General features: G+C 39.6%; 4 protein-coding genes and 6 pseudogenes across 8 annotated transcripts; 6 read left to right on the forward strand and 4 right to left on the reverse strand.

Moving 5' to 3' along the window:
• The first annotated feature begins 298 nt into the window (after nucleotides 1-298).
• DNAJC3 (DnaJ heat shock protein family (Hsp40) member C3) lies at nucleotides 299-85,911 on the forward strand. Its single transcript, XM_030856886.3, has 12 exons — nucleotides 299-525; nucleotides 19,247-19,357; nucleotides 26,846-26,970; nucleotides 29,139-29,213; nucleotides 47,695-47,847; nucleotides 49,735-49,916; nucleotides 50,353-50,472; nucleotides 55,618-55,723; nucleotides 55,808-55,928; nucleotides 79,260-79,392; nucleotides 80,276-80,424; nucleotides 82,145-85,911. The coding sequence occupies exons 1-12, from the start codon at nucleotides 444-446 to the stop codon at nucleotides 82,300-82,302; spliced, it is 1,515 nt and encodes a 504-aa protein (XP_030712746.1). The 5' UTR covers nucleotides 299-443; the 3' UTR covers nucleotides 82,303-85,911.
• On the reverse strand, nucleotides 8,753-10,903 carry LOC132593872 (ferritin heavy chain pseudogene; annotated as a pseudogene).
• On the reverse strand, nucleotides 63,696-255,338 carry UGGT2 (UDP-glucose glycoprotein glucosyltransferase 2). Of its 3 annotated transcripts, XM_060287968.1 has the most exons (46): nucleotides 255,131-255,338; nucleotides 247,923-248,005; nucleotides 243,274-243,404; nucleotides 242,693-242,805; nucleotides 232,914-233,088; nucleotides 227,357-227,453; nucleotides 224,706-224,778; nucleotides 222,252-222,352; nucleotides 215,857-215,956; nucleotides 213,422-213,482; nucleotides 200,278-200,369; nucleotides 195,958-196,108; nucleotides 186,483-186,602; nucleotides 185,535-185,620; nucleotides 184,851-184,986; nucleotides 174,881-175,012; nucleotides 167,747-167,911; nucleotides 167,271-167,394; nucleotides 167,080-167,178; nucleotides 164,589-164,680; nucleotides 156,705-156,911; nucleotides 153,217-153,348; nucleotides 147,968-148,092; nucleotides 146,096-146,191; nucleotides 141,433-141,535; nucleotides 137,944-138,023; nucleotides 135,434-135,617; nucleotides 131,018-131,176; nucleotides 130,587-130,672; nucleotides 122,209-122,293; nucleotides 116,997-117,079; nucleotides 114,470-114,568; nucleotides 113,278-113,362; nucleotides 109,872-110,054; nucleotides 107,397-107,557; nucleotides 106,640-106,754; nucleotides 99,232-99,348; nucleotides 94,747-94,873; nucleotides 90,976-91,856; nucleotides 83,241-86,855; nucleotides 80,842-82,925; nucleotides 78,350-78,480; nucleotides 78,014-78,085; nucleotides 76,933-76,974; nucleotides 76,397-76,557; nucleotides 63,696-70,344 (listed from the first exon to the last, which is right to left on the reverse strand). In XM_060287968.1, exons 1-39 carry the CDS (start codon nucleotides 255,280-255,282, stop codon nucleotides 91,834-91,836), a joined length of 4,533 nt encoding a protein of 1,510 aa, XP_060143951.1. In that variant the 5' UTR covers nucleotides 255,283-255,338; the 3' UTR covers nucleotides 63,696-70,344; nucleotides 76,397-76,557; nucleotides 76,933-76,974; nucleotides 78,014-78,085; nucleotides 78,350-78,480; nucleotides 80,842-82,925; nucleotides 83,241-86,855; nucleotides 90,976-91,833. The 3 variants fall into 3 exon arrangements, with proteins under 3 accessions (XP_060143951.1, XP_060143952.1, XP_060143953.1); XM_060287969.1 differs by lacking the exons at nucleotides 63,696-70,344; nucleotides 76,397-76,557; nucleotides 76,933-76,974; ... (3 more) ...; nucleotides 83,241-86,855; nucleotides 90,976-91,856 and adding an exon at nucleotides 99,909-100,101 and having other exon boundaries at nucleotides 94,852-94,873; XM_060287970.1 differs by lacking the exons at nucleotides 63,696-70,344; nucleotides 76,397-76,557; nucleotides 76,933-76,974; ... (3 more) ...; nucleotides 83,241-86,855; nucleotides 90,976-91,856 and adding an exon at nucleotides 105,785-106,117 and having other exon boundaries at nucleotides 94,859-94,873.
• On the reverse strand, nucleotides 175,158-183,794 carry LOC132593847 (2-iminobutanoate/2-iminopropanoate deaminase pseudogene; annotated as a pseudogene).
• A 37,545-nt stretch (nucleotides 255,339-292,883) lies between the features above and the next one.
• HS6ST3 (heparan sulfate 6-O-sulfotransferase 3) lies at nucleotides 292,884-941,299 on the forward strand. Of its 3 annotated transcripts, none has more exons than XR_009559710.1 (3): nucleotides 292,884-293,813; nucleotides 934,418-939,656; nucleotides 940,010-941,299. XR_009559710.1 is itself a non-coding variant. In XM_030856883.2 (2 exons), exons 1-2 carry the CDS (start codon nucleotides 293,107-293,109, stop codon nucleotides 935,124-935,126), a joined length of 1,416 nt encoding a protein of 471 aa, XP_030712743.1. In that variant the 5' UTR covers nucleotides 292,884-293,106; the 3' UTR covers nucleotides 935,127-941,299. The 3 variants fall into 3 exon arrangements, 1 of the variants encoding a protein (XP_030712743.1); XR_009559711.1 differs by having other exon boundaries at nucleotides 934,418-937,149; XM_030856883.2 differs by having other exon boundaries at nucleotides 934,418-941,299.
• Nucleotides 741,242-742,050, forward strand: LOC115853438 (probable palmitoyltransferase ZDHHC24 pseudogene; annotated as a pseudogene).
• LOC115853439 (guanine nucleotide-binding protein G(I)/G(S)/G(O) subunit gamma-5 pseudogene) lies at nucleotides 749,472-749,668 on the forward strand (annotated as a pseudogene).
• Nucleotides 783,824-785,007, forward strand: LOC115853288 (ubiquitin-conjugating enzyme E2 variant 3 pseudogene; annotated as a pseudogene).
• Nucleotides 941,300-1,045,926: 104,627 nt separating the features above from the next.
• OXGR1 (oxoglutarate receptor 1) lies at nucleotides 1,045,927-1,047,010 on the reverse strand. The gene has a single exon (XM_030856621.2). The coding sequence runs from the start codon at nucleotides 1,046,938-1,046,940 to the stop codon at nucleotides 1,045,927-1,045,929; it is 1,014 nt and encodes a 337-aa protein (XP_030712481.1). The 5' UTR covers nucleotides 1,046,941-1,047,010.
• Nucleotides 1,047,011-1,093,568: 46,558 nt separating this feature from the next.
• Nucleotides 1,093,569-1,094,169, forward strand: LOC115853299 (ankyrin repeat domain-containing protein 13D-like; annotated as a pseudogene).
• Nucleotides 1,094,170-1,153,433: the final 59,264 nt, after the last annotated feature.

Genomic DNA, 1,153,433 nt, shown 5'->3' on the forward strand with positions numbered 1-1,153,433 from the left:
GACCGGCCCAAAAAGGCTTCCGCGGCCTGCGCATGCGGACTCGGCGGCTGCCACACAGCTGCCCGGCCGCCTCCCTCCGGCCCGCCGCAGCGATTTGGAGCTCCTGACAGCTCCACCGCAGGCGGACGCAGTCTTGTCTCGTGCTTCCACGTTATCCTATCAGAGAAGGGGCGGGGGCAGCGGCCCCTACAGCCTATCAGCGCGAACCACGACCCCGGCGAGCCCAGTAGGAAAGTGGCCAGGAAGAAGGTGATTGGGCGGCGGCGGCGCTCGGGGCGTAGCCCCGCCCGGGCCCCGCCTACCGCTGCCTTCTTCCGCGGGGCGCCAGCCGCCTTAGGCCCGAGCAAGAGCGGACGGCGGGTGAGCGCAGCTGCAGCGTGAGCGCCGGCGGGGGCTGGTGGGCCCCGCACCTTTGCTCCTCCTCAGCGCCCGCGCCCTCGGACATGGTGGCACCCGGCTCTGTGACCAGCCGGCTGGGCTCGGTGTTCCCCTTCCTGCTGGTTCTGGTGGACCTACAGTACGAAGGTGAGTCGTGTCCTGCCCCGGCCGGAGGAGCGGGCTCCCGGGCCAGGCCTCGCAGCGCTTCCCCGCCTCCGTCCCGGCACGAGTTTCGGGGCGGCCCGGGCGGTGGGGCGGGAGCCGGGGACTCCGTGGCCTGGCTTGGGCCTAAACCCGCCCCTGCGCGGGGGCCGGCTCCCGGTTCCGGGTTTGTCTGGGGAAGAGGTGCGGGACCGGCGGGCCGCGGGGCCGGGACAGCGGGTTTGGAGTGAGGAGTGGGGCTAATGGGGTCGGGGGGAAGCGGGGCACCGGCCAGCGGCTTCTGGGGCGTCCTGGGACGCGGAGACCCGGGCAGCCGTCGGCTCCCGGCCTCGCTCGGGACCCTCGCTTGGCGCCTGGGGACTCTAGGGTAGTGGTGCTGGGAGGAGGCGGTAAAGGTGGCCCAAGGGGTTCCGGGGGTTGGCGGTGGGGGGGATGTCCTGCTGAGTAAGGTGAGGGGGACAGTGTTGAATGTTAAAAGTGAGTAACCGTCACCCCGCTCTGCTGTCTTGTGTCTAGAAGTTGTTAGGTTGCAGTCGTTAAGTAGCCGGTGCAGGCATTCGAGCTCCCGGCGGGCAGGGCACTAAGTTTGTGGCTTTGCAGTTCCCAGCCTGTTGTTGGTTTAGCTTTCCTATTACGAGTTCTCTGGAAAAATGTCCCCGTAAGAAGATACGAATGCCTCAGCTTCCCTACGGTCCTACAGTTGGGAATGTTGGCTACTCTAACAGAACAGCAAACATAGAGGGCTGTCCCGTCTTAGTTGTCAACTTGAGGAGTACGAGTGAAACCTGCAAGCGCTCATTGAACTGACGCTGCTAACTTGGTTACCCTGCGAAATATTCTAGTATAATGACATACCACGTGCACTGACCTATTTTCGTCTCCATGAATAGGCTAGTAGTCAAATTAAACATTTTAATATTGGACTTAATATTAGAGGGAGTGCGGAGCTGAAGTTGGGAATTGTTTATGGTAAAATCCCCTCAAAATTATAAACTTACAAAGAGGAGTAATACTCTCCAATTTTTAGGTGTCATTTATGGCAGTGGTTTTTTTTTTTGGAGGAGGGGTTCCCCTGGAGACCATATATTTTTTGGAACCCCAAAACAAGATATATAGTGTGATAACATTGGGACAAAGAATTTGACAGTGAAATTGGAATGCCTGGACCACTTTAATATAGGTCATGTATTCCAGTTCTTTTGCGTTTTCTGATGTTAACACCTCCTGCCCGGTGAAGTTTAGCGTTAATCCCCAGTTGTCATTAATTAATTATGGCCACTTAAGAGAAAGTTGCCTATATTGTGCTTAACGTCAGTTATTTTTTAAGTTACACAGGTACACACTTTTGAATGATTTGCTTTTTCCACTAGCTTGTAGACCACCTTTTTAGAATCGCTGTTCTGTATATGATTCTGTAGGACTCATAACACTTCATGTCTCTCCTGTGGTATTTTCCAAAAGAAAAACCTCGCCAGAGAGCTTTTCGGTATGGGAGGCATTGGTAACGTTTCTCAGAGGGGTGCTAAAGTGCTGTCTTCTTTAGGGTGTTGTCTGTGTAAAGCAGCAGGGACTTGGTACAGGTGGTAGGGAAGAAAGGAAGAAGATCTTACATTTATTGAAGGTCTGCTGTGTGCCAGGCACTGTCCTGGACACCTTTCTGTAAGCTGTATCTTATTCATGGAGGTATGTGATGTTATTTCTGCTTTACAGATGAGGGAACTGAGGCTCCAAGAGTTTAATTAACTTGGATAAGGTCACATAGCTGTTAACTCTAAGAGCCATAAGTTTAACTCAAGTTATTTGACTCTAAAGTTCATCTTGTGTGTGGGCTGGAAACAGAAGTTAAGTGGTTGACAGCATAATGTGGGCCCAAGCATTTGTAAGTGGTGGCAGCTGAGAAAAATCAGCATTTTTGTTTGTTTCCTTGCTTGCCACCAGCAATAATGAACAGGAAGGTGATTTCCTGACATGTTTAATACAGCAGTTCTCAAGCTTGAGTGTGCATCACCTGGAGAGCTTTTTAAACAGAGTGCTGAAACTTACTCCCCAAATTTTTGATTCAGTAAGTCCAGGTAGGACCTGAAATTTTGCATTTCTAAAAAGAAATCACTGGTGAGAATCACTGATGTAATAAATTATATAGCGGAGTTAACTTAGGTATCTGTTATTATATATCTATTATTTTATTTGGTGATGGGAATATAAAGACAAGAAAGAACCTCTGACTTGCATTAGCAAATGGTTAGCTCCTGTTTTCCCAAATAAGTTCTGCCTCTGGGTTCTCTAACCTAAATGTCCTCTGGAGTCATTCAGGACTGTGTGATCCCACTGTCAGGCTTAAGGCTTGGGGAGAGAAGAAATAAATGAGAATAGGTGTGAGAAGAGTGAGTGAGAAACAAGACCTTGCATATGTTGGAGACTGTCGCCAATAATTAGCTTAGCTGGCCTATTTTTTTCTGATTTAAAATATTCATCTTTTTTTTTTCTAGGTTTTTCTGTTAATGTAATTCAGAGGAAGAAAATATGTGATAGGCTCATGAATTGAAAGGTTAAATCTTTTAGCATCCCTTTTCAAAAAGGCCTTTGAAAGGGGGAAGTCCAAAGCACTAGTTTGGGAATAGAATTTTTGGAGCAGAAAGAAAACTTTAGTATAAGTATCTACTTTAGTATTCTCATATTACAGATAAGGAAGCTATTTTAATTCTCTGCTAATGGTGTGTTCTATTTGGTGATTTAAGTAGGAATACAACCTGGGAACCAAACCTTCTTTTATCTCTTTTTCTTCCTTAACATTCTTTCAGGACTCAATTTTTCTTTATTTCACTGAACTGATCTGACTAAACCATATATTTTGGACATTGGGAAAAGAATAGTTAGAAATCTCCTGAGTACAAAAGATGGTGATACTTCTTATGTGAATCTAACTTACTAAAAGTATGTTTTGTGTTCTCTAGGATTTTCTTGACATTATTTAAATATGAAAAGAATAAAGTAGCGAAAACAAAGGACTTTCAGTAATTTATATACAGTAGTCCGCCCTTATCTGTGGTTTCGCTTTTCTTGGTTTCAGTTACTTGTGGTCAACCGTGGTCCGAAAATATTAAATGGGAAATTCCAGAAATAAACAATTCATAAGTTTTAAATTGCGAACTTTTCTGAGTAGCATGATGAAATCTCACGCTGTCTCACTTAGGTCATGAATCATCCCTTTGTCCCATGTATCCTGCCTGTTAGTCACTTAGTAGCTATCTGGATTATCAGCGGTATCTCAGGGCTTGTGTTCAGGTAACCCTTATTTTACTTAATAATGGCCCCCAAATACAAGCCTAGTGATGCTGACAATTCAGAAATTTGGATATGCCAAAGAGAAGCCGTAAAGTGCTTCCTTTAAGTGAAAAAGTGGAAGCCCTTGACTTAGTAAGGAAAGAAAAAAAATTGTATGCTGAGGTTGCTGATATCCACGGTAAGAACGAATCTTCTATCCGCAAAACTGTGAAAAAGGAAAAAGAAATTTGGGCTAGCTTGGCTGTCGCAACTCAGACTGCAAAGGGTGCGGCCACAGTGTGTGTTAAGTGCTTAGTTAAGATGGAAAAGGCATTATATTTGTCCAGTAAGATATTTTGAGAAGAGAGGACCACATTCACATCTTTTATTACAGTGTATTGTTATAATTGTTCTATTTTATTATTGTTGTCAATCTCTTACTGTGTTTAATTTATAAATCAAACTTTATCATAGGTGGGTATGTATAGGAAAAAACATAGTGTATATATAGGATTCGGTACTGTCTGTGGTTTTGGTATCCACTGGGAGTCTTGGAATGTATTCCCTGAGGATAAGGGGAGATGCTTATAAACTAAGTATTTTAGCAGATGATCAGATTGCTTCTAGAATTATTTTAAATTCATTTAATGATATAGGCTATAGTTAGCAATAGTGTCCAAGTCCCAATTCACTTGACTAGTTAGCATTGCAAAGTGCCCAGAAATGCACTTGATTAGATTCTGTGGGACAGGGGGAGTTGTTCTGAGATGGGTGCCCTGTAGTAATTAGGCTTTACTTTCCCATATGAAGTTAATTAATTTAATTTCTATTGCCATAGTGTTCCTTTGGTTACTGTCCAGCTATTAATCTTTGTTTCTATGGAAATAATCATGGGAACCCAATCACCTGCTCTTAAGAGCAAAAACATCATGTCAACCATAAATTGATTTTTCAAGATCTTCAGAATGCTGCTTTTTAAAAAAAATTTTTAATAAGTTTAAAAAATCTGATGAGTTTATGTTATATGGAGTTCTGGACTATGGAGAAGACTCAATCGGTTAGCAGAGGCTTCACTGTAGTGTTCTTTGGTGAGGTATATGTAGTATAGAACTCTTGGTTTTTGCCTTTGAGTTTACAGACTGCTTGGGGATATAAAACATGCTTTGTGAAGCATCCATGTCCTCTTCCCTACTTTCTCAGTGTAGATTTAGCGGTCCATCTTGTAGTCACTCCACTGAAAACATCCTTTAATTTTCTTGCTCCTGTGCTCTTCTGTTTTACTCACCTGGCAAAATTTGAACTGATTAAATCCAACTTGGCCAACTTGTTTGTCAAACCTCACAGCTGAACATGGATGGAGAAAAATGAAGATAACCTTGCTGACTGGTCTCATTTTAAGCATATAATCTCTATTTCACATGCACACTCAGTACTGCTAACATTCCTACAATTCCCTAGTATGTCTATTGAAAATCAGTGTCTCAAACCTCTTCCTCTTTCCTTAAATCTCCAATTTAAACCCTCCTTTTCTTTCTTCTGTTGCCTCATTCTTTTAGACCTTATCTTTATTGGGAAAATGAAAGCCATCACAGGGCAATTTCCTCTTCTTTCTACCTCTGAATTTACTAGCCTACTTGCATCTCTACCCATTCTGCTAATTTTCTTATATTAATGGATAAAGCATCTCTATTCCTGGCAAAACCCAATTCCTATACTTATGCCCTGGATTCCATTTCCTCTTGCCTTCTGAAAATATTGCTTCTACAGTTACTGTTTTTCTCCTGTATCATCATTTTCTTCCTCTTCTGGGTCATTGACATCAGCACTTCAACATGCTATAGTATTTCCACTATAGTGTTTCCAAAGTTTTGATAGCAGAACTTTAAAGAGTGGTTGGTAGTCTCTACTGCTATATTCTTGTCTTCTGTTCTCTTCTCAACCTAATACTCCACTAATACTGCAAAGCCTGACTTATATGACTCCTATTTACTTATATCTCTTTTCATCTTAATCTTCTCCATCGCTAGGCTCCTACCACATTAACTTTACTTCCAAATGCCAAGCTCATTTTTTGACTAAGTGTCTTTATTCCTGTTGTTCCTATACTCTGAAGATTTCAGAGAATAGCCAAATGAGCATTCATGTTTCAGTCCTGACGTATTATGTAAGAAGCACGCTCTAGGTCAGTTAATACTCTCCCTTTACCTTTTTGTATTTTCTTCATAAAACTTAATATTGTCTTGAACTACCTCATTTGTATTTCTTGTCTGTCTGTTCCTCTAGAATATAAGCTTTATGGAAAACACTCTTGTCTCTATACCTAAAACATGTTGACGTGAAGTAGATGTGCAATAAATATTTTTAGAATGGATGAGTGAGGTTGACTGTTTTAACTTTTTTTTTTTTGGGTAAGGACCATTGCACACTTATTTTCCAAGTTGAAATTCCTTGAACAAGGAGTCCCATCACAACATTTATGCCTCCATAGTTAATTGAAACAAAGACTAATGTCCATTGAAATCGAGCAAACTTGGTTACAATAGATGTTATTTTCCTAGTTTACCCAGGAAGATTTCATGCAGGCATTCTTCATATGTACTTGCTACATAACTACTCAGCCTTTTCTTCCTTTCAGTTTGGCTTTGTATACTAAAACACTTTTTAGGTTAGAGTAATTGGAAAGAGGTGCTTACAAGGTCTAGGGTTTCCAGCTCAGTGTATTTTTATTAAAACTGTTTCATCATTGGTCCTCACTGACTGTGGAATTGCGAAGATAATGAACTTCTTGCTCTTTCTGTGGCCAGATTCCAGTTTCCTGTGTTTCTGTCATGAGACTTTTTTCAGACTCTGCCCCATCTTGCTTTGATCTTGGATTTAGATAGGACCTTTTACAGACAGTACTTTTTTTTCCCCTTGTGTACCTTTTTAGAATGATCTTAAGGTTCTCCTCCTCCCTGACATTCTAAGTGCTCCAACCTGAACAACCACCCTAAACTTGCTTCTGTTCTACCACCTGGCCTTGGCTTGAGCCTGAGCATCTCTGACCTTTTGTTCTTGCCTTTTTCAGTCTGGTTGCTCCAGTCTTGATTGTGACTCTCAGCACATCATACTTTTTTTTTTTTTTTCCAGTATGCGGGCCTCTCACTGTTGTGGCCTCTCCCGTTGCGGAGCACAGGCCCTGGACACGCAGGCCCAGCGGCCATGGCTCACGGGCCCAGCCGCCCCACGGCACGTGGGATCCTCCCGGACCGGGGCATGAACCCGCGTCCCCTGCATCGGCAGGCGGACTCTCAACCACTGCGCCACCAGGAAAGCCCAGCACATCATACTTTTAACCCCTCAACTTTATGTTTCTTAAAATTCTTTATATTTTGCTCTCTAAAATATGACAGATTCTAATACTAACTTCAGTGAAAGAGTTAGCTACTCCACCTTTTTTCCTGTCCTTCCTGTATATTTTGCTGACCTTTGGTTGATACTTGTCTATGGAGAAACTTATTGTTTAATTCTGTTCAGGAGATGGCAGGATGTTTGGTTGCCTCATCTCTCAGAATTAGGAGACTGCTTTTATTGTCACTGTCTCCCGGGATGTGGCAATGGAATAAAAAATTATCCATGGCTGAAAATTACACAGTTGAGATATTGCAAAAACAGCCACATTTGCAATTTTTAAAGAAACATATTAGTGTCTTTATGAGTCTTTGGTAGTAGTATCAGTTTGATTTTTTAATTGTTATTACATATCTTAGCTTCTATTATTCTGATGAATTATACATTTAAGAAGGAATTTAGTTACATTCATTCAATAAATATTGAGTGTCCGCTTTGTGCAAGGTACTGAACTAGGTGATAAAAAGAAGAAAAGACCGTTCATTCTCTCCGACTTGCTTTCGATCAGGTTTGGGACTGTGGGGGTTGTGAGAGGCAGGCAAACTGTGAAGGTCAGCTGATTGAGACTGGGGTATTGCAAAGTGAAGTCATGTACTTGTGAGTGGAGGGACGCACAGTATAGCAGGAGCATAGGAGGAACTTTTCCCACCTTCTCACTGAGGTAGTTAGGGAAAGTTTCACAAAGGAACCAGCATTTGAGGGCAGAATCCTGATAGAGGAGTGGGAGTTTTCCAGGTGGGCAAGTGGGGGAGGCCTTTTCATGGCATAGCAAGTTTAAAGGGATGCAGCATAAGAACTAGTATGTTCAGGAAAGTTCAGCCAGTTCATTATGTTATTGGAGTATAAATTAAGAGGTGAAGGAGTGAGGGGTGATAAGGCTGGACCCACATCAAGGGACCTGATCAAGAAGGGTCTTGTTTGCCTTTAGATCTGAAGGGACTGGGGTTGAATCTAGCCAGCGACCTGAAAATACTGCAGAATTGTTACTAGGAGTGCATCTTGGGAGGATTGCTCTTGCAGTAGCATGGGGGCTGGATTTGGAGGAAGGTGAGAGAAGATCCCGGTTAGGAGGCACACCATCTCTTTCGGGGAGAAGGCGGCCTACACAACCGCCACGTACACTATGGCAAGTTCTGTTATGGAAAAGTGACCAAGATGCACTGGAGGAATAGTAATTCTCCCTGGATGATTGAAATTTTTGTAGAGGAAGTGGTATTTACTTATCACATTATTAAATAGAAATTATATTGGGTAAAATTGTAACATAATAAAGATCTGAGTTTTATTTAAAAGGCACAGAGAAATGCTGGATACCTCTTTTAATCATAGAAGGCAAGAGAAAGTTAGTTTGGAGAGGAGCTCAACCTTTGGGGTGACATTATACATAACTTTTTGGAGGGATACCACATTACTTTATTTGAAGGAATAGTACAAATGAAAGAATGTAGATGGATGTTTTGGTGCAACTTATAGAAGAGGTAAAGGTGACCCCAACTTGCATGCACTGCCTTGGTGACCAGGAAAGTGACCCTGTGGCCATGGGAAGCCAGCCTGAGGCTCAGCTCTCAGTGTCCCTGTCTCCCAGTGTGTGCTTGTAAGAGAGATACTTTGCCATGCCAGGTTCGTGGGCCCCCGTTTGTGCAAGCTGGTGTTATGGTCACCCAGTTCTTCGGATTTCATCTGCTCATTCAGGTAGTGAGGCTCAGTGAAATCACACAGGTGGGTATCATTTGTCAGTGAACAGTTTGTGCCGTTCCAGTAGGGACTGATTCACACTGTTTTCCAGGTGTAACACATGTTCTGTTGCATTCAGCCAGCTTGCTCAGTCGTCATGGTTTAGTTTCTTGGTATCCTGAAGAGTTTGGGATTCAGCCACCTCATTGGTTCTGCAGCTTCATCAGTTTCTCAGCGTATTCTCTCTCCTCATGACACTGCTGAAGAAAATATTAGGCAGTGTCCTTCACAGCCCCACCATCGGGGTCAAAGCAGCAAGACACGGCCAGGTAGACGGAGGAGGCGTAGAGCTCCAGTCTGGTGGTTGATGGGGGCCTCCGAGTCCTGGTGGTCGCTCCGGCATACCTGCGAGGGGGCCTCGGTCATGGTGGCAGGTGGCTGAGGAGGGGCCTCCAGGGTGCTGTGGGGAGGTGTTGCAGCGACGGTTTGACCCAAGCTCTGTCAAGCCCTGTTGAAGCAGGACACCGCTGTGGCTCTCCGTGAAGAATGTCTGGCTGGGGGCATCTGGACAAAGTACTTCAGGGAACTTCACAAGTATGTTCTTGGTTCCCACTAGACTTCAGGCTCCGCTTGTGAGGTTGGAAAGGATTGTGGCTAAAATGTTACATTAAATGATGGGTTCGGTGAGTGAAGCATACAAGGCTTAGTAGCTGTGGAAAGAAAGCTTAGCCTGGTTTATATGGGGAAAAGTTTCCTGAGCTGTGCTGCAAAGAAAGCTAGGCTTTGGAATTGAATCTTATTGTGACAGTTACTGTGAGCCTTCAGGCAGGTTGGGTAACTTCTTTGAGCCTCAGATTCCTCAGTTATAAAAGTATGAAAGATGTTTACTTTCTACGTTTGTTGTGAAAATTAAGTGAAATAAATATACTGAAAGTATCCACTATATAGTAGGTTCTTAATTTCTTTCTGTGTTACATCTTTCCTGTTAGACATTTTCATGACTGGATAAGGAAAGTACTGTGACTAATGGTTTATCTCGTATCCAGATTTCTTACCTCCTCAAGCAATCTGGAATCTTCTATTCAGTACATTGATCTGATCTTCCCTTTTGAGAAAATATAAATGGGAGATGTTTGAAATCTTCTTGCTAATTTGAAGACTACGTCCTTTCCCCCAACATGTTGAGAACACATAGATAAACCCATCAACTTGCCCTAGTAATTAATTGTTCTTGCTGTAACAGGCTGGATCCTTCCATAGCCCACACACAGCATTTTCACCATTCTTATTTCCATCCCTAGTTCATTCTCTAGTATCATTTTAACATGGTTTCTGCACACGTTTCTGCATAAGTGATGCACAATCCTTTATATTTTACACTAGGAACTGTAAATGTTTATGGGTGTAGAGTTTATATTAGAATTTACCTTTAGAAGATCAAAATGAACTATCTTTAATTGTTTTAATTTCCCCACCTCTATCTCTTAAAAAGATTTAAAGTAAAACCTTATTTTGTGAAACGTTCTACATTTACAAAGGTGGGGAATGGTATCATGAATCCCCAAGTACTAATCTCCCAGCTTTAACAATTTTCAGCCCATGAGCAATCTTATTTCATCTATACCTGTGGATTATTTTGGAACATTTCACATGACATCATTTCATTCATAAATATTTTAGTATTTATGAAAGATAAGGACTTTAAAATTTTAGAGCCTGTAATGAAACTTGCTATCCTTGGTTCACACCACCACAGTCCTTTCCATTCTTTCCCGCCTCTAATCTGTTTTCCACACCGCAGGCAAAGTGATCTTTTTAAAATGTAAATCAGATAGTCAGTTCCTTGCTAAAAAGCTATCTAATGACTTCCCTTTGCTCTTAGAATAAAACCCAGATTTCTTACCATAGCCTGCAAGGCCCAGTGTGATCTATATTGCCTGAATCCTCTATCCTTCTGAACATGCTGGGAGCCTCCTTTTGCTTCCTTAAAGTTGAGCTTGGCTTTGAGCTTATTTTCTGCTCCTTGCCTCGTCATATTCTGGCATGCTGGAGGCTTCTTGTCATTCAGGACTGCTCTCCCGCCTTTTATGCTTTAACTCAAACATCTTCTCAGGGAGGACTTATTTGACTATATTAAGTCCTCCTCTTCCTTGCCTCTGGCAGAAATGATCTTGTTTATCCAGCTTTTTCTCTACTGCATTCCTACTGCTAGATTAGTCAGTGCATAGACCTTTGGTCTGTTTTTTAATGTGTGTGGCATCCTGTGGATCTGTAAGAATGTCAATTGTATTCATTTTTAGATTTTTTTTTTTTTTTTTTTTTTTGCTCCACTAAGTTTGGTTCCTTAATTTTCTTATTTGGTGTTAGTTTCTTATGGATTGATTTTATGATTAGCTTTGTTTTTCAGAATTGCTCATTGCTAATCTTTGAATTCTGATTGTGGGAGAAGGCCGATTGCCTGTCTGGAGGCTGAGAAATCCCCAGGGCCCCTTCCTTTTCCTTGTATCAGAGTTTGCATCCCTCAGAGAACTGCAGCCACCTCCATGGTACATTTCCCCTGAGAGGGTCTTTGGATATGATTTTGCCCACCAATCTAATCCTGTCCTTTTTATGTTTTGAGAATTTTCCCCAAATTTCTGTATTTTAGGTGGCCCTCTTCTTCTTTAAAAACATTTTTTTTCCAGCAAGGTTATGCATTTATATTTTTAAGTGAATTCTGTCATTTCTAGAATTTGAGCATGTTGGGAGGTAGGCTCATATGCTTAGGTGACTGTCTTACTCTAGTCCCCATGGACGGCTTTCTTCAAAAAAAATATTTTTTAATGTAAGGGGTAGTTTTTATCAGCCAGTGTTTCCTCACTGAAAGGATTTAAATTAAAAAATATTTGTTTTTGGAAAAATCTTAAAAATATACCAAAGTAGAGGAAATAGTATCATTTACCACTGTGTACCGTCTGTCACCGAGCTTCAAAAATTACCAACACCAGGTCGCTCCTATTTCATCTATATTTTCATCCTCCTCTCCAAGATGATTTTGACGTCAGTCCCGTTCTTCACATTATGTATTCTGTAAATACTTCAGTGTGTGGCAGAGACTCCAATGTAATGCTGGCAAGTAGCCTGTCTCTCCAGAGTCCATGATTACCTGCCATCTAGGGGGTCCTCATAAAGCTAAAGGCTGCTGGGTTCTCCTTGGTGCTGTTTTGGGAGAGGCTGCCTTATTCATTACTGTTATGGCCACAGCCTTACATATAGATTTCAGTAACATTTGTTAAGTGAAGCATTAATTTCCATAATCTTCGTTATGAAAAGTAGGTTATATTTTTGGATATGGTATGGAATAGGTGGAAACAGGTGACCCTCACATTCTGAATATAATCAGTTTCTAAATCTATATTGCATAGTGAATTTTCACAGGGCAGGAGCCTATATCTTCATTTTAAGTGGGAAAAATAACAGTACTTTCCCAGCCCACTGAAATCCCCCAACTGATTCTCCAAATTTTACCCACACGCTCTTAAATAGGTTAGATATTTTCACATTGTTGCCCTAAACAAATAGGGCTGTGCAGGACCCTGAGTTTTTTGTTTTAAATTAATTTTATTGAAGTACAGTTGACTTAAAATGTGTTAATTTCTGCTGTACAGCACAGTGATTCAGTTATACATATATATATATATATACACACACACACACATACATTCTTTTTCATATTCTTTTAGGGTTTATCACAGGATATTGAATATAATTCTATATATAATAGTTTGCATCTGCTAATCCCAAACTCCCAATCCATTCCTTCCCCACCCCCTTTTCCCCATTGGCAACCACAAGTCTGTTTTCTGTGTCTGTGACTGTTTCTGCTTTGTAGATAAGTTCATTTGTGTCATATTTTAGATTCCACATATAAGTGATATCATATGGTATTTGTCTTTTTCTGACTGACTTCACATAGTATGATAGTCTCTAGGTCCATCCATGTTGCTGCAAATAGCATTATCTCATTCATTTTTATGGCAGAGTAGTATTCCATTGTATATCTGTACCACATCTTTATCCATTCATCTTTTGATGGACATTCAGTAGATTGTTTCCATGTCTTGGCTGTTGTGAATAGTGCTGCTGTGAACAAAGGGGTGCATTTTATCTCTAAATTATAGTTTTAGGGCTCCAAATTTTTGAGACCACCAAGTTAAAGTTTCCTCCTTCCCCCTCTCCCTTTTTCCCTTCCTCTGTTGTACAGAGGACTCCAACAGGCAGCCAAGGTAATAAAACACTATACAGAAACTGCAGACCAGGAATAGGAAAAGCAAGCTGCTTTGTTTAGTAGGGTAAATAGTAAGGTAAAGTGCATTTCATGTGGCTTTTTGCTCTATTCGATGAAATCAGGAATTCACTAGCTTTTGATGACTGAAATAGCAGGCAGTTGCTCAAATAGTCGCTCTGGGTGTCTTCCTGGACTCTTGCTCTTTCTTCACTTGACCTCTGCATCCAGACAGTTGACATAAGTCACAGGAAGTCGTCTTTTTCTTTCTCTTATATTTCTAAGCAGTGTATTCTTCTCTGTTTCCATTGCTACTACTCCACGGTCAGGTCAGCGTCATGTCGCCTGGGTTATTGTAACAGAGAGTTTATTGGTTTCCCTCGTCCCTTCTGGCTGTTTACTGGAATCCTCTAGCAGTGAAAGTGACCCACTCAGAGCAATGAAGTCATGATGGAGAGGAGAGCTGGCTGAAATCCTGGACTTGGAGTTCTCTGAAAGCCTCATTAATCTTGAGCTCTGAGCTTCTAAGTATGATGTTCTTTGTGTTTAGAGTGCTGGTTTCTCTCTTCAGCCTATTCCCACAGGTCCATCCTCCCCATTTGTCCGTCAGGTTTCAGGGGGGACCTCGGGGAGACCGCACCCCCCACCTCACCACCAGCACTGTCCCGTAGAACTTTCTGTGATGGTGGCAAGTGTTCTGTATCATCCTTGCTGTCCCACACACTAGCTGCTAGCTATCCAGCATTTACACTGTGACTAGTGAGACTGAGTAGTTGAATTTTAAATTTAATTTTACCTACAGGTGTTAGGCGCCTTCACTTGTGCCCTCACAGCACCCTGTGTGTATTCCTCCCATCCAAACACTTACTGTAGTGTATGTTTTCCCAACATTTGGTTACTAAACATTTTGCAAAGTTGAAACAGTTTTATACTGTCCAGTCCTATACCCATCACCTAAGCTCTATCATTAATGTAATTAGTATACTTGGTTTTTGTTTTCTTTTGGCTGCGTCACGCAGCATGCGGGATCTTAGTTCCCCGACCAGGGATCGAACCTGTGCCCCCTGCATTGGGAGCGCAGAGAGTCTTAACCACTGGACTGCCAGGGAAGTCCAGTATGCTTGTTTTTAACACATATCCATCTGGGCATGTCTCTATCCATCCATTCATTAATCCTTTTTTAAAAAATGTTTTTCAAAATAACATCAATACACAGGTCCCTAAATACTTTAACATGCATTCATCAGTAGTTTTGGGGGAGGATTAAAATTTATATACAATAAAATGTCGACTTTGTCCAAGCATAAATCTGCTGGGCTTTGATAACCGCGTGTGCTTGTGTAACCCTGGCCTCCACCAGGGCTCGAGCGCTCAGCGCCCCGGAGAGCCCCTCCAGCTCCTGCCCGTGTGTCCCCGCACCTTCCTGAGGGGTGACTTCGGATTTTTTTTTCCTGCAATGTCCCTTTACACACTGAAACATGTAACATCGTGTTCCCTGTAAAAGAGAAGTGCTTTGGCTGCTTCGTGTCCATATGCGCCTTCTACACACGTTTGAACTTCAGAACAAAAATACTCTCTTTCCTACCTAACAAGGTAGAGCTCTTCTTATAAGCGAAGAAGTTCTCACCTGTACCCTGGTTGAGAAGATACGTTTCCAACAGTCACTGTGTCTGTTACTGGCTATTACTGATTACTACTCTGAGTCCATCACTGTCCTGTTCAGTATTCAGTTATATAAAAACGAAATTGTAAAGTTAATTCCAACAGCATATTGTAAAATAAAAATGGGAATTAGAGAAAATGTGGTTAGTACAGTTTATTCTCCTTATTCATGGCAGTTATATTCCATATGTCTTTACGAATGTTGAATTAGCAAATACTGAACCATTGTACCTGGGAGGAAATTCAGGGTTAGGATCCTGCAAGGCCTCAGGTCACTACATGTTTGTTAGCAAATCAAAACATAACTTTGTTTTGTGTGTGTTTCTGTTTAAAAATATCTTATTTAATATATATTATTGATTGACTAACATTGAACTCATGGCCAGCAGCATTATCATTCATGTCTGAATGAAGCTTATCTAACAAACTTATTTTATTTAATTAAAAATTTTTTTTTTTAGTTTTTTGCCCGCTCTGCGTGGCTTGCAGGATCTTAGTTCCCCGACCAGGGGACGAACCCATTCCCCCTGCAATGGAAGCGCGGAGTCCTAACCACTGGACCACCGGGGAATTCCCCAAACATATTTTCTTTGAAAGACACAGTACAGTCTCTTGCCCTTAGTAACACTAGGCAACACTATGCTTGGGGGCCATTTTAAACAGTGAAATAACCAAAAAAAAAAAAACCCCACAAAAATAAAAAAATGACACTAAATACACTTTAGAAAGGACACTTGCGTATAACATGAGAGCTCACACAGGAAGAAAAAGTATCACCTTGTTTGACTTCAGCTCGGAACGTGCACTTTGAGTGACTCAAGTGTGCCACCATTCTGCACATTCACATGTCCTCAAATGACTGCCAAGGCACCCTGAATATTAATTTGGGCATTACAGATGAATTGGAGGGGGTCACAAATGAATTTTCGGGAGTGGGCAAATTCTGAGATACAGAATCTGAATTGTGAGGATTGACTGTATATACAAATAAACGTGTATAAATAAGCAAAGAGAAAATGTGCAAAGCTACTACAGTCCTGAGTCTGTAATTAGTCATGAGGTCAGAGTTGATATATATGGCATCCTTTGCCAACTTCCTGTTCCATACTTCTCATGCCTTTGGCTGGAACCTCAGCTACTCTGGCTTCTTTACCTGATGGCGTAACCCAGACCTTTGTTCCTGAAGGGTCTGAGTGCTTAACTGTTCTATTTTTGGTTGCTGTAGTTTTTAATTAACCTTTAGTATTGGGCATGGAAGTACTAACACCCTAGAGAATCCGCTGGGTTCCAGATGTAGCCCTCTTTGCCACTCCTGTATAGCAGCAAACGCCATTTTTCCTTGATAAGCAACCACTTGCAGCTGGACGGCTAGCTGATGCTTTATCTCAGTTTCGTGCTGCATTATTAGGTTTGTATCTTGGAGCCAAAACACTCAGTGGCCGTCTTAGTGAATTCTAATTTATAGTTCCTTTTTTTTGGATAACATTTAAAATAAATATTATTTACTGTTTAAGTAAAATATTTAAAAATATATATAGGATTCTGGGTGAAGTAGGTTAATAAAATAAATGCATAACAGTCAAATGCATGTGTATCCAACATAAGAGAATTTTCCATGTAACTTAAGTTACAACTGTAAGTACCAGGAAAAATTCAGGATAATTTTGACAACACTTTTCTCAGTGTATTATAGTCATCCCTAGGTTTTGTGGGCTCTATGGCTTTTGTCAAAACTACTCAACTTTGCCATTGTAGCATGAAAGCAGCCTTAGGCAGTGTGTAATGAAGGGGCGTGACTGTGTTCCAGTAAAATTTTATTTACAAAAACAGTTTGCTGAGCTCTGCTCTAGTAAGTGGGCACACATCAGTTAATGATACCAGATACAGTGTTATATTCCACTCTTCTTGTTCTAACACCTTTAGAATCCATTCCCACACGTGTTCCATGGGTTTCTGCTAGTTTATCAGCAAAGTCTTGCAGTTCTTTTGGTGTGTAAACTATTTTCCTTAGGTCATAGTGTATATACCTGCTAGTGACATCTGGAATGGTTAGGGTGGGTCTGAGTGAGCATCCCCTTTCATGGCATCTTCCCTAAGTAGTTGTCCTAGGAATTGTAAGCAGTGGAAGGCTAGGTTTCTCTGATAGTGGAAGGCAAGCTGTTTCTACTGGTAAAGGAGGCTCAGAAGGGCTGGGAGGTTTAAGTTGGTCAGTTTCATCCAGGTACAACCAGATGTCTCCATTCGAAGTTTGAGGATCCCATTCTTTACTAATACATGTCCTGAATTTCACAGGCGAAACTTGGCGAGACTCTGAATTCAACTATTGTTTTAATTCAACAGCCCTCAAAATTAAATTTTGTGCCTGATTTTCAGCTAAATCAGCTCTGTGGCTACAAAAAAAATAAAAAGAGAGAGAGAGAGAGATGGTTTCAAGGCTCCCGTGGAATCTCTCAGACTGAGTGGAGCTAGGAGTTAGCCCCGAGCTTGTCATTTTCTCTCTGTAAGTGCTCTAGTGTGCTCAGAGGAACCCACCCCACGTCGCAGTCCTTATATTCATCATTACTGCCATGATGGTCAAGTGCAGCAGCCACTTCGGTTTCCAAGGCATGTGCCTCAGTTAGTACTCATTTTCTGTCAACCACAAACGATATCTTCATTAATTGATTCTACTACCTGCTACAGATTACTAACCTCTTGTTTCTCATTGACAGGGAACTCAGCCCTGCATTCAAGCTCAAGGGCATGACCAAACCAATCCTTAAATCCCATGTTTGTGGCTCTGTCTCTTAGAACCACTCCTAGTACCATTTGTGTATAAAAGTCTGGGTCCCTGCAGGAGACAGGAACCACAGGTGATTTTAAAGGGGGAAGTTTAATATAAAGAATTATTATGATAGGAGGGTGACCATAATGATGTAGAGAGAACTCTACAGGATAGTCTAGGACTGAGAGACACTCCCCAGGGAAGGGCCAACTTGGAGGGGGACCCTCTCCTCAAGGCTGGGGTTCAGACTTCATCGGAGACAGTATAGTTGCAGGCTAGAGTTGCTGGTAGGAAAGTGCGCTGAGGTGTCAGGGATAGAGCTGGTCCACAGTAGCTGGGGAAGCGAGAAACCACCTTCTCAGGTGTAGGTGAGCCCCAGCTGGTGGGCTTGGGTGTGGGGGGGAGTTGGGGTGCTGCTGTGGGTGTGAAGCCTGGAGTACATGGCGTCCTGCTTGGGAGGGGGTGTGTGACCAAGGCTCCAGGTGGCTGAGGGACTGGATCCCTGGGTGTACGGCTAGGCCAGGGCACCACTGGATGTCCTCCCCGCTGCACGCCACGCAGCAGGAGCCAGAAGAAAGTAAAGGCAGCAGTGGGGACCAGGAGGTGTCCTTCCTGCAGTGCCCCTTCAGCACCCTTTCCTGACAAAGCCTAACACTGTGCTCAGTGTACAGAAGAATGCTTACACGCTCCGGCCCATCATTACAGTCAAGAGCTGAAGGATGAATTCAGAGCCGAGAGGCGGCACGTTGGTTGAAAATTGGCCTGGTCAGTCGGATCGTATTATTCTACTCACGATTCCTCGCCAGCTCCCGATTTTGCTGAGAGTGAAGCCAAAGCTGAACCTAGTCGGACCCTCTACTACTTTGACCTCATCTTATTTGTTATCTCCCTTGTTGGCTCTGTGGTAGCCATCCTGACCTCCCTGCTGTTTCCACGACATACCTGGCATGCTCCTGACCCAGGGCCCTTGCACTAGCTGGCCCTTCTTCTTGGCAAGCTCTTATCCTAGTAGATATCTGCCTGGTGAGTCCTCACTTTCTTCAAGTAGGTCTTTGCTCAGATGTCAACTTCTCAATGAGGCCCTTGACCACCTTATTTAATACTGAAAGCCCCGCCACTCCTGACCCCCCTCATGCAGCTCTACTTTCTACCTACCTTACTTTGTAATTCACTCCTTTCTTATGTCTGTCTCCTGCTACTATAATGTCAGGTGCCATGAGTGATAGAGGTTTTTGTTTGGCTCACTTATCCCAAGTATCTAGAACAGTGCCTGGTGCCCTGTAGATGCTCAGTAAGTTCATGATTATTGTAGTGGACTCTAATATTCGTTGAAGTGAGATTCTAGTTTAACAAAGCAATTCTAATTTTGTTGTTGAACCACAAATTATAAATATTTTTGGTAGTACCGTGTTAGGCAGTTTTCCTTGCATTTTGTAGACTGGGTACATTCTTTTGACTAACTAGGTCGATATGGGTATATTTTTGGGTGGCTTCTACTCTATAAAATGAAGCACTGTTTGTACTTTATTGTTACTTTCTCTAGGTCGCTTTTCAGCTTCTGTGACTTTTCTCATCTAAGTAAATGAAGGAGGCCGACAGCCTCCTCCATAAAATTAAACATTTTATTCTTTAGAATTAAGTCTTGGTTCGTGGAAAGTTAATTTATTATTATTTTTATTTGTTTTTAGGTGCTGAATGTGGAGTAAATGCAGATGTTGAGAAACATCTTGAATTGGGCAAGAAACTTCTTGCAGCTGGACAGCTAGCTGATGCCTTATCTCAGTTTCATGCTGCAGTAGGTTTGTATCTCAGAACCAAAACACTCAGTGGCCATCTTAGTGAATTCTAATTTATAACCCTTTTTTGGGATAACATTTAAAATAAATATTATTTATTGTTTAAATAAAATATTTTAAAATACAGGGTTCTGGGTGAAATAGATTAATAAAAGCACAATATTTGAATACATACGTATCTAACATAAGAAGATTTTTCCACGTAATTGAGACTTAACAACTATAAGTACTAAGAAAAATTCAAGATAATTTTTTTTTTTTTTTTTTTTTTTTTTTGCGGTATGCGGGCCTCTCACTGCTGTGACCTCTCCTGTTGCGGAGCACGGACTCCGGACATGCAGGCTCAGTGGCCATGGCTCACGGGCCCAGCCGCTCCGCGGCATGTGGGATCCTCCCAGACCGGGGCACGAACCCGCGTCCCCTGCATCGGCAGGCAGACTCTCAACCACTGCGCCACCAGGGAAGCCCTATTATTTGCTTTCTTTAATCTCACAAATTAATAAGAACGTTAAGGGCTGTGGCATATTGTTAACGTCGTTTAAAATGACTGCCTGTTTTTTGTTAGCTTCACTGCCATACAAGAATTCTAGAGATGGCTCTTCCCCCAAAATAACCAATAATATATTATTATCTACACTGAAAGATGTAAATTAGTAAAGCTAAAATGTGGTAATTTATTTGTGAAATTCAGTAAAGGGAAAAAGTGAGACACTGCTAGTGCCTTCAGAATTCAAATAGCAGTGTCATTTTGTTAATCGTAATTTGGCAAGTAACAGTGATTCTCAAATGGTACACTTACCATAATTTGAGGAAGACCTGTGTAGTTTGAGATAGTCATCATTTTAGTTTATGTAAAATAACTAACCATAGAAAATAGAGTTTAAATTGTAGTTGATGGGAGTATACAGTAGGTAGTGATAGGGTGATGTGGTGTCATGGCCTGTTGAGTCTCTTATGAGATGTTTGTTTATCAGAAAAGAACTGTAGATCTTCTATTTCAATTGTCTTATTTACCAAACATCCAGTTTAGTATGGCCATGTTTACTGCTTCAGGTAACCCAGTGAGTTAGTGAAAGCCTCTCTTGCTAACAGTGAATTAGTCCAGGTCTCCTGACTTCTAGACTAATAAGTTATGCAGTTACTCTAGTTACTGCAGTAGATCAAAGAGCTGCGCTACTGTAAAATGTACAATAATTTTTTGTGGTAAAATGTCACCCATATTTTAGTACATTGCTTTAAACTGACTATAAAAATTCATTAAATGATTATACTTCCCAACTTCTGAATTTTGTAATGTACTTTATCTCTTTAACTTTTCCTGTGATTAGAAATTGATGTTGGAGTTTGTAATAGAATTTGGCTAGTGGCATTGGGCCTATCAATGACTCATTTTTTATTATAATGTTATAGCTGACATGATTTATGGCTGTGACACCCCTTTCCCATTTTCATTTTTGAAAAATTACTTGGTTACATTTTGAATATTACTTAGGCATGGTATGTTTGATAATTACATTTTTACACAATAAAAGGTTTATGTATTAAAACTCAATAGCAACACAAATAATTGTAGTACAGATCTATTGGTTATTTGGTTTGAAATTTCTTTGCATCTGGTGTATAAATATTTTTTGGCAAGAATTTTAAGATTTGCAACTTAAATACTCTTGATCTGTTGGAAACTGTGATTTAATGAAGAGTGTTGGTATCACTTTCTAAATAGTCTCCTGAAACAGTTGCATCTATTTCACTATTATGATGTAGTCAGACACAGGTTTTGTTTAGAGATTTTATCATCAGAGAAAACCACAGTGCAGGTGTGAGGATGCCCTGCCTCTCATTTCTACAGCATGGTCTTATGGGGATAAAGAGTCCTAGGGTCTGAAACATTTCTTTGGTAGACCTTACAGAGTGTCTTAGGTGTATCTGGCATGAATGAATGTCTAAAGTGGTGGATTAAATGGTGGGCATGAATGAAATGATAGGTTTCTCCAATTGCTTGGTAAGATAACTGGTATCACACTTAACATAATCTGGCTAAGTCAAAAAAAAATCCATGGCTTCATTAATTTGGTACTTAAACATATTGTGGTGCCTTCTCATTGCATTTGAACTTTACTTGTGAAATGGAGATGGACATTACTATTCACATTTTTACAAAAGGACACAGTGTATTCTAGTGACCTTCAAAGGTCACATTCCAGTTCAGAAGATTGTGAACTTCTTAAGAATAAGTACTATCTTATTATTGTTATTACTATTATTATTTTAGTCTCTGGTGGTGCTCAGTAAAAGTTTGAATGAATGAAGGGGAAGAGTTGGGTTCACTGGGAGCAAGAATAAAAAGTTTTCTGTACCTTTGCAAGGGTGGTGTTCACCCCGCTGCCACCATTTACAGAATCATTCGTAATTGGCTTTCTGATGTTTTTCTCCAGATAGTAGTTGTATTTTCTTTATTAGGGCAAATTTTCTCACATTTGAATTGTTTGATAGTTTTAGGATTACACCTTAAATTCATTTCTCATATTCAAATTTTGAATAAACTAGTATAACAATTTGACATGTTTTCAAATGAAGTCTAGTGTTTGCAGATGTAGGCTTGCATATAATTTAAATAATGAACTGTATCATATTTGGATGGATAATAGGAAAAGTGATTATTTTCAAGGTTATCAAATCTTGTATTGTGAGAAACTAAGCATGAGTTTCTTAAACCAATTCTTGTTCAGTTGCTACTTCCTGCATAATGATTTAGGAATGGACACTAGTTCTGGGAACTGATGGTATTTTAAGATGAAGAGCCAGGGAAGGCTATTTTGATATTTGCCATTCAAGTGACCTTATACCACTAAGCACATTGATTCTTGATTCATAGGTTGAACCATTGACATCTGATTCCTTATTTTTATAGGTTCAGTGTTATAAATTGGGGTTCCAATCCCATTTCCTATCTTAAAAATACCTAAAAACTGAATAGCAAAATAAGTGAAAGTGAGTGCCCCAGAAATACTTTATATAGACATTTGTTATGTATGTATAATCAAATACTTAATAAAAAGCTTTGTCATACTTAATCTTTGGGGGTTTTTCTACATAGACTGAAATGGTCAGGTTTTTTCCAAATAGAAGTCCATTGCAATTTTTGCTGAAGATGCCTTCTTGATAAAATGCCCGAAGCCAGCAATAAGCATTCTTCTTTTCTTGAAAGAGGGTCATACTGTATTCAAAATTAGCAACACCTGTTTTTGAAAATGCCATTGCTCATTTCGTGGGGGAGATGATCTGAGTGTCCTGGTGAGGCATGTCTCTTTGAGAGCCATGTCTGTGCTGACTTCTCTGGGTCCCTGGCTTATTCCTGGCAGGTCTCAGTGTTGAGTGGATGTGGGACTGTCCCTTGTTGGAGTTATCAGGAATTTGTTTCCATTTCCTTTCATTTGATTACAAGGTGCTATAGAGACACGAAAAATGAATTCACTCAAGGAATGTATTTTTTTCTAGAGTGAGGTAAGCATATAAATAATTGATATCAGGAGGTAGTGATAAGTGTTAGGTGCTGTGGGAGATATATATTATAGAGTGTTATGGAAACCGAAGGTTTATTTTCACATGTGTAATCAAAAAAGTCATTTGAGCTGTGCCTCAGAGATGGAGTAGGTTTTGGACATATGAAGATGTGTGGTGTAAACTCTAGGCCTTAAATCATGTCATTTCTAGTATTTCTTATTCTTCGATTAGTGTAAATAAGTCATGGAGAACTTAACTTTTTTTTTTCTTTTTAAAAATTTTTATTTTATATTGGAGTATAATTGATTAACAATGTGTTAGTTTAAGGTGTATAGCATGGTGATTCAGTTATAAATATACATGTATCTATTCGTTTTCAAATTCTTTTCCCGTTTAGGTTATTACAGAATATTGACTAGAATTCCCTGTGCTATACAGTAGGTCCTTGTTGGTTGTCTGCTTTAAATATAGCAGTGTGTACATGTCAATCCCAATCTGTCCCTCCCCCTCCTCCCCCCGGTAACCATAAGTTTGTTCTCTAAGACTATGAGTCTCTTTCTGTGTCATAAATAAGTTCATTTGTATTCTTTTTTTTTTTTTTTTTAGATTCTTCGTATAAGCAATATCATGTATTTGTCTTTCTCTCTCTGACTTAACTCCACTTAGTATGATAATCTCTAGGTCCATCCATCTTGCTGCAAATGGCATTATTTCATCCTTTTTAATGGCTGAGAAATATACCATTGTATATATGTACCACATCTTCTTTATCCGTTCATCTGTCGATGGACGTTTAGGGTGCTTCCACGTCTTGGCTATTGTAAACAGCACTGCAGTGAACATTGGGGTGCATGTATCCTTTTGAACCATGTTTTTCTCCGGATACATGCCTAGGAGTGGGTAACTTTTTTAAAATTAATGAATATAAAAGTAATCCATGTTCATTGTGAAACATTTTGGAATATGTATATGAACTATATAAAGAAGAAAATCCAGTCTCTGCCCACGTAACTACTGTTGACCTGAAGTGAATTTCCTTCTGCTTTCAGACACAGTCACTGTAAGTTTCACTAATTCTTAGATGTCAGATCATTCTTATGGCCAGTTGTGCTGACCAAGTGCCATATATTTTACATTTATTGCACATTCTAAATCAAATATGAACTGAACCAGAAATATTATATATCTGGCTAGTATGCTCTAAATATAGTTCCTCTGTTTCTTACTCATTCTTCAAGCTAATTACAATTTTTGTGGGAAATAACCTGTATTTCCCACAAAGTCATTAGCAAAGGCTACTGACTTTGCTCTTTTTTCCTTACCTTCCAAGGGAAATTGATCAGGGAAGAAAGTTCAGTGATGCTTAGCTGGGAACATATATGGATTTTTTGTTTTTTATTTTAGATTTAAGGAAAAGAAGTCTTATATTGTTAAAATGCCCAATTCTCTTATTTTTTCAAAAACAGTCCTGTTTTTCCCCTGACTGCCTCATTCTTTTGCTTTTTTTATTGTAGTAAAATATACATAACAAAATTTACCATTTTAACCATTTTTAAGCATGTAGTTCAGTGGCATTAAGTGCATTCACATCGTTGTGCAACTATTACCACCATCCATCTCCAGAACTTTTTCATCATCCCAGACTGAAGCTCTATACCCATCAAACAATTGTTCCCCATTTCTGATCCCCGTCTCTTCTCGGTCCTTCCTTGGCAACCACCATTCTAATTTCTGTCTCTATAAATTTGACTACTCTAGGAACCTCATAGAAGTAGAATTGTACAATATTTGTCTTTTTGTGTCTGGCTTCTTTCACTTAGGATGATGTCTTCAGGGTTCATCTGTAATGTAGCATTTATCAGAATTCCATCCCTTTTTTAAGGCTGAATATATTCCATTGTATGTATATACCACATTTTATTTATCTACTCATCCACCGGTGGACATTTAGGTTTCCACCTTTGGGCTATTGTGAATAATGTCACTGTGAATATGGGTGTACAAATATCAGCTTTCAGTTCTTTTTTTTTTAAGGTTATACTTCATTTATAGTTATAAAATATTGGCTATATTCCTCATATTGTACAATATATCCTTGTAACTTGTACCTAATATTTTGTGCCTCTTAATCCCCTACCCCTATATTGCCCCTCCCCTTTTCCCTCCCCCCCACTGGTAACCACTAGCTTGTTCTCTATATCTGTGCGTCTGCTTCTTTTTTTTATTATATTCACTAGTTTGTTGCATTTTTTTAGATCCCACATATAAGTGATATCATACAGTATTTGTCGTTTTCCGTCTGACTTATTTCACTTAGCGTAATGCCCTCCAAGTCCATCTATGTTGCTATAAATGGCAAAATTTCCTTCATTTTTATGGCTAATATCCCATTGTATATATATACACGACATCTTTATCCATTAATCTGCTGATGGACACTTAGGTTGCTTCCATGTCTTGGCAGTCAGCTTTCATTTCTTTTGGGTATGTGTACTCAGAAGTAGAATTGGTGGTTCATAGGGTGATTCTGTGTTCAGTGTGTAAGGAGCCTCCATATTGTGTTTCACAGCAGCCACACCAGTGCACATTCCCTCCAGCAGTGCACACGGGCTCCAAGTTCTCCACACTCTTACTAATCCTCCCTCCCTCCCTCCCTCCCTCCCTTCCTTCCTTCCTTTCTCCCATTCTCGCTTTCTCCTTCTTCTTTCCCTTTCTTTTCCTTTTCTTTTTCTTTCTTTCCTTTCCTTCTCCCTTTCTGTCTTCTTTTTCTCCCCTTTCTTATCCTAATGGGTGTGAAGTGGTATCTCAGTGTGGTTTTGATTTGCATTTTCCTAATGATTAGTGATGTTGAGCATCTTTTCATGTGCTTACTGGCCATTTGTGTATCTTCTTTCATATATGGTTTTATAGCCTGTTTTCTCTTCCTGCCTTATCTCCACCCAGCAGTACTTCAGGTAGTTTTCAATGCCGTTAACAACTCCTTAAAAATCATAATTTTGAGTGATTATATACTATCCTGCCATATAGGTTCCCATACTATAATGTTTTACAAATGATAAGACCTTCAGGGATAGAACTTTTAGGGAATGTTAGTTGTAAATCTCATGGTAATGAATATCTGTGTGCATAAATATTTATTTTTTTAAGGTACATGACTGGATTTGGTCAAGATAATTTTTAAGAAAACAAAATGTATATATATATATATTGCTTTTTAGAAGGATTGTTTGGCAGCATGAGGTTTACTTCTCATTGAATTTACTCCTTCCCCCCTTTTGTAGGTGCTGAGCAGAGTTAGTTCAAGCACCTAACTCATCTGTCTGCTTTCCTTCCTTCAGATATTGTTAACGACTCTAGCCTTACTCTCTGGTCTTACTCTCTTCCATTCTCCTTTGTCCCATGGTCTGTACCTTTATTTCTTCACTGCCATTTTAGTTGGAGTTTGGGAGAGAGCAGTTGCACATTCAGTATATCAGTTTAAATGGAAGTCTGTAATTTTCTAAAATCCTGTGAGTAAGTGCAAAGTCCATATTCTCAATCAGAATTTCACTTAAGAAAATTTCAACAAAGACAAACAGAATTGCAAACAGAATTGGATACTTATAAAAGCTAAGAGTTGAATATAGTTAATATTCTAGACCAAAGGTAGGCAAACTTTTTCCCTAAGGGACCAGATAATAAATGTTTTAGGCTTTGCAGCCATGTAGTATCTTGCATATTTTTCTATTTTTTTGACAACTCTTTAAAAATGTAAAAAATATTAACTTGAAGTCTGTGGGTTGTTTTGGGCTCAGAGGCTACCAGTTTGCTGAGCCCCTGTTCTGGATTTATTTGCAGTGATCTTGCTAGGCAAAATGACCCAGTATTGATGAAGAAATTCTTTTCTTAATGCCTTTGCTAGTAGAATTGCAAACTCTAATACTGTTCAGATGACTTGGTTTTTTGAATAAAGTACTGAGAGTTAATATTTGTTATTTTAATTTTCAGATGGTGACCCTGATAACTATATTGCTTATTATCGGAGAGCTACTGTCTTCTTAGCTATGGGCAAATCAAAAGCAGCACTTCCTGATTTAACTAAAGTGATTGAATTGAAGATGGATTTCACTGCAGTAAGTTCATCTAAATTTTCTTTAAAGGGAAATTTAAGGAAACTCGGAAGAAGTGATTTGTTTCTTAAGGTGAAGACTGGCATGCTAGGCATAGCTGGAGGATGTAGAAAGCCACTCTGATGTAGTGGACCGGGCAACAAGAGAAACTCAGTCCCTGGAATCAAAGGCCTGTGTGAAGGAGGCACAGTGGAGTGGGTACATTAGGTGATTTTTAGAAGGTTGGTAGTGATGTTAGCCTTGTGGTTTAGAAGGATATCTGTGTGGAGGATGGAGTGTAGGGCAAGATGTGAGGCTGAGAAATGAGCTGATTAAGAGACTGTTGAACTAAGAGGCTGTCAGGTGGCTGATGACAGTTTCAATTAAGGGTGTAGTGGGAAGAATAAAGAAGAGGGTGTAGCTTAATTAAGCAGTGGTTTGTGATGAGAGTACAGTGCTGAATGACACAAGAGTCCTGCCCTGAACCAACACTCAAGCTTCAGAAGTGGAGGAATTTACGGTCTAACAGGATATCTTGATAATTGGCAGGTCACTGTAATAGCTTAAAATAATAGGACCCAATTATATTGTTTCAAAATTAATTTGGTAATTCACTTATCGTTTATGTCCTGCCATAATCCAGAAAGTATTCGAGATGATTGATTAGATATGGGTGAACATTTGGTTTGAAATATTACTATTATTTTAAGATGGAATTCACAAGTGTCATATTTTTCTTTATTACTTTACCCAGCTAAGCATAACCTTCCACAGAGGTTAAGTACCTCATTTTCCTAGTATTATAGTACTTACTAGCTAGTTGAAGTGGCTTTAATCTTGCTTTTTATGTGTGTTGATGCATTTTACAGAGGATTAGGGAAATTTTTAAGTACTGTAAAAGTAATATATAAGTTTTAGTAGAATATTGGTGTGGTTTCTGTCTTACGGTAGACATTGATCATCAGAGAGTTGGTATTCTTGGAAGAGATGGGATTATGCGCATTAGAAGAGGAATATCAGATGATTGATGGAAGTTAAAAGGAAGAGGCATTGTTGTTCTGGTTATAGTGGAATAAATATGTGCATTAAGAGTTAATAAAAAAAAAACTATTTCCAGTGCTTTGATTGGTAAAGTCCCAAATTATAACAACTTTTATTATAGTGGTAAAAAGTTATCATGCGGGCTTAAAGTACTTTTTAAGTGAGATATAACTCACATATCATCAAATTCACCCTTTTTTTTTTAAAAGAATGTGACCATTTTTTAATATTTATTTATTTGGTTGCATCAGGTCTTAGTTGCGGCTCACCAGCTCCTTAGTTGGGGCATGTGGGTTCCTTAGTTGCGGCAGGTGGGCTCCTTGGTTGCGGCAGGCATGCTCTTTAGTTGCGGCATGTTAACTCCTGGTTGCGGCATGCATATGGGATCTAGTTCCCCGACCAGGGTTCGAACCTGGGCCCCCTGCATTGGGAGCGCGGAGTCTTGTCCACTGCGCCACCGGGGAAGTCCCCTCACCCTTTTTTAAAGTGTGCAATTCAGCAGTTTTTATTATATTCACAAGGTTCTGCAAACATCGTCATTATCTAGTTCCAGAGCGTTTTTATCACCCCCCACTCAAAGAAACCCTGTACCCATTAGAAGTCACCTCCCATTTCTGTCCTAGCCCCTGGCACCTTCTGTCTCTATGGATTTGTCTGACTTGGATATTTCATATAAACGAAACCATACAATATGTCGCCTTTTGTGTCTGACTTCTTTCACTTAGCATAATGTTTTCAAGTTTCATCCATATTGTAGTATGTGTCAGTAGTTCATTCCTTTTTATGGCCGAATGATATTCCATTGTATGGACATATCACATTTGCTTATTGATTTATTAGTTGATGGGAATTTGGTTTGTTTCTACTTTTTGACTATTGCTATGAACATTTATGTCCAAGATTTTGTGAGGGCACATGTTTTCTTTTTCTTTTTTTGATATAGTAAAATGTATATTTAAAGGAAGCATACTTTAACAAAATTTATACACATTCATTGGTTCCAGGAATTATTCTCAGAGTGTGAAGTCAAATGGGCATAGGAAAATTTAATATTTCATTAATATTTCATTAGCTTATTTAGTTTTATTCTTTGTGTTTAAAGAAAATTTAGAAATTCATAGTACTCAGTATACTTTTTTTTGTTTTTCTAGGCAAGATTACAGAGAGGTCACTTGTTACTCAAACAAGGAAAACTTGATGAAGCAGAAGATGATTTTAAAAAAGTGGTAAGTTAAGTTCAATTTGTTTATGGCTCTGTGAAGATATTTTGAGTGAACATACTGAACTTATTTTTTTATATTAAGACATTTAATAATCATTTTATACCTGAAAGGGAAAATCATTTGATTTATGTGTGTAAGATCCATAGTTCCTGAATTAATATTTAGTGACTGGCATCAAAGAATCATTTTAACAGATGGAAGGTAAAGTGTATGGAATAGATAAGTAATCCTAACTCAGTTTATAGCTCATGTTCTGCCTTGTCCTCCATGAGAATCTAAAGATGTCAGCTGAGCTATCCTAAAAGTTGCCTGAGTGACTTGGGAAACCCTTTATTTGATTTGAAAGGAATAATGAAACAGATCTTAAAAGGAAATTTTGCAATCACCCACATGACTACTTTAAAAAGTATAGTGTTTTGGGTTTGTTGGGGGAAGTGTTACAGATTACATGTAATTGAAGGGGTTATATCCTGAAAAGGGATTTGAAGAGAGACAGCTAGCTAATGTCTTTATGCCCTCATGGGACTTGTTTTAAGACCTGCTTTTTTGTTCCACATGGATTTGATTCTGGAGTGGTCTAGAAAGGGTATATCTATGTATATATATATATATGTATCTCCCATTGTTCATTATTTGCATTTTTGTAGTTTATCAAAATGCTTAGTTACCGTGATGATAACCACTATGAAAATAAAACTAAAATTTTTAATGTTTTCATAACCTTTGTCATAATATTCAGACACGTGCAGACAAATCCAGAATACATTAGAAGTTAACTGTATTGAATCAGAAACTATCTCATGGTCTTAATAAAGTTCGATGTCATTTTCTGTTTATCTAATCTACCTTGCTACGTGGGAACGTGTTAGAGAGGAGGCTGAAGGACAGGTGATGGGGAGGTAAAGTGCTGGAGTGACCTTTCCCTAGCCCCGGTCCTTTGTACCCAGCAAGTGTTGTGTAAAAATTTGTTAAATGGATGAGTGATAAAACATAAGAATGTATTTCCTTCTTTTAAACAAATACTTAAATCTATTACTTAGAATTCTTTTCCAGTTACAAAGGCTAGAGTAGCCTTTTAGAAATACCACAATTTAGAATAAAGCTTTATCACAAATTAGTCCTTACTGGGTATTGAATATATCCTTTTGGAAAAGTGTGGATATGTCTTGAGTTAATGTCTTTTCTGTCATCAATATTAAAACCTCTCGGAAATAAGAAGGGAACTTTCATGAAACTTTACACTTTTGATTGTCCTCTGAGAGTCGTGCTTCTGCTAGTGTGTTCTTAAAACCACTCTTGCTATTATTGTTATAGGATTCTTCCATGAGAATGTGCATCTGTATTGAATGATATTTTCCTTTTAATTGAAATCTTTATTGAGATAATTGTAGATGCCCATGTAATTGTAATTAATAATACATAGAGGTCCTGTGTACCCTTTACTCACTACCCAGTTTCTCCCAATGATAACATCTTTTAAAACTATATTATGGCATTACAGCCAGGATATTGACATTGATATAATCTACCAGTCTATTCAGATTCCTCAGTCTTACTAATATTCATTTCTCTATATGTATTTAATTCTATACACTTTTTCCTGTATCCATCACCACAGTCAAGATACTGAACAGTCCTCTTGCCACAAGGATCCCTTCTGTTGCCCTTTTATAACCACACCCACTCCCCTCCCATACTGCTTCAGCCCCTCATTCATAACTCCTGGCAACCACTAATTTGTTACTTGTTTCTTAAATTTTGACGTTTGAAAAATGTTACATATGTGGTCTCAAATGTTACGTAACCTTTTGGAATTTTCTTATTCAGCATAATTCCCTGGAGATTCACGCAGACTGTTGCATTATATATCACTTAGCTATTTCTTTTAATTGCTGAGTATTGCATGGTATGTGTGTGATGCATTTTATTCATCTGTTCATCAGTTGATAGACATTTGGGTTATTTCCTCTCCTTTCCTGGCAAGGACTCAGTGAATGAAAAGCCACGGACTCTGTTTACTACAGCCCTCCCAACTTTCTTTTCCCCTCTATAAAAGTGCTCTCCTTCCCTTGCTGTCTGGGGAGTTGCACATAGCTTGCCATGGTCGCAGGCCCCAAACTGCAGTTCTTTGCTGATCCCGAATAAATACAACTTTGCTGGAGAAATACTTGGCAATCTATTTGTTTTAGGTCAACATTTTGGGATCAGAGAAGACTCCCAGTGGCTCCAGAGCTGGCAAGCAAACAGGTGCATTATCCATAAATGAGCTCATTGTTGCTCACTGCTTTTCTCACTGACCCTGGAATTTGAAGGTACATCTTTCTCATTGATCCCAGCTCATGCCCTCTTTGCATTTGAAGCTCTCCAGGCTTTATTTGGGATCTATTTTAAGGTTTCGTCTTACTGGTTAAGGCCTTGCTCTGTATTAGAGTACTCATTTGGCATTTTGGTCTGATTTTCAGATCAGACTGTTTTATTGAAGCTGGCTAGCCTTCCGCGCATTCCTTCGGAGACAGGGGCTGTTTCTCCTGAACCAGTTTAGCGATCGGCCCATTGCTTTGGAATAGGGGCTGTTCTCTGGAAACTGGATGGAAAAAGCCTTTGGTCTGGCTCTTCCAACACCAAGCTACACCAAGCTATCTCCTTAGAATTGGCTGGTATTAGCTTGCAAGCTGTCTGAATTGAGCTGTTTGAGCTGTAAACTGTTTAAGCTGTTTGAAAATTGTTCCTTTACTCCAAGAAAAAAATCTCTGAGAAATGGGATCCCAATACACAAATATTTTGAGGGGCCCCCCCATGTTTAAAAACTATGGTCCTTCCTCATGTGCATTTCTAACAAAATGGACCAACCTGACTAAAGACCGTTTAGAATACCAGTGGCCATTATGGAGAACTTTTGAAATGCAGAAATGAAAGGAATGCCTATTTCAGTTGGTATTTTGAGGCTTCCTAATGTTATCAGAAGCCTAAAATTGTTTCTCTGCAAAATAAGATTTTAAGATTAACTGAGGCACACAAATGATTAAAGAAAAGTAAACTGGCTTCTGAAGCCTTAGGCTCTTCTTCCTTGGCTTTGAGGATCTGTTTATTAATTTTTCACAGTATGCATCGTTTGCAGGCTATTCCTATGGAATGTAGGCACAGGTCTGAAATGTGTGTATATGTTCTGCATGGTGTAGAACATTTGTTGATATTTGCATTAGAGTGAGAAAACATGTGTATTTGCTTGTATATTGATAAAAGCCTTTGGAAAGATATGCAAGAAACTGATAATATCCGTTACCTCTTGGAGGAGAACTGTAAAGTGACCTTGGGAAGTTCTTACCTTCTGAGGACCTCATTTTCCTCATTGTGAAGCATAGAAATTGAAGAGATGACATGGTCCAATCTTTATTGTTTGGTACCATAAAATGGTTTGAAAAGATAAATTTTATATTATGACTATATTTTATCTTTGCCAATTAAAGAATTCTTTTATTTTTTGATGATCTGTGAATATAGATGATATATAATTTATTTTCTTTCTGTGTTCTTAAGTGAGCTTTTTGTGGTATTTAAGAGAGTTTACCAGTCTATAAAGTCCATAAAGATTTCATCTTACTAATAACAATATACAGTCAGGTAGCTACATTCAGTTACAGATTTTACACCTTGGAATAGAAGTTTGAATATGCTTAATCTCTTTCTGGGCTACAATGAGAATTTCATATTTGTTAAGTGTACAGGTTACTCTGCTGCCAGAGGGTCTCCTGTAAACAGGGTTGCCTCAGGTCCATACTGGTTGTCGTAGTCCTGGAAAGGATCTTAGATGGTTTAGTTTGTCTTCAAGCTATCAGTGACTCCTGTAACCAGTGCCTACGGTCATTTCTTAGTTCAGTGAGTGTTTTAGTGCATATTTGCAAGTCAGAGCGGTAGGGTTAGAGGGTTGCTGACAAAGAAAACTAGTCTCTTAGGATAGCGTATGATAAGTACTATGATTGAGCCTGTGGGAACATACCAGTAGAGTTACCTAACTGAGCTGGGAGTTGGGGGTCTGGGGTCAAAAAGGGCTTTCCTAAAGGAGGAAGAGCATGCATTTATGATCTCACAGTTCATGGGGTCAGGAATTTGGACAGGGTTAGTTGGGTCCTCTGCTCTAGCATCTCTCACAGGCTACAAAGTGCCAGATGGGGCTGTAGTGTTATCTGAAGGCTTAGATGGTGAAGGAATTGCTTCCAAACTCACTTGGTTGTTGGCAGGATGAGTTTTGTTTTTTTTTTAAGAACATCAGCTTTATTGGTCATTTGTGCTTTGGAAATGTGTGTGAGCGAGAGTCCCCTGAGGAGGGGGCTGGGTCTCTGCCTGGTCACTGCTGGTTCCTCTTGAGCTGTTAGACTGACTTTGGTTTCTTCCAAGCTATTGACCAGAGGCTTCCCTCGATTCTTTCTTACCTGGGCCTCTCCATAAAGCATCTCACTACCTGGCAGGCTTGCATCAGCAAGGTGAGCAAGTGAGAAGGCAAGAGATTACCAGCAAGAGACAGAATGCCAGCAAGATGGAAGTCACAGTGTTTTGTACATAATCAGGGAAGTGACATCCTGTCACCTTTGTCATGTTCTGTTTGTTAAAAGGAGTTACCAGCTCTATCCCATACTCTAGGGGAGGGGATGACACAAAGGAATAAATTCCAGGGGGGGTGCATCTCAGAAGTCAAACAACCTGCTGTTTTCACTTGAGGTACCAAATTAGGGGTGTATTTAGATTAGAGTAGAGTAGATTAGAGGGCAACTTACCTCTTTCAAGTCCCCATCCCATAGTTATTACAGGGTTTTTGTTTTTTTATAACCATCTTTATAATTGAAGTACAGTTAATTTACAAAATTATGTTAGTTTCAGTTGTACAGCAAAGTGATTAAGTTATACATGTGTAAAATCTATTCTTTTTCAGATTCTTTTCCATTATAAATTATTACAAGATATTGAATATAGTTCCCTGTGCTATACAGTAGGTCCTTGTTGTCTATCTGTTTTATGTATAGTAGTGTGTATATGTGAATACCAAACTCCTAATTTATCCCCCCCTCCCACCGCTATCCCCTTTGGTAGCCATAAGTTTGTTTTCTATGTCTGTGAGTCTATTTCTGTCTTCTAAATAAGTTCATTTGTATCATTTTTTTAGATTCCACATGTAAGTGGTATCATATGATATTTGTCTTTCTCTCTCTGACTTCACTTGGTGTGATAACCTCTAGGTCCATCCATGTGGCTGCCGATGGCATTATTTCATTCTTTTTATGGCTGAGTAATATTCCATTGTGTGTGTGTGCGTGTGTGTATGTATATCTGCACACCACATTTTGTTTTTTTGTTTTATTTAACATTTTTATTGCAGTGTAGTTGCTTTACAGTGTTGTGTTTATACTGTACAGCAAAGTGAATCAGCTATACATATATCCCCTCTTTTTTGGATTTCCATCCTGTTTAGGTCACCACAGAGCACTTAGTACGGTTCCCTGTGCTATACAGTAGGTTCTCATTAGTTATCTATTTTATTTTATTTATTTATTTTTAATATCTTTATTGAAGTATAATTGCGTTACAATGGTTTGTTAGTTTCTGCTGGATAACAAAGTGAATCAGCTATACATATACATATATCCCCATATCTCCTCCCTCTTGCGTCTCCCTCCCACCCTCCCTATCCCACCCCTCTAGGTGGTCACAAAGCACCGAGCTGATCTCCCTGTGCTATGCGGCTGCTTTCCACTAGCTATCTATTTTACATATGGTAGTGTATATATGTTCATGCCACTCTCTCACTTCGTCCCAGCTTACCCTTTCCCCCCGCATATCCTGAAGTCCATTCTGTAGTAGGTCTGCGTCTTTATTCCCGTCTTGCCCCTAGGTTCTTCATGACCTTTTTTTTTTTTCCCTTAGATTCCGTATATATGTGTTAGCATACGGTATTTGTTTTTCTCTTTCTGACTTACTTCACTCTCTATGACAGACACTAGGTCCATCCACCTCACTACAAATAACTCAATTTCCTTTCTTTTTATGGCTCAGTAATATTCCGTTGTGTATATGTGCCACATCTTCTTTATCCATTCATCTGTTGATGGACACTTACGTTGCTTCCATGACCTGGCTGTTGTAAATAGTGCTGCAATGAACATTGTGGTACATGACTCTTTTTGAATAATGGTTTTCTCAGGGTATATGCCCAGTGGTGGGATTGCTGGGTCGTATGGTGGTTCTATTTTTAGTCTTTTAAGGAACCTCCATACTGTTCTCCATAGTGGCTGTATCAATTTACATTCCCACCAACAGTGCAAGCAGGTTCCCTTTTCTCCACACCCTCTCCAGCATTTATTGTTTGTAGATTTTTTGATGATGGCCATTCTGACCAGTGAGATGATATCTCGTTGTAGTTTTGATTTGCATTTCTCTAATGATTAATGATGCTGAGCATCCTTTCATGTGTTTGTTGGCAGTCTGTGTATCTTCTTTGGAGAAATGTCTATTTAGGTCTTCTGCCCATTTTTGGATTGGGTTGTTTGTTTTTTTGATATTGAGCTGCATGTGCTGCTTGTAAATTTTGGAAATTAATCCTTTGTCAGTTGCCTCATTTGGAAATATTTTCTCCCATTCTGAGGGTTGTCTTCTCATCTTGTTTATTGTTTACTTTGCTGTGCAAAAGCTTTTAAGTTTCATTAGGTCCCATTTGTTTATTTTTGTTTTTATTTCCATTTCTCTAGGCGGTGGGTCAAAAAGGATCTTGCTGTGATTTATGTCATAGAGTGTTCTGCCTATGTTTTCCTCTAAGAGTTTTATAGTGTCTGGCCTTACATTTAGGTCTTTAATCCATTTTGAGTTTATTTTTGTGTTTGGTGTTAGGGAGTGTTCTAATTTCATTCTTTTACATGTAGCTGTCCAGTTTTCCCAGCACCACTTATTGAAGAGGCTGTCTTTTCTCCACTGTATATTCTTGCCTCCTTTATCAAAGATAAGGTGACCATAGGTGCATGAGTTTATCTCTGGACTTTCTATCCTGTTCCATTGATCTCTATTTCTGTTTTTGTGCCAGTACCATACTGTCTTGATTACTGTAGCTTTGTAGTATAGTCTGCAGTCTGGGAGCCTGATTCCTCCAGCTCCATATTTCTTTCTCAAGATTGCTTTGGCTATTCGTGGTCTTTTGTGTTTACATACAGATTGTGAGATTTTCTGTTCTAGTTCTGTGAAAAATGCCATTGGTAGTTTGATAGGGATTGCATTGAGTCTGTAGATTGCTTTGGGTAGTTCAGTCATTTTCAGAATGTTGATTCTTCCAATCCAAGGACATGGTATATCTCTCCATCTATTTGTATCATCTTTAATTTACTTTATCAGTGTCTTATAATTATCTGCATACAGGTCTTTTGTCTCCTTTTGTAACTTTATTCCTAGTTATTTTATTTTTTTTGTTGCAGTGGTCAGTGGGAGTGTTTTCTTAATTTCACTTTCAGAGTTTTCATCATTAGTGTATAGGAATGCCAGAGATTTCTGAGCATTAATTTTGTATCCTGCTACTTTTACCAAATTCATTGATTAGCTCCAGTAGTTTTCTGGTAGCATCTTTAGGATTCTCTATGTATAGTATTGTGTCATCTGCAAACAGTGACAGCTTTACATCTTCTTTTCCTTGGATTCCTTTTATTTCTTTTTCTTCTCTGATTGCTGTGGCTAAAACTTCCAAAACTATGTTGAATAATAGTAGTGAGAGTGGGAAACCTTGTCTTGTTCCTGATCTTAGTGGAAATGGTTTCAGTTTTTCACCATTGAGGACGATGTTGGCTGTGTGTTTGTCATATATGGCGTTTATTATGTTGAGGTAAGTTTCCTCTGTGCCTACTTTCTGGAAGGTTTTTATCATAAATGGGTGTTGAATTTTGTTGATAGCTTTCTCTGCATCTATTGAGATGATCATATGGTTTTTCTCCTTCAGTTTGTTAATATGGTGTATCACATTGCTTGATTTGCATATATTGAAGAATCCTTGCATTACTGGGATAAACGCCACTTGATCATGGTGTATGATGCTCTTAATGTGCTGTTGGATTCTGCTTGCCTGTAGTTTGTTGAGGATTTTTGCATCTATGTTCATCAGTGATATTGGCCTGTAGTTTTCTTTCTTTGTGACATCTTTGTCTGGTTTTGGTATCAGGGTGATGATGGCCTCATAGAATGAGTTTGGCCCCGTAGAATGAGTTTCTTGCCTATATTTGGAAGAGTTTGAGAAGGATAGGTGTTATCTCTTCTCTAAATGTTTGATAGAATTCGCCTGTGAAGCCATCTGGTCCTGGGCTTTTGCTTGTTTGAAGATTTTTAATCACAGTTTCAATTTCAGTGCTTGTGATTGGTCTGTTCATATTTTCTATTTTTTCCTGGTTCAGTCTCATAAGGTTGTGCATTTCTAAGAATTTGTCCATTCCTTCCAGGTTGTCCATTTTATTGGCACATGGTTGCTTGTAGTAATCTCTCATGATACTTTGTATTTCTGCAGTGTCAGTTGTTACTTCTCCTTTTTCATTTCTAATTCTATTGATTTAAGTCTTTTCCCTTTTTTTTCTTGATGAGTCTGGCTAATGGTTTATCAATTTTGTTTATCTTATCAGAACCAGCTTTTAGTAGTATTGATCTTTGCTATCGTTTCCTTCATTTCTTTTTCACTTAATTCTGACCTGATGTTTATGATTTCTTTCCTTCTGTTAACTTGGGGGGCTTTTTGTTCTTCTTTCTCTAACTGCTTTAGATGTAAGGTTAGGCTTTTTTATTTCAGATGTTTCTTGTTTTTTGAGACAGGGTTGTATTGCTATAAACTTCCCTCTTAGAAGTGCTTTTGCTGCATCCCATAGGTTTTGGGTCATCATGTTTTCATCGTCATTTGTTTCTAGGTATTTTTTGATTTCCTCTTTGATTTCTTCAGTGATCTGTTGGTTATTTAGTAGTGTATTGTTTAGCCTCCATGTGTTTGTATTTTTTACAGATTTTTTCCTGTAATTGATATCTAGTCTCATAGCGTTGTAGTCAGATAAGATACTTGATACGATTCAATTTTCTTAAATTTACCAAGGCTTGATTTGTGACCCAAGATATGATCTATCCTGGAGAATATTCCATGAGCACTTGAGAAGAAAGTATAATCTGCAATTTTTGGATGGAATGTCCTATAAATATCAATTAAGTCCATCTTGTTTAATTTATCATTTAAGCTTGTGTGTCCTTATATATTTTCATTTTGGATGATCTGTCCACTGATGAAAGTGGGGTGTTAGAAAGTTCCCTACTATGATTGTGTTATTGTTGATTTCCTCTTTTATGGCTGTTAGCATGTGCTTTAATGTATTGAGGTGCTCCTATGTTGGGCACATAAATATTTACAGTTGTTATATCTTCTTCTTGGATTGACCCCTTGGTCATTATGTAGTGTCCTTTTTTGTCTCTTGTAATAGTCTTTATTTTAAAGTCTATTTTGTCTGATATGAGAATTGCTACTCCAGCTTTATTTTGATTTCCATGGAGTATCATTTTCCGTCCCCTCACTTTCAGTCTGTACGTGTCCCTAGGTCTGAAGCGGGTCTCTTGTAGACAGCGTATGTATGGGTCTTATTTTTGTGTCCATTCAGCCAGTCTGTGTCTTTTGGTTTGAGCATTTAATCCATTTACGTTTAAGGTGGTTATCGATATGTATGTTCCTTGTACCATTTTCTTAATTGTTTTGGGTTTGTTATTGTAAGTCTTTTCCTTTACTTGTGTTTCCTGCCTAGAGAAGTTCCTTTAGCATTTACTGTAGAGCTGGTTTAGTGGTGCTGAATTCTCTTAGCTTTTGCTTGTCTGTAAAGGTTTTAATTTCTCTGTCAAATCTGAATGAGATCCTTGCTGGGTAGAGTAATCTTGGTTGTAGGTTTTCCCCTTTCATCAGTTTAAATATGTCCTGCCAGTCCCTTCTGGCTTCCAGAGTTTCTGCTGAAAGATCACCTGTTAACCTTACGGGGATTCCCGTGTATGATAATTGTTGCTTTTCCGTTGCTGCTTTTAATATTTTTTGTGTGTGTTTAATTTTTGATAGTTTGATTAATATGTGTCTTGGCATGTTTCTCCTTTGATTTATCCTGTATGGGACTCTCTGCGCTTCCTGGACTTGATTGACTATTTCCTTACCCATATTACGGAAGTTTTCAACTATAATCTCTTCACATATTTTCTGAGTCCCTTTTTTTTCCCCTTCTTCTTCTGGGACCCCTATAATTGGAATGTTGGTGTGTTTCTCTTGTCCCAGAGGTCTCTGAGTCTGTCCTCAATTCTTTTCATTCTTTTTTCTTTATTCTGCTCTGTGGTAGTTATTTCCACTATTTTATCTTCCAGGTCACTCATCCATTCTTCAGCCTCAGTTATTCTGTTGATTCCTTCTAGAGAACTTTTAGTTTCATTTATTGTGTTGTTCTTCATTGTTTGTTTGATCTTTAGTTCTTCTAGGTCCTTGTTAAACATTTCTTGTATTTTCTCCTTTCTATTTCCAAGATTTTGAATTATCTTTACTGTCATTACTCTGAATTCTTTTTCAGGCAGACTGCCTATTTCCTCTTCATTTGTTTGGTCTGGTGGGTTTTTACCCTGTTCCTTCATCTGCTGTGTATTTCTCTGTCTGCTCATTTTGTTTAACAGTGTGTTTGGGGTTTCCTTTTTGCAGGCTGCAGGTTTGTAGTTCCTGTTGTATTTGGTTTTTGCTCCCAGTGGGTAAGGTTGGTTCAGTGGGTTGTGTAGGCTTTCTGGTGGAAGAGAGTGGTGCCTGTGTTCTGGTGGATGAGGCTGGATCTTGTCTTTCTGGTGAGCCAGGACCATATCCAGTGGTGTGTTTTGGGGTGTCTGTGAACTTATGATTTTAGGCAGCCTCTCTGTTAATGGTTGGCTTGTGTTCCTGTCTTGCTAGTTGTTCGGCATAGGGTGTCCAGCACTGGAGCTTGCTGGTCATTGAGTGGAGCTGGGTTTTAGCGTTGAGACGGAGATCTCTGGGAGAGCTTTCGCTGTTTGGTGTTACGTGGGGTTGGGACGTCTCCTGGGGACCAATGTCTTGAACTCAGCTCTCCCACCTCGAGGCTCACGCCTGACACCTGGCCAGAGCACCAAGACCCTGTCAGCCACACGGCTCAGAAGAAAAGGGAGAAAAAAGAAGAAAGGAAGAAAGAAAAAATAAATAAAATAAAGGTATTAAAATAGAAAAAAATTAATAAAAATGAAAACATAAAATGTAATTAAAAAAAGAAAAAGTGACCAACGAAACCAACAAACAAATCTACCAAAGATAACAAGTGCTAAAAACTATACTAAAAACACCCCAAACAACAACTAAAAATGGACAGTCAGAACCCTATGACAAATGGCAAAAGCAAAGCTATACAGAGAAAATCACACAAAGAAGCATCCCCATACACACTCACAAAAAGAGAAAAAGGGAAAAAAAATGTATATTAAAAAAAAGGAAGAGAGCAACCAAATCAATAAACATATCTACCAATGATAATAAGCTCTAAATACTAAATAAGATAAACATAAAACCAGAAACCAAATAGATGCAGAAAGCAAACCCCTAGTCTAAAGTTGCTCCCAAAGTCCACCACCTCAATTTTGGGATGATTTGTTGTTCATTCAGGTATTCCACAGATGCAGGGTACGTCAAGTTGATTGTGGAGATTTAATCCACTGCTCCTGAGGCTCCATGGAGAAATTTCCCTTTCTCTTCTTTGTTCACACAGCTCCTAGGGTTCAGCTTTGGATTTGGCCCCGCCTCTGCGTGTAGGTCGCCTGAGGGTGTTTGTTCCCCACCCAGACAGGATGGGGTTAAAATAGTGGTTGATTAGGGGGCTCTGGCTCACTCAGGCCGAGGGGGGCAGGGAGGGATATGGAATGTGGGGCAAGCCTGCAGCAACAGAGGCCAGAGTGACGTTGCACCAGCCTGAGGCGCACCATGTGTTCTCCCGGGGAAGTTGTCCCTGGATCACGGGACCCTGGCAGTGGCGGGCCGCACAGGCTACCGAGACGGGAGGTGTGGACAGTGACCTGTGCTTCACACAGGCTTCTTGGTGGCGGCAGCAGCAGCCTTAGCATTTCATGCCTGTCTCTGGGGTCCGTGCTGGTAGCTGCAGCTCACGCCCGTCTCTGGAGCTCGTTTAGGTGGTGCTCGGAATCTGCTCGCCTTGTGCACCCTGAAACAGTGGTCTCTTGCCTGTTAGGCAGGTCCAGACTTTTTCCTGGACTCCCTCCCTGCTAGCTGTGGCACACTAGCCCCCTTCAGGCTGTGTTCATGCAGCCACCCCCAGTCCTCTCTCTGGGATCTGACCTCTGAAGCCCGAGCCTCAGCTCCCAGCCCCCGCCCGCCCCAGCAGGTGAGCAGACAAGCCTCTCAGGCTGGTGAGTGCTGGTTGGCACCAATCCTCTGTGCGAGAATGTCTCCGCTTTGCCCTCTGCACCCCTGTTGCTGTGCTCTCCTCCGTAGCTCCGAAGCTTCCCCCCGCCCTCCTCCTGTCTCCGCCACTGAAGGGTCTTCCTAGTGTGTGGAAACTTTTCCTCCACAGCTCCCTCCCAGAGGTGCAGGTCTCGTTCCTATTCTTTTGTCTCTGTTTTTTCTTTTTTCTTTTGCCCTACCCAGGTATGTGGGGAGTTTCTTGCCTTTTGGGAAGTCTGAGGTCTTCTGCCAGTGTTCAGTAGGTGTTCTGTAGGAGTTGTTCCACATGTAGGTATAGTTTTGATGTATTTGTGGGGAAGAAGGTGATTTCTACGTCTTACTCCTCCGCCATATTGAAGTTGTCCCCTAGTTACCTATTTTATACACATTATCAATAGTGTATATATGTCAATCCCAATTTGCCAATTCACCCCCCCTTCCCCCTTGGTATCCATACATTTGTTCTCTGTATCTTTGTCTCTATTTCTGCTTTGTAAATAAGATCGTCTATACCAATTATTTCAGATTCCACATATATGCATTAATATATGATATTCATTTTTCTCTTTCTGACTTCCTTCACTCTGTAAGACAGTCTCTAGGTCCTTCCACGTCTCTACAAATGACCCGATTTCAGTCCTTTTAATGGCTGAGTAGTATTCTTTGTGTGTGTGTGTGTGTGTGTGTGTGTGTGTGTGTGTGTATCTCCACACCACATCTGTTTTATCCATTCATCTGCTGAGGGACATTTAGGTTGCTTCCATTTCTTGGCTATTATAAACAGTGCTGCTGTGGATATTTGGATGCATGTATCTTTTCGAGTAGGGTTTTCTCTGGGTATATGCCCAGGAGTGGGATTGCAGGATCATGTGATAACTCTGTTTTTAGTTTTTTAAGGAACCTCCATACTGTTCTTCATAGTGGGCTGCACCAATTTGCATCCCCACCAACTTTGTAGGAGGATTGCTTTTTCTCCACACCCTCTCCAGCATTTATTGTTTGTAGGCTTCTTAATGTTGACCATTCTGACTGGTGTGAAGTGATACCTTATGGTAGTTTTGGTTTGCATTTCTTTAATAATTAGTGATGTTGAGCACCCTTTCATGTGCCTGTTGAGCATCTGTATGTCTTCTTTGGAGAAATGTCTGTTTAGGTCTTCTGCCCATTTTTCATTGGGTTGTTTGGTTTTTTTCATATTAAGCTGTATGAACTGTTTGTACATTTTAGAAATTAATACCCTGTCTGTAGCATCATTTGCAAATATTTTCCTCCAGTCTGCTGGTTGTCTTTTCATTTTGTTTGTGGTTTCCTTTGCTGTGCAAAAGCTTTTAAGTTTAATTGAGTTCCTTTTGTTTATTTTTGTTTTTATTACCATTACTCTGGGAGATGGATCCAAGAAGTATTGCTGGAATTTATGTCAAGGAGTGTTTTGCCTCCATTTTCCTCCAGGAGTTTTATAGTATCTGGTCTCACATTTAGGTCTTTAATCCATTTTGAGTTTATTTTTGTATTTAGTGTTAGGGAATGTTCTAATTTCAGTCTTTTACATGTAGCTGTCCAGTTTTCCCAGCACCACTTATTGAAGAGGCTGTCTTTTCTCCATTGTATATTCTTGCCTCCTTTGTTGTAGATTAATTGACCATAAGTGCATGGGTTTATTTCTGGGCTTTCTATCTTGTTCCATTGATCTCTATTTCTGTTTTTTGTGCCAGTACCACACTGTTTTAATTACTGTAGTTTTTTAATATAGTCTGAAGTTAGGGAGTGTGATTCCTCCAGCTCCGTTCTCTCTCAAGATTGTTTTGGTTATTCGAGGTTTTTTGTGTTTCTATACAAATTAAAAAAATTTTTGTTCTAGTTCTGTGAAAAATACCATTGGTAATTTGATAGGGGTTGCATTGAATCTGTAGATTGCCTTGGGTTCTATGGTTGTTTTAACCATGTTAATTCTTCCAGTCCAAGAACTTGGTGTATATTTCCATCTATGTTGTCTTCAGTTTCTTTCACTAACATCTTAGAGTTCTCAGAGTACAGGTCTGTTGCCTCTTTAGGTAGGGTTATTCCTAGATATTTTATTCTTTTTGATGTGATAGTTAATGAGATTGTTTCCTTAATTTCTGTTTCTGATATTTCATTGCTAGTATATAGAAATTCAACAGATTTATTTATATTAATCTTGTATCCAGTAACTTTACCAAATTCATTGATGAGCTCTAGTAGTTTTCTGGTAGCATCTGTAGGATTTTCTATGTATAGCCTCATGTTGTCTGCAACAGTTTTACTTCTTCTTTTCCATTTTGGATTCCTTCTATTTGTTTTTTTTCTCTGATTGCTGTGGTTAGGACTTGAATAAAAGTGGTGAGAGTGGACATCCTTGTCTTGTTCCCAATCTGAGAGGAAATGCTTTCAGCTTTTCACCATTGCGTGTGATGTTGGCTGTGGGTTTGTCATGTGTGACCTTTATTATGTTGAGGTATGTTCCCTCTATGCCCACTTTCTGAAGAGTTTTTTTAATCACAAGTGGATGTTGAATTTTATCTTTTCTGTATCTATTGAGATGATCATATAGTTTTTATTCTTTAACTTGTCAATGTGGTATATTGTGTTGATTTGCAGATGTTGAAAACTCCTTGCATCCCTGGAATAAACCCCACTTGATCATGGTGTATGAGCCTTTCAGTGTGTGGAATCAGTTTGCTAGCATTTTGTGGACGATTTTTGCATCTATGTTCATTATTACGATTTTTTCTCCAAAAGATAGTGACTGTGGTTAATAAGAAATAAAGTACTGTTACAGATAGAGGTTTGGCTGAAAGAGTCAGAAATGTAAAGCACCAAAGAAAAGAAGGGATATCAAGAAACATGACAAAAGGAGGGAGGGAAATATCAGTAGGGTTCACTCTCCACGGGGAAGTATCGCAGAACATGAGAGGGCAGTTGGGAGGAGTCAGCAACCTTGGGATAAGAGTGAAAAGCTTCATCTCACTTAACCCTCTTTGAAACTCTCCTGAGTTATATGCCCTTAGTTTGTTCCTCAGACTCCTTTCTTACCTCCCTGGAAGAATCTCCCCCTCTTCTCCTTTTCCCTCCCAACCCCAAAGAAGCCCAGATGACCAGAGCTCACTCCTTCTTTCCCATTCCCATTATTTGACCATGGAGTGAGGCTGAGCCCTCCATTCTCACCCTCGAGGTTTAGGGCCTTCCCCTCCCTCACCTTCCTACAAGATTGTGTTGAAGAGAATAGACTGTAAAAGTTTGGGAGAGAAAAGATGCAAATTCCATCCAGAAGAGGCAGTCTCTAATACATTCTGTCCAAAAGGGGGCAGTAGTGTACACATAGGAAACAACTTACCAATATATATGCCCCCCTCTATGTCCACTGCAGCATTATTTACAATAGCCAAGATATGGAAACAACCTAAGTGTCCATTGATGGATGAACAAATAAGGTGTAGGGGCTTCCCTGGTGGCGCAGTGGTTGAGAGTTCGCCTGCCGATGCGGGGGACACGGGTTTGTGCCCCGGTCTGGGAAGATCCCACATGCCACGGAGCGGCTAGGCCCATGAGCCATGGCCACTGAGCCTGCGCGTCTGGAGCCTGTGCTCCACAACGGGAGGGGCCACAACAGTGAGAGGCCTGTGTACTGCAAAAAAATAAAAAATAATAAAAAAATAAGATGTAGTATGTATATGCAGTGGAATACTATTCAGCTATAAAAAAGAAATCCTTCCATTTGTGACAATATGGATGGATCTTGAGTGTATTAGGCTAAGTAAAATAAATCAGATGGAGAAAGACAAATACTGTATGATTTCACTTATGTGGAATCTAAAAAGACAAACAAATGAACAAACAAAATGAAATTTATTCATAGTTGCAGAGAATAGATTAGTGGTTACTGGAGGGGACGGGGGTTGGGAGTTGGGTATAATGGGTGAAGGGGGTCAGCTGTATAATGATGAATGGTAACTAGACTTGTGGGAGTGATCACTTGGTAGTGTATACAGATGTTGAATTATAATGCTGGATACCTGACACATCATCATCATCATCATCATCATCATTGTGGAAACAAGTTATCACTAAACATCTACTTTTACCCAGAGCAAAGTGACAGCACATACACACTTATACTCCTTCCAGCGTGGTTTATTAAAAATATTCAAGACTACCCCGAGGATGCTAAAGCAAAGACAGGTATTCCATAGCCCAAAGTAGCTTCCTTCAACTTGTAAATTCAGTCATGCAGGGAAAATCCTCCTCCATAGTGAGCTAAGGTTGCCATTTCCCAGTGACCTGTGAATGCTTGGAGTCCTAGCCATTCCTTCAAAAGCCAAAGATTAAACAGACAGAAAAGAATACCTAAAATATCCAAAAAACAAAATGGAGAAATACAGTCCCTTCACCAAGAACTAATATTCCTAAGTTTTCTCATTCGGAGTATTCTCTTCTACCAGGTAGCTACTGGGGGTGTTTTTAAAACATGAGTCCACTGAAGGGGAAGCAGTGTGATCGGTCAACCGAAGGGGAGGTATTTCTAGAAATAACCTACTGGTGTCTGTACTTCACCCAAAACGGGAGCCCATTAACTACAATTCCCATCTTAGTAGGAATATTAGATTCCAGGAATTATCACATAGAAACTAATCTTAAAGAAAAATCTTTCCAAAAAATCAGTAGCTTTTTATTTATTTATTTTATTTATTTATTTTTTTGCGGTACACGGGCCTCTCACTGTTGTGGCCTCTCCCGTTGCAGAGCACAGGCTCTGGACGCGCAGGCCCATTGGCCATGGCTCACGGGCCTAGCCGCTCTGCGGCATGTGAGATCTTCCCGGACCGGGGCACGAACCCGTGTCCCCTGCATTGGCAGGCGGGCTCTCAACCACTGCGCCACCAGGGAAGCCCAAAATCAGTAGCTTTTTAATGTAGGCATCCAATTTTTCTGTGCCGTTAGGCTTAAGATTTTTCCATCTGGAGGAAGAAATTGTTAAGAGTTGACTGTGCATATGAGGCCAACCTGGGGGCAGGAATGAACTGTAAGCAGACACAAGGGATTTTATTGAGGTGGCAGAAATGGTCTAAAACTGTGATAATGGTTGCATACTTTGTAAGTTTATTAAAAATCATGAAATTGCACAGTCAAAATGAGTGAATTTTATGGTATATAAAGTATACCTTGATAAAGATGTTTAATAAAAGAGTCAATGTGTGAACCTCCTAAAATCATGTCATAAGCCTTTTAAATAAGATATTACTCTCTTATTTTTCCCTGTAAAGTCTTCCTTTCTTACTATACCTCAAACCCTCTGGTATCAAATCCTTTTTATCTTATAACCTCTAAAAAACTGCCCTCTCCTTCAGTTTCCCTATGCTCTTCATTATTGTGATAAAATTATTTTATACTTAAAAATAAATACTTAAGGGGCTTCCCTGGTGGCGCAGTGGTTGAGAGTCTGCCTGCCGATGCAGGGGACACGGGTTCGTGTCCCGGTCCAGGAAGATCCCACATGCCGTGGAGTGGCTGGGCGCGTGAGCCATGGCCGAGGAGCCTGTGCTCCGCGACGGGAGAGGCCACAACAGTGAGAGGCCCGTGTACCGCAAAAAAAAAAAAAAAAAAAAACTTAAGAAATATAATTAGAAGGCAAAACACATAAAACTCAAGTTTTTCTGCAGCTATATATAAGAAAGTGAGAAAGGTGCTTTTCTTCATTCTTCTCTACCTTTTCACATTCCTAAATATATTTGCTTCCTGGGAAGTTTTGGCGACCCAACTGTTTTGACTCTAGCTCCACTGCTTGCTCTCGTGCACCGTATTGGTGGGAATAAGAATGCCTTTGCTGCTGCTTCCCACAGTGATCAGCACCAGGGGACGAGTCATTGGAGAAGCCAGTTGTGCCAGTGTCTCCTTACCCCTTTCCCCCGATGAACTTGAGTGTTTGGAAGGGTCAGATCATTGTATATTATGGTTGTTACACTCAAGAGATTGAAAACCCTGTTTAATTTCTTATTATTGTTATAGCTCAAATCAAATCCAAGTGAAAATGAAGAAAAAGAAGCCCAGTCCCAACTTATCAAATCTGATGAAATGCAGCATTTGCGTTCACAAGCACTTGATGCTTTTGAAAGTTCAGATTATATTGCTGCTATAACCTTCCTTGATAAGGTTTTAGAGGTAAGTTTTTTTTTTGCTCTTGCAGCTGACATGCCTAACACTTACTGCTTTTTACTATAAGGTATGTGTATATACTTTGACATGTTATATACCACAAAAAACCTAGATAGCATAAAATCAGATTGACCCTGGGGTTTTCAGCTCCTAATTGAAAGATGGTGTTTATACAGAACAAAATTTGGGACTGAAATTTTCAGTAAATATACTGAAGGTGCTATGGAGTGGGAGTTGCATATTTTTGTACATTGCCTGCTTTGCTGTTTTCTGTTTGATTTTGCATTTTGGGGGGGCAGGGCAAGAAAACTCTAGGGGTTAGTTAATGGGGTAAAAGATGAAAGAGTTGGTTGAAGAAAAAGGAAAAATGATGTTTGGGAGGAAAGATGAGTGTTTAGAGTGAGAAGTTTCTAGGGAAGAAGGCAGATGAAGAGTTGATAGGATCCAGAGGGTTCTAGATAGGGAAGTCTAAGTCTGCCTCAGCAAGGACTTAATGACAAAGGATGTAATGGTTTCAGAAGGAAGTCTAAAATAATATTCAAATGGAAGCAGTCATAATTCATATTTATTTATCATTTTCATAGCACTTTGTGTAGTCTAATCTTGGCAATAAACTCGATGTATGTAGAATGGCCACTTTTTGATAGTTTTATAGAGGAAATTGTGTGATGTCCAGTGGAATTCACGGTTTACTAAATTATTTTGTTAATGCTTTATCAAGGAAATATAAATTTATGATTTTCACCTTCCAGTAATGAGACTATCCATCTTGACCTAGCTTGTTGTATTTAGTTTATATACAATATTGATTTTGATATCTTACTCTGAAAAGTTGACATGACTTTAATACAGCTCTAAGAAATATATAAAGACACTTACACAGGTCTTATTGGTGAGCATTTGGGTTTACATTTTGAAGAATACTAGTGGTGTACTAAACATTGACAACTTTTTGATAAAATGGAAACAGTGAAGCTTCAGCCTTCTCACATTGTTTTTCTCTTTATTTTTGTGATATGCGGATTTAATTTCAAAGAGGTAACATATTTTAAAAGATCATTTAATATAGTTACTGGTAGAATAAAAATATTTTGTGAATTTAGAGCCTAGATTTTATTTTTTGAGACTAGAAATTAGAATTGTTAACTACAAAAATCCAGTTAGAAAATATTCTCTTCAAAATCAAATACAGTAGGGCTTCCCTGGTGGCGCAGTGGTTAAGAATTCACCTGCCAATGCAGGGGACACGGGTTCGAGCCCTGGTCTGAGAAGATCCCACATGCTGCAGAGCAGCTGAGCTTGTGCGCAACTGCTGAGCCTGTGCTCTAGAGCCCGCGTATCACAACTACTGAAGCCCACGTGCCTAGAGCCCTTGCTTCGCAATAGGAGAGGAGAGGCCACCGCAATGAGAAGCCTGCACAAGGCAGCAGAGAGTGGTCCCACTCGCCGCAACTGGAGAAAAGCCCATGTGCAGCAACGAAGACCCAACACGGCCAAAAATAAAAAATTAAATAAAATAAATAAATTTATATAAAAAAATCAAATATACTTCACTGGGAACCACTTTCTAATAGTAAATACCATGTTTTCTTACTTTCAGTGTTTTAGAATTATATAACTGAAAGGGGTAGGGAAAGGGCCTTGTTAGTACATATATCCCTTACCCCATTGGAATTTATTTAAGACATCTGTGGAGAAATTATTTTGTCACATCTCATTATTTTTGTGACATCTAAATTGTATTAGACTTTTTAATATTACTTACAATATAGGAGTCATCACATTAATTGAGGATGTTTTATGTTGATAAATATGTAGATAAAATATATCAGGTGCAAGTATGAATGTGCATAATTTACTGTTTCTTTAAGTCTAGTTCTTTTGTTTCTCAAGGTTTGTGTTTGGGATGCAGAATTACGGGAACTTCGAGCTGAATGTTTTATAAAAGAAGGGGAACCTAGGAAAGCGATAAGTGACTTAAAAGCTGCATCAAAATTGAAGAATGATAATACTGAGGCATTTTATAAAATCAGCACACTGTACTATGAGCTAGGAGACCATGAACTATCTCTCAGGTCAGTTCTAGTAACATACACATCTCCTCATCTTTTTATTGTTTGCAGTAAGAGAATACTCCCATTTTCTTTTTAACTTTAATAAAATTATGGTTAAGGCTTTTTTATATATCTATAATTTTGTGTTATCTCTTAAGTTATTCTGCTTCCACATTAGTTCTTTTCATACTTCATGAAATAATAAATAGGGTATTACATTTGCAGAAGCAAAATAGTGTTTGTTATATATCTCTACTTAAGTCATTTGAACTAGAATTAATAAATGTGTGTGCATAATACAATGTCGTATATAACAGTGTATGATAAATTATTGTCAGTATATTTTAATTGTTACAGACAAAAAATACCTTTTGTTGTGATTTCTATATTTAGTATGAAAAACCATTTATTGATTATTTTTACTTGGAGTATTTTCCTTTTTTTAATCCATGAACAGTGAAGTTCGTGAATGTCTTAAACTTGACCAGGATCATAAAAGGTGTTTTGCACACTATAAACAAGTCAAGAAACTTAATAAGCTGATTAAGTCAGCTGAAGAGCTCATCAAAGAAGGCAGGTAAGACTCTGCTTGTGTAGAGGATCTCACCTTCCCTCATATGTCTGGTTGTGGCCACAAAAGAACAACTGAACTGCTTGCTCTTACTTCTTGCCGTTGAGGGTGGAGTATCTTAGATGGCATTGAGCCTTAGCAAAACTACAATTGTACACTTTTTGAATAAGGCAGAATATAAATAATGGTAACTACATAGTATTCTTTTTTAAATTTATTTACAATTTGTTTATTTGTTTATTTTCAGCTGTGTTGGGTCTTCATTGATGCGTGTGGGCTTTCTCTAGTTGCAGCCAGCGGGGTTGTTGTGGTGCGCGGGCTTCTCATTGCAGTGGCTTCTTTTGTTGAGAGCACAGGCTCCAGGTGCGCGGCCTCAGTAGTTGTGGCACGCGGGCTTAGTTGCTCCGCGGCATGTGGAATCTTCCAGAACCAGGGCTCAAACCCGTGTCCTGGCAGACGGATTCTTACCACTGTGCCACCAGGGAAGTCCCTGCATAATATTCTTACCAGCAGATTTATTTTATATTTCACCAACTATTTACTGAATTTTTCCTGTATCAGGAACTGACTATGTACTGGGGGGTGCAGAAATGAATATGAATAGTAGTGTTTGGTCTTAAGATGCTGGTAGTTTAGTGTGGGAGACAGGCACATAAATTGATTATTAAAAGGTAATATACATCTAGAGTGATAGCGATGTATACAGAGTATGCAGACATTTCCTCTCAGTACAGGATTCTGGGTTAACAGTTCTTTTGTTACAGCAGCTGAAAAATATTGTGCCATTTCTTTCTGGCTTCCATGGTTCTTGATGAGAAATCCATTGTCATTCTAATTGTTTTTTCCCTAAAGATAAGGAGTTATTTTCCTCTGACTGCTTTTCAGATTATTTCCTTGTCTTTAGTTTTCAGAAGTTTAATTATGATATATCTCAGCATGGATTTCTTTGTGTTTATCCTGTTTGGCGTATCCTTAGCTTCTAGAATATGTAGGTTTATGTCTCTTGTCAAATTTTGGGAAGTTTCCAGCCATTATTTCTGGGAATACTTTTTCAGCCCTGCCCTCTCTCTGTTTTCCTTCTTAGACTCTAATTAACATAAATGTTAGAGTTTTTGTTTTAGCCCTACAGTCCCTGAGGCTCTGTTTATTTTTCTTTTTCAGTTCATTTTCTCTGTTGTTCAGATTTGGTAATTTCTATTCTTCCAATTCACTGATTCTTTTCTCTGTCCCCTACATTCTGCTCTTGAGCACATGTGGTGAGCAATTTATTTCAGTTTTTATACTTTTCAGTTCTAAAAATTCTATTTGGAATGTTCATATCTTCTATTTCTTTGCTGAGACTTTCCATTTCTTTGCTGAGGCATTCTATTTTTTCATTTGCTTTAAGCATGTTTGTTAATTGCTGCTTTTTTCATGGCTGCTTTAACATCTCTGTCCTCTTGGTGTTGGTTTGAGATCTTCCTGTTTCTTGGTATGATGATTAGTTTGTTTTTTTGCGGTACACGGGCCTCTCATTGTTGTGGCCTCTCCCATTGCGGAGCACAGGCTCCAGATGTGCAGGCTCAGCGGCCATGGCTCACGGGCCCAGCCACTCCGTGGCACGTGGGATCTTCCCAGACTGGGGTACGAACCCGTGTCCCCTGCATCGGCAGGTGGACCCCCAACCACTGCGCCACCAGGGAAGCCCTGATGATTAGTTTTTAATTGAAACCTGGATATGTTCATTTTATAAGATACTGTATTTTATTTAAATCTTCTGTTTTGGGTGGCTTTTCCTGACATTGTTCCAGCAAAGTGAGCATGAGGGCCTGGGGGGTAGGCACAACCTCGTTAACTGCCAGATTGAGGTAGAAGTTTCCCACTTGGCCTTCATTGCTATTCGAGGTGTGGGATTGTCACTACTGCTTGGTGTGGGTAAGAGTTTTGGGGACTCAGTTCTGGCCATGGATGAAAGTTCTGGCTCCCAACGTGGCATTCTCCGACACCACCTTGCTTGGGTGTGGACACACCTCATTACAGGCTCACCAGGGAAGAAGTCTAGGCTCTCCAGTTGACCTGCTGATATTGGTGGGGGTGGGATCATAATTTTCTTGTCTCCCCCTTTCTTAGTCTTTTCATATTAAAAAAAAAGGACATACAATGTCCAGGATATTTACACAGGTATCTAGGTAGAGGAATTGGGGAAGGTACATCTACTCCACCTTTCCAGAAGCTACCTTTTTTTGTTTTTTTAAAGTGAAGTGCATTATTTTCTAATTGAACTTTTAATTTCTAATTGTAGTTTCACACATAGTTTTAAGAAATAGAGCGAGGTCTCGCATACTCTGTATAATTTCCTACAATTGTACCATCTTGGAAATCTATAGAACAGTATCCCAACTAGGATTTTGACATTGATGTCTAGCTTTTGCTTTAAGTTTTGTATTTAAACCTATATTTTAATACAGTGGCATTTAAATTTGAAGATTGCAGCACTTTGGGAATAATGTGCCACAATGGCATGTAAATGCAGCTTGCGTTGGGTGGGCCAAAAAGTGCCTTCGGTTTTTTAACTAAAAATAAAAGACACATTTTTCATTTTCACCAAGAACGTTATTGAACAACGTATTCACCCTTTTTTTCCACTACCTTCTGCCATTTTTCAGGCAACGTCATAATTCCATCTACCAAAACCTTTTTATCTTTTTGAGCAAAGAACTGTTCCAGGTGCCTTTTACAGTCTTCCAGGAAATTGAAATTTTTTCTGTTAACAGAATTTTGTAAAGACCGGAATAAATGGAAATCTGAAGGTGCAATGTCTGGTGAATATGGTGGATGGATCAGAACTTCCCAGCCGAGCTGCAACAGTTTTTGCCTGGTCATCAAAGAAACATATGCGGTCTTGTGTTATCCTGATGGAAGATTATGTGTTTTCTGTTGATTAATTCTGGATGCTTTTCGTGGAGTGCTGCTTTCAGTTGGTCTAATTGGGAGCAGTACTTGTTGGAATTAATCGTTTGGTTTTCCAGAAGGAGCTCATAATAGAGGACTCCCTTCCAATCCCACCGTATACACAACATCATCTTCTTTGGATGAAGACGGGCCTTTGGTGTAGTTGGTGGTGATGCATTTCGCTTGCCCCACGATCTCTTCCGTTCCACATTACTGTACGGTATCCACTTTTCATCGCCCGTCACAATTTGTTTTAAAAATGGAACGTTTTCATTACGTTTCAGTTGAAAATTGCATGTGGAAATATGGTCAAGAAGGTTTTTTCCGCTTAACTTACGTGGAACCGAAACATCAAAGTGATTCATATAACCAAGCTGGTGCAAACGATTTTCAACATTTGATTTGGATATTTTGAGTATGTTGGCTATCTCCCGCATGGTATAATGTTGACTGCTCTCAGTTTTTGTTTCTATTTGATCGCTGTCAACTTCAACTGGTCTACCCGACCGTGGAGCATCATCCAGTGAGAAATCTCCAGCATGAAACTTCGCAAACCACTTTTGACATGTTCAGTCGGTCACAGCACCTTCTCCATACACTGCACAAAACTTTTTGTGCATTTCAGTTGCATTTTTACCTTTCTTGAAATAATAAAGCATAATATGCTGAAAATGTTGCTTTTTTTCTTCCATCTTCAACATTAAAATGGCTACACAAAAATTCACCAATTTTTTTTTTTTTTTTTGGCCGTACGCGGGCCTCTCACTGTTGTGGCCTCTCCCGTTGCGGAGCACAGGCTCCGGACGCGCAGGCTCAGTGGCCATGGCTCGCGGGGCCCAGCTGCTCCGCGGCATGTGGGATATTGCCGGACCAGGGCACAAACCCGTATCCCCTGCATCGGCAGGCGGACTCTCAACCACTGTGCCACCAGGGAAGCCCACCAATTTTGATCTTTTTTTAAATGCACACTGATATGACACATACAGTCTAACATAATTGTTTCAAATGAAGTTAAAGACAACTAAGTGCTACTAGAGCCATCTATGGAAAAAACTGAAAAAACCTTTTGGCCAACCCAACAGTTTGCCATTAATGAGGAGAGTAACAATGCATAACATGACTAGTACTTTCCACCGGTTTAAAAAAATGCTGAAATAGCTTTTATTGTTCTTAGAAAGCTAGTAACGTTGGGAATTTAAGCAGGTTTCTTGTCCGCGGAGTAACTAAGCCTGTGCGCCACAACTACTGAGCCCGCGTGCCACAACTACTGAAGCCCGTGCGCCTAGAGCCCATGCTCCTCAACAAGAGAAGCCACTGCAATGAGAAGCCCGCACACCGCAATGAAGAATAGCCCCCGCTCGCCACAGCTAGAGAAAAGTCCACGTGTGGCAACGAAGACCCAATGCAGCCAAAAATAAATAAAATTAAAAAAAAAAAGGTTACCTACTGTATGATTACATTTATATAGCATTCATGAAATAAAATTATAGAGGTGGTAAACAGATGAGAAATTGCTGAGGGTTAGGGAGCAGGATGATGTGTAATTATAAAGGGATGGCATGAAGGAACCTTACAGAGGTGGAGTAGAGCTGTATCTTCATTGTGGTGATGGTTACACGAATCTACACATGTGATAAAACTATATAAAACTACGTATACTCACACACACATACATATACACACACAACTAAGTGAGTAGAAAACTGTTGAAATCTCCAGAAAAAATAAAAAGCAGGTTTCTTCTGCAAGGAATTACAATGTACTTAGATTTGAATATTGATATTTGTTATATAAAATAACATGTAATGGGCGCTGTTATTTCATCAAAGTGTGTAGTAACTAAGAAAGAAAACCTGATCTCTGTTTTGCTGAAAGTATAAGCCTTGTATAGTCGGACTTTAACAAAGTGTTTTCCTCAGTTTCAAAATCATGAGCACTTTTCTGTAGAGAATTCATCATTTGGTTTGATGGGTACTCACAGGTATGCTTTGATTTATCCAGATACATTTTCTGTGGTCATGTGTGTTATCTCCCAACTCTTAATTGCAGAGAGAACCTTCCTTGCTACTGTAGATTAATAAGGTAGAAGCAGTCTTTGAAGGGATGTGCTCATTCAGGTCAATTGATTTAAGTAACATATAGTGAAGAATAGAGGGTCGTTTCTTTAGCTCTGGAAATAGAATTTCATTTTTTACTCATCATGATTTGCTCATTTAACAGATACACAGATGCGACCAGCAAATATGAATCTGTCATGAAAACAGAGCCAAGTGTTTCTGAGTATACAATTCGTTCAAAAGAAAGGATTTGCCACTGCTTTTCGAAGGTAACTGTTGACTCACTCCCAGAATTGTAAAAACTTGACATTGTGGAAAACAACTATAAATTCTTTTCTCACACTTACTTTTAGGATGAGAAGCCTGTTGAAGCTATTCGAGTGTGTTCGGAAGTTTTACAGATGGAACCTGACAATGTGAACGCTCTGAAAGACCGAGCAGAGGCCTATTTAATAGAAGAGATGTACGATGAAGGTAAATCTTTGAGGAATTTGATTTGCGATACCTAAAAGTTGTTATATGTGCAATTAGCACCTGTTTAACATCCTTTTGTTTAGAACAAGTTTACCAGAGTACCTGGAAATGTTGGCAATTTTAGAAAAATGGCAGAGAACCTGAAAATTATTCTTTCTTGGTGGAACATGAAAACTATACCATATAAGGAAAGAGTTCTGCTGTTGACACCAGTACAGTGGAATATAAAACTAAAAATTTTAACTTTCTTTGTTGGAGACAAGTTAGAAAAGATATATAACAAGGTAGAAAATTTAAATTATAGATCTCATATCATCGAGAGGTAATCACTGCTTGTTTTGGATTTACACCTTTCAGACTTTATGCATATGTATGAGTGTGTATTTTATGCATACATATTCTACGCATGTATGCAGTATATATATTCTACCTACAGCAGACATACATGTGACATATATGCGTAAATATAAAATGATCCTCTGTGACCCCTAAGCTGTTTAGTAAATGTTAGGATACCTGCTTACCGAACTTTGTTCAAGTTGAAGTAGCAGAGAGAGAGATTCCTGCTAGATGTTGTAAGGACCTTGAATAAAGGCAGTGGCCTATTTTTGGAAGATAACTAAGGGAAATACAGTAATTGTATAGAATCCTTTCATATATATATATATATATATTTTTTTCTCTTTCATATATTTTGTTTTGTGATCTTTTTCATGTGACATTATGCTATAAACATTTAAATGAGATGATTTTGAAAAGAAGTGAGTCTTAGAGCCCTTAATGAAAAGTTTTTGTTTCAAATCAAGTAAAGCGTTTTCTTTTCTTTATTTATTTTTAACATCTTTATTGGAGTATAATTGCTTTACAATGGTGTGTTAGTTTCTGCTTTATAACAAAGTGAATCAGCTATACATATACTTATATCCCCATATCTCCTTCCTCTTGCGTCTCCCTCCCACCCTCCCTATACCACCCCTCGAGGTGGTCACAAAGCACCGAGCTGATCTCAATGTGCTATGCGGCTGCTTCCCAGTAGCTATCTATTTTACATTTGGTAGTGTATATATGTCCATGCCACTCTCTCACTTCATCCCAGCTTACCCTTCCCCCTCCCTGTGTCCTCAAGTCCATACTCTATGTCTGTGTCTTTATTCCTGTCATGCCCCTAGGTTCTTCAGAACCATTTTGTTTTTTTTTTAGATTTCCATATATATGTGTTAGCATACGGTATTTTTTTTTTCTCTTTCTGACTTACTTCACTCTGTATGACAGTCTCTAGGTCCATCCACCTCACTACAAATAACTCAATTTCATTTCTTTCTATGGCTGAGTAATACTCCATTGTATATATGTGCCACATCTTCTTTATCCATTCATCTGTCGATGGACACTTAGGTTGCTTCCAAGTCCTGGCTATTGTAAACAGTGCTGTAATGAACATTGTGGTACATGACTCTTTTTGAATTATGGTTTACTCAGGGTATATGCCCAGTAGTAGGATTGCTGGGTCGCATGGTAGTTCTATTATTAGTTTTTTTGAGGAACCTCCATACTGTTCTTCATAGTGGCTGTATCAGTTTACATTCCCACCAGCAGTGTAAGAGGATTCCCTTTTCTCCACACCCTCTCCAGCATGTATTGTTTGTCGATTTTTTGATGGGCATTCTGATTGGTATGAGGTGATACCTCACTGTAGTTTTGATTTTCATTTCTCTAATGATTAGTGATGTTGAGCATCCTTTCATGTGTTTGTTGGATATCTGTATATCTTCTTTGGAGAAATGTCTATTTAGGTCTTCTGCGCATTTTTGGATTGGGTTGTTTGTTTTTTTTGATATTGAGCTGCACGAGCTGCTTATAAATTTTGGAGATTAATCTTCTGTCAGTTCCTTCATTTGCAAATATTTCCTGCCATTCTGAGGGTTGCCTTGCATCCCGTTTATGGTTTCCTTTGCTGTGCAAAAACTTTTAAGTTTCATTAGGTTCCATTTGTCTATTTTTTTCCATTTTTCTAGGAGGTGGGTCAAAAAGGATCTTGCTGTGATTTATGTCATAGAATGTTCTGCCTATGTTTTCCTCTAAGAGTTTTATAGTGTCTGGCCTTACATTTAGGTCTTTAATCCATTTTGAGTTTATTTTTGTGTATGGTGTGAGGGAATGTTCTAATTTCATTCTTTTACATGTAGCTGTCCAGTTTGCCCAGCACCACTTATTGAAGAGGCTGTCTTTTCTCCATTGTATATCCTTGCCTCCTTTATCAAAGATAAGGTGACCGTATGTTCGTGCGTTTATCTCTGGGCTTTCTATCCTATTCCATTGATCCATATTTCTGTTTTTGTGCCAGTACCATACTGTCTTGATTACTGTAGCTTTGTAGTATAGTCTGCAGTCAGGAAGCCTGATTCCTCCAGCTCTGTTTTTTCCTCAAGATTGCTTTGGCTATTCGTGGTCTTTTGTGTTTCCATACAAATTGTGCACTTTTTTGTTCTAGTTCTGTGAAAAATGCCATTGGTAGTTTGATAGGGATTGCATTGAATCTATAGATTACTTTGTGTAGTATAGTCATTTTCAGAATGTTGATCCTTCCAGTCCAAGAACATGGTCTATCTCTCCATCTGTTTGTATCCTCTTTAATTTCTTTCATCAGTGTCTTATAATTTTCTGCATACAGGTCTTTTGTCTCCTTAGGTAGCTGTATTCCTAGGTATTTTATTCTTTTCGTTGCAGTGGTAAATGGGAGTGTTTCCTTAATTTCTCTTTCAGATTTTTATCATTAGTGTATAGGAATGCAAGAGATTTCTGGGCATTAATTTTGTATCCTGCTCCTTTACCAAATTCATTGATTGGCTCTAGTAGTTTTCTGGTAGCATCTTTAGGATTCTCTATGTATAGTATCATGTCATCTGCAAACAGTGACAGCTTTACATCTTCTTTTCTGATTTGGATTCCTTTTATTTCTTTTTCTTCTCAGATTGCTGTGGCTAAAACTTCCAAAACTATGTTGAATAATAGTGGTGAGACTGGACAACCTTGTCTGGTTCCTGATCTTACAGGAAATGGTTTCAGTTTTTCACCACTGAGAACAATGTTGGCTGTGGGTTTGTCATATATGGCCTTTATTATGTTGAGGTAAATTCCCTCTATGCCTACTTTCTGGATGGTTTTTTATCATAAATGGGTGTTGAATTTTGCCAAAAGCTTTTTCTGCATCTTTTGAGATGATCATATGGTTTTTCTACTTCAATTTGTTAATATGGAGTATTGCATTGATTGATTTGCATATATTGAAGAATCCTTGCACTCCTGGGATAAACCCCACTTGATCATGGTGTGTGAGCCTTTTCATGTGCTACTGGATTCCGTTTGCTAGTATTTTGTTGAGGATTTCTGCATCTATTTTCATCAGTGATATTGGCCTGTAGTTTTCTTTCTTTGTGACATCTTTGTCTGGTTTTGGTATCAGGGTGATGGTGGCCTCGTAGAATGAGTTTGGGAGTGTTCCTCCCTCTGCTATATTTTGGAAGAGTTTGAGAAGGATAGGTGTTAGCTCTTCTCTAAATGTTTGATAGAATTCGCCTGTGAAGCCATCTTGTCCTGGGCTTTTGTTTGTTGGAAGATTTTTAATCAGTTTCAATTTCAGTGCTTGTGATTTGTCTGTTTATATTTTCTGTTTTTCCTGGTTCAGTCTCGGAAGGTTGTGCTTTTCTAAGAATTTGTCCATTCCTTCCAGGTTGTACATTTTATTGGCATATAGTTGCTTGTATTAAACTCTCATGATCCTTTGTATTTCTGCAGTGTCAGTTGTTACTTCTCCTTTTTTATTTCTAATTCTAGTGATTTGAGTCTTCTCTTTTTTTCTTGGTGAGTCTGGCTAATGGTTTATGAACTTTGTTTATCTTCTCAAAGAACCAGCTTTAGTTTTATTGATCTTTGCTGTTGTTTCCTTCATTTGTTTTTTCATTTATTTCTGATCTGATCTTTATGATTTCTTTCCTTCGCCTAACTTTGGCGTTTTTTTGTTCTTCTTTCTCTAATTGCTTTAGGTGTAAGGTTAGGTTGTTTATTTGAGATGTTTCTTGTTTTCTTGAGGTAGGATTGTATTGCTATAAACTTTACTCTTAGAACTGCTTTTGCTGCATCCTATGGGTTTTGGGTCATTGTGCTTTCATTATCATTTGTTTCTAGGTACCTTTTGATTTCCCCTTTGATTTCTTCAGTGATCTGTTGGTTATTTAGTAGTGTATTGTTTAGCCTCCATGTATTTGTATTTTTTACAGATTTCTTCCTGTAATTGATATCTAGTCTTATAGCGTTGTGGTCGGAAAAGACACTTGATACGATTTCAATTTTCTTAAATTTACCAAGGCTTGATTTGTGACCCAAGATATGATCTATCCTGGAGAATGTACCATGAGCACTTGAGAAGAAAGTGTATTCTGTTGTTTTTGGATGGAATGTCCTATAAATATCAATTAGGTCCATCTTTTTTTAATGTATCATTTAAAGTTTGTGTTTCCTTATTTATTTTCATTTTGGATGATCTGTCCATTGGTGAAAGTGGGGTGTTTAATTCCCCTACTATTAATTGTGTTACTGTCAATATCCCCTTTTATGGCTGTTAGCATTTGCCTTATGTATTGAGATGCTCTTATATTGGATTCATAAGTGTTTACAATTGTTATATCTTCTTCTTGAATTGATCCTTTCTTGAATTGATCCCAAAGTGTCCTTCTTTGTCTCTCGTAATAGTCTTTATTTTAAAGTCTATTTTGTCTGATACGAGATTTGCTACTCCAGCTTTATTTTGATTTCCATTTGTGTGGAATATCGTTTTCCATCCCCTCACTTTCAGTCTGTATGTGTCCCTAGGTCTGAAGCTGGTCTCTTGTAGACATCATATATATGGGTCTTTTTTTGTATCCATTCAGCCAGTCAGTGTCTTTTGGTTGGAGCATTTAATCCATTTACATTTAAGGTAGTTATTGATATGTGTGTTCCTATTACCATTTTCTTAATTGTTTTGGGTTTGTTATTGTAGGTCTTTTCCTTCTCTTGTGTTTCCTACCTAGAGCAGTTCCTTTAGCATTTGTTGTAAAGCTGGTGTGGTGGTGTTGAATTCTCTTAGCTTTTGCTTGTCAATTAGGTTTTAAGTTTTCTGTCGAATCTGAATGAGATCCTGCTGGGTAGAGTAATGTTGGTTGTAGGTTTTTCCATTTCATCACTTTTAATATGTCTTGCCACTCCCTTCTGGCTTGCAGAGTTTCTGCTGAAAGATCAGTTGTTAACCATATGGGGATTCCCAGGTATGTTATTTGATGTTTTTCCCTTGCTGCTTTTTTTTTCTTTCTTTTTTTTTTTTTTTGCGGTACACGGGCCTCTCACTGTTGTGGCCTCTCCCGTTGCGGAGCACAGGCTCCGGACGCACAGGCTCAGCAACCATGGCTCACGGGCCCAGCTGCTCCGTGACATGTGGGATCTTCCCGGACCGGGGCACGAACCCGTGTCCCCTGCATTGGCAGGCGGACTCTCAACCACTGTGCCACCAGGGAAGCCCTTCCCTTGCTACTTTTAATATTTTTTGTTTGTATTTAGTTTTTGATAGTTTGATTAATATGTGCTTGGAGTGTTTCCCCTTGGGTTTATCCTGTTTGGGACTCTCTGTGCTTCCTGGACTTGATTGACTATTTTTTTCCCCATATTAGGGAATTTTTCAACTATAATCTCTTCAAATTAAATGTTTTCTCAGTCTCTTTCTTTTTCTCTTCTTCTTCTCGGACCCTTATAATTCAAATGTTGGTGCATTTATTGTTGTCCCAGAGGTCCCTGAGACTCTACTCAATTCTTTTCATTCTTATTTCTGTATTCTGCTCTGCAGTAGTTATTTCCACTATTTTATCTTCCAGGTCACTTATCCATTCTTCTGTCTCAGTTATTCTGCTATTGATTCTTTCTAGAGATTTTTTTTTTTTTTTTTTTTTTTTTGGCTATACGCGGGCCTCTCACTGTTGTGGCCTCTCCCATTGCAGAGCACAGGCTCCGGACGCGCAGGCTCGGCGGCCATGGCTCACGGGCCCAGCCGCTCCGTGGCATGTGGGATCTTCCTGGACCGGGGCACGAACCCGTGTCCCCTGCATCAGCAGGCGGACTCTCAACCACTGCGCCACCAGGGAAGCCCCTAGAGAAGTTTTAATTTCATTTATTGTGTTGTTCATCAGTGTTTGTTTGCTCTCTAGTTCTTCTAGGTCCTTGTTAAACGTTTTTTATATTTTCTCCTTTCCATTTCCAAGATTTTGGATCATCTTTACTATCATTACTCTGAATTCTTTTTCAGGTAGACTGCCTATTTCCTTTTCATTTGCTAGGTCTGGTGCGTTTTTACTTTTCTTCTTTATCTGCTGTGTGTTCCTCTGTCTTCTCATTTTGCTTACTGACTGTGTTTGGGGGTTTCCTTTTCACAGGCTGCAGGTTCGTAGTTCCTGTGTTTTTTTTGGTGTCTGCCCCCAGTGGCTAAGGTTGGTTCAGTGGGTTGTGTAGGCCTCCTGGTGGAGGGGACTGGTTCTTGCGTTCTGGTGGATGAGGCTGGATCTTGTCTTTCTGGTGGGCAGGACCACATCCAGTGGTGTGTTTTGGGGTGTCTGTGACCTTATTATGATTTTAGACAGCCTCTCTGCCAGTGGGTGGGGTTTTGTTTCTGTCTTGCTAGTTGTTTGGCATAGGGTGTCCAGCACTGGAGCTTGCTGGTTATTGAGTGGAGCTGGGTCTTAGCTCTGAGATGGAGATCTCTTGGAGAGCTTTTGCTGTTTGATATTATGTGGAGCCGGGAGGTCTCTCGTGGACCAGTGTCCTGAACTCGGCTCTCCCACCTCAGAGGCACAGGCCTGACACCTGGCCGTAGCACGAAGACCCGGCCGGAGCATGAAGACCCTGTCAGCCACACGGATGGCTGGCAGGTTGGTACTAACTGTTGGCAGGCGGCCTCAGTTCCTCTTAGACCACTCCATAGGGCTGCTTGAGTGTCCTCACAGAATGGTAGCTGGATTCTGCTTGAAGGGAGACAAGTAAGGGGTGACCCAGAGCCGAGTGCGTGTATTGGTGGTGGTGCCGGAGCAGGGGTTAGAGAGCAAGTAAAGCATTTTAAATCAAAACCAGTAAGTGTATTTTTCTGGTGAAACTTGGTTTGTGATACTCTTTTTTCTTTTCCGCAATTAATTGCTGCATATTTATTTAATGAAGTTTGCAGCTATTTTATTTTATTTCATTTTTTTTCACATTTAATTTTTTTTTTTTTTTTGTGGTACGCGGGCCTCTCACTGTTGTGGCCTCTCCCATTGTGGAGCACAGGCTCCGGACGCGCAGGCTCAGCGGCCATGGCTCACGGGCCCAGTGGCTCCGCGGTATGTGGGGTCTTCCTGCACCGGGGCACGAACCCGTGTCCCCTGCATCAGCAGGCGGACTCAACCACTGCGCCACCAGGGAAACCCACATTTAATATTTTTATTAATTTCCATGAGAAGAGGTACAACATTGGCAATGTTTATATATATATTTTCCACATACACACACTGTATTTTATTTTTACAAGAGATAAATAAACTGACACCAAGCATTGTAAGTGGATGACCACAACAAAAGCAACAATGATTGCAGTTACCAAACACGAAACACACTCATAATGTCATAATATTGACATTCAGTCCAGTAATCGTCCTTTGTAACAGCTCCTTTACTTTGCAGTGAAAATTGATTTGTGTATTTTTTGCCTGAGTCCTTGGGGGATTTTTTTTTTTTATTCAAACAAAGTCACAAAAATTATAATCATCCTCATCAGTTCACTCAGTCCCATGTAATTAATTTTTTTTCATCTTGATCTTTTGTTAGCACTTTTATGAATTCATCAGTTTTCCATTAGAGATCTGAAAATGCTTATTCATTCAGTTCAGCAGTATAGTCAGTTACCAGAAACCTGTTCTTGTCAGTCTTTTCCATGAATTCCTTGAAGGTGAAACCCTTTTATAGGAACATTTTTGCAAAAGCATCAGAGTACACCCAGAACTCTGTAAATGACAAGAGACTTAAAAATGACCACAGTTAAAGATTTGATGAAAGTTCATAATAATGCAATTGACAAGGAAATTTAGTTATTTCTGAGATATACATTTTAAAGTAATAACTGGAATTATGACTTACAGCATTATACCAGAACATATAAGATTTTTAGAAATTTCATGTAATGTCTGAAACATTTATATTAACATATTTCCATACAAATAACCTAAAGAAAGTTTAGTATTAGTTGTTTTTGTTTGTTTTTTTATACTGCAGGTTCTTATTAGTCATCAATTTTATACACATCAGTGTATATATGTCAATCCCAGTCGCCCAGTTCAGCACACCCCCATCTCCACCCCACCATGGTTTTCACCCCTTGGTGTCCATACGTTTGTTCTCTACATCTGTGTCTCAACTTCTGTGCAGCTATTTTAAATGTAGTAAGAATGCATTGCAGCAATGATAAAACCTATACTAAGATACAGATAACTACACTTATAATTGAGAAAGGTTTGTGGTACTCATTTTTAAGGCAAACTGATCATTTACTTTTTTCCTGCTTTAATTTAAAAAGAATCTTGCTTCTAAATGGTTTCCTGGGAGTGTTGACAACTCTGGTTGCACTGTGGGACATTTGTATACTATAGTCTTTGAGGTCTGATTGAGGCTTGAAATGTATGCGATCAAAATGATGAGCTTTCAGAGCCACAAGAATGCATCAGTAAGGCATGTGGTCTATATAGATTCCTTTCGCATACTTGCTCTTTTCACTTTTGAGCTCCTAGATGGCTATATTCTAGGATTTTGCATTCCAGTTAGTTATTGGAATGCTTCATCAAAGTGTACTTTTCTTATCTGTATGTGAACCCTCAGCTCTAACTGTGAAATCAGCGATGCTGCAGAAGAATTTAAGCTTAGCTGTTAAGAAAAAAGGGTTAAGGGACTTCCCTGTTGGCACAGTGGTTAAGAATCCGCTTGCCAATGCAGGAAACAGGGGTTTGAGTCCTGGTCTGGGAAGATCCCACATGCCGCAGAGCAACTAAGCCCGTGTGCCACAACTACTGAGCCTGCGCTCTAGAGCCCACGAGCCACAACTACTGAGCTGCGTGCCACAACTACTGAAGCCCGTGTGCCTAGAGCCCGTGTTCCACAACAAGAGAAGCCACCGCAATGAGAAGCCTGCACACTGCAACAAAGAGTAGCCCCTGCTTGCCGCAACTAGAGAAAGCCCACGCTCAGCAACGAAGACCCAATGCAGCCAAAAATAAATTAAAAAATAAAACTCGTAGGCTGCTAAATATAAGTTGAAAGATGCCTTTGTATCTTTTTACTTTTATTATTATTATTTTTTTTTGCGGTACGTGGGCCTCTCACTGTTGTGGCCTCTCCTGTAGCGGAGCACAGGCTCCGGACGCGCAGGCTCAGCGGCCATGGCTCACAGGCCTAGCCGCTCCGCAGCATGTGGGATCTTCCTGGACCGGGGCACGAACCTGTGTCCCCTGCATCGGCAGGCGGACTCTCAACCACTGCCACCAGGGAAGCCTGGCTCAAGATGCCTTTGTATCTTGAATATTAAACCAACTTTAGTTTTTAGAGAAATTTGACAGCTTAATTCTTGAAGAAAAAGATGCTTAATACTAATTTAATAGAATAGGTCTGTCTTTGAAGTCTATTTTAGCATTTAAAAATTTTAAAAACATAGGAGTTTATTCTGTGTCTTTCTGGGGAGTTTAGATTGTACATTGCAGGATCTTTCTGAATTATGGTTTTAGAAGAATAAAATGGTTGTTTAGTCACAACTATGAAAATCAAGCAGCCTCATGGAGAGAGAGACAATGGGTTGCTAGGTCTTTTATTTTGGGTTGGGGGCTGGGTAGGGTGTAAGTTTGTATAGTTGAAACTGAAAGGCGTTACTTGAGTTGTTTGGATTTGAATCAGAGGTTTAGTAAATGATGTAACTGAGTAGTAATCTTACTTAAAGGTGAAATAATATGTTGAAGTCCTGAGTTAATATATGAAGCCTTTCTGTATTATGTTTGCTGGTTTTACTTTTTTTTCAATCAGCAGTTTAAAATGATGGTAGGTATATAATGGATGAAGAAAAAATAGGTTTAGATTAGTGAATAATGGAACATGGAGGTTTATTAATTTGGAGCTTATGATAGAATGATCCGGAAAGATATTAGGGGATTCTGCTTACTAGAACATGACTGTACAAATACCTCTTCAACCCACCTTTCAGTTCTTCTGGATATATACCCAGAAGTGAAATTGCTGGATCATAAAGTAATTTTAATTTTTTGAAGAACCACCACATTGCTTTATCCATAGTGGTCGTACTATTTTGCATTCCCACCAGCAGTGTTGCAAGGGTTCCAGTTTCTCTCTGTCCTCCTCAACACATTTTCTGTTTTTTTGTTTGTTTGTTTTTTCTTTAATAGTAGGCATTCTAATGGATGTGAAGTGATATCTAGTGCTTTTGATTTGCATTACCCTTATGATTAGTGATGTTGAACATCTTTTCATATGCTTGTTGGCCATTTGTATATCTTTGGAGTGTGCCGTTTATTTTTGCCGTGTGATTTCAATCAAGTAACTTAGCCTGTTATGTTTTACTTTCCTTATCTGTAAGATAGGAATGAGAATAGTACCTATTACATAGGACTGTTGTGACAGTTAAAGAAGATGATGCTCAGAAAGTGATGCTTATTAGTACAGTGCTCCTAGTAAATGGTTTCCATTGTACTCATTTTTAGATAGTTGTTTGGAACTTGCATTGACTTTTGTATACAAATGGTACTTAGTGGGGTAGCTAGCTTCTAGGTCTGACCTATGACTGCTGTATTAACTCCATTTGACACGGCTTTTATTTTAGTATTACTAATAGTATCCAGAATATCCAGATACTAATAGTATCTCCTATTCTGAGAATAGGAACCAACTAGCATTTTTTTCTGGATGAAGGGCCAGCCTGGGCCAAATTGTGAAATAGACGTATTTTATCTTTGACGTCCTATGATGTTCTGTAACCAGATTCTTGTGCCTTCTTGCTTATTCTAGGACTCTGCCTAGTGATGCTAAGTCCTCCCTGGTCCACAAAAGTATTCTGTGTTCAAAGTTCATACCACCTCCTCGCTTCAGCATTCTTATGCCCCCAAAACAGCTGTATTTTAGGAAAAGTGGCCAAATTTAAGATATTTGTATAAAACACTGGTAGATTTCTGTGCCTTGTGATATAAGCATAAACTGGAATTTAACCCTAAAGAATATCAGATTAATGGAATTTCAGGCAAGTGTCTACGATAGCACACACATTGGGCAGCATGGCGGTCAGGTATGGGGCTATGGGGCTCATCCCTAGGCAGGAAGGAGACCATGTTTTTCTGAGTGGATCAGATTTCTCATGGCTGCTTCTTTTTTCAAGTTTGTCGGCCAGGGGTCCTTGGCTCCTGATTTAGGGAGGAGAAGTGGAAGAGGTTGGTCTTTATTGGAAAATGCTGGCTCTATTTAGGATCATACCTAAAGTTGGGAGGCTGCTTATATATTGATATTTTTACACACCAGTCATAACCATGGACAAGTAATCAGAATCTTGAAAGCAGTTATTTCTGAAACTCAAATCTTGCCTTAGGTGCATCCTAGTTTAGCTTCACCTAAGGAGTTGGAAGCAGGTAGTTAGAACAGAAAAATGGCTACTCCTTTGCAAAGACAACTAGGGTAATATATTGTATGTGGGTTGCTTAATTCCCTTGGCTGTAAATTTCATGACTGTGCGTCCTGCCTCTGTTTTTATTCACAGCCAGGCTGCTTAGCCACAGCTGCAGCCTCCTCTTTTCTTTTGAAAAGTGCATGGTTACAGGGAAGATTGCAGAGGTACCTGCTCTGTGGGGATTAGCACATCTACCAGTTAGCTTAGATTTAACACACTTGCCTATCATGCCAGTCAGAAAACATTGCACCCCCTATAGTGCCAACCCTATGACTTCCTGTAGGAAATACCAAGGAATCCATGAATTTAATATGTAGATAGGGAAATAGAAAACATTCACGGGAGTGAAGCAGTATTATTCAGCAGAAAAAGATAATGTTACAAGGCTAATTTCTGAATGGTCAAGAGCGTAAAGTATTGGAAATAAAAAAAAAATAGTCAGGAAGTATTAGGGAAGGACACTGCCGGTGTGGGAGAAGATGTAGTCAGAACGGAAGCCCAGAAGGCAGGGGAATTGAAAGGGTGTTTTGCCTTCCCAAAGGCGACAGCATTTGACTAGGACAGCGGGTAGCTTTAGAGAGGAGGAAGTAGGCCGTGGGTATGTTTCTGTTTTGGCTTTTTATTTGCCGGTTAACAGGAAAGTGATTACTGTGACAAACAGGTGTGACCTCAAACAGTGAAGTGGCTTCTTTAAAAGCGAAAAAAACAAAAAAAACAAGAATCTCTTACCATCTTAAATTGAAACGACTACGTACATGGTCTGTATTTGTGTCTGTGTACTCCAGTGCTTTGAATACAGTTGGTGATATTTAACTGTTGATAGAGAAATTATTGCACGAGAGTTAAAATTTTATAATCTGACAGAAACTGGAATTTTCTTTTGGTATGTTACTGTTAGCACTATTATCTCTTTTCCACTATAAAAATTTCAACAAAACACATGTATAAAGCACAGTAATGTATCAGGTTCAGTTAGGGTGCAGGCCACCTTACGCCCCTGTGTACAGAATTAAAAATAGTTCGTCTCTTCACTGTCTAAGTATAATGGTTAGGCTTGCCCTCAGAGTCCAGTGCTAGAATGTGGTCTATTGTAGGAGGTAGTTCCATCGATGGAAGTTTGACTTAAAATTGTTCAGCCCTTTGTAGTGTCAGAAATATCTCACGGTTCTTTCATACTTCTGTGCTAATAGTGAATCTATATTGTAAGGGTACTTGGATAAAACTTCCCCTTTGTAGTCTAAGGATGAATATGTGTAAAACACAGTGGTAGAAGAGTTATTTTCATCGTCTGTATTATGACAGTCTCACAGCAGGTAAGCACTACCCCCAGCATTTTATTATGAGAAATTTCAAAGATAGAAGTTGAAAGAATTTTACAGTGAACAATCATGTCCTCACCATCTAGATTCTAAAATTAACATTTTACTGTGTTTTATCACATTTATCTGTCTCTGTCCTTCCATGTATCCATCAGTTTATCTTTTTAAGATGCATTTCAAAAAAAAGTTGTAGATTTTGGTTTACTTTTTCCTAGATACTTCACCTTGCTTATTATTAACTAGGAGGTAATTGTATTGGGTTGGCCAAAAAGTCCGTTTGGGTTTTTCTGTAACATCTTACGGAGAAACCCAAACGAGATTTTTGGCCAGCCCAATAGATAAAATGAAAGGTACAGATCTTAGGGATACCAGTCCTGAGTTCTGATATCCATGCAGCCTGTTAAAGAGAAAAATTATTCATGACCCTTGTTAAAGACCTTAAGGAGGACTTTATTCGGGGGGGGGGGCTATCATGGTAGGTGTAGGGGACACTGCCCTGGGCTCTGGCAGTGAGAGAGAGAAAGTTTGGGCTCAAGTCTGACTCTAGAGAGGACAAGTGGGATTTCTAATCAAGGAGCAGAGTTGGTGCGTGGTCACTGGATGCGAAATTACAAAGAGGAAGCATTAGGGAGAGGGGAGGTTCTTGTTAGATGGACCCAGCTGAGTTCTTGGTGAAGGCAGGCCAGAGTAGGGGAGGGGGAATTCGATCAGATATCAAACTCAAGTTTGGTTAGATACCAAGGGTGGGGAATCTTAGCAGGATTCTTGCTCATCCTGGATTCTGCAAGGACAGAGACGGAAGCCCAAGGTTGGGCCTTAGTCAGAAAGAAGATTTACTCCGAGGAGCCAGTCTAAAGTTTTGGTATAAGAGAGTCTTTGTCAAAGCCAGACTCCTGTCAAGATGCAGAACTGGACATTATCCTCTTGTCCCTTACCAGGCGGTCCCCATCCTACCCCTACAGGCAGCCGTTATTCTGATTTTCTCCGTCACAGGTTGGTTTTACCAACGCTAGATCTTTATATCAACAGAACCATATAGTATGTCCTCTTTTGTATAAGGCTTCTCTCATTCGGCATGTTTTTGAGATTTATTCATGTTGTTATAGTCATTGGCAGTTCATTCCTTTTTATTGCTGAAGAGCAGAAGCTGGCAAACTTTTTCTGTAAAGGTCCAGAGAGTAAAAATTCCAGGCTCTGTGAGCCGTGCAGTCTCTGTTGCTCCTACTCAGCTCTGCCACTGCAGCGCAAGAGCAGCCATAGACACGTAGACGAGACTGTACTCCAGTGAAGATTTATTTTAAAGACAGGTAGTGGGCTGGAAGGCTGTTACTTTCTTTTTCTACTGTAAAAGAGGGAAAAGCATTCAATATTTCATCATTAATCCTATCCCTGAAGAATATTCCAATTTATGGGTATACCATACTTTATCCATTCTCATATTAATGGACACCTGGGCTGATTTTAGTTAGCATGAAAAAAGCTGCTGTGAACATTATTCTGCAAGGTTTTTTTAGACATGTTATCAGTTACCTTGTCTAAATATCTAGGAGTGGAATTGTTGGGTCACAGGGTAAGGTGTATGCTTAGTTTTAAAGAAACTGCTAGACCCTTTTCTAAAAAGTAATTTAAAATTTACACTTTCATCAATAAAGTATGAGAGTTCCAGTTGCTACATCCTTGCAAACATTTGGTGTTGTGAGTCTTTTTAATTTTATACGTTTTGGTATGTGTTAGTAGTATCTCATTGTGGCTTTAATATGTGTTTCTTTGATGACTAAGGTTGTTTAATACTTTTTCATGTGCTGCTTGTTTATTCAAATACCTTTCTTTGTGAAGTGTTCAAATATTTACCCACTTAAAATTTGTTGTTTCTTTTTGTTAGAGTTATAGAAGTGTTATGTATATATTTGTTTTTCTCCTTTATTCTGTTAATGTGAAAAATTACATTGATATTCTGAAGTTAAATCAACCTGGAATTATTGGGATAAACTTTTCTTGGACATGATGTATTATCCATTTTTAGATATTGCTGGATTTGATTTGCTAGTATTTTAAGAAGTGTGCATCTGTGTTCATTGCTCTGTAACTTCTTTTTTGTAATATCATTGTCAGATTTTAGTGTTAAGGTTGTACTGAACTCAATTAGTTAGAAATTGTTCCGGTCTCCTGCATTGTCTGCAAGAATTGTATAAAATTGGTGTGATTTCTTCTTTAAAGTTTGGGAGAATTCACCAGTGAAACCATCTTGGGTCCCAGAGTTTTCTTAGTAGGAAGGTTTTTGATGATTAATTCAGTGTCTTTAATCAATACAGGGCTATTCAGGACTTCCTTGGTGGTCCAGTGGTTAAGAGTCTGCTTCCACTCCAGTGCAGGGGTTGTGGGTTTGATCCCTGGTTGTGGAAGCTCTGCATGCCATGCAGTGTGGCCAAAAAAAAAAAAAAATTAGGGCTATTCATATATTTTGTTTGTTTCATCTTGTTTTAGTTTTTGTAAGTTGTGTCCGTCAATGAATTCGTCCGTTTTACCTACGTTGCTGATTTTGGTTCTATGAAGTTTATAATATTATTATTCTTTTAATGTCCGTAAGGTCTGAAGTGATGATGATTCCTTCTTCATTTCTAATAGTGACAGTTTTTTTTTGTTGTTGTTGTTTTTCCTCTTGATCAGTATAGTTAGAGTTTGGTCAAATTTGTTGGTCTTTTGAAGGAACCAACTTATTGATTTGTTAATGTTTTACATGATTTTTCTTTATTATTTCATTGATTTCTTCTCTTTAGACTTCCTTTGGGTTTATTTTTTGCTTTTCCAGCTTCTTAATTTTAAACTATCAATGATTTTAGGCCTCTTTTCTTTTTTAATATAAGTATTTAAAGCTGCCCTCTCACATTGTTTTATTTTCATTGTTATTTGATTTGAAATGTATTCTAACTTTCCTTCTGGCTACTTCTTTGATGCATGGATGATTTAGATGTTTTGTTTAATTTTAAAATATTTCACGGTTTCCTTAGTACCTTATTATTGATTTATAATTTAATTCTGTTGTGCATAGGGAGCATACTCTGTATGAGTTCTGTCCTTTTAATTAGATTTGTTTCCTTTTGAATTTATGTAGACTTGTTTTGTAACCCAGCATAGGCTCTATGTTGCTGAATGTTCTATGTGCACTTGAAAATAATGTGTATTCTGCAGTTGCTGGGTGTAATGTTTCTGTTAGTTTTCTCATCAGTTACTGAGAGGGAACTTTACCTGGTGTGGAAATTGCAGACTTTCCTACCTTTCCCTTTAATATTGTCCTTTTTTCCTTTACGTATTTTGAAGCTCTGCTGTTAGCAGCCTGCACATTTATGACTGTTAAATTCTCCTGATGACACCCTCTCCCTGTCCTTCTATCAATTCTAGAAAGGAGTATTGCAATATTCTCAAAAAATTCTGAGGAAAAATGGTTTTTAACCTGGACTTTCATATATAGAAAACTGTTAGGGTAGTTTTTTGTGATTATTTGGAAAGTTTCCTGTTTCAGTGTTATGGAATCTCCATGGAGAGCCCACTGCTTTATTGGGAGGTGGGGTTTTGGCAACTTTCCCTATGAAACTTGTTCTGTTTAGGTTTTCTGTCTCTTTTGGACTGGGTTTGAGTTACTCCGTTGAGTTTTCAGATTTATTTGTAGAGAATTTAGCAAAGTAGTCTCAATTTAATTTCTTCTATCTCTTTGATTATTTTTCACTTATTGCTTTTTGTATTTGAGCTTTTTTGACTAGGTTAGAGGTTTTTATTGATTTCTGCTAAGAAGTAAGCTTAACAGTTTTTATCTTTTTTGGTTTCATTAATTTCTATTTTTGTTCTACAATTTTTTTTCTAACTTTGAATCTCATAATTAATTCATTTTTCATCTTTAATTTTTATTGAACCACTAAGGCTATGAATTGTCCTCTTAGCACTGCTTGAGCTATGTCCTGTAGGTTCTGAATGGTAGTGTTTTCAGTATTATTATTTTCTAGATATTTTCCAATTCTTATTTTTATATTTCTTTGTCATAAGAGTTGTTGGAGAGTTTTAAAATGGTGCACAGAGCCTAGGTGGAAAAGTCCTATTTTCTCATTTACTATTAATTTCCAGTGTTAAAACATTTTGATAAAAGAATGTTTTTACTACTACTATTTTTTGGAATTTATTAGTCTTAGTTTTGGCCTAAAATGGCTGAGCTCATGAGTCAGGGACTTGAAAATAGATCTGCTCTTTTGTTTCTGGGACAGAGTTTGGCACATCAATCAGATCTACCTTATATTGTGGTCTTCCTTTTCTTGCCTTTTTTTTGGGCCACTTGATCTCATATGAACAGAGAGGTTGAAGTCTTCCACTACTAGTGCCCTTATATCTCTGTAGTGCCTCTTATAATTTCTGCTTTATAAATGGTTGCTGCTTTTTTATTTGATGCACAGATATTCATAATATGTCTTCACTATGATTTCTACACTCCCCCTTTTCTGCTCTGTTTAATGCTTTTTTTTTTTTTGGCCATGCTGAGTGGCTTATGTGATCTTAGTTCACTGAACAGGGATTGCATCCAGGACTATGGCAGTGAAAGTGCTGAGTCCTAACCACTGGACCGCCAGGGAATTCCCTCTGTTTAATGTTTTTAACCTAAATTCTAATTATCTGATGTTAAGATAGTGAACCAAATTTTATTTGCGTTTGCCTGGTGAAACTTTGACCATACTTTTAGTTTCAACTTTTTGGAATCACTTCATTTCAGGTGTGTTTCTTGCGTAGAGTTGGGTTTTGCTTTGTGGTCCAGTATGAAATTCTTTTAAATAGGTGAGTTAATAAGCACGTTTATACTTATTGGTGTGACAAATATATTTGGTCTGAGTACTGTTACTCTATTTTTCAGAGAATATTTGTTATTTGGCCTGTATTATTTTGTATATACTATTCTAATATTTCAGAAGGTTTGTATTTCTCTTCTTGGTTATTTTTATAGGTTTATTAACTTAGCCCTCTTTCTTTGGGCAATATATATTAGTATCCTACAGCAAGGAACAATATTAGCATGTTTCTTCCTCTTCTTTCCCTTTCCCCTACCACTTAAGACTTGTTAATGAAATTCTAATTGTTTGCCTGTTGCTCACTAGTGGGTGATGTTTCCTGATTGCTTTAGCTGTGATTGGTGGGAATTAATGCACTTACTTTCTCATCTTTTCTCCCCTTTATTTTCTCACTTTTTGTTAGCTGTATCCCTTCTGCATTGGCAGGGCATACACTCTACCCTGTCACTGTAATTCCCTGGTTTGTTTTAGTCTCAGTTCTACATTGAATATATTTAATGTGTACCATCATTCCTTTGACCATGCTTTCTCTAGCCTTTTCTTGGTGAATTCATCCAGTAGTAGTTTCCTTGAGCGGCTCCTGGGAAAATTCTGATTTCTTCTATGTTCAAAGCTGTTTGTACCTTTTATACTTGAAGGATGGCTTGGCTAGATGATAAAATCCTTTGTTCACACTCTTTCTGTGTATCTTATAGTTATTTTCCCATTTTCTTCTGCACTGAATATTGCTATGGAAAATCTGGGGCCAGATTTTTTGGTTTTGGTCTGGCTGTCCAAAGAGCAGTTATCTTTTGGGTGTGTTGATTTTACTAGGATATATCTTAGAGTTGACCATCTCAGCCACTTTGCCCTGGTGCACCTGCTGTGCACTTTCAATACCTAGATTCATCTTTTATTTCAGGAAAGTTTTCTTAAATTTAATCTGAATTGTTTTGTTATATTGGTTTGGTTTTCTGCTTCAAAGATTCAGTTAAGTACTGGTTGTATTCTCTTTGCTCATCATCTATAGCCATAATTTTTTTCTCTAGTTTTTTAAACTCTATTTCCATTTCATTTTATTAGGTCCTTATTTTTTCCTCATATGCTGCTTCTCCCTTGTGCTTCTTCTCATTTCATCTTCACTTCCATGATAGTTTTAATTTGTTCTTATTTTTCTTGAGTTCTGATTACTCACATTTTTATCTCTTCCTTGTCTCCCTCTTTGCTGAGTTCTTATTGTGCTTTGTGATTACCCTTAATAGAGGTGATTGGATTAAGTTTTAAAAATTTATGCCATAACGTTTGCTTAGAATTTTCATATATTCTTTGGCTATGTTGTTTTGATGCATGTTCATCAGGCAAGTTTTGGTGTTCTTCTCCTGTTTTTAATTTAAAATTTAAACGGCTTTTAATTGAGACTGTGCCATATAAAAAACATTATTGCTCCTCATAAAGTGATTTGAACTACCTTGCCCTGGCTATTTGTGGGGCAGTCCTCCGGGGGTGTGTGTGTAAGGGGTGCTGGGGACAGGCAGCTTCTATACTTAACAGTTGCAGTACTTTCTGCTTCCTGCTAAAATGGCCTTTCTCTATAGCCCTGCCCTCTCTGTTTCTGTGAACCAAACTGTGTCCAGGAGGTCGTCTGCTGCCAGCCCTGTTGCCCCTCTGCCCACTTCCTTTGCTACACCGAAGGGGTGTATCTTTTGCACTTCTGGGTGAGCCCGTCACTTGCAGAGAGCACACAGTCTCCAAGTTGCCTGGGATGTGTTGCCCAGGGCTCTGTGCTCTTGTCACTCATCGTATTCTCCCTTTCTTGTCTTCTCCCCAGCAAGGCCTCTGCGTTATCTCCACCGTGTCTGTTCCAGATTTCATGCTTCTTGTACTAGGTACACGATGTAGGTTGTCACTCACTTCAGGGTGAGTCCATACTCATCGTGTATTTGCTGGCATTTTCTGTGATCTTTTCTCTTAGGGCTCTCTCACTGTTTGCTTCTTCCTCTCATCTTGGATTCATGGCTGCTATTAGCTAATTGTAGCAGCCTTTGAACAGTCTCCTTGTATTGTTGTGCTGAGAATGCTGTGTTCCCCCACGTCACCCCTGCCGTTTACCTTGTTTTGTGTGATACGCGGGAGAAGAAAGCTCCCTGGGGCATATTATATTGCAGGTCTGATGAACTCTTTAAAAGGACCTCTAAGGTCCCTGTTTTGAGAATAGACTTTTAGGGGAGTAAGGTGGAAGCTGGGAACACCTTATGAACACCTTTTGAAGCTATTATAGCTGTTCAGGTGTATTAATGATGGACTGCATCACATTGCTAAGTGTGGACGTGGTGAGGAATGGTTCAACTCTGGATAGGTGTTGAAGCTGATTCGGGGCTTTTGCTAGTGGAATAATGGAGTGTGAGAGAGGGGAGCCATTTGCACCTGTGCATATTGTGTGTATCTGTCTTTTCGAATGCTTCTCTGTACTGGGGAGCTCACGCCGGCTTTAAGAGGGTAGGACCTGTTCACAGGAAGACGTTCCCTACCGTGCTTGTCATCTTGCCCAGTTGCCAAAATGAGCAGGACTTCACACAGTTAACTTACCAGGTGGAGTCCTTTGGTGTTTAAATTCCGGGTGGGACTGCTTTTCCTGTGTGTATTCCAGACCTGCTGTGGAGGCCTTGGGTACCCGTGGGCTCGGCTCTGCTTCTCTTCCTGGGCCCAGCAGCACACGGCAGGGGCCTTCCACATGCGCATTTTCTGTTCTGCTTAGAGACGAGCTCTTGGGGTTAATGCTGCAGCCAGCTGCTCCACATACGGGGCAGAGGCTGCCCAGCCACTGCTTAGTCATCTCGCGAAGTAACCTGATGATTGCCTTAAAGGCCCTCCTGCTTGCTAAACTCAGAACCCTGGGCCAAAAAGAACAGCTCCCAAATCTGCTAGGGCCTCTTTGCAGCGCATATTTGGATTGTGGTTCTATTAGCTTTATTCGTGGTTAATGTGATCCTATTTGCCTTCTCTCTTCCAGAAATTTGTCAAAATTTCTGGTCCGCTGTAGTTTTCAGGGCTGCCATGGTTATATTATTTTTTGTCATTTTTGTGGGATAGTGGGATGGAAGACAGGAAATTCCTGTACTTACCGTCTGCCGTCTTGCTCTGGTTGTTTCACTGCTCCTTAAGAACTGGGTGAGGGGCACATAGGAGAAAAAGAATTTGGGAAGGATCAGAGTTTTTAGGTTCAGAGGTTAGAAAATGATTTGGCTAATACGTAACATACTGTTCATTAAAGACCTTAGTATTTCTGGCTTATTGTAATCTGTACAGCTGTTCAGTTATATGGGACATATAATATGGAACATAATTGGGTGTCATTTACTTTTTTTTTGAAGATACCCCCTTAGAGAGTGCACTATGAGAAAATATAAGTATGAATGAGCTGTCTAGTTTATGTCCATGGGAAGTCTTACATCGTCCATATTAAGTTTCTGATTAGTTAACTACCTGTAATCATGTGAATTTTAGGAAACATATAATTTTATATCTTTCCTGTATTGGGAAAAATGTATCTACCTTAAGTGTTAATGAAAGATAGGAGACAGAAGACTGCTTTGGGGAAGATACTCTGAACATTTAAGAATGAAAACATGTTTTAAATGTAGGGTTTGCATAAGTAGAAAAATTGAGTATATTGAAACATTTTCCTCTTGTACTAAATTTCAAGTGTATTTCCTTACTAGGTTGTGATATCAAGTGCTATGCGTATTGCAAGTTAAACCTCACTACTGTTTATAATGGCTTTGTGTCTGTGTGCTAAATTGGAAAGGTATTTTATGATGTCACTGTTGGTTGGGTGACAGTAATATTAATGTTTCATGTTAATATTTAATATTAATGCACTGAGGCAGGAAATAGGCTAATAGCTTGAAGCGTCCCCCCTTCCGCCATGAGCCGAAGGTCATATTGGTTCATTTTTCTTTGTAGTGCAGGCTAACTAAATTTGTCCACCTTATTCTAATATCTTTCTCATTTTAAACCTGCCCAAGGTGCCTTCTTTTAAACCCCTTGCAGGATTAGCTGTTGCCAAGATGAATGCTCAGGCCTGTTATCCAGAGAGATGGCTTTCCCACAGTGAAATGCACTTCCATAAAAAATGAGAATTTGAACCCAACAATCCATTATTTAAGTTCTCTGTCCAAGGAGGACAGTGAGAAAAATTACTACCTCCAGATTAGGTGATTCAGAAGGAGGACACTGGGACTCGGCATACAGTTGTTCTCAGGGCTAAGACTTATCCTAATGAAAGGATACAAACAAGATCAGCAGAGGGAAAAGGCACATGGGTGAAATCCAGAGGCAACCGGGTGGAAGGTTCCAAGAGTCTGTGAAATCAAGCAAGACAAGCTTAATTCCTCGGAGAACCAGGGCCCGGGGTCTTTACTGGGGGCTGGCCAGGTAGGCACCTTCTGCCTAGCCCGCACCAAAATGCCCACAAGGCGAGATGTTTAGCATAAACCACATGGTTTATACAAACAGTTTAGGTAGCCCAGCCATTCTTACCAGGGAAGGGTGGGAGCACTGCTGAAACCCAACTTGCCAGTCGTCAGCCAAGGGCCAGGCTTGCCAGCAGGTCCTTCTAAGGAGCGGCCTCTGCTCTGCATGACGTTAGATATCCAGAGGCCTGGTATTTTCTAAATATTTAAAATAATATGAAAAGAAAGATGCCATGTGAATTGTCATCAGACTTCCCATACTAGGACTGTATGTGTCTTTCTGGTTTTTTTTTTTTTTTTTTTTGGCGCGGTACACGGGCCTCTCACTGCTGTGGCCGCGCAGGCTCAGCGGCCATGGCTCATGGGCCCAGCCACTCTGCGGCATGTGGGATCTTCCCGGACCGGGGCACGAACCCGTGTCCCCTGCCTGCATTGGCAGGCGGACTCTCAACCACTGCGCCACCAGGGAAGCCCTGTCTTTCTGTTTTGATTGATACTTAAAAAAAAAAAAAAAAAAATCAGGTTTGTAATAGTTTGTGTTGAAACCTGTGGGTGAACCTGCTCATTCTGACTGCTGATGGTTTCTCCAGGTCTCTGAGCCTCGCACCCTTCTGAACCGTGGCCCCATAGCTACCCACGAAGCTTTTCTTGGCTGCTGTCGTATTTTCCTGTGCAACAGGCACTTCATTGCTTTGCCTAAAGTGCTGATATTAAGACACCTTACGGTTGTGGGGAAGGTAACGTGGGAGGGTGGGCAGGCAAGCAAGCAGTGTGGCTTTTACTGAACGGGAGCAGTAGGCTACCTAATTCAGCCTTAATTATGCCTTTTGTGGTTTTGAACAAAATTATTAGGCTCTTCTTAGGCTCTTAGTAATGGCACAGGAAGGGGTTGAGGATGGTGACTTTAGTATCACATTTGCAGGGTATGTAAAGGTTTAATTCATTTTAACAGCACTGTCTTCAACGTATTTTGACAGCTATTCAGGACTATGAAACTGCTCAGGAACACAATGAGAATGACCAGCAGATTCGAGAAGGTCTAGAGAAAGCACAGAGGCTACTGAAACAGTCACAGAAACGAGATTATTATAAAATCTTGGGAGTAAAAAGGTGAATTATATATTTAAAATTCACATTGTTATTTTTAATCAACTGTTTTAAAGCTAATTGTTGCTCTTTTTTCCCTCTGATTCATTTCCTTTTCTTAGGTAATTTCAGTCATAGATTAAACCCTAACAATCTTGAACATCATAAAGCTGTTTTGAATATATTACAGATAAATTTCTTTGATAGAGACTAGTCATGCAATGATGGAGAATTAGTAGTTGGTGACAAAGAAAGGACACTGTGGCATGAATAGGTCCTGGGCCTAGATTTCTTAAGAAGGGTAAAGAGGTGGGAGTGAGCTTTCTTTTGGTGGGGGCAGGAGGGAGGGAGGGGTTGGGGAAAAGATAACTTCTCTAGGCCTAAAAATAAAGTGGCACTTTCAGAATGAACTTGAAGGCACAGGGAGAATGTAATTTACTCAATACCTGCTTTTATATTAGACCCACCTTCCCTGAACAGGGGAACCATCAATCTTTCAATCAACAGTCTGAAACTTTGTTCTTTTGAGTAAGCTAATAAGCCAGGAGCAAAATACAAAGTGGGCTTCAAAGAGTCAGCGTCTCTTTTAATGCCAAGAATCGAATCATGGTAGTTTGGAAATTCAGAAAGTTTAAAAATGCATCAGTGCAGTTTTCTTAAGGGAGAATTGTAAAGCTCAGGAGCACTTAAATTGTTCCTGGTGAGATTCTGACATCAGGAAGCCTGGCGCCTGTAAGGGTCACGCGGAGTGCTGGGGGAGACGCTCAGCCGGTTATGATGCGGTATTCAGAAAACCGGGCTGCAGATCTGCCAGTGGGGTCTCCCTAACTGCCCCTCTTAGCTCCTCCTGGCAGTATGTTGGACACTTCTTAACTAATGATTATGAATTAACTTTACCACCCTTCAGAAATGCCAAAAAACAAGAAATCATTAAAGCATACCGAAAATTAGCACTGCAGTGGCATCCAGATAACTTCCAGAATGAAGAAGAAAAGAAAAAAGCTGAGAAAAAGTTCATTGACATAGCAGCTGCTAAAGAAGTCCTCTCCGATCCAGGTACTGCTTGCTTTAATGTTTCTGTTCTCCTGAAATGGCCGCGTCAGTGACTGGCGACTTCTTAGCTCTATTCCTTTGCCCGTCTTAGAGGCCGTGTCAGGAGTGGACAGTGGGGCGCGTGGTGGGTGGGCCCCCTGGGGCTGAGCTCGGGAGCTGGTGATGGTCCCTGAAGCCCATTCTCATGTCTACCCTTGTCAGACTCTAGGGACCCTCATGTGCACAGTGCAGTGGAGACGCCACCAAGTGTGGAATCAGAAGGCCTGAGGGTGACTCTTATCTCTCTTTGAATAAGGTCCTAGAACTTTTCTGGGCCTCAGGTTTTTTCACCAATGATAATGCCAGTACAACAAGAGGGATCCTCTTAGGTTCGTTCCTTCCAGCTTCACAGATCAATGTGAATTTTTATACCAAACTTACAGGAGCTTGATTAGGATGTGGACCGCCAGGTAGGAATGTGCAGTGGTGGGACAGGGGCAGATCCTCTGAGAGTGGCTCCCCATGAATCGTGCTCGAGCTCTAATGGTCATTCGATTTACTGGTTGATATAAATGTTATTTCACCATAAGCTAAAATGACCTGGAAAACGAGGGAGACGGTTTAAGAATTTAGGTATTACCGAGCAGTGCTTTGACATTTCCAGAGGGAATTTCATGTTAAGCTACTACCTACTGCTTTTTTGTGGCTTTCCATGTCAGTGGGAGCAGAAACTATGACTTGAGCTAGACAAATTTAACAAAATAGAAGGAAATCACATTTTATGCCCATTTGACAAGTTTCTGAACTACTTATGCTATGGAATTGAAAGTAAATGATGTTTGTTCTCAAGTAATTTATAATCCAGTGAGAGAGGGAGGAGTTACTTAACGAGTACAGGAGGATACATACTGTTTGTTCTTTTATTCTGCACACGTCGATGTCCGTGAATGGCTCTGTCCTCAGCGTGTGCAGCGGGCAGCTGAGGCGCTCTGGAGCTGAGCCCTGAGGGGAGCAGGGGGCCTGCGGGCAGAGCCGCGTGCATCGAGAAGAGAGCTGCACCCTTGGTTACTAGGAGTTCTTCTCTGTCCTCTGTGCCTTCTTCTCAGCCCCCGTCCTTACTGTAAAGATGGCAGCTGTTCCTATGAGGATATTAGCTTGCTCGTCTGCTGCCTCCAGGGTTCCTGTCTCCCACATGTCTGCGCTGGCCTCTGTCTCATCACGGGCTTCGCTCCGGACTGACAGGCACAGCAGTGGAGGTGGCCTCCTGGGCTGTACGATAGGGCGCCTCCCTCCCTCAGGTCTGGGGAGCCTTCCTTCTGTTTAGATTTAACAGTGAGGCCCCAGACGCTTCATGGGTTGATGAGGTTCGCCTGGCTGACTTGATGCTTGGAGTTAGGACGGTGAACACGGCCGTTTGATCAGAAGAGCGTGCGTGACTTTGAGGTCTCATTCCCTGCAACTCCTCGGCTTTCCCAGAGAAGAATTTCCTTGGGTAGCTTCTTGTGAGGAGAGAAGATTCAGGGGGTCCGAACTTGCATGAATATCCATTTTCAACCCTGAACCTCACCGCCTTCTCCATGACTGGTTTCTCCTGAAACCTGTGATCTGGGTGGGAGAGGGAGGCTGGATTTGAGCATCAGTCGGTCACGGTTGTCTCGGTAACCGAGGGGTGTGGTCCTTAGACCCCGCCTCAGCCCACACCTCTGGCAGCGCCTGGCTCTTAGCTCGCTGCTTTCTTTTACAGAGATGAGGAAGAAGTTTGACGACGGAGAAGATCCCCTGGACGCAGAAAGCCAACAAGGAGGGGGCGGCAACCCTTTCCACAGAAGCTGGAACTCATGGCAAGGGTTCAATCCCTTCAGCTCAGGCGGACCTTTTAGATTTAAATTCCACTTCAATTAAACCAGCTGTTTTTCTGCTCTTCATTTTTTAAAGATTAAACACAAAAAACCTTGTTCCAGGATCTTAATGAAAAAAAATTTCAGTCTTTCGGTTTGTCCATGACCAAAGAGTTGTTTTCATAGGAAATACCTGTTCTTCTCCGTTTAGACCTGAGGCTGATGGGCTTGTGAGGGCCGGGAGGCAGGGGAACGGTTCGGTTCTGTGTCTGGCAGAGCAGCCTGTGTCTGTCTGGGCTGTGAACGTCGGGACGAAGGAGTCTGAGACAGGCGCGCAGAGCTTGTATTTTTCTACACTGGAGCACGTGGCAATTCTTTTCTTCACATCCTTGCTTACGTGTCTGTCAGTGCCTGCATTTGTGAGGAGCTGTGGTGTCAGGATTCTCCCAGAGGAATGAACATTCTGAGCTGTATGTTCTTAGGGACAACTTTGCTTAGATTCTGGTCAGTCATTTGTAAATGTGTTAAATTTCCATGTGCATTCCCATCCCTCCACGAGCATGAATGTGGCTGTCATGGAAGGTGGGCAGAGCCTGTCTTTCAGAAAACCTGCTACCGAATGATAGTCGCTGGAGCCAGGGTTAGATGTGGACCGATGTTAAGCATGTATGCTTTTTTGTTCAGTACCTGCAGGGGAATACTGAAAATCACTGAAATAGAATTAATTGTAAATCCTACTGGCCCTTTTAATATGAAACACAACAAACGAAAAAGTAATATGTAAAATAGGTTCAGATAATATAGCAGTGGTACTTAAAATAATATTGCTGTAGTGCAGAATGAAGTACTTTAACAACAACTGAAGTTGTGAGTTAAACAGCATTTCCTGTAACAGGATTGGCTTAGAAATGTAAAGTCGCTCAGTCAATATAAACAAACAGAACGCCATGTTTCCCACTTTTAGTAAATACAGCCGACAGTATCTCTTAGGTCCTGGCCTACCTGGCCCGTGGGTGCTCGTGTGGGACTGTTTTGAGGTGGGCATTAAATAGCAGGCCTGCCCCTTTTTCAGACCTTGATGCCTCTGGATGTTCTCTGCCAGAAAACAACAACAAAACAACAGAAAACAGGTTTACAGATCTAGTCAGCTCCAGCTGTATGTCCACTATCAAGATGGCATCTCTTCTTGGGATACCTTCTTCTTAAGAGAAATGAACTATTCAGTCTTTCTTTATATACTGGATAATTTTTTCCCTAAAAAAAAAAAAAAATGAGTTACTTTAATCAAGAACACGAAATATTTATGGAATTATGATGCTGCATTTAAAATCTAAGAGAATTACTTTAGATAAAAATTATTACATTCTGGAAAGGTTTTTGTTTTTGCCTCAGAGCATTCTGAAGCAATTTAAGCAGGGTAGGCTTAATATATTGTTTTCAGGAAATCAAGCATTTTCTTTGAGTCGCAGGGACGGTCCTGACTGCTAATATCCACAACAGCCAGCCAAGCACAAATCGTTTTCTTCTACAGTCATCCTGAAACACGCGTGGACAAAAGTTGTTTAAACTGAGACAAAACATATAGTTGAGATGAGCAAAACACGTGAGTGCTTTCTGCATCTATTTAGAAGTTTATTTCTTACCAATAAACTTAAGATTGCATTTTGAAAACTAGCAAACAGCTTGCAGCTCTCATTTTGTTTTAATGTCTCAAAATTCAAGTCAGTGTGAAAGTAATTTACAAGGGAAATTCATTTTTGTTTAATCTTGTTACTTCATTAGTTACATCAGCAACTTTTTTTTCAATCTGGTTCTTTCATATATGATGTCACTGTGAACTCTGAAATCTAGCGATGGCCTCTACTGACTTTCACAAGTAAGAGTTTTCACACAGAATCAGAAGGAGGGAAATATCAAACCACTTGCCGTTCTATCCGGAGGAGAGGGTGCAAGGCTGCAGCGAAGAGGAGCTGGAAGGAGTCCGCAGGAAGCGGGCCACACGTCCTGGGCACCCGTCACCCCGCCGCCGAGAGGGCTGTTTGCTTCACTTTTTTCTCCACCTGTAATAACTATAAATCCTGTTCCTAAAGCCTTACCGTGGACGGACTTTAGTCATCGTAGTGGAAATGTGCAGAGAGTTACTCGTTTTCAGTGAAGAGGGAGAAGCAAGTATGGTGCCCAGCGCCAACGCCACGAACAGAAATTCTCTGGGCTCTGTTGCTTTGCTAACTAATGAAGAAAATAACGACCTTGAAGTTCCAGCCGTGAGGGTCATCAGCGGTCTTCTGGCATCCGCGTGATTGGGAAGGTGGTCACTCCACGCTTCTTTCAGAGTGACCGAGGAGAGCGCTGGGAGTGCGAAGGGACACTCGTCTGTCCTGGCGGCCTGACGCAGGAGGTCGCCACCGCTCCCGCGGGTGCCGGGTAACCGGTGTGGTGCTCTCTGGAAAAGCCAAAGGAGCGGGGCGCCCAGCCGTGGCTGAATTACGTTCCCTGTTGAACTCCTCTCTCCCTTTTCAGTGAGCGCCGGAAGTGAAGTATCGCTGGCCTGTAAATGGATATCCTTCCACAGCAACAAGTATTCAACACATCAGCCTATAAACCTGAGAAAGTTCTAAAAAGAGAGGGTAAATTAATGCCCACTTCTGAAAGTTTGTGCTTTCTTAACATGGATAAAATAAAAACTGGAAAACGACTTCAGTAGTTTACTAATGTGAATTGGATATAACAATACTAATTTTAAAACATTTTTCTCTTCAGGCAGTATTAAAAGTTTAAGTATCAGTATGAAAACAGAACTTTTTGGGACTCTGATAATGGAATGTAAAAACTACCCACAGCTTAAGAGAAAAATACTACTGATAACCAAGTATGAAGGAAAAAAGCTAGAAGAATTGCAGTTTTAAGTTGGCACCATTTTCTATTCATGGTGGAAAATGAAAGATTTCACCTGTAAAGCATGAAATCGGTCAGAAGTTGTACGTGACATTTACCATGAAAAAAGGGCACAAGATGCGTCGTTAAAAATGTCTCCTCAGTCAGGCTTGCGCCTCCTTAGAGGGACAGGGCACCGGTGACTGGCCCCGTGCAGTTTTCACCGAGTACACACCAGTGGTTAACCTAGAGAAATTCATGCAGCTACGTTGAATGTAGTTGACTTTTCCATGTTTATAAAGGAAGGAGGAAGGCAAATGCTGATTTACCAACAATTATCCTTATTCTAAATCAGATCATTCCTTTTTTGTTAGTAGCAGAGTTTATTCTGTAATTGCAAATGATGTTAATAGGTGGGGATAATTCGTTTTGTTTAATGATCTCATTTGCTGAATGATTTAAGAGTAAAATTAGCCACTGCGTGGCTTGTGTATAGTAAACAGACTTTGTTTCTGCCTCTGTGGGTTGAACCTCCTCTGTGCAGTGGAAAGCAGAGCACGGGGAGGGGAAGCACTGGAGATGTCTGATCAGTTAGGCCGTTACTCCTACTGTGGTTGGTTTGAATGAGACAAGACGAAGTAACTTAATCCATCTCAATTTAGTGTCTTAGTAAAAACACCACCGAACATTAACTGAAATGGGTCTCAGACATGTCTACAAATATGGGTACTATTTTTATGCCCGTGTATTTTCACATTTAATAAAAATATTTATGGTCAAATGAGTACTTCCTTGCTTTCAGTCTTTTGGAGAAGTCTGTTTTCCAACTTTGCTTTACACGTAATCAGCTACTGAGGTGACAGAGGGCTCCTGCTTGACACGAGCTGCAGGAAGAGCGCAAAAAGCAGAAATGATTACAGTCTCGTAACCCAGCCCCCCGAGGTCCTAGGACAGTGACGCCTTAACAGGTGGCGGTTCTTCACTTTCAGTACCATTAAAATCTAACACTTAGGTTGGCTCTGAGGACTTTCCCTTTTATATCATAACATGCACATTTCTGTTAAAAGTTCTGAAAGGGGTGGTGGGGACACTGCGGCTTACCTCAGTCAGATCTCTAACTACAAACAAAAGGAGATTTCTTCCTGTATTCTGCGTGTCCTAAAACTGCAGGACAGCTAGAATACTTAGAGAACTTTCTCAGAAAGCAGTTTCCACATTCTTAATAATCATGATACCTACCTTAGCAACACGTCATCAGTGAGCCTTCGTCTGAAGATACTGCAAGCGCCTGCAACAGGCCTGATGGCTGCCTGCCTGCGCACAGGAGGGCAGAGCCCAGCCTGCCAGCCCCTCAGGGGTTGCAAGCCCTGATCCCCTCCCCTTCCTACCCTCACGCCCAAGAAATCCAATCACTCCAGTCTTAAGGCACATAGGTCACACCCCAGAGACCCTGAACTCCGCAAACCTCTATCCACCGAGTCAGTCCTTCCTTGGAGATCAACAGATGATCAACAGAAGCGTGAGATGCACAGTCATCTGTCACTGCCTCACGCTAGGATTCAGTTTCTAACAAGGAGGCCTCCAGGTGACAACTCCGAGGTTGCAGTCTTGTTTTGAATACATTTCCAGCCTGTTCACTAAGGTCAGTCTACTGGGAGAAGCATCTCCTCCAGTTCTAATATCGCGAGGGACCGAGCAGCTGGATTTGGAAGGGCCACTGGCAGAAGGAGTTCCAAGGTCTTCCTGAGGAAATTGGAATTGAACATTGTTAAAAGGCACGAAGGAGAAACCACTGCTTGCAGCATTTCTTGGTGGATTTAAGTCTGTGTTATTTGCATGTTTCCCTGCTCTTACAGGAGATTTCTATAAGAATAGTGTCTCATTTGTATGTATGTATTTATCTATGTAATGGATTTTTTAAGACTGGTTGCCCTAAATGGATGTGATTTTTCTCTGGAAGATTCTTTAAAGATAGCAAAGGATAACTCTTCTAACAATCCTTCACTGTATTAGTTTTCTTAGGATTTTATTAAGACTCCTTCACACATACCACCTGTTGCAATGTTGTATTTCCAGCAGTGCTTATGCTTTTGTTGCCGCAGGTTACTAAAACCTCATAAAAGTGGAAAGACCTCATTCTACAGTGGCAAGATTTTAGTGCAGGCAAACTAGCTTCTCTTCCTCTTGGTAGGTCAATATGCAGCGAATGCTCCGTACAACATGGCCTTAGGCCAGGGGAATTTTGTCTCGGACGCTGTGCAATGAAGAAAAATCACATCATCAGATCCCGAATAAGGCTGTTTGTCCTTATCCAAGAGCTTCTACCCGATATAGTCAGGAATGATGTTATGAATAAATATAACTGTTAGGAAACAATGCAGGCATAGAAATACTCCCGGAGAGGTTCTGGATTAGTTAATACTGATGAATGTGAGAGCCCTTCACTGCACTTCAGGGTCAGATCACCAGAGCGCTCCACGTACTTGATAAACTCCCCGAGGTCACCTTGTGCACCTGGCTCCAGCCTCCCCACCCCCTCCTCTCCTCGTCCTAAAAGGAACAAAACTACCCCCTTGCTAGTCTGCGCCCGGTGTGCACTTCCTCCTACTTCCCTTTGCACCTAAATGTCACTTTCTCACACCTTCCTGACACTTTCCCTGCCCAGCATTTTCATTTGGATATTTAGTGAATGCCACTTAAACTGGCCTAGTAACTTCCAAAGGACAGCCTCGCGCACTGTAGGTACTTAGATATTTGTTGGATTTGTTCAGGTTAGTAAGACCTAGATTATTGGCCTTCGGCCGAAACTGGAAACATTCTTCTGGTGGAAGCAGACTGTGGGAAAACAAAGGAAAGCCTACACACCAGTGGTGGGTTTGCTGACTTTTGTTTAGAAGGGAGTTTGAGCCTGGTGCTCTGGACTAGATTAGATACTCCACCGTATGGTTAGTTATGTTGACTTCGCAATTCATCTTACTCAGCAAGGCTAGTCCCAAAATTACTCCTTCTCTGACTTTGCCCCAAATTTTAAACACTGGGCTACCCAGAGCCTTTGTCATTCAAATCTTTTGGTCTTGAACCAGTCTTTTAGAATTTGAATACCTTTTGTCCTTCCACTGTAATCAAAACCTTTGATTTTAAAGTGAAATCACGTAGGATGCAAACCTTACACAGTTGGGCAGGATCACGATTGAAATACACTTAAATTCAAGTAATTATAAACTGTAGGCGACAAGATGATTCTCCAAATCTGGAGTCTGTAAATGAAGCTGTTAACAGTAGGTTCTAAGTAAAGAGACTTCACTCTAGAATTTCTCAGAAAATAGAATTTGATATTTGATAAGCTGGGCTAATAAACAGCAAAATGGGGAACAGCTGTCCCATTACCTAACACTTCGACTCATTTTCTGAGTGGTTACAGGGTGGGCTGGCACCCCTGACCACGTGCTGCCATCAGAGAGTTGCCTGTTTGCACGCTTACCACCAAAGTCCTGAACCTTTTTGCCTCACCTCCCTCACTTTGCCACCAAAAGTAAGGTCTTAAAATCAATTGGTTCTTTGGAAGAAGGAGGACCCCCTTAAGTCTGCTGAACAGAAGTGGGCAAGACAGGGGCTGGGAAGTGACTGAGACGTCGTGGTACTGAGCCTGGATCCGTTAGCACTTTTCGTTTGATCTCTGAACCAGGGATCTGAGACATAACGTCAGAGCCCTTCGATGAACAGTCTAATGTGTTCCAGCGGGAAGTTAAATGCCACCAACTTCTTTGCTGCTGTATCTCAGAGAAGAAAATTCTCTTAGCTATGCTTTAGTTACTGAAGAATAGTCTGACTTGACATATACCTATTGCCTTGAACACTATTCATCTGGGTCTTCTTCTGGGTGGTAGCAGCTGTCTGTCTGGTTGCCTCCCAGGCGCTGGACCTGACCCATGGGAGCAGCCGTTTCTTTGGGCAGGCTCCCATTTGTGTCAAACTACCTTTTTACTATTAAAGAAAAGCCTGGGGCTTCCCTGGTGGCGCAGTGGTTGCGAGTCCGCCTGCCAATGCAGGAGACACGGGTTCGAGCCCTGGTCTGGGAAGATCCCACATGCCGCGGAGCAACTAAGCCCGTGCGCCACAGCTACTGAGCCTGCGCGTCTGGAGCCTGTGCTCCGCAACGGGAGAGGCCGCGACAGCGAGAGGCCCGCGCACCGCGATGAAGAGTGGCCCCCCGCTCGCCGCAACTAGAGAAAAGCCCTTGCACAGAAACGAAGACCCAACACAGCCAAAAATAAATAAATTAATTAATTTAAAAAAAATTACCTCCCTTAAAAAAAAAAAAAAAGAAAAGCCTGATTTTGTCTGTAAGCCCAGGCTGACGGCCTGTGGTGCTTCCTGGAAGTATTCTATGCTCTCCCTCTAGGAGCTTCATTGTTCCCTGAACTTGATAACTGGAGCCGAAGGATGGGCACTTCCAACGTCTAACCACTGGTACCAAAGCATCTGGGAGGCATGAAGACTTTGGACTGTCTTCAGTCTTATATTCTGGGTTTACCTTATACCAAAACTTATACCCCAAACTTAAATGTCTTTTCATGGTTAAAACTCAAAACCTCCTAATTCTCAGATATGCTCTGTTCCGACTTTCCTCTGAGAAGGAGGAAGGAAAAGTGGACTGCAGCTTCTCAAAATGGGAAATACCGTTTGTCTCTGCTCTCTCCTAGGATTTGATTTTTGTTAAAATTTGCTATAGGGCCTGCACCTGAACACCAGAATTCAGGGTCGGGAATGTATGTGGGAGGCCTCGGGCTACCTTCCAGCGCCCTCAGGGCAGCGGAGCTGGTGGCCTTCTCTGCGAGGGCTGCCCTGCGCTCCAAGGTGGGCTGCGGTTCAGTTCCCCTAGTGCGTCCCCGAGGAGGGCAGAGCTCTGTATGGCGCTGCGCTCTACGTGCACTTGACGTAAAAGTTAGCCATTTTATAAAAGAATCTCCCTGTAAAGAAATATTTGTAAGTCTGGATTTTTAGATATAAGGTATCATTCATCTGGAAATGAGACAAGTAAAATTTAGCCATTCAAATCACAAGCTACAAACTACATTATTCTGCAATTTTAGCTTATATTCTATGAAGTACAGAATCTAGCATATTGGAGATGGTAGTTAGTAATAAGTGTGGAAATCGGGTGCCATTACCTAGTGAAGTACCAGCTCAGAGTCAGCTGGGGCTTCTGCCTAAAGCACCACAGCAGACCTGGGCTGGAGCATCTGGTCTAAGCTAGAAGCTTACAGAGACTCTTACCTCTCACCAAGCCCCGACTCCAAAGAGGAGTGAACCGGAGACCCCATGGAACTGGGGTCTTCACCCCAGGCTAAGTTACCACTCAAGCCTCTGACAGCATCCCTTAGGACCCTTGGAACCCACAGGAACAATCTGCTTCCATTCCAGGCCACACCTGGAACACTCCATTTTATCACAGACAAACCCAAACAAGTAACAAAGGGAAGGTTACAGGGAGAGGGAGAGGCCTTGTGATCTCTCATTAGGAAGAATGAAGCTGCTGGGGGCAAAGCAGTTATTTTCAAATACTCTGTGGGCTGTGCCATCCAATAGAGGAGGATTAGGCTCGTTCAGAAGAGCTCAAAGGAGCGAGAGTAGAGACCACCGGTAGACAGCTTCGGGCTCACTGTGGAACTCTGTACGGAGCTGTCCAAAGATGGACCAGCCAGTCTCCAGAGGCAGACAGTTCCATGTGGCCCTGGAAGGTTCCAAGATGGCTTGAGAGTCCACCTGGCAGGGCCTTGTAAGGGGGGGCTGTTCCTCAAACCTCACTTATCACCGGAGTCATCTGGAGAGCTTCTAGACAATCATGATTTCCCACGCTCACCTCAGTCCTATTCAATCAGCTTCTTCAGGGGACAGGGTCCAAATGACATTGAGGTCTTCTCCAGTCCCAAGATCCTATGATTCTAGAATAGTTGGATAGTTTTTGAACATTTACTATTCCTATTCATCTATTATTAGTATAAAACAGGAAAACAAACTGTTTACACTCTTAACTAAGTTTCTATAAAACTAGCCAGTTCTTTTTTAAAAAGAATACATATATACCCCATAAGCCCATGAATATCGTTTTATGAAACAAAAATTAGAAACATTAAAAAAATACAAATACTGCATAGGATTAAAACATCATATAGTTTAGGATAAACAAAATAATTACAGTGTGACACTACTTCCATTTTAAAACAACAGTTAAGGTGTAAAGGGGCTTACTTTAAAAAAAAATTATTCGGAGATAACCATGAGTCCTTCTTTCTCAGAAGAAAAAACACAAAATAGATTTCTCTAATTTAAAAGCATCTTTTGAATGAAGAAATATGGATGCACATAGAGCTGGAATATCCAAACACGTAGATGGTTTGCTAATTCCCCATGAGGACCAGCTAGTCAGATACGTTCTTCTACGTGGTTATCCGGCAAAATTATCACTTTAACTGGTGAAAACACTGTTTTAAGCAATCAGGAAAGAGGAACAATCTAGTTTTAAATACTCAATGGCCATTGCTTATAAAACTTAAACTTATTCAATACATTAAACACATGTATTTTTAAATAATTTAAATTGAAGAATATGTCACTGATCCTTAATGAAACTTTCAGAAGTCTTAGCAGTAGTTCCACATTTCCCCAGCAGGTGGCAGATTTCTCGTCATACTTTCTCATCTTCTTACACAGGCCCGTGCTAGAGTTCATCATGTGTCAAAACTGTAGGGGAGGAAAGTTTATTTAGCTCCTGAAATCTCAAACATCACATTAGCTTAAACCTGACTGAGGTATGAATTAATATAATAAAAAGCATAGGTGCTCCCTGAGGATCCTCTTGTTTGTTAGTTTAGTACCTACTTGCTTCATTATGTGCCATAAGAATAGCTCTTTCTATGTTATGGTATCTGTTACATTGTATCATAACTCCTTGCCTCTTTACCCACCTAGAAGCCAGGTCCCATGAGTCTATGAGAACAAGGACCACACCTTATTTATCTTTGTTATCTTCGGGGCCTAGCACCCTGCCTGGCAATAGAGGCCTTGAACAGTACTAACAGATTACTCACCACGTACAAAGTATCCTGTTATTAATGTAACGGAACAACAAAAAGCAGAAGACATATATGGTCCTCATCTAAGATGGGAGGACAGAGCATTCAAACACAGACACAAATACTGTACAAATGTGAGAATCGGTACTAGCGAAGACCCTTAGAGATCAAAGTGGTTTCCTCACCTTCTGCATCACTGAGCTGTCACATACTGATTTAAAAACACTGAAAATTCAAAATGATATTTTCAGGCAGAAATTAATTAATATACATTTAAAATGGATCCTGTTCCATAATTCAAGATGGCAGACTATATCTCTCCAGTAAACTCCACTGGAAAGATAAGAAATATAAAAGGGAATAGCAATAAAGACAATGGGAGAAGTGGTTATGAGACAACACTGGAGCAGAGTTATCAACGAATTTCTGAACGCGGAAAACAGAATACACAGCTGAGATGATGAGTTGATTTTCTTGACAGAGAAGCCTGGGAAAGCCTCCTAACAGAAAACACTGGTGGGGAGTATATCACCCAGTGAAGCAATTAACTGAAGGACTGTATGGAAAATCTGTGCACCTCAGCTCTCCACTCTCATTCCTTCTTCTGCATTGCAGAAAGAAACAGCCTGGTGTTTATTCCAAGATAAAAAGTGGAAGGCTAAAAATAGAACAGTTTGGGCTTCCTTGGTGGCGCAGTGGTTGAGAGTCCGCCTGCCGATGCAGGGGACACGGGTTCGCGCCCTGGTCCGGGAAGATCCCACATGCCGCGGTGCGGCTGGGCCCGTGAGCCATGGCCACTGAGCCTGCGCGTCCGGAGCCTGTGCTCCGCAACGGGAGAGGCCACAACAGTGAGAGGCCCGCGTACCAGTTAAAAAAAAAAAAAAAAAAGCAATAAACCCAAAAATCTCTTCTGTAAAACCTCTCTTATTTATACATATAACCATACAAAAACATATATACACAGACATGCAATTTTTCTTTAATTAAGATGTGGGTCAATAACATTATAAATATTCTATAACCTATTTTTTAACTTAAAAATTTTCTGTCAGCACAAATCTGTCTCAATTCTCTTGAAAGGCTACATTATATTTCATTGTATGTATCAGTGTTTATGCAATCGATCCTCTATTGATGGACAGATTCTATTTCATTATTGAAAACAATGCTGTAACAAACATGTATATATATGCATAATTTCTCTCGTTTAAATGTAAGTTTCTTGTGAATTGCTGGGTCAAAGGGCATATATTTTAATTTTTTATACATATTATAAAATTTCCTTAATTTATACAGCTACTGTAGGTATGAGAGTGCTTACTTGTCAATACCCTTGCTAATGCTGGGTATTATTAATCCTTTAACTCTTTCCAATTTGAGAAGAGAAACATTTCATCTCAGTGTTTTATACCTTTAAAATTGCTTGTGAGGTAATTATGCGAATTTTCCTTTCTTCCTTCCTTTTTTGCCTTCTTTCCTTCTCTCCCTTTGAAAACAGTTACACCACTTAGAGAATCATCTTTCTTCTTCTGAATTGAAATGGCACCTTTATACTACAGTATTAAAAATGCTTGGGTGTGTTTTAAATACTGAACTTCTCAGACAACACACACTGATTTTGTGAAGGAAAACAGAGTCAAGATGAAACAGAATTTCATGCTTATATGAGAAATTTTATATATAATCATTTCAGCCTCCCTAAAAAGTAAAGCTGAGGAAAATAAGAATTATATTCTGAACTACTAGAAAGAATTACTGTGAGGATTAACTAGTCTAACCTGTGAAAGTCTCTAACCTACTGACTGGAACACAATAGAAGCTCAGTACTACTTTTAAAAAAGAGCAAAGGACAATAGAGACAGGCACTGACCAGGAAAGGGGATTATGAAGCAATCAAGAAGTTAATATCGCTTTAAGAGAATATCCCACATATTTATTGGTGTTGAGGATTTATGTAGGGTGGTGATGAAATGCTAAGGTAACCTCAGTTTTTTATTTTACTTTTTTTTTTTTTTCAGTTTTTTAAGTCTAAGAAATGGAAACAAATTAATCCAAATCACCCTCTAGTCATGACCAAGGCTACCTCAGCAAGTAGCCTTTTGACCAAGGCAAAAAGTTTGATCCAGGAACAAACTTTTCATGGGGAAACCTATACCATGTACCAGATTAATTTAGGAGAGAGGAGGTAATATTGTAGTTAGCTATGTAAGGCTTTTATTAAACTTCAGGGCTTGGATTTTCATATTTAGGAAATTCAGTGTGTCTTAAAGACAAGTGTTTCTTTACTTTTTTCACCTCTACATTATGTCAGGAGGTTAATACTATATTGACTATGTGATGATCTGAAGCTATATCCATGGGGGAATAGATTCTCTATCCATGTTTTAAATTTGCGAGCTTAATTCCACATAAAAATGAAATTTGTAATCAAGTCACGGACTTTGGTAAAGAAATTCTGACCTAATCATTTGATAACTTCACCAAGGACTGAGTCTGTAATCTATTCTAATTTCACTTAATGCAACATATGGTTCGTACACCACTGCAGAATAACTTACTTGCATTTTTCTTCTTGTTTTCAAGGTGATCTAATAGTTGTCGTATCTCAGTATCATACTCCACCCATTCTGGGACAATCCTGGCAGCAGCTTTTAGTTTAGGTTCTTTTGTTTTGGGGTTATTGCACTGAAAGTTTAAATAAAGCTTTGTTAATAAAAAAAAACGTGTTCGAGGAAACATAAAGGAAATACTTGAGGACACTGCTATGTCACTAGAGCAAACAAAATGCATTTTATAAAAAGCAGGGCCCTAGGTACTAAGTACTTGAAATACCGGAATTAGTTTAATAGAGAAAGGATCAAGTGAAATGACAAATCATAGTTTATATAAGCAGTAAGTATTTAATGCAAACACCTCAATCAGAACTTTAAACAAAAATTGTTTAAAGACTTTTTGATGGCTCGTAAGAAGTCTGTCAAACAATTCTGTAAAATGTTTGCACAAAACACCCAATTATATGACCATCCTGTAAAAGAACACAGAAGACTATATTAATAAATATTTGATTGCCTTTTCTTCAGACTAAAACCTGGGTTTATATACTTTATGTTTTCCATACACAAAACTATTTATCAGCCTTTAGAAACGTCTTGAGTTTCTTTGGCAAAAGCATTCATCCTCTTTCACATGCCTCTGTTCTCATTAGCAGTTATGATATTAAAAATCAGTTAACTGGAACTCATTTGTCAAAATACTGACAGTTGTGAAATTCAGAGTAGCTCAGAAATCTCCACACCTTAAAAGTATTTAACTAGCCTGCTTAACAGGCACAGTGGAGAAGCAATGGACTTGGATCCTCAGTCCTCATGGTTCCAGTTTTTACTGGTAGTAAGACTTGGACGGTCCACACTTACTGGTAGTAAGACCTAGTCACCAAACTGTGTGTGTGTGGCGGTGGGGGTGTGGGCAGTGGCAGAATCTTAGTGTTTTTCATCTGCAAAGGACGAAATTAAAACAAGATCATCTACAAAGTTCCTCTAATATTTGATCAATTTTAATTAGCAGTTGGTCCTGTTATAGAGTTTCTTGGGAAATTAAATCAAGGTTAAAAGGCAAAAAGTAGAGAAGGAGTTTAAGAAGGTTCTGACTCTGGATGTATTTGAAGGTACCGCTGACAAGGCTTGCTCATGGGCTGGATGTGAATTGTGAGAAAAGAGAGGCATCAAATATGACCCTAGTGTCTTTGGCTTGAGCAACATAAAGAATGGAGATGCCACTGACTGAGACAGGAAAGACTACGGGAGGAGCATAAACTTCACAGTTACACAAGCATCCTGTCTGCTCTTCACGAAGAATTAACAAAGAATGTGTCCTGAAGCTCACTTCTACGTGGCGTTTTCTTATAGTTGCCCCAACTTGCTTTCCCCTTCATCCTTCGTGCCTTATGGGAGAGCTAAGTTACGAACCGTGAGCCTGTTGTCTTATTTATTTATTTATGGCTGCATTGGGTTTTTGTTGTGGTGCGTGGGCTTCTCATTACGGTGGTTTCTCTTGTTGCAGAGCACGGGCTCTAGGCATGTGGGCTTTAGTAGTTGTGGCTTGCGGGCTCAGCAGTTGTGGCTTGTGGGCTCTAGAGTGCAGGCTCAGTAGTTGTGTCTTGCGGGCTCAGTAGTTGTGGCGCACAGGCTTAGTTGCTCCGCGGCAATGTGGGATCTTCCCAGACCAGGGCTCGAACCCGTGTCCCCTGCATTGGCAGGCGGATTCTTAACCACCAGGGAGGCCCGGGCCTGCTGTCTTAATCCCTTCCTCATCCAACATTTTCAGTTCATTGCATTGTGGAATATTTTCTAAAGTAACTTGAAAACAGTATTTTATTTGTGGAAATTAATTTCACAGGCAATGTGTTATATAAAGAAGACAATGGAACTATTTTCTAACTATGTCAGAAACTATTAAAACAAAAATACTATGTTTGTCCTTAGTGTATGCTACAATTCCCCCCACCCCCGCTACAATCTGTATCAGCGGTGCCTAAGTGGGGTGACCACGCCCCACAGGGGAGCTTTGGCCAGGCCTGGAGGTATTTCTGATTGTCGTAATGGCGGGGGGGGGGGAGGGCTATGGCCACCTAGTGGGTAGAGGCCAGGGATGCTGCTAAACACCTGTACAGCGCACAGGTCCGCCTCCACAACAGGGAATTACTTGGTCCCAGATGTAAATAATGGCCCAGCTGAGAAACCTTGATCGAAAGGGAGTTGAGACAGTATCATGACCTTCACAAACACTCTCGTCCTCACCTTCAATACCAGGAATCATGCTTTTTCCTCTCCATTAGGCCATTTCCTTGGGATTTTTCTTGTTAACTTTTTCCCCAAGAAGATGACCGAAAATAGCATGTTCTTCCATTTTTATTTTAAATGTTTCTGTGGGAGAGACGATGTTGTCCACCAAAATTTATGTCACCGATCCTTCTTCTTCTATGTGGACCTATTGCTAGGAAGTGGCTGCCCATCGAGGAATGACGATCCTTAGCTCCTGTTACAACTGGATGTGGCCACACGACCAATTCCTACCACGGGGCCAAGGCCTTCAGGATCAGGGTGCATTCTCCACACTCCTTTCTCCTTTCCCTCCAGATCAACACTATCCAATAGAAATAGGATGGAAGCCACACACGCAGCTCTACATTTTCTAGCAGCCGCATATAAAAATGTAAAAGGAACGGGTGAAATAAGTTTTAATACTATATTTTGTTTAACCCAATATTTCTAAAATGTTATCAGTCAAAATGTAATCAATATAAAAATTAGTAATGAGATATTTTTACATTCTTGTTATTGTACTGAGTCTTCAAAATCTGATGTGTTTCACACCTTACGGCACGTCTCAATTTACACTGGCCACATTTTAAGTGCTCTATGGCTGCATGTGGCATGTGGCTGCCATACTGGATGGATCAGCTCCAGATGGACACAGATGATGACAGGACCCTAGAGGATGAAGAAGCCACAAGATGGATGGAGACTGGTCCCTGAGTCATGATGTACAGGGAAGCTGCTCACTGATAGGACACCCACTTAGGTCTGAACCTGGGTGTATGTGAAACCATGGAAACATGGGCATTTGTTAGAGCAGCTCATGTTAATCTAAGTACTGAAGAGCCCAAGGAGACCTTATGTCACTAACATATGAGTCACCACCTTACACAACATAACCTTAACATCTTATGTTATGTTCAGTAATGTTCTTGACCTCTTTAGAAATTTCCGTCGCTTTCTTCTTACCAATGGCATCTTGTTTCTGCTACATTCTATCCCCTGTGATTGCAGTCTAACATTGCGGCATGCTACTCTCTTTCTATACCTTTCTATACATATCTGGAGAAACATCCCTATATTTTATTGCCCTGTCTTATTTTGTTCAAAACTATGAGTTCTAACATTTTGACAGTCTGTTCTTCAGTGAAGATCTTGTAAACAATTATTCTATACTTTTAGCACATAAAAACAATATGGTCAGAAAAAGAATAATATCTTATACTATTAAAGATAATATATAGTATTGGAATATAATGTCTAGACAGCTGGATAATTAAGTTAGTTTAAAATATTTCATGTCTAGATTTAAACTGTGTAGCATAAACTGCTTAAAATGAAAATCTAAGAAAAAAAACTTCTCAAAAATAATGAAGAAAAATAGACATGTATAGGATAATTTCAGTAGACAGAGTTATTTTGGTTGTCTTTATTTGGGAAAATTATTGGCAGGGCAACTAAACTGATGGCATGTTAAGATGGCAGCTAATCCATAAACATTTCAGCCAGCTCTTGGCCCTTCTTTCGAAAGGCCTTGTGCAGGAAAGAATGAGCACAGCAGGCCTGGGACCACCACTCTTAGGCCCGTGCTTGCAAGCCTGGCCCTTGGCTGGCACCTGGGAACTTGGGTTTCAGGAGTGTTCCCACCGTTCCCGGCTAAGAATGGCTCACTGTGCCTAAACTGTGCAAACATGTGGTTTACGGTGACCACCTGCCTTCCTTCTGGATGCTGGGAATCTTGGCACGTGCCAGGCAGAGGGGGGGGCTTGCCGTGACCAGGCCCCCAATAAGAATCCTGGGCATTGGGTTTCTGGTAAGCGGCCCTGATAGACCACCTTTCACATGGGTTGTTGTACTTCTTGTAGCTTAAGGAATTAGGGTTGTCCTGGGTCACTTCACAGGGAGAGGACTCTGGGAAGCTTGAACCTGGTTTGCTCAGGACTTCACCCCATGCGCCTTTTCCTGATTTTGCTTTGCATTCTCCCACTGTAATATCTTCACAGCCATGATTCTGAGTCCTGTGAGTCCTCTTATTGAATCATCAAACCTGAAGGTGGTCTTGGGGGCCCCCAGCACAGACCTCTACTTGCCAACCTAGGTAAATGTAACAGTCAATAACAGACTGAGCAGCAGGGTGCCCTATGTGTGCCATTCCGTTTGTAATACAGAAAATATTTCTACTGGAACATTTCCACATCTGCTTATACAGAGGAAGATGCAAACACTCACCAGGTCAATTGTTTTGGCTCTCTGTTTGGATTCATCATCACACCAGGTTTCACACCACAACCAGTCTTGGGGAAGAGACTTAATGGCAACTTGGTAAATCATATTGTTGGGAAGATCCTACAGAAAAAAAGAATGATTTAAACATAGAGGTAGAGAAATTAGGGTCAGAGTGAAAGAAGTTGAAGATGTCATTTAGATTATGAACAGATCCTACAAAAACATGCAAATCTCAGGTGTGTCTGTATTTTGAAGCTTTAAATACTTAATTTGACCCAACAGTCTTGTGTCGTGAATGACCCTGTGCACTGGAACAAAGACCGCACCTGCCCTGGGCTTCCCCCCCAGCATCCGAGGTGGAGAGAGAGGCCCAGAAACCCACCATCCCACATGCCCTCTCTACCTCTTATCTGCCTCGAAACACCAGGATTAATCACTTATACCGTGTCTGCTATTACTGTTGATGTAGTCAACACTGCACTCTCCAGATTCTGAGGCGACTTATCATTTCCCTATCAGCAAACTATGCTCCACAAATATTTTCACATTTCTGCATACTCAGCGCTTTCTAAGCAAAGATCGCTGGCACCTGGGTAAAAGGATGTGTAAATGGCAAATGAGCCTAGTAAGTTAAAGACAGAGACCTCTGCAGAGATTTAAAGACACTTTCCCAGAGATACCTGCTTATATATGCCAGGGATTGCAGAGCCCTTCCCAGAGAATATTTGTTTGCATTCCAGAGCAAAGGGCATGTTTCCTCTCTCTCCCAGAGGGCACCAGCAGTACTTGTGTTAGCTGTCCCATCTAAGTTCCAAGATGCATAATTTTAGGGTTCTTCTCTCAACACTCCTATTAATCATCATACTGGAAGTTCTAGCCAATGCAGCAAGACAGGAAAAAGAAAGAAATGGTATAAAGATTGGAAAGGAAGCAATAAAACTGTCTTTCTTTGAGGATGACAGGATTGTTTATGCAGAAAATCGTAAGAATCAGTAAAAAAAAAAAACAACTCCTGGGGCTTCCCTGGTGGCGCAGTGGTTGAGAGTCCGCCTGCCAGTGCAGGAGACGCAGGTTTGTGCCCCGGTCTGGGAAGATCCCACAGGCCGCGGAGCGGCTGGGCCCGTGAGCCATGGCCGCTGAGCCTGCACGTCTGGAGCCTGTGCTCCGCAACGGGAGAGGCCACAACAGTGAGAGGCCCGCATACCGCAAAAAAAAAAAAAACTCCTGGAACTAATAAGCAATGATAGCAAGGCTTCAGGATACAAGGTTAACATACAAAGGTCAATTGCTATATACCAGCAACGAACAACTGGAATTTGAAATTAAAAGCACACCATCACTTACATTAGTACCAAACACCGCCCCCCCAAAAACAAAAAAACAAAAACCCCCAAATAAACCTAGGTTAAAAAATCTAACAAAATATGTTGCTCTACATGAGGAAAACTATAAAATTCTGATGAAAGAAATCTAGGAACATCTATATAAATGGAGAGATATTTCATGTTCACAGATAGACTTAATAGTGTTAAGATGTCCATTCTTCCCAACTCAATTTATAGATTCAACACAATCCCAATAAAAGTCCCAGAAAGTTATTTTGTGGGTATCAACCAACTCATTCTCAAGTTTATATGAAAGGCAGAAGACCCAGAATAGCCAACACAGTGTTGAAGAAGAATAACAAAGTCAGAGGACCGATACTACTGAATTTGAAGTCTTCATATAAATTCTATAGTAATTAAGAGATTGGTAATGGCAAAAGAACAGACAAATACAGCAATGGTACAGAATTGAGAGCCCAGAAATATGAGACTTCTTTGTATTTTCTGCTCAATTTTTTCCTGTAAATCTGATACTGCTCTAAAAAAATAGTCTATTAATTAAAAAAAGATAAATAAAAGCTAGTTAACTGTTCCCTCTTCCAACACCCTTTTCCTGGGAATCCATTCCTTAAATCCTTAAACAACCTGGTCTGTCATCTTATCTCAGCCACTTTCTCCCATGGTCATATCCTAGCCAAGTCCTCTATAATTTCAATTTCATGCTCCCATTCTCTGACAACCTCTTGATTTTCAGCTTACTCCATCAAGTACTCAGATATCAATATCTTTTGACCCCCACTGGGACCTCCAATCAACTGATCCTACCACTATTTCACTGTCCTTTACCCCCTGATGTCTTCACTCCCCCCTTCCTTAATTTCCATGGTTAATCATTATATTTAATCCCTTGAATATATTCTCAGTTGTCTTACCATTCTCGCATTTAGTTGTACTCGCTTGGCAAAATTATAGTCCTGGTTAAATCCAAACTCTGCACCTGCCTCCATGCAACTAAACATGGCTGGCGAAACACACAGACACATACACTACACTATACTATTTTACGTTCCCATCAGCAGTGTAGGATGGTTCCAAATTCTCCATACCCTTGCCAAAGCTTTTACTGTCTTTTGTATTACAGCCATCCCAGTGAGTATGATGTGGTATCTCACTGTAGTTTTGACTTGAAGTTCCTAATGACCAGTGATGCTGAGCATCTTTTCACATATTTATTGGCCATTTGTATATCTTCTTTGGAAAAATATCTATTTAAATCCTTTGAGCAGGACTTCCTTGGTGGTGCAGTGGATAAGAATCCGCCTGCCAATGCAGGGGACATGGGTTCGACCCCTGGTCCAGGAAGATCCCACATGCTGTAGAGCAACTAGGCCCGTGTGCCACAACTACTGAGCCTGCGTGCCACAACTACTGAGCCCACATGCTGCAACTACTGAAGACTGCACACCTAGAGCCCGTGCTCTGCAACGAGAGAAGCCACCGCTCGCTTCAACTAAAGAAAGCCTGCATGCAGCAACGAAGACCCAGCACATCCAAAAACAAAAATAAAATCCTTTGAGCATTTAAAAATTGGTTCTCTTGGGCTTCCCTGGTGGCGCAGTGGTTGGGAGTCCGCCTGCCGATGCAGAGGACATGGGTTTGTGCCCCGGTCTGGGAAGATCCCACGTGCCGCGGAGCGGCTGGGCCCGTGAGCCATGACCGCTGAGCCTGCGTGTCCGGAGCCTGTGCTCCATGATGGGAGAGGCCACAACAGTGAAAGGTCCGCGTACCGCAAAAAAAAAAAAAAAAAATTGGTTCTCTTTTTGTTATTAAATTATAAGAGTTCTTTATGTGTTCTGGATACTAGTCTCTTATCAGATATATGATTTGCAAATATTTTCTCCCATTCTGTGGGTTGTCTTTTCACTTTCTTGTGCCCTTTAATGCACAAAGTATTTAATTTTGATACAGTCCTATTCTTTCTTCAGTTGCTGGTACTTTTTGTTTCATGTCTAAGAAACCATCGCCTAATCCAAAGTTACAAAGATGTACACCAGTATTTTCTAGGAGTTTTATACGTGACCCTGTTACATTTAGGCCTTTGATCCATTGTGAGTTAGTTTTTATATATGGTGTTAGGAAGGGGTCCAATCCATTCTTTACACGTGGATATGCTGTTGTTCCGGCACTTTTGCTGAAAAAGCTATTCTTTCTCCATTAAATTATCCCGGCATGCTTGTCAAAAATCCAGTGGCCATAGATGCATGGGTTTATTTCTGGACTCTCAGTTCTAGACCGTTGATCTATATATGTCTAACCTTATGCCAGTCCATCCACTGTTCATATTTAAAGGGTACAGTCTGATAAGTTTTACGTACAAATATTCCTGCGACACAACGATCACCATCAAGCTCACTCTCAAGTTTTCTTGTGCCTTCTTGCAATCCTTCCTGCCTGTCCTTTCTACATTCACCTAAGCCAGTTAGCTCCTGGGCAAACACGAACTGCTTTTTGTCCATGTAGATTGGTTGCATTTTCTAGAATTCTGTATAAATAGGATCCTACGATATGTATATTTTCGGCTTGGCTTCTTTAGATCAGCGTAATGGTTTTTAGATTCATCGATGTTGCTATATGTATGAATAATTCATTCCTTTTTACTGCTGAGTGAATACACCACAATCTTTCTGTCCGATCTCGTGTTGATAGCCATCTGGGTTTGTGGTCGGCAGTTTCTGGTACGGCTCCCGGTGATCCGTGCCTCCGGTATTCATTCTTTCGTGCACTTATTCCTCCTGGAGTGTGGCTGGACCTAGTGACTTCCTTCTGACAACAGAATATGGCAAAAGTAATGTGATGTCAGTTTTCTGGAAGAGCTTGTGTAGAATTGATACTATTTCTTTCTTTAATGTTGGGTGGAATTCACATAAGTTTGGTAGAATTTAGAAGCCACCTGGGCCTGGAGATTTAACCTAATTTCTTCAATTGCTATAGGGCTATTCAGGTTATCTGTTTCATTCCGAGTGCATTTTGGTAGTTTGTGTCTTTTAAGTAATTTGTCCATTTCCTCGAAGTTGTTGAATTTATTACCGTAAAGTTGTCTGTAATAGTTTCTCATTGTTCTTTCAATATCTGTAGATACTGTGCTGTCATGTCTCTCATTTCTATGTTAGTAATTTATGTCTTTTATTTTTTTTCTGATCAGTCTGGCTAGAGGTTTATGTTTTCTTAATTTTATCAAAGAACCAGCTTTGGTTCATAAGAAAATCTATGGAAACATACCATTTTTCCGTTTTTTTCATTTCATTGATTTCCACTCTATTCTTAATTATTCTCTCTTTTCTACTTACTTTGGTTTCAAATTTGCTCTTTTTTTCTAGTGTCTAGGTAGAAGCTGAGGTTGAGAGCCTTTTTCTTTTCTAATATGTACTTAGTGCTGTGAATTTTCTAAGAACTGTTTTAACTGCTGTACCTTATCATTCACTTTGTATACAGAAGAGAAGCAGCCTAAGGCTAAAATATATATAAATTCATATGAAATGGTGAATGGCTTGGTTGAGTGGTCAGGGGCCCAGAAAGAAGATTAAGGACAAGGGCATGGGTCCAAGGGGGCAAAGTAGAAGTGACCCTGCTTATCCCTCCCAGTGACCTTCCTGGGGAACTTGTGCTTATTATCCCCATAACTCTAGGAGGTTCTGGGTTGTATCGCTAGGTTAGGGGAATCTAGGTGAACTTCCTGCAGGCTAATTTCCACTTTAGAGTCAGTTTGTTTCCTGGATAACCCAACCTGTAATAGGCAGCTGAGCAGTAGCTGCTGATGTAAAGAACAGTGGAGGAGGAATACAGCTCAGGTTTTTGACTTTTAATTTGAGAAATGTTCTGGGCATGACTGGGTCTATTTCAGTAGATTTAACATATGAGTTAGGCATTCAGAGGAGAGAGAAGAGTGAGATAAAGGTTCGGGAATTCTTGGTAGAAAAGCTGGAAATTAAAGCCAGTGTATGTAAGAAGCCAATAGAGCGGGTACAGAATGAGAAGTGGGCCACGGGCAGAAACTTAGAGGACAGCAACATTTAAATAAGAGGTAGAAAAAGAGTAGTCCTCCAATAAACTGTGCTGGGAAAGTCACGGACATCAGAGAAGAACCAGGAAGATTTGATATTATGAAAGCCAAGGGAGTTTCAAGAAAGGAGAGGTCAAAAACACCCACATCAGAAAAAAGGCAAATAAGAAGAAGCAAGAAGTGTTCACTGGATCAGAAGATAGCACTTGGACTTTAGTGAGAAGTGTTTAGTGGACTGGCGGGAATGGTAGCCAAATGTGTCCGAAGAAGGACCACCATCCCCCAGATGTGGTGATGTAGCGCTGGGAGAGTCCCTCAGATGTTTGCTGGTCTGCTTGACAAAGGGTCCTTTCCTTAGTTACCCACACACAGATAACCAGTAGGTTTCCTTATGAATAATCCACTGGGGAAACGACTAAGAATTATGAAAATGTGACATTCACAATTTGACTCTGGAATGTTGCTGGGGTCTGCTGAGGACTCTGCGTCTGTCTCTTACTAACTGGCAATACTGCAAAGCCGCTACCTTGCATCTGCACACATACATATTTGGAGTTCTCTCAACTTTCAAGAATGATTTTTTTAAATCAGTCCTTCATCAGTGTGCTCCTGAATCAGTCATTAGTATTTTGACCTATACTATTCCATTTGCTCAATTTTTAAACAAACAGCCTCAAATTTCTATATTATCTAGACCCTCCGTCACCTCTCTTCCCTATGCCGGACTGTTTTTCCCCTCTGTACTATTCCTCAAACATGTAAGGCCCACGCCCACCTTGGGACCTTTGCATTCGATATCCTCTCTGCTTGGGATTCTCACAGATACCTGCGTGCTCAGCTCTTAAGCCTCCATCTGCACGTCACCTGCGTATAGACATATGGCCGCTCAGCTTACAACAACAAACTCTAACCCCTATTCACCATTCTGAACTCTATCACGTTTTCGTGTTTTATTTTTTCTCTAAAGCACTTATTACCTTTAAATATTGTTCATTAATTTATTTAGTTATTTTCCCACTAGAATAAAAGCACCATGAGCTAAGGAGCTCTGTTTTGTTTTCTGATGTCCCAGGGCTTAGGAGAGTATCTGACACATAGCAAGTATTCAACAGATACTTCCTGAATTAACAAACACGTAAGGTTCTAGTAAGAGCCTATATTCTTAATTTACTTATTTATTTTTGGCTGCGTTGGGTCTTCGTTGCTGCGTGCGGGCTTTCTCTAGTTGCAGAGAGCGGGGGCTACTCTTCGTTGTGGTACACGGGCTTCTCGTTGCGGTGGCTTCTCTTGTTGCGGAGCACAGGCTCTATGCACGCAGGCTTCACTAGTTGTGGCTCGCGGGCTCTAGAGCGCAGGCTCAGTAGTTGTGGTGCACGGGCTTAGTTGCTCCGTGGCATGTGGGATCCTTCTGGACCAGGGATCCGAACCTGTGTCTCTTGCATTGGCAGGCGGATTCTTAACCACTGTGCCACCAGGGAAGTCCAGAACCTATATTCTTTAGTCACTGGAAAGAGGAATAATAATAAAGAGGCTACAGGGTCTTTTTCTTCTGTTTAAATTGCTAAAATGAGGAAACGAGCAGGATACAATAATGAGGAAATAATGGGATTTGAGAAAAAAAGTATTTGTGAAGAAAAACAAAATGTAAGGCAGTAGTCAGGGAGGGCACAGGATGAAGGGAGTTTATCTTAAAAATCACAGAGAAAGAGAAATGGGAGAAAGGGAGGGGGGAGGGAGACAGACATGTTTAAGTGATGATGGAAGCAAGTAAGAAAAATTTAGGGTAACAAAGTGAGATAGGGCACATAGTGGAAAGAAGAGGTTTAAGCATGGAAAGGTGAGGATCAAATGCTATTCTGAAAATGTTAGGCTTGAAGTGAAAAAATAGGTAAGTCAAGATAGCTAATACAAAATTGCATAAAGGGAAGAAAGAGGCTAAAAATACAAGATTTTGACATCTATAAACAGGGAGATCGAACAGTCTATGTCTATGTATTGAAAATTATTCCATGAATATTTTACTTACCTGATCCAGGTTTGAAAGACTGTTTGGATCTTGACTGAGAGTTTGGTACTGGCCCCGGAGCCTGTCACCTGCTGCGATTCTCCTGAACTTCTTGAGATCCACCACGTATAAGGCACTGCAAGAAATGAAGACTCCTTGAGAGCCTATGTTGTTTACATATATTTACTTTCCTCCAGTGATTGTCTACAGTGTTGGTACTAACGTTAGATATCCCTGGGTCTAATAATAATGACTCCTTTCATAATTTGCTCCTGATGTCTAATACTGTTTCCAAGGAGTTTGAAGTTTGATATGACGCTGTTAGGATCCACATCCTCTTAAGGTCACCTTAAGTTTTTCCAAGATCTCCTGAAACTCGTGGGCCTACAAAACAGTAACAGCTTTGAAGACAGTCTTCATCTTGTTATGCGACAAACCAAGTTGAAATCTTCTACAGTGGTTAGGGACATACAGCTGAGCCACAGTACTTGGGTTTAAGTCCGGGCTCAGCTATGAACTAGCAGCATAAGCCTGGGCGACGTACACAAATGCTGTATGCCTCGGTTTCCTCATCTATAAAATAGAGGTGATAGCAGTATCTCAAAAGGTTGTCATAGAGATTTTATGAGTTAATATCTGTAAAGTCTTGTAAGAGTGATTGGCATGTAATAAGCACTAGATAATGGGCTGCCATTATTGTATATTTTCCAAGAAAACTGAGTATTGTAATTCAACAAGTTATTTATTCACTCAAAGGCAAGAGTATGACTTTTCGTACCTGATATGGTATTTCCTTCTTAAAAGATGTGATGCCCAGTATCCCGTCTTCCAGAAACGATATCCATCCATTTCCGTGCGGCTATCACAGAAGGGAGTATACCCATAAGGAGCTCCATCCAGATCAAAGTCTCGGAGTTCTTTTAGGTCATGTCTCACAACCTAAATAATTAGAATACTTTCTCTGATGAAGACTATAAAATAATAGAAGCCCCTGTAATATGAATCTCAAATCATCCTCACCTTGTTGTAGAAAGACAGAGAACTGAGTTTTCCGCACAGTTCTGTCATGTAGCATGAGTTTACCAAATTTCTATTTTTTCCTTTTGCCCTTACAGATTAAAAGAAGCCTAAAATTTACATACCTGGTCTGTATGACAGTGGTCTTACTCATTAATAAGAATAGCTTGTTACATCATTTTTAATCAAGGTATTTTTTAATATTCTTTTTTAAATTAAAGTACAGTTGATATACACCTGTAGTATATATTACAGATGTGCAATATAGTGACCCACAATTTTAAAGGTTATACTCCATTTATAGCTATTATAAAATATTGGCTGTATTCCTCGTGTTGTACAGTATATCCTTGTAGCTTATTTATTCCTCATAGTTTGTATCTCTTAATCTCCTACCCTTATATTGCCCCTCCCTCCTTCCCTCTTCCCAGTGGTAACCACTAGTTTGTTGTCTACGAGTCTGCCTCTTTTTTGTTTTATTCACTAGTTTGTTGTATTTTTTAGCTGCCACATATAAGTGATATCATACAGTATTTGTCTTTCTCTGTCTGACTTGTTTCACTTAGCATAATGCCCTCCAAGTCCATCCATGTTGCTCCAAATGGCAACATTTTATTCTTTTTCTTTTTCTTCTTTTATTTTTTAGGCTGAGTAGTATTCCATTATATACATACACACACACCTCACATCTTCTGTAGCCATTCATCTGTGGATGGACACTTGGGTTGCTTCCATATCTTGGTAACTGTAAATAATGCTGCTATGAACACTGGGGTGCGTGTATGTTTTTGAATTAGTGTTTTTGTTTCTTTCGGATATATACCCAGGACTGGAATTGCTGGGTCATATGCTAGTTCTATTTTTAGTTTTTTGAGGAGCCCCCCTACTGTTTACCACAGCAGCTGCACCAGTTTACACTCCCACCAACAGTGCTGGAGGGCTCCCTTTCCTCCACACCCCTGGCAACGTTTGTTATTTGTGTTCTTTTTGATGATGGCCATTCTGACAGGTATGAGGTGATATCTCACTGTGGTTTTGATTTGTAATCAAGGTATTTTGAACAAAATATATTTTGGTAAGGAATTAAATATACAAGTACATAGCTCTTAATTTCTCAAGGTATAGATTAATACTTCAAAATGATTTCTATGATGTATCTCCCTTATTATATATTGGCAAATATTAGTTTGAATCATAAAGAAAAATCTCTTAATTATTCTCAGTGGCTTCAATGACAGAATGTTAGTATGCTTCCTTTTTTAATAGACTCTAGCCTGCTCGAAAAATATTATTGTATATATTGGGGGAAAATAGGAAAAATAATGTTTATGTCAGACAGTATGCTTGGAAATGCTTACTTCATTACACTTTTTTTGCCTATTAGTTTTTAATTATAATGATTCATATCTATCAATTTGAAAAATAATACAAAAGTAATAGAATTTAGAATACAAGTAAATTATAAAGTAGGATTTGAAAATATACTTTTGGTCCTAAATAAAAATACTAACTTGTGCATTTGATTTATGTAATATTTACATTTACATATTATTGTTCTTAGAAATTCTGTGTATTTTTTTAAATTTTTAAGAGAAATTCTGTGTATTTTAAAAATATTTTTTACCATTAGTGATTAAAAAGGCATGCAAGGAGAAAAGGGGAAAAGTCATAAAACCTTCTGGATATATAAATTTTGAAAGCTGAGGACCATAATTTTTTCTGGCCAAATTTAGGACTCTTTCTTTAAGTGGCAGAATGATGGGATTTGGTTATTGGCTAATTGCCAAAGAACGTGGCCGAAGGTGGAAAAATGAGAGGAGAGTGTGTGTAATTGCTAACTTTTCCAGCAAGAAGAAATAGTTCACTTTAAACAAATTTCAGCTCATATCCATAGGAACTCACATAGCTACTTTTATTATGACTAATGTAAGTATTTCTTTTATTTTTAATTACCAACCCCCCCCCCCCCCAAAACAAAAAACTACTACTTCAGAGGAAAAAACTGCCTCGTCCTAAGGAATAAATGGTACTTCTGGCAACACCTTTGATTTTCCCCTGGAATACTGACTTTTTTTTTTAAAAAAGATACTTTGCTTATATGTCAAAATTATGTCTTATGTTTACATAGCGTGGCAACAAAGACAGTAATAAGAAGCGGCAACATAAATTGCATCCCTATACTCAGAAGTGTAAAAAAGTCTTAAGTACTCTTAAAAACAATAGTTAATCTTATTACCTGGTCAGCATCAACAAAAATGATTTTGTCCACCGCAAGAGGAAAAAGGACATCAAGGAAAAGAATCTTATAACCCCAAATAATCCTTTGTTTTTCCGTCTGTTGATGAAGCCACTGGGGCCACCTGTACTGGACTAGTTCATATTGGAATCCATACTCCTCAGCCATGTGAGGGATCACCTCCTAAAACACACACACAAATCAAAGACTGTGTTCAAGGAACAGAAAGCAGTTTTTGTTTTGGAGAAAAAATTAACATTTTAAAGGTTAGAGTTTACAAGTTGTTACAAATGAATCGGTAAAATGTCTGAACAGTACTTCTACAACTTACACCTATTAATCAGAAATATGACAATGCTGACAAACATAAAGATGTAAGTATACATAAAACTTTGTAGTTTAAAGGCATTAAAAATAGGTACACTAGCAGGCTTATTAAATAAGATAATTGTTCCTCTACTTTTACTACTGTTTGACCTGAGAAAACCTGATGATAGAAAGGAAAGCCTCTGGATCGTGGAACACCTGTGCATCAAACACTTTATGCACATGTCAACATGCTGGTTGGTCAGAGAGATAGGAAGATGAAAAGGGTGTACAAACCCCACAAAATTAGTAGTAAATTGATAAATTATATTCTCCATATGAGTTTCATGTTTGAGAGTTATGACTATTTAATTCAAGGATTAAAAATACAAGGTAGTTATTGTGGCATGAATATTTGATATTTGATTCAGTGTCTTATAGGCTTAGAGTATCTTATTCTGTTTAAAACAGAGCAGTTAATTAAATATGTACACTGTTATCTAAGTTTGGCTCAAGAGTCCAAATATTGAGAGGGATAACGGTAAAGGAGTGGGTAAAGACGGGTCAGCAAATGTAGAATTTGCATTCATCTCCTCAATTCTCACTTGTAGCTAGTTGCTGGTTATATGCTTAGTTTAATTTTCTCCCTGCTCTTGTAAGAACGATGTAGATTTAAAGTATGTTCCTTACTGTAAGCATTGGTTTTATCTGTGAGTGGCAAAATGTTGAAATTATGGCTAGAACAGTTACCGGGAGTCACTGCTTTCATTTCAAACTTAAAAAAAAAAAAACTAGGATAAATTAGAAAAACTTTTTTTTTAATTCAACGAATATGTATTAAAATATGTTCACTGAGAATGCACTATGTGCCAGGCACTATGCTAGGCCCTAGGGATCCAGTAATGAAACAAAACAGACACAAATCATGGCTCTCGTGAGGCTTACATGTTAGATAAAATAAGTGAAATTAGTAACGTATCTATAGAAGATAGTGCTATGGAGAAAAATAAAAGGGGAAGGGAAATACAATGAAAGATCAGAAGGGACTGTCATTTTACATAGTGTAGTCAGGAAAGGGTTATTCCCAAAGTAGGTATAATTCAGCGAAGATCTGAAGGAAGAAAGGAGGTATGCTTTTAAAATTGAAGGGAAAAGATCTAGGGTACTAGCAATTTCTGTTTCCATATCTGGCTGCTGGTTACACAGGTGTTTTAAATTTGTAAAATTTCATCAAAGTTGCACATTTACCGTTTGTACACGTTATATTTCCCTGAAAAAAATATAAAAGGTAAAAATTTCGAGCAAAAAGAACAAATTACAAAAAGAAGGAAAATGTTATTTCAGGTATGGTATCACCTTTGGCCATGCAGCAGAACAAGGCTTTTTTCCACACACAGCACTGCGTTTCTAGTGAACGATATAATTTCCTGGTAAGAGAATCTTCACATTGTATCATCTCAGTATATGCAGAGTTAAATCCCCCGATGCAGTGTTGTATCACGTGTTAAAAGTTTAGTAACAAACTAGTAAGACTTCTTGTCTAGATTTATGGGTTCTTTTTCAGTTTACAAGTAAGTACAGGAGGCGGCACTCTTGGTGGTGGCAGGGAGGGTAGAGGAGCTGTTTCATAAGTGTTAAGCACCTGGGCTTTGAGGTCAGAACACTTGGGCTCAAATCTCAGCTACTAATTAGCTATTTGATCTAAGGCCTGTGCCATAAAGGACAAATCCTGCTCAAAGAATATTTGGGACCTTTGCCCTTCGCTCCTGGGAAGTAAATGCTAACCTTGGAATATCCTGCCTGATGAGAACGTCTGTATTTACCTGGGGACCTAGGGCCACACCAGATAGTCTGTGCCAACAATGTGATTTATGATGGAGACCTTGGGCCACAAGATATCAGCTCAAGCTCTGGAGGGGCTAGATGCTAAGGTCAGTCATGGTGGCCGTCAGGTGGGTCTATGTACCCAACTCCCAATAAAAACTCTGGACAGCAGGTCTGAGTGGGCTTCCCTAATTGGCAACACTCCATGTGTACCGTCACAGTTTTGCTGGGAGGTATAAGCTCTGTCCACATGACTCCACTGCGAAAGGACAACTGGAAGCTCGGTCTGGTGTCCCCTGGATTCCGCCTTATGCATCTCTTTGCTTTGCTGATTTTAATCTGTATCCTTTTGCTGTAATCAACTGTAATGAGTATAATTGCTTTTCTGAGTTCTGTGTGTCCTTCTAGTGGGTTTCTAAACTTAAGAGTGGTCCTGGATACCTCCCAACTGTGCGGGCCAGTTATGTAACTTCTGAGTCGTGGTTTTCTGGGAATAGGACTTTATGAAGAGCAACTGAATAATGCAGGTAAAGTACTTAGCAATGTGCCTGGCAACGCCAAGGAATAAAAGCATGGTTGCCTGTTTTTATTTCTGCTTTCACAGCTGGTTTTGGTCTAGGAAGAAAATTTCTCTGAACTGCTGTTGAATGAGACCCTAACTTGCCTGGAATCTGATTAATAGGAAGAAACGGGGTACACTCTGTGGCAAGAGTGTAGGGCTGAGTAAAGGGTAACAGATGTTGGCCGTCGAAAAACTTCTAAATACAAATTGCTGGAGACACTACCTATAGTGCCCACATTACCACACCAACCGATGCACCGCATGTGATACCAGAGCCCCACTCTTCTTGGTCCTATCAAACTATTCTCTGTGGTGCAGTTTTCATATTTTCTACTCTTCCTGCCTTTCTTTGTCAAAATATGACAGAATCTAATTCTTTTAATTAACAATCTGTACATATTTTTCATTGCCAACTTCTATTTACTTATTGTTATGAAAACCCACTAATCCTGATTTTGAGTTTACTTAAACATAAACTATCTCCTGCTGTGTTTTTAATCACTTCTTTAAATAAAAGCTGCATAGAATTTTTCTTAAACTAGATTAAAAAATACTGATTATCGAGATTTTAAATTGATTACATATAGTAATTTGAGTAAATATACATTTCAAAAGACTCATTCTGAAAAGAGAAATGTTATGTGAACTTACAATGATATAAAGAATTTACTTCTGAAATATTAACTATTCTATTAAAAAAATTAATGTACTTACTTTAAATGTTGGTGAGAGATAATTTTTAAGAAACCAGAACTTCACTGGTGTTTTGGTGTTCCGTAAAACAGAAAGCATCATAATTCTGCATAAAACAACAATAAACTCAATAAATTAACATTAATAGGGGTTCATCCTACTTCTCTTAAGGCTTTTAAATATTTAAAGATATTAGTTGGTAGTTTTCACTATGAATTATGGAGAAATAGTGACGTATCTTCAAATATTATGGCTGCTCAGCAAGTAACGTATAAGAATATATGTATATATACACATATATTGTATAAACGTAAGTATGTGTGTGTGTGTGTGTGTGTGTGTATATATATATATACATACCTGGTATAGACTAAATTGATTGCTTTTTGTTTGGTCCAGCTGACAAGAGAAAGAAGCTAGTCTGAAACAGTCTTGTTTAGTTAAACTAGCGTCTAATCTTGGCTCTGTTACTGTGTCACTAATAGCAGGTGTGTAAACCTTGAAGGGCTGAACAACATGTCGTATTTTGATAAAGTCACTGGACAGGCCACTTGTTTTGCTATCCTAGACCTCTGATTGGAGAAGATACAGATGTATCTAAAGTACATCTTAAAATATCAACACATATTCAAACATTTTTGAGGCGTTCTCTGTGATCCTTCTATAGAAGCAGTTAAAAAATAGCCCTTGATAGTTTATAAATATTGCTTTCCTTCTCTCAGACTCCTCCCCCTTTTTATAAAACATGGTATTTCTTCACCAGGAAAGGAAAATTTACTATATATTCTTTTTTTTCCTCACACATCTTACTACAAAATATGTCCGTTTTCTAACCTTAAAGAATAACAATATTTCAAATCAAACACATGGAATTTCACTGTATTTAGAAAATATACTTCCCTCATAATTTTAGGTAAAAAAAAAATTAAAAAGGCAAGGTGCAAAAGCACTATGTACTTTGTTACTATTTGGGAAAAGGGAGTTAAAAAAAGCAAAAATACATATTTGGGCTTGTCTATACATATATTTGGCAGGCTATGAAAATAATAACATTGGTTTCCTGTGGGAAAGGGAACTGGGTATCAAGGAAACAGAGGTGGGAGGTTTTTCTTTTTCCACTGTAATTTCTTTTATTTTTTTAAACTTTAAAAATTCTTTTTGGACCATGTAAATGTATTACTTTTCAAAACATTAAATAAAAAAATATACCTACCTTAAAAAGCGTTCATATAAATGGCCAGAAGCAACTGAAAAAATGTTTAGAACGTCTGTTTCCTTATTGTCTTCTTTTTTATGCAGGCTCCTTGTGAAACTTTGAATGAAAAAGAAGTGACTGTCATTTTCTTAATACACATCTGCAAACTTTACATACCTAAATATTAAATTTGATGAGAAATAAAAATAGGAAGGCTTTTCAAACTGAATGGTTATTACACTGTAAACAAGTACTTATCCTAAAAATTATGAATTATTTAAACATGTGACAATGTAACTTGAAGTTTTATGATTTTTTAAAATTGGACAATATAGAATGCAATTCTATTTTCTCTAGGTTAATGGGATAATACCTTGGAATCTTTGTGAGTTACAAAAGTTGTTTTAAGAGCAGAGGATGAACTGTGGCATTCTATGGCTATATGCAACATACTGAGGCTTTAGGAAGGCCAGTCGTGAGCGAAGAAACAGAATGTGCGAGTGTTAACAGCGGCACACCAGAGCTTCCGTCTGTGCTAACAGGGGAGGCCCCTGAGTGCTGTGGATGTGCCTTCCCAGGACAAGATGCTGTAAGAGGCACCCGCAGCTTAGAGCTCCTCCGGCCAGGGACAGCCTCCCCACAGGCTGCGGGGACCTCTGTGCCTTGGGCGTGTCTCCAGGAGGGATAAGACAGCACTGGGGAGCCGCGTCCATTCACGATGTGGTTTACATCGCCACAGCCTCATCTGGGCCCAGCTGTCACTGTCACCCCTTTCTGGACCCAGACCAGCCTTTGATATGCCCCACCTCATACATAAAAGTGACTGAATCTTATTTGGGGTATTCATAGTGTATCGTTTCTTCTTTTTCCTATTGAAAATGTTTATTTAATTAGAAATCTCATTTTTATACGCACAGATATTTAAAATGACTGATTTTAGAAAACTAAACAATTCACAATTGACATGGAATATATTTTGCCAAATAAGAATTGTTATGGCAGATGTATTCTTGCAATGTTTTCTCATTGTAATCCCCCAAATAAGAAAAATACACAGTTGATTCAGGGAGGAAGAAAAAAAAAATCACTTGAAGTTAGGATTAAAACTAAGATAAAGAAGTGAAAACACTGTAACATACTTATGCATCTGGAGGAGTTTCCATCCCCCAAACTTACCCTCTCTCTTTCTAACAAAGCAGCATTTGTTTTGTATCCTCGCTGTGTAGTAAGTGGCTAAGCCGCAGGCTAACAGTTATCTTTACTCCTTCTTGTCTCTACCTTTGGTTTTAATGGAAGCTCATGAACAGATACTCTTTAAAATGCCCAGATCCTGTTACATTATCCCCTGTCAAACGAACCTGCTCTGAAGTCCTCTCAAAGTAGTGAGTTCGAGCCTTTCTTGGTCAGTAACCAGTTCAATGCACATACTGGGACAGTAACACGATTCTTCCTATCAAACAAGGAGTCAACTATAGAAAAAGAGGCCTGAACTGGGCAACATCCAAAATGATGGGAGTGCTTCTGCTTAGGTTGCTGAAGCTATTTGGCCTGAAGTTTCTATTTCTTATCTTTGATAAAAATGATCAATAGTCCTCTATCATAATTCAAATTAAATTCAAATCTCTAAAATGGACTTTCCGAGTTGTCTACAATGTGGATCACAGCAGCCCGCTTCTGTGTTTGCCCACCTAACGCCCTTTACACTTCTAGTCACAGTAACTTGGTATTGTGGGCAGGTGGGTGGGTGAGTAGCTATTCCTCCTCTACTTTCATTCTACGAGGTTTAGGCAGGATGGGCCTTCTTGCTGGCTCTAGAGGTAGCCACACGACCCAAGATTAGTCAGTAAGTCACAGGGATCAGTTCAGTCTGGTATACAAGGCAACAGCTGGGCCAACGAGTCAGACTTGGAACGTGTGCTGGTAACTATCTGGAAAGAGGCAATTTCTTCCCATGGGAGATAGATGGCAAGCTCTTTCTTGTAAAAGTTTGTCTGAAAATGAAGGAAGCACAGATAATAGAACTAGGCGTTGGAGAAAGAGTTTCTGGACTACATCACCTGAATGCCCAAAGTCAGTTCTACTCCTGGACTCTTTAGATATGTGAGCCAAAATATTCCTTTTTTGATTAACTAATATAGGTCCCAACCTAACTGAAAGATTCCCCCTTATATTCAACATCCCAGCTAACCTGGGCTACTTCCTGTTCCTTGAGAAACACACCCAATCTTTTTGACTTCACGTAACAAGGTACCTTCACTCTGTCTCCTGTCCATCCTTTAGAACGTATCTTAGCCACACACTCCTCCAGAGTCTTTTCTGAGGTTCCTCCTAACTGGATATAGACTTTCCCTTCCCTGGTTTGAACAGCCCTTTATGTTCAGTTGTCTTATAGCTCCAGTTTCCTGTCTTACATCAGTAACATTTATGTATTTGTCTTATCCTTTCTAGAGAAGATCTGTGCTTGACTTAAATATTTACCATCTGCAGGGCTTCCACAAACTAGACTCCTGATGGGTCTATAGTTAAAATATTAACTAGTAATCACCTTTTAATGGAATCCCACACTCCTTTTTTTTCATCTTTATCAGAAAGGATATCTTCCTGAATTCTGTCTGGCTTTTTTTGTACCTAGATAGCATGGTAAAGAAAAACTTTAGAATTTTGTAGATTTAAATATTATGCTGCATGGTTAGAAATATATAGACAAGATGACCCTTGTAAATCTAAGATAGTTGTAGTAAATGAAGCCAAGAAAGATCTTAGAATATTATAGACACAATCTGATTTCAACTCTCAGTTCAGCCTCTAGTTTTTAGTGGCTACCGCCATACTGCTAAATAATGTGCTTATACTCGTATTTACTGAATTGCCAACCGTGGATGTTATCTACTGTATATCTGATTCATAGAGTTTAGGCATTATTCATTCTTTGTAACAAAAGATGAACAGCTTACTTATATCACCCTTCCCTTCCCCTCTGTCTGGAGGTTTTGATAATACCATGTCATTAGTTCTTCTACTGAGTATTTTTGTAACTTTAAATAAGCCTTAAATCTGTATTTTTTATTCCAACAAATTCAAGTTTCTCTTGCATGGCGTGTTATAAGGACACTAATATCTCTACCTTTTCCCTCTGCCTCCCAACTTATATTAGCTAAAACTTTACTTTAGCATTGTAAGTATGGATAATATTTACATTTAGCTTGGTAAACATAACTGTATCTTTTGCACTATGCCATGTTTTATTCTACAACTTGAAAATCAGTAAAAAGTGCTTATTGTGACACTGTAAACACAACGCACTGAAGAGCTGAAAGGCTACTACAGTTACATTTCCTCCACATAGTTACGATGATGTGACCACCACACCCTCCTAGGACACTCCTCCAGCTTCCCATGGATTCTGTTTTCTCACATTTCACCAATACAGAAGTGTATTTTTCTTGGAATTTTATTGTGTTTATTTTTTCTTGTGGTGAGATGTACTTCTTCTTTACCATGTACCTAATATTTTCCAGTTTGTTATTCTTGTTACTTAACTGTCTGGAATTCCTGTCTTCTTGAAGACATTTTTCTTGGGGCTTAACAATTAACTGCCTCTTTCGAGCTTTCTTTGCATTGGTTTTCACACTGATTTCACCATTTCTTACAATACCTATTTTCCTCTTTCTTCTGCTTCATCTTCATCGTGCTGGCAAACACCTTCAAGAAGGGGTGTGAAAGATAATTTTTCTAAATCTTCACCCTTCAGAGAATATTTGCCTGAAGAATCCTAGATTCAAAGTAATTTTCCTCAAAACACTGAAATCTCTGTTTTGTTGTCTTGAAAATGAAACATCTGATGCTAGTGTGTCGTTCTATTGCAGTGACCCGCCTCTTCTCCTTGGTAGTTTTTAGGATCTCGTGTGGGCCATTTTTCACTCATTTGTGGACCCCTTGACATGGATGTGTTTATATTCCTCTATCTGTGGGATACTTTCCTTCCTCCATTTTCTGTTCTTCCTTCCTGGAATTCCTATTAGTGGCTACTGGAGTTCATGGGCTGAACCTTTATCTTGCGTATCTTTTCTCCTCCCTTTTTCCTGTCCTTTTGTATAATTTTGAGAGATGGAAGGTGAGCAGATAAAACTGTTACTAAAAAACAACCGAAGCACCTAGGTAAGGTTAGGCTGTAGAACGTTTGCTTCAGGTAAGGCATGATTATCACCCTCAAAGATTTGGTGGCTTTGGTGAAAGAGTCAGACCTCCTCTATACCAGGGTCCAACAGGTAAAATTAGAGCCAATACAGACAGTGAAAAAAAAACCAGCTCAAGAAAAAGAAAATAATTTTTCAATGATCAAAATTCCTCAACGATAAGACATCCCCAGTCTCCCAGCAGAAATAATATTTTTCTCTCCTGTTTGTAGGGCTAGGATAAAACTAGCTGGAATGCTGGTCCTAAAAGGCTTGGGATGAGTTAGTAACTTAAGCAGGTGGTCTGAGTTTGTGGGATTTTTCATCTGGAAGGACACAGTATAAGTTTCTCTTCCTGAGAAAGGAAGCCAAAGCCAGTAGAGGAAAAACAGTATCAAAGATGAGTATAAACATGTATAACTGATCACAGGAAGAAGAGCAGAGGTGATAAGAAACAGGTTATGATGTGGGATGCAAGGTCAATTTTGATGATTTGGTGGTTTAGAATCTCTGCAGTATGTAAGGCTTGAGTTCTGGTAGCCTACCATTACTAGATCACAGAGATTCTGGCAAATGGGTGTTTTCTAGTTATCTTTGCATATTAATTTCTACTGCACTGTAGACGGAGAACATACTCTGTTTGAGTTCATTCTTCTGAAATCTGTTGAAACTTGCTTTTCAACTAAACGTAAAGCTGATTTTTATTAATGTCTGTGTCTGAAAGATTGTTCATTTGGTGTTATTGGCTATTGTGTTCTATATACATCTACTAGGTCAAGATTTATAATCACACTGCTCAAATCTCCATCTCTAATGAGTTTTTGGTCTGCCTGTTATATCAAGTACTGAGAGACGTATGTTAAAAATATCCCAGTATTATAGAGAATTGCCAGTTTCTCTTGGTAATTCTATTTCTGCCTTATATACACATATAAAGTAACCTTCTTTACCTTTAATAATGTTGTTTTAATATCTCTGATATTAGTATAGCCATACAAGCTTTATTTAGGTTAGTATTGGCCTAGTATACTTTTGCCACACTTTTATTTTAATCTTTACCCTGAAACTGTATTGTTATATATTAGGTGTTCCTTCTTGCAAACATAGAGTGGGATTTAAAAAAAAAATCCTGTCTGACAATCTTAGTCTTTGGACTGGAACATGTAGTCCATTTACATTTAATGTAATTGGGTTAAATTCTAACTTACTATTTTGTGCTTCTTCAATGGCACATGTATTCTGCTTTATTTCTTGTTTCTTAGTCCATTTATATTAATTTGCTTCATTCCATTTTCCTCTTCACTATGACATTATGCCTTGTTTCTATTCTTTTAGTGGTTATCTTAGAAATGTAAAGCATTCAGATTTGCCCTTAAGTCTAAAAGTAATCATAATCCTTGTCCTGGTCAATATAAGAACCTTATATGTTATTATACACACCCTTATTTATATAATGCCTTAAATGCTATTGTTATTTTTTAATTGATTTTTAAGATCCTAAGACATAACTGTTGTTTTATATATTCACTGTTCACAGATTCATCCGCAGAGTTGCCATTTTCTTTTCTCTTCATTCTTTTTTCAAACTCAGATCTTCCATCTGAGCTCATTCTTTTTCTGCCTGAAGTATACCATTTAGAATTTCCTTTAGTGTGAGCATGCTGGTGGCAAATTCAGTTTTTTATTTGTCTGAAAATACCTTATGTTTTTTCTTGAAAAATACTTTTCAGGGTGAATTATACAAGGTTGACATTCCTTTTTTCTGTCAGTGCTTTTAGATATCATTCATTATCTTCTGGCTTCCATTATTACTGCTGAGAAACCAACTGTCAGGCTAACTATAGTTCTTTGAAGGTAATTTTTCTTTTTTCTTCTGGTTACTCTCAAGATTTCTCTTTGTCTTTTGTTTTCTGCAGTTTTATTAACAAGAGTCTAGGTGTAGATTTCCTTTTCATTATCTTGCTTTGGAATCACTCGACTTCCTGAATATGCAAATTAGTACCTTTCATCACTCATGAAAATTCTCAGCTATCATTGCTTCAAATAATACCTGTACCTCATTCTGTCTTTCGTCACCTTCTGGAACTCCATTTAAATGGATTTTATTTTTAAACACTCATAAAGTACTTCATAAAGCTAAATTATCTTATCCTTATAGTAGACCTATAAGGAGGGTTTCATCATTAACTCCTATTATGGATAAGGAAAATGAGATAGAAAGAGGTTAAGTAATCTGTCCAAGGTCACACAGCTAATGAGTGGCAGAGCCATGTTTAAATGCAATCCTGGTATCTTAGATTTCTCACTCTATTCTCTATGCCTTTTATATACTCTCTGCTGTAGTTTCCTCTTTTATAAGGTCAGTTGCATTTGGGATACGTCTTTTGGTCTGTCTTCCAACTCACTAGTTCTCTCCTGAGGCCTTGTTAAAGCCACCCAGTGAATTCTTTGGTCATTGTACTGTTCAGTTTTAGAAGTTTTACTTTAAAAAAAAAATCAGATATGCACTTTTTATAGTTTTTTATTCCCTGCAATTGTTTTCAAGCCTGTCTTTTATTTCTTTAAACACTTTAGGCATAGTTGTTTCAGTGTCTGTGTCAATAATTCTAACATATGGAGTGTTTGTACATCTGCTCTCTGTTATTTGCCATTTCTGTTCATTTTCCTTGTTTATTTGGATATAGTAGTCTTATTCCAGAGATATCTGGATGTTTCTGTCAGATGCCTGTAAAACCTTATTAATCTGGAGCCATTTTAGTGCAAATTCAAGGCTCAGGGTTCCTTTGATTTCTTAGGTGATACCCATTTGGGCTAAAAGACTGCGTGGTATACTTTACTATGGTTCATCCTTACCCTGAAGCTATAGCCAGCTTATTGCAGAGAGGGTCTTCTAATAGATTACCCACTTTATGTGGGTCTAGGGTTTTAATTTCTGTCCCCATCACCTTGCAAATTAAATCAAAACGATAGTTCAAGTGTACCAGGACGAACAAATGTTTCAGGGCAACAGCAGCTTTCCTGGGATAAGAGAAGCTTTGGTGCCTGCTTACTTCACTAGGCTCTCATTTTCCATTTAATTTTGGTTTTGTATTTCCTTATTATCATTCTTGTCAGCTCCTCAGTGCTTTTAAAATTTTTAAAAAACATTTCGCCCAGCATTTTTACTGATTTTAAGTAGGTGAGTTTGTCCAAAAGAACTAAACCTGCCATCATTAAAAACTTTTCTGGTTTTTGAAACATCACTTTTTTTTTTTTCCTGTTGAAAGGGGTAACGTTTCAACCTGCATTCCTGATCTCATCTCTGAAGCCTAATTTATAACATAATTTGGTTACAAATATAGTAGATACAGTAGACACATCATAACTTAAAAAAAAAATCGTTTCTTCTCTTCTATCTTCAAGCTCTCTGCTTTCCCTTCATGATTTAATCCTCTTCTTCCTTTCACTGCCAGAGTTCCAATATGAGATTTTAGGTACTAAAACTGTGAAATCAGTAGTAAAATAAAAATTAATTAATTAAGGACAAAAAAAGAATTCTTAATACTAAGAACAAAGCCTGTAAAGAGCTTTGGCCTCACACACTTGTACTTCCAGTATTTTGCTTTTGAAGCTGTTTAGCACAACAATGACATCTCCTAGGTCTGGTTGAGAGTCAGTTTCTTCATGCCTAGAAGCAGAAAAAACATGTAAATATCTATAATCAATTTAAGAAAAGACGTACAATTATGATGGTACAAATAACAGAATAAATTCATTTTGCAATAGACATAAGTATAATATCATTTGTGTATATGTCATATCTGCTGTTTCTATAGTCAATTAAAATATGCTGCAGGGCTTCCCTGGTGGCGCAGTGGTTGAGAGTCCGTCTGCCGATGCAGGGGACACGGCTTCGTGCCCTGGTCCGGGAGGATCCCACATGCCGCGGAGCGGCTAGGCCCGTGAGCCATGGCCGCTGAGCCTGTGTGTCCGGAGCCTGTGCTCCGCAATGGGAGAGGCCACAACAGTGAGAGGCCCGCGTATCGAAAAAAAAAAAAGATATGCTGCAATACACTACAATTTTCAAAATTATCCAATTTTAACTTAATTAATACTTAATAAGTATTAATATTAATACTTAATACAAATTAAGATCGTACAAAAATAACTCACTAAATTTGATATCACCTAGTCACTCAGAAAGTGCAGATTATAGCGTATCTTTATTACTGTATACTAAAATTATCACAAGTCAGATCTTTCATATATTGTAATGATAATTAAAATATGAAACATTTTCTAGACTTTAAAATAAGTTGTTTATACAGCATAATCAAAGGAAATCTACACCATACAACTACTTTTCATTATTTACTAGCCATTTTCAAATGCCAAAATTTGAAGTATATCATTAAACTTAAAAGACTGAAAATGTGTCTGTCATGTCCATCTGCATCACTTGGATCTATTTTATATTACACATTATGTAGTTCATAGTCTAATTTTCAACACTGCATAAATAAATCAAACATGACAGCTTTGCTCAAAAATTTTTTGATACTATTTTCACTATGAACTGAAAAATGCTACTGTAAAAAGCATTTACCATAAAACTGAATTTTTTCAAAGAGGGAAAGCAATCAGATGTCAAATTAGTAGATACTTTGCATTCAGTCAGACATAACATACGCTTGAAAATTTTTCTAAAATAAAAACCTGGGGATTCTAGGGCTATGCTGACTAACACGTCTCTGACTCTCACTCGCAGTTCCTCAGATGAGGTGCCTGACCCGCAGCACGAGGCACAGCCCCTGCCAACATTTACCACTGGAAAAAAGAAAGCATTCCAACTTATGTAGTAGAAACGTCAAATCTCTTAAAAACGTGCAAGAGCTTCCAGTCCCAAATGTTGCTCAACGACATCAGCAACTTTAGCCGTCGGATCCACCATCCACTGAGACCAGAACAGAGGCAGCACAACACTGCAGTTAGGCCCGTACAAGATCTAAAGCAACTTCCTCCATCCCACATGGTAGAGGGGGTAGTGATGACGATTCTTGTTCTACTTCGGGCACTATTTTAAGCACTTTATAGATATTAACTCATGTAATCCACACACCCATCCTCTGAGGAAGGTACAATAATTATCCTAGATCCAGACTAAGCCCTAGTAGTCTGGCTCTTCACGACTGCACTGTTACACCTGTGTAAGTAACACTAAGCAACTAAAACCACTGGATACGTGAAGACAGTCAGCCACCGAAATGAAGGGAACAAGCCAAGAAGTCAGAGGACACGGGCTTCATTGATAAGGAGTTAATAGAGGGGAAAAAAAGGAGCACTCAAATCATTTATATTCTCAATAAGAGACGTGAGAGAGTATTTCTCAGTAAAAGCCATTTACTTCAAAATGAGAGGATTCATTACACATCAGGAAGTATTACTTTACAAAAAAGGACGCATACGTATTTGTCCTGGAATTCTAACTCTAAATATCATTTAATTTTTTGTAAAGGAAAAGTTAATCACACTGCCTCTCATTTCGAATCCAAAACACCGGATGGCAGAATATGATGAGGAAGTCCTGTTTCAAGCATTCTGAGGAGAATTATAATCAGTACTATTATCAGGACTTAGAAAATAAGCCAAAGAAAGGCAAAAACATTTTCAGGCCTTTAAAATCAAGAGTATACCCCTAAAGTTTCTATAGAAAATATTTGTAGAAATCTGGTGCATATCGTGATATGGCAGGCAATATCCATTCCACCTTTTAGCATATACTGCAGAGGTTAGAAAGCTAAAAACTCTTTTTTCTTTGTAGATTCTTTTACAGCTATGGTTCTGGTTAATAATTAGATTCTACTAAACAGATACATGTGCATGTGATTTGGAATTTACAAGTAAGGGAGGGTCAATGCAGTGATGCCTGTTTTCTTTGGGCAAGCGACGTCATGGAGACCTAGAGGTTGTCTATGCCAGGGTTCCAGTGTGCAAACTCAGCTCTCTGGGGACTGACAGGGAGTTGACGTGTTGGTGGGGCAGCTTCATGCTTTCTCACTCTTCTGATCATGGGAGAGGTAGCAGTTCTTTCTGGCTGGTGAGTTCCTGGGCTGGTCCTGGGAGGCAGCTCTCCTGCAGAGCTAGCTCCTCCAATCCTTCCTGGTCCAATCAAGAATCCATTTCCCTGTGTTAACTCCGTCTCTGATATGGAAAGTCAGCCACCCAAACCAAAAATGAATGTGAAAGATGAAAGAAACATATAAAACCTATGATCAATAGTGAATTTGGTCAAGCTTATATTTAACTAACGGCAATGTGATGGTAAAGAACTAAAAGTTTGGGGGGTGGGGTACTAAAAAGATACTAAAATGCTTCAACTGAGGCACTTGAAAGGAGGAAAGGAGTGAGATGAAGGCTGAAGAGCGTCTCTGGAGAAAGCTGTTGCCAGGCTGTGAGTGTGCACCTCTACACGCCCCCTGGGGAAGTGTGGGGAGCATTACCTTCTAATCCTAAACTCAGTAAGGCAGATGCTTTAAGGGGAAAGCACTTTGCAATGTACTTTCCTGAAGTTGTGAGACACAGAGGACTGCATTTGACTCTTGTCTGGGAAAGTTAAAATGGACCATGGACTGATATTTGAGGACTGACCTATTACCACTCTTACTGCCTTTGAGACCAGCCTGCACTCCTAGAGTTTGCTAGGCAAGTGATGTGTAAGTGCTTCTCATGGATCAGAAGTAGCCAAGTAGGAGAGATTTGGTTTTGTTATCATGGGGTAGTCATGCGTCCTGCCAGAACAGCAACCTGGAGATATGAGGAGACCTCGGCAGAAATACGCTGTGGGTATAGCCTAGGATGCCCAGAGACCGAGGAAGATGCTAGAGAAGCCACCTGGAATAGAGATGCACCAACTGGGACCAGGGAATCAAACGAGAGTGAGGTGCAGCAATTAGAGACCTTCTAAGAGCTCACAGAAGGGCTTCACAAAGAGTGAGCTATAACCACCGCCAGGGCCAGTGGGCAGAGCTCTGAAACCTCTCTTGCCTTCTATATAAAGCACAGGAGAAGCAGATCAGTTTCAAAGGTGTAAAATAACTACGAATTAGGTAATCTGTTTTCCTGAAGATTTCAAGTGAAAAAGACTAGCAAAATAATTTAGCAGGTTGAAGGCATATATAAAAATATATATGTATATGTAAAGCATCTGCTATTCTCTGTAATTAGGAAAATCTGAGAAGCATTTGTCTGATTTTAGTAGAGCTACAAAAATTTTCTAGGAGAGAATAATTTTATTGAGTATTTTTGAATTCAAGGTAAATAATAGTCAACACAGAGTATGGGTAGATGATTTGCAGTTAAAGATTACAAAAACATGGATAGACATAAAAAGTACATATGTGAGGATTATGCCTAATAAACAAAAAGGCAAATTAAAAAATATCAAACTATATAGTCATGGTTTTAAAATCTGAACTTAGAAACTCATGTCAATATTACTTTAGCTTAGCTTTTCAGCATATTTCAAGAATACTTTGCTTAAATATAAATGTAATATCAATTAGAACTAAATCATAAATTGGGATAAATAGAATTTCCATTTTTGTCATATTTCATATTGACCTGTTTTTCATTACTGAAACTTTAATTTCAAAAAAATCAAAGAGTAGCATCATTTATGTTTTTTCCACTCTGGCTATCTAGTGACATATTAATCGTATTTGGAGTTAAGTAAATTATGACTGAGAGAAATTTATGATATTATCATTTATAAGGAACATAAACAAATTTGAAATTCCTTCCATCACCAAGAGTTGGGTAACTGTGAATGAGAAAAATCAGTTTTGCACTAATTTGTTAGTGGTACTTAAACACAAAATCAGGGGCTATTTTCTCCCTAAACCATCCATTTATAGGCTGTGTATAATAACAAATAATGGTAAAGAAGATAAAATAGAACCTAATATAGTAACTGTTTTACATAATATATACTATGCATATTATATATAATACATATTGCATATGTATTATACAATATACATATACAATAATATATGTAACTGTAAAGAAGAAAGAAAGAGTAAGTGAGGAGGAAATGGACATTTACTCAGGACATGAGACACTAATCTCATGTAGTCCTTACCAAGACCCCACAAGATAGGTAGGATTATCCCCTCTTGTTATGAGGAAATAAAGACTTCAGAAACTTTTGCAAACTCATACAGAGAGTTGGTGGCAGAGAAGGAATTTGAATCACAGCTTACCTAATTGTTTGCAAAAAACAACAGTGAAACAATAGTGGCAGATTTAGAAACACAGAGTTCTTGGCAGTACAGTTTGCAAAGACGAAAGAAGACGAAGCAAATTTATCCTTTGAAACCATGATTTTTATAAGAAGAGTCAATATGAAAGTCAACAGTGTATTTTGCTTATTTTCTGTACCACCACAGCACTCTTTTGTAGCACTTAAAACGTTTTACTGTCATTCATTTCCTTAACTGTCTTTCCTACTGGGATGAATTGTGGAAGGGTAGGAACTGTGTTTTATTCACCTGTTTATCTCCAACACTTTGCCTGCTTACCTGACCCTTCCCCACCCCAGCTGCCCTCCATCTCCAAGCAACAAGTGATCTGACTTCCGTCACCATAGTTTGTCTTAATTACCTACCGTTTTACAACTTATAAAAGGAATCATACAGTATAGACTCTCTTTTTTTCTTTTGCCTCACTTCTTTTACTCAGCATTAATTATTTTGAGATTCACCTATGTCACTGCATGTATCAATAGTTGATTCCTCTATATTGCTGGGTAGTATTCCATTGGATGGATATACCACATTTTGATAATTCCTTCACTTGTTAGCATTTGGGTTCTTTCCAGTGTCTCGCAATTACAAATAAAGCTGCTATAAACATTAATGTACAAGTCTTTGTATGAACATATATGTCCTTTTATGTTGGGTAAATACCTATGAGTGAAATGCCTGGATCATATGGTAAGTGTGTATTTAAATTTTTATGGACCTGCTAAACTGTACCAAAGTGGCTGTACTATTCTACATTCCTAATGATAGTGTATGATAGTTCCTGTTGCTCCATATTTTCATCAGCACTTGTTAGTGTCAGTCTTTTTAATGTTACACACTCTAATAGATGTGTGGCAGTATCTCACTTTGGTTTTAATGTGCATTTTCCTTATAACTAACAATGTTGAACATCTTTTTTACGTGTTCATTTGACATCCATGTCTCTTCTTTGGTGAAGAGTCTGCTCAAGTTTTTTGCACATTTTTTATCAAGTTTTCTCATTGTTGAATTTTGATGGTTCTTTATATAATTCTTTGCTGAATAATGCTTTGCAAATATTTTCTCCACCTGTGTCTTGTCTTTTTGTTTTCTTTTACAGTCATTATATATTCCTTTAGTGTGACTTTCACACGTTTGTGACAGAAATGATATTTAAAGAAGTGCTTTCTTAGATCCTGCTCAATACATCATAATATATGATATGTGTACTATACTAACTTTCTAGAATTTGGAAAATGCTATATTCTAAAACACATATGGCCCTAAGAGTTTTAGATGAGAGATCTGTACCTCCACCCTCTTCCTGGAATGTTCTGGCTGTCGTATGACTAGCAGTAAGTTCCTATAATTCTTCAAAACTCTCTTGAGGTATTATCTCATTTCTAATGTCAATACTGACTTCCCCCTACCCTTCACCCTATCACAGAATTAAGCATTCCCCATGCTCCCTGACTTCAGACTACACTACAAAGTTACAGTAATCAAAACAGTACGGTACTAGCACAAAAACAGACACACAGATCAACGGAACAGAACAGAGACTCCAGAAATAAACCCACACACTTATGGTCACTTAATCTATAACAAGGGTGGCAAAAGTATACAATGAAGAAAAGACAGTCTCTTCAATAAGTGGTGCTGGGAAAACTGCACAGCTCCTTGTAAAGGAATGAAGTTAGAACATTCTCTAATACCATATATAAAAATAACCTCAAAATGGATTAAAGACCTAAATGTAAGGCCAGATGTTATAAAACTCCTAGAAGAAAACAGGCAGAACACTCTTTGACATAAATTGCAGCAGTAATTTTTGGATCTGTCTGCTAAAGCAAAGGAAACAAACGCAAAAATAAACAAATGGGACCTAATTATACTTAAAAGCTTTTGAACAGCAAAGGAAACCATCAACAAAACCAAGACAACCTACTGAATGGGAGAAAACACTTGCAAATGATATGACCAATAAGGGGTTAATAATCTACATATATAAACAGCTCATACAACTCAGCATCAAATAAACAAACAACCCGATTAAAAAATGGGCAGAGGAACTAAATAGACATTTCCTAAAGAGGAAATGCAGATGGCCAACAGGCACATGAAAAGATGCTCAACATCGCTTGTCACCAGGGAAATGCAAATCAAAACCACAACAAGATATCACCTCACACCTGTCAGAATGGCCATCATCAAAAAGAACACAAATAACAAATGTTGGCAAGGATGTGGAGAAAAAGGAACCCTCCTACACTGTTGGGGGGAAAGTAAATTGGTACAGCCAACTGTGGAAAACAGTATGGAGGTTTCTCAGAAAACTAAAAATAGAATTACCATATGATCCAGCAATTCCAGTCCTGGCACCCCAGTGTTCACAGCAGCATTGTTTATAATTGCCAAGACATGGAAGCAACCTGAGTGTCCATCAACAGATGAATGGATAAAGAAGCTGTGTTGTGTGTGTGTGTGTGTGTGTGTGTATACACACACACACATATACTATTCAGCCTTTAAAAACAAATAAAATTTTGCCATTTGCAGGCACATGGACAGACTTGGAGAGCATTATACTAAGTGAAGTAGTCAGAGAAAGACAAATATTGTATGATATCACTTATATGTGGCATCTAAAAAATACAATAAACTAGTGAATAATATTTAAAAAAAGCAGACTGACAAATATAGAGAGAGAACAAACTAGTGGTTACCAGTGGGGAGAGGGAAAGGGGGGCACTATAGGGATAGGGAAGAAAAGGGTTATTATGGGATTACATGAAATAGTGTGTGTGAAACTTTTGAAAATTGTAAAGCACTATAGAATTTAAAGAATTTTTCATTCAATAAAAAAAAAGATTTAAAAAGAAGAATTCAGCATTCCCAGCTTTGTATGCTTAAATTATTAAGCATGTTTGTTGAATGACACTATGTTCTAGGCACTATAAGGAAAAGGGGAAAAAAGCATTGAATAACCCCTGCCCATATATTACCTTTGTTAAGCACACTGCTTGTTATAATCATAGGTGCCCAATAAATACTTATTGAAATAAATGAACACTACAGGTATTAAGGGGTACAAAAAAGAGTTTACCAGGTGCTGGCAAACGATGGCTGGTGAGCAATAACAAGTTGGTGGCTTATTTTTGTATGGCCCCTGTGCTAAAAATGATTTTTACATTCGAACATGGTTGTTGAAAAAGAAAATATTGACAAAAATCATATGTGCCCTCAAACATTAAATATTTACTATTGGCTCCTAATAGAAAAAGCGTGATGATCCCTGCTTTATACTAGACTCATTAATGAGTAGGAAATTTACTATGAAAGAAACCATTCTTATTTATAAAAATGAAAAACTGAACATAACTCACAGATAATGGCTTTGCTATATAAGATGCTATACATACTATATAGTCATTAAATGATAAATATGTTCATTATGTTAACACATGGAAAAGTCTATAGAAAATTAGGAGATGGAGTAAAGAACAAGATGTATACTTCAGTCATACCTTTATATTTTGAAATAAAACAATGATAGGAACAAATGTCACAGTTTTATAAGAAGTTTTTGTTTTATACTAATGGTATTTGTGAGTATTTTAGTTGTTTTGATGATCTTGGTCATATCACACTAAAAACTTATTTATATATAAAAATTTGCAAGTGGTTTATATAACTCACCCAACTATTTGATAGATGTCTTCAGATTTTCCTTGGCGTAATTTCAGTATCCAAGCACCTGGGTTTGCTTTTAATTGAAAATATCCCTTTTAAGATGAGAAAAACATAATCATAGTTATATGAATGAAAATGAGGTCCAATTGTTTAAGAAAGATTATTCATGAATACTCCAAGATAAGTGTTTACTAACTGTGGAACGAATGATTTCTATAAATGAATTCCAAGGAAGAAGACTCTGCAATAACCTTAAAAGCACATTCTGAAAGTATGACTCTCTTCATGTTCGCTTTAATTACCTTATTCAAGGATTTTTTTCTGGGAGCTGTTCAGTAACAGTAGGATACAAATTATTTCATATTATTAGGAAAACTTGGAGGATTTCACCAAAACATCTAATTAAGTATCATCCATTGAGTATGTATAATACTTACAAGATTGGCCATCACTATTGTATCAACGACAACAGGTTTATTTTTTGTGCCCAGTGTAAACTGCAGACCCCAAGGAGGTTCTTCTGTGATTATGTCAAAGCAATGTCCTTCGAGCAGTAGATATTCTAGTTCATATTCTGCTGTGACAGTTTTCTCAATCTACAGAGGAAATATGTCATTGTTTTTGGTGTTAGTAATTCTCATAATGTAAATTTTGTAATAAGTATATGTGATTATTTTAATATTAGCCAATATATTTTTGGGGGCAACCTCAAGTCTTTCTTTTAGACAAGTGAACCTAATAGCTGAATCAACTTCTTGAACACTAAAGCTCATGATGAATTTTCTTCCTTTCCCATGACATCAGCTCTACTCCAACATCACGATACATGCACCAAAATCGCAAGCAGGAGAGATGTGAGAATGGATGGGCGGCTCGGTAAGTTGCAGCACTCAAAGAATCTGCTTCGTCGGCTGTGCCCTCGATCTCCTGCTTCAGACCTGGCAAGAAGGCCAACTTGTCATCATTATCACCTTTCTTGCAATTAAAAACAATTAACGGTGAATTGTTTTGCATTCAAAAAAACATATGCTCATTAAAGAAAATTTAGCAAATATAAGAAAGTGTAAAAGGGAAAAAATAGAAACTACCTACAGACTAAACATTCATATACACGTCAATGCACTGATTTCTACTTTTGCTCCATAATTTTTTTCTAAGAAAGTATAACCTTTTTCATTAAATATAGTTTTCTAAGAACAAGTCCTTTATTTATTTATTTTTTAATTTTTTTTTATTTTTGCGGTACACGGGCCTCTCACTGCTGTTGCCTCTCCCGTTGCGGAGCACAGGCTCCGGACGCGCAGGCTCAGCGGCCATGGCTCATGGGCCTAGCCGCTCCGCGGCATGTGGGATCTTCCCGGACCGGGGCACGAACCCGCGTCCCCTGCATCGGCAGGCAGACTCTCAACCACTGTGCCAACAGGGAAGCCCCATGTCCTCTTTTTAAAACATCCTTTTAAATGGCTGGACATTCCAAATGTTTCCAGATTTTACTCTATTGCAAATGTTATAATAAATATTTTAGGGAGAAAGTTTTTTCTCTACATCACATGAAAAACATAACCAAACATAAAAATAAATCAAATGGTAAGTGATTTTTATATAGTCTGGCAAATTCTGTTGAGCAGATAAGACAATGATGCTATCTATCTCTAATTTTATTTCACACTACGAGGTTTTTGATACTACTTTTAATGATGTTTAGCATACAGAGTATTTGAAAATATTCTGTACTGTATAGTTGTTTTTCTTTGACTATAATTACTACAGAAATAATTATAGCACTTGTGTACAGTATTTCTTTCTTGAGCCCTGTTCTTATAATTTTACTGTTTTTAAGAACATGAAATAAGTAACTTGTTCGAAAATAGCATTTGTTTCAGTGACTTTAGTTGAGCTCTGAATTAGTTGTTGAGTTATTACTACTCTAATGATGAACTTCATATACTTCATTAACCTGTATCCACAATCCTTACAGCATTTTGGATAGAAAGATTTCTATGGGATAGTCTCAGAATATGAGAAATCCTAGAGATCATCCAGCTTAGCTCCTTCACTTTACAGACAAGGAAACTACCCCAGAGGGATTATGAAGTAAAGCTTAACTATTTTAAATTATGAATTAGATATCAGGGCAGAGTTCAAATACATTCAATCAGTTTGTGACTAAATAATATCTTCATTTATAATACATTAATGTGAAAATTTCTCTTCCTTATATATTTGTATAACAGACATCAATTGTGTTGACTTATTCAAACCACAACACTAAAAATAGCAAATTCATTTTTCAAAGAGTACTTTCTGGTGAGTATTTATAATTTTGTGAATATTTAAAGTTTTATAATAATTTCATAAAGGTGATTTGAGTTAAATTAGTTCCTATTATCAAGGTTTATTTTTAGCAAGAATAGGAAAGCTAGTGATCTTTTTTGATGTTTACATCTCCTTTATATTTTTATTTATCTGTTCTAAATATTAACTATTGACATGAGACATGAATTTAATACCTTTCCAATATAACTTTGGTGCATATTAGTATTTCTAAATAGAAGTGTTTATTGTATTGTTCTGTGACTGAATAGTTAAGAATTTAGCTTCCTCCTTTAATAAAAGTATAAGTTTGATTATAAAGATTAACATTTGGGTTTATTAATATTATCTATGGCATTCAAATAGGAATTCTTTGACATTTACATTGGTAATGAATGCCTTGTCAATAAAGGCATATAATTTATTTATATTTCAAAAGGGGCTAATGCATTTTTCTGTGAATTCCTTTTAACATAGCCACATACCATTTTCCTTCAGCAATCTTTTACTTACTCACTTCCTCTTTACTGGGTAAACAATCACTATTGTTTCAGGTATTTTGACATCTGTCAGGTAAAGGCTATGATGAAATATAACCAGAGAGTCTTTGGATGCAGTTCTAGTTACAAGCTCTGAGAACCACCTCTGAACTCCAGGCAAAAGTAACTGTCACACTTTAAGCTTTCCTAGAACCACTTTTGTCACCTTTAATAATGGCATTAATGCCGGCTGTGCAATAAACCATGTGAACAAAGACCTGGGAAGGAAGACTCTTTCTAGATCAAGCTTTCTTCAGGTGGTTATATAATGTTCGGGAATTAGATGCAGCAAGGAGTACTGACTATACAAGCTAGTGTGTAGTGACACATCTCTCATTATTAGTCTCACTTTTTTCCTTTACCTACAACTCCTTCTTTCTACTTGAGCACATGTCTTTGTTATTTCATATATTTCTAGGATAGTTGCAGGTAATACTGTAAGTATGTACAGCACAGAGTGGAAGAGAAGAGCCTTAGAGGTAGTTAACTTTTACAGCTGGTAGAATTTGTAATTTCCTTTTGTTCACTCATATAATCTACGACAATAGGGGAAATTATTTGTTTATTTGCGTCTTCTAAAATACTGTTCATTCAAATAGGTTCTAAAAAGGCATTGCTATATTTGCCACTCACAACAAAATGTTTAATCTCTATTAACTGTACAACAGAAACTAAAATTTTTTTACCAGCAGACTCAATTTAAAAACTTTAAGCTGCATTAATTCTCCCACCGCAAACTTTTTACCCTTTTGGTTAGAATCTTTAAAGTTATTTACTGATATATATTGCTGAACTCTCTTAATGAAGAACCAACAGACCAACAGAGATCCAACTAATCATGGAGGAAACAGGATTTTTTTTACTTCATGCCAAATTCACTTCTGAACTTTCCCTCATGGATTTCATTGTTTTGCTCTCTTTCTATTTTTTCCCTCAATTTGAAGGACCGATTTCAGATGATTGCTATGACTGAGTTTTAGGTTCTTCTCCGGGTGGGTAAAGTTGGTCGTATAAGTGAGTATGTTCCAGGGAAGTGACTCAGGATCCCACAGGATCTACACATGAGTGAATCAGAAGAAAGCTGCCTAGAAGGAAAATCTTTAGACAAAAGGTGACACGTGAAAAGCATGAGAAACAAATAATGAACAACCTTCACCAAATTATTAGAGGTAAAATGTTTATGCCTGGGTCAAGGTAATGGCTACCTTCTGAAGGAGCTGTCAAATGCAGAACTGGAAATAGGTCAGAGGCTGTGCAGGACCGGGCAACGGGGAGGACAGTGAGAAGGAAGCACTGCCCCCAGCCACCCCAGTTTCTAGATACCTGTCTTCTAGGTAAACTCTCCTAAAATGCTTCTGTTTTTTTTTTTTTGTGCTTTCTGAATGCCCTTCCAATTTTGAATAGAATGTTTGGAAAGACTCCGAATATTATAAAATAGTCTCCTGTCGGTGCTTTTGTTTTGTGTGTGTGTGTGTGTGCTGTGGATTGAATGACTACAGGTGGGGAAGAGAAGTCCGGTCATTTACTGGACAAGGGTCACACTGGAGGTGGTGGGAAAGAATGCACTCAGCCCGAAGTATATAAGCAAACTTTTTCCTGCTTTCTACCCTCATCTCATTAGAACTGCTTTCTCTGGCTATGAGCTGTGGGGCAAAAAAGAATTTCAGATGAAACTGTTCCTCTCTGAGTTAAAAACAAAACCTGAAGGGCAAAGGTACTTAATGGTTTTGTCCTAAACTGCCATTCATCTGTCTCCATAGTTTCTACATTGTTCATCTTAGGGTAGCACTTCTGAAGCAACAAAAACAGTGAGGGCATTTAAGAACCCATAAAACCAGAGAAGCTGAATTTGGAAGTTAGGGAAACTCGAAAATCAAAGGAAAGACTGGATCAGGACCTAGAATCATAAAGGAGAAAATTCTGGTGAGCAGTGAGTATGCGCTTGGTACAGGAATAATAGCTCATAAGAATTTATCCTATTCCTCTTTCTTTGTAACTTACATCCTTTAAATGAATATTATCAAGGTCACAGTTGCTGTGTACTGTTTCAACCAACCAGCTTTCAGGAGTAATCATGTTGAGGGTTAGAAGGGGTGATTCAGGGATATCCAAGAATTTTGCCACTGGTCCAGTAACATCATTAGGTGGTAATGTCAGTTCCGGTTCCAGAACAAAACGGTAGAAGCTGTTGGTAGAACATAAATAAAATACATAGTGTGACCAAAACTGAGATTTCTTCTAAACTATTTTAAAACTGAAAATGGCTTAAAAACATGACCAGAAAGTCTTAAGTTAAAAACACACTAAAGATTTAAAACACACTAAAGTCTTAAAGACTAAAAACACGCTATACTGAAGTTAATGCTTATGTAAATGGTAGGCAATCATTATTTTGTTTACACTGTTATCTATTTTAAGACTGTGTATATTATATACCCTTGTTAATTATTTCTTAATGAACACGATTAGAATCCCTTTAAGATATACTGACTTATGCGGGTTCCAGCAGTTTATGATCTGTATTCACTCACTGATCCATCCTTCTTCAAAGTTTGAGCATGGTCTATTTTTAGTGATTTTTATTAGCTCTTAGCACCATTAAGAACATGAAGAGAAATGATAACCAGAAAGCAAGTAAAATTTAAGCTAAAATTCTGGTACTAATTCAAAAAGTGCAATTAAAAACAAACAGGAGTGAGTATAAAGCAGCTGCTTATTAATAGAGCTTTTAGAAGTACCAGCAATCTTAATGTATTTAGCCTCACGCCCTAGTATCTTACATAATAAGAAATAGTTATAATACTAAGAACATTGACTTTCACTATTCTGGGACTACAATCAAGGTGTCCGCTGTGCTGTGGTTATCTCAAGGCTCCATGGGGGAAGGATCCACTCCTAGGCTCCTGCAGTTCCTCAAGGTCCACTGGCATGAGGGCAGTAGCTCCTCACTAGTGGTTGGCTGGAGACCTCCTTCAGTCCTTGCCACAAGGGCATCTCCAGCAAGCGTAGAGAAGCACGCAAGAGCAAGAGAGAGAGAATGCCAGCAAGACAAAAGTCACAGCCTCTTACAACCTAATTGCAGAGGAGACATTCCATCGCTTTTGCCATATTCTGTTCACTGAAAGCAAATCACCAGGTGCAGCCCGCACTCAAGGAGAACGTACGCTGAGTGTGACCCCAGGGGCGCTCATCACTGGCAGCCGTGAAGCTGCCTATGGCAGGCAGGCCGGCAGAGTCAAAAAAGAAGAGTGGGTAAGAGGAGACCCTGGAGAGAACACAGTCCAAACCAAGTAGCTGGTACTGTCAAATGCAGCAGAAACATCACTAGGTAAGAAGTATCCCATGGATGTTGCAAACAGCAATTTCTTTGTGATTCAGTTAAAGCCCAGCTTCAGTGGAGGTACCGGTGAATGAGAGATGAAGAGGGGGCTTGGCCACACGTCTGCAAAGCTGAGATGATAAAGACTGGAGAAGAGGAGGAAAAGCCAGGGCACCAGAGGAGAGGAAGTTAAGTTTATTTCTTTTTAAAAATTGAATAATTCTTAAGACTGAAAGAAGAGGGCTAGTAGAGAGGTTAGAGATACAGAACCAGGAACTATGTGATAAAGCAAGGATCCAAAACAAATGGATAAGTTATGCGTATACTGTATATATATTCTTTTTTATATTCTTTTCCATTCTGGTTTATCACAGGATATTAAATATAGCTCCCTGTGCTACACAGTAGGACCTTGTTGTTTATCCATTCCATATATAATAATTCGTATCTGCTAACCCTGAACTCCCAATCCATCCCTCCCCCAACTCCTCCTCCTTGAAAACCACAAGTCTGTTCTCTGTATCTGTGAGTCTGTCTACGTTTTGTAGATAGGTTCATTTGTATCATACGTTAGATTCCACATATTATGATATCATATGGTACTTGTCTTTCTCTTTCTGACTTACTTCACTTAGTATGATAATCTCTAAGTCCGTCCATGTTGCTGAGCCCACTGTATATTTCTTTTGTTTGTTCGTTTGTTTGCTTGTTTTTGCGGTACGCGGGCCTCTCACTGCTGTGGCCTCTCCTGTTGCAGAGCACAGGCTCCGGACGCGCAGGCTCAGCGGCCATGGCTCACGGGCCCAGCCGCTCCGCGGCATGTGGGATCCTCCCGGACCGGGGCACAAACCCCCGTGTCCCCCGCCTCGGCAGGCGGATTCTCAACCACTGCGCCACCAGGGAAGCCCCACACTGTATACGTCTAAATAGGTATTCCTAGATCACATTTTTAAAAACACCCATGGATGAACACAAATCCATGTAAATTCTGTAATTAGACTGGGTCAATTTTACTGGTTAGGTTACTTTAGTTTTATATCAATTAAGGTTAATAAGTTATCTCTGATCTTCTGATCTATTTCAGTTAAACATTTTGTGAAGACAAAAACAACACATGCAGTAATTATGTTCCTTTTTTTCCTTTTAGCATTTGCAAATTTTTCAAAATGAAATTATGTTCACATAGACCCACCTCTTTAAAGGGGCTTCTGAAAGCTTACCCCTACAGTTCATGAACAATTTTATCTTCATGTTGATAATCTTGCCAAGTACCTATTAGAAAAGATTTCCATATTTGAAATTAATAGCTAACACTTACGGCGCATTGACTATCTACCAGCTACTACATTAATACTTGACATCCGTTATCTCATCTGATTCACACAACATCCTTTTGAGGTAGCTACTTTTACACAGCTGAGGCACAGACAGAGGTAGTAATTTGCCCGAGATCACACAGCAAGTCATGGCAGAAGTAAGATTTGAATCCACACAGTTGATTTCACTGCCCAAAGGTTATGCTGCCTACCTTTTGCCTAGTGTGACTTTCTTTACTGGTATCCAAATTTCCTTACTACTGAAGAACAAGTAAAATAATTATTAGAACCTTGACTTGAAAGACAAAGTGGTGACCTCACAACAACGATGGCGAGGGTGCCCTGATCCTTTTGGAATTTCATCTACACTGTAAAAGATGTAGGAAGGTCTTGGCTACATACAGATAAAATACTCTCTTTTCTTTTTATTTCCCTAGAGCAGCGGTCGCCAACCTTTTTGGCAACAGGGACTGGTTTCGTGGAAGACAATTTTTCCACAGACCGGGGTGGGGGGTAGTTTTGGAATGATCCAAGTGCACTGCATTCACTGTCACTTTATTTCTATTATTATTACATTGTAATATATAGTGAAATAATTATACAACTCACCGTAATGCAGAATCAGTGGGAGCCCTGAGCTTGTTGTCACTTGCCACTCACTGGTAGGGTTCTGATATGAGTCTGCAAGCAACTGATTATTATGGTCTCTGTGCAGTCAAACCTGTCTGCTAGTGATAATCTGTATTTGCAGCCACTCCCCAGCGCTAGCATCACCGCTTCAGCTCCACCTCAAATCATCAGGCATTAGATTCTCATAAGGCGTGCGCAACCTAGACCCCTCTCACGCGCAGTTCACAGTAGGGTTCGCGCTCCTGAGAACCTAATACCACCGCTGACCTGACAGGAGGCGGCGCTCAGGTGGGATTGTGAGCGATGGGGAGCGGCTGTAAATACAGAGGAAGCTTTTCTCGCTCACCCGCCGCTCACCCCCTGCTGTGCGGCCTGGTTCCTAACAGGCCACGGACCGCTACTGGTCCGTGGCCCGGGGTTGGGGACCCCTGCCCGAGAGCACTGAAGTAGGAGAATTATTAATGTTGATAGTCCCCACCTCCATACAGGCAACAAGTCAGTGAAGATTTGAAAGATATCAGACAACAAAGGACATAGGTAAAAGGAGAAGACTAAAACAGATACATGGAAGGGAAAGGATACAGGTTCGAGGAGAAATTAGAATGTACAGACCAAGGATTTAAGAGCTGTGAGTTTTAATTCCCATTCTATCACTCCTATTAGCTACAACGGAGGCTGCTGAGCCACTCTTTCTTCCAAGTGTTAAATGCGACACTGACCATTTTTTCCAGTAAATTAATTTGTGCTTTATAGCACAAATTTACAGCATACATTTTCTCTATAGTAAGAAATAATATGCTATGTGAGGTTCTGAGTTGCTCAGAAACAAAGTATGCTACTGTTACCAATGATGTAAACTGGAATGCAATTCCATATTTTATATTTCTGTATAACCCATACTTCTTATTCCTAAATTCTATGTTTACATAAAAGCTTCAGAGGTAAGCAATTTTTTTTTGGATAATGAATCCCCATAGGAATAGGGAATCATACTACCTCCATTCCTCATAGGTATGATTACTGATCTCTGTTTTCTAGAGACTAATAGGAATAGTGTGTCTAAAGAAGTTGAAGTTTGAAGGTATACAAATGCAGAAAGAAAGAATGAGGCAAGTAAATCAGCTGTGGAATGAAGTTTGCCCTGATTATACACTGAATAGGTAGAATGGCAACGGGTTTCCAAAATTATTTGTACACATTAATAAATGCATTTATAACAGATACCTATCACCCATTTTTCCTATTTGATTTGAAAAGGGAAACTAATTTCTGAGAGAAACTTTTGAAATTTTGATAGAATATACACCAGTATGACCCAGCTTGATCATCTACATTTTCACCAGGCTTAATATCTAATTACTTTTGCCTGTTTCCAAAAGTAAACTGTCAAAGAACAAATAGTTTCCTCTTCTGAGAATATTTTGTGATGTGTCTTTAAAAGAAACAGTATTGAGTAATTTCAAATAGAAGTATCCCAAAATTTTAAACATCATCAGAAAAAAAAATAGAGCCTTCCAACATAACTAGCTTATTCAAATTTAAGCTACTGAAAGCGGCATCACAATTTGAATTTTTAAAATTTTCAGTACAAGGATAAGCCACATAATGTCCTTTCAGAGTCTGCTATCTGTCTCCTAAGACTCATTCTCCTCTACTTGCCTAGGGGAAGAATCCTGTGACCAGGTGCAGCTGGCTGGCTGGCTGGCTACATTCTGGTCAGAGGGATGCAACTGGATGGAATATGTTTGGGGTTGGGCCCTTGTTCTTCCCTTCCCGCTGCACAAATACAGAGAGGATGTTGTGATCTTAGACTGCTGGAAACAAGCTGCTTCATGAGGATGGCTGAACAGTACAGAAGATGTCTGAGTCCCTCACGTGTGGAGCTGCCTTGGCAACTCCAGTGGCTTACAGTGGGATGGGGAGATGACAGAAATCAACTTCAGACTTGAAGGTACCGTTACTTTGCTCTTGTTACAGTGGCCAAACCTCTCGAACATAGCCTTCATGTTCTTTCTTCCACTAGCTTCACCTGTTTGGCTAATGTTACTTATTATACTTTAAGCTTATTATACTAATTACACTTAGACATCAGCTTCTCCAGAAGCCATTCTCCCCACACCTGGGGTAAGAAAGATGATGATGGGAAGACGCTTGTATTAGTTAGCTCAGGCTGCCATAACAAAACGCTGGGTGGCTTGAACAACAGAACTTTATTTCATGTCAGGGTGCTGGCATATTCAGTTTCTGGAGAGGGTTCTTTTCCTGGCTTGTAGACGGCTGCCAGGTGGTGGTGTACTCACATGAACTCTTTTTTATGTTTGTGAGGAGAGAAAGATCTCTCTTCTCCTCTTCTTACAAGGCTATCGATCCTACTGCATTACAGCCCAACCCATAGGATTTCATTTAACCTTAACTACTTCCCCAAGGCCCTATTTCCAAATACAGTCACATTGGGGATAGGGCTTTAACATATGAATTTTGGGGGCGATGGGGACAGCAATTACGTCCACATTAACACCTAACCTGGTACTGCCATAACACCATAGGCATACCTCTATCATTTCATTTTCTACACTGAAATATGACAATCTATTTAGAATGCTGTATGAAAGAATCAAGAGCAGACATTTGATTATACTTGAAAACAGACCTGAAAAGATTATAAATTTCAAAATAAAAGTAGTATATATCATATAATAAATATATATAATATTTAATAAAATATGATATCTTACAATCAATAACTGTGCCATCTTCTGTGCCTCTCTTGTCAATGGATCAACAATAGCAATGACATCAAAGGACATATCATTCTGCTGAGAATTTATCTTTATAATGCTAGAAAAATAAAAGATGAACACTGATCAGTTAAGTTTATTCAATTGCCTAATTAATCTTAGCTACGTACATTCTTATAAATTTCTTTCTTTTTCACTGGATTAAAAATCCTGGTTATTTCACAGAAGGAAATGCAAATTTAAAAGTTTAATGTTTGTGTTCAATAAATTAGAAAGCTGCAAAGATTAGAGAAAATGAAAGTAAGAAATTATGGACGAATGATTTTTTAAAAACTCTTCAAAGAACAATGCTATGATAGTGAAAAAACTTTATCATTTTAAGCCCCCCAAATTCTCATGGATCATACAATGTAAAAAAATAAAACAGGGGCTTCCCTGGTGGCAGAGCGGTTGAGAATCTGCCTGCCAATGCAGGGGACACGGCTTTGAGTCCTGGTCTGGGAAGATCCCACACGCCGCACAGCAACTGGGCCCGTGAGCCACAACTACTGAGCCTGCGCGTCTGGAGCCTGTGCTCCGCAACAAGAGAGGCTGCGATAGTGAGAGGCCCGCGCACCGCGATGAAGAGTGGCCCCCTCTCGCTGCAATTAGAGAAAACCCTAGCACAGAAACGAAGACCCAACACAGCCAAAAATAAATAAATAAAATAAATAAATAAATAAAACAAAGATGCTTCTGTGTTAAATATATTTTCTCAGATTTGAGAATGACAGAATTAACTATTCAGTACTTCTATTAAACTTACTAGTTTTAAAAACCCAACATATTATAACAGGAAAGCTCAGGGGAAAAACACCCAAATTTTTCATATTATTTTGACCTAAGTCATCCTCTTCACACCTCCTCCCCTCTGACCTTTCCGTTTTTGAATTTCACGGATCTAAGTTAGAAGACGGACTAATCTTTAAAGGAAAATGTTGGGAAAATCATTAAAAGCACAGAAGAGGCCAGTAGGAGATAATCCATTCTATATTCAATTTAATGGAAAGTTTAAAGGATGTATTTAATTAAAAGTACAGAACAGTCCAATTGATTACTGTTTTAACACTACAATAACAGGAAATCAGTTTTTCTGGAGATGTATAAATTAAATATCTTACATATTACAAAGGTAAAAAGATTTTACCAAATCAAACTGTACCCCTGTAAGACTACAGGGATCTTAGTCTTCTTTGGTACAAGAAGACTATAAATATCTAGACTTCTGCAGTGAAATAACTTCTCAGCAATCAAATAAAAGCTAATGTAAAATTCCCTTCAAATATGGGTCTTCTGACCTAGAGAGATGAAAGACACTTTATTTTATATGCAGTTGATAAGAGTTAATAATGTTTAAACAGGAGTGTCAGAATCAGACAACAAATCCTGGTAGATAATTGCTGCTAGAAACTAGGGCTACAAATCGGATGTTTTAAATTAAAGAGACTATCTACAATGGTTAATTCCTTTAGTTTCCTTGGTGAAAATTTTACAAATTACTGTCATACTTGTAGCACTAGTCAAAAGTGGTTGTTTTCTATATGCTTCATGAGACATTACTATGGCTAAAGTAGGCATCTGTTGACAGCTACTTTAAGTTTTTTCCCCCAGACTACTACCAATTCTGTGAGGTTCTGTGAATCAGAATCCCATAGTTCCCATCACCTGTGTAGTATGTGTGTTGGTTAGGCTGAAGGACATTTTCCAGAATTCCCTTTCCTTCACGTTTCTGGTGGGTGGGCCAGAAGAGAGATTCTCAGGATATCTGGAGGGCAGGAGGGGGCGGCAACCATTCTCTAGCTCACACACTTTGTTACTGATCTGCTGACTCAACGTCGTTGGCCTGAGGCCCCCACTGGTTCTACCTTCCCCAAGGTCCTCCTTCTACTCTCTGACTCCTAGGTCACGTATGTGTGTTTAGCACTGTGATAGGGCTCCCATCTTCTGCAGGACACCTGCTATGCACGAAGGTCAGAGGCAACAAGAACTGACACAGGTTTCAGTCCACACTTGTGGGATTCCAGCTTGCTCTTGACAACTCTCTCTTACTCTCTCCCATCTTGACAGCTACCTCTCTTCCTAATTGCCTGCCCTGTGAACTTAAAGTTCCAGTATCGAAAGTCAACAGCCTTACAGAGACTACTTAACCAGCTCCCACAATTGTGTAACGTCAAATCCTATAACAATTCATTCATTCACGCATACATACATACATAAATTCTTATCTATACACTTCCCAATATACATATGCATACATATATACCACACACGCATGTGTGTGTGCAACAGTGATTCTACTGCTCTGACTGACCCGGACTACACAGCCCAGCATTGCTAATGTGCTTCTCTCTTTCTCTAGGCTTCCAACACAAATGAAATCCAACAAAGTCATTGTTTCTTCAATAAATTAAGACCTTCAATCAGATTATCATTAAGTCTTGCTGACATGGATCCTACATTTAAGGTAAGTATTCACATTTCTCCCCTGATTAATACGAGTTGATTTTATGGCTTAACTTTCAGGTTCAATCTTAGTTCTCTTATTTCCAAGTTGTGAGAAGCACCTCGTTATTTGTGTAACAAATACACATAGCTACAACGCATTAAATAAAGATCTACTATACTTGAGACAGTAGGCCTGAATCTCATAAAACCCCTGAAGGGTAGGGATCATCATCTATATTTTATAGACTAAGAAACTGAGGCTAAGAGAGGTCACATAGCTAGGTAAGTGGTAGACTGGGATCAAAAAGCTGTTCTTTTTTTTTTTTTTTTTGACAAGAAAGCTCACGCTATGCCATACAACCAACGTTGATGTGGATGAATAGATCGTACCAACAAGTGTAAACACACAGAAGGAAAAGTTAGATACCTAAATTATACACACGAACTCAGAAAAGTGGAAGATTACTGACTTTGCCTTTAAAAAAAGGCAGGCATTAGGTGAGTATGTATTATTGTATAAACATAGATGCATACCAATACACATATACTACATATCCACTTATAAATATTCGTAACAATGCCCCAGAAATAAATAGAAAAGAACTGGAGAATTGTAAACCACTGTCACAAAGTCACATCATATCCTTCCATATAAAAAAAGGCTTAAAAGCAGCAGGACACATTGATTGATGTGAGAGCTAAAGAAAGAAAGCAGAGACTACAACAACAATAACCTATGAAAGATCAAATGTTTCAGACATTTAATGTGGGAATAAACATTTCCAAACACGTCAAAGTTCCTAAATATAACATAACCGTGTAACAGTATAGTGATTAATGTTTGCAATGATAGTTGTGAATAATTTGTGTTAAATTATTTCAGCATATGGTATTTAAGAAATCAAAGACGTTTGCAAAAAGAATTCCACTAAATTGTTTAAAATACTTAAAAAAGTATTGAATCTCAGTTACCTGAAAAAAATAAAAATTTCATTCCCAATAGCGCTAGATAATTTCTCTTTAGAAAGTAATTTTTCCTAAGAATGATACTACTATACATGTGTGAAGACACCTCAAAAGATAGACCTTCTACAGCCAAAGAACGTGTTATCTTGTAATACAGTAAACAGAAGCAATGTAAGATCACATCTACCATAAAATCAGAAAACTTAGCAGGAAGTGCCAGCCATTTTAAGTTTACGATAAAGTAATTTGTCTCATTCTAGCTTTATAAGAGCAGTGATTAGAAAAAGAAAATAAAACATGTCTATAGTTTAGTTACATAATGTCTAACTGATTATTTTTTCCCATTCTAAGTGGTCCTTAATTTTTAAATTAAAAAAAAAAAAGTTCCTGCTGGGGACTCAGATTATTTTATGTATGTAGATAGAACTTGATGAATTTTATTTCATATATCTTAGAGGGGAAGTATTATACAGTAAAATTATAAACTAGTTTATTATTCTAAAACACTATTTCTCTGATGGCTCTTTTTGGAAACCTAATTTTTATGAAATAATAAATTTTTAACAAAAAAAGTGTTCCATGAATAAGTTACCCAACTGTTGAGTTTACCAAAAATGAACTTTTCTTTTGTTTTCTTTTAGCCACACCACATCTCATAATCGTCAATATGCTGATGCACACTGAAAATCTCACTCCTCCACCCCAAAAGGTTCAGTATTCTCTAAATTTACTTGACTACAGTTTTTCCCTCAGAAGATATCTGTCAACATTTCAGAGTAATGTTCCATGAAACACAGTTTGGGATATTCTGTTGTACATGTCTACACTTTATTAAGCAGAATTCTTCAGTAACTGAGCCTTTTATACATTGAGAATATAAAGATATTATTATTTATAAAGATTATACTGCAAAAATTCCAAATGATCTTGAATGTGGAAGAAAGATGAGAATAAGACAAATCATATTAGATTTAACTTACTTGAAACTTCATATCCTATATATATATCTGTGTGTATATATATATATATATGTCATTTATTTGCTAGAATATAATTAACTAAAATTTCTTTTCCCTATCTTGTCAAATACATTTATTCTCTAACAACTTTTAATTCTACTTTAACTTTTGCTGTATTGTGAATACATATGGTAACCATAATTCAGTATAGGATGCAGTGCCAGGAGAAAAACAGCACTAATACATCTTACCTGTGATTCTCCTCAAGAAATGTGACATCATGCCGAGATGCATGTTTAGGTAAAGAGGAAAGAAGGGCATCGATTTTCATAACAAGGTCACTCAGGCTGGAGAAACAAGATAAATGAGTTTTGGGGGGGAAAGAAAGGTCCATATTTTATGTCACAATTAATGTCTCAAGAAAGGGGAATTTAATGTAAAATATCTCCAATAGACAAACTGTATATACATGACCTTTCTTCCAAACTTGTATAATTTGTCAAAGTAAAATGACTGCTGCTTTTAAAGTCATCCTATTTTTTCTTATCATTGATATGATATTTAAACACATAAGTGTTCCTAATAGTGTCTATAAGAATATGGAGAATCATTTAATTCAAGTCAATATTTGCTGAGTGCTGGTTATATATCCAAGCACTGGGACCCATGTAGGAAAGAAAGAAGAGCAGGAAGAACAAAAATTAAACGATAGAATAACTACTTTCAAAGAACTTTTAATATAGTTGAGAAGCCCAGATTTCTTTGGTTTCAAATTCATTTGAAAACTAAAATTGTACAAAATAAATACCTGGATTAAATATAACCAAATTTAAAAATCCATAATAGAGAAAATGTATTTGTTCAATGATATGCTGGAACAGAAAATGTTAGCTGAACTTTAAGAAATGTCCCCCTCCACCAAAAAAGAAAGAAAGAAAGAGAGAAAAGATAGGCATCTCCATTTTATAAACAAAGAAATTTAGAGTCAGAGTGGTTGAGAACCTTGTCAGTACTGTCAGCATCTCTCTACTATAACATGTTTTGCTGGACTACAGGTCCTGTACACTGTATATTATTTTAATTTGTAATACCTACCATATCTTTCACAGAGCATTACATTTAATGGCCACTTAATAAACATAAAATAAATGGGTTAATCCAAACCATAATCTACTCGTAAACTTTCTTAAGGTATTTATTTATTGGCCACACACTCTCTAATACATAAAATTGTAGGCACGTTGGAGGAAGAGCAAACATGAATTAAAACAATCATATGAAAAGATACTCAACTTTACTAGAAGTCAAGGAAGTGCAAATTAAAACAAGATGCAATTTCACATCCATCAGATAGGAAAAATTAACAGGTTGCGTAACACCAAGTATTGGTGACGACTTGGGGAAACGAACACTTATACATTTCTGGTGGCAGTGTTAATTGTTGCAACTCCTTTGAAGGACAGAATTTAGCAACATCTGGTAAAGCCGAAGGTACATCTATCCTACAGCCCAATAACAACACTCGTCTACTCTAGAGAAACTCACACATAGTACAAGGACACATGTAAACCAGGTTCATGATAGCATTCACATAATAGTAAAAAACTAAAGCCAAGTTAACTGTACTTCAGTAATGGAGTATATAAATGAACTGCAGTATATTCACAAAATGAAATACTAAAAAGAAACTGAAATGAATAAGCTCGCTCTATATACATGAACATGGATAAAGCTCTTATGGAGGCAGACTGCAAAAGGAGCCTATGTATAATAGCATATCTCTAAAAAAGTCAAGACTTTAACACAAACACTAATAATAGATATTTACATATGAAGCAAAAGTATAAGCACATATATGGGAATCATGCACACAACATTTGAGAAAACGGTTACCTCTTAGGGAGGGAGGAGAATGGGACAATCAAGACAAAACAAAATATTAACATCTACAGTTTGGTAGTGGTAAGCAAATGGTTATCATCTGCTGTTTTTTTATATTCTCTACATGTCTTTTATTATATCTTCTGTGTGTATTTGAAACATTTTCTAATCTTAAAAAGAAAAAATCGGATACAAAATACCAAACTCTAAAATGAATTGCTCTTACAATTTTAAATACTTACTTCTTTGAGTTGACTTCTGTATTTTCAACAATGTCTTCAATTTTCTCTACTAAATTAGTCAATGTTATCTTTTCCAACAAGTAAAAATCTTCTGCACAGAAATCTTCATCTAAAGGTCCTAAGAACTTAAAAGCAGTTATATTATTGTATATCTTCTATAAGATACCAATTTGGGACAAGTATTTTCTTATCAAATAGATATTTCTTGAAGCAAATATTGATTAGAGATTAAACAGATGGTGGCTATTAATCCCACAATTTACTAAGTCCCCTGGGAAACAAGAGAAAACTATTTCCTCACTTTGATATTATAAATAACATTTGCATCAATACCGAAATCAATGTGGCAAAAAAATCAGCAAATTATTTCCATTTGAAAGTTTTACTTTGAGACATAATGCTTCCGAAAACCTAAAGCTTTTCATTCTAAAGTAAGTTATCAAAGCAACTGTCTATATTCCATAAGTCTTTTAATTTCAGTATTTTCCTATTTAATCTGTAAATTGTAGTCTACACTATGCAGATATGAATTAATATATAAACAAGGCATAAAAGAGCAAAAACCAAGAAACAAATCCCATAATTACTTAATAATACCAACCAATCTTCATCTAACTGATGCTGTATAAACTGTCTGGAGCACAGCAAGGTCTTGTAGGTTAGCTTTAAACCAGTAACTACAGAGCGGGGAAGCTGTAAAATTCCCAGATACCTGAACTTCTCAGGATGGCTATCCCACCACAACCACCCCAACTCTGCTACCGTTATCATTTTCTGGAAAAGCTAATACGTGCATCATCATAAAATTATTAACATAAGCCTGATGTAGAAGGTGAGCCCTGACATAGTCTTATGCACTAAACAATTAGACTTAATGACAAACAACTAGAAAACATGTCAACCAGAATGAAATGGTTGCAGTGGATTTTTTAAAATTAATTAATTAATTAATTTTTGGCTGTGTTGGGTCTTCGTAGCTGCACGCGGGCTTTCTCTAGCTGCAGCGAGCGGGGGCTGGCTATTCTTCATTGCGGTCTTTAGGCGCGCGGGCTTCAGTAGCTGTAGCATGCGGGCTCAGTAGTTGTGGCTTGCAGGCTCTAGAGCGCAGGCTCAGTAGCTGTGGCGCACGGGCTTAGTTGCTCTGCAGCATGTGGGATCTTCCCGGACCAGGGCTTGAACCCATGTCCCTGCATTGGCAGGCGGATTCTTAACCACTGGGCCACCAGGGAAGCCCTGCAGTGCATTTTCTTACTTCCCCTTCATATGCTTCTGCAATTAATATTTTCTAAAAATTAATGAAGTATAGTTCTTGAATCTTTTCTCATTTGCTCACATCAAAGGTGATATTAGTTGGAATGTTGGCATCCAGCTAAATAAATACCATGTTCACTTTAAACATAAAACCTGGGCTCTTAAAAGGACAAAAAATGGGCACTGTAATACTAAAAGTACACATATAAACATTTCATTTCCTTAAGATTTGCTATCATTTTTAAGGTAACTTTCAAAGCACTTTTAATGCTGTATTTTTTTGACTGTGAATAGGAGAGGCCTGGAAAAGAGCTGAATTTTATCTACACCACTTCTAGTGACTTGAGTAGTTTTGTTAATAACTTAGAATAAGGAACTAAAATCTCAAATAATTTTCCTAAGGGATGAACAAGATTGGGTATCTTTACTGATTAAATTCACCAGAAAACCGGCTCTATTGCACCTATGTAAGTTCAGTGTCAAACAGCTAGCAGAAACTTGGTTCTTCTGTGTCTTAGTTCTTCTACTTAAAGATGAATATGATGTTTGTGGAATAAAGCAACTTAAATAGTATAAAATCACATAATGGCCAAATTGGGAAATGGAACATTAAATTTGAAAATCACGTAATAGTACAATAAAACCTATCTGGAGCTTAAATCTTTACAACGTTTTGGAAATGTGATTTTTCAGTCATACAGAATAACTGCTATAACAGAAATGCATTACCTCATTTGACAGATCATTACAATTTTAGAAAACTCTGTTAGAATGTTCTTCCACATACTGAGCTAAAAATCTCTCCCCCCTCGTGGAAGTTGGATCAACTGGGCTTGATTCTATACTGACTCTCAATGAATACAATGCAAATCAAATCTATAAATGTACCCATATTTCCCATGATAGCCTTCAAATATTTAAAGAGAAAACAGAAGTTAATATTTGCTGAAAATGTACTCTGTGTCTGGGGCTGTTCTATGTGTTTTATGTGTAAAAGCATATTTAATCTCTCTGGCAACTTTAAAACAGACTATTACCTTTTCCATTGTGCAAATGAGGAAACCAAGTCTTGCAAAGGTTATACAATTAATGGTGCAACCAGAATTTGAATCCAGCTTCGCCTAGCTAAAACAAAAAGGCCTTGTTTCCCTTCTCTCTGCCACACCACGTCTTTCATCAATTTGTAAATATGTAACATGATAAAAATAAATATAATTATAGCAATAGCATTTTTAGGGTTTTGTTTAATCTCAAAATATATAGATTTTTAATTCTTTAGCATGGCAGTAAGAAAGTATGAGATCATCATTACACCCCAGTTTGATCATTTATAAACAATTTTAACTTTGAATACGTTTCAATTCTAACGTAAATATTTGGACAGGTTCAAAATGAAGATTGATTCTAAAATGTCAGAATTATTTTAATCATTAAACTATCTGGTTCAGAATTATAACTATCTGTTACAATTGCTATGATTATTGTGTTTCATAGCATTGCTCTGAGACACAGTATAATATTACATTATAGTTCATAAACCATAGTACTTATTTTCAAATATATCATACTTTTGTTTTCAAACCACAGTCCTACAAATAAAAGGATAATCAAAATTACAATTTTCCATTAGTCGACACAAAAAGTCAATGTCATCTGACTTAATATCTATCTCTAGCCCCAACCTCTCCCCGAATTTAACTCATACGTTCAGCTGTCAACTCAACCAGTCTACTCAGAGGTCCAGAACTGAACACTGAACTCTTAATACGTCCAGAACTGAATTCTCTATCTGCCCTTTCCACTCCTTCTGAACAAGCCCACTCCTCCTGCAGTCTTCCTTTCCCTAAAACAGCGGCAGCTCAATTCTGCTAGTCACGTAGTTCTCTTACATCCCACTGTAAGTCTGTCAGCAATTCCTGGTCATCCTCCAAAATACACCTCACGTCTACTTCTCCCTACTTCCACTAGAGCCATTCTGGTCCAGGCCACCATCACATCTCACTTGGACTACTGTAATAGCTCCTAACTGGTTTCCTAACACCTACAGTCTATCCTTGATGTAACAGCCACTAGTGATCCAAATGAAACGTCAGTTCATGTCAATCCCCCGCCCAGGACCATTGGCTTCTCAACTCATTCAGAGTAAAACCCTACCTGACCTGGCCTCCATGTACCTCTCTCCTGTTCTCTTCATATCTGCTGTTCCTAGAACACACAGATGTGAGCTCATCTCAGGACCTTTGTACTCACTGTTCCCTCTACCTAGAACGTTCCCCTTCCAGATATGCAACATGGCTCGCTCCCTCACCTCCTTTGGTTCTCTGTCCAAATAACACTTTATCAGTAAGGACACTATTTTTTTTTTGGTCCCTGCTCACCAAAGTGTAAACACCACAGAAACATGTTTGTTCAGTACTATACTCTCAGATTCTAGAAGAATGTTTGGTTCATGGCAGATGCAAAATTACATCTAAATGCTTTCATCAATTTCAAGGGCAGTGAGAAGAAAACAGTTCTAAGAGAAATAAGTTGAACATAACTATATTTGTTCTCACTAATATTGGTAACAATATCTGAATTATATTAAACAATGACAAAAGAAAACATAGGGTAGCTTTTCCGTAATGTATCAACATAACCAAAAGGCAACGTAACAGATACAGCAGGCTGTAATTTTTTTCTTTTTATCTCTTAAAATGCCTGACAGAGCCGAAGGTAGCCATATACTTTAAAACTGTTCTAAAAAGTTAGATTTCTTCCCAAAGCAACTGTTGAAAAAAAAAGCAATGCCATTTTTGGGCTTTCACATAGCTCATTACCAAAATTCACTAATATTTTATATTACTGTAATAATAAATGGCAACGGTTGTCACCAATTGTAAAACAGCACTGTACACAGACGAACCCGCGTCTAACTATTTTTAGGAGCTAACACAATTAGCTCAAGAACAGTTACACTGAAGCGGAAATATGTGATTTGTGGATGCTTGTGGATATGAGTCCTTCACTATTCTCCAATTTCTATTATTTATAGATGCAGATAAGAAGGAATAAATAAGCATAACTTTAAGGGAATGATGACACAGGAATGAAGCACGCAGGTGAATAGAGCTCATAAAAATGTAGAAAACAGAGAAGACACTACAGCTTTGAAGAGGATTTAGGGATACGTAATTTGATGCTTCAAGCAGAGATAACGTCAAACACACTGCATTAGCTGATTTCTAAATATACCTAAGCACCAGATTCAATTTTTAAAAACTTAAACCATTCCTGAGAAAGATAACCAGACTATCATACTAAAAAATATTAATAAGCAGCTATCATCCACTAATTTTGTATGTACCTATTAAAACTCCCTAATTAATCATATACACGTTTATGATATACTAAGAGAAAAAAGTATGATATAAAATTATATATATATAATAGCATCACAATTATGTATTTAAAAAGACAGACATGGCTATGTAGAGTAGAAAAAAGGGTTAGATGGTAAAACAATAAACTATTAGTCATAAATTTTATTAGGATGGTGGGAGTAAGAGTGATTTTTACTATAGATTTTAAAAGATGATATTAATAAATACTACTTTATAGTTCAAAACTTGCAGTATTGTTATTTAACATAATCAATTGTAGAAAAAAGCTACAAGAAGAAAAAGATGTCAGAATGTACTTTTCACACCTGCTTACAACAGTGCTCAATCACAATGTTGTAATGCATACAAAATTGTTCTAATATTTATATTATAAAAGCTATCCCCCAAAAACATCCTTAGCTGCATCCGATGTTATCACCAATGGGAGGGAGGGGTGAAGAAACAGGTACTGTGCCACGAACTGGATATCTCAGTGGCCATTTTATTTACGCTGAGACCTGTCTGGCGCGTCTAGCACATGAGCACCGTCCTCTGTGTGTGTTGCGACAGAAAACGCTTGACACCCCCGTATCACAGTGTCACTGAGAAAAGTGAGCAATTGCTTTTTTTACTTACTTTCCCATTGCTGACAACGCCTATTTCTCCAGGACGCAATTTAAGTACATCTTGACAGAATAACTGGTGAGTTCGAAAAATATTCACTCCAATGGTATTATATTTTTTCTCAAAGGCATTTTTATCCATTCCCTAAGGTATAAGTTAAGAATGATAAAACCAGTAAGAGAACAGTAAATACATTAAATAATTTTTTAAACATAGCCTACTTTAATATATTAGTATAAAATTTTAAATTATATTAACTTGTGATTTTAAAAAGTACTATTTTGTTCTGAAACCACATTTAAAAAAAGAATCCTTCTTTGGCAAGGCAATTACAATATCTGTAAATCCTGTTACAAGTAGATACAGTTTGCTACTCATTCTTTGAGAATTTTGGGTGGATTACTGATTAGTAAAATGCTAGGAAACATCAATTTAAATAAAATTTAACATTAAACAATGAAATACAATGTTTATTAAATTCTGAATTCAGTACCTCCATTTTGGTGTGTTCAATTAAAAAAATTATTGTTTAAAATAGAAATACCCTGCTCATTCCATTATACCAATCCCATGAAACCAATTTAGTAACAGTGCATTTAAACTCTGAAATACAAAAGTAATCTTTGCCATCTCAGTGTGTATCAAACTTAAATATGCATACAAATCACCTGGGTGTAGATCCAGGGAGGGCCTTACATTCTGACTTTCTATCACGTCCCTGGTACTCCTGCAAGGTCAGAAATGTTCCCCCGCGCTGTCCAACACACAGCCACAGATGGGTACTGAGCACTTGAAATGTGGTTAGTATGACTGAGAAACTGAGTTTAAATTTAATTTAATTTAAGTTTAAAATAGCCACATGAAGTTAGTGGCTGCAGTATCAGACAGTGTAGCTCTAGATCTTTATTTCCCAAACCTCTGTCTCAGTCAACCCCTCTCTGACCACAATCTGCTGACCTTCTCTAGCTCATTCATCCCAGTGTCACCAGACCAACCATTACTCAACCCTTTAGTCCACTGACCCCCCCACTTATTTACTGTCCATCACACTTTCCATATTATCATTTTCCTCCTAACCAAGTTATACCCCTGATCCCTTTACTATAACAGAAACATTCCATGCTCACCTCCCCTGGATGCTTCCCCTCAGTTATTCACCTGGCAAAACCTCAACCCTGGTTAAACACATCTCTGCTTACTCTGCAACTGGATCCAAACAGCTTTAGGACAGCTGGAGAAAAGCATGCAGCCAACATTGATCTCACTTTCAATTTATGGTTATCAACCTCAAGTGGGCCCTCAGAAATCTTACTATAATGTTTTTAATTCACTTTCTCACTCGCAGAATACTAGAAAAATATTTGACATTTTCTCCTCTACCCTCGAACCTCTAAGAGCACCTACTCCTATTCTAATACTTAGCTAATGACTTGACCTTCTTTTGAGGACAAAATCAATCAGAAGTAAAGTACTCATCTTGCTACCACCAAAAAATCTACCCCATTCTTCAGCCAATACTTACAGCTTGTGCACTGGGTCCCAGCACCTCTTAGCTACGCAAGAGCTATCCTCCCACTTTGCTCTGCTCCGTTTCATCTTTTTTCATTTTCTGGATGGACTGTTTTCATCAGCATACCAAAAATAAGTGAAATCCTTCCATGACCTCAAGCCCTGTTCTAGCTACAGAATATTTCTCTGTTCCCCACATAGGAAAATTTCTTTAAAAAGCTACCTATACTTGCTGTCTCTGTTTCCTGATTTCCTATTCTCTCTTGAATCCAGTTCACATTTATACCTATCACTTCTCTGAAACTTCTTATCAAAGCCACCAATGACCACCTTAACAAATAAAATGGTTCATTATGAAGCCTAATTTCAAGAAATATGGCATAGTTTATCATGTCCTCCTTGAAATACTTCCTCCAGGTGGCTTCTAGGATATCACACTCTCCTGGTTATCTTCCTAACCCAGTGGCTGTTCCATTTGTCCCCTCTACTGGATCATCCTTTTCTTGCGTTCCTCTACATGTTGGAATGTTCCAGGGCTCTTTTTCAGTCCCTCTGTTCTCCAACCCCTGCCCCACTCACTTCCAAGGTATTTCATCCAGTTTCTTAGCTTTAAATTATATATAATGTTGATGACTCTCAAAACAAAACAAAACATTATACCCTCCATTGATTCCCACACTTATTTACTAAACTGTCAACTCAACATCTCCACTTGAATGTCCAACAGGCACATCTCCAACTTAACACACACAAAACTTAACTCTTGATCCCCTATGTATCCCAATCTTCTCTTCATCAAGACTTCCCCATCTCAAAAAAAAGACACCACAATTCTAGCTGTTCAAGACAAAATCCTTGGGTATTACTTTCACATGTCATATACAATTGGCAGCTCTTCAAGCTGACTACAGTTGTAACAGATATTACGTATATACCATCTCACCATGTCCACCACCAATATCTACTCCAAGACACCATTATTTCTTACCTGGATTGTTGCAATAGCATTCTAATTGTTCATCCTATTTCCACTCTTGTTTACCTACTATCAAATCTTCACATGCCACCCAGAGTCATCTTTTTCAAGATGATTTATCTCACAAGATTCCTCAATGACTTTCCATTATACTCAGAAAAAAATTCAATTCCTTACTATGCCTATGAGTGCTTGAAATATCTGGGATTATGTTTGTGAACTCATTTCCTACTAGTCTCTCCATCACTCTACTTTGGTCATGATGACCTTCTGCCTATACCCCAAACCTGGCAAGACTGTCTCTGTGTCAGGCCTTTAGACCTGCTGTGTTCTGAACCTGGTATATTCTTCTCTGTAAAGAAAGTCTGTAGACTTTCCACGGCTTGACTTCTCATTTCATTCAGAGCTCTGCTCAGACATCAGCTCTTTAGAGATGACTTCCCTTGACCACTCCAGCTAAAAGAGCATCCCTCAAACTGTTTACTTTCTTATATTTCTTTATATCTTTCCAATACCACTTACCTGGTCTTTCCCATTACAATGTAAGCTCCATAAGAACTGGGACTCTATCTGCCTTGTTCATAAGTATTATCTCCATTGTCTGGTAGACAATCAATAAATATTTTTTGAATGGATTAATGAATCTTTCTTCCAGAGGATCAGCTTCTGTCTTTAGAATCTTCCCTGTACTGGACCCCTTGAGTGAAATAACTGAGGATTATTCACATAATCCTTTAACTCCTAATGCTTCACATAAGTACGTATCCTAACTAGAATGCCTTTAACTTTAAGGATCATGAAGTAGTAGCTGAAATATATGAAATTTGATTTGTTAAGTGCCTCTATGCAAAGCTGTATCATGTAACATGCATCTTTTCCCACTGTAAAGGAAAGTTTATTATCCCCGTTTGATTATGCTTAATGATTTTTTAACATGATATCTCTAAGCACACTGACTTATACTTTTGAAATATGCAAGATACTTATTTATTATTTCAAACAAATAGCTACTGACCTCAGTAAGGAATGTTTTAATTTTATCTCCAGAGTAAATAGCTGTAGCAGTTTCTTCCTCTGCCAGTTTCCTGAGAAAGTTTCTCAAAAAGCTGTTTTTCAGTGTAAGAAAAGCTGCCAGAATTCCTCTGGAAATAGCTGTGTTATCTTCATCTATTTTTGATGTAGGATTATAAATAACTCCCAACCGACCATGAACACTTACTTCCTGCAAAACACATTTATAGGTGAAAAATATCAGTATCTTACCTATCCTTTTACAACTGAACTTTCTTCTTTCCAATTAAGTTTGCTCGCTTTACCATACAACATCTTTCACTGTCTTCCTGTTGAATGTATTGAATGCGGTATACCACTGAAATAGTCTAAAAACAATCATTTTATTAACTAATTCTCTCCTCTTTGCATCATGATTCTTTTGGCCTCTTTTTGGATGTGTGTGTGTAAACTAACACACATAAAAATGCACAAAATAAAACTGTAGAGCTCAGTGAATTAACCCACAAAATATCGCCCAGGTCAAGAAATAGAGCACTGCCAGCAACCCAGACATCTTTCATATCCCCTGCCAATTACTTCACCTTCCCACTTTCCTAAAGACAACCACTATCTTGTCATTCATAGTAATAACATTCTTGCTTTTCTTTATATTTTACCACCAATGTTTTCATCGTTAAACATTTAATCTACTTTGAACGTCATATGAATGTAATCATACACTATATATTCTTTTGTACTCTTTTTCCATTCCACATGATAGTGAGATTCACCAACACTGTTTGGAGTAGCTATAGTTACTTTTTTTTGGTACCATACAGAATTCCATATGAATATACTCTCCTTTATCCATTCTACTGATGCTAGACCTTTGAATTTTTTTCACTTTGGCACTCTACAAACACAATATACATATCTTCAACTTTAGGAGATGTTAAAAAGAGTTTTTCAGGATAGTTAGACTAATTTTTACTCCCACCAGCAACATATGAAAGTCCCACTACCCCAGAGCCTCATAAACATTTTGTATTGTCAGAGTGTTAAATTTAAATCATTCTGGTGGATGTGTAAAGATATCTCATTAGGTTTATTTTGCTTTTTCTCATCACTAATGATATTAAACATTCTTTAACATGTTCATTGGCCTCTTTTCTGATTTGTCTGTTGAATCTTTTGCCAGTATTTCATTGGAGATAATTGCCTTTTATGTACTGAGTTATAAGGGTTTCATTTCTAAGACTTGAGTGCTTTTTTGGTTACCCGTATGCAGATAACTTCTGCTAGTCTGTGGCTTGACCTTTTATTCTCTTGCTGGTGTGTTCTGACAAAAAACAGTCCCTAATTTCAATGTAGTTGAATTTACTGGCAATCTTCTTCATTGCTACTGGGTTTTGTGTTCTATTTTACAAATCTTTCTCTTCTCTCAAGTCCTAAAGATAACCTTTGTTACCTTTGAGAACCTTTATTATTTTGCTTTCTATGTTTAGATCTCTATCCATTTGGAATTGATTTCTGAGTGTGATGTGAAAAGGAGAAAGTTTAAGAGACCACCCTTACTGCTCTTTAAGGTCAACTCTATCATAAAGCACGTGTAGTATATACATGGGTCTGTTTCTGGATTCTCTAGTCTTCTTTCACTGCTCTATTTTTCTATCCAAATTGTTTTCAGTTGTATAGCTTTATGAAAGATCTTGATACCCAGCGGAGCAATTATCCTACCTTCCTCTTCTTGAAGAGTAACTTAGTTATTCTTGGTCCTTTGAATCTCTATATAAATTTGAGAATCAGCTTGACAATTTCCATAAAACACGCTCAGATTCATATTGGAATTGCACCTAACTCATACATCAATTTGGGGAGAACATCTTTAAAATACTGACTCTTTCAATTCATGATTATGGTATATCTCTCCATTCATGTAAGACTTCTGAATTTTCTCTCAATATTTTATTGTGTAAAAGTCTTAAACATATTATGTTACATTTATTCCTAGCATTTGATATTTTTGATACTATTGTAAGTGATTTTTTATTTAAAATGCATTTCTTATTTGTTGTAATGCTTAGACTTAATTCTGGTATACTGACCTGTTGGGCAGCAACCTAGTTAAACTAAAAAATGAATTCTAATAACTTTTTGTGGATTTATATGTATTTTCTGTAAAAACAATTTGGAAAAAAGACAATTTTAATTTTTCCTTTTTGATTTTTATAATGTTTATTCCTTTACTCACTTGTTTAGGATTTCTGCACCTATGTCCATGAGTAAGAGTGGCCTACAGTTTTCCATTCTTATATAATGCCCTTTTACGCATTTGGTTTTGAAGTAATGCTGACCTTGTACAATGAGTTGAAATGTATTGCTTATTTTTCTATTCTCTGGAAAAAAATTTGTGTTAGATTGATGCTTGGTACAGTTTACTAGTATGGTCATATAAGTCTGGGGTTTTCTCTTTTGAATATCTTAAATTACAGATTTAATTCCTTTGATAACTAAAACTCCTTCTTCCTACCTCTGTCATGTCCACAGAATCTTGAGTAACATCCCCTCTTTCTATCAGAGCACTGATTGATTGGGTCTGCTTCTCCATATTTCTTGACCAGTTTTACCATGTGTTTCTATCAATTCTATTAGTCTTTTCAAAGAACAAAAATTTGGCTTTGTGGACCTTAACTACTGTATGTCTTCTATTTCATTACTTTTTGTTCTTATCTTTATCTTCCTTTTCCTTTACTTTCTTCGATAGAAGTTTAAGTTGCTGTTTTTAAATTTTAAGATTTGTGCTTAGATGACTGATTTTTCAACCTTTCTCTTTTTCAGATATAACATAGTTTTAGTTGTATCTGTCAAGTTTTAATGTCATTCAAATCTTAATTCTTTCAAAAAATATTTTCAAATGTGCATTTTTGTATCAACAGGTTACACAGAAGCATTTCTTAATTTCCAAATGTACAGAGATGTTCTAGTTTTCTTTTGGTGATTGATTTCTAACTTAATTACACTGTAGTCAAAGAATATACAGTTGATCTTTCAACAACACAGGTTTGAACAGCATGGGTCCACTTAAAAACAATTTTTTTTCAGTAGTAAATACTACAATATTACATGATCTGTGGTTGGTTGAATCTGCAGATGTGGAACCTTGAATACGGAGGGCTGACTATAAGTTATAAGTGGATTTCTGACTGCTCAGAGGGTCAGTGGCCCTAACCCCTGCATTGTTCAAGGGTCAACTGTACTTTGCATAATTGAGAAGATATAACAATTGTGAATATTTATGCACCCAACATAGGAGCACCTCAATACATAAAGCAAATGCTAACAGCCATAAAAGGGCAAATTGTGAGTAACACAAAAATCGTGGGGGATTTTAACACTACACTTACACCAATGGATAGATCATCCAGACTGAAAATTAATAAGGAAACACAAGCCTTAAATGACACATTAGACCAGACAGACTTAATTCATATTTATAGGACATTCCACACGAAGCAGCAGAATACACTTTCTTCTCAAGTGCACAGGGAACATTCTCCAGGATAGATCATATTCTGGGTTACAAATCAAGCCTCAGTAAATTTAAGAAAATTGAAATCGTATCAAGCATCTTTTTGGACCACAACGCTATGAGATTAGAAATCAATTACAGAAAAAAAAACTGTGAAAAACACAAACACAGGGAGGCTAAACAATATGCTACTAAATAACCAAGAGATTACTGAAGAAATCAAAGAGAAATAAAAAAATACCTAGAAACAAGTGACAAGAAAACATGACGATCCAAAACCTATGGGATGCAGCAAAAGAAGTTCTAAGAGGGAAGTTTATAGCAATACAATCCTACCTCAAGGAACAAGAAAAATCTCAAACAACCTAAACTGACACCTAAAGCAACTAGAAAGAACAAACAAAACCCAAAGTTAGTAGAAGGAAAGAAATCATAAAGATCAGAGTAGAAATAAATGAAATAGAAACAAAGAAAACAATAGCAAAGATCAATAAAACCAAAAGCTGGTTCTTTGAGAAGATAAACAAAACTGATAAACCTTCAGCCAGACTCATCAAAGAAAAAAGGGAGAGGACTCAAATGAATAAAATTAGAAATGAAAAAGGAGAGGTCACAACGGACACTGCAGAAATACAAAGGATCATGAGACTACTACAAGCAACTATATGGCAATAAAATGGACAATGTGGAAGAAATGGACAAATTCTTAGAAAGGTACAACCTTCTAGGACTGAACCAGGAAGAAATAGAAAATATAAACAGACCAATCACAAGGAATGAAATTGAAACTGTGATTAAAAATCTTCCAACAAACAAAAGTCCAGGACCAGATGGCTTCACAGGTGAATTCTATCAAACATTTAGAGATGAGCTAACACCTATCCTTCTCAAACTCTTCCAAAAAACTGCAGAGGGAGGAACACTCCCAAACTCATTCTACAAAGCCGCCTGATACCAAAACCAGACAAAGATATCCCAAAAAAGGAAAATTACAGGCCAATATCACTGATGAACATAGGTGCAAAAATCCTCAACAAAATACTAGCAAACAGAATCCAACAGCACATTAAAAGGGTCATACACCATGATCAAGTGGGGTTTATCCCAGGAATGCAAGGATTCTTCAATATACGCAAATCAATCAACGTCATACACCATATTAACAAACTGAAGGAGAAAAACCATACGATCATCTCAATGGATGCAGAAAAAGCTTTTGACAAAATTCAACACCCATTTATGATAAAAACCCTCCAGGAAGTAGGCATAGAGGGAACTTACCTCAACATAATAAAGGCCACATTTGACAAACCCACAGCCAATATCGTTCTCAATGGTGAAAACTTGAAACCGTTTCCACTAAGATCAGGAACCAGACAAAGTTGCCCACTCTCACCACTATTCAACACAGTTTAGGAAGTTTTAGCCACAGCAATCAGAGAAGGAAAAGAAATAAAAGGAATCCAAATCAGAAAAGAAGAAGTAAAACTGTCACTGTTTGCAGATGACATGATACCATCCACAGAAAATCCTAGATACACCAGAAAACTACTAGAGCTAATAAATGAATTTAGTAAAGTCACAGGATACAAAATTAATACACAGGAATCTCTTGCATTCCTATACGCTGACAATGACAGATCAGAAAGAGAAATTAAGGAAACAATCCCATTTACCATTGCAACAAAAGGAATAAAATAGCTAGGAATGATCCTACCTAAGGAGCTAAAAGACCTGTACGCAGAAAACTGTAAGATACTGATGAAAGAAATCAAAGATGACACAAACAGATGGAGAGATATACCATGTTCTTGGACTGGAAGAATCAATATTGTGAAAATGACTATACTACCAAAGCAATCTACAGATTCAGGGCAATCCCTAACAAATTACCAGTGGCAATTTTCACAGAAATGGAACAAAAAATTTTACAATTTGTATGGAAACACAAAAGACCCCGAATAGCAAAAGCAATATTGAGGGAAAAAAACAGAGCTGGAGGAATCAGGCTCCCTGACTTCAAACTTTACTACAGGGCTACAGTAATCAAGACAGTATGGTACTGGCACAAAAACAGAAATATAAATCAATGGAATAGGCCAGAAAGCCCAGAGCTAAACCCACACACCTATGGTCACCTAATCTATGACAAAGGAGGCAAGGATATACAATGGAGCAAAGACAGCCTCTTCAAAAAGTGGTGCTGGGAAAACTGGACAGCTACTCGTAAAAGAATGAAGTTAGAACACCCTAACACCATACACAAAAATAAACTCAAAATGGATTAAGGACCTAAATGTAAGGCCAGACGCTGTAAAACTCTTAGAGGAAAACATAGGAAGAACACTCTTTGACATAAATCACAGAAAGATCTTTTTTGACCCACCTCCTAGAGTAATGAGAATAAAAAGGAAAATAAACAAATGGGACCTAATGAAACTTAAAGCCACAGCAAAGGAAACCATAAACAAGATGAAAAGACAACCCTTAGATGGGAGAAAATATTTGCAAATGAAGCAACTGAGAAAGGATTAATCTCCAAAATATACAAACAGCAGCACATGCAGCTCAATATCAAAAAAACCCACAAAGCAACCCAATCAAAAAACGGGTGGAAGACCTAAATAGACATTTCTCCAAAGAAGACATACAGATGGCCAACAAACACATGAAAAGATGCTCAACATCACTAATTATTAGATAAATGCAAATCAAAACTACAATGAACTATCACCTCACACAGGTCAGAATGGCCATCATCACAACATCTACAAACAATAAATGCTGGAGAGGGTATGGAGAAAAGGGAACCCTCTGCACTGTTGGTAGGAATGTAAATTGATACAGCCACTGTGAAGAACAGTAGGGTGGTTCCCTAAAAAACTAAAAATAGAACTACCATATGACCCAGCAATCCCACTACTGGGCATATACCCTGAGAAAACCATAATTCAAAAAGATACATGCACCCCAGTGTTCACTGCAGCACTGTTTACAATAGCCAAGATGTGGAAACAACCTAAATGTCCATTGACAGAAGAATGGATAAAGAAGATGTGGTACATACATACAATGGAATACTACTCAGCCATAAAAAGGAATGAAACTGGGTCATTTGTAGAGATGTGGATGGATCTAGAGACTGTCATACAGAGTGAAGTAAGTCAGAAGGAGAAAAACAAATATCGTATATTAACGCATATATGCGGAATCTGAAAGAATTGGTATAGACAATCTTATTTACAAAGCAGAAATAGAGACAGACGTAGAGAACAAATGTATGGATATTAAGGGGGAAGGGGGAGGTGGGATGAATTGGGAGATTGGGATTGACATATATACACTATTGATACTATATATAAAATAGATAACTAATGAGAACCTACTGTAGAGCACGGGGGACTCTACTCAATGCTCTGTGGTGAGCTAAATGGGAAGGAAATCCATAAAAGAGGGGATATATGTACACATATAGCTGATTCACTTTGCTGTACAGTAGAAACTCACACAACATTGTAAAGCAACTACACTCCAATAAAAAATTTTTAAAAAATAGTTACTACTGATGCAAAAAAGCAAAAGAAAATTTCATGAGATTTGCTTTATAGCCTAGCATCTACGAATGTTTTTTAAACGTTACATTTGTGCTTTGCAAGAACATATACTATGTGTACATTTCTATCAATATCCATTAGGTCAGGTTTGATTATTTTATTATTCAAGTATTCTATACATCCCTACTGATTTTCTGTGTACTTGGTTTACTTGTTATTGAGAGAGGTATGTAAAAAAAATAGTACAAACTGGGGGCTGGTAGTCCAAGATCAGTGTGCCAGCATGGTCAGGTGCTGGTGAGGACCCTCTTCTGCACATCATTCTGCCGATTTCTCCTTGTATCCTCACATGACAGACAGAGAGTGGGCTACCTCTCTGACCTCTTCTTGTAAGAGCAATAATCCCATTTATGAGGACTCCACACTTTTGACCTAATTACCTCCTAAAGTCCCCACCTCCAAATATCATCACATTGAGGATTAGATTTGAACACATAAATTTTGGGGGGACACAAACATTCAGTACATACACACTATTAGAACTGTAAATGTATGTCCAACTGCAAGGACTAGCAAAGAATATATAGGTCATGAATCACAGAAGACATGTAGGTTTTTCTTTTCCTGGGCAAGGTTACCCATTCTACATGGAGAAAGAATTTGAATTCCTGTCTTAATCTCCTTAGCACCATGTTCTAACCAAGTCAAGGTACTGAAAATGTTAACGTGAAGGGAAATAATGATTTAATGCATGTTCTTCATATTGCTTTCTCGAAATTACAACAAATTAGAATTTTTGTAGTAAGAGTGTCTAAATACTCACCAGGTGATTTAATGCATTAAAAAGCAGTTTTCTCCCAGATGGTTTGTCAAAATCAGCAATAATCCAGAAAGTAACTGAAGAAATTACATCATCTGAAAGTTTCAAACAGTTTAGTCAAACTAATTCTTCTTAAAATCAAACTAAAGACAGGGACATTTCCAGTTAACAAAATACATAAAAACAGTAACAATTTTTAAAATGAATCTTTCTGAAAATAAGCAAATATTGGTAAAAATTACATACACACAGAGTGAAATACACATAAAAATGTTGAAAGAGTAATAACCTTTATATAAACTCAGATACCAAAAAGAAAGAATAGTCCCCAAGAAACACATGTGAGATACTTTTGCCAGTAGGGAAAACTGTATCATGCTTATCAAAGTTCTACTGTTGCCAAGCAAAAATGCCTTCCAGCTACACTTGTAAAAAATAATGATATTTGTACCTCACATATATGTAAAACTGGATACAATAAATTATTAGCAGATATTGAAAACAGCAATATTTATTAGCTTATGATTCATGTATTTCAAAAATTCTGACTATTATTAACTTGGCCTAATTCACATCATCCTATGCCAACATCAATGCAATTCTTGTTTCAGAAACATCTGAAAATTTGGAAGCCACAAGAAGAAATAATTTTTAATTCTGCAGTCACAGTTAAATGGGTTTAATTTCATCCAGCCTCAGCATATAACACCTGAAATAATACTTGTCTGGCCATCATTAAAACCTATAGAAAAATCAGTCCCTTAGCTCTTATGACCCACTTAAAACAACTGTAAAATGTGTGCTACACCAAAAACCTACACCTGAATAGATGTGAAGCTACCGTTATTACCATACTCAGTAATATGTAACTGTGCAAACACTGGCTTTGGTTAAGGAAAAAAATATAACAAAAAGAAGGATAACATCGATTCTACTTGCAATCCTTCAGAAGCAATTTGAGAGTAAGGCAGTGGCACAGTCTTTGCAAAGAAGAAAGGTAAAGAATTCCCGTGCCTTCTTAATGTCATCACTTTTACCATTACAGCTAGTAAACAGAACTATTTCAAAAGTGCTAAGTAAATTTCTCCCAACTCTTTTATTTCTTTACATATTTACATAAATGCAAATAAAGAAATCAGGTGTTTCTCAGTTAATAAAGTCTTCTTTTAGATTGCAAGAGATTTAACCAAAGGGCATTAATTATGGCCTAACTTATTCTGATGCCCAGAAGCAATTTTTGAAATATAACCCAGAACCTGATAAATATGTTTGCCCTATTTTTAAGCTTTTTTTTTTTTTTTTTTTTTTTTTGCGGTACGCGGGCCTCTCACTGTTGTGGCCTCTCCCGTTGCGGAGCACAGGCTCCGGACGCGCAGCCTCAGCGGCCATGGCTCACGGGCTCACGGGCGCAGCCGCTCCGTGGCATGTGGGATCTTCCCAGACTGGGGCACGAACCCGTATCCCCTGCATCGGCAGGCGGGCTCTCAACCACTGCGCCACCAGGGAAGCCCTGTTTGCCGTATTTTTTATTCCCTGTTTCTCTGCCTCCTTTTCCCTTCACTTGACACATTCAGGACCTTAGCCTGCCATAATATGGAATTGAATTATATTTTATTATTTGTTGGTTCTCTTGTAGACAGACCACTTTATGAACATGAAATCATAGATCTGTTCCAAAGTAATTCAAGGGCCATATGGTCCTAATTTGGATTCACTCCACAGCATTCTCAAAAACTAGCTGTCTGCTTAAATCTCTCTCATATATAAAAATTTACCCCTTATTACATAGTAATTCCATCTTGAGATCACTCATTGTTAGAAAGTTACTGCTTTATATACTGAAATAACAATCAGCTTTCTTTTATGTTTCATGCATTGGCTCTTTTTGTTCTCTCTAGAGCAAAGCAGGTCAAACAAAACAAAGTGAAACCAAAACCAGCCAAACTCCAATTATCTTCATGTATCTGAATAGTTCATGGTCTCTAACAGAACTGTGGTCACACTGAAGACTTTCCTATCCAGGCTAAGTCCTTATTTCCAAAGATGTTCCTGTCTTGGCTCCCTCTCCTTTGGTTATGACTCTTAAGTTAAGCAAAACATTTAGACATTGTTTAATCAGAATACAGAACTATTCTCCTCTCATCTGGGGATTACACTTTTATTCATGCCTGATAAGATTATCAGTTTATTTAATCTTGAAAGGGTTTTTACTACCTTCCTAAAAAGGAGAAAAATGGAATAGCTTGCTTTAAAAAAAAAAAAAAGGCAAAAACCCCTCAAGATTAACCCCTCTGCATATACGATTAGCTAAGATAGGAGGCATCACATTTTCTCATCACAGTCCTTACATCCTAATAATTTTCAAACCCTCAAATTGAAAGCCAGGTCTCCAGTCAGATATCAACATCTAGAAACGTATTATGCAAGCATTTAATAAAATTACAAGTTTTTGCTATTTAGGAATAAATTCAGGAAAATAAAATATGCTTATTACCTTCCTGGGTTACATAATACATGTTCTCTGCAATTACAGCACTCTTATCTTGTGAATCCAAGAAGAAGAAAGTAGAGAAATCTTCAACATCAGCAGTTACTAAAAATTTTAATATTAAATGTTAAATAATGAATAAAACATTCACAACTCAATAAACATTTACAGGAAAGTATATGGAAGGATTGTATTACCTGATGTAGATATTAAATTAAGGTACTGCCATTTATTGTACAAAATCAAAGGATTTATACGGGGCACAACATTATTTCTATCCATAAGGAAGTCAATTGCATTTGTTCGATCATTTAATGTACCCTAAAAAAAAATATTATTTAGGTAACATATGTGATTTATATGCAGATATTTTAAAATTATGCAGAGAATACATTTAAAGACTACTGAATCTAAAATAAGTCAATAAGTAACATGCAATTTAGGATTCTTATAATAAATTTTCCTATAAAACTGTGAAGTTTCTTTCCAATTAAGCAATTTTTTAGATGCAATTATGCACAGATAAATTTAATTACTACTTTAAAAATCATTACTAAACGATCAGAATGGAAACTTTTACACAATTAACTTTTGCTATTAAAAGATATTTTTAATATAAAAATCATCTATAAATATCATTCATCAGATATTTTCTCATAAAATGCTTACCTACCATAAAAACTTCCTTTTGTAAATATGCAGTTTCATCCATCATTCTGTGAAGAACAGCCGTTTCTAGTTCCCTAATATTCAGCTCTTCATGGTGAAAGGATTCACCATTATAAAGAGCTTGAGGCAAAGGACCCAGGCCAGTCATCCTGTAATAGCTTGCTCCTGCCTATACAATTAAAAAATACCAGAGAGTTAAACAGAATACGTTTGTCTGAAAAAGAAACACATAAATAAAGAAAGGGACACGGCCACATTTTGTATGTCATAGAAAAAATGTTAATTTTGCTAATTTTATCTGTCCTTTCCAAACATTATTTAAAGGAAAGTAATTTACCTACACAGAACAAGTCAGAAAACTTTTTCTGTAAAGGGCCAGATACATATTTTAGGCTTTGTGAGCCGTCTGGTCTCTGACACAACTACTCAATCGTGATGTTATAGTGCAAAAGCAGTGGCACACAACACATGAATGAGTGAACGTGGCTGTGTCTCCAAAAACCTGTATTTATAAAAACACGTGGTAGAAAGGCTGGATTTGGCTCATGGGCTGTAGTTTGCTGACCCCTCATAGAGAGTATGACATTACTTTAAAAAATGCATTTACCTGCATGAGAGATTCATTTCTCGCTATATTCATTTGTTTAGTTAACATTTATTGAATTCAAGCATTTGGCTAGACTTTGTGCATACACAGCTGAAAAATCTGCCTTCAAGGGGCTCACATATATACAAGCAAAACTGAGGCATATACCAGATTGTATGGGAGCCCAGAAAAGGAATGACTAAGCTTGAGGGTGGAGGGGAGGGATCACAGAAGGCCTCTGTTAGGGAGTGACACTAAAAGTCTTAAAGGATGAGCAAAAATATGCTAGGGAGATAAAGTGGAGAAAGACATTCCCAGTGAAAAGAGACAGCACTGCAAGGAACAGAAGGGAAGAGAGAGATGGTATATTTAGGTCATGGCAAGTACTTTTCTGTGTTTACAGTGGGAGGAGTTACATAGGGAGAAGATGTGGAGTCAGAGGGGATGGGGAGAGAGGACAGATCATGAAGGTCCTCAACATCTGGATTTTATCTTGTGAGTGATAAAGCATCACTAAACAATTAATTCATTCGCTACTCAACACTACAAATTATTAAAACTTTCATTATAGCCAACATATTCACAATTACCCTATGAAGCTAAGGACTACTATTATATCCACTTTACAGATGATAAAACAGAGAGTCACTTCCAATGCCACATAATGACTACACTTTGGAAACAGACTTTGTAGTTACATCTGTTTGACCAGGAGTCTGAACTCTTATCATCTCTGCATTTATTGGACATTTACTGTGTATTAGGCAATGAATGCATAAGAATGATATGCAAACTCTGTCCTAAGAAGACATAGTTTAACAGGGGGAGAGATGGATACATTAAAAATAAGTGTGAATAGATATCCAGGGGTACTAGGGAGGGCACGGTCAATTCTACCTAGGAAGAGGGCTCATGACAAGAAATACGATCAGATTTGCTCTTTAAAAAAAGAATATAGTGGCAACAAAGAGAAGGAAGAGGGTCGGAGAGCATGCACTGGGGGCGGTGGGTCAGGGGCTACTGCAAAAATACAGGAAAGAAAAAGCAAGAGCCAGACAAAAATCAGTGGTGAGAAGCAAGGAGAGAATGAGGCAGTTTCTGAAATATTTAGTTGACAAAACTGACAGAACTTGATGATCTACTGTTCGGGAGGGTGTGAGGGAAAAGAAGTTGGACGACTATCAGGCTTCTGGTAGCCTGAGTGCCCTGGGAGAATGATGGCGCTACCCTCTAGGATAAGGCACAAAAAAAGAAAAAAAGGTTTGGGGTAACAAGAAAGACGATGGGCGTAGTTTTAAATTCATTTAAGACGCTTATGGGCAATCCCCCAGGCAGCCGAATACATGGTTTTGGACCTTAAGAAGGATATTGCTGCTAGAAATACAGCAATTTTCCCCTGTGATTTTTCAGTTAGGCAACGTGTCTATTACAAAGGCTTTAATTACCACAAATAAGCCATAACACTGAATTTTGTACTTTTAGCCTACATCTCTATTCTGAGCTGTAGACACAAATATCCAATCACACTTCACATCTCCTATGGAATTCTCACAGGCACCTCAAATTCAACATGTGAAAACTGAACTTCTGTTCTTATTTCCCACTTGGTTTCTCTTCCACCCTTTCCATCTTGGCAATGGCATTACCACCATCCCAGTGAGTTAGCTGAAGCCCGGGAGCCGTCCTGGACAATTTCTCTTCTCCTCTCTCCCCTTTCCAATCCAGCAGCAGGTCCTGGATTGTATTTCCCAAATACCTCAATTGTGTCCATTTTTCTCTGCCTCTACTCTTCCAAAAACCTACTAGCCCATCTCTCATCTCTCACCTAAATGCTTCCTAATCCGTCTTCCTATGTACACTTTTACCCTCTGACGATCTATTCTCAACAACGGAGAATGCTCTTTGGAGAAAATGCATGTCACTGTCACTTCACTTGCTTAATATCTTCTCAGGTTTTTCACTGTTGCAAAGGTATTCTACTGTTTTGAGTTCACAAGCTTGTTAATTAACTACGGCTCACCACACTCTGTGTAATCAGGCCCCTCGCTTACACCTCCAGCCTCATCTTAGGGACTTCCCTCTACAACACAGACACATACTTGCTATATCTACTCAGTAGTAACACCAACTCTCTTCGTTCCTTCACATTCAGGACATCCTAACATTTTTCTCTGGAATGCCGACTACCTACCACTTCTTTGCCTTCTTTTGTCCAACTGTCCTCCTACTTCTGGACGCGGCTTTAATGTCACTTTAATGTCTATGTATTGCGTATTGGGTGGGCCCCTTCTAATAAAGACTCATGTCCATCAATTTGGGGAATTTCTTTGTGGTATTTCTCTAATGCTTTCTTTTGTTTTCTCTGTTCTTTCTGAATCTTGTGAATTGAAGACTGTTTACCTTCTTACTTTTCATGTGTCTCTGTTTGTCTCTGTCCTATTAAATTTTGATTTTATTTTTAATTTTCAAAAGATCTTCATGTACTCTATTCTTTTACCTCTTGTGGACAGAATATTGTAAGTAATAAATGTTTGTTGAAAGAAAAAGTAAAGGTTGGATACAGAGAGAAAACTACAGGAACATGAGTTTAGGGAATAAAGGCCTAAGACATTTATTTTCTTTGTGACGTAGTAATCAGAATGATTTTTGAGGCATGAAGAGAAAGGTGAAAAGGGCTTATAGGACTGATGAATGTTTAGAATAACTCTTGGGAGGAATAGGTAAGGAATAAAACCAGGCACAACTAAAGGACGGTAAGTAACACAGAGTCCAATTTAAGCTGGAGATTAAGTAGACTTGAGAAAAATGCAGAAATTAAGAAATGAAGCTATTGTCATTACAAGACAGTCTTACAGGAAGAGAGGAGTAAAAAAGGAGAAAACAGAAGACTGAACTCACACACAAAAGATGGGATTCAGTGTTTCTGAGGAGTGTACTGAATTCGTAATCTTCACAAAAATCCTTAATGTGTTTCATAATTTCAGGAGAATATGACTACAGGTATCTTAAAATTGGCAACACCATAAAAATATTCATTTTGCAGCTTAACTCGATAAAGAGTAAAAGTGGATTTCTGATAAATACGGTAGATTTATCACACGTGCTCATCTCGATTCTGCAAGTTTCACTATGCCAACTACAGATTGGCGCTTGCCACCCACCTCTACAAGGATTAAATCACGTGCTGCTGCAGCCGCTGACCTTCAACACCCCCTGAAAGGAGTTCAGGTGGAGAGCAGAGACGAGGCACTCTGTGCTCTGAGAAAAACTGGCAGAACAGGTCTTCAGATAGATATTTTCAGAAGCCAATTTTATGAGCCCAATTCTTATTTCTCCTCTTATCTAGAAAAGCACTAAAATCCTTCATGGTGACGTCTGCTCCTCGTGACTAGCAGTAACCTTCACTAGACTAGCGAAAACCTTCTGCAAAGAAAATGTGCTTAATTGCATGTACTCCCCTGTCACCAAAATCACATGTATACTGACCTTCCCCCCTACTTCTCTGGAGCAGTTTCTCAGAGCTATCTGAAATACCGTCTCCTGGGCTATAGTCCTCATTTTGCCCTCAATAGAACTTAACTCGTGACTCTCATGTGCATTTTTTTAAGTCAGCAACTAAAATGAGAGTATAATAATAAAAATCATGATGACAACGATGATGATAACAACAATAACAAGATATGAGCCCACAAAGAAAAATGGGAGAAAAGATAAAGAGCAGGTGACCAAAGTAGAAAGGGAAGTCGCTCCCGTGCAGACAGAAAGGAACGTCAACATTTTCAGAACTCCTGAGGGCTAAAAACCTAGACTACCTTAGAAGGAGAAGATAAGGAGCAGAGCACAAAATGTGGAAACCTGTTGAGAGTCTGTATGCAGAGAAGTTGTATACCAAGGCCCCTCTCTCAATCCTGAAAGGCTAAACTATTCTGCTTCCCTTTACTCTCTGTTGAAATTGAATCACAAAGGCTCTAGATTTGGGGATTCTAGGTATAGTGGAAGGCTGAGAAAGGGGATGGAAACAAGACAGAAGATTGAAGGAAAGTTCACATTCTTTCAACCCAGCCTATTACCACATCCTATTTCTGGACATATCCTATCGCCTCGTTTCCCACATCTGCACCCTTTCATTTGCCACATATACTCCTTCTAAGAGGAAAATAAAGAATTCTCATTTGAAGAAATCAAACCCTGCAACAGAATGCCAGCATTCGAAAAGACATTCATTTGTTGGTCATCTAACTGAAAAAACTGACTCACTCCCCAAGTGAGGCCCACCAACCGAAAAGACCCGTTTATTTGTAAGCAGCTTTTTACGGTTTCATACTTACATGTCAAAGACAACCAGACATCATAATACATTTGACAAATGCTTCAAACACAAAAAAGGAAATCAAACTGGATGAAAAAGGGAAGCTATAGAAGGCAGAGATAGCGCAGGGCACAGAACACCACATCAAAAAGCTAACATTCTTAGATTAAAAAACTGTGCTCATGAAAGAAAAACTGGACACTACAAAAAGGAATAAAAGAAGAAGAAAAAGTAAATAATTGCTCAATCCAGAAGATTCAGAAAGAACAGAGAAAATACAGGAAAGGAAAGCACTGAAAAACAACACAAAGAAATTCCCAGAATTGATGGACACATATCTCCATTAGAAGGGACCCACCAAACACCCAATGTGTTAAATGAAAGAGGATCAAGACAAAGACATATCATGAAATTTCCAAGCAACAGGGATAAAAAGATCCTAAAAACCTTCAAACAGGAAATATAAATAAATAGATCAAAGAAAGACAAAGGAGTCAAAATCAGATTGGTATCATTCATTTCAGTAGCTTATTAGGAGCTAGGAGAGAGTAAAAGAAAGCCTTCAAAATCCACACGAAAAATGATTACCCAGTCCAACAATCAATAAAATGCAAATATAAAATAAAAAAACTTTTATATAAAAGAGATCAAAGAATTTTTTTCATGCATACTTGCTTGAGAAAGAAGTAAAAGCAAAATAAATCAAAAAGAGGAAACGCACAGTGTCCATGAAGCCGGAGAAAAAGCAGAGATCCAATGAAGGAAAGCAGCAGAGGCAGATCCAGAAATGACAGCTGTGCTTCAGGTACAGAGGACAACCAGTTCAGTTTAGACAAAATGCAGAGTGGCTGCAGAAGGGCATTCTTGGGGCTGGTGTGTGGGGGGGCAAAGTGCTGGCTTGTTAATGGCTTTGTTTGTGTAAGGAAAATTCTAGATATGTTATCTGACCAATATCTTGACTATCTTGATATATTTGCAATAGGTAGAAAACTACGTGAATGAGTAAAAATGGAGTAACCCTTAAAGCTACAAAAAAAAAGAAAAGTTGTTAAAAAACAACCATAGTACTTGACTTACTAACAAGGAACACTTAAAAAGTCACACTCACACTAAATATTCATTTAACCAAAATGTGTTAAAAACAGATCTGATAATCAGCTGGTTTGCAACTGCACAGGACTTTCCAATTCTTATTGTACTGAAATACTTTTGCACCAGTTGGTAAGTAACTGCTGTCTTGGGATGGCGATTCCCCACATGAGAACTACCTTGACCGCTTTCCCAGACCATCCATGTCAACGTGATTCAGCTATAAGCAAGTCAGTATCAGCCTCAGAATGAAGGCTTCCAAGACTCCATTCCAGTTCGAGGATGTGCTTTGATTGATTCATCTGATTGTTTGCTCTTGAAGCCACAACAGGCTTAAAATATTTCAAGTACTACCACTGGGACTGGAGGAGACCAAGGGACGGTCAGGAGGTGGAAGAGAGCTCAACCTTCAATTACTGTAAGACTCAACAGATAATATCTAAAAATTAAGACGTGCAAACTTGAGGAATACAAAAGAATAAGAAGACAAGATTCCTTTCCTTAAAGTACTTATAATACAGTTGGAAATGAAATTTACATCCAAATATATTATGTATAAAAAGGTATATATTATGTATAAAAAGGTAGTTAATAGGAAACAGTAATATTGGGTTGTGAACACCAATATCTGAGGATAACATGGTGTTAGATATTTTCATGGCAACTGATATAAACAGTATGTTTTGGCTATATAAAATTATCTCAACTTAAAAATTCATTTGTATCACATCATATGTTGCTGTTGCCTTTACCTAGAATATATATGAATAAATGAATTCATTTATTTCCACATAAAAGTTAGAGTCTTGTTTGTAGAGCCATTCAGCCACTCTTTTGATTGGAGCACTTAGTCCATTTACATTTAATTATTGATAGGTATGTACTTATTGCCACTTTTTCATTGTTTTAAGGTTGTTTTTTTGTAATTTTCTGCACTGTAAATTCTGAGAAGTATCTGTTTTGGTACTTTTAAAAAAGCCAATAGTGGCAACTTAAATACTGTATACAACTTGTGTCATTCAAAGGTATAAATTTCCCCTTTTTCTGAGGGTCTAAAGTCTAAATCACGAGTTAATTATACTGAGATCATTTATTCATGAGATTATAATAAAAGTTTCTTGATCACATTTTTAAAAATTTGCATTCCAGCTTACCTTTCTTTCACCATCATATTTAGAATAAATTCCCAAAATATCCCAAATGTTAGCATGAGGAAATTCATTTTGGAGAACACCCTTCACATTGTCCACAGTGAGTATATTGTGATTCTCTACTTTTTGGTACATCTGTGAAAATAAAGATATTATAATTAACTTTCACCTTACAGTAATTAGTTTTATTTCTTTCCCTTAGCATGCATATTTATAAAATAAAGAACATATTTTATATTTTGTAAGTTCTAAGCATACTGTATACATACGTATATATACACACATGATTCCCACACATATACAAATAAGCCATTTTAAGAATACAATCTATTATCCTAGAGTAAAAATGGTTTTGTGAATATTCTTTGGCTTTCAAAATACCATATCATATTTGTATATTATATTCTATTTTGATCAAACCAGATGCTATGATTCTTAATAAAATAATGGTTAACTTTATTTTTTTATTTTTTGAAAATCTGCATGCTATTTTATTTTCATTAGAAAAATATTATCTATATAAAATTTGGTCCAGTTTCTTCTCCTTTACCTCTACCATTCAAACTTAAATGCTTTAATTTTACTCAAGTAAAAGCAGAATCATGTATCTGACATGAGAACTGAATAGTTCATACCATTAAATTAACAGAGTTTAATTGAATTAGGTGTGCTCTTTATTATTTCTCAGGAATAGTAACTCATCTTTCCTACATGCTATTTCCCTTTACTTTTATTTTTCTGAGTAAGTATGTAATGTGTGTCTCTTTTCCCACATCCAGTAATGAGTGTCATAGAAGTGTAATTTATAACATCAGTAACTAGATTCATCATTAATCTTCAACTCATGTTCAATTCCCCTTATTATATGGTAGTTCCATAATAACTTCAGATATTTCAGTCAACCTTACATTTTCCAACAAATACTGTAAAAATGAAGATGTTAATTTAAAAACATTATTAAAATTCCAGACTAAATAACACGGGGCCCACTTAGAGCGATGCTGTCACGAGAGGTCCTTGGACAGCTACTGCTTCAATCTCAACACGGCCTCCTTTGGGCAAAGCAGCAACCTGGTAAACAGCTCTTGCAGGAAAACTAGTCTAGAAATACTGCTTGTAGATGTCATTGACAGTATTGAAGTCGTTTATGTCAGCCAGCAAAACAGCTGTTCTTACCACATTTGTGAAGTCACAGCCTGCTGCTTTCAGGATTTCACCCATGTTTGTAAGAGCTTGTTTAGCCTCTTCTGCCACCCCTCCTGGCACAAGCTGTCCACGTGCAGGATCCATGCCTAGCTGTCCTGAAATGTAAATGGTCCTGTCGACTAACACAGCCTGACTGTAGGGACCAATGGCCGCTGGGGCTTTCGCGGTGCTGATCACCTTTCTGATCAAAGACAACATGGTTAATCCTTTTTCCTTGCCGCCCCTCAGAGACAACTCAGCCCATTGGTTTTTTTAGTAGCATGTTGTTTAGTTACCATGCAAGCTTTTCTTCTCATTTCTCTTTCTGTGATTTCTAGTTTCATGCTGTTGTGGTCAGAAAAGATCTTTGAAATAATTTCTATCCTCTTAAAATTTTTTGAGACCTGTTTTGTGTCCTAGTGTGTGCTCTATCCTAGAGAATGTTCCATGTACACTTGAAAAGAATGTATATTCTAGTTTTTTTGGGTGTAATGTACAGAAAATATCAATTAAATCTAACTGTTCTATTGTGTCATTTAGGATCTCTGTTGCCTTACTGATTTTCTGTCTGGAATATCTGTCCACTGATCAATGGGGTGTTATAGTCTTCTACTATTATCGTGTTCCTGTCAATTCCTCCCTTTATGTCTGTTAGTATTTGTTTTATGTATTTAGGTGCTCCTTTATTGGGTGCATATATGTTAACAAATGCAATATCCTCCTCTTATATTAATCCTCTTATCATTAGGCAGTGTTCTTTTTTTATCCTTTATGGTCTTTGTTTTAAAGTCTATTTCATCTAATGTGAGTATTACTATCCCTGATTTCTTGTCATTTCCATTTCCATGAAATATCTTTTCCATACCCTCACTTTCAATCTATGTGTGTCTTTTGCCCTAAAGTGTGCCTCTTATAGGCAGCATATTGTAGGCTCTTGTTTTATTATCCAATCTGCCACTCTATGTCTTTTGAGTGAAGCATTTAGTCCTTTGACATTTAAGGTAATTATTATTATTATTTTTCTTTTTTGCGGTACGCGGGCCTCTCACTGTTGTGGCCTCTCCCGTTGCGGAGCACAGGCTCCGGACGCACAGGCTCAGCGGCCATGGCTCACGGGCCCAGCTGCTCCGCGGCATGTGGGATCTTCCCGGACCGGGGCACGAACCCGTGTCCCCTGCATCGGCAGGCGGACTCTCAACCACTGTGCCACCAGGGAAGCCCTAAGGTAATTATTGATAGATATGTATTTATTGCGATTTTAAACCTTGATTTTGTATTTCTCCTTTGTTCTTTTCTTTTTATTTTCCCTTTTGCAGTTTGATGATTTTCTTTCGTGCTATGCTTAAGTTCTCCTCTTTTTTGTTTCTGTGAATCTATTTTATGTGTTTGATTTGTGGTTTCTCTGTTTTTCAATTATGTTATCCCATTACTATATCTACTTGATTTAGACTGGTAGTCATACAGGTCTAAATAAATTCTAAAAAAAAAAAAAATCTAAATTTTCTTATTCCCTTCCCCCACATTTTATGATTTTGAGGTCCTCTTTTACATCTTCATGTTTATTCTTTTGCTGTTCATTGTAGTCATCATCGCATTTCCAACTGTGATCTTCTCTTTTCTATAGATTCTTCCTTCTTTTCTATTTAGAGAAGACCTTTCCATATTTCTTTTAGGATAGGTTTAGCATTGCTGTATTCTTTTAGTTTTTGCTTGTCTGAGACATTCTTTATCTCACCTTCCATTCTAAATAATAATCTTGCTGGGTAGAGAGTATCCTAGGTTGCAGGATTTTCCTTTTTAGGACTTTGAATATATCTTGCCACTCCCTTCTGGCCTCCAACACTTCTGTAGAGAAATCAGCTGATAGTTACAAAGGAATGCCCTTAGGCTAACTCTTTGTTTTTCTCTTGCAACCTTTACAATCCTCTCTTTAACTTTTGCCATTTTAATTATAGCATGTCTTAGTGTAGGTTTATTTGGTTTTTCTTGTTTGGGACCCTCTGTGCTTCCTGTACCTGTTTATCTGTTTCCTTCTTTAGGTTTGGGAAGTTTTCGGCAATAGTTTCTTCAAATACATTTTCAATCCCATTTTTCTTCTTCTCCTTCTGGGATCCCTATTATGCATAGATTGGCATGCTTTATGTTATCCCATAGGTCTCTTATATTGCTTTATTTTTTTTGTTTTCATTTGTCCTTCTGTCTGCTGGTTCTTATTGGGTGATTCCATTATTTTATCTTCCAGATCACTTATTCATTCTTCTGCATTATTTAGTTTGCTATTTATTGCCTTTAGCTGAGCTTTCATCTCAGCAATTGAGTTTTCTAATTTTAATGGGCTCCTCTTTATAGTTTCTAGTTCCTTGTTACAGCGATCTGCACTTCTATCGATAGTCTTTCTTAATTCCTTCAGTATTTTTATTATCCCCTTTTTGAACTCGGGACCTGGCAGATTGGAAAGATCTGTTTCATTGTTCTTTCAGAGGATTTTTCTTGTTCTTTTGGTTGAGAGTGGTTCCTCTGCTTCTTCACTTTACTTATATTTCTCTGATGCTATGAATTTGGGAGTAACAATTATCTACCGTGGTCTCCGAGGGTTGTTTTTATGCGGGAGCATCCCTGTGTATCCTGCATGAGTCTAATATCTTTGGTGTGAGGGCTGTTTGTAGTATGGATGTCTGCCACGTCTTTCCTCCATGTGTGCTGGCTGTTATCTCCTTAATAGAGGGCGTGACTGGTGTTGTGGTGACCGGTGCACTGGATGTTGAGTGGGGCCTCCTCTTTGCTCTGTGATTGTCACAGCCCTGTTTGGGGCTGGGTCTGCTCCGTAGTTGTTGGAATAGAAGCCCCCAGATTCGTTTCTAAGCTGTGGTGTGAGGTATGCAGGACTGGAGTGCTTCCACTGGTAGAGGAGACGTTGAGTAGCCTCTGCAGGAGCTGTCCACCGGGAAGTGCAATCTGTGGTGGTGTCTGTCACCTGTTGTGCGGGCTCAGAGAGTAAACTGTTGCTGGCGCTGCCCTTGACCCTGCCTCAGTCATGGGAATGCAGGCAATCAGCCTGGATGTCTCTCAAAGCCATCAGTGCAGTTCCACTGAAGTCAGGAACCAGGACCCACTGTGGGAGCTAGGGAGTCAGCCCAGACCCCAGCTCCTGCAGGGAGCTGTTCACATGTCCTGTAGGCTCTGAGCTTACAAAGGTCCTGTGGTATAAATCCACTAAAGCTGCCCAGGACAGGGCTCAGATTTCAGCCACCCCCTTCCAAAGTCACATGGCCCCTGGGGATCAGCTCAGATTTCAGGCCCACCTCCACTTGGGGGCAACCCCCTGCACTTGCAGGCTCCCAGAGCTCTTGAGGAGCTGAGCCAGCTCTGTTCACGGTAAAAAAGCTGCTGCTATGGTGAGGTCCCACCCTCCCTTTGCACATTAACAATGAATGGGGCTTTTTATGGTGGACCTGGGCTCCTTAAACACACTCCCAGTTTTGGCCTGTACTGCATTCTCACTCCTTCAGGCTGTCTCCACACAGCCAACCCCAGTCCTCTCCCTGGGTCTGTCTGCTGAAGCCTGAGTTTCAGCACCCCACTCCCGCATGCACCAGCAGACAGGAGTCTCATGTTGGGGAATGCAACGAGGTGGCAAGAACCATCTGTGGTGGTCTCCTCTGTTTTTCCTGTTGCAGTCTAGCTTCTGTACTCTCCTCTGACCCTCTGAAGCTGGCTGATCCCCCAGCCACTGAAGAGGGTTCCCAGGGTAAGGGAACATTTCCTCTTTCATAGCTCCCTCGCAGGGTTGCAGGTCCCATCCCAATTCTTTTTTTTTTTTTTTTCTTCATCCTACCGGTTACATGGTGATCTTTCTTGCAGTTTTGATTGTATGAGGTCTTCTTCCAGAGTTCAGTAGGTTTTCTGTGAGAACTGTTCCACAAATAGATGTATGTAATGTATTTGAGGGAGGAGGTGAGCTCCACGTCCTTCTATTCCACCATCTTGATCCCTGCCCCCGAATTTCTTACATATTTCGGTATTAACCCCTTATCAGATACACGGTTTGTAAATACTTTCTCCTATTCTATAGGCTGCCATTTGCTTTTGTTGATGGTTTCCTTTGCTGTGCAGAAGCATTTTAGTTTGATACAGACTCCCTGTTTATTCTGGGTTTTTTGGCCTTTGATTTTGTCAAATCCAAAAAATTATTGCCAAGATAAATGTCAAGGAGCTTAACTCCTATGTTTTCTTCTATGAAATGTTTCTTTTTTTTTCTTTTACAGCATCAGAGCTTATGTTCAACTCTTTAATCCCTTATGACTTGATTTTGGGATATGGAATAAGATAGGGGTCCAGTTTCACCATTCTGCATGTGGATATCCAGCTGTCCCAATACCATTTATTGAAGAAACGATCTTTTTCCCATTGTACATTCTTGGTTCCTTTGTTGCAAATTAATTGATCACATATGAATGGGTTTATTTCTCAGTTCTCAATTCTATTTATCTGTTTTTTTGTTTTGTTTTGTTTTTTTGCGGTACGCGGGCTTCTCACTGTTGTGGCCTCTCCCGTTGCGGAGCACAGGCTCCGGACACGCAGGCTCAGCAGCCATGGCTCACGGGCCTAGCTGCTCCGTGGCATGAGGGATCTTCCTGGACCGGGGCATGAACCCATGTCCCCTGCATCGGCAGGCGGACTCTCAACCACTGTGCCACCAGGGAAGCCCTATTTATCTCTTTTTATACCAGTATAATACTGTTTTGATTATTATAATTTTGTAATATATTTGACATCAGTAAGTGTGATGCCTCTGACTTTATTCTTTCTCAAGACTGCTTTGCCTATTAGGGGTCTTTCATGGTTCCATATGAATTTTATGATTTTTTTTCTATTTCTGTGAAAAATGCTACTGGAATTTTAAATGCGCTAAATCTGTAGATTGCTTTGGGTAGTACAGAATATTTAATGGTATTAATTCTCTAATCCATGAACATGGAATATCTTTCCATTTATCTATGTCCTCTTCAATTTCTTTCATCCATGTTTTATAATTTTCAGTGTAAAGATCTTTCACCTCCTTGGTTAAATTTGTTCCTAAGCATTTTACTTTTTTTGATGCTATGGTAGATGGGACTGTTTACTTAGTTTCTCTTTCCAAGAGTTCTTTGTTAGTGTATAGAAATGTAACTGATTTTTTCCGTTGCAACTTTATTGAATTTGTTTATTAGTTCTAACAGATTTTTGATGGGGTCTTTAAGGGTTTTCTACATACAAGATCATGTCATGTGCAAACAGATAATATTGCTTCTTTCTAATTTGGATGCCTTTTATTTATTGTTTTTGCCTAATTCTCTGGCTAGGATTTCAAATACTATGCTGATTAAGAGTGGTGAGAGTGGACACCTCACCTTGTTCCTGATCTTAGAGAAAAAGCTTTCATCTTTTCACTGTTGAGGATGATGTTAGCTGTGGGCTTGTCACATATAGCTTTCATTATATGTTGAGGTACATTCCTTCTATACCTAATTTGTTGAGAGTTTTTTTTTTTAATCATAAAAGGCTGTGAATTTTGTCAAATGCTTCTTCTGCATCTATTGAGATCATCATATGAGTTTTATCCTTCCTTTTGTTAATATGGTGTATCACACTGATTGATTTGTGTATGTTGAATCATCCTTGCATCCCAGAAATAAATCCCACTTGCTTGTGGTATATGATCCTTTTAAGGTACTGTTGAATTCACTTCTTTAATACTTTGCTGAGGATTTCTGCATCTATGTTCATTAGGGATACTGGCCTGTAATTTTCTTTTCTTGTAGTGTTCTTAACTGGCTTTGGTATCAAGATAATGCTGGGATTGTAAAATGAGTTTGGAAGTATTCTCTCCTCTTCTATTTTTTGGAAAAGTTTGATAAGGATTGGTATCAACCTGTCTTTAAATGTTTTGTAGAATTTGCCAATGAAGCCATCTGGTCCTGGGTTTTCTTTGTTGGGAGGTTTCTGATCCCTGATTCAATCTCCTTACTAGGAATTGGTCTGTTCAGATTTTCTATTTCCTTATGATTCAGTCTTGGTAGGTTGTATATTTCTAGCAATTTATCCATTTCTTCTTGATTGTTGAATACTTGGCTTGTGAATAATTTCCCACCTTTCTTTATCCATTCTTCTAGTATGCTTAAGTTTAATTTACTCATACTTAACATAATTATTGGTATGGGTGGATTAACTTGTGCCATTTTGCTATTTGTTTTCTATATATGTGTCTTTTGTTTATTGATTCTTCCTTTACTGTCTTCTTTTGTGCTTAAGAGATAATTCTTAGAGTGCCATTTCAACTCTTCTTTTGATTTTTAAACGATTTTTAAATTTATTTTCTTTGTGGTTACTCCAGTAATTACAATATACATTGGAATTTACCACAATCTACTTCCTATTAATCCTAATTACAAAATATAGAATTTAAAATAGATCCATTTCATTCTACTTTGTACAATTATTGTCACATGTATTACCTCTAAGTAAGTTAGAATTTATGTTTCATTAAATCTTGTGTAATTTAAAGAGAAAAATATATTCATACAGCCTTCTGTATTTATCTATATATTTACATTTTATTTACAGTTGCCATTTCATTTCTTCCCGTAGATGTGAGTTACCATCTGGTGTCATTTCCTTTTAGTGTTTCTTTTTAGGTGGCCAGAAATTCTTTTTCTGTGAATATCATTATTTTACCTTTTTCCAAGGATCACAGTCCTTGTTGCTTCTTGTTGAACATCTGAAAACAGACTTATATCATGTATTTTGTTCAGTTTTATAAGTGCTTACTGTAGGATGGCTAATCTATTGTTTGTTACTCCATTGTGGCCAAAAGTTAAAGTCTTAAAGTGCTTTTACATTCTCTAACTGAATTCATCAAATATTCATTAAGTATGTAACATATACTTTTGAATCTGAATGTTGTAAGGTAGGGAGAGAAAATTAAACTACTTGTATGTCTGTATAGTCACTATGCAGTAGAGCTGAGATACAAAGTAAGATCATTTTACTACAAATAATGTACTTACTCTAGCATAATTCTCCAATATATTTCAATAACTTTCATACACTGTTATTATGACTTTGGCCTTCTGTTATATTCTTCTTCTCTCCTGATACTGTATTTTCAAATTAATTTAAATATAATAATTTGCTCATTGAAAGTAACGAAACAGTATTAAAGAGAATTTATAATTCACGTATTTTACTAAAAGACAAGATTTTGCTCAAATTATTCTAAATTAGTGAAGCTAAGTGATCTAATGGACATAATACTCTCCCAACAGAATGTTAACTCAACAACGTTTTACCTTTCTGTGGGATATAAAAATTTGGTGGTCACAAGCACATACAGTTTGAAAAACTATGAACAATCTGACCCTTCAGACCCCAGTGGATTCTAACTGCTTTCTCTAAATATCTCTTCCTCACTGATTTTTCCTTCTTCTTCTTCGTTTAGCACAACTTATAGGCTATTGCACATATTCAATACCTACTTTTATGCTGCTTTGTACCGAATCATATGGTTTCGAGTGCAATTCAGTTTTCCAAGAGATTACAGTACTGTGCTGAACATCACAGTAGATAATTCAAAAGGTAAGGTACTGACAAATATGCCATCATGTGCAAATTAATGTCTACTACAAAATGCTCAAAGAAGAGAGATTAAGTAGAGATAATTAAGGTAATTTAGGTCTCAATTATAAATAATTAAGGTAAAGATAATTTTGGAAGGTCTTGAAGTTTCTTAGTGTTGAATATCATACTGATCCTTTCACAGTGAGGTAGGTGGACTTTAATAAAAGATTTAAGTCAATCTGACTGAATCCCTTATAAACTCTTACACCAATCAGTAAAACTAATAGACTGAGATATACTATTGACACTTATTCCATGGTACTATTTTACAGAATACAGGGCATCCCCAAGTCACTGAAGTGTAGGTAACTTCTATACCTCAGGACAATGACTCAGTGAAGTATTTAGTGGTTTTCGTGGGAGCTCCAGAAACAGGGCAGGAAATTTACACTGCTTCGGTAATTTCATTTTCAGTTTGAAGAAGAACCATTCCCTGTTAGAATAATGGTTGACAAGCCAAAGAATAATAAATATAAAAATGAATAGTTGTTTAAAGCTATAACCTGACTTTCTTGATAACAACAGTATAGCTCTTTAATACATTTATAGTTCCATTATGAGCCATAAGAGAGTTTCAAACCCTCCATTATAAAATAATCTTCTTACCTCTTGTTTTTCCTAAATAAGGTTCTTACCAATTTCTGACATTTCTTGTAGTCTCTTTGTCAGACTCAGCATCAATCTTACCATTTTGACACCAATTTGCTGTTGTGAAGTTTTCTTCCTCCTTTGAAATTCTCTAGGAAGTCTCTATATACGTTGTCATTTAGAACATTTAAGTTTGAAATAATCTTTTCTATTCATGATTTTATTCCAAACCCAGCTCAAGAATTCTTCCCTTACTAATTATTTTCTATTAATATGCTTCCTCTAAATTTATATTCCTTTAAGTTCCTTTATTGGTTGGGTAAACCTAAATAAATCCATAGATTTGGGCAGAGCCTCATTTATAAAATGGGGACAATATTATGTACTTCAGTTGGGAGCTGCAAGAATCAAATTCATCATGTGTACTAATCCCCATGATAGTTTTTATAAACTTTGAAATGTTAAAATAATAAATAATAATAATTATAGTAATGCAAAAACCACTAACCATCCTAAAGAAATTATATGTAGTACATCAACTCACGTGTACTATGGAAATAAATGCTTGTGATACACCATGCTCTTCTGCAATATAGTTGAAAGCTCGCCAAAGAGCAACTCCAGCATCATTTTTTCCATCAACTTCATCATCTGTATTAACAATGAACACAAAACCAATTCTAGGAAAGAAGATGAATGAGAGATGTTACAACTACCTCTTGAACCACAATAAACCACGATTTTTAAATATTATTAGACTAGAACATCTAGATGGAGGGAATGTGTTAGTATCTGGGGTAAAGGGGAGTATTATTATTTGAAAAGCTTTGATTTGTAACGCCTTTTCACCAAAATCCTCATCTCTGTTGGATTCCTCCAAAATGTAAAACTCTCTCTGGTGGTGACATTATCAAATAGCTATTTTTTTCCAGAAAGAAAAAGTGGAGGGAAGTGTACTCCTAACACGACCACGGAAAATGGACCCATCCTTAAGTACCCAAGTGACAATCATTCTCTCAGGAAGGTAACAGGGTGAACAAGACTACCAAGCAGCTCTGATTAATGGAGTCAACCATAAAGGTGTATGATTTTTCACAGCACACAGCTATGTCGTGTCAGGCCCTAGAGATGACCATCACTTTGAATTCAACATTGACACTCCGTGTGACACAACATGAACATCACTGGATTTCCTTCAGTTGACAGTCTGTTATAAATTGATAATTACCTAAGAGGAATTTTATGATAAAAGAAAAGTTCAGCAAGTTTTATAAAGTCCACGGTATATTCTTGAGCCGGATCAATAAACAGAACCTAAAAAAAAGTAGTAGACTATAATCACCATTTTGTTTTAACACTTCATAATTTTCATGAAATTGAAACTTAATCTAATTTCTGTAGCTAAAAGCATGAAATTCAAGGTACAATTTTTTAAATTTTCTAGCAATTTTAAAGAATTTTGAGGAACGTACATAAGAAAGAGTTGCACAGTTTACAAATTTCTAAAAGCTACACACCAAAATATAATACACGAAACTTAATCAGGTTATTCATCCTCTTTTTGAAGCACAGCACTAAGTAAATATTTTTTAGAAGAAGTGAAATACCTTATTCTAAGTGTTCGTTGGATTTTCTGTGATGAGTTTTTTAAAAAAGGAAATAGAAATTGAATTTTGATCCAAAGAATAACAGCATTAACATCTGCTGTAGGAACTAAGATATTCAATTCCTATGTGAAAAAAATATAAAGCCCTAGGTGTTTTCTCCACATTACAAAGTTCTATAAGGTTATTTAACATTGTAATAATGAATATTTATATCACAGATGACATAGTAGTATTTATGTATTTTTCCCTGAAATGTACTTAAATTAGTTCTTTATAATAAAGAAGGAAGAAAAGTTTGATCATAAATTGCTTTTAGAAAATATAACAGTAACCCATCAATTTAATGATGGTATTATAAAAGCACATGAGGGTTAAATAATAAAAGGCAGGTTATGTGACACTGCTAGCTTTTGATACCTAGTCAGCCATGCCACCTCAAGCTTGTTGCATCAGGCAAATACTCCTTTCCCTATTACTCACATGCCTACTTACCAAGAGCAGGGTAGTCCAAAAAGAATGGTGATATCTTTATAAAAGATGTATACAAAATTTCAAAGTATAAAACTTACCAAATTATGAAAATTACGCCTTATGAAAGGTATACTTCCAGGGGACACTGGCTTCAAGAGTTCCTGGCAACTTGAAGGCCACATAACATACAAATCATCAGTTTCTAAGTCATTAATCCACTAGAAAAGAATCCAGAAATCTGTGAAAGCTATATTAATACTTAGATCATTTTCAAAGCCGGATTTCACTTTGTCAAACAGCAAGTGAAATATACACAAGATTTTCTACATTTCTGATTAAGTATAAGAAGCTAGTTGAACATTCTTTAAGGAACATATATGTGCAAAAATTTTATATTCCCATAGCCTTCTACATTAAGCCTTCCCCTTCCGAAACAATTGACTCCATTTACTCATATGTTTGTTTTTCATACTAAAAAATAAAATTGTATAAAAATTACTCCGATAAACCATTTAAGGTACAGGAGGCAATGAGGTCATTTACCTTTCCTCTAAAATTTAAAAGCTTGGACATAAGGAAAATAAAACGACTTAACAAAAGTTAAATGTTTAAAACCGACATTTTGGACGTCCAGTTCTAATAAAGATGGAACAGCTTATATTAGACTAGCCTTTCCCCCCCCACCCCGAAACAATGACAAAAGGTAGAGAAAAGCACTGTCTAGAGTCATGGAGGTAGGGGTCAACCAACAATTAACAACTGAGGAGTTACAATCCTTGAAAGCAGGAGGCAGAGGAGGAAAGCTCCTCAACTTTGTTGCTGGGGGCATTTTCCAAATTGCAGCCTGGAGGAAGAGAATTCCAACAGAGAGTGACAGTCATATTGCGCAGTCCCAGTGTGGGGAAGATATATTTCCTACATATCGGGAAAGACAGAAGAGAAAGTTAGGGCTGCCAAACTGATGAGATGTGAGATGGGGGCAAGTCCAGGAGGAGGAAACCGCAGAGAAGAAACCAAAGAAATCTCTGCAGAAACTCCTCTCATTTGCTGACTACTCATCTACACATACACATGGCAACACGCCTCCCCCCGCAAAAAGGCCAGGAGAAAACAGAAACGCGGAGGTTGAAGCTGCAGGCATAACACGTTACTGAAGAGACAGAGGTTGGAGTTCAAGGTGGAAGGACTTTGCTAAACACTGCACTTTCATTAGAGACCCAGTAGGGCCAGACGCTAGGAGTAAGACACAAAAGAGAAGAACTCTCACACAGCCTAAAATCAAGCCTCAACAGAATGAAGTAAGCGTCTGGTACCTAGACTGCCAGAACAGACCTTACAGTTCTTTGCTTCTATAACTTTTCATCAGCAACTTCTGGTTCTTAACCAAAAACCGTCATACAAAAAGAAAAGGACCAAATATCAAAATGCAGGAGAAAAAAAACAGACAATAGAAAGGGACTTAGGCAAGGACTTTAAAATAACAATTCATATACATTTTAAAAAGAACAAAAATAGGTGGAAAGACGGAAACTTTTAACAGAGAACTAAAACCTATTAAAAAAAAAGAACCAAAGGGATATTGCAGAATTTAAAACAGTGTCCGTAATTAAGAAATGGATGAACTTATCAGGTGGTTTTAATTGCAGACCGGACACAAAAGAAGAGACAGGGATTAGGAAACAGGATGACAGATCAACAGAATGTATTTTAACTAAAGCAAACAAAAATAATGCAAAATCAAAACAAAGTGTAAGAGAGATGAGTGACACGGGCAAAAGGTCTAACGTACCTGTAGCTCAAAGTCAGAGAGGAGAGGACAAATGGGACAACGCAGTACCTGAAGAAACGAGGAGGCTTTTGCACTAATCTAGACATGAATTTCTGGAGGGCTTACCTAAGCCAGAGGCAGTGGTTTTAGAGAGAAGGCAGAATTAAGAGACACACACAAAGAGGGATGAAGAGGAGGGAGAAATCTGGGGTAATTCATGGCTTTCAGAGAGGAACACTGTATCAGCAGAGAGACATTAAGCTCTAAGAAGTAGGTTTTTCCAGCGGAGAGGACAGGAAAGCAGAGAAGGAATTAACTCGGTTTCAGACATCCTCGTCTATAAATGACAGTTGACAGTTGTAACAATTTCTATTTTAGTGGCTAACAAGTATGATGGGTTCTGGGATTAGCTTTCTTCCACTAAAATTTGTCTTGGTGGTACTGAGATAGAGGGGAGAACTTTAGTCTCCCTGGAAAAATCAGTAGTACTGTCTCTTATTTATGTTTCTGAGGTAATGCTTGCCAAGATGTGAAGGTAATGGGAACGGTTCCAAAGAGCCTCACAATAGGCCAGGGATCCTGTGAGAACTGGAACTTGCAGCAGACTCAGTCAGCAATGTCTAGATTAGTTAACTGTTCTCCTGCGGGAATCCTGGGTCAGAGGAGAAGGCGGCACCATGTAGAGGATGTGAATATCCGATCCCCTTGGTGGTGAGTTGTATTTTTTACTTCAGGTGATAACCTGGCATTATGCTCTGTGTATCAGTCCCACTGAACTTGAATTAATGACTGGAGACAGAGTCATTTCTAATGTGGATCAAAACAGCTGCACGTGTTTATTTAATATGAAGACTCCTTGGTGCCACTTCAGGTCTGCTAAATCATCCCCATTTAAAACAAGGGCCCTACGTGATTCTTATCACAAATACTAAAGTTAGAAAGCTAGAGAAATGGCCTAATTTACAGCCATGGGTTTTGGGGGAAGTAATTGAGGTAATAACGTGGGTCCATTTTGGAGAACTACTGAGACAACACTGGTAATCACATTGACTAGGCCCACAGACACTGAACTGCCCCTTTCCCCAGTCTCAGGTGAATACACAAAAGCAGCAACAGTAACTGGAAGAGCGCCTCACAAATTCGCATGCAGAACTGGCACTGACACTCCAGTGATCTACCTCCATCCGTTCTGTTGGTCATAACTCGGGCCTTTCTATCTACTAGGCTTCCAAGATACTGAAAAAAAGATACTGTCATTTATAGATTAGAACCTGGAAGACAATTTCCTGAACATCCAAGGAGGTCAACAAATAATCACATAATGGGTCATGCTGTTAGAGGCTGACTCTCTCTCTGAGAGAAGCAAAGAACTTAAAAGACTTACAGTTCACATCTTCTGGGCTCTCTTTGGGGAGTGACATTAGCTAAAATGGCTGAGTAAGGAGCTCCAAAACTCCGTCCTTATACAGAAAATGGAAAAACTAGAAAATCTGTGGGAATGAATATTTTCAGAACCATGAAAACTAACCAAAAGCTTGCAGCAACGCTGAGAGTGTTTATTCAAGAAAAATGGCTGCATCTCAGTAAGAACACTGAGATGTGTGGCATTATAACTTACCTAAGTCCCATCTCCTGCTCCCAAGCTAATCAGTAGCCTTGAAAATGACAGCTCACATTCCAGTACCAATATTACCAGAAGCAGTAGAATGGACTTTATTCTGAATGAATTGTAACTTTTTGTTTGAACTGTCTGGTGACTCCCTAGAAAACCTTCTGAAAAGTCTTGCCTTTATCCTGCCTAACTTGTGATTCGCCTAGTGTTAAAGCTGCTACTCTGATTTATGGAAAACATTTACAGGCAAATGTTTTAGTCACTCCTGAGACAACAGAAAATAGCTGGGACGCACAATAGAGTAACCACAAACTTAGTGAGGAAAGGCTGGGGAATGAGATGTTTTGGGAAACAGGGCTTTGAGAAGTTCTGACGTATTCCTGGAAATGTACAAGGTCACGTGCATGCCCAGGAACACGTGCATGCTCAGGAAAGACCTGAGAAGGCCCTACGTTCTTCTCACCCCTGGCTGACTTCCAAGCTCTATGCAAACAAGAACTGAAGGCTAATGCAGAGATGCAGACCACCTGATTGAATGTTTAGCATGTGCTGCTCCCCCTCCCTCCATGTGCCACACACACAGAGCCCCCGTGCAAAGACTGGGAGATTTTCTGGTTCGAGGCGTGTAAGTAAATCTCTGTCCAATACTTAGCAGATGACTAGGCTAACATAACAGACACTTCTGTGGCCACACATGAAAAAGAATACAGACTTTATAAAATTAGTCACTAAACAAATAACAAAAACAACAGCAAACAGCAATAACAAACCCTGGGGAGGGGTGAGAATCTGACTTCCAGAAGTGCCACAATACAATATTCAAGATGTCCAGTTTTCAACAACAACAAAAAAGGCAATGAAAAATCCTAAATTAAACATAAGAAAACAATTCCATTTATAGGGACATAAAAAAGGGTAAAATACTTAGAAATAATTTAACAAGTCTGAGACTTACACTGAAAGCTACAAAACATTGTTGCAAGAAATTAAAGAAGACCTAAATAAATGGAAAGGCATCCCATGTTCATGGATTGGAAGATGTAATATATTTCAATAGCAATATTCCTTAAATTGATCTATAGATTCAGCAAAATCTCAATAAAAATTCCAGCTGTCTTTTTTTTCTTTTTAACAGAAATGGACAAGCTGATTCCATAATTCATAAAGAAAGGGAAAGGTGCAAGGATGCCAAGACAATCTTAAAAAAGAAGAATAAAGTTGGAGGACTCAAAATTCCCGATATTTAAAGTTACTACAAAGCTACAGTAAAAAAAAAAAACAGTGTGGTGCTGGCATAAGGATAAGATACAGATCAACAGAATTGAACTGAAAGTCCAGAAATAAACCCACATGTCTATAGTCAACTGATTTACAACATCATGACTGGATGTGAACAGGGAAACTTGCCTTTATGACTGTGGGATCCACTGTGGTTGGCAAGTTACACTCTTAGCTAAAGAACTTATAAGCTCTGCCTGTGCCTACTGGTGCCTTTTTAAAAAAAATCATATCACTATCATCTTGGTGACAATAACAAAAAATTAGAATTGTTTTTATATAATGACAAGTGGCTAGAGTGACTTGGGAACATTAAAGAAAATTAAAGAAAGTTGTAATAAACGCCCCAGGAATACAGCTACATCATCAACATCACAGTACAGAAAATAGTTGCAGGGGTAGTTTTGCTAGAATATGACCAAAGCCTCTGTCACTGTTCGTGGTCTGGCACAGTGAACTGAAAAGAAATTACAATCCAAAGGAGCCAAACATATAATCCTATAATTGTTTTTACTGACTCTTAACAAAATTCCAGTGACACCTGAGGTGATTCCTGATGTCTGAGACAGAGAAAGCTGGAATGGTAAATCAGGGATGGAAGAATACCAATGAACCTCAGATTCTTACTTAACTGTCAGTTAGACTTTTAAGAAATAAACCACCAAGATTTTTTGAGGGGAAGGGTATAAACACAGAGGTCAGAAGTGATTTAACTCAGGGCCTCAGCTTTCTCTGTAAAGATAAAAAGTAAGTGGGGAGACAGATCCAGGCGAAAAAGAATTAAAAGCAAAGTATTGCTTTCATTCATGAATAACTCTATTTTGACATTAAGATAGTCAATGATTTTTTTTGGAGTGCTTCCTATTCAATAGGACGTGATGTATGTTGAAGATATTTAACAAAGTCCTGGTTTTTGTGGCACTTAAATTCCACTGGAAGATTATTATAAACAAATACATACCGTACTGGGTGGTAGCAAGTGCTATGAAACAAAAATAAAGCTAATGTGTGAGCTAATTTTGCCGCTCTAACAGACCAAGCTGAAGAGTACTGAGACCTCAGAGCTCTGCATTTGTGCCAGTTGATTTTTTTAAGGTATCTAGAGAATAAAGCCTCAGAAACAATTTTCTACTCAGGCAGGCACTTTCCAAGTGGAAAAACAGAAGCATTTAATTGAGACACGAGGCTTCCCTTAATAGTATGTAAAAAAGATACTTTAAAAATTATTAGTTTTAAAAAGGAATGAAATTCTGATACATGCTACAATACGGATGAACACTGAAAACATTATGCCTAGTGAAATAAGCCAGGCATAAATGGACAAATACTGTATGATTAACCTTACATGAAGTACTTAGAATAGGAAATTCATAGAGACAAAAAGTAGAACAGAGGTTACCGGGGACTTAGAGGAGAAGGGAATGGGTTTCTATTTGAAATAATGAAAAAGTTCTGGAAATGGATAATGGTGATGGTTGGACAAGACTGTGAATCTACTTAATGCCAATGGATTACACACTTACAATGGTTAAAAAAGCATTATCTTATTTATATTTTATCTCAATAAAAATTACTTCATGACACTCTCAGATAGAAGTTCCTTGTAAAAGAAAGCCGCCCGAAGGTGTCGAAGAGTTGGGCAAGAAAGGAGACTTTATAGCAGTATAGGAGGAGACTTTGCGACTCTGTGGGCGGTGGAGGCAATGGGAACAGCATCAGGGCTGCTCCCCCCATGTGAGTGACTGTCTTCCACGGCCAACCTTAGAGGATCAGGATGTTACTTTATAAATGCAGCTGGACAGTTTCTTTACAGGTCTATTTCTTATGTCCAGAATAGCCTTGAAAATTACTTCCCTCATTTTAACAGTGTGACTTACTCTCAGCATTCTTCTAGAAATGATCAAAAGCATAAATGCTTAAAATAAAAGGCACAAAGTATTAAGATTACTAACATGGTCATTCCTTTTCCTGATAAAACATTATTAGAAAAGATATCTGCTATAGAGTTTAAATATATCCAAGAAAGAGTAAAATCTAGCTAATGAGAGAATATGGTCTAAAGAGTAGTAAAAAAAACAGTATCAACAAACAAATCATTTAGAAAATTGTTCTGGAAAATACGATGGTAACTAATTAATAACATATGTGGTTTGTCCTCAGTCTGAGGTCTCTGATGTTCAGGGAATATGGTAGTTCTTTGGTGCTGTTATTGTTCCATGATTCTTGGATGGTGGACTAGGTCTATAAGTGGGACGGCTGTTCCCACAGGACAAAATAACTGTAACAACTGCAACACTTCAGAGCGAATCCCTTAAATTTCTACAGGAAAACAAACAATATGACATCCAGTGAAGTTATGTTTTTTTCCCTTAAAACCTTTTTTTCCCTGATCATATAATAATGCCCATTGTTAAAATCTGAAATTTACAGAAAAGCATGAAAAAAAATATCGACCAAACCACATCACCCATTAGTAACTTAATATTTTGATAGATTTCCTTCTGATCCTCTATCTTTTCACATGATGATATCATATAAATCTATATTTTTTATTTACATGAGGACATAGTCATTATCCCTGGTTATTAAAACATATCTATAAACATAATTTTGATCTCTGAATAATAATTGTGTGGTTATACAACTTACAACATTTCTGTTTATAGCTAACTCATTTCTAGTTGTTTCAAAAATATGCAGTAATGATATCTTTGGATATAATGATTTTTCTCCATTTCCTACTTCTTTATGGAAGTTTCCAGTGAAATTACTAGCTCAAGTATATATGAACAGTTTAACAGCACCGCAGCCATAATTTTTTAAAAGGCTATGCCAATTAGCACTCTCCATGTGTCCTTTTACCCTTCTTTTCTAACTCATCAGTTAAGTTGTAGTTTTTATTATTAGTTATTAAGACTATTTTATCACATAGTAGTTATTAAGATATTATCAGGGTATTTCAATTTTTATGTTATTATGAATAAATCATTATGTCTTCCAAGTGGTTTTTGGAAAAAAAGCTTTTGATCTGTTTACAGTTACTTCAAACCCATATTACTAAAATCTCTTATTAATTATAAATGCTTCCCTTAAGGAGTTTTAGTTACATAATCTTATGCAACATTTTTATTTTCTCATTTCTAATAGTTAATACTTTTTATAATAATGTTAAATCATATCAGTGAATGAACATACTTATATTATGTTCTGACTGGAATGCTTCCGGAGTTTCACTGTTAAAATTATGCTTTATGTTGGTTTGAGATAAGTATTTACTTATTCATTCAAGGAATATTTATATTTATTGAGTACCTACTACAGCCAGGGATATAATGGTGAGAGAAAAAATGAAAAAATTCCTACCTTCATGAAGTTTATATAGTCAAGTAAGAAACAAAGACATCACAAAGAACCACAGGATAAATGTAAAATTATAACTGTGCTAAGTACACAGAGTGATTGGTAGTTCTATAACATAATAAATATAGATACATACATACACACACGTGTGTGTGTGTGAGTGAGTGAGAGAGAGAGAGAAAGAGAGAGGGAGAGAGAGGGAGTGAGAGTGAGAGAGAGAGAGAGAGAGAGAGAGAGAGAGAGAGAGAGAGAGAGAGAGAGAGGATTAAGTCAGCAAGCCTGGGCTGCCCACACCTTGCACATTCCCAAGAAGGGCCTGTGTTCCTGATAAAGGGTCTCTAGGTTGGCTCCTGGGAATTGAGCTCTCGGAACGTTCTGACTGATAAAGAGTGTTTTGCACGCTGGGGGCCTGCTGCGTGCTCTAGCAGTTTGTACAGAGTTTTTACAAACGATATGATTTATGATGAATACCTGCTTTTTCTCTCAGGGTCTGGCGTTTCAGTGACTAACATCAGCCACATGGCCACTATATGCTCAAGTGCCAGACCCCTCTTAAACCCCTCTTAAACCCCTGAACCCTCAGGCTCAAGTCAGCTCCCCTAGTAGGCAGCACTTTGCGCGGACTGTCACACATCCAATTCAGCATGTCCTGCACAGCTCCACTAGGAGGAACTCCTGGAAGCTTGTACTTGGTTTCCTCTGGACTTCACCCCATGCCCTTTCTGCTTCTGATACTGCTTGGTATTCTTTTGCTCTAATAAATCGTAACCGTGAGTATAACAACTTCCAGGCCTTGTCAGTCCTTTTAGCAAACCCACTGAACCTAAGGGTGAACTTGAGGATTCCTTGACACAATGCGCATATGAAATAATCGTCTACTTTGGATAGTTAAGGAAAGCTTCTCTCAGGAAGTATTTTTTGGAGCTGAAGTCTGAAAAGAGAGTAGGGGTCAACTGGATAAAGAGAGGAAGAACTGCTTTCCAAGCACGGGATAAGGGAGAGTGGTAAAAAAGAATATATCATAGTTTAAGATATGAGAGGAGGAAGTAGGCCATTTACACCTATTAGGCCATATGATGGACTTTTTTTGTGCTTTAAGCAAGGGAAAGTGATGTGATCAGATTTCCAAAAAAATTCACTTAGGCTATAATACATGGACCGAACGTTAGGAGGCCACTGCAAATGGTTAGGCAAGATTTCCATTATATTAAGGTGGTATTCGTATATTCCTCAGATTTTAACCATTTGGTATTTTGTTGTTGCTCATGTGGTTATTCTGTTGTTCTCACTTGTTTTTATCTTTAAAGCTGGAAAGGATAGTGAAGGAGCTGAGTAGATATTCTCGTGAGGAAGTACAGAGAATACCAGGAAGGGGAAAGAAGATGTAAGGGTGAGAGGGGATGAGTCTGTAGTTTTAACTTTTTCTTCTCACTGAGTTCTCCTACAACATCTTTCAAAATGCTTACATTTACTCTAAAGTCTGCCAATATTTGGTATTATGTTAACTCTGAAGTCTACTAAAGGTTTTAAAGCGAGGAATTACATGCATACTTACCATTATGGAAGGATGTCTAATATCTAATGCATAGGTATCGTCCCAATCAGGCGAGCTTAACTTTAAAAATTTGCTCATATGTTCTTCTTTGATCCCAAGATTGCGAAGGCCATTCATCACTTTTCCTTCTAGTTTCAGCATATCCAAAAGACTTCATGTTTAAAGAAAAGAAATGTTTTGTTTTGCCAAAATTTTTTATTAAATCCTGTAAAGTTTATAGATTTCTCAAAGCATTAGAAACAAGTTTCACTGGTATTTTTATTAATAGCAGGAAAATACACTATTAAACTCATTAACAAATAAGACAAGGAGTCTAGTTATCCAGGGTAAACTTATGCTGAGGTTTTTTTTTAAAGTGGTAACAAAATCTTCTTATTTAAAGGATAGGACAACAAGGTATATTTATTATACTCTTCACTAAAGAAGTGAGGATATACTCACCACTGAGCAGGTCAAAAATGAAAGGAAAAAATACAGTAGGTCGCTCTTTTGATAAAGCTACTACAAAAACAAGGTAAAATCAAACATGACCTACAATATAAAATTTTAATGCAGGGGAAACCCCATTAAAGTATGAAAGTTCACATCTGTTGAGAATACATACTAAAATTTCTACTTACATATATAATAATAATTTGATAGCTCTTAAACATGTTTGAAAGTATTACTGCTAAAAGTAACACCACCAATAAATAACCCTACTGACAAAAAGTTAGGGCAGTTTGATTCTTTAAACTACTGTTTATCAAGTTCATTCTGTGTCTCAAAACAACCTCAGGAAGTCTCAAGCGACACCAATGAGGCTCAGAGAGGTGAAGCCTCCTGCCCAGTCACTCAGCCAGTAGAGTGGAAGAGCCGGGACGTGAAGGCTATAGGCACACAGTGCTTCCCTGTATCTGCAAAGATGGATAAGGCTGTACAGAGTATGGTAAAGCATGTTCATGTTCATGTATGAGAAGGTAAAAATCTACTAGGCAAGGAGGAATTTTGATTATTACTTTTTGAAACCAAGTGTTAAAATTTGTATTTATTTTATTTAACCTAAGTGCTTCATTCAAAAATCCATTCATGGAAATCACTTCACCTTTCAGAAATGAAAAGAATTAGAATAAAGCAATATATGGACTTTAGAGTACAGTTCTCGGGGAGGACAACAGAGATCTACATTTAAAAAGCAGAGATCTAATAGCTAAACTCTTAAGAAGGCTGTTTTAGAAGTATTTCAAGCTGCTCTGTATGACATCAGCTCAGCATGTCTGTATCCCAGACAGCTCTGACCACTGCTTTACAAAGGAGAGTTTCTACCCCCTCCCCCCAAATCTATTAGAAGGTGAGCGTGATAAAAAGAGTACTAGGTTGAATATCATAAATTACCAATAGTAAGATTTAGTCGGAGCTATAACACTACTTCTTCATGTGGGGCTTCTTGAAGTTCTTAATTCCTTGAGTCTAAATTTTCTCATTTGTAAAATAAGAATTTTGGATGGTATTGCCAATGTTCTCTCCATTTAAAAAATTTTATGATGCTTATTGATCTTATTGACTTTTGTGTGACAGAATTATAATATTCCTCATAGCTTCTGTAACGATCATCTTTGTTATCACAACCTAGTTTCCAAGGAAAACCACCAATAGAAAAACTAGATAGAGTTACATACTGTGGTACGTTGAAAAGGGCATGAAATTTCAAATCCTGCAACTACTTGCTAGCTATGTCCCTATCTTTATGTGAGATCTGAGTCTTTGTTTCCCCATCAATAAAAAAGAGAACAGTAATAGTCACTTGATAGGGTATTACGATGAAATGAATTTACTGCTGAGCACACAGTTGCCCTCAACAAGCATTAGTTTCCTCCTTGCTCTTCTCAAATCTTGAATTTTGGATACCAATAGAAAATATCTGGTTCTTGAAATATGCTAGGTTTATTTATCAGGAAAACTCATATCTCTGGATTGTTAAATAACCTCTCATGCTTTCTCCTTTTAAATAGTCACTATCTTTAAATTTGCTTAGAAGCCTTCACTGGCTTCTCCTGCCCTTGAGACAAAAGGCCAAAACCCAGAACCTGGTTTCACAATCTGATCTTTGCCCACCTGTGCGACCTAAGCTTCTTCTAATTCTTCCTCACTGCAGAGTCTGGCCATACTAGACAATGCATTTTTCTCAAATATGTCATGCTTGCAGAACCTCAACTCCCACTTTGCCTGATTCATCCTTAAATATCACTTCCTTGAAGAAATCTGATATGCACTGTCCCCATGTTCCATCAAGAACAAGTTTAAATCCCTGGAGTTAAAAGCTCTCAAAGCACTGCACTTCATCTTTTACAAACCTTATCATAATACAATTACTTAATATCAGTTACCCTCCTAGACTGTAAATTTTGCTTAAGCAAGATGTTTCTGTCTTGTTCACCACGACGCCCCTGATATCTAGCAGTCTCTACAGCATAGTAGGCGTTCAGATATTAACCAAATCGAATTTTAGCATTGAATTGATTTTATAATATTGAATTTTAATGTTGCTTGCATTACAAATACATATTTAATCCAGAGCGCAAAAGAACTGTGAGCCAGACAACTTTATTAAGATATAGAAAAACTCCACAAGTGCGAATATCAAGACACCTTTGTTACCTCTATCCTTCTGGTAGTTATACTGTAGTGATATTACTCAAGCAGGGACAGGCTGGCTGTCAAAATGAGTAACATCCAGTATGTACCAGAGTCAGTTTCTTGAGCACTTGGACCTGACCAGAGTCTGGCCCATCCTGTGGCTGGGGTGGCTATTAAGTAGCTCTCAGGCAAATGCATCTAAGATAGATCTATAAAACACATTTATGGAACTCTTCAAATTTCCTCAGTCCTACCTGCCTTTTTCCCTGGTCATTGCCACTCCCTCCTACTGTCCTAGTCTCCCTGGGGGTGAGAGCTGGGCTTGGACACAGCCTGTGTGAACCTGGGCTGACCTGACACTGAGGCATGGAGGCTCTGGCTCCTCCGGGATCAGAGGAAGAAGGGTTAGGGTGTGGGCGTGGTACCAGCTCTACAACCCAAAACGCGACAAGGGTAGGAGACAGGAAGAAAGAGAAAAATAATTCCCCCTTCACTTTCTCTCCCCAAATCGACAATGTTAAAGTACTGGTTGCAAAGCACCTCTCTCCAGATCCAGGATATAACTTAATAGGACATTTCCTTCCTCTCCTCTTTCCTGAATCATTTTCTTTCATTCATCAACCTTTTCACACTTTTGATTCTACATGCTCTGATCCTTCCTGAGAACTTCTTTCTTTGATTTTTTATTTTGTGCTAAAAATGTCAGAAGATATAAATATCCTCACATATTTTCTTTTTTCTCTTTTAAGGGAATTATAGTAGTTTTAACTAGTGATCCGATCAACGAGGAACAAAAATGTATCACACGCCCTGCAGATCACTGATTACCAGGTGGAGAAGCCCAGGGGGCTCTATCTCTTGAATAACCTGTAGCCTTTCCAAGTTACACGTCACAATGTTCCTGTTATGAAAATTTCCCCATACACTGCCACAGAGAACTTTCCAAAATCTACCTACCATTTCTGCCCTCTTTTAAATCTATTTTCACTGTTCTTGAGCACAAATGTAATTTCTGTCCTCTAAAGTTTACTGCCAGGAGCTGACAACTGCTCTTCTCTATTTGTAGTATTTGGCCTTTATATCTCAGATTAGTATTTTCCCAAGATTAGGTCCAAAAATTCAACTAAATAAAGATAAAAGCCCCACTTGAACCCTACTTCTCAATCTTCCCTGTGTTTTCAAATATATTTCCAAGGTGCTAAGAAAATGAAACAAATGAACGATTAATTTAAGTTCAATAAAAGCAAACTGAATTCAATTAAAACTGAATATCTGAACTAAAGTATTGTGTTTACTAAATTCATTTTATATTCTAAATATGAATTTTAAAGTAGTTTTATGACTCTCTTTAAAAGTAAAATAGGGCTTCCCTGCTGGCGCCGTGGTTGGGAGTCCACCTGCCGATGCAGGGGACACGGGTTTGTGCCCCGCTCCGGGAGGATCCCATGTGCCGCGGAGCGGCTGGGCCCGTGAGCCATGGCCGCTGAGCCTGCGCATCCGGAGCCTGTGCTCCGCAAGGGGAGAGGCCACAACAGTGAGAGGCCCGCGTATCGCAAAAAAAAAAAAATATATATATATATATATATATATATATATTTGCTTTACCTTTAAAGTGATTATTTGCATTTTAACAAATACTAAATTCAGGACAAAAGTGTACCTTCATATATAAACCACAGTTTGTATCAATAATTCAATACTTACTTAAAAGGGTCATAAGAATCCATATCAACATGAAGTCCATTTATATAGAGACCAGCATCGCCTGGCTGAATTTCAAATCTATCTTGAAGATGCTGGAAATACAGAAAAGAGTTAACCGAGTGATAGAACAATAGCTGATCTATGTCAGGAGTTGGCCAACTATTTCTATTGAGTCAGACAGTAAATATTTTAGGCTTTGCCAGCTATATCATCTCTGTTGAACCACTCAACTCTGCCCTTGTAGCACAAAAGCAGTCACAGATAATTAACAAATGAGCATGATTATGTTCCAATAAAACTTTTATATGTATAAAGACAGGCAGCAGGCCACATTTGGCCTATATGTGGGTAGTACTGCCCACATCTGATCTAAGTGATGGGAATCTTAAAACAGATTAAAGACACGATACCTGAGGATTTTGATTTTGCAGTATGTGATATTAAATTTCTAATGCTACAACAATTACTTGCCTATTACATTTTATACTGTGTGTGTGTGTGTGTGTGTGTGTGTGTGTGTACACTTAGAATTTGATAGCTGGCACAATCCTATTGTTTGACATCCCAGAACTCAAAACCTTGGTGTATGTGTAAATATTTAGCAATCATTTATGAATTCATAAGTTTTCATTAAAGCAGTGTTTCAATGTTCACTAACTTTTTATTAAGTAAATATTTCCCAAGTGCCTACTCAGTGCTAGAAACAACTCCAGGCACTAGAAAAAAAGGGAATGTCCTAGCCATACAGCATAGTTAGCAAGATCACGGTGAGGGAGTCAGATCTGGTTTAAACCCTAGTCTTGCTACTTACTCGTGGTAAGATTTAGGCAAATTTACTTAGTGTCTTCCATAAGTCTCAGTTTCCTCATCTGTAAATTAGAATACTCACAAGTCTGTTATAAAGGTTTAATGTAATATATATCTGTGTCTAGTCACATATAAAGTACTCACAAATGAAGCTTTCATTATGACTATTACCAGAGTAGGCAAATTGATTTAGGAAGAAAAACAATTTTAAAACAGTGCATTTCAATGACATCACACAATAAATGACCTAAGAGAGATTTGTATAAATTATTCTGGAAAGACAAATGAAGCAACTAACTTGAAGAAGTTCAGAGGAGGCTTTACAGAGGTGAATTTTTCTGTATGGTTATCACTCACCATGACAGGTGAGCTACATATAGAGAGGGGAGAGGAGGAACTAAATTTGTAACAGTACAGAAAATATCTCCATTTGCTTTATGCAGAATACTGGCAAGAGATTAACATGAGAGATTCAAAGGTGAAATTCTGATTTGTCTTTAGCTACTTCTGTGCCTTTCTATCAAATAGTTACTTTTTGCTAGGAAACTTGCATTCAAACTTCAAAGTCTATAGAGGTCTAGTGAATCCACTGCCTGTTTTCCCAAAATTTGCATTGAACCATCATACACATTGTCTCAAGCTCTCTCCAGCACCTCCTTTGTTTTAGGCATCACAAATGAAAGTAGAAAGCATGTCAAACACTGATCTATACTAAACTAATTCCCTCTCTGCTAATTCCCTCAAGAATTTTTAGGCCAAGCACAGAGTCTTGAACAAAAAAGATGCTCAAAACAAGGGTAATAAGTTAAACTCAGTAAACTTGATGCTGAAACAATGTCAAAGAGAGGTATGTGTATTGGAACTGGTGGTGACAAATTCTTTCTTTTCCCCTCAAAGGGGGTAGCCTTCAATCCTGGCAAACTATCCCAAGTGCATGATTAAAGGCAGCCGTTCTCAAATCAAGGAGTAAGAATTTAGTTTCTAGCAATATGATGAACCAGAGATCCTGAAATCCTTCTACTAAAAGAAAATATCAGAAATGCTAGATTAAAATATTAATATTGCCCTCTAAAAGAATGGTTTAACTTTTTAAATTAAAGATTTCACTTAAGAGTAGAGAAGAAGTGTGAATAAGAGTCCAAGGACGTAACAAACACTGAAGGCCCTGCCCTGAGGAAATCTCAAGCGTCCTCATCCTAGGTGGCCTGAAGGGGGGGTTTTTAAAGGTCAGTCTCAGAAGGACAGGAGGCAGCGCCTGGGGCCCACCAAGGGCAGGCAGCAGGGTCAGAGATACCCTTGGGCACATAAGGAAGTGCTACACTCACAGTGAAGTGAAAAGTTGACCTAGAAAACAAAATGTCCTGCAGAAACAGCGTAGAAACTTGCTGAGTTCACCACGGTTCTTAATGGAGGAAGAACAGTCTTCCATAAGAATTCACGGCTTCTGGCTTATCTTCACACGAGTTTGAGGCCCAATTTCACACTATTTTGAAGGTCCAAAAAATATAAACAGACTTCTAATTTAAAGTGGAATTAGGGGAATTCCCTGGTGGTCCAGTGGTTAGGACTCCGTGCTTCCACTGCAGGGGGCATATGTTCAATCCACGGTCAGGGAACGAAGATCCCGCATGCCCTGCGGCGCAGCAAAAAAAATAAAAAATTAAAAAAAAAAAAGTGGAATTGAGTTGGGAGTGCTCATAAGCTTTGAGCAGAAACAAATTCAAATCTCCATGGACAAATATGACCTCATTAAAGAAAAGAGGGAACAATGTACAGAAATGTATCCCTTTAACAACCAATGGAGCTGCGCCATTAGTTGAAACTAAAAAAATTCCAATTGATTGGATTTCAGGAGACTGGTTGAGCATTATAACAGTAAATTGGTTTATAAACTTGTCTGGAGGTCCGTATGCTGGAACTACATGCATTCTGAACTTAAAATTTGAAGTCCAATCAGATGTAAATCTAATATAGGAAGGGTTTTGCTTTTTTCTGGACGAGTGATGAGAGAAACAAAGATTCTGAAAAAATATATTTTACAGAAGAATTGTTGGAGAAGATATGCTAACCTAGGAATATTCTCTAGAACTCCGTAAAATTTTCACACATTCTAAGTAATTAGTTGACATAATTAGAAAAGTGTGAGCTTTTATCTGAATTAGGTGTAATCTTTTAATTGGATTTTGTACTTAAATATCTGCATCTGGTTTATTATGTAATTACATAATTGAAACAATCTGTTTCACAATACTGACGCAAAAGAAGTTACCTGACCACCTGACCCCCTTCCTCATTTCCCCCCAACCAAAACAAATAAGTGTCATGTAATTTAATTAAAATATTTAACAGCTCTTATGGTAAACAATAAGAGATACGTATTGCATTGACATTGAATTTTAAATCATCTAAAGTAGATTCTGCCCAGTCTCTGAGCAAAACAACAATTATGAACTTCAAAGGGAAACTTGCTGTACTTTGGAGTTGAATCAATTGCTTCCTGAATAAAACCAAACTCAAATTCACTTATACAACTTCAGCATAGTCATGATATTTTTGGGATAATCTTTGCATGAGTCCAAAGTCAAAACTACGTAAAAACTATTCACAAAGAATTTTTGTTCTCATTCCAGCACCTTCCACCCTGTTCACCAGCCCCTACCCTTGGCCCACAGAGGTGACAAATTTTTCCCCCAAAGTTTCTGGTTTATCCTTCTGGTATTTCTTTATACAAATATAATACAAACACATATCTTGTTTTCCCTGTTTTCTTATGCAAAATAAGACTCACCAATAGAGTGCACTATCGTACGTATGAATTTTTGAAATCTGCTGTCTCAGTCTAACTCTGATCTGTGTTTCTCTTATTATAGAAAGATGAATCATCTTTCTGTATATTTAAAGACCACTATTATTTCTTTTTGTGTGTAAGCCCTTTGTTTACATGTTTTGCAACAGTGACATGTTTTACAGGAACTGTACTATTTGGTGCGTATGGATGAGATGTTGGAACAGTGACATATTTCCAGGGTGTTCGTGTAGCCCATCCGTTTTGCCTACATTAACACTGCAAGGGACAGTCCACGATTTTTTGACTTTCCGATCACAATCATCCCTTTCTTCTCCAAGGTTGGAACTCCCAGTTTAGTTACCTCCCACACACTCCACGTGTTAGTGGGTAACAGGGACTACTAGCCCAACACCTTTGCCTGGGATTAGTGACGTGAAAGCCATTATTCCCTTGTCTTTCTCTCAGTGTGTTCCGAAAGAGGCAGTAAACAAGACGGCCATATACAGTGTCAAGAGTAACTTACTGAATAAATTCAAGGTTCCTTGCTCAGTAATCAAAGCTTCTTTCAAAACTGTTTCACTGCTAATTCCAAGCGGATGAGAAGTGGCCAAGGTGACAGCAGTGGGTGGCCCCGGCATCCCTAAGCAGGCTGGAGCACCTGGTGGCCAGCATAGATACAGGAGGTACAGTCTGTGCTGCTGTGCACACAGGGCAGAGGTTCCTACTGCTCCTTTAATTTTTCAGAGTAATCCTGGCTATTACTCCTTGTCTACTTTTTCCACATGAATTTTTAGACTCATCTTGTCAAGTTTCAGAGGGAAAAAAAAACACTCCACGTTCTGATTATATTTACAAATTAACTTAGAATTGACTTCATTGTAATTTTCCAATACAAGATACGTCCTTCTACATGCCCTTAAGTAGACTGTCAAATTTTTCTTTATATAGGCTTTACCTACTTGTTACGTTTATTCCTATATACTTTTTGTGTTGCTATTGTACATGGAGTCTTTTCTTACATTATAACTTTTAACTAGTTGCTTGCAATACATGGAGACTACTGATTTTTTTTTTTTTTTTTTTTTTTTTACCAAGGTTCTTTAATGGAGAAATGAGTACCAGGTATAAAAGTTTGAGGGCATATCTCTAGTTCACATTTCACCATCTTGTCCAAAAGTCTATTTTGGAGATTTTTTTTCATTTTTTCTATTGTTAAACTTTATGCCACTCCTCTGATACTACACAGTACATTCTAGATTGTTAGAATTATAGAAAAGTCTGGCAATTTCACTGCTGTGAAAATTGGAACTACAGAAATAACATTATAAAAGAACTTAATACTATTTTGTTTATATAACAGTCTTTCAAAATGTAAGTGTAAAACCTTATTATTACCATAAATTGATGATAACTCCAAGTAAAGTAATAATTTAACAAGATGATAGACATAGTTTAAAATATTGAGAATTATTTTCCTTTAAAGTCACTAATATCAGTCTAGTAGATTATGATATCCTCTCCCTCTTTCTGACATACTCCAACTGCCTTACATATGTAAATATACATAGATATTTATGTATGATGTATTTTTCCCTATGTGTGTGTGTATATATAAAAATGCGGGTTTATGTATATCTACATATAAATATGTGAACACTTAGCAGAGGGCCACAGTTACTGAGGCGGACATTGTGCTAAGTCACTTTATATTATCATTTAATCCTCCTAATAATCCAGTGAAATAGGTACTATTCTTTTTTCCTTTTTTTTGGATGCATAGAACTGATTAGCTTTTATTCATGTTACAAAGAGTTTTTTCTTTACAAAAATTATCTTTCTGTCTTTTTTTTTTAACATCTTTCTTGGAGTATAATTGCTTTACAATGGTGTGTTAGTTTCTGCTTTATAACAAAGTGAATCAGCTATACATACACATTTATCCCCATCTCTCTTCCCTCTTACGTCTCCCTCCCTCCCACCCTCCCTATCCCACCCCTCTAGGTGGTCACAAGGCACCAAGCTGATCTCCCTGTGCTATGCGGCTGCTTCCCACTAGCTATCTACCTTACGTTTGGTAGTGTATATATATCCATGCCACTCTCTCACTTTTTCCCAGCTTACCCTTCCCCCTCCCTGTGTCCTCAAGTCCATTCTCTACGTCTGTGTCTTTATTCCTGTCCTGCCCCTAGGTTCATCAGAACCTTTTTTTTTTTTTTTAGATTCCACATATATGTGTTACCATATGTTATTTTTCTCTTTCTGACTTCACTCTGTATGACAGACTCTAGGTCCATCCACTTCACTACAAATAACTCAATTTTGTTTCTTTTTATGGCTGAGTAATATTCCATTGTATATATGTGCCACATCTTCTTTATCCATTCATCTGTTGATGGACACTTAGGTTGCTTCCATGTCCTAGCTATTGTAAATAGAGCTGCAATGAACATTGGGGTACATGACTCTTTATGAATTATGGTTTTCTCAGGGTATATGCCCAGCAGTAGGACTGCTGGGTCGTATGGTAGTTCTATTTTTAGTTTTTTAAGGAACCTCCATACTGTTCTCCACAGTGGCTGTATCCATTTACATTCCCACCAACAGTGCAAGAGGGTCTCCTTTTCTCCACATCCTCTCCAGCATTTGTTTGTAGATTTTTTGATGATGGCCATTCTGACTGGTGTGAGATGATATTCCCCTGTAGTTTTGATTTGCATTTCTCTAATGATTAATGATGTTGAGCATTCTTTCGTGTGTTTGTTGGCAATCTGTATATCTTCTTTGGAGAAATGTCGATTTAGGTCTCCTGCCCATTTTTGGATTGGGTTGTTTGTTTTTTTGATATTGAGTTGCATGAGCTGCTTGTAAATTTTGGAGCGTAATCCTTTGTCAGTTGCTTCATTTGCAAATATTTTCTCCCATTCTGAGGGCTGTCTTTTCCTCTTGTTTATGGTCTCCTTTGCTGTGCAAAAGCTTTGAAGTTTCATTAGGGGCCTATTGATTTGTATATTTTAATTGTGCCTTCTATTATCTTTTGCTGTGGACTGAATTGTGTTGCCCCACCCCAAATCCATATGTTGAAGGCCTAAACCCCCATGAGACTGTATTTGGAGATGGGGCTTAAGGAGGTAATTAAGGTTAAATGAGGTCGTAAGGGTAGCACATGGGTGTGCACACAGAGGAAAGGCCATGTGAAGACACAGAAAAAAGGCAGCTGTTGACAAGCCAGGAAGAGTCCATATCAAATACAGAATTTGCTGAAACTCTGACCTGGGACTTCCAGCCTCCAGAACTGAGAGAAAATAAATTTTTGTGGTGTAGGCCACCCAGTCTGTGGTACTTTGTTATGGCGGCTCAAGCAGACCAACACACCTTTCTACATCTAATTTTTGTTTTTAGTTGATTCTCTTACATATTCCTCACCTTCCCCCAATTTTTATACTTCCAATATCCTTCTCTTGACTAATGATGTGGGCTAATAACTAATACAATAATAATTACCGTGATGATAATGTGCTTCATTGTCTTGTTCCTGATTTTGGTAAATATACCTCTAGTAATTTTCTATTAGTAAGATGCTGACTTTTAAGCTGAGATAAACACAAATACATATGCACATGCACACTTTTAATCATGTTAAGGAAGTATAATCAATATCCTTATAAAGTGTTTTTTTATATTCAGGAATAGGTCTTGAATTTTATAAAATGCTTTTTCGGCATGTACAAAGATAATCATACAATTTTACCACTTAGATCTAACGATAGTATAGGAATAGATTTCCTAATCTATTGACCATTCTTGCATCCCTCAAGCTCCATTCAATTATGATATATTATCATTTCATTAGTTTTACTATTTTTATCTTTTAACTCATTTTTACCTGTATTAACTTCTTCTGCTTTTGCTTTTCTTTACTGTTCTTAACATTTTAAGTCTGATATTTAATTCATTTACTTTTTTTTCATTTTATTGATGTAAGACTTCAAGGCTTTTCTCTGAACTTTGTTTTATTTGGGTCCCAAAGATTCTAGTATCTTATGTTTTCAAATGTTGTTATCAAGAACTGTTGCAATTTTGATGTGTATTTTTTTAAATGTTTATTTTATTTATTTTCCTTATTTATTTATTTTTTTGGCTGAATCGGGTCTTAGTTGTGGCACATGGGATCTTTGTTGAGGCACGTGGGATCTTTTTCGTTACGGCGCGAGGTCTCCTCGGGTTTCTCTCTAGTTGCAGTGTGCGGGTTTTCTCTCTCTAGTTGTGGCACACAGGCTTCAGAGCGCGTGGGCTCTGTAGTTGTGGAACGCGGGGTCTCTCGTTGAGATGCATGAGCTCAGTGGTTGTGGCACACGGGCTTAGTTGCCCCACTGCATGTGGGATCTTAGTTCCCCGACCAGGGATCGAACCTGGTCCCCTGCATTGGCAGGTGGATTTTTTACCACTGCACCACCAAGGGAGTCCCTTGATGTGTATTTTATTTTCCCTTCTACTTAAGAGTAAATAGTTTTTAACTTCCAAGTGAATAAACCCTTTTTTTCTGATGTTGTTATTGATTTCTAGTTTGCATTGATATTGAGAATTTTTTTCTATTTTACCCACTTTCTGGATTTTTTGCCATTACTACTTCATAAAAACTTGAAGAAAGGCATATTTTTTCTATTATCAGGATACAAAATTTGTTATATAACCAGAAGACCTATTATCTATACAATCATAATGTCATTTGGTCTTCTATAGCTTTACTTACCATTTCACTAGTCTGAGAGAGGTAAATTATATTTCTTCTTCCGTCTCCTGTAGTCTGTTTCAGGACTGTTGCTGCAGTGTTTTGATGTAAAAATATTTTAAACTGCTATTGTAGCCTTGTGAATTATAGCCCTAAGTATTATAAACGGCCATTTTTTGCTCATTAATATTTTCAGAACTGAATTTGGCTTCATGGCATTTTAAGGTCACTACCCTTAACACACAGTATTCGCTTGGTATACCTTGGCATGTCCTTTAATTTTTGACATTTCTAAATTACTTTAAGAGTTTTTATTTTACATACATTGTACATGCCTAATGAAACAAACTGAACATTTTTGCTAATATGCTAGTTAAGCTTATTTACATTTATTGACATCATAGACCTGGTTAGCCTCAAATGTCATTCTTTCATGCTGTATTTACTCTTTCTAGATGTATTTTTTAAATGTCTCTTTCTTTTCTTGTGCATTCAGTTCTTTTCACAGTTTAGAAGATTTAGACTTTTGTTACTCTAGTTACTATTAAACATATATGTTGGGCTTCCCTGGTGGCGCAGTGGTTGAGAGTCCGCCTGCCGATGCAGGGGACACGGGTTCATGCCCCGGTCTGGGAGGATCCCACATGCCGTGGAGTGGCTGGGCCTGTGAGCCATGGCCACTGAGCCTGCGCGTCCGGAGCCTGTGCTCCGTGATGGGAGAGGCCACAACAGTGAGAGGCCCGCGTACCGCAAAAAAAAAAAAAGTATGTTCATTTAACACCCTCAGTCATCTCTTTCTTTAACCAACAACTACTAATGATTTCTGTTACAAAAAATAATAAAATTAGCCTTTAACCTCTTTCTGCTGCCTTTCCTCTTGCACAGCCCAATTTTATTCAATAGTTTTATATTCATTACTGGTTAACTATATACTTTCAAATAAGTTCAGGCTTCCACTGCTTGACTTTTCAGCTTTAATTATATCTTTGATTCCTGAGTATTATAGTTAAGGCAATCAACAAGTTCATTTTATTTTCTATCCCCCGCCATATTTATTAGTTGCAATATTTTATCTTTGTCAGAGTAGGTACTGTTTACATACTATACTATCACCCTGTCCCCCACTTTTTACTTTTAGTTCTACACATAAACATATTCAACGCCCAACAGGCAGTTGCTCTGCCCAAGAATCTTCAATCAGTTCTTGGTCGGAGAAATTCCGCAGAAAGTGTTCTTGGGAGCAATATTCCCTGAATTTTTGCATGTTCAGCATTTTTGTAGCCTGTATATACGTATCTTCTTGAAGGACAGTTTTTCTTTCATTGAATGTCTTGTAGATGGAGCTTCACTGTTTCTTGGTGTTGAATTTGTTTTTGAGAAGTCTGATGCCAATGTGATTTTCTTCCCTTATCATCTTTCTTATTAAATGCATAAGTAATTTCCTTTGTTCCCTATAAAGTTCAATAGCTTATATTTGACCACTCTTGGTCAATTTTCCCAAGTTGCACAGTGCACCCTTTTTATTTGTGGATTTGGAACTTCGTTAATTTCAGAAAATTTTCTGATTGTAGTTTTAGGCATTCATTCTGTCCATTTGTTTCATTCTTCTATTTCACGGACTCTAGTCTAGGTATATTGGATTTCCTTTACCTGGCTTTACTTTATCATCTTCTCCTGAGTCCTTTCTATTTCTTTTTTTAAAAATTATCTCTGCATTTATTATTTCTATCTACTATGTCTTCTGCTGTGTTTTCTATAAGGTCAGTTCTCCTTTGCGCCACTTTATAACTTTAGTTTTTATTTCAGAAATGGTTTTATCTTTACTTTCTACACCTTTGCAAAGTCCTTCCAGTTCTAGTTTCACATTCCCTTGTTGTTGCTCACCAAATCCATCACTTTAATGTTCACCAACACAATGTAAACTATTGTGTTACAAAGTCTACCCAATCCCAAACAATTCCCCACCTTGAAAGACCCAACTTAAACCACCTAAACAGAGACCCTCTCCAATCCTCTAATTACTCTACCCTAATGTCCTCCTTTTGAGACACTTAACAAGTGTCTATCAAGGTGTTGCTCTCCCTCATTGCAGCAAGTTTATTAAACTCAGCTTTGCCTGAGTAACAAGTTTCCCTGGTGGCTTTTTGTTGGCGAGCTGACAGTCCACACCAGACTCCCCCCTCTCAGCTGGTTTTATTTAAACACATCTGTCTAGCCCTTTGTATGCTGTTCTCTTAGAAATAGGAGTCACTGAAGAATTTTTTTTAGAAGACTAGATCAAATTTCTTAATTTCATCAAATATCTTTCCAATCACCTAGCAAGGTGACTGGCAATAGAAAAACTCACAATTCTTATTAAATTGTTCTGAAATGAGCTGTAAACCAGGGCACAAATTCTGGTTCCATCAGTACCAATTCTGTGACCCAGAAGAAATCACTGGATCTCAGTTTATACTTTAGGATATTAACAACTGCTACAATATACAGAACATCTTAAAAACTATACATTGCTAAATATAGAATGTATTATAGGTAACATTTAAATATTAAAAGTTTTCAATTTAACAAATATTTCTGACGGAATGCTCTGTGCCAGGTACTGTGCTCATTCAAACCCCTAGGTTCAGAGTTTCCTGATTTACTCATTTCCACTAACTTTCATTCCCACTCTACTTCAGCAGCTAGCTTTGACTGTCATCCTGTGATTATGTCATCACAGTGGTTCACCTTTGGAGCTATCCCATTTGGTCCTTCCAATTATCTCTTTTATTCCCACAATATCTCTTAAACCTCATAAAATTCTTCAGCCTCTGGAATCAAAATCATCACATAGAGCAAAGCTTTGATGACCAGGAACGCCCCCTTTGGACTATTAACGGAGCAAAAAATAAACTGGATTATGTGATGCCACTGATACTTTGGCATTCCTTTCTTTTCCCTCCTTTTTCTTTCCCAACCTCTCTTCATTTCTTACTGCAAGTGGCATTATTCAAACAAACAAATACAAAAATTCTTATAAGAAAACAATGCATTCTGCTTGAAGAATGGTAAAGAGCAATTAGGAAAATTACTGAAAGGAGTAGTGCTCAGTTTTGAAGGATAAGCGAGAATTTGTTAGGTGGTCAATGAGGCAAAGAACATCCCAGGTAAGGATGATGTGCTGCGGCTTCTATCACTCAGTCTCCCATGAACTGTGCATCTACTTCATTATCATCATTGTAGTTGTCTGTCATCATCAAAACAGCTGATATTTACTGAGAGCTTACTGTCTCAGTGTAAGAGGCACTGTTGATGGGCTAACCTGGCACTATCTCTAAGCCATTTCGCCTCTGCTCCCCTCAGTCACTAGAAAAGTAAACACTAACTTTTCTAGTCTCCCTTGTGGCTAGGAATATCCACATTACAAAATTTTGGCCAATGAGACAGAAGTCAAAGATGGCTGAAGTGTTCCAGAAAGGCTTCAGTCAGGATGAATGTGGTTTGATCTTCCTGCCTCTTTCTGATTTGAATCCAGACAAGTAGTCTGGAGCTGTGGCAGCCATTCTGCAACCATAAAAGAAAAAACCATGTCTGTGGAAACCTACTTTGAGACTTCTGTTTTTTTTAATATTTAAAATTTTATTTACTTTTGGCTGCCTTGGGTCTTCGTTGCTGTGCACAGGCTTTCTCTAGTTGTGGTGAGCCAGCTTCTCATTGCGGTGGCTTCTCTTGTTGCGGCGCATGGGCTCTAGGGTGTGCGGGCTTCACTAGTTGGGGTGCATGGACTTAGCTGCTCCACGGCATGTGGGATCTTCCTGGACCAGGCCTTGAACCCGTGTCCCCTGCACAGGCAGGCGGATTTTTTTTTTTTAAACATCTTTATTGGAGTATAATTGCTTTTCAATGGTGTGTTACTTTCTGCTGTATAACAAAGTGAATCAGCTATACATATAAATTTATCCCCATTTCTCCTCCCTCTTGCGTCTCCCTCCCACCCTCCCTAACCCACCCCTCTAGGTGGACACAAAGCACCGAGCTGATCTCCCTGTGCTATGCGGCTGCTTCCCACTAGCTATCTATTTTACATTTGGTAGTGTATATATGTCCATGCCACTCTCTCACTTCATCCCAGCTTACCCTTCCCCCTCCCTGTGTCCTCAAGTCCATTCTCTATGTCTGCATCTTTATTCCTGTCCGGCAGGTGGATACTTAACCACTGCACCACCAGGGAAGGGACTTCTCTTTATGTGAGAAAAATGAACTCCTACTGTTTAAGGCCCTGTGTGCCTGGGATTAATATTACTTAAAGCCAAACCAGTCCTATGTAATAAAGCCAGGAAGTGTTCTCAAGCACTTCCTAAGTCTTAACACAGTTAGAATCATTTGGGGTCTTAAGGTAATTTAGGAGACCATTTAGCAGAATCTTATCAAACTAGTGATCAACTGTGTACTGTATGTTATAGGACTCTGGTAATGTTTCAGTGGTCTAAACTTGGCTTGGTCCTCACAAGCTTTTAAGCAAAACTAATGAGAAACAGAAGAATTATCTCATAGCCTTTATTCTCTATTTTGTGAAGAAAACCATACAGCATGGGCAGAAAATTTGGAGTATATAAGGTTAATGAGAAAGTAAGTAGGATCTATGTCAGGAAAGATTGGCTAGGATCACAAACTGTATGCTATATAAAGTAGACAATATAAAAATGGAAAATCCTGAACTGTTTTAATAATCAGAAAGTACAAGTTAACATTTCCTTTTTTGTATGAAAATTGAAGATCCAAAGTCTAAAATGTAGTGTTATTAGTGTAGTAAATTTTTTAAAAAAGGAATTCAAACAAACCTTTTGATTTTCCTGTATTTCCTCCCTCATACGTTGATTTACAGCAATTCTGGTCAGAGATCTGGGAACATAAATACAGATACAATTCATTCTTCCTTAAATGTTTGGACTAATCTATGATTCAATGCAATGTGATACTTTGTACGAGAAACTAAAAACTCTAAATCATCATGACGGAGAAGCGTACATTTCCACATAGCCTATTTGACAGGTGGTACTACGGCTTTCATTTGACAAGGGTATTTGACTCAGGTGGAATAGAGACTGTCAAAAGTTCACGTGCACAAACTGTACACATTACGTGCTGTCGCATTTTTCAAGAATACTTGACCGAAAATGCTGTTTTGTGTTGTTTTGCCCATAGGGAGAAATTCTATATGAAATTACCAATGTCATTATATGTAACGCTGCAAACAGGCAATGTTTGGAATATGTGTATAAAGAATTTTGGTTAACCTGAAATCTTTACCGCAGTATGTAAGTTCTAAAATACTGATAATGTTGACTTCATATATTCACTCTATAAGGAAGCTTAGAACTCCCTTATAATTTAAAAACAGAGCAAACTGTCTTTTAAATAAGTCTATTAGTTATATTTATTTGACCTAGTAACTACTAAGAATGCTTAATTAGCTATTTATCTGTCAATTTTATACATAGAAGAAAATGATTTAAAAATTAAAAGATTGTTAATGCAAAGTCTGGCATTAAGTAAAACTCAAGCGAAGGGTGTATCTTAAAACGACCCACGATAAGTGTGTATTACCTCTTAAAATCTGGCAGCATTTGAGATTAATTGCAACTGAAAATCTGATAATGCAAATTTTTCATTCATTTATCAAGTATTTCATTTCAATGAACATTTACTGGCTGTCTACAGAGTGACTTTATTTTTTTTTTTTGATGAAAAATAAAAACCATTTATTAAGTCTGAACATACATGGAGGCGAGATTTTTAGCCTTGGGTATCAATTATGGTTGCACCATAGATGGAGTCTGGAGGAAACCAATTCAACTCGCTTCATCCCAAGATTCAGGAAGCATCCACAAGGTCATGGAGTAATGACTTATCAGAGTAACTGTAGAGATATGCTTAAGCCTACAGTTCAGCCATTAAGCAGTGTTAGCAGAGTTGGTAAAATTTTTTTTAACGACCAACCACAAATTAAGAGCAGAGTTTAGCCACAAAATCCCTGAATAATTATAATGACTTACCGTCAAAACAGCTAATCGACTATCTTCCTAAAACTAAAATTATTTCACTTATTTGATCGAGTAATTTCAAAAGCTATTGTTAGTTAACAGCAGTGTGGCTAAACATCTATGTTTATACACACATACATATTTCATATACATATACTGACTTCTCAAATTCTTGATTTTGCTTAAACTAAAACTGAGAGTCATGCCAATATATTCATTTTTAATCTGTAAATAAGGTGACAAACCTCTCTATTTTCAGGGTATCATGAAAAGGTTCTTGGTATCTTGTGGCCAAACATGTACTACTTATTTATCTTACAAAGGTACTGACTGTCTAGATTCAGGATTCAGTAATTTGTGCTGTGGATAAATGTACCAAAGTGTCTGAAACAAATAGAGGCGTAGTGATTATCCACTGCTAAAGAAGGGATGCTGAGGACACAAGGATGCTCTCCAATTCCTCTCAGTGAAACACTATTGCTGCACCTGTCACATGTTGTATATCTTCAATATAAGCTAACTTAGCTTATGTTTTACTGGTTGCTTATAATTTTATACTATTATTCCTACAAATGCATCAAAGTCTTGTTATTTTGTAAATCCTTATAAAACATGGTAACCAGAATTGTATCTACTGGTTACTTCTAGATATGGAAATGTATTATCTATTGAACTGGAAGATGCGTTTAATGTAATATTAATATTTCTGAAAGCAGTTCAATTAGATATCTTATTGGCAAAGAAGTATTCCACAAAATATTCTATACAATTAAGACATTACTAATTGTTTGGAATCTGAAAGGACAAGAACATGATTTGGCCATACATTGGGCATAGGTCTACTTAGAGCAATACTTTTCATCATCCTCTGTAGGGTAAAGAGAAAAATGTCCCCTTATTATATACTGCTTAAATCAGTTTTTTCTTGGATTACCATATCTCACTGTTTACGTTTAAATAATTTTTTAAATACATTATTTTTTCCTTTCCATTTGCCTCTAATTCAAGAGTTCTATTTTGTAGTATGTATACATATGCATGCACAAGCCAATATTTTGCTCTAGTTAAAAAAAAAACCCAATATACATAATGAAAAGAGACCCTGATCTCATAAACACTATATATAACAGAATTAACTGATATCATTATGTTAAATGAAATCGGCTATTTTCATAAAATTTATTTAACGGAAAGAGTTCTGACTATAATCAAATCAATAAACTTTAATATACCTGGCTTTTATGGGGAAGTTCTGCGAAATGTCCTTCATTAATTTTATGGCATCATAAACTGGAGTGGACATTATTTGAGAAGCTGCTTGAAAGCTAAGATCTGGAAGGAAAAGAATATCATTAAGGAATCTAGCATAATGTTAGACCTTAACAGACATTTCCATGTAATTTAAATAACCTTTCTTGCCATATATTCATTATAGACACATTAACAAATATTCAAATTTAGCATTATTCAAAAGTTTTAAATGAAATGGAAAGCTATCACTTACATCCAGTAAGGTAAGTTTTACACTTTTATAAATGAATAATTGTCATTTAATACCTATTTTTTGTTTTCCACAAATTACAGTGGAAAGAGATGTGAAAAAAGAGATATGAAAAGAAATGCTGACGCAAAGCTATCTTTTCTTAGGTTAAGTGAAACTGGCAACAAAAAGCTTTGACAAAAAAAAATAAGAGGAAGGAACAAAGAGCTCGGAAGAGCCAATTCTGAAAAGAACTTTAAGACCTAATGTGTTCATTAACTCAGTAAATATGAAACATTCACTTTCTTTTTCAACATTTTTTTACCTTTATACAACAATAAAAATAAAATCCTAAACTTGGTATGATTTTACCTGAAATGATAGTTCTCTGGAAAGAAAAGTGCGTGTGCCTTACTGTAATCAGTCTCGAGTATGATAGAAGCAGTAATCTGCGTCTCATTACTTTGTCAAGAGTCAGAAATGGTTTTAAAACTGAATTCTTTCACTACCTAATAGCGAAGCACTTTGTTTCTCTTTAACATCTCACCAGAATTGGAATCCTAGCTTGTCAAATACTAGTAAAACGACCAGTTTATCATAGCGAGACTAGTTTTGTTTCTACCTTTTCAGTGTACAGTGGCGAATCCAGTTGGAGTCAAAGCCTAGAAAAGATGTTCCCAGGGCAGCCTCCCATGGACTGGTAAAGTCTAGTAGACCAAGGTTCAAATTCCAGCTCTACATCACTTACTAGCTGAATAACTCTAAATAGAATTTCCTTAACCTACCTAAGAATGTTTCCACTCCCCAGCACTAGTGGAGCTATCAGTGCTCACTAAAGTCTCCTAATTGCAAACAAAATGGACTCTTTTCAGTCCTTATCTTGCCAGGATCCTTCTGCCATAGGATCACTTCCTGACAAGAAAAAGTAAAACTTTCTATTCAATAAGTGGTGCTGGAAAAACTGGATGTCCACATGCGAAAGAATAAAACTGGACCCCTATTTTACACTCTATACAAAAATCAACTCAAAACACTTTAAAGACTTGAACTTATGACCTGAAACCATAAAACTCCTAGAAGGAAACACAGGGGGGTAAGTTCCTTAGCACTGGTCTTGGCAGCGAATTTTTGGATTTGACATCGAACACAAAGACAACAAAAGGAAAAATAAACAAGTGGGACTATATCATACTAAAAAGTTTCTGCACAGCAAGGAAATCATCAGCGAAATGAAAAGGCAACCTGTGTAATGGGGGAAAATATTTGCACATCATTATATCTGATAAGGGGTTACTATTCAAAATATACAAGTAACTTGTGTAAACTGCTACAGCCACTATTGAAAACATTACAGAGATTCCTCAAGAAATTAAACAGAACTACCATATGATCCAGCAATCCCACTTCTGGGTATATATCCAAAGGAAATGAAATCAATATCTTGAGAGATACCTGCACTCTCATGTTCATTGAAGCGTTAGTCACAATAGCCAAGGTATGTAAACCACCTAAATCTCTGGACAAATGAATGGATAAAGAAACTGTGGTGTATATAAACACAATGGAATATTATTCAGCCTTAAAAAAGAAGGAAATCCTGCCATTTGCAACAATGTGGATGGACTGTGCGGGCATTATGCTAAGTAAAATAAGCCAGACAAGAAAAAAAAACAAAAAAACACCGCACAGCATCACTTATACATGGAATCTAAGAAACGTCAAACTCATAGAAACAGAGAGTAGAATAGTAGCTGCCAGAGGCTGAGGGTGGGAGGAAAAGGGTACAAACTTTCAGCTCTAAGACTGAATAAAATCGGAGGATTTAATGTGTAACATGGTGACTATAGTTGATAACATTGTATTATATAATTGAAATGTATTAAAAGAGTAGAACTTAAATGTTCTAACCTCAAAAAAAGTACCCGATACATAAGTAGGTGCTCAATATTGATGAATGAATGGGTGAATGAACAGTAAACTTACAAATAAGATCCTTTATGTGTCTTCTTATTCTATTGCTATTAAAGGCAATTTTAAGTAACATAATTTTTAACTGGTGTGTATATATTTATGCTTTTTTAGATGAGAAAACTTAGTCATTACTTATATGATTGATATAACAACTTATAAAAGAGGATTTCTTGTTTTGTTTTGTTTATGTATCTTTTTAAATTGAAGTAGAGTTGATTTACAATGTTGTGCCCATCTCTGCTGTACAGCAAAGTGACTCAGGTATCCACATAGGTACCTCCTTTTTTTGGTATTCTTTTCCATTACGGTTTATCACAAGATAGTGAATATAGTTCCCTGTGCTATACAGTAGGACCTTGTTGCTTATCCATTCTAAATGTAATAGTTTGCACCCACCAACCCCACACTCCCATTCCATCTCTCTTCCCCCACCCTTGGCAACCACAAGTCTGATCTCTGTCTGTGAGTCTGCTTCTACTTTGCAGATAAGTTCATTTGTGCCATACTTTAGATTCCACATACAAGGGATATCATTTGGTATTTGTCTTTCTCTTTCTGACTTACTTAGTATGATAATCTCCAGTTGCATCCATGTTGCTGCAAATGGCATTATTTCATTCGTTTTTATGGCTGAGTAGTATCCCATTGTATACCTGTACTGCATCTTCTTTATCCATTCCTCTGTCAATGGACATTTAGGTTGTTTCCACGTTTTGGCTATTGTGAATAGTGCTGCTATGAACACAGGGATGCATACGTCTTTTCGAATTACAGTCTTGTCCAGGTATATGCCCAGGAGTGGGATTGCTGGATCATAGGGCAATTCTATTTTTAGGTTTCTGGAACCTCCATACTGTTTTCCATAGTGTCTGCACCAACTTACACTCCCACTAACCGTGTAGGAGGGTTCCCCTTTTCTCCACACCCTCTCCAGCATTTGTTACTTTTAGACTTTTTAATGATGGCCATTCTGACCAGTGTGAGGTGGTACCTCACTGTAGTTTTGATTTGCATTTCAAAAGAGTATTTCTTTTGAGGATAGCATATGATGAAAGACCTTGCCTGAGAGCATTTGGCTGCATGATGTTATACTTAAAAACAGTACAACATAGAGGGAAAGAAAGAATTTAGGCTCTAAAATGAGAGAGACCTGCTGATTTTAGGTATCGCTGATTTGTGCCTTATGAGACTGGTGACCTCGGACTAATTATTTTGTGTGTATGTTTCTCAGTTTCCTCATCTGTAAAAGCAGGATATCTATCAATACCCCATGAGTTTTTTTTTAAAAAATTAATTACAATGATGCATATAAAGAGCCTAATACTGTGCCAGACAAATAGTATTAGCTAATATTTTTATCACCGCCAATCACCATCATCATCACGACCATGGACAACTATATTTTACTCAGGTCTGATAGCATAACTGGTCTTTTAAAACTTTTTACAACATGAATGGAATTTTGCTTCACATATGCTGTTCAAAAGCCCCTGAAAATTCACTCATGAAATCAGAGAAACTGTAAATGACAAGGAAATGAATATAATAGTAGCATAGTCTATTAACATCTTTTGCTTTTTTCTAAACTATTCCCTACCTAGATGACTCATAAATTATTTAAGTCCTTCACTTTGCCTCTGAAATCCAGATTCCCATATTTAACTGTTTTCCTGGTTTCACCACTTGGATACTTCAAAAGCAGCACGCTCAATAACACATTTGTGATATTCCCACCCATCTTTGCCCAAATTTGGTCCTCTTTAGTCTTCTCTTTCCAGAAAATCCACCACTGTCCATCCAGCTGGGTAAACCATGAATCCAGCAGTTGTTCCTGATGTCTTCTCTCCCTCACACTCCATTTGCAGCCCCTTGAAAGGGTCTTTGATATTCTGTCTAAATAACCCCCCCTCAAATTTATTCTAGCCCTTCCTCAGATCTCAATTCAATCACCACTTCTTGAGGAGCCCTCCCATTTCTGTTACCCCTTCCCTGCCCCCATCCCACCAGTCAGATCTTCCTGGTATATGCCCTTCTTCGTCTTACGTCCCTTTACTTTGCAGCAATTACAATGCTAATTTTTACATTGGTTTTTAAAGTTGTTTATGTTTGTCCAAGATCCTTTGAATAAACGCGGTGTCTGCTTTGACTCTTATTTTATCTTCAGAATACAGCACTTTTTCAAAGTGTCAGTTGGAACCCATTAGTTAGTAGTGAAATCACATTAGTGGATAATGTGAAGGTTTTTTTTCTCAAATGAAATAGGGTAGAGTAAAAGAAAGTCTTGGGCTTCCCTAGTGATGCAGTGGTTAAGAATCCACCTGCCAATTCGGGAGACGAGGGTTCGAGCCCTGGTCCGAGAAGATCCCACGTGCCGCGGAGCAACTAAGCCCGTGCACCCTAGAAGCCCGTGCTCTGCCAAGAGAAGCCACCGCAATGAGAAGCCCGCGCACCGCAGCCAAGAGTAGTCCCTGCTCACTGCAACTAGAGAAAGCCCGCGTGCAGCCACGAAGACCGAGCACAGCCAAAAATAAATACATACATTTTTTAAAGTCTTACAGAATTAATAAAATGTGGTAAACATACACATCTATGCTGAAGCTTTCTTTTTAGTTTTAAGCATATCTGTGTATTCACACATTATACACTTGTGTATGGGTCTTGGTGTAAAATATACTTCCTACTCCAGGTCTCAGCCAAAAATTATAAAACCATGGCTGTAGGGACACGACTGACTCATAGTAGAAATTCAAGAAACACTTGTTAAATCAATCAACAAAGGAAAAGGTCCTGATCACTTACCCTCTCCTGAATCTACTTCCTTGGCTTCTGTAATGTGCTCTTTCTTCCGTCTCTCATCATTCCACCGTGTCTACTTTCCCCACGCGGACGAGCACGCGGACACTCCCTTGGGCACTGATTTGGGCACCCTACACCTTCGGTTAGCGCCCCCCACCTTTAAAAAACCTCTATGCTAATATTTTCAATTTTTAAATCTTCTCCTTTTAGTATAAGGACTTTATATTCACCCCACCACTGGACCTGGTCTCATCTGGATATGTCACCATCACGTTAAGTCTATCTTTTTTTAACGTCAGTCTCATTATTTCTGGGCCCCGTATTCAACCCCCAAACCCACTTACATGTTTTATGTTCTCTCTACTCAGGCTCCAAGCTGGAAATTTTAAATTCATCTTTGACTCTTTTCATCTCCTAAATATTTGCTAAACCTGGCCTTCCTCTCTATGCCTTTTACCACAGTCATAGTTCTATCTCTCGCTACACTAATTCAATGATGTCTTAACTAGATTTCCTGTTTCTAGTCCATTCAAATATACCTTCCACAGACATCAGTGAGGTTAATTACAAGTAAGCTAACTTTGCATGTTCTCTGTTTACCAGCCTTCAGAAGCACCCTATCACTTACAATTTTCTAAATTATGGGTCTCTGAAATTGACTGTGCTGACAGCTAAAAAGCTCTAAAAATATACTAAACCCCACTGAATTGTACTCTTTAAATGGGTGAACTGCATATCAAGTATATTTCAGTAAGTTATTATATTAAAAAAAAGTTGATGAGAGATGTGATAAAATTATAGATTCCACAGAAAAGTGACATATTCCCATGACCCACTAAACATTACAAATAATAAGAAAGAAAATTACAAACTGAAAAGGAATTTTGGTTCATTCTCCAAATTTGGTTCAGTCTCAAAATATCTGCTTATAGGATGTCGGTGTGGGAGCTATTCTAAGTTCGCAATGAAACATGCAATGGTCTGTTAAGATCAAAATTTTAAAGAGAAGAAAACTAAGATTTAGTTCTGATTTCTCCTGACTTACTAATCAGGATTTCTAATCAATGCTAAAGATTCTCTGAAATGTGATTTAATACCTGAGATGAATCTATAACTCGTGTACACTTTAAAAATGATTAGATGATATCAAATAACTGTACTTTATATAATTTTAAATCTCACAAACATAAAAATATGGTTTGCTTGATGAATAACCTTTTAATTAAATTTGTATTTCCACAAAAATAATGTATATTAGTCACATCATTAGTAATTATTAGTGCCTATGAAATAATTTATATCATGTTATATAAAAGCCTATTTAACAAAACAGAGATAAGTTACCAATATGCTATGTTAATGTGGACTGAAATACTATACCTTGTAGTTCCCAGACTTTCAAAGGCATCATTTCGTTATTACTCTCAATCAGGTATTTTTGGAATGTTGTCAGATTATCTCTAAGATCTGAATATCTTTCTCTGTATTAGAATATTAAGTAATGTTAATTATCATCATCTACTACAAATTACTACTATACAAGCAGTATATTTTTGAAATTAACTTTTCAAAATATTTAGACACAAACTAACTGTTCATCAAGATAATAATAAATAGTGAGGCAGCTATATCCACAGAACTTAAAAAAAAATGAGGGAGATATACATGTCTACTTTTTTCAATGTATAAAACAAAACAAAAGAAAACAAAATCTGGAAGGATGTACTCTCATTTGTCAACATTACCTGTAAGGGATCCAAGTGTGAGGGCAGAATTATTAGTTTTTATGTTATACACTTTTTATTTAACATTTTATAAATTACAAGTCTTGCTTTTATAATTAGAAATGAAAACTATTTTATAAGGAAAGACATTAATGCTTCCTATACAATTTTAGAGTTTACTCTATTTCTGAAAAGTTCCATCTTTGAAACTTATAAAAAACTTAAATAAGATAATTCTGCCTAATTAAACATATCTAGTATTTTTTAGAGAGTGCCAAATAATGCAGCATATTTTACTATACATATAATAAAAACTATAATCTTTATTCTTCCATCTCTCATGAAATCAAAACACAGTACCATTTCATATTATTAGAATTGTTATAAAAAAAACTTTATGTAGCTATCAGCACAATTTATAAACAAATACATATTTTCAACAGTAAAGAGAAATAAATATTTTAAAATGTGAGATGAAAAATAAATACACAGAAATAGATTAATCTTATAGTTAACAATAATAAATGTACTACAATTTCATATCTTGCAATTTTATTACAATGTGGGACTACATTTTGAAAATGAATCAAGTCTGCTCTTACAGTGAGAAAGCAAAAGAACTTCTTTGAAAAGAAGTTCACTATGAATTAAATTAACCACTCCTTTCTCAATATTTTAAGTTACAGAGTAATACTAAGTTTATAAGAGCTGTTATATTGTTTTTCATGTTTAATCATAAGCTTAACAATAATTTTCACGGCTAAAATTATTTAGGTAATTCAGGCAAAAACACATTATTCATACAATACCTCAAAGCAGAAGGTTCTTGCCTAAATCAATTAACTGTGTAAAAACTAATTCTGAGTATTTCCTCTCTAAAAAAACTAATATCCCAGGGTTCCAAAGGCTTTCTGAAAGACATGCAATTTATTCCCATAAATAGGTACGTTTAAAAAAAAACAGGGCTTCCCTGGTGGCGCAGTGGTTGAGAGTCCGCCTGCTGATGCAGGGGACACGGGTTCGTGCCCCGGTCCGGGAAGATCCCACATGCCGCGGAGCGGCTGGGCCCGTGAGCCATGGCCGCTGAGCCTGCGTGTCCAGAGCCTGTGCTCCACAACGGGAGAGGCCACAACAGTGAGAGGCCCGCGTACCTGCCCCCCCGCAAAAAAAAAAAAAACAGAACTATGGATTCTAAGATGCAAGACACAGCTGGAAATGGAATAAAAATGTTACCTACTAAATAAAAATCGTACTTAAATCCATTTTACAAGATGCATTAACTTTTTAAGGCCACTAGTATACAACTTGTCCAGTAAACCGTAGAACTATAACTCAGTCATCTGTATGAAGGAGCATAGTGTCCAAAAATGTTCCCCTCACTCTGTACAGTTATCTACTCCCCAGGAGAACGGACCTAAGTGTCCTTTATAAATATTTGTAATACTAAATAAGAACTAAAGATATTAATAAAAATGGTTCTTTATTTTTAATTAATGTTGTCTTTATAATAGAATGATAAACTTTCCCTTCTTGTAAATAAGAGAAACGACACATAAAAAGACAACAATCCCCACCCATGAACATTCAGCGAGCACTCACCGTCCTATTCCTTGTCCTCAATCAGTGATGCAGGAAAAAAGAAGGGGGACAGAACTTCAGTTTTTTGAAAGGTTACTTATATGTGTATATGAAATTAAGACCAGAAGTTAAAAGGCATTTAATATGGCAATACCTGGCACAGAAATTTAGCGAAATAAATATTTTCTCTTCGAGACACGAAATTTTTTTCATGCTAAAAATCCAATATTAACTATGAGTTTTGTAACCCATTAGATCTGTAAAAGAGCCCACAAATTTTTGTTTTAGTTTTTAGCCAGAGATAACTCTGATCACTTTCCATTCCAATATCTCTAACCATACTCATTATCCTGTGGAATTAGCGATTATTTTTCAATTTTGTGCTTTTCTGCATTAACCATGTGTTACTTCTGTAATAAAAACAATAGTATGTATGTTTTTAAAATGTGAAACATATGCCAACCCAGAATATGGAATCAAGTCCTTTAAAAGCAAACTTAAGAGTATAGTAATACTTTCAATTCAGACTTACTTTAATTTCCCAAAGAGAAACCCTTGAACTTCATTTGTTTCGGTAATATCTTCTACAGTAGTATTAGTCACAGCTATATTTTGGAAACAAAAGCAAAATGAAAATATTTCAGACTGGAAAATATGTAATAAAAAATTAGAAGAACTCAAAATAAAATCAAATTCCATTTGTTTTACCTTGTTTTTCTTTCATGGATCAGCTTAATGAGACATGAGTGTGCTCTCTCTGTTTAAACAAGCTTGATGATGAAATAATTAAAAACCATCATAAATGCTCTATAGATCATTTCATAGTCAAGTTCTATTTTATACCAGAATGATAAACCAAGGAGTGTGCAACGAACCCCGGGCTTAGCTCTTAAGCCAGCAAGGAATCCAAACCCTAACAGATACAGGAGTTCTCACATTCTTTCTGACACCTTTAGACATAATCAAGAAATCTTTAGAAAGACACCAAAACTCATGGCCTCAAAGAATAAGGATATATGTTATGTTCATTTCTCTTCCCCTCTCCTTTACTTACCAATAATTATAGCATACGGTGTGGCAAGTGGCATGTGTGAGGGTACCCCGGGATTCTAAGAATCTGTGACGGTAAGCAGTGTGGGCTACACTCCATCAGAGCTCAGCAAGTACACTTCTCCCTTCTTACTCGTCTGAGAGTCTGGACCTCTAGGACTGCAACTAAAAACACCGGGTGCTCTGATCCAGTCTTCCTTTCCCTCCCTTTCATTCATTCATCAGGCAAATATTTATCGACTGCCTTCTATGACGCCCGATGCCTGCCAGACAGACACCGGGAAGAGAGACGCAAAAGACGCAAACCTCAGTTGGTGGAAGAGGAGACAAATAGACAATTTTAACAGACTGTTTAAAACTTTTCCAAAAGAAAGCACAAAATATGTGGAATACAGAAAAGGGAAAACCTTCCTCTGACAGAGCAGGAAGATGGGCAGCCATCTCAGAGGTGCTGACTGATACACATGATCCTTAAAAGATGAATAGGCCTTAGATGAATAAGAGAGGTGGGAGAAAGGAGGAAGGCTTCAGGCAGCAGGAATAGCATATGCTAAGGGATGAGAGTGCTCTACAGAGGTCCCGAGGGCTGGGCATGGAGCCACACATGGAGGCGTCCAGGGAACAGAAAATTATTCTGTATAGTAGTTTAGTGTTACAGGACCACAGTGTACAAATGAGAGGGCTGAGGGACAGTGATTAGGCAGAAAGAGGCCAGAATGTGAAAAGCTTTCTCTGTTATGCTATATAGTACTTGAATTTATGAAGAGGTTACAGGGAACCAGTCCGGGATTTTAACTGGTGGAATCATAAAGTCAGATTTTCATCATAAGAAGTGCAGTCAGAAAGCACTGTGGAGAACAGATGGATTATTCCATTTGGGGGATGAGGGGACTAGGGGTACTGAAGAGGTCAGTTAGAAGCCTGACGCCCATATACAGAGGGAAAAAAAGAAGTGAACTAAAGGAGCGGAAACTAGAATGGAGAGAAAATATATTCCGAATGTACAAAATTTAATGTGCAATTCGTAATATAGAAATACATGTGATCACATGACTTTAAAAAAAAATTCTATAAGCCCAAGGATGGCTAGAAAATGCCTTATGTTACTACCATGACTGTTAAACAAGATACTACATTATAAAGCATTGTAGAGCTGTATACAAGCTATATGGAAATATATAAAATCTGGGCATTATTGTTTCTACTATACTTTTTCAGTAACTCTTTAACCAGCAGGATTTTCAATCACAATAATACAGATGTTGATTTGTAGCACATTCAATAGGAGGGCTAGAGCTAAGCTGTGATCAGGGTAGGGCTGCCAGGACCAGATCTTGAATAGAGAAACAAAATTGTAGCAGAAGCAACATCTGAGACCATATAAAAGAATGAATTAGAAACTCTTAACCAAGAATCAGGTACAAATACATTTCCAATGAGCCAGGTAACAAAAGATTCCCATAAGAATCTGAAAAGTTCTTTAGTGTTTTTAGGTCTCCAGAATCCTTCATCTAGAGCATGCGTTCAGTACACAGAACATAGACACTGGACTGGTAGATCACAGATCTACTCAATCTACTTCATCTAACCATCAACTCACAGCCCTCTCCATCCCACTTCAAAACAAAAACAAAAGCAGAAACACAAGACCATCATCCTCACTTCATTACATATAAACACTTCAGACCAAGACTTGGAAGGCAGTGCTACCAATGAGTTTTAGGTTTACTGAGATACTGATCCCCTTAGATCCCCCCCACCCTTGCTCCCAGGGGGTGACTGGGCACATCATGGGCCAGTCTGAGCTCCTGGGTCAGTCCCCTCTAGCTGTAAGCAGCCTCATCTATTGCTTCTACATACCCTACATATATTATCGATTTTTATATGTTGCGGAAAATGGTTGGGAAGCCATTGAGTAAAAGCAAATATGCTACTTCCACTTTCTGAAGTTTTTGAGAGCACAATAATATGAAATGTATTTCTTTTAGTTTAAATTCCAACTAAGGGGGAACATGTCTACCCTGTCTCCAGCCTCAAATTAATGTGTGTAAGATTACAGTCATTTTCTTTTTTCAACTGAAGTGTGTAAGCCTCCAAATTTTCATTCTACTCGAATACAGAGAATAAACTTACTTTTGACTTGGGTATCATCCAACGCTTTGTATTCTGTACTCTTAATCGCTAGCTCCACACCATAGCCAGATAAGTACATTTTCTGTGAGGCTGGTTTCTGTTCAAACACATTTATTTAAAAAAAAAAAAAAGAGAGAGAGAGAGAGAAAATATTTAGTCAAACATCTGCTTTTGAATTCAGAATGACTGTGTATTAGGACATTAGGGTAAATTACTAATATTGAAGTAATCACTGTGAAATATTGTTATTTGGGGGATATTTATACTCTTTCTAGACAGTCTATCAAGGAACTAGAATTTGGTTGATTACCACTTCTTTACTTTCTAAAATCTTTGTCATGACTCTGATGTTTTAATTACTTTTTTACAATGAAAAAAAAATCTGATCTTTTTCTGTTATACCATGGTAACTTTGCCATCTTTCCCATGAATTAATTAACAGAGGATCCCATACAATCGAGTTTCAACACAACTGTACTCTTTTGGGGGAACTACACAAGATTTGCTAAACCAGTAAATGCTATTCATTTGCTAGTTGTCTGCATGTAGGACATCCAGAGTGTCCCCAAAAGCAAATACTAGAAAGTAGAGGCAAAGGAAACAAAAATGCTCAGTGCCTTGAACAACCTATTCAAGTCTTTCTTCATGTTTCTCAATGATTAAAATATACCAAATGCCACAAATTAATACCTATCCTTGCAGTGAGAGGTAACAATTTGCCTAAACCTGAGTTGTCTGAAGTATTTATGATCAGCATTTGGTACCTTTTCTTTCACCTTTCCAAAAGTGCAAATATAAAACGTACTTCTAGAGACTACTCTGAGAAGGAAGAGAAGTCACCACATTTTTTCAAAAAAGTAAGCAACCTGGATGAATATATGTAATATTTTAGAAGATGTCTAAGGTTCTTTCTAGCTTCTAGACTGAAATTCTTATCAGTTGTGCTACAATCATTACCATTTGGCATATTCTGTCATGGGTTAGAAAACGCATCTAATCTAGCACTCAGCAAACTCCTGTGAAGATGTTATGTGTCTTTGCTTAACTAACGTTTGCGTGAGGGCAGTTTTGCAATTCTAAACATGACAGAGGAAGAGGCAGAGGACAAACAGAAAGAAAACCTTAACAGTGTACTACGGTTTTTAGTCTCTTCTTTCCTCCCTAAACTTCTCCCTCAGCCTTCAAGATAAGTATACGACCATAGTGACTATTCCTGGACTGTTCTATTTCTAAATAAGATGATGTAAGAATTAGTTTCAGATATGCAGACAAGTGTTTAACATTGCTGCCCACACTAAAATTTAATTTGCTAATTTCTCAGGCACATGCTATAATGAAAGATAGCATGAGGACACTGGGTTGTTTATAATTATAGTAATCTGACAAAGTTGAAAATCTTTTAAAGAGTTTTCAATTTCATCCAGCTCAATTTAAAAATGTATTTTGACTATCCACTCAAAAGACAATCAGTTGGTGGCTAGGCAAACTGAACCTCTAAGTCCACATATCTTGTTATAGTTCATAAAAGAAATGCAATTTCACATAACCAATTTCCATTATCAGTTCTGGAATGTTACCAGCTCCTCGATAATAAAGATAAATGTTTATTAACTTCATATTTACTTTCTCCTTTTGAAAGGTATTGATATAAAATTTGAATTGTAGTTTAATAATTTTGGATTTGCAAACCAAAAATGCTCATAGGCTAAATCAACTGGTGAAAAAAATCTTTCTTCATTATCCTATTTCTTCTTTCCCCACAAAAAAGCATCTGTTCAGAAGGTAGCACAGGGACTTCCCTGGTGGCGCAGTGGTTAAGAATCCGCCTGCCAATGCAGGGTACACGGATTCGAGCCCTGGTCTGGGAAGATCCCACATGCTGAGGAGCAACAAAGCCCATGCACCACAACTACTGAGCCTGCACTCTAGAGCCCGCGTGCCACAGCCACTGAAGCCTGCGCGCCTAGAGGCCGCGCTCCGCAACAAGAGAAGCCACCGCAATGAGAAGCCCACGCACCAGCAATGAAAACCCAACGCAACTAAAAAAATAATAATAATAAATTAATTAATTTTTTAAAAAGTAGCACAAATAAGTCTATTTTTATTAGGATTACATGCTGACTAGATTTACAGTATAACTATTTTGGATGTACAATATGTCATTAATTAAGTAGAAGGCCATAATTTGATGCTACAAAGTACCCAGATAGCTGGTGAATATGCTTTCACAGAAGTATATTTAATGGTCACATTCTCCAAATAATAGCTTGGGACACTGATTCCCAATAGATGACTATACCATCCAGGGGCGGGGTGCATATTAAAACCACTTGGGGGACTTTTTAAAAAAGATAAACATATACTTTGATCTCCCATTCCTTTTCTGATAATTGACATATAACATAGCATTAGTTTAAGGTGTGCAACATAATGATTTGATATCAATTCAAATCAAACCCTTGAACAGCATGGGTTTGAACTGCGTAAACTGCACTGGTCCACTTACACATGGATTTTTCTCAATAGTAAACACTACACCATTGCATAACCCATGGCTGGTTGAATCTGCATATACTGAACCGTGGATACAGAGGAATGGCGTATATACGGAGGACCAGCTAGAAGCTATACAAAGATTTGTGAATGTGCAGAGTGTTGGAGCTCTTAACTTCCAAGTCGTTCAGGGTCAATTGTATTATGAAACGATTACCACCGTAAATTTAGTTCATGTCCATACCTCGCATAGCTACGGTTTTCTTTTTCTTGTAATGAGAACTTTAAGATCCACTCTCTTAGCAACTTTCAAATATTCAATAGAGTACTGTTAAGTATAGTCATCATGCTGTACATTACATCCCCGGAACTTGTTTATCTTATATCTGGAAATTTGTACCTTTTGACCACCTTCACCCATCAACCCTCCCCACCCCTCAATTTCAGCAACCACCGATCAGTTCTCTGTTTCTATGCATTTGGTTTTTTTCACATTCCATATATGAGCTCATATGATATTTGCCTTTTTCTGTCTGACTTAGCATAATGCCCTCAAAGTCCTTCCATGTTATTACAAATGGCAGGATTTCCTTCTTTTTTAAGACCAAATAATATTTCATTGGGCATGTGTGTATATATACACACACACCCCACATTTATCTATTCATCCATCACTGGACACATAGGTTACTCCTATATAAGTAATGCTGCAACAAGTATGGGGATGCAGATAGCTTTTCAAGATGGCGATTCCATTTCCTTGAGATATATACCCATCAGTGGAATTGCTGTATCATATGCTAGTTCTATTTTTAACTTTTTGAGGAACCTCTATACTGTTTTCCAGAGAGGCTGTACCATTTTACATTCCCACCAACAGTGCACTAGGGTTTCCTTTTCTCCACATCCTTACCAATGCTTGTTAACTCTTGTCTTTTTGACATATAGCTATTCTAACAGGTGTGAGGTGGCATCTCACTGTGGTTTTGATTTGCATTTCCCTGACAATTAGTGATGCTGAGCACCTTTTCATATACCTGGTGGTTATTTGCATGTCTTCTTTAGAAAAATGTTTATTCAGGTCCTTTGCCCATTTTTTAGTTGAACTGTTTCTTTTCATTTGATCTTCAGCTGTATGAGTTCTTCTTGTATTTTGGATATTAACCCCTTATCATATATATGAGTTGCAAATATTTCCTCCAATTCAGTAAGTTGCCTTTTCATTTTGTTGATGGTTTCCTTAGTTATGCAGAGGCTTTTATAGTTGGATGTAGTCCCACTTGTTTATTTTTGCTTCTATTGCCTTTGCTTTTAGGGTCAAATCCAAAAACTCACTGCCAAGACCAATGTCAAGAAGCTTTTCCCTTATGTTTTCTCTAGGTGTTTTATGGCTTCAGATTTTATGATTAAGTTATTAGTCCATTTTGACTTAATCTTTTTGAGTGCTATATGATAGGGGTCCAGTTTCATTTTTTTATGTGGCTGTCAGTTTTCCCAACACCGTTTATTGAAGAGACTATCTATTCCCCATTGAGTATTCTTGGCTCCCTTGTTAAATATTAGTTGATCATATATGCATAGGTTTATTTCTCAGCTCTCTGTTCTGTTCCATTGCTCTATGTATCTGTTTTATGCCAATACCATACAGTCTTACTACAGCTTTCTAATATAGTTTGAAATCAGGACATGTGATGCCTCCAGCTTCGTTCCTCTTTTTCAATATTGCTTTAAATTTTAAAGCTACTACAATTAAAATAATGCTATATTTGTATAGAACTAGATATATTATTGGAACAGAATAGAGTCTAAAAACATATATGCCTATGAAAACTTGGCATATGATGGATTAGTATAAAGAGTTAACTGTCCAATGAATTATGTGGAGACCAATGAATTTCCATATGGAACTAAAATTATGTCTCTACCTTACAGCAAATTCAAATATATCCAGATGAATTAAAAAGCAAAACACAAAGAACAGCACTTTAATTCTCACAAGAAAATATAAGAAAATGTCTTTATGGCATCATGAAGGAAACCATTAAGGAAAAGTTGGATAAATTTGAGTACAACTACAATTAATACTTGCACTAAATGAAATATGACATATATATTTTTTATTACCAGGAGACCAGAAATACACAGAAGATGTTTGTAGAGTGTAGAAGACCAGTATTCAGAATATGTTTTTAAAAATCTGTAAATGGGGGAGGAAAGCCCCAAAGAATCCAATATAAAAACAGGCAAAAGATATGGATAGGCAATTAAGTATATCTGTAATGCTTTTATTACTTTAAACATTAAATTCATCATGAATATTTTGGGAAATGCAAATTAAAACACTCTTTCCATGTTCAGAATATAGAAGTAAAAAACAAAGTCATTCCTCTAATGGCCATTATATTTTAATGTGTGATGGTGAGAGTTTGGTTGTGTTTGTGTTTGTGTTTGTGTGTGTGTGTGTGTGTGTGTGTGTGTGTGGAGGTGTTAAAGAAATAAAATTAGAGACAGCACAGTAATAAGTGCTACGAAGTCATTAAAACAGAATAATGTGATAGAGTGTGACTGCAACGAGAGCTCTGGAGATGGGGATAACACAACACATTTGATCTGAAACTTGCATAAGAAAGTAATCAGCCTTTCAAACAAATAGGTTTGAGAGCATTCGCATACCAAGCTTAGCACTCTGAACTAACATATACTATCAAAATACCAAGTAAATTAGACTTCCTCATCATAATACATTTTCATTCAAAATAACTACATTTATGAATCCTAGCAGATATTACCCATGCTATTGTTGTACGGTTTTGTTTTTTATCCAAGTTTTAAATCTGTTCCAAATATATTATAAAGGAAAGAAATATAAACATGATACTTCCAGAAAAGACACAGAATCTCAATATATTTCTCCACATAAAATTCACATGTGACAGTTGTGTTAATCAAAAAAAATCTTTAAATAACTATTCTAGGGGAAATTATCATGTAAAATCTAGTAAAGAAATTATTATAAAATGTATTTTTTACAGCCAAAATAATCTTGGACAAAACAAACACGTACCTGAACATAATGCCGAAGAACATAAAGAATTTCCCCATTTTGAGCTTTTTCAGACAACACCGTGTGAAATTTACGAAATGCTCTGGTACCCATTTCTGCATAGAGGATAATCACTGGTAAGTTCTCTTTGTTTGCAGGAAATTTGTGGTCTCCTTTATACAGATAAGGTCTGGGCCTAAAATGAAAACAAAACACAAACAAGAACTGAAAGCAGAGCATATGAGAAACATATCGTGAAACTTTATAATTTTTACTTATCAAACTTATAGGAATGTATGTATATGCATTTGTGTGTGTGTCTGTGTATATACATATATATATATATACACATAGACACATACATAAAATCACAGAAAAAGAATTTAGATTTCCTGTGGTGACTCTGAACAGAACTTCTTAATGACAGAAAAGACAAAAAATAAATTTGGTTAGCCCAACACTGAATATTAAAAATATTTTATTTTCAATCAATGTTTGCTATCTTTAAAAATAAAATATAGGGCTTCCCTGGTGGCGCAGTGGTTGAGAGTCCGCCTGCCGATGTAGGGGACACAGGGTCACACCCCAGTCTGGGAAGATCCCACGTGCCGCGGAGCGGCTGGGCCCGTGAGCCATGGCTGCTGAGCCTGCATGTCCGGAGCCTGTGCTCCGCAACGGGAGAGGCCACAACAGTGAGAGGCCCGCGTACCGCAAAAAAATAAAAAATAAAAAATAAAATAAAATAAAATATAAATGGCAACATATTTTTTGATGAAATAAAATTTATATTTTCTTCAATTAGAGGAATATAACCTTTCATTATAGCTCACATTCCCTGAAAATGGGCTCCAAATCTTTAAAAAACAAAGGTACTATGTCATGCAAAGATTATCAGTTCTTAATATGAATAACAACTCGTTAAATCCCGAAGGATAATCAAACAGAGCAGTCCTATGGTCTGGCCCTACCATCATAAACAGACTTTGACATCTTATTTTCCAGGCACTATGCAAGATTCTTTATACATATTAGTAAATTCTATCTTCACAATGAAATGAATATTAGTATTAAAGATAAATGTTTTCAAATGTTGGTAATTGGAAAGGCTGCTAATGCTATTAGATAAATCTTGAGGTTGAATATAAAAGAAAAAAATTAGAAGAAATGAAATAGATTTTCCAGAGACAAAGGTAAAGGTTAATATAACGTTTGTTCATGAGTCTGTAATGGTGAGTGCCTTCTTTTTTCTTTTTTTTTTTTTTGCAGAGCACAGGCTCCAGACGCGCAGGCCCAGCAGCATGGCTCACGGGTCCAGCCGCTCCGCGACACGCAGGATCCTCCCGCACCAGGGCACGAACCCATGTCCCCTGCATCGGCAGGCGGACTCTCAACCACTGCACCACAAGGGAAGCCCTGGTGAGTGCCTTCTTATACCCTAAAACACATACCTTTCAAAGTCTGCTTTTTTAATTAATTCAGGAATCACATGGATATATCATAGGTAATAAAAAATTATACTACATGTATGGAGAATTACTCCGTAAGAGGGAAAGCAGCTTTTAAAAATCGACTAGATTACATTTAAAAATAGGAAATTACATTTCTTGAATTGACTAAGATTATAAAGGGAAGTCATACACATTAGCATTAGTGAAAACGTTAGAAATGGAGTATGAAACATAACCAGCTTTCTGAAGAAAAATTTTGAAATATGTACCAATTTTAAATGCATACACTTATTTACCTTGTGATTCTAGTTCTAGAAATTTATCTAAGATAATATCAAGATAACAGTATAACGATACATGTACATAAAAATATATGTACATGGACATTCAACTACATATTGTTTATAATAGAGGAAAAATGTAAAATACCTTATATCTATCACAGGGGGTGGGATAATTAAATGTACTTGTTCATTTAATCACAGTATTATTCATTTGATAAATATCTGAGCATCTACTATGTGTCAGGTGGAAATACAACACTATATAAATGGGTCCTGCTCCACAATGACAAAACATAGACCTATATTTATATTTATTTATATGCAAGAAATGTAGGGATGTATAATTCAGTGGGGGAAGGTTCTAAGACATCCTTTATAGTACAATCCCATGTAGGTTTTTAAAAAAAGAATATATCTGCATGTGAATATATGTACTTAAAAAGAAAAAAATGTACCAAACTTAACAGAATTATGGGTCATTTTCCCTTTCTACTTTGTATTTTTTCTGAATTATTTGAATTTTTTAAATAATGACCACATAATATTTTTAACTTTTAAAATGCAGCTTTTGTAAATCAACTATACTCCAATACAATTTTTTTAAAAAGTAAAAATTAAAAAAAAATGCAGCTTTCCACTTTGGACAAAAAAAGGAGGGTAACACAGTTTGAAGTGGCATTTGGAGAGCAGACCTTAATGCTACATTTCCCAGAATCTCCAATGATATTTTCAAAGACACAGAAAAAAATGAAAACTCTTAATGAAGCTGAAAACTAATAATAACGTTATACTATAATTTGGGAGTAAAACCCAGTAATTATAAAATCTATGCCGTTTAACTTAGAATCATAACTGATGTCTTCCTACTTAAAACATAATACACCTTACCACTTGAAATACAACAATTTACTAGACAAAAAGAAAGATAGTGTAATTCTTTTTCTCTCTACTTCCTGTTCCATGGTTCAAAGATCCATGGTCTGAATCTGCCCCAAACTTGACAGATATTACACTAAAATGTCATTTATTTATTTGGGAGAAAGTGACAGCAATCGTCACTGTCCTAAATGAGTATAAATTTCTCTCCTCCCCTGCCCCCAACAAGGAAATAAAAGGAGTTTTTTAGGAAATTGGGACAAGAATACCATATAGTAAAGAAAGATAACTTTGATGCCCTAAATGTGTTATGATTAAAAGAAAAAAAACCCACATTCCTAACTCAACCAAAGGCAAAATAAGAAACAATATGAATGCAAATGGTAACACATTAGAACAAAAAAAAGTATAATAAGTGTATCAGTTATTTCTTTAAAAAATATAAATCTAATCTGGAAAAACTGAAAGAAAATGAAAACTGAAGAAAACTTAGGAATGAGAAACATCTACAGAGAGGGAAAAAATTAAAATGTTCCTATTACTCTGTGTGTGTGTGTGTGTGTGTGTGTAAATACATTATTTGCTTAAATGAGAAAAAACAACCACCATGGACCAATGTTGATAGTGTGACATAAACCAAGGATTATGTGCATAAGGTTCACAAAAAAGAAAAAAAAAGACTAACACTACATACATACATATATACATACACACATATACCACATATATAACAACTGTGTGTGTGTGTGTGTGTGTGTGTACATATAAAAGACACTATATATATCTATGTACACCCATTTAGTTTCTGTCAGGTTAGGGAATTGATTTTACCCCGCTTACAAGCTAGTAAGTTTGCCTTTTGTTGTTTCATGGATCCTGGCAGAAGACAAACTCTTAGGTCAAAAACAAAGAACGTTACTACTCCTGGCACATAAGCAGCATGAGCATTATTTAGCATGTTTGCATCAGTTCCCTGTGGCCCCCGCATTCCGTTAGGGTGGAAATGGACCCACAAGAATGCTACACAAGAATGCTTAGCTGTACGCACCACAGCTAAGAAGCACTGAGTGCGGGGAGCCCCTCATCCTATAAGAAGCAGTAAACAACCTGCTGCTTGTCCCAGAGGCAGACATTAACTCATCCCTCAAAGTCACCTGCCGCACACAACCCTGAGAAATGGCCTGGGCACAGACCATTCAAGTCCTCACAGTCTTACCATACCCAGAAAGACACTCGGGGCTATGGCAGAATCCACCCCCCCCAATAATAAGAAAGCAACCGCTACCCCCAATGAAAACATTCTGTGCCTGCTTTCTAGAAATACAAACATTTAATCCCAAAATGGCACGTGTCACTCCAGTTCCAAAATTGTTAAACTTGCACCTAGTAGCTGCAGCGTCAACCAGGCTGCTCAGGAGATGGAAGTGTATGTATACATTTGTATCATTAAGATTAAAAGAAGGCTGTCCAGCCCACATGTTTACACATGAATTTGGGGGAGGGAGGAATCTACGCTTCGGAGCTGCCACTGATGGGAGTCAGGCACGAGTCAGACCCAGGACTGGCCATGTTCACACAGCATGTGGAGGAATGACAAGCCCCACAGCAGGTCAGATTGTCAGCCACAGCTGCTGGCGACTCAGGCAGACTGTATGACTATTTTGACAGGCTGCTGTGCTGGATCCAGGATCAAAGAAAACAATGTTTCCCCTTCCCACACCTTCAGAGCCTAAGGTCAGGTGCTAGACTTGCAGTTCTACCTCAGTAGCCATGAAATCAATGTGTCCCATCCTAATACCTACAATTTTACCTATTTTCCAGTCATCCTCTATTTATACCCACACCTTTCATCCGGAAGAATCAGGTTCAAGTGAGACAAGAGCATCTTTAGGAAACTTACAAAGACCCATTATAGGCCCCCAGCTAGGCCCCTGTGGTCACCGTAGAAAGACTTGGTAAGCAGTGGACTCAGCCAACTGGTTATCTTCATGAGGTAGGACCACATCTTCCCAACAACACCATCCAGGGGGATGGACCAAAATTAAAGCTTGAATTCTTCAAGCCCCTTCTGGCTGGGCTACCACATAGAGGCCATACCAACCAGGATGATCTGAGGCTGCTGTTGACCGAAGGAAAGATACATGACACCCAGCAACGGTCACGGTAGAATCCTGAACAAATCCATACAACCTCCTACCTCTTTCATCCTAACCATTTCACAGGAGGTGGCCAAGAGATGGAACCTTTCCGAGCATGGTCACATCCAGAGATCAAACGGCCTTACTAAAGCCTATGGATCAGAGGGTGAGAGAGGTAGAGTCAAAACTTTTCGAATTAATTTCTGAGGAGGCCATTCTAGTATGCTCAGAAACCAGATGCCTGTGGGTGAGAGAACGTGGAATGTTCAGTGAATGCTTTTGACTACGGATCTAGTGTTGCTGGCCTCTGTGAAATAAGGTGCATAGCTGTCAGACTACAGATGATCTGGAAAGCCAGAAAAATAACAGTTTAGATCCAAGGGCTACAGTGGTGCGGCCAGAGTTGGCTGATTGGACTTAAGTAGCGAAACCATAACGTAAAGAAGTCTCAACAGGGATGAGGCACCAAAGGTGGCACCAAGAGCAGGGTCGAACATCTGACATAGTCAGTGTGCCAGAAGCAGGTGGTGGCCCAGCGCAATGCGGACGCCTCTACCACAAGACAAAGAAACCATCTCTGGGCAGAGGTCACAGCCCGGTATGCTGTGGTAGATCTTACATCAGAAGCATGTAGTCCTTTATTGTGCTCCTGTCTGTAATGGTGCATCTTCCACGCAGTGGTGGAGCCAGGTAGCAACAGCAGCAATTTGGATGCTGCAGTCTTGACATGCAGCTCGACTCCACTCAGACTCATTGGATAATGGGTGTGGACTGTGTGTATCTACAGAAGTAACCCAGACTGTCAGATGGGCAGGTGCAGCTTATTCTCACAGTGTACAGCCCCAAAGACTGGTGCCTCTAATCTGGTGGTCTTCGAGTGTCAGACCTCGAATTCTGCCCACTGAATGGACTGACTACATCTGCTTTCGGTTTTTCATAGCTGCAGCCTGGATGCACTGCAACAGCAGCCCTAAGTCACCACCAGACTGTAACTTAGCTGAGTGTATCAGTAACTTGATCCAGGCTTTAAAGGAAACAATTGCGAATTGAGGGCCCCACTGAGTCAGAGATTTTACTTCAGGTAATGGAATGGGGCATTGGGTTTGTCCCAAAGGGGAGCTGCTGCCACTTCATCATGTACCCCTAAGATCACACAAGGTTTAAGTAACTCTTGAATATACTGTTTCCACTTGACCAGAGAGGCTCACTGACTCCCTTCTACCCTGTTAGTCACTGAATCCTAGTTGACCTGTGCCAAAATGTAAACATCATTGTAAACATTGTAAACAATGTAAACAAGACTGCCTAAGTCAGGTGTTCAGTTTCAACTAAAGCTCAGCAATTTTCTCTTTTTAAAAACGGGTGTACTTGATAGCTGAGTCAGGCAGGTGGCGACATTGTCCTTGGAAACTACCTCTCTGGGCATTCAAGCAGCCATTCGGTCTGTAACTGAAGTTGTGATTTCCCCCCTTCTCCTCCTGGGATTCTATGTTGAGTCTGCTGGACCACCTGGGAGTAGATAGTAGATATGTTGTCTCCCAGTGAGAGTATCTCGCTTCAGACTTCATCAGCATTCAAAGTATATACACATACAATACAACACCAGTTATAGATTTAGACGTGGGAGCCAAAACAATAAAAATAGAAGTGCAATGAATTGGTCGAGAGATCATTTTAATTCCCTTTCCCATCATGAGCACCTTCCAAAGCCCACCAATTGAGTTTAGGTGCCTTTTCCGGTACGAACAAAGATCAAACATCCTGTGTGAGGAGCTCCAGTAGCAGTTATCAGACGAAGACTGCTGTCATCCAGCCAGGAGCACAGGGAGTGCAGAATGGCGGAAGAGAGGGGAGCAGTAGCAAAGAAATCCAAGTGTTGAGCTTTTGTCTCCCCAACCCAGGGGGCCTTTGTCCTTCCTCTTTCAGAAAGCTATGCCTCTGTCAACAACCCACTCTTGTTTCTAAAACCGTCAAGAACTATAAAAGGTCTAAGGCTTGGTTTTAGCCTACTTACAAAGTAGTAAGTTAGGCTTTTGCCATTTTATGGATTCTGGCAGAAGATCTGAGACTCCTGGGTCAAAGAGAAAGGACTTTTATTGCTCAAAGCATAGCAAGCAGCATGAGCATTATACCTGCTCCCCAAGTTCCACAAGGCGGGCTGTGGGACAAAATATGGAGCTAAATGGACACTACACAGTGGGTGTACGTTGCAGCTGAAGATCGCTGTACTTGGGGAACCACAGTTTTATAACAAGCAGTAAACAAGTTCGTTCTTCTTTCCAGAAGGAAACATTACCTAGTTCCTCAAGGTTGCTCACTACAAACACAACCCTGAGAAATGGTTCAGGTATAGAGCAGGTCAGGTCTTGCACTTTTTACTGGTCAGACCAGGCGAGAACATGCAAGGACTCACAGCATTCATGGCAGGTTGCTCTCCCAAACGGCTTGATGTTAACCTTTTTTTAATCTTAATTTTAGATTAAATATCTAAATATTAAATGTTTAACTTTAATATTAGTTTCTCTAAGAAAATTATAACATCAGACATCAGATGCCAGAAAACAGCAACAATAATAAACTTTAAAAGTTACCAGACTTCCCTGGTGGCGCAGTGGTTAAGAATCCACCTGCCAACACAGGGGACGCGGGTTCGATCCCTGGTCCGGGAAGATCACAAATGCCGCGAAGCAACTAAGCCCGTGTGCCACAACTACTGAGCCTGTGCTCTAGAGCCTGCAAGCCACAACTACTGAGCCCACGTGCCACAACTACTGAAGGCTGCGTGCCTAGAGCCCGTGCTCCGCAACAAGAGAAGCCACCGCACGGCAACGAAGAGAAGCCCCCACTCACCGCAACTACAGAAAGCCTGTGCACAGCAATGAACACCCAATGCAGCCAAAAATAAATAAATAAATTAAATTCAATTAAAAAATAAAGTTACCAAAGTTAACTTTAAAAAATGCACTAGGAAAAGAAAAACACATTAGGGCTGACAATTTCATAGTCTATTAATGCTTTAGAGAAATAGGTAATTGCTATGCTACACCAATTCTTACAGAATGACATGGTTGCCTAATTCACTATATGAAGCTAGAATAACATTAAAAAATGGCATAAATAGTTTAAATAATAGCTAATCTCATTAAAGTAGAAAAATGAATCTTAATGAAGATACAAGCAATCTTACTTCAACAAAAATTAAGATAATCCCACACCATTAACAAATAGTTCTCCCTAGAAATGAAAAGGTGTAATAGTTTAAAATATATTACCATAATACACAGTACGTCCAAAGAGAAAAACTTCGAATTGATCTTAATAGATGCAAAACAACTGATAAAACAAGTTATTTCTGATTTTAAAAACACAGTAAATTATAAAACTTTAAAGTTTTAAAAGAAGGAATGAACAGAAAACGTACTATGTTATCTGTTGAGAGATTCGACATAATAAACATTTAAATTCTTTTAAAATTAACTAATAGGTTTAATATAATTCTAATTAAAACCCAACCAAGGCTTTTTCGGGAGGCAATTTGGTAGGAGAAAAAGGACTCTAATGTTAGTTTGAAAGCATCAACAAGCACAAAGAGCTAAGAAATTCTGGAGGATAAAAAAGCAGCCATGAAGAGGAAATTGTCCTGTGAGGTACCGGAATAAATCGTAAAGCAATAAATACTAACAACATGGTACTGTTACAAGAAACATAACAGTATAGAACAAAGTTATAAAATAGACCATAATATAAATATAATGAATATAATAACTGACTAGCCACCTGAGGGGAAAAAGATCTGACTGGATCCTTGCCTTCCTAAGAAAATAAACTATAAATAGTTTAAAAGTTTCAGGTGAAACAAAAACTTTAAGAAAGCTACTGGGAAATATTAGTAAAATCTCTCACTCAGGTTCGGGAAAAACTGTGTAAGTATAAAAACATACATACATAAAGGACAAATTTGGCTACGTAAAACTAAAAGCTTCTCTATATTAAAATTAATATAAATAAATATTAGAAAAAGTTTCCAACAAATAAAAGAAGTTACTGTTTAATATATAAAGAACTCTTTCAAAATTAGAGAAACAACTTTAATACTTCTTAAAGTATAAACAATCAGGCAGTAAAACATATACTGGCAGGCATTACTCTGTAAAAATCACTACTAAATTAATAATCTCCTTCCTACTTCTCATATTCATTTGTATTAAATACTTGGAAGAAGAAAAAGGTTTTGAATAATGCATTATAAAAAAGCAATTCTATACTACTGTTTTTGTTATTAATTTTTTACTCCAAGGTATACATTCAGTTTCTATTTAAAGAGATATAGCTTAGATAAATCCACAGCTTTGTATGTTTACAGGCATACCTCACTTTATTGTGCTTTGCTTTACTGTGCTTCACAGATATTTCATTTTTAACACATTGAAGATTTTTGGCAATGGTGCCCAGCAAGTCTATGGTCACCATTTTTCCAACAGCATCTGCTCACTTCCTGTCTCTGTGTCACATTTTTGTAATTCTTGCAATATTTCACACTCTCCACCAGCAAAAAGATTGACTCACTGAAGGCTCAGATGATGGTTAGCAGTTTTTAGCAATAAAGTATTTTTAAATTAAGGTATACATTTTTTTAGACATAATGCTGTTGGGCACTCAACAGACTACTGTGTAGGGTAGACGTAACTTTTATATGCACTGAGCTACAAAAAAATGTGTGTCAATTATTGCAGTATTCACTTTATTGAGGTGGTCTGGAAGAGAACCCACAATATCTTTGAGGTCTGCCTGTATTTGCAAAAACAACTTACGTTACATAAAATACATCTCTCATATATTTTACGGTATTTTGGTATTCTAAAATCAAAAGCTAATCAAGATAGAATATTGAAAGTACTTATATACTTTAGAGAAGGATTTAGATATATTGAGAGCACATTCTTTAATATACAATGTCTTGGAATATTAAAATCTTTTATTATAAGAAGTTTCTATTTCACCCCTCATCTCTTTTTATAAACCACTTCTTTCACTATGGCCGATCATTAATTTACCTTGAAGTAGCCTTCTTCAACAGCTTTTTAATCTCATTAACTTTACACGTGTGTTTCTCATGGATAACCACAAATGCATCACAGCCATCTGGTGGAGGCTCGTCAGCTGCGATCTAAGATTTCAAAGATTACACTTAGCTACGGTAGTCGATAATTACAATATCATTTTTAAAACTTACACATTATTTTGATTAAAATAGCTTACCAACTATTAAGTTATTGCTCTAATTAAAGTAAAAATACATAGACAGAATAAAACATTTTAACAAAATCAACTGTACAGGAGGAAAACATGCTTTGAAATTGTTGAAAACATCCCATTAAGTTAAAATTGTCACTACAGTTCACTTCACTGGTGATTAGTCTTCGTAACTGCCTTATCCCAAATAACTACAAAATTACCTAAAATACTCAATTATACTATAAACGATGGTAACAATGAAAATATAATCGATGATAGGCTATGGAACCAGGTATTACAAGTTTGGAGATTTTTAGCTAAAGATATTCACATTAAGATACATGTATGTACATTGCTAGCATGCTTCTTTGTCAAATATAGTTTGGGTATTTTTACATACCTGTTGAAACATCTGAATAGTTGGAGAGTATGCCCTTATAGAGAAAGCAAACTTTAAGAGATTGATATGTAAATTGTCTAAAAACTGTCCAGCTTTCCTCAGGATTAAGTTGTAGTAAGAATAATCTGATTCTACAAAAAGAATTCAAAAGAAAAGGATGTTAGTATTTTGTATTCAACAAATTGGCACATCTCTCACTGTATAGCTAATTAAATTGATGTCATATTTTAAGTTTGGAATAGAAGATGTTAGAGCAAAAGGGAAAATCAAGATCTCCAGTTTATTATTCATTTTTATCTTCCAGTGAAGTCCAGGCAAGCAATACAAGTCCAGATGAAAATAGTCTTGCCATTAAAATCTATTTGGGGGCTTCCCTGGTGGCGCAGTGGTTGAGAGTCCGCCTGCCGATGCAGGGGACATGGGTTCGTGCCCCGGTCAGGGAAGATCCCACATGCCGTGGAGCGGCTGGGCCCGTGAGCCATGGCCACTGAGCCGGTGCGTCCGGAGCCTGTGCTCCGCAACGGGAGAGGCCACAACAGTGAGAGGCCCGCGTATCGCAAAAAAAAAAAAAAAAAAAAAAATCTATTTGGAAGATGCCAACATAGACCAATTCACTCCAAGGTTGTAGAGTTATAATACATAGATAAGATATAGGCCCTACTTACAATTTAAGAGGAGACTAAGAATAGCAAAGGACTCTATACCATCCCTAGATCAATTCTCAAACAGTAATTAAAAATTATCTGTATAATTATTTGTTTAATGCTGTCCTTCCCATTAAGCTATAAACCGTTAAGGCAAGAATCTTTTCTAGCTTTTCAATTATGCCTTTCCACTCTTGGCACACAAAACAGCATCTAATACATTTCTGGAATTAATATTTAAGAAGTGAATAGACCTCTTCATTCTAGGCCAATAATACTTTCCTAATCCAGTGATTTCAAAGAGTCATCATATGAGAGTAGGTGTGCTCATTCACTTCTACTTTAACAAACTGTAGGTGATTTTCTCAGGAAGTTATGGTGAGTTTCCCCCCAAGAATCAAAAAGTAAGGCAAGACTTGCCTTCAATAGTAAAAGCAACACAAAAGCCATTACAGAAGAGATGTTACCTTAAAAATGGATCTTAAAAAAGACATAAAAGCTATAGGGTCAACAAAACAGTCAAAATTAATGCAATAATATAACAAAGACTACATCAGTCAAAAGGACATTGGTTTTACATGAAAACAGAGAAGAGGGTCAACAGAAACAAATGTGAGTAGTGCCTGACCACAGACACCAAGATTTGTCAAGGTCACTGTTAAGGTTGTCTCTAATGTAGTAATGGATATAGGATTCAGGGGTTACAGAAAGTAAGCCTATGTATTTTTAGGCTTAACTTGCAAGATAATCATGGATGCACTGGACTATTTTAGCTAATGTTTAAAAATAACTAAATCCATGCTTACCAACTAACCTGCTGATAATGATTTTGCCCTTTCGATTTCTTTCACCTTTCACTTGTTTTTTTACCTATTGGCATTTAATATACATAAATCACTCTCATCTTTAAAAAAAAAAAAGCGGCAGCAGTACATGATGAATCACGTACTGATTCACCTTATTTGCTCTATAGTCAATCTTAAAGACGTAACAATAGTTACCTCTACTTCCTCAACCTACTGTAGTTTTTATTACTATACCTGTAAAAGTGCTCTCAAAGTCACCACTAATTTTTCTTTTGTTAAATCTTAGTATTTATATTACTTGGTTCTTCTTTAGTATTTGATAATGTCTATCACGTAGCACTTAATATTCCCCTGGCTTTCATGACATCACACTTTCTAGGTTTTCACCCACCTCCACTGGTGCTCCCTAGTCTCTATTGCAGGTTATTCCTCTGGTTATCTCTTAAATACTGGTGTTCTTTATTTTCTTCTCATTCTATCTCTTTTCCCTATAACTGCAATTACCTTCTTGATGTTGATAACCCCCAAATTCTACCTTTTAGTTTGGATTTTTTTTTTTTCACCTAAATCTCTCACTTACATCAGCTTACTGGATATCCTCACTTGGATATTCCACAAGCATTTCAAATGTGACACGTCCAGATGGCAATCTTCCTACCCCAAACCTGGTTCTCAATTATAAGTGACTGAGTTAGAAATGTCATAGCATTTTCTAAAAATCTTTCCATTAAAATATACGAGCAACTTTATTTGTGTAGAAACCATTAAAATCTTGAAGGACTTTGAGAATGAGATTTTAATATGCTGAGAACATGAAGAAGGGGAAATAAATAGGGGCTCTGGAGTCAGATAAACCTTGCTTGATATTTCTGATTCACCACACAAAACTACAAAGGTTAGCTAATATCATGCCACTCGAATCTTGAGACATCAATAAATATATACCTCTGTGGCAGACCCATACAAAATGATTTAAAAAAAGGCGATTCAATGTTTAAAAGGTCTGAATATGCTGGCCCATAATGTAAACTGTCCTCACGAAATGGCAGGAAAACTAGCACCTGAATTCAAAGAGTTAATGTTCAACTTTTACAATTTTTTTAGGCAAGGACATCACTGAAATTATTTTTCAGTGGAGAGAATTTAGAGGGTCTCATGGAGATTCAACAACCTAGAAAATTACAAGTAACTGAGGATTCTAAATGTTTCCTCTAGGATAATGCCTTGAAAACAAATTCAGTAAAATCTGATAGCTTGTGTCATCTGTAATTCCTCATATATACCGTTTCTTCCTACACCTAACAAGGTCAGCATTGAGGCAGCAAGGTGCATTTGGCGCTCACCACTATGAACAGGTTCAACAGAATTACAGTTTTGTGTTAGTACTTCTTATTTAATACACTTCATTTTAGGTTCAACCCTGAAACACATACACCTCCTATGCTTAAAGTAGAGTTCAGGTACTCCTGAGCTTATATTCCAACTTGTTGATGATCTGCCACCAGTTTGTCCAGACATGCTGTTTTATTTAGGTATAAAATATGCTGACAAATTTGAACTTAAAGGGTTCAAAATTTATAAGAGTAATTTTCAAGATTGCTTCTGCAATGAAAATGGCACCAAATAAGGCCATAAAGCATGTACTGAGAACAACAGGTTTGGGAAAGGTACAGTCAGGATTTTAGGTGAGAGCCAGGAAATCTGGTGTTGGATTTTTTAACTCTCATGAAAACCTGACATATTAATCTAGCTTATTTTTACCTCAAATACCAAAAGTAAAATCACCAGGACAAATACAAAACCAACGAACAACAATCACCCATTGCTTTCCAAGTAGACTCCTAAGTGGTCACAGTTTCTCCACGTAATCTATTCCTGTGGTGTCTTTTGCCCGTCTCCTTTCCCTACGACCTCGTTAAATCCTATCATCCAAAACTCCACTCCAGCATTCACCACTGAAAAGGCTGTCCTGCTCTCTCTGAAATACTGACGGGTGCCTCTTAACGCATGTCCGGGTTATACCTATCCCTCCCCATTAAAGTTCTGATCACCTAATAATACGTGTAGCTGTTCTGTTGTCTCTATCATATTATAAGGTCTGGAGAACACAGATCACATTTATTCATCTTTGTATTCTCAGTATCTAAAGCAGTGCATACTGTCTCTCGTGACTCAAATCATGATTAATGAATAATGAAGCTTTTTAGTAAAAGTTTTTTCAAAGAGCAAATTACTTGTTTTTAGAAATATTTCAGTTTAAAATATCATTAAAGTCATGTCTGCTCCCTTTATCTTAAACCTATCTCATAAAATCATAAAACTGTTGAACTTTAAAGCCACTTAAGCCAAACAGGCTCTAGTAAATGAACACTTAAAACATTCAAAACCATTGTTCATCTTACATTTACACTGAGGAATAAAATCATAAACTATTTAATCACCGTAGTAAATTTTCTCTAAGTTAAAAGGCTAAAGAATCGCCTCTTGAGAGATTCCATGTTAATATCATTTATTCTATTCTCTGTAGAGATAGGAAACTAACCTTTTTCTTTAACCTTTCTTTATAATAATTAGTAATTAACCTTTTAGCCTCTGCCGTGAAAACCTAATTTCAGCATCTGATCTTCCTTAAGAAACACATTAATAAACATAAGTTCATTCTAAGAATATATGTATGTATGCATAGATATATACTCTCATATATATTAAAAAAAAGTAGGAATAACTAAGTCCATTTTCTAAATAATGAAATGAAACCACACAGGTTACCTAACTCAATAAGAGCAAGTATTAAAAATCTCTCTAAGAGTTCAGGAGTAAACGTATTCTGGCAAAAAAATTTTAGTATTACTAGATGCAAAACTAATACTATTTCAAAGAAATCTAGGTAAAAAGAAAACCATAATTCAACAATTTCTATTCCTGCTTGATTATAATGAGATATCCAAACACTGCTAATCATATGAGTTTTTGTATAACAAAGTATTAGAGCCTTATATTTTTGGAAATGGATGCTTGGAATAGTTTCCATTAAAACATTTTTTCAAATTTAATATTCAGACTTACTAACCCAGTTAAGCATTTACACTTAAACTTTACCATTAAAAACAATAAACAAAAAAAAACCAATAAACATATCTAATATAGGCACATAAATATTGATACATATCTTGAAAGTTGAAATATGTACATCACCTACCTGTTTGTTTATAAATTGCTAATTCTTGTACAGTTTCCAAAAACTGCCAAAATTTTTCATTACTTTCTTCTGCCATAAATTCACTATTAAAAAAAATAAAAGTAATCAGTTAATCGATGGAAATAAAAAATGGTTTCAATACTATATTTTAGAGCCAAATTACAACTTCTGGTAAAAACAAAAACCTCCTCAAATAAAAGTCACTGATTTCCATTTACTATAATGCAAAAAGAGAACAAACTGATGATTCTTCCCTGAGGTATCATTCTTAACTACAAGCATATAATCGTGACTGGAAAAGACTACATGAGGAATTACTTTTGGCTTTTCCTCTTTATTAGCTACAGCTAAAAAATGGATAATTTATTTTGTGTCTTCATGTGAAATGCCACTGAGAAGTATAATTTAACGGCAATAAAGAGAGTGTTATATAAAAGTAAAAAGTTAAAAAATAGACTGCCTATTTTTCACAACCAAAACCTGGTTTTATAAACATTTTTTAAAAGTCATATTATCGATTATTTTCATTTAGCTACATATTTGTGTAGACAATATTTTTATTATTTAAAACAGAAAATATCTTAATCAAAAAATTAACAGAAAATTGGTGTATTGCATTAGGTCTTTGGTCTTGAAGCCCTAAGAAACTTCCATTTATCCACAGAGTGTAAGTAATAAAAAAAATAGCCAAAGCAATATAAAGCCTTTTGGAAATAATGGAATAAGTGAAAGATTATTCAGTCCTGTATGAAACAAAGTGCAAGACAACTAAAACAAGTAGATTTAACTATTTAAACCAGAAGAGACACAACCACCAAACAGACAGTACAGACTTTGTTATTGCCCATCTTATCTTTCTTTTAAGCCTCAGTAAACCTAAACTAATGCTTAATATAAATGGGAAGTATTGAGGACTTCCAGACACACGCTGAGTGATAAATTCTTGTGAGTCTGAGATGGTCACTAAAGGGGGAAAAGGAGGTGAAAAGGAGAAAAACTGATTAATTCATCAACAGAAACAGGACAGACATAGGGATTTAAAGCAATAAGCAACTTCAAAGCAACTCTTGCTATTAATGGTATCCAACTCAATGGCATTGAAACAAACAAACAGGCTAAAAGCAGAGGAAACTATGGGGAATACTAAATAGGATGTGACCTGAAAAGGACAGGGATGGTACAAAACCTTGAGAAAAGTAGAGCGCAACACTTATTCCCTAATTGACTTGACCAAACAACTACTGACATGCTCATTTATTGTGCATTCACAGGTAAAAGACTTCTTCCATATGGCAGAATTTATACATATGAGTAAATATCATCATGTGAATTATCTAAACTATGTATGAGTGAGGCCCTGTACGATCCATCCAGAGGCAAAATTCTTCTCCACACGTGGATCTGTAGAACTAAAAAATTATATGCTTCCAAAATGCAGTGGTGACATAGGTGTTCCAAATCCCAAAGACAGATATTCCAATTCCAAAAGGGAGAAAGTAGAGAGTAGAGGAGTCATCAATCCCAAGCAAGTTCGAATTGCAGCACAAGATTCTGTTAGGTTTTTAAGACTTGAGCATAACTCTCCGTGGCTTATTGCTCCACCCTCTGTGCTGCCTGCCATGGCTTTGCCCTCAGTGTCATTCTCCCTTTTTCTTGAAGTGTAGCACACATTTGCAGCCATGTAGTTCTATCAGCCAACTTCCTGCCTGTAGAATTTTGGAAGTCTGGCAGCCTTCTCTCATTTCATCCTGTCTCTGTCCCTTTTGATCCGAGCAGGCAGTGTTTCTATTGATGCAACAATCAAAATCCTTGGGGTTCTTCTACGTATCTCACCAGGGTCATGCCATTACACAAGGATCCTCCCCAGATCCTTCTCCTGGATAAGCCCCTCTTTATTCCTGGCATCTGCCGAGATAGCTGAGTGGATCCACAAGTCGCACACCTAATCTATACAACAAAAGATATCCAGCCACACATTTGGCCTTCTTTACAGAGCACGCATTCCCAACACCGAGTTTCCTAATTTTAGCAACCTTTGCAATCTGGATAGGCTGAGCGCCTCCCAAATTACCAAAGGCTGCTTCCTTTTTCTTTAACGGTTCCTTTTTCAATTTCTCTCTTTCCTCTTGCATTTTACAGCAACAAGGAGAAACCAGATGATACTTTGCTTGGAAATCCTTTAACACTTTGCTTGGAAATCCTCTTAACTATCCAAGTTCATCGCTTACATGTTCTGCTTCCCACACAACTGTAGAATCTAATTCAGCTAGATTTCTGCCTATATAACAAGGGTCATCTTTCTTTATTTCCAATAACACATCCCTCAGTTCCTTCTAAGCCCTTGCCAAAAGTGCCTTTAATGTTCATATTTCTACCAACATTTTATTCATAATCATGTAATTATTCTCTAAGATGACAGAAGCTTTTTCCTATCATGCTTCACGCTTTCTTCTAAGTCCTTAACAGAATCGCCTTTAATGTCCGTATTTATGCCAACAGTCTCTTCAAGGCAATCTAGGCTTTTTCTACGTTTCTCAAAACTCTTCCAGCTCCTTCCAGATTCAACAGGTATTTCTACATTTTTAGGTATTTAGGTATTACAGCAGTATTCCCACTTCAAGGTACAAAATCACATTAGTTTCCTATTGCTGCTGTAATAAATTACCAAAAATTTGGTGACTTAAAGCAACAGAAACTGTCTCACAGTTCTGGAAAAGTCCAAAATCAAGGTATTGATAGGGTTACACTCCCTCCAAGGGCTCTAGGGGAGAACCTTTCCTTGCCTCTTCCAGCTTCTGGAGGCTTAAGGTGTTCCTTGGCTTGTGGCTACACCAATCCAATCTCTGTCTCTATTCATATGTCCTCCTCCTCCTTGTATGTGTCTTCTCCTCTTCTTTATCATAAGGAAATTGGATTTAGCACCCATCCAGATCCATAACAATCTTGTCTCAAGACCCTTAACTCAATTACATCAGCAAAGATACTTTTTCCAAATAAGGTAACATTCACAGGTTCCAGGGGTTAGGATACGGACATATCTTTTTGGGAGCCACCATTCAACCCACTAAAAGTAATGGGGTTGGTACATCAGAGTGTGGCTAGATTGTGAAGGGCCTTAAAGAGCATCCTACAGGAGTTCCAGTTCTAAGACTCCTGAGGCAAGCAGAAATTGAAACACTGCAACTATCAGCCTAATACTGGGAGAAGTTAGACTGATTTGTAACTGAGTATGAGATCAGATCCATGCAAGTTATGGGAGAAACTGGCGAAAAGGTAGAGGAAGGGGACATATTTTAAACTAGAATAGTTTATTTAATAAAAACTGTTTTATTACATCTGATACCACAGAAGTACAATGGATCATAAGAGACTACTATGAACAATTATACATCAACAAATTAGGCAGCCTAGAAGAAATTAATAAACTCCTAGAAATATACAAAGTATCAAGACTGACCCATAAAACAGAAAAATCCAACAGATTTATTACTAATAAGGAGATTGAATCAGTAATCAAAAGCTTCCCAGCAAATAAAAGTCCAGAACCAGACAGCTTCATTGGTGAATTCTACCAAACATTTAAAGTAGAATTAATACCAATCCTCACACTCTTCCAAAAAGAGAAGAGGAAGGAACACTCCCAAACTCGTTTTACAAGACCAACATCATCCTTATACCAAAACCAGAAAAGGACACCACAAGAAAATTACAGGTCAATATTCCTGATGAACATAAATGCAAAAATCCTCAACAAAATATTAACAAACTGAATACAGTAATACATTAAAAGGATCATACACCATAATCAAGTTATTCCAGGGATGCAAGGATGGTTCAACACCCACAAATCAATAAATGTGAAACACCACATTAACAAATTAAGGATAAAAATCATATGATCAGCTCAATAGATGCAAAAACAAAAAGTATTTGAAAAATTTCAACATCCATTAAGAGTAAAAACTCGAAGTGGGTATAAAGGAAATGTACCTCAACATAATAAAGGTCATATACAACAAGCCCACAGGTAAAATCATAGTCAGGCACAAGATCAGGAAAAAGACAAGGATGCCCACTCTCACCACTTTTGTTCAGTTTAGTACTTAAAGTCTTAGCCAGAGCAGTTAGGCAAGAAAAAGAAATTAAAGGCATCCAAATCAGAAAGGAAGAAACCAAACTGTCACTATTTTCAGATGACATGACATTATATATAGAAAACCCTAAAGACTCTGCCAAAAAAAACTGTGAGAATATATGAATTCAGTATACAAAACAGTATACAAAAACCTGTTGGGTTTCTATACACTAATAATGAACTATCAGAAAGAGAAATTTAAAAAACAATCCTGTTTACAATTGCATCAAAAAAATACCTAGGAACAAATTTAACCAAGGCAGTGAAAGACCTGTACACTGAAAATTATAAGACAATGATGAAAGTAATTGAAGACAACACAAATAAATGAAGACAAGACAAATAAATGGAAAGATATTCTATGTCCATGGATTGGAAGAATATTGTTAAAGTTCTCCATACAATGCAAAGCAATATCCAGGGTCAACACAACCCCTATCAAAATTTCAATGCCATTTTTCACAGATATAGAACAAACAATCCTAAAATTTGCATGGAACCACAAAGACCCCCAAATTCAAAATAATCTTAAGAAAAGCTAGAGCTAAATGCTCCTTGACTTCAAACTATATTACAAAGCTATACAATGAAAACAGTATGGTATTGGCACACATAGATCAATGGGACAGAATAGAGAGCCCAGAAACAAATCCACGCATATATGGTCAATTAATTTATGATGAAGGAGCCAAGAATATACAATGGGGAAATTTATGATGAAGGAGCCAAGAATATACAACGGGGAAAGGACAGTCTCTTCAATAAAATGCTTTTGGGAAAACCAGATAGCCGTGTGCAAAAGAATGAAACTAGACCACTATCTTACACCATACACAAGTAACTCAAAATAGATTAAAGACTTGAACATAAGACCTGAAACCATAAAACTCCTAGAAGAAAACATAGGCAGTAGCTCCTTGACATCACTCTTGGCAATGATTTTTTTGTATTTCACACCAAAACCAAAGACAACAAATGCAAAAATAAACAAGTGGGACCATATTAAACTAAAAAGCCTCTGCGCAGCAAAGGAAATCATTAACAAGATGAAAAAGCAACTACTGAATGGGAGAAAATATCTGAACATCATATATCTGATAAGGGGTTAATAATCAAAATACATAAAGAACTCATACAACTCAATAGGAAAAAAAAACACCAAACAATCCAATTAAAAACTGGACAGAATTTGAATAGACATTTTTCTAAAGAAGACATACAAATGCTAACAGGTACATGAAAAGGTGCTCAACATCACTAATCATCAGAAATATGCAAATCAAAACCACAGTGAGATATCACCTCACACCTGTTAGAATAGGGCTATTATCAAAAAGACAAGAGATAGGGCTTCCCTGGTGGCGCAGTGGTTGAGAGTCCGCCTGCCGATGCAGGGGACATGAGTTCGTGCCCCGGTCTGGGAAGATCCCACATGCTGGGGAGCGGCTGGGTCCGTAAGCCATGGCCGCAGAGCCTGTGCGTCCGGAGGCTGTGCTCCGCAACGGGAGAGGCCACAACAGTGAGAGGCCCACGTAACACAGAAAAAAAAAAAAAAAAAAGACAAGAGATAACAAGTGTTGGAGAGGATGTGGAGAAAAAGGAACCCTTGTTTACTGTTGTGGGGAATGTAAACTGGTGCAGCCACTATGGAAAATAGTATGGAGGTTCGTCAAAAATTTTTAAAAGCAACTATCACATGATCCAGCAATTCCACTTCTGGGTATTTATGCAAAGGAAGTGAAAACACTATGACTGGCAAAAATGTAAGCACTCCTATGTTCAGTGCAGCATTATTTACAATGGCCAAGATATGGAAACAACCTAAGAATCCACTGAATGATGAATGAATACAAAAAATGTGGTACACACACACGAATATCATTCAGCCATAAGAAAGGAAATCCTGCTATTTGTGAGAACGCGGACGGACCTGAGGGCATTCTGCTCAGTGAAATAACAGAACAAATACCCTATGAAATCTTAAAACACACGCAAAAACAATAAACAAATGAGCTCATATACAGAGAACAGATTGGGTGCCAGAAGCAGGAATGCAGGTGAAATGGGTGAAGGTGGTCAAACAGTACAAATTTTCTGCTACAAAATAAATAGGTCATGGGGATGTAATGTACAGCATGATGACTATAGTTTTAATACTGTCCTGTAGATTGCAAAGCTGCCAAGAAAGATCTTAAAAGTTCTCATCACAAGAAAAGAAACTTGTGTAACTACGTGTGGTGACAGACGTTAACTGGACTTACGGGGTGATCATTTCACAACATATAAATACATCAGATCATTATGTTGTACACCTGAAACTAATACGCTACATCAATTATAGCTCAATTTAAAAATCTGTTTTAGTATCAATATCTTACACATGTAATGTCACGTAGGGCGACAAAGACTCTTTTTAGAACCAAAAGCTGTTGCTTTGGTGAACTACAAATGCAACCGGCATTAAAACTTCATGCCGGTTAAAAAAAGAAAACTTTCAAATTTTGTTTAACTCCTGGAATACTAAGAGCAAAATTCAATAGCTCCAAGTTTTGTTTCTCCACAATAAATGAAACCTTATGCACTAAACCCAGTGAATGAGATTCAGAAAGAAGTAAGGGCTTTGCGAAGCTGTCTTCTCCACAGGAAGCCTAGGAGCTGACCGAATAATGTTATCATCTTGAAACCAGGTGCTTCAAATACCGGTTCCTAGAAAGAACTGCCTACATCAATTGAAGAGCTTGCATTAAACGCCACAGTCTACCTCCCATTCTTCCTTTCCTCTTTCGTAAACGCTAAGAAAATCCAAACGAATTAAACAAAGTTTTAAAACCCGTGGATGAGGCAAAGTACGAAGGCGGGGGAAAGAAACTGCAAGTGAGTGCGACGCACAGGGTAGCAGGGGAGGAGGTGATGCTCTGGGGGTCAAAGCACCAGCGGCGGTGCAAGAAGCTGACTGCCGGCGGGCTAAGAGACGGCGTCCCAGGCGCCGTCGGGGTCCCGGACGCCGGTGCGTTCCGGACCCCCCGGACCCTCCCTCCGCGCCGGCTCGGCAGACGGTCCGGCCCGCACTCACCTGGCCTCCAGCAGCAGCGGGGTCTCCGGCCACTTCGCGGCCAAGCTGGCAGTCACCGCCTTGGACGCGGAGGCGGTCCGCACGCCGAACAGCGAGAGCCAGAGTGCGGTGGAGCCCAGGAGCAGCCGCACCACGTCGCCGGCCTTCGCCATGGCGCGGCGGAGGAAGCGCGATCCCCCCAGACCCGGCGCCCACAGCCCACAGCTACTAAGCTACCCCCGGCTCCTCCCGCAGCGCGCCCGCCCACTTCCGGTGGAGGGAGCCCGAGTCCGTTACTCGGACCGGGGCCTGGCTTGGGCCGAGCGCATGCGCCGAGCGCTCTGGCGCAGTCCCTTGAGCCGCAGAGGACTGAGCCCTGAGCCACGTAGGTGCGGGCGGCGCCGGAATGCGGAGTGTGGCTGATGCTCCGGCGGGTCCACAACTGGGACCTCCGGTTCTCGGACAGAGACTCTGGGGCACGCGGCCAGGAGACTGAAGTGGGATTTTGGCCAACTAAGGCTGGCTGGAGATGGCAAAATCTGGAAGCGAAGGCACGAACCAGCGTGGTTGTTATCCACATTGCACAGGCGGAAAAAAGGCCTATCAAGTTCAAATACCTACCTCGTGGGAGTCTCAAATTTTATTGCATATTCGAGTCACCTGGTCGATCTTTTAAAAAGTCCTATGCCGAGACCACACCACGCACCAATTACAGGGCAATATCTGGGGGTGAGATTCAGGCATCAATAGTATTTAATCCGCCCTTCCCCCCAGGTGCTTCGAGTATGCGAAAACCAGTGACATCACCTGGAGGGCTTGTTAAAACCCAGGATGCTGGGCCTCATCCCGGTGTTTCTGATTAAGTAGGTTTGGTGTGGGGGCTGATAATTTGCATTTCACATCCATCAAGTTCCCAGGTGATGCTGATACTGCTGGCTGGGAATTATGCTTTTAGCCTTTGTTCTCAAAAGTGGTCCACAGACCAGAAGCTTCAGCATCACCGGGGAGCTTATTAGAAATGCAGAATCTCAAGCCCCACCCCAGCCCTACTGACTCCAAGCCCCTAGATTAACAGGCACCCCACGTGATAGCTTTGCTCGTTAAAGTTTTGAGAAGAGCTGTTTTAGAAGGTTACAGGTGAAAATGCGTAGAAAAGTGATAGTTGTTTTTGTCGTTATCAGCCAAAATGACACAGCTGTGATTGGGTCTCGATTTCATCCAAGGACTGTCTGACCCGAAAACTCATCAGGTTCAAAAACAAAACCTTGGAACAGAGTTAACTGGTTTTCCAGTACATATGACTCATCAACTCAAAATACTCCGTTTTATTTAACTGGGCAGTGGTGAAGCCTCAAGATCCTGGCTGCTAGTCAGGAATGATTCTTTTTCTATTCAGAAGAGAGGAAATTTATTGTAAATATTAAAATATATGGTAAAGAGACGCAGCAGGCGGGGAAACTAGTTTAGGGGATGCACTGATCTATTCCTTTTTTTCCCCCATGACTCCCTTGCTCTGTAGGGAATCTGGGTCTCTCCAAGTTGCTGAAACATGACCACTACACTTTTTCTTTTCCCCTCATTTGCTTAGTAAGTATACACCTTTTCTTGGAAGACCTTGCTCTGGAAATTCTACTCAGGTCTCACTTCCTGAGGTTAGCCTTCCTTTCCTGATGGCTCCCACTTGGTATGATCTATCCCTCCTTTAAATTCCCATAAGCTCTTGATTTTAACTGTCATAAACCACTTATAATTCTCACTTTAGAATTTGAACACAGTGCTTATTTATTCTACTAGAGATGATATATTCCCTGAGGGCTCATGCCTTATTCATTTTTAGCATCCCTTGCAGTACCTAGCACAGTACGTTACTGAGGCTCAATAAATATTGAAGAGCCCTTGTTTTATGGATTGGTAGGCAGCGATCTAATGCAGATGAGTAAGGAGCTTCATTTCTATGCATAGAGCATAAGAAAGAACATATTATGAATCCTTCACAGGTATGTACTTTAATTAACTCCTCATTTCCACTTATTTTTGGAGTGAATTTTTGACTGAGCTTGTGGGATGAAGGAAATAAACTATTAGCAGTGAATGTTTTAAATGTCAGCATATCTGATGGGTTGATTTGCCATTTAAAAAGTCACATGCAATACACTATTAAAGGACACTACTAAAACGTATATTATTATACATTCCAGTACATTTGAGTTCAGAATAGTGAGGAATACATTTCTCTTTTAAATATAATGAAATTAATCTAATGCAGGGTTATTTGTTTACATAATTCTTATACATTTTAGCTTATATAGTATTTTTCTAGAAATTTAAATGGGTTTGAAATATTCCTCAGACTGGGCATCCCTGGGCATAATCCTCTACTGCAGAACAAAAGAAAGAGTAGGATTGAATGATATTTAAGTGTTGGAAGAAGTCACTGAGCGGACATGACCACAGGCTGACCCTTGAGCAGAACCTGGGCCATCAGAGACTCCTTACTCCCTCTTTGGAATGTACATTTCACTCACGGCTTCTGCACTAGGAACCACTTCAAGGAAGCAGCCTGAGAGAATAATGTTATTGAGACCATCTGGACTGTATACATGCCTGAGCCCCATTAAGACCTCTATATGAACTTTTAAGATTCTGGCGGGTGGGTGCAGAGCTCTATTATTCTTGTAGCCCCCTATAACAAGCCTCGTGTGTAAGTTTCCCTTGCTGATGAAAACTGCCACCTGCCAATCTGGAGTAATCTTCCTAATTCTCTGATCTCTCTTTGCCATCTGTATGTGGGGGCCGGATTCTAATTTCACCTGGGGAACTCCTGAGGCTGTGAACTAACATTAAGGTCTCTTCTATATGTCATTTCTAAGGACAGATAGAAAAACTAAAATGCAAAAATTAAGTGACTCAGTAAAAGTCACTCAAGTTAGTGGAGCAACAAAGTATTCCAACCTCTATTATCCATAATCCTTTGGCACAGATTGGCTGTGAACTGAATGTGGTTCAGGGACACAATTGCACTTTAATATTTCTTAGCAAACTGTTATTCAAAGTTATTCACATCGGGATAATATGAATGGAAATTGATGAGGATAGCAGTTTTCACTGTATGTGGAAGAAGTGATTAATGAATGCTTTATAATAAGAATATTGTGTTTAATAGAATAAATCGTCTTGAATTATTTTTAGGCACAGCATAGACTATTTAATGAGAATAGTGGTTACTGTTACTGCCAAATTATCATGCAGTAGAATAAAACTTTAATTTTCTCCACCTAAATAAAGTCTCACAGCTGCAATGGCTTTTAAAAATTATCACCCCTAGGTCTTCCAGATATCCCTTATTAAGAAAGACTCTATTCTCATTTTTTAATTTGAGTATCTTAAACACAACAATTTCCCCTTATCCTCGGGGGATATGTTCCAAGACCCCCAGTGAATGCCCGAAACCATAGATAATACCCTATCTATACTATTTTTTTCCCTATACACACACACCTATGATAAATGAGACACAGAGATTGACAGCTATAACTAATAATAAAATAGAACAATTATAACAACATACTATGATAAAAGTTACGTGAAGGTGGTCTCTCTCTCCCTCTCAAAATACCTTATTGTACAAACACAAAGCCTTTTGCATCTTAACTGTTTATCATGCACTGTGGCCATAAAGTTTGCAGCTTGAGGTGCGACAGCAAAACTAGCACAGATTTCTCTTTCCTTCTTCACAATTTCACAGATAGAAGATTCGTTCTTACCGTAGATCTTAGCAATCTCAGCATGTGATTGTTTTTTCCTTATTAGGGCAAGAACTTTCACCTTTCCACTTAAAAAAAATAACTTTAAGGCTTCTCTTTGGCATACCTGATTTGCCAGCATCACTACTCTTGTGCTTCGGGGCCGTTGTGAAGTAAGCTAAGGGTTACTTGAACACAAAGCACTGCGATATCCCAACAGTTGATCTGATAACCCAGACAGATGGTTACTAAGTGACTTTGTTCAGTGGATGCACTGAACAAAGGGATGATTCACTTCTCCAGTGGGACGGCTCAAGATTTCATCCCTCCGTTGGGAATGGAGTATGATTTAAAACTTATGAATTGCTTATTTCTAGAATTTTCCATTTAATATTTTGGACCACAGTTGATTGCAGGTAACTGAAAGCTCAGAAGGTGAAACCACAGATAAGAGGGGGCTACTGGACACGAAAATCCTGCTCTTCATTCCACGTGGGAAGAATTTATAGGCTTAAGTAATTTGTTATGCTTTTCCTCCCTTAGCCAGATTACCCCAAAATCATAACCAAAGAGTAATGGTTTAGTTTCCTTTACGTATCAGCAGTAACCTTGATTTTTTAGGTTTGCGTATTTTATTTAAAATAGATTACAAATGCCTCACAAATCTTTAATTCCAGGTATGTTTGATGAAATTTTCAAATAGCAAATTAACTATGTGAAATACATAATTTTTAAATTAATTATTTGGGATGATATTAGAACTTTAAATCTGCTATGTAACAACCTTCTGTTCTTATATACGTGGTCAGTATTTTATAATTATGCATTCAAAGGTTGCTAAGTCACTATTCTGCTGCTTTTATTATTTGTTTTATTTCTTCAGCAAAACACCCAGGATTGAAATGTGTTGGTAGAAGACAAAGAAAAGTGTATTCTGTGTTTACATCCTCTAGTAGAAGTTTGTATAGTTATGTGCACAAACATTATTTTCTTCAAAATATATTGTATATCATCTATGGGAAGAAGACTGTATCAAAAACTGGGAAAAATACTGAGATAAAATGGTTAGTGTCTTCAAAGGCCTTAGAGTGTAGTAAGAACATAAGAACTTATATCAATATATTATTACAGAGAAAAGTTAATAAAGTTCTATAAAAATCCAGAAGAAGACACATTTTTAAGAAATCTTGTTGAACCAATAAACCAATGAAAAGCAAATTTTCTCATTAAAATTATTTCCTGAGTTTAAATCTAGCACTTTGAGAAGCTGTACAAATTCTTTCAATCCCTAGGGAAGCATCTGAAAAATACTGTCATGATTATTGACCACAAAAATAGTCATGTGTAAAGCAGCTACTTTACATTTATGTCATGAAACACGGTCTCAAACCCTAAGTGACACTGTCATTTGGTTAGGAAGGTAGTACAGTACATAAAAAGTACATAAGTTTTATGTGACAAGATCTGAAGGTCTGCCACAGTACAATAACTGTGAGAGGAATTAAAGGAGGAGACTGTCTTAAGAAAAGCCTCAAAGAATAGGTAGTGTGACTATACTTTGAGGAAAGTATAGATGACTTAGGTATCAGCACTGTCATTGCAGCATGAATGCAGCCATAGACAATATGTAAAGAAATGGATGTGAATGTGTTCCAAAGAACATTACTTAAGGACACCAATTCCCTATTTTCACATATCATGAAATCTTCTTTTGCTTTTTTTAAAATTAAAAAAAAACATTCTTAACTCTTGGGCTATACATATTTGACCCATGAGCTATAGTATGCCAACCTTTGCTTTTAAGAAAGTTTTGCAGGAAATCTATGCAAGAAAGCTCATAGAATTATTGTTTATAATAATAACACCAACAACAAAACTAGGTGCAGCTCAAATATCCATTGAAGTAGAATAGCAAAATACTCAAATATCCATTGAAGTAGAATAACAAAATAAATTGTGGTTTATTCGTTCAATAGAATACTAACAGAAGTGACAATAGTCACAGCTATATAGATGAATCTCGAAAACATGTCAGTGAAAAAGCAAGTCACGAAAGCATACGTGTACTAGGAATCTATTACATGGGGTTCAAAAAGAGATAGTACCAAATGATATAAACTTTAGGGAGACATATAAACGCTAATGAAAGTAAGGGAATGATTAACACAAAATTCAGTATATTTATTATCTCTGGGTAAGGAAAAAGGATGAGATCAAGGATGGACCCACAGAGAGCTTCAAAGATATTGGTAGTAGTCTAAGTCTTAGGAAAGGTGGTGGGTACATGGAACTTACTTGCCGGCGATGTGGTTCATAATTTTTACAAAGTGAAATAAAAAGCCACAAAATGAATTATGTCCATGTCTTCCTTAAAAAACCCTGATGCTTCTCCACTGCCTACAGAATTAAGATGAAATTCCTTATGTATATACTGCTTGAAACACTTAGATTTTGATAATGTTTAATTGAATACTGGCTATGGTTTCCTCATTTCCTGGAAGATCCTCTGCCGATGTTCTAAATCTTGCAGTGTTGTTTAGAAATGCCCTCTGTTGGAATGGCTAAGTTTTTAGAGGAACTTTCTATGGCTCTTTTACTTTCCTTGTGTTTAAAAAGCAAACAAACATTTAAAAATATTTAACACTCTGATCCCATGTACCCATACACCTTTGTCCTCAATCTCATTACCATGTTCCTTATTCTTAAAATTATTTTCCCTTTCCTTGGCTTACTAGGCCCTTTTGTGTACTCTGTTTAATGTGAATGTTATACCTTTTAGCTAGAATTCACTTTCATTCTTTTGCATCTGGTGTAACAGCAAAGCCCATGCCTTTTCTATTATACCAGGATGTAGAGATAACGTCTTAGTCACCATGTATCTCCAGTTCCTTGCGTGGGGTTTAGCTGATAATAAGTGCTCAACTAATATATTCTGAATATTAAGTGAGGAATGGATTAGAATTGTAACTTCTCTAGAATATTTCAGTTTTCTTTTGGTCAATTATTTTCAGTGCTTTCAATGAAACAACTACACAAAATGACCATAAAGCAATTAAATTAATTTTTCAGACAAACATTCCAGAATTTTCCTATTTAAACAAACCTCCTAGAAAGTCCACTTCAGTGGATATGTACATTATCAGATGCTACAACTGGTAAAAGTATTTTTTTTAATTGTGGTAAAATACACATACATAAAAATAATCATCTCAACCATTTTTAAGTGTGCAGTTTAGTAGTAAGTATAGTCACACTGTTGTATAGCCCATTTCCAGAACTTTTTCATCTTGGAAAACCAAAACTCTTTATCCATTAAAACACACCTCACCATTTCTCCCCCACCTCAGGCCCTCTCAACTACCATTCTACTTCTGTCTGTGTGAATTTGACTACTCTAGATACCTAATATAAGTGGAATCATGCAGTATTTGTCATCTTATGGCTGGCTTACTTGGTTTACATTAATGTACTCAAGGTTCATCCATGTTGCAGCATGTGTCAAAATTTCCTACCTTTTCAAGTCTGAATAATATTCCATTGTATTTACATGCAACATTTGTTTACCCTTTCATCTGTTGGACACTTGGGAGGCTTTCATCTTTTGTGAGTAGTGCTGCTACGAACATGAGTGTCTCTCGGATGCACTGCTTTTAATTTTTTTGAACACACAAATGTATACCCAGAAGTGGAATAACTGGATCATATGGAAATTCTATTTTAAAATTTTTTAGGAACTGATACTCTTTTCCATAGTGGCTAAACTATTTTACATTTCCACCAACAGGGCACAAAGGTTTCTGGGTTTTTTGCTTGTTTGCTTGTTTTGTTTTTTATAGTAGCCATCCTAACGAGGATGAGGTGATAACTCACTGAGGTTTTGATTTACATTTCACTAACCGGTCAAAGTACTTTTGAAATATAAGGTTTGACACTAATTCGAGAGCTAATTTAGGAGTACCCAAGTAAGTAACTTCCATAATTGTGTGAGCACAAGACACTCTCCTTTGTTTTTGTCCCTCTGTCAATGCTTCACTCAGATTATCTCTCAATGTATCACCTAAGAGATTGAGTTAGGCTGACAATATCAACAACCCCAGAAGAGTAGCTTAAGCCAGTAAGAGATCATATTTTTTCTCATAAAACTGGCAGTAGGCAATCTAGAGCTACTTGCCAGCTGAAAGGTGCCCAATCTTTTGTGTCTTTTTGTTCTGCCATTTTTACTGTGTGGATTTTAACCCGTCATAGATGACTCCTATGTCTCCAGGCATCACTTATATTTTCTTGGCAGGAGGAAGAAGAAAGAGAAAGGACAAAACGTAAAACCTGGATGCCAACCGAATTGGCTATATTTAATAAACTTTCCTGGAAGCCCTAGCAAATGACTTTCTCTGACCTCTATTAACTAGTTCTCTGCCACCTGGTCACATCTTGGTGTCGGAAATGTTGGGCACATTTTCCCTATTTCTCCCAACTAAATTGGGATTCTGTTACAAAGGAACCAGAACATCATATGCATCCTGTCGACAGCTGGCTGTGTTCGCTACACCATGTATCCCTTCTGGTTTCATTTTGAGGCAATGGATTAACCTGGAAACTATGGGGAGTTAGATTCTAGAAGCCAAAGGACAAGTTGTAAGGCAACATCAGGAAATGGACGGTCTGCCATAAGTAAATACCTTCTAGCCTAATATAAGTACCATAATGTGGGTTTAATTTGTTGAAGAAACACTTGAAAGTCGAATGCAGTAAGTTAAGACATGCCTTTATTTAAAAAATACTACAATTGAAAAGTAACAAAATATCAAAATTTAGTGCTTTTATCTTGAATCGGTTATATTTGCAGCTGCAAGTGCTAAAAAATCGCTTTGTCTAAAATTAGTTGTATCAAGTATCATGAGCCAAGAAAACTTACGTCATTTGTGTTATTTTGGTTTAAAATCCTCCTGACCCAGCAACTAATCTAGATATAACTAAATAACAATTTGTTTTATTTCAAAAGCCAAAAGGATTATTTTTGCCGAGCTAAAGGAAGACCAGAGAAATTCATTCTTCCCATTTACTTCTTCATCTTATTCTGAGTGTATAATTCAGCTCTAGAATTAGGAAAAGAAAGAAGCATGGAGGCACTTCCAATAGCACATCAAATAGGGGATTTATATGATGTGTATATTGTGTCCAATGGAGATACTGAGAAGGAAACAGGGATGGAAAGAAAGAGGAGATTTTACAATATTAGCCGACTTGGTAAACCTTTTTATTATTGATTAATTAATTAATTTAACATCTTTATTGGAGTATAATTGCTTTACAATGGTGTGTTAGTTTCTGCTTTATAACAAAGTGAATCAATTATACATATACATATGTTCCCATATCTCCTCCCTCTTGCGTCTCCCTCCCTCCCACCCTCCCTATCCCACCCCTCTAGGTGGTCACAAAGCACTGAGCTGATCTCCCTGTGCTATGCGGCTGCTTCCCACTAGCTAGCTATTTTACATTTGGTAGTGTATATATGTCCATGCCACTCTCTCACTTCGTCCCAACTTGCCCTTCCCCCTCCCCGTGTCCGCAAGTCCATTCTCTACATCTGCGTCTTTATTCCTGTCCTGCCCCTAGGTTCTTCAGAACCTGTTTTTCTTTTTTTTTTTAGATTCCATATATATGTGTTAGCATACGGTATTCGTTTTTCTCTTTCTGACTTACTTCACTCTGCATGACAGACTCTAGGTCCATCCACCTCACTACAAATAACTCAATTTCGTTTCGTTTTATGGCTGAGTAATATTCCATTGTACATATGTGCCACATCTTCTTTATCCATTCATCTGTTGATGGACACTTAGGTTGCTTCCATGTCCTGGCTATTGTAAATAGAGCTGCAATGAACACTGTGGTACATGACTCTTTTTGAATTATGGGTTTCTCAGGGTATATGCCCAGTAGTGGTATTGCTGGGTCACGTGGTACTTCTATTTTTAGTTTTTTAAGGAACCTCCATACTGTTCTCCAGAGTGGCTGTATCGATTTACATTCCCACCAACAGTGCAAGAGGGTTCCCTTTTCTCCACACCCTCTCCAGCATTTATTGTTTGTAGATTTTTTGATGATGGCCATTCTGACTGGTGTGAGGTGATCCCTCACGGTAGTTTTGATTTGCATTTCTCTAGTGATTAGTGATGTTGAGCATCCTTTCATGTGTTTGTTGGCAATCTGTATATCTTCTTTGCAGAAATGTCTACTTAGGTCTTCTGTCCATTTTTGGATTGGGGTGTTTGTTTCTTTGATATTGAGCTGCACGAGCTGTTTGTATATTTTGGAGATTAGTCCTTTGTCAGTTGCTTCGTTTGCAAATATTTTCTCCCATTCTGAGGGTTGTCTCTTCGGCTTGTTAACCTTTCTATTTATTTGCTTTTTTACCTCCGTTCCACTTTGGGGCCCCATGTCTTTTTTTCCTCTTCCCTCTTTTCATTTCCCTTCTACTGTTAATCTGATATTACTCATTTTTAATTGAGTGTGAATGCATTTCCAAACCTAAGCTAGAGTTGCCAGAGGGCTATTTGGAAGAGCTGTTCGGTGTGTTCGAAGGTCATTCACTGCCCCTGCTCACGGCTATGCTGGAAGAAAAAGGGACCTGGACACAAACTGAGAGGGCACAGGTTATTCTGCCCTACAGGGTCCCCGCTTTATCCATCCTTGGCTTCTATACGCTTTTCCCTGTAGTTCAGGCTTCTCTCCTCACATCAACACCTTTAGCTCAGTGGTCCCGCTTCCTCCTTGCAAACTGTATAAACACCCAGTGGACTAGCACTTTTGTCTTTTGCCCCAGAATTTTTTTTTATTTTGAATCATTTTACATCCAGAACATGTGGGGCTGGGACTTCTAAAGATAGGTGAGATGCATATGAATGTACTTCTCAGAAACATCTTAGAGGGCGCTAGGCAGTAGGTAAATACGGATCAGCGGGTACACCCTGGCTGGGTGGAGACCATCAGTCATGTGTGGCAAAATTTCCCGACACTTGGCTACTGGGGACTTAGGTATTTTTGTGCATTATGTTAATATGTTAACTTATGTGATTATAGAGAAGATTAAACTACCAATGTGAGCACTTTATGGGTACTCAAAAAACAATAAAGAGTGGATAAAAACTCTAAGAACAATGGCATTGACTTGGGAGAACTTCTCACTGTTGTTTACCTCATTGTAATGCATCACAAGAAGTATGTGTAAAACTTCATTAAATAAAATAATCTCTATAAAATGCCTTGTGCATGCCTAGCAGATGGCAGACACTAAAATGCAAATATATAAGTAAACATATTATCCTATTATATATTTATCATATTATATTACAATTATATCATGTTATAATGCATTATATCACTTCATCATTAATAGGTGCTTTATGAGACTTTCAGTTTCTTATTGTTATAACTTCGTGTTCCCATAGCAGAGTTTTCTATTCATACATGTCCCTAATCAGTGGTTACATTAGTGTGGATTTTTATTAAATCCTATTGAGAATTTTAAGTCATACCTTCATCTAAAATTTATGTTCCAAGTTCCTATAATTCAAAATGTCAGAATAATGTCTGTCGTTGACTCAGAAGGTGTCTCTTTGCCCACCAGTTTTTCTGCTGTTCTGTCTGGATTGATGTTTAAGCATTTGGCTTTCATTTTTATCTCGAGTTCAGCCAGGCTGGAAGAGTAGAATAGTAATACCAGCTGGCATAGAGTTGAGCCTGTATCAGCATATTGACGTTCCTGCGTCAGCATATTGATGCTAGTGACACCAAAATGTCTCTCTGTCTCACAGAACTGCCGCACATCGGCATTAAACAGTGTGGTGACAAAAGGGAGTGGATAAGAATCATCCCGTAGAGTGGATGCACGGTTGCCCGTTGGAAGAGAGAATGTTTCACGGTGAGGTGGTTCATTATCACAATGACATGAAACAAATCAGTAGATCCCAACTATCTATAATAAATGAGCATTTGATTTTCTGCTGGTCATTGATGATTAACTATTGAGAGCAGAACACTTTTGATTTTGAGTGTGATTAAAACAGAAGCTCACCATGATGGGGCTTCCCTGGTGGCGCAGTGGTTGAGAGTCCGCCTGCCGATGCAGGGGACACGGGTTCTTGCCCCGGTCCGGGAAGATCCCACCTGCCGCGGAGCGGCTGGGCCCGTGAGCCATGGCCGCTGAGCCTGCGCGTCCGGAGCCTGTGCTCCGCAACGGGAGAGGCCGCGGCAGTGAGAGGCCAGTGTACCACAAAAAAAAAAAAAAAAAAAGAAACTCACCATGATGAAGGTGTTTGTAAAAAACTGAAACTATTGCTCAACCATAATAGGAAGGTAACTGGCTAACTAATTATTTTTTAATTTTATTAACTTTTAATTGAAGGAAAACATATGTACAGAAAAGTGCACCCATCATACTTGTACAGGTGGATAAGTTTTCATATATCTATCACATTCATGGAAACTCCACCAGGATCAAAAAATAGTACATATTGACAATAGCCCTTCTGCCTCCTAACACTCATTCCCACAGCTTTCTCTCCAAAGGTAGCCACTAACCTGAATTTTTGCACAGTACATTCGTTTCATTTGTTTTTGAACATAATTCTATGCCACTTTTGAGAGTGGTTTAAAGTGGAGAGTATATTATCAGACATATGTAATAGAAAGGTTATTCTGCAGCAATATGAAGAACAAACTTGAGCCCCAAAGATCAGGAAGAAGATGATTGAAATAGTGCAGGTAAGAGAGGATGAAGGGTCAGTAAGGCGGTAGAGTAGGGCTGGAAAAGGGTGGGTGTCCGGTTTATGTGGAGCGTGAGGGATCCAGACTGACCTACAGTTTTCTAGCTCTGACAACTAGATGGAGGGGTTTCTAGTCATCTGAGAAGGTGGAGCAGGTTTTAGGGGACAAGAGGCGAGTTCAGTATTGGACATGTTGAATTTGAAGTGGAATGTGGCAAGGAGGTGTGTAGGATTCAAGATATTAGGATGTTAGAATGCAAAATCTTTGTTGGTTGAATGTGTGGGGGAGAACACGTTAAAGAAATAACTATGTGAGCGCTGAGCCTCAGGACTCTGGCTTGGGCAAGTTGACAATCACTGAGCCAGGAGAACTGATGAGTTTTGGACACACTGCGTTTGAGGGATTTGTGAGGAATCCAAATAGAGATAGGATATGGGTAGTTGGGTATATAGATCTGCGCTTGAAACATGGATTATTTTTTGAAGATTAAAATAAGATATTTTAAACCACTCTGGAAAGTATAGCGTGCGCCACAGATTACTATTGGCTATTATTTTTTGTTGACGCAGTTTAAAAAGGCTCTGAATGTGATATCCAACTAGTCCAGTCCATGATTAATTGCTGGAAGAGAAACATCATTTGTGGTTTTGTGGAGGTAAAAGAAGACATCAGCATTTTGTCACCAATAACAATGGAATCGTGCCAGTCTTAGAAGCCATTTTAGCCAGTGTTCGTCAGAAATTATTCACCTAAATTTTAACTGTGAGGCAATTCAATTCCGTAAGAAAGGGATACTAATTTATTCTCTAAAATTGGTTACTATTAACTGTGGCACTAAGAAATGCCTGTAGTTGAGCCAGTAAGTTGTTGGAACTGAGGATTCTTCTATAGTCCAGAGTGAAAAACTCTGTTATTAAAAAAAAAGTTTTTGCTATGTCACAAAAAACTAAGAATAGGACATTGTTGTCACCTTCATTTTCTGATCCTGGTGATTCACCTGGAAACCAGGGAGGCGTCAATAAGAAAGCAGTGTAGTGCTTGAGTTTGAAGTGCTTGGACTAAATAGAGCAATCTGAAAAATCTCTGTAAGAACATCACTAGTTGTTTTAGACTGACCTCAAATGTATGTATAGGATATTTCTATATAGGATATATGTGTGTGTATATATATATATATATATATATATATATGTATAAAATTCAGTTATGAGAAAGAAGGAAATCCTGCCATTTGCAACATCAGGAATGGACCTTGAGGGCATTATGCTAAGTGAGATAAGCCAGACAGAGAAGAACAAATACTGCATGGTATCACTTGTATGTGGAATCTAAAAAAAGAAAAGAAAAGAAAAAGAAAGTCAAACTCATAGAAACAGAGGGGAGAAAAGTTGTTGCCAAAAGGCACAAGAAATAGGGAGAGGTTGGTAAAAGAGTACAGACTTTCAGCTATAAGATGAATAAGGTCTGAGGATCTAATGTATAACATAGTGACTATAGCTTAACACTGTACTGTATAATTGAAATTTGCTAAGAGAGTAGAACCTAAATGTTCTCACCAAAAGAAAAGAGATAAATATGTGAGGTGATGTATGTGTTAATTAAGTAGATGGGGTGAATCCTTTGGCAATGTATACATATATCAAATTACCACGATGTATACTTTAAATATCTTATAATTTTATGTGTCAGTTATACATCAATAAAACTAAAGTAAAAGAAATAGCAAAAAAGAAAAGGAAAAAAAAGAGCAAACCTGGAGAAGAATGATAAACTGAACAAGAGAAACCACTGATTCATTCCACCAGTCAGAATTCATACTCATAGAGACTATGCTGAGTATAAATATGTCTCTTCTCTCAGGGTCCATATACATTAGTGGAGAGACAAACCTATAAATAATTACCATGCAAAAGTATTAGTTATGTTAACAGAGATACAAGCAACATACAATAGGAGAACAGAAGAAGAGGGCATGTAACACTCCCAGTAAAGAACACGTGACAGATAAAATGGTATGAGATATGGGTGGAGAGATGAGTGGGAATTCAAATAGGCAGGAAAGCTTGGAGAGGCTCCTACCAGACAGATTTATGATAACCTCAGGTCAAAGATGACAGTAATTAATAGTAGTAGATTGAATAAAAAATACCCTCAGCTTCACAATGATTCTCAAGTAAGAGAGAAGGGGAAAAGAGGTAGGAGTGGAAGTGGTGGGGGAAAGAAAGCTATAAAATGTAAAAGGAATGGTAACATCAGAAAACCAACATTTTAAACCCCCAGTGTAATATTCCATTCAGACACAACTCATGAAGAGGTGCTAAAGCCACTGCATAAAATGATTTTGGAGAATGTGGTATTTGAACAGTGCCAGAGTATCACCCCAGAGTTTACTTATCAATTACAAAGGGAAAAGTGTATCTTTATAAGAGTGATCTGGGGACACTGCCTTAACTGAGGGATCACACTTAGCATCTCACAGAGTTAGACAATGTGATGTCATGTGCCTTCTGATGAGGTGCAATCAGATGTACACAACATCACTTATGGAGTATTTTTGGCTAAAATGTTAAACCTGAACCTATTCAAACCTCTCAACCTAATTTCCACTTTATAGAAAGTACAGGGAAGAGAGGAACAAGTTAAACAATGTTGTGAGAAACAATCAAACAAGTTCAGGACGAGGGGGCATTCTGCAATAAAACTGGCCTGAACTTTTGTAGGTTAATGCCTTATGGGGAAAAATGATGGGACTGTCCTAGATTAAAAGAGATGCTCAAGAGAGGCAGCAGCAAAATACAATGTGTGAGCCTTGATTGGATCCCTGTTAAAAAAACAGATAGTTATTAAGCACATTTTGGGGAAAACTGGGAGTAAATTTGAATATAAACTGGATATTTAGTTATATTGTAAAATAGTTAATTTTCTTAGTTGTGATAAGGAAACTGTGGTTATATAGGATAACAGATTTATTCTTTGGAGATGCATGACGTTTAAAATGTCTGTGACACACTTTCAAATGATTCAACAAAAGAAGGTGTATATTTGGCAAAACTGTTGAAACGAAATTGAGGGTTTATAGGAGTTCATTGCACTGCTCTTTCAAGTTTTCTGTATGATTAAATTTTTCAAAATAAAACTTTTAAGTATTATAAACTAGGAGAGAGCTTAAAATGATATTTGATCCTAACAAAATCATTTTGGTGCCATTTCTGTCTCCTTATGTTTATAAATGAACCATAACATCTATCCATACCAGTTATTTCTTGAATTCTATTTGCACAACTTAATTTTCCTTCACAGGCATATACGAAATGTTTCTTATACGGTATTATGAGCACACTGTAGCTTAATGACTATGCATGCGGGCTCTGGAGTAACTTTTCTGTTTCAGTTTCTAAATTCCATGAACGAGGACTTTGTTCTCTTCACTACTGTGTCCCCTGGGCTTAGAACACACCTGGCCCATAGAGAGTGCTCAAATAATACTTAAAATACTTCTAATTTTGAAAATTTTTCAGACTTACAAAGAAGTTGCAAAAATAATAGAGTTCCATTTACCCTTTCACCAAGAATCCTTAAATGTTAACCTCTTATTAAACCATAGCACAATGATCCAAACCAGGTAAATAACATTGAAAATGCATAATCTACATCAAATAATACTTTTCAAATGAATGAATCTGTAGAATAGGCAAAATAATAGTTGCTACCTCAAGCACATAAACCTCATTAAGTGCTCACTATCATTTAAAATAAACAGCATTGTTCTGATTATTTCTGCTCCGCTAGAGTTTCTACATAGAAGGGGCAGAGGGACAGCAATCTGGCTGGAAGCAGAACTAGGGGACAGGAAGATGAATTTACAGAGAAGGCCTTGTGTGTGTTTACCTTTTAGTTTATCTGGAACTGCTATCATGCCTACCCTGTCAAATTGTCTAGGTCCTGGGTCACTCGAGCTTTAGACATATTAGGGAGCCACCTCCATCGTGTGCTGCAAGGATTCATTCATTCAAAATTTACTGAGTCCCTACTACAAACCCTGAGCAAACCCATGGGGATTCAATGATCAACCAACTAACCAACCAACCACATAGATAAACAAACAAGCTAACAACCAAACCAAACAAATACAAAAACTCTTCCTTTCAGGGAGTTCAGTCCAGCTGGGGTAAAAGATAAATAGCCAGTGATAAAAATAACTAATAAAGCAAATGTGATCAGAGTCACTTCTCCAAAACCCAACTGAATGTCTCAGGGAACCAGGAGAGAGCTGCTGACAGCAGGTGATACGTTACAGAGAAGCTACCAGCGTTCCGAGGAAGTTGTACTCACATTTCCACCAAAGCAAAGTGGCACTGCCTCAGAATGTGGGGCTTCCTGATCTTAGAAGGATACTGCTTCAAAGATAAGATGGAGTCTTAAACAGTCCTTTTCATGCTTGCCCAGGGCTTCCTGTGTCAAACCTATGACTTGCTTCCTGATTTTACTATCCCAGACTCCTTGTGACCGCCTGCTGTCCCTGGCCTGACATCAGATCTTTCTGGACTTTAGACCAGCGTGAATGTTGACCTGTATTACTATGACATGGTGGTTTTAAATCCTTCTAAGGAGCCACCTAATATCTTCTGAGCCCACTCCAGGCTCCAATTCTATGTCCGCTGTGTGATGGAATGTTTAACATGTCACCACAAGGTAATGTCTCTAACAGACATCCTCAGACTTTTTGGTCTTATTGTAGGAGACAGTTCTTTTCTTAACTTTCTGTAGATGGCTCTCTCATGCCATGTATAAATGGAGACTAAACCAGACTCAAGCAAAAACAAGCAATAACATCATTCTCCATTTGCTGCTATTCAATTCACCACTGCGATTTCTGGGTGCTGAATTTCCAGTGAGTATAAGAAAGACATATTGCCCCAGTTCTTGTATTATATTCAGCTTTAACTAAATGAGGATTGAGGCTCATACCCCTATTAAAGTCAAATCCTCATATATTTCAAATGTAGTAAGATAAAACCAAAAAATATACTGATAACTAAGACCAAAACATTATCAGGCAATCAGGATATATGATTCATGCTTTGGGAAATAGAGTAAATCACACTCTGATTATAACGTTTCAAATTGGTAGACTGAAAAATCTGTTTTGAGTGAAATACTTCCTTCTCAAAAACACTGAGTCTATATAACAACTTATTTTCATGATTCTAAACATAGCATTTAAGTTACAGTCATTTAATCATCGAGTCCATGCAATCACTTATACTGAGCATAACTATGGTGAACATGTAAAAATTACTTTTCCATAATGTAACTGAACATGTCATATCTTTTCCCATTAATTTGAATATGTAAAATTTTTGACTGAGTTGATTTACATGGGGTCATGGGGCCAAGAAACAGCTTTAAAATCAATGCAAAATATAAAAGTTACACATGAATAAGTATAAAAAAACTGCAGCCACAAGCTATTAAACATATAATTAAAATGGATTTATTGCTTTTGGCTTTGATTTTTTTTTTCCTCTCTGTTATTGAATCATTATAGGGATCCCTTGAGTTCAATTATAATTACACACATACACATTATAATGTTTCACATATATATATTGTACATATACAGTCTTTAAAGCTGAAATAGTGTAACAATATATATGCAAATTTAAATGTGTAAAGTTCAGGTAATTAAAAATTATGATTCCCTAAGCAGCATTAACATACAGAGAGTTATGAATCACTGCATTGTTTGTTAAATTTATATCACAATACATTTCTGTGGCAAGGTGGATTTATGGTGTAGCTGGTGAATTCTTTAAATTTCATAACTTACATTCTTAAAGTATTAGGCATAGATTTCTACGTTTAATAATTCTATTCTATATTTACAGGCTTTCTTTGTGTCCTAGACAGCCAATCATTTCCTGCACAGGGTCCCCTGCCGAGCAAAGTAGCTCTAGATGACTGCATAAGTTTAAATGGCTATAGCGACATCTCTCGACCCTGTTCCCTTGGCCACAGGTGAGATAAACGGTGGGTGGGCACCCTACCCAGCTTTCCACAATGAATCGACTTGTCAAAGGCCTGAGTGGTGATTAGAATTGAGGGTTTTGCACGAGAGAAGAGCAGATAACTCATTAGAATAATCATATACTCTCATTGATTTTGAATGTGAGATTCAGAGAAAGCTGAGCAGTTGGTAGGTGGAACAAAATTATTAAAACCATGAGAATAAAGAAGCTGAAACATGTCAATAGTGGAATACTGCAAGGGGGGTCCATAAAATTTTGTTCCCTGAGGTGGCAGCAAGGTAAGCTAGTTCGTTGTTAAAACTGGTCCTACCCAACTTTCTAGGTCAGACTCTGTGATGAGTTGAATTGTGTTTCCCCCCCAAAACATATGCTGAAGTCCTAACACCCGGTACCTGCGATTGTGACCTTATTTGGAAAAAGGGTTTTCGCAGATGTAATCAGGATAAGATGAGGTCATTAGGGTGGGCCCTAATCTAATATGACTGGTGTCCTCACAGGAAGGGAAGATTGCCTTGTGAAGATGTAGGCAGAGATTGAAATGCTGTAGCTGCAAGCCCAGGAAGGCCAGGAATGGCCAGCAAACAAACAGAAGCTGGGAAGGAGCAAGGAAGGATTCTCCCTTACCGCTTTCAGACACCTAGATTCTGACTTCTAGTCTCCAGAACTATGAGATGATACATTTCGGCTGCTTTAAGCCACTCGGTTTGTGATACTTTGTTCTGGCAGCCCTAGGAAACCAATCAGTCTCTTGGAGTCACCTCGGTCAATTTTCCTGTCCTCTCACGAAGACTGGTTGTCTGACTTCTGAATCCCACCAAACATGGCTCTAAGTTCCTTGCAACTAAAATATGAGTATAAGTTGGAATCAGGAATAGGGCTGTGCACAACAGAGGCTGATGGGAAACGAAGGACACGTGGAACTGGTTATGGTGAAGAGGGACCGCAACAGCAGTGAGAGTTCCCTCCATATCACGGATGAAGTGCTGGTAGCCTGCACTCTGTGGTGATGGAAGAATTCATTAAGCCATAACCTGCTATCTCTAGATACTTAGATAATATGTACACCAAAGGCAAGTCTTTGAGGGCTTTTTAACTCCAAAGACTAGGTCCCAAAGGCCTGTAGGATTGCAGGGTCAGCTGAATTCCTGATTAGTCCATATCTCCATGTAAGAATTTAGGGTGTAAGTGGCAGAGTTTGGAATCCACATAATGAGAAAATCTGAGAAATAGAAGAGATTAAATGAGTTGCTCAAGGTCGCATTAATTTTATGTTATGTGCATTTGACCACAATTTAAAAAAATAAATAAAAGCACAGCTTATTATGAGTCAGGCAAAAAAAAAAAAAGTAAAGAAAAACAATTATTTGAAATGCAAAAGGATGTATTGAGGATTATATGTGTGAATATTTAAGGCTGAATTTGGAACAAGATCTGTGCCAAAGACCTCGTATTCTCCATTGAATGTGACCTCTTGGACCAATGAAGGACTTGTCTCTATGGAAGTTTTATTACTGTAGTATGCATGTTTTGCTGAAATGTCCTAGTAGGGAATGGAAAAAAAATTTTGGATCATCTAATCTTTATGATCTTTATAGAATAGCTCAAAAAATAGAGAGTGTCTTACTATATCTAATACTTTGGAAATATTGGGGGAAATGAAATTATAAGACGTAAGGAGATAACAATCAAGTACTTATTTACTTTTTAATACTTTGCCTAAAACAACTCACAGAACTCAGTTCCATAGTGTTTACCTGAAATATGCATCCGTTTACTTGAAATATGAGAAAAGAATCTAACTTTTCTAGCCTATGTGCATCCTATGTATCCCTGGTGCCAGTCTGTTCCTTAAATAGAGGATTCAAAACAAAGGTGGAAACCTCAGTGTTGTCACGAACTGTCTTTGTCCCATTCTCTGAATGTCCCATTCACGTAAATATAATTGAATATTAGACATAAGCTTGATTCCTGTATGAGGAGAAGGGAAGATAAAGGATCCTCTAGTTTTCTTTTGGTAGAATAAAAATCGCACCAACCTGTAACATTTGCCCCCATATCAGACAAACCAACTAACAAGCCAACAAACACAAATTCTTGTACTAAATGCTCCTGTGCTCGTCTGAGCATCTTCTCACATTATGCAGAGATTAGTCCCACTCTAGAGACGAGGTTCTCATTCTTCACCAAGGAAATGCGCATGACTGGTCAAGGACAGGCAAGAGAGGGAAAAAGGGGAACAGATAATTTTCAAAGGTCAATTCTTGTAATTCTTTCAATCCTACTGTGATACATAGGGAGTAGGAGTATCTGCATGTTACAGAAGTGAAGGTGTTTACTGAGTCAGGATCACTCAGCCAGTGACAGAGCTTGCTCGGACTCCAAGCCAGTTGCTTTTTCTAGTACATCACCCAGACTCTCATATTAAGAGGATATTTATTCAGGGACAAAATGATTTTTGTTTAACAATTTCCATAAATATCCTGCTCCCTTTAGATCTTGCAACAGCTAAGACCCCTTTTCTTAGGGTAGTTACACATGCGCACGCATGCGCCCACACATACCCCCCCAACAAGTCATAAAAGTGATAACAATCTGCTAATTGGTGATTTCCAACTTTCCTAGGTGCCTTTGATATTCTTAACAAGTCAGCTTATGCCAATGAATGCCTTTTTATGCATAGCAGCTGGATGATACGTATTTTGAAACGATGATTACCAATCATGACAAGGATCCCATTGAGGCTATCTAAAAGTTGATATTATATGAAGCACTCCCTTTGAATTTGGAAAATCTTAGTAAGCTCATCATAGATATCAACAGATATAGTGCAAACTTCGCTATTATAATTTTACCGTATCCACTTTTCCTTTTGCTTATTAATCAAAAACGACTCTGTTTCTTGGCTTGGAGGAGTTGATGCTAACAAAGTATACTGTAAGTGTTTAAAAGTGATTTTCTCCAGCGATCCAGGCAGCTTAAGTAGTTGAGTTTCCTATTACTTTCCGCCCCCTGGGTTTTACATTAGTTCTGTACTGACTTTCTTGTCTCGTGTGTTTGTTGGAGTTAACGATTAGGCAGGAGGGGCTCCAGGGGACTGTTGCTGGCAGGAGCAGGTTGTGCTTAACTACCTTCTACTTACATGAACCTGATGCTGTTGGTTATTAACAGAGTTTGTGGAATCAATGACTACAATATCTCTTTGCTTAATAGGTGTATACAAAAGGAAAAAACAGATGTAATAACATTTATCTGCAGGTGCATCCTGCGGTCTTAATCCCAGAAACAGAATTTTGTAGAGTTCTTGACAGCTGTTTTCCTTGTTCTATGTTTTCATTGCACAGGTTGAGCCATGAATATTCAAAACATGGTCTGCCCAACAATGCCACCCATGGGAAAAATCAACAAGAAGAGACGTACGTGGTAGAAAGCAATGGGCAGCAAAGGCTATTGCAAATGGAGTGGTAGGAATTAAGCATAGACAAACTAGAATAATGGTAGAGACAAAATGAAGTCTTGTCTTTACAAAATGAAATCTTGATGCCAGTGTCGAAGTTATATCAATGAGTGCTTTTGGATACTTGGAGGACCCTGATGACATCCAATTCATCTACATTGTCTGGACGCTGGAGACGAAACCAAGTTTCGTGTAAGAAAGTGTAAGTTTTTGTATTCTTGTTCTATCATCTTTCTTTTTACTTACCTTTCTTGTCTCTCTTTTTCTTTCTTTTTTCCTTACTTCCTTTTCTCTTCCTTTTCCATCTCCTCGTCTTTTTTCTACTTATCTTCCTCTTCTTTTTTCTGAAGCTACGAGGCCTTCTTTGCGGCTGGGTGGGAAGAAAACCTGGAGAAAATGAGAGCCGGATGGGTCTTCGTGATAAAAAGGGAAGGAGAAATTCAGAAGGGAAAATCTAGTTCAGGGGTTGAAGGCTAGAGGAGAGAGGGCCAACAGGAGGCAGGGAGAGGGAAGAAGAGGTAGGTTCAGGTGCAGAGGTCTACAGAAGTGTGGAGCTAAATGGCAGACGGGACTTCTGGGGGGAAAGGAACTGCATGGTAAAGATTTGTTGCTATGGGATGTGTGATGTAATCTCCATATCTGTATATCCAGCCAAACTACTGAATTTTGCTTGTGTGTGAGTGTGTGTGTGTGAGAGAGAGAGAGAGAGAGAGAGGAGTGTGTGTGTGTGTGTGTGTGTGTGTGTGTGTGTGTATCTGTTATGTCATTAGGTATTAAGCATTAGGTAAGAGGAGAGCTGACCCACTAAGATCCAAGGAAGACAGGGTATGAAAAAGTTACTTAAATATAGGAATCCCTTCCTTTACTGTCCTCTATTTCAGGGGTCCCCACGCCCTGAGCCCCGGAGCGGTACCGGTCCGCAGCCTGTTAGGAACGGAGCCGCACAGCAGGAGGTGAGCGGCGCGCAAGGGAGAGAAGCTTCACCTGCCGCTGCCCATCGCTCTCCATCACCCGCGTTACAGCCGAACGCCCCCGCCCCCGCGTCCGTGGAAGAAGTGTCTTCCACGAAACTGGTCCCTGGTGCCAAAAAGGTAGGGGACCGCCTGCTCTAAATTACCTACTGCAGTCAAATGAGACTACTCACTGCTTCCTGAACTTTTTGCCACTTCTTACCTCTGCACTCTTGGTGCTTGTGCTCTCAGCCTTAATATCCTGTCACTTCCGTTCCAGTAGGCTGTCAAAATCCTACTAACCTTAACAAAGTTTAAACAGCTTCTTTCCCTTAAAGCCTTCTCTGACTCCATGGCTGGAAATTATTTTCCTCTTTAATTCCTATCCTTTGTTTGCAGCTCTTTTAACTCCCTCATCATCCATTGCCTTGTATTACAGCCACACGGGTGGGTCATTTCTCTGCTGAGCATGTGAACCCCTCCTACGAAGGGATCCTGTTCTATGCATCCACGTGCCACCTAGATCCTGGATCAGTACACTTAGCAGATGCTCAGTGAACATCTATAAAAGAATACATGCCTGGTTCACCAACTATAGTTTTTGGCCTGCATCTTCTTTTATAATATACGGGTATTTTTTAAAAGCTCTTTTGCGGGTAAAATTTCCTTCCCAGAGTACAACCCTGAAAGGTAACATTGGCAATCACAAATGGCAATAGTCAATATAGTTCTAAAACAGGCATCCTTTAGACGATACTATTTGTATTTCAATAACTAAATTATAATAGGTGTTCATCCATTTGGGAAATGTATTTACAAAGTAAAATTGTGTGGAAGTGAAAGACAGCAAAACTGTCATTCTAAAGATTTTTATGAGAATGGAAGGGGGTTTATGCTGTTATCTATCTTTGTCTTAAATGAAAAGAAGAACTGTAAAATGCAAAGTACTCCAGAGTCAGAAAATGTAAGTAACCCGAGGTGATAATTAGAGGTGGTTCTCATATCTCCCTTGTGGAAAGAATGGATGCTTGCGGCTGTGCACAGTTCTCCATTTTCATATCGTCCCTGTGCCCTCTGGCAAAAAGTAAGAAGAGAAATTCTGACTTGAGACACTGCTGTGAAGAAATAATAGGATCCCAGAGAAAATGAATGCACGACAGCCATGTATATCAACACAGATGAACTCCAAAAACACATTGATTAGTGAAAAAGCAAATCACAGAAGAAAGTGGGCGGGATGAGTCCCCGTACACAAAGTTAAAAAGCAGATCAAACAAAACAATATGTTGTTGAGAAATATATTTATAGTGTTAAAACTTAGAAAATAGGGAATGTGAATGCCAAGTTGAAGAAGTGAACCTTATACCTTTTTGAAGGGGTGGAAGGGAAGGCAAATTTAGGAGGGAATAACATGGGGCTTCAAAGATACAGATAATATTTTCTTTCTTAAGCTGGGGGGTGGCTTTGTAAAACTATACTTATATGTTATGTACACTTTTGTGTATATGATATCATTAATGTTTAAATATAAATATATATTGTAACTTCACAGCCCTGTTGCAAAATTGGTGTATATATAGCAGCTTAGTAGAGAGTTGTGTTAAGGGGCTATGCAGGAGTACAAGGTCAACATAGCATTTGGCAATATCACTTTTAGTCAAAGTGTTGCGGGCAAAACATTTTCAAATGAAAGTATACTGGAATATTTTATGGAACGAAACAAAGCATTTGCATGAGGTTTCAAAGATAAAATACAAGTCTTGCCAAGAAAGTCATTGTATGCAGTGAGCCATCCACGCTACGTGAGATGCTCACTCATTGCCCTCCATAGTATTGGATGGTGCAGGGGAACGATCTGGGAAGTTCCAAGCAGTCAAAGAGAGGTGTGTCCCCGGAGCCAGCAGGGAGAGTAGACTCGTGCCTTGTCTCAGAACACAGCAAAGGGGTATTTATAAATATAACCCTGTAGCATATGGTGGTACACAAGCTGGCTTCCTTTTTGCTATTTTAGAGAACACTGAGCAAATTGCTTTAGAGTTCTTTGCTGAAATAGCTATTATTTTTGGTGCCCCCTAGAGGTTACTGGGCATACAGTAATAAATCAGCCTCTAGTTCTCAAGTGACATACTAGTGACACTTCTAGCAGAGTGAGTGAGGGATTCTGGAGAGTTTATAGGGGCAGATAACACACCTAAGACACAAGAGCCATCAGCAAGGAAAAGGAGACTTTAGGACACAAGAAACAGTCATCCTTAAAATGCAGAAAGACTTTGTTAAAGTCCTTCATCCAAATGTGAATTGAGCTGTCTCTTGCCAAAAAAGGGAATGTCAGTTTTCCTAATGTATGTACCTCAAGACAGAGTAAAAGTTGTCTCTCTAGACTAGCAGGGTAAGGATATTCAGAAAGTCTAGATTCAATCATTCTGCAAATATTTATTGAGTGTCCACTGTGCTAGCCAACAGAGTTACAATGATGAGTAAAAGCATCATCACCGCCCTTTGGAACATATGTCTAGTAAAGAAAAGGGAAATTAATCGAGTGACGTACAAATAAATGTACACTTAAAAGCAGCTAAAATGCCGTGGAATGAAGATACATGGTGCTAGAAGAGGAGGTGCTAGAAGATATGGTGGTGGAATGAATCCAGAAGAACTTCTCTGAAGAAGTGACACTTGAAGTGAGATCTGAAGGATAAGCAGAAATTAACTTGCTGAATTGGGGGTGGGGTGCCATGTTCTAGAAGAGACACTGTATATGCAAATGTCCTGAGGCAAAATACAATATCCATGGTACATTCTAGAAAAGTGTGACTATAGTGCAAATAATGAGGGGGGTGAGTGAGGTGGGCATAAGAAGGGTCTTGAGGGCTATTTTAAAGATTTAGGTCATTATCCTAAAAGCAATGAGAAACCGTTGAAGCACTGCACACAGGGGAATGATATGATCAGATATATAAGGAGAATATTATGACTTCAGGGTAAAGAATAGATTGTCAGACAGATACAGAAACAGGAAAACCATTTAGGATGAATTGTGAACCAAAGGAGTGGGTAATGGGACTTACCTTATTATGCTAATGGAAGCAGAAGTGTTCTGAGAAATACTGGAAAGATAAGGTCTATAGGGCTTGAAAATGGATTGAACATCAGGGGTGAGAATTATCAGGGGTGACTCTCAGGTTTCTGGCTTGAGGTGATTGTGCCACTGACTTGGGGCACCCATAAGGGAAAGATCATGAATTTGGTTATAGATATGTTGAGTTGGAGATATTAGTAAAACAACCAAATAGAAATATTGAGAAGGCAGTGGCTACATGCAGGTGCAGTTGAGGGGAAAGCTGTCACTGGAAAAGAAGCAGCTGTCATTTGTATTTTCTGGGAGAAGGAGATGTTTGGTCATTTTGTGGTTGCATGGTGTCTTTGTTTTGATCTCTGTTCAGGCTTGTTTATGGGGTGGTCTTGTTTTTGTCTTGTTTGTAATCACAGAGTCCTCATCTGACGATATTATGGGAAGCTGTTTATATAAAACAGGAAAACACCAAGGCGTAGCTTGTAGCAATTAAGCCAGCTACCGGCTGACAGGTTTCAGCGCTGTTTTTCTTTCTCACCAGACAAGTTGGGGTCAGATCAGGGTAGGGATGACAAAATGGTCAAGGATAGATTAAGGATGAAGAATGGGATGGAAGTCAGGAAACACAAATAGAAAAAAAATCTAATCTAAACAGACATAATATGTCTGCCACACTTGCTCGGCTCAGAAAGGCCCATCAATCATTCTAAGAAATTCCTTTATTCATTCTCTGAAAATTCACTAGTCCTTGAATGGGCCACAATACAAGCCCTTTTTTAAAAAATTAATTATTATTATTTTTTTGGCCGCATCGGGTCTTTGTTGCCGTGCGTGCGCTTTCTCTAGTTGCGGCGAGCGGGGGCTACTCTTCATTGTGGTGTGCAGGCTTCTTATTGCGGTGGCTTCTCTTGTTGCAGAGCACGGGCTCTAGGCGCGCGGGCTTCAGTAGTTGTGGCACGTGGGCTCAGTAGTTGTGGCTCGCAGGCTCTAGAGTGCAGGCTCAGTAGTTGTGGCACATGGGCTTAGTTGCTCCGCGGCATGTGGGATCTTCCCAGACCAGGGCTCGAACCCGTGTCCCCTGCATTGGCAGGTGGATTCTTAACCACTGTGCCACCAGGGAAGCCCCTACAAGCCCTTTTTCTAATTAGTATATTTCTTTCTCTTCCCTTCCTTCCCCTCCCTCCCTCCCTCCCTTCCTCCCTTCCTTCCTTCCTTCCATAACCTCATTCATTAATTGAAACCATCCACCTAATAACTAACCAGCCAATATTTTATTATGTACCAGGCACTGGGCTAGTGTATTACTTTTCTGTTGCAATGTAACAAATTAGCACAAACATACTGGCCTAAAACAAGACAGTTTGTAGGTCATAGTTCTGTAGGTAATAAGTCCAGGCTGGATTTTGCACTTAGCATCTCACAATGCTGAAATCAAGGTGTCAGCTAGGTTGATGTCCTGACCGAGGAAGAATCTGCTTTCAAGCTCATTCAGGTTTTGACAGAATCCGGTTCCTTAAGGCTGTGTGACTGAGGTCCCTGATTTCTCCCTGGCTATTGGTCAGGGACCCTCTCAGCTCTTGGAGTTTGCCTGCAATTCTTTTCCACACGGCTCCTCATGGACAATTCACAACATGATTACTGCTGCTTCCTCCAGGTCAGTGGGAATGAGGTTTTCTGACTCCTTCCTCTGCAACCAGCTGGAGAAAACTTTCTGCTTTTAGAGGACTCAGGTCTAACTCGAAATCTCTCCCTTTTGCCATATAACATAACAGAATCACAGCTTCTGCCCACACTCAACAGGACTGGATTATACAAGGGCAATGGTCATTGGCGGTCACCTTGGAATTCTGCCTACCTCAACTACATAGATAGAGCGATCAGTAATCAACAGTGCCTGCCTACAAGGAGTTCACGATCTCACTTAAAAGTCAGTCATATAAACATAATTTAAATACAGAATGGTACAATACTAGAGCTACAAAATTGTAGAGAGGTAGAAAAGAGGAAGGGGCAATTAATTTCACCTGCAACAGAAGGCTTGTGGCGTGTCCAAATCGCTTTATGGAAGAGATGTTTCAGCTGAATGTGGAAGGGTGAGATGGATCCTGAGTTGGAAGAGCATTCCTGATTGACCTTTGCCAAGAAGTGTGTGTGTGTGTGTGTGTGTGTGTGATGGGGAGGTGAGACAAGGGAGATGATGGTCCAGTCTAGACAGATAACGTAAACATGTAAGTGCTAGAACAGGAGCTGGTAAAGCAGACCCAGGGAAGAGCCCTAGTCAAAGAGCTAGAGTTTGTTTTCACTCTCCACAACAAAGCTCCCAGCCCACTCCTCTCAAAGCGTGGGTGAGGCACTCGGTTTGGATAAGGAGCCATCGTGTGAAGCACATGATCGTTTTATCTTGCTCTGCCATTTTGTGCTTTTAGCAAAAAGAACTTCTCACAACAAAGACCCAGAAAGACAGATGTTTTAATTTTGTTTTTTTTCAGGGGAATGAGATGTTTCTGCATTTGCTACATTAGGACATAGGACAGCACTTTAGTGTTAGACACTTAAATGATGCATTATTGCCTTATAAAATCACAAGAACAACGTTTAACTAACAATGATTGGGAAGAATTCGCATTAAATGCTTAAGAGCAATTCACTGGAAAGAATCATCAGTAGACAGCTCCACTCCATGGAGGGAGGAAAATGAAAGAGCAACTGTTTTGAAATGGCTTTTTCTGCAAAAAAAGTATATTGAATTTGGGAGCACAATTATACCCTGAGAAAACCATAATTCAAAAAGCATCATGTACCAAAATGTTCATTGCAGCTCTGTTTACAATAGCCAGGAGATGGAAACAACCTAAGTGTCCATCATTGGATGAATGGATAAGGAAGATGTGGCCCATATATACAATGGAATATTACTCAGCCATAAAAAGAAATGAAATTGAGCTATTTGTAATGAGGTGGATGGACCTAGAGTCTGTCATACAGAGTGAAGTAAGTCAGAAAGAGAAAGACAAATACTGTATACTAACACATATATATGGAATTTAAGAAAAAAAAATGTCAAGAAGAACCTAGGGGTAAGACAGGAATAAAGACACAGACCTACTAGAGAATGGACTTGAGGATATGGGGAGGGAGAAGGGTAAGCTGTGACAAACTGAGAGAGTGGCATGGACATATATACACTACCAAATGTAAAATAGATAGCTAGTGGGAAGCAGCCGCATAGCACAGGGAGATCAGCTCGGTGCTTTGTGACCACCTAGAGGGGTGGGACAGGGAGGGTGAGAGGGAGGGAGATGCAAGAGGGAAGAGATATGGGAACATATGTATATGTATAACTGATTCACGTTGTTATAAAGCAGAAACTAACACACCATTGTAAAGCAATTAGACTCCAATACAGATGTAAAAAAAAAGAATTAATTGATAAAACCCCATGCATTTCATAGCATGATTTTAAAAACAAATACTTATATTTTTAACTGAATAAAAATAGATATGTGCTTCTGAGGTTGTGTGTAAGACCTTGACTTGGGTTTCGGTAGGCAGGTTTGTAGCTACATTAAACAGTTGGTTTTTGCACTTAGAATATGCTTTCTTGACGAAATATAAAACTAAAACAATAATGAGAAGAACTGAAAGTTTTAAGAAAATGCTCTGAAGATAATAATTCATTGTCAACGTGGAAAAAAGGAGCATTGCATCCTGATTCGTCATATGAAACATTAGGAAAGAGAAAATAGTCTTTACAAAATACACTTCTATCTAGACTTTAGTTTCCAAAGCTAGTAATTAAACTAAGTTTATCTGGCTTACTGCGGAAAAATGAAAGTAAATTTTTAAAGCCTTCTTCCTTAAAATGGAATGTAAATGTTTTGAGGCTCAAACCCTTTTCAAAAATGCAAACACTTAAGTTTGCTGAAGGAATTAATAATTATCTACACTGATTTCACTCCCAATCCTTTATCTATTTCTGCTCTCATAGTAATGGTATTACCATCCTTGTAGCTTTCCAAGCTAGGATACTTTCAGTCATCCTCAATTTCCTCCTCTCTTACACCTTCAGACTTAGTCACTAGATCCTGTTGATTCTACCTGGGAAATGTTTCTCAAATTTCTGCTCTTTTGTTCCACTACCATTCCTTTTGTTTGTGTCTCAATTCTCTCTTGGACTACAGTAATTGCTTACTTAGTCTTTCACAGATTCCTTCAACAAATATTTACAGAGCACTCATGGCTATGTGCTACCTATGTTATTAAAACCACCACAATTTTATCTCCTGTCCAGTCATAGCTGAGCTCCAGATCCTATATACAGCCGTTTATTTAATATCTCCATTTGGCTGTCTCATTAGTACTTTACACTTTACTTATCCAAAGCTGAAATTAGAATTCACCTTTCCTGAAGCCCCAGCCTCCCAACTGGTTTCTCCTTAATTTCTAGCCTTTCAGTAAATAGAATGTCAGCATTCTAGTAGCTCCAATGAAAAACCTCAGAATCATCCCTGAGCCGCCCCCTGTCCACTCCCCCTTATGCAATCTATTAGCAAGTCCTATTGACTTGGCTCCCAGCATCCATCTGGAATGCAGTCACTTTCTCCAGCTGGAGCAAACCACCTGGTTCAAATCCAAGTACCATCACTTACTAGCTATGAGACCCTGGGTAATTAATGTCTGCAAGTTTTGGTTTCAAATGCAAAACCATCCTTTCTGAAGAAAAAAATAGGTATCATTTCAAAAAAATTCTAAAAGTGTGGCTTTACCTATCAAGAACCAAAGTCTGACTGAGTGAGGAAAAAATGAGTGCTGATTTGGTCTCTTTATCTCCCCCAAACTGATTCATATTGTTAGGGGAAAGAAAAGGGAGTTACTAGATTCTCAGTGGGAGCAGTAACAAGGCTTAGGGGGGTGTTTGGGCTTCTCACAATGACGGGGAGACTACTGCATTTATTTGGTGGTTGCAGGGATAGAACTGTCTTGCTTCCACATGACTTTTAAATATTCCACTACATTCAGAAATCGGATTAGCCTTGATGTGTAGCATGACTTCAAGATAGAAAGTGTGTTATTTTGAGATATTTGATATTATAGAGAAGTATTTTGGCCCAACATTGAAAAAGAAAACCGAGCTCATTTATGAAAACCACACTTCCCTATTTTCCTCCCTCCAAAAATCTGCAGTTTGTCTTGGTGTATTACCTTTGCTTCTTTTTCTTATCGTATGTATATTTATAAATCAGGAGTATTCTTACTTATTCTAACATTATTTTAAATTCTAGTATCCACTAACATCTCTGCTCTTTCAAATTCTTCTTGAAAGGGATGGCTTCTGATTTTACTTCTCGTGTATTCAAACAAGATATTTAAGAGACACAAGCATCTGACTACTTCTTCATGTTGTCTACTGTAGTCAGGTCTGAGCATTTACATGTGAAAATATACAGTGTTCTATTATTAAGTACTTTCTTTTTGTATCTCAACATTACAGTTAGGGCATTTTAGGTTAGTTTGGTTAATTATGTGTGTGGGTAGATTCTATTATCTATGATATTTAAGTTTGGATTATTAAAGGGATTATTTAAAAATATCTGTTCAATAAAAATGAGTGCTGGGTCTGGTGGGGTTGAAAACCACTGATTTAGATGCAAATGTGTCCCTGAGAAAAGGCCATAGAAGAGCCAAAGGGGCTGACAGACAGAAAGGGCCCCATAGCAGTTGAGTAAGATACAGATCGTGTGGACATGACAGCTGAGGTCATAAAAGGGCAGCAGGAGACCCAGCAGAAATCAAGACCTACACTTTGTTCAGGAGAGACTAACTATACATTGTCAGGAAAGGCTGTGGAAACAGGATACTCCCCACAGACCACATCTCCTGCAGCCAGTGTGAAGATACTACATAAACTCCCGCAGCTCAGACCACCCTAGAGACAGGCAAAGAGAAAGGGAAGGGGAGAAGGACCAACTTCAGTTTACCGTAAAGAGACAGAGGGTAACTGAGCAGTGACTGAGTTAAGTTGGATGCTTTCATTTTCCTCTATCTCAGGAAATGGAATCTTTAAGGCGAAATTTCTTTCTATTATTAAAAAATGAAAAAAGGTACTTCTTTTCACACTGAGTTTGTGTGACTGTAAATTATTTCCTCCACTGCTTCCATCCTCTTCCAAGTCTCCATCATCTCTTGCTTGGAAAACTACACTGAGTGAGCTTTTAACATCCATCAGTCATATAATGTCCTTACTGTAAAATTCCCCCGATGGCTCCTTTGCACCGCTGTCATGGCTCTGAATGATCTGCCCCAACCGCTGTCCCTAACGTCCCATTCCTCCCTTGAGCCTGCCAACGTCTTTCCCACTCCAGACCTTAGCACATGTTGTTGTGCATAGAAAGCTCTTCTCCAGGACGCTTGGCATGGCTGGTTCCTTCTAATCCTTCAGGGCTCAGCCCCTTGGTCTCTGCAGAGCAACAGTCTGTTCTGACTGCCCAGTGGAAATGACTGCCTCCTTCTCTCCATCCCTGTCATCTATGCTTTGAACATCACTCTCCTTATTTACCCTGATAGCACTTGCAATGGTCCCAGCTGGCATCCCGGCTGATGGCTGCTGCATCCTTCTGACTACAAGGGCCCCAAACCTTGGCATCATCCCTGGCTCTGCCTTCCTCTAACACCCCTCGTTCAATCCAGCAGGAAACACCGATGGCTCTGTCCTGAAAATGGACGGAATCTGACCACTTCCCAGTGTCTCCTGTGCCTCCTGTCTTGGTCTGAGCCATATCGTCTCTCTTGGTTATGGAACACCACTTAACTGGTTTTCCTGCTTCTATGTTGACCCTCCTACAGTCTATTCTCAACAAAACAGTTAAAATGACCCTTTAAAAACTGTTAAAACCCCCCAGTGCCTCCCCATTTCTTTCACAGTAAATGACGTACGGTAGCCCACAAGGCCCAACTATTTAACCCTGCTTACATTTAAACCCTTGAGGGCGAAAATTATAGTCTCTAGTGTTCACCAAATTATCCCAAGTACCTAGAAGTAGCTGGTAACGTAGTAGGGGCTCAATAAATATCCTTGAGGTCCTTGAAGTAAATGGATGAATCTTGTTTCCTTTTTCATCGTTTATTTTTCCACCTTGGAATGTAAGCTACACTTATTGGTCTTGTTTAATGCAGCATCCAAAGCACTCAGAAGAGCACCTGGTATATATTAAGTGCTTAACAAGTTCTTGTTAAAGAAATAAGTGAATATCTACTATGAAAAGACCATTGTATCTGCTTACACAATACTGACTTAATGAATACATTGTGCATACAGGTAGCATAGCTTCCATCCATCACTTTTAGGCGGCTATCAGTGGTGGATGAAGAGTATCATACAATAAAGCAAAGAATGAACGGTTCATATAAATGGAACTTTATGGGAAGCAGTATGTAGGATTATGGTTGCCCCAAAGTTACAATCATGTAGTGAACTGGAATACATTCAGTAAATATCGCCATTCTTTCTGCAGTTTGCCCTGTCTATACAGACTCTTCTGCTTAACTTCCCCTGGAAAAAGAAAGCTACTGCTTTGCTGGTTATTTGCAAAACTGCTTACCCTGGGGATCTTTTTTTTGTTTGTTTACAAAAATGAAACCAAAAAGTCATTTCAGTGTATAAGAGCACTTTGTATCCTTGAAGGAGAGGTTTACGCCGCCAATGACTTACACAATCTAGTTTGTTTTTCATCTGTACTGAAGGGCATTCATATCCATATACTCCTGTGTGCAAATGTAGGGGATCCGAAATTATTCTCTGTGATTGTTTGGATTGTGAATCTCTCCAGGGTTTCCTCAGCATTCTCAAAGGCAGTTTCTGGCACCAAAGGGAAAGTGGAGAAGTTGAGATGCAATTTCATCTCCCAACTGAACTTGATTAAATGGGGACTGTTCTAATCAAAAGTTTGAATCCTAGGGGAGTGCAATGTTGTTAATGCGTTTGAGAATATTTGAGAAGAACAGGGAGGAAGAGTACTGAAGTTAAGGCAGAGAAGGAATCAGGCAAGAACGTAATTGTGGTACAGCTTATTAAGGCATAAAATTAGGTGAAGAAATTGCTTCGCAGATAGCGTCAACCTCATCGCAAGACTGGCAAAGGAAGTGGAAGAAAGCTCTTTGAAAACATTATTTTTATTATTTTAATAATTTGTGTAGGAATCATAGTAGCTGCAATCTATTAGCCAGAAACAATTGCCTGCTGGTGTCATTGTGGAGTAACTGTAGTGAGCTGAATGCAAACATGTTTTTCCTTTTACCTGGAAAGCATTCAATTTTAGAAACTTTCTATTCATTTTCACCTGAACGTGAGGTCTGCCCTTGTAGATAAGGAAGCATGTTTATTGCGTGTGATTTAAGAGCTATGATTAGGTTCACGCCAAGTTCCACAACTATAATAGGAAGAGCACACCTGAGGCAGACCGTTAACACAACGAAAGTTACCTATCATTAAAAAAAAAGAATATTTGGGTATATCCCTGAATTATCTACGTAATTGCTTGATTCTATGAATTGCTTTCCTTGTATTTACCTCAAGGAAATTATGGCATTCCATTAGTTATTTTACTGAAAGCAGAAACAGATCTTCTGGGATAATGTTCTTTGAAAAAAGTTAAAAGTGCACTTATTTATGGAAACATACATTTTGTTAGCAACGTAGCTGTTATATTTGTTTGCTATAATATCTTCTCCTGAAATTCTCCTAAATAATTTAACAATGATATTATAATCATGTTAAGGTTGTCATTGTCTTTCCCCTGTTTATCTGGAAAGTCACAGACTAGGTTCCAAAACGATGCAGGATGTAGCGATTTCTCAGCTTTGCCTGTAAAGCCAGAGGGAGAGGGAAAATAATTTAATTGTTCTATTGCAATTCTGTGTCTCTTCCTGCCTCTTGACTCAAAGGATCTCAAGAGAGGAGAGCGGAAATTATGGGCTCTGTGTTGATGTTCATTGGATTTCTTAAATGGCGATTTGAATGTATTTCAAGGATGCAAGTGGTTTCTAATTGTCTCTGCTTTCACCTAGTTTTCTTTGGTTAAGTTTCCTCATCTTTAAAATGGGATATTATTCAGCTGGCCTTCTGTATCCCAGGTTCTGCATCCACAGATTCAACCAAGGACAGAAAACATTTGCAAAAACATTCTGGAAAGTTCCAAAAAGCAAAACTTGAATTTTCTGTGTGCCAGCAACTATTTACCTAGTATTTACATTGTATTAGGTTTCATAAGTAATCTAGAGCGATTTAAAGGTATATGGGAAGATGTGCATCGGTTATATGCAACTACTACACCATTTTATATAAAGGACTTGAGCATCCCAGGATTTGGGAGAGGGACCTTAAAACCAGTCCCTTTCCCCCCAGCCATAAAAAAGGGAGGACTGTACTTCTCTTACCTCCTTAGAGTGTTGTTCTGAGGAGCAAATGAGATAATGGCTGGGAAAGTGCTTTCCACTATACAAATTGCCGCTAGTACTCAGGTTATACATTTGGGTAGCTAATGAGGTTGTATTGATCCATTGGATATCAAGTGATTTTATAGAAAACAAGAAACTTCTCAAATAAAGTAATACAAAAAGGTATAATAGATTTTTACTTTGCTAAAGCAAAGGCATATTTAAAAAATAAGTAACACCATTAACTAGATGCATTCAGGAAATAATTGTTGGATTTTATTGGATTTTGTTCTATCACAGTTTCCTGTTTTGGAGAGTGATGTGATGCCATTAATAGGATTTTAAACTTTAAGTGAGAAAAAGAGAAATAGAATCAAGTAAGCTTTAAGGAAACTGATTTATCTTACCTAACACCTTTCTTACTAATATAGTCTCATACAGTTTCAGGAAGGACATGGTGGTTGTTTATAGAGTTGAAAAGAGGAAAGGAAGCAGAGGAGGGACGTTTTCTTAGAAGAATCCAACCCGCCTAGAACAATAAAAATAACTTCCTTTGGGCAAGCGTTAGCATCCTTGAAAGAAATCTGGACCTTAACTAATGGCTGTGAAGGGGACAGTCTGACAAATGAAATAAATCAGCACAGTGATTTATTTATTTATTTATTTACTTATTATGGAGACAAATACCGCATAGATCCATAAAGAGGCCAGGTGGGAAGGCTGGATGCTACGAAGACTGGGATGTTGGGTGTGGGAAACTAGGACTGGCAGGGTACCCAGGAGGGACATGTTGACCTGAGTCAGGGAATCAAACTGCATTGTGTCCACCTTCAATACGCTGCCACTCTCAACCTGGGTCAAGCAAGTCCAGGAATTGTGGAGGGGTAGTTACTCCTAATTTTTACTCCATTCATTATCTGAAGAAGAGAAACTGTTGTTAAAGATTTGTTTCTCAGAAAAATGCAAAATTTAGATGTTTGAAAAATAAAGTTAAAATCTGCACATAATCAAAAGCTTTTTAGCTTGTGAAATACAGGTAAGTAGAGGTCTTATTGTCCGCAATGGGGCGGGGAGAGGGGGTGAATCTCGCACATCTAGGAGCTCAGCGTGTGTTAGCAGGATGAATTTTACGAGGTGACCCCTAAACTCCTCTTATGATCTAAGTGCTGCATGGTTGTGGGCTGGACTTATCTGGTACTGGAAGAAACGAAGTGTGCATCGAATACAGAGCCTGATAGACAGTAGGCGCCTCATGGGTAATTGATGAATGGATGCTGGTTGAATAAAGTTGTAGAGTTGAACACACCGAGTCTGTACGTGCGGAAGGACCAGAATAAAACTTGAGCACCAGTTACAACGTCTTGTGTCGAGATTAAAAGCAGTGTAGAGCCAACATCCCCTGCCGGCGAGGGACCAGCCAACTCCTGCCAAGTCTTGCCTAGGTGAGTCTGCCCAGCAGTGGGCAGGTGTTATCCTTGCAGACAGACTGGCCAGATTTCTGTCCACTCTCAGATTGAGAAAGCTGAGGATTTGGAGGTCTCGGATCAGCGCCAGCGACGATCTCCTCGGATCCTGTCCTCGCTCCGCCTTTGCCTTTCTCCCGAATCTCTCCTGGCTCTAGGCTGAAGAGATTCCCACCCCCAGTTGCCTGCTCCGAGCCCCGCGGAGCCGCGGACTCCTCCCCTGGAAACTCTTCGGGGGCTGGGGAAGGCTTTGGCGCATGCTCCTTACCTAGGGCAGGTTTTCGCTCCGGGTAGCAGGGCTCCTGTCACACCGGCTGGCGGGTTGTGGCGGCGCCAGCCAGTGTGTGCGAGTGTGTCTGCGTGCCCGCGCCTGGGCGGACCGACCCGGAGCAGCAGTGCGCCTCGCCCTGGGAGGCGGCTTCGCACCGGCGCCTAGTCCGCAGCCGCTGCGGGGCGGGGCGGGGCGGGGCGGGACGGGGGCGGGGAGCTCCTCTGCTAACTTGCGGCGGACGCCGTCCGTCCTCGCGGCTCCCGCGCCTCGCGACCTGAGGGCAGAGGCGCCGGGCGCGCGTGCGGGGCGCAGGGCCCGCGGGCGGCCGGGCCGCGCCTTTGCCCTTGGCCGGAGCCCTGGAGAGCCTCATGCAGCCCCCGAGCTCGCGGCCGCAGCTGCCCGGCTGCCTGGCTGCCCCGGGGCAGGTCCAGGACCCGAGCCGCGCTCCCCAGCGACTGAGCGCCGGCGGCGGGGTGCCCCGCGCCGCCTGAGAGCGCGCACCGCGCCCGGGCGGGAGCAGGGAGCCGGCGGAGCCGGCGGAGCCGGGCGCCCCCGGGAGCGCAGGGCGCCCCGCGCCGCAGCCGCCACCGCGCGCGCCGGCGCCCGCCTCCCCGCTAGACTCGCAGGCCCGGCTCTGTCAGCCCCGGAGCGCCGGTGTGTCGCGGGGCCGCCAGCCAGCCGCACGCCTCAGCGTCAGGGGCATGGAGGAGCGGCGGGCTCGGAGCCGCGCCCCGGAGCCCCCGAAACTTCCGAGCGGGAGCCCGACAACGTCGCTGCCGCCGCCGCCGCTTAGCCTGCCGGCCTGAGAGCGGGACCATGGATGAAAGGTTCAACAAGTGGCTGCTGACGCCGGTGCTCACTCTTCTCTTCGTGGTCATCATGTACCAGTACGTGTCCCCCTCCTGCACCAGCTCCTGCGCCAACTTCGGGGAGCAGCCCCGCGCCGGGGAGGCCGGCCAGTCTGCCGCCCCTGGTCCCGCCCGCCCGGCACAGGCGCCGCTCGAGGACTGGGAGCGACGGCCCCAGCTGCCCCCGCCACCCCGGGGGCCGCCCGAGGGACCTCGGGGGGCCGCGGCGCCGGAGGACGAGGACGAGGAGCCGGAGGACCCGGAGGAGGACGAGGCAGAGGAGGAGGAAGAAGAGCCGGACCCCGAGGCCCCGGAGAACGGGTCGCTGCCCCGGTTCGTGCCGCGCTTCAACTTCACCCTGAAGGACCTGACCCGCTTCGTGGATTTCAACATCAAGGGGCGCGACGTGATCGTGTTCCTGCACATCCAGAAGACCGGGGGCACCACGTTCGGGCGGCACCTGGTGAAGAACATCCGGCTGGAGCAGCCGTGCAGCTGCAAAGCTGGCCAGAAGAAGTGCACCTGCCACCGGCCCGGCAAGAAGGAGACGTGGCTCTTCTCCCGTTTCTCCACCGGCTGGAGCTGCGGGCTGCACGCCGACTGGACGGAGCTCACCAACTGTGTGCCGGCCATCATGGAGAAGAAGGACTGTCCCCGCAATCACAGCCATACCAGGTACTGTCCCCTGCCGCGTCTCGCTTCCTGCCAACTGCCACCCCCCTCGCAGCTCCCCCAATTCCCGACCCCGGCGGCCCCGCACTCACTGGGCGGCGTGCTGCTGGTTCCCCAGCATCTTCCAGCGGTTCGGCCAGAGGCTCTAGGAGAGCGATAAGGAACCTTTGGATGGTGCCCTGGCCTTGAACTCGCTCCCCCCTCCCCCCCCGTCGATTCCCGCTCCCCCTCCCCCAAAGGTGATGGGAACAATCGTCGTGTGTGTGTCCTTCCTTTTGCCTAGCACGGTGTGGCCTCCCTCCCAGCCGATGCTCGGAGAACCGCGCAATGGCCAGGAGGCCTGGGTTAGACTAGCGAGGTCGAATCCTGTACCTAAGTGCTGTGAGTGGAAACTCAAACCCGGTAAAAGGCAGGGGGAGCTGGAGGTAGAGAGGCAGGGCAGGAGTTTTCCAGGCATGGGGAAGCCAGAGACGAGTCTAGTGGATCTTGGGTGGCTGCTCTCCAGCTCAGGAAACAGTCCTCTTGATGCCACTTTGAAGACACACGTTCAATTTCCTGCTCTACCTCTATAACCCTAATTCTGGAGATGGGCTTTGTTGCTGAGCAGCGCCAGGGTTTGGACTCATGCTGTTCTCAGCAAGATTTCCACTCTCCCCCAGGCCGATCCATCAACTCGTTCTGAAAGTATGTGTTAAATGCCTACTGTGTGCCTGGAAGTGTGGTAAATGCTAGGTGGATTCAAAGATTTAATAAGTAAAATCCCTTCCTTTCAGGATAGACTAGCTTCCTCTCCCACCCCCATCCATACCCGCTTTTAAATAGTAATGCTGCTGAGAATTAGGAAAGTTTGAAATCTTAATAGCCAATGAAACTGCATACCTTATTAACATCCTCTGAGAGACGCATGGGCTTAAGAATTTTGGTTGAATGTTCTTTCTGCCCATTGCAATTTGAAGATTAATCTGACATGCTTGCTCAAAGGACTAAAATATTAAAAGCTTGGAATACTAGTTTATTGAGGTTTTTGTCTCAAAGGTTTCAAACAATTTGGTGCAAGGAAATAGGACTTTAAAAACTCAAGCTCAGCATGTTGATATCAGATAGCTTTTGCACCTGACATTATGGAAAAGCTTCCTTTACTGGAAGCTACCCAGATTCTGGAATTCACCACCACCGAAGCATCTAATTCTACTTCATTTCTCCAAGAATGAGCAAAATTTCATTATGGGATTTTTTTTACTCTGGCAGTTTTTCAAATACTTTCTCTCCTCCTTTCCCTGTTTAATGGAAATTGCTTAGAATAAGAAACTGGTTGGACTTGGAATGAAAGCATTAGGCTCCTTCCTTAGGTTTTAGGACTTTTTACTTTTAAAGATTTCTAATTGTGTAGTGTTTTAGATCCTGCCCTTCTATTTTAGTTTAAGACAATTTTTCAATTGATAATTACTTACAAACTTTCTACCAAAAGACATTATTATTTCATGAGAGAGAGTCTCTGCTACATTCCCCCCCAAATGGTACTTTTTGTATTTACACCTTTATGTATTAATTCCTGAGTGACCCCAAAGAGTTTACTAGTCTGATTCCCAGCTTCCATTTCACTTAAACTAGAGACTGATTATCACATAGAAACATCTAGTGATTCTTCAGTAGGGATTGGCATTATTTTCTATCAATGTATATAAAACTGTTAGTGAATAGATGAAGATTTTAGAGGAATTAGAGATTATGGAATCTAAAAATAATTGGATTTTTGCTTAGTGATGAAATGCTGCTGCTGCTACAGACCCTGTGCAGATTACAGCAGTGAGGTCTTACTTTTGTAGGAAATACTCAGTGTCTCTCTGCTGTGTGATGTGGGAAAATGCCACCTTGGCTATTTGAACATATGGTTTCTACTGCACAGTCAAGTGCTTTTCTTTGTTTAGTGATGGACTCATTTCTCTCAGAATCAGAAGTTATCAGATAATCACCTGCACTGGTTTGCTTTTTAAAAAATTTTTAAAATTTTGTGGTAGTATTTTTTGGGGGACCATTTTTTATAATCCTTCCTCCTCTTCGTCCTCACCCTCTCTTTCTTTCCTGGTATTCTCAGTTACTTTTCTTCTCTGGCTCCTTTAGGAAGGAATAGCTGTGGTTTATGCGAAGTGCCCTGCATCAAAAGCGATAGGGAAAAAGTTGAAGAGATGTTCAGCTGCACCTTCCTCACAGAGAAGATTGAATTAGTTGTCTGTCATGAGAATGTCTGTGTACAGCATTCTACAGTCAACTAGATTAGCTTGGATAATGGAGGGTCCATTTCCACAATGCAAAATGACAGATAATCTATTGCTACGTAATGGGAACAAGGTTCTACTTCAAATAGGGCTGACTCTGAGCAAAATCAAGAAGTAGATCATGTTGACTTTGGTGCCCTAGTCTCTTTGCTTTTGGTTCCCCCAATGTCCCCTCCTTCCCCACTTCTCACAGGGATCAGTGTCCTTGTGGGTCATGTTATAGGTAAGAGCAAGGATTATCGAGTCAGATGGACGTGGCTCTTGTGCTTACTAGCTGTGTAAGTTAGTGAGTTGCCCTTTCTGACCTCAGATTCTTCATCTTTAAATATGGATAATATTGGTACTTTCCTCTTAGAGGTGTTATGAGAATTAAATGAGCAAATGCATGTAAAATACTTAGTATAGTATCTGTGCACAGTATAATATGCTGGTACACAGCACTCAATACTTACTATGCAGGTGTATAGTAATACTTAAATATTAGTTGCTCATTGTAATAGCAGTATTTCCCCTAATCAAGGCCTTCTTCCACGAAAGGATGTGAGGTCAGTTCCTTAGAGCAGCTCAGTGTAAATGGGTCACCTTAAATCGTAGAGATGCCATTTTATCATTATTTGTATGGAGACGGAATTCTAAGTTCAAAACATTAAGCAATAAATCGAAAATTATGGATGGCCATTTGGGCATCAGTCATTGCAGAGGACAGGATGGGAAACAGGGGTGGGAGGACACAATATAACTGAGTACACATTCTGTTGGTGACAAGAAAAACTGGTTGGAATGGTGAGAGAGGAGTTGGGAACATCTAGGACCAAAGGCAGAAGCAGGGAGCCAACTCTGGGAGGAGGTTTGTGGTAGAGCGGAAGGAACTGTCATTGGGGTTATAAGGGGCCGGGAAGGGGCAAGGCTCTGGGGCTGGCAGTTTGGGTCCAGTACAGAGGGCATTTCTGACCACAGAAACTGGTTAGAGTAAGATAGGAAGCTACGAGGAAGACGGCTTATCTGAATGACCTCTTTTATCATATTAGTGATGATTTCTTCCCATTCCTTTTCTTTCTTTTCTCTGTTATTTATTTGGCAGGATATTCTTTCTCCTTATCTTTCTCCTTCCTTCATCATTGCAGTATGTTTCCCCTTTTTGTCTGCATACCCAGGTCTTTGGAAGACTCTTCTTTACCATTGTTGAGTGTGGGTAAAATCGTAGCATTGTATGGCTAAAAAAAAGACTGAAGAGATAATCTAGTTCCATAATTTATATGGCAAATGGGTTATCTAATACTAAGGAGGTGTAATATGTCTAAAGTTTCCCCAGGGAACTCGTGTCTTCATTTTGATAATTTATATTCAATGTTTTGCCTACTGTTTCTTCTGTTCACTATGACAACTATACTGGAGAGTGTTTTAAGCACCTACTGTGTGCACCTACTGTGTGATAGGTCTAGGAACACAGTTTTGAACAAATAGTGTCAGCCCTCTGAGCTTGGGCCATTAGGCAAGATGGGCCTTGCTCTTCTTCAATAAGTGGGTATCGCTCTCATTCTTAAAATGATGGAAAGAGAGTCCATCCATACCTTTTGTAGGGTAGGATGGCAGTTGTTCCCTTTTATGACCGCATTCTATTGGTCCTGTTAGAGGAACCTTATGAGCATGGTGTTAGATAGGACCCTCTGTGTTGCAGACGATACAAACCTGACTCAGGCTCAATTCAGGCAGAGGGGAATTATTGACTTACTAACCAGAACACAGGAAAGATGGGGGTAGAGTTGGTTTTAAGAATGGTTGGAACTGGAGATTTAGGAACTTTCTCCCCACACCCCTTTTCATATTGAACTCATTATATCAAATTGGCTTATTCCATGAAATGAGTAAATGGCTATCAAATCTAATAGCTCCACCAGCTAAGAGGAAAGCAGGCCTTCTCTGAGTTCCAATTTAAAACCTTGGGGAATGACTCAGATTAGCCCAGCTTGGAACTTGTGACTATTCTTTCAGCCAATCGGTGTGGCCAGGGAAATGAGGGTCTCTGACCCACTTTGTATCACAGAACCATCCCATCAGTAGTGTGTGTGTGTGTGTGTGTGTGTGTGTGTGTGTGTGTGTGTGTGTATCACAAGAAGGAGAGCTAGCATACAGCTTCTGGAAGACCACTGAGTTCTGCATAGTCCTTGTAATTGTGTCGATTATAGTTGTAAATAAGCCTTCAGATCTCTTTTAAAAAACTTTTAAGAAAAATTTTGAGTCAAGCTACTACTCCAGTTTGTTCACAGCATCTGGAAATCATGTCGTATGAGGAATAATTGAAGGAGCTGGTAATATTTAATATGGAGATGGGAAAAATAGGAGAGACATAAAAATTGCTTTCAAATACTCAGAGAGGGAAGATGTGGAAGGTGCAGGAGAGTTGTTCTGTATTTCTCCAAAGGATAGAATTAGGATAAGTAGGATAGAAGTGATGGGATAAGGATCTCAACTCAGAGTAAGAAAGAATTTCTTAAAATTTATAACTGTCTACAATGAGAATGAACTCTTTTGTGAAGTGGCGTGCTCCCCAGCAGTAAACATTTTAGATGTAGCTAATTAACCACTGATGTTGTAGAAGGAGTTTCTTCCTGGGGAAGGGCTTAGCCTGTGTGGCCTTTTATTTTAAGGTTCTATGTTCTAATCTAAGCTGAGTTCACAGTATCTTTCTTGTCCTCTTTCTTGCCCTGTACAGAGAAAACAAAACAACCTCCACCACACACACACGAAAGGATTATAAAAACGAGCTAGTTAATTCTCAGAGATTTCTCAGCATTTCTACCAAGGAAACTTTTAGTATAGCACAGTCTGATGGTATAGACTATTTTACACGTTCAAGGCCAAAAGCAATAAATAGGTCCTGTATACTAAAACGTCTGCTTCTTCATAATAAGTATGAAAAGGTAAGGTGAGAAAATATAACACAACTTGCCACAAAAAAGCCATAACCACTTTGGAACACCATCTGGTTATTACTTTTCCTTTAGACAGCAGGCTAAAATATATAAGGAGGCTGCAGAGCTCTGTTTCAAGGCTATCTAGAATATTATGGCCCATACTGCTTTCTAAGGGATAATCTTTTTGATGTCTCTTCTAATTAGAAATGTGGAACTGCAAAGAAGGTTAATTTTCACCATCAGGTTTGTGTGCAGTATAAAACCAAGGAGATAAGAGATTATTCTGTCTATATGCCAAATCCACTTATATGTTCAGTACAGGGTCTCTTAAAGTATTGCTTCTGGTTCAAACCACTGATATTTGCTATAAATCAGAAGGAGGTTGAACTAAACCCATTCAATTTTTTTTTTTTTTTTGAGTTGTGAAGATAAAACTGGAAGTGGTAGATGGTAAGAGATGATTTATTTTTCTGCATTTTTCTTGCTGGTTACCTTGGGATTTTTGAAAGGGTTGACTTCAGAGAAATAGAAATGTTCATGTAATAATTGGAAGGCAGGTAAATTTAGCCACTAGCGATATGGATTTGCTTCATCTTAGACTCTTATTATTCCCCAAAGCTAATTATTATCGTCTCATTTTGACTAAGGACAATCAGAAGCTTATGCCATTTGAAAGTTATTTATGCTTGATAATGAATTAAACAGGTTTAATTGAGACTGGCAAATCCTAATGTGATTTTAAGAGTCATGAACTAAATTATTAGGGCAAGAAATAGGTTTAGTATGAAAACAAGTAAATGCGGAACCCAAATTAATATCTTGTAGTAATCAATTATCTTGTTTTTGAGTTTGTTAAATTATGGATATCACAGATAAGTCTCTGATGATTTTAATTGGCTAATATAACTTTGTTTTAATTATAGCTAAGCATTTGACTATGTGTTGGGAATTATCCTAAATACTTGTTGAACCTAGACAAGTGTTATTTGTTTACATCTTCCTCTAGCAAATACAGTTAGTCAGTAAACATATGCAAAGTTCCCAGTACAGAGACTGACCTATAGATGTTCAATCAGTGTTGGCTAAAAATATGCTCTATGTTCTAGATTACCTTTAAAAAATATCGTCATAACTTGACAAGACTTTGGTTCTTTGAAAGATGGGATTATCAAACATTTGGTGACATCCCTCTCTTCTTTTGTCGTGCAATTTCGAATTGTTAATAATTGCCTTTCATAATTAACAAGATGTCAACTCCCCTTGTTCACTAGAAGAGTCAAAGTAAGCATCAAGCCCAAGGTTTCTTAGAACATTCTAGACGCTTTCTCCTCTCAGTATGCCACAGATCAGACATTCATTTGGGTACAGACAGATGTTCTTGCCTCTTGGGAAGGTTAATCTCATCATTCATTCTCACTTCAGGGAAAAATCAGCCTAAACCAGGAGCGTGAGAACTCTGATGTAGGATGGGAGGATGAGAAAAGTACCAGTAACGTAGACTCTGGATTATTACTGGTCAAAGCCCGATGGTCGAGGCGGTTGTGGTTAAGGATTGTGATATTGGAGAGTAGTGGAAGGAGACCCCGAGTAAGGAAAAAAGTCCTCAACAGAAATTGGAGAAAATGACCAATATATCAGCCCCTGAATATTCCTGAAAATCGTGCTGATGCCCAGTTTGTGAATGTGATTAGGGTCATGTTTACAGCGTGGGCTGTGAAGTCAAGGTAGCTCGATTTTAATCCAGTTCAACCACTTGCTGTCACGTAACCCTGAATAAGTCAGTTACCTGCTCTGTACTTCAGTTTCCTTCTCTGGAAAATGGGAGGAATGATAGTACTATCTCATGGTGAGTGCTAAGAATACATGTGGCACTCTTCAAACAGAGCCTGACACAGACAAAGTCACTATTTTAATTCTCTCATGGGAGTCATCCTACACATCTGCATTGTTTTGTGTGAAAATAAAATGATATGTAAAGCTGTACTTCCCTCTTTGAATCTGGAACTTTTCATCCTGAACAATGCAAAAATGAACTCGCAAGGTGTGATGCAAAAGAAAAGCCATAAATAATAAAAATAAATGTTAATACTCGGGATACCATGGGCACTCAGTGGTCACTTAATTAATGCTGTGAATAGAAACTTGCGTTCTTCCTTTTCTTCAGCATGTCATTTTATTTTTTATGGGATATTAATGAAACAGCAACAAAAATGTTTAAACACGTACAATTAAATTCATAAATGAAGCAGTCCTGCAGTGAAATTGAATTAGTCGCCTGTGGGCACATAAATATTTGTAGTTCATTGCTATTATTAATATAGTACCATGCTTTTTTGGTAAGTACTGGGTCATTTATTGTCAGAAGCTTGCATTTAACACCATATGTTCACAGATGCCCCTGCATTCTAGTTTTTTTATAAACGTAAGAGGGTAGAAAAGCTAAACACCTTGATGTCCTCCATATTTATTTATTACATTTTACAGAGTATTTCTTTCAAAGAATTCAAGGTTATGGATGTATGACTGTAAACCTGGATGATAGCTTCTGTATTTTGTGGACTCTAATTAGGAACTTGTAGAATTGTATAGATTTTCTTAAAAAAATGAAAACATAGATCCAGAAGGAAAAGTAAACATGACTTTAAACAGAGGTATGTGGTAACTTGGCCTGTGTGTGGAAATCTGCAGGTAGGATCCATGTAACACAGTAAAGAACAAGGTGACATGTCAAGGAAGAGAGAACAGACAGTGATAATGCAGAGAGTAAATTGGAAGGATGCTACGGAGGAGGGAGAGGAGAAGGACAAAAGTAGTCAAGGTGAAGAATGAAATCCTTAAAGAACTGAATCAGAAACATGGTGATATTGAGAGTTGAGGTCAGAAATGCATCTTGTATGCAATGGTTTGTCTCATTAGTACGTTTATGGGAAGTCATCACCTATCTAAGAGGCTGTCTGATTTGCAGTGCTGGTGTATTTGAATGTGGCCGATGTTCTTTTATTTACTTATACATTATTCTTCTGTACCAGGTTGCTGTTTCAAACATTAGTAGCTGTGTTGTAGGTCCTGGCAGCAAACAGAGGTACCAACCACCTCTGGTGTTGCCAGTGGACTAGTTACAGAGGTATGGACCGAGTAAGGGCACCGACATTGAACATGAGGTTCCTTACAACTAGTATCAAGGGAAGCAGTTAACCACCCTGGGCATGAAGTGGTGGAGCCAGGCAGGCAGTGTCAGCCTCCCATGTCTGCAGGCACCTGACAGGAGCTACAGTCTTGGAGGTAGGAAGGGCTTCCCCATAGGAGCTGTTTGTAGAAGGCAACCACTGCTAGCAGTAAGGAGCTGAGGGGGGTGGGGGGAAGGAAATAAATATCTTGACTCCTTTCTCCTCCCACCTGTCCGTCTCCTCCCATTGTCTTCCAGTGGCTGGATTTACCTGGAAGCTAAAGGACGAGCGAGCTCCTCATTCCACGTGGTTCACCAAGGCAGAGAAAGGTGGAGACTGGATTTGGGGTTGCAGGGGTAGAAGGGAGGAAAATGGAGAAGAACTTGCACAGTGACTTAAAATAGTTTGAAGTTTCCTCTAATTCATTTTATGAATGCCCAGTTCAATTCTACATATGAGACTAAGAACGAATACCCTTTCTTTTAGTACCTGTGCCACATATTTTCTGTATGGACCATTAGTCTCCACCCAAAGAATGGTGGATGCAGCAAAGGACACTCAGCAGTGGAGCCGTCACCATAACAAGGGACTTTTCACTGAGTAATAAAAATGATCTTAGATTTGGGTGTTTTGTCCCCGTAGTGCTCCAGAATTGACTGGTGATAGTGACACATTTGGACAGTTGGATCTGTATTTTGATACAGAGTGGATAATATACATTTTATCAGTATATTTTATCTGTGTGAGGTACTTTATAAATTTGAAGTTATATAACAATATTAGTTAAGACATGACAAAATAATTTGCAAAACTGGCTCTAGTTTGCAAAGGCATATTCACGAGATGAGATGCTTTCTGTTGCTTAGATTTTCTTCCAAGAACATTAAGCACATTAAAAATAATATTAATGTGGCTTTAAGTCACTGAAGGTAACAGGTGAGGGAAGAAAAAAATTATATCACACTTGAAACTATTCTCATGTTTTTAGTTTTAATTTTAAAGGACTTTTGAAACACTATTTCCATCTTTATTTGGGGGGAGATAGGATGTGCTTGAAAGTATATATTCATGCAACTTTGTATAAAACATTATGAACCTGGAATCTCCTAATATTAGATACTGAAAAATAGTTAAGTGAAGTTGGTGTCTGAGAAAACTCCGATAGAAAAGATAAGAAAAGAAGCATCGATTCACTGCTTTAATTTCTAGAGTCAAAACTCCGTGAACAAGATGCTATTCAACATATGAATGACAAAAGCAATTTTGAGTGCCATGTCTGTACCTAGAACATCCATTGGGATTGGGGCACATGTGTTCAATTCGTTTCTCCCATCTGTAGGAGGGGATTTTGAGTTGCTGGGAACACCGTCATCCATGATGAACACAGCAACCTCCGTCCTCTTTCACAGCCCTTCTTATGCACAATACTTTTTTGTTGTTCTCTGGGACAGCATTTTGTGACAAGGTTAAAGTCAGCAATAGTGTGTAAACAGGAGGGTCATCTTCAGGCCCTTACCTCCGTATGAAAGTTACTTGCTGTGAGAAAATGGCCTTAGGGAATTGTTTTCTGCTGGCTATGAAAGGTGTTAGCAATAAGGAACCTGCACTCTGTTCAATTAGATTTAAGTCCAGTTAACTTAAAGATTCTGGGAGAGGTTTCAGAGAACGTTTTCTTTCCCATGTGGCTTCAGCGAATTTGTCGTTGTGCCTTTCATATAAGCCACGAAAGAGGTGGATTAATGGATTATTCTATTTCTAATATTTCTATTTATAAACATTTCTATCAGTACTTCTCTTGATAAATAACTATTAAAAGTATTGTGTATAAAAACGTTGGGCAACACAAAGGAATTTAGCTACATTGGAAGTGTCAAGTTGATTACCTGATGCATTTTTAGTCTAAAAATATTTGTCAACTATCCTGGTCCATTCTTTGTCTTTTAAACTCAGACTTAAGCCTACAATACAACACGGTAGATAAATTTCTTTGCTTTGAAAGTTTTATTCTCCTAGTTCCTTATGTGTGCTGTAAAGAATAATTAATGTAATGAAAAAATCAATATCGTGTATAAATTATTTAGGCTTTACTATCATTGTAATTTTCTCTTCAACACTTATTGATCAGCAACAATTCATTTGTTAATTTCTTCCTAGTAAGATATTCATTGTATTAGGCCTGTAGTAGTGCTGTCCCTGCACTTTCACAAATAAGTCATGAATTACTAATGATACATGGGACAAGTTAACCTGCTCGTGAGTGCTGTGAGATGGAAAACAGGCAAGGGCAGTCATTTGAGATGCTGTCCTGTAGAAACCTTGTGTAGCCGGACAACTGCTGATAACTAAATGGGCAGACTCTTGCAGGATATTAATTTGTACTTCAAAACTTAATGTGAACCTATTTTTCCAGGTAAAAAATGGTCTTAGCACTGGCTGATTCTGTCTCAGCAGCATTTTCTAGGTCCAGTAAAGCATAGAGGCAGAGAACCTAAGTTCTGAAACCCAGCTTTGGGTTTAAGTCCTGACTCTACCATGTATTACTATGTGACCTCGCACACGTTGTGTGCATTCTCCAAGGTCTCAGTTCTCCATCTGTAAAATGGTGATAAAACATTCCTACCTGGTGTTAGTGTGGGTTTGCAACCTTGGGGACTCCCCTGGTGAAATGTGAAGGTAGCTCCGTACACAGAGGGCAGGGAGGGACGGAAGAAAGACGCAGATCAGTCCAAGTGGGTAGGTGGCAGGTGTAATAAACAAGGGAACTTACACATGAAGGTAGACCTCTGCACCCACCTGCTAGAATCTTAGGAGTTTATATAGAGGTTTTAACGAGGTTCAGGCATGTAGGCTCTCCAGGTGGTCTCAACAGCACCCTATTCTCTCAAGGCTACGTTCTGGAAACAGCTTCTAGTGTGGGAATAGTAGATGGAGCATTCATTCCAAGGACAGGGGAGGGGGGGAAGAGCCTCCGATTGCCCGAGCCCGCTTTTGGGTCAGCCAGCTGTTGCATCCTTTAGCTGACCTCCTCCAAGAATTAGCGATGAAGATCATATGAGTTAATGCACAGAAACAATTACGTGTGCATATGTTTTTTCTTTTTTTTTTTTGCGGTACGCGGGCCTCTCACTGCTGTGGCCTCTCCCGTTGCGGAGCACAGGCTCTGGACGCGCAGGCTCAGCGGCCATGGCTCACGGGCCCAGCCGCTCCGCGGCATGTGGGATCTTCCCGGACCGGGGCACGAACCCGTGTCCCCTGCAACGGCAGGCGGACTCTCAACCACTGCGCCACCAGGGAAGCCCCCATATGTTTCTTTTTCAATTCAATTATAACTCCCTCCACGATTCTCTTGTTTGGGGGAATATAATAGTGCTCTGAATGTGTTGGTTATTAAATGCCATTTTGACTGTTGTCCATTGGATTACTTTAGGGGAGTGGAAAACATCTGAGACCTTTTGGAAACCCAAAGAGATTCAAGTCCAAACTGCCAAAATTCATGGCAAAGAGAACATTTGCATCAGTGAATTTGGACCAGGGAGGCAGATTGGTATCCTGTAAAGAGCTCTAAAGTTTTGATCAAGCAGCCAGGGTTTGAATGTAGGCTTCCTCATTGATTTGTTTACTTGTTTATTGTGTGGCTTTCCTGCCAAAATTTAAGTTTCCTGAAGATGGTGACTGTTTTGTTCCCTTCTGCATCCTCAGTGCCTAGAATAGTACCTGGTACATAATGGCTGTCAGATAAATGAATACATGAAAACAAGCATAAATAAATCCACAAATTTATTGGACAATTTGGATAAGAATGTATGTCCTATCTCTTTTTTTAGAGTTGTTGTGGATTAAGAAAATGACTATGAAGGTACTTCGTAAAGTATAAAGTACTGTACAAATTTAAATTTACATTGACAGTGAGAATTCTTTTGACATAGAATGGAAAAGGAAGGGAAGTTGGATTTTGAAAGTGCAATGCATAGATAATTCACCTTTTATAGACATCTTCAAAAATTGGGAATGACAAAGATGCAGTTGAAAAATATGCAGAATACACATGCAGCTGAACAACTTGTTAAAGGAATGAGCAGTTTCTTTTAGAACAGGACATAATAGATCTTAAAAGACTTGTCAAAATGTATAAGTCTTTTCCTTAGACCATCAGGAGACCTTTTTCTCCAGGGATTTGGCACAGATCAAGGTACGAAAGTTTTCTTTCTTTTCCATGGCTTTACCCTTTTGGGAAAGTTATCCAGGAGTTAATATTTTACATTTTGTATTCATACTTTTTCATTATTTTCATATGGCTATAAATTATAGCTATCAGTTAATACTGTGTCATGACAGTGAGCTCAGAATGTAACTCTTCTTCATTTGAGCTGATTTAGGATGTGATAATCCACTGAGCTGTTCACTACGTAACTTGATTTTGCAGCTAATTATGAAAAAAGAATAGAAAATAAAATCTTCCTGCGTCTAGAGTTTGCATTATAATACATATCTGTTAGGAGAATATTTTTCCCTGGTAATGAGTTAGTTTTTATACATGAGACAATGCCTGGCCACTTCCCGGAGGATATATACATTAGCATGGGCAGAGCTTCCCGGAGGATATATACATTAGCATGGGCAGAGACCTAGGAGCACACCTAGCTCCTGGGCTAGGGTGGAGTCTCGGAATAAGACTTTCCATTCAGTAAACCTATGGACAACCGTGAAAGGGTTGTTGATGACTGTGGTCGGAGTCCTCAGAACTGAGGCTGGTGTTTTCATTTATGGAACTCTTCTTAATCTTAACAGCAACCCTAGGAGACATAGAGACGTATCTTCATTTTAAAGGTGAAGAATCTGAATATAGGTGTTAGGATGCCATCAGCTGCATTTAGCAAAAACGCTTCAAATTGCCTGAATAAGACATTTAAAATCTCATAACAAGCCCAGAGGGAATTGGTTGATTCTGTCTTAGTCACATTTTCCAGATCCAGGTAAGCAAAAACATAAATCCTGAAGCCCAACGATAGGTTAGATCCCAACTCTACCATGTAGTGCTACGAGCCTTTGCACAAATTGCTAAATTCTTCAGGTTTTTCATTGTGTGAAACAGTAATAAAAACATTCCTGCCGGGTATCAGTGAGGACGATTGTGTGAGTCAATGCACACAGACGTTTAGGAGAATAGCTGAAGCACAGTAAGCACCTATTAGATGTTAGCTATTGTTATTGTACTGAGGACCCAGGTGGTTTTACTCTGCCACCCTGCGCTTGCTGACTTGGGCCGTAGGATGCCTCCCCCATGGTTGCGAGAAGTCTACAGCTACCCAGGCAGAATTTCCTTGCCAAATGAACAGTGACTACAGTGGAAAGGGTCACATTCCCATCTGGAAACCAGTCACTGGCAATAGGAATGGACCCTCCAGGGTCTGTCCCTGAATATGGCGATAGGATTGCCCTCCCGAGTCCCATGGGGACCGCAGAACAAATTGGGGGCTCTCCAAGCAAGGGGAAGGAGGGATGGATGTTGGAGAGGCTACCAGTAGCATCTCCATCCTGTCCTAGAAAGTCACATGGGATTAAATATTAAAGCTAGACTTCCAACCCAGGTCTCACTTCCAAGTTCTAGCCTGTCGAGGATTCTAACCTATGTCTGCTGAAAGTGTTGCATTTCTATGATTGGTTCAAGAGCTAGGATTACTTATTGATTTTTTTTTCCCCTTCTTTTGTTGGTTCAGTCAACTTCAACATACATTTATTGAGTATCTACTATGTATCAATCACACTACAGTTTTAGGGAAATCAGAGGGAGAAGAAATAGTAATTATTGCTGACACATTTTGATTGCTTGCTCTGCTCCAGGCAAAGTGCTTTATGGATGTAAGTACCTGAATTAAGTAGGTACTCCTGTCATCTCCATTGTACAGATGAGAAGATGAAGTTCAGGGATATTAAGTGACTTGTCCATGGTTGCAGAACTCATCACTGGTGGAGCAGGCAGGTATTTTAACCCAGGTGTATCTGATTTTAGGACCATCTCTCTTATCCCTAGGTTGTGCTGATACTGTGTGTATTTGACAGCTGTCTGGGTAGGTAGTAGGAGTATCAGCAGGAGGAACACAGGACCGAGGTCGACCTAGGGGGGCTACTATTATAATAGCCTCGTTTTCTAGTTTTTGTATTTTGTGCTTTGACTTCTGGGGCCTTGCTGATGCTTGAGGGATTGCTCCTCCCAGGGTTAGCTAATTTTTTGCGATAGGAAATGAGCATGACTGTGAGCATGCCTTCATATGCAAACCAACCAATCCAGAGCCCATACGTCCAACTATTTCCTTTCTCAAGCTCTTATACTCCAGACCACTATCCCCCTTGCCCTAATCACCCCAGGCCGGGTATCAGACAACTTGGGACAACCCCTATTCCCCAAAGCCCACAGAAATTATTCAAACTAGCCAGTCCCGAACCCATTTACCCTGCCACACTTGTTCTTTCCTTTGGAATCCACAATAAGGCCTCTTGCCCACATTTCCCCCTTGCTTCCTCTGCCTCCTGAATGACCTGCCGCTTCCCTGTGTGGCCCTGCGTGGCAGGCTGTGCCTCCTATTTCTAGGTATCTGTGAGTATAAACAACTTCTTCGTGACAGTTGTTTCTGTGTCGGCTTGTCCTACCATACCTGATTAAACAAATCCCAGGTATCCTTAAAACAGTCACCAAGAATGGAACTCAAACATAGGACCATGAATCTACTTAATCAGAAGCACACAAGTGATAAAAAGTGGATTCTGAATCAGTGTAGAAACCAGTTGTTCGGAGTACAGGTGCAAGGTCAAGTTGAGACGAGGTCCAGAATTAAACTAATCAGTGCCCACACATCTATGGTCAGGATCACGGATTGGTTATAGATATGGGAGCAAGTCTTCAAGCTAAATGGTTCTGAGCTGTAGGTGGACATGGATGTAGGCAGAGGCAGGGAGAGAAGGGAAGGGTTGCAACACCAAGCAAAACCTGAGACAGCCAATCCCTTATGATTTAAACAATGTTGTAAAAACATTGCCTGGTTGACAAGAGAGATATAACGTATCTACTTTTATTTTGAGGTCATTTTCTTTCTATAGCTAGGTAGCTTGATTGATTGGTTGATTCATGGTTATACATAGCCTAATACCAGGCACTGCAGAGGATGCAGATTGAGGAGAAGACTTGTTCCTGGCTCTCAAGGAGTGAAATCACAGTGTATGTAAGTCATAGATAAAATGAACTGGAAATATTTACATCACAACCTTTAAGTCAATTCATGGTACTATAATTAGAAGTAGACCTAGAAATTCTGAAGAAGGTGTGCTAAAAGAAAGAGTGTGACTGTCTGCAGGAGTGAATAAGGCACAGAATAAAGAGTTTGAATTGGCTGAAGAGCTGAGGGATACTGGAATGGGTGAGTGGTAGTGTATGGAGAGCCCTGAATATATGCTAGGCTGAGGAAATGATCTTGATTGAGTACCAAATTTAGAACGACTTTAAATTCATAAACAGGGATGGTTTTACCAATATGTCTGTAAATTCTGGTACTCTTCTCTTCGAGAGGTGAAGCCTAATGCCTGTCTTCACCCCCAGTGTTGACTTCAGTAACTTGACCCTAAGGAATCGAATACAACTGAAAGGGTGAGATGCCACTTCTGAGGTTTGGTTGTAGAAGGACCATGGCTTCTGTGTAGGTGTTCCTCTTTCTCTCTTTCGGATCCCTTGTCCTGGGTGAAGCCGTGTTTTGTGCAGCCTTATGGGGAGGCCCACATGGCAAAGAACCGAAACCTCCTGTGAGTGAGCTTGGCAGCCCCCCTCTAGTCTTCAGAGACTGCAGCCTTGGCCAGCTGCTCGACTGCAACTTTGCGAGGGGCCCTGAGCCCTGTTTGAATGCTCACAGGAACGCTAAAGCAAAGAGGGGTGATGGTAGGAGAGGTGTTTTTAAGAAGATGAGAGATTATCTGATTACAGGACACAGGATCTCATCTAGCTTCTTCCCTTTTTAACAGAAATGAAGGCAGAGCATTTGAGTACCAGATACAGGAAGGGTGGTGAATTGATAGTTGAAGGATGAGGTCGTTCTAATCTGATTGCATCTCTTTTCTCTGTGAGTCATGAAGCAAGGTCATTAGCTGAGAGTGGGGAGGAGAGGAAGGAATGTTGGAAATTTGAGGAGAACAGAGAACGTATGAATAATTATCTCGGAAGTTGGGGAAACAAATTTCCTAGGGAAGTAAGCTGTCTGACAGCTTTTTTTTTTGAGCTACCTGGGCCTCTCACTGTTGTGGCCTCTCCCGTTGCGGAGCACAGGCTCCAGACGCGCAGGCTCAGCGGCCATGGCTCACGGGCCCAGCCTCTCTGCGGCATGTGGGATCTTCCCGGTCTGGGGCACGAACCCGTTTCCCCTGCATCGGCAGGCGGACTCTCAACCACTGCGCCACCAGGGAAGCCCCCACTAGAGGTTTTGATGAGATGCACTGGGAGAAGGGTGCATTAAGGGATGATTATTATGGTTTCCAAAAGATCATGCATTGCTTATACGTGGAAGGAGCCTTGTTCATAGATAGATTGGCTTGTGTTTTTTCTAAAGCTTGACTTCTTTCCCCATTTGGAGAACTACCGACATTTGTTCAGAATCTGTTATCCTCTTGGTCTCTTTTGGAGAAGGAATGGAGGTGGTACAATAGTTACACTGGTGTTAATGACTTTGAGGTATCAGAAAGGTTTAGAGGGACCAAGGACGGGCCTAGGAATAAGATCCAAAAATGGCCCAAGAAAGCTTAATAGGAAGGTAGAAATGGCGGAGGGTACAGCGCTCAGTATTTATTAAGCCTTTCCCCTTGATGTTCAGTAATATGACAGGTTTGGTCATGTAGAAGTAGCTAAGGCCCTGCTGATAAAAAAAAAAAAGGTCTTTATCTTTCTTTCCTGATGGAAGACAACAGTATGAACAACTAGGATACAATGTGAGTAGGTGGGAAGTGCTTAGGCCCTGTGCTGGGCACTGGAGATAAAGGATAACTGAGACATGGTCCCTTTTCTCAAGGACCTTACCGTGGACAGACTAAAAGGTGGGCAATTGTAATATAACGAGGGATGGGCTGTAAGGTAGGTGCAGTGCAAGCACAGTAAAGGGATAAGGCACAGCCTGCACGGCAGGAAAGGCTTCCCTGGAGGGAATGGAGCAACTATAAAGAGTCATCAGAACTCAGAATAAAGAGTGGATGATTTTGCCTAAAGGGGACGGTAAAGACTTCACAAGTTATGATTCAGGAACTGCACACGGCTTACTTTACCTTGTCAAGGAGCTTCTCCAAAATCATTTTCTCACCATTCTTCACCCATTTGTGTCCAGAGGTGTCTTGATGACATGCTGTTTGCTGCACGTCGACCAGCTACATAAATGATTTATTACCCAAAATGTTAGAAGTACCAAAGTTTATGAAAAATGATTATATTTTTCTTTTAAATTACAGAAGACCTAAGGTGACCCGTGGGATTACTCTCGTATTCTGTAATACTTTCTTGAGCAGGATATAAAGGGGTAGATTTATAGTGCGTCCTGAAGGAAAAAGGTTGATTACTCCGTTTTTAGCATATATAATTAGGAACAGATGAACAATACTATTCAATTGGCATATAGCTTAATTACTTTTGAATGTGAATATTAAGGTGCATAACCTTCCTAGGCCAACTGCCTACCTCCAAAGACAATTTAAGGTGGATTACAGAATTAAAATAGGACAATTAAAAATAGGAGTAAAACCAAAACAATTTAAAAGGAGCAGAAAAATGTGTGTGCCAGGTATGTAAGTTTAGTTCACTTGTGCAGTTAAACATGAACTTAAGCTTTTAATATCTTGCCTGCTAAGACAAAAACCAAAATACTTAGAGAGCTTTTGTCATTGGGTTAAGTTCGTCTCAGGGATAAAAACCTTTCTTTCTGACCTCTGGAAGGAACTTATTGCTTAAAGGGACATGTGATGACACCAGGAACAATGTTTTCACAAGAGTTTTGCAGAAGATACAGAACAGTCTTCAAAAGGCCGTTACTTACATCAACTCTATAAAACAAAGATTTTGGTATATCAGCAGTAAGTGGCTGAAGAATATAATGAAAAACTCTTATTCACTATATTGACAAAGACATAAAATACTTAGGAATTAGCTTTATTAGGGATCCCTGTGAACCATGTGAAGCAAACTACAGCACTTCATTGGAGATATACTTGAACATGAATGGAGAAATGTTTTCTCAATGGAAGAATGAATATCGTAAATATTGTAAGTTTTTTATCAAGTTAATTAATAAGTTTAAAAATAAAAAAATCTGGGCTTCCCTGTGGCACAGTGGTTGAGAGTACGCCTGCTGATGCAGGGGACACGGGTTCGTGCCCCGGTCCGGGAAGATCCCACATGCCGCCGAGCGGCTGGGCCCGTGAGCCGTGGCCGCTGAGCTTGCACTTCCGGAGCCTGTGCTCCGCAGCGGGAGAGGCCACAACAGTGTGAGGCCTGCGTACCGCAAAAAAAAAAAAAAAAAAAAAAAAGGAAATCTAGAGAGGTGCAGGTGGCAGAACCCCTGTCCTGTTGTGATTTTGGTGCACCTGACTTGTGTTCTAATCATTCCCCTTATGCAGAAAGGCTTAGGGGAACTTGGAGGTAGGTCAAAATGTATTTAGGGATCAAAGGGAGTTTGTATGAAGTCATGGGAAAAGCATGGGTTTTGGAGTATACAAATTAATTTTGACCTGGGCTTTATCATTTACTACATATATGTACTTGAGAAGGTCACTAAGTTCTCTGAGCCTCAATTTACTCATCTGTAAAATGAAATAGATAATTTAATCCAATTTTTAGGATTGAATGTTAAATGAGATTGTGAAATGAATTTTCTACGATGTAGTAGGTGTTAGTAATTTAATTCCCTTCCCTTTTTCTCTCCTTGCTTCTTACCTTCTTAAGTGCTTTGAGAGTTCTCAAAGGAGTCTTAAGAGTCTTGATTTCTGTAGCATGAAAGAGACTGTTTTGGCCTGAATATTTCATAAGACAAGGACTTGCAGGAAAATGCTAAAAGGATTAACATGGTAAGATGCCCCTGTGGTCTAAGCATATCAAAATAATAGCAAAAGAATTACAAAAATCATAACGAGTATCATGGAGGGAAAATAACCTTTGAAAACAATAAATGAAAATTTAAAATAAAAATTTAAAAACAACCATATCTCACCGTGAAAATATTTTAACACCATAGAGGAAGAACATATTTGCAGGACCAGGTATTTGCACTGGTAGAGGTGGAAAACAAATATTAAAAATTACAAGGAGACAAGATTGAATGATGATATCCGCTTGAGAAGACAGAAAAGAAGGTATAATATCTATAAAAACATGTAGTGATGATGAAAGACTGCAGCACATGGAAATGCTGCAGAAATACCAAAAAAACAAGACAGGATGCAAAGGATAGGCTTAGAGCACTGGAGTAAAGATTACATTAGTTATAAACGGTAACACTATGTGATTGAATTAAAAATATGTAACAGACTGCATGAATCTAGAAAATAGATGGAGATAAATCTGTAAAGAATAGGGACACTGTTATGGACTGCATTGTGTCCCCCCGCCCCCCCGCCAAATTCATATGTTGAGGTCCTAATCCTGGTACTTCAAAGTGTGATTGTATTTTGAGATGGGGCCTTTAAAGATGTAATTAAGGCTAAATGAGGTCATTGGGGAGCCCTAACTTAATATGACTGGTGTCCTTATAAAAGAGATTAGGACACAGATACACACAGAGAGAAGACAATGTGAAGACAAAGGGAGAAGATGGCCATCTACAAGCTAAAGAGAAAGACCATAGGATGAAATCAACCCTGCCAACATCTTGATCTTGGACTTCTAGCCTCCAGATCTGTGAAGAAATAAATTTCTGTTGTTTAATTCACCTAGTCTGTGGTACTTTGTTCCGGCAGCCCTAGCAAACCAATACAGACACCAAAAGAAAAGTGATGATGAAAACCGTAGGAAGGAAGTAGAGACTTCTTCTAACCTGGAAAAGGAGAAATTATGAAAGGAGAACTAGGAAAAGTGTTGAACTGCCTTCTATCAATACTCCTAATTAACAGTATTTAGAGATGCTTGCCACAGGACTATGAGTGGAAAAAATATGAAGGACCAGATGAATGACTCATGTTGCTAAATATAGATATCATTGTATATATAGAAATCAACTATAGTAATCACTATAGTAATATAGTAATCACTGAAAAGTAATCAATATAGTAATCACTGCAAAGGCAGTTTATAAAATATTCTGTGTGCTCTAACTCCTATTATCTAAAAAATACATAAATGGATTATGTATATTCCTCCAGTTTTTATTCTATACATCATATTGTTAAAACTTGTTTTCTCTGATAAGGGGCATTTAGGACAATTTTTTTTTCATTATACTTTTCTGAAGTTTTCAAATTTTATAAGGAGAGAAGAATCTGTACGTGTTAATTTTTTGAAGAAAAATGTTTTTTACTTGGTATTATCTTTCTGTGACTTAGGCAAGTGTGCTCTCTCATGAAAAATACAGAACTATAAGCAATTTTTAAAATTTAAATTTCTATGCATGGAGCTCAGCAGAGCTATTACCAGCTCAGGCACGCAGGAAGCCTAAACTAACAAATCATTTAGAATGTATAAAATATAGGAAGCTGACATATCTAAAGAACATGTATTACAAAAAAAGTTAGAAAGTTATACATTAAGACGTAGCAGGTCAGTCTTGTCTGGAAACTGGGTAAGTTTGGGATGAATATAGGAGGTTCTGAAACTAATGGAGATTGATTGGCCTGTAATGAAATGAGCTGGCCTGGGCTGGATAGGAAAAGTGCCTAATAAAACTTGGGCACTGAGAATTTCGTTTTCCAAATCCCAGACCTTTTAAAAATAGATACTGTTAAAACTGGTCACAGAGGATTTAAATTCGTTTGCACACCTATCTGAAGAATATTTTTAGTTATTTGTTAAGTGTGTTCCCAACCACCCTAAGGTTTTAAAAATGCCTTCATTTCCCTTTGGGGTTTTAAATGTATACCATTTCAGAGTTACTGATTTACTCACATTTTGAATTTGGACCAATTTAATTTAGCTGAACTGAGATATCTCCAAGTAGGTAGGTTTTATGGACTTCCTGGTACAGTTTATGAGAGGTTCATTAAGGAGTCAAGCACATGCAAAGAAAGGCTGGGATATGTGAGTTGAGTGTCGCCCTGAGGGGTACAGAATGGAGATGTCTGTAGAAAAGGCAATGTACGGTGACCTCTGTGGCCACTCTACTTCCCTTTGGGCAGCTAGAACCTCTTTGATGCCACCAAGAAATGGAGAAAGCAAATGAGGCAGCCGGTGGCCACAACCGCTGATGGCGCAGGCCAGTTCATAACAGCCACCTAAAGAGTGAGCTCAGTTCTCCTCCAGTCCAAGGTCCCTTCCTGGTAGCAATGGTTAAGAGTAGGACATTACATATTCATGAAAACTTGGCTTATTTTTATTGGCTGCAGTCACTCTATTTGGAGAAGCAGCTGGCCCTGGGCCCCCAAATTTTGCAGATGCTAGACTCCCTGAATCACCTTTCATTTGCCACCCAAGCTCTTCCCCAAATGAACTTGCTGTTTGTCCGGTACTCATGCTCTCCCAAAATTCAACCCAACCCTGAAGAGGAACTCACAGGACTACATGTTACTCTGTATTAATTTCTTACTATTGCTTTATATGCTGTGATTTGTACTCATTACAATGACATCAGCATGGAAGAGGGTCTTGTCAATGGGAAGTAATGTTTGTGCAACCCATTGTCACCCAAGATTTTGTTCCTTTTGGTCACACTCTAACTTTCACCCTTTCGTTTTCAATAGCTAAAAAATTCAAAGCATTTCCCATGATCTGGCTATTGTAAGAGACTTACATGCTGGTAATTCCTTTAATCATCAGTATAATCCCTTCAGGTAGGGTTACTATTATTTATTTCATTACTATCATTGTCCCTATTTTTCAGGTGTGGAAATTGAGGCACAGAGAGGAAATTTTCCCGAGGCCATAAAAGATAGGAAGTGGTGAAGCCAGGATTTGATCTCAGGAGCCTGTACATTTACCTATATGCATTTGTGTTTCATCTTAATAGCCCAGAAACTTAGCTATATGTATTTGTTTTTATCCACTTACGTCTTTGACCATCATCTTCTGATGTTACAAGATATAGACATATTCTTCTAAATCTATTATTATAGTATATTATATTTCTATTAACATAATCTCATGATTATACTTTTACAAACCCTGTAGCCAAATATATTATATATATTTTCTGCTTAACCTCATTGTTTCCCCCCCTCACATTGTTGTATGGGAAATTACACTGTAGCCTTTCAATACACTACAGAGACCACTGAACAGAAAGGTTCATGGATAAAAATTAAGATGATGCAATCACATGGTTTATTAAATCAATTTAAAATAAATAATCAGGGCTTTCCTGGTGGTGCAGTGGTTAAGAATCCGCCTGCCAATGCAGGGGACACGGGTTCAAGCCCTGGTCCGGGAAGGTCCCACATGCCGCGGAGTAGCTAAGCCCGTGCGCCACAACTACTGAGCCTGTGCTCTAGAGCCCGCAAGCCACCATTACTGAGCCCGCATGCCGCAACTACTGAAACCCACGCGCCTAGAGCCCATGCTCCGCAACAAGAGAAGTCACCGCAATGAGAAGCCCGCGCACCACAACGAAGAGTAGTCCCCGCTCGCCGCAACTAGAGAAAGCCCACGTGCAGCAACGAAGACCCAGTGCAGCCAAAAATAAATAAATAAAATAAATAAAAATTTTAATAAAATAAAATAAATAATGAGAATCAAGAGGAAAAAGGTGGGGTAAGTTAATGCACTTAGGATAGTATTCAATTGGGGTGAAAGGAAATCCACAACCTGAATTCGGGGCTACACCATGTTCATATATCTTATCTCTTTCTTTGCTGAATCAGCCTCCAAACTGGTGGCGTGTTAATGAGGATGAGTGTGTTTTGAGAAAGGGGCCCGGACAGGCAGATGGAAGGTGTCTGGGGGCACACACTTGCTCTGTCAAAGAGACACAAGGGCAAGTACACCTGCAAACAACTTTGCTCGCCAGTTAGCCTGCTGAACAGTGTTGGGTTTTATCTGTGTTCTTTTGGAGAGAACACTTGTGGGGCTAGAATAGAACCATATTAGGCAGCTGATTGAAGGATAACATAATTGTTAGACCAGAATGGTGTGATGTTTACCTCAAGACTTGGGCTTTCTGAACCTTCCAATCCAAAAGTAACACTCTTGTTTGTTCCATCATACGTTCCATTTATTCTATCTTTAACATGTCTTACAGGTTACTAACTTCCTGTTTATATCATCATCTGCCTGTGTCTCATAAGCGCCTCATTATCTATATTTAGTGCATCCTGTGAATTTTGCCTCTTCACTTATGCTATTAGCTTACTTATTTTCTATGCATAACATTTCTTGAGTTCCATACATTCTGCTTGTTTTGCTTGTCTTCTTTAGAAGAATTGAGTATTCTTAAATAATAGGGCAAGCACATATTCTTCAAGTGCAATAGATTTTCTCTCCTACCAACAGCTGATGAGTAAAAAGTACTTTGAACAGAGTGACCATTAGACAAATGGTCTTGTGGATGAATGGTATTTTTGGTGGAAATATCAGAAAAGGTTTTGCAAAAGGGGAATTGGAGCTGATGCTTAGGCTCTTCAGACTGGTTAGTTTGTTTTAAACTGCTTCATGTCAACTCATGAAAACCTTCTGTCCCCCTTATTGAAAGCTATACACCTGTTAAAGAAATTTCTCAACTAGTTTTGATTGTTGAGGAAAAACATTTCTGGAAATCTGGCATTGAGTATAACTAGAGTACATATAAATTCTCTCCCCTTGAAGGGGTCTGGAATTATCAACTGGGTTTTATTACCAGAGGAGTTTTGGCATGACAGCTTTTATGAAAAGGGCAAAGTCAGGGTTTTGATTGCCTTTGTACCTAGCTACCTCTTAATTTTCACGAGTGAAGGATGCAGATAAAAGATTTATATGGAAAAATCCTTCTGAAGCTTATTCCAGAAAAGCTGGTTTACTGAGAATTCAAAATAGTGTGGATAAGGATCCTTTATTGTGCCTCCCTCTTGGAAACATTATAGAAAAGGACCACCTGGTTGTTTTAGAAAATTAAAAACGCAGAGCTTATCAAAATATTAGTTGTTGCATACCTGGGCCGATTAGGAGGTTTGGCTGATACCATAAGGTTAAGCCTGTTGAAGATCATGGATTTAAGCTCTCGTATTTGTCATATAGGGACTGAATCATCCCAGATATTAAAAAGAAAAGAGAGTGAAACGTTCAGGAGCTTTTCCTTAACAGTGTTTAGAAGCGGAGCTTATTGCCCTCTTGATGGCCATTTCTAGCCCGTTGTTCCACTGAATTGCCAGGAACAGCGATTTTAGGTGGGACGTTATTAACCATCTCAAAAGGGCTATCCTTTAGCCCAAGGAGACCACTGGGGACTTGAATTGGAGAACTGCTTTCCGGCATTAAAGGTCCCAGTGGTCAATATCATTTAGCCAGGCTTCTTTGGCAGACGGGCCCCACCAGTCTGCTTCCTAACTTTGACACTTCTCATTTCTCGTTTAATTGAATATATGTGAAAGCCATCCAAATCCTCCACAGCATAAGATGCAGTGTAAACAACATAAAAGGAAGCAACGTGATGGTAGGGTTTTCAACTGCAGTTTTCATAGCAAATGCAGAATCACTTAATGTGGTCCTTTGTTATTGGCTCATTAAAATTACTAAAATAAAATAAATAAAATTAGATAGAAAAAATAAAGTAGCTATTGTTTCACTCCCTTTAAATAATGGAATGTGTAAGGAACTTTGACTTACAAGGCCTGTAAGCATCTAACGGCAGTGATGATGGATAATGCTTTGGTGTAGTATTGGGGGTTACCTTGGATTTCTGCTGTTGAGCCAGAGGCCCGTGGGTTACACGTTGGGGGCCTAACCAGGTAAAGAACATGTTTTGCTGATCTAATGAGTCATCCATATTAAGAGATGGTATAAATAAGCACTTTCCTTTCCTAACTCGCCTGTCTTACTACCAGCTATTAAAGATTCTTGCTTTTGATGACAGGACACAGATAAATAGTGGCAGGTAGTATAGAGTGCTGAGAAGCAGCACAACTTATTGTAGGTCTAATGTATAGTATGTTATCAATGATCCTCCACTTCTGAAAATAAACTGATAAATGTAGGGATACCCCAGACTAGACTCATGCAGGGTATTTCACCATGTCACATTCCGCTGTATGTAGAAAGGTAAGAAAAAAGATTTTAGAATAGGATAAATTGAGAAATGATTTTGAGTGTATGAAATTAATTATGGAGGTGGCAGTTTTAAGTAAAGGTCCAGTGGCTAATTATCTCTGTTACTTATCTTAAAGTTATTCTATTATGCTTTGTATAACTTTGTAAACCGTCCAAATCCCTCATAGCCTAAGGTACAGTGTAAACAAAATAAAGATAAGCAACATGATGGAAGGGTCTTCAATTGCAGTTTTTCTAATATATGCAGAATCATTTAATGTGGTCATTCATAATTGACTATAAAATTACACAAGTAACAGCATGTGGTCAACGTTCTGTTAGGCCGTTTTGGCCAATGACCATGGCTATTTATTTTTAGTTCTGAAAGGGCGTGTACTTCCTTCCTTCCTGATCTCTCATAATTCCACTCCCACTATGCCTGCTCCTTGACTTCAAGTAGACCATTAATCTCTTAGCTTCTCTCCTTTCTCTGCACCTACCAATCAGTTCCCTCTTGACCTCTCTTCCTTTCCAGCTTAGTACGGGCCCTGTGTTCTGTCATCCAAGCTATTCTTTCACCAGCAACTTTAGCTGTGCTATCCTTATGCTTCTGCAAAATGTAGAAGTAGACTTAGACTTACCCAGCGCTGCAAAATCTGGAATCAGGATTGATGCTACAGTTGATGCTGAGCCCTGTTAGAGAAAACCACACAACTGTGTAGGCTGTTGCCATGATATTATCATGGGATTCTGTCTCAGCTGAGCCTCTGTGTTTTCAAATCATCCATACTTGTTCTGTCATTTATAATGAGCCCAAAGTCTTACCTCTCCCTTCAGGCTCCCCTTTCAACCTCTCCCTCTCGCTCTTACCTCTCACTCTCAGTAAATGACATTATTTTACTGCTGCATCAAGAAGATCAGGTCCATCAAGGTTATCCCCCTTTCTTCCCATTTCCAGTTTCGAATGTGTTTATAACTAGTAGAACTGATTACGTCTTAGATTCTATCTCATGAGGCACTAGCAGTATGGTGTCCCAGAATATTTCGAGGACAGAGGGATTTTCTGATTGTCCCGTAGATGTCCTCTCACGGGCAATCGCTGACCTGGAGCAGTGCTGGATCGTGATGCACCCAGGGTAGGTTAGCCTTAAAGTGCATCCAGAGATAACTGGACGGTTATTTCCCATAACCCAGAAGTCAGCTGAAGAACTGACCTCCCTGGCTCCTCCGAGAAAGTGCTGAATGGTTTTGCCCCACGTGGGTGCAAAGCTCAGCTCCTTTCAAGCTCCAGAGCCCCTGCTTGCTTTTGCGAGTTCACTGGTGCTTTGGGGGTTCAGGTGGGAATTCCATCTTGTGCCCTGCAGCCTTTCTAATCTCCCAGTTCTCCCCTTTCCCTGCTTTTCTCCCTTCTTTGTCTTCCCCGAATCCTGTTCCATCTATCTGCTAAGAGCTTTACACATTCCCTTCCTTGTTCAATGCAGCTTAATAATGGTCATTTAAAAATCTGAGTGTGCTTGGGACTTTTCCCTTCATCCTAAAAGGCTTTTCAGAGTTTTTTTTTTTTCCTGTTCTCTTTCTAAGAGGAATTCTGGAAATAACATTTTCTCTCTCTCACTTTCTAAGACATCTCCTTCAGAGCTGTTTCTTAAACATGACAACTGTAGTGGTGTTATAGCCAATATTGTGAATGGTTTATTCTGGCCATGATTGTTCCATTTCTGCAGGAAGTTCATTTTTTACTTCTCAAGGAGGATGCTACGGCAGGCAAGCATGCATCCAGATAATCTGATGACTAAATTACAGAGGGTGGAAGCTGCAGCATAAAGTTTTGCTTTACATAATTTGGAGTTTGACTTGTCGAAACACAGTCTATTCTGATTCTTGTGGTTATGTTACAGTAAAATCATTTAAAGTCCCCGGGATCTGTATCTTCATTAGTTCGTATGAAACCAAGAATGACTGGGAACCAAGCATCAAAATTAATTTGGAGCATTTAGTTCTATCTTTAAAAAATTCACCTGAATTAATATCATGAGTAGTAGTAATAGTCATACGTACAATAGTTACGGGTTGAACTGTGTCTCCCCCAAAATTCAGATACTGCAATTCTTACCCCCCAGTTAAGACTCAGAATGTGGGCTTATTTGGAGATAGGGTCTTTTCTAAGTTAAAATGAGGTTATTTTATGGTGGGCCCTAATCCAATAGGATTGGTGGCCTTATAATTAGGGGAAATTTGGAGATAGACTTGCATACAGGAAGAACACCATGTGATCATGAAGACGGCCATCTGCCAGCCAAGGAGAGAGGCCTGGAACAGATCCTTCCCTCACAGCCCTCAGAAAGAACCAACCCTCCCTACACCTTGATCTCAGACTTCAAGCCTCCAGAACTGTGAGGCAATAGATTTCTGTTGTTTAAGCCACCTAGTTTTTGGTACTTTGTTATGACAGCCCTAACAGACTAACGGAGGATGGCTGAAATTACGGTTCCTTACGCAGAATGTTCGATGGCCTAATCTAGCCCTGTAGTTTGAGAGGGGGGAAAAACCAAAGTTTAAAAACTATTTCCACCAAAAATGAAGGGTATGTAATTTGGGGGAGAAGGATGGAGAAATTTCGGTAAATTCAGTAACTTATCCTAGGATTTTCTAAAGTTTACTTGGCAGAGAATCTCTGTTTTTTTTTTTAAGAACTTTAAAGGAGATATAATAGCAGAACTGCTTAGCTTTGGTTGAAAGGGCATGTGTGTGTATCGGGGGGGAGCTTGTTGGTTGTGATTCCCCCCTGCCTCCCCCCCCGCCCCCCCGACTCCACTCTCCCCATTAAGCAATCTGGAACCCTGGGCCTTTTAAGAAACAGTGGGCACTTAGGTTGCTTCCATGTCCTGGCTATTGTAAATAGAGCTGCAATGAACATTGTGGTACATGACTCTTTTTGAATTATGGTTTTCTCAGGGTATATGCCCAGTAGTGGGATTGCTGGGTCATATGGTAGCTCTATTTGTAGTTTTTTAAGGAACCTCCATACTGTTCTCCATAGTGGCTGTGTCCATCATCGGATGAATGGATAAAGAAGATGTGGCACATGTATACAATGGAATATTACTCAGCCATAAAAAGAAACGAAATTGAGCTATTTGTAATGAGGTGGATAGACCTAGAGTCTGTCATACAGAGTGAAGTAAGTCAGAAAGAGAAAGACAAATACCGTATGCTAACACATATATATGGAATTTAAGGAAAAAAATGTCATGAAGAGCCTAGGGGTAAGACAGGAATAAAGACACAGACCTACTTGAGGATATGGGGAGGGGGAAGGGTAAGCTGTGACGAAGCGAGAGAGAGGCGTGGACATATATACACTACCAAACGTAAGGTAGATAGCTAGTGGGAAGCAGCCGCATAGCTCAGGGAGATCAGCTCGGTGCTTTGTGACCACCTGGAGGGGTGGGATAGGGAGGGTGGGAGGGAGGGAGATGCAAGAGGGAAGAGATATGGGAACATATGTATATGTATAACTGATTCACTTTGTTATAAAGCAGAAACTAACACACCATTGTAAAGCAATTATACTCCAATAAAGATGTAAAAAAGAAACAGTGGGACTACGCTTGGCTACTACTTTGAATTGACCCAGAAGGAACCCTGCCTGAGGGGTTAATTAGACTCTTTGCATGGGTTAGGATTTGCTGCCATTAAAATAAGTTACATTGTCCTATAGGCAAAATATTATTTCTGGGAAAGCGATTCATTATATATGCTATAATGGGGGAGGGGTTACCAGATCCTAGTTGGGGAAGCTTTTAGGGTCTTTGAAACATGGAGTGAATATCATGGGGAGAAATAACTAACCGATCATCGTGAACTTGTCTTTCTTTGATTCCTTTTTCTTGAAGTTATGCCAGGAGCAAGTATATCCCCAAATCTTCATTCATTATTGGCCCTATTGGTTAAGCCTTGCGCTTTTCAGTGAGCTCTGTAGTATTGCATTAAAAACTGCTTATAAAAGGATTTACATTTAATGAATTTCTCTGCAGCTTTCACTGAGCTCATTATTCTCTCCAATCTAGTCTGGAACTTCCTCCTTCAATTATCACTGCTCTCGGATTTTCAACCTTCTCCTCTCTGGTGCCTTATTCCCTGTAGTTACTCAAAATGTTCAAGCTTTACCAAGTTTACCAAACCCCAAAACACCTTCCCTGCAGCCCATCTCAGCTCCCTGAATTTTAAAAGTCATTCCTTCATTTCCCTCTTCTTACCCCCAAGCAGGGTATTTCAGGGGCAGATGACGTCGGGGCCTGGATCAGCATCTGCAGTGAAAAGTGTGTTGTTTCTGATCTGTGCTTCATCAGCTCACTGACCTCAGCTTTCCCTTGGAACCACCTTGAAATCCTTTGCCAGGGACTGCAAGTCTTGGAAAGTCAAATCTGTAGGAGACCTGCTGCCTTTGCATTGAACTCAAAACATGTTCTAAACTGCATCCAAGAGAAGTGTATATCTTGCTTTAGTAAAGAGCCTCTTCTATTTGTCTAAACTGTTTCTGTTTATTCTCCTTAGCATTGGTTGTCTTAATTATTCCACTTAATGCTTATGATGTTTTCTCTTTAAAAATTAAAACAAAAACTTCCTAGTTTAACTTAAAAAATCTTCTTGCCATTTAATTTTGTTATTTTTTATTTCTTTATCATATTAATTTTTATTTTATTTTATTGTAGAAAGAACACTTAACATGAGATCCACCCTCTTACCAAATTTTAAGTGTACAATGTATTACTGGTGAGTGTAGGTACAGTGTTGTACAGCAGGTCACTAGGGCTTATTCCTCTTGTTTGACTGAAACTATGCCTGTTGATTTAGTAACTCCCCATTTCTCCTCCCCTCAGCCTCTGGAAACCACCATTCTGCTCTGTGATTCTATGAATTTGACAATTTTGGATACCTTATGTAAGTGGAGTCATGCAGTATTTGTCTTTCTCTGATGGGCTTATTTTCACTTAGCATAATGTCCTCAAGGTTCATACATATTATCACATATTGGAGACTTTTCATTTTTTTTAAGGCTGAATAGTATTCCATTGTACATATCATATATATCATATGTCATATGTATAACATATCATATGATACATATGTATATTTTACTTTTTTACAATTTTACCTCTTCTTTTTAATTTAAATGCCTTTTATTCCTTTTTCCTACTTAATTGTTCTGGCTAGGACTTCCAGTACAATGATGAAGTAGTGAGAGTGAGCAGCCTTGCCTTTTTCCTGATCTAAGGGAAAAACTTTTCAATTTTTCACCATTGAGTATAATGTCAGCTGTGGGCTTCTCATATATGCCCTTTATTATTGAAGTTGAAGTACATTCCTTCTATACTTAGTTTGTTGAGAGTTTTATCATATTAATTTTTAAAAAGTCAAAATCTCTTTTATATTTAGCTTAGCACGTTTATACTCTTAAATGCCTCAGCTTATGGTTTTATGTATTTTTAATGTTTGAATTTCTTTTTTAAATCCTTTCAATATTCTCTATATAATTATTATTTTTCACTTGTCCTATTTTTTACCCCCTCTTTTCTTGGTGCTCTGGGTTTTTTTGTCATTTATCTTCCTTTAATTTTGTATCTTTGATACTTTTTTCTTTGGCTCTTTTCTCCTGATTATTACTTTTTTACCCATTTATATTTTTAGCGGTGTAATATTTCTTTCTCATTTTATTTTGAGGTTTTGATTTTATCTATTTTATAGATTTTAATTTTAGCAATTCTTTGCATTGTAATCTTCCAAATCCTTTCACATTATTTGTCTATTTCTTATTTTCCTATTATAGTACTTTAATTTCTTTTATTATTATTTTTTAAAAATTACAGACACAGAAGCATTTTGTTGGAGACAAAAATTCTAAGAAATTTTTCTTAGTAATCAGAGTTCAGATGTTGTTCTTCTGACTGTCCCTAATAGTGGCTCCTTTGCCTTCGTAGAATATCTCCCCATTTCCCTTCAGTGTTGTTACTCCAGGAAAAATAGTATTATCGTTGATACCTGCAGAATTGCATATGATAAATTTATTATCCAAAGGCAGTAATGATCCTCCTTATGGAAGAGGCTCATTTTACATTAAAATTAGTAAGTTTTTCTTTCCTTGAATCTCATATTGGCCAATTGTTTATGAAGGAGCTGGATAGTCTCATAGAACTCTACTGCTCTATGTTCTGATTAGACCATATATGGAATCATAAATCTGGTCTGGGACATATACTTTAAATAGAATGGTGAGGCGACTTAAAAAGCATGCTGCATGAGGAATAGTTGAGGGAGTTGTTTAGTTTAATTATAACAGGACCTTAAAGGAGATTTGCCTGCTATTGGCAGATAGCCCTGGGCTGCCATGGAAGAGGGGGTTGCTAACTAGGGCAGAAGTAGATGCCATGGGTGAAATTTACAGGGAGCCAGCTTTGACTGTGTTTGTGGAAGGAAAACAATTTAAATATGGAAACTGTTCAACCACACACCATACTGCTTCAAAATGGATCATGACAGGTTAATTCGAGAGGGAAGTTAGAAGGTTCTGTGACTCTTTGGCCTTATGTTCATTTTTTACCTCTGGCCTTAAATTAGATTTTAAATGATCTGATTAGCTTATTTCAAACACAGTATTCGAATTTGAAATAGGTTTTTTCGTCTGATTTTTTTTTTTTTTTTGGCTGCGTTGGGTCTTTGTTGCTGCCCGCAGGTTTTCTCTAGTTGCGGTGAGCGGGGGCTACTCTTCATTGCGGTGCGCAGGCTTCTCCTTGTGGTGGCTTCTCTTGTTGTGGAGCACGGGCCCTAGAGCGTGTGTGCTTCAGTAGTTGCAGCATGCGGGCTCAGTAGTTGTGGCTTGTGGGCTGTAGAACACAGACTCAGTAGTTGTGGCACATGGGCTTTGTTGCTCCACGGCATGTGGGATCTTCCTGGACCAGGGCTCGAACCTGTGTCCCCTGCATTGGCAGGTGGATTCTTAACCACTGTGCCACCAGGGAAGTCCCTCCTCATCTAATTTTATTTCTTTTGTTAGTGAGGAGGAAAGCTTTCTTCTCAGCATCATCACTGGCTCTATGCCGCCAAGGTTGTGGTCGTTGTCCTGATATCCAGTAGGATGCATTGAATTTAAGTTGAGGTCATACGAGGCAAAAGATACTAGCATTGGATTGGAATAATTTTAGAGCTAATCTTTAGCTATCTGGAGATTTATTTTGTCTCAATTTTCTTTAAGGAGGGTAAGTAACGTATGATAAAACGCATGATTTTAAATGTTTAGTGTGATGAATCTTGACAATTGTCTACACCTGTGTAGCCACTGCCTGGAAATTCCTTCACGTCCCTTTTTAATTGATTTCTTCCCCATCCTCACTCCCATAGATCAACCATTTTCTGACTTTCGTAGCTGTAGTTTTGCCTCTTCTAGGGCTTCATATAAATGGATCATAGAACCTTTACCATTTGTGTCTGGCTTTCTTGACTCACTATAATGTTTTGGAGGTCCCTCATTCGTGTTAATACATGATCAATAGTTTGTTCCTTTTTATTGTATTTCATTGACCATTTGCTCCTCCGGAGATACTGTTTTTTGAAACCTGGAGGAACAATGTTGAACATTTCCAAAAGACTCTGCATTCTGTAGTAAGCTTCCTCCTGACCTCATTACCTAATATTGTCATATTTTTACTTCATTTTGGCTATTTTTATTGAAAGAAACAAGATAATTGTTGTGTAATATAAAATGCTAAAACAGTCTCTAGCTTATGGAAAGTCTTCAATGAATGTGAGCTCTAGTGACAGCAATTAGCAGTTTACCTAATTTTGCCCCAAATACTTTTTAGTCCTAAACTTTAATGGTGTAGTAAATATGTTAGTTAAATAAGTCTCAGAAAAGTTTAATAAAATCTGTTGTGAATTGCACAGGAATTGAAATCTCTTCATCAAATCCACGAATAAGCTTTAAATATACAAAGTTATGTTCTCTTTGAAATAAAGTGGTGAGTTATATTTGTTACCACTTTATTTATAATTGCTAAACAGTGGAACCAACCTACTGTGCAATAAGAGAATTTATAAAAATTATTTTTATCAGCTTTATTGAGCATGGTTGACATACAATAACTGTGAATATTTAGTTCTGTGAATAACTGTGAAATCTGATACATTTTTACATACGTTTGCAACATGAAACCATCACCACAACCAAGATAATGAACCTATCTATTATCTACAGAAGTTTCCCTGTGCCCCTTTAAAATTTTCCTCTCTTGCCCTATCTTTCTCCTACCCTCAGTAACCACTGATTAGCTTTCTGTCACTACATATTAATTTGCCTTTGATAGAGTTTTAGTAAGAGGTTGTTAAAATAAGTTATGGTACATTTATATTCTGTTAAAATAATGCTTTTGAAGAATATTTAATTATAGGGGAAGTACTCATAAACTAGGTGATAAAATGATATAAAATTATAAATATAGAATCATCTTAAATTTACGCACCCAAAATAACATGAATAGAAAAAGGATGAAAGAAACATTAAAATGAGATGGTTATTTCTGGGTGTGTGGGATTACAGGTGATTTTATTTAATTTCTACTACTTGTCTACTTTCTAAATTTAGTATAATCAGAATACATTATTTTACAGTGAGAATAAAGTCAAAATAAAGAAATCTATGAACAAGGTGATCTGAGTCTCCAGTGAACTCTATAATGCATTTCTGCTTGGCGGAGTAAGCTTTTACTTAGGGATTTAAACTGTAAATAGTTGAAAATGTGTTCTCTATGCTAAAGGAAAAATTCTGGTAAAGAGCATTTTCTTTTTCCGGGAAGTATTGGAGTGCCTTGCATATTAATATAATTTCTCTGAGTAATCATGTTAATAACTATGGTACGTAAAATAATTCCTACAGTATCTGACCGCTTATCCTCCTGGAAGTGAACTGAAAGCATTAAGTGAGCTCTTTTGGTAATGAGGGTCACAAATCAAAAGAAGGAATATATGAAAAAAGGATTAGAACAAAAAGAGCTAAAGCCATAACTCTACGTCCCTGTTGTAATGAATCCTGTAATTTGACAAAAGTAAGCAGGTAAACAATGGCACTTAATGAATTAATTATGAGCTGCTGTTTCTGACTGTCAGTTGGGAATAAAAACTTTTTTCCTGAAATCCTGAAAGATTCAGCCAAAAAAAGCACACATAAATTAAAATAAGTTGTTAGACATAAGCAAATTATCATTGTTTTATAAATAATGTTTGTAGTAAAGAGTAATTTTTCCTCTTTAATTTTCCATAGGGCTTATAGCATGTGTAACATAAATAAAAATTATAAAGTTTGTATATTTATTTTTACTTCTCAGTTTAACAAACTAGTAATTACCTATCAAGTGTTAGTAGGCTTCTGCTCAGTGCTATGAAAATTACAAAAATGAGCAACTAGTATCCCTGGTCACAAGACACATAAAATTTAGTGTATTCTTTTGGGTGTCGTACTTAGGCTTTAAGCCAAGTATGTATTTTGAGCTTGAAGAAAACGAGTATTTACAAGTCTTATTTTCATCCATTCGTATACCAGAAGGAAGTGAAAAGTGACAGCATAGATCAATACGGTTATCAATTTCTATTAAAATTTAGTGTTTAGGCCATTAAAAAAGAATGTATTCTATAAAAAAATAAATGAAAATCACAACACACTTTTTTACTCACTTATTTTTAGTAGTGTTATTATTTACTACTTTGGGTAAGTCATTCTCCTGGAAAACACTTTTTCCAGAGGAGTAATAATTTATTATTTTGCATCCAAATTCCAGATTAGTATAGGTAAAACCAGACTGAATCTGGGATCAGATTCAGGAGTTCCTGGGTCAGGAACTCCTAAGGCAGTTATTTCAGTCCTCAACCAAAGTGTAAACCAATATTACACACAATGTAATACACACAAGGAAATGGCTGATACTTTGCACAGTCGGAAGGGTATGTATTGTACTTCCGCTTACCTGTGGCAAGAAGGTGTGTGAATCATGACTATGGGCAATTCTGATGCAAATGATCATGTCTGATCATAGAATTGTTCTGGAAGTTTATAAACGTGGTAAAGATATATGTCAGAAACAAAGGCATATCATGAAAGTACAGTTAATGCAATTAAACATTTTCTCCTTCCTTTGTGCTTCTGGTCTGGTTTTCTTCACAAATCCTCCCACTTATTAAACTGAACTCATTTTGAAGGATGCATTAGAAAATCAAGAAACAGGAATACGATATCTCAGTAATGTCTTTAAAAAAAGATATTTCAGAGTTAAACTGCTGATGCTCTCTGAGAGCTTAATTGTATTTAAACATAAATGAAAATCTGATGACTTATATCTTTCACCTCCCCCAAACCTTTTTCTAATGTAAATGCTATTTCATATAAAACTCCTTAAGCAGAACTTGACATCTTTTAAAATCATTCACTATCATAACATAATGTAGTCTGCAAATGTTTTTCACTTTATCTGAAATGTCTGTATGGATGAACACAGATCCTCTTGATAGCAACGACTGAATGCTTCACTCTCCTTGCATAATGGAGCTAATATCACTATGAAGTGAGATAATGAGCTTTCAGAATGTACAGAGCTCCCACAGACCTTTCACAGGTCAAAACAAAAACGTGGAGTAAAAATAGTGATACATCAATATTCCTTAACTGCTTTATCTTTACGCAGATGATCCTATATGTATACGTTAGCAGACAGGATAGTTTCAAGAATAACCTTAAATACTTGGATGTGGTTTACTGCCAAGTGACTAGAATTGAATCCCTAAATTATTTAAGTTGAAGAGATGTATAAAAAAAATACTTAGTAGGATTTAAGAACTACTGGAGGTCATTATTCACTTTCAAAATGAGTACAGTTTACTGAAAAAATAATGAAGACTGCTTTGCATTGAAAATGAGTTGTTTTCCCTTTCTAGACACACTCTGCACAAACCATTTAATGCAGTTTACTCCTGATGGTTTGCAAGGTGCTTACCCAGTTTGTAGGTTATTCAGATCCTCTGTTTCTCTTCTTTTTCTGTCTGCTTTCTACCTTCTGTTCATATTAGTGTTTTCACCATCCTAATTGGGTTGGGTGATTGAGAGGAAATGCCTAAAGAAACAGAAGTCAGTGAGTCAGTGTTTTTCTTCTTTTTTTTTTAAAACATCTTTATTGGAGTATAATTGCTTTACAATGGTGTGTTAGTTTCTGCTTTATAACAAAGTGAATCAGCTATACATATACATATATCCCCATATCTCCTCCCTCTTGTGTCTCCCTCCCACCTTCCCTATCCCACCCCTCTAGGTGGTCACAAAGCACCGAGCTGGTCTCCCTGTGCTCTGCGGCTGCTTCCCACTAGCTATCTATTTTACATTTGTTAGTATATATATATGTCCATGCCACTCTCTCACTTTGTCCCAGCTTACCCTTCCCCCTCTCCATATCGTCAACTCCATTCTCTAGTAGGTCTGCGTCTTTTTTCCCGTCTTGCCCCTAGGTTCTTCATGACCATTTTTTTTTTCTTAGATTCTATATATATGTGTTAGCATACGATATTTGTTTTTCTCTTTCTGACTTACTTCACTCTGTAGGACAGACTCTAGGTCCATCCACCTCACTACAAATAACTCAGTTTCATTTCTTTTTATGGCTGAGTGATATTCCATTGTATGTATGTGCCACATTTTCTTTTTCCATTCATCTGTTGATGGACACTTAGGTTGCTTCCATGTCCTGGCTATTGTAAATAGAGCTGCAATGAACATTGTGGTACATGACTCTTTTTGGTTTTCTCAGGGCATATGCCCAGTAGTGGGATTGCTGCGTTGTATGGTAGTTCTATTTTTAGTTTTTTAAGGAACGTCCATACTGTTCTCATTAGTGGCTGTATCGATTTACATTCCCACCAACAGTGCAAGAGGGTTCCCTTTTCTCCACACCCTCTCCAGCATTTATTGTTTGTAGATTTTTTGATGATGGCCATTCTGACTGGTGTGAGGTGATATACCTCATTGTGGTTTTGATTTGCATTTCTCTAATCATTAGTGACGTAGAGCATCCTTTCATGTGTTTGTTGGCAGTCTGTATATCTTCTTTGCTGAAATGTGTATTTAGGTCTTCTGCCCATTTTTGGATTGGGTTGTTTGTTTTTTTGATATTGAGCTGCATGAGCTGCCTGTATATTTTGGAGATTAATCCTTTATCAGTTGCTTTGTTTGCAAATATTTTCTCCCATTCTGAGGGTTGTCTTTTTGTCTTGTTTATGGTTTCCTTTGCTGTGCAAAAGCTTTTAAGTTTCTTTAGGTCCCATTTGTTTATTTTTGTTTTTATTTCTATTTCTCTAGGAGGTGCGTCAAAAAGGATCTTTGTGATTTATGTCATAGAGTGTTCTGCCTATGTTTTCCTCTAAGAGTTTGATAGTGTCTGGCCTTATATTTAGGTCTTTAATCCATTTTGAGTTTATTTTTGTGTATGGTGTTAGGGAGTGTTCTAATTTCCTTCTTTCACATGTAGCTGTCCAGTTTTCCCAGCACCATTTATTGAAGAGGCTGTCTTTTCTCCATTGTATATTCTTGCTTCTGTTATAAAAAATAAGGTGACCATATGTGCATGGTGTTTTTCTTCTTAACTTTAGCAAAATGTTTTTTCCAAAAGCTGTTAGTTAAAATCAGGTTTTCCATGTACTGTTGATTTTAGTTTATGGTATATGTGTCTTTCATTAACTTAGGGAATCCTAAACTTAATGGAAAAATAACAGCAGCACGATATAGTGAAAAGCTTTGAAATCAGACACAGTGGGATTCAAATCCCAGTTTAGCCATTAATAACCATGGTAAGATAATTTAATTTATTAACCTCTATTTCTTCATCAGTTCATGGAGGATGAGATAGCTGTCATAGAGACCTATTTTGAGAATATTAATCATTTATGTTAAAAACTGGTACATAGCATATTCACAATTTTACCTGTTGTGTTTCTCAGTTTATTAGAGCAGATTCAATACCAGAGGCACGTTACTTGATTATATTAAGATTGCCAACTATATTGTGAAAAGTGGTTATCAGAAATATCATTGACCAAAGTTTCAACACATAAACGTAATGACCCATTATTCACATAATCCTATGAAGATGGCAGTTCTAAGTCATAGAAAAGCACGCACCAGTTTTATTTAATGTATAGAAGATCTTCGCGAATTAGACAAACACAGAAGAGGACATTCAAATTGATAACGCTAGAGACCTCAGTTTTTCCTCAGGTTGTGTTCACTGTCAAATAGACATGTATAAAAAGATCTCACTTTATGTACCTTATGGACTAGATGTGATCCTGGAATTGGTTATATATAAAATTCCTTTTAAAAAGAAGAAGTTTAAATATATTAGCAAACACTGATGTTCAGAGAAATCAGAAACTTCTGATAGATGCTCCCGAGTATATTTTTGGGTTTCTTCAAGATGCAGTTATAAATCATGTCACAGAGTTTACATCTTATTCCTCCCATTCCTGCCAGGCTCTGCTTCCCAGGCCTCTCATGCTTGCCTGGGATCGAAGCAATTTCATAAACTAATTCATATCCAGGTGTAATCACTTTGTGAAGAAATCTGTCGGAAAAATTGTTTTTCAAGTATGTTATAGTTTTTTTAAAAAAATTTATTTATTTTTGGCTGCGTTGGGTCTTCATTGCCGTGCGCAGGATTTCTCTAGTTGCAGCGAGCGGGGGCTACTCTTTGTTGCTGTGCGCGGGCTTCTCACTGCGGCGGCTTCTCTTGCTGCAGAGCATGTGGGTTGTAGGCATGCAGACTTCAGTAGTTGTAGTGCGTGGGCTTAGTAGTTGTGGCATGTGGGCTCAGTAGATGTGGCTCGTGGGCTCTAGAGCACAGGCTCCGTAGTTGTGGCGCACGGGCTTAAGTGTGTTGTAGTTTATTTAAAGTTATTTAAAAAAATTCAGAGAACACAGGGCTTAGTTCCTTTAATGTAAAGGACACAACTGCATTAACTAGTGTTGAATTGTTAAATGGAGTTGAACCGTGAATCAGGCAGGAGGTGGTGTTGACTGGGAGAATCATGCTGCAGGAGAAGGTTGCTCTACCATCTATCATCAATGACACAAGAAGAGTTCATTGTATTTTCCAGATAAGGAATTGAAATGCTGAGAGACACAGAAAAGCCAATGGAGTGACTCAGTGTGGTTGAGGGGCCTTTTTTTTTTTGTAATAAATTTATTTATTTATTTTTGGCTGTGTTGGGTCTTCGTTTCTGTGTGAGGGCTTTCTCTAGTTGCGGCGAGCGGGGACCACTCTTCATCGCGGTGCGCGGGCCTCTCACTATCGCAGCCTCTCTTGTTGCGGAGCACAGGCTCCAGACGCGCAGGCTCAGTAGTTGTGGCTCACGGGCCCAGTTGCTGCGCGGCATGTGGGATCTTCCCAGACCAGGGCTCAAACTCGTGTCCCCTGCATTGGCAGGCAGATTCTAAACCACTACACCACCAGGGAAGCCCGAGGGACCTTTTTAAAGTAAAACTTCTGTTTTCTCAAATTACTGTACATACACCCCCTATTTTAACTGGAAAAAAGGGCAAATGTGTTTTATCATTCTTGATAGTGATCAACTGAGCACATAATGAAGGATTAGCTTAATTATTGATCACTGTAGGGAGTGTCATTCATAAATAATCCACTTTCACTAAAGCTGTGTGCTTCCCCCATTTTACCCTGTATTTTTCAGGTTACTAAAAGAAAAATCACTTACTGACCCTTTGACCAGTTTATTAACTATCTCTTACAAATGTTGCCAAGTTTCAGCTAGATGGATAAGTCATAATGAGATTGAAGACTCACCATCATCCTAAGTGCATATTGGACATAACTGTTTATTTAACAAGAGAATTATAGCACATTCAGTGGATTAATGGCAGGAGAGTATATCTGGAGCATAGTCAGGTAGAAACACCTCTGAGTAGGCTCTGGGGAGAGAGAGCAGAAAGAGAGGTGAGATTGTGCTGTATTTAGCTATTCTTGATTTTTGGCCTGAATACTAAAGCTATTTCTTTAATGAACATTTCGGTTAATTAAGAAACTTCATTTAAAGTTTGGTAATCTTTGTGTAAACTTCAAAGAAGTGAAAACGGCAACGTAAAGAAAATGAATTTCAGGAAAGTCAACTTAAGTCAACTTAAATAAATTATAAGAAGAGGATCTATAAGTGTAAGAATCCACGTAAACGAGATTATTTCTGAAAGCAGCGCTGGTAAAAGTAGCAAGAGGACAGGAAAGCAGGATGAAACGTGGGTAGCTACGCAGAGCTGCAGATTTAAAAGGCGCCAAAGAGTAAGGATTAGCAAGGAGTGTTAGACCAGAAACAGGGCATATCGGTGATGGCATGTAAGAATACAACCAGGAAACCTATGGTGAATAGAACTGAAATACACCAATTGACAAAAAAAAATTCTTTAGGTATGTATGAGGTGCAGGGAAGACTGAGCAAAACATATCCTCTATTAGATGCAAAGAAAAAGAGATATGGTACCAAAACAGAAAGCAGAATTCAGTTGTTATTTAAGAAAATTTAACCTTTGTGATAGAATATAGTGTATAATTTGGAAAATGGAATCGGAAACTGTGGTTGAAGGGCAGGGAAACAAACTAGACTTGCCAGGGAGTGGTCAGAGATCAGTTAAACAGATCCTGATGACATTCAAATTAGAATGCCAATTATTGATGATTCTGGCCCTGAGGTGCTAAAAATAACACCTTTTTGTTACAGTAGGAAACTATTCTTAGTGATTTTTAGATCACTGCGAACTGTTAGTGCCTGCTTCGTTATGCTTTATGTCAAAGGACACAAATGAAATTTTTTTTTTTATTATGAACGTAGTTCATGGTCTTTTTTTTAAGCGCCTTATTTTTATAGCTTTTTCCTTTGTAACCTAGTGTGACTCCCCATTTTCCTGTATCAGCATACGATGGGACAAAAGCTCACCTCATTTAAAGTGACTTGTGTTCACAGTAAGCATTATAGATCGGTCTCAAGTGAGAAAAGCCAATCAGTGTGTCCCAAAGCTGCCAGGGCATCAGAGAGGAGTGGGCCAAAAGATGAACCCGGGACAGCACCCGTCTCTAAAAACATTTTTTTAAATTATAGTTGATTTACAATATTATATTAGTTTTAGGTGTTTTAGTATAGTGATGCAGTATTTTTACAGATTATACTCCATTATAAATTATTACAAGATAATGGCTCACACTCCAGTCTTATTTTTAAAAAGCAAACGTCTTATTTGGATCAATTAAAGAAAATATATAATATATGCTATTTTAAAAAATTATATAATCCTCCCTTCTAAAGACAGCTTTTTATTATGTCCATAACAGAATACAACGTACAACTTTATATTTTACAATTACAGGGATTTGAAGAACCTGGCAAGCTTCCATGAAAAGCTGCAAAGATCACTCATCAGTAGCTGAATAATGCCTGTACATGTAACTTAATATTGATATGTATTTGCCCTTAAGATGTCTGAGAATGAATCAGTCTCGTGGAGGATAACACCTGTTACCTGAAGGCAACTAGTTTTACTAGCGGTGAAACCGCTAGCGGTGGAAGTTTGATTGAATATATTTAGCTTCTGGTAAAGGTCTACACTTTATCTAGAAGCTCTAGAGGAAGGTTCACACCGGTTTTTAAAGTAGTTCCTATGCCATAAAAGCAGCACATTGAGAAGTGTGCATTCCTGTCTGGGTGGTTCTCCCGTGACTTTGGCCAGGACACTCCAACTTTCTGTCCTCCTGTTGCCCTAGGCTACGTGCCCATGAAGGACTCTCTCAGGCACTCTGATTCGCTTTTGAATTCTCTCTTTGAAAATTTGTGGTAAAGAATGTACATAAAAGATCTAAATGTACCAGACCTTTGTGTGTGTGTGTATTATCTATCTCCATATTCTTAAGGGGAAGTTGAATGAGGAAATGTGGATAGCAGATCTATTACCATTTTCCTTTGGCACGTAGGTTAATGGTTTGAACACATTTCTAAGTAGATGCCTCAGACATTGAAGATGTCCCTCAGTAGGAAAGTGATTAAGTTATGGGACATCCTTGTGATAGCCAGTCTGCTAAATAAAGAATATCTGGACACAAAATAATGTGAGCAATGCACATTCCATTTTAAAAATTACACACACACACATGCACACACACAGGGTCTGGGTGAATTTGTACCCAGTGTCAACAGTGGCTATCCTTTGATGGAGGGATTATAGGTGACTATTTTTGCACTTAGGGAAAAAACCCCAGTAAATATTAAAAAAAAATCACCTATTAGTTTTCTAGGGCTACTGTAAAAATTACTACAAAGTGAGTGGCTTGCGACATTAGAACCTTATTGTCTCACAGTTCTGAGGTCAGAAGTCTGAAATCAGGGTGTCCAAGGGCTGATACTCCTTTGCCTCTTCTGGGTTCTGGCATTTGCTAGCCATCCTGTGTCAAAAACAAGCAAAGTATTTAATTTTGAGAATTTTATAATATTTACATAAATTTTAGTTCTACTATGATAACCACTAGTATTCAAAAATTCTGTTTTGGGTCTTCCCTGGTGGTCCAGTGGTTAAGAATCCACCTTCCAATGCAGAGGGCATGGGTTCCATCCCTGGTCGGGGAACTAAGATCCTACATGCCACAGGGCAACTAAGCCTGCGTGCTCCGGATCCTGTGGGCCACAACTAGAGAGAAGCCCGTGCGCCACAACGAAGATCCTGCATGCCGCAACTAAGACCTGATGCAGCCCCCTGCCAAAAAAAAAAAATCCTGTTTTAAATTTTAGTAAGTTATGTATACTAAACTTTAAAAATATAATCAGTGGTGTTGACCCTTATTAATGGAGTTATCGCTTGAGGAATTTCCAACCAGAATACATAGACTAAATGCACTTGATAAAATGTCTGTTTCTAAGTTTGTTTTCATCGGTATTAGTGAGTACGCAATATTGCCATGGTAAGGGCTGCATGCGTATAAGGCCACATGCTTAGTGGTGAGGGGAACAGGTCCTGGGTTTGCATTCCACTCCATCACCTGCTAGCTTACTGGTCTTGGCCAGGTGGGTAGCCATTCTGAACCCGTGTTTCTCAACTGTAAAGTTGAGAGGCCAATACCCATCTGAAAGGTTTATTTTGAGAATAAAATGAGATAATTTATCTAAACCACTTTGCACACTATCTGGTGCTTAGTAATTTTTCAGTGAAGGGAGGTGATCAGTAATAATGTTAGTATTAAATAATGTCAGATAATTTGAGACTTAGTGTAAGCATCAGTTTTAGAGCGGCAGAACCATCTGTTTTATTTGCATTCATTGATTCAACAATGCATTAAAAGGCCAAGGGAAGGATAGGGAATGAGACAATTTGTCTTTAATTGGCTGGTGTGCCATGTTTGGGAAAAAGCCCTTTATTTTAATTTCAAAAGATAAGTATAACAGGTAAGTGTCAGAGAAGGTAAAGACTTTTAAAGCCTTCAACTTGTCCTCAAGTAATGTCAACTTGATGGTAAAGTGTTCCTAATATACTTTAATTTTCATTTATTAGTGACCGTGATTTCACTACTTGACTTAGTGTAACATCAGCAAAATGTCAAGGATCCTTCTAATATTCTTACTTGTAGTATTAAATAATTTTATGAGTAAAGGAGATGGCCTCATACAAATCAATGAAAAAAAATGAGAGTTCTAATAGATGAACAATTAAAGATGATGAATAGATGACTCACAAAGGAAAACTGGAAAATAACCATGAGAAGAAAAATGTTCTCTGTAATAAGGGAAGTAGAAATTAATACAGCAAAGTGTCTATTTTATTTCTTGCCTATTGTGATAGGAAAACTTTTTGCTACAGAGAATTGGGATCTAGTGAAATTAATTAGTCACCTAGACTATTGATGGCAGTAAAATTGGTGCAACCATTTCCTCTTAGTTTGAGAGTATGTATCAGGGGCCTTAAAGCTGGGAAAAGGTATATGCAGGAAATGTTCATCAAAATGTTATTGAAAATTGTGAAGACTGGAACAATGTTAATGTCAGCTACCATGGTTAAATTAATATTTTAGTTATATATTGTGTAGTCAACATGTATATTACTTATATACACATGTATATTCCAATAGTAGTGTTAATTGAGAAAAACAGAATATAAAGTTACATGTACACCATAATTAAAGTTTTATAAAAATATGCATGAAAAAAAAACTTGAAGGAAAAGCCCACATTGCAGTTGTGATTACCTACTAGAGGTGGTATCATGAATTTTTTCCCTTTGCATATTCTCCAAATTTTCTTTGCTGTAGTACTTATATTTTATATATATATATATTATATATTTTATACAAATGTTTTATGAAACAAAAAAAAAAGAGATTGACTGTTGAGCAGATATACTCTTGTCTTGTGGACACGTTTATCTTGGCCTCCAGGGCAAAAGCTGAATGCTTAAATAGGTATTAATGAGCCCTAGATTCAGCAGTAGGCGAGGGTGAAGATGTCAAAGGTTAATACACATTTTGACTGGGAGGATGTATACAATGAAAATTCATGTCTATGCTATTCTGGCAATTTTTCCTTTAAAAAAGTTTGAGGATGTTTTTTTAAAGCTAAGAATGGTAGTAATTTTTAATAATGAAAAACTGACAACAGAAAAAAGGTTTCTGTATATATACCAAGTACTTCTATTTTCCATGGCCAACAACATAAGTACAGTTAGTTTATCTTGGTCTGTAATTTATCATACTACTTTTTTGTCAAAACATATGAGACTTAGGATTGCGTTTAATCTTCCAACAATGTTCCCCTGAATAAATAGAATTGTAAACATACTACATTGTTTGGTGAATAAGTCATTGAGTCATGAAAACTTTTTTTTATGTTCACCGAAGACCTCCTCTAATCCAAATGCAAAGGTTGCTTTTTCAGTTACTGTTATGGACTGAATGTTTATGTCTTCCCCAAATTCATAAATTGAAGCTCTAATTCCCAGTGTGGCTGTATTTGGAGATGGGGGCTCTGAGGAAGTAATTAAGGTTATATGAAGTCATAGGGGTGGGGTCCTGGTCTGATAGGATTAGTGTTATAAGGGGAGACACAGAGAACTGGAACTCTCTCTCCTTGCACTAACACACCAAAAGGAAGGCCATGGGAGCACATAGAGAGAAGGTGGCTGACTTCAACCCAAGAGGAGAGCTCTCACCAGATACCAGCCCTGCTGGCACCTTGATCTTGGACTTTCCAGCCTCCAGAACTGCGAGAAAATAAATTTCAGTGTGTGGTATTTTGTTATAGCAGCTCAAGCAGACTAATACAGTGACCTTTGAAAGGACAGGCACATAATTTCTCCTTCCTTTAAATATGCCTTCCTTTCAGCTTCCACGAAGCTACATTCTCACGATTTTCCTTCTGTTTCTGTCTTCTCACAATATGGAGTCATCTAACAATCTGTAAAATATCTAACACATATCTAGTGAACTTTTTTATGTAGAAAGTACTATTCTAAGTAATCACAGAAGACTTTGAGGTAGGTAGGGTTATTGTCCCTGTTTTACAGGAGAGTAAACTGAGACACAGAGAGGCTAAGTGACTGACCCAAGTTACACAGTAAGAGGGAGACCTGGGACTGGAACCCGGTCCCCTGGTTTCAGAGCCTGGTGCTTTACCACTGCACCCCGTTTCTTAACAGTGCCCCTCAGTGGCTGAAAACCCAGAGGTGGCTCAGCGAGGGCAGGCATTGCTATGAGAAACCCAGAGAGTGAAAGGTACATGGCTTTCTGATTGGGTGACGTGATAGGAAGATACGTTTTTAGAACCCCTGGAAGACCCATAGGATTGAGTATGACTTTTTACAACTAAATTTCAGAATGGGAGAGCCAAATTCCTGGTGCTGTTTCCAAACAAGGTCCTGCTGATTTAAGGCAGCACTGGCCATGTGACGGTCAAAGGAGACAGCAGAGTTGGTTTTGAGAGCATGGATAGCCAGCTTCACTAACTAGGAGACATTGGGTTTGTTTCTGAACTTCAGGTCCTGACCTTCATTTGCTTACAAGGTGATACATCGTACTGTCCCATTCATAACTCATTCAGTACTTACATGAAAAACGTATAAAGGCTTTTAGCACAGTACACAGCATAAATGCAGGCAAAGCATAGGATTGATGTTCTCTCATGGAAATAATGGTGACTGACCAGGAACCCAGAGGCAGGGAGCTTTAAGCAGGTCAGTTTTTCCTGAGAAAATTCCTTCATGTCACTCCAACATATGGCAAAAAAAAAAAAAAGGCTTCCACTTATTATCTGGGTAACCTTTGACAGTAATTGAACCTCTCTGAACCTCAGTTCATTGATCTGTTAAACAAGGATAATGACATTTACTTTGATGAAGATTAAAGTTAGATAATAATGTCTTTAATCGCTAACCTACTTTCTTATTTCTTTAGTATTTGAAGCAATTTAGTAAATGTTAGTAAATGTTATGGAAAGGTCTTTGGCTGTGAATTTTTCCAGTTTTCATTTTATGGCCACCTTACCTGGAACTCTGTTTCTTCTTTCTGCCATTCAATGGGGTCATGAAATTATAGAGATTTTAACTCCCCCAAGTTTAGAAATTAGGGGAAGTTTATCAAAGAAATGATATCCTGAAAAATAAGAGAGGAGAAAAAGGATTATAAAACAGAATGTAAGCTGGCAGGAAGAGATATTTCCATTGTTTTAAAATGAGGCAAAACTGAGTAGAAATAAGTATCAGCACTGACATTTCAGAAGGCAATGAAGTATTTGCCCAGAGACCTGTGAGATAATTTGTCATTTTGGACTTTTCAAGTAGGACTTAAAAAAGCACAAGTGAGCAGTTGGCTGACTTGGGAAACTGATTGGTGTTCTCAGAGAATCTGTTTTCTTCATTCAGTGGAGGTAACCTTAACAAGAACCTTAAAGGGTCATATTTTGTGACAACGTTTTTTATTTCAGGAGGAAAACAATGTTCATTCCCTCTTGAATTTTTCTTGGTGTTTTACGTGATGAATTATTTGAGTGCGAAGAGACTCAAAAAATCACTTAATAAAAGCCCGTACCCTTGAATAGGATTATATATAAACCTGACCTGACGGATGGATCAACTTAATGAAATAGACATCTTCAAAGACCTACTGTGAGCCAGGCACTTGATCAGCAGTACATGAGGTACAGAGGGAAAAACAGCACCGTCCTTTCTTTCTAGGAACAATAAAGACAGGAACAGGAGTGAAGGGGGACAGGATCTTACAAAGTTACCCTGGTACCAAAGCAGTAAATACTATAAATTACTGGTTTATACAGAGTACTCTGGGAACATTGAGGAAGAACTGGATATTCTTAGGAAGAATAGAGAAAGCTTCACAAAGTATGTGACACGTGAGCAGAAATCTGAAGGCTAAAGGCTATGTCAAGTGAAGGAAACAATTTGTATAAAGGTATAAAAGCTATCAGAGAGAATAAAAAACTGAGAATTGCATAGCAAGAGCAGCAGAATTTTGGTGCGTGTCTTTCTTTCTCAGGCAGGTGATGGTATCAGAAACTCAGAACAATATCTGCTCTATTTACTATCCTCTTTGGAAAGAACTCCAGAACCAATCTTTTCGTTCCCCCAACTGCCACTGCCCTAATTGTCAAGGGGTAGAAGATGAAGGGTTGGCTAAAGCTTAAATTCATTTATCTCTAGGTTGGTTCTTGACAAACATGGACTCTTGTTAGCCTTACAAACCTTTGGAAAGAATCATCATGTAATTCTTACTCCTTTTTCCATCTCGTCTACGTTACACAAGTCTGGATGTTCCTGGAGCTGTGGCAGATTGGACAACAGTTTTGGCCCTTTTCTCCGAACCGTTTTTAATTTCCCTGATTTTGTGGAATATGACAATCTGTGAAAAGAAAAATGACCTCCTTTCAAAAAAAAGAAAAGCTATTGGCCGTCCAGCATGAGGACCTGGTATGCCTCTGTGGTTGCTTGTCTGCATGTGAGGAGTCATAAGAGATGAGGCTGCAGGAGAAGGTGTGGAAAGGATTTCAAAACGGGTGGTTTCTGTTTGGGAGATGGAGTGGATCTAGGTTTGGGCAAAAAGAAGAAGGAGTGGGTTTGAGGAGAGAAAAGCTACCATGGCTTTGTGTAGTTTGAAGTATGTATTGGGGAGAGCAGAGCAAGAAGAAAAATGAGAAGCTTGAACTCTTGGAAGGAAAGGCCAAGGAAGAAACCCGTGAATAAGACAGAGAAAGTAGGAAGGACTGGAGAGGAACCATCCTAGAGGTAGGAAGAGAACCAGGAAAGTGTAGCATGAATGAATCCCAGAGAGAGCATTTGAGGAGGGAGCTGGTGGCATTAGCACAAACTAGGGGGAGATTAAGTGGGATGAGAAGTGAGAGTCCAGTAGGTCAGGGTCACTGGAGACATTGCCGAGAATGACTTCTCAAAAGCCAGGCTACTTTGGAATGATGAGTGGGGGGTGGGAGGTGAAGAAGTGGAGGAAGAACACATCCCTTTGCTGGTCCTTTGGCAGAGAAGAGAAGAAAGGAGGGCGAGAGAGTTCTGCGGGGACGGTGTGGAGTGCAGTAGATACAGAAGATTTGCACGTGTTTGTGTTTGATCTGAGAGCTGCAGCCAGGAAGGGAGCAGGTGAGGATACAGAGAGGGAGAAATTTACAGAGGAAGTTTCCAGAGGAGGTGACAGAGTCTGGGGTCAAGAGCACACATGGGAGGATTAGTTCTTGAAGAAGCGGGACACATTTTCCTCTAAGACAAGAAGGAAAGACACAGAGACCAATGAAGGTGAAAAAGAGGAGAGTGGATTCTGTAAATGCCTTGCTTTCTAAACTCTCTTACCAAAGGGAGCATTTGCTCCCAGATGCTAGTGTTTGCTAACATTTATTTTATTTTATTCTGTTTTATTGGAATTGTTTCGGTTTTTTGGTTTGTTTGCATTTTAAAGGAAATGGAGATATCATACCGATAAATCTTGCAGGTTTGCAGAAATCATACATCGTCCAAGCTCTAGAATGTGCTGATCTGGAAATGGTTTACTTAGGGGGAGAGTTCCTGGCCACATCTTTTCAATATGTTTCTCATACAATCAACCTTCGATCAGAATTGAGGAATTACTTAAGGGATTGACTGGTGTTTGTATCTTATTGGTTATACCATAATTTGTAATAATAATAATTTTAGGAGTCATTAAATACATGTACTATACAAAATAAAGAGAAAATAGTACATTAGCAAGGAACCAAAAGCTGCAGATATTATTAGAATAGAATATTAACAGTCTACTAGGTTGAACTGTTTGACCATTTTGACACATAGTAAACACTCAATAAACAGCTAATAAAATGAATCTATGTAGCTATATGAAATTTTAGTAGAAGCAGCTTGTTTGTAGTAGAGGATATTGTGTGTAATGAAAATGCTGAATTGGTAGAAATTAACATACACTAAATCTGGTGATATTTATAGCTTTTTAAAGTCCTTCTGAACAGGTTAAATTAATACGGTTGCCCTGGGCACCTAGAGATAATGCTGCTGTGCTGATCAGTGTGTGGATGACGACTTCGTTTATAATATTAGTTATGTGCCAGAAGCTCTCTGAACAGAGCTCTGGGGGTTATTTAAAGGTTGGTTTTACTTACTGTGTTATTGAGGGCTATTTCCTTTATTTAAAGAGCTCCAAATTGTCCATTTTCTTATATTCCTGACCATGGGCGCTTCATATTATATAGGAATATTTAGAAATGTGGTGATTAATTTCAAGAAGACCTAAATTCTTCTACCAGGTTCCTTTCTCCTGTGACCATGAGTTCATTTAACATTCATTTACTTTGGTTATTTATTGGAAAATGAGAATGACAGCTTTCCTTCTAGCTTGGGACTATTCTGAGGACAAATAAGGGAAAACTGTGGTATTTAAGCATTTATTTAGTCAACACTTTTAAATTTATTCTCTGATAAACACCGTATCTGATTTCTGTTCTCAGAGGGAATATAATCTAGTAGGGTAGACGGATACACAGACAGTTGAACTTTGGGTGGTAAAAACAATGAAAGGGGCATGAAGGCATGCAATAGAACCCAGAGGACTGGGCTATCACTGGGGGCTTTTTAGAAAGGGATGTGGTACTTGAGGCTGGTATAGGTTCAGAATTTCAAGAAGCAGAAATTTCTTTTTCCTACAATCTAAAGCTATGATACCGAATCCTAGTTTGAATGTCTTCATTTCCTTTAAGTTTAATTCCTTAATTCCTTGAATTTAATTTTATGAATATATATTTGCCAAATAGCACTTCTAGTCACTGGAACAAGGGTCACGTCACCTTTCACTTCAAAAATGTTGTTGAGTGTCTATTATATGCTGAACATTATGTTGGGTGCTGCTTGAAATATGGAAAGAAGTGGTTAATAATGTTTGCCCTTAAGAAGTTATGGCCTAGTTAGGGATTCTAATGCATTACGGCAGAATGAGATAAGTACTCCTATAGGGATATGGGTAATATCTATATGAGGCTGAGATAATGAAATGTCCACAGCATATGTGAGGTTTCATAGAATAGATAGTAGGATTTTATCTGGATCTTTGCAAGTGAATGGGACATAGAAGTGAATTGAGCTTCAGGCAAAGGCAGGGAAGCATGAAATTGCATAGATTCTCTGAGTAGTAGGGTTGACTAGAGGGTAGTGATTTTGAAAAGATGAAGTGGGGGAGTAGATTGGAAAAGGAGATGGGGCTAAAATTTAGAGGTTTTACCCTTTGTAGCCTCTGCTAAGATCTCTACTATAGAGTTCTTTTTTCTCTTGAGAGTGAAGGATCTAAAAAGCTGTTTTACTATACTTTAGATAGAGGAATAACACCAGACTCAATGATCAGGTCCTTAGCAGAACCTTTAAGAATAGCACTGGTTGCAGTGTGATTTGAAAGCTTGGGGAGGAGAGATGAGATAGGAGGCTACTGCCCAAATACCCTGAATGGGTGATGAGAGACCTTTAATTCAAGATTGATGAAGAAAGCAGATATTGAAATCTTCCCTTCCCACACAATACTCAGAAATATGTAAAAGAGAAGATATTATGAAACCAATAATTATATATCTCTGCTAAAAGAAGAAAGTAGATGAGGTTAAGTGTAAGAGCACAAGGGAAGATTATTTCACATAAAAGATGAAGTCAGTAGGGAATTATAAAGACCTGGGAAAGAATTCCATCCTGAAAGAATTCACAATTACTTAACATACACAGGATTTGCTCCTGAGGAAATAGAGATAATTGAATAGTCTGAAAAAGACGGTAAAATGAAAATATTGAACATCTTCAGGGCGATAAATGTCTTCACACTTATAAAACCAAAACAAGTATTTGTAAAATAAGAATAGACATTCAGATATCTTGGAAATAAACAATAAAATTATTAAAATGAAATCATAGCTGATAGACTACATAATAGCTTGGACGCAGCTTAATAGTAAACCAGTGATTTAGAAGATAAACCTAAAAAATTTCCCCAGCATACAGCAGGGATAAAGCTATGGAAAAATGATAGAAAATTTAAAATTTAAGAGACATGGAGGATGAATTCATGAACTCCAACATCCATATAATGGTATGAAGGTACGGAAGGTAAAAAGACAAAAAAAGGAGGAAAAGTGGAGTATGGGAATACAAAAGAATGAACTGAATCATTGTCTTGAATGGTTGAATATATGAGAAACTTGGAGCACTTGTCAAATGTTTGGATATAGAGTGTGAAGCTGGAAGAGTTGAAGAGGCTCCTAAGGGGAGTAAACAGGTGATGATGCTACTGAATTTAGGAAGAAAAAGAAAGTTGTGGGTAAATTATATTTCAATTAGGTTTGGAAATTCAGGAAAAATAACTCCGTGGACATGCTCATCCAGTACTAGAAACCAAGTCTGGAAGCTCAGAGGAGAGGTAGGGAAGAGATCACAGAGGCAGTACTTGAAGGAATTCAAGTGCATAATATAATGGAAAATGCGCTAAAATGTGCTGTTTGATATACAATTGTTGTACTGTATGGTTTTACTTTATTAAATCAAAGTTGATGGTGGTACAAAGAGGTCTGTCTCATTAAAAATGTATCACAGGGAAGATGAAAAGCAATGTGTTTTGTTATCTGGCAGTTCTTTTTCATATTTTGTGTTTGGTTTATGTTTGATATGTTAATTAACCATTATGTTTGATTTTTATTAATGCTTTTCCATATACACAGTAATATGGCTTTTCTTGTTCTACCAGCACTCTCTTTCCAAAAGAAATGTGTTTAAATCATCATAGCTACTAAATTGCTCAAAAAAGCGTTCTTACCCCCAAATCTGATGTATATAACATATATACAACCTAATTTTAGGATTTCACCCCACACTGAATAGAACTTTCTTCATCAATTCTAAAGAAAACAGGAGAGATATTGATTTTATGAAGTTGCGCTTTTGGGTTTGGAGTAAAATGATGCTTTCATGGGACAGTGGGCATATATAAATTTTTTTCTGTGCCATTTCAATGCATTTGGTATGTAAGTCTTTCTGAGATAGTTTTTTAAAAAACCAGACCAGTACACAGTATATATATATATATATATATATATATTTGGTGCCTCCTCAGGTGGTATGTTCCCAAAATGCCATCGAAATAATAGTAGAGGATTAATTTATAATGACATTTAATGTATCCAAAGCTTAATAAAAAAACTCTTTTTTTCCCCTCTAGCCTTGGAATATATCATTATTAAACTACCACTGCATGACATGATGTACTTAGATCATTCTGCTGTGGTAAATTCTTCTCAGCAGAAGTTCTGAATCTGCCAGTGTTGACAGTTCTTTATTCCAAAGTGTAGCTGCTGGCAGGGGTCCTTTTAGGAGAAGAGTTTAGATATATTACCCATAAGTTCTTAAATATGTATAAAACTGGGAAAACATTTTATGGTCTGGTTGGCCTTCTAAGATACATGGTTTGGGTACCGGGGAACACAATTCTTAGTCTTCCGCGGTGCCCTAGGGATGATTCCCAGTGTTTTCCTATAACTGCTGCTAATATCAGCACATTGAGGCATCGTCCCCTGGTCTTGGGGAAAAGTAACTTCGCCTGGGATTAGGCTTTCTGCTCAGACTTGCTTTGTGAATCCAGAAAGCACCCAGGAGAGGTAGCTTGTCCATCTACTTCTTTGTCACACGCACCCCAACTGTGTTTTATAGGCGCGTGAAACATACTCTTGCAACAGAGGGACGCACGCCTTCCAAGGGTACTAATGCGTGGATAGTTCACAGGATTTGCAGTGACATGCCACTTTCAGGATGATCAACTTCCACATGTATTCTTTTCTAAAACTGCCTGAGAAAGTGTCTGCTTTGCACATTTCTTGCCTCACTTTACAGAGAAGGGCCCTCTGATGTGTAAATATAGTACATTTGCTCCAGCATTAGAAACCTCCCATGCCTCAAAAGAAAAAAAAAAAGGGATAATTAGAAATATTCATTTTGAAGGAGGACTCCTTTAATGATTAGTCAAGGGAACTTAAACCTGGTGGATTTCTTGCCTTTCTGCATCTTACATATAATTCTGATAAGGGTAAGCTGGGCCTTGTGCATAGGTGAGTGGGGCCGGTTCTTTTAAAAATCTGTGTTTTCCAGGACTACCAAAATTTGAAAGATACATTGGATAAAACCACAAATATATATTTCATGTGGTGCTTTTGGATTCAGTGCAGCTTTCAATATGATAGTTAAAACCTATTTTATCAAAGCATGTCATGAAATTAGATTTCAAAGTCGATCCTCATCTTATTTTGTCTTATAAAACATTTAATATTTCATATCTCCTCCTAACAAAAAATTAATTTTTAAACTTATGATGAGAATTTTGGGGTGACAGTTAAAAAATGTGTAAAGGAGGTGCATATTTTTTTCAAAATTTGTATAAGGGGAATGCAAGCAGAGTATTTTGAATAACACTGAAAAAAGGCCTCCTTGAACATCACCTGGGATTCTCCGGAGGCCTCAGTTGGCCCGTTGTTCATACAATCTTACCTCTTCTGGTGGATTATTCTTGCTGCTTTTACAGCCCCACTGTTCACCCTGTGTTTCCTCTGGGATATCTCATCCAGGAGGACTTCTGAAGCTCACTGCTAGTTGATGGAAGGCAGTGTCAGAGGGCAGCCTTCCCAGAGACAGTTGGTTCTTTCCAGAGCTTCTCTTTTGTGGTGCCAAGTTCCAGAAAGGGTATGTGACTAGTCAAGACTGCTGGTTGTGCTCTGGTAACAAATGATACCAACATCTCAGTGGCTTACAACAGCCAAGATGCATTCCTTGCTCATTCTGCATGTGCGCATATGGGTCGGCTGTGATTGTGTTTCTGTTATCTTCACTTGAGAATTCAGGTAGATGGATCAGCCTCTGTTTGGGAAAGAGGGGAGGGGGCCAACTACAGGTTAGGTCCCAGAGCTTTTGCCTGGGGTGTCATGGCCTTCAACTCACTTTTCATTGATCAGAGCAAGTTCATGGGCCAAACCTGGTGTCAGTGGGGATGAAGAATATGGTCCTTTCTTAGGGAGGGCCAGCCAATATTATCAAAGCAAAATTTACACTGGGCAGAGTTAAACAGGCAGGGAAAACTTTATTCAAGGCTATTGAGATAGGAGAAGGAGACCCGAACATAGTCTGCAGGCATTTCCACTGAAACAAAGGGCAGGAGTTGTGGGTAGGGGATCATTGGCCAGCTGTGTTTGTTAACTGGTCTTACAAAAGGAGAAGTAAATTTTCCCATATCTTCATGACAGGAGGTCCTTTTACAACGAGGAGCAATGCACTCACTGACTTTAGCCTCTACCCTCCCCCAGAGACTGGGAGAAGGGGCCCTGTCTTCCCTCATGATTACATTTCAAAGAGATGGCTCCCAGGCCCTGGAGAAAACATTCCTGGGTTTCAAAACTGGCAGGAGGCTTTTAGAAAGGTTTACATCTCAAAGGGGCAGAGAAAGAACTTACAGTTACAAGTTTTCTAAACTAAATGTGTGTAAGTAACAGAAGGTCAGGGGCCTAGAGTCAGTAAGAAGCCTGTGTAAAGTTTATTGAAGCTGAGGAGAATGTTAAGGCCATCTTGGTGAACATTTAAGAACAATAACGCAGTCTGTCTTAGTGTAGAGCGTGTGTGTGTGTGTGTGTGTGTGTGTGTGTGTGTGCGCTTTGCTTGATGATAAACAACAGGAATCAATACTAACTGCCATAAGCAGAAAAATGCCTTTTTTATAAACTATTGGGGGCTCACAGAATTGATGGGAGTTGAAGAACCAGATCTGAAAAACATGCATGGCAGATCATGAGATGGTAGCCCCCCATCTTTTGGCAGGGACAATACAGCCAGAACTTTGCCACCACTGGGCAGAGATGTGACCACCACCATTCACTGCTGTAGCTGCTGGAAATAAAGGCTGGGCACTCCTTCAGTTTTGGTCCAGAGCCAAGTCTGGCTTGGAATATCTGATTGGCAGAGCCAAGGCCACACACCCTGGGTAACGAGGGGGGGGGTTATCTCTCTCACACACCCTGGCCTTGGCCCCTGAGTGATGGGGAGGGAGTGAGCCCCAACGTGGGCTTTGGTAATGGGAAATAGGGTAATGAGTTCCACCAAGACCAAACATAACTGGAGATAACCTCCTTCCCACCCACCCAAGGGGAAGGTTGGATGGACAAAACAAAAGAAAACAAAGCAAAGCAAAACAAAACCCAGAAGAAACATGTAACCACTAATGTCCACCACCTGAAGGATGGTGTGGTTGTGAAGAAAGTTGGGGCAACTGTCTCCCCACTTCTTTCCTATCTCTTCTGTGGGACCTCTGATGGCCAACAAACCACTAGACTGCTCTGACCATCCAATTCCTGCTCGAACCCCCTGGCTCACCAGGGCAGCCTCGCAGGTCTCTGAATGCTCTTCTAATACCCTGTGGAGAGAGCTCTCTCTCCTCTAAGCTCCTTGTACTAAGATGGAATGAATGTATGACTGAGGTTTGCAAAACCTCTCATGTTTATCAAGTACAAATAGGAAGTCTGTACTCTTAAGAGAGATTTTTATAACAGTTCCTTTAAAGGAGAGGGCGGAGGGTGGTCTTTGAAGTTGCAAAAACTAGGGCTTAGATCTCCTTCCCTTTCCTACCTGTGCTCCAGGTTCCCATCAGATAAATGGGGTTTTCATGCATATTTTGCAAGGAGTTTTAGAGAACATGTCGGATAATGTCTATAGAGCACACAGCTCCTAGTAGGAACAAATAAATGGTAATGATTATTAGGAAACGGGCATCTCTAACTCTTCTTCTTTTCCCTCTGCCAGAGTTATTTCCCCATAGCAGTCACATTTCCAGTATTGGTTCAGGAGGAAGGAACACAGATCTATTTTTGAATTGGCTGCTGGGGGCTGCAGAATGCCATGTGCTCTTGTTCAATCTTTCCTTATAGCCCAAGGATCTCCCTGGCCACTCGCCTGGCCTCAGTCAAATAGGACCAGAAGAGGCCTGATCTTGGGCAGAACATTTTGGAGCATTTCTGCCAGGCCACTGGGTCATTTACTGAGCCGCAGTGCTTTGCAAATAGGAAGCATCTTGAGGAAGGAGGGTTTATTGGACAATCTTTACTGTGTCCTCACACTTGTGCTCATTAATCATCTGAATTGTGCAGGTACCCAAGTGGTTCATGAATAGGTAATTAATTAAACTGTTATATGCAGGTGCCATGCAGTATGTGAAGGTTTTTATGGAAATTATTAACATTTCTATGAAAATTTCTCTTTGGCTCTATTTATAAATATACGCCTAAAGATATGGTATCTCTGATATATAAATATACTGTGTGTGTGTGTGTGTGTGTGTGTGTGTGTGTGTGAAGTGCTTGATGAGGATTAAGATTTTATCGGTGTGGGTTTAGTTAGATTATAAAGCTGGAAGTGAATACCAAAAATTTTTCCAAGTGTCATTGAAACGTAGCACCGTTTTTTTTTTTTTCAGTTTTAAAGAAAACTTACAAAATTGAACAAATTGGAAAGTTTTATTGGAAGTAATATTGTTTCTTAAACTCTGGTTGCCTTGGTTACTCTTGGAATATTAAAATAATCTGGGCCTTTAGGTAGTGAGGGCTAGTCTCCTACTTATTTCCGGCTGTGGTGGTACTAATTAACCGCTCTCTAGGGCAGGTAAGGGGGAAATGTACGTGCTGTCTAGAAGGAAGGATGGCGGTGGCAGCCAGCAGTTTGGTTAATTTCTGAGCCCAAAAGACAATAACATCATTGCTATGGAGGATCTTTATCTTTGACATACATGAGTCCTTTTCTGAACGTTTCTGGGGCACAAAGGCACATCTTTGACCCGGTATTTAAAGTTACTATTTTAGAATAGAGCAGGGAGCACCCAGTGATCGTCATCCACGCCTGTGGATTTGTTCTTTAATTATCATTCTCCACCCTCACCCCTTTCTCAGAGATAACCTGCCGAAAGGGGCAATGGTCACAGATCACTTCTGAAAAGCTAGCGGTTCCCACATGTTTATTTAAGGCCTGCTGCCGTACCTACCCCGGTGATTGGTGGCGGCAGCCTTATCCCAGAATCAGAATTTCAAAGCTGAAATGAAACATAAGTGTTTGCTGAGCTCAGCCCACATTTTTCAGATCACGTGACCGATGATGAGCGAAGTGGCATTTCAGTTCTGAGTTTCTGATTTCCAGTGTAGTGTTTTTCTCTCATTCTGGTGGCGACTGAAGACAGTCCTGCCTTTTCCCTGTAAATCAAAGTCCCTTATTGAAATACCACCACTGTAGGAAAATTGTTCTGTAGCGTTGGAATGTTAGAAGTTGTCTTGGTAGAGTTATGGAATCACAGAGTGGAAAGGAACCTTGAACAAGTGTATAATCCATTACGCCGGCCCCAGGCTCCAACAGGAGTGCTCTTAATACCATGCATGCACTCTGCTCATCCCCTTCCGGACAGTGAGCTCCCAAAATGGGTGGGGCACAATGTGAGGACAGCAGGTCTCAGAAGCAAGGGAATCTGTGTAAAAACAAAGCTGTTTTGCTTATTTAGCCCATTTTTGTTAACCCACTTATTTAGGATTATTGCTCATAGTATTATTATTATTTTTTTTTTCCTGCGGTACGCGGACTTCTCACCGTTGTGGCCTCTCCCGTCGCGGAGCACAGGCTCCGGACGCGCAGGCTCAGCAGCCATGGCTCACGGGCCCAGCCGCTCCGTGGCATGTGGGATCTTCCCGGTCCGGGGCACGAACCCACGTCGCCTGCATCGGCAGGCGGACTCTCAACCACTGCGCCACCAGGGAAGCTCGCCCATAGTATTTTTGAAGGATGGGAGCATGGCTATGAGGAAGAATTAGCACTTGCTTGTGATAAAAGTAAAAGCATCTGGCTTGTATTTTAGTCTTTCCACTTTTATTGTTGCACATAATCCATCACAAAACCCATCCTGATAACTTAAGTGTTGAATTGATTAGCAGTTAATAACAATATCAAGAGTAAACAACACAAGACGGGAAAAGGGAAGAATGACGCTCACTGTGTGCTGTGTTCTGTCTGTGGGTCACTTATATTCAATCTTTACCATCAGGTGAAAAAGGTATTATTGTCACCATTTTACAGATGAGGACACTGAGAATCAGGAAGTTTTGTGTCCTTCTTAAGGTGGCAGGATTAATAAATGGTGACGGCAGGATTTGAACCTGGCCTGCTGCCTCCGGGTCTGTGGAGAAGACGTCAAACAGAAGAGCAACTTGATATCAGTGCAGTTCAGCCTACTTACCTTTTCTTCCTCTTGCCTAAAAGTCGGTCGTTTCATGTGATCCTCTTAGTTAGCTGTTCCTGCCAGAGCAAAGAGGCAGCTAAGGAATTTTCTTAAGTTTTCAGATCTCTTAAAGTTTAAAAGTGGTGGGAGAGTGGATTTTATAAAAAAGCTAACAAGTTTTTAGAAAAGCCGATGAGTGGGGAAAAACTTAAGATGCAGATTGATAAAGGCCTCACTGGCACCGTCAGGGGGAACTCAGTGCTCTGGAGGAGGAAGATGGGGATGGAAAATTGGGATGAGGAAGTAGTGCAACCACTGAACTGCCTATCTGGTAAGTGTGGCAAGTGGCAGAAAGGATTTGGTCTCCCGGAAGCCTAAAAACCCCGAAATGATTAATCAGACAATTGACAGAGAGTGAGGCCTTGATGGAGCACAGAAACTAGGTAGAGGGAACTCTTAAATTTCTGAGAATAGGAATGATAAACTAAGGGGTTTATATTATTGAAAATACACACACACACACACACACACACACACACACACACACACACACACACACACACACACACACACACACACACACACACACACCGCACAGAGGCCAATGAGATTGTATTGAAATTATTTAAAAAAAAAAAAAAGATTGTGAGAGCTTTAATCTCAGCCTAGGCTGTAATAAAGGGACTTTAAGTATAGATTAGATGCATACCTTTTAATGAAGAAATGTAGAAATTAGATTTTTGGTTAAGACCGCTAACTCACAGTTTTAGGATTGAGTATGACAGGAAATGCCCAGATGTCAAATTAAAGAGCCAGTATTATTTCATTAACAGGAAACCTTACAGAAGGTAGTTGAGGGCAGAGTAGCAATGAACACAAAATCCTGAATTTCCACAAATTTATTATCAGCCTCCTCCCTCCCCCTTCCTCCATTTATCTGTTCTCATCTCCCACCCCTTGCATCTGTCCTGCATGAGTTTCACAGTTCAGAGCTGGCACGGTGTGTTCAAATGTTTTTTCTTTCTTTCTTTGGTCTTAGGGAAGCCCAGCCTGAGCTGCAGGGGTTGTTCTTACGGAACATAAATACCCTCCGAGAGTTTCATTTGCACACAGTGATTCAGCATCCAGGAAGCTTGCTCAGGCCTCTCTGGTTACTTGGATATCTTTTCTTTGACAGTGTTCTTCTCTTCGTGGGCCTCCAGCCAACCTCGCAGTATATTCGAACTTCTTGACATATTACACCTTTTGTTTTCTACATGCGATAATGTGGTTTGCTTGTAACTCATATAACAGAGGTTCCCAAACTTCATTGGTTCCTGGAGCCCTTAGGCAAAAACAACCAAATAAACAAACTTAATGATTCTGTTTAAGTAGTTAGGTTCAGACAACTTAGTGAGTATTTATGTCCTAGCAATTGTGGCTATTTAAAAAATTAATGCTACCTTTCATTAGGTAGTTACTTTTTGCCAAAGTGCCAAGCATTTTACATACGTTATTTCATTTTAATCATTCAGCAATACACTTTATTCAAGTATTCATTCAACAACATTCATTGAGCAGCTGCTGTGTGCTAAGCCTTGTTTTAGGTGTGAACGAAGTTATAGGTGTGAACGAAGCAGGTGGAACTCTATCCTTAAGAAACTTACAGTCTAGTATGGGAGACAGGTAATAAACAAAGGAAAGAATAGATAGATAAATAGCATGTGGAGATAAGGTCAATGGTTAAGAAAAATAAATCAGATAAAGGGGAAAGAGAATGATGGAGATGCTATTTTAGATAGAGTGCTCAGGGATATAACCGTGAAATAGGTGGTATTATCCTCATTTTAGGGAGAATGAAACCGAATCTCAGAGAGGTTAAGTGACTTGTCTATGGTAGCACAGCTATAAAGACTTTAGCTGGGAATCAAATATGTCTCATCAAGGAATTGAGACAATGAAGCCAAGGGTCTTGGATGAATTCAAAGATAAAATTATTAACATTCTTGTCAAAATGTGTGAGTTGATGTATCATTGTATGAATAAGTGCCTGAGATAGCCTAACATTAACTCCCACCTGTAAAGAACTGAGAACTACAGAAAGATTAGTCTCATTTACATACTGATCAGGGAGATAAAACCTATTATCGTGAGGGTGGAATCATTGGATACAAGCAAACATTGCCTGGTGTGATACTGCAAAATGACTTCTCTGAGGACAAACAAGACTTGGCTTCTTTGAAGAGGTAAATTCTCAGGGTGGAAAAAAAAAATGGGGTCTGGAGGAAAATAATATTTATTTAGTTCGAGAGAGAGAGCATTTTCATTTTGATTGGTGGCTAGTAATAAGAGAAACATTAATTGGGAATCACATTTGAAATTAAACAGCTTAATTTTATTTTCTGTGAAAGAAAAGTAAAATATTCCATTCACCTGAATTGTTCAGTATAGAAAAGGGACCATATAAGAAAGACGACTTATAAGGGATAGTAATGTATTTTTTACTTATTGTTTTTCTGACCAGTAAAGTGGAAAATAGAGCAAGAGAGTGATGGACAGAAGGAGACTGAGAAAGCTCCAAGGGAAACGTGTTAGCTATAGGTAAATCACACTTGTCACACTGTGTTTCGGGCATCAGAATAAATTATCACCTGTTAACACTACTGCTGGAAGATTTTCAGCAGATAAGAATAGTCTTCAGTTCCTCAGTGCTCTGGGAAACGTTGCAAATTAAAGCATATAAATACTGGTTCACATTTATTTACTTATTCTCATATTTTATGTTTAATTAAAACATTATTATGAAAAAATTCTAAGCATGCAGAATGAGAGTAAATGAAAAGTACATAATTTCCTAATTCCAGCACGACTTCCCAGAGGCAATTGCTTCCAGATTTTTCTGTTTATACATTAATATTGTAGGTATGTAATGGGTTATTTATTTGTCCTCTCGTTTATCAACTTTAGGCAGTATCTATTGAATCCCAATCATGAAAGAAGAATCTTTCTCATACATCCTTCTGGTTGTATTTTACTCTTTTCTCTCATTTCTCACATTTTAAAAGCAGTTTATTCTTATTTTCTGCCTGCAGTGTTCACTCGATTTCTCTGAGGATACTAATTAGGTTTTCATATTATTTTCACTTCCACTGGAGCCAGTTTTTCTCCCTGTCCCTCAGTGTTCTTGTGTTTCGTTTTTTTATTTTCAATTTTTTGGATGACATTTATTTCTCTGTTTACCTTTTAAAACCAGAGGGCTACCCACTTGTAGGAAATGACAAAGTTCTGGAAGTATGTATTATCAAGGCTATTGTTTACAGCGCTATTTGTAGTAGAAAAACATTGGAAATAACCCAGATGTCTCTCAATAAGGGATTGGTTGAATAACAATGAAGTATCTTCAGAATGGATACTATATGATGCTAGAAAGGTGTTAGGAAGATCTATATATATTTATGTAGTGATCTATAGGATATATTGTTAGGTAAAAAAAAGCAAGGTGGATAAAAGTATGTATAGTATGATACTATATACTGCGAAAGGGGAGATAAAAATATAAATATATACACATGTGCTTATATTTTAAGAAATGGAAGGGTAAGCCATGAAATCTAAAAAAAAAGAATGTTAGCTTTTGGGCAGAGAGGAAATAAGGTTATACTAATTGTAAATTTGACTTTGCACCATGTACATGTTTTACATGATTATAATAAAAAATTAAATTTTAAAAGATAATCCCCCCACATCAGTAGTAAAAACAAATAAATGAATCTGATTGTATATTCAGTTAGCAATATAACCAAACAGGGATGAACTATTCCAAGTGCTTTAAAACACCGTGATTTGTATATCCTCAGAGAGATGTGCTCCAAGGAAAAAAAGAATTGTAAAAAATCCTAAACTGTTTCAGCAATTATACTGATTATATTGTTGATGGTAGTCTCCAAATGTGTATTCTGAGATTGCTGTTTATGTAATATACAATTAGGAAAAGTAGTAATTATGTTGGTGTTTTTAAGGACTGGGATTTTTGACATGGAGGATGGGTGTTGAGACATATAAGTTCAATGCGATTAAATTAAAGCCCTGTGGCCCTGATTTTGAAGTGGAAGTATCATTATGAACTCTGAGGTGTTTTGTGTGTATGTGTATACATGTATTAAGTGTATTTATGCATGTGTGTATATATATATGTATTACGAGCCCTCTTCTGTGAAAAACTGCGGCAACAAGGACCAACCCAAGAGCAATGAACAACCTCAGCGCCTAGCTTGTTGTTTCTAAATACCGTCTTTCACTAAAATGAAAGAATTCCTTGAAAAAAAGCTTGATTCCTGGTCAAGGGTAAGAAATGTACAAGATAACCTACAATATCTTGTCATTCTAGAAAGCAAGGAAACTATCAAAGACCGTCAAAAGGGTTTAGGAGCCAACGTGTAGAGGCTCCTGGTGGACAAAGCTGGGGTGGTTTACGCATCAAAAAGAGAAGCTGCAATGAATTAAAATACATCACATACGTTTAAATCCATGGATTCATAATAAAACAAACAACTGTCCCCACCAAAAATCCCCCAAATTCATCGATCACCTTTGTAAGATACAAAACTCTTTTTTTGGGAAACTGATGAATAAAGGAAAGAATTTAGCATTTATCTTGACTTTCTTATATAGAAAGTACACCACGATAATCAAATATTTGATGAGAGGAAGCTTATCTTTATAGATGTATTCCAGATAATAAGTGAAGAAGGAATGCTAGGATGAGAATATCATCTTTATGCGACTCTAATGAATGAGTTGGTGTAGGCAGTGATTATCAGTGGTTGCTAACTTTGTAAAAGGAGACAAGCAGACATTTTATACCTCCTGATGAAAGCACGCACACCATGTCTGAAGTGGTCTTGCCAAGAAAATAAAAAAACAGAAAAAAAAAACCCCACAGAAAAAAAGAACCAGTAGCAGACCAAGCTTTCAACAAATCTATCAATGTACAAGAAATACCGACAATAAAGGACCATGTTAAGAGACTCCATGGTGGGAGGCAGTCAGTAAAATCTGGACTTTGAGAAACTCTACAGGACAAACAGTGTGATTTTGTCGACAAATTTAAATGGCAGGGAAGAAACAAAAATAGACAGGAAATCTATAGCCTGTAAGAAATGAAGAGACTTGTCAACCAGTCATAGTGTATACTTCTTGTTTTGGTACTGATTCAAATAAACAAATTGCATTTTTCAAAATATCATTTTTTAAAAATGTATTTTATTTTATTAATTTTGGCTGCATCGGGTCCTTGTTGCTATGCATGGACTTTCTCTAGTTGTGGTGAGCGGGGGCCACTTGTCGTTGCAGTGCGTGGGCCTCTCATTGTGGTGGCTTTTCTTGTTGCGGAGCATGGGCTCTAGGCGTGCGGGCTCAGTAGTTGTGGCACACGGGCTCAGTAGTTGTGGCTCGCGGGCTCTAGAGCGCAGGCCCAGTAGCTGTGGTGCACAGGCCCAGTTGCTCCGCGGCATGTGGGATCTTCCGGGAACAGGGCTCGAACCCGTGTCCCCTGCACTGGCAGGCGGATTCCCAACCACTGTGCCACCCGGGAAGCCCCTAAAAAAATCATTTTTAGAACAACCAAGTATATGAACACTGAGTCATGACATCAAGGAACTGTTGTTTTCTGGAGGCTGTGATTTAGATACTGTGGTTATGATTGGAAAAGGGAACCTTTGTCTTTTAGAGATACATACCTACATGTTTAATGATGGAGTAGCATAATGTCTGGGAATTTTTAAACAATTGTGTGGACTGGGGAAGTAGGTTGGGTTATAGAGAAAACAAGATTAGCTATGAATTCTTGAATTAATACTTGTGAAGCTGGGTGTCGTGTGCATGGAGGGGTGCGTTCTACTATCCTCTACCTTTGTATGTTTGGAATTTTTCATAACTACAAGTATAAAAGAACAGAGAATGGAAAACTTGTTTGGGTTAAAAATAGGTAGCTGCATGGATTTCTTTGGTGATTGATTGGTACGTATTAGCCATCAGACGTCTTCCCTGTGAGGTGGGCTGACTTTGAGCTCCATGTAGGTGGGTGGGGAGTTTTAATTGGCAAACTGCACTTGAGGGTGTTTGGCATATGCAAAGGCCAAAAGAAGGAGGGTTTCACTTGGGGGGGGCCCCACTCTTGCCCTGGAACTATAGTCTGCCTTGGTAAATTCCTTGCAGAGAAGATCTTAGGTTTCATTTTTGAGCAAATGTCTGGCTATAGGTCTCTAGGTGAGGGTGGGAGTGTTCCGAAAATAAGTCTTTCAGTGAGTTAGCTTGCTTACCATTATATAGCCCACTGGGGATGCATTCTACCCCAGATCTCTTAGTTTGGAGTGAATCTTTCTGTCTCCAAGCATCATTCCATAAGACCGCTGGTAAATGGCTTTGCCCTTACTCTTTTACAGACCAGGAATATTTCTTTACGGGCAGGAGCAGAGAATAGGGAAGGTTGGAATTCTCTGGGAAAAGACACTGTTGTCTCATGAAGTACATGTCTGATGAAGTTAAAACTAAAGCTGGATCTTTTATTTGGATTTCTGAAAGGTATTGACCAGGTTTTAATATAGAGGAATATTTGAAAAGCTGAATTATATTGGCTTCGGGCCGAATATTAAGCAATGGTGATAGTGGGTAACACTAAGGAAATAAATGAGTCTTTCGGTGGATGAGGTTAACAGATTAATAAAATATGAATGCAGAGTTTCTTAGATTTTCACAAAGGCAATCAAGAAACAGTTTTGAACAGTGGAATTTCAGGTTGGGAAATGACAATCTCCACTAAGTAGTAAAATGATAAGGTGGAGAAAGTCTTGATGGGAGTGGTTAGGAAAGTGTGAGTTGAGTTAAAAAAAAGAAATCCAGCCTATATTTTAATATTCTGAATCCCATTTAATCTGGATTCTGTCGCTGCGCTGTTGAAGATGGTACTGTTGCAGGTCTCATTAACTCTGTATTCTGCAAAAACATTAGGAAGCTTGCTGCGTCAATAACTGAAATCTATCTTTTGCATTCTCCCTGCTGCAAACTAGCATCATGTTTGTATTTTCCATTGAAGTTCCTGGTAATGCTGTCTTTTCACACCTTGGGCTCATCATCTTGAAATAATTTATATATTCACTCATTTGTTCACCATATATTTATCACTGCCTACATCTACCAGTCTCTATGCTAGGCGCTGAGTCACTGTGGTAAATGAGCTAAACAAGGTCTTTGCACTCATGGAATAAAGAGCTTGCAGAGACCACCATGGCCCTTCTCCTCTCTTGGGTCATTGTACAGGTGACTTCTACTAAGTCAGTCTCTCTCAATTTTTTCGCTTTTTACTTGGCTCTTCTAGAATAGTACTTATCAAAGTCTGTCTTAGATTATAGTTAGGTGTCTATCTCTTGCATTAGGTTAGGAGTAGAATTAATTGATTACGTATTATTCTTTGCCACCTTCCAAATGCTTGTTTATATGTTTTATGTTTCCTGGTATTAGGATGCGATTATGTGACTTCTTAGCTACACACACACACACACACACACACACACACACACACACACACACACACACACACACACACACACACACACACACACACCCACACCAGCCAACCAACAGAACCCCGTCATGTGCAGTAGTGAGGGGCTCCAAAGCAGGTGGCCAGATGCCTACGCTACATTGTGAGACCCTCAGCTGGCAGCTTGAGGCCGCCTTCCATATTTGTCAGCCTCCTACCTGGAGGGGAGTGAAAATGATGTCTGTCTCCCTTCTCTTATACTGAGTGTTATTGTTAGAACACTTCCACCTAAATGACAATTTTTTTTTTGCTTTTGAATGCTTTTATTCATAAAACTTTAGGGGTTCCTTTTGGAAAGACAGAAACCAGAAAGGGTTAATAAATATTTATAAAAAAGTTTCAGCTGTTCTAAATGATATCAGTAGAATCTTGAAAACCATGAGATTGCTTTGTAGCATCTGACATGCAAACAATAAGAATGATTGAGTACTTGTATGTCCCTGGCACGGAGCCAAGTCCTGTATATGGTGTACTTTACTTAGTCGTCACAACAATTCTGTGAGGCAGGTACCTTTCCTATCTCCATTTGACTGCAGATTAAGACTCTGAAGCTTAAAGACATTAAATAATATGGTCATAGCTATCACGTGGTGAGTCTGACATTTGAACTAACCATAACAATTGTATCACATATAACCCTCCCTCCCTCCCTCCCTCCCTCCCTCCCTCCCTCCTTCCTTCCTTCCTTCCTTCCTTTCCTAACTCACTTCCTCCCTCCCTTCCCTCCTTCTGGTGTTATGGAGAGTACATTTAACCATGACATACTTAATTAAAAAAAATAACATTCAGATTAAGGTAATAATATTAATATTCTATCAATATTATCCCATGCATTTATTATTCAGTGAACAGTAGTAGCTGACTGGCTTTCAGTTGCTAAATTTTACTCTGCATGTAGTAAAGAAATACATCCATTATTGTATCACATAAGTTACTCAACACAATTGAATTGAGAGATTTTATTTTTCATAATACACTTAATAAAATTCAAAAAAATTTTCCTACTCAACATTCATGATATATTACATAATTTTTTTAACTTGCAACCATGAGAAACTTTGGAAGCACATTTCCTCAGAGGAGGGGCAGTTGGGTTTTGAATGTATGCCCATTTATATTTCTTACTGCAAGTCATTTACATTTCCATGTTTTAGCTATTGAGTTGTGCTCCTAAAATGTCAAATGCAATTATCATAGTTAGCAATCACTGGAAGAACTTCCCTCCAAATATTTTCCTTAGGAAAGAAGAGACTTTTTTTTCTGCCTGGCTTGAGCTCAGTAGCCAGAAGCTTCCAGGTTATATAGCTGTCCTTCAGCCTCCTCACAGACCTTCTTTAGCAGATGGTCTGCTTTTCGGAACCTCTTGCTGGCAATCCCCGTCCCAGGAGGCGAGATGTGCTCTGGAAGGCTGGTCCTAGATGGAGATGTTCACTTCCATTTCAGAGCTCTGGAGACCACCCAGCCCTCTCCTTGAACAGAATCCACACCTCTGAACCGACCTTAGGTTCTTTCAGACTGAGAATGGCTGGGGGTTGGCTAGAATTCCTACACCTTGAAAGCTGTTTCTCTAGAGTAAAAACAACCTCTGGATTTATACCCACACCTCTCTCCTGCTTTGTTTCAGTTCATCTGTTGAATCTTACACAGGCTATCATATTTTTTTACTTGATGATTTTTACCCAGTAGTTATTTTTACTTAATAATACCTTATAGATTTAGTAATTTCTGGATTTAAAAGCACTTACACCTACCCTATTTTGTTTTATCTGCTCCATAAGCCTGTGAGTTAGTAGAAGAAATTCTACTAGATGAGAAACTACAACCTGGAAGAACTTCAGGGACTCATGTAATGACACACTAGTTGGCGAAGGAAGTTAGAATTTGTAACTAGTGGTCTTGAGACTAGACCACGCTGTTGATATAAAACACTTTCAGAATAACAGTTTTTGTGAATTGATCCCTTCAATTAACTTGAGTTTCTGAGGCTTTGCTGTATTGTCAACCCCTTGACTTTTGCTAAAATGATGTCGAACCCTGCAATTCATTATGACTTCTAGGGCACGGTGATTCCAGCAGTTTCTAAAAGTATGCTTGGCCACAAAGACAATGTCTTAATGATCTAAGACAAGAATCCTTTATTCCTAAAATAATTCTGCTCACTAATGTGATCAGGGAGCTCAATTTCAGTTTGACAGAGGTTTCAATATAGAACTTCATGAGGGAAAACTGCAACTAGATATTCATAGGTAATATTCGTAATTTTGTGAAGTAGAATGTTAATGAGGAGGGGTATTGATTTTATTTTACTTTAATTATACTACATTTGTTGTTATATCTGCTGCAGATTGTAAAGCACTTGATTTTTTTTTTTTTTTTTTTTTTTTGGTGGTATGCGGGCCTCTCACTGTTGTGGCCTCTCCCGTTGCGAAGCACAGGCTCCGGACGCACAGGCTCAGCGGCCATGGCTCACGGGCCTAGCTGCTCTGCGGCATGTGGGATCTTCCCAGACCGGGGCACGAACCCATGTCCCCTGCATCGGCAGGCGGACTCTCAACCACTTGCGCCACCAGGGAAGCCCAGCACTTGATATTTTTACTTTGCCTTTGCTTCTTGTTCGGTAGCTGTTGTGAATAAAGGCATAGAATTCTTTGCACTCTGCAGCTGATGTAACAGCAAATGTAATATACCTGTTGTGAGTAAGCAAATAAAATCCTTAACAAAACTCCTCTTACTAGTAGTTGCAAAATAGTGTCATAGTCTTACCTTCTTATCTCTGAAGGCTCCCATCTGAACTACAGAACTCTGTGAGATTAGGAATCAAATAAAATAGAGTAGCAGAAAAATAGCCAGCCCAGTCATTCAAACCTAAATTATTAGCTTCCTTTCAAAGTCTTCTGCAATTTCTTTCTTTATCCAGTATTTGGAGATTAAGGATTTCCATTTCGTGGAGGAGAGCTGTTGTCAGGAGGCTCCTCCTGGGTGAATTAAAGAAGTGATAGAAATTGTTTGAGAGCTGATTCTAGATGGCAATAGAGACTCGCATGGGACGTGGCCCTGCTGTTTTTCTGTTACGGAATGTTGTGGATAATAACAATCATTTTGATACCGTCCATTTTCTTGGAAAATGATTGAATTGAAAATATAAGCTTGGAAATTACGGAGGTCTATGTTAAAGCCTTTGGAGGGGGGGAACTTGTACAGAAGTTGATTTTTCTTCACCTTTGCCATTGTGTGGGTCCAGTTTCATGTTTGGTGGGAGAAACTAAAGTGAAGCATGTTGATTTCCACAGGGTCCCACCCCAGTGTCAGTCACTAAGAGAAACTTAGATGCTTCGGGTGGAAAAAAATCTTTGAATAATCTTCACCTTACTCAGTGTGTCTTAGGAGAAATTACTGTGGATACCTGGAGATGTTTTTCAATTCTTCTGCCCTGTCCTAAGGGTTATGTATTAGCCCCCATCCTCCTTCCATTAAATTCCCAGTTTGAGACCCAGGTAGACTGTGCTCCAGGCTCCATTACTCTTTCTATGCCCACATCATAAAAATGTTTTCGAAAGAAAATTGTGCCACATGCTACAACATGGATGAAATTTGAGGGCATTATTTGCAGTGAAAGAACCCAGTCACAAAAGGACAAAAACTGTCTGATTCCACTTCTATGAGGTGCCTAGAGTAGGCAAATGCATAGAGACAGAAAGGAGAATGGGTTGTCAGGGCAGGGGGGAAGGAGATAGGAGGTGTTTAATTGGTACAGGGTTTCAGTTTTGCAAGATGAAAAGAGTTTTGGAGATGGAAAGTGGTGATGTTTGCACAGCCATGTGAATGTACTTAATGCCAGTGAACTGTATACTTAAAAATGGTTAGGATCATAAGTTGTATGTTACGTGTATTTTACCACAGTTAAAAATAATGAAAACAATCTTCTATCATGCCATCTATTGTATCTAGAATTTCTCTTCTCAACTAGATAAACTCACCTTTTCTAATTGTTACCTACAAAACATGCACCCAGGTACTCAAATGCAGAGTTTGTATCCTCCCTTTCTTTCTTTTTTTTTTTTTTTGCGGTACGCGGGCCTCTCACTGTTGTGGCCACTCCCGTTGCGGAGCACAGGCTCCGGACGCGCAGGCTCAGCGGCCATGGCTCATGGGCCCAGCCGCTCCGTGGCACGTGGGATCTTCCCAGACCGGGGCACGAACCCACGTCCCCTGCATCGGCAGGCGGGACTCTCAACCACTGCGCCACCAGGGAAGCCCCTATATCCTCCCTTTCTGTCATCCCACACATCCAGTCCATCCCCAAGTCCAGGTGATTTTTTTTACTCCTGAAATATATCTATCTCTGTTCTGTCAGCTGCTTTTGGTCTGTGTCACAATGATCCTATTACTAGATACTGTCCTACTAGATAGGAGTCCCCTGGGCTCCTGCTACAACCTCCTAACTGGTCTCCAGCTAAGTCTTTTCCAGCCCCTTTTGGGTGCTCCTTCTGCATGAAATGTTCTCCCCCCATCATTTCATTAGGCTGGCCTTTCAGGTCTTCCTGCAAAGGTCACATCTCACAGAGGGCCTCTCTCACCATCCCTTCTACATGTCCTTCCTCTCTCCCCTTCTTCCCTAGCTGCTCGCTTAATCCCTGTTTATTTTATTCAGCACACTTATCACATGATGTCCTTTTCTTGTTTCTTTGGTTGATTACTGACTATCTTTTCCAGAAGACTAGAAGCTCTGTGAGGGCAGGGATCTCATCTTCTCTACTAAACACCCAGAGCCCCAGTACAGGGTACAGAACCTGGCAGATAGTCTATGAATTTATTGAATGCATGAACCACAATGTATATTTGTACGTTTCTCACTTTCACAGATTAAAAATAATTTCCTTAAATGTTTGAGATATATTACATAGTTCATGGTGATATCATGGATTTGAAGAAATCATGTTTTTAGTTTGTTTCAAAGGTATTTAAAATATGTGACCTTAGTAACTAATAACTATAGAAACGAGAAGTGGTGTTTTCAGAGAAGCGCAGTGCGCTCCGCCAGTCACCAGTTTGGATGTTGCAGGTCGTTAAGTTCGTCTGGCACATGAGCGACCACACTGAGTCTCTTTACTGTGAAATTTGGATAATGATACCTATCCCATCCACTTTAGGGTAGTTATAAAGATCATGTTTTTCTATTTCTTGTTAGTAAAGTGCTTTAACATTTATAAAGTGTTTTCTTATTTATGCCTCATAGCAACTAGGTGAAGTAGGTATCATTATCTGCCTTTTAAAGAAGAGGAACTTCATTGCTGAAATCCCAGAGCTAGCGAGTGGCAAGCGTGGGCTCAAGCCGAGGCCCGTTGGCCGGCTGCGTGTCTGTTATTCTGTCTTTGGCACGACAGCTGCCTGTTCTCTGTACCCCAGCTGAGGGATGGAGACCACTCGGAAGTGCTATAAACACATGGAGTCGTATCATTAGGGTTTTCAATCTTGGTGAGTTTTGCCTGCATAAGTTTGCTGTGTTTTCTTACGGTGTGCTAAATGGTTACGCACCTGAGCAGTATACAAAAACACACAAACGTATGCTCCATCTAATTTCTTCAACAGGAGTTGTTCAACTGCCGAATTGTATATTTTGCTTGAATTTAGAGAAAAATAAAGAGAAAAAGGCACTTGAAATCATTTAACTTTCTGAATTTGACTCTATGTCTTTTCTGTTTGCTTTTACTGCACATGCTTTTGGCCATGTGAGGGTATTTACCATGTGATGCTAGCGATTGGAAACATTTATTCACATATATAGTCCATCTGTTCCTCCCCAAATGGGCAGAGATGCTAAAAAAGTGGAGTAAGTCTCAATGAAGTCATATACTATGTGTATGTATGTATATGTGTGTCTATGTATATGTGTGTGTATATGCATATACGTGTACATATTTATGTGTATATACTGTATATATGCATATACTGTGTGTATATGATATACACAAATATACATATACACATATGTGCATATATATTTTACATGTATATATTGTACATATGTATATAATGTGTGTATGTATATATACAAACACACACACATGCATGTGCATATATATGGATATATGTACATATATGTATGTGTGTACACCCATATACATATACAACATATATATATATATAGTTTTCCTCCTGACAATGAACAAACTAGGCTTGCTATTTTTTTTTTTTTTTGCGGTACGCAGGCCTCTCACCATTGTGGCCTCTCCCGTTGCGGAGCACAGACTCCGAACGCACAGGCTCAGCGGCCATGGCTCACAGGCCCAGCCGCTCTGTGGCATGTGGGATCTTCCCGGACCGGGGCACGAACCCGTGTCCCCTGCATCGGCAGGTGGACTCTCAACCACTGCGCCACCAGGGAAGCCCCTAGGCTTGCTATTTTTCTTGAGGCATCACCTTTCATATGTGCAGGTCCTCCAAAGTGTGTTTCCTTTGTGAAAAGTGAAAGAAGAAAAGTAAGAGGGCTTAGAGCACAAAGAATATGAGCTCCATAATCTAAGGTTCTCAGTCTAAGAAAGGTGAAGCTCCGGGGATTTCATTAGAATTTGCCCTATTGGGTCTCCTGGACCAGCAGGAATCCTGAGTGAAACAGCTCGTGTGATTGTAGACAATGATTGAATGTTTCTCTAACCTAGCTCTGGTGACCTTTCTCCTGCGGAGCCCCATGGCACAAGTCCACAAGTTCCAACGTTGGCTTTACATTATCACGCACCCAGTGGTTGTATGGGCCTAGGTCTTGAAAGTTTGATGTGATTCAAAGTAATGCCTGGATGCCGTCCACTCTGGAGACCTGTGTGTGTGGGTATAAAACACCCTCAGACTTAGAGCCTTATCTAAAGATATTTGAAAATCCAAGTAAATTGTGCACATTAGACTCACTATTTTCTACTAATTTTTGACTCTGAGGAGGGCCAATGTGTAAAATACTTTCCTGAGAAAAGCTACTTTTTTCCCCCCCTGAATGTTTCTTCAAATATCTATTTCTAATCAGCCTCTCTGATAGATCAGTCCCTTTTACTGCTTTTTAGGTCTAAGTGTGAATGCTCATAACTCTCAGCATGTGTACTTCACCTTTATTCACACTGGACCAATGGAGCATTTTTTAGTTTATTGTCCTTCAGATTCAAGGATGCTGCTGTCCGTGATGATGCTCGTGGTGGGGGTGGATGTGATTGAAGAGGCCACTGTGATGAACAGTTTCTGCGATGTAATTTGCTATGAAAACCGTTTCTCGGTTTGTGGCGCAGGGCTCTCTTAGCTATGAGCAGATGTGATTTACTGGGGGCCCTGGCTTTCATTCTCGCGGTCTGTCCAGTACTGTCGCTGCAGGGGAGGCATCCTCACACGTCCTCTGGCTTGGTGGCGGTGGCAGTGGCTTCTTATCAGCGGTTTGCAGGGCAAAGCATATTATTTGAGGCTGTACTTCAGTGTGCTTTTAAAACACTTTTCTGCTGTCTTTTGTACATGCCTGAATTCTGCTCACCTTGCAGCAACTTTTGTGATATCACATTTCTATCCCACATCTGGTGAAGAGTAAGTATACTGCTGAGAACACCACTTCCAAGTTGATCGAATGATTAAGAACATAAATAACTGTCATCTACTGAGTACTTTCCAAATGCCAGGAATCTTACCTATGCTGTCTCATTTATTCTTTGCCAGGAAGGCAAGGCATTATCCCCATTTTACAGATGAGGAAATGGAGACTTTTAGTGTCAGTTTGCTCAACATTTTCCAGTTAGTACACTTATACTTACAAAGCCAGTTCAGGACCCAGATCTGTCAGGTGCCAGGGCCCAGATTTTCCATGGTGACAGTGCCCTATGGCTTATGGGTTACGTGATGGGTTCTGGCCCTTGAGTTTTGGCTATATGACTCTCTGTAGTTAAGCATGACCAGTTTGCAAGACTAAATGTGTTATTTATGGCAGATCTCCACCTCCTTGCTGCATCATGGATTTGACACCAGGAAGTGCCCTTTGATTGTAGATCATTGCCATGTTGGTGCCCTGGTCTGTCTGCCAGCCTGCTGAAGGACATGTTGACATTTCTGATTTGGCTGGCTACTTCTTTATCTGTCAAAGAGCTTGTTCCCTAGGTAGCAGAATTCAGTAACCATTTCTTTCTTTCCATTGGTAATGAACACCTGTAAATGAGTTTACATTCTCCTAAGCAGAGGTTGGTATCTATGTTGATTTTCTTCGGGCAACCGCCAGCTTTTAGCAATTCAAGTTCTAATCATTTCATTTGTAGGGTGCTGCTGGTTATACAATGCATTACTTACCGTATATATGGTAGAAAACAAGTATATACCTATTCTCTGGTGTGCCCCTTTCCCTCTGTAGCACTGGGTCATGGGAGTTGCATCTGGTCCACGTCCCTGGGGTGATCACCTATCCTAAGTGCTGCTTACCACGTATTCTATTTCATCTAACAAACTAAAGAACGTGACATAGTGTGTTATATAGGGCTATAGTTTAGTAAGTATGATGTTCATAGGAATTTTCAGATAAAGTTGATATCAGTCTTTGTTATAATTTATATATAACGGTGTTTTTTTCAAAATCAACGTAAAATTTCTAGAAAATTAAGTCAAGTTTCTTAGTCAAGTTTCTTAATCTTTTTTGAGTCATTTTCCTTATAATTAAAACAGAAATAATATACATCTTTCTTATTTAGATATAGTTGATGAAAGGGAATATATATGCTTCTGGAATGAGAGTAAAGGAGCATGGACCTCAAAGACAAGGACTTCCTAGACAAATTCCATACCAGACAGCTCTCGAGAGCTAGCCCTGCATCCCCCTCGCTGCTAGCGCGATCTTTCTAAAATGCAACTTTAGTCAAGTCAATCCCAGCATAAAGGCCTTCGGTGCTTCCACTGCCTTATGCTTTACCGCCACCTGCACCCCACGGATACGCTCAGGAGCTGTATCTTTCACCCTACTGCATACTCCTTCACTAAAGGTATCAACAGTCTCTCTTAACCTCCATGACTAGGTACAGTTAGAACCTGTGCATTCTGTTTTTTCCACGTTCCCATACCTGAATGACTTCAATTCACCCTCCAAGTCCTAGTTTCCCTGACAGCTCAGTCAGGGTTAATTATCTCTCTTATGCGTGCTTATGGCCTTTTGTGTTATTCCTTTCCATTTTAACTTAATTCACATATTTATCTATCTATCTATCTATCTATCTATGTATCTGTCTATCTATTTATTTTTGGTGGGAACATTTATGTTGTACTCTTTGAGCAGATTTCACTTATACAATACAGTGTTGTCAACTGTAGTCCCCATGCTTTACATTAGATCCTCAGACCATATTCATCTCATAGCTGAAAGTTCATACCCTTTTACCCGCCTCTCAATTTCCCCCACCCCCAGCCCCTGGCAACCACTTTTGTACTCTCTGTTTCTACAAATTTGACTTTTTTTTTTCTTTCTTAGATTCTGCATATAAACGATGCCATGTAGTATTTGTCTTTCTGTTGTCTGGCTTATTTCACTTTAGCGTTGCTGTGAGGATTAAATGAGATAATGAAAGTGCTTAGAAAAGTGCCTGATAATGATTACTACTATTAGCATTAGTAAAAATAGAGATTTGAATATTTTCATCAAGGGTTAGAATGTCCACCAAATATGATGAGTTTTTAAAAAGGCAGCAGTGATAGTAAATTAGTATAGAAATACATTCAGTTAGAATGAGTATAAGGTTGGGAAGAAGTAAAGAATGGGACGATACATGGCAAGGTTGAAGGAAAGTGTTTCCGAGCTCTCCTAGAAGTGTTACAGCACTCAAGAGTCTTCTGGGAAGCCTTGAACTTCCTCCTGCCTTCAGTGCTGCTTCTCTCTCCAGCAGATTGCAGAAATGCTAAGTCCATTACTTCCTCCACTCCAGCCCTGTGTCTAGTAACCCCCTGGTCCTTCTGATGCCTTTGGCTCCAGGTTTCTGTTTAGAGCCAAACAAGAGAAATAGAGGTTGCCGTGGCCCAGAGATCTCTCTGTTTAGGTTTTAGGTGAACCCAATGGATTTTCCCACCTCTATTCTGTCAAGATGCTTAGGTTTTTAATGCTGGAGTAGAATCATCTGCTCAGAGTTTACAGAAATCAGAAGGAACATTGCTTGACAGTTCAATTCCATTCCAGCATTTTTAAGTTCCCAGTGGGAACTTGATTCAGTATTTCTTCCAGATGTCAGTAAGCTCGTGTAAATAACTAAAGCACGGGAGGGAAAAAGTGGTTTAGTAAAAGCAGAGGGTACAAAAAGTGAAGGGAGCTTTGGTGTAAGTTTTCTAAGAGAGCTGTGAAACAAGTGATGGTGAAGCTAAGCGTAAAAAAGGTGCTGAACTCTCTGAATGGCGATTGATTGAAAGAGGTCAGAGACTGTGTTGTGGGTGTGTCAGAAGGTAAGCTGGGGCTTCCCTGTGGCGCAGTGGTTGGGAGTCTGCCTGCCGATGCAGGGGACGCGGGTTCGTGCCCCGGTCCGGGAAGATCCCACATGCCGCGGAGCGGCTGGGCCCATGGGCCGTGGGCGCTGGGCCTGCGCGTCCAGAGCCTGTGCTCCGCAGTGGGAGGGGCCACAACAGTGAGAAGCCCGCGTATCGCAAAAAAAAAAAAAAAAAAAAAGGTAAGCTGGTACTGAGTATGGGCATACTCTTCAAAACTGGAGAAGATGTTACAGATTTTTAAAAGGGAGAGAGAGAGAGAGAGAGAGAGAGAGAGAAATAGAGCGAGTGAGCGAAAGCCGAAAACGGTAATGACCGAGACCATGTCTTTGAGTTGGTAGTTGCTTTGGTACTTCCTGAGTGTGCATTACTGTATTGAGTGCACAGGGCATTTAGAAAGAAGGGTAGTGGAGTTTCTTATGGGATTTCATTAAGCCCCTTCCTAGCCATCTTATTATTTTGGAAATTGAATAAGCTCTTTCAGGACACCAGAGCTAATTAATACACTTGGTAATCTGCTACTTCATTAAGTGGAAATCCTTGAGGAGCCCCCGAAGCTTCAAAATGTGCATTCTAGGAGTAAGTTTGTTGCTTTTCAGTAATAATAACAGTAGAGGTGAGCTATTGACATTTCCAACGTGCTAGGTACTGTGCTCAGAGCTTTATACAATTCCCCATTAATCCGCACAACAATCTTACTTGGAAGATTTCCCCAGCCCATTGCCAAAGCCTTGTTCCCCTTATTTGCTGCCATTTTGCTACAGACATATTGCATCTGTTTCCCTGGCGTCCTCATCTCATTATGTATATGAAATTGTAAAACGAAGAGGACCCAGAAATCTGCTTGCAGGAAATTGTGTATTGTGTCTGCCTAAACCCAATGGCCATGAAACCAAACCAGAAAGAGAGAAGTAGAAAAGACAGAATACATTTGAAGATATTTAGTCCTGGTCTCTGAATTTTTCATACAATTCCTTTGATATATTTTGTCAATTATAAACCCAGAGAAGTATGGAGATCTTTATTTTCTATACTTATCTTTTCGCCCAGAAAATTAATCTTATTATGTTCCTCTTATTTCTTTTAATTCCCCTTAGCCTTCCTTATAACAGTTATCGATCATTCTTATTAGGTAAATTGATCCCATTTCCTAACTTTAATTAACAGTGTGTTATTGATCAAACTTAGAGGTCATGTGCTACTCATGGAATTAATGTGACTATTGTGTGTGATGGTTATTTTAAAATTCAATTTTATTGATTTCAGATATAAAACCATTACTTCCTTCAAGAGAGCAATGTGCTGGGTGAAAAATGATGCCTTCACTGTTACTAGTTCAAGATTTGTCTGCCGGTTTCAAGGATTTTCTTTTTGAAATGTCAAAACTAAAAAGGGAAACAAAAATAACATTAACAGACCCACGTAGGAAATTATATTATTTGAGGGTGTCAGATTGGAAGATGGTACATGTTTTTTGCAGACTTCCCTGCCTCCTGAAAATAGCAGTGAATACCAGAGAAAATCTTCAATGCCATCTTTGAGCTTCTGCTTGATAAAAAGGAGCTACTGTATAGCTTCGAAGGTTTAAAAAAAAACCCAACTCTTTGCAGAAATAGTTCATCCTTTCCAGAGCATCTTCTCGTCTCTGTGCGTAAGTGCACTCCCAGTGGCATGCTTAATCCATCTTCACAGCCCTTCATATCTTCAAGTGTGTGCATAAATTCTGTCAGGAAGGAACTACAACCTCGTTGTGAATAACTGCAAGGAGCACTGTTTGTGGGGATTGATGTAAAACATGGCCCTGGGTGATTGCTCTGTACTTAGTTTTTTAGGGTTATAAGGTTCTATGTGAATTCCTCGCCAAGTTGGCAACCATCACTGAACGTTCATTGTAGAGCTGGTGCCTGAAAAGCATCCCTTGGTCCATTTCCATAAATTCTCCTCCACTCCCCAATAACTCCAAGGGTTCATAGACAGCATAATTTAACCTCTGTGCCTCGGTTTCCTCCTTTGCCAAACAGGGATTATTATTGTACCTCTCACATAAAGTTATTATGAGATTAAATGAAATAAAGCACCCAGGACATCCTGAGCGCTGCATGGCACATAATAAAATACGCTCCCGAGTGTTAGTTTCAAGCGATTTTTTTCTTTGCTCTTAAGAATAGGCTTAAGTTCATCAATCTCAGGAGCCAAATGATTTCTTTCTATTTTAGATCTGCTTTGACTTGTGTGCTTTTTCCTGAAGTAGAAGGCGTAATTGTAGTGTCTTCCAGTAAGTTTCTGAGAGCATAGATGTGAAAGTGAAGAGTCATTTAGTACGGAGTGTCACGCTGGGTCAGCACATTAACCGCTTCCTCTCTGCGATCCCTGTAGAAGGCTGAGAAAGCCACCAGTAGGGGCTCACAAAATTGCTAGGGCCACCCACCCACTCTTGTATTTAAATCTGTCCCTTATCTGGTCTCTTGCTGTCCTCATCCATTTGGTTTCTTAGCTGCTCTGTCCCTCTTTGCCTCACCTATTTGGATTATGGCCCATGTATATGTATATTGTCTGTTGGGGTTTTGATTGGCATCTCCCTAAAACCCTCCTCAGAATGTCCCTTCGGCTCTCTAGTGTCAGGAAGGTAGATCAGACAGGAAGCGGAAAGGCACTGCGTTGACCAGAATTCCTACAACAGTCCTATGCTGTAGGCATTTATTATCCTCTTGTACAGCTGATGCTAAACAGCATAGAGAGAATAAATAACTTCCCACGGCCATAGGCCTGATGAATGATTTTGCTGGGTCTTGAGGGCCATATTGATGATGGTTGGTGATTGGTAACTGTACAGCTCAGAGCAGGGACTTAGGCAGACAATGATGTGACTGTTCCCTCACAACATGGTGGTGCCAATCAGGGGAGAGCTGTCCTGGGTGAGCCCCAGAGATCTTGGAGGGACCTTTCTCAAGAGGAACACAAGTGAAGCGGAGCGCCACAGATGAGGCAACACAGCTGGTTCCCACCCAGTAATCATTTCTCCTCCTTTCTTTGTTATAGGATCCCAATTTTTAGTTACTCATTTTTCCATCTGAGACAGACGGCTTTTCTCAGCCTTCCTTGCAGCTAGATGTGGCCATGTCACAATTTGGTTGGTGAGTTGTGAGTGAAGGGTTGTGTGAGCCTGTTGAGAACGTTGTCTAAGGGTACCTGACTGAACAGGATGCCTTTCTCCTTTCTGATGTCCCTCCTGCTGGCCTGCAACTCACATTGATGATCTTTTTTTAAAAAATCAATTATTTTTATGATGTAGCGTGGATTAAAAAATTTATTTATTTATTAATTAACATCTTTATTGGAGTTTAATTGCTTTACAATGTTGTGTTAGTTTCTGCTGTATAACAATCAGCTGTATGTATACATCTATCCCCATATCTCCTCGCTCTTGCGTCTCCCTCCCACCCTCCCTATCCCACCCCTCTAGGTGGTCACAAAGCCCTGAGGTGATCTCCCTGTGCTATGCGGCTGCTTCCCACTAGCTATCTATTTTACATTTGGTATGTTATTTATTTTATTTATTTATTTTTGGCTGCATTGGGTCTTCGTTGCTGCGTGTGGGCTTTCTCTAGTTGTGATGAGCGGGGGCTACTCTTTGTTGCGTGAGCGGGCTTCTCATTGCGGTGGCTTCTCTTCTTGCGGAGCACGGGCTCTAGGCACGTGTGCTTCAGTAGCTGCAGCATGTGGGCTCAGTAGTTGTGGCTCGCGGGCTCTAGAGCGTAAGCTCAGTAGTTGTGGTGCACAGGCTTAGTTGCTCTGCAGCATTTGGGATCTTCCCAGACCAGGGCTTGAACACGTGTCCCATGCATTGGCAGGTGGATTCTCAACCACTGCTCCACCAGGGAAGCCCCTGTGATGATCTTGAGGGTGAAAGCCTTGCCCTAGGAAACTGGGTTCCTGGTGACACCATGAAGCTGTCCTACCAGCCCTGAACTGCTTCTCTGGACTATTTTTATGTAAGAAAGGACACTTCTGTCTTTTTTGTCACTAAATATACATAGCAAAACACAGTTAAGTCTGTGTTAAGACTACAGTTACGGAAAACAGCTTCTAGAAAAAAACTATAAAAATATAAGCTAGGAGAGAAAAGGCACAAGGGACAATGCAAACAGGCATGAAGGGCCAAAGAAACACCAGAAAATCTGCCCAAGGACCGAGGGTCCTGAGGAAAGGACAGAGGAGCTCTGGCCACTCAGGAGTCCTAGACATAAAGGGGATAGGTGAGCAGGCTTCCTGTACCCGCCACCACTGTGTTCAGGACATAGGAATCAACTCTGGGCTAGAGGCTCACCCATTCAATGTCTGATTCCTGAGACCACGGAGAGTGACAGTAGCTGGCCCAGCTTTGGGAAGTACCAACCAGATGTGCAAACGACCTACGTTTTGGGCAAAGGGCCCTGTGGCTTGTATCTGCTCATTGCTACTAACCATCATTGCCATGGACACTAGGAAAACCAAAGCCCAGCTTTGCACTGTGGCCACTGGGTGGGCACCCAGTGTGGGCCACAGTGGAGTCCCCTCAAGTCTGACTGTCCAGCACTTCCAAACACTATGGGGCTAAGTTTTTTCATGCTGCACAGTCCTATTTTCCTTTGATCAGAGGTACAAACCCGAGGCTTCTGGTCATTTGCCATGACCAAGCTATCATCTTCATGAACCAACCCTCCACTCTTCTCTCTTCTTATTCCTTTTCCTTCTCCAGATGTTTTCCTCATCTCCTTGACTTGAACTGAAACCTGGCTGGTCCCCAAGGTCATGGCTTCTCTGCAGCCCTCTCCATGGTCAGCTGACAGTCATCTCACAGCCTTTATTTCTCAGGGTTAGGAAGGGCCTTCTTTGCTCCAAAATGCAACTCTCTGACCAGTGTTTCTGCACTGTCCTGAGGCTCATGTCACTGGCTCTGTTAACTCTTTCTCTGTGTGACCTCCAGGTGGATCTGTATGATTCATGCAGGACTGGTTCATTGACAACAATATGACAGGTAATCTAATATATTTGATAAGTAGAGGATATAAACTACCTTTGGCTTTTAGGGCTAAAGTACATCTAAATACAAACAGTCTATAAATTAATTTACTTTATTGAGTTAAAATAGGGCTTTGGCAACAGGAAAATGTATTCATGTATATGCCGAACAGTTACAGTGAAGGTGAGACTTTGTATGTAGGGTAGAGATTGCTTTACTTGAAAAAGGAACAACCACAGAGGATCTCTTGATAGTTATGTATTTTCCCTGGGATCTCAATTATATTATTTTAAAAATTAATTATAAGCTCACTGGATGGGAATTAGTGAGCTATTATGTAGCCAAGTGCCTAGTCAGCATTAATTCATTTTCATAACATTAATTCATTTTCATAACTGAAGCTATGTAGCTATAAAGAAATGACAATCATTAACCTCTATGGATTATTCGGCGTCTGTTCTGCATTGCTTCTGTGTGTATCATTTTATTTTTAACTTTAAAAGCTGGCCTATAACTTGTTCTAAGACAAGGCTGAGGCTTTCGTAAATTGTAATACACGTTACTTGATGTGTAGAAGCTACGCTTACCAGGAAACAACCCGTTGACAGTCTTATTCATTTCTGGTAGAGAAGAGCCTAGGAATACCCATTGGTCAGTGTTGGAGTCAAAAGACACGCAGCTTCTGGTTTCCTCTGATTATTGGAATAGCTTGCTAGTAGGTTGAATGAGAATAGGATTAAAATTCAGCTTTCTCCGAGTAGCAGACTTCTATTCCCCTTCTAGGAGTGCAAACATATTTCTGACACCGATAATGAATTACATCCACCTGTTTCAAGTCTCCCAATAAAACATCTTTGAGAACTACAGACCATGCTGAGTTCTATACTCTGACGTAAAATCCATTTCCCTTAAGGGAAAGTATGAGAACCGGAGTTTGCACAGATGTTTCATCTCTGTGCCCCCAAATGTCTCCCATATTTTGGGGGTTGGAGCCAACAAGAAGACTTAACCGCTGGGACACAGTGTAGAGTCAACTCTGTAGTGGCCCCGCATTTCCCTCACAGTAAAATCCAACAGCCCTACTATGGTTCCCAAGGCCCACCTGATCTGACTCCTGTTACCTATGGGACCTCATCTTCCACCACTCTACCGCCTACTTTCTTGACTGTAGCCACCCAGGCCTCCTTGTTTCTTTCAACAGTCCTGGCATGCTCCTGCCTTAGGACTTTGCAGTGGCAGCTCCCTCTACCTGGAAAGCTTTTCCCCTTCATAGTCACATGGCTAATTCTCTTAAGTCCTCCTTAAGTCTGTGCTCAAATGTCACATTCTCACAGTAAGGCCTACCCTGACCCTGACTCTCCTACCTATAGTTACATCTTGCCATCTTCCTCCCCTCTCCCCAAGCCCTGCCAAACCCAATCTTCCTTATTCTGCTTTACTATTTCATTTTGCCATATTACCATATTATAACTATATTATATTCCTATTTATTGTATCTCCTGCTTTTATATGTCTTCCCCAAGCTACATGAGGGCAAAGATCTTTGGTTTGCTCACTAATACATCTCAGGTACCTAGAAGATCACCTGGCTGTATTTACTGAATGGAAGACTATAGAGTATACTTCATATTCCCATCCATGATGCCTCATTTTTGAATTCCTCACAAGTTACCTTTTGTTTGATATGTGATCTGACTTTGCTTTGGACTCTAACCTTCATTCATTCCCAGCTTAACCCCATGATCCCCTTTTTTGTGTGTGTTCTGGGTCTGGGAGGACAAAGCCTAGGCCAGAAAACTTATGGCTGTGAGTTCATGGCAGGTGGCCATGGTATTCTGCCTGGGTATCTCTGAGGCTAGAGACACAGTTGATAAATGACAGCCTGCCAAGCATCTATTACTACATCCCAGCTGTGCATGGGGCTGGGTGTGCATCCGTCAGACGGCTCTGTGCAGATGCACCTGTTTCACTCTGAGCTCTGGCGTGTCTCAGAATTTCTGATGATGGTAACTAAATAGATGGAGCGATTTGGGACCTGATGTAAGGGGCAAAATTTCTTGTCTAAACGGAAGCTTGGCCTATAAAATGGCATCATCAGAATTTCAGATGAGAGCTGATCTGCTTTCCAATTAGTTTCCATTTCAAATTTCTAAATCCCTCGCATGGAGGAAGCCATCCCAGATTAGGCTGGTTGGAATAATGATATCTTCCACCCCAGGTTTCTGTGACTAATATTGGTCTTTACTTGTGAAATCCACAAGAAATTTAGAAAAAGAGAAACATTTAGAAATTGATATGGAACGTGAAAATCCATCATTTTTATGGAGAGATGTGTTTTGGGGCCGTTGCATGAATAATGCTGCATTCATTTGTAATTCCTGTTGCACAGGATCCCTCCAGTGCTCAAGGTACATGGCTCTATGAACTGTAGAGTATGTTGGTGTTAGCACTGTTCTTAGAGTGTGAGCTTCAGATATGAATGGAAAGCGACTAAATAATGAGCTGAGGACTCTGTATCCCTTGCTTTTATAGCACTTGGCAAGCACCATGTGGAAACTATACGAATGCTTTTTCATGGAATTGATGAGGGTGGATATTTAATATTTATTAGGTAATAAGAGTAGCACAGTCTCATTTCAGGTTTCAGTATAAAATAGATTTCTATCTATATATTCATTGAACTGTAAATGCACTGAAATACTTGTTTGAATATGTATGTGTATATACACATCTCTCTATCTATCTGTCAAATAGATTATGTGTGCCAAATACTGCATGCTTGTATCAAAGGAATTGTGACCTCCAAATTAAGAATTTGTATGTTGTGAAGTAAAGCGAAGCATTTAGTTAAAATTAAAATTGTGATGAGTTTAAACATCCAAACCATCTCAGTATAGATCCATTTTAAAATAAGCCCTCGAAGATTAACACCTGCATATTGCTGGGTTACCGTGACACATTTCTGTGGCTATAAAAGACTGTTTCATCCCCTAAATCCTCTTTTTAATGTCATTTAAAAAATGAATTGATCTGACACTAATGAAACCTGTTATAATGAATCACATCAGAGAGCTGCATCTTAATGCCTGGATGCCCCATGAAACGATTAGAGGGGGTGAAGGGGAAATGCATTTTCCTTATTCAGGTACTTCTCACATCCATTTGAAATTCCTCATCCAAGGTTTTAATGCTTTCTACCTACTATCCTCTCTGCAATCCACTTCTTTATGTAACTGCACTGATTGCTTCAAATGCCTCAGTCCTTATTCCCTACCCTCATCATCTGCAACCATCAACACCAGGGTCCCGTCTCTAAATGATGTTACGTGTCATCTCCTCCATCCCGTGGTGCTGTGGCACCTTGCTCACTGCCTTGTGCTAAGCTGTGCTTCAGCATCCCTGACACAACCCTATGATATTGAATTGGGAGCAACCATTCCCATTCATCTACAACTGCTCCTTCCAGGATTCCCCTAAGAGGCAGATGACTCTGAACTGTGTTACTTTCTTTCCATCATCTTTTCCATCCCAAGAGTTCTCAGGAAGTTTTCACCTTTCAGAATTTTAGGAGCCAATTTCAAAGGTTAGGTGGTGTAATCCTGCTTGATTTGCTGGGGATTTAGAACTGACTTGCCTGTTGTGGGAATTACTCAGGTCACCAGCATAGAAAGCCTGGAACAGTTTCTGGAGGATACTCAGTTCTGCCCTTTATTGTCGTGCCTCTGACTTTTCAGAGATCTTTTCTGGCATGTAGTAAGCTCCAAGATGAAATTAGGAGGCAAATTCACTGTGGGTTACGGAGAAGACTCAAGAGACGGATCAATGATAAAGCTCTCTTACCATTCATCCAATTCATTCATCCCATTCATTCACCCAATTCATTCATTCCATTCATTCATTCACTCCCTTATTCATTCATTTACCGTTTGTCTCTTACTTATGGTGCCAGCCACATTTCCCCTTATACAGGCATTTTGGGCTTGATCCTTTCTTTTAATGTAAACCCCAATCCTATTACACTATCTTAGACTAGATTTAGTCTATTTTAAAATTAATTCATTTCTACTATCTGCTTTCTATATTTCCAAATTAGAGCCTCATACCCCTTCTTACTGGGACTCCTTTCTTGGGAGCTAGCTTGGTGATGTGAGAAGGGTGCTGGGAGCCATGTATGTCAAATACCTTGGATGACGCTTAGAGGAGAACACGGGCAGTGGATTTAGTCTTTCTTACTTTCCTAGTGAAGCTGAGTTCAAAGTAGGGTTCAAATTTAAAGTATCTGCAAAATACATAAAAGTAGGAAATAATACACAGAATTTCACCTCTTTTTTGGTATTAGATAAAGAAATGAAATAAGCCAGAGTCTCTATACATCCCTCTAATCTCACATCTCAGGAGGTTACTGTGTATAGTATTTATGAATACATAGTAATATAGTATTTATATTTAATATATAGTATTTATATTTTATAAATACTATATATATAGTATTTATACTCATATCTTAAAATGTTACATATGATTGTAAGGCATAAAAAAGGAAGCAAGCTAGATATTCATATCTATCAAAAGGAGACCAGTTGAGTAAGTTTGAGTACATTCTTACTATGAAATGTTGTGTGATTATTAAAAGAGGGTGGTATTCTACAAACTACTATACATAAAATAGACAGGCAACCAGGATTTACTATATAAAACAGGGAACAATATTCAATTTCTTATAATAACCTATAATGGAAAATAGTCTGAAAAATATATATAACTGAATCACTTTGCTGTATACCTGAAACTAACAGAATATTGTAAATCAACTATACCTCAATAAAAAAAAATTAAATGTGAAAAAAGAGGGTAGTATTAAGGCTTAAAAGCAAGTTTCAGATTAATATGTGTCATAAGATTTAATTTTGGTTAAAAATGTGCATATAATGCAAATCATTAGTAAAAAAGGATCGATGAGACACACCAAACAACTGCTATAGTTTTATCTTTTGCTTTTTTTTGAATATTTCAGAAGTTTATATTACTTTTATAATTCTAAAATAATAAGATATTAAAGCACCCTCTTCCACATATTCTTTTTTATTTTCCTCCAACACTCAGCCATGCTAAATATATTGGTTCTCAACTTGCATTTTTCATTTAATATGTCATAGACATCTTCCCCTTAAAACCCATTCTTTTTCTGGCTACAAAGCATCTCTTATATGTGTGTGTCACACTTTATTGAATCATTTTGCGATTGATGGACTTTCAGGCCGTTTTTAAATTTCTGCTGGCAGTTGCAGTGCTGCACAAAGCATCATTGTCTCTAGATTTGCACATATCTAAACAATTATTTCTGTAAGATGAAGTATCAGAAATGGGATTGCTAGAAATGTACATTTAACATTTTAATATCCTTCCTAATTTCCTAGGGTTCAACTGATTCTTCAGAGACTAAGTAGTTTCAAGTATTTTAGGAAATATTTTCTTTCCTTTTGATGATTAGGCTGATTATTGTTGAGGCCTAAGAATGGGTAATTGTATTTTTTATTTAATGTGGTTGAGTTTGGGAGGAACCGCTGTATAAGGATAGCATGCGATTTTCATTTGATGTTTTACTCAAAACACAAGATTAGCCAGTGTTAAGTGGTGGCAATCCTTTTATTTGCTATTACTATAAATTACGTACTTTGATATCCTCAGCTAAAAGGGCACTAGGGCACAATGAGAATTATCATTGTCCTTTGTTTATTCCCATTATTTTGAGATTAGTTGTTTATACCACAGACAATAAGGCAGAGTTTTTCCATGTACAGGCATCTTCTTGGAAATATAGTACATGTAGGGAAGTTAGCAAGAAACCTTTTTGGGAAGTGAAACTACCATTTTTTAAGTTACTGCTTCACTGAGTGCCTTATTAAATTCATGAGTTTACACACTCTCCAGAATTATATAACAGATCATTTTTGATTTTTTTAGTTTGGCTGGGGATACCATACTACCATAGACTTTCAACTCTAAGTAAGTAAGTTTTGGGTATGGAGTTGACTGTAGCAGTAGGGATGTAATGGCGAAGTCAATATAGTAATAAAGATGGAAAGACAGTGGTGGAGCTCATACGAGAACCCGGTCTCTGACTCCTAAACCAGTGTTTTTGCCACCCAACCATGTTGGATTTTGAAGGGAAGGCCTGAGGTCATTGAATTAATGCTACATTAGGGCACCATTGTGTAACACGTGGTTGATGCTTTCCAACTATTTTCTGGTTGCCTTTGAGAAAAAAATTACTTGGTTATTGTTTATCCCTAGACTATCCCCAAGCCCATCGTCTGTTATGGACAAAAATCCAGGAGAATAGATGGATTTAGGAATAGCGGGTCTGATAGTACTGAAAGTAGTTGATTTCTTTGGGGGAGAATTTGTAGCAAATAAGTGACATTGGCTGTAGGGGTGTCAGCAGGCTCTTCTACAGTTTTCCATGTGGTTCGTGCCACCTCCCTGACCTCTTCTCATGCCGCTCACCCACCCAGGCTTTTATGTCCTCAAATACCCCGACCGTGACCCAGCTTAGGGATATGGTACCTGCTGTTACTACTTCCAGCCATACTCTGCCCCAGAGGCAGCATGGCTGCCACCTTCTCAATATTCAGGTCTTGGATCCAATTTAAAGGGGCATTTGTGACCAACCTATATACTGTAACAGTGACATTTCCTCCTACCAGACTCGATCACATTATTCTTCTTAAATTCTTTTGTTGAATTATTACTGACTAAAAATATCAGGTCTATTTATTTGTTTGTTAATTGTCTGCCTCTTCTTAGTAGGTTGTACCTCTGTGAGAGCAGCCCTTGTTGGTATTGTTTACTGCTGTAGAAAACAGTAGGTGCTCAACAAATTTTGGTTGAACGAATGGTCTTAATGGAATACTGCTTTGGTTGGGATAGCACTCTGCCTCTACACGTCCTGTTTGGCTATGCAGGTCACAAATGATATGCTAAACCCTTGCTAATGCTCGGGACAAGTTTTCAGAAAAAGTTTCCAAAACAGAAAGTAGTTTATATCAGGAATGAAGGAAGTGAGAAATGTAAGCCAGATTGCTTGTATTTCAAACTATTTTTATGTTGTTAAACTTTCAGATGTTGAATGTCCTTCACCCAGCTTGTGGTTACCAGGAAGAGAAGTGACTTTTCCTTAGAAATTTCCTGGGAGTGCACCTCACGGCTAGCCACTGTGGAGTCACAGTCAACTTTGCCATCTTTGGCATGTCCCGAGGTGTGCTTTTGGTCCCAGGATGATTCACCAGTTTCCCTGCTCACATACCCTTAGCCTTAGCAGAAGTCAAGGTGGACAAATGTTGTCTTCCTGTATTTTTTTTTCTTCTGTGACACCAACTTAATGGCCTGTTGATATCATCGTTATCCTTATTGCTGTTTTTATTTCTATTTTTATTATTATGGTTATTATTTGGTTGGTGAGACAGACTTCTGACGCTTAGGCTTCTGGAAACCTTACCACTAGCAATCCTCAACCAGTCCTGTCTTCCCCACCTACCCCACTTCAGACCATGGTCCACGGTCCATCTGGAGTTAGGTCACCAGTGTCCACTCCTAGTGACTACACCATGGTTACAATTCTCAGCTTACTCTTTTATGTTTGTATAAATAGCTGTATAACAGACTTGTTGAATCCCAGTTCAGTACTTTGCAGGACTGAATTAGCTACGCCAATTTTCAGAGAACAGAGTTATGTGTCGTCTAAATGTCTTTTGTATTGAGAGAATGTTGAAACCCTTTAAATTTATTGTTTTCTGTTATTTTATTAGATACTTGCTTACTCCAAAAATCTTTATTTCTTCTCCTATAGGAGAAAAAAAAGATAATAAAGAGGATGCTATTTTCTTGTGGAAGTTTGGCACTGGAGGTGGCTTTCTTTATACTGTGTTTCTGGGAAACTTAAAATTTTTCATCCCGTATCAATTTACATTCCCACCAACAGTGCAAGAGGGTTCCCTTTTCTCCACACCCTCTCCAGCATTTATTGTTTCTAGATTTTTTGATGATGGCCATTCTGACAAGTGTGAGATGATATCTTATTGTAGTTTTTATTTGCATTTCTCTAATGATTAATGATGTTGAGCATTCTTTCATGTGTTTGTTGGCAATCTGTATATCTTCTTTGGAGAAATGTCTATTTAGGTCTTCTACCCATTTTTAGATTGGGTTGTCTGTGTTTTTGATATTGAGCTGCATGAGCTGCTTATAAATTTTGGAGATTAATCCTTTGTCAGTTGCTTCATTTGCAAATATTTTCTCCCATTCTGAGGGTTGTCTTTTGGTCTTGTTTATGGTTTCCTTTGCTGTGCAAAAGCTTTTAAGTTTCATTAGGTCCCATTTGTTTATTTTTGTTTTTATTTCCATTTTTCTAAGAGGTGGGTCAAAAAGGATCTTGCTGTGATTTATTTCAGAGTGTTCTGCCTATGTTTTCCTCTAAGAGTTTTATAGTGTCTGGCCTTACATTTAGGTCTTTAATCCATTTTGAGTTTATTTTTGTGTATGGTGTTAGGGAGTGTTCTAATTTCATTCTTTTCCATGTAGCTGTCCAGTTTTCCCAGCACCACTTATTGAAGAGGCTGTCTTTTCTCCATTGTGAATTCTTGCCTCCTTTATCAAAGATAAGGTGACCATATGTGCATGGGTTTATCTCTGGGCTATCTATCCTGTTCCATTGCTCTATATTTCTGTTTTTGTGCCAGTACCATACTGTCTTGATTACTGTAGCTTTGTAGTATACTGTGAAGTCAGGGAGCCTGATTCCTGTGGAGAACAGTATGGAGGATCCTTAAAAAACTAAAAGTAGAACTACCATACAACCCAGCAGTCCCACTACTGGGCACATACCCTGAGAAAACCATAATTCAAAAAGAGTCATGTACCAAAATGTTCATTGCAGCTCTATTTACAATAACCAGGACATGGAAGCAACCTACGTGTCCATCAACAGATGAATGGATAAAGAAGATGTGGCACATATATACAATGGAGTATTATTACTCAGCCATAAAAAGAAACGAAATTGAGTTATTTGTAGTGAGGTGGATGGACCTAGAGTCTGTCATACAGAGTGAAGTAAGTCAGAAAGAGAAAAACAAATACCGTATGCTAACACATATATATGGAATCTAAAAAAAAAAGAAGAATAAAATGGTCATGAAGAACCTAGGGGCAAGACGGGAACAAAGACACAGACCTACTAGAGAATGGACTTGAGGATACAGGGAGGGGGAAGGGTAAGCTGTGACAAAGCGAGAGAGTGGCATGGACATATATACACTACCAAACGTAAGGTAGATAGCTAGTGGGAAGCAGCCGCATAGCACAGGGAGATCAGCTCGGTGCTTTGTGACCGCCTGGAGGGGTGGGATAGGGAGGGTGGGAGGGAGGGAGACACAAGAAGGAAGAGATATGGGAACATATGTATATGTATAACTGATTCACTTTGTTATAAAGCAGAAACTAACACACCATTGTAAAGCAATCATACTCCAATAAAGATGTTTAAAAAAATGTTTATTAAGGTGATTCAAAAAAAAAAATTTTTTTTTTCATCCTGGTTGCCTGGAACTCACCTAAATGTCTACACATTGCAGTGATATACTGCTGCCTTTCTTTCACTTACCCTCTTTTGGTCAAGAAAACACAAAACCTTTTATAGATATTAATTCTCTACAACCCCAGAGGATGAGACAAATAGCAACTGCGAAGAAAGTTACAGAAGAGATAGACAGTTTTCCTGACATCATAGAGTTTATCAGAAGCAAGAAAGTTTTATTAATTTCACAATTTCTCAAACCAGAGTATTTCCTAATTAGCATTTCTACCAATTTGGAAGTATCCTACTAACTTAAAAACTTACATCAAAAGGAGCTTTTATCTGACTGGTCAGTTGCTGCCAGGCACATTAATAGGAAAATATCTCTAGGGTAAAAATTAAAAGAAGGCTTTTTGTAGAATTTTTGGAATATTATAAAAGAAGAATTGAATTGAAATGCTGGCATTGGTTTTAATTCGTGGGTATTATAGCAATACATACAAGAAAACATGAAGTCATTATACCCCCTAGACATGTAGTAGGTACTAAATACGTATTTCATTGTTTTGAAAATTCCTTTGAAAGCCTATTTCTGTTTTGCAGTATTTCACTGTTGTTTAAAAGTTGAAGTCATGTTTAGCCTATTTTCTTTAAAAGATATGTATTATTAGGGCATAATGAATCTCAGCATATGTCTGTCTCTTTCAATAACAATGTCTCCCTACAAAATTTGAGAAAATTTGGGAAAATCTCTGAATCTGTTTGTAGATCTAGTCCATGTGTGTGCAAGTTATATAAAGGTAGTCAATTTTGTATTTTCAGAGAAAACCCAAAATATATTCAGGTTTGAAAACAGGTCCCAAATGCTAAGTTACTTTCCGGAGTTTGGATTATTTTATTCTCTCAACTGGTTGATTCCCTTTTTGAGGCCAAAGAGGTCAAGAAGCTGGGAGGCAGGAGGACCAGGGTAGGAACCACTGAATCATAGATGTAATACAGGTGATGAATTTCAGTGAAGAATTCTATTACTGAACATGGCAAACTCACAGGTTCGAATAATAGTATTTCATTTTTCATTTCTCTATACAGTAAGTGACTAGATTAACTATTGAAAATATATTTTCTCTCTCCAGAATCCAAAGAGAGAAGAAAATTTCACCAGCTAAATTTATTAACTTGCACCGCTAAAGCAGATGGTATGATAGGAAATATTGATTTTTCTATACTGACAGAGCAGCTGATAACTTATTTTCAGTTTGACTTAATGTATAAACTGTGAGATAGGTCAAGGGATTTTTAAACTATTTTGTACTGGCTTTACCTTGGACTTTACAAATCCAAATATTGACTTTTCAAAAGGAAAAAAAAATCTAATTTAACCCATTGTGGTTTTCATAACACAGTCACAGATTTTCCTTAAAATTTTGGCCACGCTGTACCTGCACTTGTCATTTATTTCTCATCATGTAGCCATAAACAGGGCCCAGTTCAGTACTGGAATCCACCCCTGCTGTGTCCACGCTTATTACTCGTTCTGTGGCCCCTGTGTTCCTTTGCTGTTTTCTTTGCATTTGCTGGGGATATATTCTTATCCATTTCTTCCATCCAGACCTAAAGATTCTGTGCACTGTGCTTCTGTGGGGTCTCCTTTTTCCTACCTGTGACTGGTGAGGTGAAGACCAGGGTGGATGAATTAATGTCCCCGCTGACTCCTGCCTCAGTGCAGGGCCTTTTGATACGAGTGAATAGTGGATCCTAGTGTGTATCTGTCTCTCTCAAAAACAATACCTGTTTAAAAAGAATAGGAACGTAGGAAAATTCCTGGAATCACTTTTGTGTGTAGATCTAGTGCATATGTGTTCAAGTTATGTACATTTAGTTGTTTTCCTAGAGAAGCAAAATGTAGTCACTTTTGCAGATGGGTCCCAAATGCTAAGTTTGGGTATTCCGATACTGAAATATTATTACAGAGTATGTGTGTCATAGACCTTTATGTCCTTGTTTCACTCATTATACCTACCTTGATTGGTGGGGTTCTTTTGCTGTCTGATTTTTATTGTGAAATATTTTATACTTATAAAAAAGTACAGAGAATAACATAGCATTCTCCTTAAATCCTGGGTTTAAGAAATAATACCTAACAAATACAGTTGAAGATCCCTGTGGATTCTCCCAGGTCTCATGATCTTTTTCCTGTTTGCAGTCAGTGGCTTAAGTGTGGTGTGATCATTTTTGCATATTTTTATGCTTGTATTACGCTTGCATGCATATATAAACAAAAGTGAGATGATTTACATATTTAAAAAACTTTATAGGAGAGGTATCATGATGCCTGCTATACTGTCACAATTTGGTTTTAGCTTAACATTGTGTTTTAGAGATACGTCACATTAATATATATAGATATAGTTTATTTTTATCGCACTATGCACTTGCATTGTATGAATTTACCAGATTTTATTTATCCTTTCCCTTGTTGATGGGCATTTAGATTTTCCCAATGCAGGCAGTTGATGCGTTGTATATTTCCAGGTGCACAAGTCTGAGATTTTTCTCTAGGGCATCTACGTAGGAGTAGAATTGTTGTGTCGTAAGGCATACATAACTTTAACTTTACTAGGTATTGCCAAATTGCTCTCCAATTTACGCTTGTATCAGCAGTGTATAAGAACTCTAGTTTCTGCGTATCCTCACCAGCCATGATATTGTCAGACTTTAAAATTTTAATTTTAGTTGTCCATCTGGTGCATATAAAATAATATTTCATTGTGTTTTTTATTCACTCTTCCCTGACAACTGATAAGGTTAAGCATCTTTCCATAAAGGCCATTTAAGTTTTTTCTTCAGTGAATTCTTTTTTAATAGCCTTTTCTTTTTTTGGTGGTTGTCTTAGGTCAAGCTGCTATAACAAGTATACCATAGACTGGGTGGTTTATATAAATAGAAATTTATCTGTCATATTTCTGGAGGCTGGAAGTCTGAGGTCAGGGTGCTAGCATGGTTGGGTTCTGGTGAGGACTGTCTTCTGGGTTGAAGACTGCTGACTTCTCATTTTTCCTGCTCTGGTGGAGAGAACTAGAGAGCTCTCTGGGGTTAATTTGAAAGGGCACTACTCCGTTCATGAAGCCTCTTCCTTCTTGACATAATTACCTCCCAAGGGCTCTACCACCCACGACTATCACATTGGGGGTTAGGATTTCAACATATGAATTTTTTTGGTGGGGAGGCACAAGTGTTCACTCCATTCAGGTGATCTTTCTCTTATCGATTTGTAAGACTTTGTTATATATTCTGGGTTCTAATCCTTTGTTACATTCATGGCAAAGATCTTTTCCCTCACCTGTAGCTTCTCTCTTCACTTTTAAAGAATGAAGTGTAATTTTTACATTTTATTCATCTATTTTATCAATCATTTCCTTTTAGTTTCTTGTTTAAGAAGTCACTCCCTAACACATGGACATTAAGAAACTTTCCTAGAACTTTACTCTCTGCACTTTCGTTTCTGCAGGGTTTTTTTTTTTTTTTTGGTGATGATGTTCTACTTTTATAATATGAATCGTGTTTCACCAGTATATAAGTCTGCACTGGTCAGACCAGGATCCAGAATTCCACCCATGGACCATTTCTATAAGAAATCTACTCACACTCAGCATTTTTGTGAGCTACTGAAGCCTGCATGCCTAAAGTCCGTGCTCCGCAACAAGAGAAGCCACTGCAATGAGAAGCCCAGGCATCGCAGCAAAGAGTAGACCCTGCTCGCTGAGACTAGAGAAAGCTTGTGTGCAGCAACGAAGACCCAATGCAGCCAAAAAGAAAGAGAGAGAGAGAGAGAGAGAGAGAGAGAGAAAGAGAGAGAGAGAGAGAGAAAGAAAGAAAGAAAGAAAGAAATGACTCATTGTAAAGATACAGGATAGAAGAGCCATGGATTATCTGCGGATTCAGGACTGACAGTAGCCATGCTCTTCACCATCTCTGTGTCCACTGTGATAAGAAGCCAGGTAGGGAGGGTGGAGGGATGGGAGGAAAGGGTTTACTGAGACAGAGGAGAGAGAGCTGCACAGAGCAGGACAACTTGAGAGAACCAATGACTGTCAGGTGAGGAACACAGCAGCTAGAGGGGACCCTGCAGGGAAGGGGTCAGGAGGATAAATCCCCAGGCCTCACTCTGCTCCCTTTTCTCTAGTGTTTTGCCGGGGCTCCTCACCTGCTAAGGCCAAGTGGGAGCCAGGGGAGGGGGCCTCCTTGCTGTAGTCCACACAGGTGAGCCTCCAGGACAGAGAGCAAGGTGGAGAAGCGGGGAGAGACCTGGATGGGCCAAGGAATGAGATCTGGCCGAGAGTGGCTGTGTATCGTGTCTTTCTCTCTACTAATCTGGCTATTTCTAGGACCTCGTGTTTCCTCCAGGAACATGCCAGGTACTGAATATCAGACACCCAAGCCACCTGTTGCCTTGTGGGGAGAAGACAGGCATTTGGGATCTGTTTAAGAGCATAAGTCAGGAACTGGCCAGTGATGGAGACTTCAAGGACGAAATGCAGCATGGTCCCACTTCATTAGGAAGGCATCTGTTAAAGAAAGGGCTGTGGATTCAAGAGCCTCTGAGTAGTTTTGTCTTGTGCCGTCTCATACTACCAACTGCTGTCCATCACTTGACAGATGGGCTTTCCTGGTGCTCAACCAAACCTGAATATGCACCATTCTGTCTTCATCGCAGCTCTGACTGCTCTTGGCAGGAGTGGTCTTTATCACCACTTTTGTTCTTCCCTCCAGTCCCCAGCCCACGCTACTTCTCAGGAGACATTTTTAGTGAAGAGCTTAGAGCTGTTGCTCATGGTTGGGTCTGGTGCGCCATTTTCTTTTTCCCACAAAGGCACCAACGACTCCCTAAGCTTTCCCTTTACAGGGCTGTATCTTTTCACACAAAGGTGCCCTGGGGACCAGCTGTGACCTCTGGAAGGTTCCTGTACATCTTCCCCTTGAATAGTCTACCTAAATTAAGACCCTCACATACAAGTATATGTGTTCAGATCTTGGATGGCTTGCCTGACTCATAAGTGGTCTTACTCTCTTTCACCTTCACTTAAAGTTCCCACCTTGGATAATCACCCTGTGAGATTCTTGGCGTTTTTCTTTCCTTCTCTCTTGTCCATTTTAACTTCCAATATAGTTTTATCATCCTTGTGACCATATTTTAAAGGTGGAACATCATCTAAATAACATGAACGAATTGCTGTGTGTGATAGAGGTTGCATTTCCCGAGAATACTACTTTGTGGTGATTATTTCCTGTAACTGTATTTTGAACGCTATTCTTTCAACATAGCATGTTAATAAAAGCATGGATAGTGGACGTAGATAGACCTGAGCTCACATTAGCATAGTAGCACCATTCATTCATTCCAGCAACATTTATTGAATGCCTCTTAAGTGCCGTGCACTTTTCTTTGGGCTTTGGCGAATTGGAGATAGACAAAGCAGACTGCAGATGCCTTTATGAGATAATGAAAATAATGTCTATCCTAGAGGGTGGTTGGTAGGATGAGACGATATATGTAAAGGAACCAGCATGGAAGTTCGCACACAGTAGTTGCTTCATAAATCTCATTTGTGATCCTTTCCCTGCAGTTAATCAACTTGATATTAGATACAGTTTTAAGATTCTTGCAAAAGATCATCTGGAGGGAAAATATTTTTGAAAGACTTTTAAGAATAGAAGATTTTAAAGCATCACTAAGGCTTTAAATTTTCTGATTTGTTTTCTTAGCTTTTAAGTTGTAAAGTAAGACACATTTTTTTAAGGGTGTAAGGTAGAGGAGTTATCTCACAGACATCTAAAGTCACCTTTTTCTGCCACTTAAAGAGCTTTAATTAGAAATGGTGGTGATTTTTCCTTCCTCTCAACCATCGGCTTATTCGAGCTAGCTAGGTTGTTTGTGATGATCTGTTTTATGCAGACACTTTATCTTAAAAAAAAACAACAAACTTTAAGGAAACTCTATTTTAACTTCTTTCCCGTCTCATAATTTTATATCCCCTAATAAGTCTGTGACATTCATCTGGCCCAAGGATTCTATAAATTCATGTATTAGATAGCTAAGCCATACGATGTAAAAATTTAAGACTGTTCCACTGGCTTCATGAATCTAATTCTGTAATTGTTGATATTAATGTGGTCTGACAATGTCATGATTTTCCTACTTTTCATGCCCCAGGGTTGAAGCCTTCTGTTCAGGGTAAATGTATTGTTACTGAAACCATGACAGTCCACTACCAGACACTAATCTCATTAAAAAATTAAACATCAAAAAATATTCTTAAAACCAGAATAATTCTAGAGCACAAATGAACGTTTGTTTTGTCAACTCCTCTAAAAATTTTTACTTGACCATTACTGGTGTTTGAAAGCTGGCCAAAAAACTTTGAGGCCTTCAATTTTTAGGTGGCTAAAAGAAACTCAGTACAGAGCATATTAGCCATAAGATGTTATCTGACTGAATTAATAATTTAAGTAGCAACCAACCCGTTCTTTGAGAAATGCTATGGATAACTTTTAACTTATAGAACTTACCTGAGCATGCTGAGTATTGTCTACTTCCCTCTCGAGGTTTCCTTTCTCCCCTCCTCCAGCTGCTTTATCTCCTGGTGTATTACTCATCTTGGGCTGCATAACAAAATAAAGTAGACTGGGTGGTGTAAACAACAGAGATTTATTTTCTCACAGTCTGGAGTCTGGGAAGTCCAAGATCGGCGTCCAGCAGGGTTTGGTGTATGGTGAGAGCTCTTTTCCTGGCTTGCAGATGGCAGCCTTCTCAATGTGTGTTCACGTGGCCTTTTCTTGGTGCGTGTGTATGGAGAGAGAGAGCAGACTCTCTAGTGTGTCCTCTCATAAGGGCACTAATCCCATGGTGAGGACACTGCCCGCATAACCTCATGCAACGCTAATTACCTCCCCGAGACCCCGTCTTCAAATACCATCACATTGGGAGTTAGGGCTTCACATATGAATTGGGGTGGGAAGCTGTACAGCCCACATCAAGGCATTCCTTGCCTCTGGCTTACTGTTGAGTTTGGCCAATGGGGAGTATCAGGAGGAGATAGAGAGAGGGAGAGAAATGAAGTCAAGGGTTGTCATGGGCTTGCTGTGCCCTTTGACCCAAGGTCACATTGCCTGTCAGTCAGCCCTCTCCACGCTTCCTTTCACTCCAGTTGTTGTAACCACTGCATCTCCTTCCCTTCAGGCCTAGTGGTGGTGACAGTCCTGCAGTTACTGGTCTCAGGATACCGCAATCCCTGTGCTTTCCCTGTTTGTCCCACGCCCTGATTCATTTTTGTAAGAAATCCCTTTACTCAACTTCCCTCACATTATTTCCTCTATTGCCTGCTACAATCCTGAGCGATACACTTAATTTAAAACCTTTTAACTTTTGAAATATTATTATATATTAGATTGACATGAACAGACAGAAATAGCTAATAATAAGAAAATTTACCTTTCCTGTGTCTCAAATCCTCCTCCTGCCCTCCTCCCACCACCATAAAAAAAACAAAAAGAAAAACAAAAACTTTTTTTTTTTTAATGTGGGAAAGTAGATGCTGCTTTGTGGATGGGAAACCAGTTTGTGACACTCTTCCCTTTTGATTGATTGGAAAACAGTTAGGGTCAGCGGAAGTCTTTTGGGGAAATAATAATTAAATTACCATCTCTCTGTGCAAGGCAGATATGACTCTTACTCAAATCACTGGTCAGGGCAAAGCAGTGCCAATCCCGGAACATTGCTAGGTGATCACTACTCGCTGAAATTGTCACTTATTTATTAGTTTCATTGCTTGTGCCTTATTCCCATCTTAGAGTTCAAACTAGGGATTGTGATGGTCTTAAATAGTACAGTGTTCCAGACACAGAGAAGAATGCTCATGATAGCTTCCAATAAATTCAATTTGTCAAGTGAATTTGTTATCCACCTTCTGTTGAACCGCAGTATTATAGTGGGAGTCAGGACATGGGGGAACGGACTCGGGTGAATGCACTCAATAAAGTTCATCTAACAGGCAGCAAACAGTAGAGGGGAGATATGGTGCAGATAGCAAGGAGTGGCCTGGGTAAACTGTGGCTCAGAGTCTAGCAAAGTAAGAGGTGGTTCCGAGAATCTCATGGGCCAGAGGGAAAGAGGCCGTAAGCTTTTGCCCGCCTGGAACTCTAGACAGCTGGAACGTCTATCAGCAGGTTGTAAGATGGAAGCAACCTGGCAGATGACAGGTACTGGGGTGATGCGATATAAAGGTGGTATGGCATAGCCCCTTGTATTCGGCTCTTTGTCTCTTTAGCATGGATGACTGAAAAAAACTATTACAGTTGATCCTTGGACAAGAGGGGGTTAGGGATGTTGCCTCTCCACACAGTCGAAATTCTGAGCAAAACTGATCGTTGTGTCTTCCTGTCTGCGATTCCTCTGTATCTGTATTTCCTCATCCAAGGATTCAACCAGCCGTGGGTCGTGCAGTACTGTAGTATTTATTATTGAAAAAATTCACGTCTAAGTGTACCTGTGCAGCTCAAACCTCTGTCTGTCCCTCAAAATGGAAAAAAAATCAACTTTAGTGATACTATTAAATTTCCTTTTAGGATAATAAACGGTTATCCTTAATTTTATAATTGATTCTAGATGGTTGCACTATAAACTGCAGCACATCAACTTTAACATTGCTCACATTCTGAAATACAGATGGTGAAATTGACAGTATGATGGGATAAAATCAAGGTTATTTTTCCATGGGCAACTGTAAAACACCCATCTCAATTCTTTATTTAGAACTTCCTAAGACAATCTGGAGATGCTGAAGTAAATACGATTTTCCTCTTAGCACTTTATGATGTAACAGGGAATAAATTGATTTCCTTTCTAAGAAGGCACAAATCACATAAGACAAAGGAGTAACGGCCTTGAAATGGACTTTAATAATTTCCAGGCCTTAGAAGATGGTACAGATGTCTGCGTGGAAAGGTGATGAGCAACATTTCTTGTGGTACATCAGCTTAATTTTCCCTGGGCTGAAGATTAATAACAGGAAATTAAAGAGTGTAGTAAAGCTCAGAGAAAACCAGAGGCAAAATAGCTGAAGGAAGGTTAATATTTAAGCAAGGAGTTAACAAGATCAGTGATAGCTAACACCAGTGCCTAGGTATTATTAATGAAAATCGCCCACTGAACTCCTACCAGGTAAATGGGCTTGGTAGTTTTTACCTCATTCTTGGAGGAGTTCACTCTTAGAGCACTAATATTTAAACAGGAGTATGCTATTCAGGCCTAACAATTAGTAATTGTCCCAATGGCTGAATCGGTAATGGAATAATCAAAATGAATGTATTTACAGAGAATTACTGTGTGTGTTAGTGAATTGTATTTTATTTTTTAAAATTTATTTATATATTTATTTATTTATTGGCTGCATTGGGGTTCGTTGCTGTACATGGGCATTCTCTAGCTGTGGCGAGTGGGGGCTACTCTTCGTTGTGATGCGTGGGCTTCTCATTGCGTTGGCTTCTCTTGTTGTGGAGCACGGGCTTCAGTAGTTGCAGCACACGGGCTCAGTAGTTGTGGCTCGTGGGTTCTAGAGCACAGGCTCAGTAGATGTGGCACATAGGCTTAGCTGCTCTGCGACATGTGGGATCTTCCCACACCAGGGCTTAAACCCATGTCGCCTGCATTGGCAGGCGGATTCTTAACCACTGTGCCACCAGGGAAGTCCCTGTGTTAGTGAATTTTAGATGAATAATTAGGCAGCTTAAAACTTGGGACCTCCATGTCATGAATTTCTTGGATTTCCATCCCTTCTTTTCAAAAATTTCTCATTTATCTGAAGCATGCTTTAGCTCACAGAGTTTAATGATAGGACTCTTTTGTGCAGGGGACATCTCTTCCTTTAGTTCTTCCTGTGTATCTATTTCAGTGGGTTTATGGATATGAGCTTGGTAAAAGGTGTCAAACCAGGAACTTCTGTGACACTGTTATGTCTTGAAAAGGCAAAATTGAAGGTATGCGGTGTTTTGATGTAGAAATGGAGTATAACCATGTAATATGCCCTTTATTTGTTTATGATCTGTGGGATGCTTTTGTGTGGTAAGTACCCACTTATTGTTGTAAGCCAGACTTGTTTTGAAATATTTTATTTCATCAAAGAAAAAAAATTGTTTTCCTGGTGGAATGTTTAGTGTTAGTATGTGAGGTGTGAAATCCAATCAGGACAAGAATGGGATGAATCATGAGTGAAGTTGGAGGAGGGAAGTAGAGACGAAGAGGATGGTGAATCACTCTTCTTTTGCCATCAGAAATGTAATGGTGTGACCTTCAAGATGGCAGAGGAGTAAGATGTGGTGATCACCTGCCTCCCCACAAATACATCAAAAATACATCTCCGTGTGGAACCACTCCTACAGAACACCTACTGAATGCTGGCAGAAGACCTCAGACCTCCCAGAAGGCAAGAAACTCCCTGCGTACCTGGCCATGTTGCTGACAGGGTCTTGGTGCTCCGGCCAGCTGTCAGGCCTGAGCCTCTGATGTAGGAGAGCCAAGTTCAGGACATTGGACCACCAGAGACCTCCCAGCCCCACGTAATATCAGTTGATGAGAGCTCTCCCAGAGATCTCTGTCTCAACGCTAAGACCCAGCTCCACTCAAAGACCAGAGAGCTCCAGTGCTGGACACCCATGCCAAACAACTAGCAAGACAGGAACACAGTCCCACCCATTAGCAGAGAGGCTGCCTAAAATCATTATAAGTTCACAGGCACCCCAAAACACACCACCGGACACAGTCCTGCCCACCAGAAAGACAAAATCCAGCCTCATCCACCAGAACACAGGCACCAGTCCCCTCTACCAGGAAGCCTACGCAACCCAATGAACCAACCTTAGTCACTGGGTGCAGACACCAAAAACAACGGGAACTACGAACCTGCAGCCTGCGAAAAGGAGACCCCAAACACAGTAAGTTAAGCAAAATGAGAAGACAGAGAAATACGCAGCAGATGAAGGAGCAAGATGAAAACCCACCAGACCAAACAAGTGAAGAGGAAACAAGCAGTCTACCTGAAAAAGAATTCAGAGTAATGGTAGTAAAGATGATCCAAAATCTTGGGAATAGAATGGAGAAAATACAAGAAACGTTTAACAAGGACCTAGAAGAACTAAAAAGCAAACAAACAATGATGAACAACAAAATAAATGAAATTAAAAATTCTCTACAAGGAATCAATAGCAGAATAACTGGGGCAGAAGAACGGATAAGTGACCAGGAAGATAGAATAGTGGAAATAACTACCACAGAGCAGAGCAAAGAAAAAAGAATGAAAAGCATTGAGGGCAGGCTCAGAGATCTCTGGGACAACATTAACTGCATCAACATTCGAATTATAGGGTTCCCAGAAGAAGAAGAGAAAAAGAAAGGGACTGAGAAAATATTTGAAGAGATTATAGTTGGAAACTTCCCTAATATGAGAAAGGCAATAGTCAATCAAGTCCAGGAAGTGCAGAGAGTCCCATACAGGATAAATCCAAAGAGAAACACACCAAGACACATATTAATCAAACTATCAAATATTAAATACAAAGAATAAATATTGAACGCAGCAAGGGAAAAGCAACAAATAACATACAGGGGAATCCCCATAAGGTTAACAGCTGATCTTTCAGCAGAAACTCTGCAAGCCAGAAGGGAGTGGCAGGACATACTTAAAGTGATGAAAGGGAGAAACCTACAACCAAGATTCCTCTACCCATCAAGGATCTCATTTAGTATTGACAGAGAAATTAAAACCTTTACAGACAAGCAAAAGCTAGGAGAATTCAGCACTACAAAACCAGCTTTACAAGAAATGCTGAAGGACCTTCTCTAGGCAGGAAACACAAGAGAAGGAAAAGACCTACAGTAACAAACCCAAAACAATTAAGAAAATGGTAATAGGAACATACATATGGATAATTACCTTAAATGTAAATGGATTAAATGCTCCCACCAAAAGACATAGACTGGCTGAATGGATACAAAAACAAGACCTGTACATATACTGTCTACAAGAGACCCACTTCAGACCTAGGAACACATGCAGACTGAAAGTGAGGGACTGAAAAAAGATATTCCATGCAAATGGAAATCAGAAGAAAGCTGGAATAGCAGTTCTCATAACAGACAAAATAGATGTTAAAATAAAGACTGTTACAAGAGGCAAAGAAGGACACTACATAATGATCAAGGGATCAATCCAAGAAGAAGATATAACAATTGTAAATATTTATGCACCCAACATAGGAGCACCTCAATACATAAGGCAAATGCTAACAGCCATAAAAGGGGAAATCGACAGTAACACAATCATAGTAGGGGACTTTAATGTCCCACTTTCACCAATGGACAGATCAACCAAAATGATTATGAATAAGGAAACACAAGCTTTACATGACACATTAACCAACATGGATTTAATTGATATTTATATGACTTTCCATCCAAAAACAACAGAATACACTTTGTTCTCAAGTGCTTATGGAACATTCTCCAGGATAGATCCTATCTTGGGTCAGAAATCAAGCCTTGGTAAATTTAAGAAAATTGAAATCATATCAAGTATCTTTTCTGACCACAACACTATGAGACTAGATATCAATTACAGGAAAAAATCTGTAAAAAATACAAACACATGGAGGCTAAACAATACACTACTTAATAACCAAGAGATCACTGCAGAAATCAAAAAATACCTAGAAACAAATGACAATGAAAACACGACAACCCAAAACCTATGGGATGCAGCAAAAGCAGTTCTAAGAAGGAAGTTTATAGCAATACAATCCTACCTCAAGAAATAAGAAAAATCTCAAATAAACAACCTAAACCTTTACACCTAAAGCAATTAGAGAAAGAAGAACAAAAGAAGCCCCAAAGTTAGCAGAAGGAAAGCAATCATAAAGATCAGATCAGAAATTAATGAAAAAGAAATGAAGGAAAGGATAGCAAAGATCAATAAAACTAAAAGCTGGTTGTCTGAGAAGATAAACAAAATTGATAAACCACTAACCAGACTCATAATAAAAAAAGGGAGAAGACTCAAAGCAACAGAATTAGAAATGAAAAAGGAGAAGTAACAACTGACACTGCAGAAATACAAAGGATCGTGAGAGATTACTACAAGCAACTATAGGCCAATAAAATGGACAACCTGGAAGAAATGGACAAATTCGTAGAAAAGCACAACCTTCCGAGACTGAACCAGGAGGAAATAGAAAATATAAGCAGACCAATAACAAGCACTGAAATTGAAACTGTGATTAAAAATCTTCCAGCAAACAAAAGGCTAGGACCAGATGGCTTCACAGGCGAATTCTATCAAACATTTAGAGAAGAGCTAACACCTCTCTTTCTCAAACTCTTTCAAAATATGACAGAGGGAGGAACACTCCCAAACTCATTCTACGAGGCCACCATCACCCTGATACCAAAACCAGACAACGATGTCATAAAGAAAGAAAACTACAGGCCAATATCACTGAATAACATAGATGCAAAAATCCTCAACAAAATATTAGCAAACAGAATCCAACAGCACATTAAAAGGATCATACACCATGATCAAGTGAGGTTTATTCCAGGAATGCAAGGATTCTTCAATATATGCAAATCAATGTGATACACCATATTAACAAACTGAAGTATAAAAACCATATGATCATCTCAATAGATGTCGAAAAAGATTTTGACAAAATTCAGCACTCATTTATGATAAAAACCCTCCAGAAAGTAGGCATAGAGGGAACTTACCTCAACATAATAAAGGCCATATATGACAAACCCACAGCCAACATTGTTCTCAATGATGAAAAAGTGAAACCATTTCCACTAAGATCAGGAACAAGACAAGGTTGCCCAGTCTCACCAGTATTATTCAACATAGTTTTGGAGGTTTTAGCGACAGCAATCAGAGAAGGAAAAGAAATAAAAGGAATTCAAATTGGAAAAGAAGATGTAAAGCTATCACTGTTTGCAGATGACATGATATATACATAGGGAATCCTAAAGATGCTGCTAGAGCTAATCAATGAATTTGGTAAAGTAGCAGGGTACAAAATTAATGCACAGAAATCTCTTGCATTCTTATACCCTAATGATGAAAAGTCTGAAAGAGAAATTAAGGAAACACTCTCATTTACCATTGCAACAAAAAGAATAAAATACCTAGGAATAAGCCTACCTAAGGACACAAAAACCTGTACTCAGGAAACTATAAGGCACTTACGAAAGAAATTAAAGATGATATAAACAGATGGAGAGATATACCATGTTCTTGGATTGGAAGAATCAACACTGTGAAAATGACTACACTACCCAACGCAATCTACAGATTCAGTGCAATCCCTATCAAACTGCCAATGGCATTTTTCACAGAACTAGGACAAAAAATTGCACAATTTGTATGGAAACACAAAAGACCCTGAATAGCCAAAGCAATCTTGAGAACCAAAAACGGAGCTGGAGGAATCTGTCTCCCTGACTTCACAGTATACTGCAAAGCTACAGTTATCAAGACAGTATGGTACTGGCACAAAACAGAAATATAGATCAATGGAACAGGAAAGAAAGCCCAGAGATACACCCATGCACATATGGTCACCTTATGTTTGATAAAGGAGGCAAGAATTCACAATGGAGAAAAGACAGCCTCTTCAATAAGTGGTGCTGGGAAAACTGGACAGCTACATGTAAAAGAATGAAATTAGAACAGTCCTTGACACCATACACAAAAATAAACTCAAATTGGATTAAAGCCCTAAATGTAAGGCCAGACACTATAAAACTCTTAGAGGAAAGCATAGGCAGAACACTCTGAAATAAATCACAGCAAGATCCTTTTTGACCCACCTCTTAGAAAAATGGAAATAAAAACAAAAATAAACAAATGGGACCTAATGAAACTTAAAAGCTTTTGCACAGCAAAGGAAACCATAAACAAGACCAAAAGACAACCCTCAGAATGGGAGAAAATATTTGCAAATGAAGCAACTGACAAAGGATTAATCTCCAAAATTTACAAGTAGCTCATGCATCTCAATAACAAAAAAAAAGCAACCCAACCCAAAAATGAGCAGAAGACCTAAATAGACATTTCTCCAAAGAAGATATATAGATTGCCAACAAACACATGAAAGGATGCTCAACATCACTAATCATTAGAGAAATGCAAATCAAAAAGTACAATGAGGTATCACCTCACACCGGTCAGAATGGCCATCATCAAAATATCTACAAACAATAAATGCGGGAGACAGTGTGGAGAAAAGGGAACCCTTCTACACTGTTGGTGGGAATGTAAATTGATACAGCCACTATAGGGAACAGTATGGAAGTTCCTTAAAATACTTTAAAAAATGCTATCCTTGGATAACTGGTCCAGGTCTCCACTCTCTCTAAGCCATGGCAATTTTTTTCAGTTGGAAGCTAGTTTCCTATATAATCTCAAGCAGACTATCCCAATCACTTTCATTCTTCTCTCTCCTCCCCTCCCTTCTCCTGTCTTCTCCTCTTTTATTCTCCTTCTTGGCAAAATATAAATTAACTGAATGTGTAAGAGCGTGACTTAGCCCAGTAGCGGCAAGCTGTGTATCCTAGTGACACACACATACCTCCTTCTATATTTTACCTGTGGGTTTTCAAGATGTTCTCATTTCTATGTCAGGATATTAGCTTCTGTGGTGCTTTCAGTTATGCTGTGTTTCTTCAGGCTAATGATCGCAAATGAGACTCCCAAGCTCCATGAATGTGAGCACTGCTGGTTTGGACAAGGAAGAGTAAAACTTTGAAGCTTGCACCAAATTTTAACATGAAAAACTTGAGATTAGCTCTTTGGTATATATTAGAAATTAGGAAAACACCCTTGTCTTTTTATATATGTTCACAGTCTTATGTTCTAGGCAGAATATAAATCATGTTTGCTTTAGGATAAAAGAATATAGGGTTAAAGATAGCCAGATAGGGTTAGCTTGACCCAAGCTTGCAGGACCCGCTAATTGTTTCCTGATTTCCTAGACCGGTGATCTTCCTACAGGGTTCTTCTGGTGAGAATCTTAACACTCTTTAAAGATGAATATCTTCTCGGTCATCCATTACTTAGATTTCTTTTAGGCTATTCTTAAATAATTTGGGCAGACTTTTATGTTGGTTTAAGTGGAGCATGTTTGCCTTATTACTGGAAGTGAGTTTAATTTTTCCAAAGGGTAACTGAATTATTCTCAAGTTGAATGCATGGTTTACGCACAGCAATATATTAGCTTGTAAGTTGGCAGTTGAGGGAGTCACTGAGAATAAAACATTTCCTCCAAGCATCGTAAGTATTTTGGGAGCTTAAAATGTGATTTTTCGTCACAGACATCCTATGTAGACAGGAGATTTAATTGCTCGTACCTGACAAATATACCCATATACAAGGCTATTTAAGAAGTGAATGTGGGGCTTCCGTGGTGGCGCAGTGGTTGAGAGTCTGCCTGCCGATGCAGGGGATGCGGGTTCGTGTCCCGGTCCGGGAAGATCCCACATGCCACGGAGCGGCTGGGCCCGTGAGCCATGGCCGGTGAGCCTGCGCGTCCGGAGCCTGTGCTCTGCAACGGGAGAGGCCACAACAGTGAAAGGCCCGCATACCGCAAAAAAAAAAAAAAAAAAAAAAAGAAGTGAATGTGTACCAAATGGAGTTTGGCGTAACTAAATTATTCAGGGGACATACATATGTGGAAATACTGATACTGTCATTACAAATTATTTATACTAGGAGGTGCAAACAATGAGTTATTCTGGGACTTGGAAACCTCTTCATGAATTATCAAATAATTTCCAAAGTTCACAAATTAAGAAACAGCAGACTTCAACATTCTTCTTCCACAAGTGGAACATTTTTACTGGAGATGAACATCAATACTTTTTAATATTTTCCTCACTGCATAGATAGGAGTATTTTAAGTAATCATGTTAGTTGTGTTCGCCTTTAATTTTTTAACAGAAGGAGCAATATTGGGAAAAGGCAAAGTAATATATCTTTTTAAAAAAAGAATAAGTTTATTTATTTACTTTAAAATTTTTGGCTGCATTGGGTCTTCGCTGCTGCACATGGGCTTTCTCTAGTTGCGCTGAGTGGGGGCTACTCTTCGTTGTGGTGTGCGAGCTTCTCATTGAGGTGGCTTCTCTTGTTGCAGAGCATGGGCTGTAGGCGTGTGGGCTTCAGCAGTTGTGGCACGTGGGCTCGGTAGTTGTGGCTCACAGGCTGTAGAGAGCAGGCTCAGTAGTTGTGGTGCACGGGCTTCAGTAGTTGTGGCTCGCAGGCTCTAGAGCGCAGGCTCAGTAGTTGTGGTGCACGGGCTTAGCTGCCCCATGGCATGTGGGATCTTCCCAGACCAGGGCTCGAACCCATGTCTCCTGCATTGGCAGGCGTACTCTTAACCACCAGGGAAGTCCCAATATATCTTAAAGTTCTTATACATCCATCTCTACTTGCAACAGGATATCACTGATAGAACATTTCATTTGAAGAACTTTACTTCCCTGTTTTAATAACTGATCATTTTACGAATTGATTGGTACTTTTCTTTCATTTTAGCTCTTTGCCTGGCAATTCTATTTACCCAGATGTTTTGGTTTTCTTGTCTCTATCTTGTCGTTGTGAACAACTAAAATTATTATTGTGTCATTTTTACCTATACGTTATTTTTACTTATGTTTTTACATTTTAAGTTATTTTACTTATGTATTTACTTATATTTTCTTATATATTATTATAATACTGTTATTATTAAATGATTATTAAGTCTCTTATGATTTAAGAAAGAGGAGAAAATGTACTTCAGCTGGGGAGAAAAATTAAAAGAGCAAGGAGACTTTGTAGGAAGGTACCTAATAAGCATGTCATCATTAATTGTGGCAAATCCTGAGATAATATCTTAGAAAATTTGGTTTATTGTCTTGCCACTACCTGGCTGATCTTGATAAGTGCTTTTTGTTGAGTCTCTGGGCTTCTGTTGCCCCCTCATTGGTACTGGGAATGAAGTTTAAGTGAAGACACAACCAGAAGTGTCGCTTTGGTAGAGGATGACTCGTTTTGCAGAGGGAATGACACTCTTAAAAATGGATTTGATGGACTAACCCAAAGAATGTAGAGCATTTAAAAACAACTAACAACTGGACTTATATCTATTTCATAGGGGAAATACCTTGAACAGTTTCAGAATTTAGATGAAGAAATTAAGACATTATCTTTTGTTTGGTTGTTATTTATATTTTTGTCAAAAAGTGAGCTCTCTTCTAAACGCATACTATTTAAAGGGAACAACACACTTTCTAGTTTCAATATTTGTCATATATACTGCAATATTTTTCTGTTTAAAGAAATATAGTGGCACCGTTATGGGCTTGGAGGCCTGAATCTGTGTTGCACATCTTGGTGTGAATGCACACTTATCCCGCACCAAAGTGACACATACATAAAGTAAAATGAAATATTAAACCAAGATATGAAAGGATATATTTTCTAGGCACATCATAGGCAAAGCCTTTTAACAATGGATATTACTGTAGGAGCCAGCTCGTCTCGACGTCATTCACATTAACTGATTAATCTTTAGCGGGTCAGTCGCTTCCTGGTGCTCCATGGTGACTTTATCTGGCTAGTGTTCTGCATACGTATTTTTATTATATTGAAGATTGTGTCCAGTGAAATCCCTGGTTGTTGGGATTCGTCCCTTTACCTTGATACAAACCAGAAATGTGTTTAGCCGATCTCTTTGAAAGAAAAGCCTTAAAACATCGATTTTGCAGGACCCCGTGTTTTGCAGGCTCCATGCAAGAGTAAAAGTATGGTTTTACTCTTTAAGTGTGGCTGTTCTTCATGTATCAGATGTATTTCTTCTTGTCAACATACTGTATTTACTACAGTCTTTGGGATAAATATTTACCCATCTTTGCTGTAAAAGTAGGTACTTAACAGCATTTGCGGGGCTCTAGCCGAACACCAGTAATCAATTTGATCTGGCCTCTGAAACAGGTGTCATTTTGATAAATGGTCCTAATTAAGCAGAGACTTCAGGTGGGAAGCTGATTGAGTTAATGCGTGGGCACCTATGTGGCCATGACCTGACAAGTACAGATGTTACAACAGGGTAAAGACACCACTTGATTAACGTAGTCAAGCCTCCAAGTTTTGCATTGCCCATCGTTTGATCGAAGCATCTCTGTGCTGCGACACCACTGGCTTTAACTTTCACTTATTTGCAGTATTGTGCGAGAGAAAGGCAGCTACGGAAGTTTCCACTCTTTCAGGTCATTTTTTCCTGATCCCTAGCCTGCAGTGAGAGACAGGTGCATAAACATGATTAATTAGACAAGAAGCCTCATTGTTTCCAATCCATGATTCATATTCCTTCTGCACAACATGGGTTTGAAAAGCTGGAAACAAAGCTCTTTTATGTCTTCTTACATTAATTGCGATATAGATTGTCCAGGTAAAGAATGCACAGGATGCCCTCACTGCTCACTGCTTCCCATTTAGAAAGGCTTTTGGTGCAAAATGATACAGGGACATGGCCTTATCTCCTGAATTCATGTTGCTTTGTGTTCTCACAATATCAGGTTATGCCATGGACAGTTTTGCAATTGGGGACTCCAAGAGAAGACTTGTGATTTTATTTTTTTCTCACTTATTCATTTTGGGTTTTTTTTTTTTTTTTTTTTGACGGGGAGGTATTTTGGGGGAATATTTCAATAATCCAGTGAACTTAATTCAATTGCTTCAACTTTCTAATGCAGAGATCAGCAAACTTTTTCCATAAAGGATCAAATAGTAGATATATCAGGCTTTGTGGGCCATATGGTCCCTGTCTCAACTACGTACTTAACTGCTGTTGTGATGTGAAAGCAGCCACAGACAATACATACATGAATAAGCATGGCTGTGTTCCCATATGACTTTATTTATAAATGCTGAAGTTTGAATTTCATATACTTTTCACAGACCATGAGTATTCTTCTTCTTTTCTTTTCTTTTTACTTTTTGCAACCAGTTAGAAATGTAAAAAATATTCTTAGCTTGTGAGTCCTATGAAAATAGACAGTGGGCCAATTTTGGCCCATGGGCCCGCTTGTCAACCCTGTTGTAATGCATTTCGTGAAACTGTGCTACGTAACTAGTGCTGTGTTTAGTGCTGGAGTGGTCACACAGAAAATACTGTGTTGTCCTTGCCTTCAAGGAACTTTTCATTCAGATGGAGAAAACATCAACTGCTTAAAAACATATCAATGTTATAAAACAGAAAGTAATTAAAGGCTGAACTCCAAACCATAGTAGTTCTTTAGCCAGCCCAGGAAGGAGGAAGAGGGACCAGGGAAGGGAGAGGATGAGTTAAGGAGAAACCGTTGTCACAGGGGAGTATGGCAGTGGATGTGAGGGGAGCAGTGTGGGTGGAGACGGAACCTGGAGAAGGCAGAGGTCCTAAGATACATGCAGCTCAGACAAGAACTGGTAGAAGATGCTTTTTGAACTTAGGAAGAGTTTCAGGAGGTTATAGTGAGAGAACCAGAATTTAAGCTACTTCAAAGTTTAGTTTTGCTCCTTTCTATAGCAGCAAATATATGAAAAGGCAAGATTAATTATAAGTTCACTTTGTGTGCTGTGATCTATGCTGTAAAATCCAGGAGAGATCCTGATTTCCCCTCTGATTTTGTAAGGCTTTTCGTTTTTTTTGTTGGGCAGCACATGCTGTTTTCCAGTCCTGTGTGTAATTTGGCCGTTCAGTAATCACTCATTACACTACCTTCTGTGAGCTAAGAGCTGTTGGTGCGCTAGTCAGCTCAGGCTGCTGCAACAGAATCCCACAGCGGCTCATAGCCTGAGTGGATTGAGCAACAGATATTTATTTCTCATAGTTCTGGAGGCTGGGAAGTCCAGGATCAAGGCGCCAGTAGATTGGTTCCTGGTGAGTACCCTGTTCTCACATGGCAGAGAGAGAGAGAGAGAGAGAGAGAGAGGGAGGGAGGGAGGGAGGGAGGGAGAGAGAGGGAGAGAGGGAGAGAGGGGGAGGGGGAGGGGGAGAGGGAGAGAGAGGGAGAGAGGGGGAGAGAGAGGGAGGGAGGGAGAGAGAGAGAGGGAGAGAGAGGGGAGAGGGGGAGAGGGAGAGAGAGAGAGGGGAGGAGGGGGAGGGGGAGAGGGAGAGGGGGAGGGGGAGAGGGAGAGATAGAGGGAGGGAGAGAGAGAGAGGGAGAGAGGGGGAGGGGGAGAGGGAGAGAGAGGGAGGGAGGGAGGGAGGGAGAGAGGGGAATGGAGAGGGAGAGAGAGAGAGAGAGAGAGGGAGAGGGGGAGAGAGAGAGAGAGAGAGCGAGAGGGAGAGAGAGCGAGAGAGCGAGCGCTGATACCTCTTTTTGTAATGTTACTAATCTCATCACGAGGGCACCATCCTTGTGACCTCATCTAAGTCTAATTACCCCCAAAGGCCTCATCTCCAAATACCATCATACTGGGGAGGAGATAGGGCTTTAACATGAATTTTAAGGGGTACAATTCAGTCCATAATAACTGGCTACTAGGAACATAAAGAGTAGAATATAACATAATTTTAGCTCCTGTCTCAAGGGGAGACCTCATTTAGGCTCTTAGTACCATAGAGTGATAAGGGCTAAAATAAAAGGACATATAATTTGCAAGGGAAGCACATAGGGAAAAGTGCTTGGGAGGCTAGGACAAGGAAACAATTCATAGAAGAGACAGCATTTGGAACGTGTCTCAAATGATGAGTACAAGTGACCCAGGTGGGAGAGAATATTCTCAGCATCAGGGGCAGAGTTGGGCAAGCATATGGTATGTTCACATTCAGGAAATGCAAGAAAACTCAACGTGGCTAGAGCATGGGAAGAATGTGTTGGATTGGCAGGAAAGGAGTCTAAGAAGGTATCTGAGCTTAGGATTCTGAAAGGTCTTTCCTGTCATAATGAGGAGTTTGTACTTTATCCTGTGGGTAAGGGAAACAAGTTAAGAATCCGTTGTTTTGATCCATGTGAAAAGTGATGTGAAGTTAAATAGGTGGTGAGAATAGGAATGAAGAGGGTAGCAGGAGGTGACTGAGGATTCTTAGAAAGCTCTCGAAGTTCTGGTTTGGGTAACGGTGTAGATGATGTGCTTATCAACCAGATGGGGATCAGTGAATTGATTTGGTGGGGAAAACGTAAATTCAGTTTTTGGAGATGTTGAATTCGAGGTTCCGAGTATCCTGCCACCTGGGTGAAATATGGGTCTGGAGTTGTAGATTTGGGGAGCATGAAATTATAGATGAAGCATTTAGAGCTGAAGAAACTATGCAGGGAGGGTGAGTCATGTGAGAAGATGAGGTCCAAGGATAAAACCCTGGTGAAGGTGGGTATCGAGGGATGAGCAGAGGAGCTACATGGAAGTCAAGGAACTTCTCTCAAGCTACCAAGTCCCATATGAGCTGATGCAACATGTCCACACACCAAACTTTGAGTAGAAGGAAAGTTGGGCATTTTCTAGAAGCTGCACTTGTTTTTACTTAGATCATGTGTTTACGTGGGGTATGGGCTTTGGTGAGGAATGCTGTTAGAGAATATAGGAGGATTAGGGCCCTCTAAAACCAGCCTCGACCCAGTCATAAAGGGCACATAAAAGCTGTTTTTCTCCCTAAAGCTGGAAATTAAAACATTGATGACACCCACGGGAATGCCTGCTGTATCCAGCAGTTTGTCTTCTTGGGTGTAAGTAGGGTAAATATAGATAGTGGGACCCAAGGGGGCAGGTGAGGTAGGACATTTGAAGAAATGTGCCACGTTGATGTATTCTTGATTTGGAAAAATATAGAGCCTGGGGATGGAGGTGAAGGTGTAAGAGTGAGAAGATGGAATGTCAGGGGATTGTGTTCTGTATGAATTCGCAGCGTGGGGTGACAGAGGTGGGGTAGCCTGAAAGATGACAACATCCAAGAGTGGCGCTCAGGGTGGTTGTTAAAGAATCGTTCAGAGGGATGGCAGAACTGAGGACCAGAGAAAGACACTTGCCAACACCCTCATCGATTGTGAGAGCGATCACAGGATCACAGTAACGAGGTAAAGGGGCTGGGGATGGGATGGGCAGATGCCAGGAGCCTCTGAAGAGGAGAAGTGTGGTACAAGGGCAGAGAAGTCATGGTTTAGAAATGGCAGAGAAAAAGCTACTCAAGGATGCTTGTGGATGGGTGTGAGAAAATGAGCAGGCTCCCCTAGAGAGGGCTAAAAAGGGAAAACAAATCCTCAGAAACCGGGATCTATTTAGGGTAAGGAAGAATCTGAGCATTCTGACATGAGCTTGAGAATACAGGAATGGGAGTGTGTAGGAGGGACTGGGGTGTTTCCAGAGAGCCCAGAGAAAAAGATTGTAGGGGCATTGGCTGTGGGAAGAATCAGCAGGAATTAGAAGGAAGGAAGGAGCCTTAAGAAGATGAGAAGGGGAGAAATGATTGGTACCTAAAGACAATTACCTGGGGGCAGTGCTGAAAGATGACAGCAAGGAAAAGGGACAGAGATGCTGTTGACTGGTCTTGGGGTTCTGACTGAGACTTGGGGTAGAGTTGTTTGGAAGGGCATCTGCGAACCTGATCCCAAGGCAGATGTGTTGGGGTGTGTAGGTCCAGTATCTTCCATACGGTGTGAGGTCTTGGTTGGGTAAAGAAGAGGTCTGTTTATTTTATGCATAACAAGCAAGAAAACTGTAAAGGATAAATTCTATAATTTTGACAAGTATATTATGATTTTTTGAATGATGATGCAAAACAATCTATTGCTTGATTGATACATCTGTTTTCCCTTATTAAATTAAAGCATTGGTTTTTTGTTTTTTTTGTTTTGTCTTGTTTTTAGATAATGTGTTCTCCTTGAACACATTTCTTTTTTCCTACAAACTGGAAAAGAGAAAATTACAGTAGAATGAAGTTCTAACTTCCTGCCCTAAGTGGGACCACTGTCAGGCTATCAAGAGTCGAATTTCCATCCAGAAAAAGGCCCTTTTCTTTTGAAACTATAAAACATACCACATGCAAAAGGCTTGCCATGTCTACAGAATGGGTAGAATATTGCAATTTGCAATATTAGTTCTCTGTTCTTTTTATTCCTTTAGTTTTGTGTGGTATTGTCCTATTGAAAGCAATAGCCAGTGAGAAATGTAATTTTGCACTTGACAAATATAGAGCATTCATTTTATTATCCAGCGTTTGAAACACCTAAGAAAGAAGCTATAGCTTGAAGAACTCCAGCACAATAAATCTGAGATAGAGATTCAGTGATGAGGCCTGGAAAACATACCTAACGAATCAAAATAAAACCAGTTATGAGGAAGAGGGAAAACACAGAAGGAAATTGGGAAAAGAATAAAAGAGATAATGAAACCCAATAGAAAAAGATGAAATGATAGCGATTTGTGTTTACCTGGAAGTTTTCATCCAGAAATTAAATTTGATAGGAGTGGGGGATTTGGAGAGGCTGGGAACAAGCTAATAATGACTTGGATCTAGGAGGTTAAGTATGAGGTCTAAGCAAGTCTGTAAACAGGAAATAAAAATTGGGAAGCAATTTAAATTTAATCCAGGGAGCTTTGGGGGGATTTTGTGCTAAAGGACTGGTCTGGTCAAAATAACAGCAGGGAAGATAATTAGCATTCAGGCTACAGGAGCAGGAAAAGGCTGGAGAAAGGCATCTTAGGGGAGGTGAGTACAGGAGATGTTACCTACTGCATGTTGGAACCGAAAGGCCTTGGCATGTCAGCACTCCAGGTTCTGACTCATGAACAAGACCCTTCCTTTTGGGTCCTTATTTATTCATGTATTAAAAAGAAAGATATCATATGAAATTTGTCCTTCTCTGTCTGGCTTACTTCACTTAGTATGATAATTTCTAGGTCCATCCATGTTGCTGCAAATGGCATTATTTCATTTTTTATGGCTGAGTAATATTCCATTGTATATATGTACTACATCTTTTTTATTCATTCCTCTGCTGACGGACATTTAGGTTTCTTCCATGTCCTGGCTATTGTGAATTGTGCTGCTGTGAACATTGGAATGCATGTGTCTTTTTGAATTATGTTTTTCTCTGGATATATGCCCAGGAATGGGATTGCTGGATCATATGGTAACTCTATTTTTAGTTTCTAAAGGTCCTCCGTACTGTTCTCCATAGTGGCTATACCAATTTACATTCCCACCAACCGTGCAGGAGGGTTCCTTTTTCTCTAGACCCTCTCTAGCAATTATTATTTGTAGACTTTTTGATGATGGCCATTCTGACTGGTGTGAGGGGATACCTCATTGTAGTTTTGATTTGCATTTCTCTAATAATTAGCGATGTCGAACATCTTTTCATGTGCCTTTTGGCCATCTGTGTGTCTTCTTTGGAGAAATGTCTTTATATCTTCTGCCTGTTTTTGGATTGGGTTTTTTGTTTTTTAGATATTGAGCTACATGAGCTGTTTGTATATTTTGGAGTTTAATCGTTTGTCAGTCACATCGTTTGCAAAAATTTTTTCCTATTGTGTAAGTTGTCTTTTTGTTTTGTTTATGGTTTCCTTTGCTGTGCAAAAACTTACGATATCGCTTATATGTGGAATCTAAAAAAAGGATACAAATGAACTTTTTTACAAAACAGAATTAGACTCACAGACGTAGAAAACAAACTTATGGTTACCAAAGGGGGGAGGGAGGGAGAGCGATTAAAATATACATACTACTATGTATAAAATAGATAACCAATAAGGACCTACTGTATAGCACAGGGAACTATACTCAGTATCTTGTTATAACCTACAATGGAAGAGAATGTAAAAAACAGATATATACATATATATGTATAACTGAATCACTTTACTATACACCTGAAACTAACACAACATTGTAAATCAACTATATTTCAATAATAATTAAAAAATACATATTACAGTAAAAAATAAAAAAGAAAAAAAAGAAAGAAAGGAAACAAAGAGTATAGACAGGCTTGACAAGGTACAAGGGAAGTCTTAGATGCTGCTTGTAATACAAACTTTCTTTGAAGATGATTGAATGATATGTCTCAAAAACCCTAAAAACATCCATTTTCTATGACCAAATTATACTACTTCAAGGGGTTGATTATAGGCAATGATAGAGATGTCTTCAAAGATTTATGCCTATGGATGTTCTTTACAGCATTATTTATAGTATCCTAAATTTGGAAGCAACTTAGACATATAAGAATAGCATGTTGCTTAAATAAATCTCAGCTGATTTAGCCAATGTAATACAATGCATTTATTCATATCATGTTGTAGAAAAATATTTAATGTTGTTAGAAAATCTTTATGATAGGCTATCAAGTGGAAAAGAAGTAGTTTCCCAAGCCCATACTGCTTGTACAATATGGCAAAAAAATATATATCTGAATGTATGGATGGATACTGAATATTTTGTCTGTATGGTTACCAATAGAAAAATGTATATTAGAGGACTGTCTGGAAATCTGGCTTTTAAAAAGTCCTGTGGTTGAGCTGTAAGATAACAAGCATTCATCCTTTGTAGGGTAGACATTCAGTTGATGTTTGAAGGTGGGCTACAGCCCCATCAAGCAGAAACTGCTTTTTCACTAAACACAGAATCAGGAAAGAGGAGGCCATGTCCTGGTTCCAGCAGAGGTATGGTGGGATCATCCTTTGTGGCAAATAAATTCCTGTTTCTATCCAAAGACCAAAAAATATTTTTCAATAAAATGTAAAAGAAAACAAAACAAAAACGATGGGGAGGCATGCGTTGTTCTTTTTCCTTGTTCTGTCTTACTGTTTTTAGACGGATCCTTCCCTTTCCCTACATCAAAACCTCTGATCCTTTGTGTTACACAAAATAGATATCTCACCTTCACCCCAAGCCCATGCTGTCATCTGTCGATCCCCTGGTCACCCTTCTCCATTCATTGAAGGTTTCAGCTCCTAATTCATAGCCTTATTCCCCTCCCTGAACCCTGTCATTATTTTCTCCTCAATGACTGGAACACCCATCTGCTCATCCAGCTTGGTTTGTCTACCTTCTCAAACAGTCATCTCTTGTTTGAATACATTCTCACTATCCACTCATCACCTCCACCATACTCTCTTCATTTTCCTCCTCACTCAGCTTAGACTCCATGGTTGTGTACCCGAATAACTCTCTTGAAAAAATCCCTCAACTTCTTTTACGTTTCTCCCTCTGTTATTTATCTCTAGAAAAACTCTGAGGCTATGAATATGCCATTCACTGTCTCCTTGCCGGTGCCCAAGCAGCTGAATATTCCTAGATTGAAAAGCACACGGGAGGGCAGCCTGGTTTAATTTTTTTAAGTAAATTTATTTATTTATTTATGGCTGTGTTGGGTCTTCACTGCTGCGTGCGGGCTTTCTGTAGTTGCAGTGAGCGGTGGCCACTCTTTGTTGTGGTGCGCAGGCTTCTTATTGTGGTGGCTTTTCTTGTTGCAGAGCACGGACTCTATGCACGTGGGCTTCAGTCGTTGCAGCACACGGGCTCAGTAGTGGTGGCTCGCGGGCTCAGTAGTGGTGGCTTGCAGGCTCAGTAGTTGTGGCTCACGGGCTCTAGAGCGCAGGCTCAGTAGTTGTGGCGCACAGGCTTAGTTGCTCCGTGGCATGTGGGATATTCCCGGACCAGGGCTCGAACCTGTGTCCCTGCGTTGGCTGGCGGATTCCTAACCACTGCGCCACCAGAGAAGTCCCAGCCTGGTTTAATTTTAAACGCACGATCACAAATCTCCAATAGCCAGTCAGTGCTCAGCTGCTATCCTACTGTATTTCTCTAGCAGACTCAGTTTCTCACTTCCTGAAATGGCTATTTCCTATTACCTGCCTTCCTCAAATCTCTCAGAATACTTCCTGCGTCTCTTGTAGTTGGTGACCTTCTTCTTACATCATTGAAAAGTTAGAAGCCATCAGGAAGACACTTACTTGTCTTCATTACCAAATATATGAACACACGTGCATATATCCCTCTTAGTATGATGGAGGAAATACCCTCCTTCTCCTATCAACTCCAGTTCTTTTCCTTTCCACTGGATCCTAGTCCTAGTTTTCTGCCTTCTGCAGGACTTGCTTCTCTAAGTTATTCCTTCACTGTGCCTCATTGATCTTTTCCCCAGTCCCCAATCAGTGTATAAAATCAAACTGAAAATCTTGGCCCCAAATTTCTCTTGATCATTTGCTCCATTCCTGTTTTCTTGGTAATCACCTTCTTTAAAAAATTGTCTACACCTACTGTCTCTAACGCTTTACCTCCAGTCTTGTTTTCAACCCAACACTCAGCTGAAACTGCTCTTGTCAAGGTCACGAATGACCTTCACTTGGCCTAATTCAGTGGCTGCAGCCTCGCTCTTTTTGATCTCAGGCTTCACTCAGCGCTGGATTCCATTGACCACTTGCTTTTTTGAAATACGATCTCATTTTGATTTCTCTAACCTTGGACTTTTTTCTGGTTTATTCTTATCCCCCTTGATGTTTCATCACTCCTCTGCTACAAAATTTTGATGTTCCTCTCAACTAAACATGGGCCTCTCTCCCCTCCTTTCTCTCTCTGCTTTCTCTCTTTTACAGATCTCAGTCTCTACCCAGGAGTTTGATATTGTCTCCACCTGCCGTTTTGAAGTCTCTAGTTGATTGTCTTACAGGCTTTTCAAGCTTATCATGTCTGAAATGGAATCCTGGATTTCGTCCTCCTCCAAATCTGTCCGTCTTTCAGTATTCCTTATCTCCATAAGGACTACCGCCATCCACCCAGTTGTGTGAGATAAACACTGAGAGTCGTCCTTAATTTGTTCCTTTCACTTTCACATCCAATTTATCACCAAAATCTATAGCTTTCACCTTCTATGTATCTCAAAACCGTCTACTACTGTCCATTTCTATTGTCCAATTTTCTAAGCCACATCACACAGTCCCTGACTTGGACCACTGCCACAGCCCCCTACCTCTCCCCGCTTCCAGTATTAGCACCTTTTACTCATTCTTCAGCTGAAAGTGCTTTCTTTTTTAAGTTTTTTTTTGTAATAGCTTTATTAATATATAATTCATGTACCATAAAATCCACCTTTTAAAGCATATAATTCAGTGGTTTTTAGTATATTCACAAAGTTGTACATCATCCCCATTATCTAATATCATAACATTTTTATCACCCTGAAGAGAAACCCCATCCCCATTAGTAGTCACTCTGCATCCCACATCCTCTCAGTCCCTGGCAAGCACTAATCTACTCTCTGTTTATGTGTATTTCCCTATTCTGGACATTTTGAATAGTTGGAATCATACAGTCTTTTGTGACTGGCTTCATTCACTTAGCATAATGTTTTTATAGTTCATCCACGTTATAGCATAAATCAGTACTTCATTCCTTTTTATGGCTGAGTAAATTTCCATCTTTTATTGACTGATTCTTCTCTTTTTTTTAAGTTAAATCTGATTTTGCCTCTTGGATGAACTGTGAGCTCCGTACTGTGGGCAATAAGGCTCTTTGGTCTATCATTCCTACCTCATTTTGTGCCTCTATCCCCTTTGCTGCTGAGACCTCAGATTAAATGTAGTTAATTCCAAGAGGCTTTCCTCTACCTCCTGATAAAAGTAGATCTTGTTTCCATTATTATTCTCCAGCACAGAACTATTTTAGTTTTCTCAATAACACTCATGATCTCTAATTATGTATATTTACATGTTTGTTGTGTGTCTTGTCTGCTAGGCTGGAAGCCCCCTGAGGTCAAAACTGAAGTCTCCTCTGGTCCCTCTTTTACCCCAGAACCTGGCACAGTGCTTGTGCATAGTAGATAGTGTGCTTTCAGTAGGTATTTGTGAACAGAATTAATAGATGGAATGTTTGCCAGGTGTTGATTCTAGTTGGTGCTGATGGGAAGAGAAAGGCTAAAAGTGATCCAGGTTGTAAGATGATTACTGTGATGCCCAGGTGACACAGGATAAGTGGTAAGGATTGACAGCACAATATGGGGAAATGAAAAATGTAACAGCCAGGTTTAGAACTTGAAAAATGGCAAAATGATTATATCTTTTTGGGGACAAGGAAATAGGGCAGTGGAAAGGTCTGAGGAAAAAACGCTGGGAGCTTGGTATTCTCTACCTTTTGTGGGAGATCTTATACTTAAAAAATCTCTTCAGGCCACCTGACTCAAAAATAGAATTCACAGAACTCTCCAGGATAGAATACAGAACAGAAACCACGAAGACGTTAAACTTGAGAAAGGTCGTGTGGATATTAGGTCCTCGGTATCTACACATATACCAGTGAGTACGTGAAAACACACTAAGGAAGTGGTTAAGAGGAAGGTTATTTTCATGACTGATGCTTATTGATTATCAGAAAATTCCCTTGGTGATTGTCTTCTGCCTTAAAGAGTGTTGGTATGAAAGACATCCCTTCATCTGGCTACATAAATGAAATCAGTCATTTAGCAGCAGTTGGCTGATCATATTGCACTACTTTATACGAGAGCTGCTGTCCATAAAGGCAATTGTAATGTGTGGTTTCATAAGGCAAACACTGCTAAAGAATACAATGTAGCTGTATTCTTAGCAAATACAATACTTCTTTCAATGCACTCGTTTGTTTTATTAAGGCCAATTATACATTTGTTTTTGTTCATTTTTACTGTACAAAAGAAATTTAAAATACTTAATAGTCAATTAACTGTGAGCATGCAGATAAAAATAATGAATGTTATCACACCAAGTTTATATATAAGAGGCAAGGCAGACATGAATATAGCATATGGAAATTTGTCAGAAATTAATAATTTCTATTTTAAGTCTCTTTAGGCATTCAGGGAAGGAAAACCTTTAAATTAATGAAATTCCTACCTGGGTCCATGTCGATGGCTGACATGATTCTATCTAAATGGAATAGTGATGAAAGCTACAATCAGGGTCCTCTCAAGAAAGCTGACTTTTTTCTTAACAGCATCTTTAATGCAATAGACGAACAAACTCTTGGTACTTAGATCTCTATATTTAGTCACTTTGGAATATTTTATGCTTTTATGAGTCATCAGAAAGGAACTATGAACTTGCCTTCAAGTGATAATGGAGAATGACATATTTCAAAGAAATTTTGGGTCAGGGAATGATGACTATACCTATAATAAAATTATGGTTATGAATTAATAAGTAGACATTTTTTATTCACCAACCAGTTATGTAGCACTTACAATATTTCAGGCTCAGTACTAGATATAGAAAATATTTCAGGGTCAGTACTAGGTACATAAGATAGATATGGTCCTTGCAGTATAAAGTTGATAATCTCAAGGTGAAACAAAGGATAAAGCAAGTTTCTCCAGTGACATGTGATATATGCTGTTGAGAGGAATTAGGAGTACCGGGGGAGCATTCATCTGTGAGGGTCCAGCCTCACAGAGATCAGGAAAGGCTTCCTGGAGGAAGTAACAGTTAAACTAAGCCTTTCATTTAAGTAGGAGTTAGGCAAAGGGCACAGAGGAAACAACATGTATGTAGGTTTAGGTCCTGGAGCCTTTGAAAAATGGAAGGAAGTCCAGACTGGCTGGAGCTTAGAGTGTGAGGAAAAGTGGCAGAGATATGCCCAGGAGATGGATTGAGAATGGACTTGGATTGCCCTGTGAGTCATAATAAAGGAGTTCTTACTTTAATCTAAATGCTGGGAGGCCGCTAAGGATTTTAAGGAGGGTCAGAATGTGATCCACTTTTATTTTTATCCTTTAAACTATTCTAGCTATAGTGTGGAGAATGGGTGGGAAGGAAATAAGACCGGATGCAGGGAGATGAGTGAGGGAGGATGTTAATATGGCATCCAGTCAAGAAAGCACGGTGGCTTTCTTGGGCAAGGGCAGGGGGAGATAAAGGCAAATGGATAGATTCAGGAAATGCTGATGAGTTAGAATGGCAAGTAGGTTGGTAGGTAGGTGGTTCTGAATCTCCGGAGTGTGGGCTAACCTGACATATGTTTGACAGTTATCAGCATTTAGACACGTTGTAGTTGAAGTCATGGGAATCAATGAAAGGCTTACAACTGTGGTCTTCAAGCCAAGGTACCTGTACTTGTGTAGGTACATAAAGACCCCAAGGTTTCTGTGGGCACACAAATAATGTAATTTTAAGGGAATTCAGTTGTTAGGTCCTCAAGTTCCGTATGTTGTCTTCCTAAAATCAATATTCCTGAGAATCCTTCTGTGGTCAGTTCCATCCATCTCCTTTCACAGAGTTCTTCTCCCATTGACAAAAGAAGGGCAGACCTGCAATTCTTACTGGCCATGGTGCCTCCGTGAGCCCCACACAAAAGCAGTAGCATTTATATGGAGAAAGCGAACGACCCAAATGGGTAATAAAGGTTATAAATCCTTTTGCAACTCAAGTAGTTTTTTTTTTGTTTGCTTTTCACGAAATGAAAGAAATGCCTAATAGAACTGTCAGCTGATAGATCATTAAAAATAATTTTTGGTTGCTAGATAACTATTTGACGTTCGGCATGTAACTCAGAAGTTTAAAGAATTGAGTGACATTGTTATAATAAATCCTTCCATTTCTATCTACCTATTTATGTAAAGAATGTTCTACGTACTTACATTAAAAAATGAAATACAGAAATAAACTTGATGCAGAACATTGTCTAATTTTGGCAATAAGTTATATTATCCATGGACCCATGGAATAATTAAAAAAAACTCATTTTAGTTAATTAATAGTTCCATCTAAATACTGTTTATTATAATTAATAAATATCTGTCAAAATATAAAATATGTTACATTGTGTTTATCAGTTGGATGTAATGGTAATTTAATGAGAACTCAATCCAGAAGAAAAATGTTATCACTTAGAAACTTATGGACCCAGGAGATTAAAAAAATTAAATTTACTGACATATTTTTTTGCAGAGAGGTATGATAAGGCGAACAATAAAAGACTTTCAAGCATAAAATATATTACATTGGGTTGAAATTTTGTTGGAGAAATAGAACAGAATAATGAGTTCCAAGAGTAGAAGGAACGATATAACATTTTCTGATGTTAAGGAAGAGCTTATTCATGTATTTTTTAACTGGTTGAAGGTAGGAATAAAATCAGTAGTGATTTCACACGTTTTAAATGTTGGACATATTTAAAGAATGAAGTAACAGTTATATTTTTAAACGTTGTTACAAAATTTACAAAATAGAGGCAGTTATATCGTTTGCCAGTGATATCCTACACCAAATTAGATGGTAACTTTTGGATGTCAACCTAAAAATATGAGAGAGGTTTTTCAAAATCATTTTAGCGGGTATCTGAGAATAAAGTTTGGAGGACCACTTGGTCTAGGGTGAAAAGAGAAAGGAGATTAGGTCTCCAGAAGCATCATTATTCAGAGCTCCTTCTACCTTCACCAGTGTAACAAGGAAAGGAAGCAAGAAAGGCTTGCTAAGTGTGAATTTGTAGGTTGTCTCTATAGGATTGGGATTAAGCCATCTATGAGAGCACAGGCTGGGTGCGGGAAGATGTCCAAAGAGAGTTTATTGTTTGAATTAGCTGTTGTGGAGAATGGGAGCTTCTATCAGTGGTTGAGAAGTTAGTCTGGAGGTTGGCTGATCACGATCCTAGAGTAATATCAACCTCTTTGGTATGTGGTATTATTCAAGCACTTATTGATAAGAAGTTCTTAAAGTCAATAGATAACATAGACATTAAAAAAAACCTAGAAATTACGTAATAAGAGACAATAAGGGTAATCCAAGGCAGAGACGATAAATCGTCTACCCAAGGTTACTTTCAGGAATGGCAAATGGAATCTCAGCTTCTTGCTTTCACACTGAAGATTTTATAAACTTACCTTGAACTTCCCTGTGGTATCTCTTTCACCGAGTTTGCTTATAAAGCACAGCAGAAGTGAGATGAGAAGTTAGGAAAAGTGTGTGTGTGTCCCTGTCTGACTTCAGAACTCGATCTCAACCCAGAGGTCTAAACCCCCCAAATGCACTTCCAGGCCAATCTCTCTTCTACCCCCTAGAATTTAATATTCCAGCTTCCGCCTGGCACATGCCTCCCTCCTAACTCCACCTTCAAAGTCGTCTGGATCCTTTAAAGGCCAGCCCCTCTGTGAATTTTTCGAACAAGTACAAGTGTGATGCTTATCCCCTATACTAGCCCTGCCCAGGAGAAAAAGAATACAAATGACAAATGCAAGTCACTTATATAATTTTTATTTTTCTAGTAGCCACATTTACAAAAGTAGAAAAAAAAAACCAGTTGGAATTAATCTTAATATGCTTTATTTAACCCATTATATCTAAGATAGTGTCATTTTAACATGTGATCAATACAAAAATTATAAAAGAGATATTTGATATCCTGGGTTTTTTTGGGCACTGTCTTCAAACCCCAGTGTGTATCTTACATTTACAGCACATCTCAGTTTGAATTAGGCACATTTCAAGTGCCAATAGCCATTTGAAGCTAGTGGCTACTGTATTGGATAGTGAAAATCTATACGACAAATATTAGTGCTAAAAATTCCATTTTTCCTTGCTGATTCTTTCTTGGATGCTTTTGGTTTCCTTAGACTGTAAGGTCCTTAAGGGCAGAGGTCCTATTGCACATTTCTTTGATATCCTTAAGGTGCTCAGCTGTTAACCTCAGCCATGGTACGGTATCTGCATCTACCACATTTGTTGAATTATTTTGACCAGTGAAACCACTTTGACCAAAGTTAAACCACTTTGACGATACCAGTCTTTTGGATGGCCCTTTGGGAATAGGATAGCTCTTTTTGGAACAACAAAGCTGTCGGAGTTTTAAATAATTGACAAGGCTGCTAATAGATGTTGCTTGTGTAATTAGGTAATCATTCAAATTTGTGAGCATCCTGGTGGCGGGACTGTGGTGTCTTTTAAGCTACGTCCAGTCACAATAGCTTTTATTTTAAGCACGAACATCTTTACATGCAAATTAATAGTTCTTTGGAAGGTATTAGATGCTCTTTAAAAAAATTATGAGTGTAAATTTTCCCGGGGGTACTTGCCAAGTTGGTTAATATTATCATGCTTGTATTTGACTTCTCTGAGAACCTAGGTGAAAAATAAATTGGCTTAGCTGTACCAACTAGTCCCTTAGAAAGTTTTCATTTTTCTTAGGGGAGGTGGAGTAGAGGGGTTTGCCTAGATTCTGGAAATGTCATTATCTCCTTCCGATAAGCCTTTATAGTGAGAGCTATGGCCTTCAGGATAAACAAAGTGAAAAAGGGCCCCTTGAGAATCTTAATTTGTTCAAAGTAAAATGAATGTAGGAAGATAATAAAGCTGTTTTAAAAAGCTAGTCTGAACTTTAGCATAGTACTTTAACTATTCCTTCGGGGAAGTTACATCACCCTTACATGCAGGGTCAGTGAAAAAACAGTAATTATTCCCAGTGGCAGGAATTTTTTTTTCAGCCTCCACCATTGTGATTGCAGGGGTATGAATTCAGTCTTGCAAATTTTTGAACTGCAGCTCTATGACATTAGAAAACCTTTGAGGGGTACTGCGTAGGGAGGAGGGTTGACAAGAGTGATCACTTTGTTCCAATAACTTTATGCTAAAACAAACTTATGATCTCAAAATCAGTTTTGTAATAGAAATCCTTGTAGCAATTGCAGAGTGTAGATCTTCTGCGTGAGAAAGGATTTTTTTTTTGTAATTATGACCACTGTGTTAAAGCGATCAAGAAGGTGTGCTGATTTACTTCTAACTGATGCAATTGATTTCCTAAAAGTTTTCCGGGGGGTGGGGGGTGAGGGTGGGTGCGATAGGAGATGTCATTGTGATTAATCACAAATGCTTAATCCTATCACAATACAAAGCAAATTGAGTTGTTATGCATTCCATCTATTGTGGTATTAATCAAAGGGGAAAAAAACCTACTGTGTTCTTCATCTAGTTCTAGGTAATGGACAGATAGGAAGAGGATTATACAAGCTAGTTTTAAACTTTTACCAGAAGAAACTGAATTGAAATTTGAAGCCTCTGGCGCTCATTATTGAGGTGCATTCTGCTAGGGATTGAAGTCTGTGAGTGGCCCATAACAGAAGTCTGCCATATATGATACATTCCATACAGGGATAATGAACTGTTGTCAGTTTCCCTCAAGGGAAATCTGGATATATTGTATTTTCTCTCTAGGGTAGGTATAACTGTGTTTGAAAATAAAATTGTTGTTGCTGCTAATACTTATTAACTTTAAATGTCATTCGCTTGTCTATGCTAGGAAGTCACCGCATGTACTGAGCATTAATTGTAATCTCTTCCAGCAGCAGTAAAATTGTACTTCAGAAGCCACTTAGATGAATGAGATCAGCTACTGTGGCGCTAATTTTGTGTGCTATTGCCAAATCATCTCAGATGATTGAAATCAGCCTTTCAGTGCTGATTTGGAATCAACACATAACATTGCAAACAAGGAAGTGATTTTTGGATTCGTCTTAGAGCCAGCCCCTTGGTCATCATGTCTAGTTTGCACCTTACTGCTTATGCAAGATTCAGAGAATTGAATCTATCAGAGAAGAGTGTAAGCGGTATGGCATTAAGACCCCCACCTTAGGGTCTCCAATAGATGTAACTTAATTATTTTCCATTTCAAGTCTTTTGACAATTCAGGGTAATAGCTGTCAATTCAGAGTTTCCCCAGTCAGTCTATGGTTTCTGCTTTCTCATATGTTCCAACTAATTGCTAGCAACCTTACAGATGCCAAGACAGGAGGATCCATTCTGGTCCTCTTTGTGGACCGTATGTGTTGGTCCCTAGAGTTTGCTGCAAACCTTTGTTTTGATTGTAAGGAATATAGGGTCTAGGTCTCCCATTTCCTCACCCGTCCAGTGCTTCCTGGGCTTCTCTAGGGTTCCTAAACACCCCGTGCAAACTGTAGGAGTCTCCTGGTTGGTTTGGAAAACAGCATATTTTTTTTTTTCAAGTAAGTCTCTTGTCCATGCTAGGTTCTTGGCATTTTATATGCAAAAGTCAAGAATTTGCCTCTTTGGCTCTTCTCTAAAATAGAAACTCCCGAATGCCTACCTGTCTCCTAGATTGCAATAACATGGGAGTGGGGGAGTGTCCTGGGCTAATAGGAAATACAGCGGAACCTTGAAAACAGTGGGCTGGGGAGAGTATAGAGGTGCTGACCCTCTATGTAGTTGAAAATCCACGTATGACTTACAGTCAGTCTCCTTATCCGTGGTTCCTGTGTATTCCTTGGATTCTGCATCCTTGGATTCAACCAGCAGGGGATTGTGTCGTACCGTAGTATTTACTACTGAAAAAAAGTCTGCATATAAGTGGACCTATACAGTTCAAACCCCTGTTGGTTGAAGGATCGACTGTATAGAGGGAAATACTGCATCAGTTAATATGTCAAAAATAATGTTCTCTACAAGAACAAACACAATGAATAGAGTTTAGGAAATGTTAAAAAAAAAGATTAGGATTAGTCAATCAGAGTAAAAGAAAACTATCTAAAATATGAATTATATATGTCATAATACATATATGAATGACTGTTTTGTTTGGCTTTTGCTAACCAGTTAGTTACTGTCTCTTAGAGTAGCACCGTGTCTGTAAATATGATCCAGTGCAGTAATTTCTTTTCACAGTTAGGAAACAGAGACCCACACCTAGCATGAAGCCACACAGCAAATATAGGATGTGAAGCCATTTCCTCTGACTCAGAATCTTTGCTCATTTCTTTCCTCCTTGCCTGAGAATGATATTACTTTGCAACTGAAGAAAATTGGGTTAGCTATCAGGATGAACTTTTTGATACTAATAGGTTGAAACACAGAAATACATTATCAAGGACATTTGCAGTGGTTATTTTAAAAAATCGTTAGGCAGCTACATTTTTGCTCTGGCCTGGGGACAGTCCTGTGGAATCAGAGATGATGTGACTTACTGATGTCAATTTCTTTACCCTGGTTTTTAGATTACATGACTTTAAGGCATATACTTCAGAAAAGGTTTATAAATGTAGACTTGATTGAAATATTTACCACAGAAGCTGCCCCTGCAGTTTCTCCAAACTCACTGTGTTTATTTCCTCCGTGTGTGTGTGTGTGTGTGTGTGTGTGTGTGTGTGTGCAGGGAACATCAATCTGCCTTTTCAAGCAAATGTAAGGATTTTTCAAGATGTTTAAAAACAGACTAGTGAAATTGTCTTCAGATCCCTGGAGAAGATTGGGCTGCTTTGGGAGAGGATTTATAACTTTATGGGCCAAGTAGTGTAAAAGATGTGACAGGCTTCAAAAATAATTTTTCAGTGGGACTATTTCTTGGCGATGGTAATTGATTTTGCTTAGTGTCTGCTAAAAACAAACCTGGAAGACTGAGTTGCATAAAAAAGAAAAATCTAGAGCAAAGTATTCACATTTTTGTGAGGATGTGTAGAGATTTAGACAGATTTTAGAGAGATTATTTTGTCTTTCATTACTCCCTGGTGGAGAGAGATACATTTCGGAAAGCCAATCAGACACTTCCTTTTTCCTATGGTAATATTTAAAATCTTATAGCTTTCAAGAAAAATCTTCCAGAAGAACTTTTCTTTCTCATTCTGCACCCCAGGACACCTCCCCACTTCTTGGCTCCTTTCCTTTTGGTGGCAGTATATCTATTTAACAGGATTTTTTTTTTGGTAGGGGAAGCACCTGTTTGAATGCAGCCAACCCCTTCCTCCCTCCCTCTCTCCCTCCTTTCCTCCATCCCTCCCTCTCTCCATCCTTTCCTTCCTGTTTTGAAGTGAATGACTTTGAACTGCCAACATCAAATAACATGATATCATAATACAGCCTATTCCCCTCCCCAGCTTTGTTGAGATATAAATGACATATAACATTGTATAAATTTAAGATGTACAGTGTGATGATTTGATGCACATATATACTGCAAAATGATTATTGCCAATAAGGTTAGTTAACATATACATCACACATCAACTCACATAATTACCTTTTTTTTTTTTGTAGTGAGAACATTTAAGATCTGCTCTCTTAGCAACTTTCACGTATACAATACAGTATTGCTAACTATAGTTACCATGCTGTATATTACATCCCAGAACTTATTCAACATACGCTTGGAAGTCTGTACCCTTTGATCAACATCTCCCCCATTTCCCCCACCCCCCTAGCCCTCGGCAGCCACCATTCTACTCTCTGTTTCTATGAGTTCAGCTTAATAGATTTTACATATAAGAGGTGAGATCATACAGTATTTGCCTTTCTCTGTCTAACTTATTTCGCTTAGCATAATGCCCTCACGGCCCATTCATGTTGTCGCAAATGCCAAGATTTCCTTCTTTTTTATGGTTGAATAATATTCCAGTTTTCTATATATGTGTGTGTGTGTGTGTGTATCACATTTTCTTTTTTTTTTTTAACATCTTTATTGGAGTATAACTGCTTTACAATGGTGTGTTAGTTTCTGCTTTATAACAAAGTGAATCAGTTATACATATACATATGTTCCCATATCTCTTCCCTCTTGCATCTTCCTCCCTCCCACCCTCCCTATCCCACCCCTCTAGGTGGTCACAAAGCACCGAGCTGATCTCCCTGTGCTATGCGGCTGCTTCCCACTAGCTATCTATTTTACGTTTGGTAGTGTATATATGTCCATGCCACTCTCTCAGTTTGTCACAGCTTACCCCTCCCCCTCCCCATATCCTCACATTTTCTTTATCCATTCATTTGTAACAGAGGTTATTTTTAATATGGTTGAATCTGGGAATCTACAGTACATAATTTTATTGAATTTGGGGATCTAAAGTACATACTGCATACTACAGCTTCATATTTCAGTATATTTAGCTAATTTGAGGGAACTTTTAATTTTATGTAATCTCTTAAGGTTATAGTAATAGGGATAGTTGTGTTTCTAATATAACTTCCAGCTGCGTTCTCACTCTGTCAACTCTGTAACATTAATCCTTTAGAGACAGAACCTGAAATTTGGATTTAATTCAGAATTGATATAAGATGAGAACAGTTATGAGTATCACCTAATTCCCTAGAGTTTTGTTTCCCTTTTAAGGTATACAAGTGTATGTAAACTCTCATTATTCAAATATTTGCCGTGAGGATTTGTAGACACTTTTACCCTAGACTTACCATCAAAATCAACATCTCACCACAATCAGTATACCTGTGTGTATAATAAAAAACCATTTGTTGTTGTTGAGATCGTGCAGGAGGGTGGAGCGTGAGTGGGCTGCAGTCTTAAGTCCTTTGCTCAGGTTGTTTAAAAGCGTTCGCGTTGTCTCTAACCATCTTTCTCATCCCGTTGCCTGAGTATTAGCCCCTTCCTGAGTCTCAGTTCCTTTCTGCCAGGATCTGGGAGCACTTCTAACCAGGGTCTAATTTAGATAGGATCTTTAGTATCTCTAACATGTTATGTCATTGTCTACTTACATTACGGTATATATCTTTGCACATGTAAAAGGAAAATATAATTCCTGTTTGATATTGTAAGAAGGGATTCCTTATGTACTGCATACAAACATACCCTCCAAACACTTCATTATGGGTTAAAGAATTGGGTAATTTGTGTTTCAAATGATCTAATTTATATCATTCAGAAATCCTGGGTGGATTTGGATTGCTATATAGATGTTTACAGGTGTTTTATTGATATTTGGGGAAACTGGATGGGTGTTTGGGTGGGTTGGGAACATATTAATTTTCCCGATTAAAATAATAGAGTGAAAAAAAAAATAGAGTGATAGGCTTACACCACCTGAAAACTGCTATGTAACATGTCTTCAGAAAAGAATAGATTCAGATGAGGGATGCCTGTATTTCTGTTCCAAGCAGACACGCAGGTACTTTCTATATCTTGAAACCTTTTGCATGACAAATCCTCACGTTTGTCATCTGGTTTAATTCATGTGGCTTCCGATTCTATCAGACAATACATTTATAACCTTTTGTGTATTTCTTGAAAATTTTCTGGATCTCTGGCTATGTTCCCTCCACCTGTGTTCTAAAGGGTCAGTGCCCTTGGGTCTTCTCTTTCCTCTCTCCCCTGAAGACAACTTTTGATCTCATTCCTCTGCTGAACTCTTCGTCTGGAACCCTGTTCTCTTTCTCATCCTCCTGTCTCCCATTTTCAACTAGTGGCTTTTCTGCATTTGTGTCCCAATGCCATTTCAAATATAACATAGCAGGGAGGAAATATATGAACGTAACAGTGGGCCCCAGAAATTCCATTTGGGAGGCCATGGACTTTGTCTAGAAAAATGCCCTGTAAGCCAATTGATGCTGCAAATTGAGACCCTGAGAGAAAAGGTTGGTAGCTGACAAGGTGAGAAAAGGTAGCTGAGTCACCCTGGATACATAATGAACAGGAATTTGAGGTTAGAAGGGAGGGAGAGAAAAGGAATAGTAGGAGAGAGTAAAGAGAGGGAAAGGCTGGAAAACTTACAGAGAAGTAGAAAAGGACTTTGAAAGGACAGGTTGGTTTGATAGTCAAATTTAGTTTATTTATATTCTTTGCAGTATAAATGTCTTCATCTCTCCAGTACAATCTGCTACACACACAACAGCCTTCTATGGGCGAAGTTTTCCATGTCAGAATCTAGAGACAAATTAGAGCAGCATTATTCACAATAGCCCAAAGGGGGAAGCAACCCAAACTGTCCATCAGGAGATGAATGGATAAACAAAGTGTGGTATAGCCATACAATGGAATATTATTCAGCTTATAAAGGAATGAAATTCTTATACATATTACAACAATACAATTCTTATACATCCTTATACATGATGAATCTTGAAGACGTTATGCTGAGTGAAAGAGGCCAGACGGAAAAGGACAAATATTGTATGATTCCATTTATATGAGGTACCTAAAGTAGTCAAATTCATAGAGACAGAAAATAGATTATAGGTTACCAGGAGGTGGGAGGAGGGTGAAGTGTGGGGTTAATGTTTAAGAAGTACAGATGTTTAAGGAGTTAAGTTTGGGATGATGGAAAAATTCTGGAGATGGATGGTGGTGATGTTTGCACAACAGTGTGAATGTACTTAATGCCACTGAGCTGCACACTTAAAAGCGGCTAATGTGAATTTTATATTATGAATATTTTACTGTAAAATATATTTTTACAGGAAAAACATTTTTTTTTTTTTAATGTGGAGATAGAGGCTGTATGCTATGTCAGGGGCCCTACAGTTTGTGCAGGATGAAAGATGATCTGGAAGCTAAATGACCTCAGCAGAGGTCAGGTTACAGAACCAGAGAGAGAGAAAAAACCCCAAAACCCCTGTAGTGGGTTGAATGATGCCCCCAAAAGATATGTCCATGGCCTAACCTCTGGAACCTATGGATGTGATCATATTTGGATAAAGAGTCCTTGCAGATACGATTATTTTTATTTTGATTTATTGTAAATTTATTTATTTATTTATTTATTTATTTATGGCTGCGTTGGGTCTTTGTTGCTGCGTGCGGGCTTTCTCTAGTTGTGGCGAGCGGGGGCTACTCTTCCTTGCGGTGCACAGGCTTCTCATTGCGGTGGCTTCTCTTGTTACGGAGCACAGGCTCTAGGCGCGTGGGTTTCAGTAGTTGTTGTAGCGCACGGGCTCAGTAGTTGTGGCTCGTGTGCTCTAGAGCGCAGGCTCTGTAGTTGTGGCGCACGGGCTTAGTTGCTCCGCAGCATGTGGGATGTTCCCAGACCAGGGCTCAAACCTGTGTCCCCTGATTGGCAGGTGGATTCTTAACCACTGCACCACCAGGGAAGTCCTGCAGGTACTGTTAAATTAAGGATCTCGAGATGAGATCACCAGATTACCTGATTGGGCCCTAAATCCAGTGACAAGTGTCCTTTTAAGAGACAGAAGAGAAGAACCGGAGGAGAAGGCCAAGTAAAGATGTAGGCTGACATTGGAGTGATGCCAAGCAACGCCTGGAGCCACCAAGCTGCAAGAGGTAAGGAATCTCCTGCAGAGCCTTCAGAGGAGCGTGGCCCTGCCAACACCTTGATTTCGAACTTCCAGCCTCCAGAACTGTGAGAGAATAAATTTCTATTGTTTTAAGCCGCCAAGTTTGTCGTAATTTGTTATGGCAGCTCTGGGAAACTAATACCCTCCAGCCCTTCCGTGCTGTGGAAGATCTGACTAGTCACTGGGCAGTTGCAAGAGCTCCCATGGCAGAGAAGGCTGGCTTCCAGCTGAAACCGTGAGCATCTTGAAGGCATCTTTACTGACTTCTAGGTTAAAGAAAAAAAGAAGAACGAGCCAGTTTTATTAGGTCTGATTCATGTGTCACCAAAACCCAGAGAAGGTAGGCATCAACATGTGTGTTTTCAGATGGGGAAACTGGAGAGGCTAACCCATCAGAGTGTGACCCGTGGACCATCTGCTCCAGAATCACCTGTGGTGTTTGTTTGTTGTTTCATTAGGTCCAAAACCTGATGAAGCAGAAACTCCGGGGATATTCTCCAGGAAGCTGAATTTTTTAAAATAATACTCATATGTATTAGATTTTGAGAACCACTGCGCTAAGTGATTAGGTGATTTGGTTGATGTCTAATGGTGGGTAACAGATACAGCGAGGATTTGAAAACTTGTCTAGAAAGCATATCCTTTGCACCAAAAACCAGCTGACTTTTCATCTCTCTTTTCACTCTGAATTCCTTTATAGGGTTCAGTGGCACCAGTGAATGAATTGTTTTCTTTCTAGGTCTTAAATAGCTAATATTTATTTACTCTTTGGGTTCCAGACCAAAATGATGATTGTGTTGCTCATTGTGTGTGTGTCTGTTTCCTTGAGACCTTGAGCTCTTCCTGGGGGGCCCACGTTTAATTTATCCCTGTATCTCTGATCTCTAGGGCAGGGCCTTTGTAAAGAAGACATCGCATACTGGAAAAACCTAACCATTCTTCTTTATTGTTTGAATTACACAAATTGTGTTTATTATTAAAATTTCAAACATTGTATGAGTATAGAAAGTGAAAAGGGCAAGTTTTGCCCTTAATTCCATCATTTGGAATATATCCTTCCATTTTTTGGATGTATATAGATTATTATAAACATATTTTTTCCACAAAAGGGCCCATTACTCTGCAATATACTTTTTCCTTTTAAATACACCATGGACAGCCCTCCTGATTAGTCCTATGGTCTACCTTATGATTTCCAAAAATCCCTGGCCCTTTACAATTTGTAGTTAATCTTCACAGTTCCTGCCGGAAGAGCTCAGCTGGGATCTGCCTAAGAAGGTGATGTCATTTGGGGCCTCTAAGGTATAAAGATGTGGAAAAGCTCAAAGGGATGGACAGACTCCAGAGAGAAGCTCAGAAACTGTCTAGCTCAGAGGAACCAAAGAAAGGAGACTTTTTTGCCTCAAAGGAAAAGAAAAATTGCAAGAAGGAACTTCAAGTTGTTCTAGAAAAGCGAAGGTTGTATGTTCTGAAGACCTAAAGAAAAAAGCTGACTACGTTCATTCCTGACCTTGTAGCTTTCTCTACAGAGTGAATAGAAAGCCAGCTTTCAGCGAGAATTATAAGTGGATTTCAGCTGTTTAAAAACCAGTTGCGGGAAGAGTGAGTCAAAGTAAATGGTGAAAGCTAGGTTAGAAAGAGATGTTTTATTTTTCTTACTTTTGTAAAGATTCTTAACTTTTTAGACTATTTTTAAAATTTATTCAAGAAGCAATTAATATCTGCCACCTAGCTGGAACAGACGAGATGCTGAAGGCTGAGAGATAAGCGAATCTCCATCCACAGGGAGTTATGGTCAAAATTAGGGCAATGGGACCTCCCCTACCACAGTATTGCTTTGAAAGCAAAACAGTTTTCATTTTATCCTATTTTATTACAGAATGTCTTCTGAAAACATGGATGGAAATCATGTAAAAAAGCTGAGTAACATAGACCGGCAGGTTAAGAGTAAGGAGTTGTGGAGAACAGTCCCATAGAAGTGAAAATGTTATAAAATCCCTAACTGTGGCATCAAGTATGGTATATGTTTTTCTTTTTAAATTTAAATTTAAAAATTTTAATTTTACAATATATATGTCAAATATACTAAAAATTGTATTAATATTGAGTACATGTATGTGAATGTATTTAAAAAATAATTTTCTACCTAAGGCTTTGGGTCTTTCAACTTACTTAGCATGGCTTTAGAAGATAGAGGAAATGTATTTTAACAGTGGGGCAGGCTTTTTGGTTGTAATTTGTCGGGGGATTCAGCAGGCAATTATGATACTGCCTTTACTGAGGATTTACCAACTTTTGTACAAAATTTGCTCAAAGAAAGGTTAAAACTAGCCTTTTTCTTCCCTTGATAAGAAATCTGTAGAAAACTTTATCCGTATCAACAGCTCTAGCAATTTCTGAATCGCTTAAATGCTTTCCTGGTATTGATTCGTAATCCACAAATTTACAAATATCTCCATTTTCTTTACCCCCGCACCTCAAATTGTAGACACAGTGTTTTACCTAACTTCCATCGTTTTATGTATGTCATTGAATCACTGCTGTCTCCTTCACAAATAAACTCATAATTGACCAGTTCATGTCTTGTGAGCTTTTGATGTCTTGCTTTTGGCTTGCTTACTGATAACACAGATTTTATAAATTGTATTAGTATCGGGATCAGAATTTTCATTTTTCTGTCTTCCAGTCTACTGGATAAAAACAGAGAAGAAGAAAGCAACTAAATATTCAAATACACGAATGCTCCTGTACGGACAGTGGTAGTGCCATCAGGCCATATCTTTGCCTGGTGTTTCATCAGGTGATCTATATATGGAATTGGTGCTAGAGAGGGAATGGAATTTCATTGTATAATAAATGAAAGTAGAGGTCGGTATGAATCTTGAAGACTCTTGTCATGTGTATATTAAAGTATTCTATCATCTCAACAGTGCAGTAGGGATGGGAGCTAAAAATTTCATGTTATTTCAACTGTGGTCCAAATTATTAACTTACTTTATCAGTTCAACAGTGACCTCTGAACCTCAGTTTGTCTCTTTTTCTAAAGAGAGTACTGAGTGCTATCTCTCAGCGTTGCTGTGAGGACTGAGTAGTGTGCGACAGGGTTTAGACAGTACTGGCTGTGTGGGGCGAGCGGCAATGGAACCTCAGCCTCTTCTCAACCAGGGGATGTTGCACACCTGTAGAGCAGGTGCCACATCTTTCATCTCTGTATGGGGCTTTGTACAGGTTGTTACATAGTTAAGAAGTATTTTTTATTATTATTTTCCATGGTCAGGATACGTAAGGTGACTTAGCAGTTGAATTGAATTTTAGATGAAGAGTTGTGAAACAGATATCGTAAGTTTAGGGATTTTTAAGTATGCTGTACATCTTCATCGGCAGAGCTAATTTTTGTGTGGATGTGTTGAGTTACAACCAACCCTTGGTTATTCTTGGTGAGGGTTGCAATGTGTTTTATCACCCAAACCGGTATGCTTTTCAGAGTGAAAGAGTGTGCTATAGATATTTACTCCTGGACTGCTGTTGAAATCAGGAATTGTCCCAGGCAAACAGAGATCGATAGATGGTCACTCTATTTGTGGGTGATCTTCTTCATTTGGAATCTTGTTTAATTTAAGGTGGAGCAGTTCTCCAAAGCACCTCCTGCTTCCGTTGAACTAATGTCATAACTACATTCTAAGCATGAGTGGACATCTTCCTGAGGATGGTGTTTCTCAGAAGTGTTTGTGATCTTTCTGGAGGTAAATGTTTAGCACTGCTTGACTGTTCTTAATTGAGCAATGGTACCAGGACCTTGAGATTAATGAGTTTATCAGGAGATCAGAGGATTCCCCTCTCCTAATCCTAATACCCCTGGTCCCTGAAGAGCCTTCCTCATCTACCTCCTGTGTATCCACTAGAGATGTTTATTAGTCTTGCAGTAGCACCTGGAATATAAAGCTCCATGATTCAAAGCCAAAGATTATTCAGATATTATTTGCAGTTTTCCAATGATCCCTATTAATATTCCTTTCCAGGATTAGCACATTTATCCAAGCGATAGACTAGCCTGGTGGTTAGAACCAAGACTCTAGCTGCCAGATGGCCTGGGTTTGAACCCTTGCTCTGCCCAGATCAATTTTGTGACCCTTGGCAAGTGACTTAATTTCTCCCCTTCAATTTCAGTTTCTTCATTAATAATATGGGGATAATAATAGTACTTACCTCATAGCAATGTTGCAGGGATTAAATGAATTAATACTTGCAAAATGCTTATAACAGTGTGATACCGAGCAAGAACTATATAAATGTTTGTAAGCAAAAAATATAAGTAAAACTTCTACATGTAATGCAGTGCTGGTGATACTAAGCTTGAGATGCTCACAGGCATACATATAGGAGTAAAGGAAAGAACAAAAGAAAGTGAGGGCTGTAGATAGCACTGGGGTAATTGAGAGAAGACCCAGTATATTATTGGGCATAATGGACCTGAGAATCAAATGTAATTTTTCCTTTGCTTTATTCTTTGGGTGCCATTGAGTTTTGCAGGGATGCCACTGAAATCATTTTTGTTATTGTTAGTATTGTCATCATCAATATTTTAATCAGTTATAAAATGTTAAACCTTATTGGATTTTGGCAATCCACTATATCATTTAAATACAGTGCTCCAGCCTCAGCACTCAGAGGTTTTGAAATGATAGTTCTTTACTGAAGTCTGGATGAGCCATAGTGGATTTAGTGTGTCTATTGTTGAGTTCTCTGAATGAAACAAGAAAATGGAAACATTCATAGATTTGACAGCACAGCACAAAATCTGGCAATGGACTGCTTCTAAATCCTGGATAGAATGATCCGAGAATCATTGCTTCAGAGTGAGCTGAACAAGGTCATTTTATTATCAAGTTCCCAGTTCTCATGTCAGATTTTAAAAAATCAACAACAAAGAACCCAAGAAGCTTAAACGTTAGAAAGATACAAAGACACAGAAGAAAGGTCTGTGAGCTTTGGCATGAGGTAGAATTGTATTCAGATGCTGGCTTTGGGATCGATTGTATGGGCCTAGATAACTTGTTAAGCTTTTAGAGCCTATCTCTGAAATGGGATTGACACTTCCTCATATAGTCAGAGTAAGGATTAAATGAGATCATATATGTCAAAGCAGCTGTTCTTCATGTGTGGCACTTGGTTTAGGCATTTTCCTTTTCCCTACCATTCACTAGACTATTTCTTTATCATAGAGATCATGTCTTTTTATTAGTAATCTCCAACATCCCACACAATGTCTGCATATAGTAGATCTTAAACGTATATATATTCAATACTGAATGAATAATGGTCTAACTAAATCCATTAATTTATCAACCATTAATTGAGTAACCACTCTATGTTAGTGACTATGCTAAGGACTTGGGAAACAGAGATGGACATGGTGTGGTCCCCTCCCCGCAGGGGCTTATTGGCTGGAAAGAGAGAATATACATTGTCGTGAGTGCATTGTAGAGTTTGTATAAGGTGCTATGGGTGTACAAATGAGGAAGCACCCTACTCTAACACGGGGAGTCTGGGAAAGTTTCACAGAAGATGAGATATTTGACCTAAGTCCACCAAGCAGATACAGAGAGGGTGCTCTACCCAGAGGGAACTGCACGTGCAAGAACTCTGGGGAGGAAAGAGCATGCTGTGTTCTGTGAACTGCAGGTGTTTTCACTTATCTGGAAAGGAGAGAGAGAGTGTGTGTGTTTGGGGGCTGGGGAAGGTGGGAACGTGGTGGAATCTGGGGTGAAAGCTAGGCAGGGGGGCAAGTCATGACAGCTCTTGTAAGACATGTTCAGGCACCTGAACACCTTATCCTAAAGGTGATGGAGAGAGCCGTCAGAGGATTTCAAGCCAGGACAGACAGGACCAGATTTAGAAAGGGCCCTCTGGCTGCCACACGGAGGGTCAGCTAGGTGACGATTGTGGTTTTCCACGTGAGACGGAGGAGGATATGGGAGCTGCAGTGGTTCTGGGAGGAGCATTGGGGTAGGAGTCAAAAGATCTTAGGGTGCAAGAATGATAGGATTTGGGGACTGATTGCGTGTAACATCTAGAGAAGTCCAGTTGTGGTTTGAACTGTGCCAAGTGAGATCCTTCTATACTTTAAGAGCCATAGAAAATATTTTATATCTAAGATTTTCTAATTTAACTATCAAGATAGTGTTTTAACGTCCGGAAGCCACCACTCTTATCATTTCTGTATTAAATGTGCACGAACACAAGAAAACACAGTGGTTCTAAGTTGAGGGTGAGGAGATGGCATGGTGAAGTGGGAAAAGCACAGAAATGTGTTCTCCTTAGCTCTGGGAGCTGAATGATTTTGCATGAGTCACTCAAGCTGTTTTGTGCTACCTTTCCTTTTAATTTTTCTTTGGTTCTTTCTAGCTCATGTCTTTATAGACGTTTAACTTTGATCATTTAATTTTGGATTTTCCTATCCATCTTACTTTTCCTTTTTCTACCTGTAGTTGTTTGATTGGGAATAATAATCAGTGATTAGCATCTCTGTCAGAGAGTAGTCATAGACAAGGAGGAAAGATAAATTTTTGTTTCTCATGTATTAGTTCCAGTAACATTTACTGTTGGCTATATTAAACCATTATTTGGATATGTAGCAATATTTTCCATAAAATATTGTCCTGTTGGCGGTGCCCTCACTTGGGTGATGACTATATTGTTTCCATCTGAGTCCTCTACATACACAAAAAGAGTCAAGAATCTGAGCCTTTTATTCATTGTATCTTTTGTTACTACCACCAAAACCAAAACAGATCTTTTACTAATACTACTATATCTGAATATTCTTTAATGTCCTTGCTTAAATCACTTGGTTGCCACTTTGCTAGGATCTTAGCTTGAGTGACTTTTTAAACATTTTCTTTTCATTGAGTGAATTCTCTTAGATTTTTGTCTGTTTGCCTCTTATTTTAATCCCATTTACAGTGGGTTACTTCCTGGGCTTTACAGTAAAAGCCAAATGGAATTTAATTGTAAGAACAGAAATTCATATATTTGGACATATTATTATGTCTTGAAGATGGTTTGATTTAACAGATCCATTACTTTCAAAATTGTCTTTGAGTTGTATCATAAAAATTTTATATTCAGTTTCACAGAAATTTGTTAGTAAATGCGAATGTTTTAATAAAATATAACAGGAATTGATTCTCTGTTGTTGGAAAGCTAATGTAAACAGCTAATATAAACACTTTAAAGTCGTATTTTTTAGGTATATATTTGTAAGTAATGGTAGGCTTCAAACTGGGGCTAAAAATAAGATATAGGAAAGTACCATTTGAAAAAAGGGGGTAGGACCTGTGAATGAGAAAAGAAAATTGGCTATATACTGCGGTTTTTAAAATGTTAGTAAATATCCTTGATACATAGTTTCTTTCTGTATTAAATGTGCACGAATATAAGGAAACACAGTGGTTCTAAGTTGAGGGCGAGGAGATGGCATGGTGAAGTGCAAAAAGCTCAGAAGTGTGTTTTCCTCAGCTGTGGCAGCTGAATGAGTTTGCATGAGTCACTCAAGCTGTTTAGGGCGACCTTTCTTGTCCATGAAATCAGGAGAATGAAACAATTGAACTTTAAGGTCTTTAAAAATGTTTTTCTTCAAAGCTTGGTAAGTGGCGTGAAGATAGAAATACGTAGAGGCTATGGATCTATATGGAAAATGTTTCCTGGTGGGTTTTTTTGACATTGAAATATGAAAAAAAGAGGTATTTTATGGTACTAGACTAACCCACTTCAGCTAGGGCTGGTAAATGTGCTAGGAATTTACAGCAAGTACAGAGGTCGCTTGAACCAAGTATCTCATAGAAGAAACTGAGAGAAGGATCAACTGCATTTATAAAGCTTTATTGGAAGTCCTGGAATCATCTTAGAAAGTAAGTGTACATTACCATGACAGTGAGATTTATCCCTTGATATGTTTATTTGGGGTGAATGGAGGTCATCAGAATGGTGAAGCACAACTGTCATTCAGGCATGTTTCAGAAGTAAGATGTCAACATCACAACTAGGTACCTTCATTCCCAGAACGTTAGGGCCAGTTAACTATTTGGCTCTACTGAAATGAAGGTGAGGAAGAAAAAAAAATTTTTAGTAGGTGAAAAATAGGATTAACAGAAGGCAAACATTTTCTTTTTTTCTTTCTTTTTTTTTTTTTTTTAACTCTTAGGGCAGGAGGACCTTTTGTCCTAGTCTGGAATTTTGGGTTGAACAATCAGACACAGGCTTTTAAGCGTCTGGGTAATTCTGATACCCATGGAGAGTCAAGGTGTACATTTTTGCCCTCTGTGACTTCTGAGTCTGAGGATAGCAGGTGCTTCATTGGGGGAAACATCAAGGAAATTATGACCAAACCTTGATTGTAATTGATCCTTTACACAATAAGTGATTTGGTCCTCAACCAGCTTTAATGAAATGAAAAATCAGGCAGCAAAGAATACAAGAGGAAGATTCTCTGCAAATAGTCTTTATGAGCAGGGTGGTCAGTTATGTATTCATTTACCCATCCTGAGTTTATCACGGCAGAAATTTATCCTTATCCAACCCACCTAACTTGTACCATGCATCCACCAGAGAGCTGGGAAGGTCCGTCTCTCTTCAACTTTCAAGAGGGAATGCCTCTGAAAAGAACTAGAACGAAAGAGAATTGAAATCTGCAATTAACTCATAACGGGTCCCAAGGTATTATCAAATATTGTTCATTTAAGCATTTGAGTATAGAAAGTTTTTTTGGGCATTATCTCCCTGCATTTATTTATGTTATTAAATATGAGTGGTTAACAGTATTCTTAACCTGTTCCGTACCTTGGATCTCTGTGTTGGTCTATAGATGTCTCAGAATAATGTTTTCAAGGGCATAAAATAAAAACACAGGATAACAAAAGAAATCATTACATATTAAAATATTGTTTTCAAAATGTACAAAACAAGTAACTAAATTTAGTAAGACTATAGTGAATATTTGAAAATTGCTAAGAGAGTAGATCTTAAAAGTTTTCATTATAAGAAAAAAATTTGTAACTAGGTGTAGTAATGGATGTTAACTAGACTTATGTGGTGATCATTTATCTATATAAACAAATATCAAATTATTATATTTTATACTGGAAACTAATATAATGTTATATGTATATGATTACACCTTAATAAAAATGCAAATTTAAAAAATTATTTTTATAAAGTAATAAAAATTTATAAATAAAAAATATTGTACAAAATAAAAATGTGATATGGGGTAGATGTCTTTTAAGTACCATGATTTTGAAGTAATGATAATATAATTGGTATTGTGAGACAGCTGTTACAACCTAATATGTTATGAAAATATACATGAATTCTACTGGTGACACAGTTATAGGATTGACTAACACTGTGCTGATGTGTTGCCTACATTTATAATGGAAAGAAATGTTAAATTTCCACCAGAGGTAGAGAAAATAAAGATGTAATTTTTTTTTTCCTATCCAAATCAATGGATTTCCTGGTTTCTATCCTTGTACCCCGTAAGAATTCAAGGACCCCAAGTTAAGAACCATTCGCCTAGAAGATTTCCCAGTCTGTACTCTACAGTTGACTTAACTTTCACGGAAGAGGGGAAAGTGGGTATAAATGCCCACATTAATAAAATAAATGGAAAGTAAATCAATCCTTGACTATTTTTTAAAAATATATTTATTTATGGCTGCATTGGGTCTTCGTTGCTGTGTGTGGGCTTTCTCTAGTTGTAGCAAGCAGGGGTTACTCTTCGTTGTGATGTGAGGGCTTCTCATTGCAGTGGCTTCTCTTGTTGCAGAGCATGGGCTCTAGGCACGCGGGCTTCAGTAGTTGTGGTGTGCGGGCTTCAGTAGTTGTGGCTCGTGGGCACTGGAGCACAGGCTTGGCAGTTGTGGCACACGGGCTCTGTTGCTCCACAGCATGTGGGATCTTCCCGGACCAGGGCTCGAACCTGCTTCCCTTGCATTGGCAGGCGCATTCTCAACCACTGCGCCACAAGGGAAGCCCAATCCGTTACTATTTATTATAATCAGAATACTAGATCCTGACAGAAAATGTTGATGTGGTTAGGTATACCTCCCTATTCCTAACATTCTCATTAAGATACAAGACCATCAGTATAGCTTGGGCTATTAAAAACACTGTGAACAAACTTTCAGTAAATGAGGATTTCTTTCTTACATTTGACGGATAGTTCTTTAATATTTAATGAATCACAGAAGACTTGATATAGACTATAGATGTCAGGAGCCAAGATTCAGACATTAATTACATGGGGTAGACTATTGGCTTACAAACAACAGATCTGGACAAGAACAGAGCAGCCACTGACCTAGGTCCAGGTCTGGATACTTCATTCTGATTTACAATGTTGTCTTGATTAATATGTTCCCAAGGGGAATGTATTCCTTGACAAAGAGCTCCTAGTCGGTGAAAGACTGGGGAATTCCCTGTGGTGACAGCCACATGTCAGGGCTCAGGATGGAGCCTGGTGTCCTGTGGAAGAGAACCGCTTTGTGAGCCAGCCAGGGTGGAAGACGCATCTCCATCCTTCTCACCTCTAGCCGTTTGAGAATGTTGGGGAGTTAGTGGCTTCATCTGGGTGGTTGGATGAGGTGTAGTGGGGTGGACATCATACCTGGAACACAAACCCATGCCTATGATAATTTTTTAAAATCTCAGATAATGCAGTTTCTCCTAGTAAAGAATGTTAAGAATCCACCTTCCACATTCATACCAATATCATTATCGCTCCATGAACTGGCTGTACAAATACTCGAAGAGGCGTGGAGGTGAGGAGATGTGTGAGATCTCCAGAATAAAGATCGTGGAAGGAAATGTGCCTTCTGTTCATGGGCAGACATTTTTTAAAACTCACTGGCACTGAAAGGTGCTCCCAAGGCTGTACCTCCAAGTGCCAGCTTCTCCCTAGCTACAGAAAACCCTCAGATCTCTAGGGAAGTGTTTCTACTGGTCCTGGCTTGTCCACACCTGAGGGGCAATCCACAAAGCACATAGATCACAGCCAATTAGATTACTTCTATTTCTGGTCCCCCCAAATAATGAACAAGCTGGTCTCTCTTTAAAGACACCCTATCTGTAAAGGAGAGCTTGACCCTCATGGATGGCTGGAAACAGAAAGTAAACTGATGAACTCCGAGCTCAAACCAGTGGAACTCCAGTTCGGGCCCTTTTCTCAGTTTTCTTTTACAGTACAGGGAAGTGAGCTCTGGGGAGATGAGAGGCTTTCCAGTTCTCCAGAGCCAACCAGTGTCACCATGGGTTATTTCTAAAAGGTGAAGATACAAGGCTTTGAAGTTTGCACAGCTTCAAAGAAATTATTTGCAAGTGTTACAAGTTGACATTTCAAAATGCTGAAATTTGAAAGGAACTTTTAAAAAGTTCTAATTAAGCAATAATAAGTGGGAATTGACATTTTCTACCATTCACGGAGAAGTTACCCAGCTAATAACCCCCTCTTTTCAAATTCCCAACCTAAAGCCACTATATAAATATAGAATGGCATTATGGTGCCAGGTAGGAAATAGGGGTCTTAGCATCTAACCTATTCCCACCCCTCTCTCAGTCCACCTGCAGAGCACTATTGATATCACCCTAAATAGAAAAACGGTTTACCGTTTCTTGGAAATTTTAAATAGAAATTGACTTTCTTTCAGCAATTCTAATTTAATTAATACACCACAACACTATTGATCTAATTCACTTAGAATCCCTTGAAACACTCCAGCTACTTTTATAGTACGCAATGGGAAAGTTTGTACCTAGGAATCTTAAGAATTACAGACATATAGCCTGAACCAGAAGCAGTAAAGCTTTATGATCGAGTGATTTAAGATTATGGGGAACTCGCAGACATGCTGTATTGGAGGGAGGGATCCAGGGGCAGGACCAGGGCGATCTTCCAGTTTTGCCCAGGACAGAGCCAGCTTAAGCTTGTTGTCACAGTTCTTTCATTCTCAAAAAGTGTCCTCATTTGGGTGATGAAATACTGGGTTGGCTAAAAAGTTCGTCTGGGTTTTTCCATAAGATGTTACAGAAAAATCCGAACAAACTTTTTGGCCGACCCAAAAGACGGTCGTCCCATTTAATTGTTCAATGAATTCCATGGTTTCACAAGGAGAACTGAAGTAGAATCAAACTCTCTGGCTTCTGATCTCTACTGAGGGACACGAGGCAGTTTGCTTAAATTCTCTGTGGCTTTTTCTTTATCTCTAAAATGGAGATAACAATCCCTACCTCATAGAATAGTCCAGATATTTACATAATAAGCATGTATGCAAGAACACCACAGTAATGCTTGGCTAGTAGTGGGCACAAAGTGCTATAGTTTGGTTGGTCTGAATCTACTGCCAATTATTGGGACTCAGCGCACTCATATGTTGATTCATCTGATATTCTAGAGAAAATATAAGTTGTTAATTCTTCTTCCTTGGACAGAGCTCCGTGGTTGTTTGATTTACAGAACTTAGGACTGGGAGACTCAAGTTTCAAGTCTGCCTCTATCTCCCTGTTTGACTATGGGCACATCTCTTGAGATTTCTGAGATCATTCTCACTTTGAATAATTATGAAATTGGCTAAAATGGATACACTGTAACCAACATATTTGACTTTAGATTTTGAATAGGCCTTTATTCATTCAACAAATGTTTATTGTATGTCTGTTCAGTAAATGTCTGTCTGCCAAATACACTCCAGTTACTGATAAATCAAAAGTGAACAAAGTAAATATGATGCCTGCCTCAAAGGAATTGTCAGCCTGGCTGTCCTGAGTTATATTTCCTAAGCATTTCTGATAGACAGGCATGTCTCTTCTTATACATCAACAGGATATTTTAGATTTCTTCATCTAATCTTATATAACAGTTTCTAAATCTTTAAATGTAACTAAAACTCCTCTGGTTTCTCCTTAAGTATTTTTCTTTCTGCTTTTTCTCAGCGGGAAAGGAGAAAATCTGCTCTTCTGACTACATGAATATCTTTTATGTTAGTAAAAATCTGTCAGGCTTTGTCAAGGCACTGCACTGTGTAATACCATGTGATTACCTTAAGTACCATAATGAACTCAACTATTAGGCTGCATCTTTTAATTTTCTTCATGCTAATATAAACAGTTTTATAAAATTTAGAGTATGAGACTGATTTTGTGAGCGCTATATTGTAACATTTGAAAGATGCTAGGAAAGTTAGTGTGAGAAATTGTGTAGGCGGAAACATCAAGAATTGTGTGTGTGTGTATGTGTGTGTGTGTGTGTGTGTGTCCCTGCTAGGAGATTGGTTACTTTTGCAAAGATCATGTGAGGACCTTACTGATAGGAAGGAATGGAGATGAAGCAGATTCTGGGTCCAGGAGTCAAAGGGAATGGGCTTATCAAGAGACAGGGTGAGAGTAGAGAGAGAATCAGGCTTTAAGACAGATAACCAGGTATAGCTGGGTTCCCGCCATTGACCTAGGAACACAGTCTGGTTGCCCTTGGCTGCATTTAGATAACTCTTGCTGGGAGGAGGGGATTGTGTACAGGGAGCCAGAGACCAACAAGGCTTATCAAGTGATTCTCTGAGCGGCTGAGGTAGTTGATGAGAGCAGAGGGGGCAGCCTCAACAAAAGATAAAATCGAACATAGCTGTGTGTTGAACTGCCAAGAATTACCTTCATTTATCAGACTGCAAAGTACATCAGATCATCTCGCTTATCCTCTTGCTTCTTGGCAAAAAATTGCACATTAATGATTCTGGAAGGAGGTGTGTCTCACATATCAAATGACTTTAGAACAAAAGCTCAGCTAGAGCTACAGACAACTTTCCTGTGGGTCTATATTTCCTATATCATTTTGTCGATTCCATCCTGGTGCTACTTCAAGGAAATGGACATAATTTTTCTATTATAGATTATTTAAATAATCACAGAGATGTACACTTCTGAACAGGCAGGTACAAATGTTTCATGAAAAGAGGCACAATGACTCCCCCCGCCCTGTCTCTGGGTTAACAAGAGGTCCATGCTTCTCAGCTGTATGCATGCACGAGACAGTCATATCTTACGTGAGGAATAGGTTCATAAAGACCTTGCATTTTTCAAAACACACGTAATTCAACGCTAATTTTCCTATTGTAATAAATGTGTAACGTGGGGGGATATGTTCCCAGACTTCATAAATCAATGACATTTCTAGTGTAATTTTACTTTTTATCACATCTAATTTCACTCCATAGCTTTTGTTTTTTAATTTTATTTATTAATGGCTGCGTTGGGTCTTCGTTGCTGCGTGCGGGCATTCTCTAGTTGTGTCAAGCGAGGGCTACTCTTTGTTGCAGTGCACGGGCTCTAGGCACACGGGCTTCAGTAGTTTGGCACGCGCGCTTCAGTAGTTGTGGTGCGCAGGCTCTAGAGCGCAGACTCAGTAGTTGTGGTGCATGGGCTTAGTTGCTCTGTGGCATGTGGGATCTTCCCGGACCAGGGATTGAACCCGTGTTGTCTGCACCGGCAGGCGGATTCTTAACCACTGCGCCACCAGGGAGGTTCCCGCTCCATGGCTTTTGATTTGAGGGCTGCATTTAACAGCATCACCATTCAATGCATTCTGGGATGCTGTTCTGGGATATAAAAACAATTATAAATTATAATAGCATGGAACATTAAAAGAATAGTACAGTAGTCACAAAATAAATCCAGGAATGTCCCCAGGCTATAAATCCCAGTGTTGTACATGGGGTACTTTTATTTCTGATATTTCTGCTTACCAGCCAAAGTGCTGCTGCCTTGTGGGAATGAAAGAGATGCTGTTTGTGGTCAGCCTACTGCCAGCTTTGAAGGGACGTGATTCAGTGATGGTTTTTTTTTTTTTTTTGCGGTATGCTGACCTCTCATCATTGTGGCCTCTCCCGTTGCAGAGCACAGGCTCCGGACGTGCAGGCTGAGCGGCCATGGCCCACGGGCCCAGCCGCTCCGCGGCACGTGGGATCCTCCCGGACCGGGGCACGAACCCGCGTCCCCTGCATCGGCAGGCGGACTCTCAACAACTGCGCCACCAGGGAAGCCCTCAGTGATGTTTTTAAAGTGTGTGTGTGTGTGTGTGTGTGTGTGTGTATTTGTGTGTGTGTGTGTAGGGTTGTATTACTTCAGATTTTTCATGTTATATATAATATAAAAGATGTAGTATATATAATATAAAAACTAAATTATAACATTTCAAGCTGGCATATTTCAGTTTTGTGTAATAAAGAATGTCTTATATCTATATCCAGTAATAGCTATCATGATTATTTATGTAATTTTAGAAGCAATCTCTTTCTATTGTTGAACCAATAATCTGATGTATGTTCTTATATTATGTCCCCCCCACCCACCAGTATCCACATGTTGAAGTCCTAACCCTCCATGTGACTGTATTGGAAATAGGGCCTTTAAGAAGGTGATTAAAATTAAATGAGATCATGAGGGCGAAGCCATGATCCAGTGGACAGGGCTGGTGTCTTTATAAAAGAGAATGAGATACCAGAGATCCCTCTCTCTTTCCACTTGTGCATAAACACTAAGAAGAGGTCTCATGAGCACATGGTGAGAAGGTGGCTGCTACAAGCCACGAGAAGAGGCCTCAAAATGAAACCTACCTTTCAGCACCTTGATCTTGGACTTCCCAGCCTTCAGAATTGTGAGAAGTAGATTTCTGTTGTTTAAGCCCCTCTGGGCTATGGTATTTTGTTATGGCAGCCCAAGCAGACTAAAGTACATATCGTCCTTTAACACTGAATATGTTTAAGTTATTAGTTCAGTTTTTATTTTTCTAACTTATAAATAATTAGTGCTTATATATATTTGATTGTCTCTTTTCACTTGAAACCTATTCTTTTTGTTTAATTTAAAAAGTTGAAATATGAATTTTGTCTTCTTTTCTGGGAATTTATTCATGTTTACTGAATTTAGTGTTATGAGGATTCATCCAGTCACTCACTTAGAAATATGCTCAGGGGAGGTAAGAAGCTGAGGTAGGCACCTGGCAATGGGAAAATGAAGAAGACATGGTCTCTGTCTTCAACAAAATTGTCTGCTGGGTGACAGGGAAAAGAAATGCACAAGTAACAGCAGCATGTGGCAGACCATGGTGACTGGCAAGGAAGGAAGTCTGGACAGAATGGAGCTAAGTGACAGACCCTCTCTCTTTGCATTGTCTCTCCATCAGCTTTTCAGATGTTTGCCAGGACCAAGATCTTTCCCTCGTCACAGAGTTCAGACATGCTTTTCCTTTCCCTGCAGTGCTCTTCCCCTCTCCTTCACCTAACCAACTGGTAGAGCTCAACTCAGGTATCACTTCCTTGTGGGCTAATACGTACTTACATTTCTGGTACTTATCACAGTTACTAGTGGTGTTTTGGTAAATGTTTAACAACCAGCTCTGTGAGATAGGGGATGCTTTGGTTTGTAGTGTTTGCTGATTTCAGTGATGTAAGTGCTCTCAGTTCAGCGATATCAAGCTACCACTGCGATGTTATTGAAAGTGGAGTTGAGAAGATGTGCAGTAGCAAACTGTGATGTCGAATTTCCACGAGAAAGGTGCAAATATATATTTAAGTAATTTCAAGAGCGTAGAAAACAGTAAATTAGAAAATGGTGAGCTTAAAGTATTTATTACTTTTGTTTTTCATATAATTAATTGAAAGTTTATGTAGTTTAATTTCTAATATTGACTGTGTTTAATGACTGGCTTGCACAATTCTAAAAATTTAGCAGACAGCTCTGACAACTGGCAGAAGCTGGCTTCTGCACACCACTGACCATTACATAGTTCTGTGTGTAATCGGTTGCTTAAATGTCTGTCTTTTCCATGAGAATGGAAGCATGTAAAGGCAAGGACTGTGTTTGCCTTGCTCTGTCAGTAATTTGGAGAAGGGACAACAAAAGCCACCTAGGAATCTAAATAGGAAGGGCTTTATGCAAGGAACTAGAGGCTTACACCACCTTGGAAGGTCATGGAAGCAGATGGTTGGGTGTAGTTGACTCTCAGGAACCTACACAGAAGCTGTCTCAACTTCTCCCAGTCTCAGTGGGAACTGCTACTGCTGATCCTAGGGATTCTCAAGAACTAGCCTTTTGCCCATGAGTCTTCCTGCAGCTTCCAGCAGAGATGACCAAATCCCACGTGGGCTTCTCTCACTGGATGACTCTAACCTGGTTCCTTGCTGGGAAGGGCTGAAGAATCTGGCCTCAGGGTTCTCCTCTGCAATGCAGAGAATCTGCAGAAGGGAGCAGAGAGGACACCACGTTGCTCTATCTTTCTCTCTTGCTCACTGCATATCACCAGCACGTAGAATATTCTCTTATGCCTAGGAGGTACTCAGTATGTGTTGGCTAAATGATTAACTCCCAGGTGTTGAAAGTATATAACACAACTTATATAATGTTGCTGAAATGTAACACTAATAATATAATAGCTCACCACCTTATAGAGTATTCTGTGAGAAAATGTACTTCAAGTTCCAGTTATGGTGCCCAGACCCACATTTTCTGATTTTGCATTTCTGGCAACAAGTATAGGAATTACTCGTCTCCAATTCCTTTTTAGACTTTAAGCAACAGGAATAGGAAGATCTTGATGTACATTCAGCTTTAGTCATGACAAGGAAAGTTAAGTTCTGAGTTCCTAGTCATAGGAGATAGAAATTCTGTGCGGAGGAGAGAGTTCTAGCGGCTATAATGGAAAAGTAAATTCTATGTAAGGGACTTTACGTAGAACTATGATATTACGTAGAGCAAAGCAAGTGCTTTATATTAGGATTTTCTGTATTATGCTTATTTAATTAAAATCAGAGTTTTCATTGCAAAAGAATATAAGCTATATTAAAATTAAATTGGAAGAATAAGCTGTATGAAATTTGCATAGAGATTTTCTATAGTAGGTCCTAACAGGTGAGTGAACCATACCTTGGGGTTATTAACTCTGGTAGTTCTTAAAGAAATCACTTAGTAAATTACTAGTATGATAACTAAAATATACTCTAAAGAATACAAAAAAGTGCTTTAAGTTTCTGGCGGCAGGGATCATGCCTTAATCACTGTGTTATCCTTCAAGAGTTAGCACTATGTTTAACAAACAGGCATACAGTGATTGTCAAATGAAATAGTGCAGGTTGTCAGGGAGATAAACTTAGAAAAGGAAGCGTAAATTAAAATAATCTAATCTAATCTCAGGACCCATGTAATAGACCATCAGAAAAAATGAGTAAGAATTGTAGATTTACAAATAGGAAAACTGATTTACAATAAGTACGGAGTTAGAGTTTGGGTGTAATTAATGCTCTTCACCACAAGAGTTGAATTCTTGGCCCCAGGCCATGAGATGGGGCTGTGCCTAGCTCTGGCCAATGAGTTGTTAGGAGACATGACATTTCTAGTTGATGCTTCTAGTCTGGTTTAAGATACTAGAAATTTCTTTTCCTTCTACTGTGTTGACTGACAATGTTCCAGATAGTGACCATTCTATCAGCCTGGGTCTTATGTGATGGATAAGTAAAATAAATGAGAAATAAATAATGTGACCACAGAATTTTTCATTCAAACCAGATCACTTTCGAGACTTAGAGGAGGCTCTGTTAATAATTTGGCTGAGACAAGACACGTAAACTAGAACTGTCCTAAGCAAACAGAGACACATAATCACTTAGAACTAATTCTCTGTTATCTTAAGCTCCTGAGATTGGGGTTGTTTGTTACTGCAGCGTAATGATACATGGAGTCAATGCCAGAACTGAAAATGACAATCTCATTTTTGATTTGTTGCATTTGAATGAGTATATGTGTGTTAGTTGGATTGCAAGTGACAGAAACTGAAACTCATTGCGGCAAAGCAAAGGAATTTTGTAGCACTCGAAATCCAAGAAAGACTAAAAAAGAAAACAATACTAGGGTACAAATGGAGCTGAGCTTCAGCCACACCCAGAGTGGGGGATGGGATGGGATGCTGTCAGGCCCTTCACCTCCACCTTCTGTTTCTACTTCTCTGTGTGTGGAGCCTACCTGCTTTTCACTGAAGCCAAATTTCTTCCATTGCAGGGCAAACCATGGCCACCAGCGGCTGCTAAATTCTAAATCTGACTGCTTCCATCATCAAGAGGGAAAGACTTACAAATGTTCTCTGAAGCCAGTTTCAAAAATCCCAAGCAAGGATTTCTGTTTGGCTCAGATTTGGAAAGGTGTCAGCCTTTTAACCAATCAGCTGAGACCAGAAAGTTGAGTCATGTAGGACCAGGGCAGTATCCCTGAGAACTACATTGGGATAAGGAGAGAACAGCTTTGAGAAGAACGGGGTGCTAGGAAGACAAACACACTAGATGTTTAACTTCATTGTACTCATGGATGTGGGTAGACACCATTAGTAAGGCACACGCTTAGAGCTTTTCTAGGGTTATTGCCGAAACTTGTAAAAAATTTTTGGCATTCTTCCCCTACTCCCCTACTGTCTTCTGTGATTCCTCAGATAAAAGCCTCACATTTGAAAATAGCTGGGTGGAAAAATGATGAGTTGTAGGGCCAAGGGACTGAGTCAAACTAACTGACCCATCTGGGCACTGAACCAGAAGTTCTGCTCTTGGTAGAATTATATTCTAATCAACCAAGCTGAGCTGTGGGAACATAAATGACATAGTGACATTCAAAGTGACTTTCTTTTTTTCTCTAAACTTTTGAGATCACCTTTATTTTTTTTTAAACATCTTTATTGGAGTATAATTTCTTTACAATGGTGTGTTAGTTTCTGCTGTATAACAAAGTGAGTAAGTTATACATATACATATGTCCCCATATCTCTTCCCTCTTGCGTCTCCCTCTCTCCCACCCTCCCTATCCCACCCCCTAGGTGGTCACTGATCATAAACTTCTATTATCTACAATTAGCTAACTTAGTCCTTAAAAAAAAAAAAAAAAAAGGAAAAAAAACTGAAGAGTTAGATTACATCATCTTAAGTCTGCCTTCAAAGGTTAGATTACGGGGTTTATGATTCAGTTGAAAGCTCCAGCACTAGGTTCATGACCTACTGTCCTCCTCTTCTGCTTCACCTGAGCAGTGACATTCGTATTTTCAATGTAAATTTGAGGCGTACGGTAGAAAGCCTACTCCCAACAAAGTTACCAGCCAAAGTCTCCTATGGCTCTGAAGGTACCTATGATTAAGGTCTGTGTCATGATGAAAATAATTGCTTTAATTAGCCGTTAAACAGGATCCGGGGTCAACATGACAATGGGTTTCTTTCTGTGTTTGATTTAGTGGAAGCAGTTAATGATTTTGTTTTTATTATCTTAACCCCCTGTTTCAGAATTATTTGCTTAAGCACATGGAAGGCAACGGATATTTGTTATTATAAAATTAATTTCATGCCTGACTAGACCATATCTTCCACCTTTGTCATTACTCTTTGAGCTTTGGGTGTTATCTTGGGCTCATTTATGTTTATACAACTAGATGGCAATGGACCCTACCAATAATTATTTGGGGAATTTGAGCCATACAGCAAGAGGCAGTGCATTTTCATTCTAATTTTCAGAGTATTTTGTGTATTCATTTCCCTCCCTTTCCATTAAAATTTCTAATCAATAGAATAATGTTTCTCAAGTAAAAGTATTACATCGTACTTTCTCTAGATATCTACATGATAAGAATGGATTATGTATCTAGAGTAAAAGTTCAACATGTAAAAGGACTGAAACACACATCCAGAAGCTATCATTTTGGTTAAAAGCATTCGTCTTTGTTTCCTGAAGTCGTGTTCCTTTGTTTTCCCTAGCTTTTATGTGAGGCTCAAGGTGACAATCATGGCTTTTCTGAAATGTCAGTAGCTGTGAAGTTTAACCTAAAATGCCAGTAACATTTTTCTTTTTCTTCTTCTTTTTTTTTTTTTGGTGGTGGTGGTTCTGAATTAATTCTCAAACACACATAAAATTAGATCTGCAAAGTCTCTTTATGCCTGTTAAACACAGCCTAGATATAGCCTTGTGGGTGTGGGGTAGGAGTGACTTGGACTGGTTCTGATAGGATCAGCCCACTGGTTCCATCATGCCTTGATGCCCTCAGTTGCTGACAGGACCCAGAAAACTACCTTGACTGGTACCTTACTCCCATGAGGTCAGTTATCAGGAACCATAATGCCACACTCTGATCCCATCACCTAATTTTTCCCACTGACTAGCTTTGACCTTCAACACCCAACAAACATTTATTAAGCATGTACCCAAACCTGGCTAGGAGCTCTAGCTCAGCACCTTACTGGCTGTGTGATGCTCAGCAAATTAAACCTTAGTTTTCATATTTAGAAAATGGGACTAATATAAACATTCACCTTATCTACCTCACAACAAATGTTGTAAGGACTCAAACAGTAAACCATGTGAAAATATCTTGTATAAGCTGCTGTATAGAGGTTAGTTGTTCTGTTTCATCGGAGGTATACATCTAGATTTCTGTTGAAAAATAATATCTCTAATCTTGATCAGGTCATTTCTCCTAGAAAACTGTATGCTGGTGTTATAGTTTAACATTTGGCATACGTTATGTAGAAGGTTCTTATGCTTTTATGCACATCAGAACCATCTGGGGTGCTTTATAGAGGTAAATCCCAGCGTCCCATGCCCAGAAATTCTAGTGTTAGGTTTGCCTTGGGGCTCAGAAACATGAATTTTTAACAAGCACCATGGAGATTTGTTTCCTGTTGTGTTTACCACAACAAGGTAGCATGAACTGGGTGGTTTGAACAACAGAAATTTATTGTCTCACAGTCCGAAGTCAAGAAGTTCCCAGACCAAGGTGTTGATAGGGTCGGTTCCTTCTCAGGGCTGTGAGGGAGAATCTGTTCCAGGCCTCTGCTCTGGCTTCTGGTGCTCTGCTGGCAATCTTTGGTGTTCCTTGGCCTGCAGGTGTACCACCCCAATCTCCGTCTTCCTGTTCACGTGGCATTCTCCTGACGTGCACGTGTCTCCAAATTTCCTCCTTTTATAAGGACACAGTCATATTGGATTAGGGCCCCTCCTAATGATCTTTCTTTTTTTTCTTGAAATACACTTGACATAGAATATTATGTTAGTTTCAGGTGTACTACATAATAACTTGACATTTATATACATTATGAAATGATCACCACAATAAGTCTAGTAACCATCTGTCCCCATACAAAGTTATTACAATATCATTGACCATATTCCTTATGCTGTATATTACATCCCCGTGACTTATTTATTATATAACTGGAGGTTTGTACCTTTTAATCCTCTATATCTATTTTGCCTACCCCCACTCCCCTCCCCTTTGGTAACCACCCATTTGTTCTCTGTATTTGTGAGTCTGTTTTTCTTTTGTTTGTTTTGTTTTTTAGATTCCACACATAAATGAGATCATGGGGTATTTGTTTGTCAATCTTCATAACGTCTCTATGCCACCTTTCGTCTGTATGTAAAAAAAAAGGAGTACCATGACACATAACAGGATGGTTATGTTATTTCATTGTCAACCCCCAAACTCAAACAGGCTTTCTTCAATGTCCACATAGTAGAAAATGCCACCACTATTCACCAAGCTGCTCAGAACAGAAATCCTTGGTCTGATCCATGAACCCTATCTTTCCTATCAACTGTGATCTTCATCAGCTCAACTTGTCTAGGCCACCAATATCTCAGACCATATTATTAACCTTCAAATTGTTCCCCCTCTATGACTCTTTTTATCTGATAATCTGTATGCCACATAGATGCCAGAGTTGTTTTTTTAAATTAGAAATGACCTTTCTTAACTTCATCTGCATAGACTCTATTTCCAGATAATGTCACCTTCTGAGGTACTGGCAGACTTCAACATATGAAATTTGGACTTCATTATATCAATTTTGAGGGGACATAATTCAACCTAAAACATAACCCTAAGTGTTTCTCCTTATGTACCACCTCACACGCTATGGCCCTACCTAGGCCAAGTAACTAGAGCCTTTTAGCTGGGTGCCTCAGAAGAGGGCTGTTACAGTTGAGGAGAGATGACACATAGGCATTGGAAAATCATGGAAGATATAATAATTAGAAAGACTTGCTGTAAATATATGAAAGAAACAATAGATTTGAAAAAATGTGTTACGATATGAAACCAAGTTTTTCTTGCCTCAGAAGAGATGTAGGTCCTACAGAATGGGAAGAGGACAGGAGAACTGGGGAAGAATCAAGCGAGATGGGGGCAGCTCTCCAAGAGAAAGGGCTCTCTCCTTATTTCACCCCCTTCCTTAGGTTAGGTCATAACCCAAGACCCAAACATAATCATTTTGATTTTTATGTCTATTTTTACTTTTATGTGGTAGCAGTTTATACACCATTTTATATTTTGTGTTCTATTTAACAATATATGATGAATATTTTCCATGTTGTGGTATTCTTCATATTTTAATGCCTAAAAAATAGACCATCAGGTGGTTGTACCCTAATTGTGTTGTGAGTTATGCCTATGTATTGCAGTGATTGTAATGAAACTACACAATGAAGGGAAAGACCTGAGGAATTGGTAAGGGAGGAATTGCTCGTGAGTCTTTACCTCCCTGCCCACTTTTGTTGGACAAACATTGCCAAGAGAGTGGGTTTACTCACCAACCCAGGTTTCTGTCCCTGAGTCCCATTAACCCTCACAACTGGAAAGGATGAAATGCCCACTTACCGGTCCAGTTCTGCTTCAGCCTGGGACAGATTTCACCACTCTTGCCAAGGCCCTTGTCTTGACATATTCAAATAACCTTTTCCCCTTCTGGAATGCCCTTCCTATATCTCTCTACCCATGCAAACACACTCTCTTCATATTTCCAGGCTCCACGCAACTTCAACCTACCCAGCGAAGCCTTTCTTTACTAGCTCAAGGGATCTAGCTTCCCCCTGAAGTCTTGGTTGTGTTTTCTCCTCTGCTTTTGTCTCATCTCATCTGCTGTGTTATAAATTGGTTGCAATCAGGGATCATGTGTTAGCCTTTTGGGTACTTCTCACCACTTCTGTTATAATGTGGAGCCTATATTAGGTGCTCAGCAAACACCATCTTTCAAAGAACTGAAGTCTTCAGGAAGGTGACAGATTTTCCAAGTGTCCTGGGAAAAGACTGATGATAAAGTATATTGTACTAATAAAATGGAATATATGCATTCATTAAAGTTATAAGTATGATGGTTATATATTAACATGAAAATTTCACAGATTCTATTTTAATTTTAAGTGAAGAATATAGTACATAAAATTATATTTATACTAGAATTACAGCTATGGAAAAACGTGAATAAAGGCTGGGAGAGAATGCAAATATGAAGACAGTTATATTTAGGTGATAGATTAATGGATAAATTACTTTCTTTTAATACTGGGGTGCTATTTTCATAATAACTAAAAAACATACAGTGATAGTTTGGATTGTGGACAGCTATGGAGAAAAAATACTCAGTTTCTGGAAATGGAAAATAAAATGAGTTATATAGAGACTTCAAGAGCCTTCAATGCATGAGCTAAGTCTGATAGCCTTGTGCTTTAGTTTTTAATCTTAACCAATAATGAACACTCAATATAGGAGATATTTTAAAGACATGGTTACCATGTCTTAGGAGATCCCTTTGGTAATCCTGCCATTTATATAATAACTCCAATTTCAATTTCCCCCCAAAAGTAGAACTGCCAGTAAGATATCTGAAATTCAAGACCTATGACAATCTTAATTACTTCAGCTTCTTTTGTTCAAGATCCCCATATTTTTAGGACTCTTGTATTTTGTTTGTGTGGCAAGAAACAGTTTCCAGTGTTTGAATCATCATGTTCTTTCCCCACATAACAATGTCCTATGGGGTTTTCAACAGGGAAGAAAAGGCAGCACACTGGAGTAAGATTCTGCTATGATTATCTCATCATCTCTTTTCATGTGCGGTGCCACTGGCAAAACTCTTTTTTAAAGAAGGTTCAGCGAAATGATTGGCACTTGGTAAGTGGTTGATATTGAATAGGAAAAGCCAAGAGCTAATTTGAAGCCTTTATATAATGTTCTTTGTTTAAAAAATATGAAGAGAAAAAATCCAGAATTAGACTACTAAGAACTAGAGCAGTCTTACACCTTACTGTTTTAATTGGTGGTTACTCATGAGAAGAATCAATAATTTCTTTTGAAGTTTCACATCGACTGATTAATTTTGATCAACTCATAATTAATCATCTGTGAATAAAATGAATCAGCTGTAATTTTAACCTTAGTTTTTAAAAACATAGCTACAATGATAGAAGGCATTGGTTATCTAACCTTATTCAAAGCCTTGTAAATGATTTTAGCTGTATTTTGGAGAAACTACAACTTATCAATTTACTCATGAGTTTCAGCAGTCACATTTTCAATACCTTTGCAGAACATATTTATTGAAATGTTAATGTAATTTTGTGTTCTTCAGGTATTTTACCTGTTTTATTTTAACTGCCAAGGAATAAAATAGTAGTATCCAGTGTATTTCCAGATACATGGAGGCAGAGAAGTGAGTCAAAAGCATCATAGGGTGTAGAACCTATTCTCAAAGACCGAACAATATAAATGGAGGAACAGACAGACTGGACATATACAAAATAATCAGAGAATAACTGACTTTCAAACTGTCATGTTAACTGATAGTAGATAAAATAATTTCAGAAAAGTAAGGAAGCTGGAGTAGTCTTTGAGTTCCTTGGAGGACATGGAACTTGAGTGGATACTTGAGGGATAGTGTGGCTGGGACTGCTAGTTTTCCCCAATATCTGTTCTTCCCTCCTAGATAGGAAGAGAACCTAGCTGGCCAGGAAGGCTACACTTAGGCTTCTTGCATATATGTGTGGCCATGGGTCCAAGTTCTGTGCAGTGAGTTGTAAGCAGAACAGCATGTAAATTTTAGATCATGCCATTAAGGCAAGAAGTATGTCCACCTGTTACTGCTTTTTGTCCATCTTACTGGGAGGGACACAGATAAAATAGCTAGAGCTGGAGCAGCCATCTCGGGCCATGATATTAGAGTCATGTGAATACGGCAGAGAACAAGATGGAGCCTGAGCCCCCGTCACCCTCATCAAACAGAATTGTCAAGTAAGCTGGGAATTTTATATGTAAGAGAAATAAATGAATATCTTGTGTAAGCCATTATTATTTTGGGTCTCCCTATTAGAGTAGCCAACCCTATATCCCAGTATAGATGGATAGAATGTAGATCATCAGAACAATAGAGGGCTCATTTCATGTAAGGAAACAGCAGGAACAGAGACCCTGGATGGGGATTATTTCCTACCTCAGAGTGTCTTTACATATGTTAAAGAGTGAAGAAAGTTATAGTTATTACTTATTTATCTTCATTGTGGTCAGAGAATACACTTTGTATAATTTGAATCCTTTAAAATTTATTGAGACTTGCTTTATGTTCTAACATATGGTCTATCCTTCTGTACTGGGGAACAGTGTGTATTCTGCTGTTGTTTTCTGGAGTGTTCTGTAGAGTCTGCTTGGTCTAGTTTGTTTACAGTATTGCTCAAAATTTTCTGTTTCTTTATCTTTTGTCTAGTTGTTCTATCCATTATTGAAAGTGGGATATTGAGTTCTCCAGCTGTTATTGCTGAATTGTCTATTTCTCCCTTCACTTCTGTCAGGTTTTGCTTCATGTGTTTGAAGCTCTGTTAAGTTCATATATGCTTCTAATTTCTCATATATTTATATAGTGTAATTTCATATAATTTCATATATTTTCTTGATGGATTGACCCTTTTACCATTATAAAATATCATGCATTGTTTCTACTAACAGTTTTTGTTTTAAATCTATTTTATTTCATATTAGTATAGTCATTCCAACTTTCTTTTGATTTAAACCCTACCATATGAGTAATTACATTAAATGTAAGTAGATTGAATCCTCCAAATAAAGGCAAGTATTGTTTCTAGTTTTCTATATGCCTTGTCATTTTTGTTTCTCTGTTCCTCCATTACTTCCTTCTTTTGTGTTAAGTATTTTTCTAGTGTACCATTTTAATTCCCTTGTCATTTATTTTACTGTATATTTTTGAATTACTTTCGTAGTGGTTGGCCTGGGGATTACGCTTATAAAATCATAATTTATAACAATCTAATTTGGATTAATACCAACTTAATTTCAATATTGTAAAACAACTTTACTCCTATTATTCCTATATAGCTCCATTTCCCACTCCCCTTTTTCTGCAGTTCTCCATATATCTACACATGCACACGTGTGCGTGTACGTGCACACACACACACGTATTGTACCCATTAACACAGGTTTATAACTGTTGCTTTATGTATTTGGCTTTTAAATCAGATAAGAAAAAATGTGTCGCCAACAGAAATACATTTCTGCTTTTATATTTACTTATGTAGTTTCCTTTGCCAGTATTCTTTATTTAGTTATGTAGATGTGAGTTACTCTTTCTTTTATTTCAGCCTGAAGTGTTTAGTGTTTCTTGGAAGGCAAATCTGCTAGTGATGAATCCTTCCAGTTTTTGTTTATCTGCAAATGTCTTAATTTCAACTTTATTTTTGAAGATAGTTTTGTTGGACATAGAATTCTTGTTTGATAGAGTTTTTTTTTTTTTTTGTCTTTTACACACTGACTGAATATGTCACCCCACTGTTTTTAGCCTTCATGGTGTCTGATGAGGAATTAGCTGTTAGTCTTATCGAGTCTCCTTTGTAAATATGTGATGAATTACTTCTCTCAGTACTATCAAGCTTGTGTCTTTATCTATCAGATGTTTGATTATGATGTGTCTAGGTGTGAATCTTTTTGTTTTTTTTCTTGCGATACGCGGGGCTCTCACTGCTGTGGCCTCTCCCGTTGCGGAGCACAGGCTCCGGACGCGCAGGCTCAGCGGCCACGGCTCACGGGCCCAGCTGCTCCGCGGCATGTGAGATCTTCCCAGACAGCGGCACGAACCCGTATCCCCTGCATCGGCAGGCGGACTCTCAACCGCTGCACCACCAGGGAAGCCCTAGGTGTGAATCTTTTTGCATGTATCCTATTTGAAATTTGTTGAGTTTCTTGCATGTGGAGATTAATATTTTTTATTAAATTGGGGAAATTTTAAACAATTATTTATTCAAATATGCTTTCTGCCTCTCTCCCCCTTTCCTCTCCTTTTGGGTCACTCCATATGCACATGTTCGTATGCTTGATGGTGTCCCACAGGTCTCTGAGGCTCTGGTTCATTGTTCTTCGTTATTTTTCTATCTGTTACTCAGACTGGATAATTTCACTTGACCTATCTTCAAGTTCACTGATTTGTTCTTCTTTCTGCTGAAATCTAGTGTTGAGCTCCTCTAATGAATTTTTCATTTCAGTTACTGTAGTTTTCAACTTCCAGAATGCCTGTGTGGTCCTTTTTATAATTTTGATCTCACTCTACCTGGTGAGGCATCATTCTCATATTAAAAAAAATTTTTTAAACATGGTTTCCTTTGATTCTTTAAACATGTTTATAATAGTTGACTTAAAATCTTTGTAGTAAGTCCAACATCTGGCCTATCTCAGAGACATCTTCTGTTGATTGACTTCTGTCCTGTGTATGCACCATGCATTCTTACTTCTTTGCATGTTTCACATTTTGTTGAAAATTGAATAATTTATATATTATAATATGGCCAATCAGGAAATTGGATTCCTTCCGCCTTCCCCAGGAATTATTGTTGTTATTGTTTGTTGTGGTATTTGTTTGTTTAGTGATTTTTCTGAAGGAATTCTGTAAACTGTATTTTTTGTGATGTACATTCTCTGGAGTTTCTGCCTCGTTAGCTTAGCCATCAGCAAACGATTGGTCGGAGATTTTCTTAAATCCCTGGAATCAATGAGTCTCCCAGGTTTTGCCTGGATGGTCTGCGTGCGTGTTGGGTATGCCTTCACCACTCAGCTAGCAGTTTATACCTCTGCCTTAGTCTTCACTTCCTGCTTGCTTAGAGCCTCCAGATCAGCCAGAAGTGAGATCTTCATGTGTGTTTCCTGAGCACACATTCAGCCCTGGACATACGCACAGCTCTACCTATGTCCGTGGCCTTCTAGTTTCCTAGGAATATGTTGGAGCTTTTCAAATCCCCTATGGGCACCTCATTCCCCAGACTATCCTTTTAGGCTTTTTAGTTAGTCTCTTATTTGCTCCAGTTGTTGTCCACCACTTCAGACAGCCACAAAGTTGAACAATTTTCTGTAACTGCTGAAAAACATCCTCAAAAGAAAAGAATTTGGGGGAGAAGTTTTTTCCTCTGAGTGAGTTTTGAGTCAGATCAAATACAGAAGACAGATTTTCAAGTGGGTTTTCCAGGGAAGCGCCACCCCGGTCACATAAGGACAATTCTTTGGAAATGTGGTGTTGAATGAGCTCCAGCTTTCCTCTGGTGGCTGCCAGGCTGCTGATTTTCAACCCAAATGTGACCTGACCTCCCCATGTTGGGGAATTGCAACATGGCAGTTCATCCATGTTGTCACAAATGGAGGGCAGGGGATGGCAAGTAAAATGCCACAAAGTTATTACTGATATTCAGCTGTTCTTGAAGAAATGTTTTCCATGTTCTTGTGAGCATTTGGGTAATTTGCAGAGTTCTGAGAAAGTTATTTTTGACATTTTTTGCCAGTTTTCTCATTACTTTTATGGAAGAGAGAATTTTTGGAAGCCTTTACCATTTTTGCTACAGTCACCCTCTCACCTACTTTTATGGCTTTTTCTGGGTATTACTTATTATTGTTTGGGCATATTGAGGTAATTTTTCACAAGTCATTTGAAATCTCATTGGAGGAATTTTACTTTTATTCTTTACAATTATATTGGGTAGAACATATGTTGTTGGCAGTAGTAGTCCATTGTACTTGGGAATACCAAATTTGGGTTTAGAGTTAATATATTAAAAAATTCAATTCATATTGTTTACAAATATGTCTTATTAACGTTCAAATATAATCACTTAACTAATACTCATTTAGTGATTAATATGGCTGTTTACTGTTCTAATCACTTTACAAATATTGATGTGTTTAATTCTCATAACCCTGTAAGGAAAATACCATTATTAACCTCATTTGCACTAAGGAAGCAAAGTCACAGGTAGATTAAAAAACGTTCCAAAGTTCATATAGATAGTGAATGACAAAAACAGAATTTAAGGGGCTTCCCTGGTGGCGCAGTGGTTAAGAATCTGCCTTCCAATACAGGGCACACGGGTTCGAGCCCTGGTCCGGGAAGATCCCACATGCCGCAGAGCAACTAAGCCCGTGCGCCGCGACTAGGGAGCCTGCGCTCTAGAGCCTGCGAGCCCCAACTGCTGAAGCCCACGCCCCTGGAGCCCATGCTCCGCAACAAGAGAAGCCACCGCAATGAGAAGCTTGCACAACGAAGAGTAGCCCCCACTCGCTGCAACTAGAGAAAGCAAAGACCCAACGCAGCCAAAAATAAAATAAATTTATGTTAAAAAAAAAACCTTGTTTAAAAAAAAAAAAAACAGAATTCAAATCCAGGCAGTCAGGCTCTAGAGTTTTTGCTTTTAATTATTATGCTATGCTGCCTCTCCAAGTAGTTACATTAATGATTATATTTAATTCATGTATTCTAATATTTATTGAACATATACACTATATGCTAGATACTGTGGATTTGGAGATAGGTATGGTCTCTACCATTGTGGAGCTTATAATTGAGGGGTAGAAGATTATAAACATTAAACAAATAATTATACAAATTACAAGTGATACAAAGGGTAGGTTTCAGGTTGTATGAGAGCATCCTGAAAGTGTTATGTGGAAAACTTAATCTCTTGTAGAGGGGCCAGAAAAGGTTTGTTTCAGAAAGTACATTGCCAAATTGAGAACTAAAACCAAGTCGGATTTGTCTAGACCCCAGGTGTGGCAGTTCTTTCCAATGAATTCTGCTGCTTCTGTTAGCTGCCAGTGTATTTTCTTCCCTGCTCTAGTCTCCTTTCTTGTCCTCTTTATCTCATAACTTCCCTTTTGTCTTTTGACTATCACATAAAAGGGTAGTCATTTGTCTTTCTCTGTCTGACTTATTTCACTTAGCACGATACCTTCTAGATTCATCCATGTTGTCACAAATGGCAACAACTCATTCTTTTTTATGGCTGAGTAATAGTTTTGTGTATATATATATATATATATATATATTTATACCACATCTTCTTTATCCACTCATCTATTGATGGACACTTAGGTTACTTCCATATCTTGGTTATTGTAAATAGTGCTTCAACAAGCAAAACAAAACAGAAACTGACTCACAGACCCAGAGAACAAACTGGTAGCTGTCAGAAGGCAGAGGGGTGGAGGGTTGGGCGATACAGGTGAATGGGATTAAGAGGTACAAACTTCCAGTTATAAAAGAAATATCACAGGAATGTAATATATAGCATAAGGAATATAATCAATAATACTGTAATAACTTAATATGCTGCAAGATGGTTACTAGATTTGCGGGGATCATTTTGTAATGTATTTAAATGTTGAATCACTAGGTTGTACACCTGAAACTGGCATAATACTGTACATCAACTATACTCCAATTTAAAAAAAGGTAGTAATCGGCATTCAGTCAGTATGTGTCTGTCATCCTGTGTTGGGCATAATTTGGCAGTGGCTAGAAATTCTCAATTGTGTCTGCAGTTGTTTGGTGCTTAGGGGTTTCTTCTCAGTGTCACCTCATTCATATATTTGTGCTACTTTAATTTTAATTTTTTAACGTTATTCATATTTCACTTTTCTAAGAGATCTAATACAGTTTGGAAGCAGTTACATTGTATAAAAAATGACAGGGAATGACAGCTCCCTAAAATGTGAATTTTTGCTCTTGTGGCTTCAAATGTATGAGGACGTAGCTTCTGGGTTTGTCAGTTCTTTGCCTTGGTGTCCTCAATAGCTTGGCAGCATTCTATACTGGCAGGTTCTTTTCGTCTGTCAACACAAGCTTGTTTTGTGCTCAGTGTTAGCTCTTGGATGGTTATGCAAAAGTGATGTGTCACTGAAATTTTCTTTTTTGACATGTCTCTTACCTGGTGGTTAATGGCTGTGATGAAATATTTTTCCTTCAAGAAATGAAGCACTTCTTCTTGGCTGTATATTCTAGTCTTTGATGTTATATTTGCCAAAAATTGCCAATGAAATGTTCTTTATTTTCTGTTCATTTAAAAAATATCTACCATTTCTCCATTCTATGTTTATTATTTCTATCCATGAAGTGATGTGTAGCTGTAATTTATCAGGCATTATATTGTAAACCAATTGATTGATTACCTTCAACATGAGGGACTTAGAGTAGAGAAAAAAGAGATGACAAATTCAGGATGTGTTCCATTCAACAACAAATGAAATAGAAAGTAAATTTCTACTAAATTGTTTGAACAATCAGAGAGCTGTGGGGGAGTATATATTTTGTAATCAATATAAAGTGAATTATGTTTTTGTCTGTCTTGTATCACATAACACAAAACCTGGTGGATGTATTTTCTTTTTTTTTTTTTGCGGTACGCGGGCCTCTCACTGTTGTGGCCTCTTCCGTTGTGGAGCACAGCCTCCGGACGCACAGCCTCAGCGGCCATGGCTAGCGGGCCCAGCCGCTCCATGGCATGTGGGATCTTCCCGGACCGGGGCACAAACCCGCGTCCCCTGCCTCGGCAGGCGGACTCCCAACCACTGCGCCACCAGGAAAGCCCAGAAGTTTACATCTTTAAGGGTGGTTATTACCTTGAGCTCTGAGAGGAAAACCAGCCAATTTCTCATAAATCTGAGTATTGCATGGGTGAGGAATAAAAACAAAGGTGCATACTTTTTTCAGTACTAACAGAAATAAATAGGTAAAATTGCAATAAGAGTGATTTAGAAAACTGTGAGGAGAAAGACCAGTAGTAATAGCACTCTAGCACTACAACAGAATTCAGAGGGACATTGTGGAAGTTTTGTTCTGATGGCATTAAAAGTAGCATAGTGTCACCAGTCTGAAGTGGTTAAATTGCCTGTATTCGGATGTATTTGCTAAACATCATAAAATTACTGAATTAATTTTAGACTGAGACCTAGATTCTACTTCTGGTTCTGGTATATAATCACAGGTATATTTCCAAAATGGAAAACAGGGGAGTTAAATTGGATTCTCTCCAAGGTTAATTAGACCTGTGAGTTCTTTTGGATTTCCCTTATGAAGCATCAGATAACTCTGGTCATTGTATTTTGCATAACTGCCTGTTGTTCTCACAACAGTTAATATTATATCTAATCAATGCTCCAGGAAAAAATTAGAAAATTTGCAATAAGAATCTTCTACTCGATGACATAACTGGACTTAGGGCCTCTGGTCATGATAATACTTATGTGAAGTTCTAAAATTCTGTCACAGTTAGGAAAGTCATTTATTTAAATCAATTTTATGAATGCTATGGACAGGTTAATCTTTGCTGTACTTTAATCTCCTAATTCTTCTCAGTACCTATTCTAAATTTTTCAAAATGCCTTCACACCTAGCGTCTACTTCAGTCTGCACAAATGAGTCTGGGAATAAAGGATGCTATGAGTCCTCACCTGGAGCCAGTTCTACCTATTCATGGGAGATCTGAGTAGGGGTGGAAGGATGAGGTCACTCTTCTGGAGTCAGTCTCCCAGGGAGAGAAAGAAGGTCAGTGGTCAAGAAGTCCAGCCAAGGTGAGACAGCCAGTAGGAGTCCAACTGTGTGTGCTTTGGCAGAAGCCAAAACTACAACAGGTGAAGGTCAATAGCCAACAGATCAAGAAAGAGTGAAGCAGATGAAGATCAGAGAAGACGTTTCAGTAGATATAGCTATGTCTAAGGAATGTGGAGTCCACATGTTCAAAAAAAGCTTGCTTTACTCAGTTAACCAATCAGGAACATGTGAGGGTTAGTGGGGTCAACCAGCTTACCCCAGGGTGTTCTTCCCCATGAAATGGGATGCCAAGAATTAAACCTACATCTTTTGAGTACGGTATCCATTTAATTTCTCCTCTACCTCTCACTGTCAGGATTAAGGTACTCTATGGATGTTAAAGAATATGTAAATTCTCATGTAAAGTTTTTATGAGGAACTTGGGATCCATGGTTTGAAGATTCACTTTCTCAGGAGATACCAGAGCTGAAAGCCAGTGTTGTGAAGCCATGTGCAAGGTAGGATGTGTATCATGAAAACCTGAGGCTGCATGGTTGCTTACTCAGGTTGCTTTCCTCGCAAGCAGAGTGTTAGAATTTAGGATTTGCATGAAGGGCTGTTATGAGCATGAATTTTTAAAATGTGTTATTGTTTAACGCAAAATCGCAAATAAGGAACACATGCCTGGTTACCTGAGGGCATCATCGTTGGCTGGAAAAATCCATTTGCTCCACAGCTGTCCCTAGTTCCAAAAGCCCCTGATGGATAACCTGGCTCAGCATCTCTTGACTATCTCTTTCTCACTGTGCTGCAAACATCTGCTGTTCCAGACGTGCCATTTGCTTCTCATGTTTCAGAGAGATGTTAGTGATGGAGGATGGGTTTGTTTTTTTTTTTAATTTAAGAAGAATACAAACAAATGTTTGATCTATCAGTTTACATTGTTACCTTTCCATTCTTCAGTAATAAAGCATTCTTTATGACTCACCTGGATTAAATCATTGTTCTTGCTTCATAATGCCCTACAACGCTGTTAAGTAAGTCCTTTTCAATTCTCTATAGACCTGGCCTGTGCAAAAGCTGTTATTTTATGACTGCAAAACATGATATTCATTCTAGTTGAGGTTATGTTTTCTCACTTTAGTAAGTGTTTATTATGTAATATTTGAATATACAAAATATATGTAGCATAATAATAAAAAACACCTGTAAATCCACCCTTTCAATTATGAACTGGAACGACACTGTTTTGTCTTATCTTGTCCTCCTTTCCTACTGTACCTCTGTACCTCCTCTACCTCCAGAGGTAGCTAATGTCCTAAATTGCTTTGTAATTTATTTATTTTTATCGCATAAGTCTGAATCTCTAAACAATATACCATTTAGTTTCATTTAATCTCAAAATGGAATTGATGCGTGTAATTTCTATGGTTTGCTTATTTCTTAAACAAAATTATATTTCTAAGAAACCTCCGTGATTTGCTCCTTATAGAGCAGGGCTTTCTTACAAGCACACAACTCACCTTGGGAGCGTGTTAGCGTCGGGGTCCTGATTCAGTACCTTCATAGAGGGACCTGAGGCTCTGCATTTCTAACAGGCTGCCAGGTCTTGTTCATGCTGCTGGTTTGTGTTACACTTCGATCAACAAAGTTATAGAGGGCACGGAATATTCCCAATTAATAGATGGTGCCTTACTCTAAATAAGGTTAGGCATATCTGTCTGAAAACATACACTTTCATTACATTTGTTTCTCCCCCAAACCTTAGTGGAAAGATGGATATTGTGAAAAGAATTATGGGGCCGGCTCCTTTTGACCTAAGCACAATGATGAGCAGTGGCCTTGTTTAAAAACCACTTGGGTAACATTAAACCAAGTTTCCCCCTGTGGTTGCTTGCTTGGATGCTTTTCTATCACAGGTTGTGTAGGGAGAATACTGGTCATCATTTTGAAAGCTGGGATTTTCAGGCAATTATAATGTGTGCTGGCTATGTATGGCTTGATATATAAGGGCTTTAGGACCGAAGGTATGTTTTTACTTGTCAGTCATGCACTCACCTCATGAATCTTTGCCTTTGGTGAGGTCCTAATAGTATAAGACAATCAACCTGGAAGGGAAGAACAGAAAGCCATGTGACACAACTTTGAGCCCCTCTTCAATGTGATTCAGCTGAGAGATCCACAGTGCTGATAGGCAGATGATTGATCATCCTTGTATTCCCCAGGGCACAAATTTCAAGGAGCAGCTGCCACTTCTGATCCTCTTAAAGATATACTAGTTAGCCATAATTTTACTTTCAGAGAGACGAAAAGATTCTTGTTACTTAGTGCTGTTTATTCTGCTTCTGAATTCACAACGTTAGACTGTAAATCTACAGTCACCTTCCACTTTCAGAAGAGCCATTGAGCCTTTGAGAAGTGGAAGGTATGGGTACATATTTCCTGTTACTTAAGTGGTAGAGAATAGGGAATTGGGCTCTTTGGCTCTAATGGGTGTCTGCCTTGGTGAGAGAAATTAGCGTTTTGACGGAAAAGTCATGAATTACTTCACACAGTATTTACCATTATTCTAAATAATGATGAATTTGATAAGTGTATTCTGGTTTTGAGGGTCTTTGTAGCTTGTTTAGAGATACAAGAGTTGAAATTTAATTAAAGGACAAGGTGTCTTTTTATTGCAAGTGACAGAAACCCATCTCAAATCAAAAGCCCAAAGGGGAATGTCTGTGCTCATATGACTGGTAAATTCTTACGCTTCTCCGGCTTTAGGGGCAGATAGATCCAGGGCTTAAGCAAGTTATCAGCTCTCTCTCTCAGAAGCTCAGTTCTGTTTTCCTTGGTGTTGGCTTCATTCTTCCCGGGGAGTGGCCAAGCTGGCAGTCCACAGCTTGAGCCTGGCATTGTCTGCTAAGTGCCAACCTCGGAGAGCGGAGTGAGCTGCTTTCCGAGTAGCTTAACCAGTTAGTGCTTTCCGTCTTGTCCTTTGTGGTAACCTCTTCTCTTCTTCTCCTTTAACTATTTAACTCTTAATCCTTTGGCCCTTAAATTGCTCTCATTTACAATGTCTTTCTGTTTCTTTCCTTAATTACTCCCTCTCTTTCTCTGTGTACCTAAGATGGTTGAAAGCTCTGCATGTGTGTGTGGCTAGGGAGAGATAGTGTGTGTTGATGTAGCCATTTAACATACTATTATATAATATCATGTAAAAATGTTCACAATTTATAAGTAAAAAAGCTGATTCCCAAATAGCTATAGACTATGATATCTTTTAAAACACAAGTAGAATATCTAGATGTATAGGCATAATGATATATAAATAACGGCAAAGATATCCAGTAGGATATACTCTAAAGAGTTAACATTGATTATAGCCAAGTAAATTCCAAAAATTTAGCTTAGTAGCCATAAGTCTTTTCTCTGGAACAGTTCACACTTCCCAGAAAAGGTCCCTTCACTCTCTGAGTGGAAGATATGCTTGTATATTTGCTTCCATTACCCTAGGAGCTGAGTGGAGAGGAAGACTGGGGGGGTTTAATACTGGGTATGTAAACTTTCACTTAATGCTTCTGATTTCAGGATGGTACAAGCACCTGCCCTTAACTCTGCCTGAAGAGAGATGGGGTATGTGCGTGTGTGTGCACGTGTGTGCGTGTGTGTGCGTGCGTGCATGTATGTGGGGGGAAGTGCCTGGTTGAACTGTGCAAAGCGGGGACAGAGATCCGGGAGAGAAATCGAATTCCCCAGCCCCTCTGGCAGCTCCCCAGGGCCAAGCCTCTCCTCTGGAGGGCCTCAGAACACAGAGATCTTTGTTGCCAGGGTACAATGTAGTAGAAATTGACTCCAGTGATCATATTCCCTAATCCCCGATGTGTCTCAGTAAAGTAAATCAGATGAGCGTCTATATAACATCCTACAAATTCCTGTCCAATTCCTAATTAAAAATCGAAATGAATCTTTTTTATTAAGGTATACTTCCAAATGTTTAATATCTAGGAAGTAAATCTGAGTTACTTCATTTTAAGTAGTTTCAAGCATAAAAATATACAGGAAATTTTTATCTAGTACTTTGAAATATTTGAATATTTGGCTATTTTAAGATCCTTAAGGAGCATTATCTCTTTAGAGATATTTTAAGATCATTAAAGAGCATTATCCACATACAGCTCCATATGTCATTACTTAATATCGAGCTATGTGTGACAAGTCATTTAGTGAAAATTTCAAAATGGAATAATACCTAACATCAAACTTAAAGTAACATTGATGTTTTATTTTATTTTTCTTTTCAGGGCAGTTAAGAGTCAGTGGCTGAAAGTCAGAACAATATTTTTTATCCTCACTGCATACAGGGATGAGTGTTCCAACTCTTCTTCTTAATTTAATTATTTTGCCATGAATTTCATGTGGTAGATATAGACATAAAATGGCAGGTATTGGGTTTGCCTTTTTAGCTCTTATTTGTTCCCTCTCTCTTTTTATTCTTTATTCCTTTCTTAATGAAAAATAACAACTAAAGTTTACTTAATGTTTACCAAGTTCTAGGCTCCATTTAAATCCTTTGCCTACACTAGATTATTTAATTCTCACAGTAATCTATGAGGAATGCTGGTTATCGGATGTTGAGGTGGAAGCTTCAAAGTTTAAAGGCTAGAGTGCTGTGCTGCAGCGGTTCTCCAAATGTAGTCTCTGCACCAGTAGCATGGGCATCACTTAGGAACTTACTAGAAACACAGATTCTTAGGCATCACCCTAGATTTACAGAATGAGAAACTCTGGGGGGTGGGACCTGCCAATTTGTGTTCTAACAAGTCCTTTCGTGATTTTCATCCATGCTTATTACCCTTTGTTATAAGTATACGTGTTTGAATTTGTTCCTGCAGTTTGTTTCACATTTTATTTTACCTCTTAAAAAATTATTGAAAACTCTTGGGTTTAAATAGATTCCTTATAGTTTATTCCTGTGATTATTTAAGAAATTATATTGTATTTTTGGACTAGATGACTCAAAATGTTACCAGCTAGAATCCAGCTAGTAATGTATTTTAAAAAATATACACTATGACCAATTATGGTTAATTTGAGGAATATAAGAATGGATCAGTATCTAGAAAACTATTAATATAATTTACTGCGTTGGCGATCTAAAGGAGAAAAAATCATACATGCAGTGAAAAAGTTTTTGACAAATTTCGCAGCCAGCCCTCATAAAAAATTAAGCAAAATGGGAATAAAGGAACTATAGTATGATAAAGACTATTTACTAAGCCCAATAGCAAACATCATCCTACATAGTGTTATAAAACACTAAGTCCATATCCACTGAAATCAGAACAGAGAAAAAGATGTCTTCTATTGCTTTTATTATTTAACATTGCTTTGTAGGTTGAAGTAAGTGCAAAAAGTTGGGAAGACAAAGTAATAGCTATAAATAATAGCTATAAATATAAAGAAAAAGCAATGTCTTTTTTGGCTGAAGATATTTTTTCTGTACCTAGAAACCCCAAGATATACTAGCAAAAATGCCTAGAATTGATAAGGGAACTTTATAAGGAGTCTAGTTATAAGAAAAATAATTTAAAAATTTTATACTACTAATAGCCACTTAGAAATGGAAATAGTAAAAGTATCTCAATCACAGGAATGACAAAAAATATAAGATACTTAAGTATAATTTTTAACAAGAAAATCACATAATTCGTATAAATGAAATTACAAAGCAGTATTGAAGGATATAAAGCAAGACATAAACAAATAGAAGGACTAATATCCTGATCATAATATATGAATTTGATGTAATTTCCTTTAAAATCTCAAGCTATTTTTGGAATTTAATTTTAAAATTCAAGGTTAGGAAAAATGAATATCTGAGAAAAATTAGAATATGAAAAAGAATAATGCAGAGCTGCTTTTCTTATCAGATACCAAAACATGCTAAAAAACAACCTCAATAAGAACAATATGGGGTGGGAATGGATGGGGAAATTTAATATGTGATAAAGCTGACATTTTATTTAACTATGAAAAGAATGGTTTATTTCATAAATTGTGCTCACACAACTGGAAATCACAATAAATGGCTATCACTTCTTCATACATATATAAATTAATTTCAGCTGAGTAAATGCCTTAAGTTTAAAGATAAAATTCTAGAAGAAAATTAATAGCTCATATAGTAACATACAGGTTGTGAAGACCTTAAAAACGGAGACAGGATATCTAGAAGCTACTCTGTAGCTTTTGGCTACATAAAGATGAACAATTTGAGTATTGCAGATGCTACAAAGGAAATAGACCATAGCTTGAGAAGTTATTTCCAATGTATATGGCATGTAAACAATAATCATAATAATAATCGAAGAAGTCTGACAAAGTTATGGTGGCAAGGATTGGTGGTTGTGTGTGAAGAGGCACCCCTGACTTCTCAGCATGGCCCATGTTTTGCAATATGATAGGACCTATTATCTTCTTAGGTATGTACTAGGCAACAAGGAAAATCTATGTGTTGGGCGAAGGTGGGGAAAATCTTGTTGGGAAGATAAAGTGTCTGATTGGGATTTAGTTTGATAATAAACTTTCGTTTTTAATAAAAATATCGATGGTCCTGACAAGCAAATAAGATAAATGTATTTATTTAAAAGATTATATTCTCCGAAGAGAAAAAACTTTCTTGATCTGATGACATGAAGAGTTACTGAAATACCGTTTTGTGCTTTAACGGAGCTTTCTGTTAATGACTTAAAAAGATAAGTGCTGCTAGCAAAACCAAAACAAAAACGTGATTGATTTTGGAAAGCTCATCTAGGCAGGATTCCATTCACATGAAACCCATATAAAATAATGATCTGATTCAGCATCCAGGAAAGACGCTAATGATTTTTTTTTCTTTTTTTGCAAAAAACACATTCTACTTCCTACCGTGGAGTACTGAGTACATACCCTTTGTCTCACTTGTCAAACTGATGTTCCGTGGAAAGCTGTATTGCAAGAAGCTAAGAGCTGTGCTTCAAAAAAATTTTTTTCTGTGATTATGCATGTTTAGAAAACCTTTACTTCTGAGATTGAAATATCTAAGAGGACTTCTAAAATATGTTATAATTCCCATATCATGGTACACTTTTATTATATAACATTTAACTTATTTGAGAATGGTATTCTATGCAAGTCAGTTTAGGACCATTCTAAAAGACAGTGGTAGTCTGATGATTTTATTTTAGCAAACTAAGTTTTGGTAAAGTAATTTTAATTTTCATCCTCGTCCAAACAATAGGATGATTCATCATGGATTTCGGGACGGAGTGCTATGTCTGTTCATATGTTTGTTATTTAAAAAGCCCATTTAAATTAAAAATGCTTTATTAAAACCAAACCACTTTTCATTATTCAGGACATTTTTTAATCTATAGGAAGAAATGGATGTATTTCAAATTCATAATTTCAGTTAAACTTATGTTAAAGGTACGAAACTGTATATACAGTACTTCAGCTAATAGTCAATAGAGTGGCAAATATTTACTTAGCTTGCCACTGTGCCAGGTACCATATAGGCACTGGGGAAGAAGAAAGAGAAAATCTCTGTCCCCAAGGTGAATTCATTCTACTGCAGAATTCATCTTGGTGAATAAATAGCAAGATTATTAGAATAACTTTAATATTCTTCATAATTATTAGCTATAATAGAAAAACAAGTTTTCTGTTTTGTTCCATTTCAAATGATTCCAAATTTTAAACAGAAAATTCTAAATTGCTTAAAATGTTTCTTAGACAAAGTAATTTATGCTAAACGCGGATTACTGCTTTTATATGCTGTGTTATCATGTTCTAATTTTCAAGCCACAGATTTATTTTACAACTAATGTATGATGACCTTCAGTAATAACGAATCCTGCAGTTTCTCTCTAAAACTGGGAGAATGTAAAGCTGTTAAGGTGGTATGAAGCCGTTCCCTCCAGTCAAGATTTATATGATTAATAAAAGGTAATGCAGGTATTTTATGAAACAATGGTGCCTTGAAATGGAGCAAGAACAACTTGTAAAATTATAAAACAATTAAGTTCAATTAGGAGCTTAACCATTCACTATATTTTGGGGATTTTATCTAACAATTATTTGGTATGTTTTCAGAAAAAAATAGCAACTCTTATAACAGTTTCTAAAGGTCAGGGCTACTGATGGTCTTCTACTCCAGTACTGGTGCTTTAGAGCTTATCTATAATTTTATGCCTTATTTTTGATGCTCAGAGCAAGGGTCATTATAGATTTTAGCACTTAACAGTTGGTTATATCCAATTTACCTTTTCAGGGACTCCTTCAGGTAGAGAGAGAGAGAGAGAGAGAGAGAGCATCATATTTTCATATAGTGATCTCAGGTGAACTGATCTCTAGATGACTCTTGTAAGAACTTTCCATATGTGTGCACAGATACATATATACATATAAGGCATATAAGCTCAAATCAGCCACTAATGCACACATACTCTTATATACTCCCCACTCACATGTTTGCCTATATAGAGGTATTTATCCAGGGTCACTATTTTGTCATTCATATAATATTCAATAAATATTAAATGTTTTTCCTTTAACAATATTACGGGGACATGATTCTCAGATATTTATGTCACAACCGGCTCTTAAGTAGTTAATTTTGGTATCACTGCTGGAGAGTATTGATAAATAAACTGGAAGTTGTCCAGAAACCACTGTCTCTGTGATGCAGAAAGGGGGCAGCCGAACTGTAAGGTGTTCACAGGAAAATGATACCCACATCATCTCCACTAGAAATTCCCCAGGTTGAGGAGAGATGGCGATAGAGGATATTGCTTGTCCATACACTTTTCTTGGCATTTTCAGGACTCCTGAGGTTCCATGGTGGGGCAGTGTCTTTAATAATAATAATTTTATTGTTCAAGACAGGAATCCTATTGTGGCTTAAGGACGAGTAATGTCTGGAGGAGTGACATTACCTTTCTTGGGGTTTCAAACTTAGATGGATTTGGTAATGCTGTTTTGGCATTTTGTCCTGCTTCTCTGTAGGCAAGATTCTATACAGTGAGAATTCTATACAGGGAATTACTTATATACTTACATTGTTCTAACGTGAATGGTTGTTTAGGGAACTGATATTATGATAGTTATTTGTTACTAATACAGCATTTAGGTTAGTTTCAGAACAGCTCCTATGTATCTTGAGCCCCTTCTGTTGATAGTTCAGGCAATACGTCTGTGCATTTATTTTCGTAATTTATGGTATAAAGTCATAATTCAAGGTGGCGGAAGTTACTACACCATTATTTCTTAGTTCACAAGAAATACCTTAAGTTAAAAGAAAAAGAATAAAACCATTTTCTTGTCCCAGTAGAGTTAACCTCAATAGAAGAATATAGATGGGTGGAAATAGTATTCATATTAGAGTTTGTGAACGAATACTGCAACTGTAAGCTTAGATTCTTATATAAAATGGCCTAAATGAGGTTGTTTCATTCTGTGACCGGAAGGGTTAATTTACTCTTCAGATTCTTTAAATACGTACTGTGTGTTTTAGGTTGTAAAAATGTGAATGTTGGTAATGAAAATGGGCTTTTTTTCTGAATGAGGAGTGTGCATTTATATAAATACCACATAGAATGAAAGCATGTGATAGAAGCCATACCTGGTTCTTAAGAGCATTGCTGTGAATCCTCTGTAATTTAAAACTCCCTTTGTCAGTTGTATGAATAAAATGAAAGTTATTTCAAAGGAGTCCTAGCAAGAAACAAAACAATTGGATTTTTATAATCAATTTAAAAAAATAACTAGTCTGTGGTGAAAACTAGGGTTGTGGTAACAGTCGCCAGAGGGTGATCGCTGGGCAGGTTGTACTCCTCAGCTGTCTCACCAGGTGGCCACAGCCAGGTATTTTGTACCTTTTAAGCAGGATATATATAATAGAACGAAAATACTGCCATTTAGACCTTATTAAGTTGATGATAATATCTCAAATGTTTTCCTTTTTTAGTTTTTTAACAGTGATAATGTATCTTTAGTATTTAATAGGTTATGCTCACTGAAGTTATTTATTAGTTTTACAAAGAAAAACATTCAATATAAGAATGTCGAGGTGTTTTCATTTTTCTCCCCCGCCCGCCAGGTGTCAGTGTGATTTAGAAGTAATGGCTGAAGAGAAGCCATGTTAACATAACAACAGTTGATGCAGTGGCAAATCTTGCCGTTTTAAGGCTCAGGGTTTTCCCCAAGGAGTGATCCTGGCCGATTGCAGATGTTGAGTTCTCTTTAAAAAAAAAAAAAATAGTGCTGAGCCTGATACAGATGTTCCCACATTGCCCAGCACTTTGATTAACTTTTGATGAAGTATCTGCCTACAGATATCTGGATTCGTATGTTCCCATGTGTCTTATTAAAAGCCTGCCAGGCTTTATTGAACCTTGTGTTTATACTTTGTGTTCTACGGACAGTTTTGGTGCCTAGTAAGTAGAAAATGGAAAGCATTAGCTTACGCTAACAAGGATGTGTGATGTTCGCTGCTGACTTGAGTTTGAAATGGGAACCGTCATGGTTTGATGAGCTGATTGTCATGAAAGAATAACAGTAGTTACACGAATAAGAGGGGCTCTGACTTCCATAAACAAGTTGCTGATGGAGGACCTCCTTTGCTTCCTTTGGAGACCTGTTAGTAGAATTTTCTGCTATTATCCAATTGTTGGGATTGGGTTTTCAAGTGTGTGTCCATACTCTAGTCTAGCTCTGAGCCCTCCACACAGGACCCACTGGCCAAAAATAGTTCTTTAAATTTAAATAAAAATTAAATAAAATTCAAAATTCAGTTTCTTAGTCACACTGGTCACATTTCAAGTACTCAGTAACTACCTATGGCAAATGGCTACTGTATTGGTAATGCAAACATAGAACATTTCCATTATTGCAAAAAATTCTACTGGGCAGCATTGCTCTGACCTTTAAATACCTGACTGACCCATATGCTACAGAATTTCCACTTATACTCTGTATCCTTAAAAAGACTTCTTCAATGGGTTTGTGTTTCCTTTAAATTTATACTATTAAAATCAAAAGTATCAGCTTTTCCCTAGAGGAATGATCAGCTCCCACTTCTTTTAGCTTAATATTTCAATCCTTGGATGAGAGTTTATACTAAGAGATTTAAGAATGAATTCTTGGAATAGCTATTTTTTTTTTTAGAAACTTGGACAGCCCTCAACAAGGGACTTCTGAGGTGATGGTGGTCTGCATGTCTTTGTGCCGTGCAGAACTGTGGGGAGAAAAACTGGCCCCAAATTGCCAGTGTTCAGAAAATACCACAATTTTCTAGGCTTTTTTCGTACGTTATTTAATTAATAATATTCTATTTACATAGCTATTCAAATGACTTAAATGGATGAGATCATGATCACTTTACCCTGAAATTCACTTTTTTTAACCTACTTTGAGTAAATGGGTTCAAGTATTTTCTAATTTTCCAACTTGCATTGCTTTTATAATACGAAATACCTTTTCAAGTGATATGGTTTCATTGAAATGTTTTACAAGGTACGCTTTCACTCCTTGGGCTGGATCTACTCTTCTCCATATTATGAATTGATTAGTCTTTGCTTTATTAACACAATTAATTGCATAGCCTCATCTCTCACCTAGTTTATCACATTAGCCTACAGAGTGGTTTGTTGTCTCCAGTTTATCCCCTGTCCGGTGGATCCTCAAGGCTGCTATAAGGATTGTCTTTCTGAAATGCACATTCGATCGTGTTCTGCTGTACTCCCATGGCTGGCTGAATGAGAGTCAGAGTCCTTAGCACTTGTCCAGTGGCCTGTCACAGCCTGGCTCTCATATACCTCCTAACTACGTTTCCAACAAACTCTTTTTCCTTCCCTCTTATTCTAACATTTTTTTAAATCAATGCAAAGGTCTTTATAATCAGCGTTTCTCTTTTCCCTTTTTCTGCATAGGTTCCCAACCTCATCTGCGTCTACTTGCTCTCTGCAGTGAATATTATTTTACTGTAAAAATTGAGGTGGTTTTCTCGACTTCCTTCTTTTCTACCTCTAAATTTCTCTATATTTTGTCTGTTTTCTTTTCCTTTCTCTCTTCTCAGAGGAAGAAATATCTCTTCTTTTATCCAAATAACTGAACTGAAGCCAAACTCTGAATCCTTACTTCAGTGGTTGCCCCATGGAGTGTAGATTAAAGTAAATAAAGCTCTTTGCTTGGCGTTCAAGGTACAACATGATTTGGCTCAAACCTCCTTTGCCAGGGTTAGTCCTCGCAGTGGTTTTTGTAGATGGAATTAATTCTCTGTGCCTTGCTTTGCTTACTCCCTGGCCTCGTCTGATGCTTTTTCTTCTAAATGTCGTGTTTTTCTCCCTCATCCATAATGATTTTTAAGCATCCAGACAAAAGCTGTGTCCCAGACGAAGGCATTTCTGATTCCCCCCAGTGTGCGATGCTCACACCTATCTGCCTTCCTAGAACACTTTATCATCACTTCCACTGACGTTCTTAATCTCGCCTACTGGAGGGGAAGCTCCTTGGTAACAATTTATTACTGACTTCGCTTTCCCAGTTCCCCATAATGCCCACCACATAACCTGGTATTCAGTGCATGCTCCAAAATGTACTTTGAATGAATAAATGAATTGAATCACTTATTGCCAAGCCTAAACATTTTATTGTGTTATTTACAAAGCTATATCTATTTTAAATGAAAATTTCTTAGAGAAACCTGCTGTATTGGCTGCTGCATTAATGAACTCCGGATTAGGATGGGGAAGTGATTAGTTTCTTGTTTTAGCTGGTTGGATATGGTGGGTTTAGACAATTATTGATAGGGGTCAAGTTTGTTAGATTCAAACATAGGGAGATATCTTGTTTTAACAGTGCTTATTTCATGAATTCTTTGGTGTGCTTAAATGCTAAGATGTCAGGATTTATGATGAGGTGAACAGAGGTACGTTTGCACTTATACGACCATGGTTTGGCATGTACACGGACAAAACACATAGTGCGTGGTGGAAGGAAGGAAACGGAGAAATGGGAAAGACATTATAGTTACAGGTTATTAGAAGGCTTGGTGCTAAGATGAGTATTACAACGTAAGTTTTCTCCTTAGGCTCAATGGCAAAGCACACTGGCTCTGAGATCAAACACGTGGGTTTGTATGTTTTCATTTCCCGGGGGGTCCTCTAAGCCTGGGCACTTTGCCCTCTTCTTGTGCACATTCTTTGAATCCAGAGACATCTCTAATAGTCTGCTACCTAAATCAAGATGAAGCAGCACCCAGATTGTTCTACAGCAATTGCAAAAATGTTTTTATTCCTGAGCTCCATTTCAACTTTATAGATATTAGTTGACCTGTCACAAGGAATGAGGTTACGGTGCTTGACCTTTGTGTCCTCTGCCTATTTTAAGGGCAGGAACTAACAGCTCAGCAGAAGGGAGGCTCCGTATCTATCCTTTGCCGTGGCAGCTTTCACTTCTATCAAACACCTGCAATTAAGTGGAAGAAATTTCCTATTGTAGGAAAAAAATGAAGATTAGCAATACCTGTTGGAGACAGGGGAAAATAATATACATTTTCAATCTATTGAATCATAAGTTTAATAGTGGTAGAGAAAAATATATTTTGAAAATATTTCATTTTTAAAGTAAGCTAGAAATTTCAGTATACTTAATTCATCGAACTCTCACGTTTTAATGATCGTTTCTGAATCCGTTACCCTAGAAAAACTAGAAATCCAGATGTCATGTTTCTTTGGGGTATTTCTCATGGTAGGTTGAACTCCTACTAAATTCCAAGCCTTAATACAGACCTTGGAAAATCCAAAGACAAATAAGACAGTCTCTACTTACATGGAATTTGCAATCTTTTGGTGAAGGTAACCAAATAAAGCAATGATGAGAATAATGTAAGCTTTGGATGTAAAACTCCATAGAGGCAGAGTAGTGTCTGTTGCATTCACTGCTGCTTTCCTTGGCGTCAAGCACAATGACTCGTACGTGGCAGAAGCTGAAGAAATATGTTAGATACTTTTGGGGATTTTGCAGAGGAAGTACTTGGAGAACTGGTACTTGATCCAGTTCATAGAGGGCTTCCCACAGATGGTGCTACTTGAGCGGAGTCTAGAAGGATATGTAAATGTCACCATGCGTAGAAAAAATGGCCACCAGATGGGACTGATTTTGAAGGGCATACCAGGATGACCGAACAGAATGGGAAAACACAATAGCATGAGAAAGCTGCAATGCTTGTGTCAGATGAATTGTCCCAGGATAAGGCTGTAGCGGCAGCAAGTCCAAATTATAGAAGGACTTAGAAGATAAGCTAGAAATTGCACTTTGGTATGAAGGCTACCAGGAGTCCATGAAGTATTTTTAGCAGCGTGACATACTCAGGTTTGCACTGAGGAAAAAAAATCACTGTGACATTGATATTTTGAAGGAAGGTGATAATGGGATAATGCAGACCAGACAACTAAAATATTCTAAATTGTGACATGAAGAAGTCTCACCTACAGAGATAAAATTTCCAGAACTCCTAATTCAGGAGAACAGATCAGTCTTTCTTTCATGAAAGAAAAACTTAGACAAGACACATATTTATTGACTATCTGGGGTAGTTTTAAAAGTCACTTATTGTGTTATATTAAAAAATGTATATAAGTATATGCATACGTACGCACCTCAATATGTTCACACAATAGTTGTATTTGCTCTATTAGGTTGTAAAACTAAAAATTATTTAATGATAACAATGTGTCATTTAATTTACTTTGAAAGATTTTTAATAATTGTAAAACGATAGTGACTTCATGAGAAATATTTTTTAGGAAGTTGACTGGACTATACTTTGCGTAGATGTTGAAAAATACCAGGAGCACCATTAGAAAGAACTCGTTAAAGTCTGGTGTTCTAGAAGAAAGAGACACTTGCTATTTCTGTGCAGTGCTTCCCAAGTACCCCTATGATTAGCATTCTCTTCCAAATGAGAACATTTTTGAGAGTGACAGAGGATCCTGTTAATTATTATGCTGGATAAGAGGTGTTAACTGAGGTAGTTCCTGGCCAAACCAAGACGTATTCTCACCTCTAAGAACAACCCATATAGCATTGGAAATATACACTTTATTTGATATATTTGGTGTTCACAATGGTAGCTTTTAATCCTTCTCCAATGTACAAATTAAACAAAACAAAATATTAAACAGCACACTATAAACTTTGCCTTTACAGCAAGAACTTGGTCTGAAACGCTTTGGCAAGCGGAAAGAACAAAGGAAAAAGAAAGTTTATTGGTTACCTTGCCCTTAAACTCTCTAGGTAATAAAATGCACCAGAAATAATTTTTGAGCCCTCTTAGAGTGATCCAAATGTGAAGGTTATAGGTGGGTAATGTGGGAATACCACAGTCAGTGGAAAGGACTCTCTCTAGCTTTGTGACCATGAGACAATACATAACCTCTCTGAACCTCAGTATCCTTCTTGTCTTTCAAATGAGTGCCGAAGTTCACAAAATAAGAAAATAATTTTCCAAAGTTAGGAAAAATGCCCAGTCTTTTCACTCATGTGAGAAATGCACGTTGAACTATTGATAGCATTTTAAGGTCATCAAGGTGGCAAAGAGAAGAAGAAGAGAGAACATCACAAGATTGCATGGCAGGGAGTATTGCAATTTACTGATGATGGAGGTGTAAATTGATAAATCCACTCAGGAAGGCAATCTGGCAATATGTATCAAAAGTCACAAAACTTAAAAAAATGTTTTTATGCTTTTTGATTCAGAATTCCCTTTCGAGGAATTTGCCATAGGGAAGTAATCAGATTGTCAAACAGAGATATATGCACAACAAGATCCATTGTCTAGTTATTTATAATAGCATAGCAACTGGAAAGAAATGTCTAGTATTCAGGGACTGATTAAATAGCTTACGGCACATGCAGCTAATGATAAAATTATGTAGCCCTTTCAAATTATACTCTTGAAGAATATTTAAGGCCATGACTAAATGCTTATGTAAAGTTGTTAAATAGATAAATGGTTCACAAAATTGCATGTATAGTATGATAATTACTTTGCAAGAAAGTACATATATAATATGAAAAATATGAAATTTATACATATCAGATTTATACGTAATGACTAGAAGAATAAACACCAAAATGTTAACAGTAGGTATCTCAGTGTCATGAGAGTAGAGGTGACTTTCACTTTCTTCTTTATTCCTTGCAGTTAGAAATTTTCTAAAATGAATTGTTGTTTATGTATTTTACAAAGGACAATAATTATTGTATAATAATTTTGATTATAAAAAAGTTGCTAAACTAGATAATTTATAGTGCTAGCTCTTGTTCTAAGGTTCTAGAATCCTATAATTTTGTTTTAGAACAGATGTTAGAAAACTATGTCCTCAGACTTGCTACTTGATTTTGTAAATAAAGTTTTATTGGAACATGACCCTGCCCGTTCGTTTACATATTACTTGTGGCTATTTTCCTGCTACAGTGGTAGAGTTGAGTAGTTTTGATAGAGACTGTATGACGCACAAAGCCTAAAATATTTATTTTCTGGCCCTTTAAGAAAGTTTTCTGACCCGTTTTCTACAATGTTGCATCAGACATTACCATCATTTAAAAAAACTAACTCAGTTAAAACATAGTTTAATAAATATTATTATTTCAGGTAAATACTGATGCCTAAAATTCTATAAGGATCTGTATATTATTTAAATAATTTTGTGAATGTTAAACTCACAAGGCCAGGAAAGATCAGGATCCAACTTGACTCATATTGAAGAGTCAGAGAAGTTTAGATGTGATTAGACCTAAGGAACGTTAAATTATTTGTTACACATTAGTGACAACGTCTGAGCAAGTGACCATCTAATGAAGATCTGCCTTAGTTAACGGGAATGATGATGGTGGGAGAGTGGAGGGTTGATCATTTTGGAGCAAGAGATGTCTTTGGAAGGCACTGTGAATTCATTGATTGCCTAGGGAAGAGGAGAGAGAATAACATGTAGACAGTGTATATGTTGGAAGGCTTCAAAGCTCAGCCACGTGAGAGTCACTACTGGGTGTTTCTATAATGATTTTCCTGCTCTGACTATTCCATATTTTTATCCTTCCACGTTTACTTATTTATCAAGAGAACGGAGGTTTCTAATGATTCCTCTGAAATTCATTACCATCTCTAGATTGTGGGCATTATTATGACTGGAAAATCTAATGGCATTTTTATTTGGAAAAAATAAATTTATGGGAAAACCGTTGACAGTGATAAATGTGGTTGTCAAGTATTCTCATTCATATTTGCTTGATATATTTATAAATATTTCTGAAAAATCCACATTTATCTCCTAAGTAAACATTTAGTTTTAAAGTACTTCATGAATGTTTTAATTTTTATGTTCTTTGATAGATGATATACTTTGATAGCAAATTTTTCTCGAACTACAAACAACATATAAAATGCATCATTTATGGAGTTTTCTAACTTGCATTATTCTTTATTCTTCTTGTCAAATTTTAGACAGCTCAGTATTTACACAAATTATACAGTTTATGCTTTAGAATCTGTACAGATTCTACTTGTAAATATATATATTGCATATAGAATTTCTAATATACATGAAAAATTTTAAAATAAGTTCTTTCACATTATCATATTTATATAAAATGATATATAACTAATTTTAGTATCTAACACCAAGTCCCATATAAATCATTAATAGTTTAATATCCTTAGCAATTGTTATACATAAAAATAATTATCAGTGATTTATACTGCAATCTACATGTATCTCACAAGAATATACATAATATACCTTGGATATACATGCCTGGCTCAAGATCAGTTTGTTATTTGCCTTCATATGAACTGTTGTCAGGTTCACGGTTTACTGATCCCCCTTAGTTAAAGTGAGCCCACATTATTGTTGCTTCAAATGATCTGTATGAAGGTGAGTTAAATACTGTCCCTCTTAGAGTGAAAGTGCTAGTTAGTAGTTTTTCCTTTCCAGGAGGACCAGAGGAGTCCCGTTGACTGAGTCAGTTTCTAAGCCTGGGTGCTTGCTCTGCACATATGCCCTTCTTGTTTCAGTGTGCAAGTCGATAGCTTCTTTTTGTGTTCCAGGACTTCCGACAGGAAGTGTTTAACCAAATAAATAACCTTTTAACTTTTAAGAGAAAATGCATTTACTTCCTTATACAACTGGATTCCAGTTGATAAGAAATCTTGATTCTAACAAATAATTTTTGTCACCATTTATACCAAGCAGTCTTTGAAAGTGCCTTATCTGGAGCGGGTCCTGGGTTGGGTGCAAAGTTGATGGGCAACGTTGATTCAAATAAATACAAGGAAGAGGCAGACAGCTCAATCAGTGTTAAAATTAAAAACATGTACATCAAATAGGTGATTTAATAGCATTATAACTCCCAGGGGAATAATTATATATGAAAGGATGAAAGTAAGCCATGAAATTTCTGTTAGTCTTCCACATTCAGTTAGTCTAGGGAAGCTTTAAGAAAGAGGAAGGATTTTAAGATACGTTTCAGTGAAAGAATGTGCTCCTTCTAATATCCTATCTTGGGTAGGAAATTACTATTTCAGTGTTTTGTTTGCATTCATAATCGTGGGCAGTTATTCAGATGCACAGCCATAGTGAATCTTCAAAACGAGGGAGTAATAGCCATTCTTTCTGCAAAGAATAGGAGTTTCTATTCTTTCTAAAGGCAGTTTCCTGGAGAAATTGAAAAAAATACTTATCTCACTAGAAGTGGGTAATATCCCAATTGTGGACATTTTGGAACACTATAGACAGTTTAAAAAATGCTACTTTAAAATTTTCTAGATGTGTGTGATGAGTCTGTTAAAAATTGAACTGCCAAGGTGTACTTATCAATATAATTGGCTACGTATGTTTGACATTATTCCTGAGGATGGCATGTCCATTAATTATATTGTTTTGACTGATTTATTGTGGCATAGGAAATATTTTAATTTACTGTATATTGAATTATTCAAAATTCCTAATAGTAAGATAGCTCCTTCAATGGGCAGTATATATAATATGAATATGAATTCCTGATACAGAGCGAAATTTAATAAAATTAAATTTATCACCAAGAGCACACTCCTACTTCATATACATATTTTCTTAATATACTTTATATGTACTGCTGCAAGAATGCTGCAATTTGCTTTTTGAAATTACAGCTCTCCAGGATGAGAGGGAAGCTTGATTTGATTAATTATGCTTACAAGCTGTTGCAGGACGGGGGGGCGGGGCGGGGGAAAGAAAACGGTTTTGAGTTTAGCTTTTGCATAACTGCTGCTTTTTTGGATTTACATTACTTCCATCAGTTGTTGAGAAATGAAGAAGTAATTTATTTTAAAGAGAGAGATAAGATGAAGAGCTGAGGGCATCAATATGGAGAAGTAATGACATTTAACTACTACTCTAATGTGGTGATCAGTAAGAGGAGAGAAAGCATTTATTAAAATGTTAGTATGTCACTTTGTAGATACTTTTCAATCTTTAAGAAAATAGTTATTCTTATATTTAGAGGACCGGTTTCTTAGATGATCTTCATTTTATTTAACTGACAACATTAGACGTTACATTAAAAGGGACACAATTGATTCCTTATGTACTGCTTCCTTGAAAGCATTTGTGATGATCTTTGAATTTGGTATTCATTATCCTACTTAGAAAAGTAATTGAGATTCGTTTCAGTTCTTCTTAGTCAAATAATTATAATGAGACAGAAAATATTTATTGCTGGTACCAAGACAATGCTGTAGATGTGAAGCATTAGGAAAACAGAAAGTACCTGCAGCGCAATATCCAAAATAAGCCCCTGAGTTGTAGACAGTCTAAAAATTAGAAATAAAGGTCATTAAAATAATCAACATTATTTCCTCTTCTCTATAATTAATTAGTAGGTATTGCATCAGACTTACATAAAAGATAGCAAGATTTATTTAAGTCTGTGTTATTAACTCTGGGAAGTTAGGGGTGAAAGTAATTTCTGGGGTGCCATTTTCATTCTTGTTGCCATTTCCATTCCATTCTATTCCTTTCTTCCTGTACACTCTTAATTCTGGGATCCAGCAAGAACCGCTCTCAACAGCCGTGTTTGGTTAAGATTAGCTTGTTCTTTTCAAGTTCACAGCTTCATAAATATGCATGCTATTCTGGGAAGCAAAGATTCTGTCCATGACAATTTGCTGTCTTGTGGCACGCATGATATAGCCTGTTACAATGGGGAAATTGCATACACATGTTGACTGAATAGAGTTTTACTGATAGGAATTTAAGAATTTCCGGGGAAGATTAGGAAAATTAACCTTTGTCTAGAGGGAAAGAAAGAAAAATTATATTTGGCATGTTTCTCTTCTATTTGTACAAAATATTTACACTGCCTTCCACTGTGAAAAACTGATTTAAAATATTTTCTAAGTGAATTTTCTGATCAAATATATACTTAGCATGGTTTGCAAATACTTATTTTCCTCAAACTTTATTCTTATATTGTTTTAGGTTAGGCACTGGGATGCTCTAGTACTTTGATCGACTCTTAACTTAGCATTTATCACCTTCTGGTTTTCATTATTTATTTTTCTCACTTAGTCATACATTTTGGAGGGAGAGGGCATTTATTTTAGCATCTGTTTGGTTCCATGCTGAGCATGGTACATAGATCATGCTCGATAAATACTGTTTAATTGAAAGATGATAGTAAACATCAGTGATGATCAAAATGATAGGAGTCTTCATTTTTATTGTGATAAGAATGTAAATATAACATTTTAAGAGGTTGGTGCTAATTTGTTTATTAGAAACATTTATTTGAATTCCTGTTCTGAGTAAGGTTAGTTTCTTTAGCAGCAAAAATTTCACAAATATCAGGGTACTTAAGCCAAGTTCTGTAGTCCACTGGGGCTCTACGGAGGGGTTTAATATTAATAGAAACCCTTTGAAATAATTTGCAAATGTTGCATTCATGTCCATTTTTATGCAGAGAGGATCAAAGCTTTTATTAGATTCTTAAAGAAGTCTGTGACTTAAACAAGATTAAAAATGACTGAGTTGGGGCTTCCCTGGTGGTGCAGTGGTTGAGAGTCCGCCTGCCAATGCAGGGGACACGGGTTCGTGCCCCGGTCCGGGAAGATCCCACATGCCGCGGAGTGGCTGGGCCCATGAGCCATGGCCGCTGAGCCTGCGCGTCCGGAGCCTGTGCTCTGCAACGGGAGAGGCCGTAACAGTGAGAGGCCCACGTACTGAAAAAAGAAAAGAAAAAAAAAAAAGACTGAGTTAAAAGAGTAGTTGTTTTGGTGAACAGTCCAGATTTTGTCAGCTATCACATGTTCTCTCTGTGCTTTATCATTGAATTAAATTTCAATAAAAAATTTAAAACATATGTTCCTGTTCAACACTGCATTCAATGTTTTAAAGTTTCAAAACACATTAATGCCCTTACTTTTAACCATAAGAAGAGACTTTAAACCAGAGGAATATTGGTAGAGAAAATCAACAGCTAAATATATTAAGTGGGAAAGTATGTTACAAAACTTATGTACAGTAGGTATATAGTATATAATTAAATATACGTCACATAAATGAAATATGTGTCTAAATGTGTAAAGACAAGGACGATGTCCTCAGAAGATCTGTGGTGATTATTCCTGGGTGGTGAATCTTTTTTCTTAAAATCTTTATTGAATGTGTTACAATATTGCTTCTGTTTTATGTTTTTAGCCACAGAGACATGTGGGATCTTTGCTCCCACACTAGGGATCGAACCCACACCCCCTGCATTGGAAGGCGAAGTCTTACCCACTGAACCACTATGGAAGTCCCCCTAGGTGCTGAATCTTGTAGGATTTAATTTTTTTCTTTTGGCTATTAAAATCTGTATTTTAAAATCTGCTCTTCAGATTTTATTAAAAAATATACCCCTTCTACCATGTAAGGACACAGAGAGAAGTTGTCAGTCTGTAACCCGAAACAGGGCCTTTACCAGAACTGGCTATGCTGGCCCTCTGATCTTGAACTTCTGGCCTCCAGAACTGTGAGAAATAAATTTTTGTTGTTTATAAGTACCCCACCACTAAAAATATGTATATAGTGACTAGGTCTTTCTCTTAGAAGTTGTTCTTTGCATTTTGTCAGGCTAATTATTTTTCTTTAAGTATTTGAAAATAAATATAAACATGTACTTCTACACAAACATGTATGCAAATACATATATATACATATACATGTAACCAAACAGAGGAGTAATCTTCTTCAATGACATTAGAATAATTTAAACATCATTGAAACAAAATTTTATTTATCGCTGTGTTTTGAGAACCCTATGCTTCCATTGTCAATGAATCTATCCTTTGCCTAAAAGTCCTAGGTTTGCATCAGGCTGAAGGGATGTCTCAACTTTTGGGGCACAGTTTGGAAGTTGCAAGAATTCAGAAAGTAGATGGGCTGGACAAAGTAAGTTAACTTTACCAGCCAGTGATGAAATGAGAGGTTCCCATTATTATTCATACCATCAGCAAGGACATGCTCCACATCCTTCAACATTGCATGAACACTTTTTAGAGTTCTTCCTGTCTTTTTTCCCTTACAGGGTTACCCTGGATATTCATTTAACTATAGTTTAATTTAAAAAGTATTTTTTTTTTGGAAGCTGGAGAGTTCCCAGCAAATATTATGTTGCTTTGTGCTATACTTGCCCTTCCTACCTTCCCAGCATAAGTCAAATGGGTCCCTCTGAGCAGTGCCCACCCAAAACAAAAAAACCCAGAAAAGCCCCCTCAAAATCAAGGAACCAGATTTATAAGTGGAAATTCAAAACTATTATTACCTCGGATCCAGACAACTCTAATGAAACCGAGAGGACTAATGAACAAAAAGTATCCTAATGAATGAATTTGACCTTAAACTGTAAAATGTCACCGTATTATGTACCATATTTGTAAAAGGAATCTAAGTATCTGCATGGCCAGGTAAGCGCTTGGTGGAACTCCACCCCATTGTCAGAGTGTCATCAGGGAAGACAGATTTATAAGGCTTAGTGAAGCACCTTGGTACTGTTGATCTCCTATGTGCTCTTTCATTTCTGCCCTCTCATTTCACTGCCCACAGCCTCTGGAGCAGTGGAGCGGCAGTGTATATATATCAAGTCATCAAAGCACGAAATTTAAACTTCAGCACTTGGCTGGGTGGGGATGGGGGGGAGACACTTTCTGGAAGTCTTAACTGAAGACGGCAGGTAGGAGATGGTGTTAGCCAGAGCGGGGAGGCCATGGGCTCAACCCCTCTCTGCCTCTACCACCAGACTTGTCCCAGGAAACACGGGTTGAGAGCAGATTGAAATGGTTGTTCATGTTTTGGCTGGAAGGTGTTCACCCCTCGTCGTGTAGAAGTAAACTAGATTTCCTTTGAGAAACCAGACTCTTCTGCACATATATCATATATTTGAGGTGGATATGATTCAGGCCTACACAAATAGAACATTTTGTAATGTCCTGTGCAGAGAAATTGATTCAGAGGTGGCACATGAGATGCAATGAGATGCCATGAGATGCATGAGATGCAATGCAGTTTTTCTGGGGCTGGGTAAATCCACAGAAGATGTGGGTCTGTAGCTCCTGGGAACAGTCTAGCCGCCAACAGAAGCTTGAGAATAAATCCAATGTGGAGAAGGGTGGGTTTCAAGATGGAGAGAGACTGGGTTCTGGGGACATTGTTTGAACTCCTAAGTAAATCTCTGTTAGCTTTTTCATTTTCATCAGCCACTAAGTTCCTTTTTTGTTTAATCCACTTTGAATTTTTTTTTTTGGTCATATACAACACAAATTTTCCTGATGAATACAATACCTGTTCTTTCCTAAAAAGTGCACAGACTCTATATTAGCTGGACAGTACACTCATGTTCCATAGCAGCACTGCAGAGTCTGACCCAATGCTGCCTTTCAGCTTCTTTGGAATTTTTCTTGTTAAGCTTCTAAATTCTTAAATTGATGCTTAGCCCAATAATGTTCAGCCTTTCTTTTCAAATACAAACATTTAAGTTTACACATTTCTTTCTAAGTAATGATTTAGTTGGATTTCCCAGGGTTGTTTTTTTTTTTTTTTTTTTTTTGCTGCTCCACGCTGCTTGCGGGATCTTAGTTCCCTGACCAGGGACTGAACCTGGGCCCTTGGCAGTGAAAGTGCAGAGTCTTAACCATTGGACCACCAGGGAATTCCGTGGGCTTCCCAGAATTTGATATGTAACATTTTCCAATTTCCATTATGGTTCATTTTTTGACCCATGAGTTATTTATATATAGATTTAAAAAATCACCAATCATAATATTTTAATCTAATTCTCTTTGTTTCTCACTTGACTGAATCATTATGGTCAGAGAATGTGATACGTATGACATCTAACATTTGAAATGTGTACGGACGTGTTTTATGGTCTGCTGTATGGTCAATATTCATAAATGTGCCACAGATGAAAGTGTGTGTATAAATTATAACTATAGTTTATATTGTTTGTTAATTCCATTAAAGTTGTTTTATATCTCTTTTAGCTTATTTGTTGCTGTTGTTGTCCTGTGTCATCAGACAGTTACTGAAAGCTCTCTGTTAAAAAATCTCCAAATATTATAGTGAGTCTTTCAAGTTTGCTTATTAGTTCTGTCAAATTTGGTTTATTTATTTGGAATTTTTGTTATTATCTGTATACAAGTTTAGAATTATTACATCTTCCTGGAGGACTGAATCTTTTAGCATTAGGTATTTATATTACTTTTCACTAAAAATTCTTATTGCCTTTGAATGTAAGTGCATTTTAAGTTAATATAAACCTCAATATCACTTTCCTTTTGGGTAGTGTTTGCCTATAGATTGCTTTCTATCTGGATTACTGGAAATTGGCAAGTGCCTTAGGGAGTTGCTGGATTGAGAGACTGCTTGCCACCTTGGATTCTTGTACTTTCTTTCTGTTATCTTTTTAGGATCTCATTTATTTTCTTATGGTCTTGCAAGCTCAGCCATGCACTAGAATAGATTTTAAAAAAATAATTGTATTTAACATTTTTAGGAAGTTTATTTTATCTTCTATCTTGTGAGAAACAGAAATTCTCCTCCATTATCTGCCCATTTAAATCCTTATCATTCTGGGTGTGGGAAGACACAGAGTTAGCATCCCCCCACAACTAGGGTGCCTGCTGGCCGCTGGTGGGGGACTCTGACCCCCAAGGAGATGGGAGGAACCCCAGAGTGAACCGCTAGGACATAGGGGGACCGATGGGGGGAGGAGAAGTGGAGGCCAGACAAGATCGGCACCCCTGAGGCCGGAGAGATCAGAAGAGGCAGGTGGGAGGGACTCTCCAAGAAGAGAGGGAGAAGAGTGGAGGGCGATCGCCTGGCCCACTTGGGCCGGGGAGCCTGCTGAGCTTCCAGGCTGATCCCCTGCCCTCCAAGCCCCCTGCAGGCTGCACGGGTCCTTGGGGGCATAGGAGGGAGGCAAGAGAGATCAGGAGAGGAAGGTGGGAGGGGTCCTCCCAGACCCCAGACTGGAGGAGCAGGAGAGGAGAGGAGGGCGTTTGCCACCCCACTCGAGCCCAGGAAGCCTGCTGGGCTCCCAGGTGAGGTCCCCTGCCCTCAGAGACCAGGGGTGGGGGGCACGCCTGGGCCTCTTCTGTTCCTTGAGCCTAAGCCCCACCCCCCACCACCCCCAGGGCCTTTTCCAGCCCTGCGGGTCCTGAGCGTTGGCCCTGCCCACTGCCCAAACCTCGCCCTTGCTTAGGCCCCACTCTCCACAGCCAAGGCCTTTCCCCCCCTCTCCTTTTTTTTTTTTCTTTTCCTTCCTCCTCTTTTTTACTATTGTGGTATACTGATTTACCTTCTGGTTGTTGATTCATCTGTATTTTTATTTTTACATTCTTTCTAACATACCTGTTAGTTTCCTAGTCTAATTTTATGTTTTACTTTGTTATTGTTCTTTTTTTCTTTTTGTTTTGCCACCCCATGCTGCTCGTAGGATCTTGATTTGTGAGCCTGGGGTCAAGCAGAAGCTCCTTCTGTGGGAGTTCCGAGTCCGAACCACTGGACTAACAGAGAACCTCAGGCCCCAGGCAATATTCATTGGAGTGAGGTCTCACAGAGTTCCTCATCTCAGCACCAGGACCCAGCTCTACCCAACAGCCTACAAACTCCAGTGTTGGAAGCTTCAGGCCAAACAACCAGTAAAACAGGAACACAATCCCACTCATAAAAAAAAAAAAAGAGAGACAGCAAAATATGTCACAGATGAAGGAGCAAGGTAAAAACCCACAAGACCCAATAAATGAAGAGGAAATAGGCAATCTACCTGAAAAAGAATTCAGAGTAATGATAGTAAAGATGATCCAGAATCTCGGAAATAGCATGGTAGCATGGATTGAGAAAATACAAGAAATGTTTAACAAAGATCTAGAAGAACTAAAGAACAAACAAACAGAGATGAACAACATAATAACTGAAATGAAAAATACACTAGAAGGAATCAATAACAGAATAACTGAGGCAGAAGAACGAATAAGTGAGCTGGAAAACAGAATAGTGGAAATAACTGCCGAGAAGCAGAATAAAGAAAAAAAGAATGAAAAGAATTGAAGACAATCTCAGAGACCTCTGGGACAACACTAAACGCACCAACATTCGAATTATAGGGGTTCCAGAAGAAGAAGAGAAAAAGAAAGGGTCTGAGAAAATATTTGAAGAGATTATAGTGGAAAACTTCCCTAACATGGGAAAGGAAATAGTCACCCAAGTCCAGGCAGCACAAGAAGGTCCCATACAGGATAAACCCTAGGAAAAACACACCAAGACACATATTAATCAAACTAACAAAAATTAAATTCAAAGAAAAAATATTAAAAGCAGTAAGGGAAAAACAACAAATAACATACAAAGGAATCCCCATAAAGTTATCAGCTGATTTTTCAGTGGAAACTCTGCAGGCCAGAAGGGAGTGGTAGGATATACTTAAAGTAATGAAAGAGAAAAACCTACAACCAAGATTACTTTACCCAGCAAAGATCTCATTCAGACTCGATGGAGAAGTCAAAAGCTTTTCAGACAAACAAAAGCTAAGAGAATTCAGCACCACCAAATGAGCTTTACAACAAATGCTAAAGAAACTTCTCTAAACGGGAAACACAAGAGAAGAAAAACACACACAAAAACAAACACAAAACAATTAAGAAAATAGTAATAGGAACATATATATCGATAATAACCTTGAATGTAAATGAAGTAAATGCCCCAACCAAAAGACACAGACTGGCTGAATGGACACAAAAACAAGACCCATATATATGCTGTCTGCAAGAGACCCACTTCAGACCTATGGACACATACAGACTGAAAGTGAAGGGATGGAAAAAGATAGTCCATGCAAATGGAAATCAAAAGAAAGCTGGAGTAGCAATACTTTTATCAGATAAAATAGACTTTAAAATAAAGACTGTTACGAGAGATAAGGAGGGACACTACATAATGATCAAAGGATCAACCCAGGAAGAAGACATAACATTTATAAATGTTTATGCATCCAACATAGGAGCACCTCAATACATAAGGCAAATGCTAACAATAATGAAAGGAGAAATCGACAGTAGCACAGTAATAGTAGGGAACTTTAACATCCTGCTTACACCAATGGACAGATCATCCAAAGAGAAAATAAATAAGGAAACACAAGCTTTAAATGACACAATAGACCAGATAGATCTAATTGATATTTATAGAACATTCCATGCAAAAGTGGCAGAATACACTTTCTTTTCAAGTGCACATGGAACATTCACCAGGATAGATCACATCTTGGGTCACAAATGAAGCCTTGGAAAAATTAAGAAAATTGAAATCATATCAAGTATCTTTTCTGACCACAACACTATGAGACTAGATATCAATTACAGGAAAAAAAACTGTAAAAAACACAAATACATGGAGGCTAAACAGTGTGCTAATAAATAACCAAGAGATCACTGAAGAAATCAAAGAAGAAATAAAAAAAATACATGGAAACAAATGACAACAAAAACATGATGACCCAAAACCTATGGGGATGCAGCAAAAGCAGTTCTAAGAGGGAAGTTTATAGCAACACAATCCTACCTCATGAAACAAGAAACATCTCAAATAAACAATCTAACCCTACACTTAAAACAACTAGAGAAAGAAGAGCAAAGAAAACCCAAAGTCAGTAGAAGGAAAGAAATCATAAAGATCAGAGCAGAAATAAATGAAATAGAAATGAAGAAAATAGTAGCATAGATCAATAAAACTAAAAGCTGGTTCTTTGAGAAGATAAAATTGATAAACCCTTAGCCAGACTCATCAGGAAAAAAAGGGAGAGGAAGCAAATCAGTAAAATTAGAAATGAAAAACGACAAATCACAACTGACACTGCAGAAATAGAAAGGATTATAAGAGACTACTACAAACAACTATATGCCAATAAAATGGACCATCATGAAGAAATGGACAAATTCTTGAAAAGGTACAATTTTCCAAGGCTGAACCAGGAAGAATTAGAAAATATAAACAGACCTATCACAAGTAATGAAATTGAAACCATAATTAAAAATCTTCCAACAAACAAAAGTCCAGGACCAGATGGCTTCACAGATGAATTCTATCAAACATTTAGAGAAGAGCTAACACTGATCCTTCTCAAACTCTTCCAAAAAATTGCAGAGGGAGAAACACTCCCAAATTCATTCTACGAAGCCACCATCACTCTGATACCAAAACCAGAAAAAGATATCACAAAAAAGAAAATTATAGACCAATATCACTGATGAACATAGATGTAAAAATCCTGAACAAAATACTAGCAAACAGAATCCAACAGCACATTAAAATGATCATACACCATGATCACATGGGATTTATCCCAGGGATGCAAGGATTCTTCAGTATACACAAATCAATCAATGTGATATACCACATTAATAAATTAAGGAATAAAAACCATGTGATCATCTCAATAGATGCAGAAAAAGCTTTTGACAAAATTCAACACTCATTTATGATAAAAGCTCTCCAGAAAATGGACATAGAGGGAACCTACCTCAACGTAATAAAGACCATGTATGACAAACCCACAGCAAGCATCATACTCAATGGTGAAAAACTGAAAGCATTTCCACTAGGATCAGGAACAAGACAAAGATATCCACTCTCACTACTGTTATTCAACATAGTTTTGGAATTCCTAGCCACAGCAAGCAGAGAAGAAAAAGAAATAAAAGCAATACAAATTGGAAAAGAAGAAGTAAAACTGTCACTATTTGCTGATGACATGATACTATACATAGAAAATCCTAAAGACGCCACCAGAAAACTACTAGAACTAATCAATGAATTTGGTAAGGTTGCAGGATACAAAATTAATGCACAGAAATCTCTGGCATTCCCATATACCAACAACGAAAAATCAGAAGGAGAAATTAAGGAAATACTCCCATTTACCACTGCAACAAAAAGGATAAAATACCTAGGAATAAACCTGCCTAAGGAGGCAAAAGACTTGTACTCAGAAAACTATAAAACACTGATGAAAGAAATCAAAGATGACATAAACAGATGGAGGAATATACCATGTACTTGGATTGGAAGAATCAATATTGTGAAAATGACTAGGCTACCTAACGCAATCTACAGATTCAGTGCAATCCCTATCAAACTACCAATGGCATTCTTCACAGAATTAGACTGAAAAATCTTACAATTCATATGGAAACACAAAAGGTCCTGAATAGCCAAACAATCTTGAGAAAGAAAAACGGAATTGGAGGAATCAGGCTCCCCAACTTCAAACTATACCACAAAGCTACAGTAATGAAGACAGTATGGTACTGGCACAAAAAGAGTAATATAGATCAATGGTACAGGATAGAAAGCCCAGAGATAAACCCATGCACATATGGACACCTAAGTGATGACAAAGGAAGCAAGAACATACAATGGAGAAAAGACAGCCTCTTCAATAAGTGGTGCTGGGAAAACTGTACAGCTACATGTAAAAGAATGAAAGTAGAAAACTCCCTAACACCATACACAAAAATAAACTCAAAATGGATTAAAGACTTAAATGTAAGATCAGACACTATAAAACTTTTAGAGGAAAATATAGGAAAAACACTCTTTTATGTAAAGCACAGCAAGATCTGTTTTGACCCACCACCTAGAGTAACAAGTAAAAACAAAAATAAACAAATTGGACTTAATTAAAGTTAAAAGCTTTTGAACAGCAAAGGAAACCAAAAACAAGACAAAAAGACAACCCTCAGAATGGGAGAAAATATTTGCAAATGAAACAACAAACAAAGGATTAATCTCCAAAATATACAAACAGCTCATAGAGCTCAATATCAAAAAAGCAAACAAGCCATTTAAAAAATAGGCACAAGACCTAAATAGACATTTCACCAAGGAAGACATACAGATGGCCAAGAGGCACATGAAAGGATGCTCAACATCCCTAATTATTAGAGAAATGCACATCTAAACTACAATGAGGTATCACCTCACACCAGTCAGAATGGCCATTATCAAAAAAGCTAGAAACAATAAATGCTGGAAAGGTTGTGGTGAAAAGGGAATGTAAATTGATACAACCACTATGGAAAACAGTATGGCGGTTCCTTAAAAAACTAAAAATAGAACTACCATATGACCCAGCAATCCCAGCTACTGGGTGTATACCCTGAGAAAACCATAATTCAAAAAGAGACATGCACCACAATGTTCATTGTAGCACCATTTACATAGCCAGGACGTGGAACCAACCTAAATGTCCATTGACAGATGAATGGATAAAGAAGATGTGGCACATATATACAATGGAATATTACTCAGCCATAACGAGAAATGAAATCGAGTTATTTGTAGTGAGGTGGATGGACCTAGAGTCTGTCATACATAGTGAAGTAAGTCAGAAAGAGAAAAACAAATATCGTATGCTAAAGCATATATATGGAATCCAAAAAAAAAAAAAAAAAAGTACTGATGAACCTAGTTGCAGGGCAGGAATAAAGAGAATGGACTTGATGACATGGGGTGGGAGGGGGAAGCTGGGGCGAAGTGAGAGTAGCATCGACATATATACACTACCGAATGTAAAATAGTTGGCTGGTGGGAAGCAGCAGCATAGCACAGGGAGATCGGCTTGGTGCTTTGCGATGACCTAGAGGGGTGGGATAGGGAGGATGGGAGGGATGCTCAAGAGGGAGGGGATATGGGGACATGTATGCATATGGCTGATTTGCTTTGTTTTGCAACAGAAACTAACATGGTATTGTGAAGCAATTATACTCCAATAAAGATCTATTAAAAAAAATCCTTATTCTTAAAGTCTCTAAAGCTTCCTCTTTAGAGAGCTTTTCAGCATCAGACAAAATTCACCATCCTTTCTCTGAATTTCCCCATATTATTTATACCTTCACTTAGTACTGTTTTCATTCAGTTGTAGTCACTTATCATTTATATATCTTAGCTCATGCAATTCTTCCCCACTTCCCTCCAACAAGGTCTTCCCTCTGTCTGCCCCCCATCTTCCTAAATGCCATAGATTCTTCCCAAGTCTGGTACAAATTTCATATCCCACGTGATGGTTTCAAATACTCTACTCCTTGCTGATGTATTTCATTTGTGAACTCCTATTACCTTCTTACCTTATGTCACAGAAAGAGCACATTATGGTTCATAGCTTGCTTTATTCTCTAATTTTATGATGTTCCCAGATAGAAACCAGAAGGAGGTTAATATATTCTTGTCCTACCCTGTCAGATGGTTGGAGCCTCCTTGCCTCTTGAATCGTAGGTAAGATGGACTTGAATCACCACCGCACACTGAGCATATGTCCAAAACCCTCCCCAAGCTGTTCGCCTTTCAGGCTGGAGTAGAAGCGTGGTTCTTCAGTTCACCTCTGTCTTCAGTTTCCTGTTCTCACAGGTTTATCTGCTTATGGGTCACATTAACATGCCATACTTGCTGCTTTTTTTGTCCCCACATCAATCCAGATATGAAATTCATTCTCTTAATTTCTACAAGGAAACCCACTCACGTAAAGGCAGTTATTGTCTACAGTACACTTTACTAGAGATTGGGAGATTTGTATCCAGCAATGCAAGGCAATTTACTATTTTAACGTTATTTTAAAAATAAAGTTAAATCAGTTAAACTTTATTATTTTCCATATCTTTTCTTAAAAATCGCTCATATATCCCATCATCAGGAGTAAGTTTCCTGATTACCTGCACCCCAAATGTTGCTGCAGCCTTACATCAACGTTCTGGCTTCTCTCTTTCTTTTCCCCAACTCTTCCAATGCTCCAAATTTCTGGTTGTTTCTAATGCTAAGTAGTAGAAAAAAATTCCCCTTTACTTCTGTAGCTCCACACTCTAAGGTTCTAACTAATTCATCAAGTAAACTACCAGTGTATTTTTCTAAACCTAAATCTCCGGAGCAGCTGTTAAGATGATAGCATTTTCATTCATTTCTGCCCTAGCAGCTCAAACCTGTCTTCTTCTAGTGGCTCGAGGCTAGCTTTGTGCTTTCTTGCAAGCCCTCCTTTAGCTATGTGGTCACTAGGAGGTAAGAACCCAGGTGGCAAGATGCAGCTGTTGCTAGCTATTTCTGGCGGCATGATTGAGCAGAAGGAAAGAACTATGCAGCAAAAATGTTTTCAGCATTTTCTCAGTTGACTCTACCTGTTTTCTGAATCCTGGTGCTGTACCTTTTGTTCTAAACTTTCCAAGGTAAAAACTGGAATAGCGCTGCAAAAGTGGCTTTTTTTTTTTTTTTTTTGGAAGGGGAATCTGAGGGTGGGGTGCAGAGGAAGAGGAAGAAAGAAAGAAATGGAGAATTATATACTTCCTGTCTTTGAAATTATGTAACTCAACAGACTAGGCCCGTTCATCTAATGCTTATTCTATTCCAAAGAGGCAAATCAGTCTATATGTCTTTGGAAGGGGTAGATATTTGTGTGAAAAATAAACCAACATCATGAACAATAGCTATATTTATCAACACAGATGAATTTCAAAAAAATACTGTGACAGAAACAAATCTCAGAAGAGAATATATTTAGTATTATTCAATTTAAGTAAAGTATAAAAATAGGTAAAACCAAACTATGAATTGTTTAATGTTACATACAAAAGTAGTAAATATAATTTGGGAATGTATGGGAATATTCTACTTATTGGTCTGAAAGTCAGATGCAAGTATTTTATTTTATTACTGTTCCTTAAACTATACAATTACATTTATACATTTCATACTCTTTTGTATGTATGCTGTACTTCAAAGTATACAAAAGACATAAGTTAGACAACAGAAGCATAAAACAAATAAAGTGCACCAACACACCTATATCAACAAAGCAGATTGTATCAGAATTCTTAAATTTCCGAAGTCTGGCATTAGGTCCATCTATGGATGAACAAATCTTACCTAACTGTATTTGACCTTGGGAAAAAATACAGTTGCTACTAAACAAAAAGGCTTTTTTCTTGCTGAATATATCAACTGTAGAGGAGAAAATCAGTGACTCATATCATACTACACCCAGTGTCTGCACAAAGAATTTAGATTAATTATTCTTGGGAGGCTCAGACATATTTCTCTAAGATCTTGACAACAGATATTGGTTGGTTATGACCCAGGCCATTCCAGAGAAACAGAAAGAAAAAGACCATCATCATTTCTGTGGAAATAGAAAAGTTAAAATATAGCCAATTATTATTAATAGTTGCAGAATAAATAAGGATAAACATAACACATTATCTAACCTGGTAGCTAGGAATCTATTACTTGAAGTGCAAGAATATGCTTTTAAACACTGTCTTTACATTCAGAACGATAACTGCCACCATGTACATTTAGGTTTTTGATAGGATCCCCTGTCAGAGATCTAAAATGAGAAAAATCTGGTAAATCTTTCTGTGCAGAATGTGTCAAAGCTCATGGTGAAACTACTGCTTTATATAACATGGAGTGTGATTTCCCCATTTGTATACATTAATAGCTTTTCTTTTTACTTGATCCTCCTTGTCGACCAATAGGACACATGAAAATGCCATTTTGTTTATAAAGGACTGTTTGTGTTAGTCATACAATCATATGTGTTTTCTCAGACTTGGTACCTTTCAGGTGAGGGTATTTCTATCCCTCTGTATTTTCAATAGAAGCTCGCTAGTGCTTTGAATAGGTAAAATCGATACCCAACGGAGACGTGACTTCTCCTAAGTTGTGCATGAAGTCAGTGGGTTTTCTTTATAACAAGACCATGTTCCCTTTTTTCCTTTTGTGAGAAAGACAGGAGTTGACGTTATTATGGAGCAAACCAGACATACTTCAGCACTTGGCTTCTTCCCAGAACCCTGGGGTGCTCGCTTCTGGTTGTATTTTTTAAATTATCTCCATTGTGTTAATATTTACAGTTTGTATTAAACACATATTTGGAGCACATTTTTGCGGTAAATGCTGTTTTGTTTTCTTAAATCAGTACTTGTGGACCACTAGAGGTATAAGATTATATACACTCACATACCCCCCCACCCCCAGGTGTGTGTAGTGTGTGTGTGTGTGTATGTGATTGTGTGTGAAAGTCTCTCTTTAAGAAAGAACCGAAGAACAATCAAATAAAGAAAAGAGCCCCCATAAATTCCCTAAGTTCCAAGCAATTTCAAGGTGCTCATCTTCATTGCCTCCTTTGGTTTTCTCCATATACAACTTATTTATCATGGATTGGGAGGACCTGGGAAGAAGTACAGTTCTATCAATGCTCTTCGTCTATCCAAAACCATAAGGTCACCCTGCAGGGGAGAAGCCCACTATCCTCAGGTTACCATTTGGCCTCTTCTCTCCTAAATGATGAGAAAATTGCAAGTCACATCTAGTTTGTTAGTTTTATTTCAATTATGATAATTTTAGTTGAAAGCTAAATTAGAGCTTAATTTTAGTCACAGGCAGCAGGAGCAGATGCTACTTTTCTGGCTCCTGGACATTTCTCCTCCTCATAGGAACAAACACACCTACCCCTCTTCTCTTTTTTCACAACTTTCTATATTCTATGTAAAGCAACATGGAATAAATGGACAGGCATTCTGAAATCACAAAGAATCACTCTTTAGATGTTGGTCACCTGTGAATTCCAAATTCTAACGATGACAAAGAAAAATATTTGGCATAGAGATATTCATAAAGGAAGATGTTAATTCTGGCTTAATATTTGTCCTTAGCTTTTTAAAATAATAGTTTTACTGAGATATAATTCACTCATCATACATTTCATCCATTTCAAGTTTACGACTCAATGATTTTTAGTATATTCACAGTTTTACAGCGATAACGACAAATAGAGCATTTTCATCCGCCCCAAAAGAAACCCTGTGCCCATTAACAGTCACTCCCAATTTCCCTCCAACCTCCCCCAGCACCTGGCAACCACCAATCTACTTTGTGTCTCTATAGATTTGCCAATTCTAGACATTTCATATAAATGGAATGAAAATATGAAATTTTTTGTTACTAGCTTCTTTATCAGTGTTTTCAGGGCTCACCTATGTTGTAGTGTATATTGATACTTTATTTTATTGCTGAATAATATTCCTCGGTATGGATATACCACAGTTTATTTATCCGTTCATCAATTGGTAGATGTTTAGGTTGTTTCCATGTTTTTGGCCATTATGAATAATGCTGCCATGAGCACTTATGTACAAGTTTTTGTGGGGGTGTTGTGTTTTCATTCCTCTTGGGTCTATACCTGGGAATAGAATTGCTGAGTCACATGGTAATTCTATGTGTAACCTTTTGAGGAGCTGCCGAACTGTCTCCCAAGGCTGTTGCAACATTTTCCATTCCCCCCAGCAGTGTATGAGGGTTCCAGGGGCTCCTTGTCCTGAACTTTTAATTGTTTTTTTGTTGTTGAGGTACATTAGAATAAAAGTCTATGCTTAGCCTCAACAGTACAATGTCAACACCAGAGCCAATATTTATCAAACTTGTTAGGACTTCTGCAGGTACATTTTGAGATTTGGCTGTACATAACTTGAGAATGGTCTTCCTAGAGCTCTTTGCTAGGAGTCAGAAAAGTTACCAGTACTAGAGTTCTCTGAACACTGGAAAAATGAGTGCTACCCCAGAAATTGCTTTTCCTTGTTCTCTGAGGATATCAGATATGAGTCTGTGGTTAGGACTTCTGATGAGGTTTGCTGTTGAGGGCTTTAATGGCAGTGGGGTTTTCAGTTACTCCTCAAATGACTCCTTTCAAAAAAAAAAAAAAGAATCTGTCAGAGCACTCCCTGACATAGTGCCTTGGGCCTGTGTATGTTGGAGAATGAATATTCAGCTTCATGTGAAATCCTCCTTATTTCGTCCTGAAAAGTCATTCTTATGCCTAAGTGAACACTGTGATCTTTTACTCACTGTTTTCTTAGCTAGATGCTTGTCTTATGCTCTTCCCCATTTGGATTCTGAAATTGTTGTTTATTTCTCATTCAAAGCTCCAAGTACATTGGAGCACGTTTCTTGACACAAAATTGAACGTTGGAGGAAGAGATCGCAAAGCTTCACAATGCCTCTGGTGTTATATTGTCTCCAACCCTGAAGTTTGCATTGAGATGTGACAACATTCATTTCAAATCACTTTTCCACACTCCTCACAATTGTGCATAGCAGTGTTGTTATGGAAATAGACTGTGTTGAGGCATAAATATGTACAGGAAACTGTCAAAGAAACACAGAAGGTTTGAAGATGAACTTTGCCGTCTTTGAGATTGGGGTGAGATTTATCACAGAGCTATTTCCCATTTTAAGTTTTCTCTGACGTGAGAGTGTGTCTTACTTATTTCTGTTCGGGACAGCATTTAGCTGACTTCAACTCTGTCAGCAGCCAGTAGCCCCAGTGCAGCCCTGCAGCTGGTTGGAGGGCATCCCTGAGTCAGGGAACAGATGCTGGGACCCCAATTTCTCGTAGTGAGTGGGATCTTGCATCAATCTGGTCTAAAGCCTTTGATGCCTTGGTGACTTTGCTTCTGGGTAGAGACTGCTGCCTTTGTGCCAAGGCCCATCATGGTAGGTCGGGTTTGGTATTGATGCTGGTCCAGATCAGACCAACATTTGCCTCATGTCTTCGGATTTTATAATGTGGATTTCTGCCCCCTACCTAGGGCTGGGCTGTGCAGCAAGGATGATTTCCTTGGTCCAGGTCCTATGTTTTCCACAATTACTCTTTTCATGCCTTCCTGGCTATGATGGATAACTGGTATACTTTCTTTTTGACTCCGTCTAATAAATTCAACCTTTAAGCAAAGAAACACAGGCCAGTGTTCTTTTGGCTTTCTTATTTAATACATAAAATACTAAGGAAAAATGTTCTTTAATCCCTCTACTTTGAATCTCCTGCTCTTAGACTAAACCATTCATGATCTGCCCATGTTGAAGTTGTCTCCCTATCCCCAGATTATTTCTCTTCAATCCTTGAAGACTGAGCCTCCACCTCACTGTCTGTCTTTACAGCACTACTGCTGTCATGTTTTCTGGTGATCTCTGTATCCACGAGGATGATTCTTTCTATATTCTTGCCTCTCACTTCCATTGCCACTCCTCCTCCTCCTCTGATGATTTTTTCCTCTAGTCTTCTTCATCTGGTCCAGCCTGGCTGTCATTATTACTGTTAATTTCAACTCCTCCGCATCTTAATTTTAAGAATCCCATTTTCTGATCACCATGTCCTACGTTTCCAACTTATTTTCTCTGTAACATGACTCTAGCAATTCTTCAACCTCTCAGGAACAACAGTCCATCGACCACCATCTGTTCACTGTCTCTCACCCACCTCATGCCTCTCCTTCCCTCTAATACTCGAGTAAATTCCAGGATCAGTTATTGTATTTTTTCCCTTGCCTTTGCCTCAGTATCTGGCTCCTGTATCACTTCATTGTACTTGCTTGGTAAAACCACTATCCTGGGTATATTCACTTCTCTGCATCTGTGCCCATGCAGGTGAATGTGACCAGGGAAAAACAATCATACTGGTAAGTTTCACTTTAAGCCATGACCATGAACCTCAGATGTGCATGTACCATGCTTCCCTAGTCCATTCAACGTCTACTTTCCTTCTCAACTTTCATACCTTTCCCCCGCAAACCCCTAATACCTTTCCTCCTGTCCCCATTCTTAGCTGATGACTTTATTTCTACTTAACTGAAAAAAAAGGAAGCAATCAGAAAAGAAATTCCAGATTCCCATCATCTCATCTACCTACTCACATACTCTGCTTTTATAACAACGACCATAGGCAAACTCTTTAGCACCTAAACCGAGCCAATCTCTCAACCTATTTAGTAGTTTCTAATGCTTTGTCTTTTCAAGAACTCGAGGAATTTCTGACGTGCATAAGCAATTTTCCCTCTCTGTTTGGTCATCTCCATCAACAGATAAAAATACTGTTTATTTTACCTATTGAAAAAAAGAAACCCTCCCTTGACTCAGCATGTCTTTCAAGCATCTGCTCTTCTTCTCTTTTCTACATTACAGCAAAACTCCTAAAAAGTGTTGCCTGAATTTACTGTCTCCATCCCACTCCTTACATTCTTTCATGAAGCCACTACAGTCAGTCTTTCTTTCTACCACTCCGTTGACATTGCTTTGTTAAGGCCATTGATGACCTCTGGCCCATATCAGTGCAGTTGACATAGTCAATCACTTGCTTGGTTTTGAACCACCGTTTTCACTTGGCTTCCAGGACACCATACTCTTATGGCTTTCCTTGTGCCTCCCAGTTGATACTTTTTGGTCTCCCTTGCTAGTTCCCCTTCACCTCTTCAACCTCCTTTTATTGGCACATTGCAAGGCTCAGTCCTTGGACCTCTCCTCTATTTCTCCCATTGGTGGTCTCATCTAGGCTCATGACTTTAAATACCATCTGTGTTTTACATGTCCAAATCAGCATCTCCAGTCTGCACATCCTTCCATCACTCCTTATGAGATAGGCTGGGACCTGGAACCCTTTACCAGCCTGCTTGCACTTGAACCTGGACAAACGTCTCCTCAAGCAACAAAATACAAAGAAACTATAAGGGACTAAAAATAACTGAATGCGTGTGCAGTTGGGGCAAATTATGACGGATACGATGCAAAAAGGCCAGAAACTAGCGGCCACTTCTGAGGGAGGTGTCACGAACAAAAGCAGGGTACTGTGCGTGACCCTTGCTCACCACCGGAGGGTGAGCAGACCACTGAAGCCACCGTTCTGGCCTGACCCACGGATCCGCCTCTGCCTTCAGCCCACGTAAGGAACCAGCTCGCCCCTGTTACTTGTTTTTGCTACCTTGTGTTCCCATACCTCCTTCCCTTCTTTCCATGGCATCATCTTCTCTAAAGAACCTATTTAAAGTTACAATCTGCTGCCTCCTGGTACTTTCTATTTTCCTTTCTTCTTTATTTTGTATAACATTTATAACCATCTAACATGCTGTATATTTTGCAGCTAGTTTATTTTCTCCCCACTCCCTTAGTAGAAAATAAGCTTCATAAGGGCAGGGATTTTTGTCCATTTCATTCAATGCCAAGAACAGTGCCTGGTATAAAAAGAACTCAATAAATATTTGCTATGTGAATACCATGTGGATTTAAATGGGGCCTTCTTTCTTATCATAACTTCTTTTCACAAACGATACAAGGTGACAACTCCTTTAAATGAACCACACTGAGAAACTGAAGGATACTTTATCAGTCCCCTGTGCTAGCCATGGAGATTTGCAGCACTAGAAGGTAGAAGACTAGACTCCAGGAGGAAACGGACAGAGGCAGCCGCTAAGCACAAATGGGCTGGCAGAAGTTGCCGAAACTCCTTCTCTAGACATCTTCAGAAACTTTATCGTGTGGCTATCTGCTTCACCAATAGGGTTGAGGGCTTTATAAATAGCTTCAGGATAGGGACATAAAGTACCCTTCCTCTTTACTAATTTTAATTTTAGTAAAGTAAGAAATTCTAAGGGAATTGTTTGGCAATGCTGAGTGATAGTATCTATCCATAGCAGCGTAGTTAGTCCTGCTATGGGTTGAATGATGTCCCCTTCCAAAGAATGTATTGGAGCCTTGATCTGCAGTTCCTCTGAATGGAACCTTATTTGGAAATACAGGTTTTTTTTGCAGATGATCAGGTTAAGATGAAACATTAGGACTATGTCTTTATAGAAAGGGGAAATTTGAACACAGACATATACAGAGGGATAATGATGTGAAGACACAGGGAGAGAGCATCATCCACAAGCCAAGGAATACTGAGGCCACAAGAAACTAGGAAAAGGGACTGGAATAGATTCCCACTCAGCCCTCAGAAGGAACTAACCCTGCCAACACCTTTATTCAGATTTCTAGACTCTAGAACTGTAAGACAATGGATTTCTGTTGTTTAAGCCACCTAGTTGGTGGTACTTTGTTACGGCAGCCCTAGGAAACTATCAATAATACATTATTTTTGTTTTATTACTGTATATAGCTTGGACATACTATTTGAGGACTGATAATTTATTTAAATCCCAGAGCTTTAGATTTTAATTATCTAGAGAAAATTTCCATCTATCACTTACTCACTAGGAAAATCATAGTGTGTATTGGTAACATTCTCGGACATTTAATGAAAAGAAGTATAATTTTGCTGCTTTTTAAATGCAACATTTAGAGGGCTGACTTTATAAATAAAAGGACACATTATGTTTAACTATTTAATGCTAGACAGTAAGAAGTCTTTTTAATAAATAATGCTTTACAAATGCAATTCATAAAAAATGATGCCCCTTCAGAGTTTTCTGAGGTAAGGTAATGTTTTCACAGAATTTTAAACATTTAACATTAACTACCGGGACTATGAGTGGAGTCTGGAAGAAAGGGTTATTTACGCTTTGAGGGGCTAAATTTTGTCATTTAAATTGGTTGAGAAAATGTTTAAGACATTGTGAAATTCATTTAAATTGACAGACTTTAATGTTAGTAGGAAGTGGTTTTCTATGTTAAAATCTTTTCCCTCCTGTATTCATTATGCATCTTAAGATATGGTAATATATACATAGAACTATGTTTTTTAAATACTTAATTTAGTTTGAAATTATTGTAAGAGAGAAAAGATCTAAGAAGAGAACAGTGGCTTAAAATTCCGTAGTGATAATGAACTTGGAGGGAACCTTGTATACTAAGTGAATTGTAGGCTAGAGACAATGGGAAAAATGTACTCAAGTAATAATTTTGAATATTATCCAATTGGCTCCATTTGTGAAGATCCATAATTTGAAGCATATCTGATACATTCGATGGCTTTCTTTCATGTTTCAGGTTTATTTCCTCCAAGTTTTATATCACAGTTTTCAATTTTGTTCCACTTAAAGGTACTTGACAGTTTTGTGTAACACATAAAAGCACCGAAGGTCTGAGTATATATGACTCTTGTAGGCCTTGTAAAGTTTGGATCCCAGTTCTAGCTTTAGCTTTACTACCAGCTAACTGGTGACCTTGGGAAAGTCTCTTCACCTTTTTGATTTTGTTTTTGGCATCTATAAAACTCTAACAATCTGTTTAATTTGCCTCGTGACGTCTTTGTGGAGCCTGACAAAGTTTAGGTGTGTGGCTCTTTCTCCCAAGAATTTAGAGACTGCATGGCACTGTTTTGAAATGTTCTCCTGGTTTACGTGGGTGTTGTGTCTTGCTCTGCTACTGGCTTTAGTGTCCCTTCATTAGCAGAGGCCCTCTTAGGACATCTTATTTGAGAATGTACTGCTCAATCTGTGAGAATTTGGAGACTACTGTTGTGACTTAAGGGATTGCAAAGAAACACACCTGCTGGCCCTTCACATTTTGCACAGGGGGTTGCTTGGTGTCTAAAATATGCATTGACTTGCAAAGTGCCTGTTTAAATGTTCCGGCAGTAACACAGGGGTAAACATGCATTTGACAACATCTACTTGAGGGAAGGAAATGGAAATGCAGGCCCATAGCACATTTTGGGTCACAGGCTGATATTTAGGAGAATAACTGCATGTATGACAGCTGAGCTCAGAAACAGCAGAGGAGGTTCTCTGCAGAGAGTCCATGTTGATAATTCTGGGTCCAGAGTGCAGGGCGGCTTCCACACTTAGGTCCTCTCTTGGCAGATCGTCAACCTAAGGTGATAACTCTTTAGAGTTGTGTGCTGTTAGGACTTGTGGTAAACGTCAGGTACTAGCAAAGGAAAGGTGACGGGGCTGCAGGGGGCGCGGGGGAGGGAGGTGGCCATCTGGGTGTCAAGCGCCTCCTCTCTTTTTGGAGTCCTGCAGTGCTGGATGGTACTGAGGGCTTTGGGGAAGCTTGTAGCATCCTCCAGCTGCTGATAAGCTTTTGGAGTAACAGTGGTTCCGGGATTTGCAGGAGAAATTGACAAGTGTGGAAGCCCTAGAAAGATACAGCGTGCCATTATAAGCAAATTCTGCAAGATGTGGATTTTGGGGTAGGTGTTTCGTAAGATTTAAAGTTTCTTTTGACGGTGGGACCCAGCACACTGACTTTCGGATAGATGAAGGCAGAACTCTTTGTTGCTTACAGCTCCCAACAAAATCAGGCTGCCAGGCGGGGCCACAAAAGAAGCTGTTCCCAGGGACAGAACAGCAGCGGCTGGAGCTGCAGGATGACATCTGGGATGGGGTTAGCTAGATGTCAGGGCTTCTTTGGGGATTTGATAATTCAAACAATTCTGCGGGCTCCAGGGCATGGGGTCTGTCCTTAGTGGTCTGGTACCTGGCTTTTGAGCAATTAGGGCAGGTGTATTGGAGCCCATGGCATGAGAGTCTGATAAGGGAAATTGTGGGGGATGTGGACTTAATTAGCTGGGCAAGGATGAGAGCTGCCTGGCCTCTAGCCAGGACCTCAAAAAGATCAAGATGGCACTAAAAAAAAAAAAAGAGAGAAAGAAAGAAAGAAACTATATTACAATAGGTGTAGGGCCTTTTTAATTGTTTGAGTACCTAGTTGATGCTTCTCAGCTCTGCCATGGGTTAGCGGGTGTCGGGGGAGGACAGGTATTCAGGGAACTGAAAGACCTTAGAGAGCACCAACCAACACCACTCAAAACTTGTGTGTGAATTGGCGCTTGGGCATCTTGCCATCCCGTGGAGGCTGAGGATCTTGGCGACATGGGAGGGGTCTGGTTGTTGCTAATTGGGGGTGGCTGGGGGGGGCAGGAGGTGTCACGTGCTTATTGAGGGCCATCTACATAAGCAGGAGAGCCTTGGGACCATGCCAATGGACAGAGTAGAAACCATATTCGGGGTAAACCGTTGCTGGAGTGCTTGCAGGTTGAAAGGGGTTGAGAAGTCTCTGGATTCACCCAAGCCTGTTCTTGACCAAAGGCATGTCCCAAGTGATGGCGTATTGAGCATAAATGCTATACCAGTCATTCAATGGTGTGCACAGACCTCAGTGATCAGCTTGGGTGGTGTTGGGCCCCAGTGACGTGCTTGACCGGCCAACTGAGCAGCACAACAGCTTGTCCTAATAGCGCTGGCCTCTCTTTTTATGCCTTGTGTCTTTGGTTCTCTGGTGCCACGGTAAATAGGACTCTGCTTACTGCCCACACCAGCTCTCCTTTAGCAGTAGCTGGGGTAAAGATTTCCATGGTGATTCTAACTTCTGGAATAAGGCGTTGAGATGGGGGCAGTTTGGGCTGGTCCCCATAGTCCCAGTTGACTGAACTGCTGCCTGTGGAGCATAGTTTTATAAATCACAGGGGGATTGGTGTAACGCTCTTCTCTAGATTTATTTCCTCCAGCCCCTTGGATAGAGTCCCCTTTGATAGGATATTAACGGCTTGCATAATTCACTCTTGTTTTTTTTCAAAAGATGTATAGAAAACAAAGAAAAGTACTCCTTGTATGTGTCGGTGGTCGAATAATCTCTTCTGTGATCAGGCTCACGATGTCTTATGAATGTGACCTTTCTTTAGATTATTGGTGCCTGGGAAGTAATAAACCTAAGTGTTCGACATTTTAAAACACTGTGAATTCTGGTTAGTTTATCACCATTTCCCTTAGTTATTTAGGCTTTAAATGTCATAAATTGTGGCACCCTCAAGCACCTGGTAATAAACGGAAAGTTTTGACTAATTGGTAATAACATTTTTAAATTATTATTCATATTTTCAAAATTATTTTATATTGAAAAGCTCTGATTTGTTTATTTTTATTGTATTTAGATAGTGCTTTTAAAAAACACAATTAGGTCTATAAGACTTAAAACAAAAAAGTTCGCTTCCATCCTCTGTTTGCCTCACTCTGCAGAGACAACTACTTTAAATTATTTGAACTTTTACTCTTTCATGTTTCTAATAACATAATTTTTCAGTTTTAAGTTATTATCTACTGACCTGTGGGTTGTTTTGGGATGATTTATGCCCTTCCAAAATTCATGTACTGAAACCCTAACCCCAGTACCTCAAAGTGTGACTGTATTTAGAGATAGGGTCTTTAAAGAGGTAATTAAGTTAAAATGATACCATTAGGATGGGCCGTAATTCAATCTGGCTGGTGTCCTTATAAGAAGAGATTAGGGCATGAACTTTCGCAGGGGGAAGATCATGTGAAGACCCTGGAAGAAGATGGCCACAAGGTGAGGAGGAAGCTTCAAGGTGAGAAGAGAAGCTTCAGAACAAAACCAACCCTGCCAACGCCTTGATCTTAGACTTCTAGCCTCCAGAACCGGGAGGGAATAAATTTCCATTGTTTAAGCCCCCCAGTCTGCGGTATTTGTTAAGGCAGCCTGAGTAGGAAAAACATACTCCTCCTGTGCTACAAATCAGAGGTTCCCATGAACCCCCTCCTTGGATTCAATTATTTGCTTGAACAGCTTCCAGAAATCAGGGAAACACTTACTTACATTTACCAGTTTATTATGTAATACAGGATACGATTGAGGATACAGATGAACTGCCAGATGAAGAGCTACATAGGGTGAAGTCTGGAAGGGTACCAAGAGCAGGAGCTTCTGTTGCAGTGGAGTTGCGGTGCATCACCCTCCCTGTACATGGGTGTGTTCACCAACCTGGAAGCCCTCCGAACCCCATACTTCCGGGATTTTTATGGAGACGATCGTGCAGGCATGATTGATCATTAACTCAATCTCCAGTCCCTCTCTCCTTCCTGGAGGATGAAGGGTAGGATGGAAAGTTCCAAGTTTCTAATCATGGCTTGGTCTTTCTGGTGACCAGCCTCCATCCTGAGCTCATAAGAATAAAAGACCCTCCCATCACCCAGGGAATTCCAAGGGGTTTAGAAGCTCTATGTCAGGAACCAGGGTCAAAGACCAAACATTAGAACAAAAGATGCTCCCAGTAGGATATTACAAGCGTTTTAGGAGCTCTGCCAGGACCAGGGGCAGATATATAGATATAGATCAATCGATCGATCTGTCTATATACTTTTTTTCCCTATTATTTCACACAGCCCTAGCAAATCAATATGTATACTTGTGTAAAAGAAAGATAAGATTTTAGCATTATACCCCCATCCTAAATTTATGTATACAAATCAAATTATGATATTGTTATAATTTGATGGAGTCAGTGTTTGGGATTATAAGAGCTACTATTCACAGGTCAACCAAGAAGTATAATTATATAATATTTTGTTCTTCCTGAAATTAATAAATGTCTCATTTCTTATTTGAACAGTTTGCTATGACCGGTCACTACTTCACTCTCACCTCTGACAGAAATATGCCTCTTTCTTCAATACATCCATATATATGAAATAATTGATCAGTTTTGTTTTTCTCTTGAAAAAATTTCTTCTGATTTTGCTGTCAGCTTCATACTGCAGTCTTTGTTTTCCATGATGCCAGCAATGCCCATGACCTATCACTTACCTTGAATCCCGTTTTCTGGATTCCTTTTTCTAGGCTTACTTCCTCATTTTGGTGGAACAAATCCTCTAGTATCATCCTTAGAACGGGTTCATGGTATATAAAATTTTCTTCTACTGCTACAATCGATTCTGGCTTGGAAGACATGTTTCCATTGTCGCTATTGAGATATGTGAGGAAATTTTCATTTCTGAGCCTATGTTGTGAATTTGCCTATATCTTCTCACTTGGAACATTGTAGTTCTTGGTGTTCTGATATTTCACAATGATGTGCATTGAGTTCTCCTACTTTGAAAGTTCATCTTCCGAAATCTGGAACAATCTTTAAAAATATTGTTTTTGTTTTTGTTTGTTAATTTCTTCCTCCTCCACTTTCTCTCTTCTTTTTTTTTCCGGAGCAGCTGTCATTTGGAAGTAGAATTCCTGCATTGATTACCTAATTGCCTTATGATTTCTCCCCTATTTTCCAAGTTTTTGGCTTGACTTTCTGGAGGATTTTCTTAACTTTATCCTTCAACCCTTAAAGTAATTTTTTCATTTGTGCTATCACATTTTAATTTTTGAGAATTCTTTTCTGTTGTGGACATCAGGACACTGGGAACACTTTATTACCTTTTTCAATTTTATAGATGTGATACCTTTTTTAAATCTCTCTGAGGATATTTATAATAGAATTTTAAAGATTTATTCTCCACTGTCTTTGCCACCTCTGGGTTCCTATTTTATTTTGATTGCTTTGGACCTCAGTCTTTCTAGAGGCATTCCTCAAATGTCTGATGGTCTTTGGCTGAAATTGCAGTCTAAGGGCAAGGCATGAAAAGCTAATCAGAAACTTTAAAAATGATTGATGAGCCATGGAATTGTGGGACTTCAACTTTCAGGATGTATAGGTCTTTTTCTCCCAGGTCGTCAGTTCACGGGGTAGGTGTTTGCCTGACGGCAGTGTTCGGGAGCTAGTAAGGGGAGAGGGCTCTGGGGGCTGCCCAGAGTTCTCTGTAGAGTTTCACGTATCTCTGGCTTTCAGGGGACAGTACTTGCCTGAGCTCAGAATCCTTCTCTTTCACTGCCCCCAGTATAACCTTCCAGTTTTCTGCTGGAGCATGAGAGAGGCTGGGAAAAGTTGGAGCGATGATCTGGAGACCTGAGTGTTTCCTTCAACCGATCTTACCAATGGCTGTCAGCTGTCTAGATGGTCCCAGCTTTCAGAGTCTCTGGTGCCTCTAATTCCTAGGGCTTGAGGGTATGACATCTCCAACTTCGGGGCTGCGTCCTGCCAGCTTAGGTGTCGGCTTCCTCAGCTGTCAGTTAAGCTGGCGTGTTTCTTCCCCACTCTTTGTAGTGGCAGGGCTACACCACTGGTACCCCTTTCTCGTCATTTGGTGGGACTCAGGAGAGAGTGGTGATACCACTGCAGTTCCATCTGTATTTCTGGAGGGACCATGTTACACTGAAATTCTTTTTTCAAAACCAGGCTCCTCGCTTTTGGGGTCTTGGATAGTCAAGGGTAAGTCAGAAATTGGTGGTCTTGTTATGTGTTTGCAGAAGTCATTCAAACTGCTGCCTGTTCCACCTGGGGATATATTGATGTCATGTCTACCAAAGTTAACATTTAGGGGAATAGTAGGGAAAATTTAGATTGTGGAGCATGCTGGCTCCTCCGTGAAGCCTTTGGTGATAATTTACAAGAAGGACAAAAGACTGGGTTGAAAATGGTCTATTTAAAGAAAAAAAAAAGAGAGGCACAAGAATAATTAGTTTTCCTAAAAGATACAGACTTTGGCTGGGGCCTGAAATCTGTGTCCGTTGATTAAAAAGCCAAATTCCCTCCCTAAAGCAAGCAGAGGTAGGGCGGTGGATGCTTATCAGGAGATGAAATGGGGCCAAAAAATGAGCCTGAGCTGTCAGGACCTCCCAAATTCCTCTTAAGCTTTTGGACCTGCAAAGTGATCAGACCAGAGGGAGAGAATGCATTATGGGTGGTGCTTCCTTGCCCAAGGCTCTGGTTTGTAACTACCTAGAAGCAGAGGCCTTTAAACAGAAAGCCAAGGGTGGGCAGGGCCCAGAGCCCTGGGGCAGGGAGACTGCAGTTTCCAGAAGCAAGGTCTGTCCAGGAATCAAAGAGACCAGGAGTTTATTAAGAAACTGAAGAAGTGAATTGATTGCCAAAGAAACTCAAATGAGTAGATTACACATAGCCTATGAGTATCCGTCTCCTATGACAATCCTTGGTCCTCCCTTCACAACCCCTCCTCAAACTGAACAATGTGTTACTGTTGTTATTCAAATCTTGATAAGGGGTTTCTCTTGTTGTTGTTTATTTTATGTTATTTTTATTTGTTTATTTAATTTTATGTTATGTTTTACATTTATTTTATTAAAGTATAGTTGATTTACAGTGTTGTGTTAATTTCTGCTGTACGGCACGGCACAGTGAGTCAGTTATACATCTGCATACATTCTTTTTCATATTCTTTTCCATTATGGTTTATTACAGGATATTGAATATAGTTCCCTGTGCTCTACAGTAGGACTTTGTTGTTTATCCATTCTATATAAACACCCCTACCCCTTGGCAACCGCAAGTCTGTTCTCTATATCTGTGAGTCTGTTTCTGTTTTGTAGCTAAGTTCATGTGTGTCTTATTTTAGATTCCACATGTAAGTGATATCATATGGTATTTGTCTTTGTCTTTCTGATGCACCTCGCTTAGCGTGATAATCTCTAGGTCCATCCATGTTGCTGCAAATGGCATTATTTCATTCTTTTTATGGCTGAGTAGTATTCCATTGTGTATATATACCATATCTTCTTTATCCATTCATCTGTCGATGGACATCTAGGTTGTTTCCATGTCTTGGCTATTGTGAATAGTGTTGCTATGAACATTGGGGTGCATGTATCTTTTCAAATTATGGTTTTCTCCAGATACATGCCGGGGAGTGGGATTGCTGAATCATATGGCAACTCTATTTTTAATTTTTTGAGGTACCTCTATACTGTTTTCCATAGAGGCTGCGCCAATTTAGATTCCCACCAACAGTGTAGGAGGGGTTGGAGAAGGGGCTTCTTAATCATCATCTGTGTGCGGATTTGGAGGACAGTGGAAAAGGATGACGTTCCTTGCGGGTATAACCACAGACTCTGGGAGACAGGGACCCAAGAAAGTCTTTCCAGAGAGCAGAACAGGGGTTGACAAGTTTGCTGATGAAGAACTGACTCTCACATCCAGGACAGAGTCCTGGCTCTTTCTGTCCAGCTGGGTATGTTTTATAATGTGAACCAGGGAGCCCGGTGCAGTGTTTCCCAGTCTCCCCTTTCCTGAATTAGGTTTTTTTTTTAGCTGCTGCTTTTGGGTCCTTACTGATGATTGTATATGAGCTATGTTGGTGTGTTCTCAAATCGTAGAGAACGTTCTCATGGTCTAAGAAGTGGATAACACGTCACCCAGAGGTCCTGGACTTGGAGCGGGTTTCAGAAATGAATTCAATGTGGGAAAACCAAAAGCAACACAACCCGAAGGTCACCTTCCATACCAGGGGCAGTTGCTGGCTGACTCAGGGCCAAGGATTTGGAGTCAGAAGGACCAGGATATGCAAATCTAATCTCTGTCATTTACACTGTGTGCCCTTAGGCGCGTTAACCTCTCTAAATTGCATTTTCTTCAGATAAAGAGGGGATGATGATAATCCTGCCTCACAGGGTTGATGTAAAGATTCCATGAAGTAGCTTACCTGAAGCGCTTCGCAGCGTGTCTGGCGTAGAGGGAGCATGCAGTCCGTGTCAGCTGCCTCAATCCGATCGGATGCTGACCACAGTCTCGCCGCAGAGGCAGGCATGCTGCTGTGCGTGCTAGGTACTGAGATATGAAGAACTAGGTGGGTATGCTTGGGAGTCGTAGGAATCAGTCTAAGGTTTCCTAAGCATGTCAGCTCCTCTGCCATGGTGTCCTTTCCTGTCCGTGTCTGTTTCTATCAAACCCTGTACTCTGCTTTGTGCATCACCAAGCCTTTCTGAGCTCTAGTCTCAGGGCCGAATACAGTGCTGTATAACAGATGTTCAGTAAATGGTTTTTGAATAAATATCAACTTATCACTAATTCCATTCTTAAATCAATATTTGCCAAAAAAAATGTTTTGGATTTTCTTAGCTTCCAGCTTATGTTTTACAGAAGTATTGGATGTTTTATTATTCTCAGATATAATGGCTAAAGTAACAAACATTAAAAAGGTCTTTGAAATTAAGCTTTTTTGGGGTATATATGGGAAAATCAGCCATTTATTCCCAAGTAAGCTTCTACAGCTCGGGAGGGAAATGGCCTTCATTTTCTATGGAATAAAAATAATCTATAAAACGTTCTTTTTATTTAGATCTGTGCACAGAATTTGGCCTATTTTCAAATGGGGAAGAGAAAGTCTGAAACATTGTTTTGAAAAGCATTTACTATGTTTAAAAAGTGGTTTAAAATATTAGTGGTATTAATTTTTAAATGGCATTTTCAATGTACAGGTTAAAACAATAAAATAAATGTTTAAATGTAGACCAATTAGAAAATCACTTTATTTTAAACTTGAGGCATACTTTTCTTGGAGATACTTGTCTGCCATTTGGGAAGGGTTCTTATTTCATCCTATAGGGCTAGTTTTTCTTCAGTGTGGGCAACCTTGCACTATGTGAATCTTGAAGAAATTTATAAATATATGTGCATATATATATATGTAGATAGTTTTCAATATATCAGAAGCAGCCCATATATAAATCTGTTATATTTTATAAATTATATTATGTACAAATTCCTTTCAATGGAGAGATAACTAGCAAGTTCTTTGTGGTGCTTTTCAAACTGAGGTACTCTTACCCTGGGGATATACTGTAATGTGCCCTGGGCTATTGTGAAGCCCTAGGATGAATACACACTTGGCATATCTACCTGGGGTGTCATCTTTATTGGAATTCTTTTTTTTGAGAGATATAGAGGCTAAGAAATGGAGGTTGAAGGGCTATATTAAGTGTTTCTTCAATGGTAAGTAATTAAAATATTTTTATAATAAAAAAGTAGATACATTGTGGAATTGGATAAAAATTCTATGGACTTTTAAAACTAAAAATGGAGACTTAGGGAATATGTCTTGCTTGCTAAGAATAGGGTCCCCAAACTCTATGAGATGCATTTTTCATTCTCCTCTACGATTACTATAAATTTTTTAGTCAACTTTGCTAAAAATAATTATTGAATATGTCTATTTTAGTTACCATATGTAGAAGTGATTTGTAGGTTAGCAGATATTTGGTCCTGTCCAAAATGTCCGTAAGACATTTGGTCCACGCCAAAAGGCCCTTGAAATTTGATCCTGTCCAAAACAGCCGTGAGCATATTTGGTCCATGCCAAATGGTTTTGGACAGGACCAAATATCAAAGACCTTTTGGTGTGGACCAAATGTCTCCATGGACATTTTGGACAGGACCAAATACGATCAAATATCAAGGACCTTTTGGAGTGGACCAAACATTTTATGAACGTTTTGGACAGGACCAAATGGTCCTGCAGATATCAAGGACCTTTTAGCGTGGACCAAATGTCTTATGGACATTCTGGACAGGACCAAATGTCCTGCGAGGGATTTGTAATTTACATGTCTTGGTTGATATATTTTGCTCTAAATCAGGAATTCAGATGAACGCCCTGAAATTAAACACATCATGTGTAAGTACGTTTGTATTTGTTACCCTCTCTCCACCACTGAATTTTTCTTTTATCTAAAGGGAATTATGTACTAATAGAAGGAATTTCTTACTCTTCAGCATCAGTGCCAATCAGACTCCTTAGTCTTCCAACCAAAAAAGGTCCATGATTTTCATCAGATTTATGAAAGGATTGATGGTAAAAATAATATTAAGAACTTATTGATTAAAATTTTTTTTAACTTCGTCATTCAAAGAATGGGGCCTCTATAAGCAAATGGTTACTTTTCATATTTTGACTCATTGAGATCCAATGGCAGTTTATATTTCTCTGCATATTGTTATAGTTTAGTTACTTGTTTACCACCCACATCTCAGTCCTCTAGACTATGAATTCCATGAAGGGTAAGGACTGTGTCTTATTAGCTTTAAAGTCTAAGCATTTAATACTATGCCTGGCTCAACAGTAGGTGTTGAGTTGAACTGAATAACAAACACATTCATATAGTTCCCCTGAAGCACTGCCCTTGTAACCAGTAGCACATTGTGTTGCACATTAGTTTGAACTTAAATGATTCAGTTGTCGTGTTTACTTGCTAATGCCATCCTATCATTGTATTTTAGACTTGGATGTTTTAAAGAATAGCTTCTCCTTAACAAGACAGAATCCAGACACAGCAATAATCTCTTTACTCAACCCAGACCTAATATGTTAATTTTGATTTAGTTTAATTTTCTTCTGCTCATGGCACTGAAATTTTCAGATGGTTCATTTGGTGCTTAATTATCAGCTAAATTTTTTACCCTATCTGGAGAGAAGCCATGCTGTGTCAAGTGCAGATCATTTATCTGGGTACATTTCTGTTGTTCTCACTATTGTTGGGTTTTGTGTTCTTCAAGAAGAAATGCTTCCATCTGTGACTCTAATTTAGAGATCACTGATATATTTCAGAAAGGGTTTCTAAGTATTCAGGGCTAAATGCCATGTCTTCTGATTCCACATCTGTATTCTGTATTCAATATTATACTGCTTCTCACTTCTCTTAAAGAGACTTGTCATAATAGCCAAACTAATCAAAGAGTCATGGAAACTTTCCCTTCATCTGAAAGGAATTATGTCCTAATAGAAGGAGTTTCTTACTTTTCAGCATCAATGACAACCAGACTCCTTAGTCTGTTTCTTTTCTGCCTGAGAGATAAGCTATCTTGCTCTTCCTCACCCTTCCTGTATTAGTTTCCTGTTTCTGCTGTACAAAATTACTACAGATTTAATGGCTTAAAACAAAACAGGTCAAAGCCCAATACTTGTCTCACTGGGCTAAATCGAGGTGTCAGCAAGTCTGCATTCTTTTCTTGGGGCTCAAGGAGAGAATCCATTTTTGTTGTCTTTTCCAGCTTCTAGAAATTGCCTGCATTCCTTGGCTTGTGGCTGCCTTCCGTCTTCAAAGCCAGCAGTGGACGGTCCAGTCCTTTTCACACTGCATGACTTTGACTTCCTCTAATGCCTCTTTCTTCCAGTTTAAGGACACTTGTGATTACATTGGACCCACCTGGATAATCCCGAATAATCTCTCTTTTAAGGTCAGCTGAGTAGCAACATTAATTTTCCTTTGCCATATCACATAACGTATTCATATAGGTTCTGGAGATAGGGCATTGACATCTTTGCTGGGGAAGGGGGCAGGCTTATTATCTTCATGACCACACCTCCCATTCTCTTTTCCTTCTAACTCTTAAGACTTTTCATTATCCTTCCACTCCCCTTATTTCTTCCTTGTCACTCCTTATTCATAGTAGCTTTTGTTCATCCATCTATTATGTTTTATTTATTTTTACTTTATTTAACATACACCTATATAGTATATATTATATAGGTGTGTGTATGTAGGTAGATGAAGCCTTTTTAAAAATATTAACATTTTAATTTTCATAAGGACTCTACAAAGCTGTCCTATGACAGGCACTATTTTCATCCCTATTTTATGGATGAGGAAATTGGGACTTAAAGAAATAGCAGTCTGTCTAACAAATTCTTCAATAATCAATATAACCCTTTCTTATTTATACATTTTACTTATGATGAAAAAAAAAGAAAAATCCATAGAAATAATCAGGAAGGAATGGATGCTACTGAGGGGTAGGTATAATTGTCATTTCGTAGAGTGAGTCTCAGAATTAAGACTTGCCCAAGGACAGACAGTTGGTAGTTTACAGGTACTTGGGGTGCCAAGCTTATGATCTTTGTATCGTATGACACTATCCTGCCTAATGAATATTTATAGATTTGGTTATGCGTTGCCACTGCTCTTTCTCTTTGTTATTGATGACTACTTTTAAAACATGGTGATAGGCATATTGTATTTGGGTATGTTTATCAAATTTGTACTCTCTCCTGTGGTAGTTAGTAACATACACTGACCTTGAACTATCCTCTACTATAAAGAAGTGTTTGCTTTGTATTTCACATCCTCCTTTTGATGTTACTTTCACACTAAATGTTTCTGTTTAGTGAAGGTCATTGCTTGTGAACAATGTCATTGATCTTCTAGAACACTACCCTAAGAATCAGTGTGCTGAGCCTGCTGATTGAGGTCTTATACAAAAACCTGTTTTGCCCTTAGATAGATGAGGAATCTTATGACATTATCTTTTGGCTTTCTTTCTTATTATTTGCTTGTCCACATGTAAGTAATAAGGGCAGGAAAATCCTTTTTCAATTGTGTGAAGATCAGATTTGAACAAAAGTAACAGGACACAGTCACATTTTCTAGTAAAATTATCTTTAGGTTTCATGTTGAAGAAACATTTGGGTTAGTAATAATCTCACCCCACCGCTCAGATTAAGGCAGAATTTGAGAAACACAGTAGAATGAGGGATAAGAGGCATTTTGCTATTTGTTTTGTTTTAGAGATATATTTGCATTGAATTAGGCAGCCTTCAGGAGAAATTTTCCCTAAAGTGAGCTCCCAGTGCCTTGTTTTTCATAAGGCTATCATCAATCCTTGAGAAATGCAATTACTTAGAAAACAAAACATAGCCTCTAGCAATTTTACCTGAAATATTCCTATTCATGTTGTTTCAGAGATTTGTTGTTATCAGGCTAGATAGCTTTTTCTCTAAAGGTTTGTCTCAGTGACTAGATTAAGTTTTAAGTGAGTGTGCATAGATCTAGTGCCCAGTATTATTTACTGGGACAGTCTGAGGATGCTATGTTGCCAGTGGATTTCAAACACCACTAGGTGTGCAAGAAGTTTATTTGGCTAGTAGAATCCATTTTGGCCATACCCATATTTACCATTTGCATTTCCTCCTGTTTCCTTCATGTCTGCTAGAGGACATTGTTTACCATGTCATTCATTTGAATCCTATATGGAAAGAGTAAGGTGTTTTTGATTCCTTATCTATAATAAAATTTTCTGTTGGAACGAGCTATGCTTGTGACCATACTAAATATTACTTAAAAAAATAGAGCCAAACAATTTATTGACATTAATACAAAATTCCTCTTTTGATTGGACAACCCAGCCCCTTCCCAAGCCACCCTGCCACACACATTTCCTTATTTTCCTCCCATGTCGATAACCTGCCTGTGCTGGTTATTAAGCTGTTGTCTCTCAGCTCCAAATCGGTCCTTCTGTCCTCTGCTTTGTTGCCAGTTTGAGCCTGGGACTCCCCAACCACATTTCTGCTTTTTCAGCTGGTACCCTCTTAGTGTCTGTTAACGGGGACCCAAGAGAGATGCTTTGAGGCTGGAGGAGGAAGAAAGGACTTGCCCCTTCCTGCCTCCTAGCTGTTCTCATGAGCCTCACTCTGGGAACTCTACCTCACCCCAGCCGTGGCAATTCTTTCCTCTCCATTTTGTGATTTTTCCAGCACTGGCAGGACCAGCTTCATTGGGCAACTCTGTCCCCCAGCCCCCAAGACACTGGCACCAGTTGAACAATGTCCCCTCTTCAGAGGTCTGAGCTTCACCTGAATGGGGTTCCTTCTCTCAATTTCTACGTTTTTATAATTCCAAGCTCTTCCCTTTTTTCCCCCAGCCCTTGGGCTGGTAGCTACATTCTGCAGTTGCTACCTCCATGATACCTTAAAGTTCTCGCTCTCTCTTTTTAACCTCTTAGTTACCAGGTTAACGACTTTATACTTAACAATTATTTATGTCAAGTAAATTCTCTCTGGTCAAGTAAATTCTCTCTGGTCAAGTAAATCGTGTAATTTCTTTTTTTAAAATTTATTTTAAACATTGTAAAGCAACTGTACTCCACTAAAAATTAATTAAAAAGTAAGAAAAATAAATAAAAATAAAGTTTATTTTATCGACGTATAGTTGATTTACAATGTTGTGTTAGTTTCTTCTACACAGCAAAGTTAAATATGTAATTTCTGTCTCTGACCTTGACTTGTACAATAAATATAAATTAATTAAAAAAATAGATTCAAGAAAAAAAGATACTTTATTGCTAGAAAATTGGAAATATGCTAAAACTTGAGCACATTGTACACTGACCAGAGACATACCAAACATGGACCATCAGTCAGCCTGTAAGGCAGACAGCCTTTTGGATGGCTGCTGGTGATCCCAGCCTCCTGGTATTAGTGGCCTTGTATAATCCCCTACCTTTGAGTAACTTTCTTCTAACATATAGAATATGGTAGCATCGAAGGAATGCCATTTTCAAGAGCTCATGACTTCTATCTTGATAATGAACTCTATTGATTTCTTTGCTTGTATGCTTTGATGAAACAAGCTATCATGGTGGAGAGGTCCCCATGGTAAGGAGCTGAGGGTGGCTTCCAGACAACAACCAGCAAAGAACTCAATCCTGTAAACAACTACATAAGCTCGAAGTGAGTTCTTCTTAAGTCAAGTCTATAGATGAGACTCAACACCGATGCCTTCATTACAGCTTGCAGGTGATCCTGAAGCCTAGGACCCAGATAAGCTGTGCCTAGATTCATGATCCGCAGAAGCTATGAGATAATACGTGTGCATTGTTGTTTTAAGCTGTTAAGTTTTGTGGTACTTTTTGTGCAGAAATAGATAACTGATATAACCTGCTTCCCTGGGTTTATTTGCTCACACTTCCATTCTGTCATGAAACATAAGATGGCATTGCCAGCACAAGCATGTAACGGTTGACCATACATCCCAACCGTATTCATGCCTCATTACATTCTTTTGCTATCTCTTTTCCTAAGACTCAGGCTTGAGGAAATTATCTTCGTTTCATCAGTCATTGTTCAGAAAATTAAATCTCATAAGTGAAACCGGTAGCCTGATCAAAGCGTCCCTGTGTACATATTTCAACTTTGCAATTTGGGGGAATTTAAGAATTTTATACTGCAGGATTGCCTAATATTTGGAATCTATAACAAATTTTTCCTTCTGACTAGACCACAGTTAACATTAATAGAAACTAATAATACAATCAGAATAGATGCTGGACAGTGATACCACATTGTTTTTGGTCTTAGCATTCAGAGGAACAGAACATATTATACGTGTTCCATGATTAGGAAAAATTCCACTCCTATCCTCTGCCTCTTTTTGCTATCTTTTTTCCAATCATCTTTTAGATCCCAATTAAATGACACCTTTTCCAAAAACCTTCCCTGGCTCCCTTATTCACTTCCCCTTCCTCATGACTAGGCTAGGGGCCCCCACTATGTGCCTTCTATTCTAAAGTGCTTGTGCTGAAGAGCTATTGTTTAATTGTTGGTATCTCTGAATAGGCTTCAGGCCCCATAAGGCAAGGAGCATACAGCTCTTATCCATCCCATATCTCTAGCACCTGGCATCCTCTCTGGTATAGAGTAAGCACTCAGTAAGTATTTATTGAAGAAATACATATCTATAATATGCAATCAGAGAATTTTTACCAATGGAATCATCAAAAATGTGGGAGGAGGTACTTGTCCCAGAAAATCTACAGGTCATGGAGAACCACTAACACTTGCTTTTCTGCAGTATTATAGCAGCACTTTACTGGAAAATTCAAGAACATTGGATATAGATTCTGCAAAGAGAAAGCCATCTAAGGAGGTGTAACATTCAAAATCCATTAGAGTCAGGTTGAGGACCTATTACTGTAGTTCCAGTTACCCAGCATCAGGAGGTATTGGCTATTCACATAACACTGAGAGCCGTGGTTGTATCATATTTAGAGGATCTGAGGAACGTGCCTGAAAGTACTTCAGCTTTGGAAATCATACTAATCAATGACTAACCATGTAAGATGAAACGTAACTCTGATTGTGACATAATTGGCAAAGACGCCTTCCATATCATTTTTTCCTAAAGAACTATTTGTCAAGATTACTGAAACCAACTTGTGGATTCAATGAACAATGGCTAAATGTTGGGCTGTGAAAAGTTCTCTCACAGAGGGACCGCCACTTGTCTTCACAAGGACTGCAGGCATCTGTTTTGTCATCCAGAGAACCTGTATCCTCGGCAGTTAGAATAGCCCAGCTTCAGAAAGGTCTTAACTGATTTCCTAAGGCGCTCTTCAAAGTGATGGGCACTTACAGGAACAGCCAGTCTCTTCATGTCTAGATCTCTTTTGGTCACACATGCTCTTGAAGATTAGAGTTTTTGCTCAGAGAGGAATAAAAATGAAGAAAAGCCTGATAACTAATCAAAGTGTCCTTTGTCACACGTGGCAGTTGGTTTTTACTGATTATGTTATAGATAAAAGTCAGGGATGTTTCGAATACAGGCAACACAGGGAAAGAGGTTTAACAAATTTAGGGTTTACAAAATTAAAATTTCATGACAATTTATATCCTGCAACAGTCTCTCCTTGACTGATTCCCGATACCCTAAGTGTTATGCTCCCTATAAATAGAAATTTGTAAACTTAAATGAAAGATTTGATTTCACATGCGATCCAGTGTTTGATTTTAATTTTCTTCTGAATTTGCAATAATCTTCAAGTATTAATACAATATTCAGCTGTTTGCTGCTGTTGATGGCCATTGCTCTGCTAAGTTAAAAAAGTAAAACAATCTGTCCTCAGGATTTTAGCTTTTCTCTATATTTGAAACAAGTAAGTCAAGAGTCAGGTGTGTTGTGTATTCTATATTAGATTTTTTTTTTTTTTTTTTTTTTTTTTTGCCGTACGCGGGCCTCCTCTCACTGTTGTGGCCTCTCCCGTGCGGAGCACAGGCTCTGGACGCGCAGGCTCAGCGGCCATGGCTCACGAGCCCAGCTGCTCCGTGGCATGTGGGATCTTCCCGGACCGGGGCACGAACCCGTGTCCCCTGCATCGGCAGGCGGATTCTCAACCACTGCGCCACCAGGGAAGCCCTATATTAGATTTTTAAGGAACTTATTGTGGTGGTGTTTGTTTTTGAATCATATTTTTCTTTGATTAAGTTTATTTGTCTCCCTTTCCAAACAACTCTCTCCAAAAGTGCTATATACCATTTTCAAAAATATAAATGGAATGTCACACCTCCTGACAAAGGAAATATCCAGCGGTTTTATATTTCAACCCCATGAAGACTGAGATTCACTCCACCTCTGAAAGTATGTTGATAGTGTAGCTTAGTGCAAGCTTTAGCTTGCCAGTCGCCTTTCTTTAAAGCAAGTTGAGTTTTTGAATATGTGTTGTTGGACTTTATTGCAACATAAGACAACTGTTTAAACCACCTTGTTCATTTCAGTTCAGTAGAAGTAAAAGAGGAAGAGAAAATTTTACAAAGAAAATGTGGTTGAATTTTTAATGCCAAGATCTTGATGCGTTTGTTCAGCAAAGACTAAGGAGAATCTATTATACATAAAAACCAAATAATGTTGTTGATGACTGGAGTTGTAATAAGGGATACAGAAAATCAACAAAGTATTTATTTCAAGGGAAATCATACAACCGCAGTTCAGATGGTACAGGAAGTAAAGATGAAACCCTTTCTCCCTGGTTGTTGTGTAGGCTGTTGTAACACATCTTACACTGTGCTTCTGAAGGGAGTATTTGAAAACAGTATTTTGCAGCATCCTAAGGGTGGATCCAAATCTGCAGAGTCCCAACAATCCCAGATTTCCTTGTCCTGATGAAATAGTCTTTCTTGTTTTTGCCATTATTCATGTCAATCCTGTAGCTACATTGAGTCAGGCCACTGAAATTAGTATTGAAATAAATGCAATTTCCCAAGTCTATTGTTTTTCATCACGTTCACAACAGATGTTAAGACTTGAAAAGGTTGGAACTGAACACGTCTGCCGTTCCAAGTTAAGCACAGAAAAAGCCAGCTTCCATGTTACCGTCACGGTCTGTACTCTGGTAAATCCTGTAATGTTTGGTGTGAGATGATTCCGCTAGTGTTGATCAAACTTGCTTATCAATCTGGCATTGTGATACGTCACGTTGGAAAGTCTTGACATAAGATTCATCTGAAAAGCACAGAAAAGGGTCTTCTGGAGCAGAATTATGATTTATAGGCAAGATAATGTTTCTAGGATTAGAATCTGTAGAATGTGAGCAGTCCAACTCTAGACTTGTGTGTTCATTTTGCCTCTGAATCAATTGCTAGATGTTCTTCTGTTGGACATAGATAAGGAAAAAAATGGACACTAAACAGCTCAAGGTAATAATGAACTTTTACTTACCTAGGTGTTATTTTGGCTTTCCTTTCCTTCACGTGGATATAATAATGAAATTGAAAATCCTTGGAGGGTGTTATAACACCTGCTAGTGTATTCTCTTCCTGCAACACAATGAAGAGAGAGGGTTTTCAAGTGTCTAACGTTATTAAAAATCAATTTATCAGTTACCTTGTAGTGTTCTCATTTTCCTGGGCCTCAAAAATACTCCCCACTGCTTCCTTCCTACCTGTTTCACCTTGAAAATTTTTTTAAAACTTAAACATTTCAAAAATTGCCTTTCTTTTGAAAGTTATAAAAAGGAAAATTTATTTGGAGAGGTTTTATTTTCCTAAGCAATATCAAGATTTGTTCCTTCTCAATTTTAACCTTTGTCATTTAGAAGCATGTTTTTATTTGTTTATGTAGTTTCGATTTCCACCTTCCTTGGGTTAGGAAGATAATTAAGTCTTTTGGTTAAAGGTCAAGGAGGTTTAAAGATAGGAAATGAAAGATAGTGAACCATGACAACAGTGACTGTCATCTTTTAGTCATTTTAAAGTATTTTTTATCGTATTGATAAAAACTTGAAAACAAGGTTTGATTTGGTATAATTTAAAAATTAATTGTTAATATTTCTATTAAAAACGAGATTTTATAGACCAAAAATATTAACCATTTCAGCCAAATTGGGGGATATGGCAGTCTACAACTACAAGAATATTCAGAATAATGGAAGAAATCAAACTGATAAATATTGCAGGTATATAATATCTTCAGCCATCATATGTTTTTAGAGCTAATATTTATTACTTCAGCCAATGCAAGAACAAAATAATAGCTATAAAATAATAATAGCTGTAGAGAAATAATAGCTATAAAAAGGAAAATATGAGGCAAAATTATCATTATTTTTAGATGATATAATTACACATATGAAAAATCCAAAATAATCAGTTGTCTGGCTACTAGAAAAATGCTATTCAGTGAGTTGCCTGGTTACAAAATTAATAGAAGAGTAATAGCATTAAAATTGATAGTATCAGTACAATTTAGAGAATAAAATAGAAGTATAGCAACAAAATGAATAAGAGAAATGTGCCAGACATCGATGATCAAGACTTTAAATATCTACTTTTTTTTAAAAAAAAATCTTGACTTGATGGATAGAAAGAATTCTACATGGATAGAAATGTCCAACATTGTGAAGAGGTCAGTTCTTTATAAATGAGTCTATAAAGTCAATGCCTTCCCAATAAAATTGTTAGTTGGAAGATGTATTAGTTATATATTGCTGCATAACCAATTAACCCAAACTTAGTGACTTAAAACAACAATAAATGTTTATTAATTCACACAGTTTCAGTGTGTCAGGAATTTGGGAGCAGCTTAGTTGGATGGTTTGGGGCTGGAGTCCTTCATGAGGCTCCAGTCATTTGAAGGGGAGCCTTGGGCTGGAAGATTTGCTTCCAGGATGGTCCTCATGGCCATGGTTGTCGTCAGGAAGCCTCAGTTCCTTTCATGTGAGTCTCTCCAGAGGCTACTTAAATGTCTTCACAACGTGGTAGTTGGCTTCTACCAGAGTGAGTACTCCAAGACACAGGATAGCATGGAAGCCTCAATGTTTTTTTAAGACCTAGTTTCGAATGTCACACAGTGTCATTTCTCCAATATCCTCTTAGTTACACAGGTCAGTCCTATTTAATGTGAGAAGAGGGGTATTTTTTTTTTAACATCTTTATTGGAGTATAATTGCTTTACAATGTTGTGTTAGTTTCTGCTGTAAAACAAAGTGAATCAGCTATATGTATACATATATCCCCATATCCCCTCCCTCTTGTGTCTCCCTACCACCCTCCCTATCCCACCCCTCTAGGTGGTCACAAAGCACCGAGCTGATCTCCCTATGCTATGCGGCTACTTCCCACTAGCTATCTATTTCACATTTGGTAGTGTGTTTATGTCCATGCTACTCTCTCACTTCATCCCAGCTTACCCTTCCCCCTCCCCGTGTCCTCAGGTCCATTCTCTAGTTCTTTGTCTTTATTCCTGTCATGCCCCTAGGTTCTTTAGAACCTTTTTTTTTTTTTTTTTTAGATTCCATATATATGTGTTAGCATACGGTATTTGTTTTTCTCTTTATGACTTACTTCACTCTGTATGACAGACTCTAGGTCCATCCACCTCACTACAAATAACTCAATTTCGTTTCTTTTTATGGCTGAGTAATATTCCATTGTATATATGTGCCACATCTTCTTTATCCATTCATCTGTCGATGGACACTTAGGTTGCTTCCATGTCCTGGCTACTGTAAATACTGCTGCAATGAACATTGTGGTACCTGACTCTTTTTGAATTATGGTTTTCTCAGGGTATATGCCCAGTAGTGGAATTGCTGGGTCATATGGTAGTTCTATATTTAGTTTTCTAAGGAACCTCCATACTCTTCTCCATAGTGGCTGTATCACTTTGCATTCCCACCAACAGTGCAAGAGGGTTCCCTTTTCTCCACACCCTGTCCAGTATTTATTGTTTGTAGATATTTTGATGATGACCGTTCTGACTAGTGTGAGGTGATACCTCATTGTAGTTTTTTTTTTTAGCATCTTTATTGGAGTATAATTGCTTTACAATGGTGTGTTAGTTTCTGCTTTATAACAAAGTGAATCAGTTATACATATACATATGTTCCCATATCTCTTCCCTCTTGCGTCTCCCTCCCTCCCACCCTCCCTATCCCACCCCTCTAGGTGGTCACAAACCACCGAGCTGATCTCCCTGTGCTATGCAGCTGCTTCCCACTAGCTATCTGTTTTACGTTTGGTAGTGTATATACTCATTGTAGTTTTGATTTGCATTTCTTTAATGATTAGTGATGTTGAGCATCCTTTCATGTGTTTGTTGGCAATCTGTATATCTTCTTTGGAGAAATGTCTATTTAGGTCTTCTGCCCATTTTTTTTTTGGATTGGATTGTTTGTTTTTTTGATATTGAGCTCAATGAGCTGCTTGTATATTTTGGAGATTAACCTTTGTCAGTTGCTTCATTTACAAATATTTTCTCACATTCTGAGAACTGTCTTTTCGTCTTGTTTATGGTTTCCTTTGCTGTGCAAAAGCTTTTAAGTTTCATTAGGTCCCATTTGTTTATTTTTGCTTTTATTTGTGTTTCTCTAGGAGGTGGGTCAAAAAGGATCTTGCTGTGATTTATGTCATAGAGTGTTCTGCCTATGTTTTCCTCTAAGAGTTTTATAGTGTCTGTCCTTACATTTATGTCTTTAATCCATTTTGAGTTTATTTTTGTGTATGGTGTTAGGGAGTGTTCTAATTTCATTCTTTTTCATGTAGCTGTCCAGTTTTCCAAGCACCACTCATTGAAGAGGCTGTCTTTTCTCCATTGTGTATTCTTGCCTCCTTTATCAAAGATAAGATGACCATATGTGCATGGGTTTACCTCTGAGTTTTCTTTCCTGTTCCATTGCTCTATATTTCTGTTTTTGTGCCAGTACCATACTGTCTTGCTTATTGTAACTTTGTAGTATAGTCTGCAGTCAGGGAGCCTAATTCCTCCAGCTACGTTTTTCTTTCTCAAGACTGCTTTGGATATTTGGGGTCTTTTGTGTTTCCACACAAATTGTGAAATTTTTTGTTCTAGTTCTGTGAAAAATGCCATTGGTAGTTTGATAGGGATTGCATTGAATCTGTAGATTGCTTTGGGTAGTAGAGTCACTGTCACAATGTTGATTCTTCCAATCCAAGAACCTCTCCATCTGTTTGTATCATCTTTAATTTCTTTAATCAGTGTCTTACAGTTTTCTGCCTACAGGTCTTTTGTCTCCTTAGGTAGGTTTATTCCCAGGTATTTTATTCTTTTTGTTGCAGTGGTAAATGGAAGTGTTTCCTTAATTTCTCTTTCAGATTTTTGTCGTTAGTATATAGGAATGCAAGAGATTTCTGTGCAATAATTTTGTATCCTGCTACTTTACCAAATTCGTTGATTAGCTCTAGTAGTTTTCTGGTAGCATCTTTATAATTTTCTGTGTATAGTATCATGTCATCTGCAAACTGTGACAGTTTTACTTCTTCTTTTCTGATTTGGATTCCTTTTATTTCTTTTTCTTCTCTGATTGCTGTCGCTAAAACTTCCAAAACCATGTTGAATAATAGTGGTGAGAGTGGACAACATTGTCTTGTTCTTTTTTTTTTTTTTTTTTTTTGCGGTACGCAGGCGTCTCACTGTTGCGGCCTTTCCCATAGCGGAGCACAGGCTCCGGATGCGCAGGCTCAGCGGCCATGGCTCACGGGCCCAGCCGCTCTGTGGCATGTGGGATCTTCCTGGACCGGGACACGAACCTGCGTCCCTTGCATCGGCAGGCGGACTGTCAACCACTGCGCCACCAGGGAAGCCCCATTGTCTTGTTCTTGATCTTAGTGGAAATGGTTTCAGTTTTTTACTGTTGAGAATGATGTTAGCTGTGGGTTTGTCACATAGGGCCTTTATTATGTTGAGGTAAGTTCCCACTGTGCCTACTTTCTGGAGGGCTTTTATTATAAATGGGTGTTGAACTTTGTTGAAACCTTTTTCTTCTTGAGATGATCAGATGCTTTTTATCCTTTAATTTGTTAATGTGGTTTATCACATTGATTGATTTACATATACTGAAGAATCCTTGCGTTCCTGGGATAACCCCACTTGATCATGGTGTATGATCCTTTTAATGTGCTATTGGATTCTGTTTGCTAGTATTTTGCTGAGGATTTTTGCATCTATGTTCATCAGTGATATTGGCCTGTAGTTTGCTTTTTTTGTGACATCTGTGTCTGCTTTTGGTATTAGGGTGATGGTGGCTTCGTAGAATGAGTTTGAGAGTGTTCCTCCCTCTGCTATATTTTGGAAGAGTTTGAGGAGGATAGGTGTTAGCTCTTCTCTAAATGTTTCATAGAATTTGCCTGTGAAGCCATCTGGTCCTGGACTTTTGTTTGTTGGAAGATTTTTAATCACAGTTGCAATTTCATTGCTTGTGATTGGTCAATTTATATTTTCTATTTCTTCCTGGTTCCATCTTGGAAGGTTGTGCTTTTCTAAGAATTTGTCCATTTCTTCCAGGTTGTCCATTTTATTGGCATAGAGTTGCTTGTAGTAATCTCTCATGATCCTTTGTATTTCTGCAGTGTCAGTTGTTACTTCTCCTTTTTCATTTCTAATTCTGTTGATTTGAGTCTTCTCCCTTTTTTTCTTGATGAGTCTGGCTAATGGTTTATCAGTTTTGTTTATCTTCTCAAAGAACCAGCTTTTAGTTTTATTGATCTTTGCTATTGTTTTCTTCATTTCTTTTTCATTTATTTCTTATCTGATATTTATGAATGATTCCTTTCCTTATGCTAACTTCAGGTTTTTAACATTCTTCTTTCTCTAATTGCTTTAGGTGTAAGGTTAGCTTGTTTATTTGATTTTTCTTGTTTCTTGAGGTCGGATTGTATTGCTATAAATGTCCCTGTTACAACTGCTTTTGCTGCATCCCATAGGTTTGGGGTCATCGTGTTTTCATTGTCATTTGTTTCTAGGTATTTTTTGATTTCCTTTTTGATTTCTTCAGAAAGTGGATTAATACCTCTGAAGAGAATAGGTTGCCAAACAATTCTGCCCATTTCCTGTCCCAGCAGGGGTTGGAAAATCCCCTCCAACCTGGGCCAAGGGAAGATTTGCTAGAGGAGTAGCCAGCAGTAAAGGAGGAGTGGGCATGGGGGTGGAAGGACAGGGACACGCTAGAGCCATCCCATCCCACCACTGATCAGGGGCCAGGGGCCAGTCTGGAAAGGGACCTAGGCTGGGTCCTCCAGAGAGAAAGTGAGGACACGCTTCAGATGGACAGGGCAGAGACGAAGTGTACAGTGTGCTTGGCCAGCTCAGAGTTGCTCCTAAACAAACAAGAGTTTGGGAGAGCAGGAGCTGGACCCATTGTTGAAGGACTGGGTGCTGGCACAGTCCAAGAAGAGAAGCAGCTGGGGACTTCCCTGGGGAGGTTAAAATAAACTCCATTTTGAAGTTAAAAGAAATTGGATGTTTCAGGTTAAAAGAGACTCCACTTTGTAGGGAGAGAACAAAAAGACGCAGGGTATCTTAGCTTCTGGGCCAAAAGTGTGGGTACCCTTTGGGTATTTTGTAGGACATATTGACAAAAATAGGGGAGGGGGGAAATGTCTTATTCAGTGCTCCTTTCTTGGGTGCAGGACAAGTGGGATTAATTTTGAATGCCCTCTAGGGCTTTGGGAATGATCAGACCTTCAAGCTGGTTGTGGGAAACCAGCAGAGAAGCAAGGCAAAACTCAACTCTGTTACTAACACAGGTAGGAGGAGCCAGGGGAGGGCGCTGAGAAAATGTCAATCACCTGCTATCAGAAAGAGAGCTGCCAATATCCTGTCAGGTTCGGCTTCTATTGATACCAAGGTTGCTTAAGATGGGGACAGCCATCATTATGAACAGCTGTGAGGAGGTCAAAAGAGGTAGGGAATGTCATGATTATTTTGAAATTCCCAGGAGACAGAGCAACCTTGATTTATGATATTTTTGTATAATTAAAAAACGCAAGAGGAAGCAAAAGGGCATTTATATACCAGATATTTATGAGTGCTTAACCAAGGGACTAAAATATTATTGGAAATACTATGTAAGAATGGTATATTAGTTAAATAAAAGTAGATAATATGAATAATTAGGCTATTAATAGCTAACGAGTTGATTATCCCAGTTTAGAGAGTGCTTTCCTGTACATTATTAGATGTGGTGCACCTGTGAGTAGTAAGGGGTACACTTTTATCTCCATATTGCAAGTGCAGAGGTTTGGGCTAACAGTAATTAAATGTCATGACTTATCAGGAAAAGGCTATGATTCTAGTCTAATCTTGTGATGCCTTAGTTTATCACAAGGCTCTGCTGATCCTACTATTAAAAAACGGTTTTGGCTCTCTTTTAAATGACTTTCTTTACTTCCTCTTATTCTGAATGATGTGGAATAGAAAAAAAATGTTAGTAAGAAATTTTTAAAGATTCCTTTATAAAAGCTGTTAGGGAAAGCTAAGATGGTTTCATCCTCCTGTGTCTGAGTTTGGATCCCAAGTCATATCATTTTAAAGTAACACCTCACTAGCCTTTTCTTATCTGACAGTCTCAATTAGAGTTGCCCCTTGAACAACAGGTGTTTGAAATTCCAGGGTCCATTTATACAGGGACTTTTTCCCAGTAGTAAATAGTACAGTATTATACCATCCGAAGTTGGTTAAATCCCCAGATGAGGAACCTCGTATGTGTGGAGGGCCACCTAGAAGTTATAAGGGTTTTCCAGTGCACGGAGGGTCAGCACATTGTTCGAGGGCCACCTGTACTTGAAAACAATGCAAGGGTGAGTTACCCATCCCCGGAAGGGCTCAAAACAGAGTGGGGCTGCTCACTTGTTTTGAATGTAAAGGAGTTTCTTGCTTTGGGAAGTGGTTAAGCTAGATAACCTTTAAGGTCTGACTGCCAGGATTCCATGAGAAATTGGAAGCAAGTGAAAAACAAAACAAACAGGAACAACAAAACCCAGTTCCTCTGAAGCCAAAGTAGATGCTGCAAAGCCTGGCTGCTTAATGCAACTTCCTCGCTCCTTAGAGACACACTCATCTGGTCTTGCTGCTCTTTCTGGAAAGATATTGGAAGCTTATTTTCCTGATTTTCTAGGTCAGTGGTTGGTTCCCAGGCCAACAGCATTGCTATCACCAGGGAAACTTGTTGAAAATGCAAATGAGAATCGGAGACTCTGGGGGTGGGGACCAGAAGCCTGGTTGTAACAAGCCCTCAAGGTGATCCTGATACAGCTTAAGTTTGGGAACCACTCTGCTAGGTAATAGGAGAGTAGAAGCTGCACATTAAATCTAGTGGAAGAGTAATGCGTAGTAGAAGAAGACAAATGTGAAACACAGAAATCAAATGAGCCATTCTGTTTGGGGATCCTTTCGTGTAGGGATTGGTAATACAACCCATATATATATGAAAAGAAAATCCACCTTCATAAAATAACCTTTACAATTTTTATTTTGGTGACTGGTGGATAAGTTAAATGAGTCAAGAATTTATTTTGCTCATCATGCTGGAAATAAGAAAATAATTTATAAAAATATAGGATGGCTATTATTAAAAAACAGAAAATAGCAAATGTTGGCAAGGATGTGGAGAAACTGTAATGCTAGTGCGTTGCTGGTGGGAATGCAATATAGAGTAGCTGCCGTGAAAAACAATTTGGCTGCATAGAGTAAACATAGAACTACCATATGATCCAGTAGTTCCACTTCTAATCATATACCCAAAAGAATTGAATTTAGGAACTCAAAGAGATACTTGTATGCCATGTTCCTAGTAGCATTATTCGTAATAGCCAAAAGCTGGAAAAAGCTAAATGTTCATCTGCAAATGAATGGATGAACAAAATGTGGTATGTACATACAATGGAATATTATTCAGCCTTAAAGAGGAAAAAATTCTGAAAAATACTACAACGTGGGTGAACCTTGAAAACATTATGCTACATGAAACAAGCCGGACACAGAAGGACAAATATCGTATGATTCCCCTTCTATGAGGTACCTAGAATAGGCAAATTCATAAAGACAGAAAGTATAGGTTACAAGGGGTTGAGAGAGAGGGGGCTGAGTTATTGCTTAATGGATACAGAGTTTCTGTTTGAGATGATAGACAAGTTCTGTAACTGGATAGGGCGATGGTTGTACAACATCATGAATATACTTAATGCCACTGAATTGTACACTTAAAATGGTAAATTTTACATTATGTATATTTTACCATAATAAAAAAATATGATGAAAAACATTGGAAGGAAAGTATTTTAAGACTTTAAGTCAACGACTGTTTGTGCTCATCCTATATGTAACACAGGATTTTGTCAGACCAAGAGGAAAGAATAGATTATCTCCATTTATTTTAAAAGTCATTCATAATCTCCTTTCTGAAGTAAACATTGCATACTGCAGAATTTCCAAGGACTGAATAACTATGATTTTAAATTTTGTAAGTACCTATTTAAAGGGACATGCTTCAAATTCTTTGAAATAGATTCTTCCTTTCCACCCAAAGTGATCCAGCAGGGTTGGGCTAGGCACTCTCTTTTGCTTGGTCAAGTTTAGGTCAAGTTTTGGGTCAGAATGTCCATCGTGGAATGACAGAAGTCTGGGCAGAGATATTTTATATGTAGTTTGCTGGGGCTAGGAGGCGGAATTCCCTCTTACGCTACCCTCAGATATTCCACCCCTGTCCCACATGAGACAGTGAACATGGAGATTCTGGGTGTGGTTTAATCTAAAAAGATGTGGTTTGTGGGCACGAATGTTCTCATAGTGTTCTATTCAAGTATTCCATGCCAGCCTGTCACATTGGCATGGGAAGGGTGTGAGGTAGGGGTACCAGTATTAGGCCTGACCTCATTTAACAAGTATTGATTGGGTTGTCTCTCTTTTTCTACTCCATGTTAGGCATTGGAGAGTTATAGGTAAAAACAAAAGGTATGTAATAAGGAGTTCAAAATCATACTTGTTGCACTATTCTATTTCTCCTGTAAGACTCTTCTTTATGAAAACTCTCTTGTCAACTGTGACATGTAGCATACATTATCTAATGCTGTTGTTTCTAAAACTAATATATGTAATTACCTAAATAAGAAGATTAAGGAGAGGCCGTGAGTGTGAAGTGTATTTTCAAGCTTCATATCTTTTATTTATTTATTTATTGGTCACGCTTCACACGTGGTATGTGGGCTCTTAGTTCCCTGACCAGTGATCGAACCCCCACCCCGTGCATTGGAAGCTCGGAGTGTTAACCACTGCACCGCCAGGGAATTCCCTCAAGTTTCGTATCTTTATCAGGCCAGAAAGTATAATTTCCTTTTAAAAAATATGGTCATCATGCCTATAGAGGAAAGAGCAGATATTTCAGGAAAAATTGGGATTTTTGTGTTTCAGTTTGACAACTGGCTAGCTATTCAGTCTGGGTGAGTCAAAACACTTGAACCTAAATTTGCTAATATTTCAAAGTGAGGATCTTAATATGACTACCTGACAAGGTCGTTATCATCCTAAATGAGATAAATTACAAGGAGAGACTTTGAAATCACTAACGTACTTTAAAGAGGCATTAGCTTTACTATGCTTATTTTAACATGATCTTATTTATTACTGAATTAGTTTTGCTCCTTCTCTAGGAGATTGAATTTTGTTATACACTTGAATATCTTGGAACACTTTTCAGGTACACGTGAATCAAAAACATTTTTTCATATTCTTATAATTTATTGTGTTTAAGAATCACCTGGGTCCTCGAATTCCAGGGCCCAGGCCCAGGCGTTCTTCTTTGGTGAGTCTAGGGTAGTAGTTCTCAATCTTGAATGCCCATCAAGGTCATGTAAGGAGTTTAAAAAACTCCCCACACCCAGGCTGTACCCCAGACCTATTATGTCAGAATTCTGGGGCTGAGACCCAGGCATCAGTACCCCAGGTGATTCCGGTGTGGGTGGTCTAAGAACCATCATTTAAGAAACATAGCTTTAAAGAGTAAGTTGCTAAATTGACCTTCAAATAATTACAATTTGTATTTTCCTGCTGTGTAAAAGAACATACTTGTTATAACATAGACTTAATAGCAATATTTAAAAGTACTTTTAAAAGAAAAGCTGAAGTAAAATCAATATTCTAATCCTGTATGGCAAAACTTCATATAACTCTAAGATTATATTCTTAGACAATGGTGATATTATAAAAGCAATATGTATTGAGAAATGAATAATAAAAAGATTTGCATTTTAAAACCTTTTGGTTATAGGATGATAGGGTTCAAATATATTTTTGCAAATCTCATGTCTGCATGTTTTGTTCCCTGTGCTTAATGTGTTTAATTAAATATTGATCCCCACTTTACTAAAATCATAGCTGTTGACTGTGATGCTGGTACCATCTTGCTATGCTTACTTTCTGAGATAAACTCTTAATTTCCTGCTTCTCCGTTCTTACTGGCCCTTCTTCCTGTCTTTTAAGACCTGTCTACTTCGTAGATGTTAACAATGATGAAAATGAAAGGGATGTAAATGAGATAACATTAAAGCTCTTTGCAAAATGTAAGAACAAAACCACATCACTCATTATTATTGTTGATGCAAACATCTCGGAGTGTCCTAGGACTCAGTCACATGAAAGGACAGAGGAGGAGAAGCTGCTAATATCTGGCTTGATTAACAGGGCTTGTTTTGAGATCTTGCTTTGTAATCTAATCCCTTTACCAGTGGCCCACTCCCCTCTTTTATTTTCCCCTGATACCTGTTCTGACTACATCCATTCCATACTGAGCAAATTTCTATTGATAATTCATTGAAAACTCGTGTCATGAATTTTAGTTCTTTCCCCCGTAAATGTATGAGGTCAAAGGGAGAGTGTCCAGAGCACGATATTTCACTCCAAACTCCTACATTTCCCACATGATTTTGTTCAACAACCCCTGCGTGCTCATCCCACCCCACATCGCTTGCTACGTCTTTTTCACTTTCCTCGGACACAACTTTCTCTACTTTATTATGCATAATATCAATAGTTCATTAAATTGAGGTTCTTCTTCTGCGCTTGCAGGCTGAAACCTATAACCCACTCCAAAATCCAGGGCTCTCCAGTGAGAGGGCTCCCCTGTTTGGACTGAAGATGCGGTGCTTATAAATAACAAAATTTTCAGGACTCAGTCATGAGAGTGGCTGCTTCGTTTCAAAGAATGTTTTCTATGAATGCCTATTAGATTAAGCTTTATTTGAAGAAGATGTGTTTTCCATCCAGCTGGTAGACATGTTCCAATGAAAAAAGGACTTCTTACACCATGAGAATTAATCCAGACTCGAGCCAGAAAGCCTGATGTTCAGAGCTTTTAAAAAACCGTAATTTACTCTTTTGTTTTAAATTACATGGTATCATTCAGGATCTACAGTATAATTCTTCATTTGAACAGAAACATAATAAAACTGAGTAAAAATTCGATTTTTGCCAGTCATATTTATGCATTTTCTTGTCTTAGTCAACTATCAATTAGTTAGAATTTGTCTGCGTTAGGGATTGTTCCATCCATTTTCCTCTTTCTCTTTTATTTTTGAGTTTAGACAAAGCATTCTGAATTTGCCAGGGAAATGAAAGGAGACGAAATAACGAGTAAGTTATGATATTGTAAGGGTTGCATAAAGGTTCAAGAGCAGGATGTGTCAAGACTGTTGACACACACCAGTGTTTATCATTACTAACAATCTAAGTCTTTATGAACTCCCTAACTCCATTTCTTGGTGTACATGTGTAAAGGACACGTTTCACCCCAAGGAAACATTGATCTTGATATCACTGGGATCTAGGAGAGGTGTACAATTCCATCACAGCGTACTGTGGGAGGATTAAATCCGTGAAAGAAAAATGGTGCCTCCTGAAGTTGTGCTTTTGAAGCGGGGCATGTGGGAGTGGGGGTGTGTGTCACTCATAATCATGAAGGGTAAGGACCCAGGGCATTTCAGCACGGCTATCCCTTCCTCTAGAACAAAACCCAAATCCTCCGTTAGCAGGAGCTAACCCTCTTGCAGCATATTAGAGAAAGGATCCAAAAGTTCTTTGTGCAAAATTACCAAGCAGAGACTGACTGATTCCTGGTCAGAACCAACTGCAGGGGAGTGCACAGAAGGATATTTGGTGATTGAATCAAAAGATCACCCCCTCCTTGCCCAGTTTTCTGCACAGTGAAGCAGAAAGCAGACGCCTTAGCATACCCAATTGCCTTAGGTCTTGTTAACAGATGTCTGATGACTCCGCGTGAGTATAATCTGGGATCCTGCAATATGACCATCGTTTGGGCTGACACAGAAGCCTTTCTGGCAAAGCCTGGGGAAGGAAGATGCTGAAAGTTAATTTTTAAAATCTATTCTCCTTCCAGCCAGCCCTGCACATTTGTCAGGACCTCACTGGCCTCTGTCATCTGGGCAGTGGTTGCACAAGAAGACTGATGAGTGCAGGGATGAGGCTGTTAGACACCTCTTCAGGGTGATTTCTAGGGCTTCGCTGCCCTTCCATAAGTACAAAGTGGAGCAAAGGATATGAAGCAAGGTGGGTTCCCTCCTCCCACTCATTGAAAGGGAAGGAAAAAAGATGAGGTTTTATATAATTTTTGCCTGGAGGAAATGTGGGGAGAGCTAGGATGCCAGGGCCCTGGTGACTATTTTCAGAACGAGATTTTTTTAAATGTTGTCCTCTTTCCACCTCTTTAAAATTTTTTTTTTAAAAGTTTGGTAAAAATTTCCAGACAGTATAATTATGTTGATGAGTTAATGGATGGTTTGAAACTTGGGGTTTCCACTAATACTGATATAGCAAGTCACTTCTCTCTGGCCTCAGTTTCTCAACAGGAAATAGGAGGCTTGGTCTAGATCAGTGATCTGTCATCCTGGCTGCATCTTAGAATCATCTGGCAAATGGTGAAGGCAAACATAGAAGAAAACCAACAAAAAAATTGATGACTGATTTCCAGCCCTGTACATTTTGATTTACTTGATCTCAGATAAGGTTCAGGCATTGCTCTTTTTAAAAATGTCCACCACCCCAAGTGATGCTAATGTATGGCTAGGGTTGAAAACCAGAGACCTATAGTTAAAGATATTTTCAACTGCAGTGTTTTGCAGTTGTTTATTTGCAACCTTTCTTTCTCCCCTTAGAATAATACAATTTTGTCAGTTTTGTTTATTCCTACATTATCTTTAGAAAGTTTTCTGTATAATATTTGTAATATATGAAAAATTTTTGTAACATGTATAAGTTACAAAGCATAACAGTAATATGAAAACCCATGAACAAATTATCCAACTTAAGAAGTAGAGTCCCAGGAATTCCCTGGTGGTCCAGTCAGTGGTTAGGACTCTGTGCTTTCACTGCCGAGGGTGCAGGTTCAATCCCTGGTTGGGGAACTAAGATCCCACAAGCCATGGCAGCCAAAAGAACCCCCAAAAACAAAAACAAAACTAGAGTCCCACCATTAGTTTTGAACTTGCTTATATGTTCCTCTAAATCCTTATATCTCCTGATTCACCCAAGGGTAATTAGTGTTGTGAATTTTGTCTTCATCATTTCTATTTAAAAAATGTTTATTATTATTACTCTATGCATGTATTTCTAAAAAATATCTAATATCTGTATCGTTGACTTTTGCTGGATTTTGAGCATTATAAAAATGATATACTCTGTTATCTTATGCAATTTTTTCTCTTGAAATTGTTTTTGAGTCATTCCTGCTGTGCATAGCTGTATTTCATTCATTTTCATTGCTGTGTAATATTCCATTTGTGTGACCATAGCACAGTTTGATAAGTCATCCTTCTGGCCATGAATATTGGGTAACATGTTACCCTACTCCACTGAATATCATGGACATATGGTATTGTAAGCCTTTAGAATTTTTGCCAATCTGATGTGTATAAACTGGTATTTCAGGATGGTCTTAATTGGCATTTCCCTGATTACTAAACATCTTTTAACATGTTTATTTACTGTTTGAGTTTTTATTTCCATGAAAGTTCAGTTCAAGTTTTTTGCCCATTTTTCTAACGGTTGTTTTTATTTCCTTATCAATGGCTATTACTTCTTTACCCATTTTCTAATATTAATTCCTAGCAAGCAATATATGTGGAAATATCAATTTTGTATGTTGCAAATATCATTCTATGGTGTCTTGATGAGCAGTGATTCATTTTAACAGTCAAAATCATCAATCTTTTCTATGCTTTCTGTACTTTAAGAAATTGTTCAGATCATTACCAAGGGGGGAAGGGGGGGGATGAATTAGGAGATTGGGATTGACATATACACACAACTATATAGAAAATAGATAACTAATAAGAATCTACTGTATAGCACAGGAACTCTACTCAATACCCTGTCATGACCTATATGGGAAAAGAATGTAAAAAAGAGTGGAGATATATATATATATGTATAACTGATTCACTTTGCTGTACAGCAGAAACTAATACAACATCGTAAATCAACTATACTCCAATAAAAATTAATTTAAAAATAATAAAAATAAAGAGCAGGAAAAAAAAGAAAGAAATTGTCCTGTACCCTATATCCAGTCATCTTGCTAAATTCATTAATTCTAATGATTTGTCTGTAGGTATTTTGGAGTTTTTCCTGTATAGATAGTCATATCATTTGCAAATTATGATAATCTTATTCCATTTTCCCTACATTTTCCTGTATTTTCTTCTCCTTGTCTTTTAGTGCTTTTTGGACTGCTGGTACGATGTTAAATAGAAGTGGTGACACATGACATCCTTTTCTTGTCACCAATTTTAAAGGAAAGACTCCTGACATTTCAGCAATGAAGCGTGATGTTTGCTATAGAGTTTTGAGAGATGCTTTCTATTAAATTAGGGAAATTCCTTTCCCTTTCTAGTTTTCTAAGAGTTCTTTCTTTCTTTGTTGATCTGATTTATCATTTTACCATGTTTATAAAACACGTTGGCCATGTTTTATCAGTTTACCTTTCGGCTGTGATATAAACAAAAAGCCCATATACTTTCTTCATGTTTACTGCAGCATTCCTAAGACCTGGAACAGTGCCTGGTATGTAGTAGCTGCTCAAGAAATACTCTGGGGGATTGACTGATGGTTCCCTAAGCATGATTCAAGCAATATATATGGCATCAAAAATATCTAGGACCATGTCTGACTCTAGTAGAAAGTCATTTATTAGTAATATAAGGGTCAGCCCAGATCTTTAAAACATACAGAATGTTTAAGTAATATGTGGTGTATTAATTCAGTGGAATTTATACAGAATTAAAATATATTTGAAGGCTATTAGGGAATAAAGGACAATAAAATATCATGTATTCAGTCTGGGTACAATATGGACAAAAAGTCAATAGGAGTATGCCAAGATGAAAATATCTGTTAATTAGATTATTGAGCATATAGATGATTTGTCTTCATCTCCTGGTCAAACCTTCCTTTAATGCTGCCATACTTTTATAGTCATTAAAGAAAAGAGAAGGAAGATGCTGTATGAGTTTTCTAGAGCTCCTGTAATAAATTACCACAAACTTGGTGGCTTAAAAAAAAGGAATTTATTCTCTCACAGTTGGTTCTGGAGTCCACAAGTCCAAAATCAAGGTGTCGGTAGGGCTGTGTTTCCTCTGAAGGCTCCGAAGCGGGGGAGGATCCTTCCTTGTTTCTTCCAGCTTCTGGTGGCTCCAGACGTTCGTTCGGGCTGCTTCACTCCAGTCTCTGTTTCCATCTTCACGTGGCATCCTCTTCTCCCCGTGTTTTACCTCCATGTATCTTTTCTAAAGACACTTGTCATTGGATTTAGGTCCCATTTGAATAATCCAAGATGATCTCGTCCTGAGATCCTTACCTTAATTATGTCTGCAAAGGTCTTCTTTCCAGATAAGATCATATTCACTGGTTCCTGGAGGTTAGGTCGTGGACATATCATTTTGAGGGTCACCATTCAACCCACTAAAGACACGTACTTTCCTGAAGCTAAAGTACAATATCTTGACATATTTCAGTATTTGGAGATCATGCACAGTGTACACATAAATTGGATAGCACTATATATACATTTAAGACAACATATTTCAAAAAGAATTTTGGCAGTGTATTATTTTTATGAAAAGGACAAGAATGATTATAAATAGAAATTGTGCCTTAATTTATAAGTCCAACATTGATGAAGGATAAGCTTTCTATTTTCTGTTGTCTGTTTACTTGCATTCCTTACCAGTTTGAAAGCAGGGCCATTGAGATTTTTGTTCATGTTGTTAACAAATATATGATTTAAGGAGATGTGAGAGGACTGAAGCTGTGAATGTTAAGCAGGATCTTCCTCAAGCATCCTCTGCTTATTTCAATCATGTCTGTTCTCATCAATTTGATTGGAATAAGTGGCAGGGTTTTTCCCAATGTAATCCTGGAGGTGTACAAATCACAGTTTGCCTGACACGCTGTTATCGACGTTAAAAACACCGCTATGTCTATCACAACTTCTAAGTTGCAGTTATCTTATTTTGTCATGATGTTAATTTAAATCTGCTTTCCTCCTCTCTTACAGAATTAAAAACATTAAAAAAATTTATTGTGGTAATGTTGGTTTGTAACATTATTTAAATTTCACATGTACAACACTGTATTTCTCCCCCTGTATATACTACAGTGTGTTCGCCAGGAAAAGCTTAGTTTCTATCTGCCGCCATACAGCTGACCCCCTTTACCCGTTTCTCTCTTCCCTCCCTCTTCCCCTCTGGTAACCATTACTCTGTTCTCTATAAATGTGCTTTTGTGTGGTTTGTTCATTTATTTTGTCTTTGAGTTTGTTTTTTATATTCCACATATGAGTGAAATCATACAGTATTTGTCTTTCTCCATATGACTTACTTCACTTAGTATAATACCCTCAAGGTCCATCCATGTGGTCGCAAATGGCAAGATTTCGTCTATTTTTTGACTGAGTAGTATTGCATTGTATGTGTGTGTGTGTTTGTATTCTTCTGAAGTGGAATAGCTGAATCACATGGCAGTTCTATTTTTAATTTTTTGAGGAATCTTCATACTGTTTTCCGTAGTGGCTATATCAGTTTACATTCCTACCAACAGTGTATGAGGGTTCCCTTTTCTCCACACCTTATAGAATTTTGACCCTGTTAATCATGCTGTGTGTTTAGGGAGAACAAAATGATTCAGTTTTGTTAGGAGAGCATTAATTACAAAGTTATTTAGTGTAGCTTTCTGTCCCCAAGCAGGCAAACACCTTGACCAGGCCCGTCCAAGCTCTGTCTCTCCAGAAAGAGAGGGCCAGTCTTAATCGTTATTAGGCTATTCCTCAAGTATGTATCCTATCATATGTCCTTATATTATTATATTATCATTTTACTCTGTATAGTATTTTTATTTGTTTATTTTGGTTAGTCAAAAAAAAGAACTGAAGAGAAATTTTAAATATATTGGGAAGAGAATCTGACCTAAGTGACACTCAATAATTGGAGATTTTTTTTTTTTTTTTTTTGTGGTACGCGGGCCTCTCACTGTTGTGGCCTCTCCCGTTGCGGAGCACAGGCTCCGGACGCGCAGGCTCAGCGGCCATGGCTCACGGGCCCAGCCGCTCCGCGGCAGGTGGGATCTTCGCGGACCGGGGCACGAACCCGCGTCCCCTGCATCGGCAGGCGGACTCTCAACCACTGCGCCACCAGGGAAGCCCTGGAGATTTTTTTAATATTGAATTTTTAAGGTTATTATTTAATGGGTTTTTTATGTCTGTTTTACTTCTCTGGCAAACTTCGTGTCCTCTCCAGCTTTACGTATTGTATCTGCTACTTTAGCCTATTTCACCTTGTGGGATTCCCCATTCTCTGTAATTTCATCAGTTTTCTCCTTCTTGTGGTACTTGCTGAAGCTTTGTCCCTGTCTCTTTCTATAGACCCTACTCAAAGATGTAGTTTGTCTAAGAAAGAGCAAATCACAAGGGCCTTCAAGACATTCCTCCTGTAAGCAAGTAGAACTGCTCTCTTGTTCTTTTTAACTTCCATCTTCAGAGAAGAACTTCAGTAGCTGTGTTCTTCACCAGATGCTTGCTATGGGAGCCTGCGGACAGCATGAAAAGGTCACTAGATGTCAAAGAATGTGGAGTTCTGGCTCCCCTTTTCACTGACCCCACGGGGCCTCACGGTCAACATCTATGAAACAAGGAGTGGCACAGATAATCTATAAATTCCCCTCCAATTCTAAAATTTTATTATTATTTTCTTCTAACTCACTAGCTATCCCAGGTAGACTGAATTAATTTTATATGGTGAGCGAAGTCACAAGGACCTTTTACTTCTCTTTACCATGTCCAAGTCTTTCCTGTCACACCAGGAAGCTCTGCCCCTGCCCACCTCTTCCACTTCATCAGGGACCAAACTCCTCCTTGCTCATCACACTCTAGCCCCCCGACACCCGCTGTTTTCTTTTAACATAGAAGACCCTTTCTTTTTTATTTTAATTTATTTATTTTATTTGTTTTTAATTTTGGCTGCATTGGGTCTTCATTGCTGGGTGCGGGCTTTCTCTAGTTGCAGCAAGGGGGGCCTACTCTTCGTTGCGGTGAGCGGGCTTCTCATTGCGGTGGCCTCTCCTATTGTGGAGCACGGGCTCTAGGCGCGCGGGCTTCAGTAGTTGTGGCACGCGGGTTCAGTAGTTGTGGCTCATGGGCTCTAGAGCGCAGGCTCAGTAGTTGTGGCGCACAGGCTTAGCTGCTCCGCGGCATGTGGGATCTTCCCAGACCAGGGCTCGAACCCGTGTCCCCTGCATTGGCAGGCGGATTCTTCACCACTGTGCCACCAGGGAAGCCCAGAAGACCCTTTCTTGCTTCAGAGTCTTTGCACTTGTGCTTTCCTCTGCTCGACACACTGTTCTTTGGCTGTTATCTTGCATTTTTTCTTCTCTTTCTACAAGACTTGGCAAATACTCCGCCTTCTCGTAGTCATTGCCTGACCTCTCTGTAAAGACCTGCCCCTTCATCCACTTACCTCTGACTCCTAGTTGCTTCCCATCACTTTGCTAATTTTCTTTATAGCCTTTCTCATGATCTGCAATGATCTTGCTTCCTTGTTTCCTTTTTATTGTCTACCTCTACTCTACACCCAAGCATATAAGTACTTAAAGGGTAGAAATCTTCTCTGGGTTATTTCTGCTGTATCCCAATGCCAAGAAGAGTATATGGATAGGTATCCAAAAAAAAAAAAATTCATTGAATGACTTAATTTTCCTGAGTAGATTAAATTGCTCTTGAATAAAGCACATTTAATAAATTATCATGATCTCTCTAAGAATCTCTATCTTCAAGCCTGTGACCTGGGTCAATGTGTATAGCAGGGTGTTTATTTTGGTTCTCAATTATTTGTCCTTATTGCTTATTGCTATCTGTCAACACAAGATAAAAGCCAATTAACATGTGCCACCTAAACTCTAGAAAATTGTAATATACTAACCATGCTTGACCTTGAGTGAAAACTGAATGGTGGTATTTACTTGATGTGGAAAATATATCCTATGGATTTAAACAACTTAGATGTTACTGGTAAAGATTTTTTTTAATGAATATTACTGTTTGTTGCACTAGCATCTAATTAGGGCTTCCGAGAAGCCCTGGGAAGATAAAAGCTTCTCTCTGTGTATATATATATATATTTTTTTTTTTTTTTTTTTTGCGGTATGCGGGCCTCTCACTGCCGCGGTCTCTCCCCTTGCGGAGCACAGGCCTCGGACGCGCAGGCTCAGCGGCCATGGCTCAGCGGCCTAGCTGCTCCGCGGCATGTGGGATTCCCCCCGGACCGGGGCACGAACCCGCGTACCCTGCATCGGCAGGTGGACTCCCAACCACTGCGCCACCAGGGAAGCCCGCTGTGTATATATTTTTAAGGCTATATTTCAATGATAATTTCAGCCAACATTTCTCTCTGGATTTATTTACATATTTTGTTTTCAGTATTTTGAGTTCCTGGCATTTAATTTCCTTAATTCTCTGTTTCCTGAGCTTTGCAAGTCAGGCAATATGGTAACCATGCCCTCAGAAGCACCTGGAACCCCGAATGATCAACATAATCTAGGCTTCCACCAAGTAGGTGGTGTGACTTGAGTCAAGAGCAGATGGAGTTAAAAAGGGTGGATAATAATATCTAGAGACTAAGCTAAGTAAAGAAAAATAAATTTACCTTCATGGCCTAAGATACAAGTGTATTTTATCTTTTATAGAACATAATGTGCACATATGCTACAAGTACCATTTGTGCTTTTTTATGGATTGATATCTAAAATTGTTTTGGCGTTATTAACTACAGATGCTAATATGTTACTGTTATCTCCTGTAAGAGACTCTTGGTAAATAGACAAATGCTTGGGAACCATTGTGTTATCCTTCATGTCAAGGGTCAGATAGCAAAGTAATTTAACCCAGAGATAAATTTGTTCTTTAGTGTTAAATTCACATGACACTGATATGTCATGTTTTCAAAATGGACTGTAATGTTTTGTTAGGGAAAATTGCATTGCTTCAAAAATGTCCAAGACTGGTAACCTGGCAAGAGCCTGACGTATCAGGGATTAAATTCTCGATCTGCCTTTTACCGACATCTTTGACATTTATAGTTTATGACATTATCTGTGATCTTCAGCAAGTTCCTTATGACGTTCCTTATCTATAAAATGACGTTTTATAGACGTTCCTTATGACGTTCCTTATCTATAAAATGGGGAGAACCCATTAGCCCTTATGACGTTCCTTATCTATAAAATGGGGAGAACATTTTATAGAGGAATTATTGTGAGAATATTTTGAGAAGTATTATAAATTCCTGGAATATGGTACATAAATGCTTATTTTTTTCCCTCTTTTCCCTTTCCCTAGAAACTTTGACTTTTGAAAATTAAGGATTTGTTCTTCCTAAGAAAAGGGAGCTTAACTTTAAAAGAAAAAAAAAAGCACACACATACATAAATAATTATTGGTGGTAGATCTCGTATTTTTGCTATATTTAATGAGATCTAGGTGTAGAGTATGAGAACTAACAAATAGTAGGAGTCCTATAAAAGGAACGAAAGCAGTATTTCCTCAGATATTTTCTCTCAATAAAGAAGCAACAATTCCTACTATGGATGTACAATCTATAAAATAATGAACCAAATGATACATTAAGGCACAGACTTAGCATACACGTGCTGACATCTGTGCTGTTTCCTTCTGATGCACGTCTTCAGACAAAACAATTTAAGCATTGTTTTAAAAAGAACAAGGAAATTGAATATGACAAAACAAGTGACACTATTAAAGAGCAAGAGAAAATCCAGAACAGGTATACAAAGCAACATGTTACAGGACCAAAGGTAGTCAACATTGGACAAACATTTTATTATAGAATAACATGCAACCTGGGTTAACAGAAAGAGACGTACGATAAAATGCTTGGTAGAATTTGTCTTCCCTTACAGTTGGGAAATCTCCAAAGGAAACCCCTTTTACTGTATTTGTTGAGTTTTGATGGGCTTGATAGACTGAATTGTCACTTATAAAGTTAGTCTTGTTCATGCCATTTTACAGTCTTGGGGAAGGTTAGAATAAGAACAGAGAACCTCAAGTCATGTTTCCACAAATGAGATGAAGAATATTATTGAAGGATGGATTTTAGGCATCATGATAACAATGTACTAGGTGCTGTCCAAGGTGCTGGGGGTACAGCAGTGAGTGAGACACCATCTCTGCCCTGTTCCATCTTGCAGTCTAGTGGGAGTTACCTGTGAATCCCACAACGAAGACCCCTCTTTCCCCCCAAATGGATGCTTACTTCAGTAATATCTGACCTAGTATCAGCTGAGGTGGTGAGGGCTCCCATGAGGCATTAGGGGGCCTTTTAGGGAAACAATCCTAGAAGAACTCATCATGCATGTAGGCAACCCATCCATCAATGAACCTCATGATTCCTGGGAACTGTTCCATCCAGTGACTTTACCATCCATTCCCAAGGCCACATCCTGAATCTTGTTAGTGTCTCCCTGGGCACATTATGATTTGCATGAGGGTCCTTAGTTGAGAGATGAGTGGGAGCTTAAATCCAGTCTTTGTTATGATTCTCCAGCTGTGGGTCCTGGCACAGGGCTAGGTCTGCTCACAGACAAGAGCACCTTCTAATTTGCCCAAAGGAGTTTTCCACTTCCCAAGCTGCACCCAGAGGTGTACGTCTACATAGAAAGTGATGAATTTTTCTAATTTTTTCGAAGATACTCTATGAACCGGCAGTACGCCTGCTGGCTTGCACAAGTTCCAAACTTGACTGATACTCTGATGATAAGAAACTGTCTCAGTGGCACCTCCAGATCTCCCATCTCCAGAGCTTGAGTTTTAGAAGTTAATTTGTCCTTCACTGTTCCTGGTCTCTCACCCCAACTCTCTCCACCCCACTGTGCCTAACTGTTGAATCCCCAAGTCTTGTTGATTTAGTTTACGAATATTGACCCTCTTAAATATTATTCTTACCATCCTGCTTCCATCCTACGCTCTCTACAACCCCACGTACATTTTCATCAGGTCTTCTTGACTGCAGCTTCTTTCCCCTGAAATCATTCTCCACGTCACCATAAAATCTTAAATTTAAGTTTGCTGTTCAAACCGACTTCACATTTCCTAAAGCAGTGTTTTTCCAAATGTAGTTGATACAACCCCCTTCCCACCCAATCAGGCAGTACCCAATAAAAATGCAGATTTCTTCACCACATTCAGATCTACTGAATTACAGTCTCTGGTATGAGGTATGTGGGGGGGGCTGTAGTGAGATTTAGGATCTGCATTTTAATAACTTCCCTAGGGGATTCTTACAAACTTAGGGTAATTATTGCCTAAAATGAGTTTATAATTTATTAAAAAGTTTGCAAGGAAAGTTTCTAGAATTTTCGGACACAGCACAGTACATAAAAGAATAAATTTTTTTTTTTTGAGCAGGTAATCAAGGGGAAAGAAGGAAAATATTCTAAAACCAGTTTATATTAGAATAGTGAGATGTTTGTGGTTTCTTTTTAAAACCATGGTCTTGTGATTAAAACTGCTTTGAGAGAGATTTGGTTCAACCTTTACTCAGGCAGAAATGTTCTTTTCCACATCCTTGATGAGTGGTCATCGAACACTTTATTTTCAGTGAGGAGCTCGGTACATCCTAGACGATTCTTTTTTTTTTTTTTTAATTTTGTTTATTTTAATTTTTGGGCTGCCTTGGGTCTTGGTTGCTGCGCGCAGGCTTTCTCTAGTTGCGGCGAGCAGGGGCTACTCTTCGTTGCTCTGCGCGGGCTTCCCATTGCGGTGGCTTCTCTCTGTTGTGGAGCACGGGCTCTAGGCACACGGGCTTCAGTACCTGTGGCACTCGGGCTCTGTAGTTGTGGCTCACGGGCTCTAGAGCGCAGGCTCGGTAGTAGTGGCACACGGGCTTAGTTGCTCCGCGGCATGTGGGATCCTCCTGGACCAGGGATCGAACCCGTGTCCCCTGCGTTGGCAGGCAGACTCCTAACCACTGCACCACCAGGGAAGTCCCCCTAGACGATTCTGTTTCAGTGTTGGTCATCAACAGTTCGACCATGCATGTGCATATGTGCATGTGTTTGTGTTCATAAATGACATATGAATTGTATAATAAATATTAGTTCCAAATTATCACACTTGTTTAAAAGATGACAAGTTTTCAAAAATTTATTTTTAGGGAACTACTTTATCACTTTGTATGAAAACTGTAAATTCTATTCAAAACATTTGTCAAAATGTCCAGAAAAATATCTAACCTTTAAGTGAAGAACTAGTTTTGGATAAAATAAAGTAGCTACTAACATTTTGACATTTTTAAAATAAATGGTTCCTTGTTTGACTATATTTACTTTTATATTCATTTATTTGTTTATTTTCAAAAAACATGGAGAGACTGAGCTAGATTTTGGCCATGTAAAAAAGGAATGCATGACTTGGTTACTACTAATAAGCAGATCATATTCTAGTTTGCGGAGAAAGATAGGGCATAGTGAAATGTACTACATTGTCCTGAGATGTTCAGCAGGTAGATGGAAGGACAGAAGCTGGATCAAGAAATCTAAGCAGAGGTAGCTTGTGCTAGAGATGTCATTGTGTATATTTATCTATTTTTGAAAATGAGTATAGTGTAGGAAAAAGAGAGGACCTAAAATATACTAAGCTATTCTCAAATTCTTAATAAAAATTTTTACTGTAGAGGATAATACTATCTGGTGTGCTGTACTTTCTAAACCATGCTTGAAGCAAACCTATCCTCCAGTTTGTACACTCAATAGACACCACTGTTTACTTAGTGATGGTTAACAGAACTGAAATCAGAGGGACTTTTGTGAACTCAATTTTGTGTTCATAAGCTTATATTTTTCAGCTGTTTTCATCTGATGACAAACTATTTCTATAAAATCCTTTCATCAGAGGATTCATTCATTCTGAGGCCAAGAGTTCTTTGGTCGTTGGTTTGGCAGTGACAGTGGGATCTCAGCTCCATCACTCACTAGCTGGTTACTTAGCTTCTCTGTACTTCAGTCTCATCGTCTGTAAATTGGGAAGAATAATGGTACCTACCGGGCAGGAGAGTTGTGAGGCTTAGATGAGACAATACATGTAAAAAGCCCAGAAAGAGAGTGGCACATAGAAATTTCTCCCTCAGTGCTAATGGTCATTGTATGGCAGGGAAAGCTCTGCCGGAGTGGAAGAGCAGTGGTTGTGGAGTCAGAAAGGCTGACTTGGGGCATCCTCTCTGCCATGTGCTTGCTTTGTGTTTTGATCACCTTCTGCTTCACCCTGTTGGTGAGTGAAGGACCCCTCAACCAGGGCTGTTGGGATGGCTGAACACAGGACACCTGACACTGGACAGATGAGACAGAGAGCAGTTCTCTAGTTACATATACTCACAGCCCAAGGAGGAGGATAGTACCCTATGCAGAGTCACACGGGGTTGCACTCAGGAACAGAATGAACAGTCAGGAACTCTGGGAGACAGGCTTTGTAGTATCAACAGGGTGGGGTGTCTCCTCTCTCCCATGGAGGATGTGATTGGCCTTTTTGAATAATTTTGTGGGCTGGCAGGAAACTGAAACTTGCTACTGAGAGAGAAGCAAGAGCTGTGCTCGGTCCCTTTGATAAGGAGGGCTGTTTGGCTAGAGGAAGTTTTCTATGGATGCAGAGAGGAGAGGGGAACTTGCAGTGAAGCCGTTCAAGCCCCTCTTGATTTTACCAGATGACAAGGCAGCATGTGATATTGAACCTTAATTTTAGGTCTTACGCCACACTCTGACTCTGAGAAATTCACTTTCTTCTCATTGTAACTATGTTTCTCTCTCTGTAAAAGAGATATGACTTAAAGTAAATGTGTCTTATTAACTACATACTCCACAAATATGCAGTGTTATTAAATAAGCTATTACTGAATATGGTTTAGAAAGTATTGCTTGTATGCTGATTATAATGCTTTGAAAAAAATATCTTGGTAAACTCCTCATAAGTCAAGGTTTTTCTCACATTCTTACTGAAACTTCCTTTCTTTCTTTTAGAGTCAAGGACTATGTTTCAAGATAGAAAATTAATGAGTTTTAGTAAGATTCGTGATAATGTAACTAACATAACTGTCAAACTTAGTCATATCACTTTAGTAATTGCAGCCCAAGGACCATGCATGTCTAGAAAAGGGTGAGTTTAATAACATTTACCTTGTAGATAGCAGACATCCATTAATGTTTCCAGCTGATCATGCTGGTTTACTTCTCAGATCAATATTTGTATCTGACAAATAATGTCACAGTTATGAAGAGCTATGTAATTAAGGGCATTTCTCCTCTCTACTTATCTACCTCCCTCAAACTAGGATGAATTTATAACTTGATTTTTTTTCTTTTTTTGTTTTTGTTTTGTGGTACGCGGGCCTCTCACCGTTGTGGCCTCTCCCGTTGCGGAGCACAGGCTCCAGACGCGCAGACTCAGCGGCCAGGGCTCACAGGCCCAGCCGCTCCGCGGCATGTGGGATCCCCCCGGACCGGGGCACGAACCCTTGTCCCCTGCATCGGCAGGCGGACTCTCAACGACTGCGCCACCAGGGAAGCCCTGAGTTTTTTTCTTTTTTGATACATTGTATTAGTGGGAATGAATAGTCAGACAAAAGTGAAATAACACATACATATATTTAAAAACATTTTGCTGTGTGTGTTTGAGTTTGCCTATGTACTAGCATATCCTTGATGAATACAGACTAGGTATGAAAGGCTAAGGATCCACCCCTACACTGTGATGTAAATTAGTACCAGCTGATTTGTGGGCTAAGGGCCCCACATAGACGCAAGTCTGAGAGGTGATGGATGGAGTGAGGATGGGAGAGAGGGACTCAGGAAAGCCCAACTACAAAGGAGACTACAGGAATCCATCCTGGAAGAAGAATTTTCTGGAACAATGAGTCATACTTGGCAACTGAGTTTGAAGCTCGGAGGGGAGCTGTGTTTCTGGGTCAGGTGTGCGGTTATTGACCGATGCTGCTCTTTGTCAGGCCCTTGATAGTGTGTGAACAGTCTGAGGGGTGAACACCTATTGGTGGGAACCCTAAAAGGGCCAAATCCTGGGAGCGGAACAGCTCTGCAGTGCAACCTCTCAAAGAGAGGAGAACGCAGAGGAAGAGGGGCATTTCCCAGCTGGCCAAGAGAGGGGGACACAAAGTAGTGGACAGCGGCTGCTTGGCCTTGGGGTGAATGTTAGTAGACAGAGAGTGTCTGAGGGAGACCAAAGGTCAAGATGAAGTCCTGGCTTCAGGATGAATGTCAGTGGACAGATAGTACCTGAGGGAGGTCAGGGGTCAGGATGGAGCCCAGGAACCTTATCAGGCAGGTCAGTGCAGTCTGAGAGGGCATCAACAATCTGGAGAAAGATTCCCACGCCCCAGGGCAACCCAGGAAGAAACACTGGGGGAAGGAAGATAGTCAAGGGCAGATGGTGGTATTGAGACAGCTCCTGAGGGAGCTCGGACCACATGGTGGACACCTTTCGAGAACTGCTAAAGCTACCAGAGGCAGAAGTGAACCATGAAGCGTGGAGGCTATTTGAGACCCTGAAGTCATGTTTGTGGAAAGAGTTCTCTGCCTGAGCCATCGTTGGGTTTATTAATATAGCCTTGCATGGTGTTACAGTGAGGTGTGCTGAGTCTTTCAGCCTGTGACTACAAGTAAAGTTACATTTATTTTAATATTCAAATGATAACTCTGAGCTCCTACGTTACTTTCAGTTAAGTCTAATGTTGCTTCTCCTCAGGAACTCCTCTGATGTTATATCCAAGACTGGCAAGGGTGGTAACTGAAAACCAAAGGCCAGTCTTCGTTAGTCTTGTCTTCTCCTGAGTCCAGGAAGTTGGGAGTGTTGTTTCCTTTGCCAATGAGAGTGTTGGCTGTTGCTAAGCAACCCTGTCCATTGCTGTGGCTATGGGTGGGAACGGGCCTTCCCTACCCTGGTGTTAAGCCTTGCCAGAGGTGCTCGTCTTTCTGATGGCGAATTTGATCTCAGGGACTTCTCCAACTTGGCTTTAGTCAGGGCTAACTCGACAGAGCATCAGGGAGAAGGCTCAGTACCTTCCATCCCAGAAGACCCCTAAGATGCAAATATGTACAACCCCCTTCCAGCAGCCTCTAGTCTTCATATACCGAAGGCTGTGGGTGAGCACTTCCATGAACTTAGTACTCAAGCTCAGATTCTCGTTAAGTGTAAGTCCTGTTGTAGACCCCAGAGATAAAGCATTGGGAACTTGCTCTGGATTCGTATAATTAAAAAGTTCTCTTAAAGTGGTTCTTTCAAAATTAAAATGTTGTCCCTAAGGAGAAGCTCTAGCTCCAAAAAAGAATGTGTCGATGTTTGTCAAAAGACATTTCACTACCCTTAAAAAAATAAAGTCTTCTGCTCCAGCAACTGTTTCATGTCTATAAGACCTCAATTAACATTCCTCTTTGCTGCCTTGTTCACACTGCAGCACAGCGTTAGTTGTACAAATATGTTAGAATCATAATGGACATTGGTAGTAATTCCAGCTTTTAACCAGCCAGATAGCATTGTGAGAAAGTGGATAGAGCACTCAACTGGCTTGGAAGACAGAAGACGCTGGGTGGACTGAATCTTACCACTTATAAGCTGTGTGACTACAGAGAAGTAACTTAATCTCTATGGACAGTTATGGAATTAGAGGGTTTGGACAATGGTCCTCAAAATTTATTCTTTGAAATTCTTTGTCCATCTCTTAATTTGTAAATGTATAGTAATGCTATTGTTGGTCACAGGATTATTATCTTATATAGTGAGGTATAATTAATACTAATGACAACTATAATAACAACAATAATTATTTTTTCAATGTTACTGTAATTTACATGAATTATCTTATTTAATTAAGGTGTTTATGAAGTGTGTGTTGGTATATCCATTTTGTGGAAGTTAAGTAACTTGTCTTTAACAGGAGACTAAGTAAGTTAAGTCTTTTCATGTACATACAGTGCATGTAGAAAAATACACAAACCAAAGTTCTAGCATGATTTGGCTGTAAAGAAACTGAAATCTAAACAAAAATGAATTAGGTAATATGTAGAGAGGAACAGGAGTAAATTGTGTAGAAAAAGAAAAAAAGATCTATTGAAAAATCCCTGGCAAGTTGCTTTCTAGTGACACAGATTGACCAAATGCCTTCAGGGACAAAGCAACAAAATTGATTTGTATGACTAAATATTGATTTGACAGGAAGTCAGACAAACTAATTATGTGAGTAAGTATATCTACTGTATTTTAAGCAAAGCAGCGCCAAAAACAAGCTGGGAAGAAAACTGCTACTGCAGGTAGTTCCTGATGTAACTTGGGACTTCTCCAGTCCACTGAGATACTCTCGCCTCTGAAATGACATAGAGAATGACACCTTCTCCCCAAGAAGTTCTCCTTCCAAATGTCTCCATTTCTCCCAGCTACAGTGTTGGACATCTCACAGGCATTTTTGACCCCGTTCTCTCCTTTGATTCCTGTTTGTCACTTTCCTTTTTAATTCTTGTGTAGATGCTGGGCATCAAAGTTGAACCAGATGGACACAGACCGTGTCTCCTGAAGCTTGCTGTTTATTGGGGGTTACTTTTGGATGAGGCTGTGAATGCTGTCAGAACAATCTTAGCCAGATTGGGGTCTTGCTATTGTCAAATTCTAGTGGAATCAGGAGAGGTGATGTCAAATTCTAGTGGAATCGGGAGAGGTGATGAGGTCTGCCTTGAGAATTGAGGGGAGGCTGGTAGTGAAAACAATCCTAGAGGAATTCATCATCCATGTAAGCCGTCCATCCACAACCAATATTTCCTACTGGCTCTTAGATCCATCCTTGCCTTTTCATTCATCTGCTTCCATGGAGTCCAAGCTTTCGTTATGTTTTCTTTGGTTATCATGAGAGACTCTTCTAGATGGCCTTCAAATCACTTCTTTTTTTAGTGCTTTCTGCCAAATGCTGCTGTATTTATTTTCCTGACATGTAAAAGTCATTGTTTCACTTTTCAGCCAAAGACTATTGAGTATTGTGTCCCTATTGTTTTTCCAAGTCAAGGCCAAGTTCCTCAATTCATAATTCAAAGATCTCTATCAGTTGTTTACTCTTTCCCTATTCACAGATCTCAACCCCAGTTCCATCACTTCACAGTACCATCCATCCACCTAATCTGCTCCCATCTGACTCATTATTTCTCTCCCCACAACTATTTATTTCACTGAGATTCACCGAAGCCATATTTGCTTTTTCTCTCTCTTCTTGGGCATGTGTTTATTTATAGATTTGTCTCATTTTTTTTTACTGAACCATTTGAGACTAAATTGCAGACATGATACATCACCTTTAAATACTTCAGTTGCATCTCTTAAAAATAAGGATATTCTCTTACATAACCATTATCACATCTAAGAATTTAGCACTGATCTATAATATTATCTAAAATACAGTATATATTCACATTTCTCCAATTTGGGGGGGAAGAAGTCTGTTTGTCCCCCTCTCCAGAATCTAATCAAAAAATTGCATTGTGTTAGGTTGTTATGTCTCTTTAGTGTCCTTTAATATAGGACATTCCTGGATGATGTTTTGTGACATTGGTATTTTTGAAGAGTATACATGAAGTGTTTTGTAGAATGTCCCTCTTTTGATTTGTCTGATGGTTTCCTTATGATTATGTTCCAGTTAAACATTTTAGCAAAAATACTATATATGTGATAGTGACTTGTTACTTTTTTCACTTCTTCTTTCCTCATGTTGTTCTCTTGGCTTGAAAGTTCTGCTACTTCCATTTTGTTATTGAAAACCCTACTACTCTCTTCAGTTAAATTCAGAAAATTGTTATGTGATCCTCGTACTGTGCTAGGTGATCTGGGTGTATGAAGGAAGCAGAAGAGTGTCCTTCCAGGGAAGCCTTACGATCCACACCCTCCCAGGAATCTTTGATTAATCCTGTTTACAATGATCTTATCTTCCTGAATTTCTATAGCACTATGGTCTCCAAACTGTAAGCTTACTTGGATTACTAATGTTCAGCCTTGTAATACGGTGTAACGTGTTAGTGTATATGAATGTACTGAACAAGTCTTCTTGTACAATAAGATTCTACGTTCCCTTAAGGCAGATGTATGCCTTTTGCCGTTTTTCCTTGTCAGTTACAGAACTCAGCACTGTGATAGACCAAAGGCAAGTGCTTAAGAATCATTCGTGAGTTGATTCTGTTTTTCTAATGCCTTCTTCATTTGAAAGCCTTTTGCCTCCTTTTCAAATGAAGGTAATTCTTAGCAGTCTTCTGCATTGAAAAGAAGCTGTAGCATAGATAATGCATTAATATATAGCTTTGGAATGCATGACAGGACTCTTGAAAAATCATCCTTTTATATCATCCTTATTATGTTTGCCTAGGACCATGATCAGTTTGTGTTCCTCGAGTATACATTTGAACACTGTGGAAACATAATAATCAGGAGTGTGTTGAGTGATTCAGATTTTTAAATTAACCGTGGGTGATCATCAAAGCAAATAATCCGCACCTGCAAAATTAATCACTTAAACCCTTTGTCTACATGTAAGATTAGATGGTTGAATCGTTATGCTATTCTGTACAGGGATCAGTCTTCTCATGGAGCTATTTATCATCTGTCTGGGCATGTTGGTTAACACATTTTCTTTTGGAAATCAAAAAGACAGCTCAGAATGTAGAGAATTATAATATTGCCACAATCCACATTGAACAGAATCCAGTGGGGAGGCTGGTATTTTTATAAAGGGTTCTTAAATTTTGTATTGTACTTTATTATTCTACGTTGGGGGAAAAACATGTTTACAGTCATGGGCCAACTGGATCACTCCAGTTACCCCAAGGCCCCAATATGGTCTGCTCCATGCAGAACTAATCAATTACTAAAAGTGAAACATTCATGCTTTACTGTTTGTTTGCTTGTTTGTTTATTCATCTATTTATTTATTTTGGACCCATCAATGCACAGGAGCTTTGCATGGTGCTCTGAACAGGGAGTTCCATAAAGCCTGTATTTTCTCCCACTTTGTGCATTAGGGGCCATTTGCAGGTGACTGTGCCAGGTCTCTCTATTGCTGGCCATCTGGTACAGCCTTGGCTTCCGAGTCTTAGAGCCACAGAGCGCCCAGCAGTGAATTTAACACCCATTCTGGTATAAAACAAGCATTTGGCCAACTCTGGTGGTCTTTAAACTGTCAACTACCCTCTGGTCTGCCTTGACTGCCACAAATTCATCTGTGGTTGTTTGCTGGAAAATAAACTTCAAGGTATTTAATCATATACTTTTGGTTACATCCAAACAGTAAGTGTTGCAGTTGCATTTATGGAGCGTAATCATGGAGCAGGTGTGAAAATATTCTATGCGGATATTCAGAATTAGTCAAAATAGCCATGTTATTTGAGTAATAAGTTAGACGTGGTTTTAAGAGCAGTGAGTCCATGGATTGTAACTAGAAGAGGTTAATATTCACAAGGATGGTGTGGCATATAGTTTCTGAAGGATTGCCATCATGTGGATGCCTAATAAATATATTCTTCGTGAATAGGCTAAGGCAATATTAATTTACTAAATGAGATGGTGGTTGTCAGGAACAATTAACTACGATGATTTCAAAGGCCTCTGCAAAGAAAGCACATTGTATAAACAAACCTTTGAATTAGAATGGGCCCATAGGCCTAGAGATGATGAAAAATATGATCATATCTAAAATTTCTGACAATAGAAAAAGAAAAAATGTCATTCATCTTGTACCCTTTATTTTATTGTATTGTAATTAATTAATTTTTAAATTTTATATTTGGCTGCGTTGGGTCTTCATTGCTGCGCGCGAGCTTTCTCTAGTTGCGGCGAGCGGGGGCTACTCTTCCTTGTGGTGCGTGGGCTTCTCATTGCGGTGACTTCTCTTGTTGCGGAGCATGGGCTCTAGGCGTGCGGGCCTCAGTAGTTGTGGCACACAGGCTTCAGTAGTTGTGGCTTACAGGGTCTAGAGTGCAGGCTCAGCAGCCGTGGCGCACGGACTTAGCTGCTCTGCGGCATGTGAGATCTTTTTGAACCAGGGCTCGAACCCGTGTTCCCTGCATTGGCAGGCAGACTCCCAACCACTGTGCCACAAAGGAAGCCCCTCATCTTATACCTTTTAAAAGTTTCTAAAACGTCTTACCATTGGCTACAGTCCTTTTTTTCCTCAGTTTTATTGAGTTATGGTTGACATACATCACCGTGTAAGTTTCAAGTGTACAGCATAAGGTTTGACTTTCATATATATATAAAAATTATTACCCCAGTAAATTTGGTTAACATCATCTCTAAAGATACAATACAAAGGAATAGAAGAAAGAAGGAAAAGAAATTTCTCTTTGTGATGAGAACGCTCAGGATTTACTGTTAACAACTTTCATATACAGCAGTGGTAACTATAATTATCATGTACATTGCACCTCTAGTACTTATAATTGTAAGTTTGTACCTCTTGACCACCTTCCTCCAATCCCCCTCCCTCCACTCCCCACCTCTGATAACCACAGATCTGATTTCTTTTTATAATTGGCTACATCCTTAACCTAATATAGCTGAGAGAGATTTGCGGAAATCTTAAGTATTTGTTGAATATTCGATAAGCTTGGAGGTTAGAAATAAACATGTATACTAAATTGATATAAATAATGGTTAATTACTTTAAAAACCTGCCCCAGGGGATATATATAGGATTTTTTTTCTCCCCTGTATGGAACACATTGATATAGATACCTGGCATTAAAAATACATATATTCAGACATTTATTTAGTAGGTAATTAGTGAATTTTAGTCCCCTAAATTCACCTTTTCTCTACAAAAAGCCACTATGTATGAGAATATGAGTATATAATATTTAAGCTCTAAAGTAACACAAAGACTGTTAGCAATGGAAGGGATCTTAAAAACCATCTGCCTGAAACCCTTAATTTTATAGGTGAGGAAACTCAGCACTAGATAGCTGAAGGAACTTGCCCAAGATTTTACCAGTGACAGAGTTGAGATTTGAGCTCTGTTTTCCTGTCTCTTAGACCATTATTCTTTGCACATTCCAGGAGATAACAGAACATTTTAAATAATTTTATGCTTACCGAGGACCAGCTCAGCAAGGAGACAGGTAGAGATCACCAAAGCCAAACTGTCATTTCGAACTTGGCTTATGATATAATATCTTTCCTCGCTTCCTACCCTTTGCTGTAGTGTGGATAACAGTATTTCTTCAGCGCTGAAGCAATGTATTTTTCTTTGTCATTTTAAATTCAGTGAAATGTAAGAATGTATTTAGTATTGATACAAACTTTATTTAAAGATTGATCTAAAGTTATCTGTAACTTTAGTATTAGTCAAAATACTGCATAGGATATTTAATTCAGTCCAATAAATTTGAATTGAACGATCTTCCACTATGAGAAGCTCACAAGCTACTTACAAGGGCTCATAGGTGTTAAAAATATTTGTAGATCGTGAAAGGTACCATGCAATATGTTTAGATCATTCTTCCTTTTCTCTCATCGACCACACTCAATCTGTCACCAAACTGTTAGTTTTTACCTCTTAAGTATGTGGCAACATATACCCCCCTCCTTACGCTTTTCTGCAAACTGCTATAATTCAGGCTGTATCACCTCTGGGCTGACTTCTGCAACAGCTTTTTAACTGACCACCAGTCTCTGTCCTCTTCTTTTAATGCCATGCAATCCAGCTTTCTTAACATCACCGAGTTATTTTTTTAAATTTCCAGTCACTGCATGGCTTAAAATCTGTCCTTTGCTCCCACCATCGAGAGGCTAAAGTTCTAGCACCATTGCATCCACTCACAACATTCTTTGCTTCTTTAACTCCCTGTTGTACCTTTTCCCCCAACCTGATCCCCAATATCTAACACCCCAGCCCCACCCTGCATCTCTGTTCCTTTGGACTTTCTTTCCAATTCCCCCTCATCCTCACTCCCGCCAAGGAAGCCGGCAAATGCCTTCATCTTTAAGATGCACATCTTCCTCTTTGTTCACTTGGTATAATTGCATTCTTATTTGTTACATTTTTCTCTCAGTATATATAAATTCAGGAACTTATTTTTTTGCCTACGTATCCTCATCTTGTATTTTGAGGAGCTCAAATGCAGTGGATCTTCGTTATTTGTGGATTCTGTATTTGAGAATTCACCTACTCACAGGAATTTATTTGAAACTGCAAAACAAATACTCACGGTGCTTTCACGGTCATTCACAGATATGCACAAAGTGGCAAAAATTTGAGTGGCCTGAAGTGCATATCCCCAGCTCGGTATGAATAAGGGGACACTCTGCATTCTTGGTTCAGCTCTCATACTGTAAACGCATGTCCTTTGAACAGTCTATTCAGTGCCACCCTTTTCACATTTTTGTGCATTTTCTTGGCGATTTTGCTGTTTAAAATGGCCCCCAAAACATAATGCGGAAGTACCACCTAATGTTTCTAGCACAAGGAGGCTATGATGTACCTTATGGAAAAATATGTGTGTTAAAATAAGCTTTGTTCAGGCAGGATCTATAGCGCTGTTAGCTGTGAATTCATAAGTTAACAAATCAAGAATATATATTAAAATGAGGTGGCTTTAAACAGAAACACACATAAAACAAAGTTATGTGTAGTTTAGTTGAAAATGTTGTGCCTGGAGCTCATAGGAACTTAACCCTGTATTTTTCCTAGGAGCAATGATTCAATATTTGCTATTTCAGTGTTTGTAATGACTATATAACAGAACTGTGAATAATGAGAACTCTCTGGATATTTGGTGGAAGTCCAAATGAATAAATGCGTCCCATCCATAGCTCTCCTCCCTCCAAGTTTAGTGGTTCATGAGAGGACAAGTTTCATTCTAACAATCTCAATGAGGAAACCCGTTAAAACTCCTTTTTGCAAATACTGATAGTCGTTTTACATTTTTCTCGGATTAAGTAACAAGACACACTTGTGAATTAACATAGTGCATGGGAAGAGAAGGGAACCAGGCACTGAAGATCTGGTTCAAGCTCTGCATCTCTTCCCTTGGATAAATCATTCTTTAAGACTGTTTAATCATTCATAAAATGGACGTGAATAATACCTACCCTGCCCCGCTTACCATATTGTTGAGAAGAAAGAGTGAAAAGTGAAATAACTTACGTGTAACTTGAACTATGTTGCATACATGTGAAGACACATTATACCACATATTCACAGCTTGACTGGAATGAATAAGGCTCAGTCTTTGGTACAGCAACTGCTTTTCCAACTTTTCTCATTCCTCTCCCTTCATCGTTCTTTTTCTGACATCTTTATTCACACTCTCTCTGCTTAAGAAGAAGGACTACTAAGTGTCCATCGACAGATGAATGGATAAAGAAGATGTGGCACATATACACAATGGAATATTACTCAGCCATAAAAAGAAACGAAATTGAGTTATTTGTAGTGAGGTGGATGGACCTAGAGTCTGTCATACAGAGTGAAGTAAGTCAGAAAGAGAAAAACAAATGCCATATGCGAACACATATATATGGAATCTAAAAAAAAAAAAATGGTTCTGAAGAACTTAGGGGCAGGATAGGAATAAAGATGCAGACGTAGAGAATGGACTTGAGGACATGGGGAGGGGGAAGGGTAAGCTGGGATGAAGTGAGAGAATGGCATGGACATATATACACTACCAAATGTAAAATAGGTAGCTAGTGGGAAGCAGCTGCATCTCCCGGGGAGATCAGCTCGGTACTCTGTGACCACCTAGAGGGGTGGGATAGGGAGGTTGGGAGGGAGATGCAAGAAGGTGGGGATATGGGGATATGTGTATACCTATAGCTGATTCACTTTGTTACACAGCAGAAACTAACACAACAGTGTAAAGCAATTATACTCCAATAAAGATGTTAAAAAAAAAGAAGAAGGACTACCCTCATAGAAACAGTACTTCATTAAGCATTTTGTGTGTGGCGTAAGCAGTTTACTTCAATTCATACTGACTGCCTTAGGCCGACTGCCTTACAGATTTCCATTGGAGCTCTACTATTATGTTATCCTTTGACCTGGGTCCAACCACACAAGAAAAGACAGATTGACTCACTGATCCATTCAATAAATACTTATTGAACATCTCCTCTGTGCCAGGCATGATGGTCAGTGATGGAGATGGAGTGATGAGCAGGGAGAGAGTGAAGCCCCTGTCCTAATCCACAGCAGGGGTGGACTTAGTAATTAGCCATGATTATGAAACAAATAGGAAGTGAAGGAGAGGAAAGACAGCTTACCTAGAAGTGGGCTTGAAGGAGTTGATGGTGTCCTGAAGAAGTGACACGTGATCTGAAATCCAAAGAGAATTAGTGGGAGCTAACTTGGTGAATGAAGTTGCAATGGAGAGAGGAGAGAGTTTTGAGTGTCTCAAATAGGTGTACAGCCTGTGCAAAGGCCCAGTGGCAGGATGGAACATGACACATTTAAGGAACTGAAAATAACTGGTATGGCCAAAGAGCAGTAAGTACATGGGAGATTGATAGGTGAAGAAGCTGGAGATAAGGAGGAAGCAGATCCACAGGGTCTCGAAGACAATGTTGACGGTTTTGGTCATCCTCCTACAAGCAGTAGGAAGCCATTCAGGGGATTTAAACATGGGAGTTACATAAATGTACTTGGGTTCTGAAAGGATCACTCAGCCTCCAGGTGGAGACTGGATCTTAGAGGATTGGAGTAACCTACAGGTGACCTCACATAGGAGGCTATTGTAATCATCCAGGAAACTACTAAATGTGTCAGGATTTGCTCTAAAATTTATAATAACTTAGGAAGTGAGTGGTTCAAATAAAGTTACATTTTCTTACCTTAAATTTCAAAAGCTGAGTTAATAATTATTACCTTCATACTGATGCTATAAATTTTGAAATAATGCTCATAGACAAGTATGTATGTTTGGTGATACCTGAAGTGTATTAAAAGGTTGCTTGCTTGCCAGTAAAATCCTTGATAATTCCACTTTTTAAAGACAGAAAAGCTAAGCGCTTAAGAATTTAAAATTTGTGGCTCCTTTTGGTTGTGATAGTGAATTTGAAGTTACTCTTTTGGAAAAAGAACTCAGCCTGCAGAACCTGTGATAAGGAAGGGAGATGGGCTTGTTTAGAGAGACAGCAAGACTAGAATCTCCTGTCATCCCTTATAAAATATTAGTAGTGAACTTCCAAGTTAAAAATACATTTTTAGGGTTGGGGTGAGGAAAATGAGCCGGACAGAGTTTAAACAGGCCAAGATTTCTTCTTAGTGGATGAGGACAGCATGTTAGCATCCCAGATGCTGCTAACCATTTAGAGCTTGTGATGCCAGCAAATTATTCAACAATAAAGTAGTTGTGGGGGAAGGAATGATCTCAGTCCTACGTCCTATGAAGTTTTTTTTTTAAATAAGGTATCAATTTTAAATGATTAGGCAAATGTAGAGAAATATGCTTTTTTCTGCTATTCTCAGCCTGTCTTGGTAGATTGTAGTCTCTGTGTTCTTAGCTTCCTGTCCCTACTGTCAGCACAGAGGAAGCAGGGTATACCAGATGTCTGGTTGTAGTTGTGGCTCCTTTATCGCTTCAGCTTCTCCACAGCTGTTCTTTTGATCCTTAATGCCTGCTGAGAGGAGTGCTTTAGTTGGTGACAGGCTCAGCCAGTCTTCCTGATTTGTTCTAGAATGCAGTGGCCACAGCTGGTAATGAGGAGTTCAGTAGTATTTAGAGCTCTAACACATCTTGGGGCAAGGGGTATGGCCCCTCTTACAGGCTCTACCAAGGATTAAGCTTATCTTCCAGTCTTAACTCCTGTCCTGCTTTCATTTTAACTCTTGACAGGGAAGGGGTTCTTCTATCTTTTGTGGTCTCAGTTTTAAATCAGCATGGTATCATTTTTGTAAAGCTATGCCTGAAGTTTGATGAATTAACTTTAGAGGTGACACCATGCATGTCTGGTAGAAATATGGTTTGCATAAAATTGTATAATCCTCATTATGCAGAACGTGAAGAAAGGGATAAATATAGCTTTTTGCCAATAATCTTTGTAATAAGGAGCTTAGAGTGTGAGCCTATTATTTGAATTTTCCTTGCCTTATGATACTTTGTTTAGTACTATGCTACAGAATAGCATAAGCAAACTACAAATTCAAACTCATTTTGGACAAAGTGAGGCTTAGATCTTTTAAAGAAAAAACGTACACAAAGGTGAGAGAATTGTAATATCAAATACTCAGAATCATTCAGTTTTATATACTGTGTGAAAACTAATGGACATATTTTATTATTTTATTTTACTAACTGTAGGAAAAAAATTAAGCGGTGAAAGTGACAAAAGCAGTAAACTATCACTGTGTCTTCCTATTTGTACTCAGAAGATCTTTCTATTATGTCTTCCTTTGTTCATTTACTGCTTTGTGGTCTTCTCAAAAGGAAAACTTTTGGCTAATGCAGTCACATAGTTTGGAAGATTTCTGTTTGCTCCAGAGGATGTTGGAGAAACTCTAGTCCTTTTTCCAGCATCTGAGTTTAAAGATAAATGGTGTTGGGCTTCCCTGGTGGCGCAGTGGTTGAGAGTCTGCCTGCTGATGCGGGGGACACAGGTTCATGCCCCGGTCTGGAAGGATCCCACATGCTGCGGAGTGGCTGGGCCTGTGAGCCATGGCCGCTGAGCCTGCGCATCCGGAGCCTGTGCTCCGCAGCGGGAGAGGCCACAACAGTGAGAGAACCGCGTACTGAAAAAAAAAAAGATAAATGGTGTTTTTGTAAAAATAATACTATTGTAGAATTTTTATAGTACTTCTGGAGAACAACAAAGAGGAGTGTTTCTTAGCATCCCTGTGAAGTTTCTAGCAACTATAATCATCCCAATTTTGTAAAAAAACAAACTAGTTAAGTAAAATTTATCTCTAATAGCAGACTAAAATCTATTCTCAGTTCTAAGTAGGTCATCTAGTGCTAAGTCTGCTCTTATAACGCGAATATGTTTTGTCTCTTTTGGGTCCCGTATGGCTTTTTCCTCCCAGCGTGTCAAACTACCGTCATCACCACATCAACATAAAGCATTCAGGGACCAGACTTTGCATACTGACTTAGGTAGTGACTCCCACCTCCTGGGCTTTACCCCAGTGTGCCTATTCACATTGCTATCATAGCACCTATCTCATTAAAACTATATTTTTCTATCTGTCTTGACCCCTGCCGTCTCCTGATCTCAATAGTGCTGACTCCTTGAGGATAGAACTTTTAAAATATTTACTTGTTTATTTTTATATACTTAGTTCTAGGCACACTGTCTTGGGCACAGTAAATACTAGATGAGTGTTTAGTAAAGGAGGGCCATGAGAGAGAAGGAGAGAGAGAGGGAGGGAGGGAAGAATGGAAGGAGAAAGAAAGGAAGAAAAGTAGGGAAGAGGTATGGAAGGGACAAAAGGATGGACGGGTCTGCCAGTTACTAGCCATGGGGTTGTTTGCCTGAGCGTCTGTTTTCCTATCTGTCAAATGGGGGAAATGACACCTACCTTTTGTGGTTAATCAGGGAGTACCTGAGAGAACCTTTGTAGAATATCCAGTATGGTTCATTATATTCTTTCCAGTCCTTCCCTTTGAAAAATCCTATACGTCCTCTAGAAGTTTTCCCAAATGTATCCTGCCCAGCCCAGTTTGAAAATTCCAAGGCTTCGGCATGTAAATATATAGGTTATGCTACTTTAGACTGAATTTTAATGTTCTCTTGATGGCTTCCTTCTCATCTTTCCACGAGGGCCATGTGGTATGCTGGAGCCCCCTTTTCCCATCTCCTGATCAGTGACAACCTATTGGTAGATTGAAATTGGCTTAGAAATTGACCAACATGTTTTCCTCCCAGAGATTGGATGTTAGACATTTACCAGCACAGCACTACTCTTGTCTTTCCTGCCTCTGTCCTGTAGGTGGCTCTTGGGCATGGGCACTGGGTGTCCTATTTGTGAATATCTCTTATGTTAATTCAACATTGTACATGTTGACAGCAGTGATCTGACAGTAACAATGAAAAATGAAGGCAAGTATATGGCAAAGACAAAGCCAAGGAATTCAAGGAGAAATATAAGTCATCCCATGTCTCAGAAATAATTACCTTTTTAGACTAGATAATTAACAATATGGGTATCTAATTTTTTAAGCACGTTGTAGATTTATTAAGAACGACTTACTTTATATAATGTCCTATAATGCTATTATCATCATTAAATATTTCTGAATATCTTGTTTTTCTCTTTGATCCACTCATTCTTTTGAATATTCCCTTTTTGTCTGTCTTAATACTTTACATTTTAACAGAGGCTAACTCAACCATTCTTAACAAGCATGTAGTCAGTCCATGTCTTTGACCCACCAAAATGAATTGTTAAAAAAGGTCTTTTACATTTCAGTTTATTTATGGATAAGAGAGTTTTATTGCTTTTCCTATAGAAAGATAGATGGAATTCCTCTTTATTCCTTGAGGGCCTTTTAACCATAGAAAAGTAATGGGCTGATTACTGAAGAACCTGAAAATTTCCTGCCAATAGAAACAAATAAAACATAAAAAAATCCATTAAGTTCATCATCCTTGCCTGTACTTTCATACATATAAAACGTTAGAGTTTATACAAGGCTTACAACAGAACAGAAATGTTACCACATATTAAACACTTAGCAAGTGTCAGTTTTTGAGTGAAGTGCTTTACACATTCTATTATCATTTTATTCTCACAACAACCTTTCGAAATTTCTACAGCAGGTATCATCCTCCCCATTTGACAGATGAGAAAACTGAGGCCTAAGGCTTTTATGATTTGCCGAGTAATCTAGTTACTAGATTTACAAAACTAGCAGACAATCCCTTTGCTGCTGTACATGGAACTGAATTACGGGTTCTGAGCATGTTCTGCTTCTTTCTAGATGTGTGGACTTGTGCAAGCCACTTAACCTATCTGTCTCACTTTTCTTACTGTGTGATGAGGGTAATAATCTACCTCATAGGCTTATGTGACTGTTAAATGTAATAGCATGTGTACAATGCCCATTACTTAGAAGTGCTGCACATAAGCTTTCTACTCTTGTAATTGTCATGGTTGCTATTATAAGAATAGCAACTATTATAAGAATAGCAACTATTATAAGTAGTGTCTTTCTTTTCTCATTTTAGTTCTTAACTATCCATTAAAAAAAGCTTTTAATTGATGGAAGGAAGTTAGGTTGCTGTAGTAACACAATTGTTTTGCATTCCACATTTTGGAAACACACCCTAAGATGACCCCCAGTGAGTCGTGCCCGTGTATCACCTACCACCCTTGAGCAGTGAATGGAAGTGTGACTTGCTTCTAGTGAATAAGACTTGGTAGAGGTGATGGTTTATCCCTCCTGTGGATTATGTTATATTATGTAAGACTCTCTTAGTGGACAGGAATACCAGATTCTCATGCTGGCCCTGAAAAAGTGAGTTGTCACGCTGGGCAACAGAGAACACCACCACGTGGCATGGAGCTGCAGAAACCTCTAAGACCTGATGGTGACCCCCAGATGATATTCAGCAAGTGGATAGGGACCTCAGGAACTGGATGTTCCCACTACCACATGAACTTGGGAGAGGACCCCAAGCTCCAGGAATGAATGCAGACTGGCTGATACCATGACAGCCTTGTGAGAATTTGAGCAGAGGACCCAATAGGCTGTGCCCAGACTGTGTTGTTTTAAGCCCCATGTATTGCCACATTTGTGGTACTTCGTTACGCAGCAGTTGATATGAAATACACACATCTGTTCAAGTTTCTGAATACATGTCTAACTGATTCATTTTTGCCACATTAGAATTCAACATTAATGTATATTTTAAATTCCATTTGTAGTTAGAGCAAAATAAAAGCTAGTTTTTTCACGTTTTAAAGGGTAGTAATAATTACTGATTTAAATGTGAGATTACAGAGCTAAAACAGAAACTTTTCGAATCAAAGACATGTTAGTCTAACCCTTTTCTTTTATGGATGAGAAAACTGAATCACCTTTACCCTACATTCCATTGCCTCTGTGCATTGTGAAATTTTCACTGAGGTTTTTTGTTTTTTTTTTTTTGCACTATGCGGGCCTCTCACTGTTGTGGCGTCTCCCGTTGCGGAGCGCAGGCTCGGGATGCGCAGGCTCCGGACGCGCAGGCTCAGCCGCTCCGCGGCATGTGGGATCTTCCCAGACCGGGGCACGAACCCGTATCCCCTGCATCGGCAGGCAGACTCTCAACCACTGCGCCACCAGGGAAGCCCTTCACTGAGATTTTTATAATATTCTTTTTATTGTTTATTTATAGAAATGAGGAAATGCCCGAAATGGCATTGTACAAATACAAAAAAAACTTTAATGTTAGCCAGAGCCCTGCCCATCACAGAGGATTACCGATAGTTGCCGGAGTGGATACAGGCATAGACTTATCAGAGGATCACCCATATTCACTGTCTGGTACCATCGGTCATGCCATGCCTCTTCTCATGGGCTATCAATAAATTGGCTTCTGATGTAGGACTGGGAGACCCAAGTTTAATAAGTTAATTTGCTGTGTACTGTAGAGGATGCAGTATTTAGTTGAGTCGATGACTCACTATGCCTGTAGAATAAGTAAAAACTCTACACCTTGCTATGTAAGGTCTTTCCGCAGTGGTCAGGCCTAATCTACTGCTTCAGCTCTGTGACCCTCTGCTGCAGGACTCAAACTTTCTTTCCAAGGGAGATTGGCCTTAAAATTTCCACCTCTGGGTTTTGTTCACACAACTCACTACAAGTTTAAACTCTGCTCTTCCGTCAGACAGGGAAGCTCGAGTTCTCCATCGCTCCATCTCCACTCATATCAACACACTGGCATGCTCCATTTGATTTAGTGCTGAAATCAAACAACCACACACACACACACACACACACACACACACACACAACTTTTACTCTTGGCTCCCTAAACAGACTTTAAATTCCTTGAGTTCAGGGAAGAGTGTCCTATACCAATTTTTATCCCCCCCTGTATCTAGTAATGTGCCTTGATAGGTATTAATTTGATGTTAAATTAATTAATTAATTGGTTAGTATGGATAGGAAGTGGGTATTGGATATAATTAGAGGGCTGATAACGGGAACGTATCACAGTTGATGGGAAGTGGGAAGTTGGTAATAGCTGTAATTAGAGACCTAGTAACAGGAGCATATCAGGAAAGGGATGCTGATGGGAAGATGAGGCCACAGGGAAGAACTGACAAGAGAAGAGGCATTGAGGCTGAAGAAATATCCCACCAATGGTGTAGGGCTTTGCGGTTTTGGAATTGGGAGAGTAGGATGTTTCTCTGAAAACCTCGGCAGCAGAAGAATGTGTTGTGGTTTGTATATGATTTGTTTCTTCCCTCACATCTATCTATATGTATCTATGCAAGTATCTATATATCTGTGTGTTTATTTGTGTGTGTCTCTCTCTCTCTCCCTTTATCTATCTATCACTATAATATCCTTGAGATATACTCCATCAAGATTATAGAGCATTTATATTCCTCTTCCTAAGAGAAACCTTACCCCGTGGTTTCTAGATCCAGAGTGTTAATTTGAAGATAATGAAGGGAGAAATGGACCATGTAAAGAACTAAAATCTAGAAAAAATTACTTTAAGCTTACCTTTCTGGAATGAAATTATTTGAATGTGAGACTGAATATCCCTAATTTAAAATATATTGACTATTAAATGTTTATTTTAAGCAAGTATAGGGAAGACATCAAAGTAATTAAAATGGTGTGGCGACTGGGAGAGCACTGCACCCTCCTAGTACTGGGAATCTTCAACAGAAGACTTTCCTTTTCTCTTGCACTTTTTTTCTTTCTTTTCCTAATTGAAATGACCTACCTTTGTTACTATTGAAAATCATTCTGTTTTTAATTCCAACTTGTAGGGGTTGTTTGAAACTGTGTCCGACCCTCTAAGCCCTCAAGTTAGATGTCAATACAGCCTTAATAAGCATTCTTTGTTTTCTCATCATCCAAGTTACCCTTCAAAATACCAGCTGTATCAGGCCCCAGAAAACCTCATTGGATGTCCCTGAGTAAATTGATAACTTTCCCAGAGCTGTGCCCATCTGTCCTGCCCCTATAAGTTGATAGTGCCTGAATGTACTCGGTGAATCTTGGTAAAATATTATCCTTTCTCAGTTTCCTATATCTTTACTTAAGTGTTATATTTGTCATAAGCATATATATTCATGAATCAGAAATGCTGTATAACGACCTTTTTTATTTACCATATAACCTTGTGAAATAACTCAGTAGTTCGTGAATTAAAGAGCTCATCAACCCGAACTCTGAACTGCTTAGGACTGTTTAGAGCTGTTGCAATATATATTTAGGCTTATTAACTGTCTATATAAGATATGGATGGATGTACTTGTCTATTAGTCCCTCAGGTTCTCGTCTATGTAATGGGGATACCAAATAGCATTTAGCTCTTAAGATTGTTAGGTGCATTAAGTGAGATCATGTACATACACTGCTTAGAACAGCCTGGCATATATGCACGCTATATAAGTTTTAGTTTTTTATCATTAGGTGATTTGAAGTGGTCAATGTAAATGTGTCTGATCATTTTTACGTCTGTATTTGTTTATTGAGGCATCATTTATATACGATAAAATGGATAATTTTATATGTGCATTTTGATGACTTTTGGCAACTGTATACACTCATGCAATTCACATTCCAATTAAGATATAGAACTTGAATCACCCCAGAAAATTCCTTGTGCCTCTTTACAGTTAATCACATCTCGCAGAAAACAAAATCATTCTGATTTCTATCATCAAAGATGAGTTTTGTCTGTCATAGAACTTCAGATGAATGGAATCATAGCGTATGTACTCTTTTGTGTCTTGTTGCTTTTCTGTCATATTTTGGACATTAACCTGTGTTGTTACATGTGCTGAGTGGCATTTCATTATATGAATATATAATTTGTTTATCCACTTTTCTATTGATGAACATTTGGGTTGTTTCCAGTTGGGGGCTTTTTTTTTTTTTTTTTTGCGGTACGCTGGCCTCTCACTGTTGTGGCCTCTCCCGTTGCGGAGCACAGGCTCCGGACGCGCAGGCTTAGCGGCCATGGCTCACGGGCCTAGCCGCTCCCCGGCATGTGGGATCTTCCCGGACTGGGGCATGAACCCGTGTCCCCTGCATCGGCAGGCGGACTCTCAACCACTGCGCCACCAGGGAAGCCCCAGTTGGGGACTCTTAATGAAGCTGCAGTGCATATTCTTATATACATCTTTTTGTGGATGTATGTTTCCATTTCTCTTGGGTAACACCTAGGAGTGGAACCACTGGATCGCAGGGTAGGCACATGTCAGCTCTTAAAGAAACTAACATTTTCTAAGATGGTTTTTACCATTTTCATATTCTTTCCAGGAGTGTGCGAGATTCCCAGCTGTTCCATGCGTTTACTGATCTCCATCTGTCATTTCAGCCGTCCTCATGGTGTGAAGAGGATCTCATTATAGTTTTCATTTCCATTGTTTCCCTGTTGACAAATGAAGAAGAGCTTCTTTTCATGTGCTTGTCGGCCATTCATACATCTAACTTTGTGAAGTGTCTATTCAACTCTTTTGCCAATGTTTAATTCATTTGCTTTCATTATTAACTATTTTAATGTAATTTGAATACTTATATAACAACTTATTTGTATATGTACAGCACATTAATTATGTATTTAATCCATTTGTCAATGGGAGGAAATCACTGCCAGAGTGGTTTACTTATCCTCAAATAGACTCAGTAAAGTAGCAATACCTTTGTTGCAGAGTTTCACACCAAAACCAGAGCCAAAGCAGGTGTTGTTACCATCTGAGAGTGATAATCATTTGCAGATGCTACATATGGTATCTCTAGTACCTCAGATTCTACAGTATGTAGTTCTCTCCGTTTTTACGCTTTTGTGACTTAATCATCCCCTTCCTACACTTGTTTTAATTTGTCTGTTTAAGGAGAAAAAAAAAATCCCTGTGAGAATATGAGAATAATTAGTTTCTATGAATTGGGTATTTGAGACATACCCTTTTTTTAGGTAGGGAGAGCAACTGTCTCTTTTTTGCCGGGGTGGGAAGAGCACATTACCTTCTATGTACAATAAGGTAACTGAAATTTGAATGCTTTCATTAGCTTGTATCGGGTCATTACAGTAGTGACAGCTAAGAAATGTTAATACATACTTAGAAAATGTGTTTGTTAGTGGTTCTCAGGCAAAGAATGCGACAGAGCTGCCCCTAATTCCATAAACATAAGGCATATTAATCCCTTTAGTTGACAGGTGTTTAAATGGGCAGATTGGATGAGTAATTGGATTGTTCTTCTAATCCTTAGCTTTGAATATAAATGAGAAATATCTCGATATTTTTATTTGTCTTCAGTAACGTCTTGTAATTGATTTATTTGAAAATAAACTGTTTGTGCAGAACAGTGATTTCTTTTCAGCATCTGTTGTTCATATGAGAAAGTTTGCAATCATAAAACATTTTTAAAAGTCCATACCTTTTAACACTCAACTCTGTTTCCAAATCCCATATGAAGGACTGGAGAAGTCATCCTCCAATGATTTCATTTTAAATAACATTAATTTTTTAAGGAAAAAAAAAAGCTATTCCCTAGGAAGAAGATGAATTCCTTTGGAGGCTGCTCTGTGCCTTATATGCCCGCAGGATACAATTTAGTGTTCTACCATGACCCAAAAATTTTAAGGTAGTTTCCAGAAAAGCCTAATATGCTCTCAAGAGGCAACACCTGTCCTGGAAAGACCCCGCTCAATATTTCTCTTTACTTGATGACAGTGAGAGAAATTACTTAACATTTTAAAGAGTGGGCTGATATATTTCTGAACCTTTTGTTGCTGTCTCTCATCTGTCAGTGTGATGAAGGATTGGGAAAAAAAATTAGAGTAAGTGAGAATTGTGGCAGGAGAGACATGGGAGACATTTTAAAGAGCAATTTAGGAAGAAAAGTTTGGAAAAAACGTTGGGGAGTTCTTCAGTACCAAATGGGGCCAAGAAGCCAAGAAGCTCGCAAAAGGTCAGCACCTTAAAAACTGACAATGCAGCCAGTACCTCACAGTAAAGCCACAGTGAATGAGAGAAGGACAGTGGCGACTGGGGGCAAGGAGGTCAGGTCATAAAATGTGGTACCATGTCCACAGAGACCCCAGGGCGGGGAACATCTGAGTAGCCAAATTATGTATATATATAATTTTTTCCCCAAGAGGCTGAAAAAAATGCACAACCTAAAAGTTGAGAATTATGACTTATTTGGTGGACTTACTGAGAACTTAAGCCCAGGAAAAGCCTCTCAGATAGCTTTGAGGGACTGTTCTGAAAAGGTAAGGGAGAAGCCAGGATATATAGGAATTTTTGCCAAAAAAAAAAAAAAAAAAAAGACAGGTAGTGAACCATCAAAAGATTGCTGCTAATTGAAGGAAAACCAGACATTTCAAGTGAATGAATTTAGTGCTTTTCTATATATGGGAAGATGCAAGAGTCTGGGTTTAAAATAATTCCTTTGATATGCACCTTAACTGGGCCAGTTAGGGCCAGTATCCTGTTTTCCTCCATCCTGAATCCCCTCAGGGTGCGCCTTTGTGGGTGTCTGCAGAGGCTGATGACTTGATGGTCCAAACATCCTTTGTTTACTGATACGGCAGATGACATTCTTTGTCCACAGGATCTTTCTATATTTTATGCCCATATATACCATCATTTGTATAAGCATTTGAAAACTTAGCTCATTCAGACAACTGTGCAAATTTTTTTTTTTTTTTTGCGATACGCGGGCCTCTTACTGTTGTGGCCTCTCCCGCTGCGGAGCACAGGCTCCGGACGCGCAGCCTCAGCGACCACGGCTCACGGGCCCAGCCGCTCCGCGGCATGTGGGATCTTCCCGGACCAGGGCACGAACCCGCGTCCCCTGCATCGGCAGGCGGACTCTTAGCCACTGCGCCACCAGGGAAGCCCTGTGCAAATTTTTAATTGATTAGCGTTTGTACTGTTAACAAATGTTAATGTTCTATTTTGAGTGGATTTTATCTATTTTATGTGGAAAAATGATGTGACCATGTTTGGTCATGGTTGATGGGCGCTCCTGGAAGAAGGAGCCATATCTCTTTATTTTTGTATTTTTTGGGTCTGATGCCATCCTTGCTTCTAGATACACGAGGAACATCTGTTGATGAAATAAATTCAGGTTCAGGACCTTTCTACTTGACTTGGCTACTTCTTAATAATGACCTTTCTTTTCTTTTCTTCTGGCTTTATTGAGATGTAATTGACATGTACTACTGTATAGGTTTAAGGTGCACAGCATAAGGATTTGACCTACATACATCATAAAATGATGACCACAATAAGTTTAGTGAACATCCATCGTCTCATAAGTATACAAAATAAAAGAAAAAAATGTTTTTTCATTGTGATGGGAGCTCAACAATTTTTGTATATAAAATACAGCAGTGTTAATTATTTTAATCATGTTGTACATTACATCCCTAGTACTTACTATAATGATAAGTATTATATCTTACTATAATTATTATATTTATAATTGTACTTATAATACTTATAAGTATAATAATTATGACATTATAATTATTAATAGTGATTTTTCTTGATAGAATGCAGTAAACCCTTTTTCTGAAATTCTAAGTGCATCCACAGTGTTGCTACATTTGTCTACCTCGTTTGTTGCTGTAAATTGCTTTTCTGATGCAAAAAGATTACCTGTGGCATAGCAAGACAAGAATCTTTGGAATGCTTGTTTCCACCTACTGGTATTAAATGGCCTGGCAGTACAGAAAAGGACAAGTTAGGAAGAACAGTAGAATTTCAGAATATTATTTACATTTTCTTGCAAGTGCCTTTGATGTGATCTTTACTTTTCAAAAAAGAGTCATTCACCTTCATAAACTCTCAGGTGAGTTTTGAACCAATTTACTTTTCAAGCAAGAAAGGGAACCTTCCAACTTGAGAAACTTAAAACAATAGAAAATAAATGTATAACAGTCACTTTGCTGTACCTTGAAACTAACACAACATTGTAAATTAACTATATGTCAATAAAAAATATTTAAAAACAATAGAAAATAAAATTCTGAAGTCTGTTCAATAAGACTGGGAAATATTGGGGGCTTCCCTGGTGGCGCAGTGGTTGAGAATCTGCCTGCCAGTGCAGGGGACATGGGTTCGAGCCCTGGTCTGGGAAGATCCCACATGCCGCGGAGCAACTAGGCCCGTGAGCCACAACTACTGAGCCTGCGCGTCTGGAGCCTGCGCTCCACAACAAGAGAGGCCGCGATAGAGAGAGGCCCACACACCGCGATGAAGAGTGACCCCCGATTGCCACAACTAGAGAAAAGCCCTCGCACGGAAACAAAGACCCAACATAGCCAAAAATAAATATAAAAATAAATTAATTAATTTAAAAAAAGAAAGACTGGGAAATGTTTTCCCAGTTCACTTTTCAGCTATGTGATTTAGTTTTCTTGAAATTTGTAATCCTTTTACGCTAGGTTCCACCACTGTTTAAAGAGCTGGGATACTAATGGCATTAAACTGTTGTGTTTATTTTGGATTAGTTCAGTTTAATTATAATTTCAGCCTGTTCTAATCCGTTTTATATTTTTATTCAGCCATTAATCTGCTATTACACCCAGATAATTATGACACTCCTTAATATGAAAAAAAATTCAACTAATACTTTGAAGAGTGTAAGACTTTGTACCATAATTCTCAGGCTCAGTGATACTGATTTCTTTATTCTCAAATACTAGTGAATACAGCCATTACTTATTCGTGTACATTTTGCTTAGGTTCATGAAATTATAGTACTTTGTTTTCATATTGGTGAAAATACCACTGCTGTCCATTAGCTATAAACTGGAGCACAGAAGTGCATTGTGGATCCATCTGGCTTTGGAACCTTCCGGTCAGAATGTTTTAACTGTCATTTGCACTTCACAGCCAGGGAGATGTTCAACCGACACAAATCTAACAGGAAGGTAGGCATTGGCTCTATATTTATTCTCAATTTTCTTTGGAATGTTTTGTCAGTTTTAAAAAGGCATGTGTTCTTTTCAGGTGAAAGAACGTACAATATACGAGAGCAACACTACAACTTATTTAAGCCTAGTGTGTTTTCCTGAATCAGGGGGTGGGGAGAGTGCAGATCTCTGAGTCAGATAGAAGTGCATCTCAGGTATTTAGAATCTTTGTTGTCAGAGGTTACTCTAAATAGACTTTTTTTTTTTTTTGCGGTTTGCGGGCCTCTCACTGTTGTGGCCTCTCCTGTTGCGGAGCACAGGCTCCGGACGCGCGGGCTCAGCGGCCATGGCTCATGAGCCCAGCCGCTCCGCGGCATGTGGGATCCTCCCGGACCGGGGCACGAACCCGCGTCCCCTGCACCGGCAGGCGGGCTCTCAACCACTGTGCCACCAGGGAAGCCCCTAAATAGACTTTTGATTTGGATCATCCATACTGTTTTCTTGGGATGTGTGGAGGAGAGACGAAAATGGACAGGAAGTCTCCTGTGTTCTCAGATTGACTCATTAGGTCGACACTTATGAAGCCTTTTCTGTAGACAAGATACATATACAACTGTACTTGAAGTAGAGTTTTCTTGTTTTCAACCGAAGTTGCATCCTAATAATTATTCTTCACTTCAGCCTCTAGATATTTGTATTAACATTCTACAATGTAGTGAATTTAAAAAGTGACGTTATTTTCAAGTGTTTGACTTCAAATCTAGGAATCTCTTTAAAATGGATATATTTGTTAATATTGAAACTCACTGCAATAATTTGTTAATATTGAAACAAAATATTCTTTGTGAAATTTTGAGCTTAAAAGGGAAGAGCTGTTTATAAAGTTTCTATCAATTTCATGTGATCAAAGATAAGCCATAGGGCTTCCCTGGTGGCTCAGTGGTTGAGAGTCCGCCTGCCGATGCAGGGGACACGGGTTCGTGCCCCGGTCCGGGAAGATCCCACATGCCGCGGAGCGGCTGGGCCCGTGAGCCATGGCCGCTGAGCCTGCGCGTCCGGAGCCTGTGCTCCGCAACGGGAGAGGCCACAACAGTGAGAGGTCCGCGTACCTCAAAAAAAAAAAAAGAAAAAAAAAACAAAGATAAGCCATCATTTTTCTCCTCAGCAATAAATCCTTATATACTTCTCCAGGGAGTGTAGCACAGTGGTTAAGACATTAGTCTTGGCTCTTGGATAGATTGGGATTATATCTTTGCTCAGCTGTTCACTACCTGTTTATATTTAGGCAGCTTTATAAAACCTTGTTTGTTTGTTTTTTTTAAACTGGTGGAATGGGAATCATAATAATATCCACCTGAGAGAGTTGTGTTGCTTCAATGAACAGGACGGGGTGTGAAGTGCCCCATATCAAGCACGTATTAGGAGCTCAATAAACGTTCATATTTTATATCTCAGACCTAGCACAGTGTCTTGCAGATGCTCAAATTATTTATTGAATAAATAAGTCCTTTGGGGTTCTGAGAACAAAATTGATTCTGAAACACCTGGCTGGATAAATTATATTCGCTTTGGTAATCTATTAAATGTATTCGTGAGTAAAGTGCTAATTACTTAAATCAGTAAATAAGATTTTTGATGACCTAGCAAGATCAAGACACCGTGGGGTATGTACAGCAGAGTAAGAAGCTGTCCTTGTCTGTAAGGAACTTACATTACTTTCTAAGTGGGGAGGGTAATACCTGAACATTTGAAAAGTTTAAGATTAATATTGAATTAAATAACAGTTGAATGATTAATGAAAATGATTTAAAAAAAAAGATTCTAGTAAGTGTTGGAGATAATGAGAATCTTAGGAGTTAAATGAAATTTCAAGTCTCAGAATTCAGGGAAGATTTAGTTACAACTCAGAACTTCAATATTGATAACATTTGGGATTTTATGCATTTTTAATACTGATAATGGTAAGTATGTTCTATCCTCCCCCCACCAGTATTCATATGTCAAAGTATATAGTGTATAAATAAAGTGCAATATTTATGTTTCACTGTATGAGGACCAACATGGCCTATTGGATACACAAAAATGAATGAAAAATGTTCCCTAACCTGGAGCATATTGTACAAATACGCACGTAACTTAACTATGAGATGCAGTATAAGTTCATTCAACTAACATATACTAAGTAAGGAAAGAAACTGAACATCATTTGTTTGTGTTCGTTACTGAATGGGCAGTGTGTTTGCTAAGGATGCAAAGGTGAAAAAAATATAGATCTGACCTCGAGGAGGAGAGAGTCCCTGGTGGCACAATGGTTAAGAATCTGCCTGCCAATGCAGGGGACATGAGTTCGATCCCTGGTCTGGGAAGATCCCACATGCCATGGAGCATTTAAGCCCATGCACTGCAACTACTGAAGCCTGCACACCTAGAGCCGGTGCTCTGCAACAAGAGAAGCCACCGCAGTGAGAAGCCCACGCACCGCAAGGAAGAGTAGCCCCTGCTTGCAGCAGCTAGAGAAAGCCAGCACACAGCAACGAAGACCTAATGCAGCCAAAACAATACAAAACAAAAAAAACTCTGGGAGGCCAGAGGAATGTGATACATGAGAGAGAAACAAGAGGATTCTGAGTGAACAGTAATGACCTCTAATGGGGAAATCAGGGAAGACTTCATGAAGGAGAAGGTATTCAAGCTGAATATTGTTGGGAGATTATCTCAATGAATTCCCCAAATTGGAGATGCTTGTTCACATCTGATATGTGCAGATTTATATGGGGAATCCTGCACAGAATACTCTATGCTTTAGTATTCAGCTCCTAGCACTGTCTTATTATAGCGGGGGCTAATAAACACTTGGTTGAATAAATAAATATTGCATTTATATTGTGCATAACAGAAGCACATTGAGGTTAGAAAAATACTGAACAGTAACTCCTAGCTCTCATTTATCTTTGTATCCCCTACGGTGCCTAATACAGTGGTTTTTGCACATTGTAAGTGCCCAAATATTTGTTAAATGTATGACTGCTGGATGCAGGGTGTTGATAATTAGGCTTATGTGGTAAGTAAACATGTCAGAGTTTTCCCATGGCTGATATGTCAGAGCATATGGTAAACTTCAAAATGTGTTTGTCATCGTGCACTGGCACAAGATGAGATATAGATTAATTAAAAAATAATAATAAATAGGAACTTCTCTTTATTGAATGCTGCTAAATTTCTCTGTGCTGTGATAAGCATTTCATATGAATCATCTCTGATCTTTAAAATGATTTGCAAGTAGGTCTAGCTCTGTTTTACAGATAATGGAATTAGACATCAAGAAGTGAACTGACTTATTCAAGGACACAAAATTAGTAAGACCTGAAAATGAGTCTAGAAACAGAAAGCTCCTAAAAGAATTCATTACACAAAATAGAATAGTCTATGATAATATAGTCTTAAAAACAAGTGCAAAAAATAAAAGTTTATTCAATAGGTAGTAATGAGGTTAATTTTAGTGGGGAAAAAAAGCTCCATTCCTACCTTAAACAGTATTTAAGTGTAAATGCCAGGTGTATTGATGTTATAGAGTTAAATGTAAAAAAAAAAAAAAGAGGAAAAAAGTAAAAAAGATATCATAAAAGCACCACAAGGTTAATTTTTTTTTTTTTTTTTTGCGGTACGCGGGCCTCTCACTGTTGTGGCCTCTCCCGTTGCGGAGCACAGGCTCCGGACGCGCATGCTCAGCAGCCATGGCTCACGGGCCCAGCCGCCCCGCAGCATGTGGGATCTTCCCAGACCGGGGCACGAACCCGTGTCCCCTGCATCGGCAGGCGGACTCTCAACCACTGCACCACCAGGGAAGCCCCCAAGGTTAATATTTTTTGTCACATTCATATGTAGAAAGATATTCTGTGTATAATATCTGTAAAAAGAGCAATGAAAATAATGATGGATTTGACTATGTAAATATTTACAGCTTCTATAAATCAAAAGAGTCAAAAGTTGAAAAGCAAGTGACAAATTGTGCAAAACACAATATATGCATTAGTAGGTCAAGATTCATGATACTATACAATATAAGTGTTTTATAAATCAATAAGAAAATTATAATTTCTCAATTAAATATAGGCAGAAGAAATGAACAAGCAGTTTTCCAAAGAAATGCAAATTGACAATATATATGTAAAAATATGTACAACCTCACTGATACTCAAAGAAATAAAATTTTAAAGCCATAAGGAGATGCCTCATATTATCTACCAAATAGATAAAGATTATAAAAAACAAACCAGAACTTTGTCCTGGGGAGAAATTGTGAAAAAAGCACTCTAATAAAGTGTTTGAATATTTGTTGCATTGTCACCTCTAAGAGTGAAAAATTGAAAAACAAATTAAATGTCTGTAATAGGAAAGTATTAAATTATGGTTTGTTAGTCATTGTTAATCAAATTATTCCAATTATAGCCAATGGAATATTAGTTGGCCACATTTAGATATAATATTTAATGGTACAGAAGGTGCCACATAACATACTATTAAACAAATAGCACATACATTGAGAATAATATCACCTTGTTAAAATAGGAATGTAGATAAAAAGACTGAAAGCAAACACATGTAAATGCTAATCATAGTTACATTATAAAGGGCATATTTTCCAAATTCACTACAATTAAGATATGACAGGAGAATAAAACAGTAAATCTTAAAAAAATTAGTAGTGAGAAATGCTTTGCTGCACAATTTGAAATTTTATGTGAACCTTGGAGCTCAAAGCTAGGAATGAGGATATTGAATTTCTGGATTGAAGCTCTTTGACCTCACTGCCAGAGAACACACAAACCACTGTTGGTGAGATTTAGGCAAAAGAAGCAACCAAGTGAAGCCAACTAGAGTTCAAGACTAAAACTGAGATGCATGATAAGTTATTCCAGAGCAATTAAATACAACTTATTTTTTTAAATAATAACCTGCATGTTGACGATCTTAGCTAGTTTCAAAATTTAATGAACGGCAAAAGATTTCATTTGGGGAAGATGAGAATAAAAATCCCCGCCCAACATGGAAAATATTTTAAGACTTAAATAGGCTGAAATGGGGAGAACACCATTCTAAGCAAAGGCAAGATATTTGCAAAGGCTCAGATGGGTGAGGTAATAGGGCAAATTTGGGGACTGCAAGAATTTTGGTGGGGCTGGAACCAAGAGGTTGGGGTGGAGAGAATGGTAGGAGATGAGTCCAAAAAGTGAACAAGATCTGATTCCTGTGCTGAGCCAAGATTTCATCTTGCAAAGTACAAGAGCCAATTTAGGTTTTAGGGAACAGGAGTGACACACTCCGATTTATGTTTCAGAAAGGCTGCTTCACTACCAACCTGGAAGAGGGATTGGTGGGAACTCTGATTAGGGGCAGGACGATCAATTAGCTACTGCAGATGTTCAAACGGGAAATAATAAAGACAAAAACAAAGGACGTGGCAGTGGGGATGGATAGAAGATGCATTTGAAATGTAAAAAGTGGTAGAAACAACAAGGCTAGGTGGTAAATGAATAAGGGAGGGGTGAGTGAGAGGAAGGAAGAAGATGACTTGAAGTTTCAAGGTTGGATCACGGTGGTGGTGGAGCTCTTTCTACGGACAGGAAATGTAGAAGGAGAAACGGATTAGGAAACAGAAAGGTGATGGACTTGGTCAAGCATGAGGAATTACTAGGATGAGAGGTTCAGCAGTGGACTAAAAATGTCTTTAGAGCCCAGGAAGAAAATCTAGATCGGAGATAAAGATTCTAAGTCAAGGGTGGCAATGAGAGTACATCCTAGGGAGAGTTTTTGTGGAAAAGGGGGTGGCTGATATAATTGTGAGAAACATTGACATTTAGAGAATAAGATGGATTTAGAAGATACTTAGATAGAAATGGTGAGGCATAATGGCCAGAGGGCTAAGAGGAGCATTAAGAGACTCTATTATGGAAGTCATAAAAGAGAGAATTTCTACAAGAAGAGAGTGTGAAAAGCCACAAAGATGATGAGTGAGAAAAGTACGGTTTTGTTTTTTTGGGGTTTTTTTTGCGTTATGCGGGCCTCTCACTGCTGTGGCAAAAGTACGGTTTTGACTGGATCTCTTTCTTGCAGTAATTTGTAGGCACTCAGTAGAAACATCTCCAGCTCAATTTGAAAGGGAGTTTTTATAGAAAATAAATCCCATTAAATCCTACAAATTTCCAATTCAGAATATGTTTTTCATATGTAAATTATATGTATATATGTAAATATAAGCCTTAGACATAGTGTTTAATCAATATTTACTGAATAAACAATTGAAGAAAGAAAGTACAAAAAATGCAGTATCCCCTCTTCCCACCTTTTTCCAAGTCCCTCTCTCTCTCTCTCTTACTGAGAGTGAAAATGGACTATCTTTGTTTCAGGCCCAGAGAACATGTCCATCCATGCACTGTGGAGACATGGACATATGAGCATGTTATGTAAGCCCACTCTTATTTGAAGGGCCTTTTGAAGGGATGTTCTCTGTGTTTCACTCTTACCATCAGCTGACACTGTTTTTAATTGGAATTTGAGATTCCAGCCTCGGACTCAATATTGCTTCATCTCTTCATGAATATTATTCACTGATTAGGCAAAGTGTTTCTTAAATTTATGAATGACAGTATCTTGAACACTTCTGGAAATAAAGCAAATGGGTGTGCACAGTATGAACTTCAACAGGTGAAGGCATACAATTTTATCTTTAGAATGAGCAGCAAAAAACCTGGTCCCACGGGGCATGGAGGATAATCTTAGTAAATGTGGTCAGAGAAAATTGGGGGTGAAAGAGATGGAAAAACCAACGCATTATCTTGTACAATATCAGTGAAGAATTTTCAAGCCATCCATGAATTCTTGCAGCATTTTAATTTTGAGAATTTATAGAGGATATTGCAGCAAAACTCAATTTTCCGAAGGAATCTTTACTATTTAATTTCAACAGCATTCAGGTATTCACTGCATGTTTGGTTTTGTTTTACTTCTCAAATCCTTCTTGAATTGGCTTATGAAGGTTACAGTTGTGCAGATGATATCGTATTTGGTGGATATTGAAAGCCTGAATATATGTCATGGGATAATGGTTATGATTTGTGTTTTGGGTCTAAATCCATCTCTTAAGATTTGTAAACGTCATCAGACTAGCACCTTATCAGCTATTGATGCCCCATGTAGTTGTCCTTTGAATATGTTGGATCCTGTGGCCGACTAGCATGTGATTTACCAAAATCCATGGTGGGATTCCTTTCTTCTAACAGCTAGCTTTTGATAGGATGAAAAATAGACTGTTAGAGCTTAGGTTTCAATTATGAATGCAGATCATGTCTGCAGTTATGTTAAACACAGCAACGAAGTGTTACATAAATTAAACTGGACAATAGCCAAATTTCCTGCAGAGGATGGCAAAGTCAAAAAATAAGAAAGAGACTTAGTTTTGCTTATTTTGTTACAGTTCGTCTAATTCTCCACTAATGGCCTTATTTAATCCTAGTCCTACCTTTAAGAGATAAGGTGTTTTAATAATATGTATGAAGGAGATAAGTTTAAAAAAATAAAATTTTCACATAGATCATTTTTTTCAGAGAGAAAATTTATTTCATTGTGGCTTACCAAGTGTTAAATATAGCAAATTAAGACATGATTTTAAATCACTTTTCTCCTTAGTTGATTAGAATAGTGGAATTTTAGAGTTGGAAGGGATCTTAACATCATTTAGTCTGACCCGTTAATTTATGTATGCAAAATATGGGGTCCCAAAAGGTATATTGACACAAAGCCAAATTTTAGCTACTTTCATGATTTCAATTTCAACTCAAATCCCTTGATTCTTGTTTCAGTATTCTTTCTCAACCCAGTGCTACTTCTTGCTGAGTAAATATGGGCTTGTTTTCATTTTGCACAGAACTGACTCTTAGGTGTTCCAAAAAAAATAGTGTGTTTTATAAGAAGTGATGGAGCCTTTCTTAGAACCCTGTGATATTTGAGCAAGAAAGTAAACTCCCCCTCCTTAAAAAAAATACACACACAACCTCAAACATTACTTGAGGATTCAACAAATTTTCTTTTTCTTAACTGAGCCTTCATAGTTATAAATAGTTAACTACTCAGGGCTTCCCTGGTGGCGCAGTGGTTGAGAGTCCGCCTGCCGATGCAGGGGACACGGGTTCGTGCCCTGGTCCGGGAAGATCCCACATGCCGCGGAGCGGCTGGGCCCGTGAGCCATGGCTGCTGAGCCTGCGCGTCCGGAGCCTGTGCTCCGCAACGGGAGAGGCCACAGCAGTGAGAGGCCCGTGTACCGCAAAAAAAAAAAAAAAAACACAAAAAAATTAACTACTCAAAAAGGTAGATTTAAAAATAGAATATTTTATACATAACTTAAAAAACTCAGGCTGGGATATTTCTGTCTTGCAGTTATGGTTCTTTAGGGAATGGGGTGACCTGCTCAACCATTCTGAATCTTCTCACAGTGTAACATCAATCAGAAAATTACAGCTCCTTAGGAAAGTTGTCTGGGAACATGATGTTCAGTACAGATGGGGTGGGAGCAGATGAGGAGGGGGCAGTCACCTGATTCCTTTGCTTGGGAAATCTCAGAAATTGGTGAGGAGCTCCCAAGTCATGTTGATAAAAAGGACACAGTATAGGGCTTCCCTGGTGGCGCAGTGGTTGGGAGTCCACCTGCCGATGCAGGGGACGCGGGTTCGTGCCCCGGTCCGGGAGGATTCCGCGTGCCGCAGAGCGGCTGGGCCCGTGAGCCATGGCCGCTAAGCCTGCGCGTCTGGAGCCTGTGCTCCGCAACGGGAGAGGCCACGACAATGAGAGGCCCATGTACCGCAAAAAAAAAAAAAAAAAGGACACAGTATAATACAACTCTTAAGCCTCCCATAGCCCAGTGACGCACTTCCATTATCCTCTTGCTAAGCTACAGCAATTTTCATTGCCTTTTAAAGGAAAGAAAAAATAAAGTGCTCTGCTTTTATTGGGAATGAAGGGCACACCGTTTCCTGAACACTGTCTTTGCTGGTTCTGCCTAATGAAGCAGCTTAGGTACCATGTGACTGGAATAGCCTGAGTTGGGGAAAATAAGACCAGCTTTTGCATAGCTGTCGAGCTGCGCATATGGGCACAGAAGACCTTTGATTGGCTTTAGAAAATAGTGGTTGATGTTCTCTACGGCTCTTGCAAGAGAATCTTGATGATAAAAGACATGTTTCATTTACACCACTTCTTCTGTTCCTGGCAGCCCTGCAAATGATCTGGAACAGGTGGGCATACCAATAAGCAAAGAATGTGCTTTATAGTCTGTCACACTCCACTTTTCTTATTTTGATGAAGATGTATAAAGAGAAGATCTCATTTGTACTTGATCTTGTGTTAGGAATCTGTAAAGCACTAACAAAATAAAAGGGACAGTTTCTCTTTGCTAATCAGTCAGTTGACTATTAAAATTGGGAATAATTTTCGTGCAATTTCACAGGACAGTTTTTCATTGATGGCAGTCATCATTTGGGACAGGAGAGGGAGATGCCGTCTATCAAAAACAGTTAAAGAAAAGCCACACCACAGCCTGTTGTTTCTGCTATTTGGGATGATCGAGCTTGTGCGCAGATGAAATCACGACAGATTCATTTATATGAAATGGCCGTTGCTTATCTCCTTGCCAGAAACTAGATTGCTTTTTTATTTAGGAGATTTGCAAAGCAGTCCTTGGCTTTTTTAGTTACTGGCAAAATGACACCTGGCCAAACTGCCTCTTTTCATCCAGTTGGTGTTGCCAATATCTTGGGATGCATGCATTAAAATACATTTGCAGTCAACTGAAAAAAATAGTTTTCTTTCTTAAATTTTTTAATCATTTTCAGAGTTGGATTGGGGGATACCCTATTTAGCATAATACTAAGATTAATAGCTGGAATGGTACAAATTTTGCAGTCAGTAAGCAGAGGGTTATGATTTTAAAAAAAACAACAAAAATTTATGGATGGGTTTTTTTCATTAATGGCATTTACCATTATTAATCATCTCTGAAGTGCTTAAAGTATTTTCATTGCTGGTTATGCAGGCCAAATTTATTGAGCAACTGAACTCAATAATTTGATTGGAGAACATAAAGGTATTAGGTCGTCACAAAGAAGCATCCTCTTTTAGAAGAGTAAACTCGCCAAGTGTGTTTTTGGATAGCTCATTTACTGATTTCCACCGTCCTTAGAGGGCAGACCTTCTTGCTTATTAGCAGAGGCATGGGGTTACTTTTCTTCTGCCAGCTCACATTCATAAATTCTTAGAAAGAGACAGGAATTAATAGAATTATTATCAGATCCGTGAATACGTTTTGTAGTTTTATTTTGCAGTTTGCTTCTCCTTCTTACAGTTGTTGGTGTGTTTGGTGGGCCAATAATATTATTCATTTATTGAGTGACCACTAGGTACAAGATACCTATGTTAGGAGCTGGGCGTTCAGAGCAAAATGAACAAAGGTCCCTGCCACATTGAGCTTACATCCTCATGTACACTCTTCTTTCTTGCCCTTACCTCACAGCCAGTGGAGAGAGGGAGAGGAATCAAACAGTGAAGATAAACACATCAACTTTTACTACTGATGAAGCTGATTAGTGAATATGTCTTTCAATCTGGCAGCCCAAAGGGCCTTGCTAATTAATATTTTACTCCTTTATTAGACTTTAAGGTCCATGAGAGGCAGAGCCATATCTGTTTTGTTAGCCACCATCTATATAGGGCCCAGTGTAGTGAAAAAATAGAGCATCATAGAACATAACATAACCTGTATATGACGTGTAATATATAACTATAAATATATACACATATAAGTATGTTTATATGTGTATATAGAGTCGATTTCACATATATGTGTATGCATATGTATACAGACAGTCTATTCTCATTAGTTGTGGTAGTTATGTTCTATAAAGTTGCTGTGAACACTGAATTAGTGAATGCTAATTGCTCCTAGAATTAGTGAATACTAATTGCAAGTTTAGATGCCTGCAAATCTCTGGTCACAGCATTTTCATCAGCTGATCCATACACAACCGTGTCTTATGTAAGTTTCTGTTTAAAGACACTTTATTTAATATCTATTGTGGATTCATTAACATTGAAGTCACAGCCAACAGCTCTATAACTCATACCCGAAAGGAAATTTATCTAACACGCATATTTTCTCCATAAGGCACATCACAGCCTTTTTGTGCTTCTCGTGCTTAGGATACTAGACAGCACTTCAGCGCTACACTTGGGGACCATTTTAAGCAGTAAAATTACCAAGAAAAAGCACAAAACTGTAAAAACAAAAACCAAAAAAACATGGCATTCAATAGAGCTTGAAAAAGACGCTTACTTGCAGTGTGAGAGCTGGACTAAAAAGGCAGAATGTCGCCTGTTCAACCTCAGCTGGGAACATGCCCATTGGGTGACTCAGAATGTTTGCTGCTCTGAGCATTCAGTATGAATGATCGCAAGAGCACCAGGAGTATTGATTTTGGCATTACAAATAAATTTTAGCGAGTGGGTGATTTTGCAAATATGGAATCTGCAGATAATGAGGATTGATTATATAGAGAGATATACATTAAATTGCATCTTCTGTCTTTCTCGGTGAGCTCTGAGCTGTGGATTTAGCTCTGGATGAATTGTAATCCAAAGCTGGGAATGCAGTTTCGGGCTCAGAGCCGGGACGAAAGATAAGCCCCTCTCTCTCCAAGTGCAGGGCTCAGCAGTCCAGACCTCCCCTCTCTGCCTGTATCCCTGGTAAGCGCCACAAGAGATGCGAATGGTTTGGTGACTCCCAACCACTTCCCAGGAGCCCTGAATTCTGAAGTGGAGAAGAAATGGCTTGAAGAGAGGATGCAAGCAGTGACAGTGCGTGGAAACTCGAGAAAATGTACTGTTTGAACTCTCAGGCAGCAGCAGGGCCTTGCTGTCTGTTTTTGGGTCAGATTCCTGTTTCTCAGCTGCAACTCCAGGCTTCCCTGAGTCATCACACGCTTCAGAATCCTGCTGGCCTAGCCTCCTGGAGACCATACTCTTCCCAGCTGACTGGCAATCCTTTCAAGGCAGCAGTGCCTTGAAAGACACTGGTCTGCATCTCTGGAAGCCTAAAGCTTAGCACCAGGGCACGGAGGGCCCCCATAAATGCCTTCTTGATCGATTAACTGGCGTGAGGTTTTTTACAGATTTTAAATCAGACTTTTTTTCAAGTGTCAGTTGAATAGGCAGATGCTGAAATTCCTTTATTGAGGAGAAGAGCCTTTCATTCTGTAATTATGGAGGCAAGGAAAAGATCATAAAAATATTCAGTTGTAACAATTTACTATGAATGCTTTTCAGTTAAAATGTAATTAATCAACAAATGTAAATTACTAATTATGAGTTCTTTTTCCATTTTGATATGAAATCATCCTTCAAGTGTTTGTAGCAGGAGGAGACCTTAATACTAAAACTGCATAAAAGTAGAGGGAGAAAATGGAACAACCAATGTAAAAAACAAGTAAATTTGATCAGTTTGCACTGGATTGGGCCTGAACCGAGAATAGCTGGGTTCTGTGGTATAGTATTTACAAAAGCACCAGCTGTACTTGGCATGGCATTTTGATGATGGTAGATAGATAAATACGTAGAGAGATAGATCGCTAGATAGATGAATTTGTATATGAGGGTGTGCTCGTTTCCTAAGGCTGCTTAACAAAGTACCACAGACTGGGCGACTTAAAACAACGGAATTTTATTAGCTCACAGGCCTCGAGTGCAGATGTCCAAAGTCAAGGTGTCAGCAGGGCCAGGCTCCCCCTGAAATGTGTAGGGGAGAATCCTTCCTCGCCTCCTTTAGCTTCTGGTGTTTGCCAACCACCCTTGGCATTCCTTGGCTTGTAGAGTCATCCCTCCAACCTCTGCCTCATTGTCACATGGCTGTCTTTGCCTCCTGTGTCTCTGTGCCCACGTGGCATTTCCCTCTTCTTATGACACCAGTCATGTTGGATTAAGGGCCCCTCTAATGATCTTCTCTTAACTTGATGACATTTGCAAAGACCCTATTTCCAGATGAGGTCACCTTCACAGGTATCAGGGGTTAGAATGTCAATATATCTTCTGGGGGACACAAATCAACCGATATCAGAGGGGTTGCTGTATCATTCATGACAATCTTGTATATAACTCTGGGGGCACCATCAGCTTGTCTGTGACCTGCTTCTCCATTCCTCTCTTGCTGGGGGTTTTCCTCAAGTCCTCCAGCCACCAGCAGCAGTCCACACACAGCTGACATCTGCCTGCCCTGGAACTTTATACTCTCATCAACTTCATTCTGTCTGGGGAGGGGAAGGGTGCTGGAAACTACCTGATGAGTACTTGCATTTACATAAAAGGATTCATGACACATCTTTAAGTGAAAAAAAAAAAAGTCCAATTTTTGAGTTTGAAAGGGTCCCTGTGTTATGTCTGCTTTCCTGGGGATCTTTGTATATCTTCCTCTTCATTATTTCCCATCCTGTCTCTTTATCTGATTCATGAGAAATTTACTGAATGCACTGTAATATAACACTGGGAAGGACTCTGCTGGGTAAGGAATTGTATTTGAAAATTTTATTTTATTTCTTTTGCCAGTAGGTGACTATTTGAGGAAGGGCTATCTTTAAACCAACAAATACACATCTTAAATATTTAAAAATAGCTCATACTTGATGATCAAATATGCACTAGTATTGGATTTCTGACAGTTTCATCACAGCAGAACCCATATTTGCCCTTTTTATGCCACCTTATGTTCTGTACACGGATGTGATAAGCAGGTCTTCATAACCTAGACTAGGAAGGCCATATAGATGGATGTGTGGTGCTTTTGACCTATCAGCATGCCTTTCATTTGGTCTGGGAAACAGTTCTGGACAGTCAGAGAGTAGTGTTGTCATTCCCACTTTGGCTGGATGGAGCGAAGTCGAGTCCGTGTGAACCCTTTGCTGACGTTTTCACAGTTAGTGAATGAGGTTGTGTTCTGAACCTCAGTTATTTTAGTTCCAGTTTGGTCTTCTCTTCTACCCCACTATCACCTTTCGTGCAATTTTTATTTCAGATTCCACAATGCCATGCAAAGTGCATTTCTAGTGTCCAGCATGTTTTGGGACTTTATTATTTTTTTAAATTAATTTTTATTGGAGTGTAGTTGCTTTACAATACTACGTATAAAACAGATAACTAATGAGAACCTGCTGTATAGCTCAGGGAACTCTACTCAGTGCTCTGTGGTGACCTAAACGGGAAGGAAATCCAAAAAAGAGGGGATATATGTATACGTATAGCTGATTCACTTTGCTGTACAGTAGAAACTAACACCTTTCACGCAATTTAACCCTTGTTTTTCTGCCACTTTTGAGGAAATTTAGCCACATATAATTTACTCTTTGTGATGCTTTACTGAGAGTTCCTGACAGATGCTAGACTCTGTTATGTCAACTGCCCTGGAGGTTATTTATGGGTGGAAATTAGAGTTACATCAGAAAGCTAATAACAAATGTTAATATTAATTACCACTGAATTATTAAAACCTCAGTTTTTTGAATTATTGCACAAAACACCCTTGTATAGGTTAGCTATAAAATTAGGATTGCTTTGTTACCACAGAAGAGAGCAGAGGTTTGTAAAATACTAAGTCATCCATTCATTCATGACTTTCTCTCTCCTTGGTGGAGAACTTCAGGGTATTGTCAACGTCCCAAATTCTCAGTGAAAGGAAAAGGACCATACTGCTTTATAGTCTGTTACAGCTGGATTGAAAATCTGATCATAATACTCCATTATTTAAAATTTTTCAATGCCTCTCCATTTTACTCAAGATGAAGACCAAGGTCCTCCTTAGCATGGTACATAAGGCCTTTTATGACCGACCTCCGCTACATTCAATGGCACGCAGTCACACGTATGCGCCATTTTCTTTCTCACCTTTGTACGTGCTGCTTCTCCTACCTGGAAAGCGTTCTGTGCCTGATTTGCCCAATTGCTGGCACTCATCTCCTTAGGTTCTGGCTTAGTAATCTTTAGTAAAGGTGTCCTTGACTCACCAAAGGGAATTTGATGTCTTCCACCTCCATGTTCCCATAATATTTTGCAAACAGCTCTAGTAAAACAATCAACACATTGTTTGTTTGCATATCCGTCTTAACAGGCTAGATTGCAGGCTCTTCAAGGTCAAGAACAAAAATAATCAATGAGTAACAGAAAACAAGACAAAAAATCTCCCTTACTTATATTTCAGGAACACATATATTTTCCCCAAGGTTTTACAGATGTTTTTATATGTCTTGTTTATAAATTCAGGTATTGGCTGAGTGCCCCCCGCTGGCACGAAGATAAGTAAATGTTTATTGAATGAATGCATGTTTTTGTGCGTTGGCTCACTTTCTCCACAATTCAGTTTTTCATACCTTTACATAATTTGTTTCATCATTTGTGAAATAATTATCACCTTCATCTAAATATATTGCACGTTTCATGCTTCCCTGCCTAACACTGATTTCTTTTAGCACTATTTATCTTAGAAGTATTTTTGTAATTAAAACAAAATGACAGCACACTCTTAATATGTGCTCTTTGCCATGTACTCTGAGAGCTACGGCAGACTGTACCGTACGCTCCCGGCCAGGCGGCATTAGCACATCATACTACAGACGCTCCCAGCCAGTGAGCCCCCCGTGCTGTTCTGAGTTGTGGGTTCTGCAACGCATGAACTTTGGTCTGCAGTGTTCTCCCTCTTTGTCACATGTTTTGTACTTTGGCGAACTTTTCTGCAAAACAGGAGCTTCTTTTGGATGTGGAAATGTGGGTTTTATAAAAGTGGCATGAGAGTCCTCCAAGTGTTGTTCTAGAAAATAAAAAGATAATATTTGTCAGTAAGTTAGGGATTGGTAGAAGTCCTTGGACATTAGGAAGGGTCCATGTGCGTCACTGCAGACTAGGCAGGATGTTCAACAGTTGAGAATGTCATCTGGAGGAATCTATAGAGGAAAGTGTTTCATGGTTCCAGGAGAGTTTGGAGGAGGGTGAAGGAGCAACTGCCACTGTGTGAGGCATCTCCATGGGGACTTCCTGTCATGTGACTTGCATTACTGCTGATTCTCTTTGAGCCCTATCTAGGAATGCACACACCGTCCCCCCACTTATATCCTCCAAATGAGGTGAGTGTATACTCTTGGAATCAAGTGCAAGCTAGTCAAGTGTATGATAGGAGGGACCCAAAATAACAAACGAGCAAGAGGTAATAATAGAAGGTAACGCTCCCATTTATCTTTTATTTTTAAAGCATGTTTTTTCCTACTTGCTTTCTGAAGCATCTGGTCCTACCACCTAGCTTATACAGTACTGTCATAACGTTATAGGTAGTACATGGCTAATGTGGACATTGAGAGAAGCATACATACTTAACAGTAAGTAGTAGCACTAAAATGAAATAAATGTGTAATTGAAACAAAAATCATCAATGATTGATAGAGAAAATACAAAAAATCTCCCTTGCTTATGTTTTAGGAACACATATATTTTTCCAAGGTTTTATAGCTTTTTGGAAAGTGGACATCCATATAGAATCGATGAATTTGCAAACTCTGCTTTCTTTTAGGGATGAGGCCCCCATCTTTATTCGAATTCTCATATTTCACTTTGAATCAAAATGGGCTGTTCATTCATAGGCTTTCACTCAATTTTTTAGATTCATGTGTTTATTCAAAAATTTTTAGAGAGTGCCTGTTACATACCTAGCAGGGTCCTGGGTCCAGAAAAAAGCCCTTGCTCTCAGTGAATTCACTTCCTAGGGGGAAAGATAGGAAACAAACAAACAAACAAATGGTACATGCCCTCGGGTGGTGAAAAGTAAATGAGAAATAAAATGAGTTAACTTCCTGGAGAGTATGCTAGGGTGAGTGACGCAAACTCTGAGATGGGGTGAATGGCAGGGCCTCTGAGGAGGTGACATTTGAGCACCCGGATGAAGTGAGAGTCCAGCCATTTGAAATTCTTCTGAAAAAGCATGCCAGGCAGAAGGAACAGCAGGTGCAAAGGCTGCTGTTCCTCGTGGGAGCCCACGAGGCGAGTGTGAGGACCAATGCCCAAGCGGCCAGTGTGGGTGGAGCAGAAAGGAGGCTGGACCTCGTTGGCCATGGTCAGGATTTTATATCGTGTTCTTCCTGTGATGGTACACTTCAAGGGAGTAACTTGCATTTTGCTGGCTGTTGTGTTGAGAGTCGGCTACAGAGGGCGAACAACATGGAATTAGGGAAACTAATTAGAAGGCTGCTGCAGCCCTCCAGGTGACTGCATGGTAACAGAACCTGTGGGCTTCCAAACTTACTTCATTCCCAAACGTGCAGTTGTATCTTGGCTGCAATAATCCAGATTATTCACTTGCATTAAATACTCTAAGCCTGTTATCCCAATTTTGCACTTCGTGAAGACTAGATTCAAAGCTACCACGGGGACTACCCATGTTCATATTACAAGAGTATGTTGCCCATAAAGCATCATCATTCTCCGGCTAGGTCAGTATCATGAAATCCAATTACACTGACCACATTTATTACAGATAAGTTTTTTTCCCATTGTTGACATTACCCAACAAATGAATTCCAGAACAATGGAATATTTCCAATTAAAATGAAGGCGTCTCACTTTATATTCACTCTTATTTTGATAAAACATGAGTCCAACCAATTCTTATTTAATGATTATACTTATAAGTGATCTCAACTAATTGGTTTTCAAACACAAAACAATAACATTGTTTAATAAATTACAATAATTATGAAGTCTAAAGTTGTTTGCTAGCATTTCATTTAGAAACACAAATGCATTGGGCACATCCTCGTGTTTTACACAATGAACTTGCCATAAACATAATAAAAGAAACTTCTAATGTGTGCCTCTTTGGAAGATTAATGCCTCTCACTTTTTTTTTTTTCATTGAACAATACTTAAGAGAGATGCTAATAACCTGCTATAGGCATCAAAATAGTACACAACTGGGTTATGTGATACTGGCATATTGTTGTGGATGTATGGCAGCAGGTTGGCTGCCATAAACTACCCAAGTGAGGCAGGAGAGTCATGAGTCTGAACACTTGTCCTGGGGAGAGGCCACCCGGGACAGAGCCCAGGCTGTGTTTTTTTAAGAAGCATGTAGTTTTGGGCAAGTAACCTATTGACGCCTCTCATGTCTCCACTAAATGGAATAAACATGGTCGTAGTGAGGATGAAATAGGTAATATGTTTAAAGCACTAGAACAGCAAACGTGGCAAGCACGAAACAAATGTGAGCTTCTATTATTCTGTCCTGCAGTTTGCTGCCCGAAGTCTTGAAGAACTTCGCAGTTCTTCTTTCGAATGAAACCTCCGAGGTAAATCTCTCTTTGGCATATATGAGAAAAATCTGCCAAGCCCATATTTGACTTTTCAGAGATAAAATGTTTGTGTGACATAAGAGTTCATACACAGGTTTTCATTACTAAAGAACAAAAAAATGGACAACTCAGAATTAGTTTGTGCCTTTCTTGTGGATTGCTCTTTTTTTTTCCTGAGGTTCCTTTTTCTTGTATCTAAAAAAAAAAGGAGAAGTCAATCATTAGCCTTTGTAAGTCATGGTATGTAAAATTGTTAATTACAAGCCTTCTTTTGTGTGTGCATGTGTGTGACAGAGATTGAAGCAGGGGGAAGAGAGAGGGAGAGAACTCTAACCCAACGACTTTCCAAAGCTTTGTACAAAAAAATCAGGAGAGACAGGAAATAACCATTCTCTCTCAACCCCAGACAGTCGGCTGATTTGCCCGTGCAATTTGGTATCCAGGCCAGTTACCAGAATGAAACTTTATTTGGCCTAAATAGCACAAATAATGGTTTCCAGGGCTTTTCAATCGGTTAGATTTTAGAAAATGCAGCTTTTCTCTACAGGTAGTTGAGTTCCTTTCATTTACCGCATATGCCTTTCCTAAGTGAGCGCGCTCTAGGATTCACAGCTCTGTGGTTGGTTGGTGCTGTGGATGTTTCGAAGGCTCTAGAAAAATAAGTCTGTGCCCCCGAGAAAACCAGGGGAGATGAAGGAGAGCTTCATACTGGCACTCAGAATAATGAATTGCCATTTTCGCAGGTCAGATATCGGCAGTCCCATATGATTGAACCTAAACTGTATTTTTTTTAAGTACAAAAATTCTGCTAAAATGAAAAGGTGGCACCCTTGCTCTAAGACCCCATAGTGAAGAGGAAAGGAACTGTGCTTCAGGCTGGGGTCTCTTCAACCTGTCACAGCTGTGTAATTATGTACAGCTAATAAGCTTTATGACCTCATTTCAGGGTTACTATCGTTCGCCTTGCCTCTATTTGTATTTTTAGAATCTCCTAAACCCTATAATTAGGAAGAAGTATCAGAGTGCCTACTTACACACTTTTTATTTGTTTTCTAAGGTTGTAATTGTCTATAAGTGCTTGCATGGCTGACAATTCAGCAAATGGAATGGTTTCCAAATACCTTCATTGCAGCCTTCTTGACGGTGCGTTCCCATTTCATTCCTCACCTTGAAGCTATTCAGTTTTTTCCAGCTTTAATTCCGCTCAAAAGTAGGAAAATGTTTATTTTCAATTAGAGTCTTACGTAGCTTGATACTTCCCCTCTGCCATTTTAAAGGGAGCCGAGGAAATTAAAATCAGGGACATAAGTCATTTGACTTCTAGTCGAAAGATTGCTACTTTGTTCTCTGTATTTGTAAGGGTTTTGAGATTTCTCTCTTAAGTCAGCTGCCTCTAAATTCTTGGCACTATGTGAGTTTGCTGATGATAGCACTTCTACAGCTGGTCCCTGTTCTCCATGTGTTTTTTAAAGAATTTCTTCTTCTCTTGTTACCATAAGGAATATGTTGCACAAGTCGAATTTAATTGAGTTTGATGTTACGTGCTTACTCCTAGACAAATGATAGATATGACAGCCCTATCTTTGGGAAGATTTCAGTTCTGTTCTGTATGACCGTAACATTGAAAAACTAGTAGAGTTACTATTCTCTACTTGTTGAATCATCTAGGGAGATTTTTAAGATCCTGAGATCAGGTTGAACCCCAAAACAATTACTTCAGAATCTCCTGGGGTGGGATCTGGACCTCAAGAGTTTTAAAAACTCCCCCGGTGATTCCTAATGTGCGGCCAAGAATGGGAACCACGGAGTTAGAACAGATAACTAGATAAATGTTTAGTGGGTGAGGACATAAATTATTACCCAACCCGTAAGAACAAGCATGGTATGTTGGATTTAAATGGTCTTGGGTCTGAAATCCAGGTCTCTCACTTGGTATGTGACCTTGGATGAGTTATTCAAATACTTCTGAGCTTCTGTTTCATCAGTTGTCACATTTCACAGGTGACAGTGTTGTTGTGAGGATTAAGTGCTTGGGCCTGTCATCCAACAGATCTCAATGAATATTAGCTGCTTCTTTCTCTCTTCCCTTCTTTAATACAGAGTTTATTTCAGAGGATACTTCAATGATTAAATGTGTTTTTTCTTTCCTGGTGGTTATTTAGTGCTTCATATATTTTATTTATTTATATTATTATTTGTACTAGGTCTCATTTTATAATATATTTATAATATGTAATTTTATAAAATATTATGAAACATTATTTATGATTTGCATTATTTATATTATATATTATTTATTATTATGAATTTATATTTTACTTTAAAACATTTGGAAACAATTTTAGGATTACCAAAATAGTACAAAGATAGAACTGAGCATTTTCATATACGCTTTGCTCAGCTTTTCCTAATGTAAACATTTGCACAACAATAATACTTTTATCAAAAGTAAGAAATCAACATAGGTAAAATGCTATCAACTAAAGAATAGGCTTTATTGCAATTTCACCAGTTTTCCACTAACACCCTTTTTCTCTGCCAGGATCCAATCCAGGATCCCACGTTGCATTTAATTGTCCTGTTTCCTTAGTTTTTCCCATTCTGGGACATTCTGTGGCAGTTCTTGATTTTTCCTTACTTTCATGGCTTTGACATTTTGAAGAGCACTGGTCAGTTATTTTGGAGAATGCCTCACAATTTAAGATTGTCTTATGCCTACTTATGGGTAGAGTTGATGCATTTTTGGCATGAATACCGCCAAAGTGATAGGCCCCTATCAGTATTAGGGGTACATGATATTGGTATATATAGGGCTCTTTACATAATTAATAATACAGTTAGTGAAATGAGACATTATAGGGAGCTGTATTCGTTTCCTAGGGCTGTCATAGTAACTACCACAGACCGGGTGGTTTAAACAACAAAAATTTGTGTCACAATTCTGGATGCTAGAAGTCTGAGATTGAGGTGTTGGCAGGGTTGGGTTCTTTTGAGGCCTTTCTGCTTGACTTTTAGGTGGCTATTTTTATTGTCTTCACATGATCTTAACTCTATGCATGTCTGTGTCCTAATCTCTTCCTATAAGGACACCAGTCATATTGGATTAGAGCCCATCCCAATGACTTCATTTAACCTTAATTAACTTTAAATGCTCTAATTCCAAACACAGTCATATTCTGAGGGACTGGGGGTTAGGACTTCAACATATGGATTTTCCGAGATGGGGGGAATGACACATTTTAGCCCATAACAGGCACCTCTCAAGCAGGGACATACACTGAAATAGCAGAGGCGAAGGATTTCACCAGAATGGTAAATGATCTGCAGTCCTCCTTCGAAATAGAAGCAGCTTCTTGGCAAATTGGAGGAAACTCACAGCAAACATAATGAAACTCAATGAGGACAAAATGCTCAATGGGAGAACCAAGCTGCTTAAGCATTAAATAGAAGACAGTTGGTTAAAGAACATTATGGGGATGGGAGGAAGAGTTGGTCCTTGGAGTTATAAATGAGTCTAAAAAAAACCCATGTGCCAGTATTCCAGCTGTAAAAATCAACATGATATGGGGATGCTGCAAGATATTTAAAGGGACAGAAATCCTTTTAAGGAAACATTGAAAAGGGCTTATTCAGCCAGAAGAAGAAATTGCTGATAGGGGATTTAATTATCTCCGAGTACTGTGTGTGAGGGAGTTCTTAAACCAAGGACAGTGACCAGCTGTTTCAAAATTTTACAAGAACAGATTTCAAGTAAACAGACTTGAATGGCAATGAATGAGAGATTAGAATAGAATAAAATTTTTCATGAGGAAACAATGGTTAAATACCAGAAAGTTTACAGATGGAAGAAGTATGATATTATAAAAAGAACATTGATTTGGAGTTAGATACCTCTGTTTTTGTTTTTTTTGTTTGTTTTGTTTGCGGTACGCGGGCCTCTCACTGCTGTGGCCTCTCCCGCTGTGGAGCACAGGCTCCGGACGCGCAGGCCCGGCGGCCACGGCCCACGGGCCCAGCCGCTCCGCGGCACGTGGGATCCTCCCAGACCGGGGCACGAACCCGTGTCCCCTGCATCAGCAGGCGGACTCCCAACCACTGTGCCACCAGGGAAGCCCGATACCTCTGTTTTAACTACAAGCTCCCCCATTCAGCTTTATGATCTTGGACGAAGAACTTAACCCCTATGATAACACTATCAGACTCCTTATTTTTAAGGATGAAATGAGCTACTATAAATAATTTTAGCAGATTTAATGTAAATTTAGCAGATGGAGAAGAGAGCTTGCCACTCAGTCATTGTTAGTTTGATTGATTTTTACTCCCATGTATAATTTCATTTCTTAGACATGTCTGAAGAGTGCAGCCAGTGTTCTCTGCTCAGCCTAAACTGGCATGTATGATATTATCTGAAGTCCAAGGAAATGATATTTCCAGTGCTTTTAGTTCTAAGACTTTACATTTTCTATCACAAAGTGATTTTGGGGCTTAAATGCCTAACCCTCTCAGAATCCAGGTAAAGCAGACAGGCCGTCAGTTCAATGCAAAATTATAGGGACTAGGTTTGCTGTTGGAATCATGCGGGGCTTGTTTGGGAAAAAGCATGAATCATTTGACAAATCATAGTTTACAAAATTCAGTTATGGTTAACCACTGTGTATTACTGGATTTCACAGAAATATTTTTCTATTGTAGATTTAAACCCTTAAACAGATAATAAACCCTGACAGAAAGGCATGGTAAACTCTAGGCACTCATTCATAGAATCCAAATTGATGTTGATCACTGGGCCTTCACAATTTGCTGTAGTTTGCCGGCCGTGTATCCACTCTCCAAGACAACATCGCAGCTAGGGTCTCAGCTTAGCTTTGGGCTCTAATTTGGGGTGTTACACTTTTGAGTTTGAGAAAATCTCAGTCTTTCCATTTCCCATGTATGAATTTAGAATAGCCCTAATTTCTGGCTTCATAGGAGTTATTGATTTTAAGTGTATTCAGATGTCTCCCGGGTCTCACCAGCTTGAGGAATACAGCTGATGTCACATCTAAGTTAAATGCACACTGCTCCCTTTGCCTAGGAAATTGCAGTAGGCGAAACCTCTTCCTTCTGGATTCTTCAGGATTACCTCCTTTGTCTAGTATTTTTCCCTGACAGTGCCTCTGTAAGCCTGTGATGCCACACTGGGCACTGTCTGGCCCTTTGCTCCACTGCAGAGAGATGACTTCAGGCTCTCCTGGGGCTACGGCCCTTGTCTTCACCATTGCCATGATTAGAGCCTCCATCCCAAATATCTGCTTGTGTTGGCACCTGGGCTCCTGCTGCCCTCTATGGTGGTCTCAGAGGGCCCTTCTCTTCTCTTTACCACCTTGGACGTCCAGACATTCCCCACAGCAGCAGCTCAGAGATGGCCCGGGGGAAGTATGCCACCCAGACAGACTTCTCATTGGCCACTCGCTATGGCTTCTCTCATAGCTTACAGGTCTATCCAACCATTCCATCTGATGCTTCTTCCCTGCTCAGCCACATAATACTGCCCTGCTTGATCACAGGGTGCTCTTTTGCCAAACCCCACTCCCCCAAACCCCCCCACCCCGCCTTTCTCCATCTTTCAAAGGCATAGTTCCTCCACTATTTATGTCTACCCTTGAGGAATCTTACTTGGGGTCCAGGCCTAAGAAAATGATACCAAGAGAGAGGATGGAATTCCCCTCTTACCAGCTTGGTCCCACCCTCCAGGTCTCACTGTCTGTCTCTCCAGGGTGATTGACAGCAGAAGTGCCCAATCCCTTCCCATCCCACCTTCTATTCACAGGGGTATGGCTTTAACCTTTCCCTCCCCGAAGACAGTAACACGCCAGAAGGCTATAATCCTGTAATACTAAACTTCTTCCTTATACCTTCTCCTTCTAAATTACAAGCACAAAGACAGGTCCTTTTTTTTTTTTTTTTTTTTTTTTTGCGGTACGCGGGCCTCTCACTGTCGTGGCCTCTCCCGTTGCGGAGCACAGGCTCTGGACGCGCAGGCTCTACGGCCATGGCTCACGGGCCCAGCCGCTCTGCGGCATGTGGGATCTTCCCGGACCGGGGCACGAACCCGTGTCCCCTGCATCGGCAGGCGGACTCTCAACCATTGCGAAGGGAAGGGAAGCCCAAGACAGGTCCTTTAATTTAGAAATGTCTCAGTGTCTGTGGATTTCATTTTTACATACGCCATGTGTTGGACTTCTAGGCTGAGTTTTGTCAAGCCTAGTTCAGCTCCTTTTCAAAGATCTTCCAGCATCTGAATGTTCTCGGGCTCTACTAACTTGGGAGCAAACAGTTTGAATAAAACATATACTTGCCCACAAGAACAAACAATGTTTGGCAAGCACTATTTCTCCAATTAGAAGACTGTGTGTAGAGATTCAACTCTTGCCTATTACAGAACTATCTCTTGCTGGCTGAGTTTGTTTCTCATAGCCCCAGCTTCTCAAACTTTCCACTGTGCAACGTCCTTTGTTTTACATTTGCATAACTTAATGGTCTACACCTGTGTCTTTCTCAGAACAAAGGCATGGTCAGCACTAAAGTACATTCTACTCATCCCATTTCATTCCCCCTTGGTACAAGCTTTGAAATTAGCGGGGTTTTTTCCCCTCTTAAGATTCCAGGTTACCCAGAAGGGAGCATTACTCTGCCCCCTCCCCTGCACATGGCCTGGAAATAGGACTTTCCATTTCTTTTTGCCTTTTTCCCTTTACATTTGGGACTAAAGTATTTGCCCAAATGATACCTTATCCCTACCTTTGGCCAGCTAGTGTGCTCTTTTATGTAAGAATTAATAGATCCACAAAGTCCTTCAAACTTATGGCTAATGAAGCCTGTAGAAATATGCAAATTGCCTCAGTGGGCGTAGATTACATTTACTACATATTTTAAATTACTTACCAGATACTGAGTGACTTTATTATATTTCATGATGTATGTTATCGCATCTTTAACAAATAATGAGAAATTTTATTTTTCCTCTTACCCCTTTGTTCTTTTCTTTTAAATAATATCTTCTCTAGTATCTTGTTAATAAGGGAGAAAACCATTGTATTGAATTATGGTTCATTGGCTAAAAGACTCCATATTATTTGAATTATTCACTGTTTTGTAGCATTTGCATTCTCCTCCGAATTTAGAAGTTTATTTGTAATGCAGCAATATTATAATCAGACTTACTCTGAAAAAGCTAATGGAGCTAGAAAATAAAAGTTTTGACCTCCTTAGTCAGCATGAAATCATCAGTTTCTTCATACTAAATGTTCTTTAGCAAAAGGTCAGCAAACTCATCTTCATTCTTATAAAACACGGGCAGGAATGAGAAGAATGTGAGAGGACAAAAGAGAGAGAATCAAAATTACTTATAATTATATCTCTATGCAGTAATAATAACTTTATTACTATGTTGCATATGTGGCTTGACATTCTAAATGAGCTGTATGAAATTAATACCAATAAAACTATAAAGACAATTACTGGCAATTGTATAAAATAAAAGGTCTTTAAGCTCTTTTTAAAACATTGAAAATCATAAGTGAAGAGTGCATGGCAATTTCCCTTCCATTTTTTGACTTTAAATCCTAAGTAGTCTTATTTGGCTAATAAATGATAAGAAAAATGAATTTGGGAAGTAGCCAAAGCCACAGACTATTCAAATTTTTTAAAAGCGTTTTCCACTAATTCTGTTTTGATTTGAGGTAAAATAATTTGATGGTAATAAAATTTTCAGTTCTGATAAGAAAAAGACTTTAACAGTGTTGTACTTAGTGTTCTAGTACCTCAACCAAGCAAGGTAGACATCTTTATATAGTCGAGAATGTCATCCAAATATTGCTGTGTTTTCCAAAGCTAGGCAAGTATACCTATGACTAAATTTTGCCCAGGAGACTGATAACCAGGTGCATTTTTTTTTTCCGGTATGCGGGCCTCTCACTGTCGTGGCCTCTCCCGTTGAGGAGCACAGGCTCCGGACGCGCAGGCTCAGCGGCCATGGCTCACGGGCCCAGCCGCTCCGCGGCATGTGGGATCTTCGTGGACCGGGGCACGAACCCGCGTCCCCTGCATCGGCAGGCGGACTCCCAACCACTGCGCCACCAGGGAAGCCCTAACCAGGTGCATTTTTAAAAGAACTTTATAATTAACACCCGTTGTGGGCTGAGTTGTCCCTCTTCCATATTCATTTGTTGAAGTCCTAATCCCAAGTACCTCAGAATGTGACTGAACATAGTCTATAAAGAGGTAATTAAATTAAAATAAGGTCATTAGGGTGGGTCTTAATCCAATATGACTGGTATCCTTACAAGAAGAGAAAATTTGAACACATAGACATACACAGAGGGAAGATGATGTGAAAGTACAGGGAGTAGGTGGCCATCTATAGTCCATGAAGAGATGTCTCAGAAGAAACCCCTTCCAACACCAGACTTGAAGACTAGTCCTGAAGGGTGCCTGGAGATGTTCCAGATGGCTCCATATCACGGTTCTCCCTGTTGCTGGTGGCCCTGCCTCTAACATTGCCAGATCTTGACCTCACCAGCTCTACCAAGATCTATGATTTTTTTTCCCCAAGCTTTCCACACTTCCTCTTGAGCTTTTGTGGGTGACCTTGCCTCTAAATAGAATTAACTTTACTTTGATTGCTTTTATGAAGACTGAACATTCCTTATCTTTTATGTACTTATCATATTCCAATTTCTACACCAACATTTTTTGCTTATGTTTTATCTCCCCTGTAAGATTATTAGTCCCTTAACTAATTCTCTTTATGAATTATAAAAAAGGTTAATTGAAAGAATTCTAGACTTGAAGCCTCCCTTCGTGATCAAATAATGCCTTTTTATACCTGTAACTGAGCTGTTTGTCTTGATGGACAGAACCATTTTGTCTGCCTGCCTTGAGTTTTTTGCCTTTCTTTCTAGGTAAATTCTCAAACCTACCCTCAACCCCAATCCATCTTATTTTCTCTGTTTCTGGGGTGTCAATATTCGATGCTAAACAATGCCTTGAAGCACTTTGGTAGTTTTAAAAGTGAAAGTTCAAAATGTGGTGGTTAAATTTGACCAACAGCTAATGTTGTTTGAGAAGACAACTGAGAAAATGGCGGCCCTCATTTTCCCTCCACTCATTCGCAAAACTTGACCATATGGATTTCCATGTTCCCTTTTTTCCTTCCTCTATGAGAGAAGTGTCTCCATTCCTTTTCAAGGTGAACCCATCCTTGGAGTCTGTTTGAGTTTTCCATGACTCTGATTTCGCACAGACACTTTTGTGTGAAATGCTCCCTCTCTTGTGATAACCTGACACGCTGACCACCTGGTAAACGTCAGCTCTAATTTTCCTTGTTTGAGAACTCTTCCCAGACTCCTGGCTGACACTTAGATGCTCCTTTTTCTGTGTCCTCTTCAAAGTTGGACATATGGCCATTAAAACACACAACTCAGGGTAATTATCTGTATCCCAGCTAATCCAAAAGCTTCTGAAGGCAGAGAATGATAAACACAGTACTAGGATTTCTCACACGTGGGTTAAAGGAATACATGGAGGATTCCTCTCTCCTTTGATCCCCTAAACCGTACTTCTAAGCAGAGCCCTCTCCTTAAACTTGTAAACAAACCCAGTTTCATCTTTAAAACCAAAAAAAGAAAGAAAGAATAAAAAAGCAGAAAAAGAAAAAAGGAAGAAAAAAAGGAAACACTCCTTTTGTCTGTTTTTCCCCTGAACCACCACCATATTTCTCCAGTGTTCAGGCTTCAAAAACAGCCGGGTATAAAAAGAGAAATCACGAATTTTCTATACCTTATTTCCCATTCACTTCTCAATCCATGAAATCTGCCTTTGACTGTCTCAACTTTACTGGCACTGCTCTTCTGAGGGTCATGAGTGAACTCCAAAGTGCAATGTCACTAGAGTCTTCTTGGGCCTTATTTGTCTGATCTGTTCACAGCAGCGGATTCTTGCTGACTTCTTACAATTTATATTTTCTTTGCTTCTAAAATGTAGCTCTTTCCTAATTCCTCTTTTTTCTCTTTATCATTCTCTTTGGATGCCTTTTCTTTCTTGAACTGGAATCCAGAATGCCCCAAATCCTAATCTATGGCTCTTTCAACTGCATTACTTACTCCTGCCCTACATTTTTCTAGGACACAGTCATTTGTTTTATCAAAAAGCCTTACTACCAAATGTATCTATTGAGATATTTTGTCAGCCCGAAGGAAGGGGAATCAAAGGTCAGCGTTATCATTTCCTGGTCTAAATTTGTAACTCCCACATCTTGCAAGATTTTGGAGTTTAATTGTTTAAATTGTAATGTATTTATCTGTACTTTTATATAAATCTGTATTTTTAAATTACATTTCACATTTATAACTGTGCCCATTTTATCATGCTGTGTTTATAGTACTGTGTATAGCTATAGTGTCATTTATCTTAGGATTAAAAATCTTACAAAAATGTTTGTAAGTTATAAATGTTATTGGCTGAGTTGTTTTTCCCTAAATTCATACGTTGGAGCCCTACCCCCAGTATTTTAGAATGTGACTATATTGGGAGATAGGATCTTTAAAGAGCGTAGTTGTCAAAATGAGTTCTTTGGGAAAGGCCCTAATTCAATCAGACTGGGGTCCTTATAAGAAGAGGAAATTTGGACACACAAAGAGCTGCTAGGGATGGGGGCACAGAGAGGAAAGGCCATGTGAGAACACAGTGAGAAGGTGGCTGTCTGCAAGCCAAGGAGAAAGGGCCTCAGGAGAAACTAACCTGCTGACACCTTGATCTTGGATGTCCAGCCTCCAGAACTGTGAGAAAATAAGTTTCTGTTGCCTAATCCACCCAGTTTGTTGTATTTTTTTATGGCAGCCCTAGCAAACTAATAACCCAGTAGCAAGAGTAAACACTCAAATATACTTATTGATAAAGTTGGAGGATACTAAAGAGGGAAGAGCAATAGCTCTGGTTCAACCAGCTGCATTTACTGTACCATGGACAGTTCCATATATATATATATCTCTTTTAGCTCTTCTTGTTATCCTCAGATTCTCTGTGGGAACAGTCCTCAGGGCAGTGTTCTAGAAGGCCAACGTAGTTACCAAATATGCCGTGAGTGTTTCTCAAGCGACTTAACCCACCCTGTGGTCCATTCCCTGTGTGTCCCTTTACTAATCTAAGGTTCTGCTCTTTGAGTGCCGAGTTTACCAACTCAGGTTGCCTCCCTGCTTCTTCACACACATGAAACCCAGGCGAGTTCTCCTGCATAATGTTAATTTACCCTCTTTTCTGGATATCGCCCTGACTACCCAGTCTGAGTAGTCACTGATCTCTTCCTTCTCGCCCTCTGTTCCTTGTTGTTCCTGTTATTCATGGAGGTTGCTCATCAGTGGCTGAAATCATTGTCAGTTTCATTTCCTTACTCTACCTCTTCAATGTTTTATCTACTTTGCTGTGAAGATTTTTTATATTTTGGAGGCAAGGAAAGTGCTATCGTTTCTTTCTCATTTCTACTCTTTCCCACCATCTCTGCCATGTCTGCATCCCAAAGGAGCTAGTGGACCACTGAACACAGGGCAGATGCTTAATTCTTTTTTTAAATTTTTATTTTATATTGGAATATAGTTGATTAACAATGTTCTGTCAGTTTCAGGTGTACAGCAAAGTGATTCAGTTTTTACATGTACGTGTATCTATTCTTTTTCAAATTCTTTTTCCATTTAGGTTATTACGGAATATTGAGCAGAGTTCCCTGCGTTATACAGTAGGTCCTTGTTGGTTATCTATTTTAAATTCTTGAATTAAGTTCAGAGGATTTGACAACCCTGATTCCTCATGACTGCTTAGGGTGGAAACAAGTGATCAGAAACAAGGCTGGTAGGAATTATCCACATCTGAGAAATGATGGAATGTTTGAATGCAAAGATAGATTTATTATGCTAGACGGAACCTTTGCCTTTTCTCGCCCAGGATCTTTCTTGCTGTAGTCAGTTCATGATATGCTAGGGGAAAGAAAACTGCTACTGATGCTTCAGTGCATCTGATGAAAAGGTGCTTACATTATTTAAGGGGAACTTTTGTTTTCCCAGTAACTCTAGTGGGGATACTTCTCACGTTAAAAAGTATGAGAATTGGTCTCTTTTCTAATTTTTCTTTCTTGCTTGTGTAAATACACAATAAATTCCTTTGACAGTCAGAGACACGGACAAATGTCATTGGAAATCTCCAATCCATCTTAGGGAGGAGTAACACTTAACAGTGAACTCGCTGGGGGACGCTCTGTTATGATGTCTGACTTTTTACTCTTTGCAAATGTCAGCAACATCCATCTTTTAAGAGTTTCACCGCCCTAAAAGTCTGTTTCTTGCCACTTGTTCATTCATTCAATACATACTCCATAGTGTCAAGGGACTGGTGTCTGTTTTCACTTCAAGCTGGTTCTTGTGTATCAGTACACTCTATTTATTCTATAATAATTTGAGTCCCTTCCTCCTTCACCTTAGGTATATAGAACAAGCACATTTTAAGGGTTAATATATGCATGAGTTTTAACCATGTTCTGACAAAAATCTTGGAGCGTGACTTGGTATTTCATCATACTGCTTTTTCTCATGTGAAGTTCTTATTTTACAGATAAGGTCCGGAAAGGTGAAGTGACCTATTTAAGGTGTCATCTCGTAGGGATGGAACTAGAATCCACATCCAGATCTCGTAACTTCTAGTCTTGTGATTCCTTTTTTCTTTCTCTCTCTCTCATTTTCTTATTCGGTTCTTGTTTGACCCCCTTTAGCTCATCATAGAGTAGCTCCTTGGCCATTCCAATGTTATTCCCGTTTCTTAATCGGAGGAGTTGGCTTACCATGAGCACCACTTCAATAAAAAATATATTGACTCCATTCAAAGACCTCGTGATTGTTCCAGACCAGTAATGCCTGTAGGTGATTTAATGAAACTTCTCAAGAATCTTGAGAAATCATCTGTATGGTCGGTCCGGTGGTTCAGAATTCTGCTGCCTTTCCTGATGTAAAGTATTATGATTATATGTGGCCTCTAGAACAGCAGAGGTGACAGTGGTTTGACCTCAAGAGCCCCAGCAAGACTGTAGCCTTAGAGACTTTAAGAGGAAGGGGTGAGACAAAGGTTCTAAGACTTGGAATGGTTTTCAGATGAGGATCCTCAGTGATTCACTGAGGATTCACTGCCCAGTCCTTCTGAGACTGTGAAGCAGATCACTTCCATCAGTACTGAGCCAGGAGTCAGGGTTGAAGTCACCATTGCAGATGCTTAAATCAAGCTTTTTAATAAATTGGTAATCAGTTGTTAAGAAAACCCACAAAGAATGGAAAAATATTGAGGAAAGCATGTGCAAATGTGAAGCAAACTAGAATGTTGGCTAATTTTGAGCAATCATGGACTGTTAAAAAAAAAAAGAAAAACTCTTTGAACATCTTTCAAAAGTCACAAGGCATGATGCGGAACCATTATTTAAATAAATAACCGTTTAAAATTGTGTTATTTATTTTTTTACTTATTTATTGTTCTTCCTAACTAGAATGCAAGCACCATGTGCTGGTCTAGTTCACCAGTAGGTAGAAGAATGTCTGGCCCATAGTAGGGAGTCAGAAAATATGTGCAGCTTGAATGGAAAAGAAAACAATCTCCCCACAGTTATAATAAAGTAAGTGCTCTTTACTAGCGTTCAGCTTCTGGAGTCGACCTGTAGCCAAAGACTTATTTCTAGTTATAGGACAGAATATAACTGTCATAGATCTTGACATTGTCAGTCCTGATACTGAAAAAAGTCATCATCATTACAGATTATATTTAATCAGTATGTACTATGATCCTGACCCTGCTCTAGGTAGTTACATAGATAAACTCATTTACCCCTCACTCTGAACTAGTTGCACTGTAATTATTCCCACGTTACAGATTTCCGTAACAGCTGGGAGAAACAGATGAGGAGAGGTGGAGAAAAGAATAGAGTGGGGGGCAGGGGTCTCTTCTTTATATTATAGATCCTTCTGAGCTGCTTGCTTTCTAAGACGTGGGCGTGTGCACTTTGACCAAAGTTGAAAAGTGAATTACCTAATGCAGTGGGTACATGGGGTTGGGGTGTATGAGGGGAAGCGCTAAAGAGTTTGATGCAGTTAGACCATATGGATTCGGAATCACCAAAATGATAGCCTATATCGCAAGGCACATAGATTTCAGAACACTAACCAGTTATTCTGGAATGGGCCCTGAGATGGGAATAGGCCTAAAAGGAAGTTGTATTGTAACGAGGCCTTCCCACTAATGGACATTTGCATGTTTAATTAAAATTGACTTCAACAGTGAGGTCTCACTCTTGTGTGTGTGAACTGAACAAAATTTAAGTATCAAGAACACCCTAATGATTAAGTAATCAGTATTAATTTCTTAATGCTAAAATCTTGAAATTTTAATTTTCGTATAGAATACATAGGTTTGTATGTAAGTGACATTTTAAACTGTACTTTCTGGGTTCAGTATGACACCTGAATGATACGGCTTCTTATGTAGGAATATATTTAGTAGACTTCACCTTTTTATGGGCAATAAAAGGATTTGAACACGATCAAGTATACAGTTATATGGTATATAAAACAGATATTGTTACTCTGCTATTTATATAGGTGACGTCTCTCAGAATAGTGATGTGAGACCAAGGGTTTCATCTGGTAATTTCTTAAAAATAGACCGAATGGATGGTGTCCGCTGAAACAGCATTTTAAAGATTTTTTCCCTCGTTTCAAACTGCACTTGAAGCTTGTAAACATGTTCTTTGAAGACCAGAAGATTTAGAGCATACTCTACTCTGTCTAAATAGAAGCATAATCTAAATGTAAGGAGAAATTGTAAAAAGAATGGGGTATCAAATGTAGTGAATGACCTCAGCACAGTTAGGGATCAATTGTGGAGTGAGAAATGAATCACCCTGCATTAGAGATGCTGACTGCTACAATAGGTTGTGGAAACTGGAAAGAAATAGGTAAAAATAATAGGTCAAACCTATTACATTGGCCTTTCTTTGGTGTAATTTTGTGCTGAAAAGCATTGAACCACTGTCACCCAGTGTTTACTGAAGAAGAAAATTATGTTTTTTATGAAATAAAACAATCAGTTGGGCAAAAAGTATGTTAGAGGGAGGCTTGACATCAGTGTTGGTAACCAGAGTTTATGATAACCAAGTAAGTTTTGTTCGCTTATGTTTAACATTTATGATTTTTAAAAAAATAGCTTGAAATCTTGTATATTATATTTTGTTAAATCTAAAATGCCTTTTTAATGGGCAACTAAAATCCATTATTACCAAAACATTACTTATTAAAGACTGAAAATTAACCCTGTGAGAGTACTCTGTTTTATGTTTTCCTTCATATCACTTTGGTAGAAATAATAGTTTAAAAATTATGGTGTTAGATTTTCTTAATTAAAAAATATTTTGTTTGTGGAATTCATGCAAAATGGCTATCAATCTTAATATCTATACCTTTTATAAAAAATGAGTTCCAGAGGAAGTTTTTTTTTTTATGTTTAGGATTTGTTTTTAGACCAGGGAACTGAAGCTAAATTAAATCAGCAACATCTTACTTTGCATATTGACCTATCCAATAGTAACACCTTGAAATATGTATGCTTTTCTCTAATAGCTGCTATTTAATAATAAAAGAATTCTCTATGTGGGAGAAGGCTGGTGCAGGGTTACAAGTGTGAGTATTTTTCTCCTTTCATAATGGTAATGGAACATGATTGACAAGGTCTGTGGTATGACCTCCTTCTTAAAAATGAATACTTTGCACTCCCAACTGCCTAGAACTGGGCTTCATTATTTCTATTCCAGGGGTTTCTTTGATACTGAAGTCATACACAGCTTTGGCAGTGGAAAAGAGTAAGCATTTTCATAGATCCATAAGAGGTTGTGTGGGTGAGATCTATTATTTGAAAGGGGAATGTTCTTGTTGAATTCTTATTTGCAGAGACAGCCAATGCTGGTGTGGACATTAGGGTCCACTAGGACCATGCTGTTATTCTACACATGTGGGAAGGACACCAAGGTCCAGAAAGGCAAGCAGTTTGCCCTCTAGATGTGGACTTCTTCTGCATTCCTTAGTTCAGTTAGTGAGACTAGTATTGACCTCATATTTAGCCAGAAACCTAGAAGTCCTTTGTCATTTCCACACGTCTTTTTCTAGGTGTTCCTCAAGTCCTCTTTTCTTCTACCTCTTTCGTCTCCTACTTGTCCATTTCCTCATTACAGCCCTCAATATCTGGACTATTGCAGTAATCACGCGTCGTGTCTTCTTGCAATAATCATACTTTCCATTCTCCATACTCTGTGCTCCATAATGGGCCTCCCCTGGTCCCTAGATAAGGATGCTCAGGAAAACCCCAACTTCTACTTTATTCCCACTCAACAAGTTTACCAGCTGAGGGAGACCTGGAGGTATCACTGACATGACAGGGTCATCAGCTTTCCCGCATTCTCCTCATTCATAACTGCCTATAACGCCCCGACTGCCCTTCCACCTCTTCTTTCTCCCCCATTTTTCCCTTTTGTGTCTCAATTCTCAGCTCAGAAGGCCTTCCCTTGTGCAGTCCTATCTCCAAAGTGTTATCTTCGTTTCCATCTAATTATCCTATGAGGAGGGAGCGCTCTTCTTCCTGAAGATCCAGTTTCCCACTATGGAACTGTCCATGGTACAGTAAATGCAGCTGGTTGAACCAGAGCTATTGCTCTTCCCACATCCTCTTATCTTTAGTTCTGGCCTAAAAACTTGAGGATTATAGAACTTGTTTTCTCTCTTGGCACAAAGCTTCTGGGTTACCTTTACAAATCAGCTCACTAAACATGCATTTTACAGTCTTAAATTCTATGCTTCTTAGATAGACCCACTTACTTGTATGTATTTATTAGATAATCAACCATTGTCACCATCCCCAGATATGGCACCAAAATGTCTCTTTCCAATGCAAATATGATCATATTTCCCCCTTGCTTAAAATTTGTCAATGGTTTTTTAATCACCTGCACTAAAGACCAAAATACTTAGAACGGCATCTAGTGCTCATCCCACTGTACCTCTGGCTTAACATTTTTTTTTTTTTTTGGCGGCACGCGGGCCTCTCACTGTTGTGGCCTCTCCCGTTGCGGGGCCCGGGCTCCGGACGCGCAGGCTCAGCGGCCATGGCTCACGGACCCAGCCGCTCCGCGGCATGTGGGATCTTCCCGGACCGGGGCACGAACCCGCGTCCCCTGCATCGGCAGGCGGACTCTCAACCACTGCGCCACCAGGGAAGCCCTGGCTTAACTTTCAGTCCTTATTTCACATTGGTCTCTTGAGCACAGCTTTGTTCTGGATATTTCCATGTCTGTTACAAGGCATGGTACCTAAGAAATGCTAAACGTGTTCTTATCCATCCTAAATAAATCACTTGTGCTTCTGATGAATCATGTTCTTTTTCGCTCCTGTGCCTTTTTTCCCTCCATCTAATGCTCCTGCAGCTTTTCTTCCTCCCCATCCTCTTGACTTTCTAGACTCAACTCTAGGGGGTCTCCCCTGGGGAACCTTCCCACCCAATACCCAAGCCCTCCCCGACAGAGTGCGCTTCCTTGTTATTTCCAGCTCTTCTGTAGCACTTAGGTTGTATTGCAATTCAGTTTAATTGCCTGTCTCTCTTAGACTATGAGAATATTTGTTTTGTTCATCTTTATATGATATGTCATGCCCAGCAATTTAGCAGGTAGGGGATGAGCATAATTTTTGGATGATGTATAATTTTACTTCTTTTTTCCCCAACTTTGGGATGAATGGGTATAGTCTGGAAGCCTTTAGAGAGGTCATGCTGAGTATGAACTATTATACAAAAAGATTCTCTTTCTCCTTTCACCCCAGGAAGACACTGCTAATGCTCTTTATGGCATCTACCATGGAAGCTAGGAGAAATAAAAGTTATGCCTCTGCTATGAGTCTGCATGATTCCTGTTCTTGTAGAGTTTCTGTGAGAGAGGATGCTTCTTGTGACTCAGTCTTCTGGCTCCCTGACTCACCTCCACTTCGTGACAAGGCTCTGTTGTTACCAAATACCACCACTAAACAGACCTCCTTATAGGACGGGCCCATGTTAAATCCGAAATATGTAAATACACACATGCATATATTTATTTATCTTCAGAAGACCATACTCCTGTGTGTGTATAGTACATACAAAATGTTTATATCTGTCATATAGCAAAAGCATATTTTTGGGGGGTGTACGATTGACTTTTTATCAGTTTTATGAGGCTTTTTGCTAGACTGTTACTTTCTTGTTTTCCCACTGGTATTTGCCGTAGGAACTTTTATGATTTGTTTTGAGGCATTTAAACACTTGTCTGTTCATCTCAATACAACATTGGTGTTTGTGAAATATCTCACCATAGTTGCCTATTTATAGAATTATTGTGAGATCTGCTTAGTTTTAGATAAAGATGTCTTTAAACATTTTGTGTTGAATAGAGACCCCTGCCTGCCTACCTCTAAGTTTTTTTTTTTTTTTTTTCCTAGCTGGATTGGAATGACCAGTGAGTATTTTTTTCCATACCCTGGAGGCTAGCCATCTATCTTTCATCCTTCAGTACAAATATTTACCAGTTCCACAAGAAGTTGAGATGATTGTCTTGAGCATACAAATTTCCCAAGAGGTTTCTGGCTAACTTGTCCTTAGAAACAGTGCCTGTGATTAATGAGAAATTATGCTCTAGCAATATTTTCTCTGCTGAGGAAAAGGCAGTGATGGTTCTTGCACATTAGGAAATAGATGTGGCCAAAAGTGCAGTTGTAGACTGTCATGGAGCATTTGGCATCACTGCTAAAGAGGTAAAATTATGTTATTGGCAGAACAGTCTGGGCAGGTATCAAGTATGCTGGCACTAGACAAACACTCGGTTGTAGCTTGTGAAGTCATAATGGGGACCCTTCAAACCCCGTGTGAAGGACCCAAGTGGAACCAAGAGCCAGTTTTTACCCCGTCAAAAGACCCACCAGCATTATGAAAGCAGATTTAGTCTCTTGTGGCTGCAACTATACTTATGCAGTTTTATTTCTGGCTCTTTTTCATGTTTCATAGAACATGATTGTCTCCAACATATCAAAAATCACCTGATGTTTTAGTGGCGGAGGGGAAAGGGGATAGTTGGTAGTCACATTACCCATTTTTCTACAATTAAAAAACAAAACCCTCAGTGCTGTTGATGTAGATAACATAATTTTATCCTTAATTTTAAAAAGCCAAAATATCTTTTTATTTTGAATTTCCAAATTAAGCAAAGCTGGTTTTATATCTCTTTGTGTTTTAGTTTTGTTCTAGTCTAAAAGGTAACACACATGGTCCCATTATCCGGCTCTGAGTGTTTGTCTAGAAAATGTAAGAATACCTTATCTTAGCTTTCCAATCAGTGGTATTAGTTTAATTCAGATGCCGCACTTTGAAATTTTAGCTAAATATTGAAGTTTGGATTCTCTGTTCAAGCTTCATTAGTCGTGATTAGGTGACACAAATGCATCTCTGATTTATGCACGTCTAAAAACGATTCTGAAAAGCCATCTTGTGCAGGGTTGATTGTTCTTGTGTATGGTTTTGTCCTCCTAGGCCATCTTCTTTAAACACTCTGATCAGGGAGGCCACCTTTGGGACATAACACTGGCAGACCACTTGTACTCTGCAAATTAACATTATAGATGCGGTTCTAGAAATTGAGAAGACAGATATTTTTGTGCTAATGAGAGGATGGGACTAAATTTACAGAAAAGCAAATTTATACCAGGAGGGTTTTTTTTTTAAAGGACAAATTTCTAAATGAATGTCTGACATTTTGAAATGTTTGACAGTACTTCATTTGTATAAAGCTCTATGTGTAGCAGCCTCATTGCCTTGTTTTTGTTTAGTCTGATTTTTATTCGATCGTTTTTACCTCTGTTGAATTGGCGAAAAATAATTTAAGATTATTTTTCGAGGCGGCTAGCTGGCACAAGAAAACTCTGAATCCAGCCAGGGATTTTTCTATGGCCTAATTTGTGCATAGCAATGAGCATAAAATTTGCATCTAGTTTTATTTTTCAGTCTCTTTACTGGTATTTATGTAATGCAAAATTAAATGTTGCAGAGCGTTAATTAACCAAGGAGAACTATAATCATCAGCAGAATCTATATAGTAAACCTGTGAAATCATAGAGGCTCAGAACTTGAGGGTAAAATACCTGTGTTTTGAAATAATATCATTGAGTTTGTGCTGCAACCAAATGACACAGCTGAACAGCAGAAACTCAAGTGTTGAAGGAGACATTTTTTCATATTCCAGGGAATTATAAAGGTTCCCCTTTTCTACATCAAAAGGTTATCAAAAAACAGAGACAGAAAAATGACTGACCTTAAGGTTAATATTTTGTGGGAAGGCTGCAAATAATATAGGGCAATAAAATATCTGATTTTAGTGCTATTGTAGTTTTCTTTTTAAAATGAGTTTTTGTGTTTTGTTTTGTTTGCGGTACGCGGGCCTCTCACTGTTGTGGCCTCTCCCGTTGCGGAGCACAGGCTGCGGACGCGCAGGCTCAGCGGCCATGGCTCACGGGCCCAGCCGCTCCGCGGCATGTGGGATCTTCCCGGACCGGGGCACAAACCCGTGTCCCCTGCATCGGCAGGCGGACTCTCAACCACTGCGCCACCAGGGAAGCCCTTAAAATGAGTTTTAAGATGATTATCTTTGTTTTCTGGATGTGTCTTAATTTTATTTGAATTACCTACTATTCTAACTCTATCAGGTATCAAAACAGGTGTCCTGTGTCTTAAAATAATATCCATTTTTCTAATGTGCAATAAAGGAAATTGTTCGATTATTTGGGGCAAGCAATGTGACTGTCTCTCAGGTCTTGGAGAAGTTCTTTTTTTACCTGGCTCTTTATTCTCCCTTTAGCACTAGAACTACCTATGCTGGGATAAGACATACTCCTATATTTTTTTTCCCAGGGGCCTTTGAGAATCCATAGCAATTACCTGCCTACCGTGATACCTGGGAGGATAATCTCATCTTCCCAGGGGTGAGACTTTACTCCTATAGGGATGAGATTTTTACTTTACTGGCATGCTAACGAGTGAGCCTGCCACCGTTTCATGGATGCTGGCCAAAGATGTGAGACCCTTGGCTCAGAGACACAGGACTTGATTACAGCACAACAAGCGGCATGAGCTTCCTGGTTCCTCTGGTTCCTCTCTTTCTGTTCCCCTCCTCCACCCACCTCTTCGGCTCCAAGTCTCCCCGTGGGGGTGATGGGGAGCTGACCAGGTAGGTGCTGTGTACACAGTGGATTTGTGGCACAGCTGAGGACCCTTGAGTATAGGGAATCCAATATTTTATGATAGACTGTGTGTAAACCACACCAATCTTTGCCCTGGAGGGAAGCATTATTTTTATCTTCTAGGGCTATTTGCCATACGAACACCCTTGAAAAGTTAGGCTGGACAAAAGCTGGTACAACATATACAGAAACACCTTGGAGAATTGTCTCTCAACACTACCAAGGGAAAATGTCTGGGCCTTGCGTGCATCCACTCCACAAAGAGTGTATCAGTGGCGTTCTTTTAGTGGCAAAAGGAGATAGAAGAAAACTGGTTCTAGTATAATATTTTTATTTCAGTCACAAGTCATCTCATTGGCCACTGGTTACTTTGCTCATTTGAAAGGCCTCAAAAGTCATCACACACCTGGAAATCAGCAACAGGAAACATTAATATAGAAGTGAGTATCTTAAGGATAACTACACTTCCCTTTCTGGGTCTCCTCCCCTTAACTTTATTCTTTTTATCTTACCCTGTTGAGTATTATTGGAAAGAACTGTATAAGATCTTTGAAAATATGGTGATAGGAAAGGGGAGGAGTCTCTTCTTTACTCTCACTCCTACTCTCTGACCCCCAGCCAGCTCACTCTTGGCCTTCTGAGCTCAGGCTTTCTGCCGTGGTTCCTGGTGGCTGGTGGATATTTCCATCCTGCATCACCATTGACGCCACTATGCTGAGATCTTTGGTCAGTAGGTGCTGTCAAGAGTTGACTGTGTTACACTAGGTGCTTTCAAGGTGGATCAAGGGTCTGGAGGTCAGGGCGTGTGTTAGGGAATGAATGTGCCTCAGCTCTGGGCCGTTAAGGAAATCATAGTGGGATCTGTGGTGATGCAGGGTGGAGGTGTCCACCGTAGATGAGGAACCAGGATTTGAGACCCTTGCCCTTTCAATGTGGGTATGAGAGCTACTGTATGTGATAGCAGACGTTGATTTTTGGGATAATTTAATGAAAATTGTAGTACTATGAACATTTGATTTTGCTGTGCAAACCTAACATTAATTTTAGTCATTTATGTGACTGACTTAGCATTTGTCCCTAATTACCAGGCAGCACAATGATTATTCATAATGTTATACATGTGTCAGATCAATGTTTTTAAGTTGCATTGATTATCACACTGAAATCTGCTCTGCATGATACTCCATCTTCATTTGGATGGGCGTCTACTAAAGTAAGTAGCAGGGCTTTCTGCTTACAACCTAAAACATTTGGGGTCTTTTTAATTTATTTATTTATTTTTGGCTGCACTGGGTCTTCGTTGCTGCGCGTGGGCTTTCTCTAGTTGAAGCGAGCAGGGGCCGCTCTTCACTGCGGTGCGCGGGCTTCTCATCGCGGCGGCCTCTCCCATTGCGGAGCACGGACTCCAGGAGCACAGGTCTCAGTAGTTGTGGCACGTGGGCTCAGCAGTTGTGGCTCGCGGGCTCTAGAGCTCAGGCTCAACAGTTGTGGTGCACGGGCCTAGCTGCTCCACGGCATGTGGGATCTTCCCAGACCAGGGCTCGAACCCATGTCCCCTGCATTGGCAGGTGGACTCCCAACCACTGCGCCACCAGGGAAGTCCCCTTTGGGGTCTTTTAATGGATGGAGAGACTCATTTGCATTGGAAAAGATGTCTGTAGACAGTTTAACTATGGGTCACTATGGACAGTAGAATCCTCATAACTTGAGGACAGAGGTTAGGAATAGCAGGGGAGCTGGCGTTTTAAGACTTTCAGTCTAGTGGCTAATTATCTAGTCCTCCTCTTGTTTTATTTCTGCCACTTCTGCTATTACTGGGGAATGATATTATTGAACCCTAAATAATATGATGTCTACCTTCATGCCGGCCAAGCAGAGAAGTATACAGTATCCTTGATATGATGAAATAAATTGAAGTTCAAGGAATTAACTGTGTGTGGGAGGATGAGTGATATAAATTCCCCCTTTCCTGCTTTCTGAGTCAGGACTTAGTATTCTTCTTTACATTTTTGTCAGTCTGACTACTAATATTCCCAATGTATATTAACCAAGACCACTTTGCTTTAAAATTTATTAATGTGGCATCGAGTTAGAATGAAGTAAAACAAAGCAATCATCTTCACAGGGTAAGAGGAGCCCCAATAAGTATTAGCTCCAAAGAATAATGTCTTCACCACTGAAACGGGATGACTGACCACCAGTCTCTTAAATACTTACTGAGTGTCGAATGTACAGGTGACACATTTGAGTTCCCTGCACTTGATAGATGAAACAAGATTAAAAGAAATTGGGTGTTTGTAGGGTTTGAACTCGAATAACTGGCTCCTTTTAGTACTTTCAGTATAGTTTTGAAATAAAATTTTAGTGGCTAGATCATTGTGAACTTTGTCTTTATTATAAACCAGTGGGAACTGTTTACCCATCAGGCTATCCCTTGGATTTTAGGTCAATTTAAAGCTCTTTAATGCTGGTGTTATAGTGGAAACAGAAATCCTGTACTTCTGTGAAACAGAAGTAACCAGACCAGTGGAATTACTGTAGAAAAATATCTTTTTAAAGCTGATGGCTAAACCTTGGCCTCTTGAGTTAAGTATAATCTCTGAGTTATTCCTGGCAGAGTAATGAGACTGTGTTATCTTTTGTGGAAGAGTCAACTTCTCTGAACGCTTTTTATTATGTGTATGTTCAGTTAGATTCTGAGACTTCAATGTAATTACACAACCTTCCTTGGCTTTTCTATCAATAGGTAAATTTTTTGTTTATTTTTTATTGAAGTATACAGTGGTTGAAATATAGGTAAATTTTTGAAAGAACAAATTCATTTTCTTTCTTATTATCTAGATATGGTTGGGATGAATACAGTAAGGATAACATGTGTATAGTTATTGTATAATCAGTGTTTTGATCCTTTTGTTATGATTACTGCTATGTGAAACCGAAGATACTAGATTGATGTAGCTATATAATCAGCATTTTGACCCTTTGTTATAAATCATTTCTGCTGTGTAAAAATAAAGACGAGTAGATTAATCAGAACATGCATTATCCATTTGTAATCAGTTTACAGATGAGGCAAAGTGGCCCACTATATCCAGATTTGAATGTCCAGCAGCCCTCCACTCCAATTACACACATTATATTTTTGTAAGTGATAAGCAAGTGTATTTTTCTTAGTGATGAGTTATACAATATTTAATCGTATTTATCAGTATATATTCTGTATACATTTATTATGTATATCTGTTATACATGTCCTTAATTTTGTCAGCTTTGGTGGTCTTAGATTTTAAGTTCCCAGAAGACAGTTTCAGTTCTGTCTCATTTATTTTAAAGTCATCTGAGAACGTGACAATTAGAGACTTGTGCAGGCTTTTTTTGCCCTAGTGATGGTGGTATTTGAGGTTTTCTTGGATTAATCTGCTTTTCCCTATAACTTAGTTCATATGAAATTCTAGAACTTTACTTATATTTGCAACTCATTTTTTTGGCATAAATCATAGATTTGACAGTGCAGTCCTGATTTTTAATATTTTTTTTCAGTCTCAGGTTAAGTATTTGGTTGCTGTCTAGAGTTTTTCTTTGGAAACTGCAGCCAATGTGTATAGTTATAATGACGGCATATTTATGAAATAAATTAATCTTTTTGAATTATTACCAGAGCTGTCCTTAGTATATGCAAATAGTTTTTAATCTTTAGCATTTATCATTGCAATATTTTAATAAAGTAGCAAAATAATAGGCAAAAAAATGTTGATGGGTATAACTTTAAATTCTAACAATTTCATGGAGGCCGAATACAATTAGATTAATGGCCCTGGTTAGAATCTCTCCTCTTGTTTTGTCCTTGATCTGACTTATATTTCAAGGGTCAAACACTTATTTATTCTTTTAATGGGAAATTTTTGTCATTTGAAGATGGCCCAATTGAGATTTATCTTTAACACAGGTAGTGGAAACACTTAGCTTAAGTTGCAGAAATGCTTAACATCACAAGCGTTAGAATCCCAGGGTGGGCCTCTTTAAAAGACTCTCAAACCTCCAACAATAGAAAATGATTTCCCTTAACTTGCAACTTCTGGCAGCTCAGGTGGTAGAAACAGAAAACAGTTATTTGCTTGGTGACAATACGGCCAACATTCCATAAATGTGATGTACAAAGTGAACAGATAAACAGTATTTCAGAAACAGAGAATCATCTAAGTCCCTGTTGATTATAGTATAGGTGCTGGACATTTTAATGGGATTGCTTCGTAATTACAGAACTCTTTTTGACAGCCATGAAAAAAAATTGGATTGGACAGTATTGATTCCAAGCACTTCTGTTTAGGGATAGTCTGAGCTGGCGAAACACATACAGATGGGCAGACAAGATTGCTTAGTTTGCCCTCTGCTGCATTTGATCAATAGGAACCTATTTCTGTATCAAGGAGAAGTAGCTCTGTTAATTTAGGCCTGGAAATCTCATCCTTAGATGCTCTTGAGTAAGAAGATTTAAAATGTTTTAGTTAAGATATAAATTGCATGTAGGCATTTTTACCAGTAAATTTTTTTTTTATCTTCTTCTTCTTTTATTTTTTAACATGTCAGGTGATTCTTTGAGGTTTTTTGGGGTTTTTGTTTCCTGAATAAAAATGCTAAGAGGGCCTTAACTAGTGTATAATACTCCTTTTCCACCCTATTCTGCTAGGATGGAAACATTTTTCTTTTTTCTGTAGTATTGCATATAGTTTTAGGAACTGGGAGAAAATCGAATTTTTAAAGAAAAGAACCATTTGGCTAATAGCGTGATAGTGTTTTTCTCTTTTATTGTTTTCCAGTTAACACACTTCTGTTTTGTATTCTGTATTCTCATACTTCCATCTTACCTTTATTCATTCAAAACCCATTTACTGAGCCTTACTATGCTCAGGGGTAACTGGTTGATAACTTGGAATCAAGAATACATTGCATATTAGGAATGCCAAATTATATTTTTCTATTTTAAGCATTTATTCACATAATCGCATTTGCAGTAACAAAATTGTATAAGGTATATGGATTGTCTATGTGACTTCTGATTTATGATACTTCCATCTTATAACAAAATACCCAAAGAAGTTTTTCTAGATGTTTTCTGCTCAGTTCTTCTAATGGAGTCATTTCTCTGAGTGCTGAGATAGAGTTCAGACTCACTCAAAGGAGTAGGAAGTGATCAAGAAGGGAGAAAACCTTGGCAAGCACCTGCGTTTCAGACTCAAGGTGCTCTGGCTCTGATGTAACTTTCTTTTTTAGCAGTTGGAAAAGAGTCTAAGAGACTGGCCTCCCCAATCTGTTACATTTGTCAGGTTCTCAAGACAGGAAAAAAAAAAAAAAAAGATCTTTGAATTGCAGTTTGAGATTTAAAATTCCCAGATCGTATTTCCATTTCCTGCTATACGTATTCTGAGGGAGATGGGACATTATTAAAATCATCAGGAAATTGGGACTCCCCTGGTGTTCCAGTGGTTAGGGCTCCACGCTTCCAATGCAGGGGACGTGGGTTCGATCCCTGGTCGGGGAACTAAAATCCCGCATGCTGTGTGGTATAGCCAAAAAATATATATATCATCAGGGAAGTCAGGACTGCAGTAGACACCGATAAAAATGAAGAGATTTTTAAGAAAGAGGTGCTGTGAAAAGGGGGAGAACATTCATGCTTTGTAACTGGTCTTGACAGGAGAGACACTGGAACCTTGTCGTCAGTGCTCTTGTGAGATTATAATTCATACTCTTTTGAGTTTTATTAATTTTATGATAAATAAGGAAGAGAAAACAAACAAATTTCTCAAGTAGTCATCAAGCAAAGGAAGAAAAGATATACATTTTATCTTGTTCTGAACCCGACAGGCATGAATGATCTCGAGAAAGGGGTGTCAGGATCATCACCAAGTTGCCTGTAATGAAGATCATCTTGGTCATTGCATTGGAAAAGTCCAACAAACTGTGAAGTCATACTGCTTTCAGGGTAGAGTATAAAGCAATAAGGAGAAACACTGGGTATATCTAAAAATACAGGTACAGTTCTAAGTAGGTCAGTTTATATCCCTGATATCAGGACTAGTCATGTAGTTTTGGAATAAAGATGAACTCTGATGTGCCCCTTGACGTAGCGTTGCAGTGTGTTCATTCATGCATATTAACTGGGGTAAAAGGGTGATTTTAATTTTCCTCTTGTTTCCCGCAATTCTTGGTAAGATTGCAGAGTATGTTCTTTTCCTAGCTTTAGGCACACAAACGACCCTAAGTTCATTCTGAGAATGATGCCCTCCCAGCTGTAAAGGGATAGATCGGTGTTCAATTTGCTTTTGCAAGTTAAAAATGATTAATTGATAGTGGAATAATTAAGATCTGCTTTAATTAACTGGTTATCATATGTGCATATATTTATTAACCATCTTTGTAATTCAGTGTTTGAAAATTGCAGGAGTAATTTGAAGTTCGACCCGAGAAACATTTTTAAAAGTTATTTACTTGATTCTCTTTGTAACTGTAATGATGATTAATGAGCAAATTGGTTTATTTTAAATACTTTCGAGTAGCTAAATTCACTCTATTGCAATTATTAAAGGCAAGACTTTCATTAGATTCTTTTAATTGGAGCTCAAGATAGAGCCAAGATATTGTACATGACACGAGCCAAAAAAATGATTTCTGTGAAACGATGTTGTTTTCCACAGCTGGCTTCAGACTCTCAGACATTTACCAAGAACTTAAATAAATGAAAGGAGTTTGTGAAAGTAAGTTGATTTGTTTGGAATTCTTCCACTTGTTATTTAAATTGTTGATGGTTTTGTGTACAGAAAAGAAGTTTCTTTTAGTTTGGTAACTAAGCCTCATCCTGGAACAGTTTCCTTCTAGGGCTCATGGATTTTTCTGTAAGACTCCATAATGTTTTCTAAATATATATTTAGTTGTTTTATATTCTCTGAACTTCAGGTTTAGGAAGCAGGTTGCTGTTTTCCAACTCGGAATGCAGCAGGGTCAATCAGCCATTGACCTGGTCTTTACACAGTTCAAGACTGGATGCTGTCAGTTATTGCAGGAGCATTTGCTTTTCTGCAGAGAACTATATGTGCATTGATATTGATTTTTCATATCTTTATACTTAGTGGTAAACTGTAGGAGGCCATCACTTCACATAACAGAGGCTTTAAGGATTAGACAGCTCATATGACTCTTACTGGTATTTGCAGGTAGTTTTCAGTTAAGGAAATAGGTCTGGCAGCGTGCCTGCTCTGCACCATCTACTTGTATCCCTTCTCTTTCAGCGATGAGGTTCAGAGCATCTTGTCAAGAAGTATAACTTATGTTCAAATAATGCATGTGGGCTGGACATCTCCTGCCAAAAACAAGCTGCCTGGGGGCAAAAACGAAAAAAGCATCATGAGTGCTATTGAACAGATCACTGTAGGCTTTTAATTATCTGAGATTTGCATAAGCAACTGTATGAAATGGGAGATACACCCAATTAGATGACAGTAAATTTACTTTGCTGCAGAATTCAATGATTTACATCTCGGTTTCCCTGCATTGCATTAATTACCTATTTGTTAGCAGATTAAAAAGCATCTGGGTAAAATTTAACCTACATATATTTGAATTAAGTACAGTGATTGATTTATCTGTATATTTATTCACTCATTTATTCAGTAAATTTACGTGCTAAACGTTGGGGATAAGAACACATATAAACAGATACAAACAGCTTCATATTCTTCAAAAGCTGGCAGTTCTGCCTGGGTGATAAACATGTAAGTAAAAATAATAATGTATTGGGAAAAGGACAATAACAAAATATGTGGAACACAGTTGTAATATTCATTTGCTCATTTAATCAATAGTACTTGAGCCTCTACTATATGCCAGGGTGGACATGGCGTATAGTAGGTGGGCTTGAGTAGACCTGGTCTCAGAAGTAAGGACAGGTCAAATGTTATTAGAAGAATGTAGCCACTGGCATATCTATTTCTGATGGTATGAAAGACCACCGGATTAAGATAACCACAGGCTGGTGAAAAAATAGTTTAAAATCTTTTTAAAATGTATTGCTGAGTTAACACAAGACAAGGAAACTGAAGAGACCAAAACTCAAACGAAAGCTGGAATTCTGCAAGTTGGGTGAGCTCCAAAGCTGGCTTACACCCCAGAGCTTTCTGCCAAATCTGTGAGACCTTGAACTTTCACACCAGGGCCAAGTGTCTCTCCAGATAGTCAGGGAAGGGTAATGCCAATGTTGCATAAGCTCTTTCCGAGAAGAAGGAAGAGAGGGCAGTCCCAAACTTCTTGTATGAAGCAAACATAACCTTGATACAGAAACCTGGCAAGGAGGCAAGTAGATTAGAAGAAAAATTTTAGGCTACCCTCCTCATGAAAATATATGCAAATATCTAAACTTGTAGCACGCAAAATCCAGATACATCTGAAAGAGATAGTGTATATGTAATGTTATCTCAGGAATACAGAGTTTATATTAATATTAATTAATTATATTAATATTAACAAATTAATGTAATATATCACACAAAACACAATGAAGAATCTTTTTAAACTCCCAGTGGATTCAGGAAAATAGAATTTGATAAATTTCAGCATCTATTTTTGACTTTAGAAGAATAATTCTTGGCAAACTAAGAGAATAATGAAACTTCATTATTCTAGTAAAAGGAATCTATACAAAACCTACAGCAAATATCTACCTAATGGTGACATACTGAAAGCGCTCTTTTTTTTATTATTATTATTTTTAATTTTTTTTTATTTTGCGGTACGCGGGCCTCTCACTGTTGTGGCCTCTCCCGTTGCGGAGCACAGGCTCCGGACGCACAGGCTCAGCGGCCTTGGCTCACGGGCCCAGCCGCTCCGCGGCATGTGGGATGCTCGCGGACCGCGGCACGAACCCGTGTCCAGTGCATCGGCAGGCGGACTCTCAACCACTGCGCCACCAGGGAAGCCCTGAAAGCGCTCTTTTTAAGGTCAAGAACAAGTTAAGAATGCCCACTGTCACCACTTCTATTCAATATTGTACTGGAGGTTTTTGCTGGTGTAATATGACAAAAAATAAGAATTGGAAACAAGAAGCAAAACTGTCATTGTTCAAAGCTTATATATGTAGGAACCTCAAAAAGATATATTAATAAATTACTAGAATTAATAAGACAGTTTAACAAGTTGCTGGATATAGAATCAATATATGAAAGTGAGTTGCATTTCTATATGCTAACACTGGAGAAGTTAGTGTAACAATATATATAAAGTAACAAGAAATAAATCTGACAGCAGTTTTGTAATACAGTGTTCCTATTTAAACAATGTGTGAGGTTAGACAAATAGAACCAAGGAGCAAATACAGACAATTATAAATTTTATTGCAAAAAAATTAAAGAAAGTCTCAATAAATAGAGAGCCATATATTAGAGTCCTAGGTCAGAAGACATTAATTTTTCCCTAGTTGATTTATAGATTCAATGTCAATTTAGGAAACACCTCAACAGAGTGGTGTGTATTTGTGTAACTATCAATAGATAAAATTATTTGAAGAAAGAAAGTACAAGGAATATCCAAGACACCCATGAAGAAGAACAAGGCAAGGCATATTCTTTTAAATAATCAGGTTTATTCAAGTCTATATTCCACTGTCCATATTTAGACAATGTGCAAGTTTGGATATGTAGAAATATGGAGTAAAATGCAGACTCAGGCATATATGAAAACTTTATTTATAGAGGTAGCATTGCAGAACGGGGGTAAATGTAAATAGCAATGGGGCAAATGATTAGTTAATTGTACGACAGGATTGAAATTGGGTGCCCATCTCCTTACAAAACGTAAAAGTGATTAAAATTTTAGAAATGAAAGAGAAAACTATAAAACATTTAGAAAAAAATATAGGAGTATGTTTTTATGACCATGGGGGCAGAAAGAGATTTCTAAAACAGACACAAATAAAGCAAGACACAAAAATGCAAACCATTAGGGGAGGATTTAATTTGACCATATTAAAATTGTTATCTTTATCAAAAGACACTGGTAAACAGAGTGAAAAGACAAGCCACAAACTGGTACAACTGGCAAATAACTAATACCCAGATACCAAAAAGAACTTCCGCAAATCGGTAAGAAAAATACAGTCCAATAGAAAAAATAAAAAAGATTTAAAAAAGGAAGAGAAAATTGAAAGACTCACAAACATACGACAGGGTGTGAAGTAGCATTATTACTCAGGGAGATGAAAATTAAAAACAGTGAAATACCATTACCCACTCACTACACCTACCAAGGTAAAAAAAGTGTTGTGAAGTTGTGATAGCAGTGGAGAACCCTCATTCACTTTTGGCATTTCTTAGTAAATTAAACATTCATACACTCCCATAATTCTAAATACCCCTTTTTAATATACATGTTAGAGAAATGCTTACACACGGTTGTACAAAAGTGTTCATAGCATCATAGATTGTAATAGCTAGTCTAGAGACAAAAGTAGAGCTTGTGAATAAGTACATATATGTTTATATCATGGAAGGAGAGGAATCATAGGTTTTCTAGAACTAACTGTGTAGTTTAGAAGTAGTCTCAGTAGAATTTGATCACCTACCAGAACGTAGTGGAGAACCTACTTTCTGGAAGGAAGGTGGAGTAATGGAAAACAAGGGGTGAGTGATTTCTGGTTCTAATTTGAGCAGTTATGTCACTAGTGGTGCCATTGACCATGATATTTTTTCTAATAATTTCTGTATTTATTTTAAGTTTTAAAGGCATGAATGGCCAGAGAAGTGCTTCCTGTCTCTCTTAATTTGAAAACAGCAGGTGGTTATCCACAGAATCCATTATAAATATACTATGATATTGGCAAGACACTTCACACTATTGTGCGTGCACACACACACACACACACACACACACGCAGGAACTCAAATGGCAAAACTGATAGAAAAAGATGCTCCAACTCAGTAGTATTAAGTATTTAAACTATACATACCCACCAGATTGGCAAAAGTTAAGAAGCTGGTAACACTAAGTGTTAGGTTGTAGATGGGGACTCTCATCCACTTCATTGGGAGTAGAAATTGGTATAACTACTCTGGAAAACACTTTGGTATTACTTAGTAAATTTGAACTGCACCTAACTTATGAACCCAGCAGACTCATTATTAGGTGGAAACCCTCGAGAATATTGGCATATTTTCACCAGGACACACGCATAAAGATATTCTTAACATCAAAACATAGAAACAACCCAAATGGCCATCAGTATTAGAATCGAAATCTACATGGGGGCTTACTCATTCGGTGGGATACTACACAGCAATAAAAATAACTGAACATGGACGAGTTTTGCACAGACGTAATGATGAATGAAAAGAAGCGAGCCTCTGATAATGCATATGTATAATTTCATTTCTGTCAAGTTAACAAACAAAACTTTTATTTTTTTTAAAGTATAGTTGATTTACAATATTATATTAGTTTCAGGTGTACAGAGCATAGTGCTTCAGTATTTTTACAGATTATACTCCAGTAAATGTTACTACATGATAATGGCTATAATTCCCTGTGCTGTACAATTTATCCTTACCAAACAAAACTTTAAATCTTTTTTTAGGGATGCAACCCACAGGTGGTAAAACAAACGCTAGGCTCAGGGAGAGAGGATGCGGGTGATGAGGAAGCATGGGGTAGGGTGACTGGGATTGGAGCAGCAAGGAATTTCTAAAGCGTGGTACAATTTGCTACTTTTGAATCTGGGTGGTGCTTCCACAGGTGCTTACTTTGTTACAATTTTAAAAAATCTTCATATGTTCTCTCTATATTGTGATCTATATATCATGGTCAATGTTGCAATAATAAAAATGTTTAAATGAAACAATAAACCAAAATATTAACAATACTCCGCTCTGAGCTATAGAATTACAGATAATTTTGATTTTTTTCTTGGAGTGTTTCTGTGTCTTAAAATTTTCAAGTGAAAATGATAATCAAAAGATATGACACTGGGACTTCCCTGGTGGTCCAGTGGTTAAGACTTCGCCTTCCAGTGCAGGGAGTGTGGGTTCAATCCCTGGTTGGGGAGCTGAGATCCCACATGCCTCCTGGCCAAGAAACCAAAACATAAAATAGAAGCAATATTGTAACAAATTCAATAAAGACTTTAAAAATGGTTCACATGAAAAAAAATTAAAAAACAAAAGAAATGACACATATCATGTTATCATTTTTTAAACTGGAAAAAAATTATTTGATGAGAGGGGCCACATGCATCACGTATGAAAACTTCCTGGTCATAGAAGAAAAGGGTGGTGCCCCTGAGTAGAATTTGATTTTTCTATACTTCTTAGCAAGACATGTTAGGGAAAAAGGTTAGAAAAATATGCAGTATCACTTGAAGCTCGTTTCCTTTGCTTCAGTTATTTCATCTTTACATGTATATTTTCAGTTTCTTCTTTCTTACTCCCATTTGCAAGTTAAATGGAAGACAAGCTTATCGAACTCGGGGTGAGATTGTTTTCTGGGCTTTTTGCTTTTTCTCCCTCAACTTGACATCATGCTTTTCATTTTGGGTACGTAGACATCAAGTGGTCTGTCTACGGGGTTGTTTGCACATTAGTGGTTGTACTTACCACCTTGTCTTCTAACTCTGAGTCCATTATGTTTGCTAGAATGCAATGTATCTTACATATGGATCTCATCCTTGCTGTTTATGGTAAGTTTCAAAATGTGATTGTACTTTCAACTCTCCTTGTGTTGTTCTATTTGCCTTTATTTTTTTTTATATATCTTTATTGGAGTATACTTGCTTCACAATGTTGTGTTAGTTTCTGTTGTACAACAAAGTGAATCAGCTATAAGTATACATATATCCCCATATCCCCTCCCTCTTGAGCCTCCCTCCCACCCTCCCTATCCCACCCCTCTAGGTCATTACAGAGCACCGAGCTGATCTCCTTGTGCTATGCAGCTGCTTCCCACTAACCATCCATTTTACATTTGGTAGTGTATATATGTCAATGCTACTCTGTCACTTCGTCCCAGCTTCCCCTTCCGCTGCTGTGTCCTCAAGTCCGTTCTCTATGTCTGCGTCTTTAAATGGAAAGGTCTTTCTCAAAACATGGCCATTTGATATGATGTGAGAGAAAAGGACTGCAGGACTACTTGCAGGAATGCCATATTAGCAGTTGGCACCATCCTCTGCTTAAATCTCTCCTTAGTCCCATTTTCCTTTAATTAGTCTCATGGGAAAAGAGAAGTGAGATCATGTTGCAAAATGGGACATTTTTGGAATTCTCATTATTCTTTTATAATTGCGCCCCTGGTCATGTTTTATCTTTACCTCAGTAGAGTTTCTAGCAAAAACCAGAGACTGGACAGGTAATGGAGCACCTGCCTCATACAAGGCATTGTTCAAACTATACAAATATATAGGACCTGCTCCTCTTCCTCAAGGAATCCATGATCTCAAGTGATGGGCAGCCATGTTAATAATAGTAATTAATGTGAATAACGCTGCAATGAACTTGGGAGCACAGATATCTCTTTGAGGTACTGATTTCATTTCCTTTAGGTATATACCCAGAAGTGGGATTGCTGGGTCATTTGGTAGTTCTAATTTTAATTTTTTGAGGAACCTCCTTACTGGTTTCCATAGTGGCTGCACCAATCTACGTTCCCACAGACAGCGTACTGTGGTTCCCTTTTCTTCACATCTTTGCCAAGGCCAGCATGTACCATCTGTTATCTTTTGGATAATAGCCATTTTAAGAGGTGTAAGGTGATATCTCACCGTGGTTTTGATTTGCCTTTCCCTGATGATTAGTGATGTAGAGCACCTTTGCACGTACTTGTTGGCCATTTGTATGTCTTCTTTGGAAAAATGTTTAATCAGGACCTTTGCCCATTCTTTAACTGAGTTTTTTTTTGTGTGTGTATGTGCTGTTGAGTTATAGGAGTGCCTTATATATTTTGGAAATATATTTTGAATTCAACTTTTTATCAGATATTAGGTTTTATCAGATATTTTCTCCCAATTCATACATTACCTTTTCCTTTTGTTGATTGTTTCCTTGGTTGTGTGGGAGCTTTTTAGTTTAATGTAGTTCTTTTTGTTTATTTTTGCTTTTGGTGCCTGAGCTTTTGGTACCATTCTAGTAGCATCCTTCATAATAGCCAAGGTTAGTTTGACTCTACTAATCATTTCACTATGTATGTATTTATCAAAACATCCTGTTGTTCACCTCAAATATATACAATATTTATTTAAAATAATAATAATAATTGTTATCATAAATGATGAGAATAACAACCACAGAATTAATTTAGCATTTCCTATATAAGCAGTCGTTATATATTAAGTCATCTAGTCTTCAGACAACTATATCACCTGGTTGCAATTTGGTACCATTTTGTAGATGAGGAAACTGAGACAGGGAAGTCAAATCACAGGCCCTAAATTTTAGTACTACTGAAGGGTAGTCAAAATTTAAAAACCAGGTAGCCTGACTGTAGACCCACTGTCTGTACCCACTACACACATGGTGTTCAAGTTCACTGCAAAATAAAGCAAAGAACAAGCTTGGTACAAGGACTAGGTATGGACTGAGAACAGTACGAGTCAGTGTGAAGATTCCAACTGAAACCTAGGAATTTGGAACTGACTTTACTAAACACCCATTCCCGGAGTGGTGTAGTCAGTGTTATTCAGTCCTGTGTTTCTTTATGTTGACATCCAAGGTCTGTGTCTTCCTAATGATTAAAACTTCTGTTTTCGGGCTTCCCTGGTGGCGCAGTGGTTGAGAGCCCGCCTGCCGATACAGGGGACGCGGGTTCGTGCCCCGGTCCGGGAAGATCCCACATGCCTCGGAGCGGCTGGGCCCGTGAGCCATGGCCGCTGAGCCTGCGCATCTGGAGCATTTGCTCTGCAACGGGAGAGGCCACAGCAGTGAAAGGCCCGCCTACCGCAAAACAAAACAAAAAAACAAAAAAAATTCTGTTTTCTTTAAACATACCTTAATATTGACTTTTCCCAGCAACTATGTGCACTTCAAAATGTCAGAAATTGCTGCACACAATTCTAAATGAAAACTTCATGCCTTAAGTTTAAAAAAATGACCAATCAGACTTAGAAACAAATGTACAAACAATGTATGAAATGATATGCTAGGCATCTTGAATGGGCAATTCTCACAAATTATGAGAAAGTACGGAAAGCAAGAAATTGGATGTCTTTAAACTGAAAAAAAGTGTGAGTAAGAACACAGAAATTGAACGGATGAAACACTTATTTGGTTCTGTGGTCATTTAATTGAATGATTTTGTGTGATCATTTGAATTTTAACAGACACACACACACACACACACACACACCCATCATTATGTGGTCAATCACATCTCTTTTTTCTGCAAGGAAAATAGGAAAACTGAAAGTAAAAGACATGCTAACACAAAGCTGCTTTACGTGATAGCTCCCACTGAAAGTTTAAGTCTACCCAACATATACATGCTGGGTCAAGGTGCTATCATCTTAAAAAGAAAAATCTGTGTATGTACTATAGAGCCCTGTTTATAGAGGCTATGAAGTGATAATTTAGAATTTTAGATGTTTTTAAGAGGTAAAATATTTATCTTGGATCTTTGGGCATTAAATGTAAAATACAACAGTTTGCAGGAAGAGGTGGCTTCACTGAGTTCCTCTCTTTGGCAAGATCTAAAAAAGTCCATTTTTGATCACTTTTCCATATTGATCTCCTTCAAGGAAGCTAGTAAATAAGTTCAGCACCACTGTTTTCTTCTTGTTTATTCATGTGTTTCACTAGAGAAAAGAAATATTTGCTAATGGAAGAAACAGAACAAAATATTTACACATGCTGTGCCTTTCTTTTGACAAGGGCAGATGTGGTAAGGAAGCTTTTTCTCCCCCATAAAATTGTTTACAGGAAACAGTGGGAAAGAGCTAAAGAATAACAGTTTTTCTTTAGCAGCTGGAGGCTGTCTGAATGGAGTCTTCAATTCCCATGCATGTTTTGTAATGCAGATTTCTTTGACAGTGGTCTTGCCAGTGCACCTTAAATACATTCTAGAATTATTTTACCATGAAATTAGTTTTCTCCATCATTGGCTTAGTTGAATCCCTTTTTTTCCTGATCAATGCTGGGACATTTCAAATAAAGCCCTGGCTGCACAAGCTATTTTTGTAAGTTCCTAACCCAAATCCATCAGCGTGTGTTGAGAGCCGAGTCATTGTTGCAGCCTGGTTACTGGGTATCTTACTCCTCCTCTCATCCTGAGGCTTCATTCTCCACTTCTGCCCCGGTCACTGGCTTGCATTTGTGTAATTATAGAGAAGGAAAGGAGCTTCAGGAGAAAAAAGTGGCACAGAACTTTGTTGCCACTGCATGAGCCATATCTAAAATTACTGATTCAAATAGCAACCCATGGTTCAGAAATTATACTGGGAAACTAGCTGGTGGTGATGATATTGATAGAGGTGATGGTGGTGAGGGTGATGGAAGCGGGGAAGGAATGATCATTCAGATGGCTGGTGGCAGCAATGAAGGTGGTGATGGGATTGTAGTGGTGGTGGTGGTGATGGTGTCAGTGATGGTGGGGATGGTGATGGTGGTGTTGATAGTAATGGTAGTGATTCTGGTAGTGGCGGAGGTATGGCAGTGACTTAAAAGCATCCCAGTTAAGGTTCTAAGAAATACGGTTGCTGCAAGACTGTTTCTATGCTGTGCTCAGTTCACAACAGGTGGTCCTCTTTCTGTGCTAAAATTTTTCTGTATTTAAAAATACAATTAATTTTCACAAGGGAAGTCTTTATCAAATATGCTATATACGTATAGAAGATTCTTCAAAGTCAGCACAATGAAATTTCAATTATTTGTTTGGTACCCGTTTAGTACCCTTGAGGAATGAGAGTTATAAAAAGGAAACCAACCCTGTAAGTTTAGTAGTGTTAAAAATCTCCCCATATTCACTTTTCCAATTGCTGTTATACCCGAGGGTATTGTCTCTGTGTCATTGCTAGTTGGCACATTTTTTTCATTCCACACTTTGAAATATGAGTCTATTACAGAAGGATCATGTTGGTGAGGCATTGGGGATGAATAAGTTAGGAACAGTAATTAGTTTTCTGACATTCCATTTGAGGATGGCAATGCATTTTTCCCCCCAAATAATTTCCTCCCAAGCAGTTGGTTTAGAGTAAGAAGAGTTTAGTTTAACTAAACTCACACATTCTGAGTGGACTCTCTTTATCTTCTTGATACATCATTTCCCAATTTCATTGTATTGTTCCTTGTGCTCATTGTTTCCCACAAAAGATGTCCTCTTCTAGAGTTGCAGCCTGTGACATCTATTACTCACATCTGGGGTATGAAGCCTTTCTGGCTTAGACAACAACAACAACAACAAACAACTTCTCAATCCATCCTGCTTACCGCTCCACCTAACCCCCTGCCTCTTCCATTGCCGTGGTTCTTGAAAGTGGCGTGTGGAGTTGTCTTCCCTTGTTTCTACTTTCTCATCTCTTCAGTTCACTGCAGTCTGGCTGTTGTCCTGACCACTTCGCAAAATTTCTCTCAATATTAGCCAATGACCTTTATTGCTCAACTGAGAGGCCATTTCTCAGACTCCTCCTGGCCACCTAGATGGAATTTGATCTTGTTGATTACACCCTCTCTGGTAAACTATCCAACTCATATTCAGCTTAAATACCAGTTCCTCCAAGATGATTTGCTGGACTCTTCCGAGTCTGGGAAAGTACTTCCGTAGCACCTGCATTTCCATCATAACTTAGGAACTGTTCAAAAAAGTCTGTTCATTTATCTGTCCTGCCTCCTTTGTACCCCCCACGCCTAGCACATGTATGACACATAACAGATACCTATTTTCCTCAAATTTCTTTCGAGTTCAGTAGCACATCTTTTCTTGAGCTTAAGCAAACAGAGGATTTATTACTGTGATTCGGGGTTACATCTTGGGTCAAAAAGCAGGAAGTACCACCAGGCCTTGTGGGGGCTGAGAACAGGAAGAGACAACTGTAGGAACCAAGACAATTTATCTCAGATGTACCCTGCCCTCTGGGGCCAAATAACTATGAGCTTCTGCTTCTTTCTCTGTTTTGGTCCCATTTTTTTCCTGCTTATCGGCTTCCCTTTCGCTCCTCTGAGTTTACACGTCCTCAGCTCCTGTCCTCTGTGCCAGGGAAGTGGGAATGAGTGGAAGACACCCCCTGAGGGTGTGTGGGCTGCTCACACGAGCTGGGCAGGCACTCCAATGTGCCCATTTCAGCTCTCACTTAAAAATCGGGTGAATGATTGAACATCTGTCTCCCAGTCTTCTCTCATTTCCTTAAGCAATCTAAACTCTCAAAACACTAATACTTCTCACTGACAAGAAAGTGATTTTACCCAGCAGAGCTACAACCTTCCTCTACACTCCTCTTATTCCCACGGTGGCATATACTGTCCTTATCCAAAAGGGCTATTTTTATCTAAAATGAGTTCCTTCTGGAGTCCGAGTTGACCATCACCTTCTTACTTTGGTTAAAAAAGTGGGAAAAATGGGATTCAGTACTTATATGAGTTAATTATTGCTACAGTAATGGAGTGTGATGAGCAATGACCCAACTCTCTAGGGCTTACCACCACAGGCGTTAGGGTTTTTTTTGCTTGGGGATCTTCTGTAGGAGCTGAGGTCTGGCTGATTTTAGCTGAATGCATTTGGGTCTGTTCATTTCAGGACCTGGGCTGAAGGGATGCAGGCTACCTGGGGTTTGCTCCTCCTGGGAGGGATCCTGAGTAAGAGTAAGGGATGCTTCTGCAGGCCTGGGCTCAGATGTGCCAACTGTCCTATTGTTTAAAGCCAGAGACAAGGCAGTCAGCTACCGTAGTCTTAAACTGCCTAAACGATTTCAATGGATTTTCAGTTTTTAAGGGAAAGTTCCAATTCCTTAGCTCAGTATGCTAGATTGCTAGGCCTATAACTGCCTCTAGTTGATGTCATGAGCCTCATTTCTCTCTCATTTGTCCTCATATATGTACAGTGTGGCTCAAGCCAATTAGGATCGCTATTGAACCTGGCATATTTCACATTTTTTTCATATTTTATTTCATTACACATCATATTTCACATTTTTTTCACATTTCACGTATTTCACATTCTCATAGGCTATTCTTTCAGACTTTCCTCCCCTTCTTTATCAGCTAACTCCTATTTAAACTTTAAAGCTAAGATCAAGGAAAGACTTCCCCCTAGAAGCTACCCATGATTGCCTTAAGCTGGCATTGAGGCCCCTTCTCTGTGCTTATCATCTGGTGTTTCCCTCTCTCTCTGTCCTTACCATCCCCCCACTCCGTGCCATAACTTTGCTGTAACCCTCTGTTCCTCTTAGACAGAACTGAAAGTTCCTCAGGGACTATGGTAACACCTTAATCAACTTGTGTCCCTAGGGAATAGCACAGTGCCTCACAGTTAAAGGCATTCAGTCAAAGCTGTGAAAGGAAAAGAGAAGAATGAAAAGGCCAGAAGGTGGAAGGGAGAGGGCGGAGGGGAAAGACGGAAGGAAAGGAAGGTGGTGGCTCGTTACTTGTGGCTCTGCTCATTCACTGGGTTCATCCAGTGAGCTTATGTTAGGAATATCTTATTTTTATAATTGAGAGATGCTGGACCTTAACAATATAGCATAGTTAGCTCAGTTTTGCAGGCACTGTTCTTCCATTGACAGCATCTAGATATTTAGTACTGTAAGCACATGCTTAGACCATAAGTCTCTTCCCAAAGCCAAGTCTGTGCCCTTCTCAGTTTCCTGTGAGTATTTTGTGAGTCCTACCTTGCCTAGTGATGTCTGCATGAGTGTGGGCGAGGTTACTTGATATCAGTTTGACTGACATGTAGTTAGGTGCACGGTCTTGAGTACCCCTGGTGGAATGCTAATAAGGAAATGGGGACTTAGTTGTTCTTAGGTCATTTTCTTATTAGAAAAACAAAGGGTGAGGAATGTAGCCAAGGCTGAGTTCCCCCATATTCTAGGCACATATCAAAAGGAGTTTATCTTTATTCTTCAATATATGCAAATCAATCAATATGATATACCATATTAACAAATTGAAGGAGAAAAACCATATGATCATCTCAATAGATACAGAGAAAGCTTTTGACAAAATTCAACACCCATTTATGATAAAAACACTGCAGAATGTAGGCATAGAAGGAACTTTCCTCAACATAATAAAGGTCATATATGACAAACCCACAGCCAACATCATCCTCAATGGTGGAAAACTGAAACCATTTCCACTAAGATCAGGAACAAGACAAGGTTGCCCACTCTCACCACTCTTATTCAACATTGTTTTGGAAGTTCTAGCCACAGCAATCAGAGAAGAAAAAGAAATAAAAGGAATCCAAATAGGAAAAGAAGAAGTAAAGCTGTCACTGTTTGCAGATGACATGATACTATACGTAGAGAATCCTAAAGATGCTACCAGAAAACTACTAGAGCTAATCAGTGAATTTGGTAAAGTAGCAGGATACAAAATTAATGCACAGAAATCACTGGCATTCCTATACACTAATGATGAAAAATCTGAAAGTGAAATTAGGAAAACACTCCCATTTACCATTGCAACAAAAAGAATAAAATATCTAGGAATAAACCTACCTAAGGAGACAAAAGACCTGTATGCAGAAAATTATAAGACACTGATGAAAGAAATTAAAGATGAGACAAATAGCTAGAGAGATATACCATGTTCTTGGATTGGAAGAATCAGCATTGTGACAATGACTCTACTACCCAAAGCAATCTACAGATTCAATGCTATCCCTATCAAACTACCAATGGCATTTTTCACAGAACTAGAAAAAAAATTGCACAATTGTATGGAAACACAAAAGACCCCGAATAGCTAAAGCAATCTTGAGAAGGAAAAACAGAGCTGGAGGAATCAGGCTCCCTGACTTCAGGCTATGCTACAAAGATACAGTAATCAAGACAGTATGGTACTGGCACAAAAACAGAAATATAGATCAATGGAACAGGATAGAAAGCCCAGAGATAAACCCACGCACATATGGTCACCTTATCTTTGATAAAGGAGGCAAGAATATACAGTGGAGAAAAGACAGCCTCTTCAATAAGTGGTGCTGGGAAAACTGGACAGGTGCATGTAAAAGTATGAAATTAGATCACTCCCTAACACCATACACAAAAATAAACTCAAAATGGATTAAAGACCTAAATGTAAGGCCAGACACTATCAAACTCTTAGAGGAAAACATAGGCAGAACACTCTATGACATAAATCACAGCAAGATTCTTTTTGACCCACCTCCTAGAGAAGTGGAAATAAAAACAAAAATAAACAAATTGGACCTAATAAACCTTCAAAGCTTTTGCACAGCAAAGGAAACTATAAACAAGACCAAAAGACAACCCTCAGAATGGGAGAAAATATTTGCAAATGAAGCAACTGACAAAGGATTAATCTCCAAAATTTACAAGCAGCTCATTCAGCTCAATAACAAAAAAACAAACAACCCAATCCAAAAATGGGCAGAAGACCTAAATAGACATTTCTCCAAAGAAGATATACAGATTGCCAACAAACACGTGAAAGAATGCTCAACATCATTAATCATTAGAGAAATGCAAATCAAAACTACAATGAGATATCATCTCATACCAGTCAGAATGGCCATCATCAAAAACTCTAGAAACAATAAATGCTGGAGAGGGTGTGGAGAAAAGGGAACCCTCTTGCACTGTTGGTGGGAATGTAAATTGATACAGCCACTATGGAGAACAGTATGGGGGTTCCTTAAAAAACTACACATAGACATACCATATGACCCAGCAATCCCACTCCTGGGCATATACCCTGAGAAAACCATAATTCAAAAAGAGTCATGTATCAAAATGTTCATTGCAGTTCTATTTACAGTAGCCAGGACATGGAAGCAACCTAAGTGTCCCTCAACAGCTGAATGGATAAAGAAGATGTGGCACATATACACAATGGAATATTACTCAGCCATAAAAAGAAACGAAATTGAGTTATTTGTAGTGAGATGGATGGACCTAGAGTCTGTCATACAGAGTGAAGTAAGTCATAAAGAGAAAAACAAATACCGTATGCTAACACATATATATGGAATCTAAGGAAAAAAAATAAAAAAGGTCATGAAGAACCTAGGGATAAGATGGGAATAAAGACACAGACCTACTAGAGCATGGACTTGAGGACATGGGGAGGGGGAAGGGTAAGCTGCGACAAAGTGAGAGAGTGGCATGGACATATATACACTACCAAACGTAAGGTAGATAGCTAGTGGGAAGCAGCCGCATAGCACAGGGAGATCAGCTCGGTGCTTTGTGACCACCTAGAGGGGTGGGATAGGGAGGGTGGGAGGGAGACGCAAGAGGGAAGAGGTTTGGTAACATATGTATATGTATAACTGATTCACTTTGTTATAAAGCAGAAAGTAACACACCATTGTAAAGCAATTATACTCCAATAAAGATGTTTAAAAAAAAAAGGAGTTTATCTTTATCTGAGCTCTGAGCTTCTCTAGAGCCTAAGTGACTGCGTGACAACTCATGGTAAATAACTCCTTAGAAAAGTACATGCTGACTTGTTTTAGAATGCATGTGCTGTTTAAAAATAGGTAGCGAGTCTGACACACACCTGAATGCTTCGGCGGTGGCATCTGAAGTGTCTGGCCTTGCTCGCAGCCTCTTCCGGGGGAAGGTTTCTCCTCACCTCCCCTCTGGTCTCCAGCTGCTGGCGGCAGTTAGATTACAGAGGCAGCATCCGTTACTCGGAGTATCTGCCTCTGCTCTTGGCTTTCACGGATGATGGATGGTACTTTTTGTAAAATGCGATTTCTCTAGAACATTAGGAGGTTGAGTCCGGAAGAGAGTCGGTCTTTATTCTCACAGGAAAGCATAACTGAGAACATGGCCAAAGTCAAGAGGCCACTGAGCGAAGGCCCTGCTGTGACCTCCTCAGAATCCAGTGAGGACAGCGTTGCTCACAAACGTGTTGGCTGCAGTTTACTCGTACGTGAGAAACTGTAGTGTCTCAGTGTGAATTTCTTTCCAGTGTGTTGTTATAACTCGGTGGAATGGGAAGAGCCTGGCCAGGTGTTGTGAGTGTTCCTGTGTCCTTGCATGGCCTCCTCAGGAGCTCCAAGAGGAGTGGAAAGTTGCAGAGATGCCTGTCAGCATACAATGAGCAGTGAAAATCAGTGAGAGGAAAATGGTCCATTTTTGCTTCATTGATTTTTGCTAGTCAATGAATCATCTTCATTTTATATACCCGCCTCCTTCAATTTTTTTTCCCTGTTGGACATGTCTTAATGTTACCTCCCTCCATCCAGCATGGTACTAAGACTGACAGGTCCTTGGATCACAGAGGTTTGTTAGTGATGGCAACGTGCTAAGTTTGGTGCACAGCACAGAGATGAAGCTGCGGCTTGGGGAAGATGATGCTTGCCTTTCTTATTAGAGAGTGTCTGATACAATGGATGCATGAGGGGCCATGGTATTAGGGTTGAGTAGATTAGCTTAGAGACCGGAGGGATTGCATTGAAATGGATAGGAAACATTTAAAAGAAAGAAAAAAAAAAAGGACTGGTAACAGCTCCTATTGATGAAGAACAAATATAGGGCCCAGAGAAGTGAGTAGTGGGGCGAGTTATAGGACTTAGAAGGTATCTTTGGTTTAACACAAAGTTACTGCACTGATGTTTTTGTAAGAATGCTAAAAAAAAAAAAGCATTTGGTCTACAGTAATGTCAGTTTAATATATTAAGTTAATCGTTTGGAGTTCTTGGCATGTTTTTGGTCACCACACTGTGTAGAAGAATCATTTGCACGTAATGAAGAGAAATCAGAAACCCAGAAATCATGATCTCTTTGGAGTATTTGCCCAAGGGAGACTTGTTCAAATTAATACAAAAAGGATGAAAAGAAAAGTTTAGTACATACAGTTATTGTCTCTGGCTAGAATTTGTTTTAGTGATTTCTTTCAAATAATCACTGAATCGCTCTTCATATTTTTAACTCTTGGATGAGAACTGAGGCACAGGATATTTTTTTAAATTGCATAATATCAAATAGGAGCTAAATGCAAGGGTTGGATAAGAAGTCAAAATCCTATACGTTTTGTCTATCGATTGGCTATTGAAACACATTACCTTCTAGGGAGGCAGTCGACACTTATTGGAATTTTCCCAAGTAGGGAAAGGCAAGGTTCAAAGCTAAAATTCAACCCTGTCTTCTCACCAGTGAGGCTATTTATTTTGTTCCTATATAGACCTTTAAGGTCTACATAGGACCTTTAATTTATATTTTGCCTTAGGAAACTTTTGCTCCGATATCTAGTACCAAAGTGTCATGAACATTCTTGGGTTTAGAATGTGTTTAATTCTCTGAGCTATCATTACTCTTCAGTCTTATAATTTTTTGCTTTTGGACCAAGAAGGTGAGCAGTGACTTAAAAGCCTGCTCCCTGGTCTAAGCAATGCCTCTTCACAGGACAGTCAGTGCTCATGTAGCTCTGTGCACACACCCCAGGGATGACAGGAGGTTGATAGCAGTTATTAAAATGGGTTCCACATTTTCCTTAAGGCCTTGGGCACTAATATAAACCTAATACAGATGTTTAGTTCCCTGATAATAAATGTGTAATGTGTTCTTCAAGCGAGTTTTCACAAGTTTTCTTTTATTTCCCTGGAAACCTCTGTCTGCTCCTTGACCATTAGCAGTCTGTTAAGGCACATGTCAGCAGAAGCGATCTGGCTAGCATATAGCCCTAAGAAAATAGTGGCATCACCCATCAACCAGTATTATGCAGGATAAAAAACAAAAAGAAAAAACCCCTCCTGAATTTGTTTTGCTAATGGTATGCACTAGTTAATTAGGGACTTCACTCATCCAACCATTGCCACGGGAAAAAAGATCTGATGAAATCGTTCTAACTTTGTCCCTTGGTAAACCTGGTAAGGCACAAAGACATCTGTGGTCATATTCCAAAATGAGGAATCCAGAAGTTGAAATGGAACTTAATGATAATTAGCTTAATCTCATCTAAAAATCCTCATCCAAAAATGGAAGGAAGAACCATGAAATAAAACAAAGAAACCCCATTCTGGCCTCTCAGCCCTCATATTCAAACCGCTTTAGAAGAACACGCCCTCACCTGCTGAGATGCACAGTGGCCTCGGCAGCTGGTAGATTTCTACTTGAAGAAAACAATCACCATCTGAACACAACAGGTAACTATCCTTTTGTTGAAAGGGACGAGTGGTGCTTTGTCATAGCTAGTGAAAACTCTTAAATGTAAGGAATAAATCTGACATGGACATGAAAGGAAGAGTCTGTCTGCATCTTTGCTGGAACCTTAACACTCCAAGAATACAGATAATTAGGTTAATTTCCTTCCACAGGTACTCAGGGTCCCTAGACAGATCTGATGGATGGGTTGCCCAAGGAGAGAGGGAACTAAGACATGAATCATTCCTTGAGATTGTTAGATCTTGTGAATGTCGCCAAATGTGGTTCACTAGGATAGGGAACGTTTGTGGTGTAGTGTCTGGAATCATAGGAAGAGAAATGTATCTGTGCAGTCAATGATGGGAAACCAATCTCTGAGGAAGAGTTCATTTCAAAGGATGGTGGATTGGCGCTCACAATGACAATACCTTGCTTTGATGATGTTCTTGAGTACCTCTAAATCATTCAGAGCATTTCACACATACTGAGGTTTGGAATAAGTTGTAAGGAGGAATTTCCTGAAACTCAGGGCTGTTTAATATTGGACATGAGCTACTGAGAAAGGTTGGTAACTCATCAACTTCCTGTGTGTGCTGTTGTTGTCTTAAACTCCTTTTAGGAAAATGTTGGTCATGGAGCATTTCTTTTCATTTTCCTCATGAGGACCCTGAGACTAACAGAGGCCAATTTCCCCCCATATGTCACACTCTAACTAGCAGTACAGAAAGGTAAGCCTTTGGAATTCCTGACCAGCATACTCTCCATGATGCTATGGCCTCATTTAGTTTGTACAGAAGGCAGTGTGGGAGGATGGGGTAGGGGAAGAAGAGAGCAGTATAACCATGACTTTTTATTTTGTTCATCAGACCTTGTTAGCAATGACAACCTCAAGTTACACAAAAGAAAAAGTTAAAAAATTACCATGTCCTTACCTAGTGATTATCATAGTAAGTGAAGTAAGTCACACAGAGAAAGATAAATATCACATGATATCACTTATATGTGGAATCGAAAAAAATGGTACAAATGAACTTATTTACAAAACAGAAATAGACTCACAGACATAGAAAACAAACTTACGGTTACCAAGGGGGAAAGGGGAGGAGGGATAAATTAGGAGCTTGGGATTAACATATGCACACTACTATATAGAAAACAGATAAACAACAAGGACCTACTATATAGCACAGGGAACTATAGTCAATATCTTATAAAAACCTATAATGGAAAATAATATGAAAAAGAATATATATATACACACACATATATGAATAACTGAACCACTTTGCTATACATCTAAAACTAACACAGCATTGTAAATCAACTCTACTTCAATTAAAAAAAAGGGAAAAACTGGGCTTCCCTGGTGGCGCAGTGGTTGAGAGTCCACCTGCCGATGCAGGGGACACGGGTTCGTGCCCCGGTCCGGGAAGATCCCACATGCCGCGGAGCGGCTGGGCCCGTGAGCCATGGCCGCTGAGCCTGCGCGTCTGGAGCCTGTGCTCCGCAACGGGAGAGGCCACAGCAGTGAGAGACCCGTGTACCGCAAAAAAAAGAAAAAATAGATTTAAGGGGGCTTCCCTGGTGGCGCAGTGGTTGAGAGTCCGCCTGCCGATGCAGGGGACATGGGTTCGTGCCCTAGTCCGGGAAGATCCCACATGCCGCGGAGCGGCTGTGCCCGTGAGCCATGGCTGCTGAGCCTGCGCGTCCGGAGCCTGTGCTCCGCAGCGGGAGAGGCCACAACAGTGAGAGGCCCGCGTACCGCAAAAAAAAAAAAAAAAGAGAAAAACTAAATGAAATTAATTTTAATAATATATTTTACTGAATATATTCAAATATTCTTTCAAAATATAATCAATAGAAAACTTAAAAACATTACCATGCCCTTTAATATATGACAGTGCTCTTTGCTTTATTGACACCTTTAGGTTAAAGAGATAAATGCGTTTAGGTATTGTTAGGTTCAGATTCAGGTTCAGTAGCAGCACCATTATCCAGTCATGCATGTCCTTATGTCTTTGGTTCAATCAAAGGAGTGCCTAATTTTCATGAATAATTACCAATTTCCATACATGCCAAAATGAAATACCATATGTACAACCAATTTGCTACATGATTTATTAAAAACAACAACAACGGCAAATAAACACCCTCTCTCTGCTTGAGTACCAAGGAGGCCTCAGCGTGGAAGATGACTGGCTTTTCTCCAAGAAATTTTATTCTAATTAAATATAGCCAGTAGTTTGTAACTAATTAATGTTTGTACAGAGAAAAAAAATAGTGCCCAGCTCAGTGGCTCGGGCCTCGATCTGTGGGTGCTCGAGCAATATCTGTTGAATGAATGACTGATGTGGACTTTTGAAGACTTGGGATTAAGACTTAGTATTTTAAGTGAGGATGGATTGCTCAGTCTCAGTTGTGCTCGTTAACAGCCTGCATCTTCTTGGCCAGGGATATAAAAAGGGAAATTTGCAGAGAGGAGTTTTAAGGATGACAGAGGAAGAGAACATGGAGAATGCAGGGAGTAATGACAGGAGTCCTAAGAGACAAGAAAGGAAGGAACATTGGGAGGAGCTTAAAAATTCATGTTTTTAGAAAAATATGAAGGATGCTGAGGACAGAGGATGCTGGCAGGAGAGTTGAGTAGAGGTCCATTATCCCCCATGCAGTTCTCTGGGCTCATTTCCAGTCTAATTGTTTACTCTTTGTTCCTGCTTGAAATGAAAGCCGATCTCACTTCCAAGTAAGTGCATTTCCATCGCTGGCATCGGACTAGTTTTTGTGTGATCAATAATAATAATAACAAGAATAATATTATATCTACCCTTTATATTTAGCATTTGCTTTGTGCCTCTCACTCAGTGGCTGTTTTATGTTCACGACTCTGATTTTTACAACTGTGTAATGGAGATGTGATTACTCCCATTTCCCAAATGGAGATTTGGGGACCAAGAAAGATTAAGTGATTTGCCTGGGTTCACATAGTTTCCAAGTGGTAGAGGAAGAATCTGAAGCCAGATCTATCAGACTTGAAGTCCCTTCTCTTTGCTTTTGTTCTATGCCTGAGAAAACTGGGAAGGGAAGCTGGGAGAGAGGCATCTTAGATTTAAGCCTTCATTCATTCATTTTTCATTTGAAAATACTTGTTAAAGGTCTATTGTGTGCTAAGCCCTGAGGATGCAATGATGACTAGAAAACAGTCCCTGTGTCAAGGAGCTCTCACTCTTGCAGAGGAGTGTCAAGGAGACAGGCAGTTATATACCCTGAAGAAGTGACCACTAACAGGGTGAGCAGAGGTTGACTCTGGAACACTCAATCCAGCCTTAAGACATCAAGAAAGGAGGTATTATCTGAACAGGTTTCTAAGCGATTAACTAGAGAAAGTTGAGCAGGGTGGACAACAGTGTGCAAGGAAGAAGAAACAATGAGCCTATACCTTGGTAGTTCCAAGGAGATCAGATAGTTATGGGACTGAAGCAGAGAGAGAGAAATGTCAAGAGACAAGACTGGAGAAGTAAACAGAGGTCCGATTATGGAGGGCTTTGAAGGAATTCTTATTTTATCCTGGGAGCAATGGGCAACCATTGAATGGTTTTAGGGAAAGAAACAAAAGCTCTGGCACTTTAGAATGATGACTCTGGCTGTGCAGGAAATGGATTAGAATGGATCAAGACCACAGGCAGGGAGACCTGTTCCATTAATACAGCCAAGAGGGAATGATAACCTGATTTAAGGTAGTGACAATGGTTCGAATTAGATGGATTTGAGAAATATTGATGAGATGGAATAAAGAGAACTTGGTGATTAATAATATGGGCAAGGGGACTGAATTAGTCAGGTTAAACTAAGTTACACTGCTATAAAAAGCAGCACCCAACTCTCCTTACATAACAAAAGCTTCTCTCTCTTTCATACAGAGTCCCTCGTAGGTCGAGGCAGCTTTCGCAGGTAATTGTCTTACATGCTCAGTGAGCCAGGGTACGGATCTTAACGGCTTTCACAAGTTTGGCTGCTTTGTGTTTTTTTCTTTTTTTTTTTTTTGCAGTACGCAGGCCTCTCACTGTTGTGGCCTCTCCCGTTGCAGAGCACAGGCTCCGGACGCGCAGGCTCAGCGGCCATGGCTCACGGGCCCAGCCGCTCCGCGGCATGTGGGATCTTCCCGGACCGGAGCACGAACCCGTGTCCCCCGCATCGGCAGGCGGACTCTCAACCACCGCGCCACCAGGGAAGCCCTGGCTGCTTTGTTTTAAAGGCGATCAGTGTTTATTCGAGGGCCCATTACTGGGTCCTTGAGGCTTCTGGGGCTTGCCTTCTCCACCTTGCTACTCCTAACTCCACTCCTGCCCACCCACTGCCATCATGGTGTACGTCTCCCTTTAAAAATGTTTTATGGGGAAGTTCAGTGCAGTATCGGATCATCATCAATCCTCCGTCTTCGTGTTAACTGCCCCAGATTGTGGATTCGTCTGAGTGTGGCCACAGTGTACCCTGGAGACCACAGTGTCCAGTGCTTGTGACGTGTTTACATGCACTTGAAAAGGGCATCACGCTGAAGAGAAACTAACTGAATTAGATGCCTTTTGTTCAGATTCGTTCCAAACCATAAATGAGACGGATTAATCACAACAATATCTTCTCCACCTAAAAACCCTTATTTTCTGTTTTAGACTATGGAATTCAGGGTTTTAGCAGGACTTAGAATTTCTTTATTTTCTTTACATAATAAATTTCAGGATCTGAGTCAACCAAGTATATCGTGCACATTTCTGTCCTGTGCTTAGACACCAATTAAGTCAAAGTCAGATGAACTTTCTGAAATCTAAGAGCACATGATCTAGAATTCTTGTCAAGGCTGTTGAGAAAAGCTTAGGATGTAAAGGGAGAATGTCAATGTGTCTGTTGATTACAGAAAGCAATCATAACAAGAGCTGTGCCTCTTGCTTTTCCTGTTGCATAAGCAGAGAAGGAAGTGGTGTATTCCTTTTAGGGAAGATTCAGGACCCACTTTTTTCCAGAGTAGGTTTGGAGCAAACGTTTGTAGAATGAGTTAAGAGTAGAAAAACAGGATTTAAAGGGTTTCTTCTTTTCCAGAAGCATCTCTGCTTAACTCCCAGACTGGTGTAATACCAGCAGTCACCCGGGCTCACGCTTTACCAACCTCAAAATGTGGAGTTTCTTTTCTCCCTCCCCAGATGCGTTCTGCTATCAGAAACACCAAGGAGATCCATCCCACTCCTCTCCTCACTGGTCCTGAGACTTTGGGTAACTTGCATCCACTCTGAGCCTTGGGTAATCAACTAAAAAAAGAAGAACCAGGGTGGTGATCCCTGCCTGGCCTGTCTCACAGGCTTGGCGTGAGGCAGGGTAAAGTTGTGTGCGTGAAGTGCTTTGGAAACTGGAAAGCACTATGTGACAAGCTCTAAAGGGAAACTAATTATTTTTCAAAATTCTCTTTCTCTGGCCATGCTCTCACCCGGCTCACCTTTGTTTCTTTGTTCCTTTCTCTGTTCTCTCTGTGTCCTACTCACCTCTGTCCTCTTCCCAACAAGCTTACTTCCTCGCTCTTAGATCTTCACCCTCTGTGCTTCATCAGCTCCCCAAATAAAAGAATACAAATGGGGAAAAATCTCTTACTACTGCTGAAAGTTTCAGCAAAATGCTCTTTTCTCTTTTTCCCTTCTTCTCCTCAAGTGTGTTATTCACAGGGCTTCTCATACTCTGTGGATGCTTTATAAATATTCCTACTAATAATAACCCAGAGAGCGATCTGTTTCTATACCAGCGATAATATTTACTAGTTACCTAGAACACTGATCTTCAGGGTCTTTTCTCCGGGGGCAAATGTAGGCTCATTATGATGGTCTTGTCAATCTGCTTTCTTTCCCATACCTCCCAGTAGAGACTGGGAGGCTGGTTATGATACTGAGATCATTAGCTTTCAAATCCGGCTCCTTGAAACCAAACAGAATGTATTTTCTGCTCATATGACAATATTTTTCAATATCGTAGGATTCACATTCCTGCTTTTTCATTTTCCGTAAAGCTCAGCTTGGATATAGCGCTGTCTATCCTATGGGGACTAACTCTCTATTTGGTCTCCTTGCCAGCACTGTTAGAAGCTGGTAACAATCCAATGACTTGATTAAGGTCATTTCCTGGGCTGAGGAAGCTTAGGCTGTCTATATCCTGAGCAGCTTTCAAAATGACTTCCCTTCAATCCCGTACAGCAGTTGTCTTGCCCCATTTCAAGTTCAATCAAACATTACATATAAGGATGTAGGTGAAATAGAAATCTCTAGGAAAGTATAAAACTAAACAGAGAGATTAATCCACATGTGTATGTTCCTTTTGGTTGTTGATATCATTACATTCAAAGGAGAGCCTAAGCAAAATTGTTAAATAGATCAAAATGTATAGGTATGGCCATTACTTAAGTACTGTTCACTTTTTTCTGGCTTCTATAATGTCCCCAACAAATATTCTTTTGTTTCCCCTAGTATTACGTTAAGTATGCCATAGACTAGAGAATGTCTTAATCCATCAACAGATTTGATAATAAGCAGTGTTTATTGAGCAGTTACTTCGTGCCAGATACTAGGCACTGAAGGTAAGATTAATAAGCAAAAATAATCTCCATTTCACAGAACTTAGTCATTAAAGAGTTAATTACACTAATGAAAATATGAAAGCAAACTGAGATCTGAGTTCTGAAGGAGAGGGATATGGTTTTATGAATGCATTTAACCATGGCGATGACCAGATTTTGAGGGGATGGCATCAGGGAAGTGATCCTAGAGATGTGAAGGGGAATAGGAATTACTCAGATGAAAGCTGGAGCTTGTGAGGAGAGTGTTCCACTAAGAGGGAACAGCAGGTGCAAAGGCCCATTGGTGGAAAGAGTCTGTCATCTTTGAGGAACTGAAAGCAGGACAGCGTGTTTAGAGCTCGGAGAACAAGGGGGCAGTGGTTTGGGATGAGGTGAGAGGGGTGGATACAGCCAGTGCATCCGATGACAGATAGACCAACTATGGGAGGTCATGTGAGTCGGCTAAAGCTTTTTTTTTTTTTTTTTTTTTTTTTTTTTTTTTTGCGGTACTTGGGCCTCTCACTGTTGTGGCCTCTCCCGTTGCGGGGCAACAGGCTCCGGACGCGCAGGCTCAGCGGCCATAGCTCACGGGCGCAGCTGCTCCGCGGCACGTGGGATCTTCCCCGACCGGGGCACGAACCCGTGTCCCCTGCATCGGCAGGCGGACTCTCAACCACTGCGCCACCAGGGAAGCCCCGGCTAAAGCATTTTAAATAGGACTATGACACAATCAGATTTTTAATTTTAAAAAAAGATGTTCTTGTTCATAGTGAAAGAAGGATAGAGTATTTTCTCATAATTAGGAAATATATTCATTCTGAGAAATTTGGAGAGGTGGTTCTTTGGCTCACTACCATATCATTTATCACATTATATTATTTTGTATCTTTTTTTTTAAATAAGACTTTTTTTTTTAGATGTTGGTAGGAGTTTATTAATTAATTTATTTATCTTTGCTGTGTTGGGTCTTCGTTTCTGTGCGAGGACTTTCTCTAGTTGTGGCAAGTGGGGGCCACTCTTCATCGCGGTGTGCAGGCCTCTTACTATCACGGCCTCTCATTGTGTAGCACAGGCTCCAGACGCGCAGGCTCAGTAGTTGTGGCTCACGGGCCTAGTTGCTCCACAGCATGTGGGATCCTCCCAGACCAGGGCTCGAACCTGTGTCCCCTGCATTAGCAGGCAGATTCTCAACCACTGTGCCACCAGGGAAGCGCTATTTTGTATCTTTGAGGGTGTTTGTCTCACTCAACAAATGAGCACCCTGAGAGAAGGATTTTTTAGTCTCATATATTTTTATACATTAGCACCTAACACCCAGTGCCTGCAACACACTGGTGATCGTTAAATTGTTGAGTAAATGAATGGATGGGGGGAGAGGTTTGAATGAATGAATAAACATTAGTGTTATGAACACGTATGGAATTGTTTGACCTAGCTCAAATAGTCTAAGATACTTCATAGCTCTCAGATTCTTTTTCAAAGTATATGTATTGATACTTCCTTGTGAATTCTCTGTTTGGTAGGAGCCCTTAAATAGATAGATTAGATATACAGAGTGATTCATACCAGTGACTGGGAACCTGGAATTAGAGCAGCCTTCATCTGATATATGACATTCTCAAGTACAAAGGGAGTAAACTGGGATGACTAGTATTTTTCAGTTGCAAAGATGCCACTGAATCAGACTCCACAAGTAGACAGAATTTCCAGTTTAGGGAATGCAAATTCTGGCAAAAGTTGGATAAAGGGACAGGGTGACTAGGAACTTAAAGAGTGAGACATTATTTGGAAAGGATCCATATAAGGTGAACAGGGATAAGGTGGATAAGGTTGGACCTGTTAATTAAGATCAGTTTGTTGTGAAGTAACTCAAATACACCGGAGTTGCATTCAGTGTTCTTAAAGGAAGATCTGACTTTTTACATGTGGACTTTCCTATTCTCCCCCAAAATGTCATAAAGTAATTAAGAAAATGGAAAAAAATAGAAAATTCTAATAGAACTATGTTGAAAGATAAAATTGCACGGGGATGCTTGAGGTTTCCTAGAGCAATGTTGAGATGATGTTGGCTTGGGGTTGTGAGTGGGACCTCACTGTCTAAGAGGTTGATAGGTGACCATTAAATAATCTTAGAATATGCTCTGTGCTTAAATTTCATTTCCAAATGTGATATTCCTGTAGAGTGAAAAATGAATTTTAACAGGGACTAATGCTTTCTGGCAGGGAAGATATTGGGGGAGCCTTTTGGTGATGTCAAATCTAGGACTCATGGATGGTCTCCAGTTATTCCTATTTACATTATATGAACGTCATGTTCATGTAGGATATTGGATGTTAAGGAGCAAGGGAGTTTGGAGTCTAGATGTCATGGCTCCTAGTCTTGGCTTCTAGAATATTTTAGAGGTACACTCAGTATTTTTAAAAAGTGGAGAAAATAATTAAATCCTGGGTTACATTCAAGCTACAGGCACACCTCCTTTTATTGCACTTTGCTCTATTGTGCTTTGCAGATAATAGTGCTTTTTACAAATTGAAGGTTTGTGGCAACCCGGCATCAAGCAGGTCTTTTCACATCAAATTTTCCAACAGCATTTGCACCCCTTGTGTCTCTGTGTCACGTTTTGGTAATTCTCGCAATATTTCCAACTCTTTCATTATTATTTTATTTGTTATGATGATTTGTGATGAGTGATCTTTGATGGTACTATCACAAAATGGTTATGGTTCCCTGAAGTCTCAGGTGATGGTTAAGTGTTTTTTATCAATAAAGTATTTTTAAATTAAGGTAGGTACATTGTTTTTTAGACATAACGCTATTGCACACTTAATAGACTACAACACAGTGTAAACATAGCTTTTATATGCACTGGGAAACTAAAAAATGTGTGACTCACTTTATTGCGGTATTTGTTTTATTGCTGTGGTCTGGAACCTAACACGCAGTGTCACTGATGTATGACCGTATTCACATTTGACTCAGAATCCCTTTTCATTGTGATTTTGAACATGATTGCAGAATTTCTGCAACTGAATGAGTACCCATTGATATCATAAGTCATGTTCAGTGTTTTTGGTAGGGTTTTCTGTATTGTAGAATTATGTTATAAATATGATACTGGTTCTGTACATCTCTCACTGTGAGTAGACACAGCTGGATGCCACCTGAGAGTGTCTGGTGTAAGAGATCAGCCACATTACAGACAAATTATTTCAGTTTACTTGGCAGAAAAAGAAATGATTTAACTGAACAAATCCAGGCAATCAGGTGCTTTTTGAATAGGAGAATGGTTTTCTTTGCAAAATGTTTCATTTTTATTGTTACCCACACTTTATTTTTACCCCAAATGATCCTTCTTATCTTTTCTTTCTCCCCCTTCGGCTTCCTCTCCTTGGATGTATATGGACCCTGTTAACTTGGCTTCTTCTCTCCTGTAACAGGTAAGAAAGACAATTTTGCTGCTTTTATTTTCTTCTGTGCTTCAGTTGTATTTAGTGCAAAAGATTACTTATCCATTCCATTGCTGTATTTTAATATGCTGAGAATATCTTCTTAAACTTGAAATCTGATACCTCTTAGGATGCCTCTAAGATGAAATCTTTAGATTATCGATGCTATACACTATCCAGTGTTATTAGATCATGTGTTGGTATTTGTATATCAAGACATTTTTAGTAAGAAGGATGAGTTCCTGAAAATGAGACTGAGCTGATTCATCATTGCCTGTTGACTTCTGTTGTAACGTCTGATTGAATGTCCATTGGCAATACTTCCTGATGTTTTCAAAGCTGAGCTTCCTTTGTTCTGTAGCTTTATCTCCATCAAGTAATGGCTGTTTATAAAGATCAGAAAAATGCATTTGGCGAGTAAGAATGTGACCGTGAAAAGTTTTGTTCATCAGATCATCTTTTATACCGTGAATAATCTCACCATCTGTATGGTAGTTTTCCTTTTTCAAATAGAACACACATGTAATTAAAATAATATTCTTGGTTACTTTGAAGGCTTCCGTATCAGTCTTACTTTGGGCACATGTGAATATGTGTCACACCACTTCCCCCCAAAATTTTGGAATCCTTAAAAAGCATTTTTTCCTTTACTTCTTGGGGAAAATATATACAAAAAGATTCCAAGAAAACATGTATAATGGCACTATACTTCTAATACAATATGTGTGTCCTTTGAGGGTTATGTGGTTTACTTACCGAGGAGGCACATTAGCAAAGTATGTGATACTCATGATATTCATGAACATAGTAAATTATAAATTATATCACAGTAGGCGTGTTAACCAAACCATTCCTTTATGTTCTCTAAGATATATCTTTATATTATCAAAGTAAAGGAAATAGCATTTCTAGCTTCTATTAGCTTTTTGTCCCCAGAGAACTGCCTTTGAAGTTATGATTTAATGTTATACCAACAGCTTTTATCCGGGCTTTTTTTTTTTTTTTTTTTGTAAAATGACTACTTACAGAACAAGCTACAGTGAGTAAATAGCACTTCATGTTACTCAGTGGCTCTTAATTCATCAAGACACACAATAAACTCACAAGATGTTGTGCCAGGAATTTTTTTCTGAATATATAAACATATATGTTCTTTCCCAAATTAGTAAAAGATACTAACAAAAAAAAGTGTTTCTATTTTTGACTACCAGCTAAGAAACTCAGAATTAAAATTTGTCCCTAATTATAGTAACTAGCTCATTGTAGCTCCTGGTGAAATTTTTTTCCCAGTATTTTTCCATGTTTTCTAAAAAACCCATCCTTTAACAGCACTGCTTATGTGTGTTGTAATATTTGCGTCGCTATCTTTAAGCAATATTTTAAGTGGTAAATGACATTAATATGCATCATAATAAGAGCTAATATTCTTTGAGTTTCCCAAGTGCCAGGCCCTGGTGTTAACTTGTTTAAATCACACATGCACGTACTCCTATACTTCTTACGTGTTTGGAGCACATTTTGTTAACGTTTGTGGGAAAGAGTACATTTATATCATAACATATCAAATAATACTATTCTTAAAATGTCTTCCTCCATGTAGCTCAGCCAATCTTTTTTCTCTCTTCTTCTCACTTCTGCTCCTTCCTTCACATGTACAGAAATACGTTCCATTCTCTTTTCTTGTGTAGAGCAAATTAGTTTCATCCCATCCTTCCCCTCACGCTCAGCTCTGAGCCTTCCTTTGCATATTAAAGGAACCTAGTGATGCATTCAATAGCTTCATATAGGGACAAATATATTAAATTTCTGAGGAGTAGGTCTTTCAGTTATATAGGCAATAATTATAATCAATCATATAATTTCATGGAGTTAGATCCTTTAAAACATATTTGGATTTAGCTGCAGCTGAGCTTAATTCAATAGGAAAACATCCATAATTAGTTTAGACCCAGAATCTTAATTCTAGAACTGTTACATGTTTATGGTGTACAACAGAATAAGGGCATCTGTTTTCATGGTAGAATCCTAAGGAGGAGAGTAGAACATTTGTATATGAATCTAAACCTCAGAGAATGAACTGAAGTCTGAATTGTCACAAGTCATTTAGCATAAATAAATATTTTCAATGTGTTTTTAAGGGTCATAAATAAAAATAAAAGTGCGGGGCAGAATTTTAAGGGTATTAATATGATTAAAATGAAAACAGTCTTATAATGCTGAAAGGTTTATGAAATGACTATTTTGCATTGACCAGACTACAAACGCATTTAAAATATTAATGCATGTATTGCAGTGCTGAAAACGCTGAGGATATTTAAATGACGTGGTTACGGTCTCTGTCTTTTCAAATACCAAACAATTGCATTTCACGGTCATGGTGTCACTTGAGAGACGTATTTTATTGGCTCGCCTGTATCATCTGGGCTATAAATAGAGCTCCCCGGAATATCTACAGAGTGGTAAATTATTACATATAGGTCTTCTCACAGCATTGACAGGGTAGTAGGCAAGCTTGTTGATAACCCCACCCTCTGTTTCTATTATTGTACTAACACAGTCAGGCTATGCTGCTTCACATCGTGGAGCATATTGTGCTGTTTGTTGTCCTAGCAGTCAGTGTTGGGTCACATCTGGACAGCCTGGCTGAGCTATCTACGCTGAACCACACAAGGGCCCTTCCTGCTCCTGTGTATTTAGAACATGAGCGTGTGACTTGGGGCTGCTTGTGAGCCATTCTGAGTACTTACCATAATGAGTTCCTCGATAATCATGCTGGGGGGCCATAGGGTATAAGTTAGTTCTTAACGTAACTTACTTTCCTGGACCAGTTCCCAAGATGACCCACCTTAATCTGAGTATCATACTCTAGCTAATTAAGTCCAAGGGAGATTTCAATTCTTTGAGGGAATTATCCTATTATTTTTTGCTAACTAAACACATTTGGAAAAGCTAACAAAACCCCCAAAACCCCAGAGTGACCATTGCTGAAAGTTGTCCCCAAAGCCATACGCATACCATTTGGTATTTCTTCCCATGGTCATTGTTTCAGTACTCTGTGGCGGGCTGGAGGGACTCAGGGACATATTTCTGAATACCATTAATAAAAGAGCAGGAAAGGTAGAGGAAAAACTATGTTTTCAAAGGGAAGAAAGGAATTGTCCTAGTACAGAGTTATCACTGACGTTATAATTGTAGTATTAATGTGCATAAGACACCCAGCACAGTACAGCTGTGTGGTTGTGAGACTTAGAAAAGAACGTGGTGATATACCGGGGGTTCCCTGGTGTCTGCCGCAGAATATGACATCATTTGTATTTACATTATCTGCCACCATCTGCTTGTATACTACTATGTTGTGAGCCCCACTGGGACAGTTCTGGCAATAAGTTGTACTTTAGCTGTTGGTGTTATCTCCTATCAGACAACCCATATATACATGGCCTCTTCTGGACTCAGTCATACGCTAACCCTTCAGTGAGACCCTGGTTACAGTACCTGTGCTCATTTTGATCTCACTTCTAGACCTTTCAATTCCAGTCACTCTTGCTAATAGATGTGTCTCAGTCATCTCCTGGACAACTTTGTTATCTTTCATTTGCCTCCCTTCCAGAGAATTAATTTATTGTACAATATGAATTACTTTTTATTAATAGATTCTTCCATGCTACTTCCCCAATATTCTCCTTATCCAGGTAATCAATATAAACAACTACACATCTTACATTTCCTTAGAGTCACGCCTCACTCTAACTTCTACCCAATAATTGGCTATCGGGTTCAACATTCACCCGAGTTATAATCTCCCCTTGTCTTTCTTCCTTGTCTATGCCTCCTTTGAAAGTACCTGGTCCATAGTTAGTTTTATGTGCCTGGCGCATAACAATGAATTGACTTCCAAAGGACTTCAACTAAATTGAAAATCTCATACATTTTCGTGTCCAGCACTAGAAATCTCACTCTTTTTTTTTTTTTTAATTTTATTTATTTTTTTGCGGTACGTGGGCCTCTCACTGTTGTGGCCTCTCCCGTTGCGGAGCACAGGCTCCGGACGCGCAGGCTCAGCGGCCATGGCTCACGGGCCCAGCCGCTCCGTGGCATGTGGGATCTTCCCGGACCGGGGCCCGAACCCGTGTCCCCTGCATCGGCAGGCGGACTCTCAACCACTGCGCCAGCAGGGAAGCCCGGTTAGGTTGCTTTTGGTGGTGTTCTGCCCAGTCCTGCCACCGCATCTCAACTCCTGCTTCGCAGATGGTACCATTTTGTTGTTAGTCCACATGCTCCAGGGCCTTGGCACATTCTCACTGCTTTTGCTGCTAAAGCCACACATTCCCAGGCAGTGACACTCTTTCTGCAGTAGCTGGACAGGATCACAGTGCTTTCAGCCACCTTTAGAGAGGTTAGCTTCTCATTTTACTTCAAAACTCGTTCTGTTAAGCAAAGTGCACCAGCTGTCCAGAGGCTGGCCTTAGGGTGATCGTGTGAGACAACTCTGTGTCCGAGGTCCACCTTCCTCCCTGATCCTGACCTGCTCTGATGCTAGGGTATCTATCCCTTACTCACTCCTCCCTAGTGAGTACTTTGCCTTTCTGGGCATTCTATTACCTGTCTTCTTCCTTGTAGAGTCTCAGTCTTAGTGTCTACAGAGAGATGACGATCAGTCCTAAGACATCTTCACCGTTTCTAACAGGGAATTTTTTTTTAAAGAATGGCCTTTACTGAGACCCAAATACATCGATGTGAGTATATAACTGAATTTGAACTCCTCCATGACTTTTCAGTGTAAATGAAAATTTATCTGAGTCTTATATAGTGACAGGAGTGCAGTAGCTACCCTTTCAGGGAGCCTCCCTCTCTTAAAATTTCCATGAAACCTGAGGGCTTAGCCAATCAAGATGGGGGCTGAAAGTTCAGTTCAATTTCTGTTATAAGAGAGGAGAGATTGAATCCTCTTCAGTGTGTTGATGGTATTGCTTGCAGGTGCCAAGTCGGGTGGCTGTTGACAACATCGTGCTCCCTGCTCTGACAGCTGTTGCTAATTCACATCTCTACACCGGCCAAGGGCGCTCTGCCAGCGTTGACTTTTGAGCGAGGACAACTTTAATTTCTCAGAGCCATGCTCAGACAAGGTTGCCCTTTGCTTGGCTTCCCAAGGTCATGGTTCTCGATATTCAGTTAATTTCATCCCTTTTCAGAACTAGAACCACTGTTTTCTTAATGCCCCTGGAGACCTGTACCTTGAAGTTGGGCAGCTTTTCTCTTTCTGTTCTTAAAACGCAAAACGTTTGTCTATACCCATTTCCCAGACAGTTCATCATTCTAAGGGAGGTTACCTGAACGACTCTGGGTATCTCTCTATGCATCCTTCTGAAGGTTTCCCTCAAGGGTTCAAAGTAATTCTCTGACACCTTTCTCAATAGAATGCATATATAAAAAATCACAACAGAGTACTTTGCTACATATATGCCTAATGAGGACCGTCATTTTGGTTTTGGAATGTTTTACAGGGTTTAATGTTATTAAATGAGGACTCATTATTTTATTCTTCACAACCATTCTCAAGATCAGTGTTATCATATATCTTTGTGATACTGTGTGGCACAGTGTGAGGTTGTTTTTCTCTCTGTGCCAATAGTCTAAATAAATTAATGTTACCCTCTTGACTTTTATATATCATGGGGAAAAAGTTAACATCCCAACATAGGAACTGAACTACATGTTTCCTCAATAGCAAAGTATGAAATGTGCTCTGGTTTTTCTTTGTCAAAAAGCTCTGAAAAAAGGGTAAGTTTTCTCTTTGTTGTTGTTTATTTTTTCTTATGGTCATGTCTTTTAAACTTAAATGCCATGTGCTGGAAGTGACAGAGTTGTAGAATGATAAAAAGAGAGAGGTATGCAAAAGTTATGAGATAAATAGTATGATTTATTAAAATATGAATGTCAATATCTCATATTTTTAAACTAACATAGGGACTAAATATTGTAATTTTGCACAATAATTAATTACCTAAGATCTCATGGTCATTACTTAAAAGCAATTAGTTCAGAGTCAGGACTCAAACATAATATCCTTAATTCCTGTTCACGTCTTTCTACTGTGCTAATGATTTTTAGTCTTTGTGATGTATCAGAATAGCCTCTGGAGCTTATTACAATTAGAGATGCCGGGAATTGCTGTATATTTACTAAATCACAATCTCTGAAGATAGGGTCCGGAAATTAGTACTTTTATCAAACTCCATTGGAAATTTTGCAATATCAAGTTTCAGAATCACCAAAACACATACACACCCACGGGGAAAGGGATAAGAAAAAGAGAAAGTGTGTTTTTGAGCACGTGCGCGAGCGCACGTACTGGAGGAACCCATTAGTGTGGGATATTCACAAAGAGGTAATGGCATAAAACTGACTGCTATATTGTTACTGGTCCCACTAATAAGCTGAGCTGCAATGTAGCTAGTATTGTCGGGAGACCTTTCTTTGAGCCCTCTCTTTGTTGCATGCTATAGCAATATGAAGAATAGTTAGGAATATTTTTGCAGTAAGGACAAATGGAGTTTGACTGTATACAGTAGTGGGCCAGGTTACTATACTCCAGCCCTTCCTTTTCTCATGTTTTCACCCTGCTTCTTCCTTCTCCCAGCTGGCCTCCTGCTTTTCTTCTTACTCTGTGTTGATCTCTCTTTCTCTCCTCCTGACTGATGTTATACTGTTTCCTTTTCCACAATCACCCTGGGGGAGATTTTTATGTTTTTCCGCATCCCATTTATAACACCCAGTTCTTGTTACATAGATTTAAGAATTTATTGGTGCAGAGTCTGTTAATGGAATGAGAAATTCCTTCTCTTTCAATACTAGTATCGAGGATGCTATGTCATGAGGATTTTTGTTTTGAGAGCTGTAGCGACTTGTAAGAAATATCCCACGCTTCTTCTTTTTCTTTTTTTGCTAGTTAGCAGTTCCCCTATTGCCAATATTTTTTAATAGGCTTCATTAAGAGAAAACGCGTTTACTTGACCATTACTCCTTAGAATTATAACAGTGCCTTCAACACTGAGAGCTTGTGGTTTTCCATCTTAGGTGGAAAGAGTTGATGAGGAAAATAGCCACAGAGTAAGTGGAGAGATTGTATTTGTTTTGTTGATGCCTTCTTTTAGTGATTTCTTTAGTCCTGTTCAAGCTAAGATTATTAACAGCTTAATGAAAAGAGCATATTGTCTCTTTACTTAAAGAGCCATTTAATAAACACTCTAATATCATTCCACCCCGGGGCAGGGGGAGTGTAATTGGTATGACTTCATAGGGCCACACTTTGTTCGTTGTGTACCTGTGTGTTCAAGACCTGAATCTTAGTAATTTTGAATACATCCCTTTGTATACTACTAACACTCGATTTGTGAAAAATATACATACGGAGCAAAGCATGCTTTTTAGAAAACTCATTAAGGTTTGGACTTCTCACATACCTGCTACCCTCATGAACAGGCAGTGGTTCCTCTTATCCCTTCAGCATTAGGCCCGGACACAGGGTACATGTGAGCTCTATGGTCCGAGTCCAAGACATCCTTGGCTGGACCACCCAGGTTAACTGGCTTGTCAGTGGGCCATGGGCACAGGCAGAAGGACTCCTAAGTGGGAGGTGGACACAGCAGGAAGAGGGCGAGAAGAAAGGGCAGTGAGCCAAAGAGTGCTCACTGCAGTGAGTTCCAAGGAAACTTTCCAAAGAAATTTCCAAAGACAGGGCTGGGCTCCAACCTAATTTCACCTAAAATCCATTTCATCCGTTTCCTAAATGTTCTACCCCTGATTCCGTTGGCCACGTTTTATGCCTGGTAATACATTCATCTTTGCCTTTGGGCAGATTCCATTCTTCCTGGGAATAGAGTTGTAGACTGTGGGGAGAGAACCTTTGAAATTCCTAGAAATTACTCTGAAGCTTTGAGAGCTTGTTTCCAAAGATGCCACTATCAGCTCTTTCCCCCTTGTACACTCTTGCCACTTTACCCCTCATGAGAGGGGCAGGTCTGTTTTCTGCCTTCTTGAATGGGCTAGCCTTCTGACTGACTTTGACCAGTAGAATGTGGCAGCTGTGACTTCCTGGGTCTTCTTCCCTCTTGGAAGCTAGCTGTCAAGTAAGAGATCTGATTACTCGAGACTGTGTTGCCCCAAAGAGTCTCATGGAGAGGCCATGCAGAAAAAGATATGCCTGCTCCGACACCCCTCTCCAACTTTTCCAGTCATCGCAGGTGAGATGCCAAACACATGAATAAAAATCCAGGATGGGCTCAGCTGGGTTGTGCATTTTCTGCTCCACGTGGTGTCTTCTGGTGTTGAATGTCTCAATAGATTTACCTATTCTAGATGTTCCATATAAATGGAATCATACAATATATAGTCCTATGTGACTGGATCCTTTCATTTAGCCTCCATGTTGCAGGTTTTCAGGGTCCATCCATGTTGCAGCTTATATCAGTTCTTCATTTCTTTTATTGTCAAGTAATATTTCATTGTAAGATATACCGTAGTTTGTTTAGCCGTTCATCAGTTGATGAACATTTGGGTTATTTCCACCTTTTGGCTATTATGAATAATACTGTGAACATTCATGTACAAGTTTTTGTATGAATGTATGCTTTCAGTTTTCTTGGATAATATACCTGTGAACTGATGACTTCTGTTTTAAAAGTGTCACTCTCTGGGCTTCCCTGGTGGCACAGTGGTTAAGAATCCGCCTGCCAATGCAGGAGACATGGGTTCAAGCCCTGGTCCGGGAAGATCCCACATGCCGCAGAGCAACTAAGCCCGTGCGCCACAACTACTGAGCCTGCGCTCTAGAGCCCATGAGCCACAATTATTGAGCCCACGTGCCACAACTACTGAAGCCCGCGCACCTAGAGCCCATGCTCCGCAACAAGAGAAGCCACCGCAATGAGAAGCCCGCGCACTGCAACGAAAAGTAGCCCCCGCTTGCCGCAACTAGAGAAAGCCCATGTGCAGCAACAAAGACCCAGTACAGCCAAAAATAAATAAATAAAATAAATAAATTTTTAAATAAATAATAAATTTTTAAAAATTAAAAAAAAAATAAATAAAAAATAAAAGTATCACTCTGTCTGCTATGTTGAAAATAGACTGAAGAGAGTCAAAGGTAGAGGCTATGGCAGTAATCAGGTGAGCGAGGATGGTTATTGCAGGATAAACTGTTGTCGACCAACCACAAGTCCGAGGAGATGACTGATCCGTGGACCCCTAGTGACAGCCACTGCTCAGGATGAATGCCATCCCAGCACATCAGCAAGTCTGCCTGCCATCCTGGAAATGGTGTGAAAAGCCCCATATTTAATGGACTAGTACTCTGTAGTTTTCTAGAGAGATTTTCTATTCATCGATCCAATGATATTGTACTGGGCCAACATGAAATGTATTAAAACACAATAGTCCAATAATAGAGCCATAAAACATAACTGTAGTTGGCTTGCGAAGAATGAATTTGTGGCCATTTTTTACATGCGTTTGCCGATTGTAGTCTTCTTCAGCTATGAAATGCATTACAACTTATGACACATCTTGGCAATCTCTATTTTTCTTTGGTAACGTGAAAGTTTGAGTGGAAGGAATTATGGGAGGAGATGGAGAAAGACAGGAAAAAAATAGAGCCACCTGTTCGTTGACACATCTTCTGATGATAAACTGTCTTCTGGAGGTGATGAGAGAGAGGTTTCACAACCCACGTCTGGTGAGTTCTGATGCCGAGGTTGACGGATCTTTAGTATGCTGTGGCTGTGCTACTATTGAGAACCGAATGATCAGCTTAACAGAAGGGTGTCTATTCTTTGAGCACTCACAGCATATACAGTTGGCTTCTATATAAGGGAAAGTCAAGTAAAATGCATTGAGTGCCGGGTGGTGCAGTGGTTGGGAGTCTGCCTGCCGATGCGGGGGAGGCGGGTTCGTGCCCCGGTCCGGGAAGATCCCACGTGCCGCGGAGCGGCTGGACCCGTGAGCCATGGCGGCTGAGCCTGTGCGTCCGGAGCCTGTGCTCCGCAGCGGGAGAGGCCACAACAGTGAGATGCCCACGTACCGCAAAAAAAAAAAAATGTATTGAGTGCCTACTACTTTGTATACTTTTTCACGTTAACCTTCATTACATCCTTTGAGCATGGTTAAGAGAAAGGATTCTGGGGCCAAACTCCCTGGCTTCAAATTCCACTTTGGGCACATTATGTAACTGTGTTGTGCTCTGTTTCCTTACCTGTGAATGGGGATAATATCAGTAAGCTGCCACATAGGGCAGTTGTGAGGATTAATACGATCAAAGCACTTAGAGCAGGACCTGGCTTCATGAACCGGCATATGAACTAAGTTCATTCCCAGGTTCTTTCCATCTGCCTCGCATGCTTCCTCTTCCTAACACATCTAAGAACAGCACATTACACATGATGTACTGCTTTCCTAATTTATCTGTTATACTCCTGATATGCCAAGAAAGCCTGATGAATGTAGGAACCTACAGTCTGTAAGGCCTCAAATAAGTCTAATTGGATTTGTTGGTTGAGGAGTCAATTTGTGAACTTGACCTTTGACATATACCACAGGACTTTTGTAATCTAGCAAAAAATTGTAATGGTGAATGAAACAAAATTTCAAGGAAAATGAGACTTAATTCTTGCTGCTCCTTTTATTCTTACTTACATTTGTTCTACTCTTTCCTTCTCTCCTTAGGCCAGTAGCCAAATATATGGACCATAAATCATGACCATTTGTTAAGCCTCTGTATGACAGATATCTAACTTCTCCCCCTCAAGGAAAGCTGGACTAATAAATAAAAATGTCCTAGCAACCCTCAGGGACCCTAACCTTACTGTGTAGACTGCACTGTTTGGTTAGCTTACTATACCTGACCAGACTGGAGATTTATTTTAGGTTGTATCTGAAATGCCAGTCTCTGATATCTTGTAGTTCCACGGTTCTGGCCACCTAGCAGACGCTCAGTAAATATTGGGTGACTGACTGGTTTGATTTCCACAGCTTTCTGGTTAGGAAAGGGCCAGCATATCCTACATTGTCCGTGTGTGTGCACATGTATATCACCTTCTTTTCTTTCATTTGGCTGTTTCGGACACTCTAAGTGGGAATGGATCCGAAGTTTCAACATGAAGAGGGAAATGGTTTAAAGTACTCGTTTCTTCCTGACACTTTCTCACAAATGAGCTTCTGAAATATTATTAAAGAACCTATTTATTAGCCAGCAGGGACAACGAAGACACACAGTCTACTCTGTGATTTTGAAGAAGTCCCAGCTCTCAGTCCTTTAAGGGCTGCAACCATGACCTTGTCGGAAATAGTCACTGGAGTCAGATTACAGTATTCCAAAGTCAGGATTCTATAGGAGTTTCTGTAGGTGGCTTTATGCAACTGGAAGTCTTCCAATGCCAGGTCTGCAAACAGGAACAGGCACTGCTCCTCATAGAGCAGATTCTGAGCCTCAGTACTTTTTACACCTTATTCAGTCAAAGATGAGAATACAGTTGACCCTTGAACAATGCAGATTTGGACTGCCTGGGTCCACTTCTATGTGGATAGTTTTCAATAGTAAATATTACAGTGCTACACGGTCCACATTTGGTTGAATCTGCAGATGCGGAGGAATACAAAAGGCTAACTGTAAGTTCTATGAGGATTAACCCCCAGGTTGTTCAAGGGTCAAGTGTATTTCTAAAATATTTTAGCCAAACCCATATCTTAAACACCAAAGAGAACTCACTTCTAACATCCTTAATGTGGGTGACCAAACCATGAATTTCACCAATGAAAACCCATTTCTGACATTCATTATACTAACTAGCAAAGCTTCTGCTGTTGATTCAGGTACAGATCACAGAATCTCCTCTATAGGGTGGTTGGACTGGTGTGAGCTACCATACCAGGGGTGAGAATTCCTGATTAGGTCAGTTGACTGCAACTGAGTGTAACTTAACTAAATCGCATCCGTTCTATCCACCTACTATCTATGCTGTACACAAAAGAGCTTTTTATAGTAAATGTGCTTTCAGTGAGCTTCATTCTGTGTGAGGATTAGAATTCCTCCTGCATGTATAGCTTGTTTTCTAAATGCTAACATTGAATGAAATGAAAAGAAAGAGAAAATTTGGAAAGCTTCTTTTTTTGTGGTTAAACTCCTCTAGGATGTTCACAAAGGACCAAATCTACACCTGTTTGGAACTACCCATTGGTCAGCATCTGCTGCATGAGACGTAGGTCAGGGCAGTGCCTGTGCTGGCGTTTAAGCTACGAAGATAACAAGAATACATGGAAAACAATAAGAAAATCACACACGAGAGTATTTCACAATGAAAGGACATGAGAGTGTAAATGATACGGAAGAAGTAGGGGGAAAGTACTGTGATATGACATATGCCAAGAGCAGCTCATGGTGAAAGTAAGCCTAACGGGAAATGTAGGCGTTATAACTGGAAGGACGTGGGAAGGCATTCCAGCCTGGTGGGATAAGTGTTCACTGTGGAGGAGGGTGTGTGTGTGGATATTGTAGGTTCTGGAACAGCAAAGAAACCAACCTGAAAGGGGTACTAGAGGGGGTTCGGACTCATAATAATAGCTCACATTTATTGAGCACTTATTATGTGTCATGCCACGTGCTGAATATCTCTGAATACGTTTACTGATTCCAAATCTTATGAAGTAGTCGCTACTATTATTCCCACTTCACAGAAGATGAACTAAGTAAGTAACTCGCGCAAGGGTCACAGAGCTACAGAGGTGGGATTTGAACCGGGGCAACATGACTCGGAACACTCACTCCTGTGACTGCTGCCTGGTTTTGCCCTCAGATGGCCAGTGGCTGTGGCAGCTGGTGGTGCTGTGGGAGTCTTGGACAACGCAGATATCTGAAGCGGATTCTGAATATGTGTTAGGAATTGCTTAGCAGCGCGTGTTGCCAGCAGAGTTCATCCTAAGCAGTAAGGCTTGGGATGTAGACAGGAGAAGGAAACATCCAGGGACAGAGAGAGACAAGAGTCAGAAATAAGAAAGCACACAGAGAAAGTAAGTTAACAGACAGGGAAAGGGGGAGAAGAGTGCTTAGAGCCCTTGCCCCAGAATGACAGGGAGGCACAAACCTTCACCTCAGTGACAGTCAGTGGCATTCTTGTTCTCTGTTGCCTTAACATAGTCCCAAAGTACCTGACACAATTAAATACGACCTTTCCCCCTTAGAAAATGGGGCTCAAGTTGCAACAGCGTGGATGGACCTGGAGGGTGTTATGCTAAGTGAAATAAGTCAGAAAGAGAGAGAGAAATACTGTATGATATCACTTATATGTGGCATCTAAAAAAATGCAACAAACTAGTGAACATGACAAAAAAGAAGCAGACTCAGGTATAGAGAACAAGCTAGTGGTTACCAATGGGGAGAGGGAAGCGGGGAGGGGCAATGTAGGGGTAGGAGATTAAGCGGTACAAACTATTAGGTGTAAAATAAGCTATAAGGATATATTGTACAACGTGGGGAATATAGCCAATATTTTATAATAACTGTAAATGGAGTATAACCTTTAAAATTGTGAACCACTATATTGTACACCTGTAACTTATACAATAGAAAAAAAAAGAAAATGGGCTCATTTTTTATTTTTTGCTTTCAGTGTGTTTCTTTTGAGCATGTTACAATGTCAGGCCACAACGTCAAAAGAGTTCAGTCGTGATAGAATGGCTTACAAAAACGTATGGAATATATAAACTTCTGTCTATAATTCTTATGCAACAGTAATAATATGCCAGAACTTCAAGGTGAAACTGCAAAATGTACAAATAAAATTCAAAATAATAAATGACTAAAAGTCCAGCTCTTCTGCCTGCCGCTTTGGGGAATTATTTCCCCAAATGAGAAAACTCCGACCCAAAGTATTGTATTATCTACTCAAGTACTAAATTTTGGTGACATCCTCCCTATGAGGGTGTAAATAATGTTTATCCAACATGATGGAAATGTTTTCAAAATTTTCTAAATGATCTCCCCACACAGCTGAAAATATCTTTAATGTGGGACAAATCTATTCCTCTGTGATCGCCCCTTTGCATCCCGTGTAATCACGTGGGAGAATTCGCAAAAGGTTGACAGGCTGCAGTTGATATCCATCAAAAACATGCAAGAGAAATACAAGCAGGCAGACTTCCACTAGAATGAAAAAGCACAGTAAGAACAGCAAGTGCGTCATGAAAGGGAGCCCCCTTTTAGGACTGTTCTTCCCAGCGATCAGCCCTTTTGGGCGGAACGCTGCATTTGGAAGACATTTCTAAGGATTCTCACAGTGCGACTCAGGCTGCAAGTTGGAGTACTCCATGGAGTAGGGCTGAGTGTCGTCTAGTCTGTGCCATGGAGCTGTCCAGCTTAAACGTGCCTGTTGGCCTAACAGCCCTCTCCATCACCCAGAGAATACTGACATGTGCAGAGCACTCTGGAAACACGTGGATTTAAATGAAATGAGGGAAATAGATTTGCAGGAAGATATTTACTTGAGTTCATCTGTGCTGGATATACATTGCAAATCAACACAACTTCACCTGGTTAGACCTCGAGTTATTCAATGAAGAAATTTTGAGAGCTCTTTTAAAAAACCCTTTCCTAAGCACACAGAAAAACTACATGCATAGAAGTGCACCTCTCTTGTTTGCTCTCGATAAAGTATGTGTCACATCAAGAGATATAACTAAGGGGCTTCCCTGGTGGCACAGTGGTTGAGAGTCCGCCTGCCGATGCATGGGACACGGGTTCGTGCCCCGGACCGGGAAGATCCCACATGCCGCCGAGTGGCTGGGCCCGTGAGCCATGGCCGCTGGGCCTGCACGTCCAGAGCCTGTGCTCCGCAACGGGAGAGGCCACAACGGTGAGAGGCCCGCGTACCACAAAAAAAAAAAAAAAAAAAAAAAAGAAGTATAACTAAGGAAATGGCAGGGAAAAAAGTGGCTTTGCATATTCTTTTTGCAAAGGTTTCTCTGAGATTTTTGCTGGACTAGTGCTTTTAATTGGATTTTTTTTTTTAAATTTAAAAGCTGCTGCTTCGGGCTCTTTCTGATATTAATGGTTCTAAGCTTCACTTCGCCACTGCATCTATGGGGTGTTGTGCACAGAATCAATATTGCTTTCTTTACCTGCTCTGCCCCTGTGTGACCTTGAGGACGTTTCTTATTCTTTTCAGGTCTCAGTTTACCCACCTCTAATAAGGAGCTAAATAATGCAGGAATTTTTTTATAAGATTTGAATAATAGATGTCTGAAAAAGCTTTCAGGTTTAGGATCTGAAACCACTCTGTAGTTGGCAGTGACAGTAATAGTAATAGCTTGGATTAACAGAGAACTTTTCTTCCAAAAGCTCTAACCACTTTTATATTCTTCTTCCATTTGTCCTCTAAATACCCTTTAGAGGTAAGAATGAGAAAGTATCAGCTTTCTCATTTTGCAGGTGAAAAAACGAAGCAGAGAGATGTTGGAATGAGTACTAATTTTCAGAAACAGTATTTCTGATTCCAGTATTTCTGATTGCATAATGGCAAACGCATTTCCACCACAAGCCCTAGAGGATTGGGCAAACTTCTCACGAAGGCTATCTCTACAAGTCGTGTCCGTCATTAATTCATCTCTTCAATAGGATAAGAAATCTTTCTTTGCATGTATCCCTTATTTTCCTATTGAATGCTGCCCTTCCATTTAGATGGTATTCATTTTTTCAGTGCTCGATGCAATCAGTGAACAGAGAGATCCGTGTTATTTCTGCCCCTTGTGCAACTGATCACATGGTTATAGTCCTGGATGAGCCCTTGTAAGGTATGTACAAATGTCATTATGCTGCCACACAGGTTATCCCTATGCGGGCATTATGGTTTTCAGATGACTTCCACCTGTAGCTGTGTGTAACCGAAAACCAGCCGCTCCCAAGAACATCACAATTTCTCCTGCTGAAATGGAAATTGACAGGAGGAGTTAGATACAGCTGTACCTGCTCATCGAGGGATAAATTATTTTGTGTAATTGTTAGAGCCTTGCTAAGACCTCATGGAATGAACATGTTTTCCATGCCCGTGGATATAGATAGTCTTGGTAAATACTGTGTGCTTGGATTTAAAGGTGTGGGAGACTGTCAGCCTGTTGACCATGAGAAAAATTAATTTGAACTGCTGATAAAGAAGGAAAATGTACACAATGAATTAAATTTATTAGACTGAAAAATGTTTCTCCTTGCTATTTCCACGAATATGGAAATATGTCATATGGAATATGTCAGAGTTCATTAAACTCAACTATGGATATGAAGAACAGCTACGCTGCAGCCACTCTTGGAGAATTCTGCGTGGCAATCTGGTGCATCAGTTCTGGGCACTATTTTGGTTCACTTTTTAACGTAAACTGTAATGATGTGTATCCTGAGAAGAACAGAGAGCGGTTGGTTGTCAGTGACAAATCTGACAACATTGCTGTTTACTCTCCTTTGGGGTTGTGCCTTTCCAGTAATGAAAAGTAGAGGAAGGCCAGACTCCGATTGGGCTATGCCTTTCTGAAATCCTAAGAAGATGGATCTGATCTCTGGAAGGGGAGTAGAGTTTTACAACTAAGATCTCACTCAAAATACCATGTTGTTGCTTTCAATTTTCTACGATTGGTATATGGTGCCGGAAAACCTTGGTACATAGAGCTTAATTCTCTTTCCATCCATATAGTTTTATCACCTAATAGCTAATAAGAAGGGTTGTAGTCAGTGTCACCACTTCACTCTTTTCCTCTATTTTATTAATAATAACTTTATTGTTCGGGTAAAACTGTTACAAGCATCTTAAAATTTTAAACAACTAAAAAAGACAAGGAAATGAACATAAACATTCAGGTATAATCATCACTAACATTTGGTGAGCACATTCCAGATATTGCCCTAGGCAGACAGATGGATAAAAATAAAATTGAAATAATTTTAGACTGTATTATACTATGTAAACTATTTTAATATTAACTCTGCAGTTGAATGTTATGTGAAGTTAACAAAAGAAGCTGAATGAACCTAAAGGAATTGAAATTCAGGCAAGTCCTTCAAAAGGAACATTGGAACCTAAAGGAATCCAAAGTTGAGAGTAAGAGTTAATGAAGAACTTGCTAAGTTCAAATTACAATGCTTATTAGACCGACATGTTCAAAAGTTAGACTTTATCTATACACTCCCTGCTATGAAAGATGAGGAAATTAGCACACTTTTTCCCTTTTATCCCTCCCACCCCGTATTTTTATTAGTTACGTGATTAGGTTTTACATTATTGGGGTTTATAACATTAACCTTTTGCTGGGTAATAGCAATGCCCATGGTTTCATAATTGTAAGGGGATATTTAAATTAATAGAATGCTCACCTCAAGCCTTTCTACTACTGATTTTTAATCTTTTGCTTTGATTCATTTCATAATTGGCTGAATCCATTAAGCGGTAGCCATCCCTCCACTGCTGTCATTTTGGACTTTGGTTCTAGAGGATGAGTTAATCCCGTTCCTTTGTTCATGGGACACAATCCCTCTTTTTTAAAAAAATTATTATCTTTATTTTATTATTGTTGTCATTGTTATTTATTCTCTTTTATTCCCTAATTTCATTCTGCTCGCCCTACCCCATAGATAATCACTCTGATGTATTTGATGAATATCCCACGTGTTTGATGCATACGAGTTTGCTTCCTTGTCAAACATGTACTGTTGTATTTGACGTAAGTGATATTGTGCTCATGGCATTGAATTAGCTTCTTCACTTAACGTGATATTTTTAGCTTTTATCCGTGTTTCTGTGTCTATATTCTAGTTAGTTGCTTTATCTCTGCATAGTATTATGTGTAATTTATTGTTCGAAATGGGACACTTTTGAGGCTAAAAAAGACCCTATTAGGGCTTCCCTGGTGGCGCAGTGGTTGAGAGTCCGCCTGCTGATGCGGGGGACACGGGTTCGTGCCCCGGTCCGGGGGGATCCCGCATGCCGCGGAGCGGCTGGGCCCGTGGGCCGTGGCTGCTGGGCCTGCGCGTCCGGAGCCTGTGCTCCGCGGCGGGAGAGGCCGCAACGGTGAGAGGCCCGCGTACCGCAAAACAAAACAAACAAACAAACAAACAAAAAAAGACCCTATTAGAAATTATACCAGCACAATAGACATGCAATGGGATTGACACAGGCCACCGAGATGCACAGTCCCCTTATCCTTAGTGTACCTTCTCCACATTTTATACTTTCAGAGCTGTATTCATGGAAACTTAGATTGTATCCAGCTTTCTGCCACCACAGACCATGCTGAGATGGATATGCTTATATGCGTCCCTCACGTAACTACTTGAGAATTTCTCAGGAATTTACACTTAGGGGTTGCTGGGTCAGAAATATACATATGACCGATTTGCTTGACTCTCCAGGGTGTGCTCCAGAATGACTGCAGCTGTGTAAACTATCAGTAGCGCTGGAGGATTGTCAGATCCTCACATCCCTCCAACAGCTGACACTCTGCAGCTTTCCAGTTTTTACGAATCCAGTGGCTTTAAAGTAATGGCTCAATGTTTTTTTTTTTTTTTATTTTGAATTTCTCTAAATACGAATGAGTTTGAGCTTCCTAGCCTCTGAGTTTCTCCCTCCATTGGATTGCCTGCACATCTGCACAGCCCATTTTTTATTGTGTCTTTTGATTTTGTTTGTTTGATTTTGATGTGTTGGGCATTCTCAACATGACTCCCTTACTGAAGTTAGATTGCACACATCTCCCACTCTGTTGTGTTGTTGTGGCTAACTTTGTACATGGTGTCCTTAGTTGAAGAGAAATTCTCACTTTTTATTTAATCAAGTCCATCAGTATTGTTTTATGTCAGTGCTTTGAGGCTTATTTTCAAGAATTCCTTCTGTATCCCTAGGTTATGAAGTTTTCTTCTACTTCATTGACTGTTAACTTTATTGCTTTAATTTCCACATTTTGGTATGAAATCTACTTTTGTACACACTGTTAGATGGGAATACAGATTTTTTTTCATCCATATGGTGGATCAGTCTTCTCAACATTACTGACTATGCAGACTAATTTCCATCAATATATTTAAGGTACCAAAGGTATACAAAGATATATGATTATACATATAGTCTCTTTTTCTTGCCCCAGTATCATATTGTATTTATTACTATGACTTCACTGTGTTTTAAAAATATCTCTTAGGGCAAGTCCCCCATCTCTGCTTTTCTTTTGCAATGTTGAACTGGCTATTCTTGGAATTTTTATTGATATTTTTTAAAAAGTTTTATATTGAGTTTATCAAAATCCCCCAAAATTTCAGCTCAAATTTTTATTTTGATTGTATTGAAGTTTAGATTGATGAGGGGAAGATTGATTGACTTCTTGTTAATATTGTGTTCCTAAGAGTATAAACTGTTCATCTGTTATGTCTTCTTTAAGTCCTGCAGTAAGTTTAACATTTTTCTATATAAAGGACTTATTAATTCTTTTAAAATTCCTAGACATTTCGTAAGTTTATTGTTATTGTATCTTGATTCTTAACTATATTTTCTAGTAGTTCATCATTGCGGTAGAAAAATGATATTGGTTTTGTAAAGTTGATCTTGTGTCTGTCAACCTCACAGAACCCTCTTATTATTCTAGCAGTTGGATTATTCTATTGGTTTTATCTGTGTGGGCAATTACATCATCTATAAATAATGTATCGTTTTCTTTTTCTCTCGTTTTCCTGAACTTTAAGCTCTCATTTCTTTTTTGTTTGTTTTTTATGGGGTTTTTGTTTGTTTGTTTCTTAGAGTATGGGCAGAACTTCCACTAGAAACAGTGATAATACTACTCAGTGGTTTTAAGAAAAGCTTCATGGAAGTTGTTTTCCCTTTGTTCTTGTAAGCTTTAGACTATCTTTCTGCTCCTCCAATTGGATGATTCTAACATTATTGTAACATTATTGTAAAATCTTCTTTCCCCTTGAAATTCTGTGGGCTGCTATTACACAGCAGTGTGTGTTGCTGAGATCAAACTGTATTTTTTCCCTTTTAAATGTATTCTCCCCCCACCACTCTTTATTGGATATAATAATATCTATATTATATAGATATCTATATAATATCTCTTCTTATTCTTGAAGTTCAATGACTGTTCACAGTATATTTTGGACTTGATCTTTCTGTGCATTTTTTTTTCACCCCGGGATAAGATCTAAAGATTCAAGTCTTTATTTTAGGAATTTTTTTTTTTTTGTATCATTGAACACTTTTTTGTTTTCATTTATTTTTGCCCTTGTTTTTTCTTTCTAACTACCAATAATACTCATTTGCAGTTTTCTTTGTTTTCTTGTCTATGCTCATTGCCATCAACATTTAAATATCTTTGCTAATTTCTATTTTGTGTGATTTTTACCATGATTCTGACTTTTTTATGTGTATGAACCCTCATTTTTGTGTTAGAATTTTTATGTTTTTTTCCTTTCCACTTCTTGTCTGAGCTCTACCGGCTTATTTTATTTTCTTACGTTGTCTTAGCTATTCTTTGAACTCTTGTATCTCTTTCCTGAGCTCTTTTCTTTAGAGCCATCCTACTGTTAATAATTTCTTTGAGGCAACAGACAGCTATCTGAACTTTGCCCATGTTTCCTCGGGTATTGCCTCTTGTAATGTATGTATATGTTTCTTTATTCCTCTGTTCTCCCAGGTTTTATGTGTAATTGTGTTACTGGAGCCTTTTAAGGGGTTGCTTCTGTAGTAACGGGGATGGTTATTTACTGAAGGAAAGCACATGTGGACCGTGAAAGCTGGGTGTTTTAGGGAGATGAAACAATCTGAAAGCTCTTTGTCATTCAGCCTCACTAGGGTATCTGTCTCAGACTGGGCCTTCAAGAGGCCTCCATGGCTCAGAGCAACACTCTTGTGGTTATGATATCTTACTGTTGTTATGTGGCTCTTATCTCTCGTCTTCATTCCCTCTGCTTTATATGCCATGGTCTCCCTGAAGAAAAGCTAGATAGTAAACAATAGAAACAGATATGTGTCATGGTTTCTCCTTTAGCAATCTTTCCCTGATTTTCCAGAGTCCCTAATTGTGATTTATAGAATCTTCACCCACCTTTCATGTGTATGGCCATGACTCTAGACCTCTCTCATGACTTTAATCCAAAGATCCCTGAATATTTCTTTCAAGACTGTACAGGTAAATTGGAGAACATCTGTGTCCTGCGTGAGATCTGAGGAAGTATGCATCTGCATCTTGGTAGGGATTTTGCATTATTGATGTGTTCATAAAGTATACTGCATATTTACATGCTCTATACAAATGACATGTGTGTAAATAAGGACACATTTACGTGCAACTATCAAGGATTATTCATTCATTTTTGCCGAGAGTTTGTTTGTTACTGGTTAGCACAATGGTTCTCAGACATTTTATCTGTGGTCTATGCTCTCAGGTTCTATTTTCCAGTGGAAAAACAACAACAAAAATACAGTGATGAGGTATGAGCAAATTTGGAGTGTTAGGTTGGCATCTTTAGTGTAGGTTTGAGGAATAGGATGGTTTACACTTGAATCATAGCTCATAAATATCTTAAAGTCTAGTTTTTGAAAAATTGTAGGTTAAAATATTGATAGAATATGTATCACCACATATTGTAAGGCGAACTAAGTAACCATAACAACCAAATCCATTAGTTTATCCAATATATATTATTTAAACAGATAGTATAGTCTAGGTACTCTTCTAAGTGGAGGGAATACAGTGGGAAAAAGGAGGAAGTAGAGGAAGGGTGGAGGGAAAGAGAAAGGAGAACTTTTATGTAAAACTTTCATTCTCATGGGAATAGATACATAATAAACAAATGCACACATAAACATAAATATCAAAGTACTATGGGAAAAGTACTCTGGGAAAAAACTAAGGTATGCAGACATTTTAAACAGGGTGAAGAGGGAAGTGATCTCTTAGGAGGACATCTTTGAGCAGAGACCTAAACTGAGTAAGATAAAATGAGAAACAGAGCCATGCTCTGGGGGAGAGATTCCCAAGCAGGGGGACAAATAAGTACAGAAACCGTGAGACAGGAATGTTCTTGAAGTGTGTAGGGGAGAGTGAGGATGGTGTGGTTGTATTTAGGCCAGTGAGTAGCTAGTGGGAGGAGGCGGTTGATCCGGAATCTGCTCATGAGCCTGTGGGATGTGGTCAGGATTTGGATTTCATTCTCAGTGGGATGCAAAGCTAGTGCGGATCTGAGCAGGGTAGTGATGGGTCATAAGTTGTTTTTCAAAGGATCACTCTGGCTGCTGTGTAGAGAATAGCTTTTGGGAGGGCAGGGGTGGAATTTGGGAAGGGGGGTACAGATAGGAAGCCATTGTAATAATTCTGAGACTAGATGACACCCAGTTCAGTAGATTTATAGGGTAGACTTTACTGGATTTGGGCTTTATATTGAAGGTAGAGCCAGCAGGACTTGGTGATAAATTTCAGTATGAGATATAAAAAGTTTGAAAGGAGTCCACTTTCAAGGTTTTTCTTGGCCCGATCATTGGAGTGAATGGTGATGCAGTTTACCATAAGTAACTGCTATGGAAAGAATTTTGTCTCCCCAAAAATTCATATGTTGAAACCCTAACCCCCAATGGGACTGTATTTAGAGATGGGGCCTTTAGGAGCTATCAAAGTTAAGTGAGGTCATAAGAGTGGGGCCCTAGTGTAACAGGATTGGTGGCCTTATAAGAAGAGGAAGAGAAAGAGATCTCTCTACTAGAGTATAAAGAAGAGGTCATGTGAGCAAAGAAGCACATGGTGGCCACTGACAAGCCAGGAGAAGAGGTCTCAGAAAGAAACTAACCCTTCCAGCACCTTGATTTTGGACTCCCAACCTTCAGAACTGTAAGAAGTAAATTTCTGGCTTTTAAGCTACCCAATCTGTGGTGTTTTTGTTACAGCAGCCCGAGCAGACTAAAAACAAAGCTCTGACTGAAGCCCCTTTTATTAATTTACTTAGGTATTTTGGTATGGTATTGTTAACCAAAGAGTTTGATTTTTGACAAGTTAAATTTGAGATTCTATTAGACATGCAAGTGATGTTGTCTAGTAGCAAGCAGTTCAGGGGAAAAGTGTTAATAATGATGAAGGTAAATGAACAGTAATTTATGATAAAAAACTAGAATAGCAATTGAAAGTCAGAGCTACCTCAAGGCAATAGCGATTGTGCACTAAAAACAAAGCATCCTTTCTAAAACTGTTAAGAATTCGATCTATCTTTATGTGCTCCTTGGCCTCCGAGGAAGGAGCTTTGCAGTTGGTGTGGCGGCTGGCCTCCTTGCTATACTTCTTCACTTGGGTTCCCATTAATTCGAGGAATAATAGAGCATTTGTTTTTGAATACCAAATATTGGTAAACTTGAATAAATCACTAACATGCAGCTCTAATAAAAATAAGATCCATAGAATTTCTTGTGCCTTTATAAGAATTGAAAAAGGCAATTCTATTTATTGAATTAATAGGCATGCAGCCCAGTAGGAATGTTCCCTTAGTCCAAATTGTAAGGATCAGACTATCAGTTGAGGAGTTGAGCTTGTGAGGTCCTTGCTAGTGGTAGGCCTGAAGGGATGGCCTTGTTTACCTTTTAGTAGAGTCACTTCTGCTTTATTCATTCTGCATATGCTGAGTACATGCATGCTTTGTGCCTTTATATGTGCTCAGATGCCTTTTCCTTGCTCTAGAATTTGCAAACTCTTAGGCATCTTCCTCCTTTCACCTTAAATGCTGCCTACTCTAAGAGACTGTCAGGTTCCTTAAAGCAGATAGAAGCTGTTTGTGCTCTATACTCCTGTTTCAATGCTATGTGGAGTTCCATTTAGCAATTATTGTATTGCATTGTTGTTATAATATTTGCCATTTTTTGTCTAGGTGGTGATGATGAAGATAGTAACAGCATTAATATTTATGACATACTTACCATGTGACTGACACTACTCTACTTACATAACCTGTACTTCTCATCTCTGTATTCACATCTATTGAGCACTTAATAGATACTCAATAAATATCTATTCAATAGCAAAACATTTTCCATCTCTGATATATTTTGATGAAATTTAAATGTTCTTGATTTTGCATATTTTTTGAAAAAAGATTTAATTTATATTTTCAGTATTTTTCCTATGCCTAAGAAAAAATTGAAAAACCCTTATTTTGTTCAGTATAATCATTTACGTTAGGACCTCAGTGGACACATTGAAAAGAATTACATTTATTCTAGTCTTGGTGGATTGACAACCTAAATAGTTTTCAAAATTATTAGGTGTTAACCTTAACTGTTGCCACAGTAAGGTGGTGTGACGAACTACCCCCAAGTCTAGTGGCATGCAATAGTAGCATTTTGTTTTCACACTAATGGATCTATGGGTTTTCTGGAGTTCAGTAATCAGATCTGGGTTTAGCTGGTCTTGGTTCAAAGCCATGGTGAAGTCCAGGTCATCTCCACATATTTGTCCTTCTTCTGTGACCAGTGGTTACCAGTTGTATGCTTTTTTTATGGCGGTGATTGGAAGCAACCAGGGGGCAAGAGGCCTTGCTCTGAACTGGCATACCATCACTTCCTCCTACATTCCATTGGCCAAAGCAAATCTTATGGCCAACCCCATATCAGTGGGGCAGAGAAGTGTGTGCCACCCATAGAGGTCAGAGCTGGGGTTGGGAACCAGAACAGAGGGGCAATAATTAAATCTACCACATTGGACTTTTAAATTTTCCTTGATGAAGAAATTTAGGTAATGGTTCTGACCCGCGGACCTTTGTTAAAGCCTCTCCTTTCTCTAGTCATTTTGGGTGTCCTTGAAATTCTTCCTTTTCCATGATGAAGACACCATCTCCTAAACAGATTTTTATTGAAGGAAAAGCAATGAGACCTAGACCATTACGAATTTCTTTCTGATTAAGACCATTCAAATGTCAATTAAATATGTCTTACATGAGGCAGTGGGCATGACTGCAAATTAATTCTTATTTCCTTTTTTTATGGGAAGAAGTTAGAATAGTACTAGTTAATTCAGTTGCTTAGAGCATGATATTTAGAGAAGCAGTACTATTTATTTAATCTATGTAGTATATTAGGTATGTTATATGCAACTTTTGAAACTATTTATAAAAAGTACACAAGACAGTATTATCCTGTGTACATCACCACTACCTCTCCTCCCCCTCAGATGGTAAAAATAAAGTCTGCAAATATTCTTTTGTATTACTTGCTTGGTGTAAGTAACTATTTATCTTAAATGAGTAGTTAACTAGATATTTAAGTCATAGAAATTAGAATGTCTGCATTAAGGCAGCAATAATATAATTATTCCTCTATATTGTGTTCCTATTAAATGAAACTGTCTTGTGAAAAGAAAATGTCTAATAGCATTTTTGCACTTCTTATTTACTAGGCTACATTTTCTAATGCCTGTCCTTCATTCAGAGTCATCTTACAGTTTTCGGGTGGTTTTACATAGTGGTGTTCATGCTCAAATCATTTCACTTATTTCTAAAAAGGGCAGGTTTCTGTGTTCTGGAACATTATTCCTATCCTTCCTATGTACAAGCCTTTAGAAAACATTTATTTTTATATTTTGACTGAAAATGACTTTAGAATAGATAGAGAGTTTATTGATCCACATATGTGCATTCCGTTTTGTTTTTTATCGGTAAGTTGTCTAAAATGATAAAACCCTTGTTTAAAAGCTATTTACTTAGCACAAGGTAATGGAGTTCATTCTCCCTGGCTTTCAGAAGGTGTGTTCTTAGTGGGCTGGGCAGAGAACACCTAGAGAATCTTCTGGGGCTTAAACATGGTTAATGCCATATTTGAATCGTTTTGTTAATGACTGGTGGTCCCAGTTCTTCTTGAACTGTTGATGTTAATGACTGTTCCTAGCTGGCTGGTAGGAAATTGGCAGTGCTTGACAGTCTGTCTGCTAGATAAGAACTGTGGCTTCAGTCAGTGACTGTGTATACACTCCACATAAATTGTGGGACAGAGATTGGCTATTTTTAGGTAGCTCTTGTGCCTGTGCTTTGAATGACTGCGTCTAAACTAAACTCTTACCTGTGCTGACCTACCACTGGGGACAGAGGAGCAAATGAATGAATATTTCTGGGCAGGGTCTGACGATGTGATCAGTGGTGAGCTGGCCACAGAAAGGTGTATAAGTATGAGTAACAAATAGTTCCCCCCTTGGGCAGTCTAAACTTACTTGGGGAGACAACGTTGATTTGTCGATTTATAGCTTAGGAGGCAGGCAGTATGGTGTAATGGATGCAAGCACAGCTTTGGAGTCAGGCCAAGTGAGTTTATATCTCACTTATGCAAGTTATTAGCTGTGAAACTTTAAACCTCTTTCTGAATCTACTTTAAACCTTAAGACATTCTCTTAAGGCCTGTCCACCCTCCGCCCCTGTGTGGATGGGATTCTCTCTAGGTCCGCAGCCCAAGGTCACGCAGGATGCACTGATATGCCGGGTAATGTCTCTTGTTTCCAGGAATCCCTGTTCTTAGTTTTCTTTCTTTATTTTTTGTTTGTTTTACTTTGTTTTTATATTTATTCAACAAGTACTTTTTGAGTACTTCCTCCATGCCAGGCACTCTTCCGAGTACTTTTGATATACTGGTGGATTAAACATATAAAATCCCTGTCTTTGTGGAACTTTCATTGTAGCCAGGAAAACAGAAAATAAACAATGAAAAAAGCTAACTTGTATAGGTATGTTAGAAGGTGGTGAGTGCTATGGGAAAAAAATAGACAGTGTAGATCAGGGTAAAGGAGGCTAGAAGGACCTGTGAGGAGCAGAGCTGCAATTTATTGTTTTAATTAACAGACTTTCTCTTTAGAGCAGTTTTAGGTTTGTAAAAAAACTGAGCAGCAAGTAGAGAGATACCAAGTAAGTAGATACACCATCTCCCGCCACAGTTTCCCTTACTACTACAGTAAGTCCCCTACCTACGAACCTTCAAGTTGTGAACTTTCAAAGATGCGAACTGGGTTCTCATGTCCAGTCACTTAAGTTAGCTCACGTGTCTGGCATACATTGTCACGTGTGCACATCCTCTACAAGTGGTTGAGCTTTTGTGTACTTTACTGTGCAGTACTGTATAGAGTACAGTAGTACAGTATCTTTATTTCAAGCCTAGGATGTCCAGAAGCAGATGTAAAAGCAGCAGTGATGTAGCTGGTACTAAGAAGTGCCAAGTGACAACGATGGAAACAAAAGTGAAAATAATTGAGAGACTGGAGCGAGGCGAAAAGATGGTAGACGCCGCTCGTTCTTATACCATGCATCGTGCAACCATCGGCACAATTCTAAAGGACAAGGACAAGATCATGGAACATGTGAAGTCTGCCGATGATGTCAACAATAAAGTGAAGAAGCGTGGAAAAGTGATGGAGGAGACGGAGAAACTTCTCAGTGTGTGGATGCAGGGTCAGCATCAGTGGCGAGTCCCGCTCAGCTTAATGCTGATTCAAGAGAAAGCTAAAAGCCTTTATGAAGCCTTGAAGAAGAAACACGGCGAAGAATTCGAGGGCGCATCTTCTAATGCCCGCCATGGCTGGTTTCGTCGGTTCAAGGCTAGAGCCAACCTTCACAACGTAAAAGTGAGGGGCGAGGCAGCGAGTGCAGATATGGTAGATGCCTGGGAACTTCCTGACATGCTTCGAGAAATTATTGATGAAGGCGCGTATTGACCCAAGCGGGTTTTTAACGTGGGTGAGATAGGACTGTACTGGAAGAGGCTGCCAGACCGAGGTTACATCGGGAAGGAGGAAAAGTTGATGCCAGGCTATAAAGCAGCAAAGGATAGGCTAACTCTGTTGTTTGGTGGCAGTGCTTCTGGTGACATGAAGCCAAAGCCTTTCTTAGTTTATCATGCTGAGAACCCCAAGAGCCCTTGAAAACATAGCCAGGGGCTCTCTTCCTGTTGTGTGGAAGAGGAACCCCAAAGCCTGGGTGACACAGGCCATGTTCCAGGACTGATTTTTCCACCACTTGATCCCGGAGGTGGAGCAATATTGCTTGGAGAAGGACGTCCCATTCAACATTCTTTTGCTGCTCGACAGTGCTCCGGGCCTCCCCCCACCCGCCGCAGTCATGGACAGCTTTCGTCCCAACGTCAAAGGAGTGCATCTGCCACTGAATACTATGTCGCTCATCCAACCTATGGACCAGGAAGTTACAGCGACTTTCAAGAAATATTATTTACATCACACTTTTCGTCAGGCAGTAAAGGTGAGTGACGAATCAGGAGCAGCCTTGTGATAATTTTGGAAGGACTGTAACATCTACAAGGCCATAAAAAACATTGACTTTGCTTAGCGTGAGGTCATGGCCATCACCATGAATGGTGTTTGGAAGAACCTTTGCTTGCAGTTTGGTCACGATTTTCATGGATTTGGGAAGGTGGATGAGGAGTCCAAGAGGTCTTCAGCAACTTAGTGACCCTCAGCGAGAAGCTGGAGCTAGATCTGCAAGAGGACGACTTCACTGAACTCCTTGCCATGCAACATGAGGAGCTTACTAATGAAGGCCTGATGGAATTGGAGGCCCAGAGAAAGGACAAAGAGAGACAAGAGAAAGAAGTAACTGAAGAACCGAAGGGATTCACGATGCAGGAAATGGCAAAGGGATTTTCTTTATTTGAGGCGGCACTGTTAGATTTTGAGGCACAGGACCGGAACGTAGGACGGTACACGAAGGTTGCAGCAGCCATTCAGAATGCGATCCAGTGCTACCGTATCATCTATGATGAGAAAAAAAAGAGCTACTACCCAGACATCACTGGATCGTTTTTTCAAGAGGGTAGATAGAACTGAATCCAGAAAGAAACCAGCACCTGTGCCGTCAGCGTCAGGCGTGAGCGACATTGCAGCTTGCCCTCCGTCTCCTGTTGCTGGCGATCTTTCAGCTCTACCGTCTCCCCCCTCCTCTCCCTCCTCCAGTCAGTAACTCTTCTTGCCTGTTCCCTCGATGCCAGCCCCTGCATGCCAGCTGTTGTACTGGACTACTGTACTCTTCAAGGTACTGTACTGTAAGATTAAAAATATCTTCTTTATTTCTTGTGTTTGTTTTTTGTGTATTATTTGTGTGAAAAGTATTATAAAACTGTTAGTCCTATATAACCGATTGTGTTAGTTGGGTACCTAGGCTAACTGTTGGACTTACGAAACAAATTAGACTTATGAACATGCTCTCGGAACAGAACTCGTTCATACGTAGGGGACTTACTGTTTTATCTTGCATTAGTTAGTGTTACAGTCGATGAATGGATATTTATATATTATTATTAACTGAAGTCCTTAGTTTACATTGAAGTTCAGTCTTCTTGTTGAACGTTCTGTGGATTTTGATGAACATACGGTGTCCCATACTCAGTATTACGGTATCACACAGTTTCACCCCAAAACTTCCTTGTACTCCACCTATTTACCCTTTCTCCCTTGCCCCAATCCTACAGAGACTACTGATCTTTTTACCATCTCTGCAGTTTTGCCTTTTCCAGAATGTCGTATGGTTGGAATCATACAGCAGGTAGCCTTTTCAGACTGGCTTCTTTCAGGTAGAAATACGCATTTAAGGTTCCTCCATGTCTTTTTTTTTTTCTTTTTTCTTTTTTGCAGTACGCGGGGCTCTCACCGTTGTGGCCTCTCCCGCTGTGGAGCAGAGGCTCCGGACGTGCAGGCTCAGCGGCCATGGTTCACGGGCCCACCCGCTCCGCGGCATGTGGGTTCCCCCGGACCGGGGCACGAACCCATGTCCCCTGCATCGGCAGGCGGACTCTCAACCACTGCGCCACCAGGGAAGCCCCTCCATGTCTTTTTGTAGCTTGATAGCTCATTTATGTTTACTGAGGGTTGCGATTTTTAATCGGGCGCGCAATGCAGGTCACTTTGCGGGAGCATATACTCTAATAACTTCTTATGAAAAGGTACCTGGGAGGGAGATTTTCTGAGTTCTTGAGTGCCCAAGCATGTGAGTGTTTTATCCACATCCTTAACTGACAGTTTGTATTGGCATCGTTCTCTAGGATAATGGAATGTCCCTCCAGTGTTTTGGTTGCCCCGTTCCATTGCCTTTTAGCATCTAGTGCTGATAGTGAAAAGTGTAGCACTCAGTACTTTGTAGATAATCTTCATGTTTCATTTTCCTCTAGATACTCAGGATTTTCTGCTAGTCTTGATTGTTCTGAAATTTCACAAGCATGTGCCGAGGTGCAGAATCTTTTTATTTTCATTCTGGTCTTAAATTTTTACTTCTGTTCTTTATTTGATTATATGCTTCCCTCCCTTTTGGGTGTTCTCTCTTCTTGGAACTCCCATTGGTTCAATATTGACTCTCCTAGATTGAATCTTTTTCTCTCTTAAATTTTATCTCATGTTTTCTGTGTGCTTTTCTTCTTTGTTCTGGAAGATTTCCTAGAAAAATAATTTGTAATTCTTTATTTGGATTTTTATTTTGATAATTATAAAAGATAATTATTTTCTTTTCACATATGTTTCTGTCTCATAGCATTCTGTTTTTATTTTATGGTGGCAATATCTTCTTAAATATCTACAAGAATAATATTCATTTTTTGAATGAATATTCACTTTCAAAAGACACTTTTGAAAGTTGTCTTTTGTTGTCTGAATTATGTTTCTTGAGCATCAATTTAATTGAGAGTGTTTGGGTATGAAATAGGCTAGCAAATTGACCCTCAATCTCTCTCTCAACCCATACTGGTTTTCCACAGGCAAATTAATTTCTGTCAAAAAGGAGGTCTTTAGCTTGTTTTGCCTTGCGGTGAATTCTGAGCTTCTCACTGTCAGTACCTGCTAGGGTGGAGATGGGATATTAGGGAACTAATGTGTTTTTTAAATTACCCATATCATTTTCTGTTTCACTCCCCACCCCTCCCAGTCACCAGTGGACTCTAAACCTGGGGATTCACCAGGAATATTGACTCTTGCCTCTACAGGCAACAGAGCACACCAGCTACTGAAAATATACTGACACAGAAGCTTTGAACATGTTCCTAATGTTTCAGCACTAAACAGACACATACTCTCTCTCTCACTCCTACACACACACACACACACACACACACACACACACACACACACACACACACACACACACACACACACACACCCCAGACTCAATTTGGGGTCTTTAATGATCTGTTTTGCTATCAGTGATTTCTTATATAATCTGTGACTCTGAAAGAACTTCAACTGGAATTATTATTCTGCCTAGTTAGAATGTTTTTGTTTCATTATCAATTTTTTTTTTTTTTTTTTTGGTGTACGCGGCCCTCTCAATGTTGTGGCCTCTCCCGTTGCAGAGCACAGGCTCCGGACATGCAGGCTCAGCGGCCATGGCTCACAGGCCCAGCCTCTCCACGGCATGTGGGATCTTCCCGGACCGGGGCATGAACCCGTGTCCCCTGCATCGGCAGGCGGACTCTCAACCACTGTGCCACCAGGGAAGCCCTCAATTTTCTTTTGTAATGTACCTATTATAAGTGTGATGAGAACCAGTAAATGACAGCAAGTCTAAACATACTAATTCACTTTTTCTACAACTATGTATTGTGTAAACCATGAACCAGGCATTGTGTTAGGCTCTGGTGACGAAGCAATGAGACACGTCATTCCTGAGCTCAAGGATTTTGTGCTTCAGTCAGCAAGATGTACACGCAGAGCCACAATTATAGTGCTGTGTGTGCACTAATCCAGAGGCTACCAAGGACACCATGTAAACACAGGGACCCATGGTTAGTTAACCTTGGGGATGAGGAAGGGTTTTGGTAAGTTGCTGAGTTGAATTTGCAGGGGTTTTGGAGTTAGCCAGGGAAAGGGAAGGTAGAATATATTCTGGGCAAATGGAGTTGCTCAGCGAAAGGCACAGACGTTCCTGATTTGCAGAACTGCTACTTGTTTGGTGTAGTGAAAGTGTGTCATGCAGATGGGAAGGTTAAGATGAAAGTGGATGAAGAACCGGGGAGGCCCAGGAGCTCAACCACGATGAGCTTGAGAGATGTGCTGACGAGCCTGGAACTTCTCCAAAGAATGAGGTACACAACTGAAGGATTTAAAATAGGTGAGTGTCATGATCAGGACTGCATTCTAGAAAGGTCGCTCTGGATGCTGTGTGGAGACTTAGAATTCTGCCCTCGAATCAGTGTGGTGCTGTGGAGGATTTATTTTATTTCTGCTGAGATCCCGCAGTGAGAGTTAAGGACTGCCTGCTCACCTCTTCCATTTAATTCTTTCCAAATCAGGAGGCATTAGTGAAAATTCTCAACAAGTTGGTAATTCATCTTCTTTGCCTAGTTCCATTTCTGGGGATTGAGGTGGGGATGGTTAGAAGTGTGGAGCGATGACAAAATTTTTGCCTCATTCATGGCCACCATTTTGCAAAACTCATAGTATGAACTTGGACTCTTCCTTTATTTGATTGCTTCTGGTAATTATTATTATTATTTGCTACTGTTTATAATATTTTTCTTCATTCTGTTAGGCTTGGGAGAAAGAAAGTTCTTTGACTTGGTTTCTCCCCGTCTTTCCTTAGGTTGTGTTCTCTAATACAGTAGCCTGTAGTCACAAATGGTTACTGAGCACTTAAAGTGTAGCTAATCTGAGTGGAAATGGTCTATAAATATAAAACAGACGCAGATTTGAAAGATTTAGTAAGAAAAATAAAGTATAGCATATTAATAACTGTATATTGATTACATGTTTAAATCATAATAATTTTAATCTATTAGGTTAAACAAAATAGATTATTAAATTATTTTCATCTGTTTCTTTTTACTTTTTTAATGTGGCTTCCAGAACATATAAAATTATATCTGTGACTCATATTATATTTTTGTTAGACAGGAATGACTCAGAAGACTTTCCTTTATTTACTGAAAAATAACACAGGAAGAGCATTTAAGGGATTTTTTAAAATGTAAATTAATTTATTAATCAAGCAAGTATTTGTTGAGTATGATATGTTAAACACTTTTCTGGGCATTAGGGCTGTAGTGGTGAATAAAACAAAATCCTGGCTCTCATGGAGCTTATAATTTAGTTGGGGAGGCACACAGACAGCAAGTAAGCAAGTAATTGCATAATGGAATTCTACTTAGTGTTGAGTTGTATGAAGAACTTGGACAGTGTAAGAGACTTTCCTGAGGCTCTGTTGGGGAAGATGGAGCCTAACATGGACAGGAGCATCAGGAAAAACATCTTGGAGGACCTATCACTGAAATAGAAACCGGATGTGAGGAGGAAGAACCAGCTGGGTCAACCACAGTGGGAGCCTCACCGGCAGAGGAAATAGCAAATGTAGAAGCCCTGAGGCAGAAACAAGCTCAGAGTGTTTAAGAAATAGCAAGAAAGCCTGTGTGGCTGGGCCGAGTAAGGTGGGAGAGTGGTTAAGAGATACCTTGGAGAGGTAGGCTGCGTTGTTCCCGAAGTGTGATTCATAGACCCTTGGGGATCCCAAGACCTTTCAGGGACCTCTGCAAGGTCAAAACTATTTAACTGTTTATATATTTGCACTCCTGATGGAAAGGCAATGGGTGGTGCCCTCGTGTCTATCAAGACGGGAGCACTAAACTGTACTAGTCACTGTATACTTCATTGCCATTCAAGACCAGTGCACATAGTATCAAGTTCACTTAAGAATGAGCTTGCTAAAGCACTGCAATTATTAATTATATTGAGCTGTGAGCACACATCTCTTTAACATTCTTTGTCATGAAATGGGAAGTACACTTTAAAGAATTTTGCCACAGATCCAAATATGATGGTTGTCCCAAGGAAAAGCACTGGTGCAATTGACGGTGAGCTGAACTGGCGATGTTTCTCATGGAACATCATTTTTTTGATTGATATAATGTCTTCAACTTACGCTTATTCTGACTTGGGTATTTGGCAGACATTTTCTCAAGAATGAACCTATCACTTTGAAAGTGAGTCTATCACTTGAAAAGAAACAAAGACCATTATGTGCTAATGATAAACTTTGAGCTCTCAGGAGAAAATTAGAACTTTTGGAAAACCTGTATCAGTCTCCATGGCAGGTACCCAATACTTGAAGTCTTTTAAGATTTTACTGATGAGATTGGTAGTAATATTAACAAATGTGACTTTTAAAATATTATGTAATGAAATATGTCAACATTTGGATGGTCTACATAACTCAATAAACTGATAGTTTCCAGTGACCAATGTGTAATGTCAAAAATCATACCTGAGAAGAAGATTCATTCAAAGTGCAAGATAGACCAATATATTTTACCATGATACCTTACAAAAGTTCACTGGTAAAGCTTCAGATTCTATGTTGTAACTAAACATGAAGATACTACCACCCATCAAGTTTGCATGTGGTACCAAAGACAAATGTCCAGAATTATCTGAAAATGACATTAAAATATTTCTCCCTTTTCCAACTACATATTTGTGGGAAGCCAGATTTTCTCATGTCCTTCAACCAAAATAATATATCATCCCAGAAGCAAAAATGAGAATTAACTGTCTTTTTTAAGCCAGCCATTAAAAAGATGCAAAATATAAAACAATGCCATTCCTCTCACTGATTTTTTTGGGAGGTGGGTTAGTATCTTTGTTTCCATAAAAATGCATTATTTATATTAACATGTAATGGATTTATTATTGCTATTTATAAACATATTAGTAAATTAATATTTTTAATATTCCTTACTTTTAATGTAAAATACAATAGATATCAGTAGATATTACCTCAAAAGCTCCTTGAGATACTCAATATTAGGAATTTAATTGCTGCTAATGATAAATTTTGAGCTCCTGAGGCCAATTTGAGAACAGCTGATCCAGAGTTAGAAATTTGGATTGTATTCTAAGTGTAAGATCTAATTTATATGCAAAATATTATTGTAGCTACTAGAGATCAGAATAGATTGAAAGAGGGGGTATGGAGGCCAGTTGGGAGAGATGGAGTCTTGGATCAGAGTAGTGATGGTAGATGTGGTAAGAATACATTGGATTCAGAGTATACTTTGAAGGTAGAACCTGTGACATTTAGTGATGATTCAGATGTCTATAATACTCTACCTCATCCTTATTTATCCATATGCCTTTCTACCTTTTAACCATATGCATACATGAATTCATATAATTGCAACCATAGTAATCTTACATTTTATATTCTTCATTATTTGGTTATCATTTTATTATAAACTTTTTTCCACTTGTAGAGGCCTGATGTTCATAACTTTCATGATTTTTGCTTGTAAAACATTGAGGTGATTTTATTTTTTTAATATTATAGATAGATCACATTGAATATATTAACAATTGCTTTCTTCTAGCAAATTATTTCTTTAGTATAAATTCAGATAGAATCACCCTTACCTTTTAGTTATCAAGTTTACAAGAGGAACTTGCCAAGTTAAATGATGTTTACTTCTCCCCTCTGTTATTCTGGAGGTTGCCAATAGTAAGGCCGAGCGTGTCCAAGTTTTATTTGTCTCAATACCTCAAAAAATAACATGAATCCAAGAATACAGAAGGTAATAGTCCAGACATTAGAGTTGGTACTGATCCTCAAATTACATGGTTCAAAGATTCATAAGTTAATTATGAAAAACACGACAGATATGTCGTTGTTGTTGTGTGTTTCACAGATAAATTTTGGGAGCAAGGACTTGGAGAACTGCCCACATTTCTTTCTCCCCACCATGATGGTTCCTGAAACACCTCTTCAGATCCCCAGGTGTTTGTGGAACATGATTTGAAATCCATAGGTAGTGCATGCAGTCATCCAACTCATATGAAATGCATGTCTTCTCTGTGCCAGGTGAACAAGTCCTTATTTGACAAATGACCCAAGATGGAAGCCTTAGAACTTCATCTTAATTCTTCCCTTACACAGGTGTGCTTCATCTGATCAGTCTCCAAATCCATTCTTTGTATTTCTGATATGTCTTCTGAATAAATCTATTCCCTCCATTCTATTTCCAACATCAGTTTGGTCTTTATCATCACTCACTTGCACTATCACAGTAGAATCCCAATTGGCTGCCCCGGTGTGGTCTTTCCTTATTAATAATTTATCCCCCTACTTTTGTTGGTCCCCCATGACTTGAAAGACCGAACTGATGCTGTCAATCCGTGTTTTAAAATCCAGAAAGCCATAACCAGTGAGTGCTTCTCAAATTTTAATGTGCGTTAGAATCACCTGGGGTCTTATGAAAACGCAGATTCTGATTGAGTAGATCTGATGATTCTGCATTTCTAACAACTTTCACATGAACACTATGCTGCTGGTCCATGGACCACAATGAGTAGCAAGTGTTTAGGTCACTCCATGTGGTTTATAAATGGCATGTCTTCACAGTGGCATTCAGTGCTAATCAGAAACTCTCCAATCTCTACTGCTAGCCACATCTCTTTTCACATTCTCCCTCCTCTCTGGCCTCATCATTGTTCTAGTTATTATTCTGATGAACAGTAAATTTATTTGAGACAAAGTAAAAGTTTGCAAGCTCCCCTTCCCCCAATCTTGTCCACACAGCTGGGCTCTGAGAGCTTCAAATTATCCTGGCTTGGTGACAAACTGATATTTGGAAAAATAAGATTTTCCTTAGATTAAACCATGTTTTACAAATGTCTGAAATATAAGACATGACACCATAAAACTCCTAGAAGAGAACAGAGGCAAAACATTCTCTGACATAAATTGTAGCAATGTGTTTTTTTTATCATCTTTATTAGAGTATAATTGCTTTACAGTGGTGTGTCAGTTTCTGCTTTATAACAAAGTGAATCAGTTATACATATACATATGTCCCCATATCTCTTCCCTCTTGCATCTCCCTCCCTCCCACCCTCCCTATCCCACCTCTCTAGGTGGTCACAAAGCACCAAGCTGATCTCCCTGTGCTATGAGGCTGCTTCCCACTAGCTATCTATTTTACGTTTGGTAGTGTATATATGTCCATGCCACTCTCTCACTTTGTCGCAGCTTACCCTTCCCCCTCCCCATATCCTCAAGTCCATTCTCTACTAGGTCTGCATCTTTATTCCCGTCTTGTCCCTAGGTTCTTCTGAACATTTTCTTTTTCTTTTTAAGATTCCATATATATGTGTTAGCATATGGTATTTGTTTTTCTCTTTCTGACTTACTTCACTCTGTATGACGGTCTCTAGGTCCATCCACCTCACTACAAATAACTCAGTTTCATTCCTTTTTATGGCTGAGTAATATTCCATTGAATATATGTGCCACATCTTCTTTATCCATTCATCTGTTGATGGACACTTAGGTTGCTTCCATGTCCTGGCTATTGTAAATAGAGCTGCAACGAACATTTTGGTACATGACTCTTTTTGAATTATGGTTTTCTCAGGGTGTATGCCCAGTAGTGGGATTGCTGGGTCGTATGGTAGTTCTATTTTTAGTTTTTTAAGGAATCTCCATACTGTTCTCCATAGTGGCTGTATCAATTTACATTCCCACCAACAGTGTAAGAGGGTTCCCTTTTCTCCACACCCTCTCCAGCATTTATTCTTTGTAGATTTTTTGCTGATGGCCATTCTGACTGGTATGAGATGATATCTCATTGTAGTTTTGATTTGCATTTCTCTAATGATTAATGATGTTGAGCATTCTTTCACGTGTTTGTTGGCAATCTGTATATCTTCTTTGGAGAAATGTCTATTTAGGTCTTTTGCCCATTTTTGGATTGGGTTGTTTGTTTTTTTGATATTGAGCTGCATGAGTTGATTGTATGTTTTGGAGATTAATCCTTTGTCACTTGCTTCATATGCAAATATTTTCTCCCATTCTGAGGGTTGTCTTTTGGTCTTGTTTCTGGTTTCCTTTGCTGTGCAAAAGCTTTGAAGTTTCATTAGATCCCATTTGTTTATTTTTGTTTTTATTTCCAGTTCTCTAGGAGGTGGGTCAGAAGGCATCTTGCTGTGATTTATGTCATAGCGTGTTCTGCCTATGTTTTCCTCTAAGAGTTTGATAGTGTCTGGCCTTACATTTAGATCTTTAATCCATTTTGAGTTTATTTTTGTGTATGGTGTTAGGGAGTGTTCTAATTTCATACTTTTACATGCACCTGTCTAGTTTTCCCAGCACCACTTATTGAAGAGGCTGTCTTTTCTCCACTGTATATTCTTGCCTCCTTTATCAAAGATAAGGTGACCATATGTGCGTGGGTTTATCTCTGGGCTTTCTATCCTGTTCCGTTGATCTATCTTTCTGTTTTTGTGCCAGTACCATACTGTCTTGACTACTGTAGCTTTGTAGTATAGTCTGAGGTCAGGGAGCCTGATTCCTCCAGTTCCGTTTTCCTTTCCCAAGATTGCTTTAGCTATTCGGGGTCTTTTGTGGTTCCATACAAATTGTGCAATTTTTTTTCTAGTTCTATGAAAAATGCCATTGGTAGTTTGATAGGGATTGCATTGAATCTGTAGATTGCTTTGGGTAGTAGAGTCATTGTCACAATGTTGATTCTTCCAATCCAAGAACATGGTATATCTCTCCATCTATTTGTATCATCTTTAATTTCTTTCATCAGTGTCTTAAAATTTTCTGCATACAGGTCTTTTGTCTCCTTAGGTAGGTTTATTCCTAGATATTTTATTCTTTTTGTTGCAATGGTAAATGGGAGTGTTTTCTTAATTTCTCTTTCAGATTTTTTATCATTAGTATATAGGAATGCAAGAGATTTCTGTGCATTAATTTTGTATCCTGCTACTTTACCAGATTCATTGATTGGCTCTAGTAGTTTTCTGGTAGCATGTTTAGCATTATCTATGTATAGTATCATGTCATCTGCAAACAGTGACAGCTTTACTTCTTCTTTTCTGATTTGGATTCCTTTTATTTCTTTTTCTTCTCTGCTGTGGCTAAAACTTCCAAAACTATGTTGAATTATATTGTTGAGAGTGGGTAACCTTGTCTTGTTCCTGATCTTAGTGGAAATGGTTTCAGTTTTTCACCATTGAGGATGATGCTGGCTGTGGGTTTGTCATATATGGCCTGTATTATGTTGAGGAAAGTTCCCTCTATGCCTACTTTCTGGAGGGTTTTTATCATAAATGGGTGTTGAATTTTGTCGAAAGCTTTCTCTACATCTATTGAGATGATCATATGGTTTTTCTCCTTCAGTTTGTTAATATGGTGTATCACGTTGATTGATTTACGTATATTGAAGAATCCTTGCATTCCTGGGATGAACCTCACTTGATCGTAGTGTGTGATCCTTTTAATATGCTGTTGGATTTTGTTTGCTAGTAGCAATGTTTTCTTAGGTCAGTCTCCCTAGGCAATAGAAATAAAAGCAAAAATAAAGAAATAGGACCTAATCAAACTTACAAGCTTTTGCACGTCAAAGGAAACCATAAACAAAACGAAAAGGTAATCTATGGACTGGAAGAAAATATTTGCAAATGATGCGACTGACAGGGGTTTAATTTCTGAGATATACAAACAGCTCATACAACTCAACAACAAAACAAACAACCCACATTGAAAAATGAGCAGAAGACCTAAATAGACATTTCTCCAAAGAAGACATACAGATGGCCAACAGGCACACGAAAAGATGCTCAACATCACTAATCAAAACCACAATGAGGTATCACCTCATACCAGTGAGAATGACCATCATCAAAAAGTCTACAAATAATTAATGCTGGAGAAGGTGTGGAGAAAATGGAGTCCTCCTACACTGTTGGTGGGAATGTAAATTGGTGCAGCCACTGTGGAGAACAGTTTGGAGGTTCCTGAAAAAACTAAAAACAGAGTTGCCATATGGTCCATCAATCCCACTCCTGGGCATATATCTGGACAGAACTATAGTGGGAAAAGATATATGCACCCTAATATTCATAGCAGCACTATTTACAATAGCCAAGACATGGAATCAATGTAAATGTCCATCGACAGATGAATTGATAAAGAAGCTGTGGTATATGTTAATATATACAATGGAATACTACTCAGCCATAAGAAAGAATGCAATAATGCCATTTGCAGCAACATGGATGGACCTAGAGATTATCATACTAAGTGAAGTAAGTCAGAAAGAGAGAGACAAGTATCATATGATATCACTTGTATGTGGAATCTAAGATATGATACAAAAGAACTTATTTACAAAACAGAAACTGACTCACAGATACAAAAAAGTCTTATGGTTACCAAAGGGGAAAGGGTGGGGAGAGGGATAAATTAGGAGTTTGGGATTAGCAGATACAAACTACTATATATCTAGAATAGATAAACAACAAGGATCTACTGAATAGCACAGGGAACTATACTCAATATCGTGTAATAAACTATAATGCAAAAGAATATGAAAGAGAATATATAATCTATATATATATATGTGTGTGTGTGTATATACAACTGAATCACTTTGCTGTATACCAGAAACTAACACAACATTGTAAATCAACTATACTTCACTTAAAAAATACTCATGAAAAACAAATACACGTAGTAAAAAAAAAAGAAAACGAAAAAAACCACATGGTTTTACAGATGTCCCTTCATTGCCTTTCAGAGAAACTGTAGATTTTCTTTTTAAAGATTTTTTTGGATATGCATCATTTTTTTAAAGTCTTTATTGAATTTGTTACAATATTGCTTCTGTTTTATGTTTTGGTATTTTGACCGCGAGGCCTGTGGGATCTTAGCTCCCCAACCAGGGATTGAACCCGCAACCCCTGCACTGGAAGGCAAAGTCTTAACCACTGGACCACCAGGGAAGTCCCAAAGTGGGATTTGATTGTTTTCCAAGTAGTTGCTGTGAGATCATTACAAGCCCAAACTTTAGAAGAGTGTTGTGGGAACATCTCATTGTTGACTGGGTGTTAATCAGCATAAATTTCAATTCATGATAATTACATCAAAGCTGGAACTGTTTCTTATATCTATTGCTCTCCCAGTGCAGGTCAGCAGGGCAGAGGGTGGGCGGTGATCTGTTAGTGCTATCGCAGCTAGAACCATCCTTCTGGCTGAGAGAGGATTCTCAGCGAATCCATGGCCATCTTTACCGTAAGCGGTACGGAAATGCCAGCTTCCTAGAGGGTGCAAGTATTTTGGCAACAAAATGCTTTTGAGAAAGGAAAGTAACACAGTGGCCCGCGGTCGTGGAAACTGTGAAGAAAGCTTACACTGAGAGATCCAAGGGACCTTCAGAACCCAGAGGACTGCTGCCTGGATTCCGTCCCTCCATGCATTATGAAGCTTGGTGGTTCTTGTTCTACTACTTTTGTGAATGTAGGCAAATCACCAGACATCTAGGAAACTCAGTCTCCTCACATGGGAAATGAAGATTTTATTTGCCCCCCCTGCCTACCTGGGGTGTCATGAGGGCTCAGTGAGAGAAGAAGCAAGACCATAATTCTGTATAGCCTGGAACGACCTGTTTATTGCTAAAGCCACTGGGAAGGGAGTAGCTGCTGTGTACCAGTCTTCATCGTCGGGGTAATGTATGTACCTCATAGTTCGTGCTGCCTCTCTCCTGAGTCCTTTCCCCTTTGAGAAATACACACAACTTATGGATGTCAGTTTTATTGCAGGTAAAGCTGGGTGGAAAAACACAACTTGGACGCAAGGTCAGTGTTTCATCTCTTCTCCTTCTCACTTGAATTAAAAGTTCCTGCCTCCCAAAGCCCATGAGTCATCTCTTCTCCTTCTCACCTGAATTAAAAGTTCCTGCCTCCCAAAGCCCATGAGTCAGATAGGTGACTGCAGTCTGTTGAAGAAACCCCAGCCTTATGAGGTAGGACCTGCCCCAGCTGAAGCCAGAGAACATCCAGACCTCACACTGCAGTCACCCCTTCTCTGTGGAAAGGCAACAAAGACTGTGAGGCTGATAGCTAGTTCCCCAGGACTTCTGAGAGAGGGGAATTCCTATTTGATGGGTCACAAGGAGTAACTACTAAGGGAAATGAGTTCTTCTACATATACACTGTTCCACTTAACCCTTGCCACTGCACTTGAATATACACATTATTTTTCCAATGAGATATGTAACGCTTAGAGAACTTAGGAAACTTGCTCAAGTCCTTTCAGCTAGTGTGGATTTGCAAGTGTGCTGCACGCTTTTAGCCCTTTAGTAATATGAAAGGTATGAGGTCTGTGGGTTCCAGCGGCACATATATTTCAGGAAGATGGGTGTGGTTGGCAAGGAGTCATTTTATTTTTTTCATTCGTTTATTTATTTAAAATTTATTTATCTTATTTATTTACTTTGGCTGCATTGGGTCTTCATTGCTGTGTGCGGGCTTTCTCTACTTGCGGGCGAGAGGGGGCTACTCTTCGTTGCGGTGCACAGGCTTCTCATTGCAGTGGCTTCTCTTGTTGCAGAGCACGGTCTCTAGGCGCATGGGCTTCAGTAGTTGTGGCTCGCGGGCTCAGAAGTTGTGACGCGTGGGCTCATTAGTTGTGGCTTGCAGGCTCTAGAGCGCAGGCTCAGTAGTTGTGGCACATGGGCTTAGTTGCTCCGCGGCATGTGGGATATTCCCGTCCAGGGCTTGAACCCGTGTCCCCTGCACTGGCAGGTGGATTCTTAACCACTGTGTCACCAGGGAAGCCCCAAGGAGTCATTTTAAAAGGAGGGTGTTAATGGAGGCCCCAATGTTCTAAGAAGGACTCACGGAAGAGGGAGAAAATGCTTGGCCTGAATTTTAGTAGGTCAAAAAGTACTAAAAGTGCAGAGGTCTGAGTGGGAACAGGGCTGGAGGGGAAAAAGTTGTGCTAGGATAAAAAGAGAACCTTTCTGAATACTCCAAGGAACCCAGATTTTATACTTACCCCACTGATTGGAGGAAAAAACAAGGATTAACAATCACACTTTCTTCCACTTTTACTGGCCTGATGAGACAGCTCTCCTCAGTGTTTCCCCCAAAGTAGAAGGCTCTTCTAGGAGGTGGTCTGCACCGCAGCGCTGCTAGGCGGGAGGTTAAAAGCTCTAACATAAGATGCATACTTAATGTGATTTTCTGCTTCATTCTCCTTTAAAGATAAACTGGGGAGCTAAAGTGTCCATGTTTGGAGCTTCTTTTTCTGTTGTAATTGGATGATGTTGTTTGCATTTGAAATGGGAGCTAAGTGAAGTGAAACTAAAAACTTCTTAAATGGTGCTTTGATTCTTCAGGGGAGAGGGGCCATGGAAACTGATGAGTTATTTGGCCCTTCCTCGGAAAATCCCCGGACGGTGTCAAGCCCTCCAAGTTTATTTACTTAAAAACAAGCTTCCCATTCCTCAAGAGCTTCAAAAATGATCCTGCATGTTATTGAAAAATAATAATTTAATGAACAGCCTGATTAGATGGGCACAATGAATTAGCTATCGGCCTGACAGCCATGTAAGCATTATGTTCTGTATCTGTTTACTCAGCACTAGGTGAAATGCAGAAGTCTATTGAAAATCAGATTTCCATGATGCTTTGTCAAAGCAAATTTAATCACAGCCAGAACTTGTGGAATCCATCATTTCCACTTCAGAAGGCATCACCCGGGACAGATCAGCGACAAGGAGTCTAGCTGCCATGGCTGTCCTCCACTCACAGGAAAATTAAATTTAACTATAGATCCTTGATAAATGAGGCTGCCGAAGCCATCAAACATGGTGACTAAGTGCTCGGTATTAAAGTAATCCCCAGAGGCCCCCAGCCTGGAAAGAAGCGCAGTCTCATTTGATATGGCCTTGAGGTCTTTGCACACATTCACACCCTGCTATGGACAGATAAATATGGGCTTTAGTGCACTGCCCCAGGGGTCCAGAGATAATTTTTCTAGAAATCTTTACTTGGTCTTTGCTTTTCTATAAGTTGCTATTACAGTTCTCCCAGTCACTTACCCAATGTGTCTTTTCCTTATATACCTCTTTCCTTTCTCATTATTCTTTACCCCACCAGGCACTGATCATCTAGGCCCTAAAATGACTATTGGACCTTGATTGCTTTTTTTTTTTTTTTTAATGGTACGCAGGCCTCTCACTGTTGTGGCCTCTCCCGTTGCGGAGCACAGACTCGGGACCCGCAGGCTCAGCGGCCATGACTCACGGGCCCAGCCGCTCCGTGGCATGTGGGATCCTCCCGGACCAGGACACGAACCCACGTCCGCTGCATCGGCAGGCGGACTCTCAACCACTGTGCCACCAGGGAAGCCCCGGATTGCTTTTTAAAATGCTCCTTCTCTAGCATTTAACAGTATTCTCCCCCAGGCTGCAACCCATGGGAAATAAGACTAGAGACGTAATTTTGTGGAATGCCAAAACTGTGAGCTGTTTGAGGGCAGGAACTATATTTTATTGATTTTTTTAAATCACCAGAACTTAGAAATTAGCATATGGCACATGGAGGTGGCTTGATTAATGTATATTGAATGAATGAGTAAATAGTAAATAAATGCTTATGAAACTCAGCAGAATGCTGTGATTAGGAGCCGTATAGTTCTGAATTTGATCCAGGTGTGTATGCTGATTGTATTACTCAGTGTCTCAGGAATAATTGTGTATACCTGCCTCTCTGAAATTCAGTTTGATTAACTGACTAGCTAATCAAACTGACCTTTATGTGCCTCTGTTTTCTCATGTTTTAAATGAAGTGGGTTTTTTTGTTTGTTTGTTTGCGGTACGTGGGCCTCTCACTGTTGTGGCCTCTCCCGTTGCGGAGCACAGGCTCCGGACGCACAGGCTCAGCGGCCATGGCTCACGGGCCCAGCCGCTCCGCGGCATGTGGGATCTTCCCGGACCGGGGCATGAACCCGTGTCCCCTGCATCGGCAGGCGGACCCCCAACCACTGCGTTTCTAACCATATCTATCCCACGTGGTTGTTATGAGATTTAAATGCAATCATTTATTAGCATTGGGTAGCACAGGGCCTGCCACATAAGCAAAGACTCAATATACATTAGTTGCCGTCACGGTCAAAGTGAGCCTCATCACAGTTATTATTTACATGCTCTTTGCTCAGCTCAGTCTTGGTGTTGTAGAGGAGGTAAGAGACTTGTAAAATCTGCTCTTTTCCTAGAAGAGATTTCTAAGTGCCTGGGAAGACAAAAAAAAGAAAAGACATATACAGGAACAACATACCAGGGAAATGCGGAACAGACCATAAGCGCACAGAATTTCAACATATTGCCTGCTCAGCTGTGTATGGAGAAATCTGCATTAGTAAGAAAGGATCTTGGTCTTAGAGGGCAAGTCACGGCAGCAGAGAGTCCTGAATGACGTGAGGAACGGAGATGTACCTGGGAGTGGGTGGGCCCCGGGGGATATTAAGGAGACCAGCCTGACTTGAGTAGAAGGTTTGATTGGGGGTTAGTAGAAAATTAAATTGTATAGATATGGGTGGAGCTCAATTGTGGAGAGCTTTGAAAGAGAGGTAGGGTTTACATTTGTGGCCTGATACATATGCACAGAGATCTGTTTTAGGTCCTTTACCAGGAAGTCACATAGAGAAGGAGGTTCTTGAAAGAGTAGTGAATGTGGATTGGGGGCAAGAGGCAGGGTTTGCAGCAGAAACCAGGGATGAGATAAGGAAAGATGAGTGAGGGACAAACGTGAGCATCTCTCTGCGTTTCTCTGAGGAAGAAGAAATGGGTCTGGATGACTCTTCAGTTTCCATTTGCCCAACAGTGAGAACCCATTGCTGGCAGGGAGCAAACTCCCTTTCATAAAGCTGGTAAGAGAGAAAGGCAGATGAGTTCCCCTCACTCCAAATTGATTGACTTGCTGGAATAATTTGAAGTGTTAGTAATTGAGAATAACTCTGCAGCCTGAGAGTACTCTGCATGTGGAGGTATATTTATAACTCTTTTTAACCTCATCAAATGCCAATTTAAAAACTTAGAGTCAATAATCAAGCACATCTTAACTCCCCTGAAAAAATTATGGTGCACTTAAGTATACCCCTGCACTTAAATTTTCAACACGAAGCATTCAAAAATCATTTGGACTAAGTAAATGTACTGTCTACCTTCTTAGCAGATTTACATAGAACATGTTCAAAGTTGTTATGAAATTGTTAAGGCATTTTTTTCTGGTATCTCTTGGAAACACTTAGAAGCTTTGGCAGAAATTGTTGTCTTTGGTCTAATCACATATTTCCAAAGGCAGTTTACAAACATGTTATTTTGCTATTTAGTAATTATATTTATTTGATACACCAATCACTTAATAGCCTCTGGCTGCATTTACAAAGAGTATTGAAAAAGCTCCTGCTGTTACACTTATAATTTATTAGAGACACAACATAAAAACAAGATGCTCCCTATCCACATGCGTGACACACACAGGGATGCTTAGAGAAAAACTGTACAGATCCTGAATGATCAAATATAAAGGGCTTTCTTCTCTGAGGGCATTAGTTTCTTTCTAGACAGCTGGAACTTGTGGCTCTCCTCCATCTGTGCCTGGGGGGAAGAGAGGCAAAAAAGTGCCTGCCATGCTGTCTTTGGTTGGCCGAGCAAAGTAGAAAACTATGGTCTCCAAGGGACACGTTGGTACTTGCCATCCTCCTTTTAGGAAGATCTGAAGCAGCCGGGTAAAATGTGGTCCTAGGGCCTCTCAAAGAGTCTGTGATGAGCAATACTTTCTCCATGAATGATTATGTAAAAAATGTCCATCCCATGTGGGTGCTACCTAAGTCGTGTGGTTTTAGAATGATGGTAATGGCCTACTTCTGGGGAGAGACTCTTCCATTTACCTATACTTGATGGTCCTCCCTTTTAGCCTCTTCTCACTTGAAAAATTATTCTTTCAACATCTGTAGGCCCTTTGCTCTGTGTATGATGTGAGGAGACGTTGAGAAGCTTATACCCTGGAAGTGAGACTAAAGCACTTCTGTCTTGCCTCTGAGACCTGAGTAACGCTCTCTATTACTAACCGTGATGAAAAGAGCTTCCCGTCCCCTGTTCCATGTTCATCCTGTATTGAGCATTTATTTCTCTGTGCTGGTCCCTCATTCAAACCATTCATTCCATTACTTATACATGTGTGTTTCCTTCCCTATAGATCATAAAATCATAAGCTTTTCTTAGGACAGGGAGCATGTTTTATACACCTTGTATCACTGACGTATCTAATGACCGGTAGGATGCTATTCACATCGTTAAGTGTTCATTATAATACAACAGAGAAAAATCATCTTAGCCTGGATCAGTTAATTTCATTAATGTGTCTCAAGGCAGGGCACTAATAAATAAACCAATGCTAGGACTGATACATTTTAAAAAATTTATTTCATTGAAGTATAGTTGATTTATAATGTTGTGTTAGTTTGTGCTATACAGCAAAATGATTCAGCTCTACATATATATATACATATATATACAGACACACATATACACACATGTACACACATATTCTTTTTTATATTCTTTTCCATTATGGTTTGTCACAGGATATTGAATGTAGTTCCCTGTGCTCTGCAGTAGGACCTTGTTGTTTATCCATCCTATATATACTAGTTTGCATCTGCTAACCCCAAACTCCCAATCCATCCCTTCCCCACCCCGCCTCCACCCTGGCAGCCACGGGTCTGTTCTCTGTGTCTGTGAGTCTGTTTCTGCTTCGTGGATAAGTTCATTTATGTCATATTTTAGATTCCACACATAAGTGATATCATACAGTATTTGTCTTTCTCTTTCTGACTTACTTAGTATGATGATCTCTAGGTAGAACTGATCCATTTTTGATAGTAGGTTGGATGTCAGGTATATTTGATAAATGAGCAAGAGAGAGAGAGAGGTTTGCTTCTAGTTGTAGAGGTTTATTTTAAGATCCAGGTATGGCATGGTGGGAAGTGTGTGTGGGTAGTGATGCTTTCAAATGGGAAAGAGGGTACCAGAAAAAGTGGAGGGAGTGAGATAAAGAAACTCTTCCCCTCAACCTCACAATTCTGAAGGCTTGGCATACCTTAAAGGTTATGCTCCAAGTATAACAGATGCAGATGAAACAGTTGCTAATGCAAGTGTGATGCTCACACTGTGGACTTCAAAATAGGAAGAACCAAACGCTGATCATAGCTTGAGGTGCCTTGTCTTTATCTAATGACTGGTAGGATGCTGTTGTGTTATCAAAACAACATTTTGAGCTAATTTTACTACACACTCCAAATAAGTGATGTGATTTATGTAGAAAGAGATGCCATTTTATTATTCTAGCAGAATATGTGAATAATTTATGAGGTAATTCTAATCACACTTTGAAGAAAAAAAAAAAAGACAGTGGTCATGCCTCTCTCCATGCCTTATATATTAATTATAGAGATCATTTGCATTATAAACTTAGTAACAATTGAAGAGGAAAATAGTTTTGTTTTAAAATATTATGAGATGTCTTAGTGAAATATTTGAGTACGTGGAAGTTGATTTTTTAGCAATATTTAGACCATACAAAAGCTAAAGACTTATATTACCAAAAATCTTACCTCTAAATTTTTACCAGTTCCACATTTTCAGAAGATTTTTTTTAAACCAGTTCACTGTTTCTTGGTGAAGGTAGGTTACAGAGGACTTGGGACAGAGGAGATCCTGCATCTCCAGCTGGTCTGTGAGTCCTATTTTGGGCAGGTCTCTTGTTCTGTGTTTTTTGCATATTCTTAACATTTTGCCTTCCCCAATGTCTCTGTAGGTTGTGATATCATCAAGGCATGAGAGTGGCTTATTCCTCTGAGGTTTCTCAGAAGGTCTTTCTCAACAGAGAATGATGCCCAGACCATCTGGAAAAAAGAGTGGTTGACACAACATAGGTTCTTTATACTTTGGGCAGACTCGTTGGGAAATAGGGAAATTATACACTTAAAAATGTCCCTATCGGGCTTCCCTGGTGGCGCAGTGGTTGAGAGTCTGCCTGCCGATGCAGGCGACACAGGTTCGTGCCCCGGTCCGGGAAGATCCCACATGCCGCGAAGCGGCTGGGCCCGTGAGCCATGGCCGCTGAGCCTGCGCGGCTGGAGCTTGTGCTCCGCAACGGAAGAGGCCACAACAGTGAGAGGCCCGCGTACCAAAAAAAAAAAAAATAAATAAATAAATAAAAATGTCCCTATCAGTTTATGTCCTGTTCTAGCATTCATTGTATTGTTTTACTAGTTTTCTCTATAAACTTTAATCTGAGCCCAAATTTGTATCTATCATATGACTACAAAGACTATAAAATCCAAACCAACGAAGGTATTTGCCCAACTTGGTTTGGGTGCTCATTTTAAAGTCTGTTTATCTCCAGGCGGCTCTTCATTGTTTTCCTGCCATTTTAATGTATTCCTGGAATTGAAAAGGGAAACCCTACGATGGATAATCAACTGATTAATAAGAGATGTTGAGTTCCCTCATGTAACTGCTCCTGGGTTCAGAAAGCCACAGTGGCTCCCTGTCGCATCTTGACATGTCTGCTTGTTCTACTGGTTCCCTGGTTGAATATCCTTAACTAGTGCTGTGAGTTTGCATTACACACCTCCTACTCCTACCCTCTCCCCACACCATAAATGTGCTTGCTATCTTCCTGTAGCCCAGGGACTGGACCTTCTCCGTATGAGAATCTGCTTTATGCCTTCACTCCCTGGGTCTCTCTGATGGATAACAAGAGCAGAGTGTTGAGTATAGGTCACTGATGGGCCATACAACAGTAGTTGCTGTTGGCTAAAACCCAGTGGTTGTGGAGAATTCCTTTATGGGGATATAACATTGAAAACTACCTTTAGGCTGGCCGGGCAGAGTTCAGAAGTCTTCTGGCAAGTTGAGTCTTGCTGTGTGGTGAGCAGTGCTCTAAGCCTTGATACATGATGGACTCTGGTGAATTTAACTTTATTGCATTTCTTCCCAGGTACTTGCCAATGTATGATTCGTAGTTATTCTTCTAAGCCACTTTCCAAAACGAATTCTAACTTTCTCTGAATGCCCATCCCGAGGTCGTCACAGTACTTGGGTATAAAACTTCCTCAAGTTTTCCCAACTATTTATCATGTGCTGTCAGTTCATACATTTCTCTCTTTTTCTTTTTTAACTTGTCCCTTCACTTAAATGTTTGATTCATTTTAGCTGCTAAATTATAAGCACGTAAAGGTCAAGAAGTATTTAGGGACATTATCTGATCCCTACTATCTAACCCAGCATCCCCAATTCCTCCTCAGGCAAAGGGACCTCGTCAACAGTATTTAAATTTGGTCATTGGATCCCTCTCTGAGGATAGCCTCTTAAATTGACATTTTAAGTTAGGCCATCAGTTACTGAGATGCTCTTGTGACGTAATGCCGTTCCCTCACTTCCCTCTGCAAACCATTTTTGTTCTAAAATAGATCTCATGAAGGAATCACTTCTCTTTGCTTAGCTTGGGACATCTAAATTAGCCCTAGGCATTCCTATTTATTTCTGGTTCTGAGGACCTTAAGGAATTAGATTTGACATGGAGCCCTCCACGGGGAGCTGTAGGCTGGCAAGCACCAGGATGGATAATGCACTTAAGGAGTATAGAGTAAGAGTGACCCCAGGAACAGATTAATCCATGTCTATGCATAGATACGTGTCAGATACATCTTCCTGAGAGTGCTGATGTACAAAACCAGAAAATCTTAGAGCTGAAGAGGGTATCAGAGGCTGTTTAGTCCAAGCCTGATAGTTTACCCATGAGAAGACTGAGGTCTAGAAATCAGAAGTGACTTCTCTTAGCCACAGAGACAATGTGTGGAAAATCCAGCATTAGAACCCAGGACTCCTGGTTCCTGAGAAAGTACCCTGGTTTGAGTGCCTAAGAGTTTCAGTTCTTCCTACCGATTTTAGGGCTTCACACGTAAGGAGACCTGAGAGTTAACTAGCAAAATTGAAATGACTATAATAAATTAGCAATGGATAGTGCCTGGGAGCTATGATTACAGGGGCTGTGAAAATGCAAAATGTAATGGGAATAATAACTTTACTGAAAAAACTCTGAAAATGGGATGATATGATGTCTGCCCAGGGCCAGATGGGAGGTGCCTCTTCCAATCAACTGATGCCGTGTGACCTCATGGAACCTCTAGGAATGTTTGTCCATTAGTCATGGCTTGCGACTGTGATGCCCAAAATAGTCACCCAGGGGCCCGGCACATAAGGTATCATCATCAGTGCTAAATTATTCATGAAGTGATTTTCTTGGTAGACTGTAACTCATTGTATTATTTGATTTAGAGGCATTTCCACAATTTACAAAGTGTTCTTCTTATGTCAGTTGAAATCCAGTATAACACTATAGGAATAAAATTTGACATGGTGTGCATTTCCTGATAGTTTTTTTGGTTTGTTTTTACTTTCTTTCTCAGTCTTATTGGATCAAAATATTTTTTACCTCCTGTGGATTCGCTATGCATATTTATAGATCTAAAACCTTTTTGATTCAAGGATCCCCAGGGGCACAAAACCTCTGGAACAAATACTTAACAAATTACGTTGAACAATTACATAAGAAAAAGATGGTTCCTGGCTCATTAAGAACAAGACATGACAAAGTTACTTTCTCCCATTTGTGGTTAGGATTACTGGACTGGCAGAAGGAGAAAAAAATCATAAAGCATAGATACAGTATATCTTTATTTTATTACAATATCCAGCTGCTTTTCTACTGGTATGGATGTGCTCGTGGTGAGTAGGGAGAAATTGGATGTCATGATAACAGAGTCAGATGGACTCTTATTGAATACCTATATGCAAAGTATTAGATTCATGTCATCTGCAAGGTAATCTGGAGTCCCATTTGGTGTTTTTATTCATGATTATGCAAATACATAATTAAACAAAATAACTGCTTCCCACTCTTTCAAGAGTCAACTTTTTCGGGTGTATTTGGGAAAGGGGAGGTTGGTGTCATATTGCTAATGCAATCAGGGGCATTCACTTCATTCCTGGTCCCTTTCTCACTTCCTGACCACGGTCCCCTATGTTTGCTCTATCTTCCTTCCTATGAACTTAGCAGAGTGGTAAACATGGAGGTGACTACATTGACCTCTACCTCTGTATCCCTTTACTGCTCATGTGACCTCTTCAGGTGTGCACTAAAGGGAAAAGGACTAATAAGGTTAATCTTTAATAGAGATTTTCTCTTGGGGACACGGTCTAGGTTCTTGCTTTGCTAATTTCAAGTCCTGCCCTGTGCGGATCTGTCTTTCAATATGTCCCTGTAGCCTCACATAGTCATCAAGAGGCTCTCCAGGCACTGTTCTAGGTGCCAGGACACAAGTGAAAAAAATGTGATGGGTAACCCTACTCAAAAAATATCAAATAAACATGATGCTTTCAGTTAGAAACTAGTGTTATGAAGGAAGAGACACAATGGTTTTTAATTCTTTACATGCCCATATTCATATCTTCACACATCCATAGTTTGACTCCCTATGGGGAATGCAACCCCTACTCACAGACAGGATTCTGTCTGTCTTCCCATCTTCCCTCCAGACAATCTGGGACGTAGCAGTCAGTGCATTACTCAGTACCTGATTTATTCAGTCTAGAATAACTCCCTGGGAGACCTTAGCTACCCTCCTCTCCCAGGTCTGGTTGGTTCAAAGTCTGCTTGCCAGCCTGTGGTATAATAGGTCTACTCATTTTGGTATTCATCCATTGGGTAGTGACACCCAAACTCAAGAACCTTGTCTCAGCGACAGGACAAAACACATGTTGAGAAAAAGAAGCATAACCTTTACAGTTGCCTCTGCCCATGAAAGACCATTACTGATTTGCAGATGTTTGTTCTTTGTACTGAAATTTATAATGATATAAAAAAATGGCCCACCTATTCCCTGTGGGCCAACTCTTTGCTCTTAGCTATATCGAGCAAAAACTTTGCAATTAATATAGTTTCCCTTAAATTTAGAGCCAAGCCAATTTCTTGACCAGGACGTTCTCCTATAATCATTGTATAAGAGGAACCAATTTCAGGATCTATTCTTTTTCTGTCTAAGTAAATTTTAGGAAAATGTGGGTAAATTGTGCTTCAGTTACACATGGAAAACACACTTCTGAGTTTTGTGTAAGACACAAAGTATGAAGGATGGCAAATACATTTTAAAACATGTCTTCATAGAAGTTATTTAGAAAAAAAAATGTTGAACAGGCCAAGGCCAAGAATAGATGACAGAATCAAAACGTTTCCTTAACAGAATGGAATGATGTATTTCAACCACGGTTATGATATATGACAGGAATAAATATAAAGTACTGAATTCAAAACCTTATCTGTATTAGTTCAGCGTTGGGGAGACCCAACATGACTTGACAACAGTTAATGTTAAAAGAGACCCTGAGAGCTTCAGCAGACCGTGAACTTACCCCATGTCCACAGCATGGCATAGCAACAAAAGGGCAGAACAGGGGAGGATATATTCTCATAGACATCTGCCCTGGTAAACTCAAATCTGGAATATTGTATCTAATTTGGAGACTATCTTACTGATAGTCTCATAGACTATCAGTCTCATAGACATCTGCCCTGGTAAACTCAAATCTGGAATATTGTATCTAATTTGGAGACTATCTTACTGACAGGGATAACTGCAAACCACAGAGCATTCAAAGTAGGTTGAATCCAATGGAAGGACATCTGAAGCTGTATAGTACAGGGAACTGTTTCTGGAACTGAATTCAGAAAGAAAAGGCTTATAATAAACATGGTAAGTTTCTTTAAATATTTATATGGCTAGCATGTGGCAGAACGGGTAGATAGAAACTGTGTTATACCAGAGCACTGATGGTGGGTAGATGGAATTCTTCACTGCAACAGTCTAACCGTGGAATAAGCTTCCAAATGAACTGGTGAGTGCTTTGTCCCTGAAAATGATCAAGCAGGGGCTTGAGCAGGTGTAAATCACTGTTAGGTATCTTTATTTTGTTTTAGTTATGATCTTCAAGACTGTCTTCTGTTAGTCTTCATTCTTGACCCACAAAATGAAAATATGAATATTTTCCAGCTTTGAGTCCCTCATCTTTCTGCTTTCTTGTGCATGCATGACGTTTGCATCAAATGCTGCGATGCCGTCTTCGCTAGTGGATGTCTGATGCAATGCGATAAGTGGGCCCCTAATGGCCCGGAAGGCACAGCAGTCTACCAGGGAGTGACTTCGGCTCATTATACTATTGAAAAATGAACCTTGTTAGAAATTCACACATGTATTGCTTTGCAATGAAGCTTGTACTAAGAGGAATATCTGGAAATTATAACAGTGAAGAAACTTCTTTCAAAATTGGTATTCTAGAGAGAATCATACGAATCTTTGATAATTACAAAATGGAAAATGCACTCCTTGTCTGGTGAATACGTAATGGAAATGTTTGAGAACATCTCTGGATACTGCTTTCGAAGTCTCGCTGGCATTATTTATGCAGCCTGTGTAGAAAGTTGTGGTGGGTTCTACGCAGGACTAAAATTTGTTTTACTTTTGAATCAATTCCTGCTCAAATTTCTGCTCTGTGTTTGGATTATGAATTTGATAACTCAGCCCCTTGTGCTCATGTTCTCCCATGTAAGAATGAAGCAGTTATTTCAATTTACCTCATCCAGCCACTGTGAGCTGACTTCTCAGCTGAACATAGTCAAGAGAAATAAAACGACATTCTACAAATGATGCTGGCATATCTACTGTTCTGTGCTCCCTTTATAGCCCAAACTACTCTTTTGAAAAGTTTAAGAAATATTTTAGAGCTTATTTAAAATTATGTTCAAACCCACGTCAATAATCACAGGAAGGAGAAGAGTGATGCAACTCAGTACTGTACTTCTGATGGAGATCAGACCATTATTATCAAGAGTGGGAAGTACAGTTGTGCTTCTCTTACAAACGTCACAATAGAGGATCAAATCTTCATAAAGAGATGTTTCCTGTTTATCTTTCGGGTGATTCTTTGAAGTGCTCATTAGTTTCAAAATCATGTTATGACCTGTGTTCTTATTGCTGTTATAAAGATATGTGAGTTCACGAGTTTTCATCTGTATTCATAAGAAATTTAAAAACAGAAGTTCCAAGTAGAAAAATCCAATACCTACTTGGATCACCTGATACAGTTTAAATATCAAGAACAGGTATTGGCTGGAATACAGGAAGTAGAAAATGCTGCCCACAAACATCTGCTGAACCCTATACTCTGTGAAGACAGGGAATGTCTGTCTTATTTGTTCTTGTATCTCCAGGGCCTTCTGCAGCGCCTGGCACATAGTAGGTGCTCATGAAATATTTGTTGAACTTGCTATAATAAATTTCAGGGTGAATTAGAAGTGGAACAACCTTTGAGTTTACTCTTCAAGTTATTTCACTTGGGGGGATTTAAATTCCATATTGTAGATTTGCCTAATACTCTTAAAATTCTTTAATGTAGTAAATCTCAATCTGGACTTTACATTAGCCTCACCTGGGAACTTTTAAAAATCTCAATGCCCCAGGCTGCTCACCAAGCCAATTAAAGCAGACCCTCTGGGAGTGGAACCCAGGTATCACTATTTTTAGAGCTCTCCAGGAAATTCTAGTGTGCAGCAAAATTTGAAAAATTATTATAGGATATGGTATGCATGCAGGTGTGTGTGTGTACATGTGTGCAGGTGTGTTAGAGAGTTTAAGCCCCATATTGTGAATTCTGCCTGATACCGTTTCTCTCCTGGGGTAAGGGCAGGGATTGGGGTCTAGAGGGGAGGAGCTTGTACCAGCTACAGAAAATGCATAACTATGAATGGAGAAAGAGTTGATGCCATAAATCATTTCACGATTAATTATGCCATGGCCTGTTTTTATGTTCACTCTTCTTTATAAATGAGATGAAATAGCTTTACAATGTGCCTAACATCGCTTTAAAATGCCACGTAAATTAACTCCTGTTTTAATGGCGTTGAAAAATTCTAACACAAAAATAATTTGCCTAGCTTGAGGAATTTGCATAAAACCTTCGTAGGGGTGTGTTAAAAATTACCCTTCTTCCCTTTAATGTAAGAGCGCAAGACAGGATGGACAATAGGTTTCATTCTTATGGTGCCCCAGGGGAATCTCACATTTGCATATTAAGGATTCAATTTAAAATAAACTCTCAAGTCACAATGGGCATTTACCCTAGAATACATATTTCAGCATTGGCCTGAGACCAAGTAAGGAAAATTCCTAGAGGGCCAGCAAATTCCTTTACAGGTAATAGTAGGAGGAGAATATGATCTGGGTAGCCCGAGGCTGATGCCAGAGAGAAAATGGTAAGTTCCAGAAGTGAAAAGTTACAGTGGTCTGGGTTGTCCCTGGCAACAGTTGGGCTATTTTATGGGAATAAACAGATGAAAGCTTGCTGTTACTAACAAGCTCTGTGGGAGCAGAGTGGAGATGGGGAGATACTGGGGAGAGCTCCTATCAGTAGGGGTACAGTAAACATCCTCTAGAAGAAATTCAACCTGGAGGGAACAGCTGGGGGTTCAGGGCATGGGTGAAGGTTCAGGCAAGGTCCCGTACGGCTCAGGCAGCTATTAACATCAGGATATCAACTTGATGCCAAAATCAGCTCATAGTAAATCCACCAGCCATTCTAGGGTCTCTTTCCTCCTTTTGGGGTTTGCCCAGCCCCTCTATCTAGTATTTTTTATTCCCTAAAAGTCACTGGAAACAGAGCCTACCATCAGTAGATATCTTTCATTAGAGACAAACTAAAGGTACTATATGAATGAGATATTTATTACTTTCTTAGTATTGCTTTTGAAACTTAAATATAATAGAATAGTTTTCCTTAAGATTAATCTTAGTGGTTCCCTTGTCGTCAAAAAAGTGAAAGGCCCAGAGAGAGAGAGAGTTAGGCATTCTTTTTTTTTTTTTTTTTTTTTTTTTGGCGGTACACGGGCCTCTCACTGTTGTGGCCTCTTCCGTTGCGGAGCGCAGGCCCAGCGGCCATGGCTCACATAAGAAGCCGCTTCGCGGCATGTGGGATTCTCCCAGACCGGGATACGAACCCACGTACCCTGCATCGGCAGGCGGACTTTCAACCACTGCGCCACCAGGGAAGCCCTCAACTTAGGCATTTTAATCAACTCTACCCTTTATACAGTCTCACTGCGTTATCTGCCGCCATGATTGTTTCTGCCTTGTCTTCATTTGTAGTCTGGGTTTTTCGGGATTTGGCCAGTGTTTCCTATGAGCAGTTGTGTTGATCTGCTGCAATGGGGAAGGTTCCAGTTTTAGGTCTTAGTGTTGCTTGCTCTGTCGTTTGCTTTTGGTTTAAAAGACCATGGGGTGTTTTAAGGCCTGTGAATCCTTTTTTTATCCTAGAAATTTGTTTGAAAGTTGAAGCACCCAAGGAAGTCATGACAATTCTCTTCCACTGTGAAGCTTTATTTAGGAGAAATGGCAAAAAAAGTACAAAAATCACAAAATTGTAGTGTTTAGAGAAGGACAAAACCCAGTCTTCTTACATTTTGTTCAATGATTTTGTTTTCATTGCACTGTGGCTCCCCCTTCCCTCCCTGGCCAACCCAGTTTTTAACTGAAAATATTTTCCAGTTCTTTTGATTGAAAACTAGGTTTCTGTAGAGAAGCTTACTCTTCCTCAGCATGTGACTAGACCCAGGACCTCCAGACGCTTCCTCTTCCAGGAGGTTCTGCCTTGTATCCAGACACATCTTCCTGAAACATTGTGCTAATTATATCCCCACCCCCTCAAAGACATCCAGTGATGTGGACACCTGCAGGAATCAAGCTTATGGTTCCAATTTAACTGTTCCATCTTCTTCTCCACAGTGCCGCTATAAGAACTCTGCTTATATAAACTGTCCTCTCCACTGTCACCCCAAAATGTCTTATACTAACTTAACGTTTCATGTTTTCTCATGCTGTTCCTCCTTCATTATTACTTTCTATATTAGTCAGAGTTCTCCAGAGAAACAGAACCAGGAGGAGATACATTTATCTCTCTCCCCCCCTCCCCATCTCTCTCTATATATATCAAGACTTATTATAAGGAATTGGTTCACATGATTGTGGATGCTGGCATGTCCAAAATCTGCAGAGCTGGTATCCCAGCTCAAGTCCAAAGGCTGGAAGCTGCTGTAGCTTCAGGAAGAGCATATTTTTCAGTCTGAAGGCTGTCAGGCTGGAGAATTCTCTCTTAATTGGGGGATGGTCAGTATTGTGTTCTATTCAGGCCTTCAACTGATTGGATGAGGCCCACCCACACAAGAGAGGGCAATCTGCTTTACTCAGTCTACTGATTTAAATGCTCATCTCATCAAAAATACCTTTACAGAAACACCCAGAATAATGTTTGAGCAGGTAAATATCTGAGCACCCTATGGCCCAGTGAAGCTGAGACGTAAAATTAACCATCACACTTTCCCTACCACGTTTGAAGACAGTTCATTATTCCCTTCAATATGCAGTTCTTCAACCTAAATACCCTAGACCTTCAGTCATTCCTCATACAGCTGAGTTTCAGATACACTAGCACCCTGGTTGCCCTCCTGTGAATGGCACTATGTCTTGTCCCTGCCCTCCCTCATCCCCGAAGTCCTATCCCAAAGGACAAGAGCTGTTTTTCCTTCTCCATTTCTCCAAGGGTGACCAGCCTCACTTGCGTTTTTGGCTTTATTCTCCTAAGGCATTCAGGAGAAGTTATTCCTGGGTGTGCACACAAAATAAAGAAACTCTCCAGCCTCCAAGAATCATCATTTATTTGTTGGTTGGATGCATGTAATAATTTATTTGTGTTTTTCCATATACAGTTGAGATAGTTCATCAGACTGGGGGAAATGGTGGTGTGGGGTTTGAGGTTTCACTGCTGGCTTATTCAGAGTATAGAAGATTAGAATATTAAATCCTCATTGCATCAGGAACAGCTGCAACTCTGATTTAATTCCAGACTTATATAAAACTTGTTGAACTCTTTTTGTGAAAGTCATCAAAAATACTAATATTGGAAAAGAAAACTCTTCACCTTTGTAAATGATATAGTGAAAGATTCTTTATCCTTTGATTTAATAATTATAATAAATCAATAATAATTTTTCATTTTGATTACTTGCAAAAGCATTGTTTTTGCTTAGGTAACAGTTTATAAGGAAACCTGAGAAAAATTCTGATTATATCCACAGTACTCTTCAAATTTCCTTGTCAGCTGTAACAAAACATTTGTGGATTTAGAGTATGCCGAGTTCTTTCCCGCTCCCATGCCTTGGTACTTGCGGGTCTGTCTGCCGCGAGCACCCTCTCATGCCTGGCATGATAATGCTTCATCCCAATGGGGCTTCAGCCCAACAGTGTGTATTTCTTTGCCCTCTGGAGGCCAACTAAGGTATTCCATTAAGCAATAAAGCTCCCTGTGCATTCTTTTATTATCTCACTTGTCACAGTGTATGTTGTTCTCTGTTTTCACATCTGTCTTTCTAATGCATCAGCACCTTGGAAAGCGCCACAAAGAAATACATACTTATTGATACTCCTGACATTAGAGATTCAATGGTGAGCAGCACAGACTAGCTCCTGCCCTCACGGAGCTTCCAGCCTAATGTGAACCCAAGCCATGTTGTATTTGTAAATACCAATGCTTATGAAATCAACAAAAAGTGACTCCTCCGCTAGACTCCTCAAGAATAAGGATAGTATCTCATGGATTGGTTTTGGTTTTGGCTTTGGTTTTAGTTTTGCATTCCTTAGAACTTAGCAGAGTAAACAACACACTCCAGGCACTCAATAATTATGTGCTGAGTAAATGCAGGAATGATTAATTTAAGTAATTTCATTGTTGACTTTCAATTTTATACGTGCAAGTAGCTTTTCAGAAAAACCTCATTTAAAGGTCTATGTTAATTTCTTTTCATAAATGCTGTTTTGAAGCTGATAATTCTAGGGGTAATGAAAATTCAAAAGTCAGGTCATATCCCAGGAGGATGAGTCAGAATCATGACACTTTTTACTAGCACAAGATATTTAGACAATTCTAATCATAGCTTCATTAATTATAAAATTATTAATATCAACTGTCAGTTATATTTAGACTTCCAAGGTAGAATTTAACCTTTAACTCTGTCCAAATCTGTCATGTAAACAAGCTAAATTAACTGTCCTTTAAGATCAAAAACTAATATCTTACAAGGATTTACTCAGAGTGTGCTATTTCTTTGAAGCTTCCTGGAAAACAAATTCAAATTCAAGACAATTAAATGTTAATAAACGTCTAGTGATCAGAGAGATAAACAAAAGGAAGATTAATATTCTTTCTCATGCTTTAGAGACAGGCTTTCAAAGTGATAAAATAAAATGTTACCTTTGAAAGTGACACCTTAAATTACAGTGTTTCTATGGCCCTTATATATTTAGTGAACAAGCAAATTTTTTCTTTTGGGGGACATTGAATAGGTGCTAAGGTTAGTAAGGTCTTTTGAGGGGGTCATAGTAAGAATAAAAATGTATTCATTCAACAAATTTTTATTGAGACACGGCCACGTGTCAGGCAGGCTTTATTCTCGGCACTCAGAAATCTTGTCCTGTGGAGCTTACCGCGCGGGGGTGAGGAAACGCAAATACCTAGGAATATAAACACAAAATAATTGCAAAATGAAGACGTGATGATAATTTGCAAATACTGTAGAGAGTGTTACATTTCACAATTCATATTTTGACATATCTTTGGGAAGGGATTTAGCCAGAGCCGAGAGTTGGGGATTTACCTGTAAATGTTTATTCAAGATGAAGAGTTTGCCTGCAGCCCTGGAACCAAAGCTCGTCGTTTGTCTCCGCTCAGCCCACATCTCCACCCCCTAGATCACACTTTCTCACTTTAGGAAAGAAAGCTAACGTAGGAGCTGTCTAACTGCAGCTCTCTGCCAGCTCTGTATTGACCTTATATGTTCAGCTCTGTAATTTTAAGACTTCATAAATATAAAAAATACTTACTTTTTATCTTCAGTTTGGCTTTAATTTCCCTTCTCTGTGAGAACTGTAAACCTGCCAGCATTAAAGTTAGTTGATCTATTTATTCTGAGCTGTAGGAATATACAGAACAAGTCAGTTGTTATTTTTTTCTTTTAGTTGGAGCGCTCTTCACTGATATCCTAGGGAAAAAGTTTATTGCATGCATTAAAAATGAAATTTGGTTTATTTCAATGGTTTTGGAGCAATTCAAAGTGCTAGTATTTATTGCTCAGACGCGTGCTATGTACCTATTACAGAAGTATAGCAGCTTAGGATGATATTTTCAATGTCTTTCCTCTTAAAAATGTTCCGCTTCTCTGAAGCAGGTTCCTTTATGTATTTGTGACCACAACCTTACAGGGTCACCCAAGGGCAGAAGCAGCTAGAGGCAACAGCCGATCCCGACTGCTCTGACGGTGGTATGGTGTTTGTGCTCTGTGTTTCTAGGTTCTCTGCAGCTGGCCTCCTGTCCACTTGTCACATCTGTGGTCAGATCCAGGTCAGCTAGAGCAGAAAGGGTCAGAGAGCAAGGGTCCAGGGGCCTAATTCAGACCTTCTCACCTGGCTGCTCTGGGCACTGTGGATGGATATCCAGTTGCGTACTCTTGGAGCAGATCTAGTGGGGCTGCCAAGTAAATATCCAGGGCAGCAAGAGCCAGTGCAAGGGAGAGTTCACAGTAAAGACCAGTAGGGGCACGTGGACCAGTGGCTGGAGCTTGGCAGGGGCTTTGCAGGAGGTGGGCACTTGGTATCAAAAGCTCCTTCAGCAGGTAGGCGGCTCCTGGCTGAGGTTCCAACGTAGGAGTTTATGTCGGAGGAGGCATGAGGACAGTACTGAGAAACCCAAACTAAAATCCAAAACTCAGGGGACAGGAAAGATTAACAAGGTGTAGCCACAGCATAATGCAAAGAATCCAGCTGCCAACCTGGAATATTAGGTGGAAGGAGAGGTAAGCCCAGTTTTAATGTCTGGGATAAAGATTCAGAGCAAAACTTGCAGCAAAGGCCCTTGGAATCTGGGAGGGGTTTGAGGTGTCCAGGCACAGGGACAGGAGTGAGGAAGGGGCTGGGAAAGGATCGCCTGACATTAGGGATCTGAGAGTCCTCCGTGGGGTGTGAACATTTGGGTCACTGAAGGTACCGGACTTCATGAAACTCAAAGTGCATTTGAAGAGATCCATGCAGCTCCCACACACACAGTTTACTTTCCTCATTCCTGGTCAGTTCTACGTTGTGATCCCTCTATTCCTTGGTTTATAGCACCTCTTCCCTCTTCCTGGGAGCTCGAATACCCATTGTTCAAGGTTCAATATATGCTTTCCTTACGTGTACAAGGCCATGTGCTGGATGCCCTGGGAGCTACAGTGGTCAGATAGGTGCAGTGTCAAGATGCTGACGCAAAGGCAGTGAGTTATGACACAGATGCAAATGGGACAAGTCAGGGAATAGATGTAGTAGGAGTGGTCTACAGTGCTGCAGCAGTTCAGGGACAGAAAAAGGGGTTCCCAGGAGTAGGTACAGAAGGCTTCTCAGAGGAAATCTCGTTTGAGCTGAGCCTTGGAAGGGGGTAACATTTCAGTAGCTGTAGAGGAAAGAGATAAGCCTAAGGAAAGAGCAGGTGTTCAGATAGGAAGGCTTGGGCATTTAGGAGAACAGGACACAAAAGGTTAGAATGGGAAGGTAAGCTTGCACAGACATGCCTCATGCCTACATTTGATAGAGTCTTAAGTGTCAGATTACAGGCAGACCTCAGAGATATTGTGGGTTCGGTTCCAGACCACCACATGGCGTGAATATTACAGAATATGGCAATAAAGAGAGCCACACGAATCTTGGGGTTTTCCAGTGCATAGAAAAGTTATGTTTACACTATCCTTCAGTCTGTTAAGTGTGCAATAGCATCATGTCTAAAACTATATACATACCTTAATTAACAATATTGCTAAAGAATGCTACCCAACATCTGAGCCTTCAGCAAGATGTAATCTTTTGGTTGTCAGAGGGTCTCACCTCCATCTTGACAGCTTCTGACTGATGAGGGCAGTGGTTGCTGACAGCGGGGGGCAATTTATTAAAATAAGACAACAGTGAAGTTTGTTGAATTGATTGATTCTTCCTTTCACTAGGACACATGGAGGCCATTGTAGGGTTATTAACTGGCCTGATTTCAATACTGTTCTGTCTCAGGGGATAGGGAGGCTCCAGGAGAGGGAGGGAGATGGGGGACGGCCAGTCCGTGGAGCACACGTTTCTCGATTAAGTTTGCCGTCTTACACGCACCCCCAAACAATTACCATAGTAACATCAGAGATCACTGATCACAGATCACTGGGACAAATAATAATGAAAAAGCTTGAAATCTTGCAAGAATTACCAAAATGTGACAGAAGAGAGAGGAAGTGAGCAAATGCTGTTGGAAAACTGATGCCAGTAAACTTGCTTGACGCAGGGTTGCCACAAAAACGTCAATTTGTAAGACACTCAGTTTCTGCGAAGCACAGTAAAGTGAAGTGCAATCAAATGAGGTCTGCCTGTAATTGCACTAAATTACATTGAAGCTTCATGGGGTAGTTCCAGAGTATTTTATGCATGAGATTAATACAACCAAAGAGGTGCATGGTTTCATCCAAAGTAAATTAAATGTTGACTCAAAGAAGAAAGCCATGTCAGAAAGCTTGTGCAACCCTGATTCCAACACGAAGCACGCATGATGGGAATAATTTCATGATGGAGAGAAAAGAATCAAGAATGGCTACAGGTTTGAATCTGGTAGACTCAGAGAATATTGGTACAATAAATAGCATTAGGGAAATTAGAAGGAGGAGTTGGTCCTGTGTGTGTGTGTGTGTGTGTGTGTGTGTGTGTGTGTGTGCACTTGACTAGGCTTTGGAATGAATGCCGAGAGCTGAAATACAAATAGCCTGATTAGGCAGTTAGCTGAAAATAGATGTGAACATGTTCAGTAATTAGAATGTAGTGCCACAGCTCAGGGGATGTGTTAGGGATTAAGACAGAAGAGAGGTCGGAACCTTGCATTCATACTCATTTAAGGGACAGAAGAAAAATGAGGGAGAAGAGAAAGAAACAGAGAAAGGACAATTCAGAATAGATGAGAACAGGAAAGTACAAGTGTCACCAAGCCAAGAGATAAGAGTTTCATGGAGAAGGTATCATAGCTTGCTCTTGATTAAAAAAAAACTTTTTTAAAATGACAAACATGTTTGGGTAATTAACTGCAATGGGGTATAGACAGAACAGTAAAAGTCAACAATTAAGATGAATAAGAGTATCATAGCCAAACAAGTACATACATCCATTAATATCCATTTTCAGAATGTAAATAGTTAAAAAATAGCTGACCGAAGTTCCCTGTTTCTGCGACAACAAAACCAGCATTCACTGCACAAATTACTTTTTATTTGGGTTCTCTGGGGAAGAGTCTGGGCACAGTCTCCTTATATGTGGGCCTTGGGTCGAGGAAGGAGCCCTGTAGGGTGGCAGCAAAGCCCTCTCTCTTTCAGCAGCAGCCATGCCCTTTTGCAGGCTCATAGCCCAGCACTGGAGTCCCAGCCTCCCTTGGTTACTTCCAGTCATGAGCTGGGAGAGGCGCTGTGGGATTTAATGGCGGGTGATGGTCGAAAAGTTCTGCAGAATAAAGTGAGATGCTGCGTAGATATTTGTAAACAAACAGTATTACACCTAATTCTCCTTCTGCTCTTCTGAAAAGCAGTGGAAAGTGGGCCAGTGATCCAATAATTCACAATGAAGGAATAATGGTCTGAGTGCAAACTTCCCAGGAAACATATACCTTAAGCTTCAAGTCAAATATGATATCTTTCTTAGAGTTTTCTGATGTGGACCATTTTTAAAGTCTTTGTTAAATTTGTTACAATATTACTTCCGTTTTATGTTTTGGCTTTTTGGCTGCGAGGCATGTGGGATCTTCGCTCCCCAGCCGGGGATCGAACCTGCGCCCACTGCATTGGAAGGCAAAGTCTTAACCACTGGACCACCAGGGAATTCCTAAATATGATATTTTTTAAGAAAACAATGAGATAAGATAGAGACTATAATGAGAGTAAAATTATAGCCTTCCTGCAGAGTTCACTAGACCTAAGAGAAACTGTCCCACTGCACTATATTCCGTGTTACTGGAGTTTGTCTACTGATGATCTCAGTGATAGCAAACATGGCTTCCATTATGTAAGAGTTACTTGGGTGCACAGGTGAATACCAATTCTATATTTAGATTCTCACGTTAGGTTCTGCCTAGAGCTCTATGAACGATTTGTTATTAGAAAATTTATGATCTGTAATTTGTAGACGTGTCAAAAAATACACCAAAAGGAATTAATAAAATCATTTTAAACAGGTGGTTCTTAAAAAAAAAGTCCTGAATGGAATACAGTGCGCTGAACTGAAGTGGGATGTGGAAGACAATACATTCTTGTCTGAAAATCTTCACAGATGTCAATGACAATAAATGCCAGACAGAGACAATAAATTCTCAATTTTTTAGCAGTAAAATTGCTTCAAACAATTTATTTGCCCAGTATCTCAGCCACCTTAAGTTAGTACCATAGATTATTATATCTTGATCTCCTAATGTATATAATTAAGGAGAAATGGAAAATTTCAGGAAGGGTCTGAAGGTCAAGGTGGCTCTATGCCTTTACCCCTTGCAACTAGACCATTCTTCCTACATTGGAAATGGATCGTGACCATACGATCAACCACTACTGGACCATATGCCCTCTCTAGGCTATTCTTAAATTTAGAGAGAAATACATCTGGGCTTTCCCAGTATTAGACTAGGAGGGCCCTGGTTGCTCATAAAGTAATAGGAATGCCTTAGGTTTTCATGCCCGTATATTTATAATGCTTTAAAAAAAAATAACACTGGACTTGGAGGAAAGAGACTTTTTTTTTTTTTTTTTGCGGTACGCAGACCTCTCACTGTTGTGGCCTCTCCCGTTGCGGAGCACAGGCTCCGGACTCTCAGGCTCAGCGGCCATGGCTCACGGGCCTAGCCGCTCCCCGGCATGTGGGATCTTCCCGGACTGGGGCACGAACCCGTGTCCCCTGCATCGGCAGGCGGACTCTCAACCACTGCACCACCAGGGAAGCCCGAGACTTTGGTTTTAACGCTAGTTCTTATACTAACTAGGTGTGTAACTAGGTCGTTTGAGTTATGGCCTCCATTTCCTTAGCTTTAAAATAAAGTTCCTTTCCATCATAAGCAATATTTTATTTAAGTTTTACCATTATTCTTAGGTATCCATTCCTAGAAATTGATATCTAAACTGGCATCCTTTAAATTTCCATAATCATTCTCAGATTTGGCCAGAATTCATTATCCCTAAATTTGTCAACTGGAATTACTCCAGTTTAAAAAAAAAAAAAAAAATTCTACTTGGGTGTACTTTTGGGCTAATTGAAAAAATAATTTGCTTTGAAAATATGAGTGTATTTTAATCCTGGGCAATGAGGATTGGACTCTGCAATGCAAGTGAGGCAGCTTTTATCCTGATTCTGATACCAACTCTTTTGTGTGTTCCAAACATCCACTTCTATGAGAGAAGAGCTAACAATAGTAACTGTGTCCCAGGCACGGGTGAGTCATTACTCATAAAAATGGCAGAAAAGCAGTTTTCCAATGCTAAAAGTGACATTAATGATATATAATAATGGCTCAGGGTACTTTGGCTATATGCGGTTATGTCGGCAGCAGCAGCTACAGCAAAGCACCATTGTCGGGTGTGCTGGAAAGAGGTGGCCCTGTATCTGATGTCACATCCAATTCCTCAAACTACTTAATCCAGGTGATTTGTAGATCATCCTTAAAGTTGAGATGGATTCACCCACAATGAGGGTCTAGAAACAGTCAGTCCCGCCGTTCATAAGTAATATTTGCTACTGACAACCATATTCAGTACATATTGATAGAACACCAGATTACTTTTACAGGCATAATTTTGTTGTACCTTTGCACCCACCCTGGGAGTTAGATCCTGTTGTACCATTTTTTTTGTAGATGGAGATGTACTCAAGGAGGTTAAATATCAAGGAGGTTAAAGGTCACACAACTAGCAATGGTACAGCCTGGCCTGGGCTGCCTCTGACTGCAGAGCTGGTACTGCAGGGCGTCAGCGGATAGGGTCTGTGTGGCAAAGGAGCCGCTGACGGATGAGCTCAAGTGGCTGTGTTTATGAGTAAGGAGGGAAGGGAGGAGCCTAAGAAGAGCCCTGAGGATGCCACACTGAGGGGGAAGCCCAGCCCTCCCTGAGCTTTCAGCGAAAGGACAGTCCTCACAAGCTCAACGTTTAGAATGGATTGCTGGGGAAGTTTACTGTCTTTCAGCCACAGCCTCTCGATTTAAGTGATCCCTCAACAGTCTTGGCAAGTGCACAAACAACAGTGTCTGCTTTGTGTCTCATCATCCCAAGCCCCTAGTGACCTGCTGCACTGGGCCAGGTCTGTCCAAACCAGAGCACACTCAGGTGGTTTCTGCCTTCAACACAGATGTCCTGTAGTTGAGTAATTGAGTATTTTCAGCATCTACTCTACCCCTCTGCTGCTTTTGACTCCCAGCTCAGACCAGGAGCAGAACAGTATGGAATAAGAGTGCAGACTTTGGAGTCAGAGAGCCAGGGTTTGAATCTCAGCTGTGTGACCTTGGGTAAGATACCTAACCTCTCTGTCCCTCAATTGACTCTTCTGTAAAATGGGGACAAGAATAATAATAATAATCATCTCATAGGTTTAGTGAGAAGATTTAATAAGGATATGAATGCTATACCTGCTTTGGGTCATTCAATTATTATCCAGAGGCTGATATGTGCATATATGTGTAAGTATCATTTTTCTTTAAATTCTTCTTTTTTACTTCCCTCAGCCTTTACCTTTTTGCTCTTTTCCTATCTCAATCTCCTCCCAATGCTCTTTTATTTCCTATTTTACAAATGACCAAACCATCAAGTCTACTCTCCACTTACTTAACCTCCAACAGTTCCATCTTTGAAAAGAAAGAAACTGCATTCACAGCTTTAATTATCACGTAGGTTCTGATAATGCTCAACCTGAGATGCATATTAAATAGGACTTGCGAACTCACTACGTGCCGAGTTCTGAGTTCCTCTGACATGCTCTTTTGTTGATTTCTCGCAAAGGCAAGTATGTTATTATTTTGATATTAAGAAGAGAAAGTTAAGTTTCAGAGAGATTTACTAACTTGCCTTCAGCTCCCCAGCAGGCAGGTAACAGTTATCACTGTCTGCTGCCTGCTGAGCATAAGAGGTTCATTTTTCACAAACCATTTACAGATTCATTTACAAAGAGTATAATAATGTTCTGGAGAATTTGTGCTGTATGGCAAGGGCCAGGTAAGGGGAAATTTTTAACTTAAAAAGACCAAGTCCTGTAAAGAGCCCAGGGCCAGTTGGAAGTTCTGGCTTGGAATCCTCTTTTAGCCGTTTAAGATCAATGTCAGCTCAGGCAAGTCATGTAATCTTTTTTTTTTTTCTTCTTCGGTACGCGGGCCTCTCACTGTTGTGGCCTCTCCCTCTGTGGAGCACAGGCTCCGGACGCGCAGGCTCAGCGGCCATGGCTCACCGGCCCAGCCGCACCGCGGCATGTGGGATCTTCCCGGACTGGGGCACGAACCCGTGTCCCCTGCATCGGCAGGTGGACTCTCAACCACTGCGCCATCAGGGAAGCCCAAGTCATGTAATCTTTTTGAGCCTCATTTTCCTCGTCTGGAAAATGGGAATCAATATTGTCGATGTGAGAATTTAAAAATGGAAACAGACATGAAAATTGTAGACTTTATGTTATAATAGACATGTAAGTTTTATTAATCTTATTATCATTTTTCAGACCAGTAGGTTCCACATGCAATTTAAGATGTAGACTGGGGAATATTAATTAACTCTTGGACAAGATGCATTATGAAGACCTGATATAATTTTGGCCAAGGAAAGACGAAGAATGGTAGGCTTGTGCTTTTGGACAAGCATGTTCTGACTTTAAAAGGAAGCTCTATTAGTATCAAACTGAATTTGGGGGCCATTTTGACCAATTTCTAAGTGAGAATATAGACAGTCAATTAAATTTTATTGGTCAATAAAACTATGTATCCTTCCATTCCTCTTTTCTCAACCTAGTTTATTGCACTGATATCTGTTTTTTGCGGATTTTCGTCCTAATGAAACTAGACTATAGGAAGAGGTGTGTGGATTATATCTTTGGTTCATTTAATGAGCCAGGAAAAGGGGGTGTAGCTCTCTCTTTAATCAGCAGACCTCAGGCTGTTTCAATGAGAATAACCCAGGTGCTGATCACCTTAATGACAACACTATTTTAAAAAGCATTTTAAACACATTATACTGTAGATTATTCTATTTTTTTTTCCCCTAATGGAGCTGTCCTTGAAGGACCATTATGCCATTCCTCTCAGATGTTTAATAAAGCACGAGATTATAATGATCATGCTTGAGAATAGGTTTTGTACAGCTGGGAATTGCAGTGTAACAATCTTCTATTAAATCATCAAGACTCTAAAATGTATCTTTAGTGGAATGGTGATGTGGATTTTATTAAATTGGTCTAGTCAGTATTGCCTATGATCATTCATATAATTTTATTTTTAATTATTATCATCCTAATCAAAAAGCATGTATTCAAGATTCCTTCGTGCATATTCCAGGGTTGAGATCTAGGAGAGTTTCAGCGCAGGCCCTCCATAGGCTTATAGCTGGAAACAACCCTGACGTTTATCTAATCTAGTAAATGAAGGACAGATACATTGTTCATTGTAGATGTTGTAGATGTTGGTATGAGAGTTTGAGTGTGGGCTCCTGAGTGTACTTGCTTGGGTTCAAAGATGTGCAGTGCACTTAGTACTAGGCTATACCTGTTTGGGCATATTACTTAATCGCCTCTGAGAACAATGTGACCTTGTGAGAATTAAATGAGATTATTTGTATTAAGTAAACCCTTAGCGTTGAGCCCTTAGCAAGTACCTAATAAATGGTAGCTTTTTATAAGTACGATGCTGAACATTACAGATAATATTTAACCAGGAAATTTAGATTTATTTCCCACACAATTTCTAAACAATCTTTATTACACTGTTCTTGACATTCAGATTTTTTAAAAATATAGAGTCAAAGGTCTGACCAGGTGAGTTGAATCTCTTTCTTTCAGAATTATAACAGGAAAAAAAAGAAAACTTGTAGCCAATGAATTTCAGTAAAGTAACTTTTATTTCGTTTGGAAAAAATTATTTACTTTCCTCCCAATATTATTCCAGATACATGTTTTACAGACAAGGGCCTCTGTGGCTTGTGTAGCATTGTATACACACAACAGGCAGGAGAACTATTACCATATTTCCCAGAGGGAAGGAGCTAGGCGCTCTCCATGCAGTAGGTGGTATTCAGGCAGAAGAGATCTTATAGGGTTTTTTTTTTGTTTGTTTTTTAAATACCTTTTTTCGTGATTTTGTTGCTAATTGTTTTGCATATTGATCTTGTACCCAGGAGTCTTTTTTAAAAAATATTTATTTATTTGGTTGCACTGGGTCTTTGTTGTGGCAGGCGGGCTCCTTAGTTGCGGCAGGCGGGCTCCTTAGTTGCGGCAGGCAGGCTCCTTAGTTGTGGCATGCGAACTCTTAGTTGCAGCAAGCATGTGGGATCTAGTTCCCTGACCAGGGATCAAACCTGGGCCCCGTGCATTGGGAGCACAGAGTCTTAACTACTGCACCAGCAAGGAAGTCTTATAGTTCCAGAGATCTTACAGTTCTGGAAACTGCAAGAGGTACCTTGTTTTTGGTTCACAGATGGTCAGGAGGGGAGCAGAGAGAGAAAGCCACAAAAGTGGAGCTCTGGGATCCAGACAGAAACTCTCAGGTTTCCTGGTTAAGAAAGAGAAAGCAGGAGCTGTACTGAGCCATGATTCAACTAGACGAAACGAAAAAGGAGCCTCAGGTTGGAAAGCTAGTCGGCGATTCAACCAATAAAATGTTTTCTTTTGATCTCAATTTAATTTTTTTAGTAAATCAAACTTGTGATGATCTTACATAGAGCTTTTAATAAAAGGGATCCCGTGACACAGGTCTGGCCATGGCTTAGGCAAGGGATTTCTTTCTATCACATTGTTTCAGATCCGTTCCTGATTAAAGGGTGAACCTATCACACTTACGTGTATTATAAAGGACTGAAAAAAAAACTTAAAAAGAAATCAAACCCCAGGTGTCTCAGATAGTGACAGAGCAACAGCATTTGTTTGGCTTTGAAAGTTATTATTATTTTTGATCCCTGCTCCTTTAGAATGAACACCCATTAGTCTTAAAAAAAATTTCTTTAAAGCTGCTTCATTTTCAAATATTTACTTTTATGCTTGAAGAAGTCTTAAAGCAGTGGGGAAAAAAAAACCACTTCAGGTTACATTTGGGAGGAAGAAACTGAAGTATATAAGAAAGGGAAAGGAGGACAGGTAATAATCCACAGACCTGACTGGCAGATGCTCTAGGGGGTGTACAGGTATTGGGGACCTGTAATAGTCCCACAGAATCACGTCACTTTATGTAGCTGCTCAACGGTTTCGAAAGTGTGCCCTGCTCTTTAGTGTAGCATCCCAGCATGGTAATGACACCAGTTTAATGATTGGGACGGAATATGCAAGGAGGGATTTGAAAGAACTTAATTGTGCATCTGTTAGGTGCAATACATCGTGTGGCCATGTCTTCATGGAGTCCCTCCGAAGTATATGTTATCATACCTTTTTTTCTTGTAATGTTAAGTGACTTGCTAATGCCGTGTTTTGGGCAACCATGCCTGATGCCAAAACTCATCACCTTCCTTTATGATACAGCCTCTTCCTGAGATGATGGGCTTCTGTAAGAGAAGTAAGCCCAAGGAGACGTTAACGCATGCCCCCCACTCGCTCCCTTCCGATTGCTTTGGTCCCAAGTGTGAGGTCTGTGCCATATCTGTACGGCCAGCCTGTGTGCAAACAACATCTTGACTTTTCTCCTGCCTCTATTTATTGCCCTGCAGATAGCACAAAAAATAATATAATTGGCTGTAGCTTCTTCAGATATAAATGATAATGGTACATATCCAGTTTATGACCTTACTCATTTTTCACCGCCCAGAAATAGGAAAAAGAAACCACTTTGTTGCTCCTTGCAATTGAAAATGAACTAAAAAGTTCAGCAAGAGGTGTGAACTGCATTTTGAAAGTTTCTTTAGAGCATGAGTGATTGGAGAAGTTAGCACAGTACTTCTGGCTGATGCATTTTGTAGAACTTTTCTTCTACCTATTCAGGAACTCTTTGGGAAAAACCTCAGACTGCGTGCAGTTTATGTGTTTTTAAGTGAAGAAAGTACATACTTACTATTCTTTTGTCTTATAAAATTACTTGAGATTATTTTTTTTCCCTTTATGGTGAACTGCTCTAATCTGTCTTGGAAAGTACTTTTAAAAAACCAAAGATGAAGTTCTGTTTCCTTTACAGATCATTGGGTGCTTTGCCTTAGTACCTTGCATAATGAATATCTTGTTGGCATACTGCTTAAGCACCATTTAGTCATGAAACCAGAAGAAATTCCCTATTTGACTAGGAGTGACTCTTTAAAACCATAGCAAATACACATGAAAATAAAAGGAAAAGAAAGCACAAGGTCATGAGAATTTGTGTGGGGATGCTTTCTCCATGAAAAGATCTGGGCAAATCTAAAATAAAGAGCTCTTAATTAAATTCACAGAAATAACAGACTATCTCATTACACCGAATCTTCCCTCATCCCCATCCCGAGTTTTAAAATAAGCAAGCTATTCCTCATGACCCTAAATAATTACTCAATTAACTTCTGGGATCATGCTCAAACATATCAAGAATAGAACAAACACAAAACCCAAATTATTTAAAGAACTCATAGTAATTAAACTTTCTACTAAAATCCATGGGAAAATACCCATTTTTCATGTGTACTTGCAGAATAAAAGCATTCTCTCCACCTGTCTCTTTGATGAGAGGAGAAATTAGAAGTGCTGTGGTGGGTATCATATTAGAAGGACAAGGTCAGAGGCCATGGTGACATTGCAAGCTGCAGCTACAGTGCCTAAACCAGCACGTATGACAGAGTGAAGAGTCTGAAGTGCGGAGAGCTCAGGACTTCTGGTTGACGTCGTGGGTTGGCCACATACATTCATCTCTTTCCTCTTCCAAAACACTTACAAAATGAGAATAAAGGGAATCATGAAGTATGACGCCTCCAGCTTTGTTCTTTCTCAGGATTGCTTTGGCTAGTTGGTGTCCATTGTGGTTCCATAGGAATATTAGGATTATTTTTCTATTTCTGTGAAAAAGGCCATTGGAATTTTGACAGAGATTGTATTGAATCTGTAGATTGCCCTCAGTAGATGGACATTTTAACAATTTTAATTCTTCCAATCCATGAACATGAGATATCGTTCCATTTATTTGTGTCTTCTTCACTTGTTTTTATCAATGTCTTATAGTTTTCAGTGTATAGATTTTTCACCTCCTTGGTTAAATTTATTCCTAAGTGATTTTTGTTGCTATTGTAAATGGGATTGCTTTCTTAATTTATTTTTCAGATAGTTCCTTATTAGTGTATAGAAACAACTGATTTTTGTATATTGATTTTGTATCTTGCAACCTTACTGAATTCGTTTATTAGTTCTAACAGTTTTTTGTTGGGGTATTTAGGGTTTTCTGTATGTGAGATTTATCCTGTCTATTTAACTTCCTCCTTTCTTATTTGGATATCTTTTATTTCTTTATTACAAAACTACAGAAATCAGAACAGCAGGGTACTGGTATGGGAATAGGCACATAAACCAATGGAACAGAATAGAGGGCCCGGAAATAAACCCACACATACATGTGCAACTAATCTTGGTCAGTGGTGCCAAGATACACAATGTGGAAAGAATAGTCTCTTCAAAATGATATTGAGACAACTCATCAATCACATGCAAAGGAATTTAAATTAAGACCTGAAAATGTAAAACTCCTGGAAGAAAACATAGGGGAAAATCTTGACATTGACAATGATTTTTTTGGCTATGACTATAAAAGCGCAGGCAACAAAAGCAACAATAAATAAGTGAGACTACTTCAAACTAAAAAGTTTCTGCACAGCAAAGGAACCAGTCAACAGAGTAAAAGTACAACCTACAGAAGCGGGGCAGGGGGAATATATACAATCCATACATCTGATAAAAGGTTAACATCCATAATATATAAGGATCTCCTATAAATCAATCGCAGTAAAACAAGTAACCTGACTAAAAAATGGGCAAGGACCTGAACAGATGTTTTTCCAAAAGAGCCATACATATGGTCAGTGGGTATATGAAAAGGTGCTCAGCATCTCCAACCATCAGTGAAATGCAGATCAAAACCAGAATGAGATAATCATCTCTCACCTGTTAGAATGCTTATCATCAAAAAGACAAGAGATAACGAGTATTGGTCAGGGTGTAGAGGAAAGGGCACCCTTGTATATCATTGGTAAAAATGTAAATTGGTACAGCCATCATGAAACACAGTATGAAGTTTCCCCTCACAATTTAAAAAAAATCGAACTATTACCATATTTCAGCAATCTCACTTCTGGGTATATATCCAAAGGAAATGAAATCAGTATGGCAAAGGAATATCAGTACTCCTTTGTGAGATGATGGATGTGTGAATTAATTTGATTGTGGTAGTCGTTTCACTATATATATATATATATATATATATATATATATATAAAATCATCATGTCGTACCCCTTTAAAAATCACGTTGTACAACCTAAACATATATACAAGTTTTATTTGTGACTCATATTTCAATAAAGTTGGGAAAAATAAAATGAGATGGACTTCCCTGGTGGCTCAGTGGGTAAGAATCCTCCTGCCAATGCAGGGGACATGAGAAGGAGCCCTGGTCCAGGAAGATCCCACATGCCGCGGAGCAACTAAGCCAATGCGCCACAACTACTGAGCCTGTGCTCTAGAGCCCGTGAGCCACAACTACTGAGCCCATGCACCACAACTACTGAAGCCCATGCTCCTAGAGCTCGTGCTCCACAGCAAGAGAAGCCACCGCAATGGAGTAGCCCCCGCTCGTTCCAACTAGAGAAAGCCCGCATGCAGCAACGAAGACGCAATGCAGCCAAAAAGGAAGGAAGGAAGGGAGGGAGAGAGAAAAGGAAGGAAGGAAAGAAAGAGAGAGAGAGAAAGAAAGAAAGAGAGAGAAAAAGAAAATGAGAGTAAAGGAGTAAAAGAAGCGTTAACCCACAAGAACCAACATATATAGAAAAAACGTATGTCAATATGAAATAGAAAACATCCCAATAGAAAAATGAGCAAACAGAACAAATAGGCATTTTTCAGAAGAAGAAAGGCTTATTGTGGCTAATGAACATGGAAGAAAGTGTTTAAGTTTAATCTCATTGGGAATCTGAGAAGTGTAAATGAGGAGAAAAATGAGATGCCATTTCTCACCCACCAGATTGGTAAAAATTAAAATGTCTTATATCATGTGTTTATGAGAACGTAGTGAAACAGAAACTCTCATATGCAGCTGGTGGGAATATGTGCAACCATTTTGGAAGCAATTTGGCAGCATTCATGAAAATGAAGAATGTGCATATACTCTGTGACCCAGAAGGAGTTCCACTACCAGGTCTCCAGCACAGAGAAACTGTCACTCATAGGCTGCAGAAGGCATTACCACAATATTGTTGGAAATATAAAATAGGGACGCAATTAGGTATTCTGTAATATATTCTTACTACAGTGCTTTTAACAGCTTCTACCATTTGACTCTGTGAATCTCTAAATTCAAGTACCTGGATACTATGATTACTATTTCATCACACAGTCCAATTTTAGACCATAGTATAATATTACCAGTATAAAAACAGGGTATATCTGAGAACAGTGGATTTAGGAATGCATTGTACATACCATATGCCATATATTTTAATTTATAGCAGCTATGATTATGTTTTACTGTTACACTATACTTATCTTGCTGAAAACCTTAGTCTAAATATCTCAAATAACCCTTGGCTGCAGTCCACTGCAATCTGAAATGCATTCTGCTTTGCCAAGCTTTAGTCACTTCAAAAGTAAGGTCAGGGGCTTCCCTGGTGGTGCAGTGGTTGAGAGTCCGCCTGCCGATGCAAGGGACATGGGTTTGTGCCCCGGTCCGGGAAGATCCCACATGCCGCGGAGCGGCTGGGCCCGTGAGCCATGACCGCTGAGCCTGTGCGGCCGGAGCCTGTGCTCCGCAGCAGGAGAGGCCGCAACAGTGAGAGGCCCGCGTACTGCCAAAAAAAAGTAAGGTCAGTGTAGTCTATGATAAATTCCTTTGAAAAATCATCCTTAAGTATGGAATTTACAAGTAAGGAATTTGTTTTCTTCAGAAGTAAGAATAAGGTCACACTGTCTAACCACACCTGGAGATTCTGCTAGGGCTGGGCTAACCTCATGGAAAGAGTATTTCTGTCCTGGTTTAAGGTTCTAAAACAGATTTACAGTTGATTCACCATATCTGCGGGTTCTGCGTCCATGAATTCAACCAACCTCAGATGGCAAATATGCACACACACACAAAAAAAATTCCAGAAAGTTTCAAAAAGCAAAACTTGAATTTGCCATGCAATGGCAGCTATATACATAGCAATTGTATTAGGTATTATAAGTAACCTAGAGATGATTTAAAGCATAGGGAGGATGTGCATAGATTATACGTGAACGCTATGCCATTTTATGTAAGTTACTTGAGCATCCTCGATTTTGGTCTCCAAATAGTGGTGCAACCGTACTTCATTTTCTGAATGTCATGATCCCACAATGAAAGACTGAATGGCTTTTCCTTTATACTTCTTTTTATTGTATCACGAACAATTCCTAGCATCGTACTGGTGTTCAACAGCTACTTCCCAAACTAATAATATGACAGAGAGGAGAAGATGCTTTGCTGAGAGATTTGACGTTATAGGTCTGGTCTTCATATTCTCTACTGTACCCTAGGACAAGCACCTTGCTACAAATCTGAAGAGGAGACTGGCACCCAGGAAGTCAGAGCAGAAAGATGGGAAAAACCTGGGTCCTTGATGATACCTTTCACCCAGCCCTGAGCCCATCCACACTCTAGATATCCTATTTATGAAATAATACTTTTGCACGATGTTGGACTTTCTATTATAGTACTTGAGGCTGGAAGCATCACAATGGATAGCATTTTAGAATAAGCTAACTTTGCAGTTATCAAATATGCTAAAAATTGCACATGTTTTATCAAGCCACTGACATTTTCCTCTAACAGAAGAGTAAGAGCAGGGATAACACATCAAATAAACCTTAGAAATAGGAATGATTGAATATTCAAATTGAGATGACATAATGGTACACGCTTCTAGCCCTTTTCTTTAAATGGGGAACTTTAGGCCCAAGGAAATACAAACGTTGCTCAGGGTCACTCAGCAAGTTTGTGGCATATTGAAATTAGATCTCAGGGCTGGATCGGCTACCTCGTACTCTCTCTATATGGTGTTAGTGTCAGAGAGAGCGCGTGTGTTATTAAGAGTGGAGACCTAGGTATTAACACAACAGATTCCATTTCTGGGTGGTCATGAGTGCTTGCCCACCTAAAACTTCATAGAATCCTTCCCAACTTATCATTAACTTGAAAGGATTGTATAAGATTGAGGCATTATTATTTTATGTTTCATTTTATAGGAATATACAATGTCAACACTTCCAGTGTTGTTTATACATAATTAATAATTATAGGTACTTCAGGGATTTGAGGATTTTTTTAAGCAATAAATATGCCTCTGGTTTGTTTTACATGCTTTCTGATTAATGCAGGAGGACCTGTGACACTTGCTCATTTCATCCTATTTTAATTGTGAAATGTTTTAGCCTGCATTTTGGCTCTGAGTTTTCACACAGCACGGTTTCTGCACTCATAGCTCTTTGCCTAGTTAATGTTTAATGTCACTTGTATTCTTACACCTCTGGATATTAAGCTACAGAAAGGTTTTTCAGTGCTATAAATTATAGCTTCCATCAGAAGTGCTGGTGGAATTAATATCCCAGATTAATGTAGGGCTGAAATCTAAGTGGATAGCACATTAAAAGGATGAACAAAGATTCATGCACTCTGGTTCGCAGCCTAAATGAAAGGGCAGGGAGTTGAGCCTTTGGGTCAACACATTATGTTTAGGAAGGTTTTCATCACCCACAACTCTAACGACCCATTAGATCCTGACTATCCACTGGCCACTCCCACACTAGTTCAGTCAATAAACATTTATAGAACTTAATCTATGCCCACAGTATGCAAGAAACTGGGGAGCATATTGGCAGGTGTAAGGGGCAGGGGACCAAGGAGTGGCAGAAATATAACAAGGAATAACACAACAGCCCTGGCCATGAAGAGTGTGCAATCTAATGGGTGAGGTAGCTCATCAAGTAATGACAGCATATTATGGTCGGTGATATAGTAATGGCTTGACCAAAGTACTTTTGAATGTAGATGAGTGTACAGTTGGCCTTGCATATCCGTGGGTTCCGTATCTGTGGATTCAACCAACTTCAATTGTAAGTATTTGAAAAAAATTTTCAAAAAGTTCCAAAAAGGAGAATTTAAATTTGCCACAAGCTGGAAACTGTTTACACAGCATTTACATTGTATTTACAAAGCGTTTACATTGTATTAGGTATTATAAGTACTCTAGAGATGATTTAAAGTATATAGGAGGATGTTCATAGGTTATATGAAAATACTATGCCATTTTATACAATGGATTTGAGCACCTGTAGATTTTGGTATCCCCGGGGGTCCCTGCAGATAGCGAGGGACCACTGTACATTTACTTAGGTCTTCTCTGAGAAAGTGACATATAAGCTGGGTATTTAAAAGATGAGTAGAATTCTGTAGGTGGAGAAGCGAAGGGAGAAAGGGACTATTTCAACCAAGAAAACATAATTTGCAAAGGAATACTAGCCAGAAAATTGTTGTTGAAGTAACCATGAGTAAGTAGTTCAGGAGGTCTGGGGGTGGAGGATATGCATGGTGAGAAATCTAACTGAATATTCTAAATGATAAAGGACTGATAGAGTGATGGCAGGAATGCTCACTTAATCCATTCACAGCATTATGTAAAGCTCAAGGCGTCTTTCCTCCTCTCCATGTACATTGCTCAGCTCTACATGTGGATCAGTCATAAGTCATCTGGTCAACCTAATCTGCTGTCACTGGGCAGTTATACATGTGCACACACATCAGTCACAAAAGATCTCCCTTCTATTATATACAAAGACTAAGAGGTGACATTTCACCACTAAGAAGCTCCCAACTGAGCCGTGTTGAAGCTCGTATTTATAGCAATATAAGGCCAATAATAAACATGATATTGCCATACAGGTAGGGTAAGGTGAAAGAGACTCTACAGTTGAACATAAGTGCATGTTTATTTCAGCTTCCTCTTTATTAATAAGTTTATAGCATAGAGTCGTTTATTATGCATGTATTTCTCCATTTAACAAATTAATCTCCAAGATTCTTTCTTTTGGTGTCTCTGCTCTCCCCACCAAAGTGAGGCTCACAGTAATTGTTGCCTGAGAAGAGAAGATTATCCATGAGTTTAGGTCTTGGTAATGTTAATGGTAGAAAAGGAGCTGTCATTTTTCTTGCCATTAGAATGACTAAGGGATACTTGACTCAGTTTCATTTATAAATTAAACCTAGTGTTTAGGAAAAAGAGTTGGAGAAACCAAAGATAGTTTGAGTATTTACGCTCATCTCATATCATCAAGGATTTAAGGTATTGAACACACATACTGATCCATGAAATACTGAAACAACCCACTGAAGGGAAATGCAGAGTCCCTGGAATCCAGTATATTTAAGCCCCAGTCGCACATATGTGTAACGTATACTTTCCTCTTTGAGGTCACTGCACGTAAAGAAATATAGACCCTGAGAATGAAAGAAAAATGACATTAGAGCTCATCTAGCCTAACCCAGAATGCTGTGCTCTTCCTGGAGAGCATGTGGAAGAGTGAAAGAGTACTTAGCAGGGGTCAGAGGACCCCTGGGTTCTGGTCCAGGATGTGGAACTTAGTTGCTACTATATCTTGGGCAAGTTCCTTCACCTCTGTTTACCCTCACATCCCAGAAGTCTGTTGGGCACAAATTAGAAAATACATATGGACTCCCTATGAGGAGTTGGAGATGAATCATTATACTATCATTATCCCTTCAGTAAGAGCATTAGCACTATGAGAATTCTTGATCGTTTAACTAGAACTAGACTAAAATTTACCTCTCTACTCTCTGTAGTCAAATGTTTTCCGTGCAAACTTTGGAATAAATAGATAGCACCTTTTTGATGTGCAGAAGTATTTTCAAATGCTTTCTGATGCCATTTGCATGTAAACAATTTATCTGCTAATTACAGATGAGTTATTCAGTTATTAAAATAAGCCCTACAGGACTGATATTGGACAGTATTTACGTGGTTGCTTTCACTTACTTAAAAATAATCGTTATGTATTTCTTCAAAAATAGTTACTTTCTGACTTTATTTTTTACCAATTCGCTTGTCCCCACCTTGTACCCCATTCTCCCCAAAATGGTCCGAATCGATGAAGCTTTAAGTGCACCGGTTCAGCCAGTGCTTGACACAGCTTTTAATTCTACAGTCTGTGAGCTGTTGGTCGTGCCTGGGTCCCTGTTGGCCTGTGATGAACATTACAGACACATAAGCAACACCCCAAGGCAATGACTGTTTATCCATTGTAATTACAAGGAGCAATAATAGATATGTTGAAAAATCAACATATAATAAAAAACGTCATCTATTTCAGATTTTCAACTGTGGTGTTTGCATTTACATTTAATGTGATTATCTTTGCCATTAGAATGCCATTTGAATTCCTTTTCAATGTTATAGTGACGCCTTACCCTGAAGACACAACTCAAGGTCAAGGTGCAGAGGAGAGAACCCTAGACTATATGGGTATACTGAGTTCAGTCCGATTCCTGCCACCAGCTAGCTGTGTAACACAGAGAAAGCTGCATCACCTCTCTGGACCTCACTTTGCTCATAGATATAAGGTTGAACGTGAGAATCTCTCAGAGTCACTTTCCAGTCCTATTTCCCGGTTTACTTTTTTGTGTGTGTGTGGTACGCGGGCCTCTCGCTGTTGTGGCCTCTCCCGTTGCGGAGCACAGGCTCCGGACGCGCAGGCTCAGCGGCCATGGCTCACGGGCCCAACCGCTCCGCGGCACGTGGGATCCTCCCAGACCGGGGCACGAACCGGTGTCCCCTGCATCGGCAGGCGTACTCCCAACCACGGCGCCACCAGGGAAGCCCTCCCGGTTTACTCTTGATGGGAATAGTGCTTTCATATCCCTCACCAAAGAGCCTTTTACACCTCTTTCAAATTTTCATATAACAGATAGAATATTTAGTTTCTCGTTTAAACAAACAAACAAGAAAATCAACAAACAACAAGCAAGATCTCAGCGGGGCAAATCATTAACCTCAGCTAATTCAAAAAACATCAGTATTTTTTCTAAAGCAAGAAGCCCACGTTTTAGCCCTTCCTCTGTCACTGACAAATTAAGCAACCTTGCAGGAGGCACTGTAGGGGGTTTCCCTGGTGGTATTTCTTGAGTGACAGGTCTTAGGCACTCATTAAGATGCCAAGTGCTAATGTAATATGATATGATTCTATGCAAATGCTCTGTTATCAGTAAGTCAGGTGCTGGGTTAGGAACAATATAATCTCCCTTGGATAATTGAGGACTGCTATCTTATATTTGAGTTGATAATGAATTTTCTCTGTCGAGTGATTTTTCACATTTTTTTCAATTTTGATTCACTATATGATACAATTGAATTAGAAACTAATGTCCTTATATATTTTTTCCTTCCAAATTCTTTTTACTGCCTCCAAAGATTCAATTTGACTGGGAAATGATTTTTTTTCTTATTTATTAGTGCATAAGCATCTTCCAAGAAATATATATGTGTGTGTGTGTGTGTGTGTGTATATATATATATATATATATATATACGTTTATGAACGATGCAATCCATATTTTGCAAAGCATATTGGCATATGAGCCTTTTCTAAAAGATTTGTCTATAATATTATTTTCGTCTTCACTAACTAGCTGTAATGGAAGCAGTTAATCCATGTTTGCTACTTTATTCACCACTTTGCAGTGTGTGTGTGTGTGTGTGTGTGTGTGTGTGTGTGTGTATGAAATGGTTGTACCTTATGGATTAGTTCTCGGCAGCAAAAGCCCACTTAAAATTTGTCATGCCTCATGGTCCTGACAACACGTCAAGAGGAGGTGATTTAGGAAAACACAGATTGTTTGCTAATTCCTACTGTGAGTGGATTTCTTACTAATTATTTTTTTCCTTTGAACCTTCCTAAAATTTTCTTTAAAGGTAATTATTGTGTGGAAAGAATTTTTTTTGATTGAGGAAATGTTAGCTTTTTGGACCTCTCTCTTTAAATCTTATTCTTTTTTAAGGTATGTAACTAAAGTAAATTATTTAAAACTCACTGTTTTTTACAAAGCTGTTTAAATAGATTTTGGTATCTGCTCGTATAGTTAGAAAATTTTTCTTAGAATTCAGGCTTCTCATCTATTCCCTTATGTTTTAATAGATACATACACAGAGAATACTTCAGGTCTTTAACATTTAAATAATCAGCCTCCTTAAAATGATGGAAAATTGGGTCTTTGAGTTTTAATAATCTCATGAGAAGTAAGAACAAAATGAATGAAATTTTTAGTCTTTATTGGTCATAGAATCAAATATATTTATGGAATAAAATGAGATAGTGTGGTTTAATTGGGGGGCTTTATTAAATTACCTTAAACAACTTTAAAAGAGCTTGCTTAGTTTCTATTTCTTACATGCTATTTTTTAAAACTAGTAGATTTCAGGAAAAATAAACAGTTTCAAACCGTACTAGTATACTGTTCAAAAAAGGAATAAGTTCAGGTCCACTTTTCTCTTTATATGCTGATTAGATTGCAGTGTAGTCATTTCATGCAACCACTAATTTTTGAGTGCTTTGGGGATGCCCAGAATTACTAAAAGAGGTATCAAGGAAGGCTCTTGTCCTTAGGGAGCTGACACAGGAGTCTTGGTGAGATAAGACAAGTGCCCCAAAACACCTACAGGATATATGCATGTTAACTTTCAGAAAGAAAACCAAGGTAATGAACAACGTTGGTGAGATGTACAGAAACAATTTAAATAGGAAGTCAAAGAAAAAACAATCTACATTAAAGAAGAGAAAATGTGGTGAAGGAGCGGGAAACAAAAATGAGACTTTTGGGGCTGTTGGCCTAACTGGGACCTAGGACTGAAGTGGGGAACAGGGAAAGAGCTTTGAAAGGTCTCTGATGTTTGCTACAGAGGCGTTGGCATGTAATGCAATTTTGGTCACACTGTTAGATGCCAACCAAGTCACCTAAGCAGGTGAGGACTTACATGTTCTGTGTAAAGAAGAAAGTTTCTATTCAACTCCAGCTGTTATAGCCAAGGGGAAATGCAGATCCAGTGCGGCCAGATCTTCAGATCTTTCAGATGCAGCCAGACACCCAGATTTTAAAGAAATCTTAACCTTAAATATTGATTCTTTGTTCCTACTATGTGAGCCAAGTTAAAAATATCTGCTAGCCTGACACAGCCTAAGAACGACCAATTTACAATTCTTTACAATGATAAGGAAGACTGGAAGGTTTAAACCTGAGAGTGTTACTGAACTCAGGTCCGGTGCTCGCCACTCGAAAATCAGTAACCGACAGGCAGTTTTCGGTAGAAAGGAAAGTTGCTTTTAATCAGAATGCCAACAATCGGGGGAGATGGTGGACTCAGTGTCCCTCAAAAACCACCTCTGAAGATTCTGCTCGGCCATGAAAGTTTTTAAAGGGAAAAAGGGAAGTAATCGCAGTTAACCATTGAGATCGGGAGGTCAGAGTCCTTGACGTGCCCCACTGTGCGCAGACTTGTCGACTCCCGACTCCTCCTGGCCTTTCCTTAGATGCTGTCTTGTTCACACGGTTTGTTCGCGAGATTACTGCAAGGGAAGCTAGGGAGGAGATCTGGTCATCTGTTGATTACTTATTCTTCATTTCTACTTCTTTGATCTATGGGAAGAACCAACAGGTTAGGCAAGGTATTGTGTGATCAAAAGACTTGAAAGGTGTGCTAGGGCTGGAGATCAGTGGAGCGTGGGTGTGACTTGTTTAAGGTTACTAACAAGACAAAAGGGGCCCCCCTGTGGAGAGCTCTTTCCTGACAAAAGCTGCTTACAAATCCCCACTTGTCAGAACATCTTTCTGCTTCTATGGGCTTATGGGCGAAGGTCCGTCTTCTGTAACTTCTTCATGCTGTATAGGGAGCTGTACTCTTAGAGTGGAAGATGTCTATGTGGGTCTGTAACATATCTTTGCTGACAGTTTAGTTGCCTGTTTACATATACCAGCAGAACAAGCTACAATTATTTTGATGCCCACAAAGATATAGATTATTATGAGCAATAGTGCTAATGCCATTCTCTTAAGGCTGTTCTTGGAATTGTGCTAGCCGTAGACTCAGTACTGATCAAGATGGAGCACCTTATGTCATGGCTGCAGCCTGGTCATCATGCAGTTAGCATTTTCCCTCTGGTGGCAGTTACAGTATCTGTAAAACAACTCCGGAATGTGCATCAGACACTGAGTCTGTGACTCTATTGTGCTAATCATTAGCCGCTTGACCCTGCACTTTGTGACTCAGGGGACGCTGGGAAACTTCAGCTTTTCTGTAAACAAGAGGCAGGGGACATGGAGAGGACTTCGTGGTAGGGGGGTGCTGCAGGGTTCTGCCTGGTTCCAATCCCCCTTTTCTTTGATACTCCTAAGGAGAATCTAGTTTAAGATAAATGTAAAAGAAGTGACAGAACTTGTATATTTTATTAGTTCACATTTGAAGATAAAAGTCATGCAAGAAGCCTATCCCACGATTTTGAACTTGGGGTTCCTGGTTGATGGGGACAGAAAACAGCTTAGGGAGCAATGAGAACCAATTTATAATATATGTTCCTTCTTTTAGTAAGATACTAGAGGGATCACCTGAAGCTGGTTGGAGATTTTAAACTAATGAGAGAGAGATATAAATGTCAAAATTGATTAGGTACTTAATTATCTCCTGTATAACCAATATATATTTGAACACATGCCTCTTTCACATATAGAAACCATTCACGCAAAACCTTGTATTTTTGCATTTGAGAAAGATAGCAGGTTGGCTCATTTCCCAAGTACATATGATTCTGTGTTTACCTACGCAGATATCTGTCCATTCATGCATGCATAGAGTTGCCAGCTTTTACAAATAAAAATAAAGGATGCCCAGTTAAATTTGGACTTCAGAGAAACAACAAATAATTTTTTATATTAGTATGTGCCAAATATTGCAGGGGACTTGTTACACACAAAAAATTAAATCATTCTTTGTTGATTTGAAAGCCAAGTTTAGCTTGATATCCTGTATTTTATTTGGCAACTCTACCCACTACCGCCCTCCCCCAGCAGCACGTGTAGATTTTCACTTAACCCCATTTTTGGTCCAGTCCCTCACCCGCACCCCAGCAGGGTAGCTGCTTGGCTGCAAGGGGTCAGGGTCCTGGGGGGAGGGGCAACCTAGCTGCTTCTCATAGAGACCTTGGTGTGCCTGGCACATCAAGGTGCTCAATAAACAGTTATTGAATACATGCCAAATAACTTCAAATGACCTTTATTGAAAAGGTAACACACCCAGGCACTGTTGGGCTTAGGTGGAATAACAATGAACAGGACATCATGCCAGGTCTCTCGTCTCTGATGTCTTAGAGAGAAGCCCAATCGTGAACTCCATGCTGTATGTAATAAGAATTACAGGCCCTACAGGCTACAGGCATCTTGGGTTCAGATTCAGGGAAGCTAACCTTGTGACAGTGCCTGGGTCAATCCCATAAAACAAAGAATTGTCCTGCCAGAATGAGAACTTTGTGTCTGAGAGAAACTCAGGCTTGAGCCATCCGTGCCTCACCTGCAGAGCTGGGAAGATTGTCATGGGGCACAGGTGGAGGGGAATTGGGGAAAGGAGTTTCACAGGAAGGAGGAAGGTCCAGTGCTTGGGAGAAACACACGTCTTCTGTAACAGGGGAAAGGTATCAGTGGGAGGCTACCAAGGGCTTCGAATGTGGAGGTTGGAGAACTTTATGAAAATAATATTTAGAGAATATTTTTGCATTATGTCACTTGGGTTAACTCTGATGAAATATAATTCTCGCTATTAATTATGGTATCACTTCTGTACTACACTTGGCACTGCTACAGAGGACTCTTTTCTTTATTCATAGTGTTTATCTTCTAAAGTAAACTTAAAAAAAACTGAAGTCTATCATACATATTAAGAAGTTCACAAATCATAAGTGTGCAATGCAGTACCTTTTCACAATAGGAAACTACCCATGTAACAACCACCCAGTTCAGGAAAAAGAACGCGGCCAGCACCCCAAACCGGCCCCTGCCTGACTCAGTCACTGTTCCCCACTTTTCCCCCAAAGCGACCACTATGCTGACTTCTGTCACCACAGTGATTTTGTCAACCTTTGACGTTTACATAAATGGAATTGCAGAGTATATGCTATTGTGTTTGCCTTCTTTTGCTCAACTTTATGTTTGTAATATCCACTCCTGTTGTTTTTATAGCAGAAGTTTGTTGATTTCCATTGTCTTTATTATACCATTGTATAAATATGTCACAACTTATTTATTGATTCTGTCTGGATTGCTTCCTGGTTTGAGCTTTTACAAATAGTGCATCTATGAATATTCACATCAGTGTCTTTTGTGAGTATATTTATGCATTTCTGTGGGGCGTATACCTAGGAGTGGAACTGTTGGGCCATAGAGTATGTATATGTTCAGCTGTAATAGATACAGTCAAGCAGTTTTCCACAGTGGTTGATTCCACTTACATAGGTGAGAGTCCCATTTGCTCTACATGAGGATAGAATTTTTTTTAAAAGGCAGTAACTTACAGGAGTAGGATACGATGGGAAAAAAAAGTATTGCCTTAAGAGAAACACTGCCTACTCTGTAATAATTTTATGCACGCTTGGCATACTTCAGTGTTTGTAACAAAACTGATCACTTCCTTTTGTGAAATTTTACCCATGTGCCTACTTGAACCTACTTCAGACCAGATAATGATGGTAAGTATCTACTGAGTCTAGGAAATTCACATTATCCCCAGAATATTGGGGCTATGGGAATAACTCACTTTGTAAGTGTATAGTGTTCCTTTAACTAAATCATAAAAATCATTGCTGTGTTATATGAAAAGTTTATGAGGTCACATGAATGCTTGCTTACTGTGCATATGGTGAGAGCTGTGCATTTCAAGTTAAATATAGGAGCAGTTCTGGCTGTAAAGAAGTAGTTTAAGAAATCAAGAGAACTATAAATGGCCATCTGCTCTCTTCTCCATTTTTATTTGCTGAATTAACCCAGTGAAATATTTTAATGAATAACGGGTTGATATTCCATCTGTTTGTTAATTTTTTCAAACTATACAATAATCCATCATTTTTACTGAGTGGAAACAATTTGCTACTTTGTAAAAATATTTTTAAAAATAGAGGCAGTGTGTGTAATTCAACTTTCCATTAATTTCAAGTGCGTTTTAGAGATGGAGCTAACTGAGAGCATCTTTTGGGTCAGGGTGCTGGGGAAAGAATTTCAGTTCTTTGAGATCACAGTTCATATTGGGTGATGCATATCATTGTTTTATAAGATATGTGTGTTTGAGCTTATTTGAATAGAACATAGAGAGAACCCTTCTCTGTATAGCCAAAGGTTGCTGAGATGGAAATAGCATCAATGATAATATAACACTTTGGCAAAAAGAGTGTAAGGATTAGTTCTTTAAAAATAATGTAAAACATATGTCACTATCGGAATGGAGCTTATGGCTTTCCAATTCTGTACTCAGTGCTACGAATCTAAAGCAAGTGGAGCATATGACTGTGTATATATGTATGTGTGAGTGCACGCAAAGGCACACACTTAAATTACAATTTCATTTAAGTATATTTTAAATTTGTTTCTGGGTTTTGTTTTGTTTTGTTTGTTTTTGCTTTATCTTTTGATTTCTCTTTAGTTGGCATGGCACACATTATATGCTTTCAGGCCACTTAAGGTTCACGTGTCCAGGAGCAGATGTCAGCTTAATGGCATCTTTAATGCCTGCTGTGCCACGTCCACAAGTAAATTCCCTGAAACAGGATTTGGCCAGAGGGTTCAAGCTGACATTTGGAGAATTGATGGATGAGGTGAGAGGTGGAGAAGAACAGGGAAAGAGCTTTAAAATAATCCAGTATTGACGATTTTTAACATTTCTACATCATTAACCAAATATTTTCTCTTCTGGTGGTTTTCTAGCTCAATCAGTTTTAAATAATTTATCAACAGATTTTTCAAAGCCTCTACTCCAGTTCTTACAGGTTTGGGGACCTGAGGGTATTCTTACCTATCAGTAGAGATATATTATTCCCTTTAAAGATAAGGGGTATTTTGTACAGAGGGAATGGAAAATAATTAGTAACGATGTTCCTGTGGATTATAGGAGCCTCTTCTACATTAATATTATTTTGAAATAATGACTAAATTCTGAAAATTATGACAACGTACCAATCACCAGGTCTACAGTAGATGAACCATCTTAGAAGCACACGTTTTAGTCCCACCGTATTTCACTTATAGCTTCTCTCTCCTGAGCAGAATGGATTAAAGCCATAGCTTTTTATTTACTCCTTAGACCTGTCTATGAAATAGTACATACTTATATTTTCGTAAGTCTCTTGGGCCTCACATATTGTTCATATGATCTCCCACAGCCACTTTTCCCCATATTACTAACCAGAGTATCTAGTAAAATTGGCACTATTGTATCCCAATGCATAAAGTAAATGATATATTATGAAGTTTTTCAAGAGAAGGTTCCATTAAAATGTAAAGACCAGGCAAAAGAGAAACAAAAATTAAATGAGTCCGTGTTTTAAATGATTCAATATAAGAAGTCAAGGATTTCTGTTTGGAGGAATATGAATATAGAAATGTTTGGACAGATAGCACCAAACTGTAAAGAGAGGACTTCTCTGTGGTTATGCCTTGGAGGATTTTTATTTTTCATTTTTAATGTCCTTGTAAAATTTAGTTTCAAAATAGACTATGCATGTTTCTGAGAATCTGTGGTCAGAGAGATGACAGTGCAAAATGTTCCTATGACCCACAAAGCATAAATAATAGATGGGTGTTTATTGACAACAATCCAATACAATGCAAATGCATATGACGTGCATCTATGGTAGAGAACTGAGTCCATCGTGGCGATGCCAGGAGCAGAACTCAGCTGACACTGCCTCCCAGTATGTGCCAGTAGATTCCTCAGTAGGTCATGTCTGACACAGTTATGTATTTTCAAGATCACAGGGACATTTTCTTCAATGACAAAGAGGGAATATAACAGAGGAAAAATCATTATGTTCTATGAAAATTTTCCCATGAGGTTAGTGGAAATAATTCCATTCAAACATACTTTAATTTGAAATATACAACACTTTAATGTTTCTAATAAAATATGTTGATAGAAAGTGTTCTAGGAAGGGCAATACAGCCTTCTCCTTAAATCTTCAAGAAAGCATACACGACAGAAGTTCTTTTCCTTGCTCTGCTACAGAGCTCGTAGGTAAGCTGCATGATAGCAGATTTTCTGCTGTTCTTCACCAACGTATCCCTAGTGAGAACACACTACAGGGCACACAGGCTCAGAGGCGGATCTCAGGACACAGACAGTAACATAAAGGAATGACTCTGGGCATGGATTCCGGCATCAGATAGCCTGGGTTCAAACCCCAGTTCCTACAGTTAATGGCTTCTGTAGCCTTGGGGGAAATGACTTAATCTCTCCAAGCTTCAGTTTGTGCCTTTGGGGATAAAGTTAATGACCTCTAGGTTATTGTGAAAATTAAGATTTTATATATAAAATATTCAGTTCCATAAGTGGCAGAATTTGTGCTCCAAAAAAAAAAAAAAGTAACTATGTCATATATTAAAGCTTGAGCTCTTCCTGTCCCAGGTAGAATTATTTATTTTTAAGCAAAAATTTTGGATGGAGAATGAGGCTTACACATGAATATCAAAAATACTAGAGAATCTCTCAGGGCATTAGTGATTTCCAGCACCCCCAATATGATATAGCTCTCAGAAATGCCAGGGACTGGCGTTATTCCCTTACGCAGTCAGTCACTGATAGCTGATTTATAAGTTAACTTCCTTTGTTCCTTTGCCTTAATTGTGTACCATGGTGTCCAGGAAGGAGAAATAACACCAGAAGCTTGAAATCCCTCTGAGAGTGACGTATGTTTATCAAAATCCATAAAAATTTTCGGTTATACAATCTGTTCCATGAAAAAGCCTGTGTTGATTATCATGTGAATTAGAATACCTTCTACTCTACCGAAATGTCCTATACGATCAATATTTTACTGCCTTGTATCTCAAAGCACATAATTTCTAGTTTTCTGAAATGGAAGAGACAGATAGTACCAAATCTTTGTGTTATAGCCGGTTCCCCAGAGAAGCTTGTAGCTGTGCTAAAAAAAAAAAAAAAAAAAAAAGGGAAAAAGAAAATCTTAAGGCATATTGCCTGAACTATATACTGGGATATCATAGAGACATTTTTAACCTTATCAGGTAAAGCTCAAGGGTATTACCTTCATAATCAGCCAAAGAAACGTATCAGGCTTCAAAACAAAAGCAAAAAAACGGAGACACATCAATTCTCCCTTTCTTATAACTTTCTTTTCTTTTTCTGATTTACCTATCAATGTTTTATAAATGGAGGGAAATTTTTACATAGACATTTCACTTCATTTGATGAAATGAAAAATAAAATTATAAGATTAACATATTGTAAAGAGAGCACTTGATTGTTTTCAGATCAAAAGATTTGAAGTGATACACATGTTAATTTCATTTGGACAGAAATATTTTTATTTAATGCAAGCAGTGTGTTAGGAACTGTAGACCCCTGACATAGATAAGATATGATCTCTACCTTCCAAGAGGTTTCGGTCTATTTGATGAAACAAACAACTATATAAAATAGCTTAAGGTGAAATGGAATATGTGTGACAAAAGGACAAAGCCCAAAGCCACCTGCCAAGAAATACCAGAGAAGCCTTCATCAGAGAATTGGAAATCCAAGTTAATCACGGAAGGATTAAGTGACCTTTTCTTAGGCATACAAGAAGAGGAAGTACTTCCAGGAAAGGGAGTATCATGAAAAAGTCATCCAATTGTGAAGGTTTGGGGACCAGACAATGGGTCCAGCTTGGCTGGAGCAGAAAGAGCATGGACGAAATGCATGTGGTGTCAACAGGACCTTGAATGGAAGGCCCAGGGGACTTACTTTACAAAGTAAGCGGCGGCCACTGAGGATTTCTGAGGAGGAAAATGATCTGACCTATGATGGATCACGCTTCCCCTTAGTTTGCGCATCTCAGTCGGTGGCAGCTTCATCCCTGCAGAAGCTTGGACCCCAAATCTTGGAGTCATCCTGGACTCCTCTCTCTCTCACCCAACATCCCTCAGTCAGGAAATGCTGGGGACTAACCTAGAAAATAACCCGAACCTGGCCACATCTTATGTTCCGCTCCATCTTCATCAAGATACGTCATCACTCACCTAGCCTGCTGTTTCCTCACTGATCCTCCTGTGTTTACTCTTAACTCCTCGTCTTAGAGTTTCTTCTCTACACAGCAGCTATGGTGATCCGTTTACCACAAAAATCCAGCAGCGGGAAGAGGCGGGGTACCCGGGATCCACCGCTAGTGGGTCCAGGCCATGGGGCAGCCCTGGGCGGTGGGGAGCGCGGAGGCGGCGTCCGCGCGGCTGCCTCTTGGGCCAGGAACTGGCCTACGTGCTGGTGCTGGGTCCCGGGCCACCCCCGCTGGGACTCTTGGCCCGGACCTTGCAGCTTGCGCCGGCAGCCTTCCAGCTGCTCAACCTACTGGGCAACGTGGGGGGCTCTTCCTGTGCTCGGACCCCAGCATCCAGGCTGTGATGCTGGCCGGCCGTGGTCAGGGCCAGGGCTGGGCTTACTGCTACCAGTGCCAAAGGCGGAGGCCACCGCGCAGCGGGCATTGCTCCGCCTGGCGCCGCTGCATCCTGCGCCGGGACCACCACGGCCGCCCGCTGGGCCGCCGCGTGCGCTTCCGCAACTACCGGCGCTGTGTGTGTCTGCTGCTTCACGCCGCAGGCATCCTGCTGCACGTCTGTGCGCTGCCGGGCCCTGACCCAGCCCTGCTGCGAGCCCACACACCCCTGCACACCACCGCCCTCCTCCCGCTGCCTCGCAGGCAGTGTCTGCGGCGCCGTTCGCGCTGGCCTTCGTGACCGACACGTGTGTGGCGTGTGCACCGCTGTGCTCGGCTGGACTGCTCTTCCGTGGGATGTTGCTGCTGAGGGGCCAGACCACGTGGGAGTGGGCTCGGGGAGGCACTCTTACGACCTGGGCCCTTCCCGCAACCTGCAGGCGGCCCTGGGGCCCCGCTGGGTCATTGTCTGGCTCTGGCCCTTCCTGGCCTCCCCGTTGCCAGGGGGACGGCATCACCTTCCAGACCACAGCTGATGTGGGACTCATGGCTTCCTGACTCCAGGAAGAGCGTGAGCTGTACAAGGAGTGGGGAACGGGAGAGGGGACTCATTTCAGACCCACCCCCAGCCTCAGAAGGGGCAGCAGGCTGGTACTTGATGCCTGCTTTCGGCAACTCTAGCCCCACCCGTAGCCTTGCCCTTGCCCAGCTTGGACTCATAGTGTCCAGGGCTTGGGCCCTGCGGCTCTGCCTCTATCAGTGGCCCCTGAGCACAGCGAAGGGTCTGGCAGGGGGCTGCTCGGCCTGCCCAGCTGCCCCTTTGCCAAGTTAATAAAGTGCCCACTTGGTTCTCTGACTCCCCCCATCTTTGTGGGTTTCTGGACCTTCACTGTTGCCCGGGCTGCTGTTTTTGGTTCCTCTGATTGGCAGGCCAATGGTCACTGAGCCTGCACGTCCGGAGCCTGTGCTCCACAACGGGAAAGGCCACAACAGTGAGAGGCCCGCGTACCAAAAAAAAAAAAAAAATCCAGTAGCATTACCCTTCCATTCTAAATCCTCCAGTCGTTTTTCGTTAAAATGTGAGCTCCTTCAAGGCCCTACGGGGTTCCTCTCTCTGTTCCTGCTCTGACCTGGCCCCTGGCCATTCTCCTCCTCACTGGCTTTGCTTCAGCACCTCTCCTTAGGCTCCTGTGGTTCTGTCAATGCTCCAAGCTGTCTTCCTCCTCAGAGCTAGTTCAGTTGGTTCCTCTGCCTGTGACACTCCTCCAAGATTTCCAGAGCTCCTTCCTCACTTCTTAAGGTTTCTGCTCAAAAGTCACATTATCAGAGAGGCCTTCTGGGGAAGACCACCTTGTATGAGCGAGCAAGGACCTCCATCCTCTGTTCCCTGGCCCCTCTTACTGTCTTCACAGCAGTAATCACCACGTGACCAATTACATATGTTTGTGTTTTGTGTCTGTCTCTTTTGGGTAGAATTGAAGCACCTTGAAATGTTGTCAAGCATTTACGTATATCATACATTCCAGGCGCTCTTTAAAGAACTTTACAAATATTAACTCATTGAATACTCATAACAACCCATGACGTAGGTAATATTGTTCCCATTTTTATAGACGAGGAAATTGCAGCCCAGAGAGGTTAAGTAACTTACAGAAGATGTCACAGCTCATATGTGATGGAACTTGAACTCAAACCCAGGTGGTCTGCATCCCTCACCACTACTAAGTTGTGCTGTCTTTTGGAAGCAGGGACTTTGTTTTGTCTGCTGTTGAGCTGGTACCTAGGACGTGGCCTGGCTCAGTATTCAATGAATAAATAAACTTTGACCACATTACGTTGAGGTGGTAGTACAGAATCTCACCTGTGTTCAGAAACCAGTGGAAGTACAGAAAGATAAAAATCAGAAAGTTTGTTTCTGTTCAATCACCGTATACTATTTATTTTGAGAATACACTTAACTTTTTGTGTGTGGGCTTTCTGGATTTTTTTTAATCTGCCTGCATGATGCCATTTTCTATTAGAACACTGTTATTGTAAACTCAGCAGTAAATACTAAATATTCAATACTTGACTGCTTTTCTATGGTCATGTACCGAGTTGAGCAAAATAATCAAAAGAAAGCTTGTCTCTAAAAGTTCCTCTTTTTAATTTCACTGTGGGAAATAGTCAATAAAAAGATGTTTGATGAGGAAGGTTAGCTTTATCAAAGTAATCAAGCTTATCTTGATCATCACAAGTGCCGGGCACTGTGCTGTGCTGTGAGTACACAGATCCGTAAGGTACTCCTACATCTATGGAGTTCAAAGTCTGGGGAACTGTGATAGACTAGTAAGTAAGTACAAAGATTATTAGCAGGGGACAGCAGGAACATAGAGTTATGTGTTTGGAGAACTAGGCAAAGACAGAGAGGTGACAAGGAAGGCTCGATGGAGGAGAGGAAGTTAGGTGTCTTACGAGGCTAGCGAGTATTTGCAAAGCTGTCTCAGGTCTGGGAGTGACGTCTGGGGTGGGTATTGGTGATGATAGTGGGTTACAGGCTTCCCAGACAGAAAAAAAGCATGAATAATAGAAACTTCCCATGTTGTAAATCCTTGTTCAATTTGGTCTTTCACGGGGAAAAAGGTCTGTTAATTTGTGAGAATCCAATTTCTTATTAGCGCTATAAATAGCTTTAAGAATTTTGAAGGCTCAGAACTGCATATGTATAAAAATTGCTGACAGGAAATGATGTTATCATGTTATAGGCAGTTGAAAATGCATTTCCTTTTAATTATGAAAATGTGAGATTATGGTTTTATTTTTAACTTCTTCCTCTGAGAATTGACATTTTGTTACAGTTTTAGAAAGCAACCAAAGTTCTACAAACACTGGTTAAATTTTTGCTGAATTTCAGATTTGTTTCCATCTCAGATACATTTTTGTAATAAGATTATTCTTAACATTTGTTTATAATATATCTTTAAAATGTATCCAGTTATTTTATTTGTGGGTACAATGTGGCATAGATATTTTGTGGTATTCCATACATCTTGGGCAAGACATCTAGGTTTTTCTTTACAAAACTTTCACAGAATAACGTCTTAGGTTTTATGATCTTGAAAATTCCTTTTATCGGTATCATGCTTTCTGATGTACAAAGCCTGTCACTTTATCACTTTACCTACATTATATTAATTGATCCTAGTAATAGTTCTGTGGGTTAGACAAAGGGTAGCTACTTCAAGAATTCCACGTACAAATTCCTGCTTCTCTTTTTACTGGCTCTTCAAATGCACTGCACTCAGATTGCTGTTGAGAACATGTAATTCCAAAGAAGGTGTCAGGGCTCCCTGAAGATCATTGATCAAATGGCACCGTGAGAGCAACGTCGATGGACAGTGAGTCATGTGACCAGAGTTTCGATCAATCTTGGCCCTTTCATCACCCAGACGTAGACACTGGACATCTCACTAGATTTTTTGAGGTCTCAGTTAATCACACATGATGATGATTTGGAAGGGAAGAGACTAAATCATCTCCATGGTCTCTCCTAGTTCAGAGTTCTGAGACTTGATGTGAACTTGAAAGTAAATGAAGCAGAATAAACACAACCATTAGAGGAATCGGTTAGAAGATTTCGGTGAAGCGTGGAAGTTTTAAGACCTTGTGACACCTGTGAAGTGCATTTGGACGTGTTATCCTAGGCATTCTGCAAATGGGCAGCATGTCCTCAGATGGAATGTACCAAAAGCTGGTTCCATGTTGGCCGTAGCACCATTTGATATATGTGACCTGAAATTTACTTGGTAAGGCAATTGCAACATTTAAGTGATCTGCTTCTAATAGGAATTTTTTATTTCCCTAATTATACTACACGAAAATTGTTGTTTTTCTGCTAACAACGTTAAAGAGAATTAAAATAATTATTTTCAGATATTGTAAATTAATAGAAATACAGTTGACACTGGGAAGAAAAACTGGCTTTCTTGTTTTGGGTTTTTTTTTTTTTTTTGCTAGAGTATTTTTTTCAACCATCTGCCTATGAAATGTGGAGTGAAAAATAAATTTATAGAAGTCATTTTTAGAAAGCAAGAGTGGTATTAAATGTTGATATTATAGAGCATATATTTATTTTCTTATGAAATCTCTCTTATATGAAGGTATCTGTATCCCATGATCATTGTTGGGAATTCATTGTTTTCTTGTGCACTGATCCATAAGGTAGATAATTGACAGGAGGTTAGAGCTAAGATTTATTGCCACTCATGGTACATTTTCTAGGAAAATGCAGAACTTTCTTTTATATCATTTTAGATCAAAGGCAAATTTTATTACCAGCTCCTCAGAAAATCACTGGTTCCTTTTCTGAAAATCTGTGATCCTATTTGGAAAAACTCTTAATTTCTTCTCCTTATCAGAATCGCTATCAATTCCCACTCTTTGAACAATTCCTGTGTAAACTCCACTGCACACAAACCCTGCCCAAGAACCTCTGCTCCTGGAAGCAGAAAATATTATAACAAGGGGCCGATATTCGCATTATTTCTTAAAAACTAGTCTTTTATCCAATACAAAGATCACTATGTGAGAAAACTATGGAATCTCTGACCATCCATTCTTATAGATTGCACACCTATCAGAAGAAGAAGTCCATGAACCCAAAGCTCAAATTATTTTTCTTTCTCTGAGATGAATTACTAGATAGTTGTATTAATTCTATTTCCTTTCTTCAAGTAGAATAGAAAGAGGATAATGTAGTTGGCTAATTCTTTGAATAAGTATCTTATTAATTTGTGTATCTTTGGTACCTAGTAAGTGTCAATAATTCTTTGTTGAATAAACAAAGAGCCCCCTAGGCTTCCAACCAAAGAGCAAATACACAGGTTGTTTACTGCAGAATAATCCACGAGATACTAATGGCAAAAGGATCATCTTTTCTCTCTGTAAACATATTCGAGTCATTAAGAGTTCAGAGTGAACTAAAGTCTTTCAAACCTCAATATACTTAGTGCTCACATCTTAAACTAATTTCTGGATGTGACTTTTGTAGTATGTCATAGAGATAATTTGTCTACAGTCGTTTCATAAGCATCACTGAATAGCTTTCCTGTAATAAAAGTCCATCATCATTATATTGAATATCACTTAAATACAGAATGTAAGTTGTACTCTATTGTAGAATGCATTTAAATACCTTGATTAAACCCTACTAACTCAATTTCAAATGACATTTCATGCCCTTAGTCCCTTAGCTCCGCCCCCCCCCCACCTGGTGATTCTCTTTCCTTGGCTTCTCACCATATTCATTGATTCTATTTTTCTATTAGTTTACAGAAAAATTAGGGTATTTATATGAGTTTTCATTAACTACCATTACGTAACAGTTTTGAATTGTGCTATAGTGAGGCTAATTTAAATATACTGAGTTTCTCATTGTTGAATTCCATTTTAATACTATCTTTTCTTCCAACATAATTCTTCACTAACATTTTTCCTTCTCAGCCTATTTTGTATTCCAGCTACTGTTAGTCCAGCTGAAATCTTTCATGAAGGGGTGGGGTTTAGCTCCATTTTAGCTGAGCTGGTTAAGCACCCCTGAACTACAGTAACTGTGGTTTCACTGGAAGAAGAAGATAGATGGGCAGAATGCTGGAATTAGCTCAGTTTCTCAAGGTCAGCAGCTAAATGCGTGGTGCTGGCTGAACAGCATCAACATCACCTGGGAAATTCTCAGACCCCACCCCGACCTACTGATTGAGAAACCCTGGAGGTGGGGCTCACAATCTGTGACTGCACAAGACTTCCAGGTGACTCTGATTCACGCTTAAGCCTTCCCTTGCTGTAGAGAATTCTCTGGGGGCTAAAACAAGAACACCACCCCATCTCGGGGAACTACAGGTGATAACAACCCAAACCTCAATTAACTTAAACCGAAACGCAGCAGTATGCATGGGTTTCAAGAGAGACAAACTTGAGCTTGCCTCCCAATGAACGGAACCCTACCAGAGTCCTCTGGGGCAACGCATCTGAGCCTCAGGTCCTCATCTGAAGAATAATGCTGTCCTCGCTGGGCTTGTGTGAGGATCAGAAATGATATGGGAAAAACAAGATCCAGAAATACTTTTACTTTGTCGCCAATGAGGCTTAAGTGTCTGGCTTTCACTTGTACAAGTCCCTTATAAATAATATTAAGGTTTGAAGTTGGTATTCTTTTTTTTTAAGGAGGACTTCAAATTATATTAGCTTCAAGCCCCACAGTATCCCAATGCACTCCTGGAATAGGACAATGCTGGGCAGTTATTTGGGTATTGAATCTATTCACTGTTTCTGCCACTTTTTGTCATTTATTGATATATTTGAGTCCTGAATTTTATTCGCGGATGACTTATCAGCATAGCACATAAGCCAGGTGATGGGTGCATGGTACACCTTTCTGGATGACAATGAGGCTGAAATGTATTTAGGAAACAAAACTTCAGTGCTGAGGGATGTGATCGCTCACAGAGCAGGAGTTCCCTTGCTCATCAGATCAGGCGAGGATCCCAGCCTCCCTTTACGTTTATCTAATGCGTGGCAAGCGAAGTGTTTGGAGAGTTGAATTTCTTTTAAGATAAAACCCTTTTTAAATCAATGGGAAGTTGCTTAAGATTCAAATGACAGTTCTCTGAAAGTCAGCATGTATACTTTCCCCCTCTTTGACAATGATTATAGTAATTGAACAGGATATAGCCTTCTACATTCAAGTGTATGAATGTAGACACTTCAGATTGTATTTCCAAAGTCACATGTATAGACCTAGCCATGTGTCTTTTCTTAATACCGATGATGTCATGCAAGAAAGTACTTTTTGCTCATTGGCTTGAAAATATACCCCACAACGTTAACGCAAGTATCCTTCAGCATCACCAATTATCGCATTTCTATACGACTTCTTTTCAATTAATTTCATTCCAGAATATAGAGTTATCTGAGCAGTGATTTTTTTTTCTTTTCTTTTTTTGGTTTAATGATAGGAGTGCTAGCAGTTTCAGTATTTATCAAGTGCTGACTGGATCTTTTTGGTTGAAGAGTTGGTTAGGAAAATTACTGTCAAGCTCACTCACCACCGTGGTAACCGAATTTTAATACCTCTGGGGGTACAGACATTTATATAATCTAACTCTATGGCACTGAGGTACAGTGTATGTAGTGTATGTATGATTGAACACAAAGTTTCAAACAGCAGCCTGTGCAATTGGATTTTAGATGTAATGTACCATAAATAAGTGCTATAAAGATTGCCTTTAATGCTCTAAATCAGATTTTATTGGTTTCAGCTATCTCATTCTGGTTATTGTATTACCCACAAAATCAAAGAAAATCAAAGAGCTGGAATATTTTTTATTTTAATATCCCATATTCTACAGGAATGGCACACGCACCCTTCCAGCTTCCTTCTTTGGGTAGGTTGGACAAAATTGACAGGTGGCAGGCCCCGGCAACATATCAGTGGCAGGATCAGTATAAATAACCAAACTTTGGGGACTTGAAACCTTTTCAGATTTCCTGTCTGTGAAATATACAAGGTAGGTGAATTGGCAGGTCTCTTTCCTTTCTGAGATGCTGGCTGTCGTGTTTTCATGCAAGGCTGACGCCTGTAGAGATTGGCAGGTGAGGTGAGCTTTGCAGCTTCTGCAAAGCTGATGGAATTTGGTGATGATGCTTTCCATTGGGGATAGAGGGTATCCATGCATGACCTATCGAGTTATTTAAAATGCCAAAAACTATTGCTATAAAATAAAGTTGTGTCCTCAAACAATCTCTCAGTGTTCAGTTTAGAATCAACACGCTTCTCCCCCAACACACACGCACACACATGCACACACACATGCGCACACACACTTTACAATGCTTTTTCTTCAGTATGATTTTAGTCAAGAAAATCAACACATTTGGCATTAAAAATTGCTTAGGAAAGCATACACGTGGGCGTGCCGATATGCCCAGCCGTCGCGTGCGCCATGTCTGGTCCTTCCAGCGTCGCTGCTGTGAAGTGGTCCAACAGGCCCGGCTGGAGGCTGGGCTCAACCCTGTGAAGGTTTCCCAGGCAGCTGCAGATTTGAAAGAATTCTGTCTGCAGAATGCTCAACATAACCCGCTGCTGACTGGAATATCTTCAAATCCCTTCAGACCCCAGAAAGTCTGTTCCTTTTTGTAATAAAATGAATCTTTGCAAGATTTTCTAAACCACTTTTCATAAACCGGTGAATATTCAACGGGAAGCTGAATTTGAAGCCAGTACAAAAGTCTGTCTCTATAACACGTGCCATACTATACAAACTTGTACTTTTGTCAGTCCTTAACATCTACGTCTCTGAATATTCATGAATTTCTGTTTCACAAGGGTAATTGTTTTATATACACTGGCAGCAATAAAATACTTAGTATAAAAAAGAAAACAAGAAAAGTATACACATGAACTGGGAGAGCCCAGGAGGCTATAGTAATCTAAATTTGATCTAGTTAGGGGTAGAACAGTTTTCAAGCTGTTAAAAATGCAGTTGTGTTTGGTCTTTGTGTAGTTTTCCTCTGTGTTTACTTGTACAAATACTCTGAGTTCCAGGCACTCTGAGCTGCCTACCTAGGCATTGTGGGGTTGGGGGTGACCTTTATTTTTCAAGGTTGAAGCCATAGGACCTGAAGAAGGCAAGAGGGGTAGCAGGGGTTTCTTGAAACAGAGGCTAGCAGAGAGCTACATCTTCATGATGCTTCACTTTTATTATTATTATTTGCAGTATGCGGGCCTCTCACTGTTGTGGCCTCTCCCGCTGCGGAGCACAGGCTCCAGACACGCAGGCCCAGCGGCCATGGCTCACAGGCCCAGCCGCTCCGCGGCATGTGGGATCCTCCCGGACCGGGGCACGAACCCGAGTCCCCTGCATCGGCAGGCGGACTCTCAACCACTGCGCCACCAGGGAAGCCCCCCACTTTTTAATTTATTTTTACTGCAGCGTTACACCAGATATGTTCTCCTTAGTTCCTCCACCTGAAAAACAGCCATCCTTAGCAATCAGAGAAGGTACCAAAATGTTGTGCTTTGTCTTGATTACAAAGAAATCTGAGTCCCACAAATGCTTAAGTAATCTCGAACTTACTGGAGATAAAAGCCATGTAGAACGTTAGCACTGCTAATATTAGGCCAGCCCAAGTTCAGCAATTTTTTTTTTTTCCAAAATAGGAAATCTTGATGCCACCTTTCCTTGCTGTGAACTAAGCTGGAAGAGCTAAGGGGATTATGCTGATCAGGGCTTGACATTTATGACTGCCAGTTCACTGATGAAAATACAGCCCAGGAGCTCAGCCCTAGACCTGGGAGGCAGCTGGATCCCAGAGTGTGCTTTGGCACTTGTTTTAGGCTGCACTCAATTTTCTGGGAGCCCCGTGGGCCGCCCGCATGGAACAAGGAAGTGTCCCGGTCTGGAAGGGTATGTGCAGCTGCAAAGAGAAGCAAAGGGGCTTTTTTTCTTTAAGCACTTCTGCCACTAGTTCCATGTTCTTAATGGAACATGAAGCAATTTCTTTCTCTCTCTCTCTTCAAGGCTGGCCTTCTCCAAGAAGCTATCATCAGTGAAAACCCTCTCTAGTTTCAGTCCAACCAAATGATTCTAACCAGCATTTACCTTTTCTGTTCCTCTCTTTTCCATTCCTCTCTATATGACTATCTTTAGGCAAATGCTAAAAATATAATTTTATATTTTGGTTTATTTGGTTTGCTTCACCCTGTCTCCTGTCCTAGCTTAATCAGCCTAAGGTCACCAGAAATGACCTTTTATTCAGCAAAGTCAGTTCTATTGCACCATTGCAATGAGGGAGACTGCATGCCAGGGGAACTGTGGGGCATCTCACCAAATAAAGGAAAAGACAGAGGTTATTATAGGATTTTTTAAAATAAATTTATTTATTTATTTTTGGCTGCCTTGGGTCTTTGTTGCTGTGCACGGGCTTTCTCTAGTTGCAGTGAGCGGGGGCTACTCTTCGTTGCGGTGCGTGGGCTTCTCACTGCGGTGGCCTCTCCGCTGCAGCGCATGGGCTCCAGGCGCGTGGGCTTCAGTAGTTGTGGCTCGCGGGCTCTAGAGCACAGGCTCAGTAGTTGTGGCGCAGGGGCCCAGCTGCTCTGCGGCATGTGGGATCTTTCCGGACCAGGACTCGAACCCGTGTCCCCTGCATTGGCAGGCAGATTCTTAACCACTGCGCCACGAGGGAAGCCCAGGATTTTGAAGGATAATGGCGTTTAGGTTAAATTTAAATAAAGCAGTGTTTGGATAGGCTCAGAGAAAAGCTGGGCTGTGTGCGAAGGGTTTAACATCAACTCTGGACTGTGAAGTGGATCTAAGGTCCTGTTTCCTTGGGAACTACAAAGTTAAGATAAATGTGGAATATTGTATCCAGAAACCCCTTATTAGAAGCTCTGCACTTGGGTTGGAAATTGAGGCTGCCTCTGTGTCAGAGTGGCTTAAATCCTCTAGGCAAGAGTGGGATGTTTCATTTTTACTGATATAATTTCTAACAAACAAAGTTTTTGATAGTTAATGATTTTAGAAACCAAAGCATCTTAGTAAAAAAGCAGTAGTCACCCGAAGAGGTGATCCTTATGATACTTTACAGCTGCAATATGGGGGAAGTGTTGTCCCCTGTTAACTTTTAGCTGGATTTGTCTGAGTCTATTTTTCCAGATGCTTAATGGTCAGGTACTTTTTAAAAAAACTTTCTTAGTCTAATCTTTATTTTCTTACTTCCAATATCAGCTAGGAAAACTTAGCTTGCAAAGAACAAAATGCTCAACATAAATGGGATTAAATAATTTAAAAAATGTATAGACTAACAATATAAAAGCTGAGGAATGGAAAGGGCTTCAGGCAAGGTTTGATCAAGCATCTTTTAAAAATCACCAAATATCTTATTTCTCTCTCTTCCCATTGGTCTCTATATTGTCTGCCCACATCTTAAATATATAGCTGTTTTGGAACTTGAATAAATGTTGTCCTTCATATTCTATCTTTCATGGCTTTCATATTTTATACTTTTTTTAGTCCTGCTTTATTAATAATTTTATTATCTCTATATTTTAGTTCACTGATTTTGTCTTCATCTAGGTCTTATTTAGCTGTTAATCTGTCTTTTGGGTTTTATATTTCAATTATTTTACTCCTGGAAATTCCAGGTGGTAATTTTTCAAATCTCCCTGGCTTTGTGATAGTGCTCATAATTTTAAGATATTTTTAATTTCTCTTTTTATGTCCTCAATAATTTAAAATATACTAAATTTTTATTCTATATCTTGTAGTCCTATTATCTGAAATCTATTTTCAGACATCTGTTTCTATATATCTGTTGACTTTTACATGATGAATTTTGGGGGGGTTATTTGGTAATTTTGGGTGGTGAACTTATTTTTCTTAGGAGTTTATTTGTTGGAATCTCGTGCCTCCTGGGTTAAGCATTAGGGTGGAGGTGGGAGGCATGAATCTCAGGAGAATTACTGGCAGGAATATTGTATGTTAAATTTTCGGGTTGTAGGTTCCTGTATCATGGTGTAGGAAAGATGCAGACTCCAAACCTATGTGAGAGCACATTTGTGAGTATATATTCTCGGAGGAAACTTTTACAAACCCTGTATAAACTTTCATTCACCAGTATATCACCCTGTGCTGCTGGTATGTGTGTGTGAGTGTGTGTGTGTGAGTGTGTGTGTGTGTATTTTTTTTTACAGGGGGTGAGGACATATATATATTTAATCCACCATTTTTCTGAGAGTTAGGCCTTAAACTTTACATATGGTCCCAGTTGCAGCTCTCTGACTTTTTGCAGACCTAAGCCACCATCTCCTGTCCCTACATGGGCTATAAAATGCAAGCTTCTTGGTTATAGAAAGTGGCAACCAATCTCTGCCCCTTGTCCAGTCTACCCTTCCTGCTCTGGTCTTCAGTTCCCACTTTATTTTTCATTTGGATTTTCATTTCTCACCTCTGCAGCCTACATATGCTGGGGAAGGTGACTCTGCTCTCATCAACTGGCCTGACTGAGAGATTTCCCTTACTTTCTTTTGGGCTCAGCCATGCACTTAAAAGGACGTTTGTTGTATTTTATTTGGCATTTCTAAGTGTTCTGTAGCAAGTGGTCTAGGTTACCTAGTCAACCATATTACCAGAAGGGCTGGCCCTGACCTACCTGGGGCTTCACTTAAGGCTAGCTCCTCAGATGCCACATAGGTGGCTCTAGCAGCTTCTCGGGGCAGGGATGGGTTGCCAGTCTTGTTCATATGTTCAATAAACACAGCGAGTGCCTCTCTGAGTATCTTTCAGAAGACCTAGGAGGATTCCTCACCCCACCCCCAAATCACACACACACACACACCCCAAACCTCTCATAAATATTTTCTTGTATCTCATTTCTTGTCTCTCACTGGCTCATATTTTGTTAACTGTTTTGAACCAAACACTGTTGTCAAGAATTGGAAGATACTAAATTACTTAAGCCAATCAGAGTCCACCTTGGTTGCTAAAAGTGGGGTCACTTTCCCCAGTAGCATATAGACTGTGTGGTTGAGGGATAAGTATACAGTGAAAATTGGAGCTCTGTTACAAAGAACGGCTGAGATGGACAATTCAAAATAGCTGATGTCACACATTTGCCCCTTGTATTATACACATTTTAATTTAGTTCAATTCAACAAATATTTATTTAGTGCTATTTGTTCCATGACAGGAAACAGCCCAGGGCTTGTGGAGATCACATAATTATCATTTTTTTAAATCGGAAAGACCACACCTCCACTAAGTATTTATCTTAGGTCAAATTTTGTTAGGTACCTGAAAAACAGAGGAGTTGGCTTTTTTTGTGATGTGTTATTATTGATGAAATATTTTTTTGACTGTTGAAATAGATAAAATATAAAAAGAACGTAATATATAGACATACATGCATAATGTATATGGATATATGTATACACCCACACACACACATATACATATATATACCGCTTAAAGAATAATAAGGAGATAAAAAACTGTGTGCCATTACCTCGCTTGGAATAAAGACGCAGACATAGAGAATGGACTTGAGGACCTGGGAAGGGGAAAGGGTAAGCTGGGACCAAGTGAGAGAGTAGCATTGACATACATACACTACCAAAGGTAAAATAGGTAGCTAGTGGGAAGCAGCCGCATTGCACAGGGAGATCAGCTCGGTGCTTTGTGACCACCTAGAGGGGTGGGATAGGGAGGGTGGGAGGGAGATGCAAGAAGGAGGGGATATGGGGTTACATGTATACGTATAGCTGATTCACTTTGTTATACAGCAGAAACTAACACAACATTGTAAAGCAATTATACTCCAATAAAGATGTTAAAAAAAACTACAATAGGCAAAAATAATAATAATATAGTATCAGTTCCTTAGAAGCCCTCTCTACTTATCACATCTCAGAACTCATACTTCTTTCAGAGGTAACACTGCTGATTTTTGTATTTATTAATACCATTGGGTTTCTTTACACCTCCACACATATATGTAACCATAGGCAATACATTTCTTTTAGTTTTGCTTGGTTTTGGATTTTATATAAATGGAATTATACAATATTTTTCTAATTTGCTTTTGTTTCGTCAGTATTGCTTTTAGTATTCACCCATGCTGGTGCAGGCAGCTGCTGTATTATTTATTTATGCAAACATATACTATTGAATGACTATAACACAATTTCTGGTTTTCTGTTGTTAATTTTTGTTAGGTTGTTTCCAGTTTGGTCTATCAAACAATGGGTCTGTAGACATTTTCGAACCAGTATTTTGGTGCACGTGTACAGAAGGTTCTTTGGGTCTATATTAAGGAATTGCTGGCTTTAAGGCATGCACATGTCCAGCTTCACAAGGTATAACAAGTCATTTACTGAAATGACTATACCAGTTTACCTTCCCAGCAGTACTGTATGAAAGTTTCATACAATATAGTGATTCACAATTTTTAAAAGTTAGACTCCATTTATAGTTATTATAAAATCTTGGTGTATACCCTGTTTTGTACAATATCTTTGTAGCTTGTTTTATACATAAAAACTTGTACCTCTTTATCCCCTACCCCTGTATTGCACCTCCCCCCTTCCCCTCCCCACTGGTAACCACTAGCTTGTTCTCTATATCTGTGAGTCTGCTTCTCTTTTGTTATATTCACTAGTTTGTTTTATTTTTTAGATTTCACATATAAGTGATATCATACAGTATTTGTATTTCTCTGTCTGACGTTCCACTAAGCATGATGCCCTCCAAGTCCATCCATGTTGTTGCAAATGGCAAAATTTCATTCTTTTCTATGGCTGAGGAGTATTCCATTGTGTGTGTGTGTGTGTGTGCGCGCGTGTGTGTGTGTGTGTGTATACTTTAATTATTATTCAGCAATGTATTTAAAATTTTCCATCATGATTTCTTCTTTGATCCATGTGTTTTTCAGAAGCATGTATTTTATTTCCAAATACAGTTCTTGTTCTAGACAGCTTTTTGTTTTTGATTTTTAACTTAATTTATGTTAAAGAATATGATCTATATGATACCAACTTTTGAAATATATTGAGATGTATTTTATGGCCTCTTTCTTTAAAGCATTTTTTTAAATTAATTAATTATTTAAAAATTTATTCTTGTCTGCGTTGGGTCTTGTTGCTGTGCACGGGCTTTCTCTAGTTGCGGTGAGCTGGGGCTACTCTTCGTTGCGGTGCGCAGGCTTCTCATTGCGGTGGCTTCTCTTGTTGCGGAGCACGGCCTCTAGGCACGCGGGCTTCAGTAGTTGTGGCTTGCAGGCTCTAGAGCACAGGCTCAGCAGTTGTGGTGCACGGGCTTAGTTGCTCTGCGGCATGTGGGATCTTCCCGGACCAGGGCTTGAACCCATGTCCCCTGCATTGGCAGGCAGATTCTTAACCACTGCGCCACCAGGGATGTCCCATTTTATGGGCTCTTATGTGGACGATTTTCAAAAATAGCTCATGTGTTCTTAAAAGGATGGTATATTCTGAAGTTGTTTGGTGCAGTGTTCTATATTATATATGTCCATTTAAATCAAGTTTATGCTGTCCAAACCTTCATCTCCTTACCGGTATTTTTTGTTTACTGGAGCTAACAATTTATAAGAGATGGTATTAAAGGATTCCAATATCCTGTGAATTTTTCAATTTCTCCTTATGTACCTGTAAATTTTCAATGTATGTAATTCAAGATACATTAGTATGTTTCACATAAGTCTAAAATTGTTATAACTGACTGGTAAGTTAAACTTTTCATCATTAGGAAGAGACCTTATTTATCTCTGCTTATACTTTTTCCACCTTAAAATCTTTTCTCTTTGTGATATTTTCAGTTAGTATTTGACATAACTAATCCTTTTGCATCCTCAGCTGTTAGAATGTGTGTGTGTGTGTGTGTGTGTGTGTGTGTGTATTTATATAATGATCATGTATATGCTTACTCTAATAATCTTAAAAAAGTACTGGCTAGGTTATTTCTTTGGAATTTTATTTTACCTTTTCTTGTTCAATTTACATCTTGATTTATTTAACATTTTTCCCTAATATCTTGCTTCCTTTTGAACTTTATCTCTGTACTTATTTTTGATGTTTACTCTCTGTGCTTTTTTTTTAGTGGCTACTGTAGATATTTTAACATGCTTAATTAGCACAGTTTAAATTAATAATAACCTTACTCTTATCTCAAATGGTACAAAAACCTTTGAATGTGTTAGGTTTCATCACCACCCTCTCAACTTACATACTGTTCTTTTCCACTTATTATTTCTATATTTTTTAATCTTCACCAATAAACTGTTTTGTATATCGATGTTTGTCTTTATCATATATTTACTAATATCTTTGCTCAGAATCCTATCTTGTATTTTAGACCTTCCATCTGGACTAATTTTCTTCCTTCCTGAAACATATCCGTTAGAGTTTCAGTTAGGGATAGCATGTATATGATGAATACTTACAGGTTTTACTTTTCTAAAATGCTCTTGTCTTTCTTCTTGAAGGTTAGTTGTACTGCGTGTGAAATTCTAGAGTGATAGTTGTTTTGTCTCAATGTATTGCATTATATCTTCTGGTATCTATTGCTGTGCTGAGAAGTCAGTCATCAGTATAATTGTTCCTTTATAAATGATATTCTTTTTTTCCTCTGCTGCCTTCAAATATCTGGTCTTTATTTTTTATTATTTTATTTTTTTTGTGGTACGCGGGCCTCTCGCTGTTGTGGCCTCTCCTGTTGCGGAGCACAGGCTCCAGATGCGGAGGCTCAGCAGCCATGGTTCACGGGCCCAGCCGCTCCGCAGCATGTGGGATCCTCCTGGACCGAGGCACGAACCCGTGTCCCCTGCATCGGCAAGCGGACTCTCAACCACTGCGCCACCAGGGAAGCCCTGGTCTTTATTTTTATTGTTATATAATTTTACTTTCAGTATGACAAGGTGTGAATCTCTTTTTATTTAGTCTGCTTGGAAATCATTGAGCTTTTTGGATATGAGCTCAGTATCTTCCAAAAATTGTTGAGAGTATTAGTTATTATTTTTTTGAATAGTTCCTTATCCCAATTTTATTCATTAGGTCCCTCTGAAACTCCATTTAGATGTACTCCAAACCTTCTCAGCCTATCTTCTCTATATCTTTTCAACATTTTTCTACTTTTAATAATTTTCTCTCTGGTTTGATTACTTCAGATTTATCTTTAAGTTTATTCATTCTCTCTCTTCAGCTGTGTTGAATTTGCTAATTTATCTTACTGAGTTTTAAATTTCATTTAAAAAATTTAATCCAATGGATTCTTTTAAACATTGATTTGTTTTTTAAAATATCTTGTTTTCCATGCTTCTGAATCTTTTATTTCTTAGATCATATTAAACATAATTCTTTTATAGTAAGAATATTATGTGTTCAGTATCTGAGAAATTTGTAGATGATTCTGCCATCTCTCATTCTTGGTGTGCTTTTTCTTGTGTGTGGTGATCTTTTTTTTATTGTGATTGCCTTGTTTTCCTTAGAATTATCTGTGATAACTATTAGAGCTCCAACTTGATGTTGAATTCCTCTAGAGAAGCTGTCCAAGCTTACTACCAACCTGGATGCATATTTAATTATTTTCTGTGCTTGTGGTTTTTTAATACATACAGAAAGCATAAATGTGGGTCACAAACTCCATAGTGTCCATAAGGATTGACTTGTGATGATGAATTCTCAGGGAGATTTATTTTTTCTCATACCGAGTGGCAAGTTATGGCAGGCACTGTCTTTTAACTTCCTTTACTCTCCTTTCCTGGGATGAGGATTGTTTATTATTTACTCTTCCACTTTGGAATCTCAGCTTTGTTTAGAACTCTATTAAATATTTTCTTTGCAGACCTTGACTCTTATCTCTTACCTGCTATGCCCTGACAATCCATCCAAAAAGAGAGTCAAGGTCACAAGATTTGGCCAATACCCTCAAGACAATCGAGGCTTTGATGCTACCTTACCTCTCTGGGGTCTGGCTTTTGCTTCATTTTGGGGATTCAGTTCATCTGGGGTTCCTTTTTTCCTCAAGACTTCCAAGATGGCTGAGGGAGACGCAAGAGGGAGGAGATATGGGGATATATGTATATGTATAAATGATTCACTTCGTTATAAAGCAGAAACTAACACACCATTGTAAAGCAATTATACTCCAATAAAGATGTTAAGGAAAAAAAGCTATGCTTTAAAAATGATTTTTTCATTCATTTTGGGAGCTTTCAAAGGTAAACAGAAAATTCAGCCTGCCATACTTTTAGAAATGGGAAGTCCTCTCTAAATGGGCTTTTTTTTTTTTTAATAGTGCCCATTGGAATAAGGGATATGAATGACATTCATGTTACTGAGTTTTACATTTTTTTAGAAATGCAGCTCACCATTATAATTAGAAATCAATGGTTTTTAGTACTCTTAAATGTAAATTCAAGGCAGAAACATTGTAAATGTGAGAGTGCAAATGCATATGAGATAGAGCTTGTTGCTAATTTCCTCTGAGGAAATAAAGGTCTACAGAATTGGGCTGTAATCAAAGGAGCTGTGAGGTGGAGGCAGTATGTCAGGCAGCCTCCTTTAGTTTCAAGGGCAGGGTCAGGCATATACAAAACAGCTCATCTTTTCTCGAACGTTTCTTCAGAGTGCTTTTATTCTCACATAGATTATGGACCTTTCCTTTCCTTTGTGCCTGGGTGTCATCTTTTAATTCCTCTCTATTTCTAAAAATAATGGTTTAGCAGCCCATGGCCCTATTTAGATCAAAGGGCATAGCAATAATAAATGTTTTTATCATGAAATAACAGCTATGAATGCTGTAAATTTCATTCTCAAAGACTGATAACATAAGACACTGACTTTATCCAACAGTCTTAAAATTTAATGAGGTAAACAAGAAAGTTCTAAGAGTAAACAATGTTGTTTATTTGGAAAAAGAAATAGCTACTTACTCCATTTTTCTTTTTCTCTGCATCAACCCTTACTACCAGTAATTCTATTGGGAGATTTTGTCATCGTTAAGGACTGGTTCTCAGCTCCAGTCTGTAACATCTTACAGTTATCTACTGATATCCCAGACATGTTGCAAAATTCCTAAAATGCAACTAACATCAGTATTCTTGGGTTGTTCGTCTTATTTCTTAAACATCAACTCAAGGTTTTTTTCTAGATATATCCAGATAATATTGCAAATTTCTCAAAAAGGCAATTAATTTTAATTTGCATTGGTAGAGATTTTATATATTTCTTAAGCGTTTCTTGCAATGGTAGGATGTCAGAATCACTACTCTGGGACTCCTGAAAATCTCCTTGAAAGAAAACCAAGGGACTCTGCATGCCAAACCAGAGTGGAAAGGGCTGCCATTTGACAAATTCAGTGGAGATGTATCTGAAAATCCATGCAAGTTAGAGCTCAGGTTTATGGAGACAGGAGTGAGGGACTGTCCCATTGACTGAACCTAACAGAGAGTTCTTTTCTTTCTAGAATATCAACTGGTGGACAGTTGTTTCTTTGGGGCCCCAGAATATTAGCTAATAAAACGTGATTTCTGAACTTCAAAACCCTGCTTGTTTCCTGCAATTAAATCTTTTAAAATACCTTTGCAAAGCCGTTCCGAAGCACCAGCCCTCGGAAGCACAGGGAACTTAGGTGATCATTAAGGGCTGAGATGTATGATATCAGTGAAAGAAGATGGGCTCCCTCGTTTTGCCATTTAGTCACTGCCCGCTGAGCTCTGAGAACAGTACATAACGTACACAGGAGTTTTGCCCTTAGCAGCTTCCATACTGAAAGCGAATCACTGTTTTGCAGTGGCAATACCATTTCTTTTTATTGTTAGTGTTGGTGGTGGAACTTTGATAGTTCAGGCTGTACACTACACTAAGGATTAAGGAAAACATTGCCTCTGTCCATATGGTGCATCGTCTGAATACACCAGGCAAGACATCAGTAGATGTAAAAATCTGGGAATACGTGAAGGAGATGTGCATGTTTATGGTGAAATCAGCCAGGTCATTTGTTTGTGTTTCTCCTCTCACTGTGCTGGGAACCACACTTTAATCAGCTGTAACCACACTTCTATTTCTTTTCGTACTCCTTCATCTTGCTTTCCTGTCACTCTTCGAACACAGGAAGATACAAAGTTGGCAGTATGCCTCCTCTCTGCAGTGAGTCAAAATATGGAGGAGTGGGTTTTGGTACCATTCCATGGACCCGTCAGCATGGGTGTGCGCATTGGCAGGGACCAGGGTTTCTCAGACGTCCAGAGAGAGAGGCAGGAATATAAAGTGAAGGCATATGTACAAACAGGGAAAGCAGAAATGAAGAGCAACTGCGGAAAGCAAAGTAAATCTCAGCTTGGTTCTGGAACAAACAGCAAACAGTTCTGTTTGCTAAAGGATAAAACTTTTCGTCTCAAAGGACTGAATTAACAACCAAAATCTTTGTTGAGCACGTACTGAGTGAATCTAGGATGCTCTAAAACATTTGAGAGTGAAGACTCTAGAAAAAAAACTTTAAAGTGGAAGAAAGTTTTGAAGCCCATTAGTCTATTACTTCAAATCAAGACATGGGCTGCTCCAAGAAAGGGCTGGTGTTAAAATTCTGACCCTGTGGCATCTAGTTTTCCATGCTTCCAAACACCTCTGATGACCTGTGACCCCAAGTGTACGTGTAAATGTGGAGGTGGGTCCTATTCGTGGCAAGTGACGAAGGGAGAGTATCCTTGGATTCTGCATTTCCACCTTAAGACTTGCTTCATCTATCATTATTTTTTTTTGTATTAGAACAGTTTAATTGTATAAAACTTTTAACAGTTGCATATATGATATGATCACATTTATGCATACATATGAAAAGTTTTTCTTTTTTTACATCTTTATTGGAGTATAATTGCTTTGCAATGGTGTGTTAGTTTCTGCTTTATAACAAAGTGAATCAGTTATACATATACATATGTTCCCATATCTCTTCCCTCTTGCATCTCGCTCCCTCCCACCCTCCCTATCCCACCCCTCCAGGCGGTCACAAAGCACCGAGCTGATCTCCCTGTGCTATGCGGCTGCGTCCCACTAGCTATCTACCTTACGTTTGGTAGTGTATATATGTCCATGCCTCTCTCTCGCTTTGTCACAGCTTACCCTTCCCTCTCCCCATATCCTCAAGTCCATTCTCTAGTAGGTTTGTGTCTCTTTTCCTGTCTTACCCCTTGGTTCTTCATGACATTTTTTTTCTTAAATTCCATATATATATGTGTTAGCATACGGTATTTGTCTTTCTCTTTCTGACTTACTTCACTCTATATGACAGACTCTAGGTCTATCCACCTCATTACAAATAGCTCAATTTCGTTTCTTTTTACGGCTGAGTAATATTCCATTGTATATATGTGCCACATCTTCTTTATCCGTTCATCTGATGATGGACACTTAGGTTGTTTCCATCTCCGGGCTATTGTAAATAGAGCTGCAATGAACATTTTGGTACATGATTCTTTTTGAATTATGGTTTTCTCAGGGTATATGCCCAGGAGTGGGATTGCTGGGTCATATGGTAGTTCTATTTGTAGTTTTTTAAGGAACCTCCATACTGTTCTCCATAGTGGCTGTACCAATTCACATTCCCACCAGCAGTGCAAGAGTGTTCCCTTTTCTCCACACCCTCTCCAGCATTTATTGTTTCTAGATTTTTTGATGATGGCCATTCTGACTGGTGTGAGATGATATCTCATTGTAGTTTTGATTTGCATTTCTCTAATGATTAGTGATGTTGAGCATTCTTTCACGTGTTTGTTGGCAATCTGTATATCTTCTTTGGAGAAATGTCTATTTAGGTCTTCTGCCCATTTTTGGATTGGGTTGTTTGTTTTTTTGTTATTGAGCTGCATGAGCTGCTTGTAAATTTTGGAGATTAATCCTTTGTCAGTTGCTTCATTTGCAAATATTTATTTATTTTTGTTTTTATTTCCATTTCTCTAGGAGGTGGGTCAAAAAGGATTTTGCTGTGATTAATGTCATAGAGTGTTCTGCCTATGTTTTCCTCTAAGAGTTTGATAGTTTCTGGCCTTACATTTAGGTCTTTAATCCATTTTGAGCTTATTTTTGTGTATGGTGTTAGGGAGTGATCTAATCTCATACTTTTACCATCTATCATTATTAAAATGCACAGCAAAGGGTATGGAGAAGAAAAGTCAATTAGAAAAGGCTTGAAACAGAATGACTTCTTTTGTGTCACCAATACTAATTAAGAGTTTTTAAGGCTAGAGATTTGGGATCCTTTGAAAATCAACCTTCACCTAAAAATTAAGTCTCACTTTTTATATCCTAAGGGAAGAGAGTCTCTGAAAACTTGGTTTTATCCATTCATTCATTTATTCATTCATGTATTTATTAAACAATATACATGTGTGTCTCTGACACAGAAAAGGTCTTCAAAGACTTCCTTATTGCCAAAGCTATTGGACATGACTCTATATTGACTTCACCACAATGGGGCATTGACACTGTTTTCTGCCTTTTCTATGAAAATCTCTATACATTTTGCAAGTCCCTGAGCCTTCAGGGCCTCACACTCTCTTTGCCTCACATGCAGGTCTCTGAAATGTCCCCTTATCACTTTCAGGGGCACCCACTTCCCAGCTCACCCCTTAAATGATAGTTTTTCCCCAAAGATTCCCAGCTACTGGGTCTCTCTTTTAACAAGAGTTCTTCATGGGAAATCTCATCTACTTTCAAGGGTAATTTCAGCTCCTATAAAATTAGGAGTCACATAGTTTAATCTTAATCCCTGACACTTCCCTGAGCTTCAAGCTCATATATCTCAAGGTCTAATGAGTATCTCAAGCCACTCACTTCCTGCCTCTAACCCAGCACAATGTCCTTCCCATTCTGCCTTTTCAATAGTTCTTGCGTAGCCTTACTCTCAGCCCTAATACAGGCTCCCATGGTCTTTCACCAAGATGATTAAAATTGCCTCCCACCTGGGCTCTTTGTTTTCAATCTTTCACAAAGAAAAGCCAGCCCCTTTATTAATTTCCCAGTTTGAACAGTTTAAATCATAGATATGAGCCTGTTTCCCTTAGGGTTGAACTCTTTCAATGTCTACTTTCTCAAAAATGATAAGGTTAAAAACAATCCTTGGTTACCTGGATACTGCCCACCTCTCTGGTCTTAATGGCCTGCTATTCCCAGCCTGGGCCATGAAGTTTGCAGGGCAAACTGCATAGCGTTCTATGCCCTCTTGCCTCTGTTCATGCTGCTGCCCGTGCCTGGAACTCCCTCCCCTCCCTGCTAGCTCTTGACTTAATTCCTGTTTCTTTTCAGGGCCCAGCTCTGGCAAAGTCTTCTCCCAGCGGTCCTCTTGACTATACCACCAGGATTACGAACCCATCTGCTGTGTTCCCTTTGGCATCTTGGTCATACTCGATGTAACCTCTGGTTACCTTGTGCATAAATGTTATGCTGATGCATGCATGTCCCAACTAGACTCTAAGTTCCTCAAGGGGAGGACATTCTATCTCTGGAGGAGGCTCGGTGCCTAGCACAGAGTAGGTGGACAATAAATGTGTCTTGACCTGACTGCCAGACTCCTTGCTCTAGGCTAGAAATATGGAGATAAACATGATATTGGCTCTGACTCAGAGAGCATCAGACAATATCTAGCAAATCCACACACACACACACACAATAAAATATGAGATGCACATGGGATGTGGAACCCGCCAACTTAGCCTGGGCGGGGGAGCGTAGAGGGAAGGATCTAAAAATACTCCTCAAATGAGGCAAACCTTTAACTCTTTTCTTCACTTATCCTCTTCTGCACTTTTACTTCTTCAGTTAAGGAAACACAATCCCTTAAAAACCTGACTGAGAGGCAGAGGACTACTTCATCGATGGACTGATAAAATCCAAAGCTTTCCCTGCGAGCTGTTCCTTTCATCTGGCTTCCATAAGTGTTGAAGCCAAGAAGAAAGTACACTTGTGTTTGCCAGGGACTTGCAAAATGTGTTCCTGACTGGCAAAACACAAAAATCTTTAAAAAGTGAGGAAATGGTACAGCAAGCACTGCCATCTGAGAGTAGCAAACAGGCTCACGTTTGTGCAGAAATTGGTAGAAACGCGCTTATTGCATAGTTAGTACGTGGCAGATAAGAGAACTCCATGGCGCTATCGCCAAATGTCACTTTCAGATATGCGCTCTACACCTAGCGACTTTGGATGAAGTTGCGTACGCAGAACTGAGGGGAGAATTTGGCTCCGAGTGTGCAATTTGGCCATGGCTGCAGCTCTGAATATTGAGAAAACAGCAGCACGCAATTGGAGGTAGGGTCTTGGGCACATCAGCTGGATTTCTCATCCTATCTCTTGGGCCCCCTTGTGCCTGGAACACAACGTGAGCCATTTTATTTACTTTCGGTGCTTTGCGATGCCAGAATCACAGCATCCCAGACCTGAAGGGAAGCTCAGCATATTTTTCTGAGAGGCCCTATTGCTAGAAACTCAGGATGGAGTTGACACAAATCTAGTGAAGTGAAAGAGCTCTCTTATCCTCTCCTGAATCCCAGAAAGCAGTGGCATTTGGAAAATTGTGTTCTAAACAAGTTGACAAGGGCAGGAGTTCGATAGAAGCTGGCTATGAATTTATATATATTTGAAGATTTCTGCCCTCCTTCTCTGCTGTTTGAAGATAAATTGTATTCAGCTTTAGGGAGCTTAGTTTGAATAGCATGCATGTACACTGGAGGATTCTCTTTAAAAAAGAAGAAAAAAGGAGAGGTTTTAGAGCCATATTGGTTATGGACAATAAAATAAAATAAGAAATAAAATAATGAATGAAATTGCATTTTTTGGTTGCCTCCTAAAAACTAGAAGAAGAAAAAAATTTTGGCAAGATATGATGGTGGACTCAAAATTTGCCAGTGCTTAATGAATTCAGAGGTTATTATTACAACTACTGTAGCCTTACATAACTTTGTGTCAATTTGCACTTTATTAATAGAAGAGGGGCCCGGCTGGGACTCTTTTTATGTCAGATATGAAAAATATTTAGCTTACCAGATTGGTATGATAAACAATATTGGAGGCATGGAGAAGTGGTCTCTATAAGAAGCATAGGGCTTCTCTGGTGGCGCAGTGGCTGAGAGTCCGCCTGCCAATGCAGGGGACACAGGTTCGTGCCCCGGTCCGGGAAGATCCCACATGCCGCGGAGCGGCTGGGCCCGTGAGCCATGGCCGCTGAGCCTGCACGTCCGGAGCCTGTGCTCCGCAACGGGAGAGGCCACAACAGTGACAGGCCCGCGTACTGCAAAAAAAAAAAAAAAAAAAAAAAAAAGCAGCATATATCAAACACCTGATATTCTGTGTTTTCCATTGTGTGGGTACAGAAATATTTCTTGCCAGAAGGATGATAGAATTGAGAAGTTATAGCACCCATTTGTGGAACAAATACAGATAAACTTTGAGGTCTTGGACAAGTTCTTTCATCTCTCTTATCCTCAGTTCCTTCATCTGGAAAATGGGGATAATTACCTCAAAAGCTTATTCTGTCAATTTACTAGGATAACATCATGCCTGCGATGTTGTGAATAGTTCATACTGTTAGTTTGTATTTCTATTAAGGCAGGAAAATTAAAGTATTAAATCAAGGCAGGTAATAGATGGTGATTAAGAGTAAGACTTAGAAGTTACATGATCACTGGCTCAAATATTTATTGAATATGCACCAGATGTCAGGCATTTGCTAGATGCTGAATGTTTGATGGTGAGTGAAAATGTGAGTCCCCTGCTCTTATGGAGTAAATAGCTTCCAGAAAGAAGCAGAATAAACAAGTAAAGAAACAATAATGCAATCTCCCTTCCTTCCAAAATGGTAGTGCTTTCTTGGAGAGCCTCTTTTTTTTTTTTCAAAGGCTGGGTTAAAAATCTCATCTTTGTTTAGTTTCTGTATGGTGTTTCCGTGGTGACTGAGAAGGGTGCCTTGTAGTGGGTAAACAGAGACCCTCCTGTGGTTTATAAGACACTTAGGGCTGTTGGGGGAAAGAAGGTTGGCTGCAGCACACTTATCTCCTGGGTGATAGCTCTTATGACTTACGAAGGGAACACCTAGTTGTGTGGCATCAGTGAGCTAACACTTGTAGCTTATTTATTTCTTAGTGTGACCAACCACCCGGATTTTCTCAGGACTAAGAGAATTCCAGTGCTTGGGACTATCAGTGTCAACCCCAGGAAAGTCTCAGGCAAACAAGAACAGGTTGCTCACACTACTTACATTATCCACTTGTCTGTCTTCAGACCCAGAATTATAATTTCACATTGTGAAAAGTTTTATGAAGAAAGAGAATAGGATGCTGTCAGAGTGAATTATAGAAGGGACCTTGTACAGATTGGGTGGAAACGTTTACCCTGAGACCTCAAACATGAGAAGAACATTAATTGTAGCTCCTACCTTTGTTTCCTATTAACTGTGCAATCTTAGGCAAGGTATATAACCCTCTTTACTATAGTTTCTTCATCTGCAGTAAGTGGATATTCACCATACCTAACCATACTTCTTATACCTAATCATATCATATGTCATAGGATACTTTTGAGAATTAAATAAAATAATGCTTGTAAATCACTTAAAAGATTCCCTGGCCATTGATTTTTAATTCATTACATTTTAGTAATATACATGTAAAATTATTGAGGCTTGTTTTTTGGCCTAACATATGGCATATCCTGGAGAATGTTCCATGTGCGCTTGAGAAGAATTTGTATTCTTCTGGTGTTGAGTAGAGTGTTTAAAAAATGTCTGTTAGGTCTATAGGTTTATAGTGTTGTTCAAGATTTGCATTTTCTTGAGATCGTCTACCAGTTGTCTTATCCATTATTGAAAATGAGTTATTGAAATTTCCACCTATTATTAAATTGTCTATTTCTCTCTTCAATTCTGCCAGTTTTTGGTACATGTATTTTGGGACTCTGTTGTTAGGTATATGTTTATGCCTAACATATATGTTTATAATGACCATATCTTTTTGATGGATTTACCCTTTTATCATTATAAAATGTTCTTATTTGTTTCTAGTAACAATTTTTGTTTTAAGGTCTATTTTGTCTAATGGTAGTATAACCACTGAAGTTCTCTTTTACTGTTTGCATGATATATCTTTTATACTTCCAATCTATTTGTGTCTTTAAAAGTGTGTCTTTTGCAGACAGCATATAATGGGATCTTTTTTTTCTTATCTATTCTGCCAATCTCTTTCTCTTAATTGGAATGTTCAGTTCACTTATGTTAAATAAAATTACTGATAAGGTATGATTTACATCTGTCATTTTGCTATTTGTTTTCTATATGTGTAATCTCTTTAATGTTTTTCTCATTACAACCTTCTTTTGTATTACACAGATATTTTATAGTGTATTATTTTAATTCCTTTGTTATTTCTCTTATTATATTTTATTTGAGTGATTGTCTTAGTGATTGCCCTGGGGATTATAATTAACACTTTAATATATAATAATCTACTTTGGATTTATACCAATATAATATCCATAGTATACAAATCTTTTTTCCTATAGTCCACTTCTTCACCCTGACTTGTGCTATTATTTTTATAGAAATGATATCCTTATCCATTGTGTGCCCATCAACACATATTTACAAGTGTTACTTTACACAGTTGTCTTTTAAATAAAATAGGAGGAAAAATGAGTTACAAGCCAAAAACCCAAAAGCTTATACCATCTTTTGTATTTACCTATATAGGTACCTTTACTAGTGCTTTTTTATGTCTTTATGTGGATTCGAGTTACTATCTAGCATCTTTTTATTTCAGCCTGAAGGGCTTCCTGTAGTATTTCTTGTAGGGCAGAAAAGTAAGCAAATAAATGCTCTCAGCAAGCAAAAAATTCTTCACAGTTTTCATCTGTGAATATCTTAATTTCTACTTTAGTTTTTTTTTTTATATATAATTTATTTATTTATGGCTACGTTGGGTCTTCGTTGCTGTGTGTGGGCTTATTGCGGTGGCTTCTTGTGTTGCAGAGCATGGGCTCTAGGCACGCGGGCTTCAGTAGCTGTGGCTTGAAGGCTCCAGAGCTCAGGCTCAGTAGTTGTGGCGCATGGGCTTAGTTGCTCCGCGGCATGTGGGATCTTCCCGGACCAGGGCTCGAACCCGTGTCCCTTGCATTGGCAGGCGGATTCTTAACCGCTGTGCCACCAGGGAAGCCCCTCTATTTTAGTTTTGAAGGATAGTTTTGCTGGATTTAGAATTCGTAGTTGACATTCTTTTTCTTCCAACATTTTGATTATGTCATATCACTGCATTCTGGCCTCCGTGGCTTCTGATGAGAAATCAGCTTATTGGTTAGTCTTCTGGAGGATTTCTTGTATGTGATGAGCCACTTCTCTCTTGCTATTTTCAAGAGCCTCTCTTGGCCTTGGGCTTCAGCTGTTTGATTATGAAGTGTCCAGCTGTGGATCTTTTTGAGTTTATCTTACTTGGCCTTTATTTGGCTTATTAGATATGTAGGTTGATAGTTTTCCTTAAATTTGGGAAGTTTCAGCCGAGAATTCTTCAAATTCTCCTTCTGCCCTTTTCTCCTGTCCTCTTCTCTCCCTCTGGGACTCCCATTATAAACATATTAGTCTGCTTGATGCTCTTAGGCTACGTTTATTTTCCTTTAGTCTTTTTCCTTTCTGTTCCCTAGACTAGGTAATCTCAATTGGTCTATCTTCAAGTTCACTCATTTTTAATTCTGCCTGCTCAAATCTGCTGTTGAACTCTTGTAGTGAATTTTTCATTTCACTTATTGTACTTTTTTTTTTTTTTTTTTTTGCGGTACGCGGGTCTCTCACTGTTGTGGCCTCTCCCGTTGCGGAGCACAGGCTCCGGACGCGCAGGCTCAGTGGCCATGGCTCACGGGCCCAGCCGCTCCGCGGCATGTGGGATCTTCCCGGACCGGGGCCTGAACCCGTGTCCCCTGCATTGGCAGGCAGACTCTCAACCACTGCGCCACCAGGGAAGACCCACTTATTGTACTTTTAATCTCCAGAATTTCTATTTGGTTCCTTTTTATAACTTCTTTAGTTCCTTGACCTTATTTAGTTAGTTGGTTTTAATTCTTTTTTTTCAGTGGGTGGGCTGGCAGGACCCTTGGAACGGAGGCATCCTGTCCCCTAATTTCAGTGGGTAGGCAGGCTGGACCCTTGGAGACTAGGCATTTTGTCCCCTGATCTTGAGTGACCTTTGGAAAATGTCAGGTCAAACGGAAATTTACACAGGCGTCCCGGTGATTCCAGAAATGCACGGCGCCCGGCCTCTTGTCCCCCGTGGCGGCGTGGTGCGCGTGTTCGTGTCTCAGGGTCCACGCTTGGGTCCCTGCAGCCCGCTTTCGGGAGGGAAAGCGCAGCGGGCTCCCATTCGTGCGCTCGGCTTGAGGGGGACCGGCCTCCGGGGGACCCGGCGGGGAAGCCGTGGCGCCTCGCCCCCGGTGTGTGTCTGTTTGTGGAAACTGTGTCGCGGCCGGGGGCGGGGGCGGGACGCTGGGACCCCCGGGTGCCGATGTTGGCTCCGGCCGTCCTTGACCATAATTAGAATAGCTCATTTAAATTCATCATTGTAAGTGCCAGTGTTTGGCCTGCCTCAGGAACAGTTTTCCTATTGATTGTGTGTACGGTCCATCTTTCCTTGTTTCTTTGTATGTCTCCTACTTTTTGTTGAAAACTAAACATTTTAGTTAATATAATACGGCAGCTCTGGAAATCAGATTCTCCATCCTCCACAGGGTTTGTTGCTGTTGCTATTTGATGTTTGTTTAGTGACTTTTCTGAACAAATTCTGTGAATTCTGTATTCTTTTTTGTGTGTGGCCACTGAAGTCTGCTCAATTATCTTAACGGTCAGCTAATTATTCCACAAAGACTTCCTTAAAAGCCTGTAATTAATAAGTCCCCCAGTCTTTGCCAAGGGCTCTGTGTGTGTAACTGGAGAATACCTTCAGCACTCAGCTGGGCTGTTGCTTCTTAGCCTTCGTTTTCTGCTTGCATAGAACCTCAGGTTTAGCAAGAGGTTAATGTGTTTTAGGCCCACCTGAGCACGCACACAGTCCTGGCCGGATGCACAGCCGGACACACACGCACGGGCTTCTAGATTACCGGGAATATACTAGGGATTTTCAAAGCCTCCTATGGCCATCTCATTCCCCATCTTTTCCTTTTAAGCTTTTGTTTAGCCTATTGTATTAACTGTTACCCACTGCTTCAGGGAGTTGCAGTGCTAAACAATTGCCCCCGATTTATTTCCAACACCCCTGGGAAAAGACTTTTTTGCATAGGGTGAGCTTCAAGTCAGCTCATTTAAAGACAGTCTTGCAAGTGGGATCTTTCCGGGTCAAACAATGGCCGATTCTCTAGGAATGGGGCTGTGAAGATGCTCCAACCCCATTCTGCCCCTTCCAACGGCTGCCAGACTGCTGGCTTTAGCTGTGATTGTGGCTCTTGGTTTTCAAGGGTACTGCAAATCTGGGGGGTGCGGGGTGGGAATAGGGCAAGTTAAAACACCGCGAAGCTTGCTCTTCTTAATGAAATTTATCCTTTTTTTTAAAAAAATGCTCTATGAATTGCTGCAAGAGTTTGGCAAGTTTTCGGAGTTATAAAAATGTCAACTTTGACAATTTTTGGCAGTGTTCTCATTGATTTCATAAAGAGGAGAGGCTTTTCGGATGTCCTTACCAGCATTTTCACTGATGCTACCTCTCACTATTGAAAGACTCGATACATGGTGTTTATTGTTATCAATTATTAGCTCAACAACCTCATGGGATGAATATCATTATTATTATGTTACAAATGATTATGAAGCAAAAAGTAAGCAAAATATTTGGTGTCTTCCGTCTCTTTTTGCTGCACTTTTCCCATTCCACCTGCCTTACAGTAAGGCTCCTCATCAATGTCTGTCCTCAGAAAAGGATTTTATATTAATCAATTTTGTCAGATTAATCAATTATATGGATTTCAGGTCATATGTTTCCTCTTCCTTTGATGTACTGAGTCAAAGCATCTCTTTTAAAGGAATTTGAAGCATCAGTGAGAAAAGTGGAATTTTGATTTTAAGGCAGGGAAGGCCTTGAGATGCCTGAAATAGCATCATATGGGCAGGAGACGTTAATCATTTTAGTGGTCTAGTTTGGAGTCCACCATTGCCCGTGGGCCTGGAGATCTGCCAGGGCTTATGTGGGATGATTTAGGGCACTGCCTCAGGGGGGTGGTGTGCAAAGGGCAGAAGCAGCATGGAAAGCTGATTGACATTCTTGGTGGGATGTTGTGAGGACTGGCTTTGTAACAGGTGTATAGCATACTCTAAATAAGATGCTAAAATCAATAGCAGAAACCCATGGCTGTACCTTAGGATCAGTAATGTCATAGGAGCATCTTACTCAAGAAAACAAAATTTTCAGACACCTTGTTTGCTTGTTGATATAGCAGATAGACAAAACATGCTTCAGAAAAGAAATCTCTGGAATTGGTTTTCCTCTATGGCTCTTTCTGCAGAGATGACATACTTCCATAAATGGCAATCATTTGAAGGATGATCTCAAAGAAGATTCTGTTTTAGGTAGAGGATAGATTCTGCCTTATAACCTGGATCAGTCCTCTACCAGAAATACTAACTGTTCAATTCTAATATATGTGCTTCAGTCACTGGAGATAAACTGTGAAGAGATTCAGAAACCTGAGACTTTTTTTTTAAAGAAATATATTGTTTAAGAGGATTCAAGCGTCATCGTGACACATCTGAACATAGGTTAATAACTCTGCTGCTAAATACTAAATACTCTTCACTGTGCTTGGGGGAGTAATACTGCAAAGATGGAAATTCAACACCACCTAGGTATAAACTAATGCCAGGTGTGTTCTCGTTGCCTTTTCTGTTTTTTGTTTTGTTTTTGCGTTGCTTTGTTTTGGTTTAGGAGAAAACATCAAAAGCCTGCTGTTAATCTAATTTGACATCGACCTGTAGAATCATATGACTTCAGAAATCGTTTCATGAATGAGGAAACTAAGGCCCAGGGAGTTTGGGTGACTGTCTAATGGAATTCATGAGTCAGAGAGCTGGACCTTAACTCCATACCCGTGATACCTCTTGTCCAGTGTTTGTTCCATGTTACTGCTCCACCTCACATATTCCACTTAGGTGAAATGTAATATTGAGGTGAGAATACCTGAACATGTGTGGAAATCTCCAGAAATGTGTTTGACCTTATTTAACTGCACTTTGGTTATAGTATTCTTACCATGTGAAAAAATTCAAGCACATCTAATAGAGAACATCACTTACTGTGGACACTGTTGACACCAGTGCAATCTGTATTGAACTACTCTCCTTTAGCTCATAAATAAATATATCTGGGAATGATGATTCACCTTGATTGCTGGTTTTGAAATTAACTCCAATGCAGGCAAGAGAATTTGGACTCCATTTACCTGCTTAAAAGGGATGAAATGCCAGGCAAATTGTTAAGAGAAGTTCTGTGGTTTGTTGTATTTGCAAATAGTTCAGAAACAATTTTGCAGTTTACTTCCCTTCTAGTTCATTTTGTACAATGGTCTACGTGGAACCAAGTGACCTTTCAGATTTCTTCAAAATCTGTGATTCTTGATTGGATGCCATTGCGAAGAGGACTTGTTACTGATAACCAAGATGAAATTCAACAGACTCAGAAAGATGATCTCATAGCAGAAGAAACTTAGGATTTTCAATGATACAAAGGGTGACACAGAGGAACAGTAATAAAACGCCCAATTTAGAGGGTTAAAAAATAAGTAATGTAGCATGTTATGCATTGTGATTATAAACTGCTGAATTGGCATTTACTGTGACAAGAGTCTCCAATTTACTGGATACGTGTCATTGGAATTTGCCCTTTCTTTTTATGTGTCTTTCCATGATGAATACCAGTGCTGGGAAATGAAGAGCTCTTACCCTTTTCATGATTTGCTGAATGCTCACGAACTTGCCAATTGATGCTTCTGTAATTTTTGCCTCAAGGTCACCTGAGGGGACAGAGTCATCCAAACAAGGTCACTGACTCTGTGGAAAGTTAATAGTTGTTTCTTGAAAAGGAAAGTCACAGAAAACTTAGGACACCACGGATATAATTACTCTAAGATGGAAAATGAATTAAGAGACTGTTTTCTTTTAATAATGAAATTCATTTAAAATGTGATAAATACTGCTTGGACAACTAAGGTCATTTGGTCTGCTCTCAGTAATTCAATTAGGAGAAATCTGAAGGCAGTAAGTGTGTGGTAGGTGGGAGCTGTAAAAGCACTGGACTGTTAATAATTTGAGACTTTCTCATCCCTTTACGCGGATGAAAGTGGATCAATTATGTGAACGCTCGGGTCTCCGTATCGTCCTCATTTCATGTATAGGCCTTGAGGGACGTTGCTCAAGGACCCCAAACCGTGAGGCAATGCTCTTGCTCTTTGGAAGAGGGTCACTGTCTTCAACTTGATTTTTCAAACCAGGAAAAATGCAATAACGGGCTTTTTTTTTTTTTTTCTTTTCAAGTCGTAATTTCAATGTCCTGAGAACATAGAGCCCTTTTGAATCAGAGCAGCTGCTAAGAACTAGGGCAAACATTCAACAGCAATTTGAGAAAACATTTAGCATTATAGCAAGCAGGGACTAGCTGAACGTTCCTAAGAGTGTAGACCCAAAGAGCATGTGGGTTAGGCTTCTGGTGCGTTTTCCCGTAGATAGTGGAATTCTTAGATTTGGGTAAGCTGCTCTCCACCCTCCGGCAGACACTGGGGGTGGGATCTAAATTTAGTTTCGCCCAAAGCAAATCTGCTAACAGTGTTCATGTTTTTCAAATGAAAAAAATTAGAATACATGGCTTGACAATTACAAACACATTTATGAGGATAGTGAGATTGTCCTGAAAATTTTTAGAAATGGGATTAGCATACATATGCTGTACCTCAAAGCTAAATAAAGCTTTTAAAAAGTCGTATCATATGTCTGATTGTTATAACATATGTCTAGTTATCTATAGCATGATTTGTTTCTAAATAATTAAGAATTAGCCATCATCTTTTGATTCTGTTCTTCTTTAATGAAGTTGATTGCACACACACACAAAATAAAGTATCTCGGTACCACCTTTTTTCTAGTGCCTTTTCTTAGTATTAACCAGTGTAATAGGCCTATTGGCTGTTGGTGCAATGCCTTGTACCAAATGTCAAATGACCTTAAAAAAAATGTTTTTGAGCACATCTTGGAAACCACATTGACCATTTGGAAAGTCCAATGGTATATGTGTTGGAGTATTTAGATATCCTGATGACATTTTATTTTAAGGAACCTTTTATTTTCACGTTCTGAACAAGTGGGTCACCGTTAGGGGTTTGCTCCAAAGGCTGAGGCTGGGGTGAGGGATACCTGAAACAACCAGGAACAAAAAAGGTACAAGAATGAACGCTGAATCGCAAATCAGGGAAGTGGAACTTCCTATAAGTCCAAGAGCGATGTGGATGCTTGTGTGGAAACAGGCAATTGAACTAATGGGGCAGAAAACCGAAATACAAGAATGATGCTGGAGGGGAAGGAAAATGTAAAGGCCCAAACCATGGCCAAAATAAGCCTGGAGGGCTTGCGGTGTGTATATATTGGCCTGCAAAGCCGTGCTGTTGTGAGTGGGTACATCTGAGAAAGCTATGTAATAGCGGTAGACAGCTCCATCTTTCCGATGTGTCTTAAATTCATTCTCTCTCTATCCGTTCAATTCCTACCATTACCTAAATCCCTGTTATCTTGAGTCTGCGATACAGGGACAGGCTGTTCTTTCTGCTCCCCGCCCTCTAGTCCATCCTTTATCTCGGTTCTGGACTCACAGTACTGACCCTGTCACTCTTTCCTTTGAAATTCCTTGAGCGCCTCCCATTGGCGACTGGATTAAGTCCCAACATTTTAGTCTGGAATTCAAGGTTCAACTCCAGCCCATATTTTGAAACCTCTTTCTCCCTCAGTTCCCTATGATCAATCATTTATTTATTCATTCAACACATATTTATTGAACTCCTAGCATGTGTCAGGAATGAACAAAAGTGTTTTATCCTAAGTGTACATTCACCATTCCCTAAGTCCACATTATATGTTCTTATCCCCAGTTCCTTCCTAATGCCATCTTGTTTTTCTGGAATGTTCTTTTCCATCCCACTTCTTTTATTTATTTGTTTGTTTGTTTGTTTTTGGCTGCGTTGGGTCTTTGTTGCTGCGCGGGCTTTCTCTAGTTGCAGCGAGCGGGGGCTACTCTTCGTTGCGGTGTGTGGGCTTCTCATTGTGGTGGTTTCTCTTGTTGCAGAGCACGGGCTCTAGGCACGCGGGCTTCAGTAGTTGTGGCACGCGGACTCAGTAGTTGTGGCACACGGGCTTAGTTGCTCTGCAGCTTGTGGAATCTTCCCGGACCGGGGATCTAACCCATGTCCCCTGCATTGGCAGCTGGATTCTTAAGCACTGCACCACCAGGGAAGCCCCTTCATCCCACTTCTGACTGTAGAAGTCATATTTATCTTTCAATACTTAGTTAAAATGCCCTGTCTTCCCCATTATCATCTCAGACTGAATTAGTAATTGCCTGTCTTCTGACCTAGACTCCGCACAGTGTCCACATCATAGGCCACCTTGTCCCTCTTGCTGTCCCTGGCATGGCTTCCTTGCTGCACCCTCCTCTCCAGGTGGGTGAACCTCCCTGTGATTCCTCAGCATGTTATTCCTCCCTTCTGGCGGGCCTGGCTCACATTTCTTAATGGCTTGCAGAATTCTTACACCTTCTCCCGCTATTAAAATTAGCTAAAAGGCATCTCCTTCAAGCAACAGTTCCTCGTCTCCTTCTACCCTCAGACCATATAATAATAAGCCCTCCTTCCTTCAGGTCTTCTCAGCATCTGGTTTTCTCTCTGTTAGGGCACTTGCTTCATACTGTTCGGTAGGCAATGAGTTGTCTATGTGTCTTTTCCTTTATGCGGCTTGGAACTCATTTGGACTATGGAAACCAGATTCTCCTTGGCTCTCTTTCCCCAGCAGCATGTGGTCCGATTCTTTGTTCATAACAAAGTCTTTAGTAAATTTTTGTGGAATGAATGAATGCATACTTTTTTTTTTTTTTTTTTTGGCGGTACGCGGGCCTCTCACTGTTGTGGCCTCTCCCGTTGCGGAGCACAGACTCTGGACGCGCAGGCTCAGCGGCCATGGCTCACGGGCCCAGCCGCTCCGCGGCATGTGGGATCTTCCCGGACCGCGGCACGAACCCGTGTCCCCTGCATCAGCAGGCGGACTCTCAACCACTGCACCACCAGGGAAGCCCAGAATGCATACATATTTGGCTCCGTATATTACTGTCATGACACACATCAGATATGTAGAAGCTTAATACCTGGTGTATAGTCTCAGGAATACATATATATATTTAATTTCATATATATAATTAAATTCTACTAGTATATATAATGCAGTCATATATTATAGTCTCTATATATATCTATATTTATATATATGTAAACACATTTGTATGTATATAACTGATGTATATATATAATAGATATATACATGCATATTTGCATGTGTGTGTATATATTGTATGTATATAATTATATAAAATGGATAAAATTACATATTTGGTATGTAGTCCAATATATATATATAAAATTTGGTATGCAATCCAATAACAGAAGCTTCATACCATCACCTTCCCTTGGGCTAAACGTATCGAGGAAGCTCTCTCGTTAACTAGCAGGAAGTACAGGCAAGACGGTGTCATGGCCATCGAGTGCAAGACATGGTCCACGTGTGTGAAAGCAGTGACACATGTCGGCACAGGCCCCTTGGACTCCTCTTGGGCGCAGGAAACATGCTGTGAGCTGTGAGAGTGTCTCATTGACCTCCCCAATGGGGAGGTCACTGTGCCTCTTGGGTCAGCCCCCTTATTCGTTACTAACTATCTTTTCATCTTGGGAGCAGCTGTCTCTCCAGGAAGAGATTAGACCTTCTGGAGTGTTGGGAAAGGTAGGGCTGGGGCATACTGTTTGCTCTTCTGTGTGAGAAACCCACTTCTCTGAGTATGAATCAAATCCCCCTCTTTCAAACACAGATAATCCACTCCCTGCCAATCAGTCTTCACGTCATCAAGTCTCCATCTATGGTCTGAGTATCTATGGAAGAGATGCTCAAACACACTTTTTGCTTCCTTGCCTTTCCCGTTCTATTCCATCTCTTGTCTACCCTTTTCTCTCCCTCCCTTCCCTCCTTTCCTTCCCCCTTCTGTTTGTCTGTTTGTTGCTTTCTCACTCTTTATTTTTACGGTATGACTCTGCTTCGATGTACTTGGTACACACAGTAAAAGGAGCTGATGATTAAAGTAACCGTCGTCACTTTGTATTGAATTGTTGGTGTACAGCCTTAAGATTTGAAAGCATCTCACCTGTTTGTTCTTGACTGTACAGTGCCTTAGAGCAAATTGTTTTCTGTGTTTCTTTGAAGGGAAGACTAAATGCAGTCAAACAGATACTTAGTAACTTTGGATGCGAATTATGCATCCAGTCTTTGAGGAACTTTGTGGGGATACGGGTTCTGAAAATATTGCTGCCGTCAGCAATAGCGCTCGTAATTACTCTAAAACTGTAAATGTAAAAAGGCGTTGCTGGGCTATCTTCATCCTCCTATTTGCCTGTTTTTTAGAAATGCCATTAAAAAATGCAGCACTGATAAAGGAAATGGGGAGGATTTTCTTATGGTGCTCCAAAATTCCAATCACATCATAGTAGTTGTCAATGAATTGATGACCAAACTCTGATGGCTGACTGTTTGCTCTGCAAGAAAATAGAAATGCTTTAAACAATTTTTTTAATGCCAGTGCTATTTGGTGTCTTGTGTTTGCTAAAATCTTTTCTGAGGTGAATGCAAAGGCAGGGGAGCTTCACATTTTTATTCATACCGGTCTTGAACCAAGAGGATTAGAAAACACAATTGTCTGTTCACTGTGGATTTGATTCTTGTCTTCCACTCCCTCCCAAAGAAACAGAGGTTGGGTAGTAGGCAATGTATAAAATCTTTTGAAATTTTTGTTTTTAGAAGTACCACTTGCAAAAAATAAATATCCTGATGGAAACTAATGACGTCTGTAGTGAACCAGACTCTCTATGGTTTATTTTTAATCATTAGTGTAAGAACAGACATCTCATCTTTATCTTTTACACATCCTAGATGTGCCTATTCTGAAAGCTATCGTTATTAGAAAAAAAACTAGAGTTAACCTGTTTGAAGTCGTTATTCAATTTGACAAGGTCAGTACCAATTTTTCCCCGTCAGGAGTTCAGGGAACTTCTTGGCTGTCTTGGCCGGCTTACTAGCAATTTTTGTTATTTTTTGAGGTGTGTATCAGTGGAGGGAAAAGATCACCTGAGCCCTTAGGACATTGTTATGTTTATATTTTCTCTCTGCCAATATCTGTCAGGGGAGAGCAAAATGACCATCTTAGTTCTTTCCTTCATGCTTTTCAGTGCAACTGAATTCCTCAATCTAACTTATAATGGCAGGGACTCGAGAAACTGTGACCCCACCCCTGATAGTAGGTGGGTGGTCAACTTTTCTTAAGGAGGTTAAATCAGGGGACATTTCACATGTGTTGGAAAATGTGCTTCAAAGTCAAGTTCAACGGGGAATACCAAAGTACTTGGAATGCACACGATTATGGCTCATCTCCAGGAGGATGAATGCCATAGAAGACATCATCATTTTGAATTCTTACTCAAAACTTGTGAAGGAGCTGTTAATGGGAGGACAGCTGATTTTTGCTTAGGTTTTTTCATTTGTATCTATACCCAAATAGTCAGTCTTATTGGAAGCCTGTATAAAAGAACTACTCCTTTCATTTACAAGATTGTTCAAAGACCCTCTGGTATATCTGTGATGAGCCTTCTCCAGGAAGAAAATTCTGATTGTTTGCTGAAGAATATTACTACAGCTAGTGCTGTGGAAAGCCGGACATTGGTGATAAAGGGTAAAATGAAACTATACCCAAAACCCACAGCTCATGCTCCTTCCATACTGACCAGATGTGCATTTTGTCCCTGGAAGTTGGGTGGGGATGGCTGGGGAAAAATGGCGAGACAGTCAGACCACAGTGTGATAAAGAGTAGAGATGTGTCTCCTAACCTTGTGTACTTGTCAACCTTCTGTTGGGCTGCTCAGTTCTCTCTACATCTTCTGAGAGGAGATCCTGCATCTCAAGAACAGGTATGCATAGTTTATTAATATTTCTGTGTCTTTATTCATAAACTAAGGGAATTATGAAGATTATCTTTGAACATCTGAAAAAAGCATTGTTAAAAATAATTCATGTGAATATTTTTTAAATGCAAGGAAAGTCAATTACGGTCATGGACCTAGATGCCAGGTATAGTTTAAAGTTATATGCTAAGTTGAGCAGAGCAGAACACTAATGCAATTAGTGATTTATTCCCCAATAGTGCTTTCCATCCATGATTTCTCAGGATGTTTTACAGAATCCCAATTATGTCACATACCCTTTCCTTTATTAAGGGAAATGTCATTTTATTTCAATCACAAATCCTGGTTAGATTCTCCCACAAACTGGAGGTACTCAGAAACTAGGACTGATGTCTGTGCCTCAAGCTTTGTGTGAGTTCTAAACCTTAAATTTCAGAGCAAACAGATTGGTTCTGTGTATATTATGCCTAAAACAGTCTCATAGTTGCTTTAAAGCCACATTTGGGATGCCTTTCCGCTGGGTGCCAGTTGTCCAAACCTAGATGTTTCATGGCAAAATGGATTATTCTGACTTCCTTCGTGTGTGTGTGTGTGTGTGTGTGAGTGAGTGAGTGAGAGAGAGACAGAGCGGGAGAGAAAAATGCATGTGTCTCTGTGTTTTTTTGAGACATACCTCAAGTGGCCACACTAATTGCATTAGTGTGGCCAAGAAAAGAAGAAAAGTAGACTCCAACCAGCTCTAATGTTTATTCAGCACAAACAAAAATACATGTTCTTCCCTTATTTTTAGTTATTGCAAAGCAACGTTACAAACATAATAAGGATTATGTTAAAAAGAAAAAGAAAAAGACATTATCTAGAACTCTCACTTTTAAGATGTTAATACAGGAACAGTGTGCCCAGATGTATCCTGTTATCATTATTTCAAAAGAAATGTCTTAGAAGTTTGAAAAGTGCTTTGCTGTGAGTGCTGGAGGTTTAAAGATGCTATTGGTGACTTTTGCAGAAAGAGCTTTCATGACGAAGCCGCCTGGCAATGGTCACGCCAACACCAAAAGTATTCAGTGTAATCTTTTAGACTCTTACCTGTCTGTAGATGTGAAAAAAGAAGTGAAGGGAGGAAGATGGGAAAGTTCTGTTCAAAATTACCATCAAAGCAGTTGGGAAGGCAAAACAGCACACCTTAGCTAGTAGCCGAAGTCAGACTTTTACAGAATAAAAATTAAGAGGCACTGGCCATAAGGAGGTACATTGAAGCTGAAGCGACACCTGACTTTGTAGTTACCTATAACTGTCACCCACATCCATATCAACATTATCAATAGGATGCCTGTTCCTGCTGTTCGTATAAATGGAATCAGACCATATGAACCTTTTTTGGCATCTGGGTCCTCAACAAAATGTCTATGAGATTTATGCTTATTAGTTCATCCATCATTAACTTGTTAAATTTTAATCCTGTCTACTGTTCTATTCTGTACCACGATTTACTTCTCTCTTCTTCTATTGATATTATTTGGGTTGTTTCCAGTTTCTGGCCATTATGAATAAGGCTTCTGTGGATATGCTTGCATATGTCTTTTGATAGATACATGCACTTGTTTCTCTTGGGTGTATGCGTAGGGGTGTGATCGTTGGATCATAGGGTAAAGGTATATGTTGCTTTAGTAGGTAATGGCAACAGTTTTCTAAAGTTGTTACACCAGTTTAGTTTTCCTTCAGCAAGCTATGAATGTTCCAGTTATTCCACATTCTTGACAACAAGTGGTATTATCAGTCTTTTGGGTTTAGCTATTCTAAAGAGGATGTAGTGGTATTGCATAGTTATTTTAATTTGCATTACACTGACGATTCTATTGATTTTTGCTAATGTGTCACTTAGGTATTCCCTTTTATATAGTGCCTGTTTAAATCTTTTGTTCAATTTTAAAAATTGGTTTCTTTGTCTTTTCCTTATTAGTGTGAAGGAATTTCTGAGATATACTATGTATAAGCTTTTTTGTTGGATAGATGTATTAGAGTTGGCCCTCCATATCCGTGAGATACGGAGCGCTGACTGTTCTTTGGCTGTTTAACGGACTTGAGCATCTGCCGACTCTGATATCTGCGGAGGGTCCTGATACAGATCCCCTGTGGATACCCAGGACCAACTGTATAACTATCTCCTCTCATTCTTGGATTATTTTCTTCATTCTCTTCCTGGTGTCTTTTGAGAAATTAATCCTTAAATTTAATGCAATACAATTTCTCATTTTTTCTTTGATGTATATTAATTTTTGTACTAATTAAGAAATAATTTTCTACCCTAAAGTATGAAAATATTCTTTGTTTTCTTCTAGAAATTTTGTGAGTTTTTTCTTTCATACTTAGGTTCAAGGTCCATTTCATGTTAATTTTTAAGTATGATGTGAAATACTGACACAAAGTTCTTTTTTTTCTCATAGAGATACCCAGTGGCTCCATAACCATTTATGGAAAATAAATTCTTTTCCTCCTGAATATTTGGCATCTTTGTCATAAGGCAGTTTACTCTATATGTGTGCGTCTCTTTCTGGACTATCCATTCTGTTTACACACAGTCTTTTGTAAATTTTTTCTGCTTGTATATTATGGTTATAGTCTCATGATAATGATATTCAACACAGTACCTTTCAATGGACAGGATTTAATTTATAGATGCACTGAAATTTACTTAATCCCTTATGGCTTTTGAACTCAATTATTAAATTTTTTTTCTTACATGTACTGAACCATTATGTACCCTTGTTCCATACAAGTGCAGTAAGGCTAGCAAGGGAATTAAATTTTTAATGAAGAGAACCTCTGTTGTATAGTGTGAAGTATATTAATACAGCATCAGAAGAACTGAATTCCAATCAAGATTCTGCCCCTTATTAACTGTGCAGAATAGGTCTCAGCTGTAATTTGGGTATAATAACACTTACCTCCAGAAATATTATAAGAATAAAGCCTATTAATGGACAAGTGCTTTCAAAAATGTAAATTGTTATAAAAACGTTTTTGTTATTGATAAATAATAAATGTTCGACAAACAAAATCATGTTAGCTTAGTTGACAGACATAAAATCATTTTAGCCTGATAAGAAAACAGACCTTATCTGGGACAAGCCTCTAATTCAGGAGAGATCTCCAGTCTTCAGGAACTTTAAATTGTAGTAACCTTTTAAGTATTAAGTACTTGCCCTATCTCCAAAATTGGAGCCCTCCTAAATCTGTAATTGTTGGGTTAATCAAATAAATGATTTTGAAGTTTCAAGAGGAGCTTTGTGCTCCTTTTCATCCACCTGATGAGGCGTGGTAGGTAGACTTGGCAGCCTAGATTGCAAAAACGAATGAAGGTGTCTCAGACATAAATTCAAAGACCTAGGGAAATGATGAGAATAAAACAGTCCATACATTTAGGATGGTCGGAGTCAAATAATTATGTGTTGGGTTTCCCAGGTGGCGCAGTGGTTGAGAGTCCACCTGCTGATGCTGGGGACGCAGGTTCGTGCCCCGGTCTGGGAAGATCCCATGTGCCACGGAGCGGCTGGGCCCGTGAGCCATGGCCGCTGTGCCTGCGCATCCGGAGCCTGTGCTCCGCAACGGGAGAGGCCACAACAGTGAGAGACCCGCGTACCACAAAAAATAATAATAATAATAATAATAATAATTATGCATTGCTTGGACACTAGCAATTTCAGCAATGACACTGCAGAAGGATGGTCCTCTTAGACATTCTAGAATGGTCTGTAGGAGACGTGATGACCTTGACATCTTCAGCTTGCACAAGGTGGAGCTCAACAGAGATGTGTCTGCCTCTGCTCATTCCAAGATATTTCTCCTCACACTCAGCTCATTGGACAGCTCTCAGTCCCACCCTCCTGAGGTTCAGAGAAAAATGGATTTATTCAGTGTGCTAGTCCCAGCCCTGGGACATGATAGTCAACTCAGTGTCCTGCTGTTGTATGTCAGCCCATGGAAATAATAACCCAAGTGACATGGAAACAGCGTTATTTTCTAAAACTTGAATGATAGAAATTGGATGCAATTGGATTCACAGAGAATACAATATATTATTACGTGTATTTTGAAAGCACAGACTTTGGGAGAAGAGTATGTGTTACTGGGAGCAAGAAGACAAAGTATCTACATGTGATGTTGGCTGTAAAGAAGCAAAGAGTCATAACTGGCAGGTTATGAAGAGTCATGAAATCGTTAAGGATAAAAGTGAAAGACCTGCTCTATTGCCATCAGTCACTTACCTGGTTGATAATATTGTAAGCAATAAGAAAAAGTTGCATTCTCCTTCAATTTCAGTGAAGGAATATTAGTATAAATAGTGAAATGTTTTTAAGTTTTCCTTGTATCCTTAGAACTAATAGGGTATCTGAAGTCATCAAAACCACAGTGAAAGAAGACAAAAAGTGACTAGAAACTCAAAATCATCCATCTGTGGTCTCCCAGAAGAGTTAAACATTTAATTCCAAATTTCAGAGTTACCTAAAAGAAAATGTCTGCAAACTTTCCTAAGAATACAGTGTTGAAATTTCTGTATCTCATTACCTAGTCTTACAATTGCTTGGTTAGGGTAGATGGTGTCTTTATTAGCTTCGTAATTTAAACACTTAAGGTGCTAATTAAGGAGAAATAAATCAAGTTTTCTTTGGCATTTTGTGATGTCTATATGCTGTCTAGAAGAGATGCAACTTAGATGCAAAAACACAAATAGCTTTAAAGTAAAGGCTGGAAAAAGATATACCATGAAACAGTAACAATAATGGATCTGGAGTAGTTATATTAATATAAAGCAAAATAAACCTTCATATATTAATATTATTAGAAACAAAGGGAGATATTTCATAATGTTAAAAGGATCAATACATTAGAAAGATATAACAATTATAAATGTATATGCACCTTATAACAGAAACCCAAATGCTTGAAGCAGAAACTAACAGAATTGAAAGGAGAAATAGACAATTAAAGAAGTAATAGTTGGGGATTTCAACACTCCACTTCAATAATTGATATAACAGGTAACTCAACAGAAAATCAGCAAGGGTATAAAAGACTGAACAACATTATCAACCAATGTTACTTAATTGACATTATTGCACATTTCACTCAAGGACTGCAGAATACACATTTTTAGAATGAAATATTCTTCAGAATAGACTATAGGATGAGCTCTGCAATAATTCTCAGTACATTTTTTAAAAACTAAAATCATGCAATTGTTGTTTTCTGACCACAAAAAAGTTAAATTGGAGATCCACAATAGAAGAGAATCTGTGCCAAATATTTGGGTACAAATACACTTCTAAATAACCCATGGGTCAAAGAAGAAACCAAAAGGGGATCAAAAGTTGTTCTGAGTTGAATGAAAACTAAAAAAAAAACAGATGAAAATTATGGAATGCAACTAAAGCAATGCATAGAGGGAAATTTATAACTCTAAATGCTTATGACACCAAAAAAGAGTTTCCAATCCCAATAACCTAAGCTTTCACCTTTAAAAAACTAGAAAAGAGCAAACCAAATCCAAAGTAATCAGAAGGAAGGAAATAATAACGATTAGAGCAGAAAATTGTGTTTACAAATTACCAAAATGGACTCAAGAAGAAATAGAAAATCTTGAGACCAGAACAAGAAATCTAATTAGTAATTTAAAATCTTCCCACAAACAAAAGCCCATGTTCTCTCATGTCTTAATTAGTGCATTCTATCAAATATTTAAAGAAGAAATATCAGTTTTTATAAACTGAGAAAATGGATGAAGAGGGAACACTTCTCATTTTTTTTTCGGGCCAGAATTACCCTGATACCAAAGCCATATAAAAACATCACAAGAAGACGACAGACCAACATCCCTTGTAAAGTTAGATGCACACTGGGCTTCCCTGGTGGCGCAGTGGTTGAGAGTCCGCCTGCCGATGCAGGGGACACGGGTTCGTGCCCCAGTTCAGGAGGATCCCACATGCCGCAGAGCGGCTGGGCCCGTGAGCCATGGCCGCTGAGCCTGCGCGTCCAGAGCCTGTGCTCCACAGCGGGAGAGGCCAGAACAGCGAGAGGCCCGCGTACCACAAAAAAAAAAAAGATACATGCAAACTCCTTAACAAATATTAACAAAACAAATTCAGCAGCATATAAAAAGGATTATGTACCATGAGCATGTGGGATTTATCGTAGGAATGCAAAGTTGGTTTTACATCTGAATATCAACCAATGTAATAACCACATAAATAGAATCAACAGCAGAAACCACGTGACCATCTCAATAGACACAGAAAGCACATTTGACACATGCCTTTCTGGTGGGGATACACAACGGTACATCTACTTTGAACAACGTTTTGACAGTTTCCTAAAAACTTACGTAACCTTATCACACAGCGTTGTAATTCCAAATTCCACTCCTGGGAATCTACACAAGAGAAGTAAAAATATATGTTCACACAAAGAATTGTAAGTGAATGTTCACAGCAGTATTACTCATAATGGTCCAAAACTGGAAACAATTAAAATGCCTGTGAATTTCAAAATGTGGTGTAGCCATATAATTGCTATTCAGCAATAAAAAAGGAACAAAATACCAGTACATACTACAGCATGAATGAACCACAAAATCATTATCCTAAGTGAAAGAAGCCACACAAAAAACCAAATCTCTATATTCTTTGATTCCGTTTATATAAGATGTCCAGAAAAGGCAAATTTATTGAGACAGATAGTGCATCAGTGGTTGCCTGTGTTTGGGGGTTAAAGCAGGATTGAGTGCAAACAGGCTCAAGGGAATTTTTTAGAGTTATGGAAATGGTCTAAAACTGCCTTGTGGTGATAATTGCCAACTGTATAAATGTATAAAAAATCATTTAATTCTACATATGCAATGGGTGAATTTTATAGCATGTAAAAATACCTTAATAAAACTGTGTAAAAAAGAAGTCTCAGCATTCTCATTTGTAAACAAATGGATATACACAGCATTCTTTGTGTGTGTAAGAAATGAAGCAATTCATAGAAACTGCTTTACACAGTGCTTGACGGAGTTAACAGTGAATCAATGTTGTCATCACCATCATCATCATCTTTACACTGAGTCTAACCATCTGTCTTCAAGACCCTAGTTGCTGAGCCATGCAGCAGGAAATGCCACCCGAGTCAGTGTAGATTGGCAAGGCTAAGCCTTCATAATCTAACTTTGGCTGAATGCTCGATGCTTTCTGGCAGCTCTGGACTCTCATTTATTACCTTCTTCCGTTCTCTTCACTAAGCTCTTCAGAACCCCATCTCCTTTCAGTCACTCATTCTCACATGTAAATACCACCCTCTACCGAGTAGAATGTCTATGAAGGGATCTCCTTTGAAAATATTTCTGCATCTACAATGATCTTACAGTTGTCTTTCCTATCACAGTGTCAGAACTGTTCCTCCTCCTTTTCTCCGGCAGCTCTTGCTTCCGTGCCCTGGATCAAGTTCTTTGAAATCCTCAGGGATCTTATTAACATTCTGTCATTAACAAATAAAACCAGGGAGATCTCTGGCGGCCTAGTGGTAAGGATTCCGGGCTTTCATCGCTGTGGCCCGGGTTCAGTCCCTGATCAGGGAACTGAGATTCTGCAAGCCGTGAAGTACGGCCATAAATAAAACCAAACAAAACTATTTGCCAACCCAAAACTCTTTTTCAGTCTTCACTTATCATTAATTGATGTATCCAACAAATTTTTATTGAATGCCTGCATTGTGTCAGGTGCCCTCCTAGGGATGGGAGACATGATGGTCGGAAAGAAAGAAATGGCCCCTGCTTGAGCTGACGGTCTAGTAGAGAAACAGTAGTTAAAAATAATTGGAAGATGAATTAACAACTTTAATTATTAATTAATACAACCAAGGAAAAATGAGAGAATACTAAGAGAACATGTAATAGAAGCTCCAGGCAAAGTTTACTGAAAAAGTTATATTTAAAATGAACTGTAAAGGATGAATAGGATTTAACAGGCAGTTGAAGATTTAGGAGAGGGGAGTGGAGGAAGAATTCCCAGCAGAGAAATGTACAGATATCTTGAGGCCAAATACATGAGTATTGCTTGGCTTTGGGACTAGACAGGCCTGATTTGAATCCCAGTTCTGCCACTAACTTTATGCCATGGTATGGTTATGAGCATTAAGTGATAGAACCATTCTGAGAATCCAAGAGTACAGGATGGTCTTTCTATTCTGCATGGATAATTTAATGCTTAACAGACATCTCTTGTGTAGTCCTCACATCGTTCTAGGCATTATTTCCTTCGCTTTGAAATGTGGGATCAGAGATTGATAGGGCTTGAATCACTCAAGGACACTGACTAGTAAGTGTTAAGACATTTTAAACTCAGTCTTTTGAATAAGTTATGTTAATGTGATATTGTTATGTAGCAGGTACTCAATGTTATTTCTTTTCTTCCTATTCCTTTCTTTCACACTTTCCTTTGATCTGACAGGACTATCATCAATTCATTGGACTAGATCACCTTCATGCTGATTTTTTTTTCTGGTATGCCTTTCTTTCCAGTATATTTGCTAAATTAAGATTTTAATACTGTTAAAATAGAGCTATGGTTAATTTTCAAAGGGCTGAAGATATTTTCATTTTTTCTTTACCATCACCACAGTTATAATGTTACGGCAATATTTTTAGCTTCAGCTCCCTTATTTCTAATATAAGGGATTTGAACTAGACAATAACTATGGTCATTTCCATTTCTAACAGTCTGTGGATGCATATTTCTGGTCTTTCTATGTAACTTAATTTTCAAAATCTTACTTTTTATCATGTAGTAGCTATATTTTATGCCTTCATGAAAATAAGTAAACGAAAGTCATTTCATCCTGTTTCAAGGTATGTAATTTGTAGATAGGACACTGCATCTACTTTGGTTGCTTTTTTATGTAGAATAAACTTAGGAGTCAAAATTCACACTATAAGACATTTAAATTGTCTTAACGTTTATATCAATACATTTTAATTCTATAATGTCACCTATGATAACTTCCACCACTGTATTTGCCAATTTTTTTGTTATGTAGGATGTCAACTAATCATGGAATCAAAAATGTCTTTCTCATGCTAAGATGGTCTTTTAAACCACGATAAACACCGAATTCCCACTTTTATTTGTGATACTCATAAAATAGTTGTGCATAAAGCAATTTGTATTTTGCTAAAGGCAAAATCTGTCAATCGTATTGAATATGTAGTAAAAGTACATTTGTAAGGCAATATTTAAACAGAGGAATAGATAATAGAAAGTAGCAGACAACTTCAGGTAGATTTTTCTATTCTCTTAATATCTAACTTTTACTTGTCATAAAATCTTCTGAAAGGGTCAGCATCCAATTAAACTCTTGTACTAAATGCCGAATACAGAAGCAGTTGCTTCTTTACAGAAAATACGCCTTCTGGAAATTTCTATAATGCATGTCAACTTTTTGAGGATAAAAAAGCGCATTTGTTATCCTAGTTCAGAGATAATTGCTTGCCATTAGGTGGGTTGGAACGTAAATTTTACTCATCTCTGTCAGCTAGTGTGTCAACTTCCTAAACTCCATCTCCATCTGCCCCCCAGTAGAAGCTGAACATCGTTTTTTTGCCTTCCACCAAAATGATAATGACTCGTAAATGTAAACTGCATTGAAATCACATGTGTGGGAACGTTTATTAACTTTTCTTTCTTTTTTTTTTTTTTAGGAGTAGAGAAATCAGATGGGTTATCTTGGTTAAGCAACAGGATTAAAAAATAATCCCATCCAAACTCATTTTCTTTTTTTCTTACAATGGTGTAAACATATTATTTACTTTTAACTTTTTTTCTGTTTTTGCCTTCTCTCTCTCTTTCAAGAATTACATATGCAATTGGCTGTCAGGACTTTAAGACATAATAGTGTCACAGAAGAGGTACTTACTCTGCCTTCCTCTAAGACGGGGTGGGGTGTGAGACCAGCCACCTGCATGTTTCCTTGTGCCAGGATTCTTGTCTCTAAGCCCAGAAGTCACATTTTAGCACCACAGACTGTGACTTTAGGGAAAAGCCTTTAATAAAAATAGCTGTGGTTTCCAAAGTATCTACAGTTTTTGTTTTTTCCCAATGTTCACCAAGACTTTACTATTTGCCAAGCTCTATTTTAAGCTATTTATAGATATTAACTCATCTTAATTTTTACAGGAACCCTTTAAGATAGATACTGTTATGATGCCCATGTTGTAGATGAGAAAACCGAGGCAGGAGAGAGGTAAAGCCGGTAGCTGAACTCAGGAAGTCTGGACCGGTGGAGACTACCCTCTTAATCACGATATGATTTTATCTTTTAGTATACTCTCTTATTCAGTCCTGAGAAAAACCTGATCAGTCAGGCTGAGAAAACAGATGTTCAGAAAGTTTAGCTAGTGTCCTCCAGTTACACAACTAAAGCAACTAACAAGTGGCAAAGCAAGGCCTGGCTGCTGCTAACGCGCATGCTCAGAATGCCCTGTGATGTCAGAAGATCCCCCTACCTGCCCTTTCCCTACAAGGCATTGATCTACTGAAGGGGGCGAGGCAGGAAAACCTCATGGCGCTGCTGCTGCATTCCACCCATTCCTGGCAAAATCCTGTCAGGACTGGCCGGAGAGCACTTCCTGTACTGCTGTGCCACACCAGTTCTAGGGGAAAAAAAGAAAACATAGTGGAGGGAGCTAAGCACACCATTACAAACCCTCTTTTTCTTTTTTTTTTTATTAGCTACATTTGGTATAATGCATATTTACCTTGATCATCTAGCTTTTTCCAGGGGAAAAAAAAAAGGCAATGTGGTTTTCTTATAAAGATCTGAGATACTGCCACATTAGTCTTACATTTACCCTTGAGGATAAGAATGCTTGCTGATAAGAAGTGAGCTCTAAAATATGGATACCGTGTCTCAAGTATTTAAGGATAAAGCGATAAACATGCAGATGGGGCCATTAATGAACATTAATTGCTTTAAATTAGGTTTTATTGTGCAGTGGGTAAATTGGAAGGTACACATTTGCATTGGTAATAGAAAATTAATTTAAATGCTTCAGGAAGCAACATATCACCTGATGTGCTAAAACCTGTTATTTGCAGTAGACTTCAAAGGAAACTTGAAGGGCATTATGTGTTAAAATAAAATAAAATAAAATAAGCTATGCTGGAGGCATACATATGTGAAAACCTCCTTGGGTGTAAACATGGCTCCTGAGTTTGCCTAGGCCAAGAAGGCTCCAGATGGGGACTTGGAGGGATAACGTGTCTCCCTTTTCTAGTGGCCCATTTCTAGCCAGGACCCATCTGGGATCACATCCAGAAAGCCCTCTCTCATGCCTCTCTTCGTCTCTCCAGCGGTAGTTTAAGCCTGTATCTTCTTATTCCGTCTCTGAAGAGTTGGTAACCAGAGGATATGCATGATTTGATGGCTCTCCAACTTTGCTCTACTTGGATAGAAGTAACCTTTTGTCACTTAAAAAAAATGTGTCACTTTAAAAACACTTAATTTGTCACTTTAAAAACACTTTAAAAACTTTAAAAAAAGTTTAAAAACTTTTTTAAGTGTCACTTTAAAAACACTTAAAAAATGATATTCATATCACTATTTTGTTCTGGATCCTGCCCTGAAAGTGATATTATTTTTAAAATATTAAAAATTCTCTAATAAGAGAGGTACATAATAAAGACCTTTCGTTTTAAGACAAAAGTAGTAGGAAATTATCATCATAGCCGTTCTATTGACTCAGCCAATGGTACTGCAGTAACTTAAGATAGGGGAGTGGAGTGGGGCTGGGAGGAGGGATAGAAATTTGAGCCTTAAATATCATAGAGTACACCATTGTGGGGTTGGGAAGACAAATTGAGGCTAGAGATTTAAATTTGAGAGCCATCACTTTAGGGATTATTTTCAAAGCTATGGGATTGTATGAGATCAACTAAGGAGTAAATGTAGCAAGTGAAGTTAATATAGAAAGAACTGAGCCCTTGGGGCACTCTGGCATTTTGAGGTCTGAAAAGAGGGGAATGAGCCAGCAAAGAAGACTCAGAAGAAGTGAGGTCAGAGATGAAATAGAAAATATTGGGAGAATGTGGTGTCCTGGAAACCAAATAAAGAAAACGCTTTAAAAACATGGGAGCCGCCAGCTGTGTTTAATGCTGCTTAGAGGTTGAGCAAAAAGACGTCCTTGTTGACCCTGGCAAAGTCATTTTTAGTGGTGTAATAGGGACAAGGTCTATTTGAGATAAATTCAAGAGAGAATGGTGGATGAAAAGCCAAATGAGTGAATATAGACATCTTTTTCCGGGAGTTTAATATAAAGGGGAACAGAGAGCTGGATGATAGAGGGGACTGTGATATCAAGAGTACATGTTTTTAAGCAATGAGGTCTTACAACAAGACTATACTAGTGGAAATAATTCCGTAGAAGAGAGAAGTGAGAGAAATGGTGATCCTAGAGAGAAAGGAACTTCCAGACAGGGAATGGTATCCAGTACACAGGTGGAGTATTGATCCTAGATCCATCTAGGGAGAGCTGTCTATGGTTGCTGGGTAGAAGTCGCATATATGGGTACAGATGGAGGAGGTTTAGAGATTTGGCTCATTAAATAAAATATTGAACTGCTCTATTTCTACATTTGAATCAGATTTTTGTTTCAGGTAATCAAATATTTTCTCAAGCCTTTGAATAATCCACTGATGCTTGAAAGTCTGTTGTACCAAGTGGGTAAAGCGCAGCTAACAGAAATGGAAAATGTTGTGTCGTTTATGCAGCCAAAGATCTTATAAGTGCTTTCTGCTGAGCACAGCTGTCTTCCTTGGGGGTCGACCACTCTTTGACTGTCCCTTGGCTGGGCCTACTATACCTGGGAGCAGATCTCTGTTTGCAACAAGAACAGCTATGAACTTCAGGAGCAGTTTACTGAATGCTTAGGGAAAATGAAAGTACACCACCAGAGAGTAGCTTGTAACTTTGAAAAGAAGGGACCCCCTCTCTCCAAATCTGAGAATTTCTACTGGGTCAACTCCCTTTCTGCTTCCACATGGATTGACGGCAGGTAGCTCACTCTGTTACTAGGAATACTGCAAGTGTTTTCAGAACGTAAGAGTCCAGGCTCGAATGCCATCATTTCCCCCATCTCCCAAATCCTTTAGAACTCAAATCAGAAGAAGTCTCTTCTCCCTTATGTGTTTCAAGGGTTGCTCATTGCCTGCACCAGGATTTACCTTCTTCCCAAGATGACTGACAGTGGCAATTCCCTTCAACTGAATCTCTGCCTAGCTGCAAGGATGTGTCCTGGATTCATGCCCTTGATAGAACAAGTGACATGACACAGTTCCCAAGCGTATTAGTCTGTTAGAGTTGCCATAACAAAGAACCACAGACTGGGTGATTTAAACAACAGGAATTCACTTCTGATGAGTTTTGGTGTTAGTTTTTGTCAATTATCTTGCTTTGTAGGCACTTTGTGGGCAATTTCATCTAGAAACTCATGTCCTTTATTACAGGAATATTTTCTTTATTGATTCTTTGAATGTATTTCTCCTATATCCTACCTATTTTTTTCAAGAATCCCTACTTCTCAGTTGTTGACACTCCTAAGTCCTTCTAGGTGAATCCTCCAATTTACTTATATTTTCTCTTGTGTTTTCTGTTTCTTGAACTTTTTCTTCCAGTTCCTGAGAGATTTCTTCAACTTGTGTCTTCTGATTCTCCTATTAATATTTTACATGTCTGATATTAAAATTTTAATATCTAGTATCATGTTCCTCCTCTTTATAGCATCCAATTCTTGTTTCGTGATCACGATATTTTCTCATCCCTTAGAATTTTTCCATTTGTTTTTTTTAAACTTCTTGTATCATCTCTTTTCCTTCCAAGTGCTTTAAAAATAATGGTCTGCTTTTACCTCCCTCTTTCACATGGGAGGATTTTTTCCAAATGTCTGGATATTTGCTCATACTTAATAGTGAGGGAATAAAATTTTATAAGATGATCCCCAAGTGTGTCAGCTTTTTTTGCTGGGTGACTTCCAAGTGTCAATTTCTCTCTCTTTTTTTTTCATATAGGTGGTCCTTTTTCTTAGAGAGAAACCCTCTAACGTCCTCCTGAGGGGGTTGAGCCAGGCTGCTAGCATTGTGGGAGCTGAGTGGGGAAAGGACCCAGGCTTCTCACCACTCATGAGCAGACTTTCATTGAGTCCCTCCATTCGGCCTGTCTTCCACGGTCCTCAAGTGGACTCACTGTTCCTGAGTTCACACTCTGATTTCGCCTCAGCAGAAGTAAACAGTCCTTCTTCAAGATGGGGCAGAGCCTTGGAAGCACATGGCTTCCAGTTTTCTGAGCCTGGGTTCAGAAGTGCTCACTGGCTCATTTCTTCTCGGTCCAGCCCCCATCTCCATCCCTCCCCGAGCCCCACGCACTGTAGACTTCTATTTCAGCTCTGCTTTACACATTTTTCTTGACGTCTCTTACTTGATTCTGTCTCCTCTTCCATTCTCAAGAGAAATATCCTTGTGAATTTATGCCCTTTTTTTCTTTTTTAATTTAAAAAGTCATGATTCAGGAGAAGGCAAATATAGATGCATGGATTCAGCTTACCATGTTTAACCTTAGTGTAAAATAACAGTAAACGCAGCATCCGCCTAATCTATTCCAGCTTTGGCTGCACCGTGCCCAGCCTTTCTTCCAAGGTAAGATGGAGAGAAGTTCAGACTTGCATGCCTTTCCTGCAGGAGTTCAGTTTCCACTCCTGATCTTTGGGAAGCCAGTGCTTGGACAAGAATGCAAACAAAAGATCAACACACACACACACACACTGGTATAAATTGAAAATTTAAGTATAAATGTAATTCTGTAAATTTAGATCTTCCTAAATCTAAAGCTAAATCCAGATTTGAGAACATCAAGAACAGTATTTTCTAATTTTGAGGGGGAATAATTCATCATTATATTATATATATATATGCTATTATAAATAAATATTATATATATTCTCTATACTCAATTTCCAATACTAAAAGATACATTTTTATTTCATTCTAAAAAAAGGGCATTTGGGTTATTTCACAGAGTATAGGTCTTCCTCACTGAGGATAGGTCTTCCTTTGTATTGATTTGCTAGGGCTGCTGTAATACAGTACCACAGACTGGGTGGCTTAAATGACAGAAATGTATTTCCTCTCAATTGTAGAGGCTAGAAATCTAAGACCAAGGTGTTGGTAAGGTTAGTTCCTTCAGAGAACTATAAGGCAATGGATCTATTCCAGGCCTCTCTCCTTGGCTTGTAGATGGCCATCTGCTCCTTTTGTTTTCACATCATCTTCCCTCTGTTTGTGTCTGTGTTCTAATTTCCTAGAAGGAAACAGTAATATTGGATTAGAGTGCAACTCATTATACTTTAATTACTTCTTTAAAGACTCTTATCTCCAAAGTATAGTCACATTCTTAGCTACTGGGGGTTAGCATTCAAATTCTGAACTTTTCGGGGGACAGAATTCAACTCTTAACAGGGTCTATGGGGGCAGAGCTGCTTGAACCAGCAACCAACTCTTAAGGTGCAGACGCTATAACTGACATGCCCGGTGCGATGTTCAACGTCATCACAGCTGCATTAAACAAATGTATGCTTACTGAACTAAATGAAGTTGAATTATCCAAGACAGGAGTCCCTGCTATCAATTGTAGGTAGTGCCAGGCTAAATACATTTCCCTGATAAATTGCTTCATGTTTCCCATTCCTCCCCTCAGAGATGCAGACAACTATGTTTTTGAAAGTCCCCATTCCCAGGTTGTGGTTGTCTAGCTCAAAGTTTTTGAGGTCTAAGTCATAATTTTCTAAATTATTTATGATTGTGTTCTTCAGGAAAGACCAAGAAAATTTGACAAGTCTTGTGAAGTCAAGATAAATGACACCTTCTGTTCCCCTTTCATCTGTAAGATCCATTACTCTGTCAGAGGAGTAATTTAGATGGCTGTGATTTGTTCCCCAGAAAGTTATTTTGGTTCTTCCAGCACCCTCTCCTTGGGGGTGGTGATCAGCAGGTATTTTTAGTTAGAAAATCTCTCCAAGTGAACTAGAAATGGAAGAGGGGTCATGGTCATTGTCAGTAGAGACCGGGTGGCTTTCTATTTGCCTTTTGTCAAATACTGCATCGTGATATGTGCAGGAGATCTCTGAGGTAGAGCATGGGTCATCTTTATGGATGGTCGGATACATTTTCAAATTAAAGGAAAAAATTGCTCATCACATTAACTGAGTCTTAAATTACATTATATGGAGGTAAAGTACAAGAACATCTATCTACGTTCTTGTCTTGAGGGTCAGAGTTTTCTGTACTAAAGCAGGTTGTTTGGGTTGGTTTGCATTGTGATAGTATACCTGTTCTCTACAAATAAAGATGAAATAAAATGTAAAATGAGAAATACCATTTAAAGGGGAGGTGAATGAGTCTGATTTCTGTTGATTACATTTGGCTGGCTTTGTGTCTCCCCCTACTTTTGCCAGCAGCTGTGGCATCTAGATGGATTGAAAGCCTCTCTATTAGATAGGACGTGAGTGGGCTGGTCGTCCTACGATGGTCATGAGTGTTTCTCAGCATTTTAAATTTCACTTAGGCATATACATGTGTGTGCGTGTGTGTGTGTACGCGCATATGTATCAAACATATTTTGTTGTTGTTCAAGAAAAATTAAAGTGAAAGAGAAGGTTACATATCATTTTCATTCCCCACGCTATACTTCTTTTTAAAAGAGATTTATTTTCGGGATATTATTAGCAAATCTGGGCCCATATCACTTTGCGCTCAATTCTCTTATACGTCTTATGACATTGTGTTGTAAATATTTGATTACATCTCTTTCCTCTCCTCGGGAACTTGAGTCATACTAGACTCACATAAATCTCATTTCAAATTTAAGTGAATATTGTACTTGGTCAAAACGTTTATTTATTTATTGTTTCATACTGAGTTCTTTAATGTAGAGAAATATTTTTTAGGACGTGGGCCTACAATATTTGGTAATACTCCTATTTATAATACATTATTATAGCTTTCTGGCTAATATTGAAAAGCAGATAAAAGCAAGATTGGTCTTCTGAACTCAAAAGCAATGTGAAGAATCGACAATAATTCTGAATCAAGTCATTTGGATTCAGATTCTGATTTACCTCATTAACTGTGCACCTACTAATTACCACACTATGCACTTCATCATTTATTTACTTTTCTTATCAATTCAGCTATTCATGCAGCCTGCACAGCATTAGGAAGAAGGAACAAAGAAAGCAGAATTTCAAATGGGTGCTTTTATTATTTATAAAACAATTTATTAAAATGTCAACCCAAAATTCACCCTGAGTGCAGAGAAGATCGGAAAAGTATTTTCTCAACTGGTCATAGGACAAAGAAGTCACTCCTGTTAGGACAAAGGGAGTTAACGCAGGACCCTCATCCATCTGGCAGGTTCCTCCGTGCTTATTTCACTTCCACGAGGCAACATCATCTTCAGATATCAACCTGTTCCCATATTAGACTACTGGGTAGGACCAGCACTTATCTCTGGGTTCTGAGCATCTTAATATTATCTACAAGATGCTCACATTCCAGCATCTTAACATAAGAGTCAAAAGTTGACTGATGGCTGAACTAGGTAACTAATTAATCAATGAATGATGAGAAACATGAGCATCTCCTTAAAAAGCTCTGAGCAGGTTTGTTCAAGGCCCACAGCAGCATCTCTGCCTACCTCACCCCAGGAGATAGGACCTGGGACTCCTTATCACCCTGCCCCCCAGCAACCACACAAATGCTTAATGGAAAACAATTGCGCAGACACATTCACACGTGTATATTTGGGCACCTTTATTTACTCCCCCATTCTTCATCCCGCCTACCACCCACGCCCACTGCAACCTTCAGACCCCAGCCTGTCCCAGCAGTCGCTGCAAGACACAGCCAAAGGCAGTTAATCCTTTAGCTTATGCAGCTCACTAGTCTCTGTAGCATGATTTCTTTTTGTTCTCCTGTGAGTAGCACACTTGAAATGTTGCTCTCCCCTAGTTTTCTGCCTCCACAGACCCCTTCTTTCATGGAGGTCAACCACTGGTTACTGTGGCAACCGTGCTGTACGCAGCAGATTGTTTTTTTGCTATTTCTTTCTTTGAGGTAGATGTCAGACATTCATTCATCAAACATTTAAGGATCTGGTATTTACTGGGATCCAATAACGGGATCAAAAGGTCCAAGAGACTAGGTCCTGGCCTAGAGAGCATTAGAATTCATGGGGATAGTTTGGGCATAATAAGAAATGGGGTTCCTGAGACCCCAGAGGCCCTATTCTTAGCTTGAAAGCAGAGGTGGTAAAAACATGGGGAAGGAGTACAAGAAAGGGAAATAGAATACAGCCCTGGGTTGTGAAGAAGGACACCCTGAGCCCATCCCAGCACAGACCTCCAGGATGGATTTGCTGCCTGTGAGATGCCAGTGTTTATGGATGGGAAAAATTTCTATGAAAGGCCCTAGGCCCATCTTAGCATCTCTTTCTGAAGGACAACTGACCCAAGCAGGCTGCCACACAGCCCTTGACCTCTGAGTGATTTCTGCACTTTTTGATGGCATCCCTGAATCTTGTCATGTCTTCACCACATTGGGTCAGCAACCCCTCCTTGAACCCAAGAGATATTGCACCACGTTAGAGCCCTACAATATGGATGAGTGTAACCTGGCAAATCTCCTGCACATTTTTAAGGTTTGTGAGAGGGTAGGGAGAGTGGGTTTGGACTAAATGCTATTAGAAGCCAGGCAGTGGAACGCTTAAGGAGCCCTACCCTGTGATGAAATAAGACCCCTTTAGTGCACACCAGTTTGGAGACACAGGGAAGAGGACACTTCCCTTTATGTAGATGCAGTAAAATGTCTTTCCGCAGAGGTATAGAGAGTATGCTAGCACTGCTGAGGAAGGTTCCAGCACCACCATCCTCCTAAGAGGTTAGACCACAGCTCTTGGTCATATCTGCATGGGCTGTCATGGCCAACTTGTCAAGAAGACTCTTGCACCAGGAGATGACCCATCATCTTGGTTCAACTGTCCCCTCCTCCAGGCCTAGGCATATTTTTCTTCCCACTCCAGGGATATGTAAATTTCTAGAAGATTCCGTACTTCATAAAAGTCATCACTGGAATCCCAGGCATCATAAAAAAATAATAGCAAAGAGTTGGGAACATGTAGGGTGGGAGAAGGTAGAGAAAGTGTGTGACGAATTTGGAGCTACGTAACTGATTTGGAATGCTGGCTTCACCACTAACTAGCTATATGACTTTGGGTAAGGCATTTAAGTTTTCTGGGCCTCAGTTTAAAATCTGTAAAATGGGGGGAAACTACTTGCCATCATTAATTTTTTTTCCCTAAAATCGTCAAAATGTGCCATGAAAGTAGTTGCGTCCTTCACCTAGTTGGGATACTGGGCTCCACTTCATAGGGTTCTCCACAATTTTGGCCCCAGCAAGAATAATAACACTTGATTGTATACATTTTGTTTGAATCGATTAGATGTATGACTATTTGAAATAAAACTAGGCACAAAAAGTATGTTTTATGTTGTCCAAGGCAAGAATATTTTGTGAAATAAGGAATTATGACACCTGTTTTCAACCAGTCACCTTTGTCAAATCTGGGATATTGGTGTAGACTGTTCTTTCATCTACACAATGCTTGACAATACCTTTTCTCCACGCCAGTTTCCTTTGCTGTAGACTCTCATGGGTCGGTCTCTTAGCTTCTGTAATTCTACCCCCACTAGGAACTATTCTCCATCCTGTTGCCGCTACACTTACCTTCCAAAAAAAGCAAAAGTGATCCTATCAGTAACCCTATTACGGCATTCATTTTCTTCATTGTCAAGATTAAAGTCCAAACCCCTTGGATGTTCACGCAAGGCGCTTCATTAACCTAGATTCTTTTTAGTATTCCCCCTGTACATCCCACTGTGGACATGTACTCTTAATGAATTAATTTTCAAATATATTTTCTTAGCAGCAGACTACTTCTTCAAAGGAAATCCAATTTCAAGCATGATATGAAAAATGAATGAAACGAGACTGCTTTATTTGATCTGTGGGTCGAGGTCAAGAGCCCCCAACACTCATTCTTCCATGTGCTCCCCTCTTCCTTTCCTCCTGCACCGAGAGATTCTGTGTAGCCCACTTTTTAAACACCGTCTCCGTCTAGGCTTGCTAACTTGTGGCCTTTTGTTGAATAATCCTTGTTCTCACGCCTCATCGAGAAATCTCCTTTTGTGTGAAAAATACCTCCTCATCCATTAGTACAGGGTTCCATCTGGCATCCTCCCCCACCTCCGCAGAGCCTGCGCTGACTACCCGAGCAAAACCAAGGGTCCGTTTCTTATATTTGTTTGGGTATATCCTTATCTATTCCATAGACTGAGCTTCTGGAGACCAATGACATGTATTGTTCATCTGTGTGTCTAGACCATAGTGTGTGCTTCATAAATATTTGGGGAACTAAAAAACTAAAATGTATAAACGTAATTATTATTATTCCTCTCCAAGAACATTAATTAATTAATTAGCCTGGATGTTCAGGATACCTGTCCATAGGCAAACATTTATGTCTTTATACATGAATATATGACCTCTTCATATTCACAGATACGTATTAAGCTCACTGAAATCGTGCTTGTGCATAAATATTTAGGTGGCATAATAACTGTTTTACAACCTTCATATCATTTATATTCTCTTTCTATTCACTATGCTTAGGAAACCCTTGCCTCCTGTGGCTGAATGTTTTTTTCGTGTTCAGTCTATCATTTGGTCTCGTGTAGTTATGGTTAAGGATTTGTAGAAACACAGTGATGCTTTGATGCGTGCTGAGTTATCAGAGGAACTCCAGCTAGAAATTGGGCAAATGAAGGAGAATGACTTTGACTCCAGGGGCCACCAGTGACTCTTGGAGAACTGAGTGCAGTGGATCACACATAGATTCTGGAGCTGCAGTACTTGGACACTAGGCCTGGTACAAAAGAGACCTCATAAGTGCACATTTCCTTCATTAAGCTAAAGTACTTCAGGTGCATTCATGGTGGAACGCTGCTTCAAGGCCAATAAAGGAAGAAGCTCTTGTATTGATATTTTAAAATAAATGACGGGTTTATTTCTTTTTGTCTTGATCATGATGCAACCTCGCATTAGTTGATGGATTTTGCCCATGTCTTTTGTTCGTACGAAATGAAAACAATTCCAGAAAAGCACCTGATTCGCGTTCTTTTAAAAAAAAAATCCTTGATACGCTTTCAGAAGAAACTTTATATCCTCCCATTCCTTTTTATAAACACAAAATTAAATTACTTTTAGTGATTCTTTGCGAGGCTTTTTCATTTCTTACAGAAGACCCTACATGCACGGAATGAAATTGATTTCACGCAAGTTTGTTTGATGCAACTGTGTCATCATAGGTTTATTTGCATCACTTGTGCTATTCTCTGTGCTTTATGTATTTAACATATCTCTTTATCCTTCTTAATATTGACAGTGTGTTAGTGAGGGGAGCGTATAATATATCGTTTACAGTATTTAAATGTCAAACACTTGTTCATCCAGCTAGAGTCCAGCTATATATATAACTGCTCCCATTAAATCTGTTTTATCTGTGCCTCAGTCGGAAATGTCAATTAAAGAAGAATCTAATCTCATTAGAAAAGCTCAGTGACAATGCCATGATATTCACATTTATCTGTCAAATTGTTTCTCCCGCGCATCTTGATGTTTTAATTAAACCTTGGTGTGCCTTAGCAGAATTTTTACTGATGGAGACAGTTGCCTAAAGCACTCTCCTTTTTATTGCATGTTCATTAAGACATGGTAGGAGCATGAATCCTAGCAGATATTTCATCATTGGCTTAATATGTTCATAATTCCTTTATTGTCATCACTTTGTTCGAAGCAAGTGCTAGCCAAAGCACTGCGGAAAAAAGATTGGTAGCCATTCGTACCTATAGGTTTTGGTTTATTTGGCGAAGTCATTGCACTGTTGTTAAACAGTCTTCAGTTTGGGGGAAATACCCTCGTATCATATATGTCATTTCTGTTGGTGTTACTGGACTATTATTTGCTTGCATAAGAAAGAGTCAACATTTTTCTGTAGGGGAAAAATCTTCAGTAATAATAATAACAAGATGTAAACTATTTCCAAGTCGTTTAGCATAACAGAACACACTTAGTGCTATCTTCAGTTTATAAAAACTTTGTAGTGTAAGAATTATCGACCACACAGACTCTGAAAACAACTGAAATGTGGGTGGATGGATTTGAAACCTAGTGTTTTGTTTGTTTGTTTGTTTTGCGGTACACGGGCCTCCCACTGCTGCGGCCCCTCCAGCCGCTCCGCGGCATGTGGGATCCTCCCGGACCAGGGCACGAACCTGTGTCCCCCGCATCGGCAGGCGGACCCCCTACCACTGCGCCACCAGGGAAGCCCCTAGTGTTTGTTTTTAACAGAAATAGGCATTTCTCTGCCACATTACTCTGCACACCTCTCTAACTGAAACAATCTTTGTATACTGGGGAATCTGAAAGGTTAAGCAGAGAGCTAAGTCACTTTCTACAAGCCCGTTAATATTTACTTACCTAGAAATAGTTAAGCAGGTGTGGTTTTGGAGACAATAGGTCTCGGTAGCACAGGTTAAACACTGAACTCACACATACATTTGTTGTCCCAATAACTATAAACTATTTTGCTCAGAGTAAAAAGTTCTGTATTTTCTATGATATAAAATTTCTAGGAACCTGGGTAAAATAATTATCTTTTCTCTTCATCTCTCTTGTGTAGTTTTTTTTCCCTTAATGTACCTTTTTGTTTGTTTCTACATGGATGCTCCAAAAGGTGGTCTGTTTTAAACTGCATTTCTGTATATCCAGAGACACCATGTGCAGGACCAATGGATTTCTAATTTTTGAGCTATCTTAAGGAGTTGAGTTAACTGTTGCTGTTAATATTTGATAGCAGCCAATACTTTTGCAATGAAGTTTTTACTTGCAGTCAGAAATATAAGTGGAAATAGGACTGGGAGACTTGTGTGTATAATTTTAGAGGCTTCTTCAAAACTCAAGCCAGAGATTAAAGTTCTCCGTATGCACATATTGGTGAGGGGAGTGAAAAGGACCAGTTGATGCTACAAATAAATGCTCTTGCAAAGGTAGCCTGTTGATCGATAGAGGCCTAAATTTTGAGTGACTCCTGGATTTGAAATCTTCGTATTGTGTTGTCATCTCTGCACTTAATATCCTTTCATACTCCTGATGCTTGAACTGACAGCCCTAACCTGTTATCACTTGATAGTGCAGCTCCATGACATGGAATGTACAGCTAATTACAATGCACTCCACAGTGGTACATGACAGCAAGGACGCTAGCAGAAGACCCAACCAAGCAAGAAGTTACCAGGTGCATTTAGGAGCTGCTTACCAGGACAGTTACAGTAGAAAAATGCTCTGTGGGTGTGTGTATATATGTGTGTATATACATATATATGTACATATGTGTGTGTATTACGCACATATGCAACAAAAACATACGGCATTTTTTATTTGGTTCTTTAGCTTTCAACGAAAACATATGGGTGAAAAAGACTGATCAATACATAAAATGAGCATTCAGCACACAGCACACGGAATCGATCTATTTGGCAGGGGACTGGTTCTCTTCATCTGACAGTCTTCTATTTTTAATAGAGAAATATCATTTAACCATTATTCTCTCTGCCGTGATTCCAAAACAATCCAATGAAAAGATAAGGCAGGTCAAACCGATCACTTTGGCACTAAGTAGACCAGAAATTGATTATTTTACTTCGGTCAATAGGGTTTATATGTGGCTAGTGTACTTCTCATTACCTCATTCTTTTGGGGGTTTTTTTTGGTCATAAAAGAGATGGAAATAGGACAGATGCTTGTGGTTGTGGAAAGAATGTCAATTCTTAAATATCTGGCATAAGACTGTGGAAGAGCAAAGGCCATATTGTATTTTGTATCTTTACACAAGTTTACATCGTCACAAATGTACGTTTCTAATTGTTTTATGTAATGAGTTCCATACAACCGGCACATAGTATTTGCGTTAGATACTGCGTAGAGAATAAACGTGGCGGTCATTCACTAATTCAATCAACGTATGCTGAACGTCAGGCAGTATTTGAGGTATTATTATGCAGTTGAAATCTTCCGCTCCGTAGGTGTGTGCCATGGGTGAATTTTGTCCCCTTCCCATCCTACAGTGTGCTTGCTCCATGATGGGGTTCGAAGGGAAAAGAAGTAGAATTATACCCCAAGTACATAAAATATCGCCTCTTAAACACAGACACACCATGGGAAAGATGGCAACGACTGCATTTCCTTCCTGTTTTCACTCATTTGCCCAGAATAATTTCCCAGAACTTCCAAGGAGCTGAGAGACGTGATCCATGTCATGTTACCTAACTCCCCGCCAGATCCAGAGGGAATTCAGAGAATGAGACGTTCATTTTAGATTCTCGGTTAATGACAGTAGCAGACAAAGTTGCAGGTATATGGCATTGGGGTTATATTTTAAAACTGAAAATAATTTCATTTTTGGAGTGTACAACGTTACTCACCTAAGTTATTACTTTCCCATTGGAAAAGTAACCCATCATTAAATTTTCATACAAGGAGGAAAGTGTTTGCCTGCAGTTACACACAACTCATCATCACACTTTCTCATTACCATACACGTCTCCTCCAATTCGGGGTCTCATTTTCCTTACAAACACAGCTTGAAAACCTTCCTCTTCGCCTATTTATTCCAGTAAATGATGACCTTTCGAGCCAAGAAAATAACTGTCACAGTGAAAAGGCATTTTTATTGATGTGAAGACCAGATTGTGGTTTAGCCCACAGCACTGCGTTTCTTCCCTTTTAATAATTATAGTTTATTACCTGTGTAAATAGTGCTGAAATGGTGCTCAGTACATCCAGCTCAGAGACCAAAGCCATCTAAAAAAATGTCTTGAGTTATTGTAGTTTTCAAACGAATACAAGGAACTGAACCTATTCAGGTTTAATGTTCTATCTTCTGTTGTCTAGGCACATCTGAGAAGGATTGATAGTCGTTTTTATTGCTTTGTTGTTGTTTTAATTTAGTACATCTAATAACTTCCATTCCTTAGACACTGAATGTACAAGACAGCCCCTTCCATCAAGAAGCCCATGATCTGTGCAACTAAATAGTAAAATAGAAAAGGCTCCTTGATAAAGCAAGCATGCTTACAGTCAAGGAAAGTTAAAATGCCATATGTTTGTTCCAGTCCTCTAACCATTGTCCCTATGTAAAATTATAGCTCCAGCGCTTAATTTTTCCGTCGTGGAAACCAACTTAGAAGATGACTGTGTATAACATTGGTGTTGAGGAATGGGATTCATAGCCATATGTTTAGATACATTTGATTTGGTATCTATTGTCTATAGGTACTTTTTACACTATTCCCCATTGTGGAGTCCAATGCATGTGATAATTAGATATATTAAAATGTGGGTTTGGTATTTAATATTCACCAGAGATAAAAGTGCAATTAATTTATGCATGCTTACTGCTTTCTGTCCTCCAGGCTCTTTTCTCCTTTTCGTTAAAGAAACATGGAGTAAATACCAAATTTATTCTGAAACAGCCAGAAGAGGCTTTATTTATCTTTTTTCTTTTTTTTACAAACATGACGGTAAAATGTTCCTTTTGTGAATATTTTCAGTATAACAAATAGACAAAATAATTCTGTTAAAAAATAATCTGTGCAGTGAGACAAATTTACACGCTCCACCCCCAGTGAACACGTTATTTTTATTCACTGTAGAATATGTGTGATTTCAAGGCAGACTATTAAAAGTTTCCTTTGGGGTGGAAAGTTCTGAGTCTGGGGTGGGTTTTCGTGGTGTAACACACAGCGTGTTCTTTTTTTTTTTGATTTGGTCACAGTTGGCTGAAAGTCAATTACTTTGAATTTAGGCAACTTATGTTTGTAACACATCTAGACAGGGTGAATTTTAAGAATGACTACAATATGCAGAATGTCTCTAAACAAGCTCACAGTTGAGCTCACTTTGGTATTTTAGATTTGCAGGAAATGAAGGGCAGAAAGGATTATATATTTCCAACTCACATATCAGCCAATCTCTGAAAAATGTGAAACACTTTCTATCTCTAAAATGATCTTGTAGTGTGTATGTCAATCCAAGAGGGAGTTCCCACAATGGGCTGGATGGGTCTAAATATTATCCTGGACGAGGGCAGGCTTGTTGATTGGTGGCCCTGGCAACAGAGTAGTAAAAGGTTAGGAAAGCTGGGAAGGATTGAGGCCCAGGGTCTTTTTAGGGGGATGGGCAATGGATGAAGAAGAAAAAGCTGGTGAGGGACAGTGACTGACACAGTGCAATTGCTCATTAAAAATTGGCTAAAACAATGAACGAGACAGTCAAACACCGGCTTAGTCCTCATTTGCGTCATTTGGATAATAGACCTCTGAAATGAATTGACTCTCTCTGGCTCCAATTTTGTCAACCAAAACCTTTCGGTTCTCCCTCTGGTGGTACTAAGCTAGGCTGCGGAGCTCAGCTGGATGCTATGCTTTTATGTGCAAATAAAATTTGCTTTTATTTTTTAATGGATTTTGTTCTTTGTGATTGATGTAACTTCCTTCAGCTGGTAGCATGAAGAGGTAGGATTAGTTTGGTGCAGAGCCAAAGGATGGTAGATCGAAGGTATTTTCTTCCTTCTGTTTTTAATTACTGCCCCACCTTTTCAGATCTTGAAGGATATGGCTGAAGGAGTAATAGAGAAGAGATGCTCACTTGACAGAGAGGTTTATTCTAACCCTCTCAGCTGTCAAATTCACAACCTCGGAATTTAAGTGTGCTTTTGTTCATGAGTTTTTCTTGAACCTGTGAATCTGTCAGTTGTCTATGAACTCTCTCTCTTCTGCAGTGACCTATTTAGTGTGATAAAATATATGTATAATCTTCATTAAATGAGTTGTCCGTCACCATGTAGAGGGCCCCACTAGTCCCTGGCATATATCTTTTGCCTGGCCACGGTGGTCAGCGTAGGACCTACCAAGGATGATTTGCCAATTCTTATTTACCCAAGACTCCCCATTTTTTAAATTAATTTTTATTGCAGTATAGTTGATTTACAATGTTGTATTAGTTTATGCTGTACAGTAAAGTGAATCAGTTATATATATATACATATATCCACTCTTCTTAAGATTTGTTTCCCATATAAGACATTACAGAATATTGAGTAGAGTTCCCCGTGCTATACAGTAGGTCCTTATTAGCAAAACCTCCCCATTTTAAGCATCCTCCTATTGCTGCCTGTTTATTTGAACCCTACTTATGCTTCAAAGTCCAGCTGAAATTCTGTCCTTGAAGCCTTTCCTCTCACCCTGTATTTGAGAATGCCAGTAATCTCCACCTGTGTGAGGTCCTTGTACTCCCTGCAAGTAAGCTGGTGATGAGACAGTATAGAGCAGTGGATATCGATTCATGAGTCTGACTGGGCAAGTTATTTACTTTCTCTGAGTCCTAGTTTTATCTTATGTAAAATGGAGATAATCAAAATACAACCTTCTACAACCCTTTAGAACTGTTCTGAGGGTTAAATAAAATGGCATCTGTAAGGGTTTGCTGAGTGTACATAGTCAGCCCCAGGCACACGCTTATCACTCCCAGTCCTCGGAGGGGTCCCTGGAAGGTAGGAATCACTACTGTCTTGGGCAGCTACTAAGTGGGGGAACTGGAAATTAGATTGAAATTTGTTGGGCAATAAAATCCAGGTTCTTCTTTATTTCCCATATCTTTCCCTCATCTAAGTTCCTAAAATACTGATCTGTAGCAAATTTAGCTTTATTCGAAACTATATTCTGGTGTAATTTACATGTATGCCCCGTATCCCCAGTGATGTAAGAATAGGCACAATTTTGTAGTTTATACCTAGTAAAAGGGTCTCCAACAAAATGAATTCATTTGTTGCTTAGTCAGCAGGATTTGTGTTTGTAGGGTTTTTTGTTTGTTTGTTTTGGGTTTTTTTGGTAATTGTGTGGTTGACTGACATATAGAAATAAATATATAAATACACCTACTCTATAAGTGTGAAAGAAATGCAGTACAGATTTTGGTCCACCTTCCTCCTAGAAAGAAGAAGGCTGCTTCCTTGGTTATTCTTCTTTATTTAGCATCCACGAGTGTATTTGTCAGTAGATGTTTATCGAGAAATATATTATTAACTTCAGATCATGCTGGCCACAGACACCTTCTTCTTTATTATAATATGCAGCTTCCAGTTTGGGTTTCGTTTCAATGTTAATAATTTAGCCATATCATAAACTGATAGGTTAAAGATTCACAGAGGAGAAGGTATAAGCAGGGAAAATTGGCCCATTTTGAGAAAGGCCCTGGGTGCCCTTTCATTGCTCATGTTTTGAATTACAGTGAAGAAAACCTGTGACGGATCCATGGACAGAAATCACCTCTTCATTGCATCCTAGATTTCAGATATTTGACTCAGTCCTTACAAAGGAAGTTCATACCATCCCATTTTCAAATATTAGATTTAAAATCATGAATGAACCTTTGAATTAAATGAAATAGAAATTCAAAGGAGAGAATTAGCCTTAAAAAAAACTGGAAACAAAGAATAGACGAACTCCAAGCATTGGGCTAAAGTACAAGAATACTAGAGCATTTCATTACTTAGGTTATCATTTATATGCAGCCAGTACACTGTGTATGGTTTACTATTCAAAACGCGATCAAGTCATCTTTGTTTGATAGATTGGTATTTTGAGTTTTCATAACAAAAGCTTTTCTAGACGCTCATGCATGGCTCCCTTCCGACTTGGTATTTGAAACCAGAAAGTGGGATATCTTATAAATACAACACAGACTTCTCTAGTGTGCGCCTGGGGACCTTCATGCATCCTCTGAAATGAAAGTCATCTCCCAGGCCAGGAGGGAGTGACGAAGAAGTACTCTTGCCTTTGGCATCTGGTAACCTTTACCTCCGTTTACCTGGATAGAGATTACCCTTCAAGCACTGTCAAGGACTTCCGAAATTGTGGAAATGCATGTCTGGATCACTTTCAAAGTGCCTCTGTGCAGAGACCATTACTCTGCATGGAAACTCTCAGGGATAGGGAAACAAGAAAATCCATTCAGAGCACATGGGAAGGTCTTATACCTTGTGAAATGAATGCCCACAAGAGATATAAGAAAAAAAATCTGAATAAGGCTTTTATTCTTCTTATTGTCACTTCAGCTGTGATAGATTTCAAATGTTTCAACTCCTAAATTGGGAATAAGTGCCTACCTAATAGATTATTATCGGGAAATAGGAAAATAAAGTGTCTAACACTGTCCTTGGCATGCAGCACACCTCCTATAATTTGCAGTTCCCTTCCTGTCCCATGGAAAGTCCATCACATTGGTCAACGGTTACTGTGTCTGCACAACAGCAAATCCTACATCAGAAAGTAATAAATCAAAACACGTGACTAGTCGCCTTTACTGGATCTGCTTCATTTCACATCTCAGCAAAATGTTTATTTCAAATTAATGTGTCCTGACATAAGGAGGGGGTGTTTTCAGCCAAAATATTTAATTTGCAGCTGGCTCATGATTGATACGTTGTCAGAGGGCCATGTGTAAATGATTGTGCCGGTGACAGGCTACTGAAGATAAGGGATTTAAAGTGGGCTGTTAAATCTAAGACCGGTAGCCAGCTTCCCTATACCCCTCTCCTGGCTCATTTGATCTTCATAATCTCTCAACTTGTTGGCCAATGAAAGAAGCCCGTTGTATCTTTTCCCACTACTGGTAGTCATATAGAAAGAACTGAAGAAAGGAACAACTAGTTGGAATTTAAATAAACGTATTATAGTTTAAGTTTTTGACTTTGTAGGATGGCAAATTTGGTCTTTTGAGAGTTTGACAGCCAGCTCAGGTAACTCTGCTGAGTTTTTCTTTCTCTTTCCTTTTATCTTTCTTTTTTTTTTATGCTTTTTAAAAAGTTCTTTTCTCTTTTCTTTTCTTTTTCTTTTTCCTCATCCTATATCATTAAAACAACCTGAACACTAACTCAGCAGAGAGAAGAGTTTAAAGAAAAATAGCAAATTTGGTGGATATGTGCCCTAAAGAAATTAACTCTTAACTAATTCTTAATCAAGGCACTATTTCATCTCATTTAACTCTTACCCCAATTAATCACCATTAGGTACATATTAATATTCCAACCCTACAGAAGAAAAAGCAGTGGCAGAAGTTAAACAATGTATGTTCAAGGTCAATTTGCACTTGAGAGAAATGGCATTCAAACTTGAGCCTAAGCCTAAATACAGTGTCCTTTTACTACAACTGCCCTAACTGAACTAAATCATGTTTACTGTGAGTCAGAGAAAGACTAATAATTAGAACAATGAAAATTGATCATTCAGTAATCAGCTCAGATTGAAATTTTCAGACTCATTCAAACAACAAATATTTCTGGGAAATCATATTTCTTCAGAATTATATAGCCTTGGGGGCCTCACTGATTTCACAGTATATTCAAGGACACTTGATACTATAAGGCAGCTACAGATTCCCGAATCTGTTGGGAACTTTAATCACAGATTGCTTTCAGGGAGCTTGTACAAATCCTGAAGATGAAAATAATTAAACTGCATTAAGATTCCATACTGAATGACTCAGCAGCATCTATTTCTATATGAATATTAATAATGTTTCATGGAATAACAGATGTTCATTTTTCACATCTTTTCTTTTTCTGGCATAGTTATTATTGGTCAAATTAGTAAACAAAAATGTATAGTTTTCCATTTGCTTATTTACTAATTTTGGTCTCCTGTTAATTCTTTTGTGTTTTATTTATCTATATCTTGTATTCAGAATTATACAAATCCAATTACTATTCTCAAAAATCACTGTGTAAGAGAAAATATGTTGTTGTTTGGTGCATTTTTTTTTTTTTTTTTTTGCGTTACTTGGGCCTCTCACTGTTGTGGCCTCTCCCGTTGCGGAGCACAGGCTCCGGACGCGCTGGCTCAGCGGCCATGGCTCACGGGCCCAGCCGCTCCGCGGCATGTGGGATCTTCCCGGACCGCGGCACGAACCCGTGTCCCCTGCATCGGCAGGCGGACTCTTAACCACTGCGCCAGCAGGGAAGCCCTGGTGCATTTTTTAATGTGCTATTTGAAGAATATGGTCTGGTCTATATTTTACCAAGCTCATCTTGGAATTTTTGCTTGAAAAGGGCATTTGTGGCCAAATGATAAACCCCATTGGAAAAATTAAGCTTCATATTCAGTTGTAGTGACTCCCAAAGGTAGATGTCCATCTACAGTCCCAATTTACAATTTCATTTTAGTTCTCTAAGATGGAATTCACCCTTCATCTATTATCTGCTTTTGTGCAGGTAAGGCTGCTTTCTCTACAGGTTGCAGACAGAAAGCTTATTGTCCTGTTTCACCTGTTTTTAATAAAAATATGGGGAATTCCTTGGTGGTCCAGTGGTTAGGACTCCACACTTTCACTGCAGGGGGCCCGGGTTCGATCCCTGGTTGAGGAACTAAGATCCCGCAAGCCACACAGCGCGGCCAAAAAATAAAAATAAATAAATAAAATTATGAAAACAGATCCCATCCTCATTATTGAATATAGAACAACCTTCTCTAATGTCAGATATATGTGACTTTGTTATGCCATTTAAAACAATTTAGCTAGAGTCTTCAGAGTTGTATTGGAGTTACTGCATAATCCAAATTGTTTCAGCTATTTAGTCTCATGGTAAAATGACGATTGGCTCTAAGCACAATTTGGGGGGAATTAGGCAGAGCTAGTGTGAGACCATCCCTCAGGAAGGTTGAAGCCAGAGTGACTGCTTTCATATTCACATTCTCAATCTCTAAACATCTTTCATTTGGAAATTGGCTCTAGCCCTGTCACAGAGACTCCTCTTTAAATTAAAGTAACACAGGCCCCGATTTGACCCTTAAATTCATGCTGTTCTCAGCAACGGTTTGTAACCTACAGACCTAACATTCTAGAAGCAACCGAGCTTAAGCAGTAATATCCTTCTCTCCTCTGCAGGCCGCTATTCTTCTTTCCCTGTCCATAGTATTAAATCTTATGAAAGTAAAACCAACTTGATGTATCAAAATAAGGGACACACATACACACACACGCACACGCGCGCGCGCGCGCACACACACACACACACACACACACACATGCATCTGCCCAGAAACACAGACACCTAGAAACTCCAGCTTAAAAGTATCCTTAAAAATCTTTTGGTTCAAAGTCCCAGCTATGTGATGATTGATAGCCTCCATCTAGGTGCTTGAACAGGATGGGTGATGAGATAACCCATTTCATCTAAGGGTACTATTGTAGTCCTTTTTAAAATTATTTTTTAATTATTATCATTCTTAAATTTTTTAATTTAATGTTCTTTCTAATGTTGCCCAGAAAAAAAAAATCTCTCTCGTTTTAGATTCTACTCATTGATCCTAGTTTACTCCTTTGAGACAAGATATTGACGGTTCTCCTGTACCGTCGGAGTCTTCTCTAGGTCAATCATCCCTAGTTCTTTTGAATATAAGACAACTTCTGATTCTCTCCTTTGTAATGGACAATCTCATTTGAAGGTTTTCCAGTTCCATGGCCCCTCAGAAAGTTTGATAGTCACTCTCACACGCTGCAGGTGGGATAGGGAAATAGGCATAAAATTCCTGCAGGACAATTCGGCAATATATAACAAAAAGATTTTAAAATGTGCTTACTCTTTGATTCAGCAATTTCTCTTATAGGAACTTAGTGTAGAAAAATATTGAGAGGTACAAGGTTCACACACATGATACGGACCACAACATTAATAATAACACCAATAATAATAATAATGAAAACTTGGAAAAACGGAATTATCCAAAACTAACGAGTGAATTAAATCTTCAGGGGTTAATGGCACCAAGGGGTAGACTAAGAATATATGTTCATACCTTCTTCATAATAATTTATTAAAATATAAATCTGTAACAGCAGAACTATACAGTAGGGAGGAGTCTCTGAATGGTTGGAAGAGCTTAACAAATTGCTAAATGTATCCATCAGGGTCCAAACAGAGAAATAGTAGGAAGTATATATTAAGAGCTTTAGTGCAAGGAATTGGCTTACATGACTGTCCGGGCTCACTAGGCAGCTGCAAAATCCACAGGCCAGGCTGCCAGGAAGGGCGGATGGAACTCTCAGGTAGGGGCTGAGCCGCTGGCAACAGGTGGAATACCTTCTTTCTCAAAGAAGCCCCAGCTTTGCTATAGGCCTTTCAACTAATTGAATTGGGACCACCCAGATTATCTGGGATAATCTGCCTTATTTAAAGTCAACTGATTGGGGATTTTAAATCTCATCTACAAACACCTTCAGAAGCAACTGCTCTGTTAGTGTTTGATTGAATAACTGGGAAGCGTAGTCAAGCCAAATTGACACACAAAGCTGACTGTCACACCAGAAGATAGACAATGCAGGGCAGAATGTCTTCTGATAAATCAGAGAGGAGGAAGTCGCAGCATGTATAATACACTGACAGGGCGACAGCAGAGGAGGGAGTCTGGCAGAACCCCAGGGACAGTTTTTAGGCAGGACTGGGAAGTGAGGCAGAAAAGTAGATATTTACTGAACATCTATTGATTTCCCCACATCTTTCTTCCTTGTGCTCTTGTGCTATATCATACAACTAACCTTTAAAGCCGAGTGGAAAATTGCAGAGTTTTTCTCTAAGGAAGCAGAACTAACATCTGGGAAGAATTGGGACATAGGTGTTGGCAGACGGGGGTAAAGCCTGCATCATTTGGCGTTGAGAAGAGGCCCCTAGCCTGACAGTGAGCTCAAGATCTGCTCACATCAAACCAAAACACAATGAACAAGTGCAGTCCATGGACGCAGACACACCTCTCAGGCAGCCCCTCTGTTTCCTCGTCCTTAAATATAAATGGCCAGTCAAAATCTTTAGGCACTTGAAGAAGAATGCAGCATTTAAAAAAAGAGAAAAGGGAAGAAAACACAATGGAAAAACTGCCCCAGAAAAAAACATAATATTCAAGAAACAGATGATAATGTACAGCTATTATATTCAGAGAGATTTGAGAAGATGATGCATTCATAAAACAAGAAGAAGATAACATGAACAAGATAAAGGGACCAAAAAAAGTCCCTCAGAAATTAATATGTGGGTATGTGTGTAAAAAAGAGGAAAATATATGGCAACAATAATAAAAGTAATAGTAACAGGAAAGTATGAGCTAAAATAATAGAGACATTAAAATCGACCCATGCATTCCAACATATGACAAGTAAAAGGTCCACCCAAAGAGAAGAGAAAATACAGCCAGAGAAACTGGGAAAGAGCCAGTGCAAGAACATTTTTAGAGCTAATGGAAGACAAGATTCTTCCATTTAAAAGTTTCCACTGAGTGTTGACTAGGACAAATGAGATAACACCAGAGTTAGACACATCCATGTGAAATTTTAGTACACCAACAGTAAAGAAAATACCCTTAAAGTTTCCAGAAAAAGAGAAAATTTAAACAAAATAAATCTAACCTCTGAAAGAGGTCTCCTCAGCAGCAATGCATGCTTGAAGGCAATGGTACAGTGCCTTTAAACTAAAACTGTAAGGGGAAATAGTTTGGATCACAGAATTCTACCAGCCAGGGGTTATTTTTGGATGGTGGAGTGATGGGTTATCTCATTCTTTTTTGGAGTATTTTTATATTCTACTCTAATATTCTCCAGAGGCCGGCATAATATATTTTTATACATTTAAAAATGTGATTCATAGAAGCAAACACAAAATACCAGATACAGACTAATCATTGATTAATAGTGCAGGTTTATTACATAACTCCTTTTAAATACTTTACTTCTCCTGAGCAGTGGATTAAGATTGCATTAGCCCTTTTGGTGACAATAGCTTTTGTGGAATCCTATCGAACTTATTGGCAGTTTAAGCCCCTAAACTATTTTTCCTTTCTGTATCCTTAAAACATATCTCCCTTGCTCAGGACCTCAGCATTTATTTCTTATTTGTTTGTTTGTAGTTATGTCCAAAGCTTTGCATTATCCCTTTTCAATTCTTTTTATTCGAACAAGCCCATCGTGTACGTTGTCAACATGTTTGCAGATGCTGATTTTTATCTTAACCTATGAAACCTAAACTAATAAATCTGTTATTCCTAAAGCTAAAGAAAGAACTTGAATATTTTGCTTGTCGTCCTACTATATCTGGGTCTGTGTAGGAGAAGAGGAAAAATTATCCACTGTAGAGAACAAGAAGCCTTCTTTTGACTTCTTCCTGGCTCCATAGGCACTGCTTGTCACACTGGAAAAGGTCATTTGCAAAATCGTTTCTTTTTGGCCTAAAATAGGTGACATACTTCCCGTGGAGCGAATGGTTCACTATTATTTAATTGGGTTTGATCGTTAGGCTAGATAATGACTTAATGAGTGTAAACTCCTTATTTGTATATGGCAGGGGCCCTGGGACATCCAGGTCTCATTTAGTTCATCCAAAGAAACAATCCAACCAATGGAAATTCACCTCCTGGAATAACATGGTCACGATCTAAGGGGGGAATTGTTTACTCACAGAGTTGTTTTGATCATCATAATAAGCAGAACAATTTTATTTTAGCTGATTTGGGGAGAAGAAACATGTTGGATAATCATCAGCTGTTTTAAATAGCTCGTTGATCTATCAATCAAAATTACCATCTAACAAAAGAAGTACTATTCTTCTTTTGTCAATTAAATTCTGGAGCCTTAGTTACCAAAGTCACAACATTTCTATTATGACAACTGGCGTGGCGTATTATTAAAGCCAGCCTTTCACTTTGTTTTCATTTCATCTACGACACTTGCGCAATTAGAGACAGGTGAAATGTTAATTACTGGTCTGAAGATGTAGAGAATGACTCATCAAATACCATCGTAGCTCACTGAGATTCTACATTATGTCTAGACAAATCCCAATGATGATAGTTAAGAATAAAATTAGAAGAGGCTGGATTTTAAATAACTATTGGAAGTGGTTAAATAAACATATTTAACTTGCCTTAATTTTTTTTTTTTTTCTGGGCACAAAAATAAAATCCAACAGTACAGAACTCCCAGAGCTGGGAAGAAAAGTTAGTCAAAATTTAATACTCAAAGCACGTTACTGTATTCTGGGTACTTCGTGGACTTAAAAAGGAGTCTTCATGATCCAATTGTTTATAATTTAATGAGGAAGACAAAAAAATGTAAGAATTACGTTTAAGCAAAAGGGTATTAAGAAAACAATACATAGCGTAGACAATGGATGGAAGGGAAGAGGCTGGATCAAGGTGATCAATGGAATTCACAGGGGACGGAAAGAGGCTGTGATGAGGGAGATGAGAGGAGCAGTAAGCATGGCTGTGCAGAATCTGTGGAATTCAATATCTAGGTGAAGTCAATTAGAGGCAATATTTGTTGTTTGCTCCACGTTAGTTGTGGGGAGGAATCATAGTTGCAGATGAGACCATTGAAGAACATGTGGTCCCTTCCTCTTTGGGCAAAAGCTGTCTGCAGTCATCCCAGTAAGATGATGCAAAAGGCATCTGATAGGGATTTTTCTGCCTTTATTCAGAGTCTTTAGGGCCTTTTAGACAGACTGTTCTGGTGTTTTCATATCCAGAATGGCCCTTTGGGGACAATATTCCCATGTAGTTCAGTTGGCACTTTTTAAAGGAAATACTGTCAATGTATGTACAAATGAGCCAAATCGATAATGTTAACCAATTAGACATATTCCTACCTTACTTTTAATGTTGGAACCATCAGGGTGCAATGAGAATCGCCCACGCCTTTCTTGCTGATACCAGCTTGGGCATCAGCATGGCAGTATCAAACCTACTGCCCAATTCTCTACTGAAAACCTACAAAACAAATCACTTGCTTATATATACAGAACAAAGAAACTTTGGAGGGTTCAGCGTTTTAATTTCAGAAAAGTGTCCCAAGAGAAAAAATACTAAGATCATTGGATTTACGTCTCTTTAAGGGGCTTTGAAATACCTCCCAAGAATTACCATGAATATTTGAGTTCACAAGACTTGCTAGCTGGACACGGAACAAAGGGACTGAGAGATGAAGGGGGTAAGTGACCGGGGCAAGTCGATCAAATTCTGTGAGCCTCAGTTTGCACAGTAGGAATGGTATACTGGAAAGTGTTTTTAAACTATAAAATTTAATAAAGCATTAGGTGCTATTTTGTGGGTTTTCTGCTCTATAACTTTGAGCTGCCCCAGTCAACTATCCTGAGACTTCTTTCTTTGTCCAATAAAATGGTTGAACTGAGGATCTCCAAGTCCTGATTTAAAACATTCATGTATATTGGACCTATTTGCTCTCTGAATTGCTTCCATTAATGTTAAAATCAAATTCTAATACTGGGCATAATTCTGTTACCAGGAAGAGTTTCTGCTTCCAAATAGCAAACGATGTATACCTATGAGATAGCTTCCACTAAACACTAACTTTCCTAAATGATCTGTTGACATCGGCATTGCCTATCATTGAGGCTTTCCCTGGGCTTAAGAACTGTATTTAACAAATGGCATTGAGAACTTTTAGCATTAACCCGGGAAGCAGCTCTGCTCCTCGGCATTTGTTAAGGTTGTGAGAAGAGTAACCAACCTGTAATTTTCTGGTGCATCCTAATTAAAAATGGAGAATGAAAATAATGGTGTGCTCTCATCAGAGGCACTTAGCCTGCTCGAGCGCTTGCTTTTTGTTCCGCATAAAATTGCTGCAAATATTTTCATGTGTCTGAATGGGGGTAACAGAGAAAATACAGCAAATTCATAGACATCAGTGTTAGCACTACCTACTGATCATCTCTCTCTTACGTTCTGTTTGCTGCATTTGTTGGGATTACTTACTTCACTCCTGGGGCACTTAACAAAGGATGCTAGACGTCTTCTGTTATTAAAACAAACAAACAAACAAACAACTTGGCTTAAACGTGTTGGTGTCAGTTCTTGTCCTCCAGGACTGAGTAGCTCTAAGGTGGTACTTCTAATTAGCCCTGAGTATCTCAGGCAACTCCACAACCTGCCCTGAAGCAAAGAGAGGTCAGTGCAGCAGACAGCAAGCTCTGTCTCTGGTCAATATCACACAGATCAGATGGGATTCCGCACCAGGTATTTTCGAGACGAAATCCCAACCTGGAAGGCTTTTGGTTCTCTAGGAATGATCTGGATCTTGTCTGGATGGTTTACAGGACTCATTCCCAAGCTGGCCTGCCCTAGTCACCTTGCCAAGGACAAACGTCAGCAGTTAGATGGGGCAAATGGATGTGGACGTCTCAAGTGGAAAGATAATTATAGATTAATGCTATCGTTTGATCAAGAGCAAAGACCAGAAAATAAAATTATTGGATCTCTCTAGAAGCGGTAAACTTAAATGCCTGTATTAGAATTAAGATGGTGCTCATGAGTTGAATGCTCTGGGGCCTGGGCTTACAAGCAGGCTGAGAAGGAAAGCAGACCCAGGCCATCTGAAGAGTCAACCTCGTGGCGCTTTGCAGAGAAGCAGCCAGGTATGAGGAAGCAGGATGGACACTGAGAGCTGGGACACCAGGCCTCAGGGAGACTTGAGTCACAGGACTGGACGAGTGAGAAATTCTCCCGAGTTCCTAAATATCTGAACCTGATAGGCACCCTGAGGTCTCTGTCAGAGATGGGAAGGGAGCTGTTAAGTGTCCAGGTTGCCTGGGATCCCATAGGGGTGCTGTCTGACCTTTTTTCAGAAACTGTTAACGCAAATAAATTTGTTAAAAGACTCTGTTACGGCATTATAAAATAGACGTTATGTTTTAAAAACAATTTTAGGTTCATAAAAAAATTAAGTGAAAAGAACAGAGATTTCCTATGTAACCCCTGCCCACACACATGCATAGCTCCCGCCACTATCAGCATCACCCACCAGGGTGGGACGTTTATTACGACAGATGAACCTACGTCATCATGTCATTATCCCCTGAAGTCCGTGGTTTACATTAGCATTCACTCTTGGTGTTGTACATTCTATGAGTTTGGACAAATGTATAATGTCGTGTACCCACTATTACAGTATCATACAATAGTCTCACTGCCCTAAAATCCTCTGTGCTTTGCCTATTTATCCCGCCTCTCCCCCTAACTTCTTAGGATTTTTTAAAATTGCCTATGAACCAATGTAAGTATAACTTTTAGAAAGACAAAAGTAGCCAAAATAATGACTCAGGTTAACTCTTCTGTCAGTGTGATTTTTTTTACTCAAATTCCTCCAGGTGACATCATTCATGGACTCCTGTGCAATTTAGCAAATTTTCCATGTCTGGAATCAGAAGTTCCATAAGGGCGCCACAAAAAGACACTAGAGCCCGCTTGGCCATCCCCGCCTCACAGCTCCTCTCTTGCACCCAGATCTTGATGGTCCTCCCACAGGCCCACAACTGAAACCCAAAGGTGGGTTTCAGAATCCTCTCCATGACTCGCGTCCTCAGGGATCAGCTTTGTGCATTCTTTCCCCAAAGAAAGCCTTTGCCTGCAGCACATGAGGAACCTAACAGGTGGGCAGAAAAGGGTCACCTGCACACCTGCCCAGGTGACCATGATCTCATCAAATCTCCAGCTGGAGGGGGCCATTAAACTCTTGCTTACTTCACGCAAAGGAAGATGACGGTAACTTCTCACTGGCTCCTGCCTCTTTTTCCTCTTTTATTCATAGATATCTGGTTAGTTCTCTACTTTTAGTACAGGTGTTTGCCAAATCCAGGCTCATCTAGGTATCTTTTTTCTTTTTGGAATAATCCATGGATTCCTTTCCTTGTGGTACTTTTCCACAAAATATAATGAGTCGTCTTTTTAACTCTTTACAAATAAGGAAATTGACTTCTTTGTAGTACATCCGTCCCCAAAGAGCAAAAAGGAAATGAGCACGTTTCTCTTCACCCAGGATCATCCCCCCAGAAACTGAGCAGGCAGCCCCTGGAAGCTGTGTTCGGGTCGTGTGTTACACCCAGAGCTGGACTGAGGGACAGGCAGAACTGTTAGCGGCCTGGGTCTTCAAACAAAAAGGTGTGAAAAAAAAAAAATCTCTGGGAGCTAAAACATCAGTGCAAATATAATAGCAAGGAAATATCTTATATTTAGCAGGCAAAATGCTGTGTAGGTTAAGAAATATAGGTGCTGAGTTAAATGGGGTGATACTGAGGCTCTCAAAAGGCAGGCTTTGATAACAACTAGTGGTCAAGTACATTTCTTCTCAGGACAGGGGGTCCATGTGACTGGAGGGCTTTTGTTTTCCAGGGCTGGGGCGGGGGGGGATGCTATGAGTCTAGGACCAGAGCTGAAGCCTCAGGACGACAAAGACGGTTTCCAAGAATCCTGCCACTCCTTACGCAACAGTCTGTCTCTCCCACACACACAAAATATTTTTTAATTTGTTTTCTTGGGGCAGTTTTGGGGGCAATGCCCAATGAAGGGCATTCCAGATGGGCTTTAAGTTAGTTTAGAGGAGTAGCAAATGATTAACCTGCTCAGAGTACCCACGTGGCCGTGTAGTTCTGGCAGCGCCAACAGATAATCTTCCTTCTCTCTCCCACCCTTGCGGCTTTTGGGCAGTGGAGAGATGCTGAAAGCTTCCCTGAACAGCAGTTCCCCAACTTCACTTTGCATTAGAACCACCAGAGTAGCTTTAAGGTAAAAAAAAAAAAAGATTCCTGAGCTCCACTTCAGTTCTACTGTATCAGTATCTCTAGAGGTGGGACCCAGGAATCTGCAGTTTTCAAGCCTTTCCATGACATTGGGATGCATCCAGCCAGGCCTGAGCCAAAAAGCTGACACTGGAGAACTACTGCAGCCGACTGTGGCAGTGCTGCATGTTGGCCATGCCTGCTCTGGCTTCTACATACATGCACTGGGAGCCAGACACCCTGGATGCTTCCTCCTTTGCACTCTGCATGTTCAGCTCATATGAGGAGCCCTGACAATCCCAGGGCTCATGTCCACATAGGAAGGATGTAGGAAGAATCCAGGATTTGTTTATTTCACTCTCTTCTCCTCTCCCTATAGAGAGCCAACCTAAGCAGGCAGTGAAAAACAAAGGAAAGTCCTCTGAATGAAGGGTCCTCTGAATGCAAAACAGTTGATAGTAAACCATCTCAGGCCCTCTATTGACCATTAATGATCTAAATGAAGAAGCTGAGTTAGTGAGGTTTGCTGACGGCATAATCAACGTCAGTCCATAAGAGCTGCAAAGGAACAAGGGCATTCCAGATGGGCTTTAAAGTTCGGAAATCTAATGAAATAGCTCCTGGGGATATTGGATTTGTGAACCTTTCAGCCAGCCTGCAGAAAAACACTAAGCACTGGTGTCATGAGTTCAAGAAAACAGCAGTCAGAAATCATTGACCCGTTCCCTACTTCACAGTATGTTTGTGGCAAATGAATAAACATTGCACTTAGAAGTCACTTTACATTTTTTGCCCATAATTATCTGAGACCAGCTCATGACTGGATTAAGTTTCTGAAAACCATGAGGCCATGTAAAAGTCTGGACCTCATATTCGTAGCACGTAACATGAAATTTTCAATAATAGTATTCTGACTTCCCAAGGCATGGTCAGTCTAATTTGAGAATGCACCAATGTCTTTCTCTGGCCTCTCTTAGGCTAATTGTCTCACTGAGGAAGGTCAGAAAAATAATGATGCAGTAATGTTCAATTTGCTAATATATCCTTCACTTATTTTCTTATCGCCAATAACACTATCCTCTCTCTTTTCCTTCTTCAGACGGCCCCTGTCCTCTCTATACACATAGGTCAGGCTTTTATTTAACTAAGCAGCTCTCATACACAGCCCAGAGACTGATTCTCCTCAGAGAGATGTGGGTCTCCAAGGGAGAATAGCCCAGTGGTGTGGGACCCAAGGGTCCTGGTCAGACCACGCCAACTGAGCTGGGGGAATGTGATCACTCCTTCAGCTCATTTGTGGAGCAGTTCTCCAGCATTGCCACAAAGATGCTAAATGATATGCCTATCAATGAGGCACAAGGGAATGGAAAGGAAATTTTACAAAGTAGATGCTGTTCAGTTGTTGATAGGATGAAAGAAAGGATAGGAGAAAAAATAATGTTTGACTACCCATCCCCCCACCCTTTTCCTAAAAACTGTCTTTTCATCACCACCCTCTTTCTGTGTGTCTCCCTCTTACTTTCTCTCTTTCTCAAACTCACACATACGAGCACACATGCACATGTGTACAGTTTCTTTTGGTGAAAGCATTTTATCTTATTCATCTTTGTATCCCTGGAAACTTTCCCAATGGTAAGTGCTATAGACTAGATGTTTGTGATTCCCCTAAATTTTGTTTGTTGAGGGCTTAACCCCCAGTGTGATGGTATTTGGAGATGGGGTTTCTGGGAGTTAAATAGGTCATGAGGGTGGAACCCTCAGGAATGGAATTTGTGCCCTTATAAGAAGAGAAAGGAGAGAGATGGATTTTATGTAAGCATACAGCAAGAAGGTGACTATTTGTAAACTAAGATGAGGGTCCTCACCAAGACCCTGACCATGCTGGCACCCTGATCTCAGACTTCCAGCCTCCAGAACTGTGAGAAATAAATGTTTGTTGTTTAAGCCACCCACTCTACGGTATTTTGTTATAGCAGCCTGAGCTAAGATAGTAAGCAATAAATAAATGTCAAATAGATGACTCAAGGTGAAGCATTTTAAGATACTGTTTAATTTTAATATCCATGTGAAGTGGTAAATTGAAACAGCTCCATCTTCCTTATTATGATTACCATTCTGTAACTTGGAGAAGACGTAAAGAAAATAATTTAGAATTCAGACAAAGGGCTCTAAGTGGCAGAGCTATATTTGAACCTGTGTCTGCAGTCCCTGTCCTTAAATGCAACTCTGTGCCCTTTCTCAATCACTGCAAGATATAAGGGAGGCACAGTAGCTGAAACAGTTCTGGTACAGAGTAAATAATCACTTTGTGCTATTAATGTCTATTGTAATTTTGTATTATTCTAATGCTCCTGCTATATATAATTAGCCTACTAAACGTACAGCTTAAGATTTTGAAAAAGGCTAAGAAGACAGCCAAAAGATACAGGATGAAATATTAAGCAGTATCATTTAACAATAAATTTAGAAATTAAACCATAGTGCAGGTCCCAGCCTGAACTGGCCACGTTCATTTGGGGGCTGACTCAGCAGCGTTCTGCCTGAAGGCAGCTGACTCTGGGTTCCCCAGAACCCCACACCCACCAGCAAGGCTTTGGGGGCACAGCTCACTCAGAGCTGGCTGCTTCAGGTCCCAGAGACTAAAGTGATAAAACTGGGCTCTGGGAGGTCTTGGCATTTAGTAGGTGAATGCAAATAACAGAGGGGATTCTCTCTGTAAGGAAATGCACAGATTAGGCAGATAACTCATTCTTTCCTTGGTTACACAACACATGTCCATCAAATACCTACCAAGCCAGGCACAGTCCCAGCCCCCAGCCTCGTCTTGCCAGGCTGACCCCACTGCAGCGGGTCCCGCATCATCTTTCCATCTCCTGGCAGGCACTGCCTCCCAGGCAACTGCCCCTCCCAAATTCGGACTGAGAGATCCCTGATGAGGCATAAGATGCTCTCTGTGTGCAGAGAAATGTCTCTCCCAGGGGCGAGGAGGACCTGCTGGAGAATTCTGGATGGAAGCGGAATCTATCTGTGCCCTGGGGAAACCAGGCCTAGAGACCTGTCCCAACACTTGAAGATGAAATGGGAGTTTGTAGCCAGCGGGACCTGAATGAACTATGCTGGTATCAGAATAGCACGTTTCTCTCAGACTTCTCAATAATTCCACACTTTCGTCGTTCGCTGGTCTCATCAACAAAAATCTACCTTTTGTCCTGAGTCTGTCCTACATCTTAACCGGCCTTGTGTGTAAACTGCCCAGTCCAAAGGGAGGTGAGCAAACTGTAGAAACTGAGCTTTTCCGTTCTCAGCTTGGGCATCTTTCTTTGACCGTTACCTGCACAGGCCAGTAAACTCAGGCTGACCTGTCTTCCCCCTGGTTGGCCACACCTCAGCCTATATCCCCTCATAACCCAGGCTGAATGACCCACTCTCTCAAGTTCTCAGAGCCTGACCAGCCAGAGCACCTGTCAGTCATATAATTACATGGTGAAAATAAAGTAACTGGGCACTCTGATGATTCCCAAAGATGTATATCATTTATTAATAAAGTAATAAGTAGTAATAAAATAAGAAGAAATAAACTCTTTAACATTGAGATGAATCCTTTTTATGTGAGAAATACATAAGTTCATTCAGTAATTCTCTGTATGAAAATAGAATATGAGCAATTAGACAAGATACGCCTTTGCCTGTCTTCGTTCTCTCTGGCTTTTGTTACTTCATGTCCTTCTCTGAACCTCTTAGCTTCTACTTCGCATGAACCTCTTAGTTTCTACTTTGCATACGTATCTTTTTTCTCCTAACTTCTAAGGATGTCTCCTTATGAAGCCACCATCTAAAGCATCAGTTAAGCACCTGCATATCCATAGGACTTTTTTCAGGGGCTGCCTTCCCACATATTTTCTATTTATGTGTCGTTGCGTGTCTCATTCCAGACTTTCCATGTGTTTCCCAATATATTTTGTGCCACGCTCTCTCTGTGGGTTTTCTTTATGACTTCATACTTATTTATATCCCTACCTTGTGATTTTATAATCTAGATTGTGATCAATCTGAATTTTTTATAATCTCAGTTATATCTATTATAAAGAATGGTATCTAATATAATTGTAATAGATTGAGCCGACCAGTTAGTATTCTGTATGTGAAGCTAAGATTTTTTTTATTGTGATTCTCTGCCCCAGTAGAATATAAAATATATAACTTATGTGGAACTCTGGTTTTCTGGGATAACAGATGCTTTACTCTAATATGGAATATTTGTCGAAAGTTACAGGCCAGGAATGGTCTGAGTTCATTTCTTGTCTATTGTGTGAACCAGTTCGGATTTTCCTTCCATGACCTATAGCTTAGGGACTGTGTAAGGGCGGCCGAGATATGTGAAAAATGGCTAAATTGAACACAATTGAACTAAGGTGAATGGTAGAGAGAATTAAACAGTTTTAGGGCATGAACACTAAGAAGTACAAATATATCTTTCTTGGCACCAGGATTTCTGTAGATACTTCCTGATGTGACGGCCTTGTAAGAACCTGGAATACCAATAAAGCAGGGAACAGGTGGGTTGGGCATCACCTGATGATTGGAGCTGTGGGATTCGAGTTCCATGGTGATAGGCTGGGTTGGATTGGAATTCCGTATGTTGAACTCAATGAGATATCAAACTCACGCAAGCAAAAGCATACAGTTTCTGTTACTCCAGGGTGAGGGTTGAGGGGTGGTGTGTGGTGAGACAATGAAAGAATGAGCTAGCCGCCAGGACGGCACCTTAACGCTTTACAGATGTCAAATAGCCATTTTTCTAGAGTGAGAAGTGTTGGCTTACCATCCAAGTCAATCAAGGTGATATGTTGATAAGCAACTGTTGGGTAGCTTCCGAATGTCCCTCACATTTTCCTGACACTCTTTATTTAGCCGATAAAGGCTTTCTAAGAATATGACGCAAATTCTCTTTCTGGGACATCCTCTTCCTCCCCCACACATCCAGTGCATTGAAAGGATTCAGTAAGTGTGATTCAAACAATACAATGGAAAAGTAAGTGATTCTAAAGGGAGAAGAGAATGGAAATAGAAACCAAGGCCTGTGCAAACTGAATCAAATGAGATTTTTAAAAACAGGAAAGCTTCAAAGCTTATTTTCAGGAGAAATTGTCTTCAAAATGACTCCTACTGAGTAACCTCAAATGAAAATCCAATTGAGGATATAAAAAGGATGAGCCAGCTTTTCTTGTTTGGTACTACAACTTCACTATTGTGAAGTGTCATCTTTTTCTGTGCTAAATTTTCTTGGCCTTTTTTTGGTGTGATGTTACTGGGATATTTTCAAAATTCCACATCTGCCCCAAGCTACAAAGAAGGATTTATAACCATAAGCTTGTAGGCCTGCTTGTTATAGAAGTTTTAAATATGGACTCTAAACATTCTACATCTTTCAAAACCATTGATCGCCATTGATCAAATAGAACTAAGCCACTTTTGAGTCTCTTTGAATCCCCTGCATAAATACATACTGAAGGGCTATTTTAAATGCCCATTAGATCTTAAGGTTTCTCTTTGGAGCCATTACCATTTATCATATGACTGTAAATATAGATTCGGGGATGTTTAAAACACACAGTATTTACCTGGCGAGGCTTAATGGCTCCAGAAGATGCGTTAGAGACGGTTTATAACTCCTCTCCAAGAGTAGGTCCTGAACACCTCCCATATATGAATTTTATTTTATACCAAGAGAGGAGATTACACTGCTGAGTAATTTAGCCAATGTTTTAAATAAAATATATTTTCCAAAGCACGTGCGTTCAACAATTTTGTGACTATTTGTAAAAGTAATTTGCTTTGAGTGGTGCTTTGATAGAAGCAGCCATCCATGGTTTTACTGAAAGCACTTTAAAAAAAAATAGAGGCTCAAAAGAAAAGGGAAAATTCTCTACCTTTACAGTAAAAAAACCCTTCGATTTTCTATTTTATTAATATTTATTATTTTGAAGTTAATATACATATATGGTTAAAATAAATATTTCAGAAGACCTGATGATGAAACACAGATGATCCCTGGAACAGAACAAAGCTCCTTAGAAAGCTCCTACACATGTATGGAAATGTGGTAAGATGGGGTAGCATATAAACCAGTGGAGAAAGAATGGACACATCAGCAAATGATGCTGGGATAACTGGTTATCCACAAGGAGATAATCGTACCCTTACCTTACGCTAGGCTCCAAATAGCTTCCGTGCGGGCTAAAGAATTAAATGTGAAAATGAAAAAAACTTTTAAAATTTTAGAAGAAAATCTCAGAGAATATATTATGACCTCTTGGTAGGAAGAGTTTTCTTTTTAAATTTAATTTAAAAAATTTTTTTAACATCTTTATTGGAGTATAATTGCTTTACATTGTTGTGTCAGTTTCTGCCGTATAACAAAGTGAATCAGCTATACGTATACATATATCGCTGTATCCCCTCCCTCTTGCGTCTCCCTCCCACCCTCCCTAGCCCACCCCTCTAGGTGGTAACAAAGCACCTAGCTGATCACCCCATGTGAGGCAGCTGCTTCCCACTAGCTATTTTACATTTGGTAGTGTATATATGTCCATGCCACTCTCTCACTTCATCCCAGCTTACCCTTCCCCCTCCCCATGTCCTCAAGTCCATTCTCTACATTTGCGTCTTTATTCCTGTACTGCCCTTAGATTCATCAGAACCATATATATATATTGGTTTTTTAGACTCCATATATACGTGTTAGCATATAGAATTTGTTTTTCTCTTTCTGACTTACTTCATTCTGTATGACAGACTCTAGGTCCATCCCCTTCACTACAAATAACTCAATTTCATTTCTTTTTATAGCTGAGTAATATTCCATTGTATATATGTGCCACATCTTCTTTATCCATTCATCTGTTGATGGACACTTAGGTTGCTTCCATGTCCTGGCTACTGTAAATAGTGCTGCAATGAACATTGTGGTACATGACTCTTTGAATTATGGTTTTCTCAGGGTATATGCCCAGGAGTGGGATTGCTGGGTCATATGGTAGTTCTATTTGTAGTTTTCTAAGGACCCTCCATACTGTTCTCCATAGTGACTGTATCAATTTACATCCCCACCAACAGCGCAAGAGGGTTCACTTTTCTCCACACCCTCTCCAGCATTTATTCTTTGTAGATTTTTTGATGATGGCCATTCTGACCAGTGTGAAGTGATACCTCATTGTAGTTTTGATTTGCATTTCTCTAATGATTAGTGATGTTGAGCATCCTTTCATGTGTTTGTTGGCAATCTGTATATCTTCTTTGGAGAAATGTTGATTTAGGTCTTCTGCACATTTTTGGATTGGGTTGTTTGCTTTTTTCATATTGAGCTGCATGAGCTGCTTGTATATTTTGGAGATTAATCCTTTGTCCATCGACTCCTTTGCAAATATTTTCTCCCATTCTGAGGGTCGTCTTTTTGTCTTGTTTATGGTTTCCTTTGCTGTGCAAAAGCTTTTAAGTTTCATTAGGTCCCATTTGTTTATTTTTGTTTTTATTTCCATTTCTCTGGGAGGTGGGTCAGAAAGGATCTTGCTATGATTCATGTCATAGAGTGTTCTTTGTATGTTTTCCTCTAAGAGTTTTAGAGTGTCTAGCCTTACATTTAGGTCTTTAATCCATTTTGAGTTTATTTTTGTGTATGGTGTTAGGAAGTGTTCTAATTTCATTCTTTCACATGTAGCTGTCCAGTTTTCCCAGCACCACTTATTGAAGAGGCTGTCTTTTCTACATTGTATACTCTTGCCTCCTTTATCAAAGATAAGGTGACCATATGTGCATGGGTTTATCTCTGGGCTTTCTATCCTTTTCCATCGACCTATATTTCTGTTTTTGTGCCAGTACCATACTGTCTAGATTACTGTAGCTTTGTAGTATAGTCAGAAGTCAGGGAGCCTGATTCCTCCAGCTACGTTTTTCTTTCTCAAGATTGCTTTGGCTATTCGGGGTCTTTTGTGTTTCCATACATATTGTGACATTTTTTCTTCTAGTTCTGTGAAAAATGCCATTGGTAATTTCATAAGGATTGCATTGAATCTGTAGATTGCTTTGGGTAGTATAGTCATTTTCACAATGCTGATTCTTCCAATCCAAGAACATGGTATATCTCTCCATCTATTTGTCTCATCTTTAATTTCTTTCATCAGTGTCTTATAGTTTTCTGAGTACAGGTTTTTGTCTCCTTAGGTAGGTTTATTCCTAGGAATTTTATTCTTTTTGTTGCAATGATAAATGAGAGTGTTTCCTTAATTTCTCTTTCAGAATTTGTATCATAGGTGTATAGGAATGCAAGAGATTTCTGTGCATTAATTTTGTATCCTACTACTTTACCAAATTCATTGATTAGCTCTAGTAGTTTTCTGGTTACCTCTTTAGGATTCTCTATGTATAGTGTCATGTCATCTGCAAACAGTGAGAGTTTTACTTCTTCCTTTCCAATTTGGATTCTTTTTATTTCCTTTTCTTCTCTGATTGCTGTGGCTAAAACTTCCAAAACTTTGTTGAATAACAGTGGTGAGAGTGGGTAACCTTGTCTTGTTCCTGATCTTTGTGGAAATGGTTTCAGTTTTTCACCATTGAGAATGATGTTTGCTGTGGGTTTGTCATATATGGCCTTTATTATGTTGAGGTAAGTTCCATCTATACCTACTTTATGGAGAGTTTTTATTATACTTGGTGTTGAATTTTGTCAAAAGCTTTTTCTGCGTCTATTGAAATGATCATATGGTTTTTATCCTTCAATTTGTTAATATGGTGTATCACATTGATTGATTTGCGTATATTGAAGAATCCTTGCATTCCTGGGATAACCCCGCTTGGGGTTATCATGGTGTATGATCCTTTTAAAGTGCTCTTGGATTCTGTTCGCTAGTATTTTGCTGAGGAGTTTTGCATCTATGTTCATCAGTGATACGGGCCTGTAATTTTCTTTCTTTGTGACATCTTTGTCTGGTTTTGGTATCAGGGTGATGGTGGCCTCATAGAATGAGTTTGGGTGTGTTCCTCCCTGTACTATATTTTGGAAGAGTTTGAGAAGGATAGGTGTTAGCTCTTCTCTAAATATTTGATAGAATTTGTCTGTGAAGCCATCTCGTCCTGGGCTTTTTTTTGTTGGAAGATTTTTGATCACAGTTTCAATTTCATTGTTTGTGATTGGTTTCTTTATGTTTTCTATTTCATCCTGGTTCAGTCTTGGAAGGTTGTGCTTTTCTACGAATTTGTCCATTTCTTCCAGGTTGTCCATTTTATTGGCATATAGTTGCTTGTAGTAATCTCTCATGATCCTTTGTATTTCTGCAGTGTCAGTTGTTACTTCTCCTTTTTCATTTCTAATTCTGTTGATTTGAGTCATCTCCCTTTTTTCCTTCATGAGTCTGGCTAATGGTTTATCAATTTTGTTAGCTTCTCAAAGAACCAACTTTTAGTTTTATTGATATTTGCAATCATTTCCTTCATTTCTTTTTCATTTATTTCTGATCTGATTTTATGATTTCTTTCCTTCTGCTAACTTTGGGGTTTTTCAAATTCTTCTTTGCTAACTTTGGGTTTTTTAAAATTCTTCTTTCTTTAATTGCTTTAGGTGGAAGTTTAGGTTGTTCATTTGAGTCTTCTTGTTTCTTGAGGTAGGACTGTATTTCTATACACCTCCCTCTTAGAACTACTTTTGCTGCATCCCATAGGTTTTGGGTTGTTGTGTTTTCATTGTCATTTGTTTCTAGGGTTTTTTTTTTAATTTCCTCTTTGATTTCTTCAGTGATCTCTTGGTTATTTAGTAGCATATTGCTTAGCCTCCATGTTTTTGTATTTTTTACAGTTTTTTTCCTGTAATTGATATCTAGTCTCATAGCGTTGTGGTCAGAAAAGATACCTGATAAAATTTCAATTTTCTTAAATTTCCCAAGGCTTGATTTGTGACCCAAGATATGATCTATCCTGGAGAATGTTCCATGAGTACTTGAGAAGAAAGTTTATTCTGCTGTTTTTGTATGGAATGTCCTATAAATATCAGTTAAGTCCATCTTGTTTAATGTGTCTTTTAAAGCTTTTGTTTCCCTATTTATTTTCATTTTGCTTGATCTGTCCATTGGTGAAAGTGGGGTATTTAAGTTCCCTACTGTTATTGTGTTACTGTCGATTTCCCCTTTTATGGCTGTTAGTATTTGCCTTATGTATTGAGGTGCTCTTAGGTTGGGTGCATAAATATTTACAATTGTTATATCTTCTTGGATTGATCCCTTGATCATTATGTAGTGTCCTTCTTTGTCTCTTGTAATAGTCTTTATTTTAAAGTCTATTTTGTCTGATATGAGAATTGCTACTCCAGCTTTCTTTTGATTTCTATTTGTATGGAATATCATTTTCCATCCCCTCACTTTTAGTCTGTATGTGTCCCTAGGTCTGAAGTGGGTCTCTTGTAGACAGCAAATATATGGGTCTTGTTTTTGTATCCATTCAGCCAGTCTATGTCTTTTGGTTGGAACATTTAATCCATTTAATTGTTTTGGGTTTGTTATTGTAGCTCTTTTCCTTCTCTTGTGTTTCCTGCCTAGGGAAGTTCCTTTAGCACTTGTTGTAAAGCTTGTTTGGTGGTGCTGGATTCTCTTAGCATTTGCCTGTCTCTGAAGGTTTTAATTTCTCCATTGAATCTGAATGACATCCTTGCCGGGTAGAGTAATCTTGGTTGTAGGTTTTTCCCTTTCATCACTTTAAATATGTCCTGCCACACCCTTCTGGCTTGCAGAGTTTCTGCTGAAAGATCAGCTGTTTACCTTATGGGAATTCCCTTGTATGTTATTTGTTGCTTTTCTCTTGCTGTGTTTAATATTTTTTCTTTGTATCTAATTTTTGATAGTTTGATTAATATGTTTCTTGGCATGTTTCTCTTAGGATTTATCCTGTATGGGACTCTCTGTGCTTCCTGGACTTGATTGACTATTTCCTTTCCCAAATTAGGGAAGTTTTCTATGATAATCTCTTCAAATATTTTCTCCATCCCTTTCTTTTTCTCTTCTTCTTCTGAGACCCCTATAATTCGAATGTTGGTGTGTTTAATGTTGTCCCAGAGGTCTCTGAGACTGTCCTCAATTCTTTTCATTCTTTTTTCTTTATTCTGCTCTGCAGTAGTTATTTCCACTATTTTATCTTCCAGGTCACTTATCCGTTCTTCTGCCTCAGTTATTTTGCTATTGATTCCTTCTAGAGAATTTTTACTTTCATTAATTGTGTTGTTCATCATTGTTTGTTTGCTCTTTAGTTCTTCTAGGTCCTTGTTAAACGTTTCTTGTATTTTCTCCATTCTGTTTCCAAGATTTTGGACCATCTTTACTATCATTACTCTGAATTCTTTTTCAGGTAAACTGCCTATTTCCTCTTCATTTGTTTGGTCTGATGGGTTTTCACCTTGCTCCTTCATCTGCTGCGTATTTCTCTGTCTTCTCAGTTTGCTTAACTTACTGTGTTTGGGGTCTCCTTTTCGCAGGCTGTAGGTTCATAATTCCTGTAATTTTTGGTGTCTGCCCCACGTGGGTAAGGTTGGTTCAGTGGGTTGTGTAGGCTTCCTGGTAGAGGGGACTGGTGCCTGTGTTCTGGTTGGATGAGGCTGGATCTTGTCTTTCTGGTGGGCAGGACTGTGTCCGGTGGTGTGTTTTGGGGTGCCTGTGAACTTATTATGATTTTAGGCAGCCTCTCTGCTAATGGGTGGGGTTGTGTTCCTGCCTTGCTAGTTGTTTGGCATGGGGTGTCCAGTACTGGAGCTTGCTGGTCGTTGAGTGGAGCTGGGTCTTAACATTGAGACGGAGATCTCTGGGAGAGCTCTCGCTGATTGATATTAGGTGGGGCCGAGAAGTCTCTGGTGGTCCAATGTCCTGAACTTGCCTCAGGGAGAGATTTCTTAAGGTACAAAACCCCACGAACTTTAAAGGAAAAGATGGATAAATTAAGCTATATTAAAATGTGTAACATCTATATAAAATGCACCATTTACGAAGTGGAAAGACTATCTATAAAAATATATCTGTAAGGTATAACAGAGGGTTAGCATCCTGAGTCTATAGGTCACTTCTACATATTACCAAGAAAAAACAAACAATGGAATGGAAAATTGGGAAAAGGGTAGAGTAGGATAATCACAAAGGAGGAAACCCAAATGTCCAACAAATATGTCAAAAGATGCTCTCCTTTTAAGGGGGGGGATGGGATGAATTGGGAGATTGGGATTGACATATATACACTACCATGTGTAAAACAGATAGCTAGTGGGAACCTGCTGTATAGTACAGGGACCTCAGCTCAGTGCTCTGGGGTGACCTAGATGGGTGGGATGGCGGGGGAGGGAGGTCCAAGCGGAGGGGGTACATGTATACATATAGCTGACTCACTTCGTTGTATAACAGAAGCTAACACAACATTGTAAAGCAACTATATCCCAATTTAAAAAAAAAAAATGATGCTCTCCCTCACTAATGACCAGGTAAAGGCAGAATGAAGCAAAGCAATGCCATTTTACTTTATCAAGTATGCAAAATTGAAATGTTTGGGAATACCAAGAGTCAGAAAGATTGTGAAGCAACAGGAACACTCATGCATTGATGGTAGAAATTTTAATTGACATCACTACTTTTGATGTATTAATTTGGCTAGATGTGATAATGTTGAAAGAGTGCCTTCCCTGCTCTCTAAGGACTCACTGCTAGCTACACAGCCTAGAAGAGCCCTTGCATGGGTGAATCAACACACAAGTGGATGTGTAAGCATATTCATGATTGCTTATAATGGTGAGGATTTGGAAACAGCCCAACTGTCCGTTGATGGAAGGATTAATTTAAAAATTGTAGAGCAGTCATAAAATGCAAATAGCATTATGCTAAATATACTAAATAGCAAAAACAAACATCTTGAATGCAGTAGAGCATGGAAAACATGGGTACATCTTCAAGAAGTAACGTTGGAGAAAAAAATGGCAAACTGGAAATTTCAAGTTTCAAAACACGCGGAATAGTACTGTGTATGCTATGGATTTACTCATATGAAGGGAAAAACAAAACATTCAAGGGAATAAAACACTCACCTCCAATTAGTTTTTAACTCTGGGGAGGGAAGGTAGATGACAGATTAGAGAGGTACATCAGGTTCTTTGATTATATTTTACTTTTTTAAAAAATTAAACACTTTTTAAATTAGAAAAAATCTGGAGCAAATGTGGGAAAATACTGAATTTGATAAAACTGTGTTTACTTTGATGTTTATTCTGTTATTATCTATTCCTTTTTTTGAATTCTTGAACTATTTCTAATTAAAACACATACACAGGACTTCCCTGGCAGTCCAGTGGTTAAGACTCTGCGCTTCCAATGCAGGGGGCGTGGGTTCAATCCCTGGTTGGGGAACTAAGGTCCCGCATGCCGCACAGTGTGGCCAAAAACAAAACAAAATAACAAACAACAACAACAAAACATACACACACAATGGTTCTCATCCAGACTCCCTTCCATTCCTTGTGCCACTTCCCAGAGGCAACTGTTATTAACTACCTTTAGCTATTTCTTCTAGCAGTTACTGCTCTATCTCTAGTTAAGATGAAAATCCTACCAGTTGAAACATTACCTATTTCCCATGATGAAAGTTAATGATTGTACTAACTTATACCACTTCCTACCTTCCCTCCACAATTTTTAAACATATTTATATCGAGATGTTTAGTTCCTTTATTGGTTCATATTGAGTTTTAAGAAATGTGTATACTTAAATCTTACATTTCGTGTTCCATCAATTACAGATGGTGTTTCTTGCTCCTTTCCTTCCTAACATGGGTTCTTCTTACTGTTTTCCTCCCCTTCCACCTTTGAGACTTTTTCTTTTGTGCTTTAACACTATTCAGATTAATAACATCTGCATTCTGTTTCACAATCATAATTAAATCTCCATGCTTTGAGCTAATTCTAAAAGATCAAAATCAATAAGGAATATTTATATCATTGTGATTATTTTATGCAGTTTAAAATAGATCCAAACAGTGAATCATGGTTTTATTTCTTTTCTCATATTGCTTTTTGCTTTTCCTTGGAATTTTAATTGCCTTTATTTCTTGAATTAGCTACCATTATTGTTTCTGAAAATTGTTCAAATGTCCCATAATATCAAGCATTCCATGTGAGGGGCTGATACCATTAGGAAAGTTTTTTTTAAGTAAAAGTGAATCTGGACAGATGACTGAAGTAGCCTACTAGAAATCTAAAGCCTACTACTTGAAAGCATAACCCATAATTGTTAAATGACATGTTCAATGAATTTTTGAATCTTTGGTTTTATATTAAACTGGGGTTAAAATCTTTCTGGAGGAAATAGCAACCAAGGGCACAATGTAAATTCTGTGATCTAGTAATAACCAACAGGGTATACTTGTTCTAGACTCACCACCAAATAATCCTCCTATGACATGTCACTGAGTAATTTCAACTCTCCAATATTTTAATTAATGCAGTATGCTGGCAGTGATATCTATTTGTCTGCCTATCTGCATTATTTCTATGTTACTGCATAACAAATTACCACAAATTTAGCTCATAGATTTGTAGGTCAGAAGCATGGGTGGACTTAGATGGGTTATCAGCTTGGGGTCTCACAAGACCTAAATTAGGATGTGAGCTGGGCTGGGCTGTTGTCTAGAGGCTCTGAGAAAGAATCTGCTTCCAAGTCATTCAGATGGTCAACAGAATTCTTTCCAGCGGTTTTAGGAATGAGGTCCCATTTCCCTGCTGCTTGTCAGCCAGGGTTGCTCTCTGCTCCTAGTGGCTGCCTGCATGTCTGCCCATCTTCCAACTTCAAAACTCTGACCTCTGCTACCAGCTAAAGAAAGCTCTCTGCTTTGAAGAGCTTCATTGATGAGATCAGACCCACCTGGGGCTTTCATTACGTCTGTAAAAATTCCTTCAAAGCAGCACCTAGATTAGTGCTTGATTGAATAAACGAGGTTTGGAGACTCTTGGAGGTGGGGGCACCTTTAGAATTCTGTCCACAGCTCTCTCACCTTCCTTCCTATCTATCTCTCTAGCTATCTACCTACCTACCTAATCTATTTTTCATCTCTCCATCTAGCACCTATCTAGCCATCCATCTATCTAAATATATGCCTATATCTATGCCATTTATTTCTGTTCCTGGGGTTTTCAGACTTTTAAAAAACAGCATACAGTAAAAGTCAAGCAAAAGGAGAAGAGCATGCGTAAAGATAGAATATGCTCTGACTCCCTCATTAATGCAGGTAAGTGGGCCACACAGAGGAGCAGCCATTAGCCTCTAAACTAGCGAACTAACACAGACCGTGATGGAAGAATACCTGGTGTCACTCACCTCCATACGGGCGAGCCGGACGTTGGGGTCCAGCCTCAAGTCACGAAGTCCGAAGTGTGGAGCTCGGATGGGAAATTGCACGGAAGCCGGGCAGCCTGAGGACCTCTAGTCTCTGTGTCTGGGATGTCAGTAAACTTCCAGGAGTAATTTGTGAACAGTGTACATCGCTCAGTTTTTTAACCCATAAATCTGAATGAGATGTAGTCCAGAAAGGGAAAAAAAGTGTAGTTTTGTAGAGTAGGGATACTCGTGTGGCAGATCATATGATTTTTGCCGTCCACTTGCATGAAGCAGATCTCCAAGGATGCATCCCAGGGACTAGTGTTTAGGGAGGTGACGGGGAACATATTGGCTCTTCTATAGCTGATAGGTTATGTGCTGAGAGGGAGTAGGTTCTGGGAAGAGTAACAGTGTCTAGTCCCAAGTGTGAAGTACTGTATTTCTCATGCTTTTTCCAGTTTTTTTTCCTTCCTGATACTTTTTGAGCGTATACTATGTACCACATGCTTCCACATGGAGCATGGCATTTTATCCTCACATTAACCCTGGTAAGTGTGTATCCTCATTCCTGTTTTGCAGGGGTATAAAGAAGAGAGAGCTAAAGAAATTGATATTGACATATGTTACATGGCTATTAGTTACTAAGGACTGTTCAAGGAGCCCTTCATATTTACATTTATTTATTCCTCACAACTCCATAAGGTAGGCCTATTGCTTTCATTTCACAGCTGAGGAAATCAACACTCAGAAATGGGACAGAACTTTCCAGATGTCAAGCTAGAGGTGGTGAACTTGGACTTAATCCTGGCGTTATGTCCTCAAAACTACTCTGATGGGAGGGCGGCATGAGGATCCTAGGGAGGTGCTTTCTATGTTCCACATGTGTGTGGGGCAGTTGTATATTAAAAATATAATAAAATACACTCAGAGGTAAGATATCCAAATTTTAACACATTGGAGATCACCATGTATGACTCCCCCTGCCCTGCAAAATAAAATGAGAGTAACACACCTGCTCCACCTTGGAGTTCCCTGACTCAGATTCCACTCAACAGTCCTTGGTACCTCCCTCATTCCAGCCTTCCACACCCAACCAATCATCCAGTCCTGAGATTTCCTGGATCCCCAGTCAGAGTGAGCATCCCAGCCACATACTCAGATAGCACTCTGTAGCATTTATTACAATGATTATTAAATAATGACTTGTGTAATTAATTTTGTTTAATGTCTACCAGATTTAAATTTCACAAGACTGACAAAGATAGTTTCTCACCAGTATGTGCCTAGCAGTGACTTATTGAGTCTATAAATAAATACCAGGTTAAGTCATTTTTGTGCAGACCTCAGATCAAAGCCTTTCTTTCATCTCTATTTAATTGAAGAGTACCCTGAGATTACAGGACACATGCTGTCATGCTGTTAAGGAACTCTTACCAACTGTGACTCCTTTCTGGCATGAATCAAGATTTTTAATGGAACCAACAACAACAAAAAGGGAAGGACAAAAAATAAATTGGATGCTGACTGCTATAATTGCCAATGTCAAATTGGGGGGCTTATCAAAATAGCCATATTATTTGGTGATTAACCATAGAAAATAAAGATTATAAACTTGAGTTCATGACATGACAATCCAGCTTCATAAAATACCTCTTCAATCTATTTTGTATAATAAGACGTAATGTGAGATTTAATTTGAAAAAATATTGAATAACTACTGATATAACTTCCAAAAAATAGTGCTGGTAACAGAAGAGGCCCTAATTAAAACCTGTTTTAATTAGGTGAATTAAGTGAGTGAACAAATGAATGAATGAATGCTATATTTGGTATTAGGGACCGAATATCTGTGCATCCTCTAAAATTCAAATGTTGAAACTCAGGGCCCAGTGTGATGGTATTGGGAGGTGGGGCCTTTGGGAGGTATTTAGGGTTAGATGAGGTCATGAGGGTGGAGCCCTAATGAATGGGATTAGTGCCCTTATAAAAGTCATGAGAGCTTGCTTCCTCTCTGCTCTCTACCATTTGAGGACATAAGCAGAGTTTAGTAGCTGCACCTGACCCTGGTCTTGAACTTCCAGCCTCCAGATCTATGAAAAATGGTTGTCTGCTATTTATAAGCCACCCAGTCTCTGGCAGTTTCTTATAACAGCCCATTTGGTAAATGCCCACATTAGCAATTATGGCCATTAATTTCCACTTCACTCATCGGCCATCTCTGGACCTCCTCTGTCTTTCGCTTTTTATCCCCTCTTTTCTCTTACCTATAAACCTTTCTTTAAGTAATAAAGCTTTTCAGTAAAAAGCTTTAGTAAAGGTGCACCTTTATAAAAAAGCTTGTTCCTTTAGAAATAACCCAGACATATACCATCCAAATTTCTCTATGAAACCTTTTCTTTGAAATGGTAACTAAGAAGCTCCTACTTGGAGAAGCCAGAAAGTGTGAGACCAATGTTAATTCTTGGTTTAAAGACAACAGAAAATGCAACAGAGAGGCTGTTTTATTTTATGAGGTTTTTTCTTTTTTTTGGTAATGTTTGTGTTTTGACTTTTAAAATTATTAGGATTTTCATAACTATTTGAACCCTGTGGAAATAATCTCATCAACATTCTATTCCTAGGTCTATAAAGCAATTACAAGCTTGAAAGTGCTATTTTATTGTAATAAAAAGGAGAATATTGGAGATACGTGGTTTGTGGTTTATTAAAGCCAGCTTGCTTAGGCTTTAAAATGAGTAATTGCCAGCATGATTACTGTTTTACATTAGGCGATCTGCACTCGGCTTTTTTGGTGAATCAGTTTTTCTACAGGTTTACTGGTGCTCTTGCTTGCAGGACTAAAGAAAATGTGGTTAAATAATTTAGCACCTACGCCGTTACCTATTACTGTGAACCTACGTCCACAAAGTTGTTCTCGAGAGTCTTTGGTTAAGCCCAGAACAAGAGTACCCACGCAACCCTCACTACCTCGAGATCCCAGTCTTCCTAACATCCTCTCTCTCTATTTCTTCTCCCCTCTCTGCTGCTGACCTCATACCTCCACGGGCAGCCACATTTCTCCTTGCATTCAAGGAGACACTCTCTCATCCTCGCTGACAAGGTGCTGACAAACTGGAGGTGTGTGTCCTTGGGGCCCCAGATGCCAAAGCATTCGTTCTGGATCACCTGTTTCTCCCCACCCCTCCTCCTTCCTGCCTGCCTCTTTAGGTCACCGGGACACTGGAGACAATGATAAAAGAAGTCACTTGGCTTCTGGGGAAGTCCTAAATAATCTCTCTCTCCTCTCAATGCCTAGAGTGTATAGTGGTTCTAAGACCCAGCCATCACTTACGGGCACTGCCTTCCACAGAATTTGTTTTGTTCTTATACTTTTATCTCAGAAAAATAGGTTACGAGCGCCACAAGGTCTACGGTGATCTTCCTTCCTTTTGTATTACTCATAATAGTAGGTGGTAATGAAATACAGAAAGGAGAGAGTAACCCTGCAGGATGCTTCTGCTTGGCCTGGAGAAGCAACTGTCCATTCTTCTACCTTCCGAGGGTTTGCCACTAGCTTTCTTTTACCTCTTGGAGTTTAGGGGGGTCAGGAAAAGAATGAACTAAGAAAGATTTTCAGTGACATGGTCTTCTGTGTACTCGCTAATTGACTTTTAGGTGAGCTAACATAGCTGGTTAGCTATGGTTCTCGAACCTGACTGAACCACTGCTATTCCTGTTTTGTTGCTATTTCACTATCCTTTGCTTTTATCCTCATCCTGAAATGGCAAAAAAAAAAAAAAAAAAAAAAAAAAAAAGGCAATATCTGCTGCAAAAGGAAATCTCTTCTACTGATGAAAAGCCTATGGAAATAAAGATTTTCTCCCTTTGTTCATAATCCCTGTATCTTGATATGCCTCTGGCTCCTAAGTTGATGACGTGGATATGCCTGTGGTATCTGGAAGTTCGCTGCTCACTTAGGAAATAGTATTTATGTCATTCGTCTCGCATGTTTAAGGTTGTCATTAAAAGAACAATCCACATTAGCACATCTTCCTGTTGTCTTCATTGCATCTCTTCAGAAGCATTCAGTGAAAGACAACGTAATGATAACCACTGAGGAAACTGAAGAAAAGTCATACTATTTGTAGGAAGACACATGGTGAGCAGAGAGTAGGGATCTAGAAGCTGCGAATTAACAAGCAGACTGCAGCAAAGTTTTAAATTCTTCAAAACCCTCTCATGCTGATTGCCTGTGTTCTGAGGCTCATGATAATTCCTCTTGTTGAAAAACAAGCTGTTTATGTGTTTTTCTGGTGCATGTCACCTGAGTGCAAGGTGCTCAGACATGTTATTTTAGAACATGACACGGCATTTTTATATCTTTTTCGACTTAATGACCCCATATTTGCCTCTGCAGCTGATTTGTGTTCTAGTCAGGAGCCTTCAGGGATTAACCTCACATAAAGTGTTGTCTCTGAGGAAGATATTTCCACAACCAAATTGAACCAGGCTAATTAGAATATTAGCATAAATCACAATATTTATCTAATAATAATAATGTCTAAGAAATTTATATTCAAAGTAAATTTACAGACACATTCTTTTCTATGGAGGAAAATATACCTCAGGTATTGACCTGCCGAGCCAAAGGTAAATGAGCCAGTCTGGCCGTGAGCTAATAATAATATATTACACGTTTATGAATTTCTCAGGTCATCCCCATGCACTTTCACAGATGTTACCTTATCTGATTTTCAATAGTTAGAAAGGTTTTTATAGAGTCTATATTCCCTTAGCTGAACCCTAGGGGCCAGGTATATTTCTTACACAAAGTTTCAGACTTTGAAAGGTAATATTGTACATATACCATTATTACCCAGGGATGTATAGCAGTCCCTATAGTCAAGCTCATTGATACTGCTGCAGTGAAACTTATGAATAGTCACACAAAATAACTCACATCAGTTTAAGTCAGATTTTGCCAATAAATGATTTTGGGGAAAAATTTTGGTTTTCAGAAATTGAGGATTTGGCATATAAATAAGAGATTGTGAACCTATACAAAATATACGTTAAAGGCCCAAGTTTTCGCTAACAAAAACAAAAAATGTTCCGTAGACATCACATAGAACAATTTCCCCAAATTATCAATACATTGTCCTGTTTCTTATAAAATTTTAATCATTCTGCTTGGGTCTTCTGCCTCATTTTTGCATGTACATTTGTGCTTTTCCCAAGAATCTTTCCCTCAGGATTGACTCTTTTTTTTTTTTTTAACATCTTTATTGGGGTATAATTGCTTTACATTGGTGTGTTAGTTTCTGCTTAATAGCAAAGTGAATCAGTTATACATATACATATGTTCCATATCTCTTCCCTCTTGTGTCTCCCTCCCTCTCACCCTCCCTATCCCACCCCTCTAGGTGGTCACAAAGCACCGAGCCAATATCCCTGTGCCATGCAGCTGCTTCCCACTAGCTATCTACCTTACGTTTGTTAGTGTATATACGTCCATGCCTCTCTCTCGCCCTGTCACAGCTCACCCTTCCCCCTCCCCATATCCTCAGGATTGACTCTTAAATTTCCCATTTTTAACCGTGAAAAGATGCTGTGGAGCCAGATAGATCTAGGTTTTAATCCTATTGTGACTTTTCTATAATTTACTTGAACTCTTTCTTATTTTTTTTATTTTTAATTTTTTTAATTTTTAAAATTTTTTTTAATTTTTTTTTTTTTTTTTTTTTTTTTTTTGCCGTATGCGGGCCTTTCACTGCTGTGGCCTCTCCCATTGCGGAGCACAGGCTCCAGATGCGCTACTTGAACTCTTGATTCCTCATTTTATTCACCTGTAAAGTGGGAGTAATAATATTTATCTTGTAGCGTTTATATGAAAGTTAAAAATCTATGTGTATAAAAGCACTTAGCCTAAAAGAGTTTGTGATAAAGACTGCTAACTGTGTGCCCAGTCCGCCTGTTCTCTTCTGCTTAATATGGAATTATTGTGGAATTTCTGACACTTACAGCTGAACCTAACTCTAACTGATAAAGCTTTCAATAGATGTTGGTTCTCTTGAGCTGTACCCTCAGTCCGCTTTTTACTGGCACTCATAAACTCTCTTTGCAGGTCTTTGGAACCTACCAGTTTGGGCTTACTGGTTAATTCCTACAGTGCATTCACAGCCCAGCTGTGGGTCCCTCCTCCCCATATCCTGGGCTGTCAGATGCCTTCTTTCCCCAACACTTCAATGGGATCTTGATTTAACCAGCAGTTTGTTACATAAGGCATTTTCCATGCCATTTCTGCTTTATCCTACTTTCGTTTCCTGCAGCCTCTTAAAGATCTTTTTAATGGTTTCATCTTAAATTCCTTTAATTCCTATTTTACGATTCTAGAACTCTTTTGGTGTTTCATCGTGAAATACTTTTTTTTCGGCTTTCTCTTTGCCTCTTCTCTTCCAAAACTTTTCATCACATCTTTTCTTTGTTTTGTTTTTTTTTTTCAGTCTCATTTTTCCATTTCAGAAAAAGTTTCCTCTTCATTGCTTTATTCCTCTCGGGATTATATTGGTTTCTTCCCAGAAGGCAGTACAGCTTCAGAAGTGAAGCTCATATATCCTTCACAACACTCTGGAGAGATTAAAGCCAATAAAATATAATGTGCACATTATATTAACATTTATGTATGCTTAAAACACACAGAACAGTAGTATACATTGTATGGGTACACAGCAATGTGGAAAAAGTAAGAAAAAATGCACTGAGTACATAAGAAATTGACTTTAATAGTGATTACATATATGGGAGCAGGGAGGGAAATGGCATAAGATAGGAGACTTTGGTTCCATCTGTAACTTTTTAGGCAGTTTAATTGAGATGTAATTGACATACAATAAACTATACATATTTAAAGTATACAATTTGATAAATGTTGACATACGTATGCATCATGAACCCATCACCACAATCAAGATAGTGAGCATATTCCTCACTCCAAGAGTCTCCTTGTGCCCTTTTGTAAATTCTTCCATTGGCCCTAACTCCACCCCTCCCTGCCACTCTCATCCAGACAAAATACTGATCTGCTATCTGTAACTATAGATGTTTCTTTTTTTTTTTGGTCTGGTTTCTATTCTGAGCATAATTATTTTGAGATTCATACATTGTTAGTTCAAGTGATGCTACTCTTTCAAACTTCTTTTTAATCTAAAACTGTTTTGGCTATTCTAGGTCCACTGCATTTCCATATGAATTTTAGAAAACTTTAAAATGTCTACAAAAATTCCTGCTGGAATTTTAATTTGAATTGTTTTAAATCTATAGCTCAGTTGGGGGAGAATTGAAATCTTAATAATACTGATTATTCTTATTCATGAACATGGTATAACTCTCATTTAATTTCTCTGATAAATACTTGGCAGTTTTCAGGGTACTAGTCTTGCACATCTTTGGTCAGATTTGTGCCCAAGTATTTCATATTTTGATATTATTGTAAATGGTGATGTTTTAAAATTTCGAATCCTCAGTGTTTGTTGCTAATATATGCATAGTAATGAATTTTTGAATATTGAACTTTTATCAGGTAACCTTGCTAAGCTCAATTATTCTTGTAGCTTTTCTTTCAGATTCCATTGGCTCCATTAGGAAATCTATTAGATTTTCTGTGTAGACAATAATGTCATCTGAGAATAAAGACAGATTTACTTCCTAAGTCTTAATTCTTAATCCGTATTGCCCTCTAGTATCATTTTCGTTATGTCTGGAAGACATCCTTTAACATTTCTTGGAGTGAGGGTCTGCTGGTGATGAATTATTGTACCTTTAGAATGACTGAAAAAAATTTCACTTTTATTTATTTATTTATTTTCCTTTCAGTACCTTAAGGTTGCAGTTCCATTATATTCTCATTTGCATAGTTTCCAAAGAGAAATCTAGGGTCATTGTTTTCTTTACCCTCTGTATGTTTTATGTGATTTTTTTTTTCTTTTAAGATTTCTTCTTTATCATTTGCTTTGAGCAATTTGATTGTGATATGCTTTGGTGTCATTTTCTTCATTTTGTTTCTGTTTTTGTTTTTGTTTTGTTTTGTTTTGGTTGGTACTCCTCAAGCTTCTTGGATCTCTGTGTTTAGAGTTTCAGCCCATATTTCTTCAAATATATGTTTTGTTCCCCCTTCTCCGCCTTCTCCTTGAGGCTCTGTAATTACATACATGTTAAGCCTCCTGAGGTTGTCTCATAGCTCAATGGTACTCTTCTCACTGAAATAAAGAAAAAAACAAAAAGGAAGGATTGTTTTATTTAGATAGTTTCCATTACTATATCTTCCAGTTTGCTAATCTTTCTTTCTTTCTTCTTTTTTTTTTTTTTTTTTTTTTGCAGTCTCTAATCTGTGGTTAATCCCATCCAGTATATATTTTATCAGTTGTGATTAATCTCATCCAGTAAATCGTTTTCATTTGGGGTTATTTTTATAATTTCAATGTCTCTACTTAAGTTTTTGAACATGTTAATACAGTGATAGTATCCTGAATAGAGTTTTAGTATACTTGTCTGCTAATCCTAATATCTGGCTCAGTATTGGTTCTGTTAGATTGATTTTCCTCCTCATTATGGGTGGTATTTTGTTACATCTTTGCATGTCTGATAATTTTTGAGTGTCTTCCAGGCATTGTCATTTTTACTTTGTTGGACTGGATATTTTTGTATTCCTATAAATATTCTTAAACCTTCTACCTGGATTCAGTTACATTACTTGGAAATAGATTCATTAAGTCTTTCATCTAATTTTTTGAAGTGGGGCCAGAAAAATAGTACTTTATTCAATAGCCTGTGAATTTTAAGTTTATCTAGTTTGACTACTGGAACAGGTACAATCCCCAGCCCTGAGTGAGAAGCCAAATGATGTCTTCTCTAATCTTGTAGAGTGGCTGTCTCCTTGGTCTTGGACAGTTTCCTTACATATATTGTCCTCTCCATAACTCCAGTTGTGTAATTGTCTATTTTCTTCTCTGTCTCTTCCACTGATTGTAAACTTCTTGAAGGCAAAAACAGTCCCACACAGCACTTAGCCTAACAAAATTTACCCACTCAATAAATACTTGTTGAATAAATAAATAAAGTAGAAAGGACAAGGACATAAATACCGAAAATACAAGATAAATAACTGAGATATACTTTCAGTATATAAATTCCGATGTGAGAGAGATTACTTCCAGTTGGTGCTCAATAAATATTTACTGAAAAAATAAGGAAGCCCAATGTTATATCTATTTACCAAATTTGTGTTAGACTTATGTCTAAAATTCACTGTTCATGTTTCCATGGCATCATTCTGTATTCCTAAAATGTAGATAAAATAGATACCTTAGAATTGAGATTAAATGTAACTCAGGGAATGCCTTAAATATTTATAAAGACAATGTTCTTTTTTCTAATATTTAACATTGTCTTCTTCTGGAAGGAGGAGGCCACCCATTGCTTGAGTATTTTTCTAGCTACTGAATTATGCTAAATATGAATATAATAGTGAGTCCTTTTCAGTGTTATAGAGTTGATGATTTCACCTTTTTTGTCACCATATTCACAGTATGACAGGCTCAAATGTTGAAAAGTTTTATCTGGGAACCTAATGAAACTTGCACCTTTCTACAATCATGATTTTAATCAACCATTCCTCGTCAGATACATGAAAAATAATCATGTTCAAAGAAGAGCCACATTTTTTTCTGGATCTTGCTAAAAGAAGTGCTTTCTAAAAATGGAGCTGGTGATCTTTAGGTCATAGGATTGTTATGGAGCATAAAAGAGCTAATGTGTGCCAGCAGCCTGGCATATAGTTATTGCCAAATGAAAGCTAGTTCTGCTTTCAGAAAAAGTATTTTGTACCATTCAACCTACAACCAAACTATAAAACAGAGTAGTAGTGGTAGTGGAAGTTACCTCCTTCATTTGGTATAAATGGGAAAGAGAGAGAGCAAAAGAGCTAGATAATTTGCTTAATATCAACTTGCGAGTTTTCATCTTTAGCTGAGCAATACATGTCTTATTAAGCACTGTGACTCATCTGTGAGAATGCACATTGGGTGCTTGAGGAACAAGGCTTGAGGTCTCCTTTCACTGTCTAATCCAAAGACAACCTTAGATAAAATTGGTATATCTGAGAACGAGAAGGAGATAACAAGAAGAGGTTTTAGTAGTTAATGACAGTGTCCATGGTGGGGTGAGGTGTGGCAGGGCATCTCTCCTCTAGGGTAATGAATAGAATGCACACTCTGGGCTAGAATACCAACCTCCAGAGGTGCTTCTTTTTTAAAAAATTTATTTATTTTATTTATTTATTTTTGGCTGCATTGGGTCTTTGTTGCTATGTGCGGGCTTTCTCTAGTTGTGGTGAGCTTTCTTCATTGTGGTGTGGCTTTCTTCATTGCGGTGTGCAGGCTTCTCATTGCAGTGGCTTCTCTTGCTGCAGAGCATAGGCTCTAGGCGCACGGGCTTCAGTAGCTGTGCCTTGCGGGCTCTAGAGTGCAGGCTCAGTAGTTGTGGCGCACGGGCTTAGTTGCTCCACGGCATGTGAGATCTTCCCGGACCAGGGCTCGAACCCGTGTCCCCTGCATTGGCAGGTGGATTCTTAACCACTGCGCCACCAGGGAAGCCCTCCAGAGGTGCTTTGAACACAGAGCCTTCACTGACTTAAAAAAGTAGTGCTATTCTTCCATCATTTCAGCTGATAGGATGCAAAAAGAGGCTCTGCCTTCAAAGAAGTAGAGAGAAGGTGTGGGCCATCCTGCACCCTGAACTAGGAAAAGCAAGAGGCTGGAGGCAGAACCTGCATGGCCTAAGATGCTCCAGACAGTAAATTTTTCAGGGTTGCCTTTTGCTTCACTGCTTGTTTGAGGCTTTTAAAAATCGTTTAGGGCTTCCCTGGTGGTGCAGTGGTTGAGAGCCTGCCTGCCGATGCAGGGGACACGGGTTTGTGCCCCGGTCCGGGAGGATCCCACATGACGCGGAGCGGCTGGGCCCGTGAGCCATGGCCGCTGGGCCTGCACATCCGGAGCCTGTGCTCCGCAGCGGGAGAGGCCACAACAGTGAGAGGCCCGCGTACCGCAAAATAAATAAATAAAATAAAAATCGTTTATACTTTCTATATTCAAAACATCCAAAATATTTTTAGTCTATTTGGTTAGCAATTGCTTTTCCAGCTTCCTCGTCATCTTCTGTGTATATAACACCTTGCTCTCCTTGGATTTTATTGTTTTACTTGTCTCTGTCACCTCTGGTACATTCTCAATCCAATTAGCATTTATTTATTTGAATATTTGCTCTCTATGTGGAATACAGTGGTTCTTAATGTAGAATGGCATGCAGTGACATCTTTTCTGTATGCCTGACCTTTATTTCTTGCTCTTATTAGCCTTTGCACATAATAGTCTTTCTCTGTTTTCACTGGTGTGTTTGACAATTCCCTATTTAGCATCATCTGGAAATTTCATTAATGTTCGTCGCCTTCCAGAGGATTAATAAAGTTGTAGGTCAAACTGCAGCAGACATTCACTTCCCTGGCTCCCCCCGGTCATCTTTTTGCAGTTCATTATGTTACCTTTTATCAGTGTTTTTTGTGGGGTTTTTTTTTTTTTGAGGATTCACCAGCCACTTTCCAATCCTCCAGATATTGCTTATAGCCAGTCATTTTAAATTAATTTTGTGACTGTTTCAGAATCTAGTAGAGTACCTTGCAGAAAATAAGCACTAGATAAACATTAGTAGAAGTAAATTGGGTCACTAGGCCAGCTCTTTGAGTTATTCAGTGTGTTTGGGTCTCCCCACCCCTACCAAGGAAAAAAAAAGAAAAAAGAACATAAATCTTTTTTTAACAGATTTTTTAAGACAGCTTTTAGCACTTTTCTAGTCCTTTTAAATAATTAAGAATGCTCCATTTCTTTTTATAGTTTAGATGCTATCTTAATCCAGGTACTAATATAGATAATTAACAAGGGGTATATCCAAATACCATATACATATGTGTATATATGTATATATTTATACACATATATATACATATGTGCATATATGTATATATTTATACACATGTATATATACATATATATATATTCTATAGTCAGTTTACCATTAATCAGTTTTAAAGAAGTCCTTGTAACTGGACTGAATTCCTCTAATGAGATTTGAGATAGCTTATAATAAATCTGGATTTACTGTAAGACGAAAACGAATTATCATAGGACAAAAGAGGACACAATTAAAAGAGAAAGAAAGGAAGAAAACATACCTTTAAAGTTCTTCTAAACTATGTCAAGAGTGGCAGGAGAGAGAAGAGAGGAGAAGCTAGAATAAGGTTGAATTCTGACTCCATTACTCATGAGATAAGTGGCTTCAAGCAAGTAATGTGACCCCTTTCAGCCTCGGTGTCTTCATCAAGGATATGGGGATGATAATGTTTAACCATATGAGGTTTTGTGAATATAATAAGGCACTAGGAAAACTCTTGGCATATGTTGGGCTCTGGACCTATCCCCACCCCCTTTCCCTGATTGCAGTATATGGTCCCTCTGCCACATAGCACAAGCATGAAATTTAGAAGAGACCTGTGATAGGCCTCCTCTTTCACCTCTGCATCCAAACAATAGCTAGTCCCACTACCACTTTCTCAGATTTACCCACTGCCACCTCACTATCGGGCCCCTGGTCACTGCAAAGGACTTGAAGTCTCCTTGGTTCAACTCAGCCTTCCTTTAGTTAACGCTGAAGCTGGATTTAACCTTTTAAAAGTGCAAGTCAGATCCTGACACTCCATTGCTTAAACCTTGCAGGGACTTCTCCCTGACTTGAAATAAAATTCAACTCCCTGTTTATTTATTTTTAGTCCAATTTAAAAAAAAAATTTATTTTTTTATATCTTTATTGGCATATAATTGCTTTACAATGTTGTGTTGGTTTCTATTTGTTGCTGTACAACAAAGTGAATCAGCTATATGTATACTTATATCCCCATATCCCCTCCCTCTTGAGCCTCCTTTCCACCCTCCGTATCCCACCCCTCTAGGTCATCACAAAGAATCGAGCTGATCTCCCTGTGCTATGCGGCAGCTTCCCACCAGCCATCCATTTTACATTTGGTAGTGTATATATGTCAATGCTACTCTCTCACTTCATCCCAGCTTCCCCTTCACCCCCTTGTGTCCTCGAGTCCATTCTTTATGTCTGTGTCTTTATTTCTGCCCTGCCACTAGGTTCATCAGTACCGTCTTTTTAGATTCCATATATGTGCATTAGCATACGTTATTTGTTTTTCCCTTTCTGACTTACTTCACTCTGTATGACAGGCTCTAGGTCCATCCACCTCATTACAAATAACTCAATTTCATTCCTTGTCATGGATGAGTAATATTCCATTGTATATATGTGCCACATCTTCTTTATCCATTCATCTGTCGATGGACATTTAGGTTGCTTCCATGTCCTGGCTATTGTAAATAGAGCTGCAATGAACATTTTGGTACATGACTCTTTTTGAATTATGGTTTTCTCAGGGTATATGCCCAGTAGTGGGATTGCTGGGTCATATGGTAGTTCTATTTTTAGTCTTTTAAGGAACCTCCATACTATTCTCCATAGTGGCTGTATCAATTTACATTCCCACCAACAGTGCAAGAGGGTTCCCTTTTCTCCACACCCTCTCCAGCATTTATTGTTTGTGCATTTTTTGATGATGGCCATTCTGACTGGTGTCAGGTGATACCTCACTATAGTTTTGATTTGCATTTCTCTAATGATTAGTGATGTTGAGCATCTTTTCATGTGTTTGTTGGCAATCTGTATGTCTACTTTGGAGAAGTGTCTATTTAGATCTTCCACCCATTTTTGGATTGGGTTGTTTGTTTTTTTGATATTGAGCTGCATGAGCTGCTTGTATATTTTGGAGATTAATCCTTTGTCTGCTGACTTGCTTGCAAATATTTTCTCCCATTCTGAGGGTTGTCTTTTCGTTTTGTTTATGGTTTCCTTTGCTGTGCAAAAACTTTTAAGTTTCATTAGGTCCCAGTTGTTTATTTTTGCTTTTATTTCCATTTCTCTAGGAGGTGGGTCAAAAAGAATCTTGCTGTGATTTATGTCATAGAGTGTTCTGTGTATGTTTTCCTCTAAGAGTTTGATAGTGTCTGGCCTTACCTTTAGGTCTTTGATCCATTTTGAGTTTATTTTTGTGTACAGTGTTAGGGAGTGTTCTAATTTCATTCTTTCACATGTAGCTGTCCAGTTTTCCCAGCACCACTTATTGAAGAGGCTGTCTTTTCTCCATTGTATACTCTTGCCTCCTTTATCAAAGATAGGGTAACCATATGTGCATGGGTTTATCTCTGGGCTTTCTATCCTGTTCCATTGATCTATATTTCTGTTTTTGTGCCAGCACCATACTGTCTTGGTTACTGTAGCTTTGTAGTATAGTCTGCAGTCAGGGAGCCTGATTCCTCCTGCTCCATTTTTCTTTCTCACGTTTGCTTTGGCTATTCAGGGTCTTTTGTGTTTCCATACAAAGTGTAAATTTTTTGTTCTAGTTCTGTGAAAAATGCCATTGGTGATTTGATAGGGATTGTGTTGAATCTGTAGATTGATTTGGGTAGTATAGTCATTTTCACAATGTTGATTCTTCCAATCCAAGAACATCGTATATCTTTCCATCTGTTTGTATTGTGTTTGATTTCTTTCATCCCAGGAATGCAAGGAATCTTCACTATATGCAAATCAATCAGTGTGATACACCATATTAACAAACTGTAGGATAAAAAACATATGATAATCTCAATAGATGCAGAAAAAGCTTTTGACAAAATTCAACACCCATTTACACAAAAACTCTCCAGAAAGTGGGCATAGAGGGAACCTACCTCAACATAGTAAAAGCTATATATGACACACCCACAGCCAACATCATTCTCAATGGTGAAAAACTGAAACCATTTCCTCTAGGATTAAGAAGGGTGCCCACTCTCACCACTATTATTCAACATAGTTTTGGAAGTTTTACCCGTGGCAATCAGAGAAGAAAAAAAAATAAAAGGAATCCAAATTGGAAAAGAAGAAGTAAAACTGTCACTGTTTGAAGATGACATGATACTATACATCGAAAATCCTAAAGATGCCAGCAGAAAACTACTAGAGCTAATCAATGAATTTGGTAAAGTAGCAGGATACAAAATTAATGCACAGAAATCTCTTGCATTCTTATACACTAATGATGAAAAATCAGAAAGAGAAATTAAGGAAGCACTCCCATTTACCATTGCAACAAAAATAATAAAATGCCTAGGAATAAACCTATCTAAGGAGGCAATCCCCTTATTTACTTATGATCTGACTGCTTCCCTCAGACCACAAGCTCTAAGAGGACAGGGACCAACCAGTCATTTCAATACATACCTGGTACTGTCTGGCACATTACCTAATATACAGGGGGCACTCACAAATATTTGCTGGATGAAGGAATGCTCTGTCCTGTTGCTGCAAGGGAAAAAGACTTTTCTCCCAACTTGATCATATCCTTCACTTCTAAGTCAGTGTTCTAAAATAGACTGCTCAGACATCTAGCTGTGAGAAATGGTGAAACTATGATTGCTCCTACATTGGTCCCACCTTCATTACCCAGACACTGACATTTCATAATCATTGAGTATTCAAGAATGCAGTTCTTATAGATGAAAGTAACTATTTGTTAAAGAGAAGGGGACTGGAATGAAAATGGAGAACCCTTTGATGAACATTACATTCAAATCATTAGAATTTCGTATAGATGTAATTGCTCCCTCAGAAGTAGATTAAATATACACAGCATTTAAAATGACATTTTTACATTGTTAAAGCGCAGTTGATTATAAACTGTGAGTATTTTAAACCAGGCATGCTTCCTGTCCATCAGTCAGCGTTATCATGACCATCTTTTTAATAAGATTATTTGCTAACGGAAAACTAAAATGTGCAATGCCTGCAGCAGCATTAACACAGAGGATGATCAAGTGACAGCTCACCCACCATTTGATTCTCTCTTCAGGACACTGTGTCTGGAGAAATTTGTTTTTCTTTGTTCACACACACCCGTGCAGCTTCTGCTATTGGGTATTTTTTTCCAGTGAGGAGTCATGAGTGCCTCCAGGCTTTGAGGTGTTAATCATTAGCAGTTAAGAATCATCTTATAGAACAAACTCTGGCATTCTCCCCAAAAGCTGAAGGTTGAGATGCTGCAGGGCTATTTTGGATGTAGGATTTTGCCATTTATTACTCAGTCAAGTTAGGAAGATAATATATTAAGTTGACAAAGAAAGTAAAGTCATCGGGCTTTCAGTTGAACAACTCAGTAGACTGCTTAGCTGGGTGCATTTCATTAGCCGATAAGTTCTAATGTGTTATTTACCTGCACAATTCTTTTTAAGAGGCCAGGATAATGCATGATGAAAATCACCTACAGAAGAAAACATAGGAACACACAGGATCTCTAAAGGCAAATTTATTTTTATTTTAAAACATCAGAGAATGGTTGACGTGTCTTGTGTGTTAGAGGTGGGACACAGCTATGGGAAGGAAACCATGCAGGTTTAGAAATGCTGAGAATCAATGGAAAGTTATCAAGAAACACATCGATAACTCATCATAGGTGTTACCTATACTTATTGCCAATTAAATAATTCTTATACATTGTAAGTGTTCACTATAAAAGAAGTGTTCACATATATGAAGAAGGATATTAAATACAAAATGTGAAAACTGTATTCAGAACATAGAAAGGATGTTGAGTCAGATCACTGCCTTGTATCTGAGGAACAAACGGTAGACAAAACCAAGACCTTCATTTCTGGCATTTAAGAGTCTCCCTTTCTCCAGACTTCCTAAATTCTCTGCACTAAATAAATGGAACCTGTATTCTCTCCTACCATATTCCGAGTAATTTTTTAAAAAGTAAAAGCTGTAAACGATGAAATAATTATAGCTATCATATAATTAAATTTAAACTGGTCAAACTCATCTAAGAGAAAGACTCTCAGACATGCAACACAGAACCCACCTATATTCTGTTTAAAAGGCAGACTCCTAAAACCAAGTGACCAACAAGGGGAGGAACTCACAGGATAGACAAGGACATCCCAGGCAGATAGGAACAAAAAGAAAGCATTGACTGCAGTGTTGTTATCAGATGAATCTGAATCCGGAGAAAATCTAGACAAAGAATGGCCCTTAATAAGGATATAGAGTATAGCTCACAATGAAGCTCAAACAATGTGACTATCCAGTCACCAAATAATATAACATCAAGATCATTATAAGAATCACCAGAAATATAAGGCAAAATTGGAGACTTTAAGTTACTTATTGCAGTCATCAATAGACCAAATGGACAAAAAATAATTAAGGGATTAAGGGTATAGAAAGCCTAAATAACAGTTTATAAGATGGAATATATATACATATATATGTGTGTGTGTGTATATATATATATATATACACACACACACACACACATATATATCAGACACACTACCCTGAAAATAGAGAATACTTCTTTCTTAGCTGCTCAGGAAATGTAATTAAGTTAATTAATTTTGCAAAAATTTATATATTGGCCATTAATGTAACTTCAGCAAATTCACCAAAGCTGGAATAGAATCAGAACCATTTTTTGATCAATTGCAATAAAAGGAGAAATTTGAAAATATAACTATTTAAAAACAACCAAAAACAGTCATATGGAAATTTCAAATTTTTCTCTTAATCCTTGAGACGTAAAGAAATCAAAACTCAAATTGTAATACATCTAGAAGAATTGATGAAAGCATGACATGCCAGAACTTATAGCATACATCTAAAGTCATGCTCAGAGAAAGTCATAGCACTAAATACTTTAATAATGAACAAGAAAAATAATTTAAACTTCCAACTTAGAAAAGCAAAGGAATAGTGAAGAATGATAAAAACAGATTTTAATGAACGGGACAATTGAAAAATTATAGAACTAATAAATAAATCTAAAAGCTAGGTAACAGAAAAAAGATAAATTATTAGCTGACTTAGAGAAAAGGGAGAAAGCAAAATACAAAAAAAAAAAAATTTGACGAGTACAAGTGCAGTAGAAACGGAAAGAATCATAACAGTCTATTTTGCTCAGCTCTATACAAACATAATAAAGAATATGGATGAAGAGGATGACTTTGTAAATAGAATAGAATATATAGAAATTTTATACAGACCAACTTCTATAACAAATTATTTCAAAGCACCATTCTACTGAAATGTTAAATAATAGATAATTCCAATGCTGTTCTGTTTCAGAGTATAAAACAGTGGAGGAAAGTTTCTAGGTTATTTTAATGAAGCTCTCATTTCTAAGGGAGAGCCTGTTTCCTTGTCTTTCCAGTTTCCAGAGGAATTCATCTTTGTCCTGTGGCCCCTTCCGTCTTCAAAAAGCCACCAATCATATTGCTTGCCTCTGCTTTTCTGACATGTCTTCACATCCTTTCTCTGGCTCTCCTGCTTCCCTCCTTCACTTATAAGAACCCCTGTGATTACGTGGGACCCACAAAAATAATCCAGGATAATCTCCCCATTTTAAGATCCTTAAATTAATTACCAAGTCGCCTTTGCCATGTAAGGGAATATAGTCATAGGTTCTGTAGATTCGTATGTAGGCATCTTTGGGAGGCCACTATTCTGTCTCCCACACAATATTGCCAAAGATTAATATATTTGACAGCACCATATGTTGGCTGGTGGTGGGTCAGAAAGCATGCTCAGACATTGCTGAAGGCTGGCAAAACCTTTATGCACAGCCATTTGGATTCTCCATAAGATGACAATTGCACTTCCAGAAATTTCTTTAACAAATTCACCTAGACAGGGTAAAGAAGACTGTATATATTAGGGTACTCACTGCAGCATTTTTATGACATCAAAGAATTGAAAATAAGTAAGTCATCATCAAAAAGAACTGGTTAAATAAGCTAGGGTACACTGATTAAAAGGAATATTCTTCAGGCTTTCATGAAAGATGCTTTTCTCTTTGAATTGAGATGGAAAAAATCACCAAAATGCAGATCATATGTCATTGTTTATGAGAGGTGCTTTTTCTTTTTTCCCATTTTAACATCTCTGGAATCAGGATGTGTCTTTCAAATAATGGCCTGTCACATTTAAATGGCAGAATATTTGTTTCTTTCAGAGCGGTAAAATAATAATGGTGTGTGTTCTGGTCAGTGAGAACTTGAACTTGATGGAATACTGTCATTAAGTGGGGAAAAAAAAGTTCAGATTTGTGTGTAACTATGTATTGGATTGGCCAAAAAGTTTGTTCGGGTTTAAAGGAACTTTTTGGCCAACCCAATATCATGTGTAACAGAATGAATATGTGTAAACACGCACACACTTCCCCTTGTTATTAGATCATTCCCATCAGCATTCAAACAAGCTTTTTATTTCTCCCATTAAAAAAAAAATCTCCTTTTGATCACATTTTCTCCCTCTAGTTATTACCTCTCTTCTTGGCTTCCTTTTACAGCAAATCTCCTCAAGAGACTTAATCTATACACATTTTCTCAAGTTTCTCTTCTGCTCCTAACTCCTAAATCCATTCTAATTTGTTTTGATCCCACTAAAACTCTTCTCATCAATATTGCCATTGACCTTGGTCTTGATAAATTGTTTAGCAGCATTAGGTACAATTGTCATGCCTCCTCCTTGAAATATGTTCCTTCCCTTGGCTTCCAGGACATCTTACACTGCTTTCCTCCTCTCCGTTGCTGCTTCTTCTCAGTCAGCTTGCTTTTTCCTCCTTATCGTTTTCACTACGAACTGTGGGAGAATTCCAAGGCTCCACCCTGTTCCCTTCTTCCCTGCATTCACTTCTGTCGGGGTCTCCTCCAAACTCACAACTTTGAACACCATCAATTTGCCCTTGACTTTCAAATTTGTATCCCCAGCTCAGGTCTGTTCTGCGATTTCATACTCATATATCCAACTGTTTGCTTAGCATCTCCAGTTTGATGTCTAATAAGCATCTCGGGCTTAGGGTAGCTAAGACTGAACTTCTCATTTTCCCCTCAAAGCCTACTCCCCCTTCAGGCTTCCTGTCTCAGTAATGACACCACCATTTTCTCAGTTGTTCCGGCTAAAATCCCTAGACTCGCTCTTGATTCTCGACTTCCTTTCTCAGCCCACTTCCAAGCCATAGTCTATTCTTGTTGACTCTGCCTTCAAAGTCTATCCAGAATCTGACCTTTTCTCACCACCTCCATTGCTGCCTTCTAGTCCAAGCCACCAGTCATCATCTTTTGACTGTATTCTTGCCAAGTCCTTCTTAGCGCCCTCATAAGTCTTGCTTCTCTTCAGGCTGTTCTCAACAGAGCATCCAGGATATCCTGCTAAAATGTAAGTCAGATAATGTCACTCCTTGCTCAAACTTCCCTCCCCCACCATTCGCTCCCTATTTCCTTCAGAATCAAAGCCAAGTTTATTATAGTGACACATCTCAGCCTGATGTAGTCCACCGGGTACCTTGATCTCATTTCTCATTCTTTGCTTCCAAACTCACTCTTCCTGGATGCTCTTCCCTGATAACCACAGAACTCACTATCTGTCCTCCTTTAAGTCTGCTCAAGTGTCACTCTATAAAGCTTTATTCTGCCCACCCATTTCTACATCTTCCCAAGACTTTCTTCCCCCATTCCCTGTTTGAATTTTCTCCATAGCAATTATCATGTTCTAATAGGCTACAAAATTAGCACATTTATCTTATTTGATTGCCTGTCTCCCCACACTAGAATGTAGACTCCTTGAAGGCAAGGAATATTGACTCTTTTGTTCATTTATATATGCACATATTCAATGCCTGACATATATTCAGTGCTCAGTAAATATTTACTGAAAGGGTTATTAATTCCTTATATGGGCATTGCATAGTTCTGGAAGCATACACAAGCAAATGATGACAAAGGCTTCTCTGTGGAAGGGAATTGGATTTCTGGGGGACAAATGGACAATCTATTTATTTTCAAACTTTGAATTGTATGCCACGTTACATATTTAAAACAATCAAACTAGACCATTTACAAACAATTGTAAAATACTAGACAAAGGCTCTGATCTCAACTGCAAGTTGGGGGTGGAGTAATAGATTTTGAGCCAGGAGTGTGAAATAGTCCCTCCCCATTTGGGGTCACGCATCGCTCTTTTTGCTTTGGGCTAGTTACATTGTAGTTTAATAAAAGTCAGTAAGGAGGAGTGTTGGTGATATTCTCCATCACTAGTTCCTTCTTTCTCGTTTCATTGCCCCACTTTTTAAGAGAACTTGCCAGGGCTCTTGAGATCAAAATCAAATTAGCTCGAGCCACAGCAAAATTATTTCTTCTTCTCTCCTAAGAGGAAGACAAAGACCAACCTTAGGGTGGCAGATGGATAGCTGCTCACAAAATAGACTCACCCAGTGTCTCTGGCAACAAGACTGGGACGGAAACGATGCTTGATCAAACCTTTGCCAGATACCAGCTAGCACGTAATTGTAAAGAGTTAGAAGTAGTGGTTATGATTATGATGCTGCTAAGCAAAGTCACTTTGTTAACGTTAAGCATTTTCCCCTTCAACTGAAATATACGCTTAAAAGGGGAAAAATCCATCCTTTATTATTTTTCAAAGTAACTTTTGGTCTGGAAAACAATTCACTGCCGCCAGAAATATGTCTTCTTTTAGAAAAGCGTATAATTGGCTGCCATTTGACATTACGTGGCATTATTAAAGTCTTGAAATTCTCTTAATGTGCATTTTTTTTCTGGCCACAGAGCAACATTTTCGCAATCCCAAAGATTCCCTTGCCATCTTACATGGCCCCATCTATTTTGCGAGCTTCTCCGCCAAGGATGGTTTTGAAAGAATCAAGTTCTTGGTACAACTTTAGAGGATTAAACGGGTCAGACTAATATAAAGATAAAATGTAACCATGGCTATTATTACTCTTGATTACCTTTTAGTCTGCACACCACACTATCAAGACCTTGTCAACTAATACCTGAACTACTGTTTTATAGAAATGTAGACTCCTACCTCCCCCAATTCTAGTGCAACAATCTACCTCCCAGTGGCAAACATTTATGGATCACCACTAAGTGCAGAATTGACTGGACAGACCATGTGACTGTGCTTCATCTCCATCTGAGAAAGTGCTTGTTAAAAATGCAGACCCCCAGATCTCCCCCATGACTGTCAAACTTCCCCTGTGGGTCTGATGCTCACCGAGGTTTGAGAACTACTGAATGAAAAGATGGAAAATGAATAGAAGACCGTGTCTTTGTTTCTTTGAAATGCACAATATAGCCAGTGAAGACAAACTCCTTGCATATAAAGCGATTTGGTTTTATTATCAAGTAATATACCAACAGTATGAGGGCATGCAACAAAGATCTGCTCTTTGACTACGTACGTGGCTGAGTGGATGAATGAATTCAGCACAGACCAAGTGTGGGAGCGCGGTGGATATACTTGCTTTTCTCCTGTGCTGCTCTGCCTTCATGTGATTCTGTGGTTCACAAGTTTAACAAAATATCCCATGTCTCTGTAAGCAAGATTAGGTCTTGTCAGCTTTGAAGTTATACCAACATCCCACTAAAAGAGGGTGTATGAAGCCCGTAATTATGATAATGTTAAAAAGTACAAAGGGCGGGCTTCCCTGGTGGCGCAGTGGTTGAGAGTCTGCCTGCCGATGCAGGGGATACAGGTTCGTGCCCCGGTCCGGGAGGATCCCACATGCCACGGAGCGACTGGGCCCGTGAGCCATGGCCGCTGAGCCTGCGCGTCCGGAGCCTATGCTCTGCAACGGGAAAGGCCACAACAGTGAGAGGCGCACGTACCGCAAAAAAAAAAAAAAAAAAAAAAAAAGTACAAAGGGCTTCACTTACTCTGAATGAATCCTAGTTAATATAAATGGCTACTAGAGAATGGAAATAGTGTGTCACGTCCTAGCCAGTGGCAGAAAGCAGGTGAGTGAAATTTTAAAATTTGATTCCAAAATATGGCAGAAAAGAGAAAAAAATAAACCTAGATAAAATCAGGACAAATGGGAACAATAAAATAAGATGATTAGAACTCATTCCAAATATATCAGTAGTCTCAGTTGATATAAGAGGAACAAACTCTCTAGTTTAAAATGCAGAGATATTAGTTTGAATAAAAGAAAACCGAAATTCACTATATTCTGTTTATAAGTGACACACATAAAATGACACAGAAAATATAAGGACAGAGAAAGATTGCAAGTGAAAGGAGGAAAAAAGATATACCAGGTGGATGTTAACAATAAATGTATTTGAGGCCACTGCAGTCATATAATTCTGTTACCTGTAGCTGTAAGATTTCCAGCTCCTACACATCTTGAAGGAATTTAACACATAGTTAAATACCACAGTTTCAGGTGCATGATATTTCAGCTGAGTATTCAGGCTTGTTTTAAATTCTGGGTTATTTTTTCCTAGAAAATGCCAATTTCTAAGTTTATGTTCATAAAATAGAGTTACATTCCTATGGTTGGCGATATTCATTTCATTTTCTTATTATAATGCTATAGATAAAGAAGAAGACACGCTCAATATGAAAGAGATTTCAGTAGGAAATTGCATCCTGTCTTGCTAATTGAAGGAATGACTTTCAATATCCTTGATAAAACCCAGTTCAGATTGCCAATGTTGGGGTGGAGGGAGAATCTCCTCGGGAAATACATAGTGTCCCCCTTAACCTTTTTCTTATCCTCCAGGACTTACAGAGAAGCATGGTTGGTTTTTTACATGGTAATACATTTCCTCATAGGGCTGCAGTAATGAGTACGAGATGTCCAAAGAGACCTCCAATCCTTCCCATGCTTCATTGCCAACCTTGGATGATCGGGTCTGATTTCATTAATCCTGTAGGAGGTGGTTTATTTCCTTATGGTCCAACCAGTGGTTAAGTTATGCTGTCTCAAGTCATTCTTTGTTCTGAGTTATGCATCAGGCATGTCTCAAAAGAAAGTTATTTAATGTGGAAAAAGTGAGTTTGAAAAAAGTGGAGAGGCTCAAAATTCGTGCTTTAAAAATATCAAGGAGGGCTTCCCTGGTGGCGCAGTGGTTGAGAGTCCGCCTGCCGATGCAGGGGACACGGGTTCGTGTCCCCGGTCCGGGAAGATCCCACATGCCGCGGAGCGGCTGGGCCCGTGAGCCATGGCCGCTGAGCCTGCGCGTCCGGAGCCTGTGCTCCGCAACCGGAGAGCCCACAACAGTGAGAGAGGCCCACATACCACAAAAAACAAAACAAAACAAAAAAATATCAAGGAGATCGAACAGTCACTCGGGTGATTCTGATATTGACGCCTCTTTGGCAGCCTTTGGACTGAGCATTTGTACTGGGAGAGAAAGCTTCTGTGATGACCCAGCTTTCCCTGGAGAACATGGCCATTAAACACCCTCTGTTCTTCTCTTGTAGGAGCGCTACATACTGTGAGTAAAATCCCATAATAGTGGAAATCCTGCTCAGTGAATAACTGATCTTTCTATTCTTTTTGAAGTGGGGAAATGGGGGCATGTTTCTTTACAGTTTTTCTGGAGCTCGTAGTCCTTGTGCTGTATGAAATAAAACCAAAACACAGCTTGTGGTCCTGTCTTTGTTAGTTTGACAATGAGGGTGTTGTGAATCGGGAGATTTCAAGAGAGTTCTCTGTTGTAATATACATTTGGGGGTAGGGACTAATTTTTGAAGATTTGTCAGTCTGGTGCTCGAAGAGACATATCACAGGAAATGTTTTGTACCTTACAACTCTTTTTCCTGGCTGTGATTTATTGGACCATGGTACTATAAATCATGCTTTCTGATTCCCTCTTCTCCTTCTGAAATAAGTGCCTCATTCTATAGGGCCAAGCTTGCTCCTTTTTCTTTTTATTTCTTTATTATTTTCACTGAAAACCTTGTTTTCATCTATCCCAATCGTGTACATGTCATTTTTCCTGTTAATTCTCTCACTATCTGGGAATGTTCATTTAGAGAATATTTCTATAAAAGTCATATCTCATCTAAGAAATGCAAGAAGTAAAAAATTTTAAATATTTGAGTCCTTAAGAAAATGCATAGATTTCAGTATATAAGCCATATTATTGCTGGGAAACATGGTATAAATTAAATTTTATCTTCTTTTGATTTTTTTCTCTTCCTATAAAGAGTATAATTTTCACTGGGCTTGGAGAATATGAATTTCACTTACAAGTCATGTTGTAAGCAACATTTATTTTTTTAAAGCCAAACTTCTAGAAAACTATAAGAAAAATAATCCTATTTTTTTACAACACTGCAGGTAAACAACAAACATATTTAGAAACTACGAGAGTTTTAAAGCGAATGACAGGGTAAATCAATAACTCCTACATGGAGGAGAAAAGTGATTTTCTATTCAGGATATCAAACAAAACTAACGTGATATTAATGGCTGAATGAACAGCCTTCCTACTTGCACTTGCATGAGGGGGAAGTTGAGGATTGGCAGTTGCTCATATAAATCAAGTCTGGTAAGAACCATATGAATAAGTGTTTGACATTTTCAGTTGGAAAGGAGCAGCTTGTCTTCAGTTCTAAAAAGCCTTCCCCTTGTGACAATCATCTTTTTTTCCTCTTTTGATGAACCAGATTTTTAACATCAACTTTGCATAAGCAAGTGCACTGTAGTCCAGAGGGCAGAACTTTCGGAGGCAGCGAGGTAGCCAAGATGACAGGGGAAAACATGACCACATTTGCCCATCGAAACCAAATCTGTTGCCCGTGCATTTGCCAGCACGGTTTACTTAAGCTCTTTCCACTCACTCGTGCTGTGTTTTACAATTCTCAAATCTAAAGAAACAGGGAGAAAATGGAGACACGTAAATCGGATTTTCTACTTTACATCAACTTCACAGAGGAATCTCGTCACTGATCACATGTCTTACATGGCAATTACCTGTTAAGCAACTACTTATTCAACATTTATAGTTGAAGGCCTACTAAATATCCGACAAATTCCATGATTTGTATCCAAGAGAAGATACGTTGTTTCATAAGAACAAAACATCACTCCAAACATCTGAGTTCTACTCTCGTCTCTACCACTCATCATATGACCACTGCAAGTCACCTGACCTCCTGGCCTTTGTAAAAATGAGGACATTTAAATAAATATTTTCTAATGCACCTTCCAGCTCAAGCATTATGTCCTCGATTAACTTAATTGAACTTGCCTTTCCTACCTCTAGGGGAAGTAGGAGGAGATCAAAAGGCAAAAAGAGAACAAATAAACTGCAAAACAGTGGTCGTGACAGCATGTGCTAGGATTTAAGGCAGTGCCCAGCCGAGTCATAAAAGCGATGACCTCGTCTCAGGAGACATGCATGATTCCAGGGCCTTTCAAAAAGATGAGTCAAATCTCTCTAGGAGCCGGGTATTAGAGCAGAGCTGGAGACAGCTATGTTTTGGCAATGCACCAAAAGTGGTGCAAGTCACCTTAGTTCCTTCAGTGAACTGGCTTTGGCTTGGAGGCCGAGGGCAAGGCCACCTCCCTGTGGAGAGCAAAGAGTTTCCAGCGCAGGTCTGCTACAGTTAGCGTACATTTAATCTCTCAGAACTGATTCCAGTGCGTTCAGTTAGTTAGGTCTCTGGCTTGACCAACACTTGAGGCCATTGGATACACACCCCTGGAACTTTCTGCTTTGACTCCAGGATTGCTCTTGCAGCCCCCTGGCAGTTGGCCTGATGCAGAAGCAGACTTCCCTTGAAACTTGGCTTCTACTCCTTTGGCCTTGGTCCTGGTGCCTCACTTTTATCTTCAGCTCTTTCCACTGCTGCAGAAAGACGAAGCCCAAGCAATGAGTTGGAGCAGCAATTTCTGGTTGAACTGGCTTTCCTTACAGCATAAATTGTCAGTGCTAGAAAAAAGTAGGGAGTCAGTCCCCAATATCACGACTAGACCCAAGCAATGCGTTAGACTCATTGAAGAGGCAAGAAATTCCACTTGAAAATTATCCAGCCCCACTCCCACTTTAAAGAGAGAGTGGATTTTCTTGCCAAGAATGAGGGAAAGTTAAGGGGACTAATCCAGGCACTTTTATATAATTATGTATTTAATCTTCTTAATAACGTTTAACATTATTTGATATCATTCCAATTTTGCATTGAGGAATTGAAGGTTTAAAAGGTTAAGTAAACTGTCCAAGGTCAAAAACTTAATATGTGGTAGGATTGGATTAAAACCCTTGACCTCAGAATTCTATTTTTTTTCACCAGGCTATCTCTTTTTGCAAGTACATAGAATAATAATTACCTTGGTTCCTCTCAAATTCTAAAGATCAAAAAAATGATAGTAGGTGAAAGATATACATGAGGAAGGTAGAGTATAGTAGCTATATAGAGGTAACTAGTTTAAAGTAGTCACTTCCAAAGCTTTGGATAACATGAAGAAAACTGGGCACTTCCTACATAAGAGTGGACTTCCATCTTTTTTGCATCACAAGAGTAACTTGATTTGGGCTTCTATATTGATCTCATAGGAAATCATGAGCCATCAACATTAATGTTTCATTCATGAATATGATCTTTTTATTAAAGATATAACATTTAAACACTTGCTCTGTAATTAAATGTCATTTTGAAAATTCCATTTTCAGGTCAAGATTTCCCCTGAAACTCCAGTCTAATTAATGGCATTATGTCATTTGGTTTTTAAAATGATCTGAGGAGCTCATCTATAAGAGTGTCATACTGATAGCCCTGCAAAGTCTAACTTCACTGATAAAAAGTAAAAAGCTAGTGAACATCGCTGAAGACTGGAAGGTTCTTACACCACTGATTCTTGCCATGGTACTAATAGATGTTTTTAGTTTGATGTAGTTGTTTGTCAAGGAATTATAATAATATTTTTCAGAAAGCTTTACTTTGACTCCCATTACACTGCGAGACTATTTTTTTCCCCAACCTCCCTACCATCTGTCTTGATTCTGCATTGGAAAAATCTCCCTGATATTCCATCCAGAAGGGCTAAGTGAAATCAATATGGCAACCGCAGATTGCTGATGCATTCCAGTTTTTAAGTGGGATGTTGTTATGATTAACCGTGGCCCAGCTCCTTACCTCTCTATTATCCTAATGCTATCTCAGAACACTTCAGTCGCTCATCACATTCAATTAATTCTATATGCTTTCTAAAAATGCAGCATAAGGCTAAAAGAAATGTGAAGAAAAAAAAGATCAATTATATTTAGCTTTCAGCAGGATTGGAATGATACAGTTTTCTCTTTTTGTCTATTTTGGTTAAAGACCAATCAATATATAAGAATACCATGTGTTTTAAAATAGGGGCCATGAAAATCATTAACAAGATCTATTCTTTTATGTGCCATATGCTTAGCTAGAAATTAGATCGAACACTTGAGCTTTTTTTTTTTAATATTACTACCCCAAATAGGAAAGAATCTTTTAAAAACTTTATAGCACCTAATTATATTAAGCAATCTGTCACTACTGATTTTTCGTAATCCAGATACTAATGAATATGTGTATCTCTCTAATTATTAGAGGATAGCCCTTCATAGTGTGGCAGTTCTGAGTAATGACAAGGGCCCAATGGTGTTTGAAGTAGATTAAGATTCAGGGCCATGGAGACAGTATAATCAAAACATGGTGATGCTGGGGGTATCACCAGAATCATTCACATATGGAAATCTCTTAGAAGCAGGGCAGATATTAGGAAGATACATTCAGGAAGCATTTAATTTTACGTGTCAGAAATTTTAACTAATGTAAAAAACAAATTCGTTAGCTCATACAAGTGGGAAGGCTGGAGGTGAATCTCACTTCATACATGTAGGTCATTTTTCTTGACCTATCTCTCATCTTAGCTTGTCTCTCTCACCCTTATGTTTACTTCATCCTCTGCTGTTGCAAACATGTGTTCTCCATATGGCATGAAAGATGGCCATGGGTATCTCCAGATTTCTAACTTCCTTGTTCAGCAAAGAAGAATAAAGAGAACTTGTGTCTTACAAAGCCCATATACAACTCCCAGGACAAGATTTTCTGTAGCCCTGCTTGGATCTTGTATCCTCTCTTGGTCCAATAACTATGGATGGAGAAATAAAGATGCAGTGCTTGCTTGGGTCAGGGTTGTGCACCCCTGTGACCTGGAGGTGTAAGGTCTTATGAAAAGGGAAGTAATTGGGGCAAAAGCTTCTAATACGGCTGGAAAAGAAGACCGCAAGCCAAAAGCAAAAGTCCTCAATTAATACAGAGGAAAAGCTCTTGGTCCTGGTGAATTAATTAACCATGACTAATCCTATGCAGAATCGAGCAATATAGCTCATGCTGTTATATTTAGCTACTCAGAGCTGAGCTAGCTTGCAAAGGTCTCACATGCAATCCTTACACACTCTCCTTGTATGCCTGCCTTCTTTTCATAAACCTTTTGCCTGGTCTCATCCATTACAATGTACATTTTCAGGCTTCATTAAATGATTGTGTCTTGCATATTGCTCTGCCTGGCTCATAGTAGAACCTCAGAAATGTCTGCGAAATGAATTATCATGCTTTTTTCTTCCCTTTGTAGAGAGACTGGTAGAGTCTGGCACTAGGTGCTGTGTAACAGTGTAAGTTCTTGCCGTTTTCAAATTGCCTTTATTTGAGTTGGCACTTGGTAGCCTCCCTCAAAATCCTTCTCTCTCCTACCCCCTGGCTCCCTTATTACCTTTTAGTTTAGGAAATAAATAGCCCAGACATTGAACTACTTTTAGTTCACCGGATCTTTAGAATTACCTCTCACTGCCCACCTTCTCTTTCTGCCGTGTTAATCTCTCACTAAAATAGAAAATTAACAGTTGATGCCACAGTTACTTGGGGAGTTCCTGAGACTAGCATAAAATGAGTAACTGTCAGGTGTTTGTTTTTTCCCTAGTATCACTGCAAATATGCTCTGTGATTAACACGAGTACATTATTTCTTTATTTTGCCTTAAAATGGTGATTTTAATGGAATTCTGTGCAACTGATGAAGTACCATTGTTGAAGATGATAAGAAGTCAAGATTTTTCTTTTAGATTTTAAGTGAAAAAAGCACAATATATATAATCTGTCTTGTTTTACATATAAATATGTAATTATATATAATTATACATATAGGCAAATATATGTATAAATGCATGTGTATATTAAGTTTCCAATACACCACTAGATTTAATTTGTTAATATTCTCACGTTTAGTTTATAGTTTTGGGTCAATATTATATGATCATTGTAGAATGAGCATGAAACTTCCCAGCCTTTTCTAAGCTTTGAAATAGTTTAAATAAGACCGGTATTCTTCATTGCCATTATTTTCTTTTTTGGCATTCATTTGTAAAATAATCTGGGTTGGTACTTTAAATTAGGGATAGAAATTTAACTAAATTTTTATTTCATCTCTGGTCATTTGTCCAATGAAGAATTTTAAATCTTTTTGAGTCAATTTTGGTAATTTATATTTTCATTAAATATTGCTCCTCTCATGTATATTTTCAAAAGTCGTTGAGTACGTTTGTACTTAGTACTCTCACATAACTTTTAAGATCATCTTTGTGTCTGCAGAAATGCCCCTTTTCTAATGTTATTTTTATTTCCCGCTTTATCAGATTGGTCAAAACTTTGTGTATTTCACACTTATATTTACTAAGCTCTACTGTCTCTTAGTTTTTTAGTTAACTAATTTCTACTTTTATCTTTTATAAGTTTACCTCTATGCTCTCTTCAGCTTTATTTTACTTATCATTTAATTCAAAATATCCCTAGGTATCATAATCCAGAGTTAATGACTAAATGGATTTATCAATTACCCTACTCCATGGGCATAAGAACACATCAAACTTAAAATTCTTGGCTCTCAGTCTACTCTTCTAGAATTAAATGGAAGAAGATATTATTTTGTGTAAAGGGTTCTTAATAGCTGCAGAAACCTCCCACAAGTGTTCTGCCCATAATAACTAGAAGACAATAATCAGATGCTCCAAATTCCCTCAATTACATATTTAGATTACCCTGGTACCATTGAAGAGACTTGTACCAGTTACCAGCCATTGCAAGGCAGGCAGTCGGTAAAAAAATAAATCACACAGTGATAGTTACATGGCCCAACTAAAACTACCATCTTTTGAAATTGCTTCTATACATGCTGCCTAGCTCTGTACCTGCCCTGGGGAAAATCAGGGATTATAAGAGATGCAATATTCTACAGCTACAGCCTATACAGGAATGGTACCATGACCCCGGGTGCAGTCCTAGACCTCCCCTTCCTCACTGGGAAGCCACAGCCCATCTTCAACAAGCCCGTCTGTCTTTGACAGTGAAGTGAAGATAAAGGTATATGCCACATACCTCCTTCCTATAACTCTTTCATTATATCAACAGGAGTGTTATTGTTAATGAGATAATGCTTTCAAAATGCTTTGTATGCCTTTGACAAAAAAAAAAGAAAAAAGAAGAAGAAGAAGAAGCAGCTATTTTTAAAAGAAGAATTGCTCTGCCGGCCTTGAACTCAGATCTGAGTCTGACCCGTGTGCCTTCTGTTGAGAAAAAGCGATTAACCATGAAGACATTCAAGAGAGACTGGAAACTTTGCCCAACAGGCAGGAGATCAGCCATGACATAGCCTACTGTGAAATATCATTAGCTTCCTTTAAAATTCTGTCAACCTAAGTTGAAATGTAGGTGAAGGTTTTAAAATATAAAAAAGAAACATGTCAATAGCATTTTAGTTCCAAAGTGAAAAGAGCTTACTTTTTTGTTTACAAAAAATTACAGGTTCATTGAAACACCTTTTCAAACAATATAGAAAAACGTAAAATTAAAATTGCCTATTATCTACCACCTGGAGAGAATCATAATCTGACCCATAACTTTTTCAGATATCTATCTATGTATATTTGTATGAAGGGAATCATATAACATTTTTCCCCCTCATAATATGTTGTGAATATTATCTCAGATTTATAAATAATATTTAAAATAAAATGTATGTGGATATACCTACTGTCGTGGGTTGAATGATGCCCCTCCCCACAAGATATACCCATTGGAACCTATGACTATGATTTTATTTGGAAATAAGGTCTTTGCAGATGTAATTAAGTTAAAGATGTTGAGATGAGGTCATCCTAGCCTATCTGGGTAGGCCATAAATCCAATTTTGTCATTATACCAGGAAGGCAGAGGGAAATGAGAAAGACACAGAGAGAGGGCTGGATGAGATAGAGGTGGAGATTGGAGTGATGTAGCCCAGGAAAGCTGACAAGGAGCCCCTGGAAGCTGAAGAGGAAAGGGACAGGACCTGCCCCAGAGTCTCTAGAAAGAGCATAGACCCAGCACCATCTTGATGTGGGGCTCTGACCACCACAGCTGTGAGAGAATAAATTTCTGTTGTTTTAAGCCAACAAATTTGTGGTAATTTGTTCTATCAGCCCTAGAAAATGAATATACCTGTGTACACATGGAAATTGATACATTTGGATACATGTTTAAGTGGAGCCTGGATTTCCAGTAGTTCAAAAAGAGTAAGTATATAACTAATCATAGCTAATGCAATGATTTCTCTTGAATATGGTGTTTAAAAAAAAGGAAAGCTGATTTCCAGGACAGAGATATATATTGTATAATTGTATATTGTGTGTGTGTGTATATATATATATATAGAGAGAGAGAGAGAGAGAGTATACTGTAAGTCCCCTCTTAAAAAAATGTGATGTATATGCATAATACATATAATACATACATATACTGCATATATACACACATAATCTAAGATACATATTGAATTATATATAATTATTTAGATTATAATCATTTGCATAACTTGCAAATAGAATTTATTTTTGACTGCACCGAGCGGCTTGCGGGATCTTAGTTCCCTGACCAGGGAGTGAAACCAGGCCCCGACAGTGGAAGCGCTGAGTCCTAACCACTGGACGGCCAGGGAGTTCATGCAAACAGAAAAATTTTAAAGCAAATAATTTAAAAGCAAAGACTCATTAACTGACCGTCAAATTTAAGAACAGGATTATTACTAATACAGATGAAGCTCCTTATGTGGTCTTCTGGCTCCCTCGTGCCGCTGAATAGCCTACAGATGTAACTACCCTGACTTTAAAAAAATCACTTCTTGGGCCTCCCTGGTGGCGCAGTGGTTGAGAGTCCGCCTGCCGATGCAGGGGACGCGGGTTCATGCCCCGGTCCGGGAAGATCCCACGTGCCGCGGAGCGGCTGGGCCCGTGAGCCATGGCCGCTGAGCCTGCGCGTCTGGAGCCTGTGCTCCGCAACGGGAGAGGCCACAACAGTGAGAGGCCCGCGTACCGCAAAAAAAAAAAAAAAAAAAAAAAAATCACTTCTTGTGTTTTAAAGTTTTAAAGCCAGGTTTCCCTAAATACTATATTGCTTTTCTTTTGAGTTTATGTAATGGTATAACAGTCAATGTAGTCATTTCAGAGATGCTTTCATCACTCAATGAACATTTCTACAATTGATCCATGTGCTACATTCATTGTTTGTGCATCTGGTTTTCTACTGATGGATACCGGAGCTGTATGCAGCATTTGCTAGTATTTGCTATTAAGTAACATGCCTGTGCATGTACCACTGCGTACTGGACTTGCACATTCTCAGGATGTGCACAAGTTTAGGTGTAGAAAATGATGCCAAATTGGTTTTCCAATGTGTTGACACCAATTAACACTCCTGCCAGTGGTGTAGGAATGTTTTCTGTTGCTCCACGTACTTTCCAAAACTTGGTAGTGTAACTCTTTTATTTTGCCAATCTAGTAAATGCAGAATGGGATCTTATGATCTTACTTTGCATTTTTTTGATTGATAATTGGTTGAGCATGTTAAAATAAGTTTTTAGACCATTTGTGTTTCCCACTGTGTGAGATATTTATTCATGTCTTTTGCTCATTTTTCTACTGAATCATGTCTTTTCATATTGCTATTTAAGATTTCTATACGTATTCTAGAGATATTGTCAGTTACATATGTTGTAAATATCTTCTCTCAGTTTGTGCCTTGTCTTTCACCATCTTTATAATATCTCTTGATGATGAAAGCTTAATGTAATGGAATTCAATGCACCTATTAATTTTTAAATTTTTTGTTCGTGTCCTTTTAAAACTGTTTCTAACCTCCAGGAATATAAAGATGTTTTCTTATATTTTCTTCAAAAAGCTGCAAAATTTTGCCTTTTATAGTTAAAAGATTTCACATTGATTTTTGTGAATGGTGTGAGAGGTAGTGTTCAAATTTAATCTCTTTCTCATGTCACTCACCAGTTGTCCCAGGGCACATTCTTGAAGAAGCACTTGTTTTCCGAGAGATTTGTGTTGCCATCTCGGTCATAGGTCTGTTGTGTCTATTCAGTTTTATTGTTGTTTTTTTTCCCCTAGTCTATCCCTGTAATTATCCTACAGAGTTTTAATTGCTGGAGCCTTAAATTGATCTTGTAGGGCAAGTCTTCACTACCTATTTGTCTTTTTCAATAGCCTTTGCCATTTTGCTTTTTAATATACATGTTACAATCACCTGGGCAACTTTCTTAAAAACAAACAAACAAACAAAAAACAACCCTGATGGGATTTGGATCTTTAGATAAATTTGGAGAGGAATGTACCTTTTATGATGGGAAGCCTTCCTTCCCCTGAAGATGCTAACTCTCTTTATTTAGTTATGACTTCTTTAATGTCTTTCAGTAAAGCTGTAAAAATCTGTCCATAGTGGTCTTACAAATCTTTTGTTAGATTTTTTTAGGTACTTTATATTTCTGTTGCTATTTTAAATGATATCTTAAAAAAACTACATTTTTAAAATTGTTATTGATGGTATAGCGATTGTGTATTCATCTTATTTCTAGCCAGATTGCTAAACTCTCTTATTAATTTAATAATTAATTTGGATTTTCTGTGTATATAATTATATCATCTGTGAGAAATGACATTTTTGTTTTTTCCATTCTAGTTATTATATTTTAAAATTTAGTTTTCCTGTGTGAATATGCAAGCAAGGACCCATAATACAACCTGCATAGAAGCAGATAGTGGACATACTTCTCTTGCTCTTGATTTTAAAGTGATTGCTTCTAACATTTTACTCTAAAGGATGTTTTGGATCTAGGTTGTTGGAACTACTCTTTACTGGGTCCAAGAAGTTCTTTTTTATTTCCAGCTTACTCGTGATATTTATTAGGAGTAAAGCAATTTTATCATGAATTTTTCTTCATGTACTGAGAGGATATATGACTTTTTTTTCTCCTTTTATCTATTAATGTGGTGAATTGTCTGCAGAGACTTCTACTGTCAAACCCCTTTGTAATTTTGGGAATTTTTAAATGATGAATGGTACTAAATACTGTCAATTCTTTTCTTCACCTGAGATAATATAATTTTCCTCTTTCTTTAGTGAATATTGTGATTATATTGATTCATTTTCATATGCTAAACAAATCTTCCATTCCCTGACAAACCATATGTGCCCATGATGTATTATCTTTTTTTATATATATTAGAGTCACTATCACTTATATTTGGAGTCTAAAATGAAGACAAAGCAAAAAACAATGACAGCAGCAAAAGACCAAGCTCATAGAAAGAGAGATCAGATTTGTGGTTACCAGAGAGAGGCAAAGGATGGGGGCAGGGGAGTTGGGGAATTGGAGGAAGGTGGTCAAAAGGCACAGCCTTCCAGTTATAAGATAAATAAGTACTAGGGATGTTAATGTATGACACATCCTAATACCACCCTTGTCCAAGTGGTGATTTAGTTCCTTTCGAGAGAAATGATTTGCAAATGTGAGATGATGTAGCACATTGCCCATTTAGATTCTTTGGAAGTAAAGTATAAGTGAGGAAACAGGGTGTGGGTAAACAGCATTGTGGGGGGCGGGGGGGGGAGTGGCTTACTAAAAAGTTTTCCAAGCCAGTTAATTTTACCAAGGTTGTTTTAAAATTTGACATAAGTATATATCTAAAATGAAGTAACACGACCTAAAGGTTAAGAGACCCAGACTGGCAGGGTTCAAACTCTGGCTCCACCTTTAGGAGCTGCATGGCTTGGACAAGATTTTTAACCTCCTTTTGCATCATTTTTCTCCTCTATAAATTGGAGGTAATAGTGGTAACTTGATTAAATGAGGTAATATTTGTAAAGTGCTTAGAATAATGTTGGACATATAGCAAGCACTATATAGTTTCCTCAGTAGATAAAATAAAAAATAAATAAATGGGAAAAAATTGGACAAGAGGGTTACAAGCGTTATTGCATCGATATGCTTTTTTGAAGAGTTATTCTTGGATAACCTTGAAGTTAGAAAATAAGCTGATTTCCAAAGGAAAATGTGGTGTGCAGGAAAACAGTAGAAATGAAAGAAATTACGACAGGCAGGTATACCTACAGAATCACAACCATTTGTCCTTTAATTAAAAATAGTTCCTAGTGTAAGAACAATGTTTACTCACATCCACTTCTTTAGAGTCTAGGGATTTCCTCACATGGTTTTGCTCCATCCTTAAATATTTTAAAGTCTTTTCTATTGAGTACATGAACAACACTAATTTTAGCCCCGATTGTTATATTTTAAAAAAAGCTTAAAAAAGTGTGAAGCCTGACTGTTTTCAAAGAAGGCTTTTATAACAAGAAACTAGGACTGTGGTTTGAAAGTGATTGGTCTTATTAACTGGAGAGAGAAGTATGGCCTGATGGAAAAGGAACAAGTGATGATTATATCTTACACTTTCATCTTAGGCTTCCCAAGGTACCTGAAACCAAGTCTCATTATCATTTCTTTAAATAGGTGAAGCAAGGGAGATAGCCAGTTAAGTGTGATTCCCAAGGTCACACTCCAACTTGCTAACATAGCGATAAAAATCCAATATACTTCATTAGTGTCCGCTGCCTGCTCATCCTCTTGGCATCAACTCTGCGCGTGATGGGGAGAGGAGATGGGCAGGATGATCTTCTCCGTCTTTCCAGCCCTGCCATCTTGCTTAGTGGCTCCCCTCTTATTAATCATTGATTGCATCTCTGCAAGCTTTCCTTCACACCACTTCTGTTCAGGCAGGATTCTTGCTAGTTAAGAAGTGAGAGGGACACGTGTGTGCCCTGCCTGTTCCCTTGTGCCACTTTCACACTTTCTCATCCTTTCAGCTCCGGAGGAAGGTTGTAAGTCCTCACGAGTGTTTTGGTTTTCGTGGGTCTTTGTTTTATGGACCACTTCCGCTTGGAATGCCTGTCATGTTTGTGGTTCATTTCAGAAAGCTTTGGGGATTTCATGAATTGTGAGTGACTTTTGTCTTTTTAATTCTTTCGAGTTTTAACCCGTCGTCCATGTCTTTAAACCTAGTTGTAGAGAAGGACATAGGAATAGCCAGGATAGGGTCGTCCAATAGGGTGGCCGCTAGCCATAAGAGCCTATTGAAATTGAAGCCGGAACTCAAACTAAACAAAATTAAAAATTCAGTCCCTGAGTTGCACTAGCCTTGCTTCAGGCACTACCTATTATCTCCCGCAGCTTCAGCCTCAGCCTACGCATCTCTAGAGTGGAGAGATTGGATTAGATGACGGTAAGATCCCTCTGGCACTAGCGTTCTGTGATTTTTCCAGGGACTTTTCTTGGGTTTGGCAGTAGTGCCTTGGATTCTGTGAGCAGAGCCTCTCCCTCCCAATCTCTCTCTCTCTCTCTCTCTCTCCATTTTGCAAAATGCACCTCTCTTATATTCACCTTGTATGTTGGAACCAAGTGCTTGGCAAAGAATATGGTAATGTATTCAACAAAAGCTTTGTGTACTAAATATAGCCTCAGAGTTTTAAAGAGCTTTTTTTTTTTCTTTTGAGTGTAGGCAGCTGTTTTACTATGAAACAGGTCTCAGGAAGAGATGAGGACACATTCTATTTTGAGATAAAAGCTTCATCTGAGATGTAGCAATGACACTGTAATAAACGCTATTACAGTTAATGAAATCAGGGTAGCAGCTGATTTTTATTTGATTGTACAAGGCAAATTCTTCCAAATTTCCATGTATACCTTCTGAGCATAAACTGGCAGTAGAGCCTGTTGTCAATCCATCAGAACCACAAGTTGGTCCCTGTTCCATTCTTCTTTGTCACCCGGAGGTAGTAAAGAAAAAAAGCAAGAAAAATAGAGGGTTAAAATAGTAGAGACTAGAATTTCCCTTTTTTTCCTCAGAACTTCCAATGAAAGGGCAACATTTAATTATCCAGTGAGAAACATTTATGAACCTCGGTTTATAAACTAAAGCAAATGATTAAAAAAATCATGGAAGACAGAGTTTCTGTTTACATCCCTTGGAAAAGTAACTGTGACAATATGGCATTAATCATCATAAAAGGGGGAATTTTAAAACCTTGAATGCAGCCAATGTCCTATGTGCTGATTATCTGTGCTAATTGTCTTTTGCTTGTTATTTCAACCCCTTAACTAGGAAGATTCTTAGCATATGTCTATTTTTCCCCCTCCTTCCCTCAGGCAGAAGTTCCCTTGGGAGGGAGGTGCCTGAGAAAATCATTAAGTAGAAGTTTTATGAGCCTAGGTGGGATAACACTTGGAGGTGACTGATGACGTGATTGCAGCTTGAGGGACTTGGAGACTCTCTAGCATCTTTAAAAGGAATCCTTTCACTTGCAACCCAGCAAAAGAACTGCAGTTTTCTCTAAGGATAAACTTCCTTTGGGGTGTCACAGAGAAATATTTCTGAGGAACCTTGCATTAGCTTCAGTCTGTTTATTTTCTGATGAAAACAATCCCCCCTTTGTCACCAAAATATAGTTTATAGCTATAAGACCATCCCCAGCTAGGATGTTTGCCCTTCAACGAGATTGTTTGAGACTTCTTCTGGTTCATACAAGAAATGACATAGCACTAACTTTGTCCTGTCAGAACCCTACTAATCTGAAAGGATTAACATTCTTAACAAATTCACTCCGGGGATAGCTTGCTTTAAAAAAAAATGATTGTTATGAATAACATACATTTATTCATGTATTTATTTTTATTTAGTGTCATAAGAACACTTAACATGAGATCTACCCTCTTAGCAAATTAAATGTACAAAGCAATGTTGTTAACCTAGGCATAATGTCGCACAACGGGTCTCTTGCTTTTGAATTGAGCCAGTCTCTGAGTGGAGTGTCTCAAGTATTTGTAACTTTAGTGTATTTTTGTGCAGAGTATAATTATTACCCTACCTTTTTTCAGCAATCTATCCATCAGACTCTTTGAGCTAGTTTCCTATGTTGTAGTTAATAAATAACCATTAGTTATGAAACTTGTAGTGAGGCCATCAGGCCTGGAATCCTCAGACCCACATCAAAATCCTCTCCATGGCCTTTTTGTTTCACATCTACTGCAGGACATGTGGCACACTGTGATTAACACACATGCGTATATGCACACACTAACACACATGCACCCCACGGTAAGGTTTAAGAAAATGAAGGTCAGATGTGTCTCAATCTGTGTGTGATATTGAGAAATTATGACTTTGGGGGGGAAATGCGGGAGGGAATACAAAAACATTAAAAATGTTGCCTGTTTGTGTAACCTGTTACACATCTTGTACACTGCTTCCGTGTTTGTCTGAGAACCTCTTGAATTGCAACCCTGAAATAAAGCTGGGTGTATGCACGTGGTGGCAGATAGGATTTTGACAGAATTTCTGCTTGTGGGAGGTCTGGGTGGTATTTGGTGATAAATAGTGCCTAAAGCCATGTGAAATGGATCAGGATGAAGAAATTAGTCTGGGAATTGAGGAATGCAGGTTGAGGCATGAAGCCAGCCAGTTTCATATATTGCCCAAATCTCAATCAGCCTAGAAATTAATTATTAAGTGGTCAAAAAATTGGACATGCCCTGAATTAAAAGTGAAAAAAAAAAAAAGCATCAACACAACTTTATCGAATGAGATACCCATCACCCTGGCCTGGTTAAGGGCCAGGAATGCCCTGAGTCCTTGGAAGGAGCTAATATGAAAATCAGGTAAATTCCTTGTTCTTCTGCCCCCATTGGAAGCCATAGTAGTTTTGCTTTCTTGTTTTAGCTAAGAAGAAAGAGGCCAGGGCCTGGAAAGGAAAACAGCCTGGAGGTCATCCTATACCTTGTTTTCTTTTTTCGCTTCTCATTCAGGCAGGCACAGTAGAGCCTTAGAGACTCACAGTCTTTCTGAGGACCTGGGAAGAAGAATGCTTTCATTATTTTTCCAATCACTAGCAGAGGCTTCCTCCTCTCTTTGTTTACCTTGCTTATGCTTGGAAGGTAGGTCACACTGGCTCAGCATACAGACACCACTCTTAACTGCCTTAGAGGCAATAGATTAAGGGGAAAGGGGAATGAACACTGTCTATGAAAGAGAGAGATGCTTAGCATCACTCCCTCAGCTAGTTGACCACGTAGCAAAGTAATTGCCAACAGTGATTCGGGACCTGCCTTCTGCAAGCAGAACATTTGAGTACATACGCAAGACTTTCTTAGCAAATGATCCCGAATTCCAACTATGTCAGTTTTGCATTCTTCTCCAGCTTTTCCTTCATTTCTCCTCAGACACAGTTGTTCAAGGGGCTAGAATTTTAACATAAATACTCAAACGCCATTTCTTCTATTCTGACTGAAGCATGTTTAAACTCAGAATAAAATGGATTCTTTCCTGCTACGTAAGCCACAATACAGGTGGGGGAAAAAAGATTTTTAATATGACTTTTTTGGATCCCAGAAACATGCCCTTCATAAAAAGCAACCTCCACACTCTTCCGTGAACGTACAAGCAACGCCATTGAGCCTATGAGCCATTTATATAAAATCTAAAATGCCAGCAGTCCCGTTATTTAGTCTCTAATATCTGCTTGCTTATACCCACTTTATTCACAGCACAGGAAAATTCTAGACCAATACTTCAGAAACTCGAGTGAGCGAACCCATCACCTGCAGAGCTTGTAAACACAGATTCCTGGGCTCTGCTCCAGAAATGTAATAGGGGGGCCGTGGAAGGGGCCTGAGAATTTTCAGCTCGAACAATTTCTGAGGTGATGCTGTTACTGCTGGCCCATGAGCCACTTGGGGGAGCACTGATCCTGGCCAAAGGGCCCACACTGAGAACCCCTTACTGTTAGCACCTAAGACAACACGCGCAAACACACACACAATCTGCTTTTATTTAAGGCAGGGGATTTGGTAGGTTCATTTCAGGATAGAGTGGTAACACATCTTCTTTACATTTCAACTACCTTCAAGGAAATAGCAGAAAGAGTTAGAAGGCCATTAGGATAGACCGCTGAGCACATCCCTGACTTTAAAACCCCAAACAGAGGAGAAGCCATGAATGCAGACATCCATTCTGTGTTTCCTAGGAACACAGCATTACTGACACATTGCTTTAGCAGGGCCATTTAAAACCTCTAGCCAATTGGTAATTATTAATATTTATTACCACTCTGATGAAACCCCCAGCATATATTTACTTTCTAAAAGTTTGTAATAAAAGCACTTATACTGATAAACAATTAGTCATTTGGGGGACTTTTTCCCTGTTTAATTTGTTTCTCACCCCTATATACCTCCATGTAGATTAGATAGATAGTTTTGAATGAATATATATATAGAGAGAGAATATATGTATTTTATATATAGTTTTAAATGTATATAATATGTATTATATATATGTGTGTGTATATATATGTGTGTGTGTATATATATATATATATATTCTAGTTTTGCTAGCTGAGTTATGAGGAAGAAATAAATTACTATCCCTATTCTACCCCTTTCTTATTTGGAGCTACACAATTATGTCATTAAGTTAATTATACCAGTGATTAAAAGGGATCAAGTTATTTGGGAAGAGTTATTCAGAATGAATTACTCCTTAATGCATGTACACATGGATTGGTTTGATGGAAGAACAGGAAGGATGTAGGTTAGTGCAATATTTCTTGTTGCATTTTGCTGTCAGAGGCTTTCATTTCTGCCCTTGAAAGGCTCAGAAGTCCCGGATAAACCGCATTATACCAGTCCTTATCTTTCTTATGGGTATTAGGGACAGATATTCTCATTAACTCTCAGCTTGTGAATTATGGGCCAGCCATTTACTGTACAGAATAATAAATTATCCAGAACTATGTGTGTGCACAGCTATTGGCTCTAAATATTGGCTTCCTTGCCCAATGCGGTTCAGTTATTTATAGACACCAGACTGGAGCTCCCGTGGATGAGCTGAATTGAAAGTGGATGCTGGTTGTGATTTTGACCATTTAGCACTTCTCCAATCATTTCTCTCGAGTGTAACTTTAATGCAGACATGTTCTCATTTTTTAAATGACCAGAAACTTAGGCAAATATAAGTGAGACCTAACACTTTCATGTTTTATGTACATGCCTGCCTTAAAGAACCAAGTGATTCTTAATTGAATGTTATATATCATATGAATAGTGGTTTTGTAAGGCAAAAATTTGTTTGCCGCAATATATAGAAAACGGTGAGGCAGAAAAAAGCATACTTGAATTTCTTGGTGGGGATGAAATAGAAGGAGATGTTGAGGAAAAAAATAGTAGATTTTATGGCACTGTGAGTACTCAATAGATTGGTATTAAATTATGGATTGATTAATTATTGGGTAGTAATTGTGAGAAGTCGATAGAAGAGTTTGAAACAGTACTAACATTTATCAAGCTTGAATTGGGATCTGAGGTCTGTGGTCATCCTTTAGGGGACTTTTGGGGTGTTTAGGGCACCGTATCAAAAGTAGTCTTGATGAGGTTACACATGTTTCAACAGTTATTGTCTCTGAAAGGAGGGTAGTGCTGTAGTAGGTAATTAATCCATTGGCAGGATGACTTTTGCTGGATCAGCAAATTTGATGATATATCGAAAGCAAGTCATCTTTTGAAATAATTCAGGAAATCTCAATAAGCATTCTAATGATGTAATGGCTCAACTATTCATAGAGCTATAACATAAGCAGATCACAAATGGCTGAGGGGTTACAAGAGGAGAAGCCTAATCATTCCAACCCCCAGTTGAAGAGCATATGTACATTTCAGGAAGGTTGCAGTAAACAAATGTTCATTGTTTCCTCTATCAAGGTGCCAAGCCTTCCAAGATTTTGGCAGCTGTGTCCTGTTACACAGCAGGCGTTCCATTCTCTCCCAGGCAGTTAGAGAAGATCTTGACATGCCTGCTTTTGATACTCATAATCACATTCTGACAGAAAAAAATCCTCAACTAATCAGGCATCAACTTGAAGCAAGACTACCAGGAGATACTAAATATATATAGTGTTTTGCAAGGAGACCGTCTTCCCCTAGCTTCTAGTTCTAACAAGCATGAGCAATGGATAGTGTCAGTGAAATACTAGCTATGAAATATTACAAATCTATATGGTATACTCATGACCGAGTTTACACTTCTTATTCTTTCTTTGTTGTTTTTGTGTTCTGCTTTCGTATTTGGCGAAGTCTGTTTTTTCTTTTTTTATTCCATGGTGTTCCAGCTTTGCTAAGGGATAATGAGGGAAGGTATTTGGGTTCATGCATAGGACAGCGTTTGTATGGACAATAGCACACATTTGCGGCCAAGACGTTGACGCAGCCTATACTGACCAAGGTGGGCGAGACCCAAGGGGGACGTGAAACTCAACAAGGCCGTCAGAATTGGTGCTACTGAGACTACCAGTTGCTGGTTCCCTGCCAATCCCCAATTTACCTTCCAGAGGTAAAGGTTTACCTTATTTTAACAGAGTTTGTGATATGCCTAATTTCAGTGCATACCAGGAACATGGATGGTAGACTGCAGCACTATTCTATACTCTTAAGCACATCCAGTTAAAGAAAAACAAAAAGAGCAATGTTATGTTGGACAGAGTAAGAAAATGGACGCCAGAACAAAAAAGCCATCTGGTTGTTGGGCTGTGGTCATCAAATACTCATCAAATACTCAGAATATTGTAATATAAATACGTTTATAATAAACATTATATAGGGAGAAATATTAGAGTTAAATATTTCTTGTCCTAAGAGAACAGGTATGAGGAAATAAAACAATATTTATTAAGCATCGTCACTGAGTCAGGCATAGCATCAGGGGCACCAAGTTATACAGGTCAAGTTATGTAGGTATATCAATGTTTATAAGTGGGTGCAGAATGAACATTCAATAAGAAGAGCATCCCTTCCAAGTTACTGTAATGTTGGTTAAAGCATGGTCCTTCCCCCTCATATAGACTATAGTCTTGAATGTCATCTTTGGAATTTGTCCTATAGGAATGGAAGAAGTTTGGAATCTGTTCTATGAGAATTCCTCATAGATTCCCCCTATTGGAATTTGTTCTATAGGAATGGGATGTTCATGGAACTTTCTGAGGTAGCCAACAACTACCTCAGAGCTGCATGTTGGAAAGATCATTATGACTATAGTGTTAAAAATGCATCTGAGTTTGGAGGTCATTTGGGGGGAAAACAGTGGGTTGAGGGTTTGGACATTTTGAGTATGGAGGAGCTAACAGAACATCCATGTGTGGATGGATGTGATAGTTGTTGAAAATACAGGATGCAAAAAGAGAGTAGATGAAAATCCAAAGTTGTGGAGTGGGCCACACACCGTGCAAGAGTAAACATGGGGTCAGATCAATGAACACAGGTGAGATAACTCATGACTCTTTGACTTTTGGACTTGCCCCAAGATCAAGCAGGTATATTTGCTTTATTAAAACTTCTGATCTTACTTACACTGCTTTTTGCAGGGGAATTTGAATCCTTCTTGTCTGGCTCACCAAGAATGTGATTCAAGTTGAGGGTCTGGAAAGAAGCCAAGATGAATCATAAATTGCAGAGCTCAGCGACCTTTTGTTCAATCCCAGAGTGGAAATGCAGTTATTGGAATGTATTGCTGAATAACATGATTAATTTTAAAAGTCTGTGCTTGATTCGATCAGTGTGAGTAGAACAGGACACTAGGGCAGGGAACTAGGACCAGGAGATCGAAAAGCAGAGCAGGTAGAAGGCAAGCATGGGGGAGATTGGTCTCAGCGGCAGGCATGGAACTCAATCCCTAAGGCGGGACTCAGATCTGGAACGGTGAAAGTTAGAACTGGGGAGAATGGAATACCGCAAGAAAACAGAAGTAGGCATCGAGAACTAAGAAGCTGGCAAGAGCAGGTGGATAGTTGGGAGTAAGGATCCCTGCAGAGAGACTGACAGCATCTATAGAAAGCAAGAGGATAGACCCTTGATACTATGCCAAGCATTTGCTTCAGCTCAAGTTAGGAGTGATTGTCCTGCGTTAGTAAGAACCAGCAGCCTTCAGTGAACAGCCAAGTCTTATAGAAAGAGATAAACAGGATGCAAAGAGCTAGACAAGGCAGTTCTTGACACATTCATTCCAGAGAAGAACTCTATTTCCTGGAGAAAGGGGGAGATAATCTTCCTTAATTCCTTCCCTCTTTCTTTCCTCAGTCTAGAGCTCCTTAAACTTTGTGTTGAAGGCACTTTCGGAATTGAGTGAATGCTACAGACTCACTCAGCAGAGACTTGCTAGGACTCACGGACCCTCAGATGTTTTCCTATAATTATAGGATTCATAGACTGCTCTCGCCCTCTGCTAAGAATGCTAGTCCAGGATGAGAAGAAGTCAGCTCCCCTGCAGCGCATCCTTCTGGAGCAAAGTTAAAGGCTCTGCCTACCCCTTATATGTGGGGGGCAGGCAGAAGACAGAGTAGAGCTGAGCTATGTCCTTACCTCTTGGTTATTCCTTGTTGCACACTTTAAGTATGAATGAGCTGATCCTGGTGGAGAGATAGTCTTCCTAGGAGTAGGGGGAAGGAAGAGATATTAATCACAGCACAATAAAATAGTAGCAGTGGCAACAGCTACCACCAAGCAAGGCAGGCCTATTAATGGCAGCCACTATATGGTCCACTTTACCTTGCCACGTATACATTATTACACCTGATTGACTGATGAGGAAACTGAGGCTAGAAGGAGTTAGCTTTGACTTATCCAGAGGCAGATAACTATATCTTTCTGACTCTGAGGAATTCTTCCTTCCATATCTCCGATTCCTCCATCTTGCTTGTGGAGACCCTCCCTTCTGCCCTTTGCAGAGCAAACATTAATCTTAACATGTTGGAGTTTTCCTATTCGATGTCAGCTGCCAGGCTAAATAAGGGCCTCCACTAGCATGTAAATGCCTCTGTGAAGATTAGTAAAAGGCCCTCCTTCTTCCAAGTGGAGGCAGCCCAATGCCAGGGCACACGACTGAACAAGCAGAGCATGGGCTGAATTTCAGTCCGCTCGCCCCTTGGCTAGATGCTCTTGTGCAGTGAACAACCTGCCCAACTCTACACAGCAGCCTGGAGCCAAGTCTTTTTAAAATACTATCAGAGGTGAAGAGCCAAGGACAAAGCTTTGTTCTCAGGAAAAGCTGTAGTGTATTCATGACAGTTGCTCAGTGATCTTGAAATTCAGTAGCTGTATCTTCTTAAATAAATTGCTCTGGAAGTTTACTCTTTTGAAAAAGCATGTACTGTAAAAATTGAAAGATAAAACTCTCAACAGGAAACCAGGGCAGATCATAACTCTGCTGCAGTTCAACAAATGAAAATATATCAATAATGAGATGAAGCCCAATTCAGAACAACTTCTGTTGTCTTTGGGCCTCAAAAATCATCTCTTTTCCATTATTATGGAAAACATGAACCCTTTTTTCACTTCTTGTGAATGCAAATCTTGTTTGCAAGAGATGATCGTGTTTAGCTAAAATTGCTTCCACTTAGCTATTATAGTGGAATGACAAATATGTTACTGCTGGTGTTCATTGGCCTTACTGTTCGTTAGTTGTCAAACCTTGAAGGAAAAATCACGGACTGAAACCCTGAAAAAGTAATCTTATTTTCATAAATACATTCCTAAATAATTATCTCATGTCCAATAGCCACTTAGCCTTCATACAGATTTTTCCTGTGAAACAGGAATGGTTGTAGGTAACTTAGAAATCTAGTAAGAAAATGCATAGAAATATTTTGTGATATATTAGCATCCGTATTGATTACGAAATTTCAAGCTTGTCTCAGCTACTCTTTCTTTTTTTCCCAGAGTCTGATGCTTCTCTTCAGAGAATATAATCAATTTACCCGTCTAGCTCTGATGCTGCCCCCAGTTTCCACGGGTTATATATGTTAATGGTCAAGCAAAGAAGGCCATTGATTTATTTAGGAAACTGAAGACAGTAAAATTATCCCAGAGTTAAGGATTGCCAGTTTTCTCCAGAGTCTCCAGAATAGTTGCCATGAACATGTCACATCATTGCCAGATAGAATGAATTTTCTTTGTTCCTATTCAGCTTTCGTGTCTTTCCTTGCACATGGATGTGTGGCAGTGAATCGCTAAGTGGCCATAAGCCAGCTCTAAAATGGTGAACATACAAAGGGAATTTTAGAAGTTGAGAGGCTTCTTTAAACAGGCTTATCTGATGTTCATTTAAAATCAGTCATTTTTAAGTAGAGAGAGGAGAAGCCCTCCAAATAACTCCAGCTGGAATTTCTGTTCCCTGTTAGGAAGGGAGAGAATAAATGGGCAGTTACTGTGTATGGCAGGAAAGATGAACTCTGAGAGGCCAGGAATTCTGGTCTGTAAGAATAGGCAGAGGCCCCAGACCTGAAATGATTCATAAGTTGAGTAAGTTATTTCAGACCATGTGATCAAATGAAACGGAGCATATTATTTATTGAAGGAACGAAGAGTCTCAGGAATGAAGAGTCTTAGGTGGATACGTGGATATGACCCCCAGAATATAAAAACAGAATATATGGCGCTGAATGAGCCCGTACGCTTAGCGCAGGAAGGCTTTGTGTCGGGACCATTCCTTGGGCATCAACAGCCTTAGCTGGTCTTTGTACTCCCGAACTTGGCTATTTGCCCCCATACTGGGTCATGACTCTGTTTTCTTTACTTCTTGTCCCATTAGGGCGTTGATAGCCTACCAGCTAAACATCAAGAAGGCTGCCTGAAGTTTTCATTTTTTATCCAATTTTAGCGTGCCGCAGGCTGTAGCAATCTCTGATATTTTCCACCTGTCTCCCTTTCTGTCTCTGAGTTTGAAATCCAAAATAGTTTTTTTTTTCTATTAAGAAATTGTAAATTCCACCACCGCCACCCACAACTATGGGGTATTAGAAAAATAAAGGTATTTCTTCTCTCTTGTGAAAAGAAAAAAAAAGTCTTCCAGAGGCTTAGGCGTCAGTACCTTGATTTATGGACAGGATGGAACCAATGAAGTTTTGTCGGGCAATTGGAGCCGGTATAAACCAATTCCTTTTACTGGGAGATAGCAATGCAGTTCTCAGCAGTAGGAGCTCTTGAATAGCAACATGAGACGTGATTAGGAGGAACCTGGCAGCGATGTGTGTCAGAACTTTGCATCACGGGATCGCATCAAAGCTGTTATTGATTGGGTCGAGAAGAGGGTGCCTTAAAACCATCATATGTGGTACATCATTGATCTTCAGAAACTCCCACCACGCTGCTTCTCAGCACTTACCAAGGATCTTAATGACAACACCCCGAAGAAAGACTCAGTAGAAAGAGCGAGCGGAGGAGAGCCAGACCCTGAAGGCCTCTCTTCATCTTGATATTTTCAAGTTCTTCTAGCTGTAGCCTTTTGATTCATCACTATTGGGAGATTGGAGACTGAGGCTGAAATTCACTTCCTGCTGAGAAGAGAGGAGATCTGATACGAATAAATAAGTTGCATGTTTATTTGTATCAATATCTGCTTTATCTCCTCCTGAGGATCTGGGGAAAGATTAAAGGTGGGAATGAAAACCCTTACGGAAATTAATATGACCTGCGTAACCGACCAGTCTGGTGAAAGCCAGTGTTTCAAAAGTGGAGTCAGCAGATGCAGCAAAAAAGGACAGAAAAGGGAAGGAGTTGCAATCTGCTTTTCAGGACATGAGCTTGTAGGATTTGTAACTTTTAAATGTTTATCTATTTATTTTTGTCAAGGGAGAGGCAGAGAGCTGGATAAAATGTCCTATGCTGAAATCTAACATGTGGCACACACATCGTCTTGTAGGACAGTGTTCGGGTAAGGGTCATAATGCTATTCCTGCTTGTGGACAGATAAAATGACTTGGCTTTGTTTAAAAAGCAGTAGAGAATGGATTCCTATTTCAAACGAAGATTAGCTTAAGAAGCATTGTACAAAATGCATTTTACAGATGTTACATATCATCCTCAAGGAATTATAAATTGGGTGCCTCACAGAGAACATGAAAACTAGGACTTATCAGCTGACTGTATTAGTCTTGATTTTCTAATTTTATTGTACCTTCTATCAGGGTCATCCTCAAGGAAGTGATGGCATAATGTTTCATGCAATGAAACCATGAAGTTTGCCTAATAAAAAGATGACAAGGATTGAAGACTTCTGACACAGAAGGCAGTGCTTGGGAAAACTCTTTTGTATATTAATGTTTTGACTGTAAAGAGAACCCAGCAATCTGTTGGTCACCAAGACAGTGAGCCAGAGAGAAGGATGCTCACTTATACTAGTGAGAAAGGGTATGTCTTTTTGTTGTTTTTAATTATATATTAGTCTCTTAAATCAAACAGAAACCAGAAAGTGGAGCTACAAACCAAAGTTACAATCGTACTAGCTTTTCTAATCGCCCGTCTGTCTACTTTTACCAGAGATCTTTATTTCTTCATAAGGCTTTGAGTTACTGTGCAGGGTCCCTCACCCCAGCCTGAAGGACTCCCCGCTGCAGGCAGTTCTGGTGGTTAAGAACTCTCTCAACTCTCTATTAACTGGGAATGTCTTAATTTCTCCCTCATTTTTGAAGGACAGTTTTGCTAAATACAGGATTCTTGGTTAACAGCTTCTTTCCTTCAACACTTCAAGTAGATCGACCCATGCCCTGGCCTCTGAGGCTCCTGATAGGGTATGTCTTTGATGAACATGGGCTTGATTAGAATCACAGAATTTAGGACAATAATGGGTCTCAAAAATCATCTAATTTGTAGCAGATGAAGAAACACCTCGGAACGGTGATGGTCACGTTTAAGTGTGCTACGAAGCTGAATCATGTGAAATTGGCTCACCCTAATTTAATCAGTGTGATCTACCAAATAGCCATTTCGTATGGTTCAACCACACAGAATCAAAGCCGCCTGTCTCCCCGCCCACTCTCGCAAGTGGGCAGTGACAGCAGAAACCAGAGGCTTTGGCTGTGCTTGTGCTGGAGGTCAGACAGAAAAGCAAAAGATGGAGCAGCAGAAAGAAGAGACAGAACTGAGAGGTTCACACAAACAAAAGCAATAAAAGGACACACACACACACACACACACACACACACACAATGGAAGAAGAGAAACTCAAATTTTATTGAGCACCCAGTATAACCCGCACAATTCTAGACACCAATATATGTAATTCTCGCAAAAATTTTGCTTGTTGTGTGATGGTCGCCACTTAGCATATGTGGAGACTGAGATGCAAAGTTAAAAGAACTTTCCAAAGGTCACACTGATAATATAAAGAAGACCATGGCCACTCCCTTGCTTAAAAAAAAAAAAAAACACAACAAAACCCAGTGGCTTCCCATTGCTCTTCACATCAACCAGACTTCATGCCATGGCTTACGAGCCTCTGTGATGTGGCTACTTCATCTCTTTCTTTTCCCCTCACAACACTCCAGCCCTATCAGCATCTTTGTTGTTCCCAGAATGCACCAGCCCTTTCCTACCTCTGCTCCCTTAGCCTTGCTGTTCCCTGCAGCAGCAGTGCCTCGTCTCATAGCCCTTTCCGTGGGCAGTTCATTGTCATCCTTCAGACCTCAAATGTCCCCTCGGCCCCTCCTTCATTCTGCTGCAGCTCATCACCCTGTTTATTTTCTGGGTAGCACTCACCACAGTCTATAATCATCTTGAATTACCTATTCTAGTGTTTTTCTGCTTACTGTTTGTTTCCCCCACAAGACTGTAAGTTCCTTGATATCTAAACCTCTGTTTTATTTATCCTTCAATTCCAAGAACCTAACACATACCTGGCATACAGTAGGTGCTCAGTATATATATGGATAAAGTTTGGGGGCAAGAATTTAAGGTCAGATTTGCCCCTAAAGCATGTGTTTCTTCCGTTAGACTGAAAGGATCTCCAGTTGGTATATATGTAGATAAATAGAGAGTTACACACAGAGGCAAAACACACAATAAAACACACACACACTTGCATGAAAATGTTACAAACAGGAACATTTGACATATGATCAAAAGAGACTTCTAATTTTTTTATTTTTTAAATTTACATATAGTAAAATTAACTTTTTTTAGATGTGCAATTCTGTGAGTTTTAGCACATGTGTAGATTCTTGAAACAGTCTCTACAGCTAGGGCACAGAATGAAAATATCCTCATGGCGCTCTTTCTCAGTTAAATCCTCCCCTGCTTCAACCACTGATAACTACTCATCTGTTCTCCATCACTAGAGTTTTGTCTTTTCAGAATGTCATAAATGGAATCATACAATGTGTAACCTTTTAAGATGGGCGTTTATTCACCTAGCATAACTCCACGAAGAGCCACCCAATTTGTTGTATGTATTGATTGTTTGTTCTGTGTTGTTAATGAGCACTATTCCATTGTATGACAGTAACACAGTTTATCTCTTCACCTGTTGATGACGTTTGGGTTGTTTCCAATTTTTTGACAATTATAGATTGAGCAGCTATAAACATGGTGCGCAGTCTTCTTTGTGGAGATAAGTTTTTTTATTTCTCTGGCATATATACCCAGCAGTAGGATGGCTGGGTCAGGTCATTCTTACCACAAGAGTGGAAAATGCATGTTTAGCTTAAGAAACTGCTACAGTGTTTCCCAGAGTGGCTGTACCAGTTTTCATTCTCACCATCAGTGCATGAGAATTACAGTGGTTCCTCATTCTTAAAGCTCTTGGCTTTATCATTTATGTATCAATGTATGTACATACATATTTATTTATACTAATTTATTTTAGCCATTCTACCAGGTGTGTAGTGGTATCTCATTTGGTTTTAATTTGCATTTCCTCAATGGGTAATAATGTTGGGAATCTTTTCATTTGCTTATTTTCGTCTGTATATCTTCTTCACAGAAATGCCTGTTCAAATGTTTTTGCCCATTTTAAAAATTGAGTTCTGTGTCTTATTATTGCATTGTAAGAGTTCTTTATATATTTCGTAATCAAGTTATTTTTATGGCATGTAATTTGCAAATATTTTCTCCCAGATTGTAGCTTGTCCATTCTTTCTCTTGGCAGTGTTGTTTGCGCTGTCAAAAATTTTTCAGTTTTGATGTTTTCCAATTTTCTCTTATGGATCATGCTTTCGGTATTTTATCTGAGAACCCTTTACCTAACCCAACGTCAGAAAGGTTTTCACCTATGTTTTCTCCTATAAATTTCTAGCTTTACATTTATGTTTAGGTTGATGATCCATTTTTAATTTTTGTATAAGGAGTCAGGTTGAGGTCAAGTTTCTTTTTTTGCCTATAGGTATCCAATTGCTCCAGCACCATTTGTTGAAAACACTTTTCTTCCTCCTTGGAAACGCTTTTGTAGCTTTGTCAAAATTCAGTTTAGTATACTTGTATGGGTCTATTTCTGGGCTCTTTTCTGTTCTGTTGATCTATATGTCTATCCCTTTGCCAAAATTACACAGTTTTGATTAATATAGCTTTATAATGTCTTAAAATCAAATAGTGTGATCCCTCCAACATTAATCTTCTTTTTCCAAATTGTTTTGGTTATACTATTTTGCCTTTCCATTTAAATTTTAGAATCAGCCTGCTTATATCTGTAAGACGTCCTCCTGGGATTTTGATTGGAATTGCATTAAATGCATGGATCAATTTGAGGAGAATTTGTATCTTAACTATATTGAGTCATTTAATCTGTGAACATGGTATGTCAGGTCAATTATTAGCTCTTTGATTTCTTTCATCAGCCTTTTGTAGTTTTCACATATAGTTTTGCTGCTCTTTTTGGAGTGTTCTTTAAATGTCACTTAGATCCATTGGTTGATGATGTTGTTCAGTTCTATTCTAAAGAGTTAGGGCTTCCCCGGTGGTGCAGTGGTTGAGAGTCCGCCTGCCGAAGCACGGGACAGAGGTTCGTGCCCCGGTCCGGGAAGATCCCACATGCCGCGGAGCGGCTGCGCCCGTGAGCCATGGCCGCTGCGCGTCCGCAACGGGAGAGGCCACAACAGTTAAGGGCCCCGCATACCGCAAAAAAAAAAAAAAAAAAAAAAAGAGTTTAATTGTGGATTGTCCATTTTTCCTTTCAGCTCTATCAGTTTTTTTGCTTCATGATTTTTGAAGTTCTACTGTTGGGTGCATACACCCTGAAGATTGTTTTATATTTTTGATGAATTGACCCATATATCATTCTGTAATTCCTTCTTTATCCCTGGTAATATTTAAAGTAGGTCGTCTTAGACAGCATATAATTCAGTCTTTTGTTTTTGGCCATTCTGATAATCTTTCACTTTTAATTGCTGCATGAACTGTTTACATTTGATGTGATTATTGATGTAATTATTGATATGCTCAGATTTAGGTCTGCCGTTTTTATTATTTGCTTTGGTTCATTTGTTCCCTTGGTTTTACACTCTTCTCTTTCCCCATAGTCTTGCCTTCTTCTAGATTGTTTTAATTTTTTATTATTCCATTTTAGTTTATCTATTGAATTTTTTAATATTTCTATTTGCATTAATGCTTAGTGCTTGGCTAGAGATTATAACGTACATACTTCCCTTTTTGTAGTCTAGTTATAATTAATGTTTTGTCACTTCTAGTGGAATGTGGAAACTTTACCTAAAGGAGTCCTTTAGTCCTTCTCCCTTTATGTTATCATCATCATTCATTGCATTGTAGTCATAATCTCTATACCTTGAAGCCCCAGTCAGACAATATTATAATTTTTGCCTTCAACCATCATTCATATTTAAAGACTAATATGAGAAAAAGTAGTCTACCATATCAACCAAATATCTACCATTTCTGTTTTTCTTCATTCCTGAAGTTCCACGTTTCCCACCGATATCATTTCTCTTTCTTTTGAAGAACTTTTGTCTTTTAGAGCAGGTCTGCTGCTGCTGATGGAGTCTCTTAGTTTTCCTTCTGAGAATGTCTTCATTTCTCCTTTATTCCTCAAGCATAATTTTGCTGGATATAGAATTCTAAGTTGACTGTTCTTTTCTTTCAATATTAAATAAACAATGCGCTGCCCCCTGGCCTCCTTGGTTTCTGATGAGAAACTCATAGCCATTTGAATCATTCTTCCTCTGTATATAGTACAACACTTTTCCCTGGTTGCTTTGCCTTTAGTTTCCAGCAGTTTGATTATGATGTGTCTGGGTATGGACTTCTTTGAGTTTATGTTGTTTGGGATTTATGAGCTTCTTAAATCTGTAAGTTTATTTTCTACCAAATTTAGGATGTGTCAGAATCTCTTGAGGACATCATAAAACACATATTCCTGGGTCCCAGGCATTGAGGTTTGTATAATATGGCTCGATAGCTGTCTCCACAGGTGGTTCTGGTGCCCCACCTTGATTCAGAGTGACTTTGGCTATCTCATGAATTAATTCCCTCACAAAATTCTGATAAATGATTATCTAACCTTCCCTTGAATGTACCATTTCCTCCCCTTAAACACATTTCTGTAATATTACAAAAGTACATATACATTTTGATTACCTGAATTGTTATTCAGGTAACAATATCATAATTGTTATTATGAAAGAGTGTTTTTAAAGGTCTTTTCCTCCCTGCTATTCCCACTGATATTAGATGCAGTTCTGAAGAAGCTTCTTCATTTAGCTCCTGGTAACTGTTTCTAGTACCAGCTCCTCAAGTTTTGCAATGTGAAATAGATTCTTTTTACATTGGAAGATGACTTCCTCAGGCAGCAGTCCATTTCTTCAAGTTATTGAACCTTGTTGAACCTCTATTTCATGAGGAAGCTTCTCCTTGCTGTGCTGATTTTCACCATCCTCTAACTTCTGACCTTTGGTGTTTTGGCATCTTGCATGCTAACATTCCATTCTTTGTTATCAATAATAAACATTTAACAAGCACCTGGTAGGTACGGAGTGAATCATGACAAGTATATGTTATGTACTCACCATCTGCCAGAGCAGATATTATTTATTGATTATCCCTTGTCTTCTTGAGCCCAGATGCAGCTTCAGAATCCTTCTCAACACAGGGGGTCCAGGCAGCCATAGCAAGCCATCAGACTTGATGCATGCAGTGAAATTTAGTTGCCATAACTATGCCAGGCTAGAAAAAGCAATAATGTGTGTAATCTGGGAAGATAACAAGATAACTTTTAAATTAAGGATGAATTCCCATAATTTTTTGTTAAGGGCTTGCCTGTCTACTTCTCATCAACAAAATAGTTTTATAGACAAAATAATATGGTTATTATTTCTCTATGTATATATTTTTATACATAAATAGTATACACATATATACTTCACCATGTATATGGTAACATATATATTGCATTTATATATGTACATGTATATGTATACAGATATTTTATATACATATATACATGTGAATATATATTAGTATTATTATATATTACATAATATATTGTACTATATATTATATACACCTTACCCTGAGTCTCAAGTGAAAAATGGATTGCCATTCCACTAACAAGTTCAAGGAAGTGGAAGAATGCAAAATTATCTTTTGTGGATAAGAAGCTTAGATACTCTGTTTTCAAAGCACTTAACTACCTCTCTGAAAAGAGTTTGCCCAGAGTTTCACAGCAAGATTCAAACTAATGTTCACTGATAGATTTACACACATGAGCTATAGAATGGAAATACACTTTGATCCTGAATCTGTAACACAAACCATGGGTCAGATGGCTCCCTGAGAACTCACAGCCCTGGCCCATTTTGACATTCCGAGAGAAACTAAATTTTGAGTTGGCCACGTGTGTTTCCCTTTGGTGTTCCATGGAACGTTTCCTACACCTGTCACCATCATCTTCATATTTTGTGTAGCTGTCCTGTGAAATTGTTGCTCTCTCCAGCCCCCTGGCTACCAATTTCGATGACAGTCTCTAACATAGTCCCTTACTTGGCTTCAGGCATTAACTTAGAGGCCAGGATGTTGCCTTGGTCCAACCTGTGTTGTGGCCTGAACAGAGAGACCTCTGGTCCAAGTTCAATTTCCAGAAAGAAAGGGGACTATTTACCTTGGGCATAAAATATTCCAGGTGCAGAAAGGCAGTTCTTCCTATTCGAGCTGGCATGGCTTTGTTTATCTGGAGAGATTTTACTCTGTGGCAGCTTGGCAACTTGAAAATTTTGATTCTCCTTTATCATGCGTCTTGTAATGAGACATTTGCTGGTGACATATGTTTATTAATCTTAGTTAAAAGACAGCTGCCTAGGGCTTCCCTGGTGACGCAGTGGTTGAGAGTCCGCCTGCCGATGCAGGGGACACGGGTTCGTGCCCCGGTCCGGGAAGATCCCACATGCCGCGGAGCGGCTGGGCCCGTGAGCCATGGCCGCTGAGCCTGCGCGTCCGGAGCCTGTGCTCCGCAACAGGAGAGGCCACAACAGTGAGAGGCCCGCGTATCACAAAAAAAAAAAAAAAAAAAAAAAGACACCTGGCTAGATGGTTTATGGCTGGAAAACACTTGCAGTCATCAATCCTTCTCTGATCATCAAGTATTCCTTCCCTCCTGGCACGACACCAGTTTATTGCGATGGCCAAGCGTCGCTTCTCTTCCGTCACGTGTGGTCCATGCCTTCTACATGAGAGGGATGGAGGGAAATAAAGCACATTGCTTAGTCCTGAGAAGTAAGTGAGTTTGTGCCTCGCCTGACCTTTAGCTGAAATGATTCATTTTACATTATTCTTTACCTTACAGTCTGAAAGTCGTGGTAATGAGGTGCCCTCTCTGTACCCACTCTCCGACAGGCTGTACTGAGAAGTACAGCTGCGCACAGCAGGGTTCTAATCACCACTTCCCGATGGATGGTGAGGACTGACAGGGCGTACAAGTGGGGGCTGGTTTCTGATTGGGGAGGCTCTCCTCATCATTCCAGCATCTGTTATCATTGCTTCCCTGGAAACTCCTGAGTAGTTGTTGCTTCCCACAGAAGCTAGGCTTCCATAAACAGAACCATTATTCTAGGGTGAAATTAGCCAAGGTACGAAATTGCTCCATGTGATGGTGAGCAAACATGGTAGTTGGGAGACAGACAATAAGCAGCAATCACCTGTGAAATACAAAACAGCCCAGACGTTAGCGAAGGAAAGTTGGTGAGCTGTGAGCCTGCCGGTGGTAACATGGTATTTCCCTGCATCCCATTATGTCAAAGGGGAATTCACTGGATTTTTACCTCATGCATCTTCCGGCATGTGGGCATGAGAATTACAGTGTGTGCCTTGATAATTTAAACAACCATCATTAGACAATGCACATTTGATGACTAAATCTCTCGGACCGCAGAATCACAACCACACTCTGTCATCTTGGGATCTTACAGTCTGCTCCAAGCAAAAATATATATAAATCTGCAGCAAAATATATATAAATCTGCAAGCAAAAATATATATAAATCTGCAGTAAATTCTCAGAAGGCCAGAGTGCTAGGAATTTATTTCCACGACAGTGCTCTGGGACTTCTATGCTAACCCTGGAAAGGGAATAAGGATATTATTATGGTTCTAAGAATTACCTCCCACCTAAAATATTGTTTAAAGATAATAACGTATTTTAGTTTTTCATCATCACCCAAATATCTTCTTATTGATCGGTTACAATGACGTGCTAAGAAAGAATGGAATTCTGGAGGAAGACTTAGGTGCGCGTTTAGCGGACTGCTTTTGTTTCTACTGATTTTGCAATTATGACATCTTCCACTCAGACAAATGGCAGTGATTTTCTTCTGAGGAGACCAGATGCTTCAGTGTCATCCTTTATGTGTCAATTTGCTTCTTTCCATCCCTGATGACAGATTAAACAGTAACACTTTTGACACTCCCTTTCAATGTGAAAATGTATAGCCCTGAACTTATATAATTTGGTAAATGAGTTATTTGTACTTCGTGCAAAGTTCTCTGATAAATACTCCATGCAGATTACAGATCCAGGAAATTGTGTAATAAAAGGTTTAATTTGATGCCAGAAATTTACAGTCTATAAAATATAGACGGGGCTTCCCTTGTGGCACAGTGGTTGAGAGTCCGCCTGCCGATGCAGGGGACACAGGTTCGTGTCCCGGTCCGGGAAGATCCCACGTGCCGCGGAGTGGCTGGGCTCGTGAGCCATGGCCGCTGAGCCTGCGCGTCCGGAGCCTGTGCTCTGCAACAGGAGAGGCCACAACAGTGAGAGGCCCGCGTACCGCAAAAACAACACAACAACAACAAAAAAACATAGACGTATTTTAACAATCGGATCTTTCCAACATGTAGATTTCCTGAATATTTATGGCCAAGTTTCCCAAAAAAATGTATTTAAGATATCACTACATAACTTCAGTGCTCTGAAAACAAAAATGAATCTTCTATTTGACAAATTACTTTGCCTGTGAAGAAGATATTTGACCAAGTGTGTATTTTTTTCTCACTTATTTTAGGGGTTTATTAAGTGGACATCTATTTTTGAATTCTGGTGTTGATTTCTGATAAGAACTTGAAAGGTGAAGAAAGGAAACAGGCTACATTGTGGCAGATTTTGGTCACTGTACCATCCTCTGAAAAAAATAAATGAGAATGAAGAGCGTTGTTTCAGCCCACAATTCTTGATTTGATGTATAAGGTCATCAGAGGAAACATGAAGTAGAGATGGGCTTTCTAACCAGCTGTGTATTTTGGTTCCAGCTGACTGACAGTACAAAGAAAATGTGTCCGTCATGAATATTAAGTTTCTTCCCGGCGTTTCTCTTTCAGATGGAAGCAGCATGCACATTGTAGCAATGCTTCTTCCAGCTGATGAATTTTCTTATTTATATTTTGGCAAAGAATATTGATTTTCTCCTGTGATTTCCACCTTAGTACCCTACTGTGTGGTTTTTTAAAATGTGCAGCTTAGTTTCTTTTAAAATAGCCTACCCTCCAAAGAAATCTATTTATAGCGAAGTCATTCAAGCCCAAGTCCTTTTATTAGCTCTCAAACCCTTCACTCTTTTTCATCCTCTTTGTTAGCTTTGGAAATGCATATTATAAACCTACCTTTTTAACTAACTGATGACATTATTACCCAGTCTTGTCATCACAGTACTATAATGATATTAATAATCAATTTTAATATTAAAATCTGCTATTTTTAATATCTTTGTGCCAGGTACTTGAAATATGCTGGATATTCATTCTGCCTCTTAAGTCTTCCACCAGCTCTATAAGTAAAACATTGTTTCCCTCACATAGTTGAGGAGACTAAAGACAAGAGGCGTTAAGGAAATTCTCCAAGGCCACATAACTAACACGTGGCAGAAGCAGGATTTGAAGCTAGTCTCTTTGAATCCCAATCTCATTATCTTGACTGCTAAGCTATCAAAATTGTATAAACGATAATTCTGTTCCTCATTCATTAATATCTGCCTTACATTCTTCAAACAAAAATGCAACGAACTTATGGTTACCTGGGGGAAGAGTGCGGGGAAGGGATAGTTAGGGAGTTTGGGATTGACAGGTATGCACTGCTATATTTAAAATGGATAGCCAACAAGGACCTACTCTATAGCACAGGGAACTCTGCCCAATATTATATAACAACCTAAATGGGAAAAGAATTTGAAAAAGAATAGGTACATGTATATGTATAACTGAATCACTTTGCTGTACACCTGAAACTATTACAACATTAGTAATCAACTAGACTCCAATATAAAATTAAAAGTTTTTAAAAATGCAATAGAAATGTAAGTATAAAAAATATTTTTAAAGATTATGCTGTTACTCCTTCAAGTTTCTGACTTTTTTGCAAATTATTTTCAGCTTGGCCCCCAGACAACCCAAAGAGAATCATATCTAAAGGGAAGGGTTTTATGTTGAGAGACGAGTTTTCATTGAAAAGCTCATTTCCTAACTCTTATCCCCATAGCAACAAATATCTGATTGAATTCTCCTTTGCAATCTCCGTCAAATGGCAAGGAGCCGCACATCCTAGAGGGGCTGTTGTTTGTTGGAGACGAGGCATAGTAATCCAGCCCAGGGGTGCTCACTCTACATGGCCAGTTGTGGTCTTGGCTTCCTGATACATCTGTTGACAGCTTTGAGATGGTGCAAAGGAAAAAGTAACACAAACCCAAATTACCGTCATTATGATCCTTGATGTCACCATTAGTATTGATAGAAGATCTATTTCCAATCTGTCTGTTACCTTTCAAAAGTATCAAGATTCACGTATTTTAAGCAGCAGTCATCACGTCTAATTCATCTGACATGTATTCCGCCTTTAGTTTGTCTGAGTCAGTCACTGAAAATGAAACCTCGCCTTTTGATTTGTTGCTTGCCCTTATTTGAATGGGAAAATGAAAACTTCACATCTGAACATCTCAAGCCTCATCGTATTTTCCTCTTCCACATGACAGCAATAAACAGATCTTGGCAAAACCTCAGACGCAAAAGAAATTTTTTAAATGAACCATACTGTCATTTCTTTTGAATGATATGGCAATAAACCAATAATTCAAAGGATCACTGAACATCTAGACTTCTAAAACGGGAGAGCAGCTCAGACAGTTGGTATAAGAAAGCACCATTCAACTTAATGAATTTTCAAAGGGTAACTTTTTAAAGAAAACTCATATTTGGGGAGTGCCAGTGATGATTGGCTGAGAGAAAGTTTAATAGAGTGAAAAGACGTGAGCTTTGGAGATGGAGAGACCATCTCAGACACATAAGGCCTTGGATACATTACTTATATTCGCCAAGCTTTGGTCTCCTTATTTTTTTTTTTAAGATTTACTTATTATTTATTTATTTTATTTATTTTTGGCCGCGTCGGGTCTTAGTTGCAGCACGCAGGATCTTCGTTGAGGCATGCGGGCTCTTCGTTGTGGTGTGCGGGCTTCTCTCTAGTTGTGGCATGCGGGTTTTCTCTCTCCAGGGCGCGTGGGCTCTGTAGTTGTGGCATGTGGGCTTAGTTGCCCCGTGGCATGTGGTACCTTAGTTCCGTGACCAGGGATTGAACCCTCCTCCCTTGCATTGGAAGGTGGATTCTTTACCACTGGACCACCAGGGGGGAATTCCCCCTGGTCTCCTTATTAATGAGAGAGAAGTAATGATTGACAGCTTGCCTGGTTATGGCAAGGAATAGGACTAAGGTATATCAGAATACAAAGAAATGCTCTGTCATACATTAGTTGCTCAAGAAACTGGCTGTGACCATTATTGTCTCACTGATAGTTCCTGGTGGGTCATGGCATTATTACTTGTCTGTCTATGAGGAGATCTGAGTGGATGACCATTTCTTCATCAGGGGACCATTGGACAGGCAATAATGCAGTAAACACTGTCTGTTAACTCTCTGCACATACGGATGTGTTCTTATGAGTCTGAGGACCCCGAAGACAACTTGCCAGACACAAAGCCATGCAACTCCGTAGGCTGAGGACATCTGCAACATTTCACAGCCCTCCAGTTTTTGAAAAATCCATTTACGAGAGGGAGAGAGTTGGCCCTCCAAGGGAAGATATTCAGAGCATGAGATCCAGTTGGATGAGCCTTTTAATTATATTTATTGACCCTTTAACTGGAAGTCACCCAGTGCCCAGGCCTGGATGCACAAGGGAGATTTGAAGCTCCACTTTTAATGGGAGTAAAATGCTGCAGGGGAGAGCAGAGAGCGCAGATGTTTGGCCAAGCTACGAGGTCCCAGGCTGCACTGACATAGGCGCCATCTGATTGCAACGCTGTCCCAGAAAATGGGGTCCAGCTCAGAGTTCTGATCTAAGCACCTCATTTCAGAACTGGCAAGCTGCAATCCCCTGGAGTGATCCAGCTGAGATGGGAACAAAGGCCGAGGGAATAAACAATCTGGTTGATTGAGTTTGAGTGATAGAATTGCAGCAAGGGGCCAATAAAAGGTGCAATAAGAAGGATGTTTAAAAATTCTAATAACCTTGAAGAGATAGTGGAGTTGGACCTCTGAAAATAACGACGGGAAAAAAGCTATGAAATCGTAGCATATAAGCCAGGAATCTAAGAGAGTGGTTATGGGAAACAGATAAAAAGTTTTTTTTTTTTAATTTCTGTTTCTATGACTTCAGTTTTTATAGTTACCCTTAAGAGGGATCCTATAGTCAATATGCACTTTGTAAGAAATGACCTGTCATATGTGACCTTGAGGAAGTCACTTAGTCGCTCTAAATCTCCGTGTCTTCATTTATTTTTTGAACTTATTTTATTGATGTATAGTTGATTTACAAGTTTGTGTTAATTCCTGCTGTACAGCAAAGTGATTCAGTTATACATATATACACATTCTTTTTCATATTCTTTTCCATTATGGTTTATCATAGTATATTCAGTGTCTTCATTTATAACATGAGGATAATAATGCCTACCTAGTAGAGTTAAGGTGAGGCCAAGAGATTATACCTATATATACATATATCTATATCTATCTATCTATCTATCTATCTATCTATCTATCTATCTATACTATGTATTAGTTTGCTAGGGCTGATATAACAAAATACCACAGACTAGGTGGCTTAAACAACAGAAATTTATTTTCTCACAGTTGTGGAGGCTGGAAGTTCAAGGTCAAGGTGTCCACAGAATGGGTTTCCTCTGAGGCCTCTCTCCTTGGCTTGCAGATGACCACCTTCTCACTGTATCTTCACATGGCTTTTTCTCTGTGCCTGTGCACGCCTGGCATATCTCTGCATGTCCAATTTTCTCTTCTTATGAGAACATCAGTCAGAATGGACAGATTGGATTAGGGTCCACCCTAACAGCCTTATCTTAACTTAATCACCTCCCTAAAGACCTTATGTCCAAATACAGTCACATTCTGAGACACTGGGCATTAGGTTGTTAACAAATGAATTTGCGGGGGACAGGATTCAGTCCATAACAGTATATATAGAGAGAGCAGAGTTTAGAATTACTGCATCATAGTAGGTGCTCAATAAGTAATAGTCCCTATTACTATTAGGGACATTGTTCGTATTATTTTCATATAATTTTATTTTCATATCAAATCCGTCAGAGGCAAATTATCATCATAATAATTTTCTATGTAGTTAGAGAAACTGAAGCGCAGAGAAGGTAAAACACTGGCCCGGTATTATTCGATGTGTGTTAGATTTAACGCTGGGAGTGCCCCTCATTTCTTCTGACCCCAAATTGTTTTCTTTCTACTACTTTGTGCTGCCACCAAGTCGTTGGACAACAGTCAGAGAAATAGGTTTCCTGTTAAATGCATGACTACCCTGTCCCAAAGCATTTGTACTGTACCTACTCCAAAGAAGCTCTTCATCCAGGCAGCTCAGCGTCTGAATCATTAGAGTGGTCTCCAGTTAGAGGCAAATGCTCCTCTGTCTCAGAATTCTGAATTTTAACCCAAGGTCAAAACTTTGAAATGCAGAACAAGGTAAATGTGTAACACTTTTCTGTTTCTGGGAAGTTCTTTATCTTTTGACTTTTATATCATGTTGTCCATTGTCTAAGATAGAAGCCAACAGATGGAAATCTTCCCCAATCCACCAAAGAACCTGCATCCGTCTGCACACATCCTACCTCCTACCTCATTGTAACGTATACAGTTTCCCAGCTCCTACTTAAGGCCAGATTTTTCATCGTTATCCTTCCTCAAGAACTTTATCCTTGTGATCCCCCCTCTTCTCTTGGCTCTGACAGCTTCTCCCCCTTTAGTGCACCATTTGCGTCAGCATACAGGCAGGTCCTAGCATCTCTCACCCTAAAAGAAAGAAAGGAAAAACACCTTTGGTGGCCTGCAGTTACTGCCCTATTTCTTTTTATCCTGCCCTAATATGCTACAAAAGGTATGTATGGCCATTGTCTCCAAACTCTCAACCCTCATGGATTCCTCAATCCACTCCACTCATCTTTTCATCATCTTCCTCCTTGGAAATCCCTATGTTCCCTTCTGTATTCTTACTGTACTTGGTGTCTTAGCCGCATTCCACACCGCTGTCCACTCCATCTTTTAGGAACACTGTCTTCTCTTGGCTTCTGCATCAGTATGTTCAATTTTTTTTTTGCCCTACTTATATCACTGGCTACTCCGTCTCAGCCTCGTTGTGTGATCCTTCTCTGACAATCTCAAAGCCCTAAAACACTGAGTACCTCTCAGACCCCATGTTCCTAAGGTATCCTCCCATCAGATTCTAGGTTCCTAAGAGATCAGAAAAAAATACAAATATTTTTGTACTTCATCTTGCACGAGGTGTCAAAAAAATAGGCTTTGGGCTTCCCTGGTGGCGCAGTGGTTGAGAGTCCGCCTGCCGATGCAGGGGACACGGGTTCGTGCCCCGGTCCGGGAGGATCCCACATGCCGCGGAGCGGCTGTGCCCGTGAGTCATGGCGGCTGAGCCTGCGCGTCCGGAGCCTGTGCTCCGCAACGGGAGAGGCCACAACAGTGAGAGGCCCGCGTACCACAAAAAATATATATATATATATAGGCTTTAAGTCCTATACTCAGATGCTGTCTGATAATCCCATATGCCTTTCTAGTTTTATTTAATCCTGCTGCTTGAATGGTGTTTATTTTCTCACTTGATATGTTTCCTATTTGACAACAGCCGTCAGAGTTACCTTTAGAATGCATGTGTGTTGCTAGGTTGGTTATTATTCCTTGAGTACACTTTGCAGGCCTTTTCTTACATAATCTTTCCAAGTGCTCTTCAACATAGTTTCATTGACAGAAACTTGAGGTGTAGAGAGTTTAAGTGACTTATCCAAGTTTATACAGTCACTGGCAGAGTCAGGATCCATCCCTGCGTCTGACTCTATTGCTGGTACTCTCAATACATGTACAATGTTACATTTAGCATTTCTAGGGCAAACGGGAATTTGGGGACAGGAGGTGGTACTTTCTTTTGGATTTGTAGAGTGCCTTTGGCTGTAAGCTACAGAGAAAGGTTAACTAGAATAAATAATGGAACTTATCATCTCAATGCACTTATTACTTATGTCACAGTGAGATCAGAGCTCAAAAGGAGCCTCCAAGCTCTTTCCAGCTCTCTGTTTTGCTGTTCTCTGTGTTGGTTTCGTCTAAAGGCTGTTTTTTCTTATAACTGCAAGATGGCTGAAGTAGTTACAGAATCACACCAACATACAACACCATCCAGCAGTAGAAAAGGAGATAATTTTTACCTACGAAATTTGTTATGAAGGAAAACTTTCAGAAGCTCTCCAGTATACATCTTCTCACATCTTGTTGACAAAACTGGCTACATGTCTACCTATAAACTGCCCACCTTTGTAGCAGTGGAACCATCACTAATGCCTTAGACTTATCTAAATCTACCTGATTCATGGGTAAGGGGATTGGATTGCAAACCAGAAGATCAGGACTTGGGCATCATGAAAGAGGGAAGATGGCTATTGCACCGACAACCTACTCCATCCCTCAAGGAGCGTTTCAGGCACAGCGTCCGTGACTGCACATTTGTGTTTGTGTATGTTCCATTTTGAAGCCTTTTTCCCTTTGAACAAAACTGCACTTTGATAAGAAGACATTTTCAGCTGTTCTTTGTACATACTTTTGTTCCAAACGTCTAATGAGCTACTTTTTTGGCAAGAGCCTTAAATAAAACATGCTTCCCATGGTACCAGGAATGCTTAATTATCCATCATTTGGTCTGTGACTGTTATGTGTAGGACTTCCAATTTTTCAAAATGTACTGGTATGCAAAAGGATTGAACACATTCCCAAATCTTCCAGAGGCTCATGCAATTTTAAAGTTTTCTCCTTAGAAACAAGTCACCTGAGCTATATATAATCTCTGGTCATAACTAACCATTTGAACGTCTTCCAGTGACTTTCCCTTGTTAATAGTATCTGTGACTCAGATGCCCTGTGCTGGTCTCACCTCATTCTTATTTAGAGAATATTCACATTTTCAAATACTTTCCCCGTGCTCTTTTCTTTGGCTCTAAAGTAAACCATATTTTCAAGGGGCATGAAAAAGCCCCCCTATAAAGTACCTCACCATTCTGCGTATCCAGTTATGCTGCAGGCCAGACCTTGCCTCTCTTGACACATCACTACATAATGTCTCTCTCAGTCAACAGCATAGAAGCTTACAATTATTCTACCACCCTGATGCTTCGTTTTACTTTAGGAGAGGCATTCTCACATCAACAGGATTTTTATTTGGTGGATTCCAATCTCTTTGCAGCCACTCTGGGATATAATTAAAGGCGTTGTCCCCTCCCTCCCCCAGTAGAGGCTGGACAAGAGTTTGTGGTGTGTCACGATCATCCAGCCTCTTTCAAATCCTCTTAACATCTACCCCCCATACTTGTTAATCCTTGAGAATTTAATAAAGTGCAAAATAACAATACTTCTCATCTTTGCAGAGTTGACAGTTAACGAATTAGCCCATTAACTCATTGAGCCAGATTTGTCCCAGTGAGTTAAGGGCTTTGGGAGGTACATTAATCCTTTAAGGCCACTAGAGCGACATTTGCAGTTAATGGGTCCATATCCCTAACTTACTACCAGGGAGGGTCTGGGGTATTGTTAGGAAACAGAAGTCATTAATCCTCACTGTGCCGGGAGGGGCAGGTGAGAATGACTTTGCACAAATTGATGAGAAAATGTGTTTTGTTTTGTTTTTCTCTTTTAAGACCAAAAAGAGACTCTGAGTTAAAACCAGGATTGGAACTCAGTATTTTCTGGCATACAGCCTATATTCAAATTTGAACTCTTGCCAGAATTTGTTTATTTGTTTACAGTTGAGAGTGGATAGACAAGAAGTTTTGTGTGTGTTGGTAGGTGGAGTGTAATTCTAGTATCTGGAGCCTTTGACAACAGGAGTGGGAAATTGTGATTTTGTTTCTAGCCTATGATCTGCTTCAATAAACACTTCCAGGTCATGCGGAATATAACCCTAAATGCCTTTGTGGGGGGCAGAACGTACCAAAAGAAAAAGGTATTTTAACAAGATTCCTGCTCTGCAGAACCTACAGACTGGGAGTGAAGTGGGCCCCGCCTTCAAAAAGCTGCAGTTTGCTGGGCTCGTGAGCCATGGCCGCTGAGCCTGCGCGTCTGGAGCCTGTGCTCCGCAACGGGAGAGGCCACAACAGTGCGAGGCCCGTATACCGCAAAAAATAAAAAAAATAAAAAGCTGCAGTTTATCTGAAGGAAACACATCTAGGACCATCTCTCCCTCTGACTCTGCAGGAGACTGGACATGCTTACTGGCAAATCCTGGGAACCTGGGATTATAAACTTGAAGGCTGGGCACTGGAGCAGTTGCTTGTGTCAGCGTTCCGCGTGGGGTTTCTGGTTCTCTGTGCCAAGGCAAATACTTTGGAGTCAAGTTACCAAATCCACATGGAGAAGATACAAGCATAAAGGCCAGAGATGGGAGTAATAGTGGTGGAGGGAGGACAGATACGCAGCTGAAGTGGTCAGAACAAAGTCAATCTCTGTAAAGAAACTTAGGGCAGGTGGCAGCCCCCAATGTCCTTTATGCGGCTTACAAGGCCACGTGGTATCAAGAGGGAAGTGGGCGATGCTTTCAGTATTGAAAGGTAGAGCTTGGGGATTACAAATGTATTTATAAACTTATGTTCATCACATGCACATAGCCATAAATCCTCAAGGGCTCTGTGTCTGGCTGGATTCATGTTAATAATATGAAAATCCCTGCTTATATCAGTTCACTAGTTGATATTTAGGTTACCTAGGCAGTACACAACACTCCAGGAATCCTTTCTTCCTTTCCAGCTATTGTGATCCGTTCTCTCAGGGTCCTTCTCTATGCAGTTTCTGCACCAAATAAGAGGGAAAGCTCTCATTTCAACAATAAGTAGCCTGGAATGTGGCAAAAACCGCATCAAACTCTTTGAAGGGATTGCGTGGAAATTCAGCCATAGGGAAACTTGTGTCCTTCTAGCCAAAAAAGACCTAAAGCTAAGATTTGGAACACAGGACTTCTTCCTGTTTTGCTACTTTGAATCAAGTCATTTCACCTCTCTGTGGTACATCATTGCCCTTTGAAAACCGCTATGTGTACGTCTGTACGTACTAAAAACTCACTTTGTTCCGCAAAGATTGTAAGCCAGCATCTAAGAGTATGAACAAAAATGCACTTAGAAATATGTAAATGAAAAGGTAGTTCAAGGGAAAAGTAGGACTGGAAGAACGAAGTTCAGGGTTATTTTGTCCGTGAAGTAAATTTCACGTGGTTGAGTTGGTGCTTTCCAATCATAGATGCCAAGAAAATAGTGTGATGGTGATGGTGAGCAGGATGACGGCAATGATGATGCTGACAATACTTATTAATCGCCTACCACGCACCCAGTACTGGGCTAAGTAGGCATTTTGTTGGTGTTACCCCATTTTATCTTGTCCCAAACTCTCTGAGGTAGATACTACTATTGTCCTCATCTTTCAGGTAAGGAAACCAAGACTTGATGATATGATAAAAATAAACAGATTTTCCAACGGAAGTAGAGTATGGAACTTGAGTCACCAACAAGCAGTCACAATGAACTGTAGTGACCAGTTTCCTCAAATATATTCTGCTGGTGAATCTAAACGAGTTCGATAGCATTAGAAAAGCTATAAAGTTGCTACAGGGCTACAGTTATCCAAGTGCAAGTTTGTTAAAGAAGTTCTGTAAGAAAACTATACACCTTTGTTCCAGGTACACAGGGCTGTAACGCTTTTGTCTAACCCAAGGATATATTTTAGGGTACCTAGAAGTATGAATAGTTCTAGCATCAAAGCAATGTTCCACAAATTCTATTTCAAGCTTTTTAAAATATGCTCCCTGACAAGCACCTGGAATAGTAGATATCTATAACCCTTGTTAAATCCCACCCATCGCTAGAGGTGGGATTGATTCCATCTTATAAATGTGGTAGAGACCAACACAGACACATAAGCAAATAGGTCACTGTAAATTCCCCCAGAGAATCTCCGTGGGTGGAACCAGAACGTACCTCATTAAACAACTTTGAAATTTTTCCAAGTCCCAGAATAATGAATAATCAAAGTTCAATCAAAGCGTGTATTCATGCACTCATAGAAATTTTATTGAGATGTGCAGGTATTAGAGACATCATGCAAACAAAATGATCCAGCCTTTCTCATCACTGAGTGTACGTCTACTAACAGATACTGATAACTAAATTAATGATTAAAATAAAGCCCAGTAGAACCGTGATCAGATAGATTTGTGGTGCACAAACTGGGAGCATCCTTAACAGGTGTTTGCTTTATTGTGGGAGCAGGTGAGAGAAGACTTTCCTGAGGAAATGGCATTTCAGCTGAAACTGAAGAGAATATTAGGATTTAGTCAGCTTACGGGCACACCATCTCAGTTTAGGAGGAAACATATTAAAGTAAATATTATGAAATTCTTTACCAAAAAAATAATCAGTGCCAGCAAAGTACCCACTGCACCTTCAGTCTTCCTGGTTATCAGGCTGTGAAGTGTGGTCTTAATTGGGTGGGTTGATGTACACATAGGATAAGATAACCATGAATCAGGTTAACGTTGACTATTTAATTGCAGGTGAGTTTCATATATTCTTAGATTTGGACAGACTCTAGGATGTCCACACTTCTTCTAAGCTGATATTTGCCAGATCTGTATCCTCATCTGATACAATTGCCTATTAGATCCCCTCTTACGTGGACTTCCCTGCAGAAGGAATGTCATAAAGTTTAAGAGCAAGGGTTCTGGATCTGAATATCTCGGTTCAAAGTCTACCTCTGCTCCTAGTAGACCTAGGAGCCTAATAGCCTAGTAGACCTAGGAGCCTAGGAGCCTACCTCTGCCTAATTCACTGGCAGATCTAGAGGGCAGAAGTCTGAAATCAGTATCCCTGGGCCAAAATCAAGGTGTTGGCAGGGCCATGCTCCTTCTAGAGGCTCCAGGGGAGAATCTGTTCCTTGCCTCCTCCAGTTTCTGGTGGCTGCCAGCATTCCTTGGCTTGTGGCCACTCCACACTGCACAGAAATTTTCTGCTTCCTTTGAAAATCTGAGCTCTTCCTGTGTGTGAACCTGTCTTCTCTGCCCTGACCACTCAGTTTCGCCCATAGTTACATATGAAATCAGTGTTTGGGGGATTATCCCTGGTCATGGGCTGTATCATTTAATGTTATACTCCCAGGTACCTTGGTTAGAAAATGCTTTCTCCAGTTGTTTTCATGTAGCTCTTTTATAAATCAGAGCTTCCCACATTGTATAATCTAAAATATTGATGCCCTCAGCTTTCTGTGGAGCCGGATAGGGTCTGGGTTTCACTGGAGTCAGCTCCGAGCAGCCTCGTCCATTTATCCCAGAGGGCTGTATCATAATGCTTGTTTTCTACATGTGCCGTTACATGAAGGAATTGGGGAGCAGTGTTCTCACTAAAGAAAATTTGGTTCTATTTCTTATAAATAAACATTTTATCTTCCCTGAATTCCAGTATAGATTGAAGCATAGTCTTATGTGGTAAAATGAACACAGTGTCTGGGTAGAGGAAGACATAAGCTTAGGCTCAGCCTCCACTAACTTACTGTGCTGTTGTTCTAGTCAGGCAACCTAGGATGTCTCGGTTTTCCCACTGTGACACGAGAACAGCAGTTCTCCCTACCCCTAAGGGATCATTTATGTGGAAACACTTTCCGCACTCTCATGTCTGATACAAGGGTTTGTCATAGTTTTTTGTTTTTTCTTGTTGATTTACAATGTTGTGTTAGTTTCAGGTGTACAGCAAAGTGAATCAGATATATATATAGATCTATCTATCTATATGGGAAGTTATACATATACATATATATGTTGTGTGTGTGTATATATATATATATATATATGCAAACACACAGAATATATATATTCTTTGACAGATTCTTTTTCATTATAGGTTATTGTAGGATATTGAATATAGTTTCCTATGCTATACAGTAAGGTCCTTGTTGTTTATCTGTAGTGTGATGATTGTAGTTTTTGGTTTGAGATCAGAAATGCCAATCCGGCTCATGGGGTCTAATTAACCCCACATAACTCATTGGAAATTTGCCATCTTGGTTCGTGTGCTGCTGTCCTTATCTCTCCCAAGATGGCAGAGAGGTAGGGCCCCGTCTTGCATAATTGAGCATCTATGGTACAAACATGTACAAAGGCTCCACCAGGCTTGTACCAGCCCCTCAGTTCTTGAGGAAGTGGCTCACAGGTTCAAGGTGAGTGGAAGACGGACAGAGGGTTGCAGCAGAGTGTCAAGTCCCGCAGTAGTGGAGCCAGGGGCCAGTGGGAAGGGCACCAGGGCGGGCTTCCTCAACAGACTTCCTGCTGTGGAAGTACCACTGGGCCTTGCTGCTCTTAAATCCTGCTTTTCCTTTCCCAACCCATTATTTAACCAGTTCATCAAGTCTACAAGCTCTCCTTTACCACCGCCCCCCAAAATGCCTTTTCTGCCTAAGTTAGCTAAGATGGCTTCTCCCCATTGCCATCAAGAACAAAGCTCGCAAATTTTATTTTGTATCAGAAACTATCCTGCCTTATCTGCCAGACATCCCTAAACCTCAATCAGTTTCTTCATCTGTAAAATGAGGACAGTTTCTCATAGGGTCATTTTTTTTTTTTTTTTTTTTTTTTGCGGTACGCGGGCCTCTCACTGTTGTGGCCTCTCCCGCTGCGGAGCACAGGCTCCGGACGCGCAGGCTCAGCGGCCATGGCTCACGGGCCCAGCCGCTCTGCGGCATGTGGGATCTTCCCGGACCAGGGCACGAACCGGCGTCCCCTGCATCGGCAGGCGGACTCTCAACCACTGCGCCACCAGGGTAGCCCTCTCATAGGGTCATTTTGAACACAGGATGAATTATTCAATGAGATATTTATTGGGTGATTATTATTTGTCAGGCACTATCCTATGTGTTTGGGATACAATGTAAAACATCAAAAATACTTAATAAGTGTTTGATAAAATATAAGTGCTTGATAAAACAACTAAGGAAATAGTATTTGAAATGATTATCGTAAAAATTAAACTGGCTAAACAAGGAGTTCAAAGCTCTAATGTATAGTGGTACAAAATCAAAGTGCAGTGTGATAGGTGCTGTATTTTCAATGGAATTTGGAAAGGTAATCAATACCTCAGTATGCTACTAAACATCTATCATGTGCTCTTAACTGTGGTAGATCAGGTGAATGATTTCCAAAATGACAGAGTTTCTGGTCTCAGAGGAGATAAGACGTGTGCATGAAATAATAACTTAAAATATGTTTAAATATGATAGCGCTAAATAAATGGAACAAAAAATAAAGTTTCTAAAAGTGAAGGGGAAAAAACACCACTGCCATCCACCTGGGCTCTGTGGGAAAAGCAACAGAGGAGAGAGTTTTTACCTTAGCCTTTAGTACTGATAGAATTTGAACCAGTACTCTCATAAATGCTATATACCACTGTTTTTTCCCATTTCAGCCACTGGTGGCATTGTACATCCTGACTCTATTGTAGTTGGGTGGGGCCCCGTGGCTATTTCTGATGAGTGAGTGGACAGTGAAAGTGACATGTGCCTCTTCCAGGTCAAAGCATTTATTGCCAGTCTGAATCTTGCTGAGCTGTCTTCATTCTCTGCTATGGCAACCAGCGATGTCCAAAATGGCTGCTTCATCCCCTGAGTCTGTAGTGTGACATATGAGACCAGCCCGTGCTAACTTACAACAGACGTGCGACCTAAGCAAAAAATAAGCCTTTGTCGTTTTGAGCCATTGAGAGTTAGGGGTTGTTTTGTTACTACAGATAACCCAGCCTATTCTAACTGATTCAGCACTTGTAGGAGAAAAGGCAAAAGAGAAAGCATAGATATGGGAATGTAGAATCTTAAGTAGGTTAACTCTTTGAAAAAACTTAATTTTGAAAAGAAGTGGATTCTAAAATAAAGAAAAGAGAGCCCAGATTGCAGAGAATTTTGCATGTCAGAGTAAGAAGCGGGGACTTCTTTCAGGAGTCTATTACTGGTTTTGAATAGAGGCTAGATGTGAGAAGTTAATTTGATGATTCATAAGAAGGCAGTGGTCCATGGGAATTAAAGAAGGGAGCCCAGTCTGACTACTGCAGGGTGCAGATGAGATGTGAGTAGATAAAAGTTTTCCTAAATTGGTGGCATTACTCTCCTTCAAGTCACAAAAAAGAACAAAACCAAATACATGCTAGGGCTTCCCTGGTGGTGCAGTGGTTAAGAATCCACCTGCCAGTGCAGGGGACAAGAGTTCGATCCCTGGTCTGGGAAGATCCCACATGCCACAGAGCACCTAAGCCCGTGCACCCCAACTATTGAGCCTGCGCTCCAGAGCCCACGAGCCACAACTGCTGAGCCCATGTGCCACAACTACTGAGCCTGTGTGCCACAGCTACTGAAGCCTGTGCGCCTAGAGCCCAAGCTCTGCAACAAGAGAAGCTACCGCAATGAGAAGCCCGCGCACCGCAAATAAGGGTAGCCCCCGCTTGCCGCAACCAGAGAAAGCCAGTGTACAGCAACGAAGACCCAAAGCAGCCAAAAATAAAATAAATTAAAAATTTTTTAAATACTTAAAAAAAGCAAAATACATGCTAATATGGGGAGAATTTATAGATTCACCTCTAACCATTTGAGCTATTGGCTTAATATTTTAGACTCAAGGAAAGAGCTCTTGGACCTCTGATTTTGCGTTCGTCACAGTTGAGTAATGCTTCTTTTTAGCCCTATAATAATGTCCTCTTTTTTTCTAAAGTTAAGTGTAGTAATAAAATTTTTATTGTAATCCAATGCTAACATGATTCTTTCTAAGAATTATGTTTGGTGGATTTAAGCAGCCTCAGAAAAATATTCAGGCTAAGATTTTAGAAAGATATGTTTGGTGAAAAGAGCACTGTTATAGATTAATGTTTTAGGAGGATCTCCTGAGAATATACCTTATTCTGTCTTGTCTTTTACTTTTAAACTGGAAACTAGTAGTTGTCAACTTTTAATTACTTTAAGAATCACCTGAAGACACATTAAAAAATGCAGAATTCTCAGGCCCACCCCAGAAGGATTCTGATTTAGCATAAATAGGGGAAGAAGGGTGTTACAGACTAAATGCCTGAGTCCCGCCAAGTTCATTTGTTGAAATCCTAATCTTGAATGGGAATGGTATGGGTAGAGCCTTTGGGAGGTGAGTAGATCATGAGGGTGGAACACTCATGAATGGGATTAGTGCCTTCATAAGAGAGACCCCAGAGAGTTCTCTCACCCCTTCTACTATGTGATGACTCATCAAGAAGATGGCCCTCTATGAACCAGGAAGTGGGTCCTCACCAGACACCAAAGCTACCAGCACCTTGATCTTGGACTTCCCAGCCTCCAGAACTGTGAGAAATAAATGCTTGCTGTTTAAGCCACCAAGTCTGTGTTGTTTTTGTTGTTATTGTTGTTATAGCAGCCCTAATAGTCTAAGACAAGGGAGTTAAGAGCCTACATATTAAGAAATAGCTCAGGCCTTATGTTCAGGGCATCTGCAGACCTCACTTGGAGGGACACAATATTGATCCTTGAGTTCTATGAAGGGAGGGCTGTGTTTTCATTACCTTGGTATCCCTGAACTTATTATAATTCCTAGCACATTCAGGGCAGAGCTATATAAGACTTACAGACACCGGCTTTGCAGTCGGATAGACCTGGATTTACATGCTGGCTGCAAGACTTATTAGCTCTGGGATAGGGGCTGTAACCTCTCTAGACCTGGCTTGGTCCTCTGAATGTTGAATACAATGACACCTGCCTCCCTAAGGATTACGGAGCTTCAGTGAGGCTATGTTTCCACAGAGCTTGGCACAGTGCCTGGGGCAAGGGATTTGGAGTGAGATCTTGGTACTGTAATGATGCTATTATGACCAGCACACAAAACTGCTACCATTGGGGTTCCTGACCAAGGAAGAACTGCCAAATAGAATCAAAGTTCCTCTTCATCCAGGGCTGAGACTGCATCCAGTACACCGCAAGGCTGAAATCAGGCAAGGGCTAATTCGGAGAAAGTGATATAGACCTGGATGACCCAGTGAGGCATCCTGACTCCTTAACACGAGAAAAGCAAGTACAAGGTGCTCTTACCATGGAGGCTTACTTTGACAGTTTGGTAGCCTTTCCTATCAAAAAAATGTAGCTCCGTCACGTTCTGGACTCTATCCAGTATTATTAGAAATCCCTTCTTCTTCCTTCCATGAGGAAGGGAGACAAAGAGGTAAAGAGAGAAGGAGGAAGCAGACCAATCTCCTCCCCTCACCAGGCACAATGGAAGGACCCCTCCCCATCAAAGGTATTTATTTGGGTTGTTATCATTTATTATTATTATTGTCATAAAACTTTGTGAATGATGAGAGTAGCTGATCTTTATTTAGTGCTTACTGTGTGGTCGACCGCGCTGAGATTTCTTCCTATTGTGTCTCACCAAATCCTCACAGGAAGCCCTGAGAGGTTGGTACTATTTTTTATTTATTTATTTATTTATTTATTTTTTGCGGTACACGAGCCTCTCACTGTTGTGGCCTCTCCCGTTGCGGAGCACAGGCTCCAGACGCGCAGGCTCAGCGCCCATGGCTCACGGGCCCAGCCGCTCCGTGGCGTGTGGGATCTTCCCGGACCGGGGCGCGAACCCGTGTCCCCTGCATCGGCAGGCGGACTCTCAACCGCTGAGCCACCAGGGAAGCCCGGTTGGTACTATTTTTATCACCATTTGGACACAGGGAAAGTAACGCTTGGAGAGGTTAAATAATTTGTTCAAGTAAATGGTGTCAAAACTTGGATTCTGTCTAATGAGCAAATGTAGGACAATGTTAAACATGCATTAGTAATTAAATTGAAATAGAAGGAAAACTTGAGTTTCCCTGAATTTGGGGAATTTGCTCCCAACTTAAAGCTTGGGTGTATGTCATGGGGTGAGAGAATCTGCTTTGCCTTTGTCTAACAAAAAACGGTCCATGAGATGCACAACAAAACAGCAACAAAAAATAGAGCTGAAGAGCTTAGTTAATTTTTCTATGACTTGTGTTACTCACAAAGAAGAAATTACAATTCAGGTTCTCCTGCGGCTTAATTATAGCCTCTGTGCTGTGCACAGTACACTAAGTACTAATAATAGGGACCGTCCAGAACCCCATTCTCTAGAGACCTCCCAACTCGCTGGGGTCTGTTTAGGACAAGTGATAAGAAAACAATGCTCTATATGAAGGAGCAGCAGGTTCCTAGACAGTGTGAATCTTTTTTCTGGTTAATGAAGTAAAGTGAACATTTTTACTCGTGTAAGACCAACAGCAGAAATGAAAAGCCATTTTTGTTACTGACCTCCGTGCTGCAAAGGAAATATCCATTCAGTGTGTGAGCTAGGAAGTGATAAGGCCTCATCAGGAGACGTGCCCTGTGCTGCCTTGGCACAGAGACCCAGAAGAAATGGTCCTATTTTTAAACGGCTTTTCTACTTCTGATACAATTTGGGCCCTTTTCCTAAATCATCTTTGAGTCAGAATAGCAATTCTTTTTTTCCCCACTTGGCTGGAGTGTTAAAGAATCTTTGGAAAATGTTCAATAAATGTCTTGAGCTCTATGTAAACAGGAAAAATGAAGTTATTTGTAAAAAGGACATCAAAGAAAAGCTTAATATTATTCAACTTTTTCTGTATTAGGAAGCAAATACATTTATTACAGTGTACAAAAAAGGTGGAATTACTTCATGGAATAGAACATACACTGGCTGCAACATAGTAGGTTTCTAAGTATCTGTTGAATGAATTAATGAATAAAAAATATGACTAGGAGACCTCATTAAAAACAAATTAGAAAGTTGAACACATATGATGAATAACATTTGTACCTACCTTTGTGATTTAGTCTTTTACCACCAAAAGAAAGCCTTGTTTAAAATACAAAGAATATTGAGGCTTGAAACTCAGGATGGAGGTATGAAAGAACCAGGAATATCTGGGTCTCGAGATATTTTTATTAGATCAGAAAGAACATGTTTAGAACAGACTTAGGTAATGGAGGAGTCTTGGCCAGAGAGTGCAGGTACCTGCTGGGGTGAGGCTGGGGTCGACCAGATGGGCTGGGGTCTTAGAGTTGGAATCAGGACCTGGGGGACAGGCAAGGGCACATATATCCTTCTCCAAATTTTCTATGCCCTGTGAGGGCGGACTGCATTCCTTTTCAAGGTCACCTTTGGCAGACAGTCGGAATTCAGTGGCATCCCAGCTCTGGCCCGGATCAAACATTCTTTTCTTTGATTGCCCCAATCTACCACCCATGCAAGATGTTAGTATAGCAGAATTTACTGATGGTTTGGGGTAGCAAAGAGGACTTCCAAGACAGAATCACACTCAAATAAATTTAGAAGTTAATATTAGTCATCTCTTTTGCAAATCTTTCAAGCACTGTGCCACCAGAAGCTTCCTGCTGGCTAACATTTCCCCACATGCCTCCACCTTGATGCGTGACCCATCACTGTCTTTCTCTTTCTTGAAACTTCTTTTTCCTTCCTACTTCCCCTCACTCCAAATTCAAGTTAGCTTCTTCTAGAAAGTGTCCGAGTCCTCACTTGATCTGGCCCCAGCCCCTCCATGCTGAGCACAGAGCTTCTGCTATATAAAAATACATGCCAATGCAGGTAAGTTGCTCAGCAAATTCAGTTCTCCTGAAAAGAATTCTGAAGTTGACCCTTAAGACAACCTTTCGACATTGTTTTCCCTCCTCGAGAGCACATGAAAACAATGAAGATCTACACCGAAGGGTGGTTTTCCTGCTAATTAGCTTGCTAACCTTCCCATTTCATTCTTTAAGCTTTGAGATACTGCTTACTCCAACTATTAGCTGAAGCTCTGATCATTATAAAGTTGTCAGCCAATCATGGTGTCTTTTCTCCTTCCGAATATGAGGACTTACCTTTGTATTTAAAAATGAACACACACACACACACACACACACACACACACACACACACACCCTGGAGATATCGGTGTTGGACACTGGAGATATATCTTTGATATCTGACTTAGGGTTTGCTGGAAGGTTCCACGTTGTCAGGGACTCCTGCAGATTGGAGCCTGAAGGAATCTGATACAGGGTTCTCAGCTTCTTAGGATTCAGGTGTTAGCGGGGCCTGATTCCTTCTGTCCCTCTTCTCTGATCTCAGCACCTGTGAGATCAGCTCTGCCAGCTCTTTTATCTTATTTCTGGTCCGGCAGCGCAGCTATATATAAATTCCTTGCTTCTGAGGCTGGTTGGGTCTCAAGATAAATTTTGCAATTTACTTCCAGGAAGATTGAAGCATAAGTGCAGGTTTACCTGCCCCACAGCCATTCTAGGATCTGATAAACAGGAATAAAAGCAAAAATATGTGTTAAAAATACAGAAGTGTTAAAAATACAGAAGAGGGGGATGGTAGGAACTCTACATTCAGCATTAGGAGAGTCTGTCCCATGTCGTGTAATTTGGGCTGAATGCAAGGGTAGTAAAAGGCATCAACCTGCAACCTTCCATCCTGAGAAGGATCTACTCCATCTAGACTGTCATGGATATTGTCACTGTCCAGTGAGGAATGAGACCCCTGAACCACAGCCTGTTTACTAGTGTGCTGCTTCTACCCTTGCCTCTGCTCTCTAGGGCTCAACAAGTACTTGTATGCAAGGAATAAATGCCTTATCTATTTCTCCATCACCCAGAGATGTCTTGACTCTCCACTATGGAAAATGGAATTCATGCACATTTTGTTTGCTTCACCTCTGTTTGTAACTTTCTCTTTCAGCTTTTTTCTCTTGGAATTGCTAATTGCCTTTCTTTTATCTTGTGGAGAGAAGAATTCTATGCCTCTTTCATCATTGTTATCCAAAATATTCAATTTAAGAATCCTGGTATTTGTTGAGAGTGAACCCCTTTTCTCTCACATAAGTTCCTCTTGGAGATATCTGAGTTGTCATCCTCGTAAATCTTTCCCTTGCAGACATTAACACCAGTGTCTTAGAGCCCACCCTTTTTTCATGGATTCCTTTTTACTTATGTTGGGATGTTTTCTTGACTACAATTCTCTTTTTCCAGAAAATGTAGAGGAGGTAGATTTTCTGAGCATATCAATATTTTTGATTCTACCCTTAATTGATAATTTGACTAGGTAGAAAATTCAGCGTTTAAAATCATGTTCCCACAGGAGTTTGAAGTCACTGATCCCATGTTTCTAGCTTTCAGAGTTCTGATTTTAAAGATTGTTGGCAGGCTTCCCTGGTGGCGCAGTGGTTGAGAGTCCGCCTGCCGATGCAGGGGACGTGGGTTCGTGCCCCGGTCCGGGAAGATCCCACATGTCGCGGAGCAGCTGCACCCGTGAGCCATGGCTGCTGAGCCTGCGTGTCCGGAGCCTGGGCTCCGCAACGGGAGAGGCCGCAACAGTGAGAGGCCCGCGTACCGCGAAAGAACAACAACAAAAGAAAATTGTTTGCAATTTGCTTTTTATTCCATCTTAACTCTTTTCAGGTCCCTCCCCTCTGGAAGCTTTTTGGTCTTTATCTTTAAAGTTCTAAAATTTTATCCACACTCTTTGAATTTCACAGGCTTTTTCAATTTGAAAAGTCATGTATTTTCAGGCTTAGGAAATATTCTATATTTACTTTTATTATTTTTCCCTGGTGATTTCTTGTTTTTCTCTACTCTCTATTGGGAATCTTTTCTAAATGGGCATTAGACTTATAGAATCCATCTCCTTCTGTCTTAACTGAATTTCTCATATTTTCCACATCTTCCCCTCCCCATCATATCTGGCAGTTTTATTCCGACTACTGATGTTTTTCAGGCCCAAGATATATATGAATATAAATTAATTTCTAAGAATTCCATGTTTTGCTTCCTACTATCCTATTCTTTTTTTTTTTTTTTAAGATGTTGAGGGGAGGAGTTTATTAATTTATTTATTTTATTTTTGCTGTATTGGTTCTTCGTTTCTGTGCGAGGGCTTTCTCTGGTTGCGGCGAGCGGGGGCCACTCTTCATCGCGGTGCGCGGGCCTCTCACTATCGCGGCCTCTCTTGCTGCGGAGCACAGGCTCCAGATGCGCAGGCTCAGTAGTTGTGGCTCACGGGCCTAGTTGCTCTGCGGCATGTGGGATCCTCCCAGACCAGGACTCGAACCCGTGTCTCCTGCATTAGCAGGCAGACTCTCAACCACTGCGCCACCAGGGAAGCCCAATCCTATTCTTATTTAATAGATATGGTAACTTCTCAGGATAGTCGTAATAATATTTTTGTTTCTTAAATTGTGGATTTCTTCTAGGCAGTTATTCTGTTTATTCATTTTTTCTCAAACGTTTAATAATCCTTAATGTTCCATTCATATTTATAGACAAAAACTAGTCTTATTAATGCAGGCAGCTAGGGAGAATTCCTCTGCCATTATGCTCATCTGTTTCTCCAATAAGTATCTCCCTTTGCATTAGTTTCCCAGGGCTGCTGTGGTTAAAGTACCACAAAACTTAAATAACAGAAACTGATTCTCTCACACCTCTGGAGGCTAGACGTCCACAGCAAGGTGCAGGCAAGGTTGGTTCTTCTGAGGGCTTCGAGGGAGAATCTATTCCACGCCTCTCTCCTAGCTTTTGGTAGTCTCAGACATGCCTTGGCTTGTAGATGGCCATCTTCTTGTGTCTTCACACTGTCTGTCTCTGTGTCCAACTTTACCCTCTGTATAAAGACACCAGTCATAGTCGATTAGGGCCCACTCTAATGACCTCATCTTAACCTGATTCTCTCCAAAGATCCAATTTCCAAATGAGTCACATTCACAAGTACTGGGAGCTAAGACTCCAACATCTTTTGGGGAAACAATTCAACCCATAACACCTCTCGGTGGGAGATCAATAACGGGTTTTGTGTTGATTAGTAAAGATTGGCAGTTGGTCTGGTGAATTGAGAAAGACTAGTTGAGAAGAACTAGTCCTCCAAAGCCTCACTCCCAACCTCCCTCATCTCAGCGGATTATTTAGTCATTTAATTTCTTTAGAGAGCTGGTGGTCATATACTATTGTAACCAGATGAGAGAGGAAGGATGGTGGAGAAAGGGTTCCCTTATTTTCTCTAAAACACCCACCTTTGCTATCATAATCAATTCAGGTGTTATAACAAGATACCACATACTGGGTAGCTAAACGACAGGAATGTATTTCTCATAGTTCTAGAGTCTGGGAAGCTCAAGGTCAGGGGGCCAGCAGATTCCGTGTGTGGTGAGGACCTTCTTCCTGGTTTGCAGACAGCTGTCTTCTGGTTTCCTCACATGGCAGAGAGAGTAAGATCTGGTCTCTTTTTCTTCTTGTGAAAACACTAATCCCAACGTGGGGCTCCACCCTTAAGACCTCATCTAAACCTAATCACCTCCCAAGGGACCCATGTCCTAATACCATCCATTACGAGTTAGGGTTTCAACATATGAATTTGGGGGGGGGGGACACAAACATGCAGCCTATAACATTTTTTGGCTTCCTTTTAGAGGTGGGAAATTCCTTCTCTTTATTTGAGTTATTTTAAGCACACAAATCAAAATGTATTTCAAAGATACGTATATAAACTTGACTAGATGTGCTTTGTCCAAAACCAAAATGCCCCGTGATTTGTTAAGGATCTGGATGTTTCTACCTGCTCGATGCTTGATGCCCCCTCCTCCATAGGGTCTACCTCAGTCCTACCTGCCCTTCTGGCAGGGCAGGACTCTGAGTCAGGACCCAGCTGAGGGCTCTTGTCTGTGCACAGAATCCCTAGATTAAACGTAAATCCCAGGTCATGGCCGGAATGCTTTAACAAGTGTTGTCCCACTAGAAGGGCACTATTCCAGGGGTACACGAATGAGCAAAAGTATATGGGGCAGATGGGATGAATGCGGGAAAGCACAAAAGTAACTTGCAGAGTATCGAAGAGGAAGAATCTAAGCGGAAGTCTGGATTAGATCTGAAAACAACACGATGCTTCCTAGAAGGCGCCCTTTGAAATTCTCAGAAAAGAAAGATTAAGGCACATTAAGAGGGACTACTGCTTTTCAAATGGAAAATTAAACTTGGGGAAGCACCAGCTCTAAAACTGTAAGTTAAACATCCACGCAGTTTGCACCAAGGTTGGGTTCCATTTGTACTGGGGGCACGTGTCAAGCAGGGTAGGGTGTCGTAAGAGAGAACTTCATTTTCCAGAACACCTCTCCCGGGTGCCTGAGTCAGAGGCAGAACACTGACCTTTCTGAACCAGGAGTTTACTCTATGCTAATTCTTAATTTCAGAAATGAGTGAATGTGAGAGCATGATGTATGGGGACTCTGATCAGGAGTGACAATTGCACTGCCCGAGCCGGTGTCCCTCGTCTTCCTCAGCCCTCCCCCTGGTGCTGAGGTCCAGGACAGCGAGCTGTCTAAAAGAAAGACCACATCCCCGCAATTCCACGGGAGCACTCCTGCCCTATGACAACAGAAGGGTTAGCAATCCTTACCTTTCTTTGGGATTATTTTACCATTAGAGAAAAGGCAGTCAGCAAAGAGTCATTTCATGTCAAAGCTCAGAGGGGCTTTCTGGGTTTGTACAAGGTGATTTTGATAGCTAGCTAACCTGATGGAATGTTCTGGGAGTGCTTCTGTTCCCGTAGTTTCCCTGTGGTAGGGGGTGACAGGTGGTATTCTGTCTTCTGCTGGAGCTTTGGAGAAAGCTACGTTTCCAGTCTGTCCTTAATTGCTGAAACCTTCCATTCTGCCTGTGGGCAGCACTATCTATTATATATCCTATACTATTCTGCCCTATCTTCTAGCTTGAACAGAAAATTAAAATCCCTTCTTTCTTCCAAGTGTCTTTTGTGGTGCAGGCTGTAAACACCGTCAACACCATCAAGCTCTCAGCGTGAGTTGAAAACCTCCAGAGCTAAAGGCTCCAGCAACTTCCCACTGCCCCAAGAGAGGGTCTGCATTTTAACTTCTGCCCCAAGAGAGGGTCTGCATTTGAACTTCTGTGTGTCAGCCTCCATGGCTGTTCTGGGGGTGCGTGATGTGACAGAAGGAGGCAGAATAGCCTTTAAAATCCATTGGAGGTCAATGCATTCCATTCTATACATAGTGCTTCAGATTCAGTTTTAACCTTTGATGAAATTTGCAGTGTTGGAAATTTTTATGCTAGAGCAGACGCAGGAAATCACAGGTGCAACTCATTTTGGTTTTGACTTACGATCACTGCGGGGCACCTAGAATTTTTATAAGAAAGTCTCTTTAACTTGAGTGTAAAGTGTCAGAAGTCGATAGCTTGTCTCTGTAATGTACATTAATGAGTAATATTGATTGGTGGAAATTAATTACTAGGAAAACAGCTCTTGCTCTTACCTTGTGCTTGGAAAGTTTTGAGGTCCCCCTTGTGGTTAGCATAAACCTAACCTGAAAACAGATGAAAAGAAGCTTTGAGCTGGTTTTTTGTTGCCGTTTCTGTTCATTTTTTCCCCTTTCTTCTCGGTTACATTTGTTTGCTTGCTTTAGGGTTTTGAATTTTTTAAATTTTAGATTAACATCAGCATATTCCACATCATTTCAGTGGAGGACTCAGAGATGGTAGCTGGTGTCAATTTTAAAAGGACAGGCTACTTCTCTTTTATGATTATTAAACTTAGATTCTTATCACCAAGAGAAATAATAAATGCAGAGGGGACATGTTTGGGAAAGTTCACAAAACAAGGGAATTGCAGTTGCATTATTCCATTTCTTAAGGGATGCCTCCTCTTTATTTTATTTATTTTACTTTTTTGCGGTACGCGGGCCTCTCACTCTTGTGGCCTCTCCCGTTGCGGAGCACAGGCTCCGGACGCGCAGGCTCAGTGGCCATGGCTCACGGGCCCAGCCGCTCCGCGGCAGGTGGGATCTTCCCGCACCGGGGGGCACGAACCCGTGTCCCCTGCATCGGCAGGCGGACTCTCAACCGCTGCGCCACCAGGGAAGCCCCAGGGAAGCCCCTCCTCTTTATTTTTAATCCAGGTATTGATCGCCCAAAGGGAGATGCCATCTCTAGCACAGCCCCAAGCTACATTATTTTGAACATCTTAAAGCTTATTATCTCTGATTTACATATAGCAGAGGAAAGTGGGAAAATAAGTATCCTTGTTTGAGTGTTTTAAAATCTCTGTGAATACTGAAAGCTATTATTTCTCTGATGCTTCAATCACGCCTCAAGAAAAATATTTGCAACTTCAGGTCACTGTGCTCCACACTTGAATTGGCGAAGGGAACACCCAAGGCAAAGTTGAGACAGAACCGATTGATTTTCTTTTCTGGGAGATTTAAACTATGGTGCATATATTTTTCTAAATTTCTGTCATTGCATTATTAATTAGGCAGAATTACAGCTGTACTTCGGAACCCACTGCAGCTGAAAGATGTCATTGAGTGTCCATGTGGTAAGCTGGGCTTCTGGAAGGAACTCGGGCTCTTATTGTGAATAAGTGGATTTTGGAGAGAACCTGATTAGGGCTCCGAGTTACTTCCAGCATAATTTGGTTTCTCCTAGATTAGTTTGTGGAGTGGCATTGGCATCTGGTCACAGATGAATCACTAGCCCTGCCTTTTATTCCTACCACCAAGGAAAATGTCATGCATGTGAGCTTAAGAAGAAAAAGAAAAGGAAAAATGAAAGGGAAAACCTCTGGTGTTTGGGCCTCGATAGAACCTATGAAAGTTAAAGATGGTGTCTAGTCTATTTCCCCTTCGATGCACAGGTGTAATTAGCACAAACTGCAGTTACGTGGCTTTGTAGGAGTGAAAAAGAAGACTGTGGTGTGCAGGTAACACTGGCCAAGGAATCACTTTATTCTTCAGGAACTGAAGAAAATTTCAAGCTCTAACACCATCTTTCTTGATCTTTTGGGCAAGATCCTTTAAGAATATGCATAAATCGGGCTTCCCTGGTGGTGCAGCAGTTGAGAGTCTGCCTGCTGATGCAGGGGACATGGGTTCGTGCCCCGGTCCGGGAAGATCCCACGTGCCGCAGAGCAGCTGGGCCCGTGAGCCATGGGCGCTGAGCTTGCGCGTCTGGAGCCTGTGCTCCGCAATGGGAGAGGCCACAACAGTGAGAGGCCCGTGTACCACAAAAGAAAAAATAATAATAAGAAGAATATGCATAAATCTACAAGGATTGCATCAGAAGGACCAAGGTTCCATCTAAATAAGCTCCTACTGGCCCAAAATTAGATAATTTGAACATCAGTAGGGATAATGTATTGAATGTATTGAATAATGACTGCAGTGTATTGAAACTCATTCTATATGTTTAGATGCATGAGCTCGTAATGATATTAAAACAAACAAACAAACCAACCTTGACAAAAACCCCTTCGGAGGATTCTAGGAAAGCAAACTGTTATTTTGAAAACCAGTACATAGAACGAGTCAAACATTCATCTGCCTTGGAGTATCAGATAGTTAATGGGGGAAGTTTGTCTTCATAGAAGCGTGGCAGCTGAAAACTGAAGAAGAAAGGATATTCTGACTGTCACCATTTGCAGTCCTCTAACGGATGATCACCAATGGCTGTGGTACCACAAAAGGGCAGACCACCAGGTATTAGGGCCTCCAGATTGAAGTGCACAGCACTGCCTCTGTAGAAGCACGAGCTTGCTATTTCAGAATGATTATCTTCCACAACTTTAAATGCTACCTGAGGGTGTATCCATGTCTTGGCATTTCTGGCTATTTCTTCTGGGTCCCCCTTTTCAGTGGGTTTCAAGGAGAAAATGAGCTAATGTACAAACCAGTGAAACCCCAAATGTAGAATAATGAGCTCATGACATGTTTTCTTTCTAACTCTTAACTACATTTGGGCAAAATAAGACGACTCCACAGTCAGCTCTTGCGATCAGGCTGTGTCTTGTGCACCGTTACACCCCGAGAATCTAACATAGTGTTTGGCATCAAATACATAATCAACAGGTATTTTTAGATAAACAAATAAGCTAGTCTAGTAGCTGAAGAAGAAAAAGGAAAGTCTCAGCTTCACTAGTTGTTTGATCTCAGGAACATCCTTTCATATCTGTGAGCATCAGTTCCTTCATCTGTAAATTCTGCCTCTGATATGATTTTGTACTGAGAACCAAGTGAAATAATGGATGAGGAAAGTGTTTTGAAAACCATAAGTATGTTATACAAATAGAAAAGCGCTATCAGCTGTTTTTTTTAATTATTAACACAGCTTGTTCAATATTTAAAATTTCACTGTATTGGGTAGTTTCTGAGGCTCTGACATTCATGGAAAAAGGGAAATTTTTTTTTTTTTTTTTGGCGGTACGCGGGCCTCTCACTGTCGTGGCCTCTCCCATTGCGTAGCACAGGCTCCGGACACGCAGGCTCAGTGGCCATGGCTCACGGGCCCAGCCACTCTGCGGCACGTGGGATCTTCCCAGACCGGGGCACGAACCCTCGTCCCCTGCATCGGCAGGCGGACTCTCAACCACTGCGCCACCAGGGACGCCCGAGAAAGGGAAATTTTTGAAGTGGAGGGTGTGCACTATGCTGAGAGTCTGCTTCTCAGCTACTGCTGGACCCTTTATGGTCATTAGTTTAGTCATTAAGTCCCACAACCCTATGAAGTAAGCATTTATACCCTGGCTATTTAGATGAGGAAACTAAGGCCCCCAGAGGTCATATAAGCTAACCAGCTCACCCCAAACGTGAGATGGACCTGACATAGAAACCAGATCTTTCTAACTTTAAACTTATTTTCCTTCCACAGCGCCTTAGGTGATGCTCCCAACATGTCTGAAATTTTGTGTTCATGCTCCGTTCGAATGGTAGAGCTTGACTTGCATTTTCCTCGAATCTTCTCTTCCTGAATAAAGGCATCAGAACAGCCAACTTCAGGATCCAGTAACCTTTCTGGGACACAGTTCTGAGTCTTTGTAGCATTGTGTTTAAAAAGACCTATTTTAAAACCAGGAACAGAATGATGGCGTTGCGTGAGGTTTGGCTGTATCTGGATTCCCTTGCATCGCTATTTCTAACCACCCTTTACTGTCCTGATACCCTTTACTGTCCTGATACGACTGCAGCTTTGGGCTTCCAGGTTACCTGGGAGTGTTAAAAACGCATGGAACTGCAGTAATTCCCACTTGTCTCTAACACCCTTCCCTCAAGTGTGAATTTGTTATGTAGTTGTGAGGGAGCTCAGGAAAACTGTGTTTAGGACTTTTGCCAAGTTCTAAGCATCTAAGAGAGCCTCTGACCCTGAGAGGGGACAGGTACGCCTGCCTCCCCAGCCCCTGCCATGTGCTGCCTCGCTCCCATCGACCCACAGGCAAACACAAATCCCTCACTCTGAGTTGCTTATTTTGCTTCCGGAGCTTTGACTTCAACCAAAGCCTGGACCCCTGCAGCAGTAAGTCGCAAAGTATCTCTAAGACAGCCTGCCACTTACAAGATGATGGAAGAGACTGTGGGAACTCTCATCACTTTGTGAAATTTCAGATATCATCTAAAAGCCTGTGTAACTCAAAGGGTTATTTTGATGACCAAATTGATTAGTGGAAGTACTTAGAACTGTACTTGGACATAGTATGCACTCAGTAAATGTTAGCCATTATTATTATTGCTATTAGTACCAATTTTTCTTTCAATAGATACACTGAATTTAAAAATTCAATAAAAATTTCCATTTTTGTTTTAATACCTAAAGCATTTAGAACTGTACTTGGACACAGTAGGTACTCAATAAATGTTAGCCATTATTATTATTGCTATTAATATCCATTTTTCTTTCACACGGAACTTTCTGTATTTTAAGTTAGCTTGCTTTTAATCATTGCTTGGGGATGACCTTCAAGGCACTCTTTCTTTGAGAACTGGCAAGGGATGGAATCAGGTGGGGAATCTCTTAAGTATTTTGTTGAATATGCTAAAATGATTGCCCAGTCCTGAGAGCAGAATCTAGGAAAATCCTAACCCAAAAGAATCTCTCATGGAAGAATATGGCAAAATCTGGGCACAGAAGATTTATTTTTCAGTTTTGTGATGTTTTAGGAACACCTGTATCAAAGCTGCCAGGTATAAACCTAAATGTCAAAACATGTGCCTTGTCCTTGAATGTCCTGATTGACTACTTTTCCTTTCCAACTTGGCTACTACAAAACAATGGCAATGAAGACACCCACCTCCTCGCTTCTACCCTGCAATTCTCACATTCCCGAAAAGCAGCGCCTGAGAAATTAGCTAAAGAGCGAGCACGACTGAACACGCGCGGCCTAATAACACAATCTGAGTGTACTATCTGGTGTTCTGCTTTGCCTGGCTGGGAGTAGAGCTGTGAGTGAGATTGAATTAGGCCTTATCTCACTCTGGGGCGGCTCCAGGCTTCAGGTGGATGCCCGCATGCATAAACCACAGCTTTGCAGAGCAGAGCGCCTGGAAACGTCCTCGTGCCCAAGTCCCAGCGCGGCAACGCAAAGCAGGGCGCCTCTGAACCAAATAATCACAGAAGTCCCTGAATAATGCATGAGAGCAGGACCCTCCCTGGCACATTTGAAGCTGTACTGGGAGGAACTGTGCTCAGCAAGCTAGCAGAAACACGTCCCTGGAACATGCATTTCCTGAAATTTATTCTTGTAGCAGCCACTTGGGGGAAACTGAAAGCAAACATGACAACGAAAATCATGGCATTTCTGTGAGTCTGAGGCCCCTAGGATTTGTGTCAATATTAAGAAGCAATGTGACAAGATTTAAAATGTTATCTTATTGATAAATACCACTTCTTCCTCTGGGGAATTTGGGGGGTGGACTGATCCTCATGGAGAAATGACCAGTATCGTCCGGAAACCTCTATTTCTTGCTTTTGTGTGGTTGGTTTAGTAACATGTGCAGCTTCCCATTATTAAAGTTAGCTGATACCTAGACTTGCAGAAAAGCTCCATCTCAAGAGGCTGTTTCTGTGAGGACCGGCCCTGAACATCATCAGGTGATGCACTTCCCTCTTTCTGATCTAGATGTCGGCTTTAATATAGCTGCAGTGTTGATGAGTGGGATTTGATTCCACAAATGTTTAGCCTCTAATTTGATATTCCAGCTACTCATTAAGTGTGAAATAAATCTTTTAGAAAGTATGTTTCCTCACCACCACGTCACAAACCCCGCCTGGCTGTCCTGGAATATCCATCTTAGGCTCATGATCTGAACAGGGCATCTTCCTGGTCCAGCTGGGAGGAGGGAGAGCCAGGAGCCTGTTTCATGACCTTCCCTTGACTTTCAAGTAGACTTGTTTCCTGGCACCCGGAGAGGTCAGACCTCATGGAAGGGCCCTGTCTTCACCTATACTGACCGTGGTCGGCTATATTTCGGCATTGTAATGATGAAATGAGGGCAATTCTCTCGGCTCAGAAATTCTGTTCCTAGCAATTTAGTCACTGCACAAATACTTATGGTTTAGGATGATTCATCAGATTATTGTTTATAGTAGCCCCCACTGCAAACAGAATCAGCTAAATTGTCCAAAACTGGGAGATGGGTCACATAGATTCCGGGACATCCATAATTGGAATAGTATGCTCTTAAGGAAGAACATTAAATAAAATAGAAAATATATCCTCCTTGTATTTTTTAGTTTAAAATACATGTTAAAAATATAACGTACAGTATGATCTCAAATCTGTAAAAGAAAGAAATAGATATTTAACTGTGGTTATATCCAATTGAAGTAATTATAAGTAATTTTCATCTTCTTCTTTTTTTACGGTTCTGCATTGCTCATACTTTCCATAATGACAGTGTGTTGCATTAATTGTCACTGGGGTTTAGGGGTGGGGATTAATGATTTAAAAAAAAAGACCAGCTACAACCAAAGTATTCTCCCTTTAATGTTACCAGGTACACAGGGAAGAAAAGGGATGCAGAGCCCCTCCCCTCCTGAGGGAAGCACAATGGGCTTTCCTCTCCCCAATATCTTACCAACTGAAAAGTGTCAAGATCTCTGGGTAATAAGTAAGATAAAACATGCCTTAGTCAAAAGGGTCTGGCTGCTTTGTAAGTCAGTCACTGTCAGGGAGGAGGTGACGAGGGCAGCTTGGTAGGGGATGCAGGGTTTCTGGATGAAGTAAGATAAGAACATGTGAATGTTTCCATTTTCTCATCACAATGCCCGACATCCTTGGGACCAATTGCTCTGACACACACCATTGTCAGCCCCCGAAAGTTCTTTATTACAACACTTAACAATCATCGTCCCCAATTTCCCATTTGCTTAGAACATCATTCTTAAATTCCTTAATTTGTTTTCAAGGCTCTAATAAAAGGCCCTTTCATCGCTCTGTCACAGGGCAGTCTGATTGCCAAGCTCTAAGTGCCGTGATTCCCCCTATCAGATACAGAATAGTGCAGATAATACTCTACTGAGATAATGAAGAATGGGCAGCCCATAATGAGTGTGCAGCTCTAAAGAGAGTCAAGAAATTAATTCCATTCTGAGAATTTGGAAAATGACTCCTGCACACAATACAGCAGGGTGGAGGGAGAGCTAAGTTTCACTTTTTAAAAATGCACACATCAGCTTGAGTTTAAGATGGACTGGTTGTCTGTGCCTACTCCCTGGTGAGGACCAAAGAGCTCCTTCAGATGCCCCCAAGGCCACCTTACAGTCACTCGTGGTGTTCTTTTGTGAGATGCTGAACTTTGGCAAAACTTGATTATATGTAGAGAAAACTCATCTCAAAGTCTGCAGGGCAAGAGGAAGGAGGAAAGATTATTTCCTATACATTTCACAAGGTCTAGGCTAAGGGAAATCATTAGCCTGGGCTAATTCTGTTGGCTAAGGCACCAACAGAAGTTTCCCGGGGACAATGACCATGAGAATTCCTAAAACAGTGGCTGATAAAATGTATCTATTTTTTAATTCCATGAACATTGGACAACTGAACATCCATGATGTACAAGGTGATGTATCATATGCTCTGGAGGCTGAAGGATGAGTAAGACATAACGCCAGTTCAAGGGATGAGATATTCACTGGTCCCGGAATGAAGATAAAAGCATGAGCGGTACATGTTTCAGCAGGTGGGGATGAGGGAGAGGATCCCTTCTGCTGAGGACATCAAAGGAGGCTGATGGGAGGAGTTTCTAGTTGAACTGGTTTTTAGGAAGGCTTCGAACTGTGGATTGTGGAGATGTTAACTGTGTTACTTGATTTTACAAGAGGTAAGCTGGTGGTGGAAGGAATATACTTATTAACCCTCCTTGTGAACCTGGCATCTTGTAGCTTCCTTCAAATATGTTCTCACTGGACAGGCATGTCATAGCCTCATGGAAGTGAATATCTTTTAATCACCACAGGCACAGTGATTCCAGGGGCTTCTATGATGCGCATACCAGCACGGCCTGTTTTACATCACAGAATTGAAAGGGAAGGATTAGATAGAAGGAGGAAGGGAATACGGAGGAGGAAAAGGTAGTTTAGAGAAAGCTGAGGAAGAGGAACAAACGGTGAAGGTTGGGTGTGTGATAGTTCTTCAGTTCTGATTCTTTCTCATCAGTACCCACGGTTCTGGGTTCTTCCCTGCTGGCCTCTCACCATGGCTGTCCAATGTCTGTCCTGGTCTCTGCCTACTTTTATCCATCCCAAACTCTGTTGCTCCGTGCGTCTTCCTAAATCAACACTTTTCCTATTTTAGCAATTCACAGGTGCATGTAGGGCCCATGACAATTGAGCCTCAGCCTCCTGTTCTAGCTTATGTCCCTCTTTTCATTCATTCATTTATTGACCAAACCTTCAGTGAAATGCACAACATGAACTTCCTGGTCTCATTAGGCCACTCTGCTCTCTGTACCTTCTGAAATATTCTCTTAAATATTATTTGTCTACTGCTTACCTCCATGACTTGCTAATCCATGCCTCTTTTTCTAATCTACCACTTTTACACCTACAATACTTGAGTACGTTCTATTTTTTTTTTATTCTCCACATTTCCTAGAGCAGCTCCTTACATACAACAAACCCTCAATAAGCATGTGTTAATTAAATGACTTGCTAATTAAAGAAATGAGCAATTATACAATAAACTGCTTGTGGAAATACAGGTTCTTGAAGCAGAGGGGAAGAAAACTACTAAGTTTAACATTAAAAAAACTCATTTCTATTAATTATCTGGTGTATGAAATATTCTGCTTTTTACCCAAATTCTGTATTGACTGTCTCTCCCTCTCTCTCTCTCTCTCTTTGCCTATCAACCATCACAATCGAATGATGGATGTATTAGAAGATTATATGCATTTTTATTCTTTTCACACATTTTGGACATTCAAAAATAATGTCAGATTAGTTTTTAGGGGAGAAAAGAAGGGTCTATTTATCAAAGGCAATATTAACCTTAGTCATTAAAATACACTTATCTCGTATGAAGGTCACTTCTTTTCCGCAGCATCGTTTATTGAATGCCTGCAGAGAGCAGGATTTGTGGAGGTGTCATGGGACACCAGGCCTAAGGTCCAGTGGTCAAAGAGGAACTTAAAGGGTAGATGTGACCAAGACTTTCATTACTGCACATTAAAAGCACAGTAAGTGATGCAGTAAATCCTCGAGGCCAGAAAGGTCAGAGGAGATGGAAATGAGGCTTGAGCTGGGCCAGGAAAGACGAGCAGGATGCAGATGAGTGAAGGAAAAGGCAAAGACTGAGGGAAGGCAGTCATGTCCTTGTGCTGTGTTTAGAATTTTTTAATAGGATTACCTTACTGCAGAGCAAGAGACTGAAAAGTGTGTTCCGTGTGTTTGTGCTTTTGTAAGCCATGATGGTCCCTATGATAATCATCAGTTAAAATAATTATTGAACTGGGCTTCCCTGGTGGCACAGTGGTTGAGAGTCCGCCTGCCGATGCAGGGCACACGGGTTCGTGCCCCGGTCCGGGAGGATCCCACGTGCCGCAGAGCGGCTGGGCCCGTGAGCCATGACCGCTGAGCCTGTGTGTCTGGAGCCTGTGCTCCGCGGCGGGAGAGGCCGCAGCGGCGGGAGGCCCGCGTACCGAAAACAAAACAAAACAAAACAAAATAATCATTGAACTACCCAAGGTGCCCCGTCCCCTAATGCCCCTGAGTACGCAGGGCTTTGCCATCATTACCCTGAGGCCACAAGAATAACAATTCTAAAGAGTTGTAATTGTGTTTCAGACATTCGTAAATGAATTCGCCCAAACTCTCAATGAAGCTGGTGGCAAATGGAAGATGTGCTGTCAGCACGCTGTCCCTGAGACAGAAAAAGTTATCGTCTTTGGGATCGTTCAGGTCCACGCAGAACAGTCCCTTAACTTGTTGGTTAGCATTTCTCCCACTTTACCAGAATCACTGGGTGCCTGAGATCTCCTCGAGGACAGTGTCTTAGTGATCTCGGGGTCCCCACTGCCTAGCCCCAGTGTGTGGCAAATACCAGGGGCTCAATCAATGTTTGGAGAATTACCAGGTGAGTGAATGGATGGATGAAAGGAGGAAATAATAGTTTGCTTATTAATGTTTCCAAAAGCTGGGGAAAGTTTAACTGCCAGGACAAGTGTTGGAACAGATGAGACTCTGCCTCAGCTTAGGAGTTTGAGTTAAAAGGGACGGGTGTTGGGCTTCCCCGGTGGTGCAGTGGTTGGGAGTCCGCCTGCTGATGCAGGGGACACGGGTTCGTGCCCCGGTCTGGGAGGATCCCACATGCCGCAGAGCGGCTGGGCCCGTGAGCCATGGCCGCTGGGCCTGCGCGTCCGGAGCCTGTGCTCCGCGGCGGGAGGGGCCGCAGCGGCGAGAGGCCCGCGTACCGCAAAAAAAAAAAAAAAAGGGGACGGGTGTTGATGAGAGCCTCTGTATGTGGCCACATGGCCTTTGCTTGGGAGCTGCTTCTCCTTCTTCTCTGGTCTCTGTTTTACCCTCCATTGTGCTGTTGAACAATTAACGTTTGAAAAGGAAAGTTGCAGATTTCAGAGTATTTTAAGAATTTTCCTTAGTTTGGGATAGATTGGAAGTTTGGGATTGACATGTACACACTGCTGTATTCAAAACAGATAATCAACAAGGACTGTATAGCACAGGGAACTTTGTTCAATATTCTATAATTACCTAAATGGGAAAAGAATTTGAAAAAGAATAGACACAGGTATATGTATAACTGGATCACTTTGCCGTATACCTGAAACTAACACAACACTGTTAATCAACTATAACCCAATGTAAAATAAAAATTTTTTTAATAAAATAGTTTGTATTTTCTAAAAAAAAAGAAAAAGAATTTTCTTAGAAACTAAATTGGGAGTTATGGGAGCAGAAGAAAATGAGTTTCCGTTGTTAGGGAGCAGGGAAGAGAGTCATGAAACTGGAGTGAAGATTGTACACAGTGAAGGTTGGGCGTGTGGCCTGGAGGTAGACATCATTTCATCAATGACTTTTGCAGTTTTCTGTCTGATAGTAGAGGAGCAAATGAAAGTAGAGAAAAAAATAGAGATGAGAAAAAATGCTTTTAATGAATCAAATTGTGTTTTCTTCTTCAATAATTAGGTGTTCTTCAACCCTAGTTTCTTTTTACTATTATTCTAGCTTTCCATTTTGACTGCTTTGCAAGATGGAGACAAACAAATAAAACATACATGAGAATATGTCTGACTAAAGCAATACCCAAATGCCATTAGGCACTTGGTTCCAGAACCATGAGATGGGACAACTTTGTACTTCATCAATATGAATGTTGCCCTAGTCCATTTTTGTGTCTTGATGTCAGAGTTTGTTTTCGTTACAAATGGACTTCTGTCCTATTTGGCTAGTAGAACTTGCAGACATTTGGGGCTTATTTTACTCATGTAAACAGCACTCTACCACTTAACTAGTCTTTGTTAAATGCAGTGTTACCTTGAATAAAGTTAAATTTGAAACCAAGATCATTTTAAAGTGTAAGCTAGTTTCAGTTAGCTTTGAGACCATGTGGGGTCCAATGCAAAGAAAGCACAGGGAACTGTATGGCCAGTTAATTTTCCCAAGTGAAACCAAAGCCTCTCAGGTTCCAGCAGCAAGTTCCAGTTAACCCTTTATGTCACAGACTGTTATAATTCCCAGCCCTAAAATCCTCCAGCTCTTATGATTATTTTAAAAATCTGGATTATGTCTGAATTTGAGACACATAAATGGGGTTGAGTCTTATCGATCGATAGTCATCATCTTTCTTATTTAAATCCTCTTTTGTGTTTTCCGTTTTGTCCAATTAACAAGGGAACTTACAGATTTCCCATCTGTGATCTTTTTTGTTTTCCCTGCGGTACGCGGGCCCCTCACTGTCGTGGCCTCTCCCGTTGCGGAGCACAGGCTCCGGACGCGCAGGCTCAGCGGCCATGGCTCACGGGCCCAGCCGCTCCGCGGCATGTGGGATCTTCCCGGACCGGGGCACAAACCCGCGTCCCCTGCATCGGCAGGCGGACTCTCAACCACTGCACCACCAGGGAAGCCCCCCCCATCTGTGATCTTATTTGAGCATTCAAAAATCTGTCTGGGGCTTCCCTGGTGGCACAGTTTTCGTCTGCCCAGGGGCACCCTGAGTGTCACCCCTGGTGATAAAGGTGGGGTGGGCAGCCCATTCCATTGGTGGCTGCTCAAATGACGAGAAAGATTTTCCTTACTTGGAATCAATGTTTACTTTCCTCTAACGCCTACTGCTGTGTCTTTTTTTAAAAAAAAAAAACATCTTTATTGGAGTATAATTGCTTTACATTGTTGTGTTAGTTGCTGCTGTATAACAAAGTGAATCAGCTATACGTACACATATATCCCCATATCCCTTCCCTCTTGCGTCTCCCTCCCACCCTCCCTAACCCACCCCTCCAGGCGGTCACAAAGCACCGAGCTGATCTCCCTGTGCTATGCAGCTGCTTCCCACTAGCTATCTATTTTACATTTGGTAGTGTATATATGTCCATGCCACTCTCTCACTTCGTCCCAGCTTACCCTTCCCCCTCCCCGTGTCCTCAAGTCCATTCTCTACGTCTGCATCTTTATTCCTGTCCTGCCCCTGGGTTCTTCAGAACCATTTTTTTTTTTTAGATTCCATATATATGTGCTAGCATAATGAGGTATCACCTCACACCAGTCAGAACGGCCATTATCAAAAAATCTACAAACAATAAATGCTGGAGAGGGTGTGGAGAAAAGGGAACATTCCTGCACTGTTGGTGGGAATGTAAATTGATACAGCCACTACGGAGAACAGTATGGAGGTTCCTTAAAAAACTAAAAATAGAACTACCATATGGCCCAGCAATCCCACTACTGGGCATATACCCTGAGAAAACTATAATTCAAAAAGAGTCATGTACCACAATGTTCATTGCAGCTCTATTTACAATAGCCAGGACATGGAAGCAACCTAAGTGTCCATTGACAGACAAATGGATAAAGAAAATGTGGCACATATGTACAATGGAATAGTACTCAGCCATAAAAAGAAACGAAATTGAGTCATTTGTAGTGAGGTGGATGGACCTAGAGTCTGTCATACAGAGTGAAGTAAGTCAGAAAGAGAAAAACAAATACCGTGTGCTAACACATGTATACTGCTGTGTCTTTATCTGTCGACTTTTCCACATCTCTTCTGGCCTCTTCACACCTCTCTTGCCCTTTTGAGCCAGTGGTGCCCTAATCTTTACCTGATCATTCTGAAGCTAGCCATTTATAAAATGTATCTCTTCTCAATGTTCCAATAGATGCCATTAGATGAGACGAGACCTGTGATTATAATAACCACCACACCTGACAATTCGTAGGCATTCAATAAATATTAGTTACATTTTTGTTTTTAAAATATCAATATGGTGCCTAGGAAAGCACAGAAGCTTTGAAATCAAATAGGCCTAAATTTTATTGCATCAAGTATTAATTTGCTCCAGGATCTTGGGCTGTAGGTTTCACCTTTCTCAGTCTCTGTGTTCTCAGCTTTTTTTAAAAAAGTCATGATAAAACCCATTTTACAAAGTTCTGTTGAAGGTGATCTGTGCCAGTATCCATGAAGTACCCAGCCCAGTTTCTAGCACACAGTAACTGCTCGGTAAATATTAGTCTCTACACGCAACACATCCTTCCCCTACCCCACCCACCTCTTAACCCAGAACACCCCTGTGAACAGGAAAGATTAAGGAGACTTGGCTTCCAGCTTTGCTCTTTCTAGTCACATGACTTTGGGGAAATCATCCTAACCCCCTTGCACTGTTTCCCTATCAAATAGTCCCCCGTGTCTACTACAAAGGTTCCTTTTAAGGATCAAATAAAATATCAGATGGGTGATAAAGTTCAACAAACGTGGCGTGTTCTCTTAATGTAAGGTGTCGTTATTGCTGGTAGCGATTGAACAGTGAATGATTGCTGAATGAATTATTGCTGATCGATTCTCCCAACCCCGCCCCTCCCCACCCTGGAGCAGAAAGAAAAAACCCAGCAAATAGTACTGAAAACCGATTCATGCGTGTTTGTATTGTAGAAACATGCACATAGGGGAACATGGCCCGACAGGTGCAAATCCAGGCAGATATTCTCACGTGACCATCTGGCAGAAAAACCCATTGAGTCAGTGCTGATACAGACGCTACAGAGGCGCGGGGTCCCAGGGTTATAGTTACGGCGGACTGACGCTCTTCGTCTAATCTCTTCCAGGAATTTCTATTACATCACCATGTTGCGGGATCCGGTGTCCCGGTACCTGAGCGAGTGGAAACACGTCCAGAGAGGGGCCACGTGGAAAACCTCCCTCCACGTGTGCGATGGGAGGAGCCCCACCCCCGATGAGCTGCCTACCTGCTACCCCGGGGACGACTGGTCTGGGGTCAGCCTACGGGAATTCATGGATTGCACCTACAACCTGGCTAACAACCGCCAGGTGCGCATGCTGGCCGACCTCAGCCTGGTGGGCTGCTACAACTTGACTTTCATGAACGAGAGCGAGAGGAACGCCATCCTGCTGCAGAGCGCCAAGAGCAACCTGAAGAACATGGCTTTCTTCGGGCTCACGGAGTTCCAGCGGAAGACGCAATTTCTCTTTGAGAGGACATTCAACCTCAAGTTCATCTCCCCCTTCACGCAGTTCAACGTCACGCGGGCTTCCAACGTGGAGATCAACGAGGGCGCCCGCCAGCGCATCGAGGAGCTCAACTTCTTGGACGTGCAGCTGTACGCGTACGCGAAGGATCTCTTCCAGCAGCGCTACCACCGTACCAAGCAGCTGGAGCGCCAGAGGGACCGGCAAAAGAGGCGCGGGGAGCGGAGGCTGCAGCGGGAGCACAGGGGCCGCCGGTGGCCCAGGCAGGACGGGAACCCAGAGGGGGCAGTCACGGAGGACTACAACAGCCAGGTGGTGAGATGGTGACCCCCTGCCCTCCCCTCCTCTCCACGGGAGGGGGAGCATTAACCGGGGCACTGCCCTACCTTGGAGAATGTGGGACCATGCTGAGGACGTCTGGCTGGCTGTAGGTGGCTTGATTGGGTCCCCTGCTTCCTCTTTGTCTTCACCTTTATCCAGCTGGAGATGATCCGTCGTCTTCTTTTTCTCCTGACGTTTTTCAGTCTGTGATGTTAAGTAGGGTAGGAATGCATCCAATAATAGACCGCTTTAGAAGGTCAAGGGGAGAAGCACCAAAAAGGAAAGAGCCCTTGGGATCTTTTATTTTTGCGGCGGTGGCATAGGTTATAGTTTGGGCAACTGGAACCCACCAAGGCACACGTGAAAAGCCAAATTATGGCTTGGATGTTCTGCTGAAACTGATCTGTTCGTACTGCCTCTTTAATGGAAATACTGCTGTTTAAAGAGAGAGGAAGAGAAGGCTTTCTCAGCCTTTAGATGAGGTTTAACGCCAACTCTCTCTTGGCACTTGGCTGTCATCTTTGGACTCTATTTGAATGTGGGTTAAATCATAAGTAGTGTAAACATGTTTTGTTGTTACGGTTGTTTTTCAACAAGATTACCCTGCTACTGACCATCACTGGAGACTCACATCCCCTGCATCTTAGCCCTGAGCCATGCTTCCTTCCCCATCTTTAAAGGAAAGGCTAGTAGATTCAGGACAGGCATGCCTCAGAGAAATGAACATCGGTAGGGGCATTCGGGAGAAAACGTGCTTATTAACGAATGCCTATGGAGATCACCATTTACCAATTTTTATTTTCAGCGTAAGGAATGAATGATAAATTAACGGGGGCAGGGAAAGCAGGAGGATAACTACATGTCTAGCATTTCCAATCTGGCTACAGAGCCTTAGTTTTCTAAGGACTCTTTCAGAGTTTGACCTCTGTGGAGCAGTCATCTTCTTTGGTACAGGACCACCACGTTTGAAACACTGCTGTCACAGAGGAAAAGACGTTTAAAAAGAATGTGGCCTGAAGAATAGGAACTCAGCTAGCATGTATACAAAATATAGTCAAGATCACTAAATTAAAAAATAACTGATTTAGGCCATGAGACGTGGAACACAGTGGAGTGGTTATCCCAGGAGTTTAGAAAGACTCTACCTCACGATAGCTCGAATATCTCTGGCCTGATAACACTTTCTCCTCACATGATCTCTATCTGCTGTGAGAGTGTGGCTACAACAGGACCGGAAAATGTGCTGCATTGCTTAAGCGCTTCTTACGCTCACCTTTTCCCAGTCGCAACTACAATAACACAAAATTTTCGAGTAATAAGGGGAGGCCTATGGCAGAGGGAATAGAAAATCCTTGCCCAGCATTTGGTAGGAGATCAGAGTGAGCAGAAAGTTTCAGAACAGGTTGATCTGATCAATCCCTTCAAGGAGCTGAAGGCAAAATGAGTGAAACCCCTAAATGAGATTGAAAAGCCTATTTCATTGATATCTAACATGTTTGATGTTTAAGCCAGCTTTACATAAGCCTCGTCTCAGCCTCCAGAATACTCTCTCTGGGGTTGAGAGTTAATCAACTCACAAGCGTTCACGGAGTGCTCGCCTGCACAGAGGGGAGCCCAGCATCTCCATCAAAGAGAGATCTGGAGAAGAGGCTTAGATACTTCTTACCCGACCCTTGGCTTCCTCTGTCTTGGGGGAAAAGGCATCCCTGGGGCCTCCCTTGTGCCAGAAACTTTGGGAGACCCTTTTTATACCTCAGATCTAGTCACAAGAAGGTAGATCGTATTAGTCCCGATTAGGTGAGGAAAGTGAGCCCACAGACAATAAATAGCTTCCTCAAGGTTGTGAGCTACGTCTGGCAGACTGCAAAGGGCAAGCTCTTTTTTTTCTCCATCATGTTTTCCATATGGGATAAAAGCTTCCTGCCAATCATGCTAGAAGCCACCTGTTCTTGCCCAGAAGGGGTTGTCTCTAACCCATGTGGCTGTGACAGCACCAAGCCAGCAGGGACCCAGAGCCGTGTCGCCTTGGGTGAGTCCAGCCCCTTCCAAATCACTGACCCATCAAGGAGGTGAGACACTGATGACGTCATAGGCAATTGTACTTTTTGAGCCGTAGATGGGGTGAGTTAAAGGGGCCGAGTAACTATCGCTTGTTAGTTGGTAGAGATGAGGCTCACAGAGGATTAGCGTTTCCCTTCCTGATGCCTTGTTCCTAAGGTAGTGGGGGAAGGAGGGTTGCAGCTGGGGTTCACGATCAGCCTTTTCTCTGTCTTCCCATTTCCATGCTAGGATCTAATGCTGCTTAGAACGGCAGGGCTGCACATTACCGTTCTGACTGTCACTGTGAAACAGACACACGAATACACACACATGCATACACACGTGCACAGTAACAATCCAGTGTTTTGTCATGTGGAAAATCAAAACAAGTTAGAAAGCGTTTAGACTGTTTCCTTTAAACTCACTTTCCATTTTTGGCAGGGAATTCATGCATAGCTGAGACTTGGCGGCCGCCTCTGCTAACTTCACGCCGTTCCTTAGGCGCCTCGGGATTTATATCGAAAGGCTTTCCTCGGCCTTGCTGCTGAAGGTGTGATGTATGGGGCTCCACTGGAGACCCGATATCAGGATGTTCAGAGGAGAAACCTTCTCTTTGTATTGGCCCGAGGCCAGTGCTGAGCAAATTAAAAAGACAGACACGAGCTTCCTCCCTCGTATCATTTCATTCTAAAGCAGCACACTCATCCTCTCCCTGGGGTCCTATGTTGATAAAAACGAAGAGGTGGGGACGCAGTTTGTTCTCTGAAAGTCAGCTGCACACCTACATGCCAAGTGATGCTCAGCTCAGGGAAGGGATATCAGCCAGCAGGAGGCCTCTGGGCCTAACCATGGGAAGCCAGCAGCCTTAAGACCCCAAACCAAAGCGATTCCAGATACATTCGTGTTAAAAGCCAAGAAGAGGCAATCAATCAATCAGTCAATCAATCATCCCTAAGTTCCGTGTCCTACCAGCTCCTACAATTCCCAGATAGACCTTCCTTTCCTCCTCTGGCAATGGCAACTCCAGTAACCACACTGGGATAAGATGTCTGTGTGTGTGTGTGTTTAAATTATTATTAAGGTCTGAGGTACATACTATATATTCTGTCTCCTTTTAACTTTTTGGCAACCTACTTCTGACAAATAGAGAAAACCTGCCCTGAGAATTATTTGAATGCTCTTTCTAATAATTGCTAACATGAGCAATCAGTGTTAGGCAACAGTTAAGGTTATCACGTATGTTATTAAAAATTATAAAAATCTGTTCCTTATCCTCTAAAGGAGGTAACTGTGTCAGAAATGGTTTGATCAAGGGTTTGAAATATAAGGACTTGTTCAAAAGTCTGACTGGAGGTCATATGAATATGGGGGAGAAGATCTACCAGATAGACCTAGCAAGGAGGTGAGCAAAGATCATTAAAAAATAAATACAAGGCCATTAAGTAGGATTCCTACTTGGCTGCTTTAACAGAGAAACTCAAAATAATAGTGACTTCAAAAGATTGAAGCAATTGCTTGCTTTAAAGACAAACTGGTCTCGTGTGTGATCTTACCAGAATCCCAGGCCCTCTCATTGCTCTTTCATACTAACGTGCAGCTTCCAGCTCAAGGTCCGACATGGCTACTGCAGTTCCTGCCATCTCAATTTTATTTAAGACAGCCGAGAGGAAGTGGAGAGAAGTTGTACATATCAGTTCCAGTCACATCTCGTTGGCTAGAACCTAGCCATTAGATACATCTAGCTGCAAACAAGGCCAGGAAATGTCATCATTATTGGTTGCTATGTGCCTTGATACATAGAAGGGTTCTGTTATTAAAGAAACAATGTGAAAATTAATACTGATCAAAACTATCAGTCTCTGACACAAAAGGAAATTGAAAAATATTTCAAGTGCTTTCCAATGTCATCTATTTCGTCATCTATTTTGCAAAGGCTAAGATTGAAATTTGTAACTTTGTATAGTATTTAATGCTTTTCAAAACATTTCTACATCTAGTATCTCATTTGATCTTTACTACATTCTTGCATGTAAAATAGGACCTCTATTCATTAATCCCATTCAACAGTTTGACGTGGAGATTCAGGGATGATGAACGATTTCCTAAAGCGTCTAGCTTACTAACAAGACAGGTGCTCAGAGCCCCAGTCTTCTGACTTCATATTTTCTACTACTTCATACTCATCATCAGTATTGGGATCGAGAATAGCAAGAATATGAAATCTAAATCTTTATTGATTTATATCTTCTCTGACCTTCTCATGGAGCTGCAGCGACTTAGAAAGTGCTAAGGAGGGGGGTAGAGTTGGCTCTCAACCCCCTGCCTCCAGGGAGAGACCCTCTTATTAGGAGTGAAATGTCCAAGAGATGGACAGTGTTGCAGGGATATCTCGAAGCACGACCACTCAAGCACCTGCAGCCTGAATAGAGAAGCTTCATGGGAGATCACTAGAACTCCTGCTCAAAAAATCTCCCTTCTTCTCTACTTCTTCCCCAGGTCCGTGGAATTTTATCAGCAACATACTGTTTGGGTTCTTGATTTTATTTGGTGTTAAATGAGTCCCTTTGCACATTTGCCCGGGAAAGGAAATGCTTTAAGTCGTCATGAGCTAACATCTTCGCAGAGAGGTTTCATCTGATTCCTCTCCATCCCTGACCTCTAGCTGAGATGCATCGCCCGTAGGATGGGATCATGCAGAGGTGGGGTTTGGGAGAGTAGGGGTAACTGTGGAGGAAAGTAGCCCTTCTAAAAGGGGGCAGGTCTTTCAAAGGTGGAAAGATAAGGAATTAAGTAAGTGCCAGGGAATATGGAAACACAGAAAAGTAACTTAATGTAGTTTCTATCCTCAGGGTCAAGGGCAGTCTGGAGCCATGTGGACTGATTCTTTGGGCCACTGAAAACAGCAGGAAAAGGCATGAGGCTCGTGAGACAGGACCAGAGCATTGCGATGGTTTTAGGGACTGAATTGGAGTTGGAGCAAAGAGAAAGCTGGGGCAGACTTAGGCAGAGCACTGTGATCTGATCACAGCTGTGTCTCTAAGGTTTTTCTTTTCCATAGTTACTATACGTCCACCGGTCAGCAGAGCTCCAGCTGAAAGCCTGCAGGTGGGTATTGGGGCTGGCTGAGTCTGCCGACTCTACCCAATAGTGCCACCTCTGGGAAGCATGCAACGGTTCTTTCTCCAAAGCACTTTCGGCTTTTCTTCTAACCCCCTCCCTCCATCGCTACTGGACGTAAGCCTGCTTTCCCTCACCACATTCAGCTGGACGCATCTGAACGAACTCCATAAAACTTTGAATTAACCCTTCTGGGCAAGTGGGCGGGTTCTGAGACCTGTGTGTTTTGTAACCAGAATGCACATGGACCCATCTTCACAACACATCTACAGAACCAACCTACCCTGGAGAGGTGCTGAGATTTCCTGAGGACTGGCCTCGCTATGAACACCAGCAACATCTGCAAGACAAAAGCCCCTGAACTTCCAAGCCAGGACTCGAGGTCATCTAACAAAACTATGGATCTGAGAACACAGAAGCACAGATGTTTCTTGAGCCTGTGCTGAGTCGTTTATGGACGAGACTGCAACTGTCATCCTTCGGCACATTAAGTGGAACCTCTGTGGTTGCACGTTCTGTTGCACTGTGGGAATTCATCAAAGGGCCAGATGTCAGTGCTGAGAAGCTTCAGTTCTTGCTGGGGAAAACTGTCTGAGGGAGCAGAATGTGTATGATTTAGTCATTGTCACATTTGTCTTCCACCAACTTGTCATTTTTTTTTCCTTTCTTCTCCCCACCTCCCTCCCCAGAAGTACTTTCTGGGTTTTGCTTGCATCAGTTTTCATTTAACGTATCCAGAATGAAAAAGCATCTGGAAAGAAGCATCTGGACTTTTATCTGGTGCCCCATTTTAGACGTAAAGATAGTTATCCAATAGATAGTAAATGATTTCTCCTAAGAGATATTTCTTTTTGTTTCTGTGCCATAATATGTATGAACTTGGGTACTCAGAGATTGTATTGTGACATTATCAACCTTTATTGCTGTTTAAAGATGATAGTTTGTAGAACTGAGGATTCCCATTGATGTGAAGCACAATTTAATGAACAAGTTAATGTATTAAACTGTTGTGATGTCGAGAACGACTGTTTTCCCCTGTGATTTTGTTAGACATTTTTTACAAAAGGAGAAGAGCGGGTTAAATACTTTAAGGGATTTATGGAAATTGCAGACAGGGGATCAGCTTTGTCAAATTCTCAGAATCCATGCTTTGGATAAAAATGTGAAACTTTAAAAGCATATTGGATGTGAAACTTTAAAAGCATAAAAGACAGAGAAAATATAGATTGAAGCAATTTCAAATCTCTGAGGCCAGGCAGGATTTCACAGGCTCTCAAACACATGAGCTTCTAAAACCATGGTTCTCAGTGAGTCTCCTTGGTCACTGCCCACCCGGCACAAGGAAATTCACTGTGAAATGCAGGAAACAACCTGGAGATGATGAGGGGGAAACGATTTAAGAGTGATGGAAGAAAACAACAGGAATTAGAGGAAAGGAGTTTGGAATTCAAGGTAACAGAAAGGAGGAAAGAGGAAGGGAGGAAAGGCAGAGAGAGAGAGACAGAGAGGAAGAAAACACAAGCAATAATGAAATCTAATATGGGTCTCTCCACAGTTTCAGTGTGCATGGTTTGCAGATTGTTTTTAATGACTAGCTCCTATAATACAAGCAAAGAAACAAAATTAACTTCTAGGAGAGAAGTTCGTTCATTCAAAAATCCCTTGATTGAAACAATTTATCATTTTCTTTTTGTTCTGTGAAAGCGGGAACTGCGGATTCCTTCCTTGCTTGTGGGTTAGTGAGATTTGGAGCCTTAGAAAAATGTCATTCGACCACGTTCCTCTATCTAGTGAGAATCATACGCAAAGGGAACTTGACTTTAGTGCACTTGGAGTCGTCTTACGAAAGGCTCCAAAAGACAGCAGAAGTTAAATACACACACGCACACACACACACATGGAGACATATGGGGGACTTTTCCAAGAAAATCCTCACACAAGTTAGAGTAGGACTGAGGAATACTCAAGATTTACTTCTTTCTCTCATTCACCTTGAAAATATCGTTGAAAATAAGACTGAAAAAAATGTCAAAAATACTATTGAAAATCTGCTCACAATATAGTACTGTTTCACTCTCAGAGATCACTTTTCCTATCAAATATATATTTGCAAATTAATGGAGTCTAATTCAGCATAATTATTTCTTTATTTTATAAACAACTTGTTTTTTATGATTATAAAGTAATATATGATCTTAGATAATTTGGGAAATACAACGCATTGAAATGTCCATAAATTGTAGAGCCGAACTCTGACATTATTTCGATCTATTTTCTTTCCTATTTTTTATGCATCAGCAATTAGAATAACATTTAAAATAACAAATGTTTTAGAAAATGAGAATCATACAATCTGTGCGATGTAAATACATAGGTTAACATCTTAGTACCCATTCTTTGAAAACGTAATTTTAATAGCTGCATATAATTTTATCATTCCCATATTTGCGGGCATTCTGCTCATTTTCAATTTTTCCACTAATGTAAATAACACTGAAGTGAATATATTTGTGCATAAGTGGCATCGATTTAAGTGTCATTGTACACCCATTGGCGAGAGGACAGTGGGCCACTTGATTGTATCTTCCCAAGAACTCGGAAAGAAAAATTATTCAAGATTGTCAAAATTATATAGATGGAGCTAAATGAATGGTTAATAAAAGAAATAAATAAAAATTATCCATAGCATCAAAGGAAATTATATGCATGTCTCCAAAACCACCCTCCTGGCCCTGGAGTGAAGCTCTCGTTCCCCAAGATGCTGGGGGTGCTGGCGGCAGGCTGACAGCTCCCAGCTGAGTCTCTCAAGGACCTGCCCTCCCCCAGGGTCATGCCACCTTTTGGGAACAGGTCATATAGAATGACTCTTCTGTGGAGCTAAAGGTCAGGTCTTTTGACTGGCGACATCTCAGCTCCAGAACGCCCTGTAGGCTCAGCTGAGGACAGCACTGCAAAGCATCTCAGTTCACGGGCTGCTTCCAACCCATCCTGTGGCCCTTTCTCCCCACAGGTGTGACCTCAGTCAGGCTTTGACACACATCTTACCATGGACTCTGCTCTCCGGGGACCTAGACTTGCCACGGACCCCCGAGTTTTAGCCTCCGCAGCCTTCTGCTGTGTTTCTTCTTTGTTCTGCCACCTGCAGACTTCCTATCTTTTGAGCTCAGCTATGTTTTGGAAGGTTATTTTGGCATATTTGATCCAACGTTTCTACTTGTTTGTAGATGTAAGAGGAATCTGTGCTGGCTCAGTCTGTCAAGCTTCTAGAAACGAGTCTGCTTTTAAGTGTTGAAATCTCCTTTGAGTCTGTGCTTCTACTGCTTCTCCATTATTCGGCCCTTCATCACATTTTCTATTTTGAGCCTCCAGATTTTCACAATTAACTTTCACTCCTTTTCTATTCAGAGGGAATTTGCCCTCTGTTTGCTTATCTCCTCCAAAACCTGTTTGTATTCATTCCCTTCAATAATATATTTATTTTCCTACTTACACATGTATTTTATATATTTTACTTTACCTTTCCACTTTTAATGTTTGTTGTCAGTTATTAATCTTACATTTATGCTTGAATTTTTAATCTTAATTTTCTTTTTTTTTTTTCTAAGCATCTGTATTGGAGTATAACTGCTTTACAATGGCGTGTTAGTTTCTGCTGTATAACAAAGTGAATCAGTTATACATATACATATATCCCCATATCTCTTCCCTCTTGCGTCTCCCTCCCTCCCACCCTCCCTATCCCACCCCTCTAGGTGGTCACAAAGCACTGAGCTGATCTCCCTGTGCTATGCAGCTGCTTCCGACTAGCTATCTATTTTACAGTTGGTAGTGTATATATGTCCATGCCACTCTCTCACTTCGTCCAAGCTTACCCTTCCCCCTCCCCGTATCCTCAAGTCCATTCTCTAGTAGGTCTGTGTCTTTATTCCCGTCTTGCCCCTAGGTTCTTCATGAATTTTTTTTTTAGATTCCACATATATGTGTTAGTATATGGTATTTGTTTTTCTCTTTCTGACTTACTTCACTCCGTATGATAGAATCTAGGTCCATCCACCTCACTACAAATAACTCAATTTCGTTTCTTATTATGGCTGAGTAATATTCCATTGTGTATATGTGCCACATCTTCTTTATCCATTCATCTGTTGATGGACACTTAGGTTGCTTCCATGTCCTGGTTATGTAAATAGTGCTGCAATGAACATTGTGGTACATGACTCTTTCTGAATTATGGTTTTCTCAGGGTATATGCCCAGTAGTGGGATTGCTGGGTCATATGGTAGTTCTATTTGTAGTTTTTTAAGGAACCTCCATACTGTTCTCCATAGTGGCTGTATCAATTTACATTCCCACCAACAGTGCAAGAGGGTTCCCTTTTCTCCACACCCTCTCCAGCATTTATTGTTTGTGCATTTTTTGATGATGGCCATTCTGACTGGTGTCAGGTGATACCTCACTATAGTTTTGATTTGCGTTTCTCTAATGATTAGTGATGTTCAGCATCCTTTCATGTCTTTGTTGGCAATCTGTATATCTTCTTTGGAGAAATGTCGATTTAGGTCTCCTGCCCATTTTTGAATTGGGTTGTTTGTTTTTTAGATATTGAGCTGCATGAGCTGCTTATAAATTTTGGAGATTAATCCTTTGTCAGTTGCTTCATTTGCAAATATTTTCTCCCATTCTGAGGACTGTGTTTTCTTCTTGTTTATGGTTTCCTTTGCTGTGCAAAAGCTTTTACGTTTCATTAGGTCCCATTTGTCTATTTTTGTTTTTATTTCCATTTCTATAGGAGGTGGGTCAAAAACATCTTGCTGTGATTTATGTCATAGAGTGTTCTGCCTATGTTTTCCTCTAAGAGATTTATAGTGTCTGGCCCTACATTTAGATCTTTAATCCATTTTGAGTTTATTTTTGTGTACGGTGTTAGGAAGTGTTCTAATTTCATTCTTTGACATGTAGCTGTCCAGTTTTCCCAGCACCACTTATTGAAGAGACTGTCTTTTCTCCATTGTATATTCTTGCCTCCTTTATCAAAGATAAGGTGACCATATGTGCATGAGTTTATATCTGGGCTTTCTATACTGTTCCATTGATCTATCTTTCTGTTTTTGTACCAGTATCATACTGTCTTCATTACTGCAGCTTTGTAGTATAGTCTGAAGTCAGGGAGCCTAATTCCTCCAGCTCTGTTTTTCTTTCTCAAGATTGCTTTGGCTATTCAGGGTCTCATGTGTCCATACAAATTGTGAAATTTTTTGTTCTAGTTCTGTGAAAAATGCCATTTGTAGTTTCATAGGGATTGCATTGAATCTGTAGATTGCTTTGGGTAGTATAGTCATTTTCACAATGCTGATTCTTCCAATCCAAGAACATGATATATCTCTCCATCTATTTGTATCATCTTTAATTTCTTTCATCAGGGTATTATAGTTTTCTGCATACAGTTCTTTTGTCTCCTTAAGTAGGTTTATTCCTAGGTATTTTATTCTTTTTGTTGTAATGGTAAATGGGAGTGTTTCCTTAATTTCTCTTTCAGATTTTTCATCATTAGTGTATAGGAATGCAAGAGATTTCTGTACATTAATTTTGTACCCTGCTACGTTACCAAATTCATTGATTAGCTCTATTAGTTTTCTGGTAGCATTAGGATTCTCTGTGTATAGTATCAAGTCATCTGCAAACAGTGAGAGTTTTACTTCTTCTTTTCCAATCTGGATTCCTTTTATTTCTTTTCCTTCTCTGATTGCTGTAGCTAAAACTCCTAAACTATGTTGAATAGTAGTGGTGAGAGTGGGGAACTTGTTCTTGTTCCTGATCTTAGTGGAAACGGTTTCAGGTTTTCACCATTGAGAATGATGTTTGCTGTTGGATGTCAAATATGGCCTTTATTGTGTTGAGGCAAGTTCCCTCTATGACTACTTTCTGTTTAGTATATTGTTTAGGATTTTTATCATAAATGGGTGTTGAATTTTTTCGAAAGATTTTTCTGCATCTATTGAGATGATCATCTGGTTTTTATCCTTCAGTGTTTTAATATGGTGTATCACATTGAGTGATTTTTGTATATTGAAGAATCCTTGCATTCCTGGGATAAACCTCACTTGATCAGGGTGTATGGTCCTTTTAATGTGCTGTTGGATTCTGTTTGCTAGTATTTTGCTGAGGATTTTTGCATCCATGTTCATCAGTGATATTGGCCTGTAGTTTGCTTTTTGTGACATCTTTGCCTAGTTTTGGAATGAGGGTGACGGTGGCCTTGTAGAATTAGTTTGGGAGTGTTCCTCCCTCAGCTATATTTTGGAAGAGTTTGAGAAGGATAGGTGTTAGCTCTGCTCTAAACGTTTGATAGGATTCGCCTGTGAAGTCATCTGGTCCTGGGCTTTCGTTTGTTGGAAGATTTTTAATCACAGTTTTAATTTCAGTGCTTGTGATTTGTCTGTTGATATTTTCTGTTTCTTCCTGGTTCAGTCTTGGAAGGTTGTGCTTTTCTAAGATTTGTCCATTTCTTCCACTTTGTCCATTTTATTGGCATATAGTTGCTTGTAGTAATCTCTCATAATCCTTTGTATTTCTGCAGTGTCAGTTGCCACTTCTTTTTCATTTCTATTTCTGTCGATTTGAGTCTTCTCCCTTTTTTTCTTGATGAGTCTGACTAATGGCTTATCAATTTTGTTTATCTCCTCAAAGAACCAGCTTTTAGTTTTATTGATCTTTGCTATCGTTTCCTTCATTTCTTTTTCATTTATTTCTGATCTGATATTTATGATTTCTTTCCTTCTGCTAACTTTGGGTTTTTTTTAATTCTTCTTTCTCTAATTGTTTTAGGTGTAAGGTTAGATTGTTTAGTTGAGATTTTTCTTGTTTCTTGAGGTAGGACTGTATTGTTATAAACTTCCCTCTTAGAACTGCTTTTGTTGCATCCCATAGGTTTTGGGTTGTCGTGTTTTCACTGTCATTTGTTTCTAGGTATTTTTTGATTTCCTCTTTGATTTCTTCAGTGATCTCTTGGTTATTTAGTAGTATATTGTTTAGCCTCCATTTGTTTGTATTTTTTACAAGTTTTTTCCTGTAATTGATATCTAGCCTCATAGCGTTGTGGTCGGAAAAGATACTTGATACAATTTCAATTTTCTTAAATTTCCCAAGGCTTGATTTGTGACCCAAGATATGATCTATCCTGGAGAATGTTCCATGAGCACTTGAGAAGAATGTGTATTCTGTTGTTTTTGGATGGAACATCGTATAAATATCAATTAAGTCCATCTTGTTTAATGTGTCCTTTAAAGCTTGTGTTTCCTTATTTATTTTCATTGTGGATGATCTGTCCATTTATGAAAGTGGGGTGTTAAAGTCCCCTACTATTACTGTGTTACTGTCGATTTCCCCTTTTATGGTTGTTAGCATTTGCCCTATGAATTGAGGTGCTCTTATATTGGGTGCATAAATATTTACAATTGTTATATCTTCTTCTTGGATCGATCCCTTGAGCATTATGTAGTGTCCTTCTTTGTCTCTTGTAAGATTCTTTATTTTAAAGTCCATTTTGTCTGATATGAGAATTGCTACTCCAGCTTCCTTTTCATTTCCACTTGTATGGAATATCTTTTTCCATCCCCTCACTTTCAGTCTGTATGTGTCCCTAGGTCTGAAGCGGGTCTCTTGTAGACAGCATCCATGCAGCCAGTCTATGTCTTTTGGTAGGAGCATTTAATCCATTTACACTTTAGGTAATTATCTATATGTATGTTCCTATTACCGTTTTCTTAATTGTTTTGGGTTTGTTATTGTAGGTCTTTTCCTTCTCTTGTGTTTCCTGCCTAGAGAAGTTCCTTTAGCATTTGTTGTAAAGCTGGTTTGGTGGTGCTGAATTCTCTTAGGTTTTGCTTGTCTGTAGTTTTAAATTTCTCCATCGAATCTGAATGAGATCCTTGCTGGGTAGAGTAAACTTATTTGTACGTTTTTCCCTTTCATCATTTTAAGTATGTCCTACCACTCCCTTCTGGCTTGCAGAGTTTCTGCTGAAAGATCAGCTGTTAACTTTATGGGGATTTCCTTGTATGTTATTTGTTGCTTTTCCCTTGCTGCTTTTTTTTTTCTTTGTATTTAATTTTTGACAGTTTGATTAATATGTGTCTTGGCATATTTCTCTTTGGATTTATCCTGTATGTGACTCTCTGCGCTTCCTGGATTTGACTGACTATTTCCTTTCCCATATTAGGGATGTTTTCAACTATAATCTCTTCAAATATTTTCTCAGTCCCTTTCTTTTTCTCTTCTTCTTTTGGGACCCCTATAATTCAAATGTTGGAACATTTAATGTTGTCCCAGAAGTCTCTGAGCCTGTCCTCAATTCTTTTCATTCTTTTTTCTTTATTCTGCTCTGTGGTAGTTATTTCCACTATTTTTATGTTCCATGTCACTTACCTGTTCTTCTGCCTCAGTTATTCTGCTATTGATTCCTTCTAGAGAATTTTTACTTTCATTTATTGTGTTGTTCATCATTGTTTGTTTGCTCTTTAGTTCTTCTAGGTCCTTGTTAAATGTTTCTTGTATTTTCTCCATTTTATTTCCAAGATTTTGGATCATCTTTACTATCATTACTCTGAATTCTTTTTCAGGTAGACTGCCTATTTCCGCTTCATTTGTTTGGTCTGGTGGGTTTTTACCTTCCTCCTTCATCTGCTGCATATTTCTCTGTCTTCTTATTTTGTTTAACTTACTGTGTTTGGGTTCTCCTTTCCGCAGGTTGCATGTTCATAGTTCCTGTTGTTTTTGGTGTCTGCCCCCAGTGGATAAGGTTGGTTCAGTGGATTTTGTAGGCTTCCTGGTGGAGGGAACTGGTGCCTGTGTTCTGGTGGATGAGGCTGGCTCTTGTCTTTCTAATGGGCTGGACCACGTCCGGTGGTGTATTTTGGGGTTTCTGTGAACTTAGTATGATTTTAGGCAGCCTCTCTACTAATGGATGGGGTTGTGTTCCTGTCTTGTTGGTTGTTTGGCATGGGGCGTCAAGCACTGGAGCTTGTTGGTGGTTGAGCAGAGGTGGGTCTTAGCATTGAGACAGAGATCTCTGGGAGAGCTCTCACCAATTGATATTACGTGGGCCCGGGAAGTCTCTGGTGGTCCAATGTCCTGAACTTGGCTCTCCCACCTCAGAGGCTCATGCCTGACACCCAACTGGAGCACTAAGACCCTGTCAGCCACATGGTCAATTTTGGAGGCTGAGAAGTCCCTCTGCAAGCTGAAGTCCCAGGAAAGCTGGTGGTGTAGTTCCAGTCCAAGACCCAAATCTGAAGGCCTGAGAACAGTTCTGGAGGAAAGAAAGGATGGATGTCCTGGAGAAACAGGTTACAAGTGCACTTCCAGGGCAAAGAGGTGGGTACTGGTTCTATTCCTGTTTTTCTTAATCAACATGTGGTCAGGTAGTTCTGCCTGCACAATTTCTACTTTCTGAACTGTACTGAGGTTCTCTGGGGGCTTTGTATGTACACAATTTTTGTAAAAATTTCATGGATACCTGAAAAGAATATGTACTGCATTATTAAATTATATAGCTATAGAAATCTCTCTATATATAATAGAAAAATATATGTAAGGTATACGGTAACTATATATTGCATATATATCCTTGTATGTAATCATTTAAATTATGATATATGTGTATATACACATATATATAAATATTTAATTTATCAAAGACAGAGTGCCTGCTAAAATCTCCCACTATAACTGTGCTTGTATCCTTTCATAAGTTTTAGTTTATATATTTTTGTGACTTGTTATTTAGTGTTTACGACTTCCATATTTTTACTGAGGGGGCTACCATTTCCAATATAAAATGACCCCTTTGTGTCATGTAATACTTTTTGTTTTAAATTTTCCTTTCATTTTAACATTATTTTCAAATTTTTGTAATTTGCAGTTAACGTGTAGCTTCATTTTTCTTCACATGGTCTGAGTCTTTGTCTTTTAGTTTGAGAATTGTTATGACTTTTAGATTGCTATCCTCTGATGTTCTCATTTTATGATTTCTACTACTTATGCTTCTTTTCTGTTTTATGTTCTATTGTCCTGATAAGCTATGATTTCCTTGGAACCAATATTAAGAATCCAACCATATTTATTTGACTTTCCTTTGTGTGATTTGAAGTCGTTTACATTTAAATGCTTCCCTCTTCCTACTTCCAGTTGTTGGCTTTAATTACCTGAAGTGAGAACCCTGGATTAGAGGTAATCTGGGGCTTAGATTTACATTGTCTCTGGGGCTTGAGATTTACATTGTCATTGCTGCTGTTAAACCATTACTACAGTTACCATTATAACTATATCAAAAAGAGATAAGAAAATGTAAATTAGGCACACTGTTATTCTTATCCTAGTCTGGAAATACTGAGCTATTTCAAACTCAAAGTCCTCACACTTCTGGGTGATGCTTGCATATCTGATCATTTAAATTATTCAAACAGTTGTTGCATGTGGGAAAAGAAGATATGACGATGAAGAGGAAATCGGGACCTCCCATCTTGGTGTTTGAAAGCCATGGGGACATCTAGCTTTCAGGATGTCATCTGTTCCTATGAATAATATGTTCGTTCAATGAGGAAAAAAAAGAAAATTAAAGGAGTGAAAATTTTATCAGAACTCTAGAAGTACAATTGTTTTCAAGTTTAACTTATGACTAACTAAACCCATCATGATATACACAAAAGAGGGGAGAGGAAAGAAAATGATCTTCTGTAGTACATAGCAGGAGTTTTGAAATTGAAGAATAGCATTTTTAAATATTTCTGAGTAAGAACACTGAATGTTGATATCAAAGTAACAGTTATTGAATAAACATAGCATAAAGAATTCTTTTCTGGAAAGGCAAGACAGTGCCTTCACAAATCCATGGTGCTCACTCTCTCTGGGGACACAGGCATGTACAAATACCCTCCCCTCTTGTCTCTGTACCTGCAGGTATTAAATGACAAGTCATCAAGTCCTTGCAAATCAGGGCATCACTGCCAGAAGCTCTGCCAGGAAGCCTGCCAGTTAAGTCTTGAGCAGAAGCATATGTATCACTGTTCTTCTAAGAAGCCACTGCTGAAGGTTCACATTCACACGCGCAGCTGCAGGTCACAGCCAGTAACCCCCCAGCCACCTTCTCACTACGAGTTACTAGTGACCAGTTTTACTCAAAGTCATCAGAGTATGGTTTCATTAATTTTCAGCAGTCCCCAAACTCAGATTATCAAGTTTTTATCCCCATAAAAATTTCTATGACTCAGTATAGTGTCAGTAGACATTCTACAATATCTTTATTACCTTCTAACTCTAAAACTCGTAATTTAACTCTTTCCAATGTTTCCTTCCTTTCTTTCATTGTATTATTCCTTTTTCTTTCCATTCTATAAAACATTCGCTAAGCATGTTCTACCAGGCACAATGCTAGGTACTTAAAAGAGTAAGGTCCTTCTGATCCAAAATACTAATTTCCGATTGTTTTCAGCAATCACTTTAGCACCTATAGCTAAGTGACAGGTTCCCCAGAAAAGACTGTTGCCTCCCCTCACCGGAAATACATCAGGGAATCTCTTCACCCTCAACCCTCTCAACCTGCACATTCCACCTTTCTGGTCCTGTGTTGTACCTTGTTTATTCCAGATCTGCATTTTGCTCTGTTCTCAGACACTCTTGCCAAGACTGTCTTCCCTCCTCCTTGTGCCATGACTCACAACAACAGACAAGTGATACTCCACCCTGTGCCCCACTCAGCAACCTGGCATCCAGTCCACACACAGGCTTGGGGTCCTGGCCACACAGGATTGAAGGGCTGGGGTATCTGTGGCCATCTCAGATCCTCTACCCTAGGATAGGATAAGTTTCTGAGGGTCAGGGACAACTTCTGCCTGTTCACCATTGTTTAACATCACTGAGCATGGCTTATAAGAGACACCCAGCGTATGTTTGATGGATTAGTAGGTGAAAGAATCAATGAGAGAATGGATCCAACTTGTCCTCTTGGGCCAGCCAAGCAAATTCCATAGTGACCATAAGGGCCTACATTCTGATGAGTCCCGAATAGGCAGTGCTCTCTGGATAGCCCTGTTTTTAGTGAACTAATCACCACCGGCACCTAGATGTCTTCCACTCACTCTCTCAATTTAACTGTCCAAAATGAAACTCATTGTCTGCCCTTTTTCCATCTGAAAAAGATCTGTTCTTCTTCTGTCCTTCCTTAACCCCCACTCAGCCATGAGGTGTACAATTTGTCGGGTCACTCAAGATGCAACACCTAGCCACCCTCGATTCCTCTTACCCATCCCGGTGACGCTGTCTCCAAAGCCCATCTCCTCCTCTCCATGCCCACCACCACTGCCCTGGTTTAGACCTGCCTCTTGTCTTATCCTGTTTGCCGGTAGGAGCTCCTTATACCTATTTAATCTTCACAACAATACTGCGAGGCATTATGACTTTTTCCAATTAGGAAATAGAGAGAAAGTGAATAACAAGCACCTAATGGATACGTAGTTGATAAATATTGGAAATAGGATTTTTAAAAATAAATTTATTTATTTATTTATCTTGGCTGGGTTGGGTCTCCGTTGCTGTGCGTGGGCTTTCTCTAGTTGCAGAGAGTGGGGGTGCGGTGCGTGGGCTTCTCATTGTGGTGTCTTCTCTTGTTGCGGAGCACGGGCTCGAGGCACGTGAGTTCAGTAGTTGTGGTGCGCAGGCTCAGTGGTTGTGGCACATGCGCTTAGCTGCTCCGCGACATGTGGGATCTTCCCGGACCAGGACTCGAACCCGTGTCCCCTGCTTTGGCAGGCGGATTCTTAACCTCTGCACCACCAGGGAAGTCCCTGGAAGTAGGATTTGAAGTCAGCTTTACTTCAACACAAAGCCCAAGTTCTACGTGCAAGAATTCTCCCCCCACCTCTAAAACCTTCCCTGTTGGCCTGACTCTGCCTTTTCAAACACAAGGTCATGTCCCTTACTCGTTCAATCTTGTGAATAGTGATCTGTTGACTTTAAGGTCAAAGTACATTCTCTGTAGCGGGGCATTTAGAGTCCATCATCCCCACCACATACACTCTTTGCTGTCATCTTGCTCTCTATCAAATCTGTCCTATATTCTACAGTTATGTAGATTCCTGGAGAAATCTCTCAAATGGTCTGGGGGGAAAATGCCTGAGGGGATCATCAAGTGGATAAGGATGGAGTTAACCAAGAAGGTAAAGGAAGAAATTAAATGACAACAGGGATTTGCACATGCTGTAGGCGGAGGACCTCATATAGCAAGATGGCCATTTTGGCTAAGTAGGCAACTATTGTTCATCCCCCAGTGCAGAAGCGAGAGTGGAGAAGACTGAATTCTCTAATTAAAGGGAATTCTCTGGTGAGTGCCACTCTCTCTGATGACAACAGTTGAGAAGAGTCCTATCTAATATTGAGGCATCACCACAGCAGTCAAGCCATAAACTATATACAGGAGGCCATGACTGTAGGGACATTGCTGATGGCCCCTAAGGAAAAGTTCTTGTGGGTCTGTCTTTGGTCATAACAAGGACGGGACAACTGGGACCCTCTTGTTCTACTTCTACTTCCTAGCCAATCTTTGAAGGAGAGACCCTAAATACATATTGGCAGTTAAAAAAAAAAAAAGGAAAAAGGAAAAGAAAGTTGGAGGTAGGGTGGGAGGTGGGGAAGGCAATCTGTCAAAATTACTGACTCAGTGACAGAAAGAGGGATGTATTATGTATAATTTTAATGTTGTCCTAGTTAATTCTGTGAGGACAGATAATTCTAACTTAACATTCAGTTAACCAGAATATTTGCACGTTCCCTGATACTGCTATCCTTGGATTCTTTAGCCTGAACAAGTGGGAGTTTATCATGAAGCAATATCTTTTAGTTTGAGTTTGGCTTTTTGGTTTGTTTTCCTGCTTTAGGACTCACTATCTTGTTAGCACGTGGTTCTGGGACTGTCTATGGATTTCTTCGATGAAAGCCTCAAGGTAAATTGGTTTGCTTTACCTCCTGAGATAGTAATTTAGATAGACAAGAAGAATCAGACTCTTGAACATTTTCACTGGCCGTTCATGATCAAGTCTTCCCGTAAACAATCAGAATAGGTAACGGTCGTGGATTAACCCCTTGCTGGCAGAAAGAAACCCATTCTAGATTTGGGATCTGCTGGCATCTAACCTTTGCTCTACCATCGCCTCCCAGATTGCCCAATCACGAGGCCATCCCCGCGTTTTCAGGACCAGGACAAGCATTCTGGTAGAGGCCCTGCCCTGCTGACCAGCCCACTCCCCCTCCCACCCCTTGTTCCATCCCACACTGAGAGGGAGATGGTCTCAAGTCTGTGGACAGCTCAGGCCAAAAGTCCGAGCCGTGGTCATCTCTCCCCCAACGTTCACCCCTTGGATGGACTCCTACCAGACCTGGTGGGACTTTGGGGAGGGGCTTGCACAGGCCCCGCATGCTGTTGCGGGTTGTTTGGGCAAGGAATCTGGGGCGCTGGGATCCCCAGAACGTGGAGCAGAAGGAGGGAAGTTCACGAGCTTCAGTTGGCACATCCCTCCTGGGCCTGGGAGGGGCAGGATTGGAGGAGGAACAGAGTGGGTCCTCTAAGCCTGGGAGCCCTGGTGGCCTGGGCCCGAGGGTTTTCATGCTCAGACCCTCTGTCCTCTTCATCTCTGTACTTCCTGGCTCTGATAGCTAGTCAGTAAATTGATTTTAGATACAGGTAATTGAACAAAAATCCTTGGGTCAGGTCATATCTTAAGGTCTTCTCAGCTAACATACGAACACAGAGATAGATCAGACTCTTTTTCTTCCCGAGAAAGGTAGCTGGGAGGGAAGGCAGGGCCGGAGTGGAGAGAGGGCAGTGGACACTGCTGGTGGGTAGGCTGGCGCTAAGATTTCACGGCACATCTATCCTAGTCATAAACCAGCCTTGCCTGGGCCTCCAGACAGGGGCCCGGTAGTCGCATGCAGCTACGCAGGAGAGGCCAGCGCTCAAAGTGACACTTCACCTGCATAATCACCTGCGCTGTCAGAGGCACGACCCTTCCAAGGAGGCTGATGTGGTCCTTTGGTACCTCAGCGCCCAGAACTTAACGGAGGCAAGTCAGTGCTTGACAGGTCGCTGGCTATTCTGGGATGTGGAAACTTCTACTTGCTCTGCTCCCACCCCGCAGTGTCTGCTCTGGTTTCAGTTCTGGCTGTCCTAGTTCACACAAAGTTTAAAGCTGACCCTGCTACAAACCCTCCCGGAAGTAGGTGAAAAAGGAAGTCTCAGTCAGTAAGTAAATGTATTTGATGTTTATCCACACGGAACCGGCTGCATGAACCAGAAGGAGAATCTGTGGGTTCTTATTTTTTGTTTCTTTGCAAACAAGCCATTTTTATAGGATGAAGACGAACTGTGCACTGCAAATACAAGTGGAGAGGCTGTGTGGTCTGTCCTAGGAGAGCTCCAGCCCTGGAGAGCCCAGTCACTGGGTCCTTTGCTTGAGGTCCCTGGCCATGTTCTGTGTGGCAATACTAAACACCCTGGAAAGGCTATTCCTACTGTTCTTAGGGCGGAAATGTTGCCTTTGTCACCAGCAAGTTACTTTGTTCTCTTTCTTTTCAAGTTACTTTGTTCTCTTTCTTTTCAGCAAACAAACAAAAATGTGGGACATTTTAGAGAAAACCGTAAACCTTTGCCTGAGGCTTTGAAGCGATCTCACACCTGGAACAGTGTTTGACTCCTGTGATGAGAGGCCAAGGTGGGTGCAGAGGGCATACAGCCTCTCCCTTTGCAATTGCTAAGATATTAACTTTTGGTCCAGGATTTAAGCATGTTATTGATGGTCAAGCTTAAACATTACCTTCTAAATTATCTCCTCCAAAGTAAACACTATTGTAGATATCTTTCCCGGGTCTCTGCTTCCAAGAAAGGGCAGGAAGAGGGGTCCACAATCCTCCGTCTAGTGTCCCGTGACTATCCAGGCTGAGTAGATCCCCCAGCCGGCTCTCATTCCAACAGCCCTCAGGAGTGGAGACGAAGCTCAGTGGGGTGGATGGGAGACTGTGTCACTCCTCAGAAGTGTCCAGCCCTCACTCTGCGAGGGTCACACCACCCTGCCCTACCGAGCTCAGGCCTGGTCACTGAGACTGAGTGCAGTGAAGGGCGTCACCTCCCAGGCTGATGCTTTAGGAACAAGCATGTCCTTAAGCCTTCCCGACTTGCCCTCTGCGCCCGCCATTAGCGATTCTCCGAGGAGTGCCTGCTCCATCGGCCTGGCCCTCAGAGTACAGACGACCACAGGGGGTGACTGAGCGAGGAGGACCCCAAGTGGCCTGGGACGGACATGCACCCTGGGAGAGAAATCAAGCTGGGTTGTCTAAGGCCACTGAGAGTTTCCTAACCTATCCTGAGTGATACAGAGTCCAATCAATGTTGGTTATTTCCTGAAGAATGGCAAGTATATTCCAGCTTTTCCTCAGAATATCTGGCTTTTACGTCTGCTTCTCCCTAAAAGTTAGATCTTTGCCAAGTCAATTAAACTCTGGGAATCTCTGCCCAGCCCATCAATTTCACAGGGTCATTGGAAAGAACAAAATCGATATAGCAAGACGATTCTGCTCTACAAATGTAGGTGTTAGCACCAGGGAGGGTTTCCCTCAACCTGAAAGAGCGAGATTTCGGGTTCTTTAGCTCCCTGAGTCCCTCCAAGGACCCTCCCTTGTTAGGGGCAGTGTAGGGAGGGGGAGATGTTTCAACTCATGTGCCACCGCTGTGGTCTGCTGAGCACTGATGGTGGGAAGATGACAAAGACAGAGAAGGAACAGGGCCTGTTCTTAGAAGGCTGACTTCTAGAAGGAATAACACATAATGCCCAAGAAAGGTCTTTAGGACAACCTTCCAGCTAACACTGAATTGGGGAAAAGTGTAGCCCATGATACACAGGTCCTATCAGCCGTGAAGGGCAACAGAGATGGCAGAGAGGGATAAGGTCCATCGGGGCAGGTGTGTTGGGCCAGGGGAAGGTGGGAAGGGAGGCTTCCAGTTTTCACCTGTGTGATCTGCACCCTTCCCCCGCCCCCCCCCCCCCCCCCCCCGCCGCCATCCTCCCACACATACACACATAATCTCACACAACACTCGACGGGGAAAACAGGCTTTGAGTGGTAGAGTAACATCTCTAGAACCAGGATTCCAACTCAGGCTTGTGTGACTTCAAAACCCCTGTCTCTCCCTCCTGCCACACGTCTGCCTTTTCGGGAACGATTTCAAGTGGCAGTCCCATCCGCTGTGAGCCTGGAAGTGCCTGTGGCATAATCCATTAAAGCCCATGCCCTCCCTCCTTCCCTCCCAAATTAGGTGGTTCAATTTTCTCTTCACAGGGCCTGTGGCAGCTTCCCCTGCCTGCAGGGCCTAATTGAGCACGAGTCTCCTGGGGGCTCCACTCTGCTATTTCCTGATGAGCAAGGGGAGAAGGGAGCGGAGAATGCGACCACGCTCATTAACGAGGGACCCCTGTTTGTCATTCTTCTTACCAGCATCATCACTATTTTAATTAACCATCTTTGCCATTGGGCCTGCAAATAATTGTTCTCTGCATTGTTCAAATTGCCAGGATGGGTACCTTTAAAGATGCAGACTCCCCGCCTCCATCGGCCATCGCTAATTAGAGCAAGGAGAAGCTTTAACTTCTGCAGAAGGCCTGCAAGTCAGGTAGGAGGTGACCCTCATTAGCACACGGAAGATTACAAGCTCTGCTGTTATTATCCAGGCCCCGGTCCCCCTTCTGAAAGTCACTGCTTGCTAAGAAGGAGTGTTGATTGAATGTAGTTTTGCCCGACAGTGCAAAGTTACAAGAGAATTTTTTACTCTAACAACAGGAGAAGAGAGCATTTACCTTCCTATGTGGAGGGTAATTTTCTGGTTAAACAGCAGGTAAAAAGGCAAAGCGAAAAGAAGAAAAAAAAAAGAAAAAAAAAACCCGTCTCCGAAGTCTGACTGTGAAAAAGATTGTATTAAAAGGAGTTCAGCAGAGAAAGCTAGGCTGTAACTCAGGATCATGGAGGTAAAGACTCTCGGGGGGGGGGTGGGGCTGGTTCTAAAAAAACCTGGAATGTAAGAGTCCACTTTAATGCTGGCTCTATGGAGGGAAGCGTGACAGAGAGCAAAGCAAACTATATAAAAGACTCTAAATCGTACCGTAGAAGTTGGCTTTGCAAACCTGCTTTCAGATCCAGGTAATGAAAGGAAAAACAGGTGTGGCTTAAACATGGTCACAAGGAACCTGAACTGGACCAGTGACTTGTCATATGTCCACATTTCTGAAGCATGTTATGGACGAACCTTTCTCTGTGGTGTTCATCATGGATTTATCTATAAGTCTGTGAAAAAGCAGCAGGATGCCTCTGATACTTTTCCCTTCTGTGACTAGGGATATCTGAAGTCCATTTCTGGAATCCCCTCAATTTAGTTCAAGCACCCCATTTCTTCATAACTACTCTTCCTTCTGAGAGATTGAATATACAAATGGACAATGGCTAGACCATATATAAAAATAGAACCCTGAACCACAATCTGCATTGAACAGCCCATTATCCAGGCTAAGCAGCCCCAGAGGCCAGCCAGCTCTAAGCCAGACTTGTGGAAAGTCAGACTACTATCTCTAGCAACAGTCCAGGAAGCTAAACAATAACCCTTCTAGCATTTGGGCAAAAATGGCCGGGACTTGCTTAATAACTGCCAGCTTCCCTAATTTCCATTCTCACTTCCAACTTGGGGCCAATCAGAGAAAGCCAAACATGCCCCCCAACCAATCACATAGAGGCCCTCTTCCTAGTTGTCCCGCCCCCCAGCTTCCGCAGGCCAATAGCCTCCAATCAGGGCGCAGGTGGAGCCTTCCCTTCTCTCCTCTATGAAGCTCTCCCCCTGCCCTGCCTGCCCTTGAGTCTCTGCCAAACACAAATGATAGTGGCTGACTCCCTGCTACAGCAGGCGCTGAATCAATAGTCTCTGCTTCTCTCATCTGGTTGCTCTTTGTTTATTTCTACGTTTCCCTCTCTCTCTCCTCTCTGCCCCGGTTCTTACTGGAGCATTTTTTTCCCCTTTTCTTCCATGTCAGGGTTTAACAACTTCGCAGGTTCATTATGTCAGACGTTTCGTTTCTTTTCCTCCAGAACCATTCCAGGTAATCCTAGGTTAACTGGTAAATTACTTACCTATAGTGTAAAAAATTATCCCACATTGGGCTTCCCTGGTGGCGCAGCGGTTGAGAGTCCGCCTGCCAATGCAGGGGACACGGGTTCGTGTCGCGGTCCGGGAAGATCCCACATGCCGCAGAGCGGCTGGGCTCGTGAGCCATGGCCGCTGAGCCTGCGCGTCCGGAGCCTGTGCTCCGCAACGGGAGAGGCCACAACAGTGAGAGGCCCACATACCACAAAAAAAAAATGTAGAAAATTATCCCACGTTTTAGCAGCTTAATACAGTACCCACTTATTACCTTACCATTTCTGCTGGTCAGGAATCTGGGCATGGCCGATCTGGGTGCCTCTGCCCCCAGTCTCTCACAAGAGACTCTTGCCTCTGCCATCAGTGTCTCTCCTGGGGGGTGGAGTTATCTCCAGGCTCAACTGGGCAGGATCTGCTTCCAAGCTCACTCAACAGTGGTAGGCAGGCTTCAGTTTCTGATGAGCTGTTGGACTCCAGGTCTCAGCTCCTCCTGAGCTGTTGGCCAGAGGCCACCCCGGTTCTTGCTACATGAGCCGCTCTGAAGGGCAGCTGGCTTCCTCAGCGTGAGCAGGTAGGGTGAGAAAGTGCTGGCAAGATGGAAGTCACAGTGTGTTAGAGCCTCATCGCAGAAGTGACGTCCCATCACTTTGGCCATCTTTTGTCATTAGAAGCAAGTCACCAATCAAGGGAGGGGCCATCGGAAAGCATTGTAGATGGTCACATGTCACATTTAGCCAGGCCTGCTGGCTTTGAATCTATCTGTATTTCCCTCTGGGCACAAAACTTCCCCTATTCTGCAGCTAGTTCCACCCTCCCTTACCTCCCAAATATTATCAGCAAAATCTTCTTCTTTTCCCCTTTGAGAAAACATCAAAGGACACTATTCCTTTTCAAATGATTTTGGATATACTTTCTTACTTTGCCCTTCCTCTAATCCTGGGAGTGAGAGAGAGTAGCCCTATTGCTTACAGACCCCACTGAGATTATTTTCCTTGAGGGCCCTGGTGACAGAGCCAGGACTGAAGCCCGTGTTCCCTTTCCTTCCTCAGGATCCTCAGGTCACCAGAACACATTGCAGTGCTGCCCACTGTCCTGCTTCAGGAGCCTGGCGGGGGGATCACATGGGTCAGTGATGCGAAAGCTTCCAAATGAGTGAAGATGACTGTTTTAGGGCTGCCGAAATTAAGGATGTCTCCCCTTTCCGGGCTAGAGTGGCTTAGATTCTTTTAATTATACTACGACGAAAATGTCACTCTTTAAATATGACGTACAGTTTTCAGCTCTCTAACAAAGGTCAAATTCTTGGCGACTTTGAACTGATCTGGACTCCAGAGTGGGTGTAGCTAAGTTTTATCTCCAACCATCACATCACTGGAACGATGGGGAATTCTTCCCATAAACTGGGGGCATGTCTCGATCTTTTCTAATAAACTTTCCTGGGGCAAAGGTTGCTGCCCACAATGAACTCTATTAATAACCTCCCCCATGGCCTAATCCTATGAGGCTCACAGCAACTTTCCATTAGGTGTTTCTTCTGGTTCATTTGGGAAACAAGGGACAAGTCTGTAGGCAAATTAAGGGGACAAGCTTCCCAAACAAAGTAACTTCAAAGGAAGAATTTGTATCTATTATTCATTTATCTCCAGTGTAAACCCACAGATATTTTATAGGAAAAGGGGCACTGAATTTTGGCCTACCTTGACCAAAAAAACATTTACAATATTAATAGCCTCTGATCTTATAAGCAAAATGGGAAAAAAATAATGCCATATGGCTCATAGGACTTCAAGACCCATTTGGGGATTTCTCTGAGGATCCCCATTTCATGCTTTAAAAATGCAAAGATAAAGAAATAATACAAATGAACTTATTTACAAAACAGCAACAGACTCACAGACTTAGAGAATGAACTTATGGTTACAGGGGGGAAAGGTGCGGCGAAGGGATAGTTAGGGAGTTTGGGATTGACAGGTACACACTGCTATATTTAAGATGGACAACCAACAAGGACCTACTGTATAGCACAGGGAACTCTGCTCAATGTTATATAACAACGTAAATGGGAACTAAGGCTTTCAGTAGAATAGATGTGCAATAAACATTTGTTGCATCCTCCATTACATTGAGTAAGGGGAAGAAGGGAGCTTTTAAGTTGTTTCTTATACTCTGAGTCTCTCTGACAGAACCTAACACAGTTCCAGGCATGCATATTATAGGCTTGCAAAGTACTTACAGAATGGTTAATCCAGCATTTCCCACACTTGCCTGCTTATAAAAAGTTACCTGGAAACTTCTAAAAAATATAGATTCCTAGGATCCACCCCAGACCAACCGAATCAGAATCTCTAAGAAAGAATCCAGAAAACCTAGATCATTACCAAAGACCATGAGAGAATCCTATGACCAAGCATGTCTGCAGAAATCCTAGATAAATCCACTGCAACTAACATAATGGCTTAAAGCACTTATGAACTGATTTTCATTCTGTTGTCTCACTTAGTTGCTTTAGATATTTTGATGGATAAGTATGGGTGAAAAGTTTTCCTGACAACATGTAATCTTGATTCCTTCCTTAAAAATTCTAGACCACTGCTCTGGGCTGGTTGGAGCTGAAGCACAGTGGAGCAGAGAACCATGGGGTTTCCTTAATGTTTTCTTACAAATTCCTGAGTTAACTTTCAGAGACTTGTCTTCTGTTGGCCTCAGTTCACCCATCTGTAAAATGAATATGATGCCGCCTCCTCACAAGGGTACTGGAAGGTTTAATTACATTTTGAAATCCTTTGCATCTGTCAAAGAGTAAAGACGCGCCAGGTCTAATTACGAGCAGCGTGTTAGTATTCCTGGGTTATCATGCTGTAAATGTCATGTCTGCATTTAAATTCAGAGAATAAAGAGCCCTTAATTTTCATTTTAAATAACTCCTTTCTCCTGTTGCTTCCCGTTGTGCATAGAGCCTGACCATGGAGTCCCTTTCAGTTCCAAGGTGCCTCAGCTGTAGCATGTCACCATCATTTCTGGAATCTCTTGTGGGTCAGCTTAAGTACCAGCCCTCAACCAAGCTGGACTCGAATCTGCCCTCTGACACTTGGGAAAGCTCTTTCAGCCTCAGTTGCCTCCTTTGCAAGATGGAGCAATATTTACACCAAAGGGCTATAAATGAGGATAAGAGAATAGGAACTGAATCAATGGTGATTATTTTTAAGGAGAAAAAGAACATTAAGAGACCAAAGATTGAGTAGGGAGAGGAAAAGTTTTACTGCCAAGCAAAGGACCGACTGCAGTATAGGGTCTAGGTTCACAGGGATGAGATCTGGGGGAGGAGAAATGGTTGAGTTGAAAGATTCTGAGCTGCCTTTTCCCACATCAAGAAAGCGAAGTCCTTGGGCGTGGCTGACGGGGTGGGGTTATCTGGCTCCTTGCTTAGCTGAGCAGTGGGGGCCGGAAGGGTCAGGGACGAGGGCCTTCACTTCGCCATTTTCGTGCCCCGCTGGCCACTGCTGCCTGCGGAGGTGTGAACGTCGAGATTTGTCTCCAGTGACAAGATGCTCGGGCTGGGGTTTATCAGTATTTTAATGCTGATGATTCATAATATTACTAAACATAACAAATGGTCTCCCTCGAATCTCTTCACCTTCCTTCTCAGCATCCCTTCCAGCTCCAGTTCCCACTCTTTAGACCGCCCTTATCTGCCCCAGACCCTCAGGGTTTGTGAGTATCAGAATAGGACTCCATTTTCAGGAGTCAATATATTATTATGTCTCTCTTTCCAGGGTCCAATGCCCAGCTAGCTAATCTGAGCAATTTGCCAAGCTAATAGTAAGGAAAATTCTATGACCTTCTATATAGGTAATGTTGTCCCTCTCGGCGACTTTCCAAAATGAATTTGCAGTCTGACTGGTAGACTTGGGGGTAAAGAGAGGAGGGGGGATGTTTGGGGATGAGCCATCTTATGGCAGCCCTTCAATCACAACTCCTGGGGACCAGCATGTCCCCCTTTTGCTATAAGAGTGAGATGCTGGTATTAGTAAGCAAAGAGTTCTCCCTGTTACCCTGCAGATTTTGGACTTGAAACTGTAACATCAACTCTTATTTATATATCATCTCCTATCAGTTCTGTTTCTCTGGAGCATACTGACTAATACTAGCATCTCACTCTTACAGCAAAAGGGGGACATGCTGGTCCCTAGGAGGTGTGATTTATAATAAGAAATACATATTTGATTTTCAACCCCTTCCTGGCACAGAGCTGCTATAACCCTTGGGATTTCTGTAAGTGAGGAGAACAATAGAGGTATCTTTTGTTATGTTGATGAGGTAGCTTTTTGAATGCCACCTAATGGTGGTGGGGGCTTGTCATGGGGGCTTGTGACCCCGGAGGAAGCAATCATGTGATTAAAGGGTTGGAACTTTCAGTCCCTCCCCCTGACTCTGGTGAAGGGAGAAGGGCTAGAGATTGAGTTCAACCACCAATGGCCAATGGTTTAATCAATTTTGCCTGTGTAATGAAGCCTTCATAAACACCCAAAAGGGCGTGGTTCTGAGAGCTTCCGGGTTGGTGAACTCGTGGAGATCTGGGTAGACTGGTGCACCAGAGCGGGCATGGACGCTCCACACCCTTTCCCCTTACCTTTTCCTAAACATCTCTTCCCCATCTGGCTGTTCCTGAATTATATTCTTTTTTTTTTTTTTTTACGGTACGCGGGCCTCTCACTGCTGTGGACTCTCCCATTGCGGAGCACAGGCTCCGGACGCGCAGGCTCAGCGGCCATGGCCCACGGGCCCAGCGGCACGCAGGATCCTCCCGGGCCGGGGCACGAACCCGCGTCTCCTGAATCGGCAGGCGGACTCCCAACCACTGCGCCACCAGGGAAGCCCCTGAATTGTATTCTTTTATAATAAACCAGTAATCTAGTAAGTAAAATGTTTCTCTGAGTTCTGTGAGCCATTCTAGCAAATGTATTAAAGAAGGGTGTCGTGGGAACGTCCAATCTATAAGTGGGTCGTCAGAAGCACAGGTAACAACCTGAACTTGCAACTGGCATCTGGGGAGGTGCGGGGAGCCATCTTGTGGGACTAAGCCCTTAACCTGTGGGATCTGCTGCTCTCTCCTGGTAGATAATATCAGAATTGAGTTCAGTTGTAGGACACCCAGCTGGTGTTGGAGAATTGCTTGGTGGTGCTGGAAAACCCACACATTGGAACTGGTGTCAGAATTGTATCTACTGATTTAAATGTTAATCACATCTAAAAAAATATCTTCACAGCAACATCTAGATCGGTCTTAAAACAAACAAATGGACGCCACGCCCTAGTCAAGTTGACACAAAATTGCCCATCACAATGTTCAATTCCATTCTTATGCCACCATCCTACAGAGGTGAAAACCAATTGCTTCCTCTTTTTCCTCTTAGTTTTCCAGACACTGCTTGTATTAAGGCAGAATATGGCTGCAAGAACAAGCATGCAAACAGAACAAGGAGGGGATGCAGGGCATTATAGCGTTTATGCAAAGCTACTGTGATTTCCAAAGTGATTCCAAGTCATTTTTTAAAATATAGGCATTTTTTAAAAATTCTCAAATTTGGCTAATTCCATGTCTGTTCCCACCCCCACCTCCAGTCCTTTACACTTAGAACAAATTGTCTGAGAAGAGCTGGAGAAATTGTGGTTCCTTCCTCCAGGGTAGATCTAAAATAATTTTTTAAACATGGCAAAGGATAAAAATTGGAATCCAGATGAAACGCGGGCAGACTTTGGCACACAGTGAAAGTACCGCTCCCTAAGCATCTTTCCCAACTCCTTGTTAGGTAATGGTACCACCCAGGCTGGAGAAGAACAGTTCCCTTATCTTCTCGGGCCAGCTGGCTCATGGTGCTCTCTAGGCAATAGATCAGAGAAAATTATTTCCAGCTCTCAGCTTCCAACAAGCAACCCAAGGGCCTTCCTACTTCCCTGCTGCCTGCTTTGCTAATTCTGCTTAGTCCACAGCCAGTTTCCAAGATGGGCAGTGTTGAAATGCTTCCTGGGGTGAGTGGAGGTGGGTTCTCATCCCCATTTTGCAGATGAAGCACGGTAATGAGTTGCTCTTCAAAAACAGAACCAGAAACAGCCTTTCTAATAGCTGGTCTCTCCTGTTGAGTAATGTCTCAGGCCAGGCTGCTAAACTAACTCAGCTAGAACGAAGCTAAATTCAAGTTCTCTGCCATCCAGACTGCAACCAGCAGTAACTGCTGGTTCATTGGGTTCACAGGACTTGGCTACTTTCTGGCTGTTTGGATGCAAATGGTGATGATGATGATGAAGAAGCTGGTACCACTCACTGAGCTTCTAATCTGTGGGGCACATACACTAACTCACTAAAGCATCAAGCTAGGAAATTTAATCTCTTTTTTACAAATGAGGAAACTGAGGCTCATGGTCACTCCCTAACCAAGAGCCGCAGACATGGGTTCAGACTCTGGCTTGACTCCCCCGCTCTCCTAAGAGGCTAAGACCATTGTGGACCACGTGGCTCCCTCAGGCGCTCGGACTCAATTGCTTTAGAATCTATGTGCACAAATTGTACAAGTTGAGCCAGTAGGAAAATTGAGGTTGATTTACCTGATTTTGAATTTACCAAATTAGAAATTTCTTTCACACAACCCTTAACTTCAAACTCGAGGGATTTTAAAGCTAAAATGTGACATCATTATTGATACAGGGGAAGCATGCTATTACAGCCCAGCTTCATTATATATGGAAAATACCCAAACCCAAAGAGAAGATCGAGAAGCCAGAATTTCGCAGAAATGTGTTCCCTGATTGGGTATAGAGAATGCTGAGTCTGGGAAACCTGTGCAAACAAATAATAAACAAGGTGAGACTGACAGCAGCCACAATGTCTACTCTAGTACGTCTTGAAGCTGACTGCCCGCTATCTTGTACCTTTTCCCACTAGAAGACTTTTCTTAACTCTCATTTCTTGTAGGATTTTTTCCTGTAAAAACACCTGTTCAACTTCTTCTGAGAGTTCCGATAGGAAAATAGATTTCCTTTTACCAAAGAAATTGCTTTAGAGTTGTCTTTACTGGAATGTATGTATTCTGTTAAATGATAGATACTGAGATATCTTGGTGGGCTCAGAAATTAATTTCCTTCATGTTTCATGGCCTTGCACACTGGTTCCCACTCTTGACTGTTCCTCATATATCACTCTCTCCAATTATGAATGCTGCTTGAGAAAAAATGGCTGGAGGAAACATAAAAGTAGATCAATCATAATACTTATACCTCCTGAGAAGTAACCCATTCTATTTTCCAGGCCCACAAATACAGTATTAAATGAACTTTCCTTTAATTTATCAAATGCAAGGTATTTTTTTCATTCATGCATTCACCAAATATTTATTGAGTGCCTACTACGTATCGGACACTATTGAAGCAGCCAGAGACAGGAGAAGCAAATCATCAGTCAAAAACCTCTGTCTTCATGGAATTTACATTCTAGCAATGCACACACACATACTTACACATGCTCAGCTCAATTTAGAGGTAAATAGATTATAACCAAATGTTAAGACCTGAAGGGTTAAATTTGTTGTTTAGCACATTTACTTGTTAGAATTCCATAGCCTTAATAATTTCAAGTAAAATTTCTTTAATGAAGTATAACATATGTAAAAGAAATACACAAAATGTAAGTGTATACTTCAATGAATTTTCTCAAGAACACGTCATTGAAACCATCACTGAATAAATATAAAACACTACTAGCCTCTCAGTGCTGCCCCACTCTTTGTCTCCTCTGATAACGAACCCCTCTCCCCAGAGATATCCACCATCCTAACTTTCAGCATCATAACTTAGGGGTTTTTTACACTTTATATAAATGGAACCATACAACAAGCGCTATTTTGTATGTCTGGCTTATTTCATTCAAGTTTGGTTTTTTGAGATTTCTCCCCATTTTTGCATACAATAGTTTGTTCATTTTTGTTGCTATTTTGTAGTATTTCATTTTAGGACTATGTCATAATTTATTCATTCTTTCTACTGTTGGAATTTGAGTTATTTCTAGTTTGAGGCTATTAATAATAATAATGATATAAACATTTTTATACATACATTTTGGGGCATATACCTGTGACTAAAAATCTAACAGTGAAATTTCTGTGTCGTAGGATATACAGAGGGTCAGTTTTAGTAGATACTGCTGAACAGTTTCCCACAATGGTTGTTCCCGTGTACACTCCTACCAGTAGTGTGTAAGAGTCCCAATTGCTCTACACCCTCACCAGCACTCAGCGTTTTGCGTTTTTTTTAGCCATTCTGGTTAGGTATATAAAGGATTTTAATGTGGTTAACATTTTTTTTTTTTGAAAAGAAGAATAAAACTTTATTTGAAAATAACGTTAGCATGTTTGTAGAATGTTCTAAGGAATTTCCTAATGTGGTTAACATTTAAATTTGTCTGGTGACATTGAACATCTTTTTATCTGGGGCATTTGGATATTATGTTCTGTAAGGTGTCTCTGCAAGTCTTTTGTCCAATTTTCTATTGCATTGTCTGATATTTTCTTGTTGAATTGTAGTTCTTTGCATATTCTGGATATGGCTCTGTGTAACTGTCTTTGCATCTTTCTTTTCTCACTCTGCAGCTTGTATTTTCCTCTTTCAATATATTTTTTGACCAACAGAAGTTCTTCATTTTAAAGTAGTCTAATTTTCTGGTGTTTTTTTTTTTTTTCTTATAGCTAGTGTTTTTATGTCCTGCTTAAAATTGTTTTTCCCTTACCACAGTCCTGAAGATCTTATTTTTCAACTTCCTTTAGAAGAGATTTATGTGGAAACTTTAGCATTTATAGTTACAATTTACCTGGAATTAATTTTTTTTTTTTTTTTTTTTTGCGGTACACGGGCCTCTCACTGTTGTGGCCTCTCCCGTTGCGGAGCACAGGCTCCGGACACACAGGCCCAGTGGCCACGGCTCACGGGCGCAGCCTCTCCGCGGCATGCGGGATCCTCCCAGACCAGGGCACGAACCCGTGTCCCCTGCATCGGTAGGCGGACCCTCAACCACTGCGCCAGCAGGGAAGCCCTGGAATTAATTTTTGTATATAATATTTTTTTTTTAAAAACATCTTTATTGGAGCATAATTGCTTTACAATGGTATGTTAGTTTCAGCTTCACAACAAAATGAATCAGTTATATATATACATATGTTCCCATATCTCTTCCCGCTTGCGTCACCCTCCCTCCCACCCTCCCTATCCCACCCCTCCAGGCGGTCACACAGCACCGAGCTGATCTCCCTGTGCTATGCGGCTGCTTCCCACTAGCTATCTACCTTACGTTTGGTAGTGTATACATGTCCATGCCTCTTTATTGCTTTGTCACCGTTTACCCTTCCCCCTCCCCATAGCCTCAAGTCCATTCTCTAGTAAGTCTGTGTCTTTATTCCTGTTTCACCCCTAGGTTTTTCATGACATTTTTTTTTTCTTAAATTCCATATATATGTGTTAGCATACGGTATTTGTCTCTCTCTTTCTGACTTACTTCACTCTGTATGACAGACTCTAGGTCTATCCACCTCATTACAAATAGCTCAATTTCGTCTCTTTTTATGGCTGAGTAATATTCCATTGTATATATGTGCCACATCTTCTTTATCCATTCATCCGATGATGGACACTTAGGTTGTTTCCATCTCTGGGCTATTGTAAATAGAGCTGCAATGAACATTTTGGTACATGACTCTTTTTGAATTATGGTTTTCTCAGGGTATATGCCCAGTAGTGGGATTGCTGGGTCATATGGTAGTTCTATTTGTAGCTTTTTAAGGAACCTCCATACTGTTCTCCACAGTGGCTGTATCAATTTACATTCCCACCAACAGTGTAAGAGGGTTCCCTTTTCTCCACACCCTCTCCAGCATTTATTGTTTCTAGATTTTTTGATGATGGCCATTCTGACTGGTGTGAGATGATATCTCATTGTAGTTTTGATTTGCATTTCTCTAATGATTAGTGATGTTGAGCATTCTTTCATGTGTTTGTTGGCACTCTGTATATCTTCTTTGGAGAAATGTCTATTTAGGTCTTCTGCCCATTTTTGGATTGGGTTGTTTGTTCTTTTGTTATTAAGCTGCATGAGCTGCTTATAAATTTTGGAGATTAATCCTTTGTCAGTTGCTTCATTTGCAAATATTTTCTCCCATTCTGAGGGTTGTCTTTTGGTCTTCTTTATGGTTTCCTTTGCTGCGCAAAAGCTTTTAAGTTTCATTAGGTCCCATTTGTTTACTTTTGTTTTTATTTCCATTTCTCTAGGAGGTGGGTCAAAAAGGATCTTGCTGTGATTTATGTCATAGAGTGTTCTGCCTATGTTTTCCTCTAAGAGTTTGATAGTTTCTGGCCTTACATTTAGGTCTTTAATCCATTTTGAGCTTATTTTTGTGTATGGTGTTAGGGAGTGATCTAATCTCATACTTTTACATGTAGCTGTCCAGTTTTCCCAGCACCACTTATTGAATAGGCTGTCCTTTCTCCACTGTACATTTCTGCCTCCTTTGTCAAAGATAAGGTGACCATATGTGCGTGGGTTTATCTCTAGGCTTTCTATCCTGTTCCATTGATCTATATTTCTGTTTTTGTGCCAGTACCATACTGTCTTGATTACTGTAGCTTTGTAGTATAGTCTGAAGTCAGGAAGCCTGATTCCTCCAGCTCCATTTTTCGTTCTCAAAATTGCTTTGGCTATTCGGGGTCTTTTGTGTTTCCATACAAATTGTGAGATTTTTTGTTCTAGTTCTGTGAAAAATGCCAGTGGTAGTTTCATAGGGATTGCATTGAATCTGTAGATTGCTTTGGGTAGTAGAGTCATTTTCACAATGTTGATTCTTCCAATCCAAGAACATGGTATATCTCTCCATCTATTTGTATCATTTTTAATTTCTTTCATCAGTGTCTTATAATTTTCTGCATACAGGTCTTTTGTCTCCTTAGGTAGGTTTATTCCTAGATATTTTATTCTTGTTGTTGCAATGGTAAATGGGAGTGTTTTCTTGATTTCACTTTCAGATTTTTCATCCTTAGTGTATAGAAATGCCAGAGATTTCTGTGCATTAATTTTGTATCCTGCTACTTTACCAAATTCATTGATTAGCTCTAGTAGTTTTCTGGTAGCATCTTTAGGGTTCTGTATGTATAGTATCATGTCATCTGCAAACAGTGACAGCTTTACTTCTTCTTTTCCGATTTGGATTCCTTTTATTTCCTTTTCTTCTCTGATTGCTGTGGCTAAAACTTCCAAAACTATGTTGAATAAGAGTGGTGAGAGTGGGCAACCTTGTCTTGTTCCTGATCTTAGTGGAAATGCTTTCAGTTTTTCACCATTGAGGACGATGTTGGCTGTGGGTTTGTCATATATGGCCTTTATTATGTTGAGGAAAGTTCCCTCTATGCCTACTTTCTGCAGGGTTTTTATCATAAATGGGTGTTGAATTTTGTCAAAAGCTTTCTCTGCATCTATTGAGATGATCATATGGTTTTTCTCCTTCAATTTGTTAATATGGTGTATCACGTTGATTGATTTGCGTATATTGAAGAATCCTTGCATTCCTGGAATAAACCCCACTTGATCATGGTGTATGATCCGTTTAATGTGCTGTTGGATTCTGTTTGCTAGTATTTTGTTGAGCATCTTCGCATCTATGTTCATCAGTGATATTGGCCTGTAGTTTTCTTTCTTTGTGACATCCTTGTCTGGTTTTGGTATCAGGGTGATGGTGGCCTCGTAGAATGAGTTTGGGAGTGTTCCTCCCTCTGCTATATTTTGGAAGAGTCTGAGAAGGATAGGTGATAGCTCTTCTCTAAATGTTTGATAGAATTCGCCTGTGAAGCCATCTGGTCCTGGGCTTTTGCTTGTTGGAAGATTTTTAATCACAGTTTCAATTTCAGTGCTTGTGATTGGTCTGTTCATATTTTCTATTTCTTCCTGATTCAGTCTTGGCAGGTTGTGCCTTTCTAAGAATTTGTCCATTTCTTCCAGGTTGTCCATTTTATTGGCATAGAGTTGCTTGTAGTAATCTCTCATGATCTTTTGTATTTCTGCAGTGTCAGTCGTTACTTCTCCTTTTTCATTTCTAATTCTATTGATTTGAGTCTTCTCCCTTTTTTTCTTGATGAGTCTGGCTAATGGTTTATCAATTTTGTTTATCTTTTCAAAAAACCATCTTTTAGTTTTATTGATCTTTGCTATCGTTTCCTTCATTTCTTTTTCATTTATTTCTGATCTGATTTTTATGATTTCTTTCCTCCTGCTAACTTTGGGGTTTTTTTGTTCTTCTTTCTCTAATTGCTTTAGGTGCAAGGTTAGGTTGTTTATTCGAGATGTTTCCTGTTTCTTAAGGTAAGATTGTATTGCTATAAACTTCCCTCTTAGAACTGCTTTTGCTGCATCCCATAGATTTTGAGTCGTCGTGTCTCCATTGTCATTTGTTTCTAGGTATTTTTTGATTTCCCCTTTGATTTCTTCAGTGATCACTTCGTTATTAAGTAGTGTATTGTTTAGCCTCCATGTGTTTGTATTTTTTACAGATCTTCTCCTGTGATTGATATCGAGTCTCATAGCGTTGTGGTCGGAAAAGATACTTGATACAATTTCAATTTTCTTAAATTTACCAAGGCTTGATTTGTGACCCAAGATATGATCTATCCTGGAGAATGTTCCATGAGCATTTGAGAAAAATGTGTATTCTGTTGTTTTTGGATGGAATGTCCTATAAATATCAATTAACTCCATCTCATTTAATGTATCATTTAAAGCTTGTGTTTCCTTATTTATTTTCATTTTGGATGATCTGTCCATTGGTGAAAGTGGGGTGTTAAAGTCCCCTACTATGAATGTGTTACTGTCGATTTCCCCTTTTATGGTTGTCAGTATTTGCCTTATGTATTGAGGTGCACCTATGTTGGGTGCATAAATATTTACAATTGTTATATCTTCCTCTTGGATCGCTCCCTTGATCATTATGTAGTGTCCTTCTTTGTCTCTTCTAATAGTCTTTGTTTTAAAGTCTATTTTGTCTGATATGAGAATTGCCACTCCAGCTTTCTTTTGGTTTCCATTTGCATGAAATACCTTTTTCCATCCCCTTACTTTCAGTCTGTATGTGTCTCTAGGTCTGAAGTGGGTCTCTTGTAGACAGCAAATATATGGGTCTTGTTTTTGTATCCATTCAGCCAATCTGTGTCTTTTGGTGGGAGCATTTAGTCCATTTACATTTAAGGTAATTATCGATATGTGTGTTCTCATTCCCATTTTCTTAATTGTTTTGGGTTTGTTATTGTAGGTCTTTTCCTTCTTTTGTGTTTCTTGCCTAGAGAAGTTCCTTTAGCAGTTGTTGTAGAGCTGGTTTGGTGGTGCTGAACTCTCTCAGCTTTTGCTTGTCTCTAAAGGTTTTAATTTCTCCATCAAATCTGAATGAGATCCTTGCTGGGTAGAGTAATCTTGGTTGCAGGTTTTTCTCCTTCAACACTTTCAATATGTCCTGCCACTCCCTTCTGGCTTGCAGAGTTTCTGCTGAAAGATCAGCTGTTAACCTTATGGGGATTCCCTTGTGTGTTATTTGTTGTTTTTCCCTTGCTGCTCTTAATATGTTTTCTTTGTATTTAATTTTTGACAGTTTGATTAATATGTGTCTTGGCGTATTTCTCCTTGGATGTATCCTGTATGGGACTCTCTGTGCTTCCTGGACTTGATTAACTATTTCCTTTCCCATATTAGGGAAGTTTTCAACTATAATCTCTTCAAATATTTTCTCAGTCCCTTTCTTTTTCTCTTCTTCTTCTGGAACCCCTATAATTCGAATGTTGGTACGTTTAATGTTGTCCCAGAGGTCTCTGAGACTGTCCTCAGTTCTTTTCATTCTTTTTTCTTTATTCTGCTCTGCAGTAGTTATTTCCACTATTTTATCTTCCAGGTCACTTATCCGTTCTTCTACCTCAGTTATTCTGCTATTGATCCCATCTAGAGTACTTTTAATTTCATTTATTGTGTTGTTCATCGTTGCTTGTTTCATCTTTAGTTCTTCTAGGTCCTTGTTAACTGATTCTTGCATTTTGTCCATTCTATTGTCCATTCTATCTCCAAGATTTCGGATCAACCTTACTATCATTATTCTGAATTCTTTTTCAGGTAGACTGCCTATTTCCTCTTCATTTGTTAGGTCTGATGGGTTTTTATCTTGCTCCTTCATCTGCGGTGTGTTTTTCTGTCTTTTCATTTTGCTTATCTTACTGTGTTTGGGGTCTCCTTTTTTGCAGGCTGAAGGTTCGTAGTTCCTGTTGTTTTTTGTGTCTGTCCCCATTGGCTAAGGTTGGTTCAGTGGGTTGTGTAGGCTTCCTGGTGGAGGGTACTAGTGCCTGTGTTCTGGTGGATGAGGCTAGATCTTGTCTTTCTGGTGTGCAGGTCCACGTCTGGTGGTGTGTTTTGGGGTGTCTGTAGACTTATTATGATTTTGGGCCGCCTCTCTGCTAATGGGTGGGGTTGTGTTCCTGTCTTGCTAGTTGTTTGGCATAGGATGTCCAGCACTGTAGCTTGCTGGTCGTTGAGTGAAGCTGGGTGCTGGCGTTGAGATGGAGATCTCTCGGAAATTTTTGCTGTTTGATATTATGTGCAGCTGGGAGGTCTCTTGTGGATCAGTGTCCTGAAGTTGGCTCTCCCACCTCAGAGGCACAGCACTGACTCCTGGCTGCAGCCCCAAGAGCCTTTCATCCACAGGGCTCCTTAATTTGGGATGATTGGTTGTCTATTCAGGTATTCCACAGATGCAGGGTATATCAAGTTGATTGTGGAGCTTTAATCCGCTGCTTCTGAGGCTGCTGGGAGAGATTTCCCTTTCTCTTCTTTGTTCTCACAGCTCCCAGGGGCTCAGCTTTGGATTTGGCCCCGCCTGTACGTGTAGGTCGCCGGAGGGCGTCTGTTCTTTGCTCAGACAGGACGGGGTTAAAGGAGCCGCTGATTCGGAGGCTCTGGCTCACTCAGGCCCGGGGGTAGGGAGGGGCACGGAGTGTGGGGCGGGCCTGCGGCAGCAGAGGCCAGCGAGACGTTTGTATATAATATTAATATGGCTCAAAATTCATTTTTTTCCCACATGGATATTTTGTGTTGATGATTTTTGAGGAAAATTAAATAGGTAACTAAAAGAGGTGGCAGAAAATGTTATTAACACTTAATACCAAAAAGAAAACACTTTATATAGGACTTACTATGTTCAAATATTGCCTTAGGCCACTTACATATGTCAGTCATTTTATGCACTATGACATAAGTACTATTAGTATGATTCCCATTTTACAGATGAACAAATTGGGGTTCAGAGAGGTCAAGCAATTTGCCTGAAATCACATAGCTAGGAAGTGGTAAAGCCAACACTCAAACTCAGGCATTCTGGCTTTAGCACCAACCCCCTTAATCACAAGGCAATGTCACCTCTCAATAAATCTTACATTGTTTGCAGTCAGTTACGTAAGTGGGGTTATAATGTCTAAATTTGGATATCCTATTTACACAGTGCAAAGTATATGACTTTAGAGAAATGAAACACTAAAGAGTAATGTGGAGTTATAAAATTCAAGCTGTGCTTTTCTTCCCACCACCCTCCCACTTTGCCCTGATTTTAGTGCCTCTTTCTTACATTTCAGGCAGACAGAACTACTCTGGGAGCAATGTTTAATTTCAAAGGATGCGTCACTGCCTTAGTCTTCAGGACACTGGCAAGCTAAAAATGAAGCATTTTTGTCCACGTTCTCATTACAGACTTCTCCTCAGCAGTGGCCGCGATTTGACCAAGAGCACAGTTTCCGCCTCAACTCTGTTTCTGTGGCTGGAAGCCAGCTCTTTAAAATCAGTTTCACTTGCCCTTGACTCCCGCGGTTGAATTTCTATTGGATTTCTTTTTCCTATTCTTTCTTTCTTTCATTTAAATCCTGGCTTCCATCCAAAATGGGAGGAGGAATGGGCCTTAACCTTGAAGACTGTTAGCACCAGCAGGCTGTACGGTTATCAGAGCCCGGCGTGCTGACCAGGGACCTTCCCAAAGCCCATCTCGAGTCACTGATGGCTGCTGGCTGGCGTGTGGGAGCTGTCGTCACCTACCTGGATCACAACACACACTTTGACCATTAAGCGAAGAGAAATGGCCTCAGAGCGGTGTGTGGTTTGGGGCTTTTGGAGGAAATGCATCCCAAGATGGAACCAACAGACAAACCCGGAGAGGCGAGTGCAGCCCGCACTTCACAGGCAACGAATTAACCTGCCGTAATGCACAGCTGTAATCAGGTTCCACATCCAGTGGCCCATACGACTAACTGGTTTACAAATAGAACCTCCCTTGTAGAAAACAGAAGCACAAAAAGCATAAGTCACCAGCGACTGAGTTCGGTTTAATTAAAAGTCATTGGAGGCGGTGTTGTGATGGGACTTGCCTCAGCTCAGGCACCTGGGGAGACAACTGTTCGTACTAACTTTGAGGCAGAAACGTCAAAATGCAATTGTGCTGCTGGAGAAATCTCCCTATACTAAGTGTCCGGAGGAGCCGTTGCCAGGTTCCGGGAAATATCTGTATACTAAGGGGAAAAGCAAAACACAGAACACATTTTTCATTAAGAATATCAAGAGTTTTAAACTTTTTTTGTTGGGTCCAAGTTGGGAGGTGTTTCAAGGCCCTGCCATTGCTGTGGTTCTACTTTCTCTAAACGCCTCAAGGAAGGAAGGTCATTTGAAAATATCATGATCCTGCTTTGACTCAGCCTTTCAGCATTCAGGTGACCTTGAGAAAGTCATTAGCTGCTCTTTCTTTGATGTACAAGCTTCTCAAGGGCAGGGGCAGGTCTTAGTAAACATGATCTCTACCTGTGGACATAATAATGAAAGAAGGTAATGAAAGAAGAATGAAAGAATACCTAAGCTGCCTTTTGGTCTTAATACTCTATGTTTCTACATTCAAAAATATTTTACAGTGAGGAGTTCAGGAACACGCTAAACGTGGTCATACACCAAAGCCAATTGTTTGGTTTGCCCTGGCAGGAAGGAGTATTATAACACTGACATGATTGAGAATCGCAGCTACGTGGTGGTAATAAATTGACTTTGTGTTGATTTTACTATAGTTTTAAAATTGTGTAGCAACAATGTACCCACTTTCCGGCAGCTCCCACCACCCTGTGTGGCCCATGCCCCAGACGCCAACTTCTTCTCATCTCTTCTTATGAAAATCACAAACTTGAGTCAAGTTTTTTCATCGCAGCTTTCCTCAGAAGAGTCACCTAGATGAGGTAAGAGGAAGCTACAGTGGGGTGGGATAGGGAGGGTGGGAGGGAGACTCAAGAGGGAGGAGATATGGGAACATATGTATATGTATAGCTGATTCACTTTGTTATACAGCAGAAACTAACACACCATTGTAAAGCAATTATACTCCAATAAAGATGTTAGAAAAAAAAAAAGAAATGATTTCCAGTGGTCTGAGCTGGTAAGACCCATCACAAGAATTGAGTGAAAACAATTGCAAACGTATTAGCAAAACACACACACAAGATAGATGACTCCTCCCCTGAGGGTTTAGTGGAAGAGATAAACTACAAGGTCCTTGGAAGCTGTTAGAAGCGAAGTGTGCTGTGGGCAGTAGCAGCAGCAGTAGTGTTCGGTGAAATAGGAATGTATCACATCTGGAATTTTAGGTTAAATAAATCAGCCCTTGCTCTGCCCTGTGGAGCATGGCGTCTGGGTGCTGGGAACGCACGCTCTAATGGCCCAGCTCACTCCCCAGACTCTTCCAGTCCCATCACCACCAAGCTACCTTCCACACAAGGTTCTGAATTCACCTTCAGAACAGACATTTTTCAGAGAGAGTTGATACGATGAAAAAATTGAAGTAACTGGGTTGACTCTGGATCTGGGCAGGAAAAGATATTTCTGCTTTAGTGATTGCATTTCCTCTCTTGCATTTCCCCACTCCCTCTCTCTGTTCCCCCTCTCGGAAGGATGCTGCCAGAGACTGATGGCTCCCAAGCCTCTCCGGTAGCGGTAGGTGGTTTTCTTTGCCTCCTGGTCACCACAGTCCCCCAGAAACCAGTGACTGGATATGCGTCAAGCACCTTTCTCCAGTCCCTCCCCATCTCCATCTCAGAGAGCCAGCCTCAGGTGAAGCAGCTCCCCATTGATTTCGAAGGCAGAATTAGGTTAAATTCATTGGTTTCTGAATGATACATTTACTCTTTGAAGGACAGAAATTCTGTGGCAGCAAGACTGATATGCCCACAGGCATTGACAGGAGGTCCTCTGGTGAGATGACCCATGTTCTTGAAGAGGTTTCCACAAGCAAATATTGGGGTGGCCAAAAAGTTTGTTTGGGTTTTCCCAGGGTTTTCCCACAGGATGCTACAGAGAACCCGAATGAACTTTTTGGCCAACCCAATATATTCTGCCCAGCTCACCACCTACACAAACACACATGCACACACACATATGCACACACTCGCACTGATGCATATATTACTACGGAACAAGTGCATTTGTACTGAGTTTGAGACATGTTATTATCCGACAGGGATAGTTCCATCTAAGTGCATTGCATTGGTATGACTTGTATATCAGGCACTCGGCTAGACACTGAGCTTTGACAGGTGGCCTAGAGCAGTGAGGCTAATGGCATGAACAAGCTGAGCTAGTTCAGAGAAGGAGGAATTCTGCCCAAGGACACTGGACAGGCTTCCCAGAAGGGTAACTGAGCCTTGAAGAATGGGTCTGAATAAACTCCTTGAAGAAGCACATGGCTATAGTGGGAATGCATTTACTGCTGTACTTCATGAGCCCTTTACTATCCGCTGTCCCTCCGTGGAATCCCAAGTTAAAAGCACGGAAGACGCGTGAGATTTCCTGAGGGGACGAAACTGAGGGGAAGACTGTCCTGGAAACCACCCAGAGCCTCTGTGGGACGGAATGGAGAGGAAAAAGTCTCAAAAGCTACTTCACATATTTCCCTGGGCCAAGCTTTATGAGACCATGTTTCTTTACATTACAAGGCTTGAATGCTTCCTGAAAGAGAAAGTCCAAGTCGTTCTGTGTAGAATTCATGACTTCAATTTTATGAACCATACCTCTCTATTAAAAAATTTTTTTCGAGGTGAACTTCACACAAAATAAAATGAACAATTTAAAGTGAACAACTCAGTGGCATTTAATACATTCACAACATGGTGCAACCACGACCTCTATCTAGTTCCAAAATATTGTCATCACTCAAAAGGAAACCTCGTACTCAGTCAACAGTTACTCCCCAATCTCCCCTCCTCCAAGCCCCAGGCAACTACTGAAGTAGTTTCTGCATCTATAGATTCACCTATTCTGAATAGTTTATATAATCGGAATCATACAATATGTAACTTTTTGTGCCCGACTTCTTTCACTTAGCATAATGTTTTCAAGGTTCATCCATGTTGTAGCCTGTGTTCATACTTCATTCCTTTTTATGGCTGAATAATACTCCATTATATGTATACATCGCAGTTTGTTTATCCACTTATCCGTTGATGGACATTTGGGTTGTTTCCCAAATTTTGGGCTACTTTTGGTTTCTGTCAATAGTGCTGCTGTGAATGTGCATGTACCTGTATTTGTGAGTATCTGTTTTTAATTCTTTGGGGTATATATCAATACCTAGGAGTAAAATTGCTGGGTCATATGATAATTCTATGCTTAACTTTTTAAATTTAATTAATGAATTAATTAATTTTTGGCTGCATTGGGTCTTCGTTGCCGCGCGCGGGCTTCTCATTGCTGTGGCTTCTCTTGTTGCAGAACACGGGCTCTAGGCACACGGGCTTCAGTAGTTGTGGCACACAGGCTCAGTAGTTGTGGCTCGTGGACTCTAGAGCACATGCTCAGTAGTTGTGGCGCACGGGCTTAGTTGCTCCGCGGCATGTGAGATCTTCCCAGACCAGGGATCGAACCCGTGTCCCCTGCATTGGCAGGCGGATTCTTAACCACTGCGCCAGCAGGGAAGCCCCTATGCTTAATTTTTTGAGGAGGCACCAAATTGCTTTCCACAGCAGCTGTACCACTTTACATTTCCAGCAGCAAATGTACAAGGGTTTCTCTGTCTCCACATCTTCAACAACAGTCGTTATTTTCTTGTTTCTGATTATAGCCATCCTAGTGAATGAAAAGTGGTCTCTCGCTGTGGTTTTGACTTGAATTTACCTAATGACTAATGTTGTTGAGCAGTTTTTCACATGCTTACTGGCCGTTTGGATCGCTTCTTTTGAGAAATATCTATTCGAGTCCTTCGGCCGTTTACAAAATTGTGTTGTTTATCTTCTTACTCTTGAGCTGTAAAGTTTCTTTATATATTCTGCATAACTAGACCCTTATCAAATATATGATTTGCAAATATTTTCTCCCATGTGTAAGTTGTCTTTTCACTTTCTTGATAATGTCCTTTGTTGTGAACATTTTCAATTTTGGTGAAGTCCAATCTACCTATTTTTTCTTTCTTTTTTTTTTCCTGTGCTTTTAGTATCATATCTAAGACTCCATTGCCAAATCCAAGGTTATGAAGATTTACCCCTATGTTTTTTTTTTAAAGTGTTTTAGCTCTTCTCTTTAGGTCATCGATCCATTTGAAGTTAACTTTTGTATATGATGTGAGGTGAGTGTTCAACTTCGTTCTTTTCCATGTGGGTGTTCAGCTGTCCCAGCACCATTTCTTGAAGAGACCCTTTTTTTCTTTATTGAATGGTCTTGGCACCCTTGTTGAGATCAGTTGGCCATGGATGTATGGGAATATTTTCACTCTCTATTCTCATACCCTTCTATATTTATAGAACTTTCACGATGGAGATTTCAGCTACAGTCGGTTCCAGTTTGTTTATTTCTCTTGGATACTAGAATTTTGAGGGCTTTGCAAGCCACGTGATTATGACTTTATTTTTCCTTTCTCATCCACTAAAGCATTTCTTGGCCTGTTTTCTACTGGTGCTACCAAACAATCCAATAAGATGGAAAAAAATTTTTGAGTAATTTTTAAATAATAAATTTGACCCTTGTGATGATGTAGCACTTACAGTGCAAAGTCCAGGATGAATGGAGGCCCTCACACATTCTTGCATTCATCCTCCTGCGTTCCCTTGAAAACAGTCATTTATTGGGTCTTAGATTATTCTACTTCAAAGCTCCTCTTCTGACAAAGTTGTATTCTTTTTTTTTTTTTTTGCGGTACGTGGGCCTCTCACTGTTGTGGCCTCTCCCGTTGCGGAGCACAGGCTCCGGACGCGCTGGCTCAGCGGCCACGGCTCACGGGCCCAGCCGCTCCGCGGCAGGTGGGATCTTCCCGGACCGGGGGGCACGAACCCGTGTCCCCTGCATCGGCAGGCGGACTCTCAACCACTGCGCCACCAGGGAAGCCCCCAAAGTTGTATTCTTAAGAAATGTCATTTCTGTAACTTTCCTGTTAAATTTACTCTACCTGTGACATCCTGTGTCTTGCTCCTCATTTGTAGTTTTTTGGCCCAAGCTCTCTGACTGATGATTTAGCTATTGAAATATTTACCTTGACTGTTTGAGGCCAGAGTTGCTCCTGGCAGAATTACCTCTGAGTCCCAATCAGCCAGTCTCTGAACTTTTCCACTTGAAAAGGTCAGGCGGTTATGGGTACTGACATTTTTTTTTTAACATCTTTATTGGAGTCTAATTGCTTTACAATGTTGTGTTAGTTTCTGCTGTAAAACAGAGTGAATCAGCTATATGTATACATATATCCCCATATGCCCTCCCTCTTGCGTCTCTCTCCCACCCTCCCTATCCCACCCCTCTAGGTGGTCACAAAGCACCGAGCTGATCTCCCTGTGCGATGCGGCTGCTGCCCACTAGCTATCTATTTTACATTTGGTAGTGTGTTTATGTCCATGCCACTCTCTCACGTCGTCCCAGCTTACCCTGCCCCCTCCCCGTGTCCTCAAGTCCATTCTCTACGTCTGCATCTTTATTCCTGTCCTGCCCCTGGGTTCTTCAGAACCATTTAATTTTGCAGCCTCTGTGGAAAACTGAAGGGGACAGACTTGAACAAATAAATTAGTGTGAGCTGGCCACAAACCTCACTGAAAACTGCCATGGGAGGAAAGAAGAGGCAATTTGAAGCCAATAAACAAAAAGGGGTGCTGGGTGTTCCTATGACAGCATCAAGCTGTGTCAGCCTGTGGACGGGAGGAAGGCTGAGTTATTGATCCCTTAAATCTGGTCCAAGTAAGAACTCTCAGCTGAGGTTCACTCAGTTTATCATGATCCAAAGAAAATTATTTACTGATTTCTGATGCCTCAGAAATACTGATGCTGAAATGTCCAAGGGCCCCTGTTTTCTGTAGGATGTTCAAGAGCTCTGAAGTCAAAAAGCCTCTAGACGTCTTGACCACAAAGGAGCCTTTATTGGAATGTTGTCTTTGATCTGAAGCCACGTCCTTGTAGTGCTATGAAAGAGGAAACACATCCATGCCATGTCCTAAGATGCTGGGACCGCAGTTCTCAAATCCTTTCTATGGACAGTGGGGAAGGGATTCAGGCTCAACTCAGTGAGGAGTGAGAGCAAGACGTCTCTCGAACATTCCCTGCTGGCCTTGGGAAGAGGTTCGATTCTTCTGCATCCCCTACATTTAGTCTCTTGGGGTTCATGGGGCAAATTATAGAAAAGGAACTTTGTCAAGTAAGTGTCACAGAGTCAGTCACAGAACACCTAAAAACTACTCTTTCTAATACACCTCAACTCAAGTTAAGAAGCACAGAGCTCGGGAATGCCCTATAGTACTTCCTCCCCTTCCACTTATTTTGCTCCTTTCATGCAATCAGGCATCGCCACTGCCCTTTTCTCCCCTAATGAAGCTGCGTGCTCAGGGCTTCTATCCTGGCTCGACCTTCTCTTGAGCCGCCTTGAGCTCCCTCCTATACTTACGTCTACTCATCCCTTCCTGAAACACTTGCCTCCTCTGAGTTCCAAAGCATCCACCTCTCCTGCTTCTCCTGTTACTTCTTTGATGACTCTTTCTCGGTCCTTCATTCATTTCTTGTTTTTTGATGCTAAAGGTATATTTCCTCCAAAGTTCTGAGCTTCATTTTCTCTTCTTCTCACCCTACATATTCTTTCTGGATGACTCTACTAATGGTTTTCATTATCACCTGTATTCTGATGTCTCTCAGCTCTGTAGTTCTCTCCTGTCTCCCAAACTCCGGGCACATTTAGGCCACAACAGCCCCACAGTACTCTAACCCATAACGCTTCAACTCTGCGAGGACAGGAATTTTTGTCCATTTTGTTCACCGTCTATTTCAGCACTTAGCACAGTACCTGGCAGACTGTAGGCAATTTATAAATATTTGCTGAATTACTGAAAACACTATTTTCCTAGATTCTCTCCCTTTTAATTCATTCTACAAAACCATCAGAATTAAGCAAAACAAAGACACAGTCATATCATCAGTTGTCCAGAAACTTTTCTTTGTCACCTCCCATTTGCTACAGAGTGAAAGCCACCATGTCGACTTGAAATACGCGATCTCTCGCGGGGTGTCCCTACTGTATTTCTGAGAACTCATTTCCTACCACCATCCGCCAGGGCCCCACTCACTGCAGAGACTAGACTGTTTCCATACCTTTAATGTACTGTGTACATTCCCATCTCTTCGTCTTTGCCATGTCTATTCTCTCTGCCAAAAAACCTTTCTCTCCTTTGTATCTGAGCTGGGACAGTCTTTTATCTGAGGTCCTTTGAGCTGTCAAGTTTGGAAAAAAGTCAAGAATTAATAACAGACAAATAAAGATAACGTAACGTGAGGTGTAATTAAAGGTTAGGGAAAGGCAAAAAGGGTACCATTCAGAATCCCTTTCTTTATAAATGACCTTGTAACTTCGTGCATTCTTAGGACCCGAAGTTCCCCCGCAACTACCTCCACCAAACCAACAGCAGAAACGAAGGGCAAAGGGAAAAGAGTGACTCACAGCTCACTCTAAGCTTTCTGAGACCAAGGAGAAACAGTGAGGGAGGGCCAGCCCGAGAATGCTGGAGGTCAAGACTGCAAGGGATGAGGGGATTTAAAGGAGGAAGCAAGCAAGTTTTAGGGGCGGGGCCATGAAGGGGAAAGAGGGAGGGAGAAAGGGAGAGAGGGGAGGAGAGAGAGAGTCTGATAGTTACTCCCTGGAGCCTGTAAGTGAGAGAAAGTCCACATACTGGTCTGTCGGTGCAAGCAGCGGGGTAGTGGGGGGCAGGGAGGCTCTGGGTTAGGACACGCACGGACCTGAGTGTGCATGAGGGTCTCCCTGCAAGCCTCCTACTTTTCTCATGCTCTGTACGGTGCCATTCCTCTACTGAGAAATGAAAGCAAAGCACTTCACCTTTTCTGGAGTGTGTGTGTATGTGCGTGTGCACGCGCACGAGTGTATGCCACCCTGGACTGTGCATAAGAATGGAGAATAGACCTTCCCCTCGCCCATCCCTTGTAAATCACCTCCAGGCACTTGAGATCGTTCAACGCAGATAATGAGAACTAAAGAGAGCAAAGCAAGGGTTCACCCAAACAGCTAACCAGAAAAACCCATTTCACTGACTGCTTCTGGGAACCCTCACCCCGAGCCCCCAAGAAACAAAGGCTGGTGACTCAGTTACATCCTATCAATTGCCTTCTCACACTTCATCAAGCGTTGCCTCGCGGACAGAATTGATGGTCTGTCCTCCGGCTCCCGGCAGCTTTCATGGGTGTTTCTGTTCTGCTCAACTAGATCCTGTCTTTTCAACTAGATCCTGAGTTCGCCGGGAGCAGAGCTGCTGACGCTGCCTCTGCATCCTTCAGACCTTCACTCGGGGTCTTGAGCCTTGTGGCCACTCAATAAATATTATCGACTTGGCTTTTACAGATGCCGTCACTGAGGCCCAAAGTGGCTAAATGGCTTTGCCTGCGCTCCCCGACTTGTCAGTGACTAAGCCAGGACAGGACAGCAGCTTTTTCTTTCAGAGGGAAAGCTCATTGTTTTCAGTCTAAAATGTTCAGTTATTTGCATATATTTGCTTAAAATAAAACTATAGAATGTGCACAGAGCTTATTTTCTTCAACCATATTATACCCTAAACTAGTTTTCAAATGAGAGGCAGTGTCATGCAGTGATTATTGGCACAAGCTTCTGAATCAGAGGGAACTGGATGCAAGTCCCTTCATCTCCTGAGCTCACTTTCCTAATCACTGAAAAAGGATACTGGTACCCACGGCCCAAGGATGCTGCAGGATTAAACAAGACAGAGGGAGGTCGAACAGTTAGCTATTCCTCAAGTATATCATATGGGCCACAACTATATCAGCTACTCGTTGGCTCTATCTAGGTTTTTTTTTTAACAATATTAAAATTTATTCAAATTGAGAAATCACAACAAACTAAAAGCTAAAATTTACCTCAAACATCACAAAAACCAGGAAAACAATAACACAATACTGATATTAACTCTGTGACACAACACCCTTTTTTACATATTTTGTCTACAGACTTAAAAAAAATTTGTATTGTCTTAAAATATACATAACACAAAATTTGCCATTTTAACCATTTTGAGTGTGCCATTAATTATATTCAAAATGTACAATCACCACCACTGTCTGTTTCTACGACTTGGCATGGACTACATATGCTCAGGGATATTTTGGATAGGAACAAATATCGAGGATATTTTGGCATGGACCAAAGGTCTTATGGATGTTTTGGACAGGACGAAATGTCCTGCGAGGCTTGTCTTGCGGTACTCCCACGACTGTTTTCCAAATCATCACCAGACTGAGACCTGAAAAGCCCTAGCTCATTTTGCTTTAAATTGCTCACTAGTGACCCTTGGATCTAGTTCATGTAAATTAGAGACTAGCATTTCTTCTTTTGCCAATTATCTGTCTGCATTCTTTGTCCAGCTTCTCTGAACTACTTGTGTTATATAGTTGATTCACAAGAGTTTATGTAAATAGTGTTTGTATTATATTGTGTTCCTTATCTCTGGCGTATTGGTGATCATTCTAATACTGGGAAAGGCGGCAGCTGTTTGGGGCTTGTCTTCTGTGAGTGCTGGAGAACATTGGATTTTGAGAATACTGTTGGGCATCTGCAAGAGTATAGCTGTAAACAGGGGAGGAGCTTCAGAGAATGCTTTTGCATTGGAACCACAGAACTCTGCAGGCTGGTTGCCATGTCTCCCCCACCCCACCCCCAAAAGACTGACTATCTCCCCTCAGCAGGGAAGCCCAGAGAATTCCCTCTGCTCTGCATCTCAGCTAATTTCTCCATCTTACCTCTGCCTGTGTTTGATGCCCATTAACTACAGAACATAGGAGACTCACTGACTATAGAAGGCCCAGGGCCTCAGAGGTAGAGCTGGGATAATAAGGATTCGATATATTTGACCTTCAGGACAAAGCCTATAGGCAAATGCAGTGTTTTCTTAATATCTGTTTTTAATGCGAGTTACAGATCATTCCATTCTATGTAGTTTCCAAATCAGATCTTCTCTACCATAAACCTATTTGTGATTATCAAGTATTTAATAACACAACACCTTGTTCTGTGCTGTGTCCGATCTTGCTGAAAGCCAGTGCATTAACCTCCAGAGAACTATTGAAAATTGGTGGCCAGTGCTCTTGTTTGCACTTAAGGCACATGGACACATGTAAGGTTAATATTAGACTCATGTAACCATCATGTTTCAAAAATCCGACCTGTCTCCTTTTACTTCAGGGACACCTTACCCTTTCTCCTACGAGAGGACGGTAGTCATTCAGCCAATACTTGTAGAGTAAATGGCTGCAGAATATATATCTCATCTAAGAAGTGCTTGACACTTAATTTTTCATCAAATCCTCAGCTGGGCAAGTATCTGCCCAGCCCCAAGCCCTTCTTTCTTGGATACAAAGTGTAGAACCTATACGTAAGAACTCCTAGAAACTTTAAAAATGTCAGTGTTTCCCGTTGGGCAATAATTAGTAATCTTCACAACTTGTGTGCATTTTCTTATATGTACCAGAGGGAAGATGTTCACATATCTAGACAGGATAATCATCTATCTGATTTCTATGAACCTGATTCACACCCATCATGTTCCTCTTATGCCGTGGCTTCAAGTTCATGATCTTATGACTTCACATCCTCATTGATGGGGGGAGGGGGCATTTCTTTAAAAATATTTTAAAATTATAGAGGTATACAAAAGGTACACAACAAAATGCACAGCTTTTAAATGTAGTTTTTTCATCAAGCCCAAGCTCGTGTGCCTGATGCATGGTGAGGCCAAGCTGAAATGTCAGAGTTTACAGCAGAGAATGGTTTATTGCAAGGGCTAAGCAAGGAGAATGGGTGGCTCACGCTCAAAGGACTCGAACACTCCAATGGGTTTCAGGGAAGAAGTTTGCATAGGCAAAATTTGGGAAGAGGGCTTCAGGGTGTGTAACCCTCCTCTGATTGGTTGAGGAAGTCACAGGATGGTATTCCAGTTATCTCAATCATTAACTTTCAGCCTGAAATAAGTTACTGCCAGAAGCAGAACTGGAGAATCCAAAACGTAACAAAAGAGAATCTAAAGAATAGGTGTGGTTGGAGGTGGTGTGTGGGAAAGAAGAAAGTAAAGAAGAATCCAAGGCCTCTGGATTAGACACTGGGAAAAATTGCAGGACCATGGATTGAGATATTGGGCTTAGATAGAAAAATAGATCTGAATAATCAGTGATGAATTCAATTTGGAACAACCCGAGTTTGAGCTGGCTGCGGATATCCACCTGAAGATGACCATAGATATTAGATATGTAGGTCTGGAGCTCAGGAGAGCCATCCAAGATTGAACTATATTTGAGAGTCACAGCATACACATGGTCACTGGACTTTGGAGGAGTTTGAGTCTAGAGTATTGAGGATGGGACTCTGAGAAATGCTGACATTTTAAGGGATTGACAAAGAAAGATGAGGCAGCAAGCAAGACTGTGATGTAGCAGCCCATGAGGTAGGAAGAAAACCAAGACAACACAGTGTCAGGAGAATGGGGAGCTGTGGAGGCTGAAATAGGTGACCACTTCTAGGGTCAGTGTAGGTCACTGATATTAAGTCATGATGAAGAGTCAGGTGAGATGAAGCCTGTTGAGGCCATTGTATGGAGGAAAAAGGAAGTCATTCACAGTTCTTAGCAAGAACAGTTTCAGTGAAGAGGTGAGAACGGCGGCCAGGGTGGAGTGAGCTGAATAAATGGGAGCTAGCAATGGAGAGAGCTGAAGGAGGCTGCAGGGAAAAGAATGCAGGATCAAAGCTGACGTGGGATGCAAGACCATGGGGAGCTTGTGCTGTTGCACTTGTTTCTTGAACTGGGAGAGCAGTGAACTTGTTTGTATGTTGATTGGGAAGAGCTGGTATAGACGGAGCAATTGTAGTTATTGGAAATAAAAATGATATCTCCTTGGGCCATGTTTCTATAAAGACAGGAACGGTTGGACGTCATAATAGCTGTGGAAGGAGTAGCCACACAGAATAGGAACAGAACTTCTGAAACGATGAGGCAGGGTACCTGTTATGAGTTAAATTGCATCTCCCTAAAATTCATATATTGAAGTCCTAACACCCCACCCCCCAGTACCTCGGAATGTGACATAATTTAGAAACAGGTCATTGCAGATGTAATTAGTTAAGATGAGGTCATACTGGAGTATGGTGGGCCCCAATCCGATATGTCTGGCGTCCTTATAAAAAAGGGGCATTTGGGCACAGACATGCACGTACAAGGAGTACACCATGTGAATATGAAGGCAGAGATCAAGGCGATGCAGCAGAAGCCATCAAAGATTCCCAGCAGGGCTTCCCTGGTAGCGCAGTGGTTGAGAGTCCGCCTGCCGATGCAGGGGACATGGGTTCGTGCCCCGGTCCGGGAAGATCCCACGTGCTGCGGAGCGGCTGGGCCCGTGAGCCATGCCCGCTGAGCCTGCGCGTCCGGAGCCTGTGCTCCGCAACGGGAGAGGCCACAACAGTGGGAGGCCCGCGTACCACAAAAAAAAAAAAGAAGATGCCCAGCAAACCACCAGGAGTCAGGAGAGAAGCCTGGAGCAGGTCCCTCACTAGCAACTTCAGAAGGAAGCAAGCCTTGATCTTGGACTTCTGGCCTCCAGCACTGCGAGGCAATACGTTTGTGCCGCTGAAGCCACTCAGTTTGTGGCATTTTGTTACAGCAGCCCTAGCTGGCTAATAGGGTACCAGTGGCAGTAAATCTGAACGTGACAGGCAAGAAGTCAAGGGAGTTCTGACACGATGGTTGTTACCTTTTACTATGAACTTGGACCCAATGTCATCTTTGGGGCATCTGTGGAGGAGGTGGCATGGGGTGCTTGGAGATAAGTAGAGAAACCTTGAAATAACCACTCTGAACAATGGAAGACAGCAGTCTAAAAAAACATAGAAGTACTGCTGGGCAGTACTGAGACCCCAGTTGGGTCTGGATCTCAGTATTTCACAAGTTTTAAAACATAGTCCCTTCCAGTGGCATGCCAGCACCCAGTGCAATTATTTTGGGAATATATTTTCCACCAGGGAAGTCACAGCTAACTCTCTTTCTCTGCCCTACCTGCCTTTTCTTAGGCCCCTGTCCTTAGCAAAGGTACAAAGTAATAAAACTCTTTTATTCATAGGAAAGGTCATTAATGTTGCTCATTGCTCTGTTTGCCCATGTGCTTCTCTCAGCCTTCCAGCACCAAGGACTAATCCCCAGGGTTTAACTTATAAAATCCATGACTAGAAAATGTTTTTGTCTTTCATCATCAGCTTTCTCATAGATTTGGTGCCTCTGAGCTGTACTCCGGTGCTGAAATGTCTCCCCAAGGTATTTTTCTTCACTCTAAAGTTCAAGGATGTCTTAAGAGGCTTGCTTTCTCTTTCCATGAATATGAATCAGGCCTCAGCAGGATCTGTAACTCGCTAGTCCTGAGGAGGTGCAGTAACATGGTTGATACAGGAAAAGCTGACATTGAAAACTTTGTGAACGCATGGTTTTTTTTTCCCCACACGAAGCATCAATTTCTTTGCGTAAAATATGGCAACTCGTGTGAATCACATGAAACTCACGTGAAATACAACAGAGAAAATGGGACTTCGATTTTTATGAAATTTGTATTATTCTCACTGCTAAGCAAGCCAGTTTTATTTTAGATCCCATCCTCTGAATAAGCAGCAAAGTTCAAAGGCTGCCAGAAAAAGGTGATGAATTTCTCAGAAATATGGCAGGAGAATTGCAACTTCTGGACAATGCTCATTAGAGACATGGAGGAGAAGGTCGGAGCTGGGGACACCTCCAGGAGGAGAAAGAGCTGCAGTAATGGACAGAGCAGGACAAAAACAGCAGTGGGCTAACAGTTTGTGCTGGTCACAGAACGTCCCATCAGATGCCTGTGACAACATCCCCGTGGGTATCACGCCCCCCCATTGAAGAAGTCAACATCTCAAGTCCTGATAGTCTGGCCTGGCCGCCCAAGCACCAGTGGATCCTTAGGGAGGAAGCCATCCAATTAGATGGTACTTAATGATAGATTCGGAGTCTAACCCCAGGGAAAGTAGATCCAAAGCTGGGTCAGGATTCACATCCTACTGTCATATGTAAAACGCCTTCTTGTAGGGCAGAAGGTGAGCTGATATTCTGGATTCATTCTTTATCAGTGACCCTGTGTGCTTATACATACGACTCCAACCCTCGCATCCCATCTTATTCGCACCACTTTCTCTAAACTCTAGTTTGATCGTAACAATGAAACCTCAAAGCACACATATCATAGAATCACAGAATGATAAAGCTACAGCATAATTTAGAGCTAATCGAGTCAACTTCCTCCCATCCCACTCTCTCCCTCCAAATATACCATCGGCAACCCTATCACCATCACTACTTTATAGGAAAGAAAATAAAAACTGAAGCCCGGGGTTTAAGTAACTTGATCACATGGCTTATTGCTGGAAAAACAACGATCAAACCTGAATATTTTGCCTTTGTATTCACAGATCTTCCTTCTGCATCACTCAAAGTGGTCCAGAGCATAGAGATCAGATGGTCAGAAAGAAAGATCCATTGGGATAGACTCAGTAAACACTGATGTCCTGAAAACAGCTCTGATCTGCATGCTAAGAGGGAAGAAAGCAATGAGTCATCAAGGTCTCTTCTTATCTAATCAGTTCCCATTAACAAGTATTTAATAAGATGGTTTTTATTTTATCTATACTTCATAATTTATTTCAAACCCTTTCCTACACTAAATTTCATTTAATTCTTACAACAAATCTGTAGGAGAGGAAGAAAAGTTTAGTAGGATTTGGTATCATTACCTCCACTTTAGAGATGAGGAAAGAGAAGGTCAGAGAAAAGTGATAGACCCAAGTTCACAAGGCTAATATTTATTAGAACTGAGACTGGATCCCAGCATTTTACTGACTTCTAGCCCAATATTTTCTCCCTATTCAGCAGACAATTATTAAACTCCCATTGTATATCAGGACTATACCAGAGCCTGGGGCATTTGAGATCTAACTAGAAGATGTCTGATTTCAAGGACATGGGAGCCTGGTAGGAAATTAAATAAATAAATAATTGAATTATGTTCAGTGAAAAGAAAATTATTCACTTGTGTAGACCAAAGAAGTCATTTAACTACTCTGAGCCTCTCTTTCCTCAGCTGCAATAATAATGCCTGGGCAGGGTCCTGTGGAATATATGCAATGCTCTTTTTTTTGCGGTACGCGGGCCTCTTACTGTTGTGGCCTCTCGCGTTGGGGAGCACAGGCTCCGGACGCGCAGGCTCAGCGGCCATGGCTCACGGGGGCAGCCGCTCCGCGGCATGTGGGATCTTCCCGGACCGGGGCAGGAACCCGTGTCCCCTGCATCGGCAGGCGGACTCTTAACCACTGCGCCACCAGGGAAGCCGTGCAGTGCTCTTTTAACTTTCATTTATATACATACAATATTATAAAGGAGCTCAGAGAGCAGGAACAAGATGCTAACATTCGGGTGTGGGGAGTGAGCGTTCCGGCACAGTTGCTCTGACAAAACAGAAATTTGTTTCACTGAACTTAGGAGAACCAAGTTCCCACTGATTCACACAATGCCTTCTAAGGCCCTGTAATCTTTAGGGGTAGGGACGAAAGCCTGCAGGATGCCCCCTCATAGTGTACTAGATCTTGGAGAGATCTATTCTAAATTGAAATTGGTTCACATGCTGAATGAATAAGAATAAACTGCTTACTCTCTCTGATTCTGGGCCCCTGAGGGGTAGAAAAGCATAATTATCCCAATAAATAATATGGCATTATAAGTCAATAATGGGATGGCATCTTCCTGGCAGCTAGACTGTAATCGCCTGAATTCAGACCATGAGTTTGCCGAGGTGCTTGTTACTGCGGGGTTACTATGGGCTTATTATATTCCTTTGGTCTTGAAAATGGCTGTCTCTGCAGCTGAGTCCGTTAGGTAAACAGCTGGGGTAATTGATAGTGTGAGTACCATTTCACTTCCTGCTGCTCTAAAAGAATTTGCTCTGAGGTGGAAGAAAATGACCGGTTCTGCCACTGTGAGTTCTAGCCAGTTTTCCTTGAGGAAAATGCTGCCGGCTGAGTGTCTGCAAATTGTCTTCTTTCCTGTAAGGCGAAGACCATAGGAGGAGCCTATTAATTCTCTCTCTTTCTCACGGCAGGGCTGGAGTTCCAAGTTCAGATCTCATTTGGCTGCGAAGACTTTTCCAGGGAGCCCCCAGTCTCCACTGGAAGGCCTTGGCAATGCCAGAAGGATCATTGGGTCATCCAGGAAGAAGAAAGATGAGCCTTTGCACTACTGACAGCCCCAGGCATGAGATTTCCAAATGTCAGAGCAAGGGGTGTCCTGGTTTTGTGGGGCTTAAAATGGGGGATGATGCTCTTGGAGAAAAATAAAAAAAAGGGACATGCCATTCTATTGGATGGGAAGAAATATTTTTCCCCAAGTTAATTCATAACTTTAAAGCAATTTCAATAAAAATCTCAGAAGAACTTGTGGGACGAAATTATCCCACAAAGTATCCCAAAAAATGATAAAATAGTCAAATTTTACATAATCAAAATAATAAGAGGTGACTTGCACTTGCAGAAAATACAATACACTACCAAGTAGTGGTTATTAAACATTGTGTTTCTGGGACTAGAACAGACACACATATCATTGGAAACGAATGATCCAAATGAAAAGAAACCCAAATTCATATGGGAAATGCAGTGCAAAATAACATTATTTACATCAGAAATGGTTGTCAACAACTTACCCCTTCGCGGGTAAGGAGATTGGGAGAGACAGCAGCAGAACTGGTATAATTCATACCAGTCGGTAACTAAATATCTCTTTAAAAGCACAGAATACCTGGAAGAGACTTTGGAATTTCCTTTTTTTTTTTTCCTTCTGTTTTTTTCTGTTTATTGGAGTGAAGGAGACATTTTTAAGAATGGTATTAAAGGCAAGTTATATAAATAGAAAGATTGTTTGGTCTAAAAAAGAAAAAGAAAAATCTGAATTTCAATTAAAAATAATTAAAAAGTACGTGTTAAACTGCGAAATATATTTCTAACATATATTATAAAGAAGTAATATCCCTAGGATAGAAAGTGTCCAACAGAACAATCAGGAACATAAATACTCCAATTTTTAGGATGGGCAAGCGACCTAAAGAAGTAGTTTAGCAAAAAAGATATAAAAGCACCAATATTCACATAAAAATGTGTGTTAACTTCATGGAACGGTACCAAGGAAACAATGACCATGTTTTTGCTTATCAAATTGGCAAGCTTAAAATATATTTTTAATAATCATCATGGAGGAAGCAGAAAAATGCATATCTGATAGAAACATAAATTGATACACATTTGTGGATGGCAAAATGGTGGAAATTTGGAAAACGTTCATGTCTTTTAACCCAGCAAGTTCTTTGCATGGCATTTATCCTGTGGAAATCATTATAGATGGTCACAAAGATTTATAGTAAGTATTTTAAACAGTGTTCATAATTTAGAAACAATAAAAAAGGTCTAACAATATGAGACTTGTGGAATAATATAAAAATACAATGGAAAACTATGCAACTATTGAAAAACACAGTGTAGAAGTACATTTAATGATATGGAAAATACTCTTTAGTAAGTTACTTGGAAAAAAGTTTACACACCTACCTGATTACAATGATTTTCTCTTGGTGGTGAGATTATTGTGATTTTTTTTCTCCCTATTTTATGCTTTCCTGCACTTTCTAAAATTTCAACAATGAACACTTAGTGAATTAAAAATTTAGAAACCATGATATCCTATTATATTTGCTTTCTGAAAACCTAATACAAAAAAATCCGAAGTGTTTTACAGCACAGACCTGAAGTAGCTATCTATTAGTTTCCGTACAGTAGTGGTGGTTATTTGTGCCTGCCTATAGCTATTCCCTATTCTCCCTGCAAAGAACTGCCTTGTGCCATACTGGTACTCAATCCCCAAGACTGTAAGGTACTTCAGGTGGCGATATTCCAGCTGCAGCTGCTAGGGTGGCCCGATGCCTATGACCTAGGCCTGGACCATCAGAGCATCCCTTCTCCTGGCCAAGTGGATGGGTCATGCGTAAGCAGGGGACACAAGCCAGTCCATCTTGTCCCATCAGGCTAATCTCAGAATCTTTGCCCAGGTGACCAGAAAGAAGGCGTTCTCTTTGTTTGTTTCATTGGACTTAGAGCTATGAAGTCTCTCTAGCAGCCACTGAAAGAAATCCTGCCAGAAATGAGGCCAACACAGGATACAGAGCAGAAGGATGGAAAGAAACTCAGTCCTCATGACATCACTAAGTCCCTGGATCAATTCACACCTGAAACTAGCTTGATTCCTCCCCTAAACAAACAAACAAACAAACAAAAAAGAATCAGTCAAGTGAGAAAAAACAGTATTTTTAACCATCTTAGGCTGGTTTTGAGTCAGTTTCTATTGTTTGCAAATGAAAGAGAAGGAGTCAATTCAGAACTCAAAGAACTCACAGTTGATCACTCAGAAATGCACCAGGAAAACTTCTAAGAATCAAATAAGGAGATGTCCAAAGTGGGAACTTCTCACTCCTACCTTCCACCTCTTTTGAGCTAAAACATTCAACCAAGCTGAAGGGACTTCAGTAGGTTCCCCAGGCTGCACTGTCCCCACTTAACTAATTGTAATAATGCAACTAAAGGGCACTCACACACAGTTAGCAGAGACTCCAAAAGCTCCCTACATCACTGCGTGAAAAGCACATAATTCATTCAGATAAACCCTCTAAGGAATAGGGCCAGTGGGCTTGCTTAAAATGGATAACTTGCAGTGTTCCTTGTTAATCATATATGCAACGTAGACCAGGGCTTCCCAAACTTTAATGTGTCATTAATGAGAGTGCCACCAGGGAAGCAGGACCACCCTGAATAATATGGAGCAAGGGGTCTAGTCTAGGAATTGAACCTATTATAATCATGAGAATGATCTGGGAAGTAAGTCCAGTAAGTGGAATTGAAGAATCAAAGGAAAGTCACTAAGGAAACTTCCCGAAGATTTGGTCTGTGTGGACAAGTCAGAGCTTTCAGGAATATCTCAGATGCCAGCGGGAAGGAGAAGGGATGCTGGTGAATCTATGGGAGGCTGTTGCCTCCGTGTCGGGATGTGGGCTTGGAGTTCCTTTGGTTAGGAGGGCTGACAGTCAGAAAGGAGAGCTGTGCGTGGAATGGGGGAGAGTGAGGAAAACCTGGACCCAGCAACATGCACTTGTGTGTCTCGCGGCGGCTACGAGGATTCTCAGAGAGCGAGGGAAACTGCTCCACTTCCATCTTGTCCAGTTCCTGCAAATTTCTCTCTGGCCACTCTAACTGGGGGTGCTCCAGGAGCAATGACTTTCGAGCTTATCCAAATTGACACTGTCGTTAAAACCACCACCGATGTGCATACAACACACCTGTGGACGCTGTTAAAATGAACATATACACACTACTATACAAAAAATAGATAATCAACAAGGACCAACTGTATAGCACAGGGAACTCTATTCAATACTCTGTAATAACCTCTATGGGAAAAGAATCTGAAAAAGAATAGATACATGTATATGTATATCTAAATCACTTTGCTGTACACCTGAAACTAACGCAACATTGTAAATCAACTATACTCCAATATAAAGTTTAAAAAAATTTTAGATGTAGACTCTGATGCAGTAGCTCTGGGTGGGGCCTGAGATTCTGCATCTTGAATATACTGTGTGTGGTGCCACGGCTGTGGGTCCACAGACTGCGCTTTGAGCAGCAGGCCTTGGTTCCTCTAATGAAAGTGGAAAAAAATGCACAGTAATGAGGGTTAGAATAAGGGAGACTGCTCTTGCCAGGTTCATTTTATTTTATTTTTAAAGTAATAAATACCACGTTGGAAGCCCTCACGAGAAACGAGCAAACCGGCTCACTTATGATGAACAAAGGGTAATTTAAAATTTTTTCTTAATCTTTTCTTAGTACTACATTAAAGGAGCCTGTGGAGACCACCGGTCTCTACTTGAGATCGGATACTTGGGCTTATCTTTCATCTAGACGGCTCTTTACCACCTGGCATCACATCAATCCTCTGTAGGGGGCTGATCGCCGTCTTTCCTCCTCTGCTCAAGACCAACAAAGCCAAACGTAGAAACCTCCTGTTAGTGGACAAAGAGATATTTTTTGTGCATTTCCTCAACTTGCTTCTTTGTGAGACGCTGCACCACATTTTGATTTGTGGAGCCCATGACCAAGTGACAAATGAGGGCACGGAGATCGGATTATATAAGAGACGAGTTATGAGTGTAATAAGCATGTGTTAATAGCATTTACATATTTAATGATCATTTTATTCTATGGCCATTTTGCATGAAATATTCAGAAATTATGTTCTCTTTACTCATGTAAAATCTTTTTGTCAAATGCATTATTATTATTCTGGGAAAAGAAACTATTATGCCATTATGTGACACGTGATGGCATTTAAGCTCCCATTGCAACGTCAGTCACCTGGAAGTCCTCACCTCAGCCAGCCTTACGGGGGCACCTTTTACTGCAATAGTGAAATGAGGTGGCTGGAGCTCCACCCGCACAGGAGGAAGGAACTTCATTCCTGATCCCTCCATCTCCCACCTCCCATGGGCCAAGGGATTTCAAGGGCTTTTGTTTCTTCTCCTCTCTTTTTTGCTTCCTTGTTTTATTTAAGTTTCATTCTCAATTTCCCCTGTAGCTCCCGTTCTGTGACTATTCATTTCATTTCCCTTTCACCCCACTGTATTTCAACTCAAATACAGAACACTAACCCTCCTGGTTTGCTGTGCTTTTCCTTCACAGCACCATTTGTGAAAGCCACTTGCGGTTAGAGAGACTTTTGCTGACAAAGTTGGTGGTGGGACGAGTGAGGGCGGGGCTGTAGGTGACAGCAAAGCCCCTGCAGCAGGTAACTGTGCATAGAGCATCGGACAGCCCGATTCTAGAGTGGGTTTCTGCCTGGTAGGTTTCTCTCCCCAAGCCCCACAGCCACTCACCCTGCTTCAACCTCCCCATCACATCTCCTTTCATCTCCATTCTCCAGCGAGGGCATCTCATCCATCACAGCGACTTCTGAAACCCACAGCATCTCCCACTTCAGAAGGCAGAGCAAAGTGGGTCCCTCTGGTTTGCCCTGACTATCGAGGCCGTGAACAGCTTGTCAAGGTATCTGGATACAAGAAAAAAAATTTCCTCATCCCACTAGGAAGGAAGTTTGCCACCAGACGATGTACCACCAATAGCTGTTTGGTTTTTTCCTTTTCTGCTACATACTTCTCTCAGCAGAATCTCTGCAGCCCCTGCAAGGGCATCTAATACTGCTCACATTTTCATCCTGTTGTGATATGTGGGAATGGAGGAAAGGCAGGACCATATCATTTATTTGGGGAACTTGAATGATGCTTCACATTGATCCCCAAGAGAAAACAGTCTACACACATCAAGCCATGTCTGCGCATCACCCGTATTTTGTAGACCATGAGCAGTGCATTTAAGTGTAACAAGCAGTGCATTTAAGGAAGCGAATTTCTCACGCTCCCCAAGCAAGATCTCCTCTATCGCAGCTCTTATTCTCTTTCTTTCTCAGGAGTCCTAGTTTCGGACTGAATGGGAGTTTCCAGCAGGTTCTCTGGGAGGGAAGGCTGGGTGTTCAGCCCCCACTTGGAGGTGGGGCTCGGAGCCAAGAGCATTCCTCACGCAGGGAGAGGCCAACTCCCTCTCTACAGGAAGCTCTCCTTGACTCCCCTGAGAGCAGGACAGTTCTCTTGGTACTCTGGTGCTCTGCCAGGCCAGCACTCTTCATCAGAGCTCTGCATGCTCTCTCCATACCTGGAGCCCTAACCCACCAGCTCTGGCGCCACGCTGAGTCCCCAGGCTTTGGGTAGCCCTGTCCTCATGCTCCCATGTATTTTTCTACTGCGTGCAGACTTGGGTTCCTAAGTAGGAGAGGAGGGAGGCCCCAGTGAGTCACAACTATCCTGTCCATTGGCCTCGTAGGTCTGGCGGAGAGTGGACAGTGCCCTGACTGGAGGCTGAGATCGCCATAGCCCCTCTTCCCGCCGTGTCTGGAACACAGTCTCCTGTCGCTGGATCTTACCCACCATGACGTCTACCTCCTATGGCGCTTTGGGCCTTTAGCGCTGACTCAGCTGTTTTGGATTTTTCCTAAAAACGGCCAATACCGCCTCCCAAACGCCCTCATCCTAGTTTAACTTCACTGGTAGGAATACTTCAGGAATGCCTGTAAATCTCTTGTGCCACCCTAGTTCATTTTATTCCAAAATGTTTCACATACAATAGTTTCAGCAATCTTTAGTTCCACTTCTATATCTGACAGTCCTGTTGTAGTTCCCTTTTCAATGATCTCTCTGATATGAAAACACAACAGTGGATTTTTTCTCCTTACTTTTGGTCATATAGTCAAAGTTTGCACGCACACAACCTATTAATCAAAATTAATGCAAAAATGATGAACTTAATACTCAAGTTTTGATTTTATTTAAATGTTATTTTATTTTATTTAATGGAAGTCTGGTTGATTTACAATGTTTTGCCAATCTCTGCTGTACAGCAAAGTGACTCCGTTATATACATATAGACATTCTTTTCCAAGTTTTAAATAAAGGAAGAATCAGTATTACCGATTTTTTCTTTTGTCTCAAGTTCTGATATGGTTAAAGTGTTGATTCTTTTTATCATAGATTTTTTGGTTTTCATTTCAGTTTTTTTAAAATATTGCATTAAAATAGTATTTATCTTGATTACTGATTTTTTTTTTTTTTTTGGCCCCTGAGGTGAGTACCACATTCACCTTGCCCTAATTCAAGCTCTGATCTATCTTCCTTTTGGGTAGTAATTGGAGGGCCAGCTCAGCCCAGGCCCTGGCCTGTTGAACTGCAGAATATTTCGCAGGAGTGGCCGTTCCTTAAGGTTGAGAGCAACAGTGAGGTATGGGATTGAAGCAAAACAGAAAACTAATCTTGGTAGGCACCAGACTTGTCATTCTTCCTTGTGTTCCACAAGCTGACCTTTTGTGTTCCTTTTCCCCCCATCTTGTGGATGCTCTGGTAGCCATCTTTCCATCACCAAAATGGCAGATGAAGGAATCTAGCTCACGAGGAGGAATTAGACAATCAGTGCTTAAGCAAAAGCATAACAAGCGTTTCCTTTTTCTCTCGATGGCATTTAGCAAAAGTCTGTGCCCGCCCACTAATGACAGACACTAGTAATACAGCAGTAAGTAAAACTTGCACGTGGCCTTGAGGAGTTGACCCGCTCTCTCTGGTCACCAAACAGACCTTGCCGAGGTCTCACCCCAGACCCAGTGAAACTGAAACTCTGGGAACAGTACTGTGGGCATCTGTATTGTGTTAAGGTTCCCGGTTGATTCTGAGGCACAAATGAGGACGGAAAATCGCTCTCCTAGCTGAAGAGCAGACACAAAGAATTGTCCAAGAGGACAGTGCGCTCTCGCAAAAGGCAACGTGGAAAGGGAACAAAGTAGAAGTAGGATTAGTTGGCCTGGAGGGGTTGGGAAGGTTTACGCAGAAGATGCGACACTTAAGAGAGACCTCAAAAGAGGAAAAGAAATTGCTAGGCTACCACAGTACGCTATGAACACTGCGGCACTGTTTGCTTCGTTCTGTCAAAGCAGGGACAACTCAAGTCAGAACCAGAAATTACCCACAGCTTTCTCGACAGGACCCGGGTCATACAGGACACCTCTGCGTGTACACTGTGGAGGGGCAGGGGGATGTCATCTGTGGCCTGAGGGGTCTTGAAAAAGCTGCATATTTATTTCCCTTCTGCGAGATTCATTCTATGTGATACCAGAGCATCCACGAGATGAGGGGAAAAGGAACACAAAAGGTCAGCTTGTGGAACACAAGGAAGAATGACAAGACCTCTGGTGCCTACCAAGATTAGCTTTCTGTTTTGCTTTAATCCCATACCTCACTGTTGCTCTCAACCTTAAGGAACGGCCACTCCTGCGAAATATTCTGCATATCAAAGGCTCTAAGGAGCCCTGTGGTGACAGTTTCGAGAGCAAATAGATTTAACATGCATTTGGTCAAAAACCTTTTTTATTTTGCTTTGTGTTGTTTTCATGGAATGCCTTAACATCCCGGACCTAACTAGTGTACCATGAAACACACCTAGGGAGCACTGTTAGAGGTCAGAGATTCTCAGCTGCTTCTCTATAGAGCAGCTGCTCCAGAATTAGACTACACGGTAAGCACACAGCACAAATAAAAAGCAAAGAAAGGTCAACCAAACATTCAACAACAGCTGCTGATAAATAGTTTTGTTTTGGCTTTTTTTTTTTCTCATCTTGGTCCATATTAATACATTTTAAAATTTGCAGTTATAATATAGCTTTATATTATAAAGCTATAATATAAATTATAATATAAATATAAATTATATTATAATGTAATATTTATATTATAATATAATATATAAATATTATATTATAATATAAATATAAATTATAATGTAAATATAAATTATATTTATAAATATAAATTATATATAAATTATATAATATAAATTATAATATAATATAAATATATATTATTAATATAATATAAATATAATTTATACATCTGCATGGCTACAGATGTATTATAAATATATAATATAATATAAATTATATTATATAAATTATAAATATATATTATATTTATATTATAAATATCTATATAAATGTATTATAAATATATAATATAATATAAATTATAATATAATATTATAATATATTTATATATTATATTATAATATATAATATATAAATTATAATATAAATATAAATTATAATATAATATTTTGTATTCTTGTTTTCTTACTAAAATTTACCTGTAAATCCTTTTTCTTACTGTTACATGGGTTTAATAATTATTACTATCAGTGATCCATCAGGGAAGTAGCACAGTTTCCATATCATTTCTCTTGTATGATACTAAGGTTGAGCTCAATGGTCCTGCAATTATAAATAATTTTCTATAAAGAACAGGTAACATTATATTTTCTTGCCTAGAATTATTTCCTTAAATTCCAGAACTGGGATAACACAGTTATGGGATCTGGAGATTATTATCCTGATGGAAATATTTAATCTTGATGGAATTAATAAGTTTGTATCTCTGGGGTAAAGTTAAAGAACGGATGAGAAAGTGTTGTCAAGACACCTCCTACTCGATTTATCTGCTAAAATCAGATTTCCCAGTGGACAAAGTCATGATCCATGAAGAGTCCTCCCACTCGGAGAGAATGAGGCCTTTCCAACACTTCTTCTTTTACCATTGCATCTAAGAGGACAGAAAAGTGCATATTTAAAACTCCATAAATCTCAACCAAACTGCCAGTCTCTGTCCTTGATCTCTCCTGGTCTCCTGGACCCGAGGAACCCTTTGCTTTCGGCAGGGGGGCACTTACATGCTGCTACCCACTCCCCAGCTCTGGAACTGGAGATAAATGCAAATTAGGAATATATCTTTTAATATATCTTTTCTATTAGGGAACAGCCTGTGCTAAAAAAAAAAAAGCTTTAGCATTGTCTACTCTGTTACTATGGAATTTCAGATCTTAATACCCAAAAGGAAAACAAAAACCAGAAAAAAAATTTTCCTTGTGAAAATTAATCTCAACAGCGTATAGGTACAGAGATATGGGTACAATTAGACTTTGACCTTGAGTTGCCAGAAAGTTCTTGATAGCAAGGATAATTCTAAATGGCCTTTCTGGTCCTCTGGAGTTGGTGAAAGTGAGGCAGCCTGGCTTATAGTTCTAGAACTGAGCAGAAGAATCATGGTGGTTTACTTTCCCACTCTGGAATGCTGATTTTCTACAGTCTGAATCTAGATTTTGAAGGTGTTACTATAAGGCTTTGCTCATTGATTTGGCTACAAGGATTGTGTACTTCTATTTAAGGATTCAGTGACAACTCAGTTCTTTCCCGAAACTTCTGGTTGAATCAGAATCTTAGAGGTAAGATAAAAACCTTAAACATGGGCCGCTAGAGCCACAAGAGTACCTCAACCCACGTGGCCACAGAGGGGGGACTGAAGAAGAAGAGTGTCATCTTTATTTCAACAGTTTTAAGACACTTTTGTAGTCTTGTGGGTTTTGTCTGCTTGGTTAGTTTGTTTATCCTCCTGAAGACTCTTGATTGAAACGATGCTACTGAAAAGAAACATGCAGAGACTAAGGTAGAAAAGTGAGGAGTAAACTCTAAAATGAGGTATTTTGAGGAGAATAAAAACATAACAATAAAGAATTTTGAAAACATACTCTTGACAAAACGCCAAACAGAACAACAAAACAAAGTTGGAAAAATGGAAGAAAAAAGCAATTAGATAATCAAGCTAGCATATAACCACAACCAACTAAAAATGCCTTTTAGAAAGGGAGGATAGAGAAAAGGGAGAAGTTATCAATGAAATATGATAAATCTCCAAGCAATGAAGAAAATGAGTATCCAGCATAATTAAAACAAGAACACCAGTGTGTATCTTTGCCAAATTTCAAAACACCACAGTGTCATTCAACACCCCGAAATGCTCCAGGGACAAAAAGCTAAGGGTGAGGAGTCAGAAGGGCTTTAGACTCTCAACACTGCCATTACAAGCCAGCAGACAGTGGCATGTCCCCTTGAAATTTCTAACAGGAAACGATTTTCAATCCAGAATTCTATACCCACTAGGTGATCAATAAAGAGTGAGTAGGGAACATAATAGAAAACGCAGACAGGCAAAGTTTCTCCTTTCCCTCCCATACTCCCTTTTTTGGAGAAATGCTGGAAGATGTTCTCAGCAAAGGTGATAGGCAACTGGTTGGATGATCAGTAAGAAAACAAGACAGCTGCTGCCCTCCCTGGACTGTAAGATTTTCCAGTGACTTGGGTTTCCAAGGCAGTGTCAGCCCATGCTCTCTGAGCGAGATTTGTGAATTGTGTTTGGAGTGTTGCACAAGCACTGGCAGGTCAAGAAAGACACCATGTCAGCTTCTGTTGGAGGTGCCCAGGTGAGATAGCTAGGCTCCCCCTGAACTGCAGACAAGGGAAGAGGATCTCAACAAAAAATGGCTCTGCATGCATAGTGGGTGAGGACCAACCTGGGTGGGCCTTCCCTTTGAGTCATCTCATAAAGTAAGGTGTAGACAGGGCAGAAGCAGCAGCTTCTGGAAGGTTGGGGAAGGCTTCCCTCCTGGACAGTGTTCTCTGCTCTAAAACCTAAGAACTCAAGGTCCAAGGTTCATCGGACCTGGACCCGTGAAAGAAGACGGGACCCCTAATCAATTACATGTGCCTTTGTTATCCCTCCTTTCCTAATTTTTCCTTCTCACTTGCCAAACACCTGTGAATTTTGGATGTCCAAGCTTTGACTAATCACCACTCCTGCTCACACATGCCCTACACACCTCTCAGCACACACTCCTTCCCTCATTCCCATCACGAGTTCTGTACCATAGATCAAAATGACCTCTCACTTCTTTTCCTTCTCACCTCTCCTCCCCCTCAGGGAAAAGCAACCCACGTTCTTGTTCATGAACTATCAATCATCAGAAAGAAAGCAATTCAGTTAAATTCATTCCCACTAAGCTGCGAATATTTGAAATTTCCCACTCTCCTCCAATAATACCATATTGAAGAGGAGGGTTGTTTGTCTCCATGTGGGTCCAGTTAGCTGAACTTCAAGCAGAAGGGTGAGTCTGCTTGGGATAGAATCAGCTTCCTGCTGACTTGCCAGAGAAGTAGGGAAGCCTGCTTGCTTCTGCCCTGTGGGACTCCTGGAAATGAGAGTCATAGAACTTGAGAACCCTTGAAGTTTCGCTATTCATCTTCCTTATTTTGCGGCTGAGAATAATGAAGTCCGAGAGGAGAATCCAACCACAGGTAACTGGTGGCTGAACCAAAGGAAAAATCTGTTTCTCTGACTCCTTCCAGCAGTCTTTTTGCTTTGAATGCCATCTCCACTTCAAGGACTCAAATCTCCTTCTTATTACATTTTGTAACCACTTGCCTGTTCCCCATATCTCTAGAGAAATTTCCCACAGATCCTATATTTAGAAAGATATTTACATATTATGTAATTAGACTTCTAGAAAATGATTTCAAACTACATCTTGAACAGTTATTAAAAAAAAAAGGTCATATACAACTCTTTGTGTTTTTGTTTGCTTGTTAGAGAATAGTGGCTACCAAAAATGACTCAGATATATAAGGAATAGTTACTCACCTCACTACCAGATTCTAAAGAAGCGTGTCATAAATGCTAATGCACATGCAAGACATCCATTAAATCAACATTAGGAAGGAGGCAACACTGATTTGCACAAAATATTCAGTAGCTCAGTGAAGTGCTGACTTTCAGTCTTTTTAAGCTTTCTGGCCTTACTTTGCAGGAACGTTTCTCTTGAGCCAAACACAACAGCATTGCAGAGATAGTATTCCGGACTCTGTAGTCAGACATTCAGAAACCCCCCTAACTAATGGCTAGGCCAAGGGACATTTAGGGACCTCAGGCGTTTTGCCTACACAAGCAGGCTACAGACGTTGCTAGGTTTTATACCGTGGCCTTGTGAGAGGTAGGTGGGGAGGGGGGTCTCTAAAATATTTCTAATATATCTTAGAAACTGCGATTTTATCAATGAGATGCCATTCCTAACAGTCCTCACACTAGCCAACAAATCAATACTTTTCACCGATAAACACCCTTCTCTGACATTCAGTATGCAAATGAACACAGGGTAGCTCGCTTGAGGTTTGGCTGTTAGAAATACATGTAGTAGCTGCTTCCGAAATGTGTCGTTTTCCAAATAAAGCCAGCTGACCGCCTGCAGACTGTGTACTCTATGGTGAAGCAATCACTTGCACCTGGAGTTAAAGCTACGGTTACTAGTTGACCTTGATCCATGGTTTCTTTTCCCAAGAGCATGGGCTTCCCTTTAGAACATAGCCCTAGAGAAACTATCTCCAACCTCCTAGATATTCTACCCACTTGGGGATGTGCTCCTAGGAACTACCACAGGTTCTTCAGAGGTGGGATGTTAGAATTTCTGCCTTTTTATCAAGCTGCTAATTAAGTTATTTTCATCATGATCCATGTTGGTAGCTCTTTGCTCATAATATAGAATCATAAGCAGGCAACGGAGCCAAAGTATAAAGCAATGGCCACAGTGGAACATATGGTCTAAAAGGAATTTTCTATATTATTAGATCCAAGTGGACCCTAACCTACTATCACATGCAGAGTAAATTGTAGCTCAATACCTTTGGACTTCAACCAGCCATGCGGAAGCGAGTACCTCCACCACAGGCTAACTGATGTAGAATGACACAACCAAGAATGTATTCCTTCAACTTAAACTCTTGTCGAGACTTGAATGCAAATACCCACGAAGGGAAGCATTTGAAATTAGGGAAGAGAGCAATGGGGGAGATAGACTTTGTGGAGGATAGGGAGTTGGACAAAGGCCATTCTCTTTGCCTCTCAAATCAAACTCTATTTGCCTATTTGCTCTACCCGCTTGTAGGATTTGCACTGATAAGGAAACAGAACCAAATCCTCTTACCCTGACACATCCAAATAACCTCGTGAGAAGGGATCAAAAAGAGTTCAGGTGGGTTTGTACTCCATAGGTTTAATATTTGCCTTGTCTGATTTGTCATCGTGTGCAAACAGTGGCTATTACTTTTATGGTCCGTGGAAGGGCAGAAGGCAAAGCTCTGGCAGAGAGTATACAGAACATATTCCTCAGTGACGGAAGAAGACATTAAAAGCTCATAGGCAAGGAGTCCCTGTATGTGCAGCCCATCCTCGTGAGTTACAGCATTAGTGCTTGCTGTGCACAGCCCTTCCCTGTAATTGGAAGCTGGTCCTCCTTAAAACAGGAAAATCGTGGTAGTTTTGCAGGATTTATTGGGATCTATTGTGTGTGAAAGTACACACTTGAGAGAAAGAGGCATGGGAAAATGGTACTTCCAGTACACTACGTCCAAGAGTGTGTTTATCTGCATTTGGCCCAAGACCTCTGCCTTAGAGGCAGCCCCTTGCAGGGCCTGGGGGACTGGAAGGACCAATTCAGACTCTGCTCCCTGCATGGTCCACAGCTACTACATAACAGACCGACCCCAGGAGCTCTAACTGGGTTTGTCTCACTGTTGTAGGAAGGCAGACCCCTTCCAGGGCCCAGGAGTGGGCTTTTGTCTAACGCTCGGAAATGAACTGCCCGAGGAGACACACGTGCTGACAAAGCAGGAGACTTTATGGGGAAGGGGCGCCTGGGGGAGGAGAGCAGCAGCGTGAGGGAACCCGGGAGAACCGCTCTGCCACGGGGCTCGCAGTCTCGGGTTTTATGGTCATGGGGTTAGTTTCCGGGTTGTCTCTGGCCAAACATTCTGACTCAGGGTCCTTCCTGGTGGTGTGCGCATCGCTCAGCCGAGATGGATTCCAGCGAGGAGGATTCTGGGAGGTTGGTAGGACTTATGGACTGGTGTCTCCTTTCTCCTTTTGATATTTCCTGAATTCTTCCTGGCTGGTCAGTGATAGCTCGTTAGTTCCGCATTCCTTACCAGGATCTCCTGTTACAAGACACCTTATGCAAACGGTTACTATCCGGTCTGGCCAGGGCGTGTGGTTTCAGTCAGTGGTTCTCCAAACCTAACCACTAAGTTCAGGTGTGGGATGGGTCCCTCCTCGCCATCCTGCAGGGATCCAAGGAACTATGGATAAACACCAAGTATATATGAGAAATATTTTGGTTATCTGAATGACCAAATATATATATTTCTTATAAATTGCAATATTACAATCTGTTTCTCCTGGCAAACTTGAGTGACTACCTCTTCTTTATCAGTTAAAATTTTAACCTAACTCCATTCTTTTGCTTCTAGATAAAAGTTATTAAGATTCCCAATCATTGAATTACCCCTGTTTTCTGACAGTGATTTACCCAGAGAGTAACCTTATTTCCTTGAATCTCCCCAAATCACTTCACAGAAGCCCAAATCCTGTAACGGAGTCTTCCTAACGCTCTCTTACTGAGATAGCCCATGGTTCCCTATGGTGTGTAGTCCCCCTTGCTACTCCAAGCATCCGTAAACAGCTTAGGATGCAGATGCGTTCCAGATGAAGAGCCTTGAATTAAGAGTTTCAACAGCCATTAAAACTAAACCTCAAGTCATTCTGAATAAAAAAAAATACGTCTGTATATCCATATGTGAGAACAAAACACCTCGTTCCCGCTTCCGTTGAGGGTTGAGATGGCTCTGTGTTTAGCAATACAATTACAGAGACTCCACTTCCCAGAAGGGATGGAAGAAATGTTTCAGATTTATCTTTTGCCCTTAGGAATGTCACCACCACCACCCTACAGCCATTTTGCTAAGAAAGGCAAAGGAGTCTTAAGTGATTCGTTGGAAAAACCAAAGGAAAGCGATTGTATTTGTTTTCCACCCTGGTATAGTGACTGATTTCCCTATGGATTTTTCAAGTATCTATATCTAGATTTATCATTTGTACCTAATATTTTTAAAAGCATTTGACCAAGTCATTTGCAGGTATAAACCCAAAATGCAATGCAATGCAATAAGTATCATGAGAGCAGCGAACTCAGACAACTAAGGAGCACAAAGGGAGGGAATCTTTGTTCCCTCCCTTTGTTCCCTTTGTTGAGGTTAAGGAAGACTTCCCAGATAAGGTGATGCTTCTGCAGAGTTGAGTAGTTATTAGACAGGCATGTGACCTGCAAGGTATTCCCTGTAGAGGAAGCCACATTGGTAAAGGAGAAACGGTCAAGCTCCTTGGGAGAAATTTACATAGATCAATTTGACTCCCTTGAGAAAACTTCCCAAAGCCCTCAGGCTGAGTTGGTCTGTTCTCACTTTTAGGAAACACATGATATATTTACATACCAGTGTATTTGTATACAATGTACTGGGATTGTTTTCTATGTATTTCTTTCTTGCAGTGGAGAGAATGTTCTGGAACATTCCTGATAGCAGTACAGTATATGTACCGAGAATAGGGCTTTAGTGTCAGATAGAACTAGAGCTGCCATTTATTCATCATGCAACTTAGGCAAGCATCCAGCAGGACAAAGCAGGTGCTCAGAAATATTTTTGAATGAACATAGAAAGTCATTTCAGCCCTTTGAGCTTTAGTTTCCTCATGCATAAAATAAAGATAATACCTACATGGAAGCAGGGAGAACGTTAAGGGGCTATGGAATAATCCAGAGAAGTAGTGATGGTGGATTGCATTCAGAGAAGCAGATTGATTCAGGACGTCTTCTGGAGGAAGAGTCCTCAGAACCTTCTAATGCATTGGATATGAGACATAAGGGAAAGAGAGAAAACAAAAAGGACTCCATCCCCTTTCTGACCTTCAGTTCCAAGTGTCACTTACTGATATGGGAAAGTCTAGAAGGTATGTTGCAAGACTTTTCATCCTATAAGTGACATTTAAACGGGATACAAGGAACTACCGAGGGAGAGTATAGTTTGGGAGGAGAAAGGGTCCCGGGACATATCCCTGGGAACATTCCAACATTTAAGAGCCAAAAAGAAAAGCAAGAGTTAACAAGAGACTGGGAGTGATGGGCATGAGTGAGTGGCCCCAGTGAAGGAGAGGCAAAATCACGAGAAAGTGATATCACAGAAGCCAAGGAGAAAAAGAGTTTGAAGAAGGAAAGAACATCCATCTGCCCCAAATACTACCTAGAAATCAAGTGAGGCAACAAGAGAAAAGGAATGTGACAAAGTGAGGGTCGCTGGGAACTCTGATGAGCAGTGTTAGCTGGATGTCAAGGTACAGTGAAGATAGGAACTCAGGACAACTCTTCAAGGATGTTTGCTTGGGGAGGGTAAGAAAGTAAGGAATTGGTAGCTATAGGGAAATTGTCAAGAGAGGTCTTTATGGTTCTGTTTTGTATCATATTAAAGGCTGGAGCCACTCGTTTCACGTTGGTATGATCTGGTACAAAGCAGAAATTAATGATGTAGGAGAGAGAAGGGACCGCAAAAAAAAAAAACATTCCCAATCATTGAATTACCCCTGTTTTCTGATAGTGACTTACCCAGAGAGTAAGGTTCTTCTTGAGAAAGAAAAAGAGGATGGTTGATATGTGATTGATAGAAGCAGGGATAGATTATTCATCCAGCTGAAGGGCAGGTAAAGAATTTAGATTGATATCCTGTAGGTTGGTGAATTTAGTGGAGGAAAGGGGAAGGAGTACCTATCTCGTTGTACCTAATTTCTCTTAGCGCTTTAGGGCAAGGTCATCTGTTGACAGTGAAGGGGGCATAGAGGAAGCAAGGCGTTTGAGCAGAGAGGGCAATGTGTCGAAAAGTCACTTTAGGGAGTGGGAAAGGGAATGCTAAGGATCTATAAAGAGATTAGCAAGCAGCATTGTATGCCCATTGGAAATGTATGCGTTAGAGTGAGACAAACACATGAAACTGTGTGCTTTGCTAAGCCAATATTTGGCTACTCAGCTGCAGGAAAGAAATAAGTGGACGTTTCATTTCTCCAGGATTGTATTGACCAGGACGGTACAGAGGAGCAAGAGAATTCAGGTGTCTGTGCAAAAATCAGGCACATGAGGGGGAAGACGGCTAGGGCTGAAGAAATGTCTGTAAATGAATGAATGACTTAGGACAGAAAAAACTTCAAAAGTGGAAACGTGCATCATTATTGGGTTACTTATCAACTCTACACGTTTGCCTTTTCTACTGTGATTGCTATTGAATGTTGCCTGAAGCTTGGAGTTCTCAAGTGCCCCTTCTCTGCACGTACTTGTGAAAGAAGCACACGTCATCTGGATGGGTTGAAGTAACCAAGGAGACGGGAATGATTCTTGCAAAAACCTTGAATGACATTTTCAGGGATGCAATCTTAGCTTCTTCTTAAATGGCTTTATAAATTATAGGTTTGCAGGGTCAGGAAGCCCATCACGAAAAGGTCTCAGAGGCAGAGTGTGAGAGTGGGGAACGAGCGACCTAAGAGGACAAAATGTAGAGAAGGATCAGAATGGACCACCTCCCCCACTTTGTTTCTTCTTTGCTGCCTTAACCGCCAAATGGAAGTTCATCTGCTGCTCTTTCCAAGTTTTCTGTCTCCTTTCCTTGGCCCCATGGCCCAGGCACAGTGGTTTTTTTTGTTGTTTTATTTTTTTTGCGGTACGCGGGCCTCTCGCTATTGTGGCCTCTCCCGTTGCAGAGCACAGGCTCCGGACGCGCAGGCTCAGCGGCCATGGCTCACGGGCCCAGCCGCTCCGCAGCATGTGGGATCTTCCCGGACCAGGGCACGAACCCGTGTCCGCTGCATCGGCAGGCGGACTCTCAACCATTGCGCCACCAGGGAAGCCTAGGCACAGTGGTTTAATGACAGCTCTCTTCTATCTTTTTTTTAAAGTTTTTTTTTTTTTGCATGTGGACCATTTTTAAAGTCTTTATTGAATTTGTTACAATATTGCTTCTGTTTTTTGTTTTTGGTTTTTTGGCCATGAGACGTGTGGGATCTTAGCTCTCTGACCAGGGATTGAAACCACACCCCCTGCATTGGAAGGTGAAGTCTTAACCACTGGACCACCAGGGAAGTCCCCAACAATCTCCCTTTTTGATAACAACTTCTTACGTGAAATGAGTGAGACGCCAGATTCCTGTCAATTCTAAAAACCATCAGGAGCTTTCATTACTCTCAACTACTAGTTTTGTTTTCCTTCCCCAACAGATGTTTGTTTGTTTGTTTTTTATTTTTGCCTCCATTAGAGGGGCCCCAAGGGCTCCTGAGATAGGGATACATTTTATTTTATTTTATTTTTTATAAACTTATTTATTTATTTTTGGCTGCGTCGGGTCTTCGTTGTGGTGTGCAGGCTTCTCATTGCTGTGGCTTCTCCTGTTGCAGAGCACGGGCTCTAGGCGCGCGGGCTTCAGTAGCTGTGGCTCACGGGCTCAGTAGTTGTGGCTCGCCAGCACTAGAGCGCAGGCTCAGTAGTTGTGGCACACGGGTTTAGTTGCTCCACTGCATGTGGGATCTTCCCGGACCAGGGCTCGAACCCGTGTCCCCTGCATTGGCAGGCGGATTCTTAACCACTGCATCACCAGGGAAGTCCTTGTTTGTTTGTTTGTAAATGCCCTTCTGCAGATAGGACCCTCGCAAATAAATAATAGCAAACACATAGGCATCAGTGTCTCTGTTTAGAAGTATCGTGAGTGAAAGGAGGGTGCCGGTTGCCTGGGGCCCCTTTTCCTTCCCCTTAGCCTGACTGCTAAACTGGCAAAAGCGCAGGTAACAGCTTCCTCTCAGAGCCTTCGAGCACAGTGACTGCGTGATGACAGCTGTGGTTGGAGGGCCCGAAGCTGCTGCACAAATACGTCTGCTGTTCCTGAGGAAATGGTATGTGAATTGCGTTTCTTGAGTCCAAGAAAGAGAAGACTAAAAGGTGCTTGAATTTACAGTCTTCTAGCATCTGAAAGTGGTTTTTTTTTTCCCTCCTAAGCAGAAGGATGGCTTTGAATGCCTACAACAAAACACGAAGTAGTAAACTTAGAGCAGGGAATCTTTCCCGTGGGCATGAGAAAGCATCTCCTAACTAATTTTCCTTGTGGAAACACCCAGATGTGCTCCTGAACAGATCAGCCATGTCTCTGTCCCTGGGTCTGTCGTATATAGGTGCTCAGTGAACCTTGCTCTTCACCGTTCTGTGTGCAGGGAGCACGGCCACGTCAGCACCTCAGCCCCAGCACCTCCTTCCCAGGGCACTTGATATGCGGGGCAGCATCAAGTCACAATGTGCTTGTCTGTTCCTCCTGGAATTCACACCCACCTCTGTCCACCCAGCACGACCTAGGTGTCCCCTCCAAGGAGAGGGAGAGGGAGAGGGCTGGGACCTATACGCATTAACTCCTGCCACATACAAGGCCCTACAGATGAGAAAACTGAGATTCAGACCCAGGACGTAATTTGCTCAAGGCCTTTAGCCAGCCTGACTCCAAACCCTCTGCAGCGCCTTTCTGAAGCCTTTGAAATTCGCAGCCTATCCTTTTTCAGAGGCTCTTTCTGCCTGGCCTGTTTGTTCCAGCTTGACGGCAGCTGTAACCCTGCTGTTCTGTGAGGGGTGAATCCAAGCCCTTGTGTGGATACTGTGCTTTCAGGTTGAGTGGTTTATTGCTCTGATAATAAGAGGCAGACTATTATTCGGAAAATTCAAAGGCTTCTTTTCATTCTTGCATTAGATAAAGACACTGCATTATCATTTTTAGCGGAAGCCTCAGAGGGAATTCCAAGCTGAGATGAGCAGGCCCACCTTCCAAGTCCTTCCTTCGCTGTTGGCTGAGTTTGTGGAAGTCACCTGCAATTGTTGGCACTGGTTGGTGTTTAGGGGTTACAGGGTGATCAACTATCCCATTTTTTTTTTCCCCTTGGGACTCTCCCAGTTTTAACACTGAAAAGTCCTGCATTCCAGAAAAAAACATCAGTCCTGAGCAAACCAAAAGGTAAGTAACCCTAGTTAAAACCTCAGCTGGAAGCAGTGATAGAAAGACAAAAAGGGCTGGTAACCAGGAACTCAAGCAGAGGTTTGTTAAAAATTGGTTTACTGTCCTTAGGCATTTGAAGCCACTTTTATATTTTTCCTGGTGACGGGATGGGATCTTTTGAAGGTCCAAGAAAATAACCTAGAAGTCCATTAAATGGGGGCTAGTTAAATAAAATTTGGAAACTCTAGAATATAGGACAGACTTAAAAACTAAGATAACAGATGTATATATACGACTATGTTGAATAATTTCCAAGACTGGAGGAAAATAAGTATAAGTCATTTGCATATGTACCCTATTTGTGGGAGGGTACTGTATTAATTTTATGTCACTGTGTAACAATGTTATCACACACTTAGTGACTAGAACAATGCACATTTATCATCTCACAGTTTTTGTGGGTCAGGCATCAGGGCTTGGCTTTGCTAGGCTCTCTCTAAAGCTACAACCCAGGTGGCAGGCAGGACTGTGCTCTCATCTGAAGGTGTGACTGGAGAAGGGTCTGCTTTCAAATTCACATGATTGTTGGCAGAACGCACGTCCTTGTGGTTGTAGGAGTGAGGGCTTTATTTCTCAATGACTATTGGGGGTTGGGGACCACTCTCAGCTCCTAGAGGCTGCCTGCAGTTTTTTTTGCCACATGGGGTTCCCTAGTATGGCTGTTTGCTTCCTCAAAGCCAGCAAGAGAGCAAGAAAGTCAAGCAAGATGAGTGCTCCAATCTATATAACATAATCATGCAATCAGGTGGAGACTGACTTTTCATTATTATTCACAGTTTAATTTTTTTTTTTTACCAAGTGCACAAATTACTTTTCATCTTGCTTTTCTTCCAGCATTTAAAAAATGATTCTATTGTCTTTTTTTATTGAAGTAAAGCTGACCTGCAACACCACTTTAGTTCCAGGTACACAGCAGTGATTCGATATTTCTAAACATTGCAAAATGGTCACCATGATGAGTCTAGTTACCGTCTGTCCCACACAAAGTTATCACAATATTATTGACGATATTCTCTTGCACTAAGAATGCAAGTTGATGCCCTTTTTCTGCTTAGGTTGCAAGTAGCTAATTCTCTTAAACCAGAGAGAGCAAAGGTTGATAGGAGATGTGAGGTTTTGGATATAAACTGGCTCACTTTTAAGGTTTACCACCCGATGTCTTATGGTATCCCCAAGTTAGTGTCACTCTTCCTGCATTTAAAAATATAATAAAAGCAATCAATTAACCAAACGAAATGCATAGAATTTGCAACTCTGTATATGTTTCTCCCTGGTAACTTTTATTTTATCTTGCAGAGCTCCACAATTTTATTTATTTTTGCTGTCATTTTTTAGAGGAAAAAAAAGAGACACAATGGTGTCATAAATTAGCAAAATTTGAGATTTTCCCAGTTAGCTAAAATTTGTATAAGTCTTTCTCTTTGTTTGTTTTGCCTTTAAGAAAATGGCAATCTCTGGAAGTTACTTAGTGGAAGAAATGCCTTTTTGTGTTTGATATTTACTTCTGTAGCTGTCACTGTTTATATATTTTTTAAAAGACACATTTACTTATTTAAACTTAAAGGAATCAGTTTCTTTAGAATGTGTGTAAACGATTAGGAAATTTCTTTTATGTGTTGGATGTGCCTGACAGAATTTTTGGTAGCAGTCCAAAGAGAGCTGTAGTCCCATTTATAATGGGAAAGGTGGTGTCACGTTGGTGAGCGAGGCCTATTGCTTTAAGTAATAATGAGTTTTCTCTCGGGCCCATAGTGTAAAAGGGATTTTTAAGCATTGCAAAACAGAAACCACATAGACCTGTTATACTGCTTAAATCTGAGGTCTGACCCTGTATCCAGGGACTCACTGTATGGCTCTAAGAGTTTAGATATGGCTAAAACCTTCAAGGAAACTTGGTCACTAGGCCGGTCATTCTCATCCTCTAATACTGACCAATGATGGTTTTGTTTCCTTTGTTTCCATATTGGTTTATTTCTGGTATCATTGTGAATTCATGGATTTAAACATATTTACAGCGTGTTATGGACTGAATGTGTTTCCCCAACATTCATAGGTTGAAATCCTACCCCCTAATGTGATAGTATTAAGAGGTGGAGCCTTTGGAGGGTAATTAGGACTAGATAAGGTCATGAGGGTAGAACCCTAATGAGTGGGATTTGTGCCCTTTTATGACTCACAAGAGAGCTTGCTTCCTCTCTCTGTCCTCCACCATGTTAAGACACAAGGAAAAGTTAGCTGTCTGCAACCCTGAAGAGGCTCTCCAGACCTGCCCATGCTGACCCCCCAATTTTGGATTTCCAGCCTCCAGAGCGGTGAGAAATTTCTGTTGTTTATAAGCTGTCCAGTCTATGGTATTTCTGTTACAGCAGCCGAGACGTACTAAGGTACTGTGTTTTAATCCTTTGTACTTATTAATGGACAAATTTTCTCACCTTTGGCTGGTAGGAGCCAGTTCAGACAGGCTCTTTCAGTGTGAAAAAGATCCCCTGATCCCCTTCAGTATTTACAGACAACATTCTGGGTATAATTGTATCGTGGCAAATGGGCTGGGCATTGTTTCTAACCTTTTCAGTGGACACAGTAGGAAATAATATATTTTCCTTAAATAAAATATAAATAAATAAATAAATACTATGTTCAGGACAAAAAAATACAGCGTAATACAGTTATAGTTCAAATCTAAGCCTATAAAGTTTTCATTTAACCTCGTCAATTTTATATTTGTATATCCTTTCAACTCTGCTGAAAATCTCACGTAATTACTTATTTGATATTGTTCACAAAACATATAGAAAAATCTCGGAATAATCATATTAACATTTCCTCTAACAAAACAATTGCTGAAAACAGTGTAAGTTTTTTTTCCACAGTGCTTTTGCCTCTGCATCTATCCCACTAGGGCCAATCATTCTATTGTTTTTTAAAGTCACTTGGAATAACTCTTCTCGGTGTGGTTTTGTCACCAAATAGATACACAGTTAAGGTGGTCCATTTCATTTTACTTTCAATTCTAAGTGATTACCTTTTAATTTATTTAAATGTTGTTGAAACACACTATTTACATGGCTCCAAAGTAAAAACTACAACATGAGATATGTTCAAAGCAGTCTCACTTATATGCTCCCTCTCCTCTCATTCCCCTTAAATCAGTCTGGCCCTTGTACTCAGAATGGTCTCTTCAAAATACAAATGCTGTCACCCTGCCCCCTCCCCTCCTGCTTGAGAACATTTGCTCACTGCTCCAGCCGCTTCGCAAAGGCCAGCTGGCCTCTGCATGAGCGAGGCTTTGCCCACCTCTCCAGCCTCATGCTCCAACTAAAATGGAATTCATTCAGAGTCTTGAAAGTACCAACCACAGTAGCACTTCTGGGCCTTTGCCAATCTCATTCCCTGGGTCTGAAACACTCCCATTGCCCAGAGTCTGTGTGTGGGTCTGTCTAAATCCTACTCACCCTCTGGTATCAGCCTATTCGCCACCATCTCCAGGAATCCCCTACCTGAATCAGGGTCCTCTTGTGTGTGCCTATAGCACTCCATACACGTAACGACCAACACACTGGTATGTATGTAATTGCCTCCTAATGTGTCTGCATTCTCCGCTGAAATGTAAGCTCTGTTAGGAGAGAGACTTTGTCTTTTTGGCTCACCATGTTATCCCCAGAGTCGAAAACCTTTCCGGACTCTAGCCCACATGGTTTCTTTGTGTGTATCCAGGTACTTTTGTGCAGTCTACACACTGCACAAATAGCAGCCCTGCCTGGCATAAAGTATTTGCTCATTAAACAGCTGTTGAATTAATATTAATTATCCCTGGTTTTGACATTTACTTACTGATACTTTTACTGCTAATCCTCTTTTTCTCTTTACATTTTCTTTTTAGTGTTTTAGAGCATCCTTTAACAATTAAATTCCCTGAAGATGGTTATACTGCCATTTGCCAAACAACAAATTCAGGCTTGCTGTATAACTTCATTTGGGAAGGCACACGGCTTACTCCACCACACCAAGATGCCCCCAATCTATCAAAAGAGGACATGTGCTTTTTATTTGAAATATGACTCCTGTTCTCAGCTCTTTGAAGAAATAAGAGGGTAGTATAGGAGAGGACACAGCTGGAACCATTACTGTTTGTTGTACAGATAGCAGGCCCTGAACTTCATCTATTCCAAAGTGTGGGGAAATTTGGAAGCATAAAGTTTACAATCACAACTGTGCAGCTTGAGGTCCACTGTTTCTTTTATTAAAGCACGTCCTTGTGTCTAATCTGCCTTGTGGAACTCAAAACTGTCTGGGAGTTGGGTTGACCCTCTTCACGTACAGCGAAGCTTTAGAATAATTAAGGCAATAAGTCATTTAAGTACAAAGCCTCCTTTTTTTCCCACATTGTTGAAAGAATTGTCAAAATACCACCTTTTTTTTTTTTTTTTTTTTTTTTTTTTTTGCGTACGCGGGCCTCTCACTGTTGTGGCCTCTCCCGTTGCGGAGCACAGGCTCCGGATGCGCAGGCTCAGCGGCCATGGCTCACGGGCCCAGCCGCTCTGCGGCATGTGGGATCTTCCCGGACCGGGGCACAAAGCCGTGCCCCCTGCATCGGCAGGCGGACTCTCAACCACTGCGCCACCAGGGAAGCCCTCAAAATACCACTTTTATCATAATTAAGGCTCTTCAAAACCCCAAGATAATCATTTTGAATTCTTCCTCCCATGTTCCATCACAGCATAGTCTTGCACGACAATGAAAGTCATGCCACATTGTACAGAAAGGACAGCTATTCTGTCTTCCCTGGGTAGGGCACATTTTACACCCTTTCTAGAAGATACTTCAAATCTGGAGATCGTGCACTGCTGAAGTATTTTTTGGAACAGTGTTTAAAGAACAGGAAGAAAGAGTTTAAGTGCCTTACAGGGAGAATCTGGACTGAAACCTATCTCCTCTTCAAGAATTCTTTCCGAAGCTCCTTGTATTGCTTTCTAAAATATTTATGTGAGCAAATATCTTGACTTATCATAAAGAAAGTCTGGCATGACATAGTCAAACAAATTCATTTCTAAAAGAAGATAAACTCCCAGTGGATACTGAGGTGGCCAGCTGCCATTCAACAGTTAGATGTGTTAACAGTAGTAAGTAAATATTAGTGAAAGCAGTTTTCTCATTGACTTCAAGAACGGGCAAATACATGATCATGGAAATAATTCTCTGAAGAATAGATTTAAAGATTTGTGTTGAGAAAGACTAAAAGTGAGTCTTTCACATGGTACTGAAAGCAGGAGCAAAGCTTTGAGATTCCCCAGAAAATTCATTTTTCCTTTTCTGAACTTAGAAGATTTTATATAAAAAAAAAAGAAACAATTTTTAACTGTATAATTGGTATACAATATTAACTGTATAATTGATATACAGTAAACTACATATTTAACATGTACAACTTGATGAGTCTGGATATCTGTATATACCCATAAAACCATCACCACAGTCAAGGTAATAGATACAACCAACTCCTCCGAAGATTCCTCATGTACCTTTGGGGATTTTTTTGGTAAGAACACTCACCATAAAATCTATCAACTTAACAAATTGTTACATGTATTGTACCGTATTGTTGACTATGGGCACTGTGCTGTACAGCAGATCTTTAGAACTATTCATCTTGCATAATTGAAACTTTATACCAACTGAACAACTACTCCCCATTTCCCTTTCTTCCTGGCCCCTGGTAACCGCCATTCTATTCTCTGCTTCTTTGAATTTGACTTATGTAGCTACTGTATAGAAGTGGAATCATACAGTATGTATCCTTTTGTGACTGCCTTATCTTATTCCAGGTTCATCCATGTTGTCACAACTGGCAGGGTTTCCTTATTTTTAAGGCTGAGAAATATTCTGTTGTGTGTATATATACCACATTTTTTTGTACCCATTCATATGTTGACGGGAATGTTGGCTATTTCCGTAACTTGGCTATTGTGAACAGTACTGCAGTGACACAAGAATGCAGGTACGGCTTAGAGACCCTGATTTCAATTCTTTTTGGTATATACCCCAAATGGGGATGCTGGATCGTATGGTAGTTCTATTTTTAACTCTTTGAAGATAAAGATGTCCCAGAGGAAGTGAAGCTGGCAAAAAAAAACAAACAAACAAAAAAGAAAACCCAGTGATATTTCATGACACTGAAGGCACAAAGAACACAATGTTGAAAAGTGAACCAGTCTTAGAAAGGAGTATGACAATTCAACAAGGCATGGAAAAGATGTTTTCTCCGTGCATGTTGTAACTTCTACAATGAGAAGAAAGTAAGCTCTGTTCAAGTTGCTCTTGATACGTTTTTACAAAAAAATGAAAAATTTTCATTGTTAATGTGTCTAGTGTTTTCATTTATAGTATACTAAATTCATACTATTTTACTATTCATATTTTCACTATTTCCCTTTATGTTTACAAGTGACATGGAGAGGTTTTAATGTTTCAACAAAAAGTATTAAAGATCAAGAAGCAATCATAATTTTCCCCATTGATTATTTTTTTAACATCTTTATTGGAGTATAATTGCTTTACAATATTGTGTTAGTTTCTACTGTATAACAAAGTGAATCAGCTATATGTACACATACATCCCCATATCCCCTCCCTCCTGCGTCTCCCTCCCACCTTCCCTATCCCACCCCTCTAGGTGGTCACAAAGCACCGAGCTGATCTCCCTGTGCTATGTGGCTGCTTCCCACTAGCTATCTACCTTACGTTTGGCAGTGTATATATGTCCATGCCACTCTCTCACGTCTTCCCAGCTTACCCTTCCCCCTCTCTCTGTCCTCAAATCCATTCTCTATGTCTGTGTCTTTATTCCTGTCCTGTCCCTAGGTTGTTCAAAACCATTTTGGTTTTTTTTTTTTTTAGATTCAATATATATGTGTTAGCATACTGTATTTGTTTTTCTCTTTCTGGCTTACTTCACTCCATATGACAGTCTCTAGGTCCATCCACCTCACTACAAATAATTCAATTTCATTTCCTTTTATGGCTGAGTAACATTCCATTGTATATATGTGCCACATCTTCTTTATCCATTCATTGGTCGATGGACACTTAGGGTTGCTTCCATGTCCTGGCTACTGTAAAAAGTGCTGCAACGAACATTGTGGTACATGACTCTTTTTGAATTATGTTTTCTCAGGGTATATGCCCAGTAGTGGGATTGCTGGGTCAGATGGTAGTTCTATTTTTAGTTTTTTAAGGAACCTCCATACTGTTCTCCATAGTGACTGTACCAATTTACATTTCTACCAACAGTGCAAGAGGGTTCCCTTTTCTCCACACCCTCTCCAGCATTTATTGTTTCTAGATTTTTTGATGATGGCCATTCTGACCAGTGTGAGGTGATACCTCATGGCAGGTTTGATTTGCATTTCTCTAATGATTAATGTTTTGAGCATCCTTTCATGTGTTTGTTGGCAATCTGTATATCTTCCTTGGAGAAATGTGTATTTAGGTCTCCTGCCCATTTTTGGATTGGGTTGTTTGTTTTTTAGATATTGAGCTGCATGAGCTGCTTGTATATTTTGGGGATTAATCCTTTGTCAGTTGCTTCGTTTGCAAATATTTTCTCCCATTCCGAGGGTTGCCTTTTCTTCTTGTTTATGGTTTCCTTTACTGTGCAAAAGCTTTGAAGTTTCATTAGGTCCCATTTGTTTATTTTTGTTTTTATTTCCATTTCTCTAGGAGGTGGGTCAAAAAGGATTTTGCTGTCATTTATGTCATAGAGTGTTCTGCCTATGTTTTCTTCTAAGAGTTTAATAGTGTCTGGCCTTACATTTATGTCTTTAATCCATTTTGAGTTTATTTTTGTGTATGGTGTTAGGAAGTGTTCTAATTTCATTCTTTTACATGTAGCTGTCCAGTTTTCCCAGCACCATTTATTGAAGAGGCTGTCTTTTCTCCATTGTATATTCTTGCCTCCTTTATCAAAGATGAGGTGACCATATGTGGGTGGGTTTATCTCTGGGTTTCCTATCCTGTTCCATTGATCTATATTTCTGTTTTTGTACCAGTATCATAGTGTCTTGATTACTGTAGCTTTGTAGTATAGTCTGCAGTCAGGCAGCCTGTTTCCTCCAGCTCCATTTTTCTTTCTCAAGATTGCATTGGCTATTCAGGGTCTTTTGTGTTTCCATACAAATTGTGAACTTTTTTGTTCTAGTTCTGTGAAAAATGCCATTGGTAGTTTGATAGGGATTGCATTGTATCTGTAGATTTCTTTGGGTAGTACAGTCATTTTCACAATGCTGATTCTTCCAATCCAAGAACATGGTATATCTCTCCATATGTTTGTATCATCTTTAATTTCTTTCATAAGTGTCATATAGTTTTCTGCCTAGAGGTCTTTTGTCTCCTTAGGTAGGTTTATTCCTAGGTATTCTATTCTTTTTGTTGCAATGGTAAATGGGAGTGTTTCCTTAATTTCTCTTTCAGAATTTTCATCATTAGTGTATAGGAATGCAAGAGATTTCTGTGCATTAATTTTGTATCCTGCTACTTTACCAAATTCATGAATTAGCTTTAGTAGTTTTCTGGTAGCATCTTTAGGATTTTCTATGTATAGTATCATGTCATCTGCAAACAGTAACAGTTTTACTTCTTCTGTTCTGATTTGGATTTCTTTTATTTCTTTTTCTTCTCTGATTGCTGTGGCTAAAACATCCAAACTCTGCTGAATAAGAGTGGTGAGAGTGGACAACCTTGTCTTGCTCCTGATCTTAGAGGAAGTGGTTTCAGTTTTTCACCATTGAGAATGATGTTGGCTGTGGGTTTGTCATATATGGCATTTATTATGCTGAGGTAAGTTCCCTCTATGCCTACTTTCTGGAGGGTTTTTAATCATAAATCGGTGTTGAAATTTGTTGAAACATTTTTCTGCATCTATTGAGATGATCATATCATCTTGGATTTATCCCTTGATCATTATGTAGTATCCTTCTTTGTCTCTTGTAAGAGTCTTTATTTTAAAGTCTATTTTGCCTGATATGAGAACTGCTGCTCCTGCTTTCTTTTGATTTCCATTTGCATGGAATATCTTTTTCCATCACCTCACTTTCAGTCTGTATGTGTCCCTAGGTCTGAAGTGGGTCTCTTGTAGACAGCATATATATGGGCCTTGTTTTTGTGTCCATTCAGCCAGTCTATGCCTTTTGGATGGAGCACGTAATGCATTTACATTTTAGGTAATTATCAATATGTATGTTTCTATTACCATTTTCTTAATTGTTTGGGGTTTGTTTTTGTAGGTCTTTTCCTTCTGTTGTGTTTTGTGCCTAGAGAAGTTCCTTTAGCGTTTGTTGTAAAGCTGGTTTGGTGGTGCTGAATTTTCTTAGGTTTTGCTTCTCATAAAGGTTTTCATCTCTCTTTCGAATCTGAATGAGATCCTTGCTGGGTAGAGTAATCTTGGTTGTAGGTTTTTCCCTTTCATCACTTTAAATATGTCCTGCCACTCTTCTGATTTGCAGAGTTTCGACTTAAAGATCAGTTTTTAACCTTATGGGGATTCCCTTATATATTATTTGTTGCTTTTCCCTTGCTGCTTTTAATATTTTTTCTTTGTATTTAATTTTTGACAGTTTGATTAATATGTGTCTTAGCATGTTTCTCCTTGGATTTATCCTGTATGGGATTCTCTGCGCTTCCTGGACTTGGTTGACTATTTCCTTTCCCATATTAGGGAAGTTTTCCACTATAATCTCTTCAAATATTTCTCAGTCCCTTTATTTTTTTTTCTTCATCTGGGACCCCTATAATTCAAATCTTGGTGCATTTCATGTTGTCCCAGAGGTCTCTGAGCCTGTCTTCCAGTCTTTACATTCTTTTTTCTTTATTCTGCTCTGTGATAGTTATTTCTACTATTTTATCTTCCAGGTCACTTATCCGTTCTTCTGCCTCAGTTATTCTGCTATTGATTCCTTCTAGAGAATTTTTACTTTCATTTATTGTGTTGTTCATCATTGTTTGTTTGCTCTTTAGTTCTTCTAGGTCCTTGTTAAACGTTTCTTATATTTTCTCCATTTTATTTCCAAAATTTTGGATCATCTTTACTATCATTACTCTGAATTCTTTTTCAGGTAGACTGCCTATTTCCTCTTCATTTGTTTGGTCTGGTGGTTTTTTACCTTGCTCCTTCATCTGCTGCATATTTCTCTGTCTTCTCATTTCACTTAACTTACTGTCTTTGGGGTCTCTTTTTTGCAGGCTGCAGGTTTGTAGTTTCTATTTTTTTTGGTGTCTGCCCCAGTGGGTAAGTTTGGTTTGGTGGGTTGTGTAGGCTTCCTGGTGGAGGGGACTGGTGCCTGTGTTCTGGTGGATGAGGCTGGATCTTGTCTTTCTGGTGGTCAGCATCGCCTCCGGTGCTGTGTTTTGGTGTGTCTGTGAACTTATTATGATTTTAGGCAGCCTCTCTGCTAATGGGTGGGGTTGTGTTCTTGTCTTGCTAGTTGTTTGGCATGGGGTGTCCAGCACTGGAGCTTGCTGGTCGTTAGTGGAGCTGGGTCTTAGTATTGAGACAGTGATCTCTGTGAGAGCTCTCGCCAATTGATATTACATGGGGCTGGGAGGTTTCTGGTGGTCCAATGTCCTGAACTCGGCTCTCCCATCTCAGAGGCTCAGGCCTGACACCTGGCTGGTGCACCAAGACCCTGCATCCTCACAGCTTGCTAGGTCCTCTGGTCTGTATATTCTCCTTTTCTCCAAATCCTATCACCAGTTGGACCTCTGTAAAAAAAGAGTACTGAAACCGAGCAGGACCTGGTGTGTCTCCTGGGAACAGGAGACTTTCTGTATACCTCTCTGATTATTAAAATCACTTTTCATGGTTTCAGTTTGCATCTGCAAAATGAGGACTACCTGTATTCATAGGAATTTCAAGTGTGAATGAGTGAGTAGGAAGGGTGCTTCAACCACGAAACTGAAACTTAGGTGATTCAAACTATTGGGCATCTTTTTTCAATGTATGTCAAAGAAAAGTCTTTCAGGCTCCAACTACCTTACGAGTCCCATGGGAAAACCTGACGGCATGAGAACAGGAAGGTGTGAGAAGAATGCTAGCTTTGGAGAACCAGAAAGCTGAACTAAATGTTGGCTCTTTATCTTATTAATTCTATAGTCCTGAGCACTCATTCAATAGCTGGGGTTATTGAAATTGAATATGAAAAATACTGTGCAGAGTACCTGGCAGAGACTAGGGACCCAAAAAAGTGTTGCTATATTTTAACACAACCACATGAGAATCAAAACATAACATGCAATAGTAAAAATCCAGTTGAGGTAGTAGAGCCCTTTCCCCACCCAATCGAGGGCAGGAAGCTACCACTTATTAGGGGCTTAGTGTCAGGGTCTTTGACAGACTCACTCAATCAGTACAACAGCACAGCAAGGTATGGAAAGAACCCTTCAAAAGACAGCCTGCTGATTTCAGTGACTGTGGACCTTCTTGTGTAAGACATGGTCAACCCTGGGTGATGAAGTTTAGGCCAATAGTTAGGTTAAACTATGGGGCATCTTGGATTTTCTAATAAAAATTTCAGATATCCTATAAAGAATTTTCAAACTCTAGGTTTTTTGTTTTGTTTTGTTTTGTTTGCATTTAATTATTTCCCTGATTCTGCATTCATAGAAAATGTACCTTAACATCTCTGTTTCTCATTTTGTTTGAGTACACTACAAAGAGAATCAAATTTTAATAACTACTATTATTGTGTGTTTACATGTAATGAGGCTGTTTCCATGTTTGCACAGATGGCCTGGAATAACTAAACGTCATTACAACCCGTTCTCGTAAACATGGAGCGTCTCTACTAGTTTCTTTGATCTCTATCAATACAATATTGTAATTTTGATATTTGTTTTTGTAATAAACTTTATGCTACACTGGAAATTTACTAGAATCTTTATTCATTCGTGTATTTTTCAGAGGGGTATGGGAAAAAGATTTTGTGGTGGAATGCTCCCTCCTAGAGGTTGAATAGATAGATTTGGGTAGATCATTAGTTAGCTGGGATCTAAAAGAGAGTTGAGTAGATGCAAAGTTGACCTTGGAAATAGTCTTGGTGCCTGTTTATCTCTTCAGCTTATCTACTGTCACTCCTCCACACATTTTTACTCTGTCCTGAGTTTACAATTCATTTTCTTAATGTATCATGTTCTCACTTGTATCTGTACCTCAAAACAGTGTAATAGTCCAAGAAAAAGATATGGAAGCCTGGACTATGGTGGTACAAGAGTGGATGGAGAGTAAGTATGCTTAAGAAAGGGGTTAAAGAACCAGAAGAACAGATTCTGGTACCCATCTAAATACTTTACAATGATATAAAAGACCCTGTGCTATCTGCTCCTACATCACTTTCTCGCACTGTCACAGGAAATGTGAAATCCAGGCACCCTCCATGCCCTACAGTTTTCCACTTGTTCTGTATGTATTCACCTCCAGATGGCTCTATTTGCCTGGTATGATTTCCTCCCCAGTCTTGCCTCCTTCATTTTCCAGGGTAAATGTTGCCTTACCCAGCTTTCCCTAGTAGAATTAAGCACTTTCGCCTAGTTATTCAAAAGGCCTGTTAAATATATTTCAGTTATGATACAACAGGGTAAAAAAAAATTATTATTGCTTTGCTGTTGGCACCAGAGTTTCTGTTTGGGAAAGAAGTGTTTTTATTTAGGAAAATGCACTGAAAAGCTGAAGCTAACAGAAAGTAAGGCCCCGGAGGGGACGGGTTAGCAAAAGCAACACAGAGACAGTGATCCTAAAAAGACATATAGAGCTGGGATAGAACAGAGGGGAGAGAGGTCAAAGGTGGGCTGAAGAGATAAAGGAAGTATGGTGGGAAGTGGAGATGGACATCGCCAGAATCGGCAGAGAGACTCTTATGAAAGAGGAATCTTAGGTTCAATTTAAATTCATCTACCATGTGGTCAGGAGACGTAACCCCACCATGGCATTCTCCACTTCTCCCCAGTGAAAATCTCTTCCCTCTGGTGGGAGCATCATATGATTGGAACTTTTGGAGTATGAAGGAGACAGATCTGTGACCCGTATTTCAGTTGATGCCAAGATTGAGAGAAAGGGATGGAGATCAAAGAAGATAGAAGAAAAAAGAATTCCAGAGAAAGTGAGTTACCAGAATTGGCAAGGAAATTTAGAAAAAGAAATAGAAATACCGTCTTTCCCCCATTCCAGATCCTTGCCTCCCTTCCCCACTGTGAACCATATACCAGTAATTTCCCCACCTGTAAAATTAGGGGGATAAACTAGGTGGTCCCTCCGGGCCTCTCCAGCTTTAATATTCTATGAATCTAAGCTTTTCACCAAGCTTACGGAAATTAATAAAAGTTATGTCCTGTTGTGGAAGGATATTGCGTGCTGTGATGAGCTTGTTTAGGCTCTGGAGACGACACAAATAATGACAGTCGTTTAATGCCTAGGTGAGAAAAAAAAGCAAATTAAGAGACATATGCTCATGGCACCAAACAATGGCTTGTTCTGATTCATCTGGCAGTTGTGTTGCATCTGTTCTAAAAATTATGATGTGTTTTGAAATTACTACTTGGGGGTATATACAATGTGTGCAGACATTTATGTAATTATGTGATTAAAAAAACTTTCCAGTGTCTGTGGACACAAACATGCCAATATAAGCAAAAGATATCAACATCCCATTCTCTCCATATCTGGCACTTTAAAGGTGGTCAACACGAGCTATCGAGTAGCAAATGACAATGAAGGCTCAGTCCAATCAATTGATTAAAATGCGATTATTTGGAAGGAAAATATTAAATTGTTTCTGTTTATCTGCTAGAGGTGATTATCTGATTGTGTTTAAGAAACTCCAGTCACGAAGAGCTATCTTTTTGAAGAACAGGAGTGGGTTGGTTGTTTCGAACCTATTTAAACGATGGTAGGTCTGCCTGTTTTGAAGTGGGGAGACTGAGGCAAGGTGAGAGAAGGCATGGTTGTTACTTCTAAAATGAGCAAATATTGATGCCTTTAAGTCAATTTGCCATTAGTCATATATTAACTGGATGCACATAGAACCAGTGGAGTCCTGGACAGTGTTCCTTAGGAACCATCATAGAATCTTTGGCACCATGTGTAGAAGTTAAGCCCACAGACACTGGGTTCAAGCCTGGACTCCAACATTTATTGGTTGTGTGATCTCAGTTGCTATCTGCACTTCAGTTTATTAATATGAAAAATTATATATATAATATAATATATATAGCTATATATTATAATATTATTATAACTATATATATATAATATATAACTCCTAACTCTTGGGTTTGTTGTGGGGATTACATGAATTAATACAGATGAAGTATGTAGACCAATGCCTAACACATAGCAAGCACTACATAAATGTAAGCTATAATTTTTGTTAGAAGATTTTGTCACGAGGAGAAATTTAGAAAGAGTATTGATTAGGAAAGAGATAAGCAAGTGTTCTTTGTTACACAATTAGAGACAATATGATGCAATGGTAGGATGGACACAAGGCACCTGGGTAAACAGAGAAGCTACTACATATTTCTTGCCTACTATATTCTAGACACCAGGCTAGGCACCTTACCTGTGGCAACTCATATAAGCCTTCTAACAATCGGAGAAATAGTTATTATTATCTGCAACTTACAGGTGAAGTGACGGGGGGCTCAGGGATGTTAAGTTACTTAGCGGAGAGCACAGAGCTCAGAAATGGGTGAGTCACGATGGGACCACCCTGTGGTCTTTGCACTACAGCAGGGCACCTGCCTAAAAGCAGACATGAAGGTTGTGGCCACTAAGGCCAGCTGTTCAAAGCAGAGGCCTTTAAACTCTTTGGTCTCAGGACCATTTTACACTCAAAAAAAGTACTGAGTACTTAAAGAGCTTTGGTTATGTAGATAATATCTTTCAATACGTAGAAGATTAGAAATTAAAGCTGAAAAACATTTTATTTATTAATTTAAAATGACAACAATAAACCCATCACATGTTGACACAGATAATGTATATTTCTGAAAAATAACTATGTTTACCAAAGCAGAAAATATTTGTGAGAAGAGTGGCATTGTTTTACAGTTTTTTTTCTGACCTCCTTAATGTCTAAAGTATTACCTGAAAGAAATGATTAAAAAATTTCAGGCTGTTGCTCAGATACACTTGGTAAGCAAATGGCCTGAATTCATGATGTGACTAAATATAAAACCTACATTTTAAACTATTTCACTCGTGGCAGGATGTACATAAATAGGCAAATTATGCCAATTCAAGCAGTGCTGCGTGAGCACGTCCTCAGTATTTTCCGGTTGAGGAGTTTCTTTAGGTTTGATCAAAGTCATAGAATTCTTCATTAAAATTAATTAAATTAATAAAAACTATTAAATAAAAGTGCTAATAAAAATTCTTAATGGGAGGAAACTTACCTTTAGAGAAAGAGTCAACACTGCACAGTATCAGTCCTATTACGGTTTCTGAACTTCCTGGTGAGAGCAAATTTTTTACAATCCTATGTATGAGGAAAGGCCTAGAAAAGGAAGAGGAAAAAGGGGGAATGAGAGAAAGGAGGAGGTGAGCTGTTAAGCTGGAGACACCAGTGGCTGAACTTGCCTTCTTCCTATCGCTCCAAACAACTCCACCCAGGTGACCAGGAACCTGAAAAATCATGGAAGATTTCCTTTTCACATGAAGAACACTGTTGAGATTTGTTTCCTTGAAATTAACTATTTGAAGTACTACAGTATATTTTAAGATATCCAATCTGGATGAAAAAGTGTACAGATAACAAGAGCTAACATGATTGTAGCACTCACTGTGATATGAGGAAATCTTCTTAACCAGGGATCCAAGTAGCTAGCATGGGACACCTGAATGACAAGGGTGTACAGACCACTTCATTTCTACATTTCATTCGTACAATAATAAGTGCTAATGGGCAATAAAGTAATATAATTGTAGAATATAATAAAATAAAATAATGGGCGATAAAAATGCTAGCAAAACATATTTATCCATTTATCCAGTTCGACCAGTGGTTAACATTTGTAGATTCTGAGATGAATTATTTGAGTTCCACTCCATTTCCACCATTTACTACTTCTATGACCTTGGATGAGTCTCCTAAACTCTCTGTGCTTCAACTCTATCTATAAAATGGGGACGTTGATAATAATTACTAATTCACAGGGTTATTGTAAGGAATAAATGAGTTAATATATGTAAGGTGCTTACAATCAAGCATTATAAAGAGTTTGCTGTCACCATCACCATCATCATCATCATTGCCATCATCATTATCATATGGTTTAATGGTTTCTCTTAATTCTGGTTTGAAATGTCTCCACCATAGCACAGCCAAGGCAAGTATACAGTAGATAAGTGTGAGGACTGCCTCGCAAGGAGAGAGCTTAATTCTCACAGTTTCTGCTAACTCGGGATCCCTATGACCCCTAAGGGAATTTGGATGAGATTCCACTGAATTCTTTGGTCTAGAAACTGTACCTGTTGCTAGAGATGAGCGTGTCACCCAAAAGCTCCCATTGGCCCTTCATCTACATCTCTTTTCACAAAGATAAAAGAGAACAGCAGTGTCCATGTTGAAACGTTATCAACATAAGCTCTATTACAATGAGTTATCTCATTTGGTTCATTCTTCACTCTTCCTTTTCCTTCGAATCTGCCAGAAGCTCCATTTAACCAAATAACTCACAAGTTAATTTTTTACTCTTTCTTGACAATTTCTCCCTTGACTTCTTCCTGCAGGTTTAAAACTAATGACGTTCTGTTGGAATAAACAAAATTTCCTTCCGCGTCTCCTTCCAGCCCACGTACTCTTCTCCATCCTTTCCCAGGCAGGTGTGGTCCCCGGGAAGGCTCACGTCTTCCTTGTGCATCAATGTTTATTAAGAGTTAGCTGGTAGTCCCCAGTGGTTTTGGTAATATGGAGATAATTGGTACTTCAGCAGACACAGGAGGAATGTGGCTGGCAAAGGAAGTTGTAGTGTGACCTAATAATTCATTTTTATCGCAAAGCAGGACTCCAAAGCTGATATGCATTTCTTACATTCTGGAGAGAGACCCACAGACAAGACAAACATCACCAACAGCCACCATCACCTATGCATCACAACGCAAACCAGGGCCAAAAACCAACCAGTGGAAGGATTAGCCAGCCACATGATCATGACCTTATAGCCCAGCGAGCGCAGGGCACAATCAAATTAATCTTTAATAGCCACTACATTACTTTTTACAAAGGACCTTTCTGGATGAAATTCTTTTGAAAAAGACACTGATGTCTGTGGGTTAATCTAAATTGTAAGGTAGGTTAGAAATTGCTTCACATCAATGGGAAAATAGGTACATGTACTGATTTTGCTTATTTAATTCATATTCCAAAAGGAGAATCAGATTTTATAGGAAGAGATTGGATCTTTTAAAAAATTATTTATTTATTTATTTTTGGCTGCACTGGGTCTTCGTTGCTGCGCGCGGGCTTTCTCTGGTTGTGGCGAGCCGGGGCTACTCTTCCTTGCGGTGCACAGGCTTCTCACTGCGGTGGCTTCTCTTGTTGCGGAGCACGGGCTCTAGGCACGCCGGCTTCAGTAGTTGTGGCACGCGGGCTCAGTAGTTGTGGTGCACGGGCTTAGTTGCTCTGCAGCATGTGGGATTTTCCCAGACCAGGGCTCGAACCCGTGTCCCTTGCATTGGCAGGCGGATTCTTAGCCACTGCGCCACCAGGGAAGTCCAGAAGGGATTGCTTTTTAAAAATGCATCCTCACTTTGCCTTTCCCAGCTGTACCTGGCTAAGAGAACATTTCAAGCGTTTCATGTTTTCAGGTACTGATTGTTTTCTCTGAGGCACTTTTATTTCTAATAAGGTTTTCTATGCCCTCTAGTGGTTAGTGTTTTGTTTCTGGCATTGGAAGCAAGGTCATGTGCAATTAGGTAGCAAAATTTCACCTGAGGGGGATTGCTGTGCACTCACTGTAGTACTGGAAGTGGTTTCTGGGGATGTCTTCTCTGAGAGAGGGGGATTCTCGGACGACGTTACCTCCCATTCCACAAAGACAGTTTCAGACTTTGCTTTATTTTTCCAACCTCTTTTCCTGTGCTTCCCAACATGGAGCTCTTTGAAGTTCTGTCCCATTTACAGTATGCTTGATAGTTTATTATGAGAATTGGTTATTTCTTTTGAAAGTTAACAAAGAACAGCCTATTTCTGTCCTTAAATTCTGGATCCTAGAGAAGAAGCTTCAAAATTCACTCCTGGAGAAATGGGAAGAGTCGTGTCAGTTTTTAAAGCCACTGGGTAGAGCCGTATGGCATTTGCTGGGGCCTTTCTTCCTGTCCAGTGAACCCTGTAGAAATGAGGCTATTCTCATGGTTGGGCTTTCAGAAAGTCAAGGTGATTTGGAAAATATGTTCTGAGAGGTAACAGCTGCGGCTGTGTGGTTCAAGGAAGATTTATTTTTGGTAGAGCTGCCAGGCCCTCATCATGCCTTCTGTAAATTTTGATCCCTAGTAATTATTAGAAATGACACCAACTCTTCTTAATTAACTCCTCTGACATAAACAGAAGGTATGCTTCCTCTGTGAGTTTCCTCCAGAGGATAGCATGTAGGGATGGAAAAGATTTCATTGCTCTACCCTCATACCCCTTTATCTACCAATCCTCAAAAGATTAAAATAATGAGGTGGATTTGTTCAGATTGGCATTTCACGTTAATCTAAGAAGTAATGCTATCCACTGCTTGTACAGTGATGAAACAGAAGACCATTTCTAAATATGTGGGCAGGAGGAAGAAGCAAGATAATATGTTACAGAATGTGTCCAATGTGATTAAGGTGGGACCACCATGACCATCTTTTCCATAATTCTTGCAGTGTAATTTCAAAAGATTATTGTTTAAAATGTTTAATTGTGAAATAGATCTCTCTCACTTTCTCTCTCTCTCTCTCTCTCTCTCACACACACACACACACAGAGTTTACCATTGAATAATGAAAAAGCAAACACCCTTGTACGCACTACCTTTAAGATGTAATGCCAAACTGTTTTAAAAATTAGTGTGTAAACGTCCTTTCCTAACAGTACTGTCAGAGAATTCACTTCACTACATCTCCTTACTGATACTTCTTATTATCCAACTTTTAAACACTTACCCATCTGATAGAAGTAAGATGGCAACTCACTGCAGTTCAATTTTGCATTCCTCTGAGTTCTAGCGAGTTAAAGAGCTTTCCATATATCTGTTGGCCGTTCATGCTATGTCTTCTGGAAATAGCTATCTATGCATTTTTACTTATTGTTTCTACTGAATTATCTTTTATTCACTTGTAAGAGTTTTTAATATATTTTGGATATGTAGGGTCAGCTGTTAATATAGCCAAAATCTTTGGCAGACAGCCTTCAAAGACAGTTTGAGACTTGTCTTTTTGCTCTCTTTATGGTGTATTTTGATGAACAGAAGCTCTTAATTTTGTATGTAGTTGAATTTATCATTTTATTTATGGTTTGTATTTTTTTGTGGCTTATTTAAAAATCCTGCTCTTCCTCGAATTTTAAAGATAGGCTCCTAAATCTGCTAAGGTGTTTCTGTGTTGTCTTTCATATTTGTGGCAAAGAAAGTTAACTGCCGGCCAAGATTCCATGCCCCTGCCCCTCTCCAGAGGATAGAATTGTTGTTGGGAAACAGCTGCTCAGTCAGCAATTGGTTAATCCATTTCTGCATCTAGATGGAGCCATATGGGACTTCCCTGACAGTCCAGTGGTTAAGACTCCACGTTTCCACTGCAGAGGGTCTGGGTTCGATCCCTGGCTGGGGAACTAAGATCCCACGAGCTGAGCAGTATGGCCAAAGGAAAAAAAAAAAAAAAAAGAACCAGTGATAGATGGACCCACATGACTAGTTCTTGCCAATGGATTGTGTGTAGAAGTGGTGTGCTACTTACAGAAGAAGTGTGTGCCGGGCTTCCCTGGTGGCGCAGTGGTTGAGAGTCCGCCTGCCGATGCAGGGGACGCGGGTTCGTGCCCCGGTCCGGGAAGATCCCACATGCCGCGGAGCGGCTGGGCCCGTGGGCCATGGCTGCTGAGCCTGCGCGTCCGGAGCCTGTGCTCCGCAACAGGAGAGGCCACAGCAGTGAGAGGCCCGCGTAACGCAAAAAAAAAAAAAAGTGTGTGCCTTCTCTCTTTCCTCATCCACAGAGATGCAAGGACTCTTTGGTGAAGCCACAGGTGGAAAGAACATAGATGTTTGAATCACTGCACGTAGGTAAATAGCCTGCCAACCAGGAACCCCTATGTTGGGCAGTCGCTTGAGCAAGAAAAGAATTCTATTCCGTGAGCCGCTACACTGCGGGGCCATTTTGTTTCATCGGCTACTATTACCCTAACTGATACGGAAATTAGTATCTTGAAGTGGGAAGCTGCCTTAACAAATTCTAAAATGTGCAGCATTGGCACTGTGGATGGGTGGCAGGCAGCAAGGGAAAATAAAGCAAGACAGAAGTATAGAGCTTTTTTTTATGGCAGCGTAAAAATTTGCCTGCTGTAATTTTTAAAGCAGATTAAGTGCCTAGCGGATGTATAGCTCTGCAAGAACTATCTGGAAAGAGCTAGAAATGTTAGTGCATGTGTTGGTTTCTACTCACTGCTTATAGCAAGGTGTAAAAAGGAAAAGATGAGTCCCAGCAAGAAGTGGTTGGCTTGGGAGCAGAGATGGAAAGGAATGGAAAGAGTCCAGAACTATAGAGTTACAAGAATTGGCAAAGCTGACTGTTTCTGCACTTTAAACCAGGATTTAAAAATTAGAATGAAAAGAACTTTGAGCAACAAAAGTCCACTAGGAATTCTCAGTTACATGAAGGGATTTGATCTCGTGCCAAAGAACTGATTAAGGTTACTTTTTTCCGACTCAAGGTTGGTTCTTTTATGAGATGACCCAAGGCACCTCCCACTGCAGTGAAAGACACAATCATGGGAGGTGGGGAGCAGAAAGCAAACATACGAATCAGGGTGAGAATTGTGTCTGGGAAAGCACTAACGTGGTTATCCACACATGGGATTTACTGGAAGCCTGCTAAGCATCTGTGAGAACTGTCTTGCTAAATAAAATGCAGTCTGGCTTTAAAAAGCCTGTGACTATAAAATAGCCCTCATGTGTCCAAACTTGTCCCAGTGGGAAGCTGGTAGTGAAAACGGTGTGCCCTCAAAGAGGACATATTCCTCAGCCCGTTTCAGATGGAGACTTAGGGCAGTGGTTTCTCCCAAAACGTGGTCCCCAAACAAGCAGCCTCGCCATCACCCAGGAACTTGTTAGAAATACAAATTATCCGGAAATTCTAGGGATGGTGCCCACCAATCTGTGTTGTAACAAGCCCTCCAGGGGACTCTGATGCTTGCTAAACCTGGAAACCACTGCCTTAGAGGAGAATCAAATAGAATTTCCAGGACAGTGGGGAACAGTGGAAAGGAAGTTGCTTCTAAAGAGCAGAACTGAGTTTTCATCAAGAAGTGTCCACCACAGTGAAGGCACAGGGCCTTTACAACGTATCCACGGCAGGATTTCAGAATTCTTATGACTATTGTCTCTATCCTTTCCTTTTTCTGGAGGAGCTTTTATATTGAAGTTATCTTTCATTTGCTCTGTCTTTATGTATTAAGGTTGGGACAGTTGCCAGATAACTAGCCTTCTAATTCCTAAATAGATAATGAGGATCTACAACCAGACCATTTGGAAAAGAGCTGTGGTCAGTTACTGCCAATGGAATGTGAGAAAGGTGGTTAGACAAGGGGAGTTAAGAAGAAGACCCCAAAGCCCTAAGCAGTGCAGAAGTAATGAGTTGAAAAGCATTTGGGTCCCTGAATCACTGTGTGGACATTAGCTGACCAGGAACACCTATAATGAATTTTTACATGAGTAATGAACTTCTATTGTATTGGGACGATTTCTATTGCTTTCATTGTTACAAGTATGTTTCATTTTTTTATTCCTTTGTAAGTTAGTAAGTTGTTTTATATTGTAGATGTGTCTCTTTAAAAGAGCAGAGAGGGACATCCCTGGCAGTCCAGTGGTTAAGACTCTGTGATTCCAATGCAGGGGGCATGGGTTTGATCCTTGGTCAGGGAACTAAGATCCCACATGCTGCACGGCATGGCCAAATAAATTAACTTATTAATTAAAATAAAATAAATAAATAAAAGAGAATAGATTATACTAAAGTGTGGTCTGAAAATCTACACATTAGATTGGAATATGTACTTTTTTCACATTTATTGTGATTATTGACATATTTGTTTTTCCATTGTATTTTATGGCCTTATTTGTCCCCCTTTTCTGTTTCTTCTTCCTTCCTCTTTCTTGATTTCATTTGGATTAATTGATATCTATCTATCATCTTTTATAACTCCCAGGTGAACAGAATTGAATTAATCATATCATTGGTTTAGAAGGATATGATTTAGATTGTCATCACTGTTCTATACAAAGCCTTCCTTTCTATAATCTATCGGTTTGCTTGTCAATTAATACAATAAACATGTGACCTCATTACCCAACTGCTTTTGTTATTTTCCCCAGCCTCTTTGGCATCACCTTCTGAAAATCTGCTCAGATACACACTGGGCCTTCTCACCTTCTCCTCGAGGCCAAACTCTTTCAAATTTTTCATTTCCTTGCTGCTTTGGGTAGCATTCCAGATAGTTTTTTTCTTATTTCATGTCCAATTTATTAATTTTCTTTTTCTGTGTCAGGTCTCCTGTTTTACCTATCCATCAAAATTTTTATTTTTATTTATTTTTATTTATTTATTTTTTGTGGTACGCGGGCCTCTCACTGCTGTGGCCTCTCCCATTGCGGAGCACAAGCTCCTGACGCGCAGGCTCAGCGGCCATGTCTCACGGGCCCAGCCGCTCCGTGGTATGTGGGATCTTCCCGGACTGGGGCATGAACCCGTATCCCCTGCATCGGCAGGCGGACTCTCAACCACTGCACCACCAGGGAAGTCCTAAAATTTTTATTTTAATTGATTATGTTTGTTAGTTCTAGAAGTCTGGGGGGTTTTTGCTTAATAATATTATAGTCTCACTTCCATCTCTCTTCTTCTCAAGACTCAATTTTTTACAGAAAATAAACATTCCATCTTGCAATTAATGTCTGATATTTCCCACATATGAAATCTTTGACAATCTGCTTCTTCTGTCCTCTAATTCTGATGTATTTCGCCCATTGTGCCTTTTTGTTGACACTTCCTGTGATTTATTTTTACATGTGCTTCTCATTTTCCTTGGAAATTTTACCAGTAGGAATTCTTGGAGACCTAGGTTAAAGTCGTGTTCCCTGAGAGAGTTGTTGCATATGCTTCTGCCAGTTGCCTGGTAGTCCTACCCATCTGGAAATTACTTTAAATTTAATTCTCCACTTGAACTTCAGTTTTAACATGCAGGTAACAAATTTACATGAGCGCTTGATGCTGACGATGATTTCTCAGGGGCAAATTCATTTTCCTTCCATCCAGTGTCAAAGTAAATGCAGACTATTTTACATGCTGTTCTTTTCTGCTTTGTAGTCTTATTTATTTATTTATTCATTTTATTATTATTTTTTTGCGGTACGCGGGACTCTCACTGTTGTGGCCTCTCCCGTTGCGGAGCACAGGCTCCGAACGCGCATGCTCAGCGGCCATGGCCCACGGGCGCAGCCGCTCCGCGGCATGTGGGATCCCCCCAGACCGCGGCACAAACCCGCGTCCCCTGCATTGGCAGGCGGACTCTCAACCACTGCGCCACCAGGGAAGCCCTGTAGTCTTATTTAATATTCCCCCTGACACTGATGTGCAGAATTTTGCAAAGATCTCCTATTAGAACCCCTACCTTTTTGAGCTCCATACATTATGTCCTGTCTTTTATACCTAGGATGAGCATGTATCATTCCATACACTTTTAAGAATGAAAGTGGGTTCAGTGAATGATTACACCTGAGCAGCAGAAGCTAACTAGTACTGTCCTGGGTAAATCAGGAGGTCTGATCACCCTACTCTTCCCGACACGGATTTCTTAGGCTCAAAAACTTAGCCTCAAAAGTAGATACTATTTTGCAGATACTATTTGGAAAATTGCTGCTTTTGCTGCCTGCCAACTTCTAGTTTCCCATTTTTATATTTAATTTTTCTTTAGTTTCGTACCAGCTCAGTGAGCATTTTATAGGTGTTTATGAAAATATTTTATTTAGCCATTTTCACCAGTTCCAATTGGAAGGTTGTGCAGTAGATTTAATCTACTATGTTACCAGAAACAGAAGTCTTTTCCCTTTGCCTTCAAAGGCAACCCAAAGGCTCAATTTAAGCATGAATTTCCTATATCCAGAAATTGGTTGAGTAAGAATAGGGATTAAAAAGCAGGTACTTCGCATTCTAAAAGAGGCTTATGCTTGTTGTTGTTCTATATTCATGCCTTCTAGCATGTTGCTAAGAGCTGGAAACACATGTGACCTTGCGCTGGAGGAGTTAATAATCTTACTGGGGAAAAAAAGAACACATGGACACGGAAGAGTGATAATCCAAGTCCTATAAGACAAAGTGCCCAAAGGGCTTCATGAATAAGAAAAAGAATTTGCAGGACTGACTATCTTAGAATGAGTGGTTAGAGAAAAATTCACGAAAGCTGAACTTCAGCAGTCCTTTCATGAATGGTTAGAAGAAATATTTTTTAATTGGAGTATAGTTGCTTTACGATGCTGTGTCAGGTCCTGCTATACAACGAAGCAAATCAACTCTACGTATACAGATATCCCCTGCCTCTTGGACCTCCCTCCCACCCCCCCATCCCACCCATCTAGGTCATCACAGAGCACCGAGCTGAGCTCCCTGTGCTATACAGCACGGTCCCACTAGCTATCTGTTTTACACCTGGTAGTGTATATATGTCAAACGTAATCTCCCAATTCATCCCATCCCCGCTTCCCCTCCTGTGTCCACACGTCCATTTTCTGTGTCTGCATCTCTATTCCTTCCCTGCAGATTGGTTCATCTGTACCATTTTTCTAGATTCCACAAATATTTAATATACAATATTTGTTTTTCTCTTTCTGACTTACTTCACTCTGTATGACAGACTCTAGGTCCATCCACATCTCTACAAACGACCCAATGTCATTCCTTTTTATGGCTGAGTGATATTCTATTGTATATATATACCAATGTTCATTGCAGCAGTATTTACAATAGCTAGGACATGGAAGCAACCTAAATGTCCATTGACAGATGAATAGATAAAGAAGATGTGGTATATATATACAGTGAATGGTTAAAATTTGAATAGAAGCTTGAAGATTGGCCTTGTTTGAATTCTTTAATATGAATAATATCCAGATTTGCCCCGGAGCTTAGAGAAAAAAACAGCACTATTATTCAAACTGTTAGATGCGTTATGTGAATCAGAAATGTTTTGCAAGATGGAGGTAGCTTATTAGATACCAAGGGCATCATTTGTGGTGCATATGTAGGTATTTTCTTGGCTTTGTAATGTGAGATTAAGATATTTAAAATGTTGCCTTCCCCCCCCCCAAAAAAAATGTTGCCTCCGATAATGGGATGACATTAAGTATTTAATACCAAATACTGTGGTGTTGTTCATCTCCTAGGTGGATTTAAACAGATAAATGGGACATTTAACCATGTACAATTAGCACCCTAGGAAATTTCTGTGGATTTGCCACTTAGAACACACTTTAGGGTTATTGGTGAGAGGGATTTAGATAATTATATATGTTCCTGAAATGCTCCCTTTGGGTTGAGCTCTTTAGATATAACTAGAATAATGATAAACTATAATGGTGAAAAGAACTTGATAAACTTTTCATTGAGATTTGCTTGCAGCATGACATAAATACTCAACCTAAAAGGCACATAAATACACATAAATACATAAATACTCAACCTAAAAGGCACATATGAATAGCACAGTTAGTTTGCAAGATTGTAGTATCTTTGAAAGCAGAATTGTTTATTACTAAGGTTTATATATCCAGGGCATAGCACAGTACTTTGCACATCGTAGGGCTTTAGAAGATGCTGGTGTTAGTTAACCTGAATAGAAATTTAAAATAATCCTAAACATGTAGGCTGTGCATTCCTCTGTTCTTTAAATCCCTGCATTCAACGAGCAAAGATATAAACTGAATAGAGAATATTTTATGCATCTATATTTACTTTTCAAATGTTTGTGGAAGGTACTGTGATTAATCCAAAAAGCCTCATTTAGGAGTATTAATGTAGTGTTAGCAAGCATTTCCGAAAAGAAAAACAATATGATCAGGCTATGGGCACATTCCCAAATCATGGAGAACAAATTATATGCTATTATGTTATCATATAACATATACTCCTATACGTGTCATATAATATGCAATCATAGAGACAAAATAAGAATAAGGAAACAGAGCAACTCCAAGAAAACTCAGTGGTTTAAGTGCACCTTGAAAAATCCCACTTTCCTAAACTCAAATGCACACAAAATAATAAAAATCAGAGAATGCTTCACCTGCACTGAAATGAGGAAACAACTCTGGCATCATACTACCAGCCTCTAAGACTTTCTTCTAGATATCCAACAGTTAGGATAGATTGAAAGAAGATGCCAAGAATACCCCCAACTCCCTGGTGCAAAGGTGCAAAGGACGTATCAAGTTGGAGGCTGTTAGTGGAGGGCATTTGGAATAACCTCGCTAACCTCCTTCAGCTTAGTATACAAGAGCTCTTTTTTGTTCTTTGAACGATCATTCCTTTAGAACCTCCTGGCTTGTTTCAAGGATGTTTCTGAGAGTATTAATTATAGGTTTTTTGACATTGTCCTTGTGTCAAGAATCTTTCTGGTTCAACCTCAAATGCTTAGCATTCTCTTGGTGTGGAAAAGGCAGGAAGCGTTCCATGTGGGTCCTGCTCCCTCAGCTGCTGTAGACTATAGTAGGACATAAGGGAGAGGTTCTCTTGCTGTTGACAAAATACAACTGGGCAAAGTATATGCACTCAGCATTTTCAGGCGTGGGACAACAGACAAAGCAAGACTGTGAGCCCCACAATCACCCCAGCGTGCCGTTTAGGCTTAATTTCCTGACCATGGTGTAGAGATCTGGAGTCTAACCAGAGCACAGTGGTCCCACTGAGCCGAGGAGGCAGAGGGCACAGTCTGACATTGCCAGCGTGTCTAAAATGTTTGAAGCAGAGCACCAGTGATAGAGAAGGGGCAGAGATATACGGAGATTCCCTGTGACTCCTGGACCAAGGGCCATGCTTGCATGGAGAACCTTCTTGAGATTAACCACAAAGAGGCTGTTATGGCATCAGAGATACTAGTGGTCAACATTGGTGTTCATGCCCAACTAGAGAGGAAAAACCTCCTAACGCCCTGTGAACTCATTTTGCAGAGACAACAGAAAACTGTACCTTAGGAATAAAGACCACACCCTAGAGTAAGGTCTACTCTAGACATGCTTTGAAAAAAACTCTAAAACCAGGTCTGGACAAAACCATAGGAAAAACAGAATTTGGCAATTGGGTCCTGCTTCTTAAAAGAGCTTGGAAGGGCTTCCCTGATGGCACAATGGTTGAGAGTCCGCCTGCCGATGCAGGGGACACGGGTTCGTGCCCCGGTCCGGGAAGATCCCACATGCAGCGGAGCGGCTGGGCCCGTGAGCCATGGCCGCTGAGCCTGTGCATCCACAACGGGAGAGACCACAACCGTGAGAGGCCCGCGTACCGAAAAAAAAAAAAAAACAAGGTGCTTAGCAAGTAACTGATGTGTCTGTTAGAGGAAAAGTCAACAGTCTTCAAAGGACAATAATAGAATATAGAGTCTCTACAATGATTTATTCACAATATCCAGTATTTGTGTGACAGACACACAAAACAAAATTGTGTCCCACAGCCAAAGGAAGAAAAAGCAATTAGAAACTGACCTCTAGGTCACTTTATATTGTTATTATTGTTGTTTTAACTTGTTGTCCTTTAAGAAACCACTGTGATAGGCTGCACGATAACCTTTCCAAAACGTCCTCATCTTAATCCCCAGAACCTGTGAACATGTTACATGCCATAGTAAAATGGACTTTGCAGACGTGATTCAATTACAGACTTTGAGATGAGGAGATTATTCTGAATTACCTGCATAACTGCAAAAGTTACAATGAAAAAGAAGGCAAGAGAATCAGAGTCAGAGAGAGGAGATATTCAGGTAAAAGCCCAGGTCAGAGAGATTTGAAGATGATACGCTGTTGGCTTTGAAGAGGAAAGAGGGGCCATGAACCAAGGAATGCGGGTAGCTTATAGAAGACGGAAAGCACAAGGAAATGGTTTCCCCTGTGGAGTTTCCAGAAGTAAGGCAGGACTGCCAGCTCCTAGACGTTAGCCCAGTGAAACTGGTTTCAGACTTCTGACCTCTGAAAGGGAGTAGGCTTGTGTGGCCTGAAGCCACTAAATTTGTGGTAACTGTTATAGCATCCAGAGGAAAGTAATACAAGCCAGATGCTGGACTTAATAGACAAAGATGTTAAAGCAGCTATTTAAATATGTTCAAAGAATTAAAGGAAAAAATGATTTATTTAGTGAATAAAAGAGTAGCCAAACTTCAGAGAGCAGTGGAGAGAAATAGAAATTTGACAATTGAAAAGTGAAACAACTGAAAGGAAAACCTCTCAGGGAAGCCTCTTTGATTCTTTCACATGCAATGTCTGTCATTTAGTCAAAATTAATAGATATGCCAGGAGACAGGATCATGTGACCAATAAATAAGAGGAAGATGGCAGTCAGTGGAAGCAGACCTGAAGGTTATCCAGATATGGAAAGATGAGGACATTAAAATAGCTATGATTATTCAGTTCTAGAAAATATTGGAATAGGTGGACAACATAGATTAAAAGACAAAGCAATTCACTGACATGGTAGAATTAATAAAGGGAACCTAATGTACATCCTATAAATGAAAACAATGCAATATCTGACACTAGGAATTCAATGGATAGGCTTAGTAGCAAACTGCATACAGTACAAGGCAGGATCAATAGAAAATGTTCAGCTAGAAGCACAGAAAAGAAAATAGAATTGAAAAAAAATAAAAAGATCCGTGCGTATTATGATTTAATTTCTTCCTGGGAACTCAGTAACACAAGGGGCTCTCACCCTTCAGGCATTTTTATGTTGTTATTCTTCTATCACTTGATATCACTTGGGCTCATCTAATATATAATATCAGGTGGATTATATTGAGTGATGTTGCCGGGTAAAATTTAAGAATAAAATTAGAACAGGAAAGGAAGCTTGACCCCAAACGTTACATGGCCTTGCAGTTATTAATGTCTTGTTCTACTCCTTCTCAGAACCTCTGGGGGAAGACCAAAACGGCCTGCACTGGCCCAAGAGGACACACAAAGGCACTCAGGTGGTACGGAGGAGAAACCTGGCAGCAGCAAGAAAGCTCCCCTGATAACCTCCTTCCCCAAGGGGGCAGCTCCAGCCCTGTAGATCACAGGCATGGCTGTCAACCCCAAAGAGTTAAAGGACAAAACTTTGTCTCATATTAAAAGGAAATTCTGTCGAAATTTCTGTCAACACTTACACTCTCATGGAGGAAATAATGGAGAGGCAGCTTCCATATCTCTTTCTATCCCTTCCTTGTGTCTTCCCAAAGGTGGAGGAGTGGGAGCTATGTTCAGAGTGGAAGGGGTAAAGGTCGTTGACGAGTCAAAGATCTTTACAGAAAAGCCATGACTAACAAAAGCAGAAGAACGTTAGAATTTTCAAAGTCACCATTGTGAAAAGCCTAGTGGGTCATGACAACAAGAAGCAACGACTGGAAAACTATGAAAGAAAAATGGCTGGAGAATCTGATGATGGAGGGAGGGAGGGAGAGAGGGAGGGAGGGAGGAAGTATCTAATCTGTATCTAATCTAACCTCTAGCTCTGCCTTCCAAGTTACAGCAAATGCAAGGTGTGGAGGATTATGATAAACAACAAAATGGAATGCAAACAGCCACACCTACAATGTGGGAAATCGCACAGGACAAACAGCTTGATTTCTTCAGTAAATAAACAGTGATACATAAAGGGAGGGGTAGTTCTAATAGATTAAAAGAAATTTAACCGACATATCAACCAAATGTAACACATAGACCTTGTTTGGATCTTGATTTCAGGAAAAAAAAAAAAAAAAAGCAACTGTAGAAGGCACTTCTGAGGCAACCAGTGGAAAGAAAATATGGATTAGATATTAAAGAATGTGAGGGAACCATGTTTTATTTTGTTTTGGTTACGTATGTTTTGAAAGATCAATGTTGAAGCATTTATTGGTGCAACTACTATGTTTTCTAGGATTTGCTTTTGAATATTCTAGAAAAAACTGTGGGAAGGGTTAGAGGAAACAAGAATGGTAAGATGTTGATTATAGATGAAATTAGGCCATGGGTATGTGAGGTCATTTGCTAATTTCTCTAATTTTGTGATTATTTGAAAACTTCCATGATATAAAGTTAAAAATGAAGTGGGGGGATTACTGTCTCCCAAGTTCAGAGCAGGTGTGTCTGGGTTCCCCGCCTGCAGGTTCAGGGAATCTGACTTGCTTCTCGTTCCTAGGCTGCGAGCAGAACAGGCAGGTCCCTCTCTGGCAGACAGTCAGAGCTCTGCTCTTTTGTTCTCGTACTTTCTCTGCCTACACCTGGGAGAACTGGGCAAAGGGCGTTCAGGTCCCACTCTATTCTCAGAAGTATCATCAATCTCTTTTTTGGCCTCAGTTCCAAACTGCATCCTCCAGCACAATTAGCCCAAAAGTCTTTACTTTGGAAAAGAAAACTGACCCTTGGAATCTAATTTAGCTTGGATCTTTGTTATTATATTCTATCAGCAGAACGCAGGAGGGCAGACAGTCATCTGCACCTGACCCATGAGTGCAGGGAACCAGTCAGATAAGAGAATGACAGAACTGCTGAGTCAAGGGAGGGTATTCTGAGGATAAAGGAAAATGATGCATGCTCCCAAACTAAGGTCAACTATCCAGGGTAAGAGAAACGTTAAAAATTTGAGAAAGTAGGATTGAGTGTTGAAGCAAGTCCCTAAGAGAGCAGAATAAGGACCTAAGACACGGTGGGAAGAATCACAACTCCTGAAGTCCGCGCGCCTAGAGCCCGCGCTCTGCAACAAGAGAAGCCACCGCAGTGAGAAACCCGCACACCGCAATGAAGAGTAGCCCCCTCTCGCCGCAACTAGAGAAAGCCCGCGTGCAGCAACGAAGACCCAACGCAGACATAAATAAATAAATAAATTCTTAAAAAAAGGAAGAAAGAGATGATTTGTTGGTCTGTAAACTGGAGGGAAGAAGGAAAAGGATAAAAGAATCTATAGTGACAAGTTGAGATTGGGATGAAGGAGATTGAGGCAGCTTTTCTCTGGTGGGTGAAATCTTTGGAATAAGAAAGAGAGAGAGGGAGAGAGAGAAAGGAAAGGGCTAGAATAAAAACCGTGGTATTACTATAAAGGCTATTCTGGCCACGCTTTGGTGATGGCCCAAGAACTGAGCTGTGCATCAGGGGTGTGGGTATGGGGAGGAGAGCTACCCAGCTTCTCGGTTCCAAGTGGAATTTTGAACGCAGTTCCACACTGTGCACCTGCACAGAGGGGCAAGTTGGGCCCTCTAGTGAAAGAGCTCATTCTACATGCTATAAAAAAGCCCGGGATAGGACTCCACGCTTCTACTGTCCAGGGCCTGGGTTCAATCCCTGGTCAGGGAACTAAGATCCCACAGGCCTCGCATTGCGGCCAAAAATAAAAAAGAAGAGAAAGCCCAGGAAAAGATGGCTCAGAAAATAGTGGGTAGAGAGAATGCCATCATCCAGAGAAGTTCATGCACAGAGCCGCTGGCTTTCCTCTTTCTCCTCCACACGCCTGGTGTCTCCTGACTCCAAGCATCCTCACTTAGGTCTAAGTCAGATGTTAAGTCCTAGAAAAGCCTGAAAATCATGAAGAGTTCCTATGATACCCTTTTCTTTGTTTAAATCATCTCTTCCGGCCTTATTCCATAACTGATTCTTAAAATTATTTTTATTCTGTAAACATGGAGAACATAAGCTTCCAGTAAGTATAATAGCGGTAAAGCTACATTTTCAGAGAAAACTATTACCAGCCTATTCGGTGATTTTAAATTAGTTTATTAATTGTATCAACATATTTACCAGGGTTTTGAATATCCACACTAGGCATTTTCTCAAATATTTACGTTTAATGATAATTAAATACACACAGTTCAAAAATAGCTCTGGCTGTTATAATAGAGAACATATTTTCAAGAGAGGCACAAAAGAGAAGGTAGCTAAAGAGAATTAGTGTTTCCTGGAATATTTTCCCACAGAAGTCAAAACAATGTTAGATTTTATTTAATACCCAATAAATACATGAAAAGTACTTCTGTTCCCCTAAAAGTGCTCCTTCCTTCCCCAGGACATGTTGATAATTACTAGTACAACTTGATCATTTTTATAAATTCAATAACAATTTTAAAAATGATCTACAACAATACAGACATAATTCCCCTATTTGGGAATTATGTATGGACATCGATTATGTCCATACATAATTATGTATGGACAGCTATCTGTATGGACATCTTTGAATTGTCTCAAGGGTATTGTACCTGGGTTGCTTTCCTCTACACAACTGACTAAAGCCTAGTGAAAAACACAGTTTAATAATCTCAAAGCAAAGTTTGAAAAAAAATTAAAGATATGAAATTTTTTAAAAAGCGAATATTGAAAAATATACAAATAATGCCTTGAGTAGTGTAGGGCCTCAATACAAATAGACCTGCGTACAAAGAAGCAAGAAACTGTGAATGAAAAGATTGGCTTTCTCTTATTGTGGCATTAAATACTGAGAGATTTAGGGCGAGGGGGTGAACATCAATTTATATATATATATACACACTATATATAATTTTATAAATTTATATATATAAAGTTGGTGAGACTAGATTTCCTCCCACAGTTCCAATTCTGCATCTGAATTCTTTACTGATACGCATGTACCAGTATTGAGGATCTCAATAGACAGGTTGCAAAGAACTCACAGCAGCCCTGCCCTGGCTCCGGCACATCATTACCTGAGTGCACAGTATGTCCTAAGAGTTCCACCGAGGGAGATAGTCTGGACTTCGTAGAAGTTACAGGTGAAATACCAGCATTTCTTTTTGGCTGAGCATGTGAAACGTTTCAAGGGTTGTTTGAGTGACTGACTTTCTTCCCTTGCTCTAGGTCCCCACCTGCTTTGCATCTCACCATCGAGCAGACGGCCTGCTGGAAGTTGTTGCTGACCACCACATACAGTAACAGGTTGCCAAAGGTGTTCAGGGCAGCCAGCGGTCTAGAAACGATGTACGCCTCGTGGATCTGATTCTCAATGGAGCAGCTGATTGAAAGCAGGCGAGATTCAATCCGAATGACCCTCAAGATATGGAAAGGCAAGAAGCATATATAAAACACGAGGAGCAGCAGAATGGTTAGTCTTCGAGCTTTCTGCTTAAGGCAGCTGTGCGTCTGAGGTCCTTGTGTTAGGGTGTAGATAATCATCGTATAGCAAAGTGTCACGATTACCAAGGGGAGGCAGAAGTTGGTCGCCGTCAAAATTAGATTGTACCATTTGATGGTCGTGAGGTCATCTGAACTGGTGAGGTCGAGGCAGGCGGATCTGTTGGTCCTGGTGGTTGACGTGATCAGAAAGGTTATGGGCATGACGGCCACCAGTGAAATGGTCCACACCACCCCACAGGCCACCACAGCCCATCGAGTTTTATGGATGGAAAAGCAGCTCATCGGGTGAATAATGACAAAGTAGCGGAAGATGCTGAAACAGGTGAGAAAGAGGATGCTGCTATACAGGTTAAAATGGAAGCCAAAGCGGATGAACTTGCACATGAAATCCCCAAAGATCCAGTTTTCTCCGCTGGCGTAGTAGTGAATCAGGAAGGGCAGGCTGGTGAGGTACAGCAGGTCCGTGCAGGCCAGGTTCAGCATGATGATCGTACTGCTTCTCCAGGGCCGCATCTTGAAGATGTACGTGGAAATTGCTACTGCGTTCCCGGGAAAGCCCACCAGGAAGATGATGCTATAAATAACTGGGAGGTAGTGCGTCTTGAGTGGGATCTTTTCATCAGTGCAGTTTCCAAGAGCAGCTGCATAATTGGGGAAATCAGAAGCATTTGCAACATCATCTAGTGGCTCATTCATGGTTGTCTCCTTTCATTTTGCAAGAAAACAAGAGAGTGCAGTTTGGCGATACGAATCGAGAGAAAGTAACTCGCTGATAAAGGAAAATAGAAAACATTAACGGTAGGGTAATGAAAACAATGATCCACTTTTCAATGAAAATTGCTCTAACAGCCTAAATTTGCCACTCTTTCTCTTTAATCTCCAAAGAGACCCTGAGGAAGAAATTGAATTTCAAAGAAAATGACTGTAAGGCAAGTTACTAAAGACATCTAACAATAATATAAAAGTTAAATACTATGAGAAGTAAAATGAAGGACTGGGGTGGAAAACCCCACGTTGTAGCTGTAGAAGACGACTTGGCCAGGTTGCTGTTGAGGTATGCCCTAGAGTGTCACCATTAGAGACTTGACCACAGCAAGCTCCACCACTAATCACGCGTGAGGCACCTCACCAATGTGTTACCTCTAAACTTGACAAAACGCTGAGGACATTTCTTATTATCTCTATTTTACAGAAGAGACTAAAACCGCGACCTGTTCCTGGTAACACAACTAGTGGCACAGCTGGGATTTGAACCTATGTTTGTCTGACTTAGAACCCATTCTCTTTCCAAACTGCCTCACTGTGCTGCCTCTCAATCTGGATGACCCTAAATGAGGGATGCAATGGGAAGTGCAAAGGCATGACGGGACTGAATACCAGACATTGCTAAAATGTAGATTTCGTGCATTCCAACATCATATGTCTGGTAGATTTCATTTTCAAATTTCAGCTCCTCCAACCCATTTTAACAGGCAACATAATTTGCTCATGTTGTGGGGGGGGGGTGTTTGCAGGGGGAAGAGGAACAATAGCTTCATGCAGTGTTAAGAGCTAGGGTGCTATTGCCAGAGGCCCTGACCTTGACTCTGTTTAGCCAAAGAGTAGTTGTGTGTCCCTAAGCAAGTTGCTAACGCTCTCCAGGGCTGAGAGGAGTGGGATTTTAACCTTTCTTCTTCTGGCTTCTCAGTGTTTTCTAAAATTTTGACTGTGAATTTCTGCATGAAGATCACTTAAAAGAAGAATGACTTACAATTAGGTTATTATTCGGATGTAAACGCTGTTGGTAAAATGCATCCACTTACATATTTATGAAGCACCCACTGTGTATTAGTTAGGCACTCTGCCAGGTCCTACAGATACCAAATGAATAACATGCACAGATGTACAAGCCACTATCTCAGTCTACTCGGGGAGATGGACAGAGAAATTATTTTAACAAAATACAACGCTATCTCATGGAACTGTCAATATATCCCCCCCAAAAAAGACACGAAAAACACTTGGAACACTACTGGGCACATAATAAGTGCTCAATAAATGTTAGGTGTTAATCACTAAGTCCTTTGATAGATGAATAGTACAAGGCTACTGATATTACAAAGAAGGGAGGGAACAGCTACTTAGAGAATAGGAGAGGGCACTAAAGGAACATCATTTAGGAGGGAACATTTCATCTGAAACTAGCAAGAAGAGAGGAAAGGCCTTCCAGGTAAAGGGAATAGCGTGTGCAAAGGCACTGAGGTGTGACAGAGTTCAAGAGGTTTCAAGAGAAATCTCAGAATGCATTTAAACATTTATTACTTTTATTCTGAATGAATTGGGGAAAGAATAGTTCAGGGATAGGAAGCCTGCCAGGCACTGAGGTGTGACAGAGTCCGAGAGGGCAGCTGTCAGGACCCACACGTGAGAGGCCAGCGCTCCCTGGGACCATGTATTACCAATCAAAAGCGAATGTTTCTCTCCTGGTTCAGTTAATTTACTCTCACTGGTATCGCTATTTGTAGAACTACCACAGACACAGAACTAAGGGTGACAGGAGTTAGGCACTGCTGACCAGCAAGGGTGCTGTGAAGCCAGAAAACCACAGTGGAGAGCTTTTCCTTTGACCAAAAGCCATAATGGGCTTATGCATGGAGAGAAGGCAGTCATTTAAACCCAAAAGAAAATGGTCAGGGTTAGGGAGTCACTGAAGTAGCACTTTCTGAAGTCTGTTCTTCGCAAGTCAAGATTCAAGACTGCTTATCCGTCAGCTCCTTGAAAGCAGAAGCAGGAAGTCACCTCGTACCCCAGGGGCCGACACACATATTTATTGTGTGGGACTCAATAAATATTGTTGAATACAAGAACCGTGAGTAACACCAGCAAAATATATCTTGTGCCGCAAAACTAGTAAAGCAGCAATGGTTATTCAAAAAAAAAAAGTTTGATTCTTTCATGGATTTTAAAATAAGGTGCAAAATTAATTTCTGTTATTGCAAATAAACCCCTGCCATGTTATGGGGCCATTTTAAACCGTAATCGTATCAGGAAAAGGCAGGCTGTAGGTGGAAACAACCACCTTATTGTTTTGAAAAACAACAGCGCAGCTTGGGATTTACTGAACAATGACTGACCACTTGTAAGGGAGCCGGGGTTGACCAAGAAGAGTCACCCCTCCCCCTAAACCTCACTGAAAGAATGGTTTGAGTTTACAAAATACGTGTGACGTTAGGAACAGGAGACAAAAACTGGTCAGGGCTGTGAGCGAAGTAGAACGAGGCAGTTTCTTTCCTCGACAGTTCCAGAGTCCTGTGCAATTCACTGCTGCCACCAGAGCACCGGCTGACCACAAAGGCACCATTTGCATTCAGAGGACATTATGGAACGATGTGCTGTATTCCCCACTGTGGATCTCAGTCATAGGGCGGTTACAGACCCCCGAGGACTACTGTATGAACTCGAAAGAATGATCTATGAAGCTTCAACATAGCCAGATGGATACATTTGCACTAAAGTAGATGCCACACAAATAAAAGCAAGGACCAAAGATTTGGGAATTTTTTATGATGGAAAAAAAACTCCATCATTTTAGCCTCTACTTTTTTCTCTGAAATTGGGAAGACATTGGGAGTGTTTGAGGCTAGCTGCAGGACGTCAGTGTTTTGGGGATGCACAGCTCAGGACCGTCATCCTAAGGCCAGCCCGCATATGAACCTCACAGACTGGGATTGCAAGCTTCTGAGGATAAAGATGGCAGGACGCGGGACGTGGTATCTATTCAGGTGCAGCAGATGCTACTTTGTGTCCATAGAGGATTCTTGCCCACTTGGTGGGAACAAGTCAGGTGGGATTAATGAAGCAATGTGATTTTTCTAGGGTATCTGATAATTTTGTAATAAACTCCTTATCCAACAGCCCCCAACTGCTCTGCAGCTCCCCCTGCCACACCCTGGGCTCTTCTGGTGCTGAAAACCCAAGGCTAAGTTAACACCCGTTCTCTCCTCCTTTTCCCAAATTTCCAGTGGACCAGGGAGGGATAAACTTGGAACACTGCTCCTCTCACCCTCCCTCAGAGGCCTTGGAAACCCCGCAGCTAGGGTTGCATGTGGTTACCAAGAAGAACCTTGGATAGACCTTTCATTCACAAAGATTCATCTTGATTTCCTCATCTACCTATTTGTAAACTAATTTAATTTTGTACTTGTGGAAAGCGGACCAGTTCTCAGCCCAGACATACTTGTGAAGAGAGTGAACATTGTCCTCCCTGGACCCTGAAGGACCCCTCTCCCCAACTCTTCCCTCAGACCCAAATTTCAAATAAGAATCTGCAACTCAGGTACCCTGACGAGTCTTAGGACCTGCCACATTGATGGGGCCCAAAGGTATGATTTTAGCTAATTGATCTTTGACATTCTCCAATCAAATAAAATCTATGGAAATGCACACACAGACACACAAAAGTTTTACATCCAATTTGGAGGTTTAGAGACAATCCTAAACTTTTTCGCTTAATCTATAGCAAAGACACAAAACAAGATATAATAAAGGCATAATAAAGGGAAATGGTTTTTTGGTGTGCTTGCTGAGGGGTTTGTGGGGCAGCGTCTCTGGGCTTTGCTAACACCATGAAGCCCAGAAGCATACGGTGTGATCTAAGCACGCATCCGGAGGGCGGAATCAATCGATGTCAGAGATGAACTCTCTGCCCCCAAAGTCCCCACGCTTGGCCGTGAAAAAGGTAGGAGAAATCCATAGTCTGGCACTTCTCCAGGCCTCCCTGAGATAAATCTCTGGCCATTCTAGGCTTTTATTTTGCCCAGATGCGCCCCTGCCCCCTGCCAGGATGCGGGGTTGCTACTGCTGCCCCGAGATAAGAAGCTGGGGACGGGAGGCTCTGTTCCCGCTGGCTCAGGGCGTCCCGCAACCTGGGTCCCCGCTCCCGGATCAGCGCAGGTCCCCCATACCCGGCTCCCTCCCGCCCGCGGGGCCCGCTCCCCCCAGATCGCGGCTCACCTGGCACCCCAGGCGCGGCCGCCGTGCGCCCCGAGTGACCGTCGGAGCGCGGCTGCGCCCTGGCGGCCGGACAGTCAGGAGCAGAGGCCAGCGCGCCGCCCCTGCCCCTCCCACCGCTCGGAGCCCACGCAACAGGTGCGCCCCGGTCCCGCCCAGCAGTCAGAGGACAGCATCCTCCCTCGCCCACTTTCATGGCCAACACAGGAATACCAGCTTCCTCTCCCGGGGATCGCTGGACATCCTCCATGTCTGTTTTGCGCGAAACTGCCCAAAGGGAGTATTCCCTTTGGGCAGTATTCCCAGGAGCAAACACAGCCTGGCAGGAGGGCTTTTGCACCAGGGCAGTTGCGGTCCTGGGTCCTGTCGTCTGGGTCCAGAACTATCACCTGCTTGTCCACAGTTCACGGCCTTTCATTTAGTATAGGGTGGAAGCAACTTAAATTCCGGCTCTCTAAATTGAAGACCTCCGCCAGAGGGTATTTTCACTGTATGCAATTACAGTCCTGCCCTCCACAGCTCAGCAAAGTGGTGTAAAAATAGTTTGTAACTGTGTGGGGAGAGCACCTGTCGGAATCTCCAGATCTAGGACGCAGCCCTGTTGCCATAACCTGAGAACAGCATTCTCCCTTCTCTGAAACCCGGCTACGCCATCCGAGAGAACCGGGCTCTGAATCATTGGATCCTGGGGTCCCTGACAGCATCAGAGACAAGTTTTCTGTATTGCATGATGGGGACGCGTGGAGAAAGCCCCCTCTCCGCTCCACCGTGAATGGGCACTGAATGCCCCTTTTGCACTATCATGTTGATGGGCATTAAAGCAACCAGTCCATCCTCTGGGCGGGCCAGCCTGCAGGAGCAAAAATGTTAAACTAGGCATCCCAGAGCCCAAGTGAGAAGATCCTCCCTTGCTGATGGTTGGGACAGAACTATATTAGGTATTTTTATTAGTATGCTTATCATTATTTGAGTCCCAGACTCTCCCAGGAAATATTTTGCATCAGAGAAAAATTATTCTCCAATTTTACTATCTTTAATCACTTCCTCAATTCCTCATTTGGAATTATTTGATCCTATTTATTTCCAATCCGTCCACACATTCATTCAACAGACATTTGCTGCTCGATTATTCTGTATCAGGCACTGGGGAGCTGAAGAAGAATAAAACTTGATCTCTGCCTTCCAGGAGCTCGTATTCCTGAAAAAAATAAACAGTTAATTTAAAAAGTGATTAGGGTTTGACCCTGGAAAATAAGGGTGCTATGAGGTGCTATAAGTCAGTCGTAAGAGAGAGAGAGAGAGAGAGATCACAAGAAGCTTTCAGAGTAAAAGATGTTTGAGCATTTTCCCGTGGTGATCAAGATGTCCATATAAAGAGGAAATGGCTTAGAGGGATTATTTAAAAACAGGTATTGGGTCCTAGAGTTTTAGATGTGGAAAGGACGTTTAAAAATATCCAGTCCTGGGAATGTAAAATGGTGCAGCTACTATGGAAAACAGTACGATTGCTCCTCAAAAAATTAAAAATAAAATTACCGTATGATCCAGCAATTCCACTCTGGGTATATTCCCCAATGAATCAAAGTCAGAGATTCAAAGAGATATTTGTACACTCATGTTCATAGCAGCATCATTCACAAGAGCCAAAATGGGGAAGCAACTCAAATGTCCACAGGTGGATGAATGGATAAATAAGATGTAGTATGTACCTACAAGGGACCCTTATTCAGGCTTTAGAGAAGAAGGAGGTTCTGACACATGCTACAACATGGATGAACCTTGAGGACATTACATTCAGTAAAATAGGCCAGTCTTAAAAGGACAAATACTGTATGATTCTGTTTACATGGGGTGTTGAGAGTAGTCAAATTTATAGAGACAGAAAATAGACTGGTGTTGGCCAGAGGCTGGAAGTAGAAGGAATGGGAAGTGTTTGTTTAATGGGTATAGAGTTCAGTTTTGAAAGATGAAAACAGTTCTGTGTGAAACTCTCTGAAGATGGCATAGGTCTTCATGCCCAGAGGATGACGATAATGATGGGAGCATGACACGTGAATGTACTTAATGCCACTCAACTGTACGTCTAAAAACGGTTAAGACGGTAACTTTTATGTCATGTGTATTTTACCACAATTTTTAAAATTCTGTTAAAAAACCCATAGTTACGGTCTCACTTTACAAAGGAGGTCACTGAGAATTAGAGACGTCCAGGTGACAAGCCTGAGCACACAGCCAGGGAGGCCTGTGGAAGACCAAGGCATCAGCCCTCTGTTCTCACTGCACCGTGCTGTTGGTAGCTGGACCACTTGATGGAAGCCATTGCTCTGTCAGAAAACAACGTGCTTTAACCCAACACTCTAAAATGGCTCCATCAACAAGGTGATTATGAGCAACTGTCTTTTTTATCTTTTAATATTTATCTATAAATATTGTTTCTTATTACAACTTGAAGTCCTCACCAATAAAGTAGTCATTTCCAGGAAAATAGAAAATAAAATAAAATACTAACTGATAGATCTTAAACATCTCTGATTAAAGAGAATGATATAGTTTATACGTCTTTAAAACAACTTGCCTTAGAAAAATGACGTCACTAATTTAGACTATGTTTTAAACTTCAAATTTTGGATCTGGAAGTAGTCTTTTACCAACCCTACGTCAAAGACTCATATAAGGGTAGAATTCAACTTCCCTTTAAAATTGGTCTCTTGCCCAGATTCAGAAATGCTTTTCCTTCTTTAAAATGAGCACCCAATAGAACAGAATTCCAGCACTTAGATTCATAGCTATTTGAGCAGTACAGGTGCCACCTGCAGTGTGCTGCAATTGCTCCTCTGAAGCAGGGGACGGGGTTTAGCTCCACGATAATCTGGCTACTCAGAATTTCTCTAATTAGGAAGCACCTCCAAAAGCCCTGTGAGACTCTGCAGAGAAGGCAGATTCAAGGAGCATCCTCCAAAGGCAGGAGGAAGAAGAAGGAGTAACATATTACAACTATCCTCTTCTTCAGGGTTGAGTGAGAAAGGAAAAAGTCATTGGTGATAATGTGGGCCCTACAGTTTCTCTCTCCCCTGGTTATCATTCCCCATCATTCCCGACCATTTGTATTAACCATTTCTGTTCTTTTATTCTGATGCTTTGATATGTGGGGCTTTGCTGATGGGGAGAGACTGCCTCTCCCAGAGTTAGCCAATTCCTAGAGTTAGTAAACTCATCAGAGAGTGTACTCTCAAATGCAAACCAACCAGTCCAGAGCCCATAGCCCAACCACCTTCTTTATTGGGCTGTCACACTCTGGTCCACCATCCCCCTGCCCTAATCATCCCAGGACCAGGTACCAGACAACTAGGGTCAGCCCCTATTCCCCAGAGCCTGCTGAAATTATCCAAACTCGCCAGTCCTAAGCCTGATTCCCTGCCTTGCCTGGTCCTTCCCACGGAAACCACAGTAAAGGTTCTTGCCATATTTCCCCCTCTCCTTCTGCCTCCTGACCCACACTGGTGCTTCCCTGTGTGACCTCCTAAGGTGTGGTGTACCCCCTCCTCTTGGGATCTGTGAGTATAACAAACTACCTTTTCAATGGCAATCATCCCCTGGTATGTTGGTCTCACCACACCTGAATGATAACAAAACGTATATTTTGAAACAGTGTTCATGGCCTTGTCAGGCTTTTTTGTAACTTTGGCCACAATATGATACGTCTTGGTAGGATAGCAGTACTCTCATGAGATGAATTGTCTTGATTTAAAAAAGAAAAAAGGTTAACTTTTTTTCTAATGCCTTCAAAATGGATTGCTCAGTGAAGATGCGTCATTTAGATAAAGCAAGGGGTTTTTTGGGGTTTTTTTTTTTTTGTTTTGTTTTGTTTTTTTGCGGTACGCGGGCCTCTCCCGTTGCGGAGTACAGGCTCTGGACGCGCAGGCTCAGTGGCCATGGCTCACGGGCCCAGCCGCTCCGTGGCATGCGGGATCTTCCCGGACCGGGGCACGAACCCGTGTCCCCTGCATCGGCAGGCTGACTCCCAACCACTGCGCCACCAGGGAAGCCCTAAAGCAAGGTTTTGATCTATACTAGACAACAAATTCAGCTATTGCAATGCCTTCCAGATTCCTACAATATTTCTTCAGTGCGGAGGAAGACTTTATGGTACAGCAGAGAGTCCCCGAAGTTTGACACCTGAATTGTAGTGTTCGGAAAGCAACTCAGTTAGGTGGGAGAGGAAATTCCCTTTCTAGTTCTCCATCTAGGAAAAGCAGACGTTGGGCAGGTCAGTTCCAGATTAAAGGGATCTCAGTTTTGAAAACTTAAGAGAAACTCCAAGCTTAGCTGCTTAGACCACTATGTACGATATTGCTGTGCTAATGTGAGTCCCTGCTATGCTTCTATGTGAACATTTTTGATGATTTTTAAATGTTTTCACAATGATATGTTCTTTGAAAAGAGGCCCTTCTGGGGAATTTAGAGAACTATTAGGAAAGGGGTGGACTAGGTCGTCCAACCTTAGACCCAATCCCAGTATAATCTGGAAGATGGCATGGGTCTTCTAGGTGGGTAAAGAGCCAGGCGGTCAGTAGAGCGAGTGGATGAGCACAGCTAAGCACGGGGCTCCCAGTCTGACCAGGAGGAGCTTTAATGTGAAGTATGGTAACCAATGGAAGCAGGGAGAAATGGAGATTCGAGACTAAGGAAAACGTCATATAGAAAAGCCAGGGAATGGAGAAAACCATCAACAAGAAAATGAGCGCTTTGCCTTTGCTGGTGCAGGGTCCTCTGCTTGGACCATCCTTCCCATCTCATCTTTCTGGCTTGAATCTTAACAAAATACACCACTAGTCTGTGACTATCTTTGCCCAGAAATATATTTTCTTCTCTGAATACTTACTGTACTTATAGTATGTACCATACAGTCTAGCATGTATTCATTTGAAACTGTTTAATAGTATGATAAACTACAATGGTTTTAAAACTTGAGTCTTGTCTAATCAACAAAATTGTCTCTGTCTCGAGAGAGGAGTTTATATTCTCCTCTTTGGATATTGCACCATCAATCTGTGTATAGTAGACTATTACAACTGCCTACTGTTGTTAGGCAATTATTACTATAACCATGAATCTGATTCCTCATTTGACCTTGATTAATACTAAAATAGGTTTTAGTTACTAGTTGAGACTAAGCTGTCTCCCACTGGCCTCTGTCCAGTCAGTTGAACATATGAAAAAGGACGTGGGGAAAGAGTGGCCAAGAATTTAACAGAATGAGCACTAAGCTGAAAGACTGAATGGGGCAATTAGGAAATCACTGCTGGCCCGAGAACAGTTCCGTCACGTGGTAGGGGCTGAAGCTCGTTTGTGCAGTGGGTAGAGCAGTAAAGAGGGAAGTTACAAGTGAATTAGGAGGGATGGGAAGAAAGAAACAAGGATGTAGCTTGAAGGCTGACATGTTTAAAGGAAAGATTTTATATTTATTTATTTTTAGGTTAGAGAAACCCTAAGCATTATTGTAGAGTGAGGGAAATAAAAAAGCCAATGGTGAAGAAAAGATTGAGTTGGTATAATTAATGGACAAGAACATGACACGATAATACTGGCTGTGAGGTATGACTCAGCAAATAATAAACGTGTTTGAATTCTGGCTCCTACCTTTATAAGCTGTATCATTTCTTTCTTTAAACCTCATTTTGTTCATTGTTAACACACCATACAAAGTTGAAAATGATTAGGATAAATTTTGATTCTCAAAGTTGACTATACATTGTAAATACTTTAAAAAGTTTAAAAAATACTCATGCCAACCATGGCTGAATTTCAAAAGCATTACATTGAGAAAAAAAAAGAAAAAGCCAGAAACAATGAACGCACTTTGTATGATTCCATCAAGATCAGGCAAAAATCATCATCATCATCATTACCATCATCATCATCATCATCATCATCATCATCATCATCAACATCTATGAGGATAAAAATTACAGTAGTAGTTGCTTCTGGAAGGAGAGGAGGGTTGACCCACATGGGCAAAGAGAAAACTTTCCAGGTTGACGTAAACGTCCTATATCTTGATTAGGATGTTGGTTACTGAGATGAATACATTTGTTAAAACTCACTGAACTGGATACTTAAAATCTGTGTGAAAATACTCTATGTATTTATACTTTGATTAAAAAATAATTAACCCCAAAGGAAGATTTAATTGGTATGGGAAGTGGATTGGAAACTGGGATTTTTATAAGCTGCCCTGGTGATTATAATATAAAGAAAAGTTTGAGAACCACCGGGCTAAATCATCTGCTGAGATGATTGAGATTGTGAAGAAGCGACCTTGAGAAAAGTTTGAAATTAGAAAGTGGGTTGAATGGGTACAACCTTTGTTCTCAGGGTATGCCCGTGGACTATCTGCATCAGAGACCCCTACGGTGCTTGAAAAAATGTTCATTCCTGGGGCCCACAGCAGATGTACTGATACATACTTTGGGAGTAAGTTCCAGGGTTTTGCATATTAACAAGTTTTCTCCAGGTGATTTTTATACTCTAAAGTTACAGCAATTCCTGAATAAAGGGACCAGCATTTCACTGGAGAGGAGGATTGGATGGAGAGCAATTCCTAGCAGGGGAGGGCAGCCTTAACTCGCAGCAGAGAAAGTATTTGGAAAACCAATCACATGACAATCTGGACTGCCAGGTACCCACATAAAGTTGAGGAGGTGATGTGCAGCTGTAACGCAAAAACAAAACAAGCCTGGAGAACCAAGAGAAACAAAAGGAGTAGTAAAGTATGGATCTGCTCTGGAGTCTGAGGCTCAGCCCTTGGACCAATGATCCTCTTGGGATGTACCTTTTGGACAGCAGCCAGAGCTTCTTAAAGCTGATTCCTCTGAAATGAACCAAAAATATATGTCAGGATTGACAATTTTCATGGGAAGTATCAGCAAAGTGTTAACATTTCAAAAAGGAATACAGCACACATTTGAGAAGGACTTTGGGTAGGATTTAGACCAAGGCAGATGTCAGAGGAGATTCCTGGTGGTCTAGTGGTAGGATTCGATGCTTTCACTGCCGTGGCCCAGGTTCAATCCCTAGTAGGGGAACTGAGATGATACAAGCCCTGCAGTGCGGCCAAATAAGAAGGTAGATGTTTTTAAGGAGGATTTTCAGGAAGAGAGGTCAGTCTATATAAAAATACGGAGGCTGAGGATTGAAGGAAGTGTTCAGGTAATAACCTGAGGTCCAGTTCTCCTGAAATATTAAATAAAAACTACATCTAGAAGAGTAGTGGCAGGGACAGGTAAGTCCTAAAAAGTAGAATGGGAGCACATTTTGGTGAGACTAAATTCGCTTTCTCCAGCCCTGGCTCTGAAGAAGCAAGCTGCCATGAATCATGAGTCCTGCAGCCTCCAAGGAAGCCATTGCTGCTAACAGCCCAGGGAGAATGGAAGTAGGTCCTTCCATGCTGAGCCTCTGGTAAGAACTCAGCCCTGGACAACAGCTTCATTGCAGCCTGGTGAGACCCTGAGCAGAGAACCAGCTAAGCTGTGCTTGGACTCCTAACCCCGGACTCACAGAAACTATAAGATAATAAACATGTGTTGTTCTAAGCCACTAAGATGTGGTCATTTGTTATACGGCAACAGGTAAAGGACGTAGATTTTGTAAGCTGTCTTTATCTAATTACACAGGCAGTGGGGAGCCATGAGAAGTGTCTGAGCTGGGAAGTGGAGTAAACGTGCTCAGCACCTTATCATCTACTATTTTTTCTCTCGGGCAGGTGTTCAGTTCAAATTGTTGATCAGCAAGTTTCCACCAAGAAACAAGGAAATCCCAGCAAACTGTGTGAAAAAAAGAACCAACTTTGTGTTTTTTGTCCTTGTTTTTACTTTAAAGAGTTAGTCATTCATATTTCTTATATTATTTATGTATCAAGTTATATTTATTATATTTTATGTTTTTAGGTTTTCATCTTCTGCTGTTTACTCTTGTGGTTAAGGTTTTATTACCTCATTTTTTTCTTTGGAACCTTTGAAATTATAAAAAGAATGTTGGACCAGAATCACATGGTTCCTTAAGCTATCTTTTTTATGAAAGACAAGTAGATTCAGGGGTCAATGCCAAGTCTCTTGCCAGCATAAGGGAAACTTTATTATACCAGCATGTCACACAAACATTATCTTTGTCTTTACCTCTTAAGACCATGAAGGAATGCACCCCTCCATCACCATCATGCACACACACTGCCATTCACCATGTAAAAATACCGCCATACCCTCTCCTTTGCTGAGGTCCCCATAAGGCTACTTGTGACTTTTGTGAGCCCCAATGACATGACTAAGGACAGAATGGTTAAGTCTGAAGCAGATAGGAGAAAATTGTTCCAGGATTGCCCTTGACTTCTGTACCTCACCTTGTTCTATTCACCATGTGAACAGAAGATTAATCCCTCTTACACGCTGATGGAAGTCCAGGGATTCAAATTCTTTGGTGCTGAAGTAATGATTGTTCACATTTTTTGAAATTTGTTTCTCTACCCTGCTAAAGTTTTATGTCACTTTTCCCCTTCAGCGACCACATTGCACAATACTATCTTATTATATCTGTCATGCTTCTGCATTTGAATTAAAATGCCTCAAAAAAAAAAAAAACCATAACAGGCTCTGTAATTTCTTTATTATAGCATTTTCAATCTCTTCCTTTTGACCTTTTGGTATTGCTTTCACGATTAATTTTTTTCCAGGGCCCTGTTGACACAACAGACCACTGTACTAACCTATTAACCTTTGAAAAATCAAAGTTGAAATCTGACTTGAGTAAGGGAACCAAAATATTTTTCAGCTAGCCTGGGCTTTATGAACAATAAGGCAGACAAGTTCATCTCCGTGATGGACAGGCTCTGTGTGTGGAGAAGTTGGTACGAAGAAAAGGAGATTGAAATGCAGTGCAATGCAACTAAAATGGAAAATTAGCATTGTGTCTAATCTTAGAGTGGCTGGTCTTCATGCTCACTTTCAGGGAGAAAATGAAAACATAAGTAATTTAATGATAACAGCTGTGTCTTCCTCCTTCCATTTTTCATAGACAGTCCTCCAGAGTCTGCCCTTCCTGCTTTGTGTCTGATGTATGCTTGTTAGTTAAAATCGTTAAGCTGTTTATTGTTCCTCCCTTCCTAATTATACCAAACTGATATTTCATTAAATTGGAAAAATTTTAAACCTCTTTAATTGTAAATCCTGCTTTAATCCCAACTGTGAGTTTAACTGTACCCAGACTTTTGTGAAATTCTTACAATTGTCCATTGATAACTGAAGAGACAGTGTAAGCTCCATTTGGGTAACCTATACGTGGAGAAAAAGTGACTCACTCACCTCTACCCCATCTTCAAAGGTGTTTTATTCCTGACCTTTGCAAGCTTCCCTTAACCCTCCCCATGTCAAAATATACTGATCGCTGGTTCTGTGGTTTTAGATGTCCTTTGAGCCCTTATATCTGAGCTTTCTGTTTTATTTTATTTTTAACCAGGGGCAAATAGGTTGCCCAAATCTCAGTGATATTCTTTGAAGAAATACATCTGCATTTGGTTATGTTATTATGCATTTATTTGAAAAAGAAATATTGCCACTTTGCTGCCTCATAACTGCTTTCCAACCTGATTACCTTTGGTCTCTGTGGTCATAGCACAGTGATGCCCAGGTGGGGGGAAAGCAGGGGGTGTGAGGGGGATGTGAGTGCTGGTAGACTTTCCTCCTAAAGGCAACCTTGCAGACCAGTCATGATAAAGGAACAGCTCCAGGGATGCCTAGGCTTTATCACACATGTACCCAGCGATTGTAGTCACTTGCCCTTTAAAGGCTGAGCTCTTGAACAGTGTTCTTGCCTGATTTTATTCCCTGGAGTAGACACTTAATGCAGCCTCTTTTTGTACCATGGACGACGCACTTATTAGCCCTTGAGCATGGCCAGCTCTATGATTCGCAGGGCCATTGCAAAAGGAAAATGTGGGCTCCATGCTTAAAAAACGGGAGAAAAGTGTCTTTAAAGGTTTTAAAATATAAATCTTTTTCCTTTCTTCCACAGTCTCTCTTGATGTCATGGTGTTTTTTGTTGTTGTTGCTATTTAATGTCATTCTAAGTAAAGAAAAAATTAACATGTTAAATTATTAGCATGAAATGTACCATTCGTCTTTATATGATGCAGTGTTAGTTTTAAATGCAAATATAAGAGCATCCAACTTACATGAAGCACCCTCAAAATGACATAAGCCGGGCTTCCCCGGTGGCGCAGTGGTTGAGAGTCCGCCTGCCGATGCAGGGGACACGGGTTCGTGCCCCGGTCCGGGAAGATCCCACATGCCGTGGAGCGGCTGGGCCCGTGAGCCATGGCCGCTGAGCCTGCGCGTCCGGAGCCTGTGCTCTGCAATGGGAGAGGCCCGCGTACCGCAAAAAAAAAAAAAAAAATTACACAAGCCATATTCCAAAGCTCATACCTACATGGATGTGTATTTTGGTTTTACCGTAACCGTGGAAGCATGACACAAAACCAACCCAGCTGTTTTACTTTATTCTTTTCCACACACACCTTCTATGTACTCTATCTGCAGATATTGATGAGTAAGGGAAGACTGAAAGGAAAGTAATCATGGGCCGTCCTATCTTTTCCTTTCTTCCTATGCCATCGTTTTCAGTATAATTCACTGGCTCACTCAGGGAAATAACACAAGTTAAAAAAATAACATGTTATGGTTCCTTGTTCATTAGTGTTTATTAGAGCACCAGTGCCTTCTTTCTGGGTGCAAAGCAAGTTCTGGCTCAAACAGAAAGCATAGCCTCTAGGGGCTCTCAATGCCCCCTCTTACTTAGTCATAGACGTAACACTGACCTTGCACTTGCTTTGAATCACTGAACTCCTATGCCCCATAGGTCCCCCAGTGTTGCTTGATTATCGAGCATCGTGAATGCTGTTTCATGGGCTGCAAGGAGTGACAATGGACACGCGTCGCATCTAACTCCCCTGCCCAGACAAGTACTCCATTGTCCGTCATATTTCACTCACAAAGCATGAATTCAAAGGTAACATTGAGGAGATTTTCAAGACAGGAAGAGCGAACATGAAGCCCAAAGAGGGGGTCTTTGGAGCATGGGCCCTGGGCTACCACACGAGTCACATGCCCATGAAGTCAGCCCTGCCGTTGAACTAGGAAATCACTAGTTTGACTGACACAGACTCAACCTTGGAAAAGTTATGTGAAGTTTTCAGAAGTGTCAGTTGGGAAGAAACATAGTTATTATTCCCCGTGTTTATAAACCATGGGAGACTTCAAAATTTGGTTTCTTGATTGAGTTAATCAGGATAAACTGCTCCCTGTTCTATGTCACGAAATAATTTCATAAACTCTGAACGCGCTGGATTATCTCTAGCTTCTAGTAGAGTTTTCTGTCTCAACGACTGCACGCACCTAAGCTTCTCAACTCGATGAGTCTCAGGCCACAGACCCTCCACCTCCGATTTATGCTGGGTCATTCTAGCTCAGAGCCCCGAGTGATGCTGTCTTTTGCACATGGCATTTGTACATATGTGATGTATCAGAGGTTTTCAGTAATGGCCTTCCATCCACAACGGGGATAATACACAGATAATAATGCTGTGAGAGGCAGAAGGGGAACTGGAGAAAGACCTTTACAAATTTGCCTAAAAGGAGCCATGCAGCATTGAGTACACACACACACACACACACACACACACACACACACACACGAGGAGGGAGAGGAAGCAGTAACATGGTTTCCCACCTCAAGGACGAAGATGGCAAGTTGTCTGTTTGTAAGTGACATTTTTTAAGCTGACTCTGTGCACACTTCAGACTTTTATCTTATTAAGTTACTGGAGACAAGGACGTTGCCAATAATCTGGACCCCTCAGACTTAATAGGAAAGTTGCCGACCACTCCTTATTTCTCTAACTTATTTCAGAGAGCGAACCTGCATATCAACAGAAATAACCTTGGGGCCAAATGCACCTGTTTCTCTAGCAAACAGCATTCCAGTCACATTTTTCTCTTTGTGTACTGTGGAGGGCTGAGGAAATGAACCCTCACCGCCCTGCCGCTTTTCTAGCAGCAAGGAATGAGAGCGAGTCTGCTGCCCGCAGGGGCGCAGTATGCCGGTTCTTAAGTGCGATCAGTAAGGACCCTCCTCCTCTCCTTGTCCTTGGGCGCTGACCTCAGCACCACACGTGTGCCAGGGTAAACAAAGACCAGTTTGGCTGTGCCTCTGCTCTCGCCGTCAGTCTCTCTCTGCCCTCTCTCCTCCCTTCGGCTGGAGCAGGTGCCAGAGACATCGTGCCTGAAGCTGAGTGAGTCCAGTGGGCACGGTTGCGTCTAGAACATAGTAGAAAGGCATTACACCCTCAGTGTCTCGCAAATCTTACGGGACCTCCCCAGGCGCCCAACTTTCACTATGACCTGTGACCCCATCCATCAACCAAACCAGGCCACAGATATTCACAGGGAGCCTCCTAAGAACATCCCGGTGACACGGGCAGCCACTGAGTTTGAAATAACAACAACCATAGTTCAGCGTTTGACTATGGATATTTTAACTGGATGAGCTGAGACAAGTTACTTAATTCCGGAGGCTACTGTTTTCTCAATAATAAATTAGAGACGAAAATACCTCCTTGCCTACCTCATGGTTCGTGGGGAAACTGAACAAGTTTTAAAACTGCACATATAATAATATGCCCTAAAAGAAACTATTTAGGGCTATTGAAAAGTCAGGCATTACCCGCAAGTGCCTAATACCATGCCAGGCAATGTGGAATCACAGTATCTAAGATGTCATGCCTATCAGAAGTAAGCTCACAGCCTAGTGGGGAGGAAAGACTCTGTACATGGTACAAATGTGCTCTTTTAGTTCCCCACATTATACATTGCTAATGACAAACAACACTTCACGCTATAAAGTTGGTTCAGTTCATCTTCCCATTTTACGTATGAGGTAATGAAATGCAGGGATCTTGAATAATTCTGTAGGTCATATAGCTGTAGGAAAGTGGGGAAATGGCAGGTCCAAAATATGAAACCCATCTGGACAAAACTATAATTCAAAAACATACATGTACCCCTGTGTGCAAAGTAGCACTATTCACAATAGCCAAGACATGGAAACAACCTAAATGTCCATTGACAGATGAACGGATAAAGAAGATGTGGTACATATATACAATGGAATACTACTCACCCATAAAAAAGAATGAAATAATGTCACTTGCAGCAACACGGATGGGCCTAGAGACTATCGTACTAGGTGAAGTAAGTCAGAAAGAGAAAGACAAATACCATATATCACTTATATGTGAAATATAAAAGATGACACAAATGAACCTATCTATTTAGGTCTTCCACCCATTTTTTAATTGGATTGTTTGTTTTTTCAATATTGAGCTCCATGAGCTATTTGTATATTTTGGAGATTAATCCTTTTTCCATTATTTCATTTGCAGATAGTTTCTCCCATTCTGAGGGCTGTCTTTTCATCCTCTTTATGGTTTCCTTTGCTGTGCAAAAGCTTTGAAGTTTCATTAGGTCCCATTTGTTTATTTTTATTTCCAATACTCTAGGAGGCGGGTCATAAAGGAGCTTGCTGTGGTTTATGTCATAGAGTGTTCTTCCTATGTTTTCCTCTAAGAGTTTTATAGTGTCTGCTCTTACATTCAGGTCTTTAACGCACTTGGAGTTTATTTTTGTGTATGGTGTTAGGGAGTGTTCTAATTTCATTCTTTTACATGTAGCTGTCCAGTTTTCCCAGCACCACTTATTGAAGAAGATTACAGACAGCCAAGAGGCACATGAAAAGATGTTCAACATCACTAATTATTAGAACAATGCAAATCAAAACTACAGTGAGATATCACCTCATACGTCAGAATGGCCATTATCAAAAAAACCAGAAACAATAAATGCTGGAGAGGGTGTGGAGAAAAGGAAACCCTCCTGCACTGTTGGTGGGAATGTAAATTGATACAGCAACTATGGAGAACAGTATGGAGGTTCCTTAAAATCTAAAAATAGAATTACCTTATGACCCAGCAATCCCACTACTGGGCATTTACCCTGAGAAAATCATAATTCAGTAAGAGTCATGTACCACAATGTTCATTGCAGCACTATTTACAATAGCCAGGACATGGAAGCAACCTAAGTGTCCATCAACAGACGAATGGATAAGGAAGCTGTGGCATGTATATACAATGGAATATTACTCAGCCATAGAAAAACGAAATTGAGTTATTTGTAGTGAGTGGATGGACCTAGAGTCTGTCATACAGAGTGAAGTAAGTCAGAAAGAGAAAAACAAATACCATATGCTAACACATATATATGGAATCTAAAAAAAAAAAAAAAAAGTACTGATGAACCTGGTGGCAGGGCAGGAATAAAGACATAGACATAGAGAATGGACTTGAGGATACGGCAGGGGGCGGGGAAGCTGGGGTGAAGTGAGAGTAGCATCGACATATGTACACTACCAAATGTAAAATAGATAGCTAGTTGGAAGCAGCAGCATAGCACAGGGAGATCAGCTCGGTGCTCTGTGACCACCTAGAGGGGTGGGATAGGGAGGGTGGGAGGGAGGCTCAAGAGGGAGGGGATATGGGGATAGATGTATACATGTAGCTAATTCACTTTGTTGTACAACAGAAACTAACACAGTATTGTGAAGCAATTATACTCCAATAAAGATCTATTTAAAAATTGAACCTATCTATGAAACAGAAACAGACTCACAGACATAGAGAACAGACTTGTGGTTGCCAGAGGGCGGGGGGGATGGAGTGGGAGTTTGGAGTTAGTAGATGTGAACTATTACATATAGAAGGGATAAACAACAAGGTCCTACTGTATAGCACAGGGAACTATATTCAACACCCTGTGATAAACCAGAATGGAAAAGAATATAAAAAAGAATGTATACATATGTATAACTGAATCACTTTGCTGTACAGTAGAAATTAACACAACATTGTCAATCAACTATACTTCAATTAAAAAAAATACAAAGAAACCCCAAAATATGAAACCCTTGAAGTCTAACTTCAGAGCCCAAACTTCACTTTGACACCATGCCATCTCCTTTTACTGGTACCAAATATCTAGTACAGACAATAATTATGTAGAATTAGTTATGGAAGAGATCAATATAGTAATCGTTTCAAAGATCCTCTGTGAGTATCTTTCCCTCAGAGCTCTATTTTTAACTTTATGAAAAGCCATAGTAATAGTCTAAATATAAAAACTAAGCCTCCTTAATGCGCTCCCACCTCTGAAGTTCTCAAAATCCGTCAGTCTATTTAAATTGAAGAGCTCCTTAGGAAAGTCTTTATGGAACACTCAGGACAGGAGACTTGGATGCCTAGTGGAGAAGGTGTCTTTCAGGAAATCTCAAAGCAGGTCCTACAGATGCCAATAGCTCTGCCCACACATGGGACTGATTCTGCCAAGGACACCATATTTGCTAGTATAGTTTATGTCTCTCTTTCCTCATGGCCCCTTGCTCTAAACAACTGAACTTTGCATCATTCCTTTGAAACAATGCCGGTCCCATAAATGAAATAGAATCTAATAGCATTTCTGGCTCTTGCAGGGTCAAAAGTATATGTCAGATGATAAAGAGCAATTTAAACACACCAAGGGGCAGCACAATTGAAAAATAAAAGATGAGGTCTTAGTGAGAAGGCTGCTCTGGAGAAGAAAATGACAAACTTATTCCTTCTTCGAATCTGATAGAACTCACTGGTTCGTGAATCTTCCCTTATGTCTTTTGACACTTCTATCCAAAAATAATAGAATCTTAACGTGCCTGCCCCTATTTCTGCCTCTGCTAATGACTATCTTGGATTCATTTCAGCTGACTCCCCCCCAACATGGCCACGTGCAACAAAGAGGCCATAGTCTAAGAGTTTGAGATAGTAAGGCTGAAACCCTACAGATCTCCGCTTGATATCAGAAAATGGGGTATTTTTCTCTGAATGGCTTTTTTCATAAGTTTGCTCATGAGTTTTCATTTGATGTTTAAGTGTTGAAGAGTGAGTGGACAGTTCAACCAGGCTCCCAGCACTCCTCACTGGACACCAGTCCTGTGCAGCTGAACTTGGTGTGTTTGGGTGGCCACGTGTTGGTGGACATTCACCATTAGACTTCTAAGAGATCCCTAAGAGATTTTTGCTTTTGGCAGAGTTCTCCTTCAGAACCCCAGGCATCACAGCCGGATGACTCAGAATCAGACGTTTGCAGAACATTTTCTTGGGTAAATTTCTAATAGATTTGGAGCAACTCAACATGTGACATCCAGCCAGGGATTTGGTCACAGAGCCCCTAGAGGCCAGCAGAAGCCAGACACTCTGCAGCATATAGCCATGCTGTGCACGCCAAGTCTTGGATGTCTGTGCTCCACAAGAATAAGTTTGGACTAAGGAAAACCCTTAAAGGCTCTAACAAGTAACCAGAGGCGAGTCCCAGGATGACCTGAACACAAGTGCTTTCTGGAAGTCCTAAAGAATCATCACATGTCTTCCCCACTAGGCTATAAGTCTGTGTTAACCATTGTTTTCCCTATGCCTGGTGCAGGGTCTGGTGCACAGCAGCCACTGAACAAGTCAGAGTTATTATTTTGGGGGCCGGGAGGTGGGGTCTTTAGGGATCAAGCTATGGGACCTGACCAAGTGAGGCATCATCAGGACCCAGCAATTGCCCTGTAATATACATAGTACATTAGTAGACCCCAAATTTTCATGCTGCCCCTCTCCTTGGAGTCAACCCTTGTGAATTCTGAACATGGACATGCTTAAGAAAAACACAGATGAATCTGTATTTCTGTAGCCTCTTTAAAGTTGTTCCCTTGAGCAAACTTGCTCCAGCTGTCTCCTAGAATAAGTCCAAATTTGTTTTCAACTTTTTATTTTTCATTTTAAAACTTAGCTTGTTAACATAAATAGAAGAGAATGAAATGGATTCAGCAATGACCCTTAGCTTTGTAAGAAATGTGCTGTGTGACCAGGGAGCAATAAAAAATTCCAACCCAGACAAGTTAGAGGCAGCAGAAGGCACTTCCTTGAAGAATTAAAGCAGCCCAGTGTTTTTGGTATTGGCATTGTTGATGTTTGTTATATAACATTATTATTTTTAAAATTTATTTATTTAATTTTTGTTTGTGTTGGGTCTTCGTTGCTGCACGCGGGCTTTCTCTAGTTGCGAGCAGGGGCTACTCTTCATTGCGGTGCGCGAGCTTCTCATTGTGGTGGCTTCTCTTGTTGCAGAGCATGGGTTCTAGGCACGTGGGCTCAGTAGTTGTGGCACGTGGGCTCAGTAGTTGTGGCTCGCGGGCTCTAGAGCGCAGGCTCAGTAGTTGTGGTGGCTGGGCTTCGTTGCTCTGCGGCATGCAGGATCTTCCCAGACCAGGGCTCGAACCCATGTCCCCTGCATTGGCAGGCGGATTCTTAACCACTGCACCACCAGGGAAGTCCCAATTCTCTCTTTTTTTAATTGACTGCTCTGTTTTCCTCCTCAGTTTCAGGTTGTTAGTAGGGATGCTGAAAAGATTAAGGATTTATGGTAATTTGGATATTTGCGAAGTTATTTCAAAGGTAGTATCTTTTGGTTGGATAGATTTTTAGGGGTTACAAATGTGTTCTCCGGCATCTCCAAATGTAAGGGTTTTAAATTGTCATGAGACTTGAAATTTTATCATGCTGTTATTTCTCCAAAAGAAGGGTGGGCATAACATAAATCTCCTCAGGAAATAAAGCACATTTTCTTCCCATTTCAACTCATGTTGAAAATGTTCAGTATATTAAGAAGTATCTTATTAAGTGCTTTCTTTTTGCAGGTACTAAACTAAGTCAGCTATATGCATTTTTGCATTTATTTTCAGGACATCCTCACGAGGTCCCAGAGTATTATTCTCCTAGCTTATATGTGGGGAAACTGAGCATCACAGAAATTTTTCAACTTATCCAAGGTCTCAGAGGCTGTACCAGTTATTATTTTCGTGTTTCTTAGCTCACACTTTTTTTATCCTGCTTTGTGAGCTGAGGTCTCCACAAGCCTCATTTCCCCTTTGCCTTCCAACAGGTAGCCCTGGAGGGGAGCAGCAAGGCTGCAAGAGGCAGCAGGGACTTGTATTAGTTACGAAAGACTGTCTTAATCAAGTCCCACACACTGGGTAGCTTAACACAACAGAAAAGTAGTCTCTCGCATAGAAATCTGAACTCAAGGTGTCGGCAGGGCCCACTCTCAACGAAGGGTCTAGAAGACAGTCTGTCCCATGCCTTTCTCTTGGCTTCTGGTATTGCCGGCAGTCCTTGGCATGTCTTGGTTTGTACATGCGTCACCCAGTCTCTGTCTCCATCACTGCATGGCCATCTTCACGTGGCATTCGCTTTGTGTGCGTCTGACTTTGTGTCCCTTCTCTTCTCTAGGGACACCAGTCCTATTGGAATAAGGGGCCACCCTACGCCAGTAGGACCTCATCTAATCTCACACCTTAATGAATCTGCAGAAACCCTATTTCCAAATAAGATCACATTCACAGGAACCAGGGGTTATGACTTTAATACATCTTTTGGGGGGATACAGTTCTACCCGCAACAGGACTAGTCTTCTTCTGCTCCACACCCACAGGAAATCTTCTCCATCTCAAATAATCATACCAGCCTTCATCCAATCGCTCAAACTTCAAACCTGGAAGTCATTTCTGATTCTGTTCTCTCTAGCAGGTTCCCACGCAATCCATCACTAGGTCCTACTGGCTCCGGTCCCAAAACTTTTACCAAATCTGACTGCTTATCACTGCTTCTGCCCCATCGTTAGAGTCACCAGTCTGAGAACTAGTAAACTGCAACCTCTTAACTGATCTTTCTGCTTTCACGCTTAGACTACTCACATCCATTTTCCACACAGCAGCTATAGTATTCTTTTTAAAATATGAATTACATCCTATTGCTCCTCTACTTTGGTAACCTCCAAAGGCTTTCTGCTACACTTAGAATACAATCAAACTCCTGTAGAAAAGGTAAATTATAAACCCCATAGCTGTTCATTTAGAAAATGTAACTGAAGTTAGAAGCCACAGGCCTCCTTTCAGAGTGTCGTAAGAAATCTTACAAGAATGGGAGACTGTTGATTTGGGCGCTTGAGAAGACAAATTGTTCAACTCTCATTACTTGTTGTCAGGTAAGTAAGAGGAAACTGTAGCTAGTATATATACATACTAGCTACCTACAAACTCATGGGTGAATTTGCATTTGTCTTTTTACTGAGGAGGTCAAAGAACTTTCCTGTAATCTTAAAAGGATTCTTAAAAGTTCCAAGACTGTTGGCGTGTGTTCTTAAAAGATTAAAAATGTCTACTATAAGATGTCACACTTATAAGATTGTTTTGTTGTAAAAAAAAAAAAATGTTTGTTCACCTAAGGTTGTTAACTAGTTTTGTCATGGGCGATTGATTTTCACCTACAACCTTGGGATAATCATTTCACTCTGACCTCCCTCATCCATCTCTAATAAAACCAACTCATATAAAAGGACTATTGCAGATTCTTTTCAACCTAGGAAGAAATTTAAGAAGCATTTCTTCCTTGTAATAATTTGTAAGTAATAATAGATTGTTTTAAAATAAGTGTTCATTAAAAAGCATTACTTAGTGTCTCTTTCACAGTATTCCTTACCTTGGCTTCCAAGGCCCTATGTGACTGGACCACCATCTACCTCTCTGTCCTTTTTTCCTGTTTCCTCATCCACTATCTCCAGGTACTTTGGCCTTGTTGTTTCTAGAACACTGCAAGCTCATTCCAATCTTAGGCCTGTTAGGCTTGGTGGTTTTTTGTTTTTTGATTTTTTTTTCTGGGATATTTTAGCATCTTTTAACAACAGGCTTAAATTTTTTAACTAATGACCACAAACTTACAAGCATCCCTCATAAATATTTGGCCTTTTCAGATTTATTGAATATGTTGATAATTTCGACCTTATTCTTTGGTTAATGTTTCCTAAACTTCTTTTTAAACTTTTAATTTTATATGGGAGTATAGTTGGTTTACAACGTTGTGTTAGTTTCAGGTGTACAGCAAAGTGATTCAGTTACACAAATATACATGTATCCATGCTTTTTCAGATTCTTTTCCGGTATAGGTTATTACAGAATATTGAGTAGAGTTCCCTGTCTATATAGTAGGTCTTGTTCTGCCTGAAATGTTCCCTGATCTTCCCATGACTCAAGTACTACACATTCTTTTTTTTGGGGGGGTGGGTGGGCATCTTTTTTTTTTGAATTTTATTTTATTTATTTTTTTATACAGCAGGTTCTTATTAGTTATCCATTTTATACATATTAGTGTATAATGTCAATCCCAATCTCCCAATTCATCTACATATTCTGTTTGGTCCAAGTGCCTTGTCCAAGAAGTCTTCCCATATCACTCTACTAAACTTCCCCCCAAGCCCAATAAATCTCATCACCCTGCTTCTTTTCTACATTTTTTTTGTTATATGAAACTGTGTTATTTGCTACTTGTTTGTCTCCTTCCATTAGAATACAAATTCCATAAAGGCAAGGACCTTGTCTGTCTTGTTCATCAGTTTCTCCCTGGCACCTTGAACTCCATCTAGTCTATAGCTGGTCAAATAAAGGATTGTGGGATGAGTGAGTAAATGTTTATAACTTCAAAGGCATTTTAATGGCTAGTAATAGCACAGTACTGTCTTACATATCTAGATGAATTAGGGCCAAGGGCAGTTCTGCACAAAGAAAATTGCTTGGTTCAGGCAATATTTTAGCACACGTCTTTTGTGGGCCACAGCTGTAAGTGGTTTAGATAATGTGTTTTATATCAAAGACCACTTGAAAATTGTCTGTATTGATCCACCTATGAATTAGCAAGAACTCAGCTCACAGTTCCAAGGTTTCACAAGTGTATTGTGAAAGTTAGGCTGAGCTGGTATAGTACATAAGTGCAGTTTTCTGAAATAATTAGGATTCCGTAAAATCCTCCTGCTAAGAAACTTCTCAGCATGTCTGTCTGCAGATCAATAACTGTGCCTGAATAAAAGTTGATAGATGCAGAAGGTTGTGGTCTTATCTAATCGGCTTTAGTTGGGTCAGCAGCTCAGTTCAGGGAGTGGCCAAGGACTCAGTGCTTCAAGTGGACCAGGATTGAGTAAAGGAGACATAAGCCCAGGCTGGTGGTAGGCACTCAGATAGGGTACATCAGTCAGACATTAAGAGACCAGTTGTCGAGAAAATTGGGATAATCCTTCAATATAAGTTATAATTTATTTTGTTTGTTATGTCTATTTGAGATTCAAAGATGGCTGCATGGCACAGTGAAAAGAACACCGTAGAAGACAGTGACTCTCTGCCTCTTAAAAGCTTGGTGGGATGTACCTGTACAACCTTTTTGGCCTGGAGCTTTTTTTAGTTACTACAGCATCAATATATAACATGGTTTTTAGTCCATTTTTATTTTCTATGTCTTCTTATGCCAATTAAAAAAAAACATTTTTGCTAGAAATTTATCTTTTTCATCTTGATTTTCAAGGTTATAGTAATTTCATCTCTCTTATAGATAAGTATATATCTAGAGAGAGATTCTGTTATATTTTACTTTATTTCACTCTTTGATTCTGCATTTTGTGTGGCTGTATCTTCTATCAACCTCCCATCTCTCTTCTGACATCTTCAGGGCTGGGCTGAATGTGCAGGAGAACTTACAGCCTTAGTTGAGCATCTCATCCAGAGATATTTTTAGTTGCTTTCCAAACGTTTTATGAATTTTTCTGTTTTTACTAGCCATTGAATTTACCAAAAAAATCAAGAGAGACATTTTCTGATGGAGAAAGCAATGATAGGTAGACTGTGTTGATGCAAGGTAGGCCCCATCTGCAAATCTCTCTTACGTTTTTCTCATTTGAAAATGAGTTTAATTAGAAACAGGCAACCAACTCACATATTTGGGTATTTTACCATGAAATTCCCTGCAAATGGATCAAAACTGTTTCATATGTAAAACAAAAATCAGCAAAGCACTTAGTACTTCATTCCCCTGCTTTCATCCAAATATTGTAAAAATTGAATTAACCTCAGTTTATCAGTCAGATGTTCAAGTATGTCCTTGCAGCGCATTAAAATTTAAGGTTTTTTATAGGACAAGTTTTTTTTTTTGATAGGCCGCCTCTTTTTGACCTGAAACAGATTTGAAGGCACTTTAATACAAACTTTCGTCAATGCTTGCTCTCTTATGTTAGTTTGTCTTTCAAAGTAATTCTGAAACTGACCTGAATTACTCCATTAGACAACGTGTAGATGTGGAATTCTGCTAATTTTACTTGTGCATATTTTTGATAAAAACTTACACACTGGGCTTCCCTGGTGGAGCAGTGGTTGAGAGTCTGCCTGCCGATGCAGGGGACACGGGTTCATGCCCCGGTCTGGGAAGATCCCACGTGCCGTGGAGCAGCTGGGCCCGTGAGCCATGGCCGCTGAGCCTGCGCGTCCGGAGCCTGTGCTCCACAACGGGAGAGGCCACAACAGTGAGAGGCCCGCGTACCGCAAAACAAACAAAACAAAAACTTATACACTGATGTGTACAAAATTGATGACTAATAAGAACCTGCTGTATATAAAAAAATAAGTGATCAAATGTATTCTATTGGAAAGAAGCAAAAATAGACCATATTTACTGTCTAAATTATATAATAATTTAATGATTAAAAAAAAATACGAAAAAAAATTTTCCCCAAATTGTTAATGTCGCTTTGTTTTCCTGTGAGTCTGTGTCCCTCCAACATAGTTCTGGCCCTAGAAGATGTGCAAACCTCTGTTTTATATATTTTTTTAATTTTTAAAATTAATTTTATTTATTTATTTTTGGCTGTGTTGGGTCTTCGTTGCTGCACGTGGTCTTTCTCTAGTTGCAGCGAGCGGGGGCTACTCTTCATTGTGGTGCGCAGGCTTCTCATTGCTGTGGCTTCTCTTGTTGCAGAGTGCACTTCTCTTGTTCTCTCTAGGGCGTGTGGGCTTCAGTAGTTATGGCACATAGGATTAGTTGCTTTGCGGCATGTGGGATCTTCCAGGGATCGAACCCGTGTCTCCTGTATTGGCAGGCAGATTCTTAACCACTGTGCCACCAGGGAAGCCCCAAACCTCTATTTTAAAACAGTAAAGAGGTATAGGCTGAATCTGTACTGACCACAGGACAACTCTTTGTATTATGTTGTCATTGTTATTTTTTTTATTTTTTGCCTCTTAATATAGGGAACAAAATATTCTTAATCAAGAAACACTCTTGTAGTGGTTGTTAGCATTAGGTAAAGTTTCAATTAATGCACTTAAGTAATGCCATGTAATATGCTAGTCTTGGGGATCTGCTTATATTTATTTATTTATTTATTTTTCTGGAGAAGTAGACAATTGTAATTCAGGATCTGCAACCATGTGATCACATGTGAGTCCTCGCGCAGGATCTGCTTATATTTCATTTAGGATTTAATATCCATGAATACTTAAAACATAAAGCTATTTTTAAACTCTAAAATAGAACCATTCATTTGGAATTCTAAAAGAAAGAGAACTCTATCTTAATGCAAAGATGACTTTCTATTTTTTCTCTTGATTTTTTTTTTTGGTATATTCAATGGCTAGTGAAAATAAAACAATTGGTAAAACTTTTAAAACAGCAAAAAATTTCTTGCTTTAAATTTGCAGGAAGGTTTGTAAATTTTAGGATTACCTGACGGATTCATTTTGCTTTCATATTGATTATGATGAAATATCTGACATGTCTGAAGTTCTTTGTTTTATTTCTTTCACTCCCGAGTCTTCTCCAGATAATCATTCAGGATTAATATGAAGCATTTCATAACACTACTTAAATAGCATAATAATCCTTAAAACTCAGAGTGTTGGGCTTCCCTGGTGGAGCAGTGGTTGAGAGTCCGCCTGCCGATGCAGGGGACGCGGGTTCGTGCCCTGGTCTGGGAAGATCCCATATGCCGCGGAGCGGCTGGGCCCTTGAGCCATGGCCGCTGAGCCTGCGCGTCCGGAGCCTGTGCTCCGCAACGGGAGAGGCCACAACAGTGAGAGTCCCGCGTACCGCAAAAAAAAAAAAAACAAAAAAACAAAAAACCTCAGAGTGTTTACTAAATTCCAGAGCCCATATTTGCTCATATTGACACATACTAGCTCAAGACTACCTCTTATGCGATAGGTTTTATTATCTTTATTCCCACTTTATAGATAAGAAAAGTGAGCCACAGAGAAATTCAGTTACTTGCCCAAGGTTATGGCTACTAGTGGCAGAGTTGCGATTCGAACCCACACTCCATAGCTCTAAAGGTCCCATGTCGAACCATGATTCTATATCACCGTGGTTCAGTGTGATACAGGTTTGTTGTCCATTTGTTTATTTTGTGCCTTTGTAGAACTGGAGGTGGAAATTTGCTCTCCAGAGTACGAGAACAGCTGGCAAATTAATATTTCTCCATGTTAAAAAATCCTAGAAAGGAGAGGTCTTCTAGACCATTCCCTGACCTGCTCACCCATTTAGGTTAGAATCTCCTAAAGTTACTTAAATAGTAAATATCATATACTCAGCACTGAAAATACACAGATCACGGGACTTCCCTGGCGGTCTAGTGGTTAAGACTTCACTTTCCAGTGCAGGGAGTGTGGGTTCGATCTCTGGTTAGGGAACTAAGATCCCACAGGCCACACGGCCAAAAAACCAAAACATAAAACAGAAGCAATATTGTAACAAATAAAGACTTTGAAAAGGTCCACATCAAAAACAAATCTTAAAAAAAAAAGAAATATACAGAACAACACTTTAAAAATAAAATATTTCTGGCCAATCAGAGATAGACCTGTTCGTATTTGTCAGTGTTGTCTTGACCAGAGTACAAAGTTTCATAAAGGCTGAAAAAGGGGGGAAAAAAAAAAAAAATTAGATGTGGCTGAAAATGTTTCCCTTCACCAGCAGATGTCTCTGTTGCCTCTTAGCACGGAACATTTACCATCCACTGGCGATAAACTTGATGGAGAGGATGAGAGCTATTTTACTAAAATCTCTGTAAGTCTTTGGATACAAGCCAATATTGCTTTGGCATGAAGACCAAGAATTATACAAAAGATGGAGGGAGTGTGTTTCCACACTTTTACAGAGAGCCCAGTGGATTTCAGACAACCTGGTCTCCCTCTGCTACCTCAGGCAGCAGCACCTGGAGGGAGGCTGGGCATACGTGGAAGGAATTCCTGTGCAGTCAGCACAGAGCCATTCTCATTCCACGTGGCCAGTAGGACTCAAGCGAAGCACGAGTTCTAGGAAACAGAAAGCCAGAGTCACAGGGCGGTAGTAAACAGAACTTGTTGGTGAGCACATGCTAAGGCACTCTCTAGCAATGCCTAGAAATAATTGGGAGAGAATTTGAAGAGGCTGGAGGTACTGTATTGGCGGGGGGAGGGGTGTGTGTGTGTGTGTGTGTGTGTGTGCAAACCAATGGAAATGAGGCTCACAAGAGGCTCGCATAAAGACATTCTGAGCACCTCTGCTGGGTCTGGGGATGCAGAAGTAACCAAACACTGCTCTGCACCCTGCCTTCACCCTGAAGGTAGCAGGAAAGCACGAACAATCCTGGCAAACCAGAAAGTATGGCTGTGACTTTTGTGCATTCCCCCGTGCCCAAAAAATATCCTGCTACTCTGAAAAATTGCCATGATCATTGCTTTCAGTAACATTAGGATAAAATCATTAGCCATTTGAATGATTCCATAATCAAGTAATATGATACCTTTTAAATTATAATTGTCTACAGCTGTATCAATTATTGGGGTGCTAAAAATATCTGCTCCTCAAAAAGGTTTACTTATACAGGTGACCCTTGAACAAACTTGGGGGTTAGAGATACCGACCACCCATGCAGTCCAAAATCCAGGTACTGCATTCTCTGTGTCAAAAATCCAAGGGCAGGAAGCTAAAACAGTTTGGATACAATCAGGACTCAAACGCTAGTTCTTTTGATTCCACATATTGCAATCTCTAATCAAACACAAACTTTCCCTTACACCTAGTTAATATATAGATCGTAAAATGAAAATACAGGTATCATATTTATTGAAAAGTACCCGTGTGTAAGTAGACCTGTGCAATTCAAACCCTTATTGTTCAGGGGTCAACCGTACTCTAGTAAATTCTCTTGCCTGTGGTAGTCGGGAAATATATTCTAGCTAAATTTTAAGATTTTGTTTTGGAGGTCATTATGGAAAACTTTTCTACGATCAATCTGCACATTCTTCTAACTTGGTCCGATGATTTTGGAAGCTCATTGACAAAAAGGATATGACGTCAGCCTTTGCTTCTGGATGTGGGCTATGCTTTGGTCAGTCTGGTTGGTAATGAGAAGACAGCTAAAGGCTGACCCTCAGTGCTGTGAGGGAAGCAAAAGGACCCCTTCAACTCAAGCTGAGATTCACAATTATATCTCCTAAGCAACACTAATTCCTAGGTCACAAATAGTTTGAAACGAGAAGGTGATGCCTCCCTTGTGGAATGATTTTCTAGCAAAATTTTAAAATTCACTGTGACTGCCCTGCCTTGGTCTTTAGACTACAGTCATGCCCAGTTAAAATTGGATTTCAGATAACAAAGAAAACTTTTGAGTATAAGCATATATACTTCATAAGTATTCTTATTTTATACTGTTGGATTCAATTTGCTAACATTATGTTAAGGATTTTCACTTGTATGTTCTTCGGGGATTTTGCCCTGTAACTTCTTTTTCTTGCAAGCTCTTCTTTTTTTAAGGTTTTGATATCTAGGTGATGGTGGCCTCATAAAATGAGTTAGGAAGTATTCCTTCTACTTTCTAAAAGAGCGTGTAAGATTGGCACGATTTCATCTTCAAATGTTTAATAGAATTCACCAGCGAAATGATCTGGACCTGAGGTTTTCTTTGTGAGAAAGTTTTTGATAGCAAATCCAATATCTTTAATAAAATGTTCTATTTCTTTTGTACCAGGTTTGGGAGATTTTATTTTTCATCTGAGTTTTTAAAACTTATTGGCATAAAGTTATTCATATTGTTCCCTTTCTATCCTTTTCATTATTGTAGGATCTGTAGTAACATGCTCTTTCATTCTCAATGTTTACAATTTTTGTTTTCTCTTTTTTGTCCTGAGTATTACTATTTCTCAACTTTGTTAATCTGTTCAGAGAACTATTTTCTGGCTTTAATTTTCTCTATTGTTGCCCTTTTCTTTTTTCTGTGATTTCTGCTCTTTACTATTTCATTTCTTATGATTTAGGTTTAAGATGCTATTCTGTTTCTAGTCTTGTAAGATGCATTTACATCACTGGTTTTAAATTTACCTCATTATCTAATATAAGCATTTCCCACTTAACACTACTTTAGTTGCATCCCTCAATTTTTTATATACTGTACTTCTATCATTATTCAGTTTGAAATATTCTGATTTCCCTTGAGATTTCTTCTTTGACCAATAGGGTCCAAATATTTGGGGCTTTTTAACATATATTATTGTCACTGATTTTTTTTTTTTTAAAGAAGATGTTGGGGGTAGGAGTTTATTAATTAATGAATTTATTTTGCTGTGTTGGGTCTTCGTTTGTGTGCGAGGGCTTTCTCTAGTTGTGGCAAGCGGGGGCCACTCTTCATCGCGCTGCGCGGGCCTCTCACTATCGCGGCCTCTCTTGTTGCGGAGCACAGGCTCCAGACGCGCAGGCTCAGTAGTTGTGGCTCACAGGCCTAGTTGCTCCACGGCATGTGGGATCTTCCCAGACCAGGGCTCGAACCTGTGTCCCCTGCATTAGCAGGCACACTCTCAACCACTGCACCACCAGGGAAGCCCTGTCACTGATTTTTAATTTAGTTGTGTTGTGGTCAGAGAACACACTCTGCAATCTTTTGAAATGTATTGAAATGTATTTAATAACCAGCATGTGTTCTATTTTGGGGAATATTTTATGTTGTCTTGAAAAGATTGAATATTCTGCCATTGTGAGTATAAGGCAAAGTTAGTAATGTTGTTAAAATCTTCAACATCCTTACCAATTTTTTTTATCTGGTTTCATCAACTTCTGAGAGGGTGTGTTAAGTCCCGAAATTTGATTGTATGGTCTCTATTCTCCTTTTAATTCTGTCACTTTTTGTTTCACGTACTTTGAAGCTCTGTTATTGAGGCATATACGCGTATGATTTTTATGTTCTGATGAAATGACTCTTTCATCTTCATGACATTTCCTTGCATACCTCTGACATTACTCCTTGTCTCCAAGTCTACTTTGTCTGGCATTAACGTAGTCACACAAGCGTTCCTATTCTTAGCATTTTTCTCTTTTTTTTGGCCACGCTGCACAGCATGCAAGATCTTAGTTCGCCGACCAGGGATCAAACCCACGTCCCTTGCAGTGGAAGCATAGAGTCTTAACCACTGGACTGCCAGGGAAGTCCCTTAGCATTTTCATGGTATAACTTTCCCCATATCTTTTCTTTCAACCTACCTGTGTCCACACCCATTACACATTTGGGACTGAGGAAACTGTTGCTGTGTGGTCCATGGGCCACTGAGAGCTGGCCCTGTACCAGGACTCCACTGAAGTCACCCTATGTGTTCTCACTCCAGCAGGGGCTGTGATAATGCTTCCTGTCAGTAGCAATATCACCCCTGTCCTTTCCCAAAGGAGCCTACTGCCATTAACAATACAGCGGGAAAGGGGAATACCTGGACATTGCAGGGACTGTTAGTCACATTGTATTACAAGATCTTGCAAGGCAACTACCTCTCCAACCTCACGTGGCCGCTCACACCAACACACTGTCTTCCAACAGTGTCCTCAGTGCCCTGCTGCCTGACTCTTTCACCTCGCTCATCCTATACAGTTGGCCCTTTGTATCTGCAGGTTCCACAGCCTTGGATTCAACCAACCATGGATCAAAAATGTTCAGAAAAAAAAAAAAATCCAGAAAGTTCCAAAGAGCAAAACTTGAACTTGCTGCTGCATACTGGCAAGTATTTACATGATATTTACAATGATCTACATAGCATTTACATTGCATTAGATAGTATAAGTCATCTAGAGATGATTAAAAGTATGCAGGAGGGTGTGCATAGGTTATATGCAAATACTACCACATTTTATATAAGGGACTTGCACATCCTTGAATTCTGGTATGCACAGGGGTCCTAGAAACAACCCCCTGGGCTGTCCTGGGGTCTCCACTCTTAGACACTATTTCACTAGTGTGTTTTGCTCTTCTGCATACATGTAAAAATGCACAGCTGTCAGTGTTTTTAATGAAATGAGTGAAAATATACAGCACAGCTTTCCTTTGTTTATTTATCTTTTATTTTAATAAATTACCAGAGGACCTTCAAGATGGTGGAGGAGTAAGATGTACAGATCACCTTCCTCACCACAAATACATCAAAAATACATCTACAGATGGAACAACTCTGACAGAATACCTACTGAATGCTGGCAGAAGACCTCAGACTTCCCAAAAGGCAAGAAAATCACCACATACCTGGCTGTGTGGCTGACAGGGTCTTGGTGCTCCAGCCGGGTGTCAGGCCTGAACCTCTGAGGTGAGAGAGCCGTGTTCAGGACATTGGACCACCAGAGACCTCCTGGCCCCATGTAATATCAATCAATGAGAGCTCTCCCAGAGCTCTCCATCTCAACGCTAAGACCCAGCTCCACTCAATGACCAGCAAGCTACAGTGCTGGATGCTCCACGCCAAATGACTAGCAAGACAGTAACACAAACACATGCATTAGCAGAGAGGCTGCCTAAAATCATAATAAGTTCACAGACACCTCAAAACACACCGCCGGATGCGGTCCTGCCCAACAGAAAGACAAAATCCAGCCTCATCCACCAGAACACAGGCACCAGTCCCCTCCACCAGGAAGCCTACACAACCCACTGAACCAAATTTACCCACTGGGGGCAGACACCAAAAACAACGGAAACTATGAACCTGCAGCCTGCGAAAAAATAACCCCAAAGACAGTAAGTTAAGTGAAATGAGAAGACAGAGAAATACGCAGCAGAAGAAGGAGCAAGGTAAAAACCCACCAGACCAAGCAAATGAGGAGGAAATAGGCAGTCTACCTGAAAAAGAATTCAAAGTAATGATAGTAAAGATGGTCCAAAATCTTGGAGACAGAATGGAGAAAATACAAGAAATGTTTAACAAGGACCTAGAAGAACTAAAGAGCAAACAAACAATGATGAACAACACAATAAATGAAAGTAAAAATTCTCTAGAAGGAATCAATAGCAGAATAACTGAGGATAAGTGACCTGGAAGATAAAATAGTAGAAATAACTACCACAAGCAGAATAAAGAAAACGAATGAAAAGCAATGAGGACAGGCTCAGAGACCTCTGGGACAACATTAAATGCACCAACATTCAAATTATAGGCGTCCCAGAGGAAGAAGAAAGAAAGAAAGGGACTGAGAAATATTTGAAGAGATTATAGTTGAAAAATTCCCTAATATGGGAAAGGAAATAGTCAGCCAAGTCCAGGAAGCGCAGAGAATCCCATACAGGATAAATCCAAGGAGAAACATGCTAAGACACATATTAATCAAACTATCAAAAATTAAATACAAAGAAAAAATATTAAAAGCAGCAAGGGAAAAGCAACAAATAACATACAAGGGAATCCCCATAAGGTTAACAGCTGATCTTTCAGCTGAAACTCTGCAAGCCAGAAGGGACTGGCAGGACACATTTAAAGTGATGAAAGGGAAAAACCTACAACCAAGATTACTCTACCCAGCAAGGATCTCATTCAGATTCGACGGAGAAATTAGAACCTTTACACACAAGCAAAAGCTAAGTGAAGTCAGCACCACCAAACCAGCTCTACAGTAAATGCTAAAGGAACTTCTCTAGGCAGGAAACACAAGAGAAGGAAACGACCTACAATAACAAACCCAAAACAATTAAAAAATGGTAATAGGAACATAAATATTGATAATTACCTAAAATGTAAATGGATTACGTGTTCCAACCAAAAGACATAGACTGGCTGAATGGATACAAAAACAAGGCCCATATATACTCTCTCTACAAAAGACTCACTTCAGACCTAGGGACACATACACACTGAAAGTGAGGGGATGGAAAAAGATATTCCATGCAAATGGAAATCAAATGAAAGCTGGACTAGCAATTCTCATATCAGACAAAATAGACTTTAAAATAAAGACTGTTACAAGAGACAAAGAAGGACATTATATAATGATCAAGGGATCAATCCAAGAAGAAGATATAACAGTTGTAAATATTTATGCACCCAACATAGGAGCACCTCAATACATAAGACAAATGCTAACAGCCATAAAAAGGGAAATCGACAGTAACACAATCATAGTCGGGGACTTTAACACCCCACTTTCACCAATGGACAGATCATCCACAATGAAAATAAATAAGGAAACACAAGCTTTAAAGGACACATTAAACCAGATGGACTTAATTGATATTTATATGATGTTCCATCCAAAAACAACAGAATATACTTTCTTCTCAAGTGCTCATGGAACATTCTCCAGGATAGATCATATCTTGGGTCACAAATCAAGCCTTGGTAAATTTAAGAAAATTGAAATCGTATCAAGTATCATTTCCAAACACAACGCTATGAGGCTAGATATCAATTACAGGAAAAAAAGCTGTAAAAAATACAAACACATAGAGGCTAAACAATACACTACTAAATAACCAAGAGATCACTGAAGAAATCAACGAGGAAATCAAAAATTACCTAGAAACAGATGACAATGAAAACGTGACAACCCAAAACCTATGGGATGCAGCAAAAGCAGTTTTAAGAGGGAAGTTTATTGCAATCAATCCTACCTCAAGAAACAAGAAAAATCTCAACTAAACAACCTAACCTTGCACCTAAAGCAATTAGCGAAAGAAGAATTTTTAAAAACCCCAAAGTTAGCAGAAGGAAAGAAATCATAAAGATCAGATCAGAAATAAATGAAAAAGAAATGAAGGAAACGATAGCAAAGATCGATAAAACTAAAAGATGGTTCTTTGAGGAGATAAACAAAATTGATAAACCATTAGCCAGACTCATCAAGAAGAAAAGGGAGAAGACTCAAATCAATAGAATTAGAAATGAAAAAGGAGAAGTAACAACTGACACTGCAGAAATACAAAGGATCATGAGAGATTACTACAAGCAACTGTATGCCAATAAAATGGACAACCTGGAAGGAATGGACAAATTCTTAGAAAAGCACAACCTTCCGAGACTGAACCAGGAAGAAATAGAAAATATCAACAGACCAATCACAAGCACTGAAATTGAAACTGTGATTAAAAATCTTCCAACAAACAAAAGCCCAGGACCAGATGGCTTCACAGGCAAATTCTATCAAACATTTAGAGAAGAGCTAACACCTATCCTTCCCAAACTCTTCCAAAATATAGCAGAGGGAGGAACACTCCCAAACTCATTCTACGAGGCCACCATCACCCTGATACCAAAAGCAAACAAAGATGTCACAGAAAAAGCAAACTACAGGCCGGTATCACTGATGTACATAGATGCAAAAATCCTCAGCAAAATACTAGCAAACAGAATCCAACAGCACATTAAAAGGATCATACACCATGATCAAGTGGGGTTATCCCAGGAATGCAAGGATTCTTCAATATACGCAAATCAATCAATGAGATACACCATATTAACAAAGTGAAGGATAAAAACCATATGATCATCTCAATAGATGCAGAAAAATGTTTCAACAAATTTCAACACCCATTTATGATAAAAACTCTCCTGAAAGTAGGCACAGGGAAGACTCAATCACAAAGTTAGTCTTCTCTGCCCCCTTGTGGCAGGCCTTGTGAATATTTGTACACTGGCTTTCTGTTGGAGTTGCCACAAAACCGTCCTGTCGGAGTGTGAAACTCCTGGGTGTTTTTTTGTTTGTTTGTTTTAACATCTTTATTGGAGTATAATTGCTTTATAATGGTGTGTTAGTTTCTGCTTTATAACAAAGTGAATCAGTTATACATATACATATGTTTCCATATCTCTTCCCTCTCGCGTCTCCCTCCCTCCCACCCTCCCTATCCCACCCCTCTAGGTGGTCACAAAGCACCAAGATGATCTCCCTGTGCTATGCGGCTGATTCCCACTAGCTATCTATTTTATGTTTGGTAGTGTATATATGTCCATGCCACTCTCTCACTTTGTCACAGCTTACCCTTCCCCCTCCCCGTATCCTCAAGTCCATTCTCTAGTAGGTCTGTGTCTTTATTCCTGTCTTACCCCTAGGTTCTTCATGACCTGTTTTTTTTTTTCTTAGATTCCATATATATGTGTTAGTATACGGTATTTGTTTTTCTCTTTCTGACTTGCTTCACTCTGTATGACAGACTCTAGGTCCATCTGCCTCACTACAAATAATTCAATTTTGTTTCTTTTTATGTCTGAGTAATATTCCATTGTATATATGTGCCACATCTTCTTTATCCATTCATCTTAGGTTGCTTCCATGTCCTGGCTACTGTAAATAGAGCTGCAATGAACATATTGGTACATGACTCTTTTTGAATTATGGTTTGCTCAGGGTATATGCCCAGTAGTGGGATTGCTGGGTCGTATGGTAGTTCTATTTGTAGTTTTTTAAGGAATCTCCATACTGTTCTGCATAGTGGCTGTATCAATTTACATTCCCACCAACAGTGCAAGAGGGTTCCCTTTTCTCCACACCCTCTCCAGCATTTATTGTTTCTAGATTTTTTGATGATGGCCATTCTGACTGGTGTGAGATGATATCTCATTGTAGTTTTGATTTGCATTTCTCTAATGATTAATGATGTTGAGCATTCTTTCATGTGTTTTTTGGCAATCTGTATATCTTCTTTGGAGAAATGTCTATTTAGGTCTTCTGCCCTTTTTTGGATTGGGTTGTTTGTTTTTTTGTTATTGAGCTGCTTGTAAATTTTGGAGATTAATCCTTTGTCAGTTGCTTCATTTGCAAATATTTTCTCCCATTCTGAGGGCTGTCTTTTGGTCTTGTTCATAGTTTCCTTTGCTGTGCAGAAGCTTTTAAGTTTCATTAGGTCCCATTTGTTTATTTTTGTTTTTATTTCCATTTCTCTAGGAGGTGGGTCAAACAGGACCTTGCTGTGATTTATGGCATAGAGTTTCTGCCTATGTTTTCCTCTAAGAGTTTGATAGTTTCTGGCCTTACATTTAGGTCTTTGATCCATTTTGAGTTTATTTTTGTGTATGGTGGTAGGGAGTGTTCTGACCTCCAGGCCCTGAGCCTCATTGCATGTCTCATCTTCACCCTACATAAAGAGGACATTCACTTTCCTCTTTATCAATGTTTGAATTTATTTGTTTATACTAAGTACTTATTACCTTCATTGTGAAAAAGTGAAATGGAAAATATTTTTTTAAATAACTTTTTATAACAGCTTTGGTCTTAAGGTCTGTCCCACAAAACCTTTGCCATAGAGGCGTTTTAAGACTTAAAATAAGACATGTCATAACACAGAGGAAGCCATGTAAACATTAAATTATTTCTTGTGCAGTTTGTAAATATGAATAGGAGATCATGTTTATTGTCCAATAACTCTTTTTGAACCTGGCACCAACCCACTTTCTAATATCTATCTAATCTAATGAATGTTTTGAATAGGGAACCTAAAGTAAGGAGCGCGTTCCCCATGCTTAGACAAGTGTTTCATTACGATTTTAATCCTTGGCTCAATTTGATAAACATGAACGTCTCAAAATCTATAGTCCTTCCTAGAGATTCACAGCCGCCATCCAGAAAGAGTTTCCTTTCAAGCTCTACTTTGACAAAACAATAATCTCCTTTCTCTTTTTTAAATACAAAACTGTACTGATTCTTGTCTTACCTACCCCTGACCCTCCCCACTTCCACACAACCCAAAGCATATCACTCAGATTGATTTAAAATTATGGTTTCATTAGCTACAGATCTCTCTGTGCTTGCTGACCTCAGGAGGTGCTATGAACATCTAAGCCAAATAATCTGCACATTCTTGGGTATCATGCACGATAGGCACCTCCAGATCTCTGACATCTCTCTCAAAGAAACACAGTCTATGCTATGTTTATTTTTATTCAGTATATTGATCAATGGGCTTGGTAGGTACATGACTACAGCCTTTAAGATTTGTCTGCCAGATGGTGCCTGACCCTCTGTTTTTTCTATTCCCATCCTGGTAATGGTGAGAGGCTCAGGGATGACAAAGTGAGGGTTTCCCGATTTGCACAGTAGTTGATCAACGCTGAATAGAAGAGGATTGAAATTTACGTTATCCTGTGATAGCTACCTATTAAGTCGGAGATTCAATTTTTGAGAAGGTGAAAGTTTCAAACACTCCAAAACTCAACTGGTTAAATCCTAAGCTTTCAAAAATAGGAGATTGGGGGTGGGGAGAGGGGTGGAAAAAAGCTTGTGGAAAAGAGGAGTGTCTTAAGGTAACCTTTTGAATTTTATATTCCAAATTGCAATCTGCGTGAAGTATAAATATTAGCCCACTGAAAATTGGAAAAGCTATAAATCGGTGAGGTCATTAACAAGAATTAAGGCTGTTTGTGTGTGTGTGTGTGTTTGTGTGTGTGTGTGAGTGTGGTGTAGTGTATGCCAGATGAGGGGTCTGGTGAAGGGGGATGATTTGGGCGACACATTTTAGACTGAGTCAATGGAAAAAATATATATCTCCAGCATGGATTTTAGCTCTTTATGCCTCATGGTACATATTATAGCCACAAGGTGGGGATACAACATAATCTTCCTTTCTCATGCTGCTTACAAGTAGAAAACTTGAAAAAGAGCCGGTTTTAACGTGACATGATTATTTCCAGGCTCGTAAGAGGTTTCCTCCCTGTTTTCCCTTAGAATTTAACGGTAACTTTGACTACATATCCAGTCAGAAAATATGTTTGTCAAAGAAAGCATATATTTTTGAAAATCACTATTTACAATAACCAAGACACAGAAACAACCTAAATGTTCATCAACAAATAAAAGAAGATGTGATACACACACACACACACACAAACACACACACACACACACACACACACACCACTGGAATACTATGCAGCCATAAAAAAGAATGAAATAATGACATTTGCAGCAACATGGATGGACCTAGAGAATATCATACGAAGTGAACTGAGCCACACAGAAAAACACAAATATGATATTGCTTAGATGTGGAATCTTAAAAAATGATACAAATGAACTTATATACAAAACAGAAATAGACCCACAGACATAGAAAACAAACTTATGGTTACCAAAGGGGTAAGGAGGCGTGAATTAGGAGTTTAGGATGAACATACACACACTACAACATTTAAAATAGATAAACAACACAGACCTACTGTATAGCACAGGGAACTGTACAGAATATTTTGTAATAACCTATAAAGGAAAAGGATCTGAACATGAATAGATACATATATATGTATAACTGAATCACTTTGCTGTGCACCTGAAATGAACACAACATTGTAAATCAACTATACTTCAAAGAAAAAAAACAAACAACATGAGGTAAATCCCTGAAAAAATGCGTATACGATTTCTAAATGAAGGGGAAAAAATGGACAGAAGAGCTGTTTTCTCTCAATGGAAATTTTAACTTTTAAAAGCATGTGTGTGTCTTACTTTGGTAACAATGAAACTAAAATACATATTTATCCATAAAAAATTGAGGAAAGCATTAAGATAGACCCTCTCTAGCTGCAATAAAGGAATTCTAAAAGCAAAAATGATATTTTTTTCTATTTTCTATTTGCTTGTTTCCATGGTTGTTGAGAAAATATTTCTGTACAGTTTGAAATGAGCCTGTTAAAACCCACTACAAAAACTAGGTGTTTTGAAACATGAGAGAGGTTTGTGACAGGAGAATTTAAGCACCGTAAGAGAAGAATTTGCTGGAAAAACCTTTAAAAAATCTAGCAACCTGTACAGTCAGCTTTCAGTCATCTCATGTACCTTCCTATTTTGGAATACAAAATTATAACTTCTCAGTGAAAGAAAAACTTTCAACTAAGGGATGATCTCCACTCTTGTATAGCTCTTTAACGATTGGACGATAATAATTCTACAAATCTCATGAGCCCTCATAATGAAATACCATTTTTCTGAGGGAAAGGCTCTTCATGGAAATTTACATATGGTATTGGAATATAATGATCATTTGTTACAATACTATAATATTGAAATTATGAGGTTATGATAGATCTTACGGTCATATTTTAAAATAAAATAATATTTTAAAAAGGGATTGAGTATGTATGTATGAATGTGTGTGTATGTTGGGAAGTTGCTCTTTCAATTTTAGTGAAATGAAAGACCCCCTAGATAAAGATACCAGGGTAAGGTTCTGACATAATGAAAAGTCAGAACTTTTCTTGTAGAAAGTTTTTGTTTTGAATCAATTTATATATACTCCCTCCCTACCTCCCCCTGCTTCTTCTCTTTTTTCCTCCCTTTTATCCCCATGCAAAGTCAAATGTTAACTCTGCAGAGAGGGTATGTCTGATAATAGGATCATACAGATAGCAGATATATTAATTATCTCAGTGAATCACCTTAATAAAGAGTGTTTGATAATCCTGGTTGTAGCTCTCTTGGAGAAGCAATTCCTGGTTCAAAAAAACTCTTATTAGGATACATCCCAATCAACCAGATTCCCCCTAAGCATAGTCCTATTTACGAACTTTGTATCTTCTCATGACTCGTCTCCTTGTCTGGGACGGTTTTCTTCCTAGTCTAGCAAATCTTAATCATCTTTTAAATTTGGCTGCGGCATCAACTCACCTGACATTAGCTAGTCTCTCTAAACATTCTCCAATCCCTAGCTTTTCATATTAACTAGCATGTCCCTTGCTCTGTAAAATGCCCACAGCACACTCAGGGCAGCCTTCTTTCCGGATGCTCTTCGATGCTCCAGCTGGTTTCTCCCTTCATCTCAGCATGTGCTCACCAAGAGTCACTTCAAACCACTTGTACCAGTTGTGCACATTATTGTAATCATGTAATTTAATTAAAGCTTACACAAACCAAGAGAATGTGCATAGGGAAAGATATATCTCTCTGAAAAACAATTTGGATGCCCTGTTGAGAAGACTCGTTGAGGGTAAGTCTTCAAAAATACAAAAAGTATGCAAAAACTAATAGGCAAAAGGAGTGTGAAAAAGTGCATCTTTGGAAAACAATAAAAAATCTAGAGGGATAGGGAACTTGGATGTTTCATACGAGTCATTTCGGGTTCACTGGTCTGTAAAAACACTGAAACTTGGAATCATCGAAGATTCATTAGAAACATGGTTTGACACAAGAAGGAGGCCTCAGTTTTCCAAACTGTGGGCTTAGACACGAAAAAGGCTTGACCCTTTCTCAGAAGATTGACAAAGAAAAAACAACAGCAACCCCCAAAGGGATGTTTTGTTTCAAATAAAATGCTTGAGTTTCGTTAGGTGTTCTTTTCTTAAGTACTCACTTTGTCCAAACTTTTTGATTAGCCAACTGTCTTTGATAACATCTGATTAAAAAAAGAGAGCTTTTATCATAATCACTTTCTCTTCTGCAGTACTTTTTCTCCTTAATAAATAAGACATTCATTCAGTATATTCAATGCTTTAGGTGTTAAGATAAGTTCTGAGAATATAGCTGTGAAAAAGGAAAAGGTGGTCCTTATGGGGCTTAAAAGTCTTCACAGTTATCTTTTAGCATCTCATTGAACTATAACTATATGTTTACATACCTGTTTTCCTTACTATTTGACAACCAGTATAAGGTAGGGAATGTAATTTTCATTTATTTATTTTCAGTGCCTTACACAGTACCTGAGACTCAGTAAACACTACATAAAAGTTGGTTGAACTGAATTAGTAAATAAAGTCCAAAGCTTTACTTTATCTAAAATTTCTAAGATCTATGAGCTCATGGAGAACAATAGTGTGACTTATAATTTGTAGATGTGTCTGCCTTAAACCAATGGATGGAATTGGAACATAAGTGCATCGGATATTTTTAATGGAAAAAGAAGACGTCACGATTGAACAAATACTTCTTAACTGGGGCATTATTTACCAAAGGAAGTACTTAGCAAGCACCATGGTCAGTACTTAGCAGGTCTCCAGGTCAAAAGTTCAGCGAGGAAATAACCTCACAGTCATGCAAGTGCCTTTTAACGCATTTGTCTGCACAAAGATGAGTCAGAGAGACAATTCACTTCTAGTGGAGGGGGGCTGCTGGGCTTAAGCTGTGATTCTTCAAACGGCGCTGGGCTCTTCCCCACACTTAACACTTTAATCCCGTAATAACAGACTGGAATAGACATAAGGATTCCTTGGAAGGGCTTGCACTTTGAACAAGTTTAATTCCACTAAAGAAAGCTCTTCAGTCCTGCCCAGCCAGAAAATTAATGAAAAGTCATAAATGAAACCTTAATCGATATCGTTGATAATTTCATCTTGAAGATCTAAATGCTCCTTTCCGGTTCTGTGACGGAATCTGATTTCTGTTTCCCGGATTTGTTGCCCAAATGGTTACAGTTGTCCAAATGTCCTCAACTATATCTGCTCTGTTACCTGGCTTAAACGTCAGCCTTTGACGTTTCCATGCTTTTCGTGGATGTCAAGCTTTCTTTAACAGATGGTGGAGCTTCACACTTCCAGTTTCTCAATATAACTGGAGCAGATATCTGGGTAACATGCAGCCGTAATTTACTAAAGTATAGCCACCTTACTGTGTTGCTTTTCTTGAGAAATTTAAAAATACAGAAAGGTACAAATAACACATGTCAAGTATCCATGAACCTGCCACCCAATATTGAAAGTTGTTAATATTTTTGACACATTTGATTCGAATCTTTTTTTAAAAAAGTAAATATAATAAAGTATGGATAAAATTGAAGTCATTTTGCTCTCTATTCACAGCCTGAATTCTCTCCTTTCCTCTCCAAAGGTAGCTGTTGTCATGAATTTACTATCTATCTTCTCATCCATCAAAAAAATGATTTTAAGCTTCCAGGAACATAAAAGAGCATTGATACGTGTGGGATTTTTTTATTAATATAAATGACATTATATTCTTTATATATTCAAAATTCCACACTTTGAGACCTATTCATATATAAGTATGTATTAAATTCCTTCAGTAACTATATGGTATTTAATTGAATCAATATTCCACAATTTATTTATTCATTCACTATTGATTATTAGATGGTTTCTAGTTTTTCACTACCATAACTGCTGTAACTGTTTGTAATATTTCTTTGTGCACATGAGCAAGTGTCTCCAGACTGGTGCTGCTTAAAGTGTGTCCACACCCTGGCCATTCACCCACAAATTATTAGAGTCCTTGGCAAGATAGGGAGTCTGTGACAGAAAAGGTCATCTATGTCACAAAGCACACTTTTTAGTTCATTTGACATTTCACAACAAGACTCTTGAGAGAACGGAAGTGATGCGTTGATTTATATTCTGGTGCAAAGCCCTTTATCTAAACACAGATTGAGTAGTGCTGCAGATGACACACATACAAGTGGAATTTCTGGGTCATAGAGTATGTGATTTTTCATTTTACTATGTGCTACGAAACTGCTTTCCTAGTGACTGTCCCAATTTACACACAGAGCATCTGAAACGTCTCGGTTTTTTTCACACTCTTACCCACTCTTTTTTTGATATTTGTTTATTACATCTTTACTGAGATATAATTCACATACCACACAATTCACCCATTTAAACTGTACAAGTCAGTGGTTTTTACTATATTCACAGTTATGCAACTATCACCGCAATCCATTTTAGAATATTTTCGTCACCATCCCCCCAAAAACCCATACCTTTTAGCTATCACGCCTACCCCAACCATCTCATTCCCCCAATCCCTAATCAACCACTAATTTACTTTCTGTCTTTACAGATTTGCCTGTTCTGGACATTTCATATACACAGACTCATAGAGTATGTCGTCTTTCGTGACTGCTTTCTTTCACTTAGTGTAACATCTACAAGAGTCATCCATGTTGTAGTATGTGTCATTACTTCACTCCTTTTACAGTCAAATAATATTCCACTGGGAGCCGAGCTTCCCCTGCTTGCCCAGCCCTGGGACCGCCTTCCCGCCGCACGTCCTGGTATGGGTTAACCAGCACTGTGGGCTGGAGGCAGTGCTGCACAGCTGCCTGCCAGTGTGACATTTAACTAGAGGGCCCCGGGGGCCTACCTTCCTGGGCTGGCCGTGTCCTGGGGAGCCTGGAGTCCCTAAGAGTCCTCCTTCCATTACGGAGCCGGGTTGGTCTGCTTGACCCACAGCAAGCCCAACGCTGAGACTCCTGAGGTAGAGAAAACGTTTGTTCACGAGGCAGCCAAGCAAGGACACCGGATAGCGAAAGGGTATGAGTCTTTTGGGCAGGAGGGGTTGATGAAAATGACCCCGTTTGCTGAGGGTGGAGTTTGGGGCCCTCTGATGTCAAAAGGTCACTGGACACTCACGTACGTGCCCAGTTGGAGGGTGGGTGGTCCTAACCAGTCTTAAGGGGCTCCAGCTCGAACTGGACACAGAAAACTCCAAGTTCCTAGAAAACAACTCAGGCAAACATTGCCTAGGCTGCACGAGGCTTGGAGAACTTGCAAGTCTTTTGTAGCCACAATTAAAGCGAGCTTGATCAGGGAAGGCAGGTTAAAGTCTAATTGTTACCTACCCCGCAGAGTCAGGCCCCAACAAGTGTACTTCTGCCGGTGTCGCTGGTGCCAATTGAATAAGACCCAGTTCGGTTCAGAAGCAAAGGAAAGCTTTAGTCTGTGATCAAAGAATGGAGGTAGGAGCTCCCGCTCTAGAGCACAGGCTCTCCGCCTCAGGCCAGCGCAGGGCTGCATTATAGGGGCCTCATCAGCAGGGGAGGGGGCGGAGATCTTGCGGGCTGGGCGGAGCTGTGCTGCTCAAGCTTCAGATCGCAGTGCCCTGCACAGCATCTCTGCACGTGGTCTGCCGCTGCCACCATCTTGAATTGAGGTGTCATGCTCAGCGCTCTTGTACACGCCCCCTGGGCCGAGGTGATGGGTGCAGCCGTTCTGTTTTGGGAACTCTAATCTGACATGTTAGGTGCAAGGCCTCTGCACCCAGCCCCCTAGAAGCAAGTGAAACTAGGCTAAGCTCAAAAGAAGAGGTTAGACCTATCGTATTTGTTTACCACCCTCCCTCTGCATCCTTAGTGGGCTTTGGCGATGACATGATGGATTTAACTGAGAATTACCCTCAGTTTCACTTGGACACGTGGCAATGTGTCCGGGCGTTCCTGCAGGAGGTGGTCAGCCCTGGGGACCCTGAGATGCTGCATCTGGTGCTCTAGTAATGAGACTTAGAGGATCGCGCAGAGGCCGGCTGGAATTCTAGAATTGCTCAACAGACTCCACCAGACCCCAGATTGCTAGGAGGAGATGAAATGCAGGTTCACCAGCTGGGTGCCCCTCCCGTCCAGGGTGTGCCCGGTGACGTGGACCATGTGTGGATGTGACCACTGGGTCATATCCATCCCCCAGTCTCCTGGGCTCTGAGCACGAGACCTGGCAGCTCAGGCTGAGAAGCTTCTCCTTCAAGGGCCAGGAGGCAGGAGCCTGGGGGTTGGATATGACCCAGGAAGTGACCCACGGATATGCTTGGGCTCCCCCCTCCCCCGCAGGTGCTACAAGCACTGCTCGCTGCCCTGAGGCCCAGAGAGGAGCACGTGGCCAGTATCCTCACCGTCCATTGTCTCCGCCCAACTGGACACTCGCAGTGTGACCTTCCAGAGGTCCGTTGTGGCCCGGCCACACCGTCGGAGGTGCCCTTGAGGCTCCTGGTTCCGGCTTCTGGGAGGCTGCCCAGTGAGGGAGGGGGGCACTGCAGGCCCAGAATCTCACCCAGGCCACCTCCTGGGGCACCTCTGAGCCCCCAGTGCCCATCTATACAGGCAGCTGTTGTCCTGGGAAGGAGTCTAGGTCAGGGTGTCCCCAGCTTCTTGACTTCTGACCTCACATGATTTCTCATAAAAACAAGGATTTAGGCTGCAGTTCAGGGTACAATGTTGGCTTCTCAGGGGCACAGCTGTTTCTTGGCCAGAGTCCTTTGCAGGTGGTGTAGGAACCTGACACTTGCAGGTAGAGTGTTATTTCTCTGACAACACATGCCCCGGTTCCAATAACAGACTTCAGAAAACAGACTTTTTAAAAAACAGCTTTACTGAGATATAATTTCATATACCATACAGTTCACCTCTTTAAAGTGTACAATTCAGTGGTTTTTACTATTTTCACAGATATGCAACCATCGCCACAGTCAGTTTTAGAACATTTTCATAACCTCAAAAAGAAACCCCATACCCTTTAGCTATCACCCCACTAACCCACCATCCCCTCATTCCCTCCCCCAGCCCTAAGCAACGACTAATCCACCTTCTCTAAAGATTTCCCTGCTCTGGACTTTCATCTGAACAGAATCATACAATGTGTTGCCTTTTGTGACTGGTGTCACGTTTTCAGGGTTCATCCAGGTGGTGGCATGTAACTACTTAGTCCCTTTTCTTGGCCAAATCCATCGTATGAAGATACTACATTTTGTTTATTCATTCATTCATTGATGGATGTTTGCATTGTTTCCACTTTTTGACTGTTATGAATAAATGCTGCTATGAACATGAGTGTACCCTCCAAAATTCAACTGTAGAAGTTTACCATATTTGGTTGATCTTATTCATTAGTTGATGGACATTTGGGTGTTTCTACCTTCTTGGATATTATGAATAATGCTCCTATAAACATTTGTATACAAGATTTTTTGTGAACATATACATTCATTTCTCTTGGGCATATACCTAGAAATGGAACTGCTAGGTCAAATGATAGGCTATCTTTAACCTTTTGGGGAACTGCCAGACTGTTTTTCAAAGTGTCTGCAGCATTTCACATTCCCACAGCAGGGTATAAAGTATAAGTGTAATAGCTTTTTTGTTGTTTTTTTTGTTTTTTGCGGTAGGCGGGCCTCTCACTGCTGTTGCCTCTCCCGTTGCGGAGCACAGGCTCCGGACGCGCAGGCTCAGCGGCCATGGCTCACGGGCCCAGCCGCTCCGCGGCATGTGGGATCTTCCCGGACCGGGACACGAACCCGTATCCCCTGCATCGGCCAGCGGACTCCCAACCGCTGCGCCACCAGGGAAGCCCAAGTGTAATAGTTTTGTTCTGATTTCTCCACGTCCTCACCAACGCTTGTTATTATTTAACTTTTTAATTATATCCATCCTAGAGGGTGTGAAGTGGTATCTCAATATGGTTTTGATTTTCTTTTTCCTAGTGACTAATAATGCTGAACATTTTTCATGTGCTTATTGGTTATTTGCATTTTTTTTCTTTGGAGAAATGACTATTCAGATCCTTTGCTCATCCTTTAGCAAAGGTTGAGTTGTCTTTTTATTACTGAGTCGTTAGTTATTTATATAAACTAGATACAAATCCCTTAACAGATATAGAATTTGCAATTTTTTCCATACATTTAAAGCAGTCTTTCCTCTTGGTCCAGCTAAGTCCCACCACTAAGGCTTGACTCTTCTGGTGTCTTTATTGAATGCCTGGGTGTGCAGATTTCCACCCTAGCTGGTTGGCACTGGAAGTTCTCTCACTCTGTGAGCTCTGAGACTTCTTCAGATTAAAGCTCCCTGGTAGTTCTTTGGTCAATTCATAGCATTTTCGATGCATCCAAAACTTCATATTCATCCTCAGACACTGGGAAAAACCTCCGCATGGGCTTTTATTCTATGTAGCCCTTTCCTCTCCGTACTTTCCCCACAAATTCCAGATGCTTCTTCTTTCCCAAACTCCCGTCTCTGTTGCCTCACCTCAGAGGTACCCTTGCGCTCTCGTTTAGAACCAGCCTCCCAGTGCTCGCTCTCTGCATTGTTATTCAGAAAGTCTTTCCGAGAAGAAAGCTGAGGCTCACGTCATTTGTTTCCCTAATTGCAGGAATCGCAGTTCTGCACTGCCTGCTGTCCAGTCTCCAAACACAGTTGCCTTACTCATTTTGTCTGGTTTTCTACTTGGTTATAGTGGGAAAGCAAGTTCATTTCCAGTTCCTGTATTATGGCTGAAGCAGAAGCCTTCACAGAAAATCCAATTAACAAGAACACCAGCCTCTACCCAACTAATCAAGAGAAATTCATTCTTTTTTCCCTGGGATCCCCTTCTTATAATAATCTGGGGCTCTTATTCAGTCCAGAGGGCTCAGTACTGACTTCTGTCACCTGAGATATGAAGAACAGGAAATGTGCTCCATGCCTTGGAGACGTTTCTCCTCCCCTCTCTTCCCCTGCTGTTGCTGTAATTTCTCCGTCATGTCACCATTGTAACAGGGGTTTCGGTATCAGGCAAGTGTTTCACACTGAGAGAGATTCCTTTTTATCACCCCATCTCTGTACTAGAAAATTATCTTTAGTAATAATCACGAAGAAAAATGCGTTTATTTCAGATGTGAATTAAAATGTGCACTTACCAAAGATATTACACCTTTCAATGAGTTCTCTGTTTCACACAGTTTTAAAACCAAACAAAAATCCAAGAGATCACATGATTGATAGAATTGAAATAGCATTTTGTTTCTTTGTCTTCATAATCATTGTGTATCATTATTTATTTATAATTTGCTGTCTAAACATAGGGATCTATATCACTACCGGGGTTGTTAATACAGCTTGTTCCTGAAACAAGCTCAAAGTTTCCAGACCATTAGAAACTTACTCTGAAAAAGTCCTAGGTAGCTAATTCTGCATGTTTATGGCTGACTTGGAGATCTCTGACTTAAATTCCATGGAAAATGCCATGTTTATTAAATGAAGGGTAATTAAAATGTACATATGTATAAAATTAGTTCCGAAAGGAGCTGATTTTTTCACAAACGAGCATTTGATCGCTACATTGTGTAGAACTGGAAACACATGGTGATAATACAAAGCAGACTAACCTGTAGCTGAAGCTGTTTTTCTTATAGTTTTTCAAACAGTCTGCAGAACGCACTCTCTTATTTGCCTGCACTCTGGGTGGATTGCTCCCACCCCGTCTCCTTGATTCACCATCTTCAGGAATGCAGGACAGTATCCCCTCTCTGAAGAAGCACTGTGATAATTAAGACTCCACAGTTTGAACCCAATCTAGGCTCTGCTCATCTCTGAGATTTCTTTGTTGCTCATGGCTCTCCATGTCCCTCATGTCCCTCTCCATGTCCTTCAGTGGGTCAGGTGGGTGCAGAGAACACCTCCATCACATCACTTCCAGGCCAAAGGAGGCTTCGGTCTCAACATCCAACTTAGTGGCATAGCTCTCAGTTACACACAACCACACACGCACACACAGGTCAGAAGGGGTCCAGCCTGCTGGAAGTATTTTATTTAGCATTATTATATTCATTTATATTCCAAGCAATTTATATTTATATTCAAAATGATTGCTGTATAGTTTTTTGTAATAGATTGCCTTGTTTTGGTGTCAGTGATATATTGTAGAACGAGTCGGAAATTTTCTAGCTCTCTGTGCTTTGAAACAACCTAAATATAGCAGTTCTGTTTCTTGAAGTTTTAGACCTTACCAATAAAATCCTCTGGCCTGGAGATTTTTGTTGGAAGAATATTTGACTACATTTTAAATTTATTTATTATTTATTTATTTTATTTATTTATTTTTTGTGGTACGTGGGCCTCTCAGTGTTGTGGCCTCTTCCCATTGCAGAGCACAGGCTCCGGACGCACAGGCTCAGTGGCCATGGCTCACGGGCCTAGCTGCTCCACGGCATGTGGGATCCTCCCGGACCGGGGCATGAACCCGTGTCCCCTGCATCAGCAGGCGGACTCTCAACCACTGTGCCACCAGGGAAGCCCTGACTAAATCTTTTAAATAAAATCAAAATAAATTTAGCTTTTGTTTACACATGCCACTTACAAAGAATTCAATTATTGCAGAAAAGGCAAAGATGAAAGTTAAATACTCAGATCCCATCATCTATGAATAATCATTAACACTTGGACTTTCATAAAACAGTCATATATTTTTCAATAAACAATAGTAAATGTAATTTATCTGAATTTAAGAGAAGAAAAAGAAACTGAATAAAACAAGGGAGATCCCTTAAGCTTTACCTAAACGTTTCTTCATTCCATGAGATATTTCCCAACAAAAGATCCCTCTAAAATTAAGCAAAGGTACTAAACAAAATCTTGAGAGTGTGGAGTCATTATGTCTCATTAAATACATAATACAATTTTAGGCAGTATCAGCTGATTACCTGCAGGGCTAGATAAGTGCATTAGCCACTTTCTCCTTCCTCTAATCGTCAAACATTTATATTCTGTAACCATAATTCCCAAAGTTGTTTAGTATTTGCTTTACATAGAGATAAATTCAGTGCTCCCCACCAGTGCAGTCTCTTCATCTCTAACTTCTTTGTTTTACTTCACTCTGGAATTTGCTGAAGAGGGTTCGCACTGTACTTTGTATGTAGGCCTGAGTGTTTCCTCTATACTGGAAAGCAGGGCCTGTAAGGGTCCTGCCCTGAGAAGGACCCCGTGCTTGTCTTAACGCTGTGCTGTCACAGTCTTGAAGTTCTTAATATTCTTTTAAATAAGGGACCCCACATTTTCATTTTGCTTTGGGACCCCTCAAATTATGTAGCTGTTGGCTTGAAAGACAAGGTATTTGGTGATGCTAGTTATTTTTTTTATTATTATTAATTTTTGATTGGAGTGTAGTTGCTTTACAGTGTTGTGTTAGTTTCTGCAGTACAGCAAAGTGAATCAGTTATACATACACATAGATCCACTCTTTTTTAGATTCTATTCCCATATAGGTCATTACAACGTACTGAGTAGAGTTCCCTGTGCTCTACACTAGGTTCTTATTAGTTATCTATTCTATGTATGGACAGTAGTGTGTATATGTCAATCCCAATCTCCCAATTTATTCCCCCCCCCACTTTCCCTCTTGGTAACCATAAGTTTGTTTTCCACATCTGTGACTCTATCTATGTTTTGTAAATAGGTTCATTTGTACCATTTTTAAAGATTCCACATATAAGAGATATCATACAATATTTGTCTTTCTCTGTCCGACTTACTTCACTCAGTGTGACAATCTCTAGGTCCATCCATGTTGCCATGCTTGTTCTTAGTTACTCCTTCCTTGAGAACACAGCGCCGACGTCTTCTGGCATTCAGCATCATCATGGAGAGCTGGATGCCAGCCTGACAGCCTTCTCTATTTTGGTGGTATGATACTGTTGCCTGGATGCCTGAAGAAATCCTTCATCTTTGAAGTTCAGCCACTTCACCAGGATGTGCCTCTGTGTTAAGCTTTCTGCATGACAGTGTTTTTGGAACACAGTATGTTGCTGCTTCAGTCTGCAGGTTTGTTTCGGAGAATGATCCTTATATAATATATTTAGGCATTTTTGTTTTTTGAGAAAGTGAAGAAGCGGACTTGGACCACCACGTGCTCTTTATTAAGTTGCTCTCTCCTTGGACCTCAGCCTCCAGCAGCTGTGAAGAGGAGCCCTAAAACCTCTTCCTCCAGGGGCAAGGGAAGAGATCCCTTAAAAAAGCAAAAGCAAACCAAACCCTGACCCCAAATCCTTCTCCAAATAATTACGGTAAAGCTGCTTGACAAAGCTGTGTGTTATTACTGATCCCAGCTTTGGCGTGGTGGTGGCTTCCTGGTGTTGCTCATCTCTTGGCTCAACTACACACATCTGTCACTGCGACTCTTCCGTCACATATGTTACCCATTTCTTGCACTAAATCCCCTCACCCCTGTTTTAAAGACTTAATGTGGCTTCTCTTTTCTTGATTGGCTCCTGACTGACAGATATGTGGGTGAGTATTTTAGTAATATCAAAATATCCGTTAGATTGCATTTCTTCGTTGTGTTGTTTAAATCCTGTGTGTCTTTTCGGATTTTTTGTTTTGCTTTGTTTTTTGGTCTGCGGTCTATCCATTATTTGAGGTGAAAAGTTTTCCATTGTTTTGGCAGGTTTGTCAATCTCTCCTTATACTCCTGTCACTTTTATTAGTATTTATTTATTTATTTTATTATTTATTATTAGTTCTGTAAATTTTATTAATCTATATTATGCAATGCATACAGGATTAAAATTGTTGCATTTTTCAGGTTGGAACTCAAAGTCAAATTTTGCCCTATGAATTGCATGAGCCCTTCCAAGTTTAAGTGGCCTGAGGGCTTCAAGGAGGGAAAGTATGGTTTTAGTCTATACATTTCTTTTCCGTGTGTGATATATTTCTTTCTCTGGTTTCCATGCCCTTCCGATCCAGTCTGCTTTTTCTTCCAAATGTTCAATGTTTCCAGCTCTCTAGTTTCACAATTCTTTCCCAGCAAGGTGATAGACGCATTCTTTTTTATAATGTGTGTGTGTGTGTGTGTGTGTGTTTGACACACACACACACACATATGTATTTCTATTTCAATGGAATGAATAAAGTAGTTTTATAGATTTTTCCTTCCCTCTACTGTTTTTATGGTATTGAAATCATGTGTTTAAAAGCATTGGCTGCTAAAATCATCAGAGCCTAGTCCCTTTGGAGAAGTAATTCTTTGATAATTTTTTCATTTTTTAAGTTACTACTTTTCCAGGTTTTCTATTTTTTCTCAAGTCATTTTGATCATTTATATTTTCTATAAAACCGAATTTTTACCAAGATTTGCAAATCTGTTAGCATTATTTCAGTCTAATTCTAATTTGACCATTAAAACCCCTCATTAGTAGTCACAGATACAATGCCTCCTCAGATTAATTTATGGTTTCTTCTGCCTAACTAAAGAGAGCCAGCGATTTATTAATTTTATTAACACTCTTATTCTTTATAAATAAATAAATTGGAATTAAATTTTATAAAACACATTTTAATTTATTTTAAACACATTAGTAAAACATGTTTATTTTATGTGTCATGTAAAAAATATAAAATGCATAAAGAAAAAGTTAATACTCTTCTCCCCATTTCCCCCTTTACCGCCCTAAGATAATGCTAACAGCCTGGTGCTATTATATTTCAACTCTGTTCTGCATGCTTGTGCAAACCCAAACACACACATACATACACATATTTTTGTTTTTACAAGAAAAGGATACACTAAACACATTATTCTTTAACTTCCAGTTTTCAGTATTTAGGTATATTGGACACCCCTTTAGTAATCTTTGTTCAGGCATGCGTGATAGTGCTATTGGCTAAGTTCAATGTTAATGAATCAGTAATATATATTAAAACAAGATGTCTTGGGCTTCCCTGGTGGCGCAGTGGTTGAGAGTGCGCCTGCTGATGCAGGGAACATGGGTTTGTGCCCCGGTCCAGGAAGATCCCACATGCTGCAGAGCGGCTGGGCCCGTGAGCCATGGCCACTCAACCTGCACGTCTGGAGCCTGTGCTCCGCAACGGGAGAGGCCACAACAGTGAGAGGCCTGCGTACTGCAAAAAAAAAAAAAAAAGATGTCTTTAAACAGAAACACACATAAAACACAGTTATATATTAATCAGTTGACAAAAATGTTACCAGAGGCTTAATATAGCTTTCTTTAATAAAATCTGGTCAGTCTTCAGCAATACTTATTAAGCTACCCTGTCTATATGACTTTGGGGTATCTGCTATAGACATGAAGGAGACGGACACCTTAGCCCATAAAGCTTAACTTATATATGAAGAGAAAAAATAAATTGGAAACTATTAAAAAAAAAATTACCAAAGGCTCAAAGGAACATAACCCTGTATTTCTCCTAGGAACAATGCTTCAGTATTCACTAATTCAGTATTCACAGGGACTTTGTAAATCATTAGCTATCATAAAACAAGAACTGATTGTGTTTCAGACAGGTGCAGATTTTGAGAACAAGTATAATACTTGATGGTCAACCATTTTTAGCTGTATTCATATAAAATAGATAAAATAAGGTCTGCGTAGTTACTTTCTTCAAAATCACATGCACACACACACGCACACACACACCCCTCTCCCCAACTGGTAACCAAATTAGTGCTTTAATATTAGCTAAGAACCTTCTTTGCCTCTTTTCTACTGGACCAGTTCTGGAAGGAGAGTACTGGGCTATTGGAAACATATTTCTAATTGAAACTGAGGATGTTGTCTTAGAATTTGGATGATATTAAAGATACCTTTTTGAATTCCTTTGCTTTCTGCAAATAGCCAGCCAAAGTGGAATCTATTTCATGAAGTATTCTTTCTATGATATTGATGTTGAATGTAAAGCACAAATAATCAAAAAGAGTATTTTGAGATCTATTTGAGATCTTTAAAAAGGCAAATAATCCAGCACATTTTAACACAGAATAAAATGCTTACTTTTGGAGTAGAAAGGGTGTTGTTATCTGTGGTATCATGAACGTTGCAGTAATAGTCATAATTAAGAACCCAAACCCAGCTATCCAAAGTCCTGTGCTTTCTTTTGAAAGCATCATATATGCCTTTCGTTACTTTAAAAGGTATTTAGTGAAACATTGGGGGGAAAAATGAGAGGGTTTCATTATTTCTTCAGATTGTAAATACAGCAGTCACTGTATATTAACTCTGAAGTGTCCCCAGATCAGTTCAAGATGTGGGTGCTCTCATCTAAATAATACTAATGATAACTTAAAAGAGGCAATAGATAACTTTTCAAACGATAAACACAAGTTAGGTTTTGGGTTTTGATTTTAATCCTCGACTTTTTGTCTCTACTGTTATAAAGATGAAATTCTCACTTTAGATATATCAGATGTATAGTCTACGTTGACTATTAGTTACAGAAGATGATAATTTAATGAAGACGGCATTGACGGTCCTCAGCAGCCTGGGCCCAGCCTTGACTCTTCACCACCCTTCTAATCGCCTGCAGTTCCTTCCACCTCTCACCCCCTTTCTCGCTCTGCCTGCCACCCCTACCCCTGCCCATTACCCAAGCGCTCTCTGGGCTTCACCTTGTCATCACCTTACCTGGAATGCCTTCCTCCTATATGGCCCTTCTAAATCCCATCTACTTCCGAAAGCCTTCCAGCAGCCAGCTAAAAATGTTTTCTCCCTTTCTTGACACCAGACTGTACCTGTAATAGAGCGTATACATTTTATTTTTAAAAATAATGTTTCACTTTACGTGCGTATGTTTAATATACCTATATTTGTTTCACCTTTGTAAGTTCTGTCTGCCCAGTAAGACTTTTTGAGAACAGGCTTCTTGTCATATTTTCTTCTTCTGTTTTCCCAAGCATTAAAGCACATAAGTTTTCAACTATCTCCTATGAGTCAAATTGTCTTTCTTAACGGATGTAACTACAAATCAAGCATGGGAAAATTAAACTAAGGCTGCAGGGAGATTTTCCAGGAGGATTTTGAGAATGAGACAAGGAATTAAAGACAAAGAAGAATTTTACTTAAATTATTTAAAAAAAATAATACTCTGATTCCTTTTTATAATCATCTCTCCCAACTTTCCTACTTAACCCCTGCACTACAGCCAAAATGAACATTGCCCCAAACACTGTTTCCTCCCTCTGGGCCTTTTCATGATCTCGGGCTTTGACACAGTCAGACTGAGCTGGGTTCAGTTCCTATTGCACTAACAAAGAGCTGCATGATCTCCAACACATTACTTAATCTCTCCAAATCCCAGTTTCCTCATTAGGGATGATCATGGTACCCAGCATAGGATTTCTGAAAATATCAATTGATATTAATCATGCAAAGTATCCCCACCCCTTCTATCCATTAAGGCAGTGTTTATCAAATTGTTGACAACAGTTGGGTTGTGAAATAAACTTCATGGGTTCCAATCGTGATTTTTGGCTAAACGAAAATAAGTGGAGAACAGTAGAATAGAGAACAGGACATAACAGAGTATACTGACCCACAATAAGAGAAAATATCTCTTTGTGAAATTTTAATTTCAGATAGATATATGACTGTGTGTGCTACATTGTGATATGAAATGTATTTCTCATTGAAGGTTCAGGATAAAAGAGTTTGAAAACAACTTTTAACATCAGTTTAAATTGCATGTCATTTATGAAACTTTCCCAGCTTATGTCATCCAGAAATGAACCTCCCCCTTTGATCTTCTTGGATTCCTGTCTTGTAGCCACATTCTATGTAGTATCAGAGCTGCTTTTGAAAATATCTCATTTCTACAGCATTTTCAGATTCTCTTTGAGCATCTAGAATGTGCCGTGTTCATCTCTACACACCTGGCAGGACGCTTAGCGTATTTGTTTGAATATTATAAATGCTAAATACATACTTTGTTAATAGATGTGTAAGTTTTACCCATATTTAATTATGAAAGTGACAAATTGACAAGGGAAGCCTGGAAGAGAAACTAAAAGCAAATATTAAGGAATTTAACTTCAGAGATTAAAAACTCATATTTACCTATTTGTTTTCATGAGGAATACTCACTCCATCCCCCCCTTAATTAAATATATTTAAACTTTCTGAAAAGGGGAATTTTGTTCTTAGAGCATTTCCCTCATACTCTATATAAGGCAGAATTTCCTAAACTGGGCTTAATGGGTAAGTTTAGGAGCACAAAATTTCTCTGAAATTGTATGTCAAATCTGATATGTGTATATGTACACTCATGCACATCCCTTGGAATGTGAGAGAGTCCAAAACTTTATGTTTTGCAAGGAGGTGTTCCATGATTCAAGAAACCACAAATATAAATTAGTGATGCATCCGTATCGGTACAAATGAATTTCCCAACTATCTGCAGTTCCCCATAGTTTCCATCCTCTTTCCTCTTAAAAGTCATCTAACTAGGGAAAAAAATGTCATCCAGCTAGGGTTAATGATCCAGATTCTCTCCCCGGTCCAAAGGACATCCCTGCTATTACGTTAGGTACAGAGGAAGGCACTGTCTCAGGTCATTAGGAAATCATTTAGTCACCGATCTCCTGGGTCCTGCTCGCTTTAGTCATCTCTTCTTGGCTTTCTGCAGGCGTAAATCACCTGCTCACTCAGCATCTGGACAGTTCTCAGAACATGTGTTCATCGTGCCCACTCGCCCTCCTCCAGCACTATAGAAACCTGATGGGTGGGGCATAGCATCACTAATGTTCAGTTTGCTTTTGACCTTTCACCTTGACAAGGGGTGAGCACAAGGAAAGCCACTACAATCAATGGTTCTTTGGGACCTTCCACAAAATGAGCTCCCCAGACAAGGGAGCAGGGGTAGCGGTGCCCAGAAGAATCTGGAGACTAATGTATCCAGTGTTTAAGTGGAATTTAATATCTGCACTCTTGTGTGCAGCGGTGTCTTCCAATTACCCCTGCCAGGGGGACTATTTCCAGCCCACTCCCCAGAATAAACAGGCATGCCTGGGAAACCATCAGGGAAAGGTAAACATTGTAGATATTTAAACAGCTACTTCCTGTCACCTTGAAGCACATCCTCTCTCCCTCATTCTAATTTCCACCATTAAAACTGACCTTGCTTTCTAGAGATGAGATGCCAGGACCTGGAGAACCTGACCTATGGTTTAAAAACCAAGCAGACATTTCCAGCCAGCCAAGAAGTATTATAGACAAATTACCCTCTGATTTATCTGGGGCAAAGTGTGCCTTCCGTGTAAGGCAACACCGTGAATCCATTTCAGGCCTTCTCCAAAGCTGCCCTACCAGTAATTATCTTTAAGGAAAGTGGTCCAGGTTGAATGCTAATGCAGGAAGGCTGGACTCTCTCAGCAGCAATTACTTGGAGGAAAGGAAGCATCATTCTGGCAGGTAAAAGAAACAGTTGATTCCTAATTTTTTTCTTTTCTGCATGGCATCTAAAAGGCTGAAACATTAATCTCTTCAAATGCAGCTCCCTCTCTGCCTTAATTGACCACTTATCTTACGGGCAAACAATTTAGTGGTGAAATCAAATCACTTAAAAGGTGCCTCTGTTCGTAGGAGAGCATCTTAGGACAGTAGTGGTCTCCATTATCCATTATCCACTTAAAGTGCAGTTTTCTGTTCTTGGCTGAGTTTCCATTCTTCACCACTTCCCATTACGCTTCAAACTGTTTTACTTTCTGTAACAGCAGCCACGGGCACACCTGAATTTGGTGTCCTTTCTGCCTCGCCATCCATAAAAACGCCCTGGCTTCTGCATAAGCAGGATATTTATTCTCCACGTGTCTTGTGATGTGTTGAAAACACAACAGGTGGATCCATTTGCCAATGGCCGCCCCTTGACCGATGGTCAGTGTCCAAAGTCCTCTTCGCCAGTGCCCTGATTTTTCATACAAACAGGAAAGGTTTAAAATTCCCATCCCTATTCTCAGCCCCCAGCAGGAAGGAGTCTCGTCTCTTCTATTGCCTGATGGCCATTCTAGTCACTGACGACATGCGCTTATTGTGCTGCGAGCTGCTTAAACTTCCACCTGATCTAGAAATGTTAGCGACAGTGGTAGAGTTTGGGGCAGACACCTGCTCTTCCTCTTTCTCAGCTCTTAATGCTTCTTTCGAAAACTTAGTGGGCCTATTTTTACTTCTCTGTAGAGGAAGGGATAATCAATAATCAATTCCTCTAACTCCACTGCTCCGTTAGCCTGCAGCCCTGCCCCGGGCAGAGTGAAGAGGGGCCCAGAGCCTTCTAACTCGATGCCCCTCTCAAGCCCTCAGCCTCACCAAAGAGGGGCAGAGCCCAGCACCAAGCCCATTGTGTCCTGAGCCCCAAGGTCACATGTCCTTCTTCAACACCTGGACCCCCATTCCTATGGGGCCCCCTAACCTGACCCCATCACAGACCCCTGCGCTCCACTATGCCCTCTGAACAGGCGACTCAGTAGCAAAAGCCACTGTGTTCTCAAGCTGTCATTCTAAGGAGATGCGACAGTCTCCCCTGAGGATGGTGCATTGCCCACAGCCCCTCTGGTGGTTTCCTCTTCCTCTGTCCTCTCAGCCCTGGGCCTGGCCTCTTCACTGTTGCTTTCAGACCATCCCTGCCCTTTCATCTTGAATGCCCATGTATCAGACCCCACCACCAAGTCCTCCACCTGGATGAAGTTTCCTTATACGTTGACCTGGGCCCTCCTCTCTGATAGGAAATTGTAGTTTGTGACCCACTACTGGTCCTGCAGTAGTTCCTGATAGGTCATCATAATGACCCTCCCAGCCCCCTGTGGTCGCAGCTCTTTGGTTTCCTCTTCTCCGGTGACTGGGTCCTCTGCCCTCTCCTTGCCCTCTACTCCCAGAGTGTACTCTAGCCCTTTGCTAAGTGCTGTGTCCCTTCCTGACCTCAATTTCACCACCCTACTTTGAGATCACCCCCTTATCCTGTGTCAGCTCACTCCCTCATACACCCCAACGCAAAAACTTAACCACCCCCTGGGATTTATAATCCACTGACCCTCTGACGTTTCCACCCCCCCCCACCCCTCATAGAGTCACTGTCCTTACCCAGCTTAGCTTCCATGGTCCATCATATATGCTTTGCACATACCCTCAGCTCCCTTCTCTCTCTCCCTTTGCTGTAGTCATTTGGGAAAGGCCAGTCCCTGGGTAAATCCAGCTCCCTGCCTTCTCCCCACCTTCACCGAAGCATCTGGCAGTGGCTGGAGAAAAACACAAAACCACGTTGTTATGTCCCTTTCTATTCAAGACCGTAACCTTGGGGGTGCCTTTAGGACCACAGCCATCCTTGGTTCGCTCTCCTACTCTCATAGACTAGTTTATACTTTTTCTCTCTCCAAATCCGATGTATCTTTGCCCCATCCTAACTCTTAGCTGGTAACCCTTCTTCCTATTTTACCGAAAGTTAGAAGCAAGCGGGAGAGAACTTTGACCTGTCCTCAATCAACCTGCTTGCAGCTGTCTTAAAACTCTGCCTGTCCTGCTATTCCTATTCCAGGACCCGCTCTCTCTTGGTTCTCCTGCTACCTCTCTGGTCCCTTCTTTGTTTCCTTTGCTTCGTTCCTCATCATCACCCAGATTCCTAAACTTTGGACCCCCAAGGTTCACTCCAAAGTCCTTGTCTCTGCCCATATGCACCTGCATGATGATCTCATCCAGTCCTTTAAAACTACCTACGTCTGTATCTTCAGGCTGGACCTCTTCCTAAGTTTGAGGCTCCTATATGTACCTGCTTGATCAGTATCACCACAGTGGATGTCTAAGAAGCATTTTCAACCTAATGAGTTCAAATGGGAGCTTCAAATATCTCAACCTATGTCTGATCTTCCCGCATTTTTCTGCCATCTTGGTAAACTGCAACACCATTCTTCTAACTTCTTAGGAGAAAACCCCAGGATCACGTAATCCATATCTCTCCTCCTATCCACCTATTTTCAATCCATTAGAAAATCATCCTCTACCATCAAAATATATTCACACTGTATCCACTCACTTCTTACGTATTGACTCCTGCCACCCAGCGTCTGAACAGTGCCTGCCACGTTGAAAGAATTCTCTGTCTGTTGAGTACTGAATGACTTGAGACCACACAGAAAGGGTAACCTAATTTTATAAATTAAAAACAGTTTAAGTGACAGGACATCCTCAGACATTTTATGGAAGTTATATGTGGATGCAGAGAGGTGAGGGATCTGCATGGTTTTTACACTCATCAGCCACTTGTCTCCACAAAAATCGCATAGCCCACTTAGTTCATGTTTCTTTCTCAGCAAAGCAAGAAGTTCATATTTTTCCCTACCCCCTTATCAAGTACCATTTTCTACTGGTATATCACTCATTCAGATATGCAAGCAGATGGCCCAGGAGGAATTGTAGAAAATTTGGAATGTGAATCCATGTTTACCAAATTTCAACTTTATTTTTGACTACCTATAGTAGTTCCAAATATTTAAAATATCTATTTCTTCAGTCTTGACTTCCTTTCACACAGTCCTTCAACATGATCAATCAAATGCTTAATAGCACCGATACCCACAAAGGATAGCTCAGGGTGCTTCAGCGTCATACTGGAGGATATTTCAGTCTGATGGAGCTGATCATCATAAAGGTTAGTTTTATTACCCTGTTGGACATTGAAAGATTTGTCTGCAACTCAGAAAGTTATCTCAGTATGTCTTTCCTGGTGGATTTTATAATCCTGTTCTTTTAATTCTTATTTGAGCCAGCTTTACCTTTTAGCTGGTTCCCTCATTAATGAGTTATAGATCTAAGTAATACGTTTGTTCTGTATTTATACGACCCATGCTTTTTAAGTGGTTTGTGTTGAGACCAAGCCTATAACATACCTGGGCATATTGCTCGTGTTAGTTTGTTTGTAAATATTGCTTATTGATGTAGAATTGAACTTTATATAAGTGGAACCGTACTGTATTTTTGTGTGTGTTTGGTTTATTTTCTCAACATCTTTGTGAGATTTATCCAGACACTGTGTATAGCTGTCATTTATTCTTTCATTGCCTTGTAGTATTACATTATATGAATATGCCACAATTCATCTATCCGTTTTACTACTCCTGGACATTTGTATTACTTCCAGTTGATGGTTATCATGAATATTGTTGCTATGGTGATTTTTGTAAGTGTCGTTTTTTGGTATATGTGTCAGCACATATAGGAGTGGAATTGCTGGGTTATAGGGTGTACCGATATGCAGCTTTACTAGGTGCTGCTAAAAGGCACTGTATCAATTTACCCCCCCCCCCACCGTGCACAGTGTGCCTGAATTCCTGTTGTTCCACATTCTTACCAACACCTGGTAATGTCAGGTCATCCAATTATTATAGCCGGTCTGCTACATGTGCGATGCTACCGTGTTTTAGTTTTTAACTTGCATTTTTCTGATGATTAATGATGCTGAATAACTTTCCATGTTTATTGGCCTTTTGGATATCCTTCTTTGTGAGGTATCTGTTCAAATCTTTCGTCCATATTTTGTTCAAGTCATCTATTCATTTCTCATTAATACATAGAAGTGACAAATATTTTGGATATGAGCTCTCTGTCACTGAAAATAATTGTCTTATCCTTGTTGTGGCTTTGCCTTTTCACTCCAAATGATGTCTTTAGATGAGAAACTTTCAATTTATTCATCTTTACCTTCTGATCAGTGCTTTTTTGTGTACTGTTGAGAAATCTTTGCCTATCTCTGGGTCATGAAAATATTCCCCCACATTATCTTTCGGAAGATTTACTATTTTATCTCTGACAGTTAAGTCAGTCTTCAATCTATCTGAAATTGACTAATTGATTTTTGAGTGGCGTATCTATATGAGTTAAAACTGACCTGGTAATACTTTGGAGTGTAGGCCATCTGAAGGAGAAAGTCCTAAATATTCACGTAGAAAGATTATGCCAGTAGACACCAAAACATGTTCAATTTAGGGCAAACAAATCTCTTAATGTGATGGTTTGGTATCACGTTGACCAACGAAATGAATGCTATTTTGACATTTTGACTGAAATGGTTCAGTTGTCAGTTTGGCATTGCAAAAACATAGTGAGGGACTGAACGTGAAACTCTACTTAGAAGAAGAGAGTAATCTTGAAATGGGCTTCTGGCCCAGACATAATTATTCCCAAGATACACCTGTTAATGAAATTGGGCTTGATTTCCTTAGTCACCTCTTGTTAATGATTATAAATTCATCATTTTCCTGGCAGGGGCCTGAATTGAGGCTATTAAGTTTCCTCTGGCTCTAATATCCAATGACTCCCTGCTTCTCTGCAATTCCCAGCAAACCAGCTGATTAATATAAAAATTAAAATATAAATAGGTTTAAAATGACCACAGGCCACAGCAGATAATTTTAGATTTTGTGAAGGAAGCAAGATTATTTTTTAAGGTCCTTCTAGCTCTAAGACTTGATATGTATATATGTATGCATATATAAGCACATATATATCAATATATACACTTGCAGATATACACATACTCATATACATATAACACATTTTTGTGTGTATAAGCATATATAAAATATAATCTTAAGAATTCATTTATTAACAATCATAAAACTTTCTGTGAAAGAACCAGGTTGCTTTCTTACTTATTCAAACTTACCATTACTAAAGTAATCTAACATTTAATATAATCTGGAGTAACCATCTGTAATTTTATCACTCAGATATTACCCATTTTATCATATTAGGGGGTATTTCTTTTTACTCTTCAAAATGTTTAATGGAGAAACATGTTTAATGGGAAAATTCTCTATAAATACAATTTTCTACCTGATACTAAATTTTATAAAAATTGGGAGATAGCAGTGGGCTGATTTAACTTAAAATATAGGTCTTGAATATACTCAAAATTCACATTATTAGAGTTTGGGGGTGGGGTGGAGCATATCAGAGAGATTTGCAATTGATGTGAGGCAAAAAGCAAGTGATGTGACTACCAACTGGCCAAGTCAGTCCAGGGTAATTAGGGAGGCCATGGATCAGGTAAACAACAGCATCTTCAGACACAGTCCCCAAATCAAGGTCGCTGGTGGAGGTGACAACACCTGGAACTGAGTAGCTTCTTGTTAGCAACTCATGTAACAGCTCAGAAGCAAAGGGGATTTATTTAGTCAATGGCTAGCAAGGCTTATCTTGAGAGTCTCTAGGTTACACAGGGGACTGCTTTGTGCAGAAGCAGCAGGTTTATTAAAATATTACCAACAGAGCTTTTTTTAATATTTATTTATTTTTGGCTGCGTTGGGTCTTTGTTGCTGCTCATGGGCTTTCTCTAGTTGCGGTGAGCGGGGGCTACTTTTCCTTGTGGTGCGCGAGCTTCTCTTGTTGCGGAGCACGGGTTCTAGGGGTGCAGGCTTCAGTAGCTGCAGCACGCGGGCTCAGTAGCTGCGGCACGTGGGCCCTAGAGCACGCAGGCTTTGGTAGTTGCGGCGTGTGGGTTCAGTAGTTGTGGCTCGCGGGCTCTAGAGCACAGGCCCAGTAGTTGTGGCACACGGGCTTAGTTGCTCTGCGGTATGTGGGATCTTCCCGGACCGGGGCACGAACCCGCGTCCCCTGCGTCGGCAGGCGGACTCTCAACCACGGCGCCACCAGGGAAGCCCTAGCAGGATTTTTTGAGCTATTTATCTAATTTCTTGATTTACTATTCATTCTGTTCTTTAGGGCATCTGCTATATTTGTCACTTTTAGTATAACAATTTCCCTCCAAAAGTAATCTTCCCTGCTCTCAATTTTTTTTCATTTATATAATATCTTAGGGAATCATATTGAGAATATAAATTAGATTTTAAAAACAGTTTTCTCCTGGATTTTCCCTGGTGCATAATCTGTTTCCTCATAGACTGTTTCCTCTGATAACTCAGATGCATGCCTTCTTTTGAACTACAGGATTTTTTTTCCTGTATAATGTTTTCTTTGTTTTCCTATCCTTTCAGATGCTTATATACATCAAGTATGTGGAGCTTAAATAAGTTGTCTTGAAAATGAATATGTATTGAATATATTGAATATGTATTTATATATTCAAATCTTTTTATCCTTAAAGAAGGGGGAAAATCTGCCTATCTATCTATCTTATCTATCTATCATCTATCATCTATCTTTTTGCCTAGGTAGAGTTTCATCTGCCTGTGAAGAGAGCTGTTCAGAAGAGAATTCCACTGCTTGTTGAGCAGTTTCTTGTCTGTGTTTGCCACTGCCCTGCTCTCATTAGGGACCCCTGCAACTTAGTGGAGACCTTGCTCCAGCCTAATCATCTCTGGGGCTATGAATACCAGTCTTCTCACAGGGAGATCAGCTCGGTGCTTTGTGACCACCTAGAGGGGTAGGATAGGGAGGGTGGGAGGGAGACGCAAGAGAGAGGATATATGGGGATATATGTAGATGTGTAGCTGATTCACTTTGTTATAAAGCAGAAACTAACACACCATTGTAAAGCAATTATACTTCTATAAAGATGCTAAAAAAAAAAAAGAAAGAAAGAAAACCAGTCTTCCCCAAACTGCTAACCCAGTTTTGCCCACACTAAACATTTCTGATAATGTCTCACAAAGCCCATTGCTAAAGAATATTTCCCCTGTTCAGCTCGCCCATGTTCTTTCTTAAGTACTGCATTTCCTCCAGTTCCCTCTGGGAAGCCCAGTATAACCTCTTCTGTGTGTTTAGGTTTTCACGCAGTGCAGGAAGAGCTGAGGGCAGGGCTTTGCTATGTGCTTGAAGTTGGAGAATTAAAATATACAGAGAGCAAAATACAACTCCGCTTAATAAAGATATTTTGCTTTAAGGTATGTGATTATCAAAATATAGCTAATAGAGGTCATGTTTAAAAGTACATATTGCTTGAAAGGAAAAAGGAAATAAGAAAAGAATCATAAAGAAAGAAAGTCACTTACGCCTTCCTTTCAGAAAGCTCTTAGACCAATATTGGGCCCGGTGACTGTTTTATTTAGCCTGTTAAAGGAAATCAAAGCAAATGAGCACATAGTTATTTCTCAACTATGGGTGCTAAGTATGGTGAAGAAAATACTTTCACCAAATGTATCAAGTTTATCGCTATGATGACATAAGCTCGATGTCACCAGCCACTCTTAAATGGCCAAGAATATGAGTTTTGCTCACTGCAGGGTTGTCTAAATTAATAAGATCAGATGATTGTATTGGAAGTCCGGGATCACCTCTATACTTTTGGACATTTCAGTGGGAACTTGGGAAGATTCGAAGTGCAATAGTGAATCAAAATTTTAATGTGGCTGTGTCATCACCGTTAAGAGCTGTAGGAGATAAAGAGATTATTGGGGAAAGACAATACTGGGCAATACCAACAGATGCTTATCTGCTCCTTAAATACTGGGTTAGAACCCTCAAGTGCATATGATGGCATCATGTTTTCCCCATATTGGAGTTAGTAAGAGAAATCTTCCTAAAGAATTATGTGAACATTTGTGGAGATAGTTTAGGATGCTCCTATAGAAGTGCAAAAGGCAACAGAGGCTTCAATCTTAATATCTAGTGTGACCCATTCATGAGACAGAATGGGAAAGGTAAAGCTAATTCGAAGCTGAATGCCTCCACTCAGCTATGGCCAGCCACCTTAGAGAGCCTTACCAAGTAGGGACAAATCATTGAGAAGTTAAGCCACTACGTTCTTTTCAATGGTAGCATGCCACTTTTGGCTTCTTATATATAGCTGAAAAGCAGAAGAAGCTCAGTGTACCACATGGGCAATTGGTAACTGCCAATTCAGCCTTGCAGATCTGAAAAATTGTGAACATTCAGCCCAACTGCTGGTACCCAATGCATGATGGATGCATATGTGTCTGAAATACAGGGCCCCCCATCCAAATTTTGAACGATTAAAAGTGTGACTAATCATTGGCATTTAAGTAGCTATTGTGATCATCAACTTCATGATTAGAAAACATAATGGGGTGGGATGAACATTTCAGTGAATAACACTAATAGCTACCATTTACTGAGTGCTTTGTAAGACATGAACACTGGGGTATTTCACATCATTTTTTCCCTCATTTAAGCCGCGTAACAATCTCATGATCAACTTTACAGAATAGGAGAATGAGACTTTAAAATGGTTAGAAATTTTACTTTAGATCACATTGTGAGCACATATCAAAGCAGGGATTTGAACCTATGTTTTTCTGATTCTAATGGTATCCTTTTCAAGTTAGCCATGTTGCCTCATGCATAGACCTTCAGTGTAAGGATCTCTTTTGCTGTAGTGAATTTACATTTGAGTTTTTGATTTCCTCACCTTGAGATGGATGTATAGAAAGGGTAAAAGGCTGTGCATAAGGATTTTTCATGCAATGTCATAATCTATCGTATCTACCCTTTTAAGTACAGATAGGTTAAAGTCACACTGTGTTTAAGGAAAACATTGAGCATGTTTTGGTTTAAAATGTGCAACGAATCTGTAATAATTTTGAAGATGTGAGTAAGAACTGATGGGTGCTTTGAGTTTTAAGTGTTGACAAGGTTATCTTTTGAGCAGGTTAACTGTTTCAATAATAGTTACTTGCCAACAACTCTAACTGTGCCTCAGGAGAAAATAAATCAGTGGGAGATATGCCCCTACTCTGATCCAGCAGCCATGGAGAAGAGAAACTGTTCAGGATCAACTGCTGTGTTGGAAACATTTCATACTGTCTTGTGAGATCTGATTAATAAATATTCAGGAATTTTGTAAGCGAGTTGTTGAATGCAGCCATTATTAAAAATCAAATTATATAGTCTTACAGTTTAATTGCATTAAAAACAAAGGTGATAAATACCCAGTGTCACTTCCTAATTATTTTATTACACTTTAGTATTATTGATGGTCTTGTTATCTCTACTGTATCTGTTTGGTGGAAATATCCCACAGTGTTCTGCTACTGCGCCTCTCTTCACAGCTCTGCATTCAGTGACGTCACAGCAGTAGTCTGAAATTGACCATGGTGGGAGTACTTACTTCAAACAAACTGGCAAACGCTACACATCAAGCACTGATTTAGGGTTTGGCAAACTACAGCCAGTGGGGCAAATTCAGCCTATGGTTTATTTTTATAAAGTTTTATTGGAAAACAGCCATGCCCAGGTGTTTACGTGTTGTCTACAGCTACTTTTGTACAGTGGCAGAATTGAGTAGTGGTGAGAGTGACCATCTGGCCCACAAATCCTAAAATTTTAACTATCTGGCCCTTTACAGAAAATTTTTGCCAACCCCTAATCTAGATTTAAGAAGCTAATGGAGGGCTTCCCTGGTGGCGCAGTGGTTGAGAATCTGCCTGCCAATGCAGGGGACACGGGTTCGAGCCCTGGTCTGGGAGGATCCCACATGCCGCGGAGCAACTAGGCCCGTGAGCCACAATTACTGAGCCTGCGCGTCTGGAGCCTGTGCTCCACAACAAGAGAGGCCGCGATAGTGAGAGGCCCGCGCACCGCGATGAAGAGTGGCCCCCGCTTGCCACAACTAGAGAAAGCCCTCGCACAGAAACGAAGACCCAACACAGCCGTAAATAAATAAATAATTAAAAAAAAAAAAAAGAAAAGAAACTAATGGAGACAATAATATAGGTCAAACATACAGCCATGACATTGTGACTAGCATAAAAACTTGTAAAAATTTCTTGGAGTCAAAAACTATGAACCAATTCAGCAAAAAAAGTTGCTCAGTAATTGACAAATGAGTGAAGTTCCCATATAGGCAGTGCTGAAGTTGAAAGAAGTTTCATTTTAGTGAATGTAATTTGTTCGAGTCTGAGAAGTAGTAGACTATGTATCAGGAAAAGAATTAGCAGATTGGTACATAACTTTGTCAAATCATGATTGAATTGCAATAATAGGTTACCACGGATGCAAGAGTTTGGCAAAAAGCGATGAAAGCATTCCATGAGAATCAATTGGCTACACAAAACGTACACTAAAAAGTATTATACATTTTATTTTTTGTAAATTGTGTGCTACAAATTATTATCGGTAAAATTAATAATAGACTAGTATATATATATATATATACACATATATATATATGGTGTGTGTATATATATATAGTTTGTGTGTGTGTATATATATATATATATATATATATGCCTGTGATTTTTTCCAGAGAACCAATTGTTAAACATTGACAGCTCACCACCAATCAGGCTCCAACAAGTGTGTAACTGCTGTTTACCCCAGTGATGTTAGGAGACCCAGCTTGTCACTAGTGATTTCCCCTGGAGACCGGACTAAGCAAATAAAAGTTGAACAGTAGACAGTAGTAAATTGAACAGTAGTAAAATTGGATGGGGCAGTAGACAAGCCCTAGTCCCCGAAGAGTCATAAACATCATATCCTTCATAGCTACATCCCAGTGAAGGAGCACCTGGCACAATGAACCTATCTTGAGACCAGAGGTGAGGACAGCTGGGAGTCAGGTGTTTGGTAACTGTAGGAAACAAAAAACGCTGTTACAGACAACTCCAGAAGCTCAGTGACACACAGAGTTTTATTTCTTGCCCATCTCACAGTCCAGTGTGGTTTGAGGACTAGAGGTAGAGGCTCTGCTCAAGCAGAAATCCAGGCTCCTTCCATTGAATGGCTCCACCATCTCCAGGGGCCTCTGAGACTTCATGGTATGTCTTGTGTCTGGCCGGCCCACAAGGAGAGTGCATGGAGATTTTGGTAGGTGGTTTTCTGGGCTAGATCTGGATGGGACATAGGTCACTTCCAGTCCACATGTCCTAGCCAGAATTCAGTTGTCAGGGCAGACTGGGAAAATGTGGCCTTCCCACATGCCCAGCAGGAAAATGAAATGAGAATCTGTGAACACATAGTCTTTCTTCCCTCTGCCACTACTTCCCTCTTTTTCTTCTTGGTCTACAAAGTCCCAGCGACCACACGACATTCCCCCCTTTTAAGTACATGTCAAAAAGGATGCTTGACTTTGCTGAACTGCATGGTAAACCTGAAATGACTTGGATAAACTAGTGGATAGCCATCCACTGAACACATGCTTTCAGACGGTCCCCAGGTTTTCCAGTATAAGCATGTGACTGGAAGATTGTGGAAGGGATGAGATATGAGGTTAAAAGGATTTTTTGGTTCTGATAGAAATGCTTTCCTACTTAAATTTTACAAGATAATTACTCAAAGAACTTGGCCAATTAATGCATATACATTTAGGTCAGTGCCTTCCTTTATTTCATTGCAATCTCTTGATTTTTTTTCAAAACTTTATGTTTATATGAGGAAGGGTGAGTGCAATCTCTTGATTTTTTTTTCAAAATTTTATGTGAGGGAGGGTGGGAGATAAAAAGAAGCAATAGGAGAAGTATATAAAATATGGATAATACTAAAGAGCTGTCCAAGAATAGGTACCCTAAGAACCATAATTGCATTGTTACAATCGCAAATTGCAAAGTGTTCAACCACATGAACTACGGCAATGTGCCTGCATGTGTGTATTGTGTGTCTGTGTGTGTTTGTGGGTGTGTGAGTGGCTTGCAGAACTCAATTTCTGTAGCATGATTCTAAGGACGGCACTGTAGGCATGTGCTCCTGGAATGACATCAAGCAAGCAGGCAACGTTCTCCTTCCCAACCTGGATGCCAATGGTGACATACATGTGAGGGAGGTGCTTCCTCATGCCTCTTCCCATCTGCTCCCTGGGCTTTGTGAACAGAATGGACTGCTGAGAGGCATGGCAAAGCCAGGGCCACTGCTGTCAGTTGGCCCAAGGTTACCTTCTCTCATGGTGTCTGGCACAACCCAGGTCATCTATGCTTTGATGAGAGCAGCAGCCCAGGCCTGTCCACTACAGGAGCTGCACCTGCACTAAAGGGCTATTTTTCATGAGTTTCTCTCCTTAGTAAAGCAAAGAGGCCATGGAAAGATGGAGATAGCTGAGAATCCATAAACTGGAGTGTCAGGAATATCTAGCTGGCAATGGGGGTCTCCCCCGACCTGTGGAGGGCTTGCCTGTGTTCCTCCTCTGGGTCTGTCCTGGAGTAATCTGTCATGTGTCATGCAGTATTCTGGGAGAGAACTTCCTATTCCAGTAACCTGCAGAGGAATGACAGATGAAGGTGGGGGAAGGGAGCACACATGGCCCCCAGTCTGAGTAGGCTCCTGTGACTACAAGTAAAGCAGGGCTTATTGCACTTTGAGCAATGAGCTTTGGAAACAGTATGTTCCCAATGCCCGGGGGAGTGGGGTTCTATCTTCTCTAGTGTGTTTCTGTTTCCCCTCTGTTTTTTCTTCCATATATACATACATATAGTTGTTGGTGGTAATAGGGGGAAATCTTACTCCTAAAAAAAGAAAAGAAAAGAAGAGAAAAAATTGGAAGTAAAGGTGGGGGAGAAATTGACTACAAAAGAACAGCACAAGGGAATTATTGGGGTAAGAAAATTGTTCGGTATATGACTGTGGGGATGGTCACATGCTTCCATGTGTTTATCAAAATTCACAGAACTTTATGCCAAAAAAGTAACACCTGCTGTTTACAAAGTAAATTTATAAAAATTTTCAGATACATCACTAGCCCTTGTAGCTTCCTCTATGAAAAGGATAATAATGTAAATTAAAGGGACAAATAAACATTTATTTAAATTGACTGAATTGTCCTGATCCATCCAGTGTGGTAGCCCGTAGTCACATGTGGCCATAGAGCACTTGAACAGACAATCAAATTGTGTGCTGTAAGTGCAAAGTACACACCACATCTCAAAGACTTCATACAAAAAAATGCAAAGTAGCTCATTAATAGTTTTTACATATTGATTACATGTTGACGTAGTAATATTCTGGACATACATAAATAAATGAAATGACTAATCATTAAAATTAATTTCATCGGTTTATTTTTACTTTTTAAAATAGAACTACTACGAAATTTAAAATTACATTTGTGGCTCACATATTTCTATTGGACAGTGCTGGCTGACACTGAGTACAAGGTATAGGTAGATGTACCATGGAATTAGCAATTTGTTTGGAAACCCCCTTACGAGCCCCCAAACCTAATTTCATACTCATTACAAAGCTTTGTTCTTAGCCACCAGCCATCTCTTCTCAATGTTCCATTTCTTATTGGAACCAAGACTCAAAGCATAATCTTTAATCAGTTGACTCCTAAATTGATATATGTAATCCAGCATCTATCTCAACCAGGGGTTCTCCAACCAGGGCCAATGTCACCCCCCAGGGGACAACATTTATCAATGTCTGGATACATTTTTAATTGTCAGAACCTGGGGAGTGAGGATAGGATTGGCATCTAGTGGACAGGAGCTAGAGATGGTGCTAAACGACCTGCAATACACAGGTCAGCACCACAACAAAGAACTAACCAGCCCAAAATGTTAGTACAGCTGAGGTCGAGAAACCCTGATAAACATTTGTCAATCTGCTCATTCATAGAACTAATGTTTATTGAAAATCTATCATGTACAATTCACTATGCTACTATTTTGAGGAAGATAAAGTAGTACTTTATTTACAAAGGTAAACTAGACATGGATCCTGCATTCACCATATTTACAGAGATAAAACATTTGTTTGAAACAGACTAGGTAATCAATAATGTCATAATAGGATGATGTCATAAGAAGAGACAGTGATAAGTAAAAGTATAGATGATTTCTCACTAATATTCTTTGTTTCCAAAAGCTGACATATTTCTACATATCATATTTCTACACTTATCAACACAGCTAAAACATAACTCATCAACTTTCCCTACAACAAACATTTTCGAAGTATATCATTGTTATTTTAAGCTCCTAGGTTAGAAAATTGGGAGATAACCTTTGACCATCTCCCCTAACTTATTTCTCATTAAGATTTTTAAAAATTCTTCTGATTTAGTCAACATAAATGATTTTTGATTTTCTTCTTTACCAACTGCGGGTAAACCATTTTAGGGGAATGTCAGTGCATTAAAATGTATAAATAGGGCTTCCCTGGTGGCGCAGTGGTTGAGAGTCCGCCTGGCGATGCAGGGGGCGCAGGTTCGTGCCCCAGTCCGGGAAGATCCCATGTGCCGCGGAGCGGCTGGGCCCGTGAGCCATGGCCGCTGAGCCTATGCGTCCGGAGCCTGTGCTCCGCAGCGGGAGAGGCCACGGCGGTGGGAGGTCCGTACCACAAAAAAAAAAAAAAAAAAAAGAGGTGCAAGTAGAATCAGGAGACCCAATTTTCCTATTGATTTTAAGCTATTTCTGAAGGTAGTTTTAAATAAATGCTACAGTTCTGATTCCTGGTGGGAAGAGCCCCCTCCTACACAGGCGGAGCTCATGGACACATATTAATTGGCAAGATTAATCGCAAGCTTTCTATGGCAATCTTCCTCCAGCTCGTGTGCTGCTTTGTGCCACTCTTCACTTTACTCCCACTGTCCTTTGCCAATAAAGGCAAGAAAAATGTGTGATTTACAGCACACATGAAGCCTTGCTAATTCCAGGGCAGCTATGCTAATTGACTGAATGAGTGAAGCTGACCTCTGGGATAGCCCTGTTCAGGTTTTTATTGACAAGTTTTAGGATGCCGTGACCTCTCGGTGAAGCTAAAAGATGATAAAAGATGGTAATCAAGACTTCAGAGGTAGAATGAACACTACTGCAAAGGTGGAATGACTTTGCTGGGGAGAATGAGACCAAAGCCCTCTCCTTCTCTCTCCTTTCTCCCCACGTGTGTTTGTGTGTGTGTGTGTGTGTGTGTGTGTGTGTGTGTGTGTGTGTGGGTGTTGAAGGGTAGAGCAGAAGACCTCACCGAGATGGACTAGGTAGATTGATTATGACTTCAAGTACGACATTTAGACCTTTAGCACTACATATACTCAGTACCCCTCTGTCAAACTCCCATGACAGCTGGCTATGATGTGTAATAATAAATTGGATTTGAGGTACTACACGGCTTCCCAGTCCTTTTTGAGCCTTGCTTGATTCTATGCACTGGTACATAGTCTCAAGCAGAGGGAAACAGGTGCTGTATTGTGTAGATGTTTCTTATCACACATTATTTCTTTTAATCCTCATAGCAACTGTCTCAGGTAAAAACAATCGTCCTCATTGCCACAAAAGGGGGAAGTAATATTAGAGGATTTAAGGATCTTGTCAAGGTCAGACATGTAGTAATTTTCTGAGTGGAACTGAAGAGAGTAAGTGGCCAGGCCAGGCCCCCAAGCCTTCTAGAACATTCTAAATCCAAATGTGTGAGCCTTCCTGGAAAAATCTGCTGTTGTACTCTTAGCAAGGTTGCGTATTTCTGCTGAGTCTTCTGCAGAATGATGACCTTCCACTTTGACAGACTGCAAGGATTCAAAACTTCTTTCAACTGGGGGCTCCTTTCATGCTGTTGAATATCAACAGTCAGTCTCTTGTGACCACTCCTTGTTTCCGAAGGTTTAAATGAGAGAGAACAATGCAGAGATCACATCCCAATATCCTGTAGCTTGCTCTGCTTAGTCATGCCTCTACACACCTTGTCTTGTGAGAGGCAACATATAAGCTATTTGCTGAGTGCATGAAAATAGGCTTGTTTTCCCCTTTACCATTTATAAAGCATTTTCACACGCAGCATCTAATTTTATTTTACCTTGGCAAAAAAGGTGGTGCTGAGGCCAAACATTTCCACAGCAGTGGTAAATCAAGGTTACTTCTTTTAAATCATTATTACATATCTCTGCAGTAAAGGGCAGACATGAAAGAGAAATGCCTTTAATAACTTACCGACAGGAAAGAAAGGAAGCCTAAGCACGCTGTTCTAAACCATGGCTTCTCACCCTGCTTCGGAGCACCTTGGGGGGCTTGTTATGTATTCTGGGCTCCCATCCCAGACCTACTAATCTGAGGCTCTCAAGGTGAAGCCGGGAAATCTGCACTGTTTTAAAAAGCTGTCCCGTGAATCTTTCATAGACTATTTTTATCAGGATTAACATGGAGGCTGTGGTCCAAAACAACGTCTTAAAGTCTTTCTGGTGCTATTTTCCATGATCTGCATTATTCAACTCACTGAGACCCAGGTGACTATTCTACCAGACCCCCTAAAAGAGTTAATCAAAATAAAAGAATTGATTTTAGGCTACATAGAGTATAACTGTCTTTCTGAAGCGGCTGTGGTCTCTGATTAGTTTACTTATAGCCTGAGTACTAACACTCACATGGATTTTGGGTTATTTTTAATTGGAATATTTTCCATGCATTATCCAAAATTAACACAACTAGATTGCTTTGGGAAATGGAAATGCTTAGATTTTGAAGGAAAAAGGAGAAATCCTTAATCACTGGGACATTGATACACACTAGGTCTTTGAATTAAATTTCATCAGTGATATAAAATGAAACACATTTAGCTCTATGACTCCTAGAGAGTTAATGCAGCTAAATTTGGTTACCCAGCTAAGACAACAGGTGAAGTAGTGTAGGACAAAAGGAAAAATTCTCAAATAGGGTGTTCTACTAGGTAAAGAGATATCTTGATTGTTCAGAAACATAGTCTTGAACCACTTGACTAACCACCACAATAACAAAAGGTCTATTATGTAGAAGGGAACCTAAAAGCATAAAACAGACTCTAATATTCAAAACAAACCAAAAGGGACTCTGGAGGGGCTCATGCCAAGGAGTAATTCCCAGAAATTCTGCTGCCAGTGTCTTTGTCACCGTGGTGAGCCACACCCACCTCCGCCTCTGCAGTAGACCCTCCAATACTAGCAGCCATGTGGCTGACAGGGTCTTGGTGCTCTGTCTGGGTGTCAGGCCTGAGCCTCTGAGGTGGGAGAGCTGAGTTCAGGACATTGGACCACCGGAGACCTCCCGGCCCCATGTAATATCAATAAGTGAGAGCTCTCCCAGAGATCTCAGTCTCAATGCTAAGACCCAGCTCCACTCAACAACCAGCAAGCTCCACTCAACAACCAGAAGCTCCAGTGCTGGACACCCCATGACAAACAACTAACAAGACAGGAACACAACCCCACCTGTTAGCAGAGAGGCTGCCTAAAATCATAATAAGTTCACAGACACCTAAAAACACACCACTGGACACGGTCCTGCCTACCAGAACGACAAGATCCAGCCTCATCCACCAGAACACAAGCACCAGTCCCCTCCACCAGAAACCCTACACAGCCCACTGAACCAAGCTTAGCCACTGGGGGCGACACCAAAAACAACAGGAACTACAAACCTGCAGCCTGTGAAAAGGAGACCACAAACACAGTAAGTTAAGCAAAATGAGAAGACACACAAATATGAAGCAGATGGAAGCAAGGTAAAAACCCACCAGACCAAGATAATGAAGAGGAAACAGGCAGTCTACCTGAAAAATAATTCAGAGTAATGACAGTAAAGATGATCCAAAATCTTGAAAATAGAATGGAGAAAATACAAGAAACATTTAACAAGGACCTAGAAGAACTAAAGACCAAACAAACAATGATGAACAACATAATAAATGAAATTAAAAATTCTCTAGAAGGAATCAATAGCAGAATAACTGAGGCAGAAGAATGGATAAATGACCTGGAAGATAAAATAGTGGAAATAACTACTGCAGAGCAGAATGAAGAAAAAAGAATGAAAAGAATTGAGGACAATCTCAGAGACCTCTGGGACAACTTTAAATGCACCAACATTCGAATTATAGGGGTCACAGAAGAAGAAGAGAAAAAGAGAGGGACTGAGAAAATATTTGAAGAGATTATAGTTGAAAACTTCCCCAACATGGAAAAGGAAATAGTCAACGAAGTCCAGGAACTGCAGAGAGTCCCATACAGGATAAATCCAAGGAGAAACATGTTAAGACACATATTAGTCAAACTATCAAAAATTAAATACAAAGAAAAAAAAATTAAAAGCAGCAAGAGAAAAGCAACAAATAACATACAAGGGAATCCCTTTAAGGTTAAAAGCTGATCTTTCAGCAGAAACTCTGCAAGCCAGAAGGGAGTGGCAGGACATATTGAAAGTGATAAAAGGGGAAAAACTACAAGATTACTCTACCCGGCAGGATCTCATTCAGATTTGATGGAGAAATTAAAACCTTTACAGACAAGCAAAAGCTGAGAGAATTCAGCACCACCAAACCAGCTTTACAACAAATGCTAAAGGAACTTCTCTAGGCAGGAAACACAAGAGAAGGAAAAGACCTACAATAACAAACCCAAAACAATTTAAAAAATGGTAATAGGAACATACATATTGATAATTACCTTAAATGTAAATGGATTAAATGCTCCCACCAAAAGACACAGACTGGCTGAAGGGATACAAAAACAAGACCCGTATGTATGCTGTCTCTAAGAAACCCACTTCAGACTTAGGGACACATACAGACTGAAAGTGAGGGAATGGAAAAAGATATTCCATGCAAATGGAAATCAAATGAAAGCTGGACTAGCAACTCTCATATAAGGCAAAAGGCAAAATAGACTTTAAAATAAAGACTACTTCAAGACAAAGGAGGACACTACATAATGATCAAGGGATCAATCCAAGGAGAAGATATAACAGTTGTAAATATTTATGCACCCAACATAGGAGCACCTCAATACATAAGGCAAATGCTAACAGCCATAAAAGGGGAAATCAACAGTAACAAAATAATAGTAGGGGACTTTAACACCCCACTTTCACCAATGGACAGATCATCCACAATGAAAATAAATAAGGAAAAACAAGCTTTAAATGACACATTAAACAATGTGGACTTAATTGATATTTATAGGACATTCCATCCCAAAACAACAGAATACACTTTCTCCTCAAGTGCTTATGGAACATTCTCCAGGATATATCATATCTTGGATCACAAATCAAGCCTTGGTAAATTTAAGAAAATTGAAATCTTATCAAGTATCATTTCCGAACACAACGCTATGACACTAGGTATTAATTACAGGAAAAAAAAGCTGTAAAAAATACAAACACATAGAGGCTAAACAATACACTACTAAATAACCAAGAGATCACTGAAGAAATCAAAGAGGAAATCAAAAAATACCTAGAAACAAATGGCAATGAAAGCATGATGACCCAAAACCATGGGATGCAGCAAAAGCAGTTCTAAGAGGAAAGTTATTAGCAATACAATCCTACCTCAAGAAACAAGAAAAATCTCAAATAAACCATCTAACCTTACACCTAAAGCAATTAGAGAAAGAAGAACAAAATAACCCAAAGTTAGTAGAAAGAAAGAAATCGTAAAAATCAGATCAGAAATAAATGAAAAAGAAATGAAGGGCGCAATGGCAAAAATCAATAAAACTAGAAGCTGGTTCTTTGAGAAGATAAACAAAATTGATAAATCATTAACAAGACTCATCAAGAAAAAAAGGGAAAAGACTCAAATCAACAGAATTAGAAATGAAAAAGAAGAAGTAACAACTGACACTGCAGAAATACAAAGGATCATGAGAGATTACTACAAGCAGCTCTATGCCAATAAAATGGACAACCTGGAAGAAATGGACAAATTCTTAGAAAAGCACAACATTCTGAGACTGAACCAGGAAGAAATAGAAAATATAAACAGACCAATCACAAGCACTGAAATTGAAACTGTGATTAAAAATCTTCCAAGAAACAAAAACTCAGGACCAGATGGCTTCACAGGCAAATTCTATCAAACATTTAGAGAAGAGCTAACACCTATCCTTTGCAAACTTTTCCAAAATATAGCAGAGGCAGGAACACTCCCAAACTCATTAAATGAGGCCACCATCACCCTGATACCAAAACCAGGCAAAGATATCACAAAAAAAAAAGGAAACTACAGACCAATATCACGTATCAACATAGATGCAAAATCCCTCAATAAAATACTAACAAACAGAATCCAACAGCACATTAAATGGATCATAAACCATGATCAAGTGGGGTTTATCCCAGGAATGCAAGGATTCCTCATTATACACAAATCAATCAATGTGATAAACCATATTAACAAACTGAAGGATAAAAACCAGATGATCATCTCAATAGATGCAGAAAACGCTTTTGACAAATTTCAACACCCATTTATGATAAAAACTCTCTAGAACATAGGCATAGAGTGAACTTACCTCAATATAATAAAGCCCATATATGACAAACCCACAGCAAACATCATTCTCAGTGTTGAAAACATGAAACCATTTCCACTAAGATCAGGAACAAGACAAGGTTGCCCACTCTCACCACTATTGTCAACATAGTTTTGGAAGTTTTAGCTACAACAATCAGAGAAGAAAAAGAAATAAAAGGAATCCAAAATGGAAAAGAAGAAGTAAAACTGTCACTGTTAGCAGATGACATGATACTATACATAAAGAAACCTAAAGATGCTACCAGAAAACTACTAGAGCTAATCCATGAATTTGGTAAAGTAGCAGGGTATAAAATTAATGCACAGAAATCTCTTGCATTCCTATACACTAATGATGAAAAATCTGAAAGTGAAATTAAGAAAACACTCCCATTTGCCATTGCAACAAAAAGAATAAAATATCTAAGAATAAACCTACCTAAGGAGACAAAAGACCTGTATGCAGAAAATTATAAGGCACTGATGAAAGAAATTAAAGATGATACAAACAGATGAAGAGATATACTATGTTCTTGGAATGGAAGAATCAACATTGTAAAAATGACTATACTACCCCAAGCAATCTACAGATTCAATGAAATCCCTATCAAACTACCAATGGCAATTTTCACAGAAGTAGAACAAAAAAAGTCACAATTTGTATGGAACCACAAAACACCCTGAATAGCAAAAGCAATCTTGAGAAAGAAAAACGGAGCTGGAGGAATCAGGCTCCCTGACTTCAGACTATACTACAAAGCTACAGTAATCAAGACAGTATGGTACTGGCACAAAAACAGAAGTATAGATCAATGGAACAGTATAGAAAGCCCAGATATAAACTCATGCAAATATGGTCACCTTATCTTTGATAAAGGAGGCAAGAATATACAATGGAGAAAAGACAGTCTCTTCAATAAGTGGTGCTGGGAAAACTGGACAGCTACATGTCAAAGAATGAAATTAGAACACTTCCTAACACCATACACAAAAATAAACTCAAAATGGATTAAAGACCTAAATGTAAGGCCAGACACTATAAAACTCTTAGAAGAAAACATAGGCAGAACACTCTATGACATAAATCACAGCAAGAACCTTTTTGACCCACCTCCTAGAGAAGTGGAAATAAAAACAAAAATAAACAAATGGGACCTAATGAAACTTAAAAGCTTTTGCACAGCAAAGGAATCCATAAACAAGATGAAAAGACAACCCTCAAAATGGGAGAAAATTTTTGCAAATGAAGCAACTGACAAAGGATTAATCTCCAAATATTACAAGCAGTTCATGCAGCTCAATATCAAAAAACAAACAATCCAATCCAAAAATGGGCAGAAGACCCAAATAGACATTTCTCCAAAGAAGATATACAGGCTGCCAACAAACACATGAAAGGATGCTCAACATCACTAATCATCAGAGAAATGTAAATCAAAACTACAGTGAGGTATCATCTCACACCAGTCAGACTGGCCATCATCAAAATATCTACAAACGATAAATGCTGGAGAAGGTGTGGAGAAAAGGGAACCCTCTTGCACTGTTGGTGGGAATGTAAATGGATACAGCCACTATGGAGAACAGTATGGAGGTTCCTTAAGAAAGTAAAAATAGAACTACCACATGACCCAGCAATCCCACTACTGCGCATATACCCTGAGCAAACCATAATTCAAAAAGAGTCATGTACCACAATGTTCATTGCAGCACTATTTACAATAGCCAGGACATGGAAGCAACTTAAGTATCCATTGACAGATGAATGGATAAAGAAGATGTGGCACATATATACAATGGAATATTACTCAACCATAAGAAGAAACAAAATTGAGTTATTTGTAGTGAGGTGGATGGACCAAGAGTCTGTCATACACAGTGAAGTAAGTCAGAAAGACAAAAACAAATACCATATGCTTCCACATATATATGGAATGTAAAAAAAAAAAAAAAAAGAAAAGAAAAGGGTTATGAAGAACCTAGCGGCAGGACGGGAGCAAAGACACAGACCCACTAGAGAATGGACTTGAGGACCCGGGCAGGGGAAGGGTAAGCTGGGACAAAGTGAGAGAGTGGCATGGACATATATGTACCACCAAATATAAAACAGATAGCTAGTGGGAAGCAGTCACATAGCACAGGGAGATCATCTTGGTGCTTTGTGACCACCTAGAGGGGTGGGATAGGGAGGGTGGGAGGGAGACGCTAAAGGGAGGAGATATGGGGATATATGTATACATATAGCTGATTCACTTTGTTATACAGCAGAAACTAACACAACATTGTAAAGCAATTATACTCCAATAAAGGTGTTAAAAAAAATGGGTCTCTTACAAACAATAAAAACCAGAAGAAAAAAAAAAAACTCATGCACACCAATCAGCTCTATCAAGACCAGAGATTCTCAGGGAATTCCTTGGTTGGCCAGTGGTTAGGGCTCCACACTTTCACTGTCGAGGGCTCAGGTGCAATCCCTGGTCAGGGAACTAAAGATCTTGCAAGGTGTGCGGTGCGGTCAAAAAACAAAATAGACCAGCGATTCTCAACATCTGTCCTACTGATGTTTGCGGCTGGAATATTCTTTGTTGCAAGGACCCGTTATGTGCATTGTCAGATGTTTAGCAGCATCTCTAGTTTTTACCCACTAGATGCCAGTAGCACTCCTTCCCCGGTGGGGACCACCAAAATTGTCTCCAGACATTACCAATGTTCCCTGGGGAGCATTTTCACTCCCAATTGCGAACCCCTAATCTACACACACACATTTCCTTAATACTTTAACTTCTGCAATAATAAAAAATGTTTTTTTAAAAAATTAAAGGCATTCCTTAAGATGTGCTTAAAATAACTAAAAATAAATGTATTTAAATATCTGAAAAACACTCCAAAACTATATCAAGATCAAAGATACAGAAGGGTGAAGGGTTCCCATTTCTTATATAATGAAACAACTTTCATTATGAGCTGATGTGGATTTATATCAGTGCTAAGTAAAGAATCAAACTGTTAGGTTTCAAGGCAAGATTAGTTTAAGCTTCCTAGAGTTCCTGCCTCTGAAGCAACAGGACAAGCTTTTGATATGCAAAACAGACCCTAATAGAACCAGAAAAAATGGAAAGTGTAGTTGGAAGAACAAGCGGTGTCCCCATTTTCAAAGTGTTCTCTTGTGTTTCAGATGCATGAGTTTCAGAAACCACTGGGGTCCTCTTGAACTCAACTGCTGAGTGTATCCATGTTTCTGTGCCAGGAAGAGATCTCCTTGCTCATTCCTACAACATTCCCCAAATCAGAGGAACGAGTGACTTCACATGTCTTTTCTCACTTCCTCTCAGTTAAGTCCTGTGTAAACTGAGATTTCCCCAAAATCCTAAAGCCTCGCGTAGAGGCCAAAAGAAAGAAACTTCACGGAGGGTAAGAGGTCTTAGTATGGCGTCCAGGGTCAGGGACAGAAGAGGGCCCCTGAGAAGTGGAACAGCAGAAGGACCAAGTCCTCCTACTAGTGACACCTCTGGAGGAATAGCCATCAAACATCTTTTTTCTTATTGTGTAGGTAATGAATGCCCATTTTAGGACCGCCAAGTGCGGAAAAGAATAAAAAGAGGATCCATTTATCCTGCCTTTCTGTATCACCATCTATGTTGCATAAATTCTTTAGGTTTGCCTATTTTTGACCTTTATATAAATTGAATCAACTGCATATATTTCTTTATTATTTGGTGTTGGAAATCAACATTAAGTTTTAAGATCCATTTATGTCGATGCGTGTAGCTATAATTTTTCACTGCTGTCTAATATTCTACTGTAAGAATACATCACGCTTATTTACTCATTCCACCATTGGTTTTGGTGTTTCTAGTGTTACCTATTACAGAAAAGGCTTCTATGACTATTTTTATGTGTCCTTGATGCAAGTATTCAAGAATTTTTCTTACCTCTCACATATGGGGGTGAAAAGGCTGGATTTTAGGGGATATATGTCTCCAGATGCCTAGATAATGTCAAATTGTTTCCCAGATTGTTTGTACCATGAACTCTTGCCAGCCCACCGTCCTCACCAACACTTGGCATTGATCAGGCATTTGAATATTTACCAATCTGATAGCAGGAAAATGTAGTTCATTGTGGTTTTAATTTACATTTCCATTATTACTAAAAATCTTGTCATTTTTTTCAGATTTTAATTGGATATTCATGTTTCCCCTTTGGTCAAAACCCTGTGTCCATTTTGCTTCATTATTTGTCATTTTCGTATTGATTCATGTGTGTTTTTTGTATATTCTGGATACAAAGTCTTTCTCCAGTTATAGGTAGGTTTGTGTGTGCGTGTGTGTGTATGTGTGCCAGCTAGTGGTTTGTCTCGGTCTCTGTAGGGTTTTTTGGTGAACAATAGTTCTTCATTCTAATGTAGTCAAACTTACCGCCTGCGAGACCCTTTCCACAGCAGCTGCACCACTGTGAACATCCCCACCAGCAATGTATGAGGTGGTCTCCAGCTGCCCACGTAGTATCTGGTGCACAGGATGTTCTCAAAAAATATGTATGGAAGACCAGAAGAAAAGGGAAACGGGCATTCATATAGAGGTTCGTGTTGGCTGTGAAAAAGTTGAATTTAGAGAAGAGTGTGACTGTGGCTCTTCCAGCATCAGGCAGGGGCCAGGCTACGGCACCCAGAGTCTACCGATGTCTGGATGGCTTTGGGCACGCAGCCCCTCCAGTGCAAGCTGGATTTTCTCTATTTAGCCTTCAGGTTTCTGTTTTGGTTTCATGGAGTCAAATCTGAATCTACAGGAGCAGGGATGTTCAGACTTCTTGAGACTCTGGTCCCAATACTTCCCAACACTGGAAGGCCACGTCACATAAATGAACACACACACACGCACACATGCACGCACACACGCACGCATATATCCACTTTGTGATAAAGTTTTTGAGATCATGAAGATCTAGAAATACGTTTCAGAAAGCAAAAAAGGGAGCACCGTAGCCCTATCCACGTGCATTGCTGCTCTGGAAGCGTGTTTCTGCTTGGATAACACACCTTCCCCTCCCCTTGGTCTAGCCTGGGTGACAACCTGGACCTGGGCTTCGCCTGGATGGCTGGCTTGGGGGGAAAGTGGCCAACATTAATCCAGCTACCAGTAGACTTATTTATTCACATGAAGTCTCCTGATCCCAACAACTGGAGTGTATCTGTAGAACAGCCCCTGGTTAAATTAAGTGCCAGCAGCGAGGTGGGCCTGGCCTACCCAGCCGAGAACAGTGAGGACGGACTCTGCTGCTCTGGGCTGGGGTGACACTGATGATGCAGGTTCTGGTTCCCACCCTTGCCAGAACCCCAGTCTTTACCTCCTTCCGCTGTCTTCCTGACGTCCCGCCCTTAGCATCCCCAGTGGTTTCCAACCCCTGCCATCTTTGCCTGCAACCTTCTCGCCACCAAGCTCATCTAACTTGCCTAATGCTGCCAGCTCTTGGCTTGGGCTCGGTACTTCCTTCCAGAAGTCTTTCCTGATTCCCAAAGTCAGGCCTCCACTGTTTTCACGTTCCACGTATCCCTCTTTATTTCTTCTACTTCAAATCGCTTGTGTATCCGTGTCCTTCTCTAAGTGAAAAGCTCCACGGAGGGAGGAAACATGTCCTGGTTGTTCACTCACGTGGGGGGAATTCAATAAGTGTTTGCTGAATGAATGAACAAATGACGTTCTTTTCCAGTAAAGAGCAGACCCAGCCTGAGCCCTTTGGGAAACACCAGCAAGTGGCATCTCAGGACCCAGAAGAGAAAACAACGGACTTCTGTGTGATCGCCGTCACGTGCAGACTTCTCCCGGACTTCTGTGTGATCGCTGTCACACGCAGACTTCTCCCGGACTTCTGTGTGATCGCCGTCACGTGCAGACTTCTCTCGGACTTCTGTGTGATCGCTGTCACACGCAGACCTCTCCCGGACTTCTGTGTGATCGCCGTCACATGCAGACTTCTCCCGGACTTCTGTGTGATCGCTGTCACACGCAGACTTCTCCCGGACTTCTGTGTGATTGCTGTCACGTGCAGACTTCTCCCGGACTTCTGTGTGATCGCTGTCACGTGCAGACTTCTCCCGGACTTCTGTGTGATCGCTGTCACATGCAGACTTCTCTCGGACTTCTGTGTGATCGCCGTCACGTGCAGACTTCTCCCGGACTTCTGTGTGATCGCCGTCACATGCGGACTTCTCCCGGACTTCTGTGTGATTGCTGTCACGTGCAGACTTCTCCCGGACTTCTGTGTGATCGCTGTCACGTGCAGACTTCTCCCGGACTTCTGTGTGATCGCTGTCACATGCAGACTTCTCTCGGACTTCTGTGTGATCGCCGTCACGTGCAGACTTCTCCCGGACTTCTGTGTGATCGCCGTCACATGCGGACTTCTCCCGGACTTCTGTGTGATTGCTGTCACGTGCAGACTTCTCCCGGACTTCTGTGTGATCGCTGTCACGTGCAGACTTCTCCCGGACTTCTGTGTGATCGCCGTCACGTGCAGACTTCTCCCGGACTTCTGTGTGATCGCCGTCACGTGCAGACTTCTCCCGGACTTCTGTGTGATCGCTGTCACGTGCAGACTTCTCCCAGTGAAAGTGCCTTCACATCTGTGATTAATCAGTCCAAAGCGAAGTCTTCTGTTTTCTTAACTGAAAAACTGTTAAAATTGTTTGCTGTCACGAGGAGGGTAAATTAGATCATGCTCTGGTGTGCCACAGATGGGTTACAGGTGTGACGTCAGCTGGACCCCTGCCCAAGGCTGCCGGCCGTGCACAGCCTCATCTACTTACCCCAGTGTGTCACGCAAACGTTAGCATGGGACGTCTATGGTGGGTTTGAACAAGCTTGCAAGCACTCATGGCCACTACGTTGGCAGATTGGCCTGTATGACTAATTATTATTTTTAGCCATTATTAGTTCTTATGTAGACGTGTCTTTAGGAGGGAAATCTAAGGAAGCATCGTATTTTCAGGCTCTACAGAACTTAGCAGCAGTCCTATCCTCTTGGAGACCTGGGATTTCTCCAAATTCTAAAATAGAAGAAAATGGGCGTGCATGTTATTATGAGCAGTGGTAGTAGCTGGAGAAGTAGTTGTAGTAGTAGAAGTAGTAGTTGTACTAATAGTAAGACTAGTAAGTAGTAGAAGCAGTCCTGGTAGCAGTAGTGATAAGCGTATTTCCAAGGCAAAAACTGTAGATGGAACGAAATGTCTAATCTTATATTTTTCATACGTGGTCCCCCAAGAGCTCAGGGGGTCAAGAGCTAGAAGCCATCAGCTACAAACGAGGAATTTCCTTAAAATCTTGTGCTTTGTTTTAAGAATCCATGTGAAATGTACTCGCTACTCCGTAATTCATCAGTGTCATCTCTTTCTCCTTCCCCCACAAAAAGTAAAAGCTGTGAGTTATAAATATGTTCCTGGAACAGAGGCCAAGTTCATCCTGGGGCTTCAAGAATGCCCCTGCCCCGCCCCCTCACTTCCAAGCACCCTGCAGGGGCTGTGCATTCCTGTATAGTTGTATTTCTCCACCTGGTATGAAATAAAAGACAAGCCACAGAAATTCAGTGTTAATAGGGGAAATAGTGCATGGGACCAAAAAACATGCAATAAACAAACAGAAAACCAGAATGGAGTGGTTACTTATGTATTTATTTTTAAGGAAATAGGAGCGGGAGTTTTCTCTAAGCTGGGATGACAGCATTTGGGGCGTTGCAGCTGGACCTCCCCGCATCTCACCGTAACTCCAGAACGGCTGGGAACATTGTCCTGACAGCATAGCAGTCTGTCAGAGGCCCATCATTGTTTATCATACTCACGTTCAATTATGCTTAGCATGTGCTCTCAGTCTGGAAGCTCTGCCAGATACCATCTCTGACTGCAACTTGGCAGCCTCTGACTAAGTAGGTTTGATTAGCGTTTGATTGGTATTTTATCATCAGTTCAAGAGTGGATATCATTTGGGCCTTCTCAGATAATGTGAGGTACAGTGTTTTCATGAAACTAGAGTAGCCCTCCAGGTGCCACGTTCAGAGGGAGAGATCTGGGAAAGATGCTAATTTATTTTTGGCGGTAGATCTGACTTTCTTAGCTGGTGAATATAATAACCAGGCTGAATCCTAACTTTCTGACGGCTGCCCTCATTCTGTATTGCCTCAGCTTTCCTGGTTTCTTCCTCCCACTATATATAAGGTACCATCTGAAATCCTGGAGAAGATGCTTGGTCCATCTCCTTTGATTGTTTCTAGAGAACTATCCTCATTTGGACAAATAGCTCAGACTGTCATCCATAAAATAAGAGAATGGGATCATATAATCTCTAAGGTGCCTTCCAGTTGGTTTGTTTTGGAAGTTTGAAATTTTCCATTAGATTGTCTGAGACGCAGAGGTGCTTCACAGCCCCATGTCGATAAAGCAATCCTTGAAATATTTTATGAGCTGAAGATCACAGCGAAATAGAAGAATGTCATAAGTCAATATCCAAACTAGTCAGGACCGAAATGTCCACCCACTTCTTACCAGTAAAGAACCAAACTAAAACTCCTTGAGGACTGATTCAGACTGAAAGAAAGTTTGCTTGAAGAAAATGGCGAATGATAAAAAAACAAAACAAAACAAAACACAAAAACAGAGGGGGAGGAAATTTTTGGAGGTGATAGATAAGTTTATGGCATTGATTATAATGATTCTTTAGCACATACTTACCTCCAGACACATCAAGTTGTATACATTAAATATCTACAGCTTTTTGGATGTCAATCTTACCTCAATAAAGCAGATAAAAAATTTTTTAAAGGTACCACCAGCTTATTAAGTGGGACCTCAGGAACTCAGACCAGAGAATATAAAAATGTTCACGTCTCCTGGACCCTGCCAGGCATGGGATGAACCAGCTCAGTTTGTAGTGTTCCTTCCTCAGCAACATAAACCGTGCATCTTGGGAGGGCAAGGCTGATTCTTTGGTAAATTTCACCCATGGTCAGATTTTTAAAACTTGAAGGCCTGTTTTGAGAACACAGCTCTAAAGCCTTTGACATAATTTGGAGGAGGATAGAAGCCAGGTAGCTTCTGGAGAATAGGTCCGGGGACCTGGCATGCTGAGGGCTACAGGGTAGGAGTTGGGAGCTAGCCTCTAGTAGCTTTGCTTGAGGAGAAATGCATGATGCCCTTGGGGAGAGATGGTCCCATAGTCTACTCCTACTTGACAAGAGCAAATAGTAACAAAAGCTTGTACTCAGAATGTGAGAGCTGAGACGGAACTCAAAGTTCACCTCAGTCACCCCGCATTTGGAAAATGTAGAGCACCAAGGCCCAGCACGACTGAGTATGTGGTCCAACCCCACAGCTAAGGAATGAAAGAGACAGGTGTATACTGAAGTCGGAAAGGCCCTCATTGCAAACCTGGCCAGGGCTCTCCCTAGTTAAGCTCCCTTCAGTAATGTCCCCAGTCTCCCCTGAGCCTCAGGTTCCTCATCTACAAAACAGGAGCGGTCCCCCTGCTTCTAAGGGTTCCTGAACAGACTACATTCAAGTACGTTGCTCGGTGGTGCTGGGAAGGCACTGGCTATTTTCTTGCCCTCTCCTTCTCTTATCATTTCGATTTAATCGAAGCGCCAGGAGGTCAGTGATTTCCTTTTGTCAACGTGCTCTGGTTGCAGTCTGGTGTTGCATAACCTGCTGGCTGAGGATACAGGTCCCCTGGGAGCCGTGGTGATGCGACCAGACACGCCGGCGCGGGCGGGCTTTCCGCCCAGCAGAGGGCAGCAGAGCACGGGCCGGGCTCCTCGCAGCCTTGTTTGCGCACTGCCAGCCGTGCTGTTTCCCTTCCGTAGAGGCCTAACGAGCTATCAATCCTTGCAGCGTGTTCTTTTCAGTGGAGCATTTTTCCTGTCTCATTTCAGTGAGCACACGATGTTTTGGCAATTTTTTTTTTAAGTTTCTGCTTCCGTTGGTTCGGTTTCGTTTGAGGGGTAATCACTGCATTTATTAGGCATCTTCCCTCCCCCGTGCACCAGGCACCGTGCAAGGCACCTGATAGCCATTATCACAGTTATTCCCGATTTAGAGACGATGACTGTGTCATTTGGAGGAGTTGAGTAACGCATAAGAGGCAAAGGCTCTTTCTAAAGCAAGGATGGGGCTGGGATGACGAAGGGGCGGGGAGGTATTTGATTTAACGGTGTCTACCTCCCTTCTGTCTAAACATATTGGACATTTATTAAGTGCTCGATGCAAGTTAGGAGCTTTTATAAATGCAGGGGAACAGGAAACAAGAATATGGAAAGCCTTCTTAATTTTTTTTTTTTTTTTTTTTGCGGTACGCGGGCCTCTCACTGTTGTGGCCTCTCCCGTTGCGGAGCACAAGCTCCGGACGCACAGGCTCAGCGGCCATGGCTCACGGGCCCAGCCACTCCACGGCATGTGGGATCTTCCCGGACCGGGGCACAAACCCGTGTCCCCTGCATCGGCAGGCGGACCCTCAACCACTGCGCCACCAGGGAAGCCCCTTCTTCTTAATTTTATAAGATTTTTTTTCTGCCTTGAGCAACTGATTTGGGAGGCGATGCTGCCTGTTGGGAATGGGGGTCTCAGACCCCAACCTAGATCTGCTGCATCAGAACCTGATGCTTCCCAAGCTCCCCAGGTGAATTCTGTGCACTTTCAAATGTGAGAAGCAAGGCCCTGGAGGGCAGCCAGCAGCTGACTTCAAATATTTGGAGGGCCAGTATTTGAAAAAGAGAACGTATTTGTTTTGCTTTGCTCTAAAAGGCAGGTTTAGGTTTAATTAACATAAGGCACAAGAGAAGTTTTCCAAATCCTTAAGGAGCAGAGGATTTGGAGTTGGACCTTATCCCAAACCTTACTAGCCTTCTACTAGTCACCCGGCTGAGTTGACACTGGAGGAGTCCAGCTAAACCCCTTCTCTCTGATTCTTATTATCTATAAAATGGGGATGTTGCTATCTAAACAACTAAAGCTGTTTTTCTATAAATGAGACAATGAATTTGAAAATGATTTGTATATTTGAAAATACCATACAAATGTCAGTTGTAACTTGTCACCATTTGCAGTGTCCAAGATGGCACGTGGGTCGCCCTGTGTGGGAGGGCTTAGCATGGATTGATGGACAGTGTGAATGGATTCAGGGAAGTATGTTCGGGGCTGTTAAGGAACTTCAGTAGGGGGACGGGGATGATGAAAAGCTGGATGGGGAAGCCAATGGCAAAATTAGACTAGAACCCAGAAGTTGACTCATTCCATATTTATTGTGTCACGAGGAAGACCAGTCCCGCCCCTCTAAGCCCACACCCTTCAAACACTTGGCCCTTTAGAACTGATCCTTGGTGACATATGTTGGCTAGAATCACCTAGACCCTTTGGGTTACCACGAGGACAGGAGAAAGCAGCCCGTTTACTATTTCTTGTTGCCTCTGCAGCCATTCAATTAAGAGCAAGTGGAAACAATGCCTAGAAGAGCCAGCATGTAGCTTGGTTGTGACCGCTGGAACCCAAAACAGGACTTGTCTTGTCAGCACCATGTTATTAAGCAGGAAGGAAACGGTGGCCACTTCTGGGGGGCCTGAGGCCCTCAGAGCTGTGGGTCCTCCCCTCCCAGGGCAGCTGAGGTCACGAGAGTGAGGAGAACAGGCGGGGGGCCACGCTGGAGCCCAGCACACGGCAGGCCTCCAGAAATGCTCGTGGAGGAACCAGTGACAAGCAGGAAACTCAGCCAACAGCTTGTTTCAGCCCCTCACGCCCCATCTACACGGCCCACAGAGCGCCCCAAACGAGGGCAAACCTTCCGCCAGCGAGGTCCTGATTCAGCCCTTCAGCCTTGAGGGGCATCTCTAACCCCTGGGATATCAAGGAAAGGGCGTAATATACAGAAACTCGTTCTGCCATGTTCTGCCTCAGAGAACGCTCGTGAGCCCGACCGATTGTTTTCTCACTGCTGTCCTTGTCACTGGACACTGCGGTCAAGCTGAACACCATAGTCACTCCACGTTGGAGGTCTGTCTGGTTCTTAACCCATCTAGTATTTCGTTTCCCAGAGTGGAGGGCTGGCGTGGCAGAGGAGCTGTGACCTGTAGTGTTGGTCAGTGAGGACGGGGTAGGTGCTTGAACCCTCTCTGGTTACATGGTCCTGGTCGAAACAACGTGATCATCTATTTTCAGGCCTGTTTTGCCACGTGGACAGTCTCTTCCTAAGTCAGAGCAAGTCTTGCCCCCTCTCCTCCCTCTCCCCTCCCTCCCTCTCCACCTTCTCTGCCTTGAATCCTTGCAAGGTCCAGGAATCCCTCCAGATGCTCTAGTTTCCAGAAGCAAGAAAACTCCAGTTCATTCAAGGGACGCCGCAATTCAACACTGTCTACTGGTCGCCACTTTGTGCCCCAAATAAGCAAGTAAATAAATAAATGCCGCCTCTAGTTTGAACTGAATCCTCTGAATATATTTAAATGGATTTTGTCCTTTTTGTTGAGCTTCTACCTGAAAAACAGTTGCCTGTCTCTTTTCACATTGTTGACAGTTTCATGGGGTTTTCTTTTTTTTCCTCTTCTCAGATCATCTGAATCTTTTTTTTAAAACCTGGTGTGATAAAGTGTGTGCAATTTGGAGAATCAGCCTTGTCTGCACGTTAGTACCAGCCTTGCCCCTAACTAACTAGCTGACCCGTAAGATGCCGTTCACCCCTGTGAGCCTCAGTTTCCCTATCAGTGGACAGAGACCCTGCCAGGCTCCCAGGATTTCTGCGAGGATGCATGTGAAAGAGCTCTGAGAGGGTGTCGTGCAGATGATGTCTCTCTCTCTCTCTCTCTCTCTTTTTTTTTTTTGTTTAACTCCTCTCCTGTTTCATTACCATTTGCTTTCTCTAATGTTCTTCTCTGTTCTCGCCTCAAAACTGGCATTTTAAAAACTGTTGCTGTTAAAATGAGTACTTGCCTTTTAAAAATCTTCAAGTTGCTAAGCAGCACCTACCTCCCCCCTCCCTTTTATGCAGCCAGGTTGCCATGGTACCCTCTGAGCATGGTAACAAGAAGTAAAGAGCAATCATTTTTCACTAAATAGGGCTGGGCAGACAGACAAACACGCTGCAATATTTTCTTACAACCCATCTCCAAGAAAGGGGGGAATTTGCTTCATAGTACACGGCTCGGTTCCTGTAATCAGCTCCTGCCTGGATTTCCCTGTAGCTGTTCTGCACACCTGTAGCTCCCTGGATGTCCTACCACCCCTGGCATGACACTTCCTACAAAGGTTTTTGAAGGGCTGCTACTCCCTTATTTGTAGCTATTTAGGGCTAAATGCAGACTTAGCTCTTCTGAGCTAGTTGCTAAATATAGAACGTTAAGCAAGGATCAGTATTGTGACTGAAGGTACCAGTGTCGCAGCAGGTTTAGAGAAAATAATAGATAAATGTCATCCAAGTGACATTCAAAGGGGGCTCTTAAAAAACAGAAAAGTTTAAGAGGGAGACGAGAATGAAGAACCTACTTGAAATTTAACACGTATGTGAGAAATATAAATCCCGGACTCCTGCTTTCCAACTCAAAGCTCACAAGGTCAGGTACTAGCTTCCCAACGATATAAACTGAAACAACCGGAACCGACTTGTCCCGTTTGACCCTGGGTGGTTAGATTTTTCATAGCCAGATATACAGGAGCAGCTCGACAGGTTGTCAAGACATTGCAGTATTTCTCTAGTGCTTGGTGTTTCCCCTTTCTCCCAGGGTGTCCGCCTGCTGCCCAGTGACCTGTGCTCTAGCTCCAGGGCCCTCCAGACCTCCTCACAATCCAGCACCTAAGGGGTTAAGGCTGGCCCGCAGGTCTCCAGGAGCCCAGCACTGAGGTTAGCATCCGTGCTGATTGGTCCGTGTCCATATCATGCTTGTTAACTATTTTGAATATCGGCTCTTAAAGCTGTCCTCATGTACTCTGATCCTTTTTATAATTAAGTCAGTGTTTTCTTTTTTATTTCATACATTTATTTATTTTTATTTTTAATTTATTTTTGGCTGCGTTGGGTCTTTGTTGCTGCACGCGGGCTTTCTCTAGTTGTGGCGAGCAGGGTCTACTCTTCGTTGCTATGTGCTGGCTTCTCATCATGGTGGCTTCTCTTGTTGCAGAGCACGGGCTCTAGGCACACAGGCTTCAGTAGTTGTGGCACGCGGGTTCAGTAGTTGTGGCTCACAGACCCTAGAGCTCAGGCTCAGTAGTTGTGGCGCACGGGCTTAGTTGTTCCGCGGGATGTGGGGTCTTTCTGGACCAGGGCTCGAACCCGTGTCCCCTGCATTGGCAGGCTGATTCTTAACCACTGCACCACCAGGGAAGCCCCAAGTCAGTGTTTTCTTGAGGAAGCAAAGTTTACTCTTCCAGATTAAGCCATCAGGGAAGTGTGGCACCCTCTAAGAAAAACGTGCCTGCTCTCAGCCTTCTTGGGGAGACATTGCCTTTGAACTTGGGTCACAGGATTGAGATGAACAAGCGCTGTTGCTTGCACTCTCAGGCTGCCCAGTGACAATGACACACCACTGCCAGGCAGCCGGTTTGAAGAGGAAGCTTACTCCACGGCCCTACGGTGCTGCATGTGTTGATGGCCCGAGCTGATCCCTGCATCTTCAACACATACGGTGCAAAAGGACTCAACAGAGGGCTGTCTTTTCAGGCAAAGGCCAGCTTGTCCCAGACTCGTTCAAACAAAACGACTTCTCCCTCCAAGTGGAAGGAAGCTTCCCTGCCCTGGTCTTCCAGAACCTTTCTTCTTCTGCCTTAGACAACTTCTACTCTTCCTCCAGCCTGTCGGAAGCCACTTCAGGGCTAGTAACACATCCTGCCAGATGAGTCTTAGGGCCCACGAAGAGAGCAGAAGAGATGTCCCTACCTTTGTTTCAGCCAGCGGGAACGGCAGACTCACAGACAGGTGGGATCTACCCAGCACCTCTCAGACAGAGCTTCTGCCACGTCACTCAGGACTCAGCCAACGGCTTGCTGACCCTTCTCTAGGAACATTCTCTGTGGTGTCTGAGCCTTGTGTTGTCAGAGCCCATTTTTCTTCCGTTTGGACTCCAGAGGAAGCAGACGTTAGCTGTCAGAATGCCATGTCCACCAGTTCTCCTGAGCCCCAGCTTCCTGGGCCTTCCCAGCCGGTTTCTCTATCTGGAGTCCTTGGTCAAGTGAGAAAGGTTCCCCAGTCCACTCCCGAGCAGTGCCTTCCACACGGCCTTTTCCACATCGACTGTCAGATCCCTGGTCTACGGCCATGTCTACAATTGCACGACAAAGGTGTATTTTCCCAGAAGAACTCCTTCCCCTCTTCCCAGATTCTACAAACTTCCACATAGTCCCTAACTTGACCATACACAGAAGGCCATGGGTCAGAGGCTCACAGGGTTGTGGCTGCTTTGCTAGCCAAATACCTTCGGATTAAGTTCCAGTGCTACGCTGATAAGTATTTTATGGCTGGCTCTCTGGGGAGAAAAAGAAAAGAGAAAGAGAAAGAAAAGACTGATTTGTGTCATTTGCCAATTTCAATGGTGTAAATAATTGCCCCGTGGCCCATTTCAAGCTGCCAAGGTGAAGTCACTGAATGCAGAGTTAGGGAGACATATATGGGCATGATCGTTTCTCGTGAGCTGGTACACACGAGCTGGCCCAGCACATCCTTGACGTAAGCCCTCTTCAGGGGAATGACCACTGATCCTTGCTCACGCGCCTTTCTGTATCTTGTTTCCACCTAACATCTAATTCTGTCAGACATACCAATCCTTTAAGCCAGTGGTTTCCAAACTGTCTTTTGGCCAAAGGTCTTCCTGTCAAAGCAATGCCAGCCTGATTGAGGCACTGTGGAAAGTTCTAGGCCCCCTACCATCCTATAGCTATGGAGATCGCTAGGAATCACTACTTTCCGTTTCTTCCCACCTTTTAATGATTTGAAACAATCAGAATCCTATAGAACATATGACATAGCTCTTGACATGTGATTGTTTTCTTGAACTCTTTGGAATAAATTAAAACGAACAACTTTGGGGTCTACCTGAAACCATTTGTAAAACCCGTGGCTTTGGGCTGGGAGGAGCTCTTGGGAGCTCTAACAATTAACATACGAATAATGACCTCATACGAGCTGCAGGACAGGCCTTTGCAGCGGGAGCCCTTGCTCTCCCAGGACACCTAATTCAAGTGTTTGTCTGCAGCTCCGAATGTCCTCTAGCTTCAGCTCTCTACGGAGAACTGGTAGCTGAGTCACACCACTTAACAGACCTGCGGGTTTTCAGTTCTGCTCTTCTCAGTCAATACCTTTCTCTGTCTCTTATTTTCTTTCTCTCTGGGTTTTCTCACGATATTATTTCATGCAATTGCGATAGCCCTGAAAGATTCTTTTATATAGTTTCCTTCCAACAGAGTGCTTTCATTTTTATTCATCTGTTTTACAATGTAAATCATGGTTTAATGGAGATGCACCATTCAAGCTTTATGGACTCATGATCCTATCTGATGAGTTCCTCTCGTTTTGATGGGAGAAATAGGCATGGAATTTCCTGAGATTTCAGCATTCAAGTTATTAATAAAGAAATAAAAATTCTAAAGCAGGAAAGGAACCTGTGAAGACAGAAGAGAAAGTGCAGGGATGTTCTATCTACGAAAACTCCATGTCCCTCTGACTATCACTGCATTGTGTAGGATTGGAAAGTCTCCCTATTTCTCGTTCTTTCTGGCCACACCCTTAGATCTGAAAGCAGTAGAAACTGGGACATATAAATGCTCAGGACCATCTTCAGGCTAAGTCGTGATGAAGGTGGCAATCCCAGTCTCCCATGCTGCAGGGGCACACGAGCGCAGAAGTTTAAAGGGTTTTAACTTTAAGCTAATGGTGTGGAGTGCTAATAGTCAGATTTCAGACATCAAATTGGGTTAGGGAATAGGACAAGTGAATGTCCAAAATTACACATGTAGGTTATTGCTACTCGCATCTACACGTAAGACCTATCTTGTGGTCTACTAGGACCACATTCCCATCTTCAGTCAATTACTGGACCTCTCCATTAACATTCTAACATGCTTCACACTAAGCAGACCCAAAACAAAACTACTCAAATCCAATTTTTAATCTGTGCTCTGTACCTCCGTTAGTAGTGCCATTCACAAGGTTACCCAGACCACAAACCAGGGGGTCTTCTTTGGCTTCTTTCCTCTCCCTGCTCCCCACTGAGCTGTCAGATCCTATCAACTTCCTTTTCAAGGTCTCACATTGCTGCCTTTTACTTTCCAGTTGCAACACCATTGCCCTAATTTGGGCCATTGCAACTTTTGCTTCATTTGGAATCATGTTTTATTTATAAAACATTTTCAGTAACTATCACTTGCATGGCTGGGTTACTCTAGAATCTTCCTCCTAACCTGGCTGCTCTCAGTCAAGTGTGCTGTCTGTTTCCCATCTCTGCTCCATCCTCCAGTGAAAGTTCTCAGGTGGACTGGGGATGGTGCCACTCCTGGAGGTCCTGACACTGGACCTGCCGTGTTCCCCTTATGGTTCCACACCCTCTTCAGGCAATCCTTCCAAGCACTTCTGCAGCCCTCAGCTACCTCTACAGAGTCTGCTGGACCTTGCTGCCCAGCATCAATTCCACCCAGACTCAGCCCTATCAAGTTCATTGGTCAGTCTGACCCCGTTTGAGGGACTCCTTTCAGGATCACACCCCCATTAGCAAGCGGGATGTTGTTAGTGTTCTCACTTAGGCCAGATCATCTCTTTCCCCCTTCTCTGTTCTCGCAAATAGCGTGGGCTGTAAAATCTGGAAACTGTATTTCCCAGAAGCCTTTCCAGAGGTTTCCCTCATAGATTGTTCCAAAAAGAAAATCTCAAGCAAGAGAATTTGACCTCAACAGTTCCTGGAGCAGCTACCGGCAGGTTTAGAGGCTTCCCCAGAAGACCTAGGTGAGGCTTCCAGGGCTGCTTCTGAAGGTCACCTGTAGTGCTGAGCACCTGAGGGCAGGCACCTGAGATCATTAATCAACATTTCCTGAAATTCCTGCACTTCCTCATTCCCTAAATTCTAAAAGCAGTTTTCATTATCTTGTGTTCCATTAGCCTCCCAAAAGTTTTGCAAGCCTTTAACACCCTGCATTTAATCATTTCTTCTGGAAATATCTGGAGTAGGTTCTATTCTCCTGATGAAACCTTGACTAACACAAATCAGGGGGCCAATGATTTGGAAATGAGTTTAAACCAAGCCTCAGCTTCGAGCTCACTGAGATACAAGCTTCTGTCCCACCTGTGGTTGCATAAATCTTCTGCTGCAGTTCCTGAGTTTTATGCTGAATCCTCTGCAAGAGTTAAGCCCACTCGGGCTTCCCTGGTGGTGCTGTGGTTAAGAATCCGCCTGCCAATGCAGGGGACACAGGTTCGAGCCCTGGTCCGGGAAGATCCCACATGCTGTGGAGTAACTAAACCCATGCGCCACAACTACTGAGCCTGAGTGCCACAACTACTGAAGCCTGCACGCCTAGAGCCCATGCTCCGCAACAAGAGAAGCCACTACAGTGAGAAGCCCGTGCACCGCAACGAAGAGTAGCCCCCACTCGCTGCAAATAGAGAAAGCCCGCGTGCAGCAACGAAGACCCAACTCAGCCAAAAAAATAAATAAATAATTAATTAAAGAATTAAGCCCACTTGGCTTGTATTTTCTAAATGCTGCTGGAAATAAATTAAGTTCGTATCGGGGAACTTAACTCTGGGCCCTTATCTACTCTACCTCTTAAACTTGTGCTCCAAATTAGACAACCCGTCTGGAACTAAAGGACTGACATCACCTGACTTTGATATTCATTACTGCCTGGAAACTTCTGCTCTCATTCTTTACTCACTTTTTGGCTCCAGTCAATGTTGGTGAATGGTTGAATGTTTGCCCCATCTCTCCAGGTGACAAATCATGCAGTCAAGTGTGCTTCCATGGCCTGGGTCCTACATTATCCCTGTTTTGTCCTAGTTTCTTTCTTTCTACTGCTAGTCTATTCTTGAAGTCCCAGCTTGTCCTTCAATCAAACCTGTCATGGGTATAGTATTATAATAACGTATCAGTTGCTTAAAAGTATAGCATTTTTCTATCCCTTTAGTTGCACTTCAAGTCCTTGTTTTACCCAACTTCAAGTTAGGATATAACTCACAAATGCAAAAGGAAGTCACTAAGGTCAAAATGAAAGGGCGTGCTAAGCATAGACCAGTTAGCCTGGTCAGAACTACTCATGACAGATCTTCACTATACTGAAGTCACCTGCCCTTTTTTCCCTAAATATGACATTATGACAACTTGTTTTACTTTTTCCTCACACATACAATTTGCTGTCCTGAATAATCTCTTACTCCATTTTCAGGTACGAAAACATACACACATACCCTGCTTTTGAATCAGCCTTCTGTAGTTGCTGTGTGTTGCTGAAAGAGTTCTTTCTTTTCTCTGGCACCCTCTCTGCTTTTCCTCTCTGGAAAATTTTTGTAACCACATGTGTGTATTTAGTGCTACAGACTCTTCTTTAAGAGGTAATTTATGGAAAACCAATCCATGTGCATTACGAGTGCCAATGTTATAAGTCCATGTAATCATATAATTTCAGATTTCGTTTCAGCCAGAAAACAAAGAAATCAATCTTTGGTATGCCTGTACAGCCCTCATGTCCATATTCAAAAGAGGATACTTAGTCCAGGAAACCATAGCAGCAATTGTTTTACCTGCCTCTACTCGATATCTGAGTGGAGAAATCGTTTTTGCTAAACATTAGATATGGACACACCACCTATTCTTCTTGGAAATCATGTAAAAGAGATTCCACCCACCTATCACATTGTTCTGCAGGATGAGTCATGAGCACTCTAATGCCACAAACGGGAGATTCTAACACGTTTCCTCATAGACCTCCTGACTGGACAGATTGGCCTCTCAGATCCGTCATGCTCCAGGGATGTGCGCTTTCACGGGCACACTGGCAGCATGAGGACCCCATTCCTCTTCAGTGTCTGACTTCATTCTGGGGCTTCAGACTTTCCCCCTCTCTCTTGCCATCAAGTCTTGCTTTATCCAGTTTCCAAAATCCAACTGCCTGCTTTCCAACGGGGTTTCCATGACAACCTCTGTTTGTGGTGGCGTTGACTCCAGCGCTTCGTTTCATCTCTCCTTTGTGGCACTGAGCTCTTCTTTCCTAAACATCCCTGGTTCCTCTCTGTTCTTACATTGTGCTTGACTTTGACCCTAGCCTCTCCGAGCTCAGTTTACATATTGATGGGCTTGATTCGGTTTATCTAAGAACAAAACTCCCATCCCAGAGAACTGAGTTGAGATCAAGAGTCTCCTGCCTTGTAGAAGGCCATTAATTTTCTGCCCTGGAAAACAAGGATTAGATAAGAAAGAATCCAGGGAACAGCACTCACAAAAGATATATAATTTCAAGGTTACCTTTCAAAATAATTCCACATGTTGAACCAATTGAAAACTCATTTACGATCACGTGTCTTTATTTATTTATTTTTTTCAGATGCATTCCCCAGTATGGAATGTCTATCAGTCATCCACTCCATAGTATAAAGTGACTTTATCACTCAATGACAAATTGGCAGTCCTGGATAGAGGTGGGAGATTGAGGAGAAGCGGGGTCATTTTTAAATGTGGAATACCGAGAGGCAAGAAGGAAGATGATTCTGTAGGGAGATGGGTCCCAGGGCCTGAGCCAATGAGACGGCACTTTGTATGAGCTGGTGGCTCTGTTTATGAAGGGAGGTTGGGGGGCAAAATCATCACGTATTTTGCAGATTTCCTCAGTGCATCGGTGGCAGCCCCTGCAACAGACCTCTGTGAAGCCCCTTGGCGTGTGGCTGTGGGTGACTGATGCCTGTGTGTGTGTTATTTCACCAGGTGCAATTCAAATCCTCTCTCTGTAGTGTTCTTAGAGGAATAGCAGACACACAGATGCAGACCCATCACACTCTACCTAGAACATGGGCTCTGCTCCTGCCTCATCCTCCTTATTCCTCTCTCCTTTAATCTCTGCTTTACTAAGGGCAGCTCATTAGGAATCACTTCTATGAAGTTATGTTGGTTGCCTTCCCATCCAAATGGATACAGTCAATGACGGATATAAAAGGAGGCACAGACACACAGTCTACATAGTCGCAATAGGATGAATAAGTCTTCGGGGATCTTTGAAATACCAAGCATCTTTATATACTGGAGAGACTAAAAGTTCTGGACTTACAGAGTCTGAGTGTGGGTCCTTTCCTGTCTCTTCTCTAACCAGATGCCCTTGAGGAAGACATTTAACCTCTCGGATCCTGAGTCTACCCAGGGAAGGGCGAATAAAAATATCTCCCTCTTAGGATTATGAAGATTAGGAGATAAAATTTGTAATGTGTCTAGCAGAAGGTTAAACCAAATTAAATTTCAATAAAGGGTATCATATATGTATGTATATATACATGTTTTATATATATATATATATATGTCTTCAAAATGAAAGCATTTTTAGTTTTCTAGGGCTTTTTGCTAGAAAATTTTCTATCAATATTCATCCAAAAATTTATCCAACAAAATAATCTTTGAATGACTAATCCATGCCAGCCAGTGTAATATTCGACATAATTTCTTTTTACGGATTGTAGCTGAGGATGTGACTGAGACTTATTTTGAAACCACATCTCTGGAACAGTGTCACCTTTATTAGACTCATGATATCTGTGTTCTCGTTGCTCTTTCTGGTTTGGAATTCTCTGCTTGTTTACTGTATTTGAAAACCCGTCATGATTCATCTTAGGTCCAAATTCTCCTGAGAGCCCTCAACCCCATTCATTTCAATGCAATCCGTATTTATGTGCTACTTTCTGTGTGCAGAGGGCAGTGCTAGAAGCTGGGAGTAGTTAAGGGAGAATAAACCACTGTTCTGTTTCAAGGAACAGTAAATATGGCTGAGAGCCAAAGCACTGGGCAAATGACTAATAGAAAACAATGAAGTGAATGCAATGAGCCATGATATAAGAAATGCGGGGAGAGAGGTTCCTTCTGGCTGGGGAACCAATTCGTGGATGAGGCAGCATTTGTACATGGCCTTAAAGAGGAAGCAGCATCTGACCTGGGAAGATGGGAAGAAAGAGAGACTTATGTAGACAAAGAAGGTTGAGCACCTAGGGTGTCATATTCAGGGAGACAATGAACTTGGCTAAAGTTATAGCTTTGGAAGCATAGAATCACGAAGTTTTATAGCTGGAAGGGACCCTAGAATCCAAAGCATTCATTTTAGCAGCAGGTGTTAAAGGGAATTATGGGAGAGACGTTTAGAAAGTCATGTTGGATTGATTCATGGAGAATTTGGTGTATCATTTGAAAAGTCTGTACTCGCTACCACAGATAATGGATATTTCTGGGGGGTTTTGAGTAGTAGAGTTGAATATATTTGCAGCTCTTATTCCCGTTTTGGATCCTTCTACGGCAGTGGTTCTGGATAAATATTTGGAGAGTTTGTTAAAACACTGATTGCTGGCTCCCACCCCCAAACTTTCTGATTCAGTAGGTCTGGGTGGGGCCCAAGAATATGCATTTCTAACAGGTTCCCAGGTGATGCTGCTGTTGCTGGTCTGGAGACCTCACTTTGAGAACCTTTGTTCTACTGCGGAACTGTTGGTTCTCAACTCTGGATGCCCATTCAAATCATCTGAGGAGCTTTCAAAAACTGCCGAGGCCTGTGCCCTACGGCAGGCGAGCTGACCCAGGACCTCGGGGATGCCGAATTGCTGTTGGAGAGTTTTTAAAGCTCAAGTGATATCTCAGGTCAACACTTCTCACATTCTCTTGTCATGTGAATCAGCAGGAATGTTCAGCTGCAGATTCCTTTTTACTAGATCAGGGTTGAAACTTGAGATTATGCGTTTCTAATAAGATCCTGGCAGATGTCCATGCCGCTGGCCAGTGGACCACACTTTGAACAGTAAGGCTCTAGAAATATTCAATATTCATTCTTTCTTCCTTTCTCTTTCCTTTTCTCCTCCATTCAGTGGTTGATTCACTCTCTCTTTTCCTACCCTCAGTGCAACTTAATAACATACCATTCCCAAACCCCTATTTGAATCGCGCCTAAGAAAAAAAACCATAGCGGGCCAGGGTGAGGAACTTTGGGTTTGGGTTTGGAAAGCAGCTGAGTCGACCTGGAGTTTGGACACCAGGCAAACTCCTGCTTGGCAGCGTGGAGGCTGACGCAGTGCAGGTAAGTGCGTGTCTACAGCCCGGACCTGGACGTGTCCATCTGAAGCCTTCTGTTCCCACCAGCTGCCAAGCTTGGCCGGACACCGGCCTGCCTGTGCCGTGCCACCTCCCAGTTCCTGCTTCCCTGCTCCTGAGCTTCCCTTGCTCAGCCTCCCTCAGCAACTCGCTTTTTTTGCACATTAGCCTTTGTTATAAGCATAATTCCCAAAGAGAGAATCAGAAGCTTTCTGGCGTATCTATTAATCATGAAGGAGATTGAAAGCCGGGAATAAGGAACGAGAGAAAGAAATGTATAAACTAAACGGAAAATGCCCATTTGAAATGAAGCTTCTCTGACAGGCCCCCAGGCAGCACCTGCACTTCTGTCCATTACCTTGAATAGCTCCTCCCCTTTCTCTGTGTGTACAGAGGGTGGGAGGAGGCATGGCGGGGAGCCCGAGGGGCAGGAGGACTTTTTCCCTTTTATTTTCTTCAGTAAATTCTGATGACAACTTGAAGTGCTCTTGGCTAGAAAACTAGACTTGGAGGAATAAAAATGAAAACATTCCAAGATTATAAGGCAAATCTCCTACCCTTACAACCTTGGGTAGATCAACGCTAGGACGTCCAAATTATTTCCGTTGAAGGAAGGTATCTGAGCACAAGCTGCACCGTGCCACGACTGAACAAAGAAAGAAAACAGTCATTGTTTTGCTACGCTGTGTTTATATTAACAAAAGCCTCTGGCCAAGTTGAGCCCTTGAAATTCTTCTTGGGACCTTGCGACATCACCACTTAGGAGCGGGAACTAACAATTTATTCACTGACAATTTATATGGGGGTGACGGATTGCTTGCAACAGTTCCAAGAGCGACTTGCAAACGGACATGACTGTAGATCCGAGCAAAGGGTGCCGAATTCAGGCCAAGTGTGAGGTCTGTGTTGCTCACAAATTTGGGTCACTCTCTCAATTAGTTTCCTCATCTGTGTGAGCACAGAAACAAAAGCTACTTGGAGCCCTCGTGGATTGACAGAGCATCTGAAAATACCCTCCTAAAGTGGCAGTGCTGTAAATTCAAAACAAACGTCCAAAATAAACTCAGCGGGGCAGCACTCCGGGACTCCCTGAGCCAGGCCCCGTTCCCAGTTCTCGATGTTTGAAACCTCAGTCCCGGTGACTGTTACAGTCCTCCTCTCTGAGCTGCTTCTCCTGGGAGGAATCCGTTATCCCTAAACACAGTCAAGATTTCTGCCATTCCAGATGCAAGCTTTCAGGAGCCCTGCCTACGCCCCCTCTCCCTCCCTTAGTCATGATCGATCTTTTCCTGGCGGTGCAGGGATTAAGGTGCACTCGGCTTGCTCGCGAATCCCCTGCACGCGTGAGGGCCAGCATTTGACATAGGAAAGCTGGATCAGGACTCGCATCTCAGGTGCTGCCCGGGAACATGGGGTGACGTACAGTAATAAGCACAGTTCTCTTAGAACTGAAACCAAATCCCATCCTGTTTGTCTCCACCGTTTCTGCCACCAGAGCCAATTCTTCTGTTTGGGAGCATAAGTACAAATCATCTGTTGTGCTTTAAAGTGGGTGTTTTTTTTTTTCAAGGAGCTAATTTGGTTGTGCGATGCCATCAAGAGGAGCCACTTGTGAAGTATATTTAGGTGTGTGTGTGTTCTTCCACTGGAGGCAGTGATGAATCATACCCATCTTCACTTTATTATGTAACTCGGCACTTCCAGAAGGGCTCCAAGACCCCGCCATCCATGCTCCAGCCAGCAGGAGGGTCTCTGCTCTTCCCTCCACCTGGCCTGGCCTTTCTGCCGAGAGTAGAGTACCCAACTCATCCAGGTTTGCCCGGGAGCTTCCTGGTTTTAACCCGAAGTCCTGTGTTCCAGGAACTCCCCAGTCCCCCCTTAGTCCCAGGCAAACTGGGACAGACGGTCACCCCAACAGGTCTGGCTCTGGCCCGTTTCTGGCCTCGGGTGATGAGCTTGTGGACATTAGCACTGGGTCCCGATGGCTCTGGGTTCTACCCCACCTTTCCTGTTCTAGCAGGAAAGCAAGAAAATTCCATGCCCTGCAATCAGGAGTCAGGAGACAGGGCTGGGGGCACAACCAAGTCTGCTCTGGTCCTGGAGAGGAGGACAGCAGGCCCCCTCCCCGGGGAGCCATGGATAGGTGTTAAGGAGTCCCCTGTGCCCAGCCAGGGAGGTGATGGCCCCACAGGTGAAAGACTGACTTCTAAGTCTAGTACCCTGCCGCAAGAGTGAAGCCAGGAACCACTGTGTGTAGACGGAGGGGTGCGGGCCTTGGAGGGGGGCATACGGGAGGTGGCTCTGGAGCGCAACGGGGTTCAAATAGTAGTCACGCCACTTATTTATCCTGTTTTGGGGCAAGTTATCAAGCCTCTCTCAGCCTCAGTCTCCTTGTCATTGAAAGAGAGATCCTGACTCTTACCTCTCAAACCTCTGGTTGGTATCTTCCCTACGAAAAGGCCATCAAATTCCAAATAACTTCTCCTAGACTTCAGAATAAGGCAGTAACCTTGGCTTTTTAACCAGATCTGTGTTATCTCTGGAAGGATAGTGGGTACATTTAATGGGTATAAAAGGGACGCAGCGTAAGTAGGACGTGGAGCAATGTAAATTTATTTTTCTGTAACTGCATTAAATTCCCTCATGAGCCTTCATTTCCACTGCTGGAGGGGAAACGCTTGCCCCTTGAGGACAGTTCAGCTTAAGACTAGACATTTCCAGATGAAACCCTTAGTTTAAATTCAGTCTGTCGAAGTCCTCTGTGTTTTCTTCTCCTCCGGGAGATCAGGGTGGATGTGCCCCACCAGCCTCGGGAAGGGAGGTCTGGTAGGAGTCCTCTGTTCTAGCTCATCTTGGGGGGTCCTGTACAGCTAGGGCTTTGTGTGAAGGCCACTGTACCTACTGGGGTGGCTGGTCCCTGGTGCCCTGCACTTGTGTCTGCTGCTGAGTCCATAGTTCTGCTGCAACCCCAATCATGGGGCCCATGTATCCCTTCTTAGCCTGACCCCAGACCTCTGTGGACCACTGACCCTCTTGGCATCTTGGCTGCCTTTCTCTACACTTAATGGAGAAGAATCAATGAGAATATCCCAGGCCCTCTTTACCTAAGTGTGCAAGGACACCATGTTTGCTCAGAGCATAATGCAAAGTGTTCCAAATCTTCCAGGGTTCCGATAGATGGTGGGCATAGGCCCTGAGGGTTATGGAGTCCCCCTTAACTCCATAAGAGGTTAGAGGGTATTTCTAACCTCTCATCTGCCCCTTCCCCTGAACACGGTTTTGACTAATGGGGCTGGACCGAAGCTACTCAGCGACATTGATCCAATTCCAATGCTCTTCCATGCAACACTCCTCTTG

This window comes from Globicephala melas, chromosome 18 (genome assembly GCF_963455315.2).
Source record: "Globicephala melas chromosome 18, mGloMel1.2, whole genome shotgun sequence".
Lineage (NCBI taxonomy): Eukaryota > Metazoa > Chordata > Mammalia > Artiodactyla > Delphinidae > Globicephala > Globicephala melas.

Bases quoted from the DNA above. Each gene is read 5' to 3' on its own strand.
- UGGT2 (XM_060287968.1), bottom strand. From the start codon at position 255,282: ATGGCGAAGGCCGGCGACGTGGTGCGGCTGCTCCTGGGCTCCACCGCA. The intron at 131,177-135,433 runs GTAAGTTACAAA...TTTCCTCTGTAG, and splicing joins ATAATATTCATTTAAAGGAT to ATTGAGAAAACTGTCACAGC. The intron at 99,349-106,639 runs GTAAGTAAAATA...TTTTTTCTGTAG, and splicing joins GTCTTTCAAACCTGGATCAG to GATCTTCCCAACAATATGAT.
- OXGR1 (XM_030856621.2), bottom strand. From the start codon at position 1,046,940: ATGAATGAGCCACTAGATGATGTTGCAAATGCTTCTGATTTCCCCAAT.
- HS6ST3 (XM_030856883.2), top strand. From the start codon at position 293,107: ATGGATGAAAGGTTCAACAAGTGGCTGCTGACGCCGGTGCTCACTCTT. The intron at 293,814-934,417 runs GTACTGTCCCCT...AATCTCTTCCAG, and splicing joins CGCAATCACAGCCATACCAG to GAATTTCTATTACATCACCA.
- DNAJC3 (XM_030856886.3), top strand. From the start codon at position 444: ATGGTGGCACCCGGCTCTGTGACCAGCCGGCTGGGCTCGGTGTTCCCC. The intron at 29,214-47,694 runs GTAAGTTAAGTT...TTATTGTTATAG, and splicing joins AAGATGATTTTAAAAAAGTG to CTCAAATCAAATCCAAGTGA. The intron at 79,393-80,275 runs GTGAATTATATA...ACCACCCTTCAG, and splicing joins AAAATCTTGGGAGTAAAAAG to AAATGCCAAAAAACAAGAAA.